This window comes from Monocercomonoides exilis (assembly GCF_001643675.1).
Source record: "Monocercomonoides exilis strain PA203 chromosome Unknown scaffold15-1837935, whole genome shotgun sequence".
Lineage (NCBI taxonomy): Eukaryota > Preaxostyla > Oxymonadida > Polymastigidae > Monocercomonoides > Monocercomonoides exilis.
In genome coordinates this window covers 760,001-1,837,935 of record NW_027150560.1, presented here as the reverse complement: position 1 = coordinate 1,837,935, position 1,077,935 = coordinate 760,001, and the positions used below count along the sequence as shown (strand labels likewise).

At 37.3% G+C, this 1,077,935-nt stretch overlaps 222 protein-coding genes across 222 annotated transcripts in view; 117 read left to right on the top strand and 105 right to left on the bottom strand.

The window, feature by feature from the left end:
* Window positions 1-102: 102 nt before the first annotated feature.
* Window positions 103-694, top strand: MONOS_17412 (uncharacterized protein; the record flags this gene model as incomplete). The annotated part of the gene is made up of 2 exons (XM_067870331.1): window positions 103-270; window positions 353-694. The coding sequence occupies 2 exons, from the start codon at window positions 103-105 to the stop codon at window positions 692-694; spliced, it is 510 nt and encodes a 169-aa protein (XP_067730177.1).
* An 86-nt stretch (window positions 695-780) lies between these two features.
* Window positions 781-1,176, top strand: MONOS_17411 (uncharacterized protein; the record flags this gene model as incomplete). Its single annotated transcript, XM_067870330.1, has 1 exon — window positions 781-1,176. One exon carries the CDS (start codon window positions 781-783, stop codon window positions 1,174-1,176), a length of 396 nt encoding a protein of 131 aa, XP_067730176.1.
* Window positions 1,177-1,770: 594 nt separating this feature from the next.
* MONOS_17410 (uncharacterized protein) lies at window positions 1,771-2,559 on the top strand (the record flags this gene model as incomplete). The annotated part of the gene is made up of 2 exons (XM_067870329.1): window positions 1,771-1,849; window positions 2,300-2,559. The coding sequence occupies 2 exons, from the start codon at window positions 1,771-1,773 to the stop codon at window positions 2,557-2,559; spliced, it is 339 nt and encodes a 112-aa protein (XP_067730175.1).
* A 217-nt stretch (window positions 2,560-2,776) lies between these two features.
* On the top strand, window positions 2,777-3,379 carry MONOS_17409 (uncharacterized protein; the record flags this gene model as incomplete). The annotated part of the gene is made up of 1 exon (XM_067870327.1): window positions 2,777-3,379. The coding sequence occupies one exon, from the start codon at window positions 2,777-2,779 to the stop codon at window positions 3,377-3,379; it is 603 nt and encodes a 200-aa protein (XP_067730174.1).
* Window positions 3,380-6,914: 3,535 nt separating this feature from the next.
* MONOS_15240fu15241 (uncharacterized protein) lies at window positions 6,915-19,932 on the bottom strand (the record flags this gene model as incomplete). The annotated part of the gene is made up of 1 exon (XM_067868106.1): window positions 6,915-19,932. One exon carries the CDS (start codon window positions 19,930-19,932, stop codon window positions 7,555-7,557), a length of 12,378 nt encoding a protein of 4,125 aa, XP_067730173.1. The 3' UTR covers window positions 6,915-7,554.
* Window positions 19,933-21,095: 1,163 nt separating this feature from the next.
* MONOS_10096 (uncharacterized protein) lies at window positions 21,096-21,563 on the bottom strand (the record flags this gene model as incomplete). The annotated part of the gene is made up of 1 exon (XM_067862508.1): window positions 21,096-21,563. One exon carries the CDS (start codon window positions 21,561-21,563, stop codon window positions 21,096-21,098), a length of 468 nt encoding a protein of 155 aa, XP_067730172.1.
* A 3,695-nt stretch (window positions 21,564-25,258) lies between these two features.
* On the bottom strand, window positions 25,259-26,320 carry MONOS_10095 (putative Anticodon-binding domain). Its single transcript, XM_067862507.1, has 2 exons — window positions 25,847-26,320; window positions 25,259-25,721 (listed from the first exon to the last, which is right to left on the bottom strand). Exons 1-2 carry the CDS (start codon window positions 26,287-26,289, stop codon window positions 25,568-25,570), a joined length of 597 nt encoding a protein of 198 aa, XP_067730171.1. The 5' UTR covers window positions 26,290-26,320; the 3' UTR covers window positions 25,259-25,567.
* Window positions 26,321-26,598: 278 nt separating this feature from the next.
* MONOS_10094 (putative 5'3' exoribonuclease 1) lies at window positions 26,599-30,618 on the bottom strand (the record flags this gene model as incomplete). The annotated part of the gene is made up of 4 exons (XM_067862506.1): window positions 26,599-29,861; window positions 30,031-30,318; window positions 30,375-30,487; window positions 30,540-30,618. 4 exons carry the CDS (start codon window positions 30,616-30,618, stop codon window positions 26,736-26,738), a joined length of 3,606 nt encoding a protein of 1,201 aa, XP_067730170.1. The 3' UTR covers window positions 26,599-26,735.
* Window positions 30,619-31,293: 675 nt separating this feature from the next.
* On the bottom strand, window positions 31,294-31,602 carry MONOS_10093 (uncharacterized protein; the record flags this gene model as incomplete). Its single annotated transcript, XM_067862505.1, has 1 exon — window positions 31,294-31,602. One exon carries the CDS (start codon window positions 31,600-31,602, stop codon window positions 31,294-31,296), a length of 309 nt encoding a protein of 102 aa, XP_067730169.1.
* A 1,469-nt stretch (window positions 31,603-33,071) lies between these two features.
* On the bottom strand, window positions 33,072-34,652 carry MONOS_10092 (uncharacterized protein; the record flags this gene model as incomplete). Its single annotated transcript, XM_067862504.1, has 2 exons — window positions 33,072-33,865; window positions 34,019-34,652. The coding sequence occupies 2 exons, from the start codon at window positions 34,650-34,652 to the stop codon at window positions 33,072-33,074; spliced, it is 1,428 nt and encodes a 475-aa protein (XP_067730168.1).
* A 4,155-nt stretch (window positions 34,653-38,807) lies between these two features.
* Window positions 38,808-39,371, top strand: MONOS_10091 (putative DDE superfamily endonuclease; the record flags this gene model as incomplete). Its single annotated transcript, XM_067862503.1, has 1 exon — window positions 38,808-39,371. The coding sequence occupies one exon, from the start codon at window positions 38,808-38,810 to the stop codon at window positions 39,369-39,371; it is 564 nt and encodes a 187-aa protein (XP_067730167.1).
* A 3,515-nt stretch (window positions 39,372-42,886) lies between these two features.
* MONOS_10090 (putative dnaJ subfamily A member) lies at window positions 42,887-44,575 on the bottom strand. The gene is made up of 3 exons (XM_067862502.1): window positions 44,434-44,575; window positions 44,231-44,322; window positions 42,887-44,178 (listed from the first exon to the last, which is right to left on the bottom strand). The coding sequence occupies exons 1-3, from the start codon at window positions 44,545-44,547 to the stop codon at window positions 43,074-43,076; spliced, it is 1,311 nt and encodes a 436-aa protein (XP_067730166.1). The 5' UTR covers window positions 44,548-44,575; the 3' UTR covers window positions 42,887-43,073.
* Window positions 44,576-47,730: 3,155 nt separating this feature from the next.
* Window positions 47,731-54,400, bottom strand: MONOS_10089 (formin like protein; the record flags this gene model as incomplete). Its single annotated transcript, XM_067862500.1, has 12 exons — window positions 47,731-48,599; window positions 48,785-50,098; window positions 50,182-50,294; window positions 50,369-50,539; window positions 50,821-52,336; window positions 52,518-52,660; window positions 52,828-53,061; window positions 53,163-53,467; window positions 53,593-53,691; window positions 53,757-53,903; window positions 53,960-54,237; window positions 54,284-54,400. 12 exons carry the CDS (start codon window positions 54,398-54,400, stop codon window positions 48,150-48,152), a joined length of 4,887 nt encoding a protein of 1,628 aa, XP_067730165.1. The 3' UTR covers window positions 47,731-48,149.
* A 123-nt stretch (window positions 54,401-54,523) lies between these two features.
* MONOS_10088 (ATP-dependent DNA helicase RecQ family protein) lies at window positions 54,524-61,152 on the bottom strand (the record flags this gene model as incomplete). Its single annotated transcript, XM_067862499.1, has 4 exons — window positions 54,524-57,455; window positions 57,594-60,817; window positions 60,878-60,988; window positions 61,037-61,152. The coding sequence occupies 4 exons, from the start codon at window positions 61,150-61,152 to the stop codon at window positions 54,631-54,633; spliced, it is 6,276 nt and encodes a 2,091-aa protein (XP_067730164.1). The 3' UTR covers window positions 54,524-54,630.
* A 20-nt stretch (window positions 61,153-61,172) lies between these two features.
* On the bottom strand, window positions 61,173-65,224 carry MONOS_10087 (putative Ubiquitin family). Its single transcript, XM_067862498.1, has one exon. The coding sequence runs from the start codon at window positions 65,048-65,050 to the stop codon at window positions 61,526-61,528; it is 3,525 nt and encodes a 1,174-aa protein (XP_067730163.1). The 5' UTR covers window positions 65,051-65,224; the 3' UTR covers window positions 61,173-61,525.
* A 141-nt stretch (window positions 65,225-65,365) lies between these two features.
* MONOS_10086 (putative Snapin/Pallidin) lies at window positions 65,366-66,069 on the top strand (the record flags this gene model as incomplete). The annotated part of the gene is made up of 2 exons (XM_067862497.1): window positions 65,366-65,712; window positions 65,770-66,069. The coding sequence occupies 2 exons, from the start codon at window positions 65,366-65,368 to the stop codon at window positions 65,939-65,941; spliced, it is 519 nt and encodes a 172-aa protein (XP_067730162.1). The 3' UTR covers window positions 65,942-66,069.
* MONOS_10085 (putative UDP-N-acetylglucosamine transferase subunit ALG14) lies at window positions 66,027-67,120 on the bottom strand. Its single transcript, XM_067862496.1, has 5 exons — window positions 66,958-67,120; window positions 66,750-66,883; window positions 66,546-66,683; window positions 66,425-66,484; window positions 66,027-66,357 (listed from the first exon to the last, which is right to left on the bottom strand). Exons 1-5 carry the CDS (start codon window positions 67,112-67,114, stop codon window positions 66,181-66,183), a joined length of 666 nt encoding a protein of 221 aa, XP_067730161.1. The 5' UTR covers window positions 67,115-67,120; the 3' UTR covers window positions 66,027-66,180.
* A 787-nt stretch (window positions 67,121-67,907) lies between these two features.
* On the top strand, window positions 67,908-68,984 carry MONOS_10084 (uncharacterized protein; the record flags this gene model as incomplete). The annotated part of the gene is made up of 1 exon (XM_067862495.1): window positions 67,908-68,984. One exon carries the CDS (start codon window positions 67,908-67,910, stop codon window positions 68,982-68,984), a length of 1,077 nt encoding a protein of 358 aa, XP_067730160.1.
* A 6,055-nt stretch (window positions 68,985-75,039) lies between these two features.
* Window positions 75,040-80,868, top strand: MONOS_16718 (uncharacterized protein; the record flags this gene model as incomplete). Its single annotated transcript, XM_067869597.1, has 1 exon — window positions 75,040-80,868. One exon carries the CDS (start codon window positions 75,040-75,042, stop codon window positions 80,866-80,868), a length of 5,829 nt encoding a protein of 1,942 aa, XP_067730159.1.
* Window positions 80,869-80,896: 28 nt separating this feature from the next.
* MONOS_17408 (uncharacterized protein) lies at window positions 80,897-83,790 on the top strand (the record flags this gene model as incomplete). The annotated part of the gene is made up of 2 exons (XM_067870326.1): window positions 80,897-83,331; window positions 83,388-83,790. 2 exons carry the CDS (start codon window positions 80,897-80,899, stop codon window positions 83,788-83,790), a joined length of 2,838 nt encoding a protein of 945 aa, XP_067730158.1.
* A 56-nt stretch (window positions 83,791-83,846) lies between these two features.
* MONOS_17407 (uncharacterized protein) lies at window positions 83,847-85,841 on the top strand (the record flags this gene model as incomplete). Its single annotated transcript, XM_067870325.1, has 1 exon — window positions 83,847-85,841. One exon carries the CDS (start codon window positions 83,847-83,849, stop codon window positions 85,839-85,841), a length of 1,995 nt encoding a protein of 664 aa, XP_067730157.1.
* Window positions 85,842-85,981: 140 nt separating this feature from the next.
* On the top strand, window positions 85,982-87,772 carry MONOS_17406 (uncharacterized protein; the record flags this gene model as incomplete). The annotated part of the gene is made up of 2 exons (XM_067870324.1): window positions 85,982-86,738; window positions 86,816-87,772. The coding sequence occupies 2 exons, from the start codon at window positions 85,982-85,984 to the stop codon at window positions 87,181-87,183; spliced, it is 1,125 nt and encodes a 374-aa protein (XP_067730156.1). The 3' UTR covers window positions 87,184-87,772.
* A 3,211-nt stretch (window positions 87,773-90,983) lies between these two features.
* On the bottom strand, window positions 90,984-94,383 carry MONOS_15447p2 (uncharacterized protein; the record flags this gene model as incomplete). Its single annotated transcript, XM_067868325.1, has 1 exon — window positions 90,984-94,383. The coding sequence occupies one exon, from the start codon at window positions 94,381-94,383 to the stop codon at window positions 91,579-91,581; it is 2,805 nt and encodes a 934-aa protein (XP_067730155.1). The 3' UTR covers window positions 90,984-91,578.
* A 40-nt stretch (window positions 94,384-94,423) lies between these two features.
* On the bottom strand, window positions 94,424-103,726 carry MONOS_15447p1 (uncharacterized protein; the record flags this gene model as incomplete). The annotated part of the gene is made up of 2 exons (XM_067868324.1): window positions 94,424-102,597; window positions 102,790-103,726. The coding sequence occupies 2 exons, from the start codon at window positions 103,724-103,726 to the stop codon at window positions 94,424-94,426; spliced, it is 9,111 nt and encodes a 3,036-aa protein (XP_067730154.1).
* A 2,632-nt stretch (window positions 103,727-106,358) lies between these two features.
* On the top strand, window positions 106,359-109,007 carry MONOS_9994 (uncharacterized protein; the record flags this gene model as incomplete). The annotated part of the gene is made up of 1 exon (XM_067880543.1): window positions 106,359-109,007. The coding sequence occupies one exon, from the start codon at window positions 106,359-106,361 to the stop codon at window positions 109,005-109,007; it is 2,649 nt and encodes an 882-aa protein (XP_067730153.1).
* A 2,533-nt stretch (window positions 109,008-111,540) lies between these two features.
* MONOS_9993 (uncharacterized protein) lies at window positions 111,541-114,085 on the bottom strand. The gene has a single exon (XM_067880542.1). The coding sequence runs from the start codon at window positions 114,026-114,028 to the stop codon at window positions 111,980-111,982; it is 2,049 nt and encodes a 682-aa protein (XP_067730152.1). The 5' UTR covers window positions 114,029-114,085; the 3' UTR covers window positions 111,541-111,979.
* A 669-nt stretch (window positions 114,086-114,754) lies between these two features.
* MONOS_9992 (uncharacterized protein) lies at window positions 114,755-116,896 on the top strand (the record flags this gene model as incomplete). Its single annotated transcript, XM_067880541.1, has 1 exon — window positions 114,755-116,896. The coding sequence occupies one exon, from the start codon at window positions 114,755-114,757 to the stop codon at window positions 116,894-116,896; it is 2,142 nt and encodes a 713-aa protein (XP_067730151.1).
* A 1,014-nt stretch (window positions 116,897-117,910) lies between these two features.
* On the bottom strand, window positions 117,911-120,148 carry MONOS_9991 (uncharacterized protein). The gene is made up of 4 exons (XM_067880540.1): window positions 119,836-120,148; window positions 119,610-119,731; window positions 119,475-119,549; window positions 117,911-119,382 (listed from the first exon to the last, which is right to left on the bottom strand). Exons 1-4 carry the CDS (start codon window positions 120,125-120,127, stop codon window positions 118,660-118,662), a joined length of 1,212 nt encoding a protein of 403 aa, XP_067730150.1. The 5' UTR covers window positions 120,128-120,148; the 3' UTR covers window positions 117,911-118,659.
* A 141-nt stretch (window positions 120,149-120,289) lies between these two features.
* MONOS_9990 (uncharacterized protein) lies at window positions 120,290-124,349 on the top strand. The gene is made up of 6 exons (XM_067880539.1): window positions 120,290-120,393; window positions 120,453-120,628; window positions 120,707-120,819; window positions 120,911-121,145; window positions 121,323-121,908; window positions 122,094-124,349. The coding sequence occupies exons 1-6, from the start codon at window positions 120,339-120,341 to the stop codon at window positions 123,872-123,874; spliced, it is 2,946 nt and encodes a 981-aa protein (XP_067730149.1). The 5' UTR covers window positions 120,290-120,338; the 3' UTR covers window positions 123,875-124,349.
* A 169-nt stretch (window positions 124,350-124,518) lies between these two features.
* MONOS_9989 (putative acetaldehyde dehydrogenase) lies at window positions 124,519-126,332 on the top strand. The gene is made up of 3 exons (XM_067880537.1): window positions 124,519-124,624; window positions 124,696-126,100; window positions 126,255-126,332. Exons 1-2 carry the CDS (start codon window positions 124,548-124,550, stop codon window positions 125,972-125,974), a joined length of 1,356 nt encoding a protein of 451 aa, XP_067730148.1. The 5' UTR covers window positions 124,519-124,547; the 3' UTR covers window positions 125,975-126,100; window positions 126,255-126,332.
* Window positions 126,333-128,364: 2,032 nt separating this feature from the next.
* On the top strand, window positions 128,365-136,120 carry MONOS_9988 (uncharacterized protein; the record flags this gene model as incomplete). Its single annotated transcript, XM_067880536.1, has 2 exons — window positions 128,365-129,097; window positions 129,359-136,120. The coding sequence occupies 2 exons, from the start codon at window positions 128,365-128,367 to the stop codon at window positions 135,661-135,663; spliced, it is 7,038 nt and encodes a 2,345-aa protein (XP_067730147.1). The 3' UTR covers window positions 135,664-136,120.
* Window positions 136,121-138,724: 2,604 nt separating this feature from the next.
* On the top strand, window positions 138,725-139,979 carry MONOS_9987 (putative 60S ribosomal protein L5-2). Its single transcript, XM_067880535.1, has 2 exons — window positions 138,725-138,766; window positions 138,846-139,979. Exon 2 carries the CDS (start codon window positions 138,868-138,870, stop codon window positions 139,786-139,788), a length of 921 nt encoding a protein of 306 aa, XP_067730146.1. The 5' UTR covers window positions 138,725-138,766; window positions 138,846-138,867; the 3' UTR covers window positions 139,789-139,979.
* Window positions 139,980-140,770: 791 nt separating this feature from the next.
* Window positions 140,771-157,061, top strand: MONOS_9986 (uncharacterized protein; the record flags this gene model as incomplete). Its single annotated transcript, XM_067880534.1, has 3 exons — window positions 140,771-149,426; window positions 149,517-156,901; window positions 157,041-157,061. The coding sequence occupies 3 exons, from the start codon at window positions 140,771-140,773 to the stop codon at window positions 157,059-157,061; spliced, it is 16,062 nt and encodes a 5,353-aa protein (XP_067730145.1).
* Window positions 157,062-159,592: 2,531 nt separating this feature from the next.
* MONOS_17405 (uncharacterized protein) lies at window positions 159,593-168,400 on the bottom strand (the record flags this gene model as incomplete). Its single annotated transcript, XM_067870323.1, has 4 exons — window positions 159,593-164,327; window positions 164,384-166,581; window positions 166,631-167,108; window positions 167,511-168,400. 4 exons carry the CDS (start codon window positions 168,398-168,400, stop codon window positions 159,593-159,595), a joined length of 8,301 nt encoding a protein of 2,766 aa, XP_067730144.1.
* Window positions 168,401-173,982: 5,582 nt separating this feature from the next.
* On the top strand, window positions 173,983-178,893 carry MONOS_14779fu16685 (uncharacterized protein; the record flags this gene model as incomplete). The annotated part of the gene is made up of 1 exon (XM_067867608.1): window positions 173,983-178,893. The coding sequence occupies one exon, from the start codon at window positions 173,983-173,985 to the stop codon at window positions 178,891-178,893; it is 4,911 nt and encodes a 1,636-aa protein (XP_067730143.1).
* A 1,140-nt stretch (window positions 178,894-180,033) lies between these two features.
* Window positions 180,034-181,752, top strand: MONOS_14780 (uncharacterized protein). The gene has a single exon (XM_067867610.1). It carries the CDS (start codon window positions 180,068-180,070, stop codon window positions 181,397-181,399), a length of 1,332 nt encoding a protein of 443 aa, XP_067730142.1. The 5' UTR covers window positions 180,034-180,067; the 3' UTR covers window positions 181,400-181,752.
* A 1,032-nt stretch (window positions 181,753-182,784) lies between these two features.
* On the top strand, window positions 182,785-183,111 carry MONOS_15539 (uncharacterized protein; the record flags this gene model as incomplete). The annotated part of the gene is made up of 1 exon (XM_067868423.1): window positions 182,785-183,111. One exon carries the CDS (start codon window positions 182,785-182,787, stop codon window positions 183,109-183,111), a length of 327 nt encoding a protein of 108 aa, XP_067730141.1.
* Window positions 183,112-183,189: 78 nt separating this feature from the next.
* On the top strand, window positions 183,190-183,435 carry MONOS_15538 (uncharacterized protein; the record flags this gene model as incomplete). The annotated part of the gene is made up of 1 exon (XM_067868422.1): window positions 183,190-183,435. One exon carries the CDS (start codon window positions 183,190-183,192, stop codon window positions 183,433-183,435), a length of 246 nt encoding a protein of 81 aa, XP_067730140.1.
* Window positions 183,436-183,614: 179 nt separating this feature from the next.
* On the top strand, window positions 183,615-184,526 carry MONOS_15537 (uncharacterized protein; the record flags this gene model as incomplete). Its single annotated transcript, XM_067868421.1, has 1 exon — window positions 183,615-184,526. One exon carries the CDS (start codon window positions 183,615-183,617, stop codon window positions 184,524-184,526), a length of 912 nt encoding a protein of 303 aa, XP_067730139.1.
* Window positions 184,527-184,620: 94 nt separating this feature from the next.
* On the top strand, window positions 184,621-185,280 carry MONOS_15536 (uncharacterized protein; the record flags this gene model as incomplete). The annotated part of the gene is made up of 1 exon (XM_067868420.1): window positions 184,621-185,280. One exon carries the CDS (start codon window positions 184,621-184,623, stop codon window positions 185,278-185,280), a length of 660 nt encoding a protein of 219 aa, XP_067730138.1.
* Window positions 185,281-185,385: 105 nt separating this feature from the next.
* On the top strand, window positions 185,386-185,682 carry MONOS_15535 (uncharacterized protein; the record flags this gene model as incomplete). The annotated part of the gene is made up of 1 exon (XM_067868419.1): window positions 185,386-185,682. One exon carries the CDS (start codon window positions 185,386-185,388, stop codon window positions 185,680-185,682), a length of 297 nt encoding a protein of 98 aa, XP_067730137.1.
* Window positions 185,683-186,170: 488 nt separating this feature from the next.
* On the top strand, window positions 186,171-187,424 carry MONOS_15534 (uncharacterized protein; the record flags this gene model as incomplete). Its single annotated transcript, XM_067868418.1, has 1 exon — window positions 186,171-187,424. The coding sequence occupies one exon, from the start codon at window positions 186,171-186,173 to the stop codon at window positions 187,422-187,424; it is 1,254 nt and encodes a 417-aa protein (XP_067730136.1).
* A 2,781-nt stretch (window positions 187,425-190,205) lies between these two features.
* On the bottom strand, window positions 190,206-190,580 carry MONOS_15533 (uncharacterized protein; the record flags this gene model as incomplete). The annotated part of the gene is made up of 1 exon (XM_067868417.1): window positions 190,206-190,580. The coding sequence occupies one exon, from the start codon at window positions 190,578-190,580 to the stop codon at window positions 190,206-190,208; it is 375 nt and encodes a 124-aa protein (XP_067730135.1).
* A 6,255-nt stretch (window positions 190,581-196,835) lies between these two features.
* Window positions 196,836-201,078, top strand: MONOS_14551 (uncharacterized protein). Its single transcript, XM_067867362.1, has 4 exons — window positions 196,836-196,975; window positions 197,067-197,077; window positions 197,145-200,257; window positions 200,488-201,078. Exons 1-4 carry the CDS (start codon window positions 196,901-196,903, stop codon window positions 200,961-200,963), a joined length of 3,675 nt encoding a protein of 1,224 aa, XP_067730134.1. The 5' UTR covers window positions 196,836-196,900; the 3' UTR covers window positions 200,964-201,078.
* Window positions 201,076-210,250, bottom strand: MONOS_14550 (uncharacterized protein). The gene is made up of 2 exons (XM_067867361.1): window positions 210,037-210,250; window positions 201,076-209,946 (listed from the first exon to the last, which is right to left on the bottom strand). Exons 1-2 carry the CDS (start codon window positions 210,139-210,141, stop codon window positions 201,262-201,264), a joined length of 8,790 nt encoding a protein of 2,929 aa, XP_067730133.1. The 5' UTR covers window positions 210,142-210,250; the 3' UTR covers window positions 201,076-201,261.
* A 186-nt stretch (window positions 210,251-210,436) lies between these two features.
* MONOS_14549 (uncharacterized protein) lies at window positions 210,437-212,710 on the top strand (the record flags this gene model as incomplete). The annotated part of the gene is made up of 2 exons (XM_067867359.1): window positions 210,437-211,708; window positions 211,796-212,710. The coding sequence occupies 2 exons, from the start codon at window positions 210,437-210,439 to the stop codon at window positions 212,708-212,710; spliced, it is 2,187 nt and encodes a 728-aa protein (XP_067730132.1).
* Window positions 212,711-225,201: 12,491 nt separating this feature from the next.
* MONOS_14778 (uncharacterized protein) lies at window positions 225,202-226,621 on the bottom strand (the record flags this gene model as incomplete). Its single annotated transcript, XM_067867607.1, has 4 exons — window positions 225,202-225,290; window positions 225,397-225,473; window positions 225,567-226,074; window positions 226,363-226,621. 4 exons carry the CDS (start codon window positions 226,619-226,621, stop codon window positions 225,202-225,204), a joined length of 933 nt encoding a protein of 310 aa, XP_067730131.1.
* Window positions 226,622-231,262: 4,641 nt separating this feature from the next.
* On the top strand, window positions 231,263-239,023 carry MONOS_14777 (uncharacterized protein; the record flags this gene model as incomplete). Its single annotated transcript, XM_067867606.1, has 1 exon — window positions 231,263-239,023. One exon carries the CDS (start codon window positions 231,263-231,265, stop codon window positions 238,658-238,660), a length of 7,398 nt encoding a protein of 2,465 aa, XP_067730130.1. The 3' UTR covers window positions 238,661-239,023.
* Window positions 239,024-241,681: 2,658 nt separating this feature from the next.
* Window positions 241,682-246,321, top strand: MONOS_5353 (uncharacterized protein). Its single transcript, XM_067875492.1, has 6 exons — window positions 241,682-241,866; window positions 241,937-242,092; window positions 242,141-242,272; window positions 242,325-242,525; window positions 242,618-245,459; window positions 245,592-246,321. The coding sequence occupies exons 1-6, from the start codon at window positions 241,711-241,713 to the stop codon at window positions 246,140-246,142; spliced, it is 4,038 nt and encodes a 1,345-aa protein (XP_067730129.1). The 5' UTR covers window positions 241,682-241,710; the 3' UTR covers window positions 246,143-246,321.
* MONOS_16840 (Coatomer subunit beta (CopB)) lies at window positions 246,294-251,191 on the bottom strand (the record flags this gene model as incomplete). The annotated part of the gene is made up of 5 exons (XM_067869709.1): window positions 246,294-247,057; window positions 247,238-250,089; window positions 250,164-250,734; window positions 250,812-251,042; window positions 251,097-251,191. 5 exons carry the CDS (start codon window positions 251,189-251,191, stop codon window positions 246,802-246,804), a joined length of 4,005 nt encoding a protein of 1,334 aa, XP_067730128.1. The 3' UTR covers window positions 246,294-246,801.
* A 27-nt stretch (window positions 251,192-251,218) lies between these two features.
* On the bottom strand, window positions 251,219-255,747 carry MONOS_5352 (uncharacterized protein; the record flags this gene model as incomplete). Its single annotated transcript, XM_067875491.1, has 7 exons — window positions 251,219-254,671; window positions 254,852-255,010; window positions 255,101-255,205; window positions 255,273-255,329; window positions 255,397-255,453; window positions 255,526-255,582; window positions 255,700-255,747. The coding sequence occupies 7 exons, from the start codon at window positions 255,745-255,747 to the stop codon at window positions 251,447-251,449; spliced, it is 3,708 nt and encodes a 1,235-aa protein (XP_067730127.1). The 3' UTR covers window positions 251,219-251,446.
* A 191-nt stretch (window positions 255,748-255,938) lies between these two features.
* On the top strand, window positions 255,939-259,459 carry MONOS_5351 (putative CBL-interacting serine/threonine-protein kinase 8; the record flags this gene model as incomplete). Its single annotated transcript, XM_067875490.1, has 5 exons — window positions 255,939-256,042; window positions 256,600-256,738; window positions 256,830-256,911; window positions 257,024-257,119; window positions 257,280-259,459. 5 exons carry the CDS (start codon window positions 255,939-255,941, stop codon window positions 259,079-259,081), a joined length of 2,223 nt encoding a protein of 740 aa, XP_067730126.1. The 3' UTR covers window positions 259,082-259,459.
* Window positions 259,196-263,848, bottom strand: MONOS_5350 (Tre-2/Bub2/Cdc16 (TBC) - like protein C; the record flags this gene model as incomplete). The annotated part of the gene is made up of 2 exons (XM_067875489.1): window positions 259,196-263,738; window positions 263,788-263,848. The coding sequence occupies 2 exons, from the start codon at window positions 263,846-263,848 to the stop codon at window positions 259,759-259,761; spliced, it is 4,041 nt and encodes a 1,346-aa protein (XP_067730125.1). The 3' UTR covers window positions 259,196-259,758.
* Window positions 263,849-263,952: 104 nt separating this feature from the next.
* MONOS_5348 (uncharacterized protein) lies at window positions 263,953-268,087 on the bottom strand. Its single transcript, XM_067875487.1, has 9 exons — window positions 267,985-268,087; window positions 267,777-267,920; window positions 267,457-267,713; window positions 266,638-267,398; window positions 266,220-266,384; window positions 265,899-265,974; window positions 265,703-265,792; window positions 264,377-265,544; window positions 263,953-264,252 (listed from the first exon to the last, which is right to left on the bottom strand). The coding sequence occupies exons 1-9, from the start codon at window positions 268,082-268,084 to the stop codon at window positions 264,107-264,109; spliced, it is 2,907 nt and encodes a 968-aa protein (XP_067730124.1). The 5' UTR covers window positions 268,085-268,087; the 3' UTR covers window positions 263,953-264,106.
* Window positions 268,088-268,245: 158 nt separating this feature from the next.
* Window positions 268,246-269,704, top strand: MONOS_5347 (uncharacterized protein). Its single transcript, XM_067875486.1, has 2 exons — window positions 268,246-269,051; window positions 269,105-269,704. The coding sequence occupies exons 1-2, from the start codon at window positions 268,265-268,267 to the stop codon at window positions 269,593-269,595; spliced, it is 1,278 nt and encodes a 425-aa protein (XP_067730123.1). The 5' UTR covers window positions 268,246-268,264; the 3' UTR covers window positions 269,596-269,704.
* Window positions 269,705-271,959: 2,255 nt separating this feature from the next.
* On the bottom strand, window positions 271,960-276,112 carry MONOS_5346 (putative endoplasmic reticulum mannosyl-oligosaccharide 1,2-alpha-mannosidase-like protein; the record flags this gene model as incomplete). The annotated part of the gene is made up of 3 exons (XM_067875485.1): window positions 271,960-273,183; window positions 273,430-275,789; window positions 275,851-276,112. 3 exons carry the CDS (start codon window positions 276,110-276,112, stop codon window positions 271,960-271,962), a joined length of 3,846 nt encoding a protein of 1,281 aa, XP_067730122.1.
* A 790-nt stretch (window positions 276,113-276,902) lies between these two features.
* MONOS_5345 (uncharacterized protein) lies at window positions 276,903-281,137 on the bottom strand (the record flags this gene model as incomplete). Its single annotated transcript, XM_067875484.1, has 6 exons — window positions 276,903-277,942; window positions 278,052-280,074; window positions 280,180-280,563; window positions 280,650-280,751; window positions 280,845-281,002; window positions 281,131-281,137. 6 exons carry the CDS (start codon window positions 281,135-281,137, stop codon window positions 277,152-277,154), a joined length of 3,465 nt encoding a protein of 1,154 aa, XP_067730121.1. The 3' UTR covers window positions 276,903-277,151.
* An 18-nt stretch (window positions 281,138-281,155) lies between these two features.
* Window positions 281,156-285,037, top strand: MONOS_5344 (putative ancient conserved domain protein 2; the record flags this gene model as incomplete). The annotated part of the gene is made up of 6 exons (XM_067875483.1): window positions 281,156-281,270; window positions 281,324-281,437; window positions 281,485-281,520; window positions 281,585-281,994; window positions 282,196-284,040; window positions 284,179-285,037. 6 exons carry the CDS (start codon window positions 281,156-281,158, stop codon window positions 284,767-284,769), a joined length of 3,111 nt encoding a protein of 1,036 aa, XP_067730120.1. The 3' UTR covers window positions 284,770-285,037.
* A 3,532-nt stretch (window positions 285,038-288,569) lies between these two features.
* MONOS_5343 (uncharacterized protein) lies at window positions 288,570-297,133 on the top strand (the record flags this gene model as incomplete). The annotated part of the gene is made up of 3 exons (XM_067875482.1): window positions 288,570-289,116; window positions 289,448-290,968; window positions 291,227-297,133. The coding sequence occupies 3 exons, from the start codon at window positions 288,570-288,572 to the stop codon at window positions 297,067-297,069; spliced, it is 7,911 nt and encodes a 2,636-aa protein (XP_067730119.1). The 3' UTR covers window positions 297,070-297,133.
* Window positions 297,134-298,116: 983 nt separating this feature from the next.
* MONOS_5342 (uncharacterized protein) lies at window positions 298,117-300,800 on the top strand. The gene is made up of 2 exons (XM_067875481.1): window positions 298,117-298,781; window positions 298,843-300,800. Exons 1-2 carry the CDS (start codon window positions 298,187-298,189, stop codon window positions 300,171-300,173), a joined length of 1,926 nt encoding a protein of 641 aa, XP_067730118.1. The 5' UTR covers window positions 298,117-298,186; the 3' UTR covers window positions 300,174-300,800.
* A 1,007-nt stretch (window positions 300,801-301,807) lies between these two features.
* MONOS_5341 (putative SacI homology domain) lies at window positions 301,808-313,436 on the top strand (the record flags this gene model as incomplete). Its single annotated transcript, XM_067875480.1, has 2 exons — window positions 301,808-301,829; window positions 301,884-313,436. The coding sequence occupies 2 exons, from the start codon at window positions 301,808-301,810 to the stop codon at window positions 313,208-313,210; spliced, it is 11,349 nt and encodes a 3,782-aa protein (XP_067730117.1). The 3' UTR covers window positions 313,211-313,436.
* Window positions 313,437-313,853: 417 nt separating this feature from the next.
* On the bottom strand, window positions 313,854-314,451 carry MONOS_5340 (uncharacterized protein; the record flags this gene model as incomplete). Its single annotated transcript, XM_067875479.1, has 4 exons — window positions 313,854-313,949; window positions 314,016-314,126; window positions 314,182-314,309; window positions 314,415-314,451. The coding sequence occupies 4 exons, from the start codon at window positions 314,449-314,451 to the stop codon at window positions 313,854-313,856; spliced, it is 372 nt and encodes a 123-aa protein (XP_067730116.1).
* A 268-nt stretch (window positions 314,452-314,719) lies between these two features.
* MONOS_5339 (SNW domain-containing protein 1) lies at window positions 314,720-316,232 on the top strand. The gene is made up of 3 exons (XM_067875477.1): window positions 314,720-314,840; window positions 314,909-315,097; window positions 315,174-316,232. Exons 1-3 carry the CDS (start codon window positions 314,732-314,734, stop codon window positions 316,031-316,033), a joined length of 1,158 nt encoding a protein of 385 aa, XP_067730115.1. The 5' UTR covers window positions 314,720-314,731; the 3' UTR covers window positions 316,034-316,232.
* Window positions 316,233-316,238: 6 nt separating this feature from the next.
* Window positions 316,239-318,244, bottom strand: MONOS_5338 (p97H). The gene is made up of 2 exons (XM_067875476.1): window positions 318,111-318,244; window positions 316,239-318,054 (listed from the first exon to the last, which is right to left on the bottom strand). The coding sequence occupies exons 1-2, from the start codon at window positions 318,221-318,223 to the stop codon at window positions 316,467-316,469; spliced, it is 1,701 nt and encodes a 566-aa protein (XP_067730114.1). The 5' UTR covers window positions 318,224-318,244; the 3' UTR covers window positions 316,239-316,466.
* A 124-nt stretch (window positions 318,245-318,368) lies between these two features.
* On the top strand, window positions 318,369-320,894 carry MONOS_5337 (uncharacterized protein). Its single transcript, XM_067875475.1, has 3 exons — window positions 318,369-318,530; window positions 318,630-318,666; window positions 318,738-320,894. The coding sequence occupies exons 1-3, from the start codon at window positions 318,519-318,521 to the stop codon at window positions 320,681-320,683; spliced, it is 1,995 nt and encodes a 664-aa protein (XP_067730113.1). The 5' UTR covers window positions 318,369-318,518; the 3' UTR covers window positions 320,684-320,894.
* Window positions 320,895-320,923: 29 nt separating this feature from the next.
* Window positions 320,924-329,467, bottom strand: MONOS_5336 (uncharacterized protein; the record flags this gene model as incomplete). The annotated part of the gene is made up of 1 exon (XM_067875474.1): window positions 320,924-329,467. One exon carries the CDS (start codon window positions 329,465-329,467, stop codon window positions 321,374-321,376), a length of 8,094 nt encoding a protein of 2,697 aa, XP_067730112.1. The 3' UTR covers window positions 320,924-321,373.
* Window positions 329,468-329,761: 294 nt separating this feature from the next.
* MONOS_5335 (uncharacterized protein) lies at window positions 329,762-330,601 on the top strand (the record flags this gene model as incomplete). Its single annotated transcript, XM_067875473.1, has 4 exons — window positions 329,762-329,820; window positions 329,961-329,997; window positions 330,273-330,309; window positions 330,423-330,601. 4 exons carry the CDS (start codon window positions 329,762-329,764, stop codon window positions 330,599-330,601), a joined length of 312 nt encoding a protein of 103 aa, XP_067730111.1.
* Window positions 330,602-331,007: 406 nt separating this feature from the next.
* On the top strand, window positions 331,008-332,327 carry MONOS_5334 (uncharacterized protein; the record flags this gene model as incomplete). Its single annotated transcript, XM_067875472.1, has 3 exons — window positions 331,008-331,249; window positions 331,301-331,608; window positions 331,699-332,327. 3 exons carry the CDS (start codon window positions 331,008-331,010, stop codon window positions 331,998-332,000), a joined length of 852 nt encoding a protein of 283 aa, XP_067730110.1. The 3' UTR covers window positions 332,001-332,327.
* Window positions 332,328-332,744: 417 nt separating this feature from the next.
* MONOS_5333 (uncharacterized protein) lies at window positions 332,745-335,885 on the bottom strand (the record flags this gene model as incomplete). Its single annotated transcript, XM_067875471.1, has 3 exons — window positions 332,745-334,071; window positions 334,193-334,277; window positions 334,430-335,885. 3 exons carry the CDS (start codon window positions 335,883-335,885, stop codon window positions 332,745-332,747), a joined length of 2,868 nt encoding a protein of 955 aa, XP_067730109.1.
* Window positions 335,886-337,808: 1,923 nt separating this feature from the next.
* MONOS_5332 (Rac2a, Rho family GTPase) lies at window positions 337,809-338,987 on the bottom strand (the record flags this gene model as incomplete). Its single annotated transcript, XM_067875470.1, has 4 exons — window positions 337,809-338,359; window positions 338,420-338,533; window positions 338,592-338,873; window positions 338,973-338,987. 4 exons carry the CDS (start codon window positions 338,985-338,987, stop codon window positions 338,198-338,200), a joined length of 573 nt encoding a protein of 190 aa, XP_067730108.1. The 3' UTR covers window positions 337,809-338,197.
* A 149-nt stretch (window positions 338,988-339,136) lies between these two features.
* Window positions 339,137-343,881, top strand: MONOS_5331 (putative nuclear export mediator factor NEMF). Its single transcript, XM_067875469.1, has 3 exons — window positions 339,137-339,386; window positions 339,466-340,242; window positions 340,409-343,881. Exons 1-3 carry the CDS (start codon window positions 339,159-339,161, stop codon window positions 343,757-343,759), a joined length of 4,356 nt encoding a protein of 1,451 aa, XP_067730107.1. The 5' UTR covers window positions 339,137-339,158; the 3' UTR covers window positions 343,760-343,881.
* Window positions 343,882-344,336: 455 nt separating this feature from the next.
* MONOS_15482fu15483 (uncharacterized protein) lies at window positions 344,337-353,013 on the bottom strand (the record flags this gene model as incomplete). The annotated part of the gene is made up of 2 exons (XM_067868361.1): window positions 344,337-350,683; window positions 350,799-353,013. The coding sequence occupies 2 exons, from the start codon at window positions 353,011-353,013 to the stop codon at window positions 344,337-344,339; spliced, it is 8,562 nt and encodes a 2,853-aa protein (XP_067730106.1).
* A 4,647-nt stretch (window positions 353,014-357,660) lies between these two features.
* Window positions 357,661-366,015, top strand: MONOS_17404 (uncharacterized protein; the record flags this gene model as incomplete). Its single annotated transcript, XM_067870322.1, has 2 exons — window positions 357,661-357,982; window positions 358,352-366,015. 2 exons carry the CDS (start codon window positions 357,661-357,663, stop codon window positions 366,013-366,015), a joined length of 7,986 nt encoding a protein of 2,661 aa, XP_067730105.1.
* Window positions 366,016-366,706: 691 nt separating this feature from the next.
* On the top strand, window positions 366,707-367,878 carry MONOS_7666 (putative DNA-directed RNA polymerase II subunit rpb7). Its single transcript, XM_067878009.1, has 5 exons — window positions 366,707-366,774; window positions 366,858-367,127; window positions 367,199-367,249; window positions 367,309-367,443; window positions 367,507-367,878. The coding sequence occupies exons 1-5, from the start codon at window positions 366,763-366,765 to the stop codon at window positions 367,597-367,599; spliced, it is 561 nt and encodes a 186-aa protein (XP_067730104.1). The 5' UTR covers window positions 366,707-366,762; the 3' UTR covers window positions 367,600-367,878.
* Window positions 367,879-367,911: 33 nt separating this feature from the next.
* On the top strand, window positions 367,912-377,328 carry MONOS_7667 (putative Ubiquitin carboxyl-terminal hydrolase 47). Its single transcript, XM_067878010.1, has 5 exons — window positions 367,912-368,150; window positions 368,229-368,328; window positions 368,390-373,575; window positions 373,716-376,206; window positions 376,349-377,328. Exons 1-5 carry the CDS (start codon window positions 367,966-367,968, stop codon window positions 376,883-376,885), a joined length of 8,499 nt encoding a protein of 2,832 aa, XP_067730103.1. The 5' UTR covers window positions 367,912-367,965; the 3' UTR covers window positions 376,886-377,328.
* Window positions 377,329-379,349: 2,021 nt separating this feature from the next.
* MONOS_7668 (uncharacterized protein) lies at window positions 379,350-380,480 on the bottom strand (the record flags this gene model as incomplete). Its single annotated transcript, XM_067878011.1, has 2 exons — window positions 379,350-379,512; window positions 379,561-380,480. 2 exons carry the CDS (start codon window positions 380,478-380,480, stop codon window positions 379,350-379,352), a joined length of 1,083 nt encoding a protein of 360 aa, XP_067730102.1.
* Window positions 380,481-381,506: 1,026 nt separating this feature from the next.
* On the top strand, window positions 381,507-381,908 carry MONOS_17403 (uncharacterized protein; the record flags this gene model as incomplete). Its single annotated transcript, XM_067870321.1, has 3 exons — window positions 381,507-381,515; window positions 381,561-381,728; window positions 381,774-381,908. 3 exons carry the CDS (start codon window positions 381,507-381,509, stop codon window positions 381,906-381,908), a joined length of 312 nt encoding a protein of 103 aa, XP_067730101.1.
* A 3,650-nt stretch (window positions 381,909-385,558) lies between these two features.
* MONOS_7669 (uncharacterized protein) lies at window positions 385,559-386,479 on the top strand (the record flags this gene model as incomplete). The annotated part of the gene is made up of 1 exon (XM_067878012.1): window positions 385,559-386,479. One exon carries the CDS (start codon window positions 385,559-385,561, stop codon window positions 386,477-386,479), a length of 921 nt encoding a protein of 306 aa, XP_067730100.1.
* Window positions 386,480-387,610: 1,131 nt separating this feature from the next.
* MONOS_7670 (uncharacterized protein) lies at window positions 387,611-388,615 on the top strand (the record flags this gene model as incomplete). Its single annotated transcript, XM_067878014.1, has 3 exons — window positions 387,611-387,809; window positions 387,934-387,977; window positions 388,181-388,615. The coding sequence occupies 3 exons, from the start codon at window positions 387,611-387,613 to the stop codon at window positions 388,613-388,615; spliced, it is 678 nt and encodes a 225-aa protein (XP_067730099.1).
* Window positions 388,616-388,795: 180 nt separating this feature from the next.
* MONOS_7671 (uncharacterized protein) lies at window positions 388,796-389,615 on the top strand (the record flags this gene model as incomplete). Its single annotated transcript, XM_067878015.1, has 2 exons — window positions 388,796-389,067; window positions 389,351-389,615. The coding sequence occupies 2 exons, from the start codon at window positions 388,796-388,798 to the stop codon at window positions 389,613-389,615; spliced, it is 537 nt and encodes a 178-aa protein (XP_067730098.1).
* A 9,561-nt stretch (window positions 389,616-399,176) lies between these two features.
* Window positions 399,177-399,485, bottom strand: MONOS_7672 (uncharacterized protein; the record flags this gene model as incomplete). Its single annotated transcript, XM_067878016.1, has 1 exon — window positions 399,177-399,485. One exon carries the CDS (start codon window positions 399,483-399,485, stop codon window positions 399,177-399,179), a length of 309 nt encoding a protein of 102 aa, XP_067730097.1.
* A 33-nt stretch (window positions 399,486-399,518) lies between these two features.
* Window positions 399,519-400,212, bottom strand: MONOS_7673 (uncharacterized protein; the record flags this gene model as incomplete). Its single annotated transcript, XM_067878017.1, has 3 exons — window positions 399,519-399,566; window positions 399,602-400,169; window positions 400,208-400,212. 3 exons carry the CDS (start codon window positions 400,210-400,212, stop codon window positions 399,519-399,521), a joined length of 621 nt encoding a protein of 206 aa, XP_067730096.1.
* Window positions 400,213-400,368: 156 nt separating this feature from the next.
* MONOS_7674 (uncharacterized protein) lies at window positions 400,369-401,138 on the bottom strand (the record flags this gene model as incomplete). Its single annotated transcript, XM_067878018.1, has 2 exons — window positions 400,369-400,917; window positions 401,130-401,138. The coding sequence occupies 2 exons, from the start codon at window positions 401,136-401,138 to the stop codon at window positions 400,369-400,371; spliced, it is 558 nt and encodes a 185-aa protein (XP_067730095.1).
* A 4,153-nt stretch (window positions 401,139-405,291) lies between these two features.
* Window positions 405,292-412,401, bottom strand: MONOS_7675 (uncharacterized protein; the record flags this gene model as incomplete). Its single annotated transcript, XM_067878019.1, has 2 exons — window positions 405,292-406,452; window positions 406,744-412,401. The coding sequence occupies 2 exons, from the start codon at window positions 412,399-412,401 to the stop codon at window positions 405,292-405,294; spliced, it is 6,819 nt and encodes a 2,272-aa protein (XP_067730094.1).
* Window positions 412,402-418,436: 6,035 nt separating this feature from the next.
* Window positions 418,437-419,212, bottom strand: MONOS_7676 (uncharacterized protein; the record flags this gene model as incomplete). The annotated part of the gene is made up of 2 exons (XM_067878020.1): window positions 418,437-418,660; window positions 419,011-419,212. The coding sequence occupies 2 exons, from the start codon at window positions 419,210-419,212 to the stop codon at window positions 418,437-418,439; spliced, it is 426 nt and encodes a 141-aa protein (XP_067730093.1).
* Window positions 419,213-420,236: 1,024 nt separating this feature from the next.
* Window positions 420,237-421,403, bottom strand: MONOS_7677 (uncharacterized protein; the record flags this gene model as incomplete). The annotated part of the gene is made up of 1 exon (XM_067878021.1): window positions 420,237-421,403. The coding sequence occupies one exon, from the start codon at window positions 421,401-421,403 to the stop codon at window positions 420,237-420,239; it is 1,167 nt and encodes a 388-aa protein (XP_067730092.1).
* Window positions 421,404-421,552: 149 nt separating this feature from the next.
* MONOS_7678 (uncharacterized protein) lies at window positions 421,553-422,309 on the bottom strand (the record flags this gene model as incomplete). Its single annotated transcript, XM_067878022.1, has 2 exons — window positions 421,553-421,986; window positions 422,126-422,309. 2 exons carry the CDS (start codon window positions 422,307-422,309, stop codon window positions 421,553-421,555), a joined length of 618 nt encoding a protein of 205 aa, XP_067730091.1.
* A 5,310-nt stretch (window positions 422,310-427,619) lies between these two features.
* On the top strand, window positions 427,620-436,245 carry MONOS_7679 (uncharacterized protein; the record flags this gene model as incomplete). Its single annotated transcript, XM_067878023.1, has 2 exons — window positions 427,620-427,697; window positions 427,788-436,245. 2 exons carry the CDS (start codon window positions 427,620-427,622, stop codon window positions 436,038-436,040), a joined length of 8,331 nt encoding a protein of 2,776 aa, XP_067730090.1. The 3' UTR covers window positions 436,041-436,245.
* A 25-nt stretch (window positions 436,246-436,270) lies between these two features.
* Window positions 436,271-439,034, top strand: MONOS_7680 (Coatomer subunit delta (CopD)). The gene is made up of 6 exons (XM_067878025.1): window positions 436,271-436,332; window positions 436,403-436,641; window positions 436,712-437,073; window positions 437,216-437,947; window positions 438,139-438,565; window positions 438,740-439,034. The coding sequence occupies exons 1-6, from the start codon at window positions 436,287-436,289 to the stop codon at window positions 438,941-438,943; spliced, it is 2,010 nt and encodes a 669-aa protein (XP_067730089.1). The 5' UTR covers window positions 436,271-436,286; the 3' UTR covers window positions 438,944-439,034.
* Window positions 439,035-440,417: 1,383 nt separating this feature from the next.
* On the bottom strand, window positions 440,418-440,938 carry MONOS_7681 (uncharacterized protein; the record flags this gene model as incomplete). The annotated part of the gene is made up of 2 exons (XM_067878026.1): window positions 440,418-440,427; window positions 440,487-440,938. The coding sequence occupies 2 exons, from the start codon at window positions 440,936-440,938 to the stop codon at window positions 440,418-440,420; spliced, it is 462 nt and encodes a 153-aa protein (XP_067730088.1).
* Window positions 440,939-441,234: 296 nt separating this feature from the next.
* On the bottom strand, window positions 441,235-442,300 carry MONOS_8311c2 (uncharacterized protein; the record flags this gene model as incomplete). Its single annotated transcript, XM_067878714.1, has 4 exons — window positions 441,235-441,284; window positions 441,340-441,918; window positions 441,985-442,162; window positions 442,259-442,300. 4 exons carry the CDS (start codon window positions 442,298-442,300, stop codon window positions 441,235-441,237), a joined length of 849 nt encoding a protein of 282 aa, XP_067730087.1.
* A 181-nt stretch (window positions 442,301-442,481) lies between these two features.
* Window positions 442,482-443,547, top strand: MONOS_8311c1 (uncharacterized protein; the record flags this gene model as incomplete). Its single annotated transcript, XM_067878713.1, has 4 exons — window positions 442,482-442,523; window positions 442,620-442,797; window positions 442,864-443,442; window positions 443,498-443,547. The coding sequence occupies 4 exons, from the start codon at window positions 442,482-442,484 to the stop codon at window positions 443,545-443,547; spliced, it is 849 nt and encodes a 282-aa protein (XP_067730086.1).
* A 7,466-nt stretch (window positions 443,548-451,013) lies between these two features.
* Window positions 451,014-454,763, top strand: MONOS_8312 (uncharacterized protein; the record flags this gene model as incomplete). The annotated part of the gene is made up of 1 exon (XM_067878715.1): window positions 451,014-454,763. The coding sequence occupies one exon, from the start codon at window positions 451,014-451,016 to the stop codon at window positions 454,761-454,763; it is 3,750 nt and encodes a 1,249-aa protein (XP_067730085.1).
* A 2,697-nt stretch (window positions 454,764-457,460) lies between these two features.
* MONOS_8313 (uncharacterized protein) lies at window positions 457,461-458,480 on the bottom strand (the record flags this gene model as incomplete). Its single annotated transcript, XM_067878716.1, has 3 exons — window positions 457,461-457,646; window positions 457,861-458,326; window positions 458,461-458,480. 3 exons carry the CDS (start codon window positions 458,478-458,480, stop codon window positions 457,461-457,463), a joined length of 672 nt encoding a protein of 223 aa, XP_067730084.1.
* A 5,131-nt stretch (window positions 458,481-463,611) lies between these two features.
* Window positions 463,612-465,695, top strand: MONOS_8314 (uncharacterized protein; the record flags this gene model as incomplete). The annotated part of the gene is made up of 3 exons (XM_067878717.1): window positions 463,612-463,665; window positions 463,757-465,559; window positions 465,636-465,695. The coding sequence occupies 3 exons, from the start codon at window positions 463,612-463,614 to the stop codon at window positions 465,693-465,695; spliced, it is 1,917 nt and encodes a 638-aa protein (XP_067730083.1).
* Window positions 465,696-466,499: 804 nt separating this feature from the next.
* MONOS_8315 (uncharacterized protein) lies at window positions 466,500-468,829 on the top strand (the record flags this gene model as incomplete). Its single annotated transcript, XM_067878718.1, has 2 exons — window positions 466,500-468,581; window positions 468,667-468,829. One exon carries the CDS (start codon window positions 466,500-466,502, stop codon window positions 468,579-468,581), a length of 2,082 nt encoding a protein of 693 aa, XP_067730082.1. The 3' UTR covers window positions 468,667-468,829.
* A 307-nt stretch (window positions 468,830-469,136) lies between these two features.
* Window positions 469,137-473,784, bottom strand: MONOS_8316 (uncharacterized protein; the record flags this gene model as incomplete). Its single annotated transcript, XM_067878719.1, has 5 exons — window positions 469,137-469,935; window positions 470,276-473,355; window positions 473,462-473,550; window positions 473,603-473,693; window positions 473,770-473,784. The coding sequence occupies 5 exons, from the start codon at window positions 473,782-473,784 to the stop codon at window positions 469,137-469,139; spliced, it is 4,074 nt and encodes a 1,357-aa protein (XP_067730081.1).
* Window positions 473,785-474,013: 229 nt separating this feature from the next.
* Window positions 474,014-477,074, bottom strand: MONOS_8317 (putative spindle assembly abnormal protein 6). The gene is made up of 2 exons (XM_067878720.1): window positions 475,791-477,074; window positions 474,014-475,609 (listed from the first exon to the last, which is right to left on the bottom strand). The coding sequence occupies exons 1-2, from the start codon at window positions 477,057-477,059 to the stop codon at window positions 474,119-474,121; spliced, it is 2,760 nt and encodes a 919-aa protein (XP_067730080.1). The 5' UTR covers window positions 477,060-477,074; the 3' UTR covers window positions 474,014-474,118.
* A 657-nt stretch (window positions 477,075-477,731) lies between these two features.
* MONOS_8318 (uncharacterized protein) lies at window positions 477,732-485,894 on the bottom strand (the record flags this gene model as incomplete). Its single annotated transcript, XM_067878721.1, has 1 exon — window positions 477,732-485,894. One exon carries the CDS (start codon window positions 485,892-485,894, stop codon window positions 477,732-477,734), a length of 8,163 nt encoding a protein of 2,720 aa, XP_067730079.1.
* A 2,351-nt stretch (window positions 485,895-488,245) lies between these two features.
* MONOS_8319 (uncharacterized protein) lies at window positions 488,246-488,910 on the bottom strand (the record flags this gene model as incomplete). Its single annotated transcript, XM_067878722.1, has 3 exons — window positions 488,246-488,265; window positions 488,421-488,628; window positions 488,689-488,910. The coding sequence occupies 3 exons, from the start codon at window positions 488,908-488,910 to the stop codon at window positions 488,246-488,248; spliced, it is 450 nt and encodes a 149-aa protein (XP_067730078.1).
* Window positions 488,911-492,877: 3,967 nt separating this feature from the next.
* On the top strand, window positions 492,878-493,781 carry MONOS_8320 (uncharacterized protein). The gene is made up of 3 exons (XM_067878724.1): window positions 492,878-492,965; window positions 493,011-493,078; window positions 493,236-493,781. Exons 1-3 carry the CDS (start codon window positions 492,893-492,895, stop codon window positions 493,692-493,694), a joined length of 600 nt encoding a protein of 199 aa, XP_067730077.1. The 5' UTR covers window positions 492,878-492,892; the 3' UTR covers window positions 493,695-493,781.
* Window positions 493,782-493,894: 113 nt separating this feature from the next.
* MONOS_8321 (uncharacterized protein) lies at window positions 493,895-502,460 on the top strand (the record flags this gene model as incomplete). The annotated part of the gene is made up of 7 exons (XM_067878725.1): window positions 493,895-494,011; window positions 494,069-494,278; window positions 494,339-494,404; window positions 494,451-494,557; window positions 494,694-495,309; window positions 495,580-495,712; window positions 495,931-502,460. 7 exons carry the CDS (start codon window positions 493,895-493,897, stop codon window positions 502,020-502,022), a joined length of 7,341 nt encoding a protein of 2,446 aa, XP_067730076.1. The 3' UTR covers window positions 502,023-502,460.
* Window positions 502,376-508,644, bottom strand: MONOS_8322 (uncharacterized protein; the record flags this gene model as incomplete). Its single annotated transcript, XM_067878726.1, has 7 exons — window positions 502,376-502,832; window positions 502,934-506,308; window positions 506,495-506,993; window positions 507,207-508,131; window positions 508,227-508,333; window positions 508,424-508,562; window positions 508,616-508,644. 7 exons carry the CDS (start codon window positions 508,642-508,644, stop codon window positions 502,573-502,575), a joined length of 5,334 nt encoding a protein of 1,777 aa, XP_067730075.1. The 3' UTR covers window positions 502,376-502,572.
* Window positions 508,645-509,041: 397 nt separating this feature from the next.
* Window positions 509,042-510,382, top strand: MONOS_8323 (Eukaryotic translation initiation factor 2 subunit 2). Its single transcript, XM_067878727.1, has 7 exons — window positions 509,042-509,113; window positions 509,161-509,385; window positions 509,446-509,522; window positions 509,573-509,724; window positions 509,795-509,937; window positions 510,018-510,107; window positions 510,192-510,382. The coding sequence occupies exons 1-7, from the start codon at window positions 509,086-509,088 to the stop codon at window positions 510,257-510,259; spliced, it is 783 nt and encodes a 260-aa protein (XP_067730074.1). The 5' UTR covers window positions 509,042-509,085; the 3' UTR covers window positions 510,260-510,382.
* Window positions 510,383-513,622: 3,240 nt separating this feature from the next.
* MONOS_1051 (uncharacterized protein) lies at window positions 513,623-515,268 on the bottom strand (the record flags this gene model as incomplete). Its single annotated transcript, XM_067862965.1, has 2 exons — window positions 513,623-513,738; window positions 513,831-515,268. The coding sequence occupies 2 exons, from the start codon at window positions 515,266-515,268 to the stop codon at window positions 513,623-513,625; spliced, it is 1,554 nt and encodes a 517-aa protein (XP_067730073.1).
* A 498-nt stretch (window positions 515,269-515,766) lies between these two features.
* On the bottom strand, window positions 515,767-524,866 carry MONOS_1050 (uncharacterized protein; the record flags this gene model as incomplete). The annotated part of the gene is made up of 3 exons (XM_067862955.1): window positions 515,767-520,345; window positions 520,523-522,374; window positions 523,006-524,866. 3 exons carry the CDS (start codon window positions 524,864-524,866, stop codon window positions 516,175-516,177), a joined length of 7,884 nt encoding a protein of 2,627 aa, XP_067730072.1. The 3' UTR covers window positions 515,767-516,174.
* Window positions 524,867-525,418: 552 nt separating this feature from the next.
* Window positions 525,419-527,020, bottom strand: MONOS_1049 (putative Cyclic nucleotide-binding domain containing protein; the record flags this gene model as incomplete). The annotated part of the gene is made up of 8 exons (XM_067862944.1): window positions 525,419-525,543; window positions 525,616-525,723; window positions 525,873-525,909; window positions 526,033-526,073; window positions 526,319-526,454; window positions 526,508-526,555; window positions 526,731-526,940; window positions 526,994-527,020. 8 exons carry the CDS (start codon window positions 527,018-527,020, stop codon window positions 525,419-525,421), a joined length of 732 nt encoding a protein of 243 aa, XP_067730071.1.
* A 355-nt stretch (window positions 527,021-527,375) lies between these two features.
* MONOS_1048 (uncharacterized protein) lies at window positions 527,376-528,200 on the top strand. The gene is made up of 3 exons (XM_067862933.1): window positions 527,376-527,514; window positions 527,563-527,611; window positions 527,699-528,200. The coding sequence occupies exons 1-3, from the start codon at window positions 527,414-527,416 to the stop codon at window positions 527,993-527,995; spliced, it is 447 nt and encodes a 148-aa protein (XP_067730070.1). The 5' UTR covers window positions 527,376-527,413; the 3' UTR covers window positions 527,996-528,200.
* Window positions 528,201-528,717: 517 nt separating this feature from the next.
* MONOS_1047 (putative phospholipase A1) lies at window positions 528,718-533,195 on the top strand (the record flags this gene model as incomplete). The annotated part of the gene is made up of 5 exons (XM_067862922.1): window positions 528,718-528,765; window positions 528,819-528,901; window positions 528,985-529,369; window positions 529,431-529,509; window positions 529,755-533,195. The coding sequence occupies 5 exons, from the start codon at window positions 528,718-528,720 to the stop codon at window positions 532,910-532,912; spliced, it is 3,753 nt and encodes a 1,250-aa protein (XP_067730069.1). The 3' UTR covers window positions 532,913-533,195.
* On the bottom strand, window positions 533,139-535,079 carry MONOS_1046 (putative Actin, gamma-enteric smooth muscle; the record flags this gene model as incomplete). Its single annotated transcript, XM_067862912.1, has 7 exons — window positions 533,139-533,260; window positions 533,444-533,531; window positions 533,696-533,959; window positions 534,138-534,260; window positions 534,395-534,602; window positions 534,662-534,843; window positions 535,066-535,079. 7 exons carry the CDS (start codon window positions 535,077-535,079, stop codon window positions 533,204-533,206), a joined length of 936 nt encoding a protein of 311 aa, XP_067730068.1. The 3' UTR covers window positions 533,139-533,203.
* Window positions 535,080-535,547: 468 nt separating this feature from the next.
* Window positions 535,548-548,540, top strand: MONOS_1045 (uncharacterized protein). Its single transcript, XM_067862901.1, has one exon. It carries the CDS (start codon window positions 535,590-535,592, stop codon window positions 547,902-547,904), a length of 12,315 nt encoding a protein of 4,104 aa, XP_067730067.1. The 5' UTR covers window positions 535,548-535,589; the 3' UTR covers window positions 547,905-548,540.
* A 1,803-nt stretch (window positions 548,541-550,343) lies between these two features.
* MONOS_1044 (uncharacterized protein) lies at window positions 550,344-556,124 on the bottom strand (the record flags this gene model as incomplete). The annotated part of the gene is made up of 1 exon (XM_067862890.1): window positions 550,344-556,124. One exon carries the CDS (start codon window positions 556,122-556,124, stop codon window positions 550,608-550,610), a length of 5,517 nt encoding a protein of 1,838 aa, XP_067730066.1. The 3' UTR covers window positions 550,344-550,607.
* A 780-nt stretch (window positions 556,125-556,904) lies between these two features.
* MONOS_1043 (uncharacterized protein) lies at window positions 556,905-562,253 on the bottom strand. Its single transcript, XM_067862880.1, has one exon. It carries the CDS (start codon window positions 562,142-562,144, stop codon window positions 557,159-557,161), a length of 4,986 nt encoding a protein of 1,661 aa, XP_067730065.1. The 5' UTR covers window positions 562,145-562,253; the 3' UTR covers window positions 556,905-557,158.
* A 419-nt stretch (window positions 562,254-562,672) lies between these two features.
* MONOS_1042 (uncharacterized protein) lies at window positions 562,673-564,099 on the bottom strand (the record flags this gene model as incomplete). The annotated part of the gene is made up of 8 exons (XM_067862870.1): window positions 562,673-562,803; window positions 562,993-563,140; window positions 563,210-563,257; window positions 563,418-563,542; window positions 563,666-563,788; window positions 563,836-563,934; window positions 563,986-564,061; window positions 564,094-564,099. 8 exons carry the CDS (start codon window positions 564,097-564,099, stop codon window positions 562,673-562,675), a joined length of 756 nt encoding a protein of 251 aa, XP_067730064.1.
* A 380-nt stretch (window positions 564,100-564,479) lies between these two features.
* Window positions 564,480-565,296, bottom strand: MONOS_1041 (putative Zn-finger in Ran binding protein and others domain containing protein). The gene is made up of 4 exons (XM_067862859.1): window positions 565,254-565,296; window positions 565,053-565,186; window positions 564,686-564,971; window positions 564,480-564,597 (listed from the first exon to the last, which is right to left on the bottom strand). The coding sequence occupies exons 1-4, from the start codon at window positions 565,281-565,283 to the stop codon at window positions 564,544-564,546; spliced, it is 504 nt and encodes a 167-aa protein (XP_067730063.1). The 5' UTR covers window positions 565,284-565,296; the 3' UTR covers window positions 564,480-564,543.
* Window positions 565,297-567,949: 2,653 nt separating this feature from the next.
* MONOS_1040 (uncharacterized protein) lies at window positions 567,950-569,302 on the top strand (the record flags this gene model as incomplete). The annotated part of the gene is made up of 4 exons (XM_067862848.1): window positions 567,950-567,962; window positions 568,028-568,268; window positions 568,335-568,388; window positions 568,432-569,302. 4 exons carry the CDS (start codon window positions 567,950-567,952, stop codon window positions 569,300-569,302), a joined length of 1,179 nt encoding a protein of 392 aa, XP_067730062.1.
* A 78-nt stretch (window positions 569,303-569,380) lies between these two features.
* MONOS_16755 (DNA excision repair protein ERCC-1) lies at window positions 569,381-570,554 on the top strand (the record flags this gene model as incomplete). The annotated part of the gene is made up of 4 exons (XM_067869629.1): window positions 569,381-569,389; window positions 569,450-569,847; window positions 569,954-570,125; window positions 570,171-570,554. The coding sequence occupies 4 exons, from the start codon at window positions 569,381-569,383 to the stop codon at window positions 570,294-570,296; spliced, it is 705 nt and encodes a 234-aa protein (XP_067730061.1). The 3' UTR covers window positions 570,297-570,554.
* Window positions 570,554-572,796, bottom strand: MONOS_1039 (Replication protein A 70 kDa DNA-binding subunit; the record flags this gene model as incomplete). Its single annotated transcript, XM_067862836.1, has 9 exons — window positions 572,517-572,796; window positions 572,266-572,453; window positions 572,053-572,212; window positions 571,792-571,973; window positions 571,558-571,672; window positions 571,367-571,452; window positions 571,108-571,266; window positions 570,774-570,937; window positions 570,554-570,660 (listed from the first exon to the last, which is right to left on the bottom strand). The coding sequence occupies exons 1-9, from the start codon at window positions 572,784-572,786 to the stop codon at window positions 570,554-570,556; spliced, it is 1,431 nt and encodes a 476-aa protein (XP_067730060.1). The 5' UTR covers window positions 572,787-572,796.
* A 440-nt stretch (window positions 572,797-573,236) lies between these two features.
* Window positions 573,237-580,349, bottom strand: MONOS_1038 (uncharacterized protein). Its single transcript, XM_067862825.1, has 2 exons — window positions 575,652-580,349; window positions 573,237-575,123 (listed from the first exon to the last, which is right to left on the bottom strand). Exons 1-2 carry the CDS (start codon window positions 580,181-580,183, stop codon window positions 573,812-573,814), a joined length of 5,844 nt encoding a protein of 1,947 aa, XP_067730059.1. The 5' UTR covers window positions 580,184-580,349; the 3' UTR covers window positions 573,237-573,811.
* A 2,659-nt stretch (window positions 580,350-583,008) lies between these two features.
* Window positions 583,009-584,846, bottom strand: MONOS_1037 (putative START domain; the record flags this gene model as incomplete). The annotated part of the gene is made up of 7 exons (XM_067862814.1): window positions 583,009-583,366; window positions 583,423-583,526; window positions 583,572-583,843; window positions 583,871-583,971; window positions 584,328-584,483; window positions 584,576-584,691; window positions 584,838-584,846. 7 exons carry the CDS (start codon window positions 584,844-584,846, stop codon window positions 583,009-583,011), a joined length of 1,116 nt encoding a protein of 371 aa, XP_067730058.1.
* Window positions 584,847-592,421: 7,575 nt separating this feature from the next.
* Window positions 592,422-593,712, top strand: MONOS_1036 (uncharacterized protein; the record flags this gene model as incomplete). Its single annotated transcript, XM_067862803.1, has 3 exons — window positions 592,422-592,625; window positions 592,763-593,131; window positions 593,266-593,712. The coding sequence occupies 3 exons, from the start codon at window positions 592,422-592,424 to the stop codon at window positions 593,710-593,712; spliced, it is 1,020 nt and encodes a 339-aa protein (XP_067730057.1).
* Window positions 593,713-594,525: 813 nt separating this feature from the next.
* Window positions 594,526-595,032, bottom strand: MONOS_1035 (uncharacterized protein; the record flags this gene model as incomplete). Its single annotated transcript, XM_067862793.1, has 1 exon — window positions 594,526-595,032. One exon carries the CDS (start codon window positions 595,030-595,032, stop codon window positions 594,526-594,528), a length of 507 nt encoding a protein of 168 aa, XP_067730056.1.
* A 7,453-nt stretch (window positions 595,033-602,485) lies between these two features.
* Window positions 602,486-610,378, bottom strand: MONOS_1034 (uncharacterized protein; the record flags this gene model as incomplete). The annotated part of the gene is made up of 3 exons (XM_067862782.1): window positions 602,486-603,611; window positions 603,813-610,132; window positions 610,211-610,378. The coding sequence occupies 3 exons, from the start codon at window positions 610,376-610,378 to the stop codon at window positions 602,486-602,488; spliced, it is 7,614 nt and encodes a 2,537-aa protein (XP_067730055.1).
* A 1,578-nt stretch (window positions 610,379-611,956) lies between these two features.
* Window positions 611,957-618,143, top strand: MONOS_1033 (uncharacterized protein; the record flags this gene model as incomplete). The annotated part of the gene is made up of 3 exons (XM_067862772.1): window positions 611,957-612,135; window positions 612,190-617,713; window positions 617,858-618,143. 3 exons carry the CDS (start codon window positions 611,957-611,959, stop codon window positions 617,936-617,938), a joined length of 5,784 nt encoding a protein of 1,927 aa, XP_067730054.1. The 3' UTR covers window positions 617,939-618,143.
* An 85-nt stretch (window positions 618,144-618,228) lies between these two features.
* MONOS_1032 (Guanylate kinase) lies at window positions 618,229-620,457 on the top strand. The gene is made up of 3 exons (XM_067862761.1): window positions 618,229-619,326; window positions 619,460-619,816; window positions 620,046-620,457. Exons 1-3 carry the CDS (start codon window positions 618,295-618,297, stop codon window positions 620,226-620,228), a joined length of 1,572 nt encoding a protein of 523 aa, XP_067730053.1. The 5' UTR covers window positions 618,229-618,294; the 3' UTR covers window positions 620,229-620,457.
* Window positions 620,458-621,704: 1,247 nt separating this feature from the next.
* Window positions 621,705-623,743, top strand: MONOS_1031 (putative Cyclin). The gene is made up of 3 exons (XM_067862751.1): window positions 621,705-621,883; window positions 621,944-622,247; window positions 622,311-623,743. The coding sequence occupies exons 1-3, from the start codon at window positions 621,756-621,758 to the stop codon at window positions 623,376-623,378; spliced, it is 1,500 nt and encodes a 499-aa protein (XP_067730052.1). The 5' UTR covers window positions 621,705-621,755; the 3' UTR covers window positions 623,379-623,743.
* A 26-nt stretch (window positions 623,744-623,769) lies between these two features.
* On the top strand, window positions 623,770-628,504 carry MONOS_1030 (uncharacterized protein; the record flags this gene model as incomplete). The annotated part of the gene is made up of 4 exons (XM_067862740.1): window positions 623,770-623,837; window positions 623,960-623,994; window positions 624,054-627,665; window positions 627,867-628,504. 4 exons carry the CDS (start codon window positions 623,770-623,772, stop codon window positions 628,502-628,504), a joined length of 4,353 nt encoding a protein of 1,450 aa, XP_067730051.1.
* Window positions 628,505-629,618: 1,114 nt separating this feature from the next.
* On the bottom strand, window positions 629,619-633,268 carry MONOS_1029 (uncharacterized protein; the record flags this gene model as incomplete). The annotated part of the gene is made up of 2 exons (XM_067862730.1): window positions 629,619-632,204; window positions 632,372-633,268. 2 exons carry the CDS (start codon window positions 633,266-633,268, stop codon window positions 629,883-629,885), a joined length of 3,219 nt encoding a protein of 1,072 aa, XP_067730050.1. The 3' UTR covers window positions 629,619-629,882.
* Window positions 633,269-635,865: 2,597 nt separating this feature from the next.
* MONOS_1028 (uncharacterized protein) lies at window positions 635,866-642,845 on the bottom strand (the record flags this gene model as incomplete). Its single annotated transcript, XM_067862721.1, has 1 exon — window positions 635,866-642,845. The coding sequence occupies one exon, from the start codon at window positions 642,843-642,845 to the stop codon at window positions 636,204-636,206; it is 6,642 nt and encodes a 2,213-aa protein (XP_067730049.1). The 3' UTR covers window positions 635,866-636,203.
* A 171-nt stretch (window positions 642,846-643,016) lies between these two features.
* On the top strand, window positions 643,017-645,662 carry MONOS_1027 (uncharacterized protein; the record flags this gene model as incomplete). Its single annotated transcript, XM_067862706.1, has 9 exons — window positions 643,017-643,157; window positions 643,221-643,398; window positions 643,443-643,528; window positions 643,592-643,682; window positions 643,781-643,896; window positions 644,024-644,044; window positions 644,255-644,746; window positions 644,928-645,042; window positions 645,175-645,662. The coding sequence occupies 9 exons, from the start codon at window positions 643,017-643,019 to the stop codon at window positions 645,660-645,662; spliced, it is 1,728 nt and encodes a 575-aa protein (XP_067730048.1).
* Window positions 645,663-646,623: 961 nt separating this feature from the next.
* On the top strand, window positions 646,624-665,026 carry MONOS_1026 (uncharacterized protein; the record flags this gene model as incomplete). The annotated part of the gene is made up of 3 exons (XM_067862693.1): window positions 646,624-646,717; window positions 646,828-651,639; window positions 651,865-665,026. 3 exons carry the CDS (start codon window positions 646,624-646,626, stop codon window positions 664,869-664,871), a joined length of 17,913 nt encoding a protein of 5,970 aa, XP_067730047.1. The 3' UTR covers window positions 664,872-665,026.
* Window positions 665,027-667,881: 2,855 nt separating this feature from the next.
* MONOS_1025 (uncharacterized protein) lies at window positions 667,882-676,268 on the top strand (the record flags this gene model as incomplete). The annotated part of the gene is made up of 5 exons (XM_067862682.1): window positions 667,882-668,243; window positions 668,340-672,683; window positions 672,984-674,747; window positions 674,769-676,185; window positions 676,218-676,268. 5 exons carry the CDS (start codon window positions 667,882-667,884, stop codon window positions 676,266-676,268), a joined length of 7,938 nt encoding a protein of 2,645 aa, XP_067730046.1.
* A 109-nt stretch (window positions 676,269-676,377) lies between these two features.
* MONOS_1024 (uncharacterized protein) lies at window positions 676,378-677,517 on the top strand (the record flags this gene model as incomplete). Its single annotated transcript, XM_067862671.1, has 1 exon — window positions 676,378-677,517. The coding sequence occupies one exon, from the start codon at window positions 676,378-676,380 to the stop codon at window positions 677,515-677,517; it is 1,140 nt and encodes a 379-aa protein (XP_067730045.1).
* Window positions 677,518-677,858: 341 nt separating this feature from the next.
* On the bottom strand, window positions 677,859-678,578 carry MONOS_1023 (uncharacterized protein; the record flags this gene model as incomplete). Its single annotated transcript, XM_067862660.1, has 2 exons — window positions 677,859-678,377; window positions 678,451-678,578. The coding sequence occupies 2 exons, from the start codon at window positions 678,576-678,578 to the stop codon at window positions 678,089-678,091; spliced, it is 417 nt and encodes a 138-aa protein (XP_067730044.1). The 3' UTR covers window positions 677,859-678,088.
* Window positions 678,579-679,890: 1,312 nt separating this feature from the next.
* MONOS_1022 (putative peptidase S1 family protein) lies at window positions 679,891-681,600 on the bottom strand (the record flags this gene model as incomplete). Its single annotated transcript, XM_067862645.1, has 5 exons — window positions 679,891-680,267; window positions 680,492-680,584; window positions 680,801-680,906; window positions 681,131-681,344; window positions 681,449-681,600. 5 exons carry the CDS (start codon window positions 681,598-681,600, stop codon window positions 680,056-680,058), a joined length of 777 nt encoding a protein of 258 aa, XP_067730043.1. The 3' UTR covers window positions 679,891-680,055.
* A 495-nt stretch (window positions 681,601-682,095) lies between these two features.
* MONOS_1021 (pyruvate kinase (PK)) lies at window positions 682,096-683,915 on the bottom strand. Its single transcript, XM_067862634.1, has 2 exons — window positions 683,732-683,915; window positions 682,096-683,647 (listed from the first exon to the last, which is right to left on the bottom strand). Exons 1-2 carry the CDS (start codon window positions 683,892-683,894, stop codon window positions 682,260-682,262), a joined length of 1,551 nt encoding a protein of 516 aa, XP_067730042.1. The 5' UTR covers window positions 683,895-683,915; the 3' UTR covers window positions 682,096-682,259.
* A 4,188-nt stretch (window positions 683,916-688,103) lies between these two features.
* MONOS_1020 (uncharacterized protein) lies at window positions 688,104-696,604 on the bottom strand (the record flags this gene model as incomplete). The annotated part of the gene is made up of 3 exons (XM_067862623.1): window positions 688,104-695,609; window positions 695,876-696,532; window positions 696,595-696,604. The coding sequence occupies 3 exons, from the start codon at window positions 696,602-696,604 to the stop codon at window positions 688,576-688,578; spliced, it is 7,701 nt and encodes a 2,566-aa protein (XP_067730041.1). The 3' UTR covers window positions 688,104-688,575.
* Window positions 696,605-697,343: 739 nt separating this feature from the next.
* Window positions 697,344-701,202, bottom strand: MONOS_1019 (putative heat shock protein 90; the record flags this gene model as incomplete). The annotated part of the gene is made up of 2 exons (XM_067862611.1): window positions 697,344-701,101; window positions 701,147-701,202. The coding sequence occupies 2 exons, from the start codon at window positions 701,200-701,202 to the stop codon at window positions 697,576-697,578; spliced, it is 3,582 nt and encodes a 1,193-aa protein (XP_067730040.1). The 3' UTR covers window positions 697,344-697,575.
* Window positions 701,203-701,383: 181 nt separating this feature from the next.
* MONOS_1018 (uncharacterized protein) lies at window positions 701,384-703,453 on the top strand (the record flags this gene model as incomplete). The annotated part of the gene is made up of 4 exons (XM_067862601.1): window positions 701,384-701,386; window positions 701,512-701,587; window positions 701,653-703,390; window positions 703,450-703,453. 4 exons carry the CDS (start codon window positions 701,384-701,386, stop codon window positions 703,451-703,453), a joined length of 1,821 nt encoding a protein of 606 aa, XP_067730039.1.
* Window positions 703,454-703,693: 240 nt separating this feature from the next.
* MONOS_1017 (putative 26S proteasome non-ATPase regulatory subunit 4) lies at window positions 703,694-706,793 on the top strand (the record flags this gene model as incomplete). Its single annotated transcript, XM_067862590.1, has 10 exons — window positions 703,694-703,732; window positions 704,081-704,118; window positions 704,188-704,331; window positions 704,434-704,545; window positions 704,617-704,733; window positions 704,795-704,895; window positions 705,003-705,144; window positions 705,218-705,278; window positions 705,363-705,368; window positions 705,450-706,793. 10 exons carry the CDS (start codon window positions 703,694-703,696, stop codon window positions 705,827-705,829), a joined length of 1,140 nt encoding a protein of 379 aa, XP_067730038.1. The 3' UTR covers window positions 705,830-706,793.
* Window positions 706,794-706,933: 140 nt separating this feature from the next.
* MONOS_1016 (putative ATPase type 13A2) lies at window positions 706,934-712,966 on the bottom strand. The gene has a single exon (XM_067862579.1). It carries the CDS (start codon window positions 712,820-712,822, stop codon window positions 708,020-708,022), a length of 4,803 nt encoding a protein of 1,600 aa, XP_067730037.1. The 5' UTR covers window positions 712,823-712,966; the 3' UTR covers window positions 706,934-708,019.
* Window positions 712,967-712,969: 3 nt separating this feature from the next.
* MONOS_1015 (uncharacterized protein) lies at window positions 712,970-714,633 on the bottom strand. The gene has a single exon (XM_067862568.1). It carries the CDS (start codon window positions 714,046-714,048, stop codon window positions 713,083-713,085), a length of 966 nt encoding a protein of 321 aa, XP_067730036.1. The 5' UTR covers window positions 714,049-714,633; the 3' UTR covers window positions 712,970-713,082.
* A 2,311-nt stretch (window positions 714,634-716,944) lies between these two features.
* Window positions 716,945-717,747, top strand: MONOS_1014 (uncharacterized protein; the record flags this gene model as incomplete). Its single annotated transcript, XM_067862557.1, has 2 exons — window positions 716,945-717,054; window positions 717,108-717,747. The coding sequence occupies 2 exons, from the start codon at window positions 716,945-716,947 to the stop codon at window positions 717,745-717,747; spliced, it is 750 nt and encodes a 249-aa protein (XP_067730035.1).
* A 1,167-nt stretch (window positions 717,748-718,914) lies between these two features.
* MONOS_1013 (uncharacterized protein) lies at window positions 718,915-722,525 on the bottom strand (the record flags this gene model as incomplete). The annotated part of the gene is made up of 3 exons (XM_067862546.1): window positions 718,915-720,943; window positions 721,661-722,474; window positions 722,520-722,525. 3 exons carry the CDS (start codon window positions 722,523-722,525, stop codon window positions 719,184-719,186), a joined length of 2,580 nt encoding a protein of 859 aa, XP_067730034.1. The 3' UTR covers window positions 718,915-719,183.
* Window positions 722,526-723,778: 1,253 nt separating this feature from the next.
* MONOS_17402 (uncharacterized protein) lies at window positions 723,779-724,976 on the bottom strand (the record flags this gene model as incomplete). The annotated part of the gene is made up of 5 exons (XM_067870320.1): window positions 723,779-723,800; window positions 723,882-723,991; window positions 724,108-724,138; window positions 724,525-724,591; window positions 724,967-724,976. 5 exons carry the CDS (start codon window positions 724,974-724,976, stop codon window positions 723,779-723,781), a joined length of 240 nt encoding a protein of 79 aa, XP_067730033.1.
* A 506-nt stretch (window positions 724,977-725,482) lies between these two features.
* On the top strand, window positions 725,483-738,132 carry MONOS_1012 (uncharacterized protein; the record flags this gene model as incomplete). The annotated part of the gene is made up of 1 exon (XM_067862535.1): window positions 725,483-738,132. The coding sequence occupies one exon, from the start codon at window positions 725,483-725,485 to the stop codon at window positions 737,777-737,779; it is 12,297 nt and encodes a 4,098-aa protein (XP_067730032.1). The 3' UTR covers window positions 737,780-738,132.
* Window positions 738,133-741,334: 3,202 nt separating this feature from the next.
* On the bottom strand, window positions 741,335-742,043 carry MONOS_1011 (uncharacterized protein; the record flags this gene model as incomplete). The annotated part of the gene is made up of 3 exons (XM_067862524.1): window positions 741,335-741,763; window positions 741,862-741,943; window positions 742,003-742,043. The coding sequence occupies 3 exons, from the start codon at window positions 742,041-742,043 to the stop codon at window positions 741,335-741,337; spliced, it is 552 nt and encodes a 183-aa protein (XP_067730031.1).
* Window positions 742,044-742,326: 283 nt separating this feature from the next.
* MONOS_1010 (putative serine/threonine-protein phosphatase 6 regulatory subunit 2) lies at window positions 742,327-745,289 on the top strand (the record flags this gene model as incomplete). Its single annotated transcript, XM_067862513.1, has 7 exons — window positions 742,327-742,333; window positions 742,405-742,564; window positions 742,636-742,906; window positions 742,993-743,127; window positions 743,186-743,251; window positions 743,395-744,214; window positions 744,520-745,289. 7 exons carry the CDS (start codon window positions 742,327-742,329, stop codon window positions 745,209-745,211), a joined length of 2,151 nt encoding a protein of 716 aa, XP_067730030.1. The 3' UTR covers window positions 745,212-745,289.
* On the bottom strand, window positions 745,241-745,732 carry MONOS_1009 (putative COMM domain). The gene is made up of 3 exons (XM_067862501.1): window positions 745,658-745,732; window positions 745,409-745,567; window positions 745,241-745,345 (listed from the first exon to the last, which is right to left on the bottom strand). The coding sequence occupies exons 1-3, from the start codon at window positions 745,694-745,696 to the stop codon at window positions 745,319-745,321; spliced, it is 225 nt and encodes a 74-aa protein (XP_067730029.1). The 5' UTR covers window positions 745,697-745,732; the 3' UTR covers window positions 745,241-745,318.
* Window positions 745,733-745,787: 55 nt separating this feature from the next.
* Window positions 745,788-753,076, bottom strand: MONOS_1008 (putative Calpain-type cysteine protease DEK1; the record flags this gene model as incomplete). Its single annotated transcript, XM_067862490.1, has 6 exons — window positions 745,788-749,542; window positions 749,723-750,029; window positions 750,288-750,451; window positions 750,681-751,327; window positions 751,499-751,661; window positions 751,898-753,076. 6 exons carry the CDS (start codon window positions 753,074-753,076, stop codon window positions 746,093-746,095), a joined length of 5,910 nt encoding a protein of 1,969 aa, XP_067730028.1. The 3' UTR covers window positions 745,788-746,092.
* Window positions 753,077-754,000: 924 nt separating this feature from the next.
* On the top strand, window positions 754,001-760,596 carry MONOS_1007 (putative Rab9 effector protein with kelch motif). Its single transcript, XM_067862479.1, has 8 exons — window positions 754,001-754,056; window positions 754,151-754,179; window positions 754,271-754,426; window positions 754,486-754,585; window positions 754,639-754,687; window positions 754,745-754,869; window positions 754,959-757,342; window positions 758,063-760,596. Exons 1-8 carry the CDS (start codon window positions 754,028-754,030, stop codon window positions 759,844-759,846), a joined length of 4,656 nt encoding a protein of 1,551 aa, XP_067730027.1. The 5' UTR covers window positions 754,001-754,027; the 3' UTR covers window positions 759,847-760,596.
* A 162-nt stretch (window positions 760,597-760,758) lies between these two features.
* MONOS_1006 (uncharacterized protein) lies at window positions 760,759-762,114 on the bottom strand (the record flags this gene model as incomplete). The annotated part of the gene is made up of 2 exons (XM_067862470.1): window positions 760,759-761,951; window positions 762,005-762,114. The coding sequence occupies 2 exons, from the start codon at window positions 762,112-762,114 to the stop codon at window positions 761,312-761,314; spliced, it is 750 nt and encodes a 249-aa protein (XP_067730026.1). The 3' UTR covers window positions 760,759-761,311.
* Window positions 762,115-768,625: 6,511 nt separating this feature from the next.
* MONOS_17401 (uncharacterized protein) lies at window positions 768,626-768,964 on the top strand (the record flags this gene model as incomplete). Its single annotated transcript, XM_067870319.1, has 1 exon — window positions 768,626-768,964. The coding sequence occupies one exon, from the start codon at window positions 768,626-768,628 to the stop codon at window positions 768,962-768,964; it is 339 nt and encodes a 112-aa protein (XP_067730025.1).
* Window positions 768,965-775,009: 6,045 nt separating this feature from the next.
* On the top strand, window positions 775,010-780,796 carry MONOS_11917 (uncharacterized protein; the record flags this gene model as incomplete). The annotated part of the gene is made up of 1 exon (XM_067864493.1): window positions 775,010-780,796. The coding sequence occupies one exon, from the start codon at window positions 775,010-775,012 to the stop codon at window positions 780,608-780,610; it is 5,601 nt and encodes a 1,866-aa protein (XP_067730024.1). The 3' UTR covers window positions 780,611-780,796.
* Window positions 780,797-781,558: 762 nt separating this feature from the next.
* On the bottom strand, window positions 781,559-782,577 carry MONOS_11918 (uncharacterized protein; the record flags this gene model as incomplete). Its single annotated transcript, XM_067864494.1, has 2 exons — window positions 781,559-782,191; window positions 782,245-782,577. The coding sequence occupies 2 exons, from the start codon at window positions 782,575-782,577 to the stop codon at window positions 781,559-781,561; spliced, it is 966 nt and encodes a 321-aa protein (XP_067730023.1).
* A 4,597-nt stretch (window positions 782,578-787,174) lies between these two features.
* On the top strand, window positions 787,175-787,441 carry MONOS_11919 (uncharacterized protein; the record flags this gene model as incomplete). The annotated part of the gene is made up of 1 exon (XM_067864495.1): window positions 787,175-787,441. One exon carries the CDS (start codon window positions 787,175-787,177, stop codon window positions 787,439-787,441), a length of 267 nt encoding a protein of 88 aa, XP_067730022.1.
* An 11,942-nt stretch (window positions 787,442-799,383) lies between these two features.
* Window positions 799,384-799,659, bottom strand: MONOS_11920 (uncharacterized protein; the record flags this gene model as incomplete). Its single annotated transcript, XM_067864497.1, has 1 exon — window positions 799,384-799,659. The coding sequence occupies one exon, from the start codon at window positions 799,657-799,659 to the stop codon at window positions 799,384-799,386; it is 276 nt and encodes a 91-aa protein (XP_067730021.1).
* Window positions 799,660-799,840: 181 nt separating this feature from the next.
* MONOS_11921 (uncharacterized protein) lies at window positions 799,841-800,206 on the top strand (the record flags this gene model as incomplete). Its single annotated transcript, XM_067864498.1, has 2 exons — window positions 799,841-799,915; window positions 800,009-800,206. 2 exons carry the CDS (start codon window positions 799,841-799,843, stop codon window positions 800,204-800,206), a joined length of 273 nt encoding a protein of 90 aa, XP_067730020.1.
* Window positions 800,207-800,992: 786 nt separating this feature from the next.
* On the bottom strand, window positions 800,993-801,262 carry MONOS_11922 (uncharacterized protein; the record flags this gene model as incomplete). Its single annotated transcript, XM_067864499.1, has 1 exon — window positions 800,993-801,262. One exon carries the CDS (start codon window positions 801,260-801,262, stop codon window positions 800,993-800,995), a length of 270 nt encoding a protein of 89 aa, XP_067730019.1.
* Window positions 801,263-803,474: 2,212 nt separating this feature from the next.
* MONOS_17400 (uncharacterized protein) lies at window positions 803,475-803,930 on the bottom strand (the record flags this gene model as incomplete). Its single annotated transcript, XM_067870318.1, has 3 exons — window positions 803,475-803,479; window positions 803,544-803,768; window positions 803,822-803,930. The coding sequence occupies 3 exons, from the start codon at window positions 803,928-803,930 to the stop codon at window positions 803,475-803,477; spliced, it is 339 nt and encodes a 112-aa protein (XP_067730018.1).
* Window positions 803,931-812,204: 8,274 nt separating this feature from the next.
* MONOS_16747 (uncharacterized protein) lies at window positions 812,205-812,639 on the bottom strand (the record flags this gene model as incomplete). The annotated part of the gene is made up of 1 exon (XM_067869621.1): window positions 812,205-812,639. The coding sequence occupies one exon, from the start codon at window positions 812,637-812,639 to the stop codon at window positions 812,205-812,207; it is 435 nt and encodes a 144-aa protein (XP_067730017.1).
* A 6,746-nt stretch (window positions 812,640-819,385) lies between these two features.
* On the top strand, window positions 819,386-819,831 carry MONOS_16181 (uncharacterized protein; the record flags this gene model as incomplete). Its single annotated transcript, XM_067869095.1, has 2 exons — window positions 819,386-819,528; window positions 819,615-819,831. The coding sequence occupies 2 exons, from the start codon at window positions 819,386-819,388 to the stop codon at window positions 819,829-819,831; spliced, it is 360 nt and encodes a 119-aa protein (XP_067730016.1).
* A 2,737-nt stretch (window positions 819,832-822,568) lies between these two features.
* MONOS_16292 (putative DDE superfamily endonuclease) lies at window positions 822,569-824,488 on the top strand (the record flags this gene model as incomplete). The annotated part of the gene is made up of 2 exons (XM_067869208.1): window positions 822,569-822,904; window positions 823,193-824,488. 2 exons carry the CDS (start codon window positions 822,569-822,571, stop codon window positions 824,486-824,488), a joined length of 1,632 nt encoding a protein of 543 aa, XP_067730015.1.
* A 7,832-nt stretch (window positions 824,489-832,320) lies between these two features.
* MONOS_12692c2 (uncharacterized protein) lies at window positions 832,321-833,220 on the top strand (the record flags this gene model as incomplete). Its single annotated transcript, XM_067865332.1, has 1 exon — window positions 832,321-833,220. The coding sequence occupies one exon, from the start codon at window positions 832,321-832,323 to the stop codon at window positions 833,218-833,220; it is 900 nt and encodes a 299-aa protein (XP_067730014.1).
* Window positions 833,221-834,601: 1,381 nt separating this feature from the next.
* Window positions 834,602-835,644, top strand: MONOS_17399 (uncharacterized protein; the record flags this gene model as incomplete). Its single annotated transcript, XM_067870315.1, has 2 exons — window positions 834,602-834,718; window positions 834,931-835,644. The coding sequence occupies 2 exons, from the start codon at window positions 834,602-834,604 to the stop codon at window positions 835,642-835,644; spliced, it is 831 nt and encodes a 276-aa protein (XP_067730013.1).
* Window positions 835,645-835,773: 129 nt separating this feature from the next.
* MONOS_17398 (uncharacterized protein) lies at window positions 835,774-837,492 on the top strand (the record flags this gene model as incomplete). The annotated part of the gene is made up of 1 exon (XM_067870314.1): window positions 835,774-837,492. The coding sequence occupies one exon, from the start codon at window positions 835,774-835,776 to the stop codon at window positions 837,490-837,492; it is 1,719 nt and encodes a 572-aa protein (XP_067730012.1).
* A 19,721-nt stretch (window positions 837,493-857,213) lies between these two features.
* MONOS_5545 (putative ISXO2-like transposase domain) lies at window positions 857,214-857,672 on the bottom strand (the record flags this gene model as incomplete). The annotated part of the gene is made up of 1 exon (XM_067875703.1): window positions 857,214-857,672. One exon carries the CDS (start codon window positions 857,670-857,672, stop codon window positions 857,214-857,216), a length of 459 nt encoding a protein of 152 aa, XP_067730011.1.
* A 10,242-nt stretch (window positions 857,673-867,914) lies between these two features.
* On the bottom strand, window positions 867,915-868,316 carry MONOS_5544 (uncharacterized protein; the record flags this gene model as incomplete). Its single annotated transcript, XM_067875702.1, has 2 exons — window positions 867,915-868,162; window positions 868,217-868,316. 2 exons carry the CDS (start codon window positions 868,314-868,316, stop codon window positions 867,915-867,917), a joined length of 348 nt encoding a protein of 115 aa, XP_067730010.1.
* A 199-nt stretch (window positions 868,317-868,515) lies between these two features.
* MONOS_5543 (uncharacterized protein) lies at window positions 868,516-868,979 on the top strand (the record flags this gene model as incomplete). The annotated part of the gene is made up of 2 exons (XM_067875701.1): window positions 868,516-868,529; window positions 868,616-868,979. 2 exons carry the CDS (start codon window positions 868,516-868,518, stop codon window positions 868,977-868,979), a joined length of 378 nt encoding a protein of 125 aa, XP_067730009.1.
* A 1,197-nt stretch (window positions 868,980-870,176) lies between these two features.
* Window positions 870,177-870,386, top strand: MONOS_5542 (uncharacterized protein; the record flags this gene model as incomplete). The annotated part of the gene is made up of 1 exon (XM_067875700.1): window positions 870,177-870,386. One exon carries the CDS (start codon window positions 870,177-870,179, stop codon window positions 870,384-870,386), a length of 210 nt encoding a protein of 69 aa, XP_067730008.1.
* Window positions 870,387-871,704: 1,318 nt separating this feature from the next.
* MONOS_5541 (uncharacterized protein) lies at window positions 871,705-872,145 on the top strand (the record flags this gene model as incomplete). The annotated part of the gene is made up of 1 exon (XM_067875699.1): window positions 871,705-872,145. The coding sequence occupies one exon, from the start codon at window positions 871,705-871,707 to the stop codon at window positions 872,143-872,145; it is 441 nt and encodes a 146-aa protein (XP_067730007.1).
* A 268-nt stretch (window positions 872,146-872,413) lies between these two features.
* On the top strand, window positions 872,414-873,073 carry MONOS_5540 (uncharacterized protein; the record flags this gene model as incomplete). Its single annotated transcript, XM_067875698.1, has 1 exon — window positions 872,414-873,073. The coding sequence occupies one exon, from the start codon at window positions 872,414-872,416 to the stop codon at window positions 873,071-873,073; it is 660 nt and encodes a 219-aa protein (XP_067730006.1).
* Window positions 873,074-879,016: 5,943 nt separating this feature from the next.
* MONOS_17397 (uncharacterized protein) lies at window positions 879,017-879,387 on the top strand (the record flags this gene model as incomplete). The annotated part of the gene is made up of 2 exons (XM_067870313.1): window positions 879,017-879,025; window positions 879,082-879,387. The coding sequence occupies 2 exons, from the start codon at window positions 879,017-879,019 to the stop codon at window positions 879,385-879,387; spliced, it is 315 nt and encodes a 104-aa protein (XP_067730005.1).
* A 5,210-nt stretch (window positions 879,388-884,597) lies between these two features.
* MONOS_5539 (putative Chromatin associated protein KTI12) lies at window positions 884,598-887,464 on the bottom strand (the record flags this gene model as incomplete). The annotated part of the gene is made up of 5 exons (XM_067875696.1): window positions 884,598-885,280; window positions 885,408-885,570; window positions 885,916-886,721; window positions 886,794-887,357; window positions 887,425-887,464. The coding sequence occupies 5 exons, from the start codon at window positions 887,462-887,464 to the stop codon at window positions 884,598-884,600; spliced, it is 2,256 nt and encodes a 751-aa protein (XP_067730004.1).
* A 2,218-nt stretch (window positions 887,465-889,682) lies between these two features.
* On the bottom strand, window positions 889,683-893,679 carry MONOS_5538 (putative signal recognition particle-docking protein FtsY; the record flags this gene model as incomplete). Its single annotated transcript, XM_067875695.1, has 2 exons — window positions 889,683-893,545; window positions 893,640-893,679. 2 exons carry the CDS (start codon window positions 893,677-893,679, stop codon window positions 890,097-890,099), a joined length of 3,489 nt encoding a protein of 1,162 aa, XP_067730003.1. The 3' UTR covers window positions 889,683-890,096.
* A 97-nt stretch (window positions 893,680-893,776) lies between these two features.
* MONOS_5537 (putative protein of unknown function (DUF4539)) lies at window positions 893,777-896,436 on the bottom strand. Its single transcript, XM_067875694.1, has 2 exons — window positions 896,334-896,436; window positions 893,777-896,271 (listed from the first exon to the last, which is right to left on the bottom strand). The coding sequence occupies exons 1-2, from the start codon at window positions 896,409-896,411 to the stop codon at window positions 893,860-893,862; spliced, it is 2,490 nt and encodes an 829-aa protein (XP_067730002.1). The 5' UTR covers window positions 896,412-896,436; the 3' UTR covers window positions 893,777-893,859.
* A 947-nt stretch (window positions 896,437-897,383) lies between these two features.
* MONOS_5536 (uncharacterized protein) lies at window positions 897,384-899,498 on the top strand. Its single transcript, XM_067875693.1, has 2 exons — window positions 897,384-899,103; window positions 899,232-899,498. The coding sequence occupies exons 1-2, from the start codon at window positions 897,473-897,475 to the stop codon at window positions 899,407-899,409; spliced, it is 1,809 nt and encodes a 602-aa protein (XP_067730001.1). The 5' UTR covers window positions 897,384-897,472; the 3' UTR covers window positions 899,410-899,498.
* Window positions 899,499-899,856: 358 nt separating this feature from the next.
* MONOS_5535 (putative Cyclin fold protein 1) lies at window positions 899,857-901,994 on the top strand (the record flags this gene model as incomplete). Its single annotated transcript, XM_067875692.1, has 2 exons — window positions 899,857-900,483; window positions 900,612-901,994. 2 exons carry the CDS (start codon window positions 899,857-899,859, stop codon window positions 901,992-901,994), a joined length of 2,010 nt encoding a protein of 669 aa, XP_067730000.1.
* A 302-nt stretch (window positions 901,995-902,296) lies between these two features.
* Window positions 902,297-904,549, top strand: MONOS_5534 (uncharacterized protein; the record flags this gene model as incomplete). Its single annotated transcript, XM_067875691.1, has 8 exons — window positions 902,297-902,309; window positions 902,375-902,440; window positions 902,509-902,621; window positions 902,686-902,797; window positions 902,850-902,945; window positions 903,057-903,800; window positions 904,063-904,252; window positions 904,534-904,549. The coding sequence occupies 8 exons, from the start codon at window positions 902,297-902,299 to the stop codon at window positions 904,547-904,549; spliced, it is 1,350 nt and encodes a 449-aa protein (XP_067729999.1).
* A 515-nt stretch (window positions 904,550-905,064) lies between these two features.
* On the bottom strand, window positions 905,065-907,728 carry MONOS_5533 (putative Protein of unknown function (DUF1682)). The gene is made up of 4 exons (XM_067875690.1): window positions 907,431-907,728; window positions 907,309-907,380; window positions 907,189-907,254; window positions 905,065-907,121 (listed from the first exon to the last, which is right to left on the bottom strand). Exons 1-4 carry the CDS (start codon window positions 907,713-907,715, stop codon window positions 906,027-906,029), a joined length of 1,518 nt encoding a protein of 505 aa, XP_067729998.1. The 5' UTR covers window positions 907,716-907,728; the 3' UTR covers window positions 905,065-906,026.
* Window positions 907,729-907,785: 57 nt separating this feature from the next.
* MONOS_5532 (aldehyde dehydrogenase (ALDH)) lies at window positions 907,786-909,989 on the bottom strand. The gene has a single exon (XM_067875689.1). It carries the CDS (start codon window positions 909,658-909,660, stop codon window positions 908,038-908,040), a length of 1,623 nt encoding a protein of 540 aa, XP_067729997.1. The 5' UTR covers window positions 909,661-909,989; the 3' UTR covers window positions 907,786-908,037.
* Window positions 909,990-910,156: 167 nt separating this feature from the next.
* On the top strand, window positions 910,157-911,129 carry MONOS_5531 (putative Thioesterase-like superfamily). The gene has a single exon (XM_067875688.1). It carries the CDS (start codon window positions 910,206-910,208, stop codon window positions 910,857-910,859), a length of 654 nt encoding a protein of 217 aa, XP_067729996.1. The 5' UTR covers window positions 910,157-910,205; the 3' UTR covers window positions 910,860-911,129.
* A 1,431-nt stretch (window positions 911,130-912,560) lies between these two features.
* On the top strand, window positions 912,561-915,273 carry MONOS_5530 (putative AminoAcid/AuxinPermease(AAAP) Family Protein). Its single transcript, XM_067875687.1, has 3 exons — window positions 912,561-912,905; window positions 912,975-914,487; window positions 914,667-915,273. Exons 1-3 carry the CDS (start codon window positions 912,645-912,647, stop codon window positions 915,227-915,229), a joined length of 2,337 nt encoding a protein of 778 aa, XP_067729995.1. The 5' UTR covers window positions 912,561-912,644; the 3' UTR covers window positions 915,230-915,273.
* A 1,902-nt stretch (window positions 915,274-917,175) lies between these two features.
* MONOS_5529 (uncharacterized protein) lies at window positions 917,176-919,629 on the top strand (the record flags this gene model as incomplete). Its single annotated transcript, XM_067875685.1, has 1 exon — window positions 917,176-919,629. Exon 1 carries the CDS (start codon window positions 917,341-917,343, stop codon window positions 919,627-919,629), a length of 2,289 nt encoding a protein of 762 aa, XP_067729994.1. The 5' UTR covers window positions 917,176-917,340.
* A 294-nt stretch (window positions 919,630-919,923) lies between these two features.
* Window positions 919,924-922,587, top strand: MONOS_5528 (uncharacterized protein; the record flags this gene model as incomplete). Its single annotated transcript, XM_067875684.1, has 2 exons — window positions 919,924-922,144; window positions 922,301-922,587. The coding sequence occupies 2 exons, from the start codon at window positions 919,924-919,926 to the stop codon at window positions 922,585-922,587; spliced, it is 2,508 nt and encodes an 835-aa protein (XP_067729993.1).
* A 607-nt stretch (window positions 922,588-923,194) lies between these two features.
* MONOS_5527 (putative V-type proton ATPase 16 kDa proteolipid subunit c2) lies at window positions 923,195-924,000 on the bottom strand. The gene is made up of 3 exons (XM_067875683.1): window positions 923,796-924,000; window positions 923,455-923,742; window positions 923,195-923,396 (listed from the first exon to the last, which is right to left on the bottom strand). Exons 1-3 carry the CDS (start codon window positions 923,986-923,988, stop codon window positions 923,365-923,367), a joined length of 513 nt encoding a protein of 170 aa, XP_067729992.1. The 5' UTR covers window positions 923,989-924,000; the 3' UTR covers window positions 923,195-923,364.
* A 5,728-nt stretch (window positions 924,001-929,728) lies between these two features.
* On the bottom strand, window positions 929,729-930,244 carry MONOS_5526 (uncharacterized protein; the record flags this gene model as incomplete). The annotated part of the gene is made up of 1 exon (XM_067875682.1): window positions 929,729-930,244. One exon carries the CDS (start codon window positions 930,242-930,244, stop codon window positions 929,729-929,731), a length of 516 nt encoding a protein of 171 aa, XP_067729991.1.
* A 759-nt stretch (window positions 930,245-931,003) lies between these two features.
* Window positions 931,004-931,732, top strand: MONOS_5525 (uncharacterized protein; the record flags this gene model as incomplete). Its single annotated transcript, XM_067875681.1, has 2 exons — window positions 931,004-931,144; window positions 931,409-931,732. 2 exons carry the CDS (start codon window positions 931,004-931,006, stop codon window positions 931,730-931,732), a joined length of 465 nt encoding a protein of 154 aa, XP_067729990.1.
* Window positions 931,733-934,728: 2,996 nt separating this feature from the next.
* On the top strand, window positions 934,729-941,451 carry MONOS_5524 (uncharacterized protein; the record flags this gene model as incomplete). Its single annotated transcript, XM_067875680.1, has 2 exons — window positions 934,729-935,411; window positions 935,469-941,451. 2 exons carry the CDS (start codon window positions 934,729-934,731, stop codon window positions 941,449-941,451), a joined length of 6,666 nt encoding a protein of 2,221 aa, XP_067729989.1.
* A 2,287-nt stretch (window positions 941,452-943,738) lies between these two features.
* MONOS_5523 (uncharacterized protein) lies at window positions 943,739-944,249 on the bottom strand (the record flags this gene model as incomplete). Its single annotated transcript, XM_067875679.1, has 2 exons — window positions 943,739-944,073; window positions 944,147-944,249. 2 exons carry the CDS (start codon window positions 944,247-944,249, stop codon window positions 943,739-943,741), a joined length of 438 nt encoding a protein of 145 aa, XP_067729988.1.
* Window positions 944,250-945,688: 1,439 nt separating this feature from the next.
* MONOS_5522 (uncharacterized protein) lies at window positions 945,689-946,963 on the bottom strand (the record flags this gene model as incomplete). Its single annotated transcript, XM_067875678.1, has 1 exon — window positions 945,689-946,963. The coding sequence occupies one exon, from the start codon at window positions 946,961-946,963 to the stop codon at window positions 945,689-945,691; it is 1,275 nt and encodes a 424-aa protein (XP_067729987.1).
* Window positions 946,964-949,660: 2,697 nt separating this feature from the next.
* On the bottom strand, window positions 949,661-950,356 carry MONOS_5521 (uncharacterized protein; the record flags this gene model as incomplete). The annotated part of the gene is made up of 2 exons (XM_067875677.1): window positions 949,661-950,033; window positions 950,109-950,356. The coding sequence occupies 2 exons, from the start codon at window positions 950,354-950,356 to the stop codon at window positions 949,661-949,663; spliced, it is 621 nt and encodes a 206-aa protein (XP_067729986.1).
* Window positions 950,357-952,510: 2,154 nt separating this feature from the next.
* On the bottom strand, window positions 952,511-954,385 carry MONOS_5520 (uncharacterized protein; the record flags this gene model as incomplete). Its single annotated transcript, XM_067875676.1, has 1 exon — window positions 952,511-954,385. The coding sequence occupies one exon, from the start codon at window positions 954,383-954,385 to the stop codon at window positions 952,511-952,513; it is 1,875 nt and encodes a 624-aa protein (XP_067729985.1).
* A 1,390-nt stretch (window positions 954,386-955,775) lies between these two features.
* On the bottom strand, window positions 955,776-956,382 carry MONOS_5519 (uncharacterized protein; the record flags this gene model as incomplete). The annotated part of the gene is made up of 3 exons (XM_067875674.1): window positions 955,776-955,819; window positions 955,884-956,114; window positions 956,217-956,382. 3 exons carry the CDS (start codon window positions 956,380-956,382, stop codon window positions 955,776-955,778), a joined length of 441 nt encoding a protein of 146 aa, XP_067729984.1.
* Window positions 956,383-958,368: 1,986 nt separating this feature from the next.
* MONOS_5518 (uncharacterized protein) lies at window positions 958,369-958,947 on the top strand (the record flags this gene model as incomplete). Its single annotated transcript, XM_067875673.1, has 1 exon — window positions 958,369-958,947. One exon carries the CDS (start codon window positions 958,369-958,371, stop codon window positions 958,945-958,947), a length of 579 nt encoding a protein of 192 aa, XP_067729983.1.
* A 398-nt stretch (window positions 958,948-959,345) lies between these two features.
* Window positions 959,346-959,621, top strand: MONOS_5517 (uncharacterized protein; the record flags this gene model as incomplete). Its single annotated transcript, XM_067875672.1, has 1 exon — window positions 959,346-959,621. One exon carries the CDS (start codon window positions 959,346-959,348, stop codon window positions 959,619-959,621), a length of 276 nt encoding a protein of 91 aa, XP_067729982.1.
* A 208-nt stretch (window positions 959,622-959,829) lies between these two features.
* MONOS_5516 (uncharacterized protein) lies at window positions 959,830-960,465 on the bottom strand (the record flags this gene model as incomplete). The annotated part of the gene is made up of 1 exon (XM_067875671.1): window positions 959,830-960,465. The coding sequence occupies one exon, from the start codon at window positions 960,463-960,465 to the stop codon at window positions 959,830-959,832; it is 636 nt and encodes a 211-aa protein (XP_067729981.1).
* Window positions 960,466-965,990: 5,525 nt separating this feature from the next.
* Window positions 965,991-966,927, top strand: MONOS_9805 (uncharacterized protein; the record flags this gene model as incomplete). Its single annotated transcript, XM_067880339.1, has 2 exons — window positions 965,991-966,349; window positions 966,636-966,927. 2 exons carry the CDS (start codon window positions 965,991-965,993, stop codon window positions 966,925-966,927), a joined length of 651 nt encoding a protein of 216 aa, XP_067729980.1.
* Window positions 966,928-967,981: 1,054 nt separating this feature from the next.
* MONOS_9806 (uncharacterized protein) lies at window positions 967,982-968,536 on the top strand (the record flags this gene model as incomplete). Its single annotated transcript, XM_067880340.1, has 1 exon — window positions 967,982-968,536. The coding sequence occupies one exon, from the start codon at window positions 967,982-967,984 to the stop codon at window positions 968,534-968,536; it is 555 nt and encodes a 184-aa protein (XP_067729979.1).
* A 2,471-nt stretch (window positions 968,537-971,007) lies between these two features.
* On the top strand, window positions 971,008-971,427 carry MONOS_9807 (uncharacterized protein; the record flags this gene model as incomplete). Its single annotated transcript, XM_067880341.1, has 1 exon — window positions 971,008-971,427. One exon carries the CDS (start codon window positions 971,008-971,010, stop codon window positions 971,425-971,427), a length of 420 nt encoding a protein of 139 aa, XP_067729978.1.
* Window positions 971,428-973,277: 1,850 nt separating this feature from the next.
* On the top strand, window positions 973,278-974,298 carry MONOS_9808 (putative FK506-binding protein 2 precursor). The gene is made up of 5 exons (XM_067880342.1): window positions 973,278-973,475; window positions 973,552-973,657; window positions 973,723-973,827; window positions 973,887-974,065; window positions 974,163-974,298. Exons 1-5 carry the CDS (start codon window positions 973,308-973,310, stop codon window positions 974,196-974,198), a joined length of 594 nt encoding a protein of 197 aa, XP_067729977.1. The 5' UTR covers window positions 973,278-973,307; the 3' UTR covers window positions 974,199-974,298.
* Window positions 974,299-974,357: 59 nt separating this feature from the next.
* MONOS_9809 (putative Ribosome biogenesis protein tsr1) lies at window positions 974,358-978,606 on the bottom strand. Its single transcript, XM_067880343.1, has 2 exons — window positions 975,132-978,606; window positions 974,358-974,831 (listed from the first exon to the last, which is right to left on the bottom strand). Exons 1-2 carry the CDS (start codon window positions 978,493-978,495, stop codon window positions 974,584-974,586), a joined length of 3,612 nt encoding a protein of 1,203 aa, XP_067729976.1. The 5' UTR covers window positions 978,496-978,606; the 3' UTR covers window positions 974,358-974,583.
* On the bottom strand, window positions 978,592-990,504 carry MONOS_9810 (uncharacterized protein; the record flags this gene model as incomplete). The annotated part of the gene is made up of 1 exon (XM_067880345.1): window positions 978,592-990,504. One exon carries the CDS (start codon window positions 990,502-990,504, stop codon window positions 979,576-979,578), a length of 10,929 nt encoding a protein of 3,642 aa, XP_067729975.1. The 3' UTR covers window positions 978,592-979,575.
* A 4,586-nt stretch (window positions 990,505-995,090) lies between these two features.
* Window positions 995,091-996,356, bottom strand: MONOS_9811 (putative diacylglycerol diphosphate phosphatase / phosphatidate phosphatase; the record flags this gene model as incomplete). Its single annotated transcript, XM_067880346.1, has 3 exons — window positions 995,091-995,603; window positions 995,703-996,226; window positions 996,275-996,356. 3 exons carry the CDS (start codon window positions 996,354-996,356, stop codon window positions 995,091-995,093), a joined length of 1,119 nt encoding a protein of 372 aa, XP_067729974.1.
* A 49-nt stretch (window positions 996,357-996,405) lies between these two features.
* MONOS_9812 (uncharacterized protein) lies at window positions 996,406-1,002,543 on the top strand. Its single transcript, XM_067880347.1, has 2 exons — window positions 996,406-996,455; window positions 996,511-1,002,543. The coding sequence occupies exon 2, from the start codon at window positions 996,559-996,561 to the stop codon at window positions 1,002,142-1,002,144; it is 5,586 nt and encodes a 1,861-aa protein (XP_067729973.1). The 5' UTR covers window positions 996,406-996,455; window positions 996,511-996,558; the 3' UTR covers window positions 1,002,145-1,002,543.
* A 2,057-nt stretch (window positions 1,002,544-1,004,600) lies between these two features.
* MONOS_9813 (Histone H2B) lies at window positions 1,004,601-1,005,619 on the top strand (the record flags this gene model as incomplete). The annotated part of the gene is made up of 3 exons (XM_067880348.1): window positions 1,004,601-1,004,608; window positions 1,005,196-1,005,206; window positions 1,005,258-1,005,619. 3 exons carry the CDS (start codon window positions 1,004,601-1,004,603, stop codon window positions 1,005,617-1,005,619), a joined length of 381 nt encoding a protein of 126 aa, XP_067729972.1.
* Window positions 1,005,620-1,006,133: 514 nt separating this feature from the next.
* On the top strand, window positions 1,006,134-1,006,791 carry MONOS_9814 (uncharacterized protein). Its single transcript, XM_067880349.1, has 4 exons — window positions 1,006,134-1,006,226; window positions 1,006,302-1,006,365; window positions 1,006,419-1,006,462; window positions 1,006,519-1,006,791. The coding sequence occupies exons 1-4, from the start codon at window positions 1,006,178-1,006,180 to the stop codon at window positions 1,006,548-1,006,550; spliced, it is 189 nt and encodes a 62-aa protein (XP_067729971.1). The 5' UTR covers window positions 1,006,134-1,006,177; the 3' UTR covers window positions 1,006,551-1,006,791.
* A 66-nt stretch (window positions 1,006,792-1,006,857) lies between these two features.
* Window positions 1,006,858-1,008,566, top strand: MONOS_9815 (putative periplasmic alpha-amylase precursor-like protein). The gene is made up of 2 exons (XM_067880350.1): window positions 1,006,858-1,007,160; window positions 1,007,224-1,008,566. Exons 1-2 carry the CDS (start codon window positions 1,006,871-1,006,873, stop codon window positions 1,008,458-1,008,460), a joined length of 1,527 nt encoding a protein of 508 aa, XP_067729970.1. The 5' UTR covers window positions 1,006,858-1,006,870; the 3' UTR covers window positions 1,008,461-1,008,566.
* A 118-nt stretch (window positions 1,008,567-1,008,684) lies between these two features.
* Window positions 1,008,685-1,010,348, bottom strand: MONOS_9816 (Threonine synthase). Its single transcript, XM_067880351.1, has one exon. The coding sequence runs from the start codon at window positions 1,010,338-1,010,340 to the stop codon at window positions 1,008,889-1,008,891; it is 1,452 nt and encodes a 483-aa protein (XP_067729969.1). The 5' UTR covers window positions 1,010,341-1,010,348; the 3' UTR covers window positions 1,008,685-1,008,888.
* Window positions 1,010,349-1,010,382: 34 nt separating this feature from the next.
* Window positions 1,010,383-1,012,519, top strand: MONOS_9817 (putative protein kinase). Its single transcript, XM_067880352.1, has 7 exons — window positions 1,010,383-1,010,496; window positions 1,010,546-1,010,659; window positions 1,010,724-1,010,753; window positions 1,010,809-1,011,429; window positions 1,011,591-1,011,704; window positions 1,011,920-1,011,992; window positions 1,012,106-1,012,519. Exons 1-7 carry the CDS (start codon window positions 1,010,413-1,010,415, stop codon window positions 1,012,141-1,012,143), a joined length of 1,074 nt encoding a protein of 357 aa, XP_067729968.1. The 5' UTR covers window positions 1,010,383-1,010,412; the 3' UTR covers window positions 1,012,144-1,012,519.
* A 556-nt stretch (window positions 1,012,520-1,013,075) lies between these two features.
* MONOS_9818 (uncharacterized protein) lies at window positions 1,013,076-1,015,123 on the top strand (the record flags this gene model as incomplete). Its single annotated transcript, XM_067880353.1, has 2 exons — window positions 1,013,076-1,013,194; window positions 1,013,269-1,015,123. The coding sequence occupies 2 exons, from the start codon at window positions 1,013,076-1,013,078 to the stop codon at window positions 1,014,521-1,014,523; spliced, it is 1,374 nt and encodes a 457-aa protein (XP_067729967.1). The 3' UTR covers window positions 1,014,524-1,015,123.
* A 3,849-nt stretch (window positions 1,015,124-1,018,972) lies between these two features.
* Window positions 1,018,973-1,027,980, bottom strand: MONOS_15439 (uncharacterized protein; the record flags this gene model as incomplete). The annotated part of the gene is made up of 2 exons (XM_067868315.1): window positions 1,018,973-1,023,375; window positions 1,023,447-1,027,980. The coding sequence occupies 2 exons, from the start codon at window positions 1,027,978-1,027,980 to the stop codon at window positions 1,018,973-1,018,975; spliced, it is 8,937 nt and encodes a 2,978-aa protein (XP_067729966.1).
* A 4,140-nt stretch (window positions 1,027,981-1,032,120) lies between these two features.
* Window positions 1,032,121-1,032,946, top strand: MONOS_15438 (uncharacterized protein; the record flags this gene model as incomplete). The annotated part of the gene is made up of 2 exons (XM_067868314.1): window positions 1,032,121-1,032,135; window positions 1,032,275-1,032,946. The coding sequence occupies 2 exons, from the start codon at window positions 1,032,121-1,032,123 to the stop codon at window positions 1,032,944-1,032,946; spliced, it is 687 nt and encodes a 228-aa protein (XP_067729965.1).
* A 3,197-nt stretch (window positions 1,032,947-1,036,143) lies between these two features.
* MONOS_15437 (uncharacterized protein) lies at window positions 1,036,144-1,036,782 on the top strand (the record flags this gene model as incomplete). Its single annotated transcript, XM_067868313.1, has 2 exons — window positions 1,036,144-1,036,353; window positions 1,036,594-1,036,782. The coding sequence occupies 2 exons, from the start codon at window positions 1,036,144-1,036,146 to the stop codon at window positions 1,036,780-1,036,782; spliced, it is 399 nt and encodes a 132-aa protein (XP_067729964.1).
* An 86-nt stretch (window positions 1,036,783-1,036,868) lies between these two features.
* MONOS_15436 (uncharacterized protein) lies at window positions 1,036,869-1,037,621 on the top strand (the record flags this gene model as incomplete). The annotated part of the gene is made up of 1 exon (XM_067868312.1): window positions 1,036,869-1,037,621. The coding sequence occupies one exon, from the start codon at window positions 1,036,869-1,036,871 to the stop codon at window positions 1,037,619-1,037,621; it is 753 nt and encodes a 250-aa protein (XP_067729963.1).
* Window positions 1,037,622-1,038,279: 658 nt separating this feature from the next.
* On the top strand, window positions 1,038,280-1,047,920 carry MONOS_14449 (uncharacterized protein; the record flags this gene model as incomplete). The annotated part of the gene is made up of 1 exon (XM_067867250.1): window positions 1,038,280-1,047,920. The coding sequence occupies one exon, from the start codon at window positions 1,038,280-1,038,282 to the stop codon at window positions 1,047,403-1,047,405; it is 9,126 nt and encodes a 3,041-aa protein (XP_067729962.1). The 3' UTR covers window positions 1,047,406-1,047,920.
* A 2,032-nt stretch (window positions 1,047,921-1,049,952) lies between these two features.
* Window positions 1,049,953-1,055,245, bottom strand: MONOS_14450 (uncharacterized protein). The gene is made up of 9 exons (XM_067867252.1): window positions 1,055,190-1,055,245; window positions 1,055,028-1,055,124; window positions 1,054,856-1,054,941; window positions 1,054,691-1,054,795; window positions 1,054,599-1,054,636; window positions 1,054,076-1,054,504; window positions 1,051,357-1,053,668; window positions 1,051,111-1,051,168; window positions 1,049,953-1,050,966 (listed from the first exon to the last, which is right to left on the bottom strand). Exons 1-9 carry the CDS (start codon window positions 1,055,223-1,055,225, stop codon window positions 1,050,078-1,050,080), a joined length of 4,050 nt encoding a protein of 1,349 aa, XP_067729961.1. The 5' UTR covers window positions 1,055,226-1,055,245; the 3' UTR covers window positions 1,049,953-1,050,077.
* A 340-nt stretch (window positions 1,055,246-1,055,585) lies between these two features.
* Window positions 1,055,586-1,057,333, bottom strand: MONOS_14451 (putative bromodomain-containing factor 1). Its single transcript, XM_067867253.1, has 3 exons — window positions 1,057,251-1,057,333; window positions 1,057,080-1,057,171; window positions 1,055,586-1,057,008 (listed from the first exon to the last, which is right to left on the bottom strand). The coding sequence occupies exons 1-3, from the start codon at window positions 1,057,323-1,057,325 to the stop codon at window positions 1,055,991-1,055,993; spliced, it is 1,185 nt and encodes a 394-aa protein (XP_067729960.1). The 5' UTR covers window positions 1,057,326-1,057,333; the 3' UTR covers window positions 1,055,586-1,055,990.
* A 198-nt stretch (window positions 1,057,334-1,057,531) lies between these two features.
* Window positions 1,057,532-1,057,773, top strand: MONOS_14452 (uncharacterized protein; the record flags this gene model as incomplete). The annotated part of the gene is made up of 2 exons (XM_067867254.1): window positions 1,057,532-1,057,590; window positions 1,057,659-1,057,773. 2 exons carry the CDS (start codon window positions 1,057,532-1,057,534, stop codon window positions 1,057,771-1,057,773), a joined length of 174 nt encoding a protein of 57 aa, XP_067729959.1.
* A 964-nt stretch (window positions 1,057,774-1,058,737) lies between these two features.
* Window positions 1,058,738-1,060,984, bottom strand: MONOS_14453 (conventional actin). Its single transcript, XM_067867255.1, has one exon. It carries the CDS (start codon window positions 1,060,610-1,060,612, stop codon window positions 1,059,482-1,059,484), a length of 1,131 nt encoding a protein of 376 aa, XP_067729958.1. The 5' UTR covers window positions 1,060,613-1,060,984; the 3' UTR covers window positions 1,058,738-1,059,481.
* Window positions 1,060,985-1,063,232: 2,248 nt separating this feature from the next.
* On the bottom strand, window positions 1,063,233-1,071,388 carry MONOS_15751 (uncharacterized protein; the record flags this gene model as incomplete). Its single annotated transcript, XM_067868645.1, has 4 exons — window positions 1,063,233-1,063,435; window positions 1,063,488-1,063,990; window positions 1,064,318-1,070,058; window positions 1,070,212-1,071,388. 3 exons carry the CDS (start codon window positions 1,071,386-1,071,388, stop codon window positions 1,063,739-1,063,741), a joined length of 7,170 nt encoding a protein of 2,389 aa, XP_067729957.1. The 3' UTR covers window positions 1,063,233-1,063,435; window positions 1,063,488-1,063,738.
* Window positions 1,071,389-1,077,227: 5,839 nt separating this feature from the next.
* Window positions 1,077,228-1,077,935, bottom strand: part of MONOS_16388 (uncharacterized protein) — a gene marked incomplete at both ends in the record, with an annotated part of 1,064 nt that continues 356 nt past the window's right edge. The window contains 4 exons of the mRNA XM_067869294.1: window positions 1,077,228-1,077,278; window positions 1,077,370-1,077,477; window positions 1,077,538-1,077,665; window positions 1,077,718-1,077,901. Coding sequence (XP_067729956.1) covers window positions 1,077,228-1,077,278; window positions 1,077,370-1,077,477; window positions 1,077,538-1,077,665; window positions 1,077,718-1,077,901 — 471 coding nt within the window. The remainder of the gene's footprint in view (window positions 1,077,279-1,077,369; window positions 1,077,478-1,077,537; window positions 1,077,666-1,077,717; window positions 1,077,902-1,077,935) is intronic.

Below are 1,077,935 nucleotides of genomic sequence, written 5' to 3'. Positions count from 1 at the left end.
CTGTTCGTTTGAGGGATGAAAAGAAGCGACAATGAAGCGAGTGTGCTTGTGTCGAAAAGCGAGAAGGGATCACAGTGAGGATAAGAGACTGCTTGTTTGTGGATGACAAAGCAGAGACAAGCGACAAGGGAGGGGATGCTGTTTGGACTGCACAAAGCAGGAAGGCTTAGCATGGTGAAGACAACGATGAGTCGGTGCAGCTGCGAGAGCAACAGCGGGAAAGGCGGAGGGGTGTATCTGGAGAGCAAAGAAAGGGGCGCTGAGCTTTGTGTTTGAGAAGGTGAGCTTCAGCGCAAACACAGCAGGGGTGGGGAACGACATATTTGTCGAGTGCTACAACATCTCGTGCCAGATCAACGAGACTCAGTTCCGCTTCGATCTTCGGGAAGAGAGCTATGCTCGGCTGAATGCGATATATGGGTCGGATGCCACAGAACACACAGGAAGCACGAATCTGATAGACTTCATCACAATCCACCAGAGCGACACAATCATCGTGTCAGGCAATAGTGGAGTGGATGAACGGCAGTGTGGCACACGCTCTCTGCCGTGCCAGTCCATTGACTATGGACTTGCACATCTGACTGCGGACTTCATCAGTCAGATGTTTGTTGATGGGGAGAGTGCGATCAAGGGAAGTGGAACTGGACGAGATGAGCCTGAGCTCAAGAAGCCGCGATCTGTGCAATGTTGAAGTGGAGTCGAGGATCGAATGCACAAGGGCGAGTGTGATATCGACATCCAACACAGTGACTATTTCGAGTGAGGTTTGTATTTGATATGGAATTTGCATCTTCTCACGTTGCACTGGTTGAGCCAGACAGCGGATTGGTGGAAATGGTCAACTGCTCGTTCAGCTCAAAACACACAGAACCTGCTGAAACTCGTTTGCAAGCACAAATACCGTTTCACATCATTCAAATTGCCTCGGGGAGATGTGTTCTAGATGGATGCTGCGTGGCAGACGTTGCACTTTCTGTGGCTGCAATATGCATTGCATCACCTATCCAATTTGTTGTTTGCGTGTTCTGCAACTTGGCAACCAGCGATCCGCTCATTGATGTCACAGGAAGTGGAGAAATTCTGCGAATCATCTGGAATTGGCGAATGTCACCGTCTCCAAAGAGGACTTTCTTTGCTGTCGTGCTCAGGCGTGAGAAGAAAAATGAAACTTAACAATTGCTCGATCAAAAATTCAGCACAAGACAATTCAAGAGGATGCTCATCACATTGGGCAACTGCTCAGACGCAGTGATGGACAGTTGCCTCTTGGATGGGAATTCAAGCGAATGCGATACAAAAGAATCACAAAGAAGGTTATCCAACAAAGTGTTTAATGAAGCGGAAAATGAAACATGCAGATGGAATGGTTCAATTGTTGATTTTTCTAGTAGTTCCGTGATGATGAAAGACACAACAATCTGCAACTCCTCAAAGGGAGGGATAACTGTGAGTGGAGGAAGTGTTGAATTGAAATGGGTTATTTGAGAATAACAACCCTTCAATAGCAAATTACCCATCATTGAGAAGAAATATCATCTGTTCAGATTCAGGAACATTTAATGTGATGAGTCTGAAAGGAGGAGATGGATGGAAGGATAATACCTCACTTTGGATGTTGAATGATGGGTGCAGCTTTGAAGGGATTATTTCTGAAAGGGCATCACCATTTTTCATTCCAGTGTTAGAGAGTGTCGAAGCAAATGAGAAAGGAGAAGAAATGGAGGTTGTGTTCAAAGGAAGCTGCTTCTCCCTTGCAACTTGTCATTCATGATTGTGAAGCAGATTGGAGAAGAAAAGCAGATTGAGAAATATGGGTTTAATGAGAGTGGATATGTCAGAGACAGAGGTTAAAGGGAGGTGAAACGGGAAACAATTAGCGAGGCAGGAGATGAGGCAGAGGTGAGTGTGTGCATTCTGTTTGGGGACGGAAATAATCCATCGTCACTGATTCTTTCATTCTGAAGAACAGAAGTGAGCCTAAAGCTAATGGGGATGAAAGGATTGTTGAAGGAGGAAAAGAAGGAAATCGTATTGGTTGTTGATTGTTTGCATTGCGATTGTTGTAATACTGTTTGTGGTCATTATTGTTCTGGCTATTCGGTGGAGGAAGGAAAAGAATGAAGCAGATGATCTGAGAGAGATTGTGAATGATAATATCAAAAAGGATCCGAAGGCATTTGAGATGGTGACGATGGAGATGTCACCTGAGGAGTGGAGGAGAGCAGAGAGGGATGCAGAGAAAAGAATGAGGAAAGGATGAAGAAGAGAATATATGACACGAATCTGCAACATTCAGAGTCATCTGAACATCTTCTATCTGAGAGTGGCTCAACAGAATACATTTTGGGAAGAGATTCAGATAAGATCCCTCAATGGATGTTGGAGAAAGATGAAGAAGAAGAGATAAGGAAGAGAACGCCATCACCTTCCATTTCATCCACTTCAACCACATCAACAACTGATTCAGATTCCACGTTTGTTCGAGGAGGATTTGTGTCCGACAACCTCATCGATGTCAAACTTGGTGGATGCAATGGCCTGTTCATCACCTCATGAGAAGTTGATAGTGGATTTGAGGGATTCCCTGTTTATGTTGTTGCACGGGAAAAATGAGAAGAAGGAGATGGCAATTGACACTCTTCAAGAGAGAAATGGCAGCTGCTCAAATCCTGTTCTGGGTGGCAAATGGAGCGCTCCATTCATTTGATGAAATGGAAAACCTCTTCAGTCGCTGGGCAGTCTGAGTCCGCACATTGTGCTGTTCTCCGAGCACATGGTCATCTGCATCACCATGCACTCAGATTGTTCATCAGGCTCAGACACTTCGTCCTCCATATCTTCAGCAACAGTTGTGACATCAGCAAGTGATGTTGAAAGTGATTCTCTGCCCTCATCTGCCTTTGAGGATGACGAAGACAACAGAAAGGAGTGTTTGAGGTGGAAGGCACCAGAGCTGCTGAATGGAACAAAGAAACATGCGACGAAGAAGACGGTGGTGTTCTCGATAGGGATGATGCTGTGGGAGTGTTTGACACTGCAGATTCCGTTTGGGGAGTATGAGGCTGAGACGGCTGGAGAGAAGATAAAGAATGGGGAGAGGCCAGGAATGGAGAGCATACGTGGATCAGAGATGTGCGAAGCGGTGGAAAACGGGTTGGATGGAAATCCAGAAAGGAGAGCATCGTTGATGCAGGTGAAGCGATATCTGGTTGGGCGCTTGCCATCGGGGTACACGATGGCGACAGTGTCGGATGCAATTGCATATTGCGAAGGGTCGGAGGAATGCGGGTCAGAATACATTGAGCGGAGCGGGGTTATTGTGAAGCTGGGTTCTGGATCTGAAAGCGAAACACAAACAAGAGGGAGCAGTGGATGAAGCAGAATGGAGAGTTGGGGGCAGCCACAGATGAATCACTTGAAAAGGAAAAAGAAAGATAAACGCTGGCATATTTCTCAGAATAAAGAATGATTGGAGATGAACAAAAAATTAAATGGTGCACTATTCTTAATTTCGTTGGATTTATCCAAACATAAAGCGTTGGACAAAGGCATTTGCAAAAGGCACCATTTAATTTTGATTTATTTAATTATTATTCAAACGCACTTTTTTGTTTTGTTGAGCAAATTACAGAAAAACTTTTGTTGAAGGAAATTTTGCGTGTGTGAAAAGGCATTTTCCAAAACTTCTCGCTGGTGTTTTCTGGCATTCGTATCAAAGCAGCAGCTAATGTGTGCAATTATTTTAAACACTGAATTACTTTTTTCTCGCTAATATTGTCTAATTGCTTCTTTCAAACATCATTTCAATATTCTGGTATGTTGTGTATATGCACTTATTATAATAATCTTTTTTGTTTCTCAAAAGATTTGATTGAAGCTTGTTATTTCGAATTTAAAGCTATAATAACACCATTTCAATAAGACTTTTTTTTTCTTTTGTAAATAATTATTCTCTCATATATCTGCTTTTTGTCATTGCCATAGTTTAGTCTGAAAAATGAAATCTCAATAATTGCATGCAGTTTCTGCTTAAACTCCTATTTTCTCTCTTGACAATTGCAGATTTTTCGTTTTTCAAAAATGCCCAAAAGTTATTCAAAATCAAAATAAAAAAAAAAATAAAAAATAAAAAAATCAAAAAACTTTCAAACAAATTCGAAATATTTGACAATAATCAAAAATAGCAATTAACGTTTATTAAATGGAGATTAGAATATTTTGTTCTTGCGATTAAAAAAATTATTAATTCATTATTTATTAACCACATAAAAAATAATTCCAAATGGAAATATTTGTGCTCATAATAGGGCTCACTTTTTATGGAGCATTTCCTTTATTGACATTATTTATTTATTTTTGTCTGTTAATTTCAGAAAAGAATATGACAGCTTTTAGCACATATATAAACATTTCAGACATATCTTCCACAATTTATCAACAATTTGTTTTGGTAAAGGGTCACTTATTGACTCCTTCTTATTTTGCACAGATAACTTAAAAAGTTTTTATTATTTGATATTTCATATTGATTTTTGAATTTGGGATTGTGCGAATATATGGATGATTGCTTTTGAAATCACATGTTTTCAATCAAATTTTTCGATTTGAAAAATTATTGAATATCAATGAACAAACAATGAAAAGTGATAACACCTTTTCGTGATAATTTTATCATGAACAAATCACAATCAATGATTTTTGAAACAATTATTATTCATTCAACATTCGAATAGTTAAGTTCTTGTTAAAGACAAAATACATTTATTCAAACAACTTTTCGATAAAAGTTATGATTTCAAAAATAATCGCACACATGTCAAAATGCCTTTGGATCAATAAATCTGATTCTAAAGGAAACTTATAAAAGTATCAATCTTCAGAATGGATTGAGCTTAAAACCCTCGTCAGCCTTCAAACATTTATCAACGATTTCATTGTTCGAATGATTAGTAATTTCTTTATGCAGGGTCAGTAATTTATCGGTACCCAAAAAATTAATCGGGACCTAAAATTTCTGGCTCCCAAGAGCACTTTTAGAAAAAAATAAAATAACAGAAACTCTTCAAAATATTTTTATTTTCTTTTCCTGAAAATATTTTATTTTTTTATTTTTTGAATTTTCGTGAAAAGATCTCGAATATTTTGTTTTATTTTTAAGATCAAAGGCTTGCCGGTGGAAGCACAAGCTTCTTGTTTTGAGTGTTCTGGGTGTTGCCATTACCACAGAACTTGACTATTTAATTCTTTTATTAATTTTTTTTATTAAACACTTCGTTTTTTATTATTATTATTTCCATTTAACAATATACAGATGAAATTTTAATAAACATTGAAGTTTGCAATTGTTTTGTTTTTATGTGTTGATTAATTGATGAAATGCAAATAAATGTGTCTATCACGAAATTTTTTTAACATGATTATTTGATTAAAAAATAAATGGAACAATAAAAATCAAAAACAAGAAAATTATAATTATAATTATTTATTTAAAAAAAAGATTTTCTCTTTTGAGAATTTCTTTATTTGTCATAATTATCAATTTTCAATCAATTAATCAACACATAAAAACAAAACAATTGCAAACTTCAATGTTTATTAAAATTTCATCTGTATATTGTTAAATGGAAATAATAATAATAAAAAACGAAGTGTTTAATAAAAAAAATTAATAAAAGAATTAAATAGTCAAGTTCTGTGGTAATGGCAACACCCAGAACACTCAAAACAAGAAGCTTGTGCTTCCACCGGCAAGCCTTTGATCTTAAAAATAAAACAAAATATTCGAGATCTTTTCACGAAAATTCAAAAAATAAAAAAATAAAATATTTTCAGGAAAAGAAAATAAAAATATTTTGAAGAGTTTCTGTTATTTTATTTTTTTCTAAAAGTGCTCTTGGGAGCCAGAAATTTTAGGTCCCGATTAATTTTTTGGGTACCGATAAATTACTGACCCTGCATAAAGAAATTACTAATCATTCGAACAATGAAATCGTTGATAAATGTTTGAAGGCTGACGAGGGTTTTAAGCTCAATCCATTCTGAAGATTGATACTTTTATAAGTTTCCTTTAGAATCAGATTTATTGATCCAAAGGCATTTTGACATGTGTGCGATTATTTTTGAAATCATAACTTTTATCGAAAAGTTGTTTGAATAAATGTATTTTGTCTTTAACAAGAACTTAACTATTCGAATGTTGAATGAATAATAATTGTTTCAAAAATCATTGATTGTGATTTGTTCATGATAAAATTATCACGAAAAGGTGTTATCACTTTTCATTGTTTGTTCATTGATATTCAATAATTTTTCAAATCGAAAAATTTGATTGAAAACATGTGATTTCAAAAGCAATCATCCATATATTCGCACAATCCCAAATTCAAAAATCAATATGAAATATCAAATAATAAAAACTTTTTAAGTTATCTGTGCAAAATAAGAAGGAGTCAATAAGTGACCCTTTACCAAAACAAATTGTTGATAAATTGTGGAAGATATGTCTGAAATGTTTATATATGTGCTAAAAGCTGTCATATTCTTTTCTGAAATTAACAGACAAAAAATAAATAAATAATGTCAATAAAGGAAATGCTCCATAAAAAGTGAGCCCTATTATGAGCACAAATATTTCCATTTGGAATTATTTTTTATGTGGTTAATAAATAATGAATTAATAATTTTTTTTAATCGCAAGAACAAAATATTCTAATCTCCATTTAATAAACGTTAATTGCTATTTTTGATTATTGTCAAATATTTCGAATTTGTTTGAAAGTTTTTTGATTTTTTTTATTTTTTATTTTTTTTTTTTTATTTTGATTTTGAATAACTTTTGGGCATTTTTGAAAAACGAAAAATCTGCAATTGTCAAGAGAGAAAATAGGAGTTTAAGCAGAAACTGCATGCAATTATTGAGATTTCATTTTTCAGACTAAACTATGGCAATGACAAAAAGCAGATATATGAGAGAATAATTATTTACAAAAGAAAAAAAAAGTCTTATTGGAAATGGTGTTATTATAGCTTTAAATTCGAAATAACAAGCTTCAATCAAATCTTTTTGAGAAACAAAAAAGATTATTATAATAAGTGCATATACACAACATACCAGAATATTGAAATGATGTTTGAAAGAAGCAATTAGACAATATTAGCGAGAAAAAAGTAATTCAGTGTTTAAAATAATTGCACACATTAGCTGCTGCTTTGATACGAATGCCAGAAAACACCAGCGAGAAGTTTTGGAAAATGCCTTTTCACACACGCAAAATTTCCTTCAACAAAAAGTTTTTCTGTAATTTGCTCAACAAAACAAAAAAGTGCGTTTGAATAATAATTAAATAAATCAAAATTAAATGGTGCCTTTTGCAAATGCCTTTGTCCAACGCTTTATGTTTGGATAAATCCAACGAAATTAAGAATAGTGCACCATTTAATTTTTTGTTCATCTCCAATCATTCTTTATTCTGAGAAATATGCCAGCGTTTATCTTTCTTTTTTCCTTTTCAAGTGATTCATCTGTGGCTGCCCCCAACTCTCCATTCTGCTTCATCCACTGCTCCCTCTTGTTTGTGTTTCGCTTTCAGATCCAGAACCCAGCTTCACAATAACCCCGCTCCGCTCAATGTATTCTGACCCGCATTCCTCCGACCCTTCGCAATATGCAATTGCATCCGACACTGTCGCCATCGTGTACCCCGATGGCAAGCGCCCAACCAGATATCGCTTCACCTGCATCAACGATGCTCTCCTTTCTGGATTTCCATCCAACCCGTTTTCCACCGCTTCGCACATCTCTGATCCACGTATGCTCTCCATTCCTGGCCTCTCCCCATTCTTTATCTTCTCTCCAGCCGTCTCAGCCTCATACTCCCCAAACGGAATCTGCAGTGTCAAACACTCCCACAGCATCATCCCTATCGAGAACACCACCGTCTTCTTCGTCGCATGTTTCTTTGTTCCATTCAGCAGCTCTGGTGCCTTCCACCTCAAACACTCCTTTCTGTTGTCTTCGTCATCCTCAAAGGCAGATGAGGGCAGAGAATCACTTTCAACATCACTTGCTGATGTCACAACTGTTGCTGAAGATATGGAGGACGAAGTGTCTGAGCCTGATGAACAATCTGAGTGCATGGTGATGCAGATGACCATGTGCTCGGAGAACAGCACAATGTGCGGACTCAGACTGCCCAGCGACTGAAGAGGGTTTTCCATTTCATCAAATGAATGGAGCGCTCCATTTGCCACCCAGAACAGGATTTGAGCAGCTGCCATTTCTCTCTCTTGAAGAGTGTCAATTGCCATCTCCTTCTTCTCATTTTTCCCGTGCAACAACATAAACAGGGAATCCCTCAAATCCACTATCAACTTCTCATGAGGTGATGAACAGGCCATTGCATCCACCAAGTTTGACATCGATGAGGTTGTCGGACACAAATCCTCTCCTCGAACAAACGTGGAATCTGAATCAGTTGTTGATGTGGTTGAAGTGGATGAAATGGAAGGTGATGGCGTTCTCTTCCTTATCTCTTCTTCTTCATCTTTCTCCAACATCCATTGAGGGATCTTATCTGAATCTCTTCCCAAAATGTATTCTGTTGAGCCACTCTCAGATAGAAGATGTTCAGATGACTCTGAATGTTGCAGATTCGTGTCATATATTCTCTTCTTCATCCTTTCCTCATTCTTTTTCTCTGCATCCCTCTCTGCTCTCCTCCACTGCTCCTCAGGTGACATCTCCATCGTCACCATCTCAAATGCCTTCGGATCCTTTTTGATATTATCATTCACAATCTCTCTCAGATCATCTGCTTCATTCTTTTCCTTCCTCCACCGAATAGCCAGAACAATAATGACCACAAACAGTATTACAACAATCGCAATGCAAACAATCAACAACCAATACGATTTCCCTTCTTTTCCTCCTTCAACAATCCTTTCATCCCCATTAGCTTTAGGCTCACTTCTGTTCTTCAGAATGAAAGAATCAGTGGACGATGGATTATTTCCGTCCCCAAACAGAATGCACACACTCACCTCTGCCTCATCTCCTGCCTCGCTAATTGTTTCCCGTTTCACCCTCCCTTTAACCTCTGTCTCTGACACATATCCACTCTCATTAAACCCATATTTCTCAATCTGCTTTTCTTCTCCAATCTGCTTCACAATCATGAATGACAAGTTGCATGGGAGAAGAAGCTTCCCTTTGAACACAACCTCCATTTCTGCTCCTTTCTCATTTGCTTCAACACTCTCCAACACAGGAATGAAAAATGGTGATGCCCTTTCAGAAATAATCCCTTCAAAGCTGCACCCATCATTCAACATCCAAAGTGAGGTATTATCCTTCCATCCATCTCCTCCTTTCAGACTCATCACATTAAATGTTCCTGAATCTGAACAGATGATATTTCTTCTCAATGATGGGTAATTTGCTATTGAAGGGTTGTTATTCTCAAATAACCCCATTTCAATTCCAACACTTCCTCCACTCACAGTTATCCCTCCCTTTGAGGAGTTGCAGATTGTTGTGTCTTTCATCATCACGGAACTACTAGAAAAATCAACAATTGAACCATTCCATCTGCATGTTTCATTTTCCGCTTCATTAAACACTTTGTTGGATAACCTTCTTTGTGATTCTTTTGTATCGCATTCGCTTGAATTCCCATCCAAGAGGCAACTGTCCATCACTGCGTCAGAGCAGTTGCCCAATGTGATGAGCATCCCTCTTGAATTGTCTTGTGCTGAATTTTTGATCGAGCAATTGTTAAGTTTCATTTTTCTTCTCACGCCTGAGCACGACAGCAAAGAAAGTCCTCTTTTTGAGACGGTGACATTCGCCAATTCCAGATGATTCGCAGAAATTTCTCCACTTCCTGTGACATCAATGAGCGGATCGCTGGTTGCCAAGTCGCAGAACACGCAAGAAGAAACAACAAATTGGATAGGTGATGCAATGCATATTGCAGCCACAGAAAGCGCAACGTCTGCCACGCAGCATCCATCTAGAACACATCTCCCCGAGGCAATTTGAATGATGTGAAACGGTATTTGTGCTTGCAAACGAGCTTCAGCAGGTTCTGTGTGCTTCGAGCTGAACGAGCAGTTGACCATTTCCACCAATCCGCTGTCTGGCTCAACCAGTGCAACGTGAGAAGATGCAAATTCCATATCAAATACAAACCTCACTCTCGAAATAGTCACTGTGTTGGATGTCGATATCACACTCGCCCTTGTGCATTCGATCCTCGACTCCACTTCAACATTGCACAGATCGCGGCTTCTTGAGCTCAGGCTCATCTCGTCCAGTTCCACTTCCCCCTTGATCGCACTCTCCCCATCAACAAACATCTGACTGATGAAGTCCGCAGTCAGATGCGCCAGTCCATAATCTATGGACTGGCACGGCAGAGAGCGTGTGCCACACTGCCGTTCATCCACTCCACTATTGCCTGACACGATGATTGTGTCGCTCTGGTGGATTGTGATGAAGTCTATCAGATTCGTGCTTCCTGTGTGTTCTGTGGCATCCGACCCATATATCGCATTCAGCCGAGCATAGCTCTCTTCCCGAAGATCGAAGCGGAACTGAGTCTCGTTGATCTGGCACGAGATGTTGTAGCACTCGACAAATATGTCGTTCCCCACCCCTGCTGTGTTTGCGCTGAAGCTCACCTTCTCAAACACAAAGCTCAGCGCCCCTCTTTCTTTGCTCTCCAGATACACCCCTCCGCCTTTCCCGCTGTTGCTCTCGCAGCTGCACCGACTCATCGTTGTCTTCACCATGCTAAGCCTTCCTGCTTTGTGCAGTCCAAACAGCATCCCCCCTCCCTTGTCGCTTGTCTCTGCTTTGCCATCCACAAGCAAGCAGTCTCTTATCCTCACTGTGATCCCCTTCTCGCTTTTCGACACAAGCACACTCGCTTCATTGTCGCTTCTTTTCATCCCCTCAAACGAACAGTTCTCCATGTCCATGCTGCTCGCTGCATTCCCATCGTTTGTGCTGTGCTGGGTACAACATTCCCCCACAGATATCACACATCCTCCTGTTTCGTTTAGCGATGAAATGTGCATGTTCGATAAGTTGCACTCGGCACCCACCTCCTCAACCTGCAAAACACTTTTGCCCACACAACTCGAGTCCATCGACAAGCCATTCACACCAAGCACACCGGCATTGACATCAACAAACACGCACTCAAACCCGTTGTTCAACTGTGCTTCTGAGTGAAACGCGCATTCTTTAATCCATAGCTCCCCACCCTTGTTAGAAATAACTGCCCTTGCTGTGCTCTCAAACCCTGCTGTCATCAGCACCTTGATCTCCCTCAATGAGAGCGATACACTGTTGCAGATGAAATACTCCAGTGGCCCTTCATATGCCTTCTCCAAGCGCAAAACCGCCTTGCCGCTTGCCTCTCCCCCAGCTTCTGCATTTTCGATCTCATATCTGGTTCCGTCGAAGGCGTCTCGTATCGGCGTCGACCCTGCTATTCGCAACGCCTTCGCTCCCTCGCCTTCCTTCACCTGGCTGATGCCTTTCCACAGTGTTCTGCATGGCTCTTTCTTGCTCCCGCACCGAGCAACATCAAACCCTTCGTTGGACACATAAACCTCACTCGAAGTGTACGAAACAAGAAACACAAACAGATCGATATTTGTGTGGACTCCATCGCTCCCCACAAACAGCGTTCTGTCATCTTTCATTGTCGAATAATCAAACCTGTATGTTTCTCCTCTCACTGTGCTGTTCAGATCTGCTGCCAAGATAAATGCATTCTTCCCCATCCAGGCCACATTACCTCCAAACACAACATCACTTTCGAAGACAAGTCCATTCTCGCTCGTGCACTTTTGGCTATTCACATACAGGAACCCTCCTTTCCCTCTCTCTGCATTGATTAAACAGAATGATGCATTTGTTGATCTGGTTACAAGCTCATCTTCTTCACTCAGCTCCACTTTTGCAACACCTCCTTCAGCACCTGCTGTGTTCTTGATGAATGAGAAGTTGTTGCTTTCAAGCAGCACAGAAGATGATATCAAAAATGGAGTCACACCAAACATGCAGTCTTGCAGAGTGCACCCTCTCATCGAGCATGTCCCATTTGTTGTGACAATTAGCGAATACTCAACAACAGCCCCAGACTCCATGGCAAATGTGCAGTTATTCAGCTGAAGAATCCCACTCGATGTCACAATTGATTTCACCATCGGCTCAAACGCCGATGGCGTTTCCATCCTCAATGATTGGAGCATCAGCGATGCCTTCGATGCCAGAACAGACATAGCGACACTTCCTCTGATAGTCTCTGCAAATCGGATAACCTTTTGCGGTATTTCATCTCCTTCCTTCCCCAGCCCTTCAATTCTCAGTGCACTAGAAAATGTGAAGAAATCCATGATTTCTCCTTTGTCCTTCACCCACAATCTCCCCTCCCCCGCAATCCCGCTTCTGTCAACATGCCCTATCCCGCTCCAAATTGTGCTGCACGCATATGCCTCGCTTCCGCACCCTGCTGTATCATACCCTTCTGCAGACACATACACTTCCCCGGCCTTCCTTTCAACAACAAACAGCCGAAGATCCACACACTCTCCAAAATACTCTCTGTCCACCCCCTTCATATCAACTCCAACCCCATCATCCCCGTCATACTCAAAGGCCAGTCGAGCAGCTCTCACACTCTCATTCAGCACTTGACACATGATAAATAAATCATTCCCTTCATGTGCCTCGTTGCCTTTGAACTTCATTCCAGACAGCAGATAGTTTCCAGCGCATCCATCCCCCAATCCCATGAATATCCCTCCTCCTCTCCCGCTTTCTTTCTCCGTCTCACACTTCGTCATCCATGACAGCTCCACTGAAAATGCATCCTCTCCCTCCATTTCGCTCTCCACGCATCCACCCCTGCTGCTCTGTGTCCTGATCTCTTCAAAAACACAGCGCTCACATATCCTCAGGCGCGATCCCTCTTTCGATGTGATCAGTGCACCTGCATTCGTCCTGCATCCCCTTGCGGTTGTGTTTTTCAACACAACATCAGATCCCGCTCTTCCGTCAATCATCCCTTTTCCGTCTGTGTCCGCACTGTTAATGCTGCTGTTCTCAAAAGTCACACAACAGCCCCTGCATGCAGCAACCCCTCCTCCAACAAATTCAACCCCACTGATTTCTGTCCTGTCCATCCGAACAACCCCACCTTTCCCAATCACAATCCATCTCCCACAGCTGTTTGTCCCACTTTCTGTGCACACAAATGCGCAATCGGCAAATGAGCACTGCCCAACACCGACTTCCACAACTGACTGTTCTTCAGATGCTCCAGAATAGGCATCGGGGAGCACAAACAGAAGAAATGAGAATGTCATGTATGTCAGTGCTTCCCCTTGCACAAGCTCAAACTTTCCGCTCTCTTCCACACTCACTTCCTGTTTCTCCCCATTCCCTTGTATTGTCAGCGACTTTCCCTCCCTGTTGATCACTCTCTCCACACTTGCTGCTCCATCCAACTCCATGATCACATGAACATCCTTCAGCCGCTCAAACCCCACATCCACAGACACACACGGGTTTTCTCTCAGCCCGCAGTTCTCCCCGGCATTCCCTGTGCCACTCACAAACATGTATGAACTCAGCGATGGGAACAGGTAATTAATGATCGAGTCTTCCTTTCCCGCCTCTGTCAGCTCCGCCACCCACATCTTCTTCTGTGCTGTTTCGTTCGTTGCAGATCCATACCACAGTGCTGGCAGAATCACCAGCCAAGGCGAGTCGCACACCAAAAACACATCCTCCCCCTTTTCTGCAACATTGTTTGTGAACTCGTTCATCTTCATCGAATACTCTATCTTTGTTGTTTCAAACACCACATGCACCCCTCCCCCCTTTCCGCTGTCCGACGGCACCCCACATCTGTCCACTTTGTTGTGCTCAAACACGAACTTCCCCCCATCCCCCACACTCACCATTATCCCTCCTCCAAATGTGTAATCTGCTTCGCACTCACACCTCTCAAACACACAGTCCTCAATCTCCCACGCTCTCATACTCCCCACTTTCCCACTCATCACTCCTCCATTCCCTTCATATCTTCTCACCTCGCACAATGTGCTGTTCCTCATCTCCAACCCCACATCCTCTCCAATGTCAATCTCGTTCCCATTCCCAAAATTCGTCTCCTTTATTGTCGTGTTTCTAATGCTCACAATCTTTCCTCTTCTCATTTCCAACACACTCCCTTCATCTTCTCTCCCCGTGTTTCGTATCGTCGCCTCATCAAGTTCCACTTCCACTTCGCTCCCATCAGTAACAATTAGCCCACATCCTCTCATTGTCACTTCTTCAAATCTGCACTTCACAAGCTCCATTTTACCTCCTTTCCCCTTCAAACATTCCACACACATATTCGATGCTCCTGCCTCTGTACAAAATGAGCATCCTTCAAATCTCAGAACACCATCGCTGCACATGAACAGACATGTTCGGGCTGATCCCTCAAACGACCAAGCACAAAACATCAGAGAGCGAAATGTGATTTTCTCCTTCGTCTCAACCAAGCATTCTTTCGCTCCTCCTCCAACTTCTCCTTCTTCTCCATCGCTTTCTTCTCTCATCACAATACGTTCCATTTCCACTTCTCCGTCAATGACCATTGGCTGCATATACAGTATCATTTCTTTGTGAATCGTGAAAGTGCTCATCAGCCGCAATGCCGCTGCTGATCTTGCCCCAAACACCGCTGCTCCTGCATACGGCACTGAAGAGCATGGAAAGTCGGAATACCCGCAGCTCGGATAGTCCATCCCGCCATTTTCCCCATGCACATACCCCACACTCGGCTTTTCCCGAAAGAAAGGCACAATGGGGATCACCTCTGAAACCCTTCCGTTCTCAATCCCCATCAGCTCGATCAAATTCGGATTGTCCTCAACATCTTTCACAAATGAGAAACTAAATGAAACCTCATTCACCACTTCCGGCAGATTCTTGCACTCCACCATCACATTGCTCCCGCCATGCGTAGCATCGTTTGCAGAGCCATCCACCCCAAATGTCACCCCAATAATCCCAAAATCTCTTCCCCCTTCCTCACATCGCAACAAAAGCCCCCCTCCATAGCCTCCAACACGCCCTTCTCCACCTGCCCTGCATCCCCCAACATATGTCACATCATCCCCACCCCCAATCCTCACCTTCCCTGTTCCTTCCACAACCACATTCATTCCTCCGCCACACCCCTTTGCTGTTCCACAACCCTCTATCCAAACATCACTCATTCTCATCTCCTTTCCGCTCCCAATAACCCCATTCACCACACTCCCATTCCCATCTGCCTGCATGATCCCCTCAAATGTGCTGTTCTTCATTTCCAGCATCCCACCTTCCCGATCCCACACAACCCCTCCCCCAGAATTGCTGCAGTGCTTCACACTCATGTTCACAGCTGTGAACGAACCCTCTGATGTGTACACAACAAGCCCGTCTGCATCTGTGATCCGAACATTGCTCATGTTTATCGAGTCAAGAATGCTCGCCCCATTGCCGTTCGAGCTGATGAACGAAATCCCCTCAAACTCAACAGACTCGATGCTGAACCCAGTGATCGAAAGACGCCCACTGCTCTGACTCACAAACGAACACTTGCATCTGCCAGCAGATGAGCCACACACAGCTGAGCAGTCTTCGATCCAAAGCTCGCTTCTGTCTCCGCTCACCAAAAATATGCTTGATTGTACCAGTGGCAGTGCTGCTGGAAGGACACACAAGAACTGATAAAACCTCACATATGAGTCAATCCCAATCATGCATGTCCCGCTCGATTCATTCCCAACCATTTCCATTCGTGTCTTCGAAGCTGTCCCACAGAAGTCGTATCCCTCACTTGCACTCAGCGACACACTCTCTCCAAACAGATACGAGTCGCCAAACGCCAGAGCATGCTGTTTCCCGATCACCCTCCTCACAGCATAGTCCACACACTTACATCGGAACTGCTCATGCCCACACACAACCACATCATGCCCGTCGTTCCCCATGTGCATGCATGGCGGATCATCACACAGATAATACATCAGCGGAATCGTCAGATCGCTCCACTTCGAATCCACCCCCATTGCTGCTCTTGTGCTTCCTGTCAACGGAATTGCAAACAGGATGTGTTCTTTTGTGACGCTTGCTTTCAGGTCAGGAGATGCCACAAACAGGTCAGCTCCGTATTCCGCTTGGTTTGCCTCAAATGCAAGGGTTGCTGACAGCTCAAACAGCACACCTGCATCCAGCACATTCAACAGCAAACCCCCTCCTTTCCCGTTTGTCCCGCCTTCTGAGGGTGCCTGACATCCTTCAAACCGTGTCGACGACACATGAAGCTCACTCGAGACATCCAGCATAGCATATACTCCTCCTCCACAGCTTCCATCTCCATCCACTTTGCAGGCGCTGAATGAGCAGTTCTCTATCCACACGCTCTGCTTCCTCCCACACAATTCATCCAGCTCCAGGCACGCCCCGCCTCCACCGCTCCTGCCAATGCTCATGAACGATGTGTTTTTCATCTTCAGCGATGATCCCTCTGCAAAATGGATCAGCCCTCCCGACCCCAGCACAACATTCGCAATAGTGCTGTTGTGGATTGTGGTTGGGCTGCTTGTTGCCAGTTCAATGATCCCTTGGCTTCCACTTCTGCCCTCGCTAACTCTCATCTGGTTCATCGTCATCTGGTCGACGGTGCAGGCCCCGCTTCCATTCACAAGCACCACATAACTCCCAAACGTCACTTCTCTCTCGCCTCCACAGCTCACCCTCAGCATCTGCACGCTCCCTCCACTCACACTCACAAACCCGTATTCCACCCCACTCCCACCCCTGGCCCCATCAATCGCACAGTCGATGAATTTCACATCGCCTGCCGATGAATATACAAATGTCGAGCGGCTGCCGATCGAAGCCCCCAGCTCAAAGCTGATGTTCGTGAATGTGGCTGTGACGCTGCTCATCACCAGTGCATCCTGCACTTTCGGTCCTGCTGCCTCCACTTTCACTCCCTCACTTTTGCTGCTCGCATCCACCTCATACGGTCCTTTGTCCAGCTTCGTCTCCTCATCAAACACAAATGTCTCTGCCAGCCTCAATATCCGCTTCGAGTTCGGGAACCGATATGTCCCAGCGCTTCCGATCGTTTTGCACATGTAGTCTGCAAATCCACACAGCCTGAAGTCCTGCCCCACTGCCTTCCCACCCACATATGCGGGTGGCTGGAACTCCCGCAGAAACAGAACCAGTGGGACAATCAGCACTGCATTGCTGCTCTCCATCCCACTCAGCTCATCAAAGTCTGCTCTATTTACCCCGGTCTCCGCATTGAATCCGATTGAACTGCTGTTCACAGCTGTCGACAAGTCTGGTGCTGCCACAAACATGTTCCTCCCTTTCCAGGCCTTGCACTCCCTGAATGTGCACTTTTTCACACTGAACTCCCAATCACTCCCTGAGCACAGAAGATACACCCCTCCTCCTTTCCTTTTCGCTGCTTCTTCCAACTGGACACAGCACCCATCAAACCCCACTTCCAAATTGCCTCCTATCCTCACATTGCCTCCAGACCCCAGCGAAACAAACACCCCTCCTCCGTTTCCACATGTGCACACACAGTTCTTCATTGTTGTGTTTTCCACACCAATCACGCTTCCTCCGCCCACACTGACAGAGAAAGCAGCCCCATCTCCATCTGTGCGCGTGATGTTCTCCAGCGTCACATTCGCCAAGCTCGATGCTCCAGCTCCAGATGGCTCTTTCTCGCTGAACACCACCACAGACAGCACCATGTTCTCAACCCTTGTGCTTTCCATTCGCATCTGAGACTGATATATCAAAAAGGGTGATGTGCTCACCACCAAGTCTGCTGTTCCCACATCCTGCGAGCTGATTGTGATGCAACACAGCGAGAGTGTGCCTGACACTGAAGTCATCTCAAACAGCCGCGGTGATGGTGATGCCCTGGATGTGTGCAGTATCTTCATCGAGGCGGCACTCAATGCCCCATCCCCGATCCTCACCATTGCCGATGACCCTCCCATCAGCTCCGATTTCACTATCGTCCCGCTGTCCCCAAACCCATTCATCACAATCGTCTTTCTCCCCACCTCCACCGTTCTTGCGATCCTGAATGTGCACTCCGCCAGCTGCAGCCGCTGCTCCCCAACTGAGCTTGCCTGATCCACTGCATATTCCACTGTCTTGCACCCATCCCACTCGTATATCCCACATCCAACCTCTTCTCTTCCCTCCGCATCCACATATCTCCTCAGAATCCCCACACTCAGCCACTCGTTCTTTGTTCCAAATCGAGAGTGCCACACACTGCTTCCACTTGTCTTCGTTGTGAATGACGACACACTCAGCACCGTGGTCTCTGGCATATATGAAAATGAGTCTCGTATTGACACATCATCTCCATTTCCATCTCCTGCTGTGTTGTTGTGGAAGAAACAGAAATACAACCATGGCTTTTCTGAAATCGTTCCATATGCATCCCTCCAATAGATAGATATTGCTCCTCCTGATATTTTTGTGAAACCATTTAAAAATAAACTTTCAGATATGGAATATGGCTGAAACATATTGTGTAAACAAATGAAAGCGCATGTTGTCAGATTTGAATCTGAAAGAGTGAATGAACAATTACAAACAACAGGAACAGTTAATTCATTATCAGAATGGATTACATTAAAAGATTGCAAACGAAAAGCTCCAGAATCGCTATTTGAACAATTATTTGAACATGAATTCCCCATTTTTAAATTTGCAATTCCAGTAAGCATTCCAAATGATCCAGATCCTCCGGAACAGTTAAATCCTTTTGAATTCTGCAAAGAAACATTGTAACCAGGATATATCATTACTGCTCCACCATATCTTAAGCAAATACAATTGTCGAAGATGCAACTGTCAATAACAACAACTGTCTCTGAATTTCCATGAATGCCAATGGCACCTCCACAAACTGATAAGTCCCAATCCTCTGAGCTTTCTGGAGTCAACGCTGATGAAACATTATGCCATTCACAGTTTGAGAATGAGTGTGATCCACCTTCAAAAGTCTTTCTCTCCATGTTGCTGTTCCCAGAAAATGATGTTTTGGCACAGTTCATGAATGAGTTGTTGAACGATTGGAATGAAGCACCTGGGGCATTGACTGACTCAAATACACCTCCATCAAATGCATCATGCACAGACACAAAAGAGCAACTTTCAGCTCGTGTTTGCAATCTGTGAAATCTATAGGAATTGGGAAGGATGTGATGCTTGCAAGAAGAAATGTTGCAGAATATGGAATTTCCCACATTAACCTCAGCAAGTGATGGCGAAGAAAGAAATGGCGGGGATGCAACTGAGATTGATGAAAACAGTGACTGCTCAACAATCAGCATTCCAGTTGATGATGTTCTTTTGGAATATCTGTTCTCATGCTCTTTCGGAGAGCCAACAAGAGAAGGCGAACTGATCTCTTTGTTTTCAACAATCAGTGTGGCATTCATCAAGTGAAGGCTAGAATCCTCAACAAGGAACGGATGTTCATTGTGGCTGCTTCTGTCAACAATCTCAATCTTGGTGCCTTCAACATCCGATGAGAAAACACAGCAGACAGCACTTCCATCTCCTTTCTGCACAATTCTGATGTTTTCCAATTCACATGTTGAATTCGAGAAAATGATTGATCCTTCGATTGTGCTTTTCCTGCTCCCAATGTTGATGTTTACCAACTCATCAATTCTTTTTAATTCATTTTTCTCTTCATTGAATGTTGACAAAATAGAATGTGTATTCAAAGAATCTGCAATGAAAATCATCAAAATAACATTTAACGATTTGAATTTGTTGATTATTTTCATTTTTTTCTTTTCCTTTTCGTTATCCATATATTGAAATAAACACTAAGTTTGGGTTTTGATCCATCAATATTCTTGAATTTTTATCCATCCAAAACAAATTATGTGAAATTTCTTTGTTTCACATGTTCAATTTCAATTAATTCAAAGAGATGAATTTTATATTTAATGTTTGAAAAAGTTATTGATGTATTGTCAGTTATGAAATGAATAAGATTTCGGAATTAATTTCATATTCATCATTAAAAAACGTTTCATTGGGTTTCAACTAAACTGACACTTTTTTAAAACCCAAACTATTTTATGAAAATTCGAATTGCTCGATGAATTTCAAAAATAAAATTTTAATTAGGGTGATTTATTAACCCGAATATTTTTTTGAAAACACGAATAAAAAATAATCAAATTTATTTTTGTTATTGTGTATTGATTTCGTTCTTTAAAAAGTATTAATAATAAATATAATCAACAAGCTCTCGTTTGACAATTTTTCGAGTATTTCTTTCTTTTTTTTCATCATCAGAAAAATCATCATTTTAAATTTTCAATGGGTTGAATTTTCTTTTTTTCGGTTTTTCATCTTCAAACAAAGCCTTTTCAATTTCTTCATTATCTTTTTCTTCATTTTTTGACTCTTTTCTTTCATCCTTTTCTTTTTTCCATTCTATTAAGAATTATTCATCGGTAATTAATTTTCCAAAATAATCAAACCTTTTTGTTCTTTTCTTCGGAGTTACAGAAGGTTCTTTTGGCAGCTTCGCTAACACTTCGTGCCACTGATGTGACAGTACTCCGCTCTTCGCAAATGATGATTTGATTGTAGAAGGCAGCAAAGACGTTTGTAAAGCTTGTGGAAGCACATCAGCCAGCGCTTCTCGTCGCAAAACAACAGAAGAAGAAGAATGTGCTTCATAATAAGCATTTATTGTCTTTTTAAAAACAGCACACACTCCACGATCCAACGGCTGTGCGATGTGAGTGGTGTGGGGTACGAAGGTGACCACATCTATTGAAGAATCGGCGAACTTCTTCCACAAGTCAGGCTGCGCTCTCGAAGAATGAGAATCAAGAAAAAGAAGGCAACGTTCATCATTCTTCTTCAAAGTTTCTCTTCTTTGCGCGATTCATGGAAGCAACACTTCTTCAGCATATTTGAGGAATAGCGCTTCAGTCATCCAGCCTTCATTTTCACCCTAAACATCTAACTGCGAACTCAGAACAAGGCGCAGTTCATCTGGCAGTTTCCGACAAGGCCACAGAACGACGCTTTTTAGGGAGTAGCCATCAGCTGCGGCTGCAACGACAAGAGTTGCATTCGACATGTTCATTGGTGTTTTGGAGAAACCGGCAGGCATGTCGGAAGGATGGAAAACAAGAGAAGAGAAAGAATCAGAGAGTCGGAGAAAAGATTCATCAATATTAAAGATGAGAGAGTTGGTATAATGATGTTGATCATGAAGGTTTTGTAGAAGAGTGAAAAATGGAAGAAGAGTTTGTTGATTTGATGCGGAGAGCCTTTGGATGTCGACATTTCGAGGATGAGAAGCTTTGAGATCGGGGTTCCTTTTTGTGTATTGATAAGGATATGCTTTAGAAATGTTCACTTCTTCCTCTTCTTCATCAAAATCGTCTTTTTTCCTATCATTTATAACAGTGTTCATCTGAATATGTAAAAAAATAAATAAATTCAACAAATTAAATATTGTGACAAACTAATTTCCTCATTTGTGCAGCATCGTAACTTGTCCCACTTTCACATTCGATTTTTAACATACCAAATATAGTTTCCTTTTCTTCCTAATTGAATAATTCTGGTCTTCCTTTCTGTCCTGCTTTTCTTCCTTTTTCCACAGCTGCAACTGCTCTATCAATTGCCGAGCGAGTAAATTCCTTCATGTTCGCAGCATCAGCAACCCGAGCTTCTCCATTAGAAATAATCGTTGCAACACGCTGTAATCTTCTTTCAATATGTCGATATTGGAAGGATCTCATTAAACTTCATATTTTCTTTAATCCTTGTTGTTTTTTGTTTTCCACAACACTCATTTTAAAATATTTTTGGTCATGATCATTTTTTTTATTTTCTAAAAAAATATTTTTTTGAAATGAAAAAAAATCAAAAAAAAAATTTCAATCAAATTCTAACTTAATCAGCCCCGTTGCTATTGCCTAATCTCCTCGTGGGAGGCACTAATCAGAGATGGAGGAGCTAACCCCCCCATCTCTCCCCCCCCCTCCCCCCCCACATCAGAGATTAGGTATAGTAATTTGATCTTAATTTCTGACTTCTGACTTTTCCTTATATACTCAAAACAATTAATAAAATATGAAAAGTGGGTTGATTAAACTAATTAATAAAAAAAATGTTCGGGTTAAAAAAATATTCAAGTTAATAAATCACCCTATAAAGACAATTATTTATCGGTGTATAACGCATCTGGTTATATGCAAGATATCGAGATTTTGTTGAATTTTTGAAACAAAAAATTATTTTTGTTTTTGACATTATGGCTTCTGATGAATTTTTCTATTTTCAGAAAACGATACAATTCAACTTTTATTCATAAAACTTATTTTTATTTTTCCCCTCAGTAATAAACAATACTGATTATTTTTTTATTTTCGGCAATTTGTTCGTTTCGATAGAATGGAAAACAATTGCTTTTGAAAAATCATTGACGATGAGATAACTTCAAAAACTCTTTAAACAAAACTCATAATCATCCAAGTGAATTCCACCAATGCATAAATTAAAATAATGGCTACAAAAAATCGCTTCCAAGTTGTAATTTTTCATGATTCAATATTCATTTAAAGAAAATATAAATATTCACTTTTATTGATCTTTCAAGTTAATAATTTCATTGAAATGCGAATACATTCAAAATCAGATTCAATCACATCGGATATTATCAGCATCGGATATAATCGCATATTTTTTGTGTACAAACATTTTTTTCCTATTTTCCATTCGTTTTCCGTCTCATAAAATAGCAGGGCTTTATATATGTAATCTCATTTAATAACATAATGTGTCGTTTTTTCATTGATAAATCCATTTTTTTATATTAATAATTTCTGAAATTAAATTTTTAATGAATTTGAAAAAATCATAAATTATAGTTTAAATTATTTATTTTTAATGAGATGAAATTTTTTGCTTTATGTATTTTGTTCCGCACAGTTCTTTCAAAGATTTTTTCGAATTTTTATATTTCGATAATTTTTTCTGAACTGAAACGCAAGAATTATATTCATAAGATTGAAGAAATAATCTGGAACACATCATCGATTTTATTAATACAGAAATTCTGTCGCAAATACCAATGAGAAAAATTGCTTTCGCAAGTTGAAAAATTCGAAATCATGAATAATAACAGAAAAATTAAAAAAAAAAATGTTAATTTGTTATTTATAAATTATTTTTTGTTTTCATCCGTATGAAGCGAAATCGGATATTATCATAATCGGATATTATCACAAAAAATTATGTATAATCCGATGAAACAATATTCGATTTTGACCGTTCTCATTATTCGATCATTTTTCTAATATCTATCATTAATATCAATTATTCAATTAATCAAATTCATTAAAAATTTAATTTCAGAAATTATTAATATAAAAAAATGGATTTATCAATGAAAAAACGACACATTATGTTATTAAATGAGATTACATATATAAAGCCCTGCTATTTTATGAGACGGAAAACGAATGGAAAATAGGAAAAAAATGTTTGTACACAAAAAATATGCGATTATATCCGATGCTGATAATATCCGATGTGATTGAATCTGATTTTGAATGTATTCGCATTTCAATGAAATTATTAACTTGAAAGATCAATAAAAGTGAATATTTATATTTTCTTTAAATGAATATTGAATCATGAAAAATTACAACTTGGAAGCGATTTTTTGTAGCCATTATTTTAATTTATGCATTGGTGGAATTCACTTGGATGATTATGAGTTTTGTTTAAAGAGTTTTTGAAGTTATCTCATCGTCAATGATTTTTCAAAAGCAATTGTTTTCCATTCTATCGAAACGAACAAATTGCCGAAAATAAAAAAATAATCAGTATTGTTTATTACTGAGGGGAAAAATAAAAATAAGTTTTATGAATAAAAGTTGAATTGTATCGTTTTCTGAAAATAGAAAAATTCATCAGAAGCCATAATGTCAAAAACAAAAATAATTTTTTGTTTCAAAAATTCAACAAAATCTCGATATCTTGCATATAACCAGATGCGTTATACACCGATAAATAATTGTCTTTATAATTGAAATTTTATTTTTGAAATTCATCGAGCAATTCGAATTTTGAAAAAAAGGGGGTTATTTATAAGAGTTGTTTTATTTTAACCTTATTTGACTTTCTCTGATTTATGAAAAAAGCTTGAAATTGAAATCAAATTTAAAAATTATAGTTTGACTAATTCAAAAGATACAATGTCAGTTTCTCTTTTTGAAAGGACGCAAATGAAATAAAAACAATCAATTTTCCGAAATAAATCATATCTTAATCACATTTCGCGACAAATCCATCAAACAATTGATAAATGCAAACAATCTCAAAATAAATGGTTCAATATATTTTTCATCAGGCATTTTCGTTGAAAAATTATGAACTTTTTTTTGACTTTTTCATATCAAAAAACGCTACAAAAATATTTCCATTTTTTGACATTCGTGAAATGTTGGAAAACTTTGTGTATAAATTTCAACGATGCCTGTTTAAGGATATGAAAATCAAATTTATTTTCAAAATCTGAGAAAGCGAAATAAAGTCATGACTGAAGCAATTTTTATGTGCTTTGTGCAAAAAAAGCTTGAAAGTCCGTATTTTTTGCCTGGTTAATTAATATTTTACTATATTTTTAAACAGAAATTAATTTCTGCTTTTGACAATATAAAGATGGATGTTAAATAGTGTTCTCAAGAAAAAATTCAATGATATGAACTTTTAATATTTATTTATTGATTTATTTTTATTCTCCTGAACAATTATTGAAATATGGTCAAAATGTAAAAACATTCAATTTCGGCATAGCCACTTTATCAAAGACCAGAAAAAACCATTAAAATAAGGAATGTGATAATAAAAAACCCTCACTTTCTCATCCTAATTCAAGATCAAAAATCAATTATTATTAATTTGATTCTCGCATATTCTTTGAAATCTCTAAGTTTTTTGATCTTTTCAATTTTGCAGAATTTCTTTTTAATTGGAAAAAGTCGAAATGAGTTAACTTTTGAAAAGAAATCTTTCATTTCTTGAGAAATTTCTCTTTTTCGTTTTGTTTGAAAAATAATTTATTAATCCATACATATGAAAGAGAAATTTTCATCGTTTTAAAAATCTCAATTATTTTTAATTCCTTAAAAAAAGATACAAAAATAGTAAAAAACTCATTCCAACAATTTTAGTTCCAAATTTAAAAGAAAATTGCAAACGCTTTTTTTTTTTTTAAAAAAAAAAGCAATACAGTTCGCAATAGATATATCTAACCATAAATCAAAACAAAAAACAGAAATTATCTGATATTTCATGGTGAAAACGCAATCACCATAATTAATATAAATTGAAATTTTTGTTTCCAAAGAGTTTTAACACGATGCAATTTTTAAATCTTGAACACAAATCAATTGTCTCAAATTATCAACTTGGTAATCTCAGTTTTTGTTTAAGATTTTTTCGTATTCTTTCAAGTGTAACCTCCGGTTCACCTTTGCAACTTTCAGGCTGATATGGCGGTTCAATTCGTATTCCCATAATAATCATTGAGTCACCTTCCCAGTGGCAATCAGGATACCTAATATTATTTTTTTTTTTTTTTTGGAATTTTTAAAGCACATAATATAACATTGAAAATGCATTTTGAAAAGAAATCGCATCAATAAAAGGGGGAAAATATTCATAAAATTGCTTGAATCATACATATTACAAAAATGATTGAATAATGATTGAATTTCTTCAGATATTCCAGGTTTGATGTGATTTTGTCTCTCGCGAATTGTTTGAATTGCCGTTTTTTCTTTTCTTTTCAATGCCTCATCATCCGGTGCATCATACACATAAGGAAGTTCTCTTTCAAATCTCAATCGTTCTTTTGTTTCAATTTCTGAAGAAGAGCGAAGAACCATAAAACCTTTGATTGCCGAGCACGAGAGAAAACGTAGACTGTGTTCTCCAAGTTTTGCAGGTTTGTATAAAGCTTCTAATATTGGTGAGCTGGATGAAAATGAAATTGATTCATTTTCCAATATAATTTGGTTGTTTTCTTCATCAATCGCATAAAAATACCCCTCAACATCTTCTCCCCAAATAGTAGAACATCTTAAATAAGACTTTTGTTGAATTTTCGAAAAATCGTTTTCCATTATGGAAGATAATCCGTTCAGAAAATTGATCAAAACATATAATATACAATTTTGAAAATTTTTTTAGAAATACACCTTTAACAAAAACAGATATTTTAAATGAAAAAGTCGAAAATATTTTATCGTTGAACAGATTAAATACAAGCTTCTGCTCATTTATTTGCAATGTTTGTTATTTTTAACAAGAAATCAGAATCCAAATGATTCAAGCTTTAAATCTTCCACCAAAATCCTTAATTTTCTTCGCAAGCTCATGAGCTCAAATTTTGTATACATTATTGTCTCTTTCAAAAAAGAAAAAAAAAGGTCTGAAAAAACATTTTTTCCAAGAATTATTAACAGATTCGCATTTCAAAAAAATAAAAATTGTAATTAATGTTGATCATGATTGAATAAAGGATCATTGGTAAGCAAGAAATGTCCGATACAGCTTCAAAAGCTAAATTCTAATACTTGTGAGCTATGCTACCTTCTTCGTTCCTTTTTTGAGGATTCCGTCTCAAGTATTTTTTTGTGTCAGGATCTTGAGAAAGGCGGAGCGGCCTTATCAAACGTTGCCCTGCATACAGATCGGCCATCGTGATGATGATTCCCCTTTCATTGGAAGCAGACAGCCGCATAAGGAATTGCCCATCGTCTTCTGCTCCTTTCTCCCCTTTCTCTCCGTTCTCCTTCGTGTGCTTCAGCTGGTGCTTCTTCAGGTCCTTCTCATACTGCTCTGTGTTGTGCCGCCTGTTGAAGTCGAGTGCGATGCGTGTGCCTTCGTCTCTAGACTCGCTCGCCATCTGCTTCGACGTCAGCGAAAGTGTCGGCCCGTCCACTGTCTGATGCGCCGAGAACGACCACGTGCGGAGGAGGTGCAGCAAGGGAAAGTGCACAACTGCATCTGACGGGTGCTCAAAAGCAAGGCTGATATTCAAGCGCTCGCGAGGAGAAAAGAACTGATAGAGAGGAAGCGCGGGATAGCTGTCCAAAGGTAGTGGGTTTCCAAAACGGAAGCAGTGCACACGGAACAATGAAGCATCAGAAATTTTAGTCGTCGCAGGCACTTCCTCAAAATACCCACGGAGAATTGAGGTGTTTTGTGCAGAGTTATCTTCAGAAGCTTTATTTGCGCCTTTTTGCTCTGAAGCAATTCTCAACTTCTCTTTCGCACTGAATGCAGCGTGTATCTCATTTGCTTCTTTTTCTGTTTCCACAACAGTTTGGAACTTCTTGTTCCAATCTGGTTTGCTGCATAATTCATTGTATTTCCCTTTCAGTAATTCGTTCGCTTCGCTAACAATCAGATAGTTGCTGTCTGCTTCGTTTCTCTTCTTCTCTTCTTTTGTCAGTCCTTTCCCTTTCGTTTCTGCCTCTTTGATTGCCTTGTTCATTTCAGTTATCATCAGACGGAAGTCCAACACTGGCAGAATCACCACTGCCTGCCACGAGTAAAGTTTGCTGTCTTCGTCGATCTCAAACTCGCGAGGATAAAATGGGAACAAGCGAGAACTGGTCGAAGTGACAAGTGGCTGCAGACATTCGGGCAGAAGGTGTGCAGAATAAGGCGAGAGAACAGACATCAGCTGCTGCAACGGAGTGACTGTGATATTTTTAGGAAACTTGATGAGTGGATGCAGCACAGGAACTGAGACTGAAGAAGATGAGGACGAGGAGGATGAAGAAGACGATGATGGCGATGCCGTTTCGCTCTTTTCGCTTTCTTCTGTGCAGTCTGGTTCATAATCACCATCTTTTGGACAGAACACGGCAAGCGAGGAAGCAAGTGGCGCATAGCTGTGTGGATAAAACCAGCTGTTTGAAGGACAGCCCTGTGTGTAGTAAAGCATCGACCATTGAACGCCTTCCAAATAACGTTTTACTATTTCTTTCACTTGACTGCCAAATGGATGGAAATCTTTGTGAAGAGGAGATTTTTTCGGGTTGTATAAGATCTTCACTCTGCCTTCTTCTTTTCTCGGTTGGTCTTGCTGCCCCTCGGTGTCGATTCTTTCAATTGCCTTCGACGTCATCTTCGCATTTTCCTCAACCTCTTCTTTTTTGCTCGTCAGCCCGTTGAATACTTCGGGAAACACAGTCAAGTAGTATCTCTCCACATACCCAGCATCGTCCATCCGCAGATCATCCAGCACAGACTTCCCACCAGATGCAAGTGTCGCCAAGTGCTTCACTTCAACCTGATGACGCTGCCTGCGCCTGAACTCTCTCACGCACTGTGCACGATACTCTTCGGTGGATGCCTGCTCTTTTGGCGGCGCTTCAATCTGCTTCATTTCTGCAGCACCTCGCCTTTGGGCTGGCTGTGTGTGCAAGTCTTTGTGCTCAGCTGCTGATTGAGGCGATGCAAATGGCTGTGTCGGAAGATCAGATGATGAAGCAGAAGGAGAAGTCGTTGAATTCGTCCCGGCTGAAAGCAGATCAGCAGCAGACACATCTTTGTCTGCCTTTTCGCTAATCTTTTCACCATCCACATAAGCAACTCCTTTCAGACCAGCCTTCAGAACAACCTGTTGTATCTGCTTCTTCTGCAACAACCGCCTCTGCCTCACTTCCTCTCTGGCAGTAAACATTTCTTGTTCGATCTTAGCGAATTCCTGAATAAATGCATACAGCGCAGACATTCTGACAACACCATTGCGAGTGAGATATCCTGTTGTCCTCACAATTTTCTTGTAAACTGTGAAGATTCGAGAAATTACTCCTTCTCTGATGTCGAAGGTCGGAATGTGCGGCAGAAAATCGTTCCCCGCCAAAAAGCAAAGCATCACCACGTCTTCCACAATACGCTCAAAATTGAACGTGAAATCGTCGCTTCCCGTAATTGCCTCTTCAGAGCAGGCAGATTTTCCTTCTCCTCTCTTTTCATCAGTCTGTCCAGGTTTGGCTTGCTTTTCTGGTTTGCCTGTCATCGGCTTTCCTTCACTTTTGTAGTGCACAAATGGAAAGATTGTCTGGCTAAGATCTTTCTTTTTGTCCTGTTTAGCTTCCAATGCTTCTTCCTCCTCTTTCTTTTCGATGTCATCCTTTGTGAGTTGTTCTGCCCGCTCCTTCGCCAGCTGCTCCTCTTTCCACGTCTGCTGCCTCTTCATCAGTCTCTCGTAGTTCTGCTCCATTCCGTCACTCACTCCCACAATGACCGTCTGATAGTCTGTGCGTGATGTCGGACTCAAGTCTGCAAACTCCAAAAAGATGTACTGCCGCAAAATTGAGATGTCGACAAGGATGAACGGCTGAAGCTTGGCGATGGGCGTCGCCTCGTTCAGCGGACAGAACAGCGCCTGGTGCTCGCGCGAGTGGCAGAGCGGGCAGTGTGTCTCGTCCGTGTCAATTCCGCTGTATGAAGGCGATCCAGGCTGATCTTCATTGGCATCGTCGTCGTTTTCGCCTTCTGATTCTCCGGCCATCTCAGAAGGAGAAGTGGATGATGAAGCGTGCTCTTCTCTTCCGTCAGCCGATGCCTTCTCTTTCATCTTTTTTGTTGCTTTCATCGAGGGAAGCATCGATCCTTCTCTGATTATTGTGAAGTGCGGCTCATGTGTTAGTAAAGTTAAATTCAGTAAGTCAGCATCCTATTTTTTTTTTTTTAAATATTTTAAAAAAATTGTGTAAATGTTGTTGGTAAATGCATTGAAAATTAGCAACAAAGAAAATGTGAAAAGAAAAGAAAAGAATTTTAAAAAAATAATAGTGAAGAGAATCATTAGCAAAGATAAATAATAAGGAAAGAATAATTCAGACTTGTCCATAAATGCAATGCCTTGTGTGAATGTCGTATCCTGGTTGAGTCTGTTGCTTCCTTATAAAATCCATAATTTTATGTTCTCCTTCACCCTCAACTTTCCATCCTGAAAATATAACCTGAAGCTTGCTCCATTTTTCATCTTGAGCCACTTCCGTTTGCAGCTGTTCCATCAGACGGTTCGAAACAGCCTCCATCCATTCAGTGCCAGGTGTGATTGCAGTTGAATCAAAGCAATCTTTGACGAAAATAGAATCAAAACTCTGCGGAATAACCCATCCATCTCCCTATCAATGCAATTAAACAAGTATGGATGATTCAATTTGCGTAATGTGAAATAAACCTCCATTTCTTTGAACAATTCAGCAATTTTTTCTTTTGAAGAATCGCTATTTTGTCCTGCTTGAAATCTTCTTCCTCTTTGTTGATTCATTTTAGCACGTGGCGCCACTCCATCTGTGAAATGTTCATACAAAATATTTAACATCTCCAAAAATTTTGTTCAAACCAACAGCAATAAAAAGCAACTTTGAAGGCTGAACTAATTCCATCAAATGCTTGATAAATATAATCATCTCATCTATCATTTGATCCTAAAGAAATAAAAATTGTATAAAATTGATTATAATCCATTTTGCTGCAAACAAATGTTTGAGGAGGAATCAACTTTTGAAAAAGAAAAGCAAAATTATTACTTTTTGAAAAATGAAAAGAGAAAGGAAATAAATACTTTATCAGCAGGATGTGTGCAAGCATGCAATATTCCGTTAAAATCAAGATATAAACTTCGAAAAAAAACATTTGAAAGCATTTTTTCGAATTAACAAATAAAAGCCCACTTATCGCATTTTCCATTTGGACTCGGATTATCTTGAGTTGGCGGAACTGCATAATTTATACATTTATTATATTTCCTGAAAAAGTAAGCAAAAAGAGAAGGAACTCCCATGATTATTTTTTTATGGGAAGAATTATTTTTCGTTAAGAACAAACGATAACAACAACACCTCTTGTAATGGGAGTAATAATTGTTGGGAATTTTTATATATCTGCATGAATCAGACAAATCTCACTTGTCTGAACGTTCAAATTGTGGTATAATAAAATCTGCTGCAATCTCTTGCAGATTCTGCTTTCAATTACCTTAGAATTTAATAGTTAAGTTCGTTGCTAAGTTCAGCAATGGGTGGTCGTGGGAACTCAGTTGTTCTTGAGAAGAGGCTTGTTGTTTCCTGTGAGGCGAAGGCTGGGAGAAATGGTGCTTAGGCATTGGATGAGCAGTTGCAAGCAACAAGTGCGGTTTGATCTTCCTGTCGAGAAGCAACCAGCACGTGGGACATGTCGGATGCAAGGTTGGCTCTAAGGAAGGAGCGTGTTGGAGTGTGAGCTGTCAGTGATAAGCGAGAATGTCTCACTATCAGCACTTCCGGTATTCCCTTCAAGATCAAGGCGGAAATGGCTGCATGCTTGATTGTGCATGGTCTGAACTCCTGTGGGATCCCTTCGTGTGTCATTCCGAGTTTTGTCAGTTTTCTAATTCCCGAAGAATTCAGCGGTGTGTGATGCGTCATGTTCAGAAGAAATGGATCTCTCGATATGTGTGTTCTTCGAACTCTCTTCCAAAGGCATCAAACTGCTCTTATAGGGCAAATATTTTCGTCAGCTTCACGTAAGAAAGGGATTGTTAAGAAACTCGGTGGAATTGAGGTTTTGAGGTGCGTGTAGATGTGGATGGAATCGCAGCTGAATATCGACTTGCTCATTGACAGCAGCTCAAGTTCGTGAAAGAGGCAGGCTGAAAACAGAACACAAAGCAAAATGCACTTCACTGTAAGTTCATAGAAGGATAGATTAATATTGGAAGGCCGTGAGTTGTTGAAATCGAAGACCTATGTGTGTGACTACATGTATGTATAAGGTCTTTTGGGGACGTGTGAACGCTGAAACGAGAAGAAGATTGTCTTAATAATTGGGACTTGCCCAATGTCTTCTCCATAACTAATTCTTGAGTGTAGAGAAATTGTGGATCTCGTGACTCTCAAACATGTGTAGGGGAATCCCTTTTCCTTTTGTTTGACAAAAAGCACGGTACACCTTCGACACCATTCCAAGAAGTCTTGTGGAAATTCTCCACAATTATCCTCCGTCCATGCCTAGGCAAAATGCACGAATCCGAATGTGCAGGCTGTCCAAGTTGAAGTCGAGACACTATTTTAAGCTTCGGTGATTATTGCTTCGAAAAAATTGCATCTTCGAAGGCAGCTGTTCTACCACTGCTCTCCTTTTTGCGCTACAAGTTGAGTCTTGCAGCCAAAAACACCCACGGAGAAAGTGAGGCTCCTGTCTTCTTTAGACCTAGTTCTGCCTTCAAAACCTTGTTCGAATTGTTCCATTTCACACAATGTGTTTTCATCTCCATAAGCAACTGTGTCCTAATCTGGTTCCTCCAAGCTGGAAGCAGAATCACTGCTCTCGCGTGTTCTTCCTGAATCTTCTTGAGGCACGGAAGAATCAGAGGAACTGACGTGTGAACCAGAGTGATCTCTGTGCTTCAATCCGCTTGACGCCCGTCATCCAATATCGGGCTTCCTGGTCCAAACCAAGTCATTGTTTTCCTGTTTGTCGCGCTTGCGAAGGCGTCCTGTTCGATTGTAAGATCTAACCGATGTTCCAACTCTCTTAATGCTTCGTCTGTAATCTCGTGGTCTCCTGCGCGTTGAAGTCTTGAGAGGGCATCCGCTGTCAAGTTCTTTGCTCCTGGGAGGTGAATTGCTCTCAGCTGAATGTTCCATTCTGTTGTCCATTGTCTGATCTTCCTCGTGAGAGACAGAAGATTCTTTCACGCTGTCCAGAGATTGGTGTCGTATTCAACAGCGGTGTTGTCTGATCTCAGAAGAATCCTTTGGGCATTGTATTTGGCTTTGAGATTGCGGAAATGTTTGAGTGCCAAAAGCACAGCCAACATCTCCTTGAAATTGGATGGCTGATTGAAGAATGCTCGATTGAAAGCTTGGTGGAAGTGGTACAAAGAGCTGCCTATTCAAAGTGTTTCACCACATGCACGGTGTGCAGCATCTGTTATCAACGTCACGTCTGGAGTTGCAAATGACACCCACTGCCTTTCCTCCTTCTCTCTCAGTCTCGTCCTCCAATATTGCAGCTGTTCCATGATTGAATAATTCAGATTCATCGCACCAGTCCAACCGGTTTTCCTGACTGCATTGTCGAGTTCCTTGCATAATCTGTTCATGTGTGGAGAGGCGTCTGCGTAGACTAATCGAGTTGCGCTGATTTCTCCAACGAGTGATGCGAAGTCTTTTGTCTTGATTGATGTTTCCTTCGATTCCAAATTCATCCACCGTTTTATCTTCTTCTGCAACGAGTACGTGCGCTTTGTCTCCAATGCAACCTTCATAATTCGAGTCTTCATGTCCTTCCAAGGAAGGAGAAGGTGTTTCTGAGAGTTAACTTGCTTTTCTCTTTGTTGAAATCGAGTTGTATGTTGTTGAGCCTTCAAACAATTGCTCTTGAAGCTTCCTTCAAGGCTTTGTGTTCTTGTGCAAAGGAGAACATCGTCAAGATAATTCAAACATCTTTCCTTCCATCTTTTCCGAACCTCCTGCATAATCTTCCTCATCAGCTTTGATAATATTCGTGGAGCGTCTTTACAACCAAAGTGGTTTCCTTTGAATACGAATATCCTCTTTCTGAATCCGAAAGCAAGGAAGGGAGTGAAGTCTTTGTGTACGGAAACAAGAAAGTGCGCTTGTGCGAGATCTATTGAAACTGCATAATCGTCCTTGCGGAGGAGCTTCTCCAGTGTCTTGTGGTCTTCTGATTTGAAGTGAATGTTCATTTTTGTATTGTTCAAGTGGCGACAATCGAGAATTTGTTGATATTAACCGTTCTTTTTCTTTATAAAGAACAGAGTGTTTAAACATTTATCATTTCCTTCTTCGATTTCGCATAAAATGTTGTTGGACAAACTCTCCGATTTCCATTTGGCACACTCTTCTTCTTCCTTTCTTGTGCCAATAAAGCCTCTTCGCAAACAAACCTCCTTCATTAACTTTTCTTTCTCAGATTTTCCTTTCCAAACTGAGTTAACGCCAAACGTTGTTGTGTTCTTCACTCCAATGCTCCTCCATTCCTTTGCAAATATTTGAGTCCTGTTTCTTATTAAATATAGAACATTCCCCGGCTTCTGAACCATTTCACTGTTTGTTGCTGTTGTCTGGCTGATATTCTCGTTCGGAACTGGGCAGGCCCGATGCTTCGGGCAGGAAGACGAAAAAAATCTTCTTCTATTGTGGAGTTGATGCTGTGATGGTTGCGATCGAGCTCTCCTTGCCTCGCGAAATGGTTTTATCTTGGACAATTTTTCACCTGAGACAATTGTGTCCTCTGTTTCCACTCGAAGCGCTTTAGCTGCGGTAAATCCGTATTCTGCTTGGATCCTTGAGTGCCTTGCTTCTTGGAGACCCGAAATCACAAGCATCATCGCATCGGATAATCTTTCCTGTTTCTCAGGCGCATCTGCGTGTGTTTGAATAAGTGCCTTCACTGCTGGAATTAAGTAGCGTTCAACTCTCCAGCCACTAGAGTTTAGAGCGTCCTTCATCCAGTTTGATGATCTTGATAACTCGTGGAATTTGGATGGGATGAATGGAGGGTTGGAAAAGGATTCATAAAAAAATGAATCAGCTGTATCAAGAGAGTCGATTTTCAGATCAAAAATAAATTCTGAGGTTTCTGACCCAAATAATTCCATGCATAATGTTGCAAAACTATCCTTTCCGTAGATAGATGAAGCAAAAGAGGTATCTCCTGATGCAGATAGAGCTTGTTACAGATGTGATGTACTGCCTAAGGAGGTGGTCTGAGAAAGTTCTACGCAGCCTGTTGATCTGCTGATTGAAAAAATACTTCCCAGACTCGATGCAAGTCCTGTTGCAGTGTTTTCAATATCCATGATCAAAGAAGCGACTGAGCCCTTAATACAGGCTCAACTCCCATAACAAGAGGTGTTGTTGTTATCGTTTGTTCTGAAGAATTAAGGTTCTCTGTACTTTAACCTCAGTCTGTCCCAAAAAAATGTTGATCCATCCGTTTTCAATGTCGATCATCCCGTAAATTAAAATTATCTGATAAATCCAATTTTGAAAAATACAGATCAAAGAATAATGAAAGAAAACAATATTTTCTTCCTGGATGTGTGAACAAATGAAAAAAAAGAACATATATCAAGATCTGTGCCTCCTCTGTCTGAATATAGAGTTGCACCAATTATTTGCCCTGTGATTCATCCTTTGGAAGAACAACTTCTCCAAATGATACGAATGAAAGCTCGAATATAGAAGAAAGAAAAGAGAGAAAAACAAATCGAGGAGCTGCGAAATGTGGAATTTAGTGGAAAACAAAATAAGAAAAATTTTTAAACGCATGCAACTTAGGATAAAAGAATGAAACATGCTTCTCTTAATAGGAAATACGGCCAAGAAAAATCAGAATTATGGTGTGCAAGCGAATAAACGTTGACTGCAATAACGACATCAAGATATCCTACGAAGTTAAGAAGTGGAATTGAAATTTCCTGACCGTTGAATCAAAAAGGAAAGAAAACAAAAAGCATTCAATCAACAGTTCAACGAGATTGTCAGTGAAAAACTGTGAAAAGATCCTTTGAATTCATTAAGGAAAATGTCAAAGGAGATGTTAATTGCAGGTTGAATAATTAGAAAAACAACAACACATCGAATGATTGCATGAAAAAACGAAAACACTTAGAAATATCCACTGTTTTCATTAAAAAATTTACAGTCAGACCTTCATCTGGAAATACTGAGGAAAATAAATAAATTCGAATTGCGTTTGTGGAAAAGCTTTTCGAATATCAGAGAGACGGTGCTATGATATTCCACATCGACGAAACGTCCTGGAATATTGAATGCATTCGGAAATATGGATGGTTACAAAGGTGTTAAAAGGTTTTGATTCAGCTTCCTCCTATTCATCAATGTTTACGGCTATCACGTCAATATCAACAAAAGGAATGAGCTGAACAGAAATTGAACGAGAAACTGTGAAACATGAGTTATTTGAGGCCTTCATCAAAAAAATTCTCCTTTCAATCAAAGCAAATGTTTCTTCCGCTATTGTTTTTGATAGCACAGCAATCCACCACATGAATACAGATGAAATTGAAAAGGAGGCTGACCATCAAATTTTGTTCAATGCAGCCTATTCCCCAATTCTGAATCCGATTGAGAATGTCTTCGGTTTTTGGAAAAAGAGAGAAGAGGAACAATCTCTTTGTTGGTAAGGTGAAAACCACTTAATTTTCACTCTTCTTCAAACTTTCAAAGAGATTTCTCCAAAATAGTTCAGAAGGACAATTTCTCATGTCGAAAATGTTATCTGGCCCCAAATTTTGGAAAGAAAAAACTTGTGAATGTTTTTTCATTTCGATTAATTGTTTTAGACTTTTTTTCGAAGATAAATAATAGAAATCTTATTCATTTCAACATGCTTTTTTTTGTATTTATTGGAAACAAATATAATCAGAAGGATGAGCGATTAATGAAAATAATCTGCATGTTTATATGATTGATGAAAAAAAATGAAAAGGTTGCAGATTTGTTGGAGATAAGCATTATAACGAAAAAAACAATGAAAAAAATGAAAAGTTCCTAATATCCCAATGAAAGTCAATCATTTTTCTCCAACTGATGAAACATAAATGAATATTCGTTTGTTGTGTGTTATTGACATTTAAAACAACAAACATCATCAAACATAATTTCTTTGAATATTTATACATCAGTGTTCATTTATTTGATTGGCTAAGGTTCGAAAGTTCATAAAAATGTAATTCTGAATAACTCTTCGCTTTTGTCCTTGCAATTTGCAAAACACTGAACAAAAAGAAAAAATGTCGTGTTAAAATATTTATTCATTAACAACAAAAAATAAAAAGAATAATCAAATAATAAGTGTATTCAATCCATACGCTCTCACTAATTTTTGTTGTTTGTTAAATAAAAAGGCAAATATATGAAAAATAAAGCGCAAACGAAAAATTCCAAATAATACACCAATCAATAACGGTATCCAACAAAATTTTTAACTTGAGGGATGATTGACATTAAAAACGGACAGATCAACGTTTTTTTGGACAAACTGCAATAAAAAGTTTTGTTTTCGTGAAAATAATGATTGAAAAATTAATAGTTTGCTGATTCCACAAAAAAATTATTTTTTCTGTTTCCTTTTTCTTCGTTCAATCTTTCTTTCTTTCCAGTTAATTACTTGAATAGATATGGGTGACTATTTTCGAAATCATAGCTTTTTTCGGTGTGTTGTTTTTTCAGAGATTGTTTGTTTTTCGAAAGAAAATTTTAATGCAAAAGTGAAAAAGAATGATAATTGTATTAAAAACAAATGGTTTTTCTGAGTCAAAGATAAAAATGCATGCAATAAGCCTTTTCACTTTTCAAATTATTTTTAATTGATATTCAAGAAATATTTTTGCACCGAAATTTTTGTGTGAAAAAATATGATCTCAAAAAATAATCACCCAAGTTTTGTCCTTTTTTTCTGTGTTTCTGCAAACAGTTGAAAGAAAAAAACAAAAGAACACGATTTGTTATCATCATAGCTTCAACATATGGGTGATAATCTTTAAAAATCATAATTATTCTTTCAAAAATTTCGAACCGAAAATTTTAATTGAACGTTAACAAATGTCAACTTTAAAATGAAATGGCTTATTGAAGACATCTTCATCTTTATTTCTGCAAAGACGGTGGTTTGTGAAACATTAAAGATGTATTGAGCCTTTTAATACAAAATCACCTTCCAAAGACTTACAATTTTTGAAAAAACAGCGCTCCGAAAAATTTTTTGATTCCAAAAATAATCTCCCATATTGTGAATTCAACGTTTGTGAACTTTTGATAATAAAAATATCAACAAAACAAAAAAATGTTCGATCACATGTTATGATTATAAGAATCACATTTTCGATCTTGGTGAGATTGAAAGAAATTCGATAAAAATATGCAAAATTCGTTAAAAAAGAAAAAAACGATATGACTTAGTCAAATTTTCGCGACTCAGTCAAATTAATCAAGTTCTTATTTCTTTAGAACTTGTACGAGTTTATTCACTCATATGGAATTAGATGTGCAAAGGTTCATAAAGATCGATATCAAACAATTTAGATTTAACAAATGCAATGTGACAGAGTCACATCCGATGATTTTGTTACTGGGTGTTGTGATCACACAGAAATTTTAATCATTAAGGGAGGATCTGTTTTTTTCATTTTTCTAAATATTTTTTTGAAATGTCTCAATCAACATTTATGAGTATTTTGACTCAAGTCGAAAAAAGAAATCGCATTTCTGAGCCAACACATCTCGAGGAATCTGAAGAGAAAGAATCTTTGATAAAAATTGCCTGTCAAAAATTTGAAGGAGATAAATTAAAGGCATTTTTCAGACTTACAGGATTTTCTCGTTGTGAATTTGATCTTCATATGAAACTTCTTCAAAAGGAAATTCCATATCACAGAGGAAAAGAGAGAGCGTTGAGTAATTTTTAGGATCAAGTTTTTTTGCTTCTTTCATTTTTGCACCTTGGATCAGCAACATTCACTCATTTTTTGGCTTCTTCATTTTACAAAACACAAAATGCTCTTATTCGACTTCTTTATAGTGTTGTGAATGATTTAAAAATACCTTTGGCTGATTTGTTGTTAACATTTCGGCCAGATATGTTAGATGACATGAAAAATGATGGAGTGGTTGTGGATTGCACAGTCATACCTATCAACCGGCCTGCTGGACGTTTGGAATTTGGAGAGAAGTATTACAGTGGGAAGCACCACATATACTGCGTTAAAATAGAAGTTGGAGTCAACCCTCGCATTGGCACAGCATGCACGCTCAGTTCAGTGAATACAGGCAGCACACATGATTTTAACATCTTTAAGGATCATTACCCTCAATTTCAAGCTCTTCTAGGAGGCTCAAAAGTGCTCGCAGACTCCGCTTTCATTGGTGCAAGAGCTGAAATTGACGCTATTATATCCAAACCAGTCGGAACTCCCCACCTCGCTTCTCGCCGCGTCATCGTTGAGCGCTTCTTTGGAAGATTGAAGACTCTTTTCGCTGTCTTTCGCCATCCTTGGCCTTTTGAAGTCTTCAGAGTTGGAAGTTACTTTTCTGTTGCGTGCTGCTTGGCTAATTTTCACATTCTGCACAATCCGCTAACTGAGAAGGATTCTGAAGCAAATCGAAGGTTTGTCAAGGACTTGCATATTAACTATTTTAATTGAATGAGAGCAAGAAAGGTGACCAACGATAAATATAGAGCAAAACTGAAAAACAGACTGAACCCTGACTTGCCACTAACTCCCAGTGTAACATCTTTGCTTGCAAAAGAAATAAGTATAATTTTATTTTTTTGCCCATATTAATGTTTATGGTGTTAAAAACACTTGATTTAATATGAATAATACCATAACTATGTTTTTTTGGCGATTCTCATGACCCACAGTCAGAAAATGACAAAGAAAAAGAAGAAAAAGATAAGAAAAAGATAATTTCTGCAGAAGAAAAAGAAAGAAGAGATGAAATTATTATAAATGAAAGAGACGAAATGGAAGTAGAAATGGAAATCAATGATTTTTCTCAAGCTTGGTATTTTCCCAATCAGTGGAGATCTCTTCGCCTTCAGCAATCCTCATCATCGTTTTCCTTTCCTTCTGCTTCTTCCTCTAGCACCTCAAAAAAAGAAAAAAGAGCAAGTGAAACCCCATTGCAGAGCTTGTTAAACCAAAGACAGTAAGTTTTTCTATTGTTTGTTAATTTTTTATTCACCTCACTGACATTTTTTCCCATTAATAATATGATTTTCTGATTGACTTGTTTTTTTATATAAATAAATTTTAATCATTAATAAAAATGCAAGAAATTTTCATTGAGTAACTTTATTTCATTGTTAACACTCAAAACAAAAAATAAAAATGTGAAATGTCTGAATTTGTTAAAAAAGTATTATTTAAACATTTATACTTTTATATGTACACAAAACATATAAAAAATATAGTTAAATATGGTAAAAAGTTATTTATCCTCATTAAAATTGCATATAAACATGATATAAATGTTCTGTCCAAAAAATCAACAAAACTCAAAAAACGGATCATAAAAAGTTTTAGTAATATATAACAAACATTCAAACAAAATGTTAAAACCTAACTCATAATGTTGACTAAGTAATTAAAGACACCAAAAAAGTTTAGATCATAACTTTTAAAACAAAAAAAATGAAATTCGTCGAGTTGCCTACTTTGAGAGAGAAAAAGTTCCGTTTTGATTGAATTACATTCATTTAGATAAATAGGTTAGTGTTTTTATTTGCACCTAATTTTTGAAGTGATAAAATTCAAAAAATACAGAATCAATTAGCAAAAATAAACAAAACTCGGTTCAAATAGTCTTTTTATTTTTCTTTTTTTTTTTTTGAACTTTGATCTGCAGAATTATCTTCTTCGATATTTTCCAAATCATCATGCAAAATTCTTCGACAAACTCTTTTCTTCTTTGACTTTAATGGAAGAGTATCTTCAATGTTTTCTGTTTCTTCTTCGGCTTCGGAACATTTCGCACTTGTTCGAATAAATATATCTTCTTCCCACTTTTCTAAGAAATCCTCATTTGTGAGCAGTTTTCCGTAAAAATCAAAACGATTTGAACAAGTGGGTAAAGGAAATGAAGAGTGTTTGGGCAATTTACGTAAAACTGGTCCTGACGATCTAAACAAATCACCACTTACATCAAATGCATTCTTAATTACTGATGGTGCGAATGCAGAGTGAAGAGCTTGAGGAAGGATGTCTACCAAATCCCTTCTGTTGGAAGAAGCTGTTGAAGATTGAGGGATTTCTATTGATGAATTTAAAACCGATTTAAGAACAGCAAAAACACCTCTATCGAGAGGTTGCGAAATATGTGTTGTGTGAGGAACAAATGTGATGACATCCACATTTGATTCCAAAAATTTTCTTCAAATAATAGGTTTTGCATGAGAGCTGTGCGAATCGACAAATACCAAACTTATCTCTTCAGAAAACTTCATTCTTTTCTTATGTTCTAATATTTCAAGAAGAAGAACGTGCAAAGAGGAATGTTCGAAAGGAGAATAGATCATCCAACCGTTCGTATTGCACTACACATCAAGCGAAGAAGATAGAAAAGGAGTCAACTCTACCGGAACATTTGAACTAGGCCAAAGAACAATTGAGTGCAAAGAAAAACCATCCGAGGAAACAGCAGTCACATGTATCACGTTTCGAACTCTCGAAAATGCTAGACAACAGGCTGAAGGAGATTCCGAGGATGTCGCAACAAGTTTTTAGCAATTATCTGATAATCTCGGTGATGTTTCATCCACATAAAAGATTATCTCCCTTCGGTGTTTGAACTTTGAATGCAAATCATCAAGCATTTCGTACCAAGGTTTCAAAGCGTCTTGACAAGATGCTGCAAGACGTTTTGAATCCGTAATTTTTGGCTTTTGTAATTTCAATTCGGGTTGATTTCGCAAGAAGGAATAAGCCGCGGATTTTGAAATTTCTTTTTTTGGTGAAGCATCAATTGAAATCTCTGAATCTTCATCTTCTATCGCATTTTCAATCTAAACGGCTAATTTTTTTGAAAAGTTCCTTTTGTTTTATTTTCTAATAGAATAATAATTTCATATTTCGATCAATTTTCTGTTCCCACTCACCAAATTTCGATGTCATGAAAAAAATAACATCACAATGCTTTCACTTTCATGACAGCGAAATTTGGTGAGTGGGAACAGAAAATTGATCGAAATATGAAATTATTATTCTATTAGAAAATAAAACAAAAGGAACTTTACAAAAAAAATTCTCCAAATAGAAACAAATAAATAGAAGAAAAATATTTTACAAACCAATTCTTTTGTTTTCTTCACTGTCAGGTTTGTTCCACACTTTGCTTCAATTTTTATAACGTCTGTAACAATTTCCTTTTTTTCCTTGCGCAGCAATGAAGGTCTTCCTCCTTTGGCAACATCCCTGTCACTTTTAACAGCCTTCACTGCATGGATGAGAGTTTTTTTTGAAAATTCACAGAAGTTCGTCGCATCCACAAGCCTGGCTTTTCCATCAATCAGAATTCGCGCCATTCTCTCGAGTCTATTTTCATAAATGCGATAGTCAATCGACGCCATTTCTGCTTGCATTTTTCTTTTTCCTTCTTCAGCTTTTTTTTGATCATTAAAATACAAATCAATTTTTTGGGAAATGATCATAAAAAAAGTCCATTAAAAGCAGCCAAAAGACTTTTCAAGTTTTGATATAGGTAGTATTTGCTTTAATAAATTTTTGTTTATTCTATTTGTTTTTAAAAAGAATTTGTCATGTTTTTTTCATACAAGAATTTCACTAACATATTTCACTGTTTCCCCGAAATCAAATAAGAACATCTATTCATCCGCTGATGACAAAAACAATTGTTTGTGCAAACAATCTTTGTTTCTTATAGAAAATTATATATTTCACAAAGAAATAAAAAAAAGGTGCCATCAAAAATAGGTTCCAATGAAAACACTATCCTTTAATACGTTGTTACTCAATCAGTTTGGTGTGGCAGGGAAAATTCGAACAAGTTCTTTTAAGTTCTCTCCATAGCTCAGTTGGAAGAGCGCGAGACTGTAGAAAAAGCTGTTATCTTGAGGTCGCTGGTTCGAACCCGGCTGGGGAGAATTTTTATTTCTCAACTAGGATTTTTGTAATTAATGAATTATGTTTCATTCAAATTCTGTTTTGTTAATGAATCAACTTCCAAATTATAAAATTTTGAAATGCGAATGTTTGAGGGAAATGAAGTGAAAATTAAAAAAATGTTTTAAAAAAAAGATAAATTTAAAAAAAAGCTAACAAAAAATGTTATTTCTCGAAATTCAATTGTTATATTATTTTTGAAATAGTCATTTTACAACGGTTTTAGCATATTGTACAAGCCTGTACGTGGGTCCCACCTCTTCTTCCGCTTCCTTCGTAATCATCATATGAACCGCTATAACTAGATGAATAAGCGCTGTGATCTCCTCCTGATGAAAATTCAGTAAGTTCAGCTTCTTCAAAATCGCTTGTATTTGTTGAAGTTGTTGCAGAGCTTGAAGGCTTACCTCCTTTTGCTTTCTTTTGAGCAGAAAGTGAAGTAAATCCTGGAGTAAATGAAGATGATGGTGCAGGAAGGATTTTTGCAATTGCACTTTTCCTTTCATCTGAAATTGAACCTTTTTCAGGAAATTCGACTTCAAATTTTATAACTAATGAACCTTTATCCAAAGGTGATCGATACACGGGCATTCCTTCATTTGGAATGCATCTAATAGCACCAGGCTTAATTACGTCTTCAGGATTTGGCTTAATCAAAAGTTGCCTTTTATCCAAAGTTGTAACAGAAAACTCAAATCCGCATAATGCTTCTCCCAATGTGATAGTTTTGTTCATAACTAGATCTCTTCCTTTTCGCTGAAAAGTGTCATGAGGCTTCTCATCAATAACAATAATTAAATCACCTGCTTCAACTCCAGGCTCTTCATCACCTTCATTACGTAGCACCACTTTTTGTCCATCGTATGAGCCTGCTTCGACAGTAAATTCAAGATCTTTCTGTTCCGTTCTTGTTTTCTCTCCATTGCACAAAGGACACCGATCTTCATCTTTGATGACTTCTCCTCTTTGCCTGCATGCTCTGCAAGGTTGCCTTGAAGTTGAAATAAATCCGGGTCCAAGCTGTTGCGTGATCGTTTGCATTCCTGTTCCATTGCAAACCGTGCATTTTACAACTGCATTTGGCTTTGTAGATCCATATCCCTTGCAAAGACTGCAAACTTTTTTTGCTGAAATTCGGAGCTTCTTCTTTTTTCCCGCATAGAGATCTTCGAGGGAAAACTTAATGTGATGAACAACATCATCTCCTTTTGTGGGTTTTTGCGGAGCTGACCTTCCAAAAAGACCGCCTCCAAAAATGGAATCAAACAGATCAGTGGCACTGTGAAATTGAACTCCTCCACCTTCTTTCATTCCTTCTTCTCCATATCTACAATCAAAATTTATGTATTATTGAATAAAAACTTTTAAAGAATCCAAACTTATCATATAGTTCTCGTTTTTTTGGGTCGCTTAAGACTTCGTACGCTTCTCCAATTTGTTTGAACTTTTCTGTTGCTTCTGGATTTCCGGGCTAATAAAGCAATAGCATATTTAACAAATGATATAAAATATGCAAAATGTTCAATAACATTAACAATGATTAAAAAATTTCACAGGAGGATTCTAAATATTATTATCAAACATTTTTATCCGGATGCCATTTAATAGCTGCCTTCCGATAAGCTTTCTTTATTTCATCATCTGTTGCTTCTTTAGTTATTCCTAGAATATCGTAATACTTTGTGTCTGAGGACATTGGAGAAGTTACAAATAAAAAATATACTGATCCAACGAAAAACGGATTTTTGAAGAGTTTCAAAAAAAATAATACCTCTTAAAAAATTTTGGTTATGAATGACTTTTTGAATAAGTGAGTATTGCTTTTGACATAGTAGAAAAGGCAGTATTAGAAATAAACTTGAAGAAAACTGACATTGATTTTTTCTAAAATCAAAAATTTATGGAAAAGATGTAGTTCAAAAAAACAGATGTATTGTTTTGTTTGTTTTTCATTTCTGATGATATGATGTGGAACATTTTTATAAAAAGTGTTTTTTTTTTTTTTTTTTTTTTTTATTTTTTATTTTTTATTTTTTATTTTTTATTTTTATTTTTTATTTTTTATTTTTTATTTTTTATTTTTTATTTTTTTTTGTGATTCTCAAAAAGTCAAAGAGAAAGACACGAAAACACACTTGCAAGTTTTGATTATAAAGAAAAAAACATTTCAATGAAAACGATGAAAACAATCCGTTTGATTCAATCAATAAGGAAAATAATCATGTGTGTATAGTGTGATTTGTTATTTCGAACTTTTTGAAAACACTGGAATTTTTTTTTTGTAATTGAAAATAGATTTTATCCACTTTTCAGATTTTTGATACTGTTTTCGGTTTTTAACTAAAAGTCAAAAGTTAGAAATTTTAATAAAATCACGACATTTAATCTCTGATGGAGGTGTGGATGGAGTGTTTGCTCCTCCATCTCTGGTTTGTGCATCTCCTGAAGAGATAAGGCTATAACAACGGGGTTAATTGAGTGAGTATTAAATCCATAAAAACATTTTAATTTTCATTAGAAAAAAAAACTATTTTTGTGAAATTTTGAAAGATTTCTTTCAATTGTTTTTGGTATAAACACAGTGCTTAACAAAAAAGAAAATGGCCAGTCGATTATTCGAGAAAAAATGATAACATTTGAATATCGAAGTTTTGAAAATCGTTTCAAGTCCATGTCATGTATTGTTGTTGATGGCATTGTTCGAATTATTGACTCAATAAATTCTAAAGAATTCTCTCATTCTGCGGTTTTCAGAGCAGTTTCAGCAGTTGAGAGTGGAAGGGATGTTGGAAAATCTGGTGGGTCATAACTGTACAATGAAGATGATAAAAATCCTATTGTCCGAGTCATTAAAAATTAAAAGTTTATCAGGAACAAGTTTTAATACCAAGAGAACAAGTGAATTTGTCTGTTTTCATCTTCACTTTTTTATTTTGTTTTTCATAATTAGTATTTTGCAGATTGAATCCGTCCTTTCCTACAAAAAAGGCGTTCAGAGAATGAAGCTGATAAAAATGCCAGTGTATCATAAGCATATTCATATTTATTTACAAAAAGGTATTCAGAGCTCAAAGCATCCATGCACACAAATGTGGATATCCAATGTCTTTCAGTATCCAACGAACACGCTGTTTCACTTTTCTTCGAGCTTCTGTAAAATCTTCATGATTCACATTATTATTCATATTCTTTGATCCTTGACCCTGATGAATCTTCACTGTGCCTATCTTATTCCTTCAAAACTCTGGTTATTAACACTTCAGGAGTGCCAGCCTGTTTCCATACAACACTTCCAAACATGCCATATGCAACTTTGGTTGTCTCAGCTGCTGCAAATGGTTATTCTCTCAAAAGCGTTGTGTTGTGTCCATGCCACAAATTACCAAAGGAGATGCGAGTTCTGTTGACTGCGTAGATGGACGTTTGGGACAACAACGAAGGATGGACGACAGAAAGCATTTTCAAAAGATATGCATAGGAGGTTAAACTGAATGGAATCATCGAAAGAGGGGATATTTTAATGAAGAACCATAAAAGATATCTTCATTTTTTGGATTCTCATTCTTCTCGGGCTCAGCTTGATGTCTGGCAGAAATTGACCGATGACAATAATAACATCGTCACTTTTATTCCTCACAGTTCACACATCGCACGCCCTCTTTATCGTGGTGTGTTTTCTATTTTCAAGAAATGAATCAACCCTCTGCACTCTGTGCCTCCGAATTCTTCCATTTCTCTCCAACGTTCTTCCACAAGCCCATCAGACGGCATTGCTTCCTGCAATTATCTTTTCTTTGTTCAAGAAAAGCTTTGCGCTTTCAAAAGAGCGGTATTCAATTTTATCTGGCATACCAAAGAGACATTCGGTGACACTAAAAAAGAGAACACGCAGACTTGATTTTTCTGTAAAAAACACAACCAAACAACAATTCTTTGAAGAATGGAGAAGAGAAGAAAAAATAATTGAAAATAAGATAAGACAAGATAATAATCATGAAAATGAAGCAGAATTCTTCTCGCAACTGAAAAGCCCAAAAAAGGAGATATCGCAAATATAATATAATGAATGATGATGGTTTGGATGATGAACCTAAGCTGAAAAATTCCAGGAAAAATTGAATAGAGAGAACTTGTTGATTATGGATATTATTTATAATTTCAATTTTAAGAATTAAAACATGATTGTTAGAATAAAAAAAAAATTTTTTTTTCAAACCAAAATTATATTAAAGTCCAGGTTTATAAATCACACTATATTACGTGGCTAATCCTTTTTGATATGATTCTTTTATTTGAGTTTTGATCAAAAATTAAATCTCAAAGAGATTTATGAAAATATGAACTTCAACAGTTATTTCATGTAGCTTATGATGATGTTTTAAAGAAAAAGTGTTCTTTTCAGTATTCCATTGCGGTAAAAAATTTCGACCAAAACTCGAATGAACGTGTGATTTTTAAAAGAATCAGCCATTTGTTTCTTTCTCAGGAACAAATGTAACTATTTTGCAAAATGTTTATTTTTTCAAAAAAAATCACACTCTCAGAAAAATTTTCATCGCACTGTGTCAAAAAAAAAAAAAAAAAAAAAAAAAAAGCAAGAAAACTTCCATTTCTTCCTATGTGAGCGATTATATTCAATTTAATAATGATGTATTAGAAAAACGAACATTTGCTCTGCACAGCTCACTAAAAGTTATTCAAATAAGTTATTTTTTCATTTATCGAAACTCATTTGAACCGAAAGAACAAAGCCAAAATGAGCTCAAAAAATCATTTTTCTTTTAATGTGAATCAGATCATTCATTTTCACACCATTTTTGTAAAATCTCTTTTTTAACAACTGATTTTCCTCTTATAAAAAAATACAAATAACAACAAATTTTCTCAATAAATAACTGTTTTAATTAAAAATAACGTTTAAATATTCACATGCGAAAAAATATTGTTTTAAGAAAGCAGATCAGAAACAAAGAAGCTTCAAGAGTTTAACCAAGCTTCTAGATTACAAAATAAAAGTGTGAGATGTTTTCTAACAAATTATATCTGACTTCTAATTAAAAAATTGCTAAAACAGAACAAAAGAAATTAAATGCGTTTGAAGTGCATGAATGCCTATGAAGTATACAATCAAAAGTTGTACAAATCAATGAATTACATATCGGTAACTAACACACGATGTTGTTGCAAGAAATAATCTCTGAAAATTGCCAAAAGTATGCCTCTTCTAACAGCTAAGAACTGCAAAAGTGAATGTTTGGCTTTTCTTAAATCACAAACCATGAGCAACCAGACAAGACATTATGGGAGTCCGCTCAGCCCAGGGCCTCTGGCGCCAACACCTCCTCTGTTTCTCCTCAGCAAAGCACCCGACGCGATCTGCTGGGAAATTGCATTCATAATGTCCTTCTGCCCTTCTCCTCCACCCAACGCCAGCTTGCCAATGCCAATCCTTCCTCCAATTCCACCGCTCTTCTGCTCAGAGCCAGGCGATGACGCGTCTTGCTCCTTCGCCTCGTCTTTGCTTTCTCCGTCTGCTGCAGAAGACGCGGAAGTACCCAGCTGAGACGCAGATGACGACGGAGAAGAAGAAGACGCTGAAGAAGCTGCTGCTCCTCTGTTGGCCCATGATCTCGCTCCACCGCTGGGTGAGTTTGAAGGCAGCCCAAGCTTCTTTCTTTCTTCTCGCTCTCTCTTTTCGCGGTCCTTCCGCTCTTTTTCTTCCTTTTTCTTGATGTCGTCGCTTGTTTTCTGAAGATTATCATTAGAAACATTGAAGAATCAGCCAAAAAAAAGATATATATGATTTAAAATTTAAATAAATAAAAAAAAATATCCAATATATAAAATTTCAATAATAAAGAAATATGAAAACATAGAAAAATATTTTATTTTAATATCAAAACACATTCAATCATAACACAATGTGCACATACATCAACACTGACAAGGAAGTCGACAAAGATTGAGAAGAACTCCTCTGATGGAACCTTCTTTGGATCTTCATTGAACATTGTGGTTGTTTCTGTGATTGCGTTTTCTGTGTCCTCCTTTGTCTTCGAAAGGTTTGCCTGCTTCAACAGGAACGAGTCATAGAACATCTGCATTTTGGAGAGGAACACCTTCGCAGCCTCATACTGCTCGGGCGTCTGCAGAAGAGAATTCGAACCTTCGCTGCCTGGGCCTGGTGATGGGGAGCTCGAATGCGAAGAAGACGAAGAGGAAGATGCTGATGATTCTTCACCTTCACCTTCTCCTCCTTCACCTTCCCCACTTTCCTTTTCTGCTTCTTCTGCTTTCTCTTCTGAAGGTTTGCTCTTTCCTTTCTTGTCCTTTGATTCATACGCTGTGATGGCTGTCTCAATCGTTTTGAGCTCGTTCATAATCAGATTCACACCTTCATTCACCTCGTTTGCTTCCTGCTGCACAGACGACAACGGAATCTGTGCTGCATCCTTCAGACATTTGCACTCCTCTTTCAGTGCACTCACCAATCCACGCTTCTCCATCGCATGCACCAAATACTGGAACAGTGTGATGGTCCCTGACTTCATCCACAGCGGCATATCGTCGCCTTTCTCTTCAGCATTCTCAGAAGAGGCAGCACCTGCTGGCTTGGGTGTTGATTTGAACTCCTTCATCTTCCTCAGCGTATCCAACTTCACACCATAGGCACATCCCTGTGCAGTCGTTCCATTCAAAAAGTTACCCAATGCAAGCACAATCTCCAGTGTCTGCTTGAGCGCTTTCCCTTTCTGCACACAATTGCAGGCATCCTTCAGCGTTGACAGCGATGTCATAATGTCTGAAAGCTGCTCTTCAGCTTTCTGCATAAACAGCAAACACCTCAGTCTCTCCTCCAAACGCGGGATCTTCACAATCTCCAGGAAGAACTGCTCCTGTTTGCTCTGCTTCGACGGGTCACCTTCAAACGACGTCAAAGTCTCTCTCTCTTCGCTCGTTGGCACAAAGTTCAAAAGCGCCTTCAGTTTCTCTCCAGTCAACGATCCGCTGCACATTCTGATGGCATCGGCAACTCCCTTCGGACCCATCGACCCAAACTGGAAGAGCATAATTCCACAGTCAGCAGCACGCTTTCCATCGAGCAGCTGAGGAATAACCTCTTTCGGTGGGGCGTTTGCCGCGCTGCTCGAAGAAGAGGAAGAAATAGCACTCCGAGTGAGAGAGGGCTTGTTGAAGAGAAGTTCAAGTTCACTTTCGTCGAGTTTCACGTGGGTATCATCAAGATTCTGTGAATAATTTTTTTTTAAAAAAAAGAAAGAATAAAAAAGAAAAAAAAGATAATAGACACAAAAGATGAATCATTACACACCTTCCAAATAGACTTCTCGATGTTTCTGTCAGGAATCTTCGACCAATGGAACACTTTCATTGCAACTTTAGCTTTGCGTGGCTGCTTCTTTGGAAGCATTGGAATTGCAGGTGCTATTAAAAACGAATAATCAATTTGAATTAAATAAAAAAATGAATTATTATAAATGGTATAATTTTCCACAAACCAGCAGGAGCACCAGGAATAGCAGGCGCGCCTGGAATTGCCGGGGCACCAGGGATGGCAGGTGCACCAGGGATGGCAGGAGCTCCAGGGATTGATGGAGCAGCTGGGATGGCCGGGGCACCTGGAATAGACGGGGCTGCAGGAATGGAAGGTGCTGCTGGGATTGATGGAGCTGAATTGGATAATAAATAAATAAATAAATAAATAAAAATATTTGAAGTTAAAGAACAAAATAAAAAAACAAAACAAAACAAAACAAAACAAAACAAAACAAAACAAAACAAAACAAAACAAAACAAAACAAAACAAAACAAAACAAAACAAAACAAAGCAAAGCAAAGCAAAACAAAGCAAAACAAAAAAAAGTCAAAAATTGTTTAAAAAACTTATAACTAATCCATAATAACACTAACACAATCACTAACAAATCAAACAAATGTACCCTCACCAAACCTTGTGGAATCGACGGAGCAGCAGGAATAGTCGACTGTCCAGGAAGCGGAGGGGCAGATGGGATGGCAGGTGCTGCTGGGATAGTTGAAGCACCTGGCAGTGGAGGGGCACTCGGAATGGAAGGAGCAGGAGGGATGGAAGCTGCTCCAAGGAGTGCAGGAGCAGCAGGGATGGATGAGGACGAGGCTGATGATGAAGCAGAAGCAGAAGAAGCAGAAGAAGCAGAAGAAGAAGAAGAGGCAGACGAAGCAGACGCAGCTGCAGCTGCCTGTTGCTCTTTCAACTCCTTCAGCTCTTTCTGCAGTTTGTCGATTTCTCCTTCTGCTTTGCTCAGCTTGTCCTTCCAAAACGACTCGTCAAACGCCGACGCAGCTGCCTCTGCCTCTTTTTTCTCTTTTTCTTTGTCGTCTTCTGACTTCTTCTCTTCCTTCTTCTCCTCTTTCGCTGCCTCTGGAGACGCCTTTGCCTCTTTGTGCTCCTTCTCCAGCGCTTCCAACTCAGCCTTCTTCTTCTCCAACTCGCTTGTCAGCACATACACCTTCTTCTCCATCTCTGTGAACGACTCCTTTTCATCGTCCCTCTTCTTCTTCAGTTCGTTTATCTCCTCCTCTTTCTCCTTCTCTCTCTTCAGTGCTTCGCTCACTTCCTTCTCCTTCTCGCTCTGCAGCCTCGCGTTCTCCTTTGCCAGACTCTCCTTCTCCTGTGTTGCCTTTGTCTCTCTCGTCTTCAGCTGCTTGATCTGCTCCACCACACTCACGCCTTGCTCGCCTGTGCTGCCAGCTGTGAGCGTCTTCGTAATCTCGTTCATCACAAACTTCATCTCATTCACCTCCTTCAGCGCTTGCGTGGCTGTCCCTTCCATCTCCTTCATCTTCTCCACAAGCTTCGCCTTCTCCTCTTCAAACGACGCTTCCAGCTCCATCGACTGCATCACACTCATCTTCTCCGTTTTCCCTTCAGCCGCTCCGCTTTTTTCGCCTGCTCCTTCACTCACAGCTGAACTAGATGCAGATGAAGCTCCTTCTGTCTTCTCTGCTTCTTTGTCTTTGTCTTTCTCTGCCTCTTTGCTTTCGGCTTCTCCTTCCTTCTTCTCCTTCTCGATGCTCGCCACAAACTGTACGATCTTCTTCTCTGCCAGCACAAGCATCTTCGTCTGCGGATCCAGCTTCATCAGCGCCAGCAGCATCGTGTTCAATCTCGATGCTGATCCTTCATTCGTCCGCTGTCTGAACAGCAGTGCCCTCAGTGTCTGTTCTGGATCAAACGGCGAAGGTGCAGGTGCTGCTCCTGACGAACCTGAGCCGCCCCAAGCAGAAGCAGAGCCAGGTGTGTTGTAGAAGGAAAGGGCAGATGTGAACGAGGCTGACTGGGAAGACGAAGCAGATGAGCCAAACACATCTCCAAACACAAGTGAGTGCTCTTCTGCTTCTGCTTTGTCCAGCCGCATTTCATCGAGATAGACAGAAAGATGATTGTTCAGATCTTTGCTGTTCTCGTGCTGGCTGGCTTCCAGTTGCTATATATATAAATGGAGGAAGAGGAGCGATAATGGTATATATTAGTGTTCGCATATTATTAAATGGGAAATATGTTATATATCCATTATTCAACAAATATTGATGTTACATTGTTGACAATAACAAAGAAAAAATAAAAATATGTTCAAATAAAAATATAGCAAAATCCATTTTGCACACATCAAGAACTGCTTGGAATCCGTTCTCATTCAGCTCGTGTCTGATCTGCATTCTCTGCTGCAGCTGGTCTGTTCTCAGCAGAATCGCATTGATCAGCTTCAGAATTTGTGATCGGAAGCCATCTGGCACAACAAATACTGATGCTGTTTTCAAAAAGAGGGGAAGATATGTTAATGAGAAATATTGCATAGAAATAATGTTACAAATCATAATGAATATGATATAAACACATAAGTAATTGTAATAATTACATATAAAATGAATTCACCATTCAAAAAATGAACAAAATTTGTAATTGAGCAAAGCATACAATTTGAACTCTGCTGCACATCTGTCCATCCATTCTCCATGTCCTGTGCATCCAATCCATTGTTGTTGGATGAATCTGCTGAGGCTGAAGCAGATGCAGAGGAAGATGCTGGCTGTCCAGGTGGAGGTCCTTGTGGAGGTGCACTGTGAGGAGGACCAGGCGTTGTTGGAGGAGGCTTGCTGGGCGGCTTAGGAAAGTTGAATGAAACTGTTTTGAGAGTAGAATTGCCTGTTGCTAGAAAGAAATCGAAAGATTACATCAACACAAAAAACAATAACAACAAATAGATTATATTCAAAGCAATAATAAAATTTTATTCAAATAATCAGTCACACCTTCACTTGTGGCAGGGAGCTGTCCAGAAGCAGACTGTGCAGCAGCTTGTGGCTGTGACTGAGGCTGTGAAGGTCCCTGCGTTGGTGGTTTTGTAGCAGGCGGAGCAGAAGTTGGGCTGGCTGCAGGCTGTTTGGGCTTTGCTGGTGGAGGAGGAGGTGGAGGCACAAGAAGATCGCTTTTCCCTTCAGCACGCAGCTGTTGGACAACGTTGCGAGGAGGCCCAGAGAACAACTCAACCAACGTTTGGAATCGAGTCTTTTCGCGGACTGTGTGCTGGAAGAAATCAATGGCTTCCATCACATATCTGTGGGATTAAATTCAGAATCACAATTATTTATGAAAATAATACATATAATATTTTGTATTTTTGTTAATTTATAATTCCAAAATTTCATTAATTTTATCGTCGAAGTTCAGTTGCTTACACACCTAGGTGCATTATAAATCATTGTATCATCCATAACACACAGACAACTCAACAAATCAAGAACAACAGATGCACTTTCATAATATGATTGTAACAAGCTCCTTTAATTATAAATTCAAATCAATAACAAAATTCAAGCAACATATTCAATCAAAGCAATTCAAACAATTGTTTTGGAGGGTTTAATATCATAATTAATTCTCGAAATGTTCCAGGAAATCTTACAACTTCTTTGAGTCCCACGGCATTATTCATAAGAACCTTGAAGCATAATATGCAATTTTGAAGACATCTCATGACATCGACATTTTTTCTAGGAAAAACATTTTGCAAAAACATATGATGAACAAATAAAAATTATAAGCAAACTCCTTAAGTCTTGTTAATCTATTGGTAATTTCAAGAAGAGCCTGCAAGCCATCTGCTTCAACAAATTGCTGTAAATATGTGGCACCTTCTCGTTTTAGAACAACATGAAGACGCTCCATAGAGCTAGAAGTTGGATCTGATCGAACATTTCTGATTAACACAATTGGAGATTCCGTTTTTGTTTGATTTTGAGTTTGCTTAATAAGCGTACGCTTTTGATCATTGGTCATAGTTTCTTGCATAATCTTTCTTTTCGGCTCAGCAAAAAGAAGCTCCACCTGCGAAAACAATAACAAGATATAACAGAAAAAAGAAAACTCATACAAGCACTTGCTCAAATTGCTTATCGAGCTCTGGATCCCTTGGTTCAGTTAGTTTTTGCTGAACCTTCGGTGGCTCCTGTTCTTTTGGAGGATCTTTTCTTCTCTTGAAGAAACTCATGAAGTGAATTATGGGAATCTTAATTTTTTGTTTATTGCAGAATGTCATTTGTATGAATTTGTTCTTAATCCATATTTATATGCATTAATCAAATTATTTCACTTTCCGGATAAATAAAACAAGTTAAATAAAACATTGTATATTTCAAAAAACAACTAAAAATAATAAATACTTAAAAAAATCCTTTCAATAACATAAACATTTATAAAATATTAAATTCTTTTTCAAATTTAATTTTCTTCTAACTGAAAAAGAAAATCAGCGTCATCATACTGAGACTCAAAATTTGAGCGTGCCAGCAAAGAGATATTTGAAGTGGAAGAAGGTTTTGTGGTGCGAGAAGGTGAAGTGAATGAAGTCTGCCTGCTGCCATTTTTATGAGGTGAAAGGCCACAGCGATCAGCCTTCTCAGATGAAGGTGTTATTGACAGCAGAGAAATGTTATTGTCATCATCATCATCATCCCCATAGTCATCGACATCATCTTCATCATCATCCTTTCTGACAGCAGGTGTTGACTGTGTCTTCTTTGTGGGAGTGAATGAAGAGTTTGCTCTGAATGAACGAGGAGTGCTCATACTTTCTCCAAATGACGGAGGAACAAGTGTTGGTGAAGGTGTGTTCTGCACAACCGACTGCTGTGCCGGCTGTGCTGGTTGTGTTGGCTGTGCCTTCTGAGCAGATTGAAACTGTTGAAAAGGCTGATAATGCGGATTTGACTGATTTGACTGATAAGGCTGATACGGCACACTGCTCTGTATTCGTGTCTGAGGGTACTTCATCTGCTGATCTGATCTCATTGTCTGTTGAAGTGTTGTTCTTAGTGACTGCTTCGGAGGGTTGTATGCGGTGTTCCACTCACCAAGCCCCAGACTCTTCCTGATTTCAATCAGATGCTCTTTGTCTGGCGGACACAGCGACGAGAGGCATCTTCTGTACTCTTCAAGAGATGGTCCGCTGTCAACTCTCTTTCTTCCTCCAAACAGAAGCGGCTGAAGCAGACTGTGCTTCGTCTTCATATGTTTTGCTTCCATTTGCTGCTGAAGCGACGCCGCGGAGAATTTCGACCTCAACAAGTCTCTCGGAGATATTTTGCGATTTAACAAAGATGCTCCAGGTGATGAACTTGTCGGTTCATCGTCAGAATCAGACTGCAAAGTGTCACCTTTTGCTTCCTTTGATGCTTTCTCTTTTTGCTCTTCTGCTTTTCTCTTGTGTTTTTCCTCGCATTTGTCGCATTTCTCCTTCATTTCCTTGAACACCTCGCACAAAACAGCCCCAAACAGCTTCCATTTCGCCTCTGTTGCTCCTTCCAGTTCAATCCAGTCGCTCTTCTGTGAAACATTGCTGTCCACAAGCGCCTCTAAATGCGATGCAGTGCAGAGCTGATGAGGCGCCAGAGAAGACAAATGCGCCATCGCCTTCAACGTTGCCGTCAGCGCCTCCAAAAGAGCTGTCCTTCTGTTGGCATTCACAGGAGCTGGGGAAGCGCTTCGGGATGTGTCTGAAATGGATGACTGCTTATTCATTGCATTTGAAATTGACGAAGATGATGAAGATGAGGAGGAATTAGTTTTTGAAAGGTGTTTGAGTGCTGCTTGATCAGCTGAACGGCTTGCTGGCAGCTGTGTTTGCATTCCAACCAGCAAATCTTCCTTCTCAGCTTGTTTTTCATCGTCCTGCTCTTCTTTTTCTTCGGATACTGCAACAGAATCGAGATAGTCCTCAGGCACCTCAGTTTCATAAGCATATGGTGAGTCAGATCTTGAATGAGGATTATCAAATGCTGAATAGTCTGACACATTCTCTTCTTCGTCCATTCCAACGACCTCGTCATATCTGCCTGACTTGTCATCAAACATCATCTGGTTATATCGATCACTTCTGCTTGCCATCTGTTTCCCCTCACGTTTCACCTCATTCTCTCCCACATTTCTGTTTTGTCTCTCTTGCCCATTCATCTTGCTGGCTGCCCTGTTCAAACTCGAATGCTCGTCTTCCATCGAAGCTGCCCTGCCAACTGAGCCGAAGTCAGCTTCGTCGATGTCTGGGATGGATGAGTCAAAGTCACTCAAGTGCAGACTCGATATGTTCGCATCATTGGCTGCTCTGGCAACAGCTCTGAGTGTCATTTCTTCTGTTGTTGGCCTCTTTGAAGATGGATAAGAATCTTCTTGTACATAAACATTACTGCTACTCTTCAGCAAAGAAAGTGCAGAAGCTGACTCTGCTTGCGTTCGACTTCCAAACAGATCAATTTGTGTCATCTCTTCTGTCTTCATTCGCTTTGGCCCTGCATTTTGATAGAGATCTATCCGCGTCTGCTTCAAAGCACCTCTTCCAGTGCTTCCCTCTGCTTTGCTCTCTTTCTTTGCTTTTTCCGTTCCCTTTTTCGTTCCAATGTTCGTCCTCTCTGACAATCTATCCATCAAACTCTGCGCTTTTGCCTTCGCTTTGGCTTTTGCTTTGGCTTTTGGCTTCGGCTCATCCTTTTCCTTCTGCTCAGCCAGCTGCTTCTCCTTTGCGCGTGTTCTTGTTGTTCGCTTGGGCTTCTGCACGGCCGTCTTGTCCACATCCCACTCTTCCCAGTTCGAGTCTCTTTCGTCGTCTTCGCTTTCGCTCTCTTCTCCTTCCACAAACCGCTCATCTCCTCCTTTCCCATCTGCAGCCACTCCTTTTTCCTTCACGTCTGCTGCTGCGCTGCTTCCAGCTGCATTTTTCAGCACTCTCTTCTTCACAGGCACTCGCATCGACATTCGCGCATTGCCTGAAAGAATCTCGTCTGCACAGGCACCAACATGCAAGATCACCTGCACATTGCCCTTTGTTGTGACATTGATGTCTTCACTCAGGTATTGGTTGAGCACCATCAGCTGAACACACTTCTCTGCTTCTTTTTTTTTCATCTTTTTTCCTTCGCCAAAGCCGTTCGGCTTCGCCATCGGACGAGAATTGCCTTTCTTCTTCCCAAATGTGCCATAAAGTGATGCTTCGTCTCCTCGGAAAAGCTCAACAAGACGGACAGCGGTGAGCGAACGAATGGAAGAAGAGTTGGCTAAAAGAAGTACAACATAAAAAAGAGAAGAGAAGATAAAAGGAAATAACAGTTAAATAGAAAGAAAATCAGAGTTACACAAAGAGAAAACAATAATTAATCATTCAATGAGACAAATTCAATCCATCAAATGCACACCAATCTTGAGCATGGACTTGGCTGCTTCAGTGTAGTCGATCTCTTCCCAGATGTATTCTCCTCTGTGTTTGCAGTTGTCACACGTCCCATGGCACTCCCCCGAGTCAAACTGCTCGTCAAAATAGAACAGCAGCATCTGCCTCCGACACGTGTACATGTTCTCACAGTACGCCACCACCTGATTCACATCAAACGCCCCCTTTTCAATGCTTATCCGCTCTCCTCCATACCCACCCCCTGCCCCTCCCTGTGATATCAGCCAATGGATCCTCTGTTTGTCCTTCGGCCAGTAATAGAGAATGCAGTCTGCCTCTGCTCCATCACGCCCTGCCCTCCCACTCTCCTGGTAGTACCCTTCCAGCGACTTCGGCAGTGCATAGTGGATCACAAACCGCACATCAGGCTTGTTGATCCCCATTCCAAATGCGATTGTTGCACAGATCACCTGAATCGCCCCCATCGTCCACTCCTGCTGCACCCGCTGCCTCTCGTCCTTCGACATGGCCGAGTGATAATACCCAGTCTTCAGATGCTGGTTGACCCGCAAATAATCAGCCACCTCTTCACACTCCCTTTTAGACAGGCAATAAACAATGCCACTTTGCTCTCTGTACTTCGTCTTGATCATCACCCCAATCTCCTCCAGCGTGCCCTTCTGCTTCTTCCTCACTTCATAATGCAGATTGGCCCTGTTGAACGACTGCGTAAACACTTCTGTCACCGTCAGCCCCAAATTGCGGCAGCAGTCGTCTCGCACTTCAGGCGAGGCAGTGGCTGTAAGCGCCATCAGCGGCACATTCGGAAACTCTCCTTTGAAGACACTGAGTTTTGTGTAGTCTGGTCGGAAGTCGTGCCCCCACTGTGACACACAATGCGCCTCATCAATCACAATCAGAGAAAGCAGCCCCTTTTCATTGAGCGACCGCAGCTTGCGGAAGAAAAGGGAGCTCTGCACCACTTTCTCAGGCGTCACATACAACAACTTGATCTGCGGAGGTGTCTGGTCGAGTTCAAACATGATGGAGTGTACGACATCTGCATCTTGTGTGGAGTTGAGAAACGCAGCTGGTACATTCAGAGCAGCCAGCTGCTCAACCTGGTCCTGAATGAGAGAAATGAGTGGTGACACGACAATCGTCACGCCTTCCATCAGCACCGCTGGCAGCTGATAGCACAGTGACTTGCCTCCTCCTGTGGGCATCAGCACGAAACAATCCTTTTGCGACAGTGCTGCATTCACAATGGCCTCTTGGTTGGGTCTGAAAGAGCGGTGGCCAAACACACTCCGCAACTGGCGGTACATCTCGTCTGTCCAAGGGTACCTCTTCTCAGGTGGAGGGGGCTGCTGAGAAGAGGCAGGGCGTGACTGAGACGAGGAAGTGCCAAGTGTTGAAGCACTGCCTGACTGAGACTGTGCCTGTGCCTGTGACTTCTTCTCTGGTGAGTATTTTGTGATGTTCTGCTTCAACTTCACATCTGCGCCTAATGTGGCTGTCTTCAGTTCAGGTGGCGGTGGATACGACGGAAACGAAGGCTGGTCAACTGGAGGCTCATCAGACGAAGACGAATAGTTCGCACTTCCTCCATATTCTCCTCCACTTCCACTCATTCCATCGCTTCCTTCTCTCCTTCCTGCTCCTCCTCCTGCCCCTCCTCCTCCACTCCAATTCTCTCCATAACCACCACCTCCACCACTTCCTCCTCCAGCACCCACACCAGCACCAGAATAATTTCCTCTTCCTCTTCCTTCTCCATATCCACCAAATCCTCCATACTCTCCATACATCCCTTGCTCTGCATCCACAGCACCCATCACCCCTGTCAAATCCTGCGTGATGTCAAAATACCCTCCTTCTTCTTGCACATCCAATTCAGACGACATGATTGGTGCACCAAACTGATTGCTTCTGCTTCCAGAGGATGCATAATTGGATGTTGACTGAGGTGTTTGAGAAGACTTGAAGGAAAATTTGGTGTCTGCTTCAGCCATGGATGAATACAAGGAATATGCAGGCGACTGCATATTTCTGCTGAATGAGCTGTTTGTGCTTCCATTTGACTGCTCAGATTCAAAGTTCGAAGACGCATTTTGAGGAGATGTTCTTGATGAGTGCTGAAATGAAGAAGATGTAGAGGAATAAGAAGAATAAGATGAAGAATACGAAGAAGAAGCAGGAGCAGAAGAAGAAGTTGACGTGTCTGGGCTAAGATTGTAGTTGCTCTCTTCTTCTGTGAAATCAGGTGATGGATTATGAGATGAATGAAATGAGTTCTGTGAAGCGGATGAAATGGAAGATGATTGCAATGGAGAAGGGGATGGTGAAGAAGATGACAGCGATGACAGCGATGATGATGTGGATGAAGTGGCAGACGATGAAGGATAGTTTGATGAAGTGAATGAAGAAGAAGACGAGGATGAATATGGAAATGAAGGCGAATGTGAGGATGAAGTGGATAATTGATTTTGCGACAGAACTTGCGAAGGGTCAGGATTGGATGGCATAGGGATGTCTGGGGAAGAGCTGGCAGATGAAGTGATCGCAATTGGAGGAGATAGCAGACCGGCTGATGTGCTCTCTTTGTTGTATATTGTGGGCGACGATGGCCTTCGCAATATCGACGGAGAGGTCGGCCTGAGGCGCTGCAAAAGACTTCCTTTCTTTTTTGGAGTAAGTGGAGTGTTGATAGAAGAAGATGAAGTTGAGGATTTTTCTTCTGCTTCATTTTCAAGAACTGACAAAAAATATTTCAATTCTTCTTTTAGCGCTCCATTTGTATTTGTAGCATTCGTAGTCCTTGAAGGTTCGTCTTTATATTTCACTTGAGCAATAAAAATTTCAAGTGATGTGATAAGTTTACTAGCCAAATCAATAAAATCAACTTCTTTTTTTTGTGTTTGTTCCATTTGTGCAGTTAACTTTTTTTTGAAAAATTGAGAATTATCTTGATTAACATTTGCTTTGGAAAATGAAGACGTTGCAGATGAAAATTCTCTTTGACCATCGACTGACGAATCACAAGAGCTAGCATTTGCATTTGAGAAAGTATGTACTGGAAATGATGGATTTACAAATTTTATTTGTCTCTGCCTTTCAAATTGGGTCACTTTAGGTGCTTCTCCATCTTTCTTTTCAGAAAAATTCGAAAAAGCTTCAGATGATGATTTTTCCGAAACTGTAACTTGTATATTTTTCATCGGTTGAGTGACAAGCTTATCCAATGGACTAAAAAGTTGATAAATTCAAATCATTAAGAATTTTTCAAAAAAGACGAAAATTAAATACTTCCTTGAAAAATCAGTTGATTTAATGATTCTTCTCATTGAATTAATTAGATCAATTGAATTTTGTGTAGGCAATTGGTTGATGACTTTTGGATCAAATGCATTAGAGGGTCTAATTTTGAAAAATATATTTATTAATTAAAAAAGTGACCATACAAACTTTTTCTGCATCAATGATATGTAAGGATTCCAAAAAGCAAGCGACGCATCTTTTTGGTTCTCATCAAGCCATTTTTGGTGCAGAAGAAGATTTGTTTGCTTTTGAAGATGAGACATAAAAAATTAAGGGATAGACATATGCAGGAAAAAATTAGTGTTTCAATCTCCAATATTAAAAAATATTCTTCAACAAAAAAGTCTTTTGAAGTTTGAGCTATATACTTGAAACAATAACATGAAATGAATTTGTTTAGAATTAAAGATAAAAATGTATGCGCAATGAACCAATTTATAAAAAAACACATTTTGTAAGACCAAAAACAATGATGAAATGTGAACTGATACATTTACTTCTATTAAAAGTCAGAAAAAAAAAATATTAAAAAGATGTGAGAATAATCGCCAACAAATATTTTTTCTTTCACTTTTTTGAAAAGAATGAATTGTGAATGAATATGAGATGCACTGAATACACAAAGCGGACTATTCTTCATTTATTATTTGTCTCATTTGAACTTTTGGATTCAAGAGCATTCACATCTTGTTGTTCTGCTTCTGTCTCAAGTGAGACATCTGCATCGGACGAGGAAGATGCTGCTTGTTGTTCACTCTCTATTTTTTCCTCTTCATTATGATGATCAGAATCAGCTTGTGAGTCGTCGTTTCCTTCTTCTTTGTTTGTCTTTTCTTTCATTTCTTTTTGTTCGTCTTTGAAACTATTTTCGCTCCGAGGACTGGAACTGCCTGAAAAGTCTCTTGATGCAGAATCTTCATTCGACTCGTTGCTAACATTATGTTCTTCCTTCTCCTCTTCATTGCCACCATTCTCATTATCAACATTGTTGTCGTTATCATTATCATCATCATCATCGTCATCGTCATCAAAAGAGCTAAAGAAAAATGGATGAGTTCTCATCCCAAACCGACTTTCAGAGTCATCTTCATCTTCACTGCTGGAATCATCGTCATCATCGCTGTCACTATCACTTTCACTGTCGCTATCACCATACACTTTGAAATCGTTGAAATCATTGTAATTATCAAATGCACCATCTTCATCCTCATTCTCATCATCTTCATCTTCATCTTCATCCTCGTCTGCATATGCATCTTCCCACGGATCCAAAGATACCCTCCTCGTCACACTTGGCCCACCTCTGCTTTTCCTCACAGCCTTCGTTCTTCTCCTTCGGTCTTCCATCCATCTTCTTTCTCTCGCTTCCCTTGCCCATCTTTTCCTCCGCTCAAACATCATCCGCCTTTCCCTCCTTCTCCTCTGCTCAGACATCTCCAGCTGCATCAGAGAACTCTTTATCTGCGCCTGCACTGCGTCCTGCCGCTGCTTCTTCTGCCTCATCTGCCTGTGCTCCATCTTCAGCCGCTGCCTCCGCTCTTCAAACAGATCCGCCTCAACTTCACTCAGCTGCCGATTCAGAAGCACAATGCACTGCCGCATCTGCTCCTGCTGCTGCTCTGAAACCTTCCGCTCTGCCAGCAGATAGTCAAGAATAGACAGAATGTGGTGTGATGACCTACCTCCACGTAGATGGCTGCTGCTGTCTGGCGGAAGCTCGTCGTCCGAGCTTTCGTCAAGCGCATTCGCCACACTCGCATCCAAATCATAGTCGTTCCAGTAATCATCAGATAACTCCTCATCTTTGCCTTCTTTGCCTTCTTTGCCTTCTTTGTCATCTCTGTCTTGCTCCTCTTCCATCAATCGTCCATCGTCATCTTCATTCGACCTTCTCATTTGTGGCAAAGAACGGAACGATAGCAGGCGGCTTCCCCTTTCGCTCTGATGCAGTCGGTGAAGCGAATCATACAAATGAGAAATTGGGCGAGAAAACGACAGCGGCGGTGAAGTTCTGTTTGTATGATGCGATTGCGGATGCGGCTGAGAGCGCAGATGAGTGCTGAATCTTCTTCTGAAAGGGATTTCTTCTGTTCTCCTGCTGTGTGCATTACTTGCAGCCCCATCTCCATCTTCATCCTCATCCAGCAGGCTGCTCGTCTGCCCTCTTTCTCTGTTGGACGGTGACGCAACCTTCGCATCCTCCCCTTTTGTCTTTGTGTTTCCGTGCTCGTCGTCAGAGTCCTGCTCCATCTCTTCCGAAAGACCGAAGCAGTTTCTGCGCCGGCGGCGGTTCCTGTTCATCCTCGCCTCTATCAGAAGACGGCGAGCGTCGTGGTCGGCATTCCAGAATGAATGGTGCATGTCACGAAAGTGTCTCATTGGAGAATCCATTTCATTCAGATGAGCATCATCAGATGATGTTGATGTTAATGATGTTGAAGAAGAAGAAGAAGAAGAAGAAGAAGAAGAAGAAGAAGAAGAAGAAGAAGAAGATGCTGATGATGATGAAGATGCTGTTGTTGAATGTGATTGTTCTGCTGATAGGCTGTCTGCTTTTGCTGTCTGTCTGTCATCAGAAGAAGACTGCTGCGGCTGTTCCGTCGAATTGCCAGGCAACTCAGCCTTCGCTGGCTGTGGTGAAGAATTCTGTGAAGTGGAGGCAGTACCGCTTGCAGCTGTCGAAGAAGGCGAAGATGAAACAGAATGAAGTGTTGGTAGCTGTTCTGCGGGAGATGCCAGAGGAACAGCTTGAGATGAAGCAACGTTTGTTGGATGGGCAAAGCTCGCAGTGGCTGAAGCTGATTGAGGCAAAGCAGAAGAAATAGGCGAAGGAACATTTGGCGGCATCAGCAAATTGGCTGAAGTGATAGCCGAAGCCGTTTCTGGTTGTTCTTGCTCTGTATTAGCGAAATGATGCGATGTAAGCAGAAAAGAAGAAGAAGAAGATGAGGAGGAGGAGGAAGAAGATGGGGAAGAAGGCGAAGAAGAAGGCGAAGAAGAAGGCGAAGAAGAAGAAGATGCTGAAGTGTTGTATTGACTCGATGAAGGAGAAGACGAAGGCGGTGCAGAAAGAGAAGGCAGCGGAGAGAATGCTGCTGTCACGGTCGATTCTGCCAAAGGCGCCGAAGCTGGTGGCGTTGGCTCATTCAAATTTCTGCTTCTGCCGGAAGGCTGCGCATTTGGCAGATGAGGAGCATCATTTGAGGAAGGATGAGGCTCAAGAATACCCAGAGACATTCCATATGGATTAGCAGTAGTTGTTGAAGACGAAGAAGGAGAAGCAGAAGAAGAAGGAGAAGCGATGTTTGAAGCTGCTGAGGGAGAGGGAAAAGAAGAATGTTCAAACGGGGTACTTGAATACTGCGACAAAAAGGAGTGCAGAGGAATTAGCATCGACGAGCGGATCGGCTGCTGTTGGATTCTCACCATCACTCTGTGCGCAGGCTGTGGCAGACGTCTGGATGTTTGTGCCTGGCTGGCTGTTCTGCTTTGCTCAGCAGGGGCACGCGGGCGTCTCCAGAAACGCGAGGTGTGTAACGTAGATTGAGTAGGCGCCTGCGCTTGTGTCGATGGTCGGTTTGGCGGATGAAATAAATTATTATTAGATGCTTGAGAATTGGTCGGGAAAATTCTGCGTCGTTGCGTGGACGAAGAAGGCTGCTCATGTTGTACAGGAGCAGGCTGATGAATTAACCTTACAGATGATCCATGCCTTGTTGAGCCATTTGATAAAACAGATGACGGAGGACTATCAGAAAGAGAGGAGATCACAGAAAATGATGAAAGTGAAGGTTGTTGAGGAAGAAAACTTGTTGAAAAGAGCATATTCATAATATCATCAAAAAATCCTGTTGGATCTTGCTGATCATCATCATTTAAATTCCTCTCATTTTGATACAATGCTTCAGATGAAAATTGTTGATCTGGCTGATGTTCCTCTTCGGAAATTTGGATAACATGAATAAATGAGCCATCTTCGATATGATTCAATTGAAGTGATCCAGCTCTCAATATTTTTCCGTCCATGATAAGTCGTTGTTGTTCCACTGGAATGGAAGTCTTCTCGCAAATGCGCCTCTTTAACTCATCTACAGTCTCCTCATTTTCGCATGAAAGAGTGAAAGTACCTTCTCTGTTTAAAATTTTAATTTGTAATTTCATTTTTCAACAATCAATTCTTTTGAAAAACTCTTTTTTTCAAATAATGATATGCTTTATAAACTATTTGAAATTTATTTGTAAAAATTAAAACTGACAATAGCAAAAAGTGATTAGATAAAGTATTTATGACAAATGCAAGGCAGCAATAGCTCCAATGCACCTGGCTATCGCAAAAACACTTCGAAATACCCAATAATAAAATTTTTCGATTGATCACATCATCAATTTGAACTTTCACGTTTCATTGTTTCGTAGGAAAGAACTACATCATTTCGTCAAGGATAAGAAATATAATTTGTGTACCCTTAAGTTTTTATGTCCAATCCAAGCTCAGATCCAATTCATACCCAAACGACTCTGCCTGTCCAACAACAATCGAATTCAACTCCTGTGGAAGATCAGTCTATTAAATATTTTAAAGAAGGACTTACGGAACTTCTTGTGCCTCATGTTGAGAATTGTGCTCATGACCTTGAATCTGTTTTTAAAAGTCAAGATAAAATTATGACAGAGCTTAAACGAATGGAAACTGCTATTTCAAAACTTGGTTCATTTAGAACGTTACCAAAACTTGCACCATATTGCGAACGAGTGAAACAATGCAGAAAGCGTGTTGCAAATCTTGCATCTTTACTCAGTACAATTCAAGGACGAATAAACAGGTTTGTTTTTTAAAATTATGCTTATTAAACAATGAAATGATTGTCTTCATTTTTCAGAATGAGAGATATTCAGAGAACAAAAATTCCACAATCTCTTTCTTCACCACAGCCTTTAATTCAACCACAACAACAATCTCAAATTTCCCAGCAAATAACTGCGCAGGAACGACATTCATCTTCTCCTTCAGTGGATTCTTTATTACCAACAGAAAAATCGAATTCTTCTTAGAATATTTCTCATTTATTTGAACCAATCTTGTTTTTTTTAAGATTTTCTTGATACTCATTTCATCACTTCATTTTTTTAAGAGGAGATTCAATCCTTGTATATTTGAATTGCACATTGCATGCGACTTTCGAAATGTTTCACGTTTCAATAATACTTGCACAAAAAGAAACGAAAATGAATTGGAAATTAAAAGATTCAAATGATAAATTGTGAAATGCAATATTTGTAAATTTCATGATTCAAACAACTCTTCCAAGATAATCTGCTTGGGAATATTTCTCAAGAAGTGATGGCCACTGTACAACAAATCCATCAGATAATGGCAAATAATATAGTAATTTTCCAGTTGTTGATAAAGTTGTAACCCTGCAGTAAGATTCAACAAAAACAACTTTGATTCTAGAATTCCAAAAAAACTTTAAACAATTGAATATTTATTTTTTTAAAACTTCAATAAATAAAAAAAATTCACTTTAAAAATACCTTCAAAACAAAAGCTGCAACGCATATTGGAAAGCAAGTTCCAGGACCGTTGCACAAAATCTATAGTTAATCATTTTAACAAATCAAAAATTCTCTGAACGTTTGAGGATGAAAAACATACTATTTCAGGTCTGTATCGAAACACAACACAAATGCTTGCTAAAATGCTTTTAACTGTTGGAAAAATTGCGCTCAAAGCTCCTTGAAGAACTTCTCGACTTCGTGGAATTCTCACAACTTTATAGCTTTGGGCTTTTGCCTAAATATTCATTATAATAGTAAAAGTGATTCAAAATATCAGAAAGCAAATCGTAACGTAACATACAAAATGATCATTTTCGAATGCTTCTGCTTTCCCCTCGCTAAGAGAGTCAGTTGCACCGATAACATACACTCGCTTGTTGAAGCGAGATAAATCAATTTCATTTAAAAGTGCAAGCATTTCTTTTGTATGCCCCCCTGAATCCGAATATTTGTAACATTTTTAAGTAACATACAAATTTTATAAGTGTGAAAATAAAAAATTATCAAACCTGAACCAAGAACAATCATTAGCTTTTTTTTTTTTTTATTTTTCAATGGTAAAGCATCATTTCTATAATTATTATGAAAATATCTTCTCCAGGGCAGAATCCATATCAATCTTAAAACTATTAATAAAGCAAAAGCTGTGAATATGGTGTTTTTCATTGATCTAAAATATAACATTTTAAAAATGCAAAAATTTATGGAGCATAATTTTTATTATTAGATACAATGCAGATTAAGTTGGGAAATTTGAATTAATTGAGGTTTTTTAAATAAACCTATGTTAATTTGAATTAAGGCCACTTGATTCAAATAAAAGGGCAAAAATTTGAAATCACCATCCTAATTCAAATTAGAAAAGATCATTCAAATTAATAATAATTGTGGGAAAGGAAAATATAACAAACAAAAAACACTAATTAAAATATAGTAGAAACAAAAGAAAAATCAAATCTTTTTAGACGATTTCATTAATGAAATTTTGATTATTCTACGGAAGCGTGAAAATGAGCATAAATAAAACAAAAATTAAATATATTATTTGTTAATAAAGTGAAAATGTTATTTGTTTTGAATTTTAAGTGAAGAATGATTCACTTTGAAGATAATTTTTATTGTTTTCACATAAATAATAAAAAGAAAACAACGATATTCTGAAAATTCTGAAAAAATTAATTTGTTTTATGCGAGTGTATTATTTTACAGAATGAATCATCACTCTTTACGCTGCGCTTTGATGTTGTAGTTGCAGAATCGTATGTCTATTTCCTTTTCATTTTCCTTATTTCCTCATTTTTTCTCTCATTTTCTCTTTTGCCGTAATCTCATAATTTCAAAATGATCTTTCTCTTTTTCTTAAATTAAGCCTCTCTCTTTCTTATCACTTCACGCATCTTCTTTATTTTCGTTATCATTTATCTCTTCATTTTCATACCGCATCCCCATAAAATCTCTAATGCCAACTTCTTTGAAAAGAAGTACATTTTCTTCTTTTCACCTTTGCTTCTATTCCCATAAGCATCCCACGTTCTCTGTAATTTTTTCCTCCTTCTTTTTCTCGATTTTCGTTTTCCTTTCGCTCACACAGCTGGTGAAGAAATTGTTGTCAATTGTAGAAAATGTTCTAGCATATACAGATGAGGCGAATGAAATGCACAAGCAATTGGTGGTAGTCTGTTGGCGTTGTGGAGCTGAGTTGATGTTTGTGATGGTGCAGTTGGCGAGGGAGAGGGAGAGGGCAGGGGAGGTGGCAGAGGAGAGGACACAGCTGGTGGGGGAGGCAGTGGAGGTGATGTGGGTGATGTTGGAGGAGTTGAGAGTGAGGGGGTTTGTGAAGGAGGTGAGGTGGAAGATGCTTTGGCTGTTGAGGGTGAGACTGGTGATTGCTGTGTGGTTGAGAGTGAGGGAGCCAGCAGTGAGGAAGAAGAGGGGGGTTGTGATTGATGATGAAGATAGGGTTGTTCCGGTGATGGCGGTTGTGTTGAGGTTGAGGGAAGGGGAGTTTTCGGAGAGGTGGAAGAGGATGGGGGTGATGGGATTTGTGGAGTTGTGGGCGATGGCGAGGGCAGAGACTGTGAGAGAGCCCTGGGTCTGTTGGAAGAGGGCAGACGAGGCAGATGGATCTGGTGAAGAAGAAGATGTTGATATTGATGAAAATGAAGAAGAAGCTGGTTGGGGAATGCCACTGGAGGAGATGGTGGTAGTTGTGCCGTTTCCTGTGATTTTTGTGTTAGGGGAAATGAAGATGAGAGTTTGGGTGAGAATAAAAGTGGACATGAGGAGGGTAAGAGAGGCATCTTGGAACGGGATAAATCCATTGAGTGCATACTCAATCGTGGCACATGGGCCTTGCTGTGTTTTGTCACAGGCATCGACATCACTTCCACCATTTGCAACGATTTTGTTCTGGTTGATGATTGGAAGCCAGTCATTATACACAGCGTTTTCAGCTTGTCCATTATTATACACTCTTTTTGTTGGAGTTGTTGGACCGCATTGCTGGAATGGAGATTGGGTGATATCACTTCCGTAAAAGAATACATCATTTCCTCTTCCATTTGTTGCGGTGTTGCCATCGAAAAAGCAGAATGTGATGAATGTTACTCGATTCATCTATAAAAATGTCACTTCAGAAAAAATTCCAACTCCTCCGCGTGTTGACGAATTTGTCAATTTGTTGTTTACGAATTGGCAATCATTGATTGAAAATTGCCTCGTCATTTCTTTCGGAGGCCAGTTGAATGTCACAGCACCTGCAGCATCACAACCAGTATTTGCGATGCACTTGCATTTAAAAAACAAGAATTGAAAATTTGTATAATCATTTCCAAGAGCAAAATACCCACCAGTTCCGCACCAGTCAGATATTGAACAGCTCTCCACTCTATTGTCTAAAAACGAATAAACAGAATAAGATTGTGGATTCCATATTTCCACAGCGCCTCCATGTCTCGCCTGGCAATTTGTGAAATTCGATTTTGTGATGCTGACTAATAATAAATATTGACTGAATATTGCTCCTCCTTCACCATTTCCTGTACTAGAACAATTATTGAACGAACATGATGAGATTGCAAGGTTAGCATTTATGCATTCTACATAAAGTGCACCACCATTATAGCCTCCGCTTCTTGAATCATTCCATTCGCACCATTCAAAGCGATGGCTGCTTGCATCAAAAGAATCCAGTCTTCCTGGTTTTGCTCTTTGAGATTCTGTTCCAATGTGAACCACAGCAGCATTTGATGAAGAACTTGTTTGGTGGAGAAAAGAAGCATTGAAGGCAGAGAGAGAAGTGTCGGAGCTGTTGAGAAAAGAGACGATAGAACTGTTGATGATGGTTTGAGTGTGCTATAATAGAAATCTGTTAATTGAGACGGGAGAAAATAAATAGATAGGATCGTCGAAATTCTTTTTGCACTTAGGAGTAATCCTGAGGATAGAGTGTGTTATAAATGTGGTATATCCAAAGGCAAAATGTTTATAACATTTGGAACTGCAAAAAAATTGTGTAATTTGCAAAATTAGAAGATAAATATAGAAAAAGAAAATTTTGAAAAAATATAAAATGTTCTTCATAAAAAACGAAATCTTGAAAAAAAAAAACCATATATACCTTTAAACATTCAGCGTTTTATATATTTCTTGTTTATATTTCATAATATTGTTTAACAACAAAGCGAAAAATGAAAAACAATATCATTTGAAAATTTCTTTTGCAAAAAACTTAAAAAGCACAGTGATCAAAAGGGAATAGATAGGCATCACATTGAAGTTGCAATTGGTCAAACAGTTTTCAGTAACAGCTCTCAATTGCGAAGAAATATACTAAAAATTTGATGAAGCTTTTATGATTTGTATATTGGGAAAAATGAATTTTTAATTGTTAAAACCATACATACTCGCATTATATAACTCATGTTTTCGATAACATAAGTAGGAATAGCATTTTAAACGAATTAACAAAATATTCTGTTTTTTCGAAGTTGATTATTGAAAGATCAATTTTTTTTCAAAAAGAAAATCAAAATAAACTTCATTATTTTATATCAATCTTTCATGCTAATAATCTAACACAATCATTTTTCATGTTTTGCACATTCAATTCAAAATAGGATGAAGATTTTAAAAATAAGCCAATCAATTCAAATAAACAGGGGTTATTTTAAATAACCCCCACAATTTTAAATTATTTTTTCAATTTGAATAATTTGATTCAATCTGCATTGTATCTATTGCTCGAAAAAATCATGTGTATGTTCTATTTTCGAAATGTTTTCATTTGCTGATTTGTATGTATTTTCAATGCATTAAAATTAACAAACGCGCATCAATTCCAATTCCACTAATTATTTTTGAAAAAATTCGAAAAAAATTTATATATCTGAAAAAAATATCTTTGAATATGAAAAGCATTAATTGGTTCAAGTGGAAACATGAATGTCAAGAATTCATTTGTTTATCTATCGTTAGTGAAGCAATTAAAGATTTGTCTTTATTTGTTTGTTCTTTTTTGAAGCTGTGTGTCACGATAATTGACAAATTTGTTGAATACAGAGATTTGAAATATTCGTTTAATGAAGCAGTCATCACCTCTCCTTTTTTTGTTCAATCCATTTTCCACGTATTTTCCATTGTTGTTTTTGTCGCATGCAGCTGAGAAGGTTTATGAAAAATTCTGTTTGTATTTTCCTCTTCCCATTTCATTTTCACAATTGTATTTTTAAGAATTTCTTTTAATATAAAAGCACTTTCAACAAGAAAAATCAACGATTCAAAATCTTTTTCTTTTGAACTGTGGAATATAAGTCATTAATGTGAAAATTGTCGAAAAAGAAATGATATCCACAAAAAATGGGCCAAAATATTTGACTTCGGGCATTTTCATTGAAAAATTATGCACTTTTCATTGACTTTTTGTAATCAAAAATCACATTAAAAACAGGTCCATTTTTTGACATTCGTGAAATATCGGAAAGCTTTATGTTTTTATTTCAACGATGCCTGTGTGCAGATATGAAAATCAATTTTATTTTGAAATCTGAGAAAGTGAAATAAAGTTAAGAGTGTAGCAATTATTTCATGCTTTGTGCATAAAAAGCTTGAAAGTCCGTATTTTCCCCCAAATGTCAAAAGATATTTTTTTCTTTTCTTCTTCTTTTAAATTTTTGTTGTTTTGTTTCATCACATGGGACTAAATATTTGACTTCAGGCATTTTCATAGAAAAATAATACACTTTAAATGATATTTTTGTGATAAAAAAATTTGAAAAAAATAGGTTTATTTTTTGAAATACATGTAATGTCACACAACATGATGTTATTATAACAATGGCGTTTGCTTTCAAAAATGAAAATTAAATTCATTTGAAATCTGGTTGAGTTTCAAAATGCTATAAGTGAAACGATTTTTTCATGCTTTGTGCATTAAAAGCTTGAAAGTCCGTATTTCCCCCCACATGACAAAAAGTTAAAAAAAAAAAAGATTATTCGCTTATTTCATCTAGAACTCATTCTCAAAAGAATTATTGAGATTCTGAGAAAAAAACTGAAAAAGTTTAAATGAATCGATTATTCTTTCTAATGTGAGTTGAGCTCTTAATGATGATGGATATAGCCTTTAATTGTGTTCAATTTCAATTACAAACTCCTCAACTGTATGAAAAAAAGGTGAATAAAAATATCTTGTCAATGGGAGTATTGAAGAAATACTCACATGAAACATTTAATAACTTTCAATGCAAAGTCATTAATCTTGTGGGGAGAAATATTTTCATTTATGAAAAACCAGTGTTTTGTTCCAAACTATTTTCATCATGAAATCATCATTAGTCAAACATTCCTTTGTTCAATAATTTTGAAAATTTTGAAAGAAATAATCAAAGAAATAATTAACACGAACAAAATACATAAGGCATAAAATCACGTCCTTTATTTTTGAGTCTTAACAGTTTCCGATAACTTCAAAGCAACTTTTGGAAGAATGGATTTATATATCGAAAGAAAATTGAAGGAATGATAATTGATAAGCATGACATAGTTTTCACAACAATCATCCATCTATTGTTCAGTTGGAAATGCACACGTTTCGTTAAACAGAATGATTTGTGTCCAGTCATTCTTTGCAAGACAGTTGTTTTCAAAAGTTTTCACTCCCACAAATAATTTTGATAACATACTTTAAAAAAAAATTATTCAAGATCGAAAAACTTTTATTCGAAATCGAAAATGAAGTTAATTAATTCCGAATTTAATTCAAATCAAAACCAAAAAAATTACATTGATACAAATGTTGATTATTACAAATATTTTTTTTATTGGTAATGTTTTTCATTCATTTTGAACAACAGTTTTCTATGATTTGTACTGATATCCACTGATCCTTTTCTCATTAAAAAAAATTGAAAGTGTTTAATTTTAACAGATTCTAATGCAATTGATGAAATCGAAAATATTTCGTTTCAAATAAATGAGATTGCTTCATGAAATTTTGTGCATAAAACAAGATCATGAACTATCCTATATTTTTATTTTTGTTTGCTTTATTTCATATCACATTCTGAGCGCATGTGAAGAATTAAAAAATATTCAATTTTTTTATATTCACGCTATTGAATACAATCAAACACGAAAATAAAGATCAAAAAATATTTTTCTGATTGAAGTTGACAAATTCCTCAGATCATTCACTGAAAGAAAAGTAACCAACGTAAGCATTAATTTGAAAAAAATTACAATTTTTTTGTTGATTGAGAATTTTCGATGTTGAATCAAATATTTTCGATTTCGAATTAAACTTCTTCGATCTTGAATTAAACTTTTTCGATTTTGAATAATTTTTGGTGTATTTAAAGATTGCAAATATAATATTGAAGTTATAAATAATTGAGAAATCATATTTAATAACCTTTTTTGACAAATCAAAAATATCTTTACAGTCATTTTGTCAATTTCTCAATTTTTTTGTCATTTCACAGTGGAATGAAAAAATTTTGGGTGTTATATTGCACGATTTTTTTTCCATTTATTAATTTTGTTCCACTCAATTATTACAATTATTTTTCTATTTTTTTCTTTTTTTAATGATGTTGGGGAATCACAGACTTTAAAAGATTCGATAAAGAAAAAGATTGGATTAAAGACCAATTTTTCATAAATAAAAAAAAATTCATCCCATTCATCAAAATTAAACAATTACAAATACGAAACAAAATATTTTGTTTAAAGAATTTTGTTCCTTATATTGCTTTCAAATATTTTCCTCGACTTTTTGAAATTTTTTTATTTTTTAATGCACGACATATCAGAATTACGGCGAGTCACAAAATTAAGGAACATTCAGAAACTCGTTTTTTTCCGGATTTTTTGTGATGGAATGATTTTATTTAACATTATAAAACATGCTAGTGGTGAATTTTCTATAATTGCTATTTTTTTTTCACAACGAAAAAAATCAAAAATAAATAATTTTTGTGGGTTTGATCAAATCGATTTTTAACAATTCAAGTAGATATCAAATTATAAAGGGATTGTTTGAAAAGTTTTATGGAATTTGAAACATTTTTTTTATTTTTATAAAGAATGAAAATAAAAGTTTGCAATTTATTCAAATATTTAATATTTTTTTTTATTTATTTTATTTTGCGCAATCATTGAAACACTCGTTTTTTTTTGTGTGAAAAATTGATTTTTCGATTTAAACCCTAACCCAATTCATGAAAAAATAAACAAAAATTAAACGCAAACTCGAAACCTAATATTTCGATTCGAAGGAAAACCCTTAAGCAGAACGAAACCCAAGAAGTTCGTTTTCACAAAATTTTTTTCATTAAAAACTTTCAAAAAAATTATAAAAGAGCTTCAAAATTCTTAAATTCACTTGATTGGAATTGTTTAGGTTTTTTTAAACAAATCAATTTTCACAAGCCACGAAATAACTATAAATCATTCAATATCCAAAAAAAAATTTTTGAAATAAGTTTGATCATAACCATAAAATTTTCAAAATTTTGATTTTATTCGTTGTAAAAAAAATAGCAATTATAGAAAATTCACCACTAGCATGTTTTATAATATTATATAAATTCATTCCATCACAAAAAATCCGGAAAAAAACGAGTTTCTGAATGTGACTTAAAGTTGTAACTCGCCAACGTTTGGAACAAATCATTTAATTTTTCAAAAATGAAAAAATAATGTCCCATAAGTGATGAATTCAAAAATATATAAAAATTTTTAATTGTAAAATACGCAAAAATCGAATATTTGTCACATTCATATGAAAAAGAAAAAAAAAACTGAAATACAAATTAGAAAACTTTGATCAAAAACCCTTATTCCTACATTTATATCATTTTATGGAAAAAGAAAAGGAAAAGAAAAAAATGAAAATAATGAAACAATTCAAATCGTTAAATGTTGTTTTGATGATTTTCATTGTTGATTCTTTGAATACACATTCTATTTTGTCAACATTCAATGAAGAGAAAAATGAATTAAAAAGAATTGATGAGTTGGTAAACATCAACATTGGGAGCAGGAAAAGCACAATCGAAGGATCAATCATTTTCTCGAATTCAACATGTGGAATGGAAAACATCAGAATTGTGCAGAAAGGAGATGGAAGTGCTGTCTGCTGTGTTTTCTCATCGGATGTTGAAGGCACCAAGATTGAGATTGTTGACAGAAGCAGCCACAATGAACATCCGTTCCTTGTTGAGGATTCTAGCCTTCACTTGATGAATGCCACACTGATTGTTGAAAACAAAGAGATCAGTTCGCCTTCTCTTGTTGGCTCTCCGAAAGAGCATGAGAACAGATATTCCAAAAGAACATCATCAACTGGAATGCTGATTGTTGAGCAGTCACTGTTTTCATCAATCTCAGTTTCATCCCCGCCATTTCTTTCTTCACCATCACTTACCGAGATTAATGTGGGAAATTCCATATTCTGCAACATTTCTTCTTGCAAGCATCACATCCTTCCCAATTCCTATGGATTTCACAGATTGCAAACACGAGCTGAAAGTTGCTCTTTTGCGTCTGTGCATGATGCATTTGATGGAGGTGTATTTGAGTCAGTCAACTCCCCAGGTGCTTCATTCCAATCGTCCAACAACTCATTCATGAACTGTGCCAAAACATCATTTTCTGGGAACAGCAACATGGAGAGAAAGACTTTTGATGGTGGATCACACTCATTCTCAAACTGTGAATGGCATAACACAAAAACTGAAAATGTTTGGGAAGGAAATGTTGATTGGGATTTATCAATATGTGGAGGTGCAATAGGAATTCATGGCAATCCAACGACAAATGTGGAAATTAATCAATGCGTTTTCGATAACTGTTCTTGTGGTAGATATGGAGGTGCTGTGATGGTGTTTCATGCTGGCAATACATATATGGACAGAATGAAAGGTGAAAATTGTTCTGGAGGATCTGGCGCATTTGGCATGCTAAATGACTTAATTGATCTTCGAATAGCAAACTCGAATTTTAAAAACTGCTCAGTGAGTGATTTCGGTGCATTACGTCTGCAATCTTTTAATGTCATCCATTCTGAAAATGAATTAACTGTTCCTGTTGTTTGTAATTGTTCATTCACTCTTTCAGATTCAAATCTGACAACTTGCGCTTTCATTTGTTTACACAATATGTTTCAGCCATATTCCATATCTGAAAGTTTATTTTTTAATGGTTTCACAAAAATATTAGGAGGAGCAATATCTATCTATTGGAGGGATGCATATGGAACGATTTCAGAAAAGCCATGGTTGTATTTCTGTTTCTTCCACAACAACACAGCAGGAGATGGAAATGGAGATGATGTGTCAATACGAGACTCGTTTTCATATATGCCAGAGACCACAGTGCTGAGTGTGTCGTCATTCACAACGAAGACAAGTGGAAGCAGTGTGTGGCACTCTCGATTTGGAACAAAGAACGAGTGGCTGAGTGTGGGGATTCTGAGGAGATATGTGGATGCGGAGGGAAGAGAAGAGGTTGGATGTGGGATATACGAGTGGGATGGGTGCAAGACAGTGGAATATGCAGTGGATCAAGCAAGCTCAGCTGGGGAGCAGCGGCTGCAGCTGGCGGAGTGCACATTCAGGATCACAAGAACGGTGGATGTGGGGGGAAAGACGATTGTGATGAATGGGCTTGGGGACAGCGGGACAATAGTGAAATCGGAGCTGATGGGAGGGTCATCGACAATGGTGAGGATCGGGGATGGGGCATTGAGTGCCGCCTCGATGAAGATACTGCACACATCCAGGGCGTCACCATCACCGCGGCTGTTTGAGATGACTTCGGCATCAGGCACTCTCTCGCTGTGTTGCATCACGATCACCTCGCAGGATGTGGGAACAGCAGACTTGGTTGTGAGCACATCACCCTTTTTGATATATCTGTCTCAGATGCGAATGGAAAGCACAAGGGTTGAGAACATGGTGCTGTCTGTGGTGGTGTTCAGCGAGAAAGAGCCATCTGGAGCTGGAGCATCGAGCTTGGCGAATGTGACGCTGGAGAACATCACGCGCACAGATGGAGATGGGGCTGTTCTCTCTGTCAGTGTGGGCAGAGAGCGTGAGGTTAGTGTGGAAAACACAACGCTGAAGAACTGTGTGTGCACAGGTGGAAACGGGGGAGGGGTGTTTGTTTCTCTGGGGCCTGGAGGCTATGTGGGGATAGGAGGCAATTTGGAAGTGGGGTTTGATGGGTGTTGTGTTCCGTTGGAAGAGGCAGCGAAAAGGAAAGGAGGAGGGGTGTATCTTTTGTGCTCGGGGAGTGATTGGGAGTTCAGTGTGAAAAAGTGCACATTCAGGGAGTGCAAGGCCTGGAAAGGGAGGAACATATTTATGGCAGCACCAGACTTGTCGAGAGCTGTGAACAGCAGTTCAATCGGATTCAATGCGGAGACCGGGGTAAATAGAGCAGAATTTGATGAGCTGAGTGGGATGGAGAGCAGCAATGCGGGGCTGATTGTCCCACTGGTTCTGTTTCTGCGGGAGTTCCAGCCACCCGCATATGTGGGTGGGAAGGCAGCGGGGCTGGACTTCAGGCTGTGTGGATTTGCAGACTACATGTGCAAAACGATCGGAAGCGCTGGGACATATCGGTTCCCGAACTCGAAGCGGATATTGAGGCTGGCAGAGACATTTGTGTTTGATGAGGAGACGAAGCTGGACAAAGGGCCGTATGAGGTGGATGCGAGCAGCAAAAGCAAGGGAGTGAAAGTGGAGGCAGCAGGACCGAAAGTGCAGGATGCGCTGGTGATGAGCAGCGTCACAGCCACATTCACGAACATCAGCTTTGAGCTGGGGGCTTCGATCGGCAGCCGCTCGACATTTGTATATTCATCGGCAGGCGATGTGAAATTCATCGACTGTGCGATTGATGGGGCCAGGGGCGGGAGTGGGGTGGAATACGGGTTTGTGAGTGTGAGTGGAGGGAGCGTGCAGATGCTGAGGGTGAGCTGTGGAGGCGAGAGAGAAGTGACGTTTGGGAGTTATGTGGTGCTTGTGAATGGAAGCGGGGCCTGCACCGTCGACCAGATGACGATGAACCAGATGAGAGTTAGCGAGGGCAGAAGTGGGAGCCAAGGGATCATTGAACTGGCAACAAGCAGCCCAACCACAATCCACAACAGCACTATTGCGAATGTTGTGCTGGGGTCGGGAGGGCTGATCCATTTTGCAGAGGGATCATCGCTGAAGATGAAAAACACATCGTTCATGAGCATTGGCAGGAGCGGTGGAGGCGGGGCGTGCCTGGAGCTGGATGAAGCGTGCGGGAGGAAGCAGAGTGTGTGGATAGAGAACTGCTCATTCAGCGCCTGCAAAGTGGATGGAGATGGAAGCTGTGGTGGAGGAGTATATGCTATGCTGGATGTCTCGAGTGAGCTTCATGTGTCGTCGACACGGTTTGAAGGATGTCAGGCACCCTCAGAAGGCGGGACAAACGGGAAAGGTGGGGGTTTGCTGTTGAATGTGCTGGATGCAGGTGTGCTGTTTGAGCTGTCAGCAACCCTTGCATTTGAGGCAAACCAAGCGGAATACGGAGCTGACCTGTTTGTGGCATCTCCTGACCTGAAAGCAAGCGTCACAAAAGAACACATCCTGTTTGCAATTCCGTTGACAGGAAGCACAAGAGCAGCAATGGGGGTGGATTCGAAGTGGAGCGATCTGACTATTCCGCTGATGTATTATCTGTGTGATGATCCGCCATGCATGCACATGGGGAACGACGGGCATGATGTGGTTGTGTGTGGGCATGAGCAGTTCCGATGCAAGTGTGTGGACTATGCTGTGAGGAGGGTGATCGGGAAACAGCATGCTCTGGCGTTTGGCGACTCGTATCTGTTTGAAGAGAGCGTGTCGCTGAGTGCAAGTGAGGGATACGACTTCTGTGGGACAGCTTCGAAGACACGAATGGAGATGGTTGGGAATGAATCGAGCGGGACATGCATGATTGGGATTGGCTCGTATGTGAGGTTTTATCAGTTCTTGTGTGTCCTTCCAGCAGCACTGCCACTGGTACAATCAAGCATATTTTTGGTGAGCGGAGACAGAAGCGAGCTTTGGATCGAAGACTGCTCAGCTGTGTGTGGCTCATCTGCTGGCAGATGCAAGTGTTCGTTTGTGAGTCAGAGCAGCGGGCATCTGTCGATCACTGGGTTCAGCATCGAGTCTGTTGAGTTTGAGGGGATTTCGTTAATCAGCTCGAACTGCAATGGGGCGAGCATTCTTGACTCGATAAACATGAGCAATGTTCGGATCACAGATGCAGACGGGCTTGTTGTGTACACATCAGAGGGTTCGTTCACAGCTGTGAACATGAGTGTGAAGCACTGCAGCAATTCTGTGGGAGGGGTTGTGTGGGATCGGGAAGGTGGGATGCTGGAAATGAAGAACAGCACATTTGAGGGGATCATGCAGGCAGATGGGAATGGGAGTGTGGTGAATGGGGTTATTGGGAGCGGAAAGGAGATGAGAATGAGTGATGTTTGGATAGAGGGTTGTGGAACAGCAAAGGGGTGTGGCGGAGGAATGAATGTGGTTGTGGAAGGAACAGGGAAGGTGAGGATTGGGAGTGGGGATGATGTGACATATGTTGGGGGATGCAGGGCAGGTGGAGAAGGGCGTGTTGGAGGCTATGGAGGGGGGCTTTTGTTGCGATGTGAGGAAGGTGGAAGAGATTTTGGGATTATTGGGGTGACATTTGGGGTGGATGGCTCTGCAAACGATGCTACGCATGGCGGGAGCAATGTGATGGTGGAGTGCAAGATTCTGCCGGAAGTGGTGAATGAGGTTTCATTTAATTTCTCATTTGTGAAAGATGTTGGGGACAATCCGAATTTGATCGAGCTGATGGGGATTGAGAACGGAAGGGTTTCAGAGGTGATCCCCATTGTGCCTTTCTTTCGGGAAAAGCCGAGTGTGGGGTATGTGCATGGGGAAAATGGCGGGATGGACTATCCGAGCTGCGGATATTCCGACTTTCCATGCTCTTCAGTGCCGTATGCAGGAGCAGCGGTGTTTGGGGCAAGATCAGCAGCGGCATTGCGGCTGATGAGCACTTTCACGATTCACAAAGAAATGATACTGGATGTGCAGCCAATGGTTATTGACGGAGAAGTGGAAATGGAACGTATTGTGATGAGAGAAGAAAGCGATGGAGAAGAAGGAGAAGTTGGAGGAGGAGCGAAAGAATGCTTGGTTGAGACGAAGGAGAAAATCACATTTCGCTCTCTGATGTTTTGTACTTTGTTGTTTGAGGGATCAGCCCGAACGTGTCTGTTCGTGTGCAGCAATGGTGTTCTGAGATTTGAAGGATGCTCGTTTTGCACAGAGGCAGGAGCATCGAATATGTGCGTGGAATGTTTGAAGGGGAAAGGAGGAAAAATGGAGCTTGTGAAGTGCAGATTTGAAGAAGTGACAATGAGAGGATGTGGGCTAATTGTTACTGATGGGAGCGAAGTTGAAGTGGAACTTGATGAAGTGACGATACGAAACACAGGGAGAGAAGACGAAGGGAGTGTGTTGGAGCTGAGAAGAGGAAAGGATGCGAGCATTAGAAACACGACAATAAAGGAGACGAATTTTGGGAATGGGAACGAGATTGGCGTCTTGGAGGAAATGGGGTTGGAGATGAGGAACAGCACATTGTGCGAGGTGAGAAGATATGAAGGGAATGGAGGAGTGATGAGTGGGAAAGTGGGGAGTATGAGAGCGTGGGAGATTGAGGACTGTGTGTTTGAGAGGTGTGAGTGCGAAGCAGATTACACATTTGGAGGAGGGATAATGGTGAGTGTGGGGGATGGGGGGAAGTTTGTGTTTGAGCACAACAAAGTTGACAGATGTGGGGTGCCGTCGGACAGCGGAAAGGGGGGGAGGGGTGCATGTGGTGTTTGAAACAACAAAGATAGAGTATTCGATGAAGATGAACGAGTTCACAAACAATGTTGCGGAAAAGGGGGAGGATGTGTTTTTGGTGTGCGACTCGCCTTGGCTGGTGATTCTGCCAGCACTGTGGTATGGATCTGCAACGAACGAAACAGCACAGAAGAAGATGTGGGTGGCGGAGCTGACAGAGGCGGGAAAGGAAGACTCGATCATCAATTACTTGTTCCCATCGCTGAGTTCATACATGTTTGTGAGTGGCACAGGGAATGCCGGGGAGAACTGCGGGCTGAGAGAAAACCCGTGTGTGTCTGTGGATGTGGGGTTTGAGCGGCTGAAGGATGTTCATGTGATCATGGAGTTGGAGGGAGCAGCAAGTGTGGGGAGAGTGATCAACAGGGAGGGAAAGTCGCTGACAATACAAGGGAATGGGGAGAAACAGGAAGTGAGTGTGGAAGAGAGCGGGAAGTTTGAGCTTGTGCAAGGGGAAGCACTGACATACATGACATTCTCATTTCTTCGGTTTGTGCTCCCCGATGCCTATTCTGGAGCATCTGAAGAACAGTCAGTTGTGGAAGTCTGTGTTGGGCAGTGCTCATTTGCCGATTGCGCATTTGTGTGCACAGAAAGTGGGACAAACAGCTGTGGGAGATGGATTGTGATTGGGAAAGGTGGGGTTGTTCGGATGGACAGGACAGAAATCAGTGGGGTTGAATTTGTTGGAGGAGGGGTTGCTGCATGCAGGGGCTGTTGTGTGACTTTTGAGAACAGCAGCATTAACAGTGCGGACACAGACGGAAAAGGGATGATTGACGGAAGAGCGGGATCTGATGTTGTGTTGAAAAACACAACTGCAAGGGGATGCAGGACGAATGCAGGTGCACTGATCACATCGAAAGAGGGATCGCGCCTGAGGATATGTGAGCGCTGTGTTTTTGAAGAGATCAGGACACAGAGCAGCAGGGGTGGATGCGTGGAGAGCGAAATGGAGGGAGAGGATGCATTTTCAGTGGAGCTGTCATGGATGACGAAGTGTGAGACGGAGAAAGAAAGCGGGAGAGGAGGAGGGATATTCATGGGATTGGGGGATGGATGCGCTGGAAACTATCTGCTGTCTGGAATGAAGTTCAAAGGCAACGAGGCACATGAAGGGAATGATTTATTTATCATGTGTCAGGTGCTGAATGAGAGTGTGAGAGCTGCTCGACTGGCCTTTGAGTATGACGGGGATGATGGGGTTGGAGTTGATATGAAGGGGGTGGACAGAGAGTATTTTGGAGAGTGTGTAGATCTTCGGCTGTTTGTTGTTGAAAGGAAGACCGGGGAAGTGTATGTGTCTGCAGAAGGGTATGATACAGCAGGGTGCGGAAGCGAGGCATATGCGTGCAGTACAATTTGGAGCGGAATAGGGCATGTTGATGGAAGCGGGATTGCGGGGGAGGGGAGATTGTGGGTGAAGGACAAAGGAGAAATCATGGATTTCTTCGCATTTTCAAGTGCACTGAAGATTGAAGGGCTGGGGAAGGAAGGAGATGAAATACCGCAAAAGGTTATCCGATTTGCAGAGACTATCAGAGGAAGTGCAGCTATGTCTGTTCTGACATCGAAGGCATCTCTGGTGCTCCAATCATTGAGGATGGAAACACCATCGGCGTTTGAGCCGATGGTGAAATCAGTTGTGACATCGAGTGGGATTCTTCAGCTGAATAACTGCACATTTGCCATGGAGTCTGGGGCTGTTGTTGAGTATTCGCTAATTGTCACAACAAATGGGACATGCTCGATGAGAGGGTGCACTCTGCAAGACTGCATGTTTGGTGTGACTCCATTTTTGATGTCATCTTCTGTGCTGCTTGAAAGCAACAACTTCTCGTTCATCAAGAACACAGCAGGTGCTGAAGGAGGTGTTGCAAAAGTGGAGCTGAGTGAAGAAGATGAGCTTGTAACCAGATCAACAAATGCATCATTCTGTTTAATCAATGCAGAGAGAGGGAAAGGAGGGTTCCTGTATGTGAATAGCCAAAAGTGCACGAGCGAGAATGGACTTGTCTTCGAAAGTGATGTTGTATTTGGAGACAATGTAGCCTGGATGGGGAAGAATGCATTTATCTTGGCAGCAGATCTGAACAGCACAGTGAGAGGAGAAACATTCAGGTTTGATTATTCGACAATGAAAGATGACAGAACGCTGTTTGTGGGGAGCGATGGAGTCCACACAAATATCGATCTGTTTGTGTTTCTTGTTTCGTACACTTCGAGTGAGGTTTATGTGTCCAGCGAAGGGTTTGATGTTGCTCGGTGCGGAAACAAGAAAGAGCCATGCAGAACACTGTGGAAAGGCATCAGCCAGGTGAAGGAAGGCGAGGGAGCGAAGGCGTTGCGAATAGCAGGGTCGACGCCGATACGAGACGCCTTCGATGGATCCAGATATGAGATCGAAAATGCAGAAGCTGGGGAGAGGCAAGCGGCAAGGCGGTTTTGCGCTTGGAGAAGGCATATGAAGGGCCACTGGAGTATTTCATCTGCAACAGTGTATCGCTCTCATTGAGGGAGATCAAGGTGCTGATGACAGCAGGGTTTGAGAGCACAGCAAAGGCAGTTATTTCTAACAAGGGTGGGGAGCTGTGGATAAAAGAATGTGCGTTTCACTCAGAAGCACAGTTGAACAACGGGTTTGAGTGTGTGTTTGTTGATGTCAATGCTGGGGTGCTTGGCGTGGATGGCTTGTCGATGGACTCGAGTTGTGTGGGCAAAAGTGTTTTGCGGGTTGAGGAGGTTGGTGTCGAGTGCAACTTATCGAACATGCACATTTCATCGCTAAACGAAACAGGAGGATGTGTGATATCTGTGGGGAATGTTGTGCCCAGCACAGCACAAACGATGGGAAGGCAGCAAGCAGCATGGACATGGAGAACTGTTCGTTTGAGGGGATGAAAAGAAGCGACAAAGAAGCGAGTGTGCTTGTGTCGAAAAGCGAGAAGGGGATCACAATGAGGATTAGAGACTGCTTGTTTGTGGATGACAAAGCAGAGACAAGCGACAAGGGAGGGGGGATGCTGTTTGGACTGCACAAAGCAGGAAGGCTTAGCATGGTGAAGACAACGATGAGTCGGTGCAGCTGCGAGAGCAACAGCGGGAAAGGCGGAGGGGTGTATCTGGAGAGCAAAGAAAGAGGGGCGCTGAGCTTTGTGTTTGAGAAGGTGAGCTTCAGCGCAAACACAGCAGGGGTGGGGAACGACATATTTGTCGAGTGCTACAACATCTCGTGCCAGATCAACGAGACTCAGTTCCGCTTCGATCTTCGGGAAGAGAGTTATGCTCGGCTGAATGCGATATATGGGTCGGATGCCACAGAACACACAGGAAGCACGAATCTGATAGACTTCATCACAATCCACCAAAGCGACACAATCATCGTGTCAGGCAATAGTGGAGTGGATGAACGGCAGTGTGGCACACGCTCTCTGCCATGCAAGTCCATTGACTATGGACTTGCACATCTGACTGCGGACTTCATCAGTCAGATGTTTGTTGATGGGGAGAGTGCGATCAAGGGGGAAGTGGAACTGGACGAGATGAGCCTGAGCTCAAGAAGCCGCGATCTGTGCAATGTTGAAGTGGAGTCGAGGATCGAATGCACAAGGGCGAGTGTGATATCGACATCCAACACAGTGACTATTTCGAGAGTGAGGTTTGTATTTGATATAGAATTTGCATCGTCTCACATTGCACTAGTTGAGCCAGACAGCGGATTGGTGGAAATGGTCAACTGCTCGTTCAGCTCAAAACACATAGAACCTGCTGAAACTCGTTTGCAAGCACAAATACCGTTTCACATCATTCGGATTGCAGCAGGGAGATGTGTTCTAGATGGATGCTGCGTGGAAGATGTTGCACTTTCGGTGGCTGCAATATGCGTTGCATCACCTATCCAATTTGTTGTTTCTTCTTGTGTGTTTTGCAACTTGGCAACCAGCGATCCGCTCATTGATGTCACAGGAAGTGGAGAAATTTCTGCGAGTCATCTGGAATTGTCGAATATCACCACCTCAATAAGAGGACTTTCTTTGCTGTCGTGCTCAGGCGTGAGAAGAAAAATGATACTTAACAATTGCTCGATCAAAAATTCAGCACAAGACAATTCAAGAGGGATGCTCATCACATTGGGCAACTGTTCAGACGCGGTGATAGACAGTTGCCTCTTGGATGGGAATTCAAGCGAATGCGATACAAAAGAATCACAAAGAAGGTTATCCAACAAAGTGTTTAATGAAGTGGAAAATGAAATATGCAGATGGAATGGTTCAGTTGTTGATTTTTCTAGTAGTTCCGTGATGATGAAAGACACAACAATCTGCAACTCCTCAAAGGGAGGGATGACAGTGAGTGGAGGAAATGTGATGATTGAAAAGGGGGAGTTTGTGAATAATAATCCATCTATTGATAGATATCCATCATTGAGAAGAAATATCATCTGTTCAGATTCAGGAACGTTGAATGTGATGAGTTTGAAAGGAGGAGATGGAGTTTTGCCAAACACATCTCTTTGGATTTTGAATGATGGGTGCAGCTTTGAAGGGATTATTTCTGAAAGGGCATCACCATTCTTCGTCCCAGTGTTAGAGAGTGTCGAAGAAAATGAGAAAGGAGAAGAAGTGGAGGTTGTGTTCAAAGGAAAGCTGCTGCTGCCTTGCAACTTGTCGTTCATGGTTGTGAAGCAGATAGGTGATGAAAAGCAGATAGAGAAATATGAGTTTAATGAGAGTGAATATGCTTCAGAGACAGAAGTCGAAGGGAGACTGAAAAGGGAGATAATTCGTGAGGCAGGAGATGATGCAGAGGTGAGAGTGAGCATTCTGTTTGGGGATAGAAATAATCCATCATCAACTGATTCTTTCATTCTGAAGAATAGAAGTGTAACAAAGGCAAAAGGAGATGAAAGGATTGTCGAGGGAGGAAAAGAAGGAAATCGTATTGGTTGTTGATTGTTTGCATTGTGATTGTTGTGATTCTGCTTGTAATTGTTGTTATTCTGGCTGTTCGATGGAGGAAAGTGAAGGAAAGAAATGAGGAATTGCAAGAGATTGTGAATGATAATATCAGAAAAGATCCGAAGGCATTTGAGATGGTTACGATGGAGATGTCACCTGAGACTCAGTGGAGGAGAGCAGAAAGAGAAGCTGAGAAGAAGAATGAGGAGAGGATGAAGAAGAGAGTGTATGATACGAACATGCAACATTCAGAATCATCTGAGCATTTGTTGAGTGAGAGTGGCTCAACTGAATACATTTTGGGAAGAGATTCAGACAAGATCCCTCAATGGATGTTGGAAAAAGTTGATGAAGAAGAGATAAGGAAGAGAACACCATCACCATCTATTTCATCCACTTCAACCACATCAACAACTGATTCAGATTCCACTTTTGTTCGAGGAGAAGACCTATGCCCAACAACCTCGTCGATGTCAAATCTTGTGGATGCAATGGCCTGTTCATCCCCTCATGAGAAATTGATAGTGGATTTGAGGGATTCGCTGTTCATGCTTTTGCATGGAAGGAATGAGAAGAAGGAGATGGCAATTGGCACTCTTCAGGAGAGGGAGCAGACAGCTGCTCAGATCCTGTTCTGGGTGGCGAATGGGGCACTCCATTCATTTGATGAGATGGAAAACAAACTTCAATCCCTTGTCAATTTGAGTCCCCACATTGTGCTGTTCTCCGAGCACATGGTCATCTGCATTGCCATGCACTCAGATTGTTCATCAGACTCAGACAGTTCATCCTCCATCTCTTCATCAACAGTCGTGACATCAGCAAGTGATGATGAAAGTGACTCTCTTCCTTCTTCAGCCTTTGAGGATGAAGATGATTTCAAAAAAGAGTGTTTGCGATGGAAGGCACCTGAGCTGCTGAATGGGACAAAAAGCATGCGACGAAGAAGACGGTGGTGTTTTCGATAGGGATGATGCTGTGGGAGTGCCTGACATTGCAGATCCCATTTGGAGATTATGAGGGAGTGGTGGCAGGGCAGAAGATAAAGAATGGGGAGAGGCCAGGAATGGAGAGCATACGTGGATCAGAGATGTGCGAAGCGGTGAAAAACGGGTTGGATGGAAATCCAGAAAGGAGAGCATCGTTGATGCAGGTGAAGCGATATCTGGTTGGGCGCTTGCCATCGGGGTACACGATGGCGACAGTGTCGGATGCAATTGCATATTGCGAAGGGTCGGAGGAATGCGGGTCAGAATACATTGAGCGGAGCGGGGTTATTGTGAAGCTGCATTCTGGATCTGAAAGCGAAACACAAACAAGAGGGAGCAGTGGATGAAGCATAATGGAGAGTTGGGGACAGCCACAGATGAATCACTTGAAAAGGAAAAAAAGAAAAGGAAAAAAAATAAGAAAAACGTTGGCATATTTCTCAGAATAAAGAATGATTGGAGATGAACAAAAAATTAAATGGTGCACTATTCTTAATTTCGTTGGATTTATCCAAACAAAAAGCGAAGGGCAAAGGCATTTGCAAAAGGCACCATTTAATTTTGATTTATTTAATTATTATTCAAACGCACTTTTTTGTTTTGTTGAGCAAATTACAGAAAAACTTTTTGTTGAAGGAAATTTTGCGTGTGTGAAAAGGCATTTTCCAAAACTTCTCGCAGGTGTTTTCTGACATTCGTATCAAAACAACTGCAGACTTTGCAATAATTTTAATCACTGAATTACTTTTTTCTCGGTAATATTGTCTGATTGCATCCTTTGATGCACCATTTCTGTAATTCTGTGTGTTTTGTGTATATGCATTTATTATTATAATCTTTTTTGTTTCTCAAAAAGATTTGATTGAAGCTTGTTATTTCGAATTTAAAACTATCATGATGCCATATCCAATAAGACTTTTTTTATTCCTTTTTAAAATAACTATTCTCTCATATATCTGCTTTTTGTGCCATTGCCAAAGTTAAGCCTTTAAAAATGAAATCGAAATAATTGTATGCAATAGTTTCTGCTTAAAATCCTATTTTCTCTCTTGACAATTGCAGATTTTTCGTTTTTCAAGGATGCAAAAAAGTTATTCAAAATCAAAAAACTTTCAAACAAATTCGAAATATTTGACAATAATCAAAAATAGCAATTAACGTTTATTAAATGGAGATTAGAACATTTTGTTCTTGCGATTAAAAAAAATTATTAATTCATTATTTATTAACCACATAAAAAATAATTCCAAATGGAAATATTTGTGCTCATAATAGGGCTCACTTTTTATGGAGCATTTCCTTTGTTGACATTATTTATTTATTTTTTGTCTGTTAATTACAGAAAAGAATACAACGGCTTTCAACATATATATAAACATTTCAGACATATCTTCCACAATTTATCAACAATTTGTTTTGGTAAAGGGTCACTTATTGACTCCTTCTTATTTTGTACCAATAACTTTAATAGTTTTGATTATTTCATATTTCATATTGATTTTTGAATTTGGGGTTGTGCGAATATATGGGTGATTGCTTTTGAAATCACATGTTTTCAATCAAATTTTTCGATTTGAAGAATTTTTGAATATTAATGAACGAACAATGAAAAGTGATTTCACCTTTTCGTGATAATTTTATCATTAACAAATCACAATCAATGATTTTTGAAACAATTATTATTCATTCAACATTCGAATAGTTAAGTTCTTGTCAAAGACGAAATACATTTATTTATACAACTTTTCGAAAATAGGAAAGATTTCTAAAATAATCGCACACATATCAAAATGCCTTTGGATCAATAAATCTGATTTTTATGGAAACTTATAAAAGTATCAATCTTCAGAATGGATTGAGCTTAAAACCCTCGTCAGCCTTCAAACATTTATCAACGATTTCATTGTTCGAATGATTAGTAATTTCTTTATGCAGGGTCAGTAATTTATCGGTACCCAAAAAATTAATCGGGACCTAAAATTTCTGGCTCCCAAGAGCACTTTTAGAAAAAAATAAAATAACAGAAACTCTTCAAAATATTTTTATTTTCTTTTCCTGAAAATATTTTATTTTTTTTATTTTTGTATTTTTGTGAAAAGATCAAGAATATTTTGTTTTATTTTTAAGATCAAAGGCTTGCCGGTGGAAGCACAAGCTTCTTGTTTTGAGTGTTCTGAGTGTTGTAATTATTAATTGATTTCACTTTTTTATGCTTTTGGCTATTTTTTGAAAAGGATACTTCGACTTTTTTTTATCCATTTTATGATATATTAATTAAATTAAAAAGAACAGTTACGTTTGAGATTGTTGAAAGCGTTATTTTTTAATTTCATTTTTCTTCCATTCTAATATTCGAATAATCGTTTTTTCACAGATTCTTTGTTATCAATCATATGTTTTAGGAAACATCTATTATTCACGTATCTGTCTTTCTGTGATAACGAAAATTTGAAAGACAATGTATTAAATGCATGAAACAATTTTTAGAAAATTCTTTTGTAAACAACTGTGAATAAGAAAATAACACATTAACCAGAAAAAATACATGATTTCATAAACTATCACTCATGATTTTTCACATTGCAAAAAATATTGTTCATGATTGTGATACTCATCACAAAAAATTCTGTAATCAAACAGTGAAATTTGAAGAAAATGATTCAACAAAAATCAAAAACAAGTATATATGAATTGTAATCACTATGATTCATTATGAAAATTTTCCTTAATATTAAAGACATTTATTTGGTAACAATATTAATGTCTCTGCTCAAAATAACGCTTTCAACAATCACAAACGTAACTGTTCTTTTTAATTTAATTAATATATCATAAAATGGATAAAAAAAAGTCGAAGTATCCTTTTCAAAAAATAGCCAAAAGCATAAAAAAGTGAAATCAATTAATAATTACAACACTCAGAACACTCAAAACAAGAAGCTTGTGCTTCCACCGGCAAGCCTTTGATCTTAAAAATAAAACAAAATATTCTTGATCTTTTCACAAAAATACAAAAATAAAAAAAATAAAATATTTTCAGGAAAAGAAAATAAAAATATTTTGAAGAGTTTCTGTTATTTTATTTTTTTCTAAAAGTGCTCTTGGGAGCCAGAAATTTTAGGTCCCGATTAATTTTTTGGGTACCGATAAATTACTGACCCTGCATAAAGAAATTACTAATCATTCGAACAATGAAATCGTTGATAAATGTTTGAAGGCTGACGAGGGTTTTAAGCTCAATCCATTCTGAAGATTGATACTTTTATAAGTTTCCATAAAAATCAGATTTATTGATCCAAAGGCATTTTGATATGTGTGCGATTATTTTAGAAATCTTTCCTATTTTCGAAAAGTTGTATAAATAAATGTATTTCGTCTTTGACAAGAACTTAACTATTCGAATGTTGAATGAATAATAATTGTTTCAAAAATCATTGATTGTGATTTGTTAATGATAAAATTATCACGAAAAGGTGAAATCACTTTTCATTGTTCGTTCATTAATATTCAAAAATTCTTCAAATCGAAAAATTTGATTGAAAACATGTGATTTCAAAAGCAATCACCCATATATTCGCACAACCCCAAATTCAAAAATCAATATGAAATATGAAATAATCAAAACTATTAAAGTTATTGGTACAAAATAAGAAGGAGTCAATAAGTGACCCTTTACCAAAACAAATTGTTGATAAATTGTGGAAGATATGTCTGAAATGTTTATATATATGTTGAAAGCCGTTGTATTCTTTTCTGTAATTAACAGACAAAAAATAAATAAATAATGTCAACAAAGGAAATGCTCCATAAAAAGTGAGCCCTATTATGAGCACAAATATTTCCATTTGGAATTATTTTTTATGTGGTTAATAAATAATGAATTAATAATTTTTTTTAATCGCAAGAACAAAATGTTCTAATCTCCATTTAATAAACGTTAATTGCTATTTTTGATTATTGTCAAATATTTCGAATTTGTTTGAAAGTTTTTTGATTTTGAATAACTTTTTTGCATCCTTGAAAAACGAAAAATCTGCAATTGTCAAGAGAGAAAATAGGATTTTAAGCAGAAACTATTGCATACAATTATTTCGATTTCATTTTTAAAGGCTTAACTTTGGCAATGGCACAAAAAGCAGATATATGAGAGAATAGTTATTTTAAAAAGGAATAAAAAAAGTCTTATTGGATATGGCATCATGATAGTTTTAAATTCGAAATAACAAGCTTCAATCAAATCTTTTTGAGAAACAAAAAAGATTATAATAATAAATGCATATACACAAAACACACAGAATTACAGAAATGGTGCATCAAAGGATGCAATCAGACAATATTACCGAGAAAAAAGTAATTCAGTGATTAAAATTATTGCAAAGTCTGCAGTTGTTTTGATACGAATGTCAGAAAACACCTGCGAGAAGTTTTGGAAAATGCCTTTTCACACACACAAATTTTCTTTCAACAAAAAGTTTTTCTGTAATTTGCTCAACAAAACAAAAAAGTGAGTTTGAATAAGTTATTAAAAAGCAACATGGTGCCTTTTTCAAATGCCTTTGCCCTTCGCTTTTTGTTTGGATAAATCCAACGAAATTAAGAATAGTGCACCATTTAATTTTTTGTTCATCTCCAATCATTCTTTATTCTGAGAAATATGCCAACGTTTTTCTTATTTTTTTTCCTTTTCTTTTTTTCCTTTTCAAGTGATTCATCTGTGGCTGTCCCCAACTCTCCATTATGCTTCATCCACTGCTCCCTCTTGTTTGTGTTTCGCTTTCAGATCCAGAATGCAGCTTCACAATAACCCCGCTCCGCTCAATGTATTCTGACCCGCATTCCTCCGACCCTTCGCAATATGCAATTGCATCCGACACTGTCGCCATCGTGTACCCCGATGGCAAGCGCCCAACCAGATATCGCTTCACCTGCATCAACGATGCTCTCCTTTCTGGATTTCCATCCAACCCGTTTTTCACCGCTTCGCACATCTCTGATCCACGTATGCTCTCCATTCCTGGCCTCTCCCCATTCTTTATCTTCTGCCCTGCCACCACTCCCTCATAATCTCCAAATGGGATCTGCAATGTCAGGCACTCCCACAGCATCATCCCTATCGAAAACACCACCGTCTTCTTCGTCGCATGCTTTTTTGTCCCATTCAGCAGCTCAGGTGCCTTCCATCGCAAACACTCTTTTTTGAAATCATCTTCATCCTCAAAGGCTGAAGAAGGAAGAGAGTCACTTTCATCATCACTTGCTGATGTCACGACTGTTGATGAAGAGATGGAGGATGAACTGTCTGAGTCTGATGAACAATCTGAGTGCATGGCAATGCAGATGACCATGTGCTCGGAGAACAGCACAATGTGGGGACTCAAATTGACAAGGGATTGAAGTTTGTTTTCCATCTCATCAAATGAATGGAGTGCCCCATTCGCCACCCAGAACAGGATCTGAGCAGCTGTCTGCTCCCTCTCCTGAAGAGTGCCAATTGCCATCTCCTTCTTCTCATTCCTTCCATGCAAAAGCATGAACAGCGAATCCCTCAAATCCACTATCAATTTCTCATGAGGGGATGAACAGGCCATTGCATCCACAAGATTTGACATCGACGAGGTTGTTGGGCATAGGTCTTCTCCTCGAACAAAAGTGGAATCTGAATCAGTTGTTGATGTGGTTGAAGTGGATGAAATAGATGGTGATGGTGTTCTCTTCCTTATCTCTTCTTCATCAACTTTTTCCAACATCCATTGAGGGATCTTGTCTGAATCTCTTCCCAAAATGTATTCAGTTGAGCCACTCTCACTCAACAAATGCTCAGATGATTCTGAATGTTGCATGTTCGTATCATACACTCTCTTCTTCATCCTCTCCTCATTCTTCTTCTCAGCTTCTCTTTCTGCTCTCCTCCACTGAGTCTCAGGTGACATCTCCATCGTAACCATCTCAAATGCCTTCGGATCTTTTCTGATATTATCATTCACAATCTCTTGCAATTCCTCATTTCTTTCCTTCACTTTCCTCCATCGAACAGCCAGAATAACAACAATTACAAGCAGAATCACAACAATCACAATGCAAACAATCAACAACCAATACGATTTCCCTTCTTTTCCTCCCTCGACAATCCTTTCATCTCCTTTTGCCTTTGTTACACTTCTATTCTTCAGAATGAAAGAATCAGTTGATGATGGATTATTTCTATCCCCAAACAGAATGCTCACTCTCACCTCTGCATCATCTCCTGCCTCACGAATTATCTCCCTTTTCAGTCTCCCTTCGACTTCTGTCTCTGAAGCATATTCACTCTCATTAAACTCATATTTCTCTATCTGCTTTTCATCACCTATCTGCTTCACAACCATGAACGACAAGTTGCAAGGCAGCAGCAGCTTTCCTTTGAACACAACCTCCACTTCTTCTCCTTTCTCATTTTCTTCGACACTCTCTAACACTGGGACGAAGAATGGTGATGCCCTTTCAGAAATAATCCCTTCAAAGCTGCACCCATCATTCAAAATCCAAAGAGATGTGTTTGGCAAAACTCCATCTCCTCCTTTCAAACTCATCACATTCAACGTTCCTGAATCTGAACAGATGATATTTCTTCTCAATGATGGATATCTATCAATAGATGGATTATTATTCACAAACTCCCCCTTTTCAATCATCACATTTCCTCCACTCACTGTCATCCCTCCCTTTGAGGAGTTGCAGATTGTTGTGTCTTTCATCATCACGGAACTACTAGAAAAATCAACAACTGAACCATTCCATCTGCATATTTCATTTTCCACTTCATTAAACACTTTGTTGGATAACCTTCTTTGTGATTCTTTTGTATCGCATTCGCTTGAATTCCCATCCAAGAGGCAACTGTCTATCACCGCGTCTGAACAGTTGCCCAATGTGATGAGCATCCCTCTTGAATTGTCTTGTGCTGAATTTTTGATCGAGCAATTGTTAAGTATCATTTTTCTTCTCACGCCTGAGCACGACAGCAAAGAAAGTCCTCTTATTGAGGTGGTGATATTCGACAATTCCAGATGACTCGCAGAAATTTCTCCACTTCCTGTGACATCAATGAGCGGATCGCTGGTTGCCAAGTTGCAAAACACACAAGAAGAAACAACAAATTGGATAGGTGATGCAACGCATATTGCAGCCACCGAAAGTGCAACATCTTCCACGCAGCATCCATCTAGAACACATCTCCCTGCTGCAATCCGAATGATGTGAAACGGTATTTGTGCTTGCAAACGAGTTTCAGCAGGTTCTATGTGTTTTGAGCTGAACGAGCAGTTGACCATTTCCACCAATCCGCTGTCTGGCTCAACTAGTGCAATGTGAGACGATGCAAATTCTATATCAAATACAAACCTCACTCTCGAAATAGTCACTGTGTTGGATGTCGATATCACACTCGCCCTTGTGCATTCGATCCTCGACTCCACTTCAACATTGCACAGATCGCGGCTTCTTGAGCTCAGGCTCATCTCGTCCAGTTCCACTTCCCCCTTGATCGCACTCTCCCCATCAACAAACATCTGACTGATGAAGTCCGCAGTCAGATGTGCAAGTCCATAGTCAATGGACTTGCATGGCAGAGAAGCGTGTGCCACACTGCCGTTCATCCACTCCACTATTGCCTGACACGATGATTGTGTCGCTTTGGTGGATTGTGATGAAGTCTATCAGATTCGTGCTTCCTGTGTGTTCTGTGGCATCCGACCCATATATCGCATTCAGCCGAGCATAACTCTCTTCCCGAAGATCGAAGCGGAACTGAGTCTCGTTGATCTGGCACGAGATGTTGTAGCACTCGACAAATATGTCGTTCCCCACCCCTGCTGTGTTTGCGCTGAAGCTCACCTTCTCAAACACAAAGCTCAGCGCCCCTCTTTCTTTGCTCTCCAGATACACCCCTCCGCCTTTCCCGCTGTTGCTCTCGCAGCTGCACCGACTCATCGTTGTCTTCACCATGCTAAGCCTTCCTGCTTTGTGCAGTCCAAACAGCATCCCCCCTCCCTTGTCGCTTGTCTCTGCTTTGTCATCCACAAACAAGCAGTCTCTAATCCTCATTGTGATCCCCTTCTCGCTTTTCGACACAAGCACACTCGCTTCTTTGTCGCTTCTTTTCATCCCCTCAAACGAACAGTTCTCCATGTCCATGCTGCTTGCTGCCTTCCCATCGTTTGTGCTGTGCTGGGCACAACATTCCCCCACAGATATCACACATCCTCCTGTTTCGTTTAGCGATGAAATGTGCATGTTCGATAAGTTGCACTCGACACCAACCTCCTCAACCCGCAAAACACTTTTGCCCACACAACTCGAGTCCATCGACAAGCCATCCACGCCAAGCACCCCAGCATTGACATCAACAAACACACACTCAAACCCGTTGTTCAACTGTGCTTCTGAGTGAAACGCACATTCTTTTATCCACAGCTCCCCACCCTTGTTAGAAATAACTGCCTTTGCTGTGCTCTCAAACCCTGCTGTCATCAGCACCTTGATCTCCCTCAATGAGAGCGATACACTGTTGCAGATGAAATACTCCAGTGGCCCTTCATATGCCTTCTCCAAGCGCAAAACCGCCTTGCCGCTTGCCTCTCCCCCAGCTTCTGCATTTTCGATCTCATATCTGGATCCATCGAAGGCGTCTCGTATCGGCGTCGACCCTGCTATTCGCAACGCCTTCGCTCCCTCGCCTTCCTTCACCTGGCTGATGCCTTTCCACAGTGTTCTGCATGGCTCTTTCTTGTTTCCGCACCGAGCAACATCAAACCCTTCGCTGGACACATAAACCTCACTCGAAGTGTACGAAACAAGAAACACAAACAGATCGATATTTGTGTGGACTCCATCGCTCCCCACAAACAGAGTTCTGTCATCTTTCATTGTCGAATAATCAAACCTGAATGTTTCTCCTCTCACTGTGCTGTTCAGATCTGCTGCCAAGATAAATGCATTCTTCCCCATCCAGGCTACATTGTCTCCAAATACAACATCACTTTCGAAGACAAGTCCATTCTCGCTCGTGCACTTTTGGCTATTCACATACAGGAACCCTCCTTTCCCTCTCTCTGCATTGATTAAACAGAATGATGCATTTGTTGATCTGGTTACAAGCTCATCTTCTTCACTCAGCTCCACTTTTGCAACACCTCCTTCAGCACCTGCTGTGTTCTTGATGAACGAGAAGTTGTTGCTTTCAAGCAGCACAGAAGATGACATCAAAAATGGAGTCACACCAAACATGCAGTCTTGCAGAGTGCACCCTCTCATCGAGCATGTCCCATTTGTTGTGACAATTAGCGAATACTCAACAACAGCCCCAGACTCCATGGCAAATGTGCAGTTATTCAGCTGAAGAATCCCACTCGATGTCACAACTGATTTCACCATCGGCTCAAACGCCGATGGTGTTTCCATCCTCAATGATTGGAGCACCAGAGATGCCTTCGATGTCAGAACAGACATAGCTGCACTTCCTCTGATAGTCTCTGCAAATCGGATAACCTTTTGCGGTATTTCATCTCCTTCCTTCCCCAGCCCTTCAATCTTCAGTGCACTTGAAAATGCGAAGAAATCCATGATTTCTCCTTTGTCCTTCACCCACAATCTCCCCTCCCCCGCAATCCCGCTTCCATCAACATGCCCTATTCCGCTCCAAATTGTACTGCACGCATATGCCTCGCTTCCGCACCCTGCTGTATCATACCCTTCTGCAGACACATACACTTCCCCGGTCTTCCTTTCAACAACAAACAGCCGAAGATCTACACACTCTCCAAAATACTCTCTGTCCACCCCCTTCATATCAACTCCAACCCCATCATCCCCGTCATACTCAAAGGCCAGTCGAGCAGCTCTCACACTCTCATTCAGCACCTGACACATGATAAATAAATCATTCCCTTCATGTGCCTCGTTGCCTTTGAACTTCATTCCAGACAGCAGATAGTTTCCAGCGCATCCATCCCCCAATCCCATGAATATCCCTCCTCCTCTCCCGCTTTCTTTCTCCGTCTCACACTTCGTCATCCATGACAGCTCCACTGAAAATGCATCCTCTCCCTCCATTTCGCTCTCCACGCATCCACCCCTGCTGCTCTGTGTCCTGATCTCTTCAAAAACACAGCGCTCACATATCCTCAGGCGCGATCCCTCTTTCGATGTGATCAGTGCACCTGCATTCGTCCTGCATCCCCTTGCAGTTGTGTTTTTCAACACAACATCAGATCCCGCTCTTCCGTCAATCATCCCTTTTCCGTCTGTGTCCGCACTGTTAATGCTGCTGTTCTCAAAAGTCACACAACAGCCCCTGCATGCAGCAACCCCTCCTCCAACAAATTCAACCCCACTGATTTCTGTCCTGTCCATCCGAACAACCCCACCTTTCCCAATCACAATCCATCTCCCACAGCTGTTTGTCCCACTTTCTGTGCACACAAATGCGCAATCGGCAAATGAGCACTGCCCAACACAGACTTCCACAACTGACTGTTCTTCAGATGCTCCAGAATAGGCATCGGGGAGCACAAACCGAAGAAATGAGAATGTCATGTATGTCAGTGCTTCCCCTTGCACAAGCTCAAACTTCCCGCTCTCTTCCACACTCACTTCCTGTTTCTCCCCATTCCCTTGTATTGTCAGCGACTTTCCCTCCCTGTTGATCACTCTCCCCACACTTGCTGCTCCCTCCAACTCCATGATCACATGAACATCCTTCAGCCGCTCAAACCCCACATCCACAGACACACACGGGTTTTCTCTCAGCCCGCAGTTCTCCCCGGCATTCCCTGTGCCACTCACAAACATGTATGAACTCAGCGATGGGAACAAGTAATTGATGATCGAGTCTTCCTTTCCCGCCTCTGTCAGCTCCGCCACCCACATCTTCTTCTGTGCTGTTTCGTTCGTTGCAGATCCATACCACAGTGCTGGCAGAATCACCAGCCAAGGCGAGTCGCACACCAAAAACACATCCTCCCCCTTTTCCGCAACATTGTTTGTGAACTCGTTCATCTTCATCGAATACTCTATCTTTGTTGTTTCAAACACCACATGCACCCCTCCCCCCTTTCCGCTGTCCGACGGCACCCCACATCTGTCAACTTTGTTGTGCTCAAACACAAACTTCCCCCCATCCCCCACACTCACCATTATCCCTCCTCCAAATGTGTAATCTGCTTCGCACTCACACCTCTCAAACACACAGTCCTCAATCTCCCACGCTCTCATACTCCCCACTTTCCCACTCATCACTCCTCCATTCCCTTCATATCTTCTCACCTCGCACAATGTGCTGTTCCTCATCTCCAACCCCATTTCCTCCAAGACGCCAATCTCGTTCCCATTCCCAAAATTCGTCTCCTTTATTGTCGTGTTTCTAATGCTCGCATCCTTTCCTCTTCTCAGCTCCAACACACTCCCTTCGTCTTCTCTCCCTGTGTTTCGTATCGTCACTTCATCAAGTTCCACTTCAACTTCGCTCCCATCAGTAACAATTAGCCCACATCCTCTCATTGTCACTTCTTCAAATCTGCACTTCACAAGCTCCATTTTTCCTCCTTTCCCCTTCAAACATTCCACGCACATATTCGATGCTCCTGCCTCTGTGCAAAACGAGCATCCTTCAAATCTCAGAACACCATTGCTGCACACGAACAGACACGTTCGGGCTGATCCCTCAAACAACAAAGTACAAAACATCAGAGAGCGAAATGTGATTTTCTCCTTCGTCTCAACCAAGCATTCTTTCGCTCCTCCTCCAACTTCTCCTTCTTCTCCATCGCTTTCTTCTCTCATCACAATACGTTCCATTTCCACTTCTCCGTCAATAACCATTGGCTGCACATCCAGTATCATTTCTTTGTGAATCGTGAAAGTGCTCATCAGCCGCAATGCCGCTGCTGATCTTGCCCCAAACACCGCTGCTCCTGCATACGGCACTGAAGAGCATGGAAAGTCGGAATATCCGCAGCTCGGATAGTCCATCCCGCCATTTTCCCCATGCACATACCCCACACTCGGCTTTTCCCGAAAGAAAGGCACAATGGGGATCACCTCTGAAACCCTTCCGTTCTCAATCCCCATCAGCTCGATCAAATTCGGATTGTCCCCAACATCTTTCACAAATGAGAAATTAAATGAAACCTCATTCACCACTTCCGGCAGAATCTTGCACTCCACCATCACATTGCTCCCGCCATGCGTAGCATCGTTTGCAGAGCCATCCACCCCAAATGTCACCCCAATAATCCCAAAATCTCTTCCACCTTCCTCACATCGCAACAAAAGCCCCCCTCCATAGCCTCCAACACGCCCTTCTCCACCTGCCCTGCATCCCCCAACATATGTCACATCATCCCCACTCCCAATCCTCACCTTCCCTGTTCCTTCCACAACCACATTCATTCCTCCGCCACACCCCTTTGCTGTTCCACAACCCTCTATCCAAACATCACTCATTCTCATCTCCTTTCCGCTCCCAATAACCCCATTCACCACACTCCCATTCCCATCTGCCTGCATGATCCCCTCAAATGTGCTGTTCTTCATTTCCAGCATCCCACCTTCCCGATCCCACACAACCCCTCCCACAGAATTGCTGCAGTGCTTCACACTCATGTTCACAGCTGTGAACGAACCCTCTGATGTGTACACAACAAGCCCGTCTGCATCTGTGATCCGAACATTGCTCATGTTTATCGAGTCAAGAATGCTCGCCCCATTGCAGTTCGAGCTGATTAACGAAATCCCCTCAAACTCAACAGACTCGATGCTGAACCCAGTGATCGACAGATGCCCGCTGCTCTGACTCACAAACGAACACTTGCATCTGCCAGCAGATGAGCCACACACAGCTGAGCAGTCTTCGATCCAAAGCTCGCTTCTGTCTCCGCTCACCAAAAATATGCTTGATTGTACCAGTGGCAGTGCTGCTGGAAGGACACACAAGAACTGATAAAACCTCACATACGAGCCAATCCCAATCATGCATGTCCCGCTCGATTCATTCCCAACCATCTCCATTCGTGTCTTCGAAGCTGTCCCACAGAAGTCGTATCCCTCACTTGCACTCAGCGACACGCTCTCTTCAAACAGATACGAGTCGCCAAACGCCAGAGCATGCTGTTTCCCGATCACCCTCCTCACAGCATAGTCCACACACTTGCATCGGAACTGCTCATGCCCACACACAACCACATCATGCCCGTCGTTCCCCATGTGCATGCATGGCGGATCATCACACAGATAATACATCAGCGGAATAGTCAGATCGCTCCACTTCGAATCCACCCCCATTGCTGCTCTTGTGCTTCCTGTCAACGGAATTGCAAACAGGATGTGTTCTTTTGTGACGCTTGCTTTCAGGTCAGGAGATGCCACAAACAGGTCAGCTCCGTATTCCGCTTGGTTTGCCTCAAATGCAAGGGTTGCTGACAGCTCAAACAGCACACCTGCATCCAGCACATTCAACAGCAAACCCCCACCTTTCCCGTTTGTCCCGCCTTCTGAGGGTGCCTGACATCCTTCAAACCGTGTCGACGACACATGAAGCTCACTCGAGACATCCAGCATAGCATATACTCCTCCACCACAGCTTCCATCTCCATCCACTTTGCAGGCGCTGAATGAGCAGTTCTCTATCCACACACTCTGCTTCCTCCCGCACGCTTCATCCAGCTCCAGGCACGCCCCGCCTCCACCGCTCCTGCCAATGCTCATGAACGATGTGTTTTTCATCTTCAGCGATGATCCCTCTGCAAAATGGATCAGCCCTCCCGACCCCAGCACAACATTCGCAATAGTGCTGTTGTGGATTGTGGTTGGGCTGCTTGTTGCCAGTTCAATGATCCCTTGGCTCCCACTTCTGCCCTCGCTAACTCTCATCTGGTTCATCGTCATCTGGTCGACGGTGCAGGCCCCGCTTCCATTCACAAGCACCACATAACTCCCAAACGTCACTTCTCTCTCGCCTCCACAGCTCACCCTCAGCATCTGCACGCTCCCTCCACTCACACTCACAAACCCGTATTCCACCCCACTCCCGCCCCTGGCCCCATCAATCGCACAGTCGATGAATTTCACATCGCCTGCCGATGAATATACAAATGTCGAGCGGCCGCCGATCGAAGCCCCCAGCTCAAAGCTGATGTTCGTGAATGTGGCTGTGACGCTGCTCATCACCAGCGCATCCTGCACTTTCGGTCCTGCTGCCTCCACTTTCACTCCCTTGCTTTTGCTGCTCGCATCCACCTCATACGGCCCTTTGTCCAGCTTCGTCTCCTCATCAAACACAAATGTCTCTGCCAGCCTCAATATCCGCTTCGAGTTCGGGAACCGATATGTCCCAGCGCTTCCGATCGTTTTGCACATGTAGTCTGCAAATCCACACAGCCTGAAGTCCAGCCCCGCTGCCTTCCCACCCACATATGCGGGTGGCTGGAACTCCCGCAGAAACAGAACCAGTGGGACAATCAGCCCCGCATTGCTGCTCTCCATCCCACTCAGCTCATCAAATTCTGCTCTATTTACCCCGGTCTCCGCATTGAATCCGATTGAACTGCTGTTCACAGCTGTCGACAAGTCTGGTGCTGCCACAAACATGTTCCTCCCTTTCCAGGCCTTGCACTCCCTGAATGTGCACTTTTTCACACTGAACTCCCAATCACTTCCCGAGCACAGAAGATACACCCCTCCTCCTTTCCTTTTCGCTGCCTCTTCCAACGGAACACAACACCCATCAAACCCCACTTCCAAATTGCCTCCTATCCCCACATAGCCTCCAGGCCCCAGAGAAACAAACACCCCTCCCCCGTTTCCACCTGTGCACACACAGTTCTTCAGCGTTGTGTTTTCCACACTAACCTCACGCTCTCTGCCCACACTGACAGAGAGAACAGCCCCATCTCCATCTGTGCGCGTGATGTTCTCCAGCGTCACATTCGCCAAGCTCGATGCTCCAGCTCCAGATGGCTCTTTCTCGCTGAACACCACCACAGACAGCACCATGTTCTCAACCCTTGTGCTTTCCATTCGCATCTGAGACAGATATATCAAAAAGGGTGATGTGCTCACAACCAAGTCTGCTGTTCCCACATCCTGCGAGGTGATCGTGATGCAACACAGCGAGAGAGTGCCTGATGCCGAAGTCATCTCAAACAGCCGCGGTGATGGTGACGCCCTGGATGTGTGCAGTATCTTCATCGAGGCGGCACTCAATGCCCCATCCCCGATCCTCACCATTGTCGATGACCCTCCCATCAGCTCCGATTTCACTATTGTCCCGCTGTCCCCAAGCCCATTCATCACAATCGTCTTTCCCCCCACATCCACCGTTCTTGTGATCCTGAATGTGCACTCCGCCAGCTGCAGCCGCTGCTCCCCAGCTGAGCTTGCTTGATCCACTGCATATTCCACTGTCTTGCACCCATCCCACTCGTATATCCCACATCCAACCTCTTCTCTTCCCTCCGCATCCACATATCTCCTCAGAATCCCCACACTCAGCCACTCGTTCTTTGTTCCAAATCGAGAGTGCCACACACTGCTTCCACTTGTCTTCGTTGTGAATGACGACACACTCAGCACTGTGGTCTCTGGCATATATGAAAACGAGTCTCGTATTGACACATCATCTCCATTTCCATCTCCTGCCGTGTTGTTGTGGAAGAAACAGAAATACAACCATGGCTTTTCTGAAATTGTTCCATATGCATCCCTCCAATAGATAGATATTGCTCCTCCTAATATTTTTGTGAAACCATTAAAAAATAAACTTTCAGATATGGAATATGGCTGAAACATATTGTGTAAACAAATGAAAGCGCAAGTTGTCAGATTTGAATCTGAAAGAGTGAATGAACAATTACAAACAACAGGAACAGTTAATTCATTTTCAGAATGGATGACATTAAAAGATTGCAGACGTAATGCACCGAAATCACTCACTGAGCAGTTTTTAAAATTCGAGTTTGCTATTCGAAGATCAATTAAGTCATTTAGCATGCCAAATGCGCCAGATCCTCCAGAACAATTTTCACCTTTCATTCTGTCCATATATGTATTGCCAGCATGAAACACCATCACAGCACCTCCATATCTACCACAAGAACAATTGTCGAAAATGCAACTGTCAATAACAACAACTGTTTCTGAATTTCCATGAATGCCAATAGCGCCTCCACAAACTTTTAAATCCCAATCAACATTTCCTTCCCAAACATTTTCAGTTTTTGTGTTATGCCATTCACAGTTTGAGAATGAGTGTGATCCACCATCAAAAGTCTTTCTCTCCATGTTGCTGTTCCCAGAAAATGATGTTTTGGCACAGTTCATGAATGAGTTGTTGAACGATTGGAATGAAGCACCTGGGGCATTGACTGACTCAAATACACCTCCATCAAATGCATCATGCACAGACACAAAAGAGCAACTTTCAGCTCGTGTTTGCAATCTGTGAAATCTATAGGAATTGGGAAGGATGTGATGCTTGCAAGAAGAAATGTTGCAGAATATGGAATTTCCCACATTAATCTCGGTAAGTGATGGTGAAGAAAGAAATGGCGGGGATGAAACTGAGATTGATGAAAACAGTGACTGCTCAACAATCAGCATTCCAGTTGATGATGTTCTTTTAGAATATCTGAACTCATGCTTTCTTGGATAACCAACAAGAGAAGGCGAACTGATCTCTTTGTTTTCAACAATCAGTGTGGCATTCATCAAGTGAAGGCTAGAATCCTCAACAAGGAACGGATGTTCATTGTGGCTGCTTCTGTCAACAATCTCAATCTTGGTGCCTTCAACATCCGATGAGAAAACACAGCAGACAGCACTTCCATCTCCTTTCTGCACAATTCTGATGTTTTCCATTCCACATGTTGAATTCGAGAAAATGATTGATCCTTCGATTGTGCTTTTCCTGCTCCCAATGTTGATGTTTACCAACTCATCAATTCTTTTTAATTCATTTTTCTCTTCATTGAATGTTGACAAAATAGAATGTGTATTCAAAGAATCAACAATGAAAATCATCAAAACAACATTTAACGATTTGAATTGTTTCATTATTTTCATTTTTTTCTTTTCCTTTTCTTTTTCCATATTATGAAATAAACACTAAGTTTGGGTTTTGATCCATCAATATTCTTGAATTTTTATTCGTCCAAAACAAATTATGTGAAATTTCTTTGTTTCACATGTTCAATTTAAATTAATTCAAAGAGATGAATTTTATATTTAATGTTTGAAAAAGTTATTGATGTATTGTCAGTTATGAAATGAATAAGATTTTGGGATCGATTTCACATTTATCATTACAAAACGTTTCATTGGGTTTCAACTAAACTGACACTTTTTTAAAACCCAAACTATTTTATGAAAATTCGAATTGCTCGATGAATTTCAAAAATAAAATTTCAATTATAAAGACAATTATTTATCGGTGTATAACGCATCTGGTTATATGCAAGATATCGAGATTTTGTTGAATTTTTGAAACAAAAAATTATTTTTGTTTTTGACATTATGGCTTTTGATGAATGTTTCTATTTTCAGAAAACGATACAATTCAACTTTTATTCATAAAACTTATTTTTATTTTTTCCCTCAGTAATAAACAATACTGATTATTTTTTTATTTTCGGCAATTTGTTCGTTTCGATAGAATGGAAAACAATTGCTTTTGAAAAATCATTGACGATGAGATAACTTCAAAAACTCTTTAAACAAAACTCATAATCATCCAAGTGAATTCCACCAATGCATAAATTAAAATAATGGCTACAAAAAATCGCTTCCAAGTTGTAATTTTTCATGATTCAATATTCATTTCAAGATAATTTAAATATTCACATTTTTTTTTCAATTTAAACTTTAATTAAAGTGCATAAGCACCTTAATTATCAAGAAAGTGTTTCATCAATTCCTTCTCTTTTTGAGAGACGCCACAATCTATGGGTCAGTAGCCACATTTGATCAATGATGTCTGCTTCGCAATTCCCTCCGATTGTTGGACTTACGCCGTCGGCTGATTCTGCAATGCAGCACAGTGGGGCGCAAAGCCAACCAGGGACCTTGTCACAACCTAACATCTTTTCTTCCTCTTCAATTTTTTCACCTTCTTCATCGGAAGGTTTAACACAGGAGTTGACCCCTTCAGCTGACAGAAAGGAGAATGATGATGTGTTAGACATATCCCAACTTATTTGTCAGGAGTTTGAGGATATTTTCGGACAAACGCCGAATATTTCAATTTTTGATCTAAGGATTTCCCCAAGATCCGTTCAAGATGTTGTTGAGGAGTACAAGACACAGGATTTTAGCCCGTTGTTATCGCTTGAACCGCCCACTGCCAAGAGAACAGAAAACTGGATTAACGACGCATTAGATCAGGCGGGTTACAAGGTGGAGATTTTTCTTTTCCAGGCGATAAAAGCTGCGCTCATAGGTTTAGCCGAGATACCGACTTCAAGTGAAGGTGCAAAACAAAGGCTAGCTGACATCTTGATAATGATTACCAGGGCTCTTCAAGAGGCACGAACGGTTCGAATTCAAGGCAGGTTTGGTTTCAGGGCTGCCACAGCGATGAGCACAGACGCTTCAACGGGAATTCTCACAGAGAGACAGGAACTGATTCTCAAAGAAACAAGGCAGGAAGCCAAGCTAGAGAGAGGCTTCCAGAGACCGGCACTTCCTATTACACGTGTTCAGGCTCCTGTTAGAGAACAACCAGGAACACTTCAAAGAAGATTTTGTTATCCCATTTCTCACACAAATACACGGTTTTTTCGGAGATACCCCCGGTCCTCAGCCCCCACAAGAAGACATCAATTCGGAAGAAGGAGGAACCAGAGCAGTTGGAGCAGGAGACCAGGGGTGCGTCAACAATTTTAGGTCCAGTTCACAAGGAAACAGAGCAGAGGAGGCACATTGGAGGGAGAACCGCTTTGTTTCTCTCAGCATGGAAGCGAATCGGAGGAGAGAAATTGATAAGCAATGGAGTGCAGGCCATGTGGAAAAGCAAGCAGTCCAGGAAAGCTCTCAGCAGAGCCCAGTTCAAAGATGGAGCGTGTCTTCTCAACCAACAAAAGATCGAGGAATTCAAGAAAATATTGGAAGAACAGTTACGAACAGGAGTTGTTATCCCAATGGAGCAGAAGGATGTGAAATACAGAAACAATGTATTCCTCATTCAAAAGAAGTCAGGCAGCTGGAGACAAATTCTCGATAGTCGGAAACTAAACGCAGCAGTGAAGAGAACACATTTCAAGTGAGACGGAGAAAAAACAGTAGAACGGCTAATAAGACGGAAAGATTACGCAGTATCCCTAGACTTGGAACAAGCTTATTATTTAATTCCAGTTTCAAGAGAACTAATTCCCTATCTTGCTTTCAGATTCATGGGAAAAGACTACTCCTTCAAAGGCATGCCTTTCGGCTTTGTAGATGCACCGCGTCTGTTCACACATATTATGAGGAAGGTGACAGCGGAGATAAGAAGGAGATGGGATGTCAGAGTCATTGCCTATTTGGACGACCAACTTTTTCTGTATCAAGATCAGCAAATCTTGAAGAACATAATACAGGAGATAATCGTATTTTTGGAAAGCCTTGGTCTGCTGATAAACAAGAAGAAGTGCAACCTCATACTGAGTTCGCAGTTCAGCTTCCTTGGATTCGAATGGAATACAACCAGCTTCGATGTGTGTCTAACGAAGGAAAGAAGAAAGGCAGCGCGAGAGCTGTGTCACAAGTGGGAGAGAAGGTGCATAAGAGCCAAGACTGTCAGAGTGAAGGATTTCGCATCATTCGTGGGAAAGCTCAGTTCTACACGCTTCGTTCTGCCAGACGCATCTTTGTACCTCCAACCAATCTTCAAATTGTTGCAGAAAGGAGTTTTAACAAACGGATGGGATGGAATGATGAAGCTGAATGCGTCAATCCTCCTGCAGATAAGAAGATGGAGATGGACATTGAGGAAGAACCCCAGACGCAGATAAAATCCAATGTTTATTCCAGAAGCAGTGCTAACCACAGATGCATCAGAAAGCTCCTGGGGAGCAACCCTCAGACTAAACAGAATGTCACTAGATTGTCACAGTCGTTTTCCATTCGCTGTGAAAAACCGATCATCCAACTTCAGAGAACTAAAAGCTGTGGAACTTGCCCTAACATATTTTGCACCAATCCTAGCAGAGAATCGGATTTCACAGTTGCAACTTCGTTCAGACAACTCGGCAGTCGTTTTCAACGTGAACAGATGGAATGCAGGAAGGAATCTCCGTCAAACACTCAAAAGGATATGGACATTGAAGGAGAAACTGAAGATAGTCCTGAGAGCAGTTCATCTCCCCGGATTGCGAAACACAAGAGCCGATGCTTTGTCCCGGCTGGAAAGAGCAGGAGACTACAGCATTGCAGACAGCGAGCTCAAAGAAATCTTGTCTGTTCTTCAAGTTACTCCTACGCTGGACGCCTTTGCAGCTCAACACAACCACAAGGTCGATCGTTGGTGCGGAATTGGAAGCCCATTGGGAGAAGACGGTCTAGCATATCCATGGAAGAACGAGTGCGTTCTTGCACACCCCCCAGTTCCCCTGATACCAATGACGATTCGGAAGGCACAGAAGGAGAGAGTACCAGTAGTATTACTCCTGCCGAACTGGAAGGGGCAGAACTGGGATGTGCTATTGGAGAAGACGCCTCTTCGGACATTCGAATGGAGGAGTCTGAGAACAGTACTGAGAAAGGGTCCATCAATGGCAAGCACAGGTGCATGTCTTCCTCCAGGCCGGTTAAGAGTCATATTGATCAATCCACCAGAGTTAAAGGCGAGAGCTGGTGGAGAAGGGCGTTGGAAGAAAGATCTTTCCCAGTTTCATTGGCAGAGGAGTGCATATCGGGAATTGCTCAGTCGACGTGGGATGGATATTTATTCGGCTTCGCGCATTTTGGAGAACAGTGGGAGAAGAGTGATATGGGCATAATTCCAGAGGATATTCACGAGTGGGCAGCTCGATGTTCCAGTATATTTATTACCCTTAGAGACAATGGAATGAAGCTGTCATGTTTGCAGCTCATCCGCTCAGCAGTTTCATTTTTCACAAGCTTGGTTTACAACACAAATTTAGGGGATATTCCGATAATAAAAATATTGTTTAGAGTGTTTAGAAGAACAGAGAAGTCAAGAAAAAAGAAGGTCCAAGAAATTTGGAATCCGAAGACCATTCTGACATTCTTTTCTAATCTTGGAGAAAATCAAAGCTTGAGTTTCAAACATCTGACAATGAAAGCCATTGTGCTCACCATGTTATTCACTGCGTGCAGGTTTACAGAGTTGGAAAGAGTAGATATGGAACGATCCAGATTCGAGCAGGAAGGAATATATCTAGACACAAGGCTAAAAACATCGCTTAATCGAACAGAGATTGCAGTTCCTTTTTTAAATGAAAACCCGACAATTTGCCCAGCTTCGGCTATTCAAGTTTTGTGGGAAGAGATAAAGAAAAAAAAACCAGATGGAAATAAATTGTTTTTAAATACCGAGACTTTTCATCCTCTTACAGTGAAAGGTATTAGACGATTAACAAAGGAGACGTTGAAGGAAGCAGGAATTCCAGGCCATTTCACTCCTTATTCAATAAAGGCTGCAACGCTTTCAACGCTAACGATGTCTGGAATTCCACCAACTCAGATTGCGAAGTTTGCCCGTCTTTCCCCTAGAACAGACACTTTGGTGAAGCATTATGTGAAGGCCAATCTTGCTTCAACCTTGGGGAAAGTGATTGCCTCAACTATGAATGTTCCCAGTGAAGAGTTAGCAAACAATCCGGGTGCAGAAAATGGTGTCAAGATGTGCATCAGACCAGACAGAGACCAGAAGAACAAAAAGGAGAGACGAGAAATGGAATCTGGGATGGTACTGAGGGATAAGAAGCGCCTGATGAAGCCAGGTTTGAGTGAGGAAGAAGCTAAAAATTCTGTTGAATTCCCTTCTAGAGTAGACGAGCCTGATGAGGAGATGGAGGAACAGAAGTCACTTGGAGAACAATTCATTATTCGAACAAGATCACAAGCAAAAAAGGAGGAAGAGAGCAACAACGCAAAGAAGACGCACACTGTGGTAGTAATGATGGCTTCATCATCCAACTAATTGATTCTCTCAAAAAGAGAAGGAATTGATGAAACACTTTCTTGATAATTAAGGTGCTTATGCACTTTAATTAAAAAAGAAAGTGGAGAATCAATTCCTTCTCTTTGCCCACCACCGTTTTCACTCCCACCCTTTGAAGTTCTGTTTTCAAAACTGTTGATGTTTTTGTTGTTCCTTCTCTTTGCGCTTTTTGGTTTTATAAGCGCAAAGCGGTTTTTTATCCAATTCACCAAAACACACAAATGGGTGACTGACCCATAGATTGTGGCGTCTCTCAAAAAGAGAAGGAATTGATTCTCCACTTTCTTTTTTAATAAAAATACATATTTAATTAAAATAGGATTCAATCACATGACCTTCATTATTTCTTTAAGAAATGGATTTTATCACAATTTCAGTTTTCTCGATGGTTTGTATCAAAAAAAGAAAAAGAAAAGAAAAGGTTATTTTCAAATTGGCGCACAAATCCGCACTTGTTCAAAAACCAATTTTCTTTACTATTCCTTTCGAAATATTCAATCACATTCAAATATGTTTGAAATGAACGAATATGAATATAAAAGTTCACTGTTTTGAAGATCGTTTCCACATATGTGATATGGCAAGCATGAATATTATTTGCGCATCATCACTTTTAATTACAAAAAAATAATCAATTTCGATAACTGAATTAAAAATAAAAATTTGACCAAATATTTCGAAATTGAAAGCGAACAAAGAACGAGAAAGAAGATATGAAGGGATAAATGAATGGAAGCCAACTCATTTTTAATTCATTTTACAAATAAAAAACAAACATACAAAAGAATAACTGTTTTTCCATTTGCAAATGTCTTCGATAGGTAAAAATAGTCGATGTCAAAATGAATTTTTTTTCGAAAAATTCATCACAAAAGAATTTTGATTCGTTTTTATTTTAAATAACAGAAGCTTCACGCAAAAAGCGCATTATGCTTTTGAATGTCTTTCAGAAAAACAAATTGTCTTCAACTTCGGATAATAACAAGAAAATGTCTCATAAATGTGTTTATTTCTGTGAAACTGTCAAACTTGTTGCAATAATTGTTGAAGAAATCGTTTCAAATTAAAAAACGTTGAAAAACTTAAAAAGGATGTTCCATTGATGTGTCAGTCATTTGGTTCAATGTCACAAATTTTTCAAAGAAATTTTTCTTAGAAATACACCACAAATAATACTTATTCGAAATAAAATAATTCATTTTCGAAAAATAATAATAAGATTACGAAAATAATTTTTGAAATTTTTTTTCCATTTTATGATGATGGATATAAAAAAATGATGTGATGAAATTTTTTAAAAGCATCAAACAATAATTCATGATAAAACTTAAAAATGAAAAAACAATGTGGTTTTTTGAAGATTGTTTGAACATTAATTTGTTATGATTTTTATTAATAACAAAAAAATGTCATTCACACCACAAAAAATATTTGATCTGAAATTGATAACTGTTTAATCATTTCTTTTGAATAACGAAATTTTGAAGTTTTCATGAAATAATATTTTTTTAATTTTTCTTTGTAAATAATGCATTAAAAATTACTGTTTAATATGATAGTCAATATTTTTCATTTCATGAATATGGGAGATTATTTTTGAAATCATATTTTTTCCTTCAAATATTTCGGTTCATAAATTTTTCTTGAATTTCATAAAAATAACAGTGAACAGAGAAAAGGATTATAAAAAATATCATCGTTTTTTATTCAGATTAAATATTTGTCTTCGAAATAGTTCTGATAATTTTTTGCATTTTGAAACCAAATCTCTTCCCAGAAACAAACAACCTTCGAAAAATAAACACTTCGAAAAAAGTTATGTTTTCAAAAATAATCGCCCATATCAAAAAACTAAAAAAATAAGTTCAATGTCGCTTGTTTCTTTCTTATAACTTTCAAATTGAAAAATCCAAAAAATAAAAAAAATATGGGACAAAATATTTGACTTCAGGCATTTTCATAGAAAAATTTTACACTTTAAATGATATTTTTGTGATAAAAAAATTTGAAAAAAATAGGTTTATTTTTTGAAATACATGTAATGTCACACAGCATGATGTTATTATATCAATGATATTTGCTTGCAGATATGAAAATCAAATTTATTTTGAAATCTGGTTAAGTTTAAAAATGTTATTAGATAAACAATTTTTTCTTGCTTTGTGCATAAAAATCTTGAAAGTCCGTATTTTCCCCCATATAGTGAAATAAAAGTTGTCTGAACACAAATAAAAATGTGCATGTGAATCACACGATGCAAATTATTCTTATAATCAAAATTTTCATCGTTTCGAAATTGTGTGATTAATTATCGATTTTGAAATTATTTATTCCGAAAACGAATTTCTTTTTTTCGAACCAAAATTTTTTGGTGTTGTTGGTTTTGAAAAAAAATTATCACTCATGTGATGAAATCAGGTTTTCATTTTATTTCTAATTGGTATTGAGCAAATTAAACATCATTTCCATAATGAAAGGCATATTGAAAATGAAATAAAAAAAAAGAGAAAACAAGGATTTGCACTGTTATATTCATGTTTATTTTTAACTTTATAATTATTACAATTATTATTATTTTTGAAAATGCTCAGCATGCTTGAGTTCTAATAATTTTGGTTTTCAAATATTTATTATTAAAACAAAATTTTCAATTATATTACTAGATAACAAAGAGCACATAAAGTGCCAATTTACCAATTTTGCTGCAAAAAATTAAAAACAAATTAATCGCTCAATTAACACTTATGTAGAAAATAAGCACAGCTAATGATAATGAAAAAACAAAACTGAAAATACAAATTAATTCAGAGAAAATTTCAAAATACTTTTCGAGAATTGAAAAGGAAATATTAATTTCATAAATAATAAAACAAAATTATAAACCAATACAAAAAGTATTGGCAGATTGACAATTTTTCTTCACTGATTAACAACAAAAACTTGAATCTAACTTAATAACTATCATTTGGATTCTGCATTTGAATTTGACAAATTGGCTGAGGTAAAGAAATTGGACCTGGAAGATAGTATCTGGGGTTCGTTCCTTGCATTGGAGGATATGAGCAAACATACATTTTATTCATGGGTATATTTAGCGGTAATTGTTGGAGTTGCTGAGGAAGCTGTGGTTGTTGAGGTTGCGGTGGCAGCTGAGTCTGCTGTTGCGGCTGGGATAACTGGACCTGGTTTTCTTGGTTCCCAATTTGAATAGCATGAGATGGAGGAGGAGGAGGCAAAATGATGGTTGATGCAACAACCTGAGATGCACCAGGAAACGCATACTGAGGCATTGCCATCTGCTGCGGTATGGCCATATGAAATCCTTTCTGTCCAGGTGGCATGCTAATCATCTCAACATTTGTGGGTGCAGCAACGTTTCTGTTGCCTTCGGAAAACGGTACAGGCTGAACTCCATGCAAGGCATCGTTTGCATTTATTACTCCATCCGTATTCACATATTGAGATCGTCTGCTCGACTTTCTGCATGCTTTCACAACGCACACAACTATACAAACAAACACAACCATTCCACAAACTGCGCACAATGAGTAAATTAAGATAAATACCCAGTAAACTGAACTCACTTTCACAGAGCTTGAATGTGAACCATTATTAGACGGGGATGGAGGAGGTGAAGGCGTTGGTGTTGGAGTCGGCTTGGGTTCTGGTTCTGGCTCTGGTTCTGGTTCTGGCTCTGGTTCTGGTTCTGGCTCGGGTTCAGGATCTGGTTCAGGTTCAGGTTCAGGTTCAGGTTCAGGACCGTCCCAATCAGGCTTTGCGTAAGAAAGTTCATTTCCCAAAATACCATATGATTTCATAAATGGAAAGGCCAAACGTAATAAAATCTTTGACCCTGTTTTCGAGACATTTGAGGCAGCGACTGTAAATGTTAGCTGCGTTTCTGATTTATGCTCCAAAATTCTTGGTATTTCAAATGTTGGAAGATCTTTATTATAGCCTGAATAATAGAATATTTCAAGATCGCATTTTTCCAAATGTCTTCCCTTCAGAGTTACGTCATAATGTTTTGTTCCATTGCTAGAAAGTTCAGAAGTTAAATTATTACGAAATGAAACGTTCACTAGCCCGGTTGTCACTTCAGGCTTGTAAAAAGGATATGTTCCATTTCGTGATATGTCTGCTCCTTCAACTTGGCATTCTTTTGTATCAAACCACAGCGAAGTATGATTATGCTCATCGGTCTTCGCATCATTAGTTGTTAGCTTTCCTCCACCTACGCACCTAAAGTTTCTTTTCATTGACTCAAATCCCTTAAATAGAGGTGATAAGCGTGAAAAATATGGTTTGGTCAATGTTACATTTGACTTATATGCAAAAATTGATCCATTGCTTGTTGAATCAAAAACACAACCGCTTAACAAAACTTCTGAAGAACTAAAATTTAAAAGTCCGTAATTCCATTCACACATCTCTTTGCATTCCGCCTCTAATTTGATCTCGTAAATTAATCTATCGATAATAATGCAGTTAATAAATTCTCCCTTTGAATCCACACATGCAAAAAGTGGAGTCGAAAATCTGCCTTGTGTTGAAGCTCCAGTTTGATTAAAGACCAGGCTTCTAACTTTAAAATTTGATGAAGCCACACGCATTAAACAAAACTCATCCGGATATTCATTCAGGGTTAAAACAAACATATCGAAAATCTCCAATACGCAATTTTTAACACTCAATAACTCATTTTGTGAAATGTTTTTTGGTGTAACTCTCGACATATTACACCAATGACATCCAGAAATATTGAATGATGCATTCTCCATTCTGCAACTTTGCTCGCAAAACGTTCCCGTGCTCATATTAATTTTATAAATCATATCCAATTGTGAAATGCTTACTGCGTAAAATAAAGTTTTGCATGGAGATGTTAAAGATTGGCAGTCTCCGTCATCGTTTCCAGTAACATCTACAAAAAGTGTTATTGCATCAGATTCACTACTCCCTTTTGAAATTATTGTTAATGCAATAAATAAAGCAAGCATTTAACACTTTTTCTATAATTTGTCAAAATAATTCACAAATGATAATACATAACCCATTTTTTAAATAAAGTTTTCTGGAGATTATTAAATGAATACTATTAAAATGTTCAAAATGTGAAATAAAATGACTTTTCTTTCGTTTATTTTTCTTTTGAAAATTGATCTCTAACCTCAATTTTTCTACTTGATGCCTTTTTCATCAAAATGGATATGAAGCATTTTGTTTTTTTGTTTTATGTTTCCTTCTTTTCATTGGAAGCTATGAAAATTGGAGAAAAAATAACTCCTCAAGATGAAAAACCTGTTTTCTCCGGGGAAGATATTCTTTCAAATGGAGTTCACTACCAAAATACTGATGAAGTTTCATATTATGTATCTGAAAATGGAAATGATAATAACTTCCCTTGCAATTCTCAAGAGAATCCTTGTGAAACAATGAAGGCGCTTCAACTTGAAACTGAAAAAAAACACAATGTTTTCATTTGTTCAAATATTTTTCAAAAAGAAAAGCTTCTGATGAACAAGGTCAGCATTTCTTCGTTGACTGACGATGTAGATGAATTTCCATCAATGGTAATATCATCTGAATTTAATAACGAAAAGGATCATGCTTTTAATTGTGAAAATTCATTTTCATTGAGTTATTTAAATGTCAAATTCCAACAACTAGCAACAACAAACTTATCCTCAATATTTTTATTTAGCACAGAAGATAATGCAAAAATTATGGATTGTTGCTTTCTTTCATCAGAAAGTTCGAGTGAATCACCAACAGCAGTTTCACAACTTAATTGTAATCTTTTTCATATCAAAAAAGGAGAAGCGACTTTTGAGAGAATGATGATATCTGACCTTTATTTTGTTGGAAGTCCAACTTCGATCATCCACACAACAATTTTGGAGCGTTTTACTGTGAAACATTCTGTTATAAGAAATATAAATTTGACGAATGGTTCAGTATTTTGCTTAAGACCCGAGGATTCATCGTCAACTGTTACGATGACTCTTGAAAATATCACCGCAAAGGATATAGCAGGAGGAGAGACTTATCCGGCTCTTATATCTGGTGAGGGCAAGGGATTTCAAGTTGTAATTAAAAATTCTCTTGTTTTACGTTGTTTCTCCACAAAATTGATAGGCTCTTGCATTCTTTTAACTAATATCCCAATTTCTATAAACGGATCGCTGTTTTTTGGAGATAGATACAATAAACAATGGTCTGAAACAGACGACTTCAATGAGCTTAAAAGGCATTTATTTGATGATGAGTTCATTAATTATAGCAATACGCAGAAATTTAACGGTCAAATTGCAGTAAACAATGTTAATAGATCTCATCTGCTGGAAAGTCATGACTCACGGAATACAGAGAAATCAGATGAATTGCATTCTGAAAGCTCAAAGCAACAAAGTCAAAGAGCAAGCAACGAATATTCTTCACTTCATTCACTTCATCGACAACCCCGTGCTTATGCAACGCAAACTCCTCTCTCTCTCTCAGCTGATCTTCCATCTTCTGATTCATTTCATCCGTTGTCTTCCTTCCCGTCTCTCGTCTCGCAGCAATCATTCAACGAAGACCAAGAGGAGGTCGATGCCTGCACCTGGGCCTCTTCGTTCATCCACATCGAAAAAGTCGACAAGCTCACTCAGACCAGCTCTTTCAACCACACAGCGTTCAGCCACCATTCCAACGGTGTGTTTTGCATAACCGAAGCCGCAGCAAACATGGCATATGTAGTTTTCAACGAGAATTCGAAAGCGAACTCACGTTTCCCCTCCGCGCGCAGAAACCTCATCTGCTTTGAAGGCGGCACGGTCTCGCTGCAGAACATTGTGGGTGACAAGTCCTCGGGCGAGACGAACTCGCTGTGGATGCTGCGGGACGGGCAGTGCACCATCACCACGAACGAGGCGCCGCGTGACTCGTATTTCTACATCCCGCGCCTGACCTCGCTCGCATACACACGTTCTTCTGATGCAGAGCAGACACCCGAAGACAGGCAGATCAGCATCACCTTCACTGGAGAGTACCTTTTGCCCTGCAACACCACGTTTACGATACGCCGCACCGACGGGAAAACGAAAAAGGAAACGACAAGCAACCACACGGTGTGTGTGTTCCACAACGAGACAGTCATGTACGGCGAGGCGAGTTGGTCAGAGCTTTCTGCTCCGGCATCGATGAACGTGTCGATTGAGTGCTTTTTGACATACGGGACAGGGTTTAACGAGTACAGGACGACGCATGCGCTGACCTTGCGGGGGTATCTGAAGCCTTTCAACACAGTGACGTTTGCAATTGTGTTTGTGATCTCCTTCTTGTTTGTCGGGGCTGTCGTCGCGCTGGTGGTGGTGTACATGTGCTGCCTCCGGAAGGGCGGGCGCTGCGCCCCGAAGCATCTGCTCACGCTGGACTCGAACCTGGCGCTGTATGCGCCGATCCGCGACGACGTCAGCTCGGAGGCGATGAAGCTGAGCGTGAGTGCGTCCAACTATTCGACTGAGTCTTCGAACGAGCTGTCGCAGCAGAGCGGGCATTCGCCAGGCATCTCGCATTTCGAGTCGAGTGTGCTCAATTCAGACAGCTCGCTCAGCAAAGACCAGGTGAACGAGGACATCGATGAAGACGACTTCCTGATCGACCCGGAGGCGCTGGAGAAGCTGACACCCGAGCAGCTGCAGGGGCCGAATGCAAAGGAGCTGATTATGAGGCTTCAGAGGCAGCTGGCGATGAAGAGCAAGCAGCTGAATCAGCTGAAAGATAACAACATTTCAACAGTGGCGTCGACAGATCCATTGAAATCTCTTGCGAATGTGGCGGGTAATGTGCCAATGGACTATCAATCACCTAATTTGGAAGATTAAAACATTTGTACGGTGCTTTTAAAAAAAATTTTGATAGAGTTCTGTTTAGACTGTCTGCTTTGGATGTTATTGCTATCATCAACAACAACAATAACAATAGATCTGACTCTATTGCACAAGCGAAATTTTCATTTTGTTTGTTTACAAAATGTAATTTATAACTTTTTCTCATTTTTATTACAGCAGTTGCATCTAATTGTTCTTTCAGTCGCTTTATTGATTGTGAAATGAAGTGACACAATTTTTATTGGGGTGTATAAGTTTTTATTCATTTTTTTATTTTTATATTTGTTTATTGCTTTTATTGCTTTTATTGTTATTTGTAAGTGTGTTAATCTGTTTCAGATAAAATCATATATTATTTTCCCGAGATAAATTCCAGTTAAGACTTCAATTACCCGCATTGATGTTGAGGTTGAGCGTTTTTTCATATTTTTTTTTATCATTTTTTTTTAATAATTAATTTTTTACTTTTCTTTTCTTTTATTATTATTATTATTATCATTATTAATTTTCTTTTAAGTTTATTGAAATATTAAAAGAGCATTATTCTGTAAGTTGTGAAAAGGCGATCTTTGCTGTGTGCAAATTTATCATTTGCATATAAAGCGACTGCTGTGCTTCATTTTCTTAGAATATTTATTAAATGTGTTCATTAATTTATTTATATCTTTTTATATCTTTTTTACTTTTTTTTGTTTGTAATTTTTCTCTGAAATGATTTGAAGTGTTAAGCCTTCACAACGCTTAAATCCAATCTTGTATTTTCTTCAAAACTACATTTTTTTTTTTTTTTGAATCGTTTTTACGTGGTTACATGAAGTTTTATCTGTAAAACGATATTTTCAAATTTATAATTCGATTTCTAATTCCAACAGATTGGGAACTTCAATTTATCATCAACCGATAAAAGAATTGGCAGTTTGTTGACTGAATAAAAAATTAATGTTTATATTTTTTCATTCATTTGCAGTTGCCGAAAGCAAAATTTTTTAAACTGCTCTTTCGAACTGATTTCTAATGATTAGCTTCTATTTTGAAAGTATAAAGAAATAGATAAAAAATCTTAAAAAAAATATTCAAATGAATAAATGAATGAAAGTGAAGAAGTTTAAATGACGTGAAGACAAAATAACTTGAAAGAGGCTGGAACATCAACAACGATTTAAAGAACAAAAGATTTGAAGAATCACTAAAAAAGAATGACGAATGTCAAATTTATTTATTATTCTTATCGTTAAAATCAAACGGATAAGCTGAAAAAAATATTCTGAAATGTTATTCTTTCAACAATAAACACAATTTTAAAACGAGTTGAATTTTGAGCAGACGAGCAATCACACTATGCTGACTAAAAGAACATCAATCTTAAGAAAGATTATGTTTTCCAATATTGTTTTTGTTTTCTCCTGAAATATTTTTCCCCAACAATTTACAGGCCAAAGAAAATTTTCAAACATTAACATTGGAAAAAAAAAAATAGAAGCATTCTCTTTCTTTCTTCAAATTAATCGCTCTTTGCATTCTTTTTTGTCTCTTTCCATAATTATTTCAACACAATTTTTCTTTTGTCATTAAACATTGTTCTCCATCCATTCATTCAACATAAATGCTCTCTCTCTCTCTCTCTCTCTCTCTCTCTCTCTCTCTCTCTCTCTCTTTCTCTTTCTCTTTCTCTTTCTCTTTCTCTTTCTCTTTCTCTTTCTCTTTCTCTTTCTCTCTCGTTCATATAATTATCTCGTTCTCTTTTCGTCCCTTGCATTTTACCAGACAAGCTTCGTTTTCGATTTCTTCTCTTTGACAGTCGCCTTTGAAATCTTCTTGAACTTCACAATTGTCAGCTCGCTCCCTATTTTGTAGCATCTCCCTAATATTTGCACGCTCTTCGGTATTTTTGTATAGAATGCATCCAGCTGGCTCTTCTTCGAGAAAAAGTGAACTGTCTTTTTCTTCATATTCACCTCAATCCCAATCACATCTCCGTCCTGCGATCTCAGCTGTTCATTTGTCCTTTTGCTGTTGTGATTGAGATATCCAATCACATTGTAAAACAACGACTGCTCGTCGCTTCCCAGCAGATAAGTAGAGTTTTTCGTATATGGCGCCTGCACAAGACCAATGCCTGTGACATACGAGATGCAGTCGGTGTTCTTCAGCTGCATTTCGCATTTATATATTCCTGTTTTAATAATCGGATTAACTAGCATGTTAACTCCTTTGTTCATCGTCCAAGTTGCTTTTGTTCCTTTTTTATCTAATGTCACTGCGGTTTCTCCAACTGGTAATGTAAAAGTTCCCGATTTTCCTTTCTTTTCTTTTTTTTTCTCACTAGAAGATGAAGATGAATCACTTTTATCCTCGTCGTCATCGTCATCATCATCATCATCTTTATCAGACGATTCCGATGAATCCTCATCTTTCTTATCTTCTGATAAAACCTCTTTCTTTTCATCTGAGTCATCATCTTCACTCTCTTTATCGATATCCTATTCCATTAAGTTATCAAAATGAGCAAAATACATTGTTGCAACAAATAAAAAGAATGTTATGCTTTTGTATGAAAAAATATAAAAAGAACCTCTTCTTTAAAAGACCATGGCTCTTCAACTGATTTCGTAAGCATTGAAAGTTCATCTTGGACTTCTTCAATTTTCTTTATTGAAATGCATTAAAATCATCCAACATAATTTTTTTTAAAAAAAAATGGGCAAACTGCTTTTGCATATTCTCGCAAGCGTTTTTCCATTGAAGCCAAATCGGATCTTGTTGCATTTGGTAAATGCTTTGATGAATCAGCTTTTTCACCATCAGATTTCGCACTCTTTCCGAATTCATCTTATTGTTAATGTTTGCATTTGTGAAAATATATTTTTAAGAAAATTAATGAATATCATAAAGATGAATAAATGATTACAATTACAAAAAATATTTTTTTAAACTAAGTTTCTGATGAACTCCTTCTGCAGCTGCCTCAGCATCATCTGTTTTAAGTTTCATGAACTTTACTAAAGCTTCTGAAATGGGGTCAGTTGATTTTGTTGATGATAAATGTATCAACGATTCTGCAGAATTTCGGAGGTAATCAACAATTATCTTTTGTTTCGCTGGTGAAAGGGAGGCATCTTCAATTCCAAACATCTCCAAAACTTCTTCGTCACTAACTTTAGAAGTTGTAGAACTCGAAGATTCAGTCGGACCTCCCGACATAGGAATTGAAATCTCTGGTCCCATCTGAACAAATTCAATTTCTTTTGGTTAAGATCTATTCGTAACGTTGTTGTTGTCGTTTTTATAAAATAAAATGTTTTCTGGCTTCAGCTATAATTTAATATGAAAATCGTTGGATAAATGAACATTCTTCAAATCTTCAAAATTTTTTGTTCCTCTTATGGTGTAGATCTCTTTATTATTATTTTGAAGTTTTGTAGAATTTTTAGCATAAATGTTTGACGTTACTCCAGAACGCGCCGAACAATGTGTTGCTAAAATGCAAAAAGGCTTGTGTAAAGACGAATGCACATTTTGAATTTCAGTTAAAATTTTAAATGTATTTTAGGATGTTTGCTTTTGAAACAAGAAATAAACGGATTGCACTTGAGATGGCTGGCGCTTGACCAATCCAGACAATATATATATTGGCTAAATCCAAAAAAAGATATTCTTACTATTGATGCAGATAATATGTTACCGATTTCAAAAATTAAGTCAGTTGTCATAAGTCCTGATTCTCAGGTAAAACCAAATTTGATTTTCAAAACTCAAACTTTGTTTATTTATGTTTATTTTTGGTTGTATATTTGTGGATTATAGGCACTTCAAAACAAAACTCAAAGCGAAGAGATGATCGTTGTTTCAGCCTTATCTCTTTCATTTGCAATTAATGCAGACCCAAAACCGATTGACATATATTCCCCAACTAAAAGGTTATTTCTTGATATTATTTACACATTTTTTAAAAAGATCATTTTGAAATTTGTTGAATGAAATATCAATATTTAATATTTTAAAATTTAGTGAATTTGAAACATGGATAATTGGCTTAGGGCATCTCATTGGGCAGGACAAAATGAAGCAGAGGCAAATACCAGCGGGACAAAAGTTTAGATCTCTTGAAGATGCAAGTTTTTTGAGGACAAGGCTATCCGAATTGGTTGAGCTTACAGACTCGTTAATGAAAGAAGCTGCAGTTCTGATGGAAATTAGAGCAAAAAGAGATCGTACAATTTCGTTATTGCGCTATAAACTGAATGTGTGAAATTTTTATCTTTCATTCTTATTTTTGTATATTGTATTTGCTTTTTGAATGCTTTATTAATTAAAAATTGCAATTAAAATATTAATTTTTAATACAATAAAATGAATGAATGAATTAATAAATGAATGAAAATTTTCATTTCAACCGTATTTATCTGTGTCTCAAATGCAGAAGGACGCGAGCAAAGCCGACAACGAGAAGCGCCAGAAGCAGCGCAAAGCAGAAGAGCCAGGGAGAAGCACTTCACTTGAGAGCGACCTGCACAACACGCAGCGGAAGACAGCGGTGCTTAAGCAGAAGGCGAATCTTTTGGAGGCTGAGCTGGTTGAGCTCGACAAGGCCATTGACCTGACGAAGAAGCTGCGGGAGAGCGAAGAGAACGGAGAGGAGGAAGGGACAGAAGAGGAAGAGGAGGAAGAGGAAGAGGAAACAGAAGAGGAAGAAGAAGAAGAAGAAGACGGGGAAATGGAAATGGAAAGAAGCGAGCGCAAGCGAATAGGAGCTTCAAGCGAGCTGGCGATGCTGCGGCGGAAGGTGAGGGAGCAAGGGGAGCAGATCCGCTTCCTGGCAGAGCTGATCCGGAGGCAGATGGATGTGAAAGGAAGGCCTCAGTCTCCACTTGTCGGCACACGCAGGTCGCGCAACATGAGCCAGCTGCGCCCAAATTCTGCTTCGTCGGCCTCTTATTCACGCCGGTCGGTGTCGTCATCTTCGAGACGCTCAACAGACAGCAACAGAAGAATTGTGAGTGACTTTGGTGTGAATGACTTTTCATTTGTATTTATTAGCTTTTTTTTTAAAATAATCTTCTTCTTCTTCTTCTTCTACTTCTTTTTCATTCTTATTTTATCTTCATTTATAAAAATGAACCCAATCAAAATCTCCCACTCAACCAAAAAAATAATATATATATATATAAATGAAATGAAATAAAATGAAAAGGGAGAAGGCCACAGATGGTCAACCGCGGAACAACTCCAACGCCGCCTTATCTTCCGCCCAAGCCGCCGATGGCGCTGAGCAGCGCTCGTCCTCTTTCTGCGTCTTCTTACGGGGACAGACGCAAACGCGTTGTGATGCTGCAGAAGCCAGACGAATGCTATCCTCCTGCTTCATTCTACAGAAGCAGAAGCAGATGCTGCAGAAATTGCAGAAACTGCAGAAGCAGCAGCCGAAGCAGAAGTCTGAGCTCTCGTCGAAGCCTCAGCAGAGACAGAAGCAGCAGCAGAGGACGCTCGGGAAGTCTGCTGCGGCGCAGTTTGAGTCGAGGAGGGTCGCGACGTGGGTGTATCGTCAGAGGAGGAAGTTGCAGGAGAAGCAGCAGCATCAGCAGCAGCAGGCCAGGAAGTGCGTATAGAAGTCCGAGTGTGGCGAGCTCGATGCGCAGCTCAAGCCGGCCACGAAGTAGCTCTGGAGGAAGAAGCAGAAGCAGAAGCCAAAGCAGAAGCGGTTTTGGTAGAAGAAGAGGATGTATAGTAGGAGCGAAAAGTGATAGGAGGATTAGAGGAGGAGCCGAATGGGACGATGACATTTCTGAATTGTACAGCAGTCTGCTGGCGCAGATGCGGAAAGAGGCGCAGAGGAGGACGCGGGACAGGCTTGAAAGGCAGATCGCAGGGAAAGAGAGAACAGAAAGTGATGGCATTCCAACAGGCTTTTATGGAGATGATGATGATGATGATGATGATGATGATGAAGGATACGATGCAGCATATGTTGATGTTGGGAGTGGAAAATCGCAAGATACTCTTTTTGATTTGAGCGAGGACACAGAAAATGAATACGAATATGATTACAATGACGATGACAATTACAATTACAATGAAAATGATGATGATGAAGATGATGATGATGAATATGAAGCACTTGACACGCCCAGGGGAAGAGAAAGCAGTCTGCGTGATTTTGAGGTGAAAGGGTCGCATTTGGACACAGCCAGACTACGCCATCGCGAGCTGACGATGGACAAGGCATTTGATGAAGAGATGAAGAAGCTGGAGGCAAACAGAAGAGGAAGGGCTGGAAGCTACTTGGATGCAGAAGATGAGGACGATGATGAGAGGTATGAAGAAGAAGAAGAGGAAGAGGAAGAGGAAGAGGAAGATGATGATGATGATATGATTGCAAGGAAAGCAGGCAAGATGGTGCAATCTGACAGCAAGCTCTATGATTCCAGCTACTATCGATCCTCCCCCAATCTCCTGGGAGAAAGAGACGAAATCGGATCTGTTTCTGAGCTTGATGCGAATCAAAAACGGCGTCTGGAGTCTTTTGAGCGGCTGCGCGATGCGAAAGAGCTGGAGGCGTCGCGGCTGGAGCTGCGGCTGGCGATGCTGCGGAGGCTGAATGCGGAGAGGCGCCTGAAGATGCAGAGGATGTGGATGCGGATGTATCAGTTCGAGCTGGAAGAGAAGGAGAGGAAGAGGAGAGAAAGAGAGGCGAGGTGGCAGGCCTATTTGAGACGTGTGAGAAACACAAGCTCAAACAGAACAGCTACTTCTCCTTCTCCTTCTTCTTCTTCTTCTTCTTCGAGCACTGTTTATCCTTCTTATCCCTCTTACCATTCTTATCCCTCATATCCATCGAATGAGTCGTCTGCTGAGTGGAGAAGAGGAACATCTTCACAAAGCAGAAGATCTCGTTCAACCAGCACCGCCCGCAGCAGCTCGTCCCGCCCTTTGTCTCGCAGATACAAGTTGAGGAAGAGCTACGGAAGAAACTAAGGATGAATGGCGTTTGAATGCGGATGCGAATGAGATGTGATGTGATGTGAAGTTAGTGAAGAGGAAAGGTTATAAGTTGAATAGAGACGGACTATGAAGAACTGAGAGTGTGTGCGTGTGTGTGAATGAGTGAGGGCAAGTGAAAGAGAAAATATAGGGAATCTTTTATTTTCAATGGAAAAGCTGATGATAAATTTTTCTTCGATGGCCATTTGTCTACGAAAGCGTTCAATCCAAATGAGATGAATAGACAAGAGAAAAGACATGGAAATATTGTAGAACAGAATAATTTTTAGTTGGAAAATTATTTTTCTAGTTTCTCAGCTAAAAGCATTTACAAAATTTGCTTTGAGTAGTTGTAAAACAAATAATTCACTTTTTGTCAGATTTTTTCATACACCGTTATCCAAATCTTTCACGCAATTGGATAATTTTAACATCTGTAAGAATTTTATTAAATAAAAAATGAAAAACATATTTTTTTTTCTTTTTCTCTAATTCAAAAAGTCAATATTTTTCGGATATTAAATGTTTGAAAGATATCATTGCTAATAAAAGAGATTCTCTTCAACTTGAACAGTTATGAACATTATTATCATTCAAGTATCCCCATTATATTCACAGACAATTATCAAAAAATTGTCAATAAATGGGATGATCTGATAAAAAAGAAATGTCAATGTCAAATTCAGCTTCATCAAGCTCAACTGATGCAGAAAGAACAAATCAAGTTATAAGCAAGCAAGAGCAGTTTGAAAATATTAAGCGTTTAATTCTTAAAGATTCAATGATGCTTTTTAACTGTAAATGCCATTTTTCAGAGATAAATTCAGATGCTTCCAAATTCCACCAAAAATGTACTTTGAACATGATGCCATACAATATCTTGAAAAAATGCATGATATTACTCGCGCATTTATTGCAACAGATAGCTCTGTTAAAAAGCTTGGCTATGTTGACAGAATTTTGTATTACCTTCGACGTCGACAGGTGTATGTTCACAGCGAAATTTACTTGGACATACCTTCTCATCCTGACATTGAATGCGTGAAAAAAGGTGTTGATGCAATGAATAGATTTAGACCAAACGTAATTATTGCACTTGGTGGAGGTACTGCAATTGATGCGGCAAAGGGGATGTGGCTTTTATACAATAATCCTCATTTATCCTTTGATGAAATGCGAAGAAACTTTGAGCCATATGGAAGTCGTTCTTTGATAATTTCCGAAGAACAAAAGAAAGCAAAATTTGTTGCAATTCCTACAACAAGCGGAACAGGAAGTGAAGTTACGTGCTTTTCTGTTATTTCTGATCACGGTCACGAAAAAGGTAAATTGGCTCTTGTAAATGACTCCTTTATTCCTGATGTGGCTATTATGGATCCACAGTTTACAAAAACATTACCCAAAAATTTGATTGCAGATTGTGGAATGGATGTTCTTACACATTGCATCGAAGCTTATGTAACAAAAGAAGCTTCTGATTATACAGATGGGCTTGCCCTTCAAGGAGCTGAAATGGTGTTTGAATATTTGGAGAAAAGTTATCGTGTTGGAGACGAGATTTCGAGAGAGAAAATGCATAATGCTGCGTGCATTGGAGGAATGGCTTTTGCGAATGCATTCTTAGGACTCACTCACAGCATGGCACATAAGCTGGGTGGAGAATATAATATCCCTCATGGAAGAGCAAACTCTGTGCTTCTTCCTTTTGTTATCGAATTTAATGCACGAATTGGTCCATTTGCGCAAAAAGAAGAAGAAAGTCAAAAGGAAGCCGATCCAGTTGCCTTGGAAAGATGTCATTTGAAAGAGCCTTTGTTTAGATACTCGAAAATGGCACGTATATTGGGATTACCAGCAAAAACACCAGAAGAAGGAACATTGAGCTTGGTTCAAGAAGTTCGAAAATTGGCAAAAAGCCTCGATAGGCCGTCCACAATTAAGGAATGCGGAGTGGACGAAGCTCTATTTTTGGCCAAATTGCCAGCACTTTGTGCTGCTGTGTTGGAAGACCAGTGCACTCCACCAAATCCTCGCACACCTTCTGCAAGGGATGTTGAGGAGTTGTTTAAAAAGGCTTATTATGGAGAATTATAAATGAGCAGAAATTATTGAATGAATTTCTTTTTTTAATTTATTTTTATATTTTCGGGGAAAGAGATGATTTAACGGTAAGCCAATTGTTGAATATTACATGAAGCACTTAATGGATTATTATTCGAGGTATATTGAGAAGAAATAATAAGTATTAAATATTTTTTTTAAAAAAAAATGAATGAGTAATAGAAAAAGTACTTTTTGTTCAATAAAATTAAGTTGCTTTCGTTTCGTAATATTTTTCAATTATTTTTATTATAATTTATGAACCTTTTATAAGTTTTTTGCATTGATATTTAGTTTAGGTCTACATTCAGCTTTTTCATTTGAAAAATTTAGTAATTCAGAAAAAATTGCATCAACTCGTTAAAAGAGATTTTTTATTCACTTATTTTTAACTTTGCAAAGAAAAAAACTGTTTGACTGGGAAATAAAAGCGAAAGAATTACTAAAAACGTAAAGCTATTGCTTTTCTATTTCTGACGGTTCTCATTCATAAAATCCACTACGCATGCTTTAAGCAGAACTTTTTCACAATAAGCTAACAAAATAATATTAATGAAAATTTGAAAAACATTATAAATAATAATGCAATTAATTCTTGAATTTCAAAATTATTCAGAGGAGAAGGAAATAACAATGAACATTTTTTGCTTGTTTATTCATCATTTAATTCCAATAATTGGCATAAGGCCACTTTAAGGGTTCCTTAAAAATTAAAAATAAGCTTTATGAAAAGGCTAAATGTTTTCGAGTTAACTTTCATCAACACTCTTTGGTGTTGACCCAATGTTTTTCAAATATTTTTCTTTTTAAGGGTTTTCGTTCTGAAAAACAACTGTCCTCTTATAACATTTTTAATAATTTTTTTGATAAATAAACTAAATTACATTAAAAGGACATTTTTATATTTTTCAATTTTCCATATTTGAGTTATTTGCAATTGTTTGGGTTGAAAATAACTCAATTCAAGCATTGAAATGAGATTTGAAAAAAGCCATATGAAAGCAATATAGTTAGTGTTAATAATGGTGAACACTTTCAATTGCTGTGGACAGTCGCGTTATCTCTCCAACCATTGAAAGTTTCATTTCGATAATAAGCCCAACTGTTCCTTCATTGAATACAAACTTATCAGTCATTCAAAAATGAATCATTCTTTATTCCTGGAAGCAAGTTGTAACATTACTGCATGTCTCAGAAGTTCATATTCAATGAGGGAATAATTGGATTTATTGTCAAAATTCAACTATCAACGGTAGTTGAAATAATACCACTGTCCACAGTTATTGAAAGTGTCCACCATTATTAACACAAACTATATTTGAAATTCTTTTTTATTTGAAAATAAAATAAAAGAAACTCTTCAAAAATAATTTGACACATCAAAATAAAAAATTTTTTTCTCAACAGAATACATTTTCATTGGATTCCTAGAGATAATTGACTGCATGTTCAACAGAAGTCGAGAAGAAAAAGTTATCTGAAAACAAAACAATGGTTCATCAGTCATTATTCCTTCCAAATTGATACCAGAACAAAAATGTTTGACGAATAACAATCAAGAAAGCTGCAAATATTGGTTTGAAAACTGTCTTTTCCAGTTCCAATGGATCTTTTTAAACAATTTTTGATAAACATCAATTCCAAATAACTGTTGAAATAACATCAATAAATTCATCAAACAAGTACAGCATTGCATTTTACAAACAATTTTCACCATTCAAAAAGTAATTATGATTTACTGAAAAATATTTTTTTCGACATTAACAGTTTTCAGCTGGTCAATCGTAAAATAGGATGATTTTGACATTGCATCATCTACAATGTATTTCAAATTTTATTGCGAGTATTTCAATTGAATCATTCCAATTATCATTAATGTGAGAAGAAAATGAAAATTGATCGTTTGTATTATATTTTATTTTTCAAATCAAAACTGATTTTTATTCTCGATAAGCATGCATTTGCTCCTTTTAGCATGCCTGATATTAGCAGAGACATTTAAGTATCAAGTCATTTATGGAACAGCCATATTTAAAAACCCAGGTATTTTAACAAATAGAATTACTTTAAATTACTGTTTATATATTGGTCAAGTCAACTCAATTGATACACAATTTTTCGCAAATGGCAATAATAATTATTTTTCAGAACAGAGAAAAGCATTAGGAATGAAAAGATGGAAGGCAGGAACATGCACAGCGATTTATTCATTTTTTCGCTTTTCCAATTCTTCAGTTGGACTGAAAAATGTGGCAGTTGAATATTCTTCCACACCATTTATTCTAATAACAGATAAATCGAATGTGGCGTTGGATTCCTGCATTTCCTTCCAAAAGTCGGAATCACCATTTCATTTGCAAAGTGGGTCAATCTGCCTCGCAAACATGACTTTGATCCCCCAAATGAATGTCAACCCTTCCAGTCTTGTTTTTTCATCTGATAATTCAAATATTGCCATTTTGAGAAATTCCATCATATCGGATCTGGCTGTTTCTTCTTCAGACAATTTTCTTGTTTCAGGGAAGAGCCACAGCGAACAGATCAATGACTGTTCCTTCAGGAACATGTCTGTGAAATCTTGCAAGAAAAGTGATTATTACATGGAGCATTCATGTTTTCGAAGTTCGATGGAGAATTGCCTCATTTATTCGTGTGTAAATGCGTTTGAAGGAGGAATCTCGAGTGGATCGCATTCTTCACATGAATTCATCTGCAGAAACACAACTGTAAGCTTCGGGAAAAGAGAAATGAATGCTCTTCAGAAAAAAGGACAAATGAATTTGACAGATAGTCAATCCTTTTCATTGTGTGAATGGACTGATTGCACAGCACCACAAGGGGGTGCTCTTTATGTTCATGACAATGAAAATGCAATTTTGACTGTTGAAAATTGTTCTTTCACTAGATGCAATGCTTCCTCTTCAAGAGGCGGAGGAATATATGCTTTGAAAATCGCTGAATGCATTGTGCTTCATTCAACATTTGATCAATGTGTTACATATGGTACTACAGATTGGGGTGGAGGAGGGATTCAGTTTGAAACAATATATATTCAACCGATGGTTGATGATTGCTATTTTAATAATTGTTCTGCTGCCAATGATGGAGGAGGAATAAGTATTTTAAATGAAACTACTCAAAAACAAAAAAAATGCGTTATTAACTCATTCTTCAAATTTTGTCAAGCGCCAAATTCTTCAACTTCTTGCGGAGGAGCAATTTTTCATTGGGACGGTGCAATTCAAATTATTTTCTCAAATTGTTTATTTTATCATTGCTATTCACTTTTTGGAGGAGCAGTTTGCTTGTTGCTAAATACAAATAACAACGGAATTTTATTTTTTTATTGTTTTTTCCACAATAACACATGCATTATAGGTGGGCATGATATTGCTCTTCATGATTCAACATCTAATAATATTGATCCAAGTTGCTATTCTACAAGGCAATCAACAAACAGAGTTAGTTCAAGTTACAGTTCACTTGCTGATCGTAGCGATTGGCTTCGAAACGATTTCGGAGTGATCAGATTTGTTTCTTCAACCACAACAGAACCCAATGCCAAAGACACATTTGCCTGTGGACTGGATGAAAGTCATCCATGTTGCACGATCAGCCGTTGCGTCACACAACTCATTCCAGGCTTAGTTCCCAAAGTCGAAGTCTTTTTAGGAACAATAAAAGAGACCAGGAGTGTGGACTGCAGTTCCAACACTTTCACAATATATGGCCAAAGCGATTTAAGCTCAACAATCCAAACAGAATTTGAAGCATCTGGGTTGTCTCTTTTTTCAGTCTCAACAGGCACATTGACTGCAAGGGATTTTGTTCTTGTGCATGATTCGGTACATACAAATAATCGTGGTTCAAGGCTGTTTGAGATTACTGAAACAGGAGAGATGCATATAAGTGGACTGAACATATCTGCTGGAAGCGGACACTCCGCACAAACAGCATTCACCACAGAGCTGATCAATGTTCAGAGTGGAATGTTTCAGATGGAAAACGTGAACTGGGAAAAGACTATCTCCACAACTTCGTTGTTTTCGCTTTCTTCAACAAATGAAATTTCATTGACACTTTCCGAATGCACGTTTAGTGGAATTGAGAGAACAACGAGTGGATCTGCTGTCATCTCATTTTCCAACGACAAGGTCAATGCTAATTTGAATTCTTGTTCATTTTCAGGATGTGGAAGCACAGAATCAGAGAATGGAGGATCAATGAAGCTATTTGTCGGGAATGAGAATGAAGTGAAAGTGAATGGTGGATCTTTTGATGAATGCTATTGCTCGGTAACAGATGGTCTTGGAGGAGGAATCCTTCTTCGATTATTGAATGAGAATCCAAATTTCCTGATATCCTCTTCATTCGGAACAAACACAGCCAAATGGGGAAGAGATATTTTTGTCATTTCACCAAATCTGGAAGTGACTGCAAAGTCACAAAATATTACATGTGTTACAGCCTCTTTGAATTCTGTTGACAGAGTGAGGGGATATGACAACGGAAACAACAGTGTGGCCATTCCTCTGTGCATCTATCTCCTTCCCACACCAGAAGAAATCTTTGTGAGCAATATTGAGGCATCCAATCATTCGCGCTGTGGAATTGTCCAATTCCCTTGTTTAACAATGAAACATTCACTCACAAGACAAACAGGAACAAAGAAAGTGAATGTGAATGGAATGATTTTGATGAGTGATGAATTGACATTTGAAGGGCAGAAACACGAAATCAGAGGAAATGATGATCAAAGTGGCTGGTCAGTCTCCGATTCAAGTGAAACATCCAATTCAGCGATGATAACAACAAGAATTGAAACAGAATTATCAAAACTCATCTTCTCTCTTCCTCCATCTCTTTCATCACACTCCACTTTCATATCATCTTTTTCACAACTGACTTTGTCTCATTGCTCCATTTCCCTTCAAGATCCTTTATCTGAATTGACATTTCTGTTCTTGTCTGTTGAATCGGGAATTTTGACAATCGACAAATTCTCCGCTTCATCGATTGATTTGAGAAGAAATTCATTGATCTCGTTGTCTGGAAGTGGAATAAAGGCTGAGTTAATGAGCACTCTGTGGTTGAACATGACGAACTCTAATTTCACAGAAATAGAAAGAACAACTGGAAATGGAGGCTGCATAAGCTTTGATAATAGCGATGATGAAAATACGAACACAGAAATAAATATTGAAAAATGTGATTTTGATGAATGCTCAGTGCTGGCTGATGAAAGCAGAGGAGGTGCTCTCAATGTGCAGATGAAACGGAATACTCAATTGAATATTATTTCATGCACATTCATAGGATGCACGGCACCAGCAGAAGAAGAAAAGACTGGCTTTGGGGGAGGGATGGCACTGAAGCTGATTGATGATGATTCTTTATTTGTGATCTCATCTCCTGTTTTTGATTCAGAAAAACCAAATGTTGCAAAATATGGAAATGACCTGTTTGTTGAATCATCCAACTTGACGAAGAGCATCACAAACACTTCTCTTCCATTTGTGTCAGAACATCTGGCAGATATTTCATTGGATTCGATGAGAGGGTTTGATGGGAATGATACATTGAATGCCATTCCATTGGTGTATTTCTGGTTCGCAATTGGCTCAGAGATATTTATTGGGGGCAATGGGAAAGATGTTTGCACTTGTGGATTCTCGGATTATCCTTGCCTTTCAATTGATTATTCAATGGATCGATTGCCTGAGGGAAATGAAAAGAATATTAACATCATTGAAAAAGCGATTCTTAAAAAATGTGTTGATGCGAGTGGAATTTCAATAAAATCAGATGATAACAATCAGTGTGTTTTGGAGTGTCTCTCATCACTTGAAGTAGCAGAGGATGCAGCAATGAAGATTTCTGGAATTTCAAATCTCGAGCTGATTGACTTTATTGTTCCATCTTCATTCACAGGAAGAGTCAATTTTTTCATTCATGTTGACTCAAGTGAGGGATTATTGACTGTGAAGTACTGCTCCTTCACAAAAATGGAAGAAAGCGGAGAAGAAATAATTAGCATTGGGTTGATCAAAGCAGATGGAGGAACTGTTCAATTGGAATTGGTGACGATTCAGTCACTTTGTTTTTCGCATGATGTTATTTCTGTGCTGTCAACAACGATATTGAATGTGAAAAACCTGACAATGAAAAATGTTGAGCTGGAAGGAGCAAGCGGATTGAGTATTTCAAAGAGTTCAAGAAGAGAGACAAATGAAGAGGAACAAGATATTGTCATTGAGTGGAGTTTGTTTGAAGAAGTCACTCAGAATGCAACCAATGATATTCCTATCATTTGGAACGAAATTGAAGATGAGCCATTGAAAATTGTGACAAGAAACACAACGATGAAGAAGTGTGGAGGAACGAAGTGTGGAAAGGGAGGAGGGATGTTTTCTGTGTTGAATGAGGGAGGAAAGTTTGACTGTTCATTTTGCACGATTTCTGAATGTTTCTGCTCGAGCACTGGAAGAGGCGGGTGGCTGTTTCTGGAATGCACCTCGACAGCTGAGCATCCTCTGAAGTTTTTGTTGTTGAATATCACATTCAAAGATAACTCTGCATTCAGAGGAAGAGATGTGTATGTGAAATGCTATTCAATCGATGCGCAAATAGTTGAAGAACAATTTCTTTTGGATTTCAGAACACCGTTTGTGAAGGATCTTGCAATATGGGGTGCCACAACAGACTCGTTTGTTGGGGAAGAGGATCTTCTGTTGAGAGTTGTGAAATATCAGAGTGAGACGATATTTGTGTCTTCTGTTGCGGATAATCACGCGGACAGCAAGCAATGTGGAGAGTTGAGTGCACCATGCCACTCATTGGATATTGGAGTTCAGCATATCATTCCTTCATCGTATTCTCAGCTGTTGATTTCAGAGGAAACTATCATCAATGGGGAATGTGATGTGCATGATGTGATCATCCGCTCATTGCAATCTCCATCAACTGCTTTGGTGCATCTGAACTCAACAATTAATATCAATGAGGGCGGTCTTATCACAACATCAGAGAAAGTTCGGTTTGAGAGATTGAAATTCAACTTTGGCCAGTCGTTTTCTTATTCTGGAAGTTCAGTCATTCATGAAGCAAGTGGACAGCTTTCTCTTTTATTTGTTAATTTCTCTTCTGCTGGAGGGTTAAGCAACAATCAACCTATTGTTTTTATTAATTCAACATTGTTGACAATTGTAATTGGTATTCTTCATGTTGATAACTGCTTAATATTGATGCTTTCGTTCAAGAAGCCTTCGTTTCTGCTAAAAGGAGATGAGATATCAATGACAAATGTGAAAATGGATAATTTTGAAGCGATGAGAAATGTGTTTGTCATCGATCGATGCAAAAAAGTTGTATTCAATGGAATTGATGCAGATGGAGTGAAACTGTCTGATGGCTGCATCTTTTCAATAAATGATTCAACTTCAGGAACAATTTCCATTGGAAGCTCCTCATTCAACAACTGTTCAAGAAATTCAGAAGGCACTTCTGTTCTCACTGCTTTTTCAACTTCTGCTCAAATATCTCTTTCTAATTGCTCTTGCTCAAACTGTTGTTCCATGTCTGGCAAAGGGAGTGTTATGAAATTGAGCAATGCAACGAACGTTTCGATGGATTTGTGCAGATTTGTTGGAGTGCTTATGAAAGAAAGCAAAACTGAAAATATGAATGCAATCACAGATATCTGTCAATGGAGTGGGTCTCTTGTTCATTCAACAAACTCAACAATAATGATGAAATATGTGACAATTTCGAATGCTTCATCGGGTGGATTGTCAGTGTCTGCTGGCAATGTGACAATCGAGAAAGGAGAGTTTTTGAACAACAATCCATTCATTGAAAAATATCCCTCTCTTCGTCGAAACATCATTTGTTCGGAGTCTGCCTCATTGACCATTTCCAGTTTGAAAGGGGGAGATGGAGTGTTTCCCAATTTATCTCTTTGGATCCTGGATGATGGATGCACTCTTGGAGGAATGACAGCAGAAAGGTCATCTCCTTTCTTCATTTCCAAATTGGAAGAGGTATCAATCAGTGAAAATGACAGAGATGTTGTTGTGAAATTCGAGGGATCACTTTTTGTGCCTTGTGACTTGTCATTCAGACTTGTGTATAAAACAGGAGATGTGGAGTTGGCTGAGATTCATCAGTTTGAGAAAGATGGTTTTGTATCAGAAACTGAAGTGATTGGAATAATCCCATCAGAAAATATTTCAAAGGTTGCAGATGAAACAGAGGTATCAGTGATGATTCTGTTTGGAAAACAATTGGCTGCAACTTCTCCACAGATACTGAAGAATAAAACAGAATCAAAACCAGAAAGTGATAAAGCAGTTGAACGAGGAAAAGAAGGAAAATCGTATTGGTTGTTGATTGTTATTGCGCTTGTTGTTATTCTTTTGATTGTTCTCACTGTTTCAATAATATTCATTGTACGATGGAGAAAGCAAAAGAGAAGAACAGAAGAATTGGAAGAGATAGTGAATGACACTGTGAAGAAGGATCCGAAACTGATGGAGATGGTGACGATGGAGATATCGCCTGAAGAGCAGTGGCGAAGAGCAGAAAGAGAGACAGAGAAGAAGAATGAAGAAAGGATGAAGAAAAGAGTGTATGCGAAAAGCTTAGGACACTCTGAGTCATCGGAGCATCTTCTTTCTGAAAGCGGATCAACAGAAAATATTCTGGGAAGAGATTCAGACAAGATTCCTGATTGGGTTCTTGAGAAGGTTGATGAAGAAGAGATAAGGAAGAGAACTCCATCACCATCAATATCTTCGACATGTTCAACTGATTCAGATTCAACATTTGTTCGAGGAGAAGATCTGTGTCCAACCACCTCATCGATGTCGAATCTAGTGGATGCGATGGCCTGTTCATCCCCTCATGAGAAGTTGATTGTTGATCTGAGGGATTCGTTGTTCATGTTATTGCATGGGAGGAATGAGAAAAAAGAGATGGCGATTGGCACCTTTCAGGAGAGAGAATATACAGCTGTCCAAATCCTGTTCTGGGTGGCTAATCTTGCGCTTCATTCATTTGATGAAATGGACAACCCACTTCAATCTCTTGCCAATCTAAGTCCGCACATTGTTCTCTTCTCAGAGCATATGGTGATTTGCATTGTGATGCACTCAGACTTCTTGTCTGATGATGACTCAGATTCATCCTCTATCTCTTCGTCAACTGTTGTGACTTCTGCAAGTGATGACGAAAGTGACTCTCTTCCTTCTTCAGCCTTTGAGGATGAAGATGATTTCAAAAAAGAGTGCTTGAGGTGGAAGTCGCCAGAGCTGCAGATCAATAAGAAAATGGGAGCAACAAAGGAATCAGTTGCCTTTTCGATTGGGATGATGCTGTGGGAGTGCTTGACTCTTCAAATCCCATTTGGAGACTATGAGGCTGAAACAGCTGGACAGAAGATTATCAATGGAGAGAGACCAAATTTATTTTCCATTGAAACAACATATTTGCAGTTAATAAAGAGGAGCCTAGCAACCCAAGCAAATACACGCCCAACTCTAATTGAAATAAAACGAATTTTCATAAGTCATGCTCCAGCTGGCGCAGTTCAGTTAACGATGTCAGATGCAATTGATTTGCAGTACTATGTTGATGACAAAGGATGCAGCTTTGAGAGGAGCAGTTCTCTCGCTGTTCGTGAATAGAATAATATCACAATGCAAAAAACAAATTGTGAAAAAATGTCAACCGATAATATTAAAGTTACGAATAAGGCTTCAAATGCTTAAAAAGAATAATCAATGAAGAAGCCTAAATTATAATTGCATTTATATCAAATTGAAAATTTATGATGCATTATCTTTCCATTCAAAATAATTTTGTTTTGGGAAGCGTTCAAATATTATTCGTTTTCTCGATTCTGAGAACAAATTTGGGCTTGAGTTGTCGAAGCAAAGCATTTGAGTTCAATCAGTTTTTCATTTTGAACTTTCTCTGGAATTCAGAGAAACAGATGAGGAATCCTTTTATATTAATGTTTTTGTAATTTATAAATATATATATATATATAGGGAAAAAATCTGAGCAAGGATGTGTTGAAAAAAAAAAACTTTTTCTTCCTTCATATACCAATGTTTATTAATTAAACAACAAATAATGGTTGTGTTTAACAAAAAAAGAGATCTTTTTTTTTTTTTTTTTTTTTTTTTTTTTTTTTTTTTTTTTTTTTTTTTTTTTTTTGAAAGGCAAGCGATTTTTTCAACTAGCCGTGCAACAGAGGAATACAAAATAATCAATCAATACATAAGCAATGATTTCTGCATTTTTGAGTCTTTGGAAATAATTCTTCATTATTAACTTTCAATTTGCTTTGAACAAATTTCATCATTTAGTTGTTAATCAAAAACAGTTATTCATGAATATCATTCGAATAACATGCAATGGGAACCAAAATGTTTTCAACAGATTGAGAATTGCCATTTCAAAATGAATCAATTTTATGTGAAAGTTGAAATACTGAAACGAATTCATTTCCCATTTCCGTGGAAATGAAAGATTTTTATTCTCTATATTGTAACAATAAAATGCTGTTTTTGTTTATATAATTTTCATTTTTTCGACAAAAGCAACAGTTCATCTTTCTCAAGAAAAACAGATAATTTTATTATTTCTTGAAAAGTTTCTTTTGTTATTTTTGTCATGAGAAAATGAAAATTGAATATTTTCATCGAATTGTTAATCCAATTCACAATAATAATATTGTCATGAAAACAAAAGCAAATCAACATTATAATTATTATTCTTTTGATGTTTAGTAAGTTAAAAAATAAATTTGATGAAAATATGGGTGATTATTTTTGAAATCATATTTTTTCTTTCAGAATTTTCGGTTCTAAAAATTTCACTCAAAGATCAACGAAAGAGCACAAAAAAAAGAAAAGTTTTATCGAAGACATCAACATCATTATTTGAGCAAAAACATTTATTTTTAATTCAGTTGTGATAAAAACACAGATTAAAGACAAAAATCCTTCACAATCGAAAACAACCTTAAAAAATGAACACTCCGAAAAAAGTTATGATTTCAAAAATAATCACCCATATTCTATTTTCTTTTTCACATGAAAATGCAGCAAAATAAACTACTCAAAAACACTTGTTCAAAATATGAAACACAAATACAAAAATATGTGTGAAAATTTGAACTTTCAAGCTGTTTTGCACAAAGCACAGAAAAATTGTTTCTCTCATAACTTTAATAACTCTCTCTCAGATTTCTATATAAATATGATTCTCATATCTATTTACAGGTATTATTGATATCACTATATTATGTTTCGTGACCTCACAAGGATCTCAAAAAATGAACTCATTTCATTCATATTTTTTGATCGCAAAAAGTCAATAAAAAAGTACACTATTTTTCAATAAAAAATTTTGAAGTAACATATTCACCCGATTTGGTGATTAAAAAGTCCGGTTTTTACTTAGTTCGTTGAAACAGAAGAAATAGTTGGAAAAAATAAAAAAGACAAACAGTTATTTAATTTATTGAATTGTTTTGTGAAAAAACCAAAAACTTTTGAATTCGATTTTCGTTCTTGATGATCAAAGGAATTTTTTGTTGATTTAATATCGTTTGTTTTGCTTGCTTTAAACCAACTTTCTTTTATTGTTTGTTTTTGATTAAAAGATCAAAAACTTTCTCAATGAAACTTTTCTATTCAATGCGTGTTATGTTTTTATCTTATTTTCCCACTGTTTTTCACACTTCACCGTTTTCATCAATTTAATATGAAAATCAAAATATTTTCATGCGATACGATGTTATTCGATATTTTTAATGATGTGCATAAAAAGAATACAACTTGAAAAAGTATTTGTAATGACAAAAATATGTGAAATGATGTTTCTTTTATCACACAAATCAATTATTGTGAAAGATTAAAATACTTATTTTCTTTTTTTTTCAATTCAAAATGACTAACAAGAAAGTTTACCAATGCATCAATTAATTGTTTTCATTGTTCATTGATATTTAATTCGTATCTTTTAATATAAAATAAAAACATTCATTTTTTCATATTAAATTGATGAAAACGGTGAAGTGTGAAAAACAGTGGGAAAATAAGATAAAAACATAACACGCATTGAATAGAAAAGTTTCATTGAGAAAGTTTTTGATCTTTTAATCAAAAACAAACAATAAAAGAAAGTTGGTTTAAAGCAAGCAAAACAAACGATATTAAATCAACAAAAAATTCCTTTGATCATCAAGAACGAAAATCGAATTCAAAAGTTTTTGGTTTTTTCACAAAACAATTCAATAAATTAAATAACTGTTTGTCTTTTTTATTTTTTCCAACTATTTCTTCTGTTTCAACAAACAAAGAATAATAATAATAATAATAATAATAATAATAATAATAATAATAATAATAATAATAATAATAATAATAATAATAATAATAATAATAATAATAATAATAATAATAATAATAATAATAATAATAATAATAATACCGAGTTAATAAAAATGCGTGGGTTTATAAATCACATTGTACTTAAAAGTTACCTTCACGATGATAATTCCATTCCGCTTTTTTGAAAAAATAATTTTTCATTGCGAAATAAACGAATATTTTCAAATGTTTGAGAAAAATTCGTTGCCCAAACATTTGAAAACCAAATCAATAACTGTTTATTGCAGTTGATGATATTTCCATTTGATCAAAGAAAAAATTTTATTCGAATGAATTATATAACAGATCTTGCTTTGCGAGAATTTTTTATTCTAACGCTATAAAGGTGAGCTTGTTATTATGATCCTGTAAATTCTTGAGACTTTTAATAATTTTACATTTGATTTTATGTGATATATAAACAGCGAGTTTACATTATCGAGAGAAATGCCGCTTCATAAAATTCAGAAAGATAAAGCTTATTATCGTCGCTATCAAGTAAAATATCGTCGTAGACGTGAAGGTAAAACTGATTATACAGCTAGAAAGGCACTTATTATTCAGGATCAGCGCACCATCAACAACCCCAAGCACAGACTTGTTGTTCGTATCACAAACCGTGATGTTATCTGCCAAATCGTTATGGCCCATGTGTACGGAGATAGCTGCATGTGCAGTGCTTATTCTCACGAGCTCAAGAGATATGGCATCAAGGTTGGTCTCACAAATTATGCTGCATGCTATGCAACTGGTCTTCTTCTTGCACGCCGCTTGTTGGCAAAATTGCACCTTGACAAATTGTATCCAGGTGTGAAAGAAGCAACCGGAGAATCAAAGCCAGTTGTTCCAAATGCAAAAGGACCACGCCCGTTCAAGGCCTTCCTCGATGTTGGTCTTCACAGAACAACAACTGGATCAAAAGTATTTGCAGTTATGAAAGGAGCAACTGATGGTGGTATGAACATTCCACACAATGACAAGCGTCTTGTTGGATACAACTCCAAAACAAAGAAGCTTGATGCAGCTGTTCTTCGTGAGCACATCTTTGGAATTCATGTGTCCAAATACATGAAGGATCTGAAGAAAGAAGATGAAAGAGCATACAAGAGCCACTTCTCGCAATATATTAAGGCTGGAATCACAGCTGATAAAGTCGAAGCAATGTACAAGTCCGCTCATGCAGCAATCAGAGCCGATCCATCATTCAAACCAACAGAGAAAAAAGTTCCAGAAAAGAAAGGACCATTGTTCCCAGGAGGGCAAATGAAGAAATGGCCGTTGAAGTTGAGAAGACAAAGATTCAGACAAAAGTTGGCCAACATCAAGAGAAAGCAAAAGTCTGTCAATGCTGCTCTTCTTGACATGTAAACATCACAATAAAAAGAAGATAACATCAAAAAAGCGGATCTCTCGTGAAAAGGCGATATTTCAAAATTGCTGAAACAAAAGCTATTATTCAAACAATTTTTATCTTTGTTCTATTTTGATTTCCTTTTCATCGTTTCGCTTTATAGTTAAAAATAATCAAATAACCAAACAATCATGCTTTTTAACGTATGAAGAGCTATAGAACAATGCCTTTTTCCCCATATGAACAATGAAATACAATCAATCTGAAAATAATTTGAATAATTATTGAGTATTTTGACAATCATAACTTGTAAGAATACCAAACTGAAAACTCTGTGAAATAAAGGATAGTTTCAATGAATTATTAAAATATGAAACATATATGCATGTTAGCTAATTGTTTGCGTTGAAAAAAGTCTCTGAAAGATAAATGAAAAAATTATGATCAAACCAACTTTTATCTTAGAATGTCATTTGCCAAAACTCTTTTCGCTGTTCAACAAGGAGACGAAAATGATTTCTTTGCGTATTTGGACGACGAAAAGGGGAAAGCAATCTCGACCCTCAGCACATATTTTTCATTGCCAAATGAAAAATCGAAGCAAGATTTGAAATCTGGGATAATTTTTGTTGATTCTCAAGAGATACAGATAACAGAAGAACAGCAAGCTCTTATATGTGCTATAAGTTCACATTTTGTATGTTTCTTGCATTTGTATATGTGCAATTTTGAAAAAATTTTGAAAAAATTTGCATTCTTAATATATTTCCTTTTTTCTCTGCGAAAAATTAATTTTAACAAATAAAAATTGGACAATCAGCGACTCGATGAAATTAAAACAGCTCAGTTGCTACATCATTTTATTCAAGAAGTTTGGATACGAGAAGTTTGCTTTTTATTGTTAATTCACAGGATAAACATACCGTAAATGATTTTGATTTACCTCAGATTGATCCAAATAATATGAAGAATTTTATCAATCAACTTTTTTTGTTTTATATGAATGAGAGACATAGCTTATTGGAGTTATACACAACATTAGTTTTGAAAGCCAACAACACTGATGATATTTTATCAGAAACAACTCAAGACTACTTAAATCAGATATCAAACGTGCTCAATCCATCTGAGCAAGCAGAGGAGCTTAATCTTCCGCCTTCTGGGGAGGTTTTGGATGGACTTTCCGTATTTTCTCCAACACAATCACCTGCGAAGAATTTAACAACTTCTCCATTTGCAAAAGAAGCAATTCAAACAAAGCCGTCTCCGACATCTTCAATTGGGGGACTGAAGAAATTTACTTCTTTTGAACCCTCTGATCTTCTTCATCCTTTAGATTCACACAAACTTACTGGATTTATTGGATTAATTATCTCATGCATTGATTACATCCTTGACATTGATCTTTCTCCAACAGGAACTTTTGGAGCAATTCCAGACAAAACCAAATCAAATAGCACAAAATTAGGAGGAGTATCGAATCAATCTTCAGCTGATTTTTCATCAATTCTCGAGATGCCTTTCGACCGCGGAACTTTTTGTGTCTCTCTTTTGCGAGAAATTAGTCTTTTGTACGATGCTCTGTTTCTGACATCATACACAGACTTGTGTGTGATGCAGGCGAAAGACTACTCCACAGTGATACGAAAGACATCAATGCTGCATCACAAACTGTCCATTTTCATTGAAAGATGCTGGATCCAGCCCTTAAATGAATCAACGCCATCTACTCAAACCCTGCCTCCAGCCGCAAAGCCGAACAACCCTTCTCCATTTTCTTTTCCTCCAGCATCTGCAGCTTCTGTGAAACCGTCTTCTTCAGCTGCGGGGCATCAAAACGGAACAGCTAGTTCAACATCAACACAATTATCTAAAAGCGCAAAAGCGAACCACAAGCACTCAATGACTCCGCACATCCTGAGTCAAATAGCATCTGCTGTGCGTGCCATCCAGCTGCGTGCAACGATCGTGCTGATTGAGGCGATGCGGCTGGAATATGCAGTTGATCTGGAAGCCTCGCTTGCGAAGTCGAAGCAGCCTGTTTCTGCGTCTCAAGCAACATTCAGCGAGAAAAAGAATGGCAAAGAAGCAGAACAAAATGCAGCGTATTTCGAAAGCGAGAGAGGAAGCATCAACACCAAAACAAAGAAAAAAGAAGGAAAATTGAAAGAAGAGTTGTGCTCGCCAACATTCTCTGCCCACAGCTCTCCAAAGGAAAGCCAAACAAATTCATTAAACTCTCAAAATGTTCCTCCTTTAGCTCCAAGCGCTTCTTCACGTCATCGTCGCACACCTTCTTCTGTGAACGCCTCAAAACTCCCATTGCCTGCCTCACTTCATTTGCCCACACAGCTGATTCCCATCTCACAATCACCAGGCCTTCTTCACTCACCTCGCCCTTTCTCTACTCCCAAACAGCGCACAGCAGGAGTTGTTGCGTCTCCATCTTCCACACGAATGTTCACCCCAACTGCCATCGCCCCAGTTCCCTTGGCAACTTCGCCTGCCTCGCCATCACTCAACCTTCACCGCGTTCTGCAGCCTGCTCGAATGCCCGCATCACCTTCTTCTATCCATTCTCTTCCAGAGTCACGTGCTTCCTCTGCGATCACATCAAAGGCCACTCTGTCTGTCACCAAGCACTCACTCACAAGTGATCCCATTTCACACAATTCAATCGACTATGCAGAGCTGCATCCGTTTGTGCTGGTTGACGAGCAGCGGAAGCTGATTCTGAACAGCTTCATCCAATGGATCGAGTCCAGCGCTTCTTCCAGCTCTCAGTTCAACCGCTCTCTGAGCTTTCCATTCGGCTCTTTCGATTCATTTGACTCGTTTTCTCTTTCTGCTTCTTCTTTTCATTCTTTTGATCCTTCTTCTTCTGCACTGACTGCCTCTTCACTCCAACAGTCTTCTTCCTCTTCCCTCGATGCTTTATCTGCTGTTCTATCTCCAAGCGCAGTGGCCTTTGGATTTGCTGACCTGAATGCGAATTCTGCTGCCTGCTCTGCTTCGACTGCTACTGCTTCTGTCATCTGCGTTGCTTGGTGCTGTCTGGTGCTGAAACACGTGCAGTGCGGTGTGCTGGAAGATCTGGACCCAGCAAATGCAGACGAAGAGATGGCAGGAGAGAACGAATTTGATAAGAATTGCGACAGTTTCGAGAGAGGGAGAAGCAATCAGTTTGGGGCATTTGGAGGAGGAGAAGGAATGAACGGGCTTGATGGGATGCCAATTGACTCAATGAGCAGAAGCATGGGGCAGCAGGGTGAGACAGCTCTTTCGTCTCTTCCGCCTCTCTCTCTATCTCAGCCAACATTGATGGAAGGTGACACAGAGGCGATTATGAATGGAACTCCACAGGCAACAACAATTGACACACTCAATAAGCTGGCCTCATTTGCTTTGAAGCACAAGCCCTTTGCGTATTTGATTGAACGTCTTGAAGAAGAAGAAAAGGAGGAAGAAGAATGCAACTGGAAGCAGAATGACAAATGGATGAACGGAAAGGACGGAAGTGGGCTGGGTGATGATACAAGTGAATGGAACGATGCGATGTGGCTGTTTAATGCAGACAAAACAGAACAAGAAGCAAACAGAACAAGGAATAACATTTTTGATTGGAAATCGAATTATTCTTCGCGGGGTGCTGGCTCCTCATTCAATGTTCGGCATTCCGCGACACACAAACAAGTCCTGTTTGGATTCAAAACCGTTCTGATGGAGTACATTTGTGTTATCACATCAACACTTCGCTCTTCCAAGCTCATTCTCCCTTCTCTTCTGTCTCAAATACCTCAAGACATCATCGAAGTTATTCAACAGCACGATGACTCACTTCCTCTTCCTTCTCCTTCGTCTGACGCCATCTCTTCTGCCCTTGCCACTTCACTGCCGCAGCAGCCGCCTCGCCCTACACTCGGCTCTTTGCTGACATATCTCTCAGAAATCACACACACCAACGTTCCTTCTGCCTCTGCTCTGTTCTCTCTCCTTTCTGTTGTCACATACCACCACCCGAAACTCGCTGGACTTTACTGGGAACTCTCTACAACCAATCCGTCTTTGGCCTCTCTCCTTTCAGATTCTGTGTCTTCTTTTCCAGCTGACAGCTTACCTGCCATCCGATTGTATTCCTCTCTTTCGCAGGATTCTCAGTCTGCTTCACAAGTCTGTGAAGCAATCAATCACATGGAGTCATTGGCTGTTATAGTTCCTGTGTCACATCTGCTCCACGGCAGAGCCAGTTTTGGATGGAAATCGGTGAATTCAGAAGGACAGGAGATCAAATGGGATGAAGATGTGCAGATGTCGTTAAACAAAGTATTTGCAGGGGAACACTCTGAAAACAATTTGGGGAAAGAGCAGAATTTGACGAAAGATGGATTGGCAGGAGGCGCTTTTGATGCTTTGGGGCAGATTGAAATGGAGGCGCTGCAGGAGAAAGCAGCTCTTTATGAAGAAGAGCTGCTGAATGCCCAGCACATTCCATTCATCAAACTGAAAGAGGAATTTGCAGCAGACAGAAATGTTGTCATTCCATCTGGCTTTGAAGGACAAATTGTTGGATGTGTTCCACTAGCACGTGCAATCGACGATCCACTCCCGCTTTCTTTCACTTTGCCTATTCCTCTACACTTTCTGAACTCAATCGGTCTGGTTGTGCGCTTCTTCCCTCCATCACCATATCCTGGCTGGCCTTTCCTTCTTCGCCCGTTCTTCTCTCTTTCCTCTGCGCGATCTCCTTCAGACATCCTCAATCCACCCATTCAGATGCCTGACTCCTGCTCTTCCTGGCAGAAAGTCACTGCAGAGCAATCTGTTTCATCTCTTTCCACAACACACGCTGCTCTTCTTCTCATCCATTCGCTTATTCGTGCACATCCACCGATTCACAAAGTGATTGACCAACAGCTTTCTTCAATGAATTCTATCATTTCAGCTGAATCTACGACTTCTACAAATACTTCTTCTTCTACTCCTTGTTCAATCTTTGATGATTCTTCTCGACTTGCTTCTCAGTCATCACCACATTTCCCACCATTATCTTCATCTCAATTCTCTTCTTCTTCTTCTTCTCTTTCACAAACATCTTCTTCAATCCTCAGCACTTCACAAGCAAACAGCCTTCTTCAAACACAACCTCCACCAGTTTCTGTGGCAAATGTGTGTATCTTGCTCATCCATTCCATATCATCTCAGCTCACTTCATCGTCTGTTGTCTCTTCTTCCTCTGAATCTGAGCGCAAACAGCTGCTTGAGCTGTCTTCTCTTGCACTTCGCACACTCACTCTCCTAGTTCCATGCTGGCTTCCTTTTTGCCGCTCGTCGTGCTGCCCCAACCAGTTTGTGACCAGCAATGGAACCATTTCACCAGAATACAGAACGAATTCATTGGGCAATTGTTTAATCGGAAGCGAAAAAAGTTTGACGAAATGCGAAAATTCAATTTTTGAACCAGATATGAACATGAACAAAGAACAATTAAACATTCAATCAGCTCAAACAAAAAGAAAAATAGCAGAACAAGTTGCAATTGAGATGCAACGAATTACAAATTCGTTTGTCTCGTTGTTCTCAACATACAACGTTGAACTCAACACTGTTATACACGACGCAATTAACATTGTTACCTCGACAGAATCCAAAATAGGGTCTTATCAAACTTTGCTGGCTTTGCTGAGGTTGTGCCGCGTTGTTGCTTCTTCAGCAAGATGCATCAAGCTGCCAGTTCTTTCTGTCTCATCAATCATCAAAGAAGTCTCCGAAACAGCAGCTGTACCAAAGGCAACTGAACTCTCATCTTCTGTTCCAGTTCCTCTGAAACAAGAGGAGCCTAATCAACTTTTTGCACATGATTCATCAACTGTATCCTCATCCTCCTTATCATCATCTGTGCCCTTAGATCTTTTATCCATTTCTTCTTTTGATTCACATCCATCTGTTGCTTCTCTCTTGTCGAGCTTTCCGTTAAGCAATCCGTCAATGCTTCTTTCTGAGATGATATCAATCATTCGTCGTGATGTGTTTGTGATGATTCCAAATGTCTGGATTCACCACAACAAATTGACCAAGCTGCTTTTAATGCTCCGCTGCACAGACATGTTCCGCTTTGTGCTCCAGTCGCTTCCGATTGAAGTGGCCATTTCGAACAGAAAGAGGAGAATTAGAAGATTGAAGTTCGAAGCAGCGAGGAACGCAAATGCAAAGGCAGAAGAAGCAAAGCGGAATCAAGAAATCAAAAAGAGAAATGATGATATTCAGAGCAAGTGGAATAATGTCACATCTGCCGATGCTAACAATCAGCCAGGAAGATGGCAAGAATTTGCAGATTTTGAAGAATATGACGATGGGATTGACGATATGTTCATGGCTTCCGTTGAAGACAGTATAACAGCTGACGAAAAAGAAAAACAGCTGTTTCCATCGCGCGAAGCCACATCGATGGAGAACACTGCTATTGCTGCCCTAACAAGAAACATTGGAACAAGCCAGAGCTTGCAAATAGAAGAGATTCAATCTACTTTGATGAAACGGAACTCTGCTCACCAACATTTAGCCAACATTCAACCATCCTCGAACCCACTCCATCAATCGCGTGCTGAGCTTCTGGCTTCTCTCAAAACAGATCTTGTGCTGCAGAAGGCTCTGCTCACACTCACAGCATCGGGAGGCCTTTCGATGGAGATCGCAACACAGCTTTCTGCATCTGGACAGCAGAATATTGCAACTGTGTTGGAAGAGACAGTTACTGCGTGTTTGGAAGTTGTGGAGATTGTGCTGATTTCACTTGAGTTTGATTGGAGAGAGAAGGAAAGCTCACAGCCAAGCGATTTAACGGTGAAAGAGCAGGAATCAAAAGTCAGCGAAATGATGAATGGAATAGGATCCGGTTCGAATGTGTCAAATACATCTGCGACTGCTTCATCACCAAACGAAAGTGTGAAAGGAAAGCAAGCAAATTCTTCTTCCTCAGCTTCTGCTTTAAGGGATTTATCACAATTTGAAAGGCTCATTCTCACTTTTCTTGTTGATGTGCCTTCACAGGATGATGATACTGTCAATAAACAGATAGAGCACAAAGAAACAGCTGCAAGCAAACTTTTGAAGGAGCTTCTTGAAACAAGAAAGCCAAACGACTCATCAAAGCTTTCTTCTGAAAGTATTTTAAAGCATTCGGATCAGTTGCCCAAACAGGAGCCTCGCGAATGGCTGCTTGTGTTAGCATCATATGTCGCCTACCAATCCAACAACAAGATTTCAACTGTCTCAACAAGAATATTAACTCATCTGTGCCGCATGAGCATTCGATTCCCTCAGCTGCCTCCGCTTATTCGCTTCTTTGGCAGCGAAAAACAGGCAATGCAACTGAAAGATGCAATCGTTATGAGGTTTGCAGATCCAAACACTCCACATTCTGTTTCTGCTGCTGTTGTTGAGTTCATATCAGCTGCAATTGATTATCAACCGCTGCTGGCAAAGTTGTTTGTAGAGAATGTGTTTCAATTGGATGATCAAAAACGAAATCGCAGCAATATTTTGAATGAAAAAACATCAAATATAAATTCAAATCCTGAAGCAGTGTTATCAGAGAATTCATTCTTAGGATTCTCATTGTCGCTCCTTTGCGATCACTTGGAGGAAACGGCCAACGAGCGACCAGCGCTGCTTGCTGGACTGATGCTTTTGCTCCGAAAGATGTGGGAGAAGTGCGATATTTTTGGCGCAGCTGTTGAAGCTCTTGTTGTGCACGAGGGATTTTGGAAAGCGATTCAGCGAGTTGCTGTGGGTGTTGGGAAAAAGCTGAGAATGATGAGCGGAAGAAGAGAAGGAAAATGGCTTTGGAAAGGCAGAGAAAAAGAATTGATTAAAGGAACAATCGAATCGAATGATGGAAGATCTCCAGACAGCGATGAAGCAGATGGTAACAAAGATGTTATGGAAGAGCTGAGAACGATGAGGAAGCAAAAGCTGAAGTGGCAGCTTGTACTGACTCCATCATGTCTTCTCAGTGCATATGCCTCAAATGACATGCGACGCTACAGACTTCAAAGATATGCTAAATTGACAGGAGGCTCGGAAGATGCTTCTTATTCTAACGAAATGCCAGAAGACTCGATTTTGTTCCGAACTTTGAGAAATTTGCTGAAGAAGTGGGACAGAGGCGAAAGAGGAAGTGCTGTTTCTTTATCGGCGTCGCTCAGAAGAGGCAATGAGATTTGCTTGGATTCTACAACGCGCTTGTCAACAACAGGATATGATATGAACATTGACGAGGAAGCAGCTATGAGACTGGTGGAATCACAGAGAGAAGAAGAGAAGAAGATTGAAGAGATAGACAAAGCAGAAACGATGGATATTGAACAGTCGAAAGCTCAATACGAAGATAGAAAAATGCGAGAAATGAAAAGAATGAAACGGGAGATGAAGAAAAACCAACGCAGAATGCAAAAAGAGGAACAAAAGCGAAACAATGCAGATGAAAAAGCAAATGACAAAGATGGGAACGAAAAGAGTGATGATAAAGATGAAGAATCTGAATCATCCGAGTCATCTTCAACATCCCCCATTGATTTGGAAGAAGACGATGAAGAAGAAGATGAACCAAACGACGATCGTCCATTTGGAGAAAACGAAGAAAATGAATATCTATCAAACAAAACAAGAGCAAAAACTGAAATGTCATCTGCTAATTTCCAACTGTTGGACGATGCATCGTATGAATTTGATAGAACGCTGGAAAGAGAGCTGAAAAAAGACAGAAGCAATTCGTCTTCCTCAAAAGGCAGCCAATCTTTGATGAATTCAACCCAATCAGCTTCTTTATTCAACGACTCAACAGCTCAAAAGCAGCCACTTTGGGTTCCAGCTGTAACGTCTTCATCGTCTGTCTATAGCAACGACGAAGATCCAGAAGATTCAGCCAACGATGAGATGTATGGAACGTTGCGCCCATCTTCAGCAGCAGGATTTTTCATGTCCACATCTTCTTCACAAGAATTTGCTGATCAAATGCAAAGTGCTTCGCCGCACGGAGCATCTCCATCATCATCCATCCGCCGCACGCCTCGAGGCTTTGCATCATTGTCACCAAAACGGACTGCATCTGCAATGAAGCGTCTTTTGAGAGCCACGTGCCATCTTTCAGCACTTGAGACAGCGCGGAGTGTGGCATTTGATTTGATAACGATTGAACTCTCATCAATTGCAAGAGAGGCACAACGACAGATTCTTCGCGTGCTACTTGAAGGAGAAAAAACGATGGAAAGCAAAGAAAAAACAGCTACAAATACAACTTCAACAGCTGCTTCTTCTTCAACAAAGGCTCCTGACAAATCGCTGCCTGAAGTTTACATTGAAAAAGCATTCAAACTTCTTAACGATGCGGAAAAGCAGATGAAAAATGTGGTTGGATCTCTTCTTTCGCCTGCTTGTCTCACAGAGCTTATGGAGTCTGTCACGGAATCAATCTCAGCTGAGCCTTCTTTCCGTTCTCTTTTGTCATTTGTGTGCAGAATGAATGGAGTCGATCTTGATTCATATCGTTGTGCTCATTCAACTCCAGAACGTTCACTTTATTCAGGCGATGCAATGTTTGAGTTCCATGCAACATATTTTGAAAAAGCTCTGATGATGGGATGCTTTGACAATTCTGGTTTGAAAAAAATTTTTTTTTCAAATGAATTTTATTGCATAATTCTTTTTTAATTTGATATTTGATTGTCTTTTTTTCTCAAAAATTCAGATTTACCAAGCGAAAATCGAAACACGCATATGTTTCCGATACACTTTATTCCTTATCTGATGCGTCTTTCGAACGCATCTTCATTCAGACGTAACTCGCGAATCCGCACTTTAGCTTCATGGAAGCGATTTGTATCAACTGCAGCTTTATGCCGCTCGATGATTCCAGCCCAACCCATCTGGAATCGCACCACAAATGAAAGCGAAAACGAAGAAATGATGAAAGTTATGAAAATGGGAGACAACGGGCAAGGAACAGATTCTTCTTCAAACACTGCCAATGCATCAGCATCGTCATTGTCTCAACAACATTCATTGGCTGATGGTCTTCCTTTGTCTTCTCCTGATTTAAGTTCCAGCTCGCGCAGAATTGTGCTGCCATCTCCTCTTCTGAGAGCTGTCTATCGTTCAATATCTGAAGGTGTTCCGATAGAAGTTTTCAAGCCTCTTTCTTTAGTGCAACTCTCTTCATCTTCGTCTTCTTCTTCGCCTTCTTCTGAATCTGATTCCAAACAGTTAAATTTTGCTCCTTTTGAGCTTATACCATCCACTACTGTCCACTTGCTTTGCGCTATTATCATGGGAATAATCACTCATATTCTTGCTTATCTTACTCATAGCACAGATGCAACCCATTCACTTCTTGAAGGAAAAAGAAAACGATTAACAGACAAAACGTTAAATGTGGCAAACACTATTCAAAATTCGACAAATTCTATTAATCCTGCTATTTCAATGATCTCTGCAAATAATTTGAGAAACGAAGGAGCGTCAGGATTGACATTTGAAGAGCGACTGGCTGAACAAAGTGTGACAGAAGCGATGTTTTTATTGAGAGCATCTGAACAATATGAAGAGTCGACATCCTCATCAACGTCATCATCAAATCAGTCTTCTTTTTCAAACAAGAAAACCAATGCATCACAAATCCCGTTCACATCGCACTTCCTGCGAGCTGTTGTTGAACAGAAAGAAGCAGCAAAGCAGAACGTATCTGAGCTGATGAACGAGCTTCTGCTTTTGGACGATGTTGGAAGATTGGCACAGTTTGATGTGCTTACTGCACTTTTATCACTCTTATCATTTCTGACCAGTTTGTGCGAAGAATGTCCAAAGCCAATGAACCCAACGCATTATTTCCTTCGATTTGATGTTGAATCTGAATACATTCCAGTGAAAGAAGTTGTGGACATCAATTCATATGGAGGAAACTCTCCTGCAATGCGCTTTGGCATATCGACTCCATCATCTACTGAACTTTCATCGAGCATTTCTTCGAATTCTCCTTCATTTTCATTGCTCAAATCAAACTCTTTGTTATCTCTTTCACATACAACGCATAAGGATGCTTCAAAGTTCAGTCAAATCCACAGCGTGCCAAAGCCAATCGTGATAATAAACTCTTCAGCACCTCTGATCCAACCAAGCTGCATTCCTCTATCATCCCCAGTCAAAAGTGATGGATCCCTCAATTTTCTAAAGCAAACCACATTCTCTTCGCCACTTCATTATGCTCTTTCAATCCGTCTTCTATCTGCATCATCTGTTCCTCCTTCACTCAACATTTTTTCAGCTCAAAAACAAGAGTCCTCATCACAAACAGTTTCATCAATGAGTCTTTCTCCTGACAATGGAAATGCAACTGCTTCGTTTGATTCTCTTCTATCTCTTCCATACTTCAGCAGGCCTACTTTCGCGCCATATTCCATTGTTCGTCCGCCTTCCTTCCCGAAGCCGTCAGTTGCTGGATTGCCTCTTTCTTTTGCTGTCTGTCTTTTCACACAGCTCGCCAAATGTTTTGCAGCTTGCCTAAGATGCTTGTTCCCACTGAAGTCTCGCCATCTGTCTGCAATAGTGTCAGCGATTACATCAATTGTCCATCTTCTCCCTTCAATTCCTTCAGTTGTGCCTCTGATGAAAATTGAAGAAGTTGAAGGGTATTCACAAAGTGCAAACAATTCAACAAAAAATGCATCTTCCTCTTCTTTTGCGAAGGCTTCATTGAAGAATAGCAACAATTCCTCATCTAATTCAATTGAAAAAGAGTGGGAATCATCCACAACACCAAGACTAGATCACACACCAGACCTGCTTTATTCACAATTCAAGCAGCCAACGAGCTTTGCTGACTTTGACGAAGGACGGTTAATATCTCCAATGAATCAGATGATGAGCGAAACCTCATCATCATCATCAGCATCCATCCTCCAATCTCATCTTAATTCAGTCATTTCTTCCTTTTCATCTAATTCACCAGCAACTAAATCAGCTGCTTCTTCCAGCTATCTCAAATCATCTTCGATGCACAACCCATCCATCACATTTTCGGCCCATCTGATTGATGGTGCAGCAAATTCTCATTCTTTCCCAACGTTTGCTCCCATCCCCCGCTCCAGCAGTTCAGGTGGCATCCAACTTTCACCAGCGTCTTCTCGAGCTAAACAAGCGCCATTTTATTTGTCTGGTGGATTGGACGGGATTGCCGAGGAAGACGATGGTGGAGCAGAAAACGAAGGTAAACCTAAAAATGACAATAAAAAGGGAGTGCTTGATTTTGCAAGAGAAAATGATAAAAATTCAATTAAGCGAGATAAAAAGGAAGGAAATACGAAATTTTGTGAAATGGGATTTGACAAAGAAATTGACAGAAAAAAGAACATCTTCCAAATGTTAGAGAAATCAGTTGATGAACTAGCTGAACTTGAAGAAGGAAATAACGAAAGCCCTGCTGAACTTACTCAGATTGAAGATGACATCGCAGAGCAACGCTTGTTCTGTGCAGCTGTTGTAACAGAAAGCTTTTCTACAAATTCATCTTCTTTGCAGAAAGTGATACAATCTTTAACTTCTGAAGGAGCAGATCTAAAAGAACAACTTCAACTAATGACAACAGAACTTGAGCAGTTTTCTCCAGCACTCACTTCCTATCTTCTTTCCAGACACTTCCCTGTTTTCCCTTCTTTGTATCATTACTCACGCTTTGTACAGCATGTTGCCTATAATGTCACCAGGGGCTGCATTGCTTTAATTAATTATCACACACCAAGTGCACCACTAAGACCTGGTTTGAAGATGATCGTGTATACACTTATTGTCTGTCTCATCCAACGCATTCTGTTTCGACGTTGCACACTTATTCCAGATGCACCACAGAAGAAAGAAGAGTTATTTATTGACGAAGCTGGATGGGATGATTCGATGCTGAAGCTTCCAGGCGAATCTCCGCATATCGATGGAGCTAGCAATTATGCAAATCCATCTGCGGTGAGATGCGACACTGGAGCAAATATCTCATCTTCATCATCTTCTCCTTTCTCCTTCCAAACAGTTACATCAATATCCAAACAAGTTTATGGAGACAATTATCAATCTCTTCCACCATCTCCATCTCGATATAACTATCAAACAACGCCAAGAGTGCTTTCATCAAGTCTTTCGTCTATAGGAATGACATCAGGTGCTATTTCTTACCGTCAGATTATCACTCCGCTTAACTTTAATGAAATCATCCATTGTCTTCGATTAGATGATTCAAACACTCTTGCTCAGATTTTTTCTGGTTTGACTATTCCACTTTCGAACATAAAAATGCTTTCTTTTCTTCGAATTCCTCGCAATATCACTATTAATTATGAAGATATTTCCAATCATAACATGTACATGCATTTATCCTCTTCCACTGCAAATTCCTCTTCATCACAAGAAACATCTTTTATTCCAATCACTTCTTCATTCATAAAAAATAGCTCCACTTTTTCACCGACTTCACAATTCAATTTCCGCTTTGTCCAACTGAATTTGAGTCTCATTCAGTCACTTCTTGTTGCGCAACCATTTCTGGCTTCATTCTTTTTCAATGCCGGTCTCATCAACAAGCTGAAAGCAATTGCAGACAATCTCATTGGTTCAGTCAAGGAAGAGTACAAAACATGGGATAAAAGCCGATTAGCGGCTGAAAGTGACAATGATGGAGACTTGTCTTTCATGACACCAGCTTATTTCAGAGCGGAATATGCACAACAGATACAACAAATATCGTTTTTAACATCATCCTCAAAAGAGAATGCACTTGGTTCAACTCAGTCAGAAGAAGAGATTCTTTCACAGCCCTTTAATACTCCAACTATGCCGTATCTTCCCAATGGAGAGATAAACACTCAGCATCGAATATGGTGCTTCATACTCACCATAATTACTGCTTTGGTACACTCTTTGCTTATTCAACACAACTGGAAGAACGTTGAAAGCACAATAAAGGATAGAAATCGTGCTACAAGCTGCTATGGTATCAAAACTGTTGATACAAAACTTGGTCTGAACGAAATTCAATCATCAAAAATAACTGGAAAGCCTCAAATTTCAACTGAGCACAAATATTTCTCTGAATTACCATCTCTCTCATCAGTTTTGATTGAAGTTACAAAATTTGTTAATGAACGACTTCTTTTGATGCTCCCGTCTCTTGTACGAAAAACATATCCATACAACCATCTGACTATAAATGGACTGATTGAAGCAAGACTTGTTATTTCTTTGATTATTGCGATTGCACAATTGTCTAATAAATGTGGAGAAGAAGCAATGAAGCAGGAGCAAAACATGGACGGGAACAAATTTGTTGATTTTGGCCAGAAAAGAGTACAGTCCACAGGTGTTGGATTTGGCAAATACGAAAGTGAATATGATAAAAGCAGTACGTTTAATATGGTTTCAGAATCATCCGATTCTGAAAGTGACAATGAAAGTGAAGATGGCTTACAAGTAACAAGAAAACTCAGGTATTACAGAGATGGAGATCTTCTCACCGAGGAAAGAAGACTCAAAGCAATGAAACACTTTCACGAAGACATTGTGAACTTAGCATCTCCTCTCAGAATCGAAGCGGTTTTGACACAGCTCGCACAATCAGGCTCAGACAATACACCAGAAACATTTTCATCGTTTCATAGGTCTTATCCTTGGACACAGCCATCAATGTTTCTTGAAAGAATCACCGAAGAGATTCTTTCTTCACAACACAAAAAAGAAACTAAAAGTTATCTTGATATGGTTCCAGTTTCAGATCCAACTCACTTTTGTCCAGAGAGACAACAAAAGCAGCAAGAATACTCTTTCTACTCTTCTTCCGGGAATTCATCTACTTCTTATCCTTTCAATTCTTCTGCTCAAAGAAAACAACACACATCATGCATGTCGAAACTTACTCTCAATAGAATATCAGCGATGGATGGATCAGATCAAATATTTGGATTGATGTCACTTCCATTGCATCGCAAATCGGCTATTCGATCAATGCACTCTTTTCCGCATCCTCTTTTGCCTTTGCACCCATCGATCATTTTGTCTTTGAACGAGCTGTTTTCTTCATTGATGCAGTTTTTGTCAACACCTACAGCTGTCCTGAAAGAGTTATTGCCTGTTACCGTTCAAGAAAAAGTCGCTTCTCTGGATCCATACGCACAAGCAACTCATTCCCTCCATTCGAAGAAGCCCGAGCAGCAACCAGTTGTTGTGGCTACGATTTCTGCACCTTCTTTTTATTCGCTTTCTTCGCATGCACTGGCCACCGGCTCTCTCTTTAAATCCATTGGCTATCCATCTGTTTTGGGAACTTTAGCAACTGATCCACATTCCATCGCGCTAAATTCCACTTCACTAACTTCAAAGACGGGCGGTCTTGCGCCTGTTGGCTTTTCAACGGCTGCTTCTTCATCTTCATCTTCATCTTCATCTGCTTCAGCAACTGTTCTGTCTTCTCCATTTGGAGAAACAATCATTTCGTTAATGACAACAATAATTGAACAGATTATTTGCTGTCTCCGAATAATCAGTCCATTGAATCTTCGCCAACCACCTTTGCCAAAAAGAAAATTTGCTTTGCCTGATACAGAAGGATTTTATTCCATTGGATGCTCTGTTAAGGATAATAATGCAAGAACTACTTCGAAGACATCTTCCGATTCAATATCCATATCGTCTACTCCTTCTAATGCGGCTTCTTTGCACACGAATCTCTCATCTCAAATGCGTTCATGTATGCTTTGCGCTTCAGTTCCTCAAAACTGTACGACAACACTTCCTCAAACACATCAGTCTGCCTTCCAAAAAATACCAAATGTACCTTGTCTTCTTCTTCTTCCTGTTTCAAGAGCACTTCACCACTCTTTGCTTCCTCCATTTACCATTTCAATCAATTTAATTTTGTCTTTCATTGACTTAAATACAGCGTCTCTTCGACTTCTTCGCCACCATCCTGTGTTCACTTCATCCACATCATCCTCATCTGCAGGAGTTGGAACAGCTCCTCTAGCATCTGTGCTCTTAAGAGCAAATTCTACATCGTCTGTAGGTGGCATGAGTACGTTTATGAAGCCAAGCTCGGTACGATCTCGCTCTTCAGCTTCTGCGATGTTCAATTCACCTTCAGCAGTTGGAAGAGTTCAGAGCAGACGTTCAGTCACTCCTCAACATTTACCTTCTTCTCTGATTGCTTCACAGCCTTCTCAATCAATCAGCAGCTTACAGAGAAGACTTTCATCTGTGACCAGTTGTCGAACTCTTTCTGCAAATTCTTCTTTATATTCAGTCACTTCTTCTCGATCTTTTATCAGATATGCAAATTTGATGAAAACAATAAAGACAACTCCAGGCTTTTTCCATCCAAAACTTGGTGTATTAATCCCAACTTCATTTATCGGTGTTTATCAGAAAATTCCCATATTCATGAACTCTGGTAATGAAACTGATGTTTATTCCAACGAGTATTTGGATAACTCGAAGAGCATGGATACTGATGGGAGCAACAGAATTGGATTAAAATCTCCATCTATTGCATCTCTTCCTCATTCCACTCAAATTGATTCAAGAATCAATTCTTTGCCTTTCGGAAGCCGATTGTCACCTCCACCTTCCACTCCAATGTCAATTGCCTCTTTAAAACGAAGATCAACTTCGCCCAGTTCATTCTCATCTTCAGCTTCACGCTCTTCGAGGAGAGGGTTTTCACACACTTCATCCACTATTGGAAACCATCATCAATTTGATTCTATTTCTCCTGAAGCTCTCCTTCTGAAGTATTCAACGGATTCAACGCGCATTGCATTTGGAGCAACATCACATACAATTTCAATCGCTTCAAAGCCTTTTATATCGCAAAGAGTCGCATCAATCGTTTCAGAGAAAAAGGAAAGCAACAAGGAATTTGCTTCTTCTAAACAAACATCTAATAACTCGCCTTCTGCTTTGGATTTTTCTGATGCAACACCAAAGACAAATACAGGTGAGCCTTCTTCTTTGATGCTTTCTTCAAAGCTTCAGCTTCCATTTAGTATTTCTTTAACATCCATTGATTTATCCTTTACATCTTTGCAAAGCCTTCGTTCAGATGTATGCAGAATTTTGCAAAACATAACATATTCTCTTGTCATAATTGCTTCATTTGTATCTGTTCAAATTCCATCTACATTTTTTGCAAATATCGAAGAGAAAGGGCAAATTTCTAGCTTTATTTCCACATTTTCTTCAGATTTTTCTCAAGCATACTTAGAATTTATCAGAGAGATCATGCTCATAAAAGATTTACTTCATTTTTCGCAAACTTCCGCGGTTTGTGGAAGTCCTCTCCGTTCATTGAGTGTAATGGCAAATGAGCGTTCTTCCATTGATGGTGCAAGTTTGAGTCACTTTGGAGGAGTTGACAACGGATCAACATGTGATAGTCTTCTTCTATTACATATTGAGCAAGAGATTGAAAGTATCGAAAAACTTGCTTTCTTTATTGTTTCACAGTTGAGAAAACAAATTATTAATCTTTAATAACTTTGAAAAATAATGAAAAACTTTTTGCATTCTCATTCAAAGATGTATTGAATCAATTATTGAATATTCAGATTTTTGTTTTAATTATAAAGCACAAAAGAAATGTCAGAATTTAAAAAAAATGTTGAGTATTATGTACACCAATAATGAATAGTTTCAATCCTTTCAAAAAAAACAATTTTGAAAACAATTTTTATTTTCTTCACATCAATAATCTAAAAAAACCCCACGAATTAACAAAAAGCTAATTCAACACTCAATACTGAACTTTATTCAAGTTATTTAGGGTCAATGATCACAAATCCATAACAGTCAAAAACTTCATATTTGAGGATGAAGATTGCGAAAGTGAAAATTGAAAGTCTCGCTCTGGTCTCCACATCAACAGGGAGCTTGAAAGAAACACCATTCACATCATCTAATTTCAACCCATTCAAAAAGGAAAAAAAAAAACATTCTTAGCAATTTCTCATTCGCTTCCTTGTCTTTGATGTTGATGAACCTTCACAGTCACACTCCGATCATTTTTCTCTCATGTTTCCCTCAATCATTCACGGAAGCTGGTGTCTCACAAATCCCTCTGAACAAACCACATGGAATTCTTGTCAATTGGTTCTGGTGCAACTGAAGGCTTATCCTTGGGAAAGGGTTGTGCTTCAGCCTTGCCATTGGGGGCCGGATGAGCTTCGCTGTGCTCTGAGTTTCGTGGGTGAACGTGTGGAGCCAAAGATCAATCTGGCTGAAAGGGGGAAGTGTCGATGCGGAAATGTTCTGGAGGAGTGTTTGATCACCGAGATGAAGCAAACAAATGAATGATTGGAAGAGTTGCAAAGGGTGATGTCTCCTGCTGCTCAACTCGCATCCCTCCAGAGCACGGCTCGACTGACAGCAGATGCATGCTGAATCGGCTGTTGGCAGAACAGTCTTTTGTGCTGCACATCACTCACATTGAACAGCCTCTTTCTTGTGAAATCTCTTCCATCTTTTGGAAAGCAGATACACCATTGGCTCAAGCATCAAGACACCAACAAGGACATTCATTGCAATGAAAAAGAACACAAGCCCGAAGATGTGCTTCCAAGGGCTTTTCAAGCATCCCTGATGCATTCAACAATCAAATCGCCTTTCACCACGAACAAAGAGTTGCGATTGCCAGTGGCATTCGGGAATGATGAAGCCACATAAAGGAGCCCTTTTGCGTGATGAAATGAATGTTGAAATGTGGGACGATTGTGGGATCATGAGTGCTGGCGAAGAGTTCTTGAATAATAAGTGAAAAAATGAAAAGACAAAAGAGAATACCACGATTTGTCGAGTCAGATTCAACAGGTCATATTTGCAAGGAGCATTCACATTTATATTTGTTTTTCCTCTTTTCATTCAAAAAACTGCACTTATTCGATTGAAATATAAATCCATTTTGCTCTTCAAAAAAAAAAAAAAACCACAGACACTCCACCCCATTTCATCAGACGCGTTTTTGTTCTGGCTTTTCAGCAAATGGAAAAGTTTTCGGCCAAACAGACACATAAACAAATGCCCATCACTTATAGCATGCGTTTATTTGCCTTTTCACTTTTTCCTCAACAAAAAAACAAAAAATTCATTTGAAACAATAATTACTATTTTTTCACCCTTTCACTTTTGTTTTCGTGTGCCAAACACACCTCTCTCCATTTCTCAAAACTGTTTTTTCATCTCCAATTCTCCTATTCTGTGAATATGCCTTTGTTTTCGATGTCAATTCCAAACAGCTCTGTGCCTTCACGCATATCAATAATTATCAGCCAACAACAATACTCCAGAAAACACATTTGAAACAAAATGGCTGTTTCAGAAATAATTTTTTTTGGGGGGGGTATTTCATTTTTTTTCAAATAAGAAAACACATGATGGTTCAAATTGTTTTTCATTTTCATTCATTCCTTTGCTGTTGAAGTTCCAATTCAACAAAAAAGAACAACAACAAAAATAAGAAAAATAAAAACAAACACTTGTTTTTGTTCAAGAAATCAGTCATTCTCTTTTTGCTTGCGATTCGGAAACCGCAACAAAATTTCTTCACTGCGACTGACCAACTTGAGCATTCACAATGTCATCACTTCTGTTTCTGCTTCGTCGCCCCAATGCCAACTTTCTTTCCCCTCTCCTCATTCGGTGTTTCAAATCGTTCAAATTGTTCGATCCGCTCTCATTCGGCTTGTTTGTCGTTTCCATCATTCTTCCTTTTCCAGTTTTGTGCTCTTCAACCACAAACAACTACAGATATGATGTGTTGCAGAAACTGCTACTCCCAATACCGCTTCCTCTGCCAACATCGCTCGCATTTTCATCGTCGATTGCATCAGACGCTGTCACAATCACCATCTCTGCAGGAAAGTGCCCGAAGAACTCTCGCTTCAGCTCCACAAGCGTGGGCCTGTTCTTCGCCTGCAGCGTCACACACGCTTTCGTCGTCTCACCAAAACTGCTTGTCTCAATCACCCCCATGTTCGGCCTCTCCCCATTCTTTATCTTCTCTCCAGCCGTCTCAGCCTCAAAGTCTCCAAACGGGATCTGCAGTGTCAAGCACTCCCACAGCATCATCCCTATCGAGAATACAACAGTCTTCTTCGTTGTGTGTTTCTTTGTCCCATTCAGCAGCTCCGGTGCCTTCCACCTTAGACACTCTTTTTTGTAATTGTCCTCATCCTCAAAGGCTGAAGAAGGAAGAGAGTCTTCATCATCATCACTGGCAGATGTGGCAACAGTTGATGATGAGATGGAAGAAGAGTCAGAATCATCATCAGACAATAAGTCTGAATGCATTACAATGCAGATCACCATGTGTTCTGAGAACAATACAATGTGTGGACTGAGATTATTCAATGATTGAAGAGGGCTTTCCATTTCATCAAATGAGTGTAGTGCCAGATTAGCCACCCAGAACAGGATCTGAGCAGCTGTTTGTTCTCTCTCTTGAAGAGTGCCAATCGCCATCTCCTTTGTTTTATTCCTTCCATGAAGCAGCATGAACAATGAATCCCTCAAGTCCACAATCAGTTTCTCATGAGGAGATGAACAGGCAATTGCATCCACCAAATTCGACATCGATGAGGTGGTTGGGCACAGATCCTCCCCTCGAACAAAAGTTGAATCTGAATCAGTTGTTGAAGTGGTTGAGTTGGATGAAATGGATGGTGATGAAGTTCTCTTTCTCGATATATCATCTTCTTCCTCATCTTTCTCCAGCATCCATTGAGGGATCTTGTCTGAATCTCTTCCAAGAATATATTCAGTTGATCCACTTTCAGAGAGAAGATGCTCTGATGATTCTGAATGTCCCAGGCTTTTTTCATATATTCTCTTCTTCATCCTTTCTTCATTCTTCTTTTCAACCTCCATCTCTGCTCTCTTCCACCGCTCCTCAGATGACATCTCCATCGTCACCATCTCAAATGCTTTGGGATCCTTTCTGATATTATCATTCACAATTTCTCTCAAATCTTCTGCTTCATTCTTGACCTTCTTCCACCGAACAGCCAGAACAATAATGACTACAAACAGTATTACAACAATCGCAATGCAAACAATCAACAACCAATATGATTTCCCTTCTTTTCCTCCCTCGGCAATCCTTTCATCTCCATTAGCTTTGGGCTCACTTCTGTTCTTCAGAATGAAAGAATCAGTCGATGATGGGTTTTTGGCATCCCCAAACAGTATGCTCACTCTCACCTCTGCATCATCTCCTGCCTCACGAATTATCTCCTTTTTCAGCCTCCCTTCGACTTCTGTCTCCGACACATATCCGCTCTCATCAAACTCATATTTCTCTATCTGCTTTTCATCGCCTATCTGCTTCACAATCATGAATGACAAGTTGCATGGGAGAAGAAGCCTCCCTTTGAACACTACCTCCACTTCTTCTCCTTTCTCCTTTGCTTCCACACTCTCCAACACAGGAATGAAGAATGAAGAATCCCTTTCAGAAATAATCCCTTCAAAGATGCACACATCATTCAAAAGCCACAACGATGTGCTTGGTAAAACCCCATCTCCACCTTTCAAACTCATCACATTCAATGTTCCTGAATCTGAACAGATGATATTTCTTCTCAGTGATGGGTAATTTGCTATTGATGGATTGTTATTCTCAAATAACCCCATTTCAATTCCAACACTTCCTCCACTCATTGTTATTCCTCCATCGGGTGAATTCGAAATTGTTGTGTCTTTCATCACCACAGAACTCTTCGAGAAGTCAACAACTGAACCATTCCACTGACAGATCTTATTACCAACGCCATTTATTTCTTCGGCATTATCAGCCAGGCTTCCCTCAAATGTGCACGAATCCACCAAGACATTCTCAGTCAAAGCAATTGCCACTTGACTCCCCTTTGATGACTCTGACGTGCACTTATGAAAAGAACAGTTGCACATCTCAAAGCTTGTCATGTGCTGAGCTGTGCAAATAATGCAAGGCCCAGAAGACAGCCGGCTGATGTTTGAGAATGATGATAACGCCAAAGATAAAACGAGTGAAGAATAGCCATTTTCAAATGAGATCAGACTTTCATTTTGCAAAGAGATATTTGTGGCTGTTAACTTTGAAATGCTCACTTTCTTACTCTTTCCACATTCAATCACTGAGCTTGTGCATTGGACATTGCAAACAGTCAGATCTTCAAATGTTGCTCTTTCTGAGCTCAATATCTGGAACATTGGTTTCGAGAATTTCAAATATCCAACACCACATCGATCTGCCTCAAATATCCCATTTTCAACAACCAGTAGAGAAAAATCAAAAAGGGTCCGCGATTTCTCCATTGATCCGCTCTCCGATAGGAATGAAACAGATTCGAGAATAAGAGATCCATTCAATTGGTGTATTAAGCATGAGCAGACAACATTCTGCATTCCACCAAAAACAAATGAAACTCTCTCAATTCGAACAGACTCTGATGTCGTCACAGCCCCTTCCCCAGCCAAGTTCATCTCATTCACTTTTATCTCCCCATTCCTGCTTGCCTCCATCGACTTGATTGTCACCTTCTGAGCTGAGCATGAGCCAGTTAGTGTTGTCTCATTCCATATCAGCAGCTGCGAATAATCCGATGGAATGATGTGGCTCACCCCAACATTCAGCGATGAGCATGCGCTCTTCATTTCCCCACAATTCTTGCTGTCGCTGCTGTTCCCCACAATCGATGACACAAATATGAATTCGCTCCTGAACACATACACTCTTCCCAACAGATCCTCTTCATCCTCATAATTGTCTGCTGTGCATCCCCATATCGCCAGCTCCTTCACAAATGGCTCCCCAAAGTTTATCAGGAACTGTGATTCACTTATCTGCGAGTCAAGATCTGTGCACTTCACAAACACATCTCTCCCTTTCAATGCAACATTCCCCTTGAATGTGATGTTCGACAGCACAAATGGCAATGCCTTCTGTGTGGCACTCTGTGTTTTCAAAAACAATCCTCCTCCTCTCCCGTTGTTCGAACAGAAGCAGTCTGTCACATTTGTGTGATTCATTTCCAGTCTCCCCCTCTCATTGAGAAGGAAAAACATCCCTCCTCCTTCATTCGAGCTTGCCGATCCACATTTATCAATTGTCGAATTCTCCATTTTCAATTTCACTTCATTCTGCATATCACAGAAAAGAAATGAAGGGTCGCTTGACTCACTGTGCGTCACATTCACAAACGAGCATTGCTCAAACAGAACATTCCACTCTTCAACTTCTGCATTATTATTTCCATTTTCTGGAATCTCATTATCATTCATCACAATTGCACTTTCCCCACTCAACGATATTTCTTCAAAGGAAACATCGCTCATAGTTATCACACTTCTAACTGATATACTCATTATCTCATGCATCGTTGAGAATCCAGCTATGTTTGTCTTTTCGATTGAAACAATTCCTTTTGAAGCACTTATCAATACAAATGTCAATTCACCTTCAGCATTGTCACTCATGTGAATTGAACATCCTGCAATACTCGTATTGATTGCATCTGAGCCTGTCTGCATGAGGATGTTTGCCTCGTTATCGAAGGCACTAGGGATCAGAATCCCCACTTCTTTGAATTGAACAACCCCTTTGCATTCAACAACAGCATCCTTGTCTCCTTCAATTATTTTCACAAATTGAATTTTGTCTGTTTCGCCATTTGTTCCTTCCAGCCTCATCCCGCTCACACTCATTTCGCTCCTCACATCACAAGTCCCCTGAATGGCAATCGACTCAATCCCCAAACTACTCCCTCTCTTCAGCCCATAATCAACAGACCCACACGGATACTCCAACAGCCCACACACAACCACATTGTTTCCTTCCCGCGCAACATGCACACTCGACCCAACCTCTTTCCAGAAATAGATCAGTGGGATTGCACACTCTCTGTTTCCTCCATCATACCCTCTCATCGAGTCTTCGGTCAGCATCTCCAGTCTATCTTTCACAAATGGCAGGGTTTCGTTCTTGATGCTGCTGATAAGCGATGGAGATGAAACAAACAAATCTTTTCCATATTTTGCATTGTTTGGTTTGTCAGAAGAAAAAGTTGGAGAGGATATCACAAAATCTGTCTCACCCATTTCACTCAACAAGTTCAACATTATTCCTCCTCCATGTCCAACTTCTTCCCCTTCAAATGGAGCTGTGCAACAATAAACCTTGCACTTGTTCATCAACAGATTCGTATTTGCAGATGCCTCATAAAAGAGTGCACCTCCTCCAATCTCATTTCCTTCTTCTTCAACAGCACACCCTTCGAATGTGCAATCATTTATTTCTGCTTTGTAATCGCTTCCATCATAACAATCGTTCGTAATGCTGATGCACCCTCCACTTCCCTTCGAACGAGTAATCGATGAAAATGTGCATCCTGTTATCTTCTCGATATTTCCATTGTGGCACTCAACAACACATCCATTGCCAAATGTGATTTCTCCAAAATCGCTGTTTGTCATGTTCATTGAAGGCCTTGAATTAATACTTCCCTCAACAATGAAAAACGAAGAATCTCCTTTTTCATATTCACTGTTGAAAACTCAATCACTTCCACAGCCCCTCCAACAACACTCACAAACACTGTTGAAAGAGCCTCAGCTCCTCCTTCCATCCCACATTTGTTCAGTGTGAGTTTCTCAGAATGGCATTCAAACACACATTCATGAGATGAAAGCGATTGAATCAAAGAAAATACAATGCTGGTCATTGACACAGAAACTGAGTTCTCAATCAATCCGCTTTGCGTTCCCTCTGTCAGATCGGCAACACCGCATTTCATTTCATTCTGTTTTGCTTTGACGTTCCATTCATCTGTCCTCAAGCTCAATTCATCCTCAAAGGCAAATGATTCAAAAATGGTTATGTCTTTTTTCTTCCCTTCAAAATGGACTGATGCTGCCTTCGCGATTGTGGAGCATGGTAATGACTCATATCCACACATCGAAAAATCATGACTTGACATTCCTCCTCCAACAAAGGCAGATCCTGAAAAGTTATCCCACAGATACACCACCAGCGGGATGGCAAATGCATCATTCAATGTTGATCTCTCGAATCCATTCAATTTCGTAAAGTTATTCAAATCAACTTCAAATCCCATCGACCTTCTGCTAATCACACTTGTGAGTTCATGTGCATTAATGAACATTTCTTTCCCCTCTCTCGCATCACACCCAGAAAATGAAACATCTCTCAAAATGAATGAACTTGCCCCATCATCCAGATGAAGATAAATCCCTCCTCCATGTCCGTGCTCTCCACCTGTGTTTTGTGTTGCCTTGCAGCTCGCAAGTTCAAATAAATCACTTTCATCATTCGGAAATATTGCCCTTGCTGAGTCAGCATCTGTCATATTTCCCACGGTGAATGATGATCCTTCTTCCATCTCAACCCACAATCCTCCTCCATTTCCTCCATTGCTCTCACACCCAGACATCGTCCCTCCAACTATTTCCAGTGAGCAATCTCTCCCAAGTGTGCATTCCATTGCTCCTCCATCTCCTCCATCTCCTTTGAATCCACTCATCGTGTTGTTTGTGAGCTTCAGCATCTTGGCTGAATTTGTGGAAATTGCTCGAATTGATCCTGATGGCAAATCTGTTTGTGAAGATGCTTTCACTGAAAGTGTTGAATCTTCACCCGTCAAAGATGCTCCATTCACCGCCCCAAACAAAACACTATTTCCTGTCGAGCTCATATCCTCGGCACTCAAAGAAGTGAATGAACCAGCAGCATTGATTCCATCGAGAGAAATCAACGGACAATTCCCAATAACCAGAGACAATACATTCAACAATGAAACTGAAACCTCACCTGCTGTTGCTGATAAAAACACATAAGACAATGCTGATTGGGGATCTTGAAATGTCAGCGAGCAGCCATCAAGCGAAAATAACTGTGAGGTGGAACAGAAGAATGCTTCGTGGTTTGGAAGAGCAGATGGAACAGAGAAAACAAGTGAACTCATATTCGTATTTGCACTGACCGTTATCATGCTTCCGTCACTTCCATTCGGATCATCGCTCATCTCCCATCCACTGTTTTCATCTTTCCCCCTGATTGTGTGTTGGAAGGAGTTGAATATTAGCTCATTTTTCAGTTCAATCATCCCATCGACAACAATCTTCTTTTCACTAATTTGCCTTGTCAGAGAATGCTTCAGAGTCAGACAGGGAAACTCGGCAAACCCACAACGAGAATGATCAAATGCATCAACATTGCTCACAATGATCTCTTCTGGCAAAGGAATCAAATAAACACAAAGTGGAATTGGAATTGAATCATTTCCATTATCATATCCTTGTATCGTGCTCTTTGTATCAAACGAAGCTGTCAATGAAGCGATTTTCCCACCTTTTGCTGTTGTTTCCAGATCGACTGAGTCAACAAAAATGTCACTTCCCCATTTGGCTCTGTTCCCTTCAAATGCTGATGAAACAAGAAACTCTGCATTTGTATTTCTCACTTTCAGCCCAATCCCTCCTCCTCTCCCTTGGATGGTTGAGGCATAACAGTTTCTCACAACGCCTCCACTCACATTCAATGAACCAACATTCCCCACTTCAACCATCATCCCTCCTCCAAACTCAGAGGCTTCACTCCCACAGCCATCAAGTGTGCATCCATAAAGAGTTATTGAATATGACACTTCACCCACATTCATCAGCGATGATCCTGCTGTTGTCCTCACAATTCTGTTGAAAGTGCAGTTGTCCAGAGACAATGAAACAGTTGCCTCCTGAGGCAGAGATATCACTTGTGGTGCTGAATGTTTGTCCCCATCTCACATCTTTCATCTTCAACTCTCCCCCATCCATCTTCACAAGCGAGTTCTGGATGCTCCTCTCTTCTGAATGAGCAGAATCCATCGATATGTTCAATCTCTCCAAATTGATCCCTCCAGTCCCTTGAACCTCAAACAATCTGCTTCCTCGGTTATTTTCAAATGACGAGTTGTGAACCACAGACAGATCGCTCACAGCCAACTCTCCTGTTCCAACACAAAACAGACTCATTCCATTTCTCTCAAATTTGGTTTCAATAAATGAGCCAGCTGGAGAAACTCCATTCACAGAGATTGTTTTCTCCCCAATATCAATTCCTTTTCCTTCCACAACTGTTCCACTCAACACCTTTATTTCCTCCACAAATCCAGAAATCATTTGAGTCAGACAATGACTGATAGTGAGGCATGCACAGCTTTCATTCAATCCACAGCTGAATGTGTCTTTTGCATTTGGCTGTGTCTGAGTTGAAGCAACAAATCTGTATTTCCCCCCATTATTTGAAAGCCAATAACTTTTATCTCCACCTGCGTAATATCTCACTCCTTCTGTTCGTGTCGAATAACAGAAGACAGTTTGGGGACTCTGATTATTGTCATGAACATAAATATCATTGCCACGAGGTGCCGTGTTGTTATGAAAAAAGCAAAACCATAAAAGGCTTTCACAAAAACCATTTGTTCGAATACTTACAGCCCCTCCACGAAAATCGGAGTTGCAATTTTTAAATTGACAATTTCTTGTTATGACGTAATCAATTGCATCCCAATGAATGAATCCTCCCCCGTTTGAATTTGTTTCACTATTTCCGCTGCAATTAATAAAAGAGCAATCCAAAACACAATCTTTGATTTTTGCTGTTTTTGATTCCCAAATACCTAACCCTCCTGCATCATCTCCTGACCACCCATCTTTGAACAAACAATTCGAGCAAAAAACTTGTTCACTTATTCCGGAAAGATCTGCTCCTGCTCCTCCATATCCAGGACTTTCTGAAAAGCTGAAACATTCAATGAATGTTGAATGCTTCATTGTGCATTCAGCAATTTTCAAAGCAAATATTCCTCCACCTCTTGTTTTTGTTGCATTGCATTTCACAAATGATGAATTTTCAACTGTTAATGTTGCACTCGAATTATCATGAACATACAGTGCTCCACCACACGGAGCAGAGCATTCTTTCCATTCAGCATTCTTATATATCTGTGTTTGAGTTGTTGAATTTCTTTCTGTATTTCCCACTCTCCTATCCACCCTTTCATTGTGGAGGAATGTGCAATTGTTGCAGAAAAAGAAAACAGATCCTTTTGTTCCACTCACAATCCCTTGCTCCAAAACATTCATCGATCTTTCAATTCTACAATCTTCCATTGAACTCGTTTTCATCATTGACACTTTCTCAATTAACATTTCATCTGTTTCCTTGAATTTCAGTGTGATGTTTGAAAAAGCACAGTTTTTGATTCCTTCAAATGACCCTTCTCCATTTCTCAAAATGCTTCCACTCCCACAAAACGCAACGTTCTTCCACTCACTGTTTCTCACAAGCAACGATGCATCTTCTCCTTCCATCTTAACAAGTCTTGTTATGAACTCACAATTATTGTCTCTTTTTTCTGTGTTCAAAGTGATGTTTATCATTTCGCATGTTCCTTCATTGAAGACGAAATATTCAATGGAACCTCTTTTTTTCATCAACATGCAGTCATCAATGTGCAGGAATGATTTAGCTCCAATATCAAATGTCACATCATCACCTGCCTTTTCCAACATTATTTCCTTGAATTCTACTGATGAGTTATGTATTTCACAAAACATTTGAACAACACTCCTTTTCTCCAAAATTTGACTTTTTGACAGAGTAGAAATGTGGTAATTGAGATATCCATTCCTTTGGGTATTATTTCCATCTGTGCAACAAAATGTCAAACGCAAGCATGTAGCCAAAATATAGAGAATCATATTCAAAAGATTTTAATGGGTCATCATTAACCATATTTTTATTAAATTCAAATAATTGCGGATTATGACAAATAGTGATAATTCCTGTCTTTCTTTCATTTGCTTTATCGATGGTTGTTCATAATGCTCTGCCTTCTGAGAATAATTCTTTTCTGATATTGAAGATGGTATTTTCTTTTTTGCCTCTCTTGAATCTCTCTGATTTTGTTTCATTCTATCTGAATGAAGAATGTAACCTTTTGAGTCCATTTACAACAATATATTCTTCAATGCGCAATTATCTATCAATGAAAAGGAGAATAGCTATCAAAAGAAATATTTTCGTTTGAAATAATTGATAAAAGATATTGAAATAAACAATGAAACAATTGGTGGTTTTTTTATCCTGAAATAGTTTTTCATCAGAACATTTTTTATATGGAGGATGTGATTATTATAAACTATGAATTTTTAATATGTATTGAACAAAGGCTGCACACGTATTTAACGTTCAAAAAAATAATTATGTGACAAATTTTTGTTTTTGACATAAATAAAAAGAATTTTCAATTTGTTTTTGATCATTTGTTTTGTCCATTTTGGACTATTTTTCTTTCTTTATTTATTTCAAAAAAATAAAGACATAAATCTTGCAAAACAACCTTAATATTTAATTATGTTTCGAGTTATTTCAAAATTTATCTTGAGTATTACGAATTTCTTAGTCACTTTTGATAATTATTGTTTGCACATCTTTTTGAACTCTTTTTTAATTCAAGGATATCAAAAACAAAACATCATGTGAACAACACTGAAATACGTTGCTATTCCATTTCATTTATCATTTAAATAAATAAAGAAAGAAAGAAACAGAATTCACTCATCATGTTAATATATAAATTTTCAAGATTTTTTTGAACAAAGCAAAAAATATGTTTTCTCACTCATATTTACACTAATCTCAAGATTAAAATTTAAATATCCTATTGCTTTAATTATTAAAATGAAATAAAGTCTATTGAAAAATAAAAGAACATCTCCAATGTGTTATTCCTTTAGAAAAGTCGCAGATGTTATTTGGGCTATAATTTTATCTTGACCTTTTTTCTTTATCCAGACCTTTTTCTTATTTGCTATGCTTTTTGCTTTACACAAGCCTGCGATAAATAAAAAATAACCAGAAATGTTTGAAATGTTTTATTTTCCTTATTCTGTATTTTTTTTTTTCAATATTTCATTTTTTTCAAAAAGATCGAGGATTATTATAATTTTATGTTTTGATCATTGACTTGTTGCTTTTCCAGCGAATATTATTTATCAGAAGTTTTAAGCTTTCATATCATTATATATCGTTTATTTTTTACATGATCTGGTTGTTTTTAACTTTCTTAACTTGTTTTTAAAACACTTTTTCTCATTTCACACATTATTTTTAAAAAACACGATTTTAAGGACACATATGAATTTGTTTTGAAATTTATTGAAATAATAAATAAACATTATTTAAATAAAACGATTCTTGTTTGTTTAAATAATTATTTGTATGTGTATGTTTAATAATTTGAACAACAAAAAAATCATATATACTTGCTTTTCAGTTCAAATTCTAGAATAGTTCCTTTTCATTTCGTTGCTTCATACAAATAAACGATAAATAACATTTTGTTTTTATTTTTTATGTTTTAAAAAATTTGACACAAACACTGGTTTATATAAAAAATCGTGCTTTAAGCAAAAACAGTGAAATAAGAAAAAAATGTCTAAAATTAAATTGAAAATGTTGAAAACAAGTTAAAATTATAATATAGGAGTCCAGAATTGTGATGCTATTGCTTAAAACGTTCCGTATGAAATATTGGCTGCACAACCAGCAAGTCTTTGATCTGGATTTAAAAATAATAAAATTTTTAATATTTTTTGGAACATAACAATTTCAAAAATTTTTTCTACAGAATTCTGAAAAACATAAATATATAGAAGTCTATTAATTTTGTTTTTGTTTTTTGCCTTTTCACAAATCAAAAAAGCAAAAATAAGTTTCAAAAAAATAGTGTTGAGATAAAATTTTGAGGTCATGATGAAATATGCACCCTATACTGGTTTAACAAAAATGTATTTTATTTTATCATTTTCTGCAATTGAATAATCAATCTCTATCATTTTGCTGATCAGAAACATCATGTTTATTTGATTTGAGTATAAGTACATAGTGGAGATATTTGATGGATAAACAACAAAAAATGATCAAAAAATGTCCATTTTTATTAAGCTTTGATATATTCAACATTCGAGATTTTTCAAAATGAATAACCCATATTATTTTGATATGTTGGAATGAAAATTTGATTTAAATACTCAATTTTAATTTTCTCATGACAAAAAAACAAAAGGAACTTTTCAAGAAATAATAAATATTATCTGTTTTTCTTGAGAAAGATGAATTGTTGCTTTCATCGAAAAAATGAACATTTGATAAACAAAACCAGTTATTTATTGTTACAATATTGAGAATAAAAACCATTCATGTCCACTGAAATGTGAAAGTGAATTCTTTTCAGTGTTTCAACTTTGACATAGAATAAATTCATTTTGAATGACAATTCTAATTCCGTTGAAAATATTTTGGTTCCTATTATATGTTATTCGAATGATATTCCTGAATTTCTGTTTTTATTAACAATTTAATTACGAACTTTGTTCGAAACAAATTGAAAGTTAATAATAAAGAATTGTTTCAAAAGAGTCAAAAATGAAAAAAACATTATAAATGTTATGATTCAATTTATTTGAAAAGTTGCAAAAAATATATCTTATTCAATGAACAGAATAATTCCTTTTTGATTCATTTTTCACAAATATCCTTCTGTTTGAACATCAATGCTTGTTTTAATTAATTGCTGAATAGTATTTGTCTTTTTTTGAAAAGAAAAGTGATTTCAAATTTTTGATGTGAAACTTTATTGAAAAATAAAATCCCACAGCAAAAAGGATATTTAATCAATCGAATCAGCAAGGTGAGTATAGATTATTAGCTTTTTTTTTTATTCAAAAATATCTCAAACAAGATTTACAAAAAATTTGATATTTAAATTATCTTTTCTTTATTTTTTATTCATGAATATCATATGTTTGTTTTTGCTCATAAAATAAATCGTTTATCACAATCGATATAACAAAACTGATAATTCAAAAAAAATAAAATAAAATAAAAAATAAAAAATAAATGAAAAAAAAATGAAAATAAAAACAAAAATAAAAAAAACAAGGTGATTATCTTCTTCCTGAAAATACACAAAAACAGATAATAAATTTTCTTGATTTGATGAACGAAAATTTTTATTAAGGATTTAAAGATTGTTTTATAAAAACTTCACAACTTGTTTTTCAAATCTTAGTTTTTTTGAAAATTACATTGTTCTTTAAAGGATTCGGTTTTCCATTTAATATATATATATATATTTATTTATATATTCACAAAAATTGTTGAAACAAGAACAAAAATACAATTTTCTCAAATTTATTGTTTTTGAATCTATTAAAAGAAATGCATTTTTGATGAGAAACAGGTTTTCAAGTTGAATTGTCTTTTTGAGTCAAACAATTCCATTGAAGATTGTTTTTGAAACCAAAAAAAAAATGAAAATAATATTATTTATGGGAAGAGAGATCAAAGGCAAATGAACAGAAACCAGAAAAGCAGAATAAAAATTATGAATGTCACAAAAAAGCCGATAATGGTTGTATTCTTTTTTGTGATTCATTCTTTCCAATCCTTTGTCAATGGCATTGAAATGAATGAAGCTCAGGAGAGTTTCTCTTTATTGAATGATGACATTCAAACAAGAATAAAAGAATTACAATTAATAAGAACAGAGGAATTATTCTTTGGTAAAGAACAGAAAGATTTTGATTATTCAAACAAAATTACTAATCTTAACTTAATGTCGATCAAAAACAGTAGAGATCAGACTGAAATCAAATCATCGATGATAGAAACTAATGCATCAATGATTGCAATGTCTTTAAGAATAAAATCATTTGGAGCAAAACCTTCCATGTCAATTGATGCTTTTTCAAAGTGCAAGTTTGAACATATCACAATTGTTGTATCAGAAAAGATGAGTGTTTCTCCAGTTCATTGTCTTGGTTCATTCAATCTTTTCAATGTTTCTTTAAAGTCTCTAAAATATCAACCAATGAGCAGCCTTTCTTCAACGTCGCTCACAGCCTCACTAAGATTATCTGAATCAACATTCAGCAACAATGTGATTTTGAATTGTGGAAGCGTTCTTCATTCTGGATGTTGTGATTCTGAAGAAATTTCAAAATGTTCCTTTTTCAACATCACTCAATATCATAAGACAAACAATGAAAAAATGAAACTCGGAGCCTGGAAAAGTGTTCTTGACAATTGTCAAATATGTGATTCAACAAATGGACTTCAAGGAGGAGTCATTTGTGGAACTGTCCATTCTTCTTCATTTTCATCAACAAATTCATCATTCATAAATAATATGAGAATCGAAAACTTGTTGAACAAAAAGAACAGATTGAGCACAACAGAGACTCAATCCTTTGAGTTGAGCGAATGGATCAATGAAACAGCTGATTGTGGAGGGGCACTTTATGTGCACGACAATCCAGATGCAATTCTCACAGTTCTCAATTCTTCATTTTCGAATTGCAAAGCAACAAAATTATTAGGAGGAGGAATCTTTGCAAAGAGTGTATCAGAGATTTCAACCAACAACAGCATATTCAACAACTGCACAAGTGCCATACTCGAAGGAGATAGTGGAGGAGGAGGTGCTTGTTGCCACCAAATTCTATCACAGGTTATCTTTTCGAATTGTCTTTTCAAAAATTGTTTGTCAGGAAATGATGGAGGTGGGATAAGTATTTGGTACTGTGTATGTCAAAAACAAGAAGAATGCCTGATTGAATGTTTGTTTGACAATTGCAGCGGAAACAATGAAGCAAGTTCTGCTGGAGGTGGATGTGATGTTGTTTTGTGCAATATCAAAAAGTGTTGTGTTTCTTGTTGCTTTTTGAATTGTGTTTCAAAATTTGGCGCAGGAGGGATATACATATATAACACGCTGAATCAAGAAGAAGTCCAACTGTTTTGTTGTTTTTTTCATAATAATATTGCTCGGACTGTAGGCCATGATGTGGTTTTGAGATTCGCAGTGAATAATCAAATAGATTCAACATGTTTGACAACAAGATCAACAAATAACAGAGTCTCAACTGAATTGTCATCTGCCTCTGACAAAAGCAATTGGTTGAGAAATGATGGAGGTAGAATTAGATATGTGAAAAGTTCATCAAATGATAACAAGGTGAGAGATTCATATTTTTGTGGACTTGATCAAACTTATCCCTGTGCAACAGTGAGTCATTGTCTGACTCAAATGATTTCTGGATTTGTGAATGAAATCAAGGTGTTGAGTGGAACAGTTGTGGAAGGAAAGGGAGTTGATATTGGAGAGAAAACGATCTCTGTGAATGGAGTTTCTCCAGCTGGCTCATTTATTGAAACACAATTTGAATCAAATGGACTGAGTCTGTTTTGTGTTGGAGCAGGGGAGTTGGCTGTGAGCGATCTGTCTGTGGTTCACAATTCATCATTTGAAAATAATCGAAGAAGCAGATTGTTTGAGGTTCAAGGGGCTGGAGGGATTAATTTGGAGAGATTGAACATATCGATGGATGCAGATCATTCAGAAGAGAGGAGCATCCAGAACTCGCTTGTGAATATGGATGGGGGAGAGTTGAAGATGAAAGATGTGAGATGGGGACAAACATTCAGCACCACAAGTGTGATCTCATTTTCTCAAGGATCTTCAGTTTCATTGTCTCTGGATAACTGCACATTCAGCAACATTGTGAGGACAACAGCAGGATCATCGCTGATGAGCGTAAATGAAGGGTCATATTCAATAACTCTTTATGGATGCACACTTGATGGCTGTGGGAGTGAAGCCTCTGAGTTTGGAGGAGGGATGATGGTTGAAGTGGGGAATGTTGGTTCATTGAATGTGAGTGGAGGCGTTGTGAGAAACTGTTATGCCTCAACCATCCAAGGGAGAGGAGGAGGGATTGGGCTGAAAGTGAGAAATACAAATGCAGAGTTTCTTGTTTCATCAGCATTTGAAGGGAACAGAGCCAAATGGGGAAGTGACATTTTTGTTGACTCAGTCGATCTGGAAACAACAGCAAAAGGTGGGAAAATCGCTTCATTGACAGCTTCGTTTGATACAAAGAGCACGATACAAGGATATGATAATGGAAATGATTCAATTCCAATTCCACTTTGTGTTTATTTGATTCCTTTGCCAGAAGAGATCATTGTGAGCAATGTTGATGCATTTGATCATTCTCGTTGTGGGTTTGCCGAGTTTCCCTGTCTGACTCTGAAGCATTCTCTGACAAGGCAAATTAGTGAAAAGAAGATTGTTGTCGATGGGATGATTGAACTGAAAAATGAGCTAATATTCAACTCCTTCCAACACACAATCAGGGGGAAAGATGAAAACAGTGGATGGGAGATGAGCGATGATCCGAATGGAAGTGACGGAAGCATGATAACGGTCAGTGCAAATACGAATATGAGTTCACTTGTTTTCTCTGTTCCATCTGCTCTTCCAAACCACGAAGCATTCTTCTGTTCCACCTCACAGTTATTTTCGCTTGATGGCTGCTCGCTGACATTTCAAGATCCCCAATCAGCGTTGTCTTATGTGTTTTTATCAGCAACAGCAGGTGAGGTTTCAGTTTCATTGTTGAATGTATTGTCTCTGGTTATTGGGAATTGTCCGTTGATTTCTCTCGATGGAATCAATACCGCTGGTTCATTCACTTCTTTGAGTGCCGAGGATATGAGCTCGACAGGAAATAGTGTTTTGTTTGGGGCGGTGAATGGAGCATCTTTGACGGGTGAAGATTCAACACTTTCAGTGAAAGCATCTTCACAAACAGATTTGCCATCAGGATCAATTCGAGCAATTTCCACAAATTCAGCCAAGATGCTGAAGCTCACAAACAACACGATGAGTGGATTCAAAGGAGATGGAGGAGATGGAGGAGCAATGGAATGCACACTTGGGAGAGATTGCTCACTGGAAATAGTTGGAGGGACGATGTCTGGGTGTGAGAGCAATGGAGGAAATGGAGGAGGATTGTGGGTTGAGATGGAAGAAGGATCATCATTCACCGTGGGAAATATGACAGATGCTGACTCAGCAAGGGCAATATTTCCGAATGATGAAAGTGATTTATTTGAACTTGCGAGCTGCAAGGCAACACAAAACACAGGTGGAGAGCACGGACATGGAGGAGGGATTTATCTTCATCTGGATGATGGGGCAAGTTCATTCATTTTGAGAGATGTTTCATTTTCTGGGTGTGATGCGAGAGAGGGGAAAGAAATGTTCATTAATGCACATGAACTCACAAGTGTGATTAGCAGAAGGTCGATGGGATTTGAAGTTGATTTGAATAACTTTACGAAATTGAATGGATTCGAGAGATCAACATTGAATGATGCATTTGCCATCCCGCTGGTGGTGTATCTGTGGGATAACTTTTCAGGATCTGCCTTTGTTGGAGGAGGAATGTCAAGTCATGATTTTTCGATGTGTGGATATGAGTCATTACCATGCTCCACAATCGCGAAGGCAGCATCAGTCCATTTTGAAGGGAAGAAAAAAGACATAACCATTTTTGAATCATTTGCCTTTGAGGATGAATTGAGCTTGAGGACAGATGAATGGAACGTCAAAGCAAAACAGAATGAAATGAAATGCGGTGTTGCCGATCTGACAGAGGGAACGCAAAGCGGATTGATTGAGAACTCAGTTTCTGTGTCAATGACCAGCATTGTATTTTCTTTGATTCAATCGCTTTCATCTCATGAATGTGTGTTTGAATGCCATTCTGAGAAACTCACACTGAACAAATGTGGGATGGAAGGAGGAGCTGAGGCTCTTTCAACAGTGTTTGTGAGTGTTGTTGGAGGGGCTGTGGAAGTGATTGAGTTTTCAACAGTGAATATGAAAAAAGGAGATTCTTCGTTTTTCATTGTTGAGGGAAGTATTAATTCAAGGCCTTCAATGAACATGACAAACAGCGATTTTGGAGAAATCACATTTGGCAATGGATGTGTTGTTGAGTGCCACAATGGAAATATCGAGAAGATAACAGGATGCACATTTTCATCGATTACTCGTTCGAAGGGAAGTGGAGGGTGCATCAGCATTACGAACGATTGTTATGATGGAAGCGATTACAAAGCAGAAATAAATGATTGCACATTCGAAGGGTGTGCTGTTGAAGAAGAAGGAAATGAGATTGGAGGAGGTGCACTCTTTTATGAGGCATCTGCAAATACGAATCTGTTGATGAACAAGTGCAAGGTTTATTGTTGCACAGCTCCATTTGAAGGGGAAGAAGTTGGACATGGAGGAGGAATAATGTTGAACTTGTTGAGTGAAATGGGTGAGACAGATTTTGTGATATCCTCTCCAACTTTTTCTTCTGACAAACCAAACAATGCAAAATATGGAAAAGATTTGTTTGTTTCATCTCCATCGCTTATCAGCAGCATCAAGAACGAAACCCTGCCATTTGTGAAAGATAGACTGGAGATGCTGACCGAAGACTCGATGAGAGGGTATGATGGAGGAAACAGAGAGTGTGCAATCCCACTGATCTATTTCTGGAAAGAGGTTGGGTCGAGTGTGCATGTTGCGCGGGAAGGAAACAATGTGGTTGTGTGTGGGCTGTTGGAGTATCCGTGTGGGTCTGTTGATTATGGGCTGAAGAGAGGGAGTAGTTTGGGGATTGAGTCGATTGCCATTCAGGGGACTTGTGATGTGAGGAGCGAAATGAGTGTGAGCGGGATGAGGCTGGAAGGAACAAATGGCGAAACAGACAAAATTCAATTTGTGAAAATAATTGAAGGAGACAAGGATGCTGTTGTTGAATGCAAAGGGGTTGTTCAATTCAAAGAAGTGGGGATTCTGATCCCTAGTGCCTTCGATAACGAGGCAAACATCCTCATGCAGACAGGCTCAGATGCAATCAATACGAGTATTGCAGGATGTTCAATTCACATGAGTGACAATGCTGAAGGTGAATTGACATTTGTATTGATAAGTGCTTCAAAAGGAATTGTTTCAATCGAAAAGACAAACATAGCTGGATTCTCAACGATGCATGAGATAATGAGTATATCAGTTAGAAGTGTGATAACTATGAGCGATGTTTCCTTTGAAGAAATATCGTTGAGTGGGGAAAGTGCAATTGTGATGAATGATAATGAGATTCCAGAAAATGGAAATAATAATGCAGAAGTTGAAGAGTGGAATGTTCTGTTTGAGCAATGCTCGTTTGTGAATGTGACGCACAGTGAGTCAAGCGACCCTTCATTTCTTTTCTGTGATATGCAGAATGAAGTGAAATTGAAAATGGAGAATTCGACAATTGATAAATGTGGATCGGCAAGCTCGAATGAAGGAGGAGGGATGTTTTTCCTTCTCAATGAGAGGGGGAGACTGGAAATGAATCACACAAATGTGACAGACTGCTTCTGTTCGAACAACGGGAGAGGAGGAGGATTGTTTTTGAAAACACAGAGTGCCACACAGAAGGCATTGCCATTTGTGCTGTCGAACATCACATTCAAGGGGAATGTTGCATTGAAAGGGAGAGATGTGTTTGTGAAGTGCACAGATCTTGACTCGCAGATAAGTGAATCACAGTTCCTGATAAACTTTGGGGAGCCATTTGTGAAGGAGCTGGCGATATGGGGATGCACAGCAGACAATTATGAGGATGAAGAGGATCTGTTGGGAAGAGTGTATGTGTTCAGGAGCGAATTCATATTTGTGTCATCGATTGTGGGGAACAGCAGCGACAGCAAGAATTGTGGGGAAATGAAGAGCGCATGCTCATCGCTGAATGTTGGGGTGAGCCACATCATTCCATCGGATTATTCGCAGCTGCTGATATGGAATGAGACAACACTAACTGGCTCATGCTCAGCTCAGAAGGTGACAATCAAGTCGATGGAGGCAAGCAGGAATGGGGAGATAAAAGTGAATGAGATGAACTTGGCTGGGGAAGGGGCTGTGACGACATCAGAGTCTGTTCGAATTGAGAGAGTTTCATTTGTTTTTGGTGGAATGCAGAATGTTGTCTGCTCATGCTTAATACACCAATTGAATGGATCTCTTATTCTCGAATCTGTTTCATTCCTATCGGAGAGCGGATCAATGGAGAAATCGCGGACCCTTTTTGATTTTTTCTCTACTGGTTGTTGAAAATGGGATATTTGAGGCAGATCGATGTGGTGTTGGATATTTGAAATTCTCGAAACCAATGTTCCAGATATTGAGCTCAGAAAGAGCAACATTTGAAGATCTGACTGTTTGCAATGTCCAATGCACAAGCTCAGTGATTGAATGTGGAAAGAGTAAGAAAGTGAGCATTTCAAAGTTAACAGCCACAAATATCTCTTTGCAAAATGAAAGTCTGATCTCATTTGAAAATGGCTATTCTTCACTCGTTTTATCTTTGGCGTTATCATCATTCTCAAACATCAGCCGGCTGTCTTCTGGGCCTTGCATTATTTGCACAGCTCAGCACATGACAAGCTTTGAGATGTGCAACTGTTCTTTTCATAAGTGCACGTCAGAGTCATCAAAGGGGAGTCAAGTGGCAATTGCTTTGACTGAGAATGTCTTGGTGGATTCGTGCACATTTGAGGGAAGCCTGGCTGATAATGCCGAAGAAATAAATGGCGTTGGTAATAAGATCTGTCAGTGGAATGGTTCAGTTGTTGACTTCTCGAAGAGTTCTGTGGTGATGAAAGACACAACAATTTCGAATTCACCCGATGGAGGAATAACAATGAGTGGAGGAAGTGTTGGAATTGAAATGGGGTTATTTGAGAATAACAATCCATCAATAGCAAATTACCCATCACTGAGAAGAAATATCATCTGTTCAGATTCAGGAACATTGAATGTGATGAGTTTGAAAGGTGGAGATGGGGTTTTACCAAGCACATCGTTGTGGCTTTTGAATGATGTGTGCATCTTTGAAGGGATTATTTCTGAAAGGGATTCTTCATTCTTCATTCCTGTGTTGGAGAGTGTGGAAGCAAAGGAGAAAGGAGAAGAAGTGGAGGTAGTGTTCAAAGGGAGGCTTCTTCTCCCATGCAACTTGTCATTCATGATTGTGAAGCAGATAGGCGATGAAAAGCAGATAGAGAAATATGAGTTTGATGAGAGCGGATATGTGTCGGAGACAGAAGTCGAAGGGAGGCTGAAAAAGGAGATAATTCGTGAGGCAGGAGATGATGCAGAGGTGAGAGTGAGCATACTGTTTGGGGATGCCAAAAACCCATCATCGACTGATTCTTTCATTCTGAAGAACAGAAGTGAGCCCAAAGCTAATGGGGATGAAAGGATTGTTGAAGGAGGAAAGAAAGAAATGTCAATGTGGCAAATTATTGTGATTGTGTGTGTTGTATTTGTTGTGCTTCTGCTTGTAATCATTGTTGTTCTGGCTGTTCGGTGGAGGAAAGTGAAGGAAAGAAATGAGGAATTGCAAGAGATTGTGAATGATAACATCAGAAAGGATCCGAAGGTATTTGAGATGGTGACGATGGAGATGTCTCCTGAGGAGCAGTGGAGGAGAGCTGAAAGGGAGGCAGAGAAGAAGAATGATGAGAGGATGAAGAAGAGAATATATGACACGAATATGCAACATTCAGAGTCATCTGAGCATCTTCTATCTGAGAGTGGCTCAACAGAATACATTTTGGGAAGAGATTCAGACAAGATCCCTCAATGGATGTTGGAAAAGGTTGATGAAGAAGAGACAAGAAAGAGAACACCATCACCATCCATTTCATCCACTTCAACCACTTCAACAACTGATTCAGATTCAACATTTGTTCGAGGGGAGGATTTGTGCCCAACCACGTCATCAATGTCAAATCTTGTGGATGCAATGGCCTGTTCATCTCCTCATGAGAAGCTGATTGTGGACTTGAGGGATTCGCTGTTCATGCTGCTTCATGGAAGGAATAAAACAAAGGAGATAGCAATAGGCACATTGAAAGAAAGAGAACAAACAGCTGCCCAGATCCTGTTCTGGGTGGCAAATGGAGCTCTTCACTCATTTGATGAAATGGAAAGCCCTCTTCAATCATTGAATAATCTCAGTCCACACATTGTATTGTTCTCAGAACACATGGTGATCTGCATTGTAATGCATTCAGACTTATTGTCTGATGATGATTCTGACTCTTCTTCCATCTCATCATCAACTGTTGCCACATCTGCCAGTGATGATGATGAAGACTCTCTTCCTTCTTCAGCCTTTGAGGATGAGGACAATTACAAAAAAGAGTGTCTAAGGTGGAAGGCACCGGAGCTGCTGAATGGGACAAAGAAACACACAACGAAGAAGACTGTTGTATTCTCGATAGGGATGATGCTGTGGGAGTGCTTGACACTGCAGATCCCGTTTGGAGACTTTGAGGCTGAGACGGCTGGAGAGAAGATAAAGAATGGGGAGAGGCCGAACATGGGGGTGATTGAGACAAGCAGTTTTGGTGAGACGACGAAAGCGTGTGTGACGCTGCAGGCGAAGAACAGGCCCACGCTTGTGGAGCTGAAGCGAGAGTTCTTCGGGCACTTTCCTGCAGAGATGGTGATTGTGACAGCGTCTGATGCAATCGACGATGAAAATGCGAGCGATGTTGGCAGAGGAAGCGGTATTGGGAGTAGCAGTTTCTGCAACACATCATATCTGTAGTTGTTTGTGGTTGAAGAGCACAAAACTGGAAAAGGAAGAATGATGGAAACGACAAACAAGCCGAATGAGAGCGGATCGAACAATTTGAACGATTTGAAACACCGAATGAGGAGAGGGGAAAGAAAGTTGGCATTGGGGCGACGAAGCAGAAACAGAAGTGATGACATTGTGAATGCTCAAGTTGGTCAGTCGCAGTGAAGAAATTTTGTTGCGGTTTCCGAATCGCAAGCAAAAAGAGAATGACTGATTTCTTGAACAAAAACGAGTGTTTGCTTTAATTTTATATTTTTTGTTGTTGTTCTTTTTTGTTGAATTGGAACTTCAACAGCAAAGGAATGAATGAAAATGAAAAACAATTTGAACCATCATGTGTTTTCTTATTTGAAAAAAAATGAAATACCCCCCCCAAAAAAAATTATTTCTGAAACAGCCATTTTGTTTCAAATGTGTTTTCTGGAGTATTGTTGTTGGCTGATAATTATTGATATGCGTGAAGGCACAGAGCTGTTTGGAATTGACATCGAAAACAAAGGCATATTCACAGAATAGGAGAATTGGAGATGAAAAAACAGTTTTGAGAAATGGAGAGAGGTGTGTTTGGCACACGAAAACAAAAGTGAAAGGGTGAAAAAATAGTAATTATTGTTTCAAATGAATTTTTTGTTTTTTTGTTGAGGAAAAAGTGAAAAGGCAAATAAACGCATGCTATAAGTGATGGGCATTTGTTTATGTGTCTGTTTGGCTGAAGACTTTTCCATTTGCTGAAAAGCCAGAACAAAAACGCGTCTGATGAAATGGGGTGGAGTGTCTGTGGTTTTTTTTTTTTTTTGAAGAGCAAAATGGATTTATATTTCAATCGAATAAGTGCAGTTTTTTGAATGAAAAGAGGAAAAACAAATATTATTGTGAATTCTTTTCATTCACAATAAAGCGAATCTTTGAACGCAAGATGCAGGTTTGCTCCTCGACAATGAGTATTCATTATTTTGTATGTGTGGTTTGAGATCAAACTTAACTAGTACTCACATTTTCTTGAACATCATTGTCAGCATCAAAAATGCTACATGATCCTGTTGGATTGGTTGACAGTGACGGGGAGAGAACGGATTTTGATCTGGCTCAGAGACTGATGAGAGTGGAAAATATGATCGAAGAAATTGCTAGAAGCCAAACAAGAACAAGTCGCTCCGGAGCAAGAGGAACTACCCCAATGAGAAAGGAAAAGAGAGATCGACAAAGATGAAACTCATGCAACAGTTGAGGGACCGTCGTGCAATGAACCAAATGAAGAGATGGGACAAAGAAAAAGATTGCGAGAGTGATTCAAGAAGCGCAGAAGAGCAGGAAGAAGAAGAAAGCTCACAAGACTTTTTTGGAATTTTCCCATGGAATTGTTCACTCCCAGTAGACAGACGGGTGAACTTAAGAAGTTTATTGAATTTTGCAAAGCTGGATCTGTCAGAATGAGCGAGAATATCCAAAACGCTTTTGTCCCGGAGAGTGAAAAGGAGTTTTTTACAGGACACACGGACACAAGCTGGAATGCGCTGGCCAGAGCAGCCAGCACAACAAACGGAAGAAGATACTCACCGGAAGCTAGCCGAGCAATCGAACTCCTCCAGCCTGCCCTGGAATCGGGCTTTGAAGCAGCGAAAGCGGTCGCAGCACTGACAGTGAAGGAACAAGGGAAGGCGCACCTCATGGAAGAATAAAAAGAACGACTGAGAGGACTCTTTTGCACCTATACGCTTATTGCCAACTGTATCAGCAGAATTAACTTTCTGAAAGTTATGACCCAATCGGGTTGGGAAAGCGCAAAAGGTTTTGAAGAAGGAGGAATGTCCAAGGAGGTGCCGGATAACCTGAAGAAGCTGGTGGAGAGCACCAGATTTTTTCAAGCAGAGGGAGATGCAACAGGATACGGTGTATCTCACGACTCCTCAACAGGTTTCGGCCTTGGAACGGCCAGGAGTGGACCCCCGAGAAGATACAGCTCGGGAAGGAGCACACAAGGATTTGAATACAGACAGCTTTAGAGAAGGGGATACGGAAGGAGCTTCACAGAATTCAAGGGAAAGAAGAGAATGCCCCAGTTCCAAGCACAGTTCATCCCAACCATTGCTGGGAGGCTAGTCCCTATCACTGAACAATTGCCACCTGCTCCCCCAAGTACCCAAGCAGGGACAGCTATGGAATCAACAATTGGAGCCAACAAATGGTCGCGAGAGCAGAGAGAGGAGAGAGAGCCGTGCTTTGCCGCGAGACAGAGAGAAAAGAGAGAGGGACAGGCTCCAGCGAAATAACTAAACGAAAAGAAACCGCAGCTCATTGCGAGATAAAAATGAAAAAGGAAAACTTGAAACAGCAGGAGATTATCAGAGATGGTGTGATTATGTTTGATCACGAGAAGATAAGAGAACAAGAGACCACAGAAGATCGCGCGATAAGGATACATAAAGAAGACGCGCAACACGACACAAATAGAACAAAAGAAGACTCAGCATATCCCCGAGTGATGGGACAGATGAGCGAGAGGAGGAACGAGAAGGGAGTCTTGAGAGCTTCTGGGACTGTTATCAAGTCCCCAATTGGGAGCACCCTGGAGGAGAACTTGTGGAGAACGATAGCAGATATTCTCGAAGGAGAAGAGAGTACACAGTTGCAATATGGTCACAAGACTCCAGAAGTGAAGGGGAGTATAGTGATTGGACCACCGAAGGAGCTCATTCCTTGGAGACAAGTGAACAGGCTGAGCGAGTGGAAGAAGATTGGGGGAGACAAACTAGTGAGCTGTGGTATTAGAGTTCGATGGAAATGTCCCCAGTCCCCAATCTCACTCGAGGAGAGAAAACACAAACAGGAGTTTTCGAGGACGACAGAAATGACGAACAATTATTTATCCCTCTTGGAGGAGGTATTGAAGGACGGAGTGGTGAAGTCCATACAGGAGTCGGAGGTGAAGTTGTTCAACCTGACATTCATGGTGATAAAGAAGAACGGAAAGTGGAGAAAGATCCTGGATTGCAGAGCTCTTAACGAGGAAGTGCAGGGGAAAGCATTTCAAGATGGATTCCCAGGAGACAGTGGTGGAACTCCTAGAGGAGAACAATTGGATGACCACTCTTGATATATCGAGTGCGTATCAACATGTCAAAGTGGACGAGCAATTCAGTCCCTATCTGTGCTTCAGCTTTCAAAGTCAATGTTACGCTCACGTAGGGATGCCGTTTGGGGCAAAGGATGCGCCCAGAGTTTTCACGAAGATAATGAGACGGGCGGCGTCATATATCAGAGAAAAGTGGAGAGTGAAGTTAGTGATACACCTGGACGACATCCTCCTCATGCCCAGACAGGGAAGTTTAGAAATCGATCTCACAGGAGATAGCCAAGTTCCTGAGGAGTCTGGGATGGATTCTGTCGGAAGAGAAACTGAAGTTGGAACTCGCAAGGAGCATGGAGTTTCTGGGATGGATTTTCAATTTAGAAAAGATGGAAGTGACGATCCAGGAGAGGAAGAGAGTGCTGCTTCTGGAGGATGTGCGAAAATGGATAGCACATGCAAAGAAAAGGAGGAGACAAAACACGAGAGACTTAGCAGCACTCCTCGGGAGGTTGAATTTTGTGAGGTTTCAACACCCACCAGCGAGCTTGTGGATGAAGCGTATGCAATACATACTGAGGCAGGCAATAGCCCGCGGAGGCTGGAAGGGAATCGTGATAGTCAACCCAATGATTCTGGGAGAATTAACACATTGGAGAAAGACCCTACAAGAAAACAGACCAAGGAGTCTGAAGAGAAGGAACAGACCAGCAGAGCTAATAACGGACGCGTCAGAGCTGGGATGGGGTGCAGTGTTAACAATACCGAAAGAGAACAATGAGGAGAAAATATATGTCCACGGGAGTTGGAGCCTTTAGGAGAGCACACTTGCAATCAACGAGAAGGAGTCCAGAGCAGTGTTGAGGACTGTCGAGAGAAAGGGAGCATGGCTGAAACAACAGAAGACAGACCATATTCGTCTGAGGACAGACAATATGTCCACGAGATGGACAATACAGAAGAAGAGGGTAGCGCCATCGCTCATTCCAACACTGAGAGCATTGGAGAAGAAACTGAACAGCCTGGACATTACATAACAGACGGAACACCTCCAGGGAGAACAGAACACGGAAGCAAATGCACTCAGTCGGATGGCGAGAAAGCCGGATTATGCACTGAAGGGGGAGAAAGTCGCAGAGATATTGCAAATAGTCGTTCCGAGAACACTGGATATAATTTCTGAACAGATTGCGCCGGTGCCCTGCGGAAGAACTGGGAGACTATCCTCCGTGAGAAGGAAGAGAGAGAGAGAAAAACACAAGAAAACGAGATAGTGCTTGTCCATCCGGTCACAAGAGATATCGAACGAACCTTGAAGGAGAAGATGAAGGAAGCCCAGAGGGAACTAACGATTCTGATTCTTCCAGCTTGGCGAGGGCAGGCCTTGACCCCGCTTCTGCAGTCTGCGCATTTAACAAAGACCCTGGGGACCTATCAGGAGTGAATGACACCTGGAGCGAAGATGAGAAGGGAAGGCTGGAAATTTCCCCCAGGAGAGGGAATTAGCATTACACTGGAGAGGAAAATACACATGGAAGGGACATCGTTTAAGAGTGGGGAGAAAACATTGGAGCGAAGGATATAACAGCAGCAATACTGAAAAATCAAAAGAGTGAAAGAGATACGTGGAGAGCGCTGCGAAGATTCATGCAATTCCAAGATAGAGAAAGCATGGATGATACCGACCCCCTCACAACTAGAGATGCCAAATGGATTATGGCAGAGTTCATCGAAACACTTTCGAATACAAACCTCTCAAGTGGAGTGATAAATCAGACAGTACGGAAGGTGCTGGATTCTATTAACCTCTTCAGAGAGACTAAGGTTGACGTGAAAGACATAGAGACATTTCTAAAGACCTATGTGGGGGAGAAACCAAGAAGAGGCAAACGATACAAATCGATGTGGGACTTGACAGTCATCACGAAATGGGCAGAAGCCACCCACGATAAGACGAATACACAAATCTTCCAAAGGAGAGCTCTCATCCTCACTATGATTTTTGGAGCGTTAAGACAAGCAGAGCTGGAAAGAATGAGGATTGAGACAACAATACTTATAGAAAACTTTGTCCAGACACAAGAACGAACCAAGACGTCTGGAGGTGAGGTTATCAAAGTTATAATAAAGAAACACCCCAATCCACGTATCGATGCAGTGTGGGCGCTCCAATGTTGGATGGACTATGTGAAGACGACCTTTAAGTGCGAACATGTGTGGTTCGACATAGAAGGGAGTAGACCCGCTTCCCTGCAGAAGATGAAAGAAGAACAAACGGCTATTTTGAGAGAGAACGGAATACCTGATACATTTTCCGCGTACTCAATAAGACACGCAGCGATTACACACTTAGCAAGACAACAAGACGCAGATTGGAAAGCAATCAATGCGTATGTGAGATTGGCGCCTGGTTCGAGAGTGGCCCAGGAATACTATACCGTGTTACCGGTGCAAGACACAAATTGGATCCTGGAGACAATCGGTGGATCAGTACCCCAGAGGGGAGAAGATAATAAGACAGATAAGAGCGGAGACACGAAGGAAGGGACACTGGAGATAGCAGATGCAGATATGAAAGATCGCACCGATGAATTACCCAAAGCGGGATCTGAAGAAGGGAAGAAACTTGCGAGAAAGCGATCAAAAGGAAGAAAGAAGCTGTTGAGTGGAGAAGTAAATAGAGGTGTAATGGCTCAGTCACGAAGCTCCACACCCCGACGACCAGGTAGTCAGAGGACACCCTCCATTATCCCCAACAGCATCTGTGAGCTAACTGGAGAGAGGGATCCAACTCCGTTGAAGAAGAGGGGAAAAGATCGGAAGAGGCGTAACGGAAGAAGTATTGGACAGATAGGAAATGACACTGAAGAGGCACGGGCCAAATCTATGTTTCCTCAAAGATATCCCAAGAGGGAGCGGGTGTAGATCAGGAGGTCTGCACCACTACACGCACGCTCTCAACTCATCCGCTGCACTGGAGCGTGCTAGGAAAGGGGTTTTTGATCACACATACGGAAAGAAAAGGGATTTCGAGACTCATTATTGAGGAGCAAACCTGCTCCTTGCGTTTGTAGATTCGCTCCATTGCGAATAAATAAAAACGCAGTAAGACAGGTTTGCTCCGAGATAATAGCAAGACGGATAGAGAGACGAAAGGCTGAGTGGTGCGAGGGGGAGCCAGAAGTGTGTGGGGAGATGACAAGAATAAAGGGAAATATAGAAAGAGAGAAAAGAAGATCAAACGCACGAAGTGATTAGCGTACGCCTAGAGCCTGGAAAGATACAAATAGATTGAATAAACAGTATCAATCAAAAGCTTTCTCCTCAACACGATAACGATTGTTTTTAACACGGAAGAGTCAGAGCAATCCATACAGCGCGTGGTGGGTGGATTAGCTTTGCTGGATCAGCAGAAGAGCGGGAGGCAGAGTCCTGCATTGACAGTTTTCTTTTCCACTCCTCGCGAAAGCGAGAGTGGTTCTTCTTTCTGCTCCGAACAGAATACTCGCCTCACCGGATCCCTGCACAGCCTGCAGGTGAGAGCTCCGAGTGGCAATGTCCCCTGCCCTCTGGTCTTCGCGACCAAGTCGAAAAGGCGAAGCTGGTGGTGAAGTGAAGTGGAGAATGCATTATCTCATTTTTCAATTATTAATGTTATTGTTTTGTGTTTTATTTCGCCCTTTTTTTCCACGTCATTTTGGGGAGGGCGAAGTTCTCACTTAAACAACCCATAAATTGTGAACAATACTCATTATCTCGGAGTAAACCTGTCTTTCTGCGATCTGTTTCATGAGCAAAACGATTAAAAAAAGAAAATAACCTTTGAAAATACAATTGTTCAGCCTAAACCGGATATTATCTCATCGGTTTTTGCATAACTTTTTGTGACAATATCCGATTGTGATTATAAGCGATGTGACTTAACACAGAAAAAAAATGAAATTTGATTTTTGAAATAATTAATATTGGGTCAATTTTTTTATTTTTGAAAAAACTTGACAAATACACATTTTTCAATAGAAATAACAATTTTTATTGTTTTATTATGTTATTCAGACTAATTTTAACATTTTTTTTTTGAAAAATCGATTTTTTGAAATTTTTGATCAAAAAATCGATTTTTCATTGAAAAATCCACCCATAATAATAAAATTGTCATTTTATATTTTCAGCTCAGTGATTATATGAGATGAAAAATAAATGAAAAACTATCAAAAAATATCGGTGCATGGAAAAATGTGACTATAAACGAATGTGATTGTATTCAATGTGATTATATCCGGTTTAGACTGCACTATTGAAGCACATATGCTGTGATTGTGAATTTAAATGAATTTTATGTTATTCTTTTGAAGGATCTTTATTGAAAGAAAGATTTGAAAGGATGATAGTTGATGAAAATGAGAAGAAAGATACAAGGAATGAAAACCTGCTGGCTGATCTTTGTGGATGTTATCTGTTTCTTTGCTGTTGGCTCTCGCGGGAAGACCTTTTAATTTGCATTCGCTGCCTTGTAAATGCTGCATCGAACAAAGAGGAAAGCAATGAAGTTCTAAAAGAGGCGGAAATTGCATTGTTTGCATTGAGCTGCGCTGGATCTTATGAATGAGCATTTCTGCTTCATTTTTGATGTTATTGAATCATTTTCTCCTTTTTTGAAAAAGGATGTTGAAAGAGAACTTTTCTTGGATGATATGACAGAAATAATGAAATATCATCAGGAGCATCACTATCTGACGCGACTTGCCTATCAGTCTGCTTGGGAGTATTTGTTGGACAGATTGAGATTCGACAAATGCTTTGAAGAAGTGATTTTGAATGAGCTGCATTTCGTGAGAGAGGCAAGAAGAGAATTGGACGAACTGGTAAGATGTGTGGATTGGAAGAGAGAGAAAGATGAGGAAAAAGGAAAAGAAGTGAAAGAAGGAAATGCTTTGAGGAGATGGATCAATAAAATTTTTGACTTCTTATCCTGGGGCAAATTGAGGAAAGAAGAATGCATTCGACTTTTAAGCAGCATTGTTAAAGTATTCTTAGCAGTCAAGGAGAATTTAAAAAAGATTCACGATGATTGCATCAAATCTTTTGGGAGAGTGACTGAATGCAGAAATATCAAAGTTGATGGCTTATTGAAGTGTGGAGCCTATGATGCTGTTTTGGAGGAGATTTAACATTTAACGTTGAAAGACACAATTGTTCGCCAAAACTTGGAGTTTCTTTATATGTCTTCAATGAGTTTGAAAGGAAAGGAGAGAAATGAAATGGAAGAAGAAGAAGAAGATTATGAAGAAGATGAAGATAGTGAAAATTGAAAGAAACGTGAAGAAAACAAACTTATTTGAAAAATTGGATGAAGAAGGATTCAAAGATATCATTATTTGTCTTTCGAAAACATTTTTATTTAATTTGATTTTTTTTATGAAAAATCAATCAATAATTTGCATGATGTGCTATTAGTTAATTTTGTGGATACCTAAGTTAATGAGATGGAAAAAATATCATGACTCTGAAACATTAACATTTTTTGAAAATTTTCGCAAAAACAAAAATATGCAATGAATAATTAGTATTTTCTTTTCATTGTTTTCCACAAAAAAGAATAAATAATAAAATTTGAGAACTAATCATTTTTTGGAAGAGAACATTAATATTTGATTTCTTCTCTTCATATTTGAGAGACCGCAGTTAATTTGTAGCTTAACTTCTTCAACATATTTGAGTTTCTCCCGTTCCTGCATATTCTGTTCTTTCAAATCTTCGCAACTGGGCATTTGTTCTTATTATGAATGTGTCTGATTCCTGGTCCTTCTGCTTTCTTTTTGTAGTAGTTCTTGTCTGAATCTTACTTGATTTTCCTTGGAAAGTCGAACTTCTTTGATTCTCGTGTCTTTCACAGCGGATCTTTGTGATTCTCCAAGCTTCTGTCTCTATTCTTTCCATTGATTCGCCTTCCAACACAGTCTCTGAATGCATTTGTTTGGCAACTTCGGCATTCGTATTTTCTAATTCTCCATTTTCTGAGCGGCTTCCTTCTCTTTCCATTGTTGTCTCATTCATTGTTTCCACAATAACGTTTGCCATTGATTTGGATAATCGACTCTTGAAATAATGCTCAACCAACATATTTGTCCTTGGTTACAGTCGTGCAAACTTTGCAATTTGCGGTTGTGGAATATCAGCCATTGTTAACGCAGGCAGAGTTGAGGATTTGAAAGAATAAGTCGTGAATATGCTTGAAATTCCTGCTTCTTTCATTGCATCTTTCACCAGCCTTCTGATTCCAGAAACAGTGAAAGGCTCAAAGGAATCTGTGTCAAGCAACAAATGAGAAGTTCAGCAATTCTTTGTTTGAACAATTTATCATTATGTCCTGATTGCTGAAGCTGAGCAAATGAAAGGAACTTCTGACAGAAGGGGAACTGCGATCTCTGTTCTGGTATTTGATGTTTTTAAGGAGGTTCACAAATAAACACCATCCTCGGTAATTTTAGACTGGGACATGTCCACACTTTCCAATTCAGTGAAACTGCAGGCGGAGAAAAACATTGTGAGAGTAATAACTTTCTGTGTAAGTGCTTTGAAAAAAAGATAGATATTGGGTTCCAGTTCATAATAGTATTTAAGCAGTGTTTTTGTATTCCACATTTCCTGCGCTGTCTTCTTTCTTGCAGTGTCAGTCCTTCTGAACGATCAAAAAATTGTTCTTGTTATTGGGATATCTCCAAAGGCTGTGTTGAATGTGAGCTTTGAGAAAAAGTTAACAGCTGCTCTTATCATTTGAAAGATCGATTCTTTCACTCCCTTATTCTTTGGTGATAAAAACACATATGCACATTTTGCAGTCCATTACAGTAAATAGTCTGGAATCTTTGTATGCCCGCACAAACCACATTGCTGTTCAAACCTTGCAAAGCCGAAAACGTAGCCATCCCATGAAGAGGGTGCAACTCCTTTGCAACGCTGTTCTCCAAGATCTTCCGAATATTTCTATGTTCCAGTGCTTGTTTCCACAACTGTTGACCTCTCCTCTTAAGGGGTTCTGCCAAATCACCTTGAGCTTCCCAGGAGGAAGATATGCACCTGTCTTCCTCACAGATGGGAAATCCTTCGACTCCTTGAAGTTGTAATCCATCTCCCAATTGCAGAAGTTGCTGTCGTGCAGAAGAGCTTCTAAGCTCTGGGCTTTCCAGTTCTGAAGGAGTGGAACAACTTGAACCTTCTCCAGCTGAGCTATCGAATTATCATCGGAATCAGAGAATAGGAGGATGAGAAAGAACGCATTCCTCAATCCATGGAACTGACTGTTCGTCTTCGGATTTGGGGCTTCAGATACCGAATCATCTTTTTATTTTGTGATTGTGTTGAGCAATGAATGCATCGAGTGTTAATCTGACTTTTGATAGTGCAAGAACTCTTCCGAGAACATCTTCGGTTATCGAATAATCCCACTCCCGTCCCAACCGAGATGAAGCATCCGCTCTGCTGTTCTTCTGTCCCGGAATGTGATGAGCCCTCAAATGAATTTCAATCTTCTCTTTCCTCGTCCATATTTTGCGAAGGACAAGCCTGAAGGTCTTTGCATCATTCCATCGGTTGATATTGTAAACAACAGGGATGTTATCTGACCTCAATTTTTATTGAGATATTTTGTTGGTTCTGATTGTTTGTGAGAAATGGTGGAGTGCTATTAGCACAGCCAACGGTTCACTGTAATTTGATGATTTGCTGCGAGCGTATTTGTGGAACTTTGCATGCCAGTCCATAATTCTATTGTTGATTCGAAGTGTCGCTCTCATTGCTAGCTCCGATGCATTCGTTGTGAGTGTCGCTTGTGGAGAAAACACTCTTTGTAATTGTCGAGGCTTGTTCAGGTTCAGAATCCATTTCCATTCCCGTAACTCCTTCAGAACAGAGACATTCATCTTCATCTTTCCGCTCAATCCTAATCTCTTCACATTCAAATGGAGCAGGAGATGCAAGGCTGCCATCCAGAGAAAAGCTTCTTATCTGATAAAACAAACTGCATTTATCTTCCCAATTAGTGAAGCGAAATCAATGATACGAACTTCTTTAACTTCGACAAACTTTCTCTCCCAGCTACTGAGGAGAGCTCTAAAAGAAGAAGCTTTGTCTTATCAAAACCTCACTGTGAATTCCTCTATGTTACAGTTAAAACTCATATAGGGGAATACCTTTGTTGGTTTGAACTGGTATTTATCCTTGTGAACCATTAGTCCCAAACTTTCCAAGAACAATATCACTGGGATCTTTGTTATTTCCAAACACACTTTGCCCTGGTGGAGTATTATCGAGTCGTTTATATATGCAATCACTCTCACGTTCCATCTTTCCTTTATGGCACTTGTAACCTTCCTCATAATCTTTGTGAAGATCCTTGGCGCATCCATAAATCCAAATGGCATTCCTTCGAATGAATAATCTGTTCCTTCGGACCTAAAACTGAGATTCGGTTTTTAATCTGGTGAGACGGGGATGAGGTGATATGCTTGAGCCAGATCCAACGTTATTGCACAACCGTCTTTCTGAATGAAGTGTTCTTCAGTTCTCTCGCTCTCACATTTGAAGTATAATCTCCTCATTGCTGCATTTAGGGGACGACAATCAATGATCTGACACCAGGCTCCAGACTTCTTTTTGACAAAAAACACATTGTTTCTGAATTTAACCTGAGTCACAGAACTTACACTGATTATGCATGACTCCAGTTGCTCCTTTACACACTTCTGAAAGCTCTCCGCTGTTCCTCGCTCATTCGCTTTGCTCCATCTTCCCAAGCTCTTTCTTCCAATATTTCTTTTGCTCTTTTGCCCTTCCAGCAAGCATGTGCTCAAGGTCTGATTAATCTTCCTCCCTTTATCTTGTCCCATTCCTGTTAATACATTGCAGTTCTGCCTCCAATTATTTTCTGCGTGCTCCTAAATATTTCTTTCCTCCCTCGGAACGCCCTGAAACTCCCTTGCTCCAAGCTTCCGCTGACATTCTTTGGGAGTTTCGAAAAGGGAGTTGACTTCGCTAAATCCGGTGCCACCTTCGAAAAAACCACATACAGCTGCAGCCATTTGCCTGCGCTGTTTTGAATGACGATCTTCCAAAGTTGTCTGTTCTCTGATAATTTGCGATAGTTGATGCTTTTTGTATTTATTTCTGTTCTGTTTGAACCTCCTCAAAGATGTATTGTTGAATTTTTGTTAACACTTCTCTCGCTGTCTCCACCTCCATCTGTCAGGTTGTAGAAAAAACATAACGGACTTGGATCCGAGCTCTTTTGGCTTCTAGCATTGCCTGAGTCAGAAGTAACAAAGCATCTTTTGTCCTTTCTCCAGCCAAATTTTTGTTCATTTTCATGTTCTGAATGGAAAATAATATTGCTTTGTAAGCTGGTAAATAATATCTTTTGATCTGATCATCTGCCTTTTCCAATACGTCTTGACACCAGAACTGTCATCCAACTGTTGCTGGTTGGCTATTGTCAATTACGGGATAAAAACAAAGCTCGTTAAAAATGTTGCATATTCTTCTAATCAAGATCCTGATAATTTGTAATCAAAGAGTTACATAGTTGGCCAAGCTTTACAAATTGAAAGAAAAATTTCATCTGTTGAAACAGTATTCTCTTCTTCATTTTCAAAGTCGGTTTCAATTGATTCCCTTCTTTCCTGATTTTATTCAGAGGACTAAAACATTTGCTCGAAATTTGATAAAAAAGTCGAGAACGATGGAAGCAAATTGCTTAAGGAACTTGCAGGCCTTCTTCCAAGCGTCACTTGTTCAGCAGAAAGCACAATACTGGGAGCTGTTGGAGATTGAGAAGAACTAAATTTTTTGATCGAGAAAGTGACATACCCCATAAAGTGACTTCTCTCATATTTGAAGAGAAAAAACTGAATTAATAATTTTCACGAAAATAAAAATGCTCAGGATTTTAATTTGTGTTGAAGTTTGAAAATGAGTTTTTGAACTAAAACTTTTTGTGTTAAGTTTTTCATTGATATAGTGTTGTTAAGTGATTAAAATATTGGAACTTTTCAATATTTCCGAAAAGGACGAAAAAATAAACCAAATAAATATTATTTGTTTAAAAACATATATATATCCGCTTTTTTTGGGAAAATCATCAATATGGAAACAAAATTGTTTTCAAACAATTTCACCTTTCTTTTTTTTGTTAATTCAAAATACAATCAAAAAAGGTTATATGCATCAATTTGACAAACTGAATACAAATATTTGTCACGATAAAATAAATCAATGAATGCACATTCTTGATTCTTCAATTGTTTTTTTCTTTTTCTTTTTTTTTCTTTTTTTTCTTTTCTATTTTTTTTGTTGTTGTTTTTGTTGTTTATATGAATAAATGTGCGATTATTGTTGAAATCACATCTTTTTTCTGTTTGTTGATTTCTCAAAAAATTGTATGTTATTGAAAAGAGTTTTTGTATTCAAATGGTAAATTCATAACAACTGTTTCAAAAACAAAATTTTCAAGTTGAAATAAAAAAAATATTTGTTGGATAAGAATATTCACCTTTCTGTGTTCTTTATTTGATATTCAAGAAATTATAAAAAATCGAAAATAACGAATAAAAAATATGATTACATAAATAATCAGCCATATCTTGTTCTTAATATGAATAATAGCATTTGTAATTTAAACGGTTGTGAAAATTTAACAATATACATGCAAAATCTCTTCTTCAAGACAGACAATCTTTGAAAAATTAATACACGGAAAAATACGATGACATCAAAAAAAAAAAAAAAAAAAAAAAAAAAAAAAATCACCCAAATGAAAATAATAATCACATTCATTAATTAATAAAGGAAATTGATGCATATTATCTCATAGTTTTCACAAATATCAACTGAATGATATATTTTCATCACATTTTGACTTTTAACCATTTACCATTGTTCTGAACCCGGAAATTATTCAAAAACCGGGACTTTTTATTAAAATTCATATATCTCGACAAGTTAAAAAAATTAAATTATGATAATTCACATTGTTACGCATCGATATAAAGCACATCTTACAATATCCAAATTTTTATTCATTGCGCTGTATTTATGAAGAAATAAATGATTTTGATTTTTGATAATCTGACTTTTAATAATTTTTTCTATTTCAACAAAATAATTCAGTTCATCTTTTATACATGTAACTTATTTTTTCTTTGTTGCAACCTGTTCTGGTTATTTCTCATTTTCTGCAATTTGCTCTTTCTGACGGAATGAAAATCTGTCATTTTCAAAAAATCATAGTCAATGGGATAACTTAAAAAAATATTTTTTGCAAAACACAGAAACATCCAAGTAAATTTAACACATGCAATAATAAATATGACAGTTGTAAAAAATTACTTCATTGTTGAAATTAAAAATAATTCCATTTTCATTTTGAAAAACACAATTCGGTAGTAAATTCAATGAAAATAATCATGAAATTCATCAATAATGATAACAATTTTTATTTTTGAAATAATTTTGGAATTATTTTTAATTTCAACAATGAAGTAATTTTTTACAACTGTCATATTTATTATTGCATGTGTTAAATTTACTTGGATGTTTCTGTGTTTTGCAAAAAATATTTTTTTAAGTTATCCCATTGACTATGATTTTTTGAAAATGACAGATTTTCATTCCGTCAGAAAGAGCAAATTGCAGAAAATGAGAAATAACCAGAACAGGTTGCAACAAAGAAAAAATAAGTTACATGTATAAAAGATGAACTGAATTATTTTGTTGAAATAGAAAAAATTATTAAAAGTCAGATTATCAAAAATCAAAATCATTTATTTCTTCATAAATACAGCGCAATGAATAAAAATTTGGATATTGTAAGATGTGCTTTATATCGATGCGTAACAATGTGAATTATCATAATTTAATTTTTTTAACTTGTCGAGATATATGAATTTTAATAAAAAGTCCCGGTTTTTGAATAATTTCCGGGTTTCTGAACGATGGTTCCAGTTTTTCACAAAAAATATATTTATATAATAACCTCAATTTTTTTATAATTTCGAATTAGAAGTTCAACAATTTCGAATAATTGGTTTGACAATTTTGAATAAGAAACGATTCATGTGACTTTTCATAATTATATGGATATGACATTTTTTATTGTGATCTTTGTTTTATTATATTCAACATATTTATATTTTTATGTTTATTCAAGTAATTTTTGTAATATTAAACACACATTGAAATTGAAAATATATTCATGTTTTTTGAGTCAACAACAACATTAATTTTTTCATTGTATTTTTCTGTTCCAACAATGTGTTTCATTTCATAAAAGAGAAACCACCCATACTATATTACTATTTTTTAAAACCTCTTTTTCTCCTTTCAAACTGTTTTTTTAACAAATAAATATGAATTTCCAACACATAGAAAATGATGATGGTATTGACAATAAACAAGGAGAATGCTATTATTTCCCACCAACTGTTTGCTATTCTGTTATTAATATTGTTGTTGAATTATTTTCGTTTTGGAAATTATTTTATTGTAATTGAAATTTATATTTGATTAATGAAGTCAGAGTCAATGTTTTGTTATTTTTATTATGTGCATTTTTTCAAGAAAATTGTTAAACATTTTTCAATGAAAATTTAGGCTTGTTCATATTCCTTCAAAACTTTACGAACAAAGCAGAGGAAAGGAGCTTGAGAAAAATTTGGAAAAACTCTTAAACAGAATGAATCTTATAAGGAATTCCGAGAAAGAAACTCAAACAAATTATGATGAAATAATAACTCAAAGTGAAAATGATTTATTTCACAGACCTGTAAACACAAAAACGGATCCTCAACTTGAAAGTTTTTATAAAAGTGGAAACGCTGCCGATTTTCAAAGGCATGAAGATGAAAATAATTCAGTTAAAGATTTTGAAAATTTCTGTTTGCCTGAAAGCAATGCGAAAGATAAAACAGACGATAAAATGTGTCATTTCGAAGAATGTAGGAAAGAGGATAGTAATGAAGAAGAAAAAACTGAAGGAGAAATTATTCAAAATAAGAGGAAGAAAAAAAATGAGGATATCTCAAGAAAGGAAGAAGAAAAAGTATATGATGTAAAACACGCAAAGAATTCAGACGTGAAAAGCATCAAACAATTAAAGTCAGAAGAGAAGTCTTCAAAGTCCAATAAAGTTGGCAGATCAAGAAATGAAATTTCGCAGCTTTTCCAAAATGAATCTTTGAAGCAAAAAGATGGAAAAATGAAAGTCCCAAAGGAGAAACAGAAGCCCGAACAACAAAAAAATACATGCAAATCTGAAAGACCCGTTTGCTTTAACAGAAGTTCAGAAAGCGATAGGTATGAAAGAAAAAAGAATGATGAAGAAGTAATAAACAGAGGATGCTTAACCCCAGTAATTGTATCACCGCGTTGCGGATTGGATAAGGATAAATGGCTATTCGATCCAAATTTAACGGAAAGCCGATCTTCTCCAACTAAGCCACCGAAAATTCATTGCCTGAAAATTAAAAGGTCTTCTTCTTTGGACGATAAAGTTGCTACAAGACCATATGATGCTATTTTGAATGCCAAAGAAGAAAATTATTCAAATGCTGATTCAACAGAAGTTGATCACACATCAAAATGTGTTGCACGAAAGAAAATTGGAAATGAAGATTACCATTCAGATACTCAGAAATTTGAGTATAATATTTCTTCTTCTTATATTGCAGATTCAATTATTGGAAATCCTTCTTCAAATCTCACAACAGACAGTTTTTCAGTTAAAACAGAAAACACGAATCGGATACCATCCACTCATCTTTCTCCATTCATTGTGCTGAAGCCGTCTCAAAGGCAAGTTCGCCATCTAAAAGCAAGCCACCAGGAACAGCTTTTGTTTGCATTGGATGCTGCTTCCACTCGATTCAAACAATGGCCAGTTGGACAGACACGTGAAACTGATGCATTATCTACTCGATCAACTTCATTAACATTTCAACCTTCTTCCTCTAAACTCGGACATTTTGAAAAACCTTTTCCATTTTCGTCGAATCCTCCATTTTCCGAAGATCTTTTACTTGTTGATGATGCGCCTGATTGTATTAACGATGAAAATGAACCACTTGAAAGAAATGAGATTCAATCAGAAAAAATTGCTCTATCACCTGCGCTTCAACACAAACGAGATCCATTTTTGAAATCGCCCACAGCTTTGCCTCATCATAATTCTCCGTGTTTTGGGTTTGGACATAAGCATGCGCCAGACATCTGTTCTTCTTTATCTCACAACAATTTGAACTTTCAGAATGATTTGTTAGGCATCTTTGACAAAGATTGTGGAGTTGCAGCTGTGTCTTTGCATCAAGTCCAGAATACCTTTGAAGATGTCTTCGATGAACAAAATGATGATTATGTGCAGGATAACGAAGATATTACTCAACCATATGAGCAGAACTCCGAACTGAAAGAACAAAAAAATTGTGTGAAAATAGGTGCAACGAATAACAAGAATGCAATTATGTCAACGACAAAGGCATTTAATGATTTGGAAATCGATCCAAAATATTGCAAAGATTCTGAGAACGCACCATCAGAGCAAAATGACGAGAAAAAACAAGACATCAACAGCATTGAAGCCAATTTTGAGCAATTTCTGACAAGCGAAGAACTTTTGAGAGCGGAAATAGCAAAAGAAATGGACAGAATAGTGGAGGAAAAGCAAAGCAAGAAAAAGAATGTGGAAAAAGAAAATTCAATCCCTTTGTGGAAGCGTGAAGCTGCGAAACGGAAAAAGCAAGAAGAACAGAAAAGGAAAGAAGAGCTCAAAAGGCAAGAAGAAGACGAGAAGAAGAAAGAAGAAGAGAGGAAACGAAAAGAAGAAGAAAACAAAAAATCGTTTGCAGACAGAATGGGAATCAAGACAGCCCGTTCTTCGAAAATCAAGAAAAAGCAGGAGCTTCTGCAGCATCTGAAAGAAGAAGAAGAGAAAAGAAGACAAAAAGAAGAGCAATACCAAGAAGAGATTGACAGGGAGACAAAGAAACGAGCTGCGCTGTATCGAATTCCGTCGTGGCAGATGAAAAAGAAAGTGGAGGCGACCGCAGAAAAGCCGATGATAAATTTGTCTCTTGCGAAAGCGAAGACAAATAATCCTCAAAGCTGCAGTAAATCAAATGAAGTTGATTGGAAAATGAAGGAACGAGAACTTTTTGGGGTTTGCTATTTGGCAGAAAAAGAGAGAAAAGAAGAAATGGAAAGAAAGAAACTGCTTATTCAGCAAGAGACCGAAAGAGAAAAGGCAAAAATACAGCGCTTGTCTTCGTTGTGCGATGAAATGGACGAGCGGATGATGAAACTGAAGATGGAAAGGCAATGCGAAGAAATGCAGCCTTTATCATTGCAGAGTCATCTCGCAAATACTGAACATTCAACCTTTGATGACTTGTCGGAAAATGAAGTTGTTCTTGACTTAGTCCCTGATGCATCTGGCACACATGCACCTGAGAATTCGCTGAGATTTGTTCCACAAATTAATAAAGCAGGCATCAAGACACATAAAGATAAAGTGTCTGAGTTTCGAGTTCAAAAAGCTAATTGCCAACAAAAGTTTTCTAAAAAGTCATTCAAAGATAGAATGTCCAGCTCAAATTCGCACTCATCAGCTTCGGCCTCATCTTTTCCTCCATTGTCTGTTGTTGGCTTTTCTTCTCGTAATTATGTTTCGAAAAAGCGTCATCCTTCGAATAATCCAATTGATAAAGAGGGAGGTGTGAATAATTTGCATTATTTTTTTTTTTTTTTTTGAGAGGAAATTGTCATTGGCAAATGAAAGAATGAATATTATTCATTGTTTATTTCTCTGTTTTTCTTCAAGTTCCTTTTTGTGGGCATATTGATAGCAAATTCATTTTCAAAAAAAATTTATCTTTTTTCTGTTTGAATATTTTATTAAATTTATGAACAACTTCATTCAATTCTGCATTCTGATGAATATCAGCTGGACGAAGAACATTTCCCCTTCTTTCTGCAAAAGCAGCCAGGAAAATTGCACCAACAATTCCAAAACATATCAAAAAAGATATTCAAACACATCAGGAAACAAAAATTTCTTCTGATTCTGCTTCATCTTCCTCAAAGCAGAATCCTTCAGAGGAAAACCCAGTTACACCAATTCAGTTTGATGAAAATATCAGCAATGAACAAGGAAACGAACAACACAATACAACCGAAGAAGATCCTCAACAATCGCCAATTTCGCTTTCAACAGATAAAATGGATAAATCTTCATCTTTCACTCTTCTCACTGATGTTACTCCAATTCACAACACTTCAAATTCCACAAATCCCAATCATTCTGCTGCTCAGTTTGCAGATGACGATATGGTTGTGGGAACAACTTCACCTTCATCTTCACCTTCTCATGAGCAGGCAACATCGTCATCTCAAGATATAAACTCGTTTTTTGATATTTAAATTTAGTTAATATTGTATTTCTTTCATTTCACTTTATTTCTGTTTTTATCATTTCATTTTCATTTTTTGTTTTTTTTTTTTTTTTTACAATGTAACAAATTGAATCTTCAAATTCAATCTTTAAATAAGTATTGAATATCTAATCATCAACAATTGCAACGAAAAAAAAAATGCGAAACAACATTTATATGAAAAAAGAACAAGTAATGAAGTGATGAAATGAAAAGAAAAATTAAAAAATCAAAGATCCTCTAAAATTATATCAAAACACACAAAATAATCAACAGTGAAACAAATTTCACTGTGTTCGCCTTTTATTGGGCAAAATGTTGGTTTGCTGTTTTGGCGTAGGTGATATTGAGGCAGCTGCAGATGTTTGTGAATAGCGATTCGGCTGTTGGAAAGAGGAGATTCGTGCTTGTCCCAAAGCAAATGCAGATGAGGAGAAAAGAGACGAACGCTGGCGGCGTGAAAACGTTGAATAAGGAGAATTAAGAATAGAAGAAGAAGCTGAAGAAACAGGAGAATGTGCTGTGTCAGGCATCTGTTGTGATGAAGGTGAACGAGCTGTCAATGAGCCAACGCCTGGAGAAATGGAAGAGATAGGCTGTGCAACAGCAGGAAGAGAAAATTCAGTCACCTCCATCGAAGGAGGCTTTGTCAAAGACATCCGAATTCTCGATTCTGCTTGTGAGCGGATCGGTGAATTAACAATGTTTCTGTTCCTCTCTCGTGTTTTCTTCTTCCTTTTCTCCGACCTCTCTCCGCCTGCCTGCTTGCTGCGCAGCCCAATCGCAGCAAGAGAGGCACTTCCAACTGGATTCTGCTGCTGAGCAGACACAATGCGCTGTGTGAGCGATGCAAGCGACTGCAGCTGAGGAGACTTGGAGTATCGTGTGCTGCGCGAGAATGTCTGCACAACAGACGAAAGGGTCGTTTGTTGGGCTGGCTGTGCCGCAAGCGGTGATTCGCTTCGCGAAGTTCTCGATCGGTTTCTGGTTTGAGTCTTGTGCGATGGTTGCGCCTTTGATGAACGCATGTTTGCTCTCTCTTTCACAATTCCCTCATCGCCATATTCGTTAATGCTATCAAGCGAGTCCTCGTCTTCTTCATTGTCTGCATTGTCTTTTGTATTATCTTCTTCTTCAGAAGACGAAGAAAAAGGATCTGGTGATGAATCGAACAGGTTATCATCGTCAGACTCCTCATTCTGCTTGCTTTCTTTCACTGAAGACGAATTAGATGGAGACAAAGGTGATTGAATAGCATCCGATGAAGATGAGCTTGATGATGAATGAAGAGGAGAAGCAGGTTGAATCGAAGCAGAAGACGATCTGCTCCTCCGAAAAACGGAATCCGAATCGTGGTGAGTGAAAGAGCTTTCAGAAGGATTAGATGAGACAAGCGATGAAGAAGCAGAAATATTTGCAGGATCAATAAGTGTCACATCTGGTTCTTGTTCTTGCTGCTCTTTGTTAATCAATTGCTTTTTCTTTTCGAAATGAGATAGATCGGCTTCTTCATTAAAATCCTTTGCTATTTTCCCTTCCGCTTCATCGATTGAGTTCGACGCATCGTCATTCTTCCCCATTTGATCGATGTCAGAAGAATAGCGAAACTTTGGAATTGGTTTCACAACAGTGGCGTGTGATGAAATTGTTGGAGAATTGCTATTTGACGAAGGAAGCAAGGCAGGAGACGATGGATGTTGTGAAGTTGCACCATCAAACGATGAGGAACTTGTTTTCATTGAAGATTTTGGAGACGAAGGAGCATTTTCAGTTTCATCAGAGGGAGATGATGAAGGCTTTCCAAACAGAACCACTTCGCTTTCTTTTGATCCATTTTCATTTTGTTTTGCTGTTTGTGATCGTTGTGTTGTATCTTTCAGTAATTCTGGTTTTAAAGTTGTGGAATTTGATTCATATGATGATTCCAAATCAGATGAGGAAGGAGGTGCTTTAACTTTTTCTATAATGCCTTCTTTTCGAGTATTCAAAATATCTTTTGCATCCACTTTCAAGTGTTCATCTGTGAAGAGATTTGATCTTTCAGAAATCTTCATTTCTTCGTCTTCCTTTTTTGGCTCTTCAACTTCTTTGTCGTGTGGAATCCACTCAAACGGAATCTGACGCTTTGTGTAAAAGAGCATCACAACAAGCGATCTGGGAATACTGTTAAATGGAACAACAGTTATCGATTCATCAGATATGCGGAACCAAAGTGTCGCTTCACTTGAATAAGGAGAAGATGATGATGATTGTGTTCTTGACTGGCCATTTTCAGATGCTAAATAAGATTGTTTTGGTGTCAATTTTGACAGATCTGCTTCATCCATCTCGGCTCTGCTGTTTTCTTTTGCCTCTTCGTCAAAAATTTGTGTTTTTGGTCGTTTCATCTGACAATTGTCAGTCTGAGACAATTCCAGCATCCGATTGAAAGATGGCGAATAATGATTTGCAGGTAGCATTATTCGTTTCTTTCTCAGGAATCGCTGATGCCCCTGTCGACTATGAAGGCGATGACGATGTTTATGCTTTTTCTGTCTGAGAATCGAAGAAGGAGATATGTTGGCTGTTGAAGATCCGCTTGATGTTTCTTCATCCACACTGCCATTTCTATCTGATTCGGCATTTGACATGTTTGAGGACGAGCTCTGTGCTTGCTCTTCTGCTTGACTGTCTTGTGAGTCAAGAAGCGTCTTCTGCTTTGTTGTGACGCTGCACCGGATGTATGACACAAAGCGATCAGCGGCTGTTTTATCTGCATAAGCCACAATTCCAACAAGGTCATACAAAAACTGCTCTCTTATTCGATCGACAAGACTTGCAGTTGGCAATGAAGAATCTGAAAGCGCATGATCGAGTGCTGACTGGTCAGATAAATGCAACATCGCATCGTTCAACTTCATCTGTTCCGTTGTGTCAAACAGTTCATTCAGCAAAGAATGTGAGGCGAACTCCTTTTCAGTCACTTTTGATCTTTTCAACTCTGAGCGGATGAGACGAGCCACTTGCGACGTAAACAAAACAGATGGAGAGAGATCGAGTCCATCAACTGGAAACGCAACTTCAATGGTGTTTATATCGTGTTTCGGAAGATTCTCAGGCGTTGAGATCAAGCCAGTGATGTCCGGCTCTATTTTTGAGCTTAGTGAACTTGAAGAGTTGATTGAGGCCTTTCCATCTGGAGAAGGCTTTTGCGAATGCTTTGAGTCAAAAGTTGTTGAGGACGAGAAAGACGATGGCCCCCTATTCTCTCCAAAAAATCCTGAGTCGTTGAATGAAACAATTTTCGGAGTAGCTCGTCCAACTTCTCCGTCAACTTGAATTTGGAACAACTGAAAATGAGAATTGGAAGATAAATTGATGTTGCTGGGCAGGTTTTTAACATTCAAAGGAGATGGCAGATCCCCATTTGTATCGTTCGGTAAATGAAAATGGCCATTTATCGATGAATCAAATGGATAATCCATCTGCTCTTTCATCTCATCTGATTTGCATACAGTCTGAAACGCAAATTGATCATTTGACAGAGAAAGCATTTGAGAAACGCTCAAAGGATGGCCCTGCTGCTTCTTTCGAATATTGTTTTTCATTAATTGTATTTTAGACAGCGAAGGAAGAGTCGAAATAGAACTGAAATACTGATTTGTGTCAAAGTTTGCCGTTTGGGCTGCAAAAAGAGCGGAATAAGCTGCGTCTTCGTGATGCGGAATATGATACGAAGGCGGCGGAGTTGTTGGGTCTGTAAATTGAATGTCAAATGTCTCTTGTTTCACTGAAGCTTCTGTTGAAGAGCCGTCATCGCTATTTGCAGCATGATGGGAAAGAATGGAGGACGCTGATGTTGACGACAGATCAGAAGGAAAATATGACTTTGTTGACTGGCCTTGCTGTGCTTTCTGATGATCATAAAGAGCATTATCGTTTGAAACAGATTCAGATATTTCGTTTTCATCTTTTTCCTCCTCCTCCTCCTCTTCTTCTTCTTCTTCTTCCCCATCTTCCTCTTCATTCAAACTGCTTTCCTCGTCTGCTAACTCTTCGCTTCTCATCTCAGAACTTGAATCATACGAATCACTTGCTTTGCGGCTTTTTCTCTTTTTAGCTCGTTTCTTCTTTTCTCTGTTAAGATTAATCACCAACACATTCGGCACCTGTAAAAACAACGTCTTTTGCGTTGTCAATTTCGCAGACAAACACGAAGGACATTTGTGCTCAGCTAATTTAGCTTCTGAATGGGAAGAATCTGAAAAAGCAGAATTTGCGTTGGCAATCGAATGAGTAGAACCACCAGAATTGTTATCAGCACATTCGCTTTGACAGTTGCAGAAGGCAGACAAACATTCAGAAAGATCAACAGAATTTGTGTGTCGGTGTTTGCGATACATGCCATTCACAGCATCGGCAGAAGCAACAGAGAAAGAAGACAGAGAATCATGCGAAGAAGAAGAAGTGTTCAAACTTGACGAATAAGATGAAGAATCATTTGGATTTTTAAAGAAAGCCGAGTAGAAATCATAAAAAGAGGAAAAATGAAATGACTCAGCGAGATTGGTTGAACTCTTAAAAGGAGCAGTGCGGTTGTGATAGTTTTTGAAGAGGATGGAATGTGAAGATGCCTTTTTTTCTGTTCCAGCATCGCTGAAAGCCAAAGAAGATGGGACAAGTGCTGGTGAAGACTGCAGAGAAGGAGATGTGAAGGAATTTTGGAGGTACATTTCTGAAGAAGAGTATGAAAGTGACGTGGTTGGGCGAGAAAATGAGGAAGCAGAAAGAGATGGAATGGAATTCTCAGTCGAAGGCGATAGAAGATCTGGTGGAGAAGTAGCGTCCTGCGAAGAGAAGGATGTGCCTTTGGGCATTGATGGCGTGGCATATTTCTTTTGGTCTGAAAACTGATCAGGTGCGACAGAATGTGCAGATGAAGCTGACAGCTGCTGCACATTTGATGAGGTTGATTGCTGTGTCATATATCCATTTGCATTCTGTTGATCAGCCGCGTTGCTCATCAGCTTCGAAGGCATAATAGAAGGAGACGGAGAGTACGGAACAAGCTCAAGTTTCAGCGATTGCGTAGAATCTGCAGACGAAGAAATGGTTGCAGAAGAAAAAGTGGGCGTGGGATAAAACAGTTCCGTTGTTGGTGATTGGCTTTGCTCTGCGGCAGAAGCTGTAGAAGAGGATTGATTAGACTGCTGTTTGGCTGACAGATCTTGTTCTGAGCCAGCTTTTGAATCGCTTTGCATCACATTAGCTGAAGCATTCAGAACACTTGGTGGCTCACCTCCAGTTCTGCTTGCACTCTCCTCTGATTGAGGAAACAGAGACGAGCCATTTGGCGTCTTTTCCTTTTTGACTTCATCGTCTGCTGGTGTCAATCTCTTGTGCACAACAAAAGGCGACTCATCAGATGGCTCTTTGCCTTGTCCAAACAGATTCAGACCATACTCTTCCTTTGAAGACGAAGCTATCTCTGTTATACCCTTCAGAGAGGTAGGCGACTGCAAAGCGCGCACATTTCGAAAGTTTCCCAAATTGTTTTTCATTCCTTTATGGTGATGATGGCCCATCATCTTATCATCTTCTGATTCTCTGTACTCCTCCTCCTCCTCCTCTTCTTCTTCTTCTTCTTCTTCTTCACTTTCGTAGTCACTCTCTTTTTCTTCTTCTTCTTCTTCTTCCTCTTCGCTTGACGCATAATTCTCATCATCTGCGCTTCCTGTTTCTTGTTCCTCCTCATCTTCTTCTTCCTCGCCCTCGCTTTCATCTTCCTCTTCCTCTTCCTCTTCTTCATCCTCTTCTTCTTGTTCTTCTTCCTCTCCATGAGCATCCACATGCGTTCTTCCTCCATCCCCAATGTTTGCATGCTCCTCACTTAATTCTTCGTCGCTTTCCAGAAAGTCGTCATCGCTTTCATCTGTTGCTTCACTCATCTGTCTGTCTCCTTCGTTGTGTGATGCAATCGTCGCAGTGCTTGTGCTTTGAGGAGCGCCGCCAGGCAAACCAGTTCGCCTCGCAAACGGAGAAAGCATCGTGTCTGAATCATTTTCTGCTTCTTCTTCAGCTTCTTCTGCATCTTCCGCTGAAAACAGTTGTCCATCGTTCATTCCTTTGCGGCTGTTGGGCCTCTGCTCATCAAAGTTGTATGATCGAAGCAATCTTCTGTTTACATTTGCATCGTTTTCCTCGTTGCTCTGCTCTCCTGTCTCAGAAATGTGAGGAATCAACGGCATTTGCATTGCATCTTCAGCAGAAGTGAACAACGAATTGGATGCGGCTGTTGTTGAATGAGTTGTTTCTTCTGTTTCTTCTGTTTCTCTCAGCTGAGCAGGCATGGCTTCTGTGAGATCAATCTGTATATCAGCCATATGCGTGTTGTTCTCTGCAGCATTCACAGAAACAGACATCTCGCCATTTGCACCTGCATCTGCAGCATCAGCTATGTTTGACTTGATGCCATCTTCTCGAAGCACTTCGTTGTGCTCCATTCCTTCCAGCCCGTCAAAAAGCATTGGAAGGCCAAGCTGTCCGTTCAGGTTGAGCTCAGAAATCCTGTCTAGTGGAAGCGAATGGAGTGAATGAAGAGAGTGAAGAGAATGAAGCGAATGGAGATGGGATTCGACATCGTTCTGAACAAACATCCCGACCGCACCTTCGTCTCCTCCATCGTTGCCGATTCCTTCTCCTCCTTCGAAGTCTTCAATCATATCTTCATTCCCAATTTCCATGTTCCCTTGCTCTTCCAGATTGGACGCCGCATTTTCCCCAGAGTGGATAAAGCTTTCATTATCGCTATCGATTCCAGAAAGCGCCATTTCATTTCCTTCTTTCATCGCATTGCCCATTTTGCCCTCTGACTTCGTCTTTCTTTGGTTCAGCAGATAGCTGTGTGATCTTTTGACACTTCTTGTCTGTTTGTCGAAGTTTCCCTTTTCCAGTTTGTCCGCATTCAAAATCTGCTGTTGCTCCTCCAACATGTCCTGCTCCAGTGCGCCAAAGAGTGAAGTGTCTTTGTCGTCAAAAAGAGACTTTTGATAGGAAGTTGGCTGGTTCAGCACGGTATTCATCGGCGGAGTGAAAGCAAAGCCTGCCTGCCCAGATGCGATTGAGCCGTCGGATTCGAAGCTTCGTCGGTCGCGCATCACAGAAAATGAAGAAGGTGAAGGCAAAAACACAGACGACTCGGAATGCGACGAGCTCACAGCAGACGGAAGAATCAAAGAAGACGGGGAGAATGCAGTATGAGAAGAAGAAGAAGAAGAGGAAGAGGAAGATGGAGAAGAAGTGGGTGACAAAGGGGAAGGTGATGAAAGGGCATGAGATGTTGGTGAAATGACTGAAGAAGTTGAATTCAAATGTGCTGCTGAAGAGCGGTCTATTGATGTGACAGAAGAAGAAAGAGCAGAAGCTGCCAAAGAAAACGGAGACGACGGTGTCATGGAAGATGAAGAGCTTATATCTGAGAGAGGATAATCCATCATCGCCATCGGATCGTCTTGCTCAAACGACGACAGCAGTCCAAATGGCCTGTCAGATGGCACAATCGAGGCAGACTTGTTCTTTTGCATAGAGCGGATGGAAAATGCGTTTGAGTCAATGTCTCCAAACCCTTTTCCATCAGAGTGCAGATGAAAGATGCCTCGATGATTGTCTGCTTTCTCCTGTGCTTCTTTCCTTCTTCTTCGCTTTCGCAGCTCAGAAGCAGTCGGCAGAGCCAGCTGCAGTTCGCAGACAGATTTCACAGAAAGGTCGATATGACCGCATTGTCCACAGACGGTTGAGGTGGCCACTGAGCCGCCAAACAGCTGGTGGACAAAGCAGCCGCATTGCGATGGAAGAAGAGAATCAAAAGGATCATGTTGACTTGTTAAGCATTTTGGATCTGACTGAGTCGTTTTTGTGGAAGAAGATTGTTGGAAAAGTTTATCCTTTTCGAGGTCTTCTTTCTCCAATTCCTGTAGAAGAGAGTCTCCATCATCCTTCTTTTTATCATTCTCAGCAATGCCGCTGCTTTCCAATTCGTCTTTTGGTGCTTGTGTTGTTGGAGGCGCATGAAGATGGAGGGAATTCAGAAGTAACAAAAAGAACATGTTCGGCTGAATGTCTTTGCTTGAATCAAAACTTGGACACTTTTCGAGTACAATCGAAAGAAGTCTCGAAGGATCAATAGGCATTCGATGCTGGTGATGATGAAGAGTTAAGTTGCTATTTGCACGTGTTGATTTTGCGGAGGAAGATGCTTTTGGCGAACTCTGCTGATTCTTCTTGTTTGCAACTTGCCTTAACTCATTTTCTCCGCCTGTCTCATTTGCGTTTGTTGAAGCTTGACTTGTATGTTCTTCTTGTTCGTTTTTTGACTGATTTAAAGTGAGATTGTCATTTGTTTCATTTTCTTTTCCTTTTTTTTGTCGAAGATCAAAACTTTCATTTCCCTCTTCTTGTCTGAGGACGCTTTCACTAAAGCCATAGTCCTGATGACATTCACAAAGCAACCTTTCCAACTCACACACGCTGCAGGGCTTACTTGGAGGAAGATGTCTTGGAATGTGAAGAAGTGAAGAAGATGAAAGAAAAAGGCGTCTGAGAAGTGGAATTGATAAAATGCATTGAAGTACAGAATTTGAAGAACTTTTATTAGAAGGTCCTACTAATCTGCGAATGCCAGGGAAAAAGTTATGAAGAGGTAAAGGTGTGGTGTGAAGTTTTAGAAAACTTGGAGATATTGTCCACATTGGTTGAAAAATCACATTGTTTCGCGGAAACGAGAAAGGACTAACTAGTCCATTCAATATCATGCATTTGCAGTGAACGCAAGCAATTCTTCCTGTTCTAAAAGAAAAAAAGAGACAATGACGCTTTTCTTTATAATGTGAACCAACGCAAGGTTTAACGCATCCAACAAAAACGCATTCGAGACACATATAGGGGTCAGAGCATGTGAGATTGCAAGAATGGCATGTTAGCTTTGGAATTGACATCTTTGACAAATAATATTTTCAATAAATAACAAATGTTTAAAATTTTATTTTTTTCAAATAAGCCAAATAGAATATTAGAAATTTGCAAACAAAATTGATTTTATGTGAAAGCATCAACTTTTGAAGAATGCAAAGACTTGAAACAGCCTTTGTATTTTGACAAATTGAATCAAAATGAGAGCATCGCAGTGTCATAAATTTTTTCACAAAAACTCTGCACAATTGAAAGTGTATGCAAATATCAAAATGTCTATTCTCTCACTTTCCTCTATAAAGCAAAAACAATTTTGTATTTTCGCTTCTCTAACCGTAATTTGAAATTTGAAAATCCGAATATGTTTTTATTTCTTTTATAGATAATGCACAGATATAGCCATCAATTTGAAACAATTAATTAAGTATTTCACTCAAATTTTTAACCCTTATTATTTTATTTTTTTGTTGAATTTTTAAAATATTTTTATTCAAAAAATTTTGCAATTATTATTCAATGGCTGCGCTACATCAGAGAGGAATTTCATTGCCCTATCAAACTTCTTTTTTTCAATCTCAATCATTTTTAACGAAAAGAATTTCACAGCCAAGACACTCTTCTGTCAAGGAACAGCGTCACGAAATAAGAAATGATTCATCAAGGGGCATAAGGAAGGCCTCTAGTATTTCTGATGTTGATATTCAACAGTCACCTTCATCTTCGCATCCTTTGCAACAAAAATCGACAGTGAATTCAGATCAACAAAAAGCTTTGTCTTCAAGTAAAAATTGGAGTGGACTCGAGACATTTCAACAAAAAGTTCTCCATAAGACACATTTTATACCTTCATATGATAGTTCATCCAAGGATAATCAAAGTCTTTCTCGTTCAAGGCATCGACATCATCACAGTTCAAAAAATAGAATACAATCTGAGTTTTTGACCCCTAATGAATCTAAACCATTAGAACAGTCTGCATTGAACGAGCAAATGCATATTGACAAATCACAAAGTGATTTTATCGATCCATCAAAAATTCAATCAGAAAACTTATTAATCAAAGAAGATGACGAGCATCCAGCATCAGCGGTTGACACTTTGCTTTCAGCCAGTAGTGCCGAAAGCAAAAGTGCAAACATTGACAGTGAATCGTTTTTTCAAGAAAGTTCTTCTGCAAATATACATTCAGAGAATTTTGATGAAAGAGAGAAACAAGAAATGGGATTTGATTCTGGCCTGTCTTTAGGAAGTGAAACTGAATTAAATAAAGAACTGAATATGGTTGATACATCAGATACAGCCGAAGAAAAGCCATTGAATAGCATATTTGAAAGGGTTGGAAATGATTTAGAGGAAAATGAATCAAATTACAAAGAGAATCAACATATGTGTATTGATCCGGAAAACGAAGAGCAGTCGGAGAATTTTGCAAAACATTCTGATCGTCAGGGGTATCAAAAGCATTTTGATCAAGAACTTGTCAAAGGGTTTTCATATTTCACTGATAATATCAATACTGACAAAACAACGAAGCCATCAGATTTGACTGTGCAAACTGAACTTTCTTCTTCGCATTCTTTTTCACAGCTTTCAGATAGCTGTTTAAACAAAGAAGAAAATGAAGAACTTTTACAGCAAAATTCAGATCACGATTTTGCAAAGCAGAAACACGAATTTTTGGAGCGTCTTTTGAAGAAAAAGGAAAAACTTTTATCAATATGTGAAGCAGAAAGTGATCAACAAGAAAAGGAAGCTCAGTTTGTATCTAAAGAAATAGAAGAACGTCAGGTTTGAGATTGTTTGTGAACAATAAATTTTATTGATTTTATTTTTTTCTATTTATCTTGCTAATTTTGATAATATTTTAAAATATAGACAAGACTTTTTTCGCTGAAGCAACTCCAATCTGAAAAAATGAAAGAGGTCGAGCTTAAAATGCATACTGTGATAGAGGAAGATCAAAGAGTTAAAGATAGAATAAATCAAGTTACATCAGAGCTCCGATCGCTTGAAGAAAAAAACGAAAAGTTTGAAGAACTTAAAGAAATTTTGAAGAATGATGATTATTTGCCAGCTGAAAATGCCAGGAAAAACGAAAATTTGAGTAACAAAACGGACGGTTTTGTTGGAGCAAGAGAAAAGGGAACGCTTTCAATTGACTCAAAAGTGGACGAAAAAGAATCAACTGCTCATTTCAAGCGGCTTCTTTTAGAGAACAAATCCCTTCGTGATATTGTAACTCAACATTATTCAGCAATAGATGCATTGAAAAAACAGAGAGAAGAACAAGACAGAGCTGCAGTTTTAAAGATCGAAGAGAATGCGAAGAGAATCGAGCTTTTAACACAGTCTATTAAAACTACACAAGATGAAGTGGAAAAGATTGATGAGGAATTAGGAGAAATGAGATTTCGAAAAATGAAAACGATGAATGAGTTTGAGATTTTACTGAAAGAAATTGAAGAAAAAGAAGACGCTGTTAATTCTTTGAAGAAGGAGTTTGCCTGCCACTGCGAAATGTTTGAAAATACCAATCATGAACTTCAAAACGTGAGAAAGACGAAGCATATGCAGTGCTTGACCCTTCATCAACAATTGAAAATGATTCATCGAGAAATATTCAGAGCTTTGAAAACTCAAAGTCTATTGAGAGATGAAATTGAGGAAGATCTCGAAAGAATTAAAGAAGACATAAAAACTTTCTGCTTCAAAATTGAAGAAAATGTAATTGGAAAGGAAAAGGCTCCAGACAAAAAAAGAAAGATAACAAAAAAAGCCAATAATCTTTGAATATTATGGAACATCACAATTTAAATGAAGAAAGAAACTTCAACAAATATTACACACATTCTTAATTGGATTTAAATGGAATATTAAAAGAAACAAACGAAATTGAAGGAATTGTTAATGTCAAGAATATCTTGGGGATTTATTTGATTAACATGACTCAGATCTGAGTGGTCAAGCTTTGATGCGAAAATTATTTTTTGCAATGTTGCAATACTGAAAGAATTACAATTGCAATGTTCATCGATGCTTCTATTGTATTCGTATTTTTTTTTTAATTATGCATTTAATTAAAAAGCAAGTGTTATGAACGAAAGAAAAGCAAAAAGTTCGATTATTTGCTTGAGTATACAAAATCTCAAATAATTGTTTGTTAATTTTTCTTTTTATTATTTATTCCTTTTTGACATGTTTATTAAAAAATAATATAGTTTATAAATACATTCACTTGAATGTTCGACCAATGCTTCAATTTTTTCAATGACTAATCATAAAAAAAGAAAGAAAATTTATTCATCTTTGAATGAAAAAATAGAAAGAATTTTGGATAAATGGGTAATATTTAAGAAAGGTTGGCAGAATTGAACTGACCCAGTATTATTCTTTTTTCAGGTTAATATTTAATAATAATCTCTATATTAATTGCTTGGTTGAGGTTGTGGGGTTTGCGAAACAGTTCTTGGGCTTAGGGTTTAATTCCCGCTCTTCTTTAAAGGGTTTGTGTATGAAAAAAATGGTTCATTTTTTGATCATTTTTTGGGTAAGGGTTTTGCAATAAATATTTGTGCAAGAAAAGAATAAAAAAAAATAACACTTTTGCCGATCATCGCCAGCGATTTATTTACAAACTTGCAAGTTAGTGAGTTGAAGGTTCGAACACGGAGGGGTACTCTTTTTTCACCATTTTTTCAATAAAAGTTTTTTGCCCACCTTTCTTTAATCATGCCGAAGATAAAATACAATTTTTCATTAATGTTCTCCAAATTTAAAGTTTGCAACTTTTTCATTTTTTTCGTTATTTCATTTGAAAACCAAAATTCATATGTAACAATGTTTTTTTCTTTTTCTTTTTTTTTTTTTTTTTTTTTTTTTTTTTGTTATTCATTAATTTTCTATCAATATTTCAATTATTGTTCAACACAAAAAAACATAAAAATGCAAAATGAAAGTTTATCAGAACTCTCAATTTTGCACAAAAAAATAATGACAGTCATTTACGTTCTATTTTGACACTTTATGAAAATTTTTTGCTGTTGGAAAGTTTTTTTTCAGAAGTTTAATAAAACATGGAAAAGTCTTAAAAATTCTAATCTGTGGTTTATGATCAAAAGAGTTTAATGGCAAGATCTGAAGAGGAAAAAAATAGTCAAACAGTTTATCAATTAAAATACGATTTTCCATGATAAAGAAGAAACGTGGTATTGGTTTTTCAAACGTTTTCATGAATTTTCTGCGAAGGATTGCCCTAAATACAGAAGCAAAAGGAGAACCAGGGAGGAAACAGAAGGATACAAATATATTTGGTTTCAAACTTTCCGGGAAAAAATCTCAACATTTCAAAATTCCGTTTTTTCAGAAATGAAACTTCCGATTAATATTGTTTTGCAAAATCTGTTGTACTATTGGATTGGAATTGGATTAAAACAAATTCATTTGCTGACGGGTGTTTCATATCCAACTATTTGTTATTGAACAAGCGTTGAAATAGTTGAATGAACACAAATATGGAACGAAACGATACCGAAATTAGGAGAACCGGGAAAATACGTCGAATTAGATGAGGCTGTTTGGATGAAAAGGAAATATGGAAGATGATGGAAGGAAGAGGAGCAGGAATATATTTTGTTATCATCGTGCCAAACAGGAAAAAAGATTCATTCATCCCAATTTTTCAAGAAAGGATATTTGTTGGCACAACAATAATAAATGTTGAATGAAAAAGCTGTAATTGTCTGAAAGATATTGGTTATGAACATATCACTGTCTGTCATAAAAGAAATTTCAAAGATCCAGAAACCAGTGCATGTTGCAATACCGTTGAAGGGTTGTGGAGTCATTAAAAAGGGTTTTTCCTTTACACGAAGTGAGAAAACATTTTTTGCAGTTTTCTTATCCATGTAACTTGTTTAAAGGAATCTTAAACCAAGTTTTGAAGATATTTTGCAAAAAATGATGCATTTTATTCCAGAAGAAAAACCCATTATTGCGGATGAGGAAATTGATTTTTTCTGAAAATGAAAAAATTCCCGATGCTGATGATATTCTTCATGAGCCTCGTGATGATGAAAACGAAGAAGATTCAAATAGCGTTGATGACGGAGAGGCTGCTTCAAATTATTCAAATGAATAAGATGAATTTTTCATTTGATCAGTTTGAATAAAAATCTTTTGTAAGTTTTTAAAAGATTTTCTGACAACTTATTTAACATTTCAACACTTTATTGACACGAAAGAAGTCAATAGAAACAAAAATAATCTCAATTTGAAAGTTTCGATATTCTTTAAATTTGCCAATAACTTCTATCTGAAAGTACTCTCGAGAGTCAGAAAATTTTGACTCTGATAAAAAAAGGTGGAATGATAAATAACTCACTATATTGAGCAATAGATTGAAAATATCGAAAAACTTGCTTTCTTTATTGTTTCACAGTTGAGAAAACAAATTATTAATCTTTAATGACTTTGAAAAATGATGAAAAACTTTTTGCATTCTCATTCAAAGATGTATTGAATCAATTATTGAATATTCAGATTTTTATTATAATTGAAAAGCACAAAGAAAATGTCAGAATTTAAAAAAAAAATGTTGAGTATTATGTACACCAATAATGAATAGTTTCAATCCTTTCATTAAAAACAATTTTGAAAACAATTTTTATTTTCTTCACATCAATAATCGAAAAAAACACCAAATCAATTAACAAAAAGCATATTCGACACTCAATACTGAACTTTATTCAAGTTATTTTGGGTCAATGATCACAAATCCATAACAGTCAAAAACTTCATATTTGAGGATGAAGATTGCGAAAGTGAAAATTGAAAGTCTCGTTCTGGTCTCCACATCAACAGGGAGCTTGAAAGAAACACCATTCACATCATTTGATTTCAGCCCATTCAAAAAGGGGGAAAAAAAATCATAATTAGCAATTTCTCATTCGCTGCCTTGTCTTTGATGTTGATGAACCTTCACGATCACACCCCGATCATTTTTCTCTCATGTTTTTCTCAATCATTCACGGAAGCTGGTGTCTCACAAATCCCTCTGAACAAACCACATGGAATTCTTGTCAATTGGTGCTGGTGCGCTGAAGGCTCATCCTTGGGAAAGTGTTGTGCTTCAGCCTTGCCATTGGGGGTCGGATGAGCTTCGATGTGCTCTGAGTTTCGTGGGTGAACGTGTGGAGCCAAAGATCAATCTGGCTGAAAGGGGGAAGTGTCGATGCGGAAATGAGCTGGAGAAGTGTTTGATCACCGAGATAAAGCAAACAAACGAATGATAGCGAGAGAAGCAAAGGGTGATGTCTCCTGCTGCTCGACTCGCATCCCTCCAGAGCACGGCTCGACTGACAGCAGACGCATGCTGAATCGGCTGTTGGTGGAACAACCATTTGTGCCGCACATCACTCACATTGCACAGCCTCTTTATTGTGAAATCTCTTCCATCTTTTGGAAAGCAGATACACCATTGGCTCGAGCATCAAGACACCAACAAGGACATTCATTGCCATGAAAAAGAACACAAGCCCGAAGATGTGCTTCCAAGGGCTTTTCAAGCATCCCTGATGCATTCAACAATCAAATCGCCTTTCACCACGAACAAAGAGTTGCGATTGCCAGTTGCATTCGGGAATGATGAAGCCACAAAAGGAGCCTTTTTGTGAGATGAAATGAATGTTGAAATGTGGGACGATTGTGGGATCATGAGTGCTGGCGAAGAGTTCTGGAATAATAAGTGAAAAAATGAAAAGACAAAAGAGAATTCCACGATTTATCGAGTCAGATTCAACAGGTCATATTTGTGAGGAGTATTCACCATAATAATTGTTTTTCCTCTTTTCATTCAAAAAACTGCACTTATTCGATTGAAATATAAATCCATTTTGCTCTTCAAAAAAAAAACCACAGACACTCCACCCCATTTCATCAGACGCGTTTTTGTTCTGGCTTTTCAGCAAATGGAAAAGTCTTCAGCCAAACAGACACATTAACAAATGCCCATCACTTATTGCATGCGTTTATTTGCCTTTTCACTTTTTCCTCAACAAAAAAACAAAAAATTCATTTGAAACAATAATTACTATTTTTTCACCCTTTCACTTTTGTTTTCGTGTGCCAAACACACCTCTCTCCATTTCTCAAAACTGTTTTTTCATCTCCAATTCTCCTATTCTGTGAATATGCCTTTGTTTTCGATGTCAATTCCAAACAGCTCTGTGCCTTCATGCATGTCAATATTTATCAGCCAACAACAATACTCCAGAAAACACACTTGTAACAAAATAGCTGTTTCAGAAATAATTTTTTGAGGGGTATTTCATTTTTTTTCAAATAAGAAAACACACGATGATTCAAATTGTTTTTCATTTTCATTCATTCCTTTGCTGTTGAAGTTCCAATCCAACAAAAAAGAACAACAACAAAAATAAGAAAAATAAAAACAAACACTTGTTTTTGTTCAAGAAATCAGTCATTCTCTTTTTGCTTGCGATTCGGAAACCGCAACAAAATTTCTTCACTGCGACTGACCAACTTGAGCATTCACAAAGCCATCACTTCTGTTTCTGCTTCGTCACCCCAATGCCAACTTTCTTTCCCCTCTCCTCATTTGGTGTTTCATATCGTTCAGAAAGTTCAATCCGCTCTCATTCTGTTTGTTTGTCGTTTTCATCTTTCTTCCTTTTCCAGTTTTGTGCTCTTCAACCACAAACAACTACAGATATGATGAGTCGCAGAAACTGCTGCTCCCAACATCGCTTCCTCTGCCAATATCGCTCACATTTTCATCGTCAATCGCATCAGATGCTGTCACAACCACCATCTCTGCAGGAAAGTGCCCGAAGAACTCTCGCTTCAGCTCCACAAGCGTGGGCCTGCTCTTCGCCTGCAGCATCACACACGCTTTCGTCGTCTCACCAAAACTGCTTGTCTCAATCACCCCCATGTTCGGCCTCTCCCCATTCTTTATCTTCTCTCCAGCCGTCTCAGCCTCATAATCTCCAAATGGGATCTGCAGTGTCAAGCACTCCCACAGCATCATCCCTATCGAGAATACAACAGTCTTCTTCGTTGCATGTTTCTTTTTCCCATTCAGCAGCTCCGGTGCCTTCCACCTCAAACACTCCTTTCTGTTGTCTTCGTCATCCTCAAAGGCAGATGAGGGCAGAGAGTCACTTTCGTCATTACTGGCAGACGTCACAACAGTTGATGAAGAGATGGAGGATGAGTCAGAATTATCAGACAATAAATCTGAGTGCATTACAATGCAGATCACCATATGCTCGGAGAAAAGAATAATGTGCGGACTCAGATTATTCAATGATTGAAGAGGGTTTTCCATTTCATCAAACGAGTGAAGAGCAAGATTAGCCACCCAGAACAGGATCTGAGCAGCTGTTTGCTCTCTTTCTTTCAATGTGCCAATTGCCATTTCTTTTGTCTTATTCAGCCCATGCAACAACATGAACAGTGAATCCCTCAAGTCCACAATCAGCTTCTCATGAGGAGATGAACAGGCCATCGCATCCACAAGATTTGACATTGATGACGTGGTTGGGCACAAATCCTCCCCTCGAACAAATGTGGAATCTGAATCAGTTGAACATGTCGAAGAAATTGATGGTGATGCAGTCTGTTTTCTTATTTCCTCTTCCTCATCTTTCTCCAGCATCCATTGAGGGATCTTATCTGAATCTTTTCCTAATATGTATTCAGTGGAGCCACTCTCAGAGAGAAGATGCTCTGATGACTCTGAATGTCCCAGGCTTTTTTCATATATTCTCTTCTTCATCCTTTCTTCATTCTTCTTTTCATCCTCCATCTCTGCTCTCTTCCACCGCTCCTCAGGTGACATCTCCATCGTGACCATCTCAAATGCCTTCGGATCTTTTCTGATGTTGTCATTCACAATCTCTTGCAATTCCTCATTTCTTTCCTTCACCTTCCTCCACCGAACAGCCAGAACAACAATGACTACAAGCAGAAGCACAACAAATACAACACACACAATCACAATAATTTGCCACATTGACATTTCTTTCTTTCCTCCTTCAACAATCCTTTCATCCCCATTAGCTTTGGGCTCACTTCTGTTCTTCAGAATGAAAGGATCAGTCGATGATGGGTTTTTGGCATCCCCAAACAGAATGCTCACTCTCACCTCTGCCTCGTCTCCTGCCTCACTTATTGCCTCTCTTGCCAATCTTCCTTCAACTTCTGTCTCCGACACATATCCGCTCTCATCAAACTCAAACTTTTCGATCTGCTTTTCATCACCTATCTGCTTCACAACCATGAATGACAAGTTGCAAGGCAGCAGCAGCTTCCCTTTGAACACAATCTCCATTTCTGCTCCTTTCTCATTTGCTTCAATACTCTCCAATACTGGGATGAAGAATGGTGATGCTCTTTCAGAAACAATCCCTTCAAAACTACACCCATCATTCAAAATCCAAAGAGAAGAATTGGGCATCAATCCATCTCCACCTTTCAAACTCATCACATTCAATGTTCCTGAATTTGAGCAAATGATATTTCTTCTCAATGATGGATACCTTTCAATTGATGGATTGCTGTTAATGAATTCTCCTTTCTCAATTATCACATTTCCTCCACTCATTGTTATTCCACCTTCTGGAGAATTCGAAATTGTTGTGTCTTTCATCATCGCAGAACTCTTCGAGAAATCAACAACTGAACCATTCCACTGACAGATCTTATTACTCACACCATTTATTTCTTCGGTATTATCAGCCAGGTTTCCCTCAAATGTGCACGAATCCACCAAGACATTCTCAGTCAAAGCAATTGCCACTTGACTCCCCTTTGATGACTCTGATGTGCACTTATGAAAAGAACAGTTGCACATCTCAAAGTTAGTCATGTGCTGAGCTGTGCAAATAATGCTAGGCCCAGAAGACAGCCGGCTGATGTTTGAGAATGATGATAACGCCAAAGATAAAACGAGTGAAGAATGGCCATTTTCAAATGAAATTAGACTTTCATTTTGCAAAGAGATATTTGTGACTGCCAACTTTGAAATTATCACTTTCTCACTCTTTCCACATTCAATCACTGAGCTTGTGCATTGGACATTGCAAGCAGTCAGATCTTCAAATGTTGCTCTTTCTGAGCACAATATCTGGAACATGGACTTTGAGAATTTCAAGCACCCAATGCTACATCGATCTGCCTCAAATATCCCATTTTCAACAACAATCAGAGAAAAGTCAAAAAGGGTTTGTGAATTCACCAATGATCCGCTTTCTGATAAGAATGAAACAGATTCGAGGATTAGAGATCCATTCGCTTGGTGTATTAAGCACGAGCAGACAACATTCTGCATTACACCAAAAACAAATGAAACTTTCTCAATTCGAACAGACTCTGATGTCGTCACAACTCCATCACCAGCCAAGCTCATCTCATTCACTTTTATCTCAGCATTCCTGCTTGCCTCCATCGACTTGATTGTCACCTTTTGAGCTAAGCATGAACCAGTTAGTGTTGTCTCATTCCATATCAGCAGCTGCGAATAATCCGATGGAATGATGTGGCTCACCCCACATTCAGCGATGAGCATGCACCCTTCATTTCCCCACAGTTCTTGCTGTTGCTGCTGTTTCCCACAATTGAAGAAACAAATATGAATTCGCTCCTGAACACATACACCCTCCCCAGCAGATCCTCTTCATCCCCATAATCGTCTGATGTGCACCCCCATATCGCCAGCTCCTTCACAAATGGCTCCCCAAAGTTTATCAGGAACTGTGATTCACTTATCTGCGAGTCAAGATCTGTGCACTTCACAAACACATCTCTCCCTTTCAATGCAACATTCTCCTTGAATGTGATGTTCGACAGCACAAATGACAAAGACTTCTTTGCAACACTCTGTGTTTTCAAAAACAATCCTCCTCCTCTCCCGTTGTTCGAACAGAAGCAGTCTGTCACATTTGTGTGATTCATTTCCAGTCTCCCCCTCTCGTTGAGAAGGAAAAACATCCCTCCTCCTTCATTCGAGCTTGTCGATCCACAACCATCAATTGTCGAATTCTCCATTTTCAATCTCATTTCATTCTGCATATCACAGAAAAGAAATGAAGGGTTGTTTGACACTGTGTTCTTCACATTCACAAACGAGCATTGCTCAAACAGAACATTCCACTCTTCTTCTGCATTATCATTTCCATTTTCTGGAATCTCATTTTCATTCATCACAATTGCACTTTTCCCACTCAATGATATTTCTTCAAAGGAAACATCGCTCATAGTTATCACACTTCTAACTGATATGCTCATTATCTCATGCATCGTTGAGAATCCAGCTATGTTTGTCTTTTCGATTGAAACAATTCCTTTTGAAGCACTAATCAATACAAATGTCAATTCACCTTCAGCATTGTCACTCATGCGAATAGAACATCCTGCAATACTCGTTTTGATTGAATCAATGCATGTCTGGATGAGGATATTTGCCTCGTTATCGAAGGCACTAGGGATCAGAATCCCCACTTCTTTGAATTGAACAACCCCTTTGCATTCAACAACAGCATCCTTGTCTCCTTCAATTGCTTTCACAAATTGAATTTTGTCTGTTTCGCCATTAGTTCCTTCCAGCCTCATCCCGCTCACACTCATTTCATTCCTCACATCACAAGTCCCCTGAATGGCAATCGACCCAATCCCCAAACCACTTCCTCTCTTCAGCCCATAATCAACAGACCCGCACGGATACTCCAACAGCCCACACACAACCACATTATTTCCTTCCCGCGCAACATGCACACTCGTCCCAACCTCTTTCCAGAAATAGATCAGTGGGATTGCACACTCTCTGTTTCCTCCATCGTACCCTCTCATCGAGTCTTCGGTCAGTATCTCCAATCTATCTTTCACAAATGGCAGGGTTTCGTTCTTGATGCTGCTGATAAGCGCTGGAGACGAAGCAAATAAATCCTTTCCAAACTTCGCATTGTTTGGTTTGTCAGATGAAAAAGTTGGAGAGGATATCACGAAATCTGCTTCACCCGATTCACTCAACAAGCTCAACATTATTCCTCCTCCATATCCAACTGCCACCCAGTCATGGGGTGCTGTGCAAGAATAAAACTTGCATTTGTTCATCAACAGATTCGTATTTGCAGATGCCTCATAAAAGAGTGCACCTCCTCCAATCTCATTTCCTTCTTCTTCAACAGCACACCCTTCAAATGTGCAATCATTTATTTCCACTTTGCAATCGCTTCCATCATGACCATTCATTATGCTGATGCACCCTCCACTTCCCTTCGAACGAGTAATCGATGAGAATGAGCATCCAGATGTCTCTTCAATAATTCCCTTGTGGCACTCAACAACACATCCATTGCCAAATGTGATTTCTCCAAAATCGCTGTTTGTCATGTTCATTAAAGGCCTTGAATTAATACTTCCCTCAACAACGAAAAACGATGAATCTCCTATTCTCATATTCCTTGATCCAAACTCACTCACTTCTACAGCCCCTCCAACAGCCTTCACAAACACTGTTGAAAGAGCCTCAATCCCTCCTTCCATCCCACATTTGTTCAGTGTGAGCTTCCCTGAACAGCACCCAAACACACTTTCATGATATGAAAGCGATTGAATCAAAGAAAATACAATGCCAGTCATTGACACAGAAACTGAGTTCTCAATCAATCCACTTTGCGTTCCCTCTGTCAGATCGGCAACCTCACATTTCATTTCATTCTGTTTTGCTTTGACGTTCCATTCATCTGTCCTCAAGCTCAATTCATCCTCAAAGGCAAATGATTCAAAAATGGTTATGTCTTTTTTCTTCCCTTCAAAATGGACCGATGCTGCCTTCGTGATTGTGGAGCATGGAAATGACTCATATCCACACATCGAAAAATCATGGCCCAATGATCCTCCTCCAACAAAGGCAGATCCTGAAAAGTTATCCCACAGATACACCACCAGCGGGATGGCAAATGCCTCATTCAATGTTGATCTCTCGAATCCATTCAATTTCGTAAAGTTATTCAAATCAACTTCAAATCCCATCGACCTTCTGCTAATCACACTTGTGAGTTCATGTGCATTAATGAACATTTCTTTCCCCTCTCTCGCATCACACCCAGAAAATGAAACATCTCTCAAAATGAATGAACTCGCCCCATCATCCAGATGAAGATAAATCCCTCCTCCATGTCCGTGCTCTCCACCTGTGTTTTGTGTTGCCTTGCAGCTCGCAAGTTCAAATAAATCACTTTCATCATTCGGAAATATTGCCCTTGCTGAGTCAGCATCTGTCATATTTCCCACGGTGAATGATGATCCTTCTTCCATCTCAACCCACAATCCTCCTCCATTTCCTCCATTGCTCTCACACCCAGACATCGTCCCTCCGACAATTTCCAGTGAGCAATCTCTCCCAAGTGTGCATTCCATTGCTCCTCCATCTCCCCCATCTCCTTTGAATCCACTCATCGTGTTGTTTGTGAGCTTCAGCATCTTGGCTGAATTTGTGGAAATAACTCGAATGGATCCTGATGGCAAATCTGTTTGTGAAGATGCTTTCACTGAAAGTGTTGAATCTTCACTCGTCAAAGATGCTCCATTCGCCACCCCAAACAAAACACTATTTCCTGTCGAGCTAATATCCACAACATTCATGGAAGCGAATGAACCAGCAGCATTGATTCCATCAAGAGAAATCAATGGGCGATTCCCAATGGTCAAGGACAAGACATTCAACGATGAAACTGAAACATCGCCTTCCGTTGCTGATAAAAACACATAAGACAACGCTGATTGGGGATCTTGAAATGACAGCGAGCAGCCATCAAGGGAAAATAACTGTGAGGTGGAACAGAAGAATGCTTCGTGGTTTGGAAGAGCAGATGGAACAGAGAAAACAAGTGAACTCACATTCGTATTTGCACCAACAATTATCATGCTTCCGTCACTTCCATTCGGATCGTTGCTCATCTCCCATCCACTGTTTTCATCTTTTCCCCTGATTGTGTGTTGGAAGGAGTTGAATATCAGCTCATTTTTCAGTTCAATCATCCCATCGACAACAATCTTCTTTTCACTAATTTGCCTTGTCAGAGAATGCTTCAGAGTCAGACAGGGAAACTCGGCAAACCCACAACGAGAATGATCAAATGCATCAACATTGCTCACAATGATCTCATTTGGCAAAGGAATCAAATAAACACAAAGTGGAATTGGAATCGAATCATTTCCATTATCATACCCTTGTATCGTGCTCTTTGTGTCAAACGAAGCAGTCAATGAAGTGATTTTCCCACCTTTTGCTGTTGTTTCCAGATCGACTGAGTCAACAAAAATGTCACTTCCCCATTTGGCTCTGTTCCCTTCAAATGCTGATGAAATCTGAAACTCTGCATTTATATTTCTCACTTTCAGCCCAATCCCTCCTCCTCTCCCTTGGATGGTTGAGGCATAACAGTTTCTCACAACACCTCCATTCATCGTCAATAAACCAACATTCCCCACTTCAACCATCATCCCTCCTCCAAACTCAGAGTCTTCACTCCCACAGCCATCAAGTGTGCATCCATAAAGAGTTATTGAATATGACCCTTCACCCACACTCATCAGCGATGATCCTGCTGTTGTCCTCGCAATGTTGCTGAATGTGCAGTTATCCAGAGACAATGAAACTGAAGATCCTTGAGAAAATGAGATCACACTTGTGGTGCTGAATGTTTGTCCCCATCTCACATCTTTCATTTTCAAACTTCCCCCTTCCATATTCACAAGTGAGTTCTGAATGCTCCTCTCTTCTGAATGATCTGCATCCATCGATATGTTCAATCTCTCCAAATTGATCCCTCCAGCCCCTTGAATCTCAAACAGTTTGCTTCTTCGATTATTTTCAAATGATGAATTGTGAACCACAGACAGATCACTCACAGCCAACTCCCCTGCTCCAACGCAAAACAGACTCATTCCATTTCCCTCAAATTGTGTTTCAATAGCTGAGCCAGGTGATGATTCTCCCTTCACAGAGATTGCTTTATCTCCAATATCAACTCCTTTGCCTTCCACAACTGTTCCACTCAACACCTTGATTTCCTCCACAAATCCAGAAATCATTTGGGAAAGGCAATGGCTGATGGTGAGGCATGCACAACTTTCATTCAATCCACAGCTGAAAGTGTCTTTTGCTTTTGGCTGAATTTGGGTTGAAGAAACAAATCTTATTCTCCCTTCTGTGTTTGGAAGCCAATCACTTTTATCTATTCCACCTACATAATATCTCATTCCTTCAGTTTCAGTTGAAAAACACCAAGCAAGTTGTGAATCAGTAGATTTATCTGCAACATAAATATCAGTTCCTTGAGGAGAACTATTATCATGGAAAAAGCAAAACCACAAAAGAATTCCATTTTTTCCTTTTGTCCAAATGCTTATGGCTCCTCCATGGTTTGGTGAATAGCATTGTTGAAACAAACAATTTTTTGTAATGACTTCGTCAGCTGCATCCCAGTTCATCAATCCTCCTCCATCAGAGTCTGTCGAATTATGAACACTGCAATTCAGAAAAAAACAATCCAAAACGCAATCTTTCGTATTTAATGTTTTTGATCTCCATATTCCAAGACCACCTGCATCATTTTCAGACCATCCATCTCTGAAAATGCAATTTTCAACAAACACTTGAATAGAAATACCGTCTATTTCTGCTTCAGCTCCTCCACAGTTGGATGATGCAAGGCAATAACACTCGATAAATTTTGAATGCTTCATTGTGCATTCGGCAATTTTCAAAGCAAATATTCCTCCTCCTCTTGTTTCAGTTGCATTGCATTTCACAAAAGATGAATTCTCAACCGTTAATATTGCACTCGAATTGTCATGCACATACAGTGCTCCACCACACGGAGCTGAGCATTCATTCCATTCAGCATTCTTGTATATCTGTGTTTGAGTTGTTGAATTTCTTTCTGTATTTCCCACTCTCCAATCCGCCCTTTCGTTGTGAAGGAATGTGCAATTGTTACAAGAAAATGCAATGGATCCTTCTGTTCCACTCACAATCCCTCCTTCCAGCACATTCATCGAACTTTCAACTCGGCAATCTTCCATTGAACTCGTTTTCATCATTGGCACTTTCTCAGTCAAAATTTCATCTGTTTCCATGAATTTCATTGAGATGTTTGAAAAAGCACAGTTTTTGATTCCCTCAAATGACCCTTCTCCATTTCTCAAAATGCTTCCACTCCCACAAAACGCAATGTTCTTCCACTCACTGTTTCTCACAAGCAACGATGCATCTTCTCCTTCCATCTTTACAAGACTTGTCATCAACTCACAATTATTGTCTCTTTTCTCGATGTTCAAAGTGGTGTTTGTCAATTCACATGTTCCTTCAATGAAGAAAAAATGTTCATTGAAACCTCTTTTTCTCATCAACATACAGTCATCAAGGTGCAGGAATGATTTTGCTCCAACATCAAATGCCATGTTATCATCTGCCTTTTCCAACATTGTTTTCTTCAATTCGACTGATGAGTTATGGATTTCGCAGAATAGCTGAACAACACTCCCTTTCTCCAAAATATGACTTTCAGACTGAGTAGGAACATAATCAACGAGATGTCCATTCCTCTGTGTTCCATTTATATCTGTGCCACAAAATGTCAAACGCAAGCACTCGGCCAAAATCAAAAGAATCATTATCATATGAATTATTATGGGTCATTATTAACCATATTTTTATTAAATTCAATAATAATTTCGAATTGTGATAAATATTAATTATTCCTGTCTTTCTTTCATTTGCTTTATCGATGGTTGTTCATAATGCTCTGCCTTCTGAGAATAATTCTATTCTGATATTAAAGATTGTGTTTTCTTTTTCATCACTCAAAAATTAATTTGATTTTATTTTATTCAATCTGGATGAGGAATATCAACCTCTTGAGGACATTTCCAACAATATGTTCCTTATGGAGGATTTTCCTCTCATTGAAAAGGAGAATGGCAATAAAAAGAAATATTTTCATTTGAAATATGTTTAAAAATGAAATTGAAATAAACAATAAAGCAATTGGTGGTTTTTTGTCCTGAAATAGTTTTTCATCAGAACATTTTTTATATGGAGGATGTGATTATTATAAACTATGAATTTATAATATGTATTGAACAAAGGCTGCACACGTATTTAACGTTCAAAAAGATAATTATGTAACAAATTTTTGTTTTTGACATAAATAAAAAGAATTTTCAATTTGTTTTTGATCATTTGTTTTGTCCATTTTGGACTATTTTTCTTTCTTTATTTTAAAAAATAAAGACATAAATCTTGCAAAACAATCTTTAACATTTAATTATGTTTCGAGTTATTTCAAAATTTATCTTGAGTATTACGCATTTCTTAGTCACTTTTGAAAATTATTGTTTGCAAATCTTTTTGAACTCTTTTTAAATTCAAGGATATCATATTCTAAACGTCATGTGAACAACACTGAAATACGTTGCTATTCCATTTCATTTATCATTAAAATAAAGAAAGAAAGAAAGAAACAGAATTCACGAATCATGTTAATATAAAAATTTTCAAGATTTTTTTGAACAAAGCAAATAATATGTTTTCTCACTCATATTCACACTAATCTCAAGATTAAAATTTAAATATCCTATTGCTTTAATTATTTAAATGAAATAAAGTCCATTGAAAAATAAAAGAACATCTCCAATGTGTTAATCTTTTTGAAAAGTCGCAGATGTTTTTTTTCTGGTTTAACAAAAATGTATTTTTCTTTATTATTGGCAAATGGAGAAGATCCTGGTACCTCATGATCAACTCCCTTAATTAATAAAATTTTGTAATTCATTCTTATTGTGTTTATTAGGTTTTAGGGTTAAGACTAATTTAACTAGTTCATATTGGATATTGTGGTGGTTTAGGGTTTTACGGAGCAAATTTAGGGTTAGGGTTAACCCTAGAAGAGATTTTTAACTTTGATAATGATATAAATAGTGGGTAGGATCATCTTGGTACCAGGATCTACTCCACTTGCCTTATTATTTTCTGCAATTGAATAATCAATCTCTATCATTTTGCTAATTAGAAACCACATGTTTATTTGATATGAGTATCAATGCATTGTGGAGAAATTTGATGGATCAACAACTTAAAAAATGATGAAAAAAATGAACATATTTATTATACTCGGATATCAAACATTCGAGACTTTTCAAAATGAATAACCCATATTATTTTGATATGTTGGAATGAAAATTTGATTTCAATACTCAATTTTTATTTTCTCATGACAAAAACACAAAGGAACTTTTCAAGAAATAATAAGTATTTTCTGTTTTTCTTGAGAAAGATGAATTGTTGCTTTCATCGAAAAAATGAACATTTGATAAACAAAACCAGTAATTTATTGTTACAAAATTGAGAATAAAAACCATTCATGTTTACTGAAATGTGAAAATGAATTCTTTTCAGTGTTTCAACTTTGACATAGAATAAATACATTTTGAATGACAATTCTAATTTTGTTGAAAATATTTTGGTTCCTATTATATGTTATTCGAATGATATTCCTGAATTTCTGTTTTTATAAACAATTTAATAACGAACTTTGTTCGAAACAAATTGAAAGTTAATAATAAAGAATTATATCAAAAGAGTCAAAAATGAAAAAAACATTATTAATGTTATGATTCAATTTATTTGAAAAGTTGAAAAAAATATATCTTATTCAATGAACAAAATAATTACTTTTTGATTCATTTTTCACAAATATCCTTATGTTTGAACATCATTGCTTGTTTTAATTAATTGCTGAATAGTATTTGTCTTTTTTTGAAAAGAAAAGAAGATTTGAAATATTTGATGTGAAACTTTATTGAAAAATAAAATCCCCCAGCAAAAAGGAAATTTAATCAATCGAATCAGCAAGGTGAGTATAGATTATTAGCTTTTTTTTATTCAAAAATATCTCAAACAAGATTCACAAAAAATTTGATATTAATGAAAGCGTAACCTTTTTTTTCGTTCATGAATATCATATGTTTGTTTTTGCTCATAAAATAAATCGTTTATCACAATCGATATAACAAAACTGATAATTCAAAAAAAAAAAAATTAAATAAAAAATAAAAAATAAATGAAAATAAAAAATGAAAATAAAAACAAAAATAAAAAAAAACAAGGTGATTATCTTCTTTCTGAAAATACACAAAAACAGATAATAAATTTTCTTGATTTGTTGAACGAAAATTTTTATTAAGGATTTAAAGATTGTTTTATAAAAACTTCACAACTTGTTTTTCGAATCTTTGATTTTTTTAAGAAAATTGCGTTGTTCTTCAAAGGATTCGGTTTTCCATTTAATATATTTATATATATATTTATATATTCACAAAAATTGTGGAAACAAGAACATATAAACAATTTTCTCAAATTTATTGTTTTTGAATCTATTAAAAGAAATGCATTTTTGATGAGAAACAGGTTTTCAAGTTGAATTGTCTTTTTGAGTCAAACAATTCCATTGAAGATTGTTTTTGATACCTAAAAAAATAATAAAAATTTTATTATTTATGGGATAAGAGATCATTGACAACTGGACAAGAACCATAAGCCAAAAAATAACAATGATTGTTTCTAAAAAATGGACTGTTATTGCATTCTTTTTAATGATTCATTCTTTTCAATCCTTTGTTAATGGTATTGAAATGAATAAAGCTCAGAAGAGTTTCTCTTTGTTGAATGATGACATTCAAACAAGAAAAACAGATTCACAATTAATAAGAACAGAGGAATTATTCTTTGGTAAAGAACAGGAAGATTTCGATTTTGCTAGCAAGATTACTAATCTTGACTTGATGTCAATCAAAAACAGTAGAGATCAGACTGAAATCAAATCATCGATGATAGAGACAAATGCATCAATGATTGCATTGTCATTAAGAATAAAATCGTTAGGATCCAAACCTTCAATGTCAATAGATACTTTCTCAAAGTGTGAGTTTGAACATATCACAATTGTTGTATCAGAAAAGATGAGTGTTTCACCTGTTCATTGTCTTGGCTTATTCAATCTCTTCAATGTTTCATATCGGTCTCTTAAATATCAACAAATGAGCAGCCTTTCTTCAACGTCGCTCACAGCCTCACTGAGATTATCTGAATCAACATTCAGCAACAATGTAATTTTGAATTGTGGAAGCATTCTTCATTCTGGATGTTGCAATTATGAAGAAATTTTAAAATGTTCCTTTTTCAACATCACTCAATATCATAAGACAAATAATGAAAGAATTAAACTCGGAACCTTGAAAAGTGTTCTTGACAATTGTCAAATATGCGATTCAACAAATGGACTTCAAGGAGGAGTCATTTGTGGAACTGTACATTCTTCTTCATTTTCATCAACAAATTCATCATTCATAAATAATATGAGAATCGAAAATTCGTTGACCAAAAGAAATAGATTCAATTCAACTGAAACACAATTTTTCAAGTTGAGTGAATGGATCAATGAAACAGCTGATTGTGGAGGGGCACTTTATGTGCACGACAATCCAGATGCAATTCTCACAGTTCTCAATTCTTCATTTTCGAATTGCAAAGCAACAAAATCATTAGGAGGAGGAATCTTTGCAAAGAGTGTATCAGAGATTTCAACCAACAACAGCATATTCAACAACTGCACAAGTGCCATACTCGAAGGAGATAGTGGAGGAGGAGGTGCTTGTTGCCACCAAATTCTCTCACAGGTTATCTTTTCGAATTGTCTTTTCAAAAATTGTTTGTCAGGAAATGATGGAGGTGGGATAAGTATTTGGTACTGCGTTTGTCAAAAACAAAATGAATGCCTTATTGAATGTTTGTTTGACAATTGCAGCGGAAACAATGAAGCAAGTTCTGCTGGAGGTGGATGTGATGTTGTTTTGTGCAATATCAAAAAGTGTTGTGTTTCTTGTTGTTTTTTGAATTGTATTTCAAAATATGGTGCAGGAGGGATATACATATATAACACGCTGAATCAAAAAGAAGTCCAACTGTTTTGTTGTTTTTTTCATAATAATATTGCTCGGACTGTAGGCCATGATATTATTCTTATTGACGCAGTTCAAAATCAAGTAGATTCAACATGTTTCACAACAAGGACAACAAACAACAGAGTTTCAAATAGTTGGTCAATTGCAGATGATAAAAGTGAATGGTTGAAAAATGATGGAGGGAGAATTAGATACGTGAAATTTTCATCAAATGATAACAAGGGGAAAGATTCATATTTTTGTGGACTTGATCAAACTCATCCTTGTGCAACTGTGAGTCATTGTCAGACTCAAATGATTTCTGGATTTGTGGAGGAAATCAAGGTGTTGAGTGGAACAGTTGTGGAAGGCAAAGGAGTTGATATTGGAGATAAAGCAATCTCTGTGAAGGGAGAATCATCACCTGGCTCAGCTATTGAAACACAATTTGAGGGAAATGGAATGAGTCTGTTTTGCGTTGGAGCAGGGGAGTTGGCTGTGAGTGATCTGTCTGTGGTTCACAATTCATCATTTGAAAATAATCGAAGAAGCAAACTGTTTGAGATTCAAGGGGCTGGAGGGATCAATTTGGAGAGATTGAACATATCGATGGATGCAGATCATTCAGAAGAGAGGAGCATTCAGAACTCACTTGTGAATATGGAAGGGGGAAGTTTGAAAATGAAAGATGTGAGATGGGGACAAACATTCAGCACCACAAGTGTGATCTCATTTTCTCAAGGATCTTCAGTTTCATTGTCTCTGGATAACTGCACATTCAGCAACATTGCGAGGACAACAGCAGGATCATCGCTGATGAGTGTGGGTGAAGGGTCATATTCAATAACTCTTTATGGATGCACACTTGATGGCTGTGGGAGTGAAGACTCTGAGTTTGGAGGAGGGATGATGGTTGAAGTGGGGAATGTTGGTTTATTGACGATGAATGGAGGTGTTGTGAGAAACTGTTATGCCTCAACCATCCAAGGGAGAGGAGGAGGGATTGGGCTGAAAGTGAGAAATATAAATGCAGAGTTTCAGATTTCATCAGCACTTGAAGGGAACAGAGCCAAATGGGGAAGTGACATTTTTGTTGACTCAGTCGATCTGGAAACAACAGCAAAAGGTGGGAAAATCACTTCATTGACTGCTTCGTTTGACACAAAGAGCACGATACAAGGGTATGATAATGGAAATGATTCGATTCCAATTCCACTTTGTGTTTATTTGATTCCTTTGCCAAATGAGATCATTGTGAGCAATGTTGATGCATTTGATCATTCTCGTTGTGGGTTTGCCGAGTTTCCCTGTCTGACTCTGAAGCATTCTCTGACAAGGCAAATTAGTGAAAAGAAGATTGTTGTCGATGGGATGATTGAACTGAAAAATGAGCTGATATTCAACTCCTTCCAACACACAATCAGGGGAAAAGATGAAAACAGTGGATGGGAGATGAGCAACGATCCGAATGGAAGTGACGGAAGCATGATAATTGTTGGTGCAAATACGAATGTGAGTTCACTTGTTTTCTCTGTTCCATCTGCTCTTCCAAACCACGAAGCATTCTTCTGTTCCACCTCACAGTTATTTTCCCTTGATGGCTGCTCGCTGTCATTTCAAGATCCCCAATCAGCGTTGTCTTATGTGTTTTTATCAGCAACGGAAGGCGATGTTTCAGTTTCATCGTTGAATGTCTTGTCCTTGACCATTGGGAATCGCCCATTGATTTCTCTTGATGGAATCAATGCTGCTGGTTCATTCGCTTCCATGAATGTTGTGGATATTAGCTCGACAGGAAATAGTGTTTTGTTTGGGGTGGCGAATGGAGCATCTTTGACGAGTGAAGATTCAACACTTTCAGTGAAAGCATCTTCACAAACAGATTTGCCATCAGGATCCATTCGAGTTATTTCCACAAATTCAGCCAAGATGCTGAAGCTCACAAACAACACGATGAGTGGATTCAAAGGAGATGGGGGAGATGGAGGAGCAATGGAATGCACACTTGGGAGAGATTGCTCACTGGAAATTGTCGGAGGGACGATGTCTGGGTGTGAGAGCAATGGAGGAAATGGAGGAGGATTGTGGGTTGAGATGGAAGAAGGATCATCATTCACCGTGGGAAATATGACAGATGCTGACTCAGCAAGGGCAATATTTCCGAATGATGAAAGTGATTTATTTGAACTTGCGAGCTGCAAGGCAACACAAAACACAGGTGGAGAGCACGGACATGGAGGAGGGATTTATCTTCATCTGGATGATGGGGCGAGTTCATTCATTTTGAGAGATGTTTCATTTTCTGGGTGTGATGCGAGAGAGGGGAAAGAAATGTTCATTAATGCACATGAACTCACAAGTGTGATTAGCAGAAGGTCGATGGGATTTGAAGTTGATTTGAATAACTTTACGAAATTGAATGGATTCGAGAGATCAACATTGAATGAGGCATTTGCCATCCCGCTGGTGGTGTATCTGTGGGATAACTTTTCAGGATCTGCCTTTGTTGGAGGAGGATCATTGGGCCATGATTTTTCGATGTGTGGATATGAGTCATTTCCATGCTCCACAATCACGAAGGCAGCATCGGTCCATTTTGAAGGGAAGAAAAAAGACATAACCATTTTTGAATCATTTGCCTTTGAGGATGAATTGAGCTTGAGGACAGATGAATGGAACGTCAAAGCAAAACAGAATGAAATGAAATGTGAGGTTGCCGATCTGACAGAGGGAACGCAAAGTGGATTGATTGAGAACTCAGTTTCTGTGTCAATGACTGGCATTGTATTTTCTTTGATTCAATCGCTTTCATATCATGAAAGTGTGTTTGGGTGCTGTTCAGGGAAGCTCACACTGAACAAATGTGGGATGGAAGGAGGGATTGAGGCTCTTTCAACAGTGTTTGTGAAGGCTGTTGGAGGGGCTGTAGAAGTGAGTGAGTTTGGATCAAGGAATATGAGAATAGGAGATTCATCGTTTTTCGTTGTTGAGGGAAGTATTAATTCAAGGCCTTTAATGAACATGACAAACAGCGATTTTGGAGAAATCACATTTGGCAATGGATGTGTTGTTGAGTGCCACAAGGGAATTATTGAAGAGACATCTGGATGCTCATTCTCATCGATTACTCGTTCGAAGGGAAGTGGAGGGTGCATCAGCATAATGAATGGTCATGATGGAAGCGATTGCAAAGTGGAAATAAATGATTGCACATTTGAAGGGTGTGCTGTTGAAGAAGAAGGAAATGAGATTGGAGGAGGTGCACTCTTTTATGAGGCATCTGCAAATACGAATCTGTTGATGAACAAATGCAAGTTTTATTCTTGCACAGCACCCCATGACTGGGTGGCAGTTGGATATGGAGGAGGAATAATGTTGAGCTTGTTGAGTGAATCGGGTGAAGCAGATTTCGTGATATCCTCTCCAACTTTTTCATCTGACAAACCAAACAATGCGAAGTTTGGAAAGGATTTATTTGCTTCGTCTCCAGCGCTTATCAGCAGCATCAAGAACGAAACCCTGCCATTTGTGAAAGATAGATTGGAGATACTGACCGAAGACTCGATGAGAGGGTACGATGGAGGAAACAGAGAGTGTGCAATCCCACTGATCTATTTCTGGAAAGAGGTTGGGACGAGTGTGCATGTTGCGCGGGAAGGAAATAATGTGGTTGTGTGTGGGCTGTTGGAGTATCCGTGCGGGTCTGTTGATTATGGGCTGAAGAGAGGAAGTGGTTTGGGGATTGGGTCGATTGCCATTCAGGGGACTTGTGATGTGAGGAATGAAATGAGTGTGAGCGGGATGAGGCTGGAAGGAACTAATGGCGAAACAGACAAAATTCAATTTGTGAAAGCAATTGAAGGAGACAAGGATGCTGTTGTTGAATGCAAAGGGGTTGTTCAATTCAAAGAAGTGGGGATTCTGATCCCTAGTGCCTTCGATAACGAGGCAAATATCCTCATCCAGACATGCATTGATTCAATCAAAACGAGTATTGCAGGATGTTCTATTCGCATGAGTGACAATGCTGAAGGTGAATTGACATTTGTATTGATTAGTGCTTCAAAAGGAATTGTTTCAATCGAAAAGACAAACATAGCTGGATTCTCAACGATGCATGAGATAATGAGCATATCAGTTAGAAGTGTGATAACTATGAGCGATGTTTCCTTTGAAGAAATATCATTGAGTGGGAAAAGTGCAATTGTGATGAATGAAAATGAGATTCCAGAAAATGGAAATGATAATGCAGAAGAAGAGTGGAATGTTCTGTTTGAGCAATGCTCGTTTGTGAATGTGAAGAACACAGTGTCAAACAACCCTTCATTTCTTTTCTGTGATATGCAGAATGAAATGAGATTGAAAATGGAGAATTCGACAATTGATGGTTGTGGATCGACAAGCTCGAATGAAGGAGGAGGGATGTTTTTCCTTCTCAACGAGAGGGGGAGACTGGAAATGAATCACACAAATGTGACAGACTGCTTCTGTTCGAACAACGGGAGAGGAGGAGGATTGTTTTTGAAAACACAGAGTGTTGCAAAGAAGTCTTTGTCATTTGTGCTGTCGAACATCACATTCAAGGAGAATGTTGCATTGAAAGGGAGAGATGTGTTTGTGAAGTGCACAGATCTTGACTCGCAGATAAGTGAATCACAGTTCCTGATAAACTTTGGGGAGCCATTTGTGAAGGAGCTGGCGATATGGGGGTGCACATCAGACGATTATGGGGATGAAGAGGATCTGCTGGGGAGGGTGTATGTGTTCAGGAGCGAATTCATATTTGTTTCTTCAATTGTGGGAAACAGCAGCAACAGCAAGAACTGTGGGGAAATGAAGGGTGCATGCTCATCGCTGAATGTGGGGGTGAGCCACATCATTCCATCGGATTATTCGCAGCTGCTGATATGGAATGAGACAACACTAACTGGTTCATGCTTAGCTCAAAAGGTGACAATCAAGTCGATGGAGGCAAGCAGGAATGCTGAGATAAAAGTGAATGAGATGAGCTTGGCTGGTGATGGAGTTGTGACGACATCAGAGTCTGTTCGAATTGAGAAAGTTTCATTTGTTTTTGGTGTAATGCAGAATGTTGTCTGCTCGTGCTTAATACACCAAGCGAATGGATCTCTAATCCTCGAATCTGTTTCATTCTTATCAGAAAGCGGATCATTGGTGAATTCACAAACCCTTTTTGACTTTTCTCTGATTGTTGTTGAAAATGGGATATTTGAGGCAGATCGATGTAGCATTGGGTGCTTGAAATTCTCAAAGTCCATGTTCCAGATATTGTGCTCAGAAAGAGCAACATTTGAAGATCTGACTGCTTGCAATGTCCAATGCACAAGCTCAGTGATTGAATGTGGAAAGAGTGAGAAAGTGATAATTTCAAAGTTGGCAGTCACAAATATCTCTTTGCAAAATGAAAGTCTAATTTCATTTGAAAATGGCCATTCTTCACTCGTTTTATCTTTGGCGTTATCATCATTCTCAAACATCAGCCGGCTGTCTTCTGGGCCTAGCATTATTTGCACAGCTCAGCACATGACTAACTTTGAGATGTGCAACTGTTCTTTTCATAAGTGCACATCAGAGTCATCAAAGGGGAGTCAAGTGGCAATTGCTTTGACTGAGAATGTCTTGGTGGATTCGTGCACATTTGAGGGAAACCTGGCTGATAATACCGAAGAAATAAATGGTGTGAGTAATAAGATCTGTCAGTGGAATGGTTCAGTTGTTGATTTCTCGAAGAGTTCTGCGATGATGAAAGACACAACAATTTCGAATTCTCCAGAAGGTGGAATAACAATGAGTGGAGGAAATGTGATAATTGAGAAAGGAGAATTCATTAACAGCAATCCATCAATTGAAAGGTATCCATCATTGAGAAGAAATATCATTTGCTCAAATTCAGGAACATTGAATGTGATGAGTTTGAAAGGTGGAGATGGATTGATGCCCAATTCTTCTCTTTGGATTTTGAATGATGGGTGTAGTTTTGAAGGGATTGTTTCTGAAAGAGCATCACCATTCTTCATCCCAGTATTGGAGAGTATTGAAGCAAATGAGAAAGGAGCAGAAATGGAGATTGTGTTCAAAGGGAAGCTGCTGCTGCCTTGCAACTTGTCATTCATGGTTGTGAAGCAGATAGGTGATGAAAAGCAGATCGAAAAGTTTGAGTTTGATGAGAGCGGATATGTGTCGGAGACAGAAGTTGAAGGAAGATTGGCAAGAGAGGCAATAAGTGAGGCAGGAGACGAGGCAGAGGTGAGAGTGAGCATTCTGTTTGGGGATGCCAAAAACCCATCATCGACTGATCCTTTCATTCTGAAGAACAGAAGTGAGCCCAAAGCTAATGGGGATGAAAGGATTGTTGAAGGAGGAAAGAAAGAAATGTCAATGTGGCAAATTATTGTGATTGTGTGTGTTGTATTTGTTGTGCTTCTGCTTGTAGTCATTGTTGTTCTGGCTGTTCGGTGGAGGAAGGTGAAGGAAAGAAATGAGGAATTGCAAGAGATTGTGAATGACAACATCAGAAAAGATCCGAAGGCATTTGAGATGGTCACGATGGAGATGTCACCTGAGGAGCGGTGGAAGAGAGCAGAGATGGAGGATGAAAAGAAGAATGAAGAAAGGATGAAGAAGAGAATATATGAAAAAAGCCTGGGACATTCAGAGTCATCAGAGCATCTTCTCTCTGAGAGTGGCTCCACTGAATACATATTAGGAAAAGATTCAGATAAGATCCCTCAATGGATGCTGGAGAAAGATGAGGAAGAGGAAATAAGAAAACAGACTGCATCACCATCAATTTCTTCGACATGTTCAACTGATTCAGATTCCACATTTGTTCGAGGGAGGATTTGTGCCCAACCACGTCATCAATGTCAAATCTTGTGGATGCGATGGCCTGTTCATCTCCCTCATGAGAAGCTGATTGTGGACTTGAGGGATTCACTGTTCATGTTGTTGCATGGGCTGAATAAGACAAAAGAAATGGCAATTGGCACATTGAAAGAAAGAGAGCAAACAGCTGCTCAGATCCTGTTCTGGGTGGCTAATCTTGCTCTTCACTCGTTTGATGAAATGGAAAACCCTCTTCAATCATTGAATAATCTGAGTCCGCACATTATTCTTTTCTCCGAGCATATGGTGATCTGCATTGTAATGCACTCAGATTTATTGTCTGATAATTCTGACTCATCCTCCATCTCTTCATCAACTGTTGTGACGTCTGCCAGTAATGACGAAAGTGACTCTCTGCCCTCATCTGCCTTTGAGGATGACGAAGACAACAGAAAGGAGTGTTTGAGGTGGAAGGCGCCTGAGCTGCTGAATGGGACAAAGAAACATGCAACGAAGAAGACGGTGGTGTTTTCGATTGGGATGATGCTGTGGGAGTGCTTGACACTGCATATCCCATTTGGAGATTATGAGGCTGAGACGGCTGGAGAGAAGATAAAGAATGGGGAGAGGCCGAACATGGGGGTGATTGAGACAAGCAGTTTTGGTGAGACGACGAAAGCGTGTGTGATGCTGCAGGCGAAGAGCAGGCCCACGCTTGTGGAGCTGAAGCGAGAGTTCTTCGGGCACTTTCCTGCAGAGATGGTGGTTGTGACAGCATCTGATGCGATTGACGATGAAAATGTGAGCGATATTGGCAGAGGAAGCGATGTTGGGAGCAGCAGTTTCTGCGACTCATCATATCTGTAGTTGTTTGTGGTTGAAGAGCACAAAACTGGAAAAGGAAGAAAGATGAAAACGACAAACAAACAGAATGAGAGCGGATTGAACTTTCTGAACGATATGAAACACCAAATGAGGAGAGGGGAAAGAAAGTTGGCATTGGGGTGACGAAGCAGAAACAGAAGTGATGGCTTTGTGAATGCTCAAGTTGGTCAGTCGCAGTGAAGAAATTTTGTTGCGGTTTCCGAATCGCAAGCAAAAAGAGAATGACTGATTTCTTGAACAAAAACAAGTGTTTGTTTTTATTTTTCTTATTTTTGTTGTTGTTCTTTTTTGTTGGATTGGAACTTCAACAGCAAAGGAATGAATGAAAATGAAAAACAATTTGAATCATCGTGTGTTTTCTTATTTGAAAAAAAATGAAATACCCCTCAAAAAATTATTTCTGAAACAGCTATTTTGTTACAAGTGTGTTTTCTGGAGTATTGTTGTTGGCTGATAAATATTGACATGCATGAAGGCACAGAGCTGTTTGGAATTGACATCGAAAACAAAGGCATATTCACAGAATAGGAGAATTGGAGATGAAAAAACAGTTTTGAGAAATGGAGAGAGGTGTGTTTGGCACACGAAAACAAAAGTGAAAGGGTGAAAAAATAGTAATTATTGTTTCAAATGAATTTTTTGTTTTTTTGTTGAGGAAAAAGTGAAAAGGCAAATAAACGCATGCAATAAGTGATGGGCATTTGTTAATGTGTCTGTTTGGCTGAAGACTTTTCCATTTGCTGAAAAGCCAGAACAAAAACGCGTCTGATGAAATGGGGTGGAGTGTCTGTGGTTTTTTTTTTGAAGAGCAAAATGGATTTATATTTCAATCGAATAAGTGCAGTTTTTTGAATGAAAAGAGAAAAAATAAATATAATTGTGAATGCATTCAGAAAAATAGATGAATTCAAAATTGAAAAAACATCATTATTCTTTTCATATTCGCACAAAAAGAAATTTTCTTTTCGAGGAAAACCCCAACAATTATTCCGATTATTTCATTTGTTCTAATAATGTGGTGAAAAGTTATTTAATCCTTAATTGGCAGAAGTTAACAATACACCACAACCGAAGTCCATATTATTTGTATTCTTCATGCTTGAATGTGTTGTTTTACAACAATTTTCGTGACTGCTAACTCCGGGTTTTAAAGAAAAATAAAACAATATAAATCATTGAATATAATTTTTTTGAAGAGTTAAAATGCAAATGAAAAAATTTTTTTTGCTTCTATTCAAACTCGGAAGCATGTGCTCCATCATCTGCTTTTAAAGAATCAGATTCATCTTCAGTTTCTTCATCATTTTCATTTGAAACCTGCACATCACTTTCGTCAGATTCTTCGATTTCGTCTTTTTCAGTTTCATCTATTTCTTTTTCAACATCAAAAAGCTCATTAACAAGCAGTTTTTGAATGAAATCTTCAGATTCAAGTGTTTCTGATCTTTTTCCAACAAAGCTATTCACAAAGTCATCAATGTATTTTTCTTTAATTCCATTTCTTGGAAGAGATTTTTGAAAGCTTGACCAAGTGCTTTCAATCAAATTTGTGCAAATGCTACTTTCTGGATTTTTTAAAATGTATTTGTGACAAACAGTGTGATAATTATTACCTAAAGATGAAAATGAGCTGTACACTTTCCACTTATCTGAGTAAATAGTTGATCCTGGAATTGTGTTTCTTTCGATTATTTGTATTAATGTCTCTTTTTTGTTGTTTTTCACTCTCACAATCAAACATTTTCTTTTCTTTCTATCATGCCGAATAACCATATCTGTTTCTTTCTTCTTTTTTTTCTTAACTTTTTTTTTCGAAGAATTGCTTCATCTATTTCAATAATAATTCCCTGTACACCAAGCTTTTCGAAAGATGTTGAACCGTAATCAGCCATGCAATCTCTTCCAGTGGAATAAAAACACCCAACAGTTTGTCTTGAAACATCAGTCAGCAAGCTTCACTGACAAATTTCTATGTTGATCAAAAATTACAAAAATAACATAATTATTTTCTTAAAAGAAATTTTTGAATTTTTCAAAGGAATTATTTTCAACAATGAGCAGTATTTTCCTCATCTGAAACACCTGCCATTTCTACAACTATCTTGATTTTCAATGGAAAAAAATTCCTACACTTAGGGCATCGTCTGTTCACTGCGAATGGAATAAATCTCATTATCCAATTCCATGTCGCTTCATAGTCTTAGATTAATCTTGTTTTTTAAATAAATATTTAATTATGTGATCTTGAAGATGAGACATCAATGCAATCAAATTTGATTCATCCCATTTAATGCAGATATTTTCCCAATTTTTATAAAATATATTTTCTTAAAAATACGGAGGTTTTATATGATATTTCTTTCTTGAAAATGAATAACAAGTAATAATACACTGGAAAGGATAGGTTTTGAATTGTGGTGTATTGTAACCCTCTTCCATTTTCTTTCAATCTGATACAGATATAAGTGAATATTGTTTCTCAAATGATTTCGTCTGGAATGAAATTATTGTTTCAATGAATTTTGCACCACTCAATTTTTTCTATTATATATTTCAATTTTTTTGTTTTCCTTCTTATTTTGAATGGAAATGTTAGACTTATAAAGATACGATGGAGAAAAAAACTCGGAGCAAACAATTGAATTTTTCAGAAATGCAAGAGAATAAAAACCATTTTTTTACGATGAAAAAGAAAACGGCAGTTATAATTAAATATTAATTGACCGAATTTTTCTTCATTATCCCCACAAAAAAAAAAAAAAAAATAGACATTTTTGGCTATCATAAAATGAAATAGCTATTTCAATTTTCGAATTTCGAAGTTTTGACAAAATTATTATTTTTAAACAGCAGATGGAAGCAAATCATATTTTCTTTGTTAAATAATTTCAATAGAATAGAGAATAAATGTTTTTCAACTTCCAAACACGATTAACTTTTATAAACCTAAGCTTTTTGTCGAATATTCACATTATTTGGATAAAAATAAAAAAATATATAATCAGATCATAGTATTTCAACTGTTTTTAATAATGACATCAGAGAATGAATACTTACAACGGCCAGAAATATCAGAATCCATGACTCAAATAATAAATACCGGATTACTTGATTTTAAAGGTCAATTGGGAACATATTTCAAAGATTTAAGATTAAATGAAGATATTCCTGATGAAATGCAAGAAACGGTTAATAGTTTATTAATTTGCAGAGTGATATATTTTATTTTTTTGAAATGATATTGCATGTAATTTGAAGGTTGAAGGCATTGAAGCTGAATCTGAAGGAACACTTCAACGCTATGCTGATTATCTTCTCGGATGTTTCAACGTTATACGCGAAAAAGCACTTGAACATGAATCGGATATTGCATCTGACAATGTTGTTGTAATGAATTTGAAGCTTAGATTGCATGTGTGAAACTGTTTCAATTGTTGATTAAATGTTTATTGTACATTTTAGCAAGCAAATGAAGAGAAATTTAGATCAAATCAACAAATGGATATTTTAAAAGGACAGCTTGAACGAAGGGAAAAACTTCTTGGAGAGCAGCGAGCAATGTTTTACAAACAATTGCTTATTATGAAAGAGCAAGTGTGAAGCTTTTTTCTTCATTTTTTCAAAGAAATTTATGTATTGTTCAAAGCTATATCAAAAATCTCGAATTGGAGAGGCATATCAAGCAGATCCAACAGATGTCTTTCAACCTGAAGCGTGGATTGATGGAATAAATCAGACTAATGAAATTGAAAGTGAAGAAATGCAAAAGAAAAAAATAAAAGAGATGCAAGACAAAATGATGGCAAAATGGAATGATGAAAAAAAGAAATTAGAAGCGCAGATTAAGGTTTTTCGAACTTTTCGATCCATTTTTTCGTTTATGGTTTTCTGATTAACAATGTTTCAAATGTCAATCATAAACCAACAAAATTTGTGAAGCTTCTTGAAAGAGATCGGCAATCTCGCCTCGCGGAGCAGGACAGAAAGCATCGCGATGAACTGGCTCGTTTGACAGAGCAGCTGGAGCGCCTGAGCGAAGAGCGGGATAGCCAAGTGCAAGCGATGATGACGCAGCATCAGAAAGAGCTGGAAGCAATCAAGACTCAGCTGGCAGGGGTTGAAGAGAAGATGCGAAAGGAGAAGGAAGAGGCGATAACAGACGCAATGAACGAGTTCCACATGCGGCTGGAAAAGGAGACGCGGGAGCTGCGAGAAGAAGCAGCAGCGCTGAAGAAGAAAGCGAGCGATCTTGTTTTGGAAGGGGAGGAGCTGAAGCGGCGCATCGAGGCGATGAAAAAGGAGATGGGGGCGCTGGAGGTGGCGCAGGCAGCGCGGCAGCAGGAAATCAAGGACCTGCGGCGCGAGAAGGAGGAGCTGAAGGAGGAGGTGCTGCAGACAAAGGCTCAGGATTCGCTGAAGAACTCGCAGATTGCTGAGCTGACGGCGCGGCTGGAGTCGGCGGAAAGAGAGAAAGAAGGCGAAATCCAGCGGAACAAGGAACACATCAAAGACCTCGAGGAGAAGATCACGATGTCTGAACAGCGGATGAAGAAGGTGAATGACGAGCTGAGCACAACAAGAGAGAAGATAAAGAACAAAGAACTGGAAATACTTGCTGTGCAGCACGAGTTGAACCAGAAGCTTGGCGAAAAAGCACGCGAAATTGAGGATCTGAAGATGGAGCTGAACAACCTGTCGCTTCAGAACCGAACGGCGATGATCAGACAGCAGGAAGATGCGGAGAAGAAGTGGAAGGCGAAGGAGACAGAGCTTCTGATGAAGCTGCAGCGGTTTGAGACGCGGGAGGAGTATCTGAAGTCGCAGGAGGAAGAGCTGGAACGTCTGAAAGCGTTGGAGATGGCTGGGAAGCTGGAGAACGGAAAGGTGTCTGCATCCAAAATGGATGGGCTGACGAGCATCGCACAGGCGGTGACGAAGGAAAAGCAGCTGAAGCAGCAGCGCTCGCAGAACAATTGGGAGCTGCTTGTGATGGGGCTGCTCAACCAGCAGAAGAGAGAGAGGAGAACAGAAGTGATCAAAGAATGGGAGTCAGGTGGCTTCGAAGGAGAAAACGATGATGAGGATGAGTACGGAAATGGAAGCGGAAATAACGGCGCAAGACAGCAAAGCCAAAACGGAAACTCAAATGAGGAGAATGGGAATGGTGTTGATGGTGATAATGACCATGACCATGATCGTGACCATGATCGTGATCGTGATCGTGATGGTGAAGGGGAAGGTGATGACGACTTTGCGGGAACAGGAGATGTGAGATCGCGAAGCTTCCGCTTTGGAGGAGATGAGGAGGCGCAGAGCGGTCAGCCTGCGGACTCAGATGGAGAACTGTATGGGGATGACAGGGGGAATGCAAGCGACGAGGAAAGAGAGGATATCAACAAGCAGGACGAAAAACGCATTTCTAAGCTGAATGCACAGCAAGAGAGCAAAAAGTGCAGGAGGCGCCGGAGGAGGTTCTCTGGCTTTTTGAGTCGTGTTGAGCGTCAGGAAAAGGAGAGAGAGAAGCAGCTGAGGGATCTGCGAGCGCTGATTGAAGAAGAAAGGCGACGAAACTTGGAGAAGGTGCTGGATGCTGCTTGTCTTTTGGTTGACTCAGAGTCGTTCTCGCTTTCAGGCAACGGGATACATAGCGGAGGTGCTTCAGACAGCGAAGGAGGGTCAGAAACACTGAGAGAATATGACTCGCCATTCAAGACACATCCGCTTGGTTCTGGTGGCCATATTGGTGTAGTTGACATAGGCACAAACAGAGAATACAGCGCAGGAGATTGGAGAAGAAGGGACATAGACAGAGAAAGAGGAGGATTCACAATGAATGGAGGAGAAACCGAGCGGCAGCGTGCGAGCTATCGTGTTGGAGGCACCGATGGTGTTGTGGAAGGGCTGGATGTGGCTGTCACCACACACGACCCAACACAGCGCCGATCGTCACCGATGCGTCTGTCGTCGGCGGGTGTGGCGAGGCGGATGCGCAACAGCGAGTCAGACATCGACTCTTACCTGAGTCGGTCGCTGATGCTTCCGCCATCTGCCACTTCCAATCAAATCCCGCTGATGAACTTGTCATCTACTTACTCTTCGAGCGTGACCTCAGCATCGTCATCTTCACAGTACATACCGGCTATCATTGCTCCTTCGTCTTCTGCTTCTTCGTCTTCGTCTGGTGTTGTGATGTCGTCGCCGTTTGTGCCCCATTCTTCAGGGGCTGTGACTGACAGATATTCTGCACAGGGCTCTCGCCCAACACCCAGATCGATGCTGCAGCAAAGCCGCGACGGAAAACGTGGCAGAGCAAGAGATATGTCAGATCCATTGCTATCAACACTCACTCACTCCACTTCGTTCTCTTCGCCTTCTTCAACGTTCTCTTCGACTTCGAATTCTTCTTCTTCTTCTGCGTCTGCTTCTTCGAAAGCGATGGATGCCACAAGAAAGATGACGACGCCGCCACCTGCTGTGGGAGCAGCATTCGCTTCGGCTTCTCTGGGCGATAACGAGAATGGCAGAGAAGCAGCAGGCACGATGGGAAACGCGTCTTTTTCCAAAAAGGCACCAGAAATTCCAACTCTTCCTCTCTCTGCAGCAGCTGTGATGGAGTCTGCAAACAGCAGTGCCCCAACATACTCTTCAAGGTTGATCGATTTGACTGGTGATCTTTCGCTGCCGACGACTCCCAAACAGGGAGGAGAGAAGAACCGGAGGGCTCCGCTTGCTCAGCGAGAAACAGACAGAGATTTTGCGGCATCTTTGTTTTCAAGAAATTGTTTGACTTATTATTTTTATTTATTAAATCATTTATTTTTGCAATATATATATTTCAAATAAATTGCTTTGTTTTTTTCTTTTTCACATTTTCTGACATTAATCTTTTGTCTTTCTGAAATCATTTGCGTAGCTGCTGCTGAATCAAGTCGAAGCAGAGAGAGCAAAGCATCGTCGGGGCATCCAGCGCTTCAAAGCAGACAGCTCCCGTCATTTGAAGGTATTGTGTCCGGCGCTCCTTCGTCGTCGACAGTTATTTCTGATCAAGACACTTATTACTCAGAAGCAAAGCCGGTGAAGCACGGGAGGTATTATGCCTCCAACATCTTCCATTCTCCAGGGCGGCCTGCACGGAAGCAGTCTACGCCGGCTGCTGCCTCTGCTTCAGCTGGCTCCTCCACATCATCCGCGAGCACTTCACCTTTCGCAGCTGCATCCTCCAACTCCTTGGCCTCCTCTTCCACTTCTCCTGCTGCTGCGAATGGTACGACATTCACAGCCTTACGAACTTCCACTTTTCTTCCTCCTTTGTCTCCGACTCCTGAATCTTCGGAAAATCAATTAAACACTCCTTCATATCACTCTTCATCCACAGATAGAGACACTTCCGTCTCTCAGAGAACACGCAGCGAGCCAAGGTTTCTATCTCATAGCAGAGCCCAGATGGTTTCAGAAAAGACATGAGCAATAATTTTGTTTTTTTAAGTCATTGATTATCTCATATTTTGTTTTTTTGAATTAGCTGAAGCTTAAGATTTCGATTTTTTGAAAATCACTCATAATGTTAATTTGATTGATTTGAAGCATTTCAAAGAATATTTCCAATTGTTTTATGAAATTTATTTTTTAACAAATAGTTTTTATTTATGATAGAAATTGTATCAATAAAAATAAATAATAAAAATTAAAAATAAAAAGAACAAGAAAAAGAAAAAGAAAAAGAAAAAGAAAAAGGTAAAAGGTAAAAGGTAAAAGGTAAAAGGAAGAAGGAAAAAAATAACAAAATGATAAAAGGAAATTTCAATCCAGAAAGTTTATCGAATAAATGAAAATGCAAAGTTAAATGTGTTCATGCAATTGTAATTTTGTTACAAAATTTTAAATTGTTTTATCAATTTCCATCATATAAAACATTGCAAGATAACAACAAATGAATTTTGACAATTGCATAATGATTCTTTAATGTTATAAGCAAGCTGACTTCCAAGGAAATTAAAAAAAGAATTTAAAAAAAAAAGATGAGAATCAACTCACTAAAATAATAATTATTATAATAATAATTGAAACTTCTAAAATATTGCAATTGTTAGTTTTTTTAAAAAAGATATCCCTTATTTTCTGTATTATTTCAATTTTGACAGTTTATCTCTGAAATAAATGGTATTTGACTTTTCTGTGGATCTTATTCTGCCCCACCCCGATATTTTCCCAGATGCATCTTGCTCTGCAGAAATATGCATTATAACATCTTGTCCAAATCTTGAGCGAGCATAGAACAAAGCTGATGTATATGCGCTTTTTCCGCTCAATGGATTTCCATATGGCAAAAGCTGCATGTTGCATGTTTCTGCGACTTCTGTTAGCAATGCAGGGAAGTTTCTGATTTTATAAATAATAAAACGTAATAAAATAAATTGAATTACAGAATGATATAAAAATGAAATCAAAGAATAATATTAAAGCAGAATAGCAATAAATAAATAAAATTGATAAATTAATAAAAAGATAAAAAGATAAGGTTACAATTCTTAAACACATTGCACATTTAAATTAGCATACGTCATTACAGTCTTGATTGGAATTTTCGTCTCCCACATAAACAACGACCACAGCTCTCTCAGTTCGCCAATAGTTGGTGGATGCAAAACAGGCCCTGCTGTAAACAAGCTTTCGAAAGAGATCTTCTGCAGCATCACAAACTGTTCTGCTCCTTCCTCTCTGCGAAGCGAGCGGGAATAGATGGCTGAGGATGCGCCAGCTGCTGAGGGCAACGGCATGTGGAACGATAGGAACGGCTGCACAGACCCAAGATCCTCAGGAGATATCTGGAATGTGACTGACTGCTTCACTGGCTCTGGGGACGCAGTGAGTGAAAACGTGACAGAAGCATCCGACGTGCTAATTCCGCTGCTCATCACAAACTCCAACCCCACATCCCGAAGAGGCAGCCCTGTCCGGTTCACAAACGTGAACTCGACCGTCACAGCGAAATGAAGCACATTCAACTGTGCTTCAATGAATATCGGATCAGAAAGACCAGACAGCTGAATGATTGGCCGCAGGTTGCCAGCGCCAGTTTGTGGAGAAGAGAAAGATGTGCCTGCAGAAGAAGCAGATGAAGCAGATGAAGAGGAAGAGGAAGAGGAATCGATTAAGTTGAAAGCCTTCAATTCGTTGTCATCCATATCAATGGCAGCAGATATATCATCGTCGTTCTCAAACATCCACCCGTTCATCCCGCTCTTCATCACAGAATCTTCCTCATCGTTCTCTTCAATCTCTTCGTCGCTTTCGTCATCGCGTGGTAGTCTCAGCTGTCTGAAGCGCATACGCTCTGCAACCTGCACTGGATGCACTGCCTTCACCATCGAATGCGCCAACGATCGCTTTCTTCCAATCAAAGATGAGAAGAATTCGTCAATGCTCTCATCATCATCATCATCTTCTTCTTCTTTCTCTTCCTCTTCCAATCCTTTTGTGGCTGATGCACCTTTCACGTTCTCTTCTTTATCGCTCCGCAATCCTCCTTCAGCAGACTCTCTCTGGAGCATCACAACCGACGCTGCTGCTGATCCCTTTGGTAGAAACTGCGCCACCGACGCGCTTCCTGCTTTCCTTTCGCCTCCGTTCCCAACCTCACTCGTCGACGGGCGAGACACTTCAGACGCCGCTGTGATTTCCTTCGCACGCAGCGTAAACGCTTCGTGTGGTGCTGCCAGCCACATCCGCTCCGCTGCTGCCAGTACTTCATTCGACACACGGTCTGCATTCTCCACATCACTCTCTGTTTCCATCGGCTGGAGTAGCTGTGCAACACACAAGGAAATACGCTCAAAGTCGTCTGCAGTCAGAAGTGGTGTGGCTGAAGAAAAGGAAGAAACACCATCGATTGAATGAGAAGAGTTTTGGCGATGCACAAATGGATCGACTTCATCCATCTTCTGTTTGGGAATCTCGTTGGATGCATGATGCAAAATAGCCAAGATCACAGCAAGAGCGTTGCGTCGTGCCTTGTACACTGGATTTTCCTCTCCGTCTTCATCCTCTCCCTCACCTTTTTCTTCATTCGCTCCTTTCAATCCATCATCTGTCTTATCACCTTCAGTTCCATTCTCATCGTCCTCTTCTTCGTCTTCGTCTTCTCTTTTCATCTTCGGCAGCCTTTCTCCGCGTGCATATGCAGCTGCAGCCGCTACTGCCAGTTTTGTGAGTGTCGCGCAGAGAGCAGAGCCCAAAAACACATCTCCGTCTGTGATGATCGATCGGATGGTCCTTTCCTTCTCCTTGTTCAGCAGACTCGCCAAAACAGCATCAGTCGAGCTGGTCGAGGCATACGTCCCATCCTCGAGCACACGCACAGTCGATGTCATCTGCGAGGTGCGAGACTGTGTATCCCGCAGACTTGCTCTGTCGCGCATGGACTCTCTGTCTGATGACATTGAGCTCATACCCATTCGAAATGATGACGACGACACGGAAGAATAGGAAGATTGCGATGAAGACAGGGAAGAGTATGACATTGTGGTGGATGAAGAAATTGCAAATCCACCGCTTGATGCACTGGAGATGGAAGAGTATGGAGACGGTGAGGAAGCTGAAGAGAGTGAGCCATACATCGACGATGCACTTGGCGTTGAAATGGCATCGGCAGAAGATGGCGGAGCCTGTCCCAAGTTCTGCGACTCGCCCGGTGAGCGCTGTGTTGAGAGAGGCAGCGGGGACATCATCTCAAGCGCAGCATTGATGACATTTGTGGTGAATGAGAGAGAAGAAGAATAATGTCCAATCATCCACAGCGCTGTGTGCAAGACGCGTGTGTGCTGGCAGTGCTCCACATGCGGCAGAAGGAGCTCGAGAACGGTCTCTCTGTTGTTCGGGTTCATCTCCAGCAGCTCACGGACAATGCTGATGGCATTCACCGCACACGAAATTGCTGGATCTTCCACAAACTCCAACAGCGCCTCGCTCAAATCAACCATCTCAGTCGGCACCAGAAGCACACAGCTCCGCAGACACGTGATCAGAAGAAGCCTGCCTGTCACTTGCGCTTCTTCCTCTTCCTTTTCCAGTGCTTTCGAAGAATTGCTTCCGGATATACCTTTTCCACTGCCATCAGAATCGGATGAATTTTTGCCTTTCTGCTGCTCCCTCAGCTTCTTCGTCACATCCAATTTTTTCGCCTCTTCCAGCATCTTTTTCGCTTCCTTGTGGAGAAGCGGGAGAAGTTCACCCGCATTCGTCGGTGTCAGCAGCTCCAAAACAAGCCTCGTTCGCTTGTTCCTCATGATGATGCCCTGATTGTCTGAGGAAAACAGAAGCGAAAGAGGAAGCGTGGTGGTCAGAAGCTTGCGATGCTGTTTTTTCATCCAAATCAGCCGATCGAGCGCAACAAGCTTCACGTTGTTGTCATTCTAACAAATATAATATGATTTTAGCGCAAGTGCCATTTAACTTATGACCCGATAAATTATTAAAAGTTACACACCACAGTTGAATAAAGCTTCACAAGGCATTCAATAACCGCCTGAATGACTTTCTGTTGCGAAGAAATAAGAAGCATTGTTCTTGCACACTCATACTTTACAGCATTTGATGCACTGTTAATTAATCTTTGCACAAATAACAGCCATTGAGGTTTTTCTTCTGGTTTTTCCTCGCATCTCTTTCGAATCATTTGCACAAGCAAAAGCTGAACAGTGGGATGGAATTTTGTGACTTCTTTCTCTCTCCCAGATAAGTATGACAAAATTAAATTGTCATGTGTTCGGAAGAGCATCACAAGACAATTTCTTTGTGTCAATGTATCTCTCTCAACAAGCAAGAGCTGATAAATAATCTCTGGTGCATTAGGGATCAGATCTGGATGAGATTCGTACATTGACTGAATGCAGATGACGACATTTCTGCGAACATAAGGATGTTTGTGCTGAACTTGTTGAATGATTGAAGGGAAAAGCTGCTTCAAGATATCTTCATCATTAACTTTTGAAAGAAATCTTAATGTGGCTCCGATAAGATATTCATTGGCAGAGTCAAGATTTTTCATCAAAGAATTGCTAAATTGTAACAATTGATTTGAAATTTCATTTTTGTAGTGAATGTTGAAAATTCAGAAATTAGAACAAGTACATACCATGCCAAAATAAACATTGAACGCCTCTCTGGATCGCATTTTTCTGTTCCAAGACCGGTAACCTCGAAATATAAAAGAAGATGTCGTTTCAAATTGTTGTCAGGCACGTCAACGCAAGTCTTGATGACTTGCATGAGCATTTTTTGTGACGTAGACTTCTCTTCTGTTTGGTACAAGTTAATCAGACTTCTAATTGCTTGGATTTTGTTCTCTGGTTTTTTGCTCTCAAGCCTTCAAAATAAAGAAATTTTTCATTCATAAACTCAAAGATTGTTAAAAACAAACATCGCTTGAATGGATTCGGCACTATCAATCTGCAGATAATTCGACCTTCCTGTGTCCAGGTACGACAGCACAGTCTGTAGGATTTGTTCCGTCATATTGAAAATTAGATCAATACCATAATTTAATACAAATCTCCCATTCATAATAAGATTTTTTAATGAAAAAAGAAATATCCACAGTATATGTGATATATATTAAAAATCAATAAATATCCCACAACAGATAATGGAATCTTTAATGATATATCACAGAATAAATACAACACTCAAAATTTTCCGAAAATTAAATAAATAACAGTGATGATGTGATTCAATGAATGAACAAAATACTACGTGATTTCAAATATCTCATCAAACTTTCCGTTTTGTGTGACGTGGAAGAACAGGAGTAGAAAGAGGGGCGAGTGGCGCAGAACAATCTTTAGAAGGATGATCAGAAGAGGAGGAAGAAGAGGAAGAGGAAGAGGAAGAAGAAGAAGAAGAAGTAGAAGAAGAAGAAGAAGAAGGAGAAGGAGAAGGAGAAGGAGAAGAAGAAGAAGAAGAAGAAGAAGAAGAAGAAGAAGAAGAAGAAGAAGAAGAAGAAGAAGAAGAAGAAGAAGAAGAGACACATCCAGTTGAAGAGGTTGTATTTGTGTCAAAATTTTGTGAGTTGAATGAAGAATGCTTGTGAAGTGCCTTTGAAGAAGATGACGATGATGAGGAAGAGGAGGAAGAAGAATAAAAAGGGAAAGAAGAAGAAGAAGAAGAAGAAGAGCTGTTTTCATTTGTTTTTACTGAGATGTGTTCAGAAGTGTTTGTGATGACATCAGAAGAGGAGCTTTCGACGTCTTCGAAAGCCAAATTAGCCAAAGAGGAAGAGGTGGAAGGAAGGTTGGAATGAAGAGGAAGAGAAGGAGATGAAGGAGAAGGAGAAGAGGAAGAAGAAGAGGAAGAAGAAGATGATGATGATGATGAAGGAGCATTTTGTTGCAAACATTGTTTTTGAGTATCAATTTCGTTTTTTTCGTTTTTTTCGTTTTTTTCTTTCTTTTCTTTTCTCTTTTTATTTTCCTGCTTGATTTTGTGTGAATCTTTTCTTTGTATGTTTTCTGGTGTTGATTTCTTCTTTAAAAGAAGAGAAGAAAGAGGAAGTGCGTCTGAATGTGAAGTGAGTGAGACGTGATGATGTTGGATTGATGCAGGAGAAGGGATAAAGGGGGAAAAGGAGGAAGAGGAGGAAGAGGAAGAAGAGGAAGAGGAAGAAGAAGAAGACGGGGAAGAGGAAGAAGAGGAAGAAGAGGAAGAAGAAGAAGAAGAAAACGAAGCAAATCTTTGAGTGATGTGTGTTCCGACGGGTGTGGAAAGAGAAGAGCGAAAGTCTTGTGGAGGAGAAGGAGAAAAAGAAGAGGAAGAAGAAAAAGAAGAGGAAGAGGAAGGGAGAAGAAGAGGTAGTCTATTTGATCTTGGGTCAGTGTGGAAGAAGAAAGGAGAAGGAGAAGGAGAAGAGGAGGAAGGGTAAATAACGGGGGAGGCAGAGGAAGGGTAGAAATACACAGAAGAAGAATCAGAGGAAGAAGAAGAGGAAGAAGAGGAAGAGGAAGAAGAAGGGGAAGGGGAAGGAGAAACAGTCCAGACAGGTTTTCTTCGAGGAAGAGGGGTTGACGAGTGGACGAGGAGGGGGAAATATCTTCTGCCGATGTTGTTCAGCTGAGGAGAAGCAGCAGCCGAAGAAGGCAGACGCTGCAGCGGTTGCTTGACAAGAGGAGGAGTTCGATACAGCTTGGAAGAAGAAGAGGAGGAGGAAGAAGAGGAAGAGGAAGAAGAAGAAGAAGAAGAGGCAGACGAGCGAGAAGGAGAGCGGAAGTGTTCTGAACGCTGGTTGATTGGAGTGGAGTGGAGAAAGGAGTCGCTGGGAAGAGAAGTCTGAAGGAGGAGAAGCGAATTCGGGGGAGAAGAAGAAGGAAGGGGCAACAAGGTGCTGGTTTTGTTGGTGTTGTCGGTTTTGTTGTTTTCATTGTTTGTGTTTATGTTGCCATCAGACATCGCCATCTGCACTTCATTCTTCCCTTTTCCCTGTGTATATGACTCCTTTCCCTTCACAAACAGCCCCACTCTTCTGCTTCTTCCGCTTCCGCTTCCACTTCCACTTCCGCTGATGCTGCTTCTGCTGCTTTCTGTGAGAAGAGCAGGAGGAATGGGAGAAAACTGAAAGGCAGTGAAAGGGATGGCTGATGAGTGTGTTGGGGTGGACAGAGCACGTGGATGCATCTTCGGAGAAACAGAAGATTTGAGCGGAGATTCAACAAGACGGCTGCTGGCAGAGGAGGAAGAGGAGGATGAAGAAGAGGATGAAGAAGAGGAAGAAGAAGAGGAAGAAGAGGAAGAAGAAGGGGGAGAATCATCAGAGAGAGGAGGGAAGCTTAAGACGTTTGCAGTTTCCGCGCGATAAGGAGAGGAGAATGAAGGCTTGTTTAAAAAGTCGGAGGTGGGTGATGTGATTGGTGCTTGTGGAGAAGAAGAGGAAGAGGAGGAAGAGGAAGAAGAAGAAGAAGAAGAAGAAGATGGTGATGGAGATGAAAAAGAAGGAGATGAGGAAGAAGATGAAGATGAAGATGAAGATGAAGAGAATGGTGAAAACGGCTTCGCTTCATTCTCAGAAAGAGGCAGCTGCTGTTGCAGCTGAGCAAAGCAGTCTTCGAAAGGCGAGCTGAAAGCAGAGCTGATCGGATTGTCGAAAGGAGAGGATTCGAATGGCTTTTGTGACAAACGCACTTCTTCTGAAGTCAAATGAGCAGGTTTGCTTTCTGCTTCTTCGACGTTGCTGTTTTGAAGCTCCAAATCGTTTTGTTCTGCTTCTCTTTCTCTTTCTCTTTCTTCTTCTCTTTCTTCGTCTTCGTCTTCCTCCTCTGAGTCTTCGTCGTTTACAGTGACAGTATCAGTGATAGAGCATTCATCGTCTTCTTCTCCTTCACTCCCTTCTTCATCTTCTTCTCCTTCTTCTTCTTCTTCCACTTCTTCTGTGTCACTTTCTCCTTCTGACTCACTTTCTCTGTCTGATTCTGCCCTCATAATCTCCTCTTCTTCGCCTTTGTAGTTCAAAAACGACCCGCCCTGCAGCGTCTCCCTCCTTCCTCTTCCATTTCCTTCTCTTCCCCCTTCTCTTCTTTCTCTTCCTTCTCCTCCTCCTCCTTCCTCTTCCACTTCATCAATCACCTCAACTGCAGTCGATAGCGCGTCTGATGAGGCAAACACAGACTGCATCATGTTTCCTGCCATGCCCTCGTTCGAAAAGCCCTGCGAAAACTGTGCTGAGAGGAAAGGCGAGCCACGCGGCAGCAGAATCTCCTCTCCTTCTCCCACTCCCATTCCAACTCCCATTCCAGCTCCTAATCCTAACTCTAATCCTAATCCTAATCCTTCTTCTCCCTCTATTCCTTCGCCTTCTCTTTCTTCCTCTGCTTCTGCTGTTGCCATTCCCCGTACCATCGGCGGAAGATACAGAGGATGGCCCTCGATGCATTCAGCCATCCCATCCAAGTCTTGTTGCTCTATCACTTCTCTCACACACGCTGGTGGAACAAAACCGTGTTTGGATAGCTTGGGGTGAGCGTATTTTTTTTTTTTGATAGGATATTCAATTTGACAGAAGAATAATGAATTGAATTTTATGGAAAAAGAAAAATGTGTGACAAAAAAAAAAAGATTTTAAAATGGAAAAGCAGTAAAAATAGCAATCAAAAAAATAATTATATTTTTGGGTTTAGTTTTGTAGCATACTGAAGTTAAATCATTGTGAACCAATTGAAATGCTTCTTCAGCAGTGTTAGATTCTACCAAGTGCTGATTCATTTCAATCAGAATTCGTTGTTGTTCTTCGCAATTTCGAATATCTCTCTTGTGCATATGTTCGTGAAAAGTCTCCAGGAATGAAGGAATCTGAAATATTTGGAATGAAATGTTTTGTAATAATTATTGGGTAGAATAAATAATTTTAAATAACAATAAGCAAAAAAAAGATCCACAAACCACATGTGGAACAAGAGAAGTGAATGGAGGGAAAGAGTCTGGATTTGTATTCTGGATAATGCTCTGCAATATTTGAGGTAAAATTGTCTGAGATGCAGGATCATTCTAAAATCAATTTTTGTCAAAGAAGAAATTTTTTGAAAAAACGAATGAAGTATATTTCTTTGCAAACCCACAGTTTTTCTGACATATCTGTTTGTGCTGTTGTTAAATCTGCTAATGTTATGTGCTAAATTTTGTGAAAAAAAAGACATAATGTTCATAATTGACAAATTTGCATTTTAATGAATTCATACTCTAAAAGATCCTTCTACATCGATGGATTCTTGTTCTATCCCTTCTAGAGATAAAGTCTACATGTAGAAGATATTTTGATAAATGTGAATTGCAAGTTAAACGTTAAAATATATTCAAAGTTAAAATACCTCTAACAGTTTGACTGTCTTTTTTTGCTCATAATAAAATTCTGTTGGATTTTTTGCCTTGGTGGTATGTGAAATAATTATAGTAAAATTATGTTTGTAGATTTCACAAAAAACAAAATAAAAATATAAATTCAAGAAATAATTCCAAAACAAAATATCAAGAAAAATCCACACTAAAAGACGTGCAATTTCATCTTTCATCGCATTTTGAAATTCTTGCATCTAGCTAAGAAACTAACTCTCTTGAAAAGAGAGAAGTTTTATTCAACTTTCAAATAATATCGTATAAAGGTTATAAATTTAGAAAATAAATCTGCAAAATTAATTAATATTTTCAAGAAAAACCAAAAATGAGCACAAAAGAAATAAAATGACACCTTAGAATTTGAAATAACCATAATAACTATATATTAATGGCAGAATCACAGGCTCCAAGTTCCTCTTCGGGTCATGGTGGAATAACGCGGGTTAACAAGTACCAAATAGGACCAACGTTAGGAGAAGGAACATTTGGAAAGTTTGTATTTGAGTTACTATTAGAAAATCGCAATTATTGGATATTTGCAAATTATTTAAAGAGTTAAACAAGCTCGAAATGTATTAACTGGTGAATTTGTTGCAATGAAGATATTAAATAAAGAACATATATTAAAGAGCCATATGGCTGACCAATTAAAACGAGAAGTTTGCAATCGAATTTTTAGATGTTATTTATTGATTCTTCAAACTTTTCTACATTGACAGATTTCACTAATGAAAAAATTGCGACATGAAAATGTAGTGCAATTGATCGAAGTTCTGACAAGTAAAACAAAGTATTGTTTTTCTTGAATTGTACAAATATTAAGATTTTTTAATCAAAACTCAAGAGTTTTTATTGTGTTAGAACTTGCAATTGGAGGAGAACTTTTTCAGAAAATAGCCAATGCGCAACGTTTCACTGAACCTGTTGCGAGAAATTATTTTCAACAGCTTCTGCGTGGAGTTGAATTTTGTCATGCTTGTGGAATTTGTCACAGGTTTATTCAACACTTTTTCATGCGCTAATAAATCGATTCTTTTCTTTTGATGTAGGGACTTAAAGCCTGAGAATCTTCTTCTGGACGATAAGGGCCGTTTGAAGATTTCTGACTTTGGACTTTGTGCTTTGACTGGAAAAGATGATGTTCTTCTACGAACTCAATGTGGAACTCCGAATTACACTGCACCAGAGGTTTTATAGGCGCACTTATTTTAATGAAAAAACAATTTTTTAAATTCTTTTTGATGGGAAAAAAATTGATTTAATGTAATCGGATTTTTAGATTTTAACTGGAAAACCTTATGATGGAAAGCCTGCTGATGTGTGGAGCTGTGGTGTTATTCTGTTTGTGATGCTGGCTGGATGTGTGTTGCTTCTTTATAAATTGATATGCTTTTTAATTTTATTATTTAATTGTTTCGATATACTTAATTCAAAACAAATATGATAAAAAACAAAAATGACAATATCATTTAGATCTTCCTTTTGAAGAGAACACAACAACAGAACTATTCAATAAAATCAAAAAAGCTCAATACGAATTTCCTCCTTATTTCCCAGAAGCACCAAAATGTTTGATGCAGCAATTAGTTTTTATTTAAGTTTTTGTCATATAAATTTTCACTTTCTTTCTTTTCCCAAACTGATTCTCTTATCACAACTTGCACAATAATTGATCCAACAAATATCACACGCATGCACAAATAAAAATAAACCCTCCTTTTCCCTCCAGCCCTCATCCAAGCCATTCTCATCCCCGAGCCCACACGCCGTCTGACCATCGCCCAGATCAAAGAGCACCCCTGGTATCGTGGAGAAACCTCTGACGGCACACAAAGCACCTCCTCCCGCCATTCCCCCACATCCTCCCCTCGCCAGCACGCGCCTTCTCCTGCCTCGCCTGCCTCTCCTGCTTCTCCTGCCTCTCCCTCCGGAAGCAGCCCATCTTCTCCGTCTGCCCCGCGCAAAGGCGCCCCCGCCGCAATCGGCATCACTCCACCTCAATCGAGTCCCAGGCGCCAGTATCAGCAGCCCCCGCAGTCTCCTCTGATCGGCAAAGTGACTGAGGCTGAAATGAACGAGGCGTTCCAGGCCATCGACGAGACAGAGGTGAGAAGAGAGAAGGAGACGGAGCAGGAGATGAAACGCGCGGTGCTTCAGAAGCAGCCCACGGCTATTTCGTCTGCGGAGATTGCAGAAGTGACTGGAGGACAGGTGGTTATACCATCTGTACAACAGTTGCCTCCTCCTCCTTCTGCATCTTCAACTTCTTCTTCTTCCTCTTCCTCTTCCGCAAGTGGAGGAGCAGCCACAAGCAGCACTGCCAACCGCTTCTCTTCCACCCCAGCAGATTCTCCTCATCCAACAGCTGTTCAGTTCTCTTCATCCCATCCGCCTTCTTCTTCTGCAGCAGCAGCAACAGCATCATCTTCTTCATCATCATCTGCTGACAAAGCAAGTGGCAGACCGTCTCCCATCATCATCCCCTCAAAGACACCTGGAAGCCCAGCTCAAACACAGCACTCGCAACAAGCACAGACCACTCCATCGTCTTCTGCAACGCCCAGGCGAACAGCTGGCATCTCTTCTTCCACTTCTCCTACACGCGCACCTGTCTCTCCCTTGACAATCAGACAGTCGCCTGCTGCTTCTCCAAGGCTGCGCAATGCTTCTCCTGCTCCTTCCTCTTCTTCCTCTTCTCCTTCTTCCTCCTCATCTTCTTCTTCACCCACACAGTCAACAGCCCACAAGCCAGCCACGCTGAATGTGTTTGACCTGATTTCAGCGACGGGGGCGTTGGACATTGCACCCAAAATACACGACTCCATTCAGAGGAGAGAGGCTCCGAAGAACGCCAGCATCCGCCGCGAGACAATCTTTGCCTGCTCTTCCACTGTGCCTGCATCTTATGCCACGCTCTGCTCTTCCTCCTCTTCTGCACTCGGCAGCTCGCCTTTGGCACGCTCCCATCCTTCTCCCTCGCACTTGTCCTCTTCTTCTTCTGCCACTCCTTCGTCTTCGCCCCACAAGGCATCTGGTACTGTTGGTGCAGGAGCAGAGAAGGAGATTCCGATCACAGCAGAGATTATCATGCGGCGGGTGGTGGACGAGCTGCACAAGATGCGCCGCGCAGAGGCAAAGGTCTCTGCCCACTCGCCGTTCAAAGTGCGGTTTGCAATGCAGAACGCCAGCGGGGCGATGACGGCAACGATTGAGCTGCTGAAAGTGGCGGAGCAGGTGTATGTGATCGAGATCCGGAGAGGAAGAGGCGGGGTGATGGACTTTGTGCGGTGGTACAGGCAGCTGCGGATCAAGCTGAACGACATCGCTCCTTTTGACCACAACGCGATGAACGCGGCGATGATCACAGGAGTTGCTGACAAGCCCTCTGCGTCTTCTCCAGCTGCCTCGCCTGCCTCGTCCAACCCGTCTTCCCCTCGCAGCCACACAAGACAGGTGCCTGTGTCACCGACAGGAGCATCCAGGCCGCGCTCGCCGTTGGTCCAGTCGTCGCTCCACACACCTCGCAGTTGAAGTGGATGATGATGCTGATAATGACTCCTGCCTGCACTTTCGGATGGGAATATTTTGCATGCACTTATCGTTATTTTTTTTTTTTTTTAATTTTATTTTATTTTTTTCACGATCTTTTTAATGTATGGATTTTGTTTTGCATTATCTTTAACCTTATTTATGCTTATTTTTAAAATTATTTTCAATTGTTTCTTTTATTTATTTATTTTTTGTAACTCTTAATTCAAATTACAAAATGGATCTTTCTCTTCGCGACTGTACTGTTATCGTTGTTGGATTTTTATTTCGATGAGCAGTTTTTGACATGAAGCTTAGTGTAATGCTATATGTATTAAAAATGCCATTAGGTGGTTATTTCAAAATTGCATTAAGACACAAAAGTTGTTTTTGCTTTCTTTTCCTTTTTATAAAAGATTGTTAACTGATGAATTGGCTAATAAATGAAATGTTAAAAATTGTAGTTATTCACAAAATTGTGTGGTAAACTTGCTTGCACTTAGCATTCACACAGAATTGAAGAATAATAAATTGCACTTCAAGGAAGCGATCAAACATGCTTTTGATGTGTCGATTTAACCTCCCTTGTTTTTTTATTCGAAAATAAGTTATGAGTTTGTATGACTGCATGCATATGTGTTAAATTCTAAATTTCAGTTCAACAGCATCCCCCTTTTCTCTCAAGACTTCTCTTCCTTCTTCCACTTCGTCGGAGCGTCTCTTTGAGGCACTGGACTCGCAAAGAAGCTTTTCACATCCTGGTTGTGTCTTAAATAAACAATTTCATCGTTTTCATTGGCTCCACTTCCGCCCTTCCCAAATGTCGATGGAGCTGCTGCCTGGTGTTGTTGTGCAGACAGTCTTTTCCACCGATTCTGCTTCGCTTCCTTTTTGGCTGCTTTCTTCGCTTTTCTTTTTTCTTCTTTGTGCTGCCTCTTCAACCTCTTCTTCTCTCGCTTCTTTTGCCTCAAATTGAACTGAGCCACCCTCTTCAAATCTTCAAACAGCGCTTTTTTCTGTGAAACAATCGCTTCTTCCCGCTCTTTGCCTTCTAAGCCTTCGAGCATCGTTTCATCAACAGCAATCATCTCACCAATTCGCTCTTCTTCTTTCAAAAATGCTGAAAATTCCATTTTGCCAACAGTCGAAGGCGAAAGCGGGAATATCCACTCTGAAACAAGCGATGGAAAAGCAGTTTCGATCTCTTCCTCTGTCTCTTCACTTTCTTCTTCCTTCTCTTCGTCTGTCGATTCCTCTTTGCGATAGTCGTCGTCAAACTGCTCGTCCTCATCCTCCAAGCCACCATTATCATCATCAGCCTCATATTCCCCTTCTCTCCCTGCACCTTCTGCAGCATGACCCATCCGCCTTCTTCTCCTGTCGTTCGCTTTGGATCTGCCTCCGCCATGGATCAAATTCTGCTCACTGAGAGCAATCATCACCTTCATCTGCTTCAGCTGGCTCTCCAGCACACGCTGAAGCTGTGCCTCAGACTCCAAGTTCTGCAACATGCCCATCCTCACTCCATCAATTCCGAGTGCTGTGTCAACTTTTTCCTTTTCGAGCCTTCTTATTTCGCGCCCCATCCGCTGCTCTCCAACTGCTGCTATCTTCGCCAGGACTGTCTCCATTTCCATCACTTTCCTCTTCAATGACGCTGTAAGCATTCCTCTTTCTCTTTCCTTCTCGACTCTCCAAAGGGCATCTTTGGCTTCAGAAACAAGAATCATGCGTCTTCTGCTCAGCTCTTCTTCCTCTCGCCTGAGCTCTGCGTCCAACGCAGCCCTCTTCTCTTTCATCGATTGCGCCCACAACTCCTCCTCTTCTTCTTCCAGTTGTTCTCTTCTTTGACTCCTCAGTTGTTCTTCGAGCGCAAGCACCTCTTCCCTCCGACGCTTTTCTTCTTCTGCTTGAGAAATGGCTTCCGCAACAACGCTTCGACTTCTCTCTCTTTCAACATCCCGCATAAGATTGGATAATTCTCGCAGCTTCTGTCTCTCTTCGATAATCGTGTCTTCATTTTCCTTCCTTCTCCGCTGTAATTCTTCGAGTGTGTCCATCCTCCGCCCAAATGTCATCTCTGACAGCTGATGGCGCCTTTTTTCGTAGTTTGATTCTCTTTCGGCATCTTTCACAATCGCATTCATTTCCGCGCTCCATTCTGCATTCTCTCGTTGTATCCTTCCCAACTGAAGTGTATCAAGAATATCTTCCTTTTCGTGCGCTTCTTTGCTTCTTTGCTTTTCTCGCTGCAAAATTTCATTCAGCCTTTGTGTGCCATAAGATGATATCCTGCGTTCCCGTTCCTCTGCCTTTTCTTCTGCTTCGTCAGCATCTTTCAGCGTCTTTTCAATGTCTCTCATTTTTCGTTCCCGATATGAAAACATTCTCTTTTGTTCAGTTTCCATTCTTCTTTCTTCAAGTTCTCTTCTCTCTTCTTCTGCTTTTCTTCTTTTGCCTTCAATAATTTTCTTTTCATACTTCGCTTTTTCCACTTCAATCACGCCCCAATCATCTCTTTCCTTCACTTTGGAAAGATGAAGTTGATTCACAAGCGTTTCATGTGCCTCTTTCTTTCTCTGCTCCCTCTCTTTCAACTCCCAATAAACGCTTTCTGCATTGAAACGTTCAAACGGCTGGTACTGCAACATTTCTGTTTGTTCGCTTTTTCCTTCATCTTTTGCACTTTTATGGCTTCTCTGTGATTCTGAGTAGTCAACAACGCAAAGAGGAGTCACTTTTTCGCTTTCGCCCCAAAGCGCCTCAGTCAATTTTGGCGTTGTATTGTCTCTTATTTCGTTCACTTTGTCAATCAGCTCGCGAGTTTCTTCAACATCGCGCACAATTCTGTGGTCACTCAGCATCAGTTTTTGGAATTCGCTGATTGAAGTTGTTCGAAGGATTGCATCTCTCAGCCTCAAGCACAGCGCAACTGCAATGCAGCAAACAACAGGCGGCTTCCGGAAAAGCCGCCGAGATGAGTTCGCAAAGGAAAAGCCAAAAGGAGAAGTGCTATTTGAACTGATTCGCCTCTCGCTTCTGCTGTAATTCCATTCGATTTGTTGCTTTGCATTGCTTCTTGACAGTAATTCCTCGTTTGTCTCTTCATTCATCCATTCGTCTATATCCTCGCCAAGGCTCATCACAATCTGGTCCATCAGCATTCCCCACTCTCCGACTGTTCTAAAGCATTCGGAAAACAGAACACGCTGCCAAATCCAAAAGAAGTCCCAATGTTCTTCGCTTTGCTCATCTTCATATGCTGCATTTTTTGGAATCCTCTTTCCTTCGTTCTGTCTTCTTTCCTTTTGTCTGCGTTCTCTTTCTCTCAATTCCCTCTCTGCAATCGCTAAATCATGCACATGCTTCCACAGCTCGTCGTCCCATTCTCTCAGCAAAAGAATGCAATGTACAATCGCCTCAGTTTTCAAAGATGGAAGTGCGCCCAGCCAATCAGAAAAAGGCGGATTGGATAAAAACGTCATAAGAGTTTCGAGAACAACAACATCCAACCGATCTTCATCTTCAAGATTTTCTTCATCGTCTTCTGCAGCTGAAATGAATAGTTGCACAAATGGAAATACAAACCCTCCAATCCACCCTGTTCGCAACGATATTTTGGCGTAGTCAACATTTTTTCCTTCTGAATTTTGTTTTGATGCTTTGACATACTGAAACTCTGGCAGCAGCTTGCTTGTATGATTGTGAATTGGAGAGTGATTGAAGGTGTATCGCTTTCGATTCCTCGCGGGGGATTCTTGTTTCGTTTTTGTTATTTCTGCCTCTTCGCTTTCACCTTGCTCATAAAAATCAGTTATTTCTTTGATTTCTGCCTGAATATAATCCTTGTCATCCTCTTTCCATTTTGCAAAGCATTCTTTCCTTTCTTCGCCAATATCGCAGCAGCAAGCCGACCACCATCCAAGCATATTCATCACTCTCAACCATTTCTCTCGCACATCCTTATCTGCAATTTGATTCAAAGAAGCCAGATGAAATAAGCTTGGATGAGCTCCATTATTTGCTAATGCGTCTCTGCTTGTTTTACTCAGAGGAAGCATCAACACTCGGCTCCATATCATCATTCTGTGTTCAGCAGGAAAAGATTTAGATTCCCTGAGAAGTCGTCTAAATATTTTGATTGGAACTTTGTTCAATTGAGCATATGTGTAAGAATCGCAAAATGATGTTCCTGCCCAATTGTCTGACTTTAGTAAATTATTAATCCTTTCTTTTCTTTCTAAAGTTGAATCAGAATTTATTCTATATTTTCCATCAAACGGATCGAATGTTTCTAAAAGTCCAAGTAGTTGTGAAATCGAACGAACTTCTGTTGGTTTTGCTGAAAAATCTAGGAGAGTTAATTTCTTTTCAATTGCATTTTGCTCTTGCATCGATCCTGGGGATAATTCTCGAGCATCTGATGCATAATCTTCTGATACAGTTTTTTGTGATACATATGTTGGTTTAGATGGCAAAGAGTCAAATCTTGAGTATTTGTTTGTTGAAGATAAATTTGAATGAGGAATTGCTGGCGCATGATAACTATCAATTGCACTTTTTCCAACACTGTGTTCGCCCAGTGTTCCCCCATGAAAAGATGAAGAAGAAGAAGATTGTATGCCGCTGTTTGTTGAAGGAAAAGCAAACAATGGAATTTCTTAAATAGGAATGAAACAAAAAGAAAATTTTTAATTGTGATATCACACCATCAGACGAGAATGGACCAGATGAAAATGTTTTGTAGTCATATTCAATGGAGTCAGACATTTTTATAGATTTTCAATGAATGGTGATAATTCGAAAATTTGTTTGAAAAAGTTTGAATTGAAGACACTTTTTATTATGGGGCAATGGAAATGATAAATAAACTGAAAAATGTGTAACATGAAATTTTATATATTATTTTTAAAAATAAAATGAAATGTTATATGCCCCTTTCATTTGGAAAATATGAAACAACAATAAAAAGGCAAAAAGAAGATATAACAGATAACTAATTTAATTTCACAAATAGAAACTGAAATCTCAACTTGAAGTCTTCAGAGTTGCAGAACGAGTTTGTTTATAAAACGAAAAGCTGCCGTTGAGAGTGCATAACGCAATAATTTCAGATCCCCAAAGTATTTCGCTGACTGGGCTGTGCGTTGGATTTACAATTTCTCCAGTTGGATCTGCATATAACAATTTGAATTTAAATAAGATAAATGTTATTTGAAAATGGATTTAACATAAAACATTGAAAAGATGGAGAAAAAAGAGGGAGAGAAATAAAAGAAAAAAGAAACGAGAACAAACCAATAAAAGGCAGGATGTCATAAGAAAGGGGGCCATAGATGATGAATGTGCTTCCCACCAGATTGGCAGAAGAGGCAGGTGAGACAACAAGAGAAGGCGAAGAGCCAACTGAAAGTGGCGACACAGCCTGTGTCATGTTCTGTGATGAAGACGCTGTGGAATTCAAAGCTGTCGCTGAATTGTCTCTCTCTCTCTTCCACTGCAGCAGCATCTCCTTCTCCCGCTCTTTCTCCTTCAGCGCCTCGCTCTCCAGCTCCTTCTCTCTTTTCTTCCTTTCCTTCCGCTCCTCCTCCTTTTCCATGTGGTTCCTGTCCCTCGCCTCCATCTCCTGCGTCGTCTCTGCCCACCCCTTTTCTGCGTACTGCTCTCCTCCTTCTTCATCGTCGTACACTGGCTGGATAATCCTCACCCGAAACTTCACCCCGTTCCCTGACACCATCAGCCCGCTCGTCGGCTTCGGCTCTTCTCCCACAAGTGAAAGCAGCTTCTTCTGCCGCTCCGCTCGCCTCGCCTCCGAAGACGAGAATGAACCTCCTGCTGTTGCTTCATTCGGTGCCATGCTCAGCGCCAGGGTGTTCTTCGATGGCTCTCCACTCCCACTGCCCATTCCTCCCTCACTCTGCCTCCTCTCACTCTCTTTCACTGCCACATCAGCTGCACTTGCACTTGCACTTCCATTTGCCCTCTCTTTTCCAAGTGCTGCGAGTGATATCTTCACAATCTCCTCTTCATCGTCGTAGTCATCATCATCTTCTTCCTCGCTGTCTGTTGTTGTCTCTCCGTTGGCGTAGGCTGCTTCCATCGCCCGCGCCTCCTCCGTCTTCCCTTGCTGCATCAGCAGCTTTATCTTCCTCTCTCTTCGGATTCTTCTCCTTTCTCTTTCTGCTGACTCGATCTTCCTCCTCCTCTCCAGCTCAGCCTCTGCCTGCTCCTTCCTCTTCTCCTCTTCCATCTCCCGCAGAATCGCACGCCACTTCTTCACCTCCTTCTTCCGCTGCGCTTTCTTCAGGATGTTCACAATTTCGCCATCCAAGTTCTTCAGATTGAAGGCATAGCTGAATATCCTACCATCGTCTCCAGTTGTGACAAGCTGGTAAACACGCGCAAGCCCACCGCCGCTGGCGGATGTTGTGTATGGAGGAGAAGGATCAAATATCATACGGTGCACCTGATGAAATGTGAATAAGGATTAATAGAGATTAATATTGGAAGTGATGGAAATTGCAAATGTTGAAATAGTTGATTGAAATAAATAAGATAAATAAATAAAATAAAATAAAATAAAATAAAATAAAATAAAATAAAATAAAATAAAATAAAATATACCCATCCTTCGTGTCCTCTTAATCTGCACAGTGGACGAGGTGTTTTGTTAACTTCAGAATACAGCATGACTGTGTTTGCTTCACCAGCAACCTTTTTATTAAAAATAAAATAACATAAAATAAAATAAAATAAATAGAATTCATTGAAAGTTCAATTAAAATAAGTAAATGTTTATGAACTAATCTTATAAGCACACAGCAAGCAGTCTGCCATCAGATGACCAAGCAACATAACTTGCAGCACCTGCATCGGTTGCAAAGGCACAATGAAAACTTTGAAGATGAAAAAATAGATTGGGCGAATAAGAGAAAGAAACAAACATTTAAATATTAAAAATGAACAAATAATAAAATATGATTTAAAGCAACTAAAAAAATATTTCACAGAAAAAGGTAAAAACGCTCATCATTGTAGCAAATATGCACTTTCACACAAAATCAAAAGAAGCCACAAAAAAAAAAAAAAAAAAAAAAAAAAAAAAAAAGAGAGAGAGAGAGAGAGAGAGAGAATAGAATACCTGTTAGAAAGGAGGTTGAAGAGAACGACATAACCGTCGTCGAGTGCAAATGCCACAAGAGGGATGGCTGGATTAGGGTTGATGCGCAGGCAGTGAATTGGGTGATATGACAGAGACCAGCGGCCAATCGGGTTGAGCGGCGTGTTGCGAGAGTAAAACTGAAAGCTGAAGGATGGTTGAAACAATAATATGATGAATGAAATGTGCATATATATGAACCGTGTGTATATGTATTGATGTGAAAGTTTGAAAAGAAATGAATAAAACACAAATTCAAATCATGTGTCAAAAAAAATATAATTTTTTTTTCAAAAATACAGCAATTTCAACAGAAACATCAATCCATTCAATAAAAAATCGAATAAATTTTTCATAACAAAATTTATTGATAAAAGATATGCTTTGATTTAAAACATACTCATGAAAATCAGATGGTCTGTCCGCTGGCAATTCCGATCTCAGTGCCATCGATGCAGAAGAAGACGAAGAAGCATCCTCTTTGGACTTCGAATACGCCGCTGGCAAGTTGATTGTCGGTGCCACAAAAGTCGGAGTGGCCAAGTGAAGTGTCTGCGAATCGCGTCGAATGATGTCTGGGTCGATGGACTTGAAGAGCGACTCATTCGCCGTCATCGCGATCGCCCGCACATCCTGATGCAGACGGCGCCCCGTGCGAGTGATCGACGGCGGCGCGCCTTCTTCCTTCGCAGCATCGGAGGAGCGCACAAAATACGATGCCAGATAAGACGAGGTGATTGGGTGGAAGATGGGCATTGACGAAACTGCAGCACCTGGCTGCGGAGAAGAGCTGTGTGTGAAAGGCGAGCCGCTGGCAGCTGCTGGAGACGGAGACGGAGAAGAAGACGAAGCAAGTCCATCGCGAGAAAAAACAGACGCGGGTTGTGTGGCCGCAGCTGGCATTCCAGCCGTTTTGTCGGTGCCTGAAGAAAACGTAGACTGAGTTAATGTGTCTCTCGTTTCTGGTCCTTCTGAAGGAAGATCCGCCAATGACACTGGATCACTTGGTGGAGGCGGTGGATTTGGATCGGGCCATTCGACTTCTGGAAGGTTCATTTGAAAGCAAAGAACGGAGCCGTCTTCAAATCCTGCTAAAAAAGTTGGTATTTTTAAATGATATGATACATCAATCGTTAGACAACGTCCGCTGTTATGTAACTCCTACAATTTAAAAAGAAAGCATAGCTCATAAATTAATGTGTGCATTTTTCAAGCAAACCCCTTCGTTGTAAACTTGCTTTGCCTGCATAGTTGTTCCATCCAATAATTCGATTCTTCCAGAATCACGTCCAACAAGAATGTAAGGCTTTTGATCCCATATTATCTCAGATGTGCAAATAGCTGGATTCCCATCGCTATCGCCCAGAGAATTTGAAGGATTTCTGGGAAAATCGTCAAACTCTGGGTATCTTAAAGCAAGAAAAGAATCGTTCATTGTTACAAGTGCTGCATCAGCATAAATTGAAACCTTTTCACCTGAACAGTTTATTTGAAATTTAAATTTTAATTATTATCATTACCAATAAGTACAATTGTTACCTGGATATCGAAATGATTGCATTCTTTTTGGAGCTCCAGGCTTGACAATTTCTCTTGAATAATGACATTGTAACAAAAGAGGATAAACTATTGTGAAGTGTTCTTCTGCAATTGGGAGTGTGAAATATTTCTCTTTCTTGAATTCTTTTCAAAAAATAAAAATTTTTCGTTTTCCAATGAAATAGGCAATATTTTTTAAATCTCATACTATTTCCGCAAGGCAAACGTATATCATCGTCTGGATTATCAGGAATGATACCGAGCTTGTCTTGTAATTCTTGAAGTTCTTCTTTTTTATTCTTCCTCATTATACCCTTTTTTATTTATCATGTTTTTATTCTTTGTTATTTGTTTTGTCTTTTATTTGTAATAGTTTTTATCTTTTTCATAAAAATGAAAATTTCCAGATTTTTTCTTTGTTTTTTGATTGTCCATAATTTATGCAATCAAACTTTGATCAAGAACTTTGTTTTTTGATTTTTAATTAAATGAAACATAGTTCGTCAAAAGTTGTGAAATCAGAAAAAACACATAAAAGAAAAAAGAAGGATCTGACAATTGAAGAACAGATTGTTGCGATATCTGAATTAGCAGAAACATCTCCATTTGAAGCACTTCAAAAGCTCTATAAACTTAAAAATTCTGTTGAAGAATCATTTGAACTTCTCGTTCTCGAAAGCGAGTTGTTGCTGCATCCAATTGTACTTGAGCAATTTGATGATGGCGCTGTTGACGCCGCAAGGCAAGCTTTAGAGAAAGCAATTAAACTTCAACCGAACAAATTGGCATCAAATTATTTTAACCTTGCTTCAATTTCTGAATTCGATGAATCCATGCAACTATTTGCACAAGGAATAACTGTCCTGGAAAAAGAACTTCGAAAAGCTGTTGAAATGGGGGAAGAGAAAGTTGTCAAGCGTCTTAAAAGGGAAATGAGCAAAGCCCTTCTTTCAAAAGCCGAAACAATTCAAAACTACGATCACATCACACCAGATCTAGAAAAGGAATCACAAAGATGCCTTGAAACTGCAATTCAAATTGATCCTAAAGACACTGTTTCTCTCCAAGGAATTGCATCATTTCAGCTTTCACGATCGCATTCACTAATGCTGGACATTGCCGATGGTAACTTTCCTGACCCGGCTTCAAGAGAGCGCGCACGAGCAGAAGCAGAACAACTTCGAACACAAGCAAAACAAAATATTGTTGAAAGCGTTATACAATGGAATAAAAATTTAGATGAAAACGAAGACGGGGAAGACACGGAAGATGAAGGTTCAAGAAATTTCTTATATTTATTTGAATTTATTTATTTCATTTCTTTATAGATCCGTCTGTTTCACCGCCATCCATCACTGAACAGCTTCAAGCGTGTCAAATGCTTGTTGATCTTCACTGCTCCGAGCATGCAATGCCTGTACTGAGGCATCTTAGAGATCTTGATGACCAGAATTTCGATGTATTATTCTTCCAGGCACTCGGATACTCTGATATCGGAAAGCCAAGGCATGCTGCTGATTGTGCTGCTGAAGCTTTAAAATTGTATATGAAAGAAGATCCAGAGTCAAAAGCATTGATTGAAAAGCAACTAGAAAGATTTTCTGATTGGAAGGCTTTGTGCAGCATGCCAAAACCAACTGAAGACGAACTAGATGAAGAAAGCGATTTTGATGATGATGAAGAAAGTGAAGATGAAGATGATGACGAGGATGAAAGTGAAGATAGCTCAGAAGATGACGAGAATGATATGCAGAATGATGAGGGAAAGGAGAAAAACGGAATGGATGTTGAGCATGGAAGTATGGAAGTCGAAGAATGAACAGGTTTTGTTTTTGATTGGAAAAAACACTTCATTTCATTTCACTTTTTATTGAATGTTACTCATCTTTTGAATAAAAAACAATTTCTGGCAAATATTTAAAAATTAATTTGAAGTTAAATAAGACTGTTCTAAATTAATGAAAGCAAAAGCCTTTTTGATGAATCTCCAAAAGAGTCAACAAGAAGTGCAAGCAACAAAGAAAACTTGTTGAGCCTCTTTTTCTTTCTTTCTTTTTTTTTTTTTTTTTTTTTTTTTTTTTTTTTTTTTTTTTTTTTTTTTTTTTTTGATAATGTTAAACGTATTTTTCACAGATGTTAAAAAAACATTTTTATCTTTTATTGCATCAAAAATGCGAATTGTTGTTCAGCTTTTTGTAGCTTCAAGATGAGTTTGAAGTGACGCATTCAAAACATTGAAAGTTTTGAAATAAACAAGCATATAATAAGAAGAAAAGCAATCAAAAGTGATCAATGCTGTTTCTTCTTCAGAATTTTGAACAACTTGAATTTTTTCAACAATTTCAAATTCAAATCTTTCGAAAGAATTTTAAGAATGTCAACAATAATCACTCACATGTATTCATTATTTTTTGAAAAGTTCGTTTTGTTTTATTTTTTATATAAAAATGCACATGGGTGATTATTTAAGATATCATAACTTTTATCGGAGTGTTGATTTGGGGGAAAATTTGAAACATCAAGCTCGTTCATTAAAAAATTATGCACTTTTTATTGTCTTTTTGTGATCAAAAAATATGATAAAGATAGGTTTATTTTTTGTAATTCGTGAAATGACACAATGATTTATGCTTCGATTTCAATGATGTGTGTTTTCGTACATGAAAATCAAATTTGTTTTGAAATCTGAGAAAGTGAAATAAAGTTATGAGTGAAGCAATTTTTTTGTGCATTGGGCAAAAAAAGCTTGAAAGTTCATATTTTCCAACATTTTTCAAAAGGAAAATATATTTGGAAAGGAATTATTCACTCAAAAGAAAAAAAATTATGATTATTTTAAAAATATCGATGAAAAGGATTATGTCCATCAAAAAATAAGTTTTTGTCAAAAGTGAGACTTTTCAGTGTTTATTTATCAATATTCAAAATGAATTCTCAAACCGAAATCTTTGAATAAAAAAATATGGGTGATTATTTTTGAAAACATATTGTTTCACACTAAATTTTCGGTGCTAAAATTTTTCTTGAATATCAATATTAAAAATTGAAAAGTGAAAAGGCTTGTAGAATGCATTTTAATCTTTGATTCGGAAAAACTATTTGTTTAAAATAACTATTATCATGCTTTTTCTCTTTTGAATTAATATTTTCTTTCAATAAACTTACAATCTTTGATAAATCAACACCCCGAAAAAAAATATGATTTCAAAAATAATCACCCATATGTATTCAACAATCATCACATATTTTATGTATTTTTATTTAATTTTTATTTCAACTGACCAAATTTCACAATTCCGGAAACAAATTCTTCACAATATGAATGATTATTTTCGAAGTCACATTTTTTTGAACGAAGAATTCCGCTTGATATTTTCGTCATGAATTATTATTTACAAACACATAACAAGCTCTTATTCCAATTTGAGAATATCTCTTCTTAACTTTATCATCAACTTTTAGCTTTTGAAACGATTGATAAACATTTGATATTCAAATGTGAATGATTTTGCAAATGACATTGAATTTTTGTTATAATCAACACCTCGAAAAAAATTATGATTTGTCTAATTTTTTTTTGTAAACTTCTTTGAGTTTGATTTTCAAATAGAATAATAATAACATATTTTTATCAAATAGTTGTCCTTTCTTTCGAAACTTCACTTAACGAAAATATTAACATAGTCAAGATTTTGTTTTCATGACAGTTAAATTTGGTGAATGTGAACAGAAATTTGATAAAAATATGAGATTGTTATTTTATTTGATAATTAAACAAAAGTCACTTTTCAAAAAAAAAAAAAAAAAAAAAAAAAAAAAAAAAAAAAAAAAAAAACAATTTCCTAGATGAAATTCTAATTGAAAAGTTCTATCAAAATTCGTTCCAAAAATTGCTATTCTGTGCAAATAATAATATGAAAAATGCTTTTTGATATTTTTTAAATTGATGTTCGATTATTTTTGTTTAAGCTTGATAACTTCTAATTGCACAGATAATAGACACGAACAATTTTTAAATTTCGAAGCTAATTACCTTCTGAAAAGCATCCAAAGTATGTTCTCTAAATCTTCGAATCAAGGCTAATTAAAGACTTGCCTTTTTTCCGATTTGGATAGCAGGTTTATATCAAAACAATAGCGTTTATCACGTTTCATCCGATTTTCACTTTTAACAATTTCTCGTTCAACGTATGCGGTTTCGATTCTTTAAAAGGCATCGTCTCTTCAAAAATGGCTGTGCTTCAGTGTTGAATACCCAACAGTCCAATGGCACTTCTTCATCCACAGGCGAAAACAACAAATACAAATACTTTAACGTCTCACTCAGCCAATAAGAGGGCATCACATCAACATACGTATGACATGAATGGTGCACTTCAGGAATATGCGGGCAGTATTTTCTTCGATACTTGCTGATGCTTTTTTCTCTTTTATTGATTTTTTCAATATATGAATGCAATTTCGCCACAATATCATCTTCACTGTAATTAACATCTTTCGTTGTGTCTGAATCTTCTTTTTTATCTGTACCACCTAATACCCGATCTTGCTCTTGTAATTCCTTTTCTTTTGTCTTATTTATTGAATTGTTATTTGCCTGCTCAACTGCCGCTTCGGAAGTTCCACTTTGCGCAGACGTTGAGCCATTGCTACTCTTTAAATTATCTTCTTCAGAGAAGTGACTTTGTAATCTCCTTCGAATAGTATCCAAAGATGGGCATTGATCATCTTCCCAAACCGCAGCAACAGAAGCATATCCAGCTTCAACTTCACATTCACTTACAAAAGACATAAACAGCGACCAGCCTTCTTTCTGCAGCTCTTCCCGCTCTTCTTCGCTATCAGACGTACGATAGAAGTAGAAGAGACTCTCTGCTATTTCAGGACGTAGAATGTTGTATCCCTCGCTGACAGGAATTCGAAAGGGAGGATACGTGAAAGGATGAAGGCCCATTCGATACTCAGTCAGCCAAGTAATATAATCAACGTCAAAATAATCACCCTCCAATTTAAAAGGAAGATCTTGAATATTTGGTGTATCGCTCTCTTTTGGTTTGGTATTTGTTTGAGTTTCATTTGTGTACATTTGAGCCAAATCTTCTTCCGAAAGAGGCTCAGCGTTGCTTTTATCGTAATCATCATCATCGCCTTCATCGTCTTCGGTGTTTCCATCGTCATCTTCATCCATTTGAGGTAAAGTTGTATTCAATTGATTTGTCGAAACCTCTGCAACAGAAAAAGTGGAGTTATTGTTCATGGAAGCAGATTCAGGCGCTCTGATGTTATTCCCATCATTGGATTGATTGTATAGATGGTGTGAAGAAGCAAAACGATAATGACGCGACATCGCTGCTATTCCAATGATAACAATTTTCAAAATCTTTCGAGCAAATGGCAACAGTCGATTCTTGAATTTCAATCCAAATGAAAATCCAATAAATGAAAATAGCATTATAATTATGACACATAAATATCCTATAACAATTCTCCATAAGATATTACGAAACTTGAAGGCAATAATCACACAAACAGATAACAAAGCTATCCAAAAAATTAAGTGCAGCTTTGTTTTTTTCAAATCTTCAATAGAATTTTTGTAAATTGCAGAAAAAATCTTGTGAATCGAATTTTGAAGAGTTGGATTCAAGGGTACATCTTCAGTAATCCGACTGTCTTCTTGGTCCATATCAAAATTAATGTTACTCTTCTTCATATGGTCAAGCAATGCCCGATGATCCATTTCCACATAACCATTGAGAGTCTTTCTCACTTTTGTCGTATTGACATTCATATAATCACTCAAAGACGGCCATAAATCAGGATCAGAACATTCTGAAACATCGTGCCTCGGAATTCTATCAACCCTCTTTGCAGTCTTTGAATCTATTCTCATTTCCCTTTCCGTTTTCTCTATTTCATTTTGCAATTTTTCCCCGGTAAGCCTCTCAAGCCATTCTTTTGCATTAAACCGTTTTTTAAAATCAGCATCCTTTCTTCTTAATGTGCATCTTAACTGAAATGGGGAATAATGCAACTGAAGCACTTCCGAAGGAAGGCGAGATGGTGAGAATCGAGTAAATGCCAAACAACTGTCAAGCAGATTTTCTGACATCTTATCAAAAGAAGATCCATACGCTTGTGCAGCCACAGAATCAATCAAAGAAGACGGTGCAGACAAGCGGACATCAGACGAAATGGAAGAAGAAAGATTTTTTGAGTCAGGCCAAACAAGTTTCCCCTCAAATGCATGAATTTCTCCAGAAGAATCTGCAGAACTAGCACCACTTGGTGAACTTAAAGAAGAGCGTTGTCCGCTCCACTGCTTCAGAAGCGAAGCTCCAAGTTTAATATTTCCTGGATAAAAGCACCCCAAATGCTGGGTTTCGTTGCTTTGCAGCGGAGTGGGCAAATATAAGAAAGCGAGGCTGCTGATGTTATTTCTAAAAGCTTCATCCTTCTGCACGCTTTGCTTCGAGCTATATTCGCTCCCTTCTTGGCTCGAATTCTTCGCTGCTTCTTTATTCTCATTGACTTGCGATAGAGGAAGACTTTTTTCTATCTGTTGATCATTTGTTTCATTTAAATTCGAATTCATTGAACCTCCACTGTCAGCCTTTTCACTTTCGTCTTTCAATTCGCTGTTTGAATAATTTTCATCACCAGAAGCAGATGATAATGATGAATTCTCCGATGGACTGAACCCAAAAAACTTTAATATTTGCTTTGAGTAATATCTCCGAGAATATGCAGCGTTCCGTAAAAATGCAGAAGTAGATGAGATCCAATGGTGCATCAAATAACCAGAGCGAGCATTTGACAGCTCAACGTCTTTCCGCCTCAGTAGTGGAAAGACTTTCAAACAATCATCACACTCCATGCTTGTTGGCCACGAAGAGAGCAACGAGGGAGAGGAAAATGAATCCCTCTTTTCATGTGGTTCCTTCGCTTGGCTTTGCTTTCGATTTTTCTTCCTTTGCGATGTCGTGCTTAATTTTTCATGCTTTCCTTCTTTTCGAGGCTCTTGCTCTGGATACTCAAAATACAGTGCATCCTTCAAGAGATATTCAAAGAATGAATCTCCATATGCCCCCGTTGTTTCGTAATATGGTGATAAAGTTGTTGTGTTAATGTCTGCAAAAGCAGTAATTAACTTTTGATGAGGTGGGGCTTCAACATTAAGCACAGGATGATACGTTGATGGAATTTCATGAGGTGCAATCAATGCCTTTTGAAAAGGATGCAATTTTGAGGTGTTTTGTTTCGGAAGAACGGAGTAAATAGCTTTGAAAGGCAAGTCTTCAAACAGATGAACAGGAAATGTTGTTCCTTTTTCCTTGTGCCTTTGATTCATTCCGTTTCGCTGAAGCTGCTGCATTTTGTCATTCTGTCTGTACTCATTATTATTTGCAGAATTATTCAGTCGATAAAAAGCCACCTGAGCTCTCTGCTTTAAAGAGCGCAAACGAAGCCGATCAGAAAGTGCTGCAAACTCCAGAAGCAATGAAAAATCTGCAATTGGCGTTGATCCTGGCGGAATCAAAGGATTGTTTGTTGGCTCATTTTTCTCTCTTCCTTCAATATTGTTAATATTTGCAGATACAAAATTTGAAAGATCTTCCGAAGTTGAATCAACACGTTCTATTGTTTTTTCATTCGTATTTTTTTTTGAAGTATTCAAAGTTGACTCTAATATTTCAACATCAGAAGTTAAATCATGAGTCTGCTTTGGAAAGCACACCAAAGAATTTGGAATTCCTGCATTTGTTTTTACAAACGATTTGATTAAAATATTTCCGACCATCTCGGCTTTGTCCAAATAAAGTTCATCTCCAGTGAGGTCGTATATACTTAGCAACCCGCCAAGAATGCGAATTGTTGCTTCAAATAAAGAGATACATTTTCCAGATTCCATATTAAAATTATCTTGTACCCATTTCCTAGCCTTTTCATATTCTGAGCGAAAACCCATGATCCACAAAGTTGAAAGCGAATCAATTATAGTTGTACCCATTCCTATCATTGCGTTAAGTATTTGTTCCCACAGTTAAAAATATTCAACAATAAATGAATAAACCTCCAAGCCAGTTATTTTCTTTTTTTGAGATAGGCTTTAATTCATCTGCTCCCCATGCAAATTTCTCATAACCTCTCCAACTATGCAAAAATGCTTCTTTGACTGCCTCTCGTCTTTGAGTATTTAACAATTCTGAAGTGCATTTCTTTTCTTTATCAGCTATAACTGGTCTATCGCAAATATTTCTTTCATTAAAGTGCGATTCAGCTTGAAAGGATGAAAGTAAAGCGATTATCGCCATGACACTACTGATAATAAGCATTGGAACGTTCAAATAAATGAGAATAATCGCTTTTTGCTGTCTTCAGAAATTAATAGTGGGCTATTGATCAATGTTCTTTTTCAAAAGAATGTTTTTTTAAAAATTTTGAAATATAAATTACTTTTCAACTTTTATCTCCCTCATATGCTAAATTTTGTTATAATTTCTACGCTTTTTGAATGTATAAATTAAAAAATTTGCAATTTTAATTAATTCAAAGAAAATAATATTTGCATTTTCAAGAACATCTTCAAATGAAAATGCAATAAACTTTTTTTATCGTTAAATATATACCTATTCTGTCTTGATAAGTTTAAAACAAACCTTTTTATTTTTGCGATTTGGAGAAAATGTTAACTCACATTCATTTTTTCAGATTAATTTGTCAATTCTAAATGATTTCATTGTTATTGTTCAAACAAATAAATGTACAGATATTACAAAAATGGATTCATGGAATCTTGATTTATCACCATATGGAATGAAAATACAAATTTGCATATGAACAATTATTGAATCTGTTTCGAGAATAATAAATACAAAAAGAACATCTCTGTAGTAAGAAATTTTTATTTTTTATTTTTATTTTTTATTTTTTTTTTTTTATTTTTATTTTTTTATTTTATTTTATTTTTTATTTATTTTTTATTTATTTTTTTTTTGAGTTTAGTTATTTCATCAAAAGGCAAATAATATCAAATATTCAATATTTATATTTTTTCATTTTAATATAATTAGTTGAATTTTTTCAATCGTTTTTGGTATCTTCTAAAAAAAAATCGTGAAAAATAAAATCAAACTTTGAGTTTATTTTGAAAAACGTTCTGCTCAAACGGATTTTCAAAAAGCTAAGATCACATACCGAAGTGATGCCAGAATAAAAATAAAATAAAATAAAATAAAAAAATAGAAAACAAACAAAAAATGTTAAAACAATACAATAGTTTTATTTATTTATTTATTTATTTATTTTCAATACAAATACGGATATAAATCAATCTTTCGTGAAGTGACGAATGCCGATCCAAACTGTGTTTGCTCACCTTTCCTTTGACTCGTTTGGCGATGGCGACCTTTCTCTTTCGCGTTGTGGCGGTGTGTTCGGTCTTCTCAAAAGGTTTGTGTTGTAATAGCGAGCAATTGGCTGCGTTTGCCCACCACCTGTTCTCTTGCTTCTGTATTGCGTAGAAGAAGAAGAAGAAGAGGAGGAGGAGGATGAACGAGGGGGTGACGTGGAAGGTGATGAATGCGTTGCCATCCCAGACGTTGTTATCGATGGAATCTGCTCTTCTCTTTCCCTCTCTTCTTCCGCAATGCTTGCTCTTCCTCTTTCTCCGTCTCTGCTTCCTTGCCCTCGCTTTGAGGTTGTAGGCGCCCCTGAAATTGTCACAGGCGCTCTCCCGTCAGAAATGTGCCGAGAAGGAAACATGTACTGCGTGATAGCAACTGGCTCCTTATTTCCCCTTTCTGTATTGTTGCCCTCGTCATCAAAATCTCTCTCTATAATCATCCCGTCTCCACCATCAGCCTCTCCACCCAGCGCAGACGTTGAGGAAGAGCCTCGTGCCGCTGCGATCGATGGCTTGCTGCTGCTGTTTACCAAACTTCTTCTTGTCGAGGAAAACGTTCCTGAGCCAACAGAAGAAGCTGAAGTGGGACGAAATCGCTGAGTGCCTTCAGCCGATGAACGGGAGCGCGAAGAAGAAGGACTGAGAAATGAAGTGGATGTGGATGGCCGAATAAACTGCTGCGTCGAATCGCCCAAAAGCTCGTCGCCATCCTGCAAGCCGCGAGGAGTCGCGATTGTTGTTGGCTTCAATGAAGGTGAATCTATTTTATATAAAATAAAAAAAAAAATTGCAAAGAAATTAAAATTTTTCAAATAGCATTTTGAATTCATATCATAATTGAAATTGACTTCAATCCAAAAATTTCATACTGTGTGTGAGTCGACTTGCCAACGAGTTAGAGCGGAAGGGGCTGGCGGTGCCAGGCCTGTCTCTGCGAATGGCAGACTGCGACGAAGACTTCCCAAACGAGCTGGCAGAAGGAGGCCTTCTGAACGACCTCTGCGACACAGGGCGAGTGCTGTCTCTGCTGGCTGCGGAATACGGCAGAGGCGAAGAGTCCACACGCATCAGACGAGACGAGAGCGACTCTCGCCCCGAAAGAGCATCGCTGCTGTGCGAAGGCGACGAGGCCAGCGGAACAGGAGAAGCGGAAGGGCGGGAGGTGCCTGCGAGTGAGATGTCCAGTGGCGAAATCGTCGGAGTTTCGGCGAATGTTCGAATGCGTGTGCTTTGAAGTGGCGAGTCTATCCCCACAGACGAGGAAGGCGCAAACATCTGCTGCTGGTGTGCTGAGTAGTTTGAGCCTGAAGAATGAGAAGGTCGGCCCATAATTGTTGACTTGGGTGTATATCGTGGGCCGTCTTCAGTCACTTTTGCTGTCAAATACGACCGAGACGATGACCCTCCTCCGCCGTGCAACGGGGCAGGCGATGCTGTCGGCGTCGCCCACACTTCTCTTTCTCTCGTCCTGCCAGTGTTTGGCGAACCAATGCTTTGATCCAACGATCGATATGACCGCTCCCCTATCCGTTCAGACGCACCATATGGAGAGTCATTTCTGTCTCTTTCGTTCCTCTCGTTTGCCATCATCAGCATCCTCTGTGTTGCTTCTCCTTCTCCGAGCACATCCGTCGCAGACGGTATAAATGCTCTTCCAATGATTGTGATGGAATCGGGCATCTCTGCCGGCGCAACAAGCAGACATGCTGCAGAAAGCACCCGCTCCAAATTCTTCCTCCGCTCAGCCTCAATCAAATCCCTCAGCTGTCTGAGCTGCTCCTCTGCAGCACGCTGCCTCGCAAGCATCTTCTCCAAAAAGCTTTTCTTTTTCCTCCGCTTCATCTTCTTCCAGTCGTCTCCCAGTCGCTCTGAGCCATCTGGAAGCCAGCCTTCGTCGCCTTCCTCAGCAGCCCTTGCTTTTAACTCAGGAAATGCATCAATCATCGCCTTGTGCCTCAAACGCGACGTAAGAAGCGCCCAGTTGTTGATCGCGCGCTGCTGCTTCAGCAGCTTCTCCTGCTCTGCTCCTGCTGCCAGCTCGCTGAGTCCATTGTTCAAGTCTCCATTCTGCAGCTGCCCAGCCATTTCGCGCGCCTTCAGCATGTTGAACTCTCGTTCACGAGCATCATACATCGACTCTTTGCCTTCCAGCTCGCGAATGCGCCGCAACAACTCCAGCTCACTTGGAGTGTGGCCATTTGCTCCGCCTGCTTCAAGCTCGCTTATTCTGTTGTTCTTCTCCATAAGCTCTTCCTCCATCGCCTTCATTCTGTCCTTCAGCTTCTGCAGCTCGTTGTCTCTCCGCTTGCTGTCAGACTCCTTCTTCTTTCCTTCCAGAAGATCCGCCTCGAGCTGCGTGATGTGCTCCTCCATCAGCCGCATCTTCTCTTCCATGCTTTGTATCTCACTCGCTTTCAAAGAAGTCCGCGCCTTCAGCTGGTTCAGCTCCTCCTTCGCCACATCCCTCTCGTTCGTCACCTGCTTGATCTGCTCCTTCTGCGTCTTCACTGTCTCCTTCAGTCCATCCACGTCGTTTTTGAACTGCTGCAGCTGCAGCAGAAGCTCCTCGCACTGCTTCTCCAGCTCTCTCACTTTCACCTGGTGCTGCCTCGCCTGCTCAACCAGCTCTTCCGTCTCCTTCTTCAGCCGCGCCTCCCACTCCATCTGCAGACGCAGCATTTCCTCCTCTTTGTCGTGCTGCAGCTGTTGCAGCTCATCTTCGTGTGCCTTCTTCAGCATTGACATCTCCTGGTTGTGCAGTTCTGTCAGCGATTGGAGCTCTTGATTGCGGTCTTCTGTCATCTGAGCGATTTTCGCTTCCAGCTCGCCCTCGCGCTCACGGAAGTTGTGCTCTAATTCTAATATTTTGGCATTTCGCTCTCGTTCAAGTAACTTTATAATTATAATAATAATTATTTTGTTCAGAATTCAAAAACATTTGTATTGGAAATTTTCAACAAAAATTGTAATTATATAATCAGAGATTAAACAGCAAACCTTCATTTGATTTTCTAATTTTTTCCTATCTTCCGCAAATTTTGCTCCAAGTTTATCCATCAGCAATTGCGTTTGCCTTTTTTTCTCTTCTTCATCAGTTAATCCTCCTTCCTTTCCAAGAAGAGCATCAAGCCAGGCATCTGGATTGAATAGATCAGTGCCATCTGGTTGATATGGGTCACCCAATCGATTTTTTTGAAATATTTGTTCCCTCAAATTTAATAATTGCTTGTAGAATAAAGCCCTTTGCTCGGCCAACATTTTTTCTCTTCTTTCAAGTTGCCCTTTCAAAATATCCATTTGCACTTGAGTTCTCCTTTGGGATTCATTGGCTTCCGCAAGTTTAAATTTCACATCCATAATGTCTTCTGTTTGCGAATTTCCCTTTACAGAAAAATTAATAAATAAAGAAAGAAAAATTTATTTATTTTAATAATAACAAATAAAGTTCATAAAAATATTTAACTGACCAATTCTTCGCTATGTTCCGATTCTTTCATAGAAATATATCCAAGAATATAATCAGCATATCGCATCAAAACATTTTCAGATTCGGTTTGCAGTTCGTCAATCTTAAAAATGCAAAAACCACAAATTTGAACAATGATAAATTTAATGCAAAACATAAAAAAATTTAGAAAAATGTATATAAAATTTGAAAGTACCAGCTCTAAAGTGGGAGAAGCAGGATCAATATCCGATGTAATTTGTTTGAAAAAATCTAACAATTGACCCCTATAATCATAAAGTCCTTGATTTACAATTTGAATAATTGGATTTGTAATTTCTGGACGAGGAATAAACTCCAATTCCTCTTCCATGCCTTGATAACAAGTTCAAACAATATGTAATTAAAATAATATGGTCAGTTACGATCAGCGAAACAATTATTACAATACACTTTGATCATAATTTGAGAATTTTTAAAAAGGGGGAACACAATTTAACAACTGTCCATTAATTTTTGTTTAAAGCAATGGTTGGAACAACAGGAAGCAACGTCTTAGGTTCAACCTCTTTTGAGCCTGCATATTTAGTGTTAGAAGTTCTTGGGGCTCTTTTGTTGTTGTCTATTTCTGCCATGTTTAGTTGTTTGCAGTTTTATAATTTCATGTTGGATTGCTTTGTTTGACGCGTGGTTTAGGCTTGGGAACAGACATATTTGGTAAGGATAAAACTCATTTACGAATGATGTTAGATACTGGAAACGAAAAGGAGCAAAAGTATGCTCGCAAAATTTTGAAAATTCGAAAACATGGTATCCTTTATTGCTTGTTTTATTTTACACGATTTTTAATTATTTAGGAAATGTTCTTCGTGTTTCAATTGTTTTGGGAAACAGTTAGTTTTATTAAATATATTAAATAAAGACTGTATTTTCGTTGCAACCTCTTTTATTATCAAGTTTTGGGGAAAGTGTCTGGAGCTGTTTTGATTGGTCTTGCGTTGGAGCATTGGACTTCTGTATTTGTTAGTTGGATCGCTCTTTCATTCGTTGGAGAAATAATCCCCCAAGCGGTTTATACGAGGCAAGGAAAAGGAATTGCAATGTATTTATCTTGGTTCTGTATTGTTTGGATGTTTGTTGTTGGAATTATTTCCTATCCCGTTGGAAAGTTGATAGATTATATTAATGGAAGTGATGCTGGAATTCGTTATTCAAAAGATCAACTTAAGAAACTGATTGAAATGCATACAAATGATCCAAATCAAGAAATCTCAGTGAAAAGTGAAGCTGAAGAAACGGATTTGGGCTTTTTCAAAAAGACAGCAAAGGATATAATGACAAGTATTGAAAAAGTCGTAATGATTGAGGTATAACAAATATGAAATAAAGTTGTATTTTGCAATGAATAATTTATTAATTCAAATTTAGCTTATTTATTATGAACACATTTTGCGATTTTTTCGTTTATTGCTAAATGCTTTTTCTTTTTCTTTTTCTTTTCTTTCTTTTTTTTTTGTGAAAAATCGAATTCTTAAAAAATGTTTTTTTTTATCAATTTTTATTTATAGGCTGATTTACCATTATCTCCTAAACTCAATCTATTTGTATTGTCGAGTGGGCACACAAAGATACCAGTATTTGAAGCAGATCAGAACGCAATACTTGGTTACGTCGAAACAAATGATGTTGTTCTGCTTGATTGTTCAAAGGAAAATCGAATCAGCACTTATTTTACGAGACTTGGAAAGTCTTGCATTTCTGTGGATGCAGATGCGAGCGTGTTGGAAGTGCTGTTTGAGATGAAGGCCAAGCGGGCGAATATGTGTGTCGTTTACAGAGTGAATGCCGAAGGTGATGGAGATCCGTTTTATGAGAATTTGGGGATTATTACAAGAGAAGATATTGATAGAGAAATTGTGGGGGATGAAGAGAATGACGAGAATAAAGAAAATAAATCTGAATTTGAAAGAGAAAGCAGATTGGAAATGGAAAAGCGGATGAAAGTTTATAAGCAAACCAAAGACAAATCTGAGGAAGGTGCTGAATGCAAGGAAAACATCATCAAGAATCAAGGAAGTTCAGGTGAAGAAAATGAAAAAACAGGAAAAGTGTTGCAGAAAATGAGCTGTATAAACTATGAAAACTGCGACGAAAATGAGACTGGAAACAATAACGAGAAAGGATGTGAAAGCAACCAACAGAATGAAGATGAAAAGAAAATGAAAATTTCAGAAAGAAAAGTCGGGAAAATTCAAAAAATGGAGGAAATGCCACAATCAGATGAAGAAAATGCAGGAAAAGAAGGTAAATCGTCCGAAGATAAGATTAAGAAAAAGGAAATAGAGGCAAACTTAATGATGATCAGTGAGCCATTCTTGCATAATCATTCGCTTCTGTTACAAGAAGATAATCAACAAACTCAAAGGAAGGATAAGCACTCATCAAATGAATTTGAAGAAACTTCTCATTTCAATTCAAGTTTATGTGACCCGCCTTCAACTGAATCTGCGAATGCTCAACCTCTTCCACCATCGGACTTGTCTTCAACTTCTGCTGACGATGCAACCTCATCATCTCCTTCTTTTTTATTGTCTGTTTCTTCTCAATCTCCCATTCATTCAACCACTTCACCATCTTCTTGCCATCTTTCACAAACTTCAAAACCAGAAACATTAATGACGCAATCTCTTTCATTCACTTCATCTCCACCATCGTCGTCGTCATCATCATTATCTTCTTCTTCTTCTTCTGTCTCATTCGAAGCCAACTCCAACGATCTTTTTCCCAAACAGCTCGTCAAACATCATAAACGACATCGCCAATGGATCAACTGCCAATCATTTTTGGAAGAGTCTCTTTGTTCTCTTGTCAACTTCCTGCGCAGCAGCTTTCCTGAATTCGCTTCTTGGGATAGGAAATATGTTGCTGCTTTGATTAGAGCAAGTGAATGCTACGAGATTCCTGGATGGATGGGAAGCAGAAAAGGAGCTGTGTGCTCGTTGTTATGCAATGATGAGACTTTGAGCATTCAAAATAATATTTCTGAGATTGTTAACAAGACTCATCTCCCTTGTTGTTTGTCTTCTTCTTCTTCTTCTTCTTCATCGTGGTCATCATCGTCATTATCATCAATTTCATCTGAAAATACAGAAAAAGCCGAAACTTTTGCTTCAGCTATTTCTGCTATAAACAATGATAATTCTACTTTAATTCATGCACAGGCAACTGATGATGAAGACAAATCACAATCATACCCACTTTCATACCACTTTTCTCATGAAAAATCATTCAGTTCTTGTTCTCACAAGAATCTTCCAGAGTTGTGTGCCAATTATGTTCCACCAGTTTGCAAGGCCTGCACTCAAGGAGATTCTCATCCTGATCTGATTATTGTGATCAACGGACGTTTTTTGGTTTGTATTATTTTTTGTTATTTTTATTATTATCAAAAATTAAATATTCACCAAATGAAATTAATCTTGTTTTATTTGTTGAAATATTAATATCACTTGCAATCTCTTATCTTTTATTTTCCTCCTCCTTTTAAATAGCTGATTCATCAACATTCAGGATCATCATCAGATGCACCTTCAGTTGTTGAAGAAATTCGCAAGCCATTCACAGTGATAAATGCCGAGTGCTTTTTCACTTCAACAAATTTGTCTGAAATTCACAAAAGAGAAAGCGCAGATTCAGATGAGAGGTACAAAGAAACCACAAAACAGCACATCACAGAGGAAAATGAGGTGAATTGTCAATGCAATGATGAAGGAGAACATCAAAAGAAATTTGGCAATGAAGAAACGGAGCATTTTATGAATGGTAAAATAAATGCTGAAATGAATCTGAATGAAAAACCTTCATTTTCTGTTGGAAGTTTAGAGATATTTTCTGATGAAAATGCGAGTGGTTCCTTTTCAAAATTGCGTAATAAAGCTAGTGAAAGCAGAGCCTTGTTCTTGAAGCTGTGTGGCTGTTATGATTCCGAAATTTCCCCCTTTCAGATTGTTCCTGCAACAGCTGTCAGCATCGACGGACATGCAAAAGTTGTGCTTATAAGAAAAGATGAATTTAAACGAATAAAGTTTATCATGGAACTGGAAAGAGAGAAGAGAAGAGAGATAAAATTCGGAGAAGAATGAAATGCATTACAAAAGAATTAATAATTGAATTTTTTTACAATAGCCTTTAGAATTATTGATTGTCTTTGCTTCACAATTTCATTTACAAAATTAGTCTTCATTCATTTTTTTCTTTTCTTTGACAATCATATTACAATCAATATGTATTTATTATTTTTTTATTGTTTACAATAATTATTACAATTATCTTGATTTTTGTTGATTTTTATTTCCAATCTTTACAAATTTTTTGAATGCACTTCTTTTTTTTCTTCGTGTAAAAATTTTTGATCCATATTTTGTTTATTTTTTTGACTTTTTGCATTCTGAGCAATGAATTTTTTACATAAAACTTTTCCGATGCTGGCTAAACTATTTCGAAATTTTCATTAGAATCTTGCCTAAATCAAACGATTTTGACTCCATGGAATTGTCGACAAATGTGACCAAACGCTCATGAACATTTACCAACAAATTTGACAAAAGAAATTTTTGCGTTTCAATTTTTGTTTTTATTGAAGATCTTGATAATTTTTATTTATTATTGATCTTTTTTTTTTTTTTTTGCACATTTTGTACAGTCTTTCTTTTTTGTTTTCTTTGAATAATAAGGACATGAAACATTCATAATGACCTTTTTTTTATTTCAAATGTTTTATTTTTTTTTCCAATTTTTTCTTGAGTTTTTCGCATTTCACAGTTTCAATTTTAAATTGATAATAAGTGAAAATTTCTTGACTATTATTTTATTCAAGGATATAAAAATCCATGCGTCATGTGAATAACATAAAAACATTTCCTAGTCCAATTTATTTGTTGTTAATAATGAAATAAAAAACGAAATGAGCACATGACATGAAAGCATGGACTTTCAAGATTTTTTTTGCACAAAATATTCGCTTGCCCTTTATTAAACTTCAATTCCTGCATTTTGTATTTTCTGTTTTTTCTGGTCTTATGACTCAGATGAACGTTCAAATGCAACTATTAAGCAAAACTATATTTTATTCATGCTGTTCTTCGAATGCAAAAGGGTTTTATTTTGTTCCTACTAGATATTTTTTTTCAGCAGGAAAAGGATGATTTTGAAGGAATGAAAAGCAAATAAAGCTTTTATTTGTTTTGAATTCAATATTCCTTATTGTTTTCAAGCCGATGCTCAATTTTTATCTCGAAATAAAACAGTTCAATTTTATGGAGTATTTTTGAACAAAAAACGTTTGTTGAGTTTGACCCAAAGCTCTTTGAAGATGAAATGTATTAATTTTCTGACTCAAGTGTCTTTTCAATGATGATTTGCATCCATGGAAAAAGTTCGCTTGCAAAAAGGGGATGCAATGACAAACGATGCCTTTGACTCAAAAACTGAATGAAAAGCTCATTACTAATTGGCAACAATGGCTATATTAACAAATTTGAAGGTTTTCATTGATTTTCTTCCTTGATTCATATATTCATCTTTCCATCGTTTTTTATGAAAAGCTTTGAAGTTGTCACTTAAAGAATCAAGAGACATTTGACTTTCAGGAAAAGTGATGAAGAATTTGAATCAATGCTGTTGGCCACTTCATTTTTCCCCGAAAGATTCATTGATAAGCAAGGATTATTTTGCGAAGAAACAAACGAAAGCTCGGAATGAAATGTTTTCCTGGATATTACAAAACAATCAAAAATAAAAAATCATGAAGGAGGATTGGAAGAATACGCATTAAAATGAAAGATTTGCGCTGAACTGGGATGATCACCAATGATGATATGGAAGTATTTTTTGAAATATTGAATGCTTTGAAGATGAAGCATGAGCGATGAAAGAATTAGGAAAAAGTGAGAAGAGAAAAATTGACTCCACAAAACAGTTTGGAAGAAATTATGAAGATTCAGAAATAGCGAATGAAGAAATGATTGAAAAGGAAGAAAGAAAAGAGGAAAAAAATTCTTTTAAAGGATGTCGAAATAAAGTTTCGAAACGGATAGTTTTGAAATAATGAAATCATTGATGAAAATTGAATGCACCTATCAAACGAATAAAGACCTCTCTTTGAACATTTGAAGTTTGTAAAAATTTTATTCACTTTCTTTTCCAATTTCATTTTTTTACACCAAAAATTATTCAAGATCGAAAAACTTTAATTCAAAATCGAAAAAGTTTAATTCGAAATCGAAAATATTTTATTCAACATCGAAAATGTTTAATTCAAAATCGAAAAAGAAGTTAATTTGTTCGAAATTTCAATTCAAGTCAAAACCAAGGAAATTTTTTTGATACAAATGTTAATCATAACAAATGTTTATTTATTGGAAATACTTTCCTTTTATTTTGAACTACGGTTTTCGATAATTTCGACTGATATCCGTTGATCTTTTTCTCATTTTGAAAATTGAAAATGTTTCATTTTATCTGTTTCATATTCAACAAATGAATGTCAAACGTTTCATAACAAATGCATTAGATTGATTTAAGTATTTTTGTGCACAAAACAAGATCATGAACTATCCTATCACTTTTATTTTTTTCAAAAATTCCTCATTGTCTCCTGAATACATGTGAAGAGTTTAATCATAATTCAGTTTTATCCTATTTCCACTATTTCACACAATCAAACACCAAAAAACATAAAAAAATATTTTTCTTATTGAAATTGACAAATTTCTCAGATCACTTACTGAAAAAGATGAAACTGACATGAGCATGAATTTTTAAATTTTTTCAAATTTTTTGATGATTATGAATTTTCGATGTTGAATTAAATATTTTCGATTTCGAATTAAACTTTTTCGATTTCGAATTAAAGTTTTCCGATTTCGAATAATAATTTTCGATCTTGAATTAAACTTTTTCGATTTTGAATAATAATTTTCGATGTTGAATTAAAGTTTTTCGATGTTGTTTTAAACTTTTTCGATTTTGAATTAAAGTTTTTCGATGTTGAATAATTTTTGGTGTAAATATTTCAAATGAAAATATTTCTTTTGATAGCTATTCTTCTTTTCATTGATTGGAAATTCCTCCATAAGGAATATATTGTTGGAAATGCCCTCAAGAGGTTGATATTCCTCATTCATACAGAATAAAATAAAATCAAATAAATTTTTGAGTGATGAAAAAGAAAAAATTAATCTTTTAAAACAGAATAGAATAACAACTGAAAGGCAAAGCAATATGAATGACCATCGATTAAGCAAATGAAAGAAAGACAGGAATTATCACTATTTTTCATAATTCGAAATTATTATTGTATTTAATAAAAATATGGTTAATAATGACCCATAAGAATCTTTTGAATATGATTCTTTTTATTTTGGCTGAGTGCTTGTGTTTCACATTTTGTGGCACTGATAGAAATGATTCACAAAGGAATGGACATCTCGTTGATTATGTTCCTACTCAGTCTGAAAGTCATATTTTGGAGAAAGGGAGTGTTGTTCAGCTATTCTGCGAAATACACAATTCTTCAGTCGAATTGAAGGAAATAATGCTAGAAAAGGCAGATGATAACATGGCATTTGATGTTGAAGCAAAGTCACTCCTGCGCATTGATGACTGCATGTTGATGAGAAAAAGAGGTTTCAATGGGCATTTTGTCTTCAATGAAGGAACATGCGAAATGATAAACACCACTTTGAATACAGAAAAAAGAGACAATAATTGTGAGTTCATAACAAGTCTTGTTAAGATGGAAGGAGAAGATGCATCGTTGCTTGTGAGAAACAGTGAGTGGAGGAACATTGTGTTTTGTGGGAGTGGAAGCATTTTGAGAAATGGAGAAGGGTCATTTGAAGGAATCAAAAACTGTGCTTTTTCTAACATCTCAATGAAATTCATGGAGACAGATGAAATACCAGTTGAAAAAGAGCCAATGATGGAAACAAGTTCAATGGAAGATTGTCAAGTTGAAAGATCGATGAATGTTTTGGAGGGAGGGATTGTGAGTGGAACAGAAAAATCCATTGCATTTTCTTGCAACAATTGCACATTCCTTCACAACGAAAGGGTGGATTGGAGAGTGGGAAACACAGAAAGAAATTCAACAACTCAAACACAGATATATAAGAATGCTGAATGGAAAGAATGCTCTGCTCCATGCGGTGGAGCACTGTATGTTCATGACAATTCGAGTGCAACATTAACAGTTGAAAATTCATCATTTGTGAAATGCAATGCAACTGAAACAAGAGGTGGAGGAATATTTGCTTTGAAAATTGCAGAATGCACAATGAAGCATTCAACATTCATTGAATGTTTCTGCTTTTCAGAAAGTCCTGGATATGGAGGAGCAGGAGCAGATCTTTCCGGAATAAGTGAACAAGTTTTTTGCTCGAATTGTTTGTTCAAAGATGGGTGGTCAGGAGATGATACAGGGGGGTTAGGTATTTGGGAATCAAAAACAGCAAAAATCAAAGATTGTGTTTTGGATTGCTCTTTCATAAATTGTAGCGGACACAATAAAACTAATTCTAACGGTGGAGGATTCATTCATTGGGATGCAATTGATTATGTCATAACAAAAAATTGTCAATTCAACAATTGCCATTCTGATTTTGATGGAGGGGCCGTAAGTATTCTAACAAATGGTTTTTGTGAAAACCTTTTATGGTTTTGCTTTTTTCATAACAACACTGCACCTCGTGGCAATGATATTTGTGTTTATGATAATGCGACAAATATCCCTAACTGTCTTCTGTTATTCGACACGATCAGAAGGAGTGAGATATTACGCAGGTGGAGATAAAAGCAATTGGCTTCCTAACAATGGAGGGAGAATAAGATTTGTTGCTTCAGTTCAAACACAGTCAAATGCAAAAGACACATTCAGCTGCGGATTGAATGAAAGCTGTGCATGCCTCACTATCAGTCATTGTCTGACTCAAATGATTTCTGGATTTGTGGAGGAAATCAAGGTGTTGGGTGGAACAGTTGTGGAGGGAAAAGGAGTTGATATTGGAGAGAAAACAATCTCTGTGAATGGAGTTTCACCAGCTGACTCAGCCATTGAAACCAAATTTGAATCAAATGGACTGAGTCTGTTTTGTGTTGGAACAGGTGAATTGAGTGCGAGCGATCTGTCTGTGGTTCACAATTCATCATTTGAAAATAATCGAAGAAGCAAACTGTTTGAGGTTCAAGGGGCTGGAGGGATCAATTTGGAGAGAACAAATATATCGATGGATTCTGCTCATTCAGAAGAGAGGAGCATTCAGAACTCGCTTGTGAAGATGGAAGGGGGAAGTTTGAAGATGAAAGATGTGAGATGGGGGCAAACATTCAGTACAGCAAGTTTGATATCTCTATCTCAGGGATCGCTTGTAACATTGTCTCTGGATAACTGCACTTTCGACAGAATTGTGAGGACAACAGCAGGATCATCGCTGATGAGTGTGGGTGAAGGGTCATATTCGATAACTATTGAAGGATGCACGATAGATGGGTGTGGGAGTGAAGCCTCTGAGTTTGGAGGAGGGATGATGATTGAAATAGGGAATGTTGGTTCATTGAATGTAAGTGGAGGTGTTGTGAGAAACTGTTATGCCTCGACTACTCAAGGGAGAGGAGGAGGGGTTGGGCTGAAAGTGAAAGACACAAATGCAGAGTTTCAGATTTCATCAGGATTTGAAAGAAACAGGGCCAAATGGGGAAGTGACATTTTTGTTGACTCAATCAATCTGGAAACAACAGCAAGAAGTGGGAAAATCACTTCGTTGACAGCTTCGTTTGACACAAAGAGCACGATACAAGGGTATGATAATGGAAATGATTCAATTCCGATTCCACTTTGTGTTTATTTGATTCCTTTGCCAGAAGAGATTATTGTGAGCAATGTTGATGCATTTGATCATTCTCGTTGTGGATACGCTGAGTTTCCCTGTCTGACTCTGAAGCATTCTCTGACAAGGCAAATAAGTGAAAAGAAGATTGTTGTCGATGGGATGATTGAACTGAAAAATGAGCTGATATTCAACTCCTTCCAACACACAATCAGGGGGAAAGATGAAAACAGTGGATGGGAGGTGAGCAACGATCCGAATGGAAGTGACGGAAGCATGACAACGGTCAGTGCAAATACGAATGTGAGTTCACTTGTTTTCTCTGTTCCATCTGCTCTTCCAAACCACGAAGCATTCTTCTATTCCACCTCACAGTTATTTTCGCTTGATGGCTGCTCGCTGACATTTCAAGATCCTCAATCAGCATTATCTTATGTGTTTTTGTCAGCAACAGCAGGTGAGGTTTCAGTTTCATTGTTGAATGTATTGTCTCTGGTTATTGGGAATTGTCCGTTGATTTCTCTTGATGGAATCAATACTGCTGGTTCATTCGCTTCTTTGAGTGCCGAGGATATGAGCTCGACAGAAAATAGTGTTTTGTTTGGAGTGGCGAATGGAGCATCTTTTTCGATTAAAGATTCAACACTTTCAGTGAAAGCATCCTCACAAACAGATTTGCCATCAGGATCCATTCGAGTAATTTCCACAAATTCAGCCAAGATGCTGAAGCTCACAAACAACACGATGAGTGGATTCAAAGGAGATGGAGGAGATGGAGGAGCAATGGAATGCACACTTGGGAGAGATTGCTCACTGGAAATAGTTGGAGGGACGATGTCTAGGTGTGAGAGCAATGGAGGAAATGGAGGAGGATTGTGGGTTGAGATGAAAGAAGGATCATCCTTCACTGTGGGAAATATGACAGATACTAACTCAGCAAGGGCAATGTTTCCGAATGATGAAAGTGATTTATTTGAACTTGTGAGCTGCAAGGCAGCACAAAACACAGATGGAGAGCACGGATTCGGAGGAGGGATTTATCTTCATCTGGATGATGGGGCAAGTTCATTCATTTTGAGGGATGTTTCATTTTCTGGATGTGATGCCAGAGAGGGGAAAGAAATCTTCATTAACTCTTATGATCTATCGAGTGTGATTAGCAGAACATCGATGGAATTTGAAGTTGATTTGAATAACTTTACGAAATTGAATGGATTCGAGAGATCAACATTGAATGAGACATTTGCCATCCCGCTGGTGGTGTATCTGTGGAACAACTTTTCAGGGTCTGCCTTTGTTGGAGGAGGATCATTGAGCCATGATTTTTCTATGTGTGGATATGAAGCGTTTCCATGCTCCACAATCGCGAAGGCAGCATCGGTCCACTTTGAAGGGAAGAAAAAAGACATAACCATTTTTGAATCATTTGCCTTTGAGGATGAATTGGGCTTGAGGACAGATGAATGGAACATCAAGGCAAAACAGAATGAAATGAAATGTGGTGTTGCCGATCTGACAGAGGGAACGCAAAGTGGATTGATTGAGAACTCAGTTTCTGTGTCAATGACCGGTATTGTATTTTCTTTGATTCAATCGCTTTCATCTCATGAAAGTGTGTTTGAATGTCATTCAGGGAAGCTCACACTGAACAAATGTGGGATGGAAGGAGGGATTAAGGCTATTTCAACAGTGTTTGTGAGTGTTGTTGGAGGGGCTGTGGAAGTGATTGAGTTTTCAACAGTGAATATGAAAAAAGGAGATTCATCGTTTTTCATCGTTGAGGGAAGTATTAATTCAAGTCCTTCACTGAATATGACAAACAGCGATTTTGGAGAAATTACATTTGGCAATGGATGTGTTGTTGAGTGCCACAAGGGAATTATTGAAGAGATGTCCGAATGCACATTTTCATCGATTACTCGTTCGAAGGGAAGTGGAGGATGCATAAGTGTAACGAATAATGTGGATGACAACGGAGATTATAAAGTTGAAATAAATGATTGCACATTCGAAGAGTGTGCTGTTGAAGAAGAAGGAAATGAGATTGGAGGAGGTGCACTCTTTTATGAGGCATCTGCAAATACGAATCTGTTGATGAACAAGTGTGAGTTTTATTGTTGCACAGCTCCATTTGAAGGGGAAGTTGTTAGATATGGAGGAGGAATAATGTTGAGCTTGTTAAGTGAATCGGGTGAGACAGGTTTTGTGATATCCTCTCCAACTTTTTCTTCTGACAAGCCAAACAATGCAAAATATGGAAAGGATTTGTTTGTTTCATCTCCATCGCTCACCAGCAGCATTAAGAACGAAACCCTGCCATTTGTGAAAGATAGACTGGAGATGCTGACCGAAGACTCGATGAGAGGATACGATGGAGGAAACAGAGAGTGTGCAATCCCACTGATCTATTTCTGGAAAGAGGTTGGATCGAGTGTGCATGTGGCGCGGGAAGGAAATAATGTGGTTGTGTGTGGGCTGTTGGAGTATCCATGTGGGTCTGTTGATTATGGGATGAGGAGAGGGAGTGGTTTGGGGATTGTGTCGATTGCCATTCAGGGGGCTTGTGATGTGAGGAATGAAATGAGTGTGAGTGGGATGAGGCTGGAAGGAACAAATGGCGAAACAGACAAAATCGTGTTTGTGAAAGCAATTGAAGGAGACAAGGATGCTGTTGTTGAATGCAAAGGGGTTGTTCAATTCAAAGAAGTGGGGATGGTGATTCCTGCTGCCTTCGATAACGAGGCAAACATCCTCATCCAGACATGCATTGATTTAATCAAAACGAGTATTGCAGGATGTTCAATTCACATGAGTGACAATGCTGAAGGTGAATTGACATTTATATTGATAAGTGCCACAAAAGGAATTGTTTCGATTGAAAAGACAAAGATGGCAGGGTTGACATCAATGCATGAGATAATGAGCATATCAGTTGGATGTGTGATAACTATGAGCGATGCGTCCTTTGAAGAAATATCATTGAGTGGGAAAAGTGCAATTGCGATGAGTGGAAGTGAGATTCCTGGAAATGGAAATGATAATGCAGAAGTGGAAGAGTGGAACATTCTGTTTGAGCAATGTTCATTTTTGAATGTGACGCACAGTGTGTCAAGCAACCCTTCATTTCTTATCTGTGATGTGCCAAATGAAGTGAGACTGAAAATGGAGAATTCAACAATTGATAAATGTGGATCGACAAGCTCGAATGAAGGAGGAGGGATGTTTTTCCTTCTCGATGAGAGAGGGAGACTGGAAATGAATCACACAAATGTGACAGAATGTTTCTGTTCGAACAACGGGAGAGGTGGAGGATTGTTTTTGAAAACACAGAGTGTTGCAAAGAAGACTTTGCCATTTGTGCTGTCGAACATCACATTCAAGGAGAATGTTGCACTGAAAGGGAGAGATGTGTTTGTGAAGTGCATAGACCTTGACTCGCAGATAAGTGAATCACAGTTCCTGATAAATTTTGGGGAGCCATTTGTGAAGGAGCTGGCGATATGGGGATGCACATCAGATGATTATGGGGATGAAGAGGATCTGCTGGGAAGGGTGTATGTGTTCAGGAGCGAATTCATATTTGTTTCATCAATTGTGGGGAACAGCAGTAACAGCAAGAATTGTGGGGAAATGAAGGGTGCATGCTCATCGCTGAATGTTGGGGTGAGCCACATCATCCCATCAGATTATTCGCAGCTGCTGATATGGAATGAGACAACACTAACTGGCTCATGCTCAGCTCAGAAGGTGACAATCAAGTCGATGGAGGCGAGCAGGAATGTGGAGATAAAAGTGAGAGAGATGAACTTGGCTGGGGAAGGAGCTGTGACGACATCAGAGTCTGTTCGATTTGAGAAAGTTTCATTTGTTTTTGGTGTAATGCAGAATGTTGTCTGCTCGTGCTTAATACACCAATTGAATGGATCTCTTATTCTCGAATCTGTTTCATTCTTATCAGAAAGCGGATCATTGGTGAATTCACAAACCCTTTTTGGCTTTTCTCTGCTGGTTGTTGAAAATGGGATATTTGAGGCAGATCGATGTAGTATTGGGTGCTTGAAATTCTCAAAGTCCATGTTCCAGATATTGTGCTCAGAAAGAGCAACATTTGAAGATCTGACTGTTTGTAATGCCCAATGCACAAGCTCAGTGATTGAATGTGGAAAGAACGAGAAAGTGATTATTTCAAAGTTGGCAGCCACAAACATTTCTCTCCAAGACAGAAGCCTTATCTCATTTGAAAATGGCCATTCTTCACTCGTTTTATCTTTGGCGTTATCATCATTCTCAAACATCAGCCGGCTGTCTTCTGGGCCTTGCATTATTTGCACAGCTCAGCACATGACTAACTTTGAGATGTGCAACTGCTCTATTCATAAATGCACATCAGAGCCATCAAAGGGGAGCCAAGTGGCGATTGCTTTGACTGAGAATGTCTTGACGGATTTGTGCCAGTTTGAGGGAAACCTGGCTGATAATGCCGAAGAAATAAATGGTGTGAGTAATAAGATCTGTCAATGGAATGGGTCTCTTGTTCATTCAACAAATTCTTCGTTAGTGATGAAAGACACAACAATCTGCAACTCCTCAAAGGGAGGTTTGATTGTGAGCGGAGGATCCACGATGATCGAGAAAGGAGAGTTTTTGAATAACAATCCATCAATTGAAAGGTATCCATCAATGAGAAGAAACGTCATCTGCTCCAATTCTGCTTCACTGAACATGATGAGTTTGAAAGGTGGAGATGGAGTGAAAGATAATACCTCACTTTGGATGTTGAATGATGAGTGCAGTTTTGAAGGGATTGTTTCTGAAAGGGCATCTTCATTCTTCATTCCTGTGTTGGAAAGTATTGAAGAAAATGAGAAAGGAGAAGAAACGGAGGTTGTGTTCAAAGGGAAGCTGCTTCTCCCGTGCAACTTATCGTTCATGATTGCGAAGCAGATTGGAGAAGAAAAGCAGATTGAGAAATATGGGTTTAATGAGAGTGGATATGCTTCAGAGACAGAGGTTAAAGGGAGACTGAAAAGGGAGATAATTCGTGAGGCAGGAGATGAGGCAGAGGTGAGAGTGCTCATTCTGTTTGGGGATGGAAGTAATCCATCGTCCACTGATTCTTTCATTCTGAAGAACAGAAGTGAGGCCAAGGTTAATGGAGATGAAAGGATTGTTGAAGGAGGAAAAGAAGGGAAATCGTATTGGTTGTTGATTGTTATAATCATGGGCATCATATTGTTGATTGTTCTTGTTGTGTCTGTTGTTCTGGCTGTTCGGTGGAGGAAAGTGAAGGAAAGAAATGAGGAATTGCAAGAGATTGTGAATGATAATGTCAGAAAGGATCCGAAGGCATTTGAGATGGTAACGATGGAGATGTCGCCTGAGGAGCAGTGGAGGAGAGCAGAAAGGGAGGCAGAGAAAAAGAACGAAGAGAGGATGAAGAAGAGAATATATGAAAAAAGCCTGGGACATTCAGAATCATCTGAGCATTTGTTGAGCGAGAGTGGCTCAACTGAATACATTTTGGGAAGAGACTCAGACAAGATTCCTCAATGGATGTTGGAGAAAGATGAAGAAGGAGAGATAAGGAAGAGAACACCATCACCATCCATTTCATCCACTTCAACCACATCAACAACTGATTCAGATTCCACGTTTGTTCGAGGGGAGGATTTGTGTCCGACAACCTCATCGATGTCAAATCTTGTGGATGCAATGGCCTGTTCATCACCTCATGAGAAGCTGATTGTGGATCTGAGGGATTCTCTGTTCATGTTGTTGCATGGAAGGAATAAGACAAAGGAGATGGCGATTGGAAGTCTTCAAGAGAGAGAAATGGCAGCTGCTCAGATCCTGTTCTGGGTAGTGAATGGGGTGCTCCATTCATTTGATGAGATGGAAAACAAGCTTCAATCCCTTGTCAATTTGAGTCCCCACATTATTCTTTTCTCCGAGCACATGGTCATCTGCATTGCCATGCACTCAGATTGTTCATCAGACTCAGACAGTTCATCCTCCATCTCTTCATCAACTGTTGTGACATCTGCCAGTGATAACGAAAATGACTCTCTTCCTTCTTCAGCCTTTGAGGATGAAGATAATTTCAAAAAAGAGTGTTTGCGATGGAAGGCACCAGAGCTGCTGAATGGGACAATAAAGCATGCGACGAAGAAGACGGTGGTGTTTTCGATAGGGATGATGCTGTGGGAGTGCCTGACATTGCAGATTCCGTTTGGGGAGTATGAGGCTGAGACAGCTGGAGAGAAGATAAAGAATGGGGAGAGGCCAGGAATGGAGAGCATACGTGGATCAGAGATGTGTGAAGCGGTGGAAAACGGGTTGGATGGAGATCCAGAAAGGAGAGCATCGTTGATGCAGGTGAAGCGGTATCTGATTGGGCGCTTGCCATTGGGGTGCACGATGGCGACAGTGTCGGATGCAATTGCATATTGCGAAGGGTCGGAGGAATGCGGGTCAGAATACATTGAGCGGAGCGGGGTTATTGCGAAGCTGCATTCTGGATCTGAAAGCGAAACACAAACAAGAGAAAGCAGTGGATGAAGCATAATGGAGAGTTGGGGACAGCCACAGATGAATCACTTGAAAAGAGAAAAAAAAAGAAAAACGTTGGCATATTTCTCAGAATAAAGAATGATTGGAGATGAACAAAAAATTAAATGGTGCACTATTCTTAATTTCGTTGGATTTATCCAAACATAAAGCGTAGGACAAGGCATTTGCAAAAGGCACCATGTTGCTTTTTAATAACTTATTCAAACTCACTTTTTTGTTTTGTCGAGCAAATTACAGAAAAACTTTTTGTTGAAGGAAATTTTGCGTGTGTATCAAGACATTTTCCAAAACTTCTCGCAGGTGTTTTCTGGCATTCGTATCAAAACAATTGCAGCCTTTGCAATAATTTTAATCACTGAATTTCTTTCTTCTCGCTAATATTTTCAGATTGCTTCCTTCTAGCATATTATTTGGATAATTCAATATGCTGTGTGTGCTTTTATTTAAATAATAATCTTTTTTTGTTTTTCAAAAAGATTTGATTGAAGCTTGTTATTTCGAATAAAAAGCAATCATAACACCATTTCCAATAAGACTTTTTTTTCTTTTGTAAATAATTATTCTCTCATTTATCTGTTTGATATTGTCATTTCCAAAGTTTTGCCTTTAAAAATGAAATCTAAATTATTGTAATCAATGGCTTCTGCTTAAACTCCTATTTTCTCTCTTGACAATTGCAGATTTTTCGTTTTTCAAGAATGCACAAAAGTTTTTCAAAATCAAAAGAGAACTGTTTCAAATGAAAAAAAAGAGTGAAAAAAAAAAAAAAAAAAAAAGTAAAAAAACGATGTCTTAATTTTTTTTTTTCCAATATGGATTATATAAAAATGAGGTGGTTGCGTCATGTATTTAATGTGATTTACTGATTTATTGTTTTATCTTGTTTGATAATATTATCTGTCGTTTCTCAAATAATTATGATGGTTATGTGCACATTATGATTGATATGGTATTTTTTATTTTTCATAATTTTCGTTGAACTTTCGACTATTCGAAGTTGTGTCAGAAAAATTCTTCAATAAACGGTTGTACCTTAATAAAAATTTAAGAACTTTGAATAAGCACTTTATCATTTACATAGGGCGTTAAGCAGATTATAAGTTGTATGAAAATGACAAGAGCGAGATATACAGCAAGAGCGAATGAAAAATTGAGTGTTGGAAAGCGTAGAATGAGTGTAGCGGAAGAAATAAGAGCATTGAATGATGGTTGTTGCTATTGTATTACCCTGTTTGTTATTTTGCAAGTGCATCTTTTTGTTTTACTTCATGAAACAGGAATTTTGATGAAAGAAGGAAAAGAGCAGGAAAGATTGTTGAGAAGATTCTATCATTTATTGAAAGCTGCTGATCCTCAAAGTCAAGAAATTAGTGGGTTATTTGGATATGCAAATAATTTGGAAAAACTGCAAGAAAGTTGCAAGTATTTCTGTGGTCCTGTTGAATTAATGAAGCTTCGTGTTATCGGATACATGTCAAGAATATCGTGCTTAGGCATTTATTTTGAAGAGTGTGGAATTCCTGCTTTCGTTGAAAAACTTCCTGATCCAGCAAAGCTTATCGCTAAATCTATTCCGGAATATTCTTCGATGGATCGAGCTAAAAAGATTGAAAAAGAGCTTTTTCATTTGGGAGAATGTGATGATGAAGATATCTGCATGTTTACCATGGCTTATTACAGATTTCTATCCGTAGACAATGGTATTGAATTCTTCGATAATGGTTCATCCATTCAATTGAATTAATTTTTTATGCTTTACAGGTGCTACGCCAATAATTGGGGGTTATCGTCTTGCATATGTATGGAAATGGATGAATAGTCTTTTATCAAACAGAATTCCTTCAGTTATCATTGAAGCATTACAAATAATAAGAAGGCTATCATCGCTTAGAGTTCGTATGAAGTTTGAAAATGACATTAAAACGAACAGTTTATTGACTTTAAATTCGTTTGTCCCTTTGCCTGCTTTAAATGAATCTTCTCAAATGGCACATTCGTTGCTAAATCCTTGCTCTTCAGATTGGATTCCAAGAGTGTTTGCACGTGGGTCAATTTGCTCGATAGCTATTTTAGCATTTGAGTGTTTGCAGAAGTTATCGAGCAATCATCTGGAAGCGTTTAATTATTTATTAAGCCAAAACAGAATCATGGAGAAAGTGATGAGTTATTTGCTTGGTAATTGGTCAGAAGACGAACGGAAGGCTATATTTCCTGGAAGCAAATTTTTGGGTGCAAATTGTGCTGATGTTTTTTCTTCAGGTGGTGTAAACTTCCAGCAAATGTCGGATGGGCTATATTGCGAAGAGGAAAGTTTCCAAAAAATGATTGCAAGATTTCAGTTATGTGCAGTCTTGATTGTGAAAAATTGGCTTGCAAGGCAACTGAGCGATTCAATTAACGGAGTCATGAAACGAAATGTGATGGGCAAAATAGCTTCTCTGCTTTGTTGCACTGCAAATGAACATTTGAGACTGGAAGCGACAAAAGCCATAATTAGTGGATGGAGTGCTATATCGATAAATGCACATATCCGTCCAATTTGCAAGAAGAGAGGCGAAGAAGTCATTCATAGTTATAAATGCCTTGACGAGCCTGTACGAAAGGAATTGAAAGAAATGCTGATGGAAGTATGTGAAGAGGAAGGAGTGATTGATTCTTTACTTGCGCATATTGCTCCGGAAGTATCAAAACACACACTGAAAGCTAAAAAAGAGCAGCGAATGAAAAACAGACTCAAAGCAAAATGTGACCGAAATCTTTGTCCGGTTTGCCAAATGTTTACGGATTCGGAGCTGGACGATGAGAAACAAGAGACAGAATCCAATGTTGACTTCGAGGAAGAAACGAATGAGAAAGTGGAGAATGCGAACGAAATAATCAATGAAATACCAATTAATGTCGTGAAAAAACATGATGAAGAATATTACGCCACCCTTCTTGAATGTTTGAATGCAAGGGGACAATCAGCAAATGAATTTGCAAAATTGGCTTTTAATTCAGAATGCATAAGCTGTACCTTTATAAATTACGATAGAAGCTATGACATTGAAGATAAATGTTATGAAGCAGAGCTTGAAAGAGAAGGATTGTAAGAAAGAAATAAAGTTTTATGGACTTTTAGTAACTCATGGTAAAAGTCAATTTGCAATGAGGTTGAAGTAAAATGATAATATTTGTTATTTTTTAATATTGTTTGTGTATCATTATATTTGATTATTCTTTGTGAATTAAATTTTTGTGCTTAGTTTAGGATTTTGAGAAGAATGAAGGCTATTATTTTTTCTAGGGCCTTTAACCTTTTCTATTTGATTTGATTAATGTTTTCATTTATGTGAAAGAATTTTTATGAATACTAAAAAAGTAAATATTATATTTTCAGTATAGAATGCTTTTAATTTAAATTTTAATATAATTTTTATAATAATAATAATTTTCTTTTTCTTTTTTCTTTTTCTTTTTTGGAATTATATTTTTTGAGTTCATTTATCTATTATGAAAATTTTGCTCGGATTTGGTTGGTATTATTTTCTTTTCTTTGTTTGATTTTATCAGAGCAAATGAATTTTCAATAGACTGTTTTGACTGTTTTTTTCGAATATTTTTTTATCCATATTTTGCTTTAATTTTATGAATAAGAAACACTTTTGTTTTCTTTCAAAAAGCTTTTTAAAAACAAAACGGAAATAAAAGTTCTCAAACAATGCTAATGCGAAATTTTCATTGTTTTCTTTGCAATTGAATGAAATTGGATTTAAAAATAATGATTTACCCAGAAAATTGCCTTTTCAAATAAATATAAATAATTTTTTTTGTTGACTAATTTTTTTCCATTTTTTTAACTGTTGAAGCGTGAATAGATTTATGAAAGAAAATGTTTTTTTGTTCAATGAAAGACCTACCCCAGCACACTTATTAGTTGAAACACTTGACAATTTTTACGTTTGCTTTGAAAATTTTTAAAAGACTATTGATTTTCATTTTAAATTTAGTTTTTGATATCTTCTCTTCGAACAAGACATGATACAACTATTATAACAATTGATCCTATAACGGGAAATCCTTCATTTCGAGGTAATTTTGGACTTTTCACATTCAAATATACTTAAATATTTTTGTTTATTTAGGTATTTATGGAGTCGATGTTTTCAACACGCCAAGGCAGGCAATGAAATTCCTTCAACATACGCAGAATTCGCCACGTATTATTTTACAAGCAGATGCTTTGCTCGGTTATATAACTCTATCCAACGAAGCTTTTTTTCTTTTTGCGACTTCTGTGGTGAGGACCATGATCCTTCCTCCTTTCCATTCAATTTATTCAGTAAGGCAAGCAGAGTGGAGAAGAATTCCTCTTTCAAATTTCTTTCAACCGCAATCTTACTCAGAATTAAAGCAACCATCAACCTCACAGAAAATTGCAGAATTTTTTTCTCAAACTGATAAATATGCCCAAAGTTGCACTTTTGGAATTGAAGAACTTAATTGTTTGCAATGCGTAATTTTCTAGTTAACTTTACTTTTCAAATTTCAAATAGCTATTTCTATACCTTCATTTCCTTCGCACTTGAAGTCTTTCGAAGAAAAAATTATTAAAATAAGTGAAAAGCAAAATGAAGCACCACACAGAATTGCGGGCAATTGTAATACGAAGAAATTGGAAGTTTTATCACGTCTACAAATTTCTGATTCGAGAATGAATACAACGCCTGATTTTTACAGATCTTTTATGGCAGCTACTCCGTCAGAAGGTTTGAATGACTGGACTTCAATTGTCACGGATGATTTGCTTGATGCCTTGACAGAGGATAGCAATAACAAAGCAATTAGCTCTTTTGCTTCCTCTCCTGCACATCCGTATTCAATATCGAATGCTATTTCTGATGCTCTGAAGAATACTCCAAGCAGCCAATTAGCATCATCCTTAACAGCATCTCCAGTTTCTTCCTCTTCTCAATCTTCTTCCTCTCCTCCCTCACCTTCCTCTTCGTCTTCTGCTCAATCTCCTTCTTCGTTATCTCAAGCATCTTCTCACTCAGTTCCTTCTCGTTCAGAATTAGCCAACCAACCATCAAAAACACCAGACAAAAAGAAAAGTGGATGGATGAGTTCATTTTTCTCAAAACTGAAGGCTCGGCCGAGCGAATCACCTCAGGTGCATTCGCCTCATTCTTCCAACGCAGCACCCGGACAGCCATCTCGCCAGCCAATGCCTACAAGTAATACTCTTTCCCAAATCCCTACCACTTCTACCAATTCTTCTGCTTCATTCGCAAATCCTTCATCTTCAAGTTCTTCTTCGTCGTCGGCGTCTTCGCAGCTGTCGTCCAACCTTCCCTTTGAATACGTAGATGCAATGTCTCATCAGTCTTCTTCTTCCTTTGCTGTTTCTAAGTTCCATTACTTCTGCGACACGTTGGATCTTACTCATCCTTTCCCTTCCTCTTCTTGTTCATTCGCATCAACTTCTTCTTCTTCTTCCAACTTTTATATATCATCGCCTAATCCCTCATCTTATTCAACCAGTCCATCTTTTCAAACACAGCACTGTTCCAGCTCTCCCTTTGCAGCCACATCGCTTTCCAGCATCGACCCGTCTTTCTGCTGGAACAACATCTTCCGCGCGATGTTTGTGTCTCACGGGCTGAGCGAATGGGTGTCTGTGCTTCTGCAAGGTGCAGCCACTTCCTCTGCGTTCGCTCCACTCTCCAAAGATACCACAATCCCCTGGACGCACAAAGAACAGAGGGAAAATGAGAAGGGGAAAATGAATGAACAGAAAGCAGATAGTCAAATGATCGAAGGCAAAAAGAGCGATAAGGATGTTTCAAGTCAAAGAAATCGAAGAACAGCTGCTGAAACCCCTCCTCCGCCGCCTCCATATTTGAATAGTAAAGATTCCCATGCTTCGTTTTCAAAGACTAAACAACAAACATCTCATTCCAACAGGAAAAGTACCTCTGCCAAATCAAAAAGTAACTTGATGCATTATGATAGAATCAAGCAATCTTCGACTTTGCCATTCGATCAGGAAGCGAATGCAGAAGAGGAAAATGCTCCGTCTCTTGTAGGAAACATCCGAAAGCCTCTTTTTATGATGTCGCTGCTGTCGCGCAAAAGCAGCCTGCATCCGGGAACACGCTACAATGCGAGGGGCATCAACAGCGAAGGAGGAAATGGCAACGAAATGGAGACGGAAATCGTTTGCTGGACTTTGGAGACAGAATGTGCGACCAACAGAAAGAGGATGGAAGAGGCGATGAGAGATGAGGTGAGAGTACTTTCGAAAGAGTTACTGAAGAATAAGCCGAACATAACCAGCACGGTCAACATAACCAATTCATCCAATTCGGCAAGCACAGATAACGAAGACTCCTCTGCCACAATAAATACATACTCAGCAGCAACAAGTGCTACCAATGGAAATGTAGTGTCTCATCCACAGCTGTCAGTTGTCGGAGCCTGGTGCTCCTTTCTCATCCTCCGCGGTACCATTCCGATTGGCTGGTCGGCTTCTGTGTCTTCTCTGATCAACACAGCACAGGTGTCTATCGACAAGGACACGGTTTACTCGTTTGGGGTGAAGAAGTACTGGGACAGAGTGCGGGCGAGGATCGACTACTGGCGCCGATGGAAACAGGAAAAGGAGTGGGCGCTGCGAATGAGGAACAGGAGGAAGAAGAAAGAAGGAAGTGGGGCTTATGCAAGGAATATGAGAAGAATTTCAGTGGGGAAATCAAAAGAAGGCTCAGAGCAAAACGAAATGGAACCGAAAAAGCTTTCAAGTTCGTTTGATATCACAGTTGTGCTATCTGATGGCGACGAAGGGGATAAAACAGAAAACAAACAAATTGGTGAAAACAAATTTATTCAAGCAACCAAAGATGAGGAAGATACCGAGAATAACAATAACGAAGACGCAAACGAGCAGAAGGAAGAAGAAAGCAGCGATGAAGATAATCAAAACGATCCATCATTTCCACACATTCCAATTTCTTGTCTGTCTTTGCTGCATGTTGATGAGAAGCACAAAAACGAGTTTGAGCTGACTGAACAGTTTCAGTCGGCGCTGCAGCGATTACGGGCAGATGATGCGGATTTGACGATGCGCAAGGAGAAGAGAGAAAAGGAAAGGAAAGCAGAATTCATTGTTAAGCAAATGATTGATAAGGAAAGAGAATTGGAAGGAAAGAGGAGGAAAGAGAAAGAGAAAGAAACGGAGAAAGAAGAGAAAGAAGAAGAGAACAAGAAAGATGAGGCTTTAAATCAGGATGATATTTCAACACTTCAAACTGAACTTCAGTCAAAAGAATCAGTTGATGAGAAAGCAATTGTCAGCCCAATTACAAAGGATCTCAACAAAAACACTTCACAAAATAGCAATGATGAACACGATTTGTCTTTGATCTCTTTTGAAAACACCATTTCTTCGTCTTCTTCTTCTTCTCATCTTTCTCACTTCACGCGTAGTAGTCTTTCCTCACCTATCGCAACCATATCGTCTGAGCTTGCCTCTTCTTTTCCTGTTCTGTTGGTGTCTTTTGATTGGCACGGACTGAACAAGCAGCTGGGTGCAGAGGAGAGCGTACTGGGTTTGTGGAGCAGAATGGCACAGTCTTTGAAACAGGCTGGAATGTCATCTGGTTTGATTCTGAAAGAGAACTTGATGCAAAATGAATGGGAAACAAAGGAAGAAGCAAAAACAAAGGAGAAAGAAACTGCAAATGATGAAAAGAACGAGAAAGAAGAAAACGAGAATTCGGCAAAAGTATCACAAAGTGTTGTGATCGAACAACATTCAAGCAATTCTGAGGAAAGCCGAGTTGAGAATCCGTCTTTGGAGGAAGACGGATATTATCTCACAGACGCCACAGACATCCAGTGCAGCAACGGAGAAGAAGCTGCCTTTGCAGATGTGTCTGTGATTGCAAAAGCGTCCTCTCCTTTGACTGAGCCAAAGCACTACCACTCATTTACACCATACAGCTGGCACGAATCGCTTTCCTGTGAAGATAATAGTGACGATTGCGAGCTTGAACCGCAGCTTCTCCCGCACTTTGTGCATCCACCGCGCCATCCGCTTGCGCAGCCGCAGTCTCCTCGCTTTCTGTGGCCTCCGTCGCCCTTGGCACAGCTGTCGCTTCTGCAGCTCACGTGCCAGGAAGGGCTGGTGAGGACGAACTGCGCAGACTCAATGGACAGAACGAGTGTGTCGATGTACTTTCTATCGCTGCCGGTCATCCAGGAGATGCTGAACAGATTGGGATATTATGAGGATGCGGTTGGTGGAGATGAAAGGGAAGAGAGAGAAGTAATAGGAAAAGATAGAATCAACGATGATGAAGTGGATGGATTGGAGGATGATTCAGGTGCAAAATCTGATGGGGCAGATGAAAGCGAATATGAAACAGAAGGAGATGAACAAAATGGAGATGAAGAGGAAGAGGAAGAAGAGGAGGAGGAGGAGGAAGAAGAAAATGATCAATGCCAAGATCACATAAAAGATGATATGATGAAAGGAGACAATGTGGTACAAACATTAAATAACAAAAGCGCTGATGTCTCACAACTTGAACAGACATTAAACTCGTATCCTCAACTCCAAGAACTTATAAACATCTCTTCTGAAGGCTGTCTACCCGTTGAAACAATCATATCTCTGGAAAAAACCCACCGAAAACTGCCTTCTTATTTCATGATTACAAAGACATTGGAGGCGATATCCAATCAGACATACATTCCAGACAGCCTTCTCCCCCGCACTTCAACGTCTCAGCAGCAGGTTCAAGCAAAGCTATCTTCTTTTGCTGTCATCCGCTCTTTCTTCTCTTTGCATGCGCTTTCTGCGCTTTCTGAGCAGTTTCTTATTCACGCGAACTCCAATTCGCTTCTATACACATCATCCATCGCAACGCACACGCACCTTATTCGCTCTTTTATTCAGCTGCATTCACTTTCCTCTCCGCTCCTCGTACCGCAGGCAATGTCTTCTGTTTCATCTGACAGTTTGGCATCAACAAACAACACACAATTGAACTTGGCTTTAACAACAACTGCATCTTCATCATCTTCCATCCAATCAAGCGCAAATAAATCAACAGCCATTGACATTCAGAAAAGAGAGGAAGATCCGAACGAAAAGGATTACATGGACTCCTCTTTCTCTTCCTCGCTCGATGAATCGTCACTACAATATCTCGACTCACTGCAGCTGGACTGCCATGCACAGCTTGTAGCCACGTCTATTCCACCTGTTCTGAATTCACTTGTGCTTGATGCTTCACATTCAAAAGTGGTAAGGATTATAAGAAATGTTCGATCGGAAATAAATGCTTTGAATAGAAATGCAAAAGCGACAGATGATGAAAAAGGTCAGTTTGAAGGCAATCACGAAGGAGAAGATAAAGTTCCACAAAAAGCAGAAAGCGATGGTGCTGCAAGCAATTCAGAGCCAATCCAACCTTCAATTTATATCTCGAACAACCCGCTTTCAATTGATGCTCAAACGTTCTTCTCCTCTTCATCTTCCACGTCTTCTGTGTCAACTCCATCAAATGCAATCATATCGATCCAGAGGCGCTTTCAGAACGTGTTCTCAGACCCAACTCGGCACATCCGCTACACTTCCTTTGCAGCTTTGTGGATGCTGCCATCACTGTACCCGTCTCTTTTCTGGGGAAGCAAAGAAAGCAGCGGACTGGGAAGGAGCGTTGGATGGAGAATGGGAATGAGATGGATTGCAGCTTCTGTTAATGATGAAAAGAAGATTCGTTGGAGAAACAGAAAAATGAAGCAGACTGCTGATGGAAAAGACATTCATTGTGATGGAAGCATAAAAATTGAAGGAGAAGAAGAAGAAGGCAAAGCTGCTTCTAACAATTCATCCTCTCATTTGCAGGTTGTCAGAAAGAAGTTTGATCCATATGAAGAGAAGGGATTTGATGGATTGGGCGAAGTTCAGAGTGGACTGGCAATGCTCCTGCAGAACAGTGCAGATGAAGACAGAGTAAATTCTCTGCAAAGAAGAAAGGAATACGTCACATTTTATACTCAGAATACGAAATTTGCAAAGAATATGGGAGAAAAAGACGAAATGTCTGAAGATGACAATCAAGAAAAAGGAAATGATTTTGAAGGCAAACAAATTAACAACACTTTTGAATCATCTCCTTTTAATTATTCGCAAATAACAAGCACAATTCCTTCTGGTCCAATCACTCAATTTCCACCTTTTGTCCCTGCGATGGAATGCTTATCGCGAGGTGCTATATCTTATGCCTCATTTTATGACTCTTCTGCTTCTTTGTCTACAAGTGATGGCAATCAACAACAACACTCAGAGTCAAATCAACCATCTGGTTTTTTAAACACGTCTTTGAATCGCAATTCTTCATCTCATCACAAATCTCTTTTCTCTTCCACTTTTTCGCAGAGTCCTCTTTCTGCTGATCTGTTTTCTGGGTTGGATTCGGGTTCTCTGTTTATGACAGGCTCGATGGACGAGCAGACTCCGCTGATGATTGACGGGAGAGGCAGATATTCAGTTGAAGTGGAGAGAGAGAAGAAAAGAAAGCGCGCATTGGAAATGTTGGATGAAAACTACGGAAATGGTGGAGATGGAGAAGATGGATGCAACAACTTTGATGCTAATGAGAAAGAAGAAATGATGGAGCAAAGAAATCAGATTGAGCAGATGCTGAAAGAAGAGGAAGAAGCTCTTGTGAGGCCAACAGTCAAAGCTGGCTTCCATTCACCAGAGTCATCTAACCCATTCGCAGAATCGGCATCATCATCTTCATTGTCATCATCTTCAGAACCAGATGCAAGCAACAGTCCGTCCGATGATACAGAAGCTGGTATCAAAGAAGAGCTTCCGCCCTGTCTTTCTTATCTTCCTCAGTTTTCTTTGGCAAACGCTGTTCTCAAACAGCACATTTTGTATGTCTCTGAAGTTCCCAGTAACATTAGTGAGTCTTCGTTGGAGCCAAACTCCCTAACTTGTTCTTCTTCCTCTCCAGTCATCACAATTATCCTTCCTGTTCCTTCTCTTGTGACACATCTGACCTTCCACAGACCTGCTCCTCATTCATCTGCAATCAATTCTGCATCTGCATCATCATCTTCTTCTTCTTCTGTTTCTTCTTCTGTTCCATCAACAATGCTGCTTATATCCTCGCCAATCTCAGTCTCCGTTGCGATGGGAATGACATTTGACTCTCTTCTTCCTGTTCTTTCTTCTGTTGCTCTTCCTCTTCCTGCTTCTTCTTCTTTTGTGTCTCCCAATAATTCATCAGGAATGACTTCGTCTGGCTTTCCTCTTTCACATTTTGATGGAACAAATGATAATCAATCAGCAAAAGAAAGAGGCACGTCTTTACAATCCAGGAAAGGAAGCAACCCCCCTCCACCATTACCTCCCAATCAAAATGCAATCTCTTCTGCTTCTTCAGGTTTTTCAGCATCTTCTTCGTCTTCTCCATCTTCTTCGCAGCACTCGAAGTCTCAGCGGGAGTTCAGCTTCTCTTTGACAGAAACTTCACTTCATTCGCTGAATCTTCCGGCAAACACACTCTTTTTGCAAATTCCACCGTATTGCTTCCCAAAACAGGCAGAAACGACGTTTTCAACAGACTTCGCTGCGAACAATGGAAGAGAAAGCGGAATGCGAAGTTTGTGTTCTGGTGATAAAAGTGATTATTCTGTTGATTGCAGCGGATTTAATCCCCTTCCGCTTCCACAAGGCACAGATCCAGTTCCAGTTGGACTTGTGCGAATTATCCAACTTCATTTCACGTTTCCCTCTTCGATTTCTGTTCAAAAGCAGACGAATTCTATTTTGAATGAGATATTATTAGCTGATCAATCAACTGGAAATCCATTTAATTCAAATGCAAATACTGCTTCAAGCACAGCCACTCATTCACAAAATGCATCAAAAACAAAGATTCCTCAATTGATTGGCCAAGTGTCTGTATTTGGGCAGCCTCTTTTGTCTTCTGCGTTGGCTTCTTCTCTCCAGGCAAATTCGGCCGAAACGACTGTCAGCTTAAATACTCCTCCATTTGAATTAAAGGAAGCAGGAAATTCTTCTCATTCAACAGGAAAATGCGAAGCTGTTATGAATAAGCCATCTTCAATTGAATCTTCTCTTCATTCTTTCCTCGCTCCTCAGCGATCTTCTTCTCTTCTCCCGCCATTTTCATTAAAGGAGCTGTTCTTCAAGATAATTCAGACAAAAGAGGACGCCTGCCGCGAAGAGGAAGAAAAAGAAGAAGAAATAAAAGCACTTTCTGATGTGGAAAGGTTGTTGACAAAATGCAAAGAATGCAGTGATGATGCAACTGAACAACTGAACGAGTCTCATCAATTGTCTTCGGATGATTCTTCAACTTCAAATGAATCTGAAGAGATTTCATCTGTTTCAGACAATTCAACTGCTGTTGAACAACTTCCATCTTCTTTGCCGTCTGAAACAGCACTCGTTTTGCGTTCGTCGTACAGCGAAAGTCTTTTCCTTTCGCTTCTGTCGTATCAACTGCGTTGCATAATTCCTCCTCTTCTGATGCAGCCTTCCCTTCTCCGCAGAAAAGCAGCCAGAAAGCGGAGAATCGAGCGTAACAAGACGAAGCTGGATCAGGAAACAAAGCAGAAGGAAGAGAAAGAGAGAACGCGAATTGAAAATGCAGTGAATAAGATGACTTCGATGGTGGAGACAGGCGAAGAGCTGCACGATTCGCTGATTCCTGAGCCTCTTATGATGGATTCACTGGAAGAAACACTGAAACGGAGAGATGTTTCTTCCTTTTCTGATCCAATGGACATTTCATCTGGAACAGCGCTGTTTGATTTAAGTGTCGATCTTTCTGACGAACAAGATGCTTTGAAGGATCATCAATCAAGCAAAACAAATCGATTAAATTCTGCCACTCCACTTGATAACAATAAAGCTAGAATGACTTCTGCGCTCAGTTCTCCTTCTGGCTTTTCTGAGAGCCCAAGAACAGCTCCAATTCCTCCACCGGCTCTGAAATCTCTGCAATTGGCTGAATGTTATGACCCTCTCATCTCCAGATACAACATTTCTTTGTCTTCTACTGCTGCACATGATGCACATGCAACGCAAGGCAGGAGGTTCCGTGCGAGAAGCAAGCAAGTCACATCGGCAATGTCAGCTGCTGAATATTCGATGATCCGAAAGCAAATCGAAGAAGAGAAAGAAGACGATCTGCTTTTGAACTGCTTTATGCCTAGCGATTCGTCCGATTCTTCTGCTTATTCATCAAGCTTTTTCTCGTACCAGTACTCTCTTGCATCAATTGCGTCTTCTCCTTCCATTTTCCTTTCTTCGCTGGCTCCGTTTGCCCACATCCATCTCGCGCGCCTTGCGATGAACATTTCATTCGAAAGAGGATTTGAGCTGCTTTCTGTTGCAATGGAGAAAGAACGGCATTTGGTGGAAGACGAAATAGCAGAAACAGACAAGGATTGTGATGCTGAAAGAGAAGCAAGAAAAGCAATGAAAGAAGAAGGAGAAAGCTTCGAAGGCGAAGTCGTGAATCATGTGAAGGTGCTGTTTGATGAATGGAAGAGAAGCTCATTTGCACTATACAACTTGTGGAGCATGCTCAATCAGTTCTTTCTTTTCTCTGCATTGCACTGCCCTTCCTTCACAGCCTCTCAAAATTCCTCTCTTTCGTCAACATCTTCTTCCTCTTCTCCTCAGCATTCTGTCTGCTCCATCTGCTCCTCCACCAACACATACGTGCATCGCTGTCCATTCTGTTCTCGTGTGCTTTGTCTCCGCTGCTCTTCTTCTTCAACTTGTTCGCCTCTCTTTGCAACACACCCACTGCCTTCAAGTGCTGTTCATCTACCGCCTTCGCATTTGATCCCAACTTTGCCTGAATACATCGACAAATTGTGTCCGTCGTGCTTTTCTGTGTTTATTTCCTTGTTTGGGACGGTTCCCGCTTTGTCGCATGCATTCTTCCACAATTTGCAGATGAAATTACTAAAAGCGATTGAGCCATACACTCTCATTGTGTTTGTGGAGCGACTGAGAATTTTGTTGCAAGAAAAAGAGAGAGAAAGGCAGCTGGAAGAAGATACTCAAAAAGTGAATCGCTTATTGTCACCAATAAGGGCAATTCAAAATTCGATGCAAACTTCATCTTCAACTTCTTCTTTGAGTTTATCAAATGGCAAGACCAAACAAATTGGTAAAATTGAATGCGCACTTCCTAAAAAAAAGGAATCAGCAAAAATGTATTATTTTAACACATTGCCTTCCCAGTTGTTCTTGCGTTATTCTCAGTCAACGACAATTGTTTCTCTTTTCCCTGCAGCTGATTTTGTGATGAAGCCTCCAATTTCTGCTGATTGTTCCACTCCTCCTTCGCTTCTGCTTACTCCTCCATTGACCATTGAAAGTTCCTGTTTGAATGAAAATGACAGAGAAAGCCAGTTTGTTGAAGAATCCAATCGATTGTCCGATTACAGAGATCGTTTTTGTGTGTCAGATACATCCAAACTGAAATTAATGGACAAAATCTGCTGGCGTTCTGAAAGCGGACTTAATTGTGTCTCATTTGTTTTATTGCTGTCTTCGTCCTCTTTCATCCGCTCCCTCACAATTATTGCTCCGCCAAAGGGATTTGTGCCTGATGCTGTTCGAGACAAAATGAAGCACAAAATAGAAGATGAATCAAAAGAAAATTCAGAGGGCAAAACCAGTTTTGTTCCATTCAATATTTCCATTTATCCTCTCAATAACTTTGAGCATCTGATGACAAATCCATTTTCTACTTCTTCTTCTTCACTTCATTCAATTTCTCCGCTTTCCTCGAGTGCTCTCCCGCAAATTGACCCTCCTCCAGCTCTTCCTACTGTCCATCTCTTTTCAACACCTCACAGAATCGACGTGATTGTTCCCTTCACTTTCTGCCGTGCAGTTTCTGTCACTTTTTCAGCCAACAAAGAATTTAGCTCTTATCTTCCATCCATTTCCCTTTCGTCCATTCAGATCCGTGGTGCCTTTTCGCATTCACTCCACTCGCCAAATTCCATTTTCTCGCTCACAGCCAGTTCTGCACGTCATTCTGTCATCAGCAAGCACTCTCAAGATGCTCAATCGACTTTAACTTACACTCCTCTCATTGCTTCTCCTTCTAATTCTGATCTCCATTTCTTGTCTTCCATCTTTTTCACCCGCATCCCCCGACCTCTGCACCGCACCATTTTACCTTCTGCTGGCTCATCTTCTTTGTCACTTGCTGTTTCGACTCCTATTTCTTCACATCGAACTCCTTCCCCCAGTCACTCACACTTCGTTCCTCCTCCACAAGCTGTCATTTCACCTTCGTTGATTCTTTCTTCCTCATCTGGTTTGTCTTCATCACAGCAGTTGTCCACTGTTGCTTCCACACTTGGCGCTCAGCTCTTCCGATTCGACTTTGCCCAGCCGATGCTCATCAGTGGTCTTGTTGTGCGGTTCCATATTCCTCCTTTCCATCATGTTTGCTATGCGTCCATCGACAACTACAGAATTTCAAAGCAAAAAGAAGGATCTTCTCTGAACCAGATGGCAAATAGCGATCAATATTCTTCCACTCATTCACTCACAGCAACTGCTAATCTCTCTTCCATTTCTTCTTCTTTTTCAGCTGCCCCACAAACCGTGCGCAGCCAATCGCAAATATCTTCGCTTTCTCCTCTTATCTCTTCTTGCCATTCTCCACCTGTCATTCATCTCTCGTTTCTGACACCACAAAATAATTCATCAGACAGTCAGAAATCTGATTCTGAACATATTCAAGTGCCATCCTCATTCAATTCGCTCGATTCTCCCAATCGCAGTCCTTCTGTCTCAGCCAATAAAAGCTGCTTCGCAGCACAATACAACTGCACATCAGTCTCTCTGCCTGTTTCACTTCCACTTCCTTTTTACTCTCTTCCTTTGTTTGTACAGTTGCCTCGTCCTCAAGTTGCTTCTACTCTTCTTGTTTCTTTCAATTCGTCTCATCCACTTGCCCTGAAAAGCTCCTCTGATCGACTGCATAATCTGACATCTACTCAGCTTCTTCCTTCAATGCCTCTTCTTTTATCTGTCCAGCCAACCACTTTTACAGAATGAAAATTGAAAAAAATCTTTTTTTGTTAACTTTTTAAAAAAGAAAATAAAACTTTGTTCAAATTTTGAGTTTATTTTTTTATTGAGTAGTTTGTTTATTATTTGATGCAAAAGCAATGTTCGTCATATCTTATTTCATGAGAAATTGAAAATTTTTTTGCTCTTTTGAAATTTTGAGGAATGCTTTTGAAACTGCTAAGAAAAATACAAAAAATGTATGCGTTTTAAATTTGAGAATTACAAAAATATTGTTGGATTCATAAAATTAAATTGTCAATTGTGATTGTGAGTATTCAGAATATTGTTGGAATAATCGAGCTCAACCCAATCAATTAATTTTAATGAATATTTGCAAATAAGCGAAGCTTCAAGGCAATGCTATTTTTCACTGATGATTAAACATCCACCAGGATTGAAACCGGATAGTTGACATAAGAAGCTCATATGAAGAATGAAAATAATTTCTCTTTCATCACTCAGCTGTTGCACTAACAACAACTCCAAGCATTGATTTGCCTGTGCAAATTTCCAACTTTGATGAAACTGATGATATCCGATTCCACTCAATTATTTGTAATTACCTTCCTTTGTATTAACAAGAACAATACAATAAAAACGAACAAAAACTAGGGAGAGAAACAGATGTTCATATCACAGCTTCGCTTTGTATGCGAGGAGTTACCTTCAACAGTGCCTCGTCATAGTAAAATCTTTGGGTTTCTTCATAAAGTTCTTGAAGGGTCTGTGTTCAAAAAATGAAATTTAAAAAAATGAAAAATGCTAAAATCTGCGCTGAAATATAGAAAACCTTTGAAAAATTATCGCAGTGTGCAAGTGAATCACGAAGCTCTTTCATCTTTCCTTCGTGCTCCTGCATTGCTTTCTTTAAGACCAATTGAGGATTTGATTCTTCTGTTTGCTGCATTGAAAAAAAATATGTGCTTCCTTGAAAAAGAAAAGATGTCAGCTCACACTGTGACATATTCTTGATGAAGCCTTTGCAATTCTTTGAATTCTTTGTAAGTTTTGTTCAAAATTTCTCTTGATTCCATCACTCGTAAGTGTAATTCTTCAATATCACATTTCTTGCGTTTAGATATATCTGTAGGGAAGATTTTTCAAAAAAAAAAAAATATCATTCGTTTTCATTTTTGTTTATATCAAAAGAAAATCCATTTTCAAAAAAATAAAATAAAATATTTCAAACCCAGTAATACTTGACATTCCGTTCTAAGTTGATCCATTCTTGGAAGGAATTGCAATAAATAAGTGTGAAGAGCAATTGTCTCATTGTAGTACTCAAAATCGTTGATACATCTTGCCAACTCTTCATCCGACAATCTACTTCAGCTTTTCAATGCATTCACTGATAAAAGATACAAACTTTGAAAGATTAAATTTTCCTAAAGGTTTTGGAACAGGCAATTGGGATTTTGCTTGAGCAGATATTGCCATTTTCGAAAATCATTAATTGATCGTTAATTGTAACACAAATTTTTTTTGACAACCCACTTTTTCTGCTGAATGGATTCGATCACAAGGTTTATTGATTCTGAGTTCCCTCTTCCTCCTGAAGAAGATGTACAGCAACAATTAGAAGAAACAAGAAAAGCAATAGAAAAACTTGTTCGAAGTTTGAATTTTGTTGGAAGTTTTATTTGGGAAATGCCAATTCTTACATTTTATTTCATTTTTCTTCAGTCAAAACACAAACTGCGCAGCCATCATCACCTGTTGATCAAGGAGATGAAGTTAAATTCATACGTTATACTTCTTCTGAGCAAACTCTTCGTTTTGCTGATTTACCGAATAATCGTTTAATTCGTCTTTCCTCTATGCCTGTTGACCCACTGGAACCACCTAAATTTAAAGTGCGTAACACAGCTAGAGGTATTTTGTTTTTAACGAAAGATAATACTTAATTTTTTTGAAAATTTCCATTTTAATTGCCTTTTCATATTTTTAGAGCCTCCTCCTCCTTCTGCTCCTGTAATGCATTCACCTCCTCGAAAGTTATCTGCTGAAGAACAAAAAGAGTGGGATATACCAGCGTGTATTTCAAATTGGAAAAATCCGAAAGGATACACAATTCCACTTGATCTTAGAGAATCTGCTGATGGACGAACTCTTCTTGAAGTCTCTTTACACAATAGTCATGCTCAGCTTGCCGATTCTCTTTATATTGCCGAACGAGAAGGTAGAGAAGAAATCGAGAAGCTTGCAGCAATTGAAGGGCGCCAAGTGGCTGCTCAACAAGCCGAAAGAGAGGCTCAACTGAGACAACTGGCTGCACAGTCTCGAAGAGAGAAAGCGGCACAATTGTCAAAAGATAGCAACAACGGAGAAAATACAAAGGATGGCATCAAAAGAGATTCTTGGTCTGTTCTTAAAGGTAGTAATGAGGAAGAAATACCGATGATTGCAACAAAAAGAAAGAGGGAAGCTGATGAAATTGATGAAACTGCAGAAAAGGAGAAGGACGAGCGAGATAGAATCAGGCTTGCTCAGAAGAGAGAGAGAGAAAGAGAATATCGACGGGGCGCTCATTTGAAAGAAGAAGGGGAAGAACGTCTTATTCTTGGGCCGCATGGTTCATCGTCATCAGTTAGATCTTCTGAACAGTTATATGATCCTCGACTTTTCAATCAGAGCGAAGGATTGGACAGCGGATTTGGAGATGATAGTGAATATAATGTGTTTGACCAGCCGCTGTTCAAAGGAACAGGCGCAGCTATTGACAGGCTGTATCATCCGTCATCTGCAGTTGGAGGAGACGGACTGAAGAAGATTAAGCAGGTTGAGTTTGAAAAGGATGGGGAGGCGTAAAAAGCAGGATATTATGCTTTTTCTTTTATTGGATGTATCTGTTTTCAAATCTTGTAAGTAATAAATGGTTAAATCATTTCACAAGCCGATGGACCATTTTCACCACATTCTTATAATTTTTTTAATAATTCATTTCAAAAATTCTTTCATTTTAAGTTTTAACAGAAATCTTCAGATGATGCCACAATTTTAAAATAAATTTCTGTTTTTATTCTGCTTTATTTAATTTAATTTTTTTTTTTTTTTTTTTTTTTTTTTTTTTTTTTTTTTTTTTTTTCGAAGGGGGGGGGGAGGGGGAATCCAATAAGATGTTAAAGAAAATACGAATTATCAAAAATTGAACTGCTTTATCCAGTAAATTGGGCAAAAATAAAAGAGAAAAATTAAATTAAAATAAACATCAAAGTCAACCAACGTTTTTTTTTTTTTAATTTTACTCTGAGCCGAATTCTGCTCTCCACTTTTCAAAACGCTCGATATCTTTCTGGCTAACTGACGGAGACACCTTCGCGAGCGCATCCTCAAAGTCCTCCTTTGTGATAGGCGTATCAAACTCGTCTTCATTCATTTTGCTCAAGTCCATATCATTCATTTCCTTCAGCTTCTTTCGCATGCCCATCATCGACGCATCACGGCACACGTTTGTAATATCTGCTCCAGAATAGCCAGCCATCCTGTCTGCAAACTCGTCCAAGTCCAGCCCTTCATCGATCCGCAGCCCTTTCAGATTGATCTTCATGAGGTCTCGCCTTGCTTCAGCATCAGGTAGTGGAATGTAGATTCTCTTCTCCAATCTCCGCTTCAGTGCCTCATCTAAATCCCACGGGAAGTTCGTGGCTGCAATCACAACGACTGTCTTTCTCTCTTCTGCTGGGGCATCTCCTTTGTCATCTCCGGCTCCATCGCCAGAAGACGACGATGATGAAGAAGAAGGCGTAGGCAAGTTCGAGTCCATTCCGTCCATTTGTGTCAGAAGCTCTGCTTTCATTCTGCGGGACGCGTCGTTTCCTCCATCTGACTCGCGTGATGTTCCGATTGCATCGATTTCATCGAAGAAAATGGTCGAAGGTGCATAATATCGCGCCATACGAAACAGGATCCTTACCAGCTTTTCTGTCTCTCCTCTCCACTTTGATCCGAGAGCAGATATAGGGCAGTTGAAGAAAGTGGATGAACACTCTGTTGCAACAGCTTTCGCCAGCATCGTCTTTCCTGTACCTGGAGGGCCGTACATCAATATGCCTTTCCAAGGGCGACGCAGCCCTGAGAAGAACTTAGGGAAGCGAATAGGAAGCATCACAGCCTCTTTCAGCAGTCCTTTTGCTTCACGAAGACCTGCAATAGAGTTCCACGGGACGGATTGCTTCACATCCAAAATCTCTCTTTCCAGCACTTCAATTAATTCCGGTTCTCCATCTCTGAATTTTGGTCGCTCCGCAGGCATGTCATCATGACCTTTCTTTTCCTTTGCTCTTGGATCATCTTTGCTTGAAGCAGTTCGTGGAGTTCCACCACCACGAGCTCCTCCACTGAAGCGAGGAACAGGTGGCTTGACTGGCCCTCGCTGTCGTGGAGGGGCCTTTGGAGCACCTCCCCACTCATCATTATCAAGGCTGGAATAATCTGGATCATGGGATTTTGGTTGCCTTCCAAAATTAAACCCACCACCGACCATATGGCTTGGCGGTTTCGGAACTCCTCGTGATAAGCCACTTTGGCGCGCAGTTCCAAGTTGCTGTTGTCCCCATAGATTCCTTCCAATTGGTGAATTGCTTCTTGGAGAAGGAGGATCCCATATAAGAGGATCCTTTGCCCGGCCAGGGCTTGGAGATTTTCGACTTGGAGAAGAATTTCTTGGTTCTTTATCTTGTTCCAACCCTGATGCTAATCTTGGATTTTCCTTGAATGCAGCAAGTTCATTCGTAATTGCTTGGACAGCCGTTGTCTCCTCTCTCAATGCTTCTCTAACTGCCGTCCAGTTACTAATCAAATCGGGGGATAATGATGGGGTCTTGAGATAACTGTATTATAAAGAACAATATTCATAAAATTTCATTTAATTATTTATAAGATTAACCTGTTGATTTCAGCAACTACACCAGTGTAATAAACTAAGGCTTCATCATAACTTCCAGTTAAAGCGCATTCACGCGCTAATTTAACAGATTTTTCAATGCTTGCCAAAGACATTCGATTTCTAAAAAAATATATATCGATCTGAATCTAATTAATTACTATTTTCAGTTATCAAACAATATTTTCTATTTCTTTCCTTGATAATGAAATCATGGATGTTCTTGCAAACGGTTGTTTGTTGAGTTATTGATACCATAATTTATCACTGAAAATTGAAAAGAATTTGCAGTTGATATCTTCCTTAAATAATTGTTAAAATTATTGGCAAGGGAAATTTTTCAATTTTTCTTTAACAGAATTCAAAAACTTTTTAAATTTTCGTTATTTTAAGTTTCTTTCAAGTGTTTCAATGAATTCTTCAGTTTGTTAATTTTCTTTCTTTTTACCATGTCTAATCTCATGCTGAACTGAAATTTCTTTTTGCCTTTGTCATCGCAATTATTGTTTATTTTTATTAAAGAGTGATGGCCAGTCTCTTTCTGCTTCAGATTCAGATGGTATTGTTTTTTTGCGATTGTTGAGTATTTCTTGAGATTTTCGATTTGCTTATTTATTACGTTTGCGATAGATCAACTTACAATAAGTTCTGATGATGATTCTCTAAGTTTTGATCTTGATGGATCAGATGATGATTATTCATCTCAAAAATCCGATAATCCAGCTTACAAAATGCAAGCAAAGCGTGAAACTTACAAAAGTCGTCCAAAAGCTGCCTCTAACTTACCTCAACTTCATCTGAAAAGTAATTCTCGGGATGCACCTGAAGACAATTTAACGAAGCAGGAATTTTCAAATAAAAAGCTTACTCCGGCAGAACCTCAAATTTTATCTCCTCGACGGAGAGCTGCACAAAAGCACATTGATTTGACCCCAAGAAATCGCTTTGAGCATCAAGCTGTCCGACCACCGTCGCCATTTTTAAGGTCCACATCTCCAAGAAGAGATCAAAGCATTGTTACTTCTTCATCTCGCTCCAACTCTTCTCACTCAGCTTTATCAATACATCAAAACGATGCTATGCCTTCTTATTCACCTTATCGAAGTCACATTCCTCAATCCTCAACTACAGCAGTTTTTGTACGTCCACCAGCACATTCAAAGTCTGTTGCTACGAAGCAGGCCCGTCTTCCATCTTCATCTCCTTCAACTATTCGTGCAAAATCTTCCACTTCAATAGCTCGTTCTCCAATGTCACATGGTCGACCTTTATCTTCTTCCTCTTCTTCCTCTTCCTCTTCTGCTTCAGCTTCTGCTTCAACAACTCCATCTCATTCCACATTTATATCAGCCACATCACCAGAATCTCCCAGAAATAGAAAAGCGCAGTTTGTATCTCGTGCTTCTTCATCGCATTTACCGCATCGACCTTCTTTGTCATCGGCTCATTCAAAGCCCGAAGCTGCAGCCTCTCACATTCATAAAAACGAAATAGAACCTCCGCATTCGCCCCGCAAACTGGCAGCTATGCGACAGACGGCAAAAGTGGATGAAAAAGCAACCGCAATTTCTCCAGAGGAAATCTTCACACCCACAAAAGTTACACAAATAGCTGGCATTCCTTTCAAAGTTGGGTCGACCACGTTTGTCCTCAGGCCTGTCCAGAATGTGCAGATTCCAGAAAGTTCTCCTCTTTCTCCGCGCTCCATTTCGCATCTCAAAAGATCAAATTCGCTTTCTCGGTCATATTCATCTTCATCTTCGCAATCGCCTCATGCTTCTTCATCCAGTTCATCTTCCTTGCCTCACTCCCACAGAACACCGTCTTTAGATCTGTCTGCTCCTTCGTCTCCCCGCAAGATGCAGCCTTTGCGAGCGTCATACGACTCAGCGGCTGCTCGCTATGAACGCTCATCCTCAGAGCCACGATATCTTTCTCCACAAGGCCACCAAGCCGAAAAGCATATCTGTGCTTCGCTGCCTCCCCGCTCTCCTTCTGTCTCAAAAGCAGCTTCTGCCTCTGCCTCTGCTTCTGCTTCTGCTTCTGTTTCTGCTTTGTCCGTTCCTCGTACTTCTGTCCAGGCATCTGCCACTTCACGACCAGTGCGTCCGTTTGATCTCAAGGAAATTCCTCCGTTCAGAGGAAAGACATCAAAAGCAGAAACTTCGACAGAACAAAAAGAGCAGACTCCGACTGACGAGAATTCTGTCGATGCATCGCAACGTTTGTCAGCTTCTGCACTTCTTCAAGCTGCCTCTTCGAAGGAGAAAGAAGTCTCGCAAATACGCCCATCTGTCCCTTCGCTAAATCTGCTGAGCTGTGCCTCCCCTGCATCTTCTGATCAGAAGGCTCCAATTCTGAATTACCTTTCAACTGAGCTTTCGCAGCTGGACAAAGCTCTTGAGATGGCAGGATATTCTTCTTCTTCTCCACTTCGCGAATCGCTTCTCCTGTCGCTGACTCTTTCCCGATCAGCTGCCACTGATAGAAATGAAAACGCTTCTGATGAAGAAAAATGGAACATGTTTCTTCTTTCAAAGCTTATTCCGTTAATGGCAAAAACATCACAGCAATAAATTGTAGACTAATTATTATTTAGTTTTGATATTGCAAAGCGGCTTGTTGAAGTTAAATTACTGTTTTTTTCATTTATTAAAGATGGAAAAAAGATATCTTTTAGAAATCTTAAATAGGTTGATTCCAGTTTCTTTTTATTTATGGAAGCATTAGATTGAATTGTAATTACTTAGATTAATTTTTGAAGTTATGGGAAAAATGAAAAATCCTTCTCTCTTAATAAATGTATCTATAAACAATTATTGCAAATTATATGTAATTATTCCATTTATTTTATAAATTTGAATGTATAAAATATGAAGTTCAAGACTTTTAATGAATGCAAAACTTTATTTGCATCTCCAATCTCCAATGTGATAAGAACAATTAACATAAATAAATAAAAATAAAATACATGTTTTTACCATTCAACGAAAAAACTTCACCTCGATTTTTCTAACAATCAGTCACTCATTTTTTGTTTGCGATTCGGAAACCACAACAAAAATACTTCACTGCGGCTGACCAACTTGAGCATTCACAATGCCATCACTTCTGTTTCTGCTTCGTCACACCAATGCCAACTTTCTTTCCCCTCTCCTCATTCGGTGTTTCAAATCGTTCAGAAAGTTCAATCCACTCTCATTCTATTTGTTTCTCGTAATCATCTTTCTTTCTTTTCCAGTTTTGTGCTCTTCAACCACAAACAATTACAGATATGATGTGTCGCTGAAACTGCTGCTCCCAATATCGCTTCCTCTGCCAACATCGCTCGCATTTTCATCGTCGATCGCGTCAGACGCTGTCACAACCACCATCTCTGCTGGAAAGTGCCCGAAGAACTCTCGCTTCAGCTCCACAAGTGTGGGTCTGCTCTTCGCCTGCAGCGTCACACACGCTTTCGTCGTCTCACCAAAACTGCTTGTCTCGATCACCCCCATGTTTGGCCTCTCCCCATTCACAATCTTCTGCCCTGTCACCTCTGCCTCATAGTCTCCAAATGGGATTTGAAGGGTCAGGCACTCCCACAGCATCATCCCAATCGAGAACACCACCGTCTTTTTCGTTGCATGCTTTTTTGTCCCATTCAGCAGCTCTGGTGCCTTCCACCTCAAACACTCCTTCCTATTGTCTTCGTCATCCTCAAAGGCAGATGAGGGAAGGGAATCACTTTCATTATCACTTGCTGATGTCACAACTGTTGATGAAGAGATGGAGGATGAAGTGTCTGAGTCTGATGAACAATCTGAGTGCATCACAATGCAGATGACCATGTGTTCTGAGAACAACACAATGTGAGGGCTCAAGTTGGAAAGAGATTGAAGAGGGTTTTCCATCTCATCAAATGAATGGAGTGAGAGATTAGCCACCCAGAACAGGATCTGAGCAGCTGTTTGCTCCCTCTCTTGAAGACTTCCAATCGCCATCTCTTTTTTCTCATTTCTCCCATGAAGAAGCATGAACAACGAATCCCTCAAATCCACAATCAGCTTCTCATGAGGCGATGAACAGGCCATTGCATCAACCAAGTTCGACATCGACGAGGTTGTAGGACACAAATCCTCCCCTCGAACAAATGTTGAATCTGAATCAGTTGAGCAAGTTGAAGAAATTGATGGCGAAGGTGTTCTCTTCCTTATCTCTTCTTCATCTTTCTCCAACATCCATTGAGGGATCTTGTCTGAGTCTCTTCCAAGGATATATTCAGTTGACCCACTCTCAGAGAGAAGATGCTCAGATGACTCAGAATGTTGCATATTCGTGTCATACACTCTCTTCTTCATCCTCTCATCATTCTTCTTCTCAGCCTCTCTTTCTGCTCTCCTCCACTGCTCCTCGGGAGACATCTCCATCGTAACCATCTCAAATGCCTTCGGATCTTTTCTGATGTTGTCATTCACAATCTCTCTCAAATCTTTCGCTTCATTCTTGACCTTCTTCCATCGAACAATAAATAAAATAAATCCAATCAGAACAATCAACAATATGATGCCCATGATTATCACAATCAACAACCAATACGATTTCCCTTCTTTTCCTCCTTCAACAATCCTTTCATCTCCATTAGCCTTGGGCTCACTTCTGTTCTTCAGAATGAAAGAATCAGTGGATGATGGGTTTTTGGCATTTCCAAACAGAATGCTCACTCTCACATCTGCCTCATCTCCTGCCTCACGAATTATCTCCCTTTTCAGCCTCCCTTCAACTTCTGTCTCCGACACATATCCACTCTCATCAAACTCGTATTTCTCTATCTGCTTTTCTTCTCCTTTCTGCTTCACAATCATGAATGACAAGTTGCAAGGAAGCAGCAGCTTTCCTTTGAACACAATCTCCATTTCTGCTCCTTTCTCATTTGCTTCAATACTCTCTAACACTGGGATGAAGAATGGTGATGCCCTTTCAGAAACAATCCCTTCAAAGCTGCACCATTCATTCAACATCCAAAGTGATGAATTTGGCAAAACTCCGTCTCCTCCTTTCAAACTCATCACATTCAATGTTCCTGAATCAGAACAGAATATATTTCTTCTCAATGATGGATATCTATCAATAGATGGATTATTATTCTCAAATAATCCCATCTCAATATTCACACTTCCTCCACTTATTACTATTCCACCTTCTGGTGAATTTGATAATGTTGTGTCTTTCATCATCACAGAACTCTTCACAATATCCACAAGAGATTCATCCCATCTGCATATCTCTTCTCCTGAATTCAAATATTGTTCATTTCTTTCCTTTGAATTCCCATCAAAAATGCAACTATCCATTTTTACATCTAAACTATTCTCTAATTTCATCAATTTTCCTTTTGTGTTCTTTGAATTTGTTTTTTCAATTGTGCAATTTGTCAATTGAATTGTCTTTTTCATTGACAAGCACGAGATCAATGATTCTTCATCTCCTTCAACTGATAAATTTTCAATATGAAACTTCTCCAAATTCAGTTGTCCACATTCATTAATATCAATTAGAGATTTTGATACAGTTGAACTGTAAATCGTTAATAAATAAATCACTGATGGAAGAGAAGATGAAAGATATAATGCAGATTCTTGAAGAATTAGATTTGATACAGAGCATCCATCAAGTTGCAATTCTCCATTTTCCATTTCAATAAAGTGGAATGGAATGTTAGCAAATTCTGCATTAACTCCTTCCATCAGTTGTTTTGTAGTGAATGAACAATTCATCACTTCAAGAATCCCTCCCTCTGGTGATATCAATGATTCATGTGAAGAAATGAAATTTGAATCAAACACAAAATTCACTCTCAACAATGAGACTGTTCCAATTGTTGTTATCAAAGAATCCTTTGTTTTTTCAATCTCTGACTTCACTTCAACTTTGCACATTTCTCTGCTCTTCGAGCTCAAACTCATCTCCTCCAGATTTATCTCTTCACAAATCACACTCTCCTCAACAATAAACATCTGGCTAATGAAATCTGAAGTCAGATGCATCACTCCATAATCAACAGAAGCACAAGGAAGTGTGTTCATTCCGCATTGTTTATCATTTGATCCATTCACACTGCTCACAATGATTGTGTCACTCTGAAGAATCGTCACAAAATCAATCAGATCTGTATCATTTGGATAATCGCATTCATCTCTTCCATATATCGCATTGATTCGTGAATAACGGCCTTCTCGAAGATCAAACTGAAATTGGCTTTCATTGATCTGTGATGTGATGTTGAAGCATTCAATGAAAATGTCATTCCCAACTTTTGCTGTGTTTGCACTGAACTTCATTCCCACAAATGTGAAATCCAATTTTCCTCTTTCCTTTGTTGCCAAATACACTCCTCCTCCTCTCCCATTTGCGCAGCTGCATTGACTGATTGTTGACTCAATTATCTTCATTGATCCAGATCCACCCAATGTGAAGAATATGGCTCCTCCTTTTTCACTTGATTCTGCTTTGTCTTCTGTAATGCTGCTCTCCTTTACAGCTAAATCTATCTTTTTCTCACTCTTTGACTCCAAAATGCTTGCTCCATTTCCAATTCTCTTCACATCTGAAAATGATGAATTATCAATGTTGAGATTTATTTCTTCTTCACCAATTTCATTTATCTCCAATCCTGGTTCAGATTTCTTGATTGATAAAATGCAACCTCCACTTTCATTCAACAATTTCACTCGAACATTCGTCAAATGACAAATGATTCCAGAATCATGAACGACAAAAATGCTATTTCCAACGTTGCATGATTCCAAAGACAAATCATTCACTTCCACACTACCTCCAATAACATCCACAAATACACAATCAAATCCATTGTTCACTCCTGCTTCTGAATGGAATGAACATCCAGTTATCACCAAATCACCATTTCTATTTGAAACAATTGTTTTGGCTGAGTTTACAAATCTAGATGTCAGTTGCAGTTGGATATTTGTCAATTCAAGATGAATTTCATTTCCCATGAAATATTCCAGTTGATCTCCAATTGCCTTTTCAAAATTCAATATCGCTTTCATATTCTCTTCTCCCATCTTCGCATCCTTTTTGATCTGATAATTGGACATGTTAAATGTATCTCGAATAATGGATGATCCTTTAATCTGAATTGTCTTCTTATCGTCTCCATCTTTCACATTTTTCATCCCTTTCCACATTGTTTTACATGGCTCTTCCTCACTTCCGCATCTTGCAACATCATATCCTTCAGATGAGATAAATATCTCAACGGAGCTGTATGGAATTAGAAACATGAACAAATCTTTGTTTGAATGAGTACCATCACTCCCCACAAACAAATTACCATCATTTATCATTGTCAAATAATTGAACTTGAATGAGTCATTTGTCACAGAAGTATTTAAATCATTTGCCAAAATGAACATATTCCTCCCATATTCTGCTTTATTCTGATCAAATATCAAATCTCCTGACAACTCAAACATCGCATCTGCATCCACCAACGAAAGAAACATTCCTCCTCCTTTCCCATTTGATCCACTTGTTGAAGGTGCACAACACTTTTCAAATCTCGTTGATGAAACATGCAGTCCAGATGGATTCACCAATGAAACTGACAGTCCTCCTCCTCCCTTTCCATTCTCAGTCACCTCGCATGAGGCGAATGAGCAGTTCTCAATTCTGATTATATTTTGGCTTCCATCTTCATTTGAATCAACACAAACACATCCACCGTCTCCTGCTCCTCTCGTGATGTTCTCAAATGAGGTGTTCTTCAATGTGATCGATGAGCATTTCTCAACCTGAATTGCTCCACAACTTGAAAAATCACAATTTGCTATGGAGCAGTTCTGAATTGTGGCTGAGCTGCTTGTGGCAATCTCAATCAATCCATTCACTCCATTTGATGTTGTTTGGTTGACAATCACCTCATCCATCAGACACTCACAGCTCCCATTCACAGTAATCATGCTTCCCACAATTTTAACTTTTCTCTCACTCCCTCCACAACTCATCCGAATAATCTCCACTTTCCCCCCACTCGCACTAACAAACTCATAATTCGCAGAATCCACTCTGCCTCCCATCGTTATCCCACAACCAGCAAATCTCAATGTCCCTCCTGAAGAATGAAGAAATGATGATCGCTCTCCAATCGATCCTCCCAATTCAAACAATATCCCTGTCAATGTTGATGAAACACTGTTCATCACCAATGCTTCTTGTGTTTTTGTTCCTGTTCCTCCAACTTTCAATCCAACATCTTTGTTGCTCGAATCAATCTCATATGACTGTTCATCCAACTGAACTTCTTCATCAAATGAAAATGTGCTTGTCAGTCTGATGAATCTCTTTGAACTCAGATATCGATATTCACTCGCTTCCCCAATTGTTCGGCATGGGAAATCTTCATATCCACACAATCTGAATTCACTTCCTTGTTCTCTCCCACTCACATATGCCGGTGATGAAAATGTTCGAAGAAACACAACGAGTGGAACAATCAGCTCTGGCTTGTTTCTTTCTCTTCCACAAAGTTCATTCAAATCTGCAACATTAATTCCAACTTCTGGATTGAATCCGATTGAAGTGATGTTGATAACAGCTGACAAATCCTGTCCTTCCACAAATAAACTCTTCCCTCCCATTGTTGCAGCACAACCATCAAAACTTACAGTTGTTATTGAAAAGTCAAAAGAGTCATCAGCCAGATGCAGCATCACCCCTCCTCCATATCCACTGCATTTGCATTGATTGAACGAAGCTGTACCTCCGCCGTGTGGCATTGAATCTCCAATTCGAACTTTGCTTGTTGAAGAAGCCAACTCAATTTTTATCCCCCCTCCATTCCCATTCGCACACTCACACCCTTCCATTGTTGTGTTCCACACCACAAATGTCTCCCCCGCCTTCACACTTTTTGCCATTTCAACCCCATCCCCAGTTGTCCGATTCACATTCCGAATTGTCAAATTCCCCAGCAAACTCTCTCCTGATGACGATCCTGCTGATGAAAGATCGGAAAACAGAGGTTGTGATATTTTCATATTTTTGATCTCCACATCAATCATCGTCAGTTGCTTCAGTGCCACTTCAAACACAGATGACGAGATTCCGCTCCCTCCTGATGTCGAAGAGTCGATCACCACATCCTCCAGCGAAAGAGTCCCTCTCCCCACAGACACCACAAACACACTCGGCGATGGACTTCTTGTCGCGTTGTGATCGACCCCCACGTGCCCCACCTCCAGTTGACCAGAAGATACGCTAAACAGCGTTGGCGAAGACGAAGAAAGCGCACTCGTCCCAATCACACTTGCATTTCTTCCTTTCCCCATAATTGAAATCTTCTTTTCACCAATACTGATCATTGACTCTTCACTTTGGTGCCTCCCGATAAAGATTGTTATAGTTGATCTCAGCTGTGTAATGCAAGTTTCAACAGCTGCTGAAACTGTCCTGCAAGGATTTTGTTCGTTCAGTCCACACCATTTTCCAGAATCATTTCCATCAATTGACACAAACAGATCTGTTGACCAGTCTTTCAGAAACCCTTTCTTTTGTTTTTCCTGATATTCACCTTGATAATAGCAAACTCTCTTGTCATCACTATTTGTTGTGAAAGATTCGAAGAACGGATTGCTAGATGAAAAGTGATTGTTATTGTCTTCAAAATAGACATCGTGTCCATATGGAGTGGAATCGAAGCATCTACAATCATGGAAGAAAAGAAAATAGCAATAATATCCGCCTCTTGGAACGATTTGTTCAGTATGAGAGAATCTTATTCCTCCACCTCTGTTTGACGCATTGCAAGAGATGAACTGAACGCTCCTCATTTTGAAATCCGTTTGAATACCATAACAATGGACTCCTCCTCCAAAAGAACCAGAAACTTCACATGAAGAAAATGAACAATCAAATATGCATGCACTCTCTCCATTGCCGCTTTCTGTTTCAATGCACCCTGGACCAGAGACTTTTATTGATTCAGCCAATAAACCTCCACCATTGCCACTTGCTTTACACGCATGAAAAATGCATTCTGAAATTCGAAAACAAGAATTAATTGCGCCTGCATATAATCCTCCTCCATATTGATTTTGAGCCGTACAAACATTAAATATATCATCATCAAAACGAATAGATTTCAACGAATGGCAGATTATCCCACCTCCGCGACTGAATGCATAACAATTGTTAAATAAACAATGAGAAATAGAAAGCTCTCCATTTTGAATATTGAACATTGATATAGCCCCTCCACTCGATATTCCATCTGAAGAGGAATCGCTTGTCCCTGTTGTCTTCGATCCGTTCCATTCACACCAAATAAATGAATTAGCTCCATCGTCTGTTTCATTTTGTCTCCCTGGCTTCAATGGTGCCTCTGCAGTTCCATTAATATTTACGTTTCTTGTACGACAACACCCAATAAATGAGGTGTTTAAAACAGATAAGGAAGCCAAGGGGTTGTTCAGAGAAGATACAATCCCGCCATCATACACGTCGCAAACAGATGAAAATGAGCAGCTGCTCATCAGACATGTGGTTTGGGAAATGGATGTAGTTGGAGCTGGACAATCAAAAGATGTTGTCGAGATGTTAAAAAATGTCAGATGAGAGAAGGATACAAGAGGAATGGATGAAGAAGAGATGAATGGAGCAGAGGACACACAAAAAGAGGAAAAATGAGAAGAACAAACAGAAACTTGGCATTTCTCTGAAATATATCGCTCCGATGCATTTGAAGAGAAGAGAGAAGGAAATAACTGGAATAGCCCAGATGATGGCGATCTGAGTGAAATGTTGGAAAACTGTCCACAACTCCCATAAAAATCAAAGGGAGGCGTCTCTCTCTCAATTCCAACAATACGCACACTCGCCTCAACAAAACTTCCATCCGATGCCCTGAGCACACTCTCCCCACCTCTTTCCCTCAGTCCCAATGAATTCAGTTTCATTGATGAATTGACTAGAACAAAACATCCTTCAATCTGACTCCCATCGCATATCCTCTCCTTTCCCCACATTTTCCACTCTTTACAAAAACCCCATTTTTGGACTTTCCCAATTTCCCCACCTCCTTCATTCCATTGTTTTGAGCATTTCTTCATCATTCTCTCTTCTTTCCAGGTTTCTCTCACTCCACCTTCTTCTCCTTCAATATATGTGTCAAACAAATTCCCATCTCCAATTTTGTTGTTTTGAGCCTTCTCTCGCCATGTGTCTTCAGAATAATCCAATTCTCCTTCTTTCGCTGATTCCTCTCTAAATCCTGCTCCATCACTTGTAGCACCATTGCACACACACCCCACACTAATTATCCACACACAATATAATATTCCTGACAGCCCCAATACCATGCCTCTCCAACTGCTTTCTTTTCTTTTTTCTCTTTTCAACTAATATGGGCACTTCAATGAAAAAATAACGTTTAACTTTTGTTTATTTTCATATTATCATATAAAAATAAATAATTTTCTATGTTTTTTTCTAGTTCCATTTTCTGATCCTATGAATAATAGTGAATAATTCATCAATTTTTGTTGATGTTCAGATATTTCAGCCGTCACTCTCCGTCCAGCGATATCTGCCTCTGAGATGGAACAACATATTATTTGGAGCATATAATTTTGATGCCTGTATTTTCATGAGGAATGGCATCAGGGAAAGAAATGAATGTTGTGAAGATTGGTTTTACAGATGAATGGAAGAGGTGTGAGCGATGAACGTTTTGTGATTCTGCACCAGATATAAATGTATGTCTTTTGGTGGATTATTTGTGATATTTTTATTTGAAGGAATTTTCGATGTATTGAAAGAAATGATTGTTTTTGCCTCGATTGGCTGAAATAGACACATTACACAGAAGGGATGGGATGTATGGAACAAGGTTATATGAGCATTTGGATTGGGTTTTTGATGTGCTTTTCTCACAGATAGAGATGGAATTTCAGTTCAAGGGAAAAAGGATAAAAAATGGAATAAGTGAAAATGGATATTTTTTATTGAGGCAAAGGGGTTGCAAGGAAGGGGTGCAATAAACGATTGGTGTGAGACAAACTCTGTTTTATTTAAGTTTTTTCATGAAAAATATATTTGTTCGTTTTTATTCATATTTTTTTGATGTTTTTATATTTTCATATTTTTATTTTTTTCATAAAATAGGATCTTGGATATTATACGAGAAATGTTGATGTATTATGTTTGCTGAGAGAATTCTTTTGTGGAGGAATTGAGAAAGTGAAAGGAAAACGAGATAATTAGATAGAAAGAAAAGATTTGGATTAATTTTCCATAATCGAAAAAATTTCTCAGATGACAAAGGTTTTCCGTGTTTTGAAAGTGTTTCTTCTTCTTCTTCTTCTTCTTCTTCTTCTTCTTCTTCTTCTTCTTCTTCTTCTTGCTCTACTACTGCTTCTTCTTCTATTGTTGCATCCAACTTTAACTCAGGCGGCATCGATGATCGCTCCACCGGTGCTTCAATCTTTACATAGCACTCTCAACTGAGAAAAATCAAAGGGCCTCCGTCCTCTTCTTATCCTATGCCTTCTCAGTCTTCCTCTTCCTCCTCACTTGCAATTGCCCCGCATCAGCCAAGCATCCGCAGGCAGCCAAGCGCATGACGAAATCAAGGGGCATTCAAATATCCACCCGACTTGAGCAATTCCGCCCTGTCCTGCAAAAAGCGAGAAACGAAGAGAAGTAGTTTTTGTCGGTGCTGGCGAGGAGCCTGTTGATCCATTTTCGATAGCTATTGCGTCAACTCTACAGTCATGATCATTGACCAGTGACATTCTACTCAATGAGTACACGAAGTTGGAGCTGGATACAGCAGCACATGTAAAAAAGGAGCAGAAGATCAGCATTTTATCGAAGGAGAAGGAACGAGAAGCGATTGGGATGAGCAACCTCATTCCAACGATGTCTACCATGAAAGGAACAAGAAAGAACAAAAGGAACTTGGTCCAGCTGAGAGAGTCTCGAAGCGGAAGTGCTGGAGGAAGGAGGGTGACTGAAGCAGAAGAAATGAAAGGAGTGAATGTGTATCTTCCTCCTTTGTTGAATCCGTCTTCTGGCTCTTCTTCTGGTTCTGGTTCGGTTTCAGTTCCGCTGTATCCTCAGCAGAGATTGGTACAACGGGGGTCTGTGCAAACACAGGGGATACAAGGAATTTAAGGGTTAATTCCTACAAGAGCAATGAATAAGAAAGGCTACGTATTTCGTCTGCCTCATTTGGGGATGCAAGAGCCAAATGAAGGAGGAAGAGGACACGAAGGGCGGATGTCGTCGAAAAAGGAGAAGTTTGGTGGGTTGGATGGGCTGCAGGATTTGGATGGAGATGATTTGGATGGAGGGATGAGGAGGATGCTGGGTGAGGGCGAGGAAGACAGAGAATGGGATGACGGTTTCAGAGAGCCAGACCAGAAGAAATTTTTGAGAGTGTCATTCAAAAGCAGCTCGGCTATCCAGTTTTCAGACTGCACTGGGCTTCTTCCCTTTTGTAGGTATTTCTGTTTCAGCCGCCGCTCAGTGCAAACAGAAATTAAATAGCTTTCTTCTGTTTCTGCTTTATCATCTTCCTATTCCACAGCCGTCACTTCAAACAACACACACACATCACAACTGTCTCAGCTTCCTTTCTTGACCTGTCTGAAAGAAGGTCATGCTGAGCAACTGAGTCTGTTCCGGGCAGTGACGGAGGAGCTTTTGGAGGAGATGATGAAAGAGCTAACAGGAACATATCCTTTCCTTCAGCAGGCCCACGAATGCCTCTCATTCAAGAAGCCCTGCCAGTTTGCTGCGCTGTCTTCTTCGCATGCGCTACGACTAAAGCCGATGAAAGTGAGCGAGTTTGCCTTTGCAAAGCTGGCAGCGCTGGCAGCGCTGCCATAGTCTCAGCAGATGTTTGTGAGCGGAGCAGAAAGAGAAGGAGAGGTTGAAAGGGCGAAAGTGCAGGAGAGAGGAGGAGCAGCAAGGACACTTCTGTAGCAGCCAAATGGATACAATTTCAGGACTGTTTGCGAAGATGTCATTGAGAATATGATCCATGGCTTCGTTTCAGGGTGAACTGACGAGGAGTTGAATGCTATGTGAGATAGGTTGCTGTGAATTCAACAGTTTTTGTTGGTTATTTTGTTTTTTTATAATATTTTATTTTATTTTCACTTTCATGTCAAATTAACAAAATTTAAGAAAAAATATAGAAATTTGTTCTTAAAATAATAATTTCTTTTGATGTGAAGTTATGAAATCAAATAACAATTGAAAGGAGTGTTTTCATCTGTACATTTAAATTTACAATAAAACGGAATGTATCTCAATAAACAGAGCAAGAAACATAAATGTGAAAAATAATCAACTTATAAGTGCATGAGTTATACACAAAAAAATTACAAAAGGAAGAAGAATAAAAGTTCAAATATATCAAATAAAATGGATAATTTCTTTTGTGAAAAAAAATAAAAAATAACTCTTCATCAACAGCTTGATTTTTGTTGCAATAAAAACAGCTTAACTTAAATTTTTCATTGAAAACAAAAATGCTTCATGAAAACGTTCTGTTCATTCGATAAAACATTTCTTCAATGAAATAATTTATTTCGCTAAATAATCTTTAAATCCTTTGTTAGTTTATTATCATCGCATTTGAAGATTTGGACCTCTTTGCAACACTTCATAATTGAAATTGTAGAACGTTCTTTTAAAGTCGTCTTTTGGCTTTGTTGGAATTGTTCCTTTCATTATCCAAAAAGGCTCGAGACTTCTGCCTTGAGGAAATGTTTCCACAAGATCTCGTATTCCTGTCTCTTCCAATAAATCTTCAAGTCTACAATAGAGCAGCGTTCCTGTGTCATCTTGCTTCTGCACTTCCTCTTCATCTTCTGTGAAATCCAACAGTTCGAATTCTGTTCCTTCGTTTAGTTCCCCTCCTGAAGTTATTGAACGTGGAATGCACTTTTCAATCTCCAAATTCGAGATCCCATTCCAGTTTCTGCAAAAATTGCTTCTGAACATGAACTTTTTAAAAATTGTTTTATTTTTCATCCCTTTTATTTCTTCGTTTGAATACCCCTCCAATTCAAGTCGAATCTTGCGCGATGGCAGAGAGAAGAGGGTGGCAGCTTCGCGAATTTGAATGATTCCATGTATGAGCAGCTCCGGAGAGCAAGGTGACAAGTCCGCCATCCACTCCAGCAAGCTCGTCACATACCCCATCTCAAACGCATATGGCAGCTCTTTCACAGTGTTCATAAGAACAATCGCCACAGCTTCGCATATCGTTATTGGCACAGACTCCAAAGAAGATAGAAAGTAATGCCTGTTCTCTGAATATTTAACTGAAGCTGCAGCGCGCACTGGAAAGCGGTACGAGAGTTTGGACATAAGAAATCTAAAAAATGGACGGAGGATAATTTCATCTGCACAGCCCTGGTTTGAACTAATTGCAGACAAAATACAGCTTATGTTGTGGTTGAGACGATACGCTGTCAATGAATAATGAAGTTGCTGAGAACGCTGACTGATTTCTTCATAGTTACGTCGGATAAACGCATTGAAGTTTAGCCCAAAGTTGAAATTAGAAATGTGTCGAAAAGATAGTTCCGCCTTTATTGAAAGAGCACAAATGTAATTTTCAAATGACTTGTCGTAATCACTTGCTGTCAGACAATTCTCGAAGGAAGGCTCCAGCGCAGAAATCCCAAGATCGTTTGGAAATGACAGGAATTTTTTATTTAAGCTCAACTCGTCGTTTTCTGAATTGCTCAGAAATTCAGTTGGTGATTGTGAAAGTGTTGAATCATTCGACTTTGCTTCTATCATCTCCTTTTCAATCAAGCAAAGATCAGACACAATCTGCTCTTCAACAGAAGGCAAACAACGAAAAAGCATGGAATTAGGCATCAACGAAAATAGCAGTTCAATGCAGCTGCAAGCCAAAGTGTTGAACCGATTCAATGGAAAACTTCAAAAGAACAAAGAGTTGTGAAAAAATGTGTTTTTATCCGAAAAATGAAAATTCAAATCAAAATTAAACTGTAAAAACATAAATTTATTTCTCTTCTTTCCCAAGTCATCTGTCATACTTCTTCAGACGATTCAAGCGATCAAATAGCTTTGTTAATATAAGCTCTGGAATTTCTTGATAATTGCTGTTGTTGCGTTGATTAACTGCAAAGATAAGAAGAAAAAAACAAAAAGAATATTTCGAACAAATACACACAAAAAACACACACAAAAGCAGAGCTGGAAGAACTCAAATAAAAGAGAATAACATTAAATAAAAACTAAACAACTTTTCTTTTCTTTTCCCGAAATCATACAATTCAATTTAAAGAAACAAGCCAGTGATGAAAGAGTCTCCTGAACTTGCTTCAAGTTTTCGGTTGTATCACATGTTGTCAAAGGGATGCTCTTCTTGCAAGTATCACAGTTTTCAATATTTGCAATTGTGTCAGCGCAGGAACAGTCTTTATCTTCTTTTTCTTCTTTCTCTTTTTTATCCTCGGTTTTTTCATTTAATTTGTCTGGTAAATTTTCAGTTTTTCTTTTTGTTTTCTTTTTTGCTGCTTTCTTTTCCAGTTCTTCTATCCTCTTCTTTTCTTCCCTCTCTGCAATTTCTTTTTCTTTTAATTCTTTTGTTTTCTGAGACAAATACTCCTCTTCAGCTCCTTCTGGCAACTCCAACCCTTCTGACAGCAACATCAGCATTCTCTTAGGAGCATATGTCGAATGTGAACCTCTATCAAAAGAAAAAAGGACACGAGCTGCTTCAAGCCGAATATTCAGAGGGAGGTGAGCGTGTTCCTCGTTGCTGCAGTCTCCATAGCACCTTTCTGTGGCTGACAATGAAGAAGAAACGGTAAGCAATGATTCGCCCGATTTATCATCTTCGATAATTATCAAACCTTCTTCTCCTTTGGGCATCTCTATTTTTTGATTCTTCTGCTTTCGTTTTGAGTCTGTCATTTTTTTGATGTTTTTCTTTGTTTGAATTGCTGTTTTCTTCTTTGATTGTGTTTCCCTTGTCTTCTTTCTTCGACTCATTTCGCATCCATGGTCATTTGAAAAGTATTTTGAAATAAATTCTTCCTCGCTGTGCATCCTGGAATAAAGGTGGAAATTTTGATACTCTTTTGCATTCTTTTCATGAAGCTGACTTCTTTTTCGCAAACCCAACGCTATTGCAAGAACAGCATGTATAAAGTCGAGACTTCTCAGTTCCTTCGTAATATCAGTGCAAAGCTTGTACGTCAAATGCTTAAGCCTCGTCATGCAGTGTATAATTGCGCTAAGAGTGAAATGCAGGCAATCAATCGAATCACATTGAACTAAAAGGATTTTAATTCCGTCAAAAAACCCCTGTTCAGCCATCAGGTTGAACTCTCCTTTTTCTGCCAATCTGGCAAAGTGAAATAGTATTTTCCCAAAAACACTCAAAGTTTCATCATTTTCAGATGCTTGGATCTGTTTGACAATTGCAGGAATAACCTTTCCATCATTTATAATGTCGTGGAGAAGAGGTGATGTAGAATAATATGAAACTCCAACAGTCCTTCTTGTATTTATCCAGTAATAGAATTCATGTCGTTCTCTGGCATTAGTCGAGACTTTTTTTTGCTTTAAAGCGCAAAAGCTGTCAGAATATGATTCTGGATTTAAAATAATCTCTAAAATCGATGCAATAACTCTCGTCTCTTCTTCGTTATTTGTGAAATTGAAAACGCTGCTGCATGCTTTTATCAATGAGTGCAAAATGTTTGCAGGAACCACATCCATTTTCCCTTTGTATTTCACAATGATGTCTTTTATTTCATTTGAACTTTCGAGTAAGTTCTGATGTTTAGTCAATGTCGTTCCGCTGCTAAAAAATGGAAAAGCAATTTTAATTGAGAAAACGTGCAAACGTCAATCTGTTTGTCAATTCCTCCAATCTTTCAATAGCTGTTGAATATCAGAAAATTTAGAAACATAATTTATAATAGCAATCATCGCAAACATTTGCTTTTCTCTTCATTCATTTTTTTGTTCTGTCAAGTTCAAATAAAAACATGAAAATGAAACGGATTTTTTGAAACAAATGAAAAAATGGAAGCAAATTGTGAATTGTCCGCATAAAAATTAATTTTAATGAAACAATAATTAATTATTAAAATTGTTATAAACCCCCGCAGTTAATTTTATAGCTTTCTCTTTGCTTAATCTGGATGCTAAAAAAGACATTTATGAGAAATATTTTGTTTATGGGGCATGTATTTGTCAAATGGAAAGAAATTATTAACTTAAAATGCTATTCAACTCAATATTGTCTTTTCGTTTTTCCAATTTTTTAACTTTTTTTTTATTTTCTTGCACGAGAATGAAAGTTTTATTCAACTTTAAAATGAGACGATTTCACTTATTGGCACTTCTTTTGTCGAAGCTTGCCAGCTGCTGAAAAGTGCTGATTGGCTTTCAACAACTCAAAAAACATTTTTTATAAGTTCAACAGAATTTGTTCACAATTTGGGGCAAAATATTTTGCTTCAAGCATTTTCATGGAAAAATTATGCACTTTTCGTTGACTTTTTGAGAACAAAAAATTTTTTAAAAATGGGTCAATTTTATGACATTCGTGAAATGTTACAAGACATTTTGTCACTATATGAATGATACCTGTTTTTGAATTTGAAAAATCAATTTTATTTTGAAATCTGAGAATGGGAAATAAAGTTATGAATGAAGCAATTTTTCAGTGCCTTGTGCAAAAAAAGCTTGAAAGTACGTATTTTCCACCATATCTGAAAGCAGGAATCATCAATATTATAACTTAACGTTTTGGAAAACAAATACGTATTTCAAAATAATGAACCCCAAATTATTAATTTTTTGATAAAAAAAAGTTCATTCATTGTGCATAAATTTGAAATGAAATGCCAGTTGTTAAATTATTTTCGCCATATGTCAAAATTTTTTTTGAAAAGTTCCTTTTGATAAATTTTCAAATAAAGAAAAAATTTCATAGTTCGATCAAATTTCTGTTCCCACTCACGTTTCTTTTCTCAAAAGGAAATAATAACATTGTCAAGATTGTGTTTTCATGACAGCAAAATTTGGTGAGTGAAAACAGAAAATTGATTGAAATATGAAATTTTTATTTTCTTTGAAAATTAAACAAAAGGAACTTTTCAAAAAGAATTTCCCATATGAACAATGAATAATTTTCAATATGCAACATTTTTCTTTCTGGTCAAATTCAACAGATCGATTGCTCAAACCCATGCAAAAATGCATCATTTTGATGAATTTGAAAATCAAACATATGCAACTTTTAAAAACGAATTAGACATTTTGAAACAGTAATTCCGAATTTGAATAATTTATTTTCGAATTAGAATTATTTTTGGTGTATGTGAAGCTATAATTGACAAAAAGCAAATAACAAAATTGAATAAATTGAACTGACCACATACAAAAACGAAGTATTCATTTGATTTTGTTGTTCTTTTTCAAATCATTCTTTCGTTCAAGTTTTGATCAAAATTTCAATCTCAATGGGATTCTATAAATAATTTTGTTTTTTCAACAACATCATGAACAATTTGAATTAACTGCAAAAGTTCAATTTTACAAAATCCCTTTAAGAAAAATTTTTTGATCAAAACTCGAACGTAAGTATGATTTCAAAAAGGATTAGCCATTTGGATTTTAATTGTTTTAACATAATAATGATTTGATGATTTCTTTTATTATAAAATATAAAAATTGAATGTTATCGTTTCAGCGAAATGACGAGTCAATAAAATAGGAAAAAACATGGTGAAAATGATTTCCAATTTCAAAATTATACTTTTTGATGTGATTTTTCCAAATTAAGGTTATAATCATAACTTAAAATATACGATAAAAAAAAAAATAACAAAGATATTTCATAACGAAAAAGAAAAAGAAAAACTGAACTTGTTCTAAAAATTTCTTTAAAATTAATAACTATTAGGAACGCTTGGAAGAGATATTTTTAAACTTTATCTTGATCAAATGATTTAAAATCTCCATAAGAACAAAACTATAATTCAAAGAATACATGTTCCACCTTGATATGTCGAACACACTTACAATACAGTGCAGCAACCACTCTTCTTTGCTTCTTGTGGTTGATTTTTCTGAAGAACTGAACGAGCAGCTGTTTCAAATACAGCTGACAAATTTTGTTGTGTTCTAGCAGAGCATTCAACGTATGCTGTTAATCCTAAGCGTTTAACCATTTGCTCGGCCTAAATTAAGAAAAAGAAAAAGAAGAAAAGATATTAAAAAAGTTAAGAAGAAAAACAAACATCCTCCTTTTGAACCAACTTAACGCCCTCAGGAGGCGCTTCTCGAAAATCTGCCTTTGTTCCTACAAGAATAACTGGAACTCCTTTGATAAATTCCTTAATCTCAGGAATCCACTGAAATACAAAAATACAATAAATAAATTGATTGAATTATTATAAAATAATAATAAACCTTCACTTCAATATTTTGAAAAGAAGCGGGATCAGAAATTGAAAAGCAAATGAGAAACACTTCAGTATCTGGGAAGCTGAGAGATCTCAATCTGTCGTATTCCTCTTGTCCTGCAGTATCCCAAAGTTGAAGATGTACTGTCTTTCCATCTACAACTTGTAGTGATTCATAGTTATCAAAAACAGTTGCTATATAGTCATCTGGAAATTTGTTTTGTGTGTAAGACATAAGCATGCAAGTCTTACCAACTGCACCATCTCCAATAACAACACATTTAACATCCTTATTAATATCGATGATGCAAATAAAAACAAATGTGAAACAATTAACAATTATTAAAATGGCTTGAATTCATTTGAAGCAAAAGCATAAAACTCATACAGTAACAGCTGACATTTTTCGATCACCACAACAACACAATTAGCCAATTTATGGTTTCCGATCATTTTTGTATATTTGGCTTTTTATAATAATCTTGATAATAACAATATCTAAGTTCCAAGTATTTCAATTTTGTGAAAGAAACGAAACCATAATTTCCCATTATGTATAATTAATAAAAAACAAATGAAAAATAGATTTTCATTTGTTGATACAGTTGTTGAGGCTGGATCTTTAAATTTTCTAATTGGAACACGCTTAAATAACATTTATGATTTGAACGCAAACACTATTTTTTTGAAATTTTCAATTGATTCTGCGAAACATTTTATCCTTATTGAAAATGGAAAGCGAATGCATTCAACAAAGTTCATGCGCGAATCAAAAGAAAAACAATCACAATTTGTTCAAAAAGTTTAAATATTTTTATTTGTGCTCACATTGATAAAGTGTTTGAATTGTTAATAATCAATCTTTAATGCATATAAAATAGTCTAGGCAGTATCTAAGGACAAGAAAAGTTGAACAAGTGGCTCAACTTGGCGTTGACCGCGTTATTTGTATTGTTTTTGGTCAAGGCGAAAATCGATATCATCTAATTGCAGAGTTATATGCTCCTGGAAACATCATTGTGACAGATTTCCGTCAAACAATTCTATGCGTTATGTTTCCTCGTCCTGAGCCACAGTATAACTTGGTTGTGGGACAAACGTATAAATTAGATAAAATTCGAAGACACGATATCATGAATGAGGAGTTTTTGTTTAAGAGTCTTTTTAAGTCACTTTCACTTTCTTTGTTCGGGGTTGAAAATCCCAATGAAATTATTCCTCCATTAGAAGAAGAGGAAGAAGAAGTCAAAGAGATAGAGGCAAATGATAAAGCTGTCAAAGGAATTGCAGCAAAAGAACAAAAGAGTAAAAAAAGAGAAAAAGAGAGCACAGACACGAAAGGCCAAAAGAGTAATGAAAAAGGAAAATCAGTTGCTCCCTCGAAGAAGCAGAAGCCACAAAGGAAAGAAAAAGAAAAAGATCGGTCAATTCGTGCGCTTCTGATGCCTTCCGTTGAATACGGAGGAGATATCATTGACTACTGCCTTGATCGTTGTAATATTGATCCGAATGTGCAACTTTCGTTACCACAGGAAGCTGTACCGCTGCATCTTATTCCGAAACTTCCAGATGTTTCTACTCAAAAGGGAAAAGCCGACTGTCTTTTTTTGACTCAAGATGCACAATTTGTGAAGGATTTGACAGAAGCATTTTTGAATGTTTGAATTTTGCTATATATTTTTCGCTTTTTATTTTTCAATGAATTTTATCTCATGTTCTGCGGATAATTTGCATATGGATGGGATGTGCTTGCCATTTTGTTTATCGAATGAAATAAATTGAAATAAAATAAATTGCAACGCGCCAACTTATCACCATAAACAGACAGAGCACATGCTGCACGACAGGTCGATGATCAGGGGAAAAGGCTATATATTATTCAAATGGGTTAAGAAATCATCTGCTCCTCCTTCCTCGTCCTCTGCATCAAGCGCAGCATCCCTGTTGGGAATGGCTCAATCAACGATGCCTCCTTCATCATCTGCCTCTTCATCTGCTGAGTCATCTTCAGACTCAAAACAAGAAAAACAAGATTCTGGTGCAGATGAGCTGGCAGAGGAATACGTCGACTTCTTCCCCATCATGTTTTCAAACATCGTCAAGAAAATCTCAGTCCGCCCAGCTTCCTCCTCATCTTCCTCCTCCTCCTCTTCTTCTTCACCAGACTCCCTCCAGCCCCAGTGCGGAAGCTACGGCGTGAAGGAGTTTCCGTCCTTCGACCTGGCGCTGGACGATTACTTCAGCACGATCGAGGAAATAAAAGGGCGCTCTTCGAAGTCTGCTGCCGAGGAAGCCGCCCTGACGCGGCTGGAGGCTGTGCAGCAGACGCAGCAGCAGCGGCTGTCCCAGATCGACTACCAGAGAGAGCTCAACACAGCCAAGGGGCATACGATAGAGGCGTATGCAGACGTTGTGCAGCGGTGTCTGGATGTGGTGAACTCGCTGGTGGCGACGGGGATGGACTGGGCGCAGATCAAAGGGATCATCCGGAACCACCAGCAGATGGGCGACGAGACGGTGAAGATAATCGAGGAGCTGCATTTAGAGGCGAACCAGATTGTGGTGCGGCTGAAGTCGGTGGACGAGGAAGACGGAGGAGATAAAGGAGAAGAAGAAGAGGAGAGGGAAGAGAAAGGGGAAGAAAGTGATGGAGAAATTGATGAGAATAAAGAGAGAAGTAAAGCGAAAAACGAGGAAGAAGAGAAAGGAGAAGCAGAAGGAGAGGAAAAAGAAGCCGAAAGGAGTCAAAACAAAGGCAAGCGGCAGCTGAGGCGTGAGCGACGGCAGCAGCAGAAGAAAGGCAAAGGCGCAGGATCCAATCAGGGCAAGCCCAATCCGCGTCAGAAGGCAACCGACGGAATGCTGTCGATATCGCTCGACTTGGCGTTGAGTGCACATGGAAACAGCAGAGCATACTTTGAGAAGAAGAAGGACCTGTCGTCTGATCTGAAGAAGGCGAAGGTTGGGGCGATGGAGGCACTGAAGGCGGCGCAGAGCAGAGTGCAGCAGGCGCTGAAGCAGACGGAGCTGAAAGGGTACAAAGAGATGAAGAAGATGCGGAAGCGGTTCTGGTTTGAGAAGTTTGTGTGGTTTATATCGTCTGACGGGTATCTTGTGCTGTGTGGGAGAGATGCCATCACGAACGAGATGTTGGTGCGAAGGTATCTGAAGAAGCAGGACGTATATGTACATGCAAACATCGATGGAGCAGCCACACTTATCATCAAGAATGTGCTGGGAAACAAATCACTCAAATATAAAAAAGGAAGTTCGAGCAAAGAAAATAAGGATGAAAGCGACGAAGACAGCTCTGACAATGAAAGGTCAGGCCATTCAGCATATCAAATTCCGCCCATTCCGCCACGCACGCTTGCGGAGACAGGGATTATGGCAGTAGCTCATTCGCGTGCATGGGCCAGCGGAGTGCTGGATGTGGATGCGTGGTGGGTGACGGCGGAGCAAGTGCGTCTGGCAGCGCCGTCTGGGATGTACATGGGGAAAGGGTCGTTTTTGGTACTGGGCAAGCACAACGAAATCCCGCAGCTGAGCAGCATTCCTGGGTGCAGTGGGAGTCAAGGGTGGAATTGCAGTGCGAATGGAGGGGCGATGGGCTATGCAATGATGTTTGTGATTGACGAGGATAGCATCAAGAGAAGAGAAAGCAAAGGAGTGAAGGAGTGTGTGTATGATGCAGATGATGATATCATTGACGAAGAAGAAGAAAGAAGGATGGAAGAAGAGAGGAAGAGAGAGGAAGAAGAAAGAAAGAAGAAAGAAGAAGAAAAAAGAGAGGCGAAGCGAAGGCGGCAGCTTGAAAGAGAGCAAAAAAGAGAACAGGAAGAAAAAAAGAAAAAAGAAAAGAATGATTCAGAAGGAGAATCCAATGAAGAAGAAGAAGAAGAAGATAGAGAAGAAGAAGAAGAAGAGGAGGAGGACGAAGAAAGAGGAAAAGATAAAAAAACACAAGATAAACGAAAACAAGAAAAAAGAGACAAATCTGATTCAAAATCTGTTGAATCAAAGTTGTCTTCACCATCACCGAAAATGGATGACCTGCCACTTGCTGTTCCACCAACAAAGCTGAAACGAGGTCAGCGATCGAAATACAAGAAGATCAAAGAGAAGTATGCTGATCAGGATGAAGAAGAACGGCGCATTCGGATGGAGCTGATAAAGGGGAAGAAAGGCGAAGTCCTTCCTCGTTTTGTGAAAGATGAAGGAGAAGCAAGAAGCGCTTTTAAAGACAATGAAAAGGACGAAGCGCTCAAAGGAGGGAAAGGCAAAGGGAAAAAAGGAGACAAAGGAAAGCCAACTTCAAAACAGCAAGCAGGGAAGCCAAGCACGCAATCAAAACTACAAAATGATGATGCCTTATCTTCGACAGTTCCTCCAGTTACAGATGTAATCCCTGAACTTCCACCATCATTTTTTGGAGCTTCTTCTGGAATCGATCCTTCACAGCTTCTTCCTTCGAGTGATGCAAGTGTAAGTGGAGATAGTTCATCTGCATCAGACTTGGCTTCGTCTAAACTTGTGTGTTTCAGATGCAAGCAGCTTGGCCACAAGATGAGAGATTGCCCACTCTTGAGGCAAGATTACCTTGAATCAGCTATGATTGAAGAACTATCAGAGGATTTAACGCTGAAAGATAAGGAAAGCGCAGATGTAGAAGAGGGCATCTTTTCGTCTCAATCAAATCAGCCATCATCATCATCATCATCTTCTTCTTCTTCCATTTCTTCAACCACTTCAAACAGCGCTCCATTTGATACATCATTGTCAATTATCAAACAACTTACAGGTAATCCAACACAGGAGGATACAATTGTAGCTGCTTTACCTGTGGTCGTTCCATTTTCTGTTGCAAGACACTTCAAATATCATGCAAAGCTGCTTCCTGGTAATGTTAAGCCAGGAAAAGTTGCAAAGGAAGCCGTATCTTTGTTTATGCTACAGAAGGATGGAACACAAGCTGAGAGAGATGCTATGAAGGTTATTGACGACGGAGAGCTGGTATTTGGGCTTACTGGGCCATCACGTTTGGATGCACCAGAACTTATGAAGTTGGCATCAGATAAAAAAGGAAAAGAGGCAGAAAAGAAAAAACAGAAGGCATTACAAATGAAAAGGGAACTTGAAAAGATGGAAAAAGAGATGGAAACACATCTTTCATAGAGACATTATCATTTTCAACGTTTTTTTTTCTTCTCTAAAAAAAAATGCTTTCATATTGTTAGAATAACATTCATCAGAAAAATCTACGAAGACTGTGAAAAATACATTTTTGTGAATTGGGTTAAATTATTCATTCTTAAAAAAATCATTAAAAGAAACTATCCATCAAAAATTTCTGCAATTCCTCAAGGACCGAAGTCCCACAGTTAATGATTTTGCTTTCACTAAGGCTTTTTTGATGAATGCTTTGAAAAAAAAATGATGAAGCCAAACGATGAAATGAAGGCATCTATATAATTACAACAGCAACTGTCAATATATTTTCAGAGATGCAGCAACACCATCCGTATGGTTGCTCCACTCTTCTTTCTCTTGTCATTGAAGTCACATCGTTTTGTCAAGCAAAGCTGTTCAGCCACGACTTTTGTCCCGTTTGCGGTTCTTGCTTGCTCCGCTAAATCAAAACTCCCTCTGCTAGCTCACGTTTTGCCCACTTCTCTCAATCGATTCACTATATGTCAGTGCAAACAATGAAGCAGTTTCCATGCAAATGTTTTTCACCCGTGACGCTTGTGCATCACTCTCGATCTCTACGCTCAGGCCTTACAAGTGAGTAAATTGAGCTCTCATTATAAATCGTCCTGCTTGATCCACTTTCATTGCTGGCCTTGCTCCTATCTTCTACCCCGCTGCCAATGTCAATCGCATCTGAAATCGTCAGTGTCACTGCACCTGGCGGAAACCGCTGAATGAACTCTCGTTTCATCTCAACAAGCGTCGGCCGGCTCTTGCTCTCTTCCAACAAGCACCGCTCCACGATCCCTCTCATCGACGGATCTCCAATCTTCTCAACCCTTGGTCGCTCCCCATTCACTATCTTCTGCCCAGCCACTTCTGCTTCATAGTCTCCAAATGGGATTTGAAGGGTCAAGCACTCCCACAGCATCATCCCAATCGAAAAGGCAACTGACTCCTTTGTTGCCCCCATCTTCTTGTTGATATGCAGCTCAGGCGCCTTCCACCTCAGGCACTCTTTTTTGAAACTATCTTCTTCCTCAAAGGCAGATGAGGGCAGAGAGTCTTCATCATCATCATTGCCACTGGCAGATGTCACAACGGTTGATGATGAAATGGATGATGAATCTGAATCATCATCTAGTAAAATATCAGAATGCATCACAATGCAGATGACCATGTGCTCGGAGAAGAGAACAATGTGCGGACTCAGATTATTCAATGATTGAAGAGGGTTTTCCATCTCATCAAATGAATGGAGTGAGAGATTAGCCACCCAGAACAGGATCTGAGCAGCTGTTTGCTCCCTCTCTTGAAGACTTCCAATCGCCATCTCTTTTGTCTTATTCCTCCCATGCAGGAGCATGAACAATGAATCCCTCAAATCCACAATCAGCTTCTCATGAGGCGATGAACAGGCCATTGCATCAACCAAGTTCGACATCGACGAGGTTGTAGGACACAAATCCTCCCCTCGAACAAATGTTGAATCTGAATCAGTTGAGCAAGTGGAAGAAATTGATGGCGAAGGTGTTCTCTTCCTTATCTCTTCTTCTTCATCTTTCTCCGACATCCATTGAGGGATCTTGTCTGAGTCTCTTCCAAGGATATATTCAGTTGATCCACTCTCGGAGAGAAGATGCTCTGAAGACTCTGAGTGTCCCAAGCTTTTCTCATACACTCTCTTCTTCATCCTCTCATCATTCTTCTTCTCAGCCTCTCTTTCTGCTCTTCTCCACTGCTCCTCAGGTGACATCTCCATCGTAACCATCTCAAATGCTTTGGGATCTTTTCTGATGTTGTCATTCACAATCTCTTGCAATTCCTCATTTCTTTCCTTCACTTTCCTCCATCGAACAATAAATAAAATAAATCCAATCAGAACAATCAACAATATGATGCCCATGATTATCACAATCAACAACCAATACGATTTCCCTTCTTTTCCTCCTTCAACAATCCTTTCATCTCCATTAGCCTTGGGCTCACTTCTGTTCTTCAGAATGAAAGAATCAGTGGATGATGGGTTTTTGGCATTTCCAAACAGAATGCTCACTCTCACCTCTTCCTCATCTCCTGCCTCACGAATTATCTCCCTTTTCAGCCTCCCTTCGACTTCTGTCTCTGAAGCATATTCACTTTCATCAAACTCATATTTCTCTATCTGCTTTTCATCGCCCATCTGTTTCACAATCATGAATGACAAGTTGCAAGGCAGCAGAAGCTTCCCTTTGAATACAATCTCCATTTCTGCTCCTTTCTCATTTGCTTCAACACTCTCCAACACTGGGATGAAAAATGAAGATGCTCTTTCAGAAATAATCCCTTCAAAGCTGCATCCATAATTCAACATCCAAAGTGATGTGTTTCTTTCCCATCCATCTCCTCCTTTCAGACTCATCACATTCAATGTTCCAGAATCTGAACAGATGATATTTCTTCTCAGTGATGGGTAATTTGCTATTGATGGATTGCTATTCAAAAACTCTCCTTTCTCAATTATCGCATTTCCTCCACTCACTGTCATCCCTCCCTTTGAGGAGTTGCAGATTGTTGTGTCTTTTATCATTACAGAACTCTTCGAAAAATCAACAACTGAACCATTCCACTGACAGATCTTATTACTCACACCATTTATTTCTTCGGTATTATCAGCCATGCTTCCCTCAAACTGGCACAAATCCATCAAAGCACTTTCTGCCAAAGCAATTGCCACTTGGCTTCCTTTCACACAATCTGATATGCACTCACGAATAGAGCAGTTGCACATCTCCAAGCCGGCCAGAGGTTGAGTTGCGCAAACAACACTAGGCCTGGATGCTAATCGGCTGATATTTGTGAATGATGATAACGCCAAAGATAAAACGAGTGAAGAATGGCCATTTTCAAATGAGATAAGGCTTCTATCTTGGAGAGAAATGTTTGTGGCTGCCAACTTTGAAATTATCACTTTCTCGTTCTTTCCACATTCAATCGCTGAGCTTGTGCATTGGGCATTGCAAACAGTCAGATCTTCAAATGTTGCTCTTTCTGAGCACAATATCTGAAACATGGACTTTGAAAATTTCAAGCACCCAACACCACATCGATCTGCCTCAAATATCCCATTTTCAACAACCAGCAGAGAAAAGTCAAAAAGGGTTTGTGAATTCTCCATTGATCCGCTCTCTGATAAGAATGAAACAGATTCGAGAATTAGAGATCCATTCGCTTGGTGTATTAAGCACGGGCAGACAACATTCTGCATTACACCAAAAACAAATGAAACTTTCTCAATTCGAACAGTCTCTGATGTTGTCACAACTCCATCAGCCAAGCTCATCTCATTCACTTTTATCTCAGCATTCCTGCTTGCCTCCATCGACTTGATTGTCACCTTTTGAGCTGAGCATGAACCAGTTAGTGTTGTCTCATTCCATATCAGCAGCTGCGAATAATCCGATGGAATGATGTGGCTCACCCCAACATTCAGCGATGAGCATGCACCCTTCATTTCCCCACAGTTCTTGCTGTTGCTGCTGTTCCCCACAATCGATGACACAAATATGAATTCGCTCCTGAACACATACACCCTCCCCAACAGATCCTCTTCGTCCCCATAATCGTCTGCTGTGCATCCCCATATCGCCAGCTCCTTCACAAACGGCTCCCCAAAGTTTATCAGGAACTGTGATTCACTTATCTGCGAGTCAAGGTCTGTGCACTTCACAAACATATCTCTCCCCTTCAGTGCAACATTCTCCTTGAATGTGATGTTCGACAGCACAAATGGCAAAGACTTCTTTGCAACACTCTGCGTTTTCAAAAACAATCCTCCGCCTCTCCCGTTGTTCGAACAGAAGCATTCTGTCACATTTGTGTGATTCATTTCCAGTCTTCCCCTCTCGTTGAGAAGGAAAAACATGCCTCCTCCTTCATTCGAGCTTGCAGATCCACAACCATCAATTGTCGAATTCTCCATTTTCAATTTCATTTCATTCTGCATATCACAGAAAAGAAATGAAGGGTTGTTTGGCACTGTGTTCTTCACATTCACAAACGAACATTGCTCAAACAGAACATTCCACTCTTCTTCTTCTGCATTATCATTTCCATTTCCAGGAATCTCACTTTCACTCATCGCAATTGCACTTTTCTCGCTCAATGATATTTCTTCAAAGGACACATCGCTCATGGTTATCACACATCCAACTGATATGCTCATTATCTCATGCATTGATGCCAACCCTGCCATCTTTGTCTTTTCAATCTCGACAATTCCTTTTGTGGCACTTATCAATACAAATGTCAATTCACCTTCTGCATTATCACTCATGTGAATTGAACAACCTGCAATACTCGTATTGATTGCATCTGAGCCTGTCTGGATGAGGATGCTTGCCTCGTTATCGAAGGCAGTCGGAATCACCATCCCCACTTCTTTGAATTGAACAACTCCTTTGCATTCAACAACAGCGCCCTTGTCTCCTTCAATCGCTTTCACAAATTGAATTTTGTCTGTTTCGCCATTTGTTCCTTCCAGCCTCATCCCACTCACACTCATTTCATTCCTCACATCACAAGTCCCCTGAATGGCAATCGACCAAATCCCCAAACCACTCCCTCTCTTCAGCCCATAATCAACAGACCCGCACGGATACTCCAACAGCCCACACACAACCACATTATTTCCTTCCCTCGCCACATGCACACTCGACCCAACCTCTTTCCAGAAATAGATCAGTGGGATTGCACACTCTCTGTTTCCTCCATCGTACCCTCTCATCGAGTCTTCGGTCAGTATCTCCAGTCGATCATTCACAAATGGCAGGGTTTCGTTCTTGATACTGCTGATAAGCGATGGAGACGAAACAAACAAATCCTTCCCAAACCTTGCATTGTTTGGCTTGTCAGAAGAAAAAGTTGGAGAGGATATCATAAATGTTGCCTCGCCCATTTCACTCAACAAGCTCAACATGATTCCTCCTCCATATCCAACTTCTTCCCCTTCATATGGAGCTGTGCAACAATAAAACGAACACAAATTTATCAAAAGATTCGTTTTCGAAGATGCTTCACAAAAGAGTGCACCACCTCCAATCTCAGTTCCTTCTTCTTCAACAGCACACTCTTCAAATGTACAGTCATTTATTTCCACTTTGCAATCGCTTCCATCATAACCATCGTTCGTAATGCTGATGCACCCTCCACTTCCCTTCGAACGAGTAATCGATGAAAATGTGCATCCTGTTATCTTCTCGATATTTCCGTTGTGGAACTCAACAATACATCCATCGCCAAATGAGATTTCTCCAAAATCGCTGTTTGTCATGTTCATTGAAGGCCTTGAATTAATACTTCCCTCAACAATGAAAAACGATGAATCTTCTATTCTCATATTCATTGTTGAAAACTCACTCACCTCCACAGCCCCTCCAACAACACTCACAAATACTGTTGAAATAGCCTCAATCCCTCCTTCCATCCCACATTTGTTCAGTGTGAGTTTCTCAGAATGACATTCAAACACACTTTCATGAGATGAAAGCGATTGAATCAAAGAAAATACAATGCTAGTCATTGACACAGAAACTGAGTTCTCAATCAATCCACTTTGCGTTCCCTCTGTCAGATCGGCAACCTCACATTTCATCTCATTCTGTTTTGCCTTGACGTTCCATTCATCTGTCCTCAAGCTCAATTCATCCTCAAAGGCAAATGATTCAAGAATGGTTATGTCTTTTTTCTTCCCTTCAAAATGGACCGATGCTGCCTTCGCGATTGTGGAGCATGGAAATAACTCATATCCACATATCGAAAAATCATGGCTCAATGATCCTCCTCCAACAAAGGCAGACCCTGAAAAGTTATCCCACAGATACACCACCAGCGGGATGGCAAATGCATCATTCAATGTTGATCTCTCGAATCCATTCAATTTCGTAAAGTTATTCAAATCAACTTCAAATCCCATCGATGTTCTGCTAATCACACTCGATAGATCATAAGAGTTAATGAAGATTTCTTTCCCCTCTCTGGCATCACATCCAGAAAATGAAACATCCCTCAAAATGAATGAACTCGCCTCATCATCCAGATGAAGATAAATCCCTCCTCCATATCCGTGCTCTCCACCTGTGTTTTGTGTTGCCTTGCAGCTCACAAGTTCAAATAAATCACTTTCATCATTTGGAAATATTGCCCTTGCTGAGTCAGCATCTGTCATATTTCCCACAGTGAATGATGATCCTTCTTCCATTTCAACCCACAATCCTCCTCCATTTCCTCCATTGCCCTCACACCCAGACATCGCCCCTCCAATAATTTCCAGTGAGCAATCTCTTCCAAGTGTGCATTTCATTGCTCCTCCATCTCCTCCATCTCCTTTGAATCCACTCATCGTGTTGTTTGTGAGCTTCAGCGTCTTGGCTGAATTTGTGGAAATTACTCGAATGGATCCTGATGGCAAATCTGCTTGCGAAGATGCTTTCACTGAAAGTGTTGAATCTTTAATCGAAAAAGATGCTCCATTCGCCATCCCAAACAAAACACTATTTCCTGTCGAGCTCATATCCTCAACATTCATGGAAGCGAATGAACCAGCAGCATTGATTCCATCAAGAGAAATCAACGGACAATTCTCAATGGTCAAGGACAAGACATTCAACGATGAAACTGAAACATCGCCTTCCGTTGCTGATAAAAACACATAAGACAATGCTGATTGGGGATCTTGAAATGTCAGCGAGCAGCCGTCAAGGGAAAATAACTGTGAGGTGGAACAGAAGAATGCTTCGTGGTTTGGAAGAACAGATGGAACAGAGAAAACAAGTGAACTCACATTCGTATTTGCACTGACCGTTATCATGCTTCCGTCACTTCCATTCGGATCATTGCTCACCTCCCATCCACCGTTTACATCTTTCCCCCCTGATTGTGTGTTGGAAGGAGCCAAATGTCAGCTCATTTTTCATTTCAATCATCCCATCGACAACAATCTTCTTTTCACTTATTTGCCTTGTCAGAGAATGCTTCAGAGTCAGACAGGGAAACTCGGCAAACCCACAACGAGAATGATCAAATGCATCAACATTACTCACAATGATCTCTTCTGGCAAAGGAATCAAATAAACACAAAGTGGAATTGGAATTGAATCATTTCCATTATCATACCCTTGTATTTTGCTCTTTGTATCAAACGAAGCTGTCAATGAAGTGATTTTCCCACCTTTTGCTGTTGTTTCCAGATCGATTGAGTCAACAAAAATATCACTTCCCCATTTGGCTCTGTTCCCCTCAAATGCTGATGAAATCTGAAACTCTGCATTTGTATCTCTCACTTTCAGCCCAATCCCTCCTCCTCTCCCTTGGACGGTTGAGGCATAACAGTTTTTCACAACACCTCCACTCACATTCAATGAACCAACATTCCCCACTTCAACCATCATCCCTCCTCCAAACTCAGAGTCTTCACTCCCACAGCCATCAAGTGTGCATCCCTCAAGGGTTATCGAATATGACCCTTCACCCACGCCCATCAGCGATGATCCTGCTGTTGTCCTCACAATATTATTGAATGTGCAGTTATCCAGAGACAATGTCACAGACGATCCTTGAGGCAGAGACATCACACTTGTTGTGCTGAATGTTTGTGACCATCTCACATCTTTCATCTTCAACTCTCCCCCTTCCATCTTCACAAGTGAGTTCTGAATGCTCCTCTCTTCTGAATGATCTGCATCCATCGATATGTTCAATCTCTCCAAATTGATCCCTCCAGACCCTTGAACCTCAAACAATATGCTTCTTCGGTTATTTTCAAATGACGAGTTGTGAACCACAGACAGATCGCTCACAGTCAATTCCCCTGTTCCAACACAAAACAGACTCAGTCCATTTGTCTCAAATTGTGTTTCAATAGCTGAGCCAGCTGGAGAAACTCCACTCACAGAGATTGTTTTCTCCCCAATATCAACTCCCTTTCCCTCCACAACTGTTCCACCCAACACCTTGATTTCCTCCACAAATCCCACAATCATTTGAGTCAGACAATGACTGATTGTGAGGCATGCACAACTTTCATTCAATCCACAGCTGAATGTGTCTTTTGCTTTTGTCTGATTTTGAGTTGAAGCAACAAATCTGCATTTTCCTCCATTGTTTGGAAGCCATTCACTTTTGTCTATTCCATATGCAAAATATCTCACTCCTTCTGTTCGTGTCGAATAACAAAAGACAGTTTGGGGACTTTGACTATTGTCGTGCACATAAATATCATTTCCAAGAGGTGCAGTGTTGTTATGGAAAAAGCAAAACCAAAGGATTTCGTGGCCAAATGTACTAACTATTAAACACATTCCACCTCCATACTGCATTGATTGGCAATTCTCAAAATGGCAGTTTCTTGCGACCACTCGATCTACTGGATTCCAATGAATGAATCCTCCACCATATGATGAAAGTGTCAGTTGACAAGAGCAGTTTTTGAATATACAACCGAAAACACAATCTTTTGTTTTCGTCGTTTTTGAACTCCAAATTCCTAACCCTCCTGCATCATCTCCGGACAAATCATCTTTAAAAAGGCAGTCCTCAACAAACACTTGTGAAGTCATTCCTTCTATTTCTGCTCCAGCCCCTCCGCCTCCAGGACTTTCTGAAAAGCTGAAACATTCAATGAATGTTGAATGCTTCATAAGGCATTCAGCAATATTCAAAGCAAATATTCCTCCACCTCTTGTTGAAGTTGCATTGCATTTCACAAAAGTTGAATTCTCAACAGTCAGAATGGCATCCGAATTGTCATGCACATATAGTGCACCACCACATGGAGCAGAGCATTCATTCCATTCAGCATTCTTATATGTCTGTGTTTGAGTTGTTGAATTTCTTTCTGTATTTCCCACTCTCCAATCCACCCTTTCATTGTGAATGAATGTGCAATTGTTGCAAGAAAATGCAATGGATCCTTCTGTTCCACTCACAATCCCTCCCTCCAGCACATTCATCGAACTTTCAACTCGACAATCTTCCATTGAACTCGTTTTCATCATCGACACTTTCTCAAATGTCATTTCATCAGTTTTAATGATTTTCATTGTGATGTTTGAAATAACGCACTTTTTGATTCCTTCAAAACTTCCTTTTCCGTTTCTCACGATGCTTCCACTCCAGAAAAACACAATGTTCTTCCACTCACTGTTTCTCACAAGCAACGATGAATGGTCTCCTTCCATCTTCACAAGACTCATCATTGTCATATCACAATTATTGTCTCTTTTTTCGATGTTCAAAGTGGTGTTTGTTATTTCAAATGTTCCTTCATTGAAGACAAAATGTTTATTGAAACCTCTTTTTCTCATCAACATGCAGTAATCAAAGTGCAGGAATGAATTTGCTTGAATGTCAAAAGTTATACAATCATCTGCTCCTTCAAACAATATCCCCTTGAATTCGACTGATGAGTTATGTATTTCACAAAACATTTGAACAACACTCTCTTTCTCCAAAATTTGACTTTCAGACTGAGTAGGAATTTGATAAACGAGATGTCCATTCCTTTGTGCATCATTTGTATCTGTGCCACAAAATGTCAAACGCAAGCACTCAGCCAAAATAAAAAGAATCATATTAGAAAGATTCTTATGGGCCATTATTTATCTATTTTTTATAATTACGTTCAAAATTTTTTCAGTATCTCTGGAAAATATCAATTCTTCCAATCTTTCTTCCATTTGAAAAATCGGTGATTGTTCATATTGCTTTGTCTTTCAATTATTAAACTATTCGGTTATGAAAGATGGTATTTTCTTTTTTGCCTCTCTTGAATCTCTTTGATTTTGTTTCATTCTTTCTGAATGAGGAATATTAACATCTTGAGGTCATTTCCAACAATATATTCTTCAATGCGCAATTATCTATCAATGAAAAGAAGAATAGCTATCAAAAGAAATATTTTCGTTTGAAATATCTACACCAAAAATTATTCAAGATCGAAAAACTTTAATTCAACATCGAAAATTATTATTCAAAATCGAAAAAGTTTAATTCGAAATCGAAAATATTTAATTCAACATCGAAAAAGTTTAATTCAAAATCGAAAAAGAAGTTGATTAGTTCGGAATTTCAATTCAAGTCAAAACCAAGGAAATTTTATTGACACAAATGTTGATAATAACCAATGTTTATTTATTGGAAATGTTTTTCTTTCGTTTTAAACGACTGTTTTTTATGACAAAGACTGATATCAATCGATTCTTTTATTAATATGAAAATTGAAAATGTTTTATTTTTTCAGTTTCCAATGCAATATATGAATTCAAAACATTTCGTATTCAATAAATGAGATGAAATTCTGTCTTTTTGTGGACGAAACAAGATCATGAACTATCCTATTGCTTTTATTTTTTGCAAAAATTGCTTATTGTCTCCTGAACACATGTGAAGAATAAAAAAATATTCAACTTTTTTATATTCACGCTATTGAATACAATCAAACACCAAAAAAGCATCAAAAAATAATTTTCTAATTGAAATTGACAAATTTCTCAGATCAATAGCTGAAAGAAAAGAAACTGACATGAGTATGAATTTTTAATTTTTTTTCAAATTTTTTCACGACAAAAAATTTTCGATGTTGAATTAAATATTTTCGATGTTGTTTTAAACTTTTTCGATTTCGAATTAAAGTTTTGCAATTTCGAATAATAATTTTCGATCTTGAATTAAACTTTTTCGATGTTGAATAATTTTTGGTGTAAAAAATGAAATTGAAATTAATGAAAAAACAATTGGTGGTTTTTTTATCCTGAAATAGTTTTTCATCAGAACATTTTTTATATGGAGGACGTGATTGTTTATAAAATATGCATTTATAATATGTATTGAACAAAGGCTGCACACATATAAACGTTCAAAGAAATAGTTACGTGACAATTTTAGTTCTAAACATAAATCAAAGGAATTTCCAATTTGTTTTTGATCATTTGTTTTGCCCATTTTGGACTATTATTCTTTCTATATTTGTTTAAAAAAATAAAAACATAAATCTTGCAAAGCAACCTTTAATATTCAATTATGTTTTGAATTATTTCTAATTTTTTTTTTTGAGTATTTCGCATTACCTAGACACTTTTGATAATTATTGTTTGCAAATCTTTTTGAACTCTTTTTTAATTCAAGGATATCAAAAACAAAACATCACGTGAACAACACTGAAATACGTTGCTATTCCATTTCATTTATCATTAAAATAAAGAAAGAAAGAAAGAAACAGACTTCATGCATCATGTTAATATAAAATTTTTCAAGATTTTTTTGAACAAAGCAAAAAATATTGTTTTACTCACTCAAATTAATACTAATCTCAAGATTAAAAATTTTCATCCTATTGCCATAATCATTCAAAAGAAATAAATTCTATTGAAAGATTGAAAAACATATCAATAATGTGATTCTTTTTGAAAAGTCGCAAATGTTAAATATCCTGGTTAAATAAAAATGTTCCTTATTTAATCATATTTAGCAATTGAATTATCAATCTCTATCATTTTGCTGATTAGAAACAACATGCTTATTTGATATGAGCATAAGTGCATAGTGGAGAAATTTGATGGATCAACAACAAAAAATGATCAAAAAATGTCCATTTTCATTAAACTCGGATATTAAACATTTGCAACTTTCCAAAATGAATAATCCATATAAATTGGTGAAGGGGAATGAAAATTTGATTTAAATACTCCATTTTCATATTCTCATGACAAAAAAACAAAAGGAACTTTTCAAGAAACAATAAATATTATTTGTTTTTCTTGAGAAAGATGAATTTTTGCTTTCATCGAAAAAATGAACATTTGATAAATAAAAACAGTAAATTATTGTTACGATATTGAGAACAAATCCATTCATGTTCACTGAAATGTGAAAGTGAATTCTTTTCAGTGTTTTAACTTTCACATAGAATAAATTCATTTTGAATGGCAATTCTTATTCCGTTGAAAATATTTTTGTTCCTATTGAATGTTATTCAAATGATTTTCATGAATAACTGTTTTTGATCAACAATTAAATGATGAACTTTGTTCGAAGCTAATTGAAAGATAATAATAAAGAATTATTTCAAAAGAGTCAAAAATGAAGAAAACATAATTAATATTATGATTCATTTTTTTTGAAAAGTTGCAAATAATACAACTTTTTTCAAATGAACAAAATATTTCTTTTTTGATTCATTTTTCACAAATATCGTTCTATTTGAACATCAATGCTAGTTTTAATTAATTGCTGAATAGTATTTGTCTTTATTTGAAAAGAAAAGAAGATTTGAAATTTTTGATGTGAAACTTTATTGAAAAATTAAATCCCACAGCCAAAATGAAATTTAATCAATCGAATCAGCAAGATATAAATAGGTTATTAGCTTTTTTTTCTTTATTCAAAAATATCTCAAACAAGATTTCAAAAAATTCGATATTTATATTAGCTTTTCCTATATTCAGTTCATGAATATCATATATTTGTTTTTTCTTATAAAATAAATCGTTCATCACAATCGAAATAACAAAACTGATAATTCAAAAAAAAATAAAAAATAATAAATAAAAAATAATAATAATAATAAAAAAAAAAAAAAAAAAAAAAAAAAACAAGGTGAATATCTTCTGCCTGAATATTCACAAAAACAGATAATTAATTTTCTTGCTTGTTTGAACGAAATAATATATTAACGATTTAAACATTGTTGTGTAATAACAAAACAACAAATATTCTTTATCAAAGGTTTATTTGTTAATTGCATTGTTCTTCAAAGGATTCGATTTTCCATTTGTATATATATCTATATATCTATATATATTTATATATTCACAAAAATTGTTGAAACAAGAACAAATAAATAATTTTCTCAAATTTATTGTTTTTAAATCTATTTAAAGAAATGCGTTTTTTGTAAAAAACAGGATTTCTTGTTGAATTATCGATTTGAGTCCAAAAATTGTTGAAAAGATTATTACAGAAAGCTCATGGAAAATAAATCTAAATATTCATTAATGGGATAAAAGATCATTGACAATTGAACAAGAACCATAAGCCAAAAAATTACAATGATTGTTTCTAAAAAATGGACTGTTATTGCATTTATTTTGATGATTCATTCTTTCCAATGCTTTGAGAAGGGAATAGAAATGAATAAAGCTCAGAAGAGTTTCTCTTTGTTAAATGATGACTTTCAATCAAAAACAATTAACACACGGTTGCTTGAAAAAGATGGATTTTTCTTCGGTAAAGAACAGAAAGATTTCGATTATTCAAGCAAGATTACTAATTTTGACTTTATGTCTATCAATAACAGAAGAGTTCAGGCTGAAGTCCAATCATCGATGATGGAAACAAATGCATCAATAATTGTGTCTTCGTTGAGATTCAATACATTTGGAGCAAAACCTTCCATGACAATAGATACTTTTTCAAAGTGCGAGTTCGAACATATTACAATTGTTGTATCAGAAAAGATGAGTGTTTCTCCGGTTCATTGTTTTGGTTCATTCAATCTTTTCAATGTTTCATATTGGTCTCCAAAATATCAACCAATGAGCAGCCTTTCTTCAACGTCACTCACAGCCTCACTAAGATTATCTGAATCAACATTCTGCAACAATGTGATTTTGAATTGTGGAAGCATTCTTCATTCTGGATGTTGTGATTCTGAAGAAATATCGAAATGTTCATTTTTCAATATCACTCAATATCATAATTCAAATTTTGAAAAAATAAAACTCGGAGCCTTGAAAAGTGTTCTTGACAATTGTCAAATATGTGATTCAGCAAATGGACTTCAAGGAGGAGTCATTTGTGGAACTGTTAATTCATCTTTATTTTCATCAACAAATTCATCATTCATTAATAATATGAGAATCGAAAACTCACTGAACAAAAAGAACAGATTGAGCTCAACTGAAACACAATTTTTTAAGTTGAGTGAGTGGATCAATGAAACAGCTGATTGTGGAGGGGCACTTTATGTGCACGACAATCCAGATGCAACGCTCGCAGTTCTCAATTCTTCATTTTCGAATTGTGAAGCAACAAAAACAAGGGGAGGTGGTATTTATGGGGAAAATATCCTTGAGGCAAATGTTGAACACTGTAAGTTCGACAATTGCACATGTGCAATGCTTGAAGGAGATAGAGGAGGTGGTGGAATTTGTTATTATGCAATTCTTTCAAAGGGTTATGCGTCAAATTGTTTCTTCAAAAATTGTTGGTCAGGAAATGATGCTGGAGGAATCAGTGTGGGAAACTCTCCTTTTAATGATCAAGAGATACTCATTATTGACTGTTTGTTTAACAATTGCAGCGCAAATTCGGAAATAAGTTCTGCTGGAGGTGGATGTGACATAGTTCAATGCGATATAAAAGCTGGTTGTCTTTCATGTTGTTTTTTAAATTGTTATTCAATTGGAGGGGCAGGAGGAATTTATATCAATAATTTCAATAAATATGAGGAGAAATTATTGTTTTACTGCTTTTTTCACAACAACATTGCCCTTAAAGGAGGTCATGATGTTGTCATTTATAATTCAATTGACAATCTTATAGATAGTACTTGCTTTTCCACAAGAACAACAGATAACAGAGTTTCGACTGAATGGTCATCAGTTGCTGATAAAAGTGAATGGTTGAGAAATGATGGAGGGAGAATTAGATATGTGAAATTTTCATCAAGTGATAATAAAGGGAAAGATACATTTTTTTGTGGACTTAATCAAACTTATCCCTGTGCAACAGTGAGTCATTGTCTGACTCAAATGATTGTGGGATTTGTGGAGGAAATCAAGGTGTTGGGTGGAACAGTTGTGGAGGGAAAGGGAGTTGATATTGGGGAGAAAACAATCTCTGTGAGTGGAGTTTCTCCAGCTGGCTCGGCTATTGAAACACAATTTGAGACAAATGGACTGAGTCTGTTTTGTGTTGGAACAGGGGAATTGACTGTGAGCGATCTGTCTGTGGTTCACAACTCGTCATTTGAAAATAACCGAAGAAGCATATTGTTTGAGGTTCAAGGGTCTGGAGGGATCAATTTGGAGAGATTGAACATATCGATGGATGCAGATCATTCAGAAGAGAGGAGCATTCAGAACTCACTTGTGAAGATGGAAGGGGGAGAGTTGAAGATGAAAGATGTGAGATGGTCACAAACATTCAGCACAACAAGTGTGATGTCTCTGCCTCAAGGATCGTCTGTGACATTGTCTCTGGATAACTGCACATTCAATAATATTGTGAGGACAACAGCAGGATCATCGCTGATGGGCGTGGGTGAAGGGTCATATTCGATAACCCTTGAGGGATGCACACTTGATGGCTGTGGGAGTGAAGACTCTGAGTTTGGAGGAGGGATGATGGTTGAAGTGGGGAATGTTGGTTCATTGAATGTGAGTGGAGGTGTTGTGAAAAACTGTTATGCCTCAACCGTCCAAGGGAGAGGAGGAGGGATTGGGCTGAAAGTGAGAGATACAAATGCAGAGTTTCAGATTTCATCAGCATTTGAGGGGAACAGAGCCAAATGGGGAAGTGATATTTTTGTTGACTCAATCGATCTGGAAACAACAGCAAAAGGTGGGAAAATCACTTCATTGACAGCTTCGTTTGATACAAAGAGCAAAATACAAGGGTATGATAATGGAAATGATTCAATTCCAATTCCACTTTGTGTTTATTTGATTCCTTTGCCAGAAGAGATCATTGTGAGTAATGTTGATGCATTTGATCATTCTCGTTGTGGGTTTGCCGAGTTTCCCTGTCTGACTCTGAAGCATTCTCTGACAAGGCAAATAAGTGAAAAGAAGATTGTTGTCGATGGGATGATTGAAATGAAAAATGAGCTGACATTTGGCTCCTTCCAACACACAATCAGGGGGAAAGATGTAAACGGTGGATGGGAGGTGAGCAATGATCCGAATGGAAGTGACGGAAGCATGATAACGGTCAGTGCAAATACGAATGTGAGTTCACTTGTTTTCTCTGTTCCATCTGTTCTTCCAAACCACGAAGCATTCTTCTGTTCCACCTCACAGTTATTTTCCCTTGACGGCTGCTCGCTGACATTTCAAGATCCCCAATCAGCATTGTCTTATGTGTTTTTATCAGCAACGGAAGGCGATGTTTCAGTTTCATCGTTGAATGTCTTGTCCTTGACCATTGAGAATTGTCCGTTGATTTCTCTTGATGGAATCAATGCTGCTGGTTCATTCGCTTCCATGAATGTTGAGGATATGAGCTCGACAGGAAATAGTGTTTTGTTTGGGATGGCGAATGGAGCATCTTTTTCGATTAAAGATTCAACACTTTCAGTGAAAGCATCTTCGCAAGCAGATTTGCCATCAGGATCCATTCGAGTAATTTCCACAAATTCAGCCAAGACGCTGAAGCTCACAAACAACACGATGAGTGGATTCAAAGGAGATGGAGGAGATGGAGGAGCAATGAAATGCACACTTGGAAGAGATTGCTCACTGGAAATTATTGGAGGGGCGATGTCTGGGTGTGAGGGCAATGGAGGAAATGGAGGAGGATTGTGGGTTGAAATGGAAGAAGGATCATCATTCACTGTGGGAAATATGACAGATGCTGACTCAGCAAGGGCAATATTTCCAAATGATGAAAGTGATTTATTTGAACTTGTGAGCTGCAAGGCAACACAAAACACAGGTGGAGAGCACGGATATGGAGGAGGGATTTATCTTCATCTGGATGATGAGGCGAGTTCATTCATTTTGAGGGATGTTTCATTTTCTGGATGTGATGCCAGAGAGGGGAAAGAAATCTTCATTAACTCTTATGATCTATCGAGTGTGATTAGCAGAACATCGATGGGATTTGAAGTTGATTTGAATAACTTCACAAAAATGAATGGATTCGAGAGATCAACATTGAATGATGCATTTGCCATCCCGCTGGTGGTGTATCTGTGGGATAACTTTTCAGGGTCTGCCTTTGTTGGAGGAGGATCATTGAGCCATGATTTTTCGATATGTGGATATGAGTTATTTCCATGCTCCACAATCGCGAAGGCAGCATCGGTCCATTTTGAAGGGAAGAAAAAAGACATAACCATTCTTGAATCATTTGCCTTTGAGGATGAATTGAGCTTGAGGACAGATGAATGGAACGTCAAGGCAAAACAGAATGAGATGAAATGTGAGGTTGCCGATCTGACAGAGGGAACGCAAAGTGGATTGATTGAGAACTCAGTTTCTGTGTCAATGACTAGCATTGTATTTTCTTTGATTCAATCGCTTTCATCTCATGAAAGTGTGTTTGAATGTCATTCTGAGAAACTCACACTGAACAAATGTGGGATGGAAGGAGGGATTGAGGCTATTTCAACAGTATTTGTGAGTGTTGTTGGAGGGGCTGTGGAGGTGAGTGAGTTTTCAACAATGAATATGAGAATAGAAGATTCATCGTTTTTCATTGTTGAGGGAAGTATTAATTCAAGGCCTTCAATGAACATGACAAACAGCGATTTTGGAGAAATCTCATTTGGCGATGGATGTATTGTTGAGTTCCACAACGGAAATATCGAGAAGATAACAGGATGCACATTTTCATCGATTACTCGTTCGAAGGGAAGTGGAGGGTGCATCAGCATTACGAACGATGGTTATGATGGAAGCGATTGCAAAGTGGAAATAAATGACTGTACATTTGAAGAGTGTGCTGTTGAAGAAGAAGGAACTGAGATTGGAGGTGGTGCACTCTTTTGTGAAGCATCTTCGAAAACGAATCTTTTGATAAATTTGTGTTCGTTTTATTGTTGCACAGCTCCATATGAAGGGGAAGAAGTTGGATATGGAGGAGGAATCATGTTGAGCTTGTTGAGTGAAATGGGCGAGGCAACATTTATGATATCCTCTCCAACTTTTTCTTCTGACAAGCCAAACAATGCAAGGTTTGGGAAGGATTTGTTTGTTTCATCTCCATCGCTTATCAGCAGTATCAAGAACGAAACCCTGCCATTTGTGAAAGATAGACTGGAGATGCTGACCGAAGACTCGATGAGAGGGTACGATGGAGGAAACAGAGAGTGTGCAATCCCACTGATCTATTTCTGGAAAGAGGTTGGGTCGAGTGTGCATGTGGCGAGGGAAGGAAATAATGTGGTTGTGTGTGGGCTGTTGGAGTATCCGTGCGGGTCTGTTGATTATGGGCTGAAGAGAGGGAGTGGTTTGGGGATTTGGTCGATTGCCATTCAGGGGACTTGTGATGTGAGGAATGAAATGAGTGTGAGTGGGATGAGGCTGGAAGGAACAAATGGCGAAACAGACAAAATTCAATTTGTGAAAGCGATTGAAGGAGACAAGGGCGCTGTTGTTGAATGCAAAGGAGTTGTTCAATTCAAAGAAGTGGGGATGGTGATTCCGACTGCCTTCGATAACGAGGCAAGCATCCTCATCCAGACAGGCTCAGATGCAATCAATACGAGTATTGCAGGATGTTCAATTCACATGAGTGATAATGCAGAAGGTGAATTGACATTTGTATTGATAAGTGCCACAAAAGGAATTGTCGAGATTGAAAAGACAAAGATGGCAGGGTTGGCATCAATGCATGAGATAATGAGCATATCAGTTGGATGTGTGATAACCATGAGCGATGTGTCCTTTGAAGAAATATCATTGAGCGAGAAAAGTGCAATTGCGATGAGTGAAAGTGAGATTCCTGGAAATGGAAATGATAATGCAGAAGAAGAAGAGTGGAATGTTCTGTTTGAGCAATGTTCGTTTGTGAATGTGAAGAACACAGTGCCAAACAACCCTTCATTTCTTTTCTGTGATATGCAGAATGAAATGAAATTGAAAATGGAGAATTCGACAATTGATGGTTGTGGATCTGCAAGCTCGAATGAAGGAGGAGGCATGTTTTTCCTTCTCAACGAGAGGGGAAGACTGGAAATGAATCACACAAATGTGACAGAATGCTTCTGTTCGAACAACGGGAGAGGCGGAGGATTGTTTTTGAAAACGCAGAGTGTTGCAAAGAAGTCTTTGCCATTTGTGCTGTCGAACATCACATTCAAGGAGAATGTTGCACTGAAGGGGAGAGATATGTTTGTGAAGTGCACAGACCTTGACTCGCAGATAAGTGAATCACAGTTCCTGATAAACTTTGGGGAGCCGTTTGTGAAGGAGCTGGCGATATGGGGATGCACAGCAGACGATTATGGGGACGAAGAGGATCTGTTGGGGAGGGTGTATGTGTTCAGGAGCGAATTCATATTTGTGTCATCGATTGTGGGGAACAGCAGCAACAGCAAGAACTGTGGGGAAATGAAGGGTGCATGCTCATCGCTGAATGTTGGGGTGAGCCACATCATTCCATCGGATTATTCGCAGCTGCTGATATGGAATGAGACAACACTAACTGGTTCATGCTCAGCTCAAAAGGTGACAATCAAGTCGATGGAGGCAAGCAGGAATGCTGAGATAAAAGTGAATGAGATGAGCTTGGCTGATGGAGTTGTGACAACATCAGAGACTGTTCGAATTGAGAAAGTTTCATTTGTTTTTGGTGTAATGCAGAATGTTGTCTGCCCGTGCTTAATACACCAAGCGAATGGATCTCTAATTCTCGAATCTGTTTCATTCTTATCAGAGAGCGGATCAATGGAGAATTCACAAACCCTTTTTGACTTTTCTCTGCTGGTTGTTGAAAATGGGATATTTGAGGCAGATCGATGTGGTGTTGGGTGCTTGAAATTTTCAAAGTCCATGTTTCAGATATTGTGCTCAGAAAGAGCAACATTTGAAGATCTGACTGTTTGCAATGCCCAATGCACAAGCTCAGCGATTGAATGTGGAAAGAACGAGAAAGTGATAATTTCAAAGTTGGCAGCCACAAACATTTCTCTCCAAGATAGAAGCCTTATCTCATTTGAAAATGGCCATTCTTCACTCGTTTTATCTTTGGCGTTATCATCATTCACAAATATCAGCCGATTAGCATCCAGGCCTAGTGTTGTTTGCGCAACTCAACCTCTGGCCGGCTTGGAGATGTGCAACTGCTCTATTCGTGAGTGCATATCAGATTGTGTGAAAGGAAGCCAAGTGGCAATTGCTTTGGCAGAAAGTGCTTTGATGGATTTGTGCCAGTTTGAGGGAAGCATGGCTGATAATACCGAAGAAATAAATGGTGTGAGTAATAAGATCTGTCAGTGGAATGGTTCAGTTGTTGATTTTTCGAAGAGTTCTGTAATGATAAAAGACACAACAATCTGCAACTCCTCAAAGGGAGGGATGACAGTGAGTGGAGGAAATGCGATAATTGAGAAAGGAGAGTTTTTGAATAGCAATCCATCAATAGCAAATTACCCATCACTGAGAAGAAATATCATCTGTTCAGATTCTGGAACATTGAATGTGATGAGTCTGAAAGGAGGAGATGGATGGGAAAGAAACACATCACTTTGGATGTTGAATTATGGATGCAGCTTTGAAGGGATTATTTCTGAAAGAGCATCTTCATTTTTCATCCCAGTGTTGGAGAGTGTTGAAGCAAATGAGAAAGGAGCAGAAATGGAGATTGTATTCAAAGGGAAGCTTCTGCTGCCTTGCAACTTGTCATTCATGATTGTGAAACAGATGGGCGATGAAAAGCAGATAGAGAAATATGAGTTTGATGAAAGTGAATATGCTTCAGAGACAGAAGTCGAAGGGAGGCTGAAAAGGGAGATAATTCGTGAGGCAGGAGATGAGGAAGAGGTGAGAGTGAGCATTCTGTTTGGAAATGCCAAAAACCCATCATCCACTGATTCTTTCATTCTGAAGAACAGAAGTGAGCCCAAGGCTAATGGAGATGAAAGGATTGTTGAAGGAGGAAAAGAAGGGAAATCGTATTGGTTGTTGATTGTGATAATCATGGGCATCATATTGTTGATTGTTCTGATTGGATTTATTTTATTTATTGTTCGATGGAGGAAAGTGAAGGAAAGAAATGAGGAATTGCAAGAGATTGTGAATGACAACATCAGAAAAGATCCCAAAGCATTTGAGATGGTTACGATGGAGATGTCACCTGAGGAGCAGTGGAGAAGAGCAGAAAGAGAGGCTGAGAAGAAGAATGATGAGAGGATGAAGAAGAGAGTGTATGAGAAAAGCTTGGGACACTCAGAGTCTTCAGAGCATCTTCTCTCCGAGAGTGGATCAACTGAATATATCCTTGGAAGAGACTCAGACAAGATCCCTCAATGGATGTCGGAGAAAGATGAAGAAGAAGAGATAAGGAAGAGAACACCTTCGCCATCAATTTCTTCCACTTGCTCAACTGATTCAGATTCAACATTTGTTCGAGGGGAGGATTTGTGTCCTACAACCTCGTCGATGTCGAACTTGGTTGATGCAATGGCCTGTTCATCGCCTCATGAGAAGCTGATTGTGGATTTGAGGGATTCATTGTTCATGCTCCTGCATGGGAGGAATAAGACAAAAGAGATGGCGATTGGAAGTCTTCAAGAGAGGGAGCAAACAGCTGCTCAGATCCTGTTCTGGGTGGCTAATCTCTCACTCCATTCATTTGATGAGATGGAAAACCCTCTTCAATCATTGAATAATCTGAGTCCGCACATTGTTCTCTTCTCCGAGCACATGGTCATCTGCATTGTGATGCATTCTGATATTTTACTAGATGATGATTCAGATTCATCATCCATTTCATCATCAACCGTTGTGACATCTGCCAGTGGCAATGATGATGATGAAGACTCTCTGCCCTCATCTGCCTTTGAGGAAGAAGATAGTTTCAAAAAAGAGTGCCTGAGGTGGAAGGCGCCTGAGCTGCATATCAACAAGAAGATGGGGGCAACAAAGGAGTCAGTTGCCTTTTCGATTGGGATGATGCTGTGGGAGTGCTTGACCCTTCAAATCCCATTTGGAGACTATGAAGCAGAAGTGGCTGGGCAGAAGATAGTGAATGGGGAGCGACCAAGGGTTGAGAAGATTGGAGATCCGTCGATGAGAGGGATCGTGGAGCGGTGCTTGTTGGAAGAGAGCAAGAGCCGGCCGACGCTTGTTGAGATGAAACGAGAGTTCATTCAGCGGTTTCCGCCAGGTGCAGTGACACTGACGATTTCAGATGCGATTGACATTGGCAGCGGGGTAGAAGATAGGAGCAAGGCCAGCAATGAAAGTGGATCAAGCAGGACGATTTATAATGAGAGCTCAATTTACTCACTTGTAAGGCCTGAGCGTAGAGATCGAGAGTGATGCACAAGCGTCACGGGTGAAAAACATTTGCATGGAAACTGCTTCATTGTTTGCACTGACATATAGTGAATCGATTGAGAGAAGTGGGCAAAACGTGAGCTAGCAGAGGGAGTTTTGATTTAGCGGAGCAAGCAAGAACCGCAAACGGGACAAAAGTCGTGGCTGAACAGCTTTGCTTGACAAAACGATGTGACTTCAATGACAAGAGAAAGAAGAGTGGAGCAACCATACGGATGGTGTTGCTGCATCTCTGAAAATATATTGACAGTTGCTGTTGTAATTATATAGATGCCTTCATTTCATCGTTTGGCTTCATCATTTTTTTTTTCAAAGCATTCATCAAAAAAGCCTTAGTGAAAGCAAAATCATTAACTGTGGGACTTCGGTCCTTGAGGAATTGCAGAAAATTTAATTGTATCTGATTTATTAAATTTATTATAATAAAAATAATATCTTTATTTAATTTTTTTTTCGTATTTATTTCAATCTGGAATTATAAAAAATTAGAACTCTTATCAAATATCATTTTGAAAGAAGATTCTTTCTAATTTGTTGCTTTTGTTTCATTCAAGTTAAATTTCAAAAACGATAATAAATTTTTTTTGAAAATATTTTTTTTCTTCTGTTAACATAAAGTAGTTATTTTTTTAAAATGTGAAAAATGAAATCATCATAATTTTCTGAATGACCATTATTTGTGAATTTAACTTTAATAGTATTTATTTTTTTATTTTAGAAGAGAAATTTATGTATTTACTAGTATGCATATGATTTATTTTTTTGTGTATTATTGTTGTATTGATATATAACGAAATATGAAAAATGTATTGTTGATTTTAAAGAAAGAATTAATACAAATTGTTGAAGTTCCTCCTCAAGCATTTAGCCCTCAAATACATGATTACATATTCGAAAAATTGAAGCGTGAGATGTCCACTTCGTTGTCTGCTCGATATGGGTTTATTGTTGCCATTCAAAAGGTTCTCTCAATAAGTGAAGGAATTATAAGAGCTGGTACGGGAGTGGCAGTGTTTACCGTCAAATTTAATGCAATTATATTTCATCCGTTCGTGGGTGAAGTTGTCGATGGAACTGTTGATCGAGTTACAAAGGTTTCAACGTCTCCATAAATATTTTTAAATGTATTTTTAAATGTATTTTTGAAATTTTTATTTTTCTTCAGCTTGGACTTTATGTATCTGTGGGACCGTGTATTGTATTCATTGGAAAAGGGGTATTTTGTTTATTGTATTTGTCTAAAAAAATATTTTTATGAAATATGTTTTATTTCAGCTTTTCCCTCCGGATTTTACATTTCAACCAGATGAATATCCTCAGTGCTACACTCACGAAGATGGCTCAAAATTGCAATCTGGATCGTTGGTTCGGCTTCGCATATTTAATACTACACATTTGCATGGAGAAATTGTGTGAATAGATTTCATTACAAAAAATTTATTTTTTTCAAATATTTTAAAATTTGTTTTACAGCACTGCACAGGAACTATGAAAGAGCCGTATCTTGGCCTTCTTCAGGATGAGGGAAGGCTTGTAGAAACAGATGAAATAGAGACATCTTTTTAACAAAAATCACATAATAAACATTTCATGATTAAAAATCGTTTCTAATTGATCGTTCAGTTTTTTTTTTGACGTCACTTCTTACCATCGTTTGCATTGCATCATATTTATTGCTCTTTGGATGAATGTGCACAGCTTTTGCACTTTTTCATTTCATTAATTTTCATTCAGCCTATTTAATTGTGAAATTATTTTTTCATTCAAAAGTTTTGTTTTTTGTTCTTACAACATATTTTAAATATTTGACAGTCAAAGTTATTGGAAAAAATATCGCAAGTTTTTCTTCCAAAACTCTTTTTCTTGATCGTAACCAAAACATTTTCTCATTTCTCATCAGATAAAAATTTACTTCTAAACAACGTTAATAAGATGCTCGAAGGATTTTTTGATGATCCAGCTGAAGAAGGTCTTGAGTCTATCATGGGAAACATGTTTGAAGAAGATAATGCCAATGAAGCACCAGGTGCAACTGACTCAACGCCTGCCACTCGTCACTTGCCACAAATTCCCTCGTCGAAGCGAGCTGCATCCGGTTTTGTAGGACTTCAAAATCAGTTTTGTATCAGTTTTTTCTTATTTTTAATTTGATTTTCCTTCAAAAATTTGTATTTCCAATTTCAAAATTTCAAAAGAGGAGCAACGTGCTACCTTAACAGTCTGATACAATTGCTTTTTATGACACCAGAAATCCGTTCGTCGATTGTTTCGTTGACCCAAGAGGAATTGGGACTTGTTTGAAATTTTTATTTTGTTTATTCATTTATCCTCAATTTTTTATGTTTCAATTATAAAGGTTCATCATAACCAAGAAGCCCTAAGCAAACCATTTTGTTCTGAAAAGGCAAATGATCTTCTTGCTTTAGCTTCTTCGTTGGAAAGTGATTTTCCTGTACCGTCTGAGAGTGAGCTTTTATCATACAAAAAAGAACTTGAAGGAGCTAATAACTCTTCTTCGTCTAACGAAAATAAAATATTAGAACCTATAAGAGATGGAATGCAAGTGGAACAAGAAATTGAGAAAGAATCAACAAATAAAAACGAAGTCATTCCCCAAGATAAAGTCTGCTTAGACATGCAAAAAGATCAAACATCAAACCTTTCAACGAGCACGCAGGAAAAAACTACAGCTAGCAGTGACATGTGCCTTTTGTTTGATGATAACGAAGATCTCGCCGCAGCCTTTCAAACTGCAACTTTTGCAGCACAAGAAGACTCCAAAAAAGAGACATTGAAGAGCGAAAAAGAGAAGGGCGGTGCGAAAGAGGCAAAGAAAGAAGCGAAAGAATTCCAATGGATCGAAGACAAGTTCGATCTTAGCCAGCAGTTGGCAAAGGACATTGAGGCAGAGCTCAAACGTTTGGAGACTGCAGCATCCTGCGTGTCAGCACCACCTCCTCCTTCGTCTTCTTCTTCTTCTTCCTCTTCTTCAAAAGGAAAAGAATCGCAGCTCGAGCGTGCGCTAGCGGATAAAAGCGACCTTCCGTCAGTGAAGAAAGTGCGCTTCCGGATTCCCTTTGAGCTGCAGCGGCTGTTCACGCGGCTGCTGCTGAGTGACGAGCTGGCTGTTGGCACGACCGACCTGACGACGTCGTTCGGCTGGGAGAACAACGAGGCGCGCGACCAGCAGGACATCATGGAGCTGAACCGCATCCTCTTTGACGTGCTCGAGCAGTCGCTGAAGCGCTCCCGCTTCGCGCAGCTGATCGAGAGGGAGTACCGCGGCTTCTTCGGCAACAACAAGCGGTGCCTGTCGTGTGGACACATCTCGTCGCTGCTGGAGCCCTTTCTCGACGTGAACCTGCCGCTGCGGCTGGAAAGCTACGAAGGAGGCCGCATGAAGGCGGTGGAGGTGTCGTCGATTGAAGAGTCGCTGAAGGCCATCACGATGAAGTCGATGCTCGAGGGAGACAACAAATACCACTGCTCTGCATGTGATGAGAAGGTGGATGCACAAATGTACACCACATTCAAGCAGCTCCCGCATCTCCTCACACTCGCCCTCAACCGCTTCTACTACGACTGGGATAAGGATTCACGGATCAAAATTTCTGGTTATGTGTCGTTTCCGTTCATTCTGGACATGGCACCGTATGTGGACGATGAGGTGAAGGCGGAAATGGGGCTGAGCACAAAGAATGGGGAAGAAGAAGGAGGAGAAGGAGAAGCAGGAAAAAATGAAGACTCGAAGAAGGATTCAACTGCAGACGCTGGTTCTTCTTCTTCTTCTTCTTATGCTTTTGCTTCTTCTCAACCACGCCAGCTGTATGGAACAGAGGCGATGAGAGAGGCCTATGCAATTCTGCGAGATTTGAGTGAAAAAGGGAAGAGGAAAGCAGAAAAACTGGAAGAAGAGCGGAAAGCGAAAGAAGCGCGAGAGAAGAAAGAGGTAGAAATGGCAAAGGCGCTTGAACGCAAAAGAAAGAAGGAGCAAAATGCAGCTCAGAAAGCAAACGGGAAAAAGGAAGAAGGTGGAGAAAAAACAGGAAATGAGCAGGAAAATGGAAAGGATAAAGAAGAGGACAAAGAAAAGGAGAATAACAAAGACGATGCGAAAGAAGGAGAAAATGACAAAAAGGAAGAGAAAAAGGAAGATAAAAATGGAGGAAAAGGAGGAAGAGGAGCAGGGAAAGATGCGAAGCCGTGGCTGAAAGACCGAAAGAACGCGCAGAAAAAGAAGAACGCGCAGAAGGACGACAAATGGCAAATGATTGAGAAGAAAGGAGAAATGCAGCCGATTGCCCTGGATGAGCAAACGGCGCTGCAGATGGCGCTGGCTGCTTCGCTCGACAGCAGAAATGATGTTGGTTCAAATGCCGATGGATCAAACAATTCTTCATCTTCTTCTTCCTCTTCCTCTTCTTCGGGGAAGCCATCAACCACACTTGCAAACTACAACAGGTTTGCGGGTATTCCATTTCCTGAAGTGAATTGGGAGTCGCCGTTTTTATATGAGCTGGCGGGTGTTGTGTGCCATTCAGGTGGAGCGTTTGGTGGTCATTATCATGCATTTGTGAGGGATGTGCATCACGAGGGGAAAGGAACATTAACTGGGCTGGAAAAGAAGGAGGAGAAGGAGAAGGAAAAGGAGAAAGAGAAAGAGAAAGAACAAGAAAAAGAAGGTGCAAATGAAAAGAAAGAAGAAAATGGCAAAGCGGAAACTGAATCAAAAGCTGCTGAGACAAATGGCGACACTTCTAATTCAGAGACAAAATCCAATTCTGACGAGAATAAAGAAGCAGAAGTCAAAGAAGAACACGAAGCAGAAGCAGAATCAGCCCAATCCGAATATTCTTCCATCGCAGCAGGAGTGGAATACAAGCACTTCAGCTCACACACAGACCCCGCTGTTCTGTTGGAGAAAGTCTGCGGTGCGTGGTACGACTTCAATGACTCCTCAGTCACTCGTATTTCTCCTCAGGTTGTCACAAACTCGTTTCAGGGGTCATCAGGCACAGCATATCTGCTGCTGTACAGAAAGCTGGCGCCTGAAGGTGCGGAAGGGAAAGAGCCGGTGAAGGAGATAAGATTGGGAGGATGGGACGATGTGGTTGTTGATGAAAATGGAAAGATTTCAAGTTCATCTTCTTCTTCATCTTCATCTTCAGAAATGAATTCAGATGCAACAACTTCACAAGCATCTCCATCCCCTTCTCCATCACAACAATCAAAGCCTTCCTCTTCCCCCGCTCCATCTCCTCATCCAAGCACAATCCTCCCATCTTCTGTTCCTTTTGCTCGAATTGGCGATGCGTCTGTCATTCCCCCTCATTTGCACTTCGAGCTGTCGCTGCAAAATGTCTGCTCAACTTTGCGAAGAGAACTCATGACGCTGAAGATGCAGCGATTTACGTATCGCATATTACTTCCCACATCTTGCAAGCTGCTGAAACAAGAGTCGCAACAGGGAACGGGACGCAAACCACAGACGCTGGCGGAGGAGATGGAAGCGCAGAGGAAAGAGAGAGAGAAGAATGTGGCAGAGCAGGAGAGGAAAGCGAAGGAAGGAGAAGAGAAAGAGAAAGAGGCAGATGAAGACAAGAAAGAAGATGAAAAAGAGAAAGAGAAAGAGAAAGAGAAAGAAGAAGAAGAGCTTCCCCCACTTGTCCGTGAAAAGCATCCAGTTTTGCAGTCGTATCGAAGTCAGCCAAAGAGAGGAGATAAAAGAGACAAACACGACGTCAGCTGGGATGTTGATTTGCGAACGCCGCTGTGGATGGCAGTGGAGCGGCTGAGGCACCACACGATTCAGCAGAAGAGGAGGGAGATTCTGGAAGAGGAAGAAGAAGAGAGCAAAAAGAAAGGGAAAGGTGGGAAAGGGAAAGAGCAGGAGAAGGAGAAAGCAACGAATTCGGATGGAACACAAGGCGAAAGTGAGGCAAATGAGAATGAAGACTCAAAAAAAGAAAAGAAAGATGACTCAGACATGTATATTTATGTGCTGAGGTCGAAATATCGAGGCGGAGCACATTGGGAAGTGGGTGATCTTGTTTTGTCTGTGACACATCAGATAAACGAGAATGGAGAGAAAGTGGTGAAATATCAGACAACCGTGCTTGAGGAAGAGAAGAAAGAAGAAGAATCCAAAGAATCCAAAGAAGGTGAGAAGAAGGAAGAGAAAGACAAGAAGAGCACCACCACTCAAATCAAGCGAAGGAAAGTGCTGACTGACATCGACGGAGGCATCCAATTTGCAGACCTTCCGTTTCCGATGAGCAACTCGACGATTCTTGTGCTGCCACAGCCGCTCAAAGACACACCTCTGTTGGACCGCTTGTTCGGCAGCGGCGGCGTTGCAATGAGCAGCCTGACGCCGAAAGAGCTGTCAGAAATGGGGCTGGGCAAGAGAGTGTCAACTTATGTGTTCTCTTCTGCTGCCTCGTTCAAGTGCTTCCCTGGAGAGCTCATCAACGACCCGATGACTGCTGTCTCAAACACTTCGTTGGGTGGAAAGACGTCATCATCATCATCTTCTTCTTCTTCCAATGCAGCCGAGGGAAACATGCCGATGTGCCTGTTTATTGTGCCTTTGCAGCTTCCGTCGCACACAGACGCCCTCACGGCGATTTCGCGGCCAGCCACTTTTGACAGGCAGCAGATGCTGTTTATGACTTTTCCGTCAGATTTGACCATTTTGGAGCTGAAGCGGATAATCCTGAAGGCGTTTATCAATGAAATGATAACAGAGGAAAGGATGTCAGAAAACCACAAGGTGGATGAAAAGAAGATTGAAGAAATGCCAAAAAGTGAAGGAAAGAATGATAAAGAAGTAAAAGCGGAAGAAGCAGAAAAAACTAATTCCTCAGAGAAAAGCGAGGAAAAACGACAAAACACAGAGAATAATGCCGATTCAGCAAAAGACGAGAGCAAAAATCAAGAAAACCAAGAGGCTGAAAAGAAGGACGATAAGCCAGCAGCCGCTAAAGGAGAAGGAGAAAAAGAAGTTGACAATGCTCCAGTTGAAATGAAGGCAGGGACAGCATTTAGTGAAGCAGTGAATGCGAATCTGACAGCGTGGTGTCTGCCGCGCCTGTTCCGCACGCAGCAGATGAATGGAGTTGGGTCAGAGGTGAAGGACGACTACAAATACGTCATCCACTCTGGGATCAAAGACTGGGAAAGATTCTACGCGCTTATATCTCCATTTGCTGAAGGACAGACGCGAGGTGATCACGGCTTGTCCACATCTGACTGTGTGTCTTCGTCTTCTGCTTCGATGGCAGGTGATCTGATTGTGCCGTCAGCTGCAGGCAAGCAGAGTATTCCGCAGGCGCCGCCTCTTCCACCTCCAGGGTTTGAGTCAGATGCAGAATTTGCGCGCAATCTGTTTAAAGACAAGCCGCTTCCGCCCGACTTGATTAAGATCAAGTTCAAAGTGCTGAAGTCCAAAGACGATCCGCCAGCTGTTGAAGGAAACGACGTTCCGTTTGTCATTCCAGAAGGGACTGTTATTGTCGATGCGAATGGGCCGCTTTCTGCTTGGTGTGTTTTCACATTCACGATTATTATTTATTTAAGATTTTTTTTTAATTCTAAATATTCTAATTAACAAAAAATTAAAAAAATACTTTCATTTTTATTTCTTCATAAATTTTTGGTAATCCTCTTATTTCTTTTTTTAGCAAAGTTGCCATTGCGCAAATTGTCGAGTTCCCAGTCGACTTCTGCCGGCTGTACACCTCCGACATCTTCGGGGCGAGAGGGCGGCTTCTTTCAAAGGAGGATGCGACTGTGCGGCAGAACCACGTTCAAGAGGGCGATCTCATCTTCATTCAGAGAGGCAAACCACCGCTTCGTTCGCAGCTCACTTTTCGTATTTCGTTGCTGGTGCCTGTGACAGGAACACCGATTGAAGCAGACTCGTTTTCGATGTTTCCAATTAAACACCGATTTGGAAGAGGAAACACGAAAAGCGAGATCAAAGTTGATGGCAAAGAATTGAAACAGATTGAATCTGGTGAATCTGATGCAGACAAAGAAAACAAAGACGAAAAGGCAACAGAAGATTCAACTAACGTTCATCTTTCCACAAATCTGTTTGATCCTCTCGTATCCTCAACTCAATCAAATCAATCTTCATCTGATGCCATTTCTTCTCTTCTGGGCGAGCAACCATCAATTCCTGAAGTTGTCATTCCCGGAAGATTCCCAAGGCTTCTGGCTGAAGGTGAAACGGCATCAGTTCTGCTGAAAGCGCAAGAGGAGTTATCTGAGCAGAAGGATCTGGACGGAACAGGAGCGATTTATTCGCTTGTGAATTCTTCAGATAATTCAATGACTGTTCCTCTATATGTGAAGAGAGAGGCACTAACAAAGAATGCGTTGGGTGACCCGATAGTTGATGAAGCACAGAGAAGAATGAAAGAAATATCTGATAAAACGAATGAGGATAATGAAGCGAAAGATGAATCATCTGAACAACAAGCTGAACCTGAAAAGCATTCAGTTGAATCCCAAAATGGCGTTCAGGGTGAAAAGAATGATTCTTCATCCAGTGAAGAAAGCACCGAGTCAGATGTGTGTGAGACAATGGTAAAGCTTCCTGATGGATGGGGGCTTCACACGAAGCGTGCGTCTGCGTGTCCTCCTCCACCGCCATTTGTGCTGATTCCGCTGGTGCAGCAGTTGGATGTGTCTGGAGTGGAAAGTGTGGATTCGCTGATACGAACAATAACAACGACAATTCAGCCGGTTTTGTTCTCTGCCGTTGCGAGAGAACACAACAAGATCGAAGAGATGATTGTGAAGGAGAGGCAGAAGCTGAATGAAGAAAAAGGAATAAAAAGTGAAAATTCATCTTCATCAACCAATAAACAAGAGGAAGAGATGCTTATTTCTCCAACTGTTCACATTCGACTTATGGAATTGCACGACCACAAAGTTACAAAACTACTGGGCAAATCGAAACAAAGAATAATGCCTCATCAGCAGAAGCAAAATCAGAAAAAGTCAAAGGAGATGAAGAAGGAGATACGGGAGCAAAGAATAATCGAAGAATCAATTAAGATGTCGCTGAAAAAAGAAGGAAACGAAACGAATGGAGGAAAAGCGGTTGTTGGAAGCGAAGGCGTCACAATTGAGGGTGATGACGATGCACTTCTGCAGCTGGCTATGACAATGTCACAGATGGAAGAAGAGGAGAAAAAGAAATCAGAGGAGAAAGCAAGAGCCTCCGAAGCTTCAAAAGAAGAATCAAAAGAGAATTTGGATAATAAATCGAAAAAGGAGGCAAATGAAACAGAGCAAGAGAAGATGGACATTTCCGAGAAGAGTGCTCAAAAAGAGGAAGAGGACGATTCAGACGATGTGGAGGCTATTTTTGATGATGGCGAAGTGATTGTCAAAAGAACTACCGAGTATGTCAGCACAGATCCTCGAACGAAGTTTTCGGACGTGGATGCATTAACTGAAAAGGAAAAAGAAGAAAACAATCACAACGACAAGTCAAAGGAAGGATCGCAAAAGGAGCAAGCCAGCGAAAAGAAGAATGTTCGATCGATGCGTCTGCTGCCTTTGTTGCGAAACGGTTTTAATGACGATATGCACATCGCTGTGCAAGTGACTGACACCCCGTTGGATTTGAATGTCGAGTCTCAGTTTGAATCGGTGCTGCTCTTCTTGTTTGAGCTGAAATTGCGTCCTGAGCAAAGCGCTCAAACGAAAATGGTACAGGAACAAATACAGAAAATGAAGCAGGAGAGCAATAAGAATTACTCTGGAGCGCAGAAGCAAAAAGAAGAAAGTAAAAACAAAGAAACAAAAGCTGTGTGGATTCGAAAAGAAGGAGAAGAGGAATCGGAGAAGAAAAATGATGAAAAGAAAGATGCAGATCATCAAAATGAAGAAAAGAAAGAGGAATCACAAAAAGACATAGAAAAGAAGGAAGACCAAAAAGCAAAAGAATCCAAAGAAGAATCATCAATCAAAAAGGAGAAATCCAAAGGATACGATGCGTTAAATGATTCGCCGTTTATTCTTCATTCTGCTGGGCCGATTGTGTTTCCAGCTGGAACAGAGCCGACTCCACATGCCCTCAGTCTTTTCATTTCTGCATTCACAGGAATTCCTCCTCAGAACTTAGTTCTTTCGCAGTATTCTTTTAACAATTCGCAGGTTTGTTGAAGTTTTTTTTTCCCTTCTTATTTCAGATATTTTAAATTCTTATTCTAAACTGCTTATGTATTTTTGAAATGACTTTTTGTTTATCTGATTATATTTCAATTTATTCATTTATTTTATTTGTCGTGGTGATTAGTGGACAACTTTGAACACGAAAGGAGCAGAGCCAGCAAAAGAAGGCAAAAAGAATCAAAATGGCAAAGCAGGAAATCAGCAAGGCAACAAAGGAAAACAAGGAGGATTTAAGCCGCCTCGCTTGACTGTTCGGGACGGTGACTATGTGATGTTCTTTGATAACAGACAGCAAATACCTCCTTCTCATCCAATGTATCGTCCTCCACCCCAGCGACGTGTTCCTCCTTCTTCTTCGTCTTCGTCTCCTCAAAGTATGCAGCCACCAAGCATTTCGCTTCACCCCACCGTGTTCCATCCAGAATTTCTGGATATACCAGTTCCTGATGCAGACAGCGGATCGGATACGCTGTGTCTTGCAACATTTAAAGAGAACTGCGCTGTTTATATGGATGAGACGGAATTTGCAAAGAGAAAAGGCTTCATACGATATGACAAGGTGGATTGGGGATCATCAAGAAGAAGAAAAGACGAGCCTCAACTGAAGATAAAGTTTGTTGATGAAGAAGAGGATGAAATTAAAGAAAATGAAAACTCTTAAAGTTATCCAAAGCATTTTTGCGATTTTTCCAATCAATGTCCATCATGTGTTCTGTTCTTATAACCTCTTTTTTGTATTTTTTTAATTGATAAATAACTTTGAGCCAAAAGTTTAAGTTTCTATTATCACATTAGACTTGCTCTTTTATAATTTGTTTTCAAATAATCCTGCATTTCAAAGAAAGAAATTATATGGAATAATTATGAATGATTTCTTTTCATAGAGAAATTTTTCTTTTTCTTTTTTTCTTTTCTCGTAATTTATAATTTCAATATTAGATGAATTTCAAATAGAAAAATTCTATTTGAATAAATTCAACTTATTTGAATGAACTGGGTTTTTCTTAAAAATGGTCATGTTATTTTTAATGAGTGAAGTGACACTTGAATAAAGTGCAATACACTTAAATAAAGTTTTTATGAATAAGTTATGAACTCAAATGATAATATTTTTTCTTTTTATCTTTCACTATATCAAAAAAAAAAAAAAACCAAAATTCTCAAAAATTGAGTGTTTTCTTCATTCTTAAACAAAATTTGATATATGTTAAAAGAAGCCTTGATCAACACAAACAACGTGAAATAATGAAAATATCATTTTATTCTCATTATTCTATCCTATTCCAACTTTTTTGTTTTTCTTTTGATCTCTGTATAATTAATTATCTAAAATAAAAATTTGCTTCTATTTATGTTTGTAGAGTGGTCTTCGGCCAGCAAAACCTATATCCCTGAAGCATTCAGTGGAGTCGACAGATTGATGCAGCTTTCTTCTTTGTCACTTTCTCCGTTAAGCGGATGTATTCAATTTTCATTTATCGATTTATTTCACAAAGCCTCTCAACATTCTTCTTCACTGCATCTTTTTCTATTCTCTCCTCAACTTTGCCTCAGGTGACATCTCCTCCGTTCCCACTTAAATGCCTTTGGACCTTTTTTGACGTAATCATACACAATCTCTTCCAGTTCTTTTGTTCGTCTTTTTGATTTTCTCCACTGAATTGTAACGATTAAGATGCAATCAGCACAATCAAAAAAATATTGCTATAACAACAATCACAATCGATGTTCGAGTGGGTTTTCTTTCTCTTCTTCCTTTAACAATTCTTTCATCTGCTTTTGATTGAAGTTTTCTTCTGTTTCTCGGAATGAACGGATCAATTGAAGAAGGCGAGTCAATGTTTCTAAACAGAAGGCTCACAGATACTTACGTTTCCTCAGATGCATTGTAACAATTGATGCTGAAATAGCCGCATGAATCTCCATTTCACCAGCAAACTCTTCTGACAGATGCTGATACATCTGGAGCTTGTGAATCATTACATTGAATGAATCAACTTGGAGAGCCAAACTTCTGGGTGAAAGCAAGGAACCATAAAGATTAATCAGAAAGTTTCTCTCTTGCTGGAGAGACTTTACCGAGTGCTGCTGCGGAATGAAGTACGGAAATACTCCTTATGACTCCAAGCCTACGAGGGTACAATTGTTATTTGCAATTAACAAAGAAGTGTTCGGAAGAAAGCCATCCCCACCTTTCAGACTATGAATATTCAAAAACGCATGGAATGAGCAGGCGATGTTGTTTCTCATGGATGGATAGCCTGCTGGATATGGATTGTTGCTAGAAAACAATCCAAATTGAACGGAGATGCTACCGCCTGACACAGACAGTCCTCCTTTCGATGAGTTAGCAATGCTCGTGTCTATTATCCTTCCTGAGCAATTCTGAAGATCAGCCATTGATCCAATCCACCGGCACAAATTTTCGAAACTATTTTCGTATGTTCCAAACTGTTTCACACCAGCTGCTCCATCAAATGAACATGAAGAAAAGTTAACATCCATCAAATCTGTCAACGCTGCAATGCTCCCTTTTTCAGGTGGCGAAGCACACTTTTTGTTCGAGCAGTTCTCCAATTCCAGCAACAAAGACGAAGATGAAGCAGTAAAGCAGCACGAGCCAAGCGAATCTCAGGTTATGTTTTGGAATGATGGTTGCTTCAAATGGAATGTGGAAGCATTTGATGCAATGCTAATTGCACACCCATTCCCAGGCACTGTGTTTGAAATAGCCAAGTGATTCATCTCGATATCAAAATCTTGGCATTCAACAGAAAACAAAGAACCAGACAGCACAGATATGGCATCGAATTACGAATCATAGCATCGGATGTTTAAATGAACTCCTGAACGGTTTGAGGAAAACATAACCATGTTTGTTTTCCTCTCTGCATTTCTGATTTGAATTTTCTTGTGATGAGAGTATTTGCAGCTCCAAAGGATAAGGGCGGATTGTTCAAATGAACAACTGGAAACAAGTGCTTGCTGCATCGAGTGGTTTGCCAGATTTTGAAATAAAAAAAGCTTTTCAGAATTCCATCAGAAATGTTCAAGTTCATAAATGAGCAATATTGTCCCCCTCTTGCTGCCACGCATGAAGAACCGAGATGGAGGCCTGCAAAACGTCAGTCAGAAATCGTCAATCTTCCACCGCTCATTTCAACAATCGAGCAATTCAGTTCAATTCCAGAGTTTCCACCAGAAGCTTCTTGAGCAAAGATTGTGTCTGCAATCGACAAGTTGCCATCAGCAAGCGACAGCAACCTCAAATGCGGAGAAGAAAAAGCGCTTCAAAATGAAAACGTCAGAAATTTTATTTTCACTATCGACGAATACGAAATGAGACTTCCCATCTTGCTTTCGATGATGAGGTTCATTAGAATATCCCCTCCTATGCCTTCCGGATCCAGCTGCTCGATTGAGACATCGTAAGCGCTTGCTTCCCCTGTCACTTCAGCGCTTTTGTCAATCAGCAAATTGCTGTAAACTGAAGGAATTACGTGGGGCAGCGCAACATTTAGCGAAATGCACGGTTCGCTTATTCCACCGCACTGGCGTGAATCGGAGGAGTTGTTGGATGAAGAAGATGCAAATATCGTTTCGCTCTGATACACAACCACAAGCAGCAACAGATCTTGCTCGTCTCCATAGTCGGGTGCTGTACATCCCCACATGGCAAACTCTCGGACAAACGGAGGTCTGAAATCGAGCTGGAAGAGCTCAATGCTGATTTGAGATTTGACATTCGCGCATTTCACATACACGTCTCTTCCCAAAAATGCTTTGTTCTCCATGAACGTGGTGTTTTTCAGCAGGAAAGGAAGCAGGCCTTCACTTTTAATTGACGAGCAATCCAGGAATATTGCGCCTCCTCTGCCAGTCGTCGAGCAGAAGCATTCAGAGATCGAAGAAAAGTTGCATTCAAAAAACTCTCCTTCGTTCAATTTCATTATCATTCCTCCACCGCTTTCACTCAGGCTGCTTCCACTGTTCTTGATCGACGTGTTTTGCACAGACACGCTGCAAGACTCGCTGCCAGTGCAGCTGATGATGGAGGGATCAGATTTAGCATTTTGGAGAAGCGAATGGAGTGTGCAGCATTGAAGATTCACTGCTAGGCATTCTTCTTCATTCAATCTCTGGGACTCACCTCCAAACTTAGCATGCGCAAATACTTCCACAATGCTTTTGTGCATCGGTTCAATATTGCTCATCGAAACATTTGTCAAGTCAATGCTGCTGCCATGCGACACCATCAGAATGTGACTTTTGCATTTGATGGATTGGAACGAGCAGAATGATATTTCGCATGTTCCAGACAGGCGGACAGCGATGAAATAAGGAATGCTTGTGTGAGAAGCAAAAGTCAAAAGCAAGAGAAAAGCGGTTTAACTTAGTTCATTATTCAATAAAATTATGATAACAAACAAGTTTGTTTTTGAATCAGTTTTTTATAAAAATCGTTCACATTTATTTTCTTTTGATTTTTTCCTGTCTTTTGATATTATTGAACCAATCTAAGTATAAATGCCAGTTGTTTATGTATGAATTGGTGCAATCCAACTTGTTTTGTTTGTGCAATAAAAAAATATATAATTCTTGAAATAATTCACGAAATTCTTCTTTTCATCAATTTTTATAACAAGTTAAAACATGTGGATTACATAACAATAAAGTGAAACAATCAACTGATGTAATGTTAACATATTTTGTATCGTTTGTTGGTGCAAAAGAATTATAACAGTTCAAAAAATATTTTGATCCTTTCGATCATTAAAAATATTTGATGAAAACAACAAAAATCATTACAAAAATAACATTAACTGTTTTCAAATAATATAAGAATATTATCAGTTGTCAATTTTTGCACATTTTTAATATTTGTTTTTTATCTAAATTTTCGAAACTCAAATGAACTCGGTCTATCTTAAAAGAACTCAGTTTATTCAAATAAACTTGATCTATTCGAATAAACATGAGTTCATTTGAATAAACCTAGTTTATTTAAATAAAAAAAATCTATTCAAAATTCATCTAATTATTTGTTGGTTCAATTTCATGATCTATTTAAGATATTAAGAAAGAACTTTCATTGCTGCTTGTTTTTTTACGAAAAATAAGCAAAGTTGCTCACTGAAATGTCAGAAAAATATGATACATAATTCTTGTTTAAAAGCTTGTGATATTACTCTAAGAAAAAATGAGATAAATTGTTAATGATCAAGCAAAAACTGTTTGGAGGATGAAAAGAAGTTAAAAATAGTTTTTTTAACGTATTTTGCATGACTGCGGTTGATGAAAGTGTATGAAAGAACTGGCAGTATGATTTGGTGAAGATAACTGACCCGACTATAGGTGGAGCCGTGCGCAGAGCGGGAGTGTATTATAGCGAAGCCAGTTGTGGAAGGGATGATACACCCGGACGTGACGATGAGCATCATGTTTATTGGAGAAAGGATGTTTGGGAGGAGAGAGAAGAGAAGAGAGAGGGGGTGGGAACAAGTGTTTGGTATCGCTGATGATTGTCGCATTTGAACTAGGACAGGTAGAGAAATACGATGGATGAGTTTGTTGCGATAGGGGCGGTTGTGCCGCAGGAAAGTGTGCAGTCGATCGCTCTGCGGGATGCAACGTATACGATCCGGCAAGTGTGCCACGGGAAAGCAATTATTGGGATGTTTTGAGTTTCATATTGTGTGTTTGTGGACGAATTGGAGTCACTTGTGTCTTCATTTGAATTCCTGTGAGTGTTGTATTTTCAATCTGAAGGCATGGAGATGATATCTGTGGGCTTTTTCTTTTCGCTCCAGCTGGTACGACTGCATTGCATGCTTTCTCTCCCTCTTCTGCTTCTGTGCATTCTGCATCTGCTCAACTTCAGGCCTCATTCAGTTGAGTGCACATATCGGACTCTCATATCGAGGAGGATGTAATTCATAGAAAGATCTCCTCATAAGGTTTCTGGTACAGCTGGTGCATCTGCATATGTGTCTGCTCTTTTTCCACAAGAGCAAATTATTGATTTGTTATGATTCTTTTTATTCGAAAAAAATTGTATTCAAGAGTTTTCAAAAAACTTCATTCGTGAATGAAAGTTAAAACAACGAAACGGTGTGAATTGTCCTTGCGTTATTCATCCTGAATTATTATCAGCTCTGTTGAAAGTTCTGTTTGAACAAAATTCCTGCTTCCAGAAGATATGTTCAGTCTGTTTGTGGAAATCTTTCTGCAGAAATCTCTTATATACTTTAGCAATAAATACACAGATGAAGAGAGTTATTCACAATAGTTTTGTAACTCGCTGAAAAGGCGCAAGATGAAACAAAAAAAGAGACAAACCTGACACTTCAAATTCAATTTGAACTGTTTTTTATAATTTTTTTAGCCTACGCATCGTGTAAGTGTTCATGTGACAATTCACACTTTTGGCTTCTGTGATCGTTCCTTTGAGTTTCTCGACATTCTTCACAATATCCGCGATCAGTTGAGTGATGCTGTGGAATATGTGCTTTATGGATGAGACTCATTAATTCCGCATGTATTTGTGCTCTTTTCATTTTGTTATGTTTGCACAGAAGAAAGAAATCTAATTCTGCAATAAAAGTTTTGAAGCCATCAACAACAATCAACAATCGATTCGAATGATAAACTCTTTCTGTTGTTCGCTCGCCTTGGAGAGTGGCAATTTCAATTGATATTGTTTTTTGTTGAAAAATGAAGAGCAATATCATGCTCTTCTTTCATGCGTGTATTGATATGCAAATAAATGAGAAAAAAACAACATTCCCTTATAATTCGAAATAAAAAATTGGTAGCAGCGCATCCTCCATTCACCGAATCACGTTGATACAATAAACAGTTTGAAATAACTATTCTGTCCACAGAATTCTAATGTTCAATACCCCCGACAGTCGCAAGCGCTAATTGATTGCTCCTTTGTCATTTTCAGAGAAACAATTTTGTAAATGACAGTCGTTGGCCATTGGCTGAATGAATGTATCCGCTGTTTAAATGCCCCCCTCCTCTTTATCCATTTATAATTGCTGTGCATTGTAAAAATGTTGTGTGAATCTTAACACATTCATCCATATTCGTTTCAAGTTTTCCTCTGCTTCGAGTTGATAAAGTTTTATATTTTTCAAAAAAACAATTTTTCTCTGTCAGAATTGCTCTTGCACAGTATTGTATATAAATTGTTCCTCCTTGAAAATTAGTTTAATCAATCCATTCATGCAATAAACCGTTGTCTTTCTGTGATGAAAAATTATTCCTTTTCTTTGAAAATTACTCTTTATTCTTTTCTTGAAAGGAAGAAATAATAGTGATCAATCAGCGGTGTCCTTAATATATTCAATTAAAAAACTTAATCAAAAAGAATCTACATATTTGTATATTTACGTGGAAATTAAAGAGTTATGAAGACCTTAAAATGATTCTCACATGTGAAAGGATGGTAGTGAACGAATATGAAAATTCATCAGTGAAATAGATTTTCAAATTGGTGACTTTTTTTTTGATATCATAAAAAATTCAGATGTTTGATCAAAAAATTATTTCATTAAGGGTTTCCAAAAAAGATAAATTTTATTATGAAATACATGAAATTATAGCTTAATAGATTATTATTATTAGTTGTATGTTGATTTTAATTGGTTTAAAAATGTTTTTATTCTAATTTGAAAAAAAAAATTATTCGAAAATATTGATAATTTAATAAATGGAACAAAACAAATGTTCACTGGTTTGAAAAATCATAAAAACAATAATAACAATACGTAATCAATCAATGTCTAATTTAAATGTTTGCCAAATAATGCTATTGAAGAAGAATTATAAAAAATAAGTTGAAATCGATAAATATTAAATGAAAACATTCAATGTTCAGCGTTTCATCATCTAAATCGCTAGCCTTCCTTTTCAATAGTCTTTTCTCCATCAAATACATCAATTTCAAGATCTTCCGAAATTTTTGAGATTTGTGTTTTCTCTTTAATTCCTTCTTTCAAATTTTCAAGCGTTCTGTTTTTCTTCAAAAAATATCATCTCCAATTTACTTCCCAATCCCTTCACCCTGGGCACTTTTCGTATGGATTCGCTCTCCCAACTTTATGGTCACCCTGCACAACGAGATATTAAGCTTTTTCTCATTTTCATTCATTTCCACCTCCTGCCCTGAAAGGAACACAAAAAACATCAACAGGTTAATATTCATATATAGAAAAATAAATAAATACCAAACTGCCCTCGACTGTTTTTTTCCAGAATGCATATTTCCACAGCCATCATCATTCAAAAAAATCAATCTCTTCATTTCAGACTCAGAATGGTCAAATTGCAGCATGGAATGCATCTCCACAAAACACATCGTGTATCTCACTGGAGGGTCTTTTCAGCCCGTACACATTGTGGTGGATGTGCAGAGGGGTTTTTTCTGTTTTTGGCATGATCATCTCCTTTAATAATATTCTCAAACACCAAAAGAAGTATTTGATGTCTATCTCATCAACACATGGCACATGATGGATATGGTGCATGCAAGTGATGGAAGAGGATTATTTGTGGCAGGGGGCGGGAGTTGAGTGTTTTTTGGAATGTTTATATTTCGAGAGGGGCTTTTGAATGGAAGAAATTCTGAGACAAAAAGATGGGGAAGAGCAGGTGGAGATTTGGAGAAGATAATATAGTAAATATGTAGAGAAGTGGTTGGAGATGATGAGGAAGGTTTTTTGTTGATGGGAGAATATTATTTTAGAAGAGAAGGGAAAAGAGGGCAAAAGTGGATTAGAGGAGGAAAATAGAGAAATTTTCGAATGGAAGAGGGATATCTTTTATGAGAGGAAAAGAAGATTTAATGGAAGAGAATGGGAAAGATGAAGAAAAGGAAGGGATTGATATTTTTCAGAGAATAGTGAGAGCTGAATGGAAGAGGAAAAATAGAAAGGAAAATAAATTGAGAGGTATATTCATTTTCGATTTTTGAGGGGAAAGGAGAGGAAATCGCAAAAAGAAAGTGAATTGACTTTGGAAAAATACATCAAGATTGATTTCCACAATCTATTTGTCATTTATTTGGTGATTATGTTTTTCAAACCAAACTGAGGTTCATACATCAAGCGAGACGTTTTGGCTAATCAACAACATCACACAAATTATTCTCAACATCATAAATATCGTTCGACTGATTTCGCATTTCTCAACTGCATCTTCTTCTTCTTCTTCTTCTTCTTCAACATCTTCATTATCTTCTGTATCTTCCTTCTCATCTTCAACATTATCTTCCTCTTCTTCTTCTTCTGCTTTGTCCACTCCAAAACACAGCACACGCCCAAAATCCATGTCACTTTATGCTTCTCCCTTTGCCTCTCCTCTTTCTTCTTCTTCTTCTTCTTCTTCTTCTGGTGTTAAGCTGAAGACACAGAGTCAGAATGCTCGTGGGCGTTCCTCTTCAATCACAAGCACAGTCACAAACAGAATAACCAGCCCACATCAAGCAGCAGAAGTCAAACTGCCTGTGCTTCCTGGAAGTTCTCCTTCTCTTTCTTCTGTTGGTGCTCCATCTTCTTCTTCTTCCTCTTCCTCTTCCTCTTCTTCCTCTTCAATTTCTCCTTCTTCTTCTCCTTCTTCTTCTCGTTTTTCTTCAATTCCAACATCTCGTTCAACATCTTCTGATTCTTCTCGTGTTTTATCGTCTTCTCCTTTTTTTTCATCGTCCAACAACAAAACTCAGTTTGCCAGCAGGAAAATGGTATTCCCAACAAAACAAGTTTTATCTGCAACTTCTTCAAACACATCAATTGAAAACAAATCTAATTCTTCTTCTCCTCCTCCTCCTTTCTACTACTACTACTACTACTACTACTACTACTACTACTACTACTACTACTCTTCTTCTTCTTCCCATCCTCCTCCTTTTTCATTATTCTCATCATCATCATCGCAATCAATGCATTCTGCAGCTTCGCTGAATGTGCATTTGGACTGTTTTCCTCTTCCACAGAGGCGCATTCCACTCTGCTTCAGCACTTCGTACGGCTTCAGCGCTCCAGCTGTGCCGAACGGAGTGAATGAGATGAACGGGCGTATCACGAGAAATAACAGTGGAAGAGGGAAGGAGCTTCAAGGCACATTGCGTTCATCAGCTCGCTTTATGACGCCGCCAAGGAGCAAAGAGCGAGGAGTTCAAGTTCAAATGGAAGAGGCAAAGAAGGCGGATTTCAGAAGCAAATTGAGCGCAGAGCAGAGGAAATGGAGATAGCAGGAAGAGCCAAAGGCGAAGACAAAGACCAAGGAGAATGACGAGTTTTGCTCATCGCAAATTGACGCTTCTGACATAAAGCTGGAGCAGTCAGCAATAGAAAGGAGGAGGAGGGATAGGGGAAGAGAAGAAGGAGATGATGATGAAGATGAACAGCATCCGATTTAACACTCGTTCAACTGTACATCCTCATCTGCCCAGATGCACATTCAAAACGTCACAGCCTCCACAACATCTGCCACTCCTCTTTTTTCTCCCTTTCCACACACACAATTGTCTGCCACTTCTGTTCTTGTTTGAACTCCACCGAAGCCTCTCACTCCATCGTCTCCAGCCACAGACTCCTCTTCACTCACACAAAAGTCCATCGACATAACAAGCCCAAGCTCTTCCTCTCTATCGAACTTGTCTTCTTCCTCTCTTTCTTCTATTTTTTCCTTCTCCTCCTCCTCCTCCTCCTTCTTCTTCTTTTTCTTTTTCTTATTCCTCAGACAATGATGGTTCTTTTTTACTCTCAGTGAAAGAATTAAGTTATCCTTCTTCTACCGCGTAACGCACAATTTCTTCTTCTTCATCTTCATCATCATCTTCTTCTTCTATTCAACCAACATCTGTTTTTGCATCTGCTTGTTCAACCGCTACAACAACAAAAACTCTCAAACGAAAAATTCTTCTTCCTCCTCCTTTTCCTCCTCTTTGCCTTCTTCTTCTTCTTCTTCTTCTCCTCCTCCTCCTTCTTCTTCTTCTTCTTCTTCTCCTGTTTGTGCTTCAGCTTCTTCTGCTTCGGATCCTCCTGCTATTCGGCCACTTGCCCTGGAAGGAGGGAAAAGTCCTTCAAATCCAAACAAATTGTACCTTTCTTCGTCTGCGCAAATCGCCTTTGATCCTTTGGATGCTGTCAACCAGGAGAAAGAATAAGCTCAAAAGATAGAATCAAACAGAAAAGAGGTTCCACCCAAAGAACAAACAGGAAATATTCCTATTGAAAATGTGAATGAATCTGCTGTTGTTCAAAAGAGATCATTGATTTCAGATGTGTTGCTTCCGCGTTCCAGCTCAAGGAATTCGTTTCCTGTGTATCCTGTTGCCTCTCAACAGCAAGTAGCCGCAAAGAAAAAGAAAGCTGCTTCAATGCTGTCACCGAAGCCGCAGCGCCTGCGAAGAGAAATGTGGCTGGGCGAGCTGATCAAAGAGTGGCTTGCACATGAAGATGCAGACCAGGATGCGTGGAATGAGATGAGAGAGGCTGCTGCAAAGGAGAACGAGGAAGGATATGAGTCTGAAAGTTACGGTGCTGGTGAAGAGGAGGAAGAAGAGAAGGAAAAAGATAGTAATGAATTTACAAAGAGGACTTAAGAAGAGAGAGAAAACGATGAAACGCAAAAAGAAGAAGATGACCAATTGGAAGAAATACAATCTTCATCTTCACTCTTTCATAATGATAATATTCATAGACATCATCATCACAAAGATTCTACACACAGACATCATCAGAAGTGTATATGCCCAATTCACCATTCCTCTTCATCGTCTCATGTGATGTTCAGAAGGCGTCTCCATCTCACTCGAACGCAAACAGTCATTCTTTCTCAACAGTCATAGGCTATTTCTTCAACGCACCATTTCGTTCCCTCAAAAAAGATATTCGTTGTGAATGCGCTTCTGTTTGACCTGCCAAACCAATCTATTTCTCAAACACAGCAACAGCCATATTCGTCAACATCCTCTTCGTTTTCTCCATCTTCAATCTCTTCATCAGCAGCAAGCTCCATCCGCCTCATGCAGCTTATGCAGCTCACACGGGGTATCAACAGAGAAGTGACACTTAACGAGACTGAGAGGCAATTTCCACAAAGCATACAAGGAGCTCGTGTACTCAACTCTGCCTCCACACAGCCGATTGCCCAGCGCATCCATCCAATCATTCTCTGCGGAGATCTTTCTGCTCCTTCGCTCGAAGACCCCGCTCTGCGCTTCCTTCTTCAGGGAGTGGAGACACAAACACACACGTCCTTATGTCAAAGTGGAGTTGTTACAAGAGCACTGGTTGCTCCATCGATGACGAATGGGAATGTGGAGATGGCAGACACTTCAGAAAAAATGAAAAGAAAAGAATTGACCCCGAAGAGGATATGATGTACACGTGCACTGTGGAGAAGAGAAAGAAGACTGAAACAAGAAAATGACTCCACAATAACTTCAGCACTGCCACATTTGGATTTTCTCACCCTATCATCATCGTCCTTTTCTTCTTCTTCGTATTCAAACAATAATCCAAAATGACTTCGATGCCGCCGTTTTGAAGAAGCAGACGGAATGTCTTATCTTCGCGAAGAAGAAAATGAGCTGATGTTTATTGTGTCAACAGCTATGAAGCAGCGGAGGGCAGAATTGAAGCAGAAGGATCCAATATATTTCAGACAGATGAAGCAAAAGGAAGCAGTTGCCAGAACTGTTTTGATGGAAAAGCTGAAAAGGAAAGAAATAGAACTTACTCAATTTTCTTTGAGCAAAAATCTGAAGGAAAAGATTGAAAAAAGAAAACGCAATGAAAAAGAGAACAGCAAAAGGCATGATTCGGAGAATGAGTTAGATTCTGATTCAAAAATGAAAGATAGAATTCAAACGAAAAAGAATGAAGAACAGATAGACAAAACTTCTTCATGTTCATTTGAAATTCAACAAATTCACCATAATATTCGTCAAACTTCATTTTCTTCACCAAAGCTTCGTGTTTTTCGACTGCTTAGCGCTTCAAGTTATTCATTTTTGCATCCATCTTCTCAGACTTATTCATCTTCACCTTTATCTCCTTCCTTGGCTGAATCATCAAAATCTCCTTGTTCTTATTCATTGCTTGATTTATCACAGTCTTCCACCTCTTCTTCTCCTTAGGACTTCAATCGAATTGCCAAGGCATCTCAAATTGCCTCTTGTTCCGCACATGTTTAAGCCTATTCACAGACGCTTTCCTTCGTCTCTTTCTGATCCGTATTCGCTTGTGTGGTGGATGCGCCTGGTGAGCGAAATGAATTTGTCATTCAATAATAAGAGTGATAATGATGATGACGGTGCTGATATCGAATTAGATGAAGAGTTCAATCATTCAGATGTTGATGACAACAATGTTGTTTGAACTGGAAAGACAACAGAACAAGAGCACCAAAGGTTGGCTCAAAGGGATTCGTTTGCCAAATGCAGTCAGGGCGATTGTGCTTCATTGTGCTTGATGAACAGTCGAACAGACAGAAGAGTCAGATTAATGCAAAGACGAAAGAGCAACCGGAATAATAAAAACTCATTTATTTCACGCGACTTTGATCAATCACAACTTCATCCTTTATATTCTTCAATGTTGTCTTCATTTTCTCCTTCAACTCCTTTTTCTTCTTCAGCGTCTTCTTCAACAAGCAACAAAAATATTTGCATTTCAATTTCATTCAACAACCCTCAGACTTGACAGCAGTGTTCGCATTCAGCATCAATTTGGAAACACAAAATGAATGTTCATTCAATTACAGAATAACAGCCGAAATTATGAGACAACGAAATGGATGCAATTTAGAGCTAACAAAATCGGAGCAGCAGACTTACAACAGAAAACGGAGATAGAATCTTTCTTTTTCATTTGGAAGCTGAAGCATTTGCAATGAAAACAGAAAGAACGTTGAAGCTATTGTTTTATGAAATGGATGGGTTCCTAAATAGCCTCCGACAGATTTCGCAGGTACGAAGCAACAGCGAACTGTTGCAAATGAAATGAGGAAGAAAAGGAATTGAGAGGAAAAGACATATTTGAAGAGAAATTATTTGAGATTCAAGCGCTAATTGGATACAAGTAAATTGAAATCGGAAAGCTGAAGAAATAAAAGTTTGTGAAGAACTATATGATATAATCGAAGAAAGGAAAAGGGAAGATTCATTTAGCAACGAGCTTTATTTGCATTTGATGAAAAGGAGAAATTAGAAGAAATGAAAAAGAAATATTAATTTCTGAGATGATATAAAGGATTTTGAAAAAAAATAAACTTCTGATGAAAAGAAGATGAAAGCTCAAGAATTTTTCAATGATATGGAAAATGGTGAAAATTGGAAAATGGAAGAATTTATATGAGAATCAGATAAAGCTTATCATTTCCAGTGATTTTTGTGTCAACAGCGCTGAAGGTGAGTGTTTGAAGAGAAACAAATGTTGAGGAAAGGAGGGTGAGAGAAGACGTCTTGAAGGAGGGAAATGAAGCGGGTGAGGGCATACTCGATGGTGGCACATGGGGTCTGTTGGGGTCTGCCACAGGCATCTGTATTGGTTCCATTGCTGGCAACGATTTTGTTCTGGGCAACGAGAGGGAGCCAGCCATTATACACGGTATTATCAGCTGTTCCACGATTTCGTTTAACGTTTGATGAATCCGATGAATCGAATAAAAGAAATGGAGATTTGTTGGCTTTTCAAATGTAGTGGAAAGAAAAAAAGAAACTTAAGTATTATTGTGAAATTATCTTCAACAGTTTTGTTTTCTTTTATTTTTTCTGATCTATTTAATAAACTTTCTCTTCACAATGTTTTGTTTTTCCAATTATGAATTGACAATTTTCGATTTGAAGTTTGATTTATTTGTTTAAAGTTTATTTTTAATAAACTTGATCGAAAAATCTTTTTTCATCAATAACATTAAAAAGGTATGATTTTTTGCATATAAAAATAAAACAAATATAAATAATTGAAATTAAAGCTTTACAGTTATGAAAAATTAATTTAACTCTTTGATCAGAAAATACCACAATAGATTTTATTTTTTCAATTTTTGATCTTTTTATAAGATGAATTGTGAAATAAAAAAAAATTTCAAGATAAAGTATTATTTTTAACCCTGGGTGACGTGGTGACTTCTGACGTGACCTTTTCGATTTTTGACGGACTTGACAGATTTTTTCACTTCACAAAAAAATAAAAAATAAAAAATAAAAAATAAAAAAAAAAAATTAAAATTAAAATTTCCATTATTTAATTTTAACTGTCGCAAAAGCGGAAATCGGATTTTTTGTTCGTCACTAACGTCACCTGTCTCTGACGTAACACCGAGTCAGAAGTGTGTTTACGCTTTAAAAAGATGCAAAAAACCAAGTGGTCAGTTAGGTTAAAGAATTATGACTGATTTCGTTTCAAAGCTTTATTACCATAATTTTTCTATGGTTTTGTTCAATTCTCATTTTTTTTAAAGTGCAATACATTCGTGCAAAGAAAAAGAACAATAATGCTATTCATAATTTGCCCAACGCAATTGCACAACAGTGCCTATGATTTGTTGTTCAGGTTATAAATTTGTTATTTTTTTTTTAAAATTTGTTTTTTTGCATATTTTCTAACATAACTTCAACAGCTGAATTGCCTTTTTGTGTCGAATGAATAATAAGTTGAAATAATTATTGAAGTTATTGCAGAAATTAAGGATGTCAATTCAATTGTTGTTTGAAATGCATTGTCTTTAAATGATTGTTTCTTGCTTTGCAAAAGTTCAAATGAAGGAGAAATATTTTCGCTTAATAACAAGTGATACTATTATGAACACTCAACCTGAATAAAAAGGAATAATTTATTTATAACAAAAGAATGCTTTTGAAAACCTGATTTTCAGATCATTGAAATGCAAAAAATTTCAAAAATTACTCAAAAGCACAGAAAAGAGGCTGAAAGAGTGGATGAATCAGTTGGAGCGCGCAGTCTTTAAAACATAACCATTACGCTGTCTTTCTGTTTGAAATTATTTTGTTGAAGAAAAGAAACAATAAAATTATTTGAATGTTTCAATTTTTGAAAGAATTGCATAATAAATATAAAACATGATGAAATTCACATCCACAACTTTTTTCATATACGAATAAAAATTAGTTTTTGATTTTGTGAAATTGAAATTTGAAAAAATAAAATTTTTAAGATACATAATTCTAAGCTTAATTGATGATAAACACATAATAATTACAAATATCCAACATTGTACAACGAAAAAAATTTCAGCAAATAATCTTAAATAAAGTTTTCGATGATATTTTCTTATCCTTTTTTTCCTTCTTTTTTAATATTTCTATTTTGATCTTCTTCTATTCTGTTTTGGATAATTCTTCATCTGTTTCCATGTTCAATCTTTCTGAAAGTGAAAAAGATATATCGACGCAGCACTCAAGAATGTCATGGTCCAACGTTGGCTGACGCAGCTTCTCCAAAGCAATGCAAACATTTCCACTTTCAGAACAATAGAAACTGATGTTATCTTTTCAAAGACAGGAAAACCAAAAGAGAAATGCACAACTTGCGAATTAAATATTTGTGATTTTCCTTTTCCCTGTAAAGCCTTGAAAAGAACTCCAATAACATAACTGGCTCTTCTTTCACCCTCATATTGAAATTGAAACAGCAAACACATTGTGATTCATCTATCTCTTTATCGATCTCGCTTCATTTGTTTTTTCCTCTTCATCTTTTTTCTTCCAATCCACGCACTTTGACAGATCTTCTAACTCTCTTGCAGCTTCTCTCATAAAATGCAGCTCCTTTTCTAACACTTCTCCTGAATATTCACAGTTGTCATATCGATTTATCTTAAAATTCCCAAGATTATTGATCTGTCTATTGCTTCAGATTTCGTTTTTCCTGATGATTTCAGATATTTTCTTTAAACTCTCTCTCATATACAGTTCTTCTTCTATAAGTTGTTCAAAAATTAAAAAATGATAGCAAATAAACAAAGAAGAAACAATTCCACACTGTAAACTGGTTTATGTTTCTCAAAGCCAGTAAAGCCATTTCCACTTCATTTCGAGTTTCCTCGCTTTCCTCTTTCTTCAACGCGACTTTCAGCGAACAAGGCACGCAAATAGAATTCAATTTCAATGATGATGAGCCTCCAAATAAAAAGATACATTCAGTAAGATCAGCAATTAGCCTTTCATCCTTTCCTTCATTTTTCACATTTTCATCAATGATCATCTTCCAAAATCTTATGTTCAACGAAGATTCATCAAGCAAAAGGCTCCGTGTATTTTTCAATGAGACGAAACATCCTATTTGCTTGTATTACTCATTTGTATTTTCCATTGAAATTTTCTTTTCTTCAAAAATTTCTCCCATGTGAATGAATAATTCTTTTGCGAAAACAAATATGAATTCTTTCAAAGTCATTGCATTATTTGTTTCATTCATTTCTTCGATTATCTGTTTCTGTGCATCAACATTGCATCTTTAAAGCTCAGAAAACAATTCTGAATAAAACTAATAAGAAAAAAATCACAAACATCAAAAAATCTATGTATATATTAAATGCAAACCCTAAAACGAGATTGTATATCCTTCTACTTCATTTTTTTCTAAAATTGCAGCAGGAATGAACCACACTTTAACGTTTCTGACAAAACGAAAACAAATTGAAAAAGAAGAATAAATTTCATATTAAATTTTAATGTATGATAACTTCTATGTGTTCATACCATGATTTTTCGAATTGGTTCAGTAAACAAGTCATTTCAAAGATAATTCTTGTATTAAATAAGTCTATCATTTTGTAATGGGAATCCATCTTTGTTTTTTTTTTTGAAAATAATAATTTGAACAAATTGAAAAAACTTTTATATTATGATAAAGGTTTTTTTGTTCAAAATAGGATTTTTTAATTTTTTAATTTTTTATTTTAATTTTTTTTTTTATTTTGTGGAAAATTGGTGACGGACGTGACAAAATTTTTTCTTCACGTCACCCAGGCTTAATTATTTTAAGTTATATATGGGTTATTTTGTATTAATTCACTTATTTCAAAATAACCAATTTACAGATATCGCATAAAATACCCTACAAGATTGATATCTTAATTAAGCCTGTCTGACCTGACAAGTTTTTTTTTTGGTCAGTGACAAATTGACGGACAAGTCAATTTGACGTGTCATTTCCCATATTATATTCAAAAACATTTCCATTTCTATTAAAAAAACAAAATGAAATGTTTAATGATATACAGACAAACATTTTCTGAGTTAAGAATTTTTTGACAAATTTTGATCATATTTGTCACAATGTGTCAGTTGCGGAAATATAATTGATTATAAAATTTTTATCAACTATCTTTTTCACTTCAATGGCTGATGATCGTTCGTTGCTAATAAAAGAACTTCCTTTTGGTCTTCAAAAATCTCTTAAAGATGTTTTGATCGTATGCAAAAATTGTTATCATGGAATTCTTCACGTTATTATCTTTTTTTTATTATTATCTCAAGAGAAATGCATTTGAAAAGAAAATGGACGAGTTGGATAAAGCGAATTGTGGCTTTGTTCGATTGGAATTAGTCTCAACAAATGAGGACGTTCAATGTTTCAATTTTTCATTTTTGTAAAAAATAATAAAGATTTATCATTTCTTATATCGATAAAATTGTCTCATTAACACAGGCTTCAAACATCCAAACAGACCGGAAGAAATTATGTCCCAATTGCATTTTAAAATTTTCAATGGTATCTTATGGATTTGCTATAACAAAGTGAAATCATATTTAAAAACAAAAGCAGATGGACACAGAATGTTTTTGAGCTTCAACGAAAAGAAGGGATATGCCTGCGGATGTTCAGGGAGAGACACTTCTGCTGCAGTCAAACAACATAAATGCACATTGTTGTTTCCCACGCTGGATTTTTGGATGACATAAAAACAAAATGTCACGCAACCAACAGTATCTGCAAGTTGCGTCTGTATTAAACTAATTAGAGATATTGAACCATTGACGGATTTATTTTTAAATTTAGTTTCCAGATGTAACATATCGTTTTTGTCCGCTGCATCTTCCGAATTCAACACATTTATTAAGCATTTGATTCAAATAGCCCAGATAAATCCAACTGCTGAGCTTACAGAAATATTTCCATATTTATCAAAGTGGAAAATAAAAAGACTTATCAGCGAAAAGAAGGTTGTATCAATTCGTGAAAGATCCAAATTGATAAAGGATAAATGTGTTTCTCTCATGATCGATGGAGGGATAATTGCAAATAAAAAGTGCACCATTATTTCATATGTAATTCATGCAGAAAAATCAACTCCTGGATTTTGGAGCCTTCAACCAGCATGTCATTCTTCTGATGATTATAAAAATCTTGCTGAAATGTGCATTTCGGAGATTGCAAAATGCGGAGGTGAAGTCAGAAGCATTTGTAGTGACGGCTTGGCAGCTCAAAAAAAAGCGTTTCAAGATTTACCACACGATTCTGATAGAGAAATCGATTTTTTGAATTTTTATATCATACATTTTCATATTTATTGTTTAAATCATTTGATCAACTTAACAATCACACATTCTTTTCAAGAAGTCCCATTTCTTAAAACAATCAAGGATATTATTATTGAGTTCTCAAAAATATCAAGGAGCTCATCAATGCAACAGATGTTTCCTGCAAAATGCCCAACATTCACACTTACGAGATGGTTGTGCTTGACAGATATTTGCTTGTTCAAAAGGAAAAACAGAGAAATTATATTGGAATTGAAGCTGATGGATAAGCAGAGCATCATTGATGTAATAAAAGCAGAAATTTTGTTATTCCCTCTAAAACAGTTGCATTTGTTTTTTGGAGATGACAACAGCAAGCTGGGAAATGCTTATCCAAAAATTCTTGAGGCTATGTCATTTTACAAAAACTTTCTTGAATTAAGCATATTTCGTTCCGATCATTGGCATAACGCAATTGTTAACGTTTGAATTTATTTGTTCAACTACACTTTAGAAGGCGAAAGAGGAGATCAAATCGCTCTCGCTTATTCATTAACACCAGAAGGAAAAAATAAGCTTATCAGTGATGACTTTTGTTGTAAGTTTTTTCATCCAGAAGACAAGAAAAAAGACAGTTTGCACAAAAGTTCAAACATGCTAACAATTGTTTATTTCTTTTTCTCTATATTTTTTATATTTCAAATATTTTTTTCTTGCAACTGTTTTCTAAATCGAGCATCATCATCATCTGTTCCCTCATCATCACTGATAAAGGAAACATCCATTGGAAGGTGCTTTTCAAAAGAAAAAGGATCAACAGCTTTTCCTTTATCTGTGAGCAGATTTCAAAAGGCATTATCAATGATTTTGAGAAGCGAATCATCAACTGAGCACGTGCATTTGAGTTAAAACTACCAACAGATTGAAGAAGAATAAGATTCCGTGACATCATCATCGAAGCATATCCAGAAAGAAATTGAAGATCTCTTGTTAATTGTTTCACAATTTGAAAAAAAAGAGGTTTCTTTTTCACATGCACAAGAAGAAGGTATTTTCACAGATAATGAAAATGCAACAGATTACCTTGGACTCATCGATGCTGAGGAGCAATAGGAAAACGACGAATATGAAGAAATATTAAATGACGAAGCTTCAACCCTTGTTGAAACAAGATCTTCTTTTATTTCTTCTCAAGAAACACTCAGTGAAGAATCAGATAATCATGCAATTGGCGACTTCAACAAAGATGTTTTCCAAGAAGACGAAGATGATGTGATTTTTGCAGGGACAAATAAAAAACTTCAAGTCATTCACAAAATTTCAAAGGAGAAGGAGGATCAAGCTGTCGATTCATTATAGATTTCAATTGCATCAAATTGGTATTTCAGAATATTTAAATCATTCAATAAATTTATCAATAATTCATTAGGGAAGTTTACCGAGGAAATGCAAGAAAAATTTGCGTCGTTATTTAAAACTCACATACTTACAGCAACTTCAATTGATCTTCTCGAGAGTCTACCAGTGTATTACAGTCATATTGCATCACAGGGTGGAATGGAAACGATATTTGCCAACATTTGTTTTTGCATTGCAACATCTTCTTGTAGCGAATCCGCCTGTGAACGACTTTTTTCAAGATTAAAGCGAATCGTCGGTGATCATAGACATTCGCTTTCCTTTGATTCGCTAAATTCGTTGCTTCTCTTGTGAATAACATTTACAAATCATTCGTTTTGAAATCAAATAACCATCGTTTGTTATTTTTCACTTTTTTCAAATGATTGAGTTATTTTACATATCATTTCATGACAATCAAAAATAGAATTCCTAAAATAACATCTTTTATTTCTGCAATACTAGAACATCTTATTTGACATGAGAATAATTCAGTAGTATGTGATTATGAGAAAAAAAACGTTGAGATAAAAAAAATCGATTATATCAATTGCTCTATATTTATGTTTATGATAGGCAGATAATAAAATATCATTTTATATCGAATACTGTTCTAAAGCTGGAAAACAAAACTATTGCGCAATGAAAAACATTTTGTGAAGAATAAATGCGAAATGCTGCAACATGCGAAGTGGTGGAGATTGTGATATAGGCGTTTTTGGTTGCAATGTTGAGGAAAAGGATGTGACTCTGTTTCCTGAAGCAATTGCACTGACGGTGTTGGAGGAGCGAGAAGAGGCAAAGAAAGAAGAAAGAAGAATGATGAAAAAGGAGTCTATCCGACAGTATTCAGGTAGTTTGCGGAAAGAATCAAACTGAACATGGAATTACTGCAAAAAGATAAGCTGTAATGGTTGTTGATGTGCATGACTGGCTGGGCTGAGGCTTGTAAAAGAGGAAGCAGATGAGGCAAAAGCATCGAGCTTGCAGCAAACTTCAGAAATTGAATTGTGATGTGTTTCGTAGGTTAACGGAATTCAACAAAAGATTTCAAGTGCATAAGACAGTTGTATAAAAGCGGCAGACAAGTATTTGAGAATAACTGTTGATGAAATCACAGAAGGACCACGAAAATGTGTGAAATTTTTGAAGATGGAGATGAATGTTTGATGATCTGAGAGGATCAAGTGAGAGAGGACAGAGATTATGAGATGGCTTTGTAAATGAAAAAAAGGAAAGAGATATGGAAAGCGCCTGGAGATGGTTGTGAAGAAGAAAAAGAGAAGATGAGAGGAACATATAAGGAGGACCTGTCTATTTTGTGTTTGAGCGGTTCCGAAGCTGACAAAGTGCAAACTTTCTCTTTGAGTGAAGATACAGAAAGAAGGATGGCTTTGAGGATAAAGAAGAAGAAAAAGAAGAAAGAGAAGAAGAAGAAGAAGAAGAAGAAGAAGAAGAAGAAGAAGAAGAAGAAGAAGAAGAAGAAGAAGAAGAAGAAGAAATGAGTCATAACGTTCATTCTCAACCGCTTATTTTCACGCCTTCGGAACACTCATTGGAATAATCCCTCAAAATGCACAGACTTCATGAAATGGCCGATAACGTTTCGCAGTTGCATTGATCACCATCTTCACAGCATTTTGCCATTTTCTCTGAGCAATCAATTCTTCCAAGTCCGATCTGTTGCTTGACAAATTGAATGAGCTGACTGTCTTCACTCGTCATTCTTCTGTTTGTCTCCCCTCCTCCAAACCCGTCAGAAGCGTCTCCGGATCAGGTGCCCCATCAAACACACTCCCAAACGCATGTACTCATGTTATCAATGCATAATTGGTCAGAATCTTCTTCACATTGTCTGCTTCCGCTTTTTCTCTGCTCTGCTGAGACACCTCAATTCCCTCCTCCGTTGTTGACTTCACCTTCACCCAATCCTCATTGTGCAATCCCGACAGACACTGCCATTGCACAGCTCAGCTTCAGAAGATGAAACGGGATATGTGTATTCGCATAACATATCAGCTCCTTCCGACCTATTCAGATGCAGTAATCAAAGTTACACTTCTCTGCTTTTCCTCGTTCCCTTCGACAAGCTAACAGAACTTAATGCACAAGTCTCTTTCTTTGCCTTCTCAATATTTGTACAATTCCTTATCCCATGTGGAACAAAGATCTTTAAACACTCCAGAGCCAAATGCCTCTTCGGTGTTATTCTTCCACTGTATCTCTGCCCGTCCACCCACGCCACTTCTTGGCTTCTTGTATGCAGCATGTTCAGCTCGTCCAGCATCGTCTCCGACTGCCCATCTGCAATGCACCGCTTTATTATCCACGAGCTCCCCTTTCGGATCTGCACACAGATCATCAGCCAGCCACCAGATTAAACAAATACGAGCTCTCAGCTCTTCTGCCTTCGCTCAACCTCTCCTCTCATTTCCTCCTCCTCCTCTTATTCTTTTTTTAAAAAAGCAAACAACTAACTTCCCCAACTTCTTCATCGGATATGTCTTTTTCCTCATTCGTTGTCAAACCATTCATCGGCATTTGCATCTGTTCAACATCTTTCACCGCTCCATCTGAACTTTCATCGAAAGTTATGCCCAAAGACCCGTCTGCTGCTTCTTCTTCTTTTGCTCTCCTGTTCTCCTGTTGGATGCCATCAGATGGAGAAGAACTGCACACTTCTGGTTCAACTGAATGCTGCTTGTCTGCGCCCACCTCAACCTCTGCCTTCACAAACCTCAGCCCACTCAGCCCAAGCGCCTTCACAATCAACGGCGCCATCGCTTCCTCCAGCTTCCCCTGGTTCTCTTTGATTCTCTCCACAAACTCTCTGTGCGCTGTCGGATACCCGCCTTTCTCCTCATTCCTATCACCTCCCTCTCTCCCTCCATCTTCTTTTCCCTTTTCTTCTCCCTCTTTTCTCCATCTTTTCTTCTCCTTTCTCCTTCCTCTGCTTCTTCTCGCTCCTCTAGCACAGACAGCGCAATCGCTGCTGGAGACAGAACCACATCCTCCATCCTCAGCCCCGCAGCATCCAACCCCTTCTCTTCAATCTCCCCGACTTCACACACTGCAACCCCTCACCCCATCACTTCCTCGTCCAGCTTCACTACCACACGCCTTGACTGCAGCGATCGCGACACCAGCCGCGCTATCGCCTACGTCAGCAGCGACGGGTCAAACAGATCGTAGATCGACGGTAACGCATTCACATCTGCCGCTGCAAAGATCCGCTTGCTCCCCGACTACGTGCTCACAGGCTCTACAAGCGAAGGAAGCTGTTCCACCTGCGGAACCGAAAGCATCGCAGAAAGCCCCACATCATCTGCACACACAACACCCCCAAACAGCACCCCCCGCCCCGTCACAACACATCCCCACAGCAGCTGTAGCACTCGCAGCGACAGCTGCATGTGCTGCGCATACACCTCAGTCACCTCAGTCACCACAATCCACAGCCGCCTCTCGATGTCATCCATAGCTCCAGCCGACGAGTTTGATGCCGCCACCGCCGAGGCATCCGAAGGGTCAATCGCAGTTGCTGATGATGGCTTATCATCTCCTTTCACTTTCTTCTCTTCGCTTCTCCGCCTCCGGAATGGCGAAGTTGATCGGCGTGCTGCTCCAGTTGAAGAAGACGAAGGCGCTGAGCGAAGAGACGACTGCTGAGCTGCCCCGGCCACAAGAAGCTGTTTGAAATAGGCTTTCGTGTCGTTCAACAGCTCCAATGGATCCACAAACACAACATCCACATTCAGATCAGAAAGATCAACCAGCCGCAAAATCTCGCCGTTCTCGAGTGATGGAAACAGATGGAACAGTGTTTCTTAAAAAGTTGTGTTGAAATTAGAAGATGAAGAAGCTATGCTAATTATGAATGAATAATCGTTCTGGTCTTGCATCAGATGAATTAAATGAGGAATATGTGAAAAGATCAATTCAGAAATGAAAAATGCTGCAGTTGCTGTCATCTGCCATTCTGTTGGATTAAAAATAAAAATCTCACAGCTGCCATGAGGCATCAGACAGATTCCGCAAAGTGCTTTCAACTCCAGTCTCAAAAGCTAAAGTCAATTTAGCTCTAATTCCTGACAATAAATATCTTCTCTGGCTTGGTGTAAATTTTCTTGTTGCCTTCATTTCCCTTTCTCACATAAAACACATTTTCATCTTCATAACAAAAATTTCTTGCTCAAACAATAATCTTCGTTTCTTCTTCATTTTTCTCTTTATCTCTCACGCTGATGCAGAATGCGAAGAAATACAATTTGATGAAGTAAATTTTGATGTGAAGCAGAAGAAATAGTTTGATATGTTGTTGATATGTTTGAATGAGAAGAAAAAGATGAGCAAAAAAGAAAATGAAAAGTTGAAAGCTATTTAAGATTGATTCATGACTTGAATCAAAACACGAGGTACCTTTCCAAAAGAATTTGATATAAAAGAACATTTTACATAAAAAATTATATGTTATTATTTATTTATAATAAAACTAATAACTGCTCTATATTAACTACTTTTTGATTTTCTTTCAATTACAATAAGGAGAGTTTCATATAATTTCACTAGTTTGATAATTACTGACAAAATTACTAAAATTCAAGAAAGTTCAATCTATTTATCATTCAACATAGGAATGCATTTAAAGAGAAGTCTCCAACAAAAAAAATCAAAACGTAAAAGCAAACCGATATCATGAAAACAACGAAATTAAAACAAATTTTCAGTTTGCCCAAAATGGCTAGAAGTCAACTGTTTTTAATAGAAAAATAGGTAAAAAAGTTATAATGAATATGATATAATACCAATTTTGAATTAATATCACAGTGCAAGCGTAAAAAAAAATCTTCTTTGTATTTTTTCACTTTATATTATGGAAACGGAATGATCTTTTTTTTTTTTTTTTTTTTTTTTTTTTTTTTTTTTTTTTTTTTTTTTTTTTTTTTTACTTTTTTGTGACGGACGATGTAAAAAATGATTTGTCAGGTAAGACAGGCTAATAATAATTTTATTTCATTTTTCAATTATCACAAAATATAACGAAATTGAATTAAGAAATTGTTTGTCACTTTTGAGTGTTCACCTGATTGCAATTTTTGAAAAATAGCGGCAAGTGGAGTAGATCCTGGTTCCAAATGATCATGTACCAAAATTTTTTAAAAAAATTCAAAATATTTTCCACTTAAGCAACTCAGATGGCTCAACATCAGCAAGTCACGATTATGACTAAAATAAGTATTCCACAATTTCTGAAAATGTTTTCAAACGAAATAGAAACATTGGAATTGTTGTTTACGTCAGGGAAAATGGATTCTTTAAAAAAATGCCCTGATGATGGTTCCAATGTGTATGTATTGAAAGCGGATGAAATTCCTAGTCGATTTAAATGTTCATTTTGTAAGAAACGATGGTCCATCCGAAAAAACACAGTTTTTGAAGATTCAAAGTTGAAAATAAATCATGTCATGTTAATTCTATCAAGTTATTGATGCTATTTGGAGGTTCATCAAACGTCTTTGATAAATGGAATCGATAGGCATACTGTAACATTTTATTATTTAGCAATCAGAAGGGCATTATCTACAATCTTTCTCCGAAATTAGAAACAAATTGGAGGAATTAGCGAGGTTGTTGAAATTGACGAATCATTTTGGTGCGGAAGAAAATATAATCGAGGTTTCATGATGATTTTTTGAATATTTTTTTTTCCTCAATAATATGGAAGCAATAATAGTCGATTTTGCCGTTTGGCGCGATAGAAAGAAAATAACTGATTAAAAACACAAAAAGGTTCATTATTTTGTAAAAACAGAGCAAAATATGTTTTCATCTCACTCATTCGTTTCATAATAAAACCTGGAACAACAATTGTTTCTGATGACTGGAGCACATACAAAATACTGAATCAATTTGGCTTCATTCATTTGGTTGTTAATCATACTGAAGGATACAAAAATGAAGATGGTGAAACAACAAATTTTATAGAAGGAGCGTGGTCACACCTTCGCCGTTCAATGCCGAAAACCGGAGTGCGATACCAAGACTTAGAGGAATATATTTGGTCTTCAATACATTTGAGACATTATGAAATATCTTTTAATCAACTAATCAGCAACTTTGTTAAATATAGAGAATCAGAATACATAGAAGAATTAGAAAAATACACAAACCTGGAAGAATCAGAAGATGAGACAGTTTCAATGGATTCAGACACCGATGAAAGAACAATAACTATGTAATCTGATTCTCCAAGTGGAAGCGATGGCGAAAATTCATCCGAATGGACGGAATCAATCGAATAGTTTTCCTATTCAATCTTTTTAACATTTCAAATATAAATTAGTGAAAAAAGACCAAAAACAATTAAAATCATCACATTTTTATTTTTCATTATGGGAAATGATCAAATTGGTACCAGGATCAACTCCACTTGCCAAAAAAGCAATCTGAAGCAAACAAAAAAGTCAATAAGAATCACACAACACAAACGACTTTTTGAAGCAATCCAAAAATTCTTTCGTTTTGAAATTGTGATATTAATTCTGAATTCTGATGTTTTTATTTCCGATAATAATCATTGACAAAGTTTTTCCTCTTCCAAGAAACGAAACATTTGTTGAACGAACTCTCTGAAAAAAGTTATGATTTCAAAAAAAAAAAAAAAAAAAAAAAAAAAAAAAAAAAAAAAAAAAAAAAAAAAACCACCAAAATATTTTCATCAAAATTTCATTCCAACTCACCGAATTTCAACAGAATACAAACAAATGTCTGAGAATGTTATTGTTTCAATTATTGTTTGCATTGGTAAGTTGGTATGGATATTTTTTTATTAACATTATCTTCGTTCGTTATTTCTTCCTTTGATTTTAAAATTTTCGTTCAATATTTTTTTGATCTTCTTGAGAAGTTATAAATATGCCACCAAAATTAACTTGTTCAATCTTCATCGATTAAAAAATATAAAAAAACAACTGAAGAACCTCAAAAATTTCAAAGTGATCAAATTCTCATTTTTTGCTTCGCAGGTGTAATTTGGATATTGGAGTGATCCTTTGGATTGTCTTTGAACAGACGAAAGAGGAGAACATGAAATTCACTTGCTTCTCAGATCTTCTGAAGATTATCAGAATCTGTTTGTTTGCTGAGGAAATAGTCTTGTTAAATCATAAAACGAAATATTTCATCACTTGTTGTGAAATATGAAAAAAATGATAATTCATTTTCCAAAAACAAAGTGGATGAATGCAAAAATGAAATGATAATGAAACATAAAAGAATTGAGTTACAATTATTGAAGGAGTTACATGAATGGATACACATGTGATGAACAATAAATAATGAAAAATGTTTGCTATTTCAAAAAACAAAGAGAAAAAGCAAAAGAAGGTGAAAGCCATTTTGAAAATCATTCTTTGAACAGAAAAGAACAAAAGCAAATGGAAAAAGAAATAGAAAAAATAAAAGATAATGATAATAACAATAATTGCCACTGAATGAAGCAACTGAATTAAAAAAAGTCAGAGTTACAAATGCAAAAATGAAAAACAAGTTCAAAGAAAACAACTGAAAATACTCCACTTCAAAATTGATATTGATCAAACAAATACAAAATATCTTTTTCATCAATGGAATTCTTTTGTTTCAAGTAAAAGCAAAAATGTGGCAGCTTGTGAAATTAATCCTCAAATGGCAGATTCTTCAAGGAAATATTTTCCAAAAAAACAGCAAAGATCCAATTACCTACATTGAAAATCATGTGCAAATGACGGAGCCAGCTGACAACTCAAAAATTCAATCATCTGCCACACAAAAAACAAACAATAAGAATTCTTCTTTCCCCTCAATGTTAGTTGTATTCAAAATGCCCATTGAACTTCATTTTTTCTCTAATCTCCAAAAATGTTAATTTATTCATCAATAGCATTCAAACATCACTCTTTGAATGCAAAACATCATTGCTTCTATTTTCTCCTGTGGGTGATAAAGTTAGTTTTTGATTGGACGCTGCTTCAGTGAGACGATTGCATCAACATCTGAACAGCTGAACAGTTTGTTTGAAGAATACAAGAGTGTTGAAAGATGTATTGTTGTTATCATCTTTCTTCTTAAATGCATTATGAAAATGGTGAAAGAAAAGACCAAGTTAATGATCACCACCATTTTCACCACTAGCGCATGCTTTCCTGTCCACCTCTGCTTCCTGAGTCTCTGCGTCGCTCACTCTCCCCATTACATCCGCTGTAGCATTCAACGGCATCTGTCATTGTGAGCACAGCAGCACCTGGTGGGAAGCGCTGGATGAACTCGCGCTTCAACAAAGCCAAAGTCAGCCTCTGAGAGGCGCATCCAGACAAACAACACTTGGCAATATTCTCCATCGAGGATGTGCTGATGCTTTCGAAATTCGGTCTCTCCCCATTCACGATCTTCTGCCCTGCCACTTCCGCTTCGTATTCTCCAAACGGAATTTGAAGGGTCAAGCACTCCCACAACATCATCCCAATCGAGAATGCCACAGATTCCTTTGTTACTCCCATTTTCTTATTGATCAACAGTTCTGGCGCCTTCCATCTCAGGCACTCTTTTTTGAAGTCATCCTCATCCTCAAAAGCTGAAGAAGGAAGGGAATCACTTTCATTATCACTTGCTGATGTCACAACGGTTGATGAAGATATGGATGATGAATCTGAATCATCATCTGACAATAAGTCTGAATGCATCACAATGCAGATCACCATGTGCTCGGAGAAGAGAACAATGTGCGGACTCAGACTGCCCAGCGACTGAAGAGGATTTTCCATTTCATCAAATGAGTGGAGTGCTCCATTTGCCACCCAGAACAGGATCTGAGCAGCTGTTTGCTCCCTCTCTTGAAGACTTCCAATCGCCATCTCTTTTGTCTTATTCCTCCCATGCAGGAGCATGAACAATGAATCCCTCAAATCCACAATCAGCTTCTCATGAGGCGATGAACAGGCCATTGCATCAACCAGATTCGACATCGATGAAGTGGTCGGACACAAATCCTCCCCTCGAACAAATGTGGAATCTGAATCAGTTGAGCAAGTGGAAGAAATTGATGGCGAAGGTGTTCTCTTCCTTATCTCTTCTTCATCAACTTTCTCCAACATCCATTGAGGAATCTTGTCTGAGTCTCTTCCAAGGATATATTCAGTTGATCCACTCTCAGAAAGAAGATGCTCTGAAGACTCAGAATGTTGCATATTCGTGTCATACACCCTCTTCTTCATCCTCTCAGCATTCTTCTTCTCTGCCTCCCTTTCTGCTCTCCTCCACTGCTCCTCAGGTGACATCTCCATCGTCACCATCTCAAATGCCTTCGGATCCTTTCTGATGTTGTCGTTCACAATCTCTCTCAAATCTTCTGCTTCATTCTTGACCTTCCTCCATCGAACAATAAATAAAATAAATCCAATCAGAACAATCAACAATATGATGCCCATGATTATCACAATCAACAACCAATACGATTTCCCTTCTTTTCCTCCTTCAACAATCCTTTCATCTCCATTAGCCTTGGGCTCACTTCTGTTCTTCAGAATGAAAGGATCAGTGGATGATGGGTTTTTGGCATTTCCAAACAGAATGCTCACTCTCACCTCTTCCTCATCTCCTGCCTCACGAATTATCTCCCTTTTCAGCCTCCCTTCGACTTCTGTCTCTGAAGCATATTCACTTTCATCAAACTCATATTTCTCTATCTGCTTTTCTTCTCCTTTCTGCTTCACAACCATGAATGACAAGTTGCATGGGAGAAGAAGCTTTCCTTTGAACACAATCTCCATTTCTTCATCTTTCTCCCTTGTTTCAACACTCTCCAACACTGGAATGAAAAATGAAGATACTCTTTCAGAAATAATCCCTTCAAAGCTGCACCCAGCATTCAACAGCCAAAGAGATGTATTTCTCTCCAATCCATCTCCACCTTTCAAACTCATCACATTCAATGTTCCTGAATCAGAGCAAATGATGTTTCTTCTCAGCGATGGATAATTTTCAACAGAGGGATTGTTGTTGCTGAAGTTTCCTGCTTCAATCTTCACATTCCCACTCGACATGGATAATCCACCCGAAGAAGCATTAAAAATTGTCACATCCTTCATTGCCAACGAAGAATTTGCTGAATGAACAAGCGATCCATTCCACTGACATATTTCTTCAAATTTATTGTTTCTCTCATTCTCACTTTCTTTTCCAAGCACTCCAATAAATCTGCACAAATCCATCGAAGCATCCCTCGCATTGCTCAATTCCACAATGCTTCCTTTGTCAAAGATAGAATGGCAGTTTGAGCAAGAGCAATTAGAAAGAGATATTTGAGCAGAAGTTGAAGAAGCAGAGAAAACAGAAGCTCCTTCAGAATTCCTTGAACAGTTGTTGAATGAGGAGCTTCCAATGGAAATTGTTCCTGAAGTTGAATCATCTACTGAAAAGATGCAGCCATCAGACAATTTCACTCCATCTGCATCAATTCCATTGAATACAACACTTCCACATTGTCCAATCTCAACAACATTTCTTGTTGATTCAATCTGTTCCAGTTTCATATTTGTGAATGAGACCTCATCTCCATCCAGCAAAAATGAATGTTTCTTGAATGAAAGAATTGACACTGAGCAGTTGTCAACATGAAGAATTCCATTTTCTATGCTCAGCAAGGTTGAGTTGAGAACAACAACAGGCTGATCGATATTTGATCCTCCAACAGAAGAGAAGTCAACAAATGAAAGAGAAAGCTGGCCACTTGCTTCGTGAATGACAGAACTTCCTGAATATGAAAACGATTGATCAAAATCGAATTTCAATCTCTCAAACCGAACATTCTCTGATGTTGTGATGATATTTCCCTCATTGATATTAATTGTTGAGTTCAGATGCACCAAAGCAGCTGACTGAGATTGCAACGAGTGGAAAATCACATCCTTCGCTTCGCATTCCCCGTTCATGATTGTTTCCTCCGAAACCAACAGCTGAGAATACGATGAAGGAATGATGTGTTGAACTCCCAGATTCAATGAGTGGCATGGTGCACTCAACTCTCCACATTGCTTGCTATCTGCTGAGTTTTCAGAAACTGAAGACACAAATATCGTTTCGCTCTGGTATTTCACAACCCTCAACAAAAGATCCTCTTCCCCAACAAACGAGTCTGTTGTGCAGCCCCATATTGCTAGCTCCTTCACAAACGGCGCTCTGAAATCCAGCAAGAATTGCTCATCAACTATCTGTGTTTCGATTGAGTGGCATCGAACATACACATCTCTCCCTCTGAATGCAGTGTTGTCTTTGAATGTGATATTCGACAACACAAAGTTCAGAGGCTGCTCAACCACCGAGGTGCATTCCAGAAACAGCCACCCGCCTCTTCCTGTGGTGGAACAGAAGCACTCAGAAATCGTGCAAAATGAGCAGTCAAACTTTCCTCCCTCATTCAACACACAAAACATCCCTCCTCCCTTTTCACATTTCGAGCCGCCGCATCCCTTCATCGTTGTGTTTCGAATCACAATTTTCAATGACTCATCATTGTTATTTCGGATGATCGGAATATCATCTGTTGTATTCTGAGTGACTTCTTCGAATATGCTCCATTCAACAATAAAATCTTGCTCTTCTTCATTTTTCTCTCTTCTTGAACTCTTTGCAATGCACAATCCGCTTGCCCCATCCAGCTCAATATTTTTCATCGTTATGTTTTTGATTCTCAAAATCGTTGTTGATAACACAGAAATAACATCTTTTGCAAAACTGAATGATTGAATTGTTGCAAATTCCAATTGAATCGTGCCTCCATCTGCTTTGATCAGTCCAAAGTTTATTATTTCTTCTTCACTTTCTTCATTTTTGGTGAATGAGCAGTCTTTCAGATTCAGCAATCCCTCGCTTGATCCAACATGCATCAAATAATTGACTCCATTTGTGAATGAAGATGGAATCACATAGTTAATCAGTTCGAAATCGGTAATTCCAGAAATCTTCATTGCTGCTCCTTCTGCTCCTTCAAGCGATAAGAGACATTCCAAAACACACTTATTGTTACCATCTGTTTTAATGGAAACTCCGCCAAGATCAACACAGTTCTGAAGAATCGCCTTTCCAATGATGTTTATATTCTTTTCATTTCCTTTCGGAAATCGATCCAATGAATAATCAATTGACAGACAAGGATAATCTGAGAATCCACAAGCACCCATATCTTTTCCTTTACCTCCAACAAATAACTCTGAGCCAAGTGTGCGCCAGAAATAGACAAGCGGAATTGCATTTTCTTTATCATTCCCATCAAACCCTCTCATAGATTCCAAGGAAATATCATCCAGATGCCCAGACACAAATGGAAGAGAGGTGTTTGTGATGCTCTTTGTCAAGTCCGATGATTCGACAAACAGATCATTTCCACATTTTGCAACATTTGGCTTTTCTGAATCAAAAATGGGGGATGAGATCACAAATGAAGAATAATCATCAATCAACTTCAGTGCCATCCCTCCACCAAAGCCAGTCTTTCCTTCTTCAGCTGGTGCTGTGCATCCTGTAAATGTGCATGAAACAATATTCATTTGAATATTCCCTTTCATCTGTACATTGATTGCCCCTCCTCTGCTTTCATCAACTAATACAGAACATCCATCAAAATCACATTCTTCAATATTTATTTCTCTATTTGAATTTTCATTTTCATCATTGCTGTTATCGATGCTCACACAGCCTCCACTTCCAGTTCTTCTTTCGATTTCTGTAAAATTGCAATTCGTCATATTCAACCATTTAGTGTTCATCAACTCTGTGTTTATTCCGCTTCCAGACAACGAGATCAATGGATTTCCACTCAAATCAATTGATGAAGCCGAAAATGAATCAATTGTTAGGATTCCCGAGCTAATGGATAAGAATAAAGATGCAAGTTCTGATGAATGATCTTGAAGGGAAAAAGAACAACGAGACAAAGTCAGTTGTGAAGAAGACAAAATAAAAGTGGAGTGTGAAGAGAGAGAAGAAGGAAGAGAAAAGATAAGCGCTGATAATTCTGTTTCAACACTTGCTGTAATCATTGCTGAGTTTGATGTTGAACTTGCATCGGAGACTGTCCAGCCACTCAGTTCATCATTTCCTCTGATTTCGTGTTTCTGTTCAGAAAATACCAATTCATCACTCATCATAATCATTCCATTCACATTCACTATCTTTGTTTCTGTCTGACGTGTGAGTGAGTGCTTCATTGTCAAGCAAGGAAATTGGATAATTCCACAATGTGAATGATTAGATGCCTCAGAATTGCTCACATGAATTACTTCTGGGGTGGGAATGAGATAGATGCACAGAGGGATGACCAAACTCGTGTTTCCATTATCATATCCTCTCACTCTGTCAAAAGAATCCAAAGAGGTTGTCACACATGTAATATTTTGTGACTTTGCGGTCACTTCCAGATTGGGTGAAATGACAAAGATATCATTTCCCCATTTGGCTGTATTTGTTCCGAATGAACAGGAAATCAGGAAATTTGGATTTTCATTCAATAATCGAAGAAAGATTCCTCCCCCAAGGCCATCTGTTGCTGAACAAAAGCACCCATCATAGATCCCGCCTTCAACTTTCACTTCATTCGCTTCTCCTGCACACAGCATCATTGATCCTCCATTTTCTGATAATGTGCTTCCACATCCTGAAAATGAACAAGAATTTAGACCGATATTTGCCTTATCATTAGAAAACGACATCAAAGCTGCTCCACTGGTTGTTCTTTCAATCTCATCAAAGGCACACTCTGAAAGTGTCAATGTAATTTCGTTTGTTGAAGAAAGTGAAAACAACGAAGAAGTTGAAATTGTCTTTGCCCAGTTCACACTTTCCATTTGAAATATTCCTCCCTGAACATTTATCAGCTCTGTGGTGAATGCTGTTTCTGAAGATTGCCCACTTCCAGCTGATATGTTCAGTCTACTAATATGCATCTCTCCCGTTCCAGTAATCTCAAATAGTCTTGAATCTCGGTTATTTGCATGTGCCGAGTCATGCACAAGAACAAAGTCTCTGACAGTCAATGTGCCTGTTGAGACTGAAAATAGAGATAACCCTAATGTTTCAAATTCTGTATGAATTGCTGTGCTCATATTGCTTTGGCCATATATTGTGTAAGTGTTGGAGCTGCAATCTGAACTTTTGGTCTCCTTTATTGTTCCTGTGAGCATCTCAATATCCTTCACAAAACCTGGAATGAGTTGACTCAAACAATGGCTGATTGAGCTGCAAGGATGACTTTCATTCAGTCCACATGCAAATGTATCTTTGGCATTGGGCTGCGTTTCGGTCGATGATACAAATCTCATTATTCCAAAATCTTTTCGAAGCCATTCACTTTTATCAACAATCGAAGATAAGTCTGTACTAACCCTATTTGATGTATTCCTTGTTGAATAGCAACTTGGATCAATGTTGTTTGATGTTGAACCTTGAAGAACAATGTCATGCCCACCTTTAATGCATGTGTTATTGTGGAAAAAGCAATACAAAAACAAAATGCCCATGTTATTTGATTTAATTTCTATGAATACAGCTCCTCCCCAGCACATTGCATAGCAATGACAAAATAAACAATTTGAAATGACAACTTTATCTGAAGGATTCCAATGCAATATTGCGCCTCCTGCTCCATCGCTCGATCCATTGCATCTACAATTATCGAAAAAGGAATTAATAACACATTCTTTCTGGTTTTCTGCATTTGTTAAATAGATATCAACTGCCCCTCCATCGTCGTCTGAAGAACAGTTTTTAAAAGAGCAATCATCAACCATTGATTGTTCATTAACATATTCGAATCGAATTCCTCCTCCTCCAGCACTTGTTGTTGCTGCAGCAGAACATTGGGTGAATGAAGAATGAAGGACAATGCATTCGGAGATATTCAAAGCATATATTCCACCCCCTCTTGTCAATGAAGCATTGCATCTTGTGAATGAAGAATTCTCAACCGTGAGAATTGCACTTGCGTTGTCATGAACATAAAGAGCGCCTCCTTGTGGGGATGTGCAATCTTCCCATTCACACAATGAAAAGGATTGGCTTTCTGTTGTGTCCATTTTTTCTTTTCTCTGAAGGTCATTTGTTTCTCTTTTCCCGAAGCTTGTTGATGTGTTTCTACAGACAAATGCCCCTGAGGAATAGGATCCACTCGAGATCCCTCCTTCAAAGGCATTCACACACGAATAAATGAGGCAATTCTCCATTGAACTCAACAAGCATGAATGCTCCATTTGGCAATCACCGTTTTTGTCATATTTCACAGATATGTTCCTGAAGGCACAATTATCAATCCGTTCACTATGGCTCTTTCCTGATAACAGGAAATAGTCTGATGATGAGACAGCCAGATCTGTAATGATGGAATTTCTCAAAATGACAGAATTTGAATCCTCAGATGAAAATAGGAGACTTCCAGAATAAATATTCATTTGAGGAATCACACTCAAGTTTGCCATGTTGATTGACCCACTTTGGAGATGAAAAGGAGAATCTGACTTTTGGTTGGATATGCAGGAGTCCATCATGAGAGTTGATATATCTGTAATATGCATCGAAGGTGAATATAAATGTTCAATTGCCAAATTCTTGAGTAAGACTGTAGAATTGGAAAATACAAAAAATGCATTAACAACTGTCGATATTCCTGATTGCAATCTTTTAGCTCCTGATGTATTTCTCTGTTCAAAGAAATAACAACCATTTGTCTTAGAGATAAATTGTGAATCATTTAAATTGTCTTGGCATTTATAAATACAATTAATCAAAAAATGTTAATGCCAAAGAATACCTTTGTTTTGCCATGCTGAAGCGCCAGAGACATCTTGTGCTTTAAATGAACTCCAAAGAATCAAACATGCAAAAAGGAACATATGCATTCTCATATTGAATAAAAATCAATTTTGATTTGAAAATTTTTATTTTTTTCCGGATGATCAAATTGAAATAAATAATGGTTTTCAACACAATTGGTAAGATCAAAAAACTTCTTTCAGCAATCACTTTGTGAGTGTTTGGAAAACGTCTGAGACAGTTCCAAGGCAATGCCATTTCTTCAGTTCTTTTCAGGAATGAATCGGTATTTGCTGATACAGATGACAATTTGTCGAATTGAAAAATAAAAATAATGAAAATTAAAAAATTACAAACAAAAAGAAACGTCGAACAGAGAGATGAAACATGTCCAAATAAATACAACAAATGATAAGAATCTGCCTTGCATCGCCTGAATGACAAAACAATTTGTAATCAGATAATACTTTGTTTTTCAGAAAAAGTTGAATTTTTCCATGTTCTTAATAGTGCATTCACCAGAAAATAATAAGAAACTTTTCAAACAAAAATTGTTGAATGACAAAAGCACAAAAAGCAACAAATGCCACACCTTCACAAATGACCCATGTTTTCTCTTTGAATGTGTTGTTCTGAATTATTGAAAACTTTATCTCCCAACGCAATCAGATAGTGAGTCTTTCTTTTCCATTCTCTCTTCTTCTTTTCTTCTCTTCTTTTGTTCATTAGCTCCTCAATTCCCTTTTCTTTGTCTCTTTCAATGAAAAATCTTTCCCTCAAAACTGTTTCTCAATTTCTCTTCTCTTTCATTTTTTCCTCTTCGCTTTTCCTTATCACCCTCCAATATATCATATATTAATTCATCTTTTTCCTCAGCTGTTTTCATTTTTTTCTTTTCAGTCCTCACATATCAAAACTTGTTCTTCTTTCAAAAAAATCTTTTCTGTGTAACTCATCATCATTATCCCCTCCTACAGACCTCCTCTCCGTCTCATATCTTCTCCATTCTGCTCTTCATATTCTTACCCGTTTTATCTTTTCACACTGCTTCTCCAGCTTCTTCGCCCAAAACTCCCAAATTAATTCTTCCGCTTTCTTGCTCCTTCCACATTTTGTATGTTGATCCATTTCATGCACACAGCCATTGTCAGTTACTCAAAAATATTCACCTGCTTTTTTTCAGTGAAAAGATCCTTTTAAGAAGCCATTTGTGCTAGTTGAATGGAAATGTTTTGTGAACTTTCTCTGCATATACATTTAAAAAAAAAAGGGTTAAAAAAAGATTGCAAATAAATAAAGAAACCAAACATGTTGTTATTAAACCTCAAAAATACATTTTGTAAAATAAAATAAAAACAAAAATTCAATCTCTTTCTTTTATTTTTCAATTCTGAATATTTTTCATCATTCAAAAAAAAAAAAACAATTTTTATCAGCAAACAAACACAAACACAATTTGCCCTTCTTTGCAAATCAAGCATTCTCATTGCAAAATACAAATAATTTCCTCTGCCTCTTCTCCATTCGCAATCGTTTGCTCCTCGTGTTCCTTCCTGCATTGATCAATCCTCCATCTCTTCCTTCTCCCTCTCATAAACTCCATCCTTTCACTCGCTTTTCCTTCTTCTTCTTTGAATTATTCATTCACATTATTCATTTTCAATTGCTCCAATAATAATGTCTTTTCTTCCCATTCAAATCCTTCCAATGCGGAACCACTTAAAAGCCAGTGCTTTTCTGATAAATTGAGTGCATTTCAATAAAAATCAACCACATCTTCAAAGTCATGTTCTAAAAATTCCAAAGGGGGGATAAGAAATGTGAAAGTGAACAGCACAGAATAAATAAATAAATAATTCAAACCTCACAACAAACACAGAGTGATTGATGCCCAATTGCAATTCCAAGCATTTTTTTTTAATTCAAAGCATCCAAAGAAATTTCGATAAATCAGATGAAATTTCAATAAAAATGGGGACATGTTCGATGAAGAATGTCTATCGGAATGGAATTGAACGCGGATTTGGAAAACCATCGAAATCACTGAAATCCTTTAAGCTTCGCTTGGAAAGACAAATGAGTCATATGGGCTATTAAAGATGATATTGGCCAAAAAATGGTAGATCTTTCAATGGAATCCCGGTTATCGTGCATGGCGTTTGTTGTGTTTTGGTGAAGAAATCGGCATCTGCTCCACGATTGGCAACGATTTTGCTCAGGCGGATGAAAATGATACAACTATTGAATTAAATTTTGAATGCTTGCCTTTTTTCGAAATTTTGTTTGTTCAGGTTGTTCCAATGCAATGGTTAAATGTGGATTTTTTTATGCTTATACTGAAAGAAAAGAGCCCGCTTCGAATTCATTTAACTTCAGCACATCCATTGCAAAGTAAAAGCAAAATAGTTGTTGCTCTTCTTTTTCGATGTTGTTGTAAGAGTAAGGTTTTATTTGCAGTTTACAGTAATCAAAATATCTATTATGGTTTGATTATTAAAAGAATTTTCGTGAATAACTGTAATAAAACTGAAAAATATTCTATTCTCGAACATATGTTCATCAATTTCTTTGCTATTTTGTTATATATTCAGATAATTTGAAAAATAATGAGAAATTGTGACTTTCATCTCTAGAAAAAAAAATACTCAAAATGTTATTTTTCATTCAATTTCAAATAATAATTAACTAATTTTAATTCCAATTTCGTCCACATAAGAAATTAATTTTATCCAAAATATTTTAAAAAAATTTTTTTGTAATTTTTATTTGTTCAGTTTGTGCAAAAAATACCGAACAAGATCGATATCTCAATAGCCGCAAGAAGAAAAATTCTGATAATTTTCCTCAAAATATATCTCATCAATACAAATTAACTTGACACACAAGACTTTTTTAATCGCCTCATTCGTACTCATAGATAATTGTTTTTCATATTTCGGAGAAATTGGATTTTGAGTTTCTCCGAAAATAGAAAAATAACTATTTTCTGGGCACAAATGAGATATTTGAAAGTCTCGTTTATCAATTGAGTTTGTATTGATGAGATATATTTTGAGGAAAATTGTCAGAATTTTTCTTTTTGCAGTTCTTGTGAAATCGATCTTGTCCGGTATTTTTTGCACAAACTGTATTTCAGTTTGTTTTTTGGTTTTTTTTTAAAGGAAATTAAATATGGGTGATTATTTTTGAAATCATATTTTTTCTTTCAGAAATTTCGATTCGAAAATTTCACTTGAATATCAACAAAAGAACACTGAAAAAAGAAAAAACTTATTATAAAAATTTTCATCTTTATTTGAGAAAAAACACTAATTATTAACACAGTCGTCATGAATTGAACATTTGAAAACATATTTTTTCCCAAAAATCAACAATTATTGAAAAATAAACACCCCAAAAAAAGTTATGTTTTCAAAAATAATCACCCATATTGAAGTTTATTTTTTTTTTTTGAAATTCAATTCAAAAATGAAAAAAGTTTATCAAGACTATGAGATGATAGAAATTAATTTTGGGTAAAGAGAAATATTTGGAACAAAAATTTTTCTTTCATGAAAATTTCAATGGTTTGTTCTAGACTTTTTGCTATCAAATAATTGTTATACTGACATTTTTGTGTAAAATGAAATGTTGAAATATGATAATGTTGAGGAAAATCTTAGAAATCAATATGTGGAACAAAATTCAAAAAAGATAATTTAAACAATCTTTTCGAATGGCGGATTCTAATGCGACAAAAACAACTGTTTTTTAAGTGCTTGAATGATAATATATTAATTGTTATCTTCTCTAATTGTTATTTCATTCGAAAAGACTCAAATGGTTATCGAAGAAGATAGAAAATGAAATCCAAAAATCAAAAAGCAAAAAGCGAACACAAGAGTTGTTCATTTGAACAAAAATTACACAAATGACAGAAGGACAAGATAATTATCCAAAAATTCGAAATTCCGTTCTCCAGTGATGAAATGTTTTATATTTTCATTGTTTTTGATGTCACATCTGTCTGTGAAGTTTCAACATTCTATTCTTTTCGAAATCAGAGAGATAGCAGATGCTCATTCATATTTTTCACGCATGCGCATAGTCTTTTGTAGAAAAACCTATTTGCTAAAAGTTGAAAAACAATATGTCAAGGAATTTTACAGAAAAAGCCATGCCATGGGATTGGCACAGAAAGCACTCAAACAAGTCTTGTTTTCTTCACTTCCAAACAGTTTGCATGAAATTTGCTTGAAAGGAATTTTAACAGAAAAATTGACTTCAGAGCAAAAAGAATATTAAGAAAAGAGAAAAACTTTCTGATTCATGTTCTGAGTTGTCATTTAAAAAAGGTGCAAATTACTATGAACAATCCAAAAATGCATTGATAGAACGCAGTGAGACAGGTTTACTCCGAGATAATGAGTCTTGATCACGATTTATGTGCGGTTTAAGTGAGAACTTCGCCCTCCTAAATATGACGTGGAAAAAAAGGGCGAGATTAAAACACAAAACAATAACATTTTTAATAGAAAAATGAAATAATGCATTGTCTGCTTCACTTCACCACCTAATTCGCCTTTTCGCCTTGGTCACGAAGACCAGAGGGCAGGAGACATTTCTCCTTAGAGCTGTCTCCTGTTGGCTATTCAGGGATCCGGTGAGGCGAAAGCTCAAAACGGAGCAGAAAGTGAAACCACTCTCGCTTCAGCGAGGAGTGGAAAAGAAAACTGCTTGTGCAGCGCTCTGCCTCCCGCTCTTCTGCTGTATTAACATAACAATCCCAATCATCAGACACTGCAAAATGATGGTCTTGTTTTCTTCTATGCGACTCATTCATGATCTATATCAGGAGTGCGCTCTCGATATGAGCACTTTCTTCATCCCTGTGTATCTGCCTCGTTGTCAGGAAAAGAAAAACATTTCTGGCTGTTGATCTTTAGTCTTTCCTTTTCTGTCTCGCCATTTTTTCTCGTCATCTCACCACAAACTTATATCTCGTCTTCGCACCCAGTCGCCTATCGTCTATCCATCCGTATTCGTATTATCTCGGAGCAAATCCTGTCTCACTGCGTTTCAATAAATTCGCAATGGAGCGAATTAACAAATGCAAGGAGTAGGTTTGCTCCTCGATAATGAGTCTCGAAATCCCTTCTGTTTAAGTTCACGTGATCTAAAACCCTCCTCCCTAGCACACTCTAGTGCGGCAGATGAGTTGAGAGCGTGCGGGTGATGGTGCTGCACTCCTGCTCTACACCCTCTCTCTTGGGATATCTTTGAGGCGACATCGGTCTGGCCCTTGCCTCTTCAGTGTCATTTCCTATCAGTCCAAAACTTCTTCCGATACGCTTCTTCCGATCTTTGCCTCTCTTCTTCAGTGGAGTTGTGTCCTTCCTCCAGTCAGCTCACTGATGTTACTGGGGATTATGGAGGGTGTCTTCTGACGACTCGGTTGTCGGGGTGTCGAGCTCCGAGGTTGAGCCGTTTCACTTTTCTAACCTCCATCCTTAAGAAAACTCTCTCTTCTTTTTGATCGCTTTCTCGTCGGTTTCTTCCCTTCTTCAAGACCAGATTTTGGTGATTCATCGGTATGATCTTTCGAATCTGCCTCTGCTATCTCCAGCGTCCCTTCCTTCGTATCTCCGCTCCTATCTGGCTTGTTCTCTTCTCCCCCCTGGAGTACTGGTCCGCAGATTGTCTCCAGGATCCAATTTGTGTCTTGTACCGGTAACACGGAATAATATTCCTGGGCCACTCTCGAACCCGGAGCTTATCTCGCATAAGCATTAATAGCCTTCCAGTCCGCTCCTTCTTGTCATGCTAAGTGTGTTATCACAGCGTGTATTATCGAGTACGAGGTAAATGTGTCGGGTATTCCGTTCTCTCTCAGGACAGCCACTAATTCTTCTTTTATTCTCTGCGCACTTGCAGGCAGACCTTCTCTGATACCAACCACACATGTTCATCCTTAAACGTTGTCTTTGTATAGTCCATCCAACGTTGGAGCGCTTCTGCTGAATCAATTCGTGGATTGGGGTGTTTATTTATTATAACTCTTATAACCTCACCTCCCGAAGTCTTGGTTCGTACTTGTGTCTGGACAGAGTTATCTTTGAATATCGTTGTCTCTCTTCTCATTCTTTCCAGATCAGCTGGCCTTAAAGCTCCAAAGATCATAGTGAGGATGAGGGCTCTCCTCTGGAGTATCCGTATATCTTTTGCGTCGTAGGTGCTTTCAGCCCATTTCGTGATGATTGTCAAGTCCCACATTGATTTGAATCGTTTGCCCCTTCTTGGCTTATCCCCCACATAGGTCTTTAGGAATATTTCAATTTCCTTTCGATCAATCTTAGTCTATCTGAATAGATTAATAGAATCCAGTACTTTCCGAACTGTCTGATAAATCACTCCACAAGACAGGTTCGTATTCGAGAGTGTTTCAGTGAACTCCGCCATAATCCATTTGGCATCTCTGGATGTGAGGGGGTCAATTTCATCCATGCTCTCTCTATCAAGGTATTGTTTGAACCCTCGCAGTGCTCTCCACGTGTCTCTTTCACTCTTCTGATTTCTCTGTATTGCTGCTGCTATGTCCATTGCTCCAACGTATTCCCCCAACGCTAGAAAGAGGTCCCTTCCTTGAATAATCTCTTTGCCAATATAACGCTTATTACCTCTCCTGGTGGTAATTTCCATCCTTCCCTTCTCATCTTCGCTCCAGGTATCATGCACTCCTGAAAGGTGCCCAGGGTCTTTATCAAATTCCCAGGCTGCAGTAGCGGGGTCCAGGTCTGCCCCCGCCAGGCTGGCAGAATCAGAATCGTCAGATCCCTCTGAGCTTCGTTCATTCTCTCTTTCAGCACCCGTCCAATGTTTCTCAAGAACGGATGGATCAACACTACATCGTTTTCTTGCGTTTCTCTCTCTCCTCCTTCTCACGGAGGATAGTCTCCAAATACTTCCGCAGGGCACAGGCACAATATGTTCTGAAATTATATCTGGTGTTCTCCGTCAAAATGTTTGTAATATCTCTGCGACTTTCTCCCCCCTCAGTGCGTAGTCCGGCTTTTTCGCCATCCGTCTGAGTGCATCTGCCTCCGTGTTCTGCTCTCCCCGGAGATGTTCTGTCTGTATTGTCAAGTCCAGGCGGTTCAGTTTCTTCTCCAATGCTCTCAGTGTTTGAATGAGCGATGGCGCTCCCCTCTTCTTCTGTATTGTCCACCTCGTGGACATGTTGTCTGTCTTCAGACGAATATAATCTATCTTCTGTTGTTGCAGCCACGCTCCCTTTTTCTCAAGTGTCCTCAACACTGCTCTGGACTCCTTCTCGTTTATCGATTACGCACTCTCCTAGCGTGTTTAACATCCTTTGACATATATCATCTCTTCCTTGTTCTCTTTCGGAATTGTTAACACTGCACCCCAACCCAGCTCTGACGCATCTGTTGTAAGTACTGCTGGCCTTGTTCTCTTCCTCAGACACCTCGGTCTGTTCTCTTGCAGGGTTTTCCTCCAATGTGTTAATTCTCCCAGAATCATTGGGTTGACTATCACCGTTCCCTTCCAGCCCTCGTGGGCTATTGCCTGTTTCAGCACGTATTGCATTCGCGCCATCCACAAGCTTGCTGGTGGGTGTTGTAACCTCACAAAATTCAATCTCCCGAGGAGTGCTGCTAAGTCTCTCGTCTTTTGTCTCCTCCTTCTCTTTGCATATGTTATCCAGATTCGTGCATCCTCCAGGAGCAGCACTCTTTTCCTCTCTTGGAGCGTCACTTCCACCCTTTCCGAGTTCCAAAGCAACCCCAGGAACTCCATGCTCCTTGTGTGTTCCAAATTCAGTTTCTCTTCCGACAGTATCCAGCACAGATTTCTCAAGAACTGGGCTATCTCCTATGAGATCAATCTCAATGCATCCCTGTCTGGGTGCATGAGGAGAATGTCGTCCAGATACATTACAAGCTTCACTTTCCAGTGTTCTCTGATATATGACGCCGCCCGTCTCATTATCTTCGTGAATACTCTGGGAGCATCCTTCGCTCCAAAGGGCATCCCCACATAGGAATAGGCTTGATTTTGAAAGCTGAAGCACAGGTTGGGACTGAATTGTTCGTCCACTTTGACGTGCTGGTATGCACTCGATATATCCATAGTGGTCATCCAGTCGTTCTCCTCCAGGAGTTCCACCACTGTCTCCTGGGAATCCATCTTGAAGTGCTTTCCCTGCACTTCTCTGTTTTGAGCTCTGCAATCCAGGATCTTTCTCCACTTTCCGTTCTTCTTTATCTCCATGAATGTCGGGTTGAACCACTTCACCTCCGACTTCTGTGCGGGCTTCACCACTCCCTCCTTCAATTCCTCCTCCAAGAGGGATAAATAATTGTTCATCATCTCCGTCTTCCCCCGAAACTCTTTTCTGTGTTTTCTCTCCTCGATTGAGAATGGGGAATGGGGACTCATCCATCGAGCTCTTATACTACGGCTCATTAGCTTGTCTCCCCCATTCTCCTTCCACTTGTTCAGCCTGTTCACTACTTCCCCAGGCGGTGGTTCCATCAATGGTCCACTCGCTATACTCCTTTTCACTTCTGGCGTCTTGTGGCCAAACTGTATCTATGCATTTCCTTCTCCTTCGAGAGTATCTGCAATAGCTGTCTTCGAGCTCACCTCCAGGGCGCTCCCAATTGGGGACTCGATAACAGTCCCAGAAGCTCTCCAAACTATCTTCTCGTTCCCCTTCTCGCTCGTCTGTCCCGTCACTCGGGGATATGCGGAGTCTCCTTCTGTTCTCGTTGCATCGTGTTGTACATCTTCTCTCGATATCTCTATCGCACGATCCCCTGTGGTTTCTCGTTCTCTCTCCCTCCTTTGGACTAACGAGTTCACAGTCTCTCCGATATTCAAGTGTTGTTTCGGCACTTCTGTCTCTGATCTCATCTCGCCCGGAGCTGCTGTTTCTCGTTGCATATTCATTTCGCTGGAATTTGACTCTCTCACTCTTCTCTCGGTCTTGCGGCAAAGCGCGGCTCTCTCTCCTCTCTCCCTCTCTATTCATGCGACCATTTGTTGGTTCCAACTGTCGATTCCACAGCTGTCCCTCCTTGGGTCATCGGGGGAGCTGGTAGCAATGGTCCAGTGATAGGGACTGGACTCCAGGCATTGGTTGGGAAGAACTGTGCTTGAGACTGGGGTGTTCTCTTTTTTCCTTTGAAATCGGTAAAACTCCTTCCGTATCACCTTCTGTGGAGCTGTCTGTAAGCGAAGCCCTGAGCGTTCCTGCCTGTGCTGTACCTCCTTGGGCGTCCGCTCCTGGCTGCGACAAGGCCGAAGGCTGTGGGAGAAGCGGGGGATGCTCCATACCCTGGACCATCCCCCTCCACTTGAAAAAAGCTGGTGCACTCTACCAGCATCTTCAGGTTTTCTGGCACCTCCTTGGACATTCCTCCTTCAAAAAAGCCTTTCGCGCTCTCCAAGCCCGATTGTGGGATAACTTTCAGTAGGTTAATTCTGCTGATACAGTCGGCAATAAGCGCATAGACGCAAAACAGTCCTCTCAATCGTTCTTTCTCCTCTTCCATGAGGTGCGCCTTTTCTAGTTCCTTCACTGTCAGTGATGCAATAGCCTAGGCAGCTTCAGACCCCGATTCAAGGGAAGGTTGGAGCAGTTCCATAACCCGGACAGCTTCTGGTGAGTCTCTTCTCCCCTTCGTTGTAATAGCTGTCCTGACCAGCGCGTTCCATCTTGAGTTAGTGTGTCACGTGAAAAACTCCTTCTCACTTTCTGGAATAAATGTGTTCAGTATGTCATCGCTCATTCTTATCGAGCCGGCTCAACAGAATTCAATAAACTTCCTCAACTCGCTCGCTTATCTCCGTGGTGTCAACCACTCCCTGGGAAAGATTCAAGTAAAGTCTTCTATTCTTTCTTTCTCTTCCTGAAATTCTTGCTTTTCCGAATCCCAGTCGCTAACCTCTTCATCTTCCCATCTCCTCGTACGGCTAACTGAATAAAGCTATCTCACACGCTTACCTTGTTTCCGCTTCGCGATCAGGTTATCAAATTCTGCATCCGGCTCAGACTTGCTCGATCTCGATCTGCTTCTTCTTCGAAGTCGTTCTCTCTTCTCCTTCTTTATTGGTGCAATCTTCGCAGCCCCGGACTGCATTGACAACATTCAGCTCCCAGAGAATTCTGACAACACATTTGCCACTCTCATCAGTCTGTGCACAAGATCAAATTCCTTTCACTCGCTGTTTTTATTTGATAATCTAACAGGTTTTTGTTCCATTTCTGATGCGTGCAATAACATCTCAGGAAATATGAGTGTTGGCGAAGTTTGATCTTAAACCACCCATAAATTGTGATTAATACTCATAATTGAAAAGCAACCCTGTTCCTTGCGTTTGTTGATTTGCTCAATAGCGAATTTCAAAACGTTTTTTCTCCATATCCTATCTCTTCTTTGTTTCAGCACAGAAAATAGTATCAACTGGATTTCTTCATTTTTTTTAAACATATGGGGGAAAATACGGACTTTCAAGCTTTTTATGCACAAAGCATGAAAAAATTGTTTCGCTCATAACTTTGTTTTGCTTTCTCATATTTCAAAATAAATTTGATTTTCTTATCTGTAAACAGGCATAGTTGAAATCAAAACAAAAAGTTTTCCAACATTTCACGAATGTCAAAAAATGGACCCATTTTTATTATGTTTTTTGATATGAAAAAGTTAATGAAAAATGCATAATTTTTCAGTGAAAATGCCTGATGTGAAATATTTTGTCCCATGTCTTTTTAATCTATTTTTATTCAAATAATCAAATATGTTGGGCGAAATATTTCGCATTGGGCATTTTCACTGAAAAATTATGCATTTTTCATTAACTTTTTCATATCAAAAAACATAATAAAAATGGGTCCATTTTTTGACATTCGTGAAATGTTGGAAAACTTTTTGTTTTGATTTCAACTATGCCTGTTTACAGATAAGAAAATCAAATTTATTTTGAAATATGAGAAAGCAAAACAAAGTTATGAGCGAAACAATTTTTTCATGCTTTGTGCATAAAAAGCTTGAAAGTCCGTATTTTCCCCCACATCAACATTAATTCATATAAGAAACATTACACCAGGATCAATAATTAACTCTGATGAGTGGAAAGGAAACAGCTCTTTATCATCTTAAGGTTATGATCATCACACTGTTTGCCACAAATACAATTTTGTGAATCCAGAAAGTGGTATTTGCACAAATCTGATAGAAAACACTTGGTCTTGTTTTCGAAAATCCCTTTCTTGAAATGGGATATAAGTCAAAAAATTTGATGAGTCTGTGACTAGCTTTGCGGGAAAAAGATCAGAAACACTTAAATTTGAAGATTTCATTGAAAAATTGCCTGTTTGAAAGCTTTAAATGTTGAATATAAATTTGATGAAACTGAAAAAGAAGAAACTGAAGAATCCGACGAAAGAGATGAGCTGGCTTTAAATAAAGATGATGAAAAAACTGAAGATGAATCTGATTCTTTAGGAGCTGGCTATGGAGCACATGCTTTCCGTATATGAATTGTGACTAATATATTTTTTTCATTCGCATTTTGACAGAAAATAATATGTTTTCTACGAAAATTCATTTTTGTTTTTCTTCAAAACCCCGAGTTGGAAGTTACAGAAAATGTTATTAAACAACAAATATTAACATGTGGAACACAAAAAAGTGGAATTTGGGTTGTGGTGTATTGTTTCTTTCTTCGGCTTTTTTTGAGAATAAATTTCTCAGGTCTTCAACAAGCTATATAATTTCAAAATAAAAAAGAATATTGGACAAAATATTTTTCTTCGTGATTATTGTCCCACATGTTTCTTTCAAATATTTGGGTGATTATTTTTGAAAAGTCACAAATGTTTAATTTCCAAATAAATCAAAAATTTCATATTTTGCAAAATATTTTTTTTACAAATATCAAACTGAACTTAAATGGAATCCATCACTTGAAAATGCTATTTCAAACATTCTTGAGGAGATTTGTGAGCTGAAACTTAAATTTGAGCAAAATATGAATATTTTGATATTTTTGAAAATTAAACATTTGTGACTTTTCAAAAAGAATCACCCATTTTTCTCAACTTTTGAATATTTCAATATTTAATTAAACATTAGGGTGCCAGAATCACAATTATTTTATATGAGAAAAAGTTTGGAACTAATAACTGAATTTTTCATATATGCAAAAATTCTGTGCCATTCAGCCTGTCCGTAATTTATGTTGATATGTCCAAAAATAATGTTGATCATACCGTAAAGTTAAAAAATAATTGCAGAGCCATTATTTACAGAGGATTGAAACAAAAGAAGAAGTATAAACTAACTTGTTTCTTTTCGGTTGTTTCTCAAAAATGATAAACATTTAAGATTCAATTTATAAAAATACTTACGTTTCATTTTCGTTCACATTTCATTGTGATTGTTCCATTGTTATCTGAGTTTGGTTGTGTTTCTTTTTTTGTTTCTTGATCTTTCAATAACCTTCAGTTTCTATGAACAGGAAATTATCAAATTGTTATTGTGTTTTGTTTCAAACTTCCTGATCGTGGCATGAGCTTGCATTTATGATAATATTGAAATCATTTTGTATCAATTTTGAATTGAAGGTTCGGAATCAAATATTTTTTGTTTCACTTGGTTTATCTGCAGTGAGAAAGATAATGTTTTGACTAATATTTAGCATTCATGATTTTTATTCAAGAAGAACTTTTTTATTAATATTTTTTTAAACATTCACTATTATTGATAGAATATTTTTTCATAGGAATATATCTGACTTGTGTTAAATCAATGAATAAAAGAATATGATACCTAAAAACTTTTTAATCAATCTCATTTTTTAATCAATCAATCTTTTATCTTCAAAACAAAAAAAGAACATTCATTATTTTATCATGATTTCTTTTCTTTTGATAGTGAATATTGAGATTGTTAAAACAGGCAGAAATAAAAAAAAGTCAAAGATTGTGAGTTAAACATTACAAATCCTTTTTTTCCAAACCAAATGCCACCCATCCTTTTCCACATGCATGATTGTTTTTCTAACTTCATGTGCTGGAATTTTCTGGAAAGTTTGAAGCATTGTTGATATAAAATGAGACTCATCCTCCCATTTCAACGAGTTTTCTTCAACTTGGGCTTTCCAGAATTCAAAAAATGTTTTCGATAGGATTTTGATCAGGTGAGTTAGCAGCATAAAACAGAACTTTGTGTTCAGATTGTGAAACAATTTCTTCAGTATTCACATGATGTGTCGACGCATTGTCGATGACAACAACTGATGTTTCAAATGATTTTTTGGAAAGCAAGAATCTTTTCAAAAATTTTTCAAATTGTTCGTGGTTTGTTGTCCCTCGAGCCATTTCTGTATATGCAATTCCTTTCATTGAAATTGAAGTAATAGCAGTCAGAGATTGAAACAAAGGAGGAGGAGGAACAAGCACTTTATCCCCCCTTTCCGACCATCCGTTCTTTCTAATGCAGCTTATGTTCCAAGAAGACTCGTCAATAAAAAAAGGAACAGCACCATCCCGCTGATATTGGAAAAGCTTCTCCACAAAGTGTATTCTTTGGAGTTTATTTTCTTCAGAATTACCAGCTGATGGTTGCACAGTAATTTTTTGAAAGAAAACAACGGAAACTTGTGTCTCACTGTTTCTTTATATCAAAATTTTATGAAATTAAGATTTCCTAATTGAATGGCCTGCATTTGTCATTTCGTGTGCAGTTTTTCTCAAAGTTGAAAAAGGGTTAAGTTTCATTTTTTCTCTAACAATCTGATTTAAAGTGTCATTTTCGACTATTCTTTTACTTCCTTTTTTTTCAAACGGTTGTGTAATGACCACACCAACTTGCAACTTTTATAAATTCCTTGCAGTTGTAATTGTAGTGAGCAAGCATTCTTTGGCATACAACGATTCTGCCTTTGCCTGACCATGAACACGAAACAAAACCATAAGCTTTCTTCTTTTTTCCAACGTAGCTGGAGTGTAGGGTTTTTTGTTGATAAACATTTCAGAGTCATTAGCATTCTGTATTTGTTCGCTTTTATGTGCTTCGGTTTCTTTTTTCTTCAATTCTGCTCTCATACGAATCACATGGTGAATACTGTCTTCCAGGTGATGAGTGAAGGACATTATAACTGGCCTGACACTATATTCTTCTGCAGTTGGGACATTTTGAGTGATCAATAATTTTTCTTGTGTTATTCTAGAATCAAACAAAAAATTATTGCTCATAAAGATATTTTTTTCCCTGTTATTATCAGATATCACGGTTTAAAAAGTTTTACACAATTGAAGGTTTGATCAACATTATTTTTGGACAGATCAACATTAATTACGGAAAGACTGTATAAAAAAAAATGATCAAGCCATTATATTATTGTTAAATTAATGAATTTTTGTGATGAGACAGAACTTTCTGAACTTCGATCTCTTACTGAATTATTGCGACTTATCATATCGCCAGGAAGCCCAAGCGGCAATATTTTAATCAGGATACTTGCAGATTCAACTTTTTCTGACAATCTTTTTCCAACAAATTTACAAACTTGTTCATATCCCTTTTTTGCAGATGTGAATTTAGAAACTCCAGGCGAAAACGGATTTTCTATTATCGAGGAAGTGGCACTCATGAAGGAGATACTTTCAAGTCCTTTTTGGTCATTAGGCCAAAAGAATGAGAATCTGATTGAAACATCTTTAGTTACGGTTTTCTCTGTTTTTTTAACTGTTAGTTTTAAAATGATAATTTTCGTGTACTATATGATTTATTCTTCTTTTTGAATTTTTTATTGTCAGACTTTTTTTCAATCTTTAGCATCCGAAGGTCCAAAGAAAAAAAAGCCACCTTCTATCACTCGTGCTCAATCATCCATTGTGCCATCGAAATTGAATAAGTCTTTAGACGCTGTGCGGACTTGTGGATCGATAACTTTGCCACCTGGAATGCTTATTGAAATGCTTAAACTTAGCCATCATGTTCAAGCACAGCTCCATTCACTTATATCAATCAAAACTAAAGTACAAACAGGATATTCAGGATCAAATATGTTACGCAGCACATCAAATATGCCAGGAGATATTACTGTGCTTTCAGCGCCATCCCATTCGCTTCATTCTTCAATTATCGATCGCTTTTCTTTGCCTGGGGCGCCTCAGGTGAATTACGGGGACGGCACAATGACATTTGCCGGAACGAAGCCGCTCAGCATTCAACCAGCTGACAGGAAAAATTCAGTGAGCAGCGCCTCGCTGCCGCCGATGCAGTCGCGCCGCCCGTTCAACAGCCCCGCGTTTGTGCCCAAGCTGCGGATAAACTCAGAGCTGAGCGTTCCCCTCGCTCTATCGTCGCTGGGATCTCTCTTCCAGTTCTTCAGCATGGACGCGCGAACGCTGTTTGTGCAGCTGCACTTCCCCACTTTTTTCCTCTCCTCGTTCTGCCTCTCCCTCTCCACCACTTTCTCCTCCCCTTCGGCGCTTGCAAAGAACGACCCATGCTTTTCTCTTCCTCTTCTGTCGCCTTTCACTTCATCTTGCACACATTCTCTATCAAATGTGAATGATGCTCATATCATAAGCACATCACGCTCTGTGGCCGATCAGAAATCTGCTCGCTCATCAAAAGCACTTGATTCTTTGTCTTCCAAACAGAAACAGTCGAACTTTTCTTCTTCTCCTCGTCAACTGACTGATAACTCTTCAAATGACACACTTCAACAAAAACAATTGACTCCTCCTTCATCTGCTTCTGTTTCTTTTCTGTCAAATATTTCTTCTTCATCCAATTCTTCACAATCTCCTTCACCTACGCCTTCATCATCATCTTCCTCCACTTCATCATCTTCTTCCTCTTCTTCCCCCTTCTCTTCTTCTTCTCTCTCCCGCAAATCTTCCTCTGAGCGTCGCACAAAAGTATTCTTACAAGACCAACGTACTCTCATCAGAGCATTCAAATTTGAATGTCTGCTGTTTCTTCTTCGCCATCTCATTCTCTCCATCAACAGAACATGCAGAACAAATAATGCTTCTTCTTCTTCTATTGATTCTTCTCCTTCTTTTCCTTCTTCTCAGGTGTTTTCTCATCAAACATCTCCATTTAACACTTCATCACCTTCATCATATTCATTATCATCGTCTTCTTACTCTTCTTCTTCTTCAAAGCAATCATCATCAACATCTTCTTCTTCTTCTTCTTCTTCTTCTTCTTCTTCATCTCACAAACCTTCTCCTATTCCTTCTGATCATCTTGTGCTGATATTCGATTCAGTCATTTCACGTCTTCCTCTTTCTGCTTTGTTTTATCTTCCTTTTATTGTCACTTCAACCAATTCTTCTCAATCCTCTTCATTAAATTCTTTGTCTTCCTCTCCCTCTTCTTCTTCATGCATAACACAAGCTGATCTAATTCTTTCTCCTCTCTTTTCTCGTTCTCCTTCATATGCCACTCTTTCTCCTCTTCTTTCACCAAATTCTGATTGCAACATTTCATCCATACAAAATCCTTCTTTTCCATTTCGCCAAACTTCTTCAAGTGTTTCATCATCATCATCTTCTTCTTCCATTTCTCCATCTTCCTCTTCCTCCTCCTCCTCTTCTTCTTCAAATTCTTTATCATCATCGTCTTCTTCCTCTTCTTCATCTTCCCTGTTCAGAAAGGTTTCCAAACGTTCATTCACATCTTCTGCTCTTCTTCCTCAGCCTTCTTCTGATCTTTCAACAAACACAAATTCTTCTTCTTCTTCTTCTTCTTCTTCTTCATATTTTCCTGCTTTATCATCTACATCACTTCGTTCTGATGGAAACATTTCATCTTCTTCATCATCATCACCTTCTTCTTCCTCTTCCTCTTCCTCTTCTGCTTTCGATAAGCCAACTTCCTTGCAAATTCAACCAAAACTGACACGAAATAAATCTTTCTTTTCTTCCTCTTCCTCTTCTTCTTCTTCTTCTCCGTCATCATCATTTTCTTCTTCTTCTTCACAAACATCAACATCGAATAATTCACCAATCACTTCGTCATCGTCATCCTCCTCCTCCTCCTCCTTTTCTTCTTCTTCTCCATCCTCTTCCTCCTCTACCTCTTCTTCCCTTTCTCTACCCCTCTTCCCCCTCACCACCCACACCCTCCCTTCCTTCATCATATCTCGTTTTCTCTCTCTTTCTCTCTTGAGCGAGAGTATCGTTACGAACTTCCTCTTCCCCATGTCCCTTCCCTTCATTTCTGACTCTGAAATTCAGTTCTTCTTCGAAAATGTCAATGAAATGCGTTGGAAAACTGAAGAAGTTGCAATAAATGCTCAGACGCTATCACCGCAATCAGTAAATCAAAAGCAGATGTTTTTTTCTTCTTTGGCTTCGCCTGTTTCTTCTTCTTCTTCCTCTTCTTCTTCTTCATTTCTTTCTTCTTCTTCCTCTTCTTTTTCCTCTTCCTCCTCCTCTTCTTCTTCTCCCTCTTCTTCCATAACCAACTGTGATTCTTCTCCCAATCGCCATTTCGTCAACACACCACCACTTGTTCATACTCCTCCTCCGATTGCTTCTACCTCTTTTTCTTCTTCTTCATTTCCTTTTTCTTCTTCTTCCTCTTTTTCCTCTCTTTCTTCTTCTCCTTCTCTTTCTCCTCCTCATCATCCTTCCTTGACAAATGCTTGTTTAATTGTTAATTCTTCCCCAAATTCATCATTAACATCATCATATGCTTCTTCTTCCTCATCCTCCTCCTCTTCTTTCTCTTCTTCTTCTCTTTCTTCTTCTTCTTCTTCTTCTTCTTCCTCCTCCTCTTCCTCATTTTTCCCTCTTCCATTTGAAGTGTTAGAGACAAGTGAAATTCTTCTCAATGAAGTTGGATGGTGTGTTGATGACTACAACATCCCTCTCTTCTGCCAATTCTTCGATGAATACACAACTTATGCTTCTTCTTCTCTTTCTTCTTCTTCTTCTTCTTTTTCTGATTCTTCTTCTTCTTCTGATCCTTCTTCTTCTTCTATTTCAAATGCTTTGGATAATTCGAATGATAATAAAGGCAATAATACAAATGAAGCTTTGCCTTCTTCTTGTTCTTGTTCTTCTTCTTCAATTCCTTCTTTGCCTATATCATCAACACCTTCTTTTTCCTCTTCTTCCTCTTCTTCCTCTTCTTCCTCTTCTTCCTCTTCTTCCTCTTCTTCCTCTTCTTCCTCTTCTTCCTCTTCTTCCTCTTCTTCCTCTTCTTCCTCTTCTTCCTCTTCTTCCTCTTCTTCCTCTTCTTCCTCTTCTTCCTCTTCTTCCTCTTCTTCCTCTTCTTCCTCTTCTTCCTCTTCTTCCTCTTCTTCCTCTTCTTCCTCTTCTTCCTCTTCTTCCTCTTCTTCCTCTTCTTCCTCTTCTTCCTCTTCTTCCTCTTCTTCCTCTTCTTCCTCTTCTTCCTCTTCTTCCTCTTCTTCCTCTTCTTCCTCTTCTTCCTCTTCTTCCTCTTCTTCCTCTTCTTCCTCTTCTTCCTCTTCTTCATCTTCTTCATCTTCTTCATCTTCTTCATCTTCTTCATCTTCTTCTTCATTCACTGAAATTAAGCCTTTGTCCCTATCTCAATCTCAATCATCATCATCACAACTTTCATTGAAAGAGAAATCTGCTTCTTGTTTGCTGCTTCGTTATTGCCTTTTCCTCAGCTTTCTTTCTTGTAGCAGTTTAATCTCTTCATATTCTTCTTCATCATCATCATCTTCTTCTTCTTCCTCTCCTTCTTCTTCTCCTTTCTCTCTCTCCCCCCAACTCACCCATTTAATTCCTTCTGCATTGAAAGTTATTTATTCTCTCAATGAACGTTGGAATAGCTCACATCCTTCTTCTTCCTCTTCTTCTTCTTCTTCCTCCTCCTCATCTTCTTCTTCTTCTCCTTCCTTCAACTCTTCACATTCTTCCTCTTCCTCTTCTTCTTCTCCTTCTCCTTCTCCTTCTCCTTCTCCTTCTCCTTCTCCTTCTCCTTCTCCTTCTCCTTCTCCTTCTTCTCTCTCTCTCTCCTTCCTCTCCTCCTTCACTTCCTCTCTTCTTTCTCTCATCTCTTCTCATTCCAACGAGCTCCTTTCTTTCCTTTCCATCTTTTCTTCCTCTTTCTCCTCTTCTTTTCAGGCTGTTCAGCTTTCTTTCGCTTGCTTGCCGCCTCCTCCTCCTCTCAAAAACAACAGAAGATTTTCTTTTGATCCGTTTAGCAGCGTTGATTATGCTGCTAATGTTCTTTCTCGTTCTCATGATTCTTCTTCTTCCTCTTCCTCCTCTTCTTCTTGTTTTTCTTCTCCTTTTAATTCTGCATTTAAAGTTAATCTTCCTTCTTCTTCTACCTCTTCTTCCTCTTCCTCTTCTTCCTCTTCTTCTTCTTCTTCTTTCTTCCTTCCCAATTCTTCTCGTCGCTCTTCTGCTGATTCTTCCTATCTCTCCTTCATCAGCCCTTCTGCTTCTCCTAAGCTTTCTTCTCTTCCTTCTTCTTCTTCTTCCTCTTCCTCTTCCTCTTCTTCCTCCACACCTTCTACTTCCTTCCCATCTTCCTCTTCCTCTTCTTCTGATTCCTCTCCTCGTTCTGTTCATTCAGCTAGAAGCATTTCTTCCACTTCAACTGCTTCTTCTTCGGCTGCCATGCGAAACTCTTTGCCTCTAACGAACGCATCATCATCTTTTGCTGGGATTGGAAGTGGAACTGGAAGTTGTTCGATTGGAGGAGGAGGAGGAGGAGGAGGAGGAGGAGAAAGAGGTTTTAATAAGCTTTCTTCTTCTGTTTCTTCTACCTCTCTCAACAAAGGCCACCATTCAAATTCTTTCACCTCCTTTTCTTCTCTTTCTTCCACCAATGCTCTTTCAAAGAGAAGCAGCAATAACAACAGTATCAATAGCAGTACCTTCTCAGATCCGCTTTCTCTTTCTTCTTCCTTCTCCTCCTCTTCTTCCTCTTCCTCTTTAGACAATCCAACTCGTTCTTCCCATTCTTCTTCTTCCCATCCAATCACTCTTCTTTCAGCAGAAGAGATGCCTCCAGTGCATTTTGGGAGTGAAGACACAGACAGTGTGAAACAGATACATTTGGCAAAGAGACAGAAAGTGGAGAAGAAGAGAAGAGAAGAGGGAGAAGGAAGAGGAGGGAGAGGGAGAGGGAGAGGAAGAGGAAGAGAAGGAGAAGGAGAAGGAAGAGGAGAAGGAAGAGGAGGAATAACGGGAAGGGAGATGGAGAAAGGAGAAAGGAAGATGAGTAAGAATGGAAAGAAAGGGAAAGGACAGAAAATTAAAGAGAAGGAGGAGAAAGAGAAGGAAAACAAGAGGAATGGAGCAGAAGAAGGCAATGAAGGAGGAATTAGCAGCAGAATGCGCTATTCACGAGGAAGAAGTGCAACAAAAGCAGAATGCGAGTCAGATGAAGAAGAAGAAGACGATTGGCTGACAGAAAGTGAAGAGGCAGAAGGAAGCAATGACGGCAATAGCAATAGCAACGGCAATAGCAATAGGAATTCTTATCAAAAACCCCGCTCTTCCTCTTTAGAGTCCACAAAATCAACCAAATCGACCATATCGACCATATCGACCAAGTCGACAAATTCAGTTAACTCCACAAGATCTGCCGCTACTTCCTTCAAGTCATTCCGATCTGTCCGCTCGGCCACCTCCCGCTCTTCCCGTTGTTCTTCTCGCTGCTCGTCTTATCGTTCTCTTTCTCGCTCTCCCTCGCCTGCGTGTTCTGAGGCAATTAATATGCTACTCCCAGCTTCTGCGATATCTTCTGCTATTTCTCCTTCTTCTTCCTCTTCCTCCTCTTCCTCCTCTTCCTCCTCTTCCTCCTCTTCCTCCTCTTCCTCCTCTTCCTCCTCTTCCTCCTCTTCCTCCTCTTCCTCTTCTCCCATTCCCTCTGGTTATGATGCTTTTTCTCCACTTTTGCCTTCATTCACTGATGATGATGATGCTGATAGCATTATGAACAATGAAAATGATAATGACAATGATATGAATAATCTATATGCTCCTTCTTCCTCTTCCTCTTCCTCTTCCTCTTCCTCTTCCTCTTCCTCCTCCTCTTCCTCTTCTTCTTTCTCTTTCGACTCCTTTCATCAATTTACCCCTCTTTCTCCGAACATTCCTTTGAGAGCAACAGGAAGAAGCAGAATCGAGAAGAGCACTTCATTCATGTCTCCCAATCAAAAGCAATTTCTAGCCGCTTCTTCTTCTTCCTCTTCCTCTTCCTCTTCCTCTTCCTCTTCCTCTTCCTCTTCCTCTTCCTCTTCCTCTTCTCCTTCTTCTTCTTCTTCTTCAACATCAACTGCAAATGGAAGGTTGCCAATAGGAAGAAGATCAACTGTATCAACTCTTATCCCTCAAGGAAACATGAAAAGTACTTTGTTTAATTCTCCTTCTTTCTCTTCTTCTTCTTTCTCTTCTTCTTCTGTTTCTGCTTTTCCTTCTTTTTCTCCCTTCTCTTCTTCTTCTTCTTCCACCTCTTCAATTCCACCTCTTTCTTCCTCTTCCCCTTCCTCTTCTCCTCAAAGCCATCCTTCTTGTTTCTTCGCCCCGAGTGAATGCTTACCCCCAGTCAACTTCGGCGCTGCTCCTACATACACCACACCTGCCCCTCCTCTTTTATCTTCTTCTTCTGTCTCTTCTCTTGCTTCTTTTGCTCCTCTTCCTTCTTCTTCTTCATCTTCTTCATCTTCCTCCCCTTCCTCCTCTTCTTCTTCTTCCAAATCTTCTCCTCCTTCTTCCAAACCCCCTTCTGCTCGCATGTCCCGTTCTGCCTCTCTTTTCGGCGCTTCAGCAAAACCTTCTTCTTCTTCTTCTTCTTCTTCTTCTTCAAATTCTTCTTCTTCAATTTCATCTCAAATAAACAAAACGTCAAAGGAAAAAGAGAAGAAAACAAAGAATGCTCAAAGTTCAACTAATTTGCGTGTGCCAAAGTTGGCTTGGACTTCTTCTCTTTCTCTTGCTTCTTCTTCCTCTTCTTCCTCCCCCTCTCCTTCTCCTTCTCCTTCTCCTTCTTCTTCCTCTTCTTCTTCTTCTTCTTCTTCCTCTTCTTCCTCTTCTCTTCATCCTCCTTCCCTTTCCCCCAACCACATCCCCAGTATCACCAGCATCCCTCACTCTCCTTCTTCTCCTCCTCGTCGCCCTTCTGCTCTTTCTCTCCTTTCTCCATCTCTCTCCTTCTCTTCTGGCCTGTTTCCTGCCACTTCCATTCCCATACGCTTCGGCGATATGTCTGCTCCTTCTTCTCCTTCTTCTTCCTCTTCCTCTTCTTCTTCTTCTTCATTTTCTTTTCCTTCTTCTTCCTCTTCTTCTTCCTCCTCCTCCTCTTCCTCCTCTTCTTCTTCTTCTGAAACGCACCCTCTTTCTTTCACAGCCCCACTCCCTTTGAATTCACCCCCTTCTGTTTCCCTTTATGAGTCTTCTCTTCTTTCTCCTTCTGCTTCTTCTCCATTTTCTTCTCCATTTTCTTCTTCTTCTTCTTCCTTTTCTTCCTCTTCCTCCTCCTCCTCTTCTTCTTCTTCTTTCTCTCATTCCATTCTTCCTCATTCAATGGAAAGATCCAACACACAAACTGCTTTGCTCACTTCTTTTCCTCAGACAACAAGTGGAGAAGCAAAAGAAAGCGAAAAACACACAGAAACAACCACTGCTACAACTACAACGGGATTAAAACAGAGAAATATTAACTTGTCTTCTTCTTCTTCTGTTTCTTCCATTTCTTCATTTCCTTCTTCTTCATCCTCATCTTCTTCTTCTTCTTCTCTTTCCTCATCATTATATCGATTTTCAATAGTCCCACCACAGGGCATCTCAGAAAAAACAGCTGAGTTGTTGTTCTCTTCCACAAGCACTCACCCACAGCTGCTGGCGTCGCAGTCCTTTGTCCTCTCTCGCTCTTCCAATCAGCCATTTTCAATGAATGATGGCAATATTCCCCCTTTTCCCAATGATTCTATGATCAATCAGTGCGTTGCTTCGAATTATTCGAATGAGGAGCATGCTTTCAAAAAGGTGCAGCCTCCTCATATTGCAAAACGTGCCATGACATTCACCGTTTCGACGGCTTATCCGAAACATTCATGATTGTCTTATTTTTTTAGTTTTTTTGTTTTTTATTCCATATGTTATTATTGTTAATGCGGAAATTATTTTTGAATAAAACTGTCTTTAGAAGTTCATCCTTTTGGTTGTGCTTTATAAGTGCTTTTTGTTGTATGTATTTATATTGTTTTTGTCAAATTTCACCAAACTGTTTATTGTTTATGTAATCAAAATAATAATTGAAATGAATTTTTTATTGATTATGGTACTGATCAATATCTTTTATTTATGTCGGACCTAATTTGCGCGGGTATTCTAAGTAAAGACGGAAGAGGCATGTGAACGCTAACTATTGTTAACATGTTTTTAAAGTTAAAAATTTGAAATTTTTTTTGTAAATAAAGTTCTTCTTCGTCGAGCTTTTGCGCAAGAAGAAGCTCAAATTGAAGGACTCATATCATTTATTTCAAAGGCCTTACCAGGAGTTTCAAGCGTGGAGCATACGATGATCAATTTTGAAGGAACGAGATTTATCTATCAGCCTGTTGATAATGTGATTTTGTTTCTTGCAAGCAACAAGTCAAGTAATATTATCGAAGATCAAGATTCGCTTAATGCATTGACAAAGATTGTAACAACTTTAGTATGATGCAGATTGAGGAATCTCCTTGATGCGTATTAATTTTTCATTTCATTTTTCCTTTTTTATAAAGATTGGTGCAGGAAGCGTTGATGAGAAGAATGTCGCAGAAAAAATGTTTGACATCATCTTTGCGTGGGATGAAGCTATCACAAATGGATTGAACAATCATTTGCTCATGGAAGAAATTTCTGTTTACTGTAAGATGCATTCACAAGATGAAGAAGAGAAAAATGAAGAGAGAAAAAGAAAAGAACACGAAGCAAAAGAATTTAATGCAAGAAAATTGAGAGAATTGGAGGAAGCTCGAACAGGATACAGTCGTCCTTCAAATCCAGTTTTGGATGTTCTTTCACAGATGTTAGGAAAACTTTCAGGAGAAAGTGACATAGACACATCGGTGAAAGGTCATGTTGGAGCTATTGGATCCATCCGGTTTGAGATTTTATTAATTCAAAAGTATTTATTATTCCAATATTTCAAATAATGCTCTAAATATGCGTCATTCAACAATTTTTGAATGATTGTCTTCAACATAAATCATCCACATCTTTTAATTTTTCAAAATTAACAATAGCGGAACAACGCGTGCTTCTGACAGTTACGAAAGAGAGAGACGCCGCACAGCAGGAATGGCAGAAAGCGATCCATATTCGTCTGTTTCGTCAGGTGGATCTGATGAATATTCAGGAAGAAACAAAGAAAGGCCGAAGAAGAAAAGATATCCAGAAAGAGATGAAGAAGAGGAAAGAGACGATGAAGAAATTAGAAAGCCTAAAAGAAGCAGCGAAGCAGCATCTTCGCCCGCTTCTTCATCGTCTTCTGTTCCGTCTAGCGGCTTCAGAATGCCAAAAAAGCGGATGACGCTGAGATCAAAAGCAGCTATAAAGCCAACAGCGCTTATGGAGATGGACGAAGAGCAGGAGAACCTGCGGAGAAGCGGAAGACGCGGGCGAGACGCAGACAGCGATGAAGAAGCTGAAGGAGATGAAAGAGGAAGCGAGGAAAGAGATACAGGAAGATCAAAGAAATCATCTTCCAGGCAGTCTTCTGGTTCTTCGTCGTCTTCGTCTTCTTCTTCTTTGCCATACCCAACCATCAAGAGCGAAGAGAAGCTGATGTGCCACTTTGACAGGGAAGGCGATCTGATTGATATGGAAATCTCTGGCGAGATGTCGCTGGTGCAGAAGAAAGAAACGCCTTCTTTGTTTGAGTCGATTGAACTCGTTAGACACCCTTCTTCTGAGCACTTCTCATTCAAAAATAACCCAAAAATTAATAAAAAGGAATTGGAAAACGGAGTTATTAGGTGTGTTTTTGTTTATAAAGAAAAAAATTTTTTTTATTCAATTATGAACATTTCTTTGAATTCAACTTAACTTTATTTATTTGATTTGCTTTCAATCAATCTGTCTGTTTTCATTTCATTTCTTTTTTTTCTTTTTTTCTTTTTTTCTTTCTTTCTTTGCAAATGCATCCATTTCCGAACATCCTTAACAGACCTCTGTATGGCCGTGACAAAGAGGGACAGCTGTTCTCTTTGACCACTCTGATGCGATGGCACCACAAGTACAACGCAGCCAGCGGCGAGGCATCTCCCTTTGCGCCTCCGCTGAATGTGACAGTGTGGGCAGAGGAGTCCGGAGCGAACGAGTCGACAGTCACACTCGAGTACCACATCCCCAGCAGCAGCTCCTCATCGCCGTCGTCGCCTTCAACCGCTTACTCGCCTTCGGTTCTGCAGAATGTGGAGATTGCCTTCTCGGCCAGGGGACTTACCACTTCTCAGTTCAAAAAGGATAACACTTCGCTTTTGTCGGCGGTTGCATTCAACCCAGCAACTGAACGTGTTGTCTGGAAAGTCGGGACAATTGACAAGAAAAAGAAGATTTCTGTGGAAGGGACTGTCGAGATTACTGTTCCTACGGTTTGTTATATGCAATTCTATTTTTGCTGCAACTCTTAGTATATATTCTGTATATATATTTCATGTAATATGTATCTTTAAATGTTCATTTTATATGAACATAATTCAACATTTTCAATTTCTAATTAACTTTAAATTATGAATCATTTTTATTTATTTTTGTTTTTCTTTCAGAAATGTGCATCTGGAGTGTTTCCTGTTTCCGTGTACTTCACATCTCCTGAAACTTACTTCAGATACAAGCTTTCTTCGCTCACAAAGTACGAAGAGAGTCCTGAAGATGAAGAGGGTGAGGAGGAGAAGAACGAAGATGGATCGATTGTGTTCCAGGACGTACGGCAGATGGTCGTTGATGAGTTCCAATTAGAACGCAGCTAGAGAAAATTTTTAATTCAAAACACAGTTGTTCATTTCTTCTGTTTCCTTTTTATTTTAATAATAATAGATATTCTGATTCTTTAATGAATAATCATAGAAGTTTTGCTTTAGAACTCTTATCAATGAAAATGAAATAATGAAATAGAACAATGAAATGCAATTGTTTCATTGAAAATTCTAACCGAATTCAAGAGAAACTATTAGAAAATGTTTCGTTTTAAAATCCAACTGTTTTTAATAACTTTTTCATTTAATTATCTAAATTAAATGAAATTTTGGAAAAATGATTGGTAAAAAAGATTCATCATCTTGAGAGAAGTGTCCATCATCTGAAAGAGGATTGTCGAAGATTATTTTTGCACTTGTCAAGCATTTCTCAAAAAGTTGTAATCAACAACTTGACTATGTACAGCAAATGTTCAATCTCATCAAGAAAATTATTTACACCAGCAAGAATCAACAGAAATAAATGTTCAATTTATAAAGATTAAAATTTTTTGACTTTTGAAAATTCCTATCTGCATAAACGACCGTTTTGCGCAAAAAAATCAACGGTACAACAATCACAAGGAATTGTTCACTGCCTTTGATTGATATTCAGCCAAAATCTCCACATAACTGATTTGAAAGTGAGTAAGTGGAAGCAATGAGTGATGAAAAGCAACGCTCGTTGCAGAGCTCACTTCTAATCTTTGTTATTCTCTTCAATCGATTCCATTCGCTAACATTTCTCTTTTTCATTGGAAAGCAAAATTGTGAATAGAAAGAAACAACAACGCATCTTGAATGTTTCACATTGTCAATTGTTTCTAGCAAAAGTTGCAATTTAAAATTGCACTTTTTCGAATTCCAAAGCTCATCATGAAACGGTGTCAGAAACTCTTTGAGATCAATTCTGTATCTCCTCTTCATAAACTGGGTGACAGTCTTGCTTTGAGATTCTGTGAGAATATTCACAAGATTGTCTGAGCAATCTTCTGCATTTAAGATTCTTTGTTCAGAAACGAAAGGTTGGAATTCGTCATAATGCTTCTTTTGATTTGAAGAAATAAAAGATGGAATCACAGGAAGTGAATGATAAATCTTAGACAAGTTATTATATTGACTTTGAGCAGTCAGTGAATGTAATTCTATTCCTGATTTCTGATCAATCAGGCTTTTATGTATATTTCGAGAAGCCAACTGCGAAAAGGATTGTGATGGGAAATGACAAAGAAATGGAGTTGATGAAGTTACATAATTTTCTGGAAAACGGGTAGTAGGCAATCCTTGTCTTGTTGAAATTGGAGATGTTGAAACAACACATGTTTCATAATCGAACAAATGTTTTAGATTCTCTTGTGAACATTGGTGAAAGTCATCGCGATGCAATATTATTTCTTTTTGAAAAGAAGGAATGATTTCATTGGATCGAACAATAGAATGTTTACCACTCGCTTGTGCAGGCAAAGGACGTTCAGAAATATCAAAGTCATCAGATTGAACTGTTAAAAATTTTGATGAAACCTCAAATTCAGATTCGTGGAAATTTGGTTCATCACACATTCTTTTCTGTTTTTCACAATGCTCAACAAGAGGTTCGCGAAGCATTTGTAAATACTTTTCAGCAGAAATCTCTCTTCTCTGCCTCTTCTTCTCGCAGTTTTTCTCTTTCTTATCAATCATTGTTTGAAGGTTTTCTTTTTCTTCCTGAAAAATTCTTTTTTCATCGGCTTCTTTTAACAAATTCTTCATTTCTTCCACAGTCAACTGCTCCACTTCCCCTTTCACAATCTCCTGAAGTACTTTCTCTTCCTTTGCCTTCATCTTTGCCTCTGCTTCCTCCCACATCTCAATCTCTTCTTCATCTACCGTCCATTCTTTCCTAACCCAGTTTCCAAACATCTTCTTGTACTCCTTTGCATCTTTGATCTGCTTTGCAATATTATCTCGCTTCATTTTCTTCCATTGCTTCTCGCTTTTTTCGAGTCTGCACTTTATAACCTCTGCATCCATATCTTTCCATTTAGCCACTAAGTTCCTCTTTTGCAGTTGTGAATCGTTTGAAGCGCATTTCCCGTCTTCAAGAAAGACAGTAGAAGCACAAAAATTTCCTTTTCTTTGGCGAATTGTTGCTGAAAGCAGAGGATCTTCTGTGTCAGACGATGAATACTGAAGTAAGTTTTTAACATCGTATGCAAAAACTGGATCATGGCAACTTTCGTTGTTTGCGAATTGTTGGCATACATTGTCTTCATCCAGACGGTAATTGTCAAAGTGATTGTTTTGCGATGTGGTGTTTCTATGTGCGTTCATTTCATTTGATATGCAGTCAGATAGCTCGCTGCACGTTGCATTGTCGCTGTTGTATTCGTGTGAAGGAAAATGCGAGTGCGCCAGCGGTGGGTCAACAAAACACGTCGTCTTTGTATTTTCTGTTGCCCCCTTGTCTGCCGAGTCGCAGCATCCATCAGCCAAATTAGCAGCACTATATCCTATCCAAACTCTTCCATGCTCCACACAAGTACCAGAGTAAGGCATCGCAGCTGGAGATAACAATGACGACGAAGATGATAACGAAGAGCGTGAAGGCAGTACCGACGTTAATCGTGCTGTTGATGCTGCGGATGATGGTAGCACCAATGAAGTAGGTAATCCAAATGTATTTGTAAGAGTCTTTTCTCTTGCTTCTCCGCAACTTCTTCCTATAGCACTCGCTCTTATTCTGACTCGCGTACAACAAGTTGCTTTCGCTGCGTTGGATTCACCAATCCAACTTTGTGCAACTTGAATTTCGCTTTTTTGCTCATTTCTGTCATTGCCCACAAATTCAAAAGGAAGAGATGAATCATCATAGATGGATTCAGCCTCCGCGACACTGCTTTCATTATACACGTTATTTTCTTTTAACAGTTTTTTTGCACTTTCAGATACTTGCAATTCCTCTTGCCTAGACATTTTTCTGAAAATTGATACTTCATTTAAAGGCGCCTTTGCTTTAAAAACACAATTAAAAAAATTATACAAATGCACGCTTTGCGAATGCAAAAGTATGTGCAAACTAAATTTATCGTCTGTTGCTTTTCTTGAAAATGTTCTCGTGAATTTCCCGATATCTTTTTTCTTTGGCTCTTCTGTAATATTCATATCCCATTTGCTATCATAACCCTTTTTTGTTGAATCGCTTATATTTTCCCACATTTTCTTTGAAGCTACTGATTTTGAATAATCATCTTTAACCTTAAACATAAAAAATATATTTGTGTTTCCAAAGAAGCAATTAAAAAGACATGGGGGAAAAAAACAGCTCACAAAAAAATCATCAAATTTACGTACTGAACATTCACTAAATGTGTGAGCCAATACACCTTCGTTCATTGCATTAACAACAAATTATTATTGTCAAAACTTTTATTGTGGGCTGTTGTTAAAAATATTATTATCTTTATGAAAAATGCATATTAAAGTTAATGAATCGGTTGATAATTGAAATATAAATTAAATCATCAATTATAGCCCACAATAAAAGTTTTGACAATAATAATTTGTTGTTAATGCAATGAACGAAGGTGTATTGGCTCACACATTTAGTGAATGTTCAGTACGTAAATTTGATGATTTTTTTGTGAGCTGTTTTTTTCCCCCATGTCTTTTTAATTGCTTCTTTGGAAACACAAATATATTTTTTATGTTTAAGGTTAAAGATGATTATTCAAAATCAGTAGCTTCAAAGAAAATGTGGGAAAATATAAGCGATTCAACAAAAAAGGGTTATGATAGCAAATGGGATATGAATATTACAGAAGAGCCAAAGAAAAAAGATATCGGGAAATTCACGAGAACATTTTCAAGAAAAGCAACAGACGATAAATTTAGTTTGCACATACTTTTGCATTCGCAAAGCGTGCATTTGTATAATTTTTTTAATTGTGTTTTTAAAGCAAAGGCGCCTTTAAATGAAGTATCAATTTTCAGAAAAATGTCTAGGCAAGAGGAATTGCAAGTATCTGAAAGTGCAAAAAAACTGTTAAAAGAAAATAACGTGTATAATGAAAGCAGTGTCGCGGAGGCTGAATCCATCTATGATGATTCATCTCTTCCTTTTGAATTTGTGGGCAATGACAGAAATGAGCAAAAAAGCGAAATTCAAGTTGCACAAAGTTGGATTGGTGAATCCAACGCAGCGAAAGCAACTTGTTGTACGCGAGTCAGAATAAGAGCGAGTGCTATAGGAAGAAGTTGCGGAGAAGCAAGAGAAAAGACTCTTACAAATACATTTGGATTACCTACTTCATTGGTGCTACCATCATCCGCAGCATCAACAGCACGATTAACGTCGGTACTGCCTTCACGCTCTTCGTTATCATCTTCGTCGTCATTGTTATCTCCAGCTGCGATGCCTTACTCTGGTACTTGTGTGGAGCATGGAAGAGTTTGGATAGGATATAGTGCTGCTAATTTGGCTGATGGATGCTGCGACTCGGCAGACAAGGGGGCAACAGAAAATACAAAGACGACGTGTTTTGTTGACCCACCGCTGGCGCACTCGCATTTTCCTTCACACGAATACAACAGCGACAATGCAACGTGCAGCGAGCTATCTGACTGCATATCAAATGAAATGAACGCACATAGAAACACCACATCGCAAAACAATCACTTTGACAATTACCGTCTGGATGAAATGAAAGTGAAGCATCCGTTGACTCCATTTCATTTTATGGATATTTATAAAGATTCTCCTCGGAATTTGGAACTTGGTCCAATGAATTCAATTAAAGTAGATGATTTGAAATTATCTTCGCAGTCAATTTCGAGCTTGTCGTGGGATGTTGATTTTGTAATGAATGATTGCAAACATTCGACAGTTGTTGAATCTGAAAAGGCATTAATGCTCAAAAAGTGGGCTGAAGAAGATATGGAATATGCAAAAGATAGTGTGACCAGAAAAGGCGCTGACAATGAAGAAAGAGCGATCGATATTTCGAAAAAGAGGAGAGATTTAATAAATTTTCAAATTAAAGAAGCGAAACAGTTTCAGAAATTATTCGGGGAGTGGGTTCAAAAGACTTGGATTGTTAATGATGATGAACTGGAAATGTGGGAATATTCAAAAAAGAAAATAGAAATAAAAGAAGAAACTGAGTTTATGGACGAAAAATTTGAAGAATCTAATGATATTCGCGGAGATGAGAATACAAGTTCTGAAATGAATAATGTTGAATGTGAAATACTGAAAGATGACAGTATTTATGAAAGAATATCGAGAAAATGGATTCCATATACAGAAACTGAGCAAGCAAAGCTAAGTAATTTAAATAACAAAAGTGATTTGGAAAGGTTCAAGCAATTTCAATCTCAGCACTCAAACCGCACTAATTTTAGACTCGAGCGATATTATCTTCGTGGTCCTATGAAAAGCAAAAGCCATTGCAATAATCTTCGATCGTTTGAAGAGAAACGCTCAGCTGGATCTTCCATTTTTCAATCATCAAAAATTTTGCAGTTCACATTTAGTGATGTTCTTCCTCAATCATTTGAAGAGAAACTTTCTCTTCAATTCGATCGAAATCAATTGAATATTTCTGAATCAAAATTCAATGAAAATGGTTCACATCTTTCAATCCTGACAAAGTCATTTCCTTCGACTTTATCAAATCAATTGAACGATTTCAGACATCAGCTCATAAAGTTTTCAACTCCATCTCAACATCAATTATTGTATTTTCAGGATGGCTCCATTTTTTCTGCAAGCATTAGTGAAGAAATAGTTTCCTCTCACTCAGTAACAGGTCTTCGATCTGAAAACTTTAATGAACACTTTATGAGTGATGTTGTTATTGACAAAATCGAACTTAATAAACGATTTTATGATCCAACAATTCGTGTTCGAAAAGTTCACAGATTGAAGCGGAGAGGAGTTGATGTTGACAATATTGTAACTGAGAATTCTCTCCTTCTAAGCAGTATCAAACAAGCTTTTCCTATTTGTGTTCCATTTGCTTTGTATTGTGGAAAATTTAAATCACATTCACGGAGTTCAACTTTTGATGATTCTTCTGCATTTAATAATTGATTGAACAGGACACAAAGAAGAATTTTATTATTTTTATTGTTTTCCTTTTTTTTAAATTATGGCTGATGCCTCATCTTTTTATATATTTATTTGTTTGTTTTTATTTAGTTCAAAAAAATTTTTTTGAAAGTATTTTTTTTGAAAGTGATTCTGCAAAAAAGTCATTTTTTTCTCTTTTTGAAATTTTTAAAAAGTGAAATTGCAGTTAATGCAAGGAGAAAAAAACAAAAAAAGGAGTTTTATTAATAGAAGGTATTTGTTATCATATGATATTTGCATTTATTCGAGTTATTTTTAATTTTTGCAAAGAAAAATTCAACGAAAATTAAATTTTAATAGGTAAATGTTTTTGTTGGGATCTATTTTTTTTAGTACCAAGTTTTTGAAGTGAAATAAAAAAACAAAAATACAGACTCAATTTGCAAAAATAAACAAAACTTGGGTCAAATAGTCTTCAAAAAAGTTTTTTTCGTGTTCTTTGAGCTGTTTAATTTTCTTTTTTGATATTATCAACGTTATCATACAAAATGTTTCAATAAACACTTTTTTTCTTTGACAAAAATGGAATGATTTCTTCAATGTTTTCTGTTTGTTCTTCGGCTTCAGAACATTTCGAACTTGTTCCAGCAAAAATATCTTTTTCTCACATTTCTAAGAAAAATTCGTTTGTGAGCAGTTTTCCGTATAAATCAAAACGAAATGAATTTATTGGTAACCGAAATGGAGAGTATTTGGGTAATTTTCGAAAAATTGTTCCTAAAGATATCAATAAATTACCACTTGCATCAAAGGCATTCTTTGTAACTGATGGTGCGAATGCGAAGTGAATGGCTTGAAGAAGGATATCCCTTATAGCCTTTCTGTCGGAAGAAGCAATTGAAGATTGCAGGATTTCTATTAATGAATTTAAAACTGATTTAAAAACAACAAACACGATTTCAAAGAGTGATTGAGAAATTTCTGCAATGTATGGAACAAATGCGATGACATCCACATTCTATTCCACATATATGTTCCAAATTATTGTATTTGAACGAGAGTTGAGTGAATCGACGAATAGAAAACATCTTTCTTCCGTTGATTTCATTTTTTTCTCACTCACTAATATTTCTGGAAGCAGAACACGCAAAGGTTAATGTTAGAATAGAGAAAAGTTCATCCAACCTTTGGAATTGCTCCACACCTCAAGTGAAGGAGATAGCAAAGGAGTCAACTCTTCTGGAATATTGGAACTCGGCCAAAGAACAATCTTAGGCAAAGAAAAACCATCTGAGGCAACATCGGTTCAAGTGTTGCATTTCGCACTCTCGAAGAAGCAATTCAATAGGCCGAAGGGGATTCCGAGGATGTCGCAACAAGTTTTTGGCAATTATCTGATAATCTCAGTGATGTTTCATCCACATTAAAGATTAGCTCACTTCGGTATTTGTACTTTGAATGCAAATCATCAAGCATTTCGTACCAAGGTTTCAAAACGTCTTGACAAAATGCTGCAAGACGTTTTGAATCCAAAATTTTTGGCTTTTGCAATTTTAATTTGGGTTGATTTAGCAAGAATTATTATTCCGTTTATCAAGAGATTTCTTTTTTTTGATGAATGATTTTCATATATTTTGAATTCTTCATTTTCAGTCGCATTTTCAATCTTTTCAAATACGAATAAAATAAAAATTGAAATATTTTGTTAACCAATTTTTTTTTTTTTTTTTTTTTTTTTTTTTTTTTTTTTTTTTTTTTTTTTTTTTTTTTTTTTTTTTTTCGGAAAAGCTTGTTATATTTGATACCCACATTTAATTAAACATGTTTTTATAAATATTATTTCAAAAGATTTCAACGATGAACATTTGGGACAAAATTTTGAACAACAGTGTGTCACAAATCCGGAACATGTAATAAATACGGGACAATGCACAAATTTCAGCTTTTATTTAGCTTTTCTCCCATTCATTTGTTTCAAACTAAATAAAAGAGACATTTGAAGTTATAAGAATTGCTTTTTAAACGTTATGGTGTTCTCAAAAACACTTTTTATTCATATTTTGTGTTTGAAATAAAAAATAAAGAAAAATGGTTTTTGCATATGCTGTAAAATAAAAAAAGCAATTATCATAACTTCAAATGTCTCTTTTATTTAGTTTGAAACAAATGAATGGGAGAAAAGCTAAATAAAAGCTGAATTTTGTGCATTGTCCCGTATTTATTACATGACCCGGATTTGTGACACACTAAGAATGAATTTTGTTCCACAAAATATTTTCATTTGTTATTTTCGATATTTTTTTTATATTCTTTATTATTTTGCATTGGAATAGAAGGCTTATAATGATATGATGGCAGAAAGAGTTTGGAACAAGGCTCAGTTTTTTTCATGAAGGAATAAATAATTCCACATTTTTTATCATTTCCCATAAATTGATATCAATGAATTTATTCTGAAAGAATTGTTCCTTCATTAAAGTTATTGCCCATTGATTGTGCAACAATGTTCATTAGGTACCTGCATGCTTATGTTTTATCAAATGTATTTGCTGTTTATCACTTTATCAGTTTAAACTTTTGGAAGTGCGTTGAATTTTCATTTACATGTTCTTTTTCATTTTCTTTTCCACTTCCCTTCGCATCTCAATGCCTCTCGATCGCTTCTTCTTTCTTTTTCTCTTAGCGTGCTTCTTCCACTTTCAACGATTTTTCAAAAGCTTCCGTGATATACGAAGGATCTTCATCTCAAAGAAAGAAACATGGAAAATTGACTTTTTTTGATGTTAACAGCCATCGTTTTGAATGGTGAGAATGGAAAGATTCATCTGGTGGCTCTTCATCCGGTTGTGCACTTCATGTTGAATGCACAAATGCAGATCTCATTATCACTTTATGTTCATTTTTTCATTGTTCAAATACAAATCTTTGCAGAGCTTTATATTGTGGGCATTTGAAAAATATCAACATCACATTGTCCAATTTCACAACTGTTCTGCAACTCGCGGAGGTGCAATTTATATTGATGACCGACAATCATCTTCCAAATATTCATTTTCTGATAATAAAGTGGAAAATTGTTAATTAACGGGAATTTATGGAACTGGGCAGCGTTTTAAAATTATTGATGCTTCTTTGGATGGCCAATTCTTGCTCATCAAATTGAAATGCATTTCAAATTCATGTGATGATTCAACTGGTTCTCTGACATTTTCAGATCCTCCAGAAAATAAAACAAATCAATTTTTAGTCACTGATTGCCAATTTATTGATAATAAATTGACTGACTCTTTTACATATGGAGGTGCTACCATCAATTTTATTTCAACTTTTTCCTGTCTGAATGAAATAAAATTCATCACGTTCTGTTTCTTCGATGGAAACACCCCTTCTGATGGAAGAGGAAACGATGCATTCTTCAATGGAAGCAGCATCACACAATCTCCATTCCAGCAATGTGGCTCAACAACCCAAACAAAAAGAGTGTGGAATGCCAGAACTTCTGAAAGGAGACTGTGAGAGTTTGCTCCCTTTCATCGCTTCTACCCTTTTTCTTTCTGTGAAAATATTCGTGCAATTTTTCCTCTTCTTCTTCACCTTCTTCTTCCTCTTTTTCATCTTCCTCTTCTTTTTCTCCTTCACCTCATTCGCTCATCGCATCAATACACTCTTTCATCTCCAAGGCATCATCTCTTTCTCCTTGTTCTTAAACTTCTTCATCATCAACGTTCCCATTATCTTCTTCAGCTTCATCTTTCTCCTTTTGCTCTCCATCTGGTACCAGTACCGTTCAGCCATCGTCTCAGCTCATGTTCACTCGCTATTGCGATGTGCTTGTCGATATATTCTTGTTCTGCACTTATTCTTTCTCTCAATCGCTGTGCAGTTGCAGGTGCCAAATAATGTGAAATTTCCCAACTTTTCACTCATCCACAGAATTTGAGTGGATTTAGACATTTTTCATTGGTGCCGGAGGACAATAAGAGAGAGAGAGAAAGGAGTTAAGTGTGGAAAAGAAGAATGAAGGAGCGCTTTTATCAGAAGAAGAATGGAGCTCTTCGAGCAGATGGAGAACTTTGCTGAATGCAATGAAGAGAAGGATCACGAAAAAGATTATGTTGGGGTTTTGATTGAGCGGCTGCTGATTCGAAAGAAAAAGCAGCTGCAGAGGAGGCAAACCAAGAGGCGAAGTACAATTTCGAGCAGGGGAAGAAGTGAGAAGAAGTGAAGAGGAAGAATAAAATGATTTAGAAATGAAGGGAGAAGAGTCTGGGGAGTCTGAATCAATCAGTGACTTCTTCATCTTCCTCCACAATTGAATATATAGGGCTTTCTTCCAATAAAAATAGAAACTTGGTTAGTTCTGAGAAATCATATTCAAATACTTCCTTTGACGTATCTGAACGAATAAATATTCTCTTGAAGATTTCTTGTTCTCTTCCAATGATCCCGCTATCTGTGGTAGTTTGTTGGTTCATCTGTCCTGAGTTGATTTTGATCATGGCGCAGTTGATTGAGAGAAAAAGCAAGCAACGAAGAAGAAATGTGAATAAAGAGAAATGAACAGAAAAAAGAACCCAAATGTGGGGAATACGATGAATGCGAATGATAAAAAAAGAATGATATTTAATTAAGGTTGCATTTGGGATTCGAAGATGTTTGGATATGAAATTTGAGTTGAAAGTTGATTTGAGAAGAGAAGGAAAGAGAATTTGCACAAAAGAGATGATTTGGATGAGAAAAGAACGATATTTGAGAAAAGAGACAACGAAAAAAATGAAAAAACTCATAAGAAATCTTATGAAAACAAAAACGATAATTGAATGAATTGAATGATACGAGAAAATGCGCACACAAAAAAAAATTGAAAAGAGAAGGAAGAGCGAAACGTATATCATTGGGAAAATGAAAAGAGAACTGATGAAGATGAGCCAAGCTTTGGCAGTCAGGTTGTTAACAATTCCACAATTCCATACTCTTTTTGTTAAAGTTGTTGGTTCACTTTGAGGAATGAGGATTTGGAGAAGAAGTTTGAAACGATAAAAGAGCAAATGAATGATGTATTTTATGAACTAGAAATGCAAAAGATAGATTCAACTTGTAAGATACACACAATTGTTGAATCTTAAAAAAATAAAATGAAAAAGAAACTGGATTTTTCTTTCTTTTCTTTTCTTTTCTTTTCTTTTCTTTTCTTTTTTGCTTTTATGATTTTATTTCATTTGGCTAATCCTTTTTGAAATCATTCTTTCATTTGAGTTTTGATCGAATTTTAAATGCAAAATGAGATTTTTCCTCAAAAATTGAATTTTTGCAGCGACAATATCATTAACTGTATGTGTTTTCGGATACAGTTCATTTTCTAATAATCCCATTTTGATAACATTCATGATCAAATCACAACGAAAGTGGGGCATGATTTTTTTATTTATGAAAAAACAACATTTTATTCCTAACTATTTCTGCTATCATGTCATTAAAAGTCTTGCATTCTCATTCAAAAAGAAGAATAATTCTTTAATAGATTCTTTTTTTTTCATGTGAACTCAGTCTAACAAAAATGAAATCATCTCATTAAAATGGATCCTTCAAATACAATGTTTGTTGAATACATTTCCATTATGTGCGATAACTCACTTTATATAAAAAAACAGATAATTGCATAACTCATAAGAATCAAATTAAATCTTTGAAGGATATTTTCATTTGATAAATACATACGCAATTCAACATGTAAGTGCAGTATTTTGAATGTGCACAGATATGTTCATATAACAATCAGTGAAAAGTAAAATATTAATGATAGAGAAAAATTGAAACAGAGATTTTCATTTGTTAATAACATTGTTTCAAAGATATTTTTAATGAATACTATTGACGAATATATTCTCTCAACTCGATTATTAAAATAAAATAATGATAATTCGAAAAATACCAAAAAATACGAAGTATGTTTTGAACCATAAATTCCAATAATGATTTTACAATTTATACATTCGTAGATCTTTGATTGTATTGAGAAAAGAACATCAATTGAAAATGTTTCTGAAATTAGTATTTTTGCAAGTTGTGCTTTCCATATATGCAGATAACGAAGAAGGTGACGTTAAAGAAGTGTTTGTTCAAAGCGGGAAAAATGGAAATGGAACAGAAGATAGTCCCGCAGGAAAGATTAGTGAGGCATATAATAATCTTACAGATGAAAATGCTAAAGGATGCATCATTACAGTTATTAAGCAAGAAGAAGGAAGTGATGCATTAGTTGCAGGAATGAATGCATTTGATAAAAACGTTTCATTAATGATCAGGGGAAAACAAACTGAAAATAAGACTATTGAGTTAGTTGAAATAAACTGTACATATCTTTCTGAAGGAAATGGCGATACTGGTTCGAGCAAGGATATATTCAACTGTAAGCAAAATGTGACTTTCAAGCATCTGAAGTTTATATATCCATCATCACTTGGGAATGCATCTAATGAAGAAAGCACATGGGCAATTATTCGTTTAGTCAAAAATGAAGAGAATTCAGCTACAGAGTCAACTGATCATTCAGTTACGACAACAGAATCAACGAAGCTGTCACCGAATCTAACAATTAGTGCATGCCATTTTGTGCGTACGGAAGCAGAAACAGGTGTTGTCGGTATTCATCTGGTGAAAGTGGAAGCAGGCGAATTCAACATGGAGGCAGTATCTTGCAAGGATGAAACCAATATTGCAAAGTTTTCAACCACTCCGTTTTTAATTGAGGATGCAACAAAAGTCACATTGATTGCATCAACATTTAAGAACATAGAGTCGAGTAAAAGTGCTGTGGCGAAAATTGTGGGAAAAAGTGATGCAAAGATTGAAGTCAATGTCCATGGGTGCACATTTATCAATTGCAAATCCACAGAAGAGACGAATGCCACAAGTGGAGCATTGTATGTTGAAAGTAATCAATCAGAAAGTACGTTTAATATTTCCGAAAGCAAACGATTTTTAAATGCAGCAACAACATTCACTTCGTGTGAATGTGCCAAAGGGAAATCAGGGGGGATATATCTGAAAATGACAGCAATTTCAAGTGCAGAAAAACTGATATGGCCTGAGGAAGAAAAATTGAAGATTAGTGGGTGCAAAGCTGAATCAGAGAAACAAACGTTTTTATACTTGGAAGTTCCTGATGACAAGCTTCAGGCCATAGCTAAAGCAATGAAACAGCAATTCGCTAAAAATTATGTGGAAGGAACAAATGACTGGTTTGTTGCAGCTAAGGGAAAAAATAGTGAAGACATAGATTTCACTGCAATATATTTTGATCCACATGAGGCATATGTTCAAAGTGGAGCAAACGACGACAACAAAGCTGATGGAACAAAAGGAAAACCATTTTCAACAATAAAAAAAGCTTATGAATTATTAGAGAAATCAAAAGGGTTAGGAGAATTTTCCATCAAAATATTAAAAGAAAAAGAAAATTCCAACCAAGCAGTCCTTAAAGCAGAAGCTGTGACATTCTCAAAAGAGACAGGAATTACTATCGAAGGAGTGGTGGAAGCAGAGGAAACTGGAAACGAAGCTGACACTAAAGTTGAGATTGATTGTGGCAATGTATCTGAAAAGGATTTATTCACCTGTCAAAAGACAGTGACATTCAAGAATTTGATTTTTGACTTTCCAGCAAAACAAGAAGATGATGATGATGAAACTGATTCAAATGTTACAGGACCATTTGCATTGATATCAGCAGGAAGCGAATCAACATCACTAACAATTGAGTCCTGCGAGTTTAAGAGACCAACACAAGCCTCCCATTCAGATGGGATGCTTTCAAATACTGGTGATGGAACAGTTGAAATCCACCTTGTGAAAGTGAGTGCAGGAACACTGACAATGAATAAAGTCGAATGCACATCGGATAACGAAGTGAAATTTTCAACAACACCATTTTTAGTTGATGGAACAATAACAACTGTTTCATTGACATCATTGAATCTGAAGAAGATCACATCAAAAGATAGTGCTGTGGTGAAAATTGTTGGAAAAGAAGAAGCTGCTATTTCAGTGAAATTGGATTCATGCACATTCACAGAATGCAAATCGGAAAATGAGACAACTGCAACAACCGGAACATTATTTGTTAAGAGCGAACATGCAGAAAGCACATTCTCCATTGGAAACACTGGTAAAACAACATTTGAAAATTGCACATGTTCAAAAGGGAAATCAGGAGCAATATATCTGGAGATGAAAAACGTAACAAATGCAGATGAACTGACATGGCCAGAAACAGGAGATAATTTGGTTTTCACTAATTGCAAGGCAGGAGAGGCAGAAACAACTTCGAATGCTGAAAAGAACACAGGATTATATTTGGATGTGCCAGTCAGCCTTCACAGAGAGATTGCGGCAGCAATGAAGAAAAGCTTTGCATCTGGATACAAGAAAGGAACGAATGAAGGCTTTGTTGTTGCAAAAGGAGCAGATAATGCTAATGAAGTTGATTTCACAGAAGTGTATTTTGATCCTATTACAAATGTGTATGTAAGTGAAGGAGCAACAGATGATAGCAAAGATGGATTGAGCTATGACAACCCAAAGAAAAAACTGGATTCAGCGTACATTTTGTTAGGAGTTGGTGTTGGAGGAGAAAATTTCAAGATCAACATCATCAAAACGAATGAACCAATCAAAGCTGAAGCTGTTGAACTTGAGAAATTATCATTGATAACGATTGTTGGTGTAACCAAAACAAATGGAGAAGAATCAGAAAAAGAAATTGAGACAGAAGTTACTCTTGATTGCAGTGCTAAATCAAGTGGTCATTTGTTCACATGCAAGAGTGAAGTTGAGTTCAGAGGAATTTCCTTCAAATTCCCACTATCATTTGATGAGACAAAGGAATCAAATGCCGAGACATCCTCGTTGATTGTTGCAGACTGTGAAAATGCTAAGTTGAGTATTGTGAACTGCAAATTTGTGAGACCAAAGCCAGACGCACCCACAAATGATGAAGAAATTGCGAAAATCCATCTTGTGAAAGTGACAGAAGGAGAACTTTCTATGAAAGATATTGAATGCAAAGGTGATAATGAAGTGAAATTCGAAAATTCAATGTTTGATATTGAAAGTGCCTCTTCAGTCAAATTAGATACAGTTGAGATCAATAAAGTGAGTGTGACAGATGGAGCAGCAATAAGCATAAAAGATTCAGATAAGAAAGCATCGAGTGTCAAAATAGAAGGGTTGAGCATGAATGATGTGAAATCATCGAAGGGATTGTCTGCAGGTGTTATGATCAAGATGGTTGATAATGGTTCAAAAGTGGAAATGGGAAGAGAAAAGAAATGTTCATTCAAATCGTGTGAAGCAGCAAGTGGAAAGGCAGGAGCTATTCTCATTGAAGTGAAAGATGCAGTTGATAATTTGAAACTTCCAGGTGAAGGAAAACTTGAGTTGGACAGTAACAAAGGAGAAAATTCAGTGGCATCTTTGTGCATTATTGCGGAAGACTTTGATAAGTTCAGCAAAAAAGATGGTGCATTTGAGTTTGCGAAGAATTACAACGATGACAACAAAGGATGGATTGTGGGAGCAACAGATGAAAAGGCTGCTCCTGAAGATGTGTATGAAAAATACCTGAAGCACAAAGAACCGAAAGATGAGCCAGAACCAGAAAAGAAGAAGTCAAATGCAGGAACTGTGGTTGCTATTGTTGTTCCTATTGTGGTTGTTGTGATTGTGGTGGTTGTTGTGATTATCGTAATTGTTGTTGTCAGGAAGAGAAGGTCTCGGAACTACTGAGAAAAATGGAGGAGTGAAATCAGTGATTGTTGTTAATAAATTTTGACAAAGAAAAGTCACATGCTTATTATTTTTTCTATTTTGATTTTATTCATAAGTTAAACCAGTTTGGCTGATGTTTTATATTTTTATTGATATGCTTATTTGTTGTTAACAAATTAGCGATTTTAAGTTTTTGATATTTTTTTATCTTTTCTTTTTTTCTTTTTTTCTTTTTCTTTTTATTTTTTATTTTTTTTGTTTTTTTTTGTTTTCTAATTTCATTATGTATTATATATCTATGGCACAATGTCATGCACTATTTTCATAGTTGAGGCTGTGTTCAGTCCTTGATAAATCTATTAGCATTATTTATTTTTCAGTTTTTTTTTAAAAAAATAATATTAGCATCATCGTTCATTTGTTATTCACTTTTGCTTCTTGCTGAAAAAAATAGTCTAAATTTTGATAATCAATTTTAATGATTGTGTTTTTATTTGAAAGAAGGACCTAAATATTTATTTATTTATTTTTTCAAATGCGAAAAAAATTTGAAAACACAAATGTTGATTGAGAAAAAACATTGATTGGTATCAAATAATTCAGAAAAAAATTGTTTATGCCTGATTTTCATTAACACCAGGTTTATTGGGTGAGTATTTTTATTGAAACCACTTTTTTATTTAAACCACAAATTATTTTCAACATCTTCATATCGAAAAGGCTTGCAAATCTGTTTCATAACATAAGCAATAAACATGTTAAAATACTGTGCATCAAATTTTTTTTGATAAAAACCATATCAGAAAAATGATCTGATAATTTTGAACTTTTATATTTCAATCAATGTTTTGCTCGTATTTTCTTGACTGATTGCTGTTGCGAGTTTTTGTCACGATATTCACAAAAACAACTGTATTTTACGTATTTGTTACTTATTCGTTATATTTTGAACCATTTATTTAAGTGTATTTTAACATTTCACCATTTTTGTTTAAACATGCTGAATCTTGTGAATTTGTTTATTTCATAAAATACATGAAGTTAATTTTATTTAAAAAGTGAAATGATTAATTCTTGATAATGGATAATTTCAAATTTATCAATGCTTTGGTGAATGCATTTTAGCCCATATGACAGACTTTCATTTTTTACACAACTCGACAAGTCGACAGGCAATTCAATATTAATTTATTTTAATAATTTCGAATAGAATTTTTTTATTCAAAACACATGTAAACAACTTTTTTTTTTGATTTTTTTTGAATTGATAATTATTAATGATTTGAAATATAAATGAATTGCCATCTGCTTTCGAATAAATTTTCTTTTCTATGGGACATCGACAGATCTTTGCCGAGATCATTTGAATGAAAAAGTTCAGATTAGTTGTGGGGAGAAAAAATGACTGTTTATGTTTGATTATTTTTTGCTTTCTAATATGGAGATATGCTTAAACTTCTATATCAGATAAAAAGATTCATATCGAAATCTTTGTTGTTTTGATCTCTTGTTGAAAAGTTATATAAAGAAGTTGAGCTTCGTTTCAAATTTGCATTTTTCAAACTATTTCTTTCGTTCGTCTGTTCAAAGATGAAATTGCAAAAAATGTGTTTTTAAAACAATCCTCGTTTATTTTATTTTGTTTCAAATTCTTGTTTCAAATTTGATAACGTTGTTGCAATTAAAACATTTCATTATCGTGACAGCGACGTGAAATGCTGAAGTTTTTCTGTGAAAACTTTTTTTTTACAAATGGTAAAAAAATAATCGCAAATTCCAGGAAAAATAGTCATAAAGAATCTGGAGTATTATTTTTGAAATCATATTTTTTCTAAAAAAAAAACTCTGTTTTAAACATTCTATTGAAAAATTTCAAAAAGAACCATGAAAAGTGATAGATATATATGATGAAGCCTCTGCGATTTTTTTTCGTCAAACAATGGCTTTTAAAACGATAGATTAACATTTTATATTTGAAAGAGATTAATTTAACAAATGACAATGAATTAAGATAATTATAAACACCCATAAAAAAGTTATGATTTCTAAAATAATCACACATATGTTATGTGAATCTTTTATTAAAAACACAAAACATTACCAATTTTTGAATATAGGATTTATTACTTTTTAAAAAAAGTGAATGAAAAGAAGTGCTTTTAATTCTGAAGTATGTAGAGTGCGAAGCATCGAACAAATAGACTTTATCCATGAGCTGCAATGAACATTTTTCAACGGCAACTGTGATGAATGAGCATATATATTTGTTTGCAAAGCTGAAGAAAACAGTGGAAAAGAAGATGACGGAAGCAATAATACAGTCGATGGAGGAAAGAATATTACATTAATAGGAGATAATTTGTTTGATAAGTGAGAGTGGGTGAAGAAAGGAAGAATGAAAAGAGATTGAGAGAAGGAAAGAAACGTTCGAATTAACATGAAAATGAATATTTAGCTTCTGGCAGAGGATTTTCTGATATGAAAGCTCTCAAGGAAGAAGAAACCATGGATAAGCTTGCAGAGATTTGAGTAGTTGTTCTTTAGGAAAGTGTTCCATTGATAGCTCTGCTGAATGGAATGTGCACGACGGGACAAGCGTGCTGAGGATGGACATTAAAATTGGCTTCTCGGGTGTATTATTGCTTTTTGGGATGAAAGGAAAGTGTTAAATGAACTTTGTGGCAAACATTGTCTTCGTAAGTGGCTTTATCGTTGTTAGGATGAATGTTGAATCTTTTTTAACTTATGCATAAAAATAGTGCCTGCTAGCCACTTTCTTCCTCGACGCCTTGGCTTCATAGCTTCGCATGTGAACCTCTTCTTCTCATTCTTCACATTCGGTTTCTTTTCAGTCTTTAGCTTTTTATTGATCAGCACTCTAATCAGTCTTTCATTTCTAATCTATTGATGTTTGAGGAGTGTGTCATGCCAATCGCTATCCAAGTGAACTTCTTTTTCTTTCCAATTGCAACAAGAAGATTCATCTCTGTTCTTTCTATTATGAAAATGAAGTTTTTTGAAAAGATTTATGAATAATTTCATTAATGAAAGATAAAGAAAACAATGAAGTTGCGGAGATTGTAATTACCCTGTTAACATTTTCCATCTGCAATACCCCATTCTGGATATTGATCAGTTCAGTGGTGAATGCTGTTTCTGAAGATTGCCCACTTCCGGCAAATATGTTCATCCTGCAAACATGCATCTCTCCTGCTCCACTTATCTCAAACTGCCTTGACCCACGATTATTTTCATATTCTGAGTCATGCACAAGTGCAAGATCATTGACAGTCAATGTTCCTGTCGAGACAGAAAAAAGAGCCAACCCAGCTGCTTCCAACTCTGACTGCACAGTTGTTGTTGAATCACTTTGGTCATATATCGTGAAAGCATTTGTTCCACAGTCCACACTCTTCGTCTCTCTTATCGTCTCTGAAAATACTTCAACATTGGTGACAAAGTCTGGAATCAGTTGTGTTAAACAATGGCCGATGGTGTTGCAAGGATAGCTTTTATCCAGCCCACACACATATGTATCTTTGGCATTTGGTTGCTTTTGTACAGAGGAAACAAATCTCACTCTTACAAAATCGTTGCGAAGCCATTAACATTTATCAACAACTTTTTAATAAATTGTGCTGATTCTATTTAATATATTACTTCTGGAATAACAGGTGGAATCAATATTGTTTGCTGTTGATTTTAAAAAAAATACCTTGTCCACTTTTTACGCATATATTGTTGCGGAAAATATAGTAATAAAACAAAATTCCAAAATTATTTGAATATATATATATAAATACATTGCAAGTTCCACACGAGGAGTAGCAACGGGAAAACAGGAAATTTGAAATCACAACATCATCCGTTAAGTTTCAAAATTCGATTGCTTAATGACACGTGTCTTTTGAATTTTTTAGCAAAATGAAATATGATACATGCGTTAACAACGAATATTTTCTGATTTATTTTTCTGAAGAACGAAAGATAATTACCCCTGTATCGATGCCTGTTGAACATTAACACAACAATCACAAACCATTGTCTGCTTGTATATATTGACTTCTGTAATTCATCCGCCTCTATAGCTAAAAATAGCAAATGAAAAACATTTAGCGAATATTGAATTGAAGGCAATGCATTCTGATGTTTTCCATGTATTTATTTCATTTTTTATTGTGGAAGAAGCATTTCATAATACCAAAATGCATGTTCAACAATCAGAATGGTATTTTGCATCGTAATAAACACCTATGGCTCATTAAAAAAGCTGATGCGCAATATTTTCTATTTCAAATATAAAATAATTAACATTCTGATACACTCATTTGCTCAAGTCTTAAAGCGTTATTCTGCACCATTTATTATTCAAATTTGGTAAACTTATTATTCGAAATTGGATACTAATTATACGAAATTAATAAACTAATTATTCAAAATTGTTAAACTAATTATTCGATTTTGGTAAACTAATTATTCGAAGTTGTTAAACTTTTTATTCGAAATTGTTAAACTTATTATTCGAAATTGGAAAACTTCTTATTCAAAATTAATAAAATTCAGTATTTTTTATAAAAATATTTTTTGATATAATATGATCACTGGCTGATTGTCAGAAAGTGATTAAAATTTTTTGTTTTTTTCATTATCAATAAAAAGGATGAAAAATTGAACCCCGATTTTTATTATTTGTGAATAAACATGAAAATTTCTGTTTTTTCAGAAAAAAATCATCATTCATGAAATCGGTAATTTTTCAAATGAATTCATCTCCTATTGTTAGATTGTGAATTATTAAATCGAAAAATTTTATAATATAAAAATTCAAGTGCTGGAAACAACAAAAAACAAATGAAGAATTATTATTGGATTCAAATGGATAATTTCAAATTCGTTTTTTGTTGTTTCCAGCACTTGAATTTTTATATTATAAAAATTTTCTATTTAATAATTCACAATCTAACAATAGGAGATGAATTCATTTGAAAAATTACCGATTTCATGAATGATGATTTTTTTCTGAAAAAACAGAAATTTTCATGTTTATTCACAAATAATAAAAATCGGGGTTCAATTTTTCATCCTTTTTATTGATAATGAAAAAAACAAAAAATTTTAATCACTTTCTGACAATCAGCCAGTGATCATATTATATCAAAAAATATTTTTATAAAAAATACTGAATTTTATTAATTTTGAATAAGAAGTTTTCCAATTTCGAATAATAAGTTTAACAATTTCGAATAATAAGTTTACCAAATTTGAATAATAAATGGTGTATGCTCTTTGAAAATAGAAAAAAGAATGGAAAAAATTATTGAATTTTTCTTAAATGCAAAAATTGAGACCTATATGTGTAATTCTTTTTGAAAAGTAGCAAAAGTTAAATTTTCAAATATATCAAAAATTTCATATTTCGAACAAATTTCTGTTTCCACACACGAATCTCCTCAAGAATGTTTGAAATTGCATTATCAAGAAATTGATTCCGTTTAAGTGAAGTTTGATATTAGTTAACAGAAATTTGAGCAAAATATGAAATTTTTGATATATTTGAAAATTAAACATTTGTGACTTTTCAAAAAGAATCACCCATATATTTTTTTCTCCGAGTTTTTCCGAAAATTGAAAATGATTTTTTATTTATTAACTGAGTGTGTTGTTTCATTCCTGAATGTCAAAGAAGTGTGCTTACGAATAGAGCATTATTTGATTAATTGTTGAAATGTTTCTGTAAATTGTAGTAAAGATAATTCCACTATTCACAGTTATTGACAGTGTCCACTATTATTAAAATTTGCAGCTATACTTATTTGGGACAGAATTCTTTCATTTATGAAATAATCATTGATTAGTTTCGGACATTTTTTTTTGCAATCGTATAATCATAAAACTGACATTACTGTGCTCTATTAAATAAGAAATATAAAAAAGTGGAGAAAAATCTTTGAAAGAAATGTGTGGAACAAAATTCATAAAGCAAAAAATTTCGTCGCATTTGTTATTTTTTGAACATATATATTCATAAAGAAAAAAAATTTGAAAATTGAATCAATTCCTTGCTCTTTGATATCGAAATTAAAGGAATGTGTAGCATATTAATTATATTGAACACTGGAATGCGCGATTGTCATAGGAAGAGAAATAGCATCGAACAATTCGATATAACAATTGATCAAAAAAATATAATTTTGTGTTTTTCTCAAAAAAATCAAAATGTTTTTTATCATTTCATTTCATTATACTGATATTTATTTTTTAAAATTTTATAAAAATATTAAAATTTGTAAAAATGTTTTCAATTCTAAATAATTATTGCAAATAAAAAAAATTAGAAAAGTTCAAATCTCATTATTTCTCGATAAAGACTTTCAACTCGACCAACAAATAGCCTGAATTTTTTTTGTGTTGATAAGGCTTTCATCTGTTGCTTATTTTTCTGTCAGTGTTTTAGTCCAGACATGTGTCAAACATTTTCTCTTCAAGAATTAGTTTATCTGTCTGTTTGACTGTTAAAAATAATAGAACTTCCACTATGTTGCTATTGATTGGTGCATCTCCGAAATTAGTTAATAAATGTTCATTTTCATAAAAATCAAATCTCATTTTATTTAGTTTATTTTGAATTTTTATTGGTTTGATCAAAAATAAACAAAACAAGTATATTTCAAAACATATACAGCCAATACTTGTGAATTCTTTTCACTTTCTTTTGTACTTCTTTTTGTAAAGTAAAAAGATAAACGTATGCGTTGTTATACTTTTTGTTTTGCAAGTAATTAAACAAAGATTGTATATATCTTTTATTTTGCTGCTTGCCACACTTCACCCTTCGTTTTGAATATTTTTTGCAACAAACCGAATGATTGTATTCGATAACGATAAGTCTGAAAACGGATTTTGAGGAATGAGCCAAACCAAGAAGTTTTGGAGTTTGCTCATTTATTTGGATTGAACAATTTTGAACGAATTTAAAATTATTTAATTGCTTCTGAAGAATTGTTCCATGAACTGGAGCATTGCAGAGAAGATGAACAAAAACGGAAAATTGAAGAGATGAATGGATTAATTGATGAAATGAATGAAATAGAATTTAGATCAATTATATGGACATATCTATTCGACAAAATGCACAAAATGATTGAAGAAAAGAAAATGTTGTTGAGCAATGCCTTATTTCTGTTGAAGCATGCTGGATATTTCAAAATGATGAAAAAAATGTTGAATATTTCTTTTGAAGAATCTTTACTGAAGAAAAGATTGGAAAAAATGATTAAAGATGAAAATGAAAAGAAAAATGGAAAGAATGAAAAATTTCTTGTTGATCTTTGCGAATGCTATCTTATGCTGAGCATCGAGGCTCCATTAGAATTGCATCCAATTTGTTTGACTCACCTTCTGAAAGTGGCCTTGAACAAAGAGGAAAACGAGGAGACTCAGAAAGAAGTGGAAATGGCTTTGCTGACTTTGAGATGTGTTGGTTGCTGGACCGTTTGATTTTTTCTCCAATATTATAATTATAATAATAATAATTATATTCATCAATATTTTTGAAAGGAAATGTCAGAGGAATTGTATTTTATAAAGTTCAAAGGCATGATCCTGTATCATCAAGAACACCACAATCTGACACGACTTGCTTATCAGTCTGCTTGGGATTTTTTTATATACGCATTCCAGCATTATAAAAGTTTTGAAGAAGCAATTATGAATGAGCTCCATTTTGTGAGGGAGGCATCAAGAGAATTGGAAGAGCAGACAAAATGTGTTAACTGGAAGAGAAAAGAAGAAGAAGAAGAAGGAAGAGAAACGAATGAAGTGCTTATAATCCGGAGATGGCTCGAAGAAATTTATTTTATCTTTGTAGTATGCACATTGTGGAACAAAGAATTTGTTGGACTAATTGGTAGCATTGCAGATATATTTGGAGCAGCAAAAGATAATCAAAGAGAAAATTGCGTTGAATGCATTTATCTTTTTTTAAGAAGCAGCTGAAAATATGTCCGTGGATGTTGATGCTTTGCTGAAAGGATATGCCATAAATCTATTTATAAATGAAATGAGACAATCAACGTTGGATGAAGAAATGGTATATCATTGTTTGAATTTCTTTTTGATTATTTCAAAAAGACTGAAAGAAAAGACGGATGGAGAAACGGACGAAACTAAACGAAAAGAAATGAAAAGAAAGATATGTGAAAAGATGGAAGAAGAAGGATACGAAGATACTATCACCAGCTTTTATGAAACTTTAGTATTTTTTAAAAGAAATAATGATTGTCCATTATCTTTGAATATTTCTGATTATTTTATAAATATCTGAGAAATTGAAATCCATTTAACTTTGTTACTCAAAAAATATCCTTTTATTTTTCTTTTAAAATAATTTCAAAATTCAACAAAATTTTTTTAATTTTTCATTCACTTCATTCAATCATCTCAATTTCATCATTCACTTCGACTTCACTCGCACACTCTTTATCATTCATTCGCACATTCACACAGCATCTATCTTCATTTCAACAATTGTGATTTTCTTCTACTTCATTCAATTTCTTTTAGAAAGGCAACATTCAATACAGATGAATTGACGTTCAGTCTCTTTCAGATGATGATTGAGATGAAAGTGAAGAGCAATGAAACAAAAATTGGTGAAATTAACAACAAGATTTCTGAGCAAAAGAATAATAAAAAGAAGAAAACTCAGTTCATATTGTTTTGAAAAGATAATTTTTATGAACGATTTTTTTATACATCAAATCAAAGCGATGCCGATTTACTTATTTTAAATATAAAGTACAACTCATGAAATAGAAAAAAACGAATTAATATTATGGGGAATAACTTTTGGGATGATTTTACCTTAATGGAAGCTTTAGCGAAAGATAAGGTCGATGATTCAGAAGAAAAAATACACAGAGTACAGATTATCCTTATATTTTTTTGTTTAAAAATTTACGTAAAACGATTATTTTCAATTTTTGAATATTTGTTATGTATTTTAATAATAGAATTCACATTCTGAAATTCATCAACCATTACAGTCAAAAGTTAATAAATTAGCGAATCGTAATCATGCTAAATCCTCTGATAATGTGGGAAGCATTTCAGATAAATCAACATTCAATTACAAAGCTTTTTCTTTTGCTCCATTTTCGCAAACGTCGCAACATATTGAAACTTCACGAGAAACATCTATCATTCTATCTTCTTGCTGGTATTCAGTTGATAAAATGAGAAATTTTCGACAAAATCAATCAAAGTGTTTTATTTACACTTCTTCAACTCAAATGACGAATGAAAAGGTTGTCATGCGTGATAATCCAACTCGAGCAAAAATAGACACTGTTCAAACTTTTGAAAGGGAAAAGGAAAACCTTCGCTTATCTTATTTATCATCTTCTTTTTTCAATCATACAGGCAATTCAACAGAAATCGAAGAAAATTCACCTTGTTCCACAATTTTGCCACGTGAAATGAAATCTCCAATGCTCATGCAACATTCAGATGAACCAAGAGAAAAAGAAAGCATTGAGAATGAAGAATACGCTGAAATTATAGATATTGAAGTAGAAGTTCTGAAAAACGAAAAGCAGATGATCAACAGACAAAAAGAAAAAATGAAGGATGAAACAGCAGCTGAAGAATCAAAAAGGTTTCTTTTGAAAAAATGGAGCCTAAGCGATTTGAAAGAACGTCGTTCGAAAGAAATAAAAGAATACATAAGTGATAGCAATGAAAAAAAGAGCACTTTAAATGCAAAACGAAGAAAAGAAATCAAAAAAGAAATACTTGAAGCAAAGGAATATATGAGACTTTTCGGAGTGTGGATTACAAAAGATTGGGAGATTGACAAGGAAGAAGCTGAAATGTGGAGAGAAGCAGAAAGAAAAATGAAAGAAGAAGAAATGAAAATAGCTTCAAATATTGAGCTTAATAAAGCTGATTACGCTACTTTAGAAGAGCTGGAGTTGATTGCACAGGGAGTCGAAAGTTGTATCAGTGGAGCAGAAAAGACAGAAACAATTCTTCAAATGAGCAAACAGGAATTGCTTGATTACATCAATAGCAATAAGAAACGACTTGAAAAGATGTGGAGAAAAAGCAAAATGAGCGATGAAGAGAAAGTCGCTGAGCTTGTTCGGAAAAGCGAAAAGATAGCGAAAAGCAGAAAAATTGAGAAGGATCCGAAAAGAGAAAGACCTTTGCAAATTCGCACATTCCATGATACCATTTGCGTAGGTAACACTAAAAAATCAAAAGAGGCATCCGCCTCTGGATTATCATCAAAGACTCATCTTGAGGCAAACCACATTTCAAAAGTCTTTCCTGAAGAAACGTCTTCTAATCAACTGCCTTTAGCATTACAGGAGAATTCAAACATTTATCTTCAAACATCAAAATTACAGATATCAGCGTCCTCCCCTTTAGCTCCATTTCAAGAACCTCAATCATTCTTATTGCGATCAACACGCGACTCTCGCTTGGATTTCGTTTCAACGCAACAACAAGCATCGACTTCTAATCAAGGACATATTTTACCAATCAGATATGATTATTTATCTTATCCGTTCATCTCTATCGAATCTGCTATTTTTTCAGATTTACCTCAAATTGGACTCAAAAGCGCAGCAAATTACTCAGTTTCTAGTGGAACACAACAATTCTTTGATCATTTGCCTCATATTAATTCTCAGGATGAAAAAATGACAAGCGAATTAGATTGCGTTGATACTCAAATGGAAAGAATAAATCTGGATGATGCATATAAATCTAAAGAAAATGAAAATGAAAATATGCCTTCAAGCAAAGATGTTTGTATAGATACAAAAAACGAGGAAACAATAATATTGGGGCTTTCTTTTATGAACGATACTACTTTTAAATCAGAAAATCTGCTGCACAATATCAAAAGGGAATTTCGTGAATGTCGAAAAAGAGAAATGGTGAAAAGAAGACTAAAGTGGGTTCAATTGATGTTTAAAGCAACTCCGTATCATAGGCAGCGCTTGTGGACTTTTGACGAAAGACCAATTAATGAAAAGAAACGATGGAAAAATTTTCTATTTGGAAAGAGATATCAGAAACAGTAAATATTTTCAGTTGTTGACTGGTTTTCAGAATTCTGAAATTTTGTTTATAAATTATGAGTTGAAAATGAATAAGACATTTATTTTATGTGATTTATTTTCTTTTTTCAATTTTTCTTCCATTCCCATAATTTTTTCGTTATTAGCAAAAAAACTATTTTATGTTCATTGTTCACTAAATTATAATAATTTCAATGGAGATTTTAAAATTCGTATTTTTGTATTTCTTTTTTTGAATGAATTGTTAGTTTTTTATTGTTTTTTGATGGATTTTTCATCGTTTTATTTTATATAATATAGGAAAGCTTTTTGGAAGGGAAAAGTGAAAATAGTCACCTTAATTATTGCATGCCTCGAAGCGAATTCGCTCATTCTGAAATTGTGAGCAAATTTTTATTTGGTTTGGCACTTATTTTTTCATGAACTTTTAAAGTTGAAAACAATGACCATAGATAACATTCAAAAAAGTGAAAAATATCAAAATTCTCCTTTTTCAAATGCATTTAATAATGATACTGATAATTTTCGAAGTGGAGTATTAAATGGCTTTAAAACACTTCGACAAAGAAATGGATTAGCTTCATATTCTTCTTCATCAATTACCGCTGCATCTACTTCTCCTTTTAAAATGAATGATTCTTTGAGAGATAAGTCATTTTCTCATATGTTTTCTATACCAACAAAGTCTCAAGCAATTGACTGTTATGATAAATCTTTTACCTCTTATGGTTTCTATCATATAAGTGAAGAATTATATCCTTCTTTTTCTCATGCTCCTTCTTCATCAAGTGCAATTACGGAATTTCCACTAAAATGTTTTGAGACAATTGAAAAAAGCAAAAAGAAAGTTGAATTTTCAAGTAAAGAAAAAGACTCGAATCAACTTGATGTCGAAAAGATAAATGGAATATCAGAAGATTTCAAAAATGATAAATTCAGTGAAGAAAATGGAATACTGAAAGAAGATAAGGAAAAGAAAACAATTGATGAGCAGAAAATTCTTATGGCTGTTGAAAACAAGTTTGAAAAAAACTCTTTCATTCCGTGCTATTTTGTATCTGAATATGAGCAAGTGGAGGAATGGAAAAGATTTTTAGAGGAAAAAAAGAAAAGATTGAAACAGGAAAAGGAAGAAAAGAAGGAAGATGAGCTGCAGCTTGATTGCTCTACACTGGATATGAGAAACAAAATGAATGAAGAAAAGAATATGTATCTGAACGAACATAAAGGAGATGAAATGAATATTCAACGTTCATTATCGTCGATCTCTATATCATCAAGGAATTCAGAAGCAAGTTCGTCATCTTCTTTGGACGAATTGCTGGACGAGAATTTCTACCGGTGGAGAGCTGTCTGCCACAAACAACAAAGTCTGATGAATATGGAAATGGATACCATTGTTGATGGAGAGAAGCAGTCGGATGTTGTTTCTTGGGAGCAAAGAGAAATGGAAGAGCGGTGGAAGAAAGAAGACGCGAGGCTCATGAAAGAGAGGCAGACGGCTAATGGCAGTTTGATAGGGAAAGATGCAGGTTATACCATTAACGACGAAAAATGGACAAAGAAAATGAAGCATCTCACTAAAAAGCACATTCAAGAAGCCAAAATGTTTTACAAAATATTTGGCGTCTGGGTGAAGAATGCAGGCATCGAAGGCGTTGAAGACGAAGCGATGTGGGAAGAAGAAGAAGAGAAAATAAAGAGGAAAGAAAATGTTGCTGAAGATAATATTTCTCCTCAAAAAACAAAACTCAAAGCAACAACAGATAATGTTAATGCAAACCTAACAATTGAAGAAATGAAGATTTTTCTAGCTGAAAATGAAGAGAAATTAACTGAGGAAGAGAAAAGCGTCATGGAAAAAAGAATTCAGAAAAGGGAAAAACAAATGGAAGATGAAATAAAAAAGAAAGAATTGTCTATGCTGGAAAGATACTGGGACGTATGTGCAAGAAAAGAAGAAAAAGAAAAGAAAAGAAAAGAAAATCCAGAGAAAAGAGAAATTAAACCGAGCACAATAAAAGAAGAAGAATCCAAGCAACACTATTCTCAGTCGCTTTCATTGTATGATGTTAATAAGCAATCAGGGTTTATTTTCCCATCCTCCTCAAATTCTATCTCAACTATTGATTCTCAAACATTAACAAAAAGAAAGTATTCACACTTGTTCAACAAGCACACAGGGAGAAGCGTAAAATCTAGTTATTGTGATGAAGATTTGAGCTTTGGTCTCAATCAGAATCAGCACGAAAAATCCTCTCCAAAAAATGAGATAGATGAAAAATCTCTATTAACTTCATTTCAATTTGTATCATGTTCCTTTCGATCTGAAGAAGAGAATTATATAGAAAGTGGAGGAAGCACACAAAACCGATTTGAAGGAAGCAATGAAGCAGTTGCAGCTGAAATAGTTTGCGTTGTTTCTTTTTATTGCGACATCTTTCATAGAGACAAGCACTTGAGTGCTGCCGATTCGCGAGCTGATCAAAGACATCGAGATGAGATGAGAGCGATGTGTGAAGCGGAAATGGGGCTGTTTACAACCAATCGATATGAAAACGCAAATCCAGATGCAAGGAAGCTGTTTGCATGCGATATGTTTTGCCTTGAAGCTCCAAAAAAGAAGAAAAGATTTAAGCCAACAAAGGATGAGAGGCAAGCGATGAAAAGGGAAAAAATGAGGTTGATTCGTGAATCAACGGAAGTTGCTGAGTATTTTGAGAACCACCCCGAATTTTATGTGTAGGTGGGATTTTATTTTATTTTATTTTATTTTATTTTATCTTATTTTATCTTATTTTATCTTATTTTTTTATCTCAATGTTAAAAAGACACGAAGACAGACATTTTGACTTTTATAACTGCAATAGCCTGTTTTAAGAACACTTTTTTCAAAAGTGAAAATTTTGCACCTCATGAAAAGGAAATATTTTTGTATTGAAATTGAGATATTTTTCAATTTTGATATGAAAATTGATATCAAAAGCAAAAGAGGATCGTTTTTGATTTATTAGTATTTTGTTTGACACTTTCAAAAGTGAAGTTGAAAAGCATCTTTTGTTTAGTTGTGTCATCAGTATTTGCGCTCTCAAACTGCAAAAATTGAGGTTTCTGATAATTGCAATCAATTTGTTTTAGTAAAAGAAGAGCTTTTTCTTGTAACAAAGTAAAGAAGATCTTGTCACGCATCACATCCTCAATGACTGATCATTTGGATCAGTAAATTTTGAATGCTGTATTTCGCAAAAAATCAAGGAGCCCTTCCAGATCATTGGATATATCTTTAAAATAGGTTCAACGTTCAACCAAGTGCGTCGTTGTTACTCTTCAAAAACCAGTCCATCATTTCATCAACTTCTTCTTGTTCGTTGTCTTCATTTTCTTCTAATTGAATGTCGTTCTCAAATTCATCTTCTCCAGCTTTTCTTTTCGAATCTGATTTCAGAAAACTAACAATTTGTGTGCAAACTCGTTCAATTGCCTCAAAAAATGACTGTCCAATGCATTTTTCAGAGTCTCCTCTTTCATAAGCTTCGAAAATAGCCTTTTTCTTTATCCCTTTCACCTCCTCGACAATAAGATTTACATCTGCAGCTTCAGTGAATCGAGGAATATGCACATAATAAAACAAGATTGTCAAAGCAAACACTCGTGTCTGTGGAGAAGGATGCTTACACATCGCAAAGATAGCCTGCTGCGTTCTAAAGATCGAATTGATACAGACTTCTTTTCCAGAAGAGCTGAGGCAGCAGCTGAGCAAAATAGATGAAGCTAAATCAGCTATTGATGAAGACAATGAATAAGTCTGTGAAATTGAAGGCAAGGTTGCATGAAGCGATATTGGTGGCTTCGATAATGAATGTTTTTGTGGTTGAGTAATCGTTGTTTTTGAGAGGAAATACGAATTGTCAGCAACAGAATATGATGAAACTTGCGATTTGAAAGAAGTTTTGGCCTGATTTAATTGGGAAGCTTGAGAATTGATAGAACTTACGAATGAAGAAGATGAAGCTAGCTCTGAATGATCTAATGTTTCATCAAAAAGTGCGAATAGTTCCTCAATAATTCCATCTTCAACAAGAAGTCTGCATTCGGATTTTCTATTGGGTTGAGTTTGATAGAAAGTCAAGAAAATAATATTTAAAAATTGTGTCAAAATAGATAAGTTGAATACAATAATTACACACTTTGAAGCATATTGTGAAAGTATATTTAGTATCAAAAGCAAAGATCGCTCATCATTTCGTGTGCAAGATCGGAAATAATACATCGCATTACTCATTACAATGGATTTGTGCACGTATGATACACTATTTTATTTCACATAATATTTAAAAGATGATTTTAACATATGTTCATTAAAAATTCAATATCCAGATGTATTTTTCGAAATTGTCAATTAAAAATATATTAATAAATGAAAAAATGACAAATGCATACGGAAATCCCAACATCGCACTTATTAATGTAAAGATTTGAAGCTGAATCTCACGATTAAAGATATTTTGAATGAAATTTGTTTTCTTCTTTACGTCTTTTATTCTCTTTTCTGTTTTTGTATTGCCATTCAAACGCACAATTTTTGTAATCAAAGGTTCTTCCTCTTCCAATCCAAGAAGATCACACCCAACAATTGACTGCATCACTTTAGTAATCATCACCTGATCATCAGATTTCGTGAGTATTTGCGTGAGAGAAGATAGCAATGCAACACTCTGACCCAAAAACTCCAATGTTACTAAATCTGAATCGCCTTCACGAATAAGTTGCTTGACGAAGGACTCTGTGCTTTTCGATGATTGCGTATATGGCAATAAATACTCATTATTGTTTGTGAGAACTATTGATAAAGCATTTTCTAATGTTACCGAAGACAAAAATGTTGAAATGTATTTTTGTGGATTGTCAGAAAATTGAGTTGATGCGCATAACTCAGTTGAAGGAGGAGGATGAGAAGAAGAAGCACTGAATGAGCGTTTTGAGGAGCTTGCAGTATATTGCTTCACAAAGCATTTGAAAACATGAATGTCCTCTTCAGAAGGCATGTTAAAACTTTCTGTTTTTGAGGCTCTTTCGTCAAATATCTCTTCAGGCTCGGTTGGAGAAGTTGGAGGAGATGACAACGCACATGCATTGAATTGACGAGTAGTCGACGATGAAGCAATTGACTGAGAAGGAAGAGTCGTAAAAGTTGAATCATTCAATAGTGATCTTGATGAAGCAGGCGTTTCAAACATCCCTTCGTTGTATTGTGTCAGTATGTGATACTGAAACGCACAGTTTTGCGATTTAGCCAGTTCTTGTGCATAAGAAACAGTTGCATAAAGACTCGGATACGAAGGAAGTGCATGCTCTTTCATGAATACGGAATAAGTCCGTTCCATTGTTGGCTGAATTAGAGAGGCAAAAGGAGAAGATGGAATTGGAGAAAAAGAAGAGGAGGAAGGAATTTTTGGAGCGCTTGAGAAAGGCGTTGAAGCAATTTCACTTTTCTGCTTTTCTGTATCATGATCAGAAAAATCTGATTCCTCTGGATATTTATCTCTCTCAAAATCAGTTTTCTTTTCTTTTTGCGCAAAGGTCTTTTCTGTTACTTGCATTGTTTTGCTTGGATGGAATCCAGATTGTAATGAATCGTTTTTGTGTGTCTTGAACTTCTGCACAGCTTGCGTAGTTGACAAACGCATCCTTCTTTTCTCTTTTTCTGTGGGAATGTGCGTCTTTTGATTTTGGCCTTCATCTTTATTCAATTCAACTTCAGGTTCGTTAAGAGTTTGCATGAACCCTTGTGATTCTGCAGAAGAAAAGGAAGTGTTTATTCCAATGGCTGATGGTTTAGATAAGTCGGATGGAAAGCGAGTTGCAAGTAATGTTCGAGGCATTCCTGTTTGGCTCAAGTTCGACACAGGTTGTTTGCGAATCATTGTTTGATATGACGTTTTTGAAAGACTAGAATTGTGGTATTGCGAAGGCATCTTGGAACGTTCTGTTTTAAAAAGCCTTTCTTGTTGTTCAACAGATTTCCTATCTTTAATGTCAAAGTTATTTTGAAAACGATATGTTGCGTTTTTCCCATCAGTAGATTCCGTTCTCTCATTTTGCTTTACAGTTTTCGATTCTTTCATTGTATTTGCAATTGAATCATCTAATCCAATTGCATGTTCGTCTCTCATTGATCTTCCATAGGTAACATCTGAATAATCTACAATTTCTTCTCGAAAGTCTTCATCATTCTTTTCGTTTTCTGCTTCCGATAGAAGTACATCTGCAGATCTTAAAAGCTCCTCGGCCGAAGCCTCCTTTCCAGAATAATTATAATCTTGTTCATAATCCTCTCTTAATTTCGTCTGACTCTCTTCGGTCTCAAAATCCAATTTATCGAAATAATTTTCTTGATATGCTTCTTTGTTAATTTCACTTTCTGTTGGTTTCTTTAGAATTTTCGTCTTTTTCCATTCATTCTCATGCGAAGGAAAATTTAATGTTCTGGAATTCTTTTTCTCGACTAAATACTCGCCTTTTACATCTTTTGACTGATCATTTTTTTCTTTTCTATCTGCGTTGCGAGTAAATACAGCTATTGTCTTGTTTGCCGGGATGCTTTGTCGATTTTGTGAAGAAACATTTGAATAATTTGTCTCATCCTTCGAAGTGTATTCAAGAGGATAAGTCTCATCTTCGCTCAATTCGTCAAAATCTTGCTCTGATTTCAATCTGTCTTCTTCTCTTTCAAAACTTGAATTAAGCAAAGATTTTTGAGTGTCTGAAATAAACTCTGTTTCATTAAAGTCAGTTGCAGTTAATGCATTAGAAGGATTAAACTCAGAAGTGACGAAGGAAGAAACGTTATTTTCTGGGACTGTTGAATCAAACTCAGGATATTTTGATGAACTAGATCTTCTCATTTTGCTCTTGTCATTAACTCTCTCGGCAAATGGCATGCCCATTCTGTCTTCACCTGCTTTTTTGATTGGATGGATCTGTGTTTTGCTAAATTGATCACCAAATTCCCCGTCAAATTGAACTTCTCGAGATTTTCGTTGTATTTTCTGAGTGGATGCAAATTTGGCATGTCTTTCTTGTGGAGTTCGAAATGTCGCCTCCTCTTTCATCTTTATTGATATACTTGCTTGATCATCTTCAAGACGTAAATCTTTTGTATGGTCTTCAATATTTTCGATGTCTTTCTCAACAACGTCAATCATCTCTGCTGTAGATTGTATTTCTGCTTTGAGCATCAAGATTTTCTTTGAAGTTACTCCGCTTTTTACAATTTGTTCTATAACATCTACGACATCGCATTTCTCTGTTTCAGAAATAGAAAAAGACTTTAAAACCAGAGGAAGTGAGAACAAAAGAGGTGATTGCATCAAAATTTGAGGATCTAATGAATCTGGTGATTGGAATATTTGAGAAAGCAACTTCAATCCAAATTTTTGAAAAGCCGCTTCATTTGATTTGGTCAACAAGTAAACAGAAAATAATAATGAGTCTTCTGTTTTATCACATTGGCGAGGAAACTGAAGCAAAACGATCATATGCAAAATTGATTCTAGCAATCGCTTTGGTCCGACAAATTCGAATGTAATTAAATTTTCTATTTTGAAAAAATCAAAAAAATCACACCCGAATCTGTAAGTCGCTTGACTTCAAAATATAATTGATAAGAAAGGATAAGAAACTATTAAAGTTGTAAGTCTCATTGGAAACAAGCTCTAAAAGTCAAAAATACTAAAAGATTCGTTCAAAGGGAAGCATAAAAAATACTTTCCATCAATGATGAAAATAAAGCAATTGCATTTTGTGTTCTTTCATTTCTGCCACATTCAACAAATGATGTCAGCCTGCTTAGAAGATCCTAATCAAATTACGAAAAAATGAAAAACATAAATATAAACAGTGAGTCACAAAGAACTTATATTTTTATTCAAAACCATTGGTCCTTCCATTCTCTTTTCCTAAACTTTTTAATTCTAGCCTTTTTACTGCAAAATCTAGAATTTATTTTTTAAAAATTTGAATATTTCATACCTTAATAATTTATTTTTTCAAAAATTCTTATTGAAACATCCTTTTTCACAACAATTCATAATGAAGATTTATTCCGAAAGTTTTAGATGTTTTAATATCTGCATTTATGCCTTCGGCAACTTTTAATTTCAGAAATCAAGAAACAAGTTTGGGCATTCAAAAATATATCTTATTAAAAGTGTTTTTTTTTTAAAAAAAAAATGCTTTGAGTAAAATAAAATAATATTGTAAAGTTGTGGAGGATAAACAGATTCAAGTGACAGAACTGTATTTTCCATGAAGACGAGATCTACGAGGGGCGAAAGGAGGCCTTGAAACATTGGTCACTTTGGAATCTGAAGTTGAGGAAGCATCTTGTGACTGAGATACAGTTGAGTTTTGCCCGCTCAACAAAGACAGCGAAGGAGGGTTGCTTTCTTTGGGAGTGGTTACAATTGACGGTGATGCTGCAGATAAAAATGAGGAAGCAGCAGGCGTTAGCTCATCTGATCTCGTGTAAGAAGAAGGGAAAAGAGATGCACGGCCAGACTGCTGCGTTGAGCCAGAAGAGGGCGAAGAAGAAGGCAGAGGCGGAATGTGAGGAGTCGAAGACACATCAAGCTGCTGAGGAATGGGCTTGTGATTCTGCAAATAAGACTGTGTCAACGGAAGGGAAGTGAGGAACGAAGATTGAAAAGAAGACTGAGGATCATATTTGGAAGTCGAAGAAGTCGATGAAACAAGCCGTGAAAGAGACAAGTCATTCCCAGGGTTCTCGGGTGTTTCGTGAGACGGAGAAAAAATGTCGCTTTCAGTGAAGATTATGGAGGATTTAGGCGAAGCAGGACGAGTGAGCGATGAAAGAGTGATAACAGAAGATGGAGTAGTTTCTATTGAAGAATTTGGTTCAACTTTACGTGGAACATCTTGTAAACGAGACAATGCTGATTCAATGTTTTTTTCTTCTGTTTTTTGTTCAGATGAGTTTGCTGATGTGTTTGCTGATATCGTTGTTGAAGGCAGCGAAGAGTTAGAAGAAGGGTTTGAGGGGATGCTTGAAGATAAATTTGTTGATTGATTTGACGAAGGATTCAAAGATAAAGGCAAAGAAGGAGATGTTGAAGGCAAGGTCGAAGATGTTAGCTTCGACGAAGATGGAAGAGATAACGATACATTAAAAGGATTTTGGGAAATAGAAGAAAGTAGGTTTTTCTGTGCAGTGGATAAGCTTCGAGATGGAGATGCTGGCTTCGGAGCCGCAGATATGGTTGATGAAGCAGCAGGAACAGAAGGAGTAGAAGGTGTGAATTGTGATTGAGAGCGAGAAAGATTCAAGTGAGATGTGCGGAATGGCAGCGAAGCAGCAAAGGAGATGATGTCTGGAATGGGAGTCGAATCTGTTGGCATATACAGCGATGCAGATGCTGGGGCAGCAGAAGAGGTTGAAGTGGATGAAGAAGAAAGAGATGAGCTTGTGAGAGAAGATGTGGGCAAAGGAGAGCGAGACAGAGTCGACGAAAGAGAAGAAGAACTTGGTCGAAATGGAAGAGGCGCAGAATTGGACACAAAAGAGGAGTGAAATGATTCGTCGCGCTTTCTGAGCTGGATATCGCTTAATTGCCTGCTAAGACGTTCATTCGCTTTGGTTAGTGTTTTGCATGTTGTCTCAAGTTCATCGCGTTGCTTTTTCAATTTCGCTGATTCTTCCTTTTCTGTATCTATCATCTTGTTGGCATGCTCCAGTGATTCTACCAAATTTTTTATCTTAATAATGGAGAATACAAATGTTTTTTGAATGAAAAAAAAAAATTATAATGTATAGAAATAAATGCATAAAATATAAAGTTAATAATGATGACAGAATTTAAAAATAGAATTGGATTATAAAAATATTCGGAGATTATAATTCCGTTGGTAGCTCTTTGCCAAAATGCATGAAACAAACTTTTTTCGATTTTTCTTCAATTTCTGTATGAAGCGATTGATTTTGATTGTTTAATTCTTCTCCCTGAGCTTGAATCGCGTTCATTGCTTCAAGAATCTTCTTTCTTTCTTCTCCATAATCTTCGATGTTTTTGTTTCCTTTGTTGATCTCTTCAGCTTGAAGTTTGTTTATTCGCTTTAACTTATTTATTGTTTTCTTCAATTCATTTATTGAACCTTCATTCTCGCTAATACGAGTTTGCATCAATGTAAATTTCTGTTGGTTCTCTTCAAGGCGGGAAGCCCTGTCTTTAATCTGTTCTTCCAGTGAATGACACCTTTCCAACAGTGCGCTATGTGCAGCTTTCAAATCTGATAATTCTGTCTTTGTTTCTTGCAATTCTTCCTTGTACTCGCTGCTATGAAGTTCTGTGGACTGAAGAGAATTTCTATGCGCATCTAATTCTGTAGAGAGCTGTTGTTCTCGATTTTTTGATGTGGTTAAAGATGAAGAGAGGTGCATTATTTCAGTTTGAAGTTCAACTTGTTTGTCACGCAATTCTTTCACTTGATTCTGATATTCGGTCTCAATTTCTGTCTTTTCTTTTGAATGTTGTATCATCATTTCTGAAATTTCATTTGTGTGTTTCCCTCGCATTTCTGATAATTCTGCTTTCAATGAAGAGTCCATCGTTATCAAATCCTTTTCTATTGATGCAACCTGATTCTTTAAACTCGATATCTCTTCAGACTGATCTTTGCATTCTTCTTCAAGTGCAATTTCTTTTGTTTTCCATGTGCTAACTTGTGATTTCAGATATTCAATTATTTGTCTATCGCTTGGTCGGATGAATGTGAAATGCCAAAGAGTGAATGTGTGATGCATATGAGGCTGTGTCAGTAAAAACTCAGCCTCTGACCCTGAATGATTAATTTGAAGTGATGCAATTTTCTCTTCTGGTATTCCATCCAAATCTTTGGAAAAATCTTCAGGAAATGCATGAAATGAAGATGTAAGGTGAAGTGCATCCCTCAATTGAGGAAAATCTGCTTCGCATATTTCAAGAATATAAAGAAATTCGAAGTCTTCGCTGTCTTTCAGTTGTATTAAATGTTTTGTTTGTCTATTGCTCGCATTATTTATCGTTTTTAATTCAACTTGAAGTGGTCTTATCTGTTTTGTTCCGTGGCAATTTATTTCAAATGTTACTAACTTTGAAACAAGTATACCATTTGAAGATCTTTCTTTTGCGTCAACCATGTATAAAGATGAATTTGAAGAAAGTGACATTTAAAAAAGTGATCTATTGTATAATTAATTATTTTCTTTTTTATGAAAACCCAATAAGAATTTGTTTTTCTAATCCTAAAACTTGTTAACAAAAGATGAAATTGTCTATTCGTATTTGTGAAATGTTTGACTCATCTTTCACATATTTTTTCAATGAAGAAATTTTCATTATTTTGAAAAAAACTGAAAAAGTCTTTATGATACACACATTCATAGAAAAAATTAATTTATTCATAATAGCAAATTATCATTCGCTGTTTCTATCAGGTTATTCGAAATGTAATTATAAAACTCTTATCTGACAAAAAAGAAAAAATTAGAAAAGAAAAAGAAAACTTTACTAAAAATGTTTGCTTCAAAAATGGTGATAGTGCAGTTTCACAATAAAAATATACATATCCAAAAAATAGAACATCCAAAGCAATAACATCATATCAAACAGTCACAAAAAAAAATCTGAAAAGCTGAAAAGCAAGACTTTCAAGAAAGTTACAAGTGAATTTTATAAATTGCAAATTAAAGAATAAAACTTAAAACCGATTTTGGTTAACAATATTGTCTTTTATAAAAAAAAATGAGGGACAAATATAACATAACATTTTCGCAAAAATAACTTACAAAAAAAATACAATCTTTAATGCAAATAAATGGTCTTTGATTTTTCAACCAGGTTCACTTAGCTTCCTCCAAAGCGTCGTTTTTCTTCTTCTTTTTCTTCCTCTTTTTCCTCTTCTTTTCTTCAGAACCAATCTCATTCACATATGTTGCTTCTTCTTCCATCTGAAGAACATTTGCAATCCAATCACATTCATTCAAGATATCATTATGAACATCCACTTCCTCATTTTTACTGACATTTTTTTGCTCTTCAGATAAGTTGATACTTTCAATAATTTCGTTGAGCTTGTTGTTTTTCGTTTTCTTCTTTTTTGATCTCTTCTTCTTTCTTTTACTCGAATTGTTATCATTTTCTTCTCCATCTTTTGAAACTTCTCTTTCTCCTCCTTCTCTTTCTTTACCTTCTTCAGCATCAATTTCTTTGTAGTGCTTTCTTTTATCAGCATTGTCACTTTTGGACTCGAATCCTTCTGGCTGCACAATTGAAGCAGAGAAAATATCTGTAGAAAATTTAACATTTGACACGTTTTTAGTTGGCGATGCGAATTGAGACTGATCTATTGAATACACATTCCCATCAACAGCCATATTTACATCAACATCAAAAGTTAGCAGATCAAAAGACGATGAGCTGCTGCTGTTCAGCAAGTTGGCACATAAATTACTTGTCCAGCATCCATCCTCCTTTGTGTTGATGAGCATTGCCTCGCTTCTGCTCTCTTGAAGCTCTTCCTCTTCACTCCATCTTCTGCCCTGTTCACTTTCATTGCCTTTCTCAGCCACCTTGTTTGAGTTACTTTCGAGTTCTCCTTCAGAAATCATTTCGCTTTCTGGCATTTCGAGTGTTTTGTATTCTTTCTCCATAGCTTCTCCATTTCCTGTTGCCTCCCCACACTCAACTGTCCATCGCTTCTCTTGCTCATTCTTCCTTTTTCTCAACAGAACCACTACAAAAGCTAATGCCAAAGCAACCAGAAGCACTGAAATCACAATAATAACCACAATTTTCCAATCAAAGTCTTTTGATTGTACTTTTCCTTCAGCTTGTTTCGTCTCATCTGATGCATTTATCAGAACAACTGATGATGTTTCTCTTTTCTGACCGGAATTTCCCACAAACAAAACTGTCGCTGTAAAAATGCAATCAGTTGTGGCAGTTGTAACACTTGATGATGGAATCAATCCAGCAGCTTCGTTTTCATTGATAAACTCGATAAAATCGTATTCTATTGCAATTTCGTCTTGTTGATTATCTAGTGACTGCGCAATCTTAAATGACAAGTTGCAAGGAAGAAGCAATGTCCCTTTGAACAGAAGACGCAAACTAGAATCAGAATACTCGAGTTCAACTTCGTTGAGAGTTGGTACAAAAAGAGGAGATGCCCATTCTGTGACTACTCCACTCAGCTGGCATTCATCAGCAACAATCCAAAACGAGGAATTTGGTAGTAGTCCATCTCCACCACTTCCAACAGACGCGATGTTCAATGAACTGCCATTTGAGCAGCGAATGTTCCTCCTAACAGAAGAAAAGTTTGATATCTTTGGATTGTTATCTCTGAATTCACATTTAATAAGAGCAGCTGTCGTATTTTCTAAAGAACATCCTCCTGCTAATGAATTGGAAACAACTGAATCTTCCATGAGAATTCCAGCAGATGACAAATGAACCAAAGAACCATTCCATTTACACATCTCTTTGCTGTTGGCATCTTCATTCAAAGCAGACGCTTGAGCATTGCTGTTCTCTCCACAGAAACTGCAGTCATTCACATTTATTGCTCTAACTGCATCAAATGATGCAATGCTCCCTTGATTAGAAGATGCCTCACAATTTGTGAATGTGCAATTCACAACAGCAATCACCGTTTCAATGCTACATAACTCAGCCTTGATTGCTGATGGACCTTCTTCTGTCCGAGATATCGATTCAAAAACAGCAGAAGAAATAGTAATGCTGGCTTTGCTTGAGGAAGAATCGCAAGAAATGCCAATTGCTTCCCTTGAGCTCAAAGAAATGTTTTTCAACTCCATTTTCTCCAATGAAATATTTTGCGTGCGTGATTGGCCGTTATCAATCTCAATCATTGAAGAAGAAAGACAAGAATTATAACATTTGAGAAACGAGAATTCAACACCATCAGCTGTTGAAGAAAAATAAAACATTGGTAAAATACAATTCACTGAAGTAATTGTACAATTAGCCAGCTTTAAATCTCCTGCAGCAACATAAAACAATGAAGGAGTAATGCTCAGCTCTGCCATAGAAGAGAACGAAATATCCTTTGCATCAAGGGAACCGCTTTGAAGATACAGCACAGCTTTGTGCTGAGACGAAAATGAATCTGAAAAACAAAAATCTAAATTATTCATGACAACTTCGTTAACCAGCGTCAAAATAGACGCATCGGGAGTTATCTTATCAATGCTTGCATTGAGCTCAATCACCGCTTGATTGATCGCATATGGCTTTACAGTCGCGTCTTTGATTTTTGTTTCATTAGCAATTGAAGTTGCATCTTTTATGAACACCACTCTGACAAATCCACTGCTCAAATGAATGATTCCAACGTTGATGCTTTTGCATGGAAGAATTTCACTTCCGCATTGCTTCATCGAATCATCGCTATCGACAGCAGATAAAAATATGAACTTGTTTTTGTACAGGTTGATCAATGGAATGAAATTTTTGTCTTTTTCAAATGTGTCTTCTGCATTAAATGAATCATCAGCCTGAATTGAAAGTTCTTCATAATCTAAGTCAAATATCGTTTCATCGATTTGCTCTGAAATGTTGTGGCAGTTGATAAACACATCTTTCCCCACTTTCGCATCGTTGTTATTAAATCGGATCGAATTCATCCTGAATGGAAGTTTTGGAATTGGGTTTGGCAACGGATCAGCTGGATCCACACAGTCTAGATACAACCCTCCTCCTCGCCCTTCACTTGATGCTATGCAGTAAACAAACATGCTATTTGATACTTCGAGAGAACCTTCCATCGACAAGCACATTCTTAACCCTCCTCCACGTAAAGATGCGCCTGCCACGCACAACAAAAAAGAAGCGTTTGTGATTATCGTGTTCCATGCAGCGAATGTGTCTTTCACAATTGAAGCTGGATGATCAATGGCTTGACTTAATTCTTTGAACATGGAGTTATTCAGAGTAATCGTAGTGTATACATTGCTTGGAGATGGCGGTTCAAGACATGTAAATGCAGGCTCACTTGTCCCAGAAAAGCCTTTGAAGTTTGTTGCTTCAACAGAAACAGATGAAACCGAAGATGAAAACACAAAAAGGGATTTCTTGTATTCAGGCACAGTGACATCACAATCCCTCATTTTAAGATGGCCGTATGTTGCTTTGATGATGTTGTAGTTCAAATTCGCTGCTGTATGAATGGCAAAAGCAATCGACGACATTTTGAAGCTATATTCAATTCCGGTGGCAGAAGACGGATCTGCTGGAGAAGTAACAGAAATGAACGATGTGTGCGTTCCAAGAAGAGAAGGAAGCATAAATATGAGATGCGACAACGTAGCTTCGGCGCTCGACGTAACCAGCCCATCTGTTCCAGTACCAGCAGAAGCAACAGTCAGTGTGGTGTTCGCATCAAGTCCATAAATGTTATATTTTGCGTCTGATAACACAAGCTCCTCAGAAAAGCTCATTGCATTTGAATCAATTTTCACTTCTTTTACAAGTGTAGTTTGTCTATCGCATGCAAAGTTGATTGTTTTGCACTGATAATCACTGTATCCGCATATAGAATTGTCAATTCCTGTTCCATTAACAGAGAAAGCTGTGGGAGGTGGACGGAAAAATAGAACAAGTGGGATTGAATGCATCTGATCTGCAGAATCATATCCGCAAGCCGAATCAAAAGAGGCAGCTTCTGCTGTTGCTGTTGAAAAACTGAATTGAGCTCGATAAATTCTATCTGAATTTCGATTGGTTGATTCAGTGGCTGGTTTTAAGAACGGAAGAGTAGTTTCTTTGACGCTGTCCCTTAAAGAAGGTGATATCACAAAGAGATTCAAACCCAATTTTGCAGAGTTTGTTCCGAAAGAAGGCGTTTCAATTACGAAATTAGATGAAGCAACAGAAAGTGTGATAAATACTGCTCCTCCTTTCACTTCATCTGATATTCCACTTGGAGCATGGCAGTTGTCAAATATGCAACCAGAAACATTCCAATTCAGCCCACTTTTCAAACTGGATGCGATTGCTCCTCCATTTCCATTGCCTGTAACTTTGCAATCAGTAAAATTGCACATAGAAATAGTAACTGTTCCAATGCTTGTATCTGAATCGTCAGAAATTGAAATACAGCTTCCATCTGCAGTTGATGCACTTACTGTTGTGAAATTACTGTTTATGATAGAAAACTCTTTGGGCTTTGTCAGATGAAACGCTGAATTTCCAGTTAGTTGCAGAGAAGAAACTTTGCACCTGTCCATATTCAATCCGCAATTCGCTGCTGAAGAGATTATTGGCTTTGACTGAGCGGTATTTGTAATATCAGAGCTTGTCAATGAAAGACTGGCTTCGTTGCAGATTACAAAAAGAGCATCAGCAGCAGTTGTGACAGACGCAGAGGTGAATGAACAATCAGTGATGGCAGCAGCAGAATTTGTCCCATTCACAACGAGCATTGGCTTCGTACATGTCAAAGAAGTTGTATGAAGTTCATTGATGATTAAGTCTCCCTGAATTACATTGAACAACGTGTATTGCAAGTTATCTGCGCTTGATTTTGTGATTGCACACGACGAAAGCGTCAATGTGCCGCCTCCCACTCCAAACAGCGAGGCATGCGACCCCAGTTGTGGTGGAATTATGTATTCAATGTGAGAAAACAGTACAGCCGAAGCACAAGTTACAAAGGATCCCGTTCCTGTTCCGTTGTTCACGATGTCCAATGCTGAGGTTCTAGCAGTGTCTCCATTGATTGTGTACGAACGCCCGGACAAAGAAAGCTCTTGGGAGATCTTAGACGATTGAATAACAGACAAGGTAACATCGCCTGTACCCAATGCAAATGCATAGCTCAAACCGCCACACGGATATGCAGCAAATCCACATACTGCCACGTCCACCCCATTTGCAGAAGAGACAGAAATCACAAATTCTCTGGGAATCAGATAGTATTTCAGAAGAACAACATTTCCGTTTTTGGAGCTGTCTTCGCCTGCCAAAAGCGACGCGTCATTAATAGGATTGAAAAAGTTCAATTTTTCGATTTTAACACTTTCATTCAAATTTGTCGAATAAACAAACAAATCAGGACCATACTTTGCCTTATTTGAAGCAAACGTAACATTCGAATAGAACGTATAGTCGGCAGCTGAGTCGACAAGTGATAAATATACCGCTCCTCCTCTGCCTTCTCCGCTTGGACTTTCCCACCGCACTTTGCTCGAAGTGAAGCACGCGTTATTAACTTCAAAAAGTGTGGGCGTGCTGAGCTGCAGGTAAACAGACCCTCCGTTCTTCCGGTTTTCTGAAAGGTTGATGTCTTCAAACTCACAGTTGTTTATCATTGCTTTGGAATTTGCAACTCCAGTAATGCTTTTCACAGCAACACAACCACTATCGCCTTGCGAGCGTGTTATTTTGGAGAAATTGCTTGAAGTAATCTGCAGTCTCAACACCTCTTCTGCAGACAAGATGCAACCATTGCTCAAAGTGATGTCTTCGAATGAGGAGAGTTCTGCATTCACAGAAGCCTGAGACCCAGAAGATACAGAAATGAAAGAAACAGCGGTGAAAGATAAAGATGAAGCATCAAAATTCTTGAGGAGTAAACTGCCTGATGCAACTTTGACAAATGAAAATTGAATCGAGGATACACTTGTAGCTGCTGTTAATCCGCAGTTAATAACTTTCAAAGTATCTGAAGAACAAAGCAAAAGCGCATCTTTGTTTGTGAGCGTCTGAGGAACAGAAAATGTGATGTTGGTTATTGTCGATAAAATGGATGATTCAATAAATCCTGCTTGTGCCGTTGGTGAAGCTAAACTGACTTCAAATTTTGTTCCCTGTGCTGTTGTTGAAATGTCCCATTCATTCGTTTCCATTTTCAGTTCTGCATTGAAACTGAATGGAGAAACAAGCAAGATCTCCACCTTGGTTGCATAAAAGTGCGTAGTTACTGCAAAGTTAATTGTTGAGCATGGGAACGAAGGAAATCCACACCGATTGATATCTGCTTTGAATGAGCCACCAACACAAGCAGGACTTGCAAATGGCTTTAGGTAAATCAGTAAAGGAATGGCGAATGTAGCTCCTAATGATAATCTTTCATATCCACGAAGCCCATCATTGCTGGAAAGGTCAGGCCCGAAGGCAATAGTTGTATTGGTTATAACTGTGGAAAGGCTATTAGCGCTCACAAATATATTCTTCCCACTTTCTGCAGTGCATGAACTGAACGACACATCTTTGAATATAAAGTCTGTCGCTCCATTCTCCAGATACAGAAACACTCCTCCTCCACATCCATATTTCGGCTCCGATCCGCCGTGTGCTGCACACGATGTGAAGCCCATGATCTCATTCGCGTTGGCCTCTCTGCCAGAAACAGATGCGCCAGTAGCATTTCCCAGTCTGAAAGATGAGCCAGCTTTCATATAAACCCACATTCCTCCTCCATTTCCTTCACTGCAGCTGCATTCAGAAAGAGAAAAATTTGCTAAATGTAATATTTGTCCTGCCTCCAGTGTTGCTTCCAATACACTTCCATTTCCATTTGTTCGGCTGATTTGAGAAAACACTGACTGCGTTGTAGTAAATTCCCTCGGAAAAATAAGAGATAAAACAGGCTTCGAAGCTTTTATTGCCGTGATAGTTGTCTGGTCGAGGATTAAATGTCCATCGTTAATCACAAAAAGAGACTTAGAAAAGGAAGTGCCTTGTCCGCTTTCGGCCGTCACTTTGCTCTTGATCAGCTTCAGTACTCCATCTTCTTCGCTTATCGAAAACATTATCGCATTTGAAGAAGTTGACGAGTTATGCACAAAAATTAAATTCGAAGCGGAAAATGATCCGTTTGTGATCGTGCAAAATGTTCCTGAGCTAATTTTTGAGACAATCTTTGGAATTGACGTTTGGGAGTCTGCCACTATCACTCTGTCTGAGATGTCCAGTGAGGTTTCAGTGTAAGTTCCTCCATTCACAATAATCTTCTGGTTAAATATTGGAGTCCAGCGTGTTATTGAAAATTTTAATGTGAGACACTCCTTGTTGCCTGTGGAATTACCGCAATCATTTGTATCATGTCCTCCATTTTTCACGTAAATGTTTGGAAAACTCGGAGTCGGCAGCCAATCTGGCTTGTTAGCAGCATCTGGATAACTTCCATCGCTGTTGCAGTAGACAAAGCGAGGTGCCGCAGAAAACGAATAGCATGTTTCAAATTGAGTAGAATCCAACTTTCCAGCAAAATTATGATCTGTGTAAATATCACTTCCTCCTTGACTCCGCCCTGAATTGTTACTGAAAAAAAGGAAACGACATCGAAATGAAGAACCTGATAAAGCCAAAAAGCACATGATTGCGCCTCCATGTCTCACAGCCCTGTTGTTTTGGAATTTTATGCTAGTAATGAAAAGATGTGGAGGTGGATTAACTATTCCCAAGGCGCCTCCACATCCTCTACAAGAATCGCCATCGATGCTACACCAGCATTTCGAATATTCGCATTCAGATATTTGAGATTCATTTTCAGGGGCTTGTTCGAAATTCATTCCTCCAAAGTGCTGTGGACCGCTACAATCAACAATTCGGCATTTATGGAGAACGCGCTTCGTTCCAAACCAAAAAGAAACAGCTCCATCTGCATAGCTCCCTGTGCAATTTGTAAAAATTGAGTCAGAAACAACACATTTTCCATTTTCGCAAAATAAAGCTCCACCTCTTCCAGTATTATTTTCATTTCCGGTAACCTTACATTTATCAAACAAGCAATTATTAATTGCAACATCAGAACTGCCTTTTGCACAGATAGCCCCTCCTTGGGTATAGCCTCCGTTAAATGTAAAGGTGATATCAAGAAATGATTTAGTTCCTCCTGTCAAGTACGTGCGGTTTTGATATCGTATAGCACATCGTTCGAAAGATGAATTTGAAGCGCTTAATTGTTCCGAAAATCGTGAATCAATAATTGTGTGATAAAATGGATTTTCAACAGCAGAAAAAATGCAACTGCTCATTGAAATATTGCAAGAAGAATTTTCATTTGCATAATGATTCGAAGAAGAACTAATATTACTAAATTCACAGTGTAATATATAGATCGAATTAACTTCATAACAAGAAAGCAAGGAGCATGGAGATGCAATTGTTAACGAAGAAAAATTCGAATCAAAAAACGACACTGTACTTCCTGTAAAAAACCTTGCTTTAGAATTTAAGCAATGTTCACTTATAATAGGCGTGTAAACAGTTTGAGTTTGCGTTGTTAAGATTGTAAAATTGTAAAAATGTGAGGTTCCATCAAAAGTAAAAAATGGACTGTTAATACCCAATGAAGAAGGAATGAATATGCAACTTACAAGTTCAGAAAATAAATTTTTTTTGAAGAATGCTATGCTTTCATTTTTCACTGTCAAAAAGGATAGCTTTTGTAACCTTAAGGTTGAATTATAAACATCAAATATCAAAGTTTGTGTTTCAGTAACAGCGGATAGCTTAGTTCCTTCGCAAATGCAATCGAGAGTTATAAGAAGAAAATATGCAGAAATAATATGGATAGCTTTCATTTAAAAGAATTACACCAAAAATTATTCAAGATCGAAAAAGTTTAATTCGAAATCGAAAATATTTAATTCAACATCGAAAATGTTTAATTCAAAATCGAAAAAGAAGATAATTTGTTCAGAATTTCTATTCAAGTCAAAACCAAAGAAATTTTATTGACGTAAATGTTGACAATTGCAAATGTTTATTTATTGGAAATGTTTTTCTTTCGTTTTGAACGACTGTTTTCTATGATAAAGACTGATATCAATCGATTCTTTTCTCATTTTGAATATTGAAAATGTTTTATTTTTTTAGTTTCCAATGCAATATATGAATTCAAAACATTTCGTATTCAATAAATGAGATGAAATTCTGTCTTTTTGTGCACAAAACAAGATCATGAACTATCCTATCACTTTTATTTTTTTCTTAAATTCCTTGTAATCTCCTGAACACATGTGAAAAGTTTAATTATCACTCAGTTTTATCCTATTTCCACTATTTCACACAATCATATACCAAAAAAAACATCAAAAAATATTTTTCAAAATGAAATCGACAAATTTCTGAGATCAATAACTGAAAGAATAGAAACTGACATGAGCATGAATATTATAAAATTTTTTCAAATTTTTTGATGATCAAGAATTTTCGATGTTGAATTAAATATTTTCGATTTCGAATAATAATTTTCGATCTTGAATTAAACTTTTTCGATGTTGAATAATTTTTGGTGTATTTCATGAATCGAAATAATATTTTAATAATGGATAAACATAATCAAATTGGTCAAAATTTTTGCTATTATGAAAAAAACTGAGATTTGTTCCAAACTTTTTCTGGAATCATTTCATTATAAATCAACCGTAACAATGCAAATAATAACAGAAAAGTTCAAGAATTGAGATAAATATATGTTTGAGTTAAATGGAACAAAATTCATAAAGCAAAATATTTGATCCCAAATGATGAAAAATTTTGGTGAAGATTCTTTTTAGCCTTTTTTATTTATCCTACATATTCAATGTGTTCATTTATTGAAACGATTAAAAAAACAAAATGATAATCAAAGATTTTGATGGCAACGAAAAAAGGATTCATCAAAAAATAATCTTTTTTTTTTTTTATTTTCATATTTAAAGAAGAAAGAGAGAGAGAGAGAGAGAGAGGTGTGTGTGTGTGTGTGGGGGGGGGGGGGGGGGGGGGGGGGAGTGGTGGGCTGTGTGAAAAAAGATGGAGGTTCATGTACGTCCAATGAAGATTCTTGATAGAACGAAAAGAAAAGAAAAGATATGATTTTTTTTTCTTTTTTTTGAAAAATGAAATAAAAACAATAATAAAAATTCTTCAATTGATTTTTTTGCAATTTTGTGAAATGAACAAAATAGATTTTTAAAAATTTTTGTGTTTCAAAATTAGAAGAAAAGAATTTGGTTCAACATTCACAAAATAATCAGAAATATACAACGATAATTTATTAAGAACAGCATAATTTTTGTTGAAAAAGTCAAAACTTACATGAAAACTCTCAATACAATCTTCATATCCTTCTTCTTCCATCTTTTCGAATATCTTTCTTCTGGTTGCCTTTCTTTCCTCTTTGTACTTTTCATCTTCCTCTTCTTTTTTCAATTTCCTTGAAAGATTCAAAAAGAATTGCAAGCACTCACATGCTTGACCTTCATTCAACGTTCGTCTCAGCATCCCCTCCAAAACGGTATCGACTGCTCCTCCGTCCAACAAGAAATTAATTTTGACAGCAACATCATCTGCCACCGCTTCAAATGAAAAAATACACTTCTTCCTAATTTCTTTGTAATTATCACTTGATGCTCGATATACCTGAACAATGATGTTAAAAAGCAGAACAAATTCTTTGTTCCATGATTTAAGCCAAAATAAGCAACAATTAATTACGCTGAGCCATTCCGTGATAATAAACGCTTCTTTCGCTTCTTTTCTTTCTTTTTCATCTTTTTTTCTCTTCCAATCCACACTCTTTGAAAGCTCTTCCAGCTCTCTTGATGCCTCTCTTCCAAAATGCAGTTCATTCACAATCATATCTTCCAAACGTTTGTCTGTGAATAATCGGTTTATTAAAAACTGCCAAGCAGACTGATAGGCAAGGCGAGTGAGGTTGCGATGCTCCTGATGATATTTCATAATTTCTGTCATATCATCCAAGAAAAGTTCTTTTTCAATATCCTTATCAAAAAAGGAGAAAACGATTCAATAACGACAAAAAGGAAATTGAATTTCACACACATTATCTCTGATGCTGCTCAACGCCAACAAAGCCATTTCCACTTCCTTCTGAACTTCCTCTATTTCCTCTTTCCTCAATGCAACTTTCAGAAGGCAAGGCACACAAATTGAAAGAAATTCTGTTGAAGTGAATTCATCATTCAGTAAAACAAAACTTTCACAAAGGTCAACAAGAAGATAATCATCCTTTTCTTCTTTTTTCTTTTCTTCTTCAAAAATCATCTTTTGAAGTCTTTTTTTCAATAAAGATTCTTCAAAACCATCAACCCAAGCATCTTTCAAAGTTTTGCAATATCCAACATGCTTTAGCAACAGAATAGCATTCTCCAAAGTCATTTTCTTTTCTTCAATTATTTCATGAATTTTGTTGAATATTCTGACATTTAAAATAGAACGCAACTCGCCTTTATTCATTACATCAATCATTTCATTCATTTCTTTGATTATTTGTCTCTGTTCAGCGTCAGTGAATTGTTCCAATTGCAGCAGTTTTTCTTGAAAATTGGAAATAAAACAATTCATCATCCGAGCAATCGTTTTTTATAATATTTTGCATACCAAGAAATGTTTGTTTCATTGAAGGTGGCTGGGTAATGGCAAAATGATTTCAAAACAACAAATAAATTCGTTTTTCAGAAATGTTGTGTAATATTCGAATCAAAAGAATTAAAAATAACAAATCAAAAATTTTAAATAACATTGGATTCGAAACCTCTTTTGCCATTTGTGATTTATGCCTTAAAGCAAGTGAATCTATGAAACAAAATAATCTTGTTTTTGAGCAAATAAATAAGGGTGACCAACCTATAATTTTATAAGTGATGATTTTTTATTGGTGATTTGAACAGCCAGAGCATGTTAAAACGCTTGAATGCACAGTCATAGATGCGTACATGTGAGTTATAGCAATGCATTTGGATAGGAATTTTGCTAACAGACGGAGGAATGAGTGGCTGTTTTCCAATATTGCTTTCGAAAAGTGAATTGGTGGAGGAAATTGCATGACATTTGAACTTGGTTGTAAAATGAAAAACATATGATGCAACATCGACTTCGATATTTTTAATGAAAAATGATCCAAGCAAGATGCAGAAAAAGCGAGCAGAATATCAAAAAGATTGAATTGAACTGCTTGTTCATTTTGTGGGAAATGTGTTTCTCTTGGCATATTTTTTGAGCAGAGCTTGTTTTGCGTGATTTTTTTAGGGAAGGATGATTTTGTGGAAAAGGAAAGGGAATTGGGGGTTGGACAATGGAGGAAACGAGTTGAGCAAAACACTCAGCAGGCCTCAACAACAATCGCATTTGCCCTTTGCACGAATCCTGCAGGAAAGCCATCAGCAAAAACATTGTGTTGAATAAGTCTTTGAAAAAGAGTACATTTCTTATTAATCTGGAGAACGTGTGTTTTCATCTGTTATCCTGGCCTGCTTCATAAAGGATTCTCTGCTTTTGATGATGTTTTATACCAGTCATTTATTGTTCAGTTGTCTTTTTTTTATGTGGCAAGAGGCTATTTTGGAGAACAAGAAAACCAGCTGGGCTGATAATTACCAATCCATTGAGATGGGAAAATATTTAAATACCAAAAAGATGGTTTGATTTTTTTATTTCAATCATTTTTATTTAAAGGTGATATTTGAATGAATACAGAATGACTATGAACAGGAATGCAATAGAAAGAAAAGCCTTCTTTTCATTTCGCGAAAGATTCAGAAGTTTTGAGATTGTTCTTGCTTGGATTGCATTCAACGATGACATTCATGACTTCTGCCATCTGTTTTTCATACTGCATTACCCGACAATGCTTAACATGAGCTTGAAAGAGAGAAAAAACAGATTGCTTGGGATTATTTGTTGAGAGTGGTTGGCAGATGTGACTCTTTTACCAAAGCTTATGAGCTGGCTGAGCATTCATATTCAAAAAGCATCCGACTTTTGCTGTGTCTCAATGGTTTTAAGCAAAACTTGCATCATCACTTATTTTCAATTTTCTTCCTCTTCCTCTTGTTGTTGTTGTTGTTGTTGTTGTTGTTGTTGTTCCAAATCAATTAAATGATCCTTCCTCCTTGATTCGTTCACCGCTTTGCCTCACTTCTCATTTATTTCAAAATCATTCATCGAGTTTTTCAACAGCTACACATCTCTCTTTTCAGGAATATCAATTTTCTTTGAAGTTATCCTCAAGCACCTATCGGCATCTGCAGCCGCATTCTCATTTCCGCTATTGATACAAATATGATATATCTGTATCACCAAGCGAGAAGAATACAACTCCTGTGGAATGCAATACTAGGAGAGGATCATAGCCTCTGGCTTCTCCATCACTTCTTCCTTCTTCTCCTGGTTCTCTTTGATTTTTTCCACAAACATCAGGAACGCTATCAGATAGCCTCCTTTCTCCTCATTCCCATCACCTCCCTCTCTACCTCTATCTTCTTCTCCCACTCTTTTCCTCATTCTTATCCTCCCTCTTATCCTCCCCTTTCTCCTTCCTCTGCCTCTTCTCGCTCCTCCAGCTCCGCCAGCACAATCGCTCCAGGCAACAGAACCACATCTTCCATACTCATCCCCGCTTCCTCCAATTCCTTCACCACATTCTCACACACTTTGCACACCGCGTCACCCATCTTCCAACTTCACCACCACATGCCTCGACTGTGGTTATCTGGACACTAGCCGCGATATCGCCTGCCTCAGCTGCGACGGGTAAAGCAGTTGTTTGATTGACGGAAGTACATTCATATCAGCTGCAGAAAAGATCCGCTTGCTCCCCAACTTCGTGCCCATAGACGCTGCAAGCGAATGAAGTGGCGCTACAAGCGGAAAGGAAAGCATCTTCAAAAGCGCTACATCGTACGCGCACACAACACTTCCATACAACACAGCCTGCCGCGTCACAACAATCCTCGCTGCATTTGCAGCGTGTGCAACGTGAAAAGCAGCGACAGTGGTATGTGCAGCGCATAAGTCCTTCCTTCCGCATACACAACAATTCTAAACCTTCTCCGATGTATCCGAAATGTCAATTGTCAGCGCGGATAACGAAGAACGCAAATCTTCTGCAATGCATCCAAGTTCTATCACTTCTTTTCTGCATCTCATGAAAAGAGAAGCGAACAATGAGTAACTTCTAAATCCTTTTCACTTTCGCCTTGACCTTTTCTTTCTTTCCAACAAAAAATGGAAACACATGGAAATCTCCAATTCTGTTTCTTCCTTTCATCGTTTTCCTCTGTCATTTCCAAAGTTTTGATCAAAATATCTTTCGATTCAAACATTTCATCAGCAAGGCCTAACAAAATAACTTTTAATGTCTTGAACACACTTAATTTTTGTATTTCCACCTTTTCTCAAATGTTCTTCTTTCAATTTTTAATTATTTCTCGCTTTTTCATCTCGCTGCAAATGGATTTCTTCACTAAAAATCATTCCTCATATTTCAATTCTATTGCTCTTTAGTTAAGTTCCATATTATCATTTCATCGGCCTAAATAAAAATATGAATATTTAAATGCGAATAACAACACATTCAACGTTATTCAGTAGAATTAACCTTCAATACAACTTGCAAACATTAATTCTGATTCATGCATGAACGTGAAAAGGATAATTCTTCATTACTGACCCACGAATACGCCTTTAAACTATTTATCTTTATTTCTCCTTCCATCAACAAGTTGCGATACAAAAGTTATAATTCTCTTCTCTAAAAGAACTTGTATGCTCTGAGTATTTCTCTTTCATGAGATCTGTTGTGTTGAAAGTCAAATACCAAATACCATCGTTCGAAAGCCTGAGAATTTTTATTAATTCCTGGCTTTTTTTGAAAAAAATTCATATTTCTCAATGAATTTCAAAAACAAAAATAACTTATTTCTTTGTAAATACAACACATCAATTAAATATTTGAACACAGTTGGATGCGTTGTACTCTAAGAAAATAGTGTGTGTATTTTTATAATTTATTTTTGAAATTCATTGAGCAATTCGAATCTTTCAAAAAAAGCCCAGGTTTACAAAAAAGTGCTTGCAAATAAAGTGTGATTAATAATCTAATATTTTGTTCATATAAGCTTGAGCCAAAAAAGCAAAACAAATAAAATCATGTTCTTTTTACAACGCTTTGTTATTCATTAACAATTGAGATGAAGGACTCTATTGATTGTGCTAATTATTATTGAGGGAAACAGATCTTTATTGAATGGAAGATTCATCTGTTATTTCTCGGCAAAAGCCAAAAGACGACGTTGAAGTCAGTGCTGTTCAACACAATGGTGTGACTTTAATCATAATAGTTTTGCTGAATTCTGTTTGTTTAGAAACCCCAAGAGCTACTGTTCCAACTGAACCACCAAAAAAAACCAAAGACGACATGAGTAAATTTCGCGTATGCACATTGTTTATCTTCAAAGAAAATTGGAATAAATAAATTTTTTTTGTTTTTAATCACAAATATTTAACAACTCCTTTGAAAATACTTTCTTTTCGTTTTTGCGTGAACATTTTTTTTGAATCTTTGAAACGATTTAATAAAATTGAAACAGCTTCTGGACGGAGTTCTAGCATTCATATTTGGTGGTTTATTTTTTACAATGTTCCTTTTTGGATTGACGGAAGGAAACAACCTTATTATTCCAAGCAATTTTGATGTTCCTCTTTCTGCTGTTGCTTTTGGAATATCAACTCTTTCAGTCTGTGCTTCTGGACTATTTGTTCAATCAGATGTTCTTGCACCTTCTCAATGCTCTCTCGCAAAAAAAGTATCATTGGTCGCATCATTAAGTGTTTTTATCTATTGGATTGTTGCACTTATCACATTGGTTAAAGATATTAAATGGAGATACACTTGGGTTACTTTTGCACCTGTATTAATTCATTTTGCATTTTTAAGAAGCGATAAGCTTATGCTCTCAAAAAAACAACAACGGATCGAAATGTTGAAATCAGCAAGTACGGCTTCTGTTGGAGTTTCTTCACCTTTGGCTGAATCATTCACTGCGTAAGTAATAAGCATTTCTTTCATTTCATTTTAAGCTGAATTCTTTCTGTATTGCTCTTCATAAAGAAATAGTTAATAAAGATAAATATTATTTTCATTTTTTTTATTCATGCTTTGTACAAATGAAATGCACATAATTTAAAGACAAATGAGTACAATCAAATGCAGTGATTGATGAACATACCCTTTATTATAGTTTTATTGATGGATGAAAAAGATGAAAATAGTCTTCCAGAAGGAGAAAATTCTTCAGAAGAATATGCATCACAAGGTTCATTATTTAACTTATTGCTTTCTTCGGGGATAACCGGAAAATACAATGTATGACATCATTAAAAAACTCAAATTGATATTTTTATAATATTTCAATATCCAAAGAAAAATATGAGGACAGTCGCATTGACCTTGAAGGCTCCGATTATTGAAGATATTGGAGAACGCAGAGCGCCTATGGACGTAATTTGCATGATTGACACATCAAAATCAATGACTGGCGGTTTTTCACTTCAAGGAAAAAACAAATTAGCCCAAGTCATGAATTGCTTTCAACATTTAATAACTTACCTTGGGGAACAAGATCGTTTTTCAGTTTGTATTATAAACTCATATGGGTATTATCTTTCAAAACTATTTTTTTTCCAAAAAAAGGTTTATCTATTTGCCCTTGAACCAAAAAAACTTTTTGGTTTAGCTCCAATGGATTCTTTAAACAGGGTATGTTGTCGTCCATTATGCTTGACTTGAAATGTCTTTTTTTAAGTGGAGCGTCTCTGCGACATTATCAAAGTTTATATCGCATCCAGATGGAGGAACAAATCTAATGAAAGCGCTGCAAGCAGCTCTCGACGAACTGGCATCACCAGAAAGGTTTGCGCAATTTTTTTTTTTTAACTTTTCGAACACTAATTATTGTTGATGATTATTTTATTTTATTTTATTTTGTATATTTATTTTTGAAATGTGCATTTGATGAAAATTATCAACTTTGTTGAAATTATAAAAGAAATGAAAATGCAGAGGGACGCTCAGCATCCATATGGATGTTTTCAGACGGAATGGATTTTATTGTGCGGGAGAACTGGGATCCCAGCCTCAAGCGGCCGATTGGGTCGCTTTCGGAGGAAACGCTGGACAGAAAAATCAAAGAGCTCATTCACTCCTACGACGAGCGCATTGTCGGCGGGTTTTCCATCAACACGTTTGGCTTCGGGTCCCAAAACGACGACACGGTCATGAGCAAGTTTGCGAAGTACGGGCACGGCACATACTACTACGTGCGCTCGACGGAGCAGACGAAGCAGGAGCAGGAGTTCATCCACTACTTCGCCGACTGCCTGAACCGGAAGCTGACGCTTGTTGCGCAGAACGTGCGGGCGAAGATCGAGGTGAGCGACGGTGCGGAGGTGGTGCGGCAGATCGGGCCGCCGGATGTGGAGTCGGTGGCTGTGGCTGATTTGGGCGATGTGTACCACGAGATGCTGGCGAATGTGATGTGGGACGTGAGCCTCGGCGCGAAGGACGCGGTGGTCACAGTCAAAGTCAGCTACGTCAACCTCACTGAAGGCGGGGTGCTCCAGGACCAGACGGAGGTGATGCTCGTGAAGCTGAATGACTACGAGGTGTGAATGTGATTTCTTATTTTAAACTCGGTCTTTTCTTTCTATCTTTCTTTCTTTCTTTCTGATTGTTGAACTGGATGTGCTTCTTTTCTTTCTTTCTTTTAAATAAAAAAATTGATTTTGATTGTTTTTTGAAATACACTTGAATGCTTGCGTGTTGTGATAATCTTTCCAATGTTTTTTAATTGAATATTTTTGAATCTGTGTCAATCAATGCCTCATTTTCTTTCATTGTTATAATTCTTCTTCTTCTATTCCTTTCACAAACAGATGCTGCCTAGCGATCTTCTGGCTGAGTATCAGCTTACGACTCGTGTGATGAACGAATTCAAAGACCTGAAAGCAGGGCAAAAAGACAATTCCACTGCTTTTTCGTCTCAGAGAGCTGAAATGCTGGGCGGATGTGTGAATCCTATCTTTTCTTTTCTTTTCTTTTCTTTTCTTTTTTTAAATGCCTTTTCTTATTCTTTAATATCCTAACTGGAATTTTTCTCAATCATATTTTCAATCAATCAATCAATTATATACTCAATCACTCACTCACTCATTCACTTATTAACATCCTTCCCCCACTCCCTTCTCCCACACTCCACAACCCTTCCCTCCTCTCCCTTTCCTCAGTCTCCATGATCAAATCTCGCTCCACCAACTTCGGCACAAAAGGGCTGAAGCTGAGCACCCGCAGCATCGGCAGCCGGATGGCGCGCACATTCAACAAGGAGGCGCTGGCAGACATTCCTGAATTCCGCCCCTTTTCTCCCCTGCGCAGTCGAAGTCTTGCTGCCAGCGATGGCTCTTCTGAGGCTGTGGTGCGGGCGGTGGAGCGGCAGGCGCGTGGGGTGCTCCTGTCGTTTGCAGGGGAGCAAGCGCTGAGACACAGGGCAGCACTGGACGATCTGCAGAGGGAGATGAGAGAGGGGTATGCACAGCAGATGGGGCAGTGGGAGGAAGAGGCTGGGCAGGCGCTGCTGGCGTCGTTTGTGGCGAAGTGTGCGGGGGTGGTGGAAGAGCTAGAGGAGCTGAGGCAGAGGGGAGCGAAGGCTGAGAGGGAGATTGAGAGGGCGCTGTGGAAGATAAGGGAGAAAGAGGAGGAGCTGAAGAGGAGCAGGGAAAGAGTGGCTGAGATGGAAAGAGAGAACAAGAGTGAAAGAAGGAAAAGAAATAAAATGTCACAAAGCAAGTTGGAATCGACTCGAAAGGAAAAAGACAAGAGAAAGCGAGTGAAGAGTTCGTTTTCTGACTCGATGAGAACACAGAGTGAAAGAAGAGGGAAAAGCAGAAAAGCTCAGCAAACAGGAAGTGGCCATGGCGAAAGAGGAGACAGTTTGACGTCAGATTCAGAAAGGCCGACAGCAATGCCGCTGGATTATGAGCAGGAATTTGAAGGAATAAGCAACGAAAGCAATGAAGGAGCATCACAAGAACAACAGGAAAACACACAAAATGATGAGCAAGCTCCGCAACCATATTCTGCTTCTTCTTCTGCTTCTTCTTCTTCTTCTTCAACAGACGCACCATTTTTGTCCACATTCTCTTCAGTTGCAGCTATTTCTTCTTCTCCTTCATCCTCCTCCTCTTCTTCTTCTTCACCAGAATCCCTCCTCGCTTCCCAGGCAAACATCGACTCTTCTTTCTCCCCTTCCTCAGCCCCCTTTCTATCATATGCTCTTTCCTTAGCAACAACTCATCTTCAGCAGCAGCACGACGCTCAATACAGGCAGCGCCTGCTGAACAACACGCAAAGGCTTCAGCAGCGCCGGGCAGAAGAAGAGGAGTTGCTGAATGAGCTGGCTGAGCAGGCAGCGATGCATCGCGAAGAATGCGAGCTGAAGGAGAGGCTGATGGGGTCGATTGACAACAGCAGGAGGCAGGTGTTTGCGTCAGTGAAGCAGCAGATGAAAGAGGAAGAGGAGAAGCGGTGGGAGGAGTTTGAGGAGGAGAAGGCGGCGTTTGAAGAGAGGGAGAGGGAGAGGCAGGAAATGCACGAGCTGCTGCTGATGAGAGACGAGGAAGACAGCCAGCGCCTGCGGAACGAGCGGGAAGAGGCGAAAAAGCGGAGAGAGAAGAGAAGGAGGCTGCGGCTGCGGTATGCGAAAGTTGGAGCAGTTGGGCTGGATGACAGAGAGGCGCAGACGTCGCCTTCACTGCTGATGGAGGAGATGGAAGGTGTTCGGAGAGAAAGAGGGAAAGGAGGAGAAGGAAGGAATGGAATAAAAGGGGGGAGTGGAAGAAATAGAGGGAACCAGAGAAGAGCGAGGAAAGGAACAGGGAATGGAAACAAAGAGAATGAAGCTGATGGCAATGAAGTGGTGTCTGTTCACAAAAAGCCAAAGACATTTGCAGAGTTTCGGAATGAAAGAAGCAAAAGAAACGGAAACCTGAATAACAAACAGAATCTGAATCATCCTTCATCAGCTTCTGCTTCTGCATCTTCTTCTTCTTCCGATTTTGACGATGGACTTAGCAGAGCAATTGAAATGGAAGATCTTTGTGGAGAGTTGGATGGCCCGCTTCTGTATATGTCAAATGCCCCTCTACTCGCTTCTCCTTCATCTGCTGACTATTTCATTTCATCTCACGCAAACATTTCACAAGATTACCCCACATCTTCTTCTGCCTCTTCTTCTTCCTCCGCTTCCTCCTCTGCTTCCGCTTCTTCCTCTTCCTCTTCCTCATCTGAGATGCAAAAGGCAGCCATTTCGCCTGCTTCTGCAACTCCTCAGCCCACAGCCACACCACCACTCACCTCACGCACTGTTAGTTCTGACACGCCAATCTCTTCTCCTTCCTCCAACACCGTCCACTCCACGCCTGTTGCCTCTGAATACGAAAGCACACAACAGGAGGCTAATGAAGCAGATGAAGACAACGAAGAAGGCAATGCAGACGAGGGATCAGTGACGATGCTGCATGAGAACTCAGAGCACAGCACGAAGGAGAACCCAGAAATGCCTGAAAACGAGAACGAGGACGAGGAAGTGAATCACAATGAAGGAAGAGAAGAGAAAGATGATGATGATGCTGCTAGAAAGAAGGCTTCAGAGATTCAAAGAGAGAAAATGGAAGGGCAGCTATTGTCAACACCGACGCTGATTCCATCATCGCTTCAGCAGAAGCGCAGACTTGCAAGGCAACGCAGAGAGCAAAAGATGATGAATGCGAAGGAAGACTCCAAGGAAGATACAAATGGAGATGCAAATGGTTCAAAGGGACAAGAAGGAGAAGGCCAAACAACTGAATCCTCTTGCACTGCTGTGAACGTTGGCTCTCCAGCAATAGGAAATAATGCTGAGCTGACAGATGTGCTGATGAAGCAGAACGAAGGAATAGGCGCAAACGAGAGGAAGATGCTTTTGGAAGCGCAGCTTTCGCTGGGCCCTGAAGCATTCGGGGTGAATGATCCACTTCTTCGCTTTGAAGGATTGGAAGAGGAGCGAAAGGAAGAAGCGAATGGCGCTGATGAGATGGAAAGAAGCATTGAAATGGAAGGAAGGTCTTTTCAAACAAGTCAGAATCAAAAGAAGAAAGCGCCAAAGTCGTCACGCAGAACAAAGAGTGCAAGAAACAACAGAAACAAGCAAAATAAAGATGAAGCATCCAAATCAAGACAATTGCAAGAGCAAGAAGTGAACGGAAACTCGCCTGAAAGCCGCACAGAAAACGGGAGGTTGCATGCTGAGTTGATCGACGAGACTGAAAGTAATGAAGGAAGCGAGGTGAATGGCGGCAATGGATTTGGAGACGACGAAACAATAGAGCATTTCGACACTGAGCCACAATTCGCTCCTCAACCACGTGCAATGCAACGTTTGAAAGGAGCACCTCTGCCACGCGATCTCGATGATGATGCAAACGAGGAAAACGACTCTGAATGTAATGGCTCAATGGAGGGTGAAGACGACTCGCTTTTTGAGCCGTCTGAGGCTGATCCAGATCAGGAGTTTCCTTCAATGCCTACACCTTCCGCTGCCGATCGTAACGGAGAAATGGATTCTTCGGCAGCTCAGACAACTCCCGTTCCCTCTGGTGACTCTGCCACATCTCCATTCGCACAGTTGAATAAGGACTCGGAAAAGCAGCCAACATGTTTCTTCCGATGGTGGGACAAGAATGTGAGGCAGTCGTCGCTTGGAACAGGACTGTGTGTGATCTTGTGGATTGTGCTTAGCGTAGTTGTTATTAGCGCTGTGGTTGTTGGATGGGCGTTGCTGTTTGGAGGAGGGATGCTGTCGATATCTTCTGTTCTGTCTCCGATTGGCAGTTCAAAGATACTAAGTGCTTCTGGCTTGACTGTTGGCGATATATCCTCAAGTGCTGCGTCTGTCTCTATGCAAGCCATGTCAGCTGCTTTACTTCCGCTTGCTTGTACAAAGTCTGGTTCGTATAAGCAAACAGCATCGAAAACACCGAGAAAAGAATGGGATTTGAGTAATCAGCCAAATAAATATATTTCAACACAGAGAAGCAATGAACAATTTCATGCTACAACTACGGATGATTCTGAAAGGAAGCATCTGTTTGAAGTTGGGGATGGAATGGTTTATGCGCACAACTTTACAGCCTTTCAGATACATGCATCTTATCTCGAAGCGGATAATCAGAACTTCCGCAACACATTTGTCAACGGTCCATTGCTTGTTGGCTCACTCACAGAAACTAAGAGGAACGTGGTTGTGGCACTCAACTCAGACGAGGAAGCAGAGGACTTCGTTGTCAGAGGAAGCGCTCATGTAATGAATAGCACGGATTCGCAAGGAAATGCAAATGAAGGACAGTTTTCGGTTGATGGCAAAGCGATTCTCCATTCTTCTGTTGATGTGGGAGGCGTTACGACAATACATTCAGATGTGACTATTGAAGGAAACGAGCAAGTGAACGGAAACGTTTTGGTTGGCGGTTCTTTAACTGTTAATGGTACGACAAGTCTGAAAGGTGCAACAACTATCAAACAACTTACTGTTGAAGATCCTTTGACCACAAATTCATTAACGGCGCTGGGTGAAGCAAAGATATCGGACTCTTTGAATGTTGGGCAGCACACAAACGGGCAATCTCCAGCATTCAGTTCTGCTTGGTCTGTAGAAGTGAGTAATGATGCTTCTGGAAAACTTGCTGCTTCGATGAAGGTTAATGGAACTGCTCACATCACCAAAGACCTTACAGTTGATGGCAAAGCTGCTGTTAATGAGCTTTCAATAAACGACAAGCTTTCAGCAAATGATTTGCAGATTGTAAACGATACAACAATTGGAAATGACCTTACTGTGAAAGGAAAGGCTACAATAAGCAAGGAAGTTACTGTAACTGATTCACTGAAAGTGTCTGTGCCATCAGGCAATGGAGCATCGCCTTCTGCTTCTGTGATTGAACTAAATCCAAACTCAAACACAAATGCAAATTTGATTGTAAAAGGAACAACATCACTCGGAGGATCCAGTGGAGCTTCCAGCGGAAACATTCTTTCTGTAAATGGAATGTCTTCTTTTGTTGGGAATGTTGTAATTCAATCTACAGGATCTACCCTTTCAAATAACATTGAGAAGAATTCGTCGAATTCACAAAACTTAGCAAATGCTGGAGATAGTGATATATTGACTGTGAAGGGAGATGCAGGGTTTGAAGGGAGCATGGGGATTGGAGAAGGGCTGGAGGTGGGAGGAGACGTGGTTGTTGGGAACAGCAGCGCCGGAGGAGGAAGCACTCTATCAGTGAATGGGGGAGTGGAGATCAAGAAGAGTGGAACAACAGGAAATGGGAATGCTAATGGAGAAGTTAATGGGAATGAGAATTCTAATGGGGATGTTAATGGGGTGCTTTCAGTTGAAGGGAAGAGCACTTTGAGTGGAGGAGCAGAGATTGGAGACCAACTGAATGTGGGCGTTTATTCATCTTCAACATTCAAACCTGTTATCAAGCTGAATTCAAAGCCTGATTTTACACAACAAGACAGTGCGAATCTTGTTGTGGAAGGTTGTGCACGTCTGAAAAATGGGACAGATGCTGATGGAAACTCTGTTGCGGGAGACTTGTTCGTTGATGGCATTGCAGTGATTGGGCAAGGAACAAAGGTATTTGACACTCTTTCAGTTGGAATTAACATTCCTAATGGAAGTGGGAATACATTTGGCGCAAGCGTAATTTTGAATGCTGTTGCAACAGAGGAAGAGGACAAAGATGCAAATTTAATTGTCAAAGGAACATCTCGATTTACTGGTGCTGTTCACTTTGGTGTTCCATTTACTGTGAAGTCTGATTTCTCCAGTCTTCAGTCGCTGAGCAACTTCTTTTCACATTATTTCTCACAAGGAAGCGTAAAGATTTCTATTTCGCATTTGCCAAGGACTTATGTACTCCACGTGACAAAAACAACGTTTCATACTGTAAATGGACCGCAGACTGAATCTGCTGCTGTCATTGTTAATGATCCTGATGCAGAACCTGTTATATCGAAGAGTGGAACACCACCAGTCAACTTCAACACAACTATGTCCAACGAGAGTGTAATCTCATTCACGTGCTCTGCTGACCACTCCACAATCATCCAAACAACTCTATTTTCTGAAGAGCAAGAAGGAATCAGTGATATTAGAGCAGATGTTGAACCTTTAACGGTTTCTTCAAATAGTAACGAAGAGGAAGATATTATTGATACAGAGCCTATTCCATCAAGTTATGATGACTCAAATCATTTGGATTCACAAAATGGATCATAATTCATAATGCTTTCAAAAAGCAATGTCCTCTGTCAGATTTTTCATTTCACAAATTTTTATCATTGAACCAAAAAATGATTACGTTCAAAACACTTCATCTGGCTTTTTTTTTTTGTTTGTTTAAAGATTTATTTTTTGCTTCGTTTTGAAAGTTATTAATATCTTTCGTTTTTAATGATAGTTGTAACTTTTTAAGTTTTTTGAAGCGAAAGTCATCGCATGTGGTTTTGTTGTTAATTATCGATCATCTTCAATCTCTAATAATTACATCAGTAAATATTTTTTGCAGGAATCTCATTGAACACTCCTTTTTCTTTGAAGAAGATGTTTTCTTTTCAGTGGTAATTTTATACTTTTTGTTAATAAATCATCTTTTCATTTAGTTTTATTCATAAGACGTAAACGTAAAAATATGAGGAAATAATTCAATAAACAAAACATAATTAATCAACGAAAAACGGAAAAAAAACTTTTAAACCAAAACGAATATCTTTTACGAAATGCTTAACTTCAAAATTGCATTTTTGTTATGCTTAATAATATTGATCCTTCATTTATGGCTGTTCTTGTTTTGTTGCTTTTTGTTTTGTTTGCGATTGGAATTATATGTAGTGGCTGCACACTCTTCTCCAAAGCCAATATCCAACGGGTTGTCTCCGAATCCTGCAACAGACAGAGCCAGGAATGATTCGGCTGCAGTTGTTTTCACTGAAAGCACAGTATTGTCTGTGACATTGCATTTGTCTTCGGTCGTGGATTCAACACCTGAATTATTGCAGATCATTACAATTCCATTGGCTCTGTTTTGGCCTTTAAATATTTCAAAAAAAGAAATATATACAAATTGATTCAAATAAGAAAAAGCAAAAGAAAAAACTTTGAAATTAGCTATTCAATAAAAACTAGCATACAAGGTCTTGCCACTCCGCCATCGACAAGAAATGCTACATCTGTCAAAGAAGGATACGAAACGCTGTCTTCAACACGCTGCCCTTGAATCAAAAACGAGGCCTCTGAAAAGTTTCCACAAGCAATTATTTGCGGGTTGCTTGTGACGACACCTTTGAAGAAGGAAGGAATCGATTGGCCATTTGCCAGACGAGACATTCCAGCAACATTAAAAGTCCCGCTGACATCCACAGAATCCCCAAGGGTTGTATGCCCTTCGACGTTTAGGTGAGCTTTCTCCAAAATATTGTCAGGGTTTGCGTCATCAACAACATTGACAATATTAAATGTTCCAGAAAACTGCGCCTCACCTTTGACAAAAGAAGCTCCAGTACTATCTGATGCATTTACAGCTTCAACAGAAAATATTGAATGAAAAGAATTTGATGACGTCGAAGATGAATAAACGCCCACATTCAGTTGGTCTCCAATCTCTGCTCCTCCACTCAAAGTGCTCTTCCCTTCAACTGAAAGCACCCCATTAACATCCCCATTAGAATTCTCATTCCCATTAACTTCTCCATTAGCATTCCCATTTCCTGTTGTTCCACTCTTCTTGATCTCCACTCCCCCATTCACTGATAGAGTGCTTCCTCCTCCGGCGCTGCTGTTCCCAACAACCACGTCTCCTCCCACCTCCAGCCCTTCTCCAATCCCCATGCTCCCTTCAAACCCTGCATCTCCCTTCACAGTCAATATATCACTATCTCCAGCACTGGCTTTGCCTTTTAATGAGATAACCGTTTCAAACCCAGAAGAAGCGCTTTGACTTTCAAATCCAACATTTATTGCAGAGTAAGCGAACACATTCTGTTTGAATGAACACTCTCCATTTGAAACGAGTGATTGCTCCGTGCTAATACTTCGAAATTCCGCAGCTCCTTTAATTTTCAGATCCTTTTGACCTTCAATGTTTCCTAACGTGCTGATATTTCCTGATGCGTTGATGTTTCCTGATGTGTTGATGTCTCCCGCAACAGTCGTATCACCCCGAATGTCTGCGCTTCCTTTCACATTCAGATTTCCTTTATTTAAGATATTTCCCTCGCTATCTGTTTCATCGTTGATGTTCACGTAGCCATTCATTTCTGTATTTCCATTGACAGTCAAAACTGTTTGTGCATTGAGAAAATGAGCATTTGGACTTTTGGTAGTATTTTTAATGGATTTATCGTAATTTATGTTCGCTCTTGCTGTTTCATTCATATCACCGCTATTCGAGAAATATCCGTTCGTTTGCTTTTCTCCTTGTAAAATCAGTGGCGATGCAAGTGTGACTGCTTCCGTTTGAGACTGAGTAATTTCATCTCCTTCGCTTGACGCAAAGCTAACAGCTTCAGCTTTAATTGTGTTTTGTGTGAATGAAAGTTGATGACTTGTAGTATTCTGCTTTTCAGTTACCAACGATAATTGCTCGGCAGACGTGATGATTCCGCTTCCAACGCTCCAGCGAAGTGTCTGGTTTGGCTCCATCTCACCACTGAATCTGGAAAGAATATTAGTATTCTCAATTGAGAAGCCATTCATGTTGATCGGCGAGTAGATGTTTAACGAGGTGTTTGGCGGTGCAATGAGAGAAGGTGTAAGAATTGAAGTGCTGATAGAGAATGCAGAGGAAGAAGAAGGTGTGGTGGATGAATGATGTGATGGTGAATGTGGTGAGTGTGGTGAGTGTCTTGAAGGAACAGATTCTGGTAATGAAGTGAATTGAGTAGGAAGATGAGAATCAGTAGAAAAAGTACTGTTTCTTTTATTTCTTAAGAAATGCAAAATTTTTGATAGAAATGAAGTGGAAAGAGAATCAGATGAATTTGAATGTGATTCGTGTAAAAGAGAAGACAATAAAGAAGACGAAGATGAAGAAGGAGGAGGTATTGACAATGTCGTTGTCGCAAATTTCTCACTTGAAGCGGATGTTTGAGCGCCATTTTCGCTGTATGCCAGCATCACACTTGACTCGCCATTAACCATTTCGATTGGCTTCTTCAGAGTAAATGCATTGCCTCCAGAAACCACAGTACCGCTGAACAGCATGGGTGCAGCAACGATAAAGGAAACCAGCGACAGAAAGAACAAAACAAAGCAAATGATTGCAAAAGTGATGATGATTGGAAGATGCGAATGAGCTTTTTCAGTGACAGCTTCAGAGGTTGGTTGTGATGCTGTTTTTGAATTGGGAGCGGAAGCAGAATCTGCTGGTGTTTCTGTCGTTCCGTTTGTCTCTCCATTATTTTTACCCTCATTTTCCGATTTGCTCCTTCCACTCCTCCTCGCACTGGTTGTGCTATCTTCATCGCTTTCTCCATAATCTGGATCATCCATCCACTCATCCCCATCCACAAACAAGTAATCACTTTCGCTGTCAGGTGAGCTTCGATGAGAGCTGCGTGCCTGCTTCCGTTCTCTGCTTTCCTTCACGCGCATTCGATTGCCATCAGACGAGTCGTTGTCTTGCTGTGCCTCTCCAGGCGAACAGGCCATTACTTTTCTCCTCTTCAGCCCTGCTCTTTTCAGCACAATTTCCTTCACATGTTCGATCTCACTGATCGCATCGATGCATTCTTTCTTCATTCTGCTCATCCAATCTGCTGTTATCATCTTTCTGAGCTGGTCGTCTTGCTCTCTCTCTTCTTCTTCTTCCACTTGCTTTTTAATTGTCTCCATTGCATATGCCTCCTCCATCGCTGCTCTTTTCTGCCTCTCCTTCGCCAGCTCCTCTTCCAAAGCATCAGTCAAGTTCTTCTTCATCTCCTGCTCAATCTCTTCTCTCATTTTCTCACTCAATTCTGCTTTCATTTCAGTTTTCAATTCTTCTTTCAATTCTTCCTTCATCTCTTCTTTCATCTCCTCCTTCATTTCCTCCTTCAGCTGCTCCTGCAACTTCTCCTTCATCTCCTCCTGAAGCTCCTTCACAGCCTTCTCGCACATCACCTCAGTCGTTGCTTTCACTGTGTCCTTGATCAGCGGCGGTGTCTCCTGCTCGTCTTTGATCGAGCCCAGAATCACCGAGGCGATTTCCTCGTGTGTCATCTGCTGCTCCCTCGGAGTCACAAGCAGCCTGTCCTTGTCAAACTGCGCTGTGCCTGTCAGATTCATCCCAAAGACCGAGCTGTTTGTCTCGTCCAGCGTCTGAGACGGAGAGATCGGAAGAAGAGGCGTAGCGGCCCGCGACTCGCCTGGAATGGGCGAGTTTCGGGAGCGCGTTGAGGCACCAGATGAATGCTGTCTGTGCTGCATGCGGCTGTGGTAGCGCGAAGAAGACAGATAAGACGAAGACAGAGGAGGTGGTGGCTGAGAGGGACGACGCATGGTGGAAGGGGGACGGTCGGTGGTGAAGGCTGAAAAATTTGATGAAGAGAAATTTAAAAAAAAAGAGTGTGTGATTTTGCAACAAAAATGAATAAAAATAAATCTCGAATAATCTTTTTATCAAAAAAAGTTATCAAAAAACAAAATAATTCGGCATGTGCATTTTAAAATAGAAATTATTATTGTTATTGTCATTATTTTCTCCAAGAACATACCTTTTCTCTTCTCGCTCTGCTGGTTAATGATCTGTGAGTATATGCTCAATTTCTGCTTGGACCGGGGGTCAAATCCAGTTGCCCTTCTCTCGTCGAGATGCTTCACTACTCCGTCTGTTGTCTGCTGAATCAGCTCATTCAGAGGATTGGCAGTTGACATAAGCAACGCACCCGGCTTGTTCCAGGGCGATGGCTCGGCAAAATTTGCAGAAGAAGAAGAACGCGAAAGTTGGTTTGTTGAGTCGCCTGAAGAAGAAGATGAGGCAGATGCAGATGAAGCTGAAGAAGAAGAAGCCAACTCATTTAGTGCTTGTGGATCAAATGCATCCATCCCGTCAAACATGCTTCTCGAGACCATCGCAAAGGCACCAGAGCGCAAGTTCTTCTGGTTAGCTGAGCCGTCTGCATTCTTTGACTTTGACGAATGCTTCAGCTGAACCAACTGTCGTGTGATGGCGTCGCTGATCTCTATGCTCTTGTAAAGAGAACTGCTGGGTGACTGAAGCGAATTGATGTAAATAAATAAATATATTTATAATAAGAGCAGGCACAAATAATCAGTTAAAAAAATAGAAAGAAAAAAGAAAAAGAAAAAAAGCGAAGTATATTTATATTAAAAACAAATTTTCTGAAATATGAAAAGAATCCAAATTGCATCAAATTCTGCTTTCAAAACAGCAAAACATCCAACAGGACAGTCTGAAGTGCATACCATCTCGTCCATTTCATTGAAGTCATAACTGAAGCGATGAACTTGTGTTTTGTTTGGGCGAGCTGTAAGTGGATTGACCGAATAGAACAAAACACAGCCAGACAGTGGAGGAACAGTATCTGCTTTGCTTTCTGCGGCTTTCTCGTCTTCAGACGAAGACGACGAAGAAGAAGCATCTGGTTCCACTTTCAAAACGATCTTTTGGCTCATTCCAGGATACATGTCTCCGATGTGCACTTTCCTTGAGTCACTCACATTTCGTTTTCCGCTCGACGCATTCATTCCGCTTTTCGCCTCTCTTCCTCCTCTCATTCCTTGCTCTTCATCGTTGAAATTGCCTCCACCACCACCTCCTCCTCCACTGCCTCCTCCACCACCACCGCTAATCAGTGCCTCAACGCTCCATCCGCTGTCTAGTTGCACTTCACACACGCCATCCAGCAGAAGAGAATACTGCTTCTTGACCAGACTCTCCACAACAGCCTCCACAAAGGAGCCTTCTGTGTCAATGTAGAAGTAGTTCCCTCTTCCGATCATTGCCAGCTGAGATAAGAGAACATCGTCGTGTTCCTGGCCAAATCCAAAAGTGAAGATTCGGGTGCAAGACGAATACATAAATGATGAGCTTGATGACGATGCATTGGAAGAAAAAGCAGCTGGTGATGTCTTTGGAGATAGCGAATTTGATAGTGCCGCATCGTCAGCATCATAATTCATGTTGCGTGTCCAGTCTTCGCACAAATATCTGCAGCATTCATGTTGATTGAGCACTTTCATAATCCGATTTTGAATCAGATCTATTCCATCATTAACCCGTAATGACTGCTTTTTCATTCCAAATTCCGTTTCTCTGTGCACGGAATCATCCATTCCATCAGAAAAAAGCCAAATGTATGTATGTCTCATTGCCCCTGTTTTTGGTGGGCTGTTTGATTGTTTTTTTTGAAAATAAAGTTGTCAAGCATTAAATTTGAAAAGAAAAATAAAATGAAGATCCAAAAATATTAAAATGCTTCAAACATTTCGCTATTTTCAAGTAATTCCAATGCAGCATTTAAGCCATCAAGAATATTCGTACTTCCTTGTGGTTGTTCTGAAAATGTCATAATTGTATCAATAACAACTTCCTAAAATATTAAATTTTTTTCAAAAAAACAATGAAAGAAAAAAAAACGAATCAGCTAAATTCAAAATTTTTTATCATTCAAAGTAAAAACCTTTCGTTTGGGATCCAAAAATGTTAAATCAATTAACTTTCGAGGTTTGCCTGAAAATAACACAATACCAAAGCGGTCATCTTCACCAAGAACAGAAATTATTTTTTCTAGACAAATAAGCACTTGACGAAGCTTTGAGCTATAAACGAATTTGTTATGAAGCATTTGATATCAAAGACAGATTTGACAAACTATCGTTTTGAGAAAAAATCATTTCCCATGCCTAATTAGTTAATCATCAATAACTTGAAAAGAAATAAAAATGAAATAATACTTGAACTAAAATCAACTGCTGCGATAACATCTACCGGATTTTTCGGGCGTGATTGTAAAGAAATTATTGGAGCTTTGATTTCAGTTGAAATAAAAAATTGAGAATTTTGTAAGTTGGATGATGTTGTTGACTTTTTATAGCCAGCTTCTGAAAAAATCTCAGGATTTGATAAATGATCTTCAGACATCTACAAACAACTTAAAATTATAAAAATGCCCATATTAAAATTTTAATTTGTTAAAAACAGAATTATTCACTCATAATGATGTTATGTCTCAAAACAAAAAGATTAACAAATAGAAATAGTGATTTTTGAAAAAATTAAAAAGATAAATAATGGGCGTAAATAATCAGTGAAATATTGATTAAAAAATCAAGTATTTGAATTATGACAGAATTGAAAGATAATAAAGAATGTATGCTTTTTTTCATATTTTATTTGAGAAATTTTTTTGTTTTGCAGTAATTTCTGAGCTGTACAGCCGCTTTGGATCTTTCAAGCGCCCCAACAGACGTAGACATGTGTTTACAGCAAAAGTCAGCGAACAAGGATCTGATAATGCAAATCTTGATGGTGAAAATTCAAATGCTGAAGCTTCATCATCATCCGTGCCTTCGTCAGTTGTTCCGATTTCAGTTTCTTCTTCATTTTTTGCTGGTGAAACTGTTAACAGCACTGCAACTTCATGTATGCATTGATGCAATTTGCGTCTTTAGAATATTAATTCATTCTTTTTTTATTATAAAGCTCTTTTTGGACGTAGAAAGGCGTTTAGAAGAAATGCTTTGAAATTGGCCCGTCTTGAACCTCTAACTTATGATCAGGTTATTTCATTGTAATTTTTATATTTTTTAAATGAAATATATAAATACAGATGCTGGATCATGCATTTGAAATTTTGCAAAGAGAACATCCTGAACTTGTTCAAAGTCGTGAAACAAAGAGCACTCTTCACCTCAAGTCTTTAAATCTTCAATATGCTGGACGAAATACCATTATTACAAACTTCGAAGAAATTTGCAAAATGTTTGTAATTTTTTGGTTTCTTAAAGCAAGTTTTTATTTATTTATTTTTTTTTTTTTTATTTGTAAACAGCCTTCGACGTCCAATGGATCATGTCATGCAATTTTTATTTACTGAACTTGCTTGTAAAGGTAGTTTAACAGGAGAAAATCATTTGACATTGAGAGAACGTTATCATGAAAGAAATGTCGAGAAAACTATCAAAGAATATATTAGTGTGTTTCCTTTTATAAATTATATGAATGCTTAATGTAAAAATGTGTACTTAATTTTTTTTTTCGAATGAATATTTCAGAGGAATATATCATGTGCAAATCGTGCAAATCTCCACATACTCAGCTTCTGAAAAACGACCGTACACTTGAAATTGCTTGTGAAGAATGCCGTTTGCTAATTTGAGTCGATTATTTCTTTTTTAATGTTTAACCTTTTTCAAATTTTGCTTTTTTCTTACTATTATTTGCTTTAGACGCTTCACGTTGTGTCCAAGCCATCAAGCAGCAAGCTGCAATTACTAAAGTTAGAAAGGGTCAATAGACTTTCATCATTCTTTATAAAAAAAAAAAATTTTTTTTTTAAAAATGAATTTTAAAATTTTTCATTTTTTCATTTCTTTTTTCATTTATTTCCTTTTTGTTTTCGAAGAATTACAATTGATATAGAAATTTTCAATCATAATTTTGAGTGTTTAAAAAAATAATAATTAATAAATTAAATTAAATTAATAAAAAGCTTTCATAAAAGACAGATTTGTTAAAGTCGAAGATACTCCAAAAATAATCCGAATTCGAAAAAGGAAAATTTTCAAATTCTTAAAAAACATCTGATAGTTATCTTCACTTTTTTAATGACAGATATCAAATAAAAAAAAAATATTTTCCAGTTAATAACAAAGTGTTTATATTAGTGAATTGTGAATTATCTTGTATTTAAAAAAAAAAAATACAGATATCACACAAAATACCGGACAAAATCAATTTCACAATAACTGCAAGAGGAATAACTCAGACAATTTTCCTCAAAATATATCTCATCAATACAAACTCACTTGAGAAATAAAACTTACAAAATAGCTTCATTTGTCCTCAGAAAAAAATTATTATTTAATTCTCGGAGAAAAAGGATTTTTCGTTTTTCCGAGATGTCTATATTTCTTTGAAAAGTTCCTTTTGTTTAATATTCAAATGAAATAAAAATTACATATTTCGATCAAATTTCTGTTCCCAATCATGAAAATTCACAAAAATGGAAATAATAACATTGACAAGATTTTGTTTTCATGATAGCAAAATTTTGTGAGTGGAAACAAAAATTTGATCGAAATATGTAATTTTTATTGTATTTGAAAATTCAACAAAAGGAATTTTTCAAAAAAATTTGGACAGATTTAGAAAATAATTTTCTCTGAGCACTAACGAAGCTATTTCGAAAGTTTTGTATTTAAAAAGAGTTTGTATTAATTAGATATATTTTGAAGAAAATTGTCAGAATTATTCATATTGTTGTTATTGTGAAATCGATTTTGTCCGGTATTTTAAGCGCTGTCTGTTACGATATGAACTGAACGAGGCTGATTCCTTTGAAATCAACTTTCGTCCAAGTTTTGATCAAAATTTTTGTCTAAAAGAGATTTTCGTAAGAATATTATTTTTCATTTTTTGCTTCGTCAAAAGTTGCATGACTTCACTGTTGTGGCTTATTTTTTTAAAAAATCTCATAAAAATTAAAATTTTGATCAAAACTCGAAAGAAAGAATGATTTCAATAAAAAATTGTCCACTCTTTATAGATCAAATCTATATTAATTTTTCGTTATCTATCAAAGAAATTAGTGATTATATTAGATATCATATATTATTGCTAAAAATATGGGCTGTTATATCTGTTTCAGATGTTTAAAATGAACATTGAAAAGTGATTGATCTAATTAATAATGCCTTAACATTTTTTTCATATATAACTTTAGGTATTGCAATAATAGCCATTCATTCAGTATTTGAAAGAAAATTATTTTGCCAATGACAGAAAACTTTCAGATATTCAACATCCCGAATTATTATGATAATAAAAATAGTCACTTAAATACGAAAAATTGAACATCAGGAAAAAAAAATGTTTAACATTGTGTTAAGCAAAATTCAAAGAGTGAATAATTTCTTCCGACATTCATCACCTTCATATGAAAAAATCAATTTTCGAAGATTTTTGTTCCTCAAAAAAGAATCACTCTTTTGTCAAATAAAAATAATTGTATTGCACTCTTTCAAAAATCATCAAAAATTGTTTATTGTTCAATGACTTTCATAGAATAATTAACATTTACAATTTCATTTTTCAAAAATTCCAATTATTTCAAAGAAAAAAAAAACAAAAATTCATCAAAAATTTATCCAATGAAGACTTTTTTTTCGATTTTTACATTGTGGCTACATTTCAATAAAGAATAACAATTTATTTGTTAATTACGATGAGCCACATTTATATTGTTTTCTTTATTTGTTTTTCTCACATTGAATACAAAGCATTTGAAGTTATTAAATAAATTAAACACCTGTTTGTTTGTTGCATTTAAAAATGAAACAAGTGTGATGAGATGTTTCACTTTCAATATTTTGTTTCAAACGGAATATATCAATTTCTTTTCTTTTCTTTTCTTTTTTTTTTTTTGTTTGAAAGTATATTTAAAAAAAATTCTTTCATTATGATGAAAAATAAGATATAAAATGATAGTGAAAAAAGTTTTAAATAAATCATCGTTTTTTTTTCAATCCAGAAAAAAAATGTGTTTAGTGGAATCGAGAATTTCAACAAAGATCATGATTCAAGAAAAATAAAAAAGTTAACAATTCATTGACCAAAAACTATTTTTGTTTTAGAATGATAACATTTGGGTCAAAATATGACTTCAGGCATTTTCATTGAAAAATTAGGCACTTTTCATTGATTTTTTGAGATTAAAAAATTCAACAAAAATAGGTTTATTTTTTGAAAAACATGTGAGGTCACAAAACTTTTTGCTATTTCATCAATGATGTTTGTTTACAGTAATGAAAATCTAATTTATTTTGAAATCTGATAAAGTTTAATAATGTAATAAGCGAAACAATTTTTTAATTCTTTGCGCATAAAAAGCTTGAAAGAACGTATTTTCCCGCATTTATTTTAAATTTGAAAAAAATTATTATTGCAGGTGTTCTCCATCCATTGTTCAAAAAAATAATAATTCATTTTTCAAAGATTGATACGAAAATCACTCAAGAAAATCGTTTTTTGTGTTCATTGAAACGATTTTCATCAATCAGAAAAGAAAATAGTGTTTTAATTGTTATAATCAAAACTTTTTTTGATATGTTTTTAACCATAAAAATGACTAACATTTATGTCAATTTTTTATTTTTCTTTTTATTTATTAATTTTTTTAAGTCAGTGTTTGAAATTGAACATGGCATTATAATCTTTCAATTTTTAAATAACTTTGAAATGCTTATCCAAAAATATTATAAACAAAAATATTTACCGAAAAGTTTTTCAGGAAAAATATGATTACAAAAATAATCACACAATTATTGAATAAATGAAAATTATTTTATTTTATTTTATTTTCGTGACTTCGTAAGAAATCATTCAATGATTAAATCAAAATTTATTATCACATTCATTTATGAACAAGAATTAAAATTGCGATTTGATTTGAAACTAATGTTTGAATAAAAAACACACAAATGTTTGATTCTTGTGAAGTGTCACACTTTTGTACAAAAAAGACGAAAAAATAACTACTTGCAATGACAAAAATTGATAAACGAGTTATTTTGTATTGAATATCAATACTGACTAATCAAGCTTAGTTAAACAGAAAATTTAAAATAAAAGATGTTGAATCAAAGAAAACATAACACACTCACTCAGAATCTTCAATAACGGGAGAAATCTGAATGCAACGAGAATTCTTCTGCTGAGTCTCTATTATTAAATCGAGAAGACTTTCTTCCTTGTGATTATCAATCCAATTCATTGCTTTAAGGAAAAAAAAAACATTAAAACAAGAAAAAAGATACATCAAGAGAGAGAGATAAAATCATTTATAAAAACAATAGAAATTTCAATACCTTGAATTTCATTTCCAGAGTTTGCTTGCAACGCAATTGTTGCATGCATTTCACCTACTCCATTCTTGGTCATTGCATCTACAGTTGACTTTTGAACATCAGACAAAGTGCAAACAGTAAGAGATAACAATGTTTGCTTTTGTGGGGGTGTATGCGGAGAAAAAACAGAAGAATCCTTCACTGGGCTTGACGTTGGCGTGCTTGTTTGTTCAGACGAATATGAAGCTGAAATTTGGAGGGCACCGATTGTTCCACCAAGTTCGTTGATTCCATTTGAGCTAATTGTTGCATTTGTTCCATTGGTGCTGTTCAAGGGACTTAATCCACGCGTTGATGACGCAGAGTCCTCAGGATTGATTTTTGAGTTCGACGAAGCGTCTGCGTTCTTTGCAGAAGAAGGCAAATGAGCAAGCAAGTTAGTTCTTGCAGGTGGCTGACGAACTGGAGAGTGTGGCTGAGGAAGTGTTGTTTTTGCTTCTGGCTTCGGAACAACGGACATTGGAGTCAATGTTGTCGCAGAATTCATTGGAGATTTTATCCCACTAAACGAAGACACATGCGGAGTGCGCTGGCAAAAAGGCGGAGTGATATGTGCAGGTGACGTGAAAAATAGATCACCCGTTTGCATCAGCGAAATAGATGAAGTAGCAAAAGGAGTGATTGGAGAAAGAAAGCGAGGAGATGAAGTGGTCATTGGAGAAAGGAGTTTATTTTCAGAAGTTGGAGAATAGTCTCTTGAAAAAGACGCAGAAGAAAATGTCGATAAAAACGGCTGTGGAACAGAAACCGGTCTTCTTGCTGTAGCATGACTCGAACGCCGAAGCGGAGATGGAGATTGTAGCGCCCATGAACCAGCCACTGGAGAGCTGTTTGAAGCAACAGTATATGATGATGTGAGAGAACTAGACAGAGAAGAAGACAATGAAGACATTGAGGATGATCGAAGAGAGGAACTAGCGCGTGGAGGAGAGTTTATGGATGATAGTAGTGAAAGAGAATTTAAGGATTCTTCTGGAGCTGACTGACGATTATGATCTTCAGGCGTTGATAAGACTTGAGAATCTTGATTTCCATCACCACACTTTCGATTTTGAAGTTCTTTTTGAAAGGTTTCAATGATTTCATTCAGCTGCATAATCTCTGATTTGTTTTGCTGAACTTCATCTTCAAACTGCTTTGATTGACTTTCAATTTCTGCCTTAAGATTTGATATTTCATCATCCTTTTCTTGCAATTTTTGCTTTGCACATTGCTCCTTTTCAAGAATAACCTTTTTAATCTGCTCTATTTCAGAATTCTTTGCCAGAATCTCTGCATCCTTTTCAGCAAGTTTCTGCTTTAACAACATAATTTCATTTTCTTTTGCTTTAACAAGAGTAATTTGATAATCTACTGTAGTTTGAGAACTTTCTTCCGAACTTCCTAAAGCATCGTTCATCCGTTAACCTCGATCAATTTCAAATTTTTTCGAATCTTTTAAATAATTAATGGGTTCCCGTTTGGAATTCTAAAATTTCACCATTAATTCAACCGTAATTCATATAATGAAGCATCAAATTCATGACTCTAAAATAAATTTAATACAATGGTTGATTTTTACACATATAAAGCGACATTTTTAGTGGCTTATTTAGTATTTGTCAAATTATTTCGAAGAGAAAGAAAAATTTTTTTAAAAACAAAATATTGAATAAACCAAGAAACAACTTTGCTCTTTCAGAGTTGTTAGAAAATAATTTCATTTTTTGCAATTGCCTTTTAATGGAAGAATGAAACTGTTTGTGGTGAAAAAAAAAATTAAACCAAAGTGTTTTTAAAAAGGATTAACTTGAATGGTTATTGGAAAAGGAAACAGAATAAGATTACACAGTTGTTATATGGGAAAATAAATTCAAAAATTTTTAATTTTGAACATTATTGACAAAATTTTATAGAATTTAATTATTTTTCTCGTCATTATTCTCCATTCTTTCATCTTAAAATGAAAAAAATCAAATAAACCAATAATCACTCAACAGAATGCGAAGGATTGATATATAATGTTCAACATAACTATCTTGCTTTATTGTCAAAATCATCTTGGAGCAAGAATTTTAACCACATTTTTCATTAAACAATTTTATTTTTTTGGGCAAATGCAAGATTGATTCTGCTAATTTCGAAGTGACATGCACACAGTTCGTTTATTTGGGGTTTGTTATTATTCAAACATAAAACAAACAACTGAAAAGACGAAAATACTACGTAATTTTTACACGAAAACTATTGTGTAATTCTAAAAATATGAAGGGATTTTAACTAAAAAAATGAAAAAAAGATAAAATCATTATAAAAATACTGAGAACTAAGATGAAGATAATTGAATAGAGTCTTGAACTGAAGAATTTGAGGTTGATTCTATTGAGGAAGAGGAGGAAGAAGCTGAATCAGTATTTGTCTGAGAAGAAGAAGAGGAAGAAGGCAGTACTTCAATAGAAGCATCAGAGGCAGCATCAACATCAGTTGAAGAAGAAAGAGGAGAAGGAGAAGGAGAAGGAGAAGGAGAAGATGAAGATGAAGATGAAGATGAAGATGAAGATAAAGGCATCGAAGATGTTGCTAAGGAAGCAGAGGTATCAGAAAGTTGTGATTGAGAAGGAATATCATTCTCTGCATTTGGAGCAGAAACATGCAATTGAACAGAAGAAGAAGAAGAAGAAGAAGAAGAAGAAGAAGTTAAAGCAGAAGTTAAAGAAGAATTTGAATTAGCAGCAGAAGATGAAATAGAAGAAGTCGAAGCAGCAGCAGAAGAAGCAGAAGAAGCAGAAGAAGCAGAAGAATACGTCGTCACTGGAGGAAATGCTTGTGATTGGGTGCTTGTGGAGGAGACAGCATCAGATGAAGAGGAATCAGCTTGTGTATTGGACAATGGTTTGTTGAAAGAAGACTGAGGTTGAGGTTGAGATTGAGGTTGAGGTTGAGGTTGAGATTGAGGCGAAGGTTGAGGCTGAGGTAGAGATTGATGTGGATGTGGTGATGAAGTAGTGGTATGACTGATGTTCTGAGGGAAAGGAAAAGAAATAGAAGAAGAAGATGATAATGCAGATGAAGAGGAATGAGAAAGAGCATCATTCGACTGATGAGAAGAAGAAGAAGAAGAAGAAGAAGAAGGCGGCTGAGGAAAGCTTTTTTGTGAGGAAGAGCCAGGAAGGATGGAACTTGGTGCAATTTCAGGTTGTTGTTGACGATGTTGCTGTTGATGTGGATGTTGAAGAGGTTGAAGAGGTTGATGCTGCTGCTGAAGTTGTGGGTGGGAGATTTGAGAAGGCTGAAGAGGTTGTATTGTTTGTATTGTTTGCATTGTCTGTATAGATTGCATAGATTGCATAGATTGCACAGCTAACGGAGCCTGAGGCAAAATGTTTGTCACTTTCGGGAATGATGCTCCTTGTGAGAAATAGATTGATGCCTGCATTCCATTTGGTGGATGGAGAGTGGCCTGTGAGTGGTAAAGTGGGGTTGGGAACGATTGAGGTGGCATTTTGGGAGGAACAGAAGAAGAAGAAATAGAAGAAGAAGATGGAACAGAAGAAGAAGAATGAGAAGAAGCAACAGAAGATAAAGAAGCAGAAGGAGCTGAAGAAGGAGTGGAAGAAGAAGAAGAAGAAGAAGAAGAGGCAGCAGTGTCTGTGTGACTGGACAGTTCAGCTTCTCTGAATATGACAAGATCTCTGGCTTCTTGTTCTGCCATGTATTTCTCCGTCTTCTTCACCGGAGAAATTTCCTGTATTTCTTGTTTTTCTGTCTTTTCTGTTTTTTCTGCCTTTTCCGTCTTTTCCTGAGGATTTTGGGGTGTTTGCTTGTGTGTCTGTGGAAATGATGCCATTGCATCGTTTGATGAAGCATTGGTTGTCATCTGCTTGGTATCTGCTACGGTCTGAATGAATATCACATCGTCATCTGATTCGCATTCATGTTCCTGTTGTGATGTCGGAAGAGAATGAGATGGAAGGAGAGGAGGAATTGAAGTGAAAGAAGAAGAAGAAGAACTTTGTTGATTCATTGTCGATATGGAAGAAGAAGATGCTGAAGCGGATGAAGTGCCATCAATTGACAATGAAATTGACGATGACGATGATGAAGATGATGAAGGAAGAGGAGTAAAAGTTGAAGGAAGCTGGATTGGAGTGTGAATTGGATAAGCAGAAGAATCAGATGGATGGGGTTCTTGCATTGAAGTGAATGTTGATGGATGAAGTGGATGGTGCAAAGAAGATGAGGAAGAAATTGTTGAAATGATGGAAGATGATGGAGGATAAGGAGAGGAAGAAGATGAAACAAAAGAAACATCAGGAGCACCTTGAAAAGCCATTTGAGACATTGGCAATTGAGCAAGAAATTCATCTTTTTGTTGGGCCAATCCAAACTGCTCTGCCAGCTTCTGTATGCCTGTTGCTGACAGCATTTGCTGGATGGCCTTTTCTTGATCTGCTTTTGAGAATTGCATTGGATAGTTGTTTTTTATCACCACATTATGCATCGATTTGACCATGGCCTCTTGCTCTGGTGTCAGCCGTTCAAAATCAAATGGATCTGTTTGTTTTTTCTTTCTTGGCTTTTTTGGTGTTACCCGATTTTTTTTACTTTTTCTTTTACGTGCTGCTTTCTTTTTTTGATTCGCCAAAGCTATTTGCTTTGCGTCAATACCGTTTTTTAACGACGAGTTTTTTGCATCGTCGATCAAATTAGACTCATTTTTTTGGTTTTGAAACTGAGCAGCCGCATTTTGCGACTGCAGAGCATTGAAAAAAAGAGCATGGGGCGTTTTAGTGAAGTTATTGGCATTCACAGTGACCAATGCAGAGGAAGGCATCTGGGGAGACTGGGAGCTTATAATGGGAGGAGGCTGAGAAGATAAAGTGGATAAAGAAGACAAAGAAGACAAAGAAGAAGGGGTTGAAGGAACTGAAGATGGAGTTGAAACAGAAGTGGAAGGAGAAGAAGAAGGAGGAGTAAAAGGAGCAGCAATAGTAACGGAAGAAGAAGAAGATGATGTTGATATTGGAGTTGATATGGAAGAAGGAGCAGTAAATGACGATGCTTGTCGTGAAGGAGAAGCAGATGCCGAAGAAGGAGAAGGGGAAGGAGCAGGCAAAGAAGCAGAGGTGGAAGAAGATGATGTATTTGTTACAACAACAGCAGGAGGAGGAGGAGAAGAAGAAGTGGAAGAAGAAGGAGCAGAAGAAGCAGGAGAGGCAGAAGGTGTTGAAGGTGTTGAAGGAGCAGGAGCAGGAGCAGGAGCAGGAACTGGAGAAGGAGAAGGAGAAGAAGGAGAAGCCGAGGTTATGACAGGGAACGGATGAGATTGAAGGGCAGTTGTCTTTGACGATGAATGGTAGTATGTGGGTGCTCCGTTCGCCTTCTGAGCAAAGAAGACGATTGAGCCATTGGAGGAAGGAGAGGCAGAGGCAGAGGCAGAGACAGAGACAGAAGAAGGAGAGAAGGAAGCGATGGAAGACTGGGAAGAAGAAGAAGAAGATGATGATGATGAAGAGGAAGGAGAGGAGGAGGAAGGAACTGAAGAAGAAGAAGAAGAAGAAGAAGAAGAAGAAGAAGAAGTTGCAGAAGAAGAAGAAGGAGCAGAAGAAACAACAGCCCCACCAATCTGTGAATTCAACCCAGCAATCACAGCTAATCCACCCACTGAGTTTGCATGTGTTGCAGCAGACGCTGCTGAAGCAGCAGAGGCAGCAGAGGCAGCAGAGGCAGCAGAGGCAGCCGAAGCAGCTTTCACAGAAACGGCACCAGAAGAAGCGATCGAAGGCTGAAGAGGCTTTTGATTGAGGAGCATGGCAGTGGGGCTGGGGTTGTTGAAGGGGCCTGCATAGAAGTTCTGGTAGCGGTGGGGGTAAGGAGTGGAGGAGAGGGGTGGGTTGATGAAGTTGAATGAAGAAGAAGAAGAAGAGGAGGAGGAGGAAGATGGAGATGAAGAAGGAGAAGAGGAAGAGGAAGATGAAGGAGGAGGAACAGTAGAGGAAGTAGAAGTAACAGGAACAGACAGTGGAGCATTCACAGGGACAGCAGACATCTGAGGCTGCAAGGCAGTGGAAGAGGAAGAAGAGGAAGAGGAAGAAGAGGAAGAAGCAGCAGAAGCAGCAAACGCTGGAGAAAAGCCACATGAAAAAGCAAAAACAGCCTTTTGATTGACAGCAGTGAGAGGAAAGGGGTAGCCAACGACAGATTGAGCAATGATTTTGTTCTGTTTTGTCAGAGCAGGTGAGTGAGAGATGGATTGAGCAAGAAGAGCAGCAGGAGAAGAGGCAGACAGAGGAAGGGAGTGTGTTTGGGAACCAGATGCGGAGGAGAGGGGGAAGGAGGTGATGGAGGAAGTATTGGGATTGATAGAAGAAGAAGAAAGGGAAGAAAGGGAAGAAAGGGAAGAAGAAGAAGAAGAAGAAGAAGAGGAAGAAGAAGATAACCATTTCATTTCACTTCTGTCTAACTCGTCAATTGCGTTGGGGTTTGGCACAGGACCACTGTTTTTGCAGGAGCGTCTGGGGACAATAGGAAACTTGGCAGAAGAAGAAGAAGAAGAAGAAGAAGAAGAAGAAGAAGAAGAAGAAGAGGAGGAGGAGGAGGAGGAGGAGGAGGAGGAGGAAGAAGAAGAGGAAGAGGGTTTAGAAGAGATGACAGGAGAGGAAGCAGAGGAAAACTTGCGAGAAGAAGAAGAAGAAGAAGAAGAGGGGGAAGAAGAAGAAGATGATGATGACGACGATGATAATGAAATTGTATCATTTGAATGAGGAATAAGAGAAGCTTCAGGCACTTGCGGAAACGAAACAGAAGAAGCAGCAGCAGCAGCAGAAGAAGAAACAACAGAAGGAGTAGAAGCAGTAGAAGAAGAAGAGTTCGAATATCGTGATTTCTGTGATGAGCGTTTTTTCTGTGTAGAAGAAGAAGCAGAAGAAGCAGATGAGGAAGAAGAAGAAGAAGAAGAGGAAGTAAAAGAAGGAGAAGAGCCAATTCCAACAATTGTAGGCGAAGGAGTCGGAGAATTCGAAGGCGGAGAAGACGTCTGATAGATTGGAAGCACAACAGGAGGTTGTGTGTGGCGGGTGCGCCGACGATGGCGAGGCTTAGAGGAGAAGCTGAATGTGCTGTCAGCATCTTCTTCTTCCTCTTCTTCTTCGCCTTCGTTTTCTTCTTCCTCTTCCTCTTCCTCTTCCTCTTCTTCGTTTTCTTCATCATCGTCTTCATCTTCATTTTCTTCTTCGTCATCTCCATTTCCATCTTCTTCTCCTTCATTATTTTTATTCTTTTTGCTCCTTCTTTTACTGTTTCGTTTTTTATTTTTATTGTCATATTCTTCAATTTCATCGTCATCATCATTATCTTCTTCTTCATCTCCATATCCTTCTTCTACTCTTCTGCCATCAATTTCACTTGCGCCTTTTCTTTTCCTTCCCCTTTTCCCTTTTCTCCCTTTTCTTCTCTTTCTTTCTTCTTCCTCTTCTTCATTATCATAAACCTCTTCCTCGTCTTCTTCGATTTCTTCTACTCCATTTTCATCTGGAACAATAAATGGATGAGAAAAGGAAGAGGAAGAGGAAGAAGAGGAAGGAGAAGAGGAGGATGATGATGATATGCCCAAAGAATCAGGAATAACTTTAGTAATATCTGTTGAAGCTAATAGAGAAGATAAAGAAGAAGAAGAAGAAGAAGATGATGATGAAGAAGAAGAAGATAAAGATGAATTTATTGCAGTAGAAGCAGAAGCAGAATTAGAAGTAGAAGTAGAAGCAGCAGCAGCAGAAGAAGAAGAAGCAGGAAAAGACGAAGCAATACGCTTTTTCCTTTTTCGCTTCTTCATCTTCTTCCGAACAGTCTCAAACTGCACAATTCGATCACACAGACGATATTTCTGTGTTCTGCTGATGACTCCTCGCTTGTCTGGCAGAAGAGGAGCAGCTGAATATAAATTTGAGGAAGAGGAAGAAGAAGAAGAAGAAGAGGAGGAGAAAGAGGGAAATGAAGAAGAAGAAGAAGAAGAAGATGTTAATAAAGAAGAATATGATGAAAGAGAAGGTTGAGTGAACGAGTTTTGTGAGATAAAAGACGATTTATTGTGGTTAACTGATGCATATTTCACACAATACGCATCCAAATCCAGTTTCCCATTCAAAAGCCTTTCTCTATCTAACTCCTTCATTCTAGCAGCATTGCTAATTGCAATTTCTTCTCCTTTTTCATTCTTCTTCTCTTTCTCTTTCTCTTTTTCTTTCTCCTTCTCTCTCTCCTCTTCTCCTCCTCTCCTCTCATTCGCCAAGCTCGTCTTCAGTGCAGCTGCTGCCTCTATGCCCACCACACAGCCACACAGCCTCATCTGCCTCAGCCTCAGAATGCTCAGATAGACACGGCGTGTGGCGAAAGTGACAAGCAGAGAAGAGAGAGAAAGCTTGGCCAGCTGCTGCACCTCAGCCCCTTGGCTGTCGAAGAAGGCGCGGATGGCAGCGAGAGAGAGGGTGCAGGGCACGTTGAGGAGGAGGAGCGTGCGGCGCAGGGGGACTGGTTATAAGAGGAATGTGAATGCGAATGTGAATGCGAATGTGAATGCGAATGAGAATGTGAATGTGAATAATAAATGTGAATGAAAATATGAAATATGAATATGAAAATAAAAATTCAGACGAAAAAGAGAATAAATTGAAATCAATTAAAAGTGAAATTTTGAACAGAACAGAATTGAATAAAAAAAAATATTAAAAAAAAAATTTCTGTTTTCGACCCGAAGTTGGAGAACAAAGGAAAGAGAACTAATTTGAAATTGTAGAGTCCATGTCAGAATATTCATCATTAAATGTCTTTTATGTTTTTTTTTTTTTTTTTTTTTTTTTTTTTTTTTTTTTTTTTTTTTTTTGTTTATTTGGGACAATAAATTCATCTTGTATAATATTACGAGTGCAATATCCTTATGAACAATGGAAACATCAACAACTTCATGGATCCACTTTTTATCCTCTATTTTATTTCATTTCGTTTTCTTTTTCTCTTTTTTAATTTTTTTTTCACTATCACTATCATTATCATTATCGTTGCTAATCTCAACTCCACCTCCCATTTCTCTCTCTTTCACAACCCTTCTCACTCAAAAAACAAAACAAAACAAAACAAAACAAAAACAAAACATAGCACATACATCTTTGTGGCTGCAATACTCTTTTCTTCTTCTTATGCGGAATTTTGTGCTGCCTCTTCGGTGACTTCGGCGCTGCTGGTGCTTCCATCAATAAGGGAGCAGTTGAAAAATACAGACTCGGTGAAGTGTAACGAGAATTCGCTTTTCTCTGTCTTTTGGAGGTTAGCAATGGAGAAGGGGAAAGGGAACGAGAAGGTGAGGGAGAAGGAGAAGGAGAAGGAGAAGGAGAAAGTGAACGTGAATGTGAATGAGAATAAGAGAAAGAATGCGAATGAGAAGGAGAAAGAGAAGAGGATGAGAATGAAGAAGAGGAAGTAGATGAATAGGAAGGAGATGACGATGGCTCGAAGGAAGAGGAAGGAGAAGAAGAATAAGCTGATGGTGATGATGATGACGATATTGATGAATGTCGAGAAGAATGATGATGATGATGATGGTTGTTTGTATGATGTGAATATGAATTGGAGCTGGCAGAAGAATGAGAGGATGCAGAAGAAGAGAGAGAAGAAGACGAATGAGAATGAGAGGAAGAAGAAAAAGAGGAAGAAGATGAGATTGAACGAGATGAACGAGAAGAAATAGAAATTGAGCTGTGATGGGATTTTGAGAATGAAGAACGTTTTGATGAACGAATTGAGCGCTTCTTGTGATGAGAAGATGCAGAGGAGGAAGAAGGAGATGCAGAGGAGCTTGAAACTGAGTGGGTTTTGGATGCCTTTGAAGAAGAAGAAGAGGAGGAGGAGGAATCAGAATCAGAATCAGAATCAGAAGAAGAAGATGATGATTGCGATTCTGAATCAGACGAAGACGCAATGTAAGTAGCACCCATGGAGTCCTTCGAGCGAGACATCGAAGGCGATCTGGAAGGAGAGGGGGAAGGAGACGCTGAAGACACAGACGACTCGTCGTGCAGTGTGATGCTCTTCTTCTTGTTCTCCTCTTCTTTCTCCTTCTGCACCTGCTGCCTTGTTGTTGGTGGCACATACAGCGCCTCTTTGATCAAGAGCGAAAACAGCCTCTGCTGCTTCTGCGCGGCCTGCGCCTTCAGCGCCTCCTCCACAGCTATCTCTTCAGCTGTGCGTGCTGGCTCGCCCTGACTAGGCTGCTCTGACTTCATCTCAACGGAATCTTGAGCTTCACGCTTTGCCTCCCTTTTCCCGTGCTTCCGCTTCCGACCTTCTGACAACGGCTGGTTTGAATAGGAAGGCTTGGAAGCATCACTCACAGAAATGCTATTGTCTGCTTCTTTCACTGGCGTTTCTTGACTTTTGCCAGCTTCAATTTCTGCATTCTCTTTGTCAATCACTCTTGTTTCTTCTTTTATGAAATCTTTAATTTGATCATTCTCTTTTTCGTTCTCCTTGTCACTTTCCTTTTCTGTTGATTGCGATTTACTTTTTTTATTTTTATCTCGTTGAGAAACGGATAATTTTGAAGGGCTCTTCCTTGAATCAAAATTATTTGAGTCAGATGAAGCAAACGAAGATTTTCTTCTTCCTTCAAAACTCAAAAATGGAAGCGAACCTTGTAAAAACAACAACTCACGAGGAAGGTTCTGTGGGGCACGACGTCTTCTTTGCTTTTTCACAAAAGTTGTTTGTTCAACATACTTATGCGGTGATTCTTTAACTGATTCATTTTTATTCGTCAACTTTGGTGAAGATGTTGACATATCAAAATCATTCAAAAAACTTTGAGTTAAAGTTTTCCATTCTTGTATAGCAGGATCAGAATCATCTGATTCACTTAAACTGAACGGTGATGAAAACATTGAAGCCTCCTCATCTTCATCATCCAAATTCACAGAACAATATTGAAGTAAATCAACATCCCTAAATGATGTGTTTGCATCGCTTCTCATTATTGAACTATTTATTAACTTTTCTTGATCAAATTTGTGCGTATAATAGATTTCTTTTGCCAATATTTCGTCCAAGGATCTCTCGCTCATTTTAAAAATGATTCTGGCAAAAATATATAATTCTCTAACTTATTTCTATACGCAAACGAATGTTACAAGTTTAAATCTTGAATACCGTCGTGTTAACGATGAAATAACAAAATAAAAAATAAAATTTTGAAATATGGGTAGACGGGAAAAAAACGATGATAACTATTTATTTCGCCTTATAAAAATAAAAAATCTTTATATCATCATTTATGAACATATTAATTTTCTTGTTTAATTAAGACTTGTGAAATAATTACGAAAAATTCAAAAATGAATATGAACACAGTGAAAAACATAAAACAAGTGATCCTAAATGATCAAAAAAGTAAAAATTTGGGACCATAATTATATACTCTTTGTTTTCTTATGATGGTCAACAATATCAGACACCAATCGTTTCTAAAATAAAATGAAAATATGGTTAAAAAAGATAAACATAATATATAGAAATTATTTGTCAAATTATGTAAATAATACTTTGTATTGATCCCAATGCTGCTTTTCAACAAATAATCTTGTAATCTCTTCTCTACTCACATATCGTTTAGATGCTTCTTTCATTGCTTGAAGAGTTGAACCAGCGATAACTTGCAAAATAAGTTGAAAAACGAAGATAACATCAAAAGAAACATCCTATCAATCAAAAAGGAATGGCAAACATCTTCCAAAATCAATCCTTGATAGCACTAAACAAGTCAATGGAACGTGCGCAACGACAGAAGCTGAACGAGGAACGCTGTTTAGCAATGCCAGTTCTCCAAAGTAATCTATATGCATCAATAAACGAATTAATGAATTATTGATTGAACACAAATTCGAAAGCGAATGAATTTTTTCCATTCATTTTCAATTTAGAAACACAAAATAAATATTTGCAAATAGCATATTAATATTGAAAGAATAGAAAATTCAGAACCATTTACTCCAATCCGCGTTACTTCAACAAAACGAGGCTGAAAAGTGTCATTTCAGAAAACGCCACATTTCATCATATTTGTGAAAAAAATGAAGAACAATGAAAAAATTTTCACATTATCAAAAAAATTTTAAGAATTTTAATAAAAAAGAACACATACAATTCCTTTATATACAATTGTCATCACGATTGATGCTTTTCCTGAAAAATTCCAAACATAAAATGATAGCGAATATTGAATGAAAGACAAAAAATAAAAAAAAGATAAAATTGCAAATTCAACTTTAATAACAATGCATTTATTCATAAATTTAAAAAATAATAGAATTAATACACATTAAAAAGAAATTCAGAACAAAAAATTCTTTCTTTCTTTTCGAAACACAACCACCGTGCTTACAAATATCTGAAAGGAAAAAAAAATAATAAATTGATTCTATTCATACCGCTTACAATAAAATACATCGATGATGCGTCATCTCCTTCAGTTATTATTACTTTGTTTGGAGCGAAATGTTGCTCAGTCATAACCTCTGCCATAAGTTTAACTTCTTCATCAGTCAGATGTCTCAAAACAGAAATCTTTTGTTTTAAGATAAACAAATAAAAATGCACATTTTAATTAACATCCATACGTCCTTCAAGAAAGCTACTCTTTCAGATAATTCTCTTTCATGTTGTTGCTAACAATTTTCCGGAAACATCACAAAAAAAAAAAAAAGAAAAAGAAAAAGAAAAAGAAAGAAAGAAAGAAAGAAAGAAAAAGAAAAGAAAAAAAGAAAGAGAAAAAAAGTTATGTTAAAAAAGCCAAATATTTTAATAAGATAATATCAAGATTCCAATTTAAATGTTTCAAACCTCGAAAAGTCTTTCGTAATCTTCAGCACTTACACGAATCAGTTCTGTCTGTCCTTCTGCTGTGCAAGTTGCTGAGCGAGGTGTTTTCTTTAAAATACCTAGTTGACCAAAACCGTCTCCAGGTTGGAGGCGAACAAATCCTGTTTCTAACCTCTTTGTAACAATAATATGGCCACTCATTATTATATAAAAAGCATCTGGAGGGTCATCCTGATGAAACACTTCAAAAAATGATAGAATATATTAAAATTAGTTTTATGTACCATCATCAACGTCTCTGATGGAAACATGTGTTGCAACTTGACATAATTGCATTACATCCTAAAAAGATGCGCATTTTTTTTGAACGCGAAAAGAAAAAAATAATCTCTTGACATATGTTTTTAAAATAATATAATACATCATCCTTAAGATTGCTAACAGGGGATGTAGTCCTGAAGTTCAGAAAATTTAAAAAAAGAAAAAATATTTACTTTCTTTGTTACAAAAGGATAATAAACTTACCGTAAAAAATCATAAATAAGGCTGCATTCTGCTGAAGTTCTAGTGTTTTTTGGCTTATCTAAAATTGTTATTAATCGCTCTATTTCGTGTTTTCTAGTATCTTCTGCCATAAAAAAATTTGAAAGGGTTTCTTTTACCATAATAATTTAATTTTTGATAACGGGAATAGATAATTGGCTATGTCTTTCACCACAGATTTTACTACTGAATCTGGACATACTTCAGCTGAATTAAGACCATTTTCTCGTTCATACACACCCGGGGCGAAAATTGGAAATTGGTTAATTATTTTCTTATTTTCTTTTTCATATTTACCAATTGTATGTAGGTTTGAGGATTATTCCCAATCAAATAGATCATGCGGATTTATGACAACGGTTTTTATTTAATTGCTGTTATTCATAATGTTGAGTTTACCTATGTATATTCTGTATTTATACATTTATCTGAAATAAACAAAACAGAGTCCTGCTTTTCGAACTATGTACCAAGAGCAGACGAAGCATATTGCTGATAGATGCTATTCTACAACTGATCGTAGTTTTGTTCATCCATTACCAGTTGATGGATTTCCAAAATCGGAATATGGCGATAACTTTGTTAAACCAACCGAAATGAAACCAAGGCAATTTCGTTCTGAACGTCACTTCGAAAGAGATAAAGCAAAAATTGAAGAATATACACAACATTGGACAACAGGCAAACTTGGAGATACACAGTACCATACTGCTCATCGTGATTTTTCAAAACATAAGAAATAGATTTATGGAATTTTTGTTTATGTATTTTTTTACAAGATAATTTTTTTTTTATTAATCGTTAAACTAATATTTATTTTGCAGTATTTTATTAATTCCTGAATTGTATTTGAAAATCGCTTTTGTCATCTCACATTTCTTTCTCATAATATCTTTTTGAAAGTGTTTTCGCTTAAAGAAAAATTAGGAATAAAAATTTCTTTGTATGAAAGACGAATTTTTTTGATATCACATAGGTGGGGCATAAAGAATTGCTATTCAATATATTCGTCCACTAAATGTTTTTATCAACTGTGTAAAAATCAATTCAGAAAAAAAAAGAATGAAAATATTTATTTTTTTTGAATCAAAAATAAATTCTTGAGACAATTTTTTTAACATGAGGAATTCGTATTTCATTAATTATCCCTTTCATTACAAAAAGAAAATATTATCAAATCGAAAATTTCCACAAATTGGATGTTTGTTTTTTTATGATGGGTACATACAAAATTAACGACCATTATATTTTTTATAACATCACAAATGAAAAAAGTGCCACCCTCTGTTTTGTTAATTCCCGGTCTAGGAGGTGGATTAAATATCCTTTTACTATTTTGTTACATATGTATTTTTTTTTTTTTTTTTAAGGAAGCATTTTACAAGTTCTAAACAGAAGAACAAGCGAGATTCAGAAAATATGGCCATTGCTTTGGAATGGAAGCACACTTGCAAGCAAATATCTTATGGGGTCAATCAATGAAAGGACATTTGAGCTAGAGCATCCTGATCCAGTTTGTATTTTTTCTTATGAATTTTAAGCTCAAGCAACATCAAAATTTTGCAGGACATTGTTATTGAGCCTCCTTCACAAAATTATGGATTATATGCAATTGATAATTTAATCCCAGAAATTCCTTTTGCGAAAGGGTATTCGATATTTTATAATTACTATTGTAATTTATTGAGTTATTTTTTTTTTTTTTTTTTATTTTTTATTTTTTATTGGTTAGCGCAACTGGATATTTTAATGTATTTATTAAACTGTTCAATTTAAATGGCTACTGTTCTGGAACTTCTCTTTGGGGTTATCCTTATGATTGGAGACAAAGTCCATGTTCTGATAAGATCCAATTAGGACTTAAAAATCGAGTTAAAGAAGCATTTGATAGTTGTGGAAAGCAGAAAATTACAGTCATCACGCATAGCATGGGCGGCTTGGTGTTTAAGTGCTTTGCACATTTATATCCAGATGAAGTCTCACAATATGTTAAAAGGTGGATAGCTCTTGGTCCTCCCTTTTGTGGAGCATCAAAGATTGTCGAAGGATTAATATTTGGCTATAATTTTGATTTGCCATCGTTTATCTTATCTGGATCAATTATGAAAGAAATGATGGTTTGTTTACTTAATTTTTCCCTCCTTATTTTTGAGAAAATGCAAACATTGAATTTTTCAGCTGATGGCGCCAATGATATATTGGCTAATTCCTCCTCCAAGTGCTCCTTACTCACCAAAAGTTATTATTTTGAAAAAAGGTGTGTATACAAAACTTTTATTGCTATTTTTCCTCCATAGACAATTAAATGCGAGATGACAGTTATTTTCATTTTAATTGGAGTAATTTTTATTTGCATTTTATAAGAAAGATAATTTCTGCTTAAAAATTTATTTGTTTGAAATGTGATATTTTATTTTCAATCAGTTATTCATTTATCTATCTGTCTATCTATATATCAATTTTATTTTTAAACTATTTATCATTCATTCATTGTCTTTGCAGACGGAGCAAGAGAATGGTATTCGTTCCATTGCGACGATAACGGGAAATGCAGCGATCTCGACTCAGTTGCGCAGATCAAGGCAACAAAGAAAGGGAAGCCCAACTACGTCGATTTGTTTCTGGCTGCAGACGAGCAGATCCGGAAGCTCCTCAAAGGGGACTTCAGCAACCTTTTCGGTGCTGATAACAGCTCCTCTGATGAATCTGAAAGTGACGGCGATGCGAGCGATGAAGAGTGGGAATTGAGACATTTGCGTCTCCAGAGCTTTGCCAACAGGAAAGCGAACAGAGACGTGATCTGGCCAAAGGGAGCGTTGCAGAGTGCAAGCGAAAGAGAACAAAAGAAACAGCATCGAAGAGATTTGAGATTGAGAAGAAAAGAAAGGAGAGAGAGAGAGAAAGAGAAAGATCCCTTTGCAAACTCTGATATTGGAAAGATATTAAAACCGATCCAGCTAATCGGAGAGGTTTTGCTAAGTTCTCCTCAGTCAAACATGCGTAAAGTGACACGTGTGATGAAGAAAGTGCTTAAAAGGGATGATGATTCCTCATCAAGTGACTCTGATAGCAGTAGCGGTAGCTTTCACTTTGGCGAATTGTGGGCGGAGCGTCAAGAGAGAGAAAGAGAAAGAGAAAGAGAAAGAGAAAGAGAAAGAGAAAGAGAAAGAGAGAGAGAGAGAGAAAGAGAAGTTAGTCATCATGCTCTGAATCAAAGCGATAAACGAGAAAGAGAAAAGTCGGAGATGATATTTTATCAATGCGATTGCGGTGTTTGGGTTTCTAAGAAAGCAAAATGCACTCACAACACACATCAAAGAAGCGATTCGTATGAACACAGTGGAAGATACGAAAGAACGTATGGAGAAAGAGATGAGAGAGAATCGACTTCTCATTCATCAGATGAGGATAAAGGCATTGTGGATTCATCTTGGATTTCATTTGATCTGGACATAGAAAACGAAGAAAGTGAGCGTGGTAGCACGTCAAGCGCATCTCGAGGAAGCTCGAGTTTGTCTTTCCGTCCATATGACTCAGCATATCCTTCATCATACTCATACTCATCGGGTTTTAGTTCTTCTGATTCGTGGCGAAAACCAAATGTTTCAGATGTGTTTCAGTCGAAGGATCCCAGCTGGTATCCTGGCACAGTCACACCTCCGCGTTTTTCTCCTTCCTTCTGCCGAAACCATCTTTCGTTTCTGTTGGGGGAGCAAAGAGAGTCAGAGCATACAGATTTGTACCAAATGTTAGTAAGATCAATCGCATTGAGTTCTCTTTCAACCACTCCGTCCTCTTCCTCTGTTTCATCCGACGACTTCAGCCCATCCATTTCCGATTCTGCACAGTTCCCTTCTTCTCTGTACGACTCGCTGTCTAACCAGGCAATGCTTCTGTGTGCTCCTTCCTTCACCCCGTGCCCTCTTTCTTTCTTTCTGCGCCCAGCCACTGCATTGCCCTCCAGCTCGATCAAGCAGCACATCTTCCATTCCTCCCAGCACGAAAGCGGCAAGCTGTCAGGGGAGACTCATTTGACTGCTTCAGACATTCTTTCTTCTTTTGCTGCTGGCGATTTCTGTTTCCCGTTTCGAAGCGAAAGAATCGACACGTTTGATTCTTCTGTTAAAAATGCTAACTCTTCAGTTATTTCATGCATCCCTTCGAATTTCTGCCATCGGCACAAGTTTTATCGAATTGATCATATGCTTCTAATTCGAGGTGGATCAAAAGCAAAAGACACAGATTCTTGCGATTTTGATTCTTCTTCTTCTTCACCACTTTCGACTCTTTTGCAATTAGCTTTGTTTGCAAAGACCCACATCCCATTCACTTCTCATCTCGAGAAATTTCATCTTCTTTATAACAAACATGATCGCAACCCTTTCTCCATTAACAACTATGTTGCTTCTTTATATCCACAAACCAGAACACCTTCATATAACTTGTATGATTCAACAGCAGGCGATGGCTTTGGAAAGGGAGAACAAACCAGCATAACTCGCTCAGGGTATTCAAAATTCATTGACGATGTTTCAGAGTTAGCACGCGAAATCACAACTGCCAATTTGTATGAGCCCACAAGCTATGCTCTTTCTGTTCAGACTTCTTCGTCCTTGCGCGAACAGAAGATTGCGTCGTGGCTGCCTCAACTACTCGCTGTTGTTTTGTCTAAGCCAAAATCTTGTATCCAAAATCGCTTTTCTTCTTCTTCTCCCTCTCGTTCGTCCCCAATAGCAACTGCAGCAACCGCTGCATTGGACATCACACAATCCGTGGCAGAGTATATTGTGAAGCAGACCTATCACGACGCCAACCTTATTTCCGGAAGCGAGCTGACTCCTCCGAATCAGCTAGCGTCATCCAGAGTGAGTGGAAGCTCTCCGAGCTATTCGCATTCGTCTGATCGGTTCTTTTCCATGCAAGTCCTTCTTGCGCGCAGAGCTAAGAAAGCTGTGTGGAGGAGGCCGAATGTGTCTGACATGTGGAAGCATGTGCTGTCGGTGAGGGACAAGCCGGTGAGGGCAGGGGTGATTGGAGGCGGGGAGTGGAGGAACAAGAGGAGAAGATTTGCGATGAATGCGTCGCAAAGGGAGAGATTCGGCAGAGAACGTGAAAGGTCTTATTCGAGAACGATAACGAGAACTGAGGACGATGATGAATGGGTTGGATGTGAATTCATAACCATTTATGGATCTGGCTTGCCCACAAAGTGGCATCTTGTGGCAGAAGAGGAAAAACTCTTTCCAGGTGGAACTGAAGAAGACAAATGGTCTTCTTCTTCTTATTCTTCTTCCTATTCTTCCTCTTCCTCTTATTCCTCTTCCTCTTATTCTTCTTCCTCTTATTCCTCCTCCTCTTCTTCTTCACCGTCGCACTCATGCTCACCAACAGAAGCTACCTACTCATCTGCCATTGGCCAGACAGTACATGGAGATATGAGCCTGGGTGGCTGTGTGTGGAGCGATGTGGATGGAGATGGGACAGTCCCTTGTGTGTCTGCAGTGAGGAGCGGATTGCAGTGTGACGCGTTCTTTGAGGTCAGAGGCGCCGGCCACAAGGCGATGCTGGGGGACAGAAGAGTGCTGGCGATTGTGGCTGCGATTGAAGGCGTTGATATGTCGGTGCTAGACTTTGACGAGAAAAAAGACGGAAAGACCTGATCTGGGCATTCCTGCTGAAGATTCATTTCATCATTTGTTGAATGAACATTTTTATTTTTTGATTTTGATTTTGATTTTTTTTATTTTGTTGGTAAAGAGTATTTCTGCAAAAACTATTTGTGATTTTGCAAGAATGTTTCAGCAACAGCTGAATTATCATTGCGGATTAATGTGTTTGAGGTATTGTTTTTATTAATTATATATATATACATTCGAGCTTCTCCTTTTTTTATTGGTTTTTTCGTTGCGAAGTGAAAATGAAGTGAAAATTTTTTGTGCCTAACATTTTTATCACCAATGTGTTCGACGGCGCCCAGTATATTTGGTGTCAGGGCGCGTTTTCTTTCCCTAAAAAACACACATATAACAGAAAGATAGAAAGAAAATGCAAGAAAAAGAATGCATTAAAAAAATAAAATAAAATAAATAAGTGGAGTCAAAGGAAAAAGATTATTGTGATTGATGGTTGATACATAAAATTTAAGACACTCCTCAGCCATTTCTTAGGCTGCAAATAGGAAGCTTGCATACCATTCTACGCTGTCTTTCTTTCCGCTTCTTCACTTTTTCTCTCGAGCTTATTCTCTTGTTTCGTTTATCTCTACCACTAAATGTTTCACTAAATCAAAGAAGATATTGAATTAAAAAAAAAATTGATAAACAAGAGAAAGAGAAAAAGAGATATAAAAAGAGAAAGAGTAAGAAGTAAGAGAAAGATTAAGATAAAAAAATAAACATGAAGATAAATTCATTTCCAGAAATCATCTAAATCACTGATCAAACCGCTTCCACTCGAACTGCACCGATGATGGAGCATCGCTGTGACTTCTCCTGCTTTTTTTCTTCCCCAGGCTCGCAATGTCATCTTCTTCCCACTTTTCAGAAGATCCATCGCTTTCATCATCATCGTCATCGTCTTCTTCTTCGTCGTCATCTTCTTCATCTTCTTCATCTTCCTCTGAATCAGAATCCGATGCACCGTCCATCAACGCCTCTGGCATTTTGAAGTCGTATTTGGCTGTTCCAGAAAATAGCACAAAATACCATCTGAACGGAAACAGGCAGCCACGGCATAAACATCAAGGTTGGATAAAGGAAGTGTTACAAGAAAATTGTGGAAAATATAATGATAATGATAATGATAATGATAATAATAATAAAAGAAAGAAATAAAAATTAAATGAAAATAAAAATTGAAACTGAATACAATAAATATGTTTCAAACTTTTTTTGACGTGTAGAATTGGGATAATCACAAAGCATTCCTCCTCCAAATCCAGCAGAAATTGCCGCTTGGTGGAGGTCTCGAACTTGCTCATGTGATGCAGGATAAAATTGAAGTACAGCCCTTGAATTACAATTGCAAAAAAAAAAAAAAAAGAAAAAAAAAGAAAAGAAAAGAAAAAAAGAAAAGAAAGAAAGAAAGAAAAAGAGAAAAAAAAAATCGGGTAACATATTAAAAGTGTTCAAATTATCAAAAACCTTCCTCCCTTTACGAGGCAGTGATTAAGAGTTTGGAAAAACATTTTCAGCCGTCGACGAGGATTTGCATCCTTGAAATCTGCATTGAAAAGCCACTGAATCGTTGAAATGCTAATAATGCCATCAAAAGATCCTGGCTTAAATGGCACTCCTTCACCAATGTCAGATCTAGCAAAGTCTCCGCCTGTTTCGCGCTCTTTAGCAATTGCTGTTCAAAAAAATTTTGAAAATACCAAAAAATATAATTTGCAAAATTCTTAAGCACACCAAGCATATGTGAAGAAATGTCGATTCCAACCCAGTGCACATGCGGAAGCTCGTCAAGAACTTCCCCACTTAGCCCCGAACCGCAGCCAACATCAAGAATTAGAGCAGGCATTTTTGGAGGGAGCGCCAGAAGTTCAAGTGCCCGCAGAGCAATCTTTCTCTGAATATGGATTATTCTTGTACTAAATGGAAAATAAACAAATAAGTGAATCAAAAGATACAGCCAAAAGAATAGATAAACTTTCTTGTGTATTTTGTTGCTTCTTCTTCACCATAAAACTACAGTTTCATCATGAAAATCATTTTAAATTATATTTTTACATCTTACAAAAATTAATAAATAAACTATTTCTGGAGGGGCAATGTTTTCTGGCCTCGACATTTTTGATCAATACCATTCACACATTATTGCTTTCATAGTTATAAAAAATTTTTATTTCCACATTCATGGCCTTGTTGGGAGACATTTTCAGTTTATTCTTTTCTTTTCTTTTGTAATAATTATTTTTAAAAATCTTATGTTTTTGCGACTCGATTTAAAAAATCTTAGTCTTTTTATAATTCAATTCTATTTTAAATAGCAATCACTCACAGTAACAACCAATTGAAAAAACAAATAAAAGCTTGCACATTTAAGAAGCAGTGTGCCAAAACTTATGAAGATTCAATAAACAACATCAAAAACGAATTTTTAAGATCAATTAGAATTATGAAAATAAAAGAATATTGCAAAGAAACAATTTCTTTCCAACTGAACATTGGAATATCATAGATATGAAAATGCAAATGGAATGGAACGAAAGACAGAAATCAATGAAATCGACGAGAAACACAAAAAGGCATGATCAAACCCATTTGAGAATTTATTTATCTTTCCTTTTTTTTTGTGATATTTATTGTATTTATCATTTTGAAGAAAGATTGGGGAATGACAATTTTTTGCATTGCCATCTTTGTGATTGCAATTGTCTCGCACACAGAAGGGAAAGGAAGAGATGGGTTTGATAATCGGTCAATAACTGATTTCTACGAAAACGAAGGAAAGACGAATACGAGCGGTTCAGCATTTGCTTCTGCATTTGCGAATGAAAAAATCAGAAACACATTTATGAGAGATATTGTGAAGGATGAAATGCTGAAGGTTGCGAAAGTCGCCTCGCCGAGCGAAGAAAAGGGTATTTTTGTGGTGAAGAATTCGAGTGTGCACTTTGAAGGAATGAAGATTGAATGCTCGAAGAATGCCTTCGCTCTGAAAGCGAACGATAGATCCCTGATAGAGCTTTTTGCTTGTGAAATTGGAGGGATGGATCTGAGCAAAAAGCCATTTGGAGTTGGAAGCGGGAAGGCAATTATGGAAAATGTTTCAATGATACCAACAAGAGATTTTGGTTGCCTGAAGGCACCGCTGATTGAAGGAAACGAGTATTTGGAGTTTGTTTTGAGAGAATCTGGTTTTGTTGATGCGATAATTGGAATGAAAGAGTCTTCACTTTTGTGTGGTGGATCGTTGGGAATCAGTGTGATGGAATGCAACTTCAAGAACATCACAAGAGGAAGAGCAGAAAATGGAAAACAGGAAGAACTGAAGCTTTTCGCAGAGACATGTGAAGTGTCAGGCAGTTATTTTGTGGACTGCTTCCAGCCATATTACGGAACAGTGGTGGCACCATCGAAGATTTCGTTCAGCTGCAAAAATACATCATATGTGGGCTGTGCCAACAGTGCAGTCGAAGAGAAAAATCAGACATTCAATGAAAGAAAAGTCTTCGCAGAAGGAGACATAAAAATGACTGATTGTTTTTTCAAATGCACATCGCCAACAGACAGCGGTGGTGCTTTAGCTATTTTTGGTGAGTCAACAACATGCGAATTATTGCGGTGCTGGTTCAATGAATGCTTTAGTGGAAATGAGAATCAAAATTATACATATCATGGAGGAAGTGTAATGATTGGAAATATAATGAACTCCGCTATTTTTGACACAAATGTGACAAATTCAAATTGCTCTTATGTTTGTGGAGGAATTTATATTAGAGGTTCAAGAAATTATAAAGTTAAATGCTGCAACTTTTTAAATTGCTCTGCGCAATATTACAGTTTGCTTTGTATTTGTGAGCATAAAAGTGGAACAGTGTCATCTTGCATCATGAAGAATGGAAATGCTTCGATCAATGCAGGAGGGCTCAATTATTGGTCAGGTTATGGAAATGCAACAATAAGCGATTGCACAATTAGTAATTGCTGTGCCAATAACTATGGTGCTTTGAGTTTTTGTTGGAATAATGGAACTCCGATTGGTGCATGCATTACCTTCCTATTTTTCAGTGGTAATTCGTTGAATGTGGAAAATGCTGGAGCTGACATTTCGACTCATGATATTTGGATTGGAATTATCAAAGATGAAGATGTTAAATACTGTTATTCGACAAGTGCCAATCTCCGAGCCACGGATGGGGAAGTGAACAAAACCGAATGGCTGCCAAATCCACCAACAGCGAGTGATTCGTTTGCAGAGTTGTATGTGAGCTGGAGAAGAGGAGAAGACACAGTTGGGTGGGGTGATCGCACAAGACCGTTCAAAACAGTGAAGCATGCGTTGAGTGTGAGAGAGAGGCGGAAGATAACAGTGGTGGAGGGAGAATACCGAGAAATGAGTGTGAATGTTGGGGAATGCACGATGGTGTTTGATGGGGATCGAAGAGACAACTCGAAAGTGATATCTGAGAGAGTGACAGCAGGGTCTGGGCTGTTTGAAGTGACAAGTGGAGAATTGAGGATGGGCAAGTTCAGTGTGATTCACAACTCGAGCTCATCGGCAGGATCGAGTGTGGTGAAGATGACTGGGAAGGGAGTTGTGGAGGCGAAGGAGTGTGTGTTTCAAAGCGAGGCAGAAGCGCAGGCAAACCCGTTTCAGGTGGGGTTTGTGGAAGTGAGCGATGGGGTGGCGAAGTTTGCAGACTGCTTGTTTGTGAACATTGAGCTGAGGAGCACTGCGATGGTTGTGTGTGGGTCTGCTGGGAATGTGGAGTTTGTGCGAACAGAGTTTGGCAGGGTTGTGCGCGATGAAGGGAATGGGTCAGTGATGGATGTGAGGGTTGGGGATGGAGAATGCCTGGAGGTGACGGAATGGAAGCTGGTTGGGTGTGTGTGCAGAGATGGAAATGGAGGGGGATTGATGGTGAAGTTGCAGCCAGGCGGGAGTGTGATGGTTGGGAACTCGAGTGCAAAGACAACCACGACTGAGTTTGGGAAGTGCCGAGCAGAGAAGAGGGAAAAAGAAAGAGGGATTGGGGGAGGGATGATGATCGACTGTGCAGGAGGGGGAAGAGATTTTATGTTTGCGATGGTGAAGATGTGGGAGAATGAAGGGGTGCATGGGAAGAATGTGTTTGTGGTGGGAGCAGAACTCAGGGGAATGTGTGAAAAGGAGAGGTTTGGGTTTGCAGTGGATGAGGAGAATCTGGAGGAGGTGATGGGGTTTGAGGCGAGGGAGATAGGAGCAGCAGTGCCGATTGTTCTGTTCTGGCGGACGTTTCCGACGACTGTGGTTGTGAGCGGCAGGGCAGGGGTGGATCATGTGATGTGTGGATTTGGAGTGGCACCGTGCTCGACAATGGAGTATGCAAAGGCGACACATTTCAGATCGTCAGTGCGGCGGATGCAGCTGGAGCAGCCGTATGAGTTTGAGGGAGGGATGGTGTTTGAGGGGTATGGGTATGAGGTGTCTGTGAAGAGCAAGGGAACGCAGATCAGAGTGGCTGGGGGTGGAGCAGCACTGGAATGTGGGCTGGTGGAGACGAGGATCTCGACGCGATTCACCAACATCACATTCGGTCTTTGCGAGAGTCTTTCAGGGAGCCAATCGTTTGTGTGCTGCACAGAAAAGGAGCTTGTGCTGCATGACTGCGGAGTGGTGAGCGAGAGGGCAGGAGTGGCTGTTGGATACAGCTTCTGTGTGGTGGTTGGTGGAAAGGTGAACATGACGCGGTTCAGTGCAAGTGGTGTTGTGTTTGGGGGAGGGTGGCTGCTGAGTGTGCGTGGAAGCGGGACAAGCGGTCTCGTTGATGGAACAGTGGTGAGTGGGACAAGGAGCAGCACACAGGAGGGGATATTTGCAGTGAGGGAGATGGGGAGCTTGGTGATGCAGAACAGCAGAGTGGAGGCTGTTGGAAAGTGCAGCAGCAGTGCTGTGTGGTGTGGAGGGGGTGGGAGTGTTCGGGTGGAGAGCACGAGCATCACGGGGATGACGAAGGTGAGTGGAGATGGGTGTGGAGTGCATGTTGAGAGGCAGGCTGGGAAGACAAATGAAGTGGTGATATTCAACTGCACACTGAGGAATTGTGGGGTGGAGATGGAAAAGAGAGGAGGAGGAGGGGTGTATGGAGAGGTGGGAGAGACGAGCCAGATGAGTTTGGAGCAATGTACATTTGCAGGGTGCGCTGCACCAGTGATGGGAAAGAAAGGGAAGGGAGGCGGAGTGTATCTGGTGCTGGAGAGTGTTGGATCTGAATTTGTGATAAAGCAGCCAGTGTTTGAGGATAACAGGGCAGAGCATGGGAGGAATGTGTTTGTGATGTCTCCATCGCTGCGAGAGAGCATTGTTTTGGAGCGGCTGCCATTCTTTGAAGCAGTTGGAGAGGAGTTTGATGAGAATGAGATGGAAGGAGTTGAGGAGGAAGAGCAAAGTGTTGTGATCCCGCTGGGGTATTATCTGCTGGCACCTCCTGTGGCTGTGTATGTGTCGGAGAGCGGGACAGACACGACAGCGTGTGGGTTCAGGAGCTACATGTGCAGGAGTGTGGGGTATTCACTGGGGCGGATTGTGGGAAAGCTGAAAGTGGTGGAGGTTGTGTCGGGGGTGAGTGTGGATGAGGATCTTGTGCTGGACAGTGTGGATGGATATGTTGTGAGGGGGTCTGTGAAAGGTGTGGGGATGAAGATGGTTGGTGATGGGAGCGGAGGGAGTGGGATGGTTGAGGTGCTAGGAGTGGTGAAGATGCGGCAGCTTGAGTTTGTGCTGGAGGAAACACTGAATGGCATGAAGGAGGGAGTGTTTTTGATTGGGTTTGTCACAGCGAGTGGGTTGTTTGAGGAGTGCAAAGCAGTCTGTGATGAGAATGTGGATCATTGCGAGTTTGGGCTGTTTGTGGTGGAAAGAGGTTCGTTGACGGTGGTTGAGATGGAGATATGCTCGGTTGTGTTTTCCTCGTTTGGGGGAGTTGTTGTTGGGAGTGGAGGATGTGCCGAAGTGAGGGGGATGAAGGCGAGCATGGTTGGAGGGGAAGGGGCAAAGGGGATGTTTGAGTGTTTGGAGAAGGGAGAGCTGAAGATGAGGAATTGCAGTGTGAGCGGGTGGAGCAGCACTGGGTGTGGCGTGGTTGGGGATCGCCATGGAAAGTTGGTGGAGGTGAAGAACAGCTCATTCAGTGGAGTGGCGATTGAGGGAGGAGATGGAGGAGTTGTGAGCATGGCTGTTGGGGATGGGGAGGTGGCAGTGGTGAGCGAGGTGAAGATTGAAGGGAGCAAAACGAGAAGAGGGAACGGAGGAGGAATGTGGGTTGAGGTGAGTGGGAGCGGATCATTGAGTGTGGGAAGCACAGAGACAGAGGCAAAGACAGCGATGGGGATGTGTGAGGCAGAGAAAGGGGATGGTGAAGGAGGATATGGGGGAGGGATGTATTTGGAGTGTGTGAATGGAGGGAGTGAGTTTTCAGTGTTTGGGGTGAGATTTGAGGAAGGAGAGAAAAAGAACCATGGGGTGAGTGGAGGAGACAATGTGTATGTTATGGGAGGGGATCTGGTGAAACTGGTCAGAAGAGAAAAGATGGATCTGGAAATGCCTGGAGAGGAAGGAAGGCTGGGAGAGTTTGAAGGGTATGATGTTGAGCGGAGCATGACAGTGCCGCTTGCAGTGTTTGTGGGAGAATGGATGGCACCAGTGTATGTGGGAGGAGAAAGTGGGGTTGACTATCCGCTTTGCGGGTATGAGTGGTATCCGTGCAGCACAATTGGGTTTGCGGGGGAGGTGCGAAGTGTGCAAGGGAAGGCGGATGTGGTGCTGCAGGAATCGTTTGTGTTTTTGGAGAGGATGGTGCTTGCAGGAGAAGGAGAAATGGAGATTCATGGAGGAGAGGGAAAGAGGGAGATTATTGTTGAGAAGGATGGAAGGGAGGCAGGGGATGGACTGATTGAGGTGAAGATGGGGGTTGAGGTGAGCCGGGTGGTGTTTTGTGTGCCTTCGAGATTTGAGTGTGAGCGGAAGAGTCTGTTTGTGTGCAAGGAGAAGGAGCTGGCAGTGAGGAAATGCGGGATGAAGATGAGGGTGAGTGGAGAAAAGTGCATGTATTCGTTTGTTGTGGTGATTGGAGGGAAGGTGAATTTGGAGAAGCTGAGTGTTGAATATGTTGAGTTTGAAGGGAAAGGGATGATGGAGTTTGATGGAGAAGGGGCATGTGGGGTGATTGAGGGGATGGAGCTTGAAGGGGTGAAAACAGTTGGTGCCTCTGGGCTTGTAGTTGGGAGAAAGGCAGAAGAAGTGGTGATAGGGAACTCGAGTGTGGTGGGTGGAGAGCAGGAAGACAGCAGTGTGGCTGTGGTGGAAGAGAAGTGCTCGTTGAAGATGAGGAACGTGAGTGTGAGGCAGATGAAGCGCCGGATGGGAAATGGGGGGATGATGGTGTGGAAGGTGGGGAATGGGAAGGTGGTGGATATGAAGAACTGCACGCTGACAGAGGGGAGCACAGGGAGAGGGATCAGAGGGGGAGGGTGCTATGTGGAGGTATTTGCGGGAGGGACTCTGCTGTGCCAGGAGAGCACAGTGAGCTGGTGTCTGGCTCCATCAGAGAGCGGGTTTGGAGGAGGGATGTATGTGTGGTTTCGGAGCGTGGAGATGAAATATGGGATGAAGGATATGGGATTCAGCGAGAATTCGGCAAGTGCTGGGCGGGATGTGTTTGTGGTGTGTGCAGAGCCGCGGGTTGTGCTGAATGTGCAGTATTGGAGTGGGACGACAAGGGAAGAGGAGGATGAAGAGGCACGAAAGAGATTGTGGGTGGTTGATGGAGAGCCAGCAGTGGATGTGAGCCAATCGATATTTGTGTATCTGTATCCATCGCTGAACGAGGTGGTGTTTGTGGAAGCAGGAGGAAGGAGTGATGATATGTGTGGGTTTTCAGAAACACCGTGTGACACAGTGGAGCGAGGGTTTGGGCGGATGGGGGAGACGAAGTTTGTGCTGCAGGTGAAGAGCGAGGCAACGCTGAATGGTTCTATCAATCGGCACGGGAAGTCGCTGACGATCCGGGGGAGCAACACAAAGGGGGTGATGAATGTTGGGAGGATGGGGCATGTGGAGGTTGTGGAAGGAGGGGAGCAAGCATCGCTTGTGCTGAGCAAGCTTCTTGTGAAACTGCCAGCAGAATCAGAAAATGAAGAGTTTGTGGCGATGAGTGTTGGGGTTGTGATGATTGTTGACTGCGAGTTTGATGGGGAAGAAAGCGAGGGAGGAAGTGGATCTTCAGTGGCTAGCGTGTGGGTGGGGAACGTGAAAGGCGGAGAGATGCAGATTGAGCGTGTGACAGTGAGAGGGATTGAGTTTTGTGGAGGAGGGATTGTGAGAGTTGGGGATGGAAGAGTGGAGCTGGGGTTTGTCACAGTGGAGGATGTGAAGACAAATGGAGAAGGGATGATTGATGGGGAGAATGGATCAGAGATGGAAATGAGTGGGATCACAATGGAAAGATGCGAGATGGTGATGGGGAGCGGGGTTGTTGTGAAGCGAGGGAAGAGATGCAGAGTGGAAAACAATTCGATGTTCACAGGATGTGTATCTGAAGAAGGGGATGGAGGAGGATTGAAGTGTGAGGTTGCAGAAGGCGGAGTGGTTGTTATTGAGAACAGCACATTTGAGGGATGCGAGGCAAGGGGGAGTGAAGGGAAAGGAGGAGGGATGTATATGAGTGTTGTTGGGGAGAGCAGGGAAGATTGCTTTGCTGTGAAGGGGTGTGCGTTTGAGAGGAACAGGGCAGGGGAAGGGGCAGATATGTTTGTGGTGTGTGAGGATTTGAATGCAACAATCCTTCCGAAACGGTTTGAGATGGAGCTTGTGGGCGAAGATGGGGTGAGCAAAGTGGAGCTGCGAGGGAGGGATAATGGAAGATTTGCAAGGGAGAGTATTGATTTGCTTCTGTTCCTGGTGAAGTTCAGCGGAGATGAGGTGCATGTGTCGGAAGGGAGCGGGATGGATGTTCTGGGGTGTGGGAAAGAGGAGATTGCATGTGGGACGCTTTGGTGTGGGATTGGGCATCTGAAGGAAGAGAGTGGGCAAGAAGGGCAGAAGGTTGTGGTGAGCGACAGATGTGTGGTGAGTGACTGCTTTGTGTTTGAGAGAGGAACAATGATATGTGGGCCTGAGGCAGAAGAAGCAAAGCAGGCGAAGATGCAAGTTGAATCGGAGCTGAAGAGCGATGGATGTGAAGCTGTGATGTGGAGTGGTGAGCGCCTGAGTGTGAGGATGTTTGTGATAAGTCTTCCTCAGGTGTTTGGAAGTGGGCAAAGCATGGTTCTGGGAACAGAAGGCGGGGTGGTGAATGTGTCGAATGTGGGGTTTGAGTGGAGAGAGAGCGGGGTTGTTGGACACAGGATTGTGAGCACGCTGAAGGGGATGCTGAATGTGCAGAACTGCTCTGTCAGGGGAGCGTCGTTTGAGAAGGTGCCGTTTGCTGTGCATTCGAGTGTGGTTGTGGAGAGCTTGGAGGCGGATGGTATTGCAAGTGAGGGGAGCAGAGCAGGGGGAGTGATGGAAATTGAGCTGAGCGGAGAAGAGAAGGCTGTGTTGAGAAGCACAAATGCAAGAGGATGCAAATGTTCTGTGAGTGAAGGAAGAGGAGGGTTTGTGCATGTGAATGGAAGCGAAGCGAGGAGTGCATCCCTGCTGACGCTGCGGGGAGTTGTGTTTGAGGGAAATGAAGCATGGAAGGGGAAGAATGTGTATCTGGAGTGTGCTGATCTGAATGGGAGTGTGAATGAAGAGACATTTGTGTTTGAATTTGGCGAGATGGAGAAAGACAGCAACCTGTTTGTTGGGAGCGATGGGATCCACAAGGACACAGATTTGTTCAGGTTCCTGGTTGGATATGAAAACTGGATGGTGCATGTGTCGTGGAGCGGGCATGATGTGAAGCGATGTGGAAGCGAGGCAGATCCGTGCCACACGTTCTGGAAAGGGATGGGGCAGATGGAGGCTGGGCAGGGAAAGAGGAAGATGGTGATTGGGGAAAAGAGCGAGATCAGGGATGAGTACAAGGTGAGAGACTTTGAAGTGGTGTCTTTTGGGGGAAGTGATGAGAAGAGAGCGAAAAGCGAGATGGTGTTCGGGATGGGAGCAGGAGGGAAGGGCGGACATCTAGAAGGAGAGGGAAACCTGGAGCTGTCATATCTTACAATGAGTGCAATGGCAGGGTTTGTAAACAAAGAAGGGTCTCTGGTAACCAGCAGGAGTGGGATGCTGATGATGAAGGACTGTAAGCTGTCGTGGGATGGGGATAGAGACAGCGTAATGGAGGTATCGTTTGTGCAGGCAGTTCGAGGACAGATGGTGCTGGAGGATGTCCGAGCAGATTCGGTGTCAGTAGGAAGGAGCATGATTGTTGCGAGCCACGAAGTGTCTGTGCAGGTGAGAGGGATGAGAGTGAGCTCGTGCAACATAAGCTCGGGGAGTGTGATTGAGGTGGTTGCTTCATCAGCATCAACAATATCAAGAGCAGACCTTGGAGTGAAATCGGGAGTGAGAAGGCAGCAAAAGGAGAGGAACAGCGAAGAGCGGGGACTGGTGGTGAATGGATCAGAGTTTGAGTTTGTGAAGGGAGCAGGAGATGGAAGCCGGGTGGTGAGCTATCTGGACTGGATGGGGAAGGGGGTGGAGCTGGTGGATTGTGTGTTCACGGGGTGTGAAGGGGCTGGGAATGAGAAAGGAGGAGCGATTTTTGTGGAGGTTGGGGCAGATGGGTGGTATGAGCTGCGGGAGTGTCGAGTGGAGAAGTGCGGGTGCTCGACGGAGAAGGGGCGGGGAGGCGGGATGTATGTGCGGACAGACGGGGCAGGGAAGCTGGGGATGCTGATTGCACCGAAGAAGTTTGAGGCGAACACAGCGTTTGCCGGGCGGGATGTATTTGTGGAGTGCGACAATCTGCGGAGGCAGATCAACGAGACGCACTTCCGGATGAGTTTTGACGAGGATGTGTTTGTGCGGCAGAATGCGATCTTGGGGATTGACCGGAGCGAGCAGTCGAGGGAGCCGATGGATCTGCTGGATCTGATTCTTGTGTATCATGCAGACACGATTATTGTGAGTTCTGCAGAAGGGAGGAACGGGGAGGACAAACGGCAGTGTGGGGTTGTGGAGCAGCCGTGCTTGAGTGTTGGGTATGGGCTGACGCATGTGTCGCACAAGGTGGAAAGCAGGCTGATTGTGGATGGGAAGAGTGTGGTGGATCGTGAGATGGAGTTTGAGGAGGTGAGTGTGCTGTCGCGAGGAAGGGCAGCAGCAGAGGTGGCAGTTGCTGGGCAGATCGAGGGGGAGAGGAGGAGGGTGGTTGAGTGCCGAGGAGCAGTGGAGATGAGGCTGCTTGCATTCCAGTTTGCGGAAGTGATGAAAGAAGGCCATTGTGTCCTGTTTGGATGCTCAGAGGGGAGTGTGTCGTTGGAAGGATGCGAGTTCAGCCCAGTGGAAGGGGCAGATGCTTCGGCAGTGCATCTGACGCTGATCGAGGCATCGGGGGCTGAGGTGTATATTTCTGATGTGAAGGTGGCCAAGCTCGAAGTGGAGTGTGTCTGTGAGGTGGAAGGGGTTGGGGTGTCTGGGAATGTTGTATTTGAGAGGCTGAAAGTGGAAGAGGTGAAGGTGGGGAGGCGTGCAATGGGGCTGAGCTGGCAGGTAGGGGGAAGGCAGGAAGGGATGGGCAGCTGCGAAGTGTTGCTTTGCTCGCTGGGAAATGTGTCGTTTGGAGATGAAGAAGGGAGGATTGCAGAGATTGATGTTGGAGGGTGTTTGGTGGAGGTGTTCAACAGCTCGTTTGTGAACGAGTGGAAGGGGAAAAGGCAGGGGGAGCTTGCTCTGTTTGGGCATTGCACTGACATGAAGATTGTTTCATGTTTGTTCTGTGGCGGGAAAGGGAGTGAAGAGAATGGATGTGAGGAGGAGGAAAAAGTTTTGTTTGGATTGAGCGAGGTGTGCAAATGGAATGGGTCAGTGGTTGAGCTTGAAGGGAGTGCTGGTGTGATGAGGGATACAAGAGTGGAAAAGAGCGGAGCTGGAGGGCTGTTGGTGGATGGCGGGAAAGTGAGAGTGGAGAAAGGAGAGTTTGTGGAGAACAAAGTGCACATTGCAGGATATGAGTCTGTTCGGAGGAATGTTCGGTGCAGCGGAGGCGGAGAGGTGGATTTGAGGAGCTTGAAAGGGGGAGATGGAGCGAAAGAGAACAGCTCGCTGTGGATTCTGGAAGAAGGGTGCAGTCTGCTGGGGATTGCAGCTGAGCGAGCGTCACCGCTGTTCATCCCAGAGCTTGAGGAGGTGGAGATGAAAGAAGAGGGAGAGAACATGCATCTCGTCGCAAAGGGAGGGCTTCTGCTCCCGTGCAATCTATCTCTGAAGGTGATTTTCAGGAGAGGCGATGAAGAAGCGACTGAGGGATATGAGTTTGATGAAGAGGGATTTGTGTGGGAGAAGGAAGCGCATGCAAGGATTCCTCTGGTGAAGGTGACAGAAGCAGATGAGGAAATAGAGATATCATGTTTTGTGAAGTTTGGCAGTGCGACTGCTCCATCATACACAAGATCTGTTGTTTTAAAGAACAGAAGTGAACCCAAGGTTAATGGAGATGATAAGATTGTTGAAGGAAAGAAAGAAAGGAAATCATCATGGACTTTCATAATCGCAGTGATATTTATTGTTCTGTTTTTGATTGTTCTTGTTATTTCAGTTGTTCTTGCTGTTCGGTGGAAGAAGATCAAGAATGAAGCAGAAGATCTGAGAGAGATTGTGAATGATAATATTAAAAAGGATCCGAAGGCATTTGAGATGGTGACGATGGAGATGTCACCAGAGGAGCAGTGGAGGAGAGCAGAGAATGAGGCAGAGAAGAAGAATGAGGAAAGGATGAAGAAGAGGATATATGACACGAATCTGCAACATTCAGAGTCATCAGAGCATCTTCTCTCTGAGAGTGAATCAACTGAATATATCTTGGGAAAGGATTCAGACAAGATCCCTCAATGGATGTTGGAGAAAGATGAGGAAGAAGAGATAAGGAAGAGAACACCTTCGCCATCTATTTCATCCACTTCAACGACTGATTCAGATTCCACATTTGTTCGAGGGGAGGATCTGTGTCCAACCACTTCATCGATGTCGAATCTGGTGGATGCAATGGCCTGTTCATCGCCACATGAGAAGCTGATTGTTGACTTGAGGGATTCGCTGTTCATGCTTCTTCATGGGAGGAATAAGACAAAAGAGATGGCGATTGGCACATTGAAAGAAAGAGAACGGACAGCTGCCCAGATCCTGTTCTGGGTGGCGAATGGAGCTCTTCACTCCTTTGATGAAATGGAAAACCCTCTTCAATCATTGAATAATCTGAGTCCACACATTGTTCTTTTCTCCGAGCACATGGTCATCTGCATTGTGATGCGCTCTGACTTATTGTCTGATGATGATTCAGACTCTTCTTCCATCTCTTCATCAACAGTTGTGACATCTGCCAGTGGCAATGATGATGATGAAAGTGACTCTCTTCCTTCTTCAGCCTTTGAGGATGAGGATAGTTTCAAAAAAGAGTGTCTGAGGTGGAAGGCGCCTGAGCTGCTGAATGGGAAAAAGAAACATGCAACAAAGGAATCGGTTTCATTTTCGATTGGGATGATGCTTTGGGAGTGCCTGACACTGCAGATCCCATTTGGAGATTATGAGGCTGAGACTGCTGGAGAGAAGATAAAGAATGGGGAGAGGCCAAACATGGGGGTGATTGAGACAAGCAGTTTTGGTGAGACGACGAAAGCGTGTGTGACGCTGCAGGCGAAGAGCAGACCCACACTTGTGGAGCTGAAGCGAGAGTTCTTCGGGCACTTTCCTGCAGAGATGGTGGTTGTGACAGCGTCTGATGCAATCGACGATGAAAACGTGAGCGATGTTGGCAGAGGAAGCGATATTGGGAGCAGCAGTTTCAGCGACACATCATTTCTGTAGTTGTTTGTGGTTGAAGAGCACAAAACTGGAAAAGGAAGAATGATAGAAACGACAAACAAACCGAATGAGAGTGGATTGAACGATTTGAAACACCGAATGAGGAGAGGGGAAAGAAAGTTGGCATTGGTGTGACGAAGCAGAAACAGAAGTGATGGCATTGTGAATGTTGAAATTGGTCAGTCGCAGTGAAGAAATTTTGTTGCGGTTTCCGAATCGCAAGCAAAAAGCGGGTGGCTGATTGCTCGAAGAATTGAATTGATATTTTAATATCATTGAATTTGAAAAATGTAAAATGGCAATTTTTGATTTCGAACAAATTTGTTTCATTTTGGAGAGTTGAGCATTTTTTTGATTTTTGTGTTTATTTGTTGTTGATGTTTTGATCTTCAAATCTTATATACATATATGCAGACAATGTGAAAACTTGCAATACTTACAATTCATTTTGTTTCAAAAGTCAGATTTTGCATATTTTTTGTTCATAGACTTTTTTTTGCATTTTTTCTGTCTTTTTCCAATCATTTTTTAAACAGCAAAACGTCATAAAGATAGGTTTCTTCAAGCACGATTGATATATTTTGTGAAAGTTCATTTCTATTGCACTTTCATCGTTCAATATCAGACTCTCATTCAGTGTTTTTGTGAACCAGATAAAAGATGCTTTTGACATTTAATGTAATTACAATTACTTCGTTTGTTGTTCAATACATAAAACAGTCATCCAACTTTTGAAAAGACTCAATATTTTTTATAAAAAAAGGTGAATTATAATAATAATTGTGAAATAAAAGTTCGCAAAGTTTTCTGACAAAAAATTTTAAACTTTGGAAAAAAAAAAAAAGAAAGAAAGAAAAGAAAATATAATATAATATTATATTATATAATATAATATAATATAATATAATATAATATTGTCAGGATATCCTTATATCTTCACATTCATTGAATTCAGAATGCCACGATAACTATCACTGAAAAAATAGCTGAAAATCAAAAGACTTCAGGCAAAAGGATTCAGAAGAAATGCATCAGCAAGAATGACAAAAACATCTAGAGAATCGTCTTATACTACATAAACACAAAATAACTTATCTCACAAAGAACATTCAAGTGCAAACTTTGGTGTCCAACATTTCCGACAAGAAATAACAGATCCATCGACAAGAAAGCACTGAAAGAAAAATTGAAACATGCAGCAAGTTATGTCCCAAAGGTGACAGGAATCCATTGTGGTCTCACCACAGCACGATTACTGTTGCACAATGTTCCGTCCAAGTTCACACTTCGAAAAAACAAACAACTTGAAATTGATTTCACAATCCAACAGAGAAAGGTATTTGCTGAGCACCATGAACGATATGATAACAAATGGAAACACATTTGTTTTGCTGACGAGTAAAAATTCAACCTTGATAGGCAAGATAGCAGAAGGATGACATGGATTCCTTTAAATGACGCTGTTTCCTTTGATCATCAAAGTCAGAAACCTCGACAAATACAAACGGTGTGGAGAAAAGTTGGTCTGAATTTCAAAAGAAATATGTTAATATGGGACAATATTTTTGCAATTATGAAAAAAACCGAGGTTTGTTCCAAACTTATACTGCAATTATTTCATTGCAAATTTTTCATTTCAATGCAAAAAAATACAGGAAAATTTAAAATTGAGAATAATATTTGAAAATGTTGCATGGAACAATATTCAAAAGAAAAATATTTTGCTACATATTTGGAGAAAAGATTAATTCAAATAATAATGTTTGAACTTTGAAGCGCACTTTGTAACCGCGAGCTGATGCCAAGTGGTCACTTTTTTGGAGATTCGTACATGATAATGCACCAATTCATAAATCAAAGCTCGAGAAAAAATACTGTGAAGACAATAAAATTCACACCGTTCCATGGTCACCGTACTCCCCAGATCTCTATCCAAAAGAAAATGTTTGGAAAATGTTGAGACTGTGGAGTTTTCGAAGATGGAATAACAAAAACAACAATTACAGAATTAAAAGATGGTCTTTCAACAAATAGGTGAAGAATTCCTCATTGCATCATAAATAATGCAATATTGTCATTGAAAAATTGATTATCTTCAGAGATAGAATCTTATTAATCCACACCAAAAATTGAATTGTTTTTTGAAGTTTTATATTTTTTTCAAAATAATAATTTTTTATGGTTGCTATATTTTTGCAACTTTTTTTTAATTATTATGGATCAAATCATCTTTTTTATTCAATATGGAAAATTGAGACAATCGAAAGACTGGTTTCACTGATAGGAAATCTTCAGGGCTTTCGTTTTATAATCAACTAATTTGATAATTTCGAACTTCCCTGAGGACATTCAATGTGTTTAAGATGAGTCACACATCATAGAAAAAAAATTTTCAAAGATAAAATTAAACATTAAATAAACATTACAAAAAAAATAGCTTGTTAATGAGTATAAGGTATTATTAATTTATCCTCATGCTTTGAAAAAAAAGTATGAAACGTCAAATTACATATATTTCAGTTTAAAACCGAATTGACGAAAACAGTTCCTCCAGAATTTTTCAGCAAAAATTCAAATCAATTAAAAAATAACAGTGAACGCCAAATACAGAAATATACCACTTTTTCAAAAGAAATAAAAAATAAAAATAAAAATAAATAAATAAATAAATAAAAGCAAATATTTAACTAAATGATGATTAAAACTCTATTCTTGCTCAGGATATTGCACGTCTGCTGGAATGCAATGCTTCAAAAACCATAATTCCATCAAAAGGTCGTTTTCTTCAGTAGAGCTAATTCCAAACTTATGCGGCATCTGGTTTTGAAGTGGGATGCACGAAGCACCGAGAGCAGAGGACTGCTTATACGGAGAGAAGAATGGAGGCTTGTGCCTTGGATTAGGTGAGCGGCTTTTACGAGAAGAACTACTGTGAGGGGATGCCCGATGATGAGGTGAGTGTTTGTGATGGTGCTGGTGATGTGGAGAATTGTGCTTCTTTAAGGTAGGCCAATGAAGTGAAATAGACTCACGTCTCTGCAATGAATGCTGCTCTGATGAAGAAATAGGTGAATGAGAAGAACATGAGGAAGAGGAAGATATGCAATGTGAATGAGCGTTGATTGAAAAAGATGATGAAGTGTTTGAAGGAGTGGAAAATGTTGAAACCGGAGTAAAAGAAGAACTCGATATAAACGAAGACGCAGATGAGGAAAGGGCAGGAAATGAAAAAGTTGATGATAAAGATGAAGAGAGTCGTGAAGATGATTTTTTATTTGGATTAGTCTTGGAGTGTAAAGTTGAATTCTTCGAAAGAGATTCTCCTGAAGGATTGGTAAGAACAGGAATTGAAGTGTCAGAAGAAGATGGAAAAGGCGTAGTAAGTTCTGATTGAACAACGTCTTCACCATCTTTGAACACATGAACAAGAGGTGGTGAATAGCACTGCATCTGATTAGCAGCATTTACAGAATCAGAGGCAGATAAGAGTGTTGAATGTTGTTTTTCTTTTTGCTCTTGAACGTTCGCTTCTTTCAAAGCAGAGCCAGCTGCTGATATCGTTTGGGGGAATAAATTCAGAGAGTCCAACTGCTGGCAAGCAGACTTTGCAAATGCCACAGTCGAGCGACAATCGTCAAATACAGAACCAAGCTGCAGCTCGTTTCCTGATGACGTATCCAAAAGACTGTTTGCAATGCTGTCTCGATCTCCCTCTGTTTTTGAGCTCCTCTTTCTTTTCATCGGGCCAGATTGGATACTTCCATCAAATCCTTTGAATGAAGGCAGTGACACAAAAGTATACTCATTCTCCACCAAATTCGATGCACCACTTAAATACTTTGATTTTTCCTCAATAATTTCATTATCATTTATGTTCAGAGGAATTGAAAGATCACTTCCTTCTGTTTCGTTATCCCAGTTCTTTTCCCCTTTGCTTGAATATTTGTTGCGCTCATTCAGCCAATCTTTGATACGTTCGCTGTATGTTTTCTTTGGAGTTTGATGTATTTTGCAAAGATTCACGACCTTCGGAAGAGCCTTTTTCCCTTTCTTGTTGCTTGTCGTGCCATCTTTCTCGATAGAAGAATCTAATCCATGCTGCAATTCCATTACCTGCTTCGATTTGCCGTTGTTATTCTGATAATTTATCCCGTTTTTTACCTTTGACCGTTTTCGAAAAGCAAAGCAGGAAATCAAAACAACAATGACAGCCAGCACACACGAAACGGAAATCACAACAGCTATGAACTGAGTTTGTGTCAGAAAAGGTATTATTGACATCTTTTCGTTTTTGTCTTTTGTGCTACCGTTTTGGGGTTTATCTGGCTCATCTGGTTCAACTGGCTTTGGAAGCACTCCTTTCTGCACTTCTATCCAGTTGCTCTGCTGCATCCCTGTATCTGACATAACTGCTACTCCAGCAGAAATAGTTGTTGTTGGCTTGGCTCCTGTAAATGTTGAGGTTTGTAAAATCATCATTGCGCATGTTTCGTTTGTTATTTGAGTGAATGAGAAAATAGAGATTGGCTTTGTTATATTGGTGTCCAATTCGAAACTCTTCAGGCAGAATCTGAGCCCACACGGCATTAGCATCGTTCCTTTGCAAATCAGTGTTGATAGTCCTGTTGAGGAATCATCACTTCTTTGCACTTCAGTCAAAGCAGGTTTAAAAAGAAGGTAATCAAAAGATTGTATCGTTCCTGTTAAGTTGCAGTTTGTTGCACTAATCCACAGCCGATCACGATGTGAAGTTAAGAAATTATAAGTAACATCGTTTGCTTCGTTTATAACAGCATCATCATTGTATTCGTCAAATCCCACAAAATGCTGTTTCTTTCTCTCAGAAAATAATTCTTGTTCAGTATTTATAAGGCGTTTTGTTGAATAGCTTGGAATATCTTTGTCGCTCATGCTCAATGTTCCAGAATCTGTACACATAACGTTTCGGCTCATTGATGGAAATTTCTGTAAGCCTGCCGAGTTCTTCTCAAAAAGGCATGAATTAACTGTAACATTAGATTTTGTTGCATAAATCGCTCCTTGGCAAAATCCCTTGAAAGTGCATTGCTCGAATTGAGCGTTTGTTTCTATAAGATACATAATCCCTGTGCCCCAAGTGCAATGATAGTCATCCTCTAATGAAGCAGAACTCTGTAAATTGGATTCAGAATGCAGCATACCACATTGTCCATTCAAAGATTGCGAATCTTGCCCTAAATTCTGGTCATGCTCCAGTTGAATTGGAATTTGATTGGATGAAATAGGAACTGAGCCTGTTGCAAATGTGCAATTCCTAAAGAACGCTGGATTTTCGCTTATCTTTATGAGCATTGAAGATGTTTCATTCATAATGCAATTGGAAAATTGTGCGTTTGTACAGTTCAGGCGAATAGAATTCATTCCTAAAGAATAAATAAGCGAAGGAACAGATGCGTTGACGCATCTCACATCTTCTAATGAACAGTTGTCGATAATTATATTGGATTTGTCGTTGCCTAACGTGTTGCGCATCATAAAATTGAAGAATGGAGTATAATATGTAAATATATTTCTCAATGTCAGATGGCGGAATACAACATTAGCTTCAATATTGTTAATGACAATAAAGTTATATGATGTTATAATGTTGCTCCATTCGCCCCATTCAATGAGAAGAGTACCATTACCGTTTATAACTGTTTGCGGTGTAGCTTGCAAACACATTCCATAATAGGTATAGTTGCAGTCAGATATTGTGCTGTTTATAAGCGAAAATGAATTTCCCAAATTGGCACTAATAAGCTGTGATTGGGACGTAAGAGTGGTTGCCGCCAAATTTGAAATAGCAAGAAAGTTTTGAAGCTCATTTATGTTTGCCGCTAAATAACTCATCTGTCCTGAATTGCACGATTTGATTGTAACATCATTGATAACAGCAGAAACAGTTGAAAAAGAAATTGACATAAGCCCAATGGAAGTTACGTTGCAGAAGTAAATAGAATTAATCTTGAATGTTGTCGGAGTTTTGTTTCCATTTCCTTCATGTTGAACATTTTCTCCGTTTTCAACTACACAAATGCACGTACCATTTGCGCGGCAATCCTCAACACGAACATCGGTCATCGTAAACTCGCTAAATCCCATGGCTTCCATCAATGTTATCGATCCTGCGCGCGAGACTCTAATATCTGCGATTGACGCTGTCACATTCTTAATTCCAACCAGCCGCAACAAGGTCCCTTTTAAATCGCTTCCTGTAAAATTCTTTAGTGTTAACGATTTGAATGATGTGAACGAAAAAAATACATTTGTCGAAGTCAAGTTTGATTGGCAAATTTTTATCGATGTGGCAGTCATCGAACCTTGTGAAACAAATGCGGCAAATTGGGTAGATGAATTAATGTTGTAAACTGCAAAATCATTGATGATTATCTCTGTAGCCAATACAGATATCAATTGTGATTCAAAAATGCCTGAACTTGGATCGGAAAACGTGGCAATAAGGGTGCACCGAGTGATGTTAAAGAAACTTTCATCATCAGATTGCGAGATTATTAAAAAATTATTTTCTGTTGACGATTGATCACTCTGCTTCATGTTGAAACACATGTCCGTGAGGGTTACTGAGTAATGGTTTGTATTCAATAACGAATCCGGAGTAGAAGTTGCAGGTACAAAATTGACAGTTGCGCATCTCATTGGCACCTGATCGGACTTTGCCGAAGATGTATAAGTAGTCTTTGAGCCTGCCTTTGCGCGCACAGCATTTTTGAGCTTATCACTTGGCCTGAATATGACGGGATAATAAAACACTTCAATTCCCTTTGGCTCGTCAACTGAAGCTGATTCCAGAATCACTTCAACTGGGCGAGAGCACTCTTTTATTTCTGCCGTCCTAGCTGCATCGCATATTGTTTGACATTTCGCCTTTGCATGCCCGCAAAAGGGCGTTTTGCTCGACTCGTTGCTGAAATCAACATAAAGCAGTGTTGGCAGAGGCACCCATTCATCTTTTTGTATGATTTCATACTCTGAATCTCCAAATTCCTCAATCGGCTCAGAAAACGAGTTGTATTTAGCTTCCTGGTTATCTTTGCAGCAATGAGGAGGATTTTGACTGGTATCTTTTTCGCTTTCTGAGAGTGTTGAAGGAATAGAAGGATTAATCAGAACAGAAATGCGTGAATCTTCTAAGCGCGAGAAGCAAGTTGCTTTGTCGAATGGACTTGTCTGTGAAAGTGCCTCTGACACTTCTGGAGAGCAGGACGCGAAATCAAAAATGGCATCTGCTCCATCTTCTGCAGAACTTTTGTCAAATATCAAATAAGTGAAAGGAAACGACTCCTTGAAGGTAAACTCCGCATCTTCCGAAAGGACCGAGGAAAATGCAGAAGTCGATGATAAAAGCTTCCGAGACGCAGATTCTTCCACTAAAAGCATCATCGCAATCCCGCCTCCTCTTTTCGAGGCTCTGCATTCTCCAAAATTCGTCTCGCTCATCTGAAAATAAGACGATCCGCTGAAATAGATGCCTCCACCACCAATACGAGACTTAGTCAAATTAGTAATATCAGAATGACAATTCAAAAATTTTGATTTGAAGACACTCAGCGCATCGCTGAACGTTGAAATTGTGATTTGCGGTTGCAAAGAAGAGCAGACATACAGACCGCCGCCAATATATGATCCGCAATCCCGAAAAAGGCACGAATCAATGCTGAGCACAGGATGAATGGATGAAGCTGTAGATAGACTTGACTTAAATAAACTTTTGCTCGAATACGGTCTCGACTGGGTTGTGATTGAAAAATATTTTGAAGAGGATGAGGAAGTCGAAGCCTCAGAAGATGATGATGAATGTGCTTCTGTTTTTGACGCGTGTTCAACTTCTGTTGCAAGAGGAATAGAAAATATTGCACCGCCAATTTCTGAGGCTGTGCTACGATTAAAGTCACTGTTGGTAAATTCCGCGGTTACTGCTCCGCACAAGTACACAGAGCCTCCCTCTCCAGATGCATCATATCTTCTTTGTGCGTTGCATTTTTGGAACGTGCAATGATCCACCTTCAGCGTAATTACTTCACTTTCGTTAGTTCCTTTGACGAAAATTGCACCTCCTTTTGTGCTTTCACATTTTTCGAATGAATCATATGAAAAAGAAGAACTGGAAGTAATATTTTGATGATTAGAATACACAGTTGCGCATGATGTAAAACTGCAGTTGGTTATAAAACTTTTGTGCATGCTATTTTCGATATGAACAAGCGTATGTGATAACGGAGCAAATATACGTTCAACAGAAGAAGATGAAAATAATATTGTTGAAAAGGAAGTTTCTTTTTCATGATGAAAAGAATCTTCGCGACATAAAAAATTTGAAGAACTCTTGCATGTTAAATTAATAAATGAAGTGTGTTCAATTTGCAATTTTGCAAAATGTGTGGATTCTATCAAAGGGCCCAAAAGCTGGTTGGAAAAAAAGGATGAGCTTTCCAAGATCAATGAGTTGTAAAAATCTTTTCTCTTTGGATTAGAAGGTTTGACACATAGAGATGTGCAGATAAACGGAAATGATATATTTGATAAGTGAAGGTAGCTTGAAGAAATATGAAATGGTGATTGAAAACAATTTACAGACATAAAAGAAGATGAACGAAACTCAAAGTTCGAATCTTCTGCCACTAAAAAGCAAGATGAATTTGGCGCCTGATAAAATAAAAGTGAAATTGCCATGGCGGAAGTATTCCTCAATAGAAACAAAAACTGCTTTTGTGAAGAAAAGTGAATATTTGTAGCTTTAGCATTGAAGTTCATGCTATTTGCAATATAATTGTCATGAATACAGCTCGGATTTTTGCTGGAATCTTGATATGCCTGCTCATTATCATGAACAGAAGAAATTGATGAAGATGAAAAATTTCTATCTGGTTCATTTTCCAAGCCATATAAGACAGCACAAAGAAAGAAAAAAATCTTATGAATTAACATAAGATTTCTTTCAAAGTTATTCGCTTTGTGAATAACGAGTAAACGTTATTATTTTTATTTATTGAAGGAAACGACTAATAAGGGTATGATCAAATATGATCAAGTTATTCAATCCAACTTTAGTACTGTCGAAAATACTGAATAAAGAACTTTTAATACATAATAATTCCAAAATAAAAAAATGAGCATAACGCAATTAAAAGATAAATCATGAAACAAACAAAAAATAATGCATTTAACAGTAATTTTGAAATACATAAATATAATTAACTTCAATTTGTGTTTCAATATTAATTTTCGAGAAATGGAGGCTGATAATCAACAGGAATTTGAAATCGCTCTTTTCTTAATTTTTTGATTGCATCTCTTATTTCTGTATCATCTATCTCAATTTCAAATCTGCTTATATCCAACAGTCTTGATTGAAACGCATTGCTTGATTCAGCAGACCCGCCGTTGCTTGATTGGGAAAGCAGAAAAGTGCTTGTGTTGCTCTCATTCACCAGCATTGAGCGGACCACGTCGCTTTCTGTGCTTGTTGGCTGCTCTGCCTCTGTCTTTGAGCAAGAAAGCTGATCTTTTCTTTTTTTCCTTTTGTGTATCACGAAAATTGTCAACCCCGTTCCAATGGCAATAATCAGCACAGAAACCAATACAGTCACGATGATTATGACTGTAAAATCTCTTTTGCGTGGCAGCGCGTCTGTAACAGCAACAAACGGGGTGCTGAGCAAAGAGCTTCGCCCTTCATAAAACACAACAAGACCAACTTTTGTTGCTCTATCGGCTTCCAACTGTAATGCTACTTTAGTCGTCTCTGCCTCCATTTCACATTCGCTTTGCTGGCTTGTAACAAAACATGGGATGTCTTTGTGGAGCATGGTGGCTCCGCTGCTGTCCTGCGATGCAATGCAGCACCCGCGGAGACAAGGAAACAGATAGCTTCCCTTTATCAGCAGCTTCACAGAAGAGTCTTCCACTTGCTTCTCCACAGACGCCACAGTCGGAGTGAAAAAAAGAGTAGAATATTTTTCCAGCCCTTGAAACACACAGCCTCTGTTGAGGATCCACAGCGGGCACTCTTTCCCTTCCTCGCTCCTGTCTCGGCAGGGCGTGTAGATGTCTTTGAGGTTCACCTCTGCCCCGCTGCGGCACACGACGTTCTGCTCAAAGGAAGGGAAGCGGCTGTCGACGAAGCCGTTGTGGTAGAAGCTGGTGTTGTAGACAGTGAGTACTCCGCCAGACGCAGAGAGGGCAGTGCGGACAGTGCCTTTGAAGTTGCAGTCGTTGACGAATGTGCTGCAACGGATGAGGTGGATGAGCGCGCTCTGCCAGTCACATGTGATGGAGAGAGAGGGTGAGGATTGTGTTGGTTGATTGAATATTGAAGTGGAAGGAGAAGAATCCGGTTGCAAAGAAGAAGAAGAAGAAGAAGAAGAAGAAGAAGAAGAAGAAAGTGAAGATGAATGTGAAAATGTATGTGAAGAACCAAGCGACCGTTGAGTTTCCGCAGGGATCGGATGCCACCCGCTGAAGTTGCAGCATCTGAATCCGAGTCTGGCCACATCCACAAAATGCAGAATCGACGACGAATCGTCTTCTGTCGTGCAGTTTGAGAAGACACAGTCTGTGAACCCGATCCCTTCGTCTTCCGAAAGCTCCTTCGCCTCCAAAATGGACGCGTCTGACTGCACCCGCGTCGTGTTGAGGCAGCCCAGCCGAGTAAAACTGAGGGCATCTTTCGTCTTCCGCGGCGGCGACACAGAAAACAGAGGCGATTCGAAATGGATTGCAGCAGCGTTGCGCAGGATGTTGTGTCTGAGTTCAACGGAGGACAAATCAATGGCGCCTTCTGTTTGGAAGTAGAAGACAGGCCCTATGCAGTCCATGTTGAATGTGGAAGACGCCACAACTGTCAGAGAGCCAGACACCACCTCAAAGAAGATCATGTTGCAGCGCTGGTAGTCTGAGGACAGGTCAGAATAGTTCACCAACAACGAGTTTCCTGCTGAGTGGATCAGCACTTTTGGCTCATCCTGTTCAGAAGCACTGACACGCAGGGCGAGGTACAGAAGCGTCAGCTCGTCTCTGTTCGCCACCAGCATCTCCTGAGACGACACAAGAGGTGGATGGAACACCATCTTTGCTGTCACATTCTCTGAACTCTTCACAAAGAGGTTGGACAAGTCTATGGCTTCGAACACATCCACCTCCTTCACCACAACCAGCTGCCCGTTTTCCAGCGCCAGCTTCCCCACCGCCGTGCGGATGCTGCCGCAGGCGCTGCTCTCTGAATCTCCGCAGCTGTCTGAGTCGCTCTGCAGACTCGACGCAAACACCTCGTTCTGAAGCTGCTGTTTTCCGAGCAAAATGACCATGTCCTCTATCAAATCAGGCGAGTCCTGCGGATCTGAGCACTTCGAGATGAAAAAGGGAGGAAGTGATTGAATGTCTTTGTTCAATCGGAACATCGAATTGGTCAGCTGTGCATCTGGGGTGGCTAGATGGACAAAGATGGTGTGTGGGAATTCCTGATATTTGGTTGTACGGAACAGAGTGATCTGTATTTCTGGTTTATCAACCCCAACAAACAGATAGATGGCTTTTCCAAGCTGCTGCTGCTGCTGTTGCTGCTGCAATGTATTGGAAGCAGTGAAAGATGTTTGACACTTTCTCTTCGAAGCAGAAGAGTCAGAACACGCAGAATCATTTCCCAGTGAAGAAAATTTATTGGCTGAATGCAAATGAGCAGAAGAAGGGTTGATCCAATTGAAAGTGAGTAAGTTCAGCAGAAGCTGGTTGTCGGCATTTAAAGGCAGAAAGACAATGCCTCCGCGGCAAGCCTGTGACACACAGTTGGTGAAGCATGTGTCGCTGGCATCGAATGAAAGAGGGACGTGAAATGAGAATGAATTGTGGGGTGGAGAAGAAGAAGATGAAGAAAAAGAAGAAGATGTTGAAGGCGACGACAATGAAAAAGACTCAGAATTAAAGAGAGGATTGACTAGAGAAGATGCTTCGTCGTCTGTGGAAATAGAGATGTTGCATGAATAAATAAATACACGAGCAATAGAAGGATGAGGAGATATCCATGGAATGCGCTTGGATGGTAAGAGATTTCGCTTTTTTGAAGAGGAAGAAGAAGAAAAAGAATTGGTAGAAGAAGAAAGAGAAGAGAAAGAAGAACTAGAAGAAGAATGTGAGGAAGATGGAATTGGTGATTGTGAATCAGAACTCATTGGATGAGGTTGAAGATTAGCTGTGTCTGTAAGAGAGGGTCTTTCAACAGTTGAAATGAATGATGTGGAAAATGTATTAGATGAACTAAATGAAGAATTGTACAAGAAAAATGAGCTTCCAGCATCAAGCTGAATTAGACTTGGAGAATGAGAAGAAGAAAATGATGATGATGATGATGATGACCAGCCAAAAAGTTTTGAAGAGCTGACAATAAAAGATCCCCGATAAATAATTGCAATTGGCAGTGTATGCTCTTCATTGGATTTCGCATCAAACAGAGAAGCAAATACTGAACGCTCCATGTGCTTGAACTCACAGTGCTTCAATTTGATCACTCCAAACAGCTCGTCACACCCAAAAAGTGAGTCTGCCAGATTCGCATTTGTGTTTGTCCAGTCAGAAAACGTGATGTTGAAAAACTCAACTTCCTCGTCTGTCGACAGCGCACTCTTCCCTATCATCTCTTCCGCTGCCCCATCCACCTCAAAAACCACCTCTTCTTCTTCTTCTCCTCCTCCTCTTCCTGTCTTCTTCTCCACTTTGCTGTGTCCATGCGCCACAAACGGCTTACTAATGAGCAGATTGGCACATCCAAACGTCCGTTTCCTGCTTTCGGCGTCTGTCAGCCCGCGCAGCCTCTTCTGCGCGCTTGTGAACGTCTTGCAGCGCGCTTTCTCGCTTGTCCCGCAGCCAAACCAGTCGCTTGCTTCTTCTCCTCCAACAAAGACATTCTCCAGCTCTTCCACAATCATCGGGGTCAGATCAACCACGTGGCTGGTGTTAGTCGTGGGGCAGCCCTCGAAAGCAAATGAGGAGTCGAACGGGCAGCATGACAGCTGCGACAGATAAAGCACAGGCAGGCGGAATGCGAAGCTGGGCGGGTACAGCACGAAGAAGCAGGTGCCATCTGAGGCCATGTTGAATTCAAACAGACAGTCGGTGATTTTGAGCTCAGTGGACGTGGCAGCCTCGTCAATGCATAGATAGAACACTCCACCTCTGAACGGATGTTCACTTGACTTGTTGAAGTCAAATCCGCAGGAGTGAAAGTTGCTGGCTTCCAGAGTCAGTGATGTTAATTCACCCATCAAGAGAGACATAGCTCCTCCGCAATCCGAAGAGGACGTGCAGTTGTCCATTGTCACATTCAGAAAATTCACTTGCAATTCGCATGAAGTACCAAATCTTTTGGTGTTTATTCTGTTGTCGCGCGAGCAAGCTTCGAATAGTTGATGAGATACAATCGATGAGAAAGAATCGTCCTCGCTTGAGAAAAAGCTGAATGTTGTGTTGATGATGTTCAGAGAAGATGCAAAGCGTCCGAGATAAACAAATGATCCTCCGTTAGTGTGCACATTTTCCGGTAAAGATATGAATTTTAGAATTAATTCGCCTGATTCAACAACAAACCAAGAACAAGTATATTTCGAATTTTGCGAATTTTCATTGCAAATAATACTTACTTCACTAACTTCAACAAAATGCTTGAAATTTGATTTTAGGTGCAGTATCTTCTTGTCTTTTTGAGCATTTCTTTCATTGCTATGTTGAATAGATATTTCATTCAATTTTAAAAATGATTCATCGTCAATTGAAAATAATGTTGATGACTCATCATTAAGATCAATGTCAATTAAACAACTCAATTTATCTAAACTATAAATGCTAAGATTTAAATTGCTTATCGTTAATTCAGTTCCATTTTCTCTTGAAGAATAATCTTTCAAAAAAATATTGATTGTATCTTTTTGAATCATTTTTGAGGACATCAAAATACCCTTGTGCAGTGTTTTGCAGGAATTTTCAACATTTTCTCCGCAATCATTGGTGTCGGATCCATTTTTTTGATTTATGTAAATTGTATTATTATCGCAGGTTACAAGTAAAATTATTGCAATACAAGTAATGATCCTACATGAAGATGTAAAATGAAATAATTGTTGAAGAAATTTTTTTCCAGTCATATTTGTAGGTCGAAGAAATGCTAATAATTGAAAAATTTTTGTTTTTCGTTTGAAAGACCATGAAGATAGCATCAAGAGGTCAAGATGTATAGCTTTCAGTGTTTTAGTTTTTTGCAATGTTTGATGCAAAAACAAATGTTGCTGAATCTGATTAAACAAAAAATAAATTTATCAGTTTCATATTATGGTTATCAAAGGATGTTGTTTTTCATCTAAATAGAATCCAATGTATATATATATAACCTTTGTTGTGTGCACATTATTCATTGATTCAGATAATCCCCTTTTATTTTTATTTTAGGAAAAAAAATGAGACAAAACAAAACACAAGCTTTCATCAAAATTTCATTATTAGATAATATACTTAATCTCTCAAAACAAAAATTTTCTTCGGAAAGAATAAATATTTGGAAAAATCATTGAACAGATTTAGAAAAAGGATTTATTTTACATGAGTAGATTTATAGAATTACAAATAAGTTAAAAAAATACTCCGAAAAATCCATCAAACAAATGTTAATGAAGGAAGAATTCTACATAAAGTGCTAATAAATCTCTTTCAAACAATTAAACAAATATATTTTCTATGACCCTTTCTGTTTATTTATCTTCTTGAATCAAATACTTGTTCTCAGCTTTCTCTTCTTTGGGAGAAAATAACTTTCTATATTGATAGAAATAAATGATGCTTACAACACTAACTGCAATTAAAAGAACGCAAGCAACGCTTCCTAGTGGCATAAATGATACAGGAAAATCGTAAATGAAAATAAAATCAAATAGAAATTAAAAATTAATTGAATCGGGTTAAAAATCCAAAATTTTTATGTTTCAAGTGAAAAAAAAGAAAGAAAGAAAGAAAAACAGCAGAATAAATATTGGAAAGTGAAAAATGAAACATTGAAATCTCAAAATCACACCGAGAAACAAAAGAAGGGGTATGGGAAGAACTTTATATCCACGGCCATTGTTGGTTGAAGCAACAATTGAGGAAGCAAGTGAATATCCAGCAGGAAGTACAGATAAGCACCCAAAGAATAGCACAGCAACTGAATATTGCTTACTAACCTGTATTAAAAAGTGTTAAGAATGTAAATTCATAAAAAAGTTATGTATGAATTAAAATATATTGCATACTAGTATCATCATAACGACTGCATAAATTACAAGAAGAACAATTACAACCTATTCGTGTAAAAATCAAAAGGTTCATTTAAATAAGAGATAAGTTATTTTTTTTTTTAAATAAAAATCATTTTTAAAAGAGAATATTTTTGAAAAAATGTTAAAAAACATTATCCAAAAAAGAAAATCTTCCAAAAAATGAAACCAAAATATTCCATACTATCATAATTGCAAACACGAAATCTTTTTGAATTCGAAAGAAAAGAAGAAAAACTAAGGCACAAATTGAAATAAAGCATCCGTAGTGGCAAAGTGGCACAAGAAGATGTCTTATTTTCAAGAGTTCTGTTGGAGAATTAAAAATTAAAGAAAAATTGAAACACATAAATATATTCCGCACAAATTGGATTTGATAAAAGATTAATTGTAACGATTTTTATTTTTGTTAAAAAATTAAACTTCACAAACTCAACTGACTCACGGTTGTAGCTTGAAGGTAATGCGCCCAGCCAAAATCATTACGTGAAAATATAGCACTTAATATATATATAATCAGTGCAACCGCACTTATACCGAATAAAACATATGAATCTTTAATTTTTTTCAGTTAAATAGTCAATAAACAGAAAAATCTCAACCTGCAAATACAATTACAGTCGAAAAAAATACACGGAAAATAGAAAAAAACAATATAAAAGTAGCTCCAGCAATGAATGCCATCATTTGAATCATGTTGCCTTCGAAAAAGAAACAATAACTGAAAAAGATGTATTTTGAAAAGAGCAAACCATTCCATACGCCGGCAACATTATAGCACTCAAAGAAAATTGAAGCACCAATCAAAATAGGAGTATATGCTTGGTACTTGAGGTGATCATTTTTACAATCTTCTAAACTTTCATATTGAGTTGTGCATTCTTGATTTGCATATACCAGAAGAAGAATTGCAGAAACGAAAAGAGAAATCATATGAACAACTCCTGTTAACAGATACAGTGTTAAAGATTTTGTTAAGCGATCTTTAAACAAATGTAACTTTTCTCTAAATGATTGGCTCATATTCTTTCAAGGCAAAAGAATTATTGAAAAAGAAAGAATAATTCTTAAAGGAATTGCACACAAAGTAATATTATGCTTTGAATTGATGCCTGTTTTTGTTTTAAGAAGATATTTAGGAAGTTTAACCCACAAACGCACTTTTGATCAGCTGATATCCTTAATCATTTATTTGTCATCAAAAAGCACGTGAGGATTGTTTGTTTGAAGCAAAGAGTCAAAACTATATCTTTCTTTTTTTATTCATTCTTTAATTTCTTTATTAAAATTTTGTGAATTGTATCGTTAATTTAGGCTTTTGGAGCTTTACAACTGAAACATTCAGTTCTGAATGCAAAATTTTTCTTGTAAAATATATGCAAAAAATAAAATTACATTTCATTTTCATTATAAAAAATGTATTTAAATAAATTTATAAAAATAAATACATACAGCTTTACATTTATTACATTCCCAATCTCCTTCTCTTGCAACATAGCCCTCTCGTGCTTCTTCTCCAGTGACAACACGAGCAGTTGGAGATTTCTTTGCAAAGCATTGCCTGCATGAATCGCGAAACGCAAAATTGTGAGCTTTGCAAGAATCACAGATCCAATCTCCTTCTCTTTGTTGAATGCGACGTCTTGGAGCTCTTGCAAAACCTCCAATCTTTGGAGCCCCGCAACTATAGCAAGAGGATCGACGTTCAAAATTGATTCCACCACATGAAGAGCAAATCCTGAAGATTTAGGATCAAAAACAGTAAATTGAAAAAGTTTGTAGTAAAATTCCTGTATTAAATATGAGCATATAATCAAACCAATCACCTGGACGTGTTTTTACAGGTGCACGAGGAACTTCATGGGCTGTGGAGGAAGATGGTTTTAAACCATCTTTTGTCGCTCCACATTTAAAGCATGTTGCTCTTCGTGCATAATTCATGAATTGACAATTCTGAAAAATGATATTGTGTAAAAGTTGTGCATTATATCTTATCAACACGTAAATCTATAAATAATACTGGGCAGTTCCAATCTCCAGGCTTTTGCATCTTGATCGCTTACTAATAATTTTTTATTATTCCAAAATTTGATTAACAAATTGATGTGTATTTTTTTACCATCTTTTTAACAGCAAACATTTGTTATCATGAAAATTTCACTTGTTTATTTTTTATCAATTTATGTGAAATTTTAAAGTTCTTGCCTTATTTAAAATTGATTGGATTCTGTATTTTTTTCAGAGATTGCAAATTTTCGATTTTTGAACCTTTGAAAATAAAAAAAGAATTATCATGCTTGTTTCATTTATTTGTCACAGGAAAATTTCCAACTTTAAAAAAGAAAGAAAGAAGAATACTAATTATATTAAAAAAATCATGTTTGTAAGTTTCCAGTATTTTTTGAATAATCATGAAGTGCGTAATTGGCTGATCTATTTTGAAATCCTTCGTTCGTTCGAGTTTTAATCAAAATATTTTTTTTACAAAAGAATATTTAAAAAAGCGCAAAGCACAAATGTATTCTTGCTTATCAATTGTTCTTTCAAAAGCAAATTAATTTTCACTATCCAGTTGAAGAAAAATTTATAATCTGATCTCAAATGAAAGATTGATTTCAAAAATGATCAGTAAATTCTTTTCGTTAAGTGTGATGATTCTTGAAATCAAAAAATGATATTTCGACGTACGAATTTTTTAAATCTTCATGTTCTGGCAAGGATATTTTCATGAAAATGTTGAATGGAATTTAATTGTTTGAAAAGCCAACGTTTGTAATGAATTAATGAAAATAATTTCAAAATATATCATTATCTCTGAGCATCGTTCTTTTTTAAATATGAAAAATGAAATTTCAATCCGAATTATTTAATAGAAAAAACATTATTTCAAACATTCTCACCCATTCGTATGATTATTTTTGAAGTTGCATGTTTTTTTTTCGTGGAAACAGTTATGCAAAAACTTTTGTAATTACCAATAAAATGAATTTTGGAGATGTTTAATGAATTATTATTTCTAAGAATCTAGAAAATTTGTAATAGAAAGTTGAAAGAAGTTGAAAAATGGATTCATCATTGATCAAATCAGGAAATAAATTATTACAAAATATAACAAATATTAAACTTTATTTTTTGTTAAAAGAATTACGTTTCCTGAAATTATCACTTTAATTAATGTTTTCATATTTATTATTTGCTTCGTCTGCATTTCAAAAAACTTCTCTTTCGTTGGTCAGTATTGCGAATCTTATCACTAACATAGTTTTTAAGAAACAAATGGGTAATTCTTTTTGAAAAGTCGCAAATGTTAAATTTTCAAATAAATCTTAAATTTCATATTTTGCTCAAATTTTTGTTAACATGCAACAAACTTCACAAACATGGAATCTATTTCTTGAAAATGCTATTTCAAACATTCTTGAGGAGATTTGTGAGCTGAAACAGAAATTTGAGCAAAATATGAAATTTTAGATTTATTTGAAAATTTAACATTTGCGACTTTTCAAAAAGAATTACCCAAATGGGTGATTATTTTTGAAAACATATTTCTTTAATCAAAAAGATCGGTTCGAAAATTTCCTTCGAATATCAAAAAAAGAACACTGAAAAATGAAAAGACCAATAAAAGACACCAGTTTCTTTATAAGTGCTGAAACTATTATTATTGAACCAGTTGTGATGAGTTTTTCTTTTGAACACAAATTCTCTTCCAAAAAATTAACAATCTAAGAAAAATTTATACCCCGAAAAAAGTTATGATTTCAAAAATAATCACCCATATATATCGAATCATCATAATGATAATTATTTCTTTTTTTCAAAAAATACACCAAAAATTATTCAAAATGAGAATTTTTGCGTTCTTAATAAATATTATGCAAACGAATTAATAATATTTTCTAACGAAATAATAATTTTAGCATTCGAATTTATAATTGTTAAAAACAAACAATACTTTATTCACTCTGTCAAGAAATTTCGTGTAAATCAGTTTTTCACTTTTGAATCTGAAATTATTTTGTGTGTTGTTATTATTTTTTCGTACGATAGAAAATTTTTTGAAATTTTTTATTTTTTCAAGAAAATTTCAAGAATTTTTAATTATTTTTATTCCTATAATAAACATGAAAAATTTTCATTTCGAATTCAAATTATTAACATAGAATAAAAATATTAATATTTTGTTTGCTGATTCATTAATTTGATTGATAAAATTTCTCATTTTGAATGATTTTTGGTGTATTTTCCGAAATGAAAAATTGCTCAATATTATTTTTCTTTGTGAGCAGATGGAAATGATTGATAAAAAATGAACACTGAATAATACTCATTCCATTCCATTCAAAAAATAGTCTATGAAGCTGCACGAGAATATTTTTTTTACAATTTTCCCTCAATAACAACAACAGCAGCAACAACAACAAAAAAAAAAAGAAAAAGAAAAAGAAAAGAAAAAGAAAAAAAAAAGAACCTCTCGATTAGCATTAAGAGTCATTATTTTCATGTGGTTTATAATTTTTACAAATGAATTAATAATAAATTTGAAAATTATCGAAAATGATTTACTAGAAAAAGCTTTCATATATAATAATAATCATTCATACGTTATCATTCATGGTAAAATACTCAAAAAATTACACATAAAGATATAAAAGAAATTTTGTTGTTTTTAAATAATTTTTTATCAAAAAATATAACACCCATTCTTTCAAATTTATGATCACGCGTGGTATTTTTTTGCTTCATTTCAAAAATGCAACGTTTAATTAAAAAAAAAATAACTTATTATTATAGATTCAAAAACAAAGATTACTAATGAAGAAGCGTCTTTACAGCTGCATCAATCAGAGCTGTCAGCTTTTTCATATCTTTGTGAAGCATTCCGTGCTCAAACATCAACTCAAACATTTAACCAAACCGTTACATTAGAAATGATAAAAGATGCATTTAATATCCCAACATCTGTTGCAGCTAGAGAAGTGGAATGGGCAGCAGGAAATGAAGAACTGATAAATTTGAGTAAGAAGGTGGAAAAGTGTGAAATTTCTTCTCTGAGAAATAATTGGTAAATCTCAAATAGCTTTTCAGATAATTTTAAAAGGCCTATTCTTGATGTTGTTTATTCTTCTGCAACTGCAATTGATTTTGTGGAAAAGTTTGTTCCATCTCTTTTTTGTTTTCTAAACAGTTATTTTCAGAGATCCTGAGTCTGTGCATCCATTTCGATTATTACCAGCAATTTCTCTTGGGATAGCTCCTCCTCAATTTTCGTTAGCTTCAAATTCTAGAATAAAATCCTACGAGAAAGAAAAAGAAACAAAAACAATTAGATTATCTGCTTCGAGACGAAAAAGATCGCTTCAACTTTCACCGTTAAGACATTCAAACACACAAGGTCCATCAACACCAAAACTTCAAACATCGACTTTGTCTTCATTACCACGGACGAGAAAATCAAGATCTCACACTCCAAGCGCTTCAATGTCATCAGTTCCTCAATCATCAAAAGCAAATTCATCAGCCTCTTCTTCTTCTTCTTCTTCTTCATTATCTTCATTGCCTTCTGCAGATATGCTCAAAAACTTTACACTTCCTTCATTGGAAGTTGTACAAAAAGTTCCTTTCGAAAAGTTACAAAGATTAAAAGATGTTTGCTTATTCCAGATTGCTCAAATGCAAAAAGAATTTCAGAGTTGGGGAGTTACAGTGAACACTGCGATTTTGCGTAAGCTTAAAGTTGCGCAATCCAAAGACAAAGAACGAGTGCAAAAAGAAAAAGAAAAAATTGAGAAAAGTTCAACAAAAGAAAATGAAAAAGAATCTGAAGTTGTAACTCGAAAAGGAAAAAGAAAAACAAAATCAAGCAAAACACAATCAAAAAAAGAAGAAAATAAAAACAAAGTTGAAGCGAATAATGATGAAACAGAAGTTAGTAAAGAGGAACAGGAAGAAGAGTCAAGCGATGAATCTGTTAATGATGATGATATTACAGAAGAAAATAAGAATAGAAGTCACGAAGGAGATACAACAGATGATGAGCTATTTTCAGGCGAGTTCAAAAAAAGATAGGACTTTACCTTTTCTATTATAGTTATATAATTTTTTTTTTATATTTTATATATAATTTATTTGAAGTATTTTGGAAGGATGGAAGAGGCTTATAAAAATTATTTTAAGTTATTGCATAAATGTATTTTTTTCCAAAAAAATAAATAGGCCACAATTGTTCCAGAATTATTCTCTCTAACTCTTCCATTTCATCCACCAAAAAATACGCTTTTTGCAAGCTTAAGGCAGAAAGGAAATCCATTTTTATCTTATATAAAACAATGTAAAATTGAGTATAAGCCGGTTATCCCTGATTTTATTATCGGAGAACATGTTTGTGCGCTGTTTATAAGTCTTCGTTTTCATTTACGAAACCCTCGGTATCTCCAACAACGTGTTGACGAACTTCTTCATTCTTCAAGTAAGTCTAGTCACGCATCATTTCCATACCGTTCTCGTTATCTGTTATGTTTGATTGATACCAATGATGTGAACGCAAATAATGCACTGAAAAAGTTAAATATTCTTGGGGTAAAAGAAAATATTTCGCTTCTGCTAGCATGGAGGTTCATTTTTTTACACTCGTATTACTGTGAATTCTGGATTATTTCGCCTTCTCCTTTTCTCTTTTCTTTTATTTCTTTTTGTTCTGATGTATATATATTTCAATAGCAATGAGCAAATGGCAAATCATGTTGAAAAATTAGTGGCTCTTCAGCAAAGAGGGATCGATGTCATAATGGGGAAAGGAAGCGAAGGCGCTTTCGCAAAGGCAACTGATTGTTTAACAACAATACCTTCAATTACGAAACACGATGCCCATCGACTGCTTCATGCTTTTGGGGTTTGTTTGGTTTTGATTTTTTTTCTTTTCACAGCTTTGCTTTAGACATTAAGTAATATCTTCGATTCTTCAAAAGATTTTTATTCATTGTTACCGATGATGGGGAAGACAAAGGTTGATAGGCTATATGCAGCTTGCCACGAACCTTTTCTTCCTCCATCATCAAAATAGAATCGGCAATTTTTTTGTGAAGTTAATTTTTAAGTTAAATTTTATTTAAACTGTAATTTTCAATATTTTTTAAAAAGAAAGAATAAAATAGAATTCAAAAAATGAGATGAGATGGAATGAACTGGGTATGGAAGATAAAAATAGAGAGATAGAAGAATGAAAACATAAATAAAAAAAAAAAAAAACTTTTATTATCGATTGTTAATTACAGTCCGATTTTGGTAAACTGCATAAGATGTGTCGCAGAATAAAAGTACTTACACTTCGTAGCCATATCTTTTAACGATAGAAAGCAACTCTTTTGATCGTGTAACGTGGTTGGATGGACTCATATGACTAACTGTATATTGAATACGCATTTCATCTAATGAACATTACAAAAAATAGAAAATTTCAACAAATAAATAAATAAAAAAACAAACAAACAAACAAACAAAAAAAAATTGCGATGAAAAAATATATATTAAAAATCAAAACCATTTATTGTAGAAGTCTGTTTTCTTGCTCTAATCCTAAAGTAAAATTGCTTCAAAAGAACAGGAGCGAAGAGATCATCAATAGCATTCGGATTTTCATCAACCAAAGCAGCAACTTCATCAGCATTGTGCTGAAGCAGTTGCTCAGCCACATCATTGAAACAACTGACATCACCATATTTAATATCATTCATTAGGTTAATTCACAAAAAAATATCATTAAAATAATATGTTTTAATACAAGTTAAACAGAAACAAATTCAAATAATAAACACATTAAAATAATTATTTGAAATAAAAAAATAACTTTCAATCAAAAACAATGAGATTCATACCTTACCCAAAACGCGCCTGTTGAGTCAGAAATCATCAAAGAAAGAATGAATCTATTCTTTGGCGGTCCGTCGCGCAGGAAATTGTGCCCACAGCTGCATTGCTCTTCATCTGGCGAAGCAAGTTTTTTATAGCAGTTTGTTTTAGGGCAAGCCAGATACCTATAATCAAATTATTAAAATTAAATTCATGATTCAAAGATAAATAAATAAATTTATATAAAATGAGCTTCATCAAATATTTGAAACATTAAAGACAAACCAAAGAGATGATCTCTTATATTTTGTAATGCATCCAGTGAAAGAGATAAAATCTGATTGTTTTTCGTCATGTCCCAGATCAGAAGCCTAAAATGTGGCCAATATCCATTAAAACAACATTACGAGGCAAGAAGGAAAAATATGAAAAATATATTTCATTCACCATAAGATTTAAGAAAAGTGTAAGCAAACCAAAAGCTGTTCAGCAGAAACATTAATAACTGGGCGAGATTCACCTTTTTCTCCTTTTGGGGCAGTGCCTTCAATCTTCGAGAAAGCATCTCTTCCGACATTTAAAGTAGACATCCTAAACATTTCAAAATTGCAAACATGAAGAAAGAAAGACATTCAAATTTTCAATTGATACAAAACAATTTTTTCCAAAAAATATCACATTTTCATATAAACATTAGAAATTAATAAAACCATTTTTTCAGTTCCTCTGCTCTTGATAATCCAGTGGGATTCACATCAATTTGTGATTGAGATCCAGTTGATATCACACGAAATCCTTGGTAATCTCCAACTTTACCATTCTCAACACAAATTACATCGCCTTCTTTTCCGGAGAATTCTTCTGCTCTCTCATTCCAAAGCGTAACGTCAATCTAAGCATCAAAAACCAATACAAAATCGATAAAAAACGTTATTAACAAATTATAACAAATAAAAATTATTAATATTTACCTCGCACATAGAATCATCGCAAAGCGTAATAATTCGCTTTGTTAAAGACCTTTGTGTATCTTTTTTGACATTGACTGTTGATGGTTCTTCAATCTTCAAAGCAATCCCAATAATATCCACAGGATTTCCTGTGAGACGATGATTTGATAAATGTGAAAGGCTTTTGAAAAAACAGCAAATTTCCAATGGGTCACATAAAATCCAAATGCAAACCTTTGAATAAAGCTTTGGGATCTATCTGGCATAGAATCATCAATTGCTGTTTCCTGAACGATTGTGTCTTGGGTTGCTGTAATCTCATAATCCGATTTGCAAAACATCTTATTTCCTTGTTTTATGTTTCCTTTGCTTATTATATATGCATTTCCAACAATGAATTTTGCGTAATGTGTATCAACTTGCTGCAAAGATGTTAAAAGAGAAATTAAAAATTTGAATAAAAATAATTGAATTATTTTTCAAACTTGATTAAACATTGTAAGCCGAATTGACCCTGACTCATCCATAACATCAACAGACCCGCACTTACCAGGGTTCCCATCTTTTCCTTTGTAATTTCGAATTGGCTGAATAAATGAACAACGTCCTTTTATTGCCCAGTTACGTGGAGTGTAAGTGGATATAGCCGAAATAGGAAGTATTGAAAATCCGTCAACATTAGATTGAGAACCACTTTCGCTTCTTTGCGATGAAAGTGAAGGAGATTTAAGGAGTTTTCGTGTTGGTGATAACATCAATTTTGAAGTATGGGCATTCCATTCAAAAAAGTTATATCTTCAAAATGCTTAAAAATAGGTAATTCTGTTTGTTTCTGTGTTTTTAAATTTCTGATTTTTAAATAGAATCCATCAACACTGGTTTCAACAATAATTTTCATTTTTTTATTTTTCTTCATTATTAAAGTGCAATTTTGTCTAAACTGTTAATAGAAAAAATAGAAATTATGAACTTTATATTCTTTTATCAAAAATCATATTCGTTGAAAGAATATTTCGATTTTTGTTATATGTTTTAAACAAAATATAAATAATTATATTTATTTATGATCAAACAAGTTTTTCTGGAAAAAACTCAACTTGAATAATAAATCTTTTTATTTGTAAATGTTTGATATTGCTTTTGAAAGCATAAAACTTGTTGTTTATTTATTTTTTTGAATGTTAAATTGAAAAAAAAAAAGAAAATTTTCACATTAAATATTCTTTCAATTGCAAAATATTACAACATTTTTCTAAAAATAAAAGCAGCTCCATCAATTTAACAAAAATTAAAAATGATGTAAATAAATATATTCTAAAAAATTAAAAAACCAAAGCGGGAAACGATTATATTATATAAAATATATAAAACATGTGTTATGGTATGCCCAAGTCCACTCTTTCGTTTGCCTTTCTAATCAAATATACACAATGCAATGCACGCAAAAAGATCAAAATAAAAAAAATTTTTTTATATTATTTAAATATAAATAAATATTATGGGAGAGAATGAGAGAGAGAAATAGGAACAATATAGAAATGGAGAAAATCATTTAAATAATTTATTATTATTATGGTGACTACTTTTCTATATCATTAGAATGAATTCCTGCTGTTATATCGTTAAAACATGTTTAAGAGGAACTCTCTTGCAATTCTTCTTCTGCTTTCTTTTCTTCTTTCTCTTTCACTTCTTCATCCAAATGTTCTTTGTCATCTTTCTCTTTCTCTTTCCCTTCTTCTTTCTCTCCTTCTTCGTTCTGCTTCTTCTTGTTTTTCTTCTACTTCCTCAGTTTTTCTCTCCACCCTTCCTCCTTCTCCTTCTCCTCCTTCTCTTTCTCTTCCTCCTCTTTTTCCTTTTCTTTTTCCTTCTCTTTCTCCTCCTTTCCCTTTTCCCCTTCTCCTCCTCCTCCTTCTCCTTCCCCTCCTTCCTCTTCCTCCTTCTTCCCTTCCCCTCTGCTCACCACTCTAATCTTCCCCCTCGAAATCAACCTCTGCCTCCCAATCTCAAACTCCTTCTTCACTTTCTCCTTGCTCACTTTCCCTTCACAGAACATCACCACCTCCTCATCCATCTTTATCCCCATCCCTTCGTCCGCTGCCTTCTTCAGCAATTTTAGTGCTCTTTCTCTCCCTCCCTTTATTGAACTCATCACATAATAGCAGCTGCGTGTGTCTGTGCCCCAGTCTGCCACTATAACTGGAAGGCCACTCTCAAAGATCACACGGGAGGTGGTGCGGGCGGATGGGTACGAGGAGACAAGGGCTGTGCGGAGTGGGTTGGTGGATGAGGAAGGAGAAGAAGAAGAAGCACCATCTTTCAACTCTTCTTCCTTTTCTCCTCCTTCTCCTCCTTCTCCTTCTTTTCCTTCTCCTCCCTTCTTCTTCTTCTTCAAATACGGAGGCTGCGGCATTTCCTCCCCTGGTTTGAGCATCCCTTTCTCCTTCTTCTCCCTCCACTGCTCCACACTCGTTATCCACTTCACCAGCGGGATGTCCCCTTCATCTGCCAGCATCTCCTTCATCCTCTGCTGAATGGTCACCCCTTTCAGAAGCACACGCTCGTCTCCTCCTTGTGCGCTGTCTGACTCACTGCTGCTGATGCTGCTGTCGGAGGAGAAAGAGGAAGAAGAAGAAGATGTTTTTGCGCTTTCTTTGTTATTTGCTTCTTCATCTCCTTCCTTTTCACCTTCTTTCCCTTCTTTCTCTTCCTTCATTTCCTTCATCATCTTCTCCTTCTTTTTCTCCTTCTTCTCCCTCCTCCTCCTCTCCCTCTCCTTCCTCCTCCTCTCCACCATCCTATTGTACTCCTCCAGCATCTTCTGAGTAGGCCTCGTCAGCGTCAGCAAATACCCCATCTCCTTCTCCCTCGCCAGCCCTTCTCTGATCATCTTGCGCGACACACAGTCTTCCCACAGCATTCTCTCCTTCACTCTCCTATCTGCTGATATCCCATCCAGCAAGAAGGCCAGGCGCAGGCGCTGCTGAGAGGCAGCGGTGGGCAGGAAACGGCCGCTGTGGGTGACGGAGTGGGAGTAGGAGACAAGGGCCACGCCGTGCCGGATGTAGGTGAGGGTGGGGAAGGGAACGAGGCTGAGGGAGAGAGAAAGAGAGTGAAAGAAAGAGAAAGAAAGAAAGAAAGAAAGAGATAGATAGATAGATAGATAGATAGATAGATAGATAGATAGATAGATAGATAGATAGATAGATAGATAGATAGATAGATAGATAGATAGATAGATAGATAGATAGATAGATAGAAGAAGAAGAAGAAGAAGAAAATAAAGAAAGAAAGAAAGAAAGAAAGAAAGAAAGAAAGAAAGAAAGAAAGAAAGTTAATAAATAAATAATTGAATGAAGAAAGAAAAAGAAATTAAATAATGACATAATACCATTGAGATCATTTCATTTTTAAATTTCGATTCAAATAAAATAAAACAAAATAACAAAGTGTTCTCATTCATTCGTTCATTCATTCGCAATACAGAAAACAAATAAAGCACATATACACAAAAGGAAAGGAAAGGAAAGGAAAGAAAAGAAAAGAAAAGAAAAGAAAAGAAAAGAAAAAATACAAAAAAACTCCATCATCATCATCTCCCTCTCTAAAAAGCAACACACGTTGGCACATCCTTCCAAGCCTCAGTGAATTTGAGTATCTGGTTGTGCAGCACGGCCACTGTCCAATGGAACGGCCCCAGTTCTCTTTCACATTCAGAGAGAAGAAATTGGAGCTGCCTCAACAGCACTTTTAGCCTGACCATCTGAAGATGGTTGTTTGTGAGGGACTTTGTGGCAGCGGCTGTGTGGTGTGGGCGTGTGAAGTGGAGGGAGGAGAGGGAGGAGAGGGGGTCGGGGGATTTGGAGGGGGAGGGAGAAGAGGAAGAGGAAGAGGGGGAAGGGGAAGGAGAGGGGGAAGAAGGAGAAGGAGAAGAGGAAGAGGGCGAATGTGAAGGAAAAGAAGAGGAAGAAAGAGGAGATGAAGTAGAAGACGGGACAGGAGAAGGAGATGTAGCAGCAGTTGCATCCGTTTTTCCTGTTGTTTGTGTATTTTCGGTAGCAGATGAATCTTTTTGTTCTGTTTCATTCTTCTTCTGCTCTTCTTTTTCTGATTCTTTTTGTTCTTCCTTTGGCTTTTCAATTATTTCTGTGTCTTTCTCTGTTTCTTTCACTTCTTTGTTTTCTATTTCCTCCTTTCCCCCTTCCTTTTCACTTTCAGTTTTTGTTTGTTTTTCACCTTCTTCTTTTTCTTCTTTCTTTTCTTTCTCCTTCTCTTTCTCTTTCTCCTTCTCCTTCTCCCTTTCCTTCTCCTTCTCCTTCTTCCTCCTCTCCATCATCTCCCTCTCCTCCTCCCTCCTCCTCTCCTCCTTCCTCTTGTTCTCCGCATTCTCCATCCTCATAATGTTGTTCTCCTCTTCCACTGCCAACTCCTGTACTCTATTCAATTTCTGCCTCACTGCCTCTGCCATCACACGAACTGCGTCGGAATCCCTCAAAAACGACAGCCTTTGGCACAAGATGGGGTCTTCCTTCTGCAGACGCTCATACTCCATCTGCTGCTCTATGATTGCTCGCACCTCTTTGTGAGTCATTTTCGAGATTTCCTTTGCTGGTTTCTGCGTTTTCAGCTCATATTTGGACTTGGTTCGGGGGTTTAATGGGGATTTTGTGGTTTCTTTGAATTTTGCTTTTTCTTTTTCTTTTTCTTTTTCTTTCATTTTATCCTTTTTCTCCTTTTCCTTCTCCTTCTTTTCTTTCTCTTTCTCTTTCTCCTCTCCTCTTTTCGAAGAAGAAGCAGCAGCAGAGGCAGACGCAAATGAAAATATTGGTTTTGTCTTTTCTTTTCCGGTTTCTTTCGATTTTTCCATTTTTTGCTGATTTTGAACTGCATTAGCAAATGCCACACCTCCTGTTCCTTTAAACACATCATAGTTTGCTTCTTCCTTTGGAAGAAGAGGTTTTTCATCTTCATCTTCATATTCTTTCCTTCCTTCTTTTTCTTTTTCTTTTTCATTCTCTTTCCCATCCTTTTCCTTTTCCTTCTCTTTCTCTCCTTCTTCTTTCTCTTTCTCCTTCTTTCCTTCTTTCTCTCTTTCCTCTCTCTCCTTCTTCGCTACATTAGCTGCATTCGCCTCCTTCACCTTCTCCTCCTCTTTGCTCGTTGGATAATACACCTGCCCTGTAATTGTCTTAACAGCACCTTCATTATTCTCCTTTTCCTTCTTCTCTTTCTCCTTCTCCTTCTCCTTCTTCTCTTCTTCTCGTTTCTTCCCTTCTTTCCCTTCTTTCCCTTCTTTCTCTTCTTTCTCTTCTTTCTCTTCCTTCCCCTCACCACCCACCATCCCTTTCACTCTCTTCACCAGCCCCTTCAAAAACCCAATAGGATTTCTTCCTTCGCTCTCTTTCTTCCTCCTCTCCTCCTCTTCCTCTTCCGCTTTCCTCCTCTTCCTCTTCACCTCCTGCAGCTCCTCAATCAAATCACCCCATCTTTTTCTCTCATAATCCGACGCCTTCGTAAACGTCCTCACCACCATTGCTAATGCTTCTTCTTTCATTCTTTTCTCCTCCATCTCTTCATCACTAAATAACTGCCCACACCCCAAACAGCACCAGGGTTTTTCTTCTTCCATCGGAGACAGATGAAAGGGGGTGTCCATGCAGATACCGTGGAAGAGGTTGAGAGATATGGAGGGGAAAGAAGAGGAAGGGGCTGTGGAAGAAGAAGAAGAGGAGGAAGAAGAAGATGGAGTGGAAGAGGAAACAACAGAAGAAGCAGAAGCAGAAGCAGAAGCAGAAGGTAAAGTAGAAGAGGAAGTAGCAGTAATAGACTGAGATGCAGTATCACTTCCTTTATTTGCAATAATAACACCATCACAACCACCTCCTCTTCCACTCTTCATCATCTGTTCCACCGATAAATTCTCAGACACACCAGACAGATGTGAAAAAGCAGGGAAAGCCGGTGAAATGATGGGGAAGGAGACAGGCCTTGGATGCTTTGTGGAAGAAGAGGAAGAGGAAGAAGAGGAGAAAGAAGAAGAAGAAGAAGAAGAAGAAACAGAAGGGGATACAGTGAGTGTGGAAGGGAGAATAGTGTCTGTGCGATTAGAGGATAAAGATTTGCGCGTGGATTTGGAGGAAGAAGAGGAAGAGGAAGAAGAACGAAAGCTAAAAAATGAAGAAGATGATGTTTTTGTGTCTTTCTTGTTTTTGTCAGAATTGGAAAGTATTTTCTTGTTATCTTCTTGCTTTGAATGAGACGAATAACCTATTTCCTTTTCTGAAGTCTCTTTCGTTTTCTCTTCTGTTTCCGTATTTTTATCCTCTTTCTCCTTCTCCTTCCTTTCCCTCTCCTCCTTCTCCTTCTCTTCCTTCTCCTTCTCCTTGCACTTCTCCCAATCATCATCCACATCCCACCTCCTCCCAAACACCGACACCACAGGCACCAGGTCTTCCTCTGTAACAGCCACATCATCTTCCAATGGAGTAAACAGCTCTTTGTGCTTGTGCACATACTTCCACCCTTCCAAATCACACCGCACTGCAAATCGGCATTCCCTCCGCTCGAAATAAGGAGGAATCAAAGGAGACGCTCCACTTGGCAGGCGCCTGTACTCAGAGAGAGGGTCTTGAATGAGATTGGAAATGATTTTTTGGTGTGAAGGAGGTTCTTTTTCGTTATCTTTGCTTTTGTTGTTATTGCTATTGCTATTGTTGCTGCTTATAATTTCAGATTCAGTTTCCTTTGATTTCTTAAATGTTTTTGATGATTCATCGGTTTTACCGTCTAATTCTTTGCTCTTATTCTCTTTCTCCTTTTTCTTCATCTTTCCCTCCTCCTTCTCCTTCCTGTTAAACTCCTTCCGCACAGACACCAGCGCCTTCTTCTGCATCATCTGCTGCTCTTGTGCATTCCTCGTCTCCTTCTCTGCCTCCCACTCCCTCTGCTCCTCCGTCGCCAGCAGGTCCCTCACAAACCGGCCGATCTCTTCTTCCGTCGGGAAAAACGTCGGCGGCTTCTCAGAATTGGCCAGAGAAAACGCCACAAACGGATTCAGAAACGGAAGAGAGTTGGTTTCCTGCTTGTGATGCTTCGGTTGATTTGACTGTGGCTGGCTTGGGCTTTGCTGGCAGATGGCGAATGTGCTGTAGTCCACCTGCACATCGAAGGAGGAAGAGGAGGCGCACGAAGCCCACTCAGGCACCGTGGAATCGCCCTCACAATCACTTTGTGCCTCATTTCCAGCTGATTTGTTTGAGCTGCCTTGCTTTTCAGATCCGCTTGTGCTGCGCTTTTTGCATTTGTGCCATGAAGGGCAAGGGAGAATCCGCGTCCGGTCAGGCGCTCTGCAACGTGGGCAAAGGCAGAAAAATTGTTTGCTTCTCATGAGCTCACATCTCCTGAAGGAAGTTGGCTGATATAGAAGATCATCGGAATCTGAATAACTAAAAGTTAATATTTCTCCACGGCGCACCGGGCGCGAGCACCTATATACAAGATGAGGAATTTTATTCAGAGAAGTCGAAAAAGTCATGTTCGGAGAACAAGAATGTGGCACTCGAGATGCTAACTCAAACATGGCAGTTCCGCAATCCCCTCCAACTGGCCCTGTAAACTCTTTATATGGATGTTCTTCGTTTTCATCAACATATGTGCCATCCCATGGAATAGATCCATCAGACTTTTCAGTTGGAAAGTATGAATCAAATGAATGGACATTAGCATTCCATAACTGAACAATTAATATGATTTGATCTGTTGTAAAGTGAATCGGCTTTCTTTGCACATGCGGATTCCAGTGTGGTGGATGATGTTTCCACCGAAAATCAAGATAAGCATTCAGTGCTGGAATAAACCTTTCCACTTTTTGCCTATACTCTTCAAGATGTTGAAAGGATTCCAAAGGCGGAATAAACATTTCCTTATTAATCCAGCGCTGATAAGATTCTGGAGCAAAGGCGAATCCAACTAAGAAGCACGACATTACAGGATCAATATCGTAATGATTGCTCAACTCTTCAAGCCATTTTTCCAGTGGAAAAGATCTCACAAGAGGTCGTTCTTTAAGCACTATTTCTCCAGCTTTGATATCTCGAGATGCAACGGTTGAACGACCGAGATTTAAAAAATCTATTTGTGCAATATTATTCATTAATAAATTAATAAAGGTTAACTTTTTTCAATAGTTTTATCTTTGTTGTCTATTTTTTTTTTTTTTTTGGATTTCACGAAAATGAAATTTGCTCATATGGAAAATATTATTTCTTTTAAAAAAATTGATTGATATATATATTTTTTCTTTTATGAAAGAAGTGGTTAAAAAAAAGTCATTCAAGCTGACCAATTGGCAATCACGATAATGTATAATTTGAAAACAAAATCATTTAGAAAATGTTATTGCTTTCAACCAAGCAATGCTAGAATTTCATTTCTGCAATGACTTTTTTTTTATTTCAGTTTGAAAACATACAAACAATTGAACTGAAATTATTCAATTGATGGATTTTTTGTCATTAATGAATTCCTTTTTTTCGACGTAATCATTCTAATTTCAATTTTGCTCCAGAATTTTTTTAATTTTTTGAAATCATTCAAACATTCGGAAATAACCGGATTCCCAATTTAGTATTATTTCTATTGATAAAAAAGAAAAATAATAAAATATGGGTATTTATAATCTCATCTGTAGAATAATTTTTCGAAAAATTTGTGCTTGACATATGATGCTACCAAGAAGAATAGTGAGAGTTGAAAGCTCAACGCCTTGTTTAAAACAATCAAACGCAAAGTTTGCTTTTTATATTTTGCATAAATGGCATATTATTTTTTTTTTAACTTTGCAGAATAAAGATACAAAACATGTCAGAAATAGGAAATATGGATTCTTCCAAGGATTGTAGAGCTAAATTTGTAAATTTTCGCTCGAAACAAATTGTTGATAGCGAACTGATCGAGCATATGTCAGAATATGTAATGGAACTTTTATCATTAAGCATTTCTGAATATACACAAAAATCTGAGAACAAATTGAAATGTGGGAAAGTGTTTTTATCAGAAACGGGTAAAAATTCTCAAAAAGAAATCATTGAACTGTATAAATTTATTCGAAACATCAGCAAATTTACTGTTTGTGAACTGATTTGTTCGTTTGTTCTGTTGAAGAAATTTGTACACTGGGATTTTCGTGAAAGATTGGCATTTAGAAGTGGAGTATTTTCACGAGATAACGTTGGAACAGTAATTTTGTGCTCTGTAATCATTGCTATTAAGTACATCAGAGATTGGGACAATGCTTGTTGGAACAATTTTTGGAGCAAGTACTTTAATATTCAATTGAATGTGATAAATGCTTCGGAAAGCGAGTTCTTGCGTGCAATAAATTACGATTGCTTTATAGATGAGAAAATTTATGAGTGCATCTTTTCAAGGCTATGCAATCCTTTTGAAGGAGTGAAAGCTTCAACAACAAGACCGGTGCATTTGAGTTTATGTGGATTCGTTGATATTTCATTCTGATGAAATTGTTTTCATCATCAAATATTATTATTCGTTGTATTATTCTATTGTAATATTTGCGGTGGTGCTTTTTTTTTCGAATCTCGCACAGTTGTCTGTTGTATTTATAAAAACGAACATTCTTTATTTTTTGTGTTGAAATTTTTATTTTCATTATAATTTTTACGTTATTTTAAGTAATTTTTGATTTTCCTGTTCATGTTTTTTTACAAATTTTAATTGTTTCAATTTTAAAGTTAATTACAAAATATATGTTAAGTTTATGGTATTTGTTTTAAAAATTTGTGAATTTTGCGTCAAATTTATAAGAGTTATTAATTCTCTGTTAAATATTTCTTTTAATGCATCTTGAGTTGATCGAATAAATCAATGTGAAGTTATAATTTTTTACAATTATCGCTTTGCATTTAAAAAATCTTTCTTGATTTCAAATGGATCATTTTTACGGGTTTTTTGATTTTTATTGTTTATTTGCAGATCTTACATGATTATTTGAAATTGATGAATCTCGTTATGTTTTGGTGTTTGTGCACATTCGCGTTTTATGTTATTTTCCGGATTGTTTAAACGTTATTTACTCTTTAAGTTTTGATATACACTTTTGTTTGACATTTTCTTAATGTCATTTCTTAATTTCTTTCTCACTTTTTTAAAATTCTTATTTATATGTTTTATAAAGCTTTTATTGTGTGTTTAATTTCAAATTTTCATTCATTCTTTTTGCATCTTATATGTTCTCTTAAGGAGGATGATTATCTCCAACCCTTTGCATTTAAACGAATTTTTGAACATTTCTTTGTGTTGTGGCAATTCTTATCTATTTTTATTTGGGATGATATTTTTTTCTTTTCGAATTTTGTTCTGAACAATGTTTTCTAATTATTTTCTCAACTCTTTAATTTTTCAATGTTTTTTGGGCATTACAATTTAAGAATTATTATGAGATTATTTTATAATAAGTTTGGAACAAAGCAAGGATTTCCTCATAAATGCTAAAATTTTGCCCCATTTAAACGTATGAAAGAATGTTTTCGGGTTCTTTTTGTTTTTTTCATGATTTTTCCCTTTCTCTTCATGTAAATAATTTAAATAATATTGAAAATAAATGGAATACATCTTTTTTCTCAAAGGAACAAAATTATTATACCATGCTCAGATAGAATTTTTTCATCCATCCATAATAAGACAGATTATTTACCTTTTCTCTTTAAAGTTGAACAAATGATATTCTAAAAAAAACAACGTTCACAAGACCAAATCAATCATTCAATATAAATAACGAAAACTCCAACGACGCACGAAAAATTCTTATAAAAGAAATGATAATATCAATTTTTTTTTAAAAAAAGAGCAATCAAAGTCTTGCTCATTTCCTCGATTCATTTAAGATTATTATCATCGTTATTGGTAATATTTCGGTCCTCTTTGAGCTGCTTTTCCGACTCATTCATACACCCGAGACTAAGAAGGTGAAGTGGACGAAGATAAAGAAGCATCAGAAGCATCTTCTTCTGGAGTTGAGGAGGAAGAAGTATCTTGTGATTTGATTCTTTCCACTTCACCCTTAAATTGATCAAACCAAGCTCCCAGAGTACTGGAATATGCTTTATTTATCACCCATTGCGGAAGACTTCCTTTTAAATCAGTACATACAGTATAAATCATCTTTGTAATCTCAATATCTTTTTCGGTGTCTCGTTCAGTGAAAACAATCCATCCACTTGGATAACACCATCCGCGAATTATACCTTTCTTTTCTGGAATAGAATGGCACTCACAACTAGATCCAGCATATATGTGGCAACCATCGTCTGTAGTCCTAATATATTTGCCATTATATGAATTTAAAAAGATAGGATTGAAAATTTCTCAAACTTGTGGAGCTGAAGAGTAATAAAGTCTCGAGGCGATATAAGTCCAGCACCTTGCGGCTTAACTTGATTATAAGACATGGAAAGTCCATGCCCATCGCTCCAAAACTTCAAACACAACTAACATTTTCAGAAAAATGAATAAGAAAAAACCTCTGTATATTCAGCTGTAGTTTTATCCCAATGCGCCCTTTCTCTCCATTGATCGAGCACTGTCAATACATATGCGATAGGATAGTTTAATATTCCATCTAATCGAAATTCGCTCGGAATTTTATCACTTTTTGATACTCGAGAATATAAATTGAATTCTTTACTTTTTTTAACTGATGTCCATTCAGCTGAATTTTGATTTTTGTATATTTGATGTAAATGCTCCCATACGCGATCTGCTTCTGCTCTGTCTGCTTCTGAAGGAACTTTTTCTGTGGACATTCAATGAATGAATCAACGTATGGTTATGATCAAATTGTTGAATTCAAATATTATTTGACAGTTATGTCCGCGAGAAGGAGATTGATGCAAGACGCTTCGAGTCCAAACTTTCAAAAATCTTCAACTTTTACAAAACAAAGGATTTCGACAATGACTTCGAGGCTCGAGGGAACAAAAGTTAAACAACCTGAATTAAGCAATAAAAAAGCGTTATTGGATCAGGAAATAAGCTTATTGGAAGAGAATTCAGAAAATTTAAAAAAAAGTCATGAAGACTTTTTTGAGGAGCTTTCTGAGCAATTAAGAATAATTGATGATCAATTTTTAAAAGAAGAAGGTTTTTTAAATCGGTTATAGAGTCATTTTAAATAAATTTTTTTCTTTCATTTTCGTACGAAAACTAAAGCGGCTCAAAAATCAGCGAATAAGAAACAACTTCAAATTCTCAAAACAACAGAAAACAGAATTGAAAACAGAGTTGAGGAAGAATATTCCAGACGCCAACAAGCAGAAAAAAGTATGCTCATGTCATTTGAGCAACAACTTTCGGCTATTCGTAATGATCTTGCGAGTATACAAGCTAAAATGACAGATGATGCCCAAAAACGTTCTTCAATTGTGCGACAAGAACTTCAAACTTTATTTGGGAAAATTGAAGAAGAAAGGAAACAAAGAAGCGAAGCAGGAGTAGCTGTTATTTCAGCGTTTGCAAAGGATATGACAGAGCTTCAGCACAGCCTTGCTCAAAACATGAAGGATCGTGAAGATTCGAGAAAGCGAATTTTATCAAAATTTGAAGAAGTATCTCAATATTATCAAGATCAGCTCCAGGTTGTTTCTATTTCATTGGTTTATATTCCATATTTTATGAATTTATTTATTTACTAAATTTTTAATTCCAGAAAGAAAAAGAGGAGAGAGAGAAAGCCGAAGATGCTCTTTTTAAAGCTCTTGAAGATGCGTTTGCAAAGATACAAGATGAACTACCAGCATAAGCACTTCATTAATTTCATTTCCAGCATTCACACAACATGTTATTAGTTTCTTTTTCGAATTCTTGAGATGTTTAATTGAACTTTTTCGAGTATTTTTAAAGTACTTGGATGTTTTTAATCTTTGCTTATTTTTTGATCACAAGTTTTATATTTGAGTATTGAAACTTTTTATGTGAGAATTGTTATTTAAAAAACAATGATTAACGCCAGAAATTTTTACAAAGATTCATTTGCTTATTCTCGAAATATCAGAAATATTTCGAAGCAAAAGAGTCTTTAATGTTTTGTTTTTCAGAAATCTAAACTCATGAAAGAATATGAGTTTTATCAGTTAACATAGGGTGTTTTTTTTTAAGGCATAAAATTTATTTGTTGATAAAAAAATGAATATATATATATATATATATTCAAATTGCAGTTGTACACCAAAAATTATTCAAAATCGAAAAAGTTTAATTCAACATCGAAATTTATTATCATCAAAAAATTTGAAAAAAATTTGAAAATTCATGCTCATGACAGTTTCTTTTCTTTCAGCTATTGATCTGAGAAATTTGTCAATTTCAATTAGAAAAATATTTTTTGTTGTTTTTTTTGGTGTTTGATTGTGTGAAATAGTGGAAATAGGATAAAACAGAATAATAATTAAATTCTTCACATGTGTTCAGGAGACAATAAGCAATTTTTGCAAAAAATAAAAGCAATAGGTTAGTTCATGATCTTGTTTCGTCCACAAAAAGACTGAAATTTATCTCATTTATTGAAAACGAAATGATTTGAATTTCTTTAATTGCATAAGAAAACTATTAAATAAAACATTTTCAATTTTCAAAATGTGATAATTATCGATTGAAATCAGTCTTAATTATAAAAAACAGTTGTTAAAAACGAAAGAAAAACATTTCCAATAAATAAACATTTGCAATTGTCAACATTTGTTTCAATAAAATTTCCTTGGTTTTGACTTGAATTCAAATTCTGAACAAATTATCTTCTTTTTCGATTTTGAATTAAACATTTTCGATGTTGAATTAAATATTTTCGATTTCAAATTAAACTTTTTCGATTTCGAATAAAACTTTTTCGATTTCGAATTAAAGTATTCCGATTTCGAATAATAAATTTCGATTTTGAATTAAAGTTTTTCGATCTTGAATAATTTTTGGTGTAATTATCAAAAAAAAAAAATCAACAATGAATAAAAAATATTATCCGTTTATTTTCATTTTATTATTTTTCTTGTATTCTTTCGTTCATCATCATTTTCAAAATCATCATCTTTTGAAATTTGGGATTTGGATATTTTTCTTTTTTCTGTTTCTCTTCACAAAACAAATCTTTTCCGATTTTTTCTTCAATAGAAACATCTCTTTTCTTCTCTTTTTTTATCTTTTTGAATTCTTTCCATTCATCTAAAAATGCTTGATCAGAAAAATTTTTTCCATGGAAATTGAATTGTTGGATTTTTATTTCTGCTGAAATGAAGGAGTGTAATGTGATTTGGCAAAAATAGAATTCGACTGTCCAGATAGTGCTCCACCATTTTTTAATGCAGAATGAATTGTTGAAGGAAGCAGTGCAGTTTGTAAAGCCTATGGCAGGACATGTGTTACTGCTTTTCTTCGAAGTGAGAATGAAGATGAAAATTGAACAACATAATGGGTATTGAAACTTTTTTAAAAAATAGCAAAAACTCCACAACCAAATGGTGGTGTTTAATGAGTGCTTAGTTGAATAAAAGAAACTGAATCAATTGATGCATCTGTCAATTTTTGCCATCGTTCTGACTATGCTCTGAAGGATATGTATCAAGAGAAGAAAGTATCTATCTTCAATTTTTTCGAGCTATTTTTTTCCTGAACAATTCCCGGCAGTAGTCTCTTTTCAGTGTCTCAAGGAAACAATAAATCAATCATCCATTCATCATTGTTAGCACAAACGTGAAGCTGCGAGCTGAGCAAGACATTCATTTCAGGGAGTAGTTTTTTCAATGGCCACAGAATAAGGCTTGGCAAAGAATAACCATCAACTGCAACTGCAACCACAAGAGTGTAGTTTGATATGTTGATTGGAGCTTTTGGAAACCCAACCGGAACGTCTGAAGGATGAACGGTTAGTTGTTTTGTTGAATCGGAGAGAAGAAGAAAGGATTCGTTGGAGTTTAAAATAAGTGAAGTTGAGTATTTGTGAAAGTCATGAATTGTTGAAAGAAGAGGGAAGAAAGGTTAAGGAGACAACTTGATTGAAACAGATGAACGTTGAATGTTAAAGTTAGGAGAAATAAAAGTTTCAAAATATCAAATTCGTTTACGAACGAATGTGGTGTTGATTTTAATATTTCGACTTTCAAGCTTTCTTCATCTTCACATCGAATTTTTGTATCAGTTAGCACTGATTCCATCTTTAATAATTATTAGAAATAAACATTTAAAAGAAAGAAGTCAAGTGCAAACCAGTTGTTTTGTTTGAGAAACAGAATAACTCACTCCTGTCAAACTTTTTATTTTTATAACTCCAGTTATCACTTTTTTTTTTAGTGAACAGCTCTGGTCGACAAACTTTTCCATCGGTTCTTCCCTTTTCAACAGCAGTAACGGTTAGGTTTATCGATGAACGAGAGAATTCGTTCAGATCAACTGAGTCGGATTCACGTTAATAACAATCTGATTTGATTGTTGTTATGTGTTTTTGTAGGTGAAAATATAGACATTCAAGCTACATATGCACAAAGCATGAAATAATTGTTTCACTCATAATATTATTAAACTCAATCAGATTTTAAAAAAATTTTGAGTATCATATTTGTAAACAAACATCATTGACATAATAACATCATGTTTTGTGACATCAAACGTATTACAATAAATAAACCAATTTATTTCAAAATTTTTCATCACAAAAAGTTTATCTCATATGTATAATTTTTCAATGAAAATGCCTGAAGTCAAATATTTTGTCCCACGTGAATTTAAAAATTTGCAATATTGGAAAAATTTTATCAAATCTCTCATTTTCATCAATTAACTTTCTTTTCTTTGTATCACTCCAATCTCAAAAAAATTGGTTTTGAACTTTTTTTTCCAAAAAATCCTGTTGATAATTTATCAAGGTGAAAACAAAAAAAAATTGTTATTAACAAAATTTCATTCAAACTCACCAAATATCACCAACATAGAAACGAATACTGAACAATGTTGTTATTTCCATTCCAATGAAATTTTGGAAATTGGTACGATAATTTGAAGAAAATATTCAATTTTCATATAACGCAAAAAATCAAACAAAATGAAATTTTCAAAAATTTGATTCCATATGGCACATAATTTTTTTGATCATCCATTTTCAATGTTTATTTTCGATTTCAAAAATCTACACAAACAAACCGATTTTGAAACCACATTTGAAACAGCAAACAATATAATGAAATTGAAATTTAATAACAAATGTGAAATTTATTATCAACGTTTTAACGTCCAGAAAAAAATTTTTTTTGAAATGAATTTCAATTTTAATTATGCCTCAACCAAAAATGCCAGTTTTTTTCTAAATTATTAATTATTAATCAACAAATACAAAATGTCAACAATCTTCGTGAAGTTCGGTAAATTCATGATCGATGTTTTGATTAACAACTTCCATATTAAAAACTTTTTGTCATTGTTCTTTCAGAAAACATCTTCAAAAAAATAAACGAACGCGATAAAAAAAGGACGTTGTCGATAATTTGACGATTTTAACAAAAGTGCATTTGTTCATTTTCTTTAATGATGAATAAATTTGCAATGATAAAGATTAGCAAAAAGTTATATAATTTCAGATATTCAAGTGTTTTTATTAAATTATTGTCTTGAAACAAAATGTTTCTTTTTCCTTTATAATCTAGGTTAATATGATTAGATTTGCTTATCAAATTGTTTCCTTTGATCATGGGCATTTAGAAAATATTAACCAATGAAAAGAAGCTTTTGAAGCTGTTAAACTGGTATTTTATGTATTCTTGGTTGATTTATTAAAAACATATATTCTCCTTGATTTTATTCTTATCGTTTTCATTTATTGAAACAGTCAACATGACAGTTCTTCGGAAATGTTTTATTGTTTATTGTTGTCACTTGTGTTAAAAATTGAAAATTCAAACTTTTGATAGAACAACATACTTTTTTTTTAATTTGAGATTAAAATCGAATGAGAAATTTAAAGAAAAGAGGATTGAAAAAAGAGAAGATCAATGAAATTTAAATTGTTTTTAAGATTCCTTGAAATGGAACAAAGTAATTGTTTATATTTGACGAAAGGAAAATTAATTTCGAAATAAAGAAAGGATAAATGAATGAGATAGAATGAAAAAAGGATTTTTCAATTATATTTTTATTTCCGTTATTAAAAAGGTTATTATGAGGATTTGTACATAATGGATTCAAAGGTTTCTCTCACCAGAAGAACCTGCAGAAGTTACAAAGATGGAAACAATAAATAAAGAGTTTGATGAAACTTTCTGTTTTTCGATGAAATTTCTGTTTTCAATTCTCAGCCTTCAATTATCTGAATCAAAATATTCGTTGTCTTCAATTCCTTCGTCTTTTTTCTTTCCCAAAGCAAGAACTTCCAACAGAACAAACATATTGATTGAGACATTGTGTTTGATGAAGGCTGGATTGGAGACAAGCTTCAATTCGATTTCTCGTTTTTCCTCCGAATGTATCATTAACATCGTGGCAATCAGAGTATTTGAGGACAAAGTGTTAGAAGAAGCACCCCATTTTTCCGAACATGTTTTAGAGAGGAGAAAATGAGAAAAAGTTAATTAAAAAAGCGAGTGGAGAGAGAAATAAGGAAGGAGAGGGGGAGGAGAAGAAGGAGGTAGAAAAAGTGGTCGAGCATGATATTGGGAAAAGAGTGCTAAGAGGAGGAGACATATCTCTTGATAGAAATGGAGATACGAGGAATTCAGAACACATAAAACATGAATATAACTGAAATACCGGGATGAAGAGATTGAAGAAAGAGAACGATGAACTGAGCAAGTTGCTGAAGGAGGTATTTTGCTGTAACGAATCGAACCACTTGCAAGAGCTGATGATCAAAAAATCAATTGAAGCCAGCCTTAATGATAAATAAGATCAAAATACAATGAAAAGGGAAAAACAGAAGGAACGCAAATAGATGGAATCACGAAAGTGAAAGCAAAAAATCCGAACATCATTATTGTCCATCGTTTAAACCGTTTTCATTATGATTATTATCTAATTCTTCATTATGATCTTCCACATTTTTCCCATTCTTTTCTAAACACATTCAAAACTTTTCCTTCAAGAAATATTTCTTAAATGAATGAGGATATTAAAAAAGAACTGCTATTATTCCAAGTAGTGTCAGTAAATAAAAGATTTCCTGGTTTTTAAATACTTTTATCATAATATGCGAACAAACAAAAAGCTGAAAGGAAGGCGAAGGAGAAAGAGAAGAATGAGATAATGATAAAAATGAGAAAACCTTCTCATTTGCAATTAATATTCTCAAAAGCCAAACACATTTGCATAAAACCATAAGAATGAGATAAGAGATGAGATAGACAAAAGCACTGCAATCAATCCATTTGAACCTTTTCCAATGCAATCTGATGAAAGAATATTGTTTTCTTCTTTTTTTTCTTCAAAAAGAACTAAAATTCCTTCTCTATCATCTTCCTCTTCCTCTTCCTCTTCTTCTTTCCTCTTCCTCTTGTTCTTTCCTCTTCCTCTTCTTTTCATCCTCCTCCTCATAATGAAGACCATCGTCTTCATCGAATCAATTTAATTCCGTGCGTTACAAGTGTACACACTCTGCATTTGGCTGAGTGGTAGGATGGGAAATATTCTTTGCACTCGGGATTAGAGCTGCTGATATGTGAGTTAGTCGTAAACAACTTTTAGAAGGCAAACAAGGAGCAAGGGAAATAAGAGGGGGCATGAAGATGCAGAGCGCACTTTAAAAAAGAATATACAGAAGAGCAGGTGAAAGAGGATAGGAAGCTGTCTGCTAAAGGAATAAATTTTTCTTCCGAAAACAAAGCTTCAGAATGAATATGCGACGGAGAAACGAACCGGATGAATAAGTTGGGAAACATGAGAGATGACAGCAAACTCAACCTAGTATGTCAATCGGAAGAATACAGCAACTTCAACCTGTGTTGGCAGGTGTGCAAATGTCTCACAGAAGATACCTTCAATACATAAGAATTGAAAAGGTTTAAAGAGTGAATATGATTTAAACAATTTGAACATAAATCTGATTGTAATTGCTGTTGATTTGTCAAAGTGCATAAAGTCCCTTTTTGTTGGTTCATCCTAAGGAATCTTTTTTTCATTAGCTTGTTCATGCACATCCATAGAATCAATCCGATTTTTATTTTTTTATTCATTCCGTAGCAGTTCCCTCCTTCCCTGATATCTTCAATCCTTTCACAAACAAATACAACTTAGAAGAAAGATAGCATTCATTCAAGAGACAATGCAGCAACATATTGCTGAAAAATGCAATTCATATAATTCCAGTTGGGTGAAAAAAAATTGAAAAATCACAATTTTTTCACCTGATTTGTTCCACAAAAAATCAACGAATGTTAACAATCAACCGTAATTTTTACTTGTATGATTAATTCATTTTTTTATCTCAAATATCAACATTTGACATATTTAGAATTTCAGTTTTCTTCGTAAATGTTATCAAACTGGTACAATTTTTAAAGTTTATTTTTATTTTTTTCTGTTTATTAACTGCAATTCATTCAACTTGAATTTTCTTTTGCAACTTTTTTGACAAAATGAGTTTCACATATCTTTTATTTGAGATATAACAATCATTATTTATGTAATCTCATTATGCAAATGAAACAAATTTACATTAGTTTATTATCGGGAGATTTTTAATAATGATTGAGTGTTCCAACTTTTTTTGTTCACTTTCTTGTTTGCTGTTTTCGCTCTGTTTTTGATCTTTATGTGTTTTGTGCTCTCACAGACTACGGAAAGAAGTTGATACATACTGCACTTCCATCGCAGATAAAGCGTGCCTGGTCGCCGTTTGGGGGCAGAAGCACGCAATTGCGCTCGACTCCGTTCCAGCCTTCGATCGCAACGAAGCGCGCTTCTAAGACTGCGGGCGGGCAGACGAAGTTTCTGGATCGATCTCTGACCCCCATTCGAAGAGAGAATGCGATTGACACAAGTGTGTGATTTGGATATTTGTTGCTTTGTTTTTGATGAGTATGTTATCTTCTGTGGGTGTGGGGTTTTTGTGATGCGCCAGCTGTTGCAGGACTGGGTTTTGAGGAGCCTCGTGGGATGGAGGAAATAAGGACTGGCGATTTGTGTGGCAATTCCTTTGGATGATGAAAATGTGTTGGAGTTTCGCTTTATGTATTTTTCAGAAATCCGCCTTCGCAGATTGAAGAAAGTGAAAACTTTTTGAGACGGGCGAGGATGCTGGCTTTGAGAGAAATATCGTTTGAGGCGATGGAGCGACGGGGGAGCTGCTTTATTCCGATGAAGTTGCATATGTGGAGAGAGTCGCGAGTCCGCTCTTTTTATACTCAATGGAAGGGGTGAGGCGGCTGGAAGAGCTGTTTGAAGAGATGATGGAGGCAAAGGAGATGCACCTGCCGGTGGTGAGGGAGCAGATTATGCACAACCAGATGTGCATTGATATGACGCTTGAAGATGTGGAAGAGATGCTGGGGAATGCGGTGCAGCGAGGAAGGAGAGCTGCTGCACCAGATACGAGTGGAGCATGCACTTGTGTATGGCGAGCTGTGGAAGGAGTAAGAGGCGGGGGCACGTCAGGAAGAGCGGTTGCAGGAATAGCTGAGAAACAAGGAGGAAGACCTGGAGAGGACGAAGGCGAATGCTGGCAGACGCTTAGCAAACGGACAGAAAGTGCGAGTGGCATGTTATGGAGCTGGAAGTGGAGAAGGAGGGGCTGGGGCTGCAGATCCGGGAGCTGAAGGAGCAGCACGAGGAGGCGAAGCAGGAGATGGAGAAGCGGTACTCGGAGTTCAACATGCTGCTGCAGAAGATCCGGGACGACGAGCGGATCTCGAAGCGGACGAGGGGGCTGGCGGAGCAGCTGCAGGAGAAGGTCAAAATCATCCGGATGCGGGAGAGGAAGATCCTGGAGCTGAGCGAGAAGAACAATGCAGAGGTGAAGGAGCTGCAGGAGCAGCTGGTGGCGATGAAGGAGAAGGCAGAGCTGTTTGATGTGAGGATTGAGAAGGAGAAGAAACGGCGGACGCAGCAGGGCGGGGTGGTGTGTGTGGATGGCAAGCATTGACTGGTGGTTCGTGGTTTACACTTTTCATATCTTCTTCGTTGGTTTCTGCGGAGGGTGCGATGCTTCCGTCTTCGATAACGTTGATTCTGCCTTCTGGGCTGTGTCAAAAGTGCCAGGAGAAGTTTGCAGCGAGCATCAGGGATGGCAGCGCTGTGGTGCTTGGGCCAGACACGAGCGGGAAGGGGGTTGTTGTGAAAGCGGGGAGCGGGGTGAGTGTTGTGGGCGAAGCAAACAGCAGTGGGGGAGAAGGAGGAGGAGGCGGAAGTGAGGGAACGAGATCATTGATCAGCGAGAGATCAGAGAAGAACAGTGCTGGGACCAGTGGTGGTGGTGGTGGTGCTGAAGGAGGAGTGGATGCAAGTGTGCGGCAGAAGATGAATAAGATGGAGAAGGAAACGAAGATGCTGATGGCGCTGTCGAAAGTGCAGAAGCAGACGATAAGCGAGCAGAAGGCGCTGTATAATGAAGTGATTGAGAAGCAGCAGACGGCGCTTGCGCAAAAGAAGCAGGAGCAGAAGAAAATGAAGAAGTTAATAAAAAGGCCGAGCAGTGACTGATTTTGCAGGTGAAGGAGCTAAAGAAACAGGTGGGACGGTGAAACTTTTGAGTGAGCATGGAAGGTGAGGTTGATGAGAAAGGGGTAACTGCGCTGTTATTGCTGGAAGTTCCAATGGCGACCGAGCGGCTGATGAGAAAAGAATCATGGTCGTAGGTGCAGGTGGTGTCAGAAACGGTGCATGTGCTTCGGATGCAGCCCACTCGGCGGTCGTCTGTGCCGATGGAGCGGCTGCTGACGTTGCTGAAGTTGGGGCTGCTGCCGTAGCTGGTGCATAAGCTGTCGACGATCAGGGGGATATTCGGAGACAAGGTTGCGGCAGACGCGGGAGGGGGCAGGTGAGGGGAGGCAGGGGTTTGGGGACTTTGTGTTCATGTGAATGTTGGAGAAACACACGGAGCAGAAGAAAAGTGAGCGGGTGCCGCAGGGGATAATCCACGAAGTGGAGTTTTTTTGGATGAAATTTGTGGATGTTAGGTTTTGTGGGAAGCTTGTGCCGGAGGAGTTTATGGTTGACGAGCTATTGTTTTTCCAATTCTTCTAAACGGTGCTTGAAGGAGCGTCGAAGAAGAAGTTCAAAATGTTTTTGGGGGAGTTCGAAGGAATGCAGTCGAAGAAGGGGGAGGCGGATAAATCTGTGTTTCTGGGGTTTCTGCAGAACTACTTCCGGGCAGAGGCAACGAAGCGGAAGGAGTCGATGAATGCGCTGTATGATGCGATATGCAGTGGCGATCCATCGACTTCATCATCTTCTTCATAAACAACATCATCGTCATTGTCATCGACAGGGGCAGTGTGCAGAGGGATCACGTACTCAGAGCTGGAGTCTCTTCTGTGTGTGTGCTATCCACAGACGCAGCGGGCGCTGTCGCTGCGGATCTTCCGGGATGCGTACCGGCTGTCGGGCTGCTGTCTGCCGTCGTTTCCGTCTGTGCTGGAAGTGTGTCAGCAAAATAACTTCATGATGCGCTGCTTGAAGCTGCCGGATGTGTGCGACACAACAGACAGGTGGGCTCCTCTGAAAGCGTCTGAGAAAAATGCAGCTATGAAGACGGTTTATTGGCGCTGGACAACCTGGAGTGTGTGCTTTCGGGGGTGTTGGCAGGGGTGTCATCAGGGGCATGGCTGAAACAGCGGGATGTGGTTGTGCCGAAGGCGGTGACGAAGAAAGAATGGAGGCGAGATCCATTCCGGATAATGCAGCTGCTGGTGGAGCTGGTAGAGCTGAAGCTAGGGAGGAACGAGGTGCAAAGGGCCATCTGTTTTTAGATGAAGATAGGGGACAGAAAGAGTTTGGTGCAGATTCAGTAGTCAATGGCATGTTGGCAAAAGGGAAGAGGAGCAACGTCTTTCAATGTTTTACAATTGTCTGCTTCTTCAGCTCCATACTTATAAGTTCTGAGTTCGAAAGAGATATCCATAAACAATATGTTCCTTTCTTTTGAGTCAACATTATGTTCCATAGATCCTTCAGTTTACCCGATCACATTTTCATCAACAACTTCAATTTCAACGAAATCGTCTTAATTTCCATATTCTTCTTTTTTTTCTTAATTTTTCCCTCTTTTTCCCCCTTTCTCTTTGTTCATCTTCAAATTTCTTTTTTTCATTCTTTTTCATCCACTTTTCTCTTTCAATCCATGTTTTTTAATAATTTTCTTTTTCTTCGTTATCAAACAGAATTTGTTTTCTTTCTCTCAATTATTTGTTAGACATCTTTTTTCATCATTTCATCAATTTCTTGCTCTCGTTTTTTGCTTTACAAGATTCTTCATAAATGCCTTTCAAAATCTACAAAAAAATATTTTTCTTTTCAAATGATTTTTATTTTTTCGGCTGCTCATTCTTCAATGCGCCTCTTCATTTATTATCTCCCGATTTCATAAACGCACCCAACTCTCTCTCTCTCTTTCCACATTCCATTAGCTTTCGTTGGTATCGAACATTCTTGAAAATAATATCCTAATTTCTATTTAAAACAATAATTGATGAAATAATAATAATTCAGACAATTAGCAAACCAATAACTTTTTTTGTGATTATTCTTCACAAACTATCTTCTTCTTTTCTGCCAACAAAATCTATTTGTCACGTCTTTGCTTCGTTATTGATACCAAAAAAAAGGACAAATCCCAACTTCTTTTTATTCTTTCACTCAAATGACTCCTATTGTTCACTTCCTAAAAATTAACAAAGAAAGCGAAAAGGCGTTGATGATGCTGATGAAGATGAAGGCAAAGAAGGATTGGAAGATGAGGAAGGTTAAGAAGAATTTTAAAAAGAATAAAACTTATTGAATGTGACGTGGCGAAAATGATAAAAGCTAATAAGGTTAATAAAAAAATACAATATTTAACTAAGAAAAGTTGATCGGAAGGAGTGCAACAAAAAAATAAATCTGGATAACTCATTTGAAGGTTGAAGGAAATCACAGAAAACAGAAATAACATTGAAGCAATTCTTGTTTGGTTCTGGAAGATTGTGAAGATGCAATTTGATAAATTTCACTTGTCATAGCCATTCGATGAGTTGCGGTAAATGAAACATGGAGAAAAAGATGTTTTATTGGTAAAGGGTTATTCGAAGGTCAGTTCAATGAAGAATAAAAGATGAAGAATTTTATTCAGTTGCATAATTTTTAAAAACTTAAAAAGTCAATTGTGAACAATTATCCAATCAAACATAACGTTGAAGAATTTTTTTGGAAATAAAAAATAATCAAAACTATCAAGTTCACAAACTTATATCGCTTCATGTTCCAGCACATTGTGAAAAATTACTGTCTTTCAAAAATGTCTTGTGTTGCTCTTTTTTGTCAAAAGAATGATAATGAATTATCTTTTGTTGGATAATCATAACAATTTCATGCAACCTATTATTCATTTCGCTCATCGTTTTTCAATTTATTTTGCTGTATTTGATCTTCATTGCTTTGTTATTTTCGATGCAACATTTTCGATATAGCAGAACTTCTGTTTTTGAAAAACAATTACTTAAAAATAAGCTCTATTAATTGATCAAATATTTCCTTCTGCAGTGTTTCATAATTGAAATGTCTTCTCTTTTCGAATCAGCTGCAAACAACAAAAAGCAAAAAAGTTTGATAGAAAGAGAGGAACAACAGAAAAGATGAAAACAAACAGTTTTCACAAGAAGTTCACTTTATATTTATGAATTTTACATTTCCGCATTTGCAAAGTTAATAAATGTTCGACAAAGTTTAGATAATTAAGTTTTTTGTATAAAAGATGGGAAAAACCATTATCACTTCGTCAATTTGTTTGGTTTCACATCGAATTACTATTCAGAAATAACTGAATAAATGTTGTTCTCGAATCTTTCATTATCCCGAAAAAGTGAGAAGTGCACCGATGTTTGGAACTTCATAGATGATAAATCTGGAAATCAAGTTGCAAAGATGCTAAAATACATGTTTCTACACACAAGCAAAGGAAAAAAGCATTTCACAGAGATGCAGAAAATTTTTGACAGTTTGTATCAGTTAATGCATTTGAGCGGATCATTATATCTTTTTATAATTGAATGAAATTAAAGAAAAATCTGAATGTATTTTATTGAGAATAGCAAGTCTATATAATTCGGAGGACAACAAGCATGTAAAAGTGGCACTGTTGAAAACAGTTTGCCATGAATATAGCTTCGATCAATTGGAGAAGTATGGATTTAACTGCACAATAGGCAATTATAAATACGCAAAACAGAGCTCCTCGAATATAAGCTTTGATGTTTCACAAGCAAAGGAACATCTAAAAAATAAATAATCAAGATTGTGTGAATTATATCGATTTGAAACCCTTTCTTTAACACTTTCTTTTATTTTCTTAAATTATTCAGAATTAAGTTTTGAAGATGAAGTGATGTTTGAAAAATTCATAATGAACAACTCCACTGAATCCTCAGAATGTTCAAGAATGAAACCTAGATGTAATAACAGTTTGCTTCAATTTACCAATTCTTCAAAAATTAACATTTTTTCACATTGAATTTTGTTTTGTTGAACTAATAAGAGAAAAACCTGCTTGAATCCTTCGACGACGATTTCACAATCTTGAACTGCGATGAATTGACTGAAAAAGACGAAGATCCACTTCATGGCTATTTCGATTCAAGCCAAGATGTTCTTCCCAATGATTCGTATTTTTCATCAGAGAACAATATTCGCATGCAAATTGAAGATGAGAGTGATAACGATCTGTTGTTGGATGTGGAGGAAATTGATGAAGAAGATTCATTAGGTTGCTGCACAAACAGAGCGAACGAAAGGAATTCATGTATATGTGATGGAGCTGACAAAAATCAATCTTTTTCTCATTCATCGGATATTGAAATGGATATTGAATATCCCACAGATGAATTTTGTAATGGGACTCGTGATGATGCATACTATTGTGATTCAAGAACTATCACCGAAGAAACCGAGGAAGTTGTTGACATTGGTGACACTCAACCTTCTTTTGAATTTTGCACATTTTCGCCTTTGCCCAACTTTGGAAACACATGTTGCCTTGCTTCCATGGTTCAAATTTTTCGTTCAATTTATCAAAGCTGTCATATGAAAAAGCGTTTGGGGAAGTTTGAACAGATTCCCATCAATCTTCATTCTCTTTGTACATGCAAGCAAGGAATCAACCATAATCACAGCTCTCTTGATAATATTCAATGGACAGAACTATTCGTATCCGGCTGGTACTTAAAACACAATTTGTCAATTGGAAATCAACAAGAAATGTACTGTGTGTTCATAAATTTGTTTCAAGATTTATCATCTGTAATACCAGAACTGAATAATTTAATGAACGCAGCAATCTGTTATCCAAGAACATGCACGATTTGCAAAGAATCCTTCAATGGAGCATCAGAACCAACTCCAATAATCAGGGTTCAAGGATCCAGCATTCGTGATGCATTGAATAATTCCTTTGTGCTTGATAAAAACAATTCGAATAATAGCGGAGCCTTTTGTTCCAACTGTGATGCTGACACTTATCATTTTTCTCAATTCAAAATTTCTCACTTCCCTCGATTCTTGACATTTTCACTTGAACAAATAACTAACCAAAATTTAGGAAAACTACAAGATTCATTTAACATTGTCATTCTTCAATGAAAAAGGACATCAGAAGGTGAGTGACATTGCAACAAAAGATGGAGACAATTATTCACTTATATCACAACTATTTTTCACAGGAGATGACAACAACGGTCATTTCTTTTGCATTTGCAAAGAAAGAAACAAATGTTCTCAAGATTCCTCAATGATAAATGATTCATGGTTTTTATGCAGCAATGGTACAGTGTCAAAAATATCCAATGAAATTTCAACAGAATTTTCTTATCATTTGGCAAATAAAGCAAAACCATATATATCTGTTTACGAGAAGATAGAAAAGAGTGAGAATGATAACATCAGCAATGTGTTATCTCCTAACTTGATGTCAGCAGTTGTTCATAACGAATTGAATTCGAGAGATAACAGAAGCACTAATCAATCATTTCTGAACCTGAATGAGGAAGAACAAATAACACCGATTATTCAATTAAGTAGTGATTCCTCTTTTGCTAACGATATCGGAGATACACTTCAACTTCCACTCAACTCAACATTTCACTCATCTCAGCAATTCACCTCAACATTTTAACATTTCAATTCCACAAATTCTGCTTCAACTCAAACATTTCCGTCAGCACCTTTAACCACAAACACAAACTATAAACATAAATCATCTTCAACTGTTTCATATCCTTCAATTTTTAACATTCCAGATGATTCTTCCAATTATAATAGAAAACCAAAAAAATCTATCAGATTAATCAACACATCAAAAGTCAAGCTGTTCGAAAAGATGAAGGATGAACTTGATATAGAGATGTCGCTAAGCACATTTTATAAGAGGACAAAGAATCTCAAAAAGGCAAAAAAAAGAAGTGATCTTTGCGACTTGTGTGTCACTTTCGAAAGTTTACATAAAAAGAAGAATTTTCTGAAGGCAAAAAACGAAACTTTATGTGAGAAGGATCAATCAACATTGAAGTTAATCGAAGATCAACGCATTCTTGCTAGACATCAACAGCTTTATTTCCGTCAATTGAAGGATAACTTAAACTCAGATGAAGCTTTGCTTCTATTTGATTTCAAAGAAAATTGGTCCCTGCCAATACGTAAAAATCAATTAAGAAAAGATTTCTATGAAAAAGTTGAAGTTTCTCAACTGTGTATTATTGGATTCATCAAAGATGAGAAAGGCAACTTGGTCAAACACATATTCAACTTTTTTTCAAACACTCTATCGCAGGATTATCGTTTTTCAATTTAATGCCTTCAAGAAGTGTTAAATCACCAGTTGTTTAGTCAGAAAAATTCTTTTCATTTCATATACGATACAGGCCCCCACTTTAGAAATTCCTTCCTTCTTCACTATTTGCAGTCAGACAATTCTTCATTTGCAAAAGGGAAAAAAACAACTCTTTCATTTTTCTGCGAACACCACGGAAAATGCGAATGTGATGGAGAGTTTGGCCATTTATCAAAATGCATTCAAAATGAGCTTGACGATGAAACAGTAATAGAAAATGTTAATGATCTCATAGCGTTCTTTCAAAATAATGCATCTCATTGTGCCTCATTCAAAAGAAATTCTGTTGATGGAAGAGAAAAGCTGCATCGTCACTTTTTAAGGTTTGAAATAACTGGTTTCGGTTTTGATTTCTGTAATAATATTTTTCTTTGTTTATTTTATCAATTTTTTTGTTTGAATCGATAACAGGTTTTATCCATCAAACAAAATACTTTGGAAAAAAATGGTACTGAAAAATATGAAAACTTATTTATTTTATGAAAAGCGTGGAGGTGAAGTTTTCAGATCAGTTGCATCGCCATCCAACGGGAAAGGAGAATACAAAATGCAGTTCGGAGAAAGAAGAGTGAGAGACGAGAGGCCTTTAAAAACATTTAAAACTCGAAACAAAACTTGCCAACCACACAGCGTGGGAAACAATACCTTAAGGTTGTTTGAGAACAGAAAAAAACTGGACAATCAGATTTTTAAATGAACTTTTTTCATAATGATGGTTTTTTAAATTGATTCTTTTGAATTTGTTTTTATTCAAATTTTGTTTCTTGAGTTGTCTGTTGCTCAAGCTTTGAATTATTGTGAAAACAATAAATTCTAAGTACACTCTTTTGCGCTTGTGTAAAAACAAAAGGGCTAGGCTGATTCCGTCCTGGGACTGTGCTGTGACCGGTCCAGCACAGTCCCTTGAAGGCTTTGGGTCCAGAATCAGCCTCCCAGGGCAGACGCTCTTGAAACAATTTTTGAAATAAAACAAATTTCATTCATTTTTTTTGAGTTCTTTAACAGTACTGTTAAAGTTTCAAATTTTTTACTATTTTTTCAATTTTTTGTAGAAATTAATTGTTTGGCTCTTTTGAAAAACAAGTTGTTATTCGATAAAATATTGTTTGAGTTTTATTTTTTTGTTTTGAGAAAATTACTAAAATACTAATGAATGAAGAAATAGAAAAGTGGATTTTTGTGGTTTTCCATAAGAAAAAATAATTAGAAAAGTCAAACATTTAACAAAGAACAATATTTGATAATATTTATTTAACATGGGTAATATTTAATGAAGGACCGAAAAAAAGGATGATTTTGAAAAAAATGTGCCATATTAGTTGGGTTTTTTTCGGTGAATACCCGAAAAAATCAGATGATTTCAATTTTAAAATAAACTCTTTTGTTTTTTTATTAGAGTTTTATTGCGTGAAGTGTCAAAATATGGAAATTATTTTTTTTTAGATAAAATACTTTGCATGACCTCAGGAAAATAAAAGATGTTTAACAAAAGAATTAAAAAGAAAGGATGATGAATCAACCTGAAATCCTTTTGAAAAGTGGGGAATCAATCTCATCTATGTTAAACAAAATATTTTTGACTGCATTTGTTGAATTTGAAACTATAAAAAAAAAATAAAAAAAAATAAAAAAAATTATTTTTCTATTTTAAAAATTAGAAAGGAATCGATGGCTATCATTCAATATCATCGAAAACTGCAGTTTGAAGTGAAATATAACTATTAAAAATGAATAAGCAATAATTCTTGACAGCATTTGTAACAAAATAATTTTTCAAAATTGTTCTTTTCTTTTGTTTTCGTGTGTCAAACACTCCTCTCTCCTTTTTTCAAGACTGAATTTTCATCTCCAATTCATCCTTTCTGTGAATGTACTTTTGTTTTCAATGTCAATTCCAAACAGCTCTGTGCCTTCACACATATCAATAATTAACAGCCAACAACAATGCTTCAGAAAACACACTTGTAACAAAATGGCTGTTTCAGAAATATTTTTTTTTGGGTTTTTTTTTTTTTTCAAATAAGAAAATACATGATGGTTCAAATTGTTTTTCATTTTCATTCATTCCTTTGCCGTTGTATTTCCAATTCAACAAAAAAGAACAATAACAAAAAATATAAAATAAAAGCAAACACTCGTTTTTGTTCAAGAAATCAGCAACCCGCTTTTTGCTTGCGATTCGGAAACCGCAACAAAATTTCTTCACTGCAACTGACCAATTTCAACATTCACAATACCATCACTTCTGTTTCAGCTTCGTCACCCCAATGCCAACTTTCTTTCCCCTCTCCTCATTCGGTGTTTCAAATCGTTCAAAATGTTCGATCCACTCTCATTCGGTTTGTTTGTCGTTTTTTTCATTCTTCCTTTTCCAGTTTTGTGCTCTTCAACCGCAAACAACTACAGATATGATGTGTCACAGAAACTGCTGCTCCCAATATCGCTTCCTCTGCCAACATCGCTCACGTTTTCATCGTCGATTGCATCAGACGCTGTCACAACCACCACCTCTGCTGGAAAGTGCCCGAAGAACTCTCGCTTCAGCTCCACAAGTGTGGGTCTGCTCTTCGCCTGCAGCGTCACACACGCTTTCGTCGTCTCACCAAAACTGCTTGTCTCAATCACCTCCATGTTTGGCCTCTCCCCATTCTTTATCTTCTCTCCCGCTGTCTCAGCCTCATAATCTCCAAATGGGATCTGCAGCGTCAGGCACTCCCACAGCATCATCCCAATCGAGAACACAACAGTCTTCTTTGTTGCATGTTTCTTTGTCCCATTCAGCAGCTCTGGTGCCTTCCACCTCAGACACTCTTTTTTGAAACTATCCTCATCCTCAAAGGCAGATGAGGGCAAAGAGTCGCTTTCATCATCATCATTGCCACTGGCAGATGTCACAACTGTTGATGAAGAGATGGAGGATGAATCTGAGTCATCATCTGATAATAAATCTGAGTGCATCACAATGCAGATGACCATGTGCTCGGAGAAAAGAACAATGTGAGGGCTCAGATTGGAAAGGGATTGAAGAGGGTTTTCCATTTCATCAAATGAGTGGAGTGCCAAATTGGCCACCCAGAACAGGATTTGGGCAGCTGTCATTTCTCTCTCTTGAAGACTTCCAATCGCCATTTCCTTCTTCTCATTCCTCCCATGAAGCAGCATGAACAGCGAATCCCTCAAGTCCACAATCAGCTTCTCAAAAGGCGATGAACAGGCCATGGCATCCACCAAGTTCGACATCGATGAAGTGGTTGGACACAAATCCTCTCCTCGAACAAATGTGGAATCTGAATCAGTTGTTGATGTGGATGAAATAGATGGCGATGGTGTTCTCTTCCTTGTCTCTTCCTCCACCTCCTTTTCTAATGCCCAATCTGGGATCTTGTCTGAATCCTTTCCCAAGATATATTCAGTTGATCCACTCTCAGAGAGAAGATGCTCTGATGACTCTGAGTGTCCCAAGCTTTTCTCATACACTCTCTTCTTCATCCTCTCCTCATTCTTCTTCTCTGCCTCCTTCTCTCCTCTCCTCCACTGCTCCTCTGGTGACATCTCCATCGTCACCATCTCAAATGCCTTCGGATCCTTTCTGATGTTATCATTCACAATCTCTCTCAAATCTTCTGCTTCATTCTTGACCTTCTTCCATTGAACAATAAATAAAATAAATCCAATCAGAACAATCAACAATATGATGCCCATAATTATCACAATCAACAACCAATACGATTTCCCTTCTTTTCCTCCCTCAACAACCCTTTCGTCTCCATTAACCTTGGGTTCACTTCTGTTCTTCAACATAACAGATCTTGTGTATGATGGAGCAGTCGCACTGCCAAACTTTACAAAACATGATATCTCTATTTCCTCATCTGCTTCTGTCACCTTCACCAGATGAATCCTTGCATGCGCTTCCTTCTCCCACACAAATCCCTCTTCATCAAACTCATATCCCTCAGTCGCTTCTTCATCGCCTCTCCTGAAAATCACCTTCAGAGACAGATTGCACGGGAGCAGAAGCTCTCCCTTTGCGATGAGATGCATGCTCTCTCCCTCTTCTTCCATCCCCACCTCCTCCAGCTCTGGGATGAACAGAGGTGATGCTCGCTCAGCTGCAATCCCCAGCAGACTGCACCCTTCTTCCAGAATCCACAGCGAGCTGTTCTCTTTCGCTCCATCTCCCCCTTTCAAGCTCCTCAAATCCACCTCTCCGCCTCCGCTGCACCGAACATTCCTCCGAACAGACTCATATCCTGCAATGTGCACTTTGTTCTCCACAAACTCTCCTTTCTCCACTCTCACTTTCCCGCCATCCACCAGCAGCCCTCCAGCTCCGCTCTTTTCCACTCTCGTATCCCTCATCACACCAGCACTCCCTTCAAGCTCAACCACTGACCCATTCCATTTGCACACCTCGCTCAATCCAAACAAAACTTCTTCCTCCTCCTCACTTCCATTCTCTTCACTCCCTTTCCCGCCACAGAACAAACATGAAACAATCTTCATATCTGTGCAATGCCCAAACAGAGCAAGCTCACCCTGCCTTTTCCCCTTCCACTCGTTCACAAACGAGCTGTTGAACACCTCCACCAAACACCCTCCAACATCAATCTCTGCAATCCTCCCTTCTTCATCTCCAAACGACACATTTCCCAGCGAGCAAAGCAACACTTCGCAGCAGCCCATCCCTTCCTGCCTTCCACCTACCTGCCAGCTCAGCCCCATTGCATGCCTCCCCACCTTCACCTCTTCCACTTTCAGCCTCTCAAATACAACATTCCCAGACACCCCAACCCCTTCCACCTCACAGACACACTCCACTTCGAGCTTGGCCACCTTCACATCAGAAATATACACCTCAGCCCCCGATGCCTCGATCAGCGTCAGATGCACTGCCGAAGCATCTGCCCCTTCCACTGGGCTGAACTCGCATCCTTCCAACGACACACTCCCCTCTGTGCATCCAAACAGAACACAATGCCCCCCTTCCATCACTTCCGCAAACTGGAATGCAAGCAGCCTTATCTCCACTGCTCCTCGGCACTCAACCACCCTCCTCCTCTCCCCCTCGATCTGCCCAGCAACCGCCACCTCTGCTGCTGCCCTTCCTCGCGACAGCACACTCACCTCCTCAAACTCCATCTCACGATCCATCACACTCTTCCCATCCACAATCAGCCTGCTATCCACCTTGTGCGACACATGCATCAGCCCATACCCAACACTCAAGCACGGCTGCTCCACAACCCCACACTGCCGTTTGTCATCCCCGTTCCTCCCTTCCGCAGAACTCACAATAATCGTGTCTGCCTGATACACAAGAATCAGATCCAGCAGATCCATCGGCTCCCTCGACTGCTCGCTCCGGTCAATCCCCAAGATCGCATTCTGCCGCACAAACACATCCTCGTCAAAGCTCATCCGGAAGTGCGTCTCGTTGATCTGCCTCCGCAGATTGTCGCACTCCACAAACACATCCCGCCCTGCAAACGCTGTGTTCGCCTCAAACTTCTTCGGCGCAATCAGCATCCCCAGCTTCCCTGCCCCGTCTGTCCGCACATACATCCCGCCTCCCCGCCCCTTCTCCGTCGAGCACCCGCACTTCTCCACTCGACACTCCCGCAGCTCATACCACCCATCTGCCCCGACCTCCACAAAAATCGCTCCTCCTTTCTCATTCCCAGCCCCTTCACACCCCGTGAACACACAATCCACCAGCTCCACCCCCTTCCCCATCCAGTCCAGATAGCTCACCACCCGGCTTCCATCTCCTGCTCCCTTCACAAACACAAACTCTGATCTATTCACCACCAGTCCCCACTCTTCGCTGTTCCTCTCCTTTTGCTGCTTTCTCCCTCCTGCTTCCACTCCAAGGTCTGCTCTTGATATTGTTGATGCTGATGAAGCAACCACCTCAATCACACTCCCCGAGCTTATGTTGCACGAGCTCACTCTCATCCCTCTCACCTGCACAGACACTTCGTGGCTCGCAACAATCATGCTCTTTCCTACTGACACCGAATCTGCTCGGACATCCTCCAGCACCATCTGTCCTCGAACTGCCTGCACAAACGATACCTCCATTACGCTGTCTCTATCCCCATCCCACGACAGCTTACAGTCCTTCATCATCAGCATCCCACTCCTGCTGGTTACCAGAGACCCTTCTTTGTTTACAAACCCTGCCATTGCACTCATTGTAAGATATGACAGCTCCAGGTTCCCCTCTCCTTCTAGATGTCCGCCATTCCCTCCTGCTCCCATCCCGAATACCATCTCGCTTTTCACTCTCTTTTCATCACTTCCTCCAAAAGACACCACTTCAAAGTCTCTCACCTTGTACTCATCCCTGATCTCGCTCTTTTCCCCAATCACCATCTTCCTCTTTCCCTGCCCCGCCTCCATCTGCCCCATCCCCTTCCAGAACGTGTGGCACGGATCTGCCTCGCTTCCACATCGCTTCACATCATGCCCGCTCCACGACACATGCACCATCCAGTTTTCATATCCAACCAGGAACCGGAACAAATCTGTGTCCTTGTGGATCCCATCGCTCCCAACAAACAGGTTGCTGTCTTTCTCCATCTCGCCAAATTCAAACACAAATGTCTCCTCATTCACACTCCCATTCAGATCAGCACACTCCAGATACACATTCTTCCCCTTCCATGCTTCATTTCCCTCAAACACAACTCCCCGCAGCGTCAGCAGGGATGCACTCCTCGCTTCGCTTCCATTCACATGCACAAACCCTCCTCTTCCTTCACTCACAGAACATTTGCATCCTCTTGCATTTGTGCTTCTCAACACAGCCTTCTCTTCTCCGCTCAGCTCAATTTCCATCACTCCCCCTGCTCTGCTCCCCTCACTTGTAACCCCATCCGCCTCCAAGCTCTCCACAACCACACTCGAATGCACAGCAAACGGCACCTTCTCAAACGACGCTTCCCTGACAGAGCAGTTCTGCACATTCAGCATCCCCTTCAGCGTGCTCACAATCCTGTATCCAACAATCCCGCTCTCTCTCCACTCAAACCCCACATTCGACACATTCACCACCCCGCCTTCTGTTCCCAGAACCATGCTTTGCCCAGCTCCAAACACCTGCGGAAGACTTATCACAAACATCCTCACACTCAGGCGCTCACCACTCCACATCACAGCTTCACGTCCATCGCTCTTCAGCTCCGATTCAACTTGCATCTTCGCCTGCTTTGCTTCTTCTGCCTCAGGCCCACATATCATTGTTCCTCGCTCAAACACAAAACAGTCACTCACCACACATCTGTCACCCACCACAACCTTCTGCTCTTCTTGCACACTCTCTTCCTTCAGATGCCCAATCCCACACCAAAGCGTCCCACATGCAATCTCCTCTTTCCCACACCCCAGAACATCCATCCCGCTCCCTTCCGACACATGCACCTCATCTCCGCTGAACTTCACCAGAAACAGAAGCAAATCAACACTCTCCCTTGCAAATCTTCCATTATCCCTCCCTCGCAGCTCCACTTTGCTCACCCCATCTTCGCCCACAAGCTCCATATCAAACCGTTTCGGAAGGATTGTTGCATTCAAATCCTCACATACCACAAACATATCTGCCCCTTCCACTGCCCTGTTTCTCTCAAACACACACCCCTTCACCGCAAAACAATCTTCCCTGTTCTCCCCAACAACACTCATAAACATCCCTCCTCCTTTCCCTTCACTCCCCCTTGCCTCGCATCCCTCAAATGTGCTGTTCTCAATAACAACCACTCCGCCTTCTGCAACCTCACACTTCAATCCCCCTCCATTTCCATCTCTGCACACACACCCAACCAGCTTCCATTCCATCACCTCCAGGCATTCTCCATCCCCAACCCTCACGTCCATCACTGACCCATTCCCTTCATCGCGCACAACCCTGCCAAACTCTGTTCGCACAAACTCCACATTCCCAACAGACCCACACACAACCATCGCAGTGCTCCTCAGCTCAATGTTCGCAAACAAGCAGTCTGCAAACTTCGCCACCCCATCGCTCACTTCCACAAACCCCACCTGAAACGGGTTTGCCTGTGCTTCTGACTCGCTTTGAAACACACACTCCTTCGCCTCCACAACTCCCTTTCCAGTCATCTTCACCACACTCGATCCTGCCGATGAGCTCGAGTTGTGAATCACACTGAACTTGCTCATCATCAATTCTCCACTTGTCACTTCAAACAGCCCAGACCCTGCCATCACCCTCTCAGATATCACTTTCGAGTTGTCTCTTCGATCCCCATCAAACACCATCGTGCATTCCCCAACATTCACACTCATTTCTCCGTATTCTCCCTCCACCACTGTTATCTTCCGCCTCTCTCTCACACTCAACGCATGCTTCACTGTTTTGAACGGTCTTGTGCGATCACCCCACCCAACTGTGTCTTCTCCTCTTCTCCAGCTCACATACAACTCTGCAAATGAATCACTCGCTGTTGGTGGATTTGGCAGCCATGCGGTTTTGTTCACTCCCCCATCAGTGGCTCGGAGATTGGCACTTGTCGAATAACAGTATTTAACATCTTCATCTAATACTTTTCCAACCCATATTTCATGAGTTGAAATATCTGCACCAAGGCTTTTATTATTCAGTGAGTTTCCACTGAAAAATATGAAATAAATGTGTGCGCCAATTGGATCTCCACTAGACCATCTGAAACTTAAAGCGCCATATCTAACAGAATGACAATTGGTGATAACGCAATCGCTTGTTGTGGTTATTCCGAAACCAGACCAATAATTAAGCCCTCCTGCTCCTTCTGTGGCCTCACCATTTTTTATGATACAAGATGATACAGTTCCAGACTTGTCATTATAAATGCTCAGAGAACTGTAATATTGGGCCGAGCAATTCAAAAAGTTGCAACATTTGACTTGATAATTTCTTGATCCTCTAAAATGAATCCCCCCACAAACATATGAGGAATTACAGTTTGTTGCATTTGTATCAAAAAATTTTGAGTTCAAAACGTTTTCGAAATACGTACATCCTCCATTATAATCATATTCTGGATTAGAGTTACCACACGAACACTCATTGAACCAGCATCGCAATAATTCGCATGTTGTTGATGCTCCAACAACTTTCAAAGCTCCACCGTTTTCAGTTGGCGATGTGCATTTGAAAAAACAATCAGTAATTTTTATGTCTCCTTCTGCGAAGACTTTTCTTTCATTGAATGTCTGGTTTTTCTCTTCGACTGCACTGTTGGCACAGCCCACATATGATGTATTTTTGCAGCTGAACGAAATCTTCGATGGTGCCACCACTGTTCCGTAATATGGCTGGAAGCAGTCCACAAAATAACTGCCTGACACTTCACATGTCTCTGCGAAAAGCTTCAGTTCTTCCTGTTTTCCATTTTCTGCTCTTCCTCTTGTGATGTTCTTGAAGTTGCATTCCATCACACTGACACGCACAAACGATCCACCACACAAAAGTGAAGACTCTTTCATTCCAATTATCGCATCAACAAATACAGATTCTCTCAAAACAAACTCCAAATACTCGTTTCCTTCAATCAGCGGTGCCTCCAGGCAACCAAAATCTCTTGTTGGTATCATTGAAACATTTTCCATAATTGCCTTCCCGCTTCCAACTCCAAATGGCTTTTTGCTCAGATCCATCCCTCCAATTTCACAAGCAAAAAGCTCTATCAGGGATCTATCGTTCGCTTTCAGAGTGAAGGCATTCTTCGAGCATTCAATCTTCATTCCTTCAAAGTGCACACTCGAATTCTTCACCACAAAAACACCCTTTTCTTCGCTCGGCGAGGCGACTTTCGCAACCTTCAGCATTTCATCCTTCACAATATCTCTCATAAATGTGTTTCTGATTTTTTCATTCGCAAATGCAGAAGCAAATGCTGAACCGCTCGTATTCGTCTTTCCTTCGTTTTCGTAGAAATCAGTTATTGACCGATTATCAAACCCATCTCTTCCTTTCTCTTCTGTGTGCGAGACAATTACAATCACAAAGATGGCAATGCAAAAAATTGTCATTCCCCAATCTTTCTTCAAAATGATAAATACAATAAATATCACAAAATGGGAATAAATGTTAAATAAATACTAAAATGGGTTTGATCGTACCTTTTTGTGTTTCTCGTCGATTTCATTGATTTCTGTCTTTCGTTCCATTCCATTTGCATTTTCATATAATCGTTGCTTCATCGTTTTTTTTGAATTTCTTTTAAATTTATGTGATTCGTTCTCTTCGAAAAAATCATTCCATTCTTCGTTTGGCTTTGTAATATTCATTTTTATCGAATTCCTTGAACTGGCATCTGAACATCTATCAAAAATAACACAATAAAATTTATTAGTTTTTCTGTAAAAAATGAATTGCTTCAAAACAGACTTTGGTATCAAAAAAATTCTGGAGATAGCAAGAATACCATGTTAGAATTTTGGAACTTTTTGAGAAACAATCTGTACTTTTTGATTTCAGTCATTTTTTTCATTTTTGGCGTTGCAATCAGTGCGAAAGGAAAGGGATATCAATTGAACATGTTTATTGGTATTGCTAACTTTCTCTTTTGAGATAGAACAAGGATTAGGAAAGTCGCCATCTCTCCCCCAAAACAAATCTTCAATTTATTGTTTTACACATTCAAGCGATGATCATAGAAGATTGCTCGAATCTATTTGAAACTTTTTGCAATTATATCATGTCCTCGTTCTCTGATGCTGACATTCTTTTGCTCCAGTCAAACTCACATGCAATCAATTCGTGAAAAACATTATGAACAGATTTTGCTGATATTTTTCAGAAATTCAAATAAATATTCAAGAGTAATTTTCATTATTGCGAAAGTTCATGAAGACATCTCAATATCTTTTTTCATTTCATGGATTTATTTTTGATAAAAATCCTTTTGTTCACAATTTGTAGCATCAATAGTTATAGCTGCCGTGAGTGTAGGCACAACTTTCCTTTTGGGTACCCATGCAAATGAAAGGTGTGAGCGTCTGATCTTTCAAAAAGAAGTTCAACTCTCTTGATATTATTGCTTTGTCCAAGTGTTCGCTGAATAAACGATTAAATCAATACAACAACTCGATGCACAAAGACATGTATCTTTTCTGTGTTGGTTTTTAACACGTTATGTCAATTTGAAATTTGTGGGCAGAATTCAAGGCAAGAATCAATATTGTCATTCAATTGTTCCATCAAGCAGTTTTCAAGTAAATTCTTCCGAAAAGTGTTGTAAGAAAATTATGAGTAACACAAAATCTGGCTAACATTGTTTTTGCGTACTTGCTGCTCTTGAAATAAACGATTTTCATTTTGAGCTTTACCCATTGCAAAATTTTTCATCATTGAAATTTTCAATTTTGGTGAATAGCCAGTCATCTGTTCTTTCTGAGAAGCGTAGCGTTTGTTACCATTTATTAAGTGTGCATGCATTTCTCATTTCCTGTTGTGTTTTAAATGCTATGTTTCTGCAAACTGTTCTATTTGATTAACTTGTAATTACACATTTCTTTTATAGTTGTGCGTTAAAATTGGCTTGAAATGCATCGTACAACTTCACACTCAAAAGTACGTGACGGTTGTTTTGCAACTAAAAATTCATCGAAAACTACTGAACGAGAAACAATTGTTTGGGTTTTATTTAACAATTTTTCTTTCGATAATCCATTTTTTGAATATTTAAAATTTATTTTTGCGAAATCATCAAACGTTAATAATTGATCTTTTTATATTTTCATGAACTTGAAATGGAAATCGAATTCATCTATTTAATGAAACTTGCTAATTTTCAAAAATAAATTTAATTTCAGAGAATTGATGAGCAAGATGAAAATGAAAGGAAAGATGCACCAGCTTGGCAGATGCGATTGTCAACGATGAGAGATGAAAAGCAAAGATCATTCGATGAAAAAGCTCTCATTGGAAGTCTATTAAAAAAAGAAAAAGACAGAAAGTATGCATCTCCCAGCAGTGAATCTTTTAAGAATGAGCAATACCCTGCACCGGCGACTCATGGTCATTTCTCTTACCAAAATGAAAAGTATTATTTGCAATGTTTTGCTTTATTGAAATTCAAATCTTGATTTTTTATTAGATTCAATGAATTGGATCAAACAATTTCAAAGACAGCTAAACCTTTGAAACAGTTCAAAGTCAACATGCCTTCTCCATCTATGAGTCATTTGCCATTGGAAATGAGTTATGACGATTATGAAATGATCGAACAGATTCGAAAAAAAAAACAGAGAAATTCAACTTCTTCAACATCACCGGCAATTTCACAAGCGCATTTGTTTCCACAAACTCGAAAATCATCCATGCATAACTTAACAACATCACTGCCTTCTCCGCCTCTTTCTTCTTATTCTTCGCCAACTTCTTCAAATTCTCGCTCTTCTCGAAACAATTCCACTGTTTTGGCAAACAACATGGCAAGTTTTGAGAGTAAGCCACAAATTCAGAAGAAAATGAATGCATCTGAAAAGGACAAATATTCATTTGCACATTCGCCTACGTTAGAAACTGTTTGTGCAGGTATCTGCCCAGGCAAACAGAATGGGATGCCAAAAGAGAAAGAGAGTGAGCAGCACAAAGACGAAATAAGACTGGGAATTGAACAGAAGGTTGCTTGTCATCTCCCACTTGAAAAGAAGACCGCGAAGTCAAACACTTCATCGTCATCATCATCGTTCTCGACATCAACTTCATCATCATCATCAATCAGAAATAGATCGCTTAATTCTCCTTATTCATATTCGTCTCCCTCACATTCCACTGTAGCTTTATCTCCATCTTCTCCAACATCCTCTTCCTCTTCTTTGCCTTCCTTTGCTGTCTCATCAAAAGAAGGCTCTTCAAGAAACAGCTTCAGCGAGCATTCAGTTCAAAAAGCAGCAGTCGAGTCATTCTTCAGCGCTAAAGCAGATCCTTCCGTTGAGCAATCAAAAAGCATGTTCCGCACTTCTGTTATTCCGTCTCGTTATTCACATGCCTCACACGATGAACTCAATCCAAAGGAGAATTTCCATTCAGCATCATCTGAACAGGTGCTACAGTCTTCTTTGCCTGTGGAAAAAACATCAGCTGCTCCGCTGCCGGTTCAGTCACCCCCTTCAATAAAACTGGTAAAGCGGTATTCTCAACATAAAGCAATAGAATCGCCTTCTTCTCCTTCTACTTCTTCTCCTTCTTCTTCAGTATCATCATTACTTATCAAGACAAAAGAAACTAAAGGACCATTTGATTCGCAAGAGTCATTTTCATTGCCAAAGAAAGGATCGAAGAAAATAAACACAAAAAGAGAAGAAAAAGATAATGAGAAGGGTTTGCAGATTTCATCTCCACATTCAAAGACGAGGTTGAATGCAGAAAAGAGTCAAAAAGACAAAAGAACAAAAAACAATGAAAAAAAAATTGAAGACCAAAAATTTGAAACCAAAACAAATAAAGCCAAAACGAGAACGGATAATGGGTCGTTTGAATTGGGCAGCTCACCGAAGGAAAAAGAAGGAGAGGAAAAGAAGTTTGACTTCACACTTTCTTCTGTTGAGCTGTTTCGAAATCACAGAGACAACGAAATAGACGATGAAGTCTTGAGAGAAATCCTTTTTGGCGATGAAAACACAGCAGAAGAAGAGAAAGAAGGGAAAAATTGTTGTTTTGAGAGAGGAAGCTCTGTTTATCAAATTGAAAGTGCTCAGGATAATGATAACAATGATGAAGTTAGTAATAACAATGATGATTATGAGGAGGGGGAGGAGGAGGATAACAATGAGAAAACTGATGAAATTGATATTTCTGCTCCGACTGGCAGTGAAATGAATCACGATGAGCGAAAAAGCGTGTTTCGACGGAACATCAAAGGGAAAAGTGAAGATATTCAGAAAACGTATCAAGCAATGGAAGAAAAAGAATATGAAGAGAACATCGCAGAATCATTTGGTCAGTTTGATAGCAAAAAAGATTCTGAAGCAAAAGAGGAAATGGAAATTCAATTTGAAGCAGAAAATGAAAACAAACTGAATATTATCAACTATGAGGAAGAGGAAGAGGAAGAAGAAGGTAGTGATGGCAATAATTATGGCAATGATGAGAAGGATGAGGATGAAGGAGATGAGAGGCAAGAAGAAGACAGCTCAGACGATGAGATAAACTCAGATGCAGAAGAGCTGAAAGACATCGATCGGTTGCTGACAATCACTCCTCCATTACATTCAGAGAGCACTCACAACTTTGCTAATGAATCTGATTCGAATAAGAATACCATTAAAGATTCTTCTTCTCCTTCTCCTCCTCCATCACATTCTTCTTATTCTGAAAATAAAACCAAACAATTTTTCAGATCACCAAATAAAGCAAATGAGACGGGCACTAAAGCATCTTCTTCTCATGCACCTTCTGTTCCTCTTGTATCTCCCTCTATTCTATCTCCTGCTTCATTGAATTCTTCTCCTTTAACCTCCTCCTCCTCATCCTCATCATCCTCATCATCCTCATCTTCATCATCCTCATCCTCATCATCTTCTTCTTCCTCATTCACCTCACCTCATTCACATTTCAAAACATCCAAATTGCCCAATCTCTTCAGCACACCTCCTCCTCCTCCTCAGCCTTTGCATCCATTTCTGCTGCCAACACATCCTTTTGCTTCGTCGCCGCCTTCCTCGTCGCCCTCGCCCAGGATGAGAATGTTCCATTCTTTGTCTCCGAAGCGCTCGCCTTCGATTGACGAGGATTTGCTTGGGAACGAGCAGAGAAGAGAGAAGAAACACAAAAAAGGAAAAGAGGAGAGAAGCGAAAAGGAGAGTGCGAGGCGAGTGGAGGAAAGAGGAAGAAGTATGAGAGGAAGATGGAAAGAGAGAGAATACGCAGAGAGAGAAGAGACAGATGAAAAGAAAAGAAATTCAGAAGCAGTGGAAAGTGGGATTGATGAACGAAATGAGAGAGAAATGAGCAAAGATGATTTCTTTGTGCATACAATTGTTGGGGAAGCAGAAGAGAACAAAGAAGCTGAATTCGTTTCATCCCCCAAAGAAGGTCGAAATAAGTTCTCTTCTCATCCAATTCAAACAGCAAGCACTCCTCTGACAGACACAAAACATCAGATGAAGATGACATCTTCTTTCCCTTCTCCACAGTTCAGCACTCCACATGCACTTTATGCGCCTCCTCATAATTCTCCGTCTCCTTCGCCGGCTGTTCTTGCGAAGCATTCGTTTGGTTCAGACAGCCAATCTGCACTTTTCAATCGATTTGTGCAAAATTCTTCCATTCCTTTGACAACACCTTCAATTCTCGCTCTGAATGAAAGAGAAGCTTTTGATTCTTCTTCTTCTTCTCCAAAGGTAAATGGACAAGGGAACAAGACAGAAGAAGCATATCAGTCGTATTTGAGGCAGGCTCCGCTGCTGTCGATGCCTCTTCTGAAATACGAAGAGGAAGAAGAAGCAAAAGATAGTATTGAAATTCCTGTTGTTGAGCAGAACGGAAAAATTAACCTTGACAAATCGAAAGAGAATGAGATAATTGAAAGAGAAAAGGGAAGAGAAGTGGAAGGAGGAAAAGATGAGGGAAAAGAAGCGAAAATGGAATATATTTCTACAAACAAGACAAAGCAACAACAGAGCAATCAGAAAGAGCAGATGAAAACAGACTCGCCAGACAAGAAGAATGAAAAGGAAAGCATTTCAAATGAAAAAAGACGTTCACCAAAGAACAACAAGCGTTCAGAAGAAGCAAAAAAGATGAAAATTCTGGAGCTGATTGAGCGGCTGAAGATCGAACTTAACTTTTTGGAGGATTCGGGTAATTCTGATGATGGGAAAGAAGAAGGTGAGGAAGAAGAAGATGATGATGAAGTGGAGGAGAAAGGAAAAGAAGATGAATATAATGAAGAAGATGATGATATTGGAAGTAATGGTGGTGGGTATAAGCATGGAATCCAAAAGGAAAGAGCAAAGCAAAAGAAAAACGAAGAAGCCAAAATTGAGAAAGCTGAGAACGTGCAAAGAGAATACAAAGCTTCTCTGAATGGAAATTTCAAAAACCCTCAAAATTCCCACAGAGAAAATGGTAAAGAAAAACAAGAGAAATCCCATATGGATTCACCAAAAATGAATAAAGCGAATGATGAAAGTGCGTTTGACTTGCTCAAAAGTGAAAGGAGAGAGAAAGCAAATGAAGAGAATGGCTTGAACGATGCATTTGTGTTTGAAGAAGACGAGCCAATTGGATACAATTCATCAAATAGAAAACAGCTGCCTTTTGCAACTGAAAGTGCCTTTGATACCAAAAAACAGAGTATTACTGATGATTCTCCTTCAAAAAGCTCTTCAAAAGAGCAAGCAAAGAATTACCTTAGTCAATCAAACCTATTTTCAAGCAATTTGGCTGAAAGGGAAAGCCGACGTCCACTTGCCTGGGAAGTGAGCACTGAAAGTGAGCAACCTCAGGCACTTGCTCCTTCTCCTTCTCCATCTTCTTCCTCTTCCTCTTCATCATCTACTTCTGATTATACTTGGTCTTCTCTTTTTAAGGAGCCACGCTCACAATCGCTAAGTACTCTTGTGCCATTCACTCAGCCTCCGATTCAACACACTTCGTCTTCTGAATCATCTTCTTCTTCCTCTTCCTCCTCTTTTTCGTCTTCGTCTTCGTCTTCCTCTTCTTCTACTTATTCCTCTTCATTTCAAACACCTTCGCAGTATTCACCGCACTCTCTTTCGCGCATTTCAACATCCCCTCCTCAATTGTCCTCTCAGCTTCACGAAAGTCCAATGGATTTTTCTTCTTCCTCATCCTCAACATCACCTTCATCTCCTTCTTCCTCTTCGTCCTTTTCTTCATCATCATCTTCTTCTTCCTCTTCTGTTTCATCCCATGAGCTCACTCGTTTTAACACAGATGCTCCTTCTTCAGGCACATCCTGGATCGAAAGAGACGATCTTCTTCCGCATCAGCGCAGGAGGTTGGAGCGTTTGATGCAGCGAGAGGAAGAAAGGAGGAAGAAAGAGGCACAATTGAGAGAGCAGAGAGAAAGAGTAAGTCTGAAAGCCAAAGAGAACGAAAAACTCAGGAGAAATGAAAGGCAAGAGGAGAAAGAGGAATACCAAAACAGCTGCGAATCTCCAGAGTTTCCTCAAAGGCCTCGTTATCCTCCTTCCGGCAAGCCTCCTCTACCACTGCACCGCTTTCCATCGTCTCCTTCTTCTTCTCCTTCTCCCTCACAGCAGTTCATTGCAGACTTCTCCACTCCACGTTCGCCCAACTCGCCCAGCTTGCGTTCTCTTTCACGAACATCCACATTCCCACTGCAACAACAGCAATATCCACAACAGTCTCAACAGCCGCGTCGTCTCACACACGCTGCGACCTCTTCGCCTTCAGATTCATTACTCAGAGTTCGTTCATCGACTCCTGTTAGTTCTCCTTCGTCTGTTCCAGCTGCTCTGATTGACAGGCTTGCCAGAGGAGAAAGGGCAGTGGTGACGCGGAGGGAGATGAGGGAGATAACAAACAGGAGGTACGCGTCACTGGGCGAGGTCGTGTCTTCGAGGGAGAAGGAGAAGAGGAAGAAGGAATATTCGATGCACAGGGAAAGAGCAAAGAGGATGGCTGAGGTATGCAATTAATAACAATGAAAGAAATTCATTTTTTTAATAAAATATAATTTTATTATTATCATTTCGTTATTTCTTGTGAATATTATTTATTAACTATATGCTTTTCCCCTTGCTTTTTAATAATCTCCATAATATTTATAGGCTCATCGAAGACAACTTCTCCAAAGGAATCATCGCTCAGCATCTCCTTCTCTCTCGCTCTCAGATGAAATAGAATTGTGAGGAATAGAAATGAATTAAACCTTTGTATTGTGTAAATGTGTAGACATTTGTTTTTTGTATCTCCTTTTTATTTTCTTCTGATTTTTAAATTTTTATTTCATTTTTAAGCATTTGCTGAACAATTTATAAACTTTTTATTTTTGTTCTTGATACTTCGTGCTAAGAAGGATACTTTTAACAATATAAGTAGTGTGACTTTCCTTTTGAATAATATATTGTATTTTTAGCGAAAATTCGATTATTGATATTCTTAAAAATGAGAGAATTCAATTAATGATAACTAATGGGCCATAATTAACTGTTTTTCTTCTATTTCGGGACTTTCGAAAAAGATAACATTTTTTTTGAGATTGTCCATGGAAGAAGAAAAACAAGAAACAACCGATGAACAGCAAGTGGTAGACGAAAAGCTTCCAGAAAATGTTGAAAGTGAGAAACAAGATGTTCAAGAAATTCCTTCTGAACAAGCTAATGAAGAGACAACCAAAGAAGAGGCAAAAGAAGAAACTCCAGAGGAACCTCATGCAAAGCCAAAAACAAAGAAAGATATTGATGAAAAGTTGGCATCGTCCCCTTATGCAAAACGTGTTCCACGACGTCAATATAACGCAAAAAATTCTTTCACTCCAAAGCCAATTCCTCTTCATGCAGAGCCAATTAAAAGAGAACAAAAGGTGCCTCGTGATGGCTCTGCTCCTCCGAGTAATCAAGCTCATTCGTCTGAGACTGCTTCTCCAAAACATGCATCCACCGTAACTCCTCATGCTGCATCTCCTAAAAAGGAATCAAAGCCACATCCTCTTTCTAGTGCATCTTCTTCTGTATCTGCTTCCAATCAACCACATCATCAAAGCACATCTCCACATTCAAAACAAGAAACTCAAACTAAACCGGCTGCAAATCAAAAAACAGCCCCTCAACAAAAAGAGCTATCACACACAAAGTCAACGGTCTCACAAAAATCTGTTGATTCCTCGAAATCTTCTCCGCAGCCAAAGCCTCATTCCGTTTCAACGTCTCCCAAAAAGCCTTTGGCAAAAACAACATCAACCGTATCAACAGCAACTCACAGAAGCTCAGCGCCTGCACGTTCAAGTGCTTCGTCTCCTGCCAAAGCTGCGTCAACGCCCAAAGCAGCTTCCAAGTCAAAAGCAGCTTCGACGACAGGAAAAGTTGCTTCTCCTTCAAAATCAGCTGCATCTCCAAAATCAAAAAGTGCAGCTGTTAAACCATCATCCACTTCACAGCCAGCAAATAAATTAGCTGGTGAACAAAGCACCTCTTCCTCTTCCTCTTCCTCTACTCCTTCATCTTCATCTTCCACTTCTTCATCTGAAACGGAGAATCAGGGAACTTTCTCGAAAATAGTCGTGATTGCTGGCCCTTCGGTTTGTTAATAGTTTTTCTTGAAGCAATTTCATATTTCATAAATTACAAATTTTATTTTATCTTTTTATTTATATTAAAATTATGATGTACACCTCAATATTTATTCGATCATCTTCAACTTCTATTTAAAAGGGTGTTGGCAAATCAACAGTCATCAAAGCGATGATAGCGCAATATCCAGACTCCTTTGGCTTCAGTGTGTCACACACGACACGGAAGCCTCGCCCGGGTGAAGAGAATGGAGTGGCGTATCATTTTGTGGAGCAAGACGAATATGACAAGATGGTTTCAGAGGGACTGTTTTTGGAGCATGCAGCTGTTCATGGCAATTACTATGGCTCGTCTGTTGAGGCTGTGAGGAGAGTGACAGAGGAGCAGAAGAAGATATGCATCATGGATATTGACATATGCGGATGCCGGCAGATAAAAGAGAGGAAGGATTCGATTAAGCCTGCATTTATAAGGATAAGTGTAGATAAAGATGAATTGGTTTGTTTATATTCTGTCCTCTGAATTATAAATTGTTATTTTAATATTTGTTGATGCTTGATGATGAATTGTTTCATTTTGAACAATTCACTCACAACTGTTGCAATTAGACAACTTTTATCTATTTTTTTTATTTTCTAATTAATTTATTTATGAACTTCAATTTTTCATGAATTATTTTTCTTTTCTTTTCTTTCTTTCTTTAATAACATTTTTTTCCCCCCAATAGAGGAGGAGACTAACTGAAAGAGGCACAGAAACTGAGGAATCTTTGGCCATTCGCTTGAAAAATGCTGAAGGAGAGCTTGCTCCTATGCCTCAATTCTTTGACTTAGAAGTTACAAACAACATTGTTGATGATTGTGCTCGTGAGATCTTGGAATTCTTAAAGAAATCTAAGATTTTAGAATAAATATCACCTGCTTTTTCCAGAAAAAATTCAGTTTTTCAGTTTTATGTTATTGTTAATAAGTTTTTTACCAAGCACTTTTTTTTTTTGACTTTCAAAGCAACTCATTTTCTTTGTTATTCAAACTTTATTATTTTAAGTTTCAGCTGCTATTCAAGAAAATTATTGAAGTAATTTCCTTTTTTTGAACTTCATAAAAGTAATATGGGAACAAAAATGATAATTTTTACATATCTATTTTTCTTCTTTGTTGAAGGTCGTGAAATCTTCACTTTTCAAAACCAAAACTTTGATTTTACAGGCCTTGCAAAAGAAGGGTTTGTAGCATGCAATATTTATTTATTTTATCACAATTGACGAATTTTCAGTGACGATTATTATCGCCTGAATAGTACCTTTTACGATATTTATTTCAATTTCAGGCGGCCTGTAAGTTGTAAGCATCTTGAATACTGCGATGCTAAAGATTTTATTGCTGTCGGATACAGAAACATGTATTGTTTTCCTTTTGCAGATCAAAACAAGGTCACAACTGCACTCATTAAAGACAGAGGCGGAATAATTTTCCAATGTTTGAAATTTTTAATTCAATCAAAAGTCTTTTTCGAAGTTTATGTTGAAAATTCAGATTCAAGTGATTATGTTCGTTCTGGATATTTCACAATTCGATTGCGATGCTCAAAAAGCGAAAAGATGAATTTAGCTTCAAGGTTGGTATTTTAATAATTTTTTTAGGTCTAATATATTTTTCATTTTTCAACAATTTCAAATTTGAATTATTTTAAAGTTCAAGTTCATTCGTAATAGACTGGTATTCTCCAAAGGGATGTCCGGTGAGCTCTGTTCTTTCTTGGGGTTCCATTGGATGTATTATTGTTGTTGGAGTTTCTGTTTTATATATATTAATTGGGATCGTGGTGAATGTTTGATTTTCTCTTTTATCCAATTTATTTAGTTGTGTTGAAATTTTAAACAATATTACACCGTTTTATTTCACAGGGATGCTTTTATCGTAGACGTGGAATAATGATGCTTCCTCATGTTGAATTTTGGTACACAGTTATCCTTTGCATAAGGGTTTGATTTTCTCTTTATTTCAGTTAAATTGAATAAATGTAATGGTAAAATCATATTCGATTTTTCGTTTCTTCTTTTGAAACAATTTTCTTTTTTCTTTTAATTTTGCCTTTTTTTCAATTATTTATTTATTTATTTTAGGATGGAGTTAAATTTTTGTTTAGCCCTTGCTGGAATACCTATAATGGATATACTCACTTCAAATAATGTGTTCCATATTATGTCTTCATCTTTTAGAAGATTTCATTTCATCTGTGATATTTTTTTTCCATTTCTTGATCCTTAGCATAATTTTTTTGTTGACAAATAAAACCCGTCATTAGTAATTATGATTCTTTTTCGTATCATTGGACTTGGTTTACAAATGTTGCAACATGTCAATTCTGTAGACTCAAGATGTTCCGGAGTTACAGCAGTCAATTCACATCGGCTTTCACCAGAAACAATTTGAGCATGCAAAGAACACATCAGATTCATGAAAAAAGAGAAAAATCATCGCAGTCTTCTTCAACATCTAAAAAACAAGAAAAACTCATTTCATCGCAATTTCATTGTGCAATTGCTACACTTCTTCGTTCGTGGTTTGCCTTTTTGATTTAATTTATTATTTTTTCAAATGAACTATTAACAAAAATATTAAGGATGAAGCCCTACACGTTGGGAGCTGAAGGAAGTAATCTACAAAACCCAGTTACAAAAGTGCCGTTGGAAACATGGATTTCAGGCATTCAAAAGATATCAAGAATCAGTGATGTGAATTTATTCTGTGCTCTGGTCTACATCCGCAGACTCGTCATGACAAAGCCTTGGCTGCCGTTTTGCTGGCTCAACGCTCATCGCCTTTATTTGGTGAGTGTCACAATTGCTTCAAAGCTTTTGGATGATGTTACATATAAGAACAAAGATTGGATAACAATTGGAGGGAAGTTCTTCCCAATTTCAGAGGTTTTTGAAGAGAGTTTTTTATGTGTTTTCAATAATGATCGAATATTTTCAATTTCATTAAAGTTCAATATGATGGAGCAAGAGTTGATGGCTACGCTTGATTTTTCTCTTTTTATTCGCTCTGAAGAGATAGATGTGGTTTTCAAGGATCTCGTCGAGATCACGAAAGAGGAATCTTTTCTCACAAAGCACATGGAATCCCTCGGATTTGAAATAACGTTGATGCATAACAGACATTCAAAGAATGGATCGAATCGCGATCTTCTTCCTCAATCAATCCAAACATTGCACATTTTGAATTCACCGTCTCCGCATCATGTTTCACAAGAAGTCATAAAGACAGCACCAGCTCCAGTACCGACAGTAGAAGACGTGAATACTAATTCTTCATCTTTTACTATGATATCGTCTTCTTCTTCCGCAGCGGCTCTGCCAATCACATCTACACAGACACTCACATCCCAATCTATCTCTTCTGTTTCATCACCATCATCTGCATTACCATCAACTTCTTCTACTGCTGTTTCTTCTTCATCGTCCTCCTCCTCTTCTTCTTCTTTGTCAATTTCGACTACATCCATCACTCCTGATTCCATCACACCAACAATTACAACCACTACCACAATCACCACATCATCCCACAATTCGCCACTTCTCCTGCCGTCTGCTGCTTCTCCTGTTGATTGCTCTGTGCGCTCTGCAAAGCAAACAAGACAAGCAGCAGCACCTCTTATGGCAAGCTCACTGATGACTTCGTCTCTTTCCTCTTCTTTGACATCAACTCCAACGTATTCTGATGATTCTTCGCAGTCTTTTTCCTCTTCTTTGGTTTCTATTTCTTCAACTTATATTTCATGCCCAAACTCCGACCAATCTGACATCTCCTCGCTGAATTGTTCAAATAGCCACGATTATGTACCTTCGTCTGCTCCTTCGTTGATGCATTCTGTTTTGAATCACCAATCATCAATGTGCGTTTCTTTTGCATCACATCCAAATTTCTCAATGATTTCATCAGTTTATCAGCAGGCCAAGCAAGATGAAATCAATAAAATTCAAGAACGAAATTGCGCAGATGGTCTGTATAATGCATCTGCTGCCCAACAAAAACTATCTTTATGCTCAAATTAGTCTTACAAACTTTGTTGAAATTGTTTTGTTTGTTTAATTGTAACTAACTTGTTCTTAGTAAACTTTTTTGCAAGTGTGTTAATTCTTATAACTGTATGCATGTTCAACGTTATATCGATAGGGAAGCAGTTGAATTTTTTACATTTTCTTGCTTTCTTAGTTTTTTATTTTTTGTAAGAATTTTTATCTTTTTAGCTGTCAGAGAATGTGATAATAAACTGGTTTATTTTGAAAGAGCAAACGATAATTGAAACATAGAGTGAAAATAAAAGATGATGAAGATTATTGTTTTTGCTGTGGCTTTTTTTTAAGATAAGTTTTTGTTTTCTGTAAATAATGGTTAAAGAAATATAATTATCTTTTCTAAATATTCATTTTCTTTCTTTGGACTATGACTCGACTTTACAGTTCCACAGAGCAGAACGGAGCCATGACATATCAACAACATTTCAATGAACCGTATGCAACAAAGTTTTATTTTGAAAATAATAATATTTGCCGATTTTGATATGCATAAATAATTTCAATTGCTGCATTTATTTTTTACAATATATGTGTTAATTTATTGCAATTCATTTTAGTCAACCGTCGAATCCTACAGTTTTTTATCAAAATGGTTTGAATTTCTGAGTATAAAATAATAATTTTATGAAAATCAATTTTTTATTTAACTAGATCCAACTGCAGCTTCTTCATATTTATTTCCAACAAACTCCGCTAGATCTCCTTTTGAATATAACCAATATGATGCAATTTCACAATCCTCTGGATCGTCAGCCCTATTCTTTCCTCGAAATCAAAGAGCTTGGGATACTTCAACTGAAACAAGTGATATGGAGGCGCTGAGCAATTCTTTGAATAGCTTTCATTTTAAAAAAAGCGTTTTTAATACATTTGATTCATCAAGTATTGGTTCAACTTCTTTCTTAAGTTTCAGATCTGAAGTTCCTGTTTACCCTTCTGCACGTGAAAGAGAGAGCTCTCCAACACCTCCATCTTCTCTTGATTTGACTCCTTCACAATCAAAAGAAGATGGTGCATTCACACCTGAACAGAATAATAATGCAGACATACGAGACGATTTTGTCGAAGCTTCTCCACCTCCTTCACCTCCTCCACCAGATTCGCCTCCGATGAGCACAGGACAAAACAGTGGAGTATATTCTCTTCCACCATTGCCATCTTCTCAAATATCATCATCTTCGTCGAGTCCTGCTCAAGCAAACTCCTCAAACATTGCATCGGCTGAATCCTTTGGACAAATTAATCCAATGACACATCAGTCATTGCAGTTACGGGCTATCAAAGGAGAATCTGTTGTGGACACGAAAGATTTAATATCACCTGATATAAAAAAATCATCTGATTCTTCGGGAAAACTTGAAGGCGTCAAGCAAACAAATGCGCTCTTTTCTTTGACTCAATCAATGCAAAATCAATCTTCTCCTTCGTCTTCATCTTCATCTTCATCTTCAGCAATGCTATCAAAAAGTGCTTCTTCATTTCCGTCGACTTCTTCTTCTTCTGAAGTGAGCACTTCTTTTCGATCAGACATTTCAAATCAAAATGTTCCAAATGCAAATGATTCAAAGAACTTACAACAAGCTTCTTCAGCCACTTCATCTTCCATATCATCATCATCATTTCCATCTCCTTCTTCCTCATCTTCTTCCTCTTCCTCTTCCTCTTTATCCTCCTCCTCCTCTTCTTCTTCTTCTTCTTCCTCTTCTTCTCTCTCAGGCATCTCCTCCTTCGACCACAACATGTTCTACACTCCAGCCATATCTCCTTCATTGGACATGACTTCTGCTCCATTTGGCTCTGATTCCTCGTCTTTGTCTTATCCTCCTTTCACATTCAGCGATCAATCCATCTCTACCATCCTCGGCCCCACTTCATCTTATCCTTCTTCTTCTTCCTCTTCTTCTTCCTCCTCTTCTTCTTCATCTTCATCTTCCATTTCATTATCCTCTTCTTCTTCTTCTTCTTCCTCCTCTTCCTCTTCTTCTTCTTCTCTTTCCCCTTCCCCTTCCCTTCTACAACCCACTGATTTCTCTGACTCTTCCGCTTTCCTCTTCTCCACACACACAGATTTCTCTTCATTAGACGGCTCTTTCAACTTACCTCTTTCTTCTTTTTCTTCTTCCTCCTCATCCTCTTCCTCTTCTTCCTCTTCTTCCTCTTCTTCCTCTTCTTCTTCTTCTTTTCCTTCTCCTCCTCTCCACCTACAAAATTCCAATCAATATTCTTTCCAACCTTCTTTCTCTTCCCTCGATCCCTCCAGCCCTCTCTTCAGTGATAGTTCTATGGGAATGAATATGAATATGAACATGATGATTTCGATGATGATGATGTACCCTTCAAGCGAAGGAGGAAACAGTTATTCGTCATCATCTTCTTCTTCTTCCTCCTCCTCCTCCTCAATTTTGTTATCCAACCAAGAAAATCCGTATTCACAACAAGAAATAACAGACAATGCACCACATGCTCATTCAACTGCTGATAACATCAGAAGAGCAGAGCAACTGCTGTCTTCTTGTTCTTCTTTGCCGGCATACGAGCAAAATCCGCAGTTCAGTCTGTATTCAGCAAATTCTACCCCTCTCTTTCTGTCTGCAAATGATAACAGTAATAACAGTGGCAGTAATATAAGCAGTGGTGGTTATAATTCTTCTCCTTCCTCTCTCTCAATGTCGATGCCTTCACAAATGCATTTATCTTCATCTATGTCTTCTTCTTCTTCTTCTTTGTCTTCTTCTATGAATTCTTCTTTCCCTATTTCTATGACATTATCCCCTTCTTCATTCATGTCACCTTCTTCTTCTTCTTCTTCTTCTTCTTCTCAAATGGCTGATGCTTCACCTCCTCTATCTTCTTCTATGTCTTCTACTGCTTCTTCCTCTTCTTCTCCTTTATCATTTTCAACTTCTTCAACTTCCTCCTCTTCTTCTCTTCCTTCCTCTCTCTTCAATCCAGCTGTTCCTCATTCGTTTTTCATCCCTCCTTTCAGCCATCCCCCTAACCCTTCCCCTCTTTCTTCCTCTTACACTTCAACTGCGGTTAAATCTCCTTCTCTTTCTTCTCTTTCCTCTTCTTCTTTTTCTTCTTCTCCTCTTCCTTCACCATCTTCTTCTTTTTCTTCTTCTTCTTCTTCTTCTTCTTCTTCTTCTTCTTCTTCTTCTTCTTCTTCTTCTTCCTCTTCTTCTTCTTCTTCTTCAATTTCTCCTCTTCTCAAAGCAGATTTCCCTCTTTCTTCTTCTCTTTCCAGTTGTGAGCAATCGCCTGCTTCTTCTCCATTTTCACCAGCTGATTCTTTTCTTTCTTCTCTTTCTTCTCTTTCTGCTTCTTCTTCTCCAAATATGAGCTCTAACTATAATAACCATAATAGTGATAACGCAAATATGAATTCTAATTCGAATGCGAATATGAGTGATGTGAATATAAACAAGAACAGTTTAAATAGCAATATGAATGATAGTCTTAATAACAAAGTTAATAATAGTAATAGTAATAGTAACAGTAGCAGTAATAGTCTTAACCTCCCAAATAAGTCTCTCTCAGAATCGCTGCCTTCTTTCAAGTTCCCTTCCTTGTTGTCATCTGTGGGTGGAATAACACAAATGCCTTCTATGACATCACTAGCTCCTTCTGTACAAGTTTCTTCTTCCTCTTCTGATGATGAAGGTATTAAAAATAACACATATGATTCACAAATGAATTCTGAATCGAATAAAACTAATCAAACTACTTCCTCCTCCTCCTCCTCCTCTTCTTCTTCTTCTTCCCAATCAACCTCTTTTTCAATGCCTTCCTCAAATTCCATTCCAAAACAAGAAAAAGAAGGTTTATTGAAGAACAGCCTTCCATTCCCAAATATTGTTCGTCTTCCAAATAACACAACACTTCCTTATCTTCCTTTTCTCTATCCTTCTTCTTCTCTGCCTTCTTCTTCTTCTTTATCTTCAACTTTTCCTTTGCCTATATCATTACCTCCATCTTTATCATCGTCAGCTTCTTCTTCCTCCTCTTCTTCCTCTTCCTCTCTCTTTTTACCAAATCAATCATTTTATTACCCTCCTCCTTCATCATTATCTTCATTACCATCATTATCTTCTTCTTCTTCTTCCACTTTCTCTTTCTCAGTCACTCCGCAAGCATCAATGCAACAAAGGTGGATGGCTCAGCTGCAAATGCAGAAGGAGAAAGAGAGAGAGGAAAAAGAGAAGGAGAAGGAGAAGGAGAAGGAGAGAGAAAGAGAAAGAGAAAAACAAATGAAAGAACAAACAGGTTTGTTTGGGGGAATGGAACAGCTTTCGACTTCTTCTTTTCCTTCAAATTATTCATCATCTTCTTCTCAACCATCTTATTCCTCTTCCTCCTCCTCTTCCTCCTCCTCTTCCTCCTCCTCCTCCTCCTCCTCCTCCTCCTCTTCCAAATCCACCCACCTCCCTCCCTCCATCTCCCCTCCATCCACGGGATCCGATCAAGTGCACATCGAGACAGTCACTTTCGATTCCTTCGAATTTTCCCCTCGTTCTGCCCTCTTCCACTTCCAATACGGCAGAAAGACTTTGATCATTCGGATGATGTGCCCGCCTCCTGATGATCGCTTTGCGGAAGACTCGCTTTGCACACCGTTCCGCCTCTGCTTCCGGTCGAATATTGTGAGGAAAATGAGGATTACGAGGAAGAAGGAAGGGGAGGAGAAGATGATGATGATGTCAGAAATGAATGGATGTTCATCATCATCTTCTTCTTCTTCTTCTGTTTCTTCCATTTCTCCTCCTCCTTCCTCTTCTTCTTCTTCTTCTTCTTCTTCTTCTTCTTCTCTTCTTCCTCCTCCTGTCTCCTCCACCGGCATCCCCTTCCCTGCTCGCAGCAGTGGTCCCGATGGAGAGTATGTGATAACGATGGAGACATGGCAAGTGCCCGTGAAGCAGATAGGGAGTGGAGGGGTAGGGAAGAATTGGAGCTGGAAGGAGACGGCGAGCATTTATGGCGTGCCAGACACAGCGATTGGGCTGAGGTATGTGATCAGGATTGTGGATAGGGTGGTGAAAGTGGAAGAGGCAGCGCTAAAGTTTAAGGCGAAGGCGCCGGAGATGGACATTGAGATTGAGTTTTGAGGGGGAGAGGAGGAGGGAGGGGTGAAGAGGGGAAGGAGAGGAAAGAAGAAGGAGAGAGAAAGAGAGAGAAATGAGAAGAGGAAGAGGAAGAGGAAGAGGAAGAGGAAGAGGAAGAGGAAGAAGGTTGAATTGTGATAATGATTAGTTGTTGATAATTAACGATGGATGGTTGATGATTAATAATGTTAAATGGCAATTTTGTCATTTTCATTGATTTTGTGATTATTGATGATGATGGTACAGTGAAATTATGTGTTGAATTTAAGATTTAACATTTTATATCTTTTTTTTTCTTTTCTTTTTTCTATTTTTTCTTTATTTATTTTGGGTTTTGATTTTGGTTTTGTAAATATTTATGATTCTTTTTTTGATTGAAATTGAGGGAAATTTATTTAAATTTATATTTTTCTTATTTTTTCTTATTTTTTCTTATTTTTACTTCATAAAAAAAGATTTATTGTTTTTTTAAGTGTTTTGTGGATGAGTGTGTGTTGACAGTATTTTCTTATTCTTTTTTATTCTATTTTTTATTCTCTTTTATATTCTCTTTTATATTCTCTTTCTCTTTCTTTCTTTCTTTTTATGTTTCTTCATCTTTTTCTCTTTTCTTCTTTTCTGCTTTATTTTGTTAAAAATTTTGACCACACAAAATCTCTTGTTTTTTTTCCAAAGAAAAATGACAAAATTCCTCTTAGCTTATTTGTTTTCTATTATTTCTTTTTTTTTTCTTTCTGTTTTTCTTTTTTATTCTTTTGATGATGATTATGATATTTGCCATCTTCATTTGAAAAGTAAAGCTGGTTTTAAAAACAAAAATGTTTTATCATAAAAGACAATTCATTTTCTTTTTGACTTTTTCTGTTATTAGTCTTCCTCCTCTTCGCATTTTGCTTCATCTTTATTCAATTTCTTCTTCATATTCATCATATTTGATATCTTCTTCTTCTTCTTCTTCTTCTTCTTCTTTGGATTCTTCATTTCATCGCATCAATTACACTTTGCATAAATCCTTAATTTTGTTGATGATGAAATGAAGAAATTTTTTTCCCCCTTTTCCCTTTTTTTTATTTTATTTCATTTTCTTTTTGTTATCTTCATTTGAATAATCAGAGCATTACAATTACTGTCACAGCTTGTTCTCGGCTCTTCAAAAATGAATTAAGCAGACAAAAATGTTTTGGTGAAAATGAAAAAAAAAAATTGAACACAGAAAAAAAGTTTAGAGAAAGCAAGGATTAATTTGAAAATCTACAATCTTTACATCAAAATAAGAAAGAAAGAAAGAATAACTGAAAATCAAATAGCACAATAACAAGGAACTTTTACAAGTTTCATGATTCGAAATGCTGTTTTTCTTTTCTAAATTTCACACATTCATTTACGCCAAAGTGAGAGATGGAACAGCATTCTTTGGATTTTGGTGTATTTTTGGTGTTTGTAAAGGATTTTTGGTTTTATTTCGTTGTCCTTCAGTTTCTGTTGCAAATGTTGTTTGATTTGTATTCATAAAAGATTCTTCATTTACTCCTCCTTCTCCTTCCTCAGAATTGTTTTGTTTCACTGTTGAACTCAATCCTTTCATCGCTTTCTTCTTCTTCTTCTTCTTCTTTGCTGTTGTTGTCGGCTCATCCAACACCCCAACCCACGGCGGCCTCTCATCGATCGGAATAACCTTTGAGGGTGTATCACTTCCTGATTGTTCTGTTTTATTCTGTTTCGTCTTCTTCTTTTTCTTTTTCTTTTGTTTCATCGTCATCACTTCTGTTTGAGAATCAGAAGAAAGTTCTTTTTTATCTGAAGATGCTTCTTCTTGTTGATCTATTTCATTATTCGCGTTTTCTTCTTCTTCTTCTAAATGTCCTTCTCTTTCAAAAATTCCTTCTTTCTCCTTATTTGTTTGATTTAAACTATTATTAACTTCAGAATTATCTTCATTTCCTCCTTCATCCTTCTTTTTTTCTCTGTTTGTTTCATCATCATCAGCAGCATAATTAGAACTTAACGATTTGGAAAGTTGAGAATTGATTTGGGAATGTGGTGCAATGAAAGAGGAGAAGAGAGGCGGATAAGGATGGTTGAATGAAGATCTTCTTGGGACAGTTGAGGTGAGAAAAGATGAACTGGTAGAAGCAGCCAATGAAGAAGAAGAGGAAAAAGAGGAAGAGGAAGAAGAAGGTGATGGAGAAGGAGAAAGCAGCGAAGGAGAAGAGGAAGAGGAAGATGATGATGATGAAAGACGAGGAAATGCAGTGGCTGTGAAAGAAGAGTGTGAAAGTGGATGTTGAGGCGGAGAAGAGGAAGAAGGAGAAGAGGAAATAAAAGACGAGGGATGAGATGCAGACGAAAAGGGATGAAATGGAGAAGAAGAAGGAATAAATGTTGTTGGAGAGAGAGATGGAAGAAGCGGGTGGAGTGCAGAAGAAGATAAATCTGCTCCACAAACAGAAGAAGATGAAAGAGAAGAAGATGATGATGATGAAGATGAAGATGAAGATGAAGATGATGATGATGAAGGAGAAAGAGAAGAAGTAGCAGCTGCCACAGAAATTGGCGAAGTGGCTGTGAATGTGAGCGGCTCAGGTGCTGAAGCAGATGAAGAAGAATAAGCAGATAAAGCAGCAGAAGGAGTATTTGTTTGAGGGAGAGAGAAAGAAGAGCGCTTCTTTTCCACAGAAGGAGGAGACTGGAGTGAAGGTTCGGAATAACCAGAAGGAGGATTATGAGACAAATGTCTTGATGAAAAGGGAATGGAAGGAGAAAGACGGAAAGGGGGTGGAGTGAGGCTGCGATGTGAGGCTGAAATGATGTCAAATGAGGAAAATGGATTGTTTGAGGAAGAAGAGGGGATTGTAGAAGAAAAAGGAGAAGTTGAAGAAGAAGAAGAAGTCGATGATGAAGAAGAAGGAAATGAGTAAGGATCAGGAAAACGAGATTTGAGAGTAGAAGCAAACACTGAACTGTTTTGTGCGAAAGGCGAAGCTGATCTGGCGTGTCTTGTGCTTCCGGGTGTTGTTGTGCTGCTGGCAACAGTCGAAGAAAGCGGACGCCCACGGATTGTTGAAGCAAGTGAAGAGTTTGAGGGCTTTAGAGAATAAGAAGGAGAGGCATAAGAAGAAGATAAGCCTATCTGTGTAGCTGTTGGCTGAAAAGTCCGTGTTGATGAAAGAGCTGCAAATGAAGAGGAAAGGGAAGAAGAGGAAGAGGAAGAGGAAGAAGAAGAAGAAGAAGATGATGATGATGAAGGCGTCTGCATTAAAAATGCAGCCAACTGCGGCTGTGCTGTCGATCTAAGCGATGCCTGCAGTACCTTCTCAGCTTCTCTTTCAGCTTCGTCCTTCTCATTCATTGCCTCGTCTGTCTTCGCCTTCTCCTTCACGATCTGCTCTTCCTTCTCATCCAGGTCTCTCTCCAAGTCCCGCACATGCACAACAAAGCGGTGTCTGGCGGCCTCGTGTTCTTCAGTCTCTCTGCCGCGCTCTTCGCACATGAGCATCACCTGCTTCATCAGAACACTCTCTTTCTTTTTAATCTCCCCACAAATGTTGTCAAATGACCGCTGCATCTGCTCTTTCGCCCCGCTTTCCCGCGAAATCGCCTCTTTCAGCGACAAAATCGACTCGTCGCGTAGTTTTTGCTCGGCAGCGGCTGCTTCTTTGAGCTCGCGCAGGTGAGACTGGTACTGTTTTCGCTCAGAATTGAGCTGTTGAAAGGAACAATGTGAAGTTAGTGTGAGTAAATGTGAAAATTTTCGGAGAAATAATTTGAAATAAACATTTTCAAGATAGATGAAATTAGCATAACATAAGTTTGAAAAAGAAGAAAATGAAAAAATATGTTGATAATAGCCAAACAATAGTAATAACAAACCATTTCTCTCAGTTGCCTTATGGTTTCTTCTTTCAACGCCAAGTCTTCCTGATATTCGTTTTTATTCCTCAACAATTCCTTCTGCGCCATCACCACCTCGTTTCGCAGCCTCTTCGCCTCTTCCTCCATAATCCGCTTCTCCGTCGCAGCCGCCCGCTGGCAGCGCGCCTCTTTCTGTCTCATCTCTTCCTCTTTTTTCTTCATCGCTTCAGAAGACTCCGACAAAAGCTCTGCTCTTTCACCATCATACTGCTGCCTCAGCTTCGTTTCAAACTGATGCCGCTGCTTTAAAAGCCCATCGCGCTCCCGCGTCACGTCTTCCAGCTGCTGAATAATCCGCTTTTCCTTCAGCGCCATGTCCATCTTGATCCTCTCTCGCTCCTGCTCTTCAAACTTTAGCCGCTCTGCAATCGCCACTGTATTCATCCCTTCGCTTTTCGTCACCCGATCTAACTCTTGTTCCCACCAAGCCCTCTCTTTCAAAATTGCATCTGAAAGTTTCCTTTCTTGTTCTTTCTGAATTCTTTCAATTTCTTCTTTGTGCTTTGCTTCCAGATTTTCTGTAATATTCAGTTTCTCTTCTTCAAGTTTATCAGCTTGAACTTTCATAGCTTCTTCAGCTTCATCTTTTTTCCTTTCACCTTCAGTTATCATCTGCACCTTTTCTGAAATGCTTGCATCAAGCTCTGCGATTTTTGTATTTAAATCAAGAATTGTGGACTGAAGTTGCTGCTTTTCTTCCTCAGCGAAAGCAAGTTGTTGCACAAGTTGATCGTTCTTAACTTTAAGTCTCGCGAAAATATCGGATGAGTCTGTCTCTAACTGAATGTATTGGTTTGTCATTTGTTCCCTTTCCTTTTTTAGAACTTCAATTCCTGTACGAGAAGCTTTTGTCATTTCAGTCAAAATATTTTCAATTTCATCAAGTGATTGTTTTTCTGAAGTTTCCTGTTCATTTTGAAATAACTTTAATCGACTCATTTTGCGAAGTGTTGTTTCAAAATCTTGCAAAAATACAGAAAACAAAGAGTTTTTCAAAAAATTTAAAATATTCCAATATAAAAATAAAACCTTGCATTCCATTTTTATTGCTCATGTCAATGATATATAATTTTGTGGGTATAAGAGTTCAAATTTTGCTTTCAAAACGGGATTGCCAAGATATTAAAACGAATTTTGTTATAAATTTATTATGGTTAATTTTCATCTTTAAACGAAAAATTATTCGAAAAGGAAAATATTTCATTCAAAATATGTATGCTTCAAATTCATAGCTTTTTCATCAACAACACACCATTTTTAACAAAAAAAGAATAAATTAACAAAACAGCAGGTAAAAATGGAACAGATATTCACTGTTCTTGTTAATTGTTAATTCTTTTTGTATTATTGAAATTAAGAAAAACAAAGATTTGATGAATATTTTGTTTATTCAATCATGTTTTTTTTGAAATGCTCCATGAAATATGAATGAAAAAAACTCTTAAACATTTTTGTTGTTCACCAAGTATTGTTTATTGCGGAAGTCCAAAACAAACTGGCATTCTATCGATGTTCATTATTCCACATTCACCTTCTTTTGTTTGTCTTGTTTTTCTTGTGCATGACAGTGTTAATGATTTGTTATTCAATTTCACAATTTCAATCACTTTTTCGAAGCTTTCTTTGAAGATCCGCGCTGTTGAAGGAGTTTTGTGAAAATCATTCACAAGTCCACTTTCTTTAAAAGCAGAAAAAATGTTTATCGATGAAGAAACTTGCAATATTGCGTTCATTGCCACCCATAAAAGTTGTTCCACACTGTCGTGATTTGAGCCAGGCCTAACCTGTTGAATTTGAAGTTTCCAAAGTGAGAAAATTGATAAATCCAATGTTTGAAGAAAATGTTTGCATTTGGAGGAAAAACTAAAAGCAAGATATTTTAATTGGCAAGTCGAGTCAATACATTATCCGATAGGTGGATTCTGCAGCCATCAAGCATCAACACTGCTTGTGCATGTATGTCTGGCAAAATCATTCTTTTCATGCTGACATGGGGAATGATAACTTTCTCAATCCAGTTTTCGAACAACTCCTTTGTGAAAATAGACGAATTTCAGATTTCCACACAACCATGAATTCCGATTTGATAGCCTAGAGATTGAAGGGATCTAATGTTGAATGGTTTTTGCACCAGAAAACAAGGAGGAACAAAGGTTCCATCAAGTGAAATGCAGTGAAGCAATGATATTCTTTTTTCTCCTCTGTCCACAGGTGTGTGATCAATTTCACGATTTTCATTTGTTCCCACAATTAGGTTCATCTTTCTTGTATCTTCATGGGCATGATAACATGATTCATCAGCACAAAAGATCATTGAAGAATATTTGTCACACATACATTGAGTCAAATGATTTTTCCAGGTGATAATGTTTTGTTCCGACATTTTCACTCTTTTCACATCTCTCACACTTGAGGAGACGATCATCAATTCCTCGCAATGCCTTTATTAAAAAGAAGAATGAAAATTATGAGAAGGTATATAATGACAAACTTTCACCGGAACGGCTCATTCATGTTTTCTGGTGATTAACTGTCTTTTGTCTCTGAAATTTTCGGTATTTCCATCACTCTTTTTTCTTGTTTCCTGGTCATTCACATGTTCTTATTCTCAGCAACATTTTTTCTTTTATATCCGGTTTGAATCTGACAAATAAAACTCAAGGTCCAGCTGAGTGCCTTTGCAATTCGTTCGTCTGAAGGAATTTTGACTTTTCTCTTTTTTCATTCGTCGAAGAAGGAACGAATTAATAAAACTTTTGTTTTTGAAGAGTTTCGAGATAAAAAAGACGAAATGAAGTGTTGGTATAATTTTGGCGTGAAATCCTGCTGTAACTGTTTCAAATGAAGGTATTCTTGAAGTTGATAATACTGAAGGCATTTCCAGTTTAAAAATAAACAAATTAGTTTCACTTGAACAACCACAATAAATAGAGAATTATTTTTGGTAACATTTAACAATTAGCATGAACGGTGAGCGACTGAATGAGAAAACTTTGAATATAGATTTTCTCATTCTCCAGAAATCATAAAATCTAGAACTTTTGTAGGAAACAAATAGCATTTTTTTCAAAATCGATAAAAAAATAATTTTCCAATCACTTTTTCTTTCTTTCTTTCTTTCTTTTTTTCTTTTCTTTTCTTTTCTTTTCTTTTCTTTTCTTTTCTTTTCTTTTCTTTTCTTTTCTTTTCTTTTCTTTTTCTTTTCTTTTCTTTTCTTTTCTTTTCTTTTCTTTTCTTTTATTTTTTTTGTGATCTGAAAGAGTTTTATAAAGGAATGAGTGAAACTATTTTTTGTGCTTTGAACAAAAAAGCTTTACAGTTCTTATTTTCCTCCAAGAACACTACATTTTATTTGTTTTCCTTTCACTCATATATGATAACATATCTTTTATAACAATTCGAATGCTTCTGAAATTTTTTGTTTTTGCAATTTTTGTTCGATATACTTATTCTTTAATTCATTTATTAAAATTATATTTAATAAAATCACAATTCATAACCCAAACTTTATTCAAATGAAGATATAAAAAATGGAGACGAAAGAAAATATGAGAGAAGGGATATATTTTATGAAACAAAGCATCAAAAAAATAATTAAACAATGATCAAACAATAAAACAATGAGATGATAACAATAAAACATTTAAACACTTCATATAGTTAAACAACCTAATATTCTGAAAGACTTTAATAAAACATATATGAACTCTTTCTCACACTCATTCACACACATGTAATTACATATTAAATTAAATACATACAAAAAAAGATATCAACAACATAATCAGACTCATATTTTTCCTGTCTCTCTCTGCCATTCCTCAAACAACTGCAGCGCAAAACACTCAGACGGCTTTGTTGTCATCTGCTGAACCTGAGAGGCAGGTGAATGAGAAGAAGGAGAAGGAGAAGAGGAGGAAGAGGAAGAGGAAGAAGTTGTGTTCGGATCGCTGATTGTGCCTTGCTCCATTTTTTCCTGCAGTTTGTGATGCTTCTCGTATTCCTTTGCCTCGCTGGCGACGGTTGTTCCAAGCGCCATCACAGACACAATGTCGACAAGCTGGTTGAATGCCTTGGGATCGAGTGCGAAAGGAACAGGAGTTTGTTCAGAGGAGGAAAATGAAGAAGAAGAAGAAGAAGAAGATGAAGGCAATCTGTGCAAACAAGTTTGAGAAGAAGATGAAGAAGATGATGATGAGAAAGAGGATGAATTCGTGCCTTTCTGTGTTTTTTTAGAGGAAGGTTTGATTGTGGCAGCTCCTCTGTCAATTGATATTTGTGACAGCCATGTGAGTGTTTCGCGTGTCAGCTGGTGAACATCAACTTTGCGGTTCTCAGACTTCTGAGAAGAATTGGAAGGAGAAGAAGTTGAAGAAGAAGCAGAAGAATTGTATTTGGTATGCTTTTGCTGTGATACACTTGGCAACATTTCATTTGCTGTTGATTGTTTTGAGTTCTGTTGCAGTTTATCATTTTCCTTTTTCATTCTCTCTCTCTTCAACCTTCTCCACTTCTCCTTCTCCTTCTTCCTCTTCTCCTTCTGCTCCTCCTCCATCAGCGTCCTCTGCTTCTTTATCCTCTTCTCGTCTGCCGTTTCGCCCTGCTGTGCAGCCACCGCCGCCGCCGCATTCACAGCGTCTTCCCACGTCCCTTCCTCCTTCAGCTGCCTAAACAGCCCCGGCAGCATCGTCAGCATCCACTTGTTGTGTGCCACAGGAGGTGGGTCTGGGTATATGTTGATGGCCACTGATTCAGGCGCCCCCGTCTCTCGCATAAACTGCTCCCGCTTCTGGACAACAGAAACGGCATCCAAAAAAAGAGACAGAAGACGAGAGAGCGAAAGCACACGGCGATGCGACAGAGCCATCCGCTCTTCTTCTCTTTCAGTTAGATGGTGTGCAAGTGCTTTAGCCATGATCACTTTGGGCTGTGGAGGAGTGGAAACAGGAAGAGTGGGGCGTGTGTCAGACAGGGGAGAAGAAGAAGAAGAAGAAGGTGATGATGATGAGGATGAAGTGGATGAAGAGATTGTTGAAGAAGAAGAAGAGGAGGAGGAGGAGGAAGAGGAAGAAGGCTGAACCTTTTGCAAATGAGCAGTTGAGCTTCTTAGCTGAGCCGAGCTTCCATTCAGAGTCAAAGGAATAGTAGAAAACGAAGGCTTTGGAGAAAGGGATTGCTTTGTTGTTGAAGCAGAAAATGAATCTCTTCTTTGCAGAGCTGAAGAAGGCACAGAATGAGGAGAGGCAAGCTGAGCACTTGTTGTACCTGAAGAAAGAGAAGACGGTTGAACAGGAAGATTCAAGTGAAAGAGTGACGTTTGTGTGGAAGGGCGCGAAAGTGGTTTTGTGAGTGGGGCAAGTGATTGCTGTGAGGATGAACGAGATAAAGAGGAAGAGGAAGAAGAAGAAGTGGAATAAGAAGAAGGATTTCCAGAAAACAATCGGCCAAAATTTTCTTTTTCGCTCTTTTCATTCGTAAGCTTTAAATTCTTTAGGTCTGAATCAAACTCATTTTCTCCTTTACCTCCTTCTCCTTCTCCTTCTCTTTCCCCTTCTTCCTCTTCAATCATATCAACATCCATTTCCTCATTATTTTTATCACTCTCATCATCATCATCGTCACTGAATCCAGACGATTCGTCCTCCATCAGCACATCCAGCTCACTCCACCCTCCAACTTGCCCGTATTTCCTTTCAATGCGCCTGTACTGCTTCTCCAACTCCATCTCTTCCTCTTCTTTTCCTTGCCATTCCTTTCTGACTGGCAACTCTTCCAGTGAAGTTGAAGAATATTGCGCAAGTGAAGAAGAACGCGAAAGAGTGCGGGGAGAAGAAACAGCAGATGAAAGCGGGGAGGAAGAGGGGGTGGAAAAGGGGGTGTGAGAGAGGAGAGAACGAGAGGTGAGCGCTGACTGGGAAAGAGGAGATCGTTCCAGAGAAGAAGAAGAGGAGGAAGAAGAAGAAGAAGCAGAAGAGGTTGTTGAGGATAATAAAGGAGACGATGAACTTGAGCCTATTATTTTTTTATCCTCCAAATCATCCTTTTTTCCATCCTCCTTCACTTTCTCATTCTTCTCCCCCATTTCCCCCTCCTCTTTGATCTTCTCTTTCTCTCTCTCATCCATCTTGATCTTCGTGGGTGCACTGCGTGTGATATGCGGAAAAACCATCTGAGGCAGCTGGTCGTGAAAGAGAAAAGTGAATCGCTGCAACGGAAGCGATGTGTTGTGCTGTGCGTGTGCCAATCCCAATTTCTCTGGATTCGGAGGAAGAAAACGTGAGGCGGGTGTGGAGTGAACGGAGGGGAGATGGACAGTGGAGCGAGTGCGAGAGGAGGATAAAGGGGAATGACGAAGAGAAAGTGAAGAGGAAGAGGAAGAAGAAGAAGAGGTTGATCTGGTTGTGGATGAAAGATTCTGATTTGGAGTGTTATGCTTTCCAAAAGACTTTTCGCGATTTGTTTGTGGCAAGCGAGAAAGTGAAGAAGAAGAAGAAGAAGAAGAAGAAGGCTTGGAGAACTGAGATGAATGGAACTGTCTTTCTGTAACTGAAGAAGTCACAGCACGATTTGTGGAAGAAAGCATAAGCGGAGGAATTGTTGGATGCGACAAAGAAGTGGCCGGCCGGTTTGAAGGCGCTTTTTCTTGTTCCATCACCTTCTTCTTCTTCTCCTTTTCTGCTTTCTCCCTCAAAATCTTCTCAATCATCTTTCTTCTCTTCATTTCCTTTTCCCTCTCCTTCTCTCTCTCCATGTCCAGCTGCCCTTCCCCCAGCGCCATCATCTTCAGCTTCCTCTCTCCAATCTGCTGTGCCTCTGCCAGCTCGTTCCACTGGTTCCAATGATCCCACAGCTCTGGGTCAATATACCACGCCGTGCCATACCTCGGCCTTTTCCTTTTACCTCCACTTAGTCCATCGCTGCTTTGCCCTGCACTCCCACTCGCATTGGCTCCTGATGATAAAAGCGCTGAAGAAGAAGAAGAAGAAGAAGCAAGCTGCTCCTGTTGAGTTTGCTCTTCGGCTGTTCTCTTCAGCAGCTCCTCTTTCATTTGGAGGCGGCGGGTGAGGCGGAGCAAGGATAACTCAACGGTGCCTGTCATTGAAATTGGAGGGAGAGCTTCTGTTACTGCTGAAAGAGAGGAAGAAGATGAAGAGGAGGAGGAGGATGAGGAAGTTGATGATGAGGAAGAAGAAGATAATGCATCTGATTGAAGTGTTTGAGATGAATTATGTGTCTGTGACGCAATGACTGACTGAATGTATTCTTCCACTTCTTCTGGTGAATGCTTTATTTTGTTCGGATTTTTAATTCCACTTATTTCTGAAGAAGAAATACTTTTTTTGATTGAATCCTTCTTTTTCACAGGAAAATTATTAAATCCATTTTTTAATAGCTTTTGTGCTTGAAGAGGCAAACAAGGTGTTGACTGTGAAGATTCATCGAATCTGTAAATAGGCCGTTCATATGCATCTAATTCTTCATCACTATTTCCATCTTCTCCTTCTCCTCTTTCTTCTTCTCCTCTTTCTCCTCTTTCTTTTCTTTCTCCTCCTCCTTTTCCTTCAATTTCTCTGATACGTTCCATTTTAACTTTACTAAACATGGAAGGATTGGAATTAGCTTCTGAACCAGTTTTCTGCTCGTCTTCTTTTGTTGAAGATAAGCCTTTGTAATTCACTTTGTATTGTCGATCAAAAAATGGAGCAGCAGCATTTACAGATCCAATTGATGACAAATGACTTTTCATAGAAGATTGTATAGTACCAGCCGATTTGCTATTTTCTGTGGTTTTAACTTTTATTTCTTCTTCTTTTTCATCTGAAATAACAGTTGATTGTCCGTTTTGCTCCGATTTTCCAGTTTTTATTTTGTTTTTATCATCCAAAATTGATACTCCTGTTATTTCCTTTGTTCCATCTTCTTTTTCAACCAATTGCTTTTGAACAGTCATTGGCAGTGCTGCAAACACATCAGAAGAAGAACTCTTCGCATTCTCCCCTCTTTTCATCTGATTGGCAGAATGCTCATATTTATTGAGTGGAGTTACAGCCTTTGTCACTTTCACAGGCTGTACTGTTGTAAAAGGAACATAAATCATCGAACTGATCTTCCTTTCAGGCGACAACTGAGGTTTTGTCAGCGGCGGAGTGAAATTCGGGTAACTTTCATCTCCAAACTCAGATTTCAAGCGCTCGGCTGTCATTCTATTTATTTCTCTCTCTTTCTCTTTCCGCTTCTGGTTCTGTTTTTTCAAACGGCGCTGTGCCGCTCTTCGGCCGCGCTCAATGACAAGCTCCCATTCAGCTGGGGATGAAGACATAGGTTGTTGAGTGAGATTTGAATGTTGTGTGGTTTGTGACTTGCTTTGACAAGTTGGTTGAGAAAGTGCTTTTGATGAGGAGGAAGAAGAAGAGGATGAATTCATTTGTATTTGAGATAATGTTGCTTCTGTAACATCACCTGTTTTCAAAGAGCGTACAATTTCATTGATTCTTGTAGAATAAGGAGCATATTTATGAACAACTTTAGTTTTTGATCGTTTTGGCTGCCAACCAGGCGCAGAGGTTGTTCTTTGTGGGGAAAAGTTAAGTGTTTGAAGAGATGTTTGTGGTGAATCAAAAAAAGGAATAGAAGACAAAGTGGAAGTGAAAGAGGAAGAGGAAGAAGAAGAAGAAGTTGTTGATAAAAAGTTTTGAATTTCAGTGTTTGATAAAGTCTGGATCGAATTAGGTTGTTGCTTGGTTGAAGGACTATCTGATAAAATGGTTGGCATTCCAGAAGAAGAAGAAGAAGAAGAAGAAGAATACGATGATGAAAATGTATTATTTGCGTTAATAAACAACTCTTCAGGTACTATTTTATCAAAAGTGTAACAAAGTTCTGGTGAAAATGAGTCAGAAAAAGTTGATATCTTTGTTTCTTCATTGTCCGCTTCAACTCCCATTTTCTGAGTCACTGCCTCATTTTCCAACTGATTCTGCACATTTGTTCTATACACTCTTCCTATCCCCGCGCGCATCCTTCTTCTTTGCCGCTCTTCTCTTTCTCTCAGCATCCTTACTCTTCCTTCTGCTGCTTTCCTCTGTTTCTCCTTTTCAAGCATCGCCCTTCTGCTTTTCTCAAGTTGCTGCACCATCTTCTCTCTCCTTTGATCTCGAAGTTTTTTCTCCTCCCACACTTTCTGGTTACGCAGCGCTTTCCTTTTCAGCTCTTTCGCTCCGAACAGAATTTCTCCGGTTTCAGAATCAACATCTTCATTATCTCCGGATTCATCCATTTCTTTAAGTATTTCTGCATTTTTTGTGTATGTTGAGACTTCTTCATCATTTTCACTGATGCTATTTTTCACTGTTCTGTCTTTGATCTCTTCAATTTCTCCTTTTCTGACTTTTTCTTCAAAAAGTTTTTGTCTTTCAAGTTTTTTGGCGTTTTTGCGAAATATCTCATTCTCATATTCAACTGCAAGTCGTCGAATGACCGATTTCCTTGCCATATTCAACGAGACCGGAGAAAGAAAAAGTGAAGATTTATTTGCAGAATTGTCCGTTTCAGTTTCATTTTCTAAGTCTTGTTCATTATTTGCGTCTTGGTCTTCTTTGGTTTCTTCAACAGAAGATTTTTCTGATGAAACTTTCTTAATACTTATTGAATTTTTATCATCTGATTTTCCTTCATTTTTTCGAATAATTTTTGTTGAATTTTGTGAGTCAATTTTTCTTCTATTGTCACCTTCTGTAATATTTAATGAAAGAGTTCTTTTCCATGATTCATCTGAGGTTTTGTTGATAACATCTCTAAAGATAGTTGAAGAATCTTCCTCAAACATGTCTTCTTCTTCAATATATGTGCTTTCAAGTTCTCTCCAACTTTGCTTTGGCGCAAGTTCTTTTTTAAGCCATTCCAAATCTTCAACCGTAAGAAGAGATACAAACATATGGGCTTGAGAAGGGCGCGTATGATAATCCTGTGAAGCTAATTCGGGCATAGACAGTAATGGACTTATCTTTTTAGCTTTTTGTTTTGGCGTTTTGTTGAATGTTGAGTTAACCATTGCTTCAAGTTCAGCTGTCCAAGTTTTTCCTTTTGATTGTTCATCTTCAAATTCAACAGCTTTAATCTGAAGCAACTGATCGTACGTGAAAAAAGAAGGAGTCCAAAGACGAATTAGCGTTCGAAAATCCTCGAGACTATGTTCCCTTAATCCTTCAATAAGTTCAAGTGGCACTTCCTCAAGTTCTTCAAGCAGAAGTTCTTGCCTTTCGAACAAACACTTCTCGCCAGTTTTTTCAACACATGGCGAAGAAGTGCAAGGAACATTTTGAGGTGAAAATTGTGATTTATTGCTCTGTTGATTCAACTGTCTCCATATTGATATTTTGCTTTGAGCGTCGATTTTGCAATTAAATGGAAATGAAAATTGGCTTTCAAGCATTAACAAAAATACATAAATAAATGAAGTGCGTTTAAATCAATGTTATCCTTTTGTATCGAGCGAAAAAGAAGAATTTAATATTTTGTTCTCCAAAAATTTTTATTTTGGAGAGTGAATGATCAGAAAGATCATATCGTTTACCATACTTATAAGATTCGCAAATAATTCTTTATGTGTACCAAGCGAGATTCGCTTGCTACGCGATGCTGGTTTGGAGTGCTGGGATTTATTTTATTATCCCTTGCATGCGCCATCATGGGCATGTCGATTAAGTTTTTATCTTCTTTGTCTTTTGTATGGATTTTCATGGGGGTTTGTTTATTACTATTTTCATTTTAAAAAATCAAATCATTATAAAAAACTGGTTTACAAAAGATGAGCCTATTGCTTTTTTTCACAGCCGTATTTTCTTTGTTGGCCGTTTGCTTTTGCAACCCAAAGCGAAGAAATAATGTTGTAATCATTATCTCACAATTCTTCCTTGTGTTCGTGCTGTTTCTCACCCCAATTGTTGCAGTTGCTGCTTTTGTATCGTCTGGAATCTTATATGCAGGTATGATGCATAAAATTTTATCAATTTAAGCATTTTTCTTTTAGTGATTGGCATTTCCACTGGGTTGGAAGCACTTCAAAAAAGCATAACAATAGATTGTTCCGTTCAAAGTGTTTATTGCATTGAATCAGTGTGAAGAATCACTTTTTCTCCCACTAACATGATTTTATCTGATTATTCGTGCTGAAAACAGATTCACAAAAATTTAATGCAAATGCTGCTTGTTTTTCCGATATTACTTGTTGTTTCATTTATCGTTTCTGTCATGCTGTTGATTCTATCATGTATGCTTGCAATATATTTTTGACTTTAAACATCTACATTTATAATTTGCAAATAACGGTAATTATTTTTTTTTTGTTTCAAATGATTTCTATTTTAGTTCAAATACATGGGCAATTTAAAGCCGAAAAATTTTCTTTAACATTCATCTGCATCATATTACTTGCTGTCGGTGCTTTTGTCGCAGCTTTTTCATTTATCTTGAAAGATTGGATGGTGTGCCATTGGATGATTTCATTAATGAAATTTCTTTCTAATTTTTTTCATGTTATTTATCAATGAACTGATTCTGTGCAAACATAAATATCAACTTTTGAATGGATCTATCACAATTAAATAAAAGAATGGAATTCATGTTGATACAGTATGAATATAATATCTTTTCACATATTTTATTAAACAAATTTGCAATTTCCAAATATGATTACTGTCACATAATTTACTTTCACTTCATTGACTTATGTAATTTTCACATCTTGCTTTATTTCACTTAATTTTTCATTCTTATCATTTTTTTTCCTCTTCTGAATTCAACTTTCAATTCACTTTTTCCCTTGTTCACATCATCATCAAGCTTATCACAGCTGCAGGTGTATTTGGAGTATTCATCACTTTAACCTCAATCATTGGGGTGATTGCGTCCCTTCAGCCAAATCAGAGCCTTTCAGCAGATGAAGAGCGGGAAGAAATTCAGCGGCGCCGTGTGGCAGAGGAGCAGAGGATTGAGAGAAAGAAAAGAGAGAAAGCGAATAATAGTAATAGTAATAGTAATAATAATCATAGTGATAATAACAGTAATTCCAATGAAAACAACATCTTCTCTTCCAGCAGCAACTTGGGCGGAGAACAAGATTCTCAATGGAGCCAGAGGAAGAGACGTGAATCTATTGTGCTACAGGCTGAGTGGATCGAAGCGATAAATGAGAGGAAAAGAGTCAAAAGAAGAGCTTGCCTGTCGCTTTATCTTGTGCTCACGCTGATCATCAGTGCCTGTCTTGTAGTCTATGCGATATTCTGCTTCACGTCTACTGCAAATTTCGTGGAGTGGATCGAACAGGATTCTTATGTGTGTTTTTATTATTAGGAATATTTTTATGGATATATTTGATTTATTCTTTTCTTTTCCTTTCTTTACGTTTTTTCCTATTTCTTTCTCCTTTTTTTTTAAAACTCTTTGAAAATTTCAAACTATTTGTTTCTTTCTTTCTATTCCCATCAATTTGACTACACACACTCATATTTCATAGGCACTGAATGTGTTTTTGACCAAATTTGATGTTGTTCAAGAACTCAATCTGAATGAACGGAAGATTTTCTTGAAAGACCTTGTGTCTGGATTGCTAAAGCTTGTCGGCTCTATCAGTATGCACTCTTCATTCAATTTGTTTTTTTCAATGTATCTATCTATCTATCTATCTATCTATCTATCTATCTATCTATCTATCTATCTATCTATCTATCTATTTATTTATTCAAATTTCTTTCAACGTTTAGCATTGGTGGTATTTCTCTATGTTCTCTTTTCTGTGCTGCCAACACTGCAGATGCTTCTCAACAGAGTCAAGTTGTATTCCTTAGCAGACGACACACAAAGCAACTCTCTTCTCACTCCTCTTTCATCTCACTCCACAGCCACTTCACCTTCACCTTCTCTTGTTCTTTCATCATCATCACCATCTTCTTCTTCTTCTTCTTCCTCCTCTTCTTCTTCTTCAAGCAATTCATCTCTTCCGCCTTCTTTTGCTTCATCTGGCTACACTTCATCTCAATCACTTGATGGATCATCCATTTCTATTGATTCTTCTCAATCACTTGCCTCTCCATACGCTTCTTCAAACAACTCAAATTTATCTCGAAATAGCCTGCCCCGCACGTCTTACACAGGAAATTCGTCGTTCTCTTCCTCTGACAGGGTCATCGCTATGTACAGCACACCGCTGTATGAGCCAGATAATGGCAATGTTTCTGTTTATTCTTTTTGAGACTTGACTTTCTGAAAGAGAGGTTGGAGTTTCGATGAGTGAAATAATTTTAAATTTTTTTAATTTTTTTTTAATTTTTTTTTATTTTTTTTTATTAATTTTTGAATTTCGTTTGATTTATTTGTATTGCAATTCAATTTCTATTTCTATTTCTGTTTTGTTTTGTTTTGTTTTGTTTAATTTTATTTTGTATGCTATTCATTGTACATTAGTAAAGTTTGATGCATTGTAAAATGAAAATAATATATTATTTTTTTTTTGAAAGTTGTTGAAAATTTTTTCAAAGATCAGTTTTCTTATGTGACATTTCTTTTCCTGCAGTTTCTATTAAATTTTTAATTCTTTTATTGAATTGTAGATTAAATTTGTTTTATATCTTTCTTCGTAAAGTTTCAGAGTTGATGGAGTAAAAATTACTCTTGATTATTTGAGTCGTTAAATACAGCACTTTATTTGATATCTTTTTTTGTTTTCTTTTCCTTTTTCTATTTTTAATTTTTCTCGAGCTTCATTTCCAATATTGATATTTTAAGTTTTTCGATTTCATAAGATGTGGAAAATATATTTTTATGCAAATTTTATTCTCTTGTAAAGCCTTCAAAATGTTGATTTTGATTCATTATGTATTGAGCACATAAATTGTTTAATAGCTTATACTTGATAGAATTTTTAGGATGAGAATGTTTTGTCTGTTGAGATTATTTGATGATTTGATATGAAATATGAAAGAGAAATCGTAAATGCCTTAATAAGCTGTAAAGGCGAGTCTAAGTTTTTTCACGGTCTTATGAAATTTTCATTTTGAAGTTCATGTTGAATGCAATCATTTCAAACAAGAACTGTTTTGTTTTTCATTGTAGAATGCTCTTATCATCTTTCAAGAAAAAATATATGGTCCAGATCAAAATAAACTTATTTCATTTCTTTTTAAAAGTGCACAGGCCATTTTGAACAGATTTCAATGGCACAAGTTAATGAAAAATATTTGGACACGTTTCTACCAGAGCACCAAACTTCTTTTTCAGAGACTTTGAATCAAGAGAAAGATGATACAGGTTGGTGTCTGTTGTTATGTCTCAAATTTTCGATTTTTATTCTTGAATCTGCATATTATTATATTTGTAATCCATTTTTATTTTTGGGAATGAATTTTCTTTGATTAAAGCTTTTTCAGAACCAAGAGAGCAAAATGAAAACAACAGTCCGAAAGTTCTCTCTGAAACGGGAACTGAACAAAGTTCATCATCAGAAAATTCTAGCGATGACGATGGAACAACTCGTTCTGAAGAAGCAACTGAAAGTCAACCTGATAACAAAAAAACTCAGAATAATATTGATGGTTCATTTTTTCCTGATAAAGAAGTCAGTTTAAAATTAAAAGAGGATAGCGCAGCTAAAAATGAATATGGAATTGCTAAGAAGAAGAAGCGAAAAAGAAAATCTTATTTTGGACTCAAAAGGCGATCAAGAGTACGCCATCAAGTCCCGTTAACACTTTATGTTGATGCTGAACAAGCTCATTCCTCACAACTTCTGGACCCGTCTGCGCAATTACTTGATCATAATTCAACGAGGGATGCATATGGAAGCATTTCTTCTACCGGAGACAATTACACAGATTCAAAAAACTGGGATTTTGGTACTTCGATACCACCTCGCCATATGACAAGACATGCAATGCAAACAATGGGATCATCAGCTCTTTCTCCATCCTCAGGACAGAATTCGTTGCTGTTTAACTCATCTGGTCTTACTCAGCTGTCATTAAGTTCCGAGTCGTCGTTTTCTCCTTTGGTAAATTCTCTGTCTCTTCAACAGAACGATTTGTCAGACTCATTTCATCAGTCAACTACGGGCTCTGCATTTGCCATGATGAGTCCTCTTACTCGTACGTTTCCTCATAGAGCATCAACTCTTTCATATACATCCTCTTTTCAAACAGGAAACACAAAACAAGCAATAGATTCTGACACATCCCGCAAATCAGGAAGCTCTCTTCAAAAACAATATTCGGAAGAAATAGAGTTTGAAAGCAGCGAATCAGAAAATGAACTCAAAAATGATCTGTTTAGCGAGCAGGATGATGAAATAAAAGAAAAACATCTTTCAAGAAATGCTTCGATTCATAATGATCAAATCTACTGCAATAACAGTTCTATTTCATCCTCTTCCGAACTGACTCAACAAATTCATCCTTCAAATCCTCTTCAAACAGAGAAAAAAATGGATTCTTTTCTCAACAGCGGATCTGACACACTTGGCCCTTCAGTGTTTTCTCCTCCAATTCCTCAGCCTCTGCTCAAATCACACAGTTTTCACAATGACTCATTTTCATCATCATCGTCGTCATCACTGTCATCAGAAATATCTTTTGATCCTTCTTTACTTTCGAAGAAGTCATCACACTTTGAATCAACTGTAAATAAATCTCCACAGGTGTTCTCTAACTCGTCTCTTCTTCGACCAACTATTCAAACACATAAACCATCAACAACCAGAAAGGAATCACCATTGAGATTGAATTCACCAACACATCGTTCCTTCTTCGCATTGGACGGCCAATCATTTGCTGAGTCGCCGTTTGAGCCGCGCATTCCACTATTTGCTGACCAGTACTCTTCAAAAGGCACATTTCTGCTCTTTTCGCCTTCGTTGATTGTTGATAAGAAAACAGCAGATGAACGCGGTGAAAGGAAAAAGAAGAGAAGAAAAGCAAATGGAGAAAAGTTCGAAAGAAACATTCTTGCTAAAAATGAAGAACATCAAAGCAATTTAATAAGTGATGATAAAGAACTGAAACAAACTGAAACACAAGCTGAGCTCAAAGATGATATGGGCAGAAATGTCATCGATGAACCAGCAACAAATGAAAGAATACATGAAAACATTAAAACAGCAACATCAAATGAAAAGCAGGGCAACTCACGCAATTCTATTTTTTCTGAGTATTTTAAATGTGACTTTGATTCTGCAAAAGCACAAATTTCTCTGCCTGACATTGACTATGTTCCACTTCCTTCGTTTTTTGAGAACAAAACAATCAAAAATTATTCGTCAGATGAACTTCAACAAAGCAATAACATTTCATCTTCTTTGAAATCAGCACGACAAATAGATGAAGCAGTCACACAAGCCCCAAAGGCATCGAATGCTTCATCTTCTTCTTCAACATTTTCCTCCTCCTTTTCTTCTTCTTCTTCTTCGCTTTTCTCCCTCTCTTTGTCCAGCTCTCTTCCTTACTCAGTCGCATCCCCTCTTCTCCTCAACACACAGCCAAACATCGAAGCCACTGAAGAATATGCTCTTCTCAACACAACCATAAAGGGACTTCTTCCTTCTGCCTCTTTTTTCTCATTGACTTTTCGTTTATTTGAGTTCTGCACAGCTGAATGTGAGTGGATGAAGCTGAGCCAGATGATGTGCGAGAGAATGAAGCAAAAAGAACAAAAAGAACAAAAAGAAGGAAAAGAGCCAAAAATGAGAAATGGCGAAAGCGATGAACAGACTTCGAATGAAGAAATTGCCTTTGAAAACAGAAAAGACGGGAGATGGATGAGGAGTTCTGGGCAACCTGATTATTATTCCTCTTCAATGGGCTCTGATCAATCGGCAAGCACACTTAATTCAAATAAGTCTTCATCAAAATTGAATGATCCGTCTTCTTCTTATTCGAAGTCATTTAATTACCCTCAAAACGAAGCTTCTGATCAATCGAAGTACAATTTACCTATTTCATTCACTGAAGCAGAAATGACCTCAATTATTGAAGACTTCCACGCCACTCGAAAGGAAAGAGAAGACAAAGTGCTAAACGCGATTGTTCCGCTCCTCCACCTTCCTCTCTCTTCATCATCAATTGCGTCATATAATGAAAGAACTGAACACCAGAAAAATGGAACATATGATAATAACTCAGTTTCTCTGTCACAAAAAAATTCAATTTCGTCATTGATCTCAACACGTGAATATACTGATGTGGAGAAGCAATACATGAAAAGCCAAGGATTCGGTGCAGCTATCAAACTGATTTCATTTCTTCATTTGGAAGCATCAAAATTGTTTGAAAGAAATTCTGTTCTTTCAGAAAAGGAAGAAAAAACTAACATCGAAAAACAGAAAATGAAAGAAGATTTGACTTCATTTGAGGCAAAAGCCGAAAGCAATTCAGTTCTTTCATTGGATCTTGAACATTCGCCAAATGATTCACAACCATCAGCCACTGCTCAATCTCCACTCAAAACAACACCCTTTGCCCTCCCTTCGTTTTTGTCGCATTCTTCTAAGCTGCCTGTTTCTGAAGAGGCCATTCCGCCTTCTGTGGAGTCATCTCCCGTGCAATTGGGTGTTGAATCGGCTGCTTTGGATTTACAAAACAAGGAAATTGACAATACTTCTATTGAAACAAAAGAAAAGATCGAAAAAAATGTTCAAAATGCTCAATTGCTCAATGATAATTCATTAACAAGCAAAGATCAACAATCAGCAGTGAATTCTTCACACAAATCAGATGACAATCAAAAACAAATACAAACACAAAAACAAAAACGTAAGCACAAAAAGCGCACAATTCCTTCTTTTATCTCCTCCAGCGATGCTGCACGAGCACTTGCTGTGTATCAGCAGTATGTTTTTCTGCAGCAGCACCAATATTTCAATGTGTCATCACAAGCTGACAAATCAGATTCAACTAAAGTTTCTCCTCTTTCTTCAGCTCCATCTTCTGTTTCTTCTGCTTCTTCAATTTCTTCTGCTTCGATTGTTTCCTCCTCCTCGTCTCATTCTCATCACAAGCGTTCATTGAGCTCTTCGGCTCATGCTTCTGCTTCTTCTTCGAGATCTTCCTCTCCTTCTGTTCTGTCTGACAGCGAGCAAACAGCCAAATCTCCGTCTTCACTGGCGCCTTCTGCTTCTGTTGCTTCTTCCAATTCTCCTTCTCCTTCTCCTTCTTCTGCAAACTCTGCGGATCAAGAAAAACAATCTCTGGAAGACTCACAAAGACCCAATGCATACGCTTTTCTTGCAGCCAAGAAATGCCGCTCGTCTTCTTCTCCATCAGTTTTGCAGGATTTCACTGCATTTTTCACCTTCCTTCCTTCATCAAATCGTCCAACCCCGCTTTTCTCTCTCGTTGCACATAGCTTCTTTCATCAACTTCATCCAACCTTACCACTTCATCTGCCTCCACTCCGCCCTTACCCTTCAGCCACACCTTTTCCTCCGCCAACAATTCTCTCTTCAAACTTGACTCTTTTTGGTCCTTCTTATCGTTTGGCTGCTGAAAACTCGCACAATCCACCAAAAATTCCCTCACTGCGAATGCTGCCTCATCCTTTCTTGTATCCAGCTGTGTTGCATTCAGCATCACACGTTTGGATTGGAACGTCTGCTTTGCCTTCTTCTTCTTCTTCTTCAAAGAATCGCCTATCAACTACTCTTTTTTCACCGAAAATTTCTCGAAAGCGCTCAACTCCATTTTCTCTGTTAAGCAATTCAAACAGCACTTCCAATTCGCAAATTTCGTGTTCTTCTCATTTGAACTCTCTTTCTGCCTCTTTCATTGTCTCAGCCTTAGAATCACACAATTACTTGTCCACCTCTCATAATCTCTCTCTCTTATCCACTTCATCTTTACCTTTATCTTTCCCCAATTCCGATCCCGATGGCTTTTTCCTGCTGAATGCGTGGCTTATTTCAGTGCGCTCGGGAAACGAAGGAGGGTTCAAGCTGTCAGAGAAGATGATATTTGAAGAGGCGCAGATAAGAGAAGAGAACGAGCTGTCTGAGATTGACGTGGTTGTGTCGCGCATCAACTCAATTTTGGATGTTCTGGCGCCGCTTTCGAACAAAATCAGGGTGATGAATGAAGAATTCGCACACAGGAAGAAGATGCTGATGGAGAATGGGAGCAAAAAAGGTGCTGGTTATAAGAATGAAGATGATAGGGGGATGGGGAGATATGATGAGAAAGAAGATGAAGGTGAATTTGGGTATGATGATGATGATTATGATGATAACAACTCTTTTAATGGAAATGACAGAATGTATAACAATAATTATAGCAGAAGGCGAAAGGGTTATTCTGCGAGCAATCACTCAACCCCATCATTCAACAGAAGCAAAAGCAGAAGGAAGACTCCTTTGAACAAAAGAAATCGAAAGTCTAAAACGGAAAGTCCATTTTTTTCACCTGAATTCGACTTAGAAGAGAATGAAGCATCTTTCCCACCTGTCGAAGAACAGATTGGAGAGGGAAATGGAAGAGAAGAAGGAGAAGAAGGAGAAGGAGAAATTGATGTTGATGATACGAAATGGCTGGATTCTGAGTCAGAAACAGAAGATCAAATGAACAAACAACAAAACAACGTGATCAGGCGAAACAGTTCAATGAACTTCAAAACCACTCCAACGAACAATCGCCTTGCGTCCTCTGCTTCATTTGATGGCTCAGTCACACCAGAAGCAATGTCTCAAAGCAGCACACCAATCAGCACTCCACGTGCTACTCGCCACTCAACTTCTCCTTTTTCTCCTTTCTCTCCCATTCTCTCTCCTTCTCGCCAATCCCAAACTTCTTTCACCTCGCCTCGTCTTTTCTCCTCTCCTTCTTTCCCGGCAAAGCGGAGGCTGCGCTTTGCGTCTCCGTCTGCTCCAGCCAACGGTCGTTCTTTGAGAGTGGCAAACAAACTATTCAAACCAACAGCAGTCAGAAAGCAGAGGAGCAGCAGCAGATACAACCTTTCGCCTTCGTCTCGAACATCTTTCTCTTCAAATTCTTCTTCATCAGCTGCATCTTTGGGAGATACCAGAATGGATTCACATTTCATCCGCTTCTTCCAGAATGTTGCGCAATCGCTGTGCAATCTGTGCATTCAACAGATGAAGCGCTCTTTCACGCCACTTAGCTGGAAAACCATTCACCAGTTGTTTGGCTCTATGCAAATTGCTTTTATGACATCATCGCATCATCCAGCTAATTCGTACGTTTCGTCTTCTTCTTCCTCATTGACCTCCTCTTCAGCCTCGTCATATCAGATCCCTCCTCCTGTTTCCACTCCTCCTCCCTCATACAACAGCTCCTCCTCTTCTTTGTCTTCTCCTTCTTTTTCTGTCATCTCCTCCTCACAGCAAACATCCTCCATCGCCACAACCACACTTTTTGACGAGTTCTGCCGGCTTTTACGTGTCGAGTCACTGTATTCGCTTCCTCGTGTGGTGCACAGAATGCGGCAGGCGGTTGTGGCGCTTACAGATCTGCGCATTTTGAGTGGGCTTGATTGGGTGCAAATCCTCAAAGGGGAGAAAGAGAAGGAAAGAGAACGAGAGAGAGGGAGAGAACTGGAGAGTGACGAGGCAATGAGAGCTATTCTGGAAAAGCCAAACGAAAATTACGGAGAATTCTGGAATTTGAAGGAAAACGAGAATGAGAATGAGAAAAGTGAAGAGAAGCGATACAAAAATGACAACTCATCGGGATCTGTGCTGACGCCTCATGGGCATCATGGTAATGGCTTATCGTCACAATCACACAGAAAGAAGTCAGAGAAAGACAGGCAGCGCTTGAAACCCACCGTTTCTGCTCCTCTGCTTCTTCTGTTTCTTTACCAGCTGAACAGCTCAATGAAGCGATTGTCGCTGTTTTATCTGCCTCCGCTAAGACCCATTTTAGCGCCAATTCAGTCAGAAGCTCATAAACAGCTGCTGGTCCCACCACCAAGTCCGGCTGCTCCGTCAACTTGTGTGATTTCGCATCTTCCATTTGCTTCTTCTTCTTCTTCTTTAACTTTTCATTATTCAAATAAGAATTCAACTGAAACAGTCATCTCCACACTAAATAATTCTCTTCATTCAAGTTCTAATCTTCAATACCCATCAAGCTCTTCTCCATTTGATCAGACAACTTCATCCTCTCTCCCTTATATTGCGTCAAACACATCAGCTTTTCTTTCTGGTGCTCTTCCTCTGCCTGACACATTCAACAGATTCACTCCACCTGATCTGCATCCACAGCCTCATCACAGTGAATATTATATTCCATACATAAGTGAATGCTCATTGCCAAGTGTTGCATTCCGCTTAGCAATGGAGCTGATGTTGCATGTGTGGGAAGAGAAAGGGCTGAGGTTGGTGAAAGCGGAAGAGGCAAAGAGGAAAGAGGAAGAGAAGAAGCTGAAAAAGATTCAAACAGCAAAGAACAGAAATCCGCAGGTTAGGACAGTGTGGAAGCGAAGAGCAAGGCGATTTACACCAGCGAGGCGCAAATCAACACAGGCCGAGAAAAATCGGAGGCTGATGAAGAAGAAAGAGGAAGAAGAGAAGCAGAACAAGAAACTGATGCTGGATGGGCTTGACTCTTTGCTGAAGAACTCGCCATTTGGAATTCAGTCTTCGTTCCCAGCGAATGCTGGCAGCTATCAAGTGGACCTGGGCGTGCCGCCTTCACCTCCTCCTCAGGGCAATCCAACGTTTAGCTTCGGCAATCTTCCATGTAGCGGACATTCACGCTCGCTTTCACCGATTTCTCCGTCTGTTTTTGGATCAATGCCATTCAAGGCAAAACTGGAGAGTTCAGCATTGTCTTCATCTTCTTCTGCAAATCAAATAAATAATCCTTCTATGTTAAGTTCAAATGGACCAATTAGTTCAAATCTGCTCACAACAGCTTATTCCTGTGAGCAAACAACTTCACCATTGGCTGTTTTAGCATCTGAAATCTCTTCGTTCTGTTATGTTGCTGATGTTGTTCTTCGTTGGTTCTTTAAAGACAGAATGTATTTGCAGAAGAAAAAGAAATTTGAAAGCCAACATTCAGCTTCACCAAATACAAACTCCGATTTTTGTTCATCTTTTGATTCAGAGGGCGATTCTCACATTTTTGACTCGAATCCAACTTCTCCTTCTCTTCCGCTGTTTCTCACTCCTCCACTTTTTGCACTTCTTTCCTCACTTTCTTCTCTTCTTCGCACACTTTCTCGTTCAATTGATGTTCTGTCAGATGTTAGATGCCGTCCTTTTGTTGTGTCGCCTCCTCTACGCTTCACAAAAACAGATGAAAATGTGAGCTTTTCAGATGAAGCTGAAGAAAGAACCAGTTTTGATGAGAAGAAGGAAAATGAAAAAGAAATGGAAAAAGAGGAAAACAATGAAAACTCAAGCATTCAGATGAAGGAAGACACAGAAAGCACTCAAAGCCAACAGATACAAACTGAAAAAGAAAGCAATGACACAGAATCACTAACAACAACACAGTTGCTCTTACCGCCTTTATCTCCTCTGAACATTCCATTCGATCCATTGCCTGATAAAACTCTTCCGTTTTTGACTCCAACGTCACTTGAAGATTCTGAATGGCTTTTCAGCTCAAAGAAAGATAGTGCCTCAGCAAAGTCTGTCACACAAACGAAAAACAAGACGAAGGATTTATCTGATTTGCGTTCAAAGCAAACAGAATCAAGTGAAAAGGTTGCAATAAAAAACACAGAATGTTTTGATGTGAAAGAGAATAACAACATTTCTGAATTAACAAAAGATCATTCTTCAGTAAAGATTGATACCAAGCAATTGGATACATCACCCACAAATATTTCTTCATCTGAATCGACAGTCAATACTCAGACAGTTGTGACTTCTGATGAACAAAAAGCAAATCTTCCTCAAACTCTGCAGGCCAAACAGGAATTGACTGAAAAAAAAGATATTCACAATGAAAAGACTGAAGAACACGACGAAGCTAACAGTTCTAAAAGGAATGAAATAAAAGACAAAACTTTCAATAAATCAGAAAAAAGCATTAAAAAGCAAAATATTTCAAGCGTTCGTTCCATTTTCAATCCTGCACTCGTTCTGCTTTCTATTCCTTTTCCTTCTCTTGGTCAGCTTCATATGTCGTTAGATGAGCATGGCAATCTTGTGGATGATGAAGCAACTTCAACAATAAGACATTCTCTTCTCTTTGATGAAACACATTTGAATGGAAATGAGGTTTCTCCTGCTGAAGCCTTCCGATTGACAAGAAAGATGAGAAAGGAACATAATTATTCTGACTCAAGTGAATCAGGTTATGAGAAAGAGAATGAAAACGAAAATGAAAGTGAAAATCATACAAATTTGCGTAAACCTCAAATGAACACAGATGAAGAAGAAGAGGATGAGGAAGAAGAGAGCGATGAAAATACAATAAGCGAATATAGTTCAGAAACATCAGATATTCAATCAAGCAAGATGCAAAAGAAAAATTCTTCATCAAAAGATCAAAAGGAGCCATTGGCTAACAATGGAAATGAATCATCTTCCGAAGAATTTGATATATTTGAGAATGGGAACAAGTGCATCGCAAGGCGATATGATCGTGTTGAATGGTATTTTTATTCACTGGCCAAGATGTTTCGCTTGGGTTTTCCAGTCATTTTCAACAGAGGAATTGCACTTCGAAACTCATTATACTCCTCGACCCCTCCTCAAACATCAACTCATTCACCTTCTCTGTCAAATATGCACAGCCAACCTTTCACGTTCACTTCTCCTATTCCATTGAATGCACTTTCCTCGCCACAGCCTTCACAGAGCTATCAATACACTTCATCCTCTTCTTTCCCGTCTGCCATGAGTTTGGCTTCTTCTTCTTCTTCTGTTAAATCGCCTTCTTTTGCTTCATCGTCTTCTTCACCTTCTATGAGTTCTCAACGATCTGGACAGTTTGCCTTGAATTCACCTTTTTCACGTGGTGAAGATCACACAGCCACTCCCCAGCTTTCTGGTTCAAGTGTGCCTTATTCTCCTTTTGCTATCGATGGAAGGATGCAACCTATCAATCCAAACTATCCATATATCACGCAAAACAATGTCGAAAGTTACGAAGAAAATGAAATTGATGAAGTAGAGGATGATTCTTTGTTGGAAGAGGAAGAAGAAGCAGCAGCTGAACTGAATGCACAGAAAATGCTAATTAATTCTCTCTATCACGAGTTCTGTCGTACGATCCTTTTGAACTTGGGTGATGATTACAACAACCAGCTGCTTGGTGTCGAAAGAGAAGTCGCTGCCTTTGCACGGGATGTGGCAGCAGTAGCAAGGCATGCACCGTCGATGCAGATGCTTCAGTTGTTTGCAGATGAACAAAAGAGAGTTCAAATGGAAGCAGAAAACAAACAGAATGTTGAAGGCAAAAAGGTGTTGAATTCAACGATTGCAAGCTCATTCATAGAGAAATGCGATACAGCAAGCACAAAGAAAGAAAATGGAAATTCATTTTCTTATTCAATCAAGCTGAACAAATCAAATGCTTCTTCTTTATTGCCTTCCTCCTCCACCTCCTCTTCTGTTATTATCAAAATGTCTCATTCTGCTAAGCCAATTCTCTCTCAAAATCGCCCTTCTTCTCTTCCGTTTCGCATTGAAACAAATCTTCCTCTATCTCGTCCGCTTATCACTACACTTTCACAACGACTGAAAACTCGCTCCCACAATTTGTCATCTCTGTTTCCACAAAATCAGTTCAAACAGCTGAAAACACCACATTTTTCATCTGCAGCAAGAAGAGCTCTGAAGCAGGCGAACGAACTGTCGCAACATTCCTCGTCACCTTCCATTGCACTTTCAACAACACCTTCGTCTGTTTATCTGCTGCGCTGCTATGCAATTTTGCGTCAGTCACACGAACTTGATTTTCTTTCACAGCTGAGCGGAAAGAGTATTGTGAGTGGAATGAAAGGAACATCACAGTGGTGGCTGGGCGAGCTGCAGGCGCTGGCACAAAAGCTGATGTTAGGAGAAGTTGGATACAACAATACTGCTTATGCATCGCCTTCATTGGTAACACCTTCATCTCCAGCTTCTCATTCGTCAACGTCGTCATCTTCACCTTCAATGTTAATCAATGGGAATGGAAGCAATTTCAATGGAATTGACATGATGCGCAGCTTGTCTGCTTGTGGAGAAGAAGCACTTCAGTTGATGGCATCATTCAACAACATTCTGGGCATTCTGAGCATCACACAAACAGACTTGCATCTTCAGTATCAAATGCATCAGCCACATTTGTCACTGAGAAACAGAGCGAAACTTGGAGCAGACCTGTTTTGCTCGAGTTGCGTTGCTTTCAGCAGAAAAGCCAGCAATAACAGAAATATGCCTGATTTATTGCCTTTACGTGCAGATCTTTCAAAAGCAAAAGAGCTAAACGAGTCAATTTATTTGGTGAACAAGCCATTAACCTCAGCTGCACTTCAAACGCTTCACATTTCACGCATTCAGACACCTCCAAACACAGATGTTTTAATTTCGTTCACTTCATCCCCTGCTTTCAGGTACCTTGTTCAAACACCAACATCCTCTTCTTTCATCCTGCCTGTTGAATCCTCTGAAAGGAAAGCTGATCCTCAACTGCCTCAAAAACTGATCTTTTCACACATTTCCGCTTCTCTTCGTTCACTGTCTTCACTTTCCGCCTTCACACCACTCCACTTCGATTTGTCAGAAACATCACATTTGTATCATTCATCATTTCTGAAAGAGTCTTGCTTGTCAAAAGCAGGCAACCTTTCTGATAATTTTTATCCAGGCCATTCTTCACAGCCAACCCACTTCACTCGCTTGAGGCGCTCTTTGAGTCAGAAGCACTACGATGTTTCACCTTCGCAGCCATCATTTTTGTCTCCATCTCCGTTCACTTCAGTCAAAACCCTGCTGACTTCTCCTTCTTCCATTGCATCCACGCCGACTTACTGTGCACTTTCATCTCCGTCTTCATATCGCGCAATCGAAGAACTCCCGTTTTCTGTCAGTTCCAGGCAAACCGGACGTGCTAATGTGTTTCCATTTCCGCTTATTTCTTCAATGGACTTGCCGAACTTGTCTCAGCACGATACATCTTCCAGCACTTCGTCAACGTCATCGTCATCATCTCAATCTGCTTCGACTACATCTTCCTCAGACATGCAAAAGGAACAAAACAAGAAAGGCTCCTCTGCTCCATTTTCTGCTTCTCCGTCTGCCACTTCTCCATCACCTTCGCCTACGTCCAAAAGAAAAGCTTCTTTGTCTCCTTCAAACTCCTTTTCGTCTCCTCAAAGAGCAACATCAACGCCTTCATCTCCTGCTTCTTTGTCTCCTCAGCCTTTCTCAGCCACAAATGCAACACTTTCACCTCAACCTTCCTTTTCCAGTTCAAACGTGGCATTTTGTGCTCCTCAGACAATTTCTGGAAAACATCATTCATCATCTCCTTCATCATCTCCTTCTTCGTCTTCCTCAACTGCATTTTCATTAGCCTCTGCACACGGATTTAATAGACAGTATGCTTCATCACTGCCATTTGTGCAACACAATTTGACGGCTTACATGATTGTTCTGCTGAACTCACTAATTCCTGTGAATCATTCATCTCTCATTGTTGGGAAAACTGTTTTGCATCCATTTAACTCCACATCAACTCTGAATCGCTATCAGAACGTGTTGCAATCACAGCTTTGTTTGTTGGACTTTTTGGATAAGAAAGTGAATGCGGCATTAACTTTGCACAACATTCATTCAGCTGCCTCTTCATTTAGACATTCTTCAACAATAATTTCAAATAAACGTGAAAAGCCAGTATTGTCATCAACACTATCCACACCTCCATTAAGCAATAGAAGGCTTAACGTTTCTCACGTTCCTATCCGAAACTCTTCAAAGCAACTTAAAAATGTCAATCAGCACCGCAAACACACAAATCCTATTGCTGAGTCATTGACAGCATTGACATCATCATCATCAGCAGCAGCAGCAACAGCAACATCGCCTCAAACCAGCATTAATTCAACAACCAATCTCAGCTCTCTTTCAGAGAGCTTCCGTATCCTCCGTGCTCGCAACACGCCTCCAATTCAATCTTCTTCTATTTCATTGACTGGCTTATCGCCTGTGCAGCATGGCACACAACAATTGTCACCAACTGCTCTCCAAAGAACGAAAGAAGTGCCGAAGCGAATTATCCTTCAGAGACATTCTGTTTCTCCTTCTCCGCATTCTTCACAGCCGAAGCCAGCAACAAGAAGCAGTGCGAAGCAGATGGTGGAGTTGTCTTTTTCTTCTCCTTCTTCTGCAACTTCATCCTCACTTTCTCCTCGAAGCTCAAATGCTAATCCATTTCCTGCTTCTCACTCACCTTCATTGTCGTCTCCTTCTTCTCTTCGCTCTCTTACGAATGAGCAGACAATCGCAACAGATTCAACTGCATCAAAAGAAAATACTCAATCTGTCTATTCTGATTCTCCTGAGCATCCGCCTTCTGTTGGTTCGATTGCTCTTCCTTCTGACTCCAAATTGAATATAAACAGTAATAGCATTCAAAAAGACAACCAAATTGCACTGCAATTGCCTCAAAATTCCTCTTTGGCATCGCTTTTGAGAAATCAAGCTCAAAAAACCACACCTTTATCAACGCCAACATCAACCACACATTCAATTTCTGCTACTTCTTCTTCAAATCCTTCAACTCCTTTATCCACAGCATCATCAACAAGAACATTGACTTCTTTATCACCTCAATCATCTGCTGATTCTCATTTGCTTTCACCAACATTCACCTCCTTTTCATCATCATCATCATTAACTACAACAACAACAACTTCTCCTTTATCTCCTTCACAATCAGGTACATTGCATCAATCAATATCTTATGATCAGCTTGCCAAAGAGCAGATGTCTGCTTATCCAAACCCTTCTCCTCATCCGAACAGCCACTCAACTTCTTCGCTTCAGCAGCAGAAGATTCTTCAGCTACAAATCCAACAGCACATGCAACTCCAACAAGAGCAGAAACAAAGACAGCAGTTGCTCGCTTCTCATCAAGTTCCACTTGCTTTTCAGACATCTCTTGCGTTGCAGTCTCAAACATCGCATCAGCAGTTTTTGAAAACTGAGATGCAAAGCCAGCTGAATGCTTCGAATTCTCCAATTCACCAAATGCTTCCTTCACATCAAGAAAGATCACAAATCACTTCTCAAGCAAATACAGTCCAATCCTCATCTGCCACTTCTTCTTATCCTCCTTCTCCCTCCTCTGCCTATGCAGCCATCGTTCCTTCATCAACATCTGTACCTTCCTCAGCTACTGCTGCTTTGATGCCGTTGCGTGGCTCGTTGCAGCCATTTACAGCAACTTCTCCCGCTCAATCGTCTGCCCTTCGGCAGAGAGTCAACCAGATGCAGGTTGTGTCAGCAGCTTCAGCTGCTTCTGGAACAACTGGAACATCTCCTCAGTCATCTGCCAAGCATCTGCCGTCTTCTCCTTCTGCATCGATGGCTATTCAGCCATCTTCTCCATCTTCTCCATCTTCTCAAATGGGAATCGGTTCATTGGCAGTTAATCCTTCTTCTTCTGCCTCTGCTTCCACTTCCTCTTCTTCTCCTTCACTGAAAACTCTTCCAGTAATAAATAATCTGTCATCTATTATGACACAGCAATTGCAGCCTCAACTACTTCGAGCGATGACACCTTTGCAAAGACAACAACTTCACCAGCAAATCAGCCAGAGGAACGCATTGATTCAACAACCAGGCCAATCACAGAGTCTTTTAAATGCAAATGTTTCTTCTGCTTTTTCATCTTCTACTGGGCAAACAACTCCTCAATCATCAACAATCGCTTCACTTCCACTTACTGCACTTCATTTACCATCAAGCACACAAACACACGCTCCTGACTCACCTTCTCTCATAACATCTGCCTCAAATATGCTTCCATCCTCTTTTGCGTTTCATGCACTGCCACCAAATCTACACGGAATTCTCACAAACACCTCTTCTCCACAATCTCTTCCACCATCACCATCTTCCCAGACCCGTCCTCTGATTATGACTACATCGTTGCCTCCAAGCAGCGCTCTTCAAACGTCTGCCTCTGCGATGTATCAGTCGCCAATTAGCCAGCCTTCTTCTGTTTCTCCTTCACGTCTATCAGCATCAGCTACACCACCCACAAAGCCACTCACTTTCTCACCTTCTCAACAGCAACAGCAACAATTCTATTCTTATTCACTGACACGCTCCCCATCGCTTCCATTTCATCCTGCCAATTCTTTGGCCACTCCTTTGGCTCGGAACCCCAACTCGAATTCTTCGAGTCCTTCGTTGTCTCCTTCATTGACACCTTCTTCAATGAGCACCACGCCGCTCACAACCTCCCCATCGTTGTCAACACAAACACATATTAGAACTGAATCACCCTCATTGTCACCCTGTAGAGAAGATGAAGAGTATGAAGAGTATGTTGTGCTTGAGCCTAAATACGGATATGTGCCAAAGGGAAGATCAAGAAAAAGAGTGTATTTTGATCCTCCACAGTATGTGGAGAAGATTAGGAAGCGAAAAGTGAAGAAAGGAACAGCAACAAGCTTGGTAGAAGGAATCATTCCACAAACTGGTTTAGCTTCCATTCAAGCCCAAAACAACGTGCCACTAACAGTTGTGCCAAATGCAGCTGTGCAAGATATGAATGGAATTGTGAATGCTTCGAGCAAAATACCTCGAGGCAGACAAAAAGGAAAGAAGAAAGCGAGGAGAAGCAGAAGGTGGACTACGAATTCGAGAAAGAAGCAGCTTCGTCGTGCTGCTCTTCTTGCTGCGGCGACAGCTGCTGCAGCAGAAGGAGGAAATGCAGGGGAAATCGGGAATACAAACAATGGGTGGATTGGAGAAGGAAGAGGAAGCAGCGCAAATGAGATAGAGATTTCAGGGACAAATAGCAAGAAAGAACGCTGGAGCAATAACAAAGAAGATGATGGTGATAGTGAAGGGGATGAGTTCTTGTTTGATGAAAATGAATCAACTTCTGAAGGAAACGAAGAGGACAGTCACATTAAAACAAAGAAGAAAAGGGATAAATCATCAGCAGATAATAAAGATGAGCAAGCTGATAGCTCAAGCAACTTTCTCGAATCAGATAGCAATGAAATGATGTTTGACGATTTGACAGAAAAAAGCCAGTCACCAAATGTTAGCAATCAACATCAAGGAGAAGGGAAAAGTTCTGAGGACAGCTCATCCACTGCGACAGACGAAGATGCTGAAAATACAACTGTTTTCTCTTCTGAGCACACAGCAACTGAATCAACGGAGTCATCTCCTCATTTGCCTCGCTCACCGAAGCATAAGAAATTGCAATCTTCACCTTTGCTAAGTTCACATGAAGGAAATGGATCGAAGTTAAAATCATATTTGCAGAAACAGTCAACAGAAGCGACTGATGATGCATCGGTTACTCAGATGGTGACAAGAAAAAGAAATATTGGAGCATCTTTGCTTTCTTTGCTTCAGAACAATTATTCATCAGCCACAGGGCACAAAAAGGAAAGGCTTAACACAAAAGAGGAAGACAAGCTCAGTTCAAAATTGTTGAAGAGGAAAAAGAAGCTTCATTCAAAATCAACACTCAAAAAGTCAAAAGATTTAAAGAAGCAATACATCAAGAAAAGTCAAAAAGAGTCAAACAAGACTGAAGAACCAGATCAGTCTTACCAGCTTGATGCTGTCGAAGAAGCAGCAGATTTCAGCAAGGAATCTGATATTCATGTTATGCTTATGAAAGATAGTGAAGAAGGACAAGACAATTCAAGTAAGAAACGAAAAGGCAAAAAAAGACGTAGAACATCAAAATTATCTCGCAGAAAAGGAGGCAAGAAAAGAAAAAGTAATCCCACTGTGGTTGGAAGGGCAGTAGCATCAACACAAGGAATTCCAATGAGCTCAACACATCTTCTACAGGGAAGGCGTAATGGGAATGGATACAGTAATCGAATGGCAAAGACGACAAAGTCAGTGTTTATCGAAAACGATTCAAGAGCATCCAATGCAATTTCATCACCGTCTTCAATGAAGCATTCTTCTTCAGAAAGGGCAACGAGCCATAATGGGCAGCACAAATCTCCAACACCATTTTCGCTTTCTCCCTCATTTGGATCATCGATGCCATCAGCGTTGAGTGGTAGTCCCACTTTTGTGATTCCTTCTTCTCCTTCTTCGCTGAATCACTTTGGGCGAACGGCGGATGAAGGATACACTGTGTTCTCGCAACGCAGCACCAGGCGGCAAGCAAGACGAAGCGAGGAGTTGGGCAACATGATTGGGGAATTCAGAGGAAAAGACATTTTGAAGAACGCAATTGAAAGTGGGACAGTTATTGAGATGAGCACGCTGATGCTTCTGAGTAGCGTGGGTGATGTGTTGAGTTCGCATGATACAAAAAGAGGATGTAGAAGTATCGGTGCCACAGGAGGGTGCTGGTGGAATGGGACAAAGCCAGCATCTGGCGAAAACTGGAAGGAGAAGAATGAGAAAGAGAGTTTGACATCTCGCCTTGTATCAGATGGGGGAAGTGTGTATCCCTTGGAAGAGGTGGAATATTTTGCAGGCATTGGCATATTGTATGCAACTGGGCAAGATGGAATTAGGCGGAACAGATTTCGAGAACTGAACAACATGGAAAGGGGAGGCGGAATGCATCTGTCGCGCCATCACCAGCACAAACATGAGAAGAGCGATGATCCAGATTTCATCAGTCAAGAGAACGAGAACGACATACTTTGCAGAAGTAGGAACGAAGGTATATTAGAGGAAATGAGAATAAGAAGAGAGTGGATAGTTCAGAAGCTTCGATATGTTTTATCATCTTTGTTGGATGCGATGAAATGCAGAGGTTGGAATTCGTTGAAAATTGAACATGTTCCTCATCTTGTTGATACTGGTGCATATGAAAAATGTTCAAATGCTCTTCACATGAGTAAATATTCACTCATGTGCTCCATGTCAACCCCTGAAATAGCAGAACCTTTTTCTTCAAGCATATCACCTTCATTATCATTGGTTCAAAAACAATTAAATGAAGGCCAAAAGAAAGATCAAGTTTCTAAGTCCAGCCCTATTGATGATATTAGTTCAAATCTTACTGTATCTTCAATTGATGTTAACCCTTCTTCTGGTAAATTAGATATGAAGCAACTCAATAAAAATGATGCACTTTATCATCTATCTTTGCTTCCCCCGTTTGTGTTTAAGAAAAAGCGCCTTAGAAATGGGGCTATCAAACCTTTCGATTGGAAAGCTGCTTCTCAACAAGCCTCAAATGCCAAATTATCGACTTCACTATCTTTTCGAATCGATTCTGTTGATGGCTCAATTATTTTTAAGGAAGGAGGAACTGAATTCATTCGATCAAGAAGCGGTTGTTTTAACTGATTGTTAGTATTCGAAATTTTTATTGGTTTTGTGTAATGAGTTTCATTTACGTGATATTGCCAATACTTGAAAATTTGAATATCGTTATTTAAAAAAATTAAAATTTTCGTTTTATTTCCAATTTGTTAAATAAACAGCTTGACATTATCATCAAATATCTTTCAATGAATATTTTAAAAAAAAATTGAAAAAACAAAAATATTATGGTTGTAAACCAATATTCAAAAAAACACGAATTTGTGTTTTTGATTTTAAGTTGAGGCTGAATTAGCTCAATTACATCGGTGACATGATTATTTTTTGTTTGATTTTTGTTCAAGGATTCATTGCAAAAAGATGCTTTGAATCAGATTCCAATGAATTTATGATAAATCAAACTTTAGACAAAACCAGCATTCAGAACGAAAAAAGAAATATTTTTGAATATGGATTTTCAGGAGATATTTTGTGTTTTGCCAATAATAATTTGAATGAATATGATTTGAAAAAATCAACGAAGGATTCGAAAATCGAAAACTCTTTTCTTGTTCAAACAAAAAATAAAGATGTTCACAATCAGATTTTTTCAAAAAGAGGTTTCGAAAGCATAAATCTTGAGTTGGAATTTGAGGAGCAATTTTATATGTTTGGATGTTATTCTTCGATTTTTGGTGGTGTTAATCTTCACAATTCAACACTTTCAATATCAAGCACAATGCTAAAGCAATGCCATAATTATCATCTCTCAATAATAAGTGATAGTTCATTGATTGTCACTTGTTCGTCCATCTTTCTTTTTTCAACGAAATTCGCAAGAACACCTTTGGTTATTGAATCTTCATCAGCGATTTTGAACAACATTTCGATATTTTTTGACAATACAAAACAATTCATTTCACCAGTCATTTCTTTTAATCGCTTACTCACTTCTTCTCAAATGAATTCACTTTGTATTGTTTCATCACATATCGCTTCATTTCATCTTCTTTCTGATATTATATCTTCTCAGTTTTCATCAAATTTTTTGCTAAAATCTTCAACATTTTGGAATATCACTTCAACTTCTAAAACTCATGTTCTAAAAGATGAATTGATTCATAATGTGATTTCAATTTGCTCGTGCACATTTACATCGTGTTGTGATTTTTTGAATAATGATTTTGAAAGAACAAGTCATTTGATTTCGTTATCTGTTCTAGACTCTTTTAACAACTCTTTTAATTTGAATTCCAGAAAATCAAATATACATGAAGAATTCGTTGGTGCTGAAGGAAGAAGAATATTGAACACATCAGCGACGTTTTGCGATGATTCATTTTTTCAGTGTACAACAACAACAGGAAGTGGAGGTGCAATAGTTGTTGGTTCATTATTATCTCTTGCTGTTTTACGTTGCACTTTTATTGGGTGCTCCGCTCCAAAAGGAAGAGGAGGGTCAATATGCTTTGAGAATGGAAACAGTATCGAAATCACAAATTCTCGATTTATTAACAGTTCTTCTTTTAGGGACGGAGGGTCAATTAGGATAAAATCAAATATTGGATGTTGGCTGATTCAAGGTTCTGAATTCTTAAATACCACTTCAGGAAATCAAGCTGGCGCAATAAGTGTGAGTGAAATTGGAATGAAGAATGAATGCCCACATATAAATGAAGATGGATCTCACGCAGACTTGATAGATAGTCAATTTGTGAATTGCTTTAATAATGATAAATATGGAGGAGCAATTGTGTCGTGGTCTTATAGATCAATGTTTGGAATGAGAAGTTGCCAATTCGTGAATTGTGAATGTGTTTCACAAGGAGGTGCAATTCGACATCATTTTTTTGATTTTAGTGAAATGCAAGTTGATTATCTGTTTTTTTTCTTTTTATTTTTTCATGAATGTCACTGTACAAATACACAGATTCCAGCAGGTCATGATATTTATTTGGTAATATCAAGCGAGAACGTAAGCTTAAATTCAAATCCATTGAAGGATTGCTTTTCAACAAACGCAAATGACATGCGACTATATTGTGACAGTTTTGGAGGATATAAACCAGAATGGTTACCAAATAATCAAACATTTTTCACTTCTTGCTATGTATCTGGAAACGGCAATGATGAAAATCAACTTTGTGGTTTATCGAAAGAGATTGCTTGTTTAACAGTTAGGCACTCTTTCGAAAAATGCTTGTCACAATTTGAATCAAGAATTTTTCTGAACGATGGAGAGCACGTTTCAGAGTCAAAAGAAATAATAATTGGATCAAGGAAATTGTCGATAATTGGAGAAAATGCAACTTCGACTGTGTTGAGTGTCTCATGTGAGGCAAACAGTATCAGTTTCTTTTCAATTTCAGATGGCGTATTATCTGCATTGTGGCTCACCTTTGAACATAGTCATGAAAATCCGTCTTTAAGGATTCTATCAATATCTGGGAAAGGAAGCGCACATCTGAGGAATATGCAGATTAGATCATCAACTGGACATTGCAATGAAAATGCGTTTGAGTCTTCGTTGTTTTATCTTTATTCTCCGGGTGGAATTCTATTGATGGACAAAGTCTTAATCATGAATTTCTTTCTGAAAAGTTCTCCTTTGATTTCGCTTGATTCAGGATTATCGATTGCATTGTCACAAACCACTTTCTCTTCCATAACAAGGAAAAATGGAGACGGATGCATTTTATCAAAAACGTTATTATCTGGTGAAACTCTCAAGCTGAATAACATAAATTTGAGGAATTGCACATGTGAAAATGGAAATGGGGGAGGATTCTGTGTGATGGTGGAAAATGATTCGCAGTTTAGAGTAGGAAATACAAGCAAGACAGAATTCGTTTGCTGTAGCTCGTTAAATAGCTTGTTTTATGGCGGATGTGGAGGTGCAATCCACCTGACTTTGGAAGGAGAAACAACAAATTTTAATGTTGTGAATGTGATATTTGAGTGTTGCTCAGCAACAGTTGGAGGGCGTAACATATTCATAAAAGCAAAAAACTTCCTAAATGTTGTTGATAAAGCACATTTAAATTTTGAAATGAATATGAATGACTTAAATGAATTATGTGGGTACGAAAATGGGGATGAAAACAATGTTATTCCACTTGTGCTTTTCTTTCGAAGTGAGCCAGGAGAATACTTTGTTGGAGGATCAAATAAGCGAGATTGGTACATGTGTGGATATGTTGATCAGCAGTGCAAAACATTGAATTATGCAGTTGAAGAACATGCAACAACAAGTGGAATAAAAGTTTCAATCAATAATGGAACAAATCTCAGAAAAGAGCTATCTTTTGAATTCGGAAATATAATTGTGAAAGGACAAGCTCACAACTCTCGATTTATAATTGATGAAGATTCACAAAGCTTCGAAGAGGGATTTATTTCAACAAGAACCACTACATTGTTTGAAGATTTGCAATTTAATTTTCCATCCACATTAAGTTCACATTCAGCGCTCTTTTCGTGTCAAAATTCAACTCTGTGTATCTCACTATGCAGTTTTGAAGTTAGAAATGCTGAATGTTTTTCTTGTTCGCTTATCACATGCGCTGGAGGAACAGTGTCCCTGATTTCATCGACTGTTAATGGACTGTCGTTTTCTTCGAGTTGTGTCATTGAATTGGTGAAATCTGGAGGTGGAGTAATTTCGAAAACAAACTTCACAAATTTGGAGCTTTCTTCCGATATAGCACTAATAAAGTACAATTCTGTTGGAACACTGAAAATTGATCAAACTTTATTCGAAAGGATTGGGTCTGAAGAAAATGGAGTTATTATGAGTCAACAAGGAAGCTGCTTGGATGTTGATAATTGCATTTTTAAAGATATACATTTATCTGAAGGTGATGGAAGTGGGATAAACTGTGTAATTGGAGGAAATCAAAAACTAAGCATATGTAATTGCAATTTTTCTGGATGTCAAGCATTGAAAGGTAATGGAGGAGCGTTATTCGTAGAAATTGGTGGAGAGTCGCAGATTCGTGCAGATAAAGGAAACAATCAAACAGTGATTGAGAACTGTGAGGCAAATCAAACAGAGTCAAAAGGAGGATGTGGAGGAGGGATATTTGTTAAATGCAATGAAAATGGGAATAATGACTTCAAATTTTGTTTATTGCACTTTGGAGCATTAATCAATTCAAATAAAGCTTCAAGAAGTGGATATAACATTTTTATTGACTCGCAAAGTTTGTTTGATACAATAACAAAGGATCGTTTTGTAGGTGTTATTTCTACTTTAGAAGCAAATGATAATGAAGCAATGGGTATTGAAGGAGGAAATGAAAAGTATCTTATTCCGCTTAGGCTTTTTCTTCTCGATGATTTTTCTTTTCCAGGATATGTTGGAGGGGATAATTCGCGAGATTTTTCTGGATGTGGATTTAAAGGTTATCCATGTTTCACAGTTGGGAAAATAGTAACATTGCGGTTTGAGTCGAAAAACAAGGATATTGTGCTCAATTCTGGATTCGTTTGTAATGAATGTATTGAAATGAAAGAGAATATTTGGGATATGAAATGTTTAGAAAAGGAAACAAAAATTGAATTTGCTTTTATAGAAGGAAATTCATTTGAATGGGGAATCAAAACAATTGCTGAAGTGGTAGTGACAAATATTTCTTTTCTTCTTTCAACTTCATTGGCTTTATCATCTTCGTTTATTGTTTGTTTGTCACAGATGCTCTCACTTAACTCATGTGGTATGAAGATTTCTGATATAGAACAGAACTCACGAATTGGATTCAGTTTTTTAAAGATTGAAGGAGGTTCTCTCAAAATTGACGATTTCTTATTTGATGAAAGCACTTTCATGCCAATTGAGACCAATTTTTTCAATATTGGAGATGCAGCTTCTGTTGCATTGAATAACAGTTATCTGAAGGGGATTGAACATGTTGGAGGAAGTGGAGGATGTTTGATAATAAAACACACCTCATCAACTGGCAGAATTGTTTCATTAAAGAATTGCACAATATCCTCAAAGTGCAGCTCTGGTAATAGACTTTGTGGAGGTGGATTCATGTGCTTTTTGAGTGGCAGAAACAAATTACGGATGGAAGCAATGAAATTGGAGAAGTGCAATGTGCCAAATGATGAGAGTGAAGAAACAGGGAAAGGACTAGGAGGAGGAATATTTTTGTATGAAGAAGATGGTGCATATGACTTTTCATTGGCAGAATTATCTTTTATATCGTGCAATGCATGGAAAGGAAATAATATCTTTTTGAATGGAAAGGATTTTGTTGAGGCTATTAATACTCAATCATTTGCTTTCAATATAGGTTCTATGAGTCGTTCAGATTTGATGGGATATGAAAGAGATTCAACAAATGTGGAGTTTGCCATTCCTCTTTGTGCATATCTCGATGATTTCAATGGTACTGCGTTTATTGGTGGAAGTGATATGGATGGGTTCGATCACTCTGGATGCGGAGTTGAATATGCTCCTTGTAGAACGATACCTAAAGCTGTTTTAGTCAGGTTTCCTGCTCCCTCTTCATTTGTCAAACTCAAAATCAAACCTGGGTACACATTGATAGATTATGTAAAATTTCAACTTCGAACGTTTGAGATTTGCGGTTTTTTAAACGAAGAAATGACATCCATATCTATTTCGGATAGTGGAAGAGGAGATCAAGAAGGATTTATTGAAACTGTATCGCAAACATGTATAAAAAATCTTTCATTTTCTCTTCCATCGGTGTTTGTTGCTTCTCAAAGAACCAGTTTGATATATTGCATGAAAGAAATGCTTAGAATTGAAGATTGCTCTTTTTATCAAATCGATCAACTTTCAAACATCTCATTTTGTCTGATAAAAGCAAATGGAGGGAATATTGCTATAACTCGTCTCAAACTTGTCAATATGAAGTTTAATCTTCTTCCAACGTTTGAACTGAACAATTGCCACGCGGTCATTGAAGTATTGAAAGTTGAGAAAGTCAAAAGCGAGTCATCACAAGGATTGATTGTTTTGGAAAGTTCTTCCCTTCAAATGGAAAAGAGTGTTTTGAACGATTCAACTTTTGAAAATGGATGTTTAATATTTTTTGATGAAGGCTCTGGACTTTCAATCACAAATAGCTCTTTTTTGAAAAACACACGCCAAAGTGGAAATGGTGGAGTATTAAAAGGGACAGTCGGACAAACCAAAAACGTGAATGTGATAAATTGTACGTTTGATACAGAATTGTGCACAGGCATTCCGTCAAGTGGAGGATGTGGACTTTTTGCTATAAGAACAGGCGGATCACTCACATTTGATTTGAATAATGTGCAAAATTGCGCTGTTGTTGGAGAAATGGGATTCGGAGGTGGTCTGTTTATCGAATTTGAAGATGATAGAATCAATTATTCGATGAGATCAAACAACTTTTGTGGGAATGCTGCTATTAAAGGCTCAGATGTGTTCCTTATTTGTTCAGCTCCTGGGTCTTTGCTAATTGAAAGACTATGGTTGGGAACAATTGATGAGACTGAAACACCTGAGAGGAATTTCTGGGTTGTTGATTCTTTGGTGAATTCTGTAATTGATTTATCGATAAAGAAGTTCTTGTTTCCAACAGAAAGCACAACTGTGTTTATTGAGGCTGGCCAAAGCTCAGATGGACAATTGTGCGGAAGCGAAATAGTTCCGTGCGACAAGCTAATTGATGGATTTCTTAATATGGCAGACAACAAAACAACAATCCAAATCAATAATCACAACTCTCTAAATGCAACAATCAATCGAAGAGGAAAATCTTTGTCCGTGCGAGGGAAGATGAGCGAATGCGAACTGGAAATCTGTGAACATGGATGCTTTTGCTTGACGGAAGGCAACAGAGACGTTTTCTTGACTCTCAGTCGCTTGTTGTTCAATCTTCCACAAACACTAGGAAGAGAAAATGAAGCATTGGTTTGTGTGAGCGTTGGAGTAATGACAATGATAAGTTGTGCTTTTAAACCAAAAGAAAACATACTGCTCCAAACAGAAATGAATATTATAAAAAATGCAGGAGGAGAAGTTAGGTTTGATCATGTGTCGATCGACAATATCTCTTTTTCTGTCTGCGGAGGAATAATTAAACTTGTTGGTGACTCGTTCATTGCAAACAACTCAATATTTTCGCTCTTGAATGGAGAAGGCGAAGGTCTTATTATTGGGGAATCTCTGTCAACTTTGGAGTTGAGCAATATAAATGCAAGTGAAATTTGTGTGAAAGATGGAGGTTTGATTATTGAGTGTTACGGAGCATCTGTCACAATTCAAGATTGCAAATTCAAAAGATGTTGTTCGACAACAGGAAACGGAGGGATTTTGCTTTGTGAAATGAACGAGCAGAGCAGCTTCACATTTGCCAGAGACGAAACAGAATGCTGTTGTGTAAATATGGCAAATGGAAGAGGAGGAGCATTGTTTTTGGACATTCAAGGAGAAACGGATGGAAACATTTTTCTGAATGATCTATCATTTTCAAGCAATGATGGTGCAGAAGGAAAAGATCTTTTTGTTGACTGTGTGAACTTGAATAATACAGTCAGATTGGAGAAATTTAAGTTTTCATTGGCAGATGGAGATAATAACCCGATTGTTGATGCAAAAGGAGTCGATGATGGAAGATTTTCGAAGCATGCAGTCGACCTTTTATTGTTTTTGATACAATTCAAGTCAACTTCGATATATTTGTCTTCAAATGGCTACGATATGATTGGATGCGGGTCTGCTGATTATCCATGTGTATCGTTCTGGAGAAGCATTCACAATTTACACGCTGATATTTTTGATCAGACGAAGCTTTTTGTTAACGGATCAGCGACTGTGAAAAATTCTTTTGATATGTCTGGAATTATCGTCAATTCGTTTGTTTCAAATAAACAATCAACCATTCAGGTTCTTTCCAATATTTCAAATACACTATTCAATTCGATTTTCCTCAATGAAAGATCTATTGGATTTGAATGGATATATTTTTCTTTACCTAACTCATTTATATGTCAAATTAATCACTTTATTTATTCACAAACATGGAGCGACAAAACTTATATGAAGAATTGTTCGATTGAGTTTGAAAATAGCGAAATAGTAAATTTTGAAATTATGAATGTCAAAGGAGGAAAAGTTGAATTGAAGGAATGTAATCTTATATTACATGCATTCAGTGTTACTCCATTTGAATTTGATGCATCTGTTGTAATTGAAGAATGTTTTCTGAGGGAAATAAAGACACCTGAAGGACGTGAAGGAGGATGTATGAAGATTTATGTTAAAGAGGATCATTCACTAATTATTAATAACTCTGTTGCAGAGAATTGTGAATGCTCTTTGGCGAATGGGAAAGGTGGAGTGATTTATCTAGACTGTTCATCTTCATTGATTTCTGAGCCATTTTGTTTGAGAACTGTGAAATTTGCTGGAAATGATGCAAAAATCGGGAAAGTGATGTTTCTTCTTTCAAGAGATTTGAATGAAAGCATCACAACAAGTTCGTTTTCGTTTGATTATTCATTGATGAAAGAGGATTCAAATTTGTTCGTGGGAAGTGACAAACGAATTAACAATTCAGATCTGTTTCGATTTATTGTCGCATACTCAAACATAACTATATATATTTCGTCTGATGGCTTTGATGTTATGAGATGCGGCAGCAAAGAAGATCCATGTTTTTCATTTTGGAAGGGAATGCAACAGATAAAACCTTCAGAAATAATGAAAGAAATACTTTTAAGTGGAACGATAACTATAAACAATGAGTGGAACCTCACAAATCACATTTTGAAGACTTCTGATGAAAACGAGAAAGAAAACTCAAAAGCTTCGTTGACATTTTTGATACAAAAACAAAGCGATGACATGTCATTCATTTCAAATTTTGGATTTTTGAACATATCAGAAATTATTTTTATTTTCTCGAATTCGGGAGCCTCTGATGAAAAGGTGATTATTGAAAGTGGTGGAAAATTGCTAATAATGAATGATTGTGAGGTCAAAAGCAACTTCCAGGCGAATGAAGCGCTTGCCTCATTTCTGATCGTAAAATCTGGAGAGGTGATGCTGAAGGCGCTGAAAGTGAGCCAACTTAGGGTCAGCAAATCTTTCTTTATTTTCTGCGAAGGAGTGAAATGCAATATTGAGAAATTGTCTGCAACATCGTTGTCCTTCAGCAAATCTTCTCTTGTATTAATATCTGGTGATAATACCTTTGAGAATGCTGGATCGATATTTCTTAGTATGAGCGAATCAAGCATCAGAATGCTTGAACGAGAAAGCAATGGGCCGTGCGTTATTGAAAGTTCTTCCACAAAATTTGTCAGTTTTGTTGTTAATGAAAGCGTACTGGAATCGTGCCAATCAAGGGAAAGCGAATATGGAGGAGGGATATATTTTCAGCTTAACGAAGATAGTGAATTCAAAATATTTGATACAAGGATATCCCAAAGTAACTGTTCGATGATAAATGGAATGGGAGGAGGGATATATTTGAGAACAGAGCTTTTAGGAGAGCTTAACTATCTGTTTTTTAATCTTTCGTTTTCAGGAAACAATGCTTGGATTGGGCGAGATATCTTTATTGAATGCACGAATATATCCGCACAGATAAATGAAAGCCAGTTCAAAATGGATTTGAGACAGGAAGTCTTCATCCGTTCGAATGCTATTTTTGGAAGTGACAAAAATGGAGATTTTCCTATTGACTTGATTGAGCTTATAACAATTTATCAATCAGCAACAATCGTTGTATCGAATGTGAACGGAAAAGGAGGGAACAATACAAGGAAATGCGGGATATCGGAGTTGCCATGTTTGAGTGTTGGATATGGACTGGACCATATTATTGAAGAATTTAACTCAATGTTGGCCGTTGATGGAGAAAGTGAGATTGAGAAAGAAATAGAATTGAAATCGTTAACAATGCGTTCAAAAGGGTTTGATTTTTCAAACATCAGTATTTCTCCTTTCCTGGTGTCCACACGGGATTATGTGGTTTCTGTGAGTGGGCATGTTGTTATTGAGCTTGTTAACATTCAATTTTCAAGGACTTTTCCAAGTACTTATAAAACGATATTTTTTGTGGCAGGAATGTTATCTATTTTGTCAACTTCATTCAATTCGAGGAATGATAATTTTTTTGAAGCAACAATTCCAACTTTGATTGAAAGTGTATCTGGGAAACTAACGATTGGTAATTGCACAGTGTCTAACATTGCATCTCCATATTTAATGCATCTGAGCACAGATGTTGTTGTTAGGCAGTTAAAAGTGGAAAATATTCACTGTTCTTCCGATTTGATTACTCTGACTAACGGGAACTGGACTTTCAATGAGTTTGATATTTTCAACGCAACGATTAATGAAGGATCAATTTTCAAAGTCTATTCCGAATCACGTGATAATGTATGTGTTTTGCACTCGATTCTTCAAAATGTGTCTCGTCAATCATCTGGAACTTCAATTATGTCTTGTATATCTCCCCTTGAATCTGCTTTGATTGGGAACTGCACAATCAAAAGAAGCTGTATGAATCGAGAAAAAGGAAGCATCGTATCGATAAAAAGCTGTTGTGAAATGATTTTGGATTCATGTTTATTTGATGGAGAGTATTCTTCAGACGTTGAAAGATGTATGGAAGATAGTGAAGATGCATGTGAATGGGATGGATCAATTGTTCATTTTGAGAATTCGTCCGTAATTGTAAAAGATACATCAATTAAAAATGCAAAAGATGGAGGAGTGTCCATTTCTGGAGGGGATGTGAGTGTTGAAAAGGGAGAGTTTTTGAACAACAATCCAGGCATATCGAAGTTTCCATCTGTAAGACGAAACATCATCTGCTCAGATGAAGGGTTAGTGAAGATCGAGAGTTTAAAGGGAGGAGATGGACAAGAGAAATATTCTTCATTGTGGTTTCTGAATGAAGGATGCAAGGTTGGAGGAATTGCATCTGAAAGAATATCAACATTGTTTATTCCAATTTTAAAGGAGGTGAAAAGCGAGAAGAAGGGAAGTGTTGCAGAGCTTCGGTTTATTGGTAATGTTCTTATTCCATGTGAATTGTCGTTTAAAGTTAGCTCATGGATTGGAGATGCCGAGGCTGTTGAGCGGCATGAATTTTCAGAGGCTGACTTTGTCTCGGAGAAGGAAGTGTGCGGATCAATATCATCAACCACAATCGAATCAGCTCCGAATGAAGCAGAAGTCACAGTGGCAATTGTATTTGGAAAGAAGGAGGAACAACACAGCACTCCTTTTGTTCTGAAGAACAGAACAGAGAAGCAGACAGAAAATTATGATAATCTCGTTGAAAGAAAGAATAGCAATTCTTTATCATGGAGTACAATAGTTTTGGCAGTGATTCTACTTCTTGTTATAATTATTGCAGTAATTTTTATTATCAGATGGAAGAAGTCAAAGATGAGAACAGAAGAGCTCGAGGAAATTGTGAATGATAATATTAAAAAGGATCCGAAGGCATTTGAGATGGTGACGATGGAGATGTCACCAGAGGAGCAGTGGAGGAGAGCAGAGAATGAGGCAGAGAAGAAGAATGAGGAAAGGATGAAGAAGAGGATATATGACACGAATCTGCAACATTCAGAGTCATCAGAGCATCTTCTCTCTGAGAGTGGGTCAACTGAATATATCTTGGGAAAGGATTCAGACAAGATCCCTCAATGGATGTTGGAGAAAGATGAGGAAGAAGAGATAAGGAAGAGAACACCATCGCCATCTATTTCATCCACTTCAACGACCGATTCTGATTCGACTTTTGTTCAGAGAGAGGATCTTTGCCCAACCACTTCATCGATGTCGAACTTGGTGGATGCAATGGCCTGTTCATCGCCTCATGAGAAGCTTATTGTGGATCTGAGGGATTCGTTGTTCATGCTTCTTCATGGGAGGAATAAGACAAAAGAGATGGCGATTGGAAGTCTTCAAGAGAGAGAACAAACAGCTGCCCAGATCCTGTTCTGGGTGGCGAATGGAGCTCTTCACTCCTTTGATGAAATGGAAAACCCTCTTCAATCATTGAATAATCTGAGTCCGCACATTGTTCTCTTCTCCGAGCATATGGTCATATGCATTGTGATGCATTCAGACTTATTGTCAGATGATGATTCAGACTCATCGTCCATCTCTTCATCAACAGTTGTGACATCTGCCAGTGGCAATGATGATGATGAAAGTGACTCTCTTCCTTCTTCAGCCTTTGAGGATGAGGATGACTTCAAAAAAGAGTGTCTGAGGTGGAAGGCACCAGAATTATTGGTCAACAAGAAATTGGGAGCGACAAAGGAATCGGTTTCGTTTTCGATTGGGCTGATGCTGTGGGAGAGCTTGTTGTTAAAGATTCCATTTGGAGAATACGAAGCAGTAACTGCCGGACAGAAAATTGTCAACGGAGAAAAGCCAAATTTAGAATCTGTGATGAGTTCATCTCTTTCGACTGTTGTGAACGCATGTTTATCTTTTAATCCATCGACTCGTTTGTCTCTAAACATGCTGAAAAGGGAATTCATTCAGCGCTTTCCAGCTGGAGCTGCGGTAATGACACTGTCCGATGCAATCACTTTCACAGATAATTCAAGTGAAGACAATAAAAGCATTGAAACCGTTCAGCAAAGAAACTCTCAAAGGAAAAAAGATACTTTCAAGAGGAAGAAGGATAAAAATGTTTCTGAATATTTTGTTAAATGAATTGAAGTTAATTTCTCAAAGAATCAGTTATAGATTTCACGAAAGTTGTGTTATTTTCACAAGTCAAAAGTAGTTTGTTACGATGAAATTGGATTTTAAATGATTTGTGTTGTTTCTTTTTGAGTTCAAAATATTCAAACACTCTTGTGTTTCTGATTTTTAATGAACAGTTTTTTGAAATTAGTATTTTTTATTAAGTTCATGTTACGAATTTTGTCTTTTTTCCAACAAAGTGGTTTTCAAACCAACTCTGCCACCAAAAATATCAAATTTTTAAAAAATCCCGTTTTGAACAGTGTGCATTCATCGATTTAAAATGCTTAATGAAGGATTTCTGTTTTATGAATCAAAATCATCTTTCAATAAAAATTATTATGATAAAAATTTCGAAACAGGAAAAGTGATTTGAAAAGTGAAATAATATAAAATGCAATATTTTACCAACATTCTTTGAAAAACTGAAAATAAGCGTGTGCAAGAAAAACAAATTAAATTAAAATTTCTTAGCAAAATAAGTAAAAAGCGAGTAATAATTATTTGAAACATCTTCCATTGATAGAATTTTTCTGATTTATTCATCAAAACTATCGCTGCTTGTTGAAGATGATTCGTCGTTGGGATTAATAAGCATTCTTAATTTTTTTGTCACTTCTATCATATCAGCGATAAGAGATGGAGGCTTTGGTGGAAACTGTTTTTCTGGAATCTTTCTATCTGCAGCCGGACGCAGCTTAACTCCTTCTTTGATTGCAGCCATCGTTTGCATCCGCAAATTTCCGGATATTGGTGCTTCACTTGAAGATTTATTAATTGCAACTCCACTAATATGAGTGCATTTTGCTTCCTCTTTTGTTCTCACACTTTCAAATAATTATTTAAATTCACAAAATACTTTTCATGAAATTTCAACTTCAAAAGTGAATAATTCATTACCTTGAATTTTTTCGTTCAATAGCATAACTCACTGCAGTTTTAGGTTCTGAATTCATCTGAATAAATTCAACACATGGTGCTTTTGGTACAAAATTGTGCATTGACAAATCATCAAACTGTATTTTCATCTCAGGAGCAGGCCGATCCTTGTCAGAAGTTTGCCTTTTCTTTACGTCTTCATAATCCGTTGCAAAAAAAGAATCTTCAGTTTGCTTTGTTGATAATTTTTCGCTTGATTGCACTGTTTGCGCAGTATTTCTTTGCAAATTTTTCTGTGATTCGCCTATTTTGTTGAATCCATAAGGAAAATCCAATGGATGTTTTTGTTCAGAAATCTCAGAACAAAGAATAGATTCAGTTGCCTGCTTTGAAGCATCTAAATTAATTTCATTAAATGTTTGCGGAGACAATGAATTTTTATTCACATTTTGCCTCTGTTTTTTTGTTTCTTCAGAATCCAACGGATTTGAAAAAATATTCTTAAAGAAAGTTGAATCTTGAACTACAGGAGAAACATTTGTTGAACAAGAAGAGTGTGTATTTTGTTCTTTACATTGCACAAACTGAAAATCTCTTTCTTTTGTGTATTCTTTATTAAAGTCCATCTCTCGCTGTTGTAATTGCTTGTTTATGCAATTATCATCTAAGTTGCAAGAGCCTTCCGTAATAAAACGCTTTATGCTCGACTGAGTTTGACGCAGAAAAGAATTGTGTCCTTTCCTCGTCTTATCATTCTTAAAGGAATTTGACCTTCTCTTTTCCTCTTTTGCTTCCTCCTTTTTAAAGGTGTCAATCCAATGCTCCATGAAATAGCCTGGATTTGAATATTCTTCAGAAAGTTTTGGAAAATCATGAGGTTTTTGATTATCTGGCAATTCAAAAATCAACTTATCAATATTTGATAAATCTGGTGGTGATTCCGCATTATCGTAGAGTTCCTTAACTTCGGGAGTAAGTGATTTATTATCAAATATTTCTTCAACAGCGTTATAAACACCGTTGCAAAGAAAGTCACCTTCAGTGCAAGATAATCCATATTCATTCTTGTAAAATTCTTGTTGAAATTTTTGATGTTTATTCTCTTTAACTTTGAGATGTTCAGAAACATTTGGCAAAGTATTTGTGATTTCAAACATTTCCTTATATTTCAAATAAAGTATCGTTTTCCAAAACAATTGGTCAAAATTTTATCAGAATAAAGTAACTTTGATGAAATAAATACTGCATACCCAATTGCAAAATTTTTGATTAATTGAAAAAAGAAAATCGCAAAGTTCATAAACTCCAATAGCACTAGAAACTAATTCTCTTGGAACAAAATTAATATTTTTAACTTCATCTATCATTATATTCCCAGCAACAGCTGGTCCATTTTGAAAACGATGTGATTCACAACAATTCATCTTGATCATATGAAACCTTTACAAATATTCATTTTGGTTTTTTTTTTATAAATGTTCAGAATTCCGAAATCCTAAAAACAACAAATAACTAATTTGTCTGTTGTAAAGTGATGCGAAAATATACAATTTGAGGAGGCAATTATGCATTTGGAAAAAAATATGATAAAGAAATTTCATTTGAAACTTTTCAAAATTATAGTTCTCAATGATCCTTTCCGTTCTTAAATATTAAAGTCACATTCGAGATTTCTTTTTCATTAATTTTGGGATTGTTCCTTTGCATGTTTTCGTGGTCTATGGGTGCGTTAAGTTCCTCTTTATTGTTTTCAGCTTCAGAAACTGATCTTGCATAGCCAACAATAAATGAAAGAGATTCACCGCCAGAAAGATTGTTTCTTCCATGCGGATTCGATTCTTTGTTTGAAATAATACAAAAATAATCAATTAATTTGGGAAAGAAAGAAAGAAGGAAGGAAGGAAAGAGAGAGAATGAGAATGAGAATGAGAATGAGAATGAGAATGAGAATGAGAATGAGAATGAGAATGAGAGAGAGAGAGAGAGATAATAAATAATTTATTTGTTTAAAAGAATTATTTTTTTTATACATTTTGTTTAATTGGTTTAAAAAAAGGCAAACTTGAAGCAGGATTCTCTGATGAAACAACAGCTGCCACTCGTGGATATTCTTCCCCATCAAAGAAACCAAAAATAGGTCCACCTGAATGCCCTCCTATGAAATAGATGAATGAATGAATGAAACGAACAAAAAAAGAAGAAATAATAAATAAATAAATAAATAAATAGGGAAAAAAAGGAAAAAAAGAAAAAGAAAAAGAAAAAAAGAAAAAGAAAAAGAAAAAGAAAAAGAAAAAAAGAAAAAGAAAACAGAAGTTTATTGAAAGATAAAAATATTTTTGCTTCTTAAAAATAAAAATAGACTTCAAACGTGTCAAATCAAATGTTGTCTTCATTAAATAAGAAGTCAGAGAGCCAATTGTATATTCCTTCACGAAAGTCACGTTTCCTTGCTCCTGTATAAGAGGAGTTATTCCCTGATTATAAATAAATAAATAAGTTTTTAAAAAAATGCATAAATACAAATATAAAGAGAAATGTTAGATGATAATTTCTATTAAACAGAAAATAGAAATAAAATAAAAATAAATAAATAAATAAATAAATAAATAATGTTCAATCATTTCAAAAACGAGGTTTCATCAAATGTTTGACAAAAATACTAAAAACATTCATGCTCGTCAGAAGCAGAACTTCATACTTCATCAAATCCATGCTCTGGCTGAGGATATCCCACATTAAACCAGTCTGACCTCTCTTCCCATTCTCTCTTCCATTGCACTGTGCCGGCATATCCGGCTTTCTTTCCTAGCTTTTTGCTGATCTTCAGACAAGACACGTCAAATGCAGCTTGAACTGCGTTGATCTTCCCGCCATTACGAGTGAGAGAATATACGGTTTTCACATCAGCATATCTGAAGATATAAAACACGAATAACAGAAAGAATGCGCAATTGTGTGATTCATTTTCAAGCGCAACTTAATTTTAATAAATTTTGATAATTGCTAAACGAAATACCCAAATGGTGCATGTTTCTTGTAAAATCCAGGCAGGAAGCGAATACGATCAATTGATCCATCATCGTTCCAGGGAATGCAATGCGATGCTGTTAAAACAATATCTTCTCCAACGAGAGTACCAGTGCAAACTCCTCTAGAAGAGACAAGCATTCCAATTGATGACCTTGAGTAATTACACAATTAAAAACCAAAATGTCAAAAACAAATACCATGGATACGAAGCATTTTTAAGCTCCACTCTGTTGTCTTCGTCAAATACATGTAATGGGGCATTCTGTTTATGAATTTCTTTTTGCTGACGATCTTTTTGAGCTGGGGTGAAATGATGATCATCTTCAAGGACGAATTGAAGTGGAAGAGTTGATGGACAAAATCCTTCTAAGTCAAATTGCTGTGGAAGTTCAACTCGATGAAATTTTGGCAGTTCGATGGAATCTTGAAAATGCAACAGAGATGAAATATTCTCTGATTTATTCGAGACAGGTTTGTTGCCAGCCTGAATGAGGAAGCAAATGAGTGAAATCAATACTGCATAATGCAGTAGCATGAAAGAAATAAAAATGAAATTTTATTTTCCTTCTAATTCTTGAAAAGGAACGTTCAACATTCTACAGATTATATATTTAATTTTGGGTTAAAAAATTATTGAAAAAGAAGAGAATAGCTTTATTAGATTGGTGTTACATGATATTAACTAAAAAATAATTTTAAAAAATATGTCATTACGATGGAAATAATAGTTTTTTGAATACTTAAATTGGAAGGAAAAAATATTTTTTAACTTTTTATTATTCTAGAATGAACAATGTTTATTCAACTGTTTTGACGTGCACGGTGTTTGTTGTTGCATGTGCTAAAGTTGGGAGTCCGGCAGTGTACACAACATTTTCTCCAGTCTTAATAAAGCCCATTCTCTTCATCTTTTTCTCCATTTCGGAAAATATCTCCTCAGCGGGAGGAATCGAAGACATCATCAGTCCATATGCTCCGCGGGTAAGGCACATTCTTCTGATCGTCGAAAGCGAAGAAGAAAACACATAAATAGGAATTGCAGGACGAGATGTTGAAAGACGGATAGCTGCATTTCCAGTGTCTGACACACAGCCGAAAGCCACAGCATCGGTGGAGCGGGCAAGCATATGTGCAGCAAGCCCAACAGAAAAGCCTGAGGTCTTTCCAGATGAATCCTTCTGCTTCTCCGGGTTGAACAGCTCCGCCTCAAATTGCGACCTCTTGCCGTCTCTGAGGTGAAACTCGGTTTCCAGAATAATGTCCTGCATCGTGTGCACTGTTTCCACTGGAAATTCTCCGGCTGCTGTTTCTCCGCTAAGCATAACGCAGTCTGTGCCATCGTATATGGCATTTGCAACGTCTGTTGCCTCTGCTCTTGTAGGTGTTGGGTTGTGGGTCATTGATTCAAGCATTTGTGTTGCTGTGATAACTGGAAGTCCCATTTCAAGACAATGTCGGATGATGTGCTTCTGAAGGCATGGCACTTTGGCAGTACCAACTTCAACTGCAAGATCACCTCTTGCAACCATGCATGCATCGCTTACAGCCAGAATTTCATCAAGATTCTTTATGGCCTCGGGCTTTTCAATCTTCACAATAATTCGCATTTCTTTGCCTTTAGCTTCAATCAGATGTCGAAGATCAAGAACATCTTGCGGCTTTCGCACAAATGATAGGGCAAAGAAATCCACTTCGAGAGTGTCGAGCACAAATTTTGCATCTTCAATATCCTTCTCGGTAAGTGCTGGAAGAGGTCCCAAATCAGTTGCTGGAAGGTTTATGCCCTTGTGATCTTTCACATCTCCACCTTGTTCAACCAAGCATACAAGTTCATTTGGATTTTTCTCTTGGACTATAAGACGAATTAAACCATCATCGATTAAAACAGGCTCTCCAACATTGCAATGAGTGATCATTGGAGTGAATTTTGTAGTAATAACGCCTGGTTTCCCTGGTTCAGGTGATCCAACAATTGAAACTTTATCTCCTCGCTTAATTGTAATTTTTCCACCTGGAAATGTATTTGTCCGAACTTTAGGTCCTTGAAGATCTGCAATGATAGCAACTTCTTTTCCAAGATCTTCAGCAACTTTACGGACAATTTTGTATAATTGTTCATGGAATTCATGAGTTCCGTGAGAAAAGTTCATTCGGATCACATTCACTCCTGCAGTTACAACTTGAGCTGAAAATCCAGCAACAATTAAAGAAAACGAAGTAAAACATATTAGTTAACATTAAAGATAAATTTTCATATAAAATTACAAACAAATTGTTTCATAAGTACTTGTAGCAGGTCCGAGAGTTGCAACAATTTTTGTAAGAGGTGTAAAGCTTGCGGAAGGTGATTTCAAAGCGGAATCCGTAGAAGAAGCAAATTCTGGCTTATATTGAAGTAAATTCAAAGCAGATGAAGCCCGTTTAAGAGACATTTTTCGAAAGTTGATCACTGCACCCAATCTTAAGAAAAATTCCGTTGTAATTTAAAAACATTTCAATACTTAAATATAAAACAAAAAAAGACATGGAAGTTATTACAGCAATATGATCAATAAAAACAAGAAAAAAACAAAAATTTCACAAAAGGAAAAACAAACAAAAGAATGAAGAAAAAAAATTAAAAAAATAATACAAATCACATTCTTGCATTTTCAATTTATGCGTTTAATTTATTGTCAAAAAACAATGAAAAGGTCTTGTTAAAATATGCAATTATTTTTTTGAAAATAATTTCTTTTTGTGAAAATCGGAGAAACAAGAAATAATGTTTTTAATTGTGTCTGAAAAAGCTAATATAATTTGATCTTTGCGATTGGTAATTTTTTGTTGACCTTGACATATTCATAAGAAAAATCTTTTCAAAAAAAAAAAAAAATGCAAACTTCAAACGACCATATTTCAACAATCGAGCTGGTTGATATGATGCGAATTGAATATTTTCGAAGTTTGTTGTTGCTTTTGATCCTATTTTCTTGCATTAACTTATTTCGCACAAAAATCATTGAAAATTTAAGAAATGCTTTCTGAGCTAGATTGTTGTTCAGATGCAGAGCAAAAACAAAAAATAGCTGAAATGAATGAATTGGTAAACAAGATGAATGAAATGGAATTAAGAGTAGCCTTTACTCCACTCACATTTAACAATATTAAAGATAAAATTGAAAATAAAAAAATCTCATTGGAAAACGCACTTACGTTTCTGAAGCATTATGGATATTGCTCATCGTTGAAATTGATATATAATCCAACATTTGTTATCTCTTCATTGCGCGATTTATTTCAAAATCTGATTCACAATGAAGCATCTAAAAAAGAAAAACATAATGAAAATCTATAAATTGAACTTTGCCAATGCTATGTTATGTTATATACCAAAGATTTAACAATTGAATTAAACTCAATTTGTGTGCCCTGCCTTTTAAAAGTTGCATCTCAGAAGGAAGAAAGTGAGGAAATGCAAAAGGAAGTGGAAATGACGTTATTGGCAATTGGATCGATGGCAAATAATTTGGTATGTGCATGTTGAATCATTTATGTTTATTGCAGTTTTTTATTATGAAAATAGAACGAGAAAAAAGAAGAGAATAACAACAGCGTAATGGAAATCATAAAATATCATCAAGAGCGCCGCAATCTTACACGTCTTGCGTATCAATCTATCTGGGATTTCTTTATTTATCAAGAAGATGATGAAGAGGGAATAATCTGTGAGATTATGAATGAACTGGATTTCTCGAAAGAATCAGTAAACGAAATGAAGGTGCTGATTGAGAGTGTGGAATGGAAGAAAAAAGACAAAAGTGAGAAAGAAATGAAGGATGTGCACACATTAAATAGATGGCTCGTTTCATTAAGATATAGCAATGCGCTAGATTACATTAATATAGAGGAAAGCATTATGTTGGCCAAACTCGTTATGAAATTGAGCAAAGCAGCAAGAGAATATCACGAAGAAATTGTTGAAGTTTGTTTTGATTGTTTGCAACAAATGGCATTTGCTGATTCAGTGAGTATTGGCTGTTTGTTAGAGGGCGGGGTAGTTGATTTCATTTTGAAGGAAATATTTAAATCCACTTTGAAAGATCATCAAATTGACATGTGTTTGTGTGCGTTTAGACATATTTCAGATAGGTTGAATAGGGAAATAATTCGAGAAATTGTCGAAGATAGTGGTAATGTAATTGATTATGACGAAATAATGGCTGAAAAAAGAGAAATTTTTGAAAAGCTTGAAGAAGAAGACTTCGAAGATATAGTTTTCAGCTTTAAAAACATTTATATAGAAAACTCCTTATTTGAAATAAATGACTTCTCTTCATGTTTTGTATTTTGTTAGTTTTTAAATTGAGTAGTATTTTTATTTGATCTTTTATTTTTTCAACCCTTATTTTGTTTATCAGGTTGAAGCTTTAACCAAACTTATTGCCTGGTGATTTTCCAAAATACATTTGTTTTTGTTTATCATTTTTTCTCACTGATTTTTCTTAATATTTTTTTTAATTAAATCTTGGAATTTTTATTAAATCTTTTTTTCTTAATCATTGAGCTGCTTGTCTCTCAGTTAATTATTGTTTCTGTCAGTTTTAAAATTCCTTATCATTTTTTTTTTTTGAATTTTTTTTTTGAATTTTTTTTTTTGAATTTTTTTTTTGAATTTTTTTTAAGTTTTTTCATAAAACCCTGATATTTGAGGAAAACAAAATTTGTGAAAGTTTTAATAAGATATTAATATAAATATGGCTGATCTTTTTTTGAAAACTTCCATTGTTCCATCTTCAAAAAAAAAAAAATAAAAATCTAATAATTTCATCAGTTTTCAGTTCCAACTTACGAAACTTTTCTGAAATGGAAAGAATAACATAGTTTTGCTTTTATTTCCATTTTGAAAGAGTTTTGTAAGTGGTAACAGAAAATTGATGAAAATATGAAATTCTTCTTTTATTTGAAAATTCAACAAAAGGAAGTTTCAAAAAAAAAATGCCATATGGGTATTTTTTTTTTGAAAAGTCTCTAACGTTTTATTTTTAAATATATTAAAAATCTCATGTCTTGCTCAAATTTCTGTTTCCTTAGATGAATCTTCTTTAAATTCATGAAATGGCATTATTAAATAATAAATTTAATATTTGAAAAGTTTGGTGTTTGTTAACAAAATTGTGAGCAACATTTGAAAATTTTGATTTATTTGAAAATTAAACATTTGCGACTTTTCAAAAAGAATTACACATGTATATTTCTAGAATAAATAAAAAGTTGTATATTTTGATCAAATTTCTGTTCATGCTCTAGAGTCTTAACATAGATGTGTGAAACAACATTATCAAGTTGTAATATCCATATTAGTGGTTTTTCGTGAGTAAGAATAAAAATTTGGTCAAGATAAGAAGTTTTTGTGATATGAAAAAATTATTCAAAAGGAAATTTTTAAAAAAAAATATTAAGGGTGCATATTTTATCTTGACGTCAAATTTTTATCTCAACACTTTTTCTTGAAGCTTTCTGATGCTTTTTTCGAGCTTAGCAAAGGTTTGAAACAAAAAATAAATTTATAAACTATTTTATCAAAATTATTTACAACTTTCTGTTATTTTAAATTTTGATAAAATTTTTTTTCTTAAAAATTATTATTATTTTTTTATTTTAAGTATCCAGTTCAAAGACTTGCTGGCTTTGAAGCGAATATTTTATATAAAACGTTAAAAGCCACAACATCATAATTCTACACTCCTATATTATTATTTAACTGGTTTTTAACTTTTTCAATATAATTTTTAACCTTTTTTTCTCATTTCACTGTTTTTGCTTAAAACACGATTTTTAATAAAAACAAGTGTTTGTGTCAAATTTTATTTAAATGAAAAAAATATATAAAGTCATATTTATCGTTTATTTGCATTAAGCATTGAAATGAAAATGAACTTTAAAAGAATTTGTACTGAAAAGCATGTATGTATCATTTTTTTGTGTTTCAAATTACCAAATACTAACAAACAAATAATCGTTTAAACATACAAGAATCGTTTTATTTTGATAATGTTTATTAATTATTTCAATAAATTTCAAAACAAATTCATATGTATCCTTAAAATCGTGTTTTTTGAAAAAATGAGTGAAATGAGAAAAAGTGTAAAAAAAACGAGTTGAGAAAGTTTAAAACAAGTTCAACTTATAAAAATAAAACGATGAATTATGATTTGAAAGCTTAAAACTTCCAATAAAAAATATTCGCTGGAATAGCAGCAAGTCAATGATCAAAATATAATATTATTATTATCCTCGATCTTTTTGTGAAACATGAAATATCGAAAAAAAATACAGAATAAGGAAAATAAAACATTACAAACATTTCTGATTATTTTTTATTTATCGCAGGCTTGTGTAAAGCTAAAAGCATGACAAAAAAGAAAAAGGTTTAGATAAATAAAAAAGGTCAAGATAAAATCAAAACCCTATAAAAAATCCCGATTAATAAATCAAAATAATTTTCAAAAAGAACTTGGAAAGCTAATAAAGGCTTTTTCGATATTAAACTTAAGACAGACTTTTTTGGATCATAAAAAAAATACAGTTGTTTTTGGAATTTTTTGCAGGTCGTATCATACCCTTTTGCTAATTCAATTTAAAAAAAAAACGACTTTTGATTATAAATAAGATTTAATATATATTTAATTAAAGACATTCAAAAACTCAAGGAGAAAACAGATTTAAAAAGAATAAATGAAAGGATGAAAGTAAATTGTAAAATGTGAAATAAACGAAAATTCTGCAAATAAATTGAAAAAACTTCATAAATATAAGCACGATACATATCTATTGAAATGAGGTTCTCAATTTAAAGGGTATGAAAAAAAACAATAAACAAACATCAGAATAATAAAAACTAAACATCAAAAAAATCGTTATACCGATTAATTTAGAATAAAATGTATGAATTAACATAGCACTTTCAAAATTGGGCTCAATAAAAACGTTTATCCCAACTTTTTGAAAAAAAAAGTCCAATATGACGGATTCTTTTCAAGTCAAATAAATAAATAAAAAAACATCATTAAATATCTTAATCAAATGTCTGAGTATTACAACATTCACAGAAAAAGAATAACAACCATATGATTATTTGTAGCAATCACTCATTATTGCTCTCAACCCCAAAGCACCAAAAACATTTTGGGGATCCATCAAATCTATCCCGCTTGGGCATTCAGAGCTCAAGCTCAGTTCGCTTGCATTGTTGACATTGTCTTTGTTTTCATCAAACACACAATTCTTCTTATTTTCGTTGTCCACATCCAAGTTATCAGAAATCTTAGCTTCATTTGGGCTCACAGCCAGCGTTGGAATAAGAAGGGGTCTATAAGTGTTCATTTTTTGCTGCGTTGAAAGCAACTGATAATGAACTTCACTATCAAGAAATGTTGGCTTTGCTGAGCTATCTTCGGATTCCTCTTCCTCTTCGGATTCCTCTTCCTCTTCCTCTTCCTCTTCCTCTTCTTCCTCCTCCTCCACCTCCTCCTCCTCATCTTCTTCTTCCTCATATTCCTCCTCCACTTCTTCTTCCTCACCTTCTTCTGTCTCATTAAAATTTTCTTCCTCTACTTTAATTTCCTCTTTCCCTTCCAAAATCCCCCTTTCCTTTCCGTCACGTTCAATGCTACCAAAACTGAGTATATTTTTATTGTTTTCTTGTCTTCCAATTGCTTCGTTCGACTTGTCACTTGTATTTTTATCACTTTCTCCTTTTCCACTTTTGATGTTTATCGAATGCTCCACATCAGAAGTGCCTTGAACATGCTTTCTGATTTGCACATGTCTGCTCAATTCTTCTTTCTTGGCACAAGAAAGTGAAGTCGGAGCATCAAATGAATCTCCATCGCCTCTTCCAACGAATCCGTTCAACTGAGAATCGCGCTCTATAAATGGTCTTGGACTAGTACTTTGCGAACTTCGAAGATGATTTGTATGAGAAACAGCAGAAACAGAGGCAGCGAAAGAAGCAGTAGAAGTAGCCGTTGCTATTGCAGCAGAAGAGTCGCTGAGGATGGACTGAGGAGAAGCTGAGTGAAATGGCTTAGCTGAGATACAGTTAGACGGAGGCGTAAAAGAGTGCAGAAAGCTGTCTGGAATGCGCCCAAATAGAGGAGAAGATGATGGTGATGGTGAAGGGGATATTGAGGATGAAGGAGAGGATGAAGGAGAGGGTGAAGGAGAGGACGAAGCAAAAGGAGTGAGAAATCGAGATGAAGCTTGAGAAGGTGATTGAGAAACAGATTGAGTTTTGGAGGGAGAAGTTGATTCACATGAAGAAGTAGAAGTTGGAGACGATGAAGATGAGGAAGAAGAAGAATTCGAAGTTGAGGCTGAAGCTGAAGATGTTGAGGCGGAAGTGAACGAGGATGAGGATGTTGAGAGAGAAGACGAAGGAGAAGACGAAGGAGAAGGAGAGGGCGATGGTGAGTGTGTTGAAGAAGAAGAAGAAGATGATGATGATGAAGTTGAAGATGAGCATGGAGCCGAAGATTCACAAAATGAAGTTGGAATTGAAATGGACAGCAAAGATGGTGTTTGAGAAGCCGTATTTCCTTCACCAACACCATTAAAACGATTACTTCTTGCAGCATTGCCTTTCATTTCTCCTCTCTTTCTGTTCTGCTGTCCAGACACATTCTTTGCACATTTGAGGCCATTTCTTGCCCCTGTCTTCCTTACAAGGCGTATTTTCTTCTGTGATTGCTGCTGCTTTCGCATTGCCCTTGGAAGCGGCTCGTCAAACAGCTCCTCTTCCACAAGCTCCACATCCAAATGCCGATGTCTTGCCCGACTTTCTTTCGCAGCCGTCTTTTGAGTTTTTGATTCGACGGTTTTAGTTCCTTTTATTTCAAGGCTCAAAGCATCTTGGCCAGCTGGCTGCTCGCTTCCTTCTTTTTCACTTTCTTTTTCAATCACCTTTAAATTTTTTGATTTCCTATCGTTTAAATTTACTTTTTCCTTGTTAATTGTAGTTTTCAACATGTCATTTTTGAGATACAATGATATTTTGCTCCCCATGATCTCTTCAGCCTCCTTTGAATATATAAGAGACGAGTGCCGTTGACTCAATTCGATGCTTTCTTTTTCCTTCAGTTTGTTTTGCAAGCACATTTCCTTATTCTCGTCTTCTATTTCGTTGATTTCCTGCTCTTTCGGATGAGCTTCCCTGTCAGTTGCAGCCACTTCCACAATCATCCGCTTCTTGAACAGCCTCCTCAGCACAAATATCACCACAATACCCATCACAATACATAGCAACGCACAGAACACAACCACAATTATGATCAGCAGCAGACTGCTCAGCTCCTTCTGGTTGTTCTCTGGATGAGACGACGAAGGGTTTCCACCACTGCTTTCGTTATGCGGTTTTGGTTTGTGCTTCCCAGAATCTCCTGTCTCGTTCCCTGTCCCGATCGGAGGATCATCTTCTCCACCTGAAACAGAAGAGGCATTCTTCAGGACAAACAACGGAGTGAATGCTCTGGTTGGAGTTGATGATGATTCGGAAGAGAATACTCCTGTGCTGAAGCTCAGCTGCACAGCAACCTCCTCAAAGGGGCGGGATGAGAAGATCACAGAAGAAGGGATGGTACCAATCACGTAGCTTTCGTTGACAAACAGATCGTTCGTGAACTGATAGTCTGTTGTTGTTGAGCTTTCTCCGCTCGTTTTCACAATGCGGAAGGCAAGCAAACAAGGAAATAGCAATTGCCCTTCAAATATTATTCGGTGTGTGACTTTGTTGATCGTCTCATATGACACTTTTGTCAAAGAAGGGATGAAATATGAGGAGGCAAGAATTGACGGAACACCCCGAATTTTACATCCTTCGTTGTGAATCCAGAAAGATTGATTCGGCGTTGCAAGAATGGCAGAAGAGGTCTTCTCATTTTTATTCATTTCGGATTGAATCAAATCAGAAAACTCAGATAAACTGGATAAAAAGTGTGAATCTTTAAGTTTAAAAGATTTCAACATCTCATGGTTCATTCTTTCATTGCTTAAGCTGGAAGTGACCATTGAATTGACAGTTAAAATCCCCTTTCCCGAGCAAACAACATTGCGACGATACGACTCAAACCCCTTCAGCTGACGTGAATTGTTCATGAATGTGCAGTTGTTCAATGACAAATTGCTTCCTTTCGAGTAAATGCCTCCGATTGATGCATTCGCAATGACTGTGTTTTGCAGTGTGGCAGTGCTATTCTCCATTCGCAGAAACGAGGTGTTCCATGTGCACAGATTTCCAAATGAAGAAGCCGGAACAGAATCCACACTAACAATGCCACTAAATGTGCACGACACGATTTTAATGATGGAGCAATTCACAAAAGAAATCCTCGTGTTATTATGTTCCAAGGCGCCTTCATTGGAAGTATGATTAATTGAAACAGAATAAAGTGACACTGTTTGAACAGTTCGCACCTGAAACAATTCATTTGCTGCGATATTTCCATCAATAGAAACACCTTCTATCGTCACAATTCCTCTAACACAACATAGCAGCTTTGCTGTTTCCATCGCGAGTGCAACGTCATTGCTACAAACAAAGCTAACATCTGTGAGAGTGAATTCGTCAGTACTTGCAAACATAAAGAATTCATGAGTAACAACACACTCTCCGCCAAAGATAAAGCTTATGAACGAGAACAGAACTGAGCCCAAACAGCACAAAACACCACTATCATATGGAGAGAATGGAAACGAACAATTCACAATTATTGAGGATCTTATAAGAGTGTCCAAAAACAGATTCTTATGCCCATCAATATTTTCACCTTCATTAAATTCCGCATATTTCCTTTGCAAACTTTTCTCTGCTGCTGTTGTTGTTGAGATAGAAGAAGACATTAAAAGAACAGACACATGTGAATCTCTCAATATCATCACAGTTTCAATGGAACATTTCTCACCTACAAAGATTTCCCCATACTTTATCTGCTCAGAGTTAATGTCAATAACTGCACTGCTTTCATTGTTTTCCTCATTTTTCAGCTGCTCCTCCGCAATTCTTTCTTCCTTTGTCAGCAAATGCTGCACAACATGATTCAGTGTCAAACAAGGCGCTGAAAATCTCCCGCACAACGTGTTGTCTACACCATTATGACTCACTACCACTGTTCTTGACTTGTAGAAGTGTATCAGGGAAAGAAGCTCAATATCAGAATAATCTGCACATATTTCTTCGTCCTCCACTTTCAATTGGTTGTCTCGTGCTGCATCTGACCCCATGATGCCATTCTGATACGCCTCATCATCCTCGTCAAACGACAGGTGAAAATAGGCACTCTTCAGCTGCTCCGACATCGACGCCATCCGAATGTACAAGTCCGGCGCGATGCACGCTGTGTTGTTATAAAAGCGAATGTCTTCAAACTGGAAGGGGATGTTCGCAGCTACGCTTCCGTCAGCAATCTGATCCGGACACAGCGAAAGAAAGACGCCTCCGCCTCTGCCAACTTCGCCCGGTGCAGAGGGAGATGCAAGACAGCCGCCGTTGGAAATGGTCACGTTGACAAAGGAAAGTGAGACTCGTCCCAGTTCTTCATTGGCTGGTAGCATGATAGTTGTTGAAGGCATAGACAACACAGTCTGCAGCTGCTCGTCCGAATAGCTTAAAAGCTCATTGGCAGCGGAACTTGTGGTCGAAGGAATCTTCAGATACAATGCCCCGCCTCGATACGAATAAGGCGCTGTGCAGTTGTTTATGGTTGTGTTGAGTATCCAGAGAGCAAAAGGAGGATGAGACGGACGAGAAAGCTGGAATTCATTGCGTTGTGGCAAATCTGGTGTGATATTGCCATGTGACTGCAGTGTTTGGCTTGTGGAAGAGAAGACAGAACAGAGTCTGGAGGAGCTGTGAATGTTTGAGATAACCGAGTTCTGCAGCACAATGCCAGGAATGGTACGCAAAGAAAAAGACCGTGCAAAGATAGAAGGTTGTGAAGGAGCATACAGAAAGATCAGCGGGTATTTCACACTGAACATCTTCATTTGCGAGTTGAGGACAATGAAAAACCCATCCACAACAGCAACAACTGGAGCCATCAGCTGAGTGTATTTGCCATCATCGCCTGGAGTGCAGGTCAGAATTGACTCGTCAAAGATGAGTGTGCCTTTTGCGGTAAATGCCTCATCAATACTTTGAATTGGACTTTGTCTTTTGACTTCAAACTGGTTATGTACCCTGCTCACCTCTTTGTTTCTGTCATTTATATTGGAAATTGAATCAAAATCATCTTCAGATAAAGAATTTCTTTCTGTCTTTTGCTCAGAATCATTCAGTGACAGCTTCCGAATAAGTTCTTCCTTCACATTTGTCTTTGCTGATCCCATCATCATCCTCTTTCTTGCTTCACCTGCATCCATCTGATTCGCACTCACATCATCCTCTGCTCCCTTGACAACAAACAGCGGTGAGTCATTTGACACCACATGCAACTTGTGGAAGAACGTGATGCGCTTCAGCCGCAGCATTCCTGTTGTGACTGCAAATGCTGGTTTGTTTGAAATCAGTGATGATGTGACTGAATGAGAGGAAGGTGACTGGCCCATAATCTCAACGTGCTTGCTCAGCACATTCACGGTGGTGAACTCGGTGAATGTGTCTCTGTCTAACAGAAGCACATTCAGATACAGATTGTTAAGTGTGTTTCTTTTGGATTGAGAAGAAAGGTTTGTGGTTGCTTTGGAGTGCAGTCTTGAAGAAGCAGCAGCAGTTTCAGAAGAAGAAGAAGAAGAAGAAAAATGTAATAAAGGCAATGAATACACCCTCGAAGGCATCACTTCATGCCCCGGGTAACCTCCTTCCTCAGTCCCCAGAAGTGCGTCCTTGTATGCGTTCTCCATCTCCTCTGACACTCTCCGCTCTTCCTCTTCTGTCTCCTGTGCCAACAACAGCAGCTGTACATCGATCTGATCGGGCGACAGGCATAAATCAACAGCACTGGCGATGCTGCTGCAAGGGTTGAGTAATGTTGCTCCACACAGCTTTGACGCATCGCCTTCTTTTGCTTTGGAGACGTGTCGTGTTTGGATGGTGCTGTTAAGCCACGTGCTGAGCTTGAAGAGGACTGATAGCGAGGCTGGTGTGACGGGGTTGCTGTGGATATGGGGTTTTGCTGTTGAGGAGGAAGAGGATGAAGAAGAAGAGGAGGAGGAAAGGAAAGCGAATTTGAGTCTTTGGATATACCACTTCAGCTGTTGTTGAGGGTATTGATCCGAGTGTTGATGAGGAGAAGAAGTATTATTGTTGGAGCAACTTAATAAGTTAGATTTGATGTGCGTTGTGTGATTGTCACTTTCAGCTGAAGAAGGAGGATGAGGAGAAGAAGAAGAATCCAATGAAGAAGATTTATTTGCTTCAGAATCATCGTTTCGTGAATCATGAGCGATGTCATTTTCCAAGTTTGTCTGTTTTCTATCATTTTTGCTTCCATTATCGTTCATATTTTCATCAAAATTCTCATTTTTATTCTCATTTCCATTCATCTGCACAAACGGCTGCAGCATCCTACCAAAGTCAACTGCAAAGAAAGGCATGTGCAGCTTGAAGTGCACAAAGTCAGTCAGATGAGTGGAAGATGAAGAGGAGAAAGGAGATTCCCAGGGCATCAGAACAGAGTCCAGAGAAAAAGACTGAAGGAAAAGAACGCTTTCTTCGAGGAAGACGCCGCAAGTGTTGAGGTTGAAGGAGCAGTTGACGAAATGGCACCCGGAAAAGAGATGTTTGGTGATGGGTGGAGTGGATGCTGGTGAAGGGGAAGAGGGAGAAGGAGAGGGAGAAGGAGAAGGAGAAGGTGTAGGTGTAGGTGATGTGGAGAAGTGGCTTGTGTGAGTGTGTGAATGAAATTGTAAATGAGAAGAGGAGGAAGTTGAAGTTGTCGATGAAGTTGACGAATAAGAAGATGATGCAGAAGACGAGATAGAAGATGAGACAGAAGATGAGACAGAAGATGAAGAAGAAAACTGTGACGAGACAAAAGTTGGAAATGGGAAATTTTCTGATCCATCTGCTGAATCGAAAAATGTGTAGAAAGAGAATGCGAATGCCCCACCTGACTGAGATTCGCTGAGGCATCTGATGAAAGTGCAGTTGAGTGCGTAATATCTCATGAGACCTGACAGAAGAAAGAAGAAAGAATTGGAACAAAATGTGAATGGCATCAATAAAGCAAAAAAAAAAAAGAAAAAGAAAAAAAAAGAAAAAGAAAAAAAAAAGATAAAATAAACAATCATGCGAACAAGAGTCAAATAGAACAGAAAAGAAATAAAAAAGACAATAAAAATCTTTTTTTTTAAAAAAAAAATATTTGAAAATTAATAAAAAATTATTCTCATTGGAACATTTTCTCCATAAAGCAATAATAAAATACAAATAGCACACTTATATTCAGCACTCCCATGTCCATTGCGACTGCTGCTCCCTTTTCGTGTGCTGCACAATCCAGCCACGCCGAATGTCTCAAAAACACCTTCGAATTGGCTGTCTTTGTCAAAATGCCACCGCCCCTGCCTTTTTCAGCTGCACAGCGAACAAACAAGGAATCTGTGATTTGCACAGAAACATCGCCAAACACAGCCACCCCGCCGCCAGAAAGAGAGGCGGAGCAGTCGATGAAGCTGCAGGAGAGGATGGAAAGTGAAGGCCGGACGGAATCAGTCGCAGATGAGGAAGGAAAAGCAGTTGAGGAAGATGAAGTTGAAATACGTGCAGAGGATGAAGAATGAAATATAGGAGCTTTGCTAAGTGAATTTGGGGAAGTTGTGCGTGATTGTGGTTCTGCTGGCACATACATCATGATTCCTCCTCCACAGTTTTCTGTTGTTTCACCATCGCCCACTTCACCCTCTGCTGAGCATGACTGAAATGTTGCTGCTTCAAATTTGACAGATTCACAGTAAATTCTACTGTTCTGATAGGAGTTTGATTTACGCCAAAATATCCATCTCAAGGTTTCACGAGAGTGCCTGTGACAGTTATCAAAAGTATCGTTTAATGATGTGAAGATCTCTGTTGTATGATCAGTTCCGTGTAGAATATCTAATATTGGATCAGAGCATTCATGAAAATAATTATTAGAACTGAAACAAGTTTCCAAAAACATATGCGCATTTAAAGATGATTTCGATTTACAGAAGGAAACGTTATTAAAATTGCAATTTTCAATTCTCACTTGTTTTCCAATCCCTTCAAATAGAAACGAGCGGGAGAACTGAAGAGAATTTTCATTAAAAGATGACAAATCCAACAGTCCATTTTCGCTGCGCATATCTATAATAGGATTTACGACTATTGGCTTGATAAATGAGCAAGCAATACTCATGTTTTTGATTGACACAGTTCCAAAACAATGAAAAATTGAGCAGTTTCTGAATGTCGAAAAATTAATAGTAAATGCATGTATAGAAAGTACAGAAGATAACGAAATGTTGAACAGCGGATAATGATGGTAAACATCAAAATTTATAGAACTTAAAAAAAATGATGCATTTTGAAGAGAAATGGACGAAAAAGAAGACGATGAAAGAAGAGAAAAATTACTATTAAACTGAAATAATATGCATGGAAATGAACTTAAAGACTCCCTTCCAGTTTCATTTAGAATTTGATGAACAGAAGGTTGTAATGGAATAAATAAATTTGACGTGTCCGAAGAAAAAGATGAAAAAGAAGATTCAACGCAAAATACATCTTGAAAAATCCATAAAACATAGTTAATTAAAAGAGTTATCAAATGCAGATGTAGATTCATATAAATAGCCAAAAAACCACATCAATTAATAATTCATTGATCGATGCCCATACTACTTTTATATTTTATATTTTTTCATCAAAATAAAAAAAAATTGGAAATAACACAGTGGTTGAAATCTATTATGAAGATAGAAAATACGCAATTTTAACAGAAATGAAAAATAGATTTGAAAGTTTCAAAGATAGAAGATTTAATGCAACATTATTATAAAAAAAAATTGAAAAAGCAAAGATTAGAAAGAAAATAACCAAAGAACAAATTAAATAAATAAAAAAATTAATATTTTTAAAAAAAATACAAAGGACAATAAGGTCACATATTAAATAATTCAAGAGCTATGCTTCTGCTTTTCTTCTCTTTGCTTCTTTTCCTCACGCAATTTTCTCAACCCTTCTTCCATTTGCTCTTCCTTCTGCCTCTTCTTCTGCAGATATTTCGACTCTTCTTCTTCTTCTGCCTCTAAATTCTCCACAATTTTCTCCTCTCCTTTCTTCCCTTTCTTCCCTTTCCCCTTCCTCCCTGCTTTCCTCTCCTTCTCCTTCTCCTTCTTCTCCTTCTCCTTCTCCTCATCCGACGTGAATGGAGTCTTATAAGTCTTCTTCTTCATCGTCGTCTTCTCCTTCACTGTCTGTTTTTGCTCATCCAGCTTCTTCGGATCGCTCGTTTTGTGCATCTCCATCCGGTCTCTGAACCGTTTCTGCCTCATCTTCCTCCTCTCCGCCAGCTGCCGCTGCATCACATCTTCTGGGTCTTCTTCTTCTTCCACTTCGTCAAAGTACGAATCATCGGGTCTTTTATGCGACAGCTTCTTCTTTTTCTCTTCTTTCCTCTCCTGCGCTTTCTTCTTCCTTTTTTCGGCTTTCTTTTTTTTCTTAAGAAATTCCTTTTTCTCATCGTCTGTCATATCCTTCATCTCTTCCTCATCAAACTTCTTCTCCGCCTTCTCCCTCAGCTTCATCATCCTCTCCTCTTTCTTCTTCCTCTTCACCTCTTTCTCCTCCTCCACTTCTTTCTCCAGCCACTCCTCAAAGTCTTCATCCACATCCTCCGGCAGCACAGGAGCATGCGGCAGCCCTGCCATCGATGACAACACTTCAAAAAGCCTATCAGAATACGCAATCTTCTTCCCCACACCGTATCCAGCATTCATCGCAGCGGTCTCATACATCGTCATCAGCATCATCTCCATCTTCTTCATGTCCGAAGCAATCGGTGAAATAAGTTCGCCTTCATCTGTCACAATCATTTCTTCTTCCGCTGGCGTCCCTTCTGCCACCGCCCTTCCTTCTGCTTTTGCTCTTTCTCTTTCTTCTCTTCCTCTAACTTCTGCTGCTTTTCTTGCCTGGATCGATATCAGCGCCTTGTTCATCCTCTGAATCAGAGGAGACGCTGGATTCAGCTCAAACACCCGCTTCGCCCACCGCTCCTTCAGCTCCTTCGAGGCTAAATGATGATCCTGGTACAGACGATTCATTCCACTTGACAATGCTCCTTCGCCAGCCACAACTGCACAGGGAATGGATTTGATGTCCAAAAGAGCAAGTTTTCTCATTTTTTCTTTCTTCTCCTTGCTGTCGGCGAGAAAAGCGGGTGGATGCTTTGAAGATTCCTTTGTTTTCTCTACTTTTTTAGCTTCTTTTGTGTCTTTTCCTTTCTCCTTGTCCTCCTTTTCTTTCTTTTCCTCATCTTCTTCCAAATATTCATCTTTCTTCCCCGGCCCTCTCTTCTGCTTCTTGAACTCCTCCAATCTCTTCAGCTCCTCTTCATCTCTTCTCAGCATCGCCCTCAATCTTTTCTTCTCCTTCTCGTCAATCTTCATCTCCCTCAGCAGCTCCTGTGCTCTGTCCCAGTCGCCCATCGCCAGCTTTGCTGATATGTCCACTCGATCCACTTTTCCCGACAGCACAGACGTCGCCCAATTCACCAAGGGCACCAGATCTTTTCTCCATTGCGCTATCTTCTTCCTCAATGGCCCATTCTCTTCAAACTCCCGCACTTTGTTCCTCAGCTCGTCTTGCACAGAATAGATTGGATGGCCCTCAAACGCTGCCATCCGCATTAGCAGTGCTTCTTCTTCTGCTTCAAAGAGAAGAAGCACATTGCGATTCTCCGCATTGAACGGCTGGAGATACGGTGACTGCCTCACAAATGACAAGGCTTTATCAGCGTTTTCAGTGTCTACTGCATAGTAAAGAATGGGGATGTTTTCTTTTCTCCTTCTGTATGAAGAAGAAGAAGAAGAGGTTCCATTTGGATTCCTAGCTGCCTCTTCTTTCTCTTTCTCCTCAAACTTCTGCATCTCTTCCTCAATGTAATCGTCCAGTGAATACGACTTGCTTGTCACAAGCGATGTGTTGAACCGCAGCAGCTTCGCCAGAATCATCCGGTTGTCTTCGTCCTCCCTCATCCCAATCTTCACTTCTGTCTGAAACTCGCGATAGAATGTATCATACGCTTCCACATCTTCGTCTGACTCTTCGTGTCTTGCCCTTTCAGACAGCGCCACAACGTGCTCAATAAGCTTCCTCGCCAGCTTCTTCGCAATGAGCTTCAGCGCTTTTGATTCTTGCAGCATCTCCCGCGACACATTCAGCGCAATCGACTCGTCGGCCTCTTCGTCTGTCTTGTCCTTCGTTTTCTGCTCTTGCTCTTCCCCTTCCTTCGGCGCAATCAGTGGGTCCCTCAAATCTTCTATCTCCACCACACCTCTCGCCCACGTCAAGTAATCTGGCAGAAAGTCCACCAGCTCCTCCGTCACCAGCACTTTCTTCACATACAGCCGCAGCGGGCTGATACGCGCGATGGAGAAGTGCGTGCGCCCAGCCGGCAGCTTCGGCGGGATGTACAGCAGTGTCTTGAATTTGATCTCGTCCTCGTTGTGGAGGTGCAGGTGGCTCAGCGGATAGTCTGGCCGGTATGCTCCATTGGTCACTGTGATGAAGAAGTCTTCGTATTCCTCGCGCGACACAAAGTCCTCGTCACGGCCTGTGGCTGGGTTGCGCGTCCAAATCGGAGGCAGAAGGTTGACCTGCCGCTCTTCATAGACAGACTCCGGCACCTCGTCGTTGTAGTTCTCATCGTCAAACTTCTCTGTCTCTTCCAGCTTCTCGTGGGGATGGAACTGCTCGTACCATTTCCGCTCTGCTTCTTCATATGCGCGCTGATCTTCCTTCATCTTTCGCTCGTATGTCCACTGGTCTTCTTTCTCAAAGCGCACAAAAATCGGATAGTTAACAAATTGTGAATACTTTTGGATAAGTTTTTGAATAATTGATGAGTTCGCAAATCGTGGATCCTTTAAATACAATTTAACTTTCGTTCCTCGGCCTAAGTCTTCTCCTGTTGTATCTTCTTGTATGGTGTAAGATTGAGCATCTAATGAAGACCATATATTTTGTGTTGTGTTATATCTCTTTGATGTAACTGAAACCCGATCTGCAACCAAAAATGCTGAATAAAATCCAACACCAAATTGCCCAATCAAGTCATTGTCCTTGGATCCATTCGATGCTTTCTCAAAGAACTGAAGAGTCCCAGAGTGAGCAATTGTTCCAAGATTTTGAATTAACTCTTCGCGAGACATTCCAATACCAGTATCAATAATAGTCAGCGTTTGCTCGTCTTCGTCTGGTATAATATGGATTTCGAGTTTTTGCATTTCCCCTTCTCCGAGGATTGCAGGATTAGTTTTTGCTTCAAATTTGACTTTGCTGAGTGCATCTGCCGAATTGGAAATAAGTTCCCGCAAAAAAATTTCCTTATTTGAGTATAAGGAATTCACGATCAGTTTCATCAATCTTGCAATATCTGCAGAAAATTCAACCCGTGTAACATTTTCTATTTTCGTCGTTTTTCTATTCAAAAATTTAAATTACAGTGAAAGAAATCGCAATACAAACTTCTCTGGCGATGCACACGAAGCTGCAAAGATTGTTAAAGCAATGAACAGAAACATAACAATCTTATGAGGATAATTAATAGAAAAATATATGGGTGGAATAAATATTTGCTTTATTTCGCATAAAATTTTACATTGAACAAATTATTTCATAACATTTTAAAATTTTAGCACACATTATTTTTGTTCAAACCATAATTTTGTAATCAGATTATTACGTTTTTCGTTTCACGTTTATATGGCATGAAATGTTTATTTTATAATTATTCATAATATTACTTTTAATTTTCTTTTCATGCTCTTTATTTTTAACTATATATTTCATTTATTAATATTATTTTGTTTGATTATCGTTTATCACTCCAGAATGTTGTAGACAAATTTGAAAGCGAAAGTTTAAGTCACTTTGATATAAATGATTTTCGGCATCTCAACGGGAAAGGTTTTTTTTCCCAAATTTGTTCTATTGTTACGATTTTTGAATTTTTTTCACATTATATTTTTCAGGTTTTTTGAAAACTTCAAGTGTTACGAATGAAAATGCTCTATGGAATAAACCCTCAACGGCATTATCTTGCAGTACAACCTTTGTTGAAAATTCTATATTTGGCTCAAAGACTTTGACAGATGTTTCTTCTGTTCCATTTGCAATAAGAAATGAATTACGAGAAGAAAATCCCCGTGCTCAAGAAGAAGACCACACACAAGATTCGCATACAAAAACTTTTACTGACATTTCTTCAATTAGAAAACTACATTGCAAAGAAACAGCACTTGAAGAAAGCAGTACGCATTCTACTTATCTTCATTCGAATTTTTCAACAATTCAGCGAAATGATCATCAAAAGATTACACATTCAGATCCCACTGTTGCAAATGATGCAAAATCTTTGTATGCATTACCTGAAAATCAGATAATGGATGCAGTTGATACTCAAATTGAAATGGCAATTAAAGTTCCAGATAAGGCCGTTGAATTAAAAATACCATTAGAAAAAAAAGCGATCATAAACAGCTTGAAAACAAGTATGATTAAGCAATGGGAAAGATACGATATGGACTTGCTCAAGAAGACCGGGATGAGCGGGATTCCGACTTCGATGACACTTCTTCCGAGAGAAAGGAAAGTGATTAAGAAAGAAATAAAAGCGGCCAGAAAATTCGCCAAGTTGTTTGGAGAGTGGGTGCAGAAGGATTGGATCCAAAACGAAGAGGAGCAGCTGATGTGGAATGCAGCGATGGTCAAAATGGATTGTTTAGACAAGGTACATGAGCCAGAGAAGGCAAATGAGTCTTTGTTGGTTATTACAGTGGAAGAATTGAAATGCATGCTGAGCGGAGATGGTGATGAAAATATGAGTGTGATGGAAAAGGAGGAAATTAGAGAGATGATTGAAAAGGCAGAGAAGCGATTTGAGAAGGAGGATCGCTTGAAGCAGCTGACAGATGAGGAAAAATATGAGGAGACTTTGAAAGAAAAAGAAGCAATCCAATTAAAGTTGAAAGAGGAAACTGAGGAAAAGAAAAAGGAAAGGGAAAAAGAAATGAATGACGATAAAATTAGCGAAATTTACAATGAAAATGGAAATTCTTTTGAGCATGTGTCTTTTGAAAGTTCTGCAAATTGTGATGAATGGATGAATACTCACAACTTATCTTCAACTCCTGTTAAAGAACAACATAATTATCAGTTTCAGAGTTCTATTTTTTCTTTTGATTATCCTTTTCAGTTTTCACATCCTGCTCCATTAACTGCATCTGTTCTGATGAAAGCGGAGAGTGAAGATTCAAAGGATTCGTTGCATGAGCGCATTCATTATTCAAATGCTATTCCAGAATTGTTCAGTGGAGATCAATTGTCATCGAATAATACTCAAAGATTGAGATTATCAAATCAAACCAAACATAATCTTCTGTTAATTCCTCAAAGCAAGAAACAAGGAACTTCTCTGGAAGCAGCAAAGAACCGCGATTTTTCATTACTCAACACATTAACAACATTGCCAAGCTATTTTGAATCTTCTAAAATTTTATCTTCATCTTCTGTGAATGCTTCCAATCAAAAAACTCTTATTCTTCCAGACGGCAGGAATGCCTTGTCACTTTTCCAGTATCCATTTTCTGAAGATGATTGCTTGCTTTCAAACAATCATTGCTATCAGCTTCTCCTCAATACAAAAACCGATATCCAGCTGATGTGTGACGAGAAGGAGGAGATTAATGATTTCGAAGAAAAAGAAGGGCAGTTTGATTTTGAAAAGATGGAAAAAGGAATCATTTGCAATGAATGTGACGATGATTTAGTTAAAAATGATGAAATAGCTTCTACATCTGAATCTGAAAATGAATCTCTTATAATCATTGCTCCGTTATCTTCAGAAATGTTTTGTTCAAATTTTCTTTTTAATTCATATTGTTCAATGACGAAGCAGTCTCCAAGACTTGCCTCTCAACCAACCAGTCAATCATTTTCTCATAGAAAGCAACTGAAAGCATTGAAGGAGAAAAAGTTATTTTCGATTAAACAAATGATTAACAATAGAAAAAAATGGCAGCTTCTTCCTACTCCGTGGCAACGAAAGTACCTGTTTGCCTTTGATGAAATGGGGAAAAACATGAAAAAAGGATGGAAAAATTTCATTTTTGGAAAAAGAAACATGAAAAAGAAATAAATGGAAGAGTAAAATGATGCTGTGATGTCTATTAATACAGTTATTCAAAATTTCATCATGTTATCGTCTTGACTTCCATTTTTCATGTTCTTTATGTATTTTGTGATTTTATTTATGCTGAATAAATATTTTTTTGTGTGTTTTTGTTTTTTGAAGTTTGAAATATGCATTAAACATCTTACAATATTTTTCAAAATCACTTTACAAATAATAAATGGATTAATTTATCCAACAACTATATTCTTGATCAACGTTGCCATTAGTTAAAGTTGGTTGGACCTATGGAGAATACGGTGATTTGGTATGAACATACAACGTTCTTTATGTTATTTTTCATGGATGCATTTTTTTAATTCGATATCCTTATAAGTCTGGATAATTCTGAGTTCATGAGGAACTCCGACTACACTCCATCTCGCTTTTTTGCTCAAAACTTTGCTACAAGATCAATTATAGATGCCACATTAGGAAAGAACCCAGAAAACAATTGCGCAATAGTTAAGATATCTGGAGGGTATGAAATATCAATTGTTTATGCTGTAATTTTCTGACTTACAAATTTATTGACATATTGCTTGTATTGGCATCCTCGAAATTGATTTGATATTTTTATTAGTGCTGAAGCTGTTGTTTCTTTAACTCATGATGCTGCATATTTAATGAGGACAGTTGAAGAATTTAACATTGAAGACGGTCCTGATTTTCTTAGAGCTTTGGAAATATCACTTGTTTGTGGAATTTGATTTTTTTAATTATATCAATTATATCATTCACTTTTCGTTTTAAAATTTTCTTAAAGCTTGTTATGAAACGTCGTCACTCAGAAAAAACTCCAACAAATAAAATAATCGCTGTTGTTGGACATCCACTTCCTGAAACATTGAATGCTTGTGAAAGGATGGGGAAAAAACTAAAGGTTGATATAATATCGCGATTGTTCGTGAGTTAATGAAAATTTTCCACTTTAATTTTTGTAGAAAAACAATGTTGGAATCTTTGTTGTTAGTATTGGAGAAATTGCTGCAAATGCAGAAAAATTGAATGCACTCGTTAATGCAACAAACAAAGAAGGAAACAGGTTTAACGGAATTTTTGATTTGCTTCAGTCTGATTTTTATTTTCTTTTTTTTTAAAAACGCTTCGAATCAAAAATTCATCATTCTCAATAATTGATATGCATGTAAGTGCTTTGATGGAATTCAAGCCAGGGAGAGGGGATTTGGACACAATGATTCTCACTTCACCTATTTTCGGTTTGGGAGGAGCTGGCGCAGGAGGAATGGATGTTGAAGGAGGAGACATGGAAATGGATCCAGAAATGGCTTGGGTATGCCTTCTCACGAAGTTTATTTTGGATTCATTTGTTTGCTTCTCGTATTTTATACACTTCATATGTAAAGGCTCTTCGTGAAAGTAGCATGGAAGCTGCACAAAAGCGTGGTGCTGAACAACCAGGTAGAGGTATCCTATGAATCTTTTGCATTCCAATTCTTTACTCTTTTTGATATATTCTTTTTTCAAATTAACATTCATTTTTAAACAAAGAAATCGGTATGATTATCTTATTTCATCATTGAAATCGTTACATTTTTTTGAACTTTTTTTCAAATTTTAATGTTTTGCATTTCTCAGATGCAGATAACGAAATGGATGACATGAATTTGACCGAAGATGAAATAATGGCGCGAGTTTTGGAAATGTCTATGCAGGAGCATATGCAACAAGAGGCATCTGGAAGCAATGCTCCTTCGTCTGCTTCTGCTCAGTCTTCTTCAACAGCGTCTGCCAACGCTAGTTCACAGAGCAGTGGGGAATCTAGCGCACACTCAGCAGAAGATTTAATGCAAGACGAAGAGCTGCGCAGGGTTTTGTTGGAGAGTGGGATTGAACCAACGGAAGATGCAATCAGACAACTTGCAACTGAAATGCAAGCTATTGATGAGATGAATGCGCAGAATGCAGCACAGCACGGGAAGGATTCAGGGGACGGGGGAGATAAAGAGAAAAAGTAGAATTTTTTTCACTTTGACTTTTTTGACAAAATAATAATGTTAAGTTTTAATAAGTAAATTTGCTGTGTGAATCAAAGAGTTCATGGTAAGATGTAACATATTGGGTCCTGATTTATTGTGAATTATTATCAATATTTCACCAAATGCGACACATTCGAATATCATCATTCATCGAATGATATTTCTTGTATAAAAATTATATTTTTTATTGAAAAATCCTATCAGAACATTATTTTTTAATCATTATCACTCAATAGGTTGGACAGATCCATTCAATATTTTTTATGGATAATGAAAAGAAAACTTCAAAGATGATGAAATATTTATAGATTCTGTAAATAACAACCTTTTTTTTTGAGAATTTTTTGATTAAAGTTAAATAAAGAAGCAAATTGTTTGGAGAATGAAGAAAATTTTTTTGTTTCTATAAATATTTGAAAATTCTGGTTTTATTTTTGGTAATGAAACTGAAATTCACAACTTATTTGTTAATCGTTGAAACTTAATTACACATTTATTAATCGAATTTTCAACAATGAAGAATGTTCAGAAATAAATAAAGATAATTTCTATGAAAAATTTCGGACCCAATAAGTTACACTTTACCGAGTTCATCTGAAAGCGAAATAGCAGAATAAGCACAATCGCTGAATGTCCGTTCGGTTAGAATATGAAAAAGAGGCACTGAAGTTAATTCATAAAATAATGAGAAAGATGCTTAATTCATTGATAAAATGCAACATATTGAAAAACGGACAAAAAAGTCATTAATGATTTATTTGCTAACTAACCATTTGGAACAAAATTTTTTGTTTTATGAATTTTGTTCCACATAATTCTTTCAAAGATTTTTTTTCGATTTTTTATATTTTAATATTTAATATTGCACGATAATGAAAGAATAATAATCATTCGTTTGCAGAAAAAGTTTGGAACAAATCATTGAATTTTTCTTTAAAGAAAAAATTCTGTCCCATTTCTTCTTTTGCAAAGAAATTGTGAAGCTGTTGTGAATATTGAAAAAAGGTTCATCAACTTATCATTTAATTGTTCTGTATGCTTTGGCATTTTGGATTTTCAGTAATTAACTTTAAAATGTTCCGATTTTCAAACAAAATATAGTTTTTTTATATTTTTTTTATTTTTTTATATTTTTTAGTTCAATTATTACAACATCAAAATAAAATTTCAAATAAAACGTTAAAAACTGAAAAGCAAAAGCATAAAATAAAAGAAAACCCTTTGAAAATTAGTGCTTTGTAGGTGAAGAGAGCCAGCGAAAAGCAAGAAAGTGACACGAGAGAGCGATCGTCTGCCAGTGGTTCCTTGGAGGCAGCCTGCACCAACCTCCATTCAACCACGAAAGCGCAATCTCCTCTCTCACATGGCGCCCTCTCTGTGAATCATTCCGCCACACTTCCCTTCACCTACAGGGAGAGTAAGAGCAAAATATTCTCAAAGAATAAACGAAAAAAATTGATTCAAATAAACATCACTGAAAACGACATAACGTCTTTAATTAATGAATACTCCAAACTTTGCAAGAATAAGATTCTTTAGAAAACACTGTTGATGAGTAAAGCTAATGCAAATTATAGCATAACATAAGTCAGATAATGGAAGATTAGGACATACTGAAAAAAATAAAACTTTTATGTAACAATTCAAATAAATTACAATCCGTAAATTGTCAAATAAAAAAAGAACTACTCTTAAAAAACAATAGTTTCAAAAAAATGTTTTTTAATCCGCACAAATGCAACTAACTCTCCAATCAGAAAGTATAAGTTAATTTTAAAAAAAATAAGATAAAGAAAGAATGAAAGACCAATAAAGAGAAGCAAAGACATTAGAGGCGTAATTCTTGGAAGTATTCAACGTTAACATACGAAAACAAAAAATAAAAATGTTTTAAAAAATATTGAAAAAAACTAAAATACTAAAGCAAAATGTAACTAATTCAAAATAAAAATAACAATTGAACGATTGATAATCTATTCACCAATGTACATCGATTATTCAGAAATAAAATGTTATTAAAATTACTTACTATACAAAACAAAACACCAGAAAGGAGTGATATGAAACCCATATATGAAAATGAAATAAATATATGATTTACAATACCAAAATAATGTTAATAAGCTTTAAAAAAAACTGAAAATTCAAATAAAAAAGTTGGGTGTTTTATTATGCTAATATTCCTTTCTGTTGTTCGTTTTGCATCTGGTGAATGAGTGCATAATAAGGCTTCTTGTAATTCGCACATCGAATCTTTGCTGTTTTTATTGCTTTTTCTTCACTTGCTTCTGATTTGGCTGTATTTCTCTCACTTGAGCACGAATTAGCATCTGTAGGATCGCTAACATTTACCTTGTGATTCTTTGTTTTTGGATGATATTTCTTTTTTGGGTTAAGAGCCCTCGATATTTTCTTTGGTAGATTTGGCTTACTAATCCCGTATTCGATCGCAGCAAGAACAATAAAAGATACAACAAGTGCACATGCAGAGTATATAATAAACTTGGAGTCTTCCAATCGGACCATCTGCATCAACTCAGTAAACCAGGACCACTCCTGAAGGAATGTGAAGGCCATGATGCCAAACACAAACAGGAGAGCCACACAGAGCAGCCAGTTTGAGTAGAGAGGCTGCAAATACGAGTCGGTGAGGTTGATCACGAGGCCACTGACAAAATAGGATACGAGCGAGGAGAGAAACACAGTGGTTGTCTCATAGGATTCGATGTGTAAGTCATAATCTTCTTCACTTGGGTCCATTGGAACATAATCATAGCATTGCTTCATGACTAATGTTGCTCCGAACTGAACAATAAAAGTAATTGCAATATGCACAAACAGGGACGAAATAACAGGAAATGAGATCAAAGACCCCTGCGGCGTTTTGTGGCTTAGCGTTTTTGAAGGTTTTGCATATCCTGTTGTAAAAAGAATGGGCAAAGTCATTAAAATATCCAGCACGAGAAAGTCAAAGTCTGAAAGCATTGTATCATATCCAATCAAAATTGCTGTTGAAATAAACTGGATCATAGAGAATATAGCAGTCGCTTTGAATGAATTGAAGGATGAAGCCAGTGCTCCTCTTCCTTCACGAATCAATGTTTCAACACATCCAATGCTTGCATTTTTGCTTGTAAACGGAGCAGCAATAGACGCTTCCACTTCTGAAAGAGAAATACCCACATGAGCTGCTTTGAGGGCACCACAATCATTTGAGCCATCGCCACACATACCAGTAATAAATCCCATGTCTATCAATGTTTCAACAAGATGCGCTTTATCATCAGGTGACATTCTGGCAAATACAGGAGATAAAAAGCAGACTTTTCGGAACAAGCATGTTAATGTTGGATCTTCATATAACTTGTTGGATTTATGGTTTGTATAATCTGACAGGCTTGCCAATGAAGTTGTGTTTTGTGTTTTTAACTGTTGCTGATATTCATTATACATATGCCTGAATGCTGGGCCAGTAACTGCAAGGAAATATGCTGAAGAAGGTGGCGGGGATTGTAAAGACGATGATTCTTTCTCTTGTGACGGTACAAAAGAGGAAGGCATGCGAATTCCTCTCCAATAAACTGGTCCCCAAGGGCCACCACACCAGTCAGCAAATACATTGTTATCTTCTGATTGAGAAACGCTCTGTTCCGAATGATGTGTTTTTATCTCGAAGCAAGACTGATCCTTTACATTGTGGAATTTCACTGCATCAACTTTAATTGGTTTCTCAAAGAACTCGTTTGATTGTTCGGAATTTGGAATCACAGCTTCTTGAATAACAACCTGCTTTGACATTTGAGTCACAATAGAAGCAGTGTCATTCGGCTCAATGGAACAAGCCGAAGATTCTGATGAACTTGAAGAAGCTGAACTTGCAGAGCAAATGCTAAGAGCAGCTGGTGAAGATGTGGGATAAGGCATTGAATAGTATGTGAAATTTGATGCTGGTGTAGCTGATGGCGGAGGATTTGCACTTGCTGATGGAGTTAGAGACGTCCTTGATGGAGATTCAGTTACTGGTGATGAAGTTAGTGATTGCAAGTCATTAACTTGTGCGTTGATTGGTGGAGTTGCCACAACAGGAGTGAAACGATGTGAGCTCGTTTCAAAATCACCATCGCTAATGATAGTTTCTTCGTCAGCTGAGACTTCCTTTATTGGATAAAGAGTTTCAGGATCAAGCGTCCAACCAGGCAGTTCCTGAGATCTCCATACAACTTCATTTTTATTCTTGTCCAACTCTGCCATGAAAACAGGATATGCATCCATTGCTGATGCAGTCTGCACTTGATTCTTTCTTGTTTTACGGCTTTTTTTCTTTGAAGAGCGTTCTGCTTTCTTGTTCTTTTCTGCCTCTTCTTCTGCTGACGAAGGGACATGCAAAGGAGGAGATGGAATCAGTCCGCATTCACGTGCAACATTGATAGCAGTAAGTGGATTATCTCCTGTCACCATCAACGATCTTATTCCTGCAGCTGTGAGTCTGCTAATTGATGCAGTTGTTGTGTCCTTCAATTTGTTTTCCATGATGAAAAAGCCAAGAAAAGTAAGGTCATGTTCAACTTCTTCTCTAGGCATCTTATTCACAACCTCATAGTCAAGGGATTTTGGTGTTGATTGCTCACTTGCTTCAGACAATGTGACATTGGATTTCATCGGGATTTGAATTGTTTTGTGTCCTAATGCAAGAACTCTTAGTCCGCGTTGTGTGAATGAAGCGAGCTTTGAATGAAAATCTGAAGGAATTGATGATTGTGTGCAAAGAGGCAATAATGCTTCAGGAGAACCTTTTGTATAAATGTCAAGTGATGCCGATTGTGTCAGGCAAGAATCTGAAGACGAATTGCACATAGCAGCTGAATCTGGTGTGACCATTGAATTTTTGTGAGTTATTACTGACATTCTTTGCAGATGAGAAGAGAACTCAAAACGTCTCAATATTCCGATGACAAATGATGGTAAATAAGAGCTCTCAGTTACGCTTTCATTCATTTGATTGTTCGAATTATTCTCTGATGGATATACAATTGCCTGATACGAAGAAGAGATTGCGGTTTTTTCATCTATCCATTTGCTGCATTGTGAATCAATTGAATTGAGTCCTTGGAGCTCAGAATCTCCGCCTCTTTCGGTCATGTTCCATTTTGTGAATTCGAACATCTTCACGTCCAATGGATCTCCAACATTCGCCCCATCAACAGTCGCAATTGAATGGCATGTTGACAATGCACTCATTATTTCCGGCAATGAATTCAGTTCTTCTGTTTCAGTCTTCAGTGAAGAAAATGCTATGATGCTATCTTCTTCATTTCCTGTTGGGCTTGTAGTCGCCTCTGTTTGAGCTGCAGGAGGCAGGGGGTACATATGATTCTCTGTATGCGCCCAATCAACATCCAGCGCGTCAATTGGAACTTTTGAAGCATCTTGAACACCAAGCACAGAAAGTCCATCTTCAGTCAATGTTCCAGTTTTGTCGAAACACATAACTTTAACCTTTCCTGCGACATTAACTCTTTGTGATGCAATGCAAAATATCTGATCCTTTTTCAAGCGCGCAATGGCATATGACACTCCTGCTGACATAACCGCTGGAAGAGTTGGTGGAACTGCAATTGTAACTAAATCTCCTGCTCTTAATATGATGTATAGCAATTCTTCCCCGTACATTGTCTGAATAACGGCATTCACGATGAACCCAATCAAAGCAAGGCACGCAAGCACTCCTATGAATTTGAAAGAATCTTCAAAGAACTTGAATTTTGTTGGTCTTGGATATAAGATCGATCTCACAAGTTGTCCTTTTGCAGTGGAAAAGGATGTGCGAATGGCAATGCACACAGGTCTGGTATGCTCTGTCAAAGTTGATGGAAGAGATCGAGCTCTAATTACTTTGGTACCTCCAAAGAGAATGTACGACTTGTCCCTTTCCATATTTAAGATTTCTGTTGGTTTCACAAATGGAAGAGTTTTTTCCATTTCTTTTTCCGGATTTTCTGATTGCGATTCCGATGAAGCTGATTCTGAATTTATTTGTTGAGTGTTATTTTCATTTTCCGATAAATTACATTGAGGAGGACAGCAATGTGGAATACTTGTTTTAATCACAGGCACACTTTCTCCCGTCAACATTGTTTCGTTCATGATGCACTGACCTGACAATAACAAAGCATCGCAAGGTAAAGTCATATCATTCTCCGCTTCAAATACATCTCCTGGAACAAGATCGTATGAACTTATTATTTGCCCTTCTTTTCCATTTCTGTAAACTTTCACTTTGCTTTCAAATCGAGTCATTTCTTGTAAATTCCTCATGTTAATTCGAGTCTGTACAATTTGGGAAATGACCGTAAATATTGTGATAACACCAACAAGAACCGCATAATAATAGTAATCGTATAAACTCCAAACAATGATGCTAAATATTTGGAAGCATATAAATGGATGTAAGCCTTCATCAAGAATAAGTTTGTACAATGGAGTTATTGGAACTTCAATTGAATTCTTCCCGTTGTATGCCTTTAATTTCTTTAATTCGTGATCATAAACACCTTTAGACAAAACATTTTCGTAATAGTAAAAAGGCTTTGATGGATTAAAGCGAACTGGAACGAATTGTTTTGCATTTTCATCAAATGAGAAAGGAATCCGTTTGTAAAGAAACATATGAATGATCTTGCCATTTTCATTGTAAGAAATTCTGTCACAATCATGACAATTTTTGTACTCGTCTGTAATGACAATCTTGGTCGACTTTTCAGCTGAGCACTTTCTGTAATTCATTATCACATAGAGCCTATGGAACCAATGGCATACAAGAGCAAGAATTCCGCAAGTTAAAATGCATCCAATGGCAAAAAAGAATCTCCGAATGTAAGAAAGCTCTCTGAACTCGATAGATCGAACAACTTCATCTTCAAATGTCAGATAAGATTTCTGTGGTGCTAGGGTGGTATTATCCGAAGGTACCATAAATAATCAACTGAATACTTTTTCTTTTCGAAATCCACGAAGGAGTGCCTTTATATAAAATGCAAGGGATGTTGCTTTGACTTTCCCAAGCCAAAAATGCGATTGATCTGTGATCAATTTTTCCCTTTGAATATAAATTATATAACATAATAATATTTCGGAACATATATTTCTCTTTTATTTCAATAAAAGAAATGAGAAAATACTTTTTAATAAATAAACTTAAAGATTTTATTTGCAATTTAGTGTAAATAAATCGTTTAAATAACTTGAAGTTGTTCGATAGCTTTTTCGAAATTAATTGAACATCCTTTTTTTGTTATAATTTCCAATGTATCGACAAATTTCTCGTTTACCATTAGTGTTTCATTCTCAATCGCTTCTTTGTCGGAATCAATTTCTCCTTCTTCTAATAATTCATCATGGTTTTCAAATACAACTTCTGAAAAGGTGCCTTCTTCACTCATTTTTTTCCTTAGGGTATTGATCGATAAATTCGTTCCTGGTTCATAGGTTTCATCTGCACTCTGATTTTTCTCAATCGAAGTATTAGCTTGCATCTCCTCCTGATAATGGCTATGATTTGTTAATCGAGTTTTTTTTGTTCCGCTCTGATCGTTTTCTTCTTGATAGCAAAGATCATCCGCCATTTTTTCTGTTTTTGTTGGTATGAAATGAGCAGAAAGATCAACTTCGCTGAAAAATGGTTCAGAAGTAGCAGATGGAGATGGAGAAGTTGTTTGTGGAGAAGAGCAACAAGATGAGCTTGATGACATTGCAGCAGAAGATAAAAGCGGCGACGGAGAAATTGGAAAAGAATTTGGCTCCGGTAGTTCTTCTGCTTGGTCTTGAGCTTCTGGTGAGCTCGTTGGTGTTTGTGAGTGTGTGGCATATTCTTCGGTCTCTAATTCAAATACCAGATGCTTCAACGGTATTTGTACTTTCTCGTTCTTTTGGATCGTTTCATTTTGTTTTCGTTTCATTTCTTCTTCGTATTCTGCACATTGCCGTAACCTTTCCTGCTCTTTTTCTTCTTTTATTTTCAGTTTTTTCTTTTTCTTTTGCTCTTTTCTTCTTTTTCTCATTCTTTCGATTCTATTAAACCCACATTTGTGAGTAGTGTTATCTTGTCGATACACAATATCCACCATTGGCTTCAAAGCACAATTCTCTAAGTCATCTGCATTCAGTTTTTCAGAAAGATCTTTTCTGTGTTCGATTATCATTGGCAAATCTTCTTGTTCTTCTGACGGTGAGCAATGTACATTGATGCTTGATATTTTATTAGATGATTTTTTTATTATAGAAGTATTGTGTTTATCTATAGATTGTTTTCTATTCTTTAATTTTGGATCGGAACTAATTAAGCTTCCAATTTCATTAAGCTTTGAAAGATCTGAAGTTCTGTGCTTGTGATGGATTCCAATATGATCCACATGTTTTTTGTGTTTCCTTCGGCGAGACACGCTAAAAAAAATGTAATTAAACTGAATTAATGAGAATAATGCTAACTAACATTATAATGTCCTTTTTTTGAAAACAATCGCAAAGAGCAGATTTACGAGGAAAAACAAAACCATCAATTGATAATTGTACCGAGTGTCCAATGCGAAAAGTTGATTTGATGTGTTTTTCTAAATCTTTAACAGTTTTTAGTGTTGAAGGAAAAACAATCCATTGAAGTGGTTGAGATAAACAGAATTCTTCATGAAACTGAAGCTTATATCTCATTAGAATAAATATGGAGTCAAACTGACTCAATCACTTTTTAATTCAGCGCAAAATCTATTTCAATTATTATCTGTTGAAAATATGGTTTGATTCACAAATTATTTAGAAAAAACATATTTTTGAAAACTTTTTTGAATTGACATTTTAATTTTTGATTCAGATACTTGAAAGAGGAGTAGAATGAAATTGAAAATTATTGGAATCAACATGATTTTACTTGTTTATTTGAATATTTTGAAAAAAAAAGAAATTTTCAAGTGATGAAACTAATTTTTTTCAATTTTGAAATAAATCGAATTTTGTTCCAAAAATTTCCTGAAATCATATTATAATAAGTCTAATATTCTCATGCATAACAATGAAGAAATTTTTTTTTTATTGGGAAAAAGACAGAAAAATATTGTGTGGAACAAAAATCCTAAAGAAAAAAATTTTGTTCTAAATTCCAGCAGTGGTTTTCAAATTCAAAAATTGGGGCAAGATGCCACTTCAAGGGTACCTGATTTTTTCGTTAAATACATGAATAAAAAGCTAAAAAATACAATGTTAAGATATTATTAATACATTAGGTTAATAATAACCAATTGATCAAAACTAAAAATGATTGAATGGTTTTTTATTCAAATCTTAAGTTTTTCGACACTAATTTCAAACTTAATAAAAATACTTTAATAGAGTCATTTTCAACCCAAACAATTGCAAATAGCTATAAAATTCAAATTAAAAAGCCTAAAAATGTCTTTTTTTTGTAATTTAGTTAATTTCACAAAAAAGTTATTCAAAATATCATTTAGGGGTCAGTTGTTTTAGAAAACGAAAACCCTAAAAAAGTTGAATGATTTATAAAACATATTGTCAACACCAAAAAGTGTTGATGAATGTTCACTCGAAAACATTAAGCCTTTTCATGAAGCTTATTTTATATTTTTTAGGTACCTTTAAAGTAGCCTAATGCCAAAATTGGTTTCTAATTAATTGTTATTGTCTTGGTAATTATTTGTCAAATGACAAATGTTGAAATTTTCTTTTTGAAAACTTTTTTTTATGTGAATATGGAATGTGCACAAAATTCAAAACATTGCAAAAAATATCCGACAAGATCGATATCTCAATAACTGCAAGAGGAATAATACTGTAAATTTTCCTCACAATATATCTCATCAATACAAACTCCACTGAAATACAAATCTTTCAAAGCAGCTTCATTTGTGCTCAGAAAAAGTACATATTGAAATCTCGGAGAAACTCAAAATCCTTTTTCTCCGAGATTTTAATTATTATTTTTTCTGAGCACAAATGAAAAAATATTGAAAGTTTTGGATATCAAATGAGTTTTTATTGAATAGATATATTAAGAGGAAAATTATCAGAATTATTCCTCTTGCAGTTATTGAGATATCGATCTTGTCAAGTATTTTTTGTGATTTTTGTGTTTAATGCACATTCTATATTAGGCAATTGTTTTCATTGAATAATGACGTTATTCTTTTTCCGATTTTCATTAATAAAATTTCAATGAGAAACGTGTGTGAATTTGTGGTTATTGATTGTCAAATTTCGTTTCATGATAAGCCAAGTTGCTAAAGCCATGCTTGAACTTCTGAAGATATTCACCATTAACAATTTGAAATAAATAAACTGATTATATAAATATTATCACATTGAATGGTTCCAATGAATAAAATATTATATCAAATTTGTTTTTGTTGAGTGTCAGAAAGTGAAATGGGGGAAAATATTATTCTTAAAGCATTTTCATTGAAAATAATGTACTTTTCATTGACTTTTTGAGATCAAAAAACAAAATGAAAAAGGGTTCATTTTTTTCACATTAGTGAAATGTTGGAAAACTTTATGTTTTGATTTCAACAATGCCTGTTCACGGATATGAAAATCAAATTTATTTTGAAATCTGAGAAAGCGAAATAAAGAAATGAGTGAGAAAATTTTTCAATGCCTTGTGCAAATAACGCTTGAAAGTCCGCATTTTCTTCCATCCTGTCAGTCATTTTGTCATTTTTTCAATTTTCTCTTTTCATGTCACAAAGGTATATTTTAATAACTTTCCAATACTCAGCAAAAAACCGATTTTTCACAAAAAATTTTTTCTAAAATACTCATTTTTATTAATTTTGAATGAGAAGTTTACCAATTTTGAATAATAAGTTCACAAAAATTTTGTAATTTATTGTGCTGTTATTAAAAAAAAGATGAAAATTGTGATGAACCGTAAAGCTCACATTTTCCAGTCCTATTTGTATCAAAATACCAGTTATATCTCTTTTTGGAAACAAATTACACAAAGAAAAACAATCACAACACTGACCGGCTGTATTATTTTTTTTATGCATAAAACGATTGATCGATGTGATCGTTTATATAAACAATTTAATGCGATACATATTTAGTGAAATGAAAAAGTTTGAAGGATCTTTGTATTTACCAAGAACAAAAGTGAAAATGGAGGTGCCTGAGGAGGATTCAGAGCTTGTCGCTCCGAAGTGTGCATGCGTTATTGGAAAACCTGATTCTTATTTTTGTTCACTTTTGAAAGGTCTGAAGATAATGAAAAAACAGAGGATCAAGACACGGAAGCAAGGAAGGATCGTTTTCGTCAAGTTGTTTGGAATCAATCGAAAATAGCCGTCGACGATAAACTGATGGAAAGATTTTCAAAATGCACGATTGCACTTCTGTCAAAGAGCATTCCTGAAGTTGCACAAACAGCTGAACGCAAGTCGGGCAGATTGGCCATTCATTTGTCGGACATTGGCAAGAGCATGCGGAAAGATATTTATGAATATTATCGTTTCGTGAATGAGGCACACAAGCTGTCAGTGAGCGAAATGGTTGTGTCTTTCATATTTATGAGAAGGCTGGTGGAGCGAGATTGCAAGAGCAGAAAGGAGCCAGCAAAAGGATTTGTTTCATTCGACAGCTACACATCGAACATTTTCAGCTCAATTAGCCTTGCCATCAAGTTCGTTGAGGGATTCAATGGCGGAAGCATGGATCCCCTTTCGAGAGAAAAAATCGGCCAGCAATTGAGCACGAGCTATTCTTCGGAGAGTGAGTTTTTACGAGCAATAAATTGTGAATGCTCGATCAATAAAAAGGAATTTCAGCAAGCTTTCGAAGAATTGGTGAATCCTTTTTCCGGAGCGAAGGGGTTTGCAGAGAAATGGAAGTATTAGAGTGTTTGTCGATGTGCTCACGATGCAATTTGCTGAAACGAAAGCGTCAGGGCAAATGACACACGATTTGTGATTTGTGATTTGTGGGTGTCAAAACGTGCAATTGTGTTGATTGGATTTCAAGGAACAAATTTGTTATATTTTGAGTTGTATTTCATGATCTTTTGATGTTTTTTGTATTTTCCTGAAATTTACGTTGAAAATGTTAAGTTTATTTGTTGTGTTTTAAACTAGTATTTATGTTCTGTTGAAAGCCTATTCGGATGCCAAAATCTGTGCTGAAAGTTTTATCCTTAAAGATTTTGGGGTTTTTAAAGGATTTGTTTTTTGAAAGCCAACTTTTTCTCTTTTTTAGTTATTGTTTAATTTTTCGGGTGTTTTAGAGATTTTTCGGGTTTTTTTGAAAAAAAGTTTGGCTATGCACATCACACAAATTTTCTTAATTTTTTTACAAAATATTTTACGTTTTCTTCGTTTTCGTTCTTTTTCGTTCTTTTTCGTTCTTTTTCAATTGTTTTCATTCATTTTGGATGAATTTTTGATACAGTCTTTATGTCTTCGATTTTAATCAGTCTCGAGGGAACATGTTATGTTCTTCTTTTTTCTTCAAGAGGTTATCATCGCAATCTCTCTCTCTCTCTTTTTTTTTTTTTGCTTTAATTAATCTGTTGTTGTTTTTGTGAAATAACAGGTTGATTTGAAGCAAATATTTTATCTTTTTTTTTTTTAAGAAATCTCTTTGACAATTGCAGTCAAATTGAACCAATCATTTATGAATTGAAAAAATCAAGTTGACAAGTTTTAACAAAGCGAAGAGCTATTGTTCCACAAGTGGGCGAACAAGCTGCCTGATTATTCTTTGGCTTCAAAGGATTCTTCATTTGTTTCTTTCAGTCCGTCTTTGAGGTTGTCTTTCTTGCATTTCTTTGTTCAAGAATAAAACACACTTTATCTCTGTCTTCAAGTCAGCATGCCAACCGATATCTCAAAGCAGCCATGAAACAAATTCATTTGAAAATCCTTCAAATGCGTTTCTTGTTTTGTTGGCTCAAGCAAATGTCTCATTGCTTGTGAGCATTTCGTTGAGAATGCTCAATTTTGCTCATTTGTTCTTCCTTCCTTCAATTCGTTTCGCTGTCCATTTGAAAAAATGCAAATATTCAACGATTCAGCAGTTATGAGATGATGCAGTCATGTTGGCGGATCAATAAAATGCGAACAAGAAATGAATGAATGAAGATGGGCAAAACAAGAGAGAAAAGGATCGCTTTCAAATTAAGAACACATTCAATAAAGAATCCATTCATCGAAAGAAATGAGCAAGGAGAAAGAAGACAAATAAATCGAAAAAAAGATTAAAAAAATCACATAAATGTTGTTTCTTTTCTTTCTTTCTTTTTTATTTTTTCTTTAAAAAAATAAAAGAAAGAAACAGCCTACGCCTGGGCCATCTGCTCCACCTGTGCAATCACATTCTTCTTTTCTGTCTCAATCACCCCGACCATCTGTGTTCGCGCTGACTCTGTCTCGGCCCTCTTCCACTTCTCCACCGTCGCTCCGCACACCCTCCCTTTCTTCCCCACCCTCTTCCACGAGTCCTCGATGTAGTTCACCTTCGCATCCAGCCACCCCACCTCGTCTGAGTGCCGCTGCCCCAGCGCCTGCGCCTGCACCGCCAGATCCTCCCGCTTCCCGCTCATCACTTTCTCCACTTCCCCCATCTGCTCCACCAGCCCTTCCATCGCATCGTCCATCTCGTGCTTCCCTTTCTCCTCTGCTGCAACCAGCCCGTCCCGCTGCGTGTTCAGGATGCTGTTCAGCGCCTCCTCCACCTCCGACACAACCGACCACACCGAGTCCACCACATTATTCATCACCGACTCCGCCACCTCACACACATGCTTCTCCTTCGTCGCCTGCCACGACGACACAAGCGGCTCAAACGACGCCACATAATTCGAGATCTCGTTGCACGACGTGCTGTGCTCCGCAATCTTCTCTGCTCTCTGCGTGCTCGCTGCCTCGGCATTCCCGATCCTCTCAAAGCATTCCTCTCTCTTCCCGTCTTCTGCCGTCAGCCGCTCTTCCCTCTCTGCCCTCTCCTCCACAAGCTCTCCCAGAATCGCTGCCGCGTCTGTCGACATCTCCACCATCGCATCCACACGCAGCCCAGTGTCTGTCCTCCCCTGTGTGCTCAGCTGCGACACTGCCAGCGCCTCTGCCTCTGCTGCCTTTTCTGCCACTTCCTTCTCTGCCGCATCCAGACGAGCTGTGCCGTTTGCCGCCACTGTCCTTCCTCTCGCTGCTCTCTGCGCCGACGCCCCTTCTCTCTTCTCTGCTCCTTCCTTCATCACCTGAATAAGCCCCTTCTCCATCTCCGTGAACAGCTCCTCCTCAAACGACACCACACGGCTCTGCACATTCACCACCTCGCTCACCAGCCGCCTCTCTTCTTCAATCGCCCTCTTCACTGCCTCCGAGCTCGCCCGCACCTCTGACACTGCCGTGCTGTCCTCCTTCTCTGCCTGCCCATCCTCGCTCTCTGCCTCCCCCACTCTCACCTCCACCTCCTTCACACGCGGCAGGATGTTCTCCATCTTCTCCTCCAGCGCACGCAGCCTCTCGATCGACTCCACCACCCTCGTCTGGATGCGCTTCACTCCTTCCTCCGACTCCTGCAGCGCCGTGGCCGTCGACTCCAGCGTTGTCGTCAGGTGCTCCGCATGCGCCTCGTGCGACTCTTCCATCTCCTCAAACCGCGCCACCAGATCGTCTCCAATCATCACATCCCGCACTTCTGTCCCATCGTCTTCGAAGTGTGTTGATGATGCTGATGATGCTGATGCTGATGAGGCTGATGATGCTTCGTCTGTCACTTTCTCTCTCGCAACAACTGCAAAGTTGTCTTTCAGCGCCTTCATCTCCTTCTCGTATGCGGCCACCATCTCTTCTGTCGTCTTCAGCCACCCTTCCACTTTCTCTTCCCCAGCCTTCGAGCTTTCCTCTTTCCCTTTCTCAAATTCTCTCTCTATTTCTGTCCTCTCTCCATTCAGCTGCTCAAGCTGCGCATCCCTCTTCACCTTCTCTCCATTCATCTCTTCTTCTCTTTGCTTCCGCGCTGCCTCCAGCCACTCTCTCGTCTGCCCAATCAGCTCATCAAACGCCTTCTGCTCTTCTTCCCGCCTCGCTTTGTCTTCTGCTCCCGCATCCGCCGCTGCCTTCATCCGAGGCTCCATCCACGAGCTCATCTTCTCCAATAGCCCTGCCTCGTTCTTCTTTCTGTGCTCTTCCCCAGACTCTGTCTTCGCAATCAGATCCTTCAGCAGATGGATCCTGTTCTCGTCTGTCACCCCTTGCTTCTCCCACAGCCCATTCAGATGCCCGCTCTCTATCGACAGCTTCTCCCGCATCTCCCCGGTGATGTGCTGCACATCCTTCTCAATCGTCCCGCGATGCTTCTCATTCGACCCCAGCTGCCGCTCAAACGCATCCTGGTCTTGGTCGCTCCGCGTGCTCGCTCTGTTCACCCGATCGCACACAACAGTCAGCTTGTGAATCTCTTGCATCACTTTCCCAATCTCTGTGTCTGCCATCGACCCCGAGTCGTCCTCCATCATCTCCTCTTCCGAGTCTTCGTCTTCTCTCAGCTCTCCTTTCCCCTTCGCATTCGCATTCGCCATCGATGCAGTCGATGCCGATGTCGAAAGCGTCGTCAGCTTGCTCTTGCGCTTTGTCTGTCTTCGCGACTGCGCCTTCTCAATCTCCCCCAGCTCATACTGCCTCAGCGCATCCTCTTCCTCTTCCCACTCATCCAGCAGCCGCTTCTGCACCTCATCCTCTTCATCGCTCTTCCCCCTGCGTCTTCTTCTCCTCGCTCCGTTTCCTTCCTCTGCCTTGCCGTATTTGCCCACACGCGCAATGTGCGACAGACGCGATGCTCTGGATGGCGATCGGTTCTCCTCCAGCTCATTCATCGCCTGCTGTTCGTCCTCTCCATTGCTCGTTGTTCCTTCTTTCTTCTCTTCTCCTTCTGCTCTCAAGTGCCTCGACTCCATTCTTCGCTCTCTTGCTCGTGCTCGCTCCTTCTCCATTTCTGCTTCCTTCTCCTTCTTCTCCTTCTCCTCATCTTTTCTCACATCAAACGTCGGACGAGAAACACCCCCCAGAACCATCGCGCCACCCGTGGACAAGATCCACAAATTGTGGAAAATCGATGCATTCTGCCTGATCGCGGCTGCATATGGATCTTTTCCCTCTCCTCCCTCTCCTCCCTCTTCTCCTTCCATCGACACATACGTCCCATTCAGCCCCTTCCTCTTGTCTCTTCTCTGTGTCCCAGCAAGTGATGTCCTTCCGCTCTTCATCGTGCTGCTCATTCCAAACCGGCTTCTTCCACTCACTCCGCTTTCCTCTCTTGCTGCACTCGTCGGTGTGCGCGGAGCTGCCCAACCGCTCTTCTTCTCAGCCGATGCAACTCCTCTTCTGTTCGATCGCACTGAAGAAGCTGAGGAAGAAGCGTTTGTTCCAGTTTTGCCTTGATATCCGAATCTGTTTGGTGCTTGGTTGGTTCTGGCTGAAGAAACTGCAGATGAAGGACCATTCGATGGAGAACTCGAAGGACGCATCGGTGTTGACAACGATGTCGATGCTGTCTTCAATGCCAGCGGAGGGACTGTTGGTGCAATCTGTTCTTGCTTTTCTTCTTTGCCTTTTGCTTTCTCTTCTTGCTTTTCTCATAAAACATAGCTCATTCACAATTTCTTCTTCCAAACTTTCATCACTCCAAAGTCGGTAAATCAAAAACTGCCAAGCTAATTATCAGATATGTTGCATCAGATTGTGATTCTCCTGATGATATTTCATCGTTTCCGTTATGTCATCCAAGAAAAGTCCTCTTTCAACATCCTTATAAAAGAAGGAGAAAACGATTCAATAACATCAAAAATGAAGCAGAAATGCTCATACATAAGATCCAGCGTAGCTCAAGGCCAACAATGCATTTTCCGCCTCTTTTTGAACTTCATTGTTTTCCTCTTTGTTCAATGCAGCATTTACAAGGCAGCGAATGCAAATAAAAAGGACTTCCCGCGAGAGCCAACAGCCAAGAAACAGATAACATCCACAAAGATCAGCCAGCAGGTTTTCATTCCTTGTATCTTTCTTCTCATTTTCATCAACTATCATCCTTTCAAATCTTTCTTTCAATGAAGATCCTTCAAAAGAATAACATAAAATGCATATTAATTCCCAATCACAGCATATGTGCTTCAATAGTACAATGGTATTTTCCAATGTTATTTTCTTTTTTTCTATCATTTTGTTCATTTTATTGAACAGCTCTTCTGTGAAACCGTATCCAAATTTTTCTTCATATATTTTGTGCACAATTTCATTCATTTCAAGGATTTTCTGTCTTTGATCTTCCTCATTGCAATGTTCAAGCCCGAAAAATAATTCTTCATTCCATTTGAAAAGATCAATATTTGTTAGAACATAAATGCAACAATGAATGCAAACCATTGAACTTTTTTGTATTGTCCGTCTCCTGCGTTTTCTAAAGATCATTGGTTCAGAAAACTATTCAATTTTCATCATTCACATCTATTTCATATACGTTTGGATATAGTTTTTCATCTATTTCTTCTCACTCAAAATTGTCTTTGAAATATATGCATTCAAATCGTTCCATCTTTTGTTGAAATTTTTTCAAGGGATGACGGAAGAAAACAACGCTTTATCTTTTTATGTTCGTTGATGCGGATTCAATGATCGAAAAATAAACTTTGAGGAGAAATATCCGTCGGTCCAATGAGTAAATAAAAAAAAGATTATTTTCCGCAGAAACGAAAAATATCTTCCGGATGAGAAAGCAGACAATTTCTATAAGACAGAGATTATGTAGTGCTATTTGAACATTTTATGCAAGGTATCTTTAAGGAAATTCTTCAATCAAAAAAAGAAGGGAATATGCAACATGAATGTGTTTTGTATTATTCTATGCGCTGTAAAGATATTTCCATCAAGCAATTTTCTAGGTCCAGGGATATGTCTCACTATTTAAAATTGTATTTTTGCATGGAAAAAAGTTCAAAAAATGGATTATCGAAAGAAAAATTGTTAAATAAAACCCAAACAATTGTTTCCCGTTCAGTAGTTTTCGATGAATTTTTAGTTTCAAAACAACCGTCACGTACTTTTGAGTGTGAAGTTGTACGATGCATTTCAAGCCAATTTTAATGCACAACTATAAAAGAAATGTGAAATTACAAGTTAATCAAATAGAACAGCTTGCAGAAACATAGCATTTAAAACACAACAGGAAATGAGAAATGCATGCACACTTAATAAATGGTAACAAACGCTACGCTTCTCAGAAAGAACAGATGACTGGCTATTCGCCAAAATTGATTATTCAATGATGAAAAATTTTGCAATGGGTAAAGCTCAAAATGAAAATCGTTTATTTCAAGTGCAGCAAGTACGCAAAAACAATGTTAGCCAGATTTTGTGTTACTCATAATTTTCTTACAACACTTTTCGGAAGGGTTTGCTTGAAAACTGCTTGATGGAACAATTGAATGACAATATTGATTCTTGCCTTGAATTCTGCCCACAAATTTCAAATTGACATAACATGTTAAAAACCAACACAGAAAAGATATGTGTCTTTGTGCATCGAGGTGTTGTATTGATTTAATCGTTTATTCAGCGAACACTTAGAAAAAACAATAATATCAAGAGAGTTGAACTTCTTTTTGAAAGATCAGACGCTCACACCTTTCATTTGCATGGGTGCCCAAAAGGAAAGTTGCGCCTACACTTACAGCAGCTATAACTATTGATGCTACAAATTGTGAACAAAAGGATTTTTATCAAAAATAAATCCATGAAATGAAAAAAGATATTGAGATGTCTTCATGAACTTTCGCAATAATGAAAATTACACTTGAATATTTATTTGAATTTCTGAAAAATATCAGCAAAATCTGTTCATAATGTTTTTCACGAATTGATTGCATGTGAGTTTGACTAGAGCAAAAGAATGTCAGCATCAAAGAACGAGGACATGATATAATTGCAAAAAGTTTCAAATAGATTCGAGCAATCTTCCATGATCATCGCTTGAACGCGCAGAACAATAAATTGAAGATTTGTTTTGGGGGGGATATGGCGACTTTCCTAATCCTTGTTCTATCTCAAAAGAGAAAGTTAGCAATACCAATTAACATGTTCAATTGATATCCCTTTCCTTTCGCACTGATTGCAACGCCAAAAATGAAAAAAATGACTGAAATCAAAAAGTACAGATTGTTTCTCAAAAAGTTCCAAAATTCTAACATGGTATTCTTGCTATCTCCAGAATTTTTTTGATACCAAAGTCTGTTTTGAAGCAATTCATTTTTTACAGAAAAACTAATAAATTTTATTGTGTTATTTTTGATAGATGTTCAGATGCCAGTTCAAGGAATTCGATAAAAATGAATATTACAAAGCCAAACGATGAATGGAATGATTTTTTCGTAGAGAACGAATCACATAAATTTAAAAGAAATTCAAAAAAAACGATGAAGCAACGATTATATGAAAATGCAAATGGAATGGAACGAAAGACAGAAATCAATGAAATCGATGAGAAACACAAAAAGGCATGATCAAACCCATTTGAATATTTAATTATCTTTCCTTTCTTTTTGTGATATTTATTGTGTTTATCATTTTGAAGAAAGATTGGGGAATGACAGTTTTTTGCATTGCCATCTTTGTGATTGCAATTGTCTCGCACACAGAAGGGAAAGGAAGAGATGGGTTTGATAATCGGTCAATGACTTATTTCAACGAAAACGAAGGAAAGACGAATACGAGCGGTTCAGCATTTGCTTCTGCATTTGCGAATGAAAAAATCAGAAACACATTTATGAGAGATATTGTGAAGGATGAAATGCTGAAGGTTGCGAAAGTCGCCTCGCCAAGCGAAGAAAAGGGTGTTTTTGTGGTGAAGAATTCGAGTGTGCACTTTGAAGGAATGAAGATTGAATGCTCGAAGAATGCTTATACTCTGAATGTGAACGGCAGGTCGCTGATAGAGCTTTTTTGTTGTGAAATTGGAGGGATGGATCTGAGCAAAAAGCCATTTGGAGTTGGAAGCGGGAAGGCAATTATGGAAAATGTTTCAATGATACCAACAAGAGATTTTGGTTGCCTGAAGGCACCACTGATGGAGGGAAAAGAGTATTTGGAGTTTGTTTTGAGAGAATCTGGTTTTGTTGATGCGATAATTGGAATGAAAGAGTCTTCACTTTTGTGTGGTGGATCGTTTGTGCGTGTCAGTGTGATGGAATGCAACTTCAAGAACATCACAAGAGGAAGAGCAGAAAATGGAAAACAGGAAGAACTGAAGCTTTTCGCAGAGACATGTGAAGTGTCAGGCAGTTATTTTGTGGACTGCTTCCAGCCATATTACGGAACAGTGGTGGCACCATCGAAGATTTCGTTCAGCTGCAAAAATACATCATATGTGGGCTGTGCCAACAGTGCAGTCGAAGAGAAAAACCAGACATTCAATGAAAGAAAAGTCTTCGCAGAAGGAGACATAAAAATTACTGATTGTTTCTTCAAATGCACATCGCCAACAGACAGCGGCGGGGCTTTAGCTATTTTTGGTGAGTCAACAACATGCGAATTATTGCGATGCTGGTTCAATGAATGCTCTAGTGGAAATGAGAATCAAGATGACACATGTCAAGGAGGATGCGCGCATTTGAGATACTTGTTGAAAGCCTACATTTTTGACATAAATGCAACAAATTCCAATTGCTCATACGTGTGCGGAGGGATTCAGGTGAGAAATTTAACAGATTGTCAAATAAAAAGTTGTTGCTTTATTAATTGCTCTGCGCAATATTACAGTTTGCTTAGTATTTGTGAGCATAAAAGTGGAACAGTGTCGTCTTGCATCATAAAGAATGGAAATGCTTCGGTCAATGCTGGAGGGCTCAATTATTGGTCGGGTTATGGAACTGCAACAATAAGTGATTGTGCTATTGGTAATTGCTGTGCCAATAACTATGGTGCTTTGAGTTTTTGTTGGAATAATGGAACTCCGATTGGTGCATGCATTACCTTCCTATTTTTCAGTGGTAATTCGTTGAATGTGGAAAATGCTGGAGCTGACATTTCGACTCATGATATTTGGATTGGAATTATCAAAGATGAAGATGTTAAATACTGTTATTCGACAAGTACTAATCTCCGAGCCACGGATGGGGAAGTGAACAAAACCGAATGGCTGCCAAATCCACCAACAGCGAGTGATTCGTTTGCAGAGTTGTATGTGAGCTGGAGAAGAGGAGAAGACACAGTAGGGTGGGGCGATCACGCAAGACCGTTCAAAACAGTGAAGCATGCGCTGAGTGTGAGAGAGAGGCGGAAGATAACAGTGGTGGAGGGAGAATACCGAGAAATGAGTGTAAATGTTGGGGAATGCACGATGGTGTTTGATGGGGATCGAAGAGACAACTCGAAAGTGATATCTGAGAGGGTGATGGCAGGGTCTGGGCTGTTTGAAGTGACAAGTGGAGAATTGAGGATGGGCAAGTTCAGTGTGATTCACAACTCGAGCTCATCGGCAGGATCGAGTGTGGTGAAGATGACTGGGAAGGGAGTTGTGGAGGCGAAGGAGTGTGTGTTTCAAAGCGAGTCAGAAGCACAGGCAAACCCGTTTCAGGTGGGGTTTGTGGAAGTGAGCGATGGGGTGGCGAAGTTTGCAGACTGCTTGTTTGCGAACATTGAGCTGAGGAGCACTGCGATGGTTGTGTGTGGGTCTGTTGGGAATGTGGAGTTTGTGCGAACAGAGTTTGACAGGGTTGTGCGCGATGAAGGGAATGGGTCAGTGATGGATGTGAGGGTTGGGGATGGAGAATGCCTGGAGGTGATGGAATGGAAGCTGGTTGGGTGTGTGTGCAGAGATGGAAATGGAGGGGGATTGATGGTGAAGTTGCAGCCAGGCGGGAGTGTGATGGTTGGGAACTCGAGTGCAAAGACAACCACGACTGAGTTTGGGAAGTGCCGAGCAGAGAAGAGGGAAAAAGAAAGAGGGATTGGGGGAGGGATGATGATCGACTGTGCAGGAGGGGGAAGAGATTTTATGTTTGCGATGGTGAAGATGTGGGAGAATGAAGGGGTGCATGGGAAGAATGTGTTTGTGGTGGGAGCAGAACTCAGGGGAATGTGTGAAAAGGAGAGGTTTGGGTTTGCAGTGGATGAGGAGAATCTGGAGGAGGTGATGGGGTTTGAGGCGAGGGAGATAGGAGCAGCAGTGCCGATTGTTCTGTTCTGGCGGACGTTTCCGACGACTGTGGTTGTGAGCGGCAGGGCAGGGGTGGATCATGTGATGTGTGGATTTGGAGTGGCACCGTGCTCGACAATGGAGTATGCAAAGGCGACACATTTCAGATCGTCAGTGCGGCGGATGCAGCTGGAGCAGCCGTATGAGTTTGAGGGAGGGATGGTGTTTGAGGGGTATGGATATGAGGTGTCTGTGAAGAGCAAGGGAACGCAGATCAGAGTGGCTGGGGGTGGAGCAGCACAGGAATGTGGGCTGGTGGAGACGAGGATCTCGACGCGATTCACCAACATCACATTCGGCCTTTGCGAGAGTCTTTCAGGGAGCCAATCGTTTGTGTGCTGCACAGAAAAGGAGCTTGTGCTGCATGACTGCGGAGTGGTGAGCGAGAGGGCAGGAGTGGTTGTTGGATACAGCTTCTGTGTGGTGGTTGGTGGAAAGGTGAACATGACGCGGTTCAGTGCAAGTGGTGTTGTGTTTGGGGGAGGGTGGCTGCTGAGTGTGCGTGGAAGCGGGACAAGCGGTCTCGTTGATGGAACAGTGGTGAGTGGGACAAGGAGCAGCACACAGGAGGGGATATTTGCAGTGAGGGAGATGGGGAGCTTGGTGATGCAGAACAGCAGAGTGGAGGCTGTTGGTGAGTGCAGCAGCAGTGCTGTGTGGTGTGGAGGGGGTGGGAGTGTTCGGGTGGAGAGCACAAGCATCACGGGGATGACGAAGGTGAGTGGAGACGGGTGTGGAGTGCATGTTGAGAGGCAGGCTGGGAAGAGAAATGAAGTGGTGATATTCAACTGCACACTGAGGAATTGTGGGGCGGAGATGGAAAAGAGAGGAGGAGGAGGGGTGTATGGAGAGGTGGGAGAGACGAGCCAGATGAGTTTGGAGCAATGTACATTTGGAGGGTGCACTGCACCAGCGATGGGAAAGAAAGGGAAGGGAGGCGGAGTGTATCTGGTGCTGGAGAGTGTTGGATCTGAGTTTGCGATAAAGCAGCCAGTATTTGAGGATAACAGGGCAGAGCATGGGAGGAATGTGTTTGTGATGTCCCCGTCGCTGCGAGAGAGCATTGTTTTGGAGCGACTGCCATTCTTTGAAGCAGTTGGAGAGGAGTTTGATGAGAATGAGATGGAAGGAGTTGAGGAGGAAGAGCAAAGTGTTGTGATCCCGCTGGGGTATTATCTGCTGGCACCTCCTGTGGCTGTGTATGTGTCGGAGAGCGGGGCAGACACGACAGCGTGTGGATTCAGGAGCTACATGTGCAGGAGAGTGGGGTATTCACTGGGGCGGATTGTGGGAAAGCAGAAAGTGGTGGAGGTTGTGTCGGGGGTGAGTGTGGATGAGGATCTTGTGCTGGACAGTGTGGATGGATATGTTGTGAGGGGGTCTGTGAAAGGTGTGGGGATGAAGATGGTTGGGGATGGGAGCGGAGGGAGTGGGATGGTTGAGGTGCTAGGAGTGGTGGAGATGCGGAAGCTTGAGTTTGTGCTGGAGGAAACACTGAATGGCATGAAGGAGGGAGTGTTTTTGATTGGGTTTATTACAGCAAGTGGGTTGTTTGAGGAGTGCAAAGCAGTATGTGATGAGAATGTGGATCATTGTCAGTTTGGGCTGTTTGTGGTGGAAAAAGGTTCGTTGACGGTGGTTGAGATGGAGATATGCTCGGTTGTGTTTTCCATGTTTGGGGGTGTTGTTGTTGGGAGTGGAGGATGTGCGGAGGTGAGGGGGATGAAGGCGAGCATGGTTGGAGGGGAAGGGGCAAAGGAGATGTTTGAGTGTTTGGAGAAGGGAGAGCTGAAGATGAGGAATTGCAGTGTGAGCGGGTGGAGCAGCACTGTGTGTGGCGTGGTTGGAGATCGCCATGGAAAGTTGGTGGAGGTGAAGAACAGCTCATTCAGTGGAGTGGCGATTGAGGGAGGAGATGGAGGAGTTGTGAGCATGGCTGTTGGGGATGGGGAGGTGGCAGTGGTGAGTGAGGTGAAGATTGAAGGGAGCAAAACGAGAAGAGGGAACGGAGGAGGAATGTGGGTTGAGGTGAGTGGGAGCGGATCATTGAGTGTGGGAAGCACAGAGACAGAGGCAGAGACAGTGATGGGGATGTGTGAGGCAGAGAAAGGGGATGGAGAAGGAGGATATGGGGGAGGGATGTATTTGGAGTGTGTGAATGGAGGGAGTGAGTTTTCAGTGTTTGGGGTGAGATTTGAGGAAGGAGAGAAAAAGAACCATGGGGTGAGTGGAGGAGACAATGTGTATGTTATGGGAGGGGATCTGGTGAAACTGGTCAGAAGAGAAAAGATGGATCTGGAAATGCCTGGAGAGGAAGGAAGGCTGGGAGAGTTTGAAGGGTATGATGTTGAGCGGAGCATGACAGTGCCGCTTGCAGTGTTTGTGGGAGAATGGATGGCACCAGTGTATGTGGGAGGAGAAAGTGGGGTTGACTATCCGCTTTGCGGGTATGAGTGGTATCCGTGCAGCACAATTGGGTTTGCGGGGGAGGTGCGAAGTGTGCAAGGGAAGGCGGATGTGGTGCTGCAGGAATCGTTTGTGTTTTTGGAGAGGATGGTGCTTGCAGGAGAAGGAGAAATGGAGATTAATGGAGGAGAGGGAAAGAGGGAGATTATTGTTGAGAAGGATGGAAGGGAGGCAGGGGATGAACTGATTGAGGTGAAGATGGGGGTTGAGGTGAGCCGGGTGGTGTTTTGTGTGCCTTCGAGATTTGAGTGCGAGCGGAAGAGTCTGTTTGTGTGCAAGGAGAAGGAGCTGGCACTGAGGGAATGCGGGATGAAGATGAGGGTGAGTGGAGAAAAGTGCATGTATTCGTTTGTTGTGGTGATTGGAGGGAAGGTGAATGTGGAGAAGCTGAGTGTTGAAAATGTTGAGTTTGAAGGGAAAGGGATGATGGAGTTTGATGGAGAAGGGGCATGTGGGGTGATTGAGGGGATGGAGCTTGAAGGGGTGAAAACAGTTGGTGCCTCTGGGCTTATTGTTGGGAGAAAGGCAGAAGAAGTGGTGATAGGGAACTCGAGTGTGGTGGGTGGAGAGCAGGAAGACAGCAGTGTGGTTGTGGTGGAAGAGAAGTGCTCGTTGAAGATGAGGAACGTGAGTGTGAGGCAGATGAAGCGCCAGATGGGAAATGGGGGGATGATGGTGTGGAAGGTGGGGAATGGGAAGGTGGTGGATATGAAGGACTGCACGCTGACAGAGGGGAGCACAGGGAGAGGGATCAGAGGGGGAGGGTGCTATGTGGAGGTATTTGCGGGAGGGACTCTGCTGTGCCAGGAGAGCACAGTGAGCTGGTGTCTGGCTCCATCAGAGAGCGGGTTTGGAGGAGGGATGTATGTGTGGTTTCGGAGTGTGGAGATGAAATATGGGATGAAGGATATGGGATTCAGCGAGAATTCGGCAAGTGCTGGGCGGGATGTGTTTGTGGTGTGTGCTGAGCCGCGGGTTGTGCTGAATGTTCAGTATTGGAGTGGGACGACGAGGGAAGAAGAGGAAGAAGAGGCGCGAAAGAGATTGTGGGTGGTTGATGGAGAGCCAGCAGCGGATGTGAGCCAATCGATATTTGTGTATCTGTATCCATCGCTGGACGAGGTGGTGTTTGTGGAAGCAGGAGGAAGGAGTGATGATATGTGTGGGTTTTCAGAAACACCGTGTGACACAGTGGAGCGAGGGTTTGGGCGGATGGGGGAGACGAAGTTTGTGCTGCAGGTGAAGAGCGAGGCAACGCTGAATGGTTCTATCAATCGGCACGGGAAGTCGCTGACGATCCGGGGGAGCAACACGAAGGGGGTGATGAATGTTGGGAGGATGGGGCATGTGGAGGTTGTGGAAGGAGGGGAGCAAGCATCGCTTGTGTTGAGCAAGCTTGTTGTGAAGCTGCCAGCAGAGTCAGAGAAGGAGGAGTTTGTGGAGATGAGTGTTGGGGTTGTGATGATTGTTGACTGCAAGTTTGACGGGGAAGAAAGCGAGGAAGGAAGTGGATCTTCAGTGGCTAGCGTGTGGGTGGGGAGCGTGAAAGGCGGAGAGATGCAGATTGAGCGTGTGACAGTGAGAGGGATTGAGTTTTGTGGAGGAGGGATTGTGAGAGTGGGGGATGGAAGAGTGGAGCTGGGGTTTGTCACAGTGGAGGATGTGAAGACAAATGGAGAAGGGATGATTGTTGGGGAGAATGGATCGGAGATGGAAATGAGTGGGATCACGATGGAAAGATGCGAGATGGGGATGGGGAGCGGGGTTGTTGTGAAGCTAGGGAAGAGATGCAGAGTGGAAAACAATTCGATGTTCACAGGATGTGTATCTGAAGAAGGGGATGGAGGAGGATTGAAGTGTGAGGTTGCAGAAGGCGGAGTGGTTGTTATTGAGAACAGCACATTTGAGGGATGCGAGGCAAGGGGGAGTGAAGGGAAAGGAGGAGGGATGTATATGAGTGTTGTTGGGGAGAGCAGGGAAGATTGCTTTGCTGTGAAGGGGTGTGTGTTTGAGAGAAACAGGGCAGTGGAAGGGGCAGATATGTTTGTGGTATGTGAGGATTTGAATGCAACAATCCTTCCGAAACGGTTTGAGATGGAGCTTGTGGGCGAAGATGAGGTGAGCAAAGTGGAGCTGCGAGGGAGGGATAATGGAAGATTTGCAAGGGAGAGTGTTGATTTGCTTCTGTTTCTGGTGAAGTTCAGCGGAGATGAGGTGCATGTGTCGGAAGGGAGCGGGATGGATGTTCTGGGGTGTGGGAAAGAGGAGATTGCATGCGAGACGCTTTGGTGTGGGATTGGGCATCTGAAGGAAGAGAGTGAGCAAGAAGAGCAGAAGGTTGTGGTGAGCGACAGATGTGTGGTGAGTGACTGCTTTGTGTTTGAGCGAGGAACAATGATATGTGGGCCTGAGGCAGAAGAAGCAAAGCAGGCGAAGATGCGTGTTGAATGGGAGCTGAAGAGCGATGGATGTGAAGCTGTGATGTGGAGCTGTGAGCGCCTGAGTGTGAGGATATTTGTGATAAGTCTTCCGCAGGTGTTTGGAAGTGGGCAAAGCATGGTTCTGGGAACAGAAGGCGGGGTGGTGAATGTGTCGAATGTGGGGTTTGAGTGGAGAGAGAGCGGGGTTGTTGGATACAGGATTGTGAGCACGCTGAAGGGGATGCTGAATGTGCAGAACTGCTCTGTCAGGGAAGCGTCGTTTGAGAAGGTGCCGTTTGCTGTGCATTCGAGTGTGGTTGTGGAGAGCTTGGAGGCGGATGGTATTGCAAGTGAGGGGAGCAGAGCAGGGGGAGTGATGGAGATTGAGCTGAGTGGAGAAGAGAAGGCTGTGTTGAGAAGCACGAATGCAAGAGGATGCAAATGTTCTGTGAGTGAAGGAAGAGGAGGGTTTGTGCATGTGAATGGAAGCGAAGCGAGGAGTGCATCCCTGCTGACGCTGCGGGGAGTTGTGTTTGAGGGAAATGAAGCATGGAAGGGGAAGAATGTGTATCTGGAGTGTGCTGATCTGAATGGGAGTGTGAATGAAGAGACATTTGTGTTTGAATTTGGCGAGATGGAGAAAGACAGCAACCTGTTTGTTGGGAGCGATGGGATCCACAAGGACACAGATTTGTTCAGGTTCCTGGTTGGATATGAAAACTGGATGGTGCATGTGTCGTGGAGCGGGCATGATGTGAAGCGATGTGGAAGCGAGGCAGATCCGTGCCACACGTTCTGGAAAGGGATGGGGCAGGTGGAGGCGGGACAGGGAAAGAGGAAGATGGTGATTGGGGAAAAGAGCGAGATCAGGGATGGGTACAAGGTGAGAGACTTTGAAGTGGTGTCTTTTGGGGGAAGTGATGAGAAGAGAGTGAAAAGTGAGATGGTGTTCGGGATGGGAGCAGGAGGGAAGTGCGGGCATCTCGAAGGAGATGGGAATCTGGAGCTGTCACATCTTGCAGTGAGTGCAATGGCTGGGTTTGTAAACGAAGAAGGGGCGCTGATCACCGGCAGGAGTGGGATGCTGATGATGAAGGACTGTAAGCTGTCGTGGGATGGGGATAGAGACAGCGTAATGGAGGTATCGTTTGTGCAGGCAGTTCGAGGACAGATGGTGCTGGAGGATGTCCGAGCAGATTCGGTGTCAGCAGGAAAGAGCATGATTGTTGCGAGCCACGAAGTGTCTGTGCAGGTGAGAGGGATGAGAGTGAGCTCGTGCAACATAAGCTCGGGGAGTGTGATTGAGGTGGTTGCTTCATCAGCATCAACAATATCAAGAGCAGACCTTGGAGTGGAAGCAGGAGGGAGAAAGCAGCAAAAGGAGAGGAACAGCGAAGAGCGGGGACTGGTGGTGAATAGATCAGAGTTTGAGTTTGTGAAGGGAGCAGGAGATGGAAGCCGGGTGGTGAGCTATCTGGACTGGATGGGGAAGGGGGTAGAGCTGGTGGATTGTGTGTTCACGGGGTGTGAAGGGGCTGGGAATGAGAAAGGAGGAGCGATCTTTGTGGAGGTTGGGGCAGAAGGGTGGTATGAGCTGCGGGAGTGTCGAGTGGAAAAGTGCGGGTGCTCGACGGAGAAGGGGCGGGGAGGCGGGATGTATGTGCGGACAGACGGGGCAGGGAAGCTGGGGATGCTGATTGCACCGAAGAAGTTTGAGGCGAACACAGCGTTTGCCGGGCGGGATGTGTTTGTGGAGTGCGACAATCTGCGGAGGCAGATCAACGAGACGCACTTCCGGATGAGCTTTGACGAGGATGTGTTTGTGCGGCAGAATGCGATCTTGGGGATTGACCGGAGCGAGCAGTCGAGGGAGCCGATGGATCTGCTGGATCTGATTCTTGTGTATCAGGCAGACACGATTATTGTGAGTTCTGCAGAAGGGAGGAACGGGGAGGACAAACGGCAGTGTGGGGTTGTGGAGCAGCCGTGCTTGAGTGTTGGGTATGGGCTGATGCATGTGTCGCACAAGGTGGAAAGCAGGCTGATTGTGGATGGGAAGAGTGTGATGGATCGTGAGATGGAGTTTGAGGAGGTGAGTGTGCTGTCGCGAGGAAGGGCAGCAGCAGAGGTGGCGGTTGCTGGGCAGATCGAGGGGGAGAGGAGGAGTGTGGTTGAGTGCCGAGGAGCAGTGGAGATAAGGCTGCTTGCATTCCGGTTTGCAGAAGTGATGGAAGGAGGGCATTGTGTTCTGTTTGGATGCACAGAGGGGAGTGTGTCGTTGGAAGGATGCGAGTTCAGCCCAGTGGAAGGAGCAGATGCTTCGGCAGTGCATCTGACGCTGATCGAGGCATCGGGGGCTGAGGTGTATATTTCTGATGTGAAGGTGGCCAAGCTCGAAGTGGAGTGTGTCTGTGAGGTGGAAGGGGTTGGGGTGTCTGGGAATGTTGTATTTGAGAGGCTGAAAGTGGAAGAGGTGAAGGTGGGGAGGCGTGCAATGGGGCTGAGCTGGCAGGCAGGTGGAAGGCAAGGAGAGACGGGCAGCTGCGAAGTGTTGCTTTGCTCGCTGGGAAATGTGTCGTTTGGAGATGAAGAAGGGAGGATTGCAGAGATTGATGTTGGAGGGTGTTTGGTGGAGGTGTTCAACAGCTCGTTTGTGAACGAGTGGAAGGGGAAAAGGCAGGGGGAGCTTGCTCTGTTTGGGCATTGCACTGACATGAAGATTGTTTCATGTTTGTTCTGTGGCGGGAAAGGGAGTGAAGAGAATGGATGTGAGGAGGAGGAAAAAGTTTTGTTTGGATTGAGCGAGGTGTGCAAATGGAATGGGTCAGTGGTTGAGCTTGAAGGGAGTGCTGGTGTGATGAGGGATACGAGAGTGGAAAAGAGCGGAGCTGGAGGGCTGCTGGTGGATGGCGGGAAAGTGAGAGTGGAGAAAGGAGAGTTTGTGGAGAACAAAGTGCATATTGCAGGATATGAGTCTGTTCGGAGGAATGTTCGGTGCAGCGGAGGCGGAGAGGTGGATTTGAGGAGCTTGAAAGGGGGAGATGGAGCGAAAGAGAACAGCTCGCTGTGGATTCTGGAAGAAGGGTGCAGTCTGCTGGGGATTGCAGCTGAGCGAGCATCACCGCTGTTCATCCCAGAGCTGGAGGAGGTGGAGATGAAAGAAGAGGGAGAGAGCATGCATCTCATTACAAAGGGAGAGCTTCTGCTCCCGTGCAATCTGTCTCTGAAGGTGATTTTCAGGAGAGGCGATGAAGAAGCGACTGAGGGATATGAGTTTGATGAAGAGGGATTTGTGTGGGAGAATGAAGCGCATGCAAGGATTCCTCTGGTGAAGGTGACAGAAGCAGATGAGGAAATAGAGATATCATGTTTTGTGAAGTTTGGCAGTGCGACTGCTCCATCATACACAAGATCTGTTGTTTTAAAGAACAGAAGTGAACCCAAGGTTAATGGAGACGAAATGGTTGTTGAGGGAGGAAAAGAAGGGAAATCGTATTGGTTGTTGATTGTTGGCATTGTGATTGTTGTGATTCTGCTTGTAATTGTTGTTGTTCTGGTTGTTCGGTGGAAGAAGATCAAGAATGAAGCAGAAGATCTGAGAGAGATTGTGAATGATAATATTAAAAAGGATCCGAAGGCATTTGAGATGGTGACGATGGAAATGTCACCAGAAGAGCAGTGGAGGAGAGCAGAGAATGAGGCAGAGAAGAAGAATGAGGAAAGGATGAAGAAGAGAGTGTATGAGAAAAGCTTGGGACACTCAGAGTCTTCAGAGCATCTTCTCTCTGAGAGTGGGTCAACTGAATATATCTTGGGAAAGGATTCAGACAAGATCCCTCAATGGATGTTGGAGAAAGATGAGGAAGAAGAGATAAGGAAGAGAACACCATCGCCATCTATTTCATCCACTTCAACGACCGATTCTGATTCGACTTTTGTTCAGAGAGAGGATCTTTGCCCAACCACTTCATCGATGTCGAATCTGGTTGATGCAATGGCCTGTTCCTCACCACATGAGAAATTGATAGTGGATCTGAGGGATTCACTGTTCATGCTGCTTCATGGAAGGAATGAGAAGAAAGAGATGGCGATAGGCACACTGAAGGAGCGGGAGCAGACAGCAGCGCAGATCCTGTTCTGGGTGGCGAATGGAGCTCTTCACTCCTTTGATGAAATGGAAAACCCTCTTCAATCATTGAATAATCTCAGTCCTCATATCGTTCTTTTCTCCGAGCACATGGTCATCTGCATTGCCATGCACTCAGATTGTTCATCAGACTCAGACACTTCATCCTCCATCTCTTCATCAACAGTTGTGACATCAGCAAGTGATGATGAAAGCGACTCTTTGCCCTCATCTGCCTTTGAGGATGATGAAGACAACAGAAAGGAGTGTTTGCGATGGAAGGCACCAGAGCTGCTGAATGGGACAAAAAAGCATGCAACGAAAAAGACGGTGGTGTTTTCGATAGGGATGATGCTGTGGGAGTGCCTGACACTGCAGATCCCATTTGGAGATTATGAGGCTGAGACTGCTGGAGAGAAGATAAAGAATGGGGAGAGGCCGAACATGGGGGTGATCGAGACAAGTAGTTTTGGTGAGACGACGAAAGCGTGTGTGATGCTGCAGGCGAAGAGCAGACCCACACTTGTGGAGCTGAAGCGAGAGTTCTTCGGGCACTTTCCTGCAGAGATGGTGGTTGTGACAGCGTCTGATGCAATCGACGATGAAAACGTGAGCGATGTTGGCAGAGGAAGCGATATTGGGAGCAGCAGTTTCAGCGACACATCATTTCTGTAGTTGTTTGTGGTTGAAGAGCACAAAACTGGAAAAGGAAGAATGATAGAAACGACAAACAAACCGAATGAGAGTGGATCGAACATTTTGAACGATTTGAAACACCGAATGAGGAGAGGGGAAAGAAAGTTGGCATTGGGGTGACGAAGCTGAAACAGAAGTGATGGTATTGTGAATGCTCAAGTTGGTCAGTCGCAGTGAAGAAATTTTGTTGCGGTTTCCGAATCGCAAGCAAAAAGCAGGTGGCTGATTTCTTGAGCGAAAACGAGTGTTTGTTTTTGTTTTTTATTTTAAGTTATTGTTCTTTTTTGTTGAATTGGAAATACAACGGCAAAGGAATGAATGAAAATGAAAAACAATTTGAACCATCATGTGTTTTCTTATTTGAAAAAAAAAAATACCCCCCAAAAAATATTTCTGAAACAGCCATTTTGTTATAAGTGTGTTTTCTGAAGCATTGTTGTTGGCTGTTAATTATTGATATGTGTGAAGGCACAGAGCTGTTTGGAATTGACATTGAAAACAAAAGTACATTCACAGAATAGGAGAATTGGAGATGAAAATTCAGTCTTGAAAAAAGGAGAGAGGAGCGTTTGGCACACGAAAACAAAAGAAAAGAACAATTTTGAAAAATTATTTTGTTACAAATGCTGTCAAGAATTATTGCTTATTCATTTATAATAGTTATATTTCACTTCAAGCTGCAGTTTTCGATGATATTGAATTATAGCCATCGATTCCTTTCTAATTTTTTATATTAAAAAATATATATATATTTTTTATCTATTTATTATTTTCTATCAAAACAGGATATAATCACATCGGTTTTGCACAACTTCTTGTGACAATATCCGATTGTGATTACAAGTTTAGTAGATTTACATAGAAAAAAATTGAAAATTGATTGATTTTTTTATCAATTTTTGGCAATTTGTTCCATTTTTGTAAAATCTTCATTAAATCACATTTTTAACTTGCGAAAATAATTCTACTCACAAATGCACATTATTTGGACTAATTGAAGCATAATTTTGAAAAATAAAAGATTTACAATTATTATCAAAAAACCGATTTTTCATAGAAAAAAGCATACATAATAATATAAAATGCGAAAAAATATATTTGACCTTGTGATTATATTCCATGGAAAATGAAAGAAAAATAGACCAAAAATGTCGGTGTATAGAAAATGCAATTATTAACGAATGTGATAATATTCGATGTGATTATATCAGGTTTTGATTGTATTCTTTATTTGAAAAAACCATTAAAAAAAAAACTTAATGACTATTTTATGATTTTTGATATTTTCATGAACATTTTTCTTTTAAACAAATTCTCAAGTCGAAAGATTATTGCCATTCATTTCAAAATTGATTTTGTGAGAAAGACTATTCATGCTGTTAATTATATATGGCTGATCCTTTTTGAAATCATACTTTCGTTCGAGTTTTGATCAGAATTTTTCTTTCAATAGGATTTTGAAAAAAAATTATAGGGTCATATTTTAATTAGCACCCAGTTTTTTATGAGATGGATGATTATTTTTGAAATCAAATTTTTTTGAACAAAAAATTCGATTTGATAATATCGTTTTGAATATTGATAAATGTACACAGAAAAGTGATAAATCCTATAAAGACCATCTTTGTATTCCATTTTCATCAAATATTGGCTTTTGACACAATTGAAATGATTTTTTCATTTCAAAGATTAATTGATTTTCTTTGACAATGAATTATCAAAATAATCAGTATCCCGAAAAAAGTTATGATTTCAAAAATAATCACCCGGAACCTAAATTTTTTTAAGTTTTATTTTTTGATCAATGTTTTGATCGTTTTTCCACGAACTTTTGAAAACAAGCATTTTCCTTGTTAGCGTTGCTTTTTAACTTTTCTTTTTAACATTTTTGGTTATTATATAACTTAAGAAACTGTTTTTTTTTTTTCCTATAGTTATCACACCTTATTTTTTTTTTTTTTTGAAAAACGAAAATATCAACAAAAGAAATAATAATTTGCTAAATTGATAATATTTGAATAATATTATATTCAGTGTTATATTAAATGACAAAACCTTCATAAATAATTTTTGTGAATGAAAAGGAAAACGTGGAAAACAATATATCTTTTTTTCATTTTTTGACTGAAATACTTTTTGATAATATTTCTCACCACTTTTATAATTTGTAATACAAATCTTGCTAATCATTCGCTCATGATTAATTCAAAAAATAACAACATGTGGGTCATTCTTTTTGAAATGTCGCAAATGTTTAATTTTTGGGTTTAATAAAAATTGAACATTTTTTGACCAGTTTTTGCTTTTTATACTGAAAACTTAATAACACATAGAATTTGAATACACAAACCTATTTAATGTAAGAAAAAGTGCATGCTGGAGAAATCTGATTGACAAATAACAAAAAATGACAAATTGTGAACATTTTATTAAACACAAAAATTAAACATTTGCGACATTTCAAAAAGAATGACCCACATGTTGTTATTTTTTGAATTAATCATGAGCGAATGATTAGCAAGATTTGTATTACAAATTATAAAAGTGGTGAGAAATATTATCAAAAAGTATTTCAGTCAAAAAATGAAAAAAAGATATATTGTTTTCCACGTTTTCCTTTTCATTCACAAAAATTATTTATGAAGGTTTTGTCATTTAATATAACACTGAATATAATATTATTCAAATATTATCAATTTAGCAAATTATTATTTCTTTTGTTGATATTTTCGTTTTTCAAAAAAAAAAAAAAATAAGGTGTGATAACTATAGGAAAAAAAAAAAACAGTTTCTTAAGTTATATAATAACCAAAAATGTTAAAAAGAAAAGTTAAAAAGCAACGCTAACAAGGAAAATGCTTGTTTTCAAAAGTTCGTGGAAAAACGATCAAAACATTGATCAAAAAATAAAACTTAAAAAAATTTAGGTTCCGGGTGATTATTTTTGAAATCATAACTTTTTTCGGGATACTGATTATTTTGATAATTCATTGTCAAAGAAAATCAATTAATCTTTGAAATGAAAAAATCATTTCAATTGTGTCAAAAGCCAATATTTGATGAAAATGGAATACAAAGATGGTCTTTATAGGATTTATCACTTTTCTGTGTACATTTATCAATATTCAAAACGATATTATCAAATCGAATTTTTTGTTCAAAAAAATTTGATTTCAAAAATAATCATCCATCTCATAAAAAACTGGGTGCTAATTAAAATATGACCCTATAATTTTTTTTCAAAATCCTATTGAAAGAAAAATTCTGATCAAAACTCGAACGAAAGTATGATTTCAAAAAGGATCAGCCATATATATTGTTTGATCTAACAAAAAACTAGACTCAAGTTACAATTTTTATGAAAATGAAAATCTAAAAAGCAATTCAACAATTATCAATAAAAAATAAATTGAGAGAAATGAAGTTATTCCACAAAACGAAAACAATCATTGCTTCACGAATGTGAAAAAAAATAATACACAAAAACATGTATATTTTGGGTTCCACAATCAATGCAAAAGTTTCTTTACACACTCAATTAACATCTTCATTAACTAATAATTTTCCAACAACGTCATTTTGACAAAAGAAATGCTTTTTTGCAGATTTGAATTTGTGAGAGTTAAGCGATTCGCGAAGTGGAGGAAGAAAACCTGATGCTAATGATTGATGAGATGAGCCAACAGATGATGAGTTGTGCGTTGTGATTGCAGAGAATGAAGAAACCGAATCTTTCAGAGGAGGAAGAATTCCAGCACATTTAAAGCTGCCTCTTTCAAATACGCCTTTTTCCTTTCTTTCCAATGCAATAAACAATGCAGGATTAATTTCTGTAGTATTGATTGTCTTTGGAGGACGTGGGGGAGATGAAGGATAATATGTCAAAGGACAGCCAGTAACCGGATCAAGATCGCTTCTTTGTCTCTTATGGTACAGCGATTGATATCTAATTGCTCTTCGAAACTGAATAATTTTATATGTTGATTTTTCAGTTTCCAAATTTTTATGTTAATTGTGTTTAAAAAACTGAAATTCTGAAATAAGAACAATATTTTTCTAACATCTTTAATTTCATCGTATTGCTGTAGTAATTCGCCATCTTTGCTTTTATAGTATCTATGACTTACAGGATCACAAGGAAGACTTTTTTAATTAAACTAGAAATAAAAAAGCTGGTCTAAAAATTACTCAAAGATAAATACCTTTCTTCTGTAATGTGCGATATTCTTCGTGGAGCGCTCATCGATCTTCCTTCAGAATCAATTGCCTTTCTGTTTCTTTTATCGCAATCATTACAACTATGGAAAAAAATAAATAAATAAATAAATAATAATTAAAAAGAAAGCGATTTCAACTTACAAAATAGATGAATAATATATGGTACGAACCACTTCATTTCCTTTTACAGACGCAAAACAAATTTTTATTTCAAAATCTGAACAATAACAAAAAATGCTCATCATCGATACAATAAACATAAACAATAAAGAGTAGCATACAAATTTACAATTTGTTTTATTGTAACAATGATTTGTTAGACGAAGTTAATGATTTTATTCACAATTTTTTAAAACGAAATACAATGAAGAAAAATTTTTATGAAGGGGTAGATCAAATGTCTGATGAATGTTGGTTCCGTTTTTACACTAAGCAAGAGTCTGAAATTGAGAACGCGATAGTTAGAGGGGCAAACTTACTTGAAATATTAAATTGCGACAGTATATTGGAAGATTTGAAGTCGAATAACGAAAAATTACTTGATTAGTATGTTCATCTTTCATTTTTTTTAAATAATAAGCATTACGCTTTTATCAATTTTGTCAATGAAAATTTAGTTTAACAGCAACACAGATATTCAAAGAGCTGATTTCACTTCTTACACCCAGTGAAATACCTTTCAACGATGATGATATTATTTATCGATATTCATTCATTGCTTCAAAGATTTTGTCAAGTTCTTTACCGCAAATCCAATCAAAGCTCATGAGTCCAGAAGTTGTTGATTATCTTTTTGCGTCTTTCAATTGCCACCATCATATTTCATCACTTTCAATGCATTATTTACAAGATGTTTTTCATTCGCTTCTTTGCAAATACCCGGAAGAGGTAAACAAAAGCAAATTTCTCTTTAATTTTTCTTTCTTTCTTTCTAATTTTATTATTTGTTGTTTGCTAAATCTTATGTTATCAAGGTTATTAATGAAATCGAGCAACGAAACATTATCCAAATTCTTGTTCAACACATTCATTTATTTCCCACATACGAAATTTTATTTGACGTAATTCTTGTTCTTGAATCAACCATTATTCGAGAAGATCCAATTGAGGTTTGATTTTTTGCTTTTTCATACAAATTTGTTTGACAATTTATAAATATAATGCAAGTGGCTTGCACGTCAACGTTTAATTTTACAAATTCTTGAGCAGATAAATGATTCTCCCGATTCAATGGTTTGCGAGCAATATCGTTCTTTGCATGTTTTAATTATTTGAAAAATTCTATTCTTTAATTATATTGATGAATCTACGGTTTCTTTTTATATGAAAAAAAATATGATTCTCATCATTAACAACAAAATTTATGAAATTGGCAGACAATTTCAAGTGGCAATCAAATGCTAAGGGATATAGTCGAGAAAACAGGGTCCGCACACAGCAATACATTTGTCGAGTTATTGATGACAAGGGATGAGAGGATGCTTTTGGTTGAGATGGTCCGAAGGTGCGTGTGCTGCGTTGATGTTGAGGCTGAAATGAGCAAATGTCTTCCCTCAGAAAATTGCAAAGCGGATGGCAGCATTGTCGAAGATCACCAAGCTCCATTTTCACATCAAAAAGAAAGTGCTCCACTTGACAGCCTAATCCCTCCTATGAATTGCGCCGTTCTGTTCATTTACGAAGTTATTGAGCGGATACAAGAAGCACAGCAAACACAGCAGGCTTTGCTGGCACTTTCATCCAGCCCAAAACAAGTGGCAACGGAACGCGGTGAAGAAAATCGTGCTTTTACCATATTTATAGATACTGATGAGTTGCAGATGAATCCTATCAGTCCAAATGCTTCTGCTTCTTCTTTTGCTTCTTCGACTGATAGCGAAGATGCGAACAACACAAAACATTTTCCTTCACCGATTCGACAGTTGTGGAAGTTTGTTGATGAAGTTGTGCTTAGCCACACTTCATTGTTTGTGCGCTTACTGAGTGAAGACTGGATTGATAAACTATCAAAGCAAAAAAGCAATATCGATAAATCAAATGAATTAACTTGCAAGAGCAAAGTAGAAAAAGAAGAAAAAGAAGAAAAAGAAGAAAAAGAAGAAAAAGAAGTAGAAGATAAAAAAGATCTTTCATGTAACAAACAGACAAGCCGAACAATCTTCAAACAAAAGTTAGTGGGATCATGGAGAATTAATGGTTTGCAAATAATTAAAATAACGATAATGATAAAAAATAAAATAAAAATAAAAATTACAAAAATCGTTCATTCATTGTGTATTGCAAATGTCTTACAAATTTGATTTATTTTGAAAAAAAAATTAACTTTTAATAATTTCCATTCACTTTTGATTTTTTTAATGTGCGTTTTTTTTTTTTTCTTCCAATCTTTTTTTTCATGTGAACTCATTTTTGATTCTTCTCAATTTTTTTTCTTTTTTATTATGTCATTTTCATTTTTTTTTAAAAATCAACTTATTATTATTATTATTATTATTGCATAGTCGTAAACCTTTTTTCAGCCATCATAAGACTTGCTGCATTCACTCCATTTTCAGTCGTCCATTTCGCAGCCCCAACTTTGCTGTCAGAATTGGACTCTTTTCAACATTTATCAACTCAAACACACTTATCTCCCGTTTCTTATCCTCCGACGCTCTTCCCTTTGGTTGTATATCATCTACTTCACTCAGAGCCTGATTTTTTCGGAGAGCTAATGAGATCTCTTTTCAACCATCCAGAATCTTCTATGTTTCATTTCCCTGTAACTGATCTTCTGTCTTATGTAATTGGTGCTTTGGCTCAGCAGGCTCTCCAAGATATATCTCGCGATGCGTTGAACACACAAAGCTCGAATTCTTTCGAATTGCTTAATGGAGTCATTAAATCAACTGAAATCTTTCTGAGAATAATTGAAACATTTAAGCTGGAACTTGAAAGGATGGACAAGTTCAAACAGAAAGAAAAAGAGAAACAGAAAGAACAATCTTCCCAAAGTAAACAACAATTAGGCTGCATTCATCTTATTGAGCCTGTGTTCAGATCAACACTTATTTTACCAATGATTCATTTGGCGAAAATTCTACACTCTCTCAATCTTCATTCTATTGTTAAACTTGAATTAAGGCCAGACCCCAATGATTGGCAATTTCTTTATGAATTATTTGTTGTGAATTTTTTAAGTTTTGAAAATTAGTTAGTTGGTATATATTTATTACAAAAAAATTTATCTTAAACACGCTCTTCTGTTATGAAGTTAAAAAAAAGAAAAAAACTGAAAATTTGATTCAGTGAAATGAAGTCTCATTGCGGAACAACTTTCCTAACGGTCTAAAGAAAAAACAGAAAATAAAAAGATTAGATTACAGAGAAAATTTTTATTTGAAAGCATACATCTTGAACGGTGTGAAGTTTTTCAATAAATTCATGTAATTGATTTGGTGAAAATTCAAAATAAGCTTCCCGTTTATGCATCTCTTCATCATTGTAATATAATGTCAAAAGCATTGTGGGCGTGTATTGCTGTGACATTGAATCTGTTGCCAGTGTTGTCTTGATGAATGATAAAAGAAATAAAATGTGAAAAACAGTGAAAAAGAATGCAAGGTTAAGATATGTGCGTATTCGTAATTTATTGCAAACCGATATCTTCCAATCAAAATCTATTAACGTTCCGCTCATACTTTATTGAGGAAATAAAAGAAGGCTTTGATCGTAAGCCTATTATTTTTTAATAGAATTTTTTTGTAAAACTTTCAAAAAGAAAATGAAAAAATTTCTAATATAAGAGACTATTCATAAATTTACAAAAGGAAATTAATATCTGAAAGTCATATGGAAAACCCAAATTGTTCGAAAACATTAAATGAAATTATTCAAAATATCTTTGTTTCTTTAAAACAAAGCTTATAAATCAATAAATAGTGCTACATTTTTTTTTAAAAAAAAGAAAGAATCAAGCAACAATATCCAGAAACGTGTACAAGCCTTCAAATATTTTAAAAAACACACACACATTAAAAAATATTCGTCAAACAGAAAGAAATAAATCAAGAAAACTTGTACTCAAAATATTAATCATTCCTTCACATCAATCAATTTTACAGTCAGATTTGAATAGATCAAAAATGTGAAAGGAGTTTCATGAATATCATTGGAGGTATCATTGCCACTACTGTTATTATTATTATTAATACAATTGCTATTCCTATTACCATTACTTTTATCACAATTTTCACTTATTGCCCCCCTTTTCATTCTTTTCTCATATACACTTTCAGCAACAATAGGAACAATCGTATATTTCCCCTTTTCAAGTGTCACTTCAATCTCCACTGTGTTGTCCTTCTTCAAAGTCGACGGATAAACAACACAACGCGATCTGATAACGTTTTGGGCACGAATTCCGTTCGTCTTCATCAGAGTGAATCCAATGTGAAGCTCTTCATCAAGAGGAGGAGAGGTTGAATGTGAGGAGGAGGAGGAGGAGGAGGAAGAAGAAGAAGAAGAAGAAGAAGAAGAAGAAGAAGAAGAAGAAGAAATAGAGTCAAGAAGAGGGGTTGGTGTGTGCTGTATGAGTCTGAAGCAGCATTTCGTCTCTCTCGCAACCAGAAGCACTTTTTGAGGCGAAGAAGGATGCAAATGAATGCCATCAAAGCCAATCGTATTGCAATTGCTCCAACTTCCCTGGAACACATTCTTCTTCCAGCTATCCGGAATGATCTTGCAAATGTACAGATAATCAAAATTCCCCACAAAATCCTCCACAGACATGAAAAACAACCCCTTTTTCTCGTCTGCCTCGCCAAACTTGCTTCGATATTTAGGTGCCCACAGAGGAGATTGAGAACTCCAGTCTCCTTTCCACAGCGCTGTTCCCCACGGATTCTGAAGGAGAAGCAGACGCTGCCCAAACTCGCTCTGGACACGAAGAAGAGCATACGCATGGCCTTGGACGATGCCTTCTTCAGTGATCGCTTCACTGCCGCTGATGAATGTGGAGGAGGAGGAAGAAGAGGAAGAAGAGGAAGAAGATGAAGAAGAGGAAGAAGAGGAAGATGATGATGTTATGGTTCGAGATGAGCCACAGCTGAGAAGATATCCATTTGCGTAGAAGTCAGAAAGCATGTTCCACACTTTGTTTGCATTCATCTTCTGCTTCTTTCTCACAATTCGTTTTGAAATTGACGTTGAAGAATAAGAAGAAGATGATGATGAAGCAGAAAAAACAGAAGAAGCAGCAGCATATTTCATCGCATCTGCTTCTCCTTCTCCCTTTCCTTCATCAGCTGCACACTCCATCGTCTCAATCAGGGATATCCTCTCAGGAAACCCTCCTGTCAGTGTTGATATTCCTGTGTGTGTCGAGCCACCTGAAAGCGCCTCGTAGCAAAGCAGCGTCTTCGCAAACGCTTTCTCAATGAGCGACACCCACATTTCTCCGCGGCTGCTCGAGTACGCAAATGTTGGGAACGGAGAAATAGACTGAAGAGGGGAATTTCTGCTCTCGCCTCCGCTGCTGCTGCTGTTAGTTTCTCCGTCTCTCAGCAGCTTCAGGTGCGAAAAGGGTACGAAATCGTCCAAGATAACTGTTTCTGGCTCCGTCGAGTCCAAAAACAGCCTCAAGGCGAATTTCCCGCTTTTCCGGTCATTTTCAGAAAGTTCAGTGAATGTTGGCTCAAAAACCTTCTCAATCATTCCTTCTCTTTGCGCCACGACAGCCAACGCTGAAATGAGCCAGCAATCGCCCAGGCGCCCTTGTTTGACGGTGGTGTGGTTGGGCTTGTGATGGTAGAGACAGACAGAGGAAGAGGAAGAAGAGAGGGAAGAAGATGCTGTTGATGATGAACTGGAATTATCTTCAGAAGTTGCGTTATTATTCTCTTCATTCAATGTGTTTTGTCTCTTTTCATTCTCCTTCTCAGAATTCTCTGTTTGTGGCATTGACACAACCACCCCGTCTTCCACAAGAGGCATTTCCATCAGAAGTTTCGACAGCCTCACAAACCCTTCTACCCCAAACGAATTTTGTGCTTCATTTGACGAATAATACACCATCGACATATCTGCCGGAAACTCTTCATCCACAAATGGAATTAATTTATCAATATTTTCAGTTTTCTTTTTTTCTTCGATTTTTTCAGTTTGTTTGTTGTTTTCTATTGAAGAAGCATCAGAAGTTTGATCAGGTTTCTCTTCATTGGCATTGTTTTCATTGATTTCTGGTGTTGCAATGCTTTCCTTTTGTGCCACTTGTGGTTGTTCATCTTTTTTTCGCTTGTTTTCTTCTTCCTGTTTAAGCTTTTCTTGTTTAAGCCTTTCCTGTTCAATTTTTTCCTTCTTTCGCCTCGCTTCTTCTGCTTTGTACCTCTCCAAATTCTCTTTCCTTTTCCTTTCTGCTTCTTCTTCTTCCAATTTTTCCTTCTCATTCGCTGCAAACTGCCTTCTTTCGTATTCTTCATATTCTGCTTTATGTGATGCAATCTCTTTTCTTTCCTCTTCGCTGCACAATTTAATAAGACTCATGTCATTCTCTGGCTGATCTTTCTCTCGGAGAAACTTCCTAAATAAAAACATTAGAACTTGATTGTCGTGCTGCTGGATTCCAGCACCTTTTTCCCTTAACAAAAACTGGAAAAGAGATAAAACGCGAATTTCGTCTATTTTGTGGGAGTTGAAGGCGTCGTCCATTTTGAGATAGGCGTATGAAAGAGAAGGATAAGAGAGAGGGAGAAAGATGTGGAGCGGGTTGTCATAATAGGAAGAAGAAGAGGATGGTGAAGGAGAAGAAGAAGAAGAAGAAGTTGAAGAAGAAGAAGTTGAAGAAGAAGAAGAAGATGATGATGAATGAGGCTCTTCATTTCTTGTTTCGGATGAAGAACTTTCTTTGCTATCCTTCGAATTCTCGACGCTTTTACCATTTTCTTTGCTTTCTTCATCTTTTGGAAAGAATTTCAGCTTCTTCATCTGTTTTTTAATCCAATTCAGCTGTTCTTTCACTTCTTTGTGTGAATCCCAATGAACGCTTCTGTCTTCTTTCACTGAAACTTGCTTGGCTTCTATTTCTGCTTCATTTCTGAATTCATTTTTTGCTTTCCCTTCATTTTTAGCTTCATTTTCAAAGTCACCTAAAAGAAAATCTCTCAATTGTGTTCTCTTCAAAGTGACAAAATTGGTGAATGTGTCAACTGCGGAATTATCTTCATATTTTTCATTATTCTCTTTGGATTCTTTTGTATCTTTTGTCGATTTTGACATTTCTTTTTCTTTTTCATTCTCTTTCTCTTTCTCTTTCTCTTTATCTTTATCTTCCTCCTTTTCTTTCTCTTTCTCTTTCTCCTTCTTCTTTATTTCCCCTTCACTTCCAATTTCTTTTCTCTCAGTTGTTATTTCTGGTGATGCTCCCATAACTTGCTCTTTCATTCGTTTCATCGACTTCTTCATTTCTTTCTTTTCTTTTTCGCTTAATACAAAAGAAGGCAACGTGATGTCTTTGGAGAAAAAACGGCAGAGTTCAGATTGCTCAGCCTGATAAATAAGAAGAAGAAAAATAATGATGAATAAAGCGAATAATTATCAATAAATAAATAAATAAAATGTGGCATTTTAAGAAAATGAATAAAAGATAAAAATAAAACATGTTCAAGAAAGAAGAAGAAGAAGAAGAAGAAAATGAATAAATCCGTAAATTCTTTTAAATGCACATACTTTTTTAATCAAATCACTAACATCTTCATCTCCAACAGCCCTCACATCGTTTGCAAAGGACACAAACGAATATCGAATGAACGTGAAGATCAGATTGACAATGAACAAAAGAGACATAGAAGCCACGCCAATGCCAATGTAACTGGGAGAAAAGAAAAGAGAGGCAATGATGCCCCAGAGGGTGATGCAGAGAAAAGCGATGAAGAGGAAGAGGAAAGAGGTGGAGACGGAAATGAGGGAGGAAAGGGAAGGGTTGAAGGTGAAGACAGGGAAGATGGTTGGAGAGAAGATGAAGGAGTAGTCTTCGCTGAAGAGTTTGGGGAAGGAGAGCGGAGAAAGAGAGAGGGAGGGGGAAGAAAGAAAGAAAGAAAGAAATGAAAAATTAATTAGAGAGAAAGAAGGAGAAAAAAAGAAAGATTATAATATTAATAAAATAGAGGAGTTAATGAATAAAAACAAAAGGATGAATAATTCAAAAGAAAGAAAGAAGTTTAAAATAGAAAGAAAGGAAAGGAAAGGGAAAAAAAAGGAAATTAAACAAAGCCAATACAACACATAAGCACACGATGCGTATTTGATGATGCTTGAGAGTGCAGATAGTCCACAAGAGACTCCAATGACAGCCAAAATGACAGTGAAGCACATAAAATAGGAGCCCTGGATGTAGCTGATGCCAACACCTACACCCACTCCAATCAATGCAACAAGAACAAACAAGACGGCGATTAGCTGAGAGGGGGGAAGGGGGAAGGATTTTTTTTAAGAGACGAGGGGAGGAATGGGAAAAGATTAGAGGGTTGAATGCAATGAACATAAAAATATAATGAGAAATAAAAATAAGAGAAATGAAAGAAAAATAAAAATTAGAAATAAACTCCAATAATTCCATTTTCAAAGACAAAGAACAAAGTACAAAGAACAATAAAAAAAAAAAGATAAAAATTAACTCTCCACAAACTTTACTCGCCCTGAACTTATTCTGAATCCACCTGTGCACAATAAATGTTCCGAGCATCACAAACACTGCTGCAGCCAGCACAGCTGTGCCGTACACAGCCTGTCTCAGCCCAACCAGCAAAAGAGCCCCCAACAAAACAAACAGAAGAATCGCAAAGACAAACAAGCCGATTGAAGAGGCAGTGAGGCAGAAGTGGGAGGTGGTGTATTCATAGGCAGAGGCAACGAGGAGCAAAAGAGAAGGAAGAAGGAGAACAAGAATGAGGGCGACGGAGAAATTAGCGTCGCTGAGTTTCTCCGCGGTGAGTGTGCCTGTCATGAGCAAAGCGAGGAAGACGATGATTTCGACGACCATGCAGAAGAAGAGGAGGAAGAGAGAAGGGGTGGAAAGGAAGTGGAATGTGTTGAAGTAGATGAAAGCGCAGAGGATGAATAGGAAAAGAAAAACGAGCACGAAGGAGATGGAGAGGCCGACGATGGGCGTGGAGAAGAGGACGGAGAGAATGGAATATGCGACAAGGCAGAGAATCACAAGAAAGGAGAGGAAGAGAGAGAGATACGAGGAAGATGTGGCTTTTCGGCGGAAGAAGGAGAGGAAGCGATTGAAAAAGGAGGTGTGCTGGAGAGAGAGAGGGAAGGAGACGAAGACTGAAAGAAAGGAAAGAGATTTAAAAAAAAAAAGATGAATGAGAAAAAATGAAATTAAGTTAAAACATAAAGTATTAATATCAAAAATATTAAGAATAAAAAGAATAATCATGATGATGATGATGATGATGACCATTAAATAACTTCAAATAAAAGAGCAATGCAACAAACCATATCCGTTCCTCTGCAAAGAAACAAGAAGACAGACAAAAAGAAGGAGAGAGAGAGGCATAAAGAAGAAGAGAAGAGCTAATCCAACAATTTTCCAGCGAAGAATGACATAAATTCCGAAGCCTTCCAAAAGAAGGAAGCCACAAGCGAATAAAACGGTTGTCTAATTGAATAAGAGCAGAGAATGAAATGTTCAAATAACCAAAGGGAAAAATTAATGAAAATAAAAAGAAAAACAGAAAAGAAAGAAAAAAAGAAAAGTTGTTTTTCATAAATCAACAACTTTTTTTCAAAAAAATATCAAAAATATCAAAAATTTTGTTCTTTTTCACAAGCAAAGAAAAATAAAAATCCAATCATTCCATTCACAACTCCCAAAAAAAGCACGAAAAAACATACCTTTTTCGCAAAGTGCCAATCGTCTCTCATCAGAAACCGAAAAGCCGCGATAAACAAAACAAGCACAACTCCAATCCAAATCATCGCTATTCCCATCTCTTCCTGCGGCAAAATAAAGTTTTCTCTGTTTTCTTCATTTTTTTCAGAATTTTCAGTGAAATCGGATTTTGTGAAGAAATCATAGTGAATTGGCTCAAGAGAAGCGAAAGAGAAAACCAAGATGGTTTCAACGAGAAAGAGAAGGAAAAGCACAACAGTGATTGTGTTGTGCTTCATAAACATCGCAATCAGCTGGCTTGTCAGATTATCAGTGGATGATGATGAAGGTGAAGAAGAAGAAGAAGAAGAAGAAGATGATGATGATGATGATGAAGGTTGTTGATGATGATGACGTGGAGGAGGAGGTGGTGGTGGAAGAGATATTGGCTGTTTTGAAGATGCTTCTGATGCTTCTGAAGCACTTTCAGAGGGATTGCTTGAATAAGAAGAAGAAGGGGCATTTGATTCATTTGCTTCAACATTATTTTCTTCCCTCTTCGTATTCTTATTGTTCAACTTCATTCCATTTTCAGCTTCGCTTTTCTCCTTTCTGATCATCTCAATCACTTCCCTGATGATCTTCCTCTGCTTCTCCTTCCCATGTCTCACCATCGTCAGGACAGACAGACAAGAGAACAGAAACGCAAACACAAGAAATGCAACGGAATGCCCTGCAAACCAATACTTCTCTCCAAAGATCGTGATCAATATCCGCATGATTACCAGCATAAGCGACAATGCGAGCGGAGGGATTATTTTGGATGTTGCAGCTACCCATCCAGACAACAAGTCAACTGCAAAAATAAATACAACATGATATATGCCAACGTACGATTTTTCATTCAGAAAGTGGAAAAGAAATCCGTACAGCAATAGAAATATCAATGACACGCAGTAAAAACCGAATGACATGAACAACTTCTTTGCACGCGATCTGTTTTTGAACAATTTGAGAGATGATTCATCAGGAGTGATGTGTGCTTTACCATTCAAATATTCACTTGGTGCAACTGAAGGAGAAGGCGCCAGGAAAAACACAATGAATGAAGAAACCATCCCACTCCACAATAAAAACAGCCAAGAAAGTGCGACGTGAGAGAATGGCTTTGTAAGAAATACTCCGACAATGAATGTTGCCATGAGAAATAGCACACACAACGCGAAAGAAATTATAATTGTCAATGAAAAACTCCAGTTAACTGCAGTCCAACGACAAATCCCATATACAAAACATAACCCAGCACAAGCTATTAAAATTACAGACAATCCTATTCTTGCTGGCTGTAGAAAAATCATGCTCTAATTTTCAACAGATATATAAAAAAGAAAAAAGGATGATGCAAGCACACAAAGACGCCCCAAAGAATAATGAGAATAACACCAATCCCTAGCAGGACAAAAAATATTGTTGACCATATTGCTGCCCAAAATTTTGCTCGTTTTCCTCTGACACATAAAAAATAACCACATCTTGTTGCAGCAAACAAAGGAGAAATTGCTGAGAAATTAAAATTGCCTATCGACAAAATTATCATGCAAAACACAAATACAATAAATCCTTTGAAAAATATAATATTTAAATGCATTTTTTAACATTAAAACAATTCTACCGACCTGGAAATCCAAAGCAAAAAAAGTATTTTATAAAATCAGGAGATTTAAATGGATTCTCCGTTTCAGCTACATCCATGCGAATAATGCAATCCCTTCTTTCAAAAAGAATAAATTAAATTTATGCAAATGATAGAAATTTTTTGTTAGAGGAAAGAGATCGATGATATTGTAAATCTTTCATATTTCTGAAAACAAAACAACAATAAGAATATTGATTGAAATGAAATTGATGCAGAAAAAAGTGTGAAAATTAAGTTTAAAAGAAGAAAAAATTTTCATTAGAATCATTTATTTTTATTCCAAGAAATATTTCACAAATATTTTTTTCTTATTTTTTAGTTGAATGAAAAAATTATGATATCACGAATCATTTGAACAAAACTAATTTGATATTATTATTCATAATCACTTCATAATTTTGATCAAGAATTATAATTTATGGTTATTTTTATCGATTTTCAATCGTCTTCTTGAGGCATGGCATCAGAAAACCAAGCATTTCAAAAGTTGTCATTTTTAATAAATTATTTTATCTAAGTGGAATTGATTATTTTTTGTTTGCTGATTTTAATTTATGATTACCAAAAAAATAAATTTTAGTGAAGACGAAGAACCGATTGAAGATGCTTGTTTGTTCTTTTTTGCTTTCTTTTATTTTTATAAATATACTGTTATGTATATTTTTAATTGACAACGTCGAATGATTTTTGGATATTAAAGCGATTGATCAATCAGGATGGTCAAAAGAGCTAATCAACGGTCCCAAGCCTCCATTTAGAATTCACTTTTCGTGTGTGGCTTGCGGTCCTATTTTTATAGTTTTTGGTGGAGTTGCAGGGGAGAAATGTCTAAATGACATTTGGTTTTACAATCTAAGTTTGCAAATTTTAAGATCTTTTTTTTCTGATTCATATTCAATTTTCTCGATTCAAAAGTGCTAAAAAATTGGAATAAAGTTAATGCAAAAGCTCCTATTCCACCACCTTGTGCTGGCCATACAGCTGTTTCTTTCAAACGTGACATGATTATATTCGGGTTTGCTTTTATTTTTTTAAACACATAAATTCTGTTCTAATTCAAAACTTCAGAGGGAAAACGGGACAAACATACACCAATACTATGTGGATATTTGGAATTGTATGATTTCAACATTTATTGAAAAATCATAACAAATATTTTTTTTGATATTAATAGGAAACAGAATCATGGGTTCCTGTAACTGGTCTTGACAATGTTCCTTTGCCGCGTGCATTTCACAGTGCCACAAGAGTTGGTACAAAAATTATTGTTTTCGGCGGAGAAGGAAATGATGAAAATGGGTTTGAAATGAATTTTGAAGATTTTTTTTATTGTTTTCGTTTTTCTTTGATATACTATAATGACCATAAAACAACCTTTTTTGTTTCAGCCAAAAAACACTCTTCAACGATTTGCATTCATTTGATGTGAACACATTTGAATGGAAAGAAATGAAGCCAGTTGATAAATCGAATGACACTTCCTCCACTTCAGATTCTCGCTCTGCTTCTTCTTCTTCTTCTTCTTCTTCTGCGCTCGTCCCACCTGCACGTTACGGGCACACCATGACTCATCTGAAAGGCAAGCTGTATTTGATTGGAGGAACTGATGGGCAGAAGTTCTTCAACGACGTGTGGATGTTTGACTTGGTTGAGATGGAATGGAAGATGCTCGTTGGAGAAGAGGCAGCTGAGCCAAAAAAGGTTACAAAAACGAGAGAGGAGATCGAAGAAGAGGAAGAGCGGAGGAAAGAGGCTGAGCTCAATGCAGGGCTGATGGGGCAGGACGAGGCGCTTCCGCTGGGCTCTGAAAGAGAAAAGGAAATGTTTGGAGAGCAAAGTACTTCTTCACCTTCATCATCATCATCATCTTCTTCTTCCCGCACTTCACCATCATCATCCTCTTCTTCTTCTTCAGAAAACACCCCAACCCCTCTCCATTCCTTCCCTCATCACGAGCTCCCTGCGCCCCGTGCTTTCCACACAGCTGCTCTTTTAGACGGCTCAATCGTTGTGTTTGGCGGGCGGAACGAAAAACGCTGCTTCAACGACACGTGGGAATACAACACAGAGACAGACAACTTCGTCTTATTAGAAGTAGATCCATACGCTGCTAAGGGCGATGCTGTGACAACTGACTCTTCAAAGAGAATGAAAACATCGACTTCTTCTTCTTCTTCTTCAATGAATGGAACAACCAGAAGTCGCAACACATCTTTGAACCGCACGACAACATCTTTATCTTCTACAACTGCATCCTCCTCACAAGCACGTGGAGCGACTGGCTTATCCACAATGAAGAAAGGCCGCGCTGTTGGCTCTTCTTCAGTTTCAGGTTCAGCTCAGCTGCAGCGCACACCGCAGCCAACACCTTCTCAGCCACGTCTGAACAGAGGAACAAGAGGTACAATGGGATCACCTTCACAAACACCATCGTCGATGATGGGGGCAACCACGATGTCTTTGAGAAGAAGCGGAGCTGGTGGCTATGGAACATCGTCAATGTCCTCGCCTTCACCTTCCTCGTCTCCAGGAGCAGCGCTGGATGTGTTTGTGCCTCGACCTCGGTTTGGCCATTTTGCAATTTTCATTGCAGATGCACAGAGAATGCTGGTGTGGGGTGGAGCAGGCCAAGGAATGATAGCACTCAGCAGTGATTTCTCACAAAGAGGATTTAGCGAGGGAAATGAAGCAGAGCAAATGACCAATGAAGAAGGAGAGATGAAAGGAGAAGAGGAACAAAACGAACAAGAACAGCAACAACATCCAATGCAGGAGGAATGTGGCAATGAAAGTGAGAACTGGAAGGAAGAGAGTCAGGACACAGTAGAAAGTGCAAGGTGTGCAGGAAATGGAGAAGCAGCTGAACCAACAGAGCAGTCAGTGGAAAATGCACAAGCACTGCCAGAATCACTGAAAGAAGGTGAATCTGCAGAATCATCTCCTGAAGCACTTTCAGAGGGAGAGGAGAAAACAGAAGGAAAAGAAGGAGAACAAGAGCAGACTGCACCAACAGTCCCTCCGCTGGCATTGAAGACAGCATCGACATCGTTGTCAACACCGATGCGTCCTTCGAGTTCTCCATCGAATGGTCCTTCATCTGCAGTTTCTTCAGCCCGAACCAACCAAGCACCAAACAGATTCGGATATCAAGGCAAAACTGGAACAAACGCTTCTTCCTCAGCTTCTTCAGTGCGATCAAACAGAAGAGGAGTTGCATCGGCTGAGAAGAAGAGCGGTGGGGCAGCTCCGCGCACACCGACGAGTGCAGCAAGAGAGGAAAGCGGAGTGAGTGGAAGAAGCCGGTTTGGAATGAGCAGCACGATGAAGAGCGGAAGGACATCACTTGCTGGGACACAGAGAAGAGACAAGAGGAAGGGGCTGGATGGGACGTATGTGTCGATGGAAGGAGAAGAGGGAGAAGAGGGAAAAGAGGGAAAAGATCCATATGCAGCCGCGATCAGGCAGAATGCGTCGATTTTCCACAATTTGTGGATCTTGTCCACGGGTGGTGCGATGGTTCTGGGGGGTGTTTCTCGGCCGACGTTTGATGTGAGAAAAGATGAGGAGAAGGAGAAGAAGGAGAAGGAGGCAGAAATGGAGAAGGAGCGAGCACGAGCAAGAGAGCGAAGAATGGAGTCGAGGCACTTGAGAGCAGAAGGAGAAGAGAAGAAAGAAGGATCGACGAGCAATGGAGAGGACGAGCAGCAGGCGATGAATGAGCTGGAGGAGAACCGATCGCCATCCAGAGCATCGCGTCTGTCGCACATTGCGCGTGTGGGCAAATACGGCAAGGCAGACGAAGGAAACGGAGCGAGGAGAAGAAGGCGCAGGGGGAAGGGCGATGAAGAGGATGAGGTGCAGAAGCGGCTGCTGGATGAGTGGGAAGAGGAAGAGGATGCGCTGAGGCAGTATGAGCTGGGGGAGATTGAGAAGGCGCAGTCGCGAAGACAGACAAAGCGCAAGAGCAAGCTGACGACGCTTTCGACATCGGCATCGACTGCATCGATGGCGAATGCGAATGCGAATGCGAAGGGGAAAGGAGAGCTGAGAGAAGACGAAGACTCGGAAGAGGAGATGATGGAGGACGACTCGGGGTCTATGGCAGACACAGAGATTGGGAAAGTGATGCAAGAGATCCACAAGCTGACAGTTGTGTGCGATCGGGTGAACAGAGCGAGCACGCGGAGCGACCAAGACCAGGATGCGTTTGAGCGGCAGCTGGGGTCGAATGAGAAGCACCGCGGGACGATTGAGAAGGATGTGCAGCACATCACGGGGGAGATGCGGGAGAAGCTGTCGATAGAGAGCGGGCATCTGAATGGGCTGTGGGAGAAGCAAGGGGTGACGGACGAGAACAGGATCCATCTGCTGAAGGATCTGATTGCGAAGACAGAGTCTGGGGAAGAGCACAGAAAGAAGAACGAGGCAGGGCTATTGGAGAAGATGAGCTCGTGGATGGAGCCTCGGATGAAGGCAGCGGCGGATGCGGAAGCAGAAGACAAAGCGAGGCGGGAAGAAGAGCAAAAGGCGTTTGATGAGCTGATTGGGCAGACGAGAGAGTGGCTGGAGGCAGCGCGGAAGCAAAGAGAAGAAGAGATGAATGGAGAGAAGGTGAAGAGGGATGCGCAGCTTGAGCAGCTGAATGGAGAGAGGACAGAAATAGAGAGAGAATTTGAGAAAGGGAAAGAGGAAAGCTCGAAGGCTGGGGAAGAGAAAGTGGAAGGGTGGCTGAAGACGACAGAAGAGATGGTGGCAGGATACGAGAAGGAGATGAAGGCGCTGAAAGACAACTTTGCAGTTGTTGCGAGAGAGAAAGTGACAGACGAAGCATCATCAGCCTCATCAGCATCAGCATCCTCCTCAGCTTCTGCATCGTCATCGTCATCATCAACGCACTTCGAAGACGATGGGACAGAGGTGCGGGATGTGATGATTGGAGACGATCTGGTGGCGCGGTTTGAGGAGATGGAAGAGTCGCACGAGGCGCATGCGGAGCACCTGACGACAACGCTGGAGTCGACGTCCACGGCGCTGCAGGAGTCGGAGGAAGGAGTGAAGCGCATCCAGACGAGGGTGGTGGAGTCGATCGAGAGGCTGCGTGCGCTGGAGGAGAAGATGGAGAACATCCTGCCGCGTGTGAAGGAGGTGGAGGTGAGAGTGGGGGAGGCAGAGAGCGAGGATGGACAGGCAGAGAAGGAGGACAGCACGGCAGTGTCAGAGGTGCGGGCGAGCTCGGAGGCAGTGAAGAGGGCGATTGAAGAAGAGAGGCGGCTGGTGAGCGAGGTGGTGAATGTGCAGGACCGTGTGGTGTCGTTTGAGGAGGAGCTGTTCAGCGAGATGGAGAAGGGGCTTATTCAGGTGATGAAGGAAGGAGCAGAGAAGAGAGAAGGGGCGTCGGCGCAGAGAGCAGCGAGAGGAAGGACAGTGGCGGCAAACGGCACAGCTCGTCTGGATGCGGCAGAGAAGGAAGTGGCAGAAAAGGCAGCAGAGGCAGAGGCGCTGGCAGTGTCGCAGCTGAGCACACAGGGGAGGACAGACACTGGGCTGCGTGTGGATGCGATGGTGGAGATGTCGACAGACGCAGCAGCGATTCTGGGAGAGCTTGTGGAGGAGAGGGCCGAGAGGGAAGAGCGGCTGACGGCAGAAGACGGGAAGAGAGAGGAATGCTTTGAGAGGATCGGGAATGCGGAGGCAGCGAGCACGCAGAGAGCAGAGAAGATTGCGGAGCACAGCACGTCGTGCAACGAGATCTCGAATTATGTGGCGTCGTTTGAGCCGCTTGTGTCGTCGTGGCAGGCGACGAAGGAGAAGCATGTGTGCGAGGTGGCGGAGTCGGTGATGAACAACGTGGTGGACTCGGTGTGGGCAGTCGTGTCGGAGGTGGAGGAAGCGCTGAACAGCATCCTGAACACGCAGCGGGACGGGCTGGTTGCAGCAGAGGAGAAAGGGAAGCACGAGATGGACGATGCGATGGAAGGGCTGGTGGAGCAGATGGGGGAGGTGGAGAAAGTGATGAGCGGGAAGCGGGAGGATCTGGCGGTGCAGGCGCAGGGGCTGGGGCAGCGGCACTCAGACGAGGTGGGGTGGCTGGATGCGAAGGTGAACTACATCGAGGACTCGTGGAAGAGGGTGGGGAAGAAAGGGAGGGTGTGCGGAGCGACGGTGGAGAAGTGGAAGAGGGCCGAGACAGAGTCTGCGCGAACACAGATGGTCGGGGTGATTGAGACAGAAAAGAAGAATGTGATTGCACAGGTGGAGCAGATGGCCCAGGCGTAGGCTGTTTCTTTCTTATATTTTTTTTAAAGAAAAATAAAATAGAAAGAAAGAAAGAAAAGAAAAGAAACAACATTTATGTGATTTTTTTTTATCATTTTTCGATTTATTTGTCTTCTTTCTCCTTGCTCATTTCTTTCGATGAATGGATTCTTTATTGAATGTGTTCTTAATCTGAAAGCGATCCTTTTCTCTCTTGTTTTGCCCATCTTCATTCATTCATTTCTTGTTCGCATTTTGTTGATCCACCAACATGATTGCATCATCTCATAACTGCTGAATCGTTGAATATTTGTATTTTTTCAAATGGACAGCGGAACGAATTGAAGGAAGGGTGAACAAATGAGCAAAACTGAGCATTCTCGATGAAACACTCACAAACAATGAGACATTGCTTGAGCCAACAAAACAAGAAACGCATTTGAAGGAATTTCAAATGCATTTGTTTCATGGCTGCTTTGAGATATCGGTTGGCATGCTGACTTGAAGACAGAGATGAAGTGTGTTTTATTCTTGAACAAAGAAATGCAAGAAAGACAACCTCAAAGATGGACTGAAAGAAACAAATGAAGAATCCTTTGAAGCCATAGAATAATCAGACAGCTTGTTCGCCCACTTGTGGAACAATTGCTCTTCGCTTTGCTAAAACTTTTCAACTTGATTTTTTCAATTTATAAATGATTAGTCCAATTTGACTGCAACTGTCAAAGTGTTTTCTTTAAAAAAAAAAAAAGACAAAACATTTGCTTCAAATCAACCTGTTATTTCTCAAAAACAACAACAAATTAATTAAAGCAAAAAAAAAAAAAAAAAAAAAGAAAGAGAAAGATTGCGATGATAACCTCTTGAAGAAAAAGAAGAGCACAACGTGTTCCCTCGAGATTGATTAAAATTGAAGACATAAAGACTGTATCAAGAATTCATCCAAAACGAATGAAAAAGAACGAAAAAGAACGAAAAAGAACGAAAAAGAATGAAACAGAACGAAAAAGAACGAAAACGAAGAAAACGTAATATATTTTGTAAAAAAATTAAGAAAATTTGTGTGATGTGCAAACCCAAACTTCTTTTCTAAAACACTCGAAAAATCTCTAAAAAACCCGAAAAATTAAACAATAACAAAAAAAGAGAAAAGGTTGGCTTTCAAAAAAGCAAATCCTTTAAAAACTCCAAAATCTTTAAGGATAAAACTTTCAGCACAGATTTTGGCATCCGAATAGACTCTCAACAGAACATAAATACTTGTTTAAAATACAACAAATAAACTTAACGTTTTCAACGTAAATTTCAGGAAAAAACAAAAAACATCAAAAGATCATGAAATACAACTCAAAATATAACAAATTTGTTCCTTGAAATCCAATCAACACAATTGCACATTTTGACACCCACAAATCACAAATCGTGTGTCATTTGGCCTGATGCTTTGGTTTCAGCAAATTGCATTGCGAGCACATCGACAAACGCTCTAATGCTTCCATTTCTCTGCAAACCCCTTCGCTCCGTAAAAAGGATTCACCAATTCTTCAAAAGCTTGCTGAAATTCCTTTTTATTGACCGAGCATTCACAATTTATTGCTCGTAAAAACTCACTCTCCGAAGAATAGCTTGTGCTCAATTGCTGACCGACTTTTTCTCTCGAAAGGGGATCCATGCTTCCGCCATTGAATCCCTCAACAAACTTGATGGCAAGGCAAATTGAGTTGAAAATGTTCGATGTGTAGCTGTCGAATGAAACAAATCCTTTTGCTGTTTCCTTTCTGCTCTCGCAATCTCGCTCCACCAGCCTTCTCATAAATATGAAAGACACAACCATTTCGCTCACTGACAGCTTGTGTGCCTCGTTCACGAAACGATAATATTCATAAATATCTTTCCGCATGCTCTTGCCAATGTCCGACAAATGAATGGCCAATCTGCCCGACTTGCGTTCGGCTGTTTGTGCAACGTCAGGAATGCTCTTTGACAGAAGTGCAATTGTGCATTTTGACAATCTTTCCATCAGCTTATCGTTGATGGCTATTTTCGATTGATTCCCAACAACTTGACGAAAACTATCCTTTCTTGCTTCCGTGTCTTGATCCTCTGTTTTTTCATTTTCTTCAGACCTTTCAAAAGTGAACAAAAATATGAATCGGGTTTTCCAATAAGGCAAGCACACTTCGGAGCGACAAGCTCTGAATCCTCCTCAGGCACCTCAATTTTCACTTTTGTTCTTGGTAAATACAAAGATCCTTCAAACTTGTTCATTTCACTAAATATGTATCGCATTAAATTGTTTATATAAATGATCACATCGATCAATCGTTTTATGCATTAAAAAAATAATACAGCCGGTCAGTGTTGTGTTTGTTATTCTTTGAATAATCTGTTTCCAAAAAGAGATATAAATGGTATTTTGATATAAGGAGGACTGGAAAACGGGAACTTTTCCGATTCATGATAATTTTCATCTTTTTATAATTTCATCATTAATTATTCGATTTTGGAAAACTTATTATTCGAAATTGGTAAACTTCTCATCCAAAATTTAAAAAAAGGAAATAACAAATAAAATATTTTTGTGAAAAATCGGGGTAACAGCAGAAGATAGGGGCACCTATTTTTTTTATAGAAAATTTTTGAATGTACTCAAAAAGCTTCACTAACAATTTCTATGCTGTTTTAAAAAAAAATAAATGAGTATATTGAGTGAATTCTTGAGATATTTTGTGAATGTGAAAAAATATTAAAAAACTCAATTTAAAGTGTATTCAGAAGTATTGTTGCCATCACCTGCTCCTAGATCCTCGTCCGATGATCCTTCAGCTGTTAGAGTTATATCGCTATCAGTCTCTGTGTTTTCATCGACAAAATCTCTTGTTTGCTCCATTTGTTTTTCTAACTCCTTTGCATGTTCAAAATCATGAATCATTCAACATACTCATGAAAATGTGAAGGTTTGTTTCTTTCCATCATTAAACTTGCCAAATAAGTATCTATAAGTTTTAATCTTGTACTTGAACGTGGTAAAAACCTTCTTAATTGACTCCAAAGCCCTTCAGTAATATTCGGGCAAGCAGATGTCGTTTTATCTTTGAATCGATACTTATGGCAAACTGTTGAATGTTAAAAACCCAAAGAATTCAAACAGGAATACGCCCGCCAATCGTCAGAATAAATTGTTGTCTGCCTTTTTATGAAATTTTCAATAATGGGTATTAAAGTTTCTTTCTTTCTGTTTTCGACACGAACTATCAAATATTTTCCTTGGTTACGATCAGTTTTACTTTCTACCATTCCAAAGATCCATATTTGTTGCTTGTTCCTTCCTTTTTTGAATTTTCTTTTGCGAAGAACGGCTTCATCTATTTCAACGATGCATTCTGATCCTCCCAATGTCAAATCCATTTTAGAAACAGTGTAAACAGCAGCTGTTCGAGAAACACTTGCCCAATATGAAACAGTATCTCTGCTTATGCCCACTAAATACGAGATTTGTTTGAAATTATATTTCATTTATAATAAAAACAAAAGTTGCAAAAGTTTTGATATCCCAATCTTTGACATAAAAAACGAAGTGTCCTTATAAACACTTATTTTTCTTTTGCAATTTTTACAAACCCAGCTACGCTTCCACATATTTGGACATATATTCATTGGTTTTTGACAATTCGTTCATTTTTTGGATCAGCAATTAAGTCATTGAACTCTGTTCCATGTCCAAGCGCAATCAGGGTCCATAAACAATCTTGAATATCTCGAAATAGATATATTTGTTTCCATTTCTCTTAGGATCAAATGAAAACGAAAACTGATCAATCCCATATTTTCTGAAAAACGAGCATAATTTGTTTTCAAAAATGTGCAAATAAATTTCACTTTAAGTGATGAGAATAAAACAAATATTCATATTTGTTGTTTATTCCATTTTTTCTGGGATCAAACAAAAAATAGAGGTACCCCTATCTTCTTCATTTACCAAAAACGGTTTTAACCTGAGTATTGGAAAGTGATAAAGATATTATTATCTGTCTATATTTGCAGAAAGAATGAGAAATTGAACCTCTAATATTGTTATTTTAGAATAAACATAAAAATTATTGATATTTCAAAAAAAATATCATCTTCATGGAAATCGGAAAATTTTCGAGTTATTTCACCATTCGAGATTTAATCACACATTATTCAGTTAAAACTCATTTTTTTATAAAAATATCTATGGAAGATCAATTTTAAGCAAATGAAGAATACTGGAAGATCATTCATGGATTTATTCAATTATGAATTATGTTTGTATTCAGTTTGAGAAATTGATGCAAATTATAAGTTAAAACTGAATAATGTGTGATTAAATCTCGAATGGTGAAATAACTCGAAAATTTTCCGATTTCCATGAAGATGATATTTTTTTTGAAATATCAATAATTTTTATGTTTATTCTAAAATAACAATATTAGAGGTTCAATTTCTCATTCTTTCTGCAAATATAGACAGATAATAATATCTTTATCACTTTCCAATACTCAGGAAATAACCGATTTTTAACAAAAAAATTTATTTTAAAAACACTCCATTTTATAAATTTTGAATGAAAAGGATACCAATTAGAATAATCAATTTATATATTTCGAATTATTGGTTGATCAATTTTGAATAATTAATGGTGTATTGAATTTATCATTGTAATAAGAAAATTTATTCAAAATATTTGAGTGAAGAAATCATTTTTTATTGAAATTATAAAAATTTTTTATTAAAATATGGGGGAAAATATAAACTTTCAAGCTGTTTTTGCACAAATCACAAAAAATTGCTTCACTCATCACATTTTTTTTCTTCCTCAGATTTCAAGATTAATTTGATTTTTATGTCCATAAACATGCATGGTAGAAATCAAAATATAAGGTTATGTGATATTTCACGAATGTCAAAAAATAGAACCATTTTTATAATATTTTTTTATCTCAAAAAGTCGATGAAAAGTGCATAATTTTCCAATGAAAATGCCTGAGGTGAAATATTTTGTCCCATATTTATAATTATAATGGGACACGAAAATTTTTCATTCAGTCTGTCCCAAAAAATGTTGATTTGTCCTTTTTTTATGTCGATCATACCATGCAAATAAAAAACTACTCGTTCCATATTTTTCATTTTTGAGCCCAATTGTTATTGTATTTCCATCTTTTAGTTGAAACGTTGAGTTTTTGCTGTTTTTTTTGGTGCAGGCATAATTAACAGTGCTGATGGTTTGTGCATCACCTATTTTTCTGCTTCATATGGATGATAATTTTAGAAATCATAACTTTTTTCGTGGTGTTTATTTTTTGAAGGATTTTTTGTCATTGGGAAAAGATTTCGTTTTCGAATGCTGAATTTTTCACAAATGTTTAATAAACAAATGTTATTGCTCAAACAAAGATGATGATGTCCTTTGTTTGTGTTTTTATTTTTCAGTATTCTTTTTTTAATGTTCAAGAGAAATTTTTTGCCCGAAAATATTGAAAGAAAAAATATGCTTTCAAAAATAATCACACATATATTGTTTTTCAACTTTCATTTTCAGCATTATTAATTTCACTCGATTGATATTTATTAAAAGAATGCTTTTGAGGAATTCTAATTTTTTGGAGTGAAAAATTTGTTTTTGAAGCAGTTTTTGTTTTTGTTTGCATTTAAGAAAGTTTATTGAAATGTGCTGAGTGAATATTGTTTTTTTATTCTTTTTGATTCGTATTGGCATCCTTTTGTACAAATAAATCAATTTTTTTCGTATCAGATTTTATTAACACAATTGATTTCTTGTAATTTGATTTTTCTAATTTTCATCAAATGCTTTTGTTGAGAAAAACGAAACGATATATAAATTCAAGATAAAAATACTATCGTGTATTTATATTAACATTGTTACTCATAAATAATCTCAATTAATAAGTAAAACATTAAATACAAATATTTGCATTTTTTATTGAAGATGAAAATCGCATGAAAACAAACACATTAAACAAAAAACTTATTAGCGAAGAAACAATCCAAAAAAACCTAACATAAATAAATGTTGATAGAAAGAACTTCAACAAATCAAAGGTTTCTTTAAACAATAAACACTTTGATTCAGCAAAATAAAGTTCTCATAAAAATGAAGTTTTCGCAACATAGCGAACTGATGTTCATTTCAAAAAAGATGAATTAGAAAATTTATTGTCAAATATTGGAAGAAAGCTTAAATAAATTTACAATCAATGCACATATTGGTGATTCTTTTTGAAAAGTCGCAAACGTTTTATTTTCGAATAAATCAATTTTTTTTTATTTCGATCAAATTTCTGTTTCCACTCACGAATTTTCTTCAAAATGGGTGAAATAGCATTATCCAGAAATAGATTCCATATTAGAGAAGTTTGTTGCATGTTAACAAAAATCTGAGCATAATATGGAATTTTTGATTTATAAGAAAATTAAACGTTTGCGACTTTTCAAAAAATATTACCCATATCGTTCTTCTGAGTTGCGAAAAAGTTCCGTTTTCTTTTTTTCATTATTTGCAATAATATCAGTCTTCATTTCAGTATAAATCTCATATTCATCAACTTCTTATTGGTTTTGCACCTTTAATTTGTCTCATACTGCATCATTCGATAAATATCGAAAAAACGAAAATACCCACGAAATTATTTGATAAACAAGATGAAAAGCAAACAATATCAGGTCGCACATTGCTTCAAATTAATTTCTGCGCAATTTTTAACATGAATAACTCTTTAAAGGATAATCTCATCACAAAAATACTCACCATAATGAGTCATTATAAATTGCAATCGCCTTATCCAACTAACTAACACTTGAAAAATCATATCTGTTGATATTCTTAGAAGAATTTTTGAATTCCAGGAACGAATTGTTCGGATATCAGGAAGTTCCAAATTGCAACAAATTGTAGCTTATCATATATTTGATCATGGTTCAAACCGTTTAAATAAAAAAACATTCAGTTTCACGTTAATTTTTTGATTATTCATTTAAAATTTCCCATTTGAATAATTTTTGCAAAGAAATATGGACAACATCATATGGGGCAAAATTTTTTCATTTTTGAAAAAAACCATGTTTTGTTCCAAACTTATTCTGCACACATATCACAATGCATATGACATTATTATGCAAAAAAATATTTACTTCGAAATCCATAATAATAATTTATTTTCATTTTTGAAAACAAACGTGTTTTTTAAAGAAATATCAGGAGAATATTCATGAAAGGTGTGATTTGAATATTGCTTAAATTCTAATATTATTTGAACAGGTCTTGACGTTTCACTGAATTGTCTATGCTGCAGATAGAGATTTAATCATAATCGTTAGTATTTTCGTCAAATAACTGACATTGAAAATTGAAAAATAACTTTCTCAAACTGAAAATTTGATGAAGACACGATAATATGAGTATTTATTGAATATTCAAAATTTTCAAGAAATATAATTAAAAGAAAAAGAATAATCACTATCTGTTTGAAAATAGCTTCCTTTCTTTCTTTATCATTATCTTTTTTTTTTCCCTCTTCCTCTATCTCCTATTCTTTTCACTCCTTTCAAACACATCCATCCCTCTCTTCTATCTTCCGTGTTAGTTGTTCACTTTTGTTTATTTTCATCGAGTGGTCTGTATTTTCCATCGTCTTCTTCATCCTTGTCTCAATTTCAGGCATCTCTTCTTTATCCATACGGTTCTGCACAAAAGATGCCTGCTTTTTGATGATTGTGTTGGAAGGCATTGGTATTTCCTTGCATGGCTTGCGTGCTGTTGTGGAGGCGAAGAACGACTGGCTCGACAGAAAAATGGAAAGTGCTTCTGATGCACTCTTCGGCTGAGGGAAAGGTGAAGTGCGCAAATGCATGGAATGAGATAGGGCTTTTGAAGGATGAAATAAAAGATATCAAGGTGGTGAAAATTATGAAATTTAGGTTTTAACAAAAAAGTCTGTTATTTTTTAATGTTTTTTTTTAACAATTATTTTGAAAAAAGAAATAGATTCACAACTTCATTCAATACTCAAAATGTTTTTATTCATTTTCATTTTCATCATCATCATAAACATTTTTATCATCAAAGCCAACACATCTCCTAATTCATTTATCCACCCTCTCCCACTGCAACACTGAAACCACCAGCATCATCTGCCACTTCGCTTATGTCTCTTCTCTTCAAGCACACTTCTGCTCCCCTGTTTCTTCTCTTATTTCTCCCTGTCTTCACTCTCTCTGAGATATCTGCCTTTGCAGAATGCACTTGTTCTTCACATACTAGTTCAGCGCAACCATTAGATGTGTTTGTGGAGGATGTCTCGCTCCATTTAACAGATAAGAAAAACGACAAAATAATATAGCTGCTAATTTCACTTGGATGTCTCATAGTGTTGAATGGACTTGTGCTGTTTGCAGTGGGGAAGATATCTTTTCGGAAGAAGAAGAAAGAGGAGAAAGAGGAGAAGGAAGAGAAAAAGGAAAAGGTGATGATGATGAAGATGCTTGTAGAACTGTGCATGTCACAATAGATAAATACGCCTCCATCCACTTTTCATTCATCTCTCTATTTTGTGTGCACAGCAACTCTTCTGACTTGAGGAGCAGCCAGCCAACCCAAATCTGTGTCAAATGCTTCTCCAAAAGCAAAAGATATGACTTATGCTCAGCAACATCGGGATGAATGGAACAAAAACAAAACAAAGCGAGAGAACAAAGGGAAGCAAAGTTGCTGGGTGCTTTTGTTGAAGAAAGAAGAACATCACAAAATGACTGCGAAATGATCGTGTTTAATGCATCTTCTGGTGAAATTGGAATAGATGGAAGCGAAGTTGTGGAAAAGGATGAATCCGATGCAAAAAGAGGAGTCGGTTTTGTTCCTTTCAAAATCATAAGAATGGAGAAAAAAGAGGACGCAGACGGAGATGGTGAATTATACAGACAAGAAATGAGAGAAGTCAACAATGCTAATGCTTCTTCACGCGGAACCGGAGGCAGCTCATCCTGGCAAGCACTGTTACCATCCAGAGGAGCAAGAGAATACAGCGACTTCACTGCATATGTCCACATTCCCGACTGCTTTGACAGAGAAGGAGAAAGAAAGTCCTGGCAGCGCTGAGGGTAATTGGCAAGGAGTAGCAGCCAAGAGCAAACAGGAGACAGAAAGCAGATATCGCGAGGAAGAGGAACAGAGGGACGAATTGGATGGCTTTCTTCTGCTCGGCAGGCAGAAGATCAAGCAGCGATGTGAAGAAGAAGAAGAGGTGCTGGAGCAGAATGGAGAGGTGCTGCTGTGATTGAGAGGCGTCTGATCTAGATAAATACACCGAGACTCACTTCAGGATAGCCGAAAAGGCGCAGAGGAGCTCTCGGAAGAAGCACAGATAATGTAATTGAAGAGAACCCGCGTCTTGCCTGCATTCCGATGAAGATGGAGAAGAAGTACGGAAATCAAGATGATCAACCCGAAGAAGAAGGAGGGTGTGGCCAGAGAGATTAGCAAAGCGGCTATTTCGTTTGAGACGGAAAAGAAAAGCGGGCTATCTCAAATAGAAAGCAAATCAATGCAATCTATTTCGTCTGCCTCTCGTTCGTTTGATTCGCAAACTTCTTCAAGTCCCAGGCAGCCTTCATCATCTTCAACACAAATGTCGAATTATTTATCTCATTCTTCATCATTTTAACATTTTTCCTCGTCTTCTCATTCTTCTTTGCTTTTTTCTGCTTCTTCACCTTCTCCTCAATCATCATTTTAACATTTTACCTATTCATCTTCCTCTTCCTCTTCCTTCTTTTCCTCCTCCTCCTCCTTCTTCTTCACCTTCTTTTCCTTCTTCTTCTCCTCCTCCTTCTCCACCTCCTTCTCTTCCTTCTCTTCTGCACTCACAATAAAATTTCTCCTCTTCATTAAAGATGCTGTTTCGAAGTTTCTCTCACATTTCGCACATGTTCTGTTGGCTTATTTTTCGAGGTGATGAAGGAAGCAATACGAAAAGGGAGAAGCATAATATGAGTTCCAAAAATAATTATTACACCACCGAGAGAAAAATAGAGAAAAGGCAATAAGGAAACTCAGATAATATTCCTGCTTCATTCATCATCTCATTTTCCTTTTCAGCAGCATCTATTGAAGCAAATTGCAGAATAAGCCTTTTGAAAGAAGTCTAAGATGAAAGTGAAAGAAGAGAGGAGACAAAACAGGACAACAAAATATAGAATTAAGGCAGCTTGGTATTTCATACGAATGTTATTAAAACATTTCGTATTCCGCATCTTTTTCTGCTTTCTACGATTGTTCTCTATATTTCTCATCTTTTTCATCATCTTTCTCCATTTTCTCCTATTTTTCTTTTTCTTTTTCTGTTTTTTTTTTCATTAAATATCTTCTTCGGACACTCCTTTCGCGTGCACATCTCCGTCTTCATATTTTGTGTTATTCAAATCAATGCTCATGTTCATTGATTCCCTTTCCCAACATTTCTAGCTCCCGGAAATGAAACCTTTTTCATCTATCTCCTATTTCTCTCCAATTCTTTCAATCAACAAGTTATTTCTCTCTCCTTGAAACACAGTTATTCTCTTTCTGCAATGGTATTTGATGCACCGATGACAGTTCAGGGTGAACTGGATGGTCTGCACATGAAATTACATTCAATGTCTCCTGCTTTTGTATTGACTGCTGCAGGTAGATAAGCTATTCCGAATATGGATTACGTGATGAAAAGTCATCACGCATCGATCCTGTCGAAGATGACAAACCACCAGCAGAATTTGTATATGCAGTTCATCTTCACCCGTTCAATACAAAAGCGAAGAGAACAACAAAAAAACAACATAACAAACATCTGTTTTAGTCGATCCAACAAATGGAGAAGTTAAAGAAGTTCCAGTAGATATCGATTATTTAATCACTAGCTTTTCATCCAGTTGCCTCTCAAATACATTCTTCCTTCTCCGATGCAGGTACTGATACTGTTGGCATGCATTTCTGCCTTTCCATCTTTTCTCTCTTCTTCAGTATTGGAATAAGAAGAAACTGCTTTTTCTGTTCCGACTTTGATGAAAATTGACATGAATCAACACTCATTTGCGGATGTCACCAAAGCGTCGCTTTCTGTTTCTTCGTCTTCATTCTCCTGATTTTTTACCTAAATTCAATTCAAATTCATTTTTTTAACGAATTCCTCTCCACGCTTACACAGAAAAATGTCTTTCCTCTTCTCTTCAATTTTCATTTCATTTTGATACATGGGTTAATACGTTGTATTTTCTATTTTTTTTTTTTTTTTTTTTTTTTTTTTTTTTTTTTTTTTTTTTTTTTTTTTTTTTTTTTTTTTTTTTTTTTCGGTTTGTTTGAAAATATGCATGCCATTTGCTCGTCAAATCCATTCTTTCAGTTTTTCAATGTTTGCATTTTCTTCATCACATCTTTTTTCCAACAACGCATTTTCAAATCCTTCAATTCTCAATGAAGTGTAAAAAAAACAATCTTCACATCAAATTTTTTATTAATTAAAGAAGTTCATATCAAACTTCTGTTTTTGAGAACTTTTCATTTAATCAGTTTTCCCTTTATCAGTTGAATGAATGATAAAGAAGATAACTTTTGGTATTTTTCCAGTTCCCGTGCGACAAAGAGTCGGTATGGAACCAAAAAAATCTGAATTTTTGAATTCGTTATCACCGGAAAACCCGGAAGGGTGTTTAATGCACTTCCTGCTGCATCACAATAAAGGTGAACCATTCCGGGAAGCTGCTGAAGCTTTCTTTCAAAGTATTTTCACTGTTTGTTTTTAATTTTTATTTCTTTCTTTTATTTTTTTCTATTAATATTTATGTATATTCCAATGAATTGATTTTAAATTTAGAGAAAATCCAAAGCACTCTTAAAAAGTTAGCTGTGCGGCACAACTCTTGGAATTGCAAAGAGAAAATCAGCTAATTGGGATCACTTTCTTTGGATTTTTCTTTTGGCGAACTGACAAGCCACGGCTTCGTCCTGACTCGCGGGGAGTATTAAAACTCTCGCGAGAAAAGCAAACAACAAATCTTCCCTGATATCCAACAAAACCATAAGGAAAGCTTCAGCAAAAAAGGCATGCAAAGTTTTTTTTTTGCCAAAAGATGACTTGAAACAAATGTTTGATTAAGAAAATGTTTCTCTTCAAAAAGCAGATGAACAACATGAAAGTATTGAAAGCTGGCTGTTGTGCCACAGTTCATCAAGTTGCAAGAACAGAAGAAGAAGGAATAAACGCATTCAGTTTTTTATCATTATGCATATATGTCAATAACATTGTGAAATAATTCAATAAAATATTTATTAACATATGTTTAAAAAATTTTCACTTTTATTAAAAACATTCTTGGCAAAAAGAGAAAAAGCACTATCAACTTCCATCGATCCTCAGACTTCATTTAATCATTTGGCAGAAAGCCCTGCTTGTGTTGATTGAGCAGTTGATGCAGATCTCACATGCTTGACAACTTCGCTTATGCCAAACATCACACACAACCACATCAATCAAAATATTGAAGAAATTTACACATCACATGAGACAGACCAACAATTAAATTCTTCTTCGATAATTGAAACGAATTATTTGTTGAAAAAAAAGATAAAAGAAAAAATATTTGACAAAAATAAAGATAATATTGAAAATAATGACTCTATTCATCAAATCATCAGCCATCATCAATAAAATCGTCTTGAAAATAACGAAAAAACTTGTAAAAAAGAAATGAAAGGATATGAAAAGAAAAAGCAATTTTCAGAAAATAAAAAAAGAATAATTGAAAAAACGAAAAAGCAACTTTATGATGATATGAAAAAAGAAATTGAAGCAAAAAATATCATATTCTTCATTATGTTAGAAAAAGAGAAATATTGAAAAAGCAAAGAAAAGAAAAGATCTTTGCGAGGTGTGTATGAAAGGAGAATATTTAGAAAATAAAGAGAGAGAATAAAAAAGAAACGGGAAAAAATTGAGAGAGAATGAAAATAAAGAAATGCAGTTGATTAAAGAACACAAGAAAATGGCAACTTAACAGAGAGAGTTTTTTCATATTATGAAAAATTAATTGAAAAAAAACGAAGAAATAATCCTTATGGATTTTAAGGAAAACTGATGGGTGTCCATTTCAAATTATGAAACTGGGAGGAGCTTTTTTTCCAAGAAACAAATTTCTCATTTGTGTTTTGTTGTTTTTTATGTTGATAATTTTGGTATTTAAAAAAAGTGTTGTTCTAATTATTTTTCTGAAATATTATCATACGATTATCGTTTTGTTTGTGAATGTATTTATTAATTATTATAATTTGATATTTTTATTAATGTTGATTCTTTTCGTTTTTTGCGACAATGGACCGCATTTTAGTAATTCAAGAATTTGATATTTATTATTTTCTGATAATTCTTTTCTTTTAAAAAATAAACATTGTTCACTTTCATTTTTTGCTGAACACCATGGCAAAAACGACTACGACAGTGAATTTGGTTTTTTAACGAATTTAATTAATAATAATTTGGATATTAAAATAATAAACAATATTTTTGATTTGATTGATTTTTTCTGTTTTAATTGTTATTCATATTTAATTAATGTAAATAATAATTCTTCAATTTATATTTCAAATAATATCATATCTGAATTAGCATCTGCATCTTCTAATTCATCGTCATCTGCTTCGACAGAATTTTTGAAAACGAAAAAAACACAAACAAAACTTTATTTTTTACTGTGTGTCTAAAAATTTTATTCTTTTTATTTATTTCAATTTTTATTTCTCTCAGTTTTTATTTCTCTCTTCATTTATTTCTCTTTCTTTTTCTTTCTCTTTCTTTCTTCATTTCTTTCTTTATTTATTGTGTATGTTACTATTCATCAGGCTTCAAGAGTTACCGGAAATTAGCTGGGGTGAGCTTGTTGTTAAAAACATGAAAAGTTTTTTAATTATCAGGAAAAATAATGGAAAATTGATGGGATCACCATTAAGCAGCAATTTGAATGCAGGCATGATTGAAATAACTTACAAAATAAATATGAGAAAAGACAATGAAAAAAGAAAATTATTTGACGATAATAGAAATAAAGAGAAAGAAAAAGAAGACACAAAAAAAGGAAGATTTGGAAAAAATGTTCGAAAAGGAATTGATAATAGGTTGAAAATATTGAATTTTTTTTAACAGCGAAAAAACTTGTATTGACAATGATAATACTGAAAATGATAGTTGTGTGAATCAAATAAATACATATGAAAGATACGCAGGAATGTCAAAGGTGTGTTTCTTAAATTCGAATTTTTGTAATACTTTTTGTGAAAATTCTTTATCAAATAATTATCAAAGTCATGTGAATCAGGAAAATAGTTTTTCAATGACGCTTGATAGCAATTTCACTAATAAAAGCATCAATGTTGAAATAACGGAAATGGGAAATGAAGGCATGCTGAATTCAATGTCAATGGAAGAAGATTTTTAAATGAATTATGTAATTGTAAAATATCTCTAAAGAATAAAAAATAAATTGTTGCTTTTGCTTATCCAATGAGTTGGTTAATTACTAAGAACGTAGACAAGACTAAACCCGTCCTGTTTTTTTGTTGAAAAATGCAAAAAAACTTGAAGGCCTTGGATCCAGGTTTTGTTTCCCAGGAAAGCTTGCAATTTTTTTTTTGTGAATAATAAATATGAAGAATTTAATGAAAAAGTGAAATAAAAATTTGGTGAAGGGTAATAGTTTTATTTGAAATATAAGTTATAGGCATTTTGAATGCGTGGAACAAAAATCGGAAACAAAATATTTTGTTCTAATTGAGCGAATTATGATCAACCTTCAAAGGATCCATTTTCGTTCAATTGAATCAATGATGCAGATTTGAAATATTTTGAACGAGTTTGATATTGAATAAAAATATCAAAAAAGATCAGAGTATACATTATTATTCATTAGTCCCAACGTTTTATCCTATTACTTTCATAGATGATAGCAAGCAAGTCGTTAGCACTTGATGGAGTGGGAATATTTACGAAAATTTTGCTATTGCTTTTCCATCCGCTATATCGGCAGGCTTGACTATATTTTAAACTTTTGCAATTATTGTTCTTTTTCAAAACAGCCAAAGAGAGATATAAGATTTTTAGAATTTTTTCTTTTTATAGTGATGATGATTTCCTTTTGTGCTCTTGCATTTTATGAAGTTGATCCATTTACACATCAACAGACAAATGTTTCTCGAATCTTTGGATATCTTGATGGCTCTTCATTTCATGCTCCACTTGGAAATAATGCACCAATTCTAACAATAGCAATTGGAATTTTTTATAATTTCTTCTTTATTTTTGCAGCATTGGTTGCCGTTTTTTTCCAGAAAGCATATAATCGATGGCCTTTGATTATTGAATGCGAATTGCTATTTCATGATTTGATACAAACAATCTTATTCATCCCATCGTTGCACATACTAATTGATGTTATTGATTGCTTCAATGATAGTGAAGTCTCTGAAAATGTTTTGAGATCAACTCATCGATTATGTTTTGAAAGAACGCCTTTACCATTAATTGCGCGCATTCTTTCGTACGAATGCCTTCCTCTGCTTTTAATTATGTTTTTCTTGATTAACATTCTGATCACACAACAAAATCCAAAACACGGTGGTATTACTTCAATATCTAATGGAATGTGGACTTCTGTTTTTTATGTAATGATTTTTGGGTGTGTGTTTGCAATGAGAATGTTGGTTGATTGGCCATTTTGGAGAGGGCTAGTAACTATCGGAACGTCAGCAGCAATGGCCACTGTTATTCTTCTGAAGCAACCATTTTATACATATGCAGGAAATTGCATTCATGGACTAATGTTTGTTGCCTTTGGAACGCTTCGCTTATGTAGTGAAATTGGAATGGGTGCAAATAAGGATCGTTTGCATTTCAATGGACAATATTTGATGATGGTTCTTGGAGGTGTTTTTTCTGTTATTCTTGGGATTGTGTACTGCATATTTCTTAAGAAAAAGATGAAGAAGCTGTGGTTTTTCTCTGAAGAGCAACTGAACTCAGAGTCATTTTTTACTCAATACGAGGACAGCACAAACTCATTTGAAGAAGGCGTGGAGCAGAAAAACAGCAGCAGCAACAATGGGGTCGAGATCGAAGCAAAAGTAAACTCAAGAGTTGGAAAGCCTTTGCAAGGACCACCTGATGAAAAGGAAGAGCAATCACCAGCGATGACAACGCTACGAAAGCGAGTGATGAGGCTGTCTTCGGAGTCGTATGTCGAAAAGGGGTTCCGCTTTCTTCAGTACAAGCAGTACCGCACAGACGAGCTGATTGAGCTGGCAAACAGCGGTTATTTGATAGCATTCCAGAAGTTCTCGCTGGCACCTGATTTGGTGCTGGATTACACTCTCTTCCAGGAATTCTTTGCGAAGAACATGCGGAAGGCGTCGCAGCTGCTGACGGAGTGCCGAATGATGAACCTACCGATGCGAGTGGCTTTCACCATCAACTCGAAGACACTGCGAAAGCAGATCGACAAAGACAAACGAGAACAGCGAGAGAAATTGAGCGGAGTGCGCAAAAACAGGCGCATCCACAGAAACCGCAATGGATACAACCAACAGTCGTACATCTCGCCGAGCAGCAGCAACAGCAGCCTGATGGTAGCGAAGGGCAATGAGGACGAATCAAAAGGGGAGGGAGGGGACAAACCTGCCAACGGAGATGAACAGAACGGAGAAGATACCAACAGGAGAGGAGGAGCAGGAGGAAGTGGAGGTGCGGCGGTTGGACGAAAAGGTGGATTGTCCAGCAGTGAAAGCACATTCGGATATGGCCAGTACGAAGACGAGGAAGAGGACGATTTTGAGGATGAAGATGATATGCATTTGTCGACAATGGCGCTGCAGGCGAAGATTACAGCCGCTGAAGAAGAGCACGAGAATGTGAGGAATGAGCTGCAGATGTTTTGGAGGATAATGCTGAGTCAGTCTGTAGACACACTCAAAATCATACCGAAGCTCATCAACAACATCACCAAGGCCTCTTCTGCTGCGAAGAAGGGGTATGAGGAAGCGCTCGATGCAGACCCGATGAATGTGAAGCTGCTGAACAACTACGGCCAGCTGCTTTTGGAGGTGTTCCACGACGATACGATGGCTGAGGTGTTCTTTGCGCGGGCGATTCAGGCAGAGGAGGAGTTCGAAGAGTTTGACCCAGATTTCGAGCGGGACACAAAAAGAAGAGGGTCGCAGTTTGCTGGCTCAAGGACACAGTTTCGTTCGGGATCGCATGCAGAGCTGCCGCCGAATATGAACTATACCGGTAACCGGCGCAGGCGAAGAAGCCGGAAGAACAAGGATTCCTTGTCGAGTATGAAGGCATCGATTCTGATGGAGCTGAATGGCAACCGCTCTTCGAAGAATGTGGCTGCGCGGTTTGTGCTGGCGTCTGCTTTGATTGCGCTGCTGATATGTATCGCATTCATCGGAACTTCAATGATTTTTTCTTCGTTTGCGTCAAATCACATAACAGAGTTTGAGTCTCTTCAGCAGATCTGTAGCGCAGTCACGTCTGCTTCAAAACTGTCTGCCTTTGGAATGTTCCTCCACTTGCACGAAGTTGAGAACTTTGTCAACAAAGATGTCGAAATCACTGTTCGTCCGCGGGTTTCGTTTTGTTCGCGCAGGCTGATTGAACTGGCGAATATCATTGAGTCAGTCACGCTGAGGCTGTATGAAGACTCAGAGAATGTTGCGCCGTGGGAGACTGTGTCGATTGAGATGGAGTACTTTTCGACAGTTACAAGCACAATAAATGAGTATGGCGGTGGGAATATGATTGGCTCAGACGATGCTGTGAAATCGGATGAGGATTTGACTGTAAGTAATACAAGTTTATGTCCTTCAACATCTTCTGATAATTTATCTTCATTTTCGTCTTCATCTTCATCATTATCTTCTTTTCCTCCAACGAATTCATCAGCATCTGATTTTTCTGAAAACAACTCATCCACTTCATACTCCACTTCAAATTCACACACATTACGCGCATCAACAGTCACACAAGTGCACAAGCCCACGTCGATGATGGATCTTCTGGCTATTCTTGTGCAGAAAGCGAGGTTGATTGGCTCTTCGGACTCGCCTGAAACGAACCCGGACTTCCACACGAACATTATGTTTTTGATGTGCAACACATTCCAGTCAGCTGTGGAAGGGGGGAAGAAAATCCTGTTTGCGATGTATCAGTCCACCTCTGATGCAAACGATAGGATTATCACCTCATATTCGGTGGTTCTGTCCAACGTGGTGAATCTCCTGAGCATCATCTACCTAATTTTCTCTATTGTGATTATGTACGACATTATCTCGCAGCGGAAGTCGACTTATGCAAAACTGTACTCAATGACAAAGCAGCAGGTGCAAGAACAGCTGCGCCTCGTCATCACTGGAATGAACCACAAGAAGAGCGAAGGAATCGAAGGCCAGTTTGATGAAGAAGACGCTGATTGCTTTGAGCCTCGCGGCAAAGAATACGAATATGCTGACACGAGACTCGACGATGCAGCGTCGCTCAACCCGTCTGACTCGATGAATCCGCTGCTGATCCAAAGAGAGCCCTCTCTTTTCGGCTCCTCTGCGCAGTTTCCTTCCCCACGGCCTCAGCTGCAGTCGCAGGCATCTCAGCCGCTTCTGCCGCCGTCCACTTCTCTTTCCATGCTGCAGTTTCAGGCACAGTCGCCGCGCGTGAGGATGCCTTCGCCGCTGAAAAACAATGTTTCTGCTGAGAATCCGCAGCAGCCGCTTTCAGCGCAGCAAATCCCTTCTTCTTCCATTTCACCTATGCGCAGCTCGCAGGCGATGGTGCTGCAGTGCCGCTCTTCTTCCTTCTCCACACCATATTCACCTCAATCAAACACAAACACAGGAGCAAATGCAGATTGCTTCCAAGCAACTTCTTCCTCTTTCTCTTCATCATCATCTTCTTCATCCAATTCATCATCCACTGCTTCTTTTCCTCCAGTTTTTCCTTTGATGTCAAATGCATCTTTCTCCAGTGGCTCAAAATTCCCTGATCTTTCTGCGCTTTCAGCGCTCAACAAAAAGTTACCACCGCTTTTGAGAGATTTGAATGAAAACGATGAAGAACATGAACAGCCACGTGGGTTTCTGAGACGCACCGTTGCAGACGACGAGTGGGAGCAGCAGCTGTTCACCGATCTGGACAAGATGGAGGATGGCTTCAAACACTTTCCAGCAGACTTCTCAGTCGTCGACATCATCATGATGCTGAGCATCTTCGTGTTCAACTATCTTTGTACAGTGGCTGCAATAGAAGTCGTTGCTCAGCTGACCATCGCCTTCAAGGACTACATCGCAATGCTGATTGTTTCTGGACTCCGCCCTTCTGTTCTGGTGATGATCCAGGTGATTATGATGCGCATTGTGACAAATGATGCTTCCATTGATATTCCAAACCGGATGGAGTATGCATACTCCACAAACCCCGCATGGAACAGCACTGACCACATGTGCACCGACAGAAAAGTGCTGGCCACGATCATGTTTAAGCTGAACTCGTATCTGAACCGGATGCACAGGCAGATCCACTTTGGAAATCACGATGCAGCAAAGACGTCTGACTTTATCATCGACAACCTGCCAAACACGAGGGCACCGACAGCAGTGAATGGCGAGGCGCTGCTGCACAACAAGGAGTGCTTTGTGCAGAACAAGGAAACATGCTCAAGTCTGGATCTCACCACGCGATTGTACAGATACAGCGAGCTTGCGCCGCCTTCTCTGATGATGATATACACTCGCCTCTGCACACAAATCCAGACTCTTTCGCACTGCGAGCTGTCAACCATCACAGCACAGAACCCGATCTACCCGTTTGTTGTGTCTGCTGTACGCTATGACCTGCTGGAAGGGATGGACAATATCAGCAATTATCTTGTGGCTGCAGCTGCTGAACAGATAAAATCTGCACAGAACGTTGTCATACTGGTTTCTGTTGGGATTGTGCTGTGCATCATCATTCTTGATTCTTGTTTGCTCACATTTCTGTATCGTTCGTTTCGGAACAAGACGAAGATCACCAACAGTCTGATGCTGATGCTTCCAGAAGAAGACGAAGAAAAAGTCGAGACTTCATTCACAAAGGCAATGACGACTGATTTCCCTGCGTTGGACGAGCGGAGGCGGGAAGTGATGGAGATTGTTCAGAACCTGTTTGAGTCTCTGAACTGGAGATCGTCGACAGCCACGATTGTGTCGTTGTACGAAGCGCTGATGGCGAAGATTCTGGAAGCGTTCCAGCGCGAAGAGCGCGCTATGAATTCTGCAATCAGACGTGCCTCTCAGCCGCATTATTCGCCCATCACTCCGTCTGTGCTGACAGGTGACGCATTCTCCGAAGACGCGTGCAAATCCCCCTTTGAAGATGTCAACAGTGTTGTGTCGCCATCAGTCATGACGCCTACACCTAATGCATTCGAGTCTGCGAATGTTCCTGTCTCAATTCTGTTGGCTGTGAGAAACTATCACACTCGGCAGCATCTGATCATCAGGCAGAGGCTGACAGTGCTGGGCGATATCATCAAGGCGAAAAAGCGTGAGACGACAATTATTGGGAAGAAGCAGATAACTATGCTTCTGCAAAACCATTTTACTCGTGACGACCAAGCGCTTGCTTTGCTACTAAGACCAAACAGACCAAATTCAATTCTACGGAGGCAGTCAATGATTGGATCAATGTGATCTTCAGACTTTTTATGTATTTCACATTTTGTTTGTTTTATTTATGTATTTTCATATGAACAAATTTGAATATGTGATAAAATTATGTTTTTGATGATATATATATATTTTCAATATTTCCCCTCACTTCGATGACTTATATTTCATATTTAATGAATATAGCTTATCAATACAATGTGATGTTTAGAGATATAGACAATTTTAAAAAATGAATCTATTTCGTTATTTCAAAATCAAAGAAAATTAACTTTTTAAAGAAAGTTTTTAAATGCAATAGGGTGATTTTTTTATCCGGACATAATTTTTATTTTTTGATAAAAAAATAAATATTTTTTTATAAATCGCATGTTGAAATTTTAAAAAAAATGCAACAATCAATAGTAAATATAATCCATCAATTCTCTTTTAATAATTTTTCTGGTATTTCTTCGTTCATTATCATCTTCTAAATCATCATCTTTTAAAATTTGGGATTTGAATATTTTTCTTTTTTTCGGCTTCTCTTCAGAAAACAAATCTTTTTCAATTATTTCTTCTGCAGAATCATCAATATTCTTTTCCTCTTTCATCTTTTTGTATGCTTTCCATTCATCTAAAAATGCTTGGTCGGTAATATTTTTTCCATGGAAATTGAAACGATGGGATTTTTTTTTCAGCTGAACAGAAGGAGTGTCAGGTAACTTCATCAATACAGAATTGGACTGCCCAGACAACACGCCGCTCTTTTCAAATGCAGAGTGAATTGTTGAAGGTAGCAATGCAGTTTGCAAAGCTTGTGGCAAGGCATTTGCAACTGCTTTTCGTCTGAGTTCGATCGAAGAAGATGGAACAACATTTTTTGAATTGAAACATCTTTTAAACACATCAAAAACTCCACGGTCAAGTGGCTGTGAAAGATGAGTGTTGCGTTGGATAAACGTAACGACACCAATTGATGCATTTTTTTTTTTACCAAAGATCTGGCTGTGCTCTTGAAGGATGAGAATCCAAGAGAAGCAAGCATCTATCTTCATTCATGTCTAACAATTTTCTTCTTTCAACTATTCCAGACAGTAGTATCTCTTCAGCATATCGCGCAAACAATGCATCTGTCATCCATCCATCATTGTCTGCCCAGGCGTGAATCTGCGGGCTGAGCAAGACCTTCATTTCTTTTGGAAGTCTTTTGGATGGCCAAAGAACAAGGCTTGGTGAAGAATAACCATCTGCTGCAACTGCAACCACAAGGGTGGAGTTTGGCTCGAAGATTGGTGTCTTGGAAAACCCGACTGGAACATCTGAAGGATGAACAGCAAGTTGTTTTGTGGAGTCGGAGAGACTCAAAGAGGATTCGTCGGTGTTGAAGATGAGTGAAGTGGAGTATTTGTGAGTGTCATGAAGTGATTTCAGAAGAGAGAAGAAAGGTTGAAGAGACTGCTTATTGGATACAGATAAACGTTGAATATCAACGTTTTGAGGAATGGACGTTTTCAAATCTGGATTTCGTTTGACAAACGAATACGGAGTTGATTTTGAAATTTTAACTTCTTGATCTTCTTCTTCTCCACTTCGAATTTTTCTATCGGTTAGCACTGATTCCATCTTTAATAATAATCAATCATAAATATTTATTAGAAAGAAATAATAATGCACACCAATAGTTTTGTTTGAGTTACAGAATAACTCACTCCTGTCACACTTTCGATTCTGATGACTCCTGTTATCACTTCTTTGTCATCTTTTGTGAACAGCTCTGGCCGGCCAACTTTTCCCACGGTTCTTCCCTTTTCAACGGCAGTTACAGCTCGGTTTATCGATGAACGAGAGAATTCATTCAGATTAGCAGCGTTGGTAACACGGCATTTTCCATCAGCATTTATTGTGGCAATATGTACTAATCGATTTTTGATTTGACGATACTGGAAAGATATCATCAAATCTCTTAACTTCGTTAGTCCAATTTCTTTTCTTTGTTTCACTGCGCTCATACAAATAAAGTTATGGTTATGATCTTTATTTATTTTTATAAAAAAATTTTTTTTGAAATGAAATAAAATCAAAAAATTTTTTTCGATTAAATTCTAACTTAGTAATACCCCTTGCTATTACCTAATCTCCTCAGGGGAGGCACAAATCAGAGATGGAGGAGCTAACCCCCCCCCCCCCCATCTCCCCCCCTATCAGAGATTAGGTATAGTAATTTGATCTGAAATTCAAACTGTTGACTTTTCCTTATATATCAAAAATATTATAAAATATCCAAAAAGTGGGAAGAAATAATTCATAATTAAAATTTTTGTCCGGATAAAAAAAATGTCCGGATAAAATAACCACCCTAGCTGATAATTTCTGTTATTGAAAATAATAGATGAATTGTGCATTTTTTGTGTAATTGTGAAATTTTTGAAAAATTTTGAAATTTGAATATGTTATTTTGAAATTATAAAGAAATTTAAAAATTTTTCTAAAAAATTGAAAATAAGGCAGTTATTTTAAGTTTCATCAACAAATGTCAAGTTTTATGAAAATTGTGGGAAGATCATTTTTCTTATGAAAATTGTGGTAATCAAAAATTACTGTTTATTAATCACAACTTTTTTTTTCAAATATCAAGTGAATAATTTTCAGAACGGAAACCAACAAATTTTGATAAAATTATCATTTTAATTATTTTTGTGACAATCGTAAATAAAAAAATATTATTTTTTGCAAATATAATTATTGAAATGTTTTTTAACAACGAATGATTGTCAGCAAATAACATATGGGGGAAAATTCGGACTTTCAAGCTGCTTCTGCGCAAAGCAAGAAAAATAGCATCATTTAAAACTTTCCTAAATTTTTCCTAATATGAAAACGAATTGGATTATAACATCCGCAAACAGGCATCGTTGAAATCAATACATAAAGTTTTCCAGTATTTTTCGAATGTCAAAAATAGGAATTATATTTTTTGTGTTTTTTGATTCAAAAAAGTCAATGAAAAGTGAATGATTTTTCAATGAAAATGCCTGAAGACAAATATGTTGCCCTATATAAAAAAATATTGAAAAGATATTTGTGAAAAATTTCATTATTGTTGAAACATAAAGAATTCATCAAAAATGAATTAAGAGCACCACCAATTATCCAAAAATGGTTCAAATATTGATTTTATTTCTAAATTGAATATTTTCTGGGAGGGGAGGGAGAGGAGGAATGTTTCCATGACTTGTAAAAAAAGTCATTTAAATTGAAAAGAAAAACAATTTTGATATTGATGATAAGTGGTATTTATGCAACGCTATTAAGGTTATCAATGAAATCAAAAATTGAAAATATTGTTGCTTCTTCGTTTTCCTCTTATTCTTCTTTTCAATACATCATTTCCTTTAATCTTCAAAACTATTTTGATCAATCTCTCTTGTTTATTTCAATGAAAATAATATCACCTCCTTTCTGCCTTCCTATTAAAGTCAATGCGCTATTCTGTATTCTTCCTCCACTCAAATAACCTCCACAAACTCAGTTTTATTAAAATACTTGCAAAGGTGTGGATTTCATCTGAAGAACCCCTTCTCATCCTTTGTCGTTGTATCACCTTCTTCTCCACATTTTCTCTCAAAGCTGCAACGTCTCTCCACCACACATCCTCCATCTCTTCCACAAACGATGCAAAATCTTTTCCACTTCATTTTCCATCATCCTTTTTCAAATAAAATAAAAAATAAACAAATCTCCATATTTTGCCTCTCTTTGGTGCAAGACACCCTCTCGTTGTCAGCCTTTCATCCAACTCCATCTCTGTCGCATCTCTATCTCCACACCCCCAATGCAAAGTGTTGCGTTCGATGTTCATTCTTCCAGTCTTCCTCCGCATCTACCTCCATCCTTTGAACAGCAAATGAAAGGCGCGACCAAACTGTTCATCCAACAAAAAGTATTAAAACAGGGAAAGGAATTTATCGGTGACTAAAAAAAAAATCGGTACCAAAATTCTCTGGCTCTCTGGAGCACTTTTCGAAAAAATGAAATAACAGAAAATCTTCAAAATGATTATATGTGCTATTCCTGAAAATTTTTTTTTTTATTTTTCAATTTTTGAAAAAAAAATCTGGTATTTTTTGTTTTATTTTTAAGATCAAAGACTTGCTCATATTTTCACGAGCTTTTTGTTTTGAGTGTTTTGAGTTATATCATTGTTAATAAACTTAACTTCTTTATGTATTTTGTTATTTTTTGATATTAAACACTTCGTATTTTTATTCCTTTTTCCATTTCTCAAAATATCATTGAACAGAAGATTAACAGTGATTTTTGTATAGTATTGTTTTCTGATGTTGAAAAGTTGTTGGAAAAATGAATGTTATGATTATCACAAAAATTATGAAACGAAAGAATGTGATTTTAAGTTAAAGATTCAAAAATATACAAAAACAAGTATTTTTGAAAATTTATTAGTATCATAAAAAATACAAAATTTTCTTCCTTTTGTATTCCTTTGTTTGTGTATGATTTTCATATTTCGACTTATTTTACAAGACAAAAAATCTCCTTTGTTCCAATAAAATCTTCTGTTCAATGAAATTTTGAGAAATGGAAAAAGGAATAAAAATACGAAGTGTTTAATATCAAAAAATAACAAAATACATAAAGAAGTTAAGTTTATTAACAATGATATAACTCAAAACACTCAAAACAAAAAGCTCGTGAAAATATGAGCAAGTCTTTGATCTTAAAAATAAAACAAAAAATACCAGATTTTTTTTTCAAAAATTGAAAAATAAAAAAAAAATTTTTCAGGAATAGCACATATAATCATTTTGAAGATTTTCTGTTATTTCATTTTTTCGAAAAGTGCTCCAGAGAGCCAGAGAATTTTGGTACCGATAAAAAAAGGAAATATGAAAAATAACTCACACTTCAAGAAGTTTTTTTCATTTTTCTTCTTCTCTTCCCTAACATCCTCCTTTCCATTTCCCCCTTCACTTGTACATCGACAAACACTCTTCCTCTTGCTGCGCTTCAAATAACCCTCCTCCTACTCCCCCTCCCTCCCCCTCCAAAAAAAAAAAAAAAAAAAAAAAAAAAAAAAAAAAAAAAAAAAAAAAAAAAAAAAAACTTACCACTCACACTCTCCAGTCTTTTCCAAAACCATGTTTCTCCCCAAACACTCAAATCCTTCCTCAAGCACAATAAATCCATTCTTTTGAAATCACGTTTTCTTTACATGCCCATTCAGCCACAGCGCATCGTGTTGTGCCCCTTTTCTGAATCTGACCTAAATCTGTTATGGAGAGTATCAAACTAGGCCAAATTCAACAAAAGTGGCACAAACACCCACAGAGCGGTAGTTCCATGCACCCAAAATGTGGCTGCTGGAGTAGGCGAGTTTTATGCAGCGATGAGGCCGATAGGACTGCAACTGTGTTTTTCTGAGGGTAGTGAAAGTCGATTATTCTGATTGCTGGAAGGCGTGTTGAAGCATGAGCTTCCATTATACAAACGAAAAGAGGCGAATAATGAACTTTATATTTTATTTGTATTTATTAAAAAAATTATATATGGGTGATTATTTTTGAAATCATATTTTTTCATACAAAAATATCGGAAAAAAAATATTTCTTGAATATCGATAAACAAAAATTGAAAAGTGAAAGGGCTAACTGAGTACATTTTTATCTGTGTTTCTTTAAAAATATTTGTTTTTTAAAAAAAAACAATTATCATGCTTTTTCTCTTTTGCATTAAAATTTTTATTCAAAAAACCAACAATCTTAAAAAAATCAACACCCCGAAAAAAGATATGATTTTTAAAATAATCACCCATATGTATTTTCAATTTCATTTATTGCTAGTAGTCAGGGCGAAACGATATTGTTCGAAATTGACAAAAGAAAAATTCATTCCATGAGATGAGGAGTGAAAAGCAGCCGAGAGCTCACTATTTCGGAAATATAAGGTGAACAAAGTTAAGGAAGTTCATGATGATTGCAAATGTTTGAAGGAAGTTTGAACAACAATAAAGAAAAAAAGGAGTTAATGCGAAAAAGAAAGAGATTGAAGAAGAAAAAGAAGCAGCAGTAGTAGAAGAAGATAAAGATTACAGAGAAGAAGATAGAGAAGAAGAAGAAGATTTAATTGAAAATAATCTTTCTTTTTTAAAACGCTCAGGAAATATAAAAGAAAGCGTTATGATGATGAAGCCGATGAAAATGATGATGATGATATCCAATCACTGGACGAAAAATTTCTGCTGAGTGTTCCTGTGAATCTGAAGCATGCGATTGTTGAAGGAGAATGAGCGAATGGGAGATGGAGGTACAATCTTATAATGGAGATGGTGAAGGAGGTGCTGGTGGAGCTGTGTACAGAGCGGGAGGGGATTGTGGGGGAGCCGGTTGTGGAAGTGTGATACAGCCGGACGGGACGATGAGTTTCACGTTTGTTGGGGAGATGCTGTTTGGGAGGAGAGAGAAGTGAAAAGAAAGAGATGTGAATAAATGATTGGTATTGGATGGAGCATTGTTGTATTTGAACTCGGACTGGCAGAGAGAGACGATTGACGAGTTTGTTACAATCGGGAAAGTGTGCCACAGGTAAAAGATGATAGTTGTGTTTTGTGTTTCGTATTGTGTGTTTGTGGACGAGTGGGAGTCGCTGCGGATGTGTGCTGTGGATCTTTCGATGGGTCCGCTGGCAGCGTCGTCGGCATTCCGGTGGATGTCGTATCTGCTGCAGGGGGGCATCGAGATCGCGTCTGGAAACTACCTCCTTTCGCTCCGCAGTAGCACAGCCGCTTTGCAAGTGCGTGTTTCTTCCTCTGATTCTGCGCATTCTGCCTGTGCTCCGCCTCAGGGCTCTTCGAGCTGAGAACGCATGTCGGCATCTCCGCGCCAGGTGGTAGGTGTGGAGAGAGTGTACTCAGACTGCGTGTGGCTCAGCCAGTGCCTCTGCACAGGCGTGTGCCTGTCTCTCTCCAGCAGCGACACACAGCATTGTGATAGTGCTGCCGTTCTTCCAGCTGGAGCTGTCGCGTGTGTCGCACGGGCAGTTCTTTTCGAACTGCCGGGAGCACAATATCACGTTTGACTTTGAGGGGAACTACTCTGTTCTGTTTCTGTTTGCAGTGCATCTCATCGATTGGGATGTGGGGAATGTTGCGCGTGAGTGATAGGTGGAGTTAACAGCGTGGATAACAGCGCGAGCACTCGAGATGGTGGATGATCTTAGAACAACAACGCAATCTTCATAGGCTCAACCTCGTTCCCATTCAATTGAGTCTTTCTTATTCTTTTCACATGAACAACTCGTTCATTCCTTATTTTTCTCGAAATCCCGCAAAAGGCAAATTCAAAATGCGATAATGAAACTTTAATTGGAAAAGAAGGTGTAAATAAAGTAATATTTTTGATGATCTATGCTCAGTTAACATTTTCCATTTAAAATTCTTGATAAAAAATATATTAGTGAAATTTGTGGAAAATTTCATTATTGTGGAGAGTCAGCTTCCAGCTGATATGTTCAACGCGCTTTTTTTCAGTACCCCTGCTCCAGTAATCGCAAATATCTTTGAGCCGCGATTATTAGCATGAGCTGAGTTGTGCAAAAGAACAAAGTCCCTAACAGTCCATGTGCCTGTTGATACCAAAAAAAGTGATAAGCCTGGCTCTTTTAATTTCGTTTGGATTGCTGTTCTCATATCACTTTGGCCGTATATTGTGAAAGTGTTAGGACTGTAGTCCACCTTTCTAGTCTCTGTAATCGTTCCTGCGAGTATCTTCATCCGTCCCATAGTCAGGAATAAGTTTGGTCAAATAATGGGTGATAGCATTTAAAAGATAGCTTTCATTGATTCCACATGAAAAAGTGCCTTTGGAATTTGGTTGTGCTGCAGTTGAAAAAACAAATCTGGTTCGTCCGCCAACATTATTAAGCCATTCACTTCAATCAATGATTGAACCCGAGTTTGTGCTAACTCTGTTTTCTGTATATCTGTTCGAATAACAGCTTTGATGAATGTTGTATGGTGAAGAGTTTTGAAGAAGAATGTCATGTCCACCTTTAACACATGGGTTATTGTGGAAAAAACAGTAGAAAAATAAAATTCCTTTATTAACTGTATTTATTTGTGAGCCAAAAACACCTCCTGCTGTCATCGAAAAGCAGTTGAAGAACAGGCAGTAAACATTAAGACTATGTTCATTAAAAGCCAATGTTCAATCGTTCATCCAATTCCAGTAGCTGTTCCGTTGCATCTGCAATTGAAAAATAAACGAATCAATTCCACATTTATTTTGTCTTTGAGTTTTTGTTGGATGCTGATCAATTGCCCATCCGGCAACGAAGGATGAGCAATATTGAAAGGAACAATCATCAACCATTGATTGTGAATAAACGTTTTCAAACTGAATTCCTCCACCGCCGCAACCATCTGAGCTTGCTTTTGCTTCAAAACATTGTGTGAATGGAGCATGGAGCAAAATCCATTTGGCAATATTCATTTCATATATTCCTCCACCTCTTTAGAAAATGCATTGCATTCAGTGAATGACGGATTTTTAACAGACAAAATAGCATCTGAATTATAATATCCATGAAGTGCGCCTCCTTGTTGCGATGTGCAACCAATCCATTCGCACAATGAAAAGGACTAACTTTCTGTTGCATCCATTTCGTTTTTCCTTTTATTTGAAGATTATTCAATTCTCTTTAACCTTAATGAGGGGTATTTTTCGTTTGAAGTGCTTTAACCAAGAAAAACAGTGAAAATGAAAGAATAAGTTTTTTCAAATCAAAATAATTTTTCAACGTTAAATCTTGTGAAACATATCGAACATCAAATGTCTTGTTCAGAAACATTCATGATAAAATGCAACAAATCTTATTTCACCGGATAATCAATTTTTAAATTGATCAAAAAATAACATCAAAATTTTCTTTCAAGAGTCATTTTATTTTGGATGTTGAAGTTTATCATAGATAATCTTTTTCGTTTGTGAAATTTTGAATATGTAAAGATTAATAATGTCCGCTGAGTGTTTCATGTTTTCTCCAATCGGTAAATATTTTGATTCTTGGTGATTTTTGAGAAAATTTGTCCTTTATCATTTTTCTGAAAAAAAAATTGCTGTTAAAACCTTCAACCTTTAAAAACAATTAATTTGAAAAGGAACATAATTGCATTCCAAAGCTTGTTTCTAGAAATCATTCATTATTTCAAAATAATTTTGTTAAAAAAATTATTTCTTTAATTAATAATAATAATAAACAACAGAAAAATTTTCGAAAATATGATTTGAAAAACTTCATGTATATGCATAATAAATTTTTTCACAATAAAAAATATGTCCACCTGAGTTATTGCATAATTCCCCAAATATTACAAAATTTCCAGAGACGATTTTATAATTATTGGGTAATTTTTAAATAATCCAACAATTTTTTTTATAATTTTTTAATTCACAATTCATCTAATGCAAAAATGATAAGAAATAACGTCAATAAAAGATTCTTGTTAATGCTAGTGGAGATGTCAAACATGAAAGTTCAAACAATCATTTTGCAAGTTTTTAATCAAAAAAGAACAATATAGTTTGTGTAAAAATGGTGGACACATTCAATAACTGTGGACAGTTGCATTATCTCAACAACCGTTGATAGTTTCTTTTTGACAATTCACCAAATTATTCCCTCGATGAATGTGAACTAATACAAATCGTTTTTTCATTCACATATCACAATGAAATTTTGAAATAATTAATTTTGGTTTTCGGAGAAACTCGTCAAATCTGATTTCTCAGAGTTTCTTTGAAAACAAAAATTGTTTTTTTCTCTATTTTTGGAAACAAGTTGTCTCATTTTCGTATGGTTGTAAAGTTCATATTTATTAAAGGAATAATTGGGTTAATTATCAAAAAGAAACAATCAATAGTTGTTGAGATAATACAGCTGTCCAAAGTCATTGAAAGTGTCCACAATTATTAACACTAACCATAATCAATTAACAAAACATTAATGGAATACGGAATATTTGGAATATAGGCAAGTGTCACCTTTGGAAGACGTTATTTTTTTTGTTTGAAATGCATTATTAATTATTAAATGGTATTAATATGTAACATTTAAGGAAAATTGAAGTGCAGAAATGTGTTGATATTTTAAAAAATTATGGAATTTTTCAGTTAAATAATGTGATCATTATTTTTCTCTTTGATCGAAACTTCAAATGAATCGAAAAGAAGTTCATTAGCTATTTAAGGCATTTCAAAAAGAAAATAAAGGCAAATGCAGAATATACGCGTTCCTAAAGTAAACACTTTATAATTGATACGAAGAAAGATGTTGCAATTCTTGATCATTCTGTCGTATTTTTATCTTGCACAAATAGCTCGTTGTATTTTTATGAATAATTTTTTTTCTAATTTCAATTAAAAATGTGTGATAATATTTTCGAATTATTTTTTATTTTTTAAAAAGCGTATGAAATTGGAGAAAAAGAATTAATTATCAGACCATTCTGATGCGTCTGCTCCATCATCTGCACCGAAATCAGTATCTTCATCAGGAAGATCATCCATATCAGGGATTTCTTCCTCTTCGTTAGCCTTTTCGAGATTATTTTCGTCTTCCTCAGCAACCATTTCTTCGTTTTCGATGTTCAAATGGATTGCAGATTCAACGAGTTGATTAAAAGTCAGCAAACTTATCGAACGAACAATGAAAGATGCTATATATTGTTGAAGAAATCTTGTTCGGATTCCAAATCTGGGAAGATATTTCCAAAAGTGCTTTCAAAAAACCTTCCACTGTATTCGTATAGACTGATTTATTTTCCAGATTGACAAAATGTCTCTTATAGCAAACGGTTTTGTGAATAAAACCTTTTTCATCCAAATAATTACAGGCCTTCCATTCAATGTTGAATATCGTTGTGTGAGGGGAAATGTGCTCTTTGATAGCAGCTTCAAACATTTCTTTGTTCATTTTTGGAACTCCCACTATAAAAGATCTTTCAAAATGTTTTTCAGATCTTTCAACTCTACCAAAAATCCAAACTTGCTTTTTCCTTTTTCCTCTGTTGTATTTCGTTCTTCTCCACAACATTTCGTCAATTTCCACCTCCTTCCCCACTCCTCCAATTTTTATTGGGTTCTTGAATAGCACATCAACACAAACTTCCCTGCAAATATTATAATAGAATGAAACGGTGTTTCTATCCAGATATAACAAAAAACAAGTTTGCTTAATGCTTAATTCCAGCCAAAACAGCAGAAACACATGCATAATCTTATTAACTGTTGTTTTTGCCTTTGATAATGTTGTTCCTTTTAATACAGATGTAGTTTTCAGGCACTTTTTGCACTTTAGAAAATATGCGTTGTCTCTTTTGCACAATAGTTTTTTCAATTTGCAGTGTTCACATTCCCCAGTATCAGGAAGAAGTCCATGCTCGAAAATCCACTTCCAAATGCGTACCAAATTAGCAAACAAGAAATTCATGTTTGAGATCACGTCTTTTGTTTCTCGTATCTTTGACATTTTCTTTTAAAAATTTTTTGATCTCACCTATTTTTTGTGAAAAAATTGCCAAAAATAAATAATCTTCATGATATATCAACATCTCATTTCCGCAAGGTCAGGTTTGTGTGTATGTTATTAACAATTAGTTATAAATCAATCATCAAAGTTTAAAGAGAAATAGAGATTTACGCGTAAATTCAGCTCATGCCAAAATAAAGCTTGGCAATGGATGTTGGAAACAAACTGAAAGGAAAAGTTTCGAGATGAAGAAGACACAAAATTCCAATGAATTTAATCTGAGAGAAAACAAAAAAAAAAGATTTTGGAGGTGCAAAAAATGGAGTGTGAATCGTTCATTATTTCATGGAAGAAAGTTTTTAAAATGCATATCAAAATTGGAAAAGTGACGATGATTATTCTTTTTTTAGGATTGGAATGGCCATAAAACAAACTTGTTTTCTGTTGAATATCCACATGCACTCAGTTTGTTTTTGGTTCAGTGCATGCAGATATGCTTTCACACAGTCTTTTGTCAACAAGCCTATGCAACTTGGAGGTGAAGGTAAGACAGTAGAAATAGATGAATGCTTATTACGTCATAGAAAATAGTGAAGAGGAAGGCTTAAGATGCAACAATGGATTTTTTAAGCAATCGAAAGAAGAGAGGGTCAGCAAGTTGGGAAAATAATGCTATGAATCGTCAAAGATCGTTCAAGAAACTCTTTTTTGCCAATTATTAAACAGCACATATTTGCCTGGAACGACTGTAGTGAGTGATTCTTGGAGAGCATATGCAACATTGGCAAAAGAAGGCTATATTCAAAAAAATTGTTGTGCACGTTTGACACTATGTGGATCCTGCAACTGGAGCATGCACAAACTTTGTCGATGGGATGTGGCATCATTTCAGGGAATTTCTAACAGATTTTGGAATGAGAGATGCATTTATTCAAGGTTTCATATCTTCATTTGTTGTCAAAAACTGCTTTAATTTGACCTTTTCTGTATTTGTTGAGTTGGTTCACAAAAAACATGAAGAAATTGATGATGACGATGATAATGATGAAAATAACGACGAACCAAATTTGCTTGATATTGATGACATTATTGAGATCAACTCTGAAAATTACTCTCTCTTTCGAGTTCTGATGAATTAGGAGTAGGTGATGGTACATCGACTTCAGAATGCATAGAATAAATGTTTTTTTTGTATTTTTTCAAAAAAAAATACTAATATTTTCTTGATTTAAACAACTTTTCTCACACATTTGACAAGAATCAATAATATATAAATTGCTTCTTTTTCATTATCAAAAAAAATCTGCAAAAAAATGGCAGATCCACCAAATGTGACATTGACTAGAATTTTTATTCTTGTTTAGTGAAAGAATAAACAGAAAATAGTTTTATATCATTTGTTAAATTATTATTCGTTTTTGATACAATGTGAATGTTAGTTGTTCTTCACTGTTCCTGTTATTTATTCTAAAATTCTTGGAAAAAGTGTTTTTTAATTTTGATCAAAACTCAAACGAAAGAATTATTTCAGGAAGGCTCAGCCATTTATTGAAATTAAAAAATAGAATCAAGATTATTCATTATTTAATTTTTGGGTGCATATGTATGATATGGGAGGTTTTATTTATATTTTAACCAACTTTTCCATGAATCATTGACATTATTTTTGATAATATTGTGTGCTGTTGAGTATCGGAAATATTTATTTGAAAAGAATATAAATAATAATAATTTGTAATTTCAAAATTTTTAAGGTTTATCATCAGAGGTTTTTTCTTCATCTTAAGTTAATCCTGATGGTTCTTCGTCATTCAATCCTTCATGAAAAATATCATTAATTCCAGGAATGTCAGTATTTTCGTCTTCTGTGTCAGGTTCTGGTTCAGGCGCATGGGGTTCCACAGGTTTATAGTTTGAAATGTGCATCAAAATATCGGAAAATTCATAATCTTTCGTTTATTTCACCATCAAAATAGCCAAATGATCATGCATCAGTGATTTCCTTACTCTATATGTAAGGAAAATGCAATCAGAGAGTGTCCCACGATCAATCAATTGTATTGGTGCAAGCTCCACTTTCATTTTCCACATTATATCGTTTGTGACACACCGTTTTGTGTGTGTAATTGTGAGGATTCAAAGTGGAATAAGCATTCAACTTATCAGACATGATTGTTGTTCCGGGGCGTATTCTTTCCAGTATGATTGGTAACAAAGTTTCTTTTCTGCAATTGTGCACAATCATCACGTGCCTGAAACCAGCTCCTTCACCTTCCAAACTCTCTTCCCGTCCAAAAATCCTAATCTGCTCTTTTTTCCTTCCTCTCTTGAATTTTCTCCTTCTCCAGACAGCCTCATCAATCTCTACTGTCTTTCCTTCACCTCCTATTTGGACTTGGCTCTCATTCCACATATTCATGCACACAACTCTTACCACACTCCCCCAAAATCCAATTGTCTTTTTATCAATTTCAATAAATCTGAAAAGCAGTGTTATTCTTTTTGAAAAGTCGCAAACGTTTAATTTTCTAATAAATCAAAAATTCCATATTTTGCTCAGATTTTTGTTAACATATACATAACTTCACTAATATGGAATCTATTTCTGGATAATGCAATTTCAAACATTCTCAAGAAGATTCGTGAGTGGAAACAGAAATTTGATCGAAATATGAAATTTTATTTAGAAAAATAATCAAAAGGAACTTTTCAAAAAATTTATACATATAGATGTTTGAAATGTCAAAAAGAGTACTGTTGGAATAAAAATTCAATCTTTGAAATAATAAAACTTTGTCCTTTTTAGACAATGTATTTTGTCAACTATTTTTGGTTCAGGCACTCTGTGGAAGAAACAGTTAAAGAAACAAATACTTCAAAATTTTCTGTGTTGAAATTCAACGAACTGATGAAATGAATTTGTATATTTATTGAAATGAATCGAAATGATAAATTCGGAATGGATAGAAACGTAGAACTTGACGAAACATTTATTACTCAAAGAAAGAACGGAATTGGAAGAATCAGAGAGCAACAATGGCTCTGGGGAATTGTTGAAAGAAAAGAAAAAGAAAAGAATACAAAAAATAAAAATTGAATCTATTTTAGACAGAACAGAAAAGGCAATTATTAAATGTGTGAAAAACAATATTGATAAACATGAAAATTGGTTTTTGATATATGGTCAGCATAAAGTGGAAAAGAAAAAGAAGGATTTGTACTCAACAGTGTCAACCACTTTGAACGTTTTATAGATGAATATAAATGACAAAAATTCAAACCGAAATTTTTGACAGAAAAAATATGATTTCGAAAATAATCACACATATTATGTGTGATTCTTTTTTAACAGTCCAAAATATTTATTTTTTTAAACAAATAAAAAATTTCATATCTTGATCAAATTTCGGTTCCCGCTCATGCAACTTTACAGGAATGTGTAAAATAACATTGTCAAATTATATCCTCCGCTTAGGTGAAGTTGCATGAGCCAGAACCGAAATTTGATCAAGATATGAAATTTTTGATTAATTTGAAGATTAAACATTTGCGACTTTTCAAAAATAATTACACATATATATGAATTCATATATATAGATTCAATATTCACAAAAGTCAACAAAAATTACAAGCGATTTATCAACAGTAATTATTAAAGAACTGAACACATTTTTAAAGACTTTCGAAGATTGTGAAAAAAAGATTGAAACTATTCAAAAATAAGAAAAGAAGCAGATGAATGAATTATACGAGATGAAAAAAATGGATGAAGAAAAATCAAATCAAGAATGTGTTTTATATGATACGGATGATCTTGATAAATTACCAAAAAGAACAAAGAGAAACAGAATCAATGAAAAAGAAACAGAAGAATCAAATAACACTGATAGCAATCATGAAAAATGTTCCGTTGATGAAAATGATAAAAAGATATATCTGCATCCAATGATTTCTTTGAAGAGGATAGTTCGTCCGATAAATTCAATGATGTTGCTTTCGCAGATACTGAGTTTTGCTCATTGGAAAACAAGGGCGATGATAGGCATGGTGATTATTTGAATAGCATGCAAAATCAGCGTTGTAACGAACGACTTCATTTCAAGCATGACGAAAATGAACTCGTTGAAGGAGATGAATTTAAAGAATATGAAGGAAAGTCCAATAACCAAAATGCAGATGAAATATCCGAGGATCAAAAGATGAAAAGGAAAGAAATGAAAGAACAATCACAAACAACAAAGAGGAACGTGTATAACTCTTTGATAACAAGACATATTAAAACCGAAGGATCAGAGTTATATAAAGAATGGACTCAATATTATGTTCAACAACGTCAAAATGCTTTAGAAAAAAAGTTTCAAGAAAAATTGAAGCAAATAAAACAATCCTTTCAATTGAAACTTCTCAGGAGCGGGATGAAGAATAAAACAATTGGTTCACCAAATAAGCCAATAACTCTTCCTTAACAAAACCCACAAAAGAAGAAAAAATTATCAACCACCACAACTTGCAACTTTCATTTTCTCTTATCTCTCTATCGATTTTTTACAATTCACTGAGAATCTAACTTAATAAACAACAATTTCAATATTCGAATATTTAAATAACAATGATGAAGTGGTTTTTTTCATTAACGAAAATTAATGAGTGATTCATATTGTGAGACGATTTGCATGGAGAAGTTCGTCATTGCTCATAGAAAAAGCACTATCCAAGTTTACATCAATGCTGTTTGCTTAACGAGGAAGAATAAACACGGGATGGCAGCAGTTCGCTGGAAGAGAACGAAGGGAAAAGAGGCTTTTCTGGATCTCCCTCCAAAATGAAAGCGACTCGGCGTAGGAGACGCAGAGATGGCGCAGACTAAGGAGGCACGTATGCAAAAGCAGACGGCACATTCATCATCTCCAAACCAACACACATCTCTTCAAAGCAGAACTGCGAGCTGCCTCGGTATGCTTCCTCGTTGACAGCCAGGTTGGAGACAAAGTCTGTGAGTTGCGACATTCCAAGCGTAAAGCTGTTGAGGATGCTCTTTTCGAGCGGAATGAGGAAGTTGAAGGAGGCTGACCATAGTGACACATTCTGTATCAGAGAAAGCAAACTAGCCAGGTGTGACGGACAGGAGGTGATGAAAGTGACGTGGAAAAAGAAAAAGGCAGATTGAAAAGCTTTTGGACAACTTGGAAAAGTGACGATGCTCCCACAGAATTCAACTCACTGAATGGATAAAGGGAATTTTGTTTAATTGATGAGTTCGAGTTGTGAATAAATTCGAAGGATAATCATCATTCTCATAATCGATTGCAGAATCATTCGAACTTTCTCCTTCACATCGTCTTCTTGCATTGATTTCCGTTGCAGACAGAACAGGGAACACAGCATCCTTCAGAGGAGTAAAAGAATTAGAAGATGCAGATCTCTTCGAATTTCTAACTGCTATTAGATATGAGAACGGAATCTCTTGGTTGTTGTGCTTATTTGATTGCCAAGAAGTAGTTTCAATCGAAATCTGCTGACTTGGTGAAAAAGTTTGATCAGATGATTTTGTTATGAGCACTTTGTGAACAATATTCAATGCATAATCATCGCAACGTGAACAATGTGAATATATTTTTCTTGAAGGAGACTGTGGAAGCAGGCTGAAATCAACAGAAGCTATTCGAGTGAGTCGATGAATACAGATGACTTCAATCTCATCTGCAAGATAAACAAAAAAAGGAAGAAGGAATAAAGGAAAAGAAGCATAAAGAGAAAGAGAGGAAGTGGAACAAGATGATGCACCCTTAACTTTTGAGTGTGATTTTGGAACGGATTGAAATGTGTTGGAAGGAGACTGTGAAGCATTATTTGCAGCAACTATCTTTCGATCACTTGAAGATTCATTTGCCTCATACGATTCCTGATCTTTATTGGTTGTCGATTGAGTTTCTGAAGTTTTCTGTATGTTGTCTTCTTTTCCCTAGGCTTCAGCTTCATTTTCTTCTCTTTCTTTTTCGCTTTCTTCATATGACTCATCATCTGCATCTTCATCATCTTTATTCTTCTTTCCACCGAGAAATGAAAACATTCCCCCGATGGCTGATGTTAACTTTGCAGATTTGTTTGCCACTGCCGATAACGCATCAGTTGCCAAATCAGCAATCCCCCCAATCTTTTTCTGCGTCGCAAGATCAATACGTTTTTCTGTCGATCCTTTATCTGTCTCTTCCACTTCCTCTTCAGCCTCAAAGTGGCTTTTTTCATCCAGCTAATTCAGTCTGTCTCGCTCTTCCATTACAGCACCTTTCCTTTTTCTGAATTCTTGCTCAACCAATTGACGATGGAACATCCACATGACAGCAGGATTTGAAGGAGGTGACTGAGCAGGCGTTCACCTGTTCAAATTGAGGAGGGAAAGAGAAGATGAGAGAAGATGAGAGAAGAGTGATTGACAAATAGGCAGAACGCACTTGCATGACGTTAGAGGGTAACGAAGTGAGAAGATCAGAAATTGTCGAATGGAGCGGATAGAACAGCACAGAATGGAAACAGGACTAAGAAAATATGAAGTTCAGCGTGGGAGTCAACAGCTCTCGAGTTCGGTTGTAAAAAGGTGATGACACTTGGGATGACAAAGTTGAATGCTGAACAGATGAACTGGGCTAAACAGACACCAGAAATGTTTGAAGATTTCGATTCTCATTTGAAGCCTGCGATGCACCAATTAGTTAAAATGAAGACACGGATGATGGAACGATGATGTCTGGAGATTGGATGCTAATTAATGGACGAGCAATTTTCTTTCTTTTCATCTGATTTTCTGTTTGCACTATCGACTTTGCCAGCTTTTCTTTCAAAGTGCTTCAAATAGATAACGAATCCATCGACGCTCAAATAGATTTCATTGAGTGTATGCATTCCTCCAAATTCAAGCTGTCCCAGTGTTCAATTCGTAATCTGAGAGTGAGGATCATTGGCAGCGAAGAGAACAACAAGAGTTGAGTGAGTGTCTGTAGTCCTAAAAGCAAATGACAAAAAGTTGTTAGAGCAAGCTCAATGGAGAACAAATGGAGAACTTTGTTTGGAAATGTGGAGAACTAGAGGGAGAAGCAGCATCGCACAAAGGAAGAACCTATCATCAGAAGAAGCAGAGAAGAAGCAGAGGACGAGGAAAGAGTTTCAAGCGAAGGCAGATCTGACAGGAAAGAAAGATAGAACGAAGAAACCTTTTTGGTTGTCTCGGACGAATGTGATGGCGCAAGCAGCGAATAAGCATTCTCTTTTGGAAAGCATTATTCGCTTTCCTCTTTCTTTTTCTCCTTCCCCATGCCCAGCAGTTGTTCTGCAAACACAAAGAAATGAATGAAGCCAACCGGATTGTCCATGAAAATGAGTGTAAGAGTCGTGGCGACTGCTCTTGTGGACTCAGCAGCAGTCAGAAGTGTGGTGAGGATGTAAAGAGAGGCAGACACAAGCGGAATGAGCTGCGAAGACGGAGAGGAATCAAAATAAAACGAGGAATCGAGTTCAGGTGTTGAATGCGATTGCGCTTGGAAGGACGAAATCATTGCGCACGAAGCAGTTCAGGATGGAGCCTTGTTTTGAATAGATGCAAAATGAAGTCAAACAATCAGAAGCACATCACCAACATAGTGATCGTTCAGAAAGACAGAGCTGAAAAGTGAGCTTCTTTGAGCAGTGTGCAAAAGAAAGAAAAGATTGGGTTGAATTTGAGAAGATAAATCAGTGATGGAAAGAGGAGGAGATGGAGGAGGAGGTGAAATGACTGCATTACAATTAATAAGGGGAGAAGTTGACAGTGCAGTTTGAATCGAAGTAGAAGAAAATGATGATGATGAAAAGTGCAGAATAGGGGGCTGTTGAACAGGTGCAGATGATTTTGATGTTGATAAATAGGAGCTCTGGCTCGATGACACTTTGGAAAGTGAAGAAGACGGAGACTGCTGTTCACCTTCTGTTTCAATTCCATTTGATTTGTCTTTGATGGCGTTGGAACTGTCAGAATGTGATGAAAGTGACTTTGAATTTGTGGTGTCAAGCCGTTTGACTATTCTCTCTGACATTTTCCCAGAAGGTTCAGCAGCTCGCGAATGATGGTATATGCATTTGTGATGATTGGAGTGGCGAGCAATTGGAGATTACAGTCCTTTTCTGTACGATATGTTTCAGTATTCGCACTCGACGAGGCTCCGCTGAATGTTTTGTGGATCATCTTCTTGCTTTGCCTGTCCGTTTGTGTTGCTTCGAGAAGAGACAGAATTTTTAACTTTGAACTGGAGTCGAAGAAGCATGAAGAGATTGCAGGGACAGAGAAAAGCGATGATGCAATTGTGAGCATCACAGATGTGATTGTAAGGAGGAGAATACAATTGCAGTTGGTGAGGATAAATTGTGCATTCAGATGAAAGAGTTCGATGAGCTACAAGACAGAAACATGGCTGATGGAGCAGCAGTTTTCGAGCATCTCAGACAAGTGGTGAAGAATTAGTGATGTTGGGAAGAACATTCCAGGATGAATGGTCTTGTTGTGTGCACGAGAACAACAAGAAGCCGAAGAAGCAGATAAAGAAGAATTTGTTAAGGAATATGTCATTGATGATGAAAGCGAAGAAACGGAATAAATTCTTTATCTGACATATCAAGCCCTTCTGTTTGGTTCACAAGCACAACCGTGTGCAAGAATGAAGGCTGCTGCATCTAATGAGAGATGATCAACATTGAAATCAGATTTTCCTCACTGGTGAGGGTGGCAGGAGGGATGTGGTAGTCCGGATCGCTGGTGGATTTGAGCTTGCTGCTTTGCCGCAGCACATCAAAGGTATTTTTCTGGTGCAGAGCAGAAAGCGCGCTGGAACGCTCTTTCTGCTGCGGAATGTTTTGTTAATCTGGTTTGGGTGTTTGTGGATGGTCTGAGGAATTAGAAGAATCAGAGGAGTCAGAAGAGTCTGTTGGATCTGAGGCAGAAGAAGATGAGCTGATTGAAGCGTCAGTTGGAATGTTTCTTTCTTCTTGTACTATTTCATCTCCTTCATTTGCTTCGCTGGCGTTTAATACTGATTGTTGAAGATTGTTTGCTTCGGAAGAAAGAACAATCGGCGCTTCTTCTTTTGATTCTGCAGAATATTGATCAAGAAATTGATACAAAATCATAATCAATAATGTTTATTTATGATACTATTCCTTTTTTACCAAAAACAACAAAAATTCATTAAATACTTAAAGATAAAAAGAAAACTGACAAACCGTTGAAAATATATCTAGGTTTGTTCTGTTCTCCAAAAAGCCAGACAAATTGTGAAATATCGGAAAATAAAACATTCTTGATGGTTTTGATCAAAATATCTGTGATATGGGGCGAAATTTTCTTTTTCCAAATTTTGTTCCACCCGTAATTTAAAACAAAAATTTCAACATAAAATTAAATTATTCACTGAATATTTTTTAAACTTTCATTTTTATAAATAATAATTATGATAAACATTTATTTACCTGGGAAACTGATTCTGGACCCAAGTCCTGCAAGTTACTCTATTATAAAGAAATAATAAAGCAACATGATTGAATCAGTCTAGTCCTCAGCCGAATATAATTCGGATTCATTGGATAAGCATAAACAAATATTTATTATTTCTCATTTAATTAAACTTTTATTTTTTATTAATTAATTTGTTTGTTTAATTAAAAAAAAAAATGAAAATAAAAAATAATTAATAATTAATAAAATTGAAATTTAATACTAAATAATTTAATAGTTTGTTTATTACAAAAATTATTATCAATCACTCACAACAGGCAAAAAAAAAAAAAAAAAAAAAAAAAAAAAATTCCTTCATATCTATTTTTTCAAATTATACAATGAAAATTTGCTAAAAAAGTGTTTCAATTAAAAAAAGAATTTTCAATAGAATCGTTAAAAGAATGATTATCAGAAAATGAATTACAAAATGAATTTTTAGAATTTAAATTACACACCTGTGACATACCTGTTTCACTTGTCAAACAATTTGAATCGAAAGAATTATTTGAATTATAAAAAAAAAATTATTATTAAAATTCAAAACTTCTTTTTCTTTATGTAAATTTAAAAATTTCATTCTCTTTTCAATTTCTTTCTTCACACCTTTTCCGAATTATCCTTTTTCTAAAATAAAATAATCATTTTTTTTTATTGTCGTTTCTTTCAAAAACTTTTCTTTTTTTGTTTCTAATTTTTTCATAATTTTATATTCAATTTCAAACATCCCTGAGCTATTTTCGCAGCTGATTCGCGATACGAGAAGTTTCCCTGAATCTTTTTAAAAAAACAAATAATTTTTCAAACCTTTTATTTTCATTTCATTCCAGTTTGTTTCTTTTAATTCTTTGTGACAAAATAAATAATTTAATAAATTAATAAATAAATAAATTCAAACCTTAAAAAATAATGCTTCGTTTCATTATTCTTTTTAACCTGATTTTGAGAAAAAGAAAAAATATAAGAAGAATAATTAAAGTTACTATTTAAAGAATCAGAAATGAAAAAAGATGAATTAACAGAATTTGTGTTAAATAAATATGAATCACAATTATAACAAAAAAAATCAATTAAATCAAAAATATCATTCAAAACTTTATTGCCAAGTTTATTATTAATTAAATTTGTTAAAAAACCAAACTTACAATCACATTCATTTTTTCCGTGATGTTCAGCAAAAAACGACAGCGAGCAGTGTTTATTTAAAAACAATAAAGAATTAGGAGAAAATAGTGAATGAAAAATTTGTGAATTACGAAAATGAGGACCATTATCACAGAAAAAATGAAAAGAAAAAATATTCGAAAAAATATCGAAACGTAATAACTTATTTAAACACTCCAAAACAAAACGATAATCATGAGATAAAATTTCAGAAATAAAATTGAAACAACATTTTTGTAAAGCTCCAAAACAATCAAGATAATAAACAACAAAACATTAATGAGAAAATTGTTTTTTAGTGAAGAAAGATTTAAAAGTTTCATTATTAAAAATTGGCAAACTCCAATTTTCTTTAAAATCCATTAAAATTAAAACTTCATTTTTTTCATAAAATTTCTAACTTCCCAAAAAAAATTTTTTTTTATTTTTGATGTCGGGCCATTTTTCGATGATGAATTATTAAATTCAATTCATCATCTTCAGTTTGGCTCAATTTTAATCCTTTTCTTTCTGTTTCTTTCTTTTTCTTTTCTAGATATTTTCCTCTTTCACAGATTTCACATAAATCAGTCCTTTTCTTTGATTTTATAAAATTTTTTGTTTTCTTGCAAAATGTCGAATAGGACATCTTGACTTCCACTTCTTTCTTCATTTCATTAAATAATTCTTTTTTGGTTTTTTCAATTAATCTTTTATCATTTGGAGAAAAAACTCCAAAGCCTTTTCTTTTCCTTTTCATATTTTTCAACAAACAAATATTATTTTCTGAATTTCCATCGACATGTCCACCATCACTCCCTCTATCCAACCCTCCCTCCACTCCTTCTTTTCCTCCATCCAACTCTATTTCCATTCCAATTTCCCCAGCATCCAACCCTCCTTTCGTTCCAACTTCTCCACCACCCAACTCTTTTTCCATAGCAACTCCACCTTCATCAGCACCAGCCCCGCATGTTGACCGAAATCCATCAATCCCACCTATCCTACCATCTTCTGATTCATCAGCCCAGCATTCACTTCAAGCTCCAAACACTTCAGCATCCCTCGCACTTCCTGCTTTAAACGCATCAGCCCCACATGTCTTTCCATCCTCTTACACACCAGCATCCGCACCGCTCGCAGCTCCAAAGTCTTCAGCATCAGTTTCGTCGAAAGAAAATTTGGGAATATTGATTTTGGAAAAGGTTATGTTTGAATAAAAATTATGTAAATAAAATGCATCACTCAAAAGGTTATTGTTAGACAAATCTAAATAATTGTAATTATCTTCAAAATGGGTATATTTTATATTATCATTTGTTTCTTTAAGACTATATTTATTTCCATTTTTATTTTCATATTCATTATTTCTATGTCCTTCATTTTTCTTATTTTTTTCAATATTTTCTTTTTTATCTTTTCTATTTTTTCTTTTATTCTTTTCTTTTTTATTGTGAAAATCATTTATGATAATATTTGTTTTTATTTTGGTCAACATTCCAACGCTCCCCCCAGCACACCTCGACGTAGCCTTGGAACTTTCATTGATAAAATTTGATGGTGTTGTGTTATGTTTTGATTTGAATGAATTGGAAATTTCATATTTGCTTTTTTGGATTAAATGATTTTAAAAAATATTTGTTACGCTTTTTATGTATTTTATATTATTATTTATTAATTTTTCTTTTAATTGTTTATCTTCTTTTTTATTTTTTTTTATTATTTTCTTTTATTATCTTTTTATCTTTTGAAATTATCACTTCATTCTTTTTTTAAGTTTCTTTTATTTTATTGTATGTTTTTTCTTTTATTTTTTTCATTTCATTTTTTTTTATTTTCTATATTTTCTTTTTCGGATTCTTCTTCTTTTTTATTTTTTTAATGACATACTGTATTGCTCAATCGCTTCGCAATATCTTCTGGCTTTTTTTCATTTGAAACAAAATCTGAAAGTTAAAAAAATAATTCGACAACAGTTATTTTGTTAAATTTTTAAACGAAAAACTTGAAGAAAAAAATTTAAACAATAATCAAACTTGTTATTTTCCTTCTCGAGTTTTCGCATCTGCAAGAGCTTTGGCTTAAAAGCCAGCTTTCTGCCATTCGAAACTCTTTTTCATCTAAAAAAAATATCATTCAAAAAATACATGTTTTATTTAACAATTTACAAAAAAATGTATTTTTAATGAAAAATGAAAGAAAAATTAAAAAAAAATGAAGATAAAAAAAACTTTTAATTGAAAGAACATCTTTATCACTGTTTGATAAGGCTGTAGGTGCTGTGGCTTTGTTTTTCTCCAATGAATAGTAATATTCTCCGGGAGTTATGCCCCAGCCGTTATCTTTGAGTTCTTTTAAAGATATCTAAGAAGATAGCTCCGACAGAAGGGAAACACCATCTTTTTTTGACAAAGACTTTGAATAAGAAGCAAGGTACTGAAGTATTTTGTTGAATTTCTCTACCAACAAAGAATATGATGCAAACAGCAATTACCAAAGAAGATTAAAATGATTGTTAATTATCCATATGGGACAAAATATTTAACTTCAGGCATTTTCATTGAAAAATTATGCGCCTTTGATGAACTTTTTGTGATCAAAAAAATATTAAATAAATGTGTTCATTTTGTGGAATGCGAACGAGGTCACAAAACATTATGGAGTGATATCTTTAACATTTATTCAAGGATCTGAAATTCCAATTTAATTTAAAATTTGAGAACGCGTAATTTCGTTATGAGTGAAGCAAATTTTCAATTCCTTGTGCAAAAAAAGCTTGAAAGTCCGTATTTCCCCCCATATGTTATCAAAAATTAAACATACCAGCGCGATTAACCTCCAACACTTTCCGGAAGGATTCACCAAATTTGGAGCGGAAAACAAAATATTCAAAACATCCCTCCGGATCCTCAGGTGATGCATGAAATATCGTATCTACAATAGTTGATGCAATTCGACTTTTATCAGTTTTTGATTTGTTACTAAACATTTTTATAAATTATCTGATCACAGACTAATAATAAAAACTATTCAAAAAATTGAGTGTTAGAAAAACGACGAAATGATAAAAATTCATAATGTTTAAAATGAACAGAAATATCAATATGATGATAATAAATGGCCAATAATTGATTCGAATGCGATAATAATAACAAATGATATTCTTTTGAATTCTTTCTTGCTTTTACTGAAAACCAATTGAAATCAATGTTAATTTCATTGGATTCGATTATCTTTCAGTTAACATTTCTATTTTCTTTATGAAGGAGGGAGACATATTTTTTTTTTATTAACTTTGATTTAACAAGAAGAACAAGAGGTCATTAATGTATAAGTTTTTATCGAAGGAGAAGATATAGGAGCGAATGATGGAAGCAATTACTTCAACGAGTCCCACAAGCTGGAAGCAATTGTCGCAGATAAAAGAGGAGCAGAAGATCAGGATTTTGCAGAAGGAGAAGGAAAGAGAAGAGAAATATGAGAGAGAAAGAAAAGTGCGTGATATGTGCAACCTCACTCCAATGAAGTCCGCAACGAAACGAACATAAAGAGGCATAGGTGTAAATTGTACCACTTTTTGTGAGCACTTTTGAAATTTTTTAACTAAACACCGTTAATATACATAATTAAGCAAAGCGGTTCAAGGAGGGAAATTTCGAAATTCGATCATGAAAATTTTCAAAAAAATTTTGATAATTTGCAACCCATAATATTTTCATTAAGATCACAAAGAATTAAAAATTCAATTTGACGACTTCACAAAGTTCAAATAAACTTCAAGTTTTTATATTTATACCAGAGTTTAATTAGGTATTGTTCTCTCGATGAATTTACCACTTATATTTCCTTTATGTCATAATTTTTAACTGATTCAATAGTTGGATTTATAAATAGCGTTCACTCAATAAAAGTTGTTGTTAATCAAGCAAAGTCAAATAAAGCTATTAATGAAATGCGTTTGGATTATTGTATATCAATGTTTCTAATTTTTAAAAAATAGTTATAAAACATTTATCATTCTTCTTTTAATTTCCTTAATAAACAATTGATAAAATAGAAGTTGAATTAAACGCTGCTTTTCAAAAGACGGAAGCGATTCTTGACGAAAGAGATGACACATAAAGTGAATTGATGGATCAAACAAAAACAAAGTTAAATTTCAAGATGCTGAAAAAGGAATGATTATTTGCTTGTCATTTTCAATGCATCTTGGAGGAAGATGGAAAGAAGAAGAACAGCTGACGAGATGATTGTATGCACAGTGAATTTGAAGCGAGAAATGTTGAAAGAAGAGAGAAGGAAGAAATAGCTTGTTAGACAAAGATTGTTAGTCACACAGGAACTTGGTCATTGAGTTTAGGATCTATGGAATGTTGGGTAAAGAGAAAGAAAAAGAAGAGTCATGAAGTGAAGAAGTTGCTGCGGGAAAGAAAAAGGTTTTGAGGAGTGTTTGCATGCGAAAAAATCTTTATGTAATAATTGGAGGAATGAATTTGAAGTATTTGTTTCTAATGATAGAAGTGAAAGCAACTGCATGTTTCAGAAGAAACAGAATAGAAAACAGCGTAAAAAAATGGGAGAAGTGAAAAGAGATAGGATGATATGTGGCAGGTTGCGGGGAGTGAAGATGAAGCTGAGGAAAGGATAAGTCTTTTCGAGGCAAGAAATGAAAGAGGAGGTAATAATGGATGATCACAAACCACATCAAACAGCAGCGAAAAAAATGCAGACGTAATTGACGATAGAGGCTGGAAGATTTTGCTTTCTGAAATTCGAGGAAAGGAGATTGAGATGGTCATGGGGAATTTTGAAGCAATAGAGCTTTTCTGAACGAGAAGTGAAGAAGGATAAAGAGGAGGAGAAAACTTAGAGGTTTAGACAAGGAGGCAATTGAAAGTGGTATACAGTTAATATTCATAGAAACTTCATTTGTTTGTTCAGATTACGAAATCTTTGATTTCTTAATTACAAACTCGTTCATCTAAATTTTTTTGAATTTTTATTTCATTGCTGTTGATTTTTTCAAATTATCTTTATCAATTCATTTTTGTTTTTTTAATTGTTTTTTTTTTTTTATAGAGCTATCTTTATTTCATCCAGGTTTCTGAATGGCGTCTGAAGAAGGAACGAAAAACACAGGAGAATCAAAGTGTGCATTTCCTTTAGAAAACAGTCAAGCTAAATAAACACATTTGCAAAAATTATGAAATGAATTTTTGGAAATCAGCTCTTATAGACAACTTTAAGTTCAACATTTCGCATTTTTTTGAAATATTTTTGAAGAAATGAATTAGTTAATAAAAAGTTTGTGAATGTGAAATGAAAATCAATAATTAGCGAAAATAATCATCGAGCTTTTTGAAAAACGATTCTGTATGGTGCAGATATATTGTACAGTATCCTCGTGGGGAGTTTTTTGAACCTTTAGGTTATACGGCTGCTGAGTCTCTGAGCTGGCTGGGAAATGGGGCAGCGATTCATCTATCTGAGGGCTGTTCATGCGCATTGAACATGTTTGTGATACCTCTTTCTATGCGCTGTGCCTGCAAAGTGTTGTGAGTTTGCCGTATGAGTGGGCTTTTGGAGCAGCTTGGTTCCGGTGGGTGGCGTTGTTTCCATTCAGAATGTTATCTTTTCAGCCATACTGGTGGAGGTGTGCCATTTTGTTTGCCTCACGAGGGGGATGTTGATGTGTTGCACCTTTTTTATGTTCTTTTTTTCGGATTTTATTTCTCAGCAGGGCACAGCTGGGGATGTTTCCCAACAGAAGAATTTTTCGATGATCCGGGTGCCTGTGTGGGACAAAACGGAGGGGAAGGCGATGGGAGCAATGGAAACAGCGATTGTGAGCGGTGCAGCGTGGAGATTAGGGGCTTAAGCAGAATTTTGTTTATTCTTCAATGGCAGTTATTGGCAGCTGTGGCCGAAACAGCACAAATTCGGATGATTTTATTGGATACACTTCTTCAAACCTGGGATTTACCGTTATTTCAGCTAGCATAATAATTTCGACTCCAACTTCCCGCCCATCACAGTGAACAGCGTTGCTGATTAAGAAGAAAGAGTATTCGTCTCTATAACACTCACTGTCTTTCCTTTCTCAGTTATTATAACATTTTTCTTCACACCGATCGTTGCCCTTTCACTCTCATGCCTTCTGATAAACACTTTGATTGCAGAGCTCAGCTGCGTTATGTTTATCCCCGCAACACACCTTCCCGCCTTGCATGCATCTGCCTTGGTCATTCCACACATTTCACTTTAATCATTTCCTTTCATTCTTTCATTTTGATCCTTCAATCATCACTGAAACGCCTGCGAATAAAACTGCGAATGAAATAGATAAATACTTAAACATATGTGCACAATTCCAATGATAAACAAGTTTATGTTGCAAATATTTAACATTAATATAGAAACAAATACAAAAGCAATGAAAAAAACAGTGATATTCTTATAAACAAAAAACAAATATACAAACATCATGTTCATCATTTAATGTATTTGCAATTGCAAAATTCACGATGTCCACTATTATGTGTGTACAAGTTCATAATTCAAATATTGAATTATTGAATAATAACTGTATTAAAAACTGTGAAAGTGAAAATACTCCAAGACAAACAATATAAAATTAGTTCTTCTTTGGCCGTTTCATTGCGAAGTTGCTTTGAACTTTGTGAAGTCGTCAAATTGAATTTTTAATTCTTTGTGATCTTAATGAAAATATTATGGGTTGCAAATTATCAAAATTTTTTTGAAAATTTTCATGATCGAATTTCGAAATTTCCCTCCTTGAACCGCTTTGCTTAATTATGTATATTAACGGTGTTTAGTTAAAAAATTTCAAAAGTGCTCACAAAAAGTGGTACAATTTACACCTATGCCCATAAAGAAAGAACAAAGGTGATATGGAGCTTCTGAGGGAGTGGATAAGAAGCGTTACAGGAGGAAGAAGGATGGCTCACGGCAATGATATAAGGAGAGTAATTGAATCTCTAACTTCCTTGTTGAATTCTTCTTTCAGCTCATTTAATTGTCTGGTTCTGTTTCTGTTTCCGTTCTATTGTATTCTCAACAGGGATTGGCGTTGCAGGTGTCGTGTAACACCAGGAAATTTAGTGCGTTCAATAGCTAAATCCAACAGGAGCAATGAACAAGCAAAGCAGCGCAGTTCGTTTGTTTCATTTGAGAATGCAAGAGCCAAATGAAGGAGGAAGAGGGCATTAATGGAAGATATCGCTGAAGAAAGAGAAGTTTGATGGGTTGAATGGACTGCAGGATTTTGATGAAAACAATTTGTAAGAAGTGATGAAGAGTTTTCTAGGCGAGGAAGGTGAAGAATGGGAATGAAATGACCATTGGAGGGAGTCAGGTCAGAAGATATATTTTATATGTTTTTCAAAAGCAGCTCGACTTACAGAGAATCTGAATAGCACTGAGCTTCTTTTTTCATGAATACATTTCTGTTTCTGCCTCCGCTCAGTGCAAACAAAAATGGAGAAATTTCTTCAGTTTCCACTTATTCTTCTTCTTCTTCTTCTTCTTTTTCTCGAAGAATTTATCCATCTCCATCATCACCTTCTAAATCTTCTTCTCCTTCATCACCATCTTCTTTCTCTTCTTCTTTTGCTTCTTCTTCGTCTAATACTTGTTTTTTTTCTTTTCCAACTGTTTCCACCTGGACGCTTTCCACAGACAAATCTGTGGATGATCCCGAACTGGCGAGCACAAGTGTTGCCTAACAGTATCTGATGAACACGATCTTTATAACGGAGAGCCAACCAAATATGATTATGGGAATATGTTTTAGTTACGAAAAATTCAAGATGCTCACTCAATTTGCCTTCTATCCTGTTCTCTTCCCCTCCCTCTCTCTCTCTCTTCCTCTCCCTTTTTCTTTCTCTCTCTATTTCTTTCTGTTTCTCTTTAACCAACTTTAACTGCACATTCGCTGCCTGATTCTTCACAGCAAAGCACTCAGGCTTTCAAAGCTGATGTAATCATCGAGCAGTTAAAAAAGCAGATGTTGATGAAACACTTGCTCATAAATCCTCGTTGTACGAACTGATGAATTTGTCTCCACACATTATGCGCATGTTAACTCTGCACTCTTCAGCAACAAGGAAGTGCAGCGACACCCTCAGTCGCTCCAAGCATCACAAGATTTCGGTGGGCCTTTTGTTATGAAGGAGCTAGTGGAACACCCCACACAGATCTGTCTTTCTAGCATCAGATACAACATTTCCAGAGGTCTGTGCTTCAGTCTCCATCGTCTCCACTGCAGAACGAGTCTAAAAATGAAATGAGCGTTGTCTTTGTTGAAACATTCATAACGAAGCAGACATAACCAGCTTCTCAGACACTTATTATCTTTCATTTGTCCTATCGTTTTCGCTGAGATGGCTCACGAAATCGAAACAAAGGGCAAGATGTGAGGAAAGAAGAAGAAGAAGGAAAACCGTAAATGAACTTATTGGAATAGAAGAAGAAGTTGGAGGAGGATGAGAAGAAGACGATGATGATGAGTGTGAGGAATCAGAAATAAGAGAAGGAGAATAAATAACATTGAAGGTCGAAGTGAAGAGTGAACAAATGTTGAAGAATGAGGATAACGTTCAGATGGTGGAGCGGTTGTGTAAAGAAGAGAAGAAGGAGAGGAGAAGGAAGAAGAATAAGAAGAATGAAGTGGAGCAGGAGGAAGTGAAGATGAAGACGAAGAAAAAAATGAAGATGAAGAAGGAGTTGAAGGAATTGAAACAGACAAAATACAAGAATATGAGAAAAAGACGAAAAATGATAAAATAGTGATAGAGGAGAAGAAGAAGTGGCAAAAAATGGTAAAGAAGAATGGAAAGACGAAGACGAAGGTGAAGACGAAAGAAAAGGAGAAGGATAATTCGACATAAGTACCAAAGAAAAAACAGACTGCTTGAGAATTGAAGAAGGAGTATAATAAACTGATGAGAAGCAGATGAAATGGATTGCACTGAGAAGATTTCTGTTTTAAATAGTTTGTTTTTCTTTTCCATCTCAAATGAAATTGTCCCTTTATTTTTCTCACTAACAGCCCCAGACTTTTTCTTCGGGTTGATCATCTTGATTTCCGTACTTCTTCTCCATCTTCATCGGAATGCAGGCAAGACGCGGGTTCTCTTCAATTACATTATCTGTGCTTCTTCCGAGAGCTCCTCTGCGCCTTTTCGGCTATCCTGAAGTGAGTCTCGGTGTATTTATCTAGATCAGACGCCTCTCAATCACAGCAGCACCTCTCCATTCTGCTCCAGCACCTCTTCTTCTTCTTCACATCGCTGCTTGATCTTCTGCCTGCCGAGCAGAAGAAAGCCATCCAATTCGTCCCTCTGTTCCTCTTCCTCGCGATATCTGCTTTCTGTCTCCTGTTTGCTCTTGGCTGCTACTCCTTGCCAATTACCCTCAGCGCTGCCAGGACTTTCTTTCTCCTTCTCTGTCAAAGCAGTCGGGAATGTGGACATATGCAGTGAAGTCGCTGTATTCTCTTGCTCCTCTGGATGGTAACAGTGCTTGCCAGGATGAGCTGCCTCCGGTTCCGCGTGAAGAAGCATTAGCATTGTTGACTTCTCTCATTTCTTGTCTGTATAATTCACCATCTCCGTCTGCGTCCTCTTTTTTCTCCATTCTTATGATTTTGAAAGGAACAAAACCGACTCCTCTTTTTGCATCGGATTCATCCTTTTCCACAACTTCGCTTCCATCTATTCCAATTTCACCAGAAGATGCATTAAACACGATCATTTCGCAGTCATTTTGTGATGTTCTTCTTTCTTCAACAAAAGCACCCAGCAACTTTGCTTCCCTTTGTTCTCTCGCTTTGTTTTGTTTTTGTTCCATTCATCCCGATGTTGCTGAGCATAAGTCATATCTTTTGCTTTTGGAGAAGCATTTGACACAGATTTGGGTTGGCTGGCTGCTCCTCAAGTCAGAAGAGTTGCTGTGCACACAAAATAGAGAGATGAATGAAAAGTGGATGGAGGCGTATTTATCTATTGTGACATGCACAGTTCTACAAGCATCTTCATCATCATCACCTTTTCCTTTTTCTCTTCCTTCTCCTCTTTCTCCTCTTTCTTCTTCTTCCGAAAAGATATCTTCCCCACTGCAAACAGCACAAGTCCATTCAACACTATGAGACATCCAAGTGAAATTAGCAGCTATATTATTTTGTCGTTTTTCTTATCTGTTAAATGGAGCGAGACATCCTCCACAAACACATCTAATGGTTGCGCTGAACTAGTATGTGAAGAACAAGTGCATTCTGCAAAGGCAGATATCTCAGAGAGAGTGAAGACAGGGAGAAATAAGAGAAGAAACAGGGGAGCAGAAGTGTGCTTGAAGAGAAGAGACATAAGCGAAGTGGCAGATGATGCTGGTGGTTTCAGTGTTGCAGTGGGAGAGGGTGGATAAATGAATTAGGAGATGTGTTGGCTTTGATGATAAAAATGTTTATGATGATGATGAAAATGAAAATGAATAAAAACATTTTGAGTATTGAATGAAGTTGTGAATCTATTTCTTTTTCAAAATAATTGTTAAAAAAAACATTAAAAAATAACAGACTTTTTGTTAAAACCTAAATTTCATAATTTTCACCACCTTGATATCTTTTATTTCATCCTTCAAAAGCCCTATCTCATTCCATGCATTTGCGCACTTCACCTTTCCCTCAGCCGAAGAGTGCATCAGAAGCACTTTCCATTTTTCTGTCGAGCCAGTCGTTCTTCGCCTCCACAACAGCACGCAAGCCATGCAAGGAAATACCAATGCCTTCCAACACAATCATCAAAAAGCAGGCATCTTTTGTGCAGAACCGTATGGATAAAGAAGAGATGCCTGAAATTGAGACAAGGATGAAGAAGACGATGGAAAATACAGACCACTCGATGAAAATAAACAAAAGTGAACAACTAACACGGAAGATAGAAGAGAGGGATGGATGTGTTTGAAAGGAGTGAAAAGAATAGGAGATAGAGGAAGAGGGAAAAAAAAAAGATAATGATAAAGAAAGAAAGGAAGCTATTTTCAAACAGATAGTGATTATTCTTTTTCTTTTAATTATATTTCTTGAAAATTTTGAAAATACAATAAATACTCATATTATCGTGTCTTCATCCAATTATCAGTTCGAATGAACAAAATTTCCACATTCTGTCACAACAATAAAACGCAGATAGTTCCTGTTAATATGAAATCAATAAAAGCAGCATAGACAATTCAGTGAAACTTCGAGACCTGTTCAAATAATATTATTATGCAAACAATATTCAAATCACACCTTTCATGAATATTCTCCTGATATTTCTTTAAAAAACACGTTTGTTTTCAAAAATGAAAATAAATTATTGTTATGGATTTCGTTGCAAATATTTTTTTGTATAATAATGTTATATGCATTGTGATATGTGTGCAGAATAAGTTTGGAACAAAACATGGTTTTTTTCAAAAATGAAAAAATTTTGCCCCATATGATGTTGTCCATATTTCTTTGCAAAAATTATTCAAATGGGAAATTTTAAATGAATAATCAAAAAATTAACGTGAAACTGAATGTTTTTTTATTAAATCGGTTTGAACCATGATCAAATATATGATAAGCTGCAATTTGTTGCAATTTGGAACTTCCTGATATCCGAACAATTCGTTCCTGGAATTCAAAAATTCTTCTAAGAATATCAACAGATATGATTTTTCAAGTGTTAGTTAGTTGGATAAGGCGATTTCAATTTATTATGACTCATTATGGTGATTATTTTTGTGATATTTTTTTTTAACGCATCAATTCAAATACCGTATTATAAAAATTTAACAAAATATTTTGGATTACCCTATCATAATTGAATTACAATGGGATACACCAAAAATAATTCGAATTCGAAAAAAAATAATTCAAAATTGAAAATTTATAATTCAATTTCGTAATTTATTAATTCGATTTCGAAAATGGACATTTTTTTTGATTTGTGGAATGAATAACTTGTGTTTTGGGTTTTTAATAATATTAATTTGCATTTCATCAGTTCACTTTGTTTATGAATATTTGAAAGATTATGAATTTTCTTCATATAATTTTCATTTATTTTGATTGAAAATATTCTATTACTAAGTTAATTTTAAAAGAAAATGAATTCATTTTCATAATAAAAATTGATGATTTAAATATTTTTTCCAAAGAAAAACATTTTTTTCTATTGGGAATAAATTCTTGTTCTAAATTTTTCAATAAACGTGATTGAAATTTAAATATTTTTATTTTGATATTCAATAGAATGAAGTTTCTTGAAATTTCTATCATTTCATTGATGATTTTCGAAAATAAAAAAAAAATTCAAAAATAGATTGGATTTATATATCAATTAAAAAAATCAGTTATTTGAGTATAAATATTTGATTGATTAAAAAACAACTTGAAAATTTTTGAAATCCATTCTCGAGATACATTAAAATTTTCGGTTTTAAATGAATTTCGAAATTGAATTATTAATTTTCGTTTTTGAATTATTTTAGGTGTATGTGACCAAAACAAAAAAATCGTAAAAAATAAAGAGAAGCATTTTTTATTATTCCGATTGATTTAGGCAACAAAAAATTATGATATTTCACAATTTTAAATTCAAAATTTCCACAACAAAGCAGAAAAAACGGCACAATTCAGACCTATGCTTTATTTCATTGGAATTTATTATATTTATAATTAAAAATTTTCAATTTATTATTTACGATGAATTAATAAATATAGGATTGCGTTGTGATCAATTTTTTTATGGAAAAAATACCACATCACTCACGTCACTGCTGGACACTGAAGAAATTCCAGTCAATTAGTCATAAAAAATTTATTTGTGTTTTTCTTTAAAAAAAAATTCTTTTGATATGTTTTTGATATCAAAAAGTCATGCAATTGTTGTCTGAAAATAACATTTATTTTTTGAGATTTTTCTTAAATTTTTTTTAATTCATTTGTATCATAAAAGTTTGTTTTTCACAAATATGTGGAGCATAATGACGATACGCTAATTTGAATGAAAACAACGGTGAAAGTTTAGAGGTTGAGCGTAACATGCGAATGGCTGGCTGAGATGGATCGCGTTTGTGGGAATGAACGTGGAACTCTGGGTGTTTGGCAGTTGGTGGTGATAGTTGAAAAGTGCAGAACATCAGCAGTGGGTGGTGATACAGTCGTAGTTATTAGTTTTCATGATTATAATAGAAAACGCGAATGGGAGATTGAGCAAGACAGGGGAAGTGCGCTGGTGGTTGTGGAGTGTGTTGTTAGGTGGGAGTTGTAGAGACAAAGCGATCTGGAAACGATCGGTGGGAGGAGCGTGCAAGTTGAGAGAGGGGCCACAGCAGTGAGTTTGGTGTTTTGTTTCAAGAGCTGAAGTGGGCTGTTCCGGATGAAGCAGCATGTGCTTGTTGAGGAGCGTGAGTTCCAGTTGTGGAGCATGAGCGGAAAAACTCGTCGAAGTGATGGATATGTCCGTGTGGGGACATTGTGATAGTGGACAAAATGGAGATAATGTCCAACAACCCGCTGATCGAGTGGTATTCTTCGGCACTACTGAACAATGTATACAGTAGGGGAGCTGGAACAATACAGGCTGTTCATCCAGTGACCATCGTTCAAAAACCAACGAATCTTTCAAAAACCAGGATTTCAAGAAAAAATGAAAAGCGATTATTTCATCTAAAAACATTTTCTTCAATATATTTATATTCCTTTAAGTATTGACATTAATTTGCTATTCAAACAAAGACCATATTTTATTCAAATTTGATTCTCCTTGTTGAGAGAATCAACTAAATATTTTGCTCATTTCTTAATAAGAAATATTAAAAAATCAATATCAGCAATTCCGAGAATAACTTTATTTGTTCAAAGAATTCCATACAACTGCATTCCTTGTTGCACGAACATAAAAAATCAAAATTAATTTTCACATTTTTTCAATCATGATCAAAAAACAAACCCAAGTTGATGACAATTTCAAAAGAATTATCAAAGCCTTAGTTGAGAAAAGAATTTTCCACATTTGAAATTATTCGACAAAAATCAATTTCTTTGAAAATATTCGAACTTCGAAAAGATCATTCGATTTCGAAGAAAGCAGCTGTCGATTCTGGAACAATTTCTAACGGTTCGTGGTACAGAGGAATAGCTGCAGAGAAGCAAAAAAGACCTACGGGAGTAAACGGAAGACCACCAATAATAACACAAGATTTAATAGAAAAAATTGAGAATCAAGTTATTGTTCTTCTTTCAAAAGGTGAAACAATAAGAGTTAAAGACGTGCACAAAATGGTTTTTGTTCTTTTTTATTATTGTAATTAATTTTTTCAATATATTTAGATTGTGGAGCATATGGAATAATCCTCAAAAGACGAAGAAGTGAAAAAAATACCAAGTTTAACAGCCGCATACTATGTTATTCAGAAAAGTTCAATATTGAAGTCAGCTGTTTCAAAGCAATTGGACACTGCAAAAATATCTTCCCAATCTTCTGTTCCGTCAGAAAGTGGTTTGATAAACTTTCGCAGATTGTGAATGAGAAAGAAATAGTCCCATCAGGTATCTTTTATTTTGATGAAACTTCACTTCATCTGGGTGAGGATTCTTGCAAACTTGTGGTATGTCTGCAAAACCAGAAACTTCCTTCGACTCCTACTCCGAAAAAGACTTCCAACACAACATTGTGCTTATGTGCCTACGCGGATGGCTCATGTTTGTCATCTTTTCTTCTTTGGCCTGTGAAAAAAAACACCTTCAGAATTTCTCACACTTTCTTCATTCAATATTAACTACATATTTGCTTCATCTGGCTGGATCACAACGAAAATCTTCGAAAAAATAATGTGCGAAAACTGGTTAATCCTTATTGAAGAAAAAATGAAAAAAGGAGGAACAAAATCATTTTTGTTTCTTTTGGATAACCATTCATCACACTGTAATGAAGCTGTTGAAACGTTTGCAAAAAAAGAAACAACATCATCAAAAAAATTGCCACCAAATTTGATTCATCTTTTTCTTCTATGTGATAACTCTATTTTTTGAATATTCAAATAATTTTTTCGACAATAATTTCAAAACTTCATCTGATCGATCTTCTTCTGCATTTTGCTCCGCTGTCTTTCATTTTCTATTAGAAGCTTTTTTCCAGCAACAACTCCTTCAAAAATCAAGAATGCATTCAAACAAACAGGTGTATGACTGGTCAAAGTTGCTCCGGTATTGGAAAGAATGAGCAGGGAACCAGAAAGAAACAAATAATTTTGTGTTAAAGAAAACAAAGAACGATTATATAGAATCATTTTTTCCAAAGAAAAAGAAATATGAAGAAAAAGCTATTGGGAACAAGAAAACTGATAAATAAATAGACTTAATAATTGAGAATGCAAAAAATGAAGAAAGATAAAAACTTCAGCAATCAGTAATTTGTCGGTTTGGATGAAGAAGAAAAAGAAACGAACAAGAAATGATTTTATGAAATTGATGAGAAATGAAGAAAAGGTTGAGATTGCCAAGATGAAATTTTTTTGAAAAGAAAATAAAATTAGAAACGAAAAGAAATTATGGAGAAAAAATGTTTGAGGATTGAGTTCAATGACGACACAAGTGATGATGAAAATACAAAGAAGATTTGAAGAATGTTCTTTTGATAATAATGCTTTTCATTGTGATATTTGTTGCTTGATATTCGAAAAATCCAGAGAAATTGCATTTTATCTTTTTGAAATTCAAAAGGATTGATTCTGTTATTCGAATTCTATTTGTTTTCTTATTTCATCTAATGCTATCTGACATAAGCATATTTTCTTAAACATCAGCTTTTGTTCAAAGATATAAATGGAAATTGTTGCAAACAATATGACTTTTGTTGTGCTCTTTGTTTGAAATATTGTTGTTAGATCTCATTATCAGAAGTCCTTTATTATATTTACAATTCACAATGACTGAAAGAATAACAACATCATGTTTGAAAAACTGGGGGAAAATATGAACTTTCAAGCTTTTTTTGCACAAGGCACAAAAAATATTTCACTTATAACTTTATTTAACTTAATCAGATTTAGAAAAAAAAATGATTTTCTTATCTGAAAACATGCATTGTCGAAATCAAAACATGAAGTTTCCCAACATTTCACGAATGTCAAAAAATGGACCCATTTTTATTGTGTTTTTTGATAGAAAAAAGTCAATGAAAAGTGCTTTATTTTGGAATGAAATTGCATGAAGCAAAATATTTTGTCCCAACTCATTAATCTTTTACGAGTAATAAACATTACTTTTATAAACGCAAAAATTATCAACGGTTTGAACATCAATAAACTGTCGAATGGAAATGAAAGAAAAATATCAAGAATTATTGAATGATCTTTCAACATGATAAATGTACGGGTTTTTGAACGATAATAATAGTGCTGGTTGCAGCTGTTGATAGCAAGTGAGTACATTCCGGTTTGAGGGCACAGGACAGGTCACGGAGTGGCGGGGGTCCGGGAGGATTGGGCGGGAGGTGATTGAGAAGAGTGGATCAGAGGAGTATGTGCAAGCGCGTGGAATGTATTAAAGTGAAGAGATGACTATGGAGGAGCTGGCAGGAGGAAAAGGTGAAAAAGGGATGGCAGGGAAGGAGGAAAAGGAAGGAGGAAAGTTCACTTCGGTTGAAGCGATTATGCTGGAGCGGAAAGGTGAAGGTGCAATCAGGAGGCTAAGCCTGCATGAGTGGTGTGCATGGCCTATCACCATGTTTATTGGGATGAGTGAGGCGGGGATGGTGATGGTGGTGATTGTGCGTACTGTGTGCAGCTAAGGCGGCTGGTGGAGCCTGGGGAAAATATTCTAAGGCAGAACCGAGAGAAGCATGAAGCGGCATTAGAGCTGGTGAAGAGGTCCGGGACAGATGGTTCCTTGGTAGGGATGCTGCTGAGTGCGCTTGTGCAGGACAAGGAGGTAGCAGTGACAGAGCGGAAGAGCAAAGCTGAGAGTGAATGTGTTGAAGGTCTAAATGGAGAAGAAAGAGATGAGTGAGCAAAGGAGATTCACAATGGCAATAAAAATAAAGATGAAGGAGGAAGAGAAGGAAAGGAAAATAATCATAGCAATGAGAATGAAAGAAGGAATGGAGGATGAGAAGATGGAGAGGAGAAAGAGAAAGAGAGTGGAGGTGAGGAGAAAGTGGAATTTGAAATTAGAAGAAGAAAGGAAATGGGAACGAGGATGAGGGAGGAGAACAGGTTGGAGAAGGATGCGGGAGGAAGAAGAAGATCTTGTGCACATGTGATGAAGCTCGTTTGGAACGGTGATTGTGGATGAAGGGCTGAAGCTAGAGTGGTTGTTTCACTGATACAATAAGTCGGGAAGAGGAGAAAAGGGAAATGCAGAGGGAGGGTTGTGGGGAAATCTGTTGTGGAAGTGATATTTTTTACATATTCATAAGAAAGAAATAAAATTCATATTCACGGGTTGCAATTGATTTTAGTCCAATTATTAAACATGTTAAACATAAAATTAACTGTTCCAAATAAACAGCATTTTTAAAAATCAGTTGTAATCAACTTTTGCATACTGTAAAATTAAATAATATTAATATCCTGATTATTTTATTCATCAATGTGAAAACTTGTTGAACATGCAAAACACCAAAGTGACATTCTTTTAAAAAATGAATAACCATCAAAATGCTATATTGTCTCAAAAATACTTCAAAAACATTTACAATCAAATGGAAGAAACATGTTGAATATTCACAGTGTTAACAGTGACTTCTCTCAAATATAAAAAAGTATTGAAATGAAATAATATTTAATTGAGATTTGCTGAAGGCAAATAAATACTTTCGATTATATTCAACAAATTCTTAAATATAAAAGGCGTTTTATTACAAAAATATTGAAGTTAAAGAATTGTTTGTTCCATATATTAAAATGTGAATATCGCACACAGACTGATGTGAGCTAATAATTTCCAAAGTGATGCAGATGATTATTGAATTCTTTTAAAAGATAAAGAAAACATTTTTATTGTTGAATTTGTATTTTTCGTAGAAGAAGATGATTTCACTATTTGTTCTTTGATATTTACAAATATGAAATTATTTTTGGATTTAGAACCAGTAACTTTTTTATAAAGTTCATAATCCATTGATAGAATTTGATTTTTTCTATCAAAAAAATTTTCAATAAATTTTCCATGATAAATTTTTGAAACAAAAAAGTCTTTTGTGTTTAATTTTTCATTTGAATAATTAATATCATTTCAAATGTGTCATTGAAATGAGGTGAAAAAGATTCATTTCTGAAAATTGCTGAATTTTTTATTTCTTTTAAAGAAGAAGTTGAAATGATCTTTGAAGAAGAATGTGAGAAAGAATTTGATTTATTATCATTTTGTAATCAATTTCTTGCTTTGAAACAATGAAATTTCTTGAAATTTTATTTCAGAACATGTTGATATTTTCATTATAAGGCTTTTATCACAATATATATCACTCCGAGCACCTTTTTGATCAACCAGAGCTCTTTATTTATTATTCCGAGTACTTTGGTTTTCATTACGAGTACTTGTCACTTCATTTTGTGAAACTTTCACCTCATTTCGATCATTTTTCGTTGTTTTTGAATGTGGGTAGTTAAAAAAACAAATATGTGAAAGTTGGAAAATTATTACTTGTTTCATTATTCCCATAAGCACGTTTAACAATATCACACAATTTTTCAATTTCTGATTCCATTTAAGTTATTATTTTTGATAGTCAGGGAAAAACCCCTGTTCAGGGAAAAAACCTTTGCACAGCGGCAAAACAGATAGATCATAAAACATGGACAAAAGAGAAAGTGTTTTTTTGTTAAAATTCGTTATTCTAAAAGGAGATTTTTTGTGTTTTTTCGAAAAAATTACTCAAAAATGGAAAAAACGATCAGGTTGTTTATAACTCACATGACAACTTATTTTTTTCTTATCATATTGACATTTTTTATTTGTTTTGATTGATATTTTATTCATTGATTGTTGATCACATTTAATTCATCAATTATTATTATTGACAAAAGCTGCAGTTGAAGTGTCAAAACATGTTATGAAGTGAAATACGTGATGAAAAATATAAATGAATTGGGTTTATTTTTCATCATTGTTCAAAAAAAATGAAAATATCTATAAAAAAACAACAAAGTTACATGATAATGAAGAAGAATTCTAAAGAGCAACGATCATGAATAAGCACAATTGAAAACTTCTAAATAAAAGTTCCATCAAATTCACAGAAATAAATACAAACAATTTTCCAATTGAGGAAAACGAATTTTTTTTTTTTTTTTTTTTTTTTTTTTTTTTTTTTTTCGTGAAGAAACTGAAAATCGTGAACATGAAACAAGTCACATTCACATTTTATGGTTCCTTTTCCCATAATAAGAAACTCAATAGGGTCAGTTATTAATCGGGACCTTTTTTTTTTAACGGTGCCGAAATTTTTAAAAAGAAAATTAAAATTCCCACTTTTTATATATTTATAAACATTATCAGTATATAAGCAAACCCTGAAAATTAGGATAATTACATTTTAATACGAAGCCTATTTCCAATGGGGGGGAGATGGGGTGTGTTAATCCCTTCCATCGAAAAAAATAAATAAATAGGTGGGTAACAAGGGGTATAAAACCATTTAAATTCGTATTGAATGTAAATAAAAATTTAATTTCAATGAAAATTGAAAAATAAAATTAATAAATTAATAAATTGGACTTAAGATCATAACCGTAATAAAAAAATGAAAATTGCTGTGGAACAAAAGAGAATTGCTGGACAAAGGAAATTACGTGCTGCAATGAAATCTTTCGACTACAGAAGGATTGACAATCGGCTGGAACGGATGGCGCGCATTGTGGTTGATGGAGTTGTCAGGATTACAGACGCCATAAACTCCATGGAATTCTCACGAAAAAGGATCAAAAACGCTGTTCTGGCGCTGAGAAGCAAAAGGCTGGTTTCAAAAGTGGGAAGACCGCAATTTGTTATAGGAGACAAAGAACAAATTGTTCTGGATGAAATAATCATTGAATCAAGATCTGGAAGCTGTTTGCCTATACGGAAAGTTCGCGAACTGGTTTGTTGTTGTTAAATAATTAATAATTCTAATAAATATATGGGTAATTATTTTTGAAAAGTCGCAAATGTTTAATTTTCATATAAATCAAAAAATTCATATCTTGATCAAATTTCTGTTCCCGCTCATGTAACTTCACAGAAATGTGTTAAATAGCATTGTCAAATTATATCCTCCGCTTTGGTAAAGTTACATGAGCGGGAACAGAAATTTGATCAAGATATGAATTTTTTGATTTATATGAAAATTAAACATTTGCGACTTTTCAAAAATAATTACCCATATAAGATGGAAAATGTAATAAATGATACAGACGACGAAGACGCCCCATACGTTAACGTTTCAATGGCTACGGCTTACCAGTTTGTTAAGCGCCATCCAGAGCTAAAGAGAAGTTCGCCGAAAAATGTTGATGTTAATCGCCTTGCGGTGTCGTGCCAAAGTGTTCTGCAGCCCTGGTATTCATTGCTGGACGGCTTACATGAAAAAAATGAATACTGCAAAGAACTGATATTTAATATGGATGAGTCTTCACTGAGAGTTCCTACCAATTCTAAGCTGAGCGTGGTTCATCCAAAAAATGAAAATCCAGGATTTCGCAAAGAACCACCGAAAATGGCGAATTCTACTCTGGTCGCTGCTGTGGCTGCTGATGGATTTGCACTTCCTTCTGTGATTCTATGGCCTAGCAAAAGTCTTCCTGATGAAATGAAGCCGCTGTTGTCACAGACTTTGGATATCTGGCCGAACGGAAGTGGTTGGATGGGCTGCAATCAATTCAAAAAATACGCACTTTCAACACTCCTTCAAGGAATAATTGATCGCAGAAAGCGCATGTCACTGGAAAACTCTCGCTGCTTGCTTCTCATCGACTCACACATTTCTCGCGCAGATCCAACAATCTGGAGAGAATTTCAAAAAGAAAATATCGACGTCATCACCTTCATTCCTCACAGCACACATATCGCACAGCCTCTTGACAGAGGAGTCTTCGCTGTTCTGAAAACAGAGTTGCAAACAAAATATGAACCTCCATCTTCATCGACATCTTCATCGAAAAGAACAGCTCTTGTGGATGTTCTCCCTCAAGCAATTCATACTGCCCTCTCACCTGCTGTCATTAAAAAAGCCTTCGCAACGAGTGGAGTTTTTCATAACGAATCTGGGCCGATTCTCATGAAGCTGCCAGAAACATCGGAATATCAACCTTCAACTCATTCAAACAGATTCGACTTCTATGGCAAATTAATTACTGATGAGAAGCTACTGAATGATTGGAGTGAACATTTGGGAATTAAAGAAGAAGAAAAAGAAGAAAAAGAAGAAAAAGAAGAAAAAGAAGAAAAAGAAGAAAAAGAAGAAAAAGTTGACGATGAAAAGAATTCTTCTGAAGAAATGAAAAAAGAAGAGCAAAAAGACGATAATGAGTTAAAGTCTTTAGTTGAAATGAAAAAAATAAAGAGAAAATTTGAAGTGAAAGATGATGATCATGAAAATGAAAAGGAAGAAATCAATGTAATTGAAAGAAAAAAAGGAAAAAGGAAAGTTATACGTAAATTGGATTCGTCATTTGTGTTTTTTTAATTTTTATTTAATTTTTTTTCACATCAAAAAAAAAAAAGGTCCCAATAAAAAAAAAGGGTCCCGATAAATAACTGACCCTATACAAAAAGTCACAGAATTCATTTGTTTATAAAGCAACAATATTCAGCACTTCTAAAACAATTTCTATAAACAGATATGTATGTTTAAATCAAAAAACGAACTCGTTAAAGGTATTATTATTTTCCTTTATTTTCAAATATAATTTTTGTGTTCCTTGAAACGTAGTGTTCTGCATACAAAAATGCACTGAAAGTTATGTGAAAACAAAGCAAAAATGGTATTGTTTGATGAAAAAAAATAAAAAGGCTGTGATATAAAGATAGATATTCAGATTTTTGCAAAACGGAGAAATGAAAAAGCGATTTGATTCATGTGAGTATTCATTCATGTTTTTTTTTATTAAAACATTTCACCTTCTGTGAAGACAAAAAAATTTTATTGCAAAATGCGCGAAATGAGCAACATTGATGCATTAACAATTTCCAGAAGTTCAATCCTAGCTGCTGTAATGTCAACAACATCATTCGTTTTATCTAACGGGTTTTCTCGGAAAAAGTTTGAAGCCATTCATTCAACAATGTTTTTCAGAGAAGAGCGAGGAGGCAAGTTAAAGGAATTGCATATTTTGACCGAGAAATATCGTTATCCACGAATCACATCGAAAGAGTGGACAATGCAATTTCAGAATAAATGAAGTCAATTTTTCGGAACTCCAGTTATAAAAAATTTTCGCTCATGGCAACTAAATATTCCATCCTTGTCTGTGAAAGCTATTGAATTGTTTATTGAATAATCAATTTGCTTAACAATAATTGTGCATGGGGCAATCTTCACCAAAAAAGAGAGCCAAAGCAATATTAATGAATTGCAAGTGGTCGAAATGCTTTTCCAGAAGTTGCAAGAATAGATAAGGTCTTCTGTTAGGCAAATACAGTTTCATATAAAAGAAAATCATGCAATTTTGAAAAATGCCAATCAACGAAAATATTTGGAGGAGTGATAGCTTCAAAGAAAGTCAAAGCTATTTGTGTTTGTCAAAGTGGAAATTTCAGTTAATTCGTGCATTCTGTATGGTGAAATAATGAGAATCATATTCATCAAATAATTGCAGTTGAATATTACATGTGGAACTTCAAGGAATACAAAAGTTTTTTCAAAGGAGGAAGTATTTATTTGGATAGCAAAGGAGGTTGTTTTAGTCAAGCAAAGTGATTTGCACATTCTTCAATTGAACGATATAGCAATTCTCGAGTGTCAGTTATTGAGAACGACAAATGAAAATTTCCGATTCTTCAATGATCACTCTCAAAATATTTCATTGATAATTTTAAAGTCAGTCCATTTTTCACACACAAAACAGTTATATCCTTTCGAGTGAAATGATGTTTGAAAAGTGCAATGTCAAAGAAAAAGAGGAAACAGCACGAATGATTCTTACAATAACCAAAGATCTGAATTCATAAATAAGATTGAGAGCATCGAGGCAACTTTCCACTTATGATTGGATAATTAATGCACTTTGGACGCACCTATCAATCAAAATGTATTTCACATTTATATAAATAAACAAAAAGAACAACTGACAATGGACTCGACAAATTTAATGAAGTACCATCAAAGTTCAATTTAGCCTACTGAGTCGAAAAAGTTATTTCCTGTGTTGTTGGAAATAATATTTTTTTTTGCCAGAATTCAGAACTATCATCGGCTTTATCAATAAAGTTATACTCGAAATCTTTTCTAATTTGTTTCATTTCCACAATGGAACGAGTGAAATACATCTTCTCTTTTTTTTCCGTACTGTTCAGTTGAATCAGTGTTTGTTTCATCAATTATTTCGTTATACTCACTATCACTGTAATGTTTTTTCTTTCTTTTCGTAATTCTTTTTTTCCGGCTTTCAATCTTTTTTCTGATTTTCTTTTTTTTGATTTTGCGCTATTATCTGATATTTTGGATTCTTTTTCATCACTAATATTATCAACTTTCTTCTTTGCATCTTCTTCTTTCGTGTGGTCATCCTCATCTTATTCATTTTCGAATAACGGAATAATGATTACATAATCCTCACCATTTTGTGAATCTGTTATTTCCTCATCGCTATCGCGTTGGGTCACATAGCTTGTTTCTTATGAGTTGTCAATATTTTCTTGTTGATCTTGCAAGGTCTGCTTTATTTCTTCAGTTTTAGTTTCATTCTTTTTCTCTTGAACTTTTTGATTTTGTTTTGTTTCTTTTTCCTTCCAGTTGTTCTGCTAAGTGACTCATTCAAAAGCTTTTTCTCCTCATATTGCTTCCATTTTTCCAAAATATTCGGAGAAGTTTTGCATTTTCCGGAAATCTTCCATCGGTTTTTTTTTTTTTTTTTTTTTTTTTTTTTTTTTTTTTTTTTTTTTTTTGTTGTTGTTGTTGTTGTTGTCGTCGTTGGTTTAATGTTTGGAGGAAGTTCCTTTATTGTTTTGGACAGAACATGTTGTATTGAAGGCGAAGTGATACCAGCTTCTGAAAACCCGTGTTGAATAGTCTTTGGAACCAAAGCAAGATATGTGCAATCTGCAACCGATTTCACGAAGGAGAAAAATTCGGTTTGCATTTTTTTTATCGTCGGCTCTTTATCCGCATGCTTTAATTCTCTTTTAAAAACTTTGTTAGTGCCAAGGTCCAAAGATTGCAGAATATGCGATGTATGCGATGGGAGAACAACCACATCCGCACCTTCATCCGATAGTTTTTCCCAGAAATGTCTGTTGCTCCGAGATGAATGTCCATCCAAAATGAGGAGAACTGGAAGTCTTGAATCATATGAAATCATTGTGTGTTGATCTTTTTAATAATCATTATTTAATCTTTGCTTTTCTTTGTCTGAAATTTCTTCTGTGCATTGTTGATAAGAACTCACATTAAGGCATCCTCCATGTAACCACCATTCATTTCAACCGTCAACATTATTTTGTTCGAAAAATCTTTGGGATTCAGTCTAAGACATCCCAGAATTACAATCTTCTTCATATTCTTCCTTTGTGAAAATGAATCTGTTTTCATCAAACTGTATAATTTCATTTTAACACTCAACCTCTTTTCTGATATCTCGAGAACACAAACTTTCAACATCATTGAATTGTGAGGATGATGAGTCAGGGAGTGTGAGTGAAAATGATGAGGATGGGAGTGAAAATGAGAATAAAGAGGCTGATGCTGAGGGTGAGGATGATGAGGTTGAGTGTGGAAGTGAGGATTACGAGGCTGAGATGGAGATGAGGACGATGAGGCAGAAAAAAAAAGTGATGATGGAAAATTTTTTGATCCATTTGATTTTAATGAATCAAACAACGATAAATTTAGTTTTTTGATTTTTTTTATGAATGTGATTATTAAATTGTTTGAGAATTACATAATTTTTGATTGTCTTTTTGGTTTTATGTGTTCAGAACGAATTGTTGAAGTTAAAGATTGATGTTTTAGAATATGACAATTTATTTTTTCTATTTTTCTTCCTTGTGTTGTGATGTTTTGCATAACATTGTTCAATATAATTTGCTCAAATAATTCTGCTATCACACATCCTTTTGTTGTTGTATCCAATATGAAATTATCATCGTACCATTGCTCATTTATTTCATTTTCATATTTTGGAGTGAGGATGAGATGATTTGAAAGATGCCCTCCATCGGCAAAGACAATGAAATAAAAGCTTCAAATGCCTAAGTGGAGGGACTTCCAGCACTGGCAGAAATTTGCTCATTTGTGATACAACTTTTTTCTATTTGTTTTTCTTTTCCGTCTGACAACTTGTTTCGTCGGGTTGAAAAATAAGAGATGGATGATATTTTCTTGTTAATATTAATCGTCGAAGATTGCTTTTTAACGATCTTATTTTTGTTTCTGCTGAAGCTCTCACTTGGGTTATATCTAAATTTATTGGATTGATTGTATTTAATTGCCTATATCAATTTAAATAATTTCAAGCCCATTTCACACTTGGTATTTCAACAAACTCCTCAGTTTCGGTTTTCCTTTGCATTCGTATTCTGAAAACCTTTGTTTTCATTAAATAAAAAAAAGAAAGAAAGAAAGAAAGAAATAATCACAAACCAATTAACTAATCGTTTCAAATGTTGGTTGAGAAGAAATATCGCTCCAATAGATAATTTGGAGAACAAACTCTTCTTCTTCTTCTTCAGGGAAATATGAGGGTCAACAGTTTTTTCTTTTTCCAAATCCCCGCTTCGACTTTTTTTTTTAACCCTAAAGTTAATAAAGAAATCCTTTCGATTTTTGTAATTTGTTGAATTTGCTTTTCGATTCTTATTTATCTTTTAAAGATTGGAAAGAAATTATGCAAGGGGATGACATTGCATTTTTAGAAAAATGTTATGGTTCATAAAGTCATAATTTATTTTATTTCAAAAAAAAATTCTGAAAATATACTTGATAAAGTTCAAATTGAACAGAAAAAAAATGAATATTAGTGATGTCCAAAGAAATCAAATAATTTTGAGTACATGTTCACACGTTTCGTATTTTGTGTGTGTTTTTTCCCTATCAATTAAATCAAAACTTTTTTCGGTGTTGATATTTTTTAAGAATTGTTTGTTATTGTTAAAAGGTTTTGAATAAAAACGCTGCAATTGTCGCAACTGTTTTAAAAATAAATGATTCATCTGAAATAAAGAAAAAATTTCTTTTCAGTGCTTTTTAACTTTTCTGTGTTCTTTATTATTTATTCAAGGTGAATTTTTGAACCGAAAATTATGAATGAATTATCAAAATTTCAAAAGTAATTAGCTATTTGAATACGTCCCAACTTTTAATCTCCAAAAAATAGAGACATCTTAACACAATAACGAAAAAAAAAAGTTTGTTATGTATTTGTTTTTTTTTTTTTTTTTTTTTTTTTTTTTTTAAATATATTCTAATTACAAAAGACCGGTTCTGAAAATGATTAATATGATTATATTAATTCAAAAAAAAAAGGAAAAAGAAAAAGAAAAAGAAAAAGAAAAAGAAAAAGATACAGAAAAAATTAAATAATAATCAATAGTTTTGCGAGATTTTATTCGAAAAACAAAAAAAGGAACAAATGTATTTCTAAGTTAACGATGCGATTTTGGATCGAGGAGAAAAAGCTAATGGCAGGATGAAAGAAATGATGGTGCAACTGTTCATTGTTTGAAAGAAACACGATCACAATTGCTAAGTTAGAGATTTTCTGTTTTTATTTCATTTTTCGAAAAAAACCCCACTTTTTTAACTTTTTTTTTCAAAAAACCAGAAACACCGATATTTTCAAATTTTCGTTTTTTGTGAAAAATTTAAGAAATACATGGTGGGGTACTGGTCACTAAGCCTGGGTGACTTCAGACTTTTGACTTTGGAAAATTTGTTATTGACTGACTTTAAAAATGATTGAAGTCAAAAAACAGTTAAATTTTATTTAAATAATACATAAGTTTAACAGTTCATTTTTCATGCACTTTATAATTTCAAAATGAAAAAAAAAATCAAGATTAAAAGAAAAAAAAAATTCTTATTGAATATATAATAATCTGAAAAAACTTTTTTAGAAAAAAAGCATCCGTTTATGGGTTTTGACCGGATCAGTTTTTTTTTGAAAATTGCCCAAGTCACAGACTGGTCGATCTTTTTTTGACTTTGAAAAATTTTCATGTCAAAACCCAACATGTTTGAATGTGAAAATCTTTTAAGTGAATTTCAGAATGCCTTGGTGGATAATCAAATAGTTCGTGCGTTTAATAACTAGCTTCGTTTGTTTTGATAATTGAAGCATGATTTTTTGTGTCGCTTAATCAGAAACTGGCTTTTGCAAGAAAAATGGAAGAATTGAACAATCACGGATGCTGTTTTCTAAAACTGGAGCAAGTGGGATCATATGAAAAAGGAGCAAGTGTGATGTTGCTAAATCTTTAATATTTTTTTGCTTTGATAATATTAGAAAAGTTTACAAGCACCCAAAGAAAAGTAATGAATATTTAACCAGAATATCTTTAGAGGTCATCAATAATCAAATATGGATTTCATTTTTTCCTTCTAACATTGATGGCTCTCCAACAAAAGAATATCATAAACAATATTTATGCCCAAATGTTCGTGGTAATCAAACATGTGGAACAAGTGGTCGTCGGAGTTACGTTGCAATAAGAAATCATCGTTGTTTTTATTAGAAAATCGCATTATATTTTCTTTCAAAGAGAAGAAAGCTCTTCAAAAAATCGATCGCATAAGGGAGAGCAAAGAAAGAACACTGATTCAGAGCACATCCACCAATTTACAGACTTTATTTACGAAAATAATAAGCCATTGCAACATATCTTTCTTATCAGCGTCTTCAGAAGAATTTAATAATTTTATCACAGCCTTAATTCATTTATCTCAAATGAATCCAGGACTGTCTCCGTCAAACATTTTCCCATTCCTTACAAGAAAGAAAATACGAAGAATGGTTATTGAGGACAGTGAATTTGCAAAACAGAAGCGTGATACAGCACTGAGGGGAATGGGCGTATGCGTGATGATGGATTCAGGTGTTGTGGGAAATCAGAAGTGCACAGTTGTGACGATAGCTCCATTGGTACCAAATACATCATCAGTGTTTTGGAAAGCATATCCATGCTGCAATAATGCAAAGCAGTACAGAAAACTAGCTTGGACAGTAATTCGGGAACTGGCACTAATCAACGCGCATGTTCGATGTTTTTGTTCGGATGGCTTAAGTCCTCAAAAAAAAGCAATTGAAAATATTACAATTCCAATGGAAGATAATGAAAAATTACTAATAGAAAATTTAAAGGCTGCTCCATTTTTCGTTTACTGTATGAATCATTTGTTGAATTTGGTTATTGTTCACGCGTTTTCTGAAATCCCTTTTCTGAAGAACCAGAAAACAATAATTACAGAATTTGCAAAAATGCCCGCACTTCTTCTATGAAAAAATCCTTGAAACGGAAATGTCCGACATTTATTCAAACGAGATGGCTGTGCTTGTATTCTATTTGTTGCTTTATAAGAAAAAACAGAGAAAAGATATTTCACGAAAAATTATTACAATTCGATCAAATAAGAAACATTATAATCACAGAACTTCTCCTTTTTCCAATTCAAAAATTACATTTGGAAATGGAAAATGAAAGAACAAAGATGGGAAATGTCTTTCCAAATGTGCTGAATGCATTCGGTTTGCTATATGGAATCAAAAATCTTTCATTTATTAAAGAAACAGAATGGAAAAATGTTTTCGTTAATTTTATAATAATATTCCATAATTACATGTTAACCGGGAACACTGGTGAGTTAATATCATTATCGTATGTATTGTCTCCAACAGGACTTCAAAATTACATTCGAAATAAATTTTCAATTTCTTTTTTTGAAGCAGAAAAATCTATTTCTTGTATGCCGTTGAATTCAGAGCCTAAGCAATTAATCTCATTACAACAATCCTCTTCAGCTTCGGAATATTCATCATTCACACGTTCACCTATCATTTGCGCTTCAAATACTTCATCCAAACTTCCATCATCTTCGTCGTCAATTGAAACAAGCGTCAATCATCTAGATAAAGAAAAAAATATAACCATATCAAATTCAAGCAATGATTCAAAGCGACCGTTCAAGGATCAATTAAAAACAAATTCTTCCGATCATAATGAAAAAGATGTTTCAAATCATTCATCTCTAAGTCTTACGGAACAACAACATCAATCTGTTTGTTATTCTTTAACAAACGACTGTTTTTTGAAGCATTGAACCATGTGTCTGATGAACTTCATGAAATAAAGGACAATTGCGTCCCGATGACAAAGTTGATAAGAAATGGAATCAAAGAAGATGAAAGTTATCAATCAATTGAAATTATCGAAGAAATTCACTGCATTATCAGCACGGTGTCCAATTTCAAGCGTTCAGAATTTGAAACTATAGAAACTTCAAGAGAGGAAAGCAAAAGTGAAGAAAGCGAGACAGAGTCTAGTGAAGAGGACTTGTTTGGCTTATGCATGGCTGAAGATTGTTCAGAAGATGATGAATTTTTTATGTCCGAACCCTTCAAACAAAGCGAAAAGAAAAAAGATGAAACCATGAATGAATCTTCTTCAATTCATTCAGCTGCTTCCTCCTGCTCTTCTTCTTCTGAAAGTTTTTCTTCAACATGCTTGACATCTTCTCAAACGCTTGTTTTCGAAGATAATTCTCATGACTCACTTGAAGATTCAATGGAAGACGGAACAGATGAAATAGAATATGGGATAGATGATGTGGAGGTGCTGTTTTCAAACCAGAAGATTAGTTTGATTTCCCGTCTGGAACCAGAAAAAGAGAAAGAAGTTTGTGATCAAGTGGTGTGTTCCATATCATCTTGCTGGGATACACGAATTAGACAAAGTTTTGAAAGATATATTACAACAGTTTTATCAAATCAATCGAAAGAAATCAGAGATATATGCTTCAAACTGTTTCTGGAATTTTTGAATGAAGCACCAAGCTTCATATATGAAGACGACATACAAAAGTTTTACGCAGAGATCACAAAGAAAGGACCTATTCAAACTATATACTCAAACATCTGTTTTTCATTAGTTTCGTCTCCATGCAGCGAAGCAAGCTGCGAACGTATTTTTTCAAGAATGAAAAGGATCTCTGGTGACAGAAGGCATTCCCTATCATTAGAAGCTCTTAATGCTCTTTTAACTATTTAGCCTTTTGACAAAAGTGTTTTCATTTCACAATACTTTCAATAAATATAAAAAAAACAATAAATTATCTGTTTTCTTTTTTGATTTTCACAAAAATATCAATCAATATTTTCATGAATAAACAGCATATTTTAAGATCGTTCTTGTAAAGCGTTAATGTCAATGAGCAAATAAAAAGAAGAACATCTGAATGAGGAAACTGAAAGCAATATTTGTGATGGAAGTAAACGATAAGGAGAATATGTGTTGCGTTTGTTGCTCTTTTCAATACAATCTCACTTCTTTTCTATGAATATGTTCGAAGTCCTTTTATGGCTTTCAACATATCTTCTATGTCATGCATTCTGTCTTCCACACATCTTTGTGAATATCTTTTCACTTTCTGAATTCCGTTATTGTTTGTTGATTTTTCAATTTTATTTTAACTCTTCATTGATATTTCCAATTCTATAACAGCATCTTTTCCTTCTTCACCATCTTCTTCTTTTTAACTTTCTTCTTCACCAACGGAGCTATTGTCCTTTCCCACACACATTCCACCGATTGTTGCTATGTTTCCCCTCATCCCACAGCCAGTCATCCATCTCGTTTCCTGCGATCAGCTGAGAGATTCCGTGCTGTTCACCATCGACGACTGCTTCTCTCTCAGCAAAGACGACCTGTCGCTTTTGAGGGCAGCACTCATCACGTCAGACATCATTCCCATTGGAATGAATGAAAGCACAACAACCGATGAAGAAGAAGATATTGAAGAAAAAGAAGAAATGAAACAACAGAATGACTCAAGTGAAAATCGTCATCGCTATCATTATCATCGTCTTCTTCTTCATCTTTTTCCTCTTCCATTTTATTTCTTCTCAGTTAATCAGTCGAATTCCAAAGCGGTGCGTTTCAACTGCCTTTTGGATCGGTCGCGACACACTCGCTAAATGCAGCTCTGATCTGTCCAGCTGTGTCTCTTCTCTCTTCTTCAATGCTTCCACTCCAATTGATGAGATTGTTCAAAACAGGAATTATAATGGATCTTCTCCTCTTTTCTTTTCCTCTTCGCCCTTTAGCATGTCTTCTTCTTTATCTTCTTCTGCTATTTCAAATCTGTCTCCTTCTATCTCCAATTATAATTCCAAATCTTCAGTCGCTTCTTCATCCTATTCGTCGGTAGTTGGCTCGCCTTGTGCTCATTCACATCTCTTTCCTGATGCTTTCCCACAAACATCCAGCTCTTCCACCTCCTCTTTCCATTCTTCTTCGTATTCCTCTTCGAATGTGTAATTTTCTCTGCCAAATTCTTTAGTTGCTCGCTTTCCTGTTGCTTTTTAACCTTTTTGCACTTGTCTTCTGTTGTGGTTTTAATCCGTTTGAGCACATTCAGCTGAGAGAGTGAATGAAGAATGGAGAAATAGAGGCGAAGAAGGAGAAGCTGGAATGGACGATGCAGAGAGGGAAAGAGATAGAGAAAGAGAAGAAGAGGTCGAACATTCATTTGCCAATGAAAAGGATTGTGAAGATTGCACATGTTCCAATGAAGCAGACACAAACTCAAATAAGCATAAAAGTCATTCATTGTTCCATGTTGAAATAACAAGCTGCAGAACACCGAAGGTAGTTGAAAGAGATACAAAGCGGTTTTCAGAGTCATATGACAAGGACTAAGTTCCTCCTATCTCGTTTGAGTCTCCCTGGTAGCATTTCTCATTTTCTCGCTCTATTAAGCACATTCCGCATTTGGTGGCTAGCTCTCAACCAGCTTCATGTTCTCTTCCTCCTCCTCCTCCTCCTCCTCTTTCTTCTTCTTCTTCTTCTTCTTCTTCTTCTTTGTCTTCTTCTTCTTCTTCTTTGTCTTCTTCTTCTTCTTCCTCTTCCTCTTCTTCTTTTGCTTCCACTGCAAAACCTTCTTCTTCTCAAATCTCTTTGCGCACATCTCATTTCCAGGCAATCATCACCGCTGCCTCTGCCTCTCCCTATGCCGAGATCTGGGCCTTCCCCATCCTCCGCACTGTTTCCCTGTTGTGTGCCACTCTTCTCCAATCAGCCAACAGCCAGCAGCAGAACCTGCAGCTCCTCCACAGCAACACCCAAATCGTGCTGTCTTCTCTTTTGTCGTTCTTCGCCTCCTCTTCTCTCCCAACCTGCCGCGCTCCTTCTCTCTTTGCAGACTCCCTCCCTCTTTACACACTCGATTTCCCCCCTTCTCCTCTCTACCCTCCCTTCTCATCTGCCCAATGTGCTGTGCAGCTGACTAACATCATGTTCCTCTTCCCGACGGGAGTGCCTGTGCCGCCAATGCTCAACCATCTGCGCAGCCGGCTTCTGCGCAGGTGTTGTGGAGAAGCAGAGATTGAGATGTTGCTGTGTGTTTTGCATCACAGCTTCACGAAAGCAGGCGAAGGGATTGGAATTGCGAGATGTGTGGCTTCGTTGCTGTAGAATGGGAGGAGGAGGTTGGAAGGATGGGACGAGAGGTTTGATGGAGAAGAGGGGAGGAGAGTGAAGAAGGAGATGAGGAGGAGAAAGAGAAGGGAGGAAATGAAGGAAAAGAAAGAGAAGAAAGAAAAGATGTTGATGGATGAATCAGATAGAAATTATGATGAAAAAGTTGAAGAAGCAAATGAGCAGACAAAAGAAGGAAGAAGAGAAGAAGGAGAAGAACAAAGAGAAGAAAACGAAGAAGATGATGAAACAGAATCAGATTCTTATGCCTTCACCCAAATGAACCGCACACTTGTGTTCCAGTCAGATGCACAGATTGAGCGAGAGCGTCTGAAGATCAGCCAGCGGAAAGCGGAAGAAGAGGAGCAAGAAAGAGACAATCTGCTGTCTCTTCTGCAGGAAGAGGACAATGAGGCGATGTTAGACACACTCGAAGCATCGTTCCCTCATCTGCCGCGGCTGTACTGGCGAGCAGACATCTTCACGTTCCTCACAAACCGAATGGCGATGATACAGCCGTCTCAGCTGCAGTCGCTGGCGGCTTCGCTGGCAGAGGTTGAGTCCCTCACAGCTGCTCTTTCTGCGGCCTCTTCTTCTCTCCAATCGCTCGCCAGTGGAGCAGCAGGCAGAGGGAATGATGATGTGCAGAGAGAGGCGATCGAGCAGCTGAAGAGAGAGAGGGAGAAACTGGTGAAGGAGCAGCAGGCGCTGCAGACGAAGATGCAGAAGACGCCGCTGGAGAAGCTGATGAAGCCGCTTCCACTGCAGAACTGGCTTAGGTCTTCGCTCATTCTGAGGAAGCTGGCAGAGATTGTGAGGAAGCTGGCGATGCGGTTTGAGAAAGCTGGTTCGATGCAGAGCTTTGTTGACTCGCTGGTGAGGCATGTGGTGATGGAATTGCTGTCATCAGGGAAGTTTGTGGGGTGTTTGAAGGCGCATGCGAGGCAGACGAGGATGGGGTATTGGATGAAGAGGGAGATGAGCAAAGTGAATGGGAAGGACGAGGAAGGAGAGGAGTTTGGATGGGTTGATGATGAGGATGAAGAAGAGGTTGATAAAGAGGAGGAGGAGGAGGATGATGAAGAGAAAGCAGAGAAGGCGAGGAGAGAGAAAGAGAGGAAGGAAGAAGAGGAATGGGAAGAGGAAGAAATTGAGATTGAGGTGGAAGAAGAAGAAGCTACAGAAACAGAAGGAGGAGCAGAAGGAGCAGTGGAAGAAGTTAAAGATGAAAAGACAAAAGAAGGAGAAGGAGATGGAAAAGAAGGTGAAATAAAAGAAGGAGAAGCAAAAGAAAGAAAAGAAGGTGAAGAAGAAGAAAAAGAAAGCAAATTAGCATTGGACAAATCTCAGACAAATTCTGATAAACCAAATGTGATGAAAGAAGGAGAAAAAGAAGGAGAAGCAGAAAAAGGAGAAGTCAAAGAGGGAGAAAAAGGAGAAAAAGAAGGAGAATCCACCGATCACAATGCCTTAACAGTCAAGAGCTTAGCGCCAACAGATGCAGATGATGCAGATTTGTCAGTGATTTCGTCAGTTTCTGATCTTTCTGATGCAGAAAGTGAGATATCAGCTGAAGACAAGCAGCAGATGGAGATGCTGAAGGAGCTGGAGCAGCGATTGAGGGAGTTGAATGAGAAGAATGCGGCGATGCTGGAGGAGAAGAGGAAAGCGGAGGAAGAGATAGAGAAGGAGGTGGAGGTGGATGTGGATGGGGAGATGGAAGGAGAGAAAGAGAAAGAGGAAGAGGAAGAGGAAGGGAAGAAACAGAAAGAGAAAGAGAAGAAAGGGAAGAGCAAAAAGTTATCAAAAAGATTGTTCGGAGAAAGAAGAAGAATGCATCTTTGAGTGATAACATTGCAGAAGAAGGCAAAGAAAAAGAAGAAGAAGAGGAAGAAGAAGTTGATGGATGTGATGTTATTTTCACAGATGATTTCGATTTTGAGGGAGAATGTGAAAGAAGAGAAGTTTTATTTGAAAATTTCTTTGAAGAAGACAAGCCAGGAGAAGAAGAAGAAGAAGATGATGATGATGATATAGTTGTTGAGGATGAAGCCAATGAAGAAGAAGAAGACATAAGATTCAAACATAATGTTGAAGTTAGTGAAGTAGAAGAAGAAGTTGGCTCAACAGATGTTGCAAACGAAGCTGTTCTGTTTCTTGCTGTAGAGAAAGTGACAGCTTGTCCTTTGTGTCTGAAACGAGAAGAAGAAGAAGATAAAGAAGAGGGAGAGGAAGAAGAAGAAGAAGAAGAAGAAGAAGAAGAAGAAGAAGAAGAAGAAGAAGAAGAAGAAGAAGAAGAAGAAGAAGAAGAAGAAGGAGGAGGAGGAGGAGGAGGAGGAGGAGGAGGAGGAGGAGAATAAGAAGAAGAAAATGAAAAAGAAGATAAAGAAGAGGGAGAGGAAGAAGAAGAAGAAGAAGAAGATTTAAATGAGAAGAAGAAGAAGAAGAAGAAGATGATGATGATGATGGTAAATGGATAGACCGAATTGATTAATTGTTGAAAATTGAGAAGATGAGTGTCAATTTATGTCAACGGAAAAATTCAATCGAATTTTCTTCTTCAGGTTTTTGTCTTTTGGAAAATAATAGCCTCTGAACCTTTTTCACTTTCAGCTCAATCCACTTTCTTTCTTTCCAACAAAAAATTGGAAATATAGAGCAATTCCTTTTTCATTCCGTCTCTTTTTTTTTCGCTTCCCTTATTTCACAAAAAATCATCTTTCCTCAAAAACTTATTCTTCTCCAAAGCACAATGCAAGCCATCTTCGATTTATCTTTAATTTCATCAATCCTCATTTCATTTTTCTTCCTTGCTTTTCTTCTTCATCTTCAAAGTCATCCTATCCTTCTCTCTTTCAGCATCCTGAATGAAAAATAAAAATCACTTCAAAAAAATAACCACAGTAAACCTTCTAAGCATTTTTTCAAGCAATTTTCTGTTTTTTATTCACTAGTCAATGCTTGTTTTCCTTTACAAAAAAATTCATTATGCCTTCGATTTTCAAGTGTTTCATCGTCTGATACTCAGTTTTCACTTCCAATCTTCTTTATCATGTGAACTTTCTTTATGAATTTGTAGAATAAACTCAATATTCTTGCAGATTAATAAGATATTCCACTTTTTGCTTATTTTCGAAAAGTTCCACAGGATTCCCCGAAAAAAGAGCATTTACAGATAATAGGCAAATACAACAATATGCAAACCAATTAGCTATCATTGACTGCAAGTTTGTAATTGCAAAAAGACATTCCTCAGAATAAGTATTTCTTGAATTATGGTTCATAATATTTTCTTTCTTTTGTGAAAAAAAGAAATACATAATTAATTATTTCAAAAAACAGCCATACATTTTTATTCACTAAAAATTTGTGTTTATTGACTCAAAAATTTGAGAGAGATAAGAAAAAGCCAATTGACGTGAAAATATTCCACTGACTGACGTAACCATCAATTTTTCAATCCGTCAACCAGGCTTACTGGTCACATCCACACTATTAACATTGATCACTTTTTTATATTTGCTCGATCAAAATATTTTATATGGATCAACCTCTCAGTCATAAGCCATTTGCTTTTAAATTATTTGACAAGTTATTTGAATCGAAAAAAAATTGAAATGTTCAAAAATTTTCATTTTGAAGATTAAAAGAGAGATAAAAATTTTTTGGAAATTTTATATCACAACAATAAGTTGTGAAGGAATATTATTATCAAGTATTAAATAAAAAAATTTATGTTGGAAATATATCGTTAACGATCAGATATATATTATTTGTCAAATAACCTGATAGAAATGACTTTTAATATCCAGAATATCAATATCGAAAAAAATAACAAACGTTTTTATTAATATAGGTTTTTTGGACGAAGAAAAAATTTACAAACAAAAATTTTCTTTCAAATGAACTTTTTTAAATTTTTTTGAATAATTTTTCATGTTTAGCACCACCAAAGTGCATTATTGTTTTGAAAGAAAAGAAATAAAACTTGAAGTGGCTAATATTTCTTGCATATTTCAAAAAATGCCTTATCAAAGAGCTTTGTTCATTCTTCGAGCTTTTATGCTTGGAGACTCTTTCGGATCGCAGCTATTCAACGATTTTATCAAAACGTGTTAACATTTGTTTATTTTTTATTTGCTATTAAATACTTATTATAATTGTTTATTTTTGTTTTTTTCATTTTTTCGTTCGACAAATAACAATGCTTATTCAAATATCGTATTATTCGAATAATTTTAACAACTCTTAATTATTACAAACTTCCAACATAAATTCTAATTTTTCCTGTTAATAAATGAATAAATATTCTTAAACAGTTTCCCATCATTAAAATGGAGTTGTATTTATTTAAAACAAATTCTTCTATCGAATCAACTTATTCTTTATTTTTAAGTAATGAAAAAGAAAAAAAGAAATACATGAAGAATTTGAATTTTTCTTCAAAAATTACAAAACTATCAAAAAAACAACATTCATAAACATTTTCTTCTTCTTTTTCATTATCTTCGAATGAAAAATCGAGATCCTGCGTTATCATGCTTCTTTCTTCTCAAACAGGCTTGAAAAGCAATGGCAGTGTGTGCCCTCTTTCTGCCATTTGTCAATGCATGGCTTCTCTTAGTCTAAAATTAAAAGACATTTCTTCAATAACCAGAATGCAAAAAACATTCATGCATCTGTTTCATCTTCTTCGAATCTCTTCGTTTAATTTTAATGTGTGGGATGGAGGACAAATAAATAAATTTTACGACACTTATCTTGGAGGGAAGAATCAGCCAAAAGAACTGTCTGTTGATTTTGAAAGACTTCTCAAAGTTTTTTCTAAATATTGAAATGAAATAAATGATATGTTTTCTATCATTTCACAAAATGTTTTAATGTGTGCTCATTGTAATGATTACTCTTTTTCAAGAAGGAATGATCAGTTTTTTGTGACAATAAGATTATCAAATGTTGTTTCATGTTTTCAAGATTTATTAACTTGTGATTCTTTTTTTATTGAGAAGAGAGAAGGAGAGTGTGTTTCATATCACAGAGATAGACAATTTTTGAAATATGTTCGCTTTTTGTATTTTCCAAAAGTGTTTAGTGTTTTGTTCAACCTTGGTGATTTTTTTACTGCAATAGCTTATCCTCTTTCTATTCATTTTGTTGATTCAGGGTTAGGGCTTGAGGATTTAAGAATATTTGATCCAAAGGCTTCCTCTGAAAATTAATTTATTACTTTTGGTTCTGTTGATGATGTTGTTGTTTATGAATATGTTGGATGTGTTATTCATTCAAGTGTTTTTTTTTAAAAAGTACATTTTTCAGCCATTGTGAAGGAAGATGTTTTAAAACATTCTTCGATTTCAAAGTTTATTGAGTGAAATGATCATATTGTTTCAGAAATAATTCCTGAAAAATGGAATGATAATTAGAATCATCTCGTTTCAGAAAATTTTCATCCTTCTATTTGTTTTTTCAAAAAAATAGAAAAATCATAATTCTTTACATTTTTTTTTTTTGATTTTAATTTTTGAGTATTTTCTCAATTAAAAAAATTCTATTTTTTTCGATTTATTATTTTTCTTTTTTGTTTTTTTCCAAATAATAATAATAAATCATTATATGAATATTTATTCAATGACTCTTATTTCGAAAAAATGATAATTCAAAATTGAATGACAATTCAATTGCTGTGAATAATTGTTTATTATTTATTTATTCTTTGATTAACAACAATATAAGGTTATTTGTTGTTTTCAAAATAAACATTTTTTCAAAGAGAACTAATATGAAAGAAAGATAGATTTTTAATTCCTAAAGATTTTTTTTAACTTCTAAAAAATCTATATCTCAGAAATAAGTTAAAATAAATAAATAAATAAATAAATAAATAAATAAATAATGCCATATTTTTTTCTTTAATAAACATCGTTTGAAAAACATTTAATGATAAAAAAATTAGTTAACCATTCTTTTTGAAAAGAAAAATATTTTATTGTTCTTTTTTATAAAAAATGAATCATTCAAAAATGTTCAGGAAATATAAATTTAACTTAAAAATAATGCAAAAAGGATATTTTGTTGATATTTTAATAAATTATCGAAAAACAACCTATCCTTTCCAAAAAAACTGATTGATCACAACAGCCTATTATTTTATTTATTTATTTATTTATTTTTTTTTTTTTTTTTTTTGATTCTTGATCTATTTTAATGACCTTAAAAACAAAAAAGTCACCAATATTCTTCTGAAAAGAAAAGAAGAAATTAAACATAACATATTTCCAAAACAAGCCCAAATGAAATATCCACTGAAAAAAAGTCGGATCAAAGAATAAAAAAATAAGCTTCACATAACACACAACAGATATAATCAATTCCAAACTTAAAAGATCTTCGCAAGAATTAGAAGAAATCATAGAAGAAAAAACCCGTTAAATTCCACCTGCAATTGAACCTGAACCTATAAACATTCCTGATGATTGCCTCCAATTAGTTGAATGTGAAGTTACAAAAACAAAAAGGAAGCGAGGACGCCCGAAAAAAGCTGTGGTGCCAAAGATCAATGCAAAAGAGAAAAAAAAGTACAACATGCTACCGAATAACATGAGGAACTTACTAAAAGCCTACAAGCAGGAAGGGAAAACTCTCGCTGAAATATCGGAAAAATACAACGTGAGTATATCAACAGTTTCAAAAATTGTGCACGAAGAAGAGCCTCCGAAACAGCGAGGAGGAAAGGTCTACGAAAAAATAACAAAAGAGGCATCTAAAAAAATGGCAGAAATAATATTACGAAAACCAACGGTTACAGCAAAAGAATTGACAAGTTCAGTTGCAGATGTTTGCACATCAGATCCATCAGCTTCAGCGATTGCAAAGCACTTGAAATCAAAAAAAATGGAAGAACATGAATGTCAGGTGTTCTCAGTTAAAAGATTTAGAAAATGTGAAAATAAAAGGGCAGATGAAAATACTATGCAATTAAGTGAAGAATACGCTAAAAGATTTCTACAAAGCCAGGAAGACGGAAGGATGATAATTTACAAAGATGAAACAGGATTTAAAAGCTTGAACTGCAAACAAAAGGGCATTCACGAGTAGGCCAAAGATGAATTCAGTATCGTGAGAATACGAAAGTTGAAACGGTAACATCAATCACAGCTATTAGCGAATTCTTCGGTATAACCCACGTGACATTTGTAGACGGAACCGTAAATGACCAAAGCTTTCAGGTATTCTTGTTATCATTAATGGAAAAGCTTCAAATATTTGAAAAAGAATCATACGTTTTCGAGATGGATAATAATGGATTACACAAAACAAAAGAAGTGACTGATTTAATATCTTCAAAGAATTACGAAGTTCTTTACACTGCTCCAAATATCTGGAAGTTAAGTTCATTTAAATGCTGGTATTAATATTCAATTCCATATAAAACATTCAAAATTTTCAATTAAAGAAACGAGTTTAATTGATAAAAACAAACAACAAAAAAATAAAACAAATATAATTTTAATTGATCTTATTGTATTCATAATTTATTCAAAATATTATCTAATTATTAAAAACAAAAAAAGATTTTCATCACAAAAGAATTCAAACTTAGGATTAAATTCATAAAAAAAAAAAAATATCGTTTTCACATCCAACCATCAAAATTGTTAAAGTTATTATAAAAACGTTAACAATATTGTCAAAACATTTATTGAACTGACCTAAAAAAAAATAATTATGAAATATGTATGTAAACAAATTAATCACATTTTTATTGATGAAAATCATTTAATAATAATATGAATTAAAATTATATTTAATAAAAAATATAACTTTAATTCATATTTATTCATTTTTAACACAGTGATTGCTAGAAAATTATATCAAAAGTTCAAAACTATATTGTTGATTATTTTCAAAATCATAACTTATATATCTAGAATTTATAATAAACGTTTTAATAATAATAACATAGAAGAGTGATCGAAAATTAAAAACCACTTCATTTGATTTTGAATATTTCTTTGAAAAAATTTGTAGTATCTTTTTGATTATCTTTTTCGTTATCATGATAGTTAATTTGAAAAAGGTGTTATTTATTCTTGTTTTTGATAACATTAATTATTAAGATAATTCGGTTGTTTTGTTTGAAATGAATATTTAGAAATATTAGAAGAATTATGAATTAAATATTGTTTAAAATTTTGTTTATATTTTATTTTTAATTTAAAATAAAAATTTATTACAAAAAAAAGTAATAGTTAATAAAATTGTTTTAACAATTATTTAATTCAAACTCAGATTTTAATGGTGTGTGAAAAGTTGTTCTTGAAACAACTAATATTAAATTCTTTGAGTTTAAAGAAACAAGAAACACAAAACACTTACAATATTCAAACAAAAAAACGAACATATTTCAAAAATTGTCTATCTCTGTGATATGAAACACACTCTCCTTCTCTCTTCTCAATAAAAAAAGAATCACAAGTTAATAAATCTTGAAAACATGAAACAACATTTGATAATCTTATTGTCACAAAAAACTGATCATTCCTTCTTGAAAAAGAGTAATCATTACAATGAGCACACATTAAAACATTTTGTGAAATGATAGAAAACATATCATTTATTTCATTTCAATATTTAGAAAAAACTTTGAGAAGTCTTTCAAAATCAACAGACAGTTCTTTTGGCTGATTCTTCCCTCCAAGATAAGTGTCGTAAAATTTATTTATTTGTCCTCCATCCCACACATTAAAATTAAACGAAGAGATTCGAAGAAGATGAAACAGATGCATGAATGTTTTTTGCATTCTGGTTATTGAAGAAATGTCTTTTAATTTTAGACTAAGAGAAGCCATGCATTGACAAATGGCAGAAAGAGGGCACACACTGCCATTGCTTTTCAAGCCTGTTTGAGAAGAAAGAAGCATGATAACGCAGGATCTCGATTTTTCATTCGAAGATAATGAAAAAGAAGAAGAAAATGTTTATGAATGTTGTTTTTTTGATAGTTTTGTAATTTTTGAAGAAAAATTCAAATTCTTCATGTATTTCTTTTTTTCTTTTTCATTACTTAAAAATAAAGAATAAGTTGATTCGATAGAAGAATTTGTTTTAAATAAATACAACTCCATTTTAATGATGGGAACCAATGGAAAAATCAATTTTTTTTTTCTTTTTTATGTTATATTTTTTGCTCTCTTTCATTTTTTTGTTTGTATCTTGAGATTCAAAATCGTCCATATGGGTGATTAATTTTGAAATCATAACTTTTTTCGGGGTGTCAATTTTTCATTTTCATTTGTCGTTGGGAAGAGATTTTGCATTCTATTTGAAAATTTTATAACAACTGTTTTAAAAACAAATGTTAAAGCAGAAATAAAAATCATGATAATGTTTTTCGAACCTTTTTTCTTTTAAGTGTTATTTTGTTTATGTAAAGGAGAAATATTCAAACCGAAATTTTAATTTGAAATAATATGACATCAAAAATAATCATCCAAATGATCAAAAATAGCTTTAATTATATTTCAATGCATTTTGAGGAAGGTATATCGCAACTCCAATTCAAACTTGAATTTTGAAAAAGAAGGAAAAAATGAAGGAGAAGGAGAAGGAGAAGAAGAAGAGGGAGAAGAAAATAATTGAAATGAATGAGTGGATGCTGAGAGGATATAAGGAGAAGAAGAGGGAAATGTTTATGTCGAATTTTTCTTTTGCATTGTTTTTTCCACTTCACAAATAATTTCGAAAACCGAAGATTAAAAATTAGAAAAAAGTTCGCATTTTTTATTTGTTTAAAATGAATAGTTTAAATATATAATTATAGAAAATAAAAAAAAAAATAAATTATCAAATAAAATCAAAAAGAAATATTCAAACAGTCATATGATTTAATAAAATCATGGAAAAGAAGTTTTCCAAATTCATCTTCAAGCATAAAAGCTTTTAATAACAAGACAGCGCGCTCGTAAGGCATCTTCTTAAAAATATCAGCGATGTCTATAGCTTTAGATTTTATCAGTCTTTTTCGTGTGCTTCGATGTTCTTTAGTCGTGCTAAACATGAAAAAAAGATAAAATTTCCAGAAAATGAAATTATAATGGAAAGCAAACAATATATTGTAAAAGCCAATTTATAAAAAAAAAAAATACAATCAATCACTCGTTATCATTTTAACAACTTATGTTGAAACAAATAAAGAAATACGAAAACTTTAATCAAAAGAACTTTTCTTAATATTATTCTTATGATAAAAGAAAAACAACTGTTTCTACAAATGTTTCATTGTATATGGGTGATTATTTTTTATTTCACATTTTTTCAAGCATAGTTTTTGATTTGAAATTATCACTTGAATATTGACAAATGAACTCTGAAAAATGATAAGGCTTATCAGAGACATCCACATGCTTATCAAAGCTAAATGGGGGATTCTTTTTGAAAAGTCACAAATGTTTAATTTTCAAATATATCAAAAATTGCATATTATGCTAAATAATTTGTTAACAAATATCAAACTTAACTTTAATGGAATCTATTTCTTGAAAATGCTATTTCAAACATTCTTGAGGAGATTTGTGAGGTGAAACAGAAATTTGAGCAAAAAATAGCAATTTTTGATATATTTGAAAATTAAACATTTGTGACTTTTCAAAAAGAATCACCCAAATATTCGTTTTTGAAACAGTAGAGATATATTGACAATTTGAAAACAAAATCTCTATTCACTGACAAAAAACTTTGAAAAACCGACACTCCGAAAATAGTTTTGATTTCAAAAATAATCACCCAAATATTTGACAACACAATAAAATGGAAATATTTGAACATATAAAAATTCTTTATTGCCCAAAATAAAATAAATAAATAAATGAAAACTAACTGATTTTACGTTTCCATTAATAATAAATTTTTTAAGTGAACTTTTTGAAATATTTAATTTTTCAAGAGAAATTTTTTCATGAAGCATAATAAGGACTTTCAAGCTTATTATGCACAAAGCGTGAAATATTTGTTTCACTTATTACATTATTAATCTTTATCTAATTTCAAAATTAATAAGATTTTCATAACTGCAAACAAACGTTATTGATGTGATCACAAATTGTTTTGTGATGTCACATGTATTTCAAAAAATAAACTTTTTTTTTTAATTTTTGATCACAAAAAGTTCATCGAAGATGTATTATTTTTCTATGAAAATGCGTGAACTCAAATATTTTGTTCCAAATTGACTATTTTTCATTTAACAAAATTGACTGTTCATGCGCTTCTGACACTGAAGTCTTTAATGGAATTTTATGATCTACTGACTGTCAGTGAAGTCAGTGAAATTCACTGTCAAGTTGAAAAAATATATGTGATGAAAAGAAAGCCAAACTTGTTTATGAGTTGAAAATTTCTTTATCAAATTCATTATTTGTTGTTGTTTTTTTCCTATGATTTTTTCGATTATTAATAACATTATTTTTTTCAAGCAAAAGCATATGAAGACAAGTTCGGACAGTTAAATGAAACGAATCCGCAATTCATGAATATTTCAAAGCGTTGTGAAACAAAATTTGACACAGGTTTTGCTTTTCATTTTATACATTTTATATATTATAAACAATTGAATTGAAACAAAATTTCTTTTTGTTAACGAGAATCCAATTAAAAAGAACAATTTCATTTCAAAAATAGCGTTCATTAACTGCAATAATTATTTGTGAATCACATTGGTAAAAGTTGTAGAAGACTTTGCAAGCAAAAAACATTTTCACCGATATAATCTTTGTCCAGTTTGCAAAGATGGAATTAGCTATGGAATATGCGATAGAAAAAGCATTATTCAATTGTGAGTTTCAAATGCGAATTACTAAAAACTCACTTTATTACAACTCTAATTAGACAAGCTGCGAGCAATAATTATTCAGTTTCTCAACAAAACAATCACATATCTCCATCAATACCGATACACGAGACGTTAGAAACGCAATTTGTTTCGATGATCACAAAATGCAATATTTCGTTTTTATCAGCTTCATCAAAAGAATCAAATGTATTTTATTCATCACTTATTCGAGCTGGACAAGCCTATTCCACAGCAAACACAGAATCTATTTTTTCATATTTAACAAGGAGAAAGGTATCAAATTCAGTCTTGAAAGAAAAAGCAAAAGTGGAAAAGGAACGAAAGACAAATATTACGAATTGTGGATTATGTGAAATGGTTGACGGTGCATCTGTAGCCCATAAACAGTATACAGTTGTAACTATTTGTCAATTATCTTTATTATCAATCCTTTTTTTTTTTTTTTTGGGTGCGGGGGGGGTAATTTTTCCTCCATGTTACATAGCAGGGCGAGATATCACCTCCCTGAAAATGCAATATCGAAAAATCGGATATGTCAAACATTTCTTTATGTTTTGCTACTGTTTTTAAAATTATTTGCAAATAGCGAATCTTCTTTTTTGTTTAAAAAAATATTTTTTAAGGAAAAAATTTATTATGGGCATTGATCAATCGCGTAATTTGTTCATTTTCATTTCTCATTAAATAGTGAAAAGTTTTATTCAAATACCTCGGTTTGCATTTTAGATTTTGTTTCTGTTTCATGAAATATTGCGTGCTTATTGAAATCTTTTTTAATTAACAAAAACAGTGACGTGATCTTCAAAGTTAACAATTCGAAGCAATGCTTTTAAATTAGTTACAAGCTAAGTCAAAACTGTATGTTATATTTTGTTATTATTAATATCTCTCTTTCATTTCATTAAATAATCTTTAATATTCATTATATTTTTGATAATAACTTGTGTGATTTCAATTTTCTCTCATTATTGCATTGAATTGAAATCGCAAAGCGTATGCAAAGAAAGATGCTGGGGGAAGCAGCGCAAAGCAGGGGGAAGCTGGGGGAAGCTGGGGGAAGCTGGGGAAAGCAGTGCAAAGCTGGGGGAAGCTGAAGGAAGCTGGGGGAAGCAGTGCAAAACTGGGGGAAGCTGGGGGAAGCAGTGCAAAACTGGGGGAAGCAGCGCAAAATGATTTATAATGTAATTTTGACACATTAGTTGATTATTAGTCAATAAAAATGAAAATTGAGGAAATCGAGATGAGAGAAGTGAGAAGAGAGAAGAGAGAAGAGAGAAAGAAGACAAGAAGACAAAAAATGAATATATTGTTATAATTTGTTTTGCTTTTTTTAATTTATTGTTTTTTGTTAATAAATAAAAAATAAAACATTGAACAGCTCTTATTTTTTATTTAATTATTTAATTTGATATTTGCAAAAATTGTTAAAAATTTAACAAATGAGTTGGCTGGATTTCCATAACTTTTGCTTTGTTGTTTAAACGCTGATCAATTTATATTTCTTATGCAAAATCAAAAAGAATCGAGAACATACTTTAAGAAGTTATTTCGAATCTTTTCAACAGAAAAGGATACAGTCAACTGGCTATTGGAGAATATGATACTAGAAAAAAACAAATATTGCTGGAAATGCAAAAGAAATATGAAATTGTATGTTTTTGAAGATAATGCAACAAGATTTGTTTGTAGACACAAACAAATTAACATTAAGGCCAACAACCACTTTAGCCAATTCAAAATGAGAATTTCTTGTGTTTGTTTGATGTCATTGTGTTTTTGGACAGGAATGTCTCAAAAACATTGTTCTTTTATCACTGGAAAATCTCCAATTACAGTTAGCAAAATGTTTGCAAATTTCAGACAGACAATTTCGCTCTACAAAAAGAAACATAAGGAAAAAATTGGAGGAGAAAATGTTGAAGTTGAAATTGATGAAGCCGTTTTCCCAAAGAGAAAATACAATAGAGGAAGAGGGAAAAGGCAAAATTGGATATTGGGTGGAATAGAGAGGCCAAAGAAAAAAGGAGAAAAATCAAAGCTTTTTTTATTGCCAGTCTTAAAGAGAACTCGTGAAATTCTTCATTCATCAATCGAGGAGCATGTTTCAAAAAAGACAAAGATATTTACAGATTGCTGGAAGGGTTATAACGGAATCAACGAAAAGGATTATCTTCACGAAACAGTCAACCATAGCAAAAGATTTGTTGATCCGATAACTAAAGCTCACACTCAACGAATTGAAAGTACGTGGAGTTTGTTAAGAAAATATCTTCCTCCTTATGGAGTCAGAAAAAAATACTTGGAAGAATATTTGGATGCATTCACATTTCAAAGAAATCCAGCCAACTCATTTGTTAAATTTTTAACAATTTTTGCAAATATCAAATTAAATAATTAAATAAAAAATAAGAGCTGTTCAATGTTTTATTTTTTATTTATTAACAAAAAACAATAAATTAAAAAAAGCAAAACAAATTATAACAATATATTCATTTTTTGTCTTCTTGTCTTCTTTCTCTCTTCTCTCTTCTCTCTTCTCACTTCTCTCATCTCGATTTCCTCAATTTTCATTTTTATTGACTAATAATCAACTAATGTGTCAAAATTACATTATAAATCATTTTGCGCTGCTTCCCCCAGTTTTGCACTGCTTCCCCCAGCTTCCCCCAGTTTTGCACTGCTTCCCCCAGCTTCCTTCAGCTTCCCCCAGCTTTGCACTGCTTTCCCCAGCTTCCCCCAGCTTCCCCCAGCTTCCCCCTGCTTTGCGCTGCTTCCCCCAGCATCTTTCTTTGCATACGCTTTGCGATTTCAATTCAATGCAATAATGAGAGAAAATTGAAATCACACAAGTTATTATCAAAAATATAATGAATATTAAAGATTATTTAATGAAATGAAAGAGAGATATTAATAATAACAAAATATAACATACAGTTTTGACTTAGCTTGTAACTAATTTAAAAGCATTGCTTCGAATTGTTAACTTTGAAGATCACGTCACTGTTTTTGTTAATTAAAAAAGATTTCAATAAGCACGCAATATTTCATGAAACAGAAACAAAATCTAAAATGCAAACCGAGGTATTTGAATAAAACTTTTCACTATTTAATGAGAAATGAAAATGAACAAATTACGCGATTGATCAATGCCCATAATAAATTTTTTCCTTAAAAAATATTTTTTTAAACAAAAAAGAAGATTCGCTATTTGCAAATAATTTTAAAAACAGTAGCAAAACATAAAGAAATGTTTGACATATCCGATTTTTCGATATTGCATTTTCAGGGAGGTGATGTCTCGCCCATAGCAGATGATTATTTGCTTTTATTTCAAAAATTAACAAAAGTTTTTTTTTTTTTTTTTTTTTTTTTTTTATTTCTATTTTAAGAAGTTTTAGCACAGATTGGTTTGCAGCACAATTAAAAGCTATTAATTATTTAATTCAACAAAGTTTTATTGAACTTTCCTCTTTTAGTGTAACTCCAACAATAGAACCTGTTTTAACTTGCTGCTGTTGCAAACTGACGAACTTATTTATTTTTTTATCATTCAGCAAGACAAAATTTCTTTCGAAAATAAAATATTCTATTTTGGAATTTTCGGAAAGATCCCATACGAAAACATACAGATCAATTCTGAAGAAGGCCGTTCTTGCTTTTGTTGCAACAAGATGGCACTGCTTGTTCCATATATGTTCATTCGTGAGAAAAAAGTTTGACGTGATCGGAAAAGAAAAGCTGTTGGAATTGGATGAGTTATAAATATAATGAAAACAGAAGTCATTCTTTATCTATTATACAAACAGCACTTGTTTTTTTGAGAATTATCATTCAAATTTGTGTCAAGAATTTCCGGTTCAAATTCAATCTGTAACATTTCGAATAAGTTTATCAAAACATCGAATATTCAAAGATGTCGAATGGTGCGATGCGATTCCAAACATTCTGGTTTTATTGCATAATTATTTTTTCAAGGGAACTTATGTACCAATAATTCCTTTTAAATTTTCATGAACATACGTTGGAATACAATTGAACCGACTACAAATATTCACAAAATTTTCATCAAAGCTTCAATATGCTATGAAAAAAAAGAGAAAAATCAGATAAATGATATTGGAATAAAAACCTTCTCCATTTTTTTTGCAACTTGTGTTGTTTGCAATATGCAAAATGATCAAATATTCGATATATATAAATATAACCTTTTGGGTGGACGAATTTTTTTTTTTAATTGTTTCTTTCTCTAGAAAAAAATCAATTTTGAAAAATTACCGAGAAATTTGACATATTTTGACTAAATAAAAATTCTAGGATTATCATACATTGATAAATGCATGCAATGCTTTTATTTTTCATATTAACCTTTTGTATCAATGAATTTTTGAGATATGAAACATTTTTGAAAAATTAAATAAATAAGGTGAATAATTTGAACAAAAACACAATTTGTTTTTTTGTTTTCAAAAAATTTGAATTCGCTTTATTGAATGATACATGGAGCATGCGCTGAAAATTCAAGATAAATTTGACATTCATAAATTATTTTATTGTGCACAACGATAACTTAAAAAGATAACTGTTGTTCTCAACAAATTTTTAATTGAGAGAATTTTTCATTTTCAAAAAATTGCACAACCAACAAATTGAAATTCTTTTTTATTTTATCAGTCAGTTTTTTTTATTCAGTGTCGGTTTTTTCTTTTTTAAAAAACACATCTTTGACAATATCCAAATTTACGTTTTTTGATAATTAATCTCAATTAAAAAATGATAGTTCACTTGGGAGACCATTTCTGATCCCAAATACCGCAAGTTTTCGTGATTTATCAAAAAATCATAAAAACAGGACTGATATGACTTTGGCATCAATGATGTTTTAATATTTCATTGAGAAAACGAACACTTTCATTCATTTATATTATTTTTAACTTTTTTGGAGAAATTATTTTTAATTAAAGCAATGCGAAAAAAACCATTTGAAGATAATAAAATGAATGGATGAATTAATTCTTGTTCTGTACTGCAAAAATTCTTTTGAAAAAGAATTAATGAATAAACAGAAAAAAATAGCAAACATGTGTTGTCAGTTGATAAATATATTTTGAAAAATTTCTTGAATGAGAATTGTTTTTAGGAAAAAAGCAATTCGATATTGTGATAAAAAAATTTTAACAAAAATAATTTTCTAATAAAATTTGCTTTGTTCATTATTAATTTTTTATTCAATTATTAAAAATAATCTTTCTTTGATGATTTTTCACGCTCTTTTTCACATCATTCCTCGAATGTTTCAAACTATATCATTCTTCGAAGTTTTGTCAAAAAATATCTTTTCTTTTTAATCTTCTTGAACTATTTCTGTGAATGAAAGTTGAAAAGTTATGGATGTTATTTTATTGTTTAATACAGATCCATAAAGTTTTTTATTTTCCTTGAAATAATGCAAGTATTTCTTCATTCCTTTCACTACCATTTCTAACCACATGAAACAGTTTCCACGCTGATATTTGAATAAACATATGAATTCAAACAATAAAAATAAAATCACTTATTGAAAAAAGAAATTTATATTAAAAATACAAGGACGGATACTAAAAAAAATATAGCATTTAAAAAAAAGAATCTTGAATCAGTTATCTTTCGATTACTCTTTGATGTGATTATTCTCTGTGAATGGACATCTTATTTGCAGAACAGTTGAGTGTAATGAACAAGGAAGATAAATTGTTTGATAAATTATTCTCTTCTCCAATTAAATATGAGATCAACTGCCCACAGAAGAATTCGATAAAAATCATAAATAAAAACTAATTCGAAATTATTTTAATGACTATTCTACAAGTTAGTGAGAAATCCAAATTCGCTATAGCACTCATTCATCCAATTGTGCTTGGAAATGAAAGAGCAATAATTCCTTTTCCCTGGAAACGACTGTGAGACAGAAGAAAAGTGGCAACACACAACACCTGCATTATGAAAGTGAAGTTCATCGTTGCTGAGAAAATGGAAAAAAAAAAACATTCAAAAAATATCACGACAAATCCGTTTTTTCAAACATTCACATAAGAATTTATAAGCATGATTGAAAACATCAGAAAAAAAAGAAAAGTTATTTTTTTTTTAAATAACAATTATCATCTATACTAAAAACAAAATAGCGGAAATGAATAGTTTGCTTTTTTTATCTTGAAAATTTTGTCCAGTTTCTCGATCTGAAATCGGTAAGCTCCAGTTTTCCTTAAAATCCATTAGGATCAAAACTTTAATTCTTTTCAGATTATATATCACACAGTGAAAATACTCTCGTTAATTTTCTACCGTAATATTGTGCTTTTGAATCAGATTCTGGTCACTCTCTTCAGATTCTGATAATCTTATCGATTTCTTCTTCATTTCAACTTTTTTTCTTTTCAAATACTCTCCCTTCTCGCAGACATCACTAAAATCTATTCTTCTCTTTGCTTTTCTGAAATCCTTTGATTTGCGACAAAAAGTTGAATATGGCATTTTCACACCTGTCTTTTGATATAATTTTTGATGCATTTATTTCTAAATTTTTTCAATGATTCGCTTTTTAACTTGAGAGAAAAGATTTCGATTTTTTTCTTTATTCGAGCTCTTGGTGTTTCCATTCTGATTGTTTGATTCATTCAGTGCTTCGTAAAGATTAAAGCCTCTGTGTTTTATGATGTTTCTTTATTGTTTTTAGCTTTTATCTCCTTTTTCATTTTTTTCTTTGAAACAACATTCTATAACAATACATAAAAAAAGCTTGAAAGTCTGTATTTTCCCCCGCATGAAAAATGAAAACACAAATCCCCCAAAAAAATTAGTAATTCACAACTTTATTTCGCTTTCTCAGATTTACAAATAAGTTATTTTTTCATATCAGAAAACAGGCATCGTTGAAATCAAAATATTAAGTGTTGTGTCATTTCACGAATTACTGAAAATGAACCCATTTTTTTAAGTATTTTTTGATCTCAAAAGAGAATGATAAGTGCATAATTATAAAATGAAAGAGCTTGAAGTTTCACATATTTCGTCCCATTTAAAAGTGACCTTGTGCATGCATCAGCATACAAAACATTTTCTTTTTCAATCCTTATTTAATTTCATGTTTGTTGAAAATTATAAAATTTTCATTCCATAATCAACATTTATTTGTTATATATTTTTATTTCAGAAATAATATCAATAACAAAAATTTTCGAACTTAATTGATTTTCCTTCAGAAATTAAAAATTTGATCCAACAAAAAAAGTTGATAATGGAAAGAAAATTTTTTTATTTTCAACAAACATGAAATTAAATAAGGATTGAAAAAGAAAATGTTTTGTATGCTGATGCATGCACAAGGTCACTTTTAAATGGGACGAAATATGTGAAACTTCAAGCTCTTTCATTTTATAATTATGCACTTATCATTCTCTTTTGAGATCAAAAAATACTTAAAAAAATTGGTTCATTTTCAGAAATTTGTTTGAGATCACAAAACTTTATTTTTTAATATCAATTGCATTTGTCTTCTGATTTTAAAATACTATTTATTTTGCAATCAGAAAAAGTTAGAATGAGTTATGAGTGAAACAATTTTTATTTTTTTGTTTTATTGACACTTTTTTTTATTCACGAAAAGCTTGAAAGTCCATATTTTCCTTTGCTTTTGTGAAGGAAAAGGCGAACAAATTTCAAATGTATTGAAACCACCCCTATCCATAAACTTTCAATTATGTCAAAGAGAAAATAATCCTGTGAATGATCCAGAATCTCCAAATTAGTTTTTTTTTTTAAACAACAAAAGATAAATAAACTGAATATTCAAACACTTCAGATTTTCACTTCGAAGAAGCAAACACTTCACAATATTCAAACATTTCAAACTTATATCAAAGCAATGAGTCCCCATTTGAGCAAATTGATATCATTCTCAATACAGATATTGTTATTCCTTCCTCATCTTCTAACAACAAACAAAAACACTTAACATCTGACATCACATATGATTCAACAATAACTGGTTCTTCACAATCATCAAATATTTTTCAAAGCTCACTTCAGTATCAACGTCCGATTCAGCTTCACATATCGGAAAATAATCAAGGAGAAAAGGCTGGAAATTCATCATCTTCCGATTGATTTTGCAACAATAACATTTCATTTCAAACAAGTCATTCACATTCATTTTCTCATATCTATTCTGAAGAACAACAATTTAACCAATTTTCTTTTTTCATATCGTGTAATGGCAATGATGCAGCCAATGCAAAACCTCAAACAAGGCTCATCAACATCCCTAAGAAAAAATTATATGAAAAATTCAAATTACTGAACATTAAACTGTCTGCTAGTACATTTTATAAACGAATAGCACATCTCTAACGAGCAAAAAGAAGAACTGATTTATGCGATCTGTGTGAAAAATATGAATCACTTGTCAAAAAAAGGGAAACTTAGAAATCAGTTAGAAAAGCTTTGGATAAAAGAGATGTGGAAACAATGGAGCTAATTTTAAACCGTAAGATGCTCACTTATCATCAGCAAATACATTTTCAAGACATGAAACAGAAACTGAATAAAAGAGAAGCTTTCATATTATTTGATTTTTTTGAAACCGGATAGCTCTGATAAAGATTAATTCAGTGAGATGTGAATTCCATGAAATAGAGAAAATGTCACAACTATGTATTATCGAAAACAAAATTGGATCCAACTGGAAAATTGAAAAATATTTTTCAATAATAACTCAAATAATATATCTCATTAAAATAAATTAACGATCGAGTGTTAACAGAATGTCCTGTATAATCCCATTCTCAAAGAAATTGCAAATTATCACTTTATGCGCGATACCGATACTTGTTTCAGAAACTCAAACGTTTTGCATTTTTATTTTTTCAGTAAAATATTTCGATTCGAGGATACTTTTTTCATATTGATATTTCAATGCTTTTAAGTTAAAATTCCAAATGAAGACAATTTTTTTATTTGTGTGATCTCAAACATTGTCTTTTTAAACAATTGTTATGTGTTGTTCATTCAAATAGAATTATCCTCTTCAAAGACAAAATGCCTTTTAAAGATCAATACTCCAAAAAAGTTATGATTTTATAAAAAATCACCCATTTTCTTTTTACGGAGAAACAAGAATATTTTATTTCTCCAAGTTTCTTTGAAAACAAAAATTATTATTATATAATTTCATTGAGTTGAATGAATAATAAAAATGATTCGTATTTGTTCACATTCATCGAGTGAATAATTGGGTTTATTGATGAAATACAACTTTCAATTGTTGTTGTTATTATTCCACTGTCCACAGTTATTGAATGTGTCCACCATTATTAACACTAACTGTGATGCTATTTCAAACATTCTTTAGAAGATTAGTGAGCGGAAACAGAAATTTGAGCTAAATGTGAAATTTTCGATTTTTTTTTTTTTTTTTTTTTTTTTGATTATTTTTCATTTGCGACTTATCAAAAAGAAGGCATAAAGGTGCAATATGGTCATGTGAGTTTTTGATATTTTTTGTTAAAGATGCATCGGAAATATCAAACAAAGCATGAGTTTGTTGTTTGTTCTGAACGGAAACTTATTTATGTACAAAAAAACAAAAAATATTTTTTCTAATATTATTATTGGGACAATGAAATTTTTGATATGAAAAATAATATTTTTTAAAAATTTAATGGAAAGATAAATATATTTTTTATTATGGAGAATATTCCGAAGCACTATCTCCATATCCAGCACCATCTGAATCATCTTCTTCTAATTTTTTATCTGTTTCATTCTCATCATTTCCCAAAATATCTTCAATAAAAGGCACATCTTCGTCAATTTCATCATCATCATCTTCTTCTTCTTCTTGTTGTTCCTTTTCTTCAATTTCTTTTTCTGGTTTATATTTTGAAACATGCTTCATAAGTTCCAAAAAGCTCAACTTCATCGAAGATTTCACTAAATACATTGCGATATGATCAGAAATAAACTTTTTTCTGGTTCCAAAACGTGGAAAAGATGATCTAAAATGTGACCATAGGCCTTCAATCGTGTTTGTACAGGCATGAGTCTCTTTGTTCACATATTCTTTCTTATGACAGACGGTTTGATGCTCGTATCCTATCGATTCCAAACATGAATATGCTGTCCATTCGTCTGAAATGATCATTGTTTTCTGCAGAATGGAATTATGGATTATTGGTATCAATTTGTTTTTTTTTTTTTTTTTTTTTTTTTTTTTTTTTTTTCTATTCGGCACGATGGTCATAAAGCGAGATCCTGCCCCTCCGCCTTCGAGCCTTTCAACGCCGCCAAAAATCCATATCTGATCCTTCTTTCTCCCTCTTCCATATTTTCGCTTTCTCCATATCGCCTCGTCGATTTCAACTATCTTTCCTTCTCCACCAACAACTCGCTGTGTAGAATTCCATAATTTTGAACAGCACACACGAATAACGCTTCCCTAAAATCCCACTGTCTTTTTACCAACGCCAAGTATAGTTGAAATCGTTGTAATTGGAATTTTTAGCCAGTAGTACAAACAAATTAAGAATGTTGTTCCTAACGGAGTCTTCATATTTTCAAAAAAAGTGTTGTTGTAGACTGATGTTTTTTCTGTGCATTTCGGGCACTTCCAAAATCTGTAGTTAGATACTGTCTTATAACAATTCTTTTGGATTCGATGTTTTGGGCATATAGGGACTTTATTTTCCAGAATATGAGTGAGAAACCAAATCCACATTGAATACTCATTGTAGAATACCTTATTTTGATCAGATATGCTTTCGGTTCCAAAATTAATAGGAACAAGTTCCATTTTTTTGTTTCGATCAAACCCATAAATATATGAAAAAGTGAGATTTTTCAAATAATTATATTTTTGTTGCAAACAATTTCCGTTGAATAAAAACACCACACAACAACAGTATAATTAATGAGAATTGCCTTTATGATGAAAAAATGAAAAATCTCACATGACCATGTTGTTCCCTTATACCAAAAAGAATTGCACACATTACAAATTTTTTCCTTCAAAAAATGTTCTTTTTAACAAAGAAGAAGGTTCGCTATTTGCAACAAATATTATAAACAGTAGTTGGACATAAAGAAATGTTCAACATATCCTATTTTTCGAAATTGCATTTTTCTGGAGGTGATATCTCGCTATTTATTGAAAGTGAATAAAAAGATAAAGCGTTGTGTCTTTAAAATTTATTTATAAATGAAACATTTGAGTTGTTTGTCAAATTAGTTATGTTTGATTGTCTTTTTGGTTTTATGTGTTCAGAACGAATTGTTGAAGTTAAAGATTGATGTTTTAGAATATGACAATTTATTTTTTCTATTTTTCTTCCTTGTGTTGTGATGTTTTGCATAACATTGTTCAATATAATTTGCTCAAATAATTCTGCTATCACACATCCTTTTGTTGTTGTATCCAATATGAAATTATCATCGTACCATTGCTCATTTATTTCATTTTCATATTTTGGAGTGAGGATGAGATGATTTGAAAGATGCCCTCCATCGGCAAAGACAATGAAATAAAAGCTTCAAATGCCTAAGTGGAGGGACTTCCAGCACTGGCAGAAATTTGCTCATTTGTGATACAACTTTTTTCTATTTGTTTTTCTTTTCCGTCTGACAACTTGTTTCGTCGGGTTGAAAAATAAGAGATGGATGATATTTTCTTGTTAATATTAATCGTCGAAGATTGCTTTTTAACGATCTTATTTTTGTTTCTGCTGAAGCTCTCACTTGGGTTATATCTAAATTTATTGGATTGATTGTATTTAATTGCCTATATCAATTTAAATAATTTCAAGCCCATTTCACACTTGGTATTTCAACAAACTCCTCAGTTTCGGTTTTCCTTTGCATTCGTATTCTGAAAACCTTTGTTTTCAATTAATAATTAATAAGTCCTTTAAAAACAAATACAGTCAAAATCGGAGTAATTGCACAATATAAGACCGGCTTGGATATTTCATGAAAAGGTTTATTAATATATAATATAAACATGGACACTATCAAAAACGTGTAAATTAATGCGGAAACTCATAAAAAAATAAAATTGAAATCATCAAATACAAATATGTCTAGTGGGAATGAACAAATTTTTTGATCAACACATTTTCAAAATCACAATTGTTTTCAATGGAAATGGAAGATCATGAAATGCAAACACATCATCTGAACAAGATGTTCCACAGCGCTGATGATGCATGGGATTGGTTTCAAAGGGATGTTTTGGATGCAAGATACAAAGAGTGCAGACAATGCAGAAGAGAAATGTCTTCATATGAAAGAAATCCTAACTCAAGACAATGGAGATGCTACCGATGTGACAGAACAATTCGTTTGCTTTCAGGTTTATCCATTGATAATCAAAAAGTGGGATTGAACAAAATCATGCACATCTTGTTATATAAATGGATTAAATTATCAATAACACAAACCTCTCTTCTTCTTGGAATTCACAGAAACACTATCAGTTTTTGTCATTCTTTGGCTGCAGCTTCCATGTCCAAAATTGTGGTTAATTCCTTTGAACCTCTTGGTGGTCTGAATTCATTCGTGGAAATTGACGATGTAATTTTGCACATAAGGAAATTTCACAAAGGACGTTTGGAAAAGCAAATTAGGTTATTTGGAGCAGTTCAAAGAAATCCTGAAGGAAAACAAGGAAATTTTTACTTCGTTCGCGTATCAAATAGGAAAAAAAACACACTAATACCTATCATCAAAGCCAATTTTTTGCCTGGAACGACAATTAATAGCGATGAATGGAAAGCTTATGCATCTCTGGAAGAGATAGGGAATACACATAAAACTGTTTGTCACAAGTGTCACCTTCGTGATGCAGAAAGCGAAATTTGAACGAATATGATTGAAGGCATTTGGAGTCAGTTTCGAAGGGAAATTCCAAAAAATTGTTTTAGAGAAAAATTTATTGACGATTATATATCCTCATTTGTTTTTGGCAAAACGCGAGAGCTATCATTTGTGGGAACTATCAAAGCCATTTGCAGGTACAAACCAGAAGAGTTTATTGAAGAAGAGGAGGAAGACAATGAAGAAAATGATGAAGAAGAAGATGTTTCTGTAATGTTGACTGAAGATGAAGAAACTTCTGAAGATTTTTTGGAAGTTAGTGACGTGGCTGAACATTCTGAATATGAGCCAGAATAAACTCAAAACAATTTCTTTTGCTCATCATTCATTATTCGCATCATACCTTACATAATAAATACTGAAAAAATAAATTTTTTATCTTTTTCTTTAGGTAAATGGGATTTTGATCATTTTTTTGTAATAAAAAATCTTCGCCTTTCCGCAAGGAATCTGAAATAAATATTGTACGAGAATGATATAATGTATCATGTCCTTGCTATATTTGACAGAATTTAAAACGGTCGTATATTGTGCAATAACCATTTTTATCATTATACACATTTTTTTCACTTATTTAAACAAATTTTGAAAAATCCAAAAATTGAAATTATTGACCAGAAAATCGATTTTTCAATGAAAAATGAACTTATTATAAAATAAAATGAGAATATATACATTTAGCCCTGCGATTAAATGCGATGGAGAATGAATGAATAATTAGCAAAAAATTGTCGGTGCATCAAAAAATGAGACAATAGACGATTTTGATAATATCCGATGTGATTATATCAGGTTAAGAGTATTGTCGCAAATCAATTGAAAAGTCGTTCAGGATGTTCGTTAAGAAGAAACATCGCTCCAAGTTATGACTTTGGGAACTAGCTCTTCTTCTTTTTCTTCAGTTATATATAAATTACTTCCGTTCTTTCTTTTATCAATTCCCATCTTCTGCAATTTTTTTGGGTTTTTTGTGATTGAATGATTTAATATCAAATAACAATACATGCAAAAGGCGAATTTTCCATTTTAAAATACTTTTTTTTTCAATGAAAAAAATAAAAAATAATTTTTTTTGTGGGTCTGATCATATTTTTCGATTTTTCAAAAATTCAATAATATGATAAAAAATGTTATTAGAAGAAAAAAACGTATTAATCTTCATGCGAAGAAGCATCTTTACCATCTCCTGCTCAGTGAGAATCAATATCATCATTTGATTTATTATCATGCTCAATAATTGGGACATCTTCATCTTCCGTTTCTGTTTCTTCATCTATTTTTTTCACCCATTTCTTCCAAATATTCTTCTTTATCGATTTCAAACAAATCATTTTCTTCCTTTTCATTTATTGTTTATTTGAAAATAGTCAACAATAATTATTCTATGTCAATTATTTATCTATTTTGCTCATTCAGCTCAAAAGATAGTTATCAATGTATTTTTCACTTATTCCAAATCAAAGTTAGCTTTTTTTCAGTTTGCTCTTGGTTCCTTCAATTAAATATGTGAATATTCCTGTTGTGGGATTTTTGAAGTTGTATTTATGGTAAACTGTTTTATGAGTATATCCTAGTTCTTCTAAGCACGAATTGGCTTTCCGTTCATCGGAATAGATTATAGTTCTCTCAATAACATTCGCTTGAATAATTAGAATTAAAGTGTTTTTCTATCGATCTTTCACTCTTATCAGCATGCATTTACATTTTTCTCCATCCGCCGACTGTTCGATCATTCCTAAAATCCATATTAGAGCTTTCTTTCTTACTTTGTGTAATTTTCTTTTTCTTTGAATCGCTTCATCTATTTCAACAGTGGTGTTAATTCCTCCAAGTTTTCGAAATTCTTCAACAGCCAAAGTGGAAAGACTTGACCTTGCAACAGAATAGATATACCCGATCGAATTTTCACTTATGTTTGTTTATAAGGCTTGTTTGATAAATATGCAGTCCTATGTGATAATACTGTAGAATCAAAATCACCTTTTTCAATTTAATGTGACAATGGAAAAAAGGAGTTCCACTGAATATGTCTTGATGTTTAGAGGAGCCATTACATCTCCATCTACGAATCTTAGCAACCTTCTCCAAATTTCATTGATTTCCTTCATTTTGGACATTTTTTTGTGAATCGATATGGCTGAAAATGTGAAATCCAATCCAACGTCGAATCGTTATCCTAATAAATTCTGAGAATTGCATGAATATCTTTTTTGAAATTTACAACTTTGCTCATTTCTATTTTTTGATGAAGAAATGAAAACTTTTTTGATCATAACAATGAATTATATTTGTGAAAAGTTTAATTGAATTTTGAAAATTTTGTGTTCAAATTGATCAGACCCACATAAAAATTTCATTTTTTATTTTTTTTCATTGAAAAACATATTTTAAAAATGGAAAATTCACCTTTAGCATGTTTTATTATTTGATATTAAATCATTCTATCACAAAAATTCAAAAAAAAAAAAAAAAAAAAAAAAAAAAAAAAAAAGTAAAAAAAAAAAAAAAAAAAAAAAAAAAAAAAAAAAAAAAAAAAAAAAAAAAAAGACGAGTTTCTGAATGTCACGTTAAGTTGTGATTAACCTGTCTATGTTTTTTTGCAAAGTACCTCGACTTTAATTATATCACACAAAAGATCAAAAATGATCAAATTATGTTGATCATTCCGTTCTTATAACAAAAGGAAAATTATCTGATATTGTTTTTTTGACTCTTATCCACAAAAATTTACTTGCAATAATACAGATTTCACAAGTTTAATTCAATGTTTAATTCAAATAGTGTTGACTTTTATTCTTTTTCTTTTTATTTGAGACTAACAATAAAATACAATTGTTTTTTGGTTTTCATTTCATATGGGTAATTCTTTTTGAAAAGTCGCAAATGTTTAATTTTCAAATAAATTAAAAATTACATATCTTAATCAAATTTCGATTCCCGCTCATGCAATTTCACAGGAATGTGTTGAATGGCATTGTCAAGTTATATCCTCCACTTTGGTGAAGTTCCATTAGCGGGAAGCGAAATTTGATTAAGATATGAAATTTTTAATTTATTCGAAAATTAAACATTTGCGACTTTTCAAAAATAATTACCCATATGTTCGACAATTCATTCTGAAATTATTCTTATTTTCTTGCATTCTGTATTTTTATTTATAGGAACACAAATAAATTTAAATAAGCATGAATTGGAGATTTTTTTTCGACAAGTTTCAAAACGGGAAATTTACATCGAAACAGTTCTCATTGCAATTGAAACATAAAAAAAAAGTTGTTTTCAAGGCGCAATCATCAGTATTATTATTTCATAACGAAGAAAAAAACATAATTTTTTATTTTAATTGACGTTTTGCATTTTAAAAAAAGAAAATAGTACCTCATGTATTGAAACAATCATTGAAATATATCTTTCGTAGCTTTCAACTATTCGTTTGAATTTTTATTCATCCTTTTCTTCTCATTTCAGCTCTTCGGTCAAGGAAACACTGTTCTATTCATTTCCAGCCACTCAAAAGAAAAGATCTTTTATGGCTGAACGGGATTTGTGATTGGAATGTGAATGTTGTGCTAGTGCCACCGATAAAGCTGCCTGCATGCGTGGTTGGGTATTTGGAATAGGTGTATTTAAGGTACATTCCCAACGCTTGGTTATTCTTTAAAGCATTATTATAAAAAGAAAGTATATTTAATAATAAAACATTTGAAAGGACCAGAATTTTGAAATTCTTTTTGATCCTTGAGAAATATCTATTTGAAAAATCACCCATAAGTCTGAGTAATTTTATAAAAATTTAATAAAAATTGATAATTTCGAAATAAAAACCTGATGCCAGGTCGTAAATTATTATATACTCTTATTTCATTAATTAAATTTTGAAAAATAAATCATAAAAAAAAAATAGAAAAATCAAACTTTTTTGATCAATCCCACAATACTATTTTTATTATTCAAAAATAAGAATTATTCTTATTTTATTTTGCACAACGTCTAAGTTTAATGACATCACGTTATCTTTACCAATTGTATTTTTTCTTTTATATGCAGGTGATTTCATGTCAAAATTAACTCGATCTGCCTTCACATTGCTTCATTAAATTTCTAAGGATGTTTTTGTTATTATTTATTAGTTTTCTATTCACCTAAGCAGTGATGAACGATCACTATTGATAATGAATATTTTTTATAAGATTAAAACTTTTTTTTAAGTTCACTTGATATGTTCCGATTTATTCATTTTCAATTAATTCCTTTTTTCAGTAAAATATGAAAGATAATTGTTTTCATTTGTTCATTACCAGTAACTTTTCATATTATAATAGCTTTTTTATTTATAAAATGAACAGATTAGTAATAATAATACCTTTTAACAAAATTTAAAAATGTCAATAAAAATTGTGGAAACAGTTTCAATCACTCCGAATTCCAAATTGTTATTTCATTGAACGCAATCCAAGTGATATTTTTCAAGGCATATCTATCAAATAAATGTTTCAATTGTTGAAGCATTCAAAAATAACAACAAAATGTTTGTTGGTTCAATGATAACCCTAAACTCAGTCAACTTTATTTCCTTTTTCAAAAATTGCATCACTCATCATCATCTTCTTCCTCTTCCTCTTCCTCTTCCTCTTCCTCTTCCTCTTCCTCTTCCTCTTCCTCTTCCTCTTCTATATCATCTTCCTCATCATCTTCTTCCTCCTCTTCATCTGATCGTCTCAAATCCAATATCTTTTCCTTTCCCCATCGCTCTTTTCAAAGAGAAGAAACACATCTTCTTCCTTCTCCAGACAAGCAGAATTTCAATTTATCTTCAAACAGAATGAATGATGATGCAAACAAACAGAAGAAGCATGGAGAATATCAAGGAATTTCAGGAATTTCATCTTCGTTATGATCTTCTTCTTCTGCTTCTACTTCTTCTTCTTCCATTTATTCCTATCCTTCTTCCTCAAACAAATACCCCAACAACACCTCAACTGATTTCTTCCTTCCTTCTTCCAATTCTTCTCATCTTTCTCATCTTTCTCATCTTTCTCATCGAAAATGAAGTCATCATCTCCATCTTCATCACTCCAACTCTTTTGCTCCTCATGATATACCTCAGGTTTATCTCTTTTCCTCTGCATTTTCATCTTCTTGTTCTCCTTCTTCTGTTTCATCTTCGATTTCTTCTTATCCTTCCAATTCTTCTTCCTCTTCCTCTTCCTCTTCTTCTTCCTTTTTTTCTTCTGAAACAGAACAATCTCAAATTTCTTCATAGAATATCTAATTCACTCCAGCATCGATATTTTATTCAATCATGTTTGTGGAGTGAAGTGGGGCAGAGAAATGTTCATCAACTTTGAGTCGCTGGAGGATCTGATCTCAGAAAGAGAGAAGCTGAAGAGCTGACAGAGAACAAAGATAAAACAGCAAAGACCAACATGCAATGGAAGAACAAGAATTGACTGAAAATTCATCACCTTGTTCTTCGCTGGTGTGCCATTCTTCTGTTTCTGCTTTGCGTATTAAGGGAGAAGGAAGACAAAACGAACTGAGCTATGATGTTTCAGTCACTCAAGACGATTTTTTGGACTTGAATAACTGTGAAGAAAGAAAGAGGAAAAAAAAAGAGAGAGAGAAGAGAGAGGAGTGATGATTGTCCCCACAATCACGAATCAATTGAATTCCCTCAAAAGTCAATACATTTCTCAAGCAGCAAATGCTCAAACAACAACATTTGAAATGAATTTAAATGCATCTTTTTTCTTTTCATCATCGTCAAGTTCTGCTTATGTTTTTGCAAACCAAACAGTAACATCTTTATCGACTTCTTCTTCAGCTACCTCTGTGAAAACTTCCTTTGACAGCAGCGAGCCATGCCTCAGTTCAATCACACAAACAATTCCTTATCCTCTCTCTTCTTCCTCTCTGCTTTCCATCTCCCGACTCCACCCTTGTCTCTGCTGCCTCTTTCTCAGCTCCCTCACTCATCAAAATGCGCGCCTTCTTTTTGTAACACACCCACGCGCTCACCCATTCACTCTGATGTGTTCTTCTCCTTCGTTAACACCGCTTTTCCATCCATCGTTCTTCTGTTATGCGGATGCCCTTTTGTTTGATGTGGAGTTCTTCAGGCAGATGCTGGGAAGAAAAGAAAAAGAGGTCAACATGAAGAAAATGAAGAATATGAACGAGAATGAACAAATGAATGAATGATAAAAAGAAAAAGAGAAAAGAATTGATTATAAGGTTTATTAAAAAACAGAGAAAGATGGAACTTCAAATTGAAAAGTTGATAGAATGATCAATTTGGAGTCATTTGATGGAAGCAGAACATCATTCAGAGTTCAATGTTTCGAAGAATAACAATTGTCAGGAAAAGTCGTATCAGAGAAAGAGTTTTAATGTTCAATTGTAAAAAAGCAGGAAGCAGAAGCAGCAGGGGAGAATGCAATGAGGAAAAACATAAGAGGAAAGGGGCAATTTATTGTCGAAGACAAAGAGGAAGAAGAGAGAAGGAAAAGCGAGCAGAGTGTTTTGAACGGAAGTGAGTCTGAAGTGTCGAAATCAGCTTCGTTGAAAGGCAGGCATGCTCGTGACACATATTCAGTGATTTCATCATCATTATCTTCTTATTCACAGAGCGTCAAAACGTTTTTCAGTGATCCAAAGGAAAAGACAAAAAAAAGGCAGCTTGAAGGAAGAAATGCAGCAAAGATAACAAGGTTCTGCTTCATGAAGAAGATGATGATTAATTTATGTCAAAGAATACAACTGCTATCAAAGCTTTGACCCCATCTGTTTCTCAATCATCATCCTCTGCTTTGTCTATCCCTCAGATTTCTTTATTGATCCCTCCACAATGTTTCAACAAATACGCAAAGGATCTACGAAGCAGCATTCATGCTTCATTGGAAGGGATGAAGAGGAGGAAAGAGGAGAAAAAGAATACAGATATTCTTTCGCTGTATTCGTCGCTGATTAGCGAAAGGATGCCGACTCTGATAATTGTTTGTCACATTGCGCTCTTAGATGACAAGTTGTTTGAGGAGGAAGTGAAAGATGGGATGTGGTGAAAGGAGCAATGAATGAAGGCGAGACAGAAATTTAATGAAAGATTGAGGCGAATAAAAGAAAGGTAGCTGAGAGAAGAAAGAGAAAGAGAAGCAGAAAGAATGAAAAACTTACCTTTAAACCAGCAAAATGCTGTTAACACAACGTTAAATGGACCAAATCAGACTCTTCAGCCAACGCTCCAATCAACTAGATCAGCATCCTTCTCTTCTTCTCCTTCCTCCTCTTCCTTCTCATCATCTTATCTTCTTCTTCACCATCCACACCAATTTCATCTGATAACTATCAGATTGTCAATGCTTTGCCTTCTTCACCATCATCTCTTTCGCCTCCTCTTTCTATGTGCTCTTTATCTCCTTTTCCCACCAGCACCCCATCTCCCACCCATCAAATGTGGCATCCTGTTCCTTCTTCCTCTCTTCCCTCATCGCTTTCTTCTGCCTCACAGCGTCTGTTCCTACTTCGTCACTGTGCTTTCCTGAGCCAAAATTGTCAGCCATTCCAAGCCGCATCGATAGAATTGAGGAAGAGAAAGCGACACAGTGGAAGATAGAGAAGATACAGAAGGAAGAGGCAGAGAAGGAGACAAAGGAGCAGCTGGAGGATGAGAATGAGTACTTCGAGAAAAAACGTGAAAAGCTCGAAGACTAGCAGAAGAAGACACTGGAGCAGGCTGAGATGAAGAAAGAGGTATTTGTTTCGTATCTGAAAAAGATGAAGATTGAAAGAAGTGAATTGAACTTTAAAAGCAAAGCGTACAAGAGGAAGATGTTGATGAATGAGCATTTCGAATCGCCTCCAGTTGTTTGGATAATGAAGGCGCTGTCGATTCGAAAAGATCAATAATTTTTTCTGGCATGCTGTTCAATATGGAAGCTTTGCAGATGTCATTCAGAACAAAATTACATTTCTATCTAAAGAAAAAGGGGAAGATAATATTTCAGAAAACTTGTCTCCTTCAAAAGAACATCAAAAGAATAATAAAAAAAAAGCAAGATGAAAATTATGTTCCAAAAAAAAACAAAAACATTCGGAGCCAAAGCGAAGTGAAAATATGAATGTGTTTGAAGATGTTTGATTTCAAAACTTATTCTTTTTCATCTTCTGATCCTTATAAGAAAAACTCACTATTTGTAAGTTTTCTTTGTAATTCACAAGATTATCGTCAAACACAGCAAAAAACATTAAAGAAGCTTCTTCTTCTCTTTCTTCTTTAATTTCTTCTGCTAATAGTGGTGAAGCTGAAGTTTCGCAGCCTTATTTGCCATTTCCAAGCACATCTGCTTCTTCTTCTTCTTCAAAGCCTCACCCGCATTCTCATTCCTCAAAGTCATCTCATTCAAAACCCAGCTCATCAACAACTACCTTATCTCCTTCCTCAACAGCTGTACCAACTGCTTCATCATTGTCGTCGTCATCATCATCTTCTTCTATTTCATCTTCTTCGTCAGCCTCTCAAAATGCATCTGTTTTCAAACAATTTCTTCATTGCCGCCAACCACTCACACACAATCAAAAATAAAATAAAATAAAATAAAATAAAAAAACACAGTAGCAACACCCTCAAACCGATCTCTATAACATATCCATTCTCAACTCTCACGCAAAATGCAGCTGAAATTAAAAAACAGAAAAGGAAGCCAACTTCAAGTCAGAAGAGGAACTCGTCTCGATCACCTTCTTCTTTGATTCCATCTTCTTCCACTGCTTTTTCCACCCCATCTTCATCTTCATTGTCCTCATCTCCATTTTCATCAATCCTGCTCTCCCATTCTATTTCTTCAAAATAGAAATCTGAGAAATGAAATGAAAATAAAAATAAAAACGAAAATGAAGCCAAAAATGCAACAACTCACAGTTCTCCTGAAACATCACACGAGGAAAACGAAGTTGATGCAGAAAATCAGCCGAATGGTATCATGACTTCTCATCTAAAAGCCTCTTCGAAACCAGATGGAAAATAATTTCCATCTTTTTCAACATAAATTCGACTGACTATTTAGAAACCTTCTCCACATTCATTCGTAGTTGCACTTTCTATAACGTCTGTTTCTTCGTCTTCCTCTTCTTCTTTTGTTCTTCAAGAAATACAGTGCTCGCTCCATTTCACACTTCCTTCTCTTCTCCACCACTGGGTCGGATGTGCTGAGAAATACTGGCGGAGAAGCACAATGGAAGACAACGTATTGCTACTGTCTGTTGATGGACGGTGCATTGAGAAGCTTGTGTAAAATGAAGAAGTGGGGATTTTGGATTGCAAACAGAAATATCCTCAGGAGCTGAGGTTAGCTGAGAAAGGAATAAAAGGACTGGAAGTCAGAGAGGATGAGATCTGGACAAGGAGGATGAGAGAAAAGAAGAGAAGGAAAAAGGAATGGATGGAAAGAAAGAGAAAAGAGGGAGAATGCAAGGGGAGAAATAAAGGGAGGAATAACTTTAAGGATGATACAGCCATTGAGAAATGCATCTGTAGCCAACTGATAATGTTTAAAAGAACAAGAATAAGACTCTACTGTTCGAACTCGGATCGGATGTTTGCAAGGGAGGTCAGGGCGTCGAAGAAGGAGGAGCATCAGATCCAGAGGATGTTGTCGATGGAAGGGGAGATGTGGTGGACGACTATGGAGAGAGAAGCGCGGAGGAAGGCGGGGAGCCACACTGATGGAAAGAGAAGCCATTGTGTAGGTTAACGAATATCTGGTGAGCGCGGTGAAAGGTGATGCAGGCAGAGTCCAAAGCGAAGACTTTTCTGGATCCTGGAGCAGGCAGCCCAGAATCATCGGAGTCAGCTAGAACAGATGGGCTGATGGCAACACGAGAGGCAGGTCCAACAAGCAAAGAGAAAGTGAATGGAGAGATGCGAGTTCCACGAAAGGGGACGCAGAAGCGATATGGAGAAAGGGGAACGACAATGAAACCGGGATTGTGATTCTGCGCTTGAGATTCATTCACTATTTTGTTATTCATATCCTCACATGTGGAACTGGTTAATAACATATCTGTTCTCAAAACGAACAGGAAGACAAAAACAGATCATTTGAGGAGGCAGATATCTGGATGGATGGATAATTAATAAGAAGGAGATAGAGAGAATCAGAAAATAAGCAAAGGGAGGTATCAAATAATGATTTTCGTGCGATAAAAGCTAATAAAAAAATAAAATGCAAAAATTAACGAATTTCTTCACATTTTCTTATATTTTCTTTATTTATCTTAAACTTTGTTTGATATTTTGATAACAATTAAATATTTCTAAGATTATTTGTTTTCAAACAAATTTATCAACAAACAGTTGATCACTTGATGAGTGTCTTATGTTACTATTATATTTTTGCGTAAGTGTTAATGTGAATTGATAAAATTTAACAAATGTTTTGAGATCTTCTTTATCAATTAAAAAATTTTTTTGCAATAACATCATAAAACTTATATTTATATAAAAAATTTATTGATAAAATATTGTTATTATTGTTTTTATGTTTTCCAAACCAGTGAACTTTTGTTTTATTCTATTATTGAATTATCGATATTTTCAGATAATTTTTTATGTTTTTTTCAAAATAAGAAATAAAAACAATTGGAAACAAATTAAAATCAACAAATAATTAATAATAATAATATATTGGATGAAATTCGAATAAGACATTTTTATTTGAATAAAGATAGTTTATTCGAATAAATAGCCTTTATTTCAAATACAGGCTGTTTATTCGAATAAACCATGTTTATTTGAGAACTGAGCCCTTTATTTGAGTTATATATTATTATGGGATTTTTCGATCAAAAAGCAAAAAAATACAAAACATTTTGATATTTCAAAGATGTTCTAAAATGAGAATTGAATATTATTATTACAATTTTGATTCATTTGACATTTCATTTTGCGTATTCACTTTAAAAAAATTAGAAAAATCGGAAAAGAAAAATATGTTAGCTCCTTTTAAAAATAGTAAAAAAATTAAAGAATAGTTTTCCAAAAAGAAATATTCCCTATTGATAGAACGAAACATATGACGAATAACTGGCTTTAATATGTGTTCAAATGCACGTTTGTGAACATAAGTTTAAAAGAATTTTTTGAGTGAAAAATTATTATTTTAAAAAAAAAATGAACATTTGGTTAGTGTCATTAAAACGGAGGTGTTGAATTCTGAAGAATAGCTGGGAAAACTCTGATAAATGCAACCAAATGAGATTTTTCTCATTTTTTCTAATGCTATTCAGCTATAAATGGAATGTGAAATGACATGTTCTCCAGCTCCTGCATCTCTCCAAACGGCTTAGATATCCTGATGTGCCGTTCTGGCACATATCTTTGTGCATCGTTCTGGAGAGGCATGCTGAACATCAATCCAGGCTCAAGCAACTATACGCATTCCATCAGGGTTTATGCACTCATTCAAAACGAGTTTGTCCTGATATCCTGCACAGTCGCCTCCAGCAGCAGTACTGAAAAGGCAACAATGACATTTGCATCAGCCATTCTGGACAGCACCCGCAGTTGTGTTGTTCTCAGCACAGGCAGGCTGAGTTTTAACCGCCTCGATTTTTCTGTTGCTGGAGGAGCCTTTCTTCGCCACTCCGAGCTCATCTCCTCCTCCACGCCTCAAGGCCAGCTTCTGTTCGGCAACTGCTCGTTTGCTCCAGCTGGCACTCCTCAGATTGAAGGTATTCTTGTTCTTGTCTGAGTGGGTAGCGTACAGACGGAAGAGTGCATATCAATGCTTTTGCTCCCTCATTATCTCTCCTGCGCATCTGAAGATCTGTGGAGATGAACACAAGCGTATTTCAAGAAAGCCATGCCTTGTGATGCGATGAAAGTGGGATGATAAAAGTGATTCCTTCGAGCAACCGCCATCTAAGGCTGCTGGGTGCGAGTTCAACAATGGATAGTGAAACGAGAAAACAGACAGAAGAAATGCTCAGTATGTGAAGAGCACAGAAGCAGATCCAGCTATGCAGCCATTCCTTTTTGAGTCAGTTACCTTTGCGAATAACGATGCTGCAAAAGGCATATTCATATATGAGGACTGCTTCAACATCAGTACGAGTGCAACACCATCCTCTTTCCACTTTCAGAATGAATTGTTTGTCTACGATCCGAATGCGTTTGTGATGAGTGACCAAACATTAATCGATACTGATCTGTTGCGCTTTTTTGTTCCATTCACATCCAGCGAGATCCACCTGTCTGATTACGGATTTGACATTGCTCGGTGCGGATCACCGATCGATTCCTGCAGATCCTTTGTGACTGGCTTTGAGCGCATGGATGCATCGGGTGAACACAAAACGATCTGCATTAGCTACCCAGCACACTTCATCTTTCCGGCAGACTTGTCGAACTTCACCTGCCAGTCGTTGCCCAGCGAGGAAGCAGCGCAGTCAGTGATGCTGTTCCAGGAAGACAGCCAGGGATCCGATCCATTCCTTCTGAGCAGTTGGAGCTTCCTTCTTTCAGGGATCTCCATCCAATTATCAGATGGGTACATTTACGAAGTTAGCGCAATCATTCTCAGCAATCAGAGTTCATTGGTTCTGGACAAGTTTGCTTTTGAGCCACACACAAATGTCGCCGAGCTGGGTGCTTATTTCTTTGCTGTTGTGGAATGGTGAAATTTAATCTGAACGCTGTTTGAGTTAACAAATACCGATCTCATGTGGTCGATGTTACTGCTGTATGAGGGATCTTCGAGCACATTCGATTCCATCGAATTTCGTCATGCAGCCTGTCCAAATGCTCCATTGTCGAAGCAGCAAGCAGTACTAACAGCTCTCCCAATCACCCTTCATCAATAACCATCTTCAGATCGGCATAGGTAGGTATTTTGCAAACAGCGAACAAGTCGTCAGTTGTTAAAAGCAGGGAAGAAGGTGGGGTGGAAGTTGTTGTGAACAAGACAAATGTGGAGGGGTGTGTGTCGAGCAGTGCAGAAAATGGCGGTTCTGTGAATAATTATTTGAGCAGCTAATAATAGGAAAAATATTACTTCTCTGCACTGATCCGGTGGATGAATTTCACTGGAACGAGAATGAGTGGCTGGGTGTATCGGAATATAAAGTCGACAGAAAAATAAAATGTGATTCTAAGTCTGCAAAAATCAAAAGCAATGGTGAAAGAATATGAAGGATATTTTCGCAATGTAAAAAAAATGAATCAAAGCAAATAAACAATAAACATGTTCATATTTTCACGAAAGAAGTTTTCAAACGATTATTTTCGTTGAATTGCAAAAATGTTTAAGGAATGTGTAATTTTTATAAATTCTTTTTGATTTTTTTTTCATGCAAACGTTGAAAACAAAAAAGAAATATCATTGCTCACCAGCCAGCAATTGGACGAGCATGCAAAAATGCAAACGGCTTTTTTGTTAAATAACTATCATAATCGAAAAATAAAGGATAATAATTTCTAAAAATCAGTATCAAAAAATAAAGATTGTGAAACAAGATGAGTGCAAAATAAAGAAGGTTATATAAATATACATTATCAGTCATTTTGGTGCATTCCATTTTCTATTTGAAATTATCGTTCCAATGCATGAAGAAGAAGAAATCTACATTTTCTTGAAATATTTCCAACTTACGTTATGATCAAAGTTGTCAAAAATGATAATTCCACAAAAAACCTCTTAAACATGTGAAAAATAATACAAGTTTATTTATGAATCATGAAAAATTTCATTGTAAATCTTCATAAAAAAGTTTTTCTTTGATTTTTAATGAAAAAAATGTTTGATCATATATTTTTAATAATTTATGAACAGAGAATAACACAAGAAAAACATCAAAAACATGTGCAATATTTCCATTATATCATCCTTTTGTTTTTAATTCGAATCTTTCATGGTTGATTCGAGAAAACAGCAGTTTATTTGAATAAACAGCCTCTCATTCAATTATAAGGGGGTTTATTCGAATAAAGTCAGATCATTCGAATAAAAACTTTTTATTCGCATTTCATCCATTGATCTGTATTTTCTTGCAATTTCAAATAAAATAAATCTTTTCAACCTCACCCTTTAAGAAAATTTTTTATGATTAAACTTCGTTATTTTTTATGATATCAAAAAAAAAAAAAAAAAAAAAAAAAAAAAAAAAAAAAAAAAAAAAAAAACACCCGGATCTTCAAGTCGTCACAATAATGAAAAACTGCACATCTCAGGTGAACACAAAAAAAGTTTCATTGTATTTTAATCATGTGGATGTTCTTCATTCGAACAATAGAAATTCTGCAATTCCTGTTCAATTAATGAAATGAATTCGACAAATCCGTTGCATTTTCTTCGACAAGCGTGAAATGCAAAACCACTTTTTCACAAAACAAGTTGTGAACTTTGGTCTTATCTTTTGAAACTTGACATTTGCGCAATCAACTTCGTTGAACTTCAGTAATGATACGATTAAAGCATGGAATGTTATTCTTGAATATTAAATACAAAAATCTCGAGGTTTCAATAAATGATTTTCTTTGGTGACATAATGAATAAAATAAACAAAAATAATTTAAAATTTGATAAGAACAAACCGAAGAAATTTCCTTCAAACATCAAATGATGCGGTCTTTTAATTATTAATCTGAGATTGCTTTTTTAAAGTGTATTTCTTTTTTTCATTTGAAATAAACGGATGATTAAAATTGAAAAAAAAATAATGGATTATTTACACAACGAAATGAAATTATTGATAATTCTGGAGATAAATCAGTCATTTGGTTGATCTGCATATTTTTCCACCAACTTCAAATCAGTGACAATATGTCAAGTCAGCGAAAGCAGTGACTTCCAGTGGCTTATTTTATTCCAAGTTTCACTGATCTTGTCACAAAACCATAATTGACTTTGTTCTCATATCTTTATTCTATATTATTTAAATTCCAAATATGATCTTTTCTTTTTCAAAACAACTTTATCATTAATGATGAACATTATTCCAAAAAATGGGGGAAAATGGGTCATTATTTTTGAAATCATAACTTTTTTCGGGATGTTGTTTTATTAAAGTTTGTTTGTTGTTCGTAAGAGATTCTGTATTCAAACGTTAAACTCATCACAACTGCTTAAAAAACTAATGAAAATCCAGAAATAAAGATGAAGATGTCTTTTATCAGTCTTTTCACTTTTCAGTGATCACAAATTTATATTTTAGGGAAATTTTTGAATGAAAAAATATGATTTCAAAAATAATCGCCCAAATACAAGATTTCAAGCTTATTTACACGAAGCATTTCATTTTTATTCAACTCAGAACTTCACAAAACGAACTCAGATTTCAAAGAAAATTCGATTTTCTGATTTGTATACTAACGCAATTGACATTATAACATTATATTTTGTGACCTCATCCGTTTGAATAAAAACGAACACATTTTGTTTATAATTTCTATTCACAAAATGTTGATCAAAAATGTAAAATTTTCCAATGAAAATGCCTGAAGTTAAATATTTTGCCCCAAATTTAGAAAAAATGAGGAAAATAAAATTGGATTTCCTAAAAAATTATTTGTGATCAAAAGACAATTGTGAACAAGTCGGTCACATGTGTCACTAGGTGGTAAAATTTGTCACTTGAGTTAAAGTGAAATCAATCGACAACTATTTTGATCACGCCCATTATATTTAAATTCATGTTATTTCTTTTCTCAAACAAGCTCTGAATTGAAGATTTTTTAGTGTTATATGACTAGTTGTTTTCGCATTTTACATATGGGTGATTATTTTCGAAAGCATATTTTTTCATTCAAAAATTTCGGTCCAAAAATTTCTCTTGAATATTAACCAATGAACTTTGAATTGTTAAAAGGCTTATTGAAGACATTTTTATTTTTGATTTGGAAATAACATTTGTTAATAAAATAGTTGTGATAATTTTATCATCTGAACACAAAAGCACTTCCCAATGACAAACAATCTTTAAAAAATCAATTCCCCGAAAAAAGATATGATTTCAAAAATAATGACCCATATATCGCATCAAATACCGGACATCACACAAAATACCGGACAAGATTGATTTCTCAATAACCGCAAAAGGAATAATTCTGGCCATTTTCCTAAAAATGTATCTCATTAATACAAACTCATTTGATACACAAGACTTTCAGGACAGCTTCATTTGTGCTCAGAAAAAATTAATATCGAAATTTCGGGAAAACTCAAAATCCTATTTCTCCGAAAATTCAAAAATAATTAATTCTGAAAACAAAAGAGGCTATAAAAAAAGTCTTGTATATCAAATGAGTTTGTGTTGATGAGATATTTTTTGAGGAAATTTGTCGGAATTTTTCTTCTTGCGGTTATTGAGATATCGATCTTGTCCGGTATTATGTGCGATGTCCGGTATTTGATGCGATATCTGTATTTGCCATGGGAGAGAAAAGGTTAAAAAGTTAGGGTTTTCCTAGAAAATCCGATTTTTTTGTAAATTAATAATAAGAAAGAGATGATTTAAAATATTTGTAATAAGCCTGGGTGACTGACTGACTTTGACTTGTTAAATAGATAAATTTGACTGACGCGAGGGGAAAAAATCCCGTCAGAAATATTATATGCGATATTTGTTGTATTTTTAATAATAGAATATTTTCAATATGCTTGTTAATTCTAATTAATTATTTTTTCAAAAAAAACGATTGATCATAGTTTTCGAAAACTTTTTAATCGATTTTTTAATTATGGGGAACTGACGGAACTGACGAACGTGGAAAAATTTGATCAAAAAACGTCCCATGGAGTCAGTGACTGGCAGTGTCACAGAAAAGTATTCAATGGGTGAAGAACAAATGTAAATTAAAGAAGAATCGGAAAACAGCCTAATTGATATCTTCATCGTTTGATCTTCTTTTTTTAATTCTGATTAATTTCAAATGACATATTTCAGGGCTGATGCATTCGGAAAAAGTTATATTTAACGAAAAAAAGTTCATTGCTTATTTGTTTATCTTGAAAAATGTGAAAACTTAAAATATGTTTCAGATTTGTTTTGAAAAACATCTTTTCAGAAGTTGTAGAAGAAGATGCAGAAAATTTTTTTTACGCTTTTTCTTCATATGAAGATCTGCAAACAGTCTGTTCTGGGCTTTGTCTTGCGCTTATAACTTCAACTCAAATCTTTGTTAACTCTTAAAGAGTTATTTCGATGGAAAATATTATCATGAGAGAAAAAGATATTCTTGAACGTGTGATCGTTGAAATGCAATTCAACAAGTTTGTTTCTTCTTTGATTATCTTCTCTTTTATTTTTTCATATTCGCATTATTTGTTAAGCTGAAAGGAATAAAGAAAAAACAAGTTAACAATAATTCCGTTTTTTTTTTAGAACAGGAAGAAAGCACTCCATTGAAGATTTTCTTATGTACAATTAATCGATGAAGAAGGAAAATAACAAAATATCAACACTTATCGATCAAAATGTGTCAATAACTTATCTTTATAATGGAGCATATTTTTTTCGTGTTTGCGCAAATCCTCATTCTTCAAGTTATTATTCATATTTTTTTCATATCTATCATAAGAAGGTTGAGAGCATCAAAAATTGCAATAGATAAAATATTCTATTTTATATAGCCTATCTGTCAAGTTCTAATTGTTCAAAAACAATTAAATTTGCAATTTCAATTCAAGATATATCGATTTATTTCAACTTCGAGAAACAGTCTTTTTTACCACGTTACAATCAAATCCTCAATAGATCGTTTCTTCTTCTTCTTCTTCTTCCTCCTCCTCTTCTCCTTTTCTCTTCTTAGCATCATCATTTATGTATTTCACTATCAATCCATTATTTCTATCTTCTTCATCTTTTCCTTCCTGAACTTTCTTCTAACTTTTTCATTCATCCACAGATAGACTTGATTTTTATCGTTATTCATCTTTTTAAAACGATGAACTGCAGCAACTGATTGACCCTTTGGTTCCGAATGTTTTTACTATTTTTTTAATTGACAATGATTATATGGACAAATGCGACGAGGTGTTTTTATTGATGCTTTTTGTTTCTGGTACAATACAGTTATTTTATCTTTGAGGTATGTCTTCATCTTTTTCATATACTTATCTTCTTTCACCGAAACGATATATATCTCTTCTTCTTCATTCTCAATGCAAAGAAGAGAAGAGAAGAATACAGAAGAGGCAGAAGGAGATGAGCAGTCATTGTTATCTTTGATGTTTACTCGAGAAATCAGCCCTTCCGACGTGTCTGCAACATGATGAGCTATAACTACAAGGTAGCATATTATTCATCGAGAAAGATCTTTGAAGAATATTTGCAATTACTCTGCGAGCATTTTGAGTTTTGCAATTTTGTTCGCTTTTATTGATAAAAGCACTGGAGGAGGAAAAGTCAGTTGTTTTTTGATCTTCATTGCGGAAAATATAAACGTACTCCTGTTGATCATCTTATCAATTTTCTCAGTCTCCGTTTACAACGAAGATTTTTCTGCAAGCCTTGCTATCTCTCAAGTCAACACTCCAAGTCGAAAAAACAACTCAAAGAAGCGAAATGCGAAGTGCTTACATTGTGAAGTGCAGAATAAATTGCATAAATTGCGAATAATGGGACATGGCCAATGTTGGATTACGCAATAAAATTTCACTGCTTTGATTGCGCTGGATGCGCTGGAGGAGCGCGAAGAGGGAGAGGAAGGAGAAAAGGGAGGAAAAGAGCGAGAAGAAATCGAGGAAAAAGGAGGAAATGGAGTGAAAGGCGACTATCCTACAGCGTACAGAGAGTTTGTGGAGAGAATCAAAGAGAATCAGGGAAAGCAGGTTGAAGCGATATCACCGCTGGTTGTGGAGGCGCTTGGAATGATTCGTCAGAGGTTTGTGAAAGCAGTTGCAAAGGATGAGGCTGATACTGAAGCCGATGCAGACAAACAGCATTCTGTGGAACCTGAAGTGCACAGTTCTTCTCCATCTGATGGCTTTCAATGAGAAATTTCAAGAGCAGAAAAGAATTGGGCTTAGGCAGTGCACAAACATTGGATAGGACAGCCATTTTACAAACCAGAGCCTTGTATATGTTTCATAAGAAGTTATCAATGTTGATTTTGGGAGCTAAACATTGAATTTGATAAAAAAAAGAAAGTTGCCAAAATCAAATGCAATTTTAAGAACATCTTATTGCTGGTGTTGTGAGGTTTGTAAAATGAAATTAATCATCTTGGATTGCCTTGCAAACTGCTTTGTTTTGACTGAAAAAGATGAACTGACAAGTTAAGATCTGTATGTTACATTGAACGTGAACCAATAAGGTTTAAAGGAGAAGAACGAAGAATGTGAGAAATTTATTTCGAAGAAATGATTTGCTCAGATGAACACGATTCCATAGAGATAAAAGGAGGAGGGGAAAAAACAGATAAAAAGAAATTGAGAGAAGGTTCAAATTTGGATTATAGTCTATTACAAAACAGACCAAGGTTAATAGAGATGAAATCAAATGATACAAGGGCAGAAGTTTAGTAATCTTGAAGTGAATGAACCTGCAAAAAGAACAGTTTAATAAAAAGGAAATTTTGTGACAACAAGAGAAGATATAATAAGCATTCCCATTGTTGAATAAACACAAAATTTTCAAGATCTTTTTTAATATTTTATTCGAAACAGAATAACAATTGTTCCATTGTGCTTTTCAAAACAATTGATGTTTTATTTGACAGTTATCTTTAATTCCTTGTTAATGTCTCATAACAAATTTTCATCTCATTTTTTTATAAAAAAAAATAATAATAAAAAGAACATTATTGTTTTTTCATATTGAAAATCTTTCAAAACATCAAAGATTTCCATTTCAAAACTTGTAATGTTGTATTGACAAGACTTGATTAGGAAGAAATGAAAAAAATCAACTTCAAAAGAATAAATATTAATAATTATTCTTTTATTTGCAGTTTTTTTATCTCTCTTTTGAACAAATTAATAATCTCACTTTCTTATTATCTCTCTTGTTTTCTTTAATTTTTACTCAAATTCGACTTCCAAGTCAAACTTCATATTCAAATATTTTCTTCCTTTCATTCAAAAAATCTCTTCCATTTTCTCAATTCTATTTCCTTTCTGAATCCCCTTCAAAATTGTCTCTTCATTCTCATTCTCTTTCTCTTTCGCCTCTTCTTTCATTCTTCTTCTCATTAATTTTTGAATATTTCCTTTGGTTGTATAATTGATCAGTTTTTTTTTTTCTTTCTCTTTTTATCTCTGAAGATGAAACAAATCATGAAGAAATCCAATCAGATGATGTGAATGATGATAATGAAGAAGAAGCTGTGTGAAATGTTGTTGATATATTTGAAGAAGAAGAAGAAGAAGAAGAAGAATATAATGATGAACGAATTGAATGAGATGATTAATTGTTGAAAAATGAGAGATGAGATTCAATAAATATCAACGGAGAAATTCATTGAAATTCTCTTCTTCTGAATTTTGCCTTCTTCTGCAGAGGAGAAACATCTGAATCCTTTTTCACTTTCAGCTCAATCTCTATCTCTCTTTTCATCTAAAAATAGGAAATATTGAGCAATTCCTTTTTCATTCCATCTCTTCCTTTTTCGCTTTTCTTCTTTCACTCAAATCATCTTTCCTCAAAAATAATTCTTTGTCAAAGCCTAACGCCAGGCATCTTCGAAATATCTTGAATTTCATCTGTCTGTCTGTATTTTTCCTTCCCTGCTTTTCTTCTTTTTCTTCTTCAAAATCATCTTATCCTTCGCTCTTTCAGCATTCTAAAAACAAAATAATAATTACTTCAAAATAAATAACAACAACAAACCTTCTTAACATATTTTTAAGCCAATGTCTATATTTTATTCCGTTGGAACCTGTTTTCTTTATCAATTTCATTATTCCTTCCTTTTTCATGTGTTTCATCATCTGATTCCCCAACCATCCTTTCCATATGTCATTTCTCCATCAAGTGCATCGATATCTTGCTCTTCTGAAAAATGTGAGATTTATGCATTCTGCTCAAATTTCATCTTTCTCATTGAAAAATATCATTGTTTTTCGTCCGAAAATATCATCTCCAATTCCCTTCCCAATCCCTTCACCCTGGGCACTTTCCATATGAATTCGCTTTCCCAACTCCATGGTCGGCCTGCATAACGAGATATCAAACTTTCATTCATTTTCATCTCCTATCCTGAAAAAACATAAAACCTATCAATAGGCAAGTTTTTAATAATGCAAACCTAAAAACTTTCCTTTATTGAAAGCTTATAGTTGAAAAGAAAAAAACATTTCTCAGAATAAATATAATAAGAATAATGGTTCATTTTTTTGAAACTGAACCAATAACAAAGTCATTCATCATAGAAAAAAATAGCTGAACAAATTCAATGAAAAGATATCCATGTTTGAAAGCCTTTTTGAATAAAGATTTAAAAAAAAAAAAAAAAAAACATTCTGACGCGAAAAAATTCTGCTGACTGACGTAAGCATCGATTTTTCGATCCGTAACCCAGGCTTAATTTGTAAACAGCTATTTTTCTCAAAAAAAATTAGAATATTTTTAGTATTAATCATTTAATATGTTGGAAAAATGATTATATATGTCAATTCCAGGGTGTCAGTTGAGTCCACTCTTACTGTCACTTGTCGCATAGGTCTAAAATAAAGATTTAAAAAAAAAAAAGAAAAAGAAAAAAAAAAAAAAAAACTGAATTCTTCAGATTATCTATTGGTTGGATCAAAAACAAACAGAAAGATTTCATTCTGTGCTAATACAATCGACAGTTGGATTTTCATTACCCATTCTTTTGCACTCCTGTTTTTCCGAAGCAAAAACTATTTGAGTTTGTTGTAATCTTTTTTTCTGTATAAGAAAATCAAATGTGTGTATGTTTATCTTTTATTTCTTCAAGCAAAGAACAATTTTTGAACAAATAGAGTAATATCAACAACAAATCGGATGAAAGCTTCTTGTGGTTATAAATCTGTTTGCAGGAAGCGAGATATGTCTTTGGAAGAAAAAGTTTCTGGTTTGTCTAATTTGATTGTTTCCTTAAAAGCTCGATTCCTTTATTTATCAATGATTTTTGAAGAATTGTTTTCCGAGTTTGAGCAGTATGATGAAACAAAACAAAAACTGAATATTGAAGTAATGAATGCAATGATAGTTGAAATGAATGAAAAAGAATTCAAAACTGTTTTCACAACCGAACTGTTTGATAAAATGAACAAATTGATTGAAGAAAAGAAAATGTCGATGAATAATTCAATTTTGCTGCTGAAGTGCATTGGACATATCAAAATATTGAAAAACATATATATTTATAGCTTTGTGAAATCTTCATTAAACAGAAAATTTGAGAAGATGATTGCTGATGAAAATGAGAAGAAGAAGGAAGAAAAGAATGAAAAGCTTCTCGCTGATCTTTGCAAATGCTATCTTTTGCTAAGTAGCTTCTTCTCATCTGATTTGCTTTCAATTTGTGTTCCTTGTCTTCTGAAAGTTGCTTTGAAGAAAGAGGGAAACGAGGAAGCTCAAGAGGAAGTGGAAATGGTTTTGCTGACTTTGAGCGACATTTGGAGCGGGGTGGTATGCGCATTTTAGCTTGTTTGTTTATTGAATAGTTTTTGTTTCATAAATTAAAATTTTTGAAAATTTTTGAATAGAGAATTGAAAGAGAACTTTTCTTTCATGAAATGATGGAGGTTTTGAAATATCATCAAGAACATCACAATCTGACGCAACTTGCCTATCAATCAGCTTGGGAGTTTTTTGTCAAAAGATTATTTTTCGATAAGAATTTGGATATTGCTATTGTGAATAAACTACATTTTGCGAGAGAAGCAAGAAGAGAACTGGAAGAACTCTCGAAATGTGTTGATTGGAAGAGAAAAGAAGGGTGGAAAGGAGGAAAAGAAACGAAAGACGCACTTATTTTATTGAAATGGTTCAAAACACTTAATTATTTATTTTACTCGTGCAGATTTCGGAACGAAAAATTTGCTGGATTCATCTGCAGACTTGCTGATATTTTTCGAGCATCAAGGGACAATTATCTGGAAGTTTGCCAGGAATGCATTTTTACATTAAGAAAAGCGGCGGAAAGTGAATGCGTGAAAATGGTTGGCTTGCTGAAAGGTGGAGCTGTTGATGCTGTTTTGGAGGAAATGAAACAATCAACTTTTCAAGATGGAATTGAATATGAATATCTGTATTTCTTTTCGAATATTTCAGAAAGATTGAAAGAAAAGAAGTATCACAAAATTGAAGAAGCGGTTAGAAAGGTATCAAAAATGGAGATATTTGAAAAGATGGAAAAAGAGGGATTTGAAGATTCAATTGCAAGCTTTCTAGAAATTATAAATTTTCTTAACGGAAAATATTATATTAAACTATCAAAAATATTAACTGATTTCTTTGTGAATATTTGATAAAACGAAACAACTTGAATTTTGTAATTCTGAATCTTTAATTTTCTTTATTGCATCACATAAAAGAGAAAGAAAACAGTCATCTGAAAATTTTTTATTTATTTTTTTCCTCCTTAAAAAAAAAAAATAATGAAAAATAATTCCTTCAATTTGATTTAACGTCTTTCCTTTACTCTTGTTCATTTTCATTCATCTTATCTCCTTCTCCTTCTCCTTCTTCTTCTTCTTCTTCTTCTTCTTCTTCCTCTTCATCTTCATCTTCTTCTTCCTCCTCCTCTTCTTCTTCTTCCTCTTCTTCTTCTTCCTCTTCTTCTTCTTCTTCTTCTTCTTCTTCTTCTTCTTCTTCTTCTTCTTCTTCTTCTTCTTCTTCTTCTTCTTCTTCTTCTTCTTCTTCTTCTCATTTTTTTTTCTTTTTCTTCTTCTTCTTCTTCTTTCTCCAATCCCAATGAATTTCCTCTGACTGCAACGGAATCAGAATTTCAGAAGAGGATGGAGAAGAACAAGAACAAGAATAATAAAAGTCACAACTATAATTAAACTGATAATCCTAAAAATGACAATAACTTCTACATTTTTTCTGTCTTTTCGCTCACAAAAATTGGGAAAGCGACTGCATTTTGCTCTTTTCCTCTTCTTTTGCTGGGAGGAAGAAGCAGTAAAACAACGTAAATCGAATCTTCTCAAAATGATAAGCCAAATTGCATATTATTCCGATTTATACCAAAGAAATAGTTTCTTCATTAAAAACATCAGAAATATCGGGCTTATCAAATAACTTTCAATCGAATGAACTTCATCAACTTGATAATCAAAATCTTCTTCTTCCTTTTCATCAATAAATTCCTCTTTTCCGCTCTTTCCATGAACATGCAATTTGTCTCCTTCTTGATTTTCATAATTTTGCTTTTCATTTTCAAATTTTGCCATATCTCTTCAACTTTCGTTTTTTCATTCTTTACACTTGTTCGCGTGTGTGAGCCTTTTCTTTCTTGATTTTTGGTATCTCCTGCAAGTGCTCCGAAGCAGTTGGTATTCGTCGTACACATCCTGAGGAGCTGGCTGAACTTTGAAGAATGGTCGCTCCCAATGATTATCTTCTTTTGAAACCTCAAACCGAAAAGTGAGGTTAATAAACATTTCGGGTGAATATTTGCTTGTTCACGCTCCTCTGAGATGTTCCATTTGTATGCTTCTACCATTGGGACTGTGCAATACACCAAGCAAAATGTTGTCAAAAACTGTCTTGCAATACAAAACAGTTCACAACGAAAGCCACGAATGTAATTCAATGAATCCCATATGCAAATCGGGGATGTCTGAGCATTTGGCTTTTCGGAAGGAGCATCGGAACCAAAATAAGCGCTAGAAGGTGTTGCTGCTTGTGAGGCTGTTCCAGGCGTTGAAAGAGCTTGATATACAGCTGTTTTTAGGGACGAACGTAAATTCATTTCTCCATAATTATCTTTGAAGGAAATAGAAAATGGTTGATAAAAAACGAGATTTAAAATAAATAAGAATACACACTGAATTAATCATTATTAAGCATTTGAAAAATATTAAGTTTTAATTTAGCCTACCTTTGTACGATTCTGTTTTGTCAAGTCCGAGCGTTTCTTCGTTCACAACAGTAACTTTATATTGTTTTGCATTGAAATGCTCTGACAAAGCCGTAGCAACTGATGTTTTCCCAGATGCCGGTGGCCCACAATTTAAGATAAGATGCATATTTCTTTTCAAATCCTTGACGGAAAGAGAAAAAGATTATTTAATATTATTGTGATCTTGTCTAAAATAAGACTTCTATGAAAGAGAATTGTTTTCGTTTTTCAAAATATTTTTGACAGCTATAAAAATCAATTAAGGAATGGGGTTTTGTTTTTCAAATAAATTTAGATATTCTTGTTTCTCTTTTGATAAATGTGAGAAAAATTATCAAACTTTTGTTGAAATGTAGACTTTCATGAATAATTGAGAAAATGCATCAAAATTTGTTCTTTTTATTATATCAACTGTTGAAAACATCAATCACAGATTTTCTGTAAGTTGTGAAAAGCAATCATTTAATCTGTGTATAGTTGCCCATACCACATCCAACAGTCCCTCCTCCTCACAAATTTCCATAAGCTTTTTTCTAATTGTAAGAAACGTCTCAATGTCATCCATCACCGAATTCTGAATGGATCGAACACTCATGGAGCAGAAATGTTGTATTAAATCTTCAATGGCTCCAGTTCTTTCCCACGTTATGTTCTCCGCAGAATCAATCATGCACAGTTGCTTCACAATTAGAGAAACGTGTCCTCCTGCAAACAGAAGCTCCACATCTTTCAATGTTCCATATGAAAATAGCAAGCGCTGAATGTTAGCGATGCGAAATCGTGACGGGATTGTTTCATTCCGCATTTCGAGGGTGATCCTATCCATTTGCATGAGGAGGAAACGATCTTGGCAAACTCGACTGATAAATTTTTCCTCTTTTCCTTCATAAATAAAATCGCTAAAAAGAAAAAGAAGTTGTTTTCGTGCCCATTCATTCAATCGCCAATTGCACTCAACACTTTCTGTGCCTTTTTCATCTTCCCTTTTCTTTTGGAAGCATTCATCTCCTTTCTTCGAATTTCTTAACAAGTACTTATCAACATCTGATAAGCTGCCCAAAGAATCATCAATAGAAAATGAACTAAGGGCAGGCAAGATTTCATTAACTGAATCCAGGAAATGGTTTCTGAAGTATTCATATGATTGTTTTTTCGAGATCCAACGAGCGCTCCACATAATTTTCCACGCAATGCATGTTGACGCTGTTGAAAGATTGTGATTTGATGAGTTGCATTCTAATCTTTTCACAATAATTGATAGCAGATTCATTTCCTTCAAAAATTCTACGTTATCTGATAGCGAAGTATACGAGAAAATTTAGCCGCATGCGTTTAAAGCGCAAAAATTCACAAAAAAGAACATACATCGCACAAAAATTTGACTGAGAGCCATCAGAGCTTCTTCCACTTGATGGCTTTGACCATTCGATTTCACATGCGTTACAATCTCTTCCAAAAGAGTAGGGACAGTAATGTTTGCCATATCCGTTGAAAATATGGTCATTTCAGAATGTAGAACGTGATAAACAATGGAAAGCTGTAATAATTTTGCTTTTAAAATTGCTTTTTTTTCATTGTCTGCACACATCTTTAAATTTGAATCTGTACATAATATATACCAACTAATAAAAGGTTGTAGAGTTGAAGACTCAAAAGGATGTGGATTTTTGAATAAATCGCAAATGATGCTTTGAAATCCTATTTGTTTTAAGAATGGGATAATAATAAGCAAAGCATCCTCTAAGTCGTGCTGCCTTCCTTGTTTTTGCAGAGATTCCTCACTTACAATTTCACCAACTGTGTCAAAAGTTTTTGTTGAAAAAACAGCAGATAGCTCCTTTTTTCCCATGTTCTTAACAAACGTATTCAGTTTGTTAATAATTATAAGCTGATCGTCTTTTTCTGAATCTAATAATTGTCTGCACATATCTTAGAGTATAAAAATGGTGGAAAGCTCTCGAAATAAGCAAGAAAACGTATTCAAAATAGCTCACACCTTCAAACTCTTCAACACATTTTGTCTCATCATTGATCATATTTCAATAATATAAACTAAGATGAAAGCGAACTCTTCGTTTAATTTTTCTTAGAAATTGAAATCTATCGAAAAACTAATGACTTTGTTTAACGTAGTATTTTATTATGGGGGTGAAAGACATTTCAAAATCATTCATTGTTTTATATTTTCATTGATCTTGTTTGATAAAAGAAGGTTGAAAAGGGCAAATCTGGATGCAAGAAAATTTCGGAAAGACTGATAGCAACAAACAGTGAGATAGAGCAATTAAAATTTTCGCTATTGAAAGAAATGTTCATAATACACAATTTTTTATAACCATTGAAGAAGAGAAAGGAAGAAAGAAAGACAGATATAGGAATGTGGGAATTGAAATAAATAAATGAAGGAAAAAAAAATAAAAATAAAAATAAAATAAAATTAAATAAAATTAAATAAAATAAAATAAAATAAAATAAAATAAAATAAAATAAAATAAAATAAAATAAAATAAAAACCAATAATAAATACAAAAAGATGGAAGTGATTAAAAAAAGAAAGAAAAAAGAAAATAGTTATAATAAAAAAGGAAAATAATGTCATTGGATTTTGCACAACTTTTTGTAACTTGATCTGATTGTGATTGAAAATGTGTGATTATTTTTGAAATCATAACTTTTTTCGGAGTGTTGATTTATCGAAGGTTGCATGTCACTGTGAAGAGATTTTGTCAAAAATGCAAAAAATTATCAGAACTATTTTTTTTGACAAATGTTTAATCTGAATAAAAAACGACAATGTCTTCAATAATCCTTTTCTTTTTTCAGTGTTCTTCAAGTGATATTCAAAAGTGAATTTTCAAACGAAATATTTGAATGAAAAAAATATGATTTCAAAAATTATCTTCTATATATATTTTGAAGTTATGAAAAAACAATATTTTTTCGTAATTAATGCTTGCAAGACAAGAAAGCCAGTATTTTTTTAACATTTTTCAAAATGTTTTTCAAAATTTGAACTTTTTTCAAACACAATTTGGCAAAAAAACAACAGCATATTTTGAACAATTATTTGTTCGGATTCACCAAACAGAAAAGATGCTAAAAAAAATTGATCGTTTTTTGACATCTTTTTTTTTTCGTTTTTGTTTTGTTTTGTTTTGTTTTGTTTTGTTTTGTTTTGTTTTGTTTTGTTTTGTTTTGTTTTGTTTTTTGTGAAACATGATGAGAAGGAACTGAAATTTTTTCAAAGAATTTTTTTCATGTTCGCATTTGTCTTTATTTTTTTGCATAGTTCCTTTTGTCTTATTTTCAAATTAAATGAAAATTTCATTCATCGATCAAATTTTTATTCCCTCTTACGAAACTTCCCTGAAATGATAATCCTAACATTATTGAAAATTTGTTTTCATGACAGAGAAATTTGGTGAGTGGAATAAGAAGTTTGATAGAAATATGAAATTTTTATTTTTTTTGAAAATTATACAAAAGGATCTTAACAAAAAATTTTCGACATTAAAAGCAAAAGTGGATTTTTATTTTCGAAATCAAAAAATTTTCTAAGAAATATTTCTGTTTGAATATTTAAATTGAATATTCAAAAATGAACATTGAAAAGTGATGAATGAGCCTAAATAACACATCTGATTTTTTTCTTTTCTTTCTTTGGCTTTTGGAATTACAGATATCGCAAAAAATACCTGGCATCGCACAAAATACCGGACAAGATCGATTTCACAATAACTGCAAGAGGAAAAATTCTGACTATTTTCCTCAAAATATATCTCATCAATACAAATTCATAGGAAATGTCAAACTTTAAGGACAGCTTCGCTTTAGCTCAGAAAAATAGATATATATAAATCTCGGAGAAATTCAAAAACCAATTTCTGCGAGATTAAAAAAATAATTTACTCTGAGCACTAACGAGGAAGTATTGAAAGTTTGACTTTTCAAATGAGTTTGAATTAATGAGATATATTTTGAGAAAAATAGTCAGAATTTTTCCTCTTGCAGTTATTGTGAAATCGATCTTGTCCGGTATTTTGTGCGATGTCCGGCATTTTTTGCACAAACTGTATTCCGAAAAATTTATCATCAAGAAGAAATCCATTTTCAAAATGAATGAAAGCCTTTTCATTAACAACACCCAAATAGATGAAATGATTTCAAAAATGACTATTCGCATTCATAAATGGAAAATCAACAAATAAATGCTTTAAAGAAATATTTTTTCCAAATTATTTCATTCATCCATTCTTTCTTTTCTTTTCTTTTCTTTTGTTATGAATTGAAATGGAAGAGTATTCAAAAAATGATTGATGAAAAAAGTCAGAACTTTATTTTGTAATCAATTATTAATGCTAAAAATTCACAATAAGTATGGTTTCAAAAAGGATCAGCCTTCTAAATATTTTTTTGATAATTTTTTTTAAAAAAAAAGAAGAATGGCAAGAATGCCATTTCATTTATTATTACAACTACTTAAATCTTACTTAAGCATAGTCTAACATATTGTTCGAGAAAATGTTGTTATCTTTCAAATTTAAAAAGAAAATATCAAAAAAAAAACCTTGATATTGCAAAGTTATCATCAAAGTTTATAATATTAAAAATATCAAAAACTTCAAGAAATTTCGGTGCAACATATGAAAGTTTAATATCGAACACTTGTTAATTCTTTTTTGATTTTTTCTTTTTTGAAGATAAAGTCTGAGAAACAGACCTTTGAGAACTGCTCGGCAATGCTGAAGGTGAAGATGATGTGCTTTGCTTTTTCTGATTTTGTGAGGGTGTAACAGTAGCAGATGCTACTAATTTGATTGTGAAAGACCGTTTCGGAGTGTCTTTTACGGAATTTTCAGAGGTATCAGCAACAAGTTTATCATTTGTATTTTCATGTTCAATCGCTTCACTGCCACTTGTTGATTGAAGCGGAAGAGTTGATGCTGGCGTGGTGGAGGATGAATTCTCAAGTGCTGTGCTGCTCGAAGCTGATGCAGATTTTTTGTTTTGTTTGCGTTTTTTCCCTCCTTTTTCACTTGAAGAGGCATAAAACTGCTTAACATGGCTGCCATCTGCAGAAAAATGCACAACATTGTTTTCCTCTCCGCTTTTGCCAACACGCGGAAGATGCTGCAGAGTCACACTCTTTCCGTCAATCCAGAATCTCATTTGATATTTCGACCCATTCAAAAGCGTGCTTATCGGAACAGATATTTCATCTTCTTCTGCTTCTGCTTTTGTTTCTGCTTTCTCATCTTCTGCTGCTGACGCTTTCTTCTTCTTCCTCTTCTTCTTCTCGCCTTCTTTGCCATCTGCCTTCTTTCCCTGCGCAGCAGGCGCTTTTCCTTTCAGCGTGTCTGTCATTTTCGCCTTCCACACCCACTCCTGCTTCTCTTCGTCTCTCTGCATCGGATAGATCGACTGCCACCCGTCCCAACCGCCGCAGACGCCGACGTCTTTTGCCTCGGGAACGAAATGGAACGGCACAGCAACCAGAGTTATGCTACCTTCCTCTGAAACTCCCTGGCTTAATGATCGATCAGCCATTTTCATAGAAGTTTTACCTGTTTTTTGCTCTTCGTTCGGTTCAGTTGCATTTTCGTCTTTTTTCGGCTCTTCTTCAGAAGCAGGTGTTGTGCTGCTCTTTGAATCATCTTCTTTCTCTCTCTTCGTCTCGGATTCTTTTGCAACTGGCTGTAAATGCTCCTCTTCCTCTCTTTTAAGTCGTTCTTCTTCTTCCTTTTTCAACCTTTCCTCTTCCTCTTTCTTTTTTCTTTCCTCTTCTTCTTTCTTCATCTTCTCTTCTTGTTCTCTCTTCAATTTCTCTTCTTCTTCCTTCCTCTTCCTTTCTTCTTCTTCTTCTTCCTCTTCTTTCTTCTTCCTTTCTTCTTCTTCCTTTCGTTTTCTCTTCTCCTCTTCTTTTCTCAATCTTTCTTCTTCCTTTTTCTTCCTTTCTTCCTCCTCTTTTCTTAATCGTTCTTCTTCTTCCCGTTTTAACCTTTCCTCCTCTTCTTTCCTTTTCCTCTCTTCTTCTTCCTCTTTCCTTATTCTTTCTTCTTCCTCCCTCTTCCTCCTCTCTTCCTCCTCTTTTCTGAGTCGTTCCTCTTCCTCCTTTCTTAGCCTTTCTTCCTCTTCCTTTCTCATCCTCTCCTCCTCCTCCCGCTTTAATCTTTCTTCTTCTTTCTTCTTTCTTTCTTCTTCTTGTTTCTGTCTCTTCTCTTCCGCTTCTCTCCTTTTTCTATCTTCTTCTTCTTTTCTTCTTCTTTCTTCTTCCTTTCTCTTTCTGTTTTCCTCTGCTTTCTTTGCTTTCTCTTCTTTTTCTCTCCTTTTTCTCTCTTCCTCTTCTTTCCTCTTTCTTTCTTCTTCTTCTTCTCTCTTCTTCTTTTCCTCCAGCTCTTTCTTCTTTCTTTCTTTTTCTTTTTCTTTTTCTTCTTCTTCTTTTCTCAATCTTTCCTTCTTTTCCCTCTCTTCCTCTTCTTTCCTCTTCTTTTCCTCTTCTTCCTTTTTTATTCTCTCTTCAATATCCTTTTGCTTTCTTTCATTTTCTCTTCGAATCCTTAATTCTTCGATCTTTCTCTTTTCTTCTTCTTCTTCTTCTTCTTCTTCTTCTTGTCTTTGCCTTTCTTCTTCTTCTTTTTCTTTCTGTTTCTTTTGTTCTGCTTCAATCTTTTCTTTCCTTTCTTTCTCCAACTTCTTTTCTTCTTCTTCCTTCTTCCTTCTTTCTTCCTCTCTCCTCTTTAACATCTCCACATTCTTCTTCTTTTCCTCCTCCTCCTTTTCTTCTTTTTCTTCTTTTTCTTTTTCTTTTTCTTTTTCTTTTTCTTTTTCTTTTTCTTTTTCTTCTTTTTCTCTTTCAATTTTCTCTTTTCTTCGCTTTTCATAGACTTCGTCTATTGTCCTGTTTAATATTGACTCAACTGCCATTCGAATCTCACTTTCAATTTTCTCTCTCTCTTCTTCCCTTTTTTGCGCTTCTTCCTCAGAAAGTCTTGTTTCTTTGTTTGCATCATTTTTGTCTTCTTCTTCTCCTCCTCCTTCTTCTTTAGCATTTTTCTCTTTGGTTGATTCTTCTTTTCTTTTCGGCTCTTGAAGCCTCTTTTTCCCTCTCTTTTTCTGTTTTTGGCTTTTATTTTTCTGCCTTTCTTCTTCTGCTTTGCACAAAAGCTCGTCTCTTAGCATTCTTTCTCTCTCTTTCTCTTCATCGTTTACCAAATATTTCCTTTCCTTTTCGCTTTGATTTTCTTTGCTTGTTTCCTTATTCAATCTTTCCTTTTCTTCAATATTTTCTATTGCTTTTTCTTCCTTTTGCTTTCCTGTTTCCTCTGCAATTTTTTCTGTGCTATTCACAATGTCAGTCTGAAGAGCCTCAATCTCTTTCAAATCTTCTATTATTATTTCATCTTTGTCAGCCTGCTTCATTCTCTCAGAAAGTTTAGGCTTGTACAATATGTCAAACAAGCTGGGAGATTCTTCTTCAAAGCTATCCTCTTTATTATCCTCATTTCTAAGCTTCATTGGCTTATCAGGAGATCCCAGCCATTTCATATCCTGTGCTTGCTTTAGTCTTTGTCTTTCTAATTGCTTCCATTGATTTATTCTCCAAAGATCAACTTGATGTGGTTGATCATTCGGAGTATTACAATATTTTCTTTCTTGCTCTTTAAGCATTCGTCTATGCTGTTCAATCCTTTTTACAAGCAAATTAGATTGCTCACTTTTACATTTTTTAGCATTCTTCCTTTTTTCCAGAATCCGTTGCCTTTCATTTCTATCTATCGATGGAATTTTGCTCCTCCACTTAATTTCTTCATCCTCGAAATAGGACGAAACAAAATCTGATTTTTGTGTTTCGGTTAAGAATGAATTTATAAGTTTTTGCGTTTCTTTCATTTGAGGCAAAGCGTAGATATCAGATGAAATGACAGGAGTTGGTAAAGGCATTCCAGGACTTAAATCTCTCTTCTCCAGCACAAAAGAAGAAATTGGCATTGAGTAATACGTTCCTTCGTTAACTTCAATTCCGAGAGATTTGTAAATTTGGCATTGTCTTGGAGATAACGGAATTTTATGAAATCTCATTTCTTGCTCTTTCTCATTCGATTTAATAGCATAAAACTCTGATGTTCAAAAAATATGAAATTTGTTTAAACCAAATTGAATAAAAATATGTTGATGCATTCAAAATTTCAAAACAAAAATTGAAAGTAAAACCTTGATGAGACATATTCAACTGGGATGAAGCTGTGTCCATAAATGCTTTGTTAATAGTTATTATTTTTATTAAAGAAAACAATTTGCTTTTATGAGAATAAAAACTTTAAAAACAGTAAAAATTGTGTAAAAAATTAAATGTGATTATTGTATATTTATTATAATGGGAACAATTTCAAAAACTAAAATTTAAATACACTTTTTAAAAATAACTTTTTCGTCACATTTCATCATCTTCATCGTCTAGTAAATCCATATCTTGTAGCTCTGATTTTTGTTTGCCTGGTGGAGTTAATTGCGGCAGTGAATAAAATTGAGAAGAAAGTTGTTGACTTGATGAATCTTGAGAAAAAGAATTTGTAGCACCCTGGAAATTTTTATTTTCATTGGAAAACAGACGCTCTGAAGAAGTGCTTGATGAGTAAGCGAATGATTCTAAGAAGCTGTTTGAAGAATCAACTGCAGAATCTTCTCTTTTAACGCTCATATTAGGCTTATAAACATGTGTAGTGATAACATTTGAGTTGTAAGGAGGTAAAGTGGCTGGAAACGGTGCATTACGATTCACAGGAGGAGAAAAATGCTGCGGTGACTTATTTGATTTGTCTGCATTCATTCGAAATCTTTCAAGCTTATCCAGAGGAGACGAATCAGCCAACTCAAGAGGATCAGGATTTGAAGTAGTTGTTGACTGGAAAGGTGGGGTTGATATAAGAGAAGGCAAATGAGATGGTGCATTGGAAGGCGAAGGCGAAGGAGTCGATGACAGAAGCAAAGAAGACGTCAATGGAAGAGGAGAAGAAGAGGAAGGAGTGTGAAGAGAATCCAATTGTGGTGAAGTTGGATTTTGAAGAGGGTTTTTCATAATCAAATGAAATGAAGGAGGAGATGTATTTTGGATTTTATTGGGGGCAGGATGCTTGCTATTAAAACGAAATGATTCAAGAATATTTAAGGGCTCAGTGTTTGATGAAGAGCGCAAAGGAGAAGATGACACCGGCTGTTGCAACATTGGTGGAGAGCTTCCAACAGAAGAATAAGGAATGTTAGGTGTTAATGATGATGACAATGCAGAAGAAGATGTATCGCCAACAGAGGCGAAATAACCAGATGGAGGAGTTGGAACATTAGAAGAAAAAATAGAGTTAGTTGATGATGGTGATGAAGTTTGTAACGATGAAAAATCATCAACAACAGATTTTGAATTGGAAAGCGAAGAGGATGAGGAAGAAGAAGAATTCTGATCAGATTGGGTAGTTGAGATTGTCTGAGAAGTCCTCATAAGTGGGGATCGAGGAATTAGATGTGAAAATGCTTCTTCGTCTTCGTCTTCGTCATCATTTTCATCTTTTTGCATTGTTGTGTCTTCATCCAAGTTAGATTTATTTGTCTGTTTATTTATCTCTTCACCATTTTCCCTCTCATTATCTGTCCCATCCAATGAAACAAGTCTCCTCTTTTTTGAGAGATTTGATAGATCAGCTTTCAAAGCTTTATCGTTTGCTTTAAATTGTTGAAACATTAGCTTTAGCTTTTTGTTTTTATCCGCTACATTTTCATATGTCGAAATTTCTTTTTGAGGCTGATTGTCACTTTTCCTCTCAATTGCAGGATTCTTTTTCTGCTCCTTTTCATTTTCATTCTGAGAATCATCTGAATCTTCATTTTTTCTTTGATTTATTCCTTGGCCTTGTCTTTCAGAGAGAGTTAAAGGTGATTGATGTTCATTTGGTGTAACTTTTGTATCAAACAATGACTCAGAAGCCGAACTAATAGCGCTTGTAATGATTTGTGCCTGTCTAGCATGTTCTTCATCTCCTTCTCTTCTTTCTTCGTCAAGATCATCCAGTATGTCAATGTCTTCAGGAGTATTTCCATGAACAACTTGTTTCTCTTTCTCGCGTTGATTAGATACAGATTGCTCTTCTGGAAAACTATGTGATTGATTTAAATTTCCAAATTCCCGTTCATCATATTCTTGATCTTCAATTGCTTGCTCTTGTTCCTGCCTCTGCTGTGCAGATGTTGAGGATTCTTGTTGTTTTTCTGGATCTTCAAGTCTCGCTTGATCTTCTGTCCATGGAGGAAAAATTGCTTCTATGCATGATGTTCCGATAAGAAGCTGTTTTCCAAATCTAGTTCGATGAAATATTGGTACATCTCGCAAAACTACAACTGCATTTGGTACAAAATTTGGAAAATGTTCAGTTATAACAGAGTATTGAACAGTTCCCAATATTTCTCCAGTCGCATCAGAAAACAAAGCAAGCCTATTTGTTACTCCAGGTATGAACAGTTCTGATCTTTCAAATGATTTTATCATTGCTGCAAGATGAGGAATTGGCTTATCAGCAGGCATTTCATCCAAAATATGTTTCACGTTTTGACCAAACATACCAGCAACGACAACATCCTCCGTTGCTTTATATGCATCTGACATACGCTTCCAAGGTCCTTGAAGCACTCTTCTTCTTTCAGGAACAGCAAGGTCTCTCTTTATAGTAAGTTGCTTTGATTTGTATCTTTTTGAAAGCAAACTGCAAAAGACTAATGAACCTTCTTGCTCTTCAACTTCGTCTTGTTGTGGTTGTTCGAGTTCCTCAGTCAGAATCATTCCAGCTGGACCCGGAATCTATAAAAATTTACGAGAACATATGTTAAATGCAACATATCTAAAAACAAATATTAAAATACTCTTCTTCTTGGTTCGACAGTTCCTTGGGATGGAAGAAATATAGAAGGTCCTTGTTGCTGAGACCAGCGATCAAACATTGATTTTTCACAAAATGAAAATTCTGGCACCCATTTTTCATTAATCGAGAACAAGTTTTTATTTTGCGGAAATATAAAAATTTGCTCATTTTCAACTGACAAAAACAATCATTGACAATATAAATCTTATTAGAAATTTTCTGAAAAACAGTTGATGAGCCGTCAGCTTATATGAAAAAATACTCGGCTACATGAATTTTTTTAACAAAATCTTTTTAACTTTTTTGTTTTGTACGCAATGCACAGTGGGCATATTCACAGAGAACGGGGCAGTTTTGATCTGACCAAGTATTTTTTTATTTTTAGGGTAAAAATTCCAAAATAATCACTGTATTAATTGATTGGTTTAGGTTTTAAGGTTAGCGTAACAGATCTTGGGTTTAGGGTTATGTTCCCGCTCTTCATTTTAGAGTTAGCACTCAAAAAAACTTGATCTTTTTTGGATTTTTAGGGTTAGGGTTTAGCCAGGTTTAAGTTGAGTCATAAGTAAATAAAGCTGGGCTTTGGCTCGAGTAGCGCAAGCGGTAGCTACCTCGACCATTGATATTCCGTTGGTCAAAGGTCGGGGGTTCGACTCCTGCCAAAGCTCTTTTTTTCTGTGTTTTTTATTATTTTTTTCATTGAAATTTTTTTGCCCCGTTCTCTGTGAATATACCGCACAGTGTGTGAATTAAATGATATGAACAAGAACAACATTCTTTTTTTAAAGAAAAAAATCAAATAATATTTTGATGATCTTGAAAAAAGATTTTTCCTTTTAATTAATAGTGTGAATAAATTTTTTTAATGAATATTTTCATTTAGCAAATTGCTTTTTTAATGTTATATTTTATTTGATGATTTAATTAATCGATGACTTATTTTTATTGAACAGGGAATGAGTTCAGAAACAACTGAATTATTTTGTGAATTTCTTAATAAATTGCAAGTTTGCCATCTTTGTTATGTGTTGCATATTATGAAATTTCGCACTTTTTGCATTATTATAGAAACAAGACGAATTTTCAAATGCATCTGAAAAATTGATCGATCTGATAGCCACAAATGAAATCAATTTAAATATGCTCAAAAAGTCGGATGGAATTAAAGTACTTAAAAAACTTATTGAAGAAAGCAAAGCTGAAGAACAGAAAATTTCTAAATTACTTCAATTAACAAAAGCATTGTGGAAAAATGATTCTCTTCGTCCTTCTCTGATTTCTCTCAAAAAATCCATCATTCAATTTGTCAGTCATGACTCAGATGATATTGCATTCTGTGCAAGCGGAATTGTATTTGGACAATACGTGCCTTTTGAAAAAACTCATAAGACTGCAAATGCTCCATCATATGCTGCTATTCCGATTTCTAACACTCCATTGTACGTTCCAGGACCAACAATACCAAGGCCAGTAGATTTAACCCCACCCAAAAAAACTATAGCCGATCGTTTGTCTTTCCCTGTGTTTGAGATGAAAGACGAATTGAAAAAACAATGGCCGCCTCAGAGATGTCTCGAAGCTCTTAGCCTTCCTCAGGCTCCAGCAAAAGATGTGGATACTGCATTGGGCATTCTGGATCAAGCTATTATGACACAGCCAGCTGCAATTATTCAGTGGTTGTTGAACAAAGGATTGCTTAAAGGCGTTGCGAGCACATTGAAGCGATTTGTACCACCATTGCCAAAGGTACCTTTTGGATTTGAAGCAAAGACCAAAAAAGAAGAGGAAGAGGAAGAGAAAATTGAAAAAGAAAAGGCCGAAAAGGAAAGAATGGAAAAAGAAAAAGCTGCAGCTCCAGCAAAAGCCAAGCCAAAAAGAAAAGGGAAAAAGCAGAGAGAAAGAGAGGAAGATCCATCCTCAATGGGAGTGAAGAATCTCCCTGTTATTCCCACAAACGCATCTTCTCTCTCTGCCTCATCGTCCACCTCTCCCTCTTCCTCTTCTCCAACTGCCGCAATTGCCGTTCTCTCCCCAACAGCCACACTTCCCCGCATCCCTGAGCCAGCACCGCTTGTCTGCCGCATCATCAACACGTGCATGAAGCTGGTGAATACGCTCATGTACAAGTGCTTCGTGTCTCTCAGAGAGGTGCTGAGCAGCGGCATCCCCGCCGTCGCAGCCTCTTTGACTTCTCTTCCTCACACACACGCCTTCCCCAATGTGGATATGTGGTCCTTCCGCCTTCTGTTCAACGTGTGCCGCATCGGGCAGCATGCGACAGACAGGCGGGGAGAGCTGCTGCAGCAGATTCTGGAGGCGAATGTGGTGCAGGCGTTCTGCTGTGGGCTGGACAGGTACGGCTGGGCAGTCAACAAGGACTGTGTGAACGGGCTGCTTGTACTGAGCAAAGCCGTCGAAGGGTGCGTGGGAGAGAAGACAGGGAAGTTCTGCTTCTGGCAGATTATGAACTACTTCTATGCGCAGACGTTTTTGCTTTATATCATCAAGGATCTGATTGGCAACGATGTGGAGTTGAATGAGCTGAGGATCAGATCGATGCAGCTGCTGATGCAGATTCAGTCAGCTGAGCCGATCACGAGTGAATACGTTCCAGCGGTGAAGCAGCTGAAAATTGATATTGAAGACAGAACTTTGAGTGAATATGAAAGAAATGATGCGCTTAGAGGGCTGAGTGGGCTGTTTATGTGTGAGCAGAATCACAAGCTGCTGTTGAGCGATGGATTTGACAAAGTCATTCTGGGATATTTGGAGTTTGATTTGCTATTATTTTCTTTGATAAACATTGATTTTTATTTTCATATAAACTCAATTTTTGTTTTTATTAACTCACAATTCTTCCCTTCTTCTTCTTCTTCTTCTTCTTCCTCTCAATTATTAGGCATTCTGATCTGAATGTTTACAAGGTTGGTCTCGGAATCCTTATCAATATGTACAAATATGGTTCTCCTGCAACACAACAGTGGGTGCGCGAACACGCTTCATTCTCAAAATACATCGGCTTGTCGGTGGGATTGGGAAAATTGTATCAGCAGTTTGAGCCAGTCTCAAAGCAGTAATCAAGGATTTATCAATTTGTAAACTTTTTTAACAAGCAGTTATTTTTTTTAACCTAAAAATGTATAACATTAGCTTGTCTATATTTACATATAAATGATACTAGAAATAAGAAAAAAACAAATAGAATTAAATTATCTCAAACAAGCACATTTTCAGCTTTTGGCGAAAACATAAATGCCTGAGAGTCAATACACAATTGTTTAAATTTCTTGTTTGTAATTATTTGTCTGATGTGAAATGTCGTTCTTTGTGGTTTGGATTTCATTAAAAAAATCTGATCAAGATGCGCATATTTAATTTTTATGCTGGAGTATTTTATGTTCCTGCGCGACTAATTTTCCGCACACCCAATGAATTCGGATTTTTTTAAAGTTGAACAGTATCTTTTTTTGATTTATGCATTTAGCTTATCAATATTACAGTTTTCTGTTTTCAAGGTTTTTCGCATGAGGAAGACCACCTTTTACACGGCTGGTACTGATCCTCCACATCCGCAAAATCAAAAGAGCTTAAATCAAACTGTTCATGGAGTTGCCGCTGCTTTCTATGGCATTCTTTTGAAAACATCAAAAGAAATTGAATCATCTCCTCCTCTTGTTTTCCCGGATAAGAGAATGGAAATTTTTCAGCAGCCTGCAAATCATCCGAATGATATCATGGAAAATCTTCAATCGAATTTTGAGCGTTTTTCTCCAAGCTTTTTTGATATTTACAAATTCATTCATTCTTTATTTCGTCGAGCGCAAGTTGAGCCTGAATGTCTCATCGCTTGCCTTATTTATGTTGAAAGATTGCTTTCATCTGTCCCATGGATGCATCTTACTCAAGAAAACTGGGAAAGAATCGTTTTTGTTGGAATTATGATTGCCTCAAAAGTGTGGGATGACATTTCTTGTTCAACTCGAAGCTTCGGAAGATGTGGAAAGGATAAATTTTCTCTTTCCGAACTTGCTGCAATGGAAAGATTGTTTCTCGAGGAAATTGATTATTCTGTAATTGTCACTGCAGAGACATATCGAGAAGTGTACTATGATCTAAAGAAAATATGGCTGAACATGAAGATGGATGATAATGTGTGAACTCTAATTCAAGTTATATATTTCATAAGCATATTTTATTTATTCTTTTTCTCTTCCTAATTAAATTATGCGCACTCTCTTGTATTTATTTGAATTAATTCACTTTGTCCATTTTTCGAAAGTGTGAAGTATTGGAGCACGAAACAGAGTTTGTCCGATCACTGGGAGTGCCAGAGCGCTGGGGCCCGTTATTTATATTCCACTGCCCTTCTTCTGAGCAGCGCCCTGCTGCCCTGCCAACACCGCCCGTTTCAGAAACAGTCAGTGTATCTGCTTCATCAAGTGCACATCCAAAATATCTCTCTGATTTTGCTGTGTCTTCATCGGCGGTCAGCGGCAGGTCCTCTTCGCTTCCGCCTTCTTTCCTCCCGCCTCCGCTTTCTCTGCAATCGCTTCATGCTCCTCTTTCTTCTTCCTCTTCCTCTTCTTCTTCTTCATATCCATTCTCTTCTTCTTCAGCATCTTCTTCAGATAATCCATTATCAACAGGTCCTTCCATTCCATCCTCATCTTCATCATCCAATCCAATCAAACCTTTCCCCGCTGCCGGCGCCTCCGTTTTTCCTTCTCTTTCTTCTCTTTCTTCCCTCACTTCTCTCTCTAATTCTCTTCCTTCTGTCTCTTCTGCCACCTCTTCTTCAGCTGCACTGCTGTCTTCACAGTCAACCGCTGATGAAAACGACCCAACCCGCCGTTCTGGTTTTATCTCAACAAAAACAAGAGAATTTGATTCTTCTCTTTCGAATAGAGAAGACAATGAGGGAAATAGAGGGAATTTGAAGGGGAATAATAATAATATAAATAATAATAATAATGTAATGAATTTTGCCGGCATTGGAGAGAGAAGGAGCGAAGGCAGCAAGATGCAGAATTTAAGAGAAAATGTGCTGCAAAACGAGCAGACAAATGAGAATGTGATGACACAAGAAGCATTTCAGCATCAAAATCAACATCAAAATCAGCATCAAAACCAGCAGATGGCAAAAGTGAATGCAAATGATGAGAGAATGAGCGAAAGTGACATTGAAACAGACGATGGATCAGGAATTGGCCTCTTTCACCATCCGTATTTCTCTTCTTCCCGCGCCTCGAATGCCTCTTCTTCGTATCTTCCACCGATTTCTTCATCATCATCGTCATCTTCTTCTTCTTCTATAAATTCTTCTTCTTCCTCCTCCTCTTCAGATCCAATGAAGTCATCGCCCATTGTTGTCAACCGCCACCCTGTCAATTTTGCCTATCCGCCAACAATTTTTCCGGATTCCCTGTCTCATCCTCCCACCACCCTTCCTTCGCTTCCAGCTGTCCAGTCACATCCTTCTCCTTTCTCTTCTTTTCCAACTGACATGTACCCTTCGCTTTCTTCTTCCTCTTCCTCTTCCTCTTCTTCTTCACTTCCTCTTTCACATCCTTCTTCTTCTTCTTCTTCCTCTTCTTCTCTTCCTTTTCAATCTGTTAGGGCATCCATAACGTATTTACCTTTCCACTCTGAATCAGAACATTGAATTTCGTTATTTTATTTAATTGCTGTGGTTTTGAGGAAATTTTCGTTCATAAAAGTCTTTTGTATTGTTTTGTTTATTTATGAACTGTATTTATATCGGAAAAATTGAACTTTCAAAATTATGAAAATTTTTCGATTTATTATTTTTTTGTGTGATTCATTAGTTTAAATTAGCTAATAAGTGATTATCTGGCGCATTTATGTTTATTTAATTATTACAATTTGTATAATTTTTTTGTTTTTGTTTTCAAAATATCACTCATTTTTGCATTGATTCATTTATACTTCCCATAATTTTTACCAATGGATGTTTTTGGTTTGTCTTTTCGTGTTGTGCTGTGTTTAGAGAAAATTGAAATCAATGATTTTTATTATTAATAGATGCTTCACTTGAAGGTCCCAGAAGACTTCAATTTTACTTGTCACATATTTCATATTGCCTGCCTGGTTTGATTGCACAATAATTTTTTAAAAAAAAAATAAAAAATAAAAATAAAAAATTTTTAATACAAAAGATTTGCAGCTGGATAGCTCGCTTTTAGATTTTTCAACAGAACCAACAGAAGCAGCAGCAGCAAAGATTGTGAAAGCTTGCAGAGTTTACTCACCAGAAACATTCTATGGAAAAGCATGTTACAACTATTTTGTTAACGAAAAGAGATTAATTGTTTTAACTTTTTTGTTTCGATTAGATACTGTTTGAAAAACCGAATGATGATCCTTGGTTGCAAGGACGTTCCTCTCAAGTTTATGATATTGAGACTGCCTTAAGTTTCACAGATGAGCGAAGAATCACAATTGGAAGTTTGATTATTTTTATTTAACTTATGAATGCATCAATTTTCTATTTTTGTAGCGAGGCGAGTTCATATTCATAATGTTGTTGTTCACACTGAAGAATGGATAACATCCTGGTACATTGAGCCATTAAGCTCCGAAGCATGGAGAGCAGGTTTCCATTTTTTATTATTTTTCATAACACTAAGTGAGATGATTCTGTTTTTTTTTTTTTTTTTTTTTTTTTTTTTTTTTTTTTTTTTTTTTTTTTTTTTTTTTTCGGTAGATGAATTGGCTGCAAATGCCACCCAACAGGTGCAGTTTAATCCGCCAGCGTCAACTTTTGCGGAGTTGGATGAGTATCAAGGCTTAGGCCTGGATGCAGAATCGCGAGAAGCAGGAGGAATCGATTCCCGCTCGTCTGCGATGACTGAGTCATCGTTGCTAAGCAGGGCTCCGACAACACTCACAGGCACAGGTGCAAGCACAAGCACATTGCCATTGACAGCAACGACAGGCACACGCCCGCTCACAGCAACGTTGGCGTCGACGCAGATGGTGAAGCCGAAGGAGACAACTGCGACGATTGCGACTGTTAATGCTGCTGCTGCTGCTGCAACTGCTGTTGGTGCTAGTGCTGCTGGCAGTGCGGCTGAAGAGAAAGCGGAGGAAGGAGTTAAAGGGAAATCGGTGAAGGAACCGCCGGAAGATGAGAAGAAGAAGAAAGAAGAAGAAGAAGAAGAAGACAAGAAGGAAGAGGAAGAAAAGAAAGGAGGGAAGAAAGGAAAGAAAGGAAAAAAAGAGGGGAAAAAGGGAGGGAAAGGAAAAGGGAAAGGAAAAGGAAAGGGGAAAGGCAAGGGGAAAAAGGAAGCGGAATCTTCATCGTCTGAAAGTGAAAGTTCATCCAGCAGTGAATTTAGCAGCTCCAACAGTTTGAGTTCTTCGTATTCAGAGGAAGAACCAGGAAAGAAAAAGAAGCCCAAAAAGGGAGAGAAAGATGCAGCAGGCGCACATAACGATCTGTTCAGACGTATGCTAAAGAAAATTTTATTTCCTTTTGTGCTCAAATTTGTATTCATTTATTTGTCAATTTGTTTTCATAACTTCAAAAATCAAACAATATTTTGAACTTTTTTCTTATCTTTTCTTTTCTTTGCTTTGCTTTTCTTTTATAATTAACTTCTCATTCTCTGTATTTCTTCTTCGCATCCGCATTTCAAATTCCATTTTTTCTTTTCTTTCTTTCTTTCTTTATTTATTTATTTAATATTTTAATAATTTTATTTTAACAGAATCTGACTTCGTGTCCGCCTTGTTGTTCTACATCATTCTCTTCATTGCTGGCGTGACTGCTGCGCTGGGCATCACGTCTGCCCTGACAGGCACAGAAACGATGGATCAGCTGTCCAACTTCTTCAATTCTATGCAGTGGGTCACGTGTTCTCTGTTGATTACAGCTGTGTTTTTGATATGGTCGATATCGTATGTGATGGGGAAAAGAGAGAGAGAGAAGGAGAAAGTTTTGAGTTTGAGGTTGGGGAGCGGAGGAAAGAAAAGGAAAGAATGAAAATTGTTTTTGAGAGTAGTACTTTGACAAAAAAAAGATGAAACATTTTTTTTTGCTCATCTTTTATATTATTTTTTTTAAAAACTCTTTTGTTTTTAATGTGTTTTAATATTATCACTCTTTCTTTTATTTCTCTCTTATTTCTATCATTTCTCTCTCACTTTTTTTTCTATCATTTTTTTCTATTGTTCATTAGCTCTCTCGGTGCATAATATGGCTTTTGAAAGTTTTTGAAAGCGAAAGCAAACGGAATTATATTTTTGGCTGATAATGTTATTTCTTTGTCATTTGTCCTATCATTTTATTTAATTTTATTTAATTTAATATTTTATTTTATTTTTCTTTGCTTTATTTTTTCATTGTTGCCTCCATTATCTCTCTGTCTGCTACTTCCTTTGTTGAAGTTAGCACGACTACACTATTTCATTCGTCGTGTTTGTTTTTTTATTGGTTTTTATTTGAAATAACTGTATTTTCCAAATTTTTAAGATATTTGAAGGCTTGCTGTTCATTTTTTGTTTTTATTTTAACTTGTGTTTTATTTTTATTACATTTTTCCCCCATTTTTTTCCTTTTCCAATCATTCGTTCGTTTGTTTGAAGAAATTCAAAAAAAACGTTCATATTGCTCAAAAGTTGCCATTTTTTATCGGATTGTGTTTTCTGATGATTATCATCCTTCTCATTCAAACTTCTGTTTTTTTAATTTCACTTTATTTTTTATCTTTTTCTTTCTTCTTCCTTCTTCTTTCTTCTTCTTTCTTCTTCCTTCTTCCTTCTTCTTCTTCTTTTCTTTTTGAATCAACAGACTCTTCTTTACTGAAAAAGGATGAAGTCATTTTTCATTTGCCTAATGTCACATCATCAAAAATAAAATTGTTGGGAATTTTATCTTTTTTTTCTTTTGCTTTTGGAGTTGTTGCTTGCAAATGTATTTTATTGTTCCATTTTCATTTCGTTGAATTTCATGTTTTCAAACAGAATTTTTCAACAGAATTTTTCAGAGGTATTTTTTTCAAATTGTTTTTGCGATTTTAATCTGTTTTTTTTTTTTTCATCAAAATGTTGTTATGTGTGATATCTAAATTCTAACGTCCTTGTTAGAACCTTCTCCTGATAATGGGGGAAACATTCATTTGTCAAATCTTTGCCCATTCACGGTTCACAGTTCATAATTCATAACTCACAGTTCATGTCAAGTAGTGTTATGTTATGTGTTGTATTCCAAAAGCTTGCCCCATGTATCGTTTGCAAGTGACACTCCATATTTGTCAATTACTCTGGTCTAATTCCTGTTTTTTAGGAAAGCAATTCTTTTATTTTATTTTATTTTATTTTTGTTTTTTTAATTTAATTTGAAACTTCAAACCGACGAATTTATTACTATTCTATTCTATTCTTTTCTTTTGTTAAATTTTTATTTAATTGTTATTTAATTTTCAAGCACGCTTCAATGTGTTCTCGAATTTGATTTTCATTACACCAATTTTTCTTTTTTCAATTTGAAGTGACTAATTTATTGAATTATGAGCAACTCTCGCAAAAAAATATAAGCTTCTGTTTTTTTTTTTTTTTTTTTTTCAATTTTGAAAAATATTTTTATTTATTTATTTGATGAAGCAATCGAAAGAGAAGATTGAATAATCCTGTTTTGATAAAACAGTTTCTGGAAAAAAATGAATTGTCACAGTCAAGAATAAGCCTTCATCTTCATGACTTGGTTCTTTTTCGCTTCTCTTTTTGCCATCTTCGCCTCTCTTCTCCTCTGCTCTTCTGGCGACAGCTTCATAAACTTCTCATCTTCTCTCCTCTTTCTCTCTGCTTTCTTCTTTTCTTCCTCTTCCTCCTTCGCTTTAGCTTCGTCTTTCTTAAGCTGCTCCTTCGCAATCTGTCTGTTTGCATACGCCCTTGCTGTGATGTCACGAGGAAGTGGGTTTTCAGCAATTGAATCAGCAAGTGACAGAAAGATGGAAGCGAGGCGAGTCACAAGATGACCACCATTATTCTGTTTGGATGACGCAGACAGCAAAGACGGAGAAGGAGAAGGTGATGGAGATGGATTAGGAGAAGGTGATGGCGAGGGAGAAGAGGAAGGAGCAGGTGATTGCGATGAAACCTCTGCATCGTTTGTTTGTTCTTTATCTGTTTTCTCCTTCTTCTCTTCTTGTTCATTTGACACTTCTTTCTTTTCTTTTGCCATTTCTTTAGCTTGTCTTGCTTGTTTTGCAAGCTCCTTAGCGAGTTCTCTTGTTCTGTGTGAATGAAGAATGTATACTGGCAAACGAACTGTAAGCTCCATGTTCAGGCGCTGAGGAAAAGCGCTTGGAGGCTTCGGGACATCCTTCTTCTCGCCTTCTTTAGCATTCTCTTTCTCTGCATCTTGTGCTGAAGAAGAGGAAGACGATGATGCAGAAGTTGGATTTTGCTGGCTTTCGTTTGCTTTCATTACGGTGTAACGAGCATGGAATGGATCATCTGTGCACAAGAATCTTATCAAATGAATTCCTTCATCTCCAATTGCTCCAAACCCTCTTTTCATCATCTCTCGCAGTAATAGCGGATGCTCTGGGGCGGAGACCATCTGTGGAGGAAACGAAGGAGGAAGATCAGATGAACGAGAAGCTGATGAGGAATTGGTTTCGGCTTTTATTTCATCCAATGAAGGCGGCTCTGGAGTAAATTGGCGAATTTCTTGTCTTTCTTCTCTTAATTTAGCTTCCTCTCCTCTGCGTGCAATAAGAAGAATGAATGGTGCAACGTTATCATCGAATTGTGTATTAAATGTCTAAATAACAAAAGATGGTAAAAAATATCATTAAACGAATTTTTAACACATAAGAAGAAATAAATACAATTTTGTCTGTTAAAGATGAAAATTTTGCGAAGATAAATCCAATGAGATCTTGTCTTGGAAGAAGCTATATCGAAAAGTTAGATATTTTTTAAAACTCAGATCGAATATAATTGCAAACTTGAAGGAACAAATCAAAAGATTGTATATTTTTCCTTCCTGATCCATAAATATGAAATTCATTATGCGATTCCTAAAGAATAAATGAAAAATGTACAAAAAGATAATTCGAATTTGAAATACCTTGAAAACATTTATGTCTACATTGTTTCCAACAAGTGCAAATTGTTCTTGCAGAATACTTTGCATTTCAAGAAACACCTCACTTGCTATTTCTTCGTTTCTACGCTTTCCCCAGAAGTAAAAAGCAAGAAATACTCCAATCACAACAACAAATCCCAGCTCCATCCAATAATTATCCATCTGTGGTAAACTCAAGTACCTTTTTTTAGATTCTTTTTTCGCCTTGTGTTTCGTTGCATCAACATCTCCAAACAAAATTAGAATGATCCAAAACAAAGGAGTCATTTGGATTTAAATTAGGGGGCATGTCAAAAAAATTTAAAAAAGCACTTTTAAATGAAACAAATGGTGGTTGAAAAAATAATTTTTTAAATATTCTAATGTTATTGCTTATCAAACAACATAACTTCAAAAAATTAGCACAATTTTCAAAACATCAAAAAAAGCTAAAAAAACAATGCTTTCAAATTACATTAATCTCAAATTTTATCAAAAATTTACTTTGCCGTACAAAATTAAATAATTACTCTTCCTCAAACGAAGTTAAGTCATTTTTTTGACTCGTCACTTGAAATTAAAGATAAAAAAATAATCTGGCTTAATAGTATCACATAAATCTTTTGATTAAATTCAACTTCTTCTCTGTGTAAGGAGGATATCTCGATTCGATATCAAAGGAGTTCGCCTTGTCAAGCAGCGCTTTTCTGTGAGAAAAAGTGTTGAACGAAAACTTCCCATGATACATTCCCATTCCGCTTTCACCCACACCGCCAAACGGCAAAGTCTGTATCTGTAACTGCAGGACACATTCATTGAAGGCCATTGAACCAGACGAGACACGCGACGCTATGAATTCCTTGTTCTTCTGACTCTGTGTGAAGTAATAGCACGCCAGCGGCTTGTCGCGCGAGGTGATGAAGTCGACACAGTCATTCAGGAAGTTCTGTGATGGAATCGGAACAATCGGTAAAATCGGACCGAATATCTCTTCCTTCATAAAGCGCGATGTTGTGTTTGGTGCACAGAGAATCAAAGTTGGTTCAATAAACAGATCGTCCGGGTCAGATCGCCCGCCAAAGAGAATGCGGTGCCCGCCGTTTTGAGTCGGCTTCAGATTGCTTGGGAGTGAGGTGTATGTCACAAGGCCAGCCTGCGAAGAGGAAGATTCTGAAGAAGAAGATGGGCTTGTGGATGAAGAAGAAGAGGAGGAAGAGGATGGTGAATTGTCTGAAGCAACCTTCTCATCATCTGTTTCTGCATCGTTCTTCAACATTCCAGTCAGTCTGTCAAACTGTCTCTGAGCCACAATCCTCACATAGTCTTCGCTCTTTTGTGCGTCTTCGCCATAGAACTCTGCTATTATCTCCTTCAGCTTCACCACCAGTGGCTCGACCATTGTTTCATCGCACAGCACATAATCAGGCGCCACACACGTCTGCCCGCTGTTCAGCAGCTTCCCCATCGTGAGTCGCTTTGCCGTCACATTCAAATTCGCGGTTGAGTCGATGATTGCTGGAGACTTGCCGCCAAGCTCCAACACCACAGGACACAGCCAGTTTGTGGCCTTTCTGTACACATCCTTTCCGATTGTCCCACTTCCTGTGAAAAATATGATGTCCCATTTCAGAGCAAGAAGCGCATCTGACACGTCGTGTGATCCTTCAACAACCACATAACATGAGTTATCCAAGTAGCGTGCAATGAGCGTGGACATAATGTGAGATGTTTTGCAGGTAACGCTGCTGGGCTTGATGCATGCGCAACATCCAGCTGAGATAGCACCGATTAATGGTTGCAAAGAAAGTGCAAAAGGATAGTTCCAAGGTGAAATAATCAGCGCGCACCCTAATGGTTCAGGATATATCGAGGATGTGGACAATCCTTTCATTTGAACGAGTGGAGTAGAAACTCTTTCTGGTGTCATCCAAGATTTCAAATTGTTAATTGCTTCTTCAACGTCAGCCTTGACCATCCCAACCTCCGTCATGTATGCACTTGCTTTATTCTTATGTAAATCAGAATACAACGCTTCAAATATTGTCTTTTCATTTTCATCAATCATGCGCCGCAATGCTGTTAATTGTGTCATTCTATATTCGTATGATTTTGTCTTTTGCGCTCGAAAAGACTGTACAAGAATTGAATGAATAAATTCAATTTGTGAAGCAGGAGTATAAAATTGCTTTGATGATTTAACATCTTCGTCTCTCTGTTGGCATCTCTTTATCATTGAAGTGTTGATAGGCTGTTGTTCCTTAATGTCTAAGTTTTTATTTTCTTGAGGTTCATCAGATTTATCGTTAAATTCATCAGCGGAATTGTTCTTTGTAACGTCATTTGAACTTAAATTTTGCGATTCTTCTGTAGCAATTGTTGTATTATCTTCAGGGCTTGATGACTTGTCTGTGAAATTTTTATTTTCTTCAGATTCTTGAATATTAGATTCTTCATCTTTTTCATCTTTCTTTTCAGGCGCTTCATTCAACAAGTTGGTATTCTCATCTTTTAGAATTGAGTTTTCTGATTGCTCATTTTGTATATCGCTGTTCTCAGTTGAAGACATCAAATTTCCTTTTTTTAAAGGAAATTTCGATCAATTAGAATAATCACATTCATAATATTTTTTTCTCTTCAAGTTTAATTTTCCTGAGAAGTTGTCAAATCTCCTAAGAAGTCATTCACTTTTTGCTTTTGCCTTCAATAAAAAAATATTTTTTCCCGTATGGTTAGGATCAAGTTTATCAGTTGTATTTTTTTGTTTTACTGTAAAGGGGGATGGCATATTATTTGCGAACTGCATATAACTGTCTTTATCATAAATATTTTAATAAATCTAAATCATTTTTGGAAGAATTTGTATGGAATTCACGTGCCGGATTCTTTGATATTGATATGTTCATGCATATTAACAACGCTTCGTATCTTTCATTAGCGGAATACGCGCGTTGGGCATGGATATACAGTTCAAATTTGAATGAGAAACTAGGAAAACTTGGTCTTGCTCCAATAATCGGTTGTATTGCAATTCGGTATCGGAAGCAAATTCGCCTTTTCCAACCTTACACAATTAAAAGCAAGCTTATTCACTTCGAAGATAAAGCGTTTTACCTTGTACAAAAATTTTATTTGAAGAACCAGCTTGCTTGTTCAATTTTAATGAAATGCTTCTTGAATGGGAAAAATGGAATTGTGAATCCAATTCCTGTTTTTGAAGGACTCTATCCCAAAGAAAAGCTTCCCATGGCAGAGTTTGGATCGGCTGATCATGATGGACTTTCGACTTTTCATGCTTTGGAAAGCTTTTTGTTAGAAAAGCCAATTGAACCTCCTGTTCTTTCAAGCTCGCCATCACCTTCGCAGTCCCCAGTATCATCTTCTTCACATGTTCCATTGGTTAAAGAAAAAACAGAAATAGAAAAATCTTCTTAATTTTTGATGTTTGTCACTCTCAAGAAATAATTGATAATTATCTCTTGATTTCACAATTATATTCTTCTCGTATCAATTATTTGTATTTGACTTCTGTGCACATATGCATTTGCTTTATTTTTTTATTTTTATTTATGTTTTCATGGAAACATACACTTGAAAATGAATATTTAGATTTATGAAGTTTTTTGAGAATTGACTTAGAAATTGAGTATGGCTTAATTTTTCATTGGATCACTTTTTTGTTCATAAAATTGATGAATTTTCGATTAGATTGATGGAGACAAATCATTAACGTAATAATGATTTCGTTCATAGGTAAAAACAAAAAATAATATTTAGTAATCGTAAAAGAGGTTTGTGGAACGAAAATTCAATTAAATTTTGCGTTTGTGATGCGAAATGATGAATTTTTCGCAAAATTGCAGCTATAATATCAATGCATCATTTGTTGTATCATTGTCATAATGTTTATGATGTTTCTCGTGAGAATAAGACAAAGCTTCATTTGTTTTTTTATTTTTTGCATCAATATCTTTTTCATTGCATTGGATTCATAATTCGTAGTTTATTAATGTTACAATGAAAGTAATTTGGTGCGTAAATAAAGTTTTCGTCTATCAGACGTTTTGACGGTGTTTATATGTGATCAACAATATTTTGAATAATTTGAATTATGTTGAGTCAAAAGGCCACCGCCAACATTTTTCTAGTTCAAATGGAGCTAACATCTTTCTTACTGTAGTTGCATGCGGTCTTGAGGTGTTGTTATTGTCTATGTTATTTATCTCTACATCAGAGTTGCAAAATAATAATTGGTTTAATTCACAATGTGAATTTAGTCTAAAATGCGAAACTTTTTTATAAAAATTTTGCATTTTTATAATTTTGATATGACTTCATTCATATGAATCTCGACCAAGATTGATAACGAAAGTTTTACCCGACTTTGGTGAGGGAGCACATAATTAATAATTGTATCCACAAAGTTTATTCTTTCGCGATACTCGCTTTGAAATTGTGCTTATAGCAAACGCATTTTGGGCTTTTACCTTGTTTTGTTTTTTATTTTTATTAAAAAGAAAACTTGGAGAATGTGAAATGCGATTTTGTTCCTTGATAGAGTTGGAAACATATTTCTTTGATGTGGACTTTATAATAACGTTGGACAAGTTGCACGCATCGTTGATACATTTTTGCGATATTCTGATTGCTCAATTTTATTGATTGAATATTTTTATTTGCCATGCTTTTTGCTTCGCTGTATTGACAAAATAATTTATTTTGTAATATTTTCAAATTTTTTTATTTGTATTAACTTTTTGAATTTAATTATTCTCTTTGAATTAACTATTTGTTTTGTTTATGCTTATTGAATATTTATTAAATTTTTTGATAAAGTATGTTGAAAAAGTGTATTTTTAAAGAGTTTATGTAATGATTTATTTGAAGTGTTTTTGGAAATTTTTGCTCATTCAGATTGTTGTTCTTTAATTCAAATGAAACTATTATCTTAACGTGTATCGTTGTTTTATAATTATTGTATTCAGGTGATTTAGGTCATTCTTAAATAATTTCTTGGTTCTGTGTTGATTTTCTTATTGCGTTTTTTTATCAAATCCTCATGCCACTATTTAAAAGCGTACTTGAATGATGACTTATTAGAGTTTCTGTTGTTCACTGGAGCTTAAAGTTCTTGTTCTATGTATGAAAAAATGTGAAATGATTTTATCGAATGATCAGAATATATATAATCGATCAACTTTTTCTTGGTAATCATTTTCCATGGGTTTATCAACGAAAGGGGCGCAAAGCACAACAAATGGAGTTAAACAAGAAGAAAAATATGCATCTCAATTCTCTTCAATCATCAATTTAGTGAATACAGTCATCGGAGCTGGGACTCTTGGACTTCCATTTGCAATCGCTAAAGCTGGCCTTTTGCCTGCTTCACTTATGTTCCTCTTTATGATCATCATATCCTTTATATCATTTTTTCAATTGATTTATGTGGCTGATGCAACATGCTTGTATACTTATGGTGATGTTTGGCTTTTTAATATTTTCAATCATATCTCTTTATTAACTTCATTTTTGAATATTTTTTATTGACAGTTGGCAGGGAAAGTGTTTGGAGTCTATGGAATTTTGTCAATTGCATTTTGTACATTTTTGAAGTGTTTTGGTGTGTTGTGGGCATATATTGTACTCGCTGGTGATTTCCTGTTGGCAATACTTGAAGCCTGCAATGTACCAAGTACTTCTTTTATTATGAACAGATGGTTGTTAACGCTTGTGATGGGCGTTGGATTTTATGTTCCTCTTTCTTGGTTTCGACGTGTTGCATCATTAAAATATGTAAGTTCATTTGCACTTGTTGCCATCCTTTATGCAATTGTGATTGTGTTTATTCGATTTTTCGTATCTTCAACTCCAAATGTTCCAGTTGTGCACAGAAAGGGGGAAATGATTCATCCTTCACTTTCAATTATTCAATGCTTTTCAACATTTTGCTTTGCATTTGGATGCCATCAAAATTTACCGTTTATTCAAGGAGAATTGCAAAACAAAAGTCGGTCAAAAATGCTATTTGTAACTGCAGTTTCATTTTTCATTGTGTCAATAGGATATATAATGTGTGGATATTTTGGATACTTTCAGTTTACCGATCTGTTTTTCGTTGCGGATTCCCCTGGAAACATCTTAACCATGTATCCATCCAACGACATTGCCATTATCATTGCGCGTGTTGGAACTCTCATTACTGTTATTTTTTCCTATCCTCTGCTTCTTATACCTGCCCGAAGCGCTCTTTTCAATGTGCTGCGGGTGATGTATGACATGTTCACATGTCAAGGGAGCATCAAAGAAGCCTATGCAAACATCTCTGCTGTTCCCCCTTTGATTCCTCCGGAGTATCAGGACAAGAAGATCCTTGGCCCGCTCACGAAACATCACTTGATCACATCTGCTGTGGGAACATTACTTGCGCTGCTGACGACTCTTTTGTCCGTCTTTCTGTACAAAGTGAATTTTGTGTTTGACATAATCGGATCAACAGCCGGAGCTGTTGTGGCGTTTGTGGTGCCGCCAGCGCTGTTCATCCGCGTTGTCACGAATCCTTCGCGTTATGTCAGTCGGAAAAGGAGGATGATTCTCCACGGAGAAATTGTCACGTATGTTGATGAGAGCGAGTTTCAGGTTGTGACTCCTGAGGATTTGGATGGCTTAAAAGAGAAAGAAGCAAATGGTGAAAAGGGAGAAGGAAGAGAAGAGGAAAAAAGAGAAAATGGCACTAGAAACAGCGAGGAGAAGAATAACGAGAGTTCACAGCAAGCTTCCATGACCTCTTCGAATGAGCTGTCATCACAGACAGCTGACAAGCCAAAAGGAACATCGAAGCTTGTGCGGAAAGTGACTCAAGTGCAGCGTGTGCAGTCGATGCGCATCCCTCGCCATGTGATGCTCGACACGTCGATTCCGCTCCAGCCAATCGGAGAGCACACCAGCAGCAGTGGCGGTGATGTGAGTTATGTGAATGAGAGTGAAGACTCGCCGAGTGGAGATCGCGCTACTTCTCGCACGGGACTTTTGTCGCACGACGACGAATTGCATACGCCGTTGTTGGGTATGATGAGGGATTATAGTTATATTTATTTAATTTTATTTTATTATTTGCATATTTATTTGTTTGATTGAATGTTTAACTTGTTTTGATTGTTTTCATTTATTGATATTGTCTTTCTTTAATACTCTATTCGCTCATAATGATTCGATTTTTTTTTTTCACTTGTTCATTTCAAGCAGCAGGTTCACAAAGCTCTGATGATTCACAAGCATGCCCGTCAGTCCGCTCAGCTCACGATGGCGTGATGAAAGTGAAGAAGATAACGCCAATCAAACAATTAGTGAGGAAGACTACGTTGGCACACCCAAGTGCACTGAAGTATCCTGCAGCACAATTGGGAGAAGCTGGAAGCAGAAATACTGTTGCAATTGCCACTGGATTATCTGCAGGTACGTCAATGAAAACTGGGCAAGATGAGTCACTTAAAATAGGGAAATACGATGTTGAAGGGCTTGACATGACAACATATCAGATTATTGACGAGGTTGACAGCGACGTTTTTCGGCTGCCGACGCCTGCTGCCGAGCAGAACGGGGATGAATACGAAGTGCTGCCAGATGATCCCTCTGAGGACGATCTTGTGCAGAAGGAGCTGAGGCAGCTGCTGGTGCCGAAGAAGAAAGGGTCGTTTGCTGTTGTTTGTGCGTGGATTGTGATGGGGCTGGGTATTTTCTTTGGGATGATTTCACTTGCGATGGCGATTATATATGACACGGATCTGAAGAATAAGATACCAATTTAAGAAGAACATGGGAAAATGGTTATTGGAAAAAAGAAGAAGAAGAAGAAAGAAAAGAAAAGAAAAGAAAGTTGTTGATGTATTAAAAAACGCACATCTTTTTGTTATGACTGGAATTTGACATGTAATTTGACATGTGGGTAATCTGTATTAGTGACTTCATCTTTTCTTTTTCTTTCTTTCTTTCTTTTTCATCTTCTCTGAATTAAAAATTCTCTTCTTTCTTGTCTTTTCTTTTGTGAATTCCTATTTGCTTGCTCAATTTTGTATCTTTCTCATTCTCTTTCAGTTCCTTTTTTTTCATTTTTTTTTTTTTATCACCTCCTTTTTTATATTTTTTATGTGTATTCACTTTTCTTTCGCGAGCACTTCTGTTAGATGCAACCTTCAATTTATTTATTTTATTTTATTTTATTTAAATTATATCTTGTTGTTTTTTTGTTGTCATTGTCGTCGTCGTCGTTTGATGATAAAGCAAAAGAAATAGATTTTTCTTTTATTCATCAAAAAATATTCCTTTTTTTCTTTTTCTTTTTTCTTTTTTTTATTTTTATTGCAAACTTTCTTTTATTTAACTTATATAATTTTCATCCATTCGTTTTTCTTTTCTTTTCTTTTCTTTTCTTTTCTTTTTTTTTTTATAACTTTGTTTCAGCTTATGTTATTTTCACCTGAATCTTCTCTTTTTGAAACCTTGTTTTTCATGCTCGTTTGTTTGCGTTTAGATTATTTTCGTTTCGTTAACTCTTTAATTCTTTAATTCTTCACTTTTATTTTCTTTTTCTTTGTTCATCTGTTCATTAAAAAAAATATTTTTTTATCGTGCATTGGAAAATCACTTGCTGTAAATGAGTTTGTTGTTATTTCCCGTTATATGATTGTGGTTTTTTTTTATATTTTGCAACAAAACCCAATACCCATATTGCAGGAAACTGTACAAACAAAGTACTTTTGCATATTTTTATTTAATGGGAGCATTTATTCTGTTTCATTGTTTCATCTTCTTAGAGCACATAAATTGTTATGAGAAATAGTTTTGTTAATAACCCTTTTTTTTTATTTATTTATTGATTGATTTATCATCAACGTATTATCGTTAAAATTATAATGTTAATTTTCCTTGAGTTAAAATGTTATTTTCTTTTTTAAAAAAAAAATATTTTTTTTCTTTTATTATTATTATTGACTTCCCTCTTCACTCGTTATCTGTTTCCTTGATAAAATATCTCAACGTCTGGACATCTTTTGATGTCGTTCCTAAAGAAATAATGTTAATTTTTAATTTGATAATAGATTTGAAATTCACTTTCCTGTTCTTTTTTTTTTTTTCCTTCAAACTTTGTACTTTTGTTGTTTCCCTTTCAATTTTAAGTTTTTATCTGTGAATTGGAGTATATTTTATAACATGGCTTTGAAGGTTATTTTCAAATTATTTTATTGATTCAATTTTTTATTAAATATTAAAATAGAAAGAATTATAATTGTCAAAGGGATATTTGCTAAAATGAAAAATTTGAATAGAATGAAGCATTTTGATTCTAATGGTTTTTATTTCATCATATTCAATACTTTTTCTGTGAGCTCTTGATTAAAAATAAATCAAGACACATTTTGTGATTAGTATTTTTAAAAAGAATCAGGAAAACACCCATAATGATATAAGACAGACAAAAAATTTTTTTTCAATTTTTAAGGAATACAATGTCCCTGCCTCGTGCATCCTGTCAAAATTCCTATTGTTTCAAACATGTTGGTTCTTCATATGTTTTTGTGTTTATCATTTTTTAAACTTTGAATAATCAAAAAATGATTCATTTTATTCATTATAGACGCTTTCAAAAGATAATTCAGATCATGTACCGAGCTCAAATTATTTACTAGAACAAGAACATCATTTTCAAATTTCTTCCATAGCAACTACTTCTTCATTTGGAAATCAAATTTCAAAAGCAAAAACAAGTTCTTTTTCATCTCAATCACACTCGCCATTCAAAGTGGAACCTTATGATAAACCATTGTTCTGCAATTCTTCGTTTAATCAAAGTCAACAGGAAGAGCATGATTATTTTTATCCTCAAACTTCAAGTTGGAATTCTGAAAAAGATAATTTTCTGATGGCTTCTTCCAATTCAAGTTCAGCAGCAGGCTTGAAAAATTCTATGCAAAAATATAGCTTTTTGAATGATCCTTCATCAATTAAGCCTTTGAGAGTGTCGAGCAGAAACAGTTATCAAATTTTGAGTCCGAGAGCATTAAAATTAAGTGGAGCAGAGATTACTGCCATACGCGCTGTTGGGCATTTTCCTTCATCCAAAATTTTTGAAGACAAAAAGAAAGTACCTGAACCTAATGCAGATATCAGTTCATTTGCCTTTATGCGGGAATTTTCCATTGAAATGAGAAAAAGTCAAATGAACACAACAAGAAAAGAAAACGAAAAATACTCGGAGGCTCTATCTTTTGAAAGCCAATGTCATCGTTCTCATTTGAATGAAAAAAAGACGTTTTATAAAGATAAAGAGGATTTGTTAATCCCTTCTGCAAATTCAGCTCGGTTCATTCAAAAGAATAGCATGACTACAAGTGGCGCAAATATGAAGACGTCTGCATTGCAACAAAATTTACAACAAAATTTAAGTTCCGAATCAGCCCTTCCACCAGAGTTTCCTTTACAAGACTCTCTTCAACCACCATCGTCTCCCACAGCTTCTCTGTCATCGCCTTCGCTTTCCTCAGTTAATTTGCTTGATCCGCTGCTGACTGAAAATATTACAACCTGGAAGCCACAAGCGATAAAGCACAAAAACTACACAAACAACCTTGTTTTCAATGACGGCGATGTGAAGGTGTCGACGTTCCATGCTTCAAAGAGGAATGAGATGCTGATGCGATGGAAAGACGAGGATTTGCAAGACCTGGCTGAGGGAAATGCAGAATTGGCAAGACTTACTTTGGCTATTCAGTTAGGAAAGGGGAAAGATGAGAATAGGGAAAAAACGAAAAGACATGAAGAATCTGGTGAATGTGTTGAAGATAAAAAGGAATTTGGTGGGGTGTTGAATGAAAAAGATGATGAGAAAGAAGAAAATGAAGTACAAATGAGGAGAAAGAAAAGAATTGAGCGAATAAAGCATCAGATTCAGGAAGCGAAGGAGCATTTCAAGCTGTTTGGGGAATGGGCGAAGAAAGACTGGATTGTTGACGAAGAAGAGAAGAAGATGTGGGAAGAGGCTGAAAGGAAGTTCAAAAAGAAGGAGGAAGAAGAAGAAGAAGAAGAAATGTGGGAAAGAAAAGAGGGCGATAAAAATTACACATTGGAAGAGATGATGTTTCGGCTGCAGGAGCTTCAGGAAAAGTCACAGAAAGGCTCTTCATTGACTGCTTTGTGTGTTGAAGAGTTGGAAGAGGCAAGTAAATTAAAGCTTTCAATCGCAAAGAGAGAGAAAAGAATGGAAAAAGAAGAGGAAAAGAAGAAAATTGATGAGGTTGAGCGCTTTCGACTTTACACAATGAAGAAGAAGTTGAAGCAAATCAGGTCAGAAGAGCGTTCGAATCAGACAAGCAAAGTTCAATTGAAGACTGAATTTGTGCTTTCTGGAGAAGAAAGTGAAGAAAGCGAAGAAAATTCATTGAAAAGATTGAGAATGATGAATAAGCAATTGACCAATCAGAACTGCATCAAACAACAAATTCATAGAGATCAGCAGCAATGTTTGCTTTTATCGCAGCCGTTTGCTCGCTCACTGGCAATCGCTGTGCAACCAGCAATTTCTTCGGTTAACTGCAAATCTCTTTCAATTTCACTTCTCTCAAAAGAAAGTGTGGATCTTGATTTTGATGAAACGATTCCTGTTTTCAATGAAACTCATTGCGATCTTTCAACTGAAGCAGATGCAGAACTTCTGTTTCTTCAATCTTTAGTTTTGGATGCTGATGAACAACTGCCATATTTCTCTGAGCCAAATTTTAAGCCTTCAAAGAAGAATAAACATCGCAGCATGAAAAATTCTTCAGTGGTTGAGAATTCCAATCAATTTGATCAGTCGAGCCGTATTGGTCAAAATTGTTTCGTTGTGGATTTTGCAGTTGGATGTTTTCCTTGCAAAAATCTGCGATTACAAAATGTTCATTATGATGAGCGTTACAATAGACCTTATTTCGAAAAAATACTTCAAAACAACCATTTGTTTATTCGACGATCGTCAATTCGATCTTTTATTGACTCGCTGAGGCAAAATGTCTTTGATCCAACATTGAATCCAACAAAAGAATTTCTTTCATTAACTATTCTCAGTAGCAGAAGCAAAGATGCAAGAAGAGCTCAACGACTTGAAAAGAAAAAGGAACATTTGTTCAGATCTGCTCAAAGAACCGAACCTTTGGTCATTTCTTTGTCTAAATAAAATTGTTATATTTTATAGATTTGTTTTTAATTATTTTGTTAGTTTGATCGATCAATAGTACACATTTTTCGTAATAATAAATTTTGGTTTTTATGAATTGATATTGTAATGAATGAACACTTTATTACATGACAAAATATTTGAATTCGTTTGCTTTATTTAATAACTTTTATTGAAATTATTTCGTTTTTTGTCGCGAATTCTCAAATATGTGTAATTTCTCTTTTTGAGCCTTTCGGGAGTGTCAAACTCCAATCTTGTGATTTGTTAAATGTTAAAGATTCAACATCTCATATGTTAAACATGAATTCAGCTTTGGTTCCGAAAAATCATGTTGAATATGAGAAAGAAAAGATGTTTTCAGATAAATCTGTTCAGGAAAAACAAAAGAGTTCAGAAGCCATTTCATGCAGTACCAAATTCTTGAAAGATTATGATTTGGGATTTTTTTGTCCTAGTTCAACGATAACTGATAGTTCTTCTCATTTTTCTTTTTCTTCTCCTCGTCATTACCCAATGCCTGATGAGTCTCAGAAAATTTTAAAAGGATCTCTTCAAAGGAGACTGGAATGCTCTAGTAAAGTCGGATCATTTGAAGATTTTGGAACAATTAAAAAAATTCAAAACTACACAGATCCATTTTATACTTTTGTTTCAGCTTCGCAAATTCAAAGTTCATCTTTATCAAACAAAAATGATTTTGGTCTTCACGGTTATTCTGTACACAAGTCTGCAACAACTTCATCGTCACCTTCATTAACCAATATTGAATCTTCTCTTCCGTTTTACTCGATTCCTTCGGTTCATTCAAATGTGCAAGACTTAGTGTGCGAATCACATAAAAAGCGCGATTATATAACACCAAAAAATATTACAACAAGTACGCAGCATAATGAACTTGATGGTGAAAAGGCATATGAACCTGAAGATGATGAGAAAAATACCAACCAATTAGCTTTGAGTGATTCAAATAAAGAAGAAAATCAGAATAAGCCTTTGGAGGATTCTAAGAAACAAGATTTGACTTCTGCGCAACGTCAACTTATTCTTCTAAGCTATTTAGTGCGAAATCGCATTACAGACTTTCCAGAGGAATCATTATCAACTTTATCCAATGAGGAATTAAAAAAGTCAAATCAAATGCGAACAGAATCTTCATGTTCCTTCGCATCCACCAGCAGTATCCAGAAGCCAGATGAAGATGAAAACAGCAGCCTGTGTAGTGAAGATGATTCAGAGACGTCTTCGTCGCTAGACGAAGAGCTGATTGAGAAGCTGTGCAAATGGAATCCGTCCAGCATGACGATTGACGAGATCTCTTATGACAGAGGATATCAGTGCGATGGGTGTGTTGAGTCAACAGTGGCAGAGTTCCAAAAAGTGCGAATGGTCAACCGGTGGAGGCGCTATGACACAAAGCTCGCTGAAAATGATGTGGATTCTCTTGAAAGGGAATGTAAAGAAAGCGACTGTCTGGAAAAAGATGAGAGGGGGAAAGATGGAATAGAAGTTACTGATGACAAAGAAGAGCCAAATGCAATGAAAGCCAAAGAAGTCGAAGAGGAGGATGAGGAAGCATTGCGTTCAAAACAACGTCTTAGTGTCATCAAAAAGGAGATTAACGAGGCCAAACAGCATTACTGGATGTATGGAGAGTGGGTCAGGAAAGAGTGGATGTCTGACGAATCTGAAGCAGAGATGTGGAACAAAGCAGAGCGCTCAATCAAGAAAGAGGAGGAAGAAACTGAAAGAATCACCGGAGTGGCAAAGAAAGGGGTTTTTAATGTGCAGACATTGGAAGAAATGAAGAGCTGTCTGAAAGATGCGGACGAGCTGGGATTGTCCGAGAAGGAAATACGAGCTTTGAATAAAATTGTTCAAAAAGCTGAGAAAAAAGCGAGGAAAAGGCAGAGATGGAACGATCTCACCGAGCTGGAGAGGTTTTATCTCAGCAACGACAGGGAAAAGGAAAAAAGACAGCAGAGCAAACTGAATCAGGCTAAATGTGTTGAAGCTGACTCTCTTCAAAATGAAGGAGAAGAAGCATCAAATGAATCGATAATGGAATGTATTGGAAAAAACATTGAACCATTTTCGTCTTTTCCTTCATCATTGAATCAAAACTTGGCGAATCCTCAAGTTTGCTCACTGTTGTATCCAACTATTACAAATTCGATTGAGCATCCATTGAAATTGGAAAGCATTCACTTTCATTCTTCTTTTTCTTCATCTGATCACATTCAGCAAATGCCACCATTGCCCAGCAAAGCATCTCTTTCCTCTTCTATTTTTCAAAGAACTCAATCTCAAACAGCCCAATCTTTGCTGTCTTCCTTGTTGTGCACTGATGAACATTCAAAATGCAACATTATGCAGAGAAATAATTCTTTGCTGACAAATCGTATAGGCAAAGCATCCAATCAGATTTCTGCATTTCATAATTCTTTGTCAAAGAATGGCCTTAATGCCAACTCGCAAAATTATTCTTGCAGTTCACGGTTTTCGTGTGGACAAGGTTTGTTTAATCAGCCTTTTTATGCTTTTTGTTCAATTATGCCGTTATTAAATGAATATTATTCTTATTTTTCTCTTTCTCTTTCTCTCTCTCTCTTTTTTTTTTTTTTTTTTTTTTACATGTTTATTTTAATCTCTTTTCTCCTTATATCTTCAGTCCTTCATTCTTCACACAGCGCTGTTGACGAGCAGCCATTTCAAGTGCAGTTGAAATTGTCTCTTGTCAGCAATCTTCCGCTGAAGTACCAAATAATCGAACTCGACCTCTCAGAGCGGGTTAAAAGGCAGCCCCATTGCGTGTCGAAGTTCCAGCGAAAGTTGGCAACACACAACTTTGTTCTTCCACAGGCGCAGATGGCACTCCGTGAAGGCGTTATAATGATTCCTTTCAATCAATTTTTTAAACTTCAAAAATGGAAAAGTAGAAGAATGAAGATATATTAATAAGTTGTATTATTCAAAAACTCATTTATGCAAGGAGATATTTACAAAGGTATTAACTGAATGAGAAAAAACGAAAGAAAAAGTCATTCTTGAGTATTTGAAATTTGTTCGTTTTAAATGAAATAAGATTTGGTATTTCATTTTTTGTGTAATTTTCAATATTTAAGTTGTTTCTATGATTCTTTTTTATTTAATAAATTGAATGCAATATCCCCTTTGATCGATTTGCGTTTTTCATTCTGGCATACTTTATATGTTTATAATATTGACTGTTTACTGTTCAACTTTTCACTTAATCAGTAATTTTTATACAAGTTGCATTGACTTTTTCTTTTTCTTTTTATTTGGATGAATGATTTTTTTACAAATTTTTAGAAAAAATTCTTTGAATGAATTATGGTGGTGATTCTTTTCTGTGTTTATCATTACTTTTTATGCAACTTTTATCCTATGAGGTTCCAGGGTTAAGCTGTATGTTGATTCTTTCTCGAATTTTAGTTTGCATTTACTTGGTGTTGTTTGAACAAACAAGTAACTTCTCTTTACACATTGAAATAGCAAAACAGTAAACCGTCAATATAATATTTTCTACACTATTTTGCTTTGGTTTGTTTTGTTTTTCTATTCACTGATATATATAATTTAGGTTATTTTTCAGTCAAGCTTCAAATGTGCAAAAGATTGATGTGCAAATAGCTATTTTAATAAAAGAGAAGGTATGGTAAATAATCATTCTTCAAATAATAAACTAAAACTGCTTCAGAAAACTTATTATTTTTAGCTTGTCGGGGCTCCTACAGTGCATTTATCTAAATAAAAATAAAAGTATCAAACAAAGATTTAAAGATAAACATTTAAATTACAAACTTGATGATCCTTTGGTTGCAAGAATAAGCCCAACGATGACACCATACAATGCAAGAGCTTCTCCGAAAATAAGAATCAAAAGCATCCCAACAAACAATTTTGGCTGTCTTGCATTTGCTCTAACTCCTGCATCACCAACAATACCGATAGTGATCCCTGCAGCAAGAGAACTGAATCCAACGCAAAGCCCTCCAGCAAGATGAGCAAATGAGTTGTAAAGTGGGTACTCGTTTGTAATACCCATTCCAATAATAATTGCCACAATCAAACCGTAAATACCAAGAATACCTTTCAAAAAGAAATCATGAAATACGAGAAAAGCATCTTTATATAACGCATACCTGCCATAATTGTTGGAATTGTTGATTTGACAATGAGCTGAGGATGCATTACACCCATCACGCAAACACCAACTCCAGCTTTAGCTGTGCCATAGCACGATCCAAAGTTTGCAAAAATTAATGAAGAAGCAGCTCCCATGAATCCAAAGAATGTGGTCCAAGATGGACAAATTTCTGAAACAACAATACTCATTGTTTAAACAACCAAAATATTGATCAATTGCCATAACCGACCCATGGAAATCATGAAATTTGTTTAAAGAGAATTTTTGTTTCCACATTGAAAGAAATAAAATATATAGAATTAAAATAATAGTGAAATTGAGAATTTTCAACAGAAGATCGAATTCAAACTGTCAAAATAAATGAAGAATTCATTGATTGTCGAAAAACCTGCAGAATACACTATTTGATTTTCAAATTTGAATCAATTGTTATTTCATATTTATCGAATTGAGTTCTTTGCAAAAAAATAAATAAATAAATAAATAAATGAATAAATAAATAAATAAATATTAAATAAAAATAAAAAATAAAAATTGAAAAATCTTTTAGTGAAATTTTCGTTTTTGGCTGAATGTCAGATAGTGATTAAAATATTTCGTCATGTTATAATTCATGAAAATGATGAGAAATTGAACCAAGATTGTTATCAATAGTTAACAAACATGCGATTTTTCTCTTATTAATATAATTTCGGTAATTGCATTATATTCGACTTTTTGAAATTCTATCAAATAATATTAGCACATGACATATTATATCATTCTCGTGCAATATTTATTTCAGATTCCTTGCGGAAACGTGAAGATTTTTTATTACAAAAAAACGATCAAAATCCCATTTGCCTAAAGAAAAAGATAAAAAATTTAGTTTTTCAGTATTTATTAAGAAACGAATAATACGAATTAATAATGATGAATGAAAGAAATTGTATTTTGTTGATTCTGACTCATATTCAGAATGTTCAGTCCCGTCACTTTCTTCGAAAGAATCATCAGATGTTGCTTCATCTTCAGTCAACATGATAAGAACGTCTTCTTCGTCATCATTTTCTTCATTGTCTTCCTCATCTTCTTCAATAAGTTCTTCTGGTTTGTATCTGCAAATGGCTTTGATAGTTCCCACAAATGATAGCTCTCGTGTTTTGCCAAAAACAAATGAGGATATATAATCGTCAATAAATTTTCCCATATATTATTTTTTGAAATATCCCTGTGTAACTGAATCCAAATTCCTTATATCATATTCATCATTATTTTGCTTTCTGGATCTCGAAAGTTACACTTATGTCAAATTGTTTTATGTGTATTCCATATCTCTTCCAGAGATGCATAAGCTTTCCATTCGTCGCAATTAATTGTCGTTCCAGGCAAATTATTGGGTTTGATGATAGGTATTAGAGTGTTTTTTTTCCTGTTTGGAACACGAATAAGGAAAAATTTTCCTTGTTTTCCTTCAGGATTTCTTTGAACTGCTCCAAATAACCAAATTTACTTTTCCAAACGTCCTTTGTGAAATTTCCTTTTGTGCAAAATTACATCGTCAATTCCTACGATGGAATTCAGACCACAAAGAGGTTCAAAGGAATTAACTATAATTTTGGACATGGAAGCTGCAGCCAAAGAATGACAAAAACTGATAGTGTTTCTGTGAATTCCAAGAAGAAGAAAAGTTTGTGTTATTGAAAATTTTATTCCTTTGAATTACAAGATAAACATGATTTTGTTTAATCCTTCTTTTTGATTTTCAATGGATAAACCTGAAAGCAAACTTAATGTATTGTTGCATTGTTAACATTTCCATTTTATTGAGTTAGGATTTTTTTTTTATAATGACATTCTTTTTCTTCATTGTCTGCACTCTTTGAATCTTCCATCCAAAACATCCCTTTGAAACCAATCCCATGTGTCATCAGTGCTGTGGCACATCTTGTTCAGATCATGTATTTTCATTTCATGATCTTCCATTTCCATTGAAAACAATTGTTATTTTGAAAATGTGTTGATCAAAAAATTTGATCATTCCCACAAAACACATTTGTGTTTCCTAATTTCATTTTCAATTTTTTTGTGAGCTTCTGCATTAAATTATGCGTAATAAAAAGTATATGTGTTTCAATGATATCTCAATATACCTTTTCATGGAATATCCAAGCCCGTCGTATATTGCACAATGACCGAAAATTCATCATCTTTGATATTTGTGATTAATTTAGAAACCATATATTTTCTTTCAAAAATTTTCAATTCAAAATTTTCTCTTCAACATTTCAAAATGAATACTGAATTGTGAAAAGGCTCATTAAAGACATTTTAATCTTAAATTCCTTTTAAACTTTTGTTTTTTAAACAGTTGTGACCAAGTGAGCATTTGATTTCAAAATCACTTCTAAATGATAAACAACCCTTGAAAAGTTATTATCCTAAAAAAAGTTATGATTTCAAAAATATTCACACATATCGGATAATTTTTATATGAATTTTTCTTCTTAATGTCTGACTATTCATTTTTCAATAAAAACTCGTCACCTGCTTTCTTTCATGATGACGAAATTTATTCTGATGGGTTATTCTTATTGAAAAGTCGCAAAGTGTTTGATATATAGGATGAATGAAAATGGTCATTATTTGATCAATTTTTGCAATATGGATCGAAATATTTTGCTTTATGAATTTTGTTCCATTCTTCTCTAACAAATATTTTTCTCAATTTTTGAATTTTTCTGTATTTTTTTTTTTTTTTTTTGCATGGGAATGAAAGAACAATAATGATTAGGTTGGAGAAAATTTTTTGAATAAATCTTTGTTTTTTTCATAATTGAAAAAATTTTGCCCCATATATTCATCAAATTTCTCCACAACGCGCAAATTCTTACCTGAAAAAGGTTTTATTTATCTAATTTGCAAAGAGATATAATTTGATGGATTTTTTGCAAAACAGGATTTAAAAAAGGCTTTATTTTATTTTCTTTTGATTTTTAACATTTTCAACATGAAAAAAGAAAATCTCAAATCAACTTATAAAAGAATAATTTCTGCATTTAAATATCGAAAGATAATATTCTTACTCGCCAAATAAAACCAATTACAGTCCAAACCGGATATAATCACATCGGTTTTTGTTCAACTTTTTGAGACTATATCCGATTGTGATTACACACGATGATGCTTTTCACAAAAGAAAATAAAAATTAATTTTTTTAAATAGTTTATTTTGAGTCAATTTTTTTATTTTTGGAAATTCAACACAAATACACTTTTTTCACTTGCTTGAACAATTTTGATCATAAATACACATAATTTAGACTTATTTGAGCTCATTTTTGAAAAAGCGAAAAATTAATATTTTCGATCAAAAAATCGATTTTTCATTGAAAAAATCACACATAATAATAAAAAATGTGATTATATATTTTCAGCGCAGTGATTATATGCGATGAAATATGAATGAAAAACTATCAAAAAATGTCTTTGCATCGAAAAATGTAACAATTTACGAATGTGATTATATTCGACGTGATTATATCCAGTTTTGACTGTATTCATTTTTCATTTTTGAAAAGTACTTTCATTCTTATTTTCGGGTAAAGATGAAAATTGAATATTTTCTTCATATTTTCATTTCAACTCACCAAAATTCAACAGAATAAAACAAACAACATTGCCAAGTTTTCGTTTCTATTCTTGTGATGTTTGGTGAGTATGCACGTAATTTTGATGTAAATATTCAATTTTCATTTTTTCATGAAAATTTTTCAACAGGCACTTTTGATAAAATACTTAGATTTTTTAAAAATATGGGTGATTTTTTTTGATATCATATAAAAAGATCAAAAATTGGTAAAATAAGATCTATTGTGGTATTCATTGATCAAAGAGGAAAATTGATTTTTTGATCGTATTTAGCTTTTATTTCTGTTATATGTATTTTTAATTTTTCCTCCAAAAAGACAAACCTTTTTTATGCTTCAGGTCAAAAAGTCTTTTTTGATCAAGTTTCAAAAAAAAAAATGAAAAATCTATCATTAAAAGGTCAACAGAAATATCAAAACTGGAAAAACAAAATATTGCCAAGAAAAAATTAAAAAGAAGAACAGAAAAGAAGATAAGAAAACAAAATTATCGAAAAAATTGATCAAAATCAGTTAATTTCCTTTTTTATTCTTTTCTTTGAATAGCCAACAAATCTCCATTCCTTTAATTAGGTTCAATTGCTTCATCAACCGTTCAACGAAATCGTGGATAATTAAAAAAGTGGAGTTCAATGGCTTGCTCCCCCTCATCGCCCAGAATAAAGTCGTTGCAAATGGTGGAAGTGATGTCGATGCCTGTGGTCAAACGCAACAAAGCCCATGCGCCACCGTGGAGGATGCTCTCGGATGCATTGCCCCCTTCAGCGATCCCTCCCTCTTTCTTCTCGTCTCCACTTTCACCCCAACAAGCTCTCTCACATTCAATGCGATTATCACAAAAATCACTGGAAAAGATGTATTTTTTTCTGTTTTCATCAGAATTCCTTCCATTTTCATCATTTTTATATCAAACTTTCCTCAATCGTTTCATCTTCAAATTCTGATAATTTTTCATTTCATTTCATATTCATGAGCTGCCATCTTCTTTTCAACATGAGTGTATACCATCACTTGCCTTTCATCGATCCCTAAATCAGCACAGATAATATTATTTCTTCGTCATTTTCCATTTGATTTGGCTTCTTCATCCAAAGAAAATTACGTTCGTTGAAAAACAGTAATTATCGTTTTCATTTCTTCGGTCATATCAGAAAGTTCTTCAAAAACATTTATTTCCTCAGCTTTCCGATTTCAATCGATTCGTATCCGATTAGCACTAGAACCTCATATAATTTCTCTTCACTTAAGCCTTTTCCTCTGAATCAATTTCCCTCATCCTTTTATTTCCTGCAATTCGCTGTTTGTTCGTGGCTGTGAAATCTGTCGGAGGCTATTTTGGAACCAATTCACCCTAAAAATCCTATCTTGTCCTGTTCTTTATGTTTTTGGTGAATTCTTTCAGCTTCCAAATTAAAAAAGGCAGATTCAATCTTCTTCCTTTAATGAATGTCTTCTGATCGGTAACTCTGGATAAAAATTACCCATTTCATTGCCGTGTTAGGTTGGTTGAAATTCCATGAAAGAATAAATAATTATCTGTGCTTCTGAATGTGAATGAAAGACAAGGCCTGGAGCGGAATTTAACGGTAGTTAAATGAAAGAGAAAGAGACGAAGATAGAGCGGGCAGTGAAAGTGGAGAAAGTGAGCCAGGAGCAGCAGGATTAGAAGCAGATGGATGAACAGCTTGAGATAAAAGGAAGAGAGATAAAGATGTTCTGAGAGAAGGAGAAGATTGTTGGTGAATGTTCATAAACATGGACGAATTGACAAGCGAAGAAGTACAATGAGAAAGAGGATGAAGAGCAATGTTTGAATTTGCGTCAAATTCTGCAGTTGAATCAAAAGGCGCTTCCAAATTGAGTGAAGGACATTTCTGCATCAGGTTCATCACCATTGAATTCTGCGAAGTGAAGAAAGAAGCCAACTTTGAGAACGACAGCGAAGAAAACAGTTTTGACAGAGCATCTCTTCTTCCAGGTACACTGCTCTGACTGAATGTTCTCATCCCTTTCTCCTTCTGAAACATCAAAGGTGATCCTTTCCCTGCTCATTTCCTTCCCTTTCTGTGTGTTTCTTCTGCTTCCTCTTCGCAGTTCCGCCCGGCTTAGCTTTTGTCTGCTCTTCAGCGCACTCATCAGATCCAGCAGCGTTCTTATCTGCATCGCTTCAACTGCTGCATACACAGACACTTCCTGTAACTTCCACACAAATTGCCCGTTTTCCTCGCTTTTGATGCGAACATAACAGCAGGGCACATCCAATTCATCGCTCAAATCGTCAAAGTCAGAATTATCTAAATCATTTAGCATGCAGTCCAATTTCCGCTCTCCTGTTAAAAAATGGCGTTTGGCTTTCTTTCGCCTCTTGTGGCGCCTCGCTTGCCATTTTGTTTTCTTTCTGGTTGATCTGTGTGCCTGTCTCAAGGTGTGGTTGTAGTATTCCTTGGATGCTGCTAAACAGATTTTTATCTTTTTCCTCTATCTTCTTCGCCATTTTCTCCATTTTCCTACGCTCTCGCTCTTCTTTCTCATTCTTCTTCTTTTGCTTCTCCTGCAGTTTCATCAGCCGAAGCAGTTTATCTCTCTGATCATCAGATTCCAATGAACTGAACATGATCTTTGCTTCTTCATCTTCCACTTTCCCTTTCTCGTTCTGAAACTCATCTTGCATCGCCCTTGTCACTTCTCTGTTGAAATTCTTCATCCCCATTACGCCCAATGTCACCATTCCTCCTCCTCCTCCCACTCCACCTCCTCCAACAGCAGGTGATAGCTGTTTTGTTGATGCACCAACAGCTCCTCTTCCCATCTCCATCTCTTGACTGTACGCAATCAATGCTCTCCCTCCGACTCCTCACCATCCTCCGTCCATTCGCTTCCCTCGTGTAAAGTGTATCGTTCCAAAGTTTCCTCTTCCTGAAATTTATTGTTTAGGCTGTTAAGAAGAAAAATGGTGAAGGAGAGGAATTTGTTGCTGCTTTTGATGTTGTTTTTGTAGTGCTCGTGATGAAAGTGGATCTGTTTTGGCTCATTGGTATGTATTTCGTCTTTTCTGCCGTTTCTTATTGATTCTTTGGTGTTTGTATTCTTTTCTGCTTCCGTTTGATTATCTTTGTTTTTCAATCAACTGCTTTGCGGTTGTTTGTTGAATCCTCCAAAATCACTTCTTGATCCTCGTCTTTTCAGTCATCTTCATCGCCTTCAGCTTCTTCCTTTTCTCCAGATTCTTCGCATACCGCTCCACCATCCGAAATTATGCAAACAGTGGCAGCGCATCAAATATACCCGGCTATGGAACAAAATATTGTATTTTCCTTCTTTTTCTGCTGTTGCATCATTCTCTTTATCTGCTGCTCTTCTTATGTCAGGAATAAGTTGCGAAAAAATCAACACAACGAGGAAGAAGCAAATAGTGAAGACGGCAATGACCTTGGGGCTGCTTCAACTTGTGCACAGCGGTTGAGATAGCGTCTGCGGAGGAGAGGATGCATCGCTCTTATGCGTCGCTCCATCACAATCTCAGAACGATGAGGTGGTTTTGGATGGAGAGAGAGGTCAGTTACTGCTGGAGAAGATGAGGAAGATGAAGATGAAGAGGAGGAAGAGGAAGATGAAGGAGACGGTGAAGGAGATGATTGAGGAAGAGAAAGAAAAGATTCATTCGGCAATGAAGAAGGAGATGTTCCTGTTCCTGTGCCAACACCAGCAATTGTATGTGTCAAAATGGCTTGTGTTGAATTTTGATTGCTTTTTCTCTGTCTTTGTCTTCGAGGCACATAAGACGGATTCTGAAGGGTAGCTTCTTGTGGCGGAAGGGTCACAGGAAGAGGCAGACGCGGAGCATGTTTTCTTATGAAGTGTTCGATGAATTCGTCGATTTCTGCTTTTTTGGCTCTTTCTTGTGAAGAATTCACTTCTGACTGTTCTGATGAAGAGAAAGATGAAAATGACAAGTTTTTTAATTTTTTCTTTCTCGAAGAATTTAACTGTCTCTGCTATTGATTACGATGTTGAAGCAGAAGAAAGCGAAGAGGGAGAAGTAGAAGGTGAAGAAGAAGAAGAAGGTGAAGAAGAAGAAGAAGAAGAAGAAGAAGAAGAAGAAGAAGAAGAAGAAGGCGAAGAAGGCGAAGAAGGTGAAAAAAAGGAAGAAGAAGAGGAAAAGGAAGAAGGTGAAGAAGAGGAGGAAGAAGAAGAAAAAAAAAAGAAAAAAAGGTTAAGAAATGTGAAATCAGTCGACGATATTTATGATGTTGAGAATCATTTGTATAATGTCGTTGATTGGACCAAATATTTTATTCAATGAGTTGACTTCATATATGGCAACACAATCGTAATCGCAATATTTGTGGCAGTCTGACAGAAATTAATTGATGAAAAATGACATCCTCAGTTTATTGACTTTCTTTTTGCGATTTCCCCTCCTTTCCCTTCAACAATAAAAAACGAAGAAATCTCTCAATTTCCACTCCTTTCCATTTTCCTCTTCCACTCAGCTCTCAAAATCATCAAAAAATATCAATCCCCTCCTTTTCTTCATCTTTCCCATTCTCTTCCAAATAATCTTCTTCTCTCATAAAAGTTTCCCCCTTTTCATATAAACACTTCAGAATATTCTTCTTCTTGCACACTTTTGCCCTCTTTTCTTTCTTTTCAAAATCCATTTCTCCCATCAACAATCAGTCCTCTTTCATCATTCTCAGCAACTTCTCTATATATTTACTATATTATCTTCTCAAAATCTCCACTTGCTCTTCCCCACCTTTTTGTCTCCAAATTTCTTTCATTCAAAAGCCCCTCTCGAAACATTAATATTCCATAAAATACTCAACTCCCACACCCTCCCGCATATAATCCTCTTCTATCTCTTCTCTGCGCCTTATCCCTCCTGTGATGGGAGCTGACGAAATAAACCTCAAATATTGATTTGGGTATTTGAGAATATTATAAAAGGAGAAGATCATGCCAAAAACAGAAAAAACACATCTGCACATTTACCACAATGTGAACGGGCTGAAAAGACCCTCCAGTGAGATATACAATGTATTTTGCAAAGAGGGATGCAACGTTGCAATTTGACAATTCCGAGACTGAAATGATGAGATTGGTTTTGTGAATGATGATGGCTGTGAAGATGAAGCTGTTTGGCAAAAAACAGTCGAAGGGCAGTTTGGTATTATTTTATTTTTCTTTATATGAATATTAACCTGTTGAATGTTTTTGTGTTGTTTTCAGGGCAGGAGGCGGAAAAGAATGAAAATGAATGAAAGCAGGATATCTCGTTATGCCGGCTGAACATAGAATTGATAGAGAGAATTCATATGGAAAGCACCCAGGGTGAAGTGATTGGGAAGGAAATTGTAGATGATATTTTCTGGTGTAAAAAAGGATTCATTGAATTGAGAAATAAAAATTTGAAAGAAAAGGTGAACATTGCATTTTTCAGGAGAGCAATAAATCGATGAATTTGATGGAGAAATGACTTCTGGAAAGGACGATTTGCGAAACAGATGATGAAACGCTGATAATTGAATGTTTTTATTTTATATTTATCGATTTCAACTTATCTTATTCTATATTTTTTCAATAATATTATTTTTCTGTTTTTAACTTAAGATATTGATTTATATCGTTATTGTGATTGTTGTGATCATGTTTTTTTAAACCAGAAAACTTAAGTTATGTTTTGTTTATCAAATTTTCAAATTTTTCAAATGCTTTTTTATGTTTTTTTCAAAATTTGTAATAAAAACAATTAAAATCAAATAAAAAGCTACAAACAATTAATAATAATATTTTCAGCCGTATTTTCACATAATTTTTCGAAATTTTTTCTTATCAACCCCACCCTTAATTATATTTATTTTTGATCAAACGTCGGAATTTTTTATGATATCAAAAAAAATCACCCATATTAATAATAATTAATTTGGGGAAAAATATCGAATAAAAGACTTTTTCGTTGAAAAATTATTCACTTTTTTTCTCTTTTAGTGATCAAAAAAAAAAAAAAAAATATGAATAAAATGGGCTCATTTTTTCCAAATATGAAATTTCACTAAACTTTTTGCAATAACATTTATGATGGCTATTTGCAGAAAATAAAAACTTATTTATTTTGAAATCTGAAAATGTTTAATAATGTTATGAGTGAACACATTTTTTTTTTCTTTATGAAAAAAAAGCTTGAAAGTTCGTGTTTACTACAATTTGAGAATTCTTGATGAAGAATGTTGGGAATTACAAGGTTCGTGAGGAAATAAATAATCGATGTGTTTCAAACAATTCTTTTTAATATTTTAATTTCTGATTTTATTTTTAATTATTTTTATTATTTTCTTTATTTTTTGTCACTTACGAATGCCAAAATGAAAGGAGTTGATATTTGATGAAAATGAAGGTATTATTTATCTGTCTTTCAAAAAAATTGTTAATTTTTATATGAAACAATAAAAATGTTGAAAAATAATCGATCTTAATTATCACACTATTATTGTCAATTTATTTTTGATAATGTTTTCAAATGAAACCAATTAATGAAAACTTATCACAAATAATATATTTGATAAGATCAAAAATAGTATTATCAATTCTCTAATTGTTGCATTTTTTATTCTGGCAATGAGCGGACGATTGTTTTTATTTTTCTACATGCTCATGGCTAAAGCGCTTGGAATTCAAGATATTTTTCAATATCATGAAACGAAGAATCTTGATGTTTGTTCTGGTTTTTGCTCTGATTATTCACACATTTATTCTGACAAGGAAGAGCTATCTCCCATGGAATTGAGAACAAAATCTGTTAATAAGACTGGTAGTGATGTAAATGCTTTTCGACAAGTTAAAGAATTATTTCCTACTCCATGCGCTGCATTAATAACCATTTTTTCTGTTTTCAATTCTTCAGTTGAATTGAGGTTGCTTTCGCTGGATCGTCGTGCTGTTTCGTCTTTTCTACTCTCAATAACATATTCTAGAACAAGAATCGAATCATGCATCATCTTCCAAAATTCTTCATCTTTATTTTTATTACGAGAAAGTTCAATTTTTATTGGAAACTTGAGCTTATTTCAAAAAGGAGAAGCGTACCCCAACAGTCTTGTATCTTCATCTGACAAACTTTCTTCTATCATTTTGAGTGATTCCGTTTTTTCAAGTTTGACCATGTCTTCTGTGGAATGTTTCCTTGTTTCTGGAAAGAGCCAAAGCGAACAGATTGATGGCTGCTCCTTTTATAACCTTTCTGTGAAATTTTCTAAGAACAATTGCTTTTGCGCTGGGCATTTATGTATCCAGAGTTTGATGGGAAACTGCTTTATGTCATCTTCTATGAACGTACTTGAGGGAGGGATAGTGAGTGGAACAGAAGGATCTATTTTCTTTTCCTGCAACAATTGCACATTCCTCCACAACGAAAGAGTGGATTGGAGAGTGGGAAATACAGAAAGAAATTCAACAACTCAAACACAGACATATAAGAACGCTGAATGGAATGAATGTGCTGCTCCGTGTGGTGGTGCACTGTATGTGCATGACAATTCGAGTGCAACGCTGACTGTTGAAAATTCCTCATTTGTGAAATGTAATGCAACTGAAACAAGAGGTGGAGGGATATACGTTGTCAGTATTGCAGAATGCACAGTAAAGCATTCCACATTCATTGAGTGCTACTGTTCATCATTAACCGACACAGGAGGAGCTTGCGTTGGAATGTACGGTTTGAGCGTTCAAATTCTGGTGACAAACTGTTCATTCATTGACGGATGGTCTGAAAATGATGGAGGCGGAATTGGAATTTGGAGTTCGAAATCAATGAAAACAAATGATTGCGTGTTGGATTGTTCATTTATTAATTGCAGCGGGCACAATTCAAGTAGTTCAGATGGAGGAGCATTAATTAACTGGGATGCAATTGATAAAATTGTTGTTCATAATTGCCTCTTTCAAGAGTGCCATTCTGATTATCGAGGAGGTGCAGCTGCATTGTATATAAAAAGTTATGGTGGGGAATTGCTATGGTTTTGCTTTTTCCATAATAACAGTGCTCCTCAAGGAAATGATATTTACGTTCATGATAACTCCACAGATTCTCAACTTGTTTGGTGCTATTCAACCAGAACTGAAGGAGTGAGATATTTTGCATATGGATTAGACAAAAGTGAATGGCTTCCAAACAATGGAGGAAAATGCAGATTTGTTGCTTCAACTCAGACACAGCCAAAAGCAAAAGACACATTCAGTTGCGGGTTGAATGAAAGCTACTCATGCCTCACAATCAGCCATTGCCTTTCCCAGATGATTGTGGGGTTTGTGGAGGAAATGAAGGTGTTGAGTGGAACAGTTGTGGAAGGAAAAGGAGTTGTTGTTGGTGGGAGAACAATCTCTGTGAATGGAGTTTCGCCAGCTGGCTCAGCCATTGAAACAAAGTTTGAGGGAAATGGACTGAGTCTGTTTTGGGTTGGAACAGGAGAGTTGAGTGTGAGCGATCTGTCAGTGGTTCACAATTCGTCACTTGAAAAAAATCGAAAAAGCATATTGTTTGAGGTTCAAGGGTCTGGAGGGATCAATTTGGAGAGAACAAATGTTTCGATGGGTTCTGCTCATTCAGAAGAGAGGAGCATGCAGAACTCGCTTGTGAAGATGGGATGGGGAAGTTTGATGATGAAAGATGTGAGATGGGGACAAACATTCAGCACAACAAGTGTGATATCTCTGCCTCAAGGATTTTCTGTAACATTGTCTCTGGGCAACTGCACATTCAACAACATTGTGAGAACAACAGCAGGATCATCACTGATGAATGTGGGTGAAAGGTCACATTCAATAACTTTTAAGGGATGCACAATTGATGGCTGTGGGAGTGAAGCCTCCGATTTCGGAGGAGGGATGATGGTTGAAATGGGGAATGTTGGTTCATTGAATGTGAAAGGAGGTGTTGTGAAGAACTGTTATGCCTCGGCCACTCAAGGGAGAGGAGGAGGGATTGGGCTGAAAGTGAGAGACACAAATGCAAACTTTCAAATTTCATCAGCATTTGAAGTGAACAGGGCCAAATGGGGAAGTGACATTTTTGTTGACTCGATCAACTTGGAGTCAACAGCAAAAAGTGAAAGGATCGCATGTTTGACAGCTTCGTTTGATTCTTTTGAGAAGGTTCGAGGATACGACAATGGAAACACAAGTTTGATCATCCCTCTGTGCATCTATCTCCTTCCCACCCCAGAAGAAATCTTTGTAAGCAATAATGAGGCATATGATCACTCACATTGTGGAATTGTCCAATTCCCTTGTTTAACCTTGAAGCACTCACTCACACGTCAAACTGAAACAAAGAAAGTTGTTGTGAGTGGAATGATTTTGATGAGTGATGAATTGGCCTTGAAAGAAAAGAAACATGAAATCCGAGGAAATGATGAGCAAAGTGGCTGGACAGTCTCTGATGCAAGTGAAACATCCAATTCAGCGATGATAACAACATATGTTGAAACAAAATTGTCAAAACTTATCTTCTCTCTTCCTCCGTCTCTTTCACATTCAACTTTTATTTCTTCATCTTCACAACTGACTTTGTCTCAATGTTCTCTTTCTCTTCAAAATCCTTTATCTGAATTAACATTTCTGTTCTTATCTGTTGAATCTGGGACATTGACCATTGAATCGTTTTCGGCTTCTTCAATCACTTTGAATGGAAATCCATTGATCTCGTTGTCTGGAAGCAGCGCAAATACTGGGTTGATGAGCACCAAATGGCTGAACATGACGAACTCTAATTTCACAGAAATAGAAAGAGCAGCTGGAAATGGAGGGTGTGTGAGCATTGATAACAGCGATGATGAAGATTCAAATTCAGAAATAAATATTGAAAAATGTGATTTTGATGGATGCTCCGTGCTGGCAGATGAGAGCAGAGGAGGAGCAATCAATGCTCAGTTGAAAGGGAATATTCAAATGGATATTGTTTCATGCACATTTACAGGATGCACAGCACCAGCTGGAGAAGAGAAGACCGGATTTGGAGGAGGGATGGCACTGAAGCTGATTGATGACCATTCTTCATTTGTGATCTCATCCCCCATTTTTGATTCAGAAGAGCCAAATGTTGCAAAGTGTGGAAATGACCTGTTTGTTGAGTCATCGAACTTGACAAAGAGCATCACAAACATTTCTCTTCCATTTGTATCTGGGCATCTGGATGGTACTTCATTGAATTCCATGAGAGGCTTTGATGGGAATGATACAGCGAATGCTATTCCACTGATTTATTTCTGGAGAGCAATTGGTTCAGAGATATTTATCAGAGATGATGGAAAAGATGTTTGCACTTGTGGATTCTCAGATTATCCTTGCCTTTCTATTGATTATTCATTGGATCGATTGCCTGAGGGAAATGAAAGGATTATCAGCATCATTGGAAAAGGGTATCTTCAGAAGAGTGTTGATGTGAGTGGAATTTCAGTGAAATCGGATGATGAAGAAATGTGTTCTTTAGAGTGTCTCTCATCGCTTGAAGGAGCAGAAGGAGCAGCAATGAAGATTTCTGGAATTTCCAATTTCGAACTGATGAAGTTTTTGATGCCATCATCCTTCAGAAATGGAGTCAGTTATTTTATAGATGTTGGAGCGAATGATGGATTGTTGACTCTGAAAGACTGCTCGTTCACCAAAAATGAAGAAAGCAGAGAAGGAACGATCAACTTTGGATTGATCAAGGCAGATGAAGGCACAGTTGTATTGGAATTTGTGTCAATGCAGTCACTCTGCTTTTCAAAAGATTTCATTTCTGTGCTGTCAACAACGGCATTGAACATGAAAAACCTTACGATGAAGAATATTGAGCTGGATGGGGCAAGCGGATTGAGGATATCAAAGAGTTCAGGGAGAGAAAATAATGAAGTTGAGCAAAACATTATTATTGAATGGAGCATTTTCGAAGAAGTCACCCAAAACACAACAGATGATATTCCCATCATCCGAAATGACAATGATGATGAGCCATTGAAAATGGTGATTCGAAACACAACGATGAAGGGATGCGGTGGAATGAGGTGTGGAAAAGGAGGAGGGATGTTTTGTGTGTTGAATGAGGGAGGAAGCTTTGACTGCTCATTTTGCACGATTTCAGAGTGCTTCTGCTCCACCACAGGAAGAGGCGGGTGGCTGTTTCTGGAATGCACCTCGGTGGTTGAGCAGCCTCTGAACTTTGTGCTGTCAAACATCACATTCAGAGGCAACTCTGCATTCAGAGGGAGAGATGTGTATGTTCGATGCTATTCAATCGAAAATCAGATTGTTGATGAGCAATTCCTTTTGGATTTCAGATTGCCATTTGTGAAGGATCTTGCAATATGGGGTGCTACAACAGACTCGTTTGTTGGGGAAGAGGATCTTCTGCTGAGAGTCGTTAAATACCAAAGCGAGACGATATTTGTTTCTTCAGCAACAGGCAACCACGGAGATAGCAAGCAATGTGGAAAGTTGAGTGCACCATGTCACTCATTGGATGTTGGAGTTCAACACATCATTCCTTCATCATATTCACAGCTGTTGGTTTCAGATGAGACGATCATTAATGGGGAATGTGATGTACATGATGTGACCATCCGCTCACTTGAATCTCCCTCAACAGCTTTGGTGCATCTGAACTCAACAATTTCTGGCGGTAAGGGAAGTCTTCTCGAAACTTCAGAGAAAGTTCGGATTGAGAGTGTGAAATTCAACTTTGACCAGTTATTTTCGTATTCGGGCAGCTCTATTATCCATGAATCAAGTGGACAGCTTTCTCTTTTATTTGTTGATTTTTCTTCGATTGTCGATGTTACAAACATTGATTCAGTTGTTCTCAACTCAACATTGCTTATCGTTGCAAAGGGGATTCTTCATGTTGACAACTGCTCAATATCAATGCTTTCGTTCAAGAAACCATCTTTTCTGTTTTGTGGGGATGAGATTTCGTTGACAAATATGAAACTGGAACAGATTGAATCAACAAGAAATGTTGTTGAGATTGGCAATTGTGGAAGTATTGTGCTGAATGGAATTGATGCAGATGGAGTGAAATTGTCTGAGGGTTGCATCATTTCGATTGGCAGTTCAGCTTTAGGAAGTGTCTCGATTGGAAGCTCCTCATTCAAGAACTGCTCGAGGAATTCAGAAGGAGCTTCTGTTCTTTCTTCTTCTTCAACTTCTGCTCAAATTGTTCTTTCTAACTGTTCATGTTCAGCCTGTAATTCTCTGTCAAGCAAAGGAAGCATGATGGAGATGAATAATGCGAAGGATGTTTCTATGCACATATGTGAGTTTGAAGGATTGTTAACAAAAGAGAGCGAGAGTGAGAGAAATAATGCATTTGAAGAAATATGTGAATGGAGTGGATCACTTGTTCATTCAATTAATACTTCGCTGATGATGAAGGATGTGACAATTTTAAATGCTTCTTCAGGTGGATTATCCGTGTCGAGTGGGAATGTGAAGATTGAAGCAGGAAACTTCAGCAACAACAATCCTTCAAAAACAAAATATCCTTCTCTTCGAAGAAATATTATCTGTTCAGACTCTGCTTCACTGTCTATTTCCAGTTTGAAAGGAGGAGATGGAGTGAAAGATGACTCATCGATGTGGATATTGAATGATGGATGCCTAATTGAAGGGATTGTTTCTGAAAGGGATTCATCATTTTTCATTCCTGTTTTGGAGAGTGTGGAAGCAAAGGAAACAACAGATAGTATGAAATTGGCATTCAAAGGGATGCTTCTTATTCCATGCAATCTGTCATTCACAGTTGTGAAGAGAAAAGGTGAAGAGAAAGAGATTGAAAAGCATGATTTTGATTCAAATGGGTTTTTGTCAGAAAAAGAAGCAGAAGGAAGTGTGTCAAAGGATCTCATCAGCAGTTGTGAAGATGAAATAGAAGTGAGTGTGCATATTTTATTTGGGAACTCAAATTCTCCTTTTTCGACACAGTCATTCGTTTTGAAAAACAAAAGTGAGGTTGAACCAAAAGGAGATGAAATAATCTCAAAAGGAGAGGAACAAATTGAATGGAGTTTGATTGCCTTTATTGGGTGTATTGTTGCTCTTTTAATTTTTGTTGTCTTGTTTGTTGTGGTTGTTGTGCTTCTGCGAAAGAAACTGAGAGAATCAGAAAAGAAAGTTGAGAAAGAGAAATTGGAAAATGAGCAGATAATGGGGAAAATTGAGAAGAGAAGAAGGGAAAATTATGGAGGAAGCTTTGAGATGAGTGAAATGCCTTCAACGTTGCTGGAAGGAATGACAAGCCAAATTCCACTTCTCATTGACAACGATGAAGATCTTCCTGAGCCTCCATCAATGACTGATGAAATTCTGAATGAAAATGATCTGCCAGATTTGGAATCTCCATTGCCATTTGATAATGATTCTGTTTCTGGAATGCAACAATCTCATTCATTCAATGTGATATCCGCCAAGAAGCCATTTCGAGAGAAAGAGAAAAAGAGCATCAAAACATTGCATTCAGTAATTCATTCAGTGCAAGGTAATTTCACACTGGGAACAAGAGCAATGGATGTTGTTGATGGGAAGGAAGTAGTAAAAGCAGTGGCAGAACTGTTCAAGCATTTGATTTCAGTTGACGATGAAAGAATGGAAATGTTGGCGAGACAGCTGTGTCCATATTCAATCTTTGTTGAGGAAGGAAATAATGAAATATACTTATTGACAGAGGAATTGGAGGATGAAAAGGAGAAGGAAGAAATGAAGCGATGGAGTGCACCAGAAGAAGGAGACGAAGAAGAGGGAATTGAACAGGCAGTTGTTTTCACACTTGGATTGATTTTCCATGAAATGACAACAGGAGAAGTGCCTTTGAGCGAGTGTGATCCAGAAGAAGCGCAGGAAATGATGAAGGATGGGGTGCGACCGCTGACAGAAGGAATTGAAGGAGAAGAAATGGTTGAGCTGATGGAGAAGATGTGGGCAGATGAGCCAAACGAAAGACCTAAGTTGACAGAAGTGATTCAATTATTAATGGTAAACAACGCAGAGTAGCATGAGATACGATAATTTTCAGTGTAGAGAAAACACAATTACTATAATATTTGAGATTTTAGTGTTCTTTAATCTTTGCGTGTTTTAAGATTTAGAAAATGATTTTTTTCTGAATTCAAAAATTTAATTTTGAAGATATCGTATTTGTGAAAAATAAAAAAAAAATAGTATTGCAGTCATTTTAAAGTCAGAAAAAGAGAATTCATTTCTTTTTATTGATAAAAATGCTTTTATTAATAAAAATATGATTAACATTCCATTTGCATTTCAACGCAGATTTTTATTATTGGTGAAATTATTATTTGTCCAGGCAATAATAACAAAATTATTAGAAATGAGATAAAGAGAATTTAACACTGTAATTGTATTCGAAAAAAGAGAAGTGAGTCGGTTAATGTTTGTGTTGTGAAAAACTTTTCAAACGACAATGTTGATGGAATGTGATATTTCATTAATGAATTCATCAAACGTTAATAATTGTAGATTTTGAGTCAGGTTCTTGAAATGCCAGTGAAGAAAGAAACGATTCCTCATACGTTTTCTCATATTTATGCTTGTTTTATCAATAAAAGATGAAGATTTTTGACAAATAATTCCTTTTTCGATTTTGATAAAAAAAGAGTTTAAATTTAGTCTTTATTACATAATTTTTCAAATAAATGACAATGAATCAAGGTGATTATTATTGAAAGTGATATTATTGCAGGGTTGGGATACAAACTTGAATCTTTTGCCATTCAAATTGTATTTGCATTTAATTGCTTGTCATTTTGCAGTTAGAACAAAAGCTTATATTGTGGATATAAGTTTGACAATGAGCTGAATAAATAGTCGGGGTGGAAACACGAGCCAGGGAGGAAACCCGAGCCAGTGAGGAAACCCGAGCCAGTGATCTTTTTTCAAATATTTTTCATTTTTTTCATCGATGAACAATTTGAAAAAAACGAAATAATTTCACGTTATAATACATATGAATATGCTGGTATGCATGTGGTTTTTGTGTTTCTTTTTTGAATGTATCTATGAAAAAAAATTATTTTTGATCAAAAATTTTTTTGAGTGAAAATTTTTACTAATTTTGAAGAAGAAAAATTTTCACAATTTGTCATCATTTTTGTATATTATACACACATACAATTCATTTACGCGTGTTTTCAATTTTCTTCAGTAGCTGAATGAGAAATAAAAAATTTTCTATGACATAGAAAATTTTTTTTGATATCATAAAAAAATTACGAAGTTTGATCAAAAAATTATTTTATTAAGGGTGTGGGTGATAAATGAATTTTCAGTTGAAATTACATGAAAATAAGGTTTAATATATTATTATTATTAATTATTTGTTGATTTTAATTTGATTTTAATTGTTTTTATTACAAAATTTGAAAAAAACATAAATAATTAAATAATATATATAGAAATTGAAATTATAAGAACAAAACAAAAGTTAACTGGTTTTGAAAACATGAAAACAATAATAACAATATGTAATCAGTAATTTTTTTATATAAATATTAGTTTTATGATGTTTATGCAAAGTTATTTATTAATTGACAATGAAGATCTTGAAACATTTATTGAAAACGAATAATTTTCATTAACACATATAGAGAAATATGATGGAAACACATAATATTTGTCGAATAAACTATTGTTCATTGTTAATAATTGTTCTTTAATTAATAATTCTTGAAATTAGTTATAAAAATTCATTGATCAAAGCCATTGAAAAAAATTACTAAAGAAACAACATGAAATTTAAGAATTTCTCATTAGACAATTTTATATCTTCCATAGAAAGAAAATCTTTATTTGAACTTTTAAATTTTCCTTTCTCTTTATCCTTCATCCTCTTCCTCGTCTTTCATCCTTCATCCTGATACTACCTCCTCAGTTGCTCGGCTTTTGCAGGCTGCTCTTTTTATATGCAGACTCCACAAACACCTTTTTCATATGCAACTGTGGAAGCGGTTGAAGTGCGTGTGTCTTATAACAACTGAGCCCTTTCCTTTTCATGTATATTATGTCAGTTTCTGCATCCACTTCCTCTGAACTCAAATCCCTCTCAGTCTCGTTTTCTTTGATCACTGTCGCTGCCCTCGATGTTATCAGCCCATCCACACTGGCCGGAAAGACTGTCTCGAGGTTGGCGGCCACAGACATAAGAAAAGTCTTCGCTTTGGACTTTGCCAACATCACCAACATCGTGCTGTCATGCAACGGGACAGTTCAAGCGGGAAAGCGGAGAGGAGATGTGCTGAAGACTGTGCTGCCGAGGCGTGAGTGTTCACCAGTTGCGCGCATTGATTTGCATCCTCATCCAGTGCATCATCACTTGCTCAACAAACAGCGACTGCCTCTTTCTCGACTGCTCCCACAAAGCTGTCGCATCTGCCAACCCCATTTCCATCCTCGCTCTCCGCTGAGCCTTGAATAACGCCTTTGCGGGCAAGTGCATCTTTCTCCAGTGCTGCAGCATCCAAGCCAAAACAACGAGTTCCTCTTTTCCCTTCGCTTTTTCCAACTCTCTCTCGTCACGGAAGCCTCCTTTTGCGACACCAACTCCTCCCGTCCCGGCCTCAACTTCGATGCCGGTCACGATCTCATCCTCTTCTTCTTCTACTGCGCCCAACAGATATTCGTCGATAAAGCCACCAGATCATCCGCTTGCCCTTTAATCCTCTGAATCGATAACACTCGTCAATATCTTTTGGATCTCCTCCTTCTCTTTTGAAGCCCATATCCCTCTTGCCAAAATCCGATTCTGGTTTATCTCCAGAAGTCTTGATCATGTTCATTTGAACACCATCAGTTGGCTTCCGTTGTGTTTCTCAATGACTGCATCATCCTTTAAGCCACCTCTCCTTCAATTGTTCCTTCGCATCCTCCCTTTTTTCTCCTTCCAACCAACGTGTCTGCTTCAACTCTAAGCTGCTTTGTGCCTGCAAAAACACCACTCACCTCTCCAACGCACCTGTACGTCCCTTTCGCCTCTTTCCTTATGCTTCTTGTACTCTCACTGCTTTCTCCCTTAATCTCTTCCACATCAACCTCTCAGTTCTCAAAGTTGCTTCAACTTTGCTTATGCTTGACGATGAATCAATAAGCATCTTCTAACATCTTTTTTTAACAGTCCTCGCCATTGTTAGCAAAAGCATTGTTCTTCTTTATCTTTCTGGAATAAAAATGTCAGAAAGATCCATTATTTTGATGCGCTTTATCTTTATTATCATTTTTCTCGGCCAGCTCTGTCGAAGTATGCTCAAAGTCCACTTTCAACTCACCAACGACAGCCTCTCCATCCTGAATTACTCCTCCACACTCCGCAATCTTATCTGCTCCAACACCTGTGTTCAAAACATCACCTCGCTCAATGGAGGACGCGGCATGCCACCTGATACATCCTTGTTGCTGCTCAAAAGCGGATATTCTTTCCTCTGCTTCGCCTCTCAATTCCCTTCCATGATGATTGTTGCAATGCTCCAAAGAGCATATGAAAAAGAAGAAACTGACGGAATGATTCAGACATTCAACGAACTCTTCTTGCTTCGTTGTCGCGTATTGTTTCTGTTCGTCGAAGTCTTCTCTTCAAACTTCTCTCCATTTCTATTTAACTTTAACATTTATCAATATCTTCATTTTTTCTTTCAAATTTCCGATCATCATTTATTGACAAAACAAATTCTTCTTCTCTTTATCTTCATTCTCTTCATTCACTTATCATCTTCCTTTCATTTTTTTAATAAGTTGATTTCTTCATAAATTCCATTCTTTTAAATTTTTGCTATTATCCCTTTTGAAGATGCAAAAAATGAAGAAATACGATTAGGAAAAGAAGAAAAAGTGATCGTAGTAGTAGAAGTGAAATAGAAAGAGGAAGAGGAAGAAGAAGAAGAAGAAGAATGTGAAGAAGAAGAAGAAGAAGAAGCGTAGAAAAAGAAACATCCAAGAAGGAGAAAGAAGGAGAAGAAGAAGAAGAAGGTGAAGAAGAAGGTGAAGAAGAAGAAAAGGAAGAAGAAGAAGAATAAATTGAAGAAGAAGAAGAAGAAGAAGAAGCGGAGAATGAGGCATTGAGTGTGCCAGCAGCAGCTGAGGCTGTTGAGAAAGCATCGACTGAACGGCTAGCTGTCTGCACACTCCGACGAGAATTCCGCGATGCGGCAGTGATCGCTCTTCTTTCCTCTCTTCTTTCTCATCTTCTGCTTTGTCTGCTGATATTCTCAACTTCTTCTTCTTCTTAACTTCTTTCTCTTTCTCCCTCATTTTCATTTTCAATATGGTCTCTTTCTTCTCTTTCGTTTGAACTTCCTTCATCATTATCGTTGTCATTATCTTCTTCATTCTCTTCATTTTCAGCTTCTTCTGAATCCAGCGGTGTTATATGCTTCCTATTTAAGCTGCTTTTGATGTCTGCAGGAATTAGTTCTGGAGGGGTTGGGGAAGCGATCGGGGCGATGAAGGGATTATTTTCTGAAGTTGCATTGTTTTGAGCAAAATTCGAAGGAGATAGCGGACTTGGGCTGAATACGTGCTTTCTATCAGAATCTATGGATGTTTCTCTTATATCACCTTCTTTATTATTATCATCCACTTCTTTGTTGCTTCCTTCTTCTTCTCCTTCCTCTTTCCTCTTCTTCACATACGCCTCCCCTCCCATTCGAATCATCTTCAGCACAATCCCAAAGATATCCATCTCCACCAGCTGCTTTCTAAAAGCCCTGCTAATCTCACACACAACCGCCACAAAACTCAGCACATTCGCCAAGTTAATTCCCTCCATCGTCTCCAGCAGCTGCGGAACAACAGAAGAGAGCAAGATATGTGTGGAAGGCCAGGAGGGGAAACTGATTCTGATAGAAGACAAAGAATGTGCTATGCGTCTGTCTTGCTTGGCAAAGTGGGTTAAGGCGCGGGCGGCGTAGACGAGAGGAGGAGTTGGGCAGAGGCGGAGGTAGGCGTTGGGGCTGGTGGAGGAGAGGGAAGAGAGAGAGGTGAGGGAAGGGAACTTGGTGAAAAAGAGGGATATGAGAAGGCGGATGAAGCAGGTGCCGGAGTCGAAGGGGAGTTTTTGGTCGGAAGAGGAATATGAAGAGGGAGAGTAAAAGGGAGAGGAAGAAGAAGAATACATTGCTTCCATTGCATTTGCTGCTGATGCGATTCTTCCACTTCCGCTCCCACTCCCACCAGGAGAAGAAGCCAGAGAAAAGAAAAACGACGCCCTTTCCTCCGGTTTCTGGTACAGCTGCAGCGCAATCCTGTCTTCCATTACGTCCTCTGCCCCAAAGCCCAGTTCAGCAAAGGCCGAAATGCAAGCGACAGCCAAAGAGACTGTGCGTGGTGTGTGTGTGAGCGGGTTGATCAGCTTCAGCATCGACTCGAACGTGAACGAGTACATCTTCACTGCCAGCATTTCGCAGGGGCAGCCAAACCGCACTCCATTATATTCCCTCCTTTTTGTGATAGAAGTGATGGAGCTGTCAGCGTCAGGCCGGTTGTGTATCGTGCCCAGCATCACCACAAAGAACTGAAGGGCGCCAAAGATAAGCTCATCTGGAACTGATCTCAGCCCTGCAGACGCCCACTCGATGGCTCTGAGGGAATCCAGCGACAGACGCTCGCTTTCTCCCCTCTTCGCTGCCTCCAACAGGATCTGCAGGACGGTTGTCTGAAGAGCTGTGTTTGGGATACCAATAAAAGGAGCATGCGAGGCATTGCAACTGAAATGTGCTCAAAGCTGACAGCAGACGATGTAAACAGCGCGACAAGCGAGGCGGAGAGGGAGCGGTCGACCTCGCAGTACCTCTTCATCTGCTCTGCATTCAGTAGCTCAGGAAAGATCGGGTTCCACAAGTCGAAGTACTTTGAGGGCGGGTGAGTTTCAGCCAGGCGGTTGAGGGAGAGCAAAGCAGCGTGCTGGACAGTGGGGGAACTGATGCGCAGGCATTCTTTTGCCCATTTGGCTCCTGTGATGTCAGGGTCGTCGATGCTGTCGCCGCCGCTGAAGAAAGAGGCGAGGACGTCTGTGGTAGCAGAGCTGAGGTGGCTGTTGCTGTTCCCACAGAATGTGCAGATGAGGAAGAGGCAGCTGCGCACGTGGAGGGTCACAAACTGTTTTAATCTTTCTCTTTCTGACAGGATCATCTTTCGCACACGCGCAGGGGAGGTGGCGGGGGAAATAGAGAGGAGACAGAAGGCGCAGGAAACGAGTGAATTTGCGTGCCTGGTGTGAGAAGAGAAGATGGCGACACAATAAAAAGTGCAGAACATCCAAGTGAATAGGATAAGTTGGAGTGATAAATCCACCTTCGCTCTGCGTCTGAGAGACGGGAATCAAGTTCGTTCAATGCCAGACGCTGCAGAAGAGCTGCTTCTGAGTCTTCGGCTGTGCCTAATTCTTTCATTGAATCACCTTCTATTGAAAGGAGAAGAAGAAGAAGAAGATTATGAATTAGATTGTAGCTGTGAGATAAGCAGAGCAAGTAGGACAGTTGCAGGTGAAGATGATAGAGCATCCTTTAACAAATGAGAAAGAATTCGAGAAAGTTGACTTCTCATCATCGAATTCTTAGGAATTGTTCCTGATGGATGGGAGAAAAGAAAAAGAAGGAGATGTTCGTTTTCCACTCTGAAGTGGAAGAGAATGAGTCGAAGGAAAAGGGAGGGAAACTGAGGATGGAGAATTTATTGATGTGAATGACGGAGAAGAGGGAGAAGGAGAAGGAGATTGCGAAAGCAAAAAGAGAGGAAACTGAGAGGAGGTTACGCTTGTCTGAAGCTGATGCGGAAGAATTGCTGAGAATTGGCCAATCTTCATCCAACAGGGAAGTTCTCCTCTTCTTCCACTTGCTGTTCCTTATGCATTTATCGCATGCCAACAGAAGTTGTATTAGCTTCATCAGCAGCAGAATTTGAAGATCCACTCAGGTCCAGTGCATCTGTTGTTATATTCGATGCCAATGAAGTTGACTGAGACTCAGATGTTTGCTTAACGGAAGCAAAAGCGGAAGGTGTGACTTGTTGTGTGAATGAAGCACCAACGGCCTTTAACCGCTGAATGAGAAAGGAAGAAATGGACATCGAAGGAGAAGAAGAATGTTTCTGGTTTTGGTGCATCTCGAATATGGCTGATATTTTGTGGAACAAGTTCTTCTTCACCATCAACCGGTGAGCAGTGGTGACAACAGCGTTGAGCGCAGTGCGTGTGTCCAGCGGATGAAGCAGCAGGCGATTGGATGACGCGGCAGAAGGGCTGAGTGGCCGCGTGGAGTATGAGATGATGGAAGGTGATGTACTGGAAGATGACATGGACTGAGAAATGGAAATAGAAGCGACACAAAATGTGAATAGAGAAGGAAATGAGAATACGAAGATGAAGTTAAAGGAGCTGAAAGCAGCTGAGAAGGCAGAGTGCGGATGATTGGAGTGAGAAGATGAGAAAGCTGGAAGGGAGCACGTAGACAAGATGTACACAAGAAAACTTGAGAGAAAAAGGCAGAATCGAAGGCTGCTCTTCTTTATGTGACTGTTCAACGCGCTGCTGAGCAACCTGAAATGTCTAATTTGTTTGTTCGAGCAGAGTTTCTCCGATGGATGGGACATATGTCATTCATTGAGGAGGAACAAAAATTGTATTTTCTGAGGCAGACAGCTATATTTACTTGTCTTTGATAAAGACAGACAAAGCAAACAGAAGCGGGTCTGCAAATATTCGTATTGATTGTCAATGTTTCATTGTCAATTGAATCTAAAGAGATGCCATCACCATTATCTCTATTGATCTTTTTATGCACTTCAAACTCGTTGCTGTAGATTCACCTCTCTTCGCAGAACAGCTCAGCTGTGTTTCTCGCCTCGTACACTCCTTCCGCAGCTGGCATTCCTTCTTTTCTCCACACATTCATCTCTTTTCTCATGTTCTCCACAAGTTGTATATCTCTCACTGCATCTTCTCATCCCAAGCTGAACAGCCTCATTCCACACAGCAGGGTAACAAACGAGTTCGCAGCATTCTCCGATATTCCCCCCGTTACCTGAGCGTGAGATAACGGAATCGTAATGGGCTTCGTAAGCTGAGGTGACCCGAGCTGGTTGAAAAGATGGGATAGCGCCATTCCGAGATAGTGAAGCAAAGCAGCGACCTCTTTTTGCCCAATCTGCTGCATCAACCGCACAAACAGCGTCTCCAGCCCTGTCTTCAGTCTGCCTTTCCTCACAAACACAGAAGCATTCCCAAAGTCATCTGCTCCTCATCCTCCTCCTTCTGGCATTGACATTTGCATCGCCTGTCTGGATAGACAAACTCGCTAATAAACAAGCCGTAGCAAATTCGTTCGACGCAGCTGCTCTGAGATGTGCCTGCAATTCTCTGCCGAGTGTTGCTCTGATGGCAGACAAGGCAAGATGCCTTTTTGACAAAGAAACAGCAGCCAAGCAGTGATTGCTGTGTCTTCTGGCGGGTGCTGCCTGGCTTCTCTGCTTCCGTCACAGCCAATTGCGTTCTAGTCTTCTTTTTTCTCTCCATTTTCTTTGTGGATTTGGCTGAAGGAAAGGTGAACTGCAGAGGAATCGGACTGAACTCTCCGCTGGCGATGGTCGAAGTAGGTGAGAAAGAAACACGGGATTTCTTCTGGTTGCTCTTTTAGGATGTCGATGAAAACATCTTTGGCTGTTTGTGAGGGAAGCGCAGGGCAGGGAGTGTGTATGAGTCTTCTACTCTTTCTATCGTCTTGTGTGTCTCATCGGAATTTGATGTGTCAGCAGATCGTGATATATCGAAATAATCTTCATCATCGCTAACGTAACTATCATCGCTATCGTCATTGTCTTCGTCTTCACTGTCTTCTTCTGCTTCTTCCACTTGTCTCACGAGTGTCAGATTCAGAAGAGTCAAATGTGATGCTGCCATCTGCCACACAAAGCAGCTCCAACTTTTTCGAAAGAAGCTCACTTAGGACAGCTTATGAACCCATCATCGGACTTGTCTTTGATTGGAATGCTTTTCCTTTCGCTTTTTTTTCCCTTTCACTCCCGCTTATCCTCTCAGCTTTTCACCTTTTTGCCTTCAAAACTCCCATTCATCTGGAGGAAGCTCATCAAACACTGAAATAATTCTTTCTTTATCTTTCTCCTTTTTCCTTTTTCCCTTCTCATCTTCTTTCACTTTCTCTTTGTTTCCAAGCTTCCTCTAACTCTCCAATGCCACAGTAGCTTTCTCCAAACACCTCGCATTCTGCACTGTCGCATTTGCATTTGTTCATCCTTCGCTCTTCTTCCCCTGCTGATTCAACCTCATTGCAGTCATCATTCGCTTCCTCTTCATCTTCGGTGGTCTTCCTCTAAGAATAGCCAGCGGCACTTGTTCCATCACCACACGTAATAGCTTCTTCTTCTTCTAACTGCTATTATTATTATTATTATTGATGTTATTTATACTTCCAACCATCTTGTTTGTCAGCCCCAGCACTTCTGATTTGAACTCTGGTGGAGCAATTCTTGAGCCTGTGTGTGTCTTCATACGAACTATCCGCTTGAAGGCAGCAAGCGCTTTTTTTTCTCCACTTCTTTTGAGTGTACTACCAAGTGCGGTTGTTGGCACAATCATCAGTCAACAGAAGAAGAAGAGGATGATGAAGAGGAATTCTTTGTTTGATCAATTGAAATCGGGAAAGAGGGGGCTGGAAATATTGCATTTAACGAAACATAAACAGAAGAAGATAAAAGACTTGGAGATAAAATTTAAAAATAAAAATAAATAAAATACCTTGAAGGACAAACATTGAATAATTTGCTTTCACTTTATTGGAAACTGGAAACAGCAAAATTCTATTTAGGATTCAGTTGGATAATAATGAAAGAATTTCGAAGAGGAAAATAGAAAAAGCATTCGAAATATTAAATAGAATCTTTCATAAGTTGCAAAAGATAAGCAAAAATTGAGTATCAAACACAAAATTTCAAATCTTTTTCTTCGTCGAAATCCCATTTCAAATTTCAATTTTTCTGTTGATCTGCAATTTGCAGAAATGTTTATAAATTGCTCATAGATAATATTTATTCAATGTTGAAGTGTTTCATGAGGTTAATAACGATTTCTGCAAATTTCCACGTTATAAAAAAGTTTTCATGATCATTGAGATCATCTTTAAGCAAAAAATTTTTTGTTGATCTATTTGCAAAAATTCATTTTTCTTAAATTAATATTAATTGCTTTTAACGTTTATTTAAGTAATATGGAAAAAACTGAAGTTGAATTTAAGATAAAAAGACCTAATATTTTAGAATCTGAGTCAAAATCGAAATGGAAAAAATATCAATGAAATGAAAAAAATACGTCAAAAATTAACAATCGTTCACCAATCAAAATGACATAAATAAACAAAAAGGACCTCATGATATTAATCATCAAAAAAATAGAAAACAATCAGAATATTTCAAATCAGATTCAATAACTTTCAAAAAAACATAATTCTTTCACATAATCATTAAATAATCACCATATGTCAACAAAATGTCAACAATTCTGAACAATAAAAGATATTAGAAAAAACAGTTCTATTACAACTAATTCGTGGTATCAAAGACAATTCCTAACAAAAAAGAAAACTCATTCTGAAAGTTCAAAAACGAACATGTCTATTTTCCATCTGTTTTCTATCCACTTTTCACTTTCTGATATTTCTCTCCCTTTGACTCAAAAAGATCATATTCAACAGAGAAAAAAGACAGACACAATGATAAGACAACATTTCACACTCTCAACAACTCTCCCTTCCAAAAACCTCACCCAAAGATCAATGAATTCCCTCACAACTCTTTCTATTAATGAATCTCGATATATATACAAATATAAGCGGCACAATAACCAATTTAATAATAGGGACATTATAGGGACAAAAACCACAAGAAAACAATCGGATTCTAACTATTGTGCACCTGGGAGGCTGTTCGTCGTATCCAGGTCCGGATAAAGCAGCCCGAAGGCTGCAATATCTGAAACGAACAGTCATGTCCAGCACCCTTCCGATAGAGTGCCAGCTAAGCATACACAACAACTAGTTTCTTAAAAGTGGACACCATTAATACAATTTTGAGATTCATTAAAAGAAGAAGAGTCAAGAAGAAGATCAAATCTCCTTGAAAGAAGATCTTGAGAAGATTGAGAAAGAAGAGAAGAGTTTGATGATGTGATATCAGAGTGAAATGACTTCATTGTTCGTTGAACCTTTTCTTTCATTGTCGAAGATTCGAGGGCAACCAGAGAGCGTTGAGGAAGATATCCAACAGCTGAAGCAAAGACAAATGAGCCTTTGCGCTCAAAATACAAGTAGTCTTTCATGTGGGGAACTGACAGAGATGGCCATGAAATTTGCTGAGATGGTACATACTCTTCAAAGTACCTCTCATGCACAGAGTCATTGACAAATGTTGAAGACGGTGAAGAGTTTGATGATGATGTTGAGAAAATGTTTAATTGTAAAGTTGAAGAAGCAGATGTTGAAGTATTCATGTTGTTTTCGAAGAAGTCGATCAAATCATGAAGTGAAGTGATGTGTTCAGTTGAAAGATTGTTGTCGATTGCATTAACTAACGCACCAAATTCACTATCACAGATGTTCTTTCCATGGTGCTCAGCGAAGAAGTTGAGTTGAGTATTTTTCTTTTTGAGAAGTTTGGATTGTTTGGAGAGGATGAAGTGAAGAAGGAAGCGATTTCTGTTGTGTGGACCCGAATCGCAGAAGAACTTAAAAGTGTGAGTGTCTGAGAAGAAGTGTCTTTTGATCACAGATTCCAGACACTCAATAACAAATCTGTGATCATTTGAGAGGCAGTCGGAGAAGAAGTTGAAAGTTCGTTTTATTTGTTGATTATTAATTTTTTGTAGAGAGATGACAGTGAATTGAGAAACTTGTTGATAGTTGAAGAATTCTTGTTGAAGTTGGTTCTTTCGGATTGGAAGTTTCCACTTCTCTTTGAAGTCGAAGACGAAGACTGCCTCTCCATCTTTCAGATTATCAACAGTTGATTGATAATGTTTTCGTTGCATTTCTGCAACAAGACGATGTTGACGAAGAAGTTTGAGTGTATGAAACTCTGCAGAAGAAAGTCCATTTTTGTTTTGAGAAGATTTGAGTTTGTTCTCCAAATAGCTCAACTTCTCACACATTCCACAAAGATCAGTTCGTCTTTTCGCTTTGGAAAAGTTGGTGGTGAGTTTGTAGAAGTGGGAAAGAGAAACTTTGATGTTTGTTTCTTCTGTAAACTCACTCCACAGTTTCGTTTTGGGCTTGAAGATTAATCTCTTTTCATTGGGAGAAAAGATGCCCGTTTTCTTTCTTTTTTCTTTCAGTGCTTCCAATCCATTATTTGTTGAAATTGACGAAGAGAGTGGAGGAATGGAAGAAGTTTGATGTGGTGGTGTGATGAATGATGATGATGATGATGATGATGATGATGATGATAAGGTGAATGAAGTGTTTTCATTTAATGTTTCTGAAGAAGATGAAGAACCACCAAATTGAATTGTTGATAATGTCGGCTTTGTTTTTTCTTTTGTGAAAAATGAAAGTGAAGGAATGAAACCCTGAGCGTAAATATCTTTCCATGAAGAACTCCATTTGTCACAATCGAATTCAGTCACTTCAGCATCATTGCAAATGCACCATTTGATTTCGTTTCCGCTCTTTCTTTTCACCACAGCTATATAATGCCCGTTTTGTTGATTCATTCGCTCGTGGAGTATCTGCCCAATGTGATGATAAATAATAACTTCCTTATTGCTCTCTTGATGATGTTGAATGTTTTCTTCTGAAAACCCTTTGATAAACGTTCGCTGGTGAACACGATCAGTTTCAATCAGAAGTGTTCTTGAAGGAGCGGAGCAAGCAGAGTCAGTGTATTCGTGACAGAGGGCCAGCACATCTGGAAATGCAGCCATTTCCTCCCATCTCTCAGCACAGCATTTCTCTTTGCATTCATCGCAATAGACAGCATTTTTTCCATCCAATATTTCTGTTGCAAAAAGTGAAGATAAACCTTTGTGAGGTGATGATGTATTGATGACAATATTGCAACAAGCTTCGTTGAAATGTGATGAAATTTTTTGACATTTTTGACATTTGAGATGAGTGATAATAACAGGATTAAAAGGATCCTTTTCAATCATTTTATCGTTTTGAAGAAGTTGATGAAGATTGTCAAATGCTTCTATCACATTCTGTTGCTGCCTGCTGCTGTATCCGCAAAATGTTTCCCATTTGTTGATCAGTGATGGGACCCACGAATGCACTGACGAACCATCTTTGGCAAGTTGCTAACAAACACTCAAAACACGAGAAGACATTGTTTTAATTGCTGTTTTCTTTTTGAATAAAAATGGTTTTTGAGAAGTTATCGAAGAGAAGCATTGAAGAAGAGATGCAAGATAGCATGTGTTTCCTAAATTTTGCAAGCCTTTAACTGTTTTTGATGAAGAACTGGAATCTTTGTTAATGTTTGAAAATATCAATGAAGAAGGAGATTGAACTGAAGGAAGAACATTCATTTTGTTGCTGTTTGAGATGATTTGCGGAGAATAATCATGAAGTGTTTCATCTCTATCATCTGCTTGTGTTTTATGAAGAGAAGAAGTGATACTGCCTTTTGAAAATGATGACAGAAGATTTTGAAAAGCCTGAGGAGGAATAAGTGTTGGTGAAGTTGCATATTCAACTAATTGATCACTCACCCACACATCATTGTTGCTGAAGGAAGAAGTGTTTGTTGTTTCTTTTTGTTGCTTTTTGAAAAATGAAGAAGATGAGGAAGATGAGGAAGATGAGGAAGATGAGGAAGATGAGGAAGATGAGGAAGATGAGGAAGATGAGGAAGATGAAGAATAAGAAGAAGGAAATAAAGAATAAGAAGAAGGAGGAGGAGAAGAAGAAGAAGGAGGAGGAGGAGGAGGAGAAGAAGAAGAAGAAGATGTTGATGATTTTTTTGTTTTGAAGAATTTGTGAATTGGAATGGGTGAAGGAGACGAGTGACGTTTTTGATGTGATTTATTTGTTTTTCTTTTTGTTGAACCCATTTCTCTCCTAATTGGAGTACTGATATGGGCATCAACAGCTTGAGAAGGAGAAGAATTAGAAGAAGAAGTATTTTTTTCTGAAATTGTTTTCGAATTTTTATTTTGTTGAGATGATGTTGAAGAAGAAGAAGATTGTTTTTTATTTGAAGAAGAGTTTTCTGTAACAATTTCATTTTCCCATGCATCTTCATCAATAAATCTTGCGTAATCTGGCTCAGCTCGCTGCTTTTTCTTTGCTGACTGAAGCGAAGTTGAGGCTTCAGTCGAATGGGCTAACATCCAGTTGTTGCCCTTTTCCCATTCCTGTTCATTTAAGCCTAAAATAAATTGAAGAAATAATTCAATAAAAATATAAATAATTGCAAACCACTTTTGCAAGACGGAAGATGAGGTTTTTGAGGCTGGATGATGTAGCCTTGGTTTTTCTTCAGAGTTTGTTTCGCATAAATAAATTTGCCTTCTGTGACATCATATCCATAGTCCTGTAAATCGGATAATGATGTGTTGCGGGACAGCGCTTGGAGCATTGTTGTCTGAGTGTGCAACGGAGCGTTGTTGTACACCACAGACAGGTCTTCCAGCAGCTTTATGTGATATTCTGTTTCAAAAAAAAAAGAATAATAAACAAATCAAATTGAAAAAAATAATAGAGAGTTAAAATACTATTTTAAACACATAACAATAAAATAAAAAACCAAACCATTCAAAGACTTCAGTAAATCATTAATAACTGAAGATGATTGCCTGTAGTTGAAAAAGAGATAGACGAGCAATGAATCCACGTCATCTCCACCTATGCGTTCAATTTCTTTCCAAAGAGTTTTGGATCTTGAATTAAGAGTTGATTGAGGTATTGAAAAAGACATTTTAATTTTGAAAGTATTTTTATAATGGTTTGATGGTATTGGAAATTGATATGCTGTTGTTTTAATAAATAATTCTTTTTTTAAAAAAAAATTTTTTTGGTTTTGTGTTTAATTAAAGAAAAATTGACAAATGGGGGAAAATACGGACTTTCAAGCTTTTTATGCACAAAGCATGTAAAAATTGTTTCACTTATAACATTTCGAAACTCAACAAGATTTCAAAATAAATTTGATTTTCTTATCTGCAAGCAAATATCATAGATATAATAACATCATGTTGTGTGACATCACATGTATTACAAAAAATAAACCCATTTTTTTTAAATTTTTTTGATCACAAAAAGATCATCTTTGATGCATAATTTTTCAATGAGAATGCCTGAAGTCAAATATTATGTCCCAAATAAAATATTTAAAGAGCTTCCAAAAATGAATTATTGTTATTCAAAATTATCTTTCTAAAATTAGCCAACAAATCTGAACTGACATAATTCTTATTTCTTTTTCCTCATCATCTGAAATAATTATAACATTTAACAACAAAATTAAAATTTTTCTTTAAAAAAATAAAAAATGTCACTTGTGAAACAAAAAATCAGCATTACTGTTTTAATCAAAATTTTAATGAACATTATTAAGCCTTTGTGACTTAAGATGAAATTTTGTTTCAAGTCAGTCAGTGACTTATTGATAATTGATCAAAAAAGATCAACAGATTATGATCATTCCGGTACCATAATATAGAGAGAAAAATATATAAAGAAGATTTCTCTTCGCTAATACTGTGATATTAATTCAAAATTAGCATTATATCATATTCAATTTTAACATTTTTGTCTTTTTACTTCTTAAAACTGTTGATTTCTAGCCATTTTGTACAAACTGACAATTTGTTTTTATTTCATTGTTTTCATTTCATCCGTTTGATAATTCATTCTGATTTTTTAAATGCTTTCTTTCTTTTAAACAAACTTCTTTGTTGTGTAACATTTGAAAAAACTGCTAATCTTGGAATACTTTTTTTTATGATATTTAAGATTGAGAAAAATTCAACATTTCATTGCTTATTGTTGTTGGACAACATTCAAAAACAAAAGCATGTGGAACAATAAAAGAATTTTTGATTAAAAAATTAAATGTTTTGTCCATTTTCCCGCAGAAATGCTCTTTTATTATCAATTCAAAATAGCACTTATATCTCTTTTATGAGACGCAATCTTCTTTAATAAACTTTGTTGTTTTCGCTAATCCATCTATTTTTATTTTCATTTTTCATCTGCTAGTTTCAATTTATCGTTCAAAGAAATTCAGCTCCTTCTTGTTCCATAGCTCAAAAATGATCGGTTTTTTGAACAAATCGACATCTTTTTTCAAATGAAGATATTATCTTAGCATTTCATAAGGAGCTGCCAACTTGTTATATAACTTTTCTCAAAGAAGATTCATTTGGCTGCCTATGTGAAGCAGAAGTCTCTTTGTTCAGCATCTTTTGTATTCTTTATCAACTTTCCCATTCTGGAGGCGGAGAAGCGAAGATAAGAAGGCAGCAAAAGATGACAAAATATTTTCATCTTCATCTGAGCCTGCAATTGGCACTTCGATTGCCTCGGCGGTGGCTGCATCATACACATAGGGGGCAGCAATGGAAGAGATCGAGAGGCAGCTAAAGAAAATGCAAACACAAGAAGCTGTTTCTGAGAGCGCTGCAGACACTTCGAGGGATATGCTGAGGCACAGCAAGCTGCGCTATATGGTGGTGTTGTGTGTACACAAAATGTGGTTCTTTCAGAGATGCTTTCCGTTCCGCTGGTGGTGCCGCTCCACTCACTTGCAACATCAGTGAGAAAGAAGTTGGGGAGCAAGTTGATCTTAGTTTAGGAAGATGTGAATGAGTTCACAGCGATCAACGATTTGTTTGTTCGTTCGCTGCTGCCATCAGAAATAATGAGGCTGGTGTCGCTATCTCCTCAGTCAAGGCATGTGGATATGAAGCTGGACGATGAAGTGATGTGGGGAGGGGTTGCAGCGTGTGAAGTGGGGGAGATTGTGGAGAAGGGGCTGGATGTGGCGGGGCTGAGGATGGAGGATGTGGCTCTCTCACCAGCAGCGATTGTGCTGGATGTGCTGAAGGAGCGGGAAGAAGCAGAGGAAGGAGAAAGGGGAGGCAAAGAGGGAGAAAAAGAGGGAGAAAAAGAGGGAAAGGAAGATGGAGGAAGAGAGGAGGGCGATGGGAATGAGGCAAAAGGCGTGTATCCAACAACATACAGAGAGTTTGTGGAGAGAATCAAAGAGAACCAGGGGAAGCTGGAAGACGCGATGGAGCTGCTGGTTGTAAAGGCGCTTGGGATGAGTGGGCTGAGGTTTGTGAAGGCGGAGACATGGAAAGTGATTTTTTCAGAGAGGAGCCTTTCACAAATGCTGAACAAAGCTTTCATTTTGCGTGCCTGTTGTGCAACATTGGAATACGCGAGAAATAAGAATGTTACAGCAGGAAAAGAATATGAGTGTTTGAGTATTTCTTCAGTGAAAAGTCAAATTGAAATAACTGAAGATGTGGAGCAGTAGAAAATATCAGTTGATCATTTGACAGTAATTGAAGAAAAAGGCAAATTCGATGAAGAAGTTGGGCAAGAAAGTTGTTTGTTTTGTGCTGAGTGGAAAGAATAAGAAGAATTAGAAGAAGAAGAGGAGGAGGAAAAAGAAGAGGAAGAAGAGTGAGAAGAAGAAGAGGAGGAGGAGGAAGAAGACAAAAAGGAATTAGAAGGAGAAGAAAAAGAAAGAACAGATTTAAAATCGATGAAGGTAAAGAAGCTGTTGCAGAGAGAAAGAGGAGAGCTGACTTGAATCAACATGTTCATCTTTGCCGGCTCAGCAGACGGAGAAAAAGGAAGTTTTTTATATTTGTGTGGCAAATTAGCTTCATCATCATCAGCATCAGTTAAAAACGCATTTTCTGAAACAGAATGAGGAAGGAATTTCAAGTTATTAACGATGGAGGTGGGGAAGAAAAGAAGCATAAGGCCATTGCAAAAAGTAAGAATATCAGCCAAAGTGAAGAGAGGAGGAAGAAAACCCTGGAGTGTGTGGGAGATGTGGAGCTGGACGAAAGAAGAGAGAGGGAAGAGAGAGAGAGAGAGAGAGAGAGAGAGGAAGAGGCAGCGCAGATAGAAGGGAGCTGGGGGAGGTGGGGATTGGAGTTGTCATGGGAAGATGAGGAAGAAGAGGAAGAATTAGCTTGAGCTGCATCTTCCACCACTTCATTGACCATTGTTTTGAGATATTCAAACACTTTGTTGATGACTAGACTCGCTGGCTGTTTCGAAGAAGAAGGAATCTCATCATTGAATGCCGCATCACAAGGGAGAAGGGATGGGGCGAGGAGAAAAGCTACTGAAATGTCAGAGGAGAGGGATAAGAGGAACTAGAATACGAAGCTGAGACGCGATTTCACAAAGGAATTGAAAGAGAGAGAGAGATGAATTTGAAGGACATGTCTGTTGCTGCTTCGAAGAGATCGGTGCGAGTGGCTGGGAAGTTGTGGTGGAGGAGGTGATTGTTGGAGAAAGAGGAAGAGGAAGAGGAAGAAGAGGAGAAAGAAGAAGATGAGGAAGATGACAGTGTCAATGCTAACAAAGGTACATGCTTTGCAAGCAAAGGCGAATGGAGAATGCTGCTCAGTCTAAGCAATTGCTTCACCTGTTTTGGGTATGCTCTTATCGATTGATAATGTGAATACATCTCTAACACGACACTTTCTGGAGACGCGGGATGATGCATCACTTTCATCACGGCAAAGAACAAGTGCACAAGAAGCTCAGAAAACAATCTACACTCCATCGATGTTGGCGATGTGAATGAGATTTCTTCTCTTTCAGCTGCTTCCCAGAACAGACTGAGCTGTGAGTAGTACTCCACACTCAGTTCCTGTTTGTTGTATTCGATCTGCACATTCAGAGGGGAAGTGCAGTTGCTTCCACACGAAATCTTCACATCCACTTTCTCTGGGACGATGAAGAAGAGCTGCTGAAGGAGAAGCATCACACTCTCCGCGCTTTCGCGGCTGGCTTCTTCTTTTGATGGCATTTCATTGAACGAGAAGTTGTTGAGCTGCTCCAAAATGAAGAAGAAAGCAGATTAAAGCTCTTGAAGACTGGAAGTGGAAGGAGGTTCGCTTGGATGAAGGGGCTGGAGGGAAGGGAAAGGCAAAGGAGGAGGAAGAGTTGAATGGGATTGGGTGCAAAGAGGGTGGGAGGAGAGGAGAAGAGAAGATGGAGATGGAAAAGGAGAAAGTGAAAAAGAAGAAGAAGAAGGAAGAAGAGAAGAAGATTGTGAAGAATGAGGGGGAAGGCTTTTTTGTGGATGTGGCAGGACAATTTTGAAGTTGTTATTGTTTTTGTTGTTGCTGTTGGATATTTGAGAAGATGAAGAGGAGGAACTGCTGGATGATGAATGAGATAAAGAAGAAAACAGAGAAGAAGAAAATGATGATGATGAATCAGTTAATGATTAAGAATTAAAAATGCTTTTGTTTGTATTTTTGTTGTTATTTGCATTCACAATGTTATAAGCTTCACTTTCAGATCGATTGTTCCACATTTCTTCTGAACACATTTCAAACAACGTTTCATTTTGTGCTTCAAATCTTGTTGTGTGATGGAGACGAGGAAGAATAAATGAAGAAGAAGAAGAAGAGGACGAAGAGGAGGAAGATGACGATGATGGAGATGGAGAAGAGGAAAATGAGGATGACAATGCTTTTGAAGAAGCAGTAGAGGAAGAAGAAGAAGATGAAGAAGAGGAAACATTAGAAGAATCACCAAAAACCGAGCAGCACTTCTTCACATCCCAGAGGAAACTATGCACATCTGAAGAGAATGCAAACACACGAGCCAAGCGAAGCGAAGAAGAAGGCAAATATTTTGTGAGCAAATAACTTTGCCTGCCAACAGTGAGGATGTCAAAGAGAAGTGGATATTGCGACAAACAGCGCTTGAGCGAGAGGAAAAGAGAGGAAGCTGTTCTTTCTTTGCAGAAGGAGTAGAGGACGATGCTGATTTGTGAGACGCAGAAGACGAAGGAGGAAAGAGCATCGCTAACAGCACTGGAGGCAGATGTGCGGAAGGTGTGTGCAGATGTTTGATCAATCACACAAAACTCTCAGAGATTATGCCGTATGGTGTTTGAGTGGTTGTAGCAATAATAATAACTCTTCTCTTTCTCCTTCTCCTTCTTCTTCTTCCTCCTCCTCCTCCTCTTCTTCCCTATTTGAACCCTCTTCTCTCCCCCACACCTTCCAAAGGATGAATTCAAAACTTCATCATCTTCTGATTAATTAGCAATGGACAACACGAATGGCAGCAGAGCCACGTAAATTCTGCTGACTTCAGCAACATCTGCATGTTTCTGTGTGGACAATGCTTCGATTGTCAGAAGAGAAGAAGTGAGGAAAACAATGGAGAAATCAACAGCTTTTGCTAAATATACGAAGGAGTTAGCATCCACACCCAGTGAAGATGTGCTGCTTCGTTTGCTCTCCTTTTTCTTCTTCGCATCGGAAGAAGAAGAAGAGAAAAGAGAAAAAGGAGGAGGAGGAGGAGGAGATAAAAATTGAAGTGGATTGTTCAAAGAAAATAGTTTTATTGTTATTTCTATTTATTGTGTTCATTTCATAATTGTTCTTATGAAAAAGATAATGTATTTTTTTTCCTTATTTATTGAGATTTATTTGAAAGTTTCATTAAATGAAATGTGTCTAAAAATACTTAGATGAACAAAATTGCAAAAAATGAATAAAGAAAAACTAAATTAAAAGCAATGCGTTGAGAGTGTTGAATGAAAGAGAGTGTCTGTTGTCTCCAGTTATTCTTTTCATCCTCGAGAAAATTCGTTCACAGCTTGCTTCGCTGCACGGTGATGAAACAAAAGAAAAACAAATATTCGAATATATGGTGTGATTGAAACTTTTCTTAGATAAATTTACATAATAGATTTGAGCATTATCTTCCACAACAGAACTTGGCGATGCACTCATCTCACTTTGGTATATCTTCAGACACAACTCTTTCAGCTTTTGATCTTCTTTAAATAAAACTGAGTTTATTAATATTTCAAACCTTCTTTCCATCCTATTGGACCAATCTGAGGTGATGCATGAAGATATATTGAGGCACATTTCGTCTTCTTTGTCAGTCGAAGATGGTGAGATAATATCGAAAACTTTGCTTGCAAAAAGCAATTCAACTTCATCATCTTCCGATTCAATTGCAACATTTGAAGATTCATTCGTGTCGGAAAATGAGTCAGATGATCTTGATGATGATGTTAAAAAATATGATGAACAAGACGAAGATAATGATGGAGATGATGATGATGAAGATGATGAAGATGAAGATGGAGATCTCATGACTGAATCAAAAATATTAGCTACTTGAAAATCAGGATCTTTCAAATCTCTTTCTGCCAACAAAATTCCAAGAGGGTCTTCTTCAAAATCATCCGATTCGTTTTCAAATTCCTCTATTGTTTTTGGTTCTTCTTGCTGTGGTGTTTCACATTTTTCGACTGTATCTGCAATTCGAAGGAGTTTGATAATTTCTGCACAGACGTTATCAAGTTTCTTATCTTCAAACATATCATCAAAGCAATTGAGGTTCTGAGACATTGTGAAAAAGCTGACCTGTTCATCTCTAACAGATGAATGAAACCTTTCCAAAGCAAGATTGAAACTATCATTTGATAAATAGAAATTATGTGTCATAGAAATTGGAGAGAAAGTATTAATTAGAAAAGGAGAAGAAATATCACTAAGTTGATTTTTATCCAAACTGGAAGAAGAACAATTGGATATATTTGATTGCAATGAAGATGAAAAAGAAGAATTTGTTGAGTTGAAAAAATCTGAGTGTGATAAAATTTCCTTTTGTTGCGTAAACGAGGAATATCTCATTCGAACTAATCTATTGTCTTCATTAATATGACCTTGTTGAAGAATTGTTTTTTCCGAATTTGAATGCTCACTGATTGAATGGAGAGGATGTTCTGCTCCTCCTTTTGAATCCAATTCTTCTATCACGTGTTTTGCTTCAATAAATGAATTTGTAAATTCATTTCTTATGAACTTTTGAATTCCAACTGGTGTTAAAGCGTGTGCCAGTGATATCATTTCACCTGTTTTTCCAAATAAAAAATGGTTATGCATAAGAACAAGAATATTAGTAATTGCATTTTGCCAATTTGAAGATCTGAATCTTTGGAAGGATTTGATTCCATATAAAATTCCAATTGTTTGAAGGATCATAGGGAAAATTTCACCAAGTTTTGTTTGATCGTTTTCCAAAAAAAGTTGAAGCCTATGAATAGGAAATAACAATAATTCCATCAATACTGAATTTAACACTTTATCTGAAGAAATCAACGAATGTTTTAAAATGTCCTCGCAGTTTTTCCTTATAAATGAGCAAATTGTGTACAAACAAAGCCATCTCGTTTGAACAAATGAAGGACATTTTTGCTTTAGTAACTTTCTGATTGCCGAAGAATGGGCATATTTTGCAAAATATGTAAGATCATTCAATATTTGTCTAAGAAAATCAATTTTAGTGAAAGCTTTTGTTATGACTAAATTTAAAAGATGGTTAGAACAATAAATAAAAAATGGAGCAACTTTAATTTTTGATAGCAAAGATTCTTCATATTCTTCAAGTGATGTAGAGAAGTTTTCCAGTGCTTTTTTCTGAGGTTTTAAACCATCTGAACAGAAACACCTAACACTTGCATGTAATGATTCCAATTCTTTTATTATGATCCAGGCTAATTTTCTATAGTGACTAGCATTGAAACAAGGAGGATAAACTTTCCAAAAAAAAGTCGTAGTTTCTAGTGACAGAGGAGCAATTGTAACAACGGTACATTTTTGTCCTCCAACTATTCCACCATCCATCATTACGCAAATGCATTTTCCGAATAATTCTTTCGCCCTCTTTTCTTTTGCGATTTCACTTTGAGAAATAATCAAGCTGCTTAATTTTCTACTAGTTAAATATGGGAATATTTTTGTGGGATGTTTGTCTGGATTTTCTTGAGAAATTTTTATTAAGGCAGTTATGAAATTGTTAAATTCTTTCGACGATGCAGAAGCTATGGAAATGTTGCAATGACTCACAATTTGCGCAAATAGAAATTCCAAATTTGTGCTTGTGTTGTTAATTGAATTATCAAATTTTTTGGTTGGATCATCACGATTTTTAATCACAGAAGAAAATTGTGAGAAAGTTGTGATATTTTGTGTTAGAAAAATTGAACAATGATGATTTTTGATTCCAGCATATTTTTTTCTTCCACTGACACCGCAAACTGCATCTCCTCTTGCATTTGGACAAAGGTATTGTTTGTGATATTCCCTAACTGGCGCTCCGCATTCGTTTGATGGGATGTAAGATATCCATAATTTTTCGTTTACAACTTCCAATGTGACTTTTGTTAAAAACTCATTTTCTTTAACAGGATGTTTGTAAACTTTGAATGATTTTTATCGTAAATCAAAATAAAAGATATTCACAAGCAAACCTGCTCCTTTTTCATTTCGTTCCATCAGAGTGAGATTCAAAAAGTTGCATCCGTATTTTTTTAATTCATCGAGTTTTCTCAAATAACTCATAGCCTAATAAAAAAATGTTATACAAAAAATGCAAGATAAAAAACAATAAAACAATTTTCGAATCTGTTAGTGCATCTTGAAACTCTTTGATTAGTGAATCCTTGTTTAAAATGATGGGCCCTGACATGACTTTTTTGACTGAGACACAAAAAGATCAACAAGTCACTGACTTGGAAATTCCCTAATTGTTGATCTGGTCATTTCCCATCATTAACAAAATATTCAAATAAATTTTTTTCCATGAAGTTATGATTTGGATATTTGAAATTCAAAAAAATATTATGAGTGAAAAAATTTTCAAACTGAATAAAATATATTCCAAATAAAAAAAATATTGCTTTGACTCAAAAAAATGAAAAAGTCAGTCAGAATCGAAATTTTTATCATTAAAAGTCAGTAAGTCACAAAGGCTTAAACATTATAGTTATTTTTGTGTTAATTTTAAAAAATGATTTTGTTGAAATAGGATTTTTTTTAAAATTTTTATTTTTCTGGAAAATGATAAAATTTTTCTAAATATTCTTTTTTCCATAATGACAAATAATAAACAATGAAAATTCATTTCATCGATTGAAATTTTTAATTAGTAATATTTGTTATAAAATGTTTGAAAAAATAATCATTCTGAAAAATGTTCACTTTGATCTTATTGATCAATGAAAGATTTTAATTACAAGGGAATTTGCAGAAATCGTTTTTGCGCATATCTACCTCTTCTTTATATCATTTGTACCATTCACAGTCAAAAAATAATCAATTCTGCAAATTCCCGATCAACGAAAAAATTAAAATTCGAAATGGGTGAATGACAATATTAATTGATTTGATTTTTCTGGAAAGGAACTTTGTCTTTTGGTAAACAAAATTCAAATATGATTCATATCTTCTGTAATGCTTCTTCTTCCTCATCTTTTTCACTCCAAAATGTTCTTCATTTATGTCAAATAATTTGATGAATCTTTCATCATTTTTAACCTCCATTTCTTCTGCTTTTTCTTCTTTTTCTCCTTCTTCTTTGCCTGCTTCTTCGTTCCTTTCTCTCAAAACACGCAATGCTGATTTATTGCCATCATCGTCTGCTTCTTCTCTTTCTGCTTTTCTTTCAACTACTCTCCCTATTATATCGGTTTTGCCACAAAGCGAAGTCATTTCAACAAGATCGCACGAAAGACTCAAAGTGTTTTTCCGCCCTGTGCTTCGTGTATTGTACACATGCCGTGTTGTGCGTGTGATTGAAATGACAAAGTCAAAAGAGGTGGATGTTCAGAGAAATTCAAAGCTGATAGAGGAATTAACGGTCCGTTTCAATCTGTTTGCATTTCTCCTGCTTCTTCTTTATTGTTACAGAGTCGGGAAGAAGAGCAAAAAACCGGAGAAATGTTATGAATATAATTCAAACACAACGAAACTGCATTATGAGTAGCGACTGGATTGGGGATAATTCCATATGAAGCTGTTGTGGATGTTCACATTCACAACACGGAGAAGGTGATTGCGTGAATAGATCTTTCTAAGAGCCAGATGAACCACGTGTTTGCAAACGAGCTTTCACCTGCTGATGAGACAATTAACAGCTACGATGGCCTGCACTACGCAGAAGCCTTTTTGAGTCTGTTGCAGAATCTGCTGCGTTTGACTCTCTATTTGGGTGCTGCTCCGCAGGGAAGCAACACGTTTTGAAGATCGCGTGCCATTCGCTGAGTCCAATTGATGCGCATGTTTCATTAAAGAGTGGACGAGGTGCAAAGATGACAGAGATGCACTTTCTGGAGTATGCACACATCGGCGAGGTGGATGCACCTATGCAGTCCATTGTGCTGCGGAACGAAGGTGGGACTAGCATCGACTATAGACTCTACGTGACTGATGTGGAGCGGCTGAATGCATAGGCGTCTTATTTCCCTCTGTTTGAGCGCCCTGCTATGAGAGGGATTGCACCGGCTTTTGGGAAGCAAATGATATTCTGGAGCTTCCAAACAAATGAAAATAGTTCATTTGGTTCTGCTTCAGATAAAGTTGGGAAGCGGATACAGTTCAATGAATGAGATAAACGAGAATGTTGGAGGAGGAGCAGTTAAGAGAAGGAAGTGATGGACAGAAGGTATCACATTCATGGAAACTGTAATGCAAGCTCTGCTGGCGGGAGACGGTTTCATCGCGAAGGAAGGTGCAGAGCCGCTTGTACATGAAAAATCGACAACAATTCTAGGCTCCTCTTTTTCCTCTTTCTGCTCAGCAATATTTATAGCAGCATGAGCGAATTAACTTTATGAGTGTGACAGGTTGGAGCATGGAGCGGAGGCTGGTGCACCTGGCGTGTCCGCGCACAAAACCGCATCTGGCGCTGCGGAATAGGGCGAATGAGAGAAGAGAGAAGAGAGGGATCCTGCATGACTGGAAAGAGAGCCATCCGCTGATCAAGTTGCAGGTTTAAACGATTCAGCCGATCAGGGGAAAAATTGCAGAATGAGAGAAATGTGTGTGTGTTGTGGAGCTGCATGCACCGATAGCTGCACAAGTTGTGGATACTTCACTTCAGTGCAATAACAGAAAAGCGATCTTCACTTCCTCCATCTCGAAATTTTCAATTGAAAATCAGAATACTTCCACTTCTTTTGCTGTGAATAATTTTGAAGCAAGTTCAAAAGTTTTTCAGATCTTTTTGTATTATCGTTTTCCTTCGACATGCCGTTCATCTTCTGTGAATGGTACACCTTCTTCTTCATCTTCTGTTGTTGCCTTCAACTTTAACTTAGGCGGCATTGATGATCACTCCACCGTCGCCTCACTTTCCACACAGCACTCTCAACTGGGAAAAATAAAAGGGCTAACTTCCTCTACCTATCCTGTGCCTTCTCAGTCTTCCTCTTCCTCCTCTCTGGAAAGTTCCCGCATCTACCAAGCATCCGCAAGCACCCACCGAGAGTGAGCGTCATTGAGCGCATGACGAAATCACGGGGCATTCAAATAGCCTCTCGACTTGTGCAGTTCCGCCCTGTCCTGGAAAAAGCGAGAAACGAAGAGAAGAAGTTTCTGTTGGCGCTGGCAAGGCAGCCTGTTGATACGCTTTCAGCAGTTGCTGCGTTAACACTACAATCGCGAACATTGACCAGTTGCATTCAGCTCAACGAGATCACGAAGCAGGTACTGGAGGGAGCAGCTCAGGCAAAAGCGGAGCAGAAGATAAGGATTTTGCAGAAGGAGAAGGAGAGAGAGGCGTTTGGGATGTACAACCTCACTCCAACAACGTCTGCCACGAAAGGAACAACAAGAAAGAACAAAGGGAACTTGGGGCAGCTGAGGGAGACGCGAAACGGAAGTGCTGGAGGAAGAAGGATGAATGATGCAAATGAAGTTAGCGGAGTGAACGTCACTCTTCCTCTGTTGTTGAATACGTTTTCTGGCTATTCTTCTGGCTGTGGTTCAGTCTCAGTTCAATTGAATTATCAACAGGGAATAGTTCTACAGGTGTTTATGCAATCACAGGATATTCAATGAATTCAAGGGCTTATTCCAACAGGAGCAACGAACATGCAAGGCAGCGCAGCTCGTCTGCCTCCTTTGGGAATGCAGTTGCAACTTCAGAACAAAGAGAACTGTGCTGAGCATCTTAAGGAAATTGAGATCTTCTTTCACTATCTTCAGCTTATATCGTTAGAGCAATCGAAGAAAAAAATACAAAATGCAAGGTTTGAAACACCAAATTCTTTAATGCGCCAGAAAAGAAAAGAGCAAAAGATCACATTGCCTTCAAATTATATTTTCGGATCTCCAATGGATTGTTCAAGTGATAAAAGTCTTCTGACATTGGAAAAGCTCACTGTTCTTCGAACACTTCTTCACAAATGTCACTGACATTTGCTCCACAGGCACATCTATCATCTGCGCTGACTTCTCTTTATGCTGCCAAGTTATCATCACCTGTTTCTGACGTTTTGTGCGAAATGGACATCTTCTCTGTGTATAATTCATTGAGATATGTGTTGGGCGTTCGAGTATCATGTTTTGTTCATTTAAGAGAAATGGCTCAGGAGCGAAACGGGGTTGGATTAATGACATTTCGTGAATTTTTCGCGGAAGTTAAAGATTAAGCTTCAATTTGCATTGGGACAGCTGAAGAGGGGGGGAACATGGACAAGTGAAACAAGTGATCGGATATCAATAAAGAAGCCGTGAAGAAGGTGAAGAAGAGATGGTGAACAATGAGAAGAAGAAGGGGGAAAGGAAGTGACACTAGAGATGACGAAAGAGAGACAGAAAAATATGAGTTTCAGCTTGAGAAAAGATTGAAAGCTGTGTCTGTGAAAGCCATTGGCGAAAGAAACGAGAATTTTTGATGGACAGAAAGAGAGCAAAACAAGAGATGTTCAATTGGAAGAAGAGAAATTTCACCAAAAAGAAACAGAAAGCGGATATATCTTTGGAAGTCAATCTAATACGCAAAAAATTCCAGAAAGTGAAAATCGAATATAAAGAAAGAGCTTCCAAAAAAGTGCAAATGAGACTGAAAGAGATTGCAGAAAAGAAAAAATGGAAAAAGAAAGAAACAAACCAACAAAAACGAGAAAGAAATCTTATTTGTACAAAAAGAAAGAGAGAAGGGAGTGTTTGGGAGGCTTGTGGAAGGAAAGAGCGTTAGGAGCCGTTCTGCTGGAAGAGGAAAACAAGATGATAGAGGATTATTTCCAGAACAATGAGCTGATCAAGAAGCTGACAGAGCTGGAGTGAGCAGAAGTCACGAAAGACTGAGAAGAGATTGACGAGCAGATAAAACGAATACTGACTGAAAAGAACATGGTCTAAGGAGAACAGAAGAAGATCCAGGAGCTGGTAGAGGCAAGCTGAAAGACAGGAAGAAGAAGAAAGAACATGAGAAAATAGAAAAAAAGTGAGGAAAAAGAAAAGATCAATTTATCTGCATGATATTTTATCTCTGTCTAAGTCTCTTCTCATTCAACTTTTCACTTTCAACGAGCCTTTTATCACCACCGTCTCCTCTTCATCATCAATATATTCAGTCACATCCACTTCATTTCAGTAATAAACTTTATTAAAAGCAGAATATCCCTCTTTATCCTCGTCATCATTGTCATCAACTCCCTCTACAACTTCTTCTTTTATGTTTCTTCTTATTTGGCATTGGATCAGAGCATCCACTTAGTCAAATGTTTGTTTTGTTCAATTCAGCAGAGCTGCTGAGTAAGCAAAAAATTATTTTATTTCATTCAACTTTTATCGAATTCAGAGCCAGGAACCGTCTTTCATTCCTCCTCAGATAGACGAAAGAAATATTTATTCTATCAAGGAATATCTTTAAAAATTATTTTTACAAATGAAATGGTACAATGTCAAATCAAGAATAGCAGATAATCGGGCACACAACCCATGAAGGTTGCCTCTGCATTATTTATTTTGACATTGAAAGAATTACAGGAAGAAAGAACAAGGTGGGAAAAGATTTCTTTGAACAAACAGTTGCTGGGATTGTTTTCGGCAGGTTACACAACGTCACACGCCTTCAATATGTCGGAGAAGACGAAACGATGAGGGAAACATATTTATTTGAAAAGGCATATTTAATGGATAATTCTATGAAAGAAGAGAATAAATGTCCGACAAGCAATGTTGATTTCATCAAATGCACATATGAGATGTTTTCTTCTATTTTGTGTGCCTTCTCTTCAAATATCTTCGACTTTGTCTTCATTTGCACATATTTTCACCGACAAGTCAGCTGATGAAATGATTTCTGCCTTATGATCTGCGCCTTCTTCAGAAGACACATCACATTGTGCGCACTCTTGTAGGGAGTTTTTTCCAACTCGCAATTCACTTCCTTGATGCCAAGATGACTATCTACGCATTCATTGTCAGCTGTATGCCCGTTGAGAAATATGAATAAATCCACATCCCAATTGCCGAATGCTTCTGTTCTGTCATGTCCAACAACCGAGTTGTCTTTCTGAGTGATGCTTGTCACGAAGGCGAACAAGGGTTCCTTCACAGAAGCGACAAATGATTCGCACACAAAATACATATCTCTTCCGACACTGGCCTTGTTGGCTGAAAACACGATATTGGTGATGGAAAAGGTTGTGGATGACACTTGTGAGCCTTCATTGAACTCGATCATGAGCGCCCCGCCTCTTCCTCCAGAACTTGTATCCTCGCTCACAGAGCAGCTGGAGAAGGTTGTGTTCCTCACAGAAAATGTGTTGGCAGGGGAAGATGAGGCGAATGAGATGCACCCGCCATCTGTGGCAGTCTGTTGGCTGAACTGTTCCGAGTTGATGTTGGCCATTGTGCAGAAGGCGAGGGAGAGGGAGAGGGCAGGGGAGTTAGCAATTGATGAAGAAATAAAAGAAGAAAGAAGAGGAAGTGCAGGATGAATGAAATGAATTCTTTTGGTGATTAAGGAGCGATAGAGGGAGTATGTGGAATGAGAATGTGAAAGAAGCAATAATGGAAAATTTTGGACGAAGAACAAAGAGGATGGAGAGAGAAGTCGATAAGAGATAAGATCAGGAGAAGAGAGAGAAACGACGAATTTGAATCAGTTGTTATTCTTGGAAATATTTCCTTTTCCACAGTTCTATCTTTTGTTTTGCTGTTGAAGCTGAAACACTAAACTGGAATGATGATTTTGTGATGCAAAATCCAAAGAAACTAAAGATGACAAACTATTGTCATTTTTAGAATGTCAAAAAAAATATTTTTTTTTCAAATTTCAAACTTTTCCGATGTTTTTTGTTTTTATTTTCCAATTATCCGTATTGTTAAGTTAGTCTTGAGACTTCTATTTCTTTCTGAAGTTTTATTTATTTGTTTTTTGTTAATTTCAAAAAAACTTGATCAAAAAATTCTTTTTAATGAAAAAAGGTATGTTTTTTTATTCTTAAAAACAAATCAAATATATATTACAGAAATCCAAGCTAAATACTTGCAAAAAAATCAATTAAACTTTTTGATCAAAGAATACCACAATAGATCTAATTTTTTCGATTTTTGATCTTTTTTTATGATATCAAAAAAAAAAAAACCCCATGTAATTTATTCGACTTTTCACACAGCTACTGAAAAAAATTGAAAACACGCGTAAATGAATTGTATGTGTGTATAACATACAAAAATGATGACAAATTGTGAATATTTTTCTTCTTCAAAATTAGTAAAAATTTTCACTCAAAAAAATTTTTGATCAAAAATAATTTTTTTTCATAGATACATTCAAAAAAGAAACACAAAAACCACATGCATACCAGCATATTCATATGTATTATAATGTGAAATTATTGGTAAATGTATATTATAGGGGAACTCGAATTTTTCAAATTTTTTATTATTAACGAATTCTATATAGTATAAGAATCATTTATTAATTATTATAAATTTGAGATCATCTAATTTTTTTGATAAATGATAATCAAGGATTCTTAATATTTATGGGATAGATCAATAAACTTTCATGTTATTTTTGAGTGCTAACCATAAAAGGAAGAATGGGAACAAACCCTAAACCCAAGATATGTTACGCTAACCCTAGAACATAAACCAATCTATTAATGTGGTGATTTTTTAAAATTTAAACCAAATTCACTAAAAAAATACTGGGTCAGATCAAAATGTTTTGATTGAAAATAAGAAATTTTTGTGATTGATGATCTCAAATTTTAATTAATTAATAAATGATTCTTATACTATTTTATGTCCGTTTATAATAAAAAATTTGAAAATTTCGTGTTCCCCTATCATCTCCTTTTACCAAATTATTTCGTTTTTTTCAAATTGTTCATCGATGAAAAAATGAAAAATGTTTGAAAAAAGATCACTGGCTCGGGTTTCCTCACTGGCTCGGGTTTCCTCCCTGGCTCGTGTTTCCACACCAACTAAATGTTGTTTTAAAATTTCTTTTGGTTCATCTTCTGAATGGAGAACAAATAACACTTTAAAAAACATTAAACATAATTAATTAGATAAAAAAAATAACTAGAAGTCAAGAGGAAAAAAAAAAAATTGATGTGTTAAACTCTTTTGATAGTATTTCGTAATTATTTTTGAATATCGTTAATAAAGAAAATGATATTGTTTTTATTTTCACGTTCTGTGAAAGGTTTTCTAAAACAATATCAATTGTGCTTATTTTTATTAATTCAAATATCATTTTTTTTCAAATAATTTTATTGCCAAAAAAAATTGAGTTCCATCATAATGTTATTATACTAAAATTGATCTAACCCTTATTTAATATTGAACATAATTGCTGCAATAAATGCTGGTTTCTTTTTCAGTGTTGTTTTTGATTTTGTCCAGTTTTGCAGACGAGGAGCCCAAAAAAGAGGAGAATGGGGGAGAATCGGAAACACCAAAAGTAAAGATCATCACTTTAATGAAACCAGATGATTGCTCCGAAAAAACAAGAAAAGGATGCAAAGTTTCAGTTTGCTTTTTGTTTTTATTTTTGTTTTGTTTCTTTTTATTTTTTTCTTTTTGAATCTATTCTTTTTGGATTCCAGGTGCATTATGTGGGAACGGTGAGCGAAACTGGCGAAGAATTCGATAATTCTTGGTCAAGAAAGGAACCTTTCTCTTTTCGACTTGGAGAAGGTCATGTCATAAAAGGTTTAGTCCTTTCCTCCATTAATAAAAGATTTTATAAAGGAAAATATATTTGATTATTAAAACAGGATGGGAGGAAGGACTTCTTGATATGTGTGTTGGGGAAAAGAGAAAACTTATTGTCCCAGCGGAGCTTGCATACGGAGAAGCAGGAATTCCAGATCAAATTCCACGTATCCGAATATTTTAAAACATTTTTAATTCTAAAATGAATGTTTCTTTTTTTATTTAGCAAATGCCGAACTCACATATATCATTGATCTTATGGATATGAAAAATAAACCAAAGAAAGGCTTATCCCCTCTGCAAAGACTTGAAGAGAAAGCTCATGCAAAAGTTCGTCATGATACAAAAGCAACATTTGTTGGAGACTTACAGCCTGATGGATCAAGACTTATTAAGGAACTTAAAGTATAAATTATTTTTAAAATTTTAAATTGCTTCATTAATTTGTATGTTATTTTTTTTTTTTTTTTTATTATTCGTTTTATTTTTTACATCTGAAAAGTATGATGCAAGCAAACACGGAGCCATTGAATTGTAAATATTATCTTATCTGGACTTATGTTTTTATTTGTTTTTATAATTTTGTTATTGCGTCTCATACCATTCCAAAAGAAAACATGCGTCATTTATTGTCATTTCTATTATCTAAAAACTTCTTGCGAAATCCCTTATCTTTTTCAACAGTTATTTTTCAAAATAAACTTTCCTGAATTCTTGTTATTTATAATTACCATATTTTGCATTTAGCGATATGAATAAACGAAGTGAAAGAACGCTAATGCAAAAGAATATGGCTTTCTTTTCTCAAATTGCAAATAACTTCGAGGGAACTTAAGTACAACATGAACAATCTGTACTGCTAATTCCAACCAACACACACATTCTTTCTTTCTTTCTTTCTCTCCTCCCCCTTCTCATCCTTCCTATTGAAGAACCTTTTCCCCAACGACTCTTTCTCCCTGCGGGTAGCTCAACACCACGCCTGGCACAGCAGTTCCTCGCCACACTGGAAACTCTCTCCGATAGAGCGACATACACACTGTGTCTGCCTGTGTCAAAGGCGCATCGAAGATGGCTTTGAAGTGCCCGTGTGTGCCCAGAGGCTCCTTGATGCGCCCAGAGCGACCCTTGCGCGTCCACAGGTCAACCGGCTTGAACCACTCGATGTCGGCTGGAGTGTGGAAAAATAAATAAATAAATAAATAAATGATTGAATGAAAAATTAAATTAAAGAATGAATAAATAAAAAATTGAAAGAGATTGAAAAGGAAGAAATGAAGAAGGATAAAGAGAAAAAGATTAAAATGGAAAAGTCGATGTAATTTCATAATGAATGCAAGGGTTAAAATTAAAAATTTTAGTTGCAGACAAAAAAGTTCATCAGTCAATCATTCAAAAAAGCACACAAATTAATTTTTTGTAAAAAAAAGGAAAAAGTCAAACAAAAAAATTACCCCCCTCATCAACACACATGGCGTAAAGAACATCCACCTCACAATTGCGACCCTCTTCCTCACTTTGAGTGGGTATCCAGTGAGAATCACCCTCTGAATGATCAGCCTGTTCGCATCGATCGAATGGACATTGCCTGTCGCCACGTGTATTAGCTGAGACTGCGGACACCCTGCAGCCATCGCCTGCATCGTCTGCTGCTTGCGCTGCTGAAGAGAAGAAGAAGAAGAAATCGAAGAAACGGAAGAATTTGAAGAAGCAATAGAAGAAGGATATGAAAATCCCATGAAACTCCCTCCTTGTTCTCCACTCGCTGGCAGATGCCATCCAACCTCTGCCTCTTTCCCTCCTCTTCCCCCGCCCATCTGAAACGCCAGCACAGGCACCTTCCCAAACGACACAGGCACATACGCACTTGCCACCACTGCGCCTCCTCCATTTCCCACATCCACTTCCTTCAAAAGCTTCCCTTTTGCCTTCTGAGACAAACGAGCTGAGCCTGTCGAGTAGATTGGGCGGCACACGAAGCGCCGGCAGCCCACCTGGCAGAGGAGAGGCGCGCCGCTGGGGATGATTAGAGAAGAAGAGGAAGAAGAAGAGGAGGAAGAAGAAGAAGACAGCTGTGAAGTGAGAGGAGAGAAGCCAGAGGAGAGAAGAGGCTGATGAAATGGAGCAAGACCAAGAGCAGGGGCAGGGGCAGAAGGCACAGGCGACGAAGCAAACTGATTGAAAAGCGAAGACTGTCCGAACGCCGGAAGCACAGTTGATCGTGCCAGCGTCTGCGGAGTGGGAGCAGATTGGCTTTTTTCAGAGGAAGAAGAGGAAGAAGAAGCAGAAGAAGAAGCGCCTTGATATCCGACAGGAGGGAGGAAGTTGAGGTTGAAGTGCATCACCGACACTTTGTGTTCGTGTCTCAACAGGCCGAAAAGGGCAAGCGGATGCATCGAAGGCGCCGAGAGCATTTGCACAGCAGCATCTTGAGTGAGCAGAGCAGGCTGAGTTGGGCATTGGCCAGGAAGTGAGAAAGAGGGGAAGCTTGTTCCGGAGAGGGTTTGAGAGGAAGCAGGAGGAAGAGAAGAAGAGACAGCAGCTGCGGCAGACGGAGAAGCGAAGAAGAAGGCAAGGATGATGTTGGCGGTTGACAGCGGAATATTCTTCAGTGTGATGGTGATGAAGTCACCAGGCGAGGCAGGGAACGGGCGGATGTGGCTGTTATCATCATTTTGCATTTCAAAAGAAGAAGAAGAAGAAGAAGAAGAAGAAGAAGAAGAATTTGATTGAGGATGCAATTCATTGAGTGTGAGGTTATCCACATCTTCAAGACGAACAACAGCCGCTGCTGAAGAGCTACCAGCAGCACCTCCATCTTCTGTGTCCATTGCATTCGATTCCTTCACTGCACCCATCCCATCTCCACCTGCCTCCTTCTCTTCCTCTTCCTCTCTCTTCATCTCCAGCTCGACCAACTTCCTCCTCTTCCACACTTTTGCCTCCTTCATCACCTCCCTCTCTGTCTGCCCTATTCCGGAGAACTGATAAATCCTCGAATATTCTGCTGGCAAACCTTCGCTCGGATCCCACGGCGACGAAGCAAGTGAACGTAATCCCCTGAAGCCAGCCAGCACATCGCGTGCTGACACGCCCACAGGGATTTCTATCTCATCTGGAAACTCCGTCTCGTCTCTCTCGCTCTCCTGCTGCAGCATTTGTGTCAGCTTCGCTTTCTCGCTCTGTTCTTCAGCCAGCTTCAGCTCGAGAACAGAAACGGTCTCATCGTCAAGTGCTCTTAACGCTGCTTCGTCTTCGTTTGTGATGTTCCCCACAGCTGAGCTGACTGAATTGGCTGCCTCGGCGATGTCTTCTGAGAGGACAGCGGCAAGACTCTTGTCCTGAGAAGAGGAGGAGGAGGAGGAGGAGGAAGAAGAAGGAGTATCTTGTTGCATATCCGTTTCACTACTTCCTTTGGCACTTTTCTTTTTCGTCCTCTTTCTCATCCCGTCCAACTGTTCCTCCTCTTCTCCATTCCCATTTTCGCTGTCATCATCATCATCATCATCATCATCATCATCACTGTCATCATATTCAGACAAATCCATTTCTGGTGTGATCCAACTCGCCTGATACGCCGACGTCCCCTTCGGCACACGCATCTTCGCCAGCCTTTTCTCCTTTTTCGTCAGCTTCCTCGTCCCTTCCCCTCCTGCCCCTGCTCCTGCCACAACATCCATCCCGCTTCCACCCATCTGCTCGTCTTGCTCCGTCCACACACCAATATCTGACGTATCACCTTCTGCAAACTGCTCCAGCTCTTCCGCACACACAGGGCACTGCTGGTCGCAGAGTACAGACTTCGACAGGAGCGACGCGGCATATTCTTTGACGGACATACCGGACCCGTAGAAGCCCAGCTTCCCGTGTTTTGTGATCGCACTGACTTCAAAATCACCCAAGTCAGGAATTGTCACAAGCTGGTTCGCAGACATGCAGTTACCTCGCAATTCTCCAGTGACATTTAAATTGACTCTTTGCTCCCCATAGTTTGAGGTTGGCTGACCCGCATTCAATGGGGATGCAGTTTGCGAAATCTGAGCACCGATAGCAAGAAGCGAAGGGTGAATATTATGCCATTTGATCTCACGAGGAAGAGACATTGCAACTGTCTTCACAGCGTCATTTAAATCTGAATCGAAAAGAGCTTTACAATTCATAAAGATGTAATCTTCTGCTATTGTCTGAATTGAACGTTTCAGTTTTGCGAGATGTGTAAAAGCAATTGTTGAAGTATTTTGAACAAACAAAAAAGGTGATGGCAAGCCAACTCCACCTGCAATCCTCAATAAAGTCTCTCCTTGCATATCAATAACATCTTTCTTTGAAAGAGATTCGACTTTTGCTCCAACTTGTGGCATTTGAGTTACAAAACAAGTGATGTCAGCAATTGAACACAAATCAAGAAACGAAGTCGTTTGAACAGCGTCAACGCAAATAAAAGTCAAAAATTGTTTTGTTCCATGATGATATGCGACATGTATCGATCCAAAGCGAACATCTTCAGACGATTGTATTGCTATCTCACACTTTGACAGAAATTGTTTCATTGCAGCCATAGAATCACCAGTTTTATTCAAAGAAACGAAAAATATAAGCTTTGAAGCTCTTTCTTGGCCATATGACCTTGCTTTAGACATGATCAAATTTCTTTGTTGTTTTATATTTTGTTTGGATTTGCTCTTTCTTTCTAATTTGCTTTCAATCAAAGCAGAAGCGGCTTTTGAACGCTTAACTTGAGCAACACCTTTAAATCTCTGACTTATTGGTAGCCTATGACCGGATCCAGAACCTTTGAACGGTTTGTTATGCTGTTTAAAGCCTGATTTTCCCATTGAGCTTTCAGACTTTTACTATGGGTAATCCCCATTACAATTGTTATTCACATAATTTTTTTGCATCCAAAAATAAATTCTGAAAAATTATTCGAGAACAAGTCCTAACAATTTTAATAATATACTTTGATATGAATAAGATATGACAGATAGTTGGAAGGATTAATAAAAATAAACCCGAATAAAAGTCTTCCAAAAATATCAAAATGGTCAAAATAGAAATATAATCTTTTTTTTTTTGAATAGATGGGAAGAATAAGAACAGGTATGATCGTATAAATAAATAAAATAATCTGAAAATGGTGAAGAGAAAAGAAGAAAACATCATTCAACGCAAATATTCATGCAATGCACAATAAAAAGCCTCAAAACGCAACACTATTAAAAGCGAATATAATAAATAAAAGGAATATTAAAAACAATAAAATATATAAAAACAAAATTAAACAGGGATAAAGACAGCTGTTTTGAAATAAAAATTAAATTCAAAATTATAAGAATGAGGACTTTCAAAATAAAGCACCGAATAACAAAGCAAATAAAAAAAAACATTTGACAGTGGAGAGTAACATTTTATGACTTAGAAAATATGAGAACATGAAAACAATAAGATCAATAAAAAGAAACTCAAAATAAAAAATATAAAAAAATATAAAAAAGAAAAATATAAAAAACAAAATAAAAACAAAATAAAAACAAAATAAAAACAAAATAAAAACAAAATAAAATATAAATAAAAATAAAATACAAATAAAAGAAAACAAAAAGATTACAATTTTGACATTCAATAAATTAAAAAAAGAACTCCTGACCGCATTTAAGAGGTCTCCGTTGGAATACAATTCATAAAACAAAGCTGTCTAATTCCTATGTGTGTTTGCGTCTTGATATGGAAATTATCAAGAAGAATAAGCAGAATAAGAGGTGCTGATATAAACAAATAATTTTTTATTTCACAAAAAACAATAACTAAAAAACACTTTTTAAACTTCTCCAATCAAAATAATCTCTTCTTCTTTATTTTTTTCCTCCTCCTCTTTTTTTCCCTTCTTTTCTTCTTCTTTCATAGAAGCAACATAATTACTGTCTTGAGGAACCTTCATTGTGAAGGCGTGCTGAGGCAACAGAAGCAACCAAGGGACTTTGAACTGAAGCAGCAGATGGATCTGGAACAGGCATATGAATGGGGGCAATAAGTGGACTTGGAATATGAACATGGCTTAGGACTGAAGCAGAAGCAAAGGCTGAGTTCGATGCTGAGACTGAGGCTGAGGCAGAAGCAGAAGCAGAAACCGAACCAGAAACAGGAAAAGGTGAAGGAAAAGGAACATGAACATGAACCGGAATAGGAACAGAAGCAGTAACAGGAATAGGAACAGTCATATGAGCAGTACCAGGAGCAAGCGACGATTCTGAATGAGCTTCTGTTGTGTGAGTGTCTTCGCCCACCCACCGGAACTGCCCGTCGAAGCAACCGCGCCCTGCTTCGTATCCTTTGCTACTGCCTTGCTGCTTCTCTTCCTTTCCCTTCTGTTTGGATTTGTTATTTTGATTTTTCTTCGAATTTTTTATTTGCTTCTGGTTTTGTTTTAAGTTCGTTTTTTGCTCTTGTTCAAGCGGTTTGCTATTTTTTTGCCTTCTTTTGCGATATATCTGCATCCAGTTGATGATAATTCTGTGCAACATGTCCAACGCTGCTGCCAGAATCACTTTCTCATCGTCGCTTAAATAAGCCGAATCTTCTTTTCTCCTTCTTTTGCTGCTTGTTCCTTTCACTTCTGATGTTTTTGGGGTGGGCTCTGGAATTTCGTGCCTCAGAAATGCAACTGCTTTTGCTATGTTCTCTTCGGTGATTGCGAATGTTGAGGCAGAAGAAGAAGAAAAAGAAGAAGAAGAAAAGGAAGAAGAAGAAGATGATGAAACAGAATCAGAACCAGATTTTTCCATTTTTCTTTGATTTCCAACAGACTTATCCAATTTTGGTGTGCTCGCGAGCTTCTGCTGGATCTGCATAAGCACATTTGGCGTGATATTCGCTTTTTCGTCTGTGATTTCGAGGAATTTCTTAACAATTTTGTAAATGTTGAGAATTTCATAGAAATCACGTAACATTCCGTTGATTTCGGGCGGGTGTGTTTTCGAGTTTGTGAGCTTTTTCAGCGCTGGATGCACAACGATTGGAGGGATGAGCAGATACGGCAGCATTTTGAGTGGATTGCTGGAAGATGCCTTGGCCTTTGTTGTTGTTGATGCTGATGATGATGTTACTGTTGGAACACATGATGGAGAAGAAGAAAGAGAAGAAGGAAAAGAAGAAGGAGAACAGGAAGAAAAGGTTGAAGAAGGAGAACAAGAAGAAGCAGAAAAAGAAGCAGAAGAATGCAAAGATGCAGAGGCAGACAATGAACTTTGGCCAGTTTGGAATTCATTATGCTCATTTGAAGGAAGAGTAAACGACTCCCGCAGCGGTGACGGCTGCTCAGGCAATGTAGATCTCTTCACTGCTTCGCATCTTTGTCCGAAGGAAGAGAGAGAAGGAGAAAAAGATGGAGAGGAAGAAGAGGAAGAAGAGGAAGAAGGAGAAAAGAAAGAAAGAGAAGAAGAAGAAGAAGAAGAAGAAAATGAAATCGAAGAAGAAGAAGTAGAATTAAAAGAAGATGGAATGGAACACAGTGAGGTTGAGGACAACGATGGCACAGTCGATGCAGACGATGCAGATGCCGAAGCAAGAGAAGAGGGAGAGGAAGGAGAGAACGAAGGAGCGGAGGGTTGCTGGAAGCCTGTAGCAAACGCCGAAGAAGCTGCAGAAGAAATCGATACAGTTTGTTCAGCAAGCGGACGCATAAGCATATTGCTTTGTGATGAAGATAGGGCAGCAGCTGCTGATGCTGATAATGATGATGGCACAGCTGCTGAACAAAAGGGAGGGGCAAATGGATTGTAACCAGCACGAAGAAGAGTAAGCTGAACAGGAGTGAGCTGCGAAGGGCTGAACTGATACGGATTGAATGGAGAAGAGTAAAAAGGGTGTTGAAGCAGCACGCCAGCTGGGTAAGCACGTTGTGTGGTGAGGGACATAGGCAGTGGAAGGGGCAGGGGAATCGAAGATGCAGCTGGCATAGATGTTTGTATTGATGTTGGCATTGACATTGGCATTGACGTTGATGATAAATTCAATGAGGAATTTGATGAAGGAACCGAAGCTGAAGCAGAAGCAGATGTTGATGCCAATGATGATGGTGAATGCATTGGTGTTTGTGAAGTCACAGGGCAAAAAGGATTCGAACCAGCTTGCTGTGCTGCGGGTTGGGCAAACGGTACATTTGTCGATGCATATGAAGACATGCACGAAGATGAAAGGGAAGAAGAAAGGGAAGAAGGACGAACATTTGAATAAGCACGCGAACAAACAGATGAACTGGGGCCTGAATGAGAAAACGAGCACGCAAAGGGGTTGAATGGGGGAAGCTGACTACATGAATGTGAAGGCTCTGCAGACAATGGCTTGGCTGAAGGTGAATGAGCCGAAGGAGCAGCTGCTGTAGAGGCAGAACGAAACGGCGAGGAAAGAGAAGTCTCTTCCTCACTAAAACCGAATAAACGACAGATTGACAGGGGAATTGTGATGCTTGGTGGGAATTCGCATTGCGAAGAGGGACAAGAATCGGGTTGGGTTGATGATGATGATATAGAAGAAGAAGAAGAAGAAGAAGAAGAAGAAGACAATGATGATGATGATGATGTATGTGACAATGAACGCGAACATAAACGCAAAGAAGAATCTGAAGAATTTGAAGAAGAAGAAGAAGAGCCACAACCAGATTCTTGTCCATCCAAAACAGAAATATCAAAAGAACCAGTGCTTCTTGCACTGCACAACACCTCACTTCCATTAAAATCTACACCGGAAACTGTACTCATCTTCTTTTCTTTTCCTTTTCCCTCTTCTTCCTTCTTTTTTCCTTCTATTTCCTCAACACCCTCTTCTTCTACCTCCTCCTCCTCCTCCTCTTCTTTCTCTTCCTCTTCCATCGCCCTATCAACAATTCTGGTCAGATGCTCAGCCGACCACTCCACCCAATTAGAAGAACAGCCGTCTTTCACATTAACCTTCTTCAGCTTGTCAATTCTCGCTGTAATCGCCCACAAAAGCTGAAAAACACGACTTTCGCTTTTGTTTGCAGTGGCGGATGAGTTTTCACAATCTGCGTTGTTTTTGATAAATGTGCTGAGAATTTGCATCAGACCTTTGTGGCTCTTCGCTGTGGGGTCTGTGCTTTCGTCGTCATCATCTTCGTTTTCTCTAACATATTTACGCTTATCCTTTTCATATCGCTTTTTCTCTTCTCTTTCTTTCATTTCTTTCACTTTTTCCACTTCCTTTTCCTCTTTTCCTCTTTCCACATCCATTTCTTCTTCTCTCTCACCCACTGTCTCATCATATTCCATTCCTATATCGCAATCGACTCCTTCAACATCTTCAACAACTTTCACTTCTGCTTCCTCTTCTTCAGCATCCATCCGACAGCTATCTTCATCCATCCCTCCTTCCACACTCTCCTTCATGCTCTCTTCATCTTCCGCTTCCATTTCCATTTCTGTCTCTCTCTTCTCCTTCTCTTCCAACCCACCACAACACTCCCACTCCATCTCCAGTTCATCATCCTCCGCCACAAACAAGTCATCTCCATCAACTCTTTCCAGCTCTTCCAAATCACCCGACAGCCTCCAAATTAGCGCACACGTCTGCATCAGCTCCCACGCTGCTGTTTCTCCCAGTGCGGCGACAGCTGCAGAGAACGGAATAATTCGCATTCCGCCGATTTTTGGAAGATCGAGCAGCAGCCGCCAGAACAGCTCGTGCAAAGTGAGGAAGTCGTTTGGAAGGTTTATCAAGGGGAAAGCACGGGGCTCACACAACTGCGGTTGATTCGGCAAAGTACTTGAGGAAGAAGAAGAGGAAGAAGAAGACGATGATGAATTGCATGGAACCGTCACAATATCCAATCCATAGACAAAGCCATGCACGTTATGTGGAAAGGGGAGGCATTCAATGTTGTCCAACACACATCTCAACGAGTATTCAGGGCTGTGCACATAACTCACCAAGTCCTGCCGAATCTTCTTCGCCTTCAGAATCTGACGCGTTGAGTGCACAAAAAGCGGATGAAGGCGGTTTGGGCAGAAGACAAGGGCAGTCAAACACTGTTCATTTGGATTCAGCGCAGGGGGCAAGCGTATTTTCAGTGCTCGTTTGGCTTCGAGCGACTGCTGCTTGGAAGAGCGGGCGAGAAGAGTGATCAGCATCGACATGATGGAAGAGAAGGCTGAGACGAGCTGTGACGAGGACGATGAAGAGGAGGAGGCAGAATCTGTTTCTGAGGAAACAATTGATAATGATGATGATGATGTTGTTGATGATGCTGCTGCTGAAGGCAATGAAGATAACGATACCTCAGCAAAAGCTGCTTCTCCCTCTGTTGTTGTTTGAGTGTGCAACTGGCCAATCGATTGGGGGCAGTCCGGACAGGCAAACAGCGCAGCCAGCTCTCCATCTTGCAGATCGGCAGACTCAGCAATGAACTCACACACCACTGTCTCCACACTCCTTTCGTCGAATCTGCCGTTCGCTTTGATTCTTCTGTGAAGCTCAGAAACAATTGCAGAGGGCTCCATGTCAGTTAAGCGAGGGATGCTTGAAGCAGCACGTGTCAATGGCGACATTTCATCATAAGGGCTCATAAATTCTCTTTCAGGTACACCAAAATTGTCCGCTTGATCAGAAATGGGGCAGTAATTCATGCTTGCTTCGTATGCAGCATACGCCGATTTCCTTTCAAACTCTGTTTTTTCATCATCTTCTGACTGTGAGGCATCGACCTGCTTGATCTCGTTCTGCAGGCAACGCACCGTCTCCAGCAGCTGTCCCACCAGTTTCTCGTCCTTCGACGCCTTTCTTTCTGGGTCGAGTCTTCCATCGTATGCAGACGTGTCTATTGCTTCTGTGATTTTTGAGTGTGCTCCCTGGCAAATATTGAAATAAGAGAACGTCGCAAAGAAAGGCGCGATGGCGCTGCGCTTGTGGCACATGTCTTCTTCCAGCAGCAGAAGTGGCTGGCACCTCCGACTCCGCTTTGAGGAAGAAGATGAAGATGAAGGCAAAGAAGAGGAAGAAGAAGAGGATGAAACAGAAACAGAAGAAGAAGAAGAAGAAGACGCAGTTTCAGAAGCTAATGATAAGTCCGAAACCAACATCGAATCAGAGGCAGAAGAAGAATCAGTTGGAGATGGAGGAGCAATTATGCCACCACCAAAACTCAGATTGACTGGAGATACTTGCAAACTCACGTTTTCACTTTCATTTTCACTTTCATTTTCACTTTCTTCTTCTCTTTCGTTCTCTCCTTCAGACTTCCTCTTTCTCTTCTGTTTTCTTTTCCGTTCTCTTTCACTTTCGCTATCTCTTTCCATTTCTCTTTCTCCTTCTCCTTCTTCTCCTCCTTCTTTTCCATCGCACCCAACAAACCCAACAATAGTAGGCGGCACCTGCACAACTTTCATCGTGGCGGCAATCGAAAACTGGAGCGGAAGTGATCTTTCATTCAATTTGCGCAGATGAGTCAGCGCAATCGCCTTTGGCGTCATCGTCCCTGCTCCGCATGGGGCATAAGCTTGATCAGAGAACGTGGTGTTTGTGGCTGAATAAGAGGAACACATGGCGTATGAAGAGGTGGGCTTGAGAGTGAACAAGGGAAGATATTTGGAGCCCAACGGAACAGGAAGCGAATAATGCGACGGGGCGAACTTCAATACGGCTTTGTCTGCAAAAGAAAAGGAAGAATCAAAGGAAGATTGGCTTTCTGGTGATTCTGATGAAGCTGAGGCTGTTGATGAGGTTAAAGGAGAAGAATACAATAAACAAGACGAAGAGGAAGGATAAAGCGGAGATGAACCAGATGAAAGAACAGAAGAAGGAGAAGGAGAAGGAGAAGGAGGAGAAGGAGACGATGAAAGAACTAAAGGAGAGGAAGGAGTAACTGGAGAAGAAGGATCTGTAGACGTATGAAATTGATGAGTAACGTTGTAATTTGGAAACTGAGATCTTGGCGAGAAAGGAAGAATATCCGACGGCTTTATACTAGAAAAGCCAATTGATGATGAAGCAAATGAAGATGAAGAGGAAGATGAAGAAAACAAAGAAGGTGTGGAAGAAGAAGAAGAAGAAGAAGAAAGAGAGGGAGAAGCAGAAGGCAAAGACAAAACCGAAGCTGCATTAGGCGAAGACTGTACGCCCATCGCGCCAAATGAATTCTGAGCAATTTGTGGAGAATGATCCATAAGTCTTTGAGCATTCTCCATTGCACTGTTTCCACTGCTTATGCTTGGATTGATTTCTGTGGCTGGCTGAGTGATGAAATTGATACTTGCTCCATTTCCTTCTGAACGAGCAGACTGATTGAATGAGCTTTGCGGAGAATGAACATTCAGATTGACTGCACAAGGAGGAGAAGGAGATCTGTTTGTGCTAACACTGCTATTTGAATTTGTATTTGCATTTGTATTTTGATTTGAGGCATAATTCAGGTCAGAACCAACAGCAATGGCGGAAGAGGAAGCGGAAGCAGTTGAACTTTGATTAGAACTGGAAGCAGCGCAAATCATCGACGGCAGCGATGGTAGACTACCCTGTGCAGTCGATGAAGACAAAGAAGAGGAAGAGGAAGAAGAAGAAGACAGAGGCGGAAACGGAGCTGCAGATGCAGAAGCTCCCTCAACAGCAGGGAATGGACGCATGTTTGAAGTCACAAAGGCTGTTTGAGAAGACGAAGGTATTGACACTGCCTCTGCTATCTGTAAACGAGTCTGAGGAAGAGAAAGAGGAAGAGAAGGAGGAGGTGAATACAGCTGCTGAGCGTTTGGAGGATGGAACAGGTTCTGCTGATTCCGCAGATTTTGTTGGTTTTGTTGTTGCTGTTGTTGATGATGCATTGAGAAAATGGATGGAGACAGTGCTGGCACCAATGCTGGTGATGCAACCAGTTGAGGCGTTATTTCAGACATAACGAGCGGCTGCGGAGAGAATTCAGTTGAGGCAGGCGTGGCAGTCATAGAAAAAGAGAGGAAAGGAGAAGGAGAGGCGAATGCTGCGGAGCTTGCAGGCGATGGCTGGTTCGAATCAGCGTTGAGAAGAGTTGGTCTGACTGTGCCACAGGTTGATGATGCATTCATAGCAGGTGAACTTAATCCGGATGGACTGGAGAACATAGCACCGTTCAAAACTCCGTCTGAAGCAGCAATTTCTGGAGAGTTCTGCGAAAATTCTGAGGAAGGCGATCCAAAACCCGATAACAGCTGCGGGCCAGCTGTGTTCAAAGGAGTCTCGTTAAGCGGATGCTGAAGAGGAGACGGCTGCGTTGGCTGTGTGAATAGCATCGGCTGTGCTGATTGAATAGGCTGTGTGGCTTGTGTGTTAAGAGTAGCTTGAGCTGGTTGTATTACCTGAACAGGATGAACTTGCTGAACTTGTTGAATTGGCTGATCAGGCTGAACTAGCTGTGCGATCTGAACACGTTGATTGGGCTGAACATCGGCTGGGTTCTGATTGTTTATGTTTGCGTTATTGTTAACATTAACATTAATTCCATTGTTGTTATTTTCATTGGCATTTGCGTTGTTTTGAGTATTTGTTTCTGTTGTTGTTGCTGCTGCTGCTGTTGTTGTTTGACCAGTCCCAGTGAAAGCAACATGAATTGGAGAAGCCACAGCACGTGCCAAGCGCCACGGAGCAGCACAAGGCAAAGAATCAGAGCGAAATAGCTTGGGGTTATCAGCATTGTCATCATTGCCATTATCATTATCAATTTTTTTGTTATCATCATGACAGATGCTTTTGTCACTGTTTTCATTGGTTGTATCACACAGCAAAGATTGTGAAGACGATGGAAGAAGAGGAGATTGAGAAGCCTCTTTTTCATTGCTCGATGGCTCGCTCTTCTCTTCGTTCGTATCTGCTGTCTCTTCTTTCTTCTCAACCTCATCATTCTTCAAAATTGGCAATGAAAGGGCTGATTTAATCGAAATTCGTCTGGTCTTTTTGGTCAATTTTCTGAGAGGACATTTGAAGCAAAACTTTCGATGTCTTTTGCGCTTGAAACTGTAATCATCTTCGCTTTTGCTTCCACTTTCAGTTTCGCTGTATGTGCTATCAGAGGTGTCCTCCTCCTCCTCCTCCTCTTCTTCTTCCTCTTCTTCCTCCTCTTCATCGTCATCATAGTCTTCGTCATCCTCATCGTCATCATCATCATCATCTTCTTCATCATCCTCTTCCTCATCCTCATCTCCCTCATCGCTTGACATATCTGATCTGAAACGTTTTCCTGAAATGCGCTTTATTTGCATTATTCTTTCTTTTCCAAGGAACATTTTTGCCTCAGTCTCCATAGGCTTTTTCCCAACACATTCATATTCTTCTCTTCTCACCTTCTCATCTTTAAAATAATCACCAAATGGTATTTGCGCAAACAATTCGCCTTCGTCGTCGTCATCATCTTCATCTTCATCATCATCTTCCTCTTCTTCTTTGCTTTCTTCATTCCTGAAACACTTTTTATTCAAATCAGTCTTTTTCATCAAAAACTTCAAAGAAGTCTGCAACAATTTGCTCATCTCATTCTTTGAATTTTTAATAGCTTCACAATTCCTCTGCTTTCCTCTGCCATTCATTTTAAATGGAATAACAACCAAATCTTGCTCTGCTTCTGATTCTTCTTCGCAATCACTCAAATAATATTTGATACACTCAACGTCAAAACCAATCCCTGCTCCGGTTTCATACTTCTCCATGTTGTAAGTGTCTGAAAAATGTGTATAAGAACTTTCACTTTCATACCTTTTTGCTGCCCCGTCTTTGCCGATTAAGCGCTGAACGCCGTCGGATGCATGCATATCCAAATTGTCTGGAAGAAACGTCCATTCTTCTTCCTTTTCAGAATTAAGTCCATGCTTATTATAATCATCGTTCTCTTTGGAACTACCATCTGTGTAAGATGAATATGTGAAAACATTTTGCTTTTTGCTTTTTGATATCATTTCAGAGAACATGTCCTCTTTATCGTCATCGTCGTCATCATCGTCATATTTGCATTCATCTCTGTCTGAATACACACGCTTCTCTTTATCATCCTCTTTTTCTTTGCCTTCTTTCAGTTCATTATCGTCAATCCTTTCGCAGTAATAATCCAAATCTCTAAACACACTTTTATCATGCTTCGTCACATCCAATATCGGACTTATCGGCAATGGCGTACTCTTCAAATATCCATCCATTAATGAAGGCGATAAAGAGTCACCTTCTCTTTCTGTGTTCTCGGCTTCAGAATACGAAGAGGCATATGTAGACACAGAGTTAGAAGAAGGCTCTGAAGCTGAACTTGTGACTCCAGTTTGCTCGTCAGGCAGCACGAGACGAGAGAGCGTTGGAAAGCGTTCTTCAAATGTTCTATCAGTTCCCAGTGCTGTGCCAGAAAGAATAGAATATCTGCCGTCGTTTTGTGTATCAGTAGTATCAAACACTTGACGAATTTCTTTTTCCGATTGAATCGTCAAATGCGAATCTGCTAAAAACGGTTCATTTGATTCTTCTACTCCTTCCTCTGCAATAACAACAGGAAGATCATCAGGCCTACCCATATCAGGCTGCGCTCCACAGAAATCCAAGCTGCCACCGGCTCCTTCAAAGCCAGTGCTTGTGAAGCTGTTCAGAGCCAGAATTTCCGACGGCTCTTTGCATAAACTGCTCATACTGTTATCTTCACAGCCATTGTTAATAACGTCTCTATTGCCGCTGCTGATATTTGCTTCTTCCTCACTCTCCAGAGGCGTCGGGACTTGAACAGACAAAGGCATAGGCATTGATATAGGCATCGGCATAATCAATTCCACTTCCATTGAAATCGGCAGCGGGGCTTCTGTCCATGTGATTTCACTTGCAAATACCTCCAAATCAAAGATTTCCTCATTTTCTAACAGCTCTTCTTCAATCTTGCTTCCATTTTGACCTGCATGGCGCTCCAGAAATGCTGTGTGAGTCTTCATTCTCTTCCTAATTTCCCGCGTTTCCTTCGTTTCCACAAGCGTTGGCTCTTGTTTTTGCTCTTGTTTTTTCTCTTGCTCTTGCGCTGGCTCTTTCTCTTGTGAAAGCCTCGATTCAGCAGATGCTTTACTTTCTTCCCTTGACTCCAGACAATTCTCAGATGTGATTTTTTCGTCTTCTTTTCCAGTTTCCTTTTCATTTTCCTGCAATTCACAACAAGCCCGATCGCATTCAATTTCCTGTTCGTGTGTTTCAGTCTGCAAATTTGCACCTAATGTTGATGATGCATTTTTGCTTGGTGTTTGAGTAGGCTCTGCTTTTTCAATGCAATTTTGGTCTTCACATTGCACGACTCTGTCACAAGTGGGGCTAAGTCTGTTGCATATGGGTGTTTCAAACGTGGATCTTTCTGTATGATTTGTAAGAGGAGTGAAAAAATGATCTTCAAATAAAAGATCACTTCGGGATGTGGAAGAAGGAGTACTAACGTTAATTATGCGCGAACTAACAGGTGTATCATTAGACTGAATGCAAGGCGTGCTTGTTTGAGCGGTTTCTTCAAAATTTTGTTGTGATTGATTGCTTGATGAAGTTTCCTCATTATCTTTAGCAAGATTTGTCAAATTGTCATTATTGCTTTTGAAATCGGTTGTTGATAAAATTTCGGATGAGCATGCAGTTGTATTATCGATGGATCGATGGATCTCGTGTGTTTCAGTCGAATTCTCACTTTCTTCGCTTCCGGGTGATGCGACTTGTAAATTTTGTGTTGGTTGCGTAAGAGTGCTCATAGTATTTGACTGTAGTGGAACAGCGCATCTTGAAAGTCCATCTGTAGAAGGTTTTAATGCTGGATCAGTGCTTTGACAAGGATCATTGCAAATGGAGCCATTTTGCATATTTTGCAAAAAACTCATATTATTTGTCAATTCACAATTTTCACTTTCATCACAGGTAACATTGGAATGAGAATCTTCCATAAAGTTCTAACAAAATTTTATGATCAAAGTGTTGGATATTTCAAGGAAAGAAAGCATAAAAAATAATTCAAAGATTAAACAAAATATTATTTCAAATTAAATAATTCACACTATAAGTTCATTATTGATAGTTTTCGGCGTTGACATTTGTTTATTTTTGTCTCCAAATATTTCATATGTTTAAATAATGTATTTGGAAAAAATTTTCAAACATGTCCAATGTTTCTCAACCCTAATTTCCAGTCTTTCTTGATCATTCTATGAAGAAAAGAAGCTTAAGATCCAACTTCCAAGACTATTTTTGAAAGTTATGGCTGCATTATAAATTAATGGTAAACTCAAAATTTGAATTTTGGAAGATATACTCATGAATCCTGCTTTGACTTTTGTAATTAAGCATATTTTCATCTGTAGTATTGCATACTGCACTAATCATTGTCAAATTTATCATCACGATGCCACAAATCATGTGACATGTTTTTCATAAAATTTGAATCGGTAATTTTTCGATTCACTCTCTGTTCGCAACATAGAAATATTTAATAATTCTATTTTATCGATCTGATTACACATGAGGCGATTTTCGCAATTTTTAAGCAACTTTTGGTTTCTTTCATCAAGTCATCTTTGCAACAATGCACGTACGAGCAATATTAAGCTGAAGCGCAAAAAATATGAAACAAAACACATTTCAAGGTATATCCAACTCTATAATTTGATTTGAAGGCTTTATCTTCAGAAATTTAACAAAACATTTTTTCTTAAAATAGATACTGTAAATTTACAAAACAATAACATTTTACAATCATTCGCAGCACAAAATATATAATTACATTATGAACTTCGATGAAGAGCGCGATACAGTCGATAATTCTTCGGTTTCTGGATTTTTCCGATAATTCAATTGTACGAACAAAAATTATACCCTTCTTTCATCAAGTCACAGCATCAAACAAATTGACTTTGCAAAAACAATCTATTTGCAATATAAAATGAATATCTTCACAAATTTAATATTTCAGAATTTCAAACCAAAAGAGGATTCACGATTTCCATTGAATCTCTATGATAAATCTGACACAGGCAATGCACCACTTAACATTCCTACCTTTTGAGTAAAAATCTCAAAAAAAATCAGTTTCCTCCTTTTTGGAATGTTTTACAATGTTGTTCCAATAAGCTTACATTTTTTGCTCATTTTCTTTTTGGATTACCAATTATTGTTCATTTATTCCTATGCCGGATCGTTATTTTCTGCATTTGATAATTTGAATGATTATTCATGTCTTTGCCGATTGCTTACGTTCTTTCTTGAGCGCAGAACAATGCTAAATTTGCTTTGACGAAATTTTCCTTGAAATACACGTTGTACAAGTTCTTCATATTCCGTAAACTTATTTTTCTGTAACTTTGATCGATTTCTTCAGAAATGATGGGACGATGCCAAAAACTCCGATTTTAAGGTCATTTGTATCTAATAGACTTTGAAAGTTTTTATTGGAAGATGGGAGGGCTAAGTCAGAGAAAAATTTTCTATTCTTAAAATTTTCAATTTTTGGTCAATCATTGGTTTGCTGTTTAGCTTTTTAAAGCAAATCATCCATTCGATAAATCACGATTAAAAGTGCATTCTTTCGCAATTGCATCTTTCATGAAACATTCTATCTGTTTTTTTTGGCAACGTCTAACAATTTTCATTAACTTCACCCTTCATCTGAATCTGGAAACCTGCAGTTCCTGATGAAATATTTATAATAAACGGTTTATCAGTTACAAACATCAACTTCAGCATGGAAGCAACACATTTCATACCTATTTTATCATGACATACTTCAAAAAATTGATTTACTGGATTGAGTGATCCAAAGCCCATCATTAAAATTTTTATCTTACGTTTTTGTCAATTTTTTTATTCCAACCAGAAGGTTCAAAAGACCATTTCTTCTCATTTTTGTGGCTCATTACATATATGCACATCGACTAAAGGAAATATCGTGCTATTTGCACTTTGTATTCTATCCATCGATTGAAAGTCACAAATATTGAATTTTGTGTTTTGAATGTTTTTTTGAATCTTGCTGACTGCAGAATGAATCCAATGTTGAATATTTTCATTCGAGCAATGGATTTATAGCTTGTGAGAACTTTTTCGATTACTCACCATTCATGTTCAGCATTTTGCCTAACTATCAAGATCAACCATTGATCGAATTGCCAACCAATCATCTCCTTTTTTTCTGTTGATCTTAATCGATCCTGTTCCCACAGTGAATCTTACTTATTTATAATGTTTTCTAAGTCATCAATGGATTATGACAGCATTTGCTGAGTTTTTAAACGATACAGTTGATAACAAAATGGATTGTTTCATAATTGTAATTAAAAGAGGCATTCGCGTTTTGATCGAGTATCCTTTATGCATTTGTCTTTGAGTTTGCTTGTCTTTTATAGTTTCCAAAATAGTTTTTTATTCCCCGCATAACATTCGATAGATTCTGATCATATTATATTATCATATCTGCTTTACGAGAAAATCAATTCTTCTTTGAAAGCTGATGGTATTTATGTAGTTGTCTATCGTTTTTCACAGTTGAATTTCCGAATATGACTTTTGAAAATTATGAGCCATGAATATGCTTTTTTAATCGCAAAATGTTCAGATTTCGTTCGAAGACAATGCATTTCAAAGAAGAAATGATAAATCTGGATCGAGTTTGTTCTTCATAAATTATAATTTCGATTTCACAATCTGGATAGCGAACTATTCAATTACTACGACTAGCATTAGTATTGCAAACTTTGTTACAAGTATATTTTTTATGAATTATTGAATGATTTCCTTTTGTTGAAGTAATTGAAAAATAATTCATTCTAATTTATTGAAAGCATTCGAAGTCATCACTGTGCAGTGTGCTCTTTATGCTATTAACGCAAAATGTTGCTTATGCTATTTTATATCAAGAAGATAGTTTTCGATGAACATGTTTTAGATGTAATTGTTCTGTGTTTGTATTGTTTGAAAGAAAAAAGTTTAAGAACGCATGATTCATAATCAATTTAGTTCACTTGTGCTAATTCCATAACATTATTTTTTGTTACGTTCTCAATTCGCTTGTTTTCTTTGAATTCGATCAAGAAAATGATCGCACATAGATCATTGCTTCACCACATTCAACGAAAAATTCTCAATATTTCCAACAAACTGTTCATTTTGATGAATGAATACACAGAATTTAGCAAGAAACGAAACTTCTTTCAATTGCGCATTTATATGAAAGAATTTATGTTTTGCAACATGAAATCCCTCAGATATAATAAAATTGGAATTTGCAAGATTCATTGCTATCTAAATTAAATCCAATCAGCGATTAATTATGAATATGTGTTTATCTTGTTTTTGTGCCAAATAACAACATTGTTTGCCCAGAAAGCAGGAAATACTAATTTTTAAACATGCGTCAATCTTAAAACTATCATAATAATAAAAGCTGAAATAGAAACTACTGTATTTATTAAATTCTACACATTTGCATATTACAGTATTTAGTTTTTAACTGTAAAGAAAAACGACATTTTAAAATCTTCGGAGATGTCAGAAATAAAGTATGGGATAGGATACACTTTTTTATTCTTGTGATAAACTTGTATCATTTCTTCAACAATTTAAAAAAAATCAGAAATTCATTTATTTTACATTTTTCAATCATTTCAATGAACTCTCCTAACACTGGTTGAAAAATTCACAAAAACATCATTTTAATTGTTATTTATTTATTTAAAAATTTCGAAATTCAACAACATCATAAACTTTGTAAGAAATAAATGAGAGTTGTGATAAATTGCATTCAAACATAACTGTAAAATAAAGCAAAAATAAAATTTAAATAATTTGTTAAAAAAAATATTTCATGATACTGATGCTAAAATTAAAAAAAAAGAATTCAGGAAAAAAGTGAGAAAAGAAGAAAATAAAGAAGGAACAAACATTAAAGCGAACAAAAGCATTCCATATTTTCTTATAAAAAAAGTCATTTTTAAAATTATAACATTCAGCATCACAAGAGAGAAAAAACAAAAATCATGTCAATTTCTAATCATAAAAATCATGAACCATAAAATAAAAAGCAACACATGTTCTCCAAAATTGAAATGGATTCTTTCCGTTTTGGAAACGTATGCTTTATATTCTTTTTTCCATATGTAAAGAGCAAAATAGATGTGCTCAAGATTAACAAAAAAAAACAACATAAACAAACAAAAAGAAAATAAAAGAAAAAAATGAAATTTAAAGCAAGCTTCCAAATTAAGAAAGAGAAACAACTTGCTTTCGCAACTGAACAATACACTGAAAATTCAGAAAATAATTAATATTCAAATGAAAAAAAAAATATGGCTATTTACAAATCCGTTCAATTTCTTCTGAAAACCACATTACTCAGCTTTCTCAGTAATCCTATCAGCAAGCAAACATAACTTGCTCTTTGACCAACGTTTCACCGTCAAATAAAACCGCAACCAACACTTCACAGCATTTTTTCCTCTTTCCTCTCGCTCTCGTACAGCCACAAGACAGGAAAGCACGACAAGCCAGAGACAACGCCAATGAGCCAGCCGAACACGCAGTCAGACGGATGGTGCCAGTGGTCGCTCACCCGCGTCGCTGCGATCCACATCGACAAAACCAGCGGAATCAAAGACAGCACCACAGCAGTCACATACACAACAGACGGGGTGATCAGCCGGATGTCAAGGCGATCGCGGGGTGCGGATGAGCCGGAGGATGACGAGAAGCATTCGGTTGATTGATTAATGTCATTGTTTGTGTCTTTTGTGGAATTGCAATTTAATGAACACTCGTTTGATACTTCAATGGCAACTGAGCTATTTGCTTCGATGTCAGAAGCTACGGAAGCATCAATCACTCTTCGTTGCTCATGCTGACCTTTTTCATTCGCGTCTTGCAAATGAAAAAGAGAAGTCGATACGTCTTGATTGCTTGGAATAATTTCTGTCACTTGTGATAGCTTTTGTCTATTCTATGAAAGAGCAATGAAAATTGTTATTTGGAAATAGGGACACAATTAATGTATTAATAATTGTTCACAAAATAAAAAATAAAATAAGAATATTCAAACTCTTTGATGCTTTTCATTTTTAAGAAATTGAGTAATTTTCAAAGCTCTGCTAAAGCAAAGCGTAACGCAGAACCAAGCAGCAAATCCAGATGTCGAAGAGTGGCCACTTGGAAATGACATGTGCCCTTCGTTTACAGCTTTTTCATCACCCGTACAAGGGTAATACCCCGATGTTTCAACTCCAAATTCTGCGATTTGTTGTGCTCTCATTTCATGATAAGCTGTAACATTCATTTTACAACGCTCAAGAAAATCAGGTCGAAGACGACCTACACTGACTTTCAAGAGTAATGTGACTGCTTGGTCAAATCCAAAACCGAAGATAAAGGCGAGCAAGCAACCCCAAAACGCAGTAACTTTATCTTGAGATGAAATTATGTAAGCCAAGGCAAACACAATTGAAGAAACAAATGAAAATATCATCATTCCAGCAGTTGAAACTGTTTCCTTTTCATTGTGATGCTTTGATATCTCTATTGAATGAGGAGAAAAAGATTGCTGAGCAGGCTTTATAAAATACGTTACTATCAAAATGTTTAAAGCATTGAAAAACTGAATGACAAAATACACACAAGCAATTAAACTCATGATAAGAGACATAGCAATGAGCAAAATATAGCGTAAGCATGATTTGTGAGAATGGTAACAACTCATATTTGTTTTTCCTTGTGTAATGCAAAAAACTTTTTTGATCTTAAACCTTAGAAAGTGTTTATTTTTCAATATCAAAATTTTTTCAGAAGCACGATAAAGGTGTGCTAAATGCAGCTGAATTATGTTTTATTCGATAATTTGTATATTTTGTTAGCAATTTAGTGCGATTGCTCACTTCCCAATTGAAGAATCGAAACAATAAATGACTGAGAATGAAATCTCATTTTCGAGCGATGACGAAACAGAAATCATCTTAGTCGAAACGAAGCCTACGAAGATGACGAGATTTAAGAAGAAGCAACAGGATAAGGAAAATTATATCAGGCAGGAAGAGAAAAAGAAGAAAAAAACTTCTGTTACAACTGATGAATATTCTTCACCAAATCAGCAAGGAAATTCTTCATTTCAAAACACTAATATAAAAATTCAATGTCCACAACTTTTTGATATGCCCACACCTTCTTCATCATCAGATCCCGAAAATTTGTCTAAAGTTTCAAATGTGTCAAATGTATCGTCCACAACTTTCTCTGCGCATTCATCCGAATCCATTGCTCAAAATAACCAACGTTTGTGCGAATCTTCAGCTGTATCATCAAAAAACTTGATTTCTCAGCAAAATCCGTTGAAGAGCACATTCGTCCATCAGGAAAAGAATATTAACGAACAAAAATCAAAAGAGAATAAATTAACAATTGTAATTAAAAGAACGGATTTTCACCGTTTAAAGCAAAATGAGAAAGAAGGAAAAATATTTTTTAAGCCTGAGTCTGCTCAAAAGGATGGTCAGGCAAAGAATGATAATGGGAAAACAACCTTAAACTCTTGTAAAGAAAAAGTGAGTCATGAAAACAGTGATCTATTCATTCCTGAGCAATATGCGGCTATGATGGAAAATATTTTTATGTCTCAAGAAGATGCTTATCCAATAATTTCTGAGAACCAGAATGGCACACATAATTCTTTGAATCAAACAAATCGTCAAAATCAAGCCAATTCATCGACTTTTTATTCTGAATCTTCTTCCTCTTCATCAGTTACCCCTTCTCCTTCCTCTTCCACTTCACCATCTTCCAATTTATATCTTCCCTCCACTTCAACGTCTTCTTTTTCAATGCCTTCAACTTTATTCAATTCCTCGAATCAAAACAAGGCATTGTCTTCATCTTCATCAGCTGAATGCGCAACACAAACACCTTTAAGATCTGTTTCTGTTCGTCCTGCATTTCCAGCTTCCATTTCACAGTTTAGAACCCAAATACCGAAAATACCTAATCCATTCGACATTTCACCTTTTGGAAATCCACTGCTCTCTTTTCCTCTGATTTCGAACACAGTGTTGCCTTCTTCTTCTTTGCTGTATCCTTTTAAGCCGCCTGTATTGAACAACGTTCCAGCCATTCCGACATTTTCTTCTGTAGCAAAATCTGCGCCTTTGCCACCAGTTGTAACTCCGAAACTTCCTGATTGTCAACCAGATTCATTACTAGGACTTAAGAAAGTGCCATTTCCATCTTTGTTTCCATTACAACCTTTTTCACGTCATACTCAACTGAAATACAAAGGTCGTACTTTTCCATTGACTTCACCAAAAAGTCTGGACAGATCTTCACAAGTGCAACCTGCAGTTTCGTCAAGCCCAATTGCCTCTCAGATCCCAACTACTTTACAGCCCGTCCCGACCAATACTGTAAGATCAAAACCCAAAAGAAAGCAAAAAGAACAATCGAAAAAGAATAGAAATCGAAATAGGAGCAATCTTTCAAAGCACAAAAAATCAGCTGCTAAAAAATCTAAATCACATTCAGCAGCTTCAAATACGAAAAGAAAAGTTAAACGGAGCTATCAAAATGACGATTCTGATTCGTCCTCTTCCACTTCATCTGGCGATTCAGTCGTGCCTGTTGATGATCAAGAGGAGAAAGAGAAAATGAATAAAAAATTAAAAGTGATCTTGCACGAGAAAAGCAACGAGGTGATACTTGCTTCTGGAGAAAAAATAAGATCGATGATCGAAGAGTTTAGAAAGCGAATAAGGCCCAGGGAAAACAATGCAGCTGCTGAAAAGGCTGTTGCAGATAGGAATAAGGTTGGGAGAGAAAAGGAGAACTTGCCAAATGAAAAGGGAGCTGGAAGTTCGCCAAATGATCTGAAGAGAAAACCATCTATTGACAATTTGGCAAAGCTTCAACATGCAAATGAGAATGAGAAAGATGATGGAAAAATTGGAACAAAAGAAGATGGAAGGAAAGAATTTGATGGTGAGGGCATTGAGGATGCTGAAGACAAAACTGAAAGCAACGAAGGAGAAGATGAAGACGAAATGGATGAAATCGACGAGGAAGATGATGATGAGGATGAAGAGGAAGAGACAATGACTATCCTCACTGAAGAAAACATGGAGGATACCACATCAGACAAAGACGATAAATCCGTCGAAAGCGACGGAGCAAGTGAAATTTATTTTGTTAACAAAAAGAAAGAAAGAAAAAGCAGAAGCCGAAGCAGAAGCAGAAGCAGAAACCGGAGTCGTAGCAATTCACAAGATAATTCGAGTGAATGCAACGATCAATCAAATAACAGTGAAGTGTTGAAACTGAAAATGAAAAAAACACATTCAGACAGAAATGAAAATGAAATGTTTGTACGAAAACCTTTTCCTCTTCTCGAAGAGGAAGATGACAATATCGCTGGCAATGCTCCTTCACCTTCAGATTCTCCACAGTTGCCTCATGTTGAAATCCCAAAGTTGCTCGTTCATTCGCTTTCTTCTCAAAACGACTCTTCATTGAATGGTGCTGAAACAGATTCGGTGACACACGATGTGAATGATGCCGATCACACTTCAATTGCTGCTTCACTTTCTTCTTCGCCTTCGCTTTCCTCTTTTGCTTCTGCTTCTGCCTCTGCTTCTGCTTCTGCCTCTGCTTCTGCTTTGACTTCTGATTCAGTTCAAACTCCAGTGTCTTCTTCTTCTTCTTCTTCTTCTTCTTCTTCTTCTTCATTTCATTCTTCTCCTTCATCATCTTCTACTTCTACTTCTTCAATGTCTTCTTTTTCTTCTTCTTCTTGCTCCTCCTCCCCTGTTTGCACATCCACACCCATTCCCACTTCACATCCCACTTCTGAGAGCACTTCATTGCCTCTGTCTGTTCCATCCAATTTGAATGCAACTTTTTCATCTGATTCATCTTATTCACAAACAAATGCTCCAAATGATATCTCATTTCATTCTGATGATTTATCTTCTTCTTCTTCCTCCTCTTCCTCTTCCTCTTCATCTTCTTCAGATATTATTGACATATCATCTGCTTCTGTTTCTCCGGAGCTTTCTTCATCTGACTTGCTGCCTTCTCCTTCTTCGTCTCCTTCTGCCACAACACCTCGCAATAAATCTCGCAAAAAGTCAAATCAAAAGAATTCTTCAAAATCTCCATTAACATCATCTTCACCTTCATCTTCATCATCATCATCATCATCTTCTTCTTCTTCTTCTCCTTTGTCTTCGTCTTTCCTCAGCAGCTTGCAATACACAGTTTCCATGCCTGAAACGAGATATCAGAGGAAAATGAGAATCGAAGAAGAAGTAGCAATGTCTTTCCTTTTGAGGCAGCAGGAAATGATTGACGTAGACAAACTCAAAATAGATGGGGTATTGCCTGCATCACCTCCGCTTTCGCCTGCTGTTTCTTCTTCTGCTTCTTCTTCTTCTGCTTCTTCTGCCTCTGGTTCTTCTTCTACAGATGCGAACACTTCATCATCAGCATCTTCAACCACCTCTTCTTCCTCTTCCTCTTCCTCTTCCTCTTCCTCTTCCAGTTCATCCACTTCGCCAAATTCATCCAATTCACTCATTTCATCCACTTCCACTTCCTCTTCCTCTTCCACCACACCTCTTTCTTCTTCTTCCTCTTCTTCCTCCTCCTCTTCTTCTTCCTCCACTCGTTCGTCAAGACTTCGCAATTCATCTTATTTGTCATCATCTTCTTCTTCCTTCTCTTCTTCCTCTGCTTCTTCTGCTTCTTCTGTCCCAAAACCAAAAAGAAAAGCAAAAGTACTTTCTTCGAACAAAAACATCAATATGTCCAATAAACCCAATAAACCTAATAAACCAAATAAACCAAATAAACCAAATAAATCCAAAAAAGAAACCGAATCAAACAAACCTGCACAAAAATTGAACAAAAGAAATAGACAAATTTTTCCTTCTGTTCTTCCAAAGCAAAGAACACATTGTTTGCCTGCTTCTTTTCCGATGCCTCCGTCTTCATCAAAAAGAGCTGCTCTTTCAGCTAATAGAAAAGGATGTCATTTGTCTGCTTCACAATCATCATCATCTTCTTCTTCTTCCTCTTCTTCTTCTAACAAACGCCTTCCTCTCTCATTGCCCCGCAATCTCAACTCTCTTTCCACAGACCCTTTCCCCTCCTACGACAAACACTTTTTCTCTTCTTCTTTCTCTTCTTCTTTCTCTTCTTTCTCTTCTCCTTTTTCCTTCGGCATAAGCGAACGGCTCAAACGTGATGATCCAAAAAACACCAATCCTCTAATCCCTCCTTCTCTTTCCTCTGCCACGTGTTTTCCTTCCACTTTCCTTTCTCCTGTGCCTCCTGCTTCAATCGCCCTGATCGCTTCTCACATTCGCTCTCCTGCTGCTGAGTCAAATTCTGCTGCTTCATCATCTTCTTCATCTGTTTCTTCATCTCCTTCTTCAATGCTGTCAACAACAAATACAATGAATTCAACGATAATCCCTTCAAATGAAGCAGATGGAGCAGAAGCAGCTGTTCCTATTGCATCTTCAGAAACAACGTTGAAATCAATTCAGTCGGATCAAATGCAGCCTTTGGCCCCAACAGCAAGTCAAACATCAGCATCCAGCACAGACGCTGTATCAACTTCGCCTCTCTCATCTTCCCTTCCTTCTTCTTTTCCTTCTTCCATTTCATCCTCTTCCCTCTCTTCCTCCTCCCTTTCCTCCAATCCATCTTCATCTTCATCTTCATCTTCATCCAAGCCATCTTCATCTCCATCTTCTTCTTCATCCAATTCTTCATCCATCTCTTTATCCCCCTCTTCTTTGTCTCTTGCTGACTTTCTGAATGAACCTGATGGCATTCATTCTTCTCGCTTCCCGCAGCCTTTCCCGAAGGACAATCGACCTTCGTGCAATCCTTATGTTGCATGGGCTCGGATGCCTGTTGTAAAACCTGGTTTAACTTCTTCTTCTTCTTCTTCTAATTCTAATTCTAATTCTTCTGCTAATGCTTCTTCCAATGCTTCTTCTTCAAATTCTTCTTTTCCTGTTTCTTCTTCTTCTTCTTCTTCTTCTGCCTCCACCTCTATCTCTTCATCTATTTCTTCATTGCCCACTCTCAGTTCTTCAGTCAGCCCACATGTTCTTCCAAGGCCATTTGATTCCCTTCAGTCAAGCAGCAGTCCATCTGCCAGCGCCTCTTTGGTGTCTTTGCCTTTGTCTTCACAGCACTCTTTCCAGCGTTCTCCTCAGCTTCCGTTCCAGTCTGTGTCTCAATCTGCTTCTCAATCTGCTTCTCAGCCTTCGCCTCAGACTTCTTCTCTCTCTTCTTCTCTCTCTTCTTCTCAGCTTTCTTCTCAAAGCCAAGCCCTCCCTCATTCGCTTTCTGACACTGTTTCTGCTTCCATTGCTGCTGTGATGTCTTACAACCGCAGGCACTTCTTCAATGTGATCAAATGCGCTGCCCGCTCTGCCAAAAGAGATGCAAAGAAAGGGAGGCAAAAGAAAGGGAAGAAGGCTGCCAAAAAGTGATGTTCTTTAAATGTTCTTTTTGTGTTCTTTTGTGTTTGTGTTTGGGTGCGCTTGTATGTGTTTTATTTCACGTTTGGTGACTGTTTCAAACACATTCACTCATTGAATCTGTACAGTCTTCAAAATGCTTCTTTTTATTTCTCGATGTTCTTCATTAGCATCTTTCTTGTCCATCTTGATGTTTGTCATTATTGTTTTCCGTTAGTTGATCTGTTATCTTTCTTTCTTTCTTTCTTTCTTTCATCTCTTCAAACAAATAACTTTCCATTCATTTCTTGAATTGCATCCTTTTCACTTCTTCTCTTCATCCTTTGAAACACATTTGTCATCATCTGCATTATCACATTGTTTCACTCTTCATTTCTCACTCATGCTTTCAAGAATCCTCATGCAATCGAATTTGTTAATTTTTTTATCAAACAGCACCTCTTTCATTGCATATCTTCATACATCACTACACTTTAACACCATACATATTTCACATATCCACCAAAACACATTCACTGTCAGACATTCACTCATTCAATAAATTCCACTGCACAATCGCACACCCTTGCATCCATATTATTAAACCTCGTCTACAACACTTGTGCACTCATGTGTTTTTGTTCTATTTCAGTTGAAAGTCTTCATGAGTAATCTGTTTCTGCTCACTATTTCTATTTTGTTTTGCTTCACTGTTGTTTTGTCTTTGTTTCAATGAAACTGTTCATTTCCTCTTTCTGAAGTTTCTGCGGTTATGCTCATTTCTTGTTCTTTGATTTGAGTGTAGAATTGCAAAATATTTGAATTTGCTTTCTTTCAATGGCAATTGCTGTTCTCAATCAGTTTTCATTCACATCCTGATATGTTAGATCTATTGGAGTTGATCTTTCATGAATTTTGTTTGAATTTTAAATCATTTTGAGTTCTGCCGTTGCTTGAATTTGCTAATTTCGAAACGTCTCAAAGCGATTTGGAACAGTTTACACACACATTTGATACCTCAACAAGTTCATTGTTCGATCCAATGATACCGATTACAGTTCATGCTGTCTTGTGATTTATAGCGATAGAGAATTATGTTACTCAAATCAACATCAATTCTTCTTTTGATGATTTCAAATTGGATTATTGTTCATGACACTTGATCTCAAGCAACAGTGTTTTCAAAGTGACTTTTGATCCACAACCATAAGCTGCTAACGCACTTATATTACTGTGAAGTTTCTATGCTTTTGAGAATAAGTATTAATCAAGTTGGTGACTTTTCTGAACTCCAACTTTGTATCCCATTCTGCAATCATTATCTTCAGTCAAATACCAGATTCAATGAAAAATTCATCTTGTAACAAGTTGTGATTCAGAAATGTCTCCTCTTTAGCAATGCAACTAATAATTAATCATTCTGAAACTATTTGCATTTAATGAGCATCACTTATTGCAAAAATCCTCAGTTAACATAAAGATAACTCTTCTTGTTTCAGTCTTGATCCCATCATTTGTCAAAAAGAAAGAGCAGATCTTCAACATTGATCTATTTAATAAGACTTTTCTTTTCCTGTTCATTTGTTTTTATTCCTGAAATGTGTTTTTTGCTTCATCTGTACATGAAATAGTTGATTTTAATGATTGGCTAGCATAAGTGGTTTTATCCATTATCTTCTTTGTATTTTTGTTTTGATTAAGTATATTCTCGTTGATATCTATCATTTGAACTTGAAAAGTGTGCTGAACGATCTTTTTTGTTGGTAAGTTAGTTTTTCCTGACAAAAAATTGTAAACCTACCCATATTATTTCAATTTTTCATCATTGTAGAAAATGGTAAATGATCACGAATTTATAAATGGGATAGGAGAAATATTCATTCTATTTAACTCTTAGTAACTATTAATATTTTGAGTTCGCAATTTTTTGTTTACAGTTAAATTCTTCATTTAACATTCCCAATCAATTAAAAATATTATGGGGCTAATTGTTAAGTTTTTGGGAATTCAACAATAATTTTTGCGTTCATAGTGAAATAAGTGAAAGATAAATAATGATTTTTAATTTTATTTGCGTGCCGCTCATGCGTGAAATATTAATATTTTGTTTATTTTGAAAAAATAAAAATGCGAGAGATAATGATTTATATCATGGATATCTTTTTATTTGATCAACACCGATTTTATATCTTGATATATATGTTACATGCAAATGGCATATGGTGTTAATATGTTGAAAGTTTTTTATGACAAGGACTTTTTTTGAAAATTTGTCTTTTTATTTATATCTTCAAAGAAAAGCTTATATTTGTAATAAACATATTCTTCACTGAGGATAAATGTATAAGAGAATTTGTTTATGTACTGTGTTTTTAGATTTGAGTTCAAATTTCCATTTTGATTCTTTTTATCAATTTATCAATTTTCTGGCTATTTACAGTTATTTAAGCTTAGCAAAAGGAAAAGTTAGCATCAAAGTTTAGTAATTTATGTCAACGTTTTTAATTTAAATTTAAAAAAATTAAAATGGTTGAAAATATTGCGTTAAGTGTTTTGGAAACTTTCGAGTGCTTTGTTTGAGAAATAAAAATTGAAGCTCCAAAAATGTACTACGAAAAAATGGAAAAATAGAAAGAAAGAAATTATTAAATTTCGAATATTTTGCGAAGCTGATTTTGCGTTGTTATTTGAGCAAAAGCTAAAATAATTTATTTGTCAGTTAAGATTATCTTTTTAAATGAAACAAATTCATCAATTATTTGTTTAATTTTTTTTTTTATGAAATGCTACGAAAATGTCTATATTTGAAACTAAGAAGTGAATTTATAAAACATTACGAAAATGAATCGATTTAGAAAAGAATAAATAATAAACTTCCACAAAGTTTGTGGTTGATCAAAAAAATTCTGAAAAGACAAAATCAACAATTATGCATTAAATCATTCAAAAAATAACAAAACAGCATCTTATATTCTTCTGACAGATGATATGTACAATTATTTTATGATCATTTACCATAATTGTAATTTATTTTTTGTGCACAAAATATATTGATTCTCTTTTTATAACAACTTTATATAAAAGGAAGAAAAATAGTTTGTTGAGTGTAATTCTTTATTGAAGATTATTTTTATAAATGTCACAAGTTAACACTGAAACAAAACCTGTTCCAAAAGTTGATAAAGCCGCAAAAGTTGCTGGAGATAAGAAAGAGAGAAAGAAGAAGCGTCATGAGACCTATTCCAGCTACATTTACCGTGTGTTGAAGTCTGTTCATCCAGAAACTGGAATCTCAAATCGCGCCATGGCAATCATGAATTCTTTCATCAACGATATCTTTGAAAGAATCGCAACTGAAGCATCTCGTCTTGCTCGCTACAACAACCGTCACACACTCACATCTCGGGAGATTCAAACAGCTGTTCGTCTTCTTCTTCCTGGAGAGCTTGCAAAGCACGCTGTTTCTGAGGGAACAAAATCTGTGACAAAATACATGTCAAATGCATAAACGAAATTCATATATGTGTTGTTGAATACATGAATTTTCCCATTTCTTTTATTTGTGTTTTTAAACACTATTTTAACACGTATTACTGATTGATAGACTGTTTATTTGTATTTTTAAAATTATTAAATCAATTTTTCCAAATTCCAGTTAAAAAGAATTTTCAATTGAAAAAAAAGTTTGCGAAAACGAATTCAAAATATATTGAAAGAAATTTGTGATGAAAAATGTGTTTGTAATCAAATGAGAGAAACCTTCAAGTGTCTATAAAACAAACTTATTTCAAACTTCTCATTTTACATGTATTTTATGATTGAAATATGTTTTTTCAATCAAAATGAAAAATAATAATTTTGTTGAAATTTCTTTTTCAACTATTTGAAAACAATTTTTTTAATCAGTATTCAAAATTTGTTTATTTCTGCTTGTTTTTACAAAGAAAAACAAAAAAAGAATAGTTGACTTCATCTCTGTTATAGAGAATTTATTGATACGGATGATCATAATTTGAGATATAATTTTTTGTTACATAAACTGAAAATCTTTTTGTTATTTTTACTCATGTCAACAACAAATCAGACCTCGTCTGAATCTCAAATTGAAGTAGAAGGTATCTAATTTTGAATATTTTAAAAATGAATTTTTGTTTTTTGTATCAATGTTTTTTTTTTCAAAAATCATGAAGATGAACTTCATCAAGTTGAGCTTTATTTACGGAAAGTTGCATCAAATCTAAATACAACAAAAGAGTGTGCTTGCAATGAATATTTATTTTTTAAAAAATGTTGAACAATTTCGAAAGAGAGCATAAAGCAACAACTGAGAGAGTTGAAAAACTTTTAGAAGGTTTGGTTTTTTCTTAAATCACAATTATCAGTTATACGTTTGCATGCTTTTTCAAGTGGCCAATCATCAGCTTCAGTTTCAACAGTGACAGAATAAACCTTCAATTAAACAAATATTTTTCAAAGATAAATATTCCCGTGAATAACTGTCGCACCGGAATTTATTTGATCAGTTCCGTTCAAATAAATAGAATTATCAGTGGAATTTTCAAGATAATTGTTACAATACGTTTAAATTTTAGTTTATCAAAGGATAATCGAATTTTCAAAATCTTTTTATTTCAGTTGAAAGTTTTAAAGAAAACTAAAATTTTAAAATTTTCGAACAAATGTTAAATTTCATTTTTTTCCAATAACAAATGGAAACAAAATATTATCTTGATTATCTCCCCTCATTAATTTTTGTTATATGATTTTGTTTGATATTTTGATGGCAATTTCATTAATGCAAACTTCTTTTCCGAAATTTCCTTCGCTCATTGAATTAAATGCGCGACCTTGGCTTTTTGAGCTTGAGAGCAAATACAAAAGAACTTTTAAGAATATTAATCAAATTCCTGATGAAGAATTGTTGCTTTTGCGAAGCCATGGATACGACATTGTTTGGTTAATGGGCATTTGGAATCTTGGACCAACGGGTTTGAAAATTGAAAAAGAAAACGAAGGGTTAAAGCGATATTTTGACTCAATTTTACCTGGGTTTGATAAAAAAGAAATATTTTGTTAAAATTCAATTTTTATCATTACTGCAAAACATCTCAGGTGGACAGAAGATGATATAATTGGATCGCCTTATGCAATTAAAGATTATGTTATAAATCCTTGCTTGGGAACAAAAGAAGATATTCTTCTCTTTCGTCAAAGGCTTCATGATTTGGGGATGCAACTTTATGTTGACTTCGTGCCGAATCATTCTGCTATTGACATGGATTTTGTTGTAAAAAAGAAGCACATGTACATTCAAGCTCCACCATCTGAATCACCTCCTTTTAATCCTGATCTGTATTTGCCAAATGGCGTAGCTTACGGAAGAGATCCTTATAGCGGTGCATGGAAGGACACAGCCCAATATAATATTTGGGAACCTGAAATGAAAAAGCAACTTATGGCATTCCTCAGAGAATGCGCAGCTGTTGCTGACGGTGTTCGTTGCGATATGGCAATGCTTCTTCTAAATGATGTTTTTAACTCAACTTGGGGAACCCAGCTATCCAGCCGTGACTATCAGCGCCCAACAAGAGAGTTTTGGGACGAAGCTATTGAAGAAGTGAAAGCGGAATATCCATCATTTCAGTTGATGGCAGAGGTGTATTGGGGGAAAGAGAATGAACTGCTTAAGCTGGGCTTTGATTGGATGTATGATAAAGATGGACTTTATGACAGACTCGTGTCCGGCCACATGGACAATTTGAGGAGCTATATCAAAAGCACAGACTTCAGCAAAATGACGCATTTCGTCGAGAATCACGACGAAGAGAGGAGCATCAAGAAATTCGGTTCTGTTGCTCGTGCACAGGCAGCTGCTGTGGCGTCAATGACACTTCCTGGAATGAGGCTGTTTTTCATGGGGCAAACAGAAGGCAAAGCAAATAAGCTGGATGTCCATCTGAGACGAGGGGCGCCTGAGCCAGAGAACAAAGAAATGACAGAGTTTTACAGGAGGCTGCAGGGTATTTTGAAGGATGAGATATTTCAAGTTGGGAATTGGAGTGTGTTGGATGTGGAAGATATGGATCAGAGCTCATGGCGGTTCTTATGCTGGGCGTGGACTATGGAGAATAAAAGAGTGGTGGTTATTATCAACTACACGGAAGGCAAAGGATACTGCAGAGTGCATCTGCCTGGTTTAGATGCGATTGAAAGAGAAGAGGATTCAGAAGATGTTGATTTGGATGATGTGCTGAACAAAGTGCTTTACAGGCGAAACATCAATGAACTTAAAGAAAAGGGGCTGTTTGTTGCGCTAGATCCATTCAAGGCGCATATCTTGTTTTATTAAATGTTTTTATTAGTAAAGTTCTTTCAAGAATTAACTTCACACTTTTTTGTTTTTCAATATTTCACAAACAATTTCTATTTCAAAAAAAATAAGAAATTAAAAATAATTTCCAGTTTTTATAGCATTAGCATTCGATCATCGCTTGTTCGTGAATTTTTTTTTTGCATTTTTTATTTCTGGAAATATAACTTCCCTTCAAAAAATGTTATATCCACAAAATCAGATTTTTTTCATCAAAGTCAAACTCTTCTTTTGTTTTATGTTCATTGAAATTTTGCTATAATGATAAAAAAAGATTATCACAGTGCAAACAAAATAATATAAAATATACAGAGATGCATATATAATAAAATGATTGTTTTATAAAAGACTTTAATCTTCAAGACTTTCTATTGTAAAAAAAACACCCTTCAAAAAACACTAAGTTCTTAAAAAGGAAGTCCTTTCACTGCATCTTCAACAGCCTTCACACTAATCGGAATCTTAATCGCTGTTCCTCTTTCCATCTTCGGCCCTTCTGCTGACGAGGATGCTTCATCTTTCGAAGCTGTCACAGCTCTCTGTGCAGCTGCAATATCTTTCAGTCCTGTGCCTGTCATAATGGCCACCATCGACATCGGAGAATCTGACAACGGAATAAGCTTCTGTCTCAGCGCTTTCTTAATCCCTGCAATCGTGCAGGCAGACGCAGGCTCAACAAACACACCTGTTTCACGTCCGGTCGTCGGAATCTCTTTGAGAATCTCTTCGTCAGTAACTGTCAGGCAAATCCCTCCACTGTCCATGATTGCTCTGCATGCTCTAACACGATCACGCGGTAAGTTGGCTTCAATGCTGTCAGCTACTGTTGCACTGTCAATGGCAGGCAATTTGTCCCATTCTGTTGGTGTCTTGGCTGTTTTCAAGGCTCGATACACATAATCGCTGCCTTCTGCTTGAACACCCAAGAGCTTGGGCTTGCGGTTGATCAACCCAAGTGAATACAGATCATTAATTCCTGCCCATGTGCCGCTAATAATATTTCCATCGCCTATCGATACGGCAATCCAATTTGGAGCTGAAAATGCACCTCCTCCAAGCTCGACAACACCCATATCAATGCATCTTGCAGCTTCTGCGCACATTCCCATTGCAAGTGGATGCTCGGGCGCAGTCCCTCTTAAAACATAACCTGCTAATTGCTCGCATATCTCAAATGAAACTGTTTTCTTTCCTTCTGATGTGTAGGCATTATATCCAGTGCTGCGGCAGTACCATCCGAATTTTTTAGTGCATTCTTGGCAAAGCTCAAAAGCATCGTCGTACACTCCATCGACAAGAAATACATATGCTCCAAAACTCCTAAGCTGTGCAATCTTTGCTGGAGGTGCAGCGGCAGGTACAAATATAATGCACGGTAAGCCTAATGAAGCGCAAATTCCAGATAATGCAGCAGCAGCATTTCCAGTTGATGCAGTTGCAACAAGAGGTTTTTTATCGTGCAAGGCCTTTGCAGCAACCAGAGAGCTTGCTCGGTCTTTTAAGGATCCTGTAGGATTTCTTCCTTCGTCTTTCAGATAAAAGTCAATTTTTGATCCAGACTCCCCAAGTAATTTTTCAGTAGCATTCTGGGGTATGTGGTGAAGAGGAGTACCTCCTGCAACGATTGGTGGAAGCCTCGCTCCTTTTTGGATTGGGAGAAGGGGAAGGTATCTCCACATTCCATCTTTCTCTTTTCCAAATCCATCTTTTTTAATCGCTTCGCGAAGCTTGTCATAATCGTAAATTACATCGTAGTTTCCTCCGTCGTAAGGGCACACATAAGTTTCATCAGCTTCTGCTTGTGGAACTTCATTTCCACAGATTGTACAACGAAAAGCTTTTATGCAAGTGAAGTCCATTAAAATATAAAGGGGAATTATTAACAAAAATTTTATTAAGGTACAAATTGAGATAAAGGAAATTGTTTTGATATGTCGTTGGAAGGCTCAAATGTAGCAAGCTTTTCTCAACCATCTTCCAAAGAAGGACTAATTATTGGACATGGAGCGGAAGCTGTTTGATTTTTTTTTTATTACTAAATATTATAATTTATTTAAAAAATAGATTGCAGTCAAAATTCAGCAAGAAGGAACATTTTTTGTAAAGAAAACTCGCTTTCAAAAGCAGTATAGAATACAGGAATTAGATCAAAAATTGAGGAAAAGCCGAACAAATCAGGTTTAGATTTTTTTGAAAAGTGCTTTTAAAAGATTTTTTTGCAAAAATTTTTTTAATTTTCTAGGAGGCACGCAGCTTGCAGAGAGCAAGTGAAGTTTGCAATGAAATGAAAATTGCTATTGCTTTGTGATTTCATTTTATTTTTAAAGAAAGCAAAAATTTTTGTACCAAAAGTTATAAATGTCAATTTGAAAGAATGTAGTCTACTAATGGAATTTATAGATGGGATATCCGTTCGAAAATGGCTTAATGAAGGAGTTACTCCGTTATCCTTCTTTGTTCCTCCATCTGTTTTGCAAGACGAAAATGCTTCTAAAACCACAAAGAGTGAAAAAATGAAGCGCTCAACATGTAACAATGATGATGATTCTCATCTTCCAGCTCCTCCAAATGTTGAATCCGAGGAAGAACAAGAAGATTCAGAGGGAATTGACGATAATAGTGAAGGAGAAATTTTGAATGAGAAATTGGATTTAACTTCAGCATGCCAATCTTCGTTATCATCTTCGTCATCCATTGTTTCAGATAAGCCTTCCCCATCTACAATTAGTTCTGCTGCTATGTCATCATCGTGCGAAATGCATACGAAAGCCAATTCTTTTGAAATGGCTAGTTCAATCAGTCAACTTGCTTCAGCTATTGGATGTACTATTGCTCGTCTGCATGCTGCAGGCATAGTCCATGGGGATCTAACAACATCCAACATGCTGATCAAAATGTTGAGCGAAGAAGATAAGGATAAGGATCTTCATTTGCAAAAAGCTTGTGTTGTATGACTTTGTATTTTTTTTTTCGAAAATAGTAATTTTTATTTGTTTTCAATGATGTTTAAATATTAAATCTTTAACTGTTTTCTTGTAATTCAATTGAAAATCGTCCACATTTTGATTGCTTTCATAATATGACAACCAAAATCAACGAAATGATTAAGTATTTTATTGACTTTGGACTTTCTTATTCATCTTCATCTGTTGAAGATCAAGCAGTCGATTTATACGTGCTTGAACGAGCAATTCTTGCAACTCATCCTGATAAACCACAATTTGTATGTAATTTTAACACTGTTTGAGTTTTGTTTGTTTGATGATTGGTGATTTCTTTTCTTATTTTAAGCAATTTTCGAATAATAACAGTTTTTATTTAAGTTTTTTTTTTATTTTCATACTTTATTTCAATTATTAATTTTTTATTTTTTATTTTAATGAATGAATATATGTGCACGTATGTTATGTTTCGTCTCGCAACGCAATCTTTCAATAGTTTGAGCAGATTCTGAAAGAATACTCCGAAGCTTGGCAGAATGCTTCTCTTGTTGTAAGCAGATTGTCTGTTGGTTTGGATTTTGAAAATTTGTCGATATTTTATTGAATCTTATTTGAAATTTTTCTTAAAAATTTCTTTTTTTAATTATTTTTCAACTTCAACGTTGTTCTTATTTTTATTAAGTTCGCGCGAGAGGAAGAAAGAAGAGCATGGCTGGCTGAATTGATTATCTAAGTTTTCGGAACAATTACATCATTATCAGCGTGAATTCATTCATCTGTCCGCTTTATTATTAATTACTTGATGCTTTGTGAGTTTTTAAATACATTTTTTTTAAGTGCAAAACTCCAAATTCTCTCATTTCATTTTTCGAAATGTGGGCGGATCATTTTCTTTTTTCATTTAATTGCTAATGAACAGTCTTCAAGAGGATTTAGCAATTTCATGCCCTGGTATTTTATTTTTATACATCATCTATCAATTTTTAATTTGATGTAGTAATTTATGGAGAGAATGGATTCCCTCTTATGATTTTAGTTGCTTGTTATCTCTCTTGTCTTCTTATATCTGTTCAAGAAACAATATCTGTCTTCAAAACAAGTGGATGCTCAAAAGATATCATAAAGAAATCATTTCTAACATTAATCTCCGTTTTTTTGTTGATGAAAACATTATGCCTTCTTGTTCCGTTCCCGTTCGAACGTCTCAGCTCAGTACTTGTATGCGATCAAACGCCACGATATTTCATATTTCTTAGCTGGCAATTTTTAGCTATTTGGCTTGGAAGTGCTGTTTTGTCAGTGATTACAAAAAAGAGGTCTTCAAAAACTTGGATAGCAATAATATTCATTGTTGCCTTTATTCTATTGATTTCTGGATCAGTTACAATAAGTGTTTTAACAACGGTTTATATTTGTTTCCTTTCTGAGCCTTTTGATTTTTTGCTTTCTAATTTTGAAAGAAAAAAGAAAATTCCATATTAACTCCATCGCAGCGCGAAAAAGTTCTTTCATACATAGATATTGCCAATTACTTTACAATAATTGTGTCAATACTTATATATTGGATTAGGCTTTTGCAAATTTTCTTCAAACTTCGAGAGTCAATACCATATAAAAAGAGAATAAAAGCGTTGATAATTACGATTTTTTTCATGATTTTAATTTTTTTGGCTCGCTTGGCTTATGTAACTTGTTCGGCATTTGATGTGAATATTTTGCAAGCAAAGCTTAGTCAATTAATAGAAAAGATAATCGCTGAAGAAAATCCAATGTTTGATTTTTCATATATTCCAACTTAAAATATTTCAAATTTTTTTTATTGATAATTATTGTTTTTAAATGAAGCTGGCAATATTACTGCATTTATTTAGCATTCTATTTTATTCTTGAAATTCTTCCATCGATTCTTCTTCTTCTAACGTATTTTCTTCTTTCTGCACAGTCTTCGTCAACTAAAAATGCATCAAAGCTTCTTTCAAGCAAAACACACGTCATTGAACGCACATCAGGAAAATTCAGTCGAGCTGAAAGAGGAAATGATGGAAAAAGCGAGAAGAGAAGGAAAGAATGGCTGGAGAAAGAAAAACGAAAACGGGAAGACAAGAGGATGTACAATGCATTCAAACGTAATTCGTATGCTGAAACTGAAGAAGAGACAAGAAGAAGGATGGGATATGGACTTGAAAGTGGAATGGGTCAGGCGCTTATTGAGCATATTGATGCTTCAGAGGAAGGAGGAGATGCAGGGCTGAGGTATTCACAGCCCCGCAAACAGGAATACGATGCAGGGTTTATCGAAAGGTTCGATGGCATTTCAGGAGGCGAAGAGGATCTGCTTTATCCCACTTCATATTACTACACCCCCAAATCAGTTCAGCAAGAGCAGAAGCTCCAATGCGACCATTCTTTATCTGCTCAATATCCTTCTTCTTCTTCTCTTTCCTCCGCTGGCTTTTCGCTCTCTTCTCAAGTAGCATCTGAATCTCACCCTGCTCAAAAAGCTGCATCATCGACTTCCTCGTTCCAACCACTTTCTCCTTCGCCTTCCTCATCGCTTGAGCGTGATCTTCCTGCTCTGTCTTTGTCTTCCCAAACTCAGTCTGCTACTTCTGCAACTGATCCTATCCTTGTCAATTATTCGTCTTCTTCTGGTAGCTCTGGGCAACATACGTCTGCTTCCCGAATAAAAAGCTCTGGTTATCCTTATTCTTATGTCAATTCACAATCTTCTTATCCAGCTAATTCGACGACAATGTACCATGCAAATGCGCATTCTTCTTCTTCTTCCATCATTTCAGGAGCTTCTTTCTCATCAACTTATACGTCAGCCACACAACCGCCTTCTGCACCAAATCTGTGGGTTGGGTGGACAAACGAGGAAAGAGAAGGAAGAGGAAATGGACGGGAAAGAGAGGAATTCAGATTGCACGAAGAGAGGGGAGAAAATGAAAAAGAGCAAAATGATCTTAAAGATGGAGCAAAGGCAAAAACAAAAGAGAAGAGAAGCAAGAATGAACATCATCATCATCACCACCACCACAGAAATAAAAGTAAACGGGACAATAGTCAGATATTAGATATCGTTGGAATTAACAGCTAGCTTTATTTGAATTATTGCCTTTTTTGTGCGGTTTTTTACTTCAAAAATTATGCAAACGCTGAGCTTGTTTTATTTCTTTCGCTTTGTTTTATGTTTATAAATAAACTGAATGAATTTTTAAGGTTTAGAAGTTTTATTGTGATGATAAACTTTTTTTCTGAGTTTGAAATTTGCTTGTTAGGTTTTTATTTTTCATTAAATATTGTTTTATAAATTTTTATTTCATTTTGGAATTATTTTTGCTGATTTAAATTTTTGTATGTCTTTTTTTGTTGTTATCAATTTATGTTAAAATATAAATTTTTTCACTTTTGTTTTCTTTTTTTGGAAGTTGTATTTTCTCTGGCGCATTTTTTGAATATTGCATTGCAACAATAAAACACAGAGATTATGTACAACAGTCCCATTCATTAGAGTATTTTTGGTGTTAATAGCTCTTCTTTTTCTTGAATTTTTTTTATTCTCCATTTTTTAATCTTTTTGTTTGTTACACTGTCTGATATTATCGATGCTTCTGTTATTTTGTGTAAATTATGTAAAATGATGAACTTTGCATTTGTTATTTGTTTTTAATCAATTGAATAAAAGACACAAACTTTATATTACACCTTCTAGATAATTTTAATTATAGAAAACTATGTTACATCACGAATTTTAAAAGAAAAAAGTATTATGAAGCTTTTTGAGTTATTAATTAAACCTCTGTAACCTGACAAATCACTTGAAGCCTCGTCTGTCACAAAAAAAAAAAATAAAAATAAAAAATAAAAAAAAAAATAAAAAAAAATAAAAAATAAAAAAAAAATAAAAAAAAATTTCTCAATTTTAAATTTCAATAAAATAAACGATTGCTAAAACTTCAAAAGATATTTCAAATCACTTTGAAATTTTTTGTTGACAGCATCTGAAATATCTGTCTTTTTTTTTAATTCATCAGTAACGATCAAAGACCGTCATTGACAAATTGTGACAAAAAATCCCTCAACTGGCATTTCCAATCGAAAAGTTACATTTTGGAAACTCGATAGCATAAATATAATATGGCTCATCCTTTCTGAAATCATTCTTTTGTTCGAGTTTTGATCAAAATTTTTAATCTCAATGGAATTTTCGAAATTATGAACTAAAACTGTTAATACTTATTGTTCATGATGACGTTATTGTAGAAACAATATTTTTAACAAAAATCCCATTGAGGTGAAATTTGATCAAAACTCGAACGAAAGAATGATTTCAAAAAAGATCAGCCATTTAAAAAAAAATAATTTTTTTTTTGATAAGAATTGTTGTATTTGTGTGATTATATTTGAAATCATGACTTTTTTCTATGTGTTGAATTTTTATTTTTTTTTTTCGAAAATGGATTGAAAATCATCATTTCCATATTATTTTGAATTGCAGTTGTGACATAATTGAACGTTTTTGCTCAAATAAAGATAAAAATATATTTTGAACACCTTTTTTTTCTGTGTTCTTTTGTTGATATTCAAGAAAATTTTTTGAACCGAAAATTTTGAGAGAAACAATATGTTAAAATTTATTTGTAAAATTCCTTTTATTCAATTTTCAATTAATATAAAAATTTCATATTTCGATTGAATTTCTGTTCCCACTCACCAAATTTCACAGTCACGAAAACAATATTTTGAAAAAGGTATTATTTCAATTTTCGTAAAGTTTCGTGAGTGGGAACAGAAATTTGATTAAAAAATGAAACTATATTTTATTCGAAAATAAAACAAAAGGCACTTTTTTAAAAAATTTTGATATATTTTGTCCAAAGTTTATTTGAATACAAATATAATAATGGAAAAATTGCCTTTAACAAACACATAAGCGATTTTTTTTCAAATCATTCTTTCATTCAAATTTTGATAGAAAACTTTTCCTCAACGAGGATACAAAGTTTATTCTATTCATATGAACAGTTAAAATGCAAGTATTGACCTGCATTTTTCGACAGATTTTTATCATTTTCATCGAAATAAAAAATTTTGTAAAAGTCAAACAAAACTGCAAATGGAGAAGATACTGATGCCACGTGATCAATTCACTTAATTTGAAAATATTTTCGTTCATTTTTGTTGGATTTGTTAGGTTTTTGGATTTCAATAAATAAAACAAGCAAAGAAAGGCATAAGGCTACTTTAAGGGGACCCAACAAATTAAAAATAAGCTTTATGAATAGGCTGAATGTTTTCAAGTGAACTTTTATCAACACTCTTTGGTGATGATAATATGTTTTATTTATTATTTTGCTTTTTTAGGGTTTTCTTTATCAAAAACAATTGTCCCCAAATTGAAATTTTGAAATTTTTTTTTGTTAAATTTATTAAATAACAATAAAAAGACATTTTTTTAGGTTCTTAAATTAGTTTATAAAGGCTATTTGTTGATGTCAGGGTTGATAATAACTCAATTTAAGTATTTTAATGAAGTTTGAAAAAAGTCTCGTAAAACGAAAGATTTGCATAAAAAACCATTCAATCATTTTGAGTTTTGATCAACAGGTTATTATTTACCTAACGTGTTTATAATATCTTAACATTGTATTTTTCAGCTATTTATTCAAAGATTTAACAATAAAAGTGTGTATCCTTTATGTAGCCTCTTGCCCAAAGAAAGGACAAAATGTTGTTTTTGGGTTCTATTGTGTAATTTTAGGGTTAGGATTTGCCGTAGACAAATTTTTAAAATGGCAATAATTTATATAGTGGGAAGAATAATTTTGGTTCCAGGACCTTCTCCATTTGCACCAAGATATTTTGAAGTCATTTTTTTCAAAACGAACATAAGCAACTTCATGTCTTCAAAATCATTCTCCTTTTTTTTGTCTTTAATATGGGCAAGATCTCTTTATTATCATTCAAATAATGCAATATGTTTCTTGCTCAAACCAAGGATTTTTCCTCATGCTTCTTCTTTAAAGTCTCATTTGGTTACCAAACTTAATATGAGATACATTTGAAACTATAAACAGCTATTGTTCAAAATAGATCGATAAATATTTGATTATGTCCCAGTGAAATTGCTTCTTATTTAAAAATAGATGATGAATGTCTGATACCAAAATGAGTAGTGAATGATAAGAACTGTTTATTTAACACGTGAAAGATACTTAATAATAATAATAATAATATTATTATTATTATTATAGTAATAAAAGAAGAAAAGTTAAAGGAAAGCAGAATAAAAGATGACATGTTGTTGCCAAATCTTGTTCTTCTGAAATTCATGTTCAACACTAAACCTTGCTCAACAAGGATAACGTTGGCATCGCTTCTTTCATTTGTTGCTCATTACATCTCCGTCAACCGCATTATCGTGAAAATTTCGCAGAATTCAAAAATGAATTGTATTTAAGATAATTTTTTCAACCCCATTTTTGGTTTTTTTGAAAAGAAAGAGCTCATCTCCACATTTTTTGAGATCTGAAAGTTGCAACTATTTCTTCAATAATCAGGGAAGCTTTTTGAAAAGATATTTGCTTGACATAGTCATCAAATGGGCGATTATTTTTGAAATCATAACTTTTTTCGGGGTGTCAATTTTTCATTTTCATTTGTCGTTGGGAAGAGATTTTGTATTCTATTTGAGAATTTTACAACAACTGTTTTAAAAACAAATGAAAAGCAGAAATAAAAATCATGATAATGTTTTTCTAGCCTTTTCTCTTTTAAGTGTTCTTTTGTTTATATAAAGGAGAAATATTCAAACCGAAAATTTAATTAGAAATAATATAACATCAAAAATAATCACACAAATATTTATTTTAAGTCTGGCCCGAATAGATTTTTATTTCAAGATCTCAAAAATAAAACAACGGATAAATTTTATGGAGCAAAGAAGAAGAAGAAAAGAATAAGTAGTTAAAGAAAACATATTGTTTTTAATTAAAAGACAACAAAAAGATTACTGGGATCAAGATTATTCCAAATATATATAATTAATTATTGGACGAAGATAAAGTGAAAAAGAATAATGGATAAATTATAAATTCAACAAAGAAAATGAAGAAAACTCAAGCAGAGCAGACGAATGCCAAAGAAGAAAAATAATTTCACTTTTTATTGAATTTATTTTATATTTTAACTGTTCTTCATTTTTCCCCCAAATAATAATAATAATAATTATAATAATGTTAATAAAACTCTGCATTAAAAAACTTCCTGTTTTAAATATACTACAGCTTGATTATACAACAACGCCATCCGTATGATTGCTGTATTGCTCTTTTTTTATAAAGAATTTCATTTCTAAAATTTCCTTTTTCCACATTCATTTAGCCACGTCCTTTGCTCTTCTCAGATGTTTCTGCTATTTCATCCATCCCAAATACCTACAGCAAATTTTCACATATTCCATGATTTCTAAATCCTTCGTAACATAGTGACTATTTGGAACTCATCAATGCACATTATTAGCTCAACTTCTTTATTCCCAATACGCTCATTGCATGCTCAAGCCAAGTGAGCTCTCTTCTGCCATCGTTCCACTTACTATATTTCTACTATCTGTCTCGCTGCCAATACCAATTGCATCTGAAACAGTGAGTATCACTGCACCAACAGGAAAATGTTTAATGAATTCTCGCTTCAGCTCAACAAGCGTCGTACGACTCCCACTCTCTTCCAACAAGCACTGCTCCACAACACCTCCCATCGACAACCCTCGAACACTTTCCGCCTTTGGCCGCTCCCCATTCATTATCTTCTGTCCAGCCACCTCTGCCTCATACTCCCCAAACGGGATTTGAAGGGTCAGGCACTCCCACAGCATCATCCCAATCGAGAATGACACTGACTCCTTTGTTGCTCCCATCTTCTTTTTCATCTGCAGCTCAGGCGCCTTCCACCTCAGGCACTCTTTTTTGAAACTATCTTCATCCTCAAAGGCTGATGAGGGAAGGGAGTCTTCTTCATCATCATCATCGCCACCACTGGCAGATGTCACAACAGTTGATGATGAGATGGAGGATGAATCTGAGTCATCATCTGACAATAAGTCTGAATGCATCACAATGCAGATCACCATGTGTTCGGAGAAAAGAACAATGTGAGGGCTCAAGTTGGAAAGAGATTGAAGATGGTTTTCCATTTCATCAAAGGAGTGGAGTGCCCCATTCGCCACCCAGAACAGGATCTGGGCAGCTGTTTGTTCTCTTTCTTTCAATGTGCCAATCGCCATCTCTTTTGTCTTGTTCAGCCCATGCAAAAGCATGAACAGCGAATCCCTCAAGTCCACAATCAGTTTCTCGTGAGGCGATGAACAGGCCATTGCATCCACCAGATTCGACATCGACGATGTGGTCGGGCACAAATCTTCCCCTCGAACAAATGTGGAATCTGAATCAGTTGAACATGTCGAAGAAATGGATGGTGATGGTGTTCTCTTCCTTATCTCTTCTTCATCAACTTTTTCCAACATCCATTGAGGGATCTTGTTTGAATCATTACCCAATATATATTCAGTGGAACCACTTTCACTCAACAAATGCTCTGATGACTCAGAGTGCTGCATGTTCGTATCATATATTCTCTTCTTCATCCTCTCCTCATTCTTCTTCTCTGCTTCCCTGTCTGCTCTCCTCCATTGCTCCTCAGGTGACATCTCCATCGTCACCATCTCAAACGCCTTAGGATCTTTTCTGATGTTATCATTCACAATTTCTTGTAATTCCTCATTTCTTTCCTTCACTTTCCTCCACCGAACAATAAATGCAACTGCAATGATGAGAACAATAAAAAGGATTATTGCCATGATAATAACAATCAACAGCCAATAAGATTTCCTTTCTTTCCCTCCTTCAACAATCCTTTCATCTCCATTAGCTTTGGGCTCACTTCTGTTCTTCAGAATAAAAGAATCAGTCGATGATTGTTTGTCAGCATCTCCAAACAGAATGCTCACTCTCACCTCTGCCTCATCTCCTGCCTCGCTTATCATCTCCCTTGCCAATCTCCCTTCAACTTCTGTCTCCGACACATATCCACTCTCATCAAACATAAACTTTTCGATCTGCTTTTCTTCTCCAAACTGTTTCACAACCATGAATGACAAGCTGCATGGGAGAAGAAGCTTCCCTTTGAACACAACCTCCACCTCTTCTCCTTTCTCCCTTGCTTCAACGCTTTCCAACACTGGAATGAAGAATGGTGATGCTCTTTCAGAAACAATCCCTTCAAGCAGACAACCCTCATTCAATATCCACATCGATATGTCTGGGAAAACTCCATCTCCTCCTTTCAAACTGGAAATAGACAGTGAAGCAGAATCAGAGCAGATGATGTTTCTTCTCAATGATGGATACCTTTCAATTGATGGATTGTTATTCAAAAGCTCTCCTTTCTCAATCATCATGGATCCTCCACTCACTGTTATCCCTCCCTTTGAGGAGTTGCAGATTGTTGTGTCTTTCATCATCACAGAACTGCTTGAGAAATCAACAATCGAACTATTCCACCGACACATTTCATCAGTAATGTCATTCATTTCTTTTGTATTATCAATTAGGCTTCCCTCAAGTGTACACGAATCCATCAAAACATTCTCAGTCAATGTAATTGTCACTTGGCTTCCTTTCACGCAATTCGATGAGCACTCACGAAAAGAGCAATTACATATCTCAAAGCCAGTTATTGGTCGAGAAATGCAAATAATGCAAGACCCAGATGATGATCTGCTGATATTTGTGAACGATGACAACACTGATGAAAAAACGAGTGAAGAATGACCATTTTCAAATGAGATCAGACTTTCATTTTGCAAAGAGATATTTGTGGCTGTCAACTTTGAAATGCTCACTTTCTCACTCTTTCCACATTCAATCACTGAACTCTTGCATGGGACATCATCCACTACCAGCTCGTCAAATATTGAACCTTCAGAATTCAATATCTGGAACATAGGCTTCGAAAATACCAAATGCCCGATACTACATCGATAAGCCTCAAATATTCCATTTTCAACAATCAACAGAGGACAGTCAAGAAGTGTTTGTGAATTCTCTGTTGTCCTGCTCTCTGACGAGAATGAAACAGATTCGAGAATAAGAGATCCATTCAATTGGTGTATTAAGCATGAGCAGACAACATTCTGCATTCCACCAAAAACAAATGAAACTTTCTCAAACCTAACAGATTCTGAAGTTCTCACAGCTTCTTCATCAGCCAAATCGATTTCATTCACTTTTATCTCAGCACTCCTGCTTGCCTCCATCGACTTGATCGTCACTTTTTGAGCTGAGCATGAGCCAGTTAGTGTCGTCTTATTCCAAATAAACAGCTGTGAATAATCTGAAGGGATGATGTGGCTCACCCCAACATTCAGCGATGAGCATGCACCTATCATTTCCCCACAGTTCTTGCTGTTGCTGTTGTTCCCCACAATCGATGACACAAATATGAATTCGCTCCTGAACACATACACCCTCCCCAGCAGATCCTCTTCATCCCCATAATTGTCTGCTGTGCATCCCCATATCGCAAGATCCTTCACAAACGGCTCTCCAAAATTTATCAGGAACTGTGATTCACTTATCTGCGAGTCAAGGTCTGTGCACTTCACAAACACATCTCTCCCCTTCAGTGCAGCATTCCCCTTGAATGTGATGTTCGACAACACAAATGGTAATTCCCTCTGAGTTGCACTTTGTGATTTCAAAAATATCCCTCCGCCTCTCCCGTTGTTCGAGCAGAAGCAGTCTGTCACATTCGTGTGGTTCATTTCCAGTCTCCCCAACTCATTGAGAAGGAAAAACATTCCTCCTCCTTCATTCGAGCTTGTCGATCCACATTTATCAATTGTTGAGTTCTCCATTTTCAACCTCACTTCATTCGATACATCACAGAAAAGATATGAAGGGTTGCTTGACACACTGTGCTTCACGTTCAAAAATGAACATTGCTCAAATTGAATATTCCACTCTTCTTCTGCATTATCATTTCCATTTCCAGGAATATCACTTTCACTCATCGCAATTGCACTTTTCCCACTCGATGAAATTTCTTCAAATGTCACAACACTCATGATTATCACACAATCAGCTGATATGCTCATTATCTCATGCATCGTTGAGAATCCTGCTATGTTTGTATTTTCAATCTCAACGATTCCTTTTGAGGCACTTATCAATACAAATGTCAATTCACCTTCAGCATTGTCACTCATATGAATTAAACATCCTGCAATAGTCGTTTTGATTGAATCAGTACCTGTCTGGATGAGGATATTTGCCTCGCTATCGAAGGCGGTTGGGATCAGAATCCCCACTTCTTTGAATTGAACAACTCCTTCACATTCAACAACAGCATCCTTGTATCCTTCAATTGCTTTCACAAACATGATTTTGTCGGTTTCGCTATTTATTCCTTCCAATCTCATCCCACCCACACTCATTTCACTCCTCACATCACAAGTCCCCTGAACTGCAATAGATTCAATCCCTAAGCTGCTCCCTCTTTTTACCCCATAATCAGCAGATCCACACGGATACTCCAACAGCCCACACACAACCACATTGTTTCCTTCCCGCGCCACATGCACACTCGATCCAACCTCTTTCCAGAAATAGATCAGTGGGATTGCGCACTCTCTATTTCCTCCATCATACCCTCTCATCGAGTCTTCGGTCAGTATTTCCAGTCTATCTTTCACAAATGGCAGCGTTTCGTTCTTGATACTGCTGATAAGCGATGGAGATGCAACAAATAAATCCTTTCCAAACCTTGCATTGTTTGGCTTGTCAGAAGAAAAAGTTGGAGAGGATATCACAAAATCTGTCTCACCCGATTCACTCAACAAGCTCAACATTATTCCTCCTCCATGTCCAACTCCTTCCCCTTCATATGGAGCTGAGCAACAATAAAACTTGCACTTGTTCATCAACAGGTTAGTGCTTGCAGACGCTTCATAAAAAATGCACCTCCTCCAATCTCATTTCCTTCTCCTTCAATAGCGCACCCTTCAAATGTGCAGTCATTTATTTCAACTTTGAAATCTCCACTGTCATCCTTGTTCGATACACTTATACATCCTCCACTTCCCTTCGAACGAGAAATTGATAAAAATGTGCATCCTGATATCTCTTCAATATTTCCATTGTGGCACTCAACAACACATCCATTGCCAAACGTGATTTCTCCAAAATCACTGTTCGTCATATTCAGTGAAGGCCTTGAATTAACACTTCCATCAACAATGAAAAACGATGAATCTCCTATTCTCATGTCCTTTGTTGAAAACTCACTCACTTCTACAGCCCCTCCAACAGCTTTCACAAACACTGTTGAAATAGAATCAGCGCCTCCTTCCATCCCACATTTGTTCAGTGTGAGTTTCCTTGAATGACATTCAAACACACTTTCATGAGATGAAAGCGATCGAATCAAAGAAAAGATAATTCCAGTCACAGATGCTACGACTGTGTTCTCAATCAATCCGTTTTGCATTCCTTCTTTCTGATCAGCGATACCACATTTCATCTCATTCTGTTCTCCCTTGAAGCTCCATTCATCTGTCCTCAAGCTCAATTCATCCTCAAAGGCAAATGATTCGAGAATGGTTATATCTTTTTTCTTCCCTTCAAAGTGGACTGATGCTGCCTTGGCGATTGTGGGGCATGGAAATGACTCATATCCACACTTCGAAAAATCATAACTCAATGATCCTCCTCCAACAAAGGCAGACCCTGAAAAGTTATCCCACAGATACACCACCAGCGGGATGGCAAATGTCTCATTCAATGTTGATCTCTCAAATCCATTCAATTTTGAATAGTTATTCAAATCAACATTAAATACAATCGATCTTATGCTAATCACACTCGATAGATCATATGAGTTAATGAAGATTTCTTTCCCTTCTCTTGCATCACACCCAGAAAATGAAACATCCTTCAAAATAAATGAACTCGCCCCATCATCCAGATGAAGATAAATCCCACCTCCATATCCACGCTCTCCATATGCTGTTTGTGTTGCCTTGCATCTCAAAAGCTGGAGCACGTTGCCTTCATCATTTGAAGTCGTCTCTTGCATTTGGTCAGCATCTGTCATGTTTCCCACAGTGAAGGATGATCCTTCTTTCATCTCAACCCACAACCCTCCTCCATTTCCCCCATTGCTCTCGCACCCTGACATCATCCCTCCAACAATTTCCAGAGAGCAATCTCTCCCAAGTGTGCATCCCATTGCGCCTCCGTTTCCTTCAATTCCTCTGAAACCACTCATCGTATTGTTTGTCAGTTTCAACAACTTGGCTGAATTTGTGGAAATAACTCTTATTGTTCCTGATGGCAAATCTGTTTGCGAAGATGCTTTCACCGAAAATGTTGAATCTTTAATCGAAAAAGATGCTCCATTCGCCACTCCAAACAAAACACTATTTTCTGTCGAGCTCATATCCTCAGCACTCATGGATGTGAATGTTCCAGCAGCATTGCTTCCATCAAGAGAAATCAACGGACAATTCCCAATGGTCAAGGACAATACATTCAACGATGAAACAGAAACCTTCCCTGCTGATGTTGACAAAAACACATAAGATAAGGCTGATTGGGAGTCTTGAAATGTCAGTGAGCAGATTTCAAGTGAAAATGATTGTGAGGCAGAACTGAAGAATGATTCGTGATTTGGAAGAGCAGATGGAACAGAGAAAACAAGTGATTTCAAATTCGTATTTGCATCCACAGTTATCATTCCTTTTTTCACTCCATCAGAATCGTCAATCACCTTCCATCCACTGTTTTCATCTTTCCCTCTGATTGTGTGCTTGAAGGAGTCAAACATAAGCTCGCTTTTCACTTCAATCTTTCCATCGACAACAATCTTCTTTTCTTCTTCTTGCCTCGTCAAACAATGACTCAGAGTTTGACATGGGACTTCAGCGAACCCGCAATAAAAATAATCAAATGCATCAACATTGCTCACAAAGATCTCATCTGGCAAAGGAATCAAATAAACGCACATCGGAATTGGGAACGACTCATCCCCATTTTCATATCCTTGTATCTTTCTCTTCGTATCAAACGAAGCTGTCAAACATGCGATCCTTTCACTTTTTGCTGTTGACTCCAAGTTGATCGAGTCAACAAAAATGTCACTTCCCCATTTGGCTCTGTTCCCTTCAAATCCTGATGAAATCTGAAACTCTGCATATATATCTCTCACTTTCAGCCCAATCCCTCCTCCTCTGCCTTGGATGGTCGAGACATAACAGTTTCTCACAACGCCTCCATTCATCGTCAAAGAACCAACATTCCCCACTTCAACCATCATACCCCCTCCAAACTCAGAGGCTTCACTCCCACACCCATCAAGTGTGCATCCTTCAAGAGTTATTGAATATGACCATTCACTCACACTTATCAGCGATGATCCTGCTGTTGTTCTCACAATGTTGCTGAATGTGCAGTTATCCAGAGACAATGAAACAGGCGATCCTTGAGACAGAGACATCACACTTGTGGTGCTGAATGTTTGTGACCATCTCACATCTTTCATCTTCAACTCTCCCCCTTCCATCTCCACAAGTGAGTTCTGAATGCTCCTCTCTTCTGAATGATCTGCATCCATCGATATATTCATTCTCTCCAAATTGATCCCACCAGACCCTTGAACCTCAAACAATCTGCTTCTTCGATTATTTTCAACTGATGAGTTGTGAATCACAGACAGATCGCTCACACTCAACTCTCCTGTTCCAACACAAAACAGACTCAATCCATTTGATTCAAATCGTGTTTCAATGGCTGAGCCAGCTGGCGAAACTCCATTCACAGAGATTGTTCTCCCACCAACAACAACTTCTTTTCCTTCAACAACTGTTCCACTCAACACCTTCATTTCCTCCACAAACCCAACAATCATTTGTGTTAGGCAATGGCTGATTGTGAGGCATGAGTAGCTTTCATTCAACCCGCAACTGAATGTGTCTTTTGCTTTTGGCTGTGTCTGAGTTGAAGCAACAAATCTGCATTTGCTGAAGTTGTTTGGAAGCCAATCACTTTTATCTCCATCTGCATAATATCTCACTCCTTCTGTTCGCGTTGAATAACAGAAAGCAACTTGAGAATTTGTGAAGTTGTCATCAACATAAATATCATTTCCTAGAGGGGAAGTATTCTCGTGGAAAAAGCAAAACCACAAAAGATTTCCGTTGTATCCATTTATCCTGATGCTTATGGCTCCTCCATGGCAAGCTGAATAACATCTTTGAAACAAACAATTTTTCGCAACAATTTTATCAACGGGATACCAAGTTATTAATCCCCCACCCCCAGAGCTGCTTGGATCGTGTCCACTACAATTCATGAATGAACAGTCCAAAACACAATCTTTTGTTTTGTTTGCTTTTGAACTCCAAATTCCAAGTCCTCCTGCATCGTCTCCTGACCATCCATCTTTGAAAAAGCAATTTTCAACAAAAACTTGGATTTTCATTCCGGAAATTTCTGCTCCTGCACCTCCAAAATGGTTTGATGAAACGCAATAACACTCAATAAATGTGGAATGTCTCACAGTGCATTCAGCAATATTCAATGCATATATTCCTCCACCTCTTTCGGATGTTGCATTGCATTTCACAAACGATGAATTTTCAACAGTTAATGTGGCATTTGAATTGTCATGCACATTCAGTGCTCCACCACATGGAGCTGAGCATTCATTCCATTCAGCATTCTTATATGTCTGTGTTTGAGTTGTTGAATTTCTTTCTGTATTTCCCACTCTCCAATCCACCCTTTCGTTGTGGAGGAATGTGCAGTTGTTGCAGTAAAAGAAAACAGATCCTTCTGTTCCACTTACAATCCCTCCCTCCAGCACATTCACCGATCTTTCAACTTGGCAATCCTCAATTGAACTCATTTTCATCATTGGAACTTTCTCATTTGGCACTTCATCTGTTTCCATGAATTTCATTGTGATATTTGTAAAAGCACAGTTTTTGATTCCTTCAAAACTTCCTTCTCCATTTCTCAAAACACTTCCACTCCCACAAAACACAATGTCCTTCCACTCGCTTTTTCTCACAAACAACGATGAATCTTCTCCTTCCATCTGCACAAGACTCTTCATCATCAACTCACAATTGTTATTTCTTCTTTCTGTGTTCAAAGAAGTGTTTATCATTTCACATGTTCCTTCATTGAAGATAAAATGCCCATTGAGTCCTCTTTTTCTCATCAACAAGCAGTCATCAAGGCGCAGGAATGACTTTGCTCGAATGTCAAATGCCACACTATCATATTCCTTTTCCAACATTATTTCCTTCAATTCGACTGAAGAATTGTGTATTTTGCAGAACAGTTGAACAACACTTCCCTGCTCCAAAATATGACTTTCAGACTGAGCAGGAATGTGATATTCTTCATGTCCATTCCTTTGTGCATCATTTGAATCTATGCCACTAATAGTGAAACACAAGCACTCAGCCAAAACCAAAAGAATCATTGTCATAAGGAAATAATGGGTCATTATTTACCATTATTTTATTTAATTAAACGATTATTTTGAACTCTTATCAATATTGATTCTTCTTGCCATTCTTCTATTTGAAAAACCGATCGTCATTTCAATTATTCTATCAAGAAATAATTTTATCATTTTGCTGTTAAAGATTGGTTTTTTCTTTTTCACCACTATTGAATCACATATATTTTATTAAATTCGATCTGAATGAAGTATGTTTTCCTCCAAAGATCATTTCCAACGATTAATTCTTCATGGAGGAATTTCCTTTCAATGAAAAGAAGAATAGCTATAAAAGGAAATATTTTCATTTGAAATATTTAAAGAATGAAATTGGAATAAAAAAAGAACAACATTTTCACAAACTTCAAATGTTCAAAGAGATGTCTTATTCGTTTGAGAAGTGAATCTGATTTTCATCAATAATTCCATCCCTTCAAAGCCGTTCTTGTTTTGAAAACTTCATTTCAAATTCCTTTAAAAGTCATTTTTTCCTCTTTTCTCTCTTCCTTTTCTATCATTTTTTCATTCGCTATTTCAGAATCTTCATTATTTCTTCTGAGTTGTTTTGTCAAATTTATTTCAATTATCTTCACTTTTTCCATTTTCTTATGTCGCTCATGCTTCATCTTCAAAGCATTCAACTTTTCCAAAAAAAAAAAAAAAATACTTCCCAATCATTAATGGTCTTCCTTCCAGTGCAGCGCAAATCTTTCATTTTTGATGTGTTTTCTTCTTTTAATCCTCCTTTTTGATTCTTTGTTTATGATTGTTTTGAAACAAACTGGAAAACATCTCATTTCGAGCTTTCGTTTCTTTTTTCGCAAAATAGTCATCGTTCATCAATGAATCTTTTAGAAAGAAAAAAGAAGCGATTTACAACATTGACTCAAATTCTTCGTCACTTTTCCTGAAATCTTTTTTTCTCTTGATTCTTTTGACAATAATTTCAAAACTTTTCATCAAAAACAAAAGATTAATAAATATTTGAAAAAATAAAGAAAATAAATGCAAAACCTTCAATTTTGATGGTGTAGCCATTGTTACCAATGAGTTATTTGTTTTTCATTAGGTTTTTGTGTCAAAGGCATCATTTGTCATTGAATCCCACTTTTTCAAGCGAATAAAGGAAATCTTTGTAAATCATCATTGAAAAGATTCTTGAGTCAGAAAATTAATCCCTTTAATCTGCAAAGCGCTTTTGCTCTATCCCAAGCAAATCTTTTCTTTCAAAGCAATTTATTCACATATTAAGGATAAAATTTATAAAAAACAAATAAGTGCAATATGTTCACAAAGAAGAATGATTGTTTCTTTTGAAATGAAGATTATTACATTTCCAAGTTTCACAAAATCATTCATTATCTGTTATGAAAGAATATTTCATTTGCAAAAGCAAACTCTTTAATTACTGGAACAAACATCCAAATCAACTATTTCAAAAGTGTAATTCATTTCGAAGTTAATTTTATTATTTTTGTTGAATTTTTCAATTTCAAAACTGCTGAATATTTTTTAAAAAAGTTCGATTCTATCAAAATAATCAATATTCAAAAATATCCTTTGTTATATATTTATCTCATACATTTTATGTTGACATTCGCGAATCAATTACAATTTGAATGTTTAAAAATGTCTTCAATGCATGAAACAGAAAAAAAAACCTTTCCCTGAAAAATGACTTTCTTCAAAAATCATCACTTTAATCGATAAACCATGAACATGATCAAAGTTTGTCAAGTTGATTGCTTGGATCAAACAAAACAAATTAAAATAAAACCAATATATAAAAATTGGGTCGGATTTTGATCAGCATACAGTTTTTTTATCAGATCCTAATTTTTAGACTTTTATTGCTTCAAAAATAAGCCTGTATTCAATGAGAATTATTTTAAGACAAATGACATGCTATTAAAAGATTGCATGCTACATTTATTAGAAAACATATTCTTCAAATGAAAAATTTAAGTTTTTAAAGTTCTATTTTTTGATCAATGTTTTGCTCGTATTTCCACGAGCTTTTGGCACTCAGTGCTTTTCTGGCTGGCATTGTTTTCAAACTTTTCTTTTTTATATATTTTCATTATTTTCTAATTTGAGAAACTCTTTATTTCCATCAGTTTTCACACCTCATCTTTTTAATATAAAATCCAAATATCAACAAAAGAAATATTAAATAGATAATTATTTTGTGTTTATATAATGAAACATTATGAGCAATAATATATTTATTAAAATTCTTTGTAAATTTTGTGTGTGTCAAAAGTTAAAAGTTGAAAACTCAATTTCAAAATTTTCATTTTTTGGGGACAAAAAATTCATAATGTTATAATTTTTTCCTCATCAAAAATTTGCAATGCCAAATTGTTTAATCAACACACATTATAAATTCAAATAACAACAACTTGGGTTATTCTTCTTGAAAAGTCGCAAATGTTTAATACCTGTGTTTAAAAAACTGTACCACATTTGATTATGTTTGTCAACAAATCTACAAAATTTTATACCATACACATATTCTTGTGTCTAATATGTTTTATTATTCTTTTTTGTAAAGAGATAAAGTTTGATGAGTTAATTGACAAAAATGTTCAAATGAGATTCAGTTTTTATTTAACACAGATATATGGATTATTCTTTTTGAAAAGTCGCAAATGTTTGATTCTCAAATAAATAAAAATTTTCATATTTTGCTCAAATTTCTGTTCCCATTTACGAAACTTCACCAAAATAAAATCCATTTCTTAATAATGATAATTTAAACATTCATGAGAAGATTCATGAGCGGTGACAGAAATTTGAGCAAAACATGAAATTTTTGATTTTTTTTGAAAATAAAATATTTGCGACTTTTCAAAAAGAATAACACATTTCGTCCCAGCACTGTCGATTAACGGAATCAGTCAACTGAATCTGAGATCACACAACACAGAAGTGATGTTCTATATAAACAGATGAAATGCAGGAATGAATCTGAGAACTGTGAGGTGAAAGATATGAAGATGGAGAGAATAGATGCAGATAGAGATGAGAGTCAATCACACACTTGGTTCCAAGAACAAAAAAGGAGATGCTTTCTCAAGGTTCACAAGTGCAGGAGATTACGAAGTTTGAGCAGAAGAGATACTGGAGATTCTGAGGATAGCATAGATGATACTGACTTTGGATACGTTTTCAACAAGTCATAATCACAAGTTGGAGAGATGGATAGCGTTGGTAGAAATTGAACCAGTAGGTAATTTGACCTTTTTTGTGAATTTTTGAAATATTATTGATTGCTTAAATTAATAATTATTATTTAATTGTAAAAAATTTAAAAAATCTTTGATAAAAAAATAAAAATTAAAATCATTGATCAAACACATAATTAATTTTGTTCAATTTTCATTTTGTGTTTTGTGAACTTATTATGACATTAAAATTGTTTATAACCAAATATATTTTCCGATAAAATAAAATTCAACGTGTTTCATAAATTAATTTTCATCAACTTGCTTCTTATAAGTTGTAATCAAATTATATTCGAAGAATAATGAATATTTGATAATTGGTTGTTTTTAAAGAGAGAGGATCTCTCAGTTAAGAAAATTCATCAATTATGTGTGAATGGAGTGGATCGAAGACAATAGGAGAAAGCGACTATTACACTGATGGGATATCGAGTGGAGGGGCAATTTTCATGCACAACAAGGGAAATGGAGAACTTTCAGTTTCTCATTGCACTTTCAGCAACTGCTATGCTCATTATTCAGGAGGCGGTTTAAATTGCCACAATAAAATTTGTTGAGATTGTGAATAACACATTTGATTCTTGTTCTGCGCAAAATTATTGTGGGGGTGGAATATTCATAAATAAGATTTCAGCATGTGTTCGGATCAGCGGATGTGAATTTCAGAATTGCAAAGCAGATCGAGTGGGAGGAGGACTTTATCTTAATGATTTTCAGGTTTCAGGAACAGATTGCATTCCAACAGAAAATGGAGGAGGGGAAAGTGCGTGTGTGCTTGACTGCATTTTCACTTCATGCTCAGTTTCTGCAAATAACGGTGGAGGCATGTGTTGTCAATATGTTCTAACGAAATTCAAAATGAGGAGCATTCTGTTTCTATCATGTAATGCATCGGCATATGGAAGGGATTTTGGTTTCATCCTGCTCAATCAACAGAGCCAAGTGATGAGTTTTATTGTTATTTTTTGTTCTTTCACGAATGCAAATGCAGAACAACCTCCACTACATATGGGCATGATGTGATGTATTTTGATCAATATAATGTTTTTTAGTCTTCAAACAATCCTTTCTATGAATGCTACACAACAAATGAAAATGACAAGAGAGCATGTTATGGATATGATTATTCAAATGGGAGTTGGTCATACTATCACACAGAAAAAAAGGATTGGCTGAAAAGAGGGATTCTCAACCGATTTGTGGCTGTGAGCAGTGGAGTTGACGACGATCAGTGTGGAATGGACCAGTCTAGCGCAAGCCGAACAACTGGTGTCGCAGTTAGTCAAAGTTTGACGCAAACGATCTTATCGATTACACCGATGGAAGGAAAACATCAAAGAGAGACAACGACAATTGAAATTGGAGAAAAGAATATATCTGTTGTTGGGAGAGGAAAGACAGTGAGTGTGATTGGGACGAATTTTCTTTCTTCGACTTCGACAACGCTGTTCAGTGTGTCAACAGGTCATCTGGGAATGAGCCGTTTGAAGGTTGACTGCAACTCAATTGCCAAAACTTCACCAATTGCATTTGTGGTGCCTGATGGGAGCGGTCCAGTCTCATTGGAGGATGTTTTTATCTCAGGAGTAACTGGAGGAAGCATAATATCTCCATCTGTGTTTGAAGTGCAGTTAAGGCAGCTGACATTGAGTGATATTGAGATAGAAAATATGAAAATGAGTCAACCTCTGTTTGTCGAGCCATCATCAGCAGGATCAACATAAGGAGAAAGAATTCTGGTGAAAGAAATAATTCTGAATGTTAATCGGACAATATGTGATGGCGTTGTGATTGCGAAAAGTGTGAAGGCAGGTGAGACTTTTGTGGTGTGGAATTCAACGAAGGAGGAATGTGGACGCAAGAGCAGAAATAGATGAGGGATAAAGATTGAGTTGAAGGATTAAATAAGCGAAATTTGTATTGAAACATCAATTTCGAAAGACAGAAAAATTGAATTTTTGTGGAAAAGTTTTTCTGAAAACAGATAAAAACTTTACAAAAACAGTTGTGATACCTGGAATATGTGTGATTATTTTTGAAATCATATTTTTTCATGCATATTTTTCGGTACAAAAATTAATCATAAATGTTTTCCAAGAAACAGTGAAAAGTGAAGAAGCTTATTGAAGACAATTTTTTCTTTGATTAGGTTAAAATATTTCTTTTCAAAATAGTTGAGATAAATTTTGTATTTGATCACAAAATCTCTTCAAAAAACAAACAATCTTTGAAAATAAACACCCCGAAAAAAGATATGATTTCAAAAATAATCACCCACATAGTATTTATTAATTACAACAATCAATAATATTTCGAGAATTCACAAAGAAAAAAGTCAAATTCATTATTGATACAATTTAGACCTATGCCCCTGTCTCGCTGATTGTTCCAATGATTCAGAAAACGAAGTGGTAGAAAGTTAAAGTGATCTCACTCCTGCCGAGCAGGAAAGTCCATAACTGGGACACTCTTTAGAGGTCGACACCACACAGGAGCTGGGGCTGGAATCTGCAAAAGAAAGTTTTTCGAAAATGCACTTCAATGCTATGGACGAATGCAAGTCTTCTTCAAGGACGGTTGAGGATCGTGCAGTTGAATCCTTTCAGCGGATAGGAGAAGAATGGTGGAAACACGCTTTGAAGCAAAAAGCTTTCTCAACAGATCTTGCAGAGGAGTGCTGCAAGGAAATAGCGGAGACAATGTGGAAAGGAAACCTCTTCGGCTATGCACATTTTGGAAAACAATGGAATGAATGTGTCCACAAAGAAACATTGGACAATATTTTCGATTGGGAATCGAATTGCTCCAACGTAATTTTATCACTAAGGAATGGCTGAATGTCGCTCACGTGCTTGCAAATAACAAGAGCTGCAGTTTCTTTTTATTCCAGTCTCGTTTTCAATACGTGCTTTGGTGATATCCCACTCATAAAGATGCTATTCAGAGCATTCAGAAGAATAAACAGATAAAAGAAAAAAGAAAGCAAAGAAATCTGGAATCCACAGACGTTGAAGAAATAATTTGCAGATCAGGTGCTGAATGAGACACTAAGCTTTAAGCAATTGACAATAAAAGTGATTGTATTCACAATATTATTTTCTGCTTGCTCATTTACTGAGTTGGAGGGAATTGATATGAGAAGCTCAAGGTTTAAAGAAGAAGGAATATATCTTGACACGAGACTGAAGACTTCAGAGACAAGCACGGAGATTGCCGTCCCGTATTTATAAGAATTACCACTTATTTGTCCTGCTTTCGCGATTAAGACCTTGTGGGAGAGAGTTCAACAAGCAAATCCAAACACGAACAGTTTGCTCCTAAATACAAATACCTTTGCGCCATTGACATCAGGAAGAATTCGCAAATATGCGAAGGAAGCTCTTTCCAACGCCGGGATACTAGACACTTTTACTCCAAACTCAATCAAGGCATCTTCGATTTCGGCTTTGACAATGGGAGGTTTTCCTCCAGTGCAGATTGCAAAGTTTGCATATCTTTCAATTCAGGCAAGGATAATTGTTTGACATCACTTCATGTCAGATTTTGATTCATCAATGGGCAGGGTTATTGCTTCATCAACAGAAGGATTGATAAAGCAGACGAAGCACACTGAAAAAGGCGAACAGAGAGGAAGGAAAGAAAGCTAGAATAACGAGGAAAAGATGGTCGCAGTTGTGAAAAAACAGTGCCATATGAGAAAAAAAAATGACAAAAATCAAGTGACTAACGACTACCAAAATAATTATCCCTTTAAAGATTGAAGAACCAAAGGAAGATGAATAAGAGGATACAGCCTTCAACATATGGTTCTTTATCAAAACAAGATCACAATATAAAAAAAGAAAAAATTCAGAAGGAATGGAAAGAATAAAAAGCTGTTGTCATAATGTGATCAGAAAAGCCTTGCAAGCATGTGATCTCAAATACAAGAGAAAGAATTGAATAACGTTTGTCTTATCCAAACTTTCATATAGACGAAGAAAACAATCTTATTAAAGATAATTAAAAAAGCATATATGGGGTTAATTATTGCACTTCGAACATTTTCATTGAAGAATAACGCTCAACGAATGAACTTTTTGTGATCAAAAAAATAAACATAAAATGGGTTCATATTTTTATCGTGTGATGTCAAAACGCATAATTATTTTTATTCAAATGATGTTTGTTTACAGAAATAAAAATCCAATTCATTTTTAAATCCATTATAAATTATTAAAGCATTGATTAAAACAAAGATTTATTGCCTATTTCTAAAAACACTTTAAGGTTCATGTTTTCCTCCATATAAAGTGATAATTCTGTTTCATTCTGTTTTCAGAGACTTTGATATTGTATTTTTTTATCTCAAATATTTGTTGAAAAAATGACTTTTTTGAATAATCAAAGATCATCAAAATAGTGAAAATAATAAAGTCAGAATATGATAATACAGCAAATGATAATAAATAGTTGTCTTTGAAATGTTCATAGAATTTTCGAATAGTGTCATATTTTTATTGGATCCTATTTTTTTAAAATCAATTATTCAGCCACCTGCATTTCTGTTTATTTATAGAATTTTAGGTATATAAGGAAAATATTAGCAACTGAATAAATACATTCAAATGCATAGCCTGTTTCTTATGGGGGAAAAATGGGGGGGGGGGGGGGGGGTTAAAAGCCTCCCGTTGAAAATCTATCAGTTACAGGTTGGTTCCAATGGATGAAATTCAAAAAATATGAATTTAATGTATTAAAAATAAAATTTCTATGAAAATTGAAATTTGCAATAATAAAATAAATTTTCTGGCTAAATGATAACAACCCAAAAAAAATAACAAAAAAGGGAGTTCCAATTACAATTATTGCGGTTTTGCCAAAGCGACGGGAGGTGATGCAATTGTTGAAAAATCAGCAATTTCGGAATCCACTGGAGCGAATGGAGCATGTTGTTAACGATGGAGCTGTGCGTATGATGGATGCATTCAACAGCAAAAAATTCTACAATATTCGAATCAAGCGTGCGGTTATGGCTGTTTGGCAAAACAGATTTGTTTCTAAAATTGGAAGACCTGCTGTGATTATTGGCGAAATAAAGATAGAATCACTATCTGGAGCTAGCCAGACCATCAAGAAAATGCCTGAACTGGTTTGAATAAATATTCTTTGAAATGTATTAATAAATATTAATGAGATTGAGAATGTTAATGATTAAAAACCAGTTAACACTCCAGATGTTAAGGTTTCAGCTTCCGCTGCATACAATTTCATCAAAAAACATCCCAAGCTAAAGACATCAAAGCAGATAATTGTTGATGCAAACAGGATTGTGGTATCATGCCAACAAGTTCAAAAGCCCTAAAATGATATGCTCAACGGATCACATCAGAACAACAGTTACAACAACGCACAGATTTTTAATGTGGACGAGTCATCACTCAGGGTTCCCGACAGCTCCAATAGGAATGTTGTTCATCCTGATAATGCTAAACATGATTTTTATAAATCCGCTGCGCGAATGGCGAATTCCACACTGATTGCGGAGGTGGAAGCTGTGGACAATCACTTCCTTCAGTGATTCTGTGGACGAGTCTCAAACTTCCTGATGACTTGAAGCCTCTTCAGTCTTCAAATCTTGAGATATAACCGAACAGATGAGAATGGATGGAATCTTCGACATTCAGAAAGCATGCCTTTCCAATTCATCTCCCTTCAATCAAAGAAAGAAGGCAACTCATGTCACTCGACGAATCGCACTGCTTGCTTTTAATCGACTACCACATTTCTCGAGCAGATCCAACTATCTGGAGAGAGTTCAAAAAAGAAAATGTGGATGTTGTGACATTCGTCCCTCACAGCTCTCACATCGGCCAGCCACTTGACCGAGGCGTATTTGCCGTTCTGAAGTCGGAAATGAGTTCACAGTACGAAACACCTTCGTCGTCGTCTTCAGCAGCGAAAAGAACAGCTCTTATGGAAGCTCTGCAACAACAATCAATTCATTCGGAGCAATTTCCTTCGGTTATCAAAAGAGCATTCAAATGCAGCGGCGTGCTGAAAGACTCGTCTGGGCCAGTTCTGATAAATCTTCCTCAATCATCGACTTATCCTCTTCCTTCACATAAAAATCGATTTGACTTCTTCCGTGAAGAAATAATAGAAGAAAAGGTGCTTAATGAGTGGGATGATTATTTGAGAAAGAAAAGCGAAATGGAAAATGAAAAAGAAAACATTTCGGATGAAGAAAATGATGAAACAATGAATTTCACACAAAAGCTGAAAAGAAAATTCAAAATAGTTCAAGATGAGAACGACATTGAGAAAGAATTAACTGATGAAATTGAAAGAGGAAAGGAAAAAAGAAAAGTCATACGCAAATTAGATTCGAGTTTTGAATTTTTAAGAATTTTTTTTTGAATTTTTCATTTCGAAAAATTTGTGTACAAATAAAAATATGACCCTATTAATATAATGTGATTAATCAAAATTAATTAATTACATTTAATATCGAATTTTTGGTTTTCTATCTCAATTTTTTTTAAAAAATTTTTGAAAAAAGTGTTATATTGTGGGAGTGTTTAATTTAAACAAAGATGAAAAAATAGATATTTTGCACTTTGGAAAAATATTTTTTCTAGACATTAAATATAATGAAATAGTTTTTGATAAAGAATTAATTTGTTTTTCAGATTTTTTGAAAAAGACTTCTGAAAAATGAACATTTTAGCAAAGATATTTAAAAAAATTGGGTTTTTTCCATAAAAGAAAAGCGAAAAAAAATTGTTAGAAAAATTTTTCAAATAGCGGATCCTCTTAGTATTTTGTTAATCATTCTTTATGTTACAAAAATAAATTAATTTATCAAAAACTAAATTTTAGTGATAACGACAAGTTATCACTTGCAGATAACGTATTCAATAATTATTTTTTATTAATACTTAAATTTCAAGCACAGTTTTCAAGTGAATTTTTATCTACAATGAAATTAGCAGAATTATGAATAATTTCAACTGTTGTTGAATCAAACTTTGGAACAATGATCAACAATCGAAAAAATAAGATATAATAAAAATAAATGAAACAGAAGAGTGTCATTTTCACATGTCAAACTATTATGTATATTTCATTCCTCAAAGCGTTTTGTGTATTAAAGAATTCCATTGAAGTAAACGAATCAAAAGATAGCTTTTTTCCACAAAATGATTGTACAAAAACAACTTCGAAATACATACGACATTTCCAAACAGTTACCAATGATACAGGGAAAAAATGTTTTAATTTCAAAAGCGTAAGTCACAAGATTGTTTTTGATGGAAATCAAACTTATGATGGAGGATATCTGACTGAAATCAAATCTCGGGTGATAGAGTCAAATTCCACAATTAGAGTATCTTCTTTGAGATTCAGTTCATTTCGATCAAAGCAGTTCATGTCAATAAATGCTTTATCAAAATGTGAGTTTGAACATTTAACAATTGTTGTTTCTGAAAAGATGAATGCTTTTCCTGTTCATTGTCATGGCTTATTCCATCTCTTCAATGTTTCTTTTCAGCTTCCAAAACATCAACCGATGAGCAGCCTTTCTTTAACATCACAAACAGCTTCACTGAGATTATCTGAATCAACATTCAGCAACAATGTGATAGCAGATTGTGGAAGCATTCTTCATTCTGGATGTTGCAATTCTGAAGATATTTCAAAATGTTCATTTTTCAATATCACTCAATATCACTTGACAAACACTGAAAGAACAAGATACGGAATCCTGAAAAGCACTCTTGACAATTGTCAAATTTGTGATTCAGCAAATGTGATTGAAGGAGTTATCATTTGTGGAACTGTCCATTCTTCTTTATTTTCATCAACAAATTCATCATTCATGAATAATATGAGAATCGAAAACTTGCTGATAAAAAGAAATAGATTGAATGCAACTGAAACACAATTTTTCAAGTTAAGTGAATGGATCAATGAAACAGCTGACTGTGGAGGGGCACTTTATGTTTATGACAATCCAGATGCAACACTCACTGTTCTCAATTCATCGTTTTCAAATTGTGAAGCAACAAAAACATACGGTGGTGGAATCTTTTCGATAAATATTTCAGAGGTTACCACAAATAATACTGTTTTTCACAATTGCTCCTGTGCCATGATCAATGGAGATAGTGGAGGAGGAGGAGTTTGTTGCTCTCAAATTCTTTCACAGGTTATCTTTTCGAATAGTTTGTTCAAGGATTGTTGGTCTGGAAATGATGGAGGTGGGTTAAGCGTTTGGTATTGCGCATGTCAAAAGCAAGATGAGTGTATAATTGGGTGTTTGTTTGATAAATGCAGTGGAAACATCGAATCAAGTTCTGCTGGAGGAGGATGTGATATTGTGAATAGCTTTTCAAGGATATGTTGTAATTCTTGCAGTTTTTCAAACTGTGTATCAAAAGGTGGAGGAGGAGGATTATTAATTGGTGTTAACAATTTCACACAAGGTCTGTTAATATTTTTCTGTTTTTTCCACAACAACGTTGCTCAAAAAGGGGGACATGATATTGTTCTTGACAACGCTGATAACAACAGAATTGATGGAACTTGTTTTTCCACAAGAACAACAAACAATAGAGTTTCGATAACATGGGGAGCAATAATTGATAAAAGTGAATGGTTGTTAAACAACTTCAGTAAATTCAGATTTGTTGCTTCAACTCAGACACAGCCAAAAGCAAAAGACACATTCAGTTGCGGGTTGAATGAAAGCTACTCATGCCTCACAATCAGCCATTGCCTAACACAAATGATTGTTGGGTTTGTGGAGGAAATGAAGGTGTTGAGTGGAACAGTTGTTGAAGGAAAAGAAGTTGTTGTTGGTGGGAGAACAATCTCTGTGAATGGAGTTTCGCCAGCTGGCTCAGCCATTGAAACACGATTTGAATCAAATGGATTGAGTCTGTTTTGTGTTGGAACAGGAGAGTTGAGTGTGAGCGATCTGTCTGTGATTCACAACTCATCAGTTGAAAATAATCGAAGAAGCAGATTGTTTGAGGTTCAAGGGTCTGGTGGGATCAATTTGGAGAGAATGAATATATCGATGGATGCAGATCATTCAGAAGAGAGGAGCATTCAGAACTCACTTGTGGAGATGGAAGGGGGAGAGTTGAAGATGAAAGATGTGAGATGGTCACAAACATTCAGCACCACAAGTGTGATGTCTCTGTCTCAAGGATCGCCTGTTTCATTGTCTCTGGATAACTGCACATTCAGCAACATTGTGAGAACAACAGCAGGATCATCGCTGATAAGTGTGAGTGAATGGTCATATTCAATAACTCTTGAAGGATGCACACTTGATGGGTGTGGGAGTGAAGCCTCTGAGTTTGGAGGGGGTATGATGGTTGAAGTGGGGAATGTTGGTTCTTTGACGATGAATGGAGGCGTTGTGAGAAACTGTTATGTCTCGACCATCCAAGGCAGAGGAGGAGGGATTGGGCTGAAAGTGAGAGATATATATGCAGAGTTTCAGATTTCATCAGGATTTGAAGGGAACAGAGCCAAATGGGGAAGTGACATTTTTGTTGACTCGATCAACTTGGAGTCAACAGCAAAAAGTGAAAGGATCGCATGTTTGACAGCTTCGTTTGATACGAAGAGAAAGATACAAGGATATGAAAATGGGGATGAGTCGTTCCCAATTCCGATGTGCGTTTATTTGATTCCTTTGCCAGATGAGATCTTTGTGAGCAATGTTGATGCATTTGATTATTTTTATTGCGGGTTCGCTGAAGTCCCATGTCAAACTCTGAGTCATTGTTTGACGAGGCAAGAAGAAGAAAAGAAGATTGTTGTCGATGGAAAGATTGAAGTGAAAAGCGAGCTTATGTTTGACTCCTTCAAGCACACAATCAGAGGGAAAGATGAAAACAGTGGATGGAAGGTGATTGACGATTCTGATGGAGTGAAAAAAGGAATGATAACTGTGGATGCAAATACGAATTTGAAATCACTTGTTTTCTCTGTTCCATCTGCTCTTCCAAATCACGAATCATTCTTCAGTTCTGCCTCACAATCATTTTCACTTGAAATCTGCTCACTGACATTTCAAGACTCCCAATCAGCCTTATCTTATGTGTTTTTGTCAACATCAGCAGGGAAGGTTTCTGTTTCATCGTTGAATGTATTGTCCTTGACCATTGGGAATTGTCCGTTGATTTCTCTTGATGGAAGCAATGCTGCTGGAACATTCACATCCATGAGTGCTGAGGATATGAGCTCGACAGAAAATAGTGTTTTGTTTGGAGTGGCGAATGGAGCATCTTTTTCGATTAAAGATTCAACATTTTCGGTGAAAGCATCTTCGCAAACAGATTTGCCATCAGGAACAATAAGAGTTATTTCCACAAATTCAGCCAAGTTGTTGAAACTGACAAACAATACGATGAGTGGTTTCAGAGGAATTGAAGGAAACGGAGGCGCAATGGGATGCACACTTGGGAGAGATTGCTCTCTGGAAATTGTTGGAGGGATGATGTCAGGGTGCGAGAGCAATGGGGGAAATGGAGGAGGGTTGTGGGTTGAGATGAAAGAAGGATCATCCTTCACTGTGGGAAACATGACAGATGCTGACCAAATGCAAGAGACGACTTCAAATGATGAAGGCAACGTGCTCCAGCTTTTGAGATGCAAGGCAACACAAACAGCATATGGAGAGCGTGGATATGGAGGTGGGATTTATCTTCATCTGGATGATGGGGCGAGTTCATTTATTTTGAAGGATGTTTCATTTTCTGGGTGTGATGCAAGAGAAGGGAAAGAAATCTTCATTAACTCATATGATCTATCGAGTGTGATTAGCATAAGATCGATTGTATTTAATGTTGATTTGAATAACTATTCAAAATTGAATGGATTTGAGAGATCAACATTGAATGAGACATTTGCCATCCCGCTGGTGGTGTATCTGTGGGATAACTTTTCAGGGTCTGCCTTTGTTGGAGGAGGATCATTGAGTTATGATTTTTCGAAGTGTGGATATGAGTCATTTCCATGCCCCACAATCGCCAAGGCAGCATCAGTCCACTTTGAAGGGAAGAAAAAAGATATAACCATTCTCGAATCATTTGCCTTTGAGGATGAATTGAGCTTGAGGACAGATGAATGGAGCTTCAAGGGAGAACAGAATGAGATGAAATGTGGTATCGCTGATCAGAAAGAAGGAATGCAAAACGGATTGATTGAGAACACAGTCGTAGCATCTGTGACTGGAATTATCTTTTCTTTGATTCGATCGCTTTCATCTCATGAAAGTGTGTTTGAATGTCATTCAAGGAAACTCACACTGAACAAATGTGGGATGGAAGGAGGCGCTGATTCTATTTCAACAGTGTTTGTGAAAGCTGTTGGAGGGGCTGTAGAAGTGAGTGAGTTTTCAACAAAGGACATGAGAATAGGAGATTCATCGTTTTTCATTGTTGATGGAAGTGTTAATTCAAGGCCTTCACTGAATATGACGAACAGTGATTTTGGAGAAATCACGTTTGGCAATGGATGTGTTGTTGAGTGCCACAATGGAAATATTGAAGAGATATCAGGATGCACATTTTTATCAATTTCTCGTTCGAAGGGAAGTGGAGGATGTATAAGTGTATCGAACAAGGATGACAGTGGAGATTTCAAAGTTGAAATAAATGACTGCACATTTGAAGGGTGCGCTATTGAAGGAGAAGGAAATGAGATTGGAGGAGGTGCATTTTTTTATGAAGCGTCTGCAAGCACTAACCTGTTGATGAACAAGTGCAAGTTTTATTGTTGCTCAGCTCCATATGAAGGGGAAGGAGTTGGACATGGAGGAGGAATAATGTTGAGCTTGTTGAGTGAATCGGGTGAGACAGATTTTGTGATATCCTCTCCAACTTTTTCTTCTGACAAGCCAAACAATGCAAGGTTTGGAAAGGATTTATTTGTTGCATCTCCATCGCTTATCAGCAGTATCAAGAACGAAACGCTGCCATTTGTGAAAGATAGACTGGAAATACTGACCGAAGACTCGATGAGAGGGTATGATGGAGGAAACAGAGAGTGCGCAATCCCACTGATCTATTTCTGGAAAGAGGTTGGATCGAGTGTGCATGTGGCGCGGGAAGGAAACAATGTGGTTGTGTGTGGGCTGTTGGAGTATCCGTGTGGATCTGCTGATTATGGGGTAAAAAGAGGGAGCAGCTTAGGGATTGAATCTATTGCAGTTCAGGGGACTTGTGATGTGAGGAGTGAAATGAGTGTGGGTGGGATGAGATTGGAAGGAATAAATAGCGAAACCGACAAAATCATGTTTGTGAAAGCAATTGAAGGATACAAGGATGCTGTTGTTGAATGTGAAGGAGTTGTTCAATTCAAAGAAGTGGGGATTCTGATCCCAACCGCCTTCGATAGCGAGGCAAATATCCTCATCCAGACAGGTACTGATTCAATCAAAACGACTATTGCAGGATGTTTAATTCATATGAGTGACAATGCTGAAGGTGAATTGACATTTGTATTGATAAGTGCCTCAAAAGGAATCGTTGAGATTGAAAATACAAACATAGCAGGATTCTCAACGATGCATGAGATAATGAGCATATCAGCTGATTGTGTGATAATCATGAGTGTTGTGACATTTGAAGAAATTTCATCGAGTGGGAAAAGTGCAATTGCGATGAGTGAAAGTGATATTCCTGGAAATGGAAATGATAATGCAGAAGAAGAGTGGAATATTCAATTTGAGCAATGTTCATTTTTGAACGTGAAGCACAGTGTGTCAAGCAACCCTTCATATCTTTTCTGTGATGTATCGAATGAAGTGAGGTTGAAAATGGAGAACTCAACAATTGATAAATGTGGATCGACAAGCTCGAATGAAGGAGGAGGAATGTTTTTCCTTCTCAATGAGTTGGGGAGACTGGAAATGAACCACACGAATGTGACAGACTGCTTCTGCTCGAACAACGGGAGAGGCGGAGGGATATTTTTGAAATCACAAAGTGCAACTCAGAGGGAATTACCATTTGTGTTGTCGAACATCACATTCAAGGGGAATGCTGCACTGAAGGGGAGAGATGTGTTTGTGAAGTGCACAGACCTTGACTCGCAGATAAGTGAATCACAGTTCCTGATAAATTTTGGAGAGCCGTTTGTGAAGGATCTTGCGATATGGGGATGCACAGCAGACAATTATGGGGATGAAGAGGATCTGCTGGGGAGGGTGTATGTGTTCAGGAGCGAATTCATATTTGTGTCATCGATTGTGGGGAACAACAGCAACAGCAAGAACTGTGGGGAAATGATAGGTGCATGCTCATCGCTGAATGTTGGGGTGAGCCACATCATCCCTTCAGATTATTCACAGCTGTTTATTTGGAATAAGACGACACTAACTGGCTCATGCTCAGCTCAAAAAGTGACGATCAAGTCGATGGAGGCAAGCAGGAGTGCTGAGATAAAAGTGAATGAAATCGATTTGGCTGATGAAGAAGCTGTGAGAACTTCAGAATCTGTTAGGTTTGAGAAAGTTTCATTTGTTTTTGGTGGAATGCAGAATGTTGTCTGCTCATGCTTAATACACCAATTGAATGGATCTCTTATTCTCGAATCTGTTTCATTCTCGTCAGAGAGCAGGACAACAGAGAATTCACAAACACTTCTTGACTGTCCTCTGTTGATTGTTGAAAATGGAATATTTGAGGCTTATCGATGTAGTATCGGGCATTTGGTATTTTCGAAGCCTATGTTCCAGATATTGAATTCTGAAGGTTCAATATTTGACGAGCTGGTAGTGGATGATGTCCCATGCAAGAGTTCAGTGATTGAATGTGGAAAGAGTGAGAAAGTGAGCATTTCAAAGTTGACAGCCACAAATATCTCTTTGCAAAATGAAAGTCTGATCTCATTTGAAAATGGTCATTCTTCACTCGTTTTTTCATCAGTGTTGTCATCGTTCACAAATATCAGCAGATCATCATCTGGGTCTTGCATTATTTGCATTTCTCGACCAATAACTGGCTTTGAGATATGTAATTGCTCTTTTCGTGAGTGCTCATCGAATTGCGTGAAAGGAAGCCAAGTGACAATTACATTGACTGAGAATGTTTTGATGGATTCGTGTACACTTGAGGGAAGCCTAATTGATAATACAAAAGAAATGAATGACATTACTGATGAAATGTGTCGGTGGAATAGTTCGATTGTTGATTTCTCAAGCAGTTCTGTGATGATGAAAGACACAACAATCTGCAACTCCTCAAAGGGAGGGATAACAGTGAGTGGAGGATCCATGATGATTGAGAAAGGAGAGCTTTTGAATAACAATCCATCAATTGAAAGGTATCCATCATTGAGAAGAAACATCATCTGCTCTGATTCTGCTTCACTGTCTATTTCCAGTTTGAAAGGAGGAGATGGAGTTTTCCCAGACATATCGATGTGGATATTGAATGAGGGTTGTCTGCTTGAAGGGATTGTTTCTGAAAGAGCATCACCATTCTTCATTCCAGTGTTGGAAAGCGTTGAAGCAAGGGAGAAAGGAGAAGAGGTGGAGGTTGTGTTCAAAGGGAAGCTTCTTCTCCCATGCAGCTTGTCATTCATGGTTGTGAAACAGTTTGGAGAAGAAAAGCAGATCGAAAAGTTTATGTTTGATGAGAGTGGATATGTGTCGGAGACAGAAGTTGAAGGGAGATTGGCAAGGGAGATGATAAGCGAGGCAGGAGATGAGGCAGAGGTGAGAGTGAGCATTCTGTTTGGAGATGCTGACAAACAATCATCGACTGATTCTTTTATTCTGAAGAACAGAAGTGAGCTCAAGGCTAATGGAGATGAAAGGATTGTCGAGGGAGGGAAAGAAGGGAAATCATATTGGTTGTTGATTGTTTGCATTGTGATTGTTGTTATTCTATTTGTAGTCATTGTTGTTCTGGCTGTTCGGTGGAGGAAGCAAAAGAGTAGAACAGAAGAATTGGAAGAGATTGTGAATGATAACATCAGAAAGGATCCGAAGCTGATTGAGATGGTTACGATGGAGATGTCACCTGAGGAGCAGTGGAGGAGAGCAGAGAATGAGGCAGAGAAGAAGAATGATGTGAGGATGAAGAAGAGGGTGTATGCGAAAAGCTTGGAACATTCAGAGTCATCAGAGCATCTTCTTTCTGAGAGTGGCTCCACTGAATATATATTGGGAAAAGATTCTGATAAGATCCCAGAATGGGCATTGGAGAAGGTTGAAGAAGAGGAAATTAGAAAACAGACTCCTTCTCCATCAATTTCTTCAACATGTTCAACTGATTCAGATTCCACATTTGTTCGAGGGGAAGATTTGTGCCCGACCACATCATCGATGTCGAATCTGGTGGATGCAATGGCCTGCTCATCTCCACATGAGAAATTGATTGTGGATCTGAGGGATTCGCTGTTCATGCTTTTGCATGGGCTGAACAAGACAAAAGAGATGGCAATAGGAACATTGAAAGAAAGAGAGCAAACAGCTGCACAGATCCTGTTCTGGGTGGCCAATCTCGCTCTCCATTCATTTGATGAAATTGAAAACCCTCTTCAATCTCTTTCCAATCTGAGCCCTCACATTGTATTGTTCTCAGAACACATGGTGATCTGCATTGTGATGCATTCAGACTTATTGTCAGATGATGACTCAGATTCATCCTCCATCTCATCATCAACTGTTGTGACATCTGCCAGTGGTGGCGATGATGATGATGAAGAAGACTCCCTTCCCTCATCAGCCTTTGAGGATGAAGATAGTTTCAAAAAAGAGTGTCTGAGGTGGAAGGCGCCTGAGCTGCAGATGAAAAAGAAGATGGGAGCAACAAAGGAGTCAGTGTCATTCTCGATTGGGATGATGCTGTGGGAGTGCCTGACCCTTCAAATCCCGTTTGGGGAGTATGAGGCAGAGGTGGCTGGACAGAAGATAATGAATGGGGAGCGGCCAAAGGCGGAAAGTGTTCGAGGGTTGTCGATGGGAGGTGTTGTGGAGCAGTGCTTGTTGGAAGAGAGTGGGAGTCGTACGACGCTTGTTGAGCTGAAGCGAGAATTCATTAAACATTTTCCTGTTGGTGCAGTGATACTCACTGTTTCAGATGCAATTGGTATTGGCAGCGAGACAGATAGTAGAAATATAGTAAGTGGAACGATGGCAGAAGAGAGCTCACTTGGCTTGAGCATGCAATGAGCGTATTGGGAATAAAGAAGTTGAGCTAATAATGTGCATTGATGAGTTCCAAATAGTCACTATGTTACGAAGGATTTAGAAATCATGGAATATGTGAAAATTTGCTGTAGGTATTTGGGATGGATGAAATAGCAGAAACATCTGAGAAGAGCAAAGGACGTGGCTAAATGAATGTGGAAAAAGGAAATTTTAGAAATGAAATTCTTTATAAAAAAAGAGCAATACAGCAATCATACGGATGGCGTTGTTGTATAATCAAGCTGTAGTATATTTAAAACAGGAAGTTTTTTAATGCAGAGTTTTATTAACATTATTATAATTATTATTATTATTATTTGGGGGAAAAATGAAGAACAGTTAAAATATAAAATAAATTCAATAAAAAGTGAAATTATTTTTCTTCTTTGGCATTCGTCTGCTCTGCTTGAGTTTTCTTCATTTTCTTTGTTGAATTTATAATTTATCCATTATTCTTTTTCACTTTATCTTCGTCCAATAATTAATTATATATATTTGGAATAATCTTGATCCCAGTAATCTTTTTGTTGTCTTTTAATTAAAAACAATATGTTTTCTTTAACTACTTATTCTTTTCTTCTTCTTCTTTGCTCCATAAAATTTATCCGTTGTTTTATTTTTGAGATCTTGAAATAAAAATCTATTCGGGCCAGACTTAAAATAAATATTTGTGTGATTATTTTTGATGTTATATTATTTCTAATTAAATTTTCGGTTTGAATATTTCTCCTTTATATAAACAAAAGAACACTTAAAAGAGAAAAGGCTAGAAAAACATTATCATGATTTTTATTTCTGCTTTTCATTTGTTTTTAAAACAGTTGTTGTAAAATTCTCAAATAGAATACAAAATCTCTTCCCAACGACAAATGAAAATGAAAAATTGACACCCCGAAAAAAGTTATGATTTCAAAAATAATCGCCCATTTGATGACTATGTCAAGCAAATATCTTTTCAAAAAGCTTCCCTGATTATTGAAGAAATAGTTGCAACTTTCAGATCTCAAAAAATGTGGAGATGAGCTCTTTCTTTTCAAAAAAACCAAAAATGGGGTTGAAAAAATTATCTTAAATACAATTCATTTTTGAATTCTGCGAAATTTTCACGATAATGCGGTTGACGGAGATGTAATGAGCAACAAATGAAAGAAGCGATGCCAACGTTATCCTTGTTGAGCAAGGTTTAGTGTTGAACATGAATTTCAGAAGAACAAGATTTGGCAACAACATGTCATCTTTTATTCTGCTTTCCTTTAACTTTTCTTCTTTTATTACTATAATAATAATATTATTATTATTATTATTATTATTAAGTATCTTTCACGTGTTAAATAAACAGTTCTTATCATTCACTACTCATTTTGGTATCAGACATTCATCATCTATTTTTAAATAAGAAGCAATTTCACTGGGACATAATCAAATATTTATCGATCTATTTTGAACAATAGCTGTTTATAGTTTCAAATGTATCTCATATTAAGTTTGGTAACCAAATGAGACTTTAAAGAAGAAGCATGAGGAAAAATCCTTGGTTTGAGCAAGAAACATATTGCATTATTTGAATGATAATAAAGAGATCTTGCCCATATTAAAGACAAAAAAAAGGAGAATGATTTTGAAGACATGAAGTTGCTTATGTTCGTTTTGAAAAAAATGACTTCAAAATATCTTGGTGCAAATGGAGAAGGTCCTGGAACCAAAATTATTCTTCCCACTATATAAATTATTGCCATTTTAAAAATTTGTCTACGGCAAATCCTAACCCTAAAATTACACAATAGAACCCAAAAACAACATTTTGTCCTTTCTTTGGGCAAGAGGCTACATAAAGGATACACACTTTTATTGTTAAATCTTTGAATAAATAGCTGAAAAATACAATGTTAAGATATTATAAACACGTTAGGTAAATAATAACCTGTTGATCAAAACTCAAAATGATTGAATGGTTTTTTATGCAAATCTTTCGTTTTACGAGACTTTTTTCAAACTTCATTAAAATACTTAAATTGAGTTATTATCAACCCTGACATCAACAAATAGCCTTTATAAACTAATTTAAGAACCTAAAAAAATGTCTTTTTATTGTTATTTAATAAATTTAACAAAAAAAAATTTCAAAATTTCAATTTGGGGACAATTGTTTTTGATAAAGAAAACCCTAAAAAAGCAAAATAATAAATAAAACATATTATCATCACCAAAGAGTGTTGATAAAAGTTCACTTGAAAACATTCAGCCTATTCATAAAGCTTATTTTTAATTTGTTGGGTCCCCTTAAAGTAGCCTTATGCCTTTCTTTGCTTGTTTTATTTATTGAAATCCAAAAACCTAACAAATCCAACAAAAATGAACGAAAATATTTTCAAATTAAGTGAATTGATCACGTGGCATCAGTATCTTCTCCATTTGCAGTTTTGTTCGAGTTTTTCTTTAATAAATCCCATATTATTATGATAGATCAAACGCTATGAGGATGTAAGTCGGATTCTTCAAGGTTTTCAATTATTCTTTCTTATGTTTTCATTTCTGTGAAAAGTTTTTTTTTTCTTTCTTTTTGAAGATAAGAATCACATAAAGAAATTTAAAGATATTTCTTTCTTTCTTTTTTTATTTTATTGGAAAAAAAATTAAAAACAAAAACTGAAACTTCATTTTCTCGTTTCGATCTGGAATTTTTTATGTAGCTGAGACAATGTTTTACTCTTGCTGCTCTTTAATGTCTGAAACACTGTATAGCCATCATTTTCTTCCAGCTCAGTAATAAACAGCTCTTTCAAAGAAGCTGGTTTTGTATCAACCAACTCAGCATTTTGTTCTACAGGTCCAGCTTCTGTCGCTTTTCTTTTAAAATTTTCTGTATTCTCCCAATTTCCCTCGCTTCTTTCTCCTCCTCCTCCTCCCCCTCCGTATCTTCTCCTGTTCTTCTTTTTCCCAACTGCTGCATACAGATTAAGCAAAGCACCAGCTGCTCCTATTTTTGCTATGTCAGTTGCCGTTGGCGACGCCAGGACGCCAACAAGATTCGACACAACGCCCCAGCTCAGCAAACGACGCAGCAGCTCTTCCTTCGTAACTGTTGGCTCGTTGTTCGCATCTTTATCCTTCTCGTTTCTCTTCTCCTTCCCGTCCCCGTACCTCACCCCTCCCTCATATCCCCTCCGTGGCCTTCCACCATATCCTCCATCTCGTTTCCCTTCTCCTTCTCCTTCTTCATCCAGCCCTCTTCCTTCTGCAAGCGCCTCGATGATTTCCGACGCGTTGTTCCGCACAATCGCCTGTGGAGAGTACATCAGCTCGACCAGCTCGTTAAACAGCACCTTGTCAAGCGAGCTGGCAAACAGCTTGAACGACTTGCTGGTCAGCGAGAGAAGAATAGAAGAGGCCTTGTCGCTGTATTCAGCGCACGGCGAGTGCAGCAGGCGGTGGATGGGCTGGAGAATGCCGTGGCGCAGGAACACGGAGTGGAACTCGGCGCCGTTGGTGATGAACTTGTTGGTCACACGAAGAGATGAAGAGACAAGGGGGTACCAGCGGAAACTGGATGTGAATATATTTGTGTATTAGTGAATAATGATAACGAATGAGTGAAAAAGAGGGGGGAAAAAGGAAGAAGAAAAAGAATTAAAAAAAAGGAAGATAGAAAATATTGAAAAAAATTTCAATTAATAGTTTCTGGCAAACCCCATAAATCTGATCAATTGCTTTGCAACAGCATCATTCAGCAAATAACCTTTATTCACTAAGCAAGACAATTGAAAAATCATAGCCATTGGCCCACCATCATTACAATTCATCGTATGAGCATGAACAAAAAAATTCAAAAAAAGATAAAAATATGAAAAATAAAAAACGCAGATAAACAAAAATAATTGAAACAATTAATGAAATATATTTAATTTTTTCGAAAAATTAAAAATTTTTCCATACAATTCTGGTTTGCCACGTGGGACATGGCGTTGAGTCCCCTCAGCCTGCGGATGTCGTCGAAGCCGCAGACCATCGACTGCACCACAGGAAACGCACAGCGCAGCGAAGGCGGCACGTCCATCGACAGAAAAGCACCACAAACGACGCTGGCACACAGCTCAATCACATTCTGCCGCTTTACTTTGAACGAACGCCCTGAGCGGTGCTTGATGGATGGGGGGTTGGTTGAGGAGGGAGAGGAAGAAGAAGGAGAAGTTGAAGAAGAAGAAGAAGAAGAAGAAGAAGAAGAAGAAGAAGAAGAAGAAGAAGAAGAAGAAGAAGAAGATGATGATGATGATGATGAAGATGAAGCTGCCTGCGATTCAGATTCTGCCTTCACTCCTTTCATTGCATCTTCATCCAACTTCTTTCTTATCTCAAATTCTCTTTTCATTTTCTCTTCTTTCCTTCTCTCCACCTCATTCACATGCTCCATAAACAGCCTCACTGCTTCCTCATCCACTTCTTCTCTATGACTCCCCATCCCAAACCCAGCCCTCCTTCTCATTTCCTCCCTTTGATTCGCCCTCCCTCCTTCCGGAAGCTCATAATCCTCGTCATTCGCCAGCCTGCCCCTCGCAAACAGCACCAGACAGTTCCGCACATCGTTAATGATGCCCAGATCGTCCATCCGCTTCGTCAGCAGCTCGTGCTCCTGCCGGTCAAACGCCTTCGCATTCAGATTCAGCAGCCGCTCCAGCGTCTGCAGCGCCACATACAGACTGACAGGGATTCGTTGAAGCTTTTCGGCTTCTTCCACATCGAAATCTGGATCTTCTCGTCTTTGCCTTTCTCTTCCCCTTTCTCTTTCTCTTTCATCTCTTCTGTTTCTCTTTGCTTTTTCATTCTTCATTCCTCCTTCATCACCAACATCTTCTTCCTCTTCTTCTTCCTCCTCCTCTTCTTCTTCACTTCCTTCCAAATCCACAAACAGCATCCTCTCTCTTTCCTCCTCTTTCCCTTCCTTCACTTTCGCCTCGTCCGCCCTCTTCTCATCCTCTTCGTCCACAGGCTCCCTCCCCACCGCATCAATCGCCCCTTTCCGGAAGAAGTGTCGCAGCATCCCCAAAAGATCGAACCGCAGCAGCCTTCTCAGCTGCCTCCCGTTCGCCGCCTCGCAAATGCCAATCACACACCGCGTCGCCATCCGCACACGCTCCCGCAGCATCTGCTCTTCCTCTTCCACTCCTTTCACTTTCGCCTCTTCCGCATCGCCTTCTTCTTCTTCCTCGTTCACAATTGCAGCATTCGGGTCTGCCACTACGCCCAGCCCTGCCACTTCTCCTTCTCCATCGCCATCCGCAGCTGCAAAATGAGCAAACCCTCTTTGTCCAAATCTTCCGCCTCCTCCTCCTCTTAAGCCTCCCCCTCCTCTTACGCCTCCTCTTCCTCTTAAGCCTCCAGCACCGCCTCTTCCCGTCATCCCATTGCGAACGATTTCAAACAAAAGCGGTGCTATTTCGCAGTTCATCAGCCCATCAACCACTTTCTCGCCTGGGCCAAGCTCGTGCGGTCCGCGGAAACGAGGCTTGGATGAAGAGGCAGCTGGATCAGAAGAAGAGGAAGAAGAGGAAGAAGATGGTGATGAAGCAGATGAAGTAGATGATGTTGTCATTTCTTCTTCACTCTGGATTACTCCGCCATTTGTCAGTGATGACGGCACAGAAGATGAAGATGGAGCTTCTTCTTCAACCACATCGACTCCAACAAGTTCATCAATCACGTTGATTTCTTCGACTTCTTCTTCTTCTTCGCCTTCTTCTCCGTCATCTTCTCCTCTTTCTCCTGCCTCAGTTGATATCTCACTCTTTTCAATATCTTTTTCTTTTTCAGTTAATTTTTCCTTCTCTTTCTCTTTCTCTTTCTCTTTCTCCTCTTTCTCTTTCTCTTCAAACTCCTTCCTCATCAATTTCCTCTTCTCCTCGTCTCTCTCCCTTCTGCGTGCCCTGATGTCGATGCTTATTTTCTCTCTCTCTTTCTCTCCGCCTTCGAGTGTGGCAGCCAGCACTTTCATCGCCAGCTCACTCAGAATCAGGTTGCGCGACTGGACAAACCGGCGGAAGAGATGAAAAGAGGCGTGCGTGCTGATGGCAACAGGGGCAGATACGATTTTGGGTGAGTTTGATGGGGAAGATGAGGAGGAAGAAGATGATGATGAACTAGATGACAATGAAGTTGTTGTTGAATCTTCAGAAATACGCAAAATGCGAAGAAGCGAGTGAAGGCATTCCAACACAAGTGGAAGCTCTTCAGGGTTTGAAACATGATATTTTCTGAGACGGGGGAAAAAATGTGAATATCAAAATAAAAAATAAAAGAAATGTGGTTATTTATTTTATAAAAAAGGAAAGAAAGAAAGAAAAAAGAATTATCAAAAAAATAATATAAACAGGTTTATAAAAAGATATGTTGCAAAAAAAAGGATAAAATTGTTTCTAGCAGATCAATTTTTTTTCTCTCTCCAATAAATAGCAAAGAATCTGCTCCATGAAAGAAACAATACTCAAACAGATACACATCTGCTTGTCAAAATTTTGGTAGATTTTCAGCAAAATCACAAAAAATTTTCCAATATATAATGAATTTAACTTTCTGTTGAACTTCTCTCTCTCTCTCTCTCTCTCTCTTTTTTTTTTTTTCCTCTTTCTCTCTCTCTCTCTCTTGCAATCCTCGGTCATACCCAATAATCGTCATCAGCGCAGATGCAACTGCTCCTCTATCTTTGCACATCGAAAGCAAATAAAAACACATTTTCATATTCAACACATCAGGATTTGCAGCAACATGGATTAAGAAAGGATAAAACAGCTGAATCTCCGATAAATTCACAGAAAATGGAGTTGATATCGATGCTGCTTGTGCTTCATCTGATGTAATTTCTATGCATTCAACAGAAGAAGCTGAATTTTCATTTGAATGCGAGTTTTCCATTGCGTCTTCTTCTTTCTCGCTTTTTCTTCCGAATGAAAAAACTTTATAAAGAACAACAAGCGCAATGTGCGTCTCTGCAATTGGAAGTTGTGGACTTATAACTTCACTTAACGCTAAAATACCACCATTTGAGCAAAAATGATTCACAAAATCAGATGAAAATTCTTTTTCTATATCTCTTATAAAAAAATTCATTGTTAAGTGATATTTCGGCAAAATATCAAAAAAATTTTTTCACAGAAAAAAAAGAATGAATGAATGAAGTTGCAAACCTTAGTACTCTTAGTGCTCTAAACTTAAAAATTTCACTCTTAAAATTAAAAATGAGTTATGAAATAAAACTGAATAAAAAATTACGGAACACCTTTAACATTTCGATAATAAGTTGAGAAAGATTGAAAATTGACATCTTTTCTGTGGATTCTTTTATTCCACTTGTTAAAAATTTTAAAACTTTGTATGAATAAGTCTGTAAAAAAATACCATGAAAACAAATTTTGAAAAAAATTCATATTTTTGAAAGGCAAACCTGTTCATCTGAATCATTACTAAGAAGGCATGAAATTAAGTCTGTTGTTGAAGAAGAATTTATCACAAGTTCAGAAACGGATGAACCTTCAAACAATTTAAAAAAATAACAAAAAGTCATGGTAAATGTTTATTCAAAATATTTTCACAATCACATTCAATTTTTTTAAAACCTTCTTTAACTTTTTCGATAAAACTTTTCATAATTGCGCATTTTTCTTCCTTTGGTTTTGATGAAAATGAATCAGTAAAAGATGCAAAAAATAACTCCTTCAAAAAAGTAATTGAGAAACAAATTATTTTTCAATATTTATAGATGAATATAAAAAAAATACAGTTGAAGTTGCATCTGTTGATTGAGAAATTTCCATTTAAAAAATAAAAACTAAAAGATCACATAAATACATCATAAACATTTTTCCACTCGATTTTTGAATGACTTTCAAGTTGATATTACTTTTATATTTCTATTCTGAAAATCATTTTATAATATATTGGAGCTTATTTTGATTTTGATTACATGTCTCATTGAATTGTTTTTGTTATTTACCAAAAAATCGTTTCATCTTAAAAACCAAAAAAATTTATGACAATCACATCATTTTTCGAATTATTATATTTCAAATAAATTAACATATTGTTTATAAATAGGGGTAACTTGAAGAGCAAATTGCAAAGAATTTATGTGTTTATGTTTGAATCGAAAAACAAAGAATTTGATTGGAATTAATAAATATATTTCTTTTCTTTGAAATTAACAAAATATCTTTCAATATCAATCAAAAGCTATGAACTTGTGTCATGTATTTTTTTCTTTTTCTTTGCAATGCATTCAAAAAATTGAAACAATTGAAAAAAAAATTCCATCCATTTTGAACGATTAAAATACTGAAAAATCTCGATAAAGCACAAATAAAGTTGATAACTTTTTTAAAAAATGAACTTAACAAAAGAAATCAGTGACCATTAGTTTTGTTTGAAGTTGTTGTGATAAGCACATTAAATTTATCACCTTTCCATTTTCTATCTCCTTTGAACAAAATATGTGGCTTCCTTAACTGCAATGGCAGATCCAATCATAAATTAATACAACATAAAAGTATCTACAGACAGTGAATTGCAACTTGTTATTCGCTTCATTGTCCAAAGAATGTCGCTGGCAAGTCTCCTCCATTTCCTGTTTGAGTCTCTTTCAATTCTTCTTGTTTTTCTTCTGATTTATCTGCCTCTCTTAATATACTCGCGCTTTCTTCAACTTCCATTTTCCCCTCTTCTTTTCCGTCGGCTGTCTTCTCCTTTTGAACGCCAAATTCTTCTGTGAAACTCCTCAAAAGCAGCTGCAGGTGCCGCAGCACACGCACATCAAGTTCGTCTAGATCAAACACAAACACATCGTCATCAACGTTCTGCTTCGCAGTCATCGGCGACACTCTCTGAATAAACTGCACAATCTGCTCCAACTCCGCAGTCGGCAGATTATACACAGCTTCGCACAAATCTCTCATTTCGTCTGCTGACAGCGGAACGCTGTCTCCTTCAAATGGCTCCAGAAGCATTTCCAATGGCTCTGTAATCCGTGCAAGCGCTTTGGCTTCTCTTTCATTATGCTTCTTCACTTTGCTGCCCAATTCTTTCTTCTCATCGCTGCCTTCATTTTTCCAATGACGCTCAGCTTTCACGGCTTTCTTATACATCTTTCTGATCTTTCGTTTTTGTTCAAGTGCATCTTTATTATGTTCATCAAAGCGAAGCGTTGCCAGATTTAAAGGAGATGGATCCTGTGATGAATGTCGATAATATTTCATTGGGCAGGGATTTCTTGCAAACGCCAGCTGCTCATCAGTAAAATATCCGCTTTTCTCCAGTCGTTTTAAAAAAAAATATTGAAGTTTTTCTCCCATGCTTGAGATTGTTGATTCTGGCGGATTAAATATATAGCAGTTGTTAAAAACAAGACAAATGTCTGCCAGACATTGCAAGTAATTTCCTTTATAAACATCATCTTTGATATTTTGTTTTATTGTCTTTAGATCCATTGGATTTGGAACAACATCAAAATAATGTGGTATATCTAATGCTTTAGGGTCTACAGGAGATAAAAATGGCCATGCATCTCTGTGCCTCGTTAAGTCTAAGACAAGCTTTTCAAAAAAACTTGATGAAAAATTTAATAATTTAAAAAATCAATTACTCAAGTCATTTTCTGGAGTAATGCAAAAAAATACCTCATAATTTCTTCGTTTCTATTGCTTTCGCAAAGTTTTGCACCAACTTGTTGTGAAGATTCGATTTGTTGAAAAGAGAAATCAATTGATGTCTATCAACCAAAGTGCACACAACAAACAAACAATAATAGATTTTCCCCAACAAAACATTTTAAATTTGAAAAATAATACCATGTCATTCGTTTGAGACAAAAGATCTTTTTCCGTATCTCCAAAACCAAAGACAGAATCAGAACTCATATTCATTAAGCAATAATTTATACAATATTTGATCATTTTTGATTTCTTCATAAGGATTCGCAATGTACAGTGTACAAATATATTAAATTAATTTTGCAATGGATAGCCTTTTCTTGGTCTTAAGCATCATTTTATGTGTTGTTTTCCCTCCGGCAGCTTTACTATGTTTTCATTTCGGTTTGATTTTTTTATTGACATTTGAAGATCGTCGAATGTTCTTTATATTTGTCATTGAACACCTATGCGAAACAGTTCCTCAAATGAAAGTTGAGTTCGACATTTTATTGATCTCTTTTTCATTTCAGTTGAAATTTTTGTTTTTTGTTATTATTATTTCAGGTTCAACTTTACCATCCATTTCATAATAAACATTATATTAACGCTTCTTGCCTACCTTCCAGGGATCATCCATGCTTTTCTGATCCTGTTCGGTGTTGCACAGAATTGGTGTTAGACAGTTTTGTCTTTCGAGCTTCTTGCATCAAATTCTTCAAAATCCTTTTTCGATAACAAAATATTTTGTTATTTCCACCGTCTAGTCATTGTTTCGAGGAGAAAATGTTTGAACTTAGCTTGTAATTCTTTCCTCTTTGAAAAAAATCGCTAATTAAATAACACCCATTTCATAGTTTTTTCAAAAACAAAGATACATCATCTATTTTTGCTTAATCTTTAAGCGCTTCTTTTAATGAAATTATGTGCAAAAAGGCTTAAACATATTTTTTATCTAATTATGTGATAGATCAAATTGTTTTTCATGGTTAAACCTGCATATATTTATTTTTAAAATATAAAAATGATAATTTTTTTAAGCATCTTCCTGATTTAAAGTTGGATGAAGGTGAAATTTTTCTTGAATAATCAACAATAGATTCAGATCTTTTGTTACAAAATAACTTTCAAAAGTATGTCTTGTAATTAAGACTGGGTTATTGTTTTTGATATGTATATGAGTATTTATTAAAAATGATGAGAAACTTTTTGTCCCTTGCATTTAGGGAAGACACCATATTTGGTGAGTGATGTTTAATTGTTTCTCCTGAATTTTTCAAATGCTTTTGTTATTGAATGAATTGTTTTGAATGTTTTTTATTTAACAACTGATAATATTTTTTTCATTACACTTTTATGCTGGTTGATTTTTTTTATTTAATTTCATTTGCCAATTTATTTAATGTTAGGAAATGTACTTTTATGAAAAAATGAAAAAACTTTTCTCCTAAAATTGCATGGTGATGTTCTGGATATTTTGTGAATTGTACTAAATTCAAATTTAGTAAATTTCTTTTATATTTTTTTGGGGAATTTTTATTCAATAAAATAGGAAAAGATGAGCATATATTTTTTTGACAATTATTTATGAATTTAAGTTGATGAAAAATGATGGAAAATATTCTTGAAGATGATTATTTGTGTAATTTTTTTTCTTTCTTTTATCTATGTAATTGCGATTTTTTGTCTATGATTTTTGAGTTTATTATCATTTAATACTTCAAACTTATATCAATAGATTCTTATCTTTTTTTAATAAAATAAATATCCTTTGCTTTTATTTAATTATCATTTTTTTTAGAGTTTAAAAATGAAATATTCAACTTGTAAGGAATGGATTTGATAATTTTGCAGCTCATTATTTAAAATCATACATCATTATGATCATTGATTCACTCCATATCTCTTTTTTTAAAGACCATCCAAAATAAAATGCAAAGAAAATTCGTTTCTTTCAAGCTATGTTCTATTGTCATCTAATTATTGCAAGAACAATCATTACTTTTTTCAAGGGTTTATGATTGTTCCAGAGTTCAAGGTTACACACAAACAATAAATGAAACAAAAAACCGTAATGAAACCAAAAAGAAAATCCAATAAAAAATTAAGAATGTCTACATTGTTGAAAAAAAATATATAATCTCAAACAAAAGATAAAAGTGTGAACTACCATTAAACAAATTTAAAGATACGTTCTTAAAGCCAAAATACAAATAAAATGTAAGGCAAACTGACAAAAACATAAAAATGCATAAAATAATTTTATTTCAGCCATTTTCAAAAAACAATATGCATCAAAAGTGTTTAAAAGTGCATTTTAACTATTCGAATTTATCAATAACAAATTGCTTTCTCAGTTTAAGTTCTGTATTTGTCATAAAATCTTTTTATTAGCATTTCCTATGCACAATAGAAGGACCACATTCATCATATTCTTCCTTTGATATCCACATTTGCTGGAATGTGTTAAGAGATGCAAGAATAGAACCTCCGATCCACACGCAATATTTGCGCTCAGGTTGAGCTGAGATTTGAACTTTCATTGAGGACGGTGCAAGAGCTGTGAGTTCCTTGTGCAGTCTCTCAGCAATACCGCTAAACATGGTTGTTCCACCAGACATCACAACTTCTCCATACAAATCACGTCTGATATCAACATCGCACATCATGATAGAATTGTAAGTCTTTTCATGTATTCCAGTTTCCTCAAGACCAATCATATTGGGTTGAAACAGAGTCTCTGGGCATCTAAATCTTTCTTTTCCAATCGTAAGTATCTGACCATCTGGCATCTCATAATTTTTGTCAATTGCTGTTGATGAAGCTGCCTTTTCCATCTCAGCATTAAAATCAAAGGCAACATAACACAATTTTTCTTTGATATCTCGCACAATTTCACGCTCTGCTGATGTTCTAAATGAGTATCCTCTCTCCAACAATATCCTCATCATCATGTCTGTAAGATCTCTTCCAGCAAGATCCATTCTCCTTACGGCTTTCGGTAAGTTGTATCCTTCATATATAGGCACTGTATGTGTCACACCATCTCCAGAATCCACAACTACTCCAGTTGTTCGTCCAATTGAGTACAGTGATAGCACCGCTTGTATCTGAACATACATTGCAGGAACGTTAAACGTTTCAAACATAATTGTTGTCATCTTCTCTCTATTTGCCTTTGGGTTCAACGGAGCTTCGGTCAGTAATGCTGGATGATCCTCTGGACAAACTCGAAGCTCGTTATAAAATGTGTGATGCCAGATCTTTTCCATTTCTTCCCAGTTGTTAACAATTCCGTGTTCAATGGGATAATGCAATTCAAGAATTCCTCTCCTCAATTGTGCCTCATCTCCAATGTAACACTCCTTATCACCAGAACCTAAAAAAATGTTTTTTGTTTTGGGGTGTCCAACTATACTTGGAAATACAACTCTCGGAGCATCGTATCCTGCAAATCCGGCTTTGCACATCCCAGATCCATTGTCAATAACAAGTGATTGAACAGATGATTCATCAGACATTTTAATTCTTCTACAATCTTTTTAAATATGATGTTATGAATGTTGTTCCCTTCCTATTTTGGAAATATCCTTTTAAAAGAAAAATACCATAACTTTTTCCAGTTCAAAAGTTTGGTTTTTTTAAAATTTATAGCGAAACCTCTCTATTTGGATTGATGTAACTTATTGTTATTCAATTGCGAATGGGTGAATAAAGAAAAGACTTATAAGTTTGTTTCATGAAAAAAAAAAAAATAGGGTGATTTATTAACCCGAATATTTTTTTGAAAACCCGAATAAAAAATAAACAAATATATTTTTGTGTATTGTGTATTGATTTCGTTTTTTAAAAAATATTAATAATAAATATAATCAACAAGCTCTCGTTTGACAATTTTTCGAGTATTTCTTTCTTTTTTTTCATCATCAGAAAAATCATCATTTAAAATTTTCAATGGGTCGAATTTTCTTTTTTTCGGTTTTTCATCTTCAAACAAAGCCTTTTCAATTTCTTCATTATCTTTTTCTTCATTTTTTGACTCTTTTCTTTCATCCTTTTCTTTTTTCCATTCTATTAAAAATTCTTCATCGGTAATTAATTTTCCAAAATAATCAAACCTTTTTGTTCTTTTCTTCAGAGTGACAGAAGGTTCTTTTGGCAGCTTCGCTAACACTTCGTGCCACTGATGTGACAGTACTCCGCTCTTCGCAAATGATGATTTGATTGTAGAAGGCAACAAAGAAGTTTGTAAAGCTTGTGGAAGCACATCAGCGAGCGCTTCTCGTCGCAAAACAACAGAAGAAGAAGAAGGCGCTTCATAATTAGCATTTATTGTCTTTTTAAAAACAGCAAACACCCCACGATCCAACGGCTGTGCGATGTGAGTGGTGTGGGGTACGAAGGTGACCACATCTATTGAAGAATCGGCGAACTTCTTCCACAAGTCAGGCTGCGCTCTCGAAGAATGAGAATCAAGAAGGAGAAGGCAACGTTCATCTTTCTTCTTCAAAGTTTCTCTTCTTTGTGTGATCCCTGGAAGCAACACTTCTTCAGCATATTTGAGGAATAGCGCTTCAGTCATCCAGCCTTCATTTTCACCCCAAACATCTAACTGCGAACTCAGAACAAGGCGCAGTTCATCTGGCAGTTTCCGACAAGGCCACAGAACGACGCTTTTTAGGGAGTAGCCATCAGCTGCAGCTGCAACGACGAGAGTTGCATTCGGCATGTTCATTGGTGTTTTGGAGAAACCGGCAGGCATGTCGGAAGGATGGAAAACAAGAGAAGAGAAAGAATCAGAGAGTCGGAGAGAAGATTCATCAATATTAAAGATGAGAGAGTTAGAATAATGATGTTGATCATGAAGGTTTTGTAGAAGAGTGAAAAATGGAAGAAGAGTTTGTTGGTTTGATGCGGAGAGCCTTTGGATGTCGACATTTCGAGGATGAGAAGCTTTGAGATCGGGGTTCCTTTTTGTGTACTGATAAGGATATGCTTTCGAAATGTTCACTTCTTCATCTTCTTCGTCGAAGTCGTCTTTTTTCCTATCATTGATAACAGTGTTCATCTGAATATATAAAAAATAGATAAATACAATAAATTAAAAATTGTAACAAACTAATTTCCTCATTTGCGTAGCATTGTAACTTGTCCCACTTTCACATTCGATTTTTAGCACTCCAAATATAGTTTCCTTTTCTTCCTGATTGAATAATTCTGGTCTTCCATTTTTCCCTGCCTTCCTTCCTTTTTCCACAGCAGTAACTGCCCTATCAATTGCCGAGCGAGTAAATTCCTTCATGTTCGCAGCATCAGCAACCCGAGCTTCTCCATTAGAAATAATCGTTGCAACACGTTCTAATCTACTTTCAATATGTCGATATTGGAAGGATCTCATTAAACTTCTAATTTTCTTTAATCCTTGTTGTCTTTTGTTTTCCACAACACTCATTTAAAAATATTTTTTGGTTATGATCATTTTTTTTATTTTAAAAAAAATTTTTTTTGAAATGAAAAAAAAATCAAAAAAAATTTTTCAATCAAATTCTAACTTAGTCAGCCCCGTTGCTATTACCTAATCTCCTCAGGGGAGGCACCAATCAGAGATGGAGGAGCTAACCCCCCCATCTCCCCCCCCATCAGAGATTAGGTATAGTAATTTGATCTTAATTTCTGACTTCTGACTTTTCCTTATATACTCAAAACAATTAATAAAATATGAAAAGTGGGTTGATTAAACTTATTAATAAAAAAAATGTTCGGGTTAAAAAAAATATTCGGGTTAATAAATCACCCTACATGAAAATTAGCAAATATTTATTGGGTTATTCTCTGGATAAAAACATGATTAGAAAAACAAAATGAAACCATCTGTGTTCATAATATTCATCAAACCAATGAAACGCATAGAAAATTACATGAGACAGATATTTTTATTATTGTTCGTTTTGTCTCAGTATTTTTTAATTTGATTTTTTTTCTCAAAAAAGCTAAAATTAATCACTAAGTTGTATTTTTTCATCTTGTTGGATAATAAAAGATATTGCTTCTGGCAACTAAAAAATTCAATAAAACGAATATTTGAAATGCAAATTTATAAAAAATGATGAATATATATGTTTGTGAAGTACATCATTTCTGAAAATAACAAAACTGAAGAATGAAAAAAACAGAGCAAGAAAAATGACTTTTTCAAAAATAAGATTCACAAAGAAATTCAAAACAAACTGGTGAATGATGTGAAACAACAACAAAAAAAAAAAAAAAAAAAAACAGATGATAAAAAATTATGAAAGTTGCTGATTATTGAACAAAAAGCTTGATTTCACAAAAAAATCTGATTCCTTCAAATATAACAATTTCTAATAAATAACAAACAGAAAAAAATTGACAAACAGAATTCAGGCAAATGCAAATGAAAACAAAAGTGAATGCACAGCAGCGGAAGATGCTTCTGATTTCACAAATAAAACACAAAACAGGGAGCTATAAAAATCTTTCAAATATCCAGGATTTTAAAAAATCTTCATTTTCTTTTTTCTTTTCCTTCTCAGCTCAATTGAGTGTTTTTCGAATTGTTTGAATGATTATCATCTGATGAATCTTTGACTGAGCTGATTTCTTCCTCTTTTTCCCCTTGTTTTCGCTCATCTGTCTGTTGTGCTTATCTGGCTGCTTCCATCTTGTTCTGAGTCTTCGATATATATCACTGCATCTGACATCGTGAGCATCACTGCTCCTTCCGGAAATCGCTGGATGAACTCGCGCTTCAGACCTTGAAGAGACAGCCGCTTTTCAGACTCGGATGACAGGCACGACAGAACCATGGGCAACAGCATCGACTCTTCTGCCTCCTTCATGCTTGGCCTCTCCCCATTCACAATCTTCTGTCCAGCCACCTCTGCCTCGTATTCGCCAAACGGGATTTGAAGGGTCAGACACTCCCACAGCATCATCCCAATCGAGAATGACACTGACTCCTTTGTTGCTCCCATCTTCTTTTTCATCTGCAGCTCAGGCGCCTTCCACCTCAGGCACTCTTTTTTGAAACTATCTTCATCCTCAAAGGCTGATGAGGGAAGGGAGTCTTCTTCATCATCATCATCGCCACCACTGGCAGATGTCACAACAGTTGATGATGAGATGGAGGATGAATCTGAGTCATCATCTGACAATAAGTCTGAATGCATCACAATGCAGATCACCATGTGTTCGGAGAAGAGAACAATGTGAGGGCTCAAGTTGGAAAGAGATTGAAGAGGGTTTTCCATCTCATCAAACGAATGGAGAGCAAGGTTAGCCACCCAGAACAGGATCTGGGCAGCTGTTTGTTCTCTTTCTTTCAATGTTCCAATCGCCATCTCCTTTGTCTTATTCAACCCATGAAGCAGCATGAACAGCGAATCCCTCAGATCCACAATCAGCTTCTCATGAGGAGATGAACAGGCCATTGCATCCACCAGATTCGACATCGACGAGGTGGTTGGACACAGATCTTCCCCTCGAACAAATGTGGAATCTGAATCAGTTGAGCATGTTGAAGAAATTGATGGTGATGGTGTTCTCTTTCTTGTCTCTTCTTCATCAACTTTTTCCAATGCCCAATCAGGAATCTTGTCTGAATCTCTTCCAAGGATGTATTCAGTCGATCCACTTTCACTCAGCAAATGCTCTGATGACTCAGAATGTTCCATATTCGTCTCATACACCCTCTTCTTTATCCTCTCATCATTCTTCTTCTCTGCCTCCCTCTCTGCTCTCCTCCATTGCTCCTCAGGTGACATCTCCATCGTCACCATCTCAATCAGCTTCGGATCCTTTTTCACTGTGTCATTCACAATCTCTTCCAATTCCTCATTTCTTTCCTTCACTTTCCTCCACCGAACAATAAATGCAACTGCAATGATGAGAACAATAAAAAGGATTATTGCCATGATAATAACAATCAACAGCCAATAAGATTTCCTTTCTTTCCCTCCTTCAACAATTCTTTCATCTCCATTAGCCTTGAGCTCACTTCTGTTCTTCAGAATAAAAGAATCAGTCGATGATGGGTTTTTGACATCTCCAAACAGAATGCTCACTCTCACCTCTGCCTCATCTCCTGCCTCGCTTATCATCTCCCTTGCCAATCTCCCTTCAACTTCTGTCTCCGACACATATCCACTCTCATCAAATTCGTATCTTTCAATCTGCTTTTCTTCTCCAATCTGCTTTTCAACCATGAATGACAAGTTGCACGGGAGAAGGAGTTTCCCTTTGAACACAACCTTCATTTCTTCTCCTTTCTCCCTTGTTTTAACACTCTCCAACACTGGAATGAAGAATGAAGATGCTCTTTCAGAAACAATCCCTTCAATTAGACATCCATCATTCAATGTCCAAAGTGATGTATTTTTCTCTTGACCATCTCCACCTTTCAAACCAGAAACAGTCAAAGAAGCAGAATCAGAGCAAATGATATTTCTTCGAAGAGAAGGATATTTTGCATTCGCAGGGTTGTTGTTGCTGAAGTTTCCTGCTTCAATCTTCACATTCCCACTTGAAATGGATAACCCACCTGAAGAAGCATTCAAAATTGTTACATCCTTCATCGCCAATGAAGAGTTAGTTGAATGAACAAGTGATCCATTCCATTCGCATATTTCTTCAAATGCATCATTTATCTCGCTTTCACTTTCTTTTAAGATCAGCCCTTCAAATTCACACATGTTCATGAGAACATCCTTCGTATTGTTCATCTCCATCATGCTTCCTTTGCTTGACAGAGAATAACAGTTTGAGCAGGAACAATTTGAAAGAGAAATTTGAGCAGAAGTTGAAGAAGCGGAAAGAACAGAAGCTCCTTCTGAATTCCTCGAGCAGTTCTTGAATGAGGAGCTTCCAACTGAAACACTTCCTGAAGCTGAACTGCCAATCGAAATGATGCAACCCTCAGACAATTTCACTCCATCTGCATCAATTCCATTCAGCACAACACTTCCACATTGTCCAATCTCAACAACATTTCTTGTTGATTCAATTTGTTCCAGTTTGAAATTTGTGATATTGATTTCATCTCCATTTAGCAGAAAAGCTGACTTCTTGAATGAAAGCATTGACACCGAGCAGTTGTCAACATGAAGAATCCCCTTTACAACGCTCAGCAAGGTCGAGTTGAGAACAACAGAAGGTTGGTTGTTGTTTGACCCTCCAACAGAAGAGAAGTCAACAAATAAAAGAGAAAGTTGGCCACTTGATTCATGAATGACAGAACTGCCTGAATAAGAAAACGATTGGTCAAAGTTGAATTTCAATCTCTCAATCCGAACATTCTCTGAAGTTGTGAGAAGACTGCCCTCATTGATATTTATTGTTGAGTTCAGATGCACCAAAGCAGTTGAGGGAGACTCTAGTGAGCGGATGATCACATCATGCACATCACACTCCCCATTGATGATCGTCTCCTCCGAGATCAACAGCTGCGAATATGATGAAGGAATGATGTGCTGAACTCCAATATCCAATGAATGGCATGGCGAATTGAACTCTCCACATTGCTTGCTATCTCCGTGGTTGCCTGTTACTGAAGAAACAAATATCGTCTCGCTCTGGTATTTCACAACCCTCAGCAGAAGATCCTCTTCCCCCACAAACGAGTCTGTTGTGCATCCCCATATTGCAAGATCCTTCACGAACGGTGTTCTGAAATCCAAAAGGAACTGCTCATCAGCTATTTGAGTATCAATTGAGTGGCATCGAACATACACATCTCTCCCTCTGAACGCAGAGTTGTCTCTGAATGTGATGTTTGACAGAACAAAGTTCAGAGGCTGCTCAGCCACCGAGGTGCATTCCAGAAACAGCCACCCGCCTCTTCCAGTTGTGGAACAGAAGCACTCAGAAATCGTGCAAAACGAGCAGTCGAAGCTTCCTCCCTCATTCAACACACAAAACATCCCTCCTCCTTTTCCACACCTCTTTCCACCGCATCCCTTCATCGTTGTGTTTCGAATCACAATTTTCAATGGCTCATCATCATTGTCATTTCGAATGATCGGAATATCATCTGTTGTGTTCTGTGTGACTTCTTCGAAAATGCTCCATTCAATAACAACATCTTGTTCTTCTTCATTTTTGACTATCCCTGAACTCTTTGATATCCTCAATCCGCTTGAACCTTCCAGCTCAACAGTCTTCATTGTCAAGTTCTTAATGTTCAGAATCGTTGAAGATAACACAGAAATAACATCCTTTGAAAAACAAAGTGATTGCATTGACACAAATTCCAATACAACTGAGCCTTCATCTGCCTTGATCAACCCATGGCTGATTATTTCTTCTCCACTTTCTTCATTTTTTGTGAACGAGCAGTCTTTCAGAGTCAACAGTCCTTCACTTGATCCAACACACATCAAATAACTGACTCCATTTCTGAAGGATGATGGCATCACAAACTTCATCAGTTCGAAATTGGAAATTCCAGAAATCTTCATTGCTGCTCCTTCTGCTCCTTCAAGCGATGAGAGACACTCTAAAGAACACATTTCTTCATCATCCGATTTCACTGAAATTCCACTCACATCAACACTCCTCTGAAGACACCCTTTTCCAATGATGCTGATAATCCTTTCATTTCCCTCAGGCAATCGATCCAATGAATAATCGATTGACAGGCATGGATAATCTGAGAATCCACACGCACCCATGTCTCTTCCTTCGCCCCCAACAAATATCTCTGATCCAAGTGTGAACCAGAAATACACCAGTGGAATAGCATTCGCTGTATCATTCCCATCAAACCCTCTCATCGAATCCAACGAAATATCTGACAGATGACCAGACACAAATGGAAGAGAGGTGTTTGTGATGCTCTTTGTCAAGTTGGATGACTCAACAAACAGGTCATTTCCATATTTCGCAACATTTGGTTTGTTTGTATCAAAAACAGGAGATGAAATCACAAACGAAGAATAATCATCAATCAACTTCAGTGCCGTTCCTCCTCCAAACCCAGTTTTCCCTTCTTCTTCAGCTGGTGCAGTGCATCCAGTGAATGTGCATGAAACAATATTCATTTGAATATTCCCTTTCAACTGCGCATTGATTGCACCTCCTCTGCCTCCATCAGCCAGCACAGAGCATTCATCAAAATCACATTCTTCAATATTTATTTGTGTGTTTGTATTTTCATTTTCATCATTGCTGTTATCGATGCTCACACAGCCTCCGCTTCCTGCTGTCCTTTTGATTTCTGTGAAATTGCAGTACGTCATGTTCAACCACTTAGTATTCATCAACTCGGTATTTATTCCACTTCCAGACAAAGAGATCAATGGATTTCCATTCAAAGTGATTGATGAAGCCGAAAACGAGTCAATAGTCAAGGTCCCAGACTCAACTGACAAGAATCGACATGCTAATTCTGAAAAAGGATTTTGAAGGGAAATGGAGCAACGAGACATAGTCAGTTGTGAAGAAGATGATATGAAAGTGGAGTGAAGAGAAAACGAAGAAGGAAGAGAGAATATCAACTTTGACAATTCTGTTTCAACATTTGTTGCAATCATCGCTGAGTTTAATGGCGAGCTTGCATCAGAGACTGTCCAGCCACTCAGTTCATCATCTCCTTTGATTTCATGTTTCTGTCTAACAAAGGCCAATTCATCGCTCATCAATATCATCCCTTCAACAATAATCTTCTTTTCCTCTTCTTGCCTTGTCAATGAATGACTCAGTGAAAGACAGGGAAACTCAACAAACCCACAATGTGAATGATCATATGCATCAACATTGCTCACAAAGATCTCATCTGGCATAGGAATCAAATAAACGCACATCGGAATTGGGAACGACTCATCCCCATTTTCATATCCTTGTATCTTGCTCTTCGTATCAAACGAAGCTGTCAATGAAGTGATTTTCCCACTTTTTGCTGTTGACTCCAAGTTGATCGAGTCAACAAAAATGTCACTTCCCCATTTGGCTCTGTTCCCTTCAAATCCTGATGAAATCTGAAACTCTGCATTTATATTGCTCACTTTCAGCCCAATCCCTCCTCCTCTCCCTTGAGTGGTTGAGGCATAACAGTTCTTCACAACACCTCCATTCATCGTCAATGAACCAACATTCCCCATTTCAATCATCATACCCCCTCCAAACTCAGAGGCTTCACTCCCACAGCCATCAATTGTGCATCCCTTAAAAGTTATTGAATGTGACCTTTCACCCACATTCATCAGCGATGATCCTGTTGTTGTTCTCACAATGTTGTTGAATGTGCAGTTATCCAGAGACAATGTTACAGAAAATCCTTGAGGCAGAGATATCGCACTTGTGGTGCTGAATGTTTGTCCCCATCTCACATCTTTCATCATCAAACTTCCCCATCCCATCTTCACAAGTGAGTTCTGAATGCTCCTCTCTTCTGAATGAGCAGAATCCATCGATATATTCATTCTCTCCAAATTGATCCCTCCAGACCCTTTAACCTCAAACAATCTGCTTCTTCGATTATTTTCAACTGATGAGTTGTGAACCACAGACAAGTCGCTCACACTCAACTCTCCTGTTCCAACACAAAACAGACTCAATCCATTTGATTCAAATCGTGTTTCAATGGCTGAGCCAGATGGCGAAACTCCATTCACAGAGATTGTTTTCTCTCCAATATCAATTCCTTTTCCTTCCATAATTGTTCCACTCAGCACCTTCATTTCCTCCACGAACCCCACAATCATTTGGGAAAGGCAATGGCTGATTGTGAGGCATGCACAACTTTCATTCAATCCACAGCTAAATGTGTCCTTTGCATTTGTTTGATTTTGAACTGAAGATACAAATCTGCATTTTCCTCCATTGTTTGAAAGCCACTCACTTTTATCTCCTCCTGCATGATATCGGACTCCTTCTGTTCTTGTTGAATAGCACCAAACAAGTTGAGAATCTGTGGAGTTATCTGAAACATAAATATCATTTCCATAGAGTGCTGTATTATTGTGAAAAAAGCAAAACCAAAACAGATTTCCACAAAAGCCGTTCATATGAATACTCACAGCTCCTCCACACTCATCACAATGACAATTAATAAATAAACAATTTCTTGTGACAATTCTGTCGATTGCCGCCCAATTAATAAAACCTCCACCATCTGGACCTAAAGCACCATTCCCACTGCAATTTTCAAAGAAACAATCCAAAACGCAATCTTTTGTTTTGTTTGCTTTCGATTTCCAAATTCCAAGCCCACCTGCATCATTTCCAGACCATCCATCTTTGAAAAAGCAATTTTCAACATATGCCTGAACTGTAATTCCTTCAAATTCTGCTCCAGCTCCTCCAGAATCTTTTGACGAGACGCAATAACACTCAATAAATGTGGAATGCCTCACTGTGCATTCAGCAATGTTAATAGCGAAAATACCTCCACCTCTTTCGGATGTTGCGTTGCATTTCACAAAAGATGAATTTTCAACAGTCAGCGTTGCACTCGAATTGTCATGCACATACAGTGCCCCTCCACATGGAGCTGAGCATTCATTCCATTCGGCATTTTTATATGTCTGTGTTTGAGTCGTTGAATTTCTTTCTGTATTTCCCACTCTCCAATCCACTCTTTGATTGTTGAAGAATGTGCAATTGTTGCAAGAAAATGCAATAGATCCTTCTGTTCCACTCACAATCCCTCCCTCCAGCACATTCATCGATCTTTTAACTTGACAATCTTCCATTGAACTCATTTTCATCATTGGCACTTTCTCATTTGGCATTTCATCTGTTTCCATGAATTTCATTGTGATATTTGTAAAAGCACATTTTTTGATTTCTTCAAATGACCCTTCTCCATTTCTCAAAACACTTCCACTCCCACAAAACACAATGTTCTTCCACTCACTGTTTCTCACAAGCAATGATGCATCTCCTCCTTCCATCTTCACAAGACTTGTCATAACCCCACAATTATTATCATTTTTGATATTCATTGATGTATTTATCATTTCGCATGTTCCCTCGTTGAAGACAAATTGCCCATTCAAACCTCTTTTTCTCATCAACAAGCAGTCATCAAGGCGCAGGAATGACTTTGCTCCAATATCAAATTCCACATCATCTTCAGCTTTTTCCAGCATTATTTCCTTCAATTCGACTGAAGAATTGTGAATTTCGCAGAACATTCGAACAACACTTCCACTTGCCAAAATATGACTTTCAGACTGAGCAGGAATGTGATTAATGAGATGTCCATTCCTTTGTGCATCATTTCTTTCTGTGCCACAAAATGTAAAACACAAGCATTCAGCCAAAACAAAAAGAATCATTGTCATGATAATTATTATGGGTCAGAATTAACCATATTTTTATAAAATTCAATAATGATTTCGAATTTCATAAATATTGATTCTTTTAGCCTTTCTTCTATTTGAAAAACCGATCGTCATTTCAATTATTCTGTCAAGAAATATTTATATCATTCAGCTGAAAATGATTGGTTTTTTCTTTTTCATCGCTCTTGAATCACATATATTTTATTAAATTCGATCTGAATGAAGTATGTTTTCCTCCAAAGATCATTTCCAACGAAAAATTCTTCGTGGAGGAATTCCCTATTTATGAAAGAAAAATGTCTATTAAGAGTGATATTTTCGTTGGAAATATTTAGAAATAGAAATTGGAATAAAAAATGAACAACATTTTCACAAACTTTGAATGTTCAAAGAGAGGTCTTTATTCGTTTGAAAAATTCATTTGATTTTTATCAATTTTTCCATCATTTCAAATCTTCCTGGTTTCGAAAACTTCATTTCAAATTCCTTTAAAAGTCATTTTTTCCTCTTTTCTCTCTTCCTTTTCTATCATTTTTTCATTCGCTATTTCAGAATCTTCATTATTTCTTCTGAGTTGTTTTGTCAAATTTATTTCAATTATCTTCACTTTTTCCATTTTCTTTTGTCGCTCATGCTTCATCTTCAAAGCATTCAACTTTTCCAAAAAAAAAAAAAAAAATACTTCCCAATCATCAATGGTCTTCCTTCCAGTGCAGCGCAAATCTTTCATTTTTATGACTTTTCTTCTCCAATCCTCCTTCATGATTCTTTGTTTAAGATTGTTTTGAAACAAACTGGAAAACATCTCATTTCGAGCTTTCGTTTCTTTTTTCGCAAAATAGTCATCGTTCATCAATGAATCTTTTAGAAAGAAAAAAGAAGCGATTTACAACATTGACTCAAATTCTTCGTCACTTTTCCTGAAATCTTTTTTTCTCTTGATTCTTTTGACAATAATTTCAAAACTTTTTATCAAAAACAAAAGATTAATAAATATTTGAAAAAATAAAGAAAATAAATGCAAAACCTTCAATTTTGATGGTGTAGCCATTGTTACCAATGAGTTATTTGTTTTTCATTAGGTTTTTGAGTCAAAGGCATCATTTGTCATCATCTCTCCTTTTTCAAGCGAACTTTGTCTATTATTGCAAATCATCGTTGAAAAGATACTTGAGTCAGAAAATTAATCCATTTCATCTTCAAAGCGCTTTGGGTCTATCTCAACAAACGTTTTTCGTTCAAAAAAAACTCCAAAAACAGAACTGAAAGTATTTCAGATGAAAATTGAGTATTGGTAAAAAACAAAAAGGAATATTTAATTCAAATAGAATAAAGACTTTTTTGTCTTTCGTGCCTTCAAAATCATCCATTTCCTGCTGACAAAGGATATCTGGCAGAGACCAAATAAAACCCTTTTGCATTCGAAGAATAGCATGAATAAAATATTGTTTGTGTACATATTCGCATCTGCGCAGACTCAACTTTGCCATTGGAATGGAAAAAACAGAAAATAAAAAATGCAAGAAAATATATTTAATAATGGGCTAATTGAAATACGAAAATTTTTCATAAAAGCAACCTATTTGGTTTTATCAATTTTTATTTTGTTAAAATAAATGGAATTTGTTTATCTATTCAATAGAGAGAGAAATTTTATTTTTTGATGAATGGAATGTTTAAATGAACATAATTTTGATATAGCTTCAGTTTTAGAATCAGAAGTTTTTTAAAAAGTTCTCATAAAATATGGATGATTGTTTTTGAAACCATAACTATTTTCAAGATGTTCATTTTTCAAATGGGACGAAATATTTTGTTTTATGAATTTTGTTCCATTCTTCTCAAACAAATATTTTTCTCAATTTTTCAGTTTTTCTGTAATTATTTGCATAGTTAAGGTTGATTTATAATGAAATGATTGTAGAAAAAGTTAGGAACAAATCTCTGTTTTTTTCACAGAAGCAAAAATTTTGCTCCAAATGTTGTTTGTCATTGGAAAGAGATTTAGTATTTAAATGAAAAATTCATCACAACTATATCTTTGACAACGATGTTTATGCTGAAAAAAAGATGGAGAAATTTTTTTTCATTCCATTTCACTTTTTTGTGCTCATTTGTTAATATTCAAATGATATTTTTCTGAAGAAAATATTTATCGATTAATTTTGAAATCAAAAAGAATAACCCAGATTTTTTGAAAACTGAAAAAGTTGAATACAGTTTTGAAAAAAAAAAGAAAATTTTTTTATGATTTGTTCAAAAAAAGAAAGAAAGAAAGCTTGAAAGTCCGAATTTTCCCCCATTTTTTTATTAGAACAAAAATACATAGTTTTCACCAACAAATTTCATTTCAGTTCAAAGTTGGATTATGGAAAAGAGATTATCTCATTGTTATTTAAGAAAAAACAATAAAACAACTTTTTCATTCAAGTGATGATAACTTCAAATTAAGGATATTCATTCGAGAAACATTGAATAAATCTTTCATTTTTATTTCGATATAAATTGACTAATATTTATTGAAATTTTGGTGGAAAAAATCTTAATTAATTGTTAAATAATAGAATTTTGTCATTTATTCGGATGTCAACTCACCGCATGAAAAATAAATACAAAAAATATAATTTTAAAGTGAAGAAACGCAGAAAAAGTTTGAATAAAAGAATTATTTGCCTTTTTATAATTATTTCTCCCATTTTTAATTTCCATTTTTAAATTACAAAAATAATAAAGTTTGATATAAAGAGATAATGAAACTTATGAAGTTGAAAACAAAAGATGAAAGTTGATAAAATAAACTGCAGGATCAGTGTTTTATTGAAACCAAAAAATTAATCGTAATTGTTATTCTCTGACTCCTATGAACGTTTTTGTGAAAAAAAAATCAATTAACACCTTCAAACATCATTTCAAAAATATCAAAAAAATAATTTTTGTTTGATTTTTTAGGGAAATAATCTGTTTGTTTATATTTTATTTATAAGAATATTGGTAAACAAAAAAAGTCCGAGTTTTTTTTGATTTGTGACTGTTGTGTTGTTATTGTCAATAGACTGAATTTTATTTTTTCTCTTTCAAAATATTTCTTTCTATCTTTTCTTTTTTTGTTTCACGAAATTTAGATAAAAAAAGAGTGCATTTGAGAAAACATGACTTTTTGCTGTTTGAAAAGCTGATTAATGAAATAAAATAATAAATAATGGTATTCAAAAAGACAAAAAATCTTTTTTTTTAACAATGATTGTGATGATTTATCTTATTAACATCCTTTTTTAAAATCATAATTTTCTTTTTCAAAATATTTGTGACACCCATTTTCGTCATTATTCCAATTATTTTCAATAAAAAAAAAGAAAGAAATGAAAATTGCAAAGTTCATTGTTCCTTCTTTTTTTGTCAAAAAATCTTTTAATAGAAAAAGTCATTGAATAGCAAATCGTTTTATTTCAAAAAATTGAAAAAACCATTAAAAAAAGTTCAGGTTCTGAAACAATAACAAAACTAAAAACACTCAAAATAAAAAACATGTGATACCATTAGCGAGTATTTTATCGTTATTAAAACAGAAAAAATTTGAGGTATTTTCACTTTTAATTAATGGTGAAAAAATATTTTCTTGAATAAAAAATAAAATTTTTTTGATAGCTTATCATCATTTTTTTTCGAATATACAGAAAAAATAATTCAAGATCGAAAAACTTTAACTCCAAATCAAAAAAGAAGTTCATTTATTTAGAATATCAATTCAAATCTAAATCAAGTGAGTTTTCTTCACACAAATGTTGATAATTGCAAATGTTTTTTATTTGGAAATGTTTTTCTTTCGTTTTTTAACTACTGCTTTCTATGAAAAGACTGATATCAATCGATTCTTTTCTCATTTTAAAGATTGAAAATGTTATATTTTTTCAGCTTCCAATGCAATAAATGAAATTCAAAACATTTCGTTTCAAATCAATAAGATTAATTTCTGTCTTTTTTGATGAGAAATACTGGATAATGAACTATTCAATCTATTTTATTTATTGCAAAAATTGCTAATTATCTCCAGATCAAATGTGAAATGTCTAAAAAAAATTATAAATTTTCCTATTGACGCAATAGCACACTATCAAACACCAAAAAACTTCAAAAAAGTATTTTTCTGTTCGAAATAGACAAATTCATCTGATTATCCACTGTAGAAAAAACTGAAATGAGTAATTATTTTTGTAATGTCGCAAATGTTTAATTTTCAAATAAATCAAAAATTTCATATCTTGATCAAATTTCAGTTCCCGCTCATGCAACTTCACAGGAATGTGTAAAATAGCATTGTCAAATTATATCCTCCGCTTTGGTGAAGTTGCATGAGCGGGAACAGAAATTTGATCAAGATATGTCTAAATTTTTTTGAAAACTTCCTCTTGTTTTATTTTCAAATAAAATAAAAATTTCATATTTTCATCAAATTTATGTTCCCACTCACTAAATTTCGCAGTCATGAAATCAAAAACTTGATTATGTCATTAATTCCATTTTAGTGAAATTTCGTGAGTGGGAACAGAAATTTGATGAAAAAATGAAATTTTTGATTTGTTTGAAAATTAAACATTTATGACTTTTCAAAAATAATTACCCATATGAGTTAAAATTTTGAAAATTTTTTCAAAATTTTTGATGATAAAGAATTTTCGACACCGAATGAAAGTTTACCAATTTTTAATAATAATTTTCGATGTTGAATTAAACTTTTTCGATGTTGTTTTAAACATTTTCGATTTTGAATAAAATATTTTCCATCATTATTTAAACTTTTTCGATAAGAAAAAATTTTGGCGTCATTTTTTAAATCGAAAAATTTTAAACAAATAAAAAGTGAACTATTAATAACTCACTAAAAAAAAACTTTAATTTGTTTATTGAAAGAAAAAGATTGTTGCCTCATTTTGTCAAAGACTGTCTTAGCGATATTCATTATTCTAACATTTTTGTTAAATGGACATAATTAACATATACAGTTCGTGCAAAAAATGCCTGACAATATCGATTTCTCGATAACTGCAAGAAGAAAAATTTTGATAATTTTTCTCACAAAATATATCTCATCAATACAAACTCACGTGAAATACAAGACTTTCAAAATAGCTTCATTTGTGCTCAGAGAAAATTATTATAAAAATCTTGAAGAAATTTATAATCCTTTTTCTCCGAAATTTTCAAAATTATTTTTTATGAGTACAAATGAAGCTATTTTGAAAGTTTTGCATATCAAATGAGTTTGCATTGATGAGATATATTTTGATGAAAAACGCCAGAATTATTCCTCTTGCGGTTATTGAGAAATCGATATTGTCCGGTATTTTCTGCACTAAATGAGTTAGTTTAAATTTTTTGAAAGCTTTTTTAATTTCGAAACAAAACTTTTTCTTTTCAAAAATTTCACAATTATAAGTTCTTTATTTGTTGCTTTGCAACGAAGAATGTTTGAGAAAATTATTCTTTTTCATTAAAAGAAATTTTCATGAAAATTTTCTTATTAACTAAAATAATTCAATTTTTAAACAGTTTTTGGAGAAAAAAACAACATTTTTTTGGAATTTTGTAAGTTATTTGCTATTTTTTATAAATTAAACATTCATGTACGTTTCAACAAAAATAATGTTCAAACAAAAAAATTGTAAAAGACATACACGAACTTATTGTATGGAAAAACTTTGTTTGTTTCATTTTTATGCACACTTCAAAAAAAAAAAAAATCTTCATATTTTTTGCCTCCACGCAGTTACGTCTGTCTAGAAGGCTAATATCACAACACTTCAAATAACCTAAATGAAAATATTCTTTTTGATGTTCATTTATTTAATTGAGCTCGTAGAGAAGCAATGGTTGATTCATAAGCAGACTAAAATGAAAAAAAAAAAAAAAAAAAAAAAAAAAGAAAGAAAGAAAAAAAGAAAAGAAAAAATCAATTTTTTTTAAATAAAAACACACACTTTTTGCTGAATCATTTTTGCTTTATATATTTCAATAAGTCTATTTGATTGAGGATTGAAGGATGATGATTGAGACGACAATGACATTTGCAAAAGCTTTTCTTCAAACTTAAAATACAAAGCAATTAAGCAAAATTGTTGAAGCACAACAACGTTCATAAATCATACATCCTTTGTGGTTCTAGAAAGATCAATCAATGCTTTGTCCCTTTCTTCACTTGTTGATTCAATTATTCTTTGTGCTTTGCCAAGCTGATCTTCGAACTTCATTCCAGTATGTTGCATCATAATCATCACTACATCAACAAAATATCTCATCTTAGCGTTTATTAATTTTTAAGGACAAACTTTCTCCTTTTTCTGATGATACAAGAGAGTGAAGTGATATGGTTTCTTTTTGAAGAGCTTCAATCATAACATCTTTTTCATCACAATCAACCTTAACTTTAAGCAGTTCTGCTTCAATTACTTGTTCTCTTTGTGCGGATCGATCCCGAAAATTTTCTTGCTCCGTTTTTTGAATTTTTATTTGCTTTAAAGAATATGATAAAAATAATAAATACACA

What these genes read in the sequence shown, in the direction of transcription:
- MONOS_10095 (XM_067862507.1), bottom strand. Translation starts at nt 26,289, where the DNA reads ATGGAAAACGATTTTTCGAAAATTCAACAAAAGTCTTATTTAAGATGT. An exon ending in TTCAATCATTTTTGTAATAT is followed by an intron (nt 25,722 to 25,846) that starts GTATGATTCAAG and finishes AAATAATATTAG; the next exon opens with GTATCCTGATTGCCACTGGG.
- MONOS_10090 (XM_067862502.1), bottom strand. Translation starts at nt 44,547, where the DNA reads ATGTCCTCAGACACAAAGTATTACGATATTCTAGGAATAACTAAAGAA. An exon ending in AATGGCATCCGGATAAAAAT is followed by an intron (nt 44,323 to 44,433) that starts GTTTGATAATAA and finishes TTGCTTTATTAG; the next exon opens with CCCGGAAATCCAGAAGCAAC. An exon ending in AAACGAGAACTATATGATAA is followed by an intron (nt 44,179 to 44,230) that starts GTTTGGATTCTT and finishes TTTTGATTGTAG; the next exon opens with ATATGGAGAAGAAGGAATGA.
- MONOS_10087 (XM_067862498.1), bottom strand. Translation starts at nt 65,050, where the DNA reads ATGAAATTACAAATTAAAATTTTAAACAGAGAAGGTACTTTCACTCTT.
- MONOS_10085 (XM_067862496.1), bottom strand. Translation starts at nt 67,114, where the DNA reads ATGAAAAACACCATATTCACAGCTTTTGCTTTATTAATAGTTTTAAGA. An exon ending in TTCGATACAGACCTGAAATA is followed by an intron (nt 66,485 to 66,545) that starts GTATGTTTTTCA and finishes GATTAACTATAG; the next exon opens with ATTTTGTGCAACGGTCCTGG. An exon ending in TTGCAGCTTTTGTTTTGAAG is followed by an intron (nt 66,358 to 66,424) that starts GTATTTTTAAAG and finishes AATTGTTTAAAG; the next exon opens with TTTTTTTGGAATTCTAGAAT.
- MONOS_9993 (XM_067880542.1), bottom strand. Translation starts at nt 114,028, where the DNA reads ATGCTTGCTTTATTTATTGCATTAACAATAATTTCAAAAGGGAGTAGT.
- MONOS_9991 (XM_067880540.1), bottom strand. Translation starts at nt 120,127, where the DNA reads ATGGGACCAGAGATTTCAATTCCTATGTCGGGAGGTCCGACTGAATCT. An exon ending in TGCGAGAATATGCAAAAGCA is followed by an intron (nt 119,550 to 119,609) that starts GTTTGCCCATTT and finishes ATTTCAATAAAG; the next exon opens with AAAATTGAAGAAGTCCAAGA. An exon ending in CATGGTCTTTTAAAGAAGAG is followed by an intron (nt 119,383 to 119,474) that starts GTTCTTTTTATA and finishes TTAATGGAATAG; the next exon opens with GATATCGATAAAGAGAGTGA.
- MONOS_9990 (XM_067880539.1), top strand. Translation starts at nt 120,339, where the DNA reads ATGTTTGACGTTACTCCAGAACGCGCCGAACAATGTGTTGCTAAAATG. An exon ending in TCATAAGTCCTGATTCTCAG is followed by an intron (nt 120,629 to 120,706) that starts GTAAAACCAAAT and finishes TGTGGATTATAG; the next exon opens with GCACTTCAAAACAAAACTCA. An exon ending in ATATATTCCCCAACTAAAAG is followed by an intron (nt 120,820 to 120,910) that starts GTTATTTCTTGA and finishes TTTAAAATTTAG; the next exon opens with TGAATTTGAAACATGGATAA.
- MONOS_9989 (XM_067880537.1), top strand. Translation starts at nt 124,548, where the DNA reads ATGTCAATGTCAAATTCAGCTTCATCAAGCTCAACTGATGCAGAAAGA. An exon ending in GTTATAAGCAAGCAAGAGCA is followed by an intron (nt 124,625 to 124,695) that starts GTTTGAAAATAT and finishes GCCATTTTTCAG; the next exon opens with AGATAAATTCAGATGCTTCC.
- MONOS_9987 (XM_067880535.1), top strand. Translation starts at nt 138,868, where the DNA reads ATGCCGCTTCATAAAATTCAGAAAGATAAAGCTTATTATCGTCGCTAT.
- MONOS_14780 (XM_067867610.1), top strand. Translation starts at nt 180,068, where the DNA reads ATGTCAATGTGGCAAATTATTGTGATTGTGTGTGTTGTATTTGTTGTG.
- MONOS_14551 (XM_067867362.1), top strand. Translation starts at nt 196,901, where the DNA reads ATGAATTTCCAACACATAGAAAATGATGATGGTATTGACAATAAACAA. An exon ending in TCCAATTGATAAAGAGGGAG is followed by an intron (nt 200,258 to 200,487) that starts GTGTGAATAATT and finishes GATGAATATCAG; the next exon opens with CTGGACGAAGAACATTTCCC.
- MONOS_14550 (XM_067867361.1), bottom strand. Translation starts at nt 210,141, where the DNA reads ATGACACTGCGATGCTCTCATTTTGATTCAATTTGTCAAAATACAAAG. An exon ending in TTTCACATAAAATCAATTTT is followed by an intron (nt 209,947 to 210,036) that starts GTTTGCAAATTT and finishes TATTTGTCAAAG; the next exon opens with ATGTCAATTCCAAAGCTAAC.
- MONOS_5353 (XM_067875492.1), top strand. Translation starts at nt 241,711, where the DNA reads ATGACATCAGAGAATGAATACTTACAACGGCCAGAAATATCAGAATCC. An exon ending in ATTTGAAGCTTAGATTGCAT is followed by an intron (nt 242,093 to 242,140) that starts GTGTGAAACTGT and finishes TGTACATTTTAG; the next exon opens with CAAGCAAATGAAGAGAAATT. An exon ending in AATTAGAAGCGCAGATTAAG is followed by an intron (nt 242,526 to 242,617) that starts GTTTTTCGAACT and finishes AAATTTGTGAAG; the next exon opens with CTTCTTGAAAGAGATCGGCA.
- MONOS_5348 (XM_067875487.1), bottom strand. Translation starts at nt 268,084, where the DNA reads ATGAGGAAGAATAAAAAAGAAGAACTTCAAGAATTACAAGACAAGCTC. An exon ending in GCAATCATTTCGATATCCAG is followed by an intron (nt 267,714 to 267,776) that starts GTAACAATTGTA and finishes TAAACTGTTCAG; the next exon opens with GTGAAAAGGTTTCAATTTAT. An exon ending in AGCAAGTTTACAACGAAGGG is followed by an intron (nt 267,399 to 267,456) that starts GTTTGCTTGAAA and finishes TTTAAATTGTAG; the next exon opens with GAGTTACATAACAGCGGACG.
- MONOS_5347 (XM_067875486.1), top strand. Translation starts at nt 268,265, where the DNA reads ATGAAACATAGTTCGTCAAAAGTTGTGAAATCAGAAAAAACACATAAA. An exon ending in GGAAGACACGGAAGATGAAG is followed by an intron (nt 269,052 to 269,104) that starts GTTCAAGAAATT and finishes ATTTCTTTATAG; the next exon opens with ATCCGTCTGTTTCACCGCCA.
- MONOS_5342 (XM_067875481.1), top strand. Translation starts at nt 298,187, where the DNA reads ATGAAAATGACAAGAGCGAGATATACAGCAAGAGCGAATGAAAAATTG. An exon ending in ATTTCTATCCGTAGACAATG is followed by an intron (nt 298,782 to 298,842) that starts GTATTGAATTCT and finishes TATGCTTTACAG; the next exon opens with GTGCTACGCCAATAATTGGG.
- MONOS_5339 (XM_067875477.1), top strand. Translation starts at nt 314,732, where the DNA reads ATGGATTCGATCACAAGGTTTATTGATTCTGAGTTCCCTCTTCCTCCT. An exon ending in AATAGAAAAACTTGTTCGAA is followed by an intron (nt 314,841 to 314,908) that starts GTTTGAATTTTG and finishes ATTTTTCTTCAG; the next exon opens with TCAAAACACAAACTGCGCAG. An exon ending in AGTGCGTAACACAGCTAGAG is followed by an intron (nt 315,098 to 315,173) that starts GTATTTTGTTTT and finishes TCATATTTTTAG; the next exon opens with AGCCTCCTCCTCCTTCTGCT.
- MONOS_5338 (XM_067875476.1), bottom strand. Translation starts at nt 318,223, where the DNA reads ATGTCTTTGGCAAGCATTGAAAAATCTGTTAAATTAGCGCGTGAATGC. An exon ending in GTAGTTGCTGAAATCAACAG is followed by an intron (nt 318,055 to 318,110) that starts GTTAATCTTATA and finishes TTTATAATACAG; the next exon opens with TTATCTCAAGACCCCATCAT.
- MONOS_5337 (XM_067875475.1), top strand. An exon ending in TTCTGCTTCAGATTCAGATG is followed by an intron (nt 318,667 to 318,737) that starts GTATTGTTTTTT and finishes CGTTTGCGATAG; the next exon opens with ATCAACTTACAATAAGTTCT.
- MONOS_5331 (XM_067875469.1), top strand. Translation starts at nt 339,159, where the DNA reads ATGAAAAATAGATTTTCATTTGTTGATACAGTTGTTGAGGCTGGATCT. An exon ending in AATCACAATTTGTTCAAAAA is followed by an intron (nt 339,387 to 339,465) that starts GTTTAAATATTT and finishes CATATAAAATAG; the next exon opens with TCTAGGCAGTATCTAAGGAC. An exon ending in TGACAGAAGCATTTTTGAAT is followed by an intron (nt 340,243 to 340,408) that starts GTTTGAATTTTG and finishes CACCATAAACAG; the next exon opens with ACAGAGCACATGCTGCACGA.
- MONOS_7666 (XM_067878009.1), top strand. An exon ending in CTGTTGATCGAGTTACAAAG is followed by an intron (nt 367,128 to 367,198) that starts GTTTCAACGTCT and finishes ATTTTTCTTCAG; the next exon opens with CTTGGACTTTATGTATCTGT. An exon ending in TTGTATTCATTGGAAAAGGG is followed by an intron (nt 367,250 to 367,308) that starts GTATTTTGTTTA and finishes GTTTTATTTCAG; the next exon opens with CTTTTCCCTCCGGATTTTAC.
- MONOS_7667 (XM_067878010.1), top strand. Translation starts at nt 367,966, where the DNA reads ATGCTCGAAGGATTTTTTGATGATCCAGCTGAAGAAGGTCTTGAGTCT. An exon ending in CCCAAGAGGAATTGGGACTT is followed by an intron (nt 368,329 to 368,389) that starts GTTTGAAATTTT and finishes TCAATTATAAAG; the next exon opens with GTTCATCATAACCAAGAAGC. An exon ending in AATGGGCCGCTTTCTGCTTG is followed by an intron (nt 373,576 to 373,715) that starts GTGTGTTTTCAC and finishes TTCTTTTTTTAG; the next exon opens with CAAAGTTGCCATTGCGCAAA.
- MONOS_7680 (XM_067878025.1), top strand. Translation starts at nt 436,287, where the DNA reads ATGTCGGACCTAATTTGCGCGGGTATTCTAAGTAAAGACGGAAGAG. An exon ending in TCTAAGTAAAGACGGAAGAG is followed by an intron (nt 436,333 to 436,402) that starts GCATGTGAACGC and finishes TTGTAAATAAAG; the next exon opens with TTCTTCTTCGTCGAGCTTTT. An exon ending in TTGGAAAACGGAGTTATTAG is followed by an intron (nt 437,948 to 438,138) that starts GTGTGTTTTTGT and finishes CATCCTTAACAG; the next exon opens with ACCTCTGTATGGCCGTGACA.
- MONOS_8317 (XM_067878720.1), bottom strand. Translation starts at nt 477,059, where the DNA reads ATGTCACTTTCTTCAAATTCATCTTTATACATGGTTGACGCAAAAGAA. An exon ending in TTGAAGAAAAATCGAAAAAA is followed by an intron (nt 475,610 to 475,790) that starts GTTTGTTTCATG and finishes TCCATTATTAAG; the next exon opens with ATAAAAAATTTGGTAGAATC.
- MONOS_8320 (XM_067878724.1), top strand. Translation starts at nt 492,893, where the DNA reads ATGGAAGATTCATCTGTTATTTCTCGGCAAAAGCCAAAAGACGACGTT. An exon ending in CAGTGCTGTTCAACACAATG is followed by an intron (nt 492,966 to 493,010) that starts GTGTGACTTTAA and finishes CTGTTTGTTTAG; the next exon opens with AAACCCCAAGAGCTACTGTT. An exon ending in ACGACATGAGTAAATTTCGC is followed by an intron (nt 493,079 to 493,235) that starts GTATGCACATTG and finishes AAATTGAAACAG; the next exon opens with CTTCTGGACGGAGTTCTAGC.
- MONOS_8323 (XM_067878727.1), top strand. Translation starts at nt 509,086, where the DNA reads ATGACAGAATTGAAAGATAATAAAGAAT. An exon ending in ATTGAAAGATAATAAAGAAT is followed by an intron (nt 509,114 to 509,160) that starts GTATGCTTTTTT and finishes TTTGTTTTGCAG; the next exon opens with TAATTTCTGAGCTGTACAGC. An exon ending in AACCTCTAACTTATGATCAG is followed by an intron (nt 509,523 to 509,572) that starts GTTATTTCATTG and finishes ATATAAATACAG; the next exon opens with ATGCTGGATCATGCATTTGA.
- MONOS_1048 (XM_067862933.1), top strand. Translation starts at nt 527,414, where the DNA reads ATGTCTTTCACCACAGATTTTACTACTGAATCTGGACATACTTCAGCT. An exon ending in GGGGCGAAAATTGGAAATTG is followed by an intron (nt 527,515 to 527,562) that starts GTTAATTATTTT and finishes AATTGTATGTAG; the next exon opens with GTTTGAGGATTATTCCCAAT. An exon ending in CATGCGGATTTATGACAACG is followed by an intron (nt 527,612 to 527,698) that starts GTTTTTATTTAA and finishes TAAACAAAACAG; the next exon opens with AGTCCTGCTTTTCGAACTAT.
- MONOS_1045 (XM_067862901.1), top strand. Translation starts at nt 535,590, where the DNA reads ATGACAATTTTTTGCATTGCCATCTTTGTGATTGCAATTGTCTCGCAC.
- MONOS_1043 (XM_067862880.1), bottom strand. Translation starts at nt 562,144, where the DNA reads ATGCTATCTTCATGGTCTTTCAAACGAAAAACAAAAATTTTTCAATTA.
- MONOS_1041 (XM_067862859.1), bottom strand. Translation starts at nt 565,283, where the DNA reads ATGCAAAAGCCTGGAGATTGGAACTGCCCA. An exon ending in CTGGAGATTGGAACTGCCCA is followed by an intron (nt 565,187 to 565,253) that starts GTATTATTTATA and finishes ATCATTTTTCAG; the next exon opens with AATTGTCAATTCATGAATTA. An exon ending in AATGTAATAAATGTAAAGCT is followed by an intron (nt 564,598 to 564,685) that starts GTATGTATTTAT and finishes ATATTTTACAAG; the next exon opens with AAAAATTTTGCATTCAGAAC.
- MONOS_1038 (XM_067862825.1), bottom strand. Translation starts at nt 580,183, where the DNA reads ATGAATAATATTGCACAAATAGATTTTTTAAATCTCGGTCGTTCAACC. An exon ending in GCTTGGAAGGATGTGCCAAC is followed by an intron (nt 575,124 to 575,651) that starts GTGTGTTGCTTT and finishes TCTCTCCCTCAG; the next exon opens with CCTCGTTCCCTTCCCCACCC.
- MONOS_1032 (XM_067862761.1), top strand. Translation starts at nt 618,295, where the DNA reads ATGGAAGAAGAAAAACAAGAAACAACCGATGAACAGCAAGTGGTAGAC. An exon ending in TCGTGATTGCTGGCCCTTCG is followed by an intron (nt 619,327 to 619,459) that starts GTTTGTTAATAG and finishes TCTATTTAAAAG; the next exon opens with GGTGTTGGCAAATCAACAGT. An exon ending in GTGTAGATAAAGATGAATTG is followed by an intron (nt 619,817 to 620,045) that starts GTTTGTTTATAT and finishes TCCCCCCAATAG; the next exon opens with AGGAGGAGACTAACTGAAAG.
- MONOS_1031 (XM_067862751.1), top strand. Translation starts at nt 621,756, where the DNA reads ATGCAAAGAACACATCAGATTCATGAAAAAAGAGAAAAATCATCGCAG. An exon ending in GCTACACTTCTTCGTTCGTG is followed by an intron (nt 621,884 to 621,943) that starts GTTTGCCTTTTT and finishes AAAAATATTAAG; the next exon opens with GATGAAGCCCTACACGTTGG. An exon ending in AGTTCTTCCCAATTTCAGAG is followed by an intron (nt 622,248 to 622,310) that starts GTTTTTGAAGAG and finishes ATTTCATTAAAG; the next exon opens with TTCAATATGATGGAGCAAGA.
- MONOS_1021 (XM_067862634.1), bottom strand. Translation starts at nt 683,894, where the DNA reads ATGTCTCTTAAACGGGCTTCATCTGCTTTGAATTTACTTCAATATAAG. An exon ending in AAGTACTTATGAAACAATTT is followed by an intron (nt 683,648 to 683,731) that starts GTTTGTAATTTT and finishes CTGGATTTTCAG; the next exon opens with CTCAAGTTGTAACTGCAGGA.
- MONOS_1016 (XM_067862579.1), bottom strand. Translation starts at nt 712,822, where the DNA reads ATGGTACCTTCGGATAATACCACCCTAGCACCACAGAAATCTTATCTG.
- MONOS_1015 (XM_067862568.1), bottom strand. Translation starts at nt 714,048, where the DNA reads ATGATAATCGAACACAGAAAAGATCTTTCTGAAAAACTGAATGCAGAT.
- MONOS_1009 (XM_067862501.1), bottom strand. Translation starts at nt 745,696, where the DNA reads ATGAGCGGAACGTTAATAGATTTTGATTGGAAGATATCG. An exon ending in ATTTTGATTGGAAGATATCG is followed by an intron (nt 745,568 to 745,657) that starts GTTTGCAATAAA and finishes TCATTCATCAAG; the next exon opens with ACAACACTGGCAACAGATTC. An exon ending in AACTTCACACCGTTCAAGAT is followed by an intron (nt 745,346 to 745,408) that starts GTATGCTTTCAA and finishes TTTTTTCTTTAG; the next exon opens with ACCGTTAGGAAAGTTGTTCC.
- MONOS_1007 (XM_067862479.1), top strand. Translation starts at nt 754,028, where the DNA reads ATGGCATCAGAAAACCAAGCATTTCAAAA. An exon ending in GAAAACCAAGCATTTCAAAA is followed by an intron (nt 754,057 to 754,150) that starts GTTGTCATTTTT and finishes AATAAATTTTAG; the next exon opens with TGAAGACGAAGAACCGATTG. An exon ending in GAAGGAAATGATGAAAATGG is followed by an intron (nt 754,870 to 754,958) that starts GTTTGAAATGAA and finishes TTTTTGTTTCAG; the next exon opens with CCAAAAAACACTCTTCAACG.
- MONOS_5537 (XM_067875694.1), bottom strand. Translation starts at nt 896,411, where the DNA reads ATGTTTGATCGCTGGTCTCAGCAACAAGGACCTTCTATATTTCTTCCA. An exon ending in CTGTCGAACCAAGAAGAAGA is followed by an intron (nt 896,272 to 896,333) that starts GTATTTTAATAT and finishes AAATTTTTATAG; the next exon opens with ATTCCGGGTCCAGCTGGAAT.
- MONOS_5536 (XM_067875693.1), top strand. Translation starts at nt 897,473, where the DNA reads ATGCTCAAAAAGTCGGATGGAATTAAAGTACTTAAAAAACTTATTGAA. An exon ending in GTCATTCTGGGATATTTGGA is followed by an intron (nt 899,104 to 899,231) that starts GTTTGATTTGCT and finishes CTCAATTATTAG; the next exon opens with GCATTCTGATCTGAATGTTT.
- MONOS_5533 (XM_067875690.1), bottom strand. Translation starts at nt 907,715, where the DNA reads ATGACTCCTTTGTTTTGGATCATTCTAATTTTGTTTGGAGATGTTGAT. An exon ending in TAGACATAAATGTTTTCAAG is followed by an intron (nt 907,381 to 907,430) that starts GTATTTCAAATT and finishes TTTATTCTTTAG; the next exon opens with GAATCGCATAATGAATTTCA. An exon ending in CATCTTTAACAGACAAAATT is followed by an intron (nt 907,122 to 907,188) that starts GTATTTATTTCT and finishes TTTGTTATTTAG; the next exon opens with ACATTTAATACACAATTCGA.
- MONOS_5532 (XM_067875689.1), bottom strand. Translation starts at nt 909,660, where the DNA reads ATGATAAAGAGATGCCAACAGAGAGACGAAGATGTTAAATCATCAAAG.
- MONOS_5531 (XM_067875688.1), top strand. Translation starts at nt 910,206, where the DNA reads ATGGCATATTATTTGCGAACTGCATATAACTGTCTTTATCATAAATAT.
- MONOS_5530 (XM_067875687.1), top strand. Translation starts at nt 912,645, where the DNA reads ATGGGTTTATCAACGAAAGGGGCGCAAAGCACAACAAATGGAGTTAAA. An exon ending in GCTTGTATACTTATGGTGAT is followed by an intron (nt 912,906 to 912,974) that starts GTTTGGCTTTTT and finishes TTTTATTGACAG; the next exon opens with TTGGCAGGGAAAGTGTTTGG. An exon ending in ATTGCATACGCCGTTGTTGG is followed by an intron (nt 914,488 to 914,666) that starts GTATGATGAGGG and finishes CATTTCAAGCAG; the next exon opens with CAGGTTCACAAAGCTCTGAT.
- MONOS_5527 (XM_067875683.1), bottom strand. Translation starts at nt 923,988, where the DNA reads ATGAGTATTGTTGTTTCAGAAATTTGTCCATCTTGGACCACATTCTTT. An exon ending in AATTCCAACAATTATGGCAG is followed by an intron (nt 923,743 to 923,795) that starts GTATGCGTTATA and finishes TCTTTTTGAAAG; the next exon opens with GTATTCTTGGTATTTACGGT. An exon ending in TGCAACCAAAGGATCATCAA is followed by an intron (nt 923,397 to 923,454) that starts GTTTGTAATTTA and finishes ATTTTTATTTAG; the next exon opens with ATAAATGCACTGTAGGAGCC.
- MONOS_9808 (XM_067880342.1), top strand. Translation starts at nt 973,308, where the DNA reads ATGCTGGTTTCTTTTTCAGTGTTGTTTTTGATTTTGTCCAGTTTTGCA. An exon ending in AGAAGGTCATGTCATAAAAG is followed by an intron (nt 973,658 to 973,722) that starts GTTTAGTCCTTT and finishes TTATTAAAACAG; the next exon opens with GATGGGAGGAAGGACTTCTT. An exon ending in AATTCCAGATCAAATTCCAC is followed by an intron (nt 973,828 to 973,886) that starts GTATCCGAATAT and finishes TTTTTTATTTAG; the next exon opens with CAAATGCCGAACTCACATAT.
- MONOS_9809 (XM_067880343.1), bottom strand. Translation starts at nt 978,495, where the DNA reads ATGGGAAAATCAGGCTTTAAACAGCATAACAAACCGTTCAAAGGTTCT. An exon ending in GTGGATGTTCTTTACGCCAT is followed by an intron (nt 974,832 to 975,131) that starts GTGTGTTGATGA and finishes TCCACACTCCAG; the next exon opens with CCGACATCGAGTGGTTCAAG.
- MONOS_9812 (XM_067880347.1), top strand. Translation starts at nt 996,559, where the DNA reads ATGACTGAGAATGAAATCTCATTTTCGAGCGATGACGAAACAGAAATC.
- MONOS_9814 (XM_067880349.1), top strand. Translation starts at nt 1,006,178, where the DNA reads ATGTCAACAACAAATCAGACCTCGTCTGAATCTCAAATTGAAGTAGAA. An exon ending in ATCTCAAATTGAAGTAGAAG is followed by an intron (nt 1,006,227 to 1,006,301) that starts GTATCTAATTTT and finishes AAAATCATGAAG; the next exon opens with ATGAACTTCATCAAGTTGAG. An exon ending in AATCTAAATACAACAAAAGA is followed by an intron (nt 1,006,366 to 1,006,418) that starts GTGTGCTTGCAA and finishes CAATTTCGAAAG; the next exon opens with AGAGCATAAAGCAACAACTG.
- MONOS_9815 (XM_067880350.1), top strand. Translation starts at nt 1,006,871, where the DNA reads ATGATTTTGTTTGATATTTTGATGGCAATTTCATTAATGCAAACTTCT. An exon ending in TTTGACTCAATTTTACCTGG is followed by an intron (nt 1,007,161 to 1,007,223) that starts GTTTGATAAAAA and finishes AAAACATCTCAG; the next exon opens with GTGGACAGAAGATGATATAA.
- MONOS_9816 (XM_067880351.1), bottom strand. Translation starts at nt 1,010,340, where the DNA reads ATGGACTTCACTTGCATAAAAGCTTTTCGTTGTACAATCTGTGGAAAT.
- MONOS_9817 (XM_067880352.1), top strand. Translation starts at nt 1,010,413, where the DNA reads ATGTCGTTGGAAGGCTCAAATGTAGCAAGCTTTTCTCAACCATCTTCC. An exon ending in TTGGACATGGAGCGGAAGCT is followed by an intron (nt 1,010,497 to 1,010,545) that starts GTTTGATTTTTT and finishes TTTAAAAAATAG; the next exon opens with ATTGCAGTCAAAATTCAGCA. An exon ending in ATTTGCAAAAAGCTTGTGTT is followed by an intron (nt 1,011,430 to 1,011,590) that starts GTATGACTTTGT and finishes GAAATGATTAAG; the next exon opens with TATTTTATTGACTTTGGACT.
- MONOS_14450 (XM_067867252.1), bottom strand. Translation starts at nt 1,055,225, where the DNA reads ATGGAAATTTCTCAATCAACAGATGCAACTTCAACT. An exon ending in GTAATGATTCAGATGAACAG is followed by an intron (nt 1,054,796 to 1,054,855) that starts GTTTGCCTTTCA and finishes ATTTTTTTACAG; the next exon opens with ACTTATTCATACAAAGTTTT. An exon ending in GCGCTGATGACGATTATTGG is followed by an intron (nt 1,053,669 to 1,054,075) that starts GTATGACCGAGG and finishes CCCCCGTCTCAG; the next exon opens with AAAATATCATGTTTCAAACC.
- MONOS_14451 (XM_067867253.1), bottom strand. Translation starts at nt 1,057,325, where the DNA reads ATGAATATGAGTTCTGATTCTGTCTTTGGTTTTGGAGATACGGAAAAA. An exon ending in TGTCTCAAACGAATGACATG is followed by an intron (nt 1,057,172 to 1,057,250) that starts GTATTATTTTTC and finishes TTTGGTTGATAG; the next exon opens with ACATCAATTGATTTCTCTTT. An exon ending in AGAAACGAAGAAATTATGAG is followed by an intron (nt 1,057,009 to 1,057,079) that starts GTATTTTTTTGC and finishes TTTTTCATCAAG; the next exon opens with TTTTTTTGAAAAGCTTGTCT.
- MONOS_14453 (XM_067867255.1), bottom strand. Translation starts at nt 1,060,612, where the DNA reads ATGTCTGATGAATCATCTGTTCAATCACTTGTTATTGACAATGGATCT.